Source organism: Lutra lutra, chromosome 8, assembly GCF_902655055.1.
Source record: "Lutra lutra chromosome 8, mLutLut1.2, whole genome shotgun sequence".
Taxonomy (NCBI): Eukaryota; Metazoa; Chordata; class Mammalia; order Carnivora; family Mustelidae; genus Lutra; species Lutra lutra.
In genome coordinates, this window is record NC_062285.1 from 130006123 (window position 1) to 130858757 (window position 852635).

An 852635-nucleotide genomic window follows, 5' to 3' on the forward strand; every position below is an offset into this window, starting at 1 on the left:
CACCTATTTTCTCCCATTCGGTAGGTTTTGTTTTTTTTTTTTTTTTTTAATCCTTTTGACAGGGTCTTTCACAGAGCAAAAGCTTTTAATTTTGAGGAAATCTAATAGATCAGTGTTTTTTTTTTTACGGAGATTAAACTTTGGGCATCAAGTAATAGAACTCCTTGCCTTGCCCTAAATCATGAATATTTCCTCATATTTTTTCCTAGAAATTTTAGTTTTATGTTTTCTACTGAGTCATTTTGCATTCATTTTTGTATGAGGTGTGGGACTTCCATCAAGGTTTTTGATTTTTGTGTGTTTTTGTTGGTTTGCCTATGGATGGTATCTTAGCTTCCCTTGTTGGACAGACTGTCTCTCCTTCACTGAATTACTTTTGCACGTTTGTCAAAAGCGAGTTGGGCATATTCATGTGGGTCTCTTTCTGGGGTCTCCACTCTGCTCTACTGATCTGTGTGTCTGTCCCTCCACCATTAACCATACCATCTTGATTAGTTTTAGCTGTAAAATAAATCTGGAAGTTAGGTAGACTTACTCTTTCCATTTTATTCTTCTTTTTTTTTAAATTTTTTTCTATTCTTCTTTTTAAAAATGATGTTAGCCATGTTCCTTGGCTTTCCATATCAATTTTGGGTTGTTTTTTTTTTTTTTCAATTAAACTCTACCCTCGATGTATGGGTCCAGAATTCACGACCCGAAGATAAAAAGTCACATGTTCTGTTGACTGAGCCAGCCAGGCGCCCCTCCATATAAATTTTAAACTTACTGTATCAAACAACAACCAAATCCTGCGGAAATTTGGATGGGCGTTGCGTTCAACCTCTAGGTCAATGCAGTGAGAATTGACCTCCTTACTATATTAAATCTTTCAGTGTATGAATTGTATTTCTTCATGTACTTAGATTGTCTTTGATTTTTGAGATTTATTTATTTATTTGAGAGAGAGAGAGAGGGAGAGCAGGGAGAGGGGCAGAGGATGAGGCAGAATCCTAAAGCGGACTCCCTGCTGAGCGGGGAACCCAACGCAATGCTCCATCTCATGACCCTGAGACCATGAGCCATGACCTGAGACTTGAGCCGCTGTCAAGAGTCACCACTTAACTGACTGAGCCACCCAGGCGTCCCAATCGCCTTTGATCTCTTTCATCAATACTGTGGGGTTTGCAGCATACAAGTCCTGTTTTGTTAAGATTTATCTAAACGTATTTCTCCCTTTTTTGAGCAATTGTATATATTCTTATTTTTTGTCCATGTGTTCATTGCTAGGACAAAGAAATACAATTGATTTCTCTATGTTTATCTCGTATTCTCCAACCTTGCTGGATTCGTTTATTCTAGGAATTTTTTGTAGATCTACTGGGATTTTCTACTTAGATAATCATGTCATCTGCAAATAAAGATAGTTGTATTTCTTCCTTTTCAATCTGACCCTGAAGATTTCTTTGGGGGAGAGTTTTTTTCAACTATGAATTCAATTTCTTTAATAGCTATACAGCTATTCAGGTGATCTATTTAATATTGGATGCATTGGGGTACTTTTTGGGGAAGGAATTGGTTCATTTCATCTGCGTTGACAGATTTATGTGGGTAGAGTTGTTCGTCGTAATCCCCCTTCTTATCTTCTGATGTCTATAGTCTGTTGTGCTAGCCCTTGTTTCATTCCTGATTTTGTTAATATGTGTTCTTTTTTTTTTCCTTTGACAGTCTTCCTAGAGGTGTGTTTATTTTATTCATCTTTTCAAAGAATTCACTCTGTGTTTCATTATTTTCTCTACTATTTTTCTGTTTTAACCTCCATCGATTGTTGCTCTTACCTTTATTATTTGCTTGCTTTGGGTTTATTTTGCTTTTCTTTTTCCAGGTTCTTGAGTAGGAACTTACTGATTTGAGACTTTTTCTCTTATATATGCATTTTATACCGTATATCCTTCTCCACACTGCTCTGGCTGTGTACCGTAAATTTTGATGTTATTTTCATTTTTTATTCAGTTCAGTGTTATTTTTTATTTCCCCCTGGAACTTCTCTCTCTTTTTTTTTTTTTTTTGACTTATGGATTATTTAGCCATGTGTTGTTTAGTTTCCAAATGTTTGGAGATTTTCTTATTATCTGTTATTGATTTCTAGTTTGACTCCACTGGGGTCAGAGAGTACCTTCTGTATTACTTGATCATTTTAAGTTTTTGAGTTTGGCTTTATGGCCCTACATATGGTCTATCGTGATATCTCCCATGGACACTTGAAAACACTGTTTTCTGCTATGGCCAAGTGGAGTGTTCTATAAGCTTCAGGAAGATTCTGTTGGTTGATGGTGATGTTGAGTCTTCATAGCCTACAGATTCTCTCCCTGTGCTATCAGTTCAGATAGGGGTGTTGAAGTCTCCAACTATAATTGTGGATTTGTCTGTTTCTCCTATCAGTTCTCTCAGAATCACATAGAAGACACATATAAGCTCTATTTTGGGGCGCCTACACATTTAGGACTGCAATATCTTCCTGGTGAATTAACCCTTTTATCATTAAATAATGCTCCTCCCTGCTTCTGTTCATTTTCTTTGCTCTGAAATCCACTTTATCTGATCTTAATATAGCCACTCCTGCTTCTCTTTGATTAGGGTTTACATAAATTTTTTTACCCTCTTACTTTCAACCTGCCTTTTTCATTATATTTAAAGTGATTTCTTCCCCTGGGGCTAATAATACATTATATGTTAATAAAAAACAAAAAATTTTTTAAAAAGTGATTTCTTGTAAACAACATATAGTTGAGCTCTTCATCCATTCTGCCAATCTCTGTCTTTTAATTGGTATATTTAGACCATTTGTATTTTTTGATATTTTAGGGCTTACGTCTGCCATCTTATTTTTTGTTTTCTGTTTGGTTTCTCTGCCTTAGGTTTTCTTTTCCCTGCCTTCCTATGGACTACTTGAACATATTTTTGAATTCCATTTTTATTTGTCTGTAATTTTTTGATAGCTTTTGTATAGTTTCATATCGCTTTTCTAGTGGTTGCTTGCAGTATTCCATTATATATATGTAACAGCACATTCTACTGGTACCATCTTTTTACTAGTTCAAGTGAAATAAAGAACCTTGCCTCCCTTTATGCCCATTTACCCTCCCCAACTTATGACATAATCGTCTTTAAATATTTCCTCTACCTGCATTTAGAGCCACATCAGACAGTGTTACAATTTTTGCATCAACCATCAAATGTAATTAGGAAACTCAAGAGGAGAAGGCCTATTAGCTTACCCATATTCTTGTTTACCATGTTCTTTCTTCCTTCCTGAGGTTCCAAGCTTACTGTTTTATCCCTTCCTTTCAATTTAGGGAAATTTCTTTAGCCATTCTTCTAGGGGAATTCTCCTGGTGACAAATTCTCTAAGTTTTCCTTCATCTGAGAATGTCTGATTTCCCTTTCATTACTAAAAGATACTGTCATGGGTTATTATTTGCTTGATATTTTCCTTTACATCAACTTATCATCTGTTAAATGCATTTAGAAAGGAAATGTTAAAGTACTACCATAAACAGAAAGTCTGCATCACTTGCCGTGAATAGAGGGGACATATCAAAATACACAAGTGACTATTTAAAAGCACTTTATTGTGTGTTCGATTTCATTTTGTACACAATTCCAGTGACAGATGTGGGACTCTGGCTGACCTCAGGGAACTCTGGTGCCCCTCCCAACTCTTTGGTGCCCTTCCCATACCTTTTCCAGGTGTGTTCGAGCAGAGAGAGGCCCATTGCTCACAGGTCAGCCCGTGACCCACATATCCCACAAGGGAGGGCCCGTCTAGGGACAAACCACTGTTGACGATGGACTGAGGCAGAGAACTCACTGCCGTTGTCCCCCTGAAAGTAACAGTATTCCCAGCATCTCCTGATTTTGAGATGTGGCTTTTTTCACCTTTTAGCATTTCACAATTTGAAATGGGTCTTTGAAAATGGATGTGTATATTTAATGCAGTGAGGTCTTTTCTTTTTTTTTTTTTTTTCTCTCTCCCTAAAAGCTGCCATTAATTGTATGACATTTTAGAATCTAGAAAAAGAGAGATTGGTTTGAATTGTAGGAAATTGCTGTTCGTTTGAGGGGTTACAAAAATGGTCAAATCTCGGCACTTTCCTTTGGTTCAGTCTAATGGTACGCTGTGATCTGATCCTTTTTAGTTCTCCTACCAACCTCAGCAAGCAGATATTTTTAATCCACTTTGGAAGAGGATGCCAAGACCCGGAAAAGCTGAGTAACTTTCCTAAGGTCACAGAGCTAGTGAACAAGGAGCCAGAATTGGGACCCAACCCCATCTGGCCCCACTGCCCCATGTTTTTACCACTGTGTAGAACCCCTGCCTAATTCCCCTAAAAAGGCACTTGGGGATCAATCCCAGCATTCCTTTCTGAAGAAAAGAAAATGTTTTGGTGTCTTCTTAGGAGAGAAATGAGGGTCTGAGGAAGAGAGGAAAGATGTCATCCCCAAATTCACAGGTGCCCCTCTAAGGCATTGCCTTCCAACTGTGGCAATAAGAACTTCACTTCACTCCCCTTTCATTCTATGGAGCCATACAGTTCTGAGTCCTCAAGTCCGAAGTTCACACCATGTGCACACCCAGCATTTTCCATGAGAGATCTGAATGGCTGGTACCTAGCAGCATACCAGTAACCACCGCTAACCAGTTTGCCATGTACTCAGTTCAGCCAGACGCCCACCCATCCCCAGCCCACGCCTTCACCTAAAAGTACTTCTCTTAAATGTACAACTCAGAGGAGAGTATAAGTATCTTCCCAGCACACCTACCCCACCTATCCACGCCTCCGTTCTGCTGCCTTCCAGTTGGAGGCCAGAGTTAACCAAACCCAACAGATACCCCAAACTGACCATCTAATCCAGCAGGTCTCTCCCCACTGGATCTATTAACTGATACTAATTACAGCACCCCTTCTTCTCGGAGGAGCCCTCCTGGAGTTGTGATTCATTTGGGTGCTGGGGAACTAGAGGGAATGAGACCAACAACCCCTCTATCTGGAAGAAAGGTACAGGAAAGGGCACAGAGCAGACACCTCAACAAACCCAGAGGAAGTCAAGGATAGAGTGGGGAGTTTTCTCTTGGGGGGGGGGGGCTGGTGTCTGAAAGAGAGGTGGCCTGAAAGCCTTGAGAAAGATAGCATTTTGGGTCCTGACCTTGGGAGCATCACCATCAACCTTCATATGGTGTCCAGGGCTTAGCAGATGCCCAATAAATAGTCGAAGAAAGAATTACCGCGTGAATGGCTACATTGCTTAGCACATGGCATGATGTTCACATTCATGAGAATTTTAAGGGATACGTGACTAAAGCCCAGGGAATGACCAGTGTCCGCTTTGACCCTTGACTCTTCCTCTTTCCCTTTCTCCTGAACTTCTAATACTTTCATCATAATCATCCTGTTTCCTCAGGGGGTAGGGGGATTTTTTTTGGCCAATAATAGACTTCATTTTTTAGAATGGCTTTAGCTTTACAGAAAAATTGAAAAGACAGCACAGGGTTCCCCACACAACCCCTCACCCACATTCCCTTATTATTAACATCTTACAGTGGCGTGGTACATTTGTTTTAATGAATGAGCCAACATTGAGACATTATTCCATACTTTACTCCTATTTCCTTAGTGTTTGTCTAATGTCTTCTCCTGCTCCAGGATCCCATCCAGAGCACCACATTACTTCTCTTGGCCAAGATCACTTCTCAGATTCGTTTTTTGGTGACCTTGACAAATTTTGAGGAGTCCTAATCAAATATACCATAAAGGATGCCCTCTCATGGAAGAGGAGATGTTTTTATTGCTGTTAGACTGGGGTTGTGGGTTTAGAGCAGAGGACTACAGAGGTCAAGTGCCATTCCCACCATATCAAGGGCACACAGTCTCAACCTAAGTGTTCACTGCCAACGTTGACCTGGATCACCTGGCTGAGGTTGGCACCTGTCAAGTTTCTCACCTGCAGACTTGACTCTTTTCCCCTTTTCCCACCCACCTGTTCTCCTTGGAGTGGAGTCCGTGTGTGCAGCCCTCCCGTAGGAGTGGGCACAGATGCTCCTCCCAGGTAACTTGTCCCTATTTGAGGCTTATCCCCTTGGACCAGACATGGCCAGCCCTTCCCTTTACTTTCCTGGATGACACAACACACACTGAAGTTAGACCACCACCACCACCACCAATCAATCAATCAATGAGCCACCAAAGAAGAACACCGGCTGCTCAGGCCTCTGCCACAGGCCACCAAGTCAAGGAAGTACATCTTCCTTCATTCCGTTACCTGAGGTGGTTAGACACTTGCTTGTTTTTCTGTGGTTTCCATGGAAACCAGACACAGTATCTCGCTTCTCTCCCTGCTTAGGGTCTCACGGAGACCTGAAGTCAAGGTGTCCACGGGGCTATGTTCCTTTCCAGAAGCTGCAGGGAAGAATGCACCTGCAAGCTCGTTTAGGTTTGGGTAGAATTGACTTCCTGGTGGTTGTAAGACTAAGGCCCCACTTCCTTGCTGCCTGCCACTGGGGGTCCCATTTCTCTCGCAGAGTTGTTGCCCGCACTCCCCCACTCAAGCTTGCCATGGGGTCCCTTCCATCTGGAAACCAGCGACAGCACATCAAGTCCTTCTCAGGCTTCAAATCCCTTGATTTCCTTTTCTCCCCCATCCCTTCTGAATCCTCTTCTGCCTCTAATTTTAAGGGCTCCTTGTGATTGCAGTGGGCCTGCCCGGATAATCCAGAATAATATACTTACTTTAAGGTCAATTTAAACCTTAGTTAGTAACCTTAATTACCCTCATGGAGCCCCTTTTGCCCTGTAATGGAACATATTTGTAGGCGTGCTATCTCACAGTATTCTCAGTGCCAGGGATTCAGGGACTACAGTCTCCAGGGGGCCATAGTTGTGCCGAGTGCACAGCAGTTCTCAAACCTTAGTGTGCCTGGGAATTATGGGCAGAGCTCGGTATCATGGATCCTGACTCAGTGGGCCTGGGGTGCTCATCTGCCTTTCTGACAGGCTCCCAGGCCTCTTCGCTGCTGGTGGTCTCTGGAACCCATCTCGAGGCACAGGCTTTAGACCAGGGGAAGCAAATGTACAGCTGTAGCTCAGGTCAAACCCAAGAGAGCCCCAGAATCACCAGGACACTTGTTCAAATCAAGATTGCTGGGCCCCGCCCGCAGTGTTTCTCAGTCAGAAGGTCTGGAATGGGACCAGAGAATCTGCATTTCCAACGACTCCAGGTGATGCTGATGCTGCTGGTCCAGGGACCACACTTTGAGAAACACCACAGGAAGCCATGAGACAGGCGATCGCTTTGTGGATGTTGAGAGGAGCGTTTAACACCTTTTGGTCCTAAGACATCATCTTTGAAAGCAGAATTCCTTTGTCTGATATTGATTGCATCCCTGTAGGCACCTGTGTGGATCACGCCCCAGGCATCGTGGTGTCTTTAATCAAACGGTCAATTCTCTTTTCATGTGTCGAGCTGTATCCTTCTGCTTCGGATGAAACAGATTCAAGAATATCTCAAACCACAGACGTCATCAGTTGCCCCAAACCCATCTTTTAAAAAAAAAAAAACAAAAATAATATTTATTGTGCGTGGTCGTAGAAAATGCAGATAAAACTGAAAAGGGAAAACATCGTGAGCCCACCCAAAGGGGGCAACCCTACTCTTCCAGATGTTTTCTGTACCTGTCAATCTGAGTATATATGTATAGAGGGTTTTATTTCCAAAAATACATGGTACACACTGTGTTGTAACCTACTTTCCTTAATATATTGTAAATGCCTTTCTACCTCACTCCCATTTTCATCCCCTGGTTTCAACCCCCTTCACCCAGTAAAAAGCATCAGATGCCATGATTCGTGGCTTCCCTCCCACGCACCTGCAGATGAAGGCAGATTAATGATCAGCAGCGGGGCCCAGTGGAGAGAGGCGAAAACACGAAGGACACGGGGCAATGAGAAACAGGCTCCTTTGTCTCTGGGCGATCAGAGGCAGCTGTCGCTCTGTACCACAGGACTTATTTCCCCCGTTTATTTGGAGCAAGTGATTCAGCTGAGCATTCCTGGATCCGGATATGCCTCAGCACCAAAATCACATTCCTAAGAAAGCTGAATCAGGAGCATTTGTGTCTGGGTATCGGAGAGCAGTCATGGGATCACAAGGGCTTCCTGCTGCTGCTTTCAGGATAATTCGCTGCTTCTAGCATTACGGAGTATTGATCAAGGTGTGTTTGGGGTAAAAACTTATTTTCCACTCTGAGAGCTGTGAAACTTGCTTTCCGATGGGTGGTAACTGACTGGAGCGAGGGAGAAGGATTTAATTACAAATTAAGCTCTTGCCAGTGAACAGACCAGAAACAGACAACAGACCAACACAGCGAGCAAATGCAGGGCCTGCTGGGCACACTGAGTGTGTGAGGCCTGGTGGAGGGGGCAAAGGGGAGGTGGGGGTTCTTGGAACCTGCCAGAAGTTTCGGGCCCCTCTCGCCTGGGAGGCAGGCATTCCTGCTGACAGCTTGGATGAGGCCGTGCAGGGCCCAGCAGCGTGAACTTTTCTTTCTTTTCTGCAGAACGAGGTCATCAGCCAGCAGCTCTGCGTCATCTTCACCCACTGCTACGGGCCCTACCCCATCCCCAAGCTCACGGAGATCAAGCGCAAGCAGACCTCACGCCTGGGTGAGTGGCATTGTGGTTGGAGGCCACAGAGGTAGCCAAGTCCCCTAGAGAATCTTAGGCGGTGCTGGAGGGCACGGAGGACAGATACAGGAGTCAGGCAGGTAGAGATCGTGGTACCAGTGATCACAGGAAAGCGGAGACTGCACCTTGGAAATGTGGACAAGGAGACTGGCCAATACCTCATCCCTCTAACTGAAGGACTTCGTCCCACAGAGACAGACAGACAGACAGACCCAGAGCCCGTGCACTTCCTGCACAGGTGGTTTCCCCATTCTGAAGGAAGGCTGAGCTGTGCGAGCAGCCCTCCCCCTACCCCCGTCCCCACTCTCACCTCTAAGAAGTCCCCATTCCTCCCTGAGGAGGAACAAGCAGGGGACAGTGACAGGCCAGCAGTGTTCCTCTAATGGAGTCCCTCTGCACGGACCGAGGAGGAGAGGAAACAAGTGCTCCCATACACACACACACACACACACACACACACGGAATGTACTCGAGCTGAGGAGACTGATCACTCTGAGATCCCATCCAAGTAGCAGTAATCCCTGTTTGTTCTGCTTGGACATGGCATGGGGCTGGCCCCAGCCTAGCAGTCCCAGCTTCTGGAATTTTCCAGAAGAACCCTTTCATCGGGCACTGATTTCATTCAGAGGATCCTGGGGCTACCATTAGCTGGCTGATCGGTCTGAAATAAAAAAAGCAAAGCAATGCTTGATTGAAGCCTGATACACGAGGCTTCTGCTGCAAGGGCCTTTCTCCTTGCTGCCTGGGAAATGATAAAATATGAAAGATAAAGAATGCCTTTTCCAGTGAAGGTTGGGGACTTTCCTACTTCCTGTGAACTTTTCCTGTAAAGACTGGGAAGCCTTTGAGAGATGGGAGCATCTGAAAATGCGATTCTTCAACAAAACCATTACGTTTGGAACAGGTGTGCTAGTTAAAATTAGTGAAAAGTCCTGAAGAACTTGCTAATGTAAATGATACCACTTTTTTTTTTTTTTAAGATTTTATTTATTTATTTGACAGAGAGATCACAAGCAGGCAGAGAGGCAGGCAGAGAGAGAGGAGGAAGCAGGCTCCCCGATGAGCAGAGAGCCCGATGCGGGGCTCGATCCCAGGACTCCGAGATCATGACCTGAGCCGAAGGCAGAGGCTTAACCCACTGAGCCACCCAGGCGCCCCAATGATACCACTTTTTGCTAAAACAAAAAAGTTAGTAACCAAGTCAGATCTTGTCTGTTTTCCTTTATGCCCATTGGGTACAATGTACCAAAACCACGAATATTTCTACCTTATAGAAAGCACGTGTTAATTAAAATGTTATCAGGGCAACGCATTGCAAAGACCAATCATATTAACAGACTTCAGAGACTGACATTTCGTTATGCTCCCAGGCCGTAGCAATCCTGTCTGACATCTCGGTGCCTTTACAAGATACCCTCGTTAGAGCCAGCATTTGCAAGGGCCGTTCAATGACACAGCATAAAATCTGCTTTCCTGTAGTTATAGGCGAGGAGGGAACAGTTTTTTCCTCCTGAATTTGCTGAGCTTTCCTTTACCCACAATTAAAAGGGCCTCGTTTTCAAGCCAAGCACTAGAATTTCAGGGGTTAGCACTGAGAGAAGACAGGCAGGCCTGAGAGGCTCAAAGCTCACCGTGTAGGAGAAAAAGGGCAGAATAAAATTATGAGTAAGTGCACGATGGAAAATGTAGGGCTTCCATCTTCAGTAGAGCATTTCCAGCTAGGATGACTGAAAGTTGCCAAACAGTGGCCCTTTAGGGACCTGCTTTAAAGGCTAGATAGTTGTGATTCATGACTAGGGTCCCAGACTAGAATTTCTGAAGAGCCAGGAGGCCATATAAGAAATGAAATGGGTTCCCTGTAAGACAGTAGGGAGTGGTGGGGACTGTAGCCCACTGATGCCTGACTTTTCTTTGACTGCGTTGTCCTCTTGCCCTCCCAGTGAATTCTGGGAGAGAATGGTTGAAAGAACCACAGGTAGGAGACATGAGTAATTTGGGAAACAGGAGTGGGGACTGGTTGGAGGTGGGCAGTGGGAGTGAGAGGGGGTGGTTGCTCCGAAGGAGAACGTCACTCCAAACTTTTAGTGTTTAAAGCAAGTGGAGAAGTGAATTTTAGTCAACTCCGAGGACGTCTCTGGTGGCCTCTTTTCTCTTCATCTGGGTTGTTCAGAAGTGTGTGAGTTTTTTCATAAAATACCTAATGATAGTGGGATTATAAGTGATTTTGACTGTTTTATGCTTTTTTGATACGTTCTAAGTTTAAAGTTTTTTTAATGGGAAGAAGTGAGGTAGCTATATGTAGCGACAGAAATATGAATGGAGGGCCACCTTTTGGGGCCACATGGGGGCTGAGGGGCCACCTCACCTTCGAAGGCTGGAAGAGGAGGGTCAGCCAGGAATCCAAATTCTGGATCTAAGTTACAGCAGGGTCTGGGCAAAGTGGGGCCAGGCCAGGGGTCCAAGGTACTACTGTGGGGGGGGGGGGCAATGACTGGCATCATGGCCCCCAGGAATGCAGGGGACTGGTCTAAACCCTCAGCCTAAACCCAGCCAAAGGAAGCAGCAGGAGTTTCATTTCAGGATAGCGCTTTAAGCCCTGGAGAAGAGCCCAGCAACAAATAGGTCCTCCCACTAAGAAGAGGCCTGATGTTCTCCACAGGCTCCCAGAACCAGACTGTGGAACAAGGGTCACGAGTACTGTGTGTCCGCCATGTTGCTATGTACTTTGCAGAAGTTCATGTAATGCTCACAGAAACTCGGATGTAGATGTACAATGGGTATTACCATTCCCATTACACAGAAGGGGAGACAGAGGCTCAGAAAGGTTAAATAACTTGCCCAAGGTCACACAGCTGAGATTTCTGGCTTCAGAACCCACCCCAGGGGGCATACAGGCGCTGTGAGAGCACAGGTGGGGCATGCTTGGTCCATCTGGGGAGGGGGGGGGGGGTCAGGCAAGGCTTACTAATGGAAGGTGTCTGCACTGATGCTTGAAGACCACATGGGGTGAACGGGGTTTGGAAGGGGATGGAAGAGTGTTCTGAGTAGATGGGACAGCAGGGGAAGGGCCAGAGGGGAGAGTGTTTAGCACTAGTGTGACTCAGCACGCATGCTGGTTGACGGGGATGTGACTGGGGAGAGGCCAGAGAAGGCAACAGAAGCCCCATCACCAGGAGCCTCGTTAGGAAGTTGGGACTTTCTCCTGGGAGCTCTGGGGAGCTATGGAAAGGTTTAGAGCAGAGGAGGGGTGTGATCAGATCTGCCTTTATGAAGGATGCCTGTGGTGAGGTAGACCATCGGGTTGAGGGGCCGAGAGCAGAGGCAGGGACCAACAGAGGCTCCCACCAGTCCCCAGACAAGAGACCGTATGGCCCTGGGGGAGCTGCGGCATTGGGGGTGGAGAGAAATAGGGGAATCGAGAAACACTTAGGAGGAAGAGAAGCCAGTGTTTGTGATAGACTCTGTCTGGCTAAGCCCAGGAGAGGAAGGTGTCCTGTTGCCTTCGAATCCCTGGCTTGGGCGGTAGGTAGATGGTGGTGCCGTTCACGGGACCAGAGGCACCGGGCAAGGCACATTTTGCAGAAAGAATCTTCTTCCCATGAGCTGAGAATGCAGCACATCCTCAGACTCAGAACTTGGATGCAGAAACCCCCAGAAAAGTCATCTTCCATTTAGAGTCCTCTAAAGGTCCTCCCTGGGGCAGCGCAGCCCAGGTGGGCTCAGGGTGGGTGACCTAAAAGGAAGCCCCACCAGCGGTTAGACCCACCTTGCCCTTGAACCTGGGTCCAGACTGACTTAGGACCTGAGCAGGCCGCACCCAGTCAGGGTTAGGGGTGTTAGTGGATGTCCCCAAGCAGCAGAAGCCCCGAGGAGAGGACAGACTGGCACCTTCAGGAGCTGTGGGTCTCCGTGGCTCAGATGACAGGCAGATCGGGGCAGAGTGGGGAGGGCGGGAGGAATCCTAGTGCTGAACAAGGCAGGCACTCCAATTTGAATGCCCAAGTTCAAATCCTGGCTCCTCCACCTGTCACTCGCTTGGACGTCTATGTGCCCACTTCCCCAGCTGCACAAGGACAAGGGTCCCTATCTCCCGGGACCGAGTGCATTGGCGCATGTACCTGCCAGCTTGCACAGTGCCTGGCACGTCCTAAGGGCTCAGTAAGCACCGGCTCTACCTTCTTTGTTATTGTGGGAGATGAGAGCCGGGAACTGGTTCACGTGCCTCTGACTCTGGCAGAGAAGGGCTTGGATTTCGAATCACCTGGAAAACCCCTTTTCCATCAGGCAGAGAGGGCGCTGAGCCCTAGAAGGAGGAGCAAAGGTGGGGGGTGGCATTCTTAACAGGCAAGGTGGGCATACTTTTCACATCTGGAAGTCACCTGCATTAGGCTGGGAGTGAGTCTCCTCTGAGGAAATACTACTTTTAATCACAAATCAGCTATGATTTCCTATGCAAGACTGAATTTCAGTAATTTGAGTGTTCCTGTGATTGTTTCTGTCTGTCCCCTTTTGGGTCACTGTCTTGCCAATGAATATCCTATCCCCATGGTTTCCCCGTTAGCTCTTCTTGGCACTTTCCAGAAGAGGAATGCAAATGTCACCCTTCTTTCACTAAAGCTACCCTTTTCCCCCTTCCTGTTCTAGATCCTCATTTTCTGAACAATAAAGAAATGTCCGATGTTACCTTTCTGGTAGAAGGAAGACCATTCTATGCTCATAAAGTGTTGTTATTCACAGCCTCTCCCAGGTACGTACTGTCAGCTTCAAAAGCAGCTGAATTAGGAGTGTGGCCATTAATGTTACCGTTCTCTGAAATTCAGTCTTGGTGGTACTTTCCCTGGATGGGAAGATGATCTTTTCCAAACCAAGAGTTCAAGAGCAGAGGGCACTCGTGCACCCGTGCTCACAGCAACATCCTTCACAGTGGCCAAAGGTAGAAGCCACCCAAATATCCATCAGTAGATGAATGGATACACAAAGTGTGGGATATACGTATTTTATTTAGCCTTAAAAAGGAAGGCAGTTTTGACAAATGCTACAATGTGATGAACTTTGGGGACATTATGCAAAGAAATAAGCCAGAAAAGATGAAATTTCATCATGAAAAGATGAATATTGTAGGATTCCATTTACAGGTAGTACCTAGAGTGGTCCGCTTCACGGGGACCAAAAGTGGGATGCTGGCGGCTGGGGGCTGGGAGCAGGGAAGGGAGGGGGAGTTGTTGTTTAATGGGTACACAGTAGGTTCTGGAGATTGGTTGCACAACAGAGTGAATATACTTAACATTTCTGTATGCTTTAAATGGTTAAGATGGTCATTTTTCTTTTTTTTTTTTTTAGATTTTATTTATTTATTGGATAGACAGAGATCACAAGTAGGCAGAGAGGCAGGCAGAGAGAGAGGAAGGGAAGCAGGCTCCCCGCTGAGCAGAGAGCCTGATTCGGGGCTCGATCCCAGGACCCTGGGATCATGACGTGAGCCAAAGGCAGAGGCTTTAACCCACTGATCTACCCAGGTGCCCTGATGGTCATTTTTCTATTATGTGTTTTTTACCATGATTTTTAAAGTACAGAGCAGGCACTAGCATAAACAGCAGCACCTTTGTGTGACTCAGGCAAGGGCATCTGTTCTTCTGGGCACAGAGCTTTGGAACAGAGTGTGGATTGGATTTTAGCTTCCCCGGCCCAGTGCCCTCACACGGTCCCAGCCTGAAACGTCTCATGCCTGCTCTCCAAATATCCCAGAACTCTGGCATGAGCCACCCGAAATGCATAGGTCTTGAACCGGACTTTTCCCTCTGACTATGGAGCTGACAAAAGCCTGTCCCTCTCCCTGCCAACTTTGCTATGGCCCTTAGTCCTTCCGCTTTGAGTAGAAATGAGTTGACCATTTAGAACCACATTATCCAAAGACCTCAACTGGGATCAGTGAGGGCGCACAGAGGAGAAGGAGATGCCAGATAAGGAGGCCGTCAGGGTGCGCAGAGGGGTGAGGATACTGGGTGCCCACTTCCAGGATGTTTGCTGATGAATGCGTGTGACCAATACTTCCCAGGCTCCCCTGGTCTCCCACTACCTCCCCCCAAGGCTGAAAACAAGCCCCAGATGTCTGCTTTGCCACCATGAGAAAAATGCGGTGTCCCTTACGTGGTTTTTGGTTACGATGCATATAAAAGCAGAAGAGGTGTTGTCCCAGTGTTCATGTCTTGGTTTTGACAGCCATGGATCTGTAGGATGCTAACATCAAGGGAAGCTGGGTGGAGGGCCTGTAGGAGCTCTGTACTGTCTTTATACCTTTTCTGCAAATATACCATTATTTCAAAATTAAAAGTTTAAGAAAAGAGACACAGGGGCACCTGGGTGGCTCAGTCATTGAGCAGCTGCCTTCGGCTCAGGTTATGATCCTGGGGTCCTGGGATCGAGCCCCACATCGGGCTCCCTGCTCAGCGGGAAGCCTGCTTCCCCCTCTCTTGCTCCCCCTGCCTGTGTTCCCTCTCTCGCTGTCTCTCTCTCTCTGTCAAATAAATGAATAAAATCTTTAAAAAAAAAAAAAGAAAGAAAGAAAGAAAGAAAGAAAGAACAGAGACACAGCTTATTCCTTAATGTGTACGAGTATGTTCCATGGCCTGGGTCTGTACCCGCTCGGAGCCTACAGTTCTGTCAATCACAGGGAAGCACATCTAAAACCCTGTAAGAAAGTCATCTGTAGGGAGGTCGTTAGGCCACAGATGATTAATTACCTATGATGGCTCAGATCCAGGCTGGCATGGGCTCTGGGGATGCCACAGGGTCAGGAAGGCAGAGTCCCTGCCCTCCTGGGGCAAAGATGGTGTGGGGGGCAGAGCTCACAGGAGGCAGGGAGCTCCGTGAGCCCCAGAGGGGCATGAAGTCTGCGCTCAGGAGGGACCCCATGAAGGACCCAGCCTTGTGATGGGTCCTGCAGGAGGGACAGGTGGGTTTTCAAATGGTATTCATTCCGTTCCAATCACCTCTATGAGAAATAGCAGTTCAAACCACCTTTTTTTTTTTTAATCTCTCCACCCAGTGTGGGTCTTGAACTCAGCACCCTGAGATCAAGAGTTGCATACTCTTCCAACTGAGCCAGCCGGGTGCCCCTGAAGTTAAAACTTTAAAAAGAGTGGTTTGAGGGCACCTAGCTGGCTTACATCAGAAGAGCATGCAACTCTGGATCTCGGGGTGGTAAGTTTGAGCCCCGCATTGGGCAGGGAGATTACTTAAATAAAAACTTTAAATAGGGGCGCCTGGGTGGCTCAGTCATTAAACGTCTGCCTTCAGCTCAGGTCATCCCAGGGTCCTGGGATCCAGCTCCACATTAGGCTCCCTGCTCTGTGGGAAGCCTTCTTCTCCCTCTCTCCCACACCCTTGCTTGTGTTTCTTCTCTCACTATGTCTCCCTCTGTCAAATAAATAAATAAAATCTTTAAAAAATTTTCTAAAAAATAATTCGAATTGAAGTATGGCATCATACTGGGGTGACGGTCCCTTTAGGGTGTGTGTGGGCCGTGTCGCTGATGTGGTACAAAGTGGGGGAATACAGGGTTTTACGTGTCTCTCTTATCAGAGAGTGGAGTTTCTCACAAACTATGGATGTGTTTGTGGGTCTTTTTATCTCCCTTCTCGTGTCCTTGTTCAGGTTCAAAGCGCTCCTGTCCAGCAAGCCAACAAATGACAGCACCTGCATAGAGATCGGTTACGTGAAGTACCCCATCTTTCAGGTGAGACCCTGCCGTGGCCTGGAACGTCGTGTGGTGGGTGCGGGGCAGAGGGCTTCCCTGCAGGCCTCCCGCTGTGGACTGGCCACTGCAGAGTCATCAGTCCCCTGACTCTGGGTCCCTTCTCACACCCCCTCCAGTTTACCATCATTTTCTCCCTACAGTATTTATTGAGCACCTACTGTATGCCTAGCACTCTGCTAGGACCCGGGGACACAGGAATAAAGGATCTTCCTCCCCTGGGGCCTCACAGTCCGGGGGTGGTAACTCTGAGTAATTAATTTCTTACAGTACAACGTGGGGATGGGCGAGAGAGAGGAAGCAGAGCCAATGTGCTCTGGCAATTCAGACCAGAGAAATCAGGGAAGCCCTCCTGGTGAGGCGTTAGCTGGAATAGTGAGGGCTGAGGAGAATTTGGGGAACCATAGGAAGCCTTGAGGCTCAAAAAAGGGGGTTAGAAGATTCTAGTCAGAGAACAGCAGGGATGAAGTCCCAGACCTGTGGTCAGCCTCGTGCAATGAGAGCCAGCCAACTTTTAAAGACTGCACTCCCTCAGTGCTGTCCCCCCAGCAGCCAGAGTTCTGCGCCGTCCACGTCGGGGGACCTGGGGCCGGAATCTGCAGGACTCAGGGCAGGACCAGGTCTCCTGCAGTTCAGCTCAGGAAGCACAGCCCTGGGAAGAGCACATGGGTGGCTGAGGCTCAGGCAGGTCCGCAGGGGACTGATGGTCCAAGAGGGTTGTTGAGACGGCTCGGAGATGGTGGCAAGTGTGAAGGGCAGGACACGGGGCTGGCCAGGGCCAGGGCGGCGGGGCAAGGCTACCGATCTGGACATGGGAGGAGAGAGCTACAGTCTGGGACTGAAATGCAGCATTTTCCTATTTAAAATCAGTATCTACCACAGGACCTTGGGCATTTCACCAGCCCTTCTGAGGCTCCTTTCCTCGTCTGGTGGAGAGGAGAGAGGGGGTACTGCAGGGGGTGGAACAGCATAAACAAAGGCCCAGTTGTGGGAAGTCATGGGGTGTGTTTGAGAGAAAGTGATTATCAGTCTGTTCAGCTGGGTCCTAGGGTATATTGGAGACTGAAAATACTCCCTGCACCACATAGTATGAGCCAAGTCAGGAGAAGGCAGGCCAGATGGTGGTTCTTCCCTCTACCCTTGACCCTGGTCCCCCAGATCCTGCTGTTCAGAGAGCTGCCAGGAAGCCACCATACCCTCACACTAGCCCCTAAAGCCTGTTGCGGCACCTGCATCTCCACCTTTAGAGATTCATTTCTTTGGTTATGCTGAAACTTGGAAAGAAAGTATCCTTCCCAAGTAACTATGGGTAAGACACTCTTTGAGGCTCATTTCCTCCATTTTTAACAATTTAATCATTATCACCTCTAGGTCATGGGTTCTTGCAGAGATTAGCAAGTAGGATAACACGAGGAAGCATTCGACTTGGCGATATTTAAGTGGGTTGTTGTTTTTCTGAGCTGTAACTCGTAAATCACCTTCCTACTCAGCACAAGACCTGGTAGAATAGGTTACTTGGGACTGAGCGAGGGAGAAAGGGCGAATGAGGTTTCCAAGGATAAGGCTAATCTGGGTGAGCCATTCCACTGGGGTGGGGGGGTTGGAGAGGAGGCTGGAGCCCCAGCGTAGAACTAGGGCACTGGCATGCCCCCACACCCAGCTTCTCACCCCAGTGTCTCACCATACTTCCCGCTGACAGCCAAGTGGCCACAGTCCTTTCTGGAACAGTGGTGGCTATGGAGTTTGAAATTTTCCAGAAGAACTGCTGCTTTGCTTTAGGATTCACGGAGGAAGGACCGTGAAGAAACCTTTGTGGGGCTTCAACTATGAATGAGATACTGACCTCTGCTTGCCCATGGTTATCGGGATTTTTCTTGCCAGTTTTAGAGACGAAGAAACTGAGGCTCAGAAAACTTAAATCCTGTGCCCCAAGTCTTAGTGCTGCTTAGGGACAGAGCCAGGATGGGAGCCCAGTCCATCTGGTGCCAAAGCCTAGGGACTTGGTCCTGGAATCCCCTTTCTAAAGGGTAAGAACAGTCCCCATTTCTTGAATGCTGGCTATGTGTTGGCCTCCAAACTGGTGCTTCTCGGCCTCTGCTGGACATTGGAGTCATGTGAGGAGCTTTAAAAATTGCCCGTGCCCAGGCTGTCCATCGGAACCTGGGCTGGAGCCCAGGCATCATCAGGATGCTGAAGTCAGCCAGCCCTGACGAAAGAATCATAGGCCCGTGTGAGTCTGAGCATGAAGTAAGTGCTGGAAAACGCACACCTCCCACCTCTCCCCAGTGTTCGTGAAGGGGGCACTTATGCCATAAAGCCTGGTACTAATTGGGGAGGTTCCTGTAATAGGAACCGTAGAGAAGGCATCTAGTGCATGTTTGCCGTGCAGACCCATTGAATGAGAGACCTGCGTGGGGAACGCACGCCCCAGAGGACTCTGAGGCCTGTAATTGCTTTTGACTGGGGAAGGTTTCCTGGCCACATTAGCCTCGGGTTACTGTAAGGAGGGGGGACGGGTTAGCGGGCCCCCGGGGAATTCTCTGTGTGCTTGCCCCATCCCCATAAAAGAAAAGCCTCATTTGTGGCTTGAAATAGGCCAAAGAGGGCTGAATCTGACCCAGAAGGAGGCTTCCAGGGGCCTGTTCACTTCCCTTCCACGCTGACAGAAGAATTTTAGCAAATGAAACTGCCTGGAGTTCCGCCCCCCACCCCCCGCCAGATGGTTTAGCATCGCGCACAGGCGAGCGCCGGACGCAGCTGCACCTGCGAGTGGGGGTCTCCAGAGGCCGAGGATGCGATTAACTCCGGGCTTCGGGCTTCGTGCAGGTTTCAGCTGCCAAGAAAAACAACTCCATAAACAGGCCCTTTGGCCTCCTAAGGGTTCGTTTTGCCCCCTTGCGAAAAAGGCCTGTGTTGGCAGAGTCTGAAGGAGGAGAGGGGCGGCCTGATTTAAATCCCATTAGCCCCAGGATCTCCATCTTCTAAAGGGGCGGCATTTTCAGCCCGCAGCCCCACCCGAATAAATGAGATGAAACAATGGAGCAGGGCCTGTGTTCAGGGAAGTTCCTCTCAGGCTCTGGTGGTGGTGGTGGTGGTGGTGGTTATTGGTTTGGCCCTTAGAAAAGAGAGGAGCTAGGGAAATCTGTTACCTGCCTAAGAGCAGGATCCCGCCATCCGCTGATGTGGTATTGTAGATCCCTGGGACCCATCAGCATGGGGGAGCGGAGGGGCCGTGAGGCTATGTGATCCTTTCACCAAGTCTCGGCCACCACCATCAGCACTTTGCCATCTCTGTGACAGGCGGGTAGTGGCAGAAGCCCAAAGTCAGCATGTGGAGACTCAAGCACAAAAGGGAAACAGAGGGCTTGTGTTTCTGTTTCAAGCGCAGGCCCCGTGTTAGGCACGGGAACACAGAAACAGTCCACACCTGGGCCTTCAAGCTCCAGGGAGAAGTCACACTGCATTCGTGGATGAGGTGCTGCCCAGCCTGGGGCCGCAGCTGGGAGATCTGAGAAGGCTTCATTCATGTGACCACTGAGCTAGATCCCAAAAGAGGGGTTCAAGTTCAACAAGTGAAGAAGAAGGGAAGGGCATCCAAGCAGAGAGAGCAGCTTGGGCAAAAGCCTGAGACAAAACGTGGTGATAGGTTCGGTTAAAGGCAAGTGGTTGGGACTGGTCAGAGTATAAGAGGCAGATGTTGTCAAGATGAGGAGGAGAGAGAAGGGCAGAGTGGCAGATGAGATTTGAAAAAGTAAACTAATCCTTAGCAACCGGATTCCTAACAGCGAAAATGTGGGAACAATCCAGATGCCCCTGGGCTAATGAAGGGATACACAAAATGCAGTACATTGTTCAGTCATAAAAAAGAATGAAGGAAAGATCTGTGACAACAAGGGTGAACCTTGAAAATAGGACGTAAAGCAACAGCAGCCAGACCAAAGAGCACGTGTCATAGGATTCCATTCATACGAAATGTCTGGAACGGGCACTTCCCTCGTGGTTGTCAGGACCAGCCCAGGAGGGAGTGGGAATGGTTAGTAATGGGCATAGGGTTTCTCCTGGGGGTGTTGGAAATGTTCTAAAACTAGACAGGGGGGGACAGTCGCACAACATTATGAATCCACTGAAACCATCGACCTGGACACTTTAAACAGAAACAGTTTGCATTATGTGAGATATAGCTCAGTAAATCTATAAACATGTTTTTTGGTTTATTTTTTAAAGATTTTTTTTTTAATTTTTTATTTGACAAGCAGAGATCACAAGTAGGCAGGAAGGCAGGCAGAGAGAGAGAGGAGGAAGCAGGCTCCCTGGTGAGCAGAGAGCCCGATGCTGGGCTCAATCCCAGGACCCTGGGACCATGACCTGAGCCAAAGGCAGAGGCTTTAACCCACTGAGCCACCCAGGCGCCCTGTAAACATGTTTTTTAAGAAAACTATTATTTGTAAACATGCATGCAATAGATGAGATCAGTCACACAGGGCCTCAAAGGCCTGAGTGTAGGTGGTAGAGGTATTACAGGAAGAAGGTGCTTCCACCTCAGGAAATCAAAGAGCTAACATTTACTGAGTGCCAGGTGCCAGGACTTTGCTAGAGCTATTCCCTGTCGTGTAATCCTCATCACATGAGGTAGGTAATGTTAGCCCCACTTTACAGATGATAAAACTGAGGCACAGAGAGGCCTAACCTAATTCAAGTCACCCAGCATTTAAGTGGCAGAGCCTGATCGGAGACTGAGGCAGCCCGAGTGCAGGGTCCTTGCCCTTAACCACTCCCTTATGGTGGCCACAGACCTTTGGAGCCTAAAGGGACCATAGCAGACATCCCGGCCCCAGTGCCTCATTTTACAAGTGCCCAAAGATGGGATGTAGCCAGTCTACAGATGCTTCCAGCACAGCTGCCGTGGGGACAGGCAGGGAGTCCACGTGTCATAAGGCAGGCAGAGGACAATGGTGGAGAAGACCATGCCCACTTGGAAAGCCTATGCACCATCTAAAAAATGAACAGCTTCGTGGGAGGTGGTGATGGCCAGTTCTGCACATCCGGGGGCCTCGTTCTAAAGGGACGCCAGCTGGTAAAGCTCTGGTTGGCACACCATTCAGGCCTCCTGAATCACGTGGACGGTCTGAGCAGCCTGGCTAGGACCATTCACATCAACAAGACAATGAAACCCCCGACCCCTGACGGCTACACCCCACATCTTGTTGAGCTGTAAAAAGGAGCAGGTGGTCCCGTGGTAACCCAGAGTCCCTCTCTGGGACTTAAGGAGAATCTTCCAGTCACAGTGGGCCATGCTCCCAGAGGGGAATGGCCGCTGGTGCAGGCTGTTTAAGCCGAGTGTCTTGGAGGCAGCCAAATGGGGGGGAACGTGGAAGGGGAAAGCTGTGATTGCCGTCTATGATGGAGAGCAGAGCTGGGGTGCGCTTGGAACCCAGCAGAACCACGGGGAGACAAATGGCAGCGGGCGATAAGGAAAACTGTCCAATGAGGAAGAAGTGTCCTAAGGGGAACTTTTCCTACGAGGCAGCGATCCGCCAGGAGCCAATGTTCTAGAGGGACACACAGACTGCCCGGCTGTAAGAGGACTGTGTCTGTGCTGCGCTCGGACTAACGCTTTGCTCTCTGTGTCCTTTCTTCCAGCTGGTCATGCAGTATCTCTACTACGGTGGCCCAGAGTCACTGCTCATTAAAAACAACGAGATAATGGAGGTAAGATAATGGAGGTAATCCCTGTAAACCCAGGTCACTGGCATGTGTTGACAGAGTCTGGGGGCACCTGTGTTGGGTTTTCTCTTGGCTACAGGCTTTGGGGTCCTGCCTGCCTCCTTGGACCTCCCAAGGGCTTCTCGGCAGAGTCCCTTCCTGGAGAGCTGGGGTGCTAGGTAGCAAGTCTACAAAATCCAATTTTAATAGGTTTGGGGGCGGGTAGAGGGGGCTTACTGAGGAGGCTGCGGCTAGCTCTAGGCACAGCGGGGGGCGCAAATATCACCATCAGGAGCTATCCTGGTGACTTCTGTTACCAGGAAACATAAATCACAGTGTGTCCCTTGATGTGGTTGCCAGGAGCCCATTATAAGGGCTCCCGGTGACCGTCCCTCCTTCCCGAGGCTCCTTGGCTCCCCCACCCCATCTGCTGTCTACCTCTCCGTCAAGCCTGTCCTCCCCTTCTGAGTCCAGGGGCCTGTTTCTGCTCCCTTCTCCCCAAGGCCAAGGGACCCTGCTCCTTCCTCAAAGTGGAGCCCTTGTTAGTTTTCCTGCTCAAAGCTGGGAGATTTGAACCGGAAGCCAAAATCACTCCAATAATCCCAAGCAAAGGAACCAGGATCCTTTTCAGGTGACTGAGGTCCTGGCACTGGCCGATTAGAGATGTCAGCACGGTCAGCCCGTCAAAAGATGACCCCACACAGTGGTGGAAAAATTGAGTTTCGATCCAGGCTCTGCTCCTGCAGAGCTGTGTGATCTTGGCCATGACAACCTCGCCAAGCCTCAGTTACCTTACCTGGAAATGGGAATAACAAAATCTACCTTACTCAGTTTTTAAGATTGTGGGATTTTATAATAAGGTGCCTGCAACAGTTCCTGGCACCTGGAGGGCCATAGGCTGGGTATTCACTGTGTGACCCATTTATCCTTCCCTTTGTAACCTCCCCCCAACCCCCACCCCCCACCCCCCGGTTCCTCTCTCGTCTCTCTGAACCTCTGCACTGACACGTCTCCACCTGCAGACCAAGCTACCCTCTGAGGACACAGGCTCTTCTGTCACATTTGTTTTTATTTTAGAATTGAAATAACGAATGCACATATAAATCATATAAATGATGCAGAAGAGCTTGTCACCAAGAAGCAGCTCACCCTGCCGCCCACGCCCGCCCTCATCCTTTCCCCACAGAGCCAGTCCCTTTAAACTCCCAGGGGCCCAGCCACCGCAGTGATGCAAAGGGACAGAGACCCATGCCCGCCCCCCCCGCCCCGCCCCGGGCTCTCTGAGGGCGCCAGGCATGACATCATGTCTGTTGAGAGGAGGGCTCGAAGAAAGACTGAGGCAAGGGAAGGAGGCCAGACAGTGACGGAGGGAGGTGACCCGAGGTAGGGCGGTCCGGGAGGCTTCTCTGAGGTGACATTTGTATAGGACACCTGGGTGAACAGAGGGAGTTCGCAGCATCCATGTCTGTCTTGCTAACTAAGGGCGTTCACCCTTGTTTCTGGACATAGCAATTGCAGGCATTTTTGCTAAAATGCTAAATCTGGTTCCCTTCAGCCTCCTCCCCTCTGCCATATTCACCCGCAGCAGAGTTCTATCCCTGTGCCTTAGTTTCTGGGGTTTCCTTTGTGCTTTAAAGTGACAGACCCACCGCTGTGCCCCCAGCCCTTTTCCTTGGGACATCTCTGTGGAAGATGGAGATTTTCCCCACCACCGTCCTCCCTTTATTTCCACCTCCCAACCTCTAACAGGCTCTTCTTATGATTTTTAGCTTCTGTCTGCCGCTAAATTTTTCCAGCTGGAGGCCTTGCAGCGACACTGTGAGATTATCTGCGCAAAGAGCATTAACACTGACAACTGTGTGGATATTTACAATCACGCCAAGGTAATCAATCCCGCCCAGGCTGCCCAAGCATGCGCGGTGCACGGAAGTGGCTCGGGCTTTTCCTTCGCAGACACGGAGTCTGGCCAGAGAGCAGACGCTGGCCTGCCTGCTCCAGGCTGAGCTGCCCGCATTCCTTCCCCCGCCTCAGCCTCCCTCCCGCTCTAGAAAAAAATGCCTTGCCCTTCATCTCGCCCCTCCCAAATACAATGAAAGCAGGAACTCTTGGAAGTTTCAAAAACAGAGCTGTTTCTCTCGAGCAGTGCTTCCCAAACACGAATCACATTGCAGACCCTGACTCAGCAAGCCCGGTGCGCCCTGGCGTCTGTGTTTCTAACAAGTTCCCAGGTAAAGCTTCTGCTGCTGGTCTTAAGCCACCACACCTTGAGTAGCAAGGAATAGTGGTTCTTCAAGTGTGTCCTCCAATCCAGAAACCATCAACCACTTCAGGGAACTTGTTAGAAATGTATATTCTAGACCCAGACCTATACATTCTAGAAATGTATATTATAGTCCCAGACCTCATGAACCAGAAGCTCTGGAGAGAGGCTCACCATCTGTGGCTTTGCACACCCTCCTGGTAACTCTGGTGCATGCTCAAGGGGGAGCACTGCTGTTCTAGAACTGGCCACACAGGAGAATCACCTGGGCACTCTGTTAAAATCCCTATGCCTGGGGCCTATCAAAGACCAATTAAATCTGCCTCTGGGGGTGGAGCCTGAGAATAGCTATTTTCCAGAGCTTCCTGGGTGATTTCAGATATGGCCAAGATGGAGAACAGCCCTGGTGAACCCCTAAGGGGTCCTCCTGGTCAGATGGACCCAACACCTAATCAGACTCACCTGGGGAGAGTCCTGAATCTTTAGGCCCCCACCCCACAGTGGTCTCTGCAGTAGGGCTCAAGAATTTGTGTATATATATATATTTTTAAGATTTTATTAATTTATTTTAGAGTGAGAAAGCACATGAGTGGGGAGAGGGAGAGAGAATCTGACACAGACTCCAGCCTGCATGGGGAGCTCGATGTGGGGCTCGATCTCACGACCAAGAGATCATGACCTGAGCTGAATTCAAGAGTCGAGTGCTTAACCTACGGAGCCAGCCAGGCGCCCCAGGAATCTGTATTTTTAACAAGATCCTGGGGTCACTGCTGTGGCTTCAGCCCTAAGACCCGTCTTAACTCCAATTTTGAGGGACCACTGTCCTCATCCAGTTCATGTCACTGTGGGGATACTGGGACCAAGAGAATTCAAATACTTGTTCCAGGTGCCATTTCATTTGGTCCCTTGCGCTGAGGACAGGCACGTTAGCATTTGCTAGGAAGAAACAACGAAATGAGTTGAGATCAGGAATTAAAACAAAAAAGCCTCCTTTTGTGTGGCTGGAGCTCAGGACACATCCCCCACATCCACTGTCCAGTGACAACTGACTTGAATTGCACTCTCCCTGCTCATCCTGAAAACTCGGGCTGCCTTTGAGATGTTTTCTGTCTTAACAACGACACTCGACAGACCCTTGTAGCGTGCGGGCCCTGTGCTAAGATCCTTGTCACACCTTCCTTTGTAAACCTCACTGCAGCTCTTTGAGGTAAACGTTATCATTAGTCCCATGTTATAATAAGGGAACTGAAGCACAGAGAGGTGAAGTAACTTGCTTAAGATCACACAGCTGTGGAGATTTTCCTTTTTATCGTGGCAGATGCCATAACGTGAAATTTACCATTTTAACCATTGCTAAGTGTACATTTCAGGGGCTAAGCACATTCACACTGCTGTACAACCATCACCACTATCCATCTCCAGAACTTCTCATCTTTCCAAACTAAAACTCTGTACCTACGGAACATTAACGCCCATTTCCCTCTCCCCTCAGCCCCAGAAACCTAACCTTCTGTCTCTATGAATCTGACTCCTCTAGGGACCTTACATAAGTGGAATCATTGCGTTTTGGCCTGTTGTGACTGGTTTATTTCCATTAACACGGTGCCTTCAAGGTTTGTGCGAGCTATAGCACGTGTCAGAATTTCATTTCTTTTTATTTTTTTAATATTTATTTATTTGACCAGAGACACAGCGAGGGAGGGAACACAAGCAGAGGGAGTGGGAGAGGGAGAAGCAGGCTCCCCACTGAGCAGAGAGCCCGATGTGGGACTCGATTCCAGGACCCTGGGACCATGGCCTGAGCCAAAAGCAGACGCCCAATGACTGAGCAACCCAGACGCCCTATTTCATTTCTTTCTAAAGCTGAATGATGTTTCCTTGTATGGAGAGACCACACTGTGTCTGTCCATTCACCCATCAGTGGACACACAGGTGACTTTCACCCTTTGGCTGCTGTAGATAATGCTGCTCTGCACATGGGCAGGGGACAAATAATCTGTTCAAGTCTCTGCTTTTAGTTCTTTGGGGTATATACCCAGAAGTGTAAATCTAGATGTGTCTTCCTGCAAAGCACAGGTTCCTAACCTTGTGTTTACTGTCTGGCCCAACAAATGTTGGAAATAATGTGCAATAACTGTTGATATACAGAAAAGATCTTTTGATTGGTCATCAGTAAATCGACAACTACAGGCTACTTCCTATACACACACACACACACACACACGTACGTGTGCATGTACATTAGGTATTTTGGTTAAGTGAAGGTTTTACCAAAATCTGGTTTCTCAGGACACAGCACATTTTTTTTAATCTTCAACTAATGACTTCGCAGGAAAGCATCGGAGGCTGCTGTCTCCCCAAGAGAAGAGCCTAATTAGTAATCTTGTGGTCCCTCCCCCTCTCCCTCTTCCTTCTCTGCCTCCCCTGGCCACGGAACCTCCAAGTGCCCTGTGAACCCAGCATCCACAAGTGGCTTTGCCATGGCCTGTCGTCTTGACAGTAATCCATTTTAATCACTCCAGCCACCTTGGCAGGAGGCTCCATAGTTCTTGCCATTAATAATGCAACTGGCTGCGGCGTGAGCCCAGGCCAGGAATCCGTGGGGGCTATAGGCTCTGCACACCTAAGGCAGGGAACTGCCTCTTTTGCGGATGCACTTTGGCAGCCAGAACTTAGCCTTTTACAGACACCAGCCACTGCCATGGCTCCCAGGCCACATCCTGGTGTGTTTCCAATGCAAAAGCTGCCCTTCGTGCTATTTGCATGGAGGACAGGGCAAAGCCAGCCAGCCCCTGCCTTTTCTCTGTGCTGCTTCCCCGTGCTCCAGATACTACAGGTCCACGAGTGATCACATGCCATGTGGCTTCTGTTCCTGGCAGATTGTACCGCAAATTGAGGCTAGTTTAGTAAAAGATGGAAAAGAAAGAAACCAACCCTTGGTTCAGCACCCCAGGAAACACAGGCGTTTACACGCTAATAAAAATGCTGCAAATGTCAACAAGCCCTTGGCAATGTTACCTCTCTGTGACATCTGTTTCAGACAGCTGCAGAATTTATACAGATGAGAAGCCCATCCCATAAATGCATGGCTTGGCCATCTTTTTTCCCCCCTGGCAGAGCTGTTCCAAACTATTCAGTCGTGAAAAAAGGGCCCTCGGGGGCCACCTCGGTGGCTCAGTCGGTTAAGCGTCTTCCTTTGGCTCAGGTCCTGGCATGGAGTCCTGCATGCCTCTCCCTCTGCCTGCTGCTCCCCGTGCTTGTGTGCTCTCTCTCTGACAAATAAATAAAATCTTAAAACAACAAAAACAAAGGGGGCCCCGGAGCTACTGATGGCCCTTCTGGGGTATCTTTCAACCTGGGAAAAAGAATAGGCTAGTTCATCAAATTGATTCTAAGCTAGAGTAGTAAGCTCAGCAGTGCTCTGTGCTAGAAAGAACACAGGTTTGGAAACCAGGGGATTCATTCATTAGTGTTTATTGAGCACCTGCTGTTTACCAGAAACTGTATTCATCAGAATATAATAAGAAATTAGTAAGACATAGTCTCTGCCCTTGAAAAATTATAGTCTAGGAATGGGGCTCAGCAAACTTGTGCTGTAGAGGGCCAGGTAAATATTTTCACATAAGCCACACAGTCGCCTTGTACCTTCTTAACTCTGCTGAATCACACAAAAGCAGCCATAGGCGATATGTAAATGATGGATGTGGTTGTGTTCTAATAAAACTTTATTTACAAAAGCAGGTGGGGGGCCAGATTTTTCCAAAGGGCTGCAGTTTGTCAACCACTGATCTAGGAGATGAGAGTGTCCACCCCAGTTCTGTCAGTAATTAGCTATGTGGAGGTAGTCAGGGTCTGACCTACAGTCACCATTGAGTAAATATCACCAAATGTAAATGTAAGTATTTATTATTCTCCACTTACTGCCCTACAGTGAGGGACATTGATAGACAAAGTGAGTGGCCAGGTGTGGTAAAGAGGGTTGATCTCTGTGTCCGCAGAATCAAAGATAGGCAACGCTGAGCCTCATTTGCCCCACCTGTAGAGTGAAGGCTTATACTCTAGGACTGTAAGAGCACGGTTCATGTTGTAAGAATGAAATCATTCCTAAGGTCTCTCCCAGCCCCCAGGATACTATGTGAACCCTGTTGATAACAAGCCCTCTCACCTGATAAACCTCACCTTGTCCCCTGGGTCTCTCAGAGACCACGAATTACCTGGTGCCTCTGGTTCACGCCTTCCATTTTATAGCTGGGGAAACTGAGGCATAGGAAAGTGATCTGACTTGCTCAAGGTTGCACATGGTTTTTTCCGCATACAGTTGCCGTTGGCTCGGTGAATTAGCACATGGCATCAGGGAGTTCGTGGTTACAGGCTTGGTCCTTGTAAGGGCCAGTTGGCTTGGCTAGGTTTTTTTTTTTTTTTAAAGATTTATTTTTATTTATTTGAGAGATGGGGGAAGGGGCAGAGGGTGGGAATCTTTAAGCAAATTCCCCACTGAGCACGGAGTCTGATGTGGGGCTCAGTCCTGCAGCCCTGAGAGCATGACCTGAGCCAAAACCAAGAGTTGGATGCTCAACCAGCTGAGCCACCCAGGCGCCCCTGGGCTAGGTTCTGTAGGTACAGTCAGTTCCCCTTATCCCAGCTTGGCCACCTACTTTGTCCACGTGGGTCACTGGATACCAGCTGGTGAGAAAGAGAGTGATAATTATAAATAGTTTACATTTACAATGACAGCTAGCATTGAGTGCTGAGTACAACTGACCACTGCTCTGATGCTCCATGCATGATCTCATTTAATCTCAACAACAGACTATTAGGGAGGTATTATCTTCCCCATTTTATGGATAGGAAGTTCGAGGCAAAGAGAGATTATGTACTCGCCCAACAGCTAATGGCTAAAGTCATAAGTCTAAAGAAAAAAAAAAAAGAAGAAGGAAAGAAGGACGGATGGAAGGGAAAAAAAGATCCCAGAAGCCCCCCCTCTTAGCTACATTCCTAACCTGCTTCTCCTAAGTGTGACAAATGACAGAATCATGCCATAAATCATCCCGACAGGTCTGGGATGCAGGTGGCCTCATTCTCATTTTGAAAATGATGAACCCAAGCTTGGAGCAAAGTGACCCAGCCCTGGTCACATCTTCAGGAAAGTAGAGGAGCCCCCACTTGAATCCAAGTGTTCCAGCTCATTCCCCCGGAACCCTGTCGGCACTGCCTCATTATCATTGCACATTCCACATCTACAACTTAAAGTGCATGTTTGGTTTAAAGGACAGGATATCGGGGATTTCAGAAGGATGATTCAGAGTTTAGATGATGTAGATAATTCAGCATCTAAATAGAGCAGCAGGATGTCATCTCCAGGAGCACTTAACTTCTGAGTGCCCAGTTCATTGTGATAGAGAGACTTACAAGCTTTGGGAAGTGTAGAAAAGGTCTGAAGACAGCCAACCCACATAACCACATGTACTTCCATGCCTCAAACACGAGTCCCTCCGCCAGGCACACGCATGAGGCTAAATACCCACCCTCTGAGAAATGGTGCTGGGCTAGAGGCAATGTCTTGGTGGTTAACCACACAGCCTTTAGGACTTGAATTACCAGAGTTCCATGCCCGATTCTGCCCTGGATGCACTGCGTGATTTTGTTGTCAGTTACTGTCTTGTCTGTTTCCTCATCTGTAAATTGGAAGTGGTAATACACCCGCCTCCAGGGCGGTTGGAGATTAAATGAGATGTTGCTGGCGAAGTGCCTGGCAAGGTGTCTGGCACATTGTAAGCTCTCGGTCGATGTTCTCCATGAGTCTGTTACTCGGTTAGTTAACTGTTCGCTCCTACATTCAACAAGTACTAAGTGTCTGCCATCTGCCGAGCTTCGACTTTGCCCCTGATGGAGGTCAACATCATCCCTCCCCCACTGGCTTAGTCTGCAAGGAACCCTGTGTCCAGATCACTCTCTCGGCCTTAGCACCGACTGCTCGAGCTGCAGGATTCTCTGCTGCTGGGGCTCTCCTGCTCATGGTGGCAGCCCCAGCAGCATCTCTGGATTCCACCCGTTAGATCCCAGTGGTACACACGTCACCGCCACCTCCCAGTCGTGACAACCAAACTCCCTCCAGGCTTTTCCAGATGTCCCCTGGATGGCCAAATCAGCCCTGGTAGAGAAACCACTGCCCCAAATCCGGGGCATACGTAGTCCATGCCCACCCGGGACTGCTGTGAGAGTCAAATGAGCCAACACTCCAAGCGCTTAGAGCTGTGTCTGCAGCTCTGTTCATGCGCCAGCTCGCTAGAGTACAACAAAGAAATGCAAAACCCGGAGGTTAAACCAGTAAGCAGGTCTTCAGCACAGGAGTCCACAGGACAGCTGGAAGTTTCTTCTGGTCTCCACCAGCCTTGCTTCTGAAGTCAGCTGGCTGGTCAGCTGCGCTTGGCTTGGGTGACCCTGGCTGGGCTCGGTCACTGTCTTCTCTCAGTTTCCTGGAGCCTCTCACCCTCCCAGCAGGCTCGCCTCTCCTGTTCTGTCTGCAGAGGTGGGGTTCTGAGCAAGAGTGTGAAAGTCCGAACCTGGGTTTTAAAGCTAGCTCGGGCTTGGCAGCTCTCAGGTCTGCCACCTGCTGTTGGCCTGAGGAAGTCACAAGGCCAAGCCCTGGAGAAGTGAACCCCAGTCCCCTAGGGGAATGCAGCAAAGCACAGAGAATCTCAGCCACTGTCATCAATCTACCCTCATGGCTATTAGCCATTATTAGGTACGCAGGTGGTCCAGAAACCTAACCTTCTCCTGCTTCCTGTCTCTCTCCAGTTTCTTGGAGTCACAGAGCTCTCAGCGTACTGTGAAGGCTACTTTCTCAAAAACATGATGGTCCTCATCGAAAATGAAGCCTTCAAGCAGCTCCTCTATGACAAAAATGGCGAAGGGACGGGCCAGGATGTGCTCCAGGACTTACAGAGGACGTTGGCCATCAGGATTCAGTCAATCCACTTGTCCTCTTCCAAAGGTTCTGTCGTATGAAACGTCCAGGGCAGGGAACGGTCCCCGGGGACTTTCCAGACCCTGCTGCTGCACTGGCTTCACACAAACACATACCAAGTTCACCTGGCGTCTGTTTTTGGCTAGGCCAAGGAGCTGTCTCTACTGCCTCAGCTTCTCTCAAATAAGCAATTTCAGCTCCTGTGTGTTCCTGTTGAAAAACAAAGGACATGCCTCTGGTCTGTAGGTCAGATGGCAGCGGGGTCCGGAGCTTGAAGGTCAACATGGGGCAGCCAAGCCAAGCCCATAGGAAAGCACCCCTGGGGCAGTCAAACACCCGGGGCGGGGACCACGGTCCAGTGGATGAATTGAGGACTCAAGGTCGTCTGGGTTACCGGTTGAGAGCTAGAGAACGTGACTGGTCTGACCCTGACGAGAGCGTTGTGTTCCCATGAAGGACCTTCGTCTCTGTGGTTCAGGGAGAGTCAGCATGGTAGCGAATTTGCGATACTGTTACCAATAACGAAGAAATAAATTGGTGAATTTTTAGGGGTGGGCACTTTTTAAAATGTTCATAACAAAACAAAACAAAAAAAACAGGGCAGCATTGTAGTTTAAAATCTATTTCTAAAAGCTTAACAGTTCATTTTCAATTGAATTGTGTTTAGGGATCTGTGTTTTGAGTTTTGTTTTTGTTTTTTTTTAAACAGTAAGTTGCCGGTCTGTACTGTATAAACATATGCATCTGACAAGTTATTACTGATATTCTATACAAGGTAAAATAATAACCTTGCCTTAGTGATCATGGTTATACAAAAGAGGTGCACTGCCAATAATTATCTCTAACTCGATAGTTGAAAACAACGTGCATGCTAATCGTGATTTTGGGGGGAGAATAAAACACCCCCACATAACAAAACATGCATTTGCATGGGCCCGAACCAGTGAAATGTTATGTTTGTGCTTCATTTTTGCCAAGGTAAAAAAAAGTTCCATCACGTCTTGCTAAAAATCCATTTGGTGAAAACTAGAACCTATTCCTTTCCTTTAACAATGATTCTGGGATGCTTTTGCAGAAACATGTTCATAGATGATGCTGATGGGGGGCGGGGAGGGCGCACGCCAGAGGATTTACTATTAATCCCAAAGTTTCCTCTGTATTCTCAGAAGATGTTAATAGTTTGTTACTAGCCAGATATATGACTATGTTAGATTATTTTTAAAGATGAAATGTGTATGATAGGAAGGATTCTTTCTGTATCCCGAGAGTGTACAGTTATAAGGTTATCTATAACGAAAGTTTATATCGACAGGGGTCCGTTTTGCTCTGCCATATATTATAAACAAAAGGGATTGGTGAAGTGCCACGATATTCCAAGTAATTTTTGAGTTGCTGCCTTTTTTCATTTTCTTTCTTGTCCCTTAATTTGGAACCTAGCTAGAAACGAGAATGACTTTTACCCTTTGGGGTTGGCAAAGTCTCGTTGGTAAAAACCTCTTTCCTCGCATGCCTTTGGGAAGTTGTGCACGGACCCTAGACTCCGAGGAGCTGCTGTCACCCATCGAACTTGCTCCCTGAGCCACCGTCCAAGAGGACCAATGCCGAGTTACATGGGTGTGACCCGTGAGCGCCCGGGCCGTGTCTGCCTACTACGCTGGCCCATGAGTGATTTGGATCCACGAGGCCTCTCTCCTACTTGGTCATTTGCAAACCTCCCCAGGCCCTACCATCAAATGAAGGGGGGAGAGACTGCCTGCAGAGGAGGCCACATTCCAGAAGATACACAGCCCATGCGTGAGTCACCGCTGCCTCCTGCCTCCTCCGCATCCTCAGAAATGCTGTGTGATGTTCCCCTCACCACGACTGACTTCCCTGCGAATGTCTTATGCTAGTTTGGGGCCTCTGGCCTCTGATTTGTACAGTGGCGACTCTCGACAGGCTTCTGTTGCAGTTTGGTGTGTGCTTTCTCTGTCATTAAACGATTTTCCCAAGCTGCGCATCGCGTGTGTGTGGTACGAAGGAGCTCTTTCCCCCACCAGGTGGGGCCTGAGAACTTCATTCATTTGAAAGATTGGAAAACGTGGTCCCGCAGAAAAAAGTCAAGGAAAATGAAGATGCCAGGTGAAAGAGAGGGAGGGGCTCGTGTCGTTGGCAGTGGGCTGCCCCCTGTCCGCTCTGTGGAAGAGATGTCAGCCTCACAGGCTCAAGTCCCCTGGGGCCTGCGTACACCTCTGGGTGCCCCCCCATTTGGAGGACTTAAAGGTGAGACCACCTTGGCTACAGGCCTCATGAGGCTAATCGGCCTGCAGAGAGTTTAAGTTCTGGCTGTCTCTTCTGTGCCTTGAGGAAGCTTTGTGGGGGTTGGGGAAATGGAGAAAAAGAAGTCCCCTCCCACATGGTGTGTCCCCTACCAAGGGCCAGCCTGACTTGATGTTTGTGGATGGCGGCAACATTCTGGGGTGGGACAAGCAGCTCTCTTCTCGGGTAGCCTCAACACTGTGGTCAAACCAAGGCCCCACCTGGTCCGCTCTGGCCCAGCCCGGTTCTGGGTGGAGACTGATTCCCCCCACTCCCCCCACCCATCCACAAGGCCTACAGGAAGCAGGGCTAGGAAGCCTGGGCGGGGAGGCCGGGGTAAACAGCTCACCTCACCACCCGGAGGCCCTGCTTAGCAGACAAGCTCTTTCTTTAAGAAGCAACCAAAGTATTTATTTTTATTTATTTATTTATTTATTTGAAAGATTTTATTTAGTTATTTGACAGAGTCACAAGTAGGCAGAGAGGAAGGGAAGCAGGCACCCTGCTGAGCAGAGAGCCCGATGTGGGGCTCGATCCCAGGACCCTGAGACCATGACCTGAGCCGAAGACAGAGGCTTAACCCACTGAGCCACCCAGGCGCCCCAAGGTCGGTTTATTTTTGACTGTGCTTCACCCCCTGCGTGGCCTCTGGGGTGAGTACACCATTTGATTTATTCCTTCCGCAAAGATAAAGCGTACGCTGCGACATTTGCCTTTTACTTCTCTGACAGGAGGCTTTGTCACTCGGTCCTTAGTGAAGCCCAAAGCGTCTGAAGCCCTTAGCGGCTTGCGGGGAGAAGGCTGAGCCCACCTGCCGGCCACAAAGCTCCCTGCACCCCTTCCACTGCTAGGAGGAACGGGAGGAGGGTTTGCGCATGGTCACGCGAATAAACACGACGGCCCCGGCTGGGCTTCTGCGGCCGCCAAGATATTTGCACGTGTGCGATTGACCTTGTATATCCTGTATTTACATGTCATCCGTGCTTCCCAAAAGAAGGAGAATCCCCCCTCCAAAATGGGGATCGAGGTGTGTGAGCTCCCATCAAGGGAGGCAGAAGCTGGAAGACTCCCCGAAGAGGCACCCTTCAGGGTCCAGATGGACGGACGGGCGGGCCTCTCAGATCTCCTCCGCCCGTGAGGTTCTTTAGTTCTGCGATTCTGTCTCCGAGGCTCGCATTGTTTCCCCCGCCCCGGTGAAGCCCCAGGCCGGAAGTGTTAGTCCAGGTGGGCGTGGCTGGAAGCCCCAGGGCGATCGTGTTAGCCCAGGTGGGCGTGGTTTCACCCCCACCCCCCACCTCCGTTATTCCAGGAGCCTAGGGCAGCGCGCTTTGCAGGCGGGGTGGATAAAAGGCCAAGGGTTCCACACAGCCCTCGGAGAAAATCTTTTCTTTCACTAGTCCTGGGTTCCTTGCTTGTTCACATTCCCTGCTCACTCCCTCCGCCCCTCGCTTTGCCGTCGCAAGCTTGAGTCACAGACAAATGGGCGCAGACCCACATCCCCCAACTCGGGTTCCCTCAAGGATGGGCCATACCCGACACCCTGCAAGACAGCTTTCTGGGCTTCTGGGCTTGGGGATTCCGGTCTGGGAGATGCACAGCCATCCACTGCCAGACTTCAGGCTGCAAGCAGGTCTGGAGACTTGCACATCTCCAAACCAACCCAGCCCCTCACTAGCCCTGGAACACTGGACAAGTCACTCACAAAACCTAGTTTTCATTTTTCCATCCTGAAAAATTGGTGTAAATATAACTAGTTACTAGCATCGTTGGGAGGATTAAGCAAGATATTTTGAACAGGTCCTACACAGTTAGCAGCAGGAAAAGGCACTTCCAAACTTGTGAGAGCAGGGGGAAGGAGAACTTGACAGTTCTCACAAGGAAGGGAAGGTTAACAATTCTGCCCTCCATTTTTTTTTTTTTTTTTTTTGTATTATTAGTTTCAGAGGTACGATTTCGTGATTCACCAGTTGCCTATAACACCTGGTGCTCATTACCTCAAGTGCCTTCCTCAATGCCCATCACCTGCCCTTCATTTCTAGACCCTTCTACAACAGCCATGCCCAGGGTGGTTTGTGAGCTCTAGGGTAGCACTCCTTTTTCCAGGGAAGGTGGAGAAATTCCCCAAAAACACCTCCACTGCAGTCATAGTTCCTCGCATGGTGCCTCACGCAAAGTCAGTGATCAAGAAATGTTTAAGTCAACGGAAGCCAAGTTCAACTAGATTTTCCTACATATAAGTACTATAAATATGTCATATAGATACTAAATGTAAGTACTAAAAATACTTTCACACTATTACTATATTTGCTAAATATTAGAGTTGCAGGGATTTGCTCTCCCAAACTCCTCATCTACTCAGGAACGTGAGACTCAATATTTGTGATTCATGACATTGAGCCCAGGGCCCTAGAAGTGACCAAGCAGGGACAGACCCGCCAGGTCGACTCTCAGTCTAGGGCTGGGGACCATGGCTGAAGAGGAGACAGATAGCCACAGATCCCCAGGGGAACCAAACACCAAATGTCAACTCCAGAAAATGCCAGGATTGCTGTCCTCAGCAAAGTGGCAACTAGCCCACGCCCTTTCCTGCCACTTGAGTGTGTGGACACTCATCCCCCGCCCCTCCATGGAGAAATCTCCCTGGTGAAACTTCACATCACCTGTGTCCTTCCCAAGCTGGCCAGTGCCTTGGGTAAAGCAGCATGTACCTTTGGACGGGACCACTGGGAAGCTGGTAGGATGCCTGTTTTTTTGCCCTCCTTAAAAATAACCCAGCAGATTTTAAACTTCCTGCTTGGTAGGAAAAAATAGAACTTGTACTCAGCAATCACGTTGCACATTAGTTCCCATTACTGATGAGGCAGTGGGGTAATGAGTGCCCTATGAAAGGACATGCCTCCAAGTTTAGCTCCGAATATGAAAAGACAATCTGTCGGCGTGAATAGGCAATTAAAAGAGATGCCCTGATGGCATTGATGCGTTCTTTGGATGTTGCTTTCAGAGTTAACCTCGGATGAGTTCTGAATGTTAATGCCACCTTAGAACTCTGGGATGAGATCTGCCAGGAGAGTTGGCGGGTGGTGGAATGGAGGGGTTCTGGGCTGAGTACCAGATCCCGCCTCTGGTCCTGCTGCTGCCATTGGCTATTTGGTGACCTTGGTCAGGCCCCTTCTCCATCCTGGACCTACTCTAAATGAAAACCTTTCTGAGCTGATGTTCTGTGCACCTAGACTGAACACGTCATACTCCTCTTGCTACACTCATGCATCCAGGAGGACTTAGGTAAAGGAGCCTCAGTGCACAATGATGTCTTTGGTAAAAGAGGCAAGAAATCCAGTAAACGCCTTCCAACGAGGCTCCACACATGTTTTATGATGAGGCTGCTTCTCACCAAATCATAGCCTCGCGACCAGCATCTCCTTTTTGTTTTGTTCTTTTCTCTTTTTGCTTTTAAATAATTACAGAGGGGCGCCTGGGTGTCTCAGTGGGTTAAGCCTCTGCCTTCAGCTCAGGTCATGATCTCAGGGTCCTGGGATCGATCCTGCTTCGGGCTCTCTGCTCGGCAGGGAGCCTGCTTCCTCCCCTCTCTCTCTACCTGCCTCTCTGCTTCCTTGTGATCTCTGTGTGTCAAATAAATAAATAAATTCTTTTAAAAAATTAAATAATTACAGATTCATAGGAAGTTGCAAAGACAGTACAGAGAGGTCCTTGTACCCTTCACCCACTTGCCCCCAGCGGTGGCATCTGAAGTGTCTGTAGTATGATATTGAAACCAAGAAATTGACATCAGCACAACGCGTATGTCCAGTTCAATGCCATCTCGTCACCAGTATGGATCCATTTTCCCACCACCCCAATCACTGTCCCACACCACAAAGGTGCCCCTGTGCTCCCCCTTCCTAGTCACTCCCACGCCCTTCCTCTCCTACAATCCCAGCCCTGGCAATCACAGATCTGTGTTCCAGCTCTAAAGGTTTGTCATTTGAGAGTGTTCTATAAATGCAACTGTACAATGAGTGGCTTGCTTCACTCAACACCATGTCCTTGAGAACGGTCCAACAATGTTGCATGTATCAAGAATCCGTTCCTTTTTATTGCCGAGTACCGTTCCCCTGTGTCCCGTCTCCTTTTTTTTTTTCTTTTAAGATTTTATTTATTTATTTGAGAGAGAGCATGAGCGAGGAGAAGGTCAGAGGGAGAAGCAGACTCCCCGTGGAGCTGGGAGCCTGAGGCGGGACTCGATCCCGGGACTCCGGGATCATGACCTGAGCTGAAGGCAGTCCTCCAACCAACTGAGCCACCCAGGCATCCCCTGTCTCCTTTTAACCAAATTCAGGCACATGTCGGGAAGTATGGCAGGAAGACAGCCTGACTCCGACTGCTTGTTCTCTGCTTGTAGCTCCCAAAAAACAGTGATGTCTCTTGAGAACCGGACATGACTTTCTCATCCTGCAGCATCCAGGGGAGACGGTTTTGTGATGTTAGTCCAACACTTTGGTGTCGGTGATCGATCACGGAGGACCACAGCTCTGCCTTGTCCTAAATGGTCTTTTAGCTTCTATCGTGGACTGACTTCTCCAAACATCTCACTGATGGCACAGGGAAGTGCTTTTCAGACTCACTCTGTGTGCACATCATTGGGGATATCGTTGAAATGCAGGTTCTGATTAAGTAAGGCTGGATCAGGCTTGAAATTCAGCATTTCCAATAAGCATCTAGGTGAGCCTCTTGCTGCCGACCTGGGGAGCACCCAGCCAATGTGAAGTATGGCCATCAGAGATTCATCTCCAAAACTTTGTGCTGCCAGACTAACCCGTGGCTTCTGTCCGGTTACCCGCCTCTCTGGAATCTCAACCTTGTGGGTTATTATGAGCCTTTCCTTCTGTCCCAGACCATGAAGACATTTTAGATATACATCTGGGGAAATCATTTGAAGTTAAATTTTCCTAGGTAGAGGCTCCAAAGAGTCTAAATTAAGCCCAACGTATTATTCACCCACAACCTCATTCTACCTCCAGTTTTCATGGTCTGGTTTTTTTGTTTTGTTTTGTTTTTTTGTTTTTTTGTTTTTTTGTTTTTTTTATTTTTTTTTTCATGGTCTGTTTTTAGTCCAAATCAAATGTATTTATACCCCCAGGTGTTTACTGATGCCCCAGCATACATGTGGGACCTCACCTGCCTCTCTGTTCTGACATGAAGTACCCATCCGCACTCACTTTGGTTTTCCATTTTCCTTTGGCATTGGCAGTAGAAGGAGAGAAGAGAACTCTTATTTATTGCAATACTATTTCATGAGACTTCTTTCCGGGCTCACAGACCCATCCTGAGAATGGCAAGGACACCCAGGAGGACCAAGAAGGGAACGATCAAAGACAACTGTCCCTCCCATTTTCACTAAAATTACTTTGATAGTGGGGCAGGATGAGGGAAGCATCTGGTTCCAAATGGCTGCTGGGTGACCTTGAGACTTGTCAGCCGTTTGCTGTGGGGAATGAGTGGGTGGCAAGAAGAAAGAGTGGCAGATTTTATCCATAATTACCCATTACTTTCTTTCCTTGTCAAGCAAATGACTGAATTTTCAGCACTTCAAAGGAATCCCTCTCATACATTAAATATTGTGGTTGGGGGGCTCTCAGAGATTGTTTTCTGTTGAGCCGGTAATAAGAAAGTACATAAAGTCTTTTTTTTTTTTTCTTCTAGAAGTTCCTTAGACCAGGGAATGAATATCTACCCTTGATATATGAGAGTTTCAGCTGACCAGTGAGTTTAAGGAAAATCAGCAATATGGTACGGTTGCTTAGAAGAGCTCGTTTAGCTGTAGGCTGCATTAATAGAAGCATAATCGTTACAATGAGGAGGTGATGATGCTCCTCTCTGCACTGAAGAGATCCCTCCTGGAGACGTGCATTAGGTTCAGGGCCTGCATGAGTCAGGGTTCCTAGCAACAAGCAACTCTGACTAATTTAAGAAGAAAGGGGATTTGCTCAAAGATATTAGATAATTCAGACATTTGTTGATGGACTGGAGAAACCACTTGAAAGGCGGAGCTTTTAGGGATGACTTATAAGCCATGACACAGGAAAGGCCTGTTGAAGTCCTTGTTGCTGCTGCCACCAAACGCTCTGAAGGCCAAAGTCAGTAATGGCAGCTCCATGGTGACAGAGGACCTGATTTCTATGGCCACAAGCACCAGGACCACTCCTCCCACAGGACTTCACCTGCAAACCCAGCAAAAAGCTCAAGGCCTTTGTCTCTGCTTGAACCACAAAACGGAAGCTCCCATTCCCTCATGGTGTCCCCTTCGGAATCAGGCTTTCATTCCAGCACCACATCAGTCACGTGACGCTGCTTAGCTCGGGGGAGGGGCAGCATGGGAGTTTCAGTTCTTACTGCTGCCTTTTGGGGACAGGACGGATCCCAGGGGATTTCTGTGGAGAAACATGATGGGTGGCCATGAACATGACAGATGTCTCCTGTTCTTATTGAAGGTCACAGACTTATCAGAAGAAAGTAACCAGATGGTGAAAGAGCCGCTGAAGGAAGGGGGAAGTTTGGAGCATAGACAGGAAGACTTGGGTATGAATAAGAAATTTTAAAAGTCAGAGCAAAGTCTTCTAAAGATGAAATGAGCTGACATGGGTAGTGAGTTCCCCATCATAGGAAGCATTCAAGAAAATGCTGGTCAACCACTTGATAGAGATACGAACAATAAAGGGGCAGAATTTAAAGGTCCCTTACAACTCAGAGATATTGTTATTATCTGTTCTCTCCTTCTGATATGAATCACCTATTTGGCCTCAGAAAACCAATCCCTCTTGATATATCTTGTGTAGAATTTGTAATGACCTCCCTGCCTTCATTTTTTTGTCAGTGCTGCATTTTATTAAAGCCTGTTTCCCCATTTATCCTCATCATGTTAGTGAGGCAGCAGATCAATTCATTACTCTTACTTATCTAATATAGGAGGAAGAGAAATGGTCTCCGAACCCTCACCAGCTGGAAAGAGAAAAAGTAGCTAGCAGCAATTCCGTTACTGAAAAATGGGACTTCTTTTTATAAAGGGGGAAAAAATGGATTTCAGTAAAGCAATCAAGTTAGGGAAGGGCCATTTCTGAGAGTAGAATGAAATCCATGTCTGGGAAGCTGCACGTGTCAATAGCACATCCGTTGTGCATTTTTAAAACCAGAGTCAACAGAGAAAAACCAGGAGCGTGTGTCAATTTGGCTACGGGGGCAGGCCAGCCTCAGTCTTCCCTCCTCCATAATGGGGATGCCGCTGCACTGACACAGCAGGTGAGGGAGTGATGGCAGGCTTCAATCACTTGTAGGTAGGGCTCTGTCACAACGCGGCACACCTTGTCCACCAAACGGGGGAAGCAGGAGGGGAGCTGGCTGATTGGCTTCCACGACGCTGATTGGCTCAATCGACCACGCCCCCAGCCTCAGGTCCCGGCAGGCCCACAGGGGCTCTCTCAGCATCCTGCCCAGGGCCCCTGCCAGCTGCCCTCCTACCACACTGTTGAGTTCCAGGAGTCACCCATCGGGGTCCAGTTTAATTCATGACACTCCCTTGACAGCCTCACTCCCTGGAGCCCCCAGAGGACACCAGCCTTGTGTTCATCTCCTGTTCAGGGCTCTCAGATATGGAATCTTACTAAGTAACTGTCAGCTGGTTGTCACATTCCGTCCTAGAGGCCACGGAAACAATGTTCAAGGATGGCACCTCTGTGTGCTGCTTCGAAGATGCTTCATGTGGCTGAAATGGCATTTCCAGGGCACTGGAGAGCAGTGCGTTTTTCTCGTCCCTCTATATCTTGTGTCCCTCTTTTACACCTCTGAGTGCAGAAATTGGCCTGGAAAGACGGGGTAGGTTTTAGAGAATGGCCGTCCTGACAGATGAAGGACCGCCACAGCTCAGTCCCGTGCATACTTGCCAGGGAAAGACCTTTGCAATGTGTAGAAATACGAAAACAAGTAAAAATCCAACATGGCTCTGACTCATCACAGTGAGATCTAATGTTTATCAAGTGTTTATCCTGCTGTGGACACTGGACTGAGTGCTTTATGTACATTATCTCCATCCTCACCATGACTCCTACGTGATGGGGATTTGTATTCCCATTTTACAGATAGGGAAACTGAGGTGCAGACAGCAGGGCTAAAAGCGTGTGCAGCGCTGAAATGTAGGTGCAAACTGCGTTGGTCTGACTTCTAAGCAAGCTTTTACCCTTTGCCATGCTCTTTGTTTAATATGCCTCCTTTCAGGCATTCAGCCTCCTGGCAGGCTCAGTCAGCGGAGCATGCAACTCTTGATCTCAGGGTTGTGGGTTCGAGCCCCAAATTGGGTTTTAAAAATCTTAAAAAATATAAAAAATAAATTAAAAATTGGACAACTGGGTGGCTCAGTTGGTTGGGTGGCTGCCTTCAGCTCAGGTCATGATCCTAGAGTACTGGGATCAAGTCCCGCATTGGGTTCCTGGCTCCATGGGGAGTCTGCTTCTCTCTCTGACCTTCTCCCCTCTCATGCGCTCTCTCACCATCTCTCTCTCAAATAAAAAAATAAAATCTTTAAAAAAAAATAAATTAAATAAAATGCCTCCTTTCAATGGAGGTGGGAAAAAGATCCTTCTCTCCTCTATGCTGTTTAAGAAAAAAAAAAAAAGACCATTCGGATAGCTGTTCAGAAGAGGAAGAAAAAACCTTCTGGGGTCAGGCGAAGGTTAAGCATATGTGTCTGTGGCGAGCTGTTGTGCCAAGGTCAACTTCCTCTGGATGCAATTTTCTGTTTGTGAGTTTTGTTTGGGAGAGACAGGAGTGTTGAGTGGTATGAAGGGTCAGTTCATATGGACCAATCCTCAGTGGGTATTGACAGTCACTAGGGACAGAGGCGAGGAAGCTGGGGTCCCTCAAGATGCTTCTTGACACACAGACAGAGCCTGGGGACAGTGCTGCTGCCAGGCCAACTCCTGGTGTGAAGGGACCACCACCCCTATGACCCCCCCACCCCTGCACCTCTTGGGCAGGTGGGCCCAAGGTCACACTGACAGTCAAGGTCATGCTCTGCGAGGCCATGCATCAGACAGGCAGGAGACATGGTTGGCCCATTATGCCTCTGAGCCACACCTTCCCCATCTCAGATTTTTGGTTCTTTTTTTTTTTTTTTTAAGATTTTTATTTATTTGACAGAGATACAGTGAGAGAGGGAATACAGTGAGAGAGAGAAGCAGGCCTCCTGCCAAGCAGGGAACCTGATGTGGAACTCGATCCCAGAACCTTGGGATCATGATCTGAGCTGAAGGTAGCCACTTAATGACTGAGCCACTCAGGCGCCCCAGATTTTTGGCTCTTATTAAGCGGAGGTCCCACCCACCTGGGTCCTCAGCCATGCTCGTAAGTAGAGAAAGCATCTGGAAAAGTTCGCTTAATGGCTGATTTCACCCCCAAACAGTGGCTCGGTGATGGGCATTGCTGACCCAGGAATGCATACCGAAGCGGCCCCTCTTTGCCTGTACGATTTGCCCTCTGCCACTCAGGGAGTGTAGGGGGAGTGGGTGTGGCTTATTTCTCTTTCCAGGCCCAGGGAACCATCTGAGTTTGGGAGGTTTGGGTCTTAGTCCCTTGTTACAGCTGAGAAAGACTTCAACGTCTCAACTGCCTCACAGAGCTTTGGAAGAGAGGGAAGGCCCCCCCTTCCGAGGTGGGAGAGAGTGGACCCCGGGCCCCCGGGCCTGCTGCCTATCCACTGGGCTGCTTCTTTTGGCCTCCACACGGAGGACAAGAGGTTCCTTTGCTTTCTGCTGCCACGGGCACTAGAAAACCAAATTTTGCTTTTAGCAGTAACCTCTCAGAAGCACCAAAAGATAAGCCGCCAGAAACTCCTCCAGCTGACCTGGGCATTCTAGTTTTTTCATGGTTGTTGGGTTTTTTTGTTTTTTTAAGATTGATTGATTGGCTGATTTTAGAGAGTGCGTGGAGGAGATAGAGGGAGAAGGAGAACTCAAGTTGACTCCCAACTGAGCACAGAGCCCCCTGCGGGGCTTGATCTTACCATACTGAGATCATGACCTGAGCCGAAACCAGGAATCAGACGTTCAATCCACTGTGCCACCCATGCGCCCCGGGGTTGGGATTTTTGTTTTGGTTTTGGTTTTTGGTTTTTGTTTTTTTAAAGATTTTATTTATTTATTTGACAGAGATTACAAGTAAGCAGAGAGGCAGGCAGAGAGAGAGAGAGAGAGGAGGAAGCAGACTCCCCGCCGAGCAGAGAGCCCGATGCGGGGCTCGATCCCAGGACCCTGGGATCACGACCCGAGCCGAAGGCAGAGGCTTTAACCCACTGAGCCACCCAGGCGCCCCTTGTTTTTGTTTTTTAATGGGCCAGTTTGACCTGCAACCCAGTTCTGTCTGCTCCCATTTCAGACAATACACACAGCATCTTCACCTTCAAAACATCTGTCCTCAGGGGAACAGAGCCCAGGGGCAGCCTGAGAAAGCCCAGGATGCGCATGGATTTTGTTGTCTTGTTTTGCGTTGGTAAAACCAGGAGACCAGTAACTGGTTGGGGTTGTCAAGGCAGCGGGCAGTCAGGACATTGACCATCGTATGGTGTGGCCATGGGCTCGGGCTGAGCTGGGAGGAGGGGCTTTTAGGAACGCCAGCCTTGAGGCCAGTGGTCTGGCCTCGTTTCGGGTTTGTCGTGTCCATCATCCTGTGCTCTTGTTCAAGCAGAGTGGTAGACAGTAGGTAGGACTGGCTGTGAACTGAGGAGTTTTCTGGTTGGGTAAAGTCCTCTAATTGTCCACTGAGGAGGTTACAGCCCAGCTGCTGCTCCTTCTGGGGCCTCTTCTATTTCGAAGGAGAGAAACAGCACAGCAGAGACTGGAACCCCAGTTCCAGGACCAGCGTGCCAGCCCCACACCTCCTTCAGAAACCCCACTGTTCTTGGCACCTCACGGCAAGTCTGATGCTTCCTCTAATCCCCCACCATTCCTCCACTGCTCGGGGCTGATAGTTTTCCTAAAAGAAGTGCTCTATTTCCTTGCTTCTCAAAGTGGGGTCCACAGATAGTCACACGAGCTCATGGGGAGCCCGTTGGGAACGCCAAATCTAACCCCTTACCCCAGACCCAGTGCCCTGGAATCTGCCTCTTCCCCAGAGACTCAGGCGAATGCTGAGCTCCTGGAGTCTGAGAAGGGCAGGCTGCTGGGAGTGCATCAGGCCCTTCTAAGGACAGAGCACACATGCCTGGAAAGGTGATCTGTATGTGGTCAGGACTTGGGGAGCAGAGTGGGGTGGGGTGCGGGAGAAGATCCTCAGGGTGTTTGATCCATTTGGCTGTAGTGAATCATTTTAAGACTGCTACAGTCTCTCAGAATCCCGGAGAGTCAATTGTGCACCCTTCTTCTGCCAGTAATTTCTCCCCTGCCTAGAGGTGAGAGATGCTTTTCCAGCCTGCTGTGAATGTCTGGTAAATTACCTTACCCACTTCTTTCCTGCCTGTGGCGCACCAGGGGGGACATTGTGTCCAAAGCCTTGGAACACTGTGTACACAATCACCCTTTCCAGCCACCTGTCTCTGCTGACAACTTTAGGAATTAGCTTCTTTATTAAGCATTAGATAAAAATCATCCCACTCTGGGGAAAAATGACGCGGAAAGTTAAGGGCTGTTTATAAAACTACATACACATGCATGAGGTTTGCCAAAAGCTGCTTGTGTCCCAAATGAGGCAGACGGGCCACTATGGGCAGGAATGGAGAAGAGGATTTAAAGAAAGATCGACAAGGCTTGAAAGAGGATGTGTGAGCTCAGGGACCCTGTGGCAGTCAGAAACGGCTTCCTTAGAAATGTCTTTGAGAGCATGAAAGTTACAAGAAACTGTCATTTTTACGGAGAGCCCCTAACTCCTAGGATTCCAGTCCTTCAGGTTATGTCATTATATCCCTACTAAGGAAACACGACTTTTTCATCCCCGGGAGTCCAAGGCTTTGCCTCCAGTGCAGCATGGAGAAGGAGAATGGATCATTTATCTAGATAATTCAAGGGCAACCTCCCACTTCAGCTACCCCTGTGCACAAACCATCATCTGTCCTTCACCAAGAAGCTCTGACCAGGAGCACAAACCCCATGATTGGGACTTGGTTTAGCAAACCACCTGCCTTGTGACACTATGGCACGGGGCGGGGGGTGGAGTGGGGGAAAGATTTTGCCCCCGGGAACATTTGGTGACGCCTGGAGACATTTGTAGTTGTCCCGACTGAGGGAGAGAGATGCTCCTGGCAACCACTGGGCTAACCATCCCACAATGCACAGGGCCCAATGCACAGGGCAGGCCCCACATGGCAGAATTATCTAGCTTCCCATGACAGCAGGGCCGAAGTGGAGAAGCTCTGTTCCCAGGAGATGGGCTTGGGTCTTCACTCACTGCGCAGCATGGTGGTTTGGAAGGAATTTCTTCCCCATAGGTTCCTGAATCACAGGAAAATCAACAGGAACACATCTCTAGCAATGAGCTCAGATTCTCCGGGCCCCGCCCCCTCCACCACCCTGCCCTGCCCCTGGCCAAGGCCAAGGCCAACCAACCACATTCAGCCAGGTCATCATGGGCTTCCTCAGACAGCAGAGCACGCTCATTTATATTCCATCTTCCAGGGCATTTCTGGAAGAAATGTTTCCCAGTCCCACTACTTTGGCGTAGATTGGGGCCTCTGGGAGGCCAAGAGAAACCCAGGTCACATCTGTTTTGGAAGCTCTAGGTATAAAAAAATGAAGAAAGACAAAAATAAGATGATAAAAATTTCAGTGCATTTTAAATATTGTAAATAAGGAATTAATACTGTCCCCAAAGAATGGAATCAATATGCTTGTACCAGTCAGGATATCATTGCATTATCTCTACATTTCATATATTCATTCATTGTGCCCTACAGGTAGGGTCATCCTGTGATGGAATCCAACCCTGAGAGTGCACAGTGAGAGTTTTCCTTTCTTGAGTCCTACGGGTGTGTCTCTGTGACCAGGAATAAGGCTTACTTGGAAAAATATTAAAGATCTAAATGTACAGGGCGCCTGGGTGGCTCAGTGGGTTAAGCCGCTGCCTTCGGCTCAGGTCATGATCTCAGGGTCCTGGGATCGAGGCCCGCATCGGGCTCTCTGCTCAGCAGGGAGCCTGCTTCCCTCTCTCTCCTTCTCTGCCTGCCTCTCCATCTGCTTGTGATCTCTCTCTGTCAAATAAATAAATAAAATCTTAAAAAAAAAAAAAAGATCTAAATGTACAGCTATTGGAGGCTATGTCATAAGGAGCAGCAAAAGTCCAAAGGCAAAAGATAATAGTTTAAACATACAAATACTTATTGGATGTCCTAGGTAGTAATCTGTGTGTGTATGCACATGTGTGTGTTTGTATAAATGTGTGTATATATGTATGTATATATACATATATCCATGTACATATGTACATATAGATATATATACACACTCACACATATAATCTCAACCTTTTGTTGTTATTAATCTCATTTGACAGACAGGAAAACCAAAATAGAAATAAAGTGATGCCCAAGGTCACATACCTTATCAGTGGGTCCGTGAGTAGAATCAGGTATGTAAGTAAAATCGAGAGAGTTTGACTCCAGAGACCACACTTGTGACTCTCTCCATTGACAGCCTCTCAAAAGGAGATAAGAAGTTGTGTAGCACCATAAAAGGGCTTTAGAAAGCATCTCAAGGAGGTATAGGGCAATACCAACAGGACAGGTGTTAGAGTCACACAGATCTGAATTCTAATCCTGGTTCGGACCCTTCTCTGTGAGGTTTTGGGCTCCTTCCATAATCTAAAGCCACTTTCCTCAGCTGTAATTGACCTGGTGGTCCCCAAAAGTCCAGTGAGGCTGTGTTAGGGTCTGAGCATTAGCCCAGAAACATGAGGGGCACACAGCGTTGTGATGATAAAACTGAAGCTCAGAGAGAGCAAGTGTGTTCCCTAAGGCCACACAGCAAAGCACTGACAGGCCTCTGAATATATGGTCCAGTGTTCCTTACACATCAGCTGCTCTAAACCATTTCATCAATCTGGCCCTCTCCGTCCCCTTACTGAATCTTTCTCAAATTGTCCATTTCAGAGCTCCAGATAGGATTCTCTCACCTGCAAGGCTATGTGGCCATACTTGGTGGGCTGTGCCAAACTGGGTGCCATGGGATTAAGCAATCAGAACCTACACAGTCCAAAAAAAAGTGGGGAAAAGCGTTTATATTCCAAGCATGATCCCGGAGTGTCCACTAGGTGGAGCCATGCTTCTGCATTCACGGTCCCAACGTTTTTCTAGATTAGAGCGTGAATTTGGCTCTTAAATGAGGAACTGAAAAGGTTCACTCATTCATTCACTCACTCACTCATTCAATAAATAGTTACTAAGCACCTACTCTATGCATGACACTTGATACAACAGTAAACACTGTAGTTCTTTTATTTATTTATTGTTTTATTTAAATTCAAGTTTGTTAACATAATAGTGTAGGGTTGGTTTCAGGAGAACACTGGTTACGAACACTAATTAGAATCTGACAACTTCTCTGCTTCTGTAATGAACCTCACGGCCAGCAAGAACTTTATCATTCTACTCATTCCATCCTCAGCAGGGGGCCTGATTTCTTCCCAAAACATGTGTTTGGCATGTATTTCCCACCAAGCTCTGGGAACACTAAGAGGGATCAGACAGAGTCTAGTGGTGGAGACACGTTGCCTGCCCTGGGCAGTGACTGCTGTGTGCTACTGGCCAGAGGAATCTAGAACTCCTCTTTAGGATTTTTTTTTTTTTTTAAAGATTTTATTTATTTATTTGACAGAGAGAAATCACAAGTAGGCAGAGAGGCAGGCAGAGAGAGAGGAGGAAGCAGGCTCCCTGCTGAGCAGAAAGCCCGACGTGGGGCTCGAACCCAGGACCTGGGATCATGACCTGAGCCGAAGGCAACGGCTTAACCCACTGAGCCACCCAGGCACCCCAGGATTTTTTTTTTTAAATAAAGCCAAGTCCTTAGTCCTTTGGCATCCTGAAAGGGGAAGTCAAAACCTTTGCCCACCTATACTTTCTCTGCTTTTCGTCAACAGTTGACTCCTATTTGCTGTCCCCCCAGAAATCTCTGTTAGTGCTACCAAGGTGGGGCTTGAAGTGGCAAGAATTAGACTGATTTTTTTAAGATTTATTTACTTATTGGGAAGAGAAAGACAGAGCAGGGGGAGGGCCAGAGGGAAAGTGAAAGAGAGAATCTCAAGCAGACCCTGAACTAAGTGAGGAGCCCAACATGGAGCTCGATACCACAATCCTGAGATCATGACCTGAGCGGAAACCAAGAGTCAAATGCTCAACCGACTGAGCCACCCAGGCACCCTAAGACTGATTTTATTATAGGTGGAGTAGGCGAAAGTGTTCACTCTTCCCTGGGCACACATTTCTGCCTCCCCTTCCAAGAGAGGCTCTTGTAGGTATAGATGGAACCTTGTAGGCTGATGTCGGGAGGCCCGGGCTCTGAGCCTAACATGATGTGTGGTCGTGGATCGTCACATTCTCTTTCAGACCTCAGTCTCCTTATCTGCGGTAGACTCCATATGGCCACAAATTCTTTACAGACCTTCCCAGCAGGAGATGGTGTCTTTCCCCCACTGGATCCCAGAACCAGCCACCCTCCAATCCACATCACATCATCTCCCCTAGATTAGCCATAAGGACCCTGCCAGAGGTTCTCCCACTGTCACTCTGCCCTCAACGTGCATTTCACACAGGACATCAAATGACGTGAGAACAAGTTAGATCACATCACTCATCTGCCGCACCCCCGCTGATCACAGCCGGCCTCCCTTCCATGACCTTCAAGACTGGCTACCATGTGGCTCCCCGCCCCACTTCTCTGCCTATCTCCCCCTTGTTCACACTGTGCCAGGCCCACGTCTGGGACTGTGACCCCAGGACCACACAGCTGGTCCTCTACAGAGAGCTTGAAGCTGAAAAACAAGCAGAACTTGAGCTGGAAAGCATATGGGATTGAAGTTTCACTTTAAGATAAACATTCCTCTATCCAGAAGCTAGGGGAGACCAGAAAACTTCTCCTTGAACCTGGCAGGGGGAGTTTTTCTAAGAGGAGGAGAGGGTGGTGGTATGAACAAGGCTGGGCTTCCAGAAACACGGTTTCTGGTGGACGCTAAGGGGTCAGAAACCTGGGCTGTCATCCTGCGGCTGGCCAGTGAGTAGATGAGTGAGGCCCCAGTTCGGATGCTGTAACTGCATTTGATTAATTTTATTTGGTTTTCCCCTGACTTGTAGCTCTGACTTCCATTAGAGTAGAAGCTCCTGGGACATATTCACCTCCGTAGCAACCTGTCTCCCAAATGGAACTCTGCACAAAGGTGGCAAGGAGGATGTTTGCTAAGTATCGTGAGCAACAGTCCTTTCTCACCAGCCATACCTGATAGCAGCACCCCAGTTTTCTTCTAGGGCACACTCCCTTCCCTGCTCTCACCCATGTGCTCCATGTAAGGGCTCACTCCCTCCCTGGCTCCGAGCTGGACACATGGCCAGGCCCAACCAAGGAAAACATCACTTTCTCCAGAGCACACTTACTGGTTCAGGAATGGGCAAGTGACCATTCCAGGACCGAGGAGGCAAAGGAGACAGAAGCGGGGATAAAAGCAAGTTCTCTTCTGCTCAGGCTGCCAGAAGCAAGGATGCGTCAGGCTTGAAGCTGCTGAAGACCTAGAATTAGCCAAAACAGTCGAAGACGGAGAGGATAGGAGAGGTCAGATCCTGGCGACATGCTTTAAGCCCCTGAAAGCAGCTGAGTCAGAAGCCATTTCTGCCACTGGATTCCTGAATCATCTGAGCAGATAGTTTCCATTTCTTGTCTAAGGCAATTAGAGTGGAGTTACCTGTCACTCACATCCAAGAGTCCTGACAAAAGAATGAATGAATGAATGAATGAATGAACGGACCAGAAAACATTGGCATAGAGGAAAGGATTCTGTGCTAGGAGCCAAGGCAGTGTCTTTCATTAATTCAACATTTATGGCCATTCATCGTGCCAGACACAATGCTAGGTGTTGGCTCTTCTATGGTAACAAACCCTCATGGTTCCTGTTCTCATGGAAATGAACTTCACTAGAAAAACAAAGTAACATTTCTGCATACCTGATTTTGTCACTGGGAAATCTGTTTGTGGTACAAGTCCCCAGCACTTAACTGGTAATGATCTTGTTATTCCTTCCACTCCTCATCAGCTATTATTGGGGTTAGCTGGAGGAGGGGCGGGAAAGAGAGCTTCTTGTGATCAGGGAGGAGGGTACCCAGGCTTCACTTCCTACCAGAGCTCACGACCAATCAGAACTAATGTTTATGAACCTAATTATACACAGCCCTGAGCTAGAGTGTGTAACAAGAGCCTGGCTTGGGCCTGGGTCCTCTCCTTTAGGACCTTTAACTCTAAGAATAACCAACCTGCAACCAATTTTTTGGCCTCTGGCAAAGAGACTTTTCTGACTCAAATACACTCATCAGCGTTCCCAAGATTCAGGCTTAGAAATGGAGCTACTTAAGCTCAATCGTTTTCAATTCTTGTTATAAAGAATAATGCCAACTGCAGCTGGAGTTTCATTTTTTTTTTTTAAGATTTTATTTATTTGACAGAGAGAGATCACAAGCGGGCAGAGAGGCAAACAGAGAGAGAGAGGAAGAAGCAGGCTCCCTGCAGAGGGGAAAGCCCGATGCGGGACTCGATCCCAGGACCCCGAGATCATGACCTGAGCCGAAGGCAGAGGCTTAACCACTGAGCCACCCAGGTGCCCCTGGAGTTTCATTTTTAAAGGAAATTTACAACTTGGGTTGAAGTGGCCAAATGTCCAACATAAATAAGCCCAGCATCCAAATGGAAGCTTGGCAGGCCCCAAATAACCAGAGTTCTATCCCACCTTCTAGGCTTTCATTTACTCATTCACTTAACAAATAGTTATCGGGGCACCTGGGCAGCTCAGCTGGTTAAGTGTTGCCTTCAGCTCAGGTCATGATCCCAGGGTCCTGGGATTGAGCCCTATGTCAGGCTCCCTGCTCAGTGGGAAGTCTGCTTCTCCCTCTCCCTCTGCCCCTCCTCCCGCTTGTGCTCTCTCTCCCTTCCTCTCTGTCAAGTAAATAAATAAAATGTCTTAAAAAATAGTTATCAAGTGTCCACTCTGCACCAGGCACCATGATAAAGCAGCAGCTGGTTCCTAAGAGGGCAGCCCACGGAGGGAAGACATCCAGAGGCAAATACTCAAATAGAAGCCCGTTTCTTGTATTTCCACCCGCACACCTGACTGAGCCCAGCCAAGTGTTATTAAATCAGCCTCTCCTAATATATCATTTCATGTGCCCTACTCTAAATATAGCACAGGTGCTTGCCTGATCCAGTTATCATTGCTGCATTTTGTGAGATTTTTTTTTAAAGATTTACTATTTATTTGACAGATCACAAGTAAGCAGAGAGGCAGGCAGAGAGAGAGGAGGAAGCAGTCTCCCCGCTGAGCAGAGAGCCCGATGCAGGGCTCAATGCAGGGCTCGATCCCAGGACCCTGGGATCAGGACCTGAGCCGAAGGCAGAGGCTGTAACCCACTGAGCCACCCAGGCACCCCTTATTGCTGCATTTTAAAAATGACCCCAAAACTTAGTGGTTTGGTACTTAATGCCACCAAACTGCACGTTGAAAAATGGTTTAGGGGCACCTGGATGGCTCAGTCCATTAACTGCCTTCCGCTCAGGTCATTATCCCAGGGTCCTGGGATCAAGTCCCGAATTGGGCTCCCTGCTAACGGGGGAGCCGGCTTCTCCCATTTGTCTCCGCCCCTCCATTCCTCCTGCTCATGCTCTCTCTCCCTCTCTCAAATAAATGAAAATTTTAAAAAACTAATAACAATGGTTAAAATGGTAAATTTTATATGTATTTTGTCATCTTAAAAATATTATGGGAGAATTCAAAAAAACCCGTAACGGTTTGAAACAACCATTGAACGAAGATCACAGATTCTGGGGGTGAGAATTTGAGGCAGGGCACAGTGGCGACAATTCATTCCTGCTCCATGGTGTCCGGGGCTCAGTCAGAGAGACTCAAAGACGGGGGTGAATTGGTGTCTGGGTGCTGGCATCATCTAGAGCCCTTACATTTACATGCCGGGGCTGACCCAAAAACTTGGGACTGCCTACTGGAGCACCCAAGTGTGGCCTCTTCCTATGTGCCCTTCTCGCAACATAGTGGCCTCGGGGTAGTCAAACTTTCTATTTTCATTTATTTATTTTTTTAAGTGGGCTCCCTGGAGCCCAACACACGCTTGAACTCCCTTGAAATGACAAAGCTATTTTGGAGAAAGCTTTAAAAGAAGAAAACCACAAATCGCTACCATTTGTCAGCGAAGACTATGCAACTGCAGGCAAAATAAAGGTGTCTGACCGGTACAGTTCCAGTTTTATTTATTGCCTCCGTGAAGTCTGCAGAGACTGTCACAGGTTGGGCCGTCTGGAAAAGCCCATTTCACATCAACCCACACAGCGCTTGGATTCCCCGCCCCGCGGTTTCTGCTTCCAACCCTTTTCCCACCCCTTTCCCGTCGCCCTGGAATGACGTCACAAGAAGGCGCGGAGGCTCAGAAATCAGCGCCTGCGCGTGCGCCGTGTGCAGGCAGCAGCCCCAGGCTTGTCACAGAGCCTGGCGACCGCAGGGCGGCGGGGGTCTCAGTGCTGCTGCGGCCGAATCTGTGGCGTGAGGCGTCCTTGAGCTGAGAGGACCATGAACCGCAGTCGGCAGGTGACGTGCGTGGCCTGGGTCCGCTGCGGCGTGGCCAAAGAGACGCCAGACAAGGTAGGCCTGGCCGCTCGGAGGTAGGGGGAGCGGCCTCTTCGCGGCATCCTCGTCCTGGCCCGCCTAGAGAACCTGGACCCGCTCCACGCGGCCTGGGCCTGGCTGGTGTGACTGGCCGGGGTGAGGCAGGCTTTGGCCTGATTGTGGTGAGGGGCCCTCCGGCTCCGAGTCGGGGGCCGCGCCGCCTCGCGGTCTCTTCCCCCGAGTCCAGCCCACCCCCGAATTGGCGAGCACGTGGGCCTGGCGGGCGGGAAGGGGGCGGGGTGCTGCTCTCAGTGGGAAATCTCTCAACTTCTTACTGACAGCAGAGAGGCTTCACGCTCACTCTAGTGCGTGTTCAGGCATAGCGGGAAGAGGGAGCACGGGATAGTGGGAAACCACTTTCTACTCCTGTGCTTGGCATTCTGGGCAGGACGAGAGCTGTGGGGTAGAACAACTGGTATGGAGACTATGACGTCGTGAGGCTGGGCGCTGAATTAGGAATTTCTCGCAGTGATCCAAGTGAGATGTTGTGGCAGTGGGTGATGAGAGGTAAACCTGACACATTAAGAAGGAAAAAACCTGCAGAAGTTCGAGAATGAGTCAGTGGTAGAGGTGAAGATTATTTAAGTTGTTCAGCTGATATTTACTAAGTGCTTTCTGTGGGTTGGGCATTGTTCAGGGTCCAGGGTAGGCAAAAACAAAACAGAAAAATTCCCTGCCTTTATGGAGTTGACATGTGCATATATGTCCGTGGGAGTAAATGCTATGAATGGAAAGGGAGGGGGGACTGAATGTAATTGGGCCAGTGATGACAGAGATGGGAAAAGTGATAGGAATGTAAGTGGCTGGGAGGTGAGGTTAACAGGAATGAGGGCTTGGAAGGTTTAAATTCCACCAGGGGACAGACTGTGCTTGTTTTATTCACCAGTTTCTCCCATGTTTGGCTCCAGTAGGTGCTCATTGCATATATATAGAGAGAGAAAGAATAGGGCCAGGAAATTATCTCAGTAGAAATTATTGAAGGAGGTAATAGTTGTTATTAAAAAGGGACATGTAACCTTTTGAAGACTATATGAGTTCCAGACATATCCACACACTGGAACCACTTGGGGAGCTTCAAAAAGTAGTGATGTCTGGGGCACCTCATGGGCTTCATTGGTGGAGCCTAGACTCTTTTTTTTTTTTTTTAAGATTTTATTTATTTATTTGAGAGAGAGCACATGAGCGAGGAGAAGGTCAGAGAGAGGAGAAGCAGACTCCCTGGCATCGGACTCCAGGATCATGACCTGAGCCGAAGGCAGTTGTCCAACCAACTGAGCCACCCAGGCGTCCCGGTGGAGCCTAGGCTCTTGATCACAGGGTCATGAATTCAAGTGCCACACACCCGCCTGCACCCATTGGGCTTGCAGCTTACTTTAAAAAAAAAAAAAATACGGTGCCTGCGCCCCTCTCCTGCATATTGTGATTTAATTGGTCTGGAGTGTAAGAAGATTCCCTCCCCCCACCACGTGATTTTAATTGCAGACAAGTTTGGTAACCACTGCTTGAAGAGTTTGCGTTTATTCTACAAAATCAAAATAGGAAGAAGAGATTATTCTACAAAATCCCAGAAAAACTGAAATCAGTGAGAGTAATTAGAAAAATAAATATCTTTTTTTTAAAAGATTTTATTTATTTATTTGACAGACAGGCAGGCAGAGAGAGGGGGAAGCAGGCTCCCCGCTGAGCAGAGAGCCCGATGCAGGGCTCGATCCCAGGACCCTGAGATCATGACCTGAGCTGAAGGCAGAGGCTTAACCCACTGAGCCACCCAGGTGCCCCAAAAAATCAGTATCTTTAAAAAAAAAAATCTTTTAATTAATTTTAAAAGCCTTTAATTTCTGGAACAATGAATGTCCTCCCTCAGGAGGATTTCCATATTACTAGAGATGTTTAGTGCAAACTGAGTGATTGACTGAGTCATCATCTATCATCAAGCATCCATCCCTACCAGGGGCTGAGCACTGAGTTATGTGTGTAAACACAGAACAAGAAGTTGATTTCTGTCTTCAGTGAGTTTACAGTTTCGCAATAATGGGATGTTTTAAAAGGTATTAAAGCATTGATTAGATGAAAGAATGCCAGTTTTGAAATAAAGAGAAGATTCCAATGATCCTTTTGAACAGGATTTCCCAAGTGGAGAGTCTTAAAGGCAGCTGGAAAGATGGAAAGGTGGGGGGGTGGCTGGGTGGCTCAGGAGGTTATGCATCTGACTCTTGATTTTGGCTCAGGTCATGATCTCAGGGTCGTGAGATCAAGAGTCCTGCAGGGAGTCTGCAAAAAAAAAAAAAAGGAAAGAAAGAAAGATGCATCTGGAGTCTGGGGGCGCTAGAGAAGGATGAGTTAGGGGTAATCAGTTCCGAGGTGATAGTTTTAGTCTTCAGAATGAATGACCTTTGCAAGGAGGTGACAGCGTGTGACTCATAATGAGTATTTGGCAGTGAGAACCAGGAAAAGAGCAGGCGACCAAGGCAGGGGTAATTTATTTAGGGGAAACGAGGGGGAAATGAGAAGTAGCCAAGAAGAAATCAGAATAGTTGAAAGAAAATGAGATGGACTGTCACAGAAGCCAGTTTATACAAATTAGTCTTTTCTGAAAAGTCTGGGAAGAAGTAGACTGAGCTGTGTTTTTTTGGTTTTTGCTTTTTGTTTTTTAACAGTTTCAGGTGGGAAATGGATTTAATTATAAAGACCTGTGAAAATCCCATTTATGGTAAATTTAGGGAGTCTGGATTGAAGTTTGATTCTTGATATTTTTTGAAGTTATATTTTACATTAATTTGCAGACTTCTTTTTAACTCAGAGATTTATAAAGATTTCCTTAACTGTATGGTAATGAAATGTTTGCTCTCTTATAGGTAGAACTTAGTAAAGAAGAAGTAAAACGTCTCATTGCTGAAGCTAAGGAAAAATTACAGTAAGTTTAGGATTGTTGATGTCTAAAGTCAAGTCCAGATGAAATGTAAATTTCAAACAGTGATGATGAGGTGGTCTTATTGTCAGATGGTACCATTTAGGTGATTTCTCTTTTTTGTTCCTTGGCACAGAGAAGAAGGTGGCAGTGACGAAGAGGAGACAGGCGATCCTTCAGAAGATGGCATGCAGAGTGCACGTACCCAGGCACGACCAAGGGAGCCCCTGGAAGATGGCGACCCAGAGGATGACAGGACGCTGGATGATGATGAGCTGGCTGAGTACGACTTAGATAAATATGATGAGGAAGGTGACCCAGGTTAGAGTTCACTTACTTCTGGTTGTTAATCACAGGCTCAGTGTATTAGATCATGCTTCTGCTGTTTCAGAGCTTTTGTTGTCCTTTATACTGGTCAAATAATCTGGCTCAAGTCCAAGGCAGATAACATGTTTCCTAAACTAGTTGAAGAAATAAGCTAACCTACTAAACTAAGACGTAAAAAAGCATAGTATTGTATATTTTATTGCAAGTGGTGGGTATGATCTGTAATTCAAGTTGGGGGATGGGCAAAGGGGAGTGGGAGATACAGGCTTCCAGTTACAGAATGAGTAAGTCTTGGGGATGAAAGCTACAGTATAGGGAATATAGTCAGAGATGCTGTGATCGCGCTATGTGGTGACGGTTGCTACACCTGTGAGCGTGGCATGATGCATAGGAGATTATCACTGCGTTGTACACTTGAAACTAATACTGTGTTTCAGCTGTACCCAAATGAAAAAAAAAATCTGTAACTTGTGTCTCTTTGCAATAATGAGAGAGGGGTTATTACCCCCATTTTGGAAAAGAAAACTGAGGCTTACAAAGATGAAATGACTTTGCCAGGGCCACAGAGTGGTGGACAGTGGAGCTGAGGGTTGAACATTCTGTTGCTGCAAAGCCTTTACTCTTAGAGTACACTTCATTAGATGCAGAGAATAGTTTTTTCCATTGGACTCTGAGTTGTGCACACCTACACTTGTGACCATCCTGCTAGGACAGATGCCATGGGAATACAGAGAAAGGAAGAGCTAACCCAGCCTGGAGAAATGGCATTCAGAAACGGCTTCTTGGGGCACCTGGGTGGTTCATTCCGTTAAGCATCTGACTTCAGCTCAGGTCATGAGCTCAATGTCCTGGGATCATGCTCTGTGTCAGGCTCCCTGCCCAGCAGGGAATCTGCTTGTCTCTTTCCCTCTGCCTCTACCCCTGCTCATGCTCTCTTTCTCTCTCTCAAATAAATTAAAAAAAAAAAAAAGAAAGAAAAAGAAATCACTTTTTAATAATCTCCACACTGTGTGGATTATTGGCTGTCTTTCTCATCTAGTTGAAATTCCCATCTCTGTTTATTAGATGTTTAAGACAGATTAGGCCTGTCTCCTGAAAGTAGCTTTCCCTAACAATTAGAGTATATTTCTTTCCTGAGTTTTATGTTATTTGGGTTCTACTCTAGGTCACCCTTGCAGATTCGCCATAGGAGAATTCTAATTTGAGATAAGTTTAGTGAGAAAGGCATAATAGCATCTCTTTCAGAGTCCTATAGCAAATTAGCATATAAGCAGTTCTTTTTTTTTTTTTTTTTTAAGGATTTTTATTTTATTTATTTGACAGAGATCACAAGTAGGCAGAGAGGCAGGCAGAGAAAGAGGAAGGGAAGCAGGCTCCCTGCCAAGCAGAGAGCGAAGTGGGGCTCAATCCCAGGACCCTGGGATCATAAACTGAGCCGAAGGCAGAGGCTTTAACCCACTGAGCCACTCAGGCGCCCCACATATAAGCGGTTCTAATCTTGCAATAGAATAACCAATTTAACTTTGTGAAGCCCATCATTTTTTTTTTTAAGATTTTATTTATTTATTCGACAGAGAGATCACAAGTAGGCAGAGCAGCAGGCAGAAAGAGAGGGGGGAAGCAGGCTCCCTGCTGAGCAGAGAGCCTGATGTGGGACTCAATTCCTGGACCCTGAGATCATGACCTAAGCCAAAAGCAGAGGCTTAACCCACTGAGCCACCCAGGTGCCCCGACCCATCATTCTTATTTGATTTGACCAGGCAGCCCTTATTCTGCATCAATTCCAGTGTCGTAGGATAGTTTTCTGTCTTTTTAATAATAAGTACACTTTTTTTGTTTTTTTTTTTTTTTTTTTAAATTTACGAGGAGCAAGGAGGGACAGAGGGAGAGAGAATCTTAAGCAGGCTCCCTGTCCAGCACGGAGCCCGACTCAGGGCTTGATCTCAACCCTGAGATCACAATCTGAGCTGAAATCAAGAGTTAGACATTTAACTGACCAAACCGTCTGGGTGCCCCATAACTATACTTTTAATAATGACTATAAGGAGCCAGTTAGAAAATCTGAGCAAAGTGCTAGTATTTTCTAAGAGAGAGCTTTACAGTTTAATTTTAGTGGAACATTGTGAAGACCAAGACTATCAAGCATGCATTCCAGTATAAATGGTTTTTGTTTTTTTTTTTAAGATTTATTCATTAGAGAGCATATGTGTTGAGGGGAGAGGAAGAGGCTTAAGCAGACTCCCCGCTGAGCACGGAGTCTGATACAGACTGAGACCATGACCTGTGCCGAAACCTAGAGTCAGACACATAACTGACTGTACCCCCCCCCACGTCCCCCTATAAATGGCGTTTAAATTCCTGTTTATTATCCAGTATTTCCTTTCCCACCTGTGGATGATCCAGTTAGTTATGAAACAGATAGTTGGAGCTAAGACGGGATACCTTAGGAAAATGCTTTTGTCGAAATGACTGTTCAATTTATGAATTCTTACAGATACTGAAACTCTCGGTGAATCTCTCTTGGGTCTTACAGTCTATGGAAGTAATGATCAAGATCCTTATGTTACTCTGAAAGATACGGTAAATATTTACGTGGCTTTTCTAATTATGCTTCTTAAGTGTTTGGAAAACCTTACCAAATATCTGCTTCTAGTTAATGACTTATTCTCTCCACTTAGGAGCAATATGAACGTGAAGATTTCTTGATCAAGCCCAGTGACAATCTGATCGTTTGTGGCAGAGCTGAACAAGACCAGTGCAATTTAGAGGTCCACGGTAAGTGGGGGACAGCCCTTGGGGAAAGGTTCTCTAAGATGGAAATAATCACTATAATAGCTACTATTGTGAATTTTCAGGCACAGTTCCTGGTGGATCTTATTTAAGTTACATGGTTAATTATATACAGTCCGTAGATACGCTGGTCGTTGTGCCTGGGCATGTGTGGTCTGGTATGTCGCTCGTACATGACTTATTTATGGAAATAAGTCTCCTGGTGTGTGTGCGCGCGCAGGTTTAGTATTTTTTCGAACATTTTTGCCAGTTTTTCACTCTCCGTCTCTCCGCATTGGAGAAAACTTAGAAGGAAAGCCATATAAAAATACAGGAAACAGTTACAGTCCTGTTACCGCGAGGTAACTTGTTACCCTGACCTTTTACTCCAGTCTCTTTTCTGTGTACTTTTTCTTTACGTGGTGAAGATTATACTCAATAGACAGGTTTTTATTCTGCTTTTTCCCACAGTCCTTTCACATATTTCCCCTGCATTTCTTCACAAAAACTCAATGCAAGGGCTTCCATTCCTCTAGTCTCCTTTGCCAGTTCAAGGAATATTTGCACCACAGCCGGAGGTGAATGCTTTGAATCTGAAGTGGGCACTGATTTGAATTTTTCTTTTTCATTTGGATTTTTAAATCAGATGTATTTAATGTCGATATTTATTATGTCAACAAACATTAATTGAATAACTGTTTTCTAAAAAAATAGACCTTCAAGACATCTACAGTATTCTGCCTCTAGATTTTCCCTTCTGTTTTTCTTGTCCCTTCTCCTGTGCACATCCTCAGACATGTCTGTCCTTACTCAACAATCTTCTAATCATCTGTCTTTAAAATTTGAAGCTTTAAAGATATTAAGCTAAGGCCTTTTGCTATAGAAACACAGTTGCATAGTTTGAAAATTAAAATCTTTATGTTTATTTTTTTTTTTTTTTTTTTTTTTACATCTTCTAGGTTACTTTGTCACTTACTCCATTTCGTAGCTTGGATCTTTGGAAATCCTCACAATCCTTAAGACTGCCTTCAGGAAGTCTGTGGATTAGGCCATTTTGATCCCATGGCCCATTGTGGATCTATTTATAAAATGAAGGCTTTAAATAGCAGAAATGTCAGTGCAAAGTTATTCTTCTAATGATCTTTGAACTTTTTACATATTTCAAATAAAAACCATGCGGCAAAATTTTTAAAAAACCAATTCTAGAGGTACCTGGGTGGCTCAGTGGGTTAGGCCTCTGCCTTCGGCTTGGGTTGTGATCTCGGGGTCCTGGGATGGAGCCCTGCGTTGGGCTCTCTGCTCGGCAGGAAGCCTGCTTCCCCCTCTCTCTGCCTGCCTCTCTGCCTACTTATGATTTCTCTCTTTTGCTCTCTGTCAAATAAATAAATAAAATCTTTACCAAAAAAACCCAAACAAAACAATTCTAGGGATGCCTGGGTGGCTCAGTGAATTAAGCCTCTGCCTTTGGCTCAGGTCATGGTCTCAGAATCCTGGGATCGAGCCCCACATTCAGCTCTCTGCTCAGCAGGGGGCCTGCTTCTCCCCCCCCCCCCCGCCACCTGCCTCTCTACCTATTTATGATCTCTTTCTATCAAATAAATAAATAAATTCTTAAAAAAAAGTTCGAATTTCAAAAATCGAAACTCAGTTTGCCATTGATTTTTGTACATTTTCCTTTGAGAGCTTACTGGAGTCATTCCTTTGTATTTAGTGAGTATTGGAGAGGGGTTAAGAAGTTAAAGCAGTGGTAGTCCTACTTCCTTAGTCTAATCGACATCATTAAAGAGACCCTTGGATCTGATGTGGATCTCCAAATTATTTAGCATATCTCTAGGCAAGAATAAATTCAAAATTGCACTCAAAAGCTGATCTGAATGTTGATTTGACATGGACAAAAGGAGATTATTTTACAGCTTCATCATCATATTTTTTCTTTTAAGATTTAATTTATTTGACAGAGAGAGATCACAAGCAGGCAGAGAGGCAGGCAGAAGAGGGTGGGGGAAGCAGGCTCCCTGCCGAGCAGAGCGCCTGATGTGGGGCTCGATCCCACGACTCTGGGATCATGACCTGAGCCGAAGGCAGAGGCTTAACCCACTGAGCCACCCAGACGCCCCTTCATCATCATATTTATCTAAAATGTTAGCTGAGTACTTTGACCATAGTTGAGGTTCTCGCAGGACCACAGGTTTTCCATTTTAAACATTCGTCATGAAGTGATAGGATAGAATGTGACTTGGAATCTGCTGATCCAGGATCTAACCCAGATGCAGAGGTTTGAGGAATTTTTGAAAAGTTTTTATTTAAATTCCAGCTAGTGAACATACAGTGTAATATTAGTTTCGGGTGTACACTACAGTGATTCAGCACCTCCATGTGTCACCGGGGCTCATCACAGCAAGTGCCCTCCTTCTTCCCCATCACCTGTTGCTCCCAGCACCCACCCACCTCCATTCTGGTGACCATCAGTTCTCCACAGTTAAGAGTCTGTTTCTTGGTTTACAGTCTCTCTCTTTATTCCTATTGCTTGTTTTGTTTCTTAAATTCCACATGTAAGTGAAATCATATGGTATTTGTCTTTCTCTGACTTATTTCATTTAGCGGGATACTCTCTAGCTCTATCCATATCCTCACAAATGGCAAGATATCATTCTTCTTTATGGCTGAGTAATATTCCTGTGTGTGTGTGTGTGTGTGTGTACACACACACACACCACATCTTTACCCATTCATCAGTCAGTGGACATTTGGGCTCTTTCCGTAATTTGATTGTTGTAGATAATGTATAAATATAAACATCGGGGTCCGTGTACTCCTTTATATTAGTACTTTTGTATTCTTTGGGTAAATACCTAGTAGTGTGATTGCTGGATTGTAGGGTAGTTCTGTTTTTAACTCTCTGAGGAACCCCTGTATTGTTTTCTAGACTGGCTACTCTGGTTTACAACTCCACAAGCAGAGTTAGAGGAGGGTTCCCCTTTCTCCACATCCTTGTCAACATCTACTGTTTCTTGTGTTGTTGGTTTTAGACGTTCTGACAGGTGCGACGTGGTCTCTCCTTGTAGTTTTCATTTATATTTCCCTGATCAATGATGTGGAGCATCGTTCCATGTGTCTGTTGGCCATCTGTAGGTCTTCTTTGTAAAAATGTCTGTTTGTGTCTTCTGTCCATTTTTCAATTGCATTATTTGTTTTTTGGTGTTGAGTTTTATAGGTTCTTTATATATTTTGGATACTAACCCTTCATTAGATATGTCATTCGCAAATATCTGCTCCCATTCTGTAGGTTGCCATTTAGTTTTGTTGATTGTTTCGTTCTCTGTGCAGAAGATTCTAATTTGGATGTATCCTCTATATAGTTTATTTTTACTTTTGTTTCCCTTGCCTCAGAAAACATATATAGAAAGTGGTCTGAGGAATTTCTTTAAAAATTCTTAGCCTCTCTTAACTTTGCTTCTTTCTAGTAAAAAGCATATTGGGGGGCAGATTTCTGATTGTTTGGGCTCTGTTTTGTCAGTATTCCATTGCATAATTTTTAAAAACTTCTTAGTCATTGATTTTAACAATATCTTTGCTCCTTAACATTATAACTCTGAATGACAAAGAGCCAGTTGTTTTAGTTGTCATATTCCGAAAGTGTTCTCAAGAGCTTTATTTACATTGTTGATCTTTAAATACTAAAGCAGTAATTCTTGACAAGCATTTAGATTTCTAAATGTGAGTTATTTCTCTCCAGCGCTATTTTTTATTCATTCTTATAGCCAGATAGACCTTTAAAAGATAATAATCAAATGCTTCCTATGGGTCCCTTATGAGCATTTGTTTTCTGTAGTGGGTGGACGGGAGATAGGATTGTTCTAACCAGTGACATGCCGATGGGGGGCGCTCGGGCAAATGTCAGTTCCTTGCCACTGTTCCTGTTCCTTTGGAGCACACCAGGTGATAGGAATATATGAGACCTGCAGAATGTTGCTGAGCAGTAACAACTTGGGAGGCTCCTTTTGATGCCATCAGATGTGTCTCACTTTAAGCACGTGGGCTTCTGTAGGTTTAACAGGGAGAGTGTGTCCTTTTCGGTGGGATGTGATTTCTTACTCTGACGCAATAAAGTCTCGTCCCAATGTTTTATATTTTCAGTTTATAATCAGGAAGAAGATTCCTTTTATGTGCATCATGATATACTGCTGTCTGCATACCCTCTCAGCGTGGAATGGCTGAATTTTGATCCCAGTCCAGATGATTCTACAGGTAATTAGAAAAGCTAAGATGGCTCAGGGGTTCCTAGTCCTGTATGTTATTTCTAGCCACATAAGTTATGTATTCTGTATGAGTGTCTTCAGAATTGTTGATTTTTAAATGAAATTGTTATTTTATGAAGTTACATCGTTAGTTCTTAAAACACAATCATGTAATTGTTTTGAGTCTGTGTGTCTTCAGACGTCAGATAAGGAACTGCTATTGCTATAGGCAGAAGAACAGGCTAACAGCGTTAGGAGCTGCAAAACGGTGTGAGTAAACCCAGTAGAAAGTAGCATGGCCCAAGAGTTTGGTGGCATGGCCCTTCTGAGAAAACTTAAGTAAAACCAAACTGAAGAGAGAAGTCGGTTCTTGTGTTAGTCGCCGTAGCCCCAGCTGCGTGCTGCTACTTGCCCTATCCTGCCTCTTAAGAAAGGTAAAATCTGGTCCTGCTCAGCCTTACGTCTCGTTTGCCAAGCTTATTCACATTCATGGTCTGATTCGGCCCCTGTTTTCACAACACTGGTGAAGGTGGAACATGATTTTTGTTCTTAGAACCTAAGTAGGGACCCTGGGGTCAAAAGGCTGAGCCCTTTTTATTCAAATTATGGTCCAAGCGCCAGCAGCACCGGAGAGGCGTCACCTGGGAGCTGGTCAGAGTGCTTATGTAGGGACGCGCGCCAGCCCTCCTGAAACGGAATATGCGTTTGAACGATATGCAGGTGACGACACATGCATGTGAAAGTTTGAGAGAAAGTGCTCTAAGATATCACTCAACCCATGGTACAGTATTTTTCATTAGAAATGTTTCAAATCCAATACCTCACTTCCTCCTGTAGGAAATTATATTGCTGTGGGAAATATGACCCCCGTTATTGAAGTGTGGGACCTTGACATAGTGGACTCTTTAGAACCGGTCTTCACTCTTGGAAGTAAGCTATCGAAAAAGAAGAAAAAGAAAGGGAAGAAGGTAAACAAGTCAATAATTACTTAAACTCTCATGACAGAGTTTACTGGTGGGGTGGAGGCAGGAGAACAGACAGTCTTTCAGTTAGACGCTTTGGCAGAACAGGACAGATACTGTCCATAGTTGTGGTTTCAAAAGGCCCATCTAGGGAAGCATGGATCTCTGATTGCACAGAACGTCATTGGTATGTTATTCATCCTTCCCCAAAACACTTACTCTCAGGTTATGACCCTATTTGATATAGTAACTGTTCACACTAATATGCTTCTTGGAATTTTTGAAAGAATTCTCTTTAGCCTTTAGTACGTTGAATTCTAAATATCAGTGTATTAATTCCTGCAGCTTCTAAAACTTAACTTTGCGGTGGGGGTGGTTATTTGTAGAACTCTACTACCTAGATTAAGAACTGCTATAGTTTGTCTTCTGTAAGGAGTATTTATCCCAGATCCCTAAAGTAACAGGAAGGCAAGGTGTTTCTCTAGGTCTTCAAGCAAGTTTGCTGAAGATCAAACAGTGATCTTAAGATTTAAAGAATCTTTCAAATTAAGATCAATTACAGGGGTCACTTTAATACAAAAAGTAATGAAACAATTATTACAGAGTTCCTCAGCAGAGGGGCATACCGACGCTGTCCTGGACCTTTCTTGGAATAAGCTGATCAGGTAAAAAAGAAATAACATTTGGAGTATTGTTAGAGACTGTAACCACCGTCATCTTACCTCATGCCTACCCCTGTCTCCACGTCGTGTGTTGGGGTCTCTGTGTCTTCCTTTCCTTTCCTGCAGTGTATGCCACTTGAAGGCAAGGGCTTTGCCGTCTGTGTCCTCGCAGCCCCCACATCACCTGCCAGCTCCAAGGTCTTTAGGGGCTCGGGCTCGTTACAGACTTGGTGACCAAGCGCCCTCCCAGCAGCACTGGGGAAAAAACTGCTTCATTGCCAGTGGTGCCAAATTGTGTTTCTTTTTATGGAAGACATTTCCCTCACTTCGTTTAGTTTGCACAAAATCTCATCCAAATTTTTTTCAATTGATAAAATATATGTAATATTTACCATTTGAACTATTTTTTAAGTGTATAGTTCAGTGGACATTGTTGTGCAGTGTCCAACTCCAGAACTTTTGTCATCTTCCAGAATTGAAAGCATGTATCCATTAAATAATAACTCTCCATTCTTGGTGCCCCCAGGCCCTGGTAACCTTTCTATCTCTGTAAAATCCACTCTTTTTTTTTTCTTTTCTTTTTTTTTTTTTTTTTGTAAAATCCACTCTTGCAGTTACCTCATAAAGGTAGAATTATATAGTATCGGCCCTTTGGTGACTGGCTTATTTCACTTAGCATGAGGTCCTCCGTGTCGTTGCATGTGGCAAGACTGCCTTTCTCAATGTCCGAATGACATTGCATTGTTCGGATCACCCACTTTTTGTTTTTCCATCTGTCGGCGAATGCTTGGGTTGCTCCCACCTCCTGGCCATTGTGAGCAGTGCTGCGGTTATGCACATTGATGTAAATAACGTGGGTGTACAAATATCCCAGCTTTCAGTTCTTTTGAGTGTCTCCCCAGAAGTGAAATTGCTGCTTCGTGTGGCAGTTCTGTGTTCACCATTTTGTGGAGCACTTTTCAGGTGCCTGTTGGCCCATTTGTGTTTATCTTCGGAGAAGTGTCTTTCTAAGTCCTTTGCACATTTTTGAATTGAGGTTTTTGGTTTTTCACTGAGTTGTAGTTCTTTATATAGTCCAGATACAACCTCTCATCAGATACGCAATTTGCAAATATCTCCCCCCATCTGACAGATCACCTTTAACTCTTTTATAGTGCCCTTTGACGCACAGAAGCTCTTAATTTTGATGTAGTCAATTTATTTTTACTTTTGTTGCCTGTGCCTTTAGTGTTCTATCCAACTAATCTTTGCCAGATCCTTGTCATGAGGTTCTTACCTTGCGAGTTTTATAGTCTTAGCTCCTACATTTAGGTGTTTGGATCCATTCTGAGTTAAGTGTTGCGTACAGTAGAAGGTAAGAGTTCCACTTCCTTCTTTTGCATGTGTCGTCTGCATATTCTTTATACTCATCCTTAAACAGCAGTTACCCCAGAAGGCCATTTTCCTAATAGCATGGTTGGTTTGAGGGGCTTCTAAGGCAAGGAAGGTAAGCATCGGGTTGAGCTTACTTGAGGCGTAAGAACAAACTGGGTCACCCAAGGCCCATTTTCTCAACATCTCTGTTACACGGGATACTTTGTAATTGTGAGCCCTGTGAGGAGGGTCCCAGAGTGCTGGCTTACCGAGGGAGATCCTGTCTTCCTGTTTGCGTTCAGACCTCTTCCGAGTTAGAACCATTTGGTGAGGGGCACCTGGCTGGCTCATTCCATAGCGTATGTGACTCTTGATCTCAGGGTTGTTAGTTCAAGCCCCACATTGGGTGTAGAGATTACTTAAAAATAAAATCTTTAAAAAAAATAAGTAAAGGTTAAATTCCTGGCCTCTAATCCCCTTAAGATTGAGTCACATCTGGAGCAAGGGCCCAAGAATCTGTTGTGTTGTTTTGTTTTTTTATGGGGCGCCTGGGTGGCTCAGTGGGTTAAGCCGCTGCCTTCGGCTCAGGTCATGATCTCAGGGTCCTGGGATCGAGCCCCACATCGGGCTCTCTGCTCAGCGGGGAGCCTGCTTCCTCCTCTCTCTCTGCCTGTCTCTCTGCCTGCTTGTGACCTCTCTCTGTCAAATAAATGAATAAAAAATTCTTAAAAAAACAAAACAAACAAAAAAAAACTTCCCCAGGTTTTGGGCGCCTGGGTGGCTCAGTGGGTTAAAGCCTCTGCCTTCGGCTCGGGTCGTGATCTCAGGGTCCTGGGATCGAGGCCTGCATCGGGCTCTCTGCTCAGCAGGGAACCTGCTTTCCTCCTCTCTGCCTACTTGTGATCTCTCTCTCTCTCTGTCTGTCAAATAAAAAAAAAAAAAAAAATCTTAAAAAAAAAAAAAAACTTCCCCAGGTTTTATCTGAATTGGGCCCGTTCTTAACTAATGGGCAGACAATTAAGAGATCGGAATGAGTGTGCCCTGCTTTTAGGAACCCAGTTGTTTATAAATCTGACCTGTCATGGTAATTATGTATACTAAATTCTTACATATAGTAGTTGTTAATTTGAGTAACTGAGTTTGTTCAGGCGGAACAATCCCTCATCACTTCCAGCTGATCCAGCAGTGCCTTTGCCCAGCCACAGCTCCCGAGCTCCGTGTGGACGCTGCCAGCACCAGTGCCCCTGCCGCTTCGTGACTGCAGGGCCACCCGTGTCTTTGCTCCTTAACTCCTCTACTTTCTCCATCTTATTACAGACCTTGGTTCTCCTTTCCCCTTTCTTTACTGAAAAGGTACAGAATGCTTTTAAATACTTGCCATACATGCCCTGGTGCACAGAAAAGTTTGGGATGTCGTGAAGAATAACATGTTGACCTTGTTCCTAGTTGGGGAAGTAAAATGCTCCCAGGACCAACACGCATGTTCTCTGCTCATTCATACTCTTATTCTTGTACTCTTCTTGGGAGTATAGCATTTGGGAGTTTGGGGGGCTGGTAATTTATTTTTAAGCCTGATACACTAAGAATTTTAATATGAAAGGAATCTCAGGTGTTGGGAGAAGGACTAGGATGAAAAATGTACCGTGAAATTTTAACTTTTTGCTGTTGGCAGGCATTGAATGTAAACAAAATATTGGGAATTTAAGTAACATTAAATCTTTGACCTGCCGAGGACTTAAAACATTAATGACTTGTATATGGGACTTAATGGTAGAAATGTGAAATCCATTGATTAGATTAGAATGAAATAATATACATGATCCTCTTAAGAGACCCTGCCTGTGTTACTGAAATGTGAGTTATAAAACAGAAAGCAGTTTGTATAATGGAAGTATTTCTTGAGGAAATAATACTCCAGAAATGGACCCATCAACATTTTATTTTAACAGCATATCGATTTTCTGGACAAATATTATGATCACTAATGACTTAATTCTATGTCAGAGCCATTTCAAATCAGATAGTGAAGAATGAGGTTCCAGGAATATCTATTTTTACAGAGAGGAAAGACGGGCAACTAACATTAATCAGGGACCTCCTGTATTCTGGTCACTCAGCCATGTACTTGAATAGTAACCCTTTGAAGCTGGTTGTAGCATTCTCATCGGCAGGCAAGGAAGTGAGACTGACTTCTAAGACCTATGATTAGTAAATGGCAGCACCAGGAATCCTTTTCAGGTTTTCTGGGCTCTGAGGCCTGTGTTCTCTTGTAGAATGACATTATTAGCACTTGCTCCCTAAGAGGTAGGCAAATTGTTTTTTCTTATTAATAGCATTTAATGCCTTTTTTTTTTTAAGATTTTATTTATTTATTTGTCAGAGAGAGAGAGCAAGCACAGGCAGACAGAGTGGCAGGCAGAGGCAGAGGGAGAAGCAGGCTCCCTGCCTAGCAGGAGCCTGAGGTGGGACTCGATCCCAGGACGCTGGGATCATGACCCGAGCTGAAGGCAGCCACTTAGCCAACTGAGCCACCCAGGTGTCCAATGCCCTTTTTTATTTAAAAAAAAAAAAAAAATCGAGATATAAAATCACATATCATGAAATTCAGTCTTTAACGTGTACAATTCAGCGAGTTGGGGTGTATTCCCAAAATTGTACACCTATCTCCACTGTCTAATTCCATAACATTTTCATCAGGCCAAAAAAAGCAATCTGTATTATAAACGGTCATTCCTCCTCCTCCTGTCCTTCCAGCGCCAGGCAGCCACTAATCTTCTTTCTGTCTCTCTGGATTTGACTGTCTGGACATTCCTTCTTAGAAAAGGAATCATAAAATATGTGGCCTTCTGTGTCCGGATTCTGTCACTTTTGTATAATGTTTTCAAGGTCCATCCTGTTGGAGCATTAATTAGTACATCATTCCTTTTTAATTGCTTGAATGGATATACGACATTTCATGTATCTGTTCACCAGTTAATAGACATTTTGTTTGTGATTGTTTTTTGCCTATTTTGAATAATGCTACTGTAAATATTAGTGGACAGATTTTTGCACAGACCTGTTTTTATTTTCTAGGATCTATACCTAAGGAGTGTAATTTCTAGGCCATATGGTAGTGTCTATACCATTTCCATTCCCACCAGCATGGTAGCTGATTTTTCTGTTTTGCTAGCACTTACTATTTTTTGTCTTTTTCATTGTACCTGTCCTGTGAGTATGTAGTGGTATCCCATGTTTTCATTTTCATTTCCCTAAGGAAGAACTTTTCACATGCTCATTTGCTATTTATAGATCTTCTTTAGAGAAATGTCCATTCATATTCTTTGCCCATCTTCTGATTAGATTATCTTTTTATTATTTGAGAGTTCTTTATATATTCTAGAATCAAGTTCTTTATCAGATATGACTTACAAATAATTTTCTCCCATTCTGTGGTCTTTTCACTTTCTTGATGATCTCATTTACAATACAAAAGGTTTTCATGTTGGTGATGTCCAGTTCATTTATGTCTTTTGTTTCTAAGGCTTTTCATGTCATACCTAAGACATCATTGCCTAACCCAGGGTCACAAAGATTTATACCTGTTTTCTTCTGAGAGTTTCATAGTTTTAGCTCTTACATTAGTAGGTCCATGATCTATTTTGAGGTCGTATGAGATAGAGGTCTAACTTCATTCTTTTACATGAGGATATCCAGTTGTCCCCGAGCCATTTGTTGATAATACTGTACTTTTCCCCATTGAACAGTAAATAATCTTAACATCTTTGTCAGAAACAAATGACCATAAATTTGAGGATTTATTCTTCATTCTATTCTGTTAACTGGTATGTCTGTCCTTAAGCCAGTACGACATTGTTAGGATTATTGTGGCTTTTCAGTCCATTTTGAAAGCCATACTGTGAACTTTTCAGCTTTGCTCTCTTTTCCAAGATTATTTTGGCTGTTCTGAGTCCTTTACATTTCCCTATGAGCTTTTTTTTTTTTTTTTTTTAGATTTTATTTATTTATTTGACAGAGAGAGATCACAAGCAGGCAGAGAGGCAGGCAGAGAGAGAGGAGGAAGCAGGCTCCCTGCTGAGCAGAGAGCCCGATGCGGGGCTCGATCCCAGGACCCTGAGATCATGACCTGAGCCGAAGGCAGCGGCTTAACCCACTGAGCCACCCAGGCTCCCCATCCCTATGAGCTTTTTTTGAAGATTTATTTATTTTAGAGAAAGTACATGCAAGTGGGTGAGACAGAGGGAGGAAAATAAATCCCAAGCAGACTCACACCAAGTGCAGAGTCTGATGAAGGGCTCGATCCCATGACCCATGAGATCACAACCTGAGCTAAAATCATATGTTGGATATGCAACCAGCTGAGCCACCCAGGCACCCCTCCATATGAATTTAAAACCAGCTTGTCCATTCTTTGCCAAAAAAAAAAAAAAGTCTGCAGGGATTTTGAAAGGGATTGGCCGAATCCTTAGATCAGTCTGGAAATAGCAGTATTTCTGTCTTAACAACATTAAATCAGAGTGCCTGGCTGGCTTAGTTGGTGTAGCATGCAACTCTTAATCCTCAGGGTCATGAGTTTGAGCCCCACATTGGGTGTAGAGATTACTTAAATAAGTAGATAAATCTTAAAAAAAAAATAAATAAGTCTTCCAATCCATGAACATGGGATATCTTTCCATTCATTCTGATGCTCTTTCTTCCAACAATCTTTTGTAGCTTTCAATATGTAAACCTTAAATGCTTTTGTTAAATTTATTCTTAAGTATCTTATTCCTTTAGATGTTATTGAAAATGGAATTCTTACATTTAGTGCTCTTGACTTTAAAAACAATTACCTGATTTGTCTCCTCCCTTTCTCAGAAACGTGCTGGCAAGTGCATCAGCTGACAACACCGTAATTCTGTGGGATATGTCCTTAGGGAAACCAGCAGCTAGCCTTGCTGTACACACAGACAAGGTATGGTGATTGAGTGGATAAAAGGGAGTCTAAAAAGTATGGGACAAATGTTGGCTACAATAATCCCAAACATACATGACTTTCTATGAATTATAAAGTGCTTTGACATGCTGTCTTATTGAACCCTCACAGAGCCCAATATGATAGTTAGAATTACTCATCTTAGAGATCCAACTACGGAGACAGATGAAGTGACTGGAAACATTAGTAATTTGTAGCATGTTTACAGAGACCCATAAAGAGACAGGGCTGTCAATCACCAGATGAGGTTAAAGAATTTAACAGATCTGTTGTTGCAGAACTCAGAGGTCAGATGTGTTAGCGTACAGTGGGGGACTTCAGAATATGTCAGAATATGTAGAGTTGCCCAGTTTGACTGCTCGCTCTTTTGTTCTCAGTATATTTAACATTTGAGGGATGTAAGTATTCTGTCAAACACAACTTGAGAAATCCTGCATTGTCTTTAAAGTATCTGTTTTTATTTGAAAATGCTTGTCCTTTTAAGTATGTAGTACATTTGTTTCTCTAAATACTACTAAATTTCAAAGGGAGAAATTTATAGAAACACTGCCAAATTGATTCTCTTGATTTAAGTACTCAGCAGTTTTACCAAAACCAAACAAACATAGATCTGTTTATTTATGTTTTCTCCTATTAGGTCCAGACTCTGCAGTTTCATCCATTTGAAGCACAGACTCTGATTTCTGGATCCTATGATAAGTAAGAAAACACTGCAGGAATTATTGCTGCTGTTTTTAATCTTCTAATTCAGAAAGTATGACTTGATGCTCAGACTACAATACTGAGTGTTTAAACTTGCAGTAATACTCACTTGTCCCTTTCAACTTTGGTCCTTTCAGTCTCTAAGGGAATGTTGTTCTGTTGTAATAATGTAGTTCCTAACTAGCATTTGCTTCGATTTTTAGAGGGCATAGGAGTTAGCCATTGCTACAAAGCAGGCTGTCCAAAATTCAGTGACTTAGAATAGACTTACAATAGACATGTATTTCTTACGCCACTGCAAGATTGAGCTAATCTAGGCTAGGTTCACCTGGTAGATCTTATTTTGGTGGGGCTATGGAGATTGGGCTCTCCTTGTTTCCTGTCCTCAGGGGACCAGTGAGCCAGCCCCCACACGTTCTCATGGTGAGGTCAGATGCTTCAGCAGAGATACCAAACGCCTCTTTAGACCGAGGATCAGAACTAGTATACTTCTGGCTTACTTTCTGGGCGGAAAGAGATAACATGGAATGGGGAACAGAGTGTCTTTATGGAAAAATTCCTATAATCCTGACAGAGTGTGTGGCTGGAGAGGAAGGTGAGGAATTAGACCCACTGCAGTCCCGCACAGGGGTTTCCCAGTCATGCGTGTGCACCCTTTTTTTGCGGATTGGGTCTGAAGGTGGGAGAGAGAGCCAGTAGAAGCAGAAACCAACTTGTAGTCTTTATTTTGATTCCTTACTCTTTTGAAGAGTAATAGTTAATATTTTTTAGTTCGGATTCATTCAGAATTATAAAAGCCTATCTACTGGCTTCCCCAGCACAGTAACCTGCTTATAGAGTAAATGTGGTTAAGACATGAATTATCTGGCTCTGAGCACTGCTGGGAACAGGAAAATTCAAAGTTGTCCTAGTCTTTTGGAAATAGGGAGGATTCATCTTGTGAGTGGATGGCTCAGCCTGGAGACGGTCAAGTCTGCTATCATATCCAGAGCCACCAGTGCCTTCAAGTGACAGAACCAGAGTCTACCAGCTAGTGAAAATCAACTCCTCTTTTCTTCTTTATTTTAGAACCTTAAAACAGGCTTTATATAATTGGATCTTGAGTTCACAGTGTTGTTTTGTTACCATTTCATTATAAGTAAATATAAAACATATAGACGAATTGAACTCTTAAAACCCAACTTTGCCTGTCTGTCCAGGTCAGTGGCTTTGTATGACTGCCGAAGTCCAGATGAAAGCCATCGAATGTGGCGATTCAGCGGGCAGATTGAGAGAGTGACTTGGAATCACTTTTCACCTTGTCATTTTTTGGTAAAACTACATACTGTTTTGCTTATCTAGGTTACTAATGACTTGCTCTAATTCCATTGTAGAGAGAATCTTTCTCTGTTGGAGGTTTGTTTGTTTTTGTGGGGGGAGGGTTGGGGTTTGTTTTTTGGTTTTTTGTTTTTTTTAAGTCTCCATGCCCAGTATGGGCCTTGAACTCCCAACCCTAACATGGAGAGTCACATGCTCTACCAACTGAGCCAGCCAACTGCCTTGCTTTTTCTGTATTAATACTGTGGAATAGTTAGATTTTAGGGTTAAAAAAAACTTAATAATAATGGGGCAGCCACAAATGGTTAACATGTAAATGATTTTGCTAATTTCCAGCCATTTCAAAGTGCCACATTTTAGTTCCTGATTTTGATTGTATTATTAGTGTTTCTTTGAAATATTAAGCATACCTAATCTATATTTTTTAATAGTTAATTTCATCCAAGAAGATGATTTTATTTAAATTAAATGGAGCTTCAGTGATGAGAATGCTAGCCTGTTTAATATAGCAGTCTCCCAGATAGGAAAAAGTATTAAGTTCTTGGTTTAAATATCCTTAATATGTACAGGATAACAGTTTTCTGTGTAGCATCCAAAGATTCTGCAGACCTTTCAATCCATGGAGAAATAAAACCCGAGCTTTCATCCAGAAGATTAAAGAAATTGTGGTACATCCATAAATTTCCTAATTTTCCTAAAGTAAAATGTGTAGTACTTTATGAATGAGAGAAAGAAATGCTTTCTTAAAATCAGTGGATAGTTTTATTAAGGTTCCTGAAACATTGATTCTGAGCACATTTAGTCTCCTCTCTGTACTCAGAGGCGCATTGCTGTTCCCAGCTGTGTCCTGAAGCCACATTCCCTTTTATGGTTATCAGGAGTGAAGTGCCAGTTGTATTTGAATGTTGTGTTGTAATTTGGCTCTCAACACTCAAGCACACATAATTTCTGAGGTTATTTGCTAACAAGTTTTCATTGGTATTAAATCACAGATACTTAGGAAAATGGAAAGTGATTACAATTAAATGGTTTGCCTCCTTCACTCCAGGCTCCCACGATGAGACCTCTGTCCTCTTTTTGTCCTCTTCGCAGCCCAGCCATTAAGACTTATCACTTGTTCCTTTTTCCCCTCCTTGTTTCCTGTCGTGGCTGTTGCCCTCAGCTGGCACACAGGCGCAAGTCTCTCTCCTATCCTTGACTAGGTCTGTCTCTTGGTTGCTTCTTTTCTCCCCTTTCTTGGAAGTGTAACAATCCACCGTAATCTGCCTTCCTTACTGATTAAGCCTTTCTGCCAAATGTTGACATTCATTAATTTCTTCAGAAGCGCTATTTCTTTGCTCCCCTGACCTCCTATATTATACCCTCTCTCTCTGGTTCCCTCTGCCTGTACCGTAAATGCTGTGCTTCCCAGGTCTCTGTTCCCTTGGACCTGACCTCAGCTTGCCCATCTCTCACCCTCGCCCACACCACCACCAGAGCTTCATCCTCCTACCCACTGCACGGTACACGCACCAGCTACATTAGTCCATGCAGGGACAAATCCCGCTTATACCCCAGTAAATTTTTCGTGGGTTTTTTTTTTTAAATAAGCTCCTCGAGTAAATAGCTGGTTTCCACTGTAATTTCCACTGCTTACCCATTGCTAAATTTTCTTGCCATGTAGCATGACCTTGACCGTCTTTTACTCTTTCCAGGCCAGTACAGATGACGGCTTTGTGTATAATTTGGATGCACGTTCAGATAAGCCAATTTTTACACTTAATGCACACAATGATGAAATTTCCGGTGAGCCCAAATAGTGTTTCATTTCTATTAACTTAAGATGAAGTAAATCTACATTTCAGAGTCTGAACTAATCTCTTCCTTTAGGTCTTGATCTAAGTAGTCAGATCAAGGGCTGTCTTGTGACAGCATCAGCAGACAAGTATGTGAAGATCTGGGACATATTAGGAGACAGGCCAAGTCTGGTTCACTCTAGGGACATGAAAATGGTAAGAATTTTTCTGGGCATCTTCCTTTTCTGCTTTTTTGTTTGTTTCTGACCTGTATTGTCGTCTTTCCCTAGGAATCACTGCATTAAAGAATATGGGTTTGCTGGGAGGTTCATTTTGAGCTTAGTCAAATTTGGTGGGAGGTTTGTGAGTCATTGAGTTCCTCTAAAATTATCCTATCTGGTTCCTTTCCTAACAGACACAATGAACAGTTGTTTGGGAAGAAGGATGGAAAGAGATTTTCTAGGACTTAAGTAGAATGGCTGTGGTTTTCTTTTTTTAACTCTGAATTGAGGCCCATCCCAGGAAAGCTTGGACCTTTAGGACACTGTAGCTGTAAAGGCCAGTTTATCTATCACTACATCTTTGCATAACTAGTTTTGACTACACCAAAATAGATTACTATGTAGTAGCAAAAAATTTAGAAATAACCAGAATTCATTTAGCAAATATTTATTGAGCACCTACTATATGTCAGGCACTGAGTTAGTATAATTGTAGATACAGAACACTGCACATCTGTTTGTATAAATATTTGTGGGGAAAGTTAGCTACAAATGCAATTATATAGTACTATCTCCCGCTTATATTTAAATGCTTAATGTTTAAATTTAAAATCTTATCCCAAAACATAAACAGTATTATCTTAGTGATTTTTATACTTTGTGTTTGTTTTCTATAATGCATATGTATTAGTAATAAGCATAAAAAAATTCAGAAGTTAAAAAAATGATTTAATGGTGACCTACAGTAACATCATTGCTTAAAAAGGGAAATAAAAGTTTCTGGGAAAACTGAGATTAGAGACCTAAGTAGTCAGAGTGCATACATGCTCACAGAATGGCCATCGTGCTAAACTTAGGTGGCTTTGTCTTGTAAGACTCTGCAAGAGACTTAAGACATACTGGTGAGCTGGTTCAGATTTATGTAGATAGGAGCAGGGGTTTACATTGGGGCTTTCTGGAAGAACTGACCATCTGTTTTCCTCTTCCTAGGGAGTTCTGTTCTGTTCTTCCTGTTGCCCTGATTTGCCATTTATTTATGCCTTTGGAGGTCAGAAAGAAGGGCTTCGGGTCTGGGATATAAGCACAGTCTCATCAGGTAAGAATTTTAATTCCCTTTTTCTAAACAAGAAAAATATGTGGCTTGAATACATTAAGTAGATCTGATGTTCATCCTGTAATGTAGTGCGCTTGGGGAAATAGACAAGATCATATGTAATTTGGAGATGTTCATGTTCACAAATTTGTCTTCACAATTTTTTTTTTTTTTTTAAGATTTATTTATTTGACAGAGAGAGAGATCACAAGTAGGCAGAGAGGCAGGCAGAGAGGCAGGCAGAGAGAGAGAGGGGGAAGCAGGCTCCCTGCTGAGCAGAAAGCCTGACATGGGGCTCAATCCCAGGACCCTGGGATCATGACCTGAGCCGAAAGCACAGGCTTTAACCCACTGAGCCACCCAGGCGCCCCTGTCTTCACAATTTAAATGTAGATTATTTTTTAAATACTTGACAAAATTTGAATTTATGGGAAAGCTGGAAGGAAATATAACATGGTTTCTAAGAACAGCCCTCCCCTTCCCAGTGTGAATAATCCACCTTTTCTCAACTACTTCCCATAAAATCCAGCTTTCCTTAAGGAACCCCTCCTCTCCGGAGACTTCAGGGGAACCTGGTTGCTTATTTATTACCTTGAGGTTGTCTGGCTTGTCCTATACACACAGAAGATGTAGCTCTACTAATCCCTCAGTCTTCCATGTAGAAAAAAAGCCTTTAAATCCAAAAAAGTTTTCTTCTGGTTAATGAAAGAAAATAGTCACTTTATCAAGGTAGAGTAAAACCAGGACAAGGCAAAAAGAAAGTTAAATAGCAGACCAATTTAAAACACAGTTAACTTCATTCAGAATGTTAATCTGGACTTCTGTGTTGGTTATTTCATTTCCCATTGATAAAGTATTAAATATAGTTTCATAAAATTTCCACACTTGAGCAGAGAACCATCCTTGTTCATTTCTGCATCTCTGTGTTTTATATTATAGGTTCTTAATTTTCTGACCTGGTAACTTCTCAACTGTTTATTTGTGTTTTAGTAAATGAAGCATTTGGAAGACGAGAGAGGCTTGTTCTTGGCCATACGAGAAGTTCATCTATCAGTGGCCCTTTTGGGAGCAGGAGCTCAGACACACCAATGGAGTCTTAATGCGGAGCAGAAAATTTCCTGGTTTTATTACCTTAACTCAGTTTTAAAAACCTGGCTGAGAAATCTCCACGTGTAGCTACAGCCATGTAGTGACTGAAACAAACTTCGTTTCTTGCTGCCAGACATTCCTCTGCGGCTATGGCGGCAGCACAGACAGGGCTGGTCTTTGTGCTTTGCCTTTTCAGTGTGTGGGGTTTAGGGATCCTGCTCATTTCTGGAAGAGAATAATAAAGAGGTTTTTAAAAAATAATTCCTAAAATATGCCATATGTCATAAGTAACCTATAGGTTTGTAAAATAGGTAGTAATTTATGGAGTTTTAGAAGAAAATCCTCTGATTTTAAACAATGGGTAAACCCAGGCCTTGAAAGGTTGTGACTTGGCCAAGATTGCACAGTAGCCATAAACACGGGCAGGTGCCCCAGGAATTGCTCTTTCCTGACTTGACTCTTTTCCAACTAATGTTCATGATTTTAGAAATGTTCTCAGTGCTACTTGTAAAGTTCAGTGACTAAATTAAAGGTGAAATGTCTCTTTTCCCCCAGCATGGTATTCACTGTTATCAAAGAAAAAGAGGTATTACATTATGATAAAGATGTCAGTCCAACAAGAGGATAGAACATTCATAAATATCAGAGGAGCACTTAAACACATAAAGCAAATATTAACAGACATAAAGGGAGAAACAGCAATACAGTAATAGTAGCAGACTTTAATACCCCACTTTCATCAAGAAATAGACCAGACAGAAAATCAATATGGAAACATTGGCCTTACAGACATAAACACAGCATTCCTTCTGAAAGCAACAGAATACACATTTTCTGTAGCACACCTGGAAAATTCTCCAAGATCACATGTACCACCAAAAAAAGTCTTAATTTCAGAAAATTGAAAATTGAAATATCAGGTATCTTTTCTGACCACAATGGTATGAAACTAGAAAATTAGATGAAGCACACTAGAAGATTTGCAAATATATGGAGATTAAATAGCATGCTACTGAACAGCCAATGGGTCAAATAAGAAAGGAGAGAAAAGGCCTTGAGACAAGTGGAAACACAACATACCAAAACTTAAGGGATATACCAAAAGTTCACTGCATTCAGTGCTGGGATCAAGAAACAAGAGCTCTCAACCTAATTTTACACCTCAAGAAACTACAAAAAGGAACAAAGCCCAGAGTTAGTAGAAGGAAGGAAATACAGATCAGAGTGGAATAATAATACATGAAATAGAAACTAAAATGAATCTGAGAGCTTTTTTTTTTTTTTTTTAAAGAAAACTGACAAACCTTTAGCTAGACTGAGGATATAGGATGCAAAATCAAACATGACAAAGAAGTTGTTACAACCGATAGACCACCAAAATACAAAGGATCCTAAGAGACTACTATGAACAGAGTACAACAAATCAGACAACCTAGGGGACATGGAAAATTCCTAAAAATATACTACCTACCAAATCTGAATCATGAAGAAATAGAAAATCTGAAGGGACCAATTACTAGTAAGGAGATTGAATCAGTCATTAAAAACATCCCAACAGGGGCACCTGGGTGGTTCAGTGGGTGACCTGATGGGATGGAATCATGGGATGACCTGAGCCTCTGCCTTCAGCTCAGGTCATGGTCTCAGGGTCCTGGAATTGAGCCCCACATCAGGCTCTCTGCTCAGCAGGGAATCTGCTTCCTCCTCTCTCCCTGCCTGCCTCTCTGACTACTTATAATCTCTATCAAATAAATAAATAAAATCTTTTTTAAAAAATCCCAACAAATAAAAGTTAAGGACCAAACAGCTTCACTGGTGAATTCTACAAAACATTTGAGTAATAACATCTGAATAATACCTAACTAATCCTTCTCAAACTCTTTTTAAAAATTTGAAGAGAAAGGAATACTTCAAACTCATTTCATAAGGCCAGCATTACCCTGGTATTAAACTGGAAAAGGACACCACAAAAGAATTATAGGCCAGAATCCTGATGAACATAACTGCAAAAAGCTCTACCAAATACAAACCAAATTCAACATTAAAAGGATCATTTATCATAATCAAGTGGGATTTATTTCAGGGATGCAAGGATGGCTCAATACCTGGACATCAGTAGTGATGCATCTCAACAGAGGATAAAAATCATAAGGTCACCTTAATATAGATGAAGAAAAAACATCTGACTGAATTGAATATCCATTCTAAAAACAGTGGGTTAGCAGGAATGTACCTCAACATAATAAAGGTCATATACCACAAGTGTACAGCCAATGTAGTGAAAAATTTAAAGCTTTTCCTCCTAAGATCAGAAACAAAACACTCTCCTCACTTTTATGCCGCCTAGTATTGGAAGCCCTAACCAGAGCAATTAGGCTTTGGAAAAGGAAAAGTCATCCAAGTCAGACTCCACCAAAATACTATTAAAAATAATAAAATTCAATAAAGTTCCAGGGTACAAAAATCAATATGCAGAAATCTGTGTATTTCTATACACTAACAATGAACTATCAGAGAAATTTCTTAATCCTATTTATATTTGCATCAAAAAGAACAAAATAGGGGCGCCTGGGTGGCTCAGTGGGTTAAGCCGCTGCCTTCGGCTCAGGTCATGATCTCAGAGTCCTGGGATCAAGCCCCGCATCGGGCTCTCTGCTCATCGGGGAGCCTGCTTCCGCCTCTCTCTCTGCCTGCCTCTCTGCCTGCTTGTGATCTCTCTCTGTCAAATAAATAAATAAAATCTTTAAAAAAAAAAAATAGGAATTTAACCAAAGGGGAAAAACCTGTACACTGAAAACGATAAGACACTGATGAAAGAAATTGAAGACAAATAGGTGAAAAGATATTCCATGCTCTTGGAATGGAAAAATATTGCTAGGATGTCCACACTACTACCCAAAACAATCTACAGATTCAGTATAATCCCTATCTAAATTCCAGTGGCGTTTTTCATAGAAATAACACTAAATTTTATGTTGAACCACCAAAGAACCCCAAATAGCCAAAGCAATCTTTTTTAAGATTTTATTTTCAAGTAATCTCCACACACCACATGGGACTCCAACCCACAATCCAGGGTTTGAGAGTCACATCACCAACTAAGCCAGCAAGTCTCCCCTAGCCAAAGCGGTCTTGAAAAAGAAAAACAAAGATGGAGGCATCATGCTTTTTTATTTCAAGCTATGTTACAAAGCTACAGTAATCAAAATAATCTGGTATTGGCATAAAAACAGACACACAGATCAATAGAACCAAAAAGCCCAGCAATAAACCCTCGCATACATGGTCAACCAACAACAAAGAAACCAAGAATATACAATGGATAAAGGACAGTCTCTCCAATAAATAGTGTTGGTTAAACTGGATGGCTATATGGAAAAGAATGAAACTGGACCACTGTCTCACACCATATGTAGAAACCAACTCAAAATAGATTAAGGCCTGATCATAAGACCTAAAGCCATAAAACTCCTAGAACATCAGTGATAACCTTGACATCAGTCTTGACAATAATTTTCTAGATCTGACAACAAAAGCAAAGGCAATAGCAACAAAAACTAAATGTGATAGCATCAAATTAAGCTGCACAGTGAAGGAAACTGACAAAATGAAAATGCAACTTACAGGGGCTCCTGGGTGGCTCAGTTAAAGTGTCTGCCTTCGGCTCAGGTCATGATCCCAGTGTCCTGGGATCAAGCCCTGAATCAGGTTCCCTGCTCCGCGGGAAGCCTGCCACTCCCACTCCCCCTGGTTGTGTTCCCTCTCTCACTGTCTCTCTGTCAAATAAATAATTAAAATCTTTTTTAAAAAATGCAACTTTAAGGTGAGAGAAAATATTTGCAAATCATTTGCTTTGGGGTTAACACCCAAAATACACAGAGAACTCCTACAACTCAAAAAAAAAAAAGAAAAAGAAAAAAATCTGATTAAAAATGAGCAGAACGCTTATCCAAAAGAAACAAAAACAGTAACTCAAAAAGATAGCTACACTGCCATATTCATTGCAGCTTTATAACAGCCAAGAGAGGGAAACAACCTAAGTGTTCATCAATGGATGGAAAAGAAAGTGTGTGTGTATACATACACATACACATACAATGGAATATTATTCAGCCATAAAAAGGAAGGAAATCTTGCTATATGTAAGAACATGGATGGACTTTGAGGGCATAAATTATGCTAACTGAAGTAAGTCAGACGATACCATATGATCTTGCTTATATGTGTGATTTTTTTCTAAAGATTTTTATTTATTTATTTGACAGATAGACATCACAAGTAGGCAGAGAGGCAGGCAGAGAGGAGGAAGCAGGCTCCCTGCTGAGCAGAGAGCCCGATGCGGGGCTCGATCCCAGGACCCTGGGATCATGACCTGAGCCGAAGGCAGAGGCTTTAACCCACTGAGCCACCCAGGCGCCCCATGTGTAATTTTTTTTTTTTAATCTGAACTCAGAGAACAGATTGGTGAGTGAAATGAGTGAAGGTGATCAAAAGGTACAAACTTCTAGTTATAAGTCATGGGGATGTAATATACAGCGTGGTGACTATAGCTAACAATATTGTATTGTTTATTTGAAAGTTGCTAAGAATAAATTGTAAAAGTTCTCATTACAAGGAAATAATTTGTAAGTGTATGTGGATGGATATTAACTAGAGTTGTTCTGAGCAAAATCTAATCTTAATGTCATATAACTGAAACGAATGTAATGTTATATGTCAATTATATCTCAATTTTTTGAAAAGTGAATGTGAAACTCAAAGTAAAGATTGCACCCTGAGGCAAAAAAACAGTGTATCTTATCTTAATTGCTTCTGTCATGGCCAAAGTATATTACTTCTCCCAAATGTTCTACTTATCCCAACACTAACTTTTCTCCCCCCAAAAGGAGTTAAATATAACGAAAAAGAAATAATAATGATTATATGAAAAGAAATTAGACACATAAAGTTGGCTTACTGGAATTTGTTTACATTGGGAGGTACTCCCAACAAAACCTGTAAGGAAATCAGGGATGCAGAAGCGGGCAGAGGGAAAAGTGGAACCATTATGAAGTTTCGACAGATGTCCCGTTCAGATCTTTAGCTGTCGAGCTGACATGACCCTCCACAAAAGCCTGGAATTAAGTAAGGCACTGTGGTTTGAGACATCCCCCACCTCCGCATTTGGTTCAGACTCTCTGCCAGAAATAAGCAGTCTTGCCGGGCAAGGCAGCTGCCATAAGCTGAGAGCCGTTTCCAGAGAAAACATCTGCTTCCGGGAGAAGTCGGTAGCCAGCACCTCTGGAAAGAGCTGCTTATTCATGGAAGGGATTCCAGGTGGTACATCCCAGCATCCATACAGAGTTCACCACCTAATTCTACAAATGCTGGACTAAGAAATATAGGTCCTAGAAAGCCCAGAAGTCCTGAGGAATTAAATCATGAGGAAATACTGCACCAATAGCCAGGAGAGAACAAACCAGAAAAAAGAGCCTGGCATTTGGGACAATTTGTTCCCTAAGAATGAATATGTGTAGATTCCAGAAAGATGGATAAGGGCCTGAGAAACTGAACATTTGATTTTTTTTTTTTTAAACCATGCAGTGCTAGTGGAAAACAAAACCGGTATCAAGAAGGATCAAGAAGGTGGTGCTTGAATAACTACCCAAGGCTTTGAGTTGGCTTAGAAATAATGACTACCAGAAACTTCCACAGACTGAAGGCCAGTTTTTAAATATCTGAATTATAATTCACTAATGTAATCCAGGGTTGTTGTTACCCTTAGCTGTCTACCAAACACACACATCCTCCTTGGAAGAAGATAACGTCATATTGGGCCTCACATTTTTATTATAATTTTTTAAAACTTTTTAAATTTTAATTATTTACTCATTTGACAGAGCGGGTAGAGAGCATAAGCAGGGGGAATTCAGGCAGGGAGGGAGAAGCAGGCTCCCAGTTGAGCAAGGAGCCCAGAGCGGGGCTCAATCCCAGGACCCTGAGATCACCCAGGCACCCCTTTTATTATAATTTTGACGTGTAAAAATCAGGGCACACAAATAACCAGGTACACAAGGAGACCAAACATAATTAAAAACTGAAAAATACAGACAATGGAAAGGAACATACAAGATCCAAATAAAGGAGCTATCAGATACAGATTTTGTAATAACTTATCTTTAACATGGTCAAGGGAATTTAAAAATTGAGAATCTTGGCCAAAAGTAGAAATTGAATTTAAAATGGAAAAGCTCAGGACACCTGGGTGGCTCAGTCGGTTAATTGCCTGCCTTTGGCTCATCAGGGTCCTTGGATCAAGCCCTTGAATGGGCTCCCTGCAGGGAGCCTGCTTCTCCCTCTCCCTCTCCCGCTCCCCTGTTTGTGCTCTCATTCTCTCTCCCCCTGCCCCCCGACAAATAAAATCTATAAAATGGAAAAGCTGAAACTGAAAGGCATAATAAGAGATAATTACAAACTTGGTAAGTGGCTTTAACAACAGATGAGCTATAACTGAAAAGAAGTACAATGGCATATATAATTCTCTCGAAGGAGAGAAGAAAAAGCCAATTGTATGTGTAAAATTACTGGGTAAAAAGTTTCCAGAACTAATGACATCGAACAACAGATTTGAAAGCACCACTAACCCCATGCAGAATATGCCAGAGAGAACCACATCTAGGCACATTATGGTAAACTGCTGAAAACTAAAGCAAAGGTAAGGCGTAGCCATGGCAAGACAGGGAGGAACATATTATCTTTAAAGGAGCAACTGTTCAACTTCCAGATGACTTAACAAAAATAGTGGAAGCTGGAAGAGAACATGTATATATTCAAAGTAAAAAATAGCCATATTAGAATACTGTACTTAGCAAAAGTATCCTTTAAGGAAAAAAGTGAAAGTTATTTTCAAAGAAACAAAATTAGAGTACTCCCTATCAGGAGAGGCCCATACTAGAGTAAGTGGAACAGGCAAATATTAAAATATATGAAAGAAGAAGAATTCTGTGACAAAGAGAAACCTAACCCAAAGGATGAAAATGCCCAGAAGCATACGTGGCCATGAGGTGTTCCTGATTACTATGACGTAAAACAAGGGATCACAAATTTTCCAAAAAGCAGACATTCCATTTAGTTAGCTAACTGCATCTGTCACAACACTCAACTCTCCTGTGGCACCGAAATAGCCACAGACAATACATAAATGGACACTTGGAGAGAAAGAAGAGGCATACTGTTCGTTCTCAAACACGGAGTGCCTCTCCTGTGCCCCGTGCTATACGGGGCATGGGAGATCCAGTGTGAATAAGGAAAGCCTTTGCTCTCTACCCAGTGGGACAACAATATAATTACAGATTGTGAATTTTAACAAGCAGTAAAAATGACCTTCTGAGATCCATTGTAACTTGGTAGAACAAAAAAGCTATCAGTCCATGAACCATTAATATCTCCCGTGTCAGGGGCACCTGGGTGGCTCAGTGGGTTAAGCCGCTGCCTTCAACTCAGGTCATGATCTCAGAGTCCTGGGATCGAGCCCCACATCGGGCTCTCTGCTCAGAATGGAGCCTGCTTCCTCCTCTCTCTCTGCCTGCTTCTCTGCCTACTTGTGATCTCTGTCAAATAAATAAATAAAAAATCTTAAAAAAAAAAATCTCCCGTGTCAGTCATGAATATGACTTCAAACATTTGAGTGTGAATCCTGTGAAATGTTGTTCCAAGTCAGACACTGGTATAAAGGCACAGTAACTTGGGTTCACCAAAATCTCTTTCTAAAACAGCAGATTAGGGGCACCTGGGTGACTCAGTGGGTTGGGCCTCTGCCTTCAGCTCAGGTCGTGATCTCAGGGTCCTGGGATGGAGCCCCACATTGGGCTCTCTGCTCCGCGGGGAGCCTGCTTCCTCCTCCTCTCTCTCTCTCTGCCTGCCTCTCTGCCTACTTGTGGTCTCTGTCTGTCAAGTAAATAAATAAAATCTTAAAAAAAAATAAAACAGCAGATTGAAGGACAGGGTAACAATTTTGGTTTTTCTTTGTTTTGATCTGGCTTTTAATTAGATATTAAAATAAGCCCCAGACCACTAAAAATCAGTGACAGCTAGAAGGAGACCTCTGGTAGGTTTAAACTCAATGTTAATTTTATCTCAAAATTTGGTGTTTTTGAATACAAAGAACAGGGAAAAAAAAGGCATTTTGGTGGGTGCCTGGCTGGCTCAGTTGATAGAACATGGCAACCCTTGATCTCAGGGTCGTGATTTCAAGCCCCCCTGGCTGTTAGAGCTTACTTACAAAAAAAAAAAAAAAAAAATTCCTAGACTTCAGTTCTCAGGAAAATAGTTATGTATAAAAAATAAAGAATTTTCACTGTTTTATGTTGACATATAGCTCTGCCTAAACATACGTCTAACAATAAGAATGTGTATTTAATACAAAACAGTTTTAAATAGTAAAATAGAGCTGACACTTTTTTTTTAAAAGATTTTATTTATTTATTTGACAGAGAGAGATCACAAGTAGAGAGGCAGGCAGAGAGAGAGAGAGAGAGAAGCAGGCTCCCTGCTGAGCAGAGAGCCCGATGCAGGACTTCATCCCAGGACCCTGAGATCATGACCTGAGCTGAAGGCAGCGGCTTAACCCACTGAGCCACCCAGGCGCCCAGAGCTGACACTTCTATTTCCAACTTGGAAGTACGAGGCGTGATGAATGCCGAGCAGGGCTGTGCTCAGAGCCAAGAGAACGTGCCTGTGGAGCTCCTGGAAGGGGAGATCTGGGCACCTGGGAGCAGAAGAACGCTGGGCCGGGCTTGTAGCCGCTGCTGAAAGCCAGAGCAGGTAGCAGGTGAGACATGTGGGCAAACACGCAAACGCGGGGATTCAAATCCAAATCAGGATAAGAGATTTCAAAGGAAGCTCAACGGTGCCATACAGATGGAGAGAAGGGTCCCCTGTCACTTCCTGCCATAGGGAGGCACCACTCTTCAGTGTGAAGAGATCTGAGCCCAAAGATTTGCAACCCAGAGAGAACGCCTGTCGCGGGGCAAGTGGGAGAACAAGATGCAGCATTATTTCCGACACTGACTGACTGTTGGTGATCAGCGTTCTTAGTAGACAGCATGTGGGGATGCTATGGGGTTGATCATGTCTGTCCAAAGTGAAAAATTAACACTAACTTTTTTTTTAATTGACCTAGAAATAGGTAGGCTCTACATAATGAGATCCTGGAATTCAATTTCATTGAGACCAATTATTACACAGAGTAGAATAGCAACTTATTCTGAGGGCTGGGGAGTAACATTATACACGTGTAACAGTAGGGCCTCAATTGTTTGTGACAACCCCAGCTACACGTTACAAAAATGTTCTCAAGAAAGGTGATTATTCAATATACTACACACTTTTTTCCTGGTCTCAAATAAATTAATAAACAGAAAAAAAAATATCATCAGAGCAAACATCTAGAATTTGGGTTCAAAAATAACTTGTTCTATCCTTCTGTCTCTAGCTCTGCCAGGTGAGCTTGTAACACTCTGCCACTAAAAAGAAGAAAGGCTGAACAAACACAAGCTACATCGATTCGAAGTCACTAGAGAGTTTCTAAGATAACTAACACCCACGGTGCAAAGATTCTGGGAGAAAGGACATGTAGGAAAGTGATCTAAGCTAGCTGTCTTCTCAGGTATTCACGAATTTTCATGTTGGTGAGAAACTAAAGGAAAAATCATGCAGGTGAAGAGTGCAGCAGAGGGGTGCCTAGTGGCTTAGTGGCTTACCTGTCTGCCTTCTGCTTTCCGCCCAGCTGGGAGCCTGCTTCTCCCTCTCCCTCTGCCTGCTGCTCAAGGAAGGAAGGAAGGATGGAAGGTGGGTACAGCGGGGCATTCATTAGACTCACAACACTGGAAAAACAAAACCACCTAAAGACCTCAGGAGGGAGGCCTCTAAAAACTTCAGGCTCTCACTGTGATCCCTAAAAGGCTGCATCTAGAAACTGAGGTGCGCTACAGGCAGTCAACTTTATCACATCTGAAGTCCAGCCAGGAAAAATACCAGTCTTGATTGGACTGAGGTGTCCCTGCTCTAGTTATTTGCCGGAGGATATTGTGAATCCTTTCTGGAAGAAGTAATTTCATCCACAGCTTCTACTGTTTTTCATATACAATCCCCAGTTTCTCATCAGAACTTACCAAACATACCAGGAAATAGAACCATAAGAGAAACAGATCTATGGGTGCTTGGGTTGGTCAGTTGGTTAAGCATCTGACTCTCGATTTTGGCTCAGGTCATGATCTCAGGGTCGTGAGACTGAGTCTTGCATCAGGCTCCACACTCAGCAGAGTCTGTTTATCCCTCTCCCTCTGCTCCTCTTTCTCTCAAATATTTTTTTAAGAAGATCAAATATTACAGAGAAACATACCCACACAGGGAATTCACACAACGGACTGTGATCGGACATGGACTTGGAAATAACCAAGATTGATACATCCAATAAAATATGAACCAACAGTGAGTATTATCACCACAGAACTAGAATCTATAAAAAATCAAGTGGGAATTCTAGAACAGATATATAGAGAACTTTATGTATGGGATAATTACCAACCAGACACAGGTAAAGAAAGATTAGTGAAGGTAGGTCAATAGAAACTATCCAGACTAAAGTATAAAAGAAAGCTATAGGGGGTGCCTGGGTGGCTCAGTCAGTTAAGCCTCTGTCTTCAGCTCAGGTCATGATCCCAGGGTTCTGGTATCGAGCCATGTCGGGGCCCCTGCTCAGCAGGGAGTCTGCTTCTCCCTCTCCCTCTGCCTGCAGCTCCCCCTGCTTGTGCTTTCTGTCAAATAAATAAATAAAATCTTAAGAAAAAAGAAAAGTACCAAAAAACCCAAAAAACACCAACAGACATGGGGCAAAAGTCTACATACACGTAACTGCAATCTGAGAACGGAAGAGAAGGCAGCATTCAAAGAAACTATGGTTAGAATTTTTCCAAAACTGATGAAAGGCACCAATAAAAGAAGCCCTTTGAAGGAAATGCTCAACATCAGGGAAATGCAAATTAAAACCATAATAAGTTATCTCTTCACACCCACTAGAAAAACCATAATAAAAGATGTACAGAAACAAGTGCTGGGGAGGTTGTGCAGATGCTGGAACCCGAACACTAGTGATTCCTTAACCTTAACACTAAGTGATTCCTTACTAGCAGGAATGTGAAGTGATGCGACCACTGTGGAAAATAGGCACTTTTTAAATATTTTATTTATTTGACAGAGACAGACACAGGGAGAGAGGGAACACAAGCAGGGGGAGTGGGAGAGGGAGAAGCAGGCTTCCTGCTGAGCAGGGAGCCCAACGTGGGGCTCAATCCCAGAACCCCAGAATCATGACCTGAGCCAAAGGCAGACACTTAACGACTAAGTCACCCAGGTGCCCCCAAAATAGGCAGTTTCTTAATTTAAAAGATAAATTTACCTTGGGGCACCTGCGTGGCTCAGTGGTTTAAAGCCTCTGCATTCGGCTCAGGTCATGATCCCAGGGTCCTGGGATTGAGCCCTGCATCGGGTTAGTGGGGAGCCTGTTTCTCCCTGCCTCTCTGCCTACTTGTGATCTCTATCTGTCATATAAATAAAATCTTTAAAAATAAAAATAAAAATGAATTTACCTTATGAACCTGCAATTCCACTTGAGTAAATGCATAAGAGAAATGAAAACTTGTCCACACAAAGATGTGTATGCAAGTGCTCAGCAGCATTATTCATAGTAGCCCAAAAGTAGAAACAATCCAAACGTTATCACCTGATAAGTGAGTAGACAAACTGTGGCATATCCACACAACGGAATTCTGTTGTGATAAAGGAGTGAACTGATACACACTGACTGGACCTTTGAAACATGCTAAATGGAAAAAGCCAGACATAAGAGACCACATATTATAGGAGTCCACATCCATTAAATTTTCAGAAAAGGCAAATCTGTAGAGACAGTGGACTACTGATTTCTTGACACTAGCAGTGAGAATGGGAAGTGAGGGCAAAAAGGCACAAGGGATCTTTTTGGGGTGATAGAAATATTTTAAAATAGGATTGTGGTAATGCTTGTACATCTTTGAATATACTAGAAACCACTGAAATGTACAATTTAAATGGGTGAATTTTATGATTAAGTAAACATGCTCAAGAAAGCTGTTTTTTTATTTTTTATTTTTTATTTTTATTTTTATTTTTTTTTAAAGATTTTATTTATTTATTTGACAGACAGAGATCACAGGTAGGCAGAGAGGCAGGCAGAGAGAGGAAGGGAAGCAGACTGCCTGCTGAGCAGAGAGCCCGATGTGGGGTTCGATCCCAGGACCCTGGGATCATGACCCGAGCCGAAGGCAGAGGCTTTAACCCACTGAGCCACCCAGGTGCCCCAAAGCTGTTTTTTTTAAAAGATGAAACAAAGATGTTTTAAGATGCAATTGTCTTAAAACTAAGAAGATTAGTTGTCTTTAAACCTACAGTAAACTTATACAGAATCATAGGGCACCTGGGTGGCTCAGTCAGTCAGTTGAGCATCCAACTCTTGATCTCGGCTCAGGTCTTGATCTCGGGGTTGTGAGATCAAGTCCTATGTTGTGTTCTACTGTGGCTGTGGAACCTATTTTTTAAAAAAAAATTAAATTTAGGCAGAATGAAAATGATCCCAGATGGAAACATGGAAATGAGAAAAGGAATAATGATCAATGTGGGTAAATTTAAGTAAATATTACTATATAAAACAACAACAACAATTTTGCATAGGATTTAAAGTATCTATAAAATTAAAATGCCTGACAGTAATATAAAAGGCTGGAAAGAGACAAAGAGAGTACATTATTCTGTGATACCAATGTTATTTTGGAAGGGATCAAAGCAATGGATATGGGGCATCTGGTGGCTCAGTCAATTCAGCAACCAACTCTTGATCTCAGCCCAGGTCATGATCTCAGGGTCATGAGATCAAGACCTGTGTCGGTCTCCACACTGCGCATGAAGCCTGCTTAGGGTTCTCTCTCTCTTCCTCTGCCCTCGCCTCCTCTCTCTCCCTCTCAAAAAAGAAAAAAAAACAATGAATACTACACTCTAATAAATCAAGGATGCATGTTGTGATTCATAGGCTAACTACTAAAAGAATAGTGAAAAAATCACAACAAGCCAAAAGGGAGGAGTATAGATAATAAATATTTGATTAATCCAAAAGAAGTAAGGAGAGAAAAAGGAATACAGAATGAGCAAAATAAAGATACAACAAGCGGGGCGCCTGGGTGGCTCAGTGGGTTAAAGCCTCTGCCTTCGGCTCAGGTCATGATCTCAAGGGTCCTGGGATCGAGTCCCGCATTGGGCTCTCTGCTCAGCGGGGAGCCTGCTTCCCTCTCTCTCTCTCTGCCTGCCTCTCTGCCTGCTTGTGATCTCTCTCTGTCAAATAAACAAATAAAATCTTTAAAAAAAAAAAAGATACAACAAGCAGTAAGATAGAAGACTTAAACCCAAATATAATCAAAGTATATTATATGTAAATGATCTAAGTAATTAAAAGGCAGTTTATTCAAATCTGTAAAAATCAAATAAAGCAAGTATACGCTGCTTGCAGGAGCCACAATCTATAAGAATACTTAAAGATTGAAAGTAAAAGAGTGGGGGAGGCTGGCAGAGTAGGAGGACCCTAAGATTGCCTCATCTCATGATACAACTAGACAACACTCACATCAGCATAAATAACCCAAAAAACAACCCCAAGACAAGCAGAACAAGCTCCACAACTACAGGCAGAGAAGAGGTCACATTGAAGAAGGTAGGAATGATGAAGATGTAGTTTGGTAACAAAAGGGACCATGGCCATCATCCATGCTGGAGAGGAAGCCGGGGTTGTGGAGAAGGGCAGGAAACTAAGTCTCTCACTGCGAAGCTCACACAGGGAAGACAAATCCCCATAACATTTGGCTCTGAAAGCAACAGCGGCTGAATCCTGTGAGTTCTTACAATCAGTGGGATTTAAAGCTTGAAATTTTTAAATTGGGGGGTTCAGCTTCGAGGATGTTAGGAATCTGAATCCCCACCCTTAAACAACCAGCAGAGAGATACAGTGTAGAAGCAGCAATTTGAAAAATGCCAGGGGCAGATGGGAGAGTTGTTTACTCATCTCAGAGTATATCCTGGAGAGACCAAGTGCAGGAAGGCCCCAACCTCAGGAACAAAGGAGCTGGCATGTACCACTTTCCTCTCCCACCCTCCAGGATAAACATATGGCCACCTGCACGAACCCACTCTGACACTGCCTAACTTGCCTACACCAAGCCCCACCCCCCATTTGCCCCTCCTAGTCATGCTTGCCTCAGTCCCGGTACTGTGGGCCACTTCCCCCAGAACGCAGACACAAACCCCACTAACATCTCATCTCATCTGACCCACACCTTTTGCAGGCCTTGGTTCCAGCAGCAATGGTGGCAGCAGGTCACATTTCGAAAGCAGATCAACATACACGTTGTTAAAACATCATGCCCCAACCATTGAGGGACCAAACACTGCCCACAATAGGCAAAGAAAGCTACTGCAGACAACTGGACTGAAAGAAAAAAAGGCCAGGACTCAACAGCAAGGGACACACAACACACACAGGAGACACTCCATGGAGTGCCAGGCCCTGGGGAACAGAAGACACTGCATGGCAGGGCACTACAGGACCTCTTCATAAGCCTGTTACTTTCAAAAGCAAAAGATGTAGCTAACTTTCCTAACACACAGAAGCAGAGTCAGACAAAATGAGGAGACAAAGGAATATTTCCCAAATGAAAGGACCAAACCACAGCAAGAGACCTAAGCAAAACAGATATAACTAATATGCCTGACAGAGAATTTAAAGTAATGATCCTAAAGATACTCATTGGACTTGAGAAAAGAGGGGAGGACATCAGTGAAACCAACCAGAGATGAAGATAATAAATGAAATTAAAAATACACTTGATGGGGGTGCCTGGGTGACTCAGTCAGTTAAGCGTCTGCCTTTGGTTCAGGTCATGATCCCAAGGTCCTGGGATCAAGCCCCGCATCAGGCTCCCTGCTCACCAGGGAATCTGCTTCTCCCTCTCCTGCTCTCACACTTTCTCTCTCTCTCTCTCTCTCTCTCTCTCAAATAAATAAATAAAATCTTTAAAAATATATACTTGATGGAATAAATAACAGGCTAGAGGAAGCAGAGGAATTAATTAATGACCTGGAAGACAAAGTAATGGAAAGTAACCAAGCTGAGCAAATAAAAGAGAGGAAAAAAATTGTGGAAATTAAGAACAGTTTTAGGGTAATCGGTGACTGCATAAAGTATAATAACCATCACATTATAGGGATCCCAGAAGAAAAAGAGAGAGAAATGGGGACAGAAAATTTATTTGAAGAAATAATAGCTGAAATCTTTCTCATCCTGGGGAAGGAAACAGATATTCAGATCCATGAGGCACAGAGATTACCCCCCAAAAAATCAACCCAAGGAAGTCCATAACGACACAAAATGGCAATAAGCAGTGATAAAGAAAACTTAAAAAAAAAAATTTTTTTTATTTATTTATTTGACAGAGAGACAGTGAGAAGGGAACACAGCAGGGGAAGTGGGAGAGGGAGAAGCAGGTTTCCCACTGAGCAGGGAGCCTGATGTGGGGTTCAATCCCAAGACCCTGAGATCCTGACCTGAGCGAAGGCAGATGCTTAATGACTGAGCCACCCAGGTGCCCTTAAAAAACTTTTTAAAGTCTCAGAAGAGGGGCACTTGGGTGGTTTAGTCGACTAAGTATCTGCTATTGGCTCAGTCAGGTCATGATCTCAGAGTCCTGGGATTGAGCCCCATAGCAGGCTCCTTGCTCAGTAGGGCTCCTGCTTCTCCCTTCCCCTCTGCTTGCTGCTCCCCTGCTTGTGCTTGCTGTCAGATAAATAAATACTTTTTAAAATAATAGTAGGGGCGCCTTGGTGTCTCAGTGGGTTAAAGCCTCTGCCTTTGGCTCAGGTCATGATCCTGGGGTCCTGGGATCAAGCCCTGCATCGGGCTCTCTGCTCAGCGGGGAGCCTGCCTCCTCCTCTCTCTCTCTGCCTGACTCTCTGCCTACTTGTGATCTCTCTGTCAAATAAATAAATAAAACCTTTAAAAAAAGGAAAATACTTCTTAAAAATAATAATAATAATAATAAAGCAGAAGACAGTTACACACAAGGGAAACCGCATAAGGCTGTAAGTGGATTTTTCAACAAAAACTTTACAGGACAGAAGGGAATGGCAGGATATATTCAAAGTGCTGAAAGGGAAAAATCTGCAGCCAAGAATACTCTATCCAGAAAGACAACCATTCAAAAGAGAAGGACAGATAGTCTCTCAAACAAAAACTAGATGAGTTCATGACCACTAAACCAGCCCCATGAGAAATATTAAAGGGGACTGTTTGGAAATGAAAAAAAGAAAAGGCAGTAAAAATAAGTGCTTCTATAAAAATCAGTCAAAAGATTCATAAAATAAAATGATATAAAATATGACACCAACTACCTAAAAAACATGGAAGGTGGGGGAAAAGAATAAAGAACGAGTAAACAGGGGCACCTGGGAGACTCAAGAAGTTAAGCATCCGACTCTTCAGCCCAGGTCTTGATCTCAGGGTTATGAGTTCAAACCTCGTGTTGGGCTCCATATTGGGTGTGGAGCCTACAAAAAGGAAAAAAAAAAAGAAGAAGAATGGGTTCGGGGCACCTGGGTGGCTCAGTGGGTTAAGCCTCTGCCTTCAGCTCAGGTCATGGTCTCAGGGTCCTGGGGTAGAGGCCCGCATCAGGCTCTCTGCTCAGCAGGGAGCCTGCTTCCCCTTCTGTCTCTGCCTGCCTCTCTGCCTACTTGTGATCTCTCTCTCTGTCAAATAAATGAACAAAATCTTAAAAAAAAAAAAAAGAATGGGTTCAAACAACCATCAACTTCATATAGACTACGATCTGCAGAAGATATTATATACAAACCTAACCACAAATCAAAAAGCAGTAATAGATATGCAAAGAATAAAGAGAAAGAAATCCAAATAGATCACTAAAGAAAGCCAACAAACCATGAAAGAGAGCAAGAGAAGGATCAGAAAAAAAAACTACAAAACCACCCAAACAAGTAACAAAATGGCAATAAATACATATCAAAAATTACTTTGAGGGTTCCTGGTGGCTCACTGGGTTAAGCCTCTGCCTTTGGCTCAGGTCATGATCTCAGGGTCCTGGGATCGAGTCCCGCATCAGGCTCTCTGCTTGGCAGGGAGCCTGCTTCCTCCTCTCTCTCTGCCTGCCTCTCTGTCTACTTCTGATCTCTGTCAAATAAATAAGTAAAATCTTAAAAAAAAAATTACTTTGAGGGTCACCCAGTTCGCTAAGTGGGTAGAACATGTGATTCTTAATCTTGGGGTCATGAGTTCATGCCTCATGTTGGGCATAGAGCTTACTTTTAAAAAAATTAAATAGTTAAGAAATAATTACTTTGAATGTATATGTACTAAACACTCCAATAAAAGGACACAGGGTGACATAATGGATAAAAAGACAAGATCCAACCACATGTTGCCTACAAAAGACTCATTTCAGAGCTAAAAACACCTGCAGATTTAAACTGAGGAGATGAAGAAACATTTATCATGCAAATAGATGTCAAAAAAAGCCAGGTTAGCAATACTTATATTAGACAAAATAGACTTTAAGTTCCATTATTTAAGTAGCCAGTCTAAGAAAAAGAAGAGTGATTTAAACCCCAAATATACACAGAACGATTGAAGGTAGAATTTAATGTCATAGGAAACAAACATACAATAGAAAATGATCAAAGCCAAAAAAAAAATTGATTCTTTAGGATGCTAAGAAATTAATAAACCTCTGAGCAATACTAATCATAAAAAACCACACACATTTATCAACACCAGGAACAAAAAAGGGAACACTACAGATGTTATAGACATTGATTAAATACAGAACTTTAAGTGACTAAATTTGAACATGTTTTTTCAAAATGGACAAATTCCTAGAAAAGCACAACTTACCAGAACTGTTACAAGAAAAAAATGGAAAACCTTAATAGTGAGGCACACTTCACATTCCTATCCAACTGCCCAATAGACATATAAGCTAGTTCAGAGAACCAGGGATTATCCATAACTGTTCTGAATAATATCTTCCCTCTTGTAGCTGTTACTGATTTACAACACAGGTTGGATTCACAGTTTCAACAGATTTCTTAAATGAGAATTATTATGGGGATGGTGGTGATGGTGGAGTAAAGACCTGAAAGGTAAAATGGCGATACTTGAGAGGATTCTAGTAACTTCAAGCACCCAAAACCCCAAAGATTTCCCTTGTCAACAGAAGCAGCTCCTCCTCCCCTATCTAATGAGGTTGGTTGACGTTCTTGAATAACTTCTAATGACCACAACAAAATAAAATTCCAGTTCTCATTTACCACTCCTACATCTCTTACTGCCTCTGACCCCTGCCTAAGGCAAACCTTCAAATTCTCTGTAATTCCAAAGTCAAACCCTGGAAAACAAGGCTTACATATTAACAGAGTTACAAGGATTTCGTAACTCTTGAGGAATATATGTCAAAAACAAAAACAAAATCCTCTGAGGATGCTAACCCAAGTGGAGACAAACGTAATTTAGATCAAGCTGAATTTATTGATAAGGGTACATTTCAATGCTATAATCAAAGGTGAAGCTTTAAACCAGGTTCCAGTATAATTCTTTGTCCCATTCTGCCCTGAAACCCAGCCAGATCACATAACTAAACTAAGATCACATTTCCTTGAGGATTTGTTTCCTGCAGTATTTCTGATATCAATTACTTGATCAGCATTTATATTCAGACGACAGAATCTCCTTGCTCTAGTTTAAGCAAAAGGAATTTATTTTTATTTTTTTTTAAATTTTATTTTTTATAAACATATATTTTTATCCCCAGGGGTACAGGTCTGTGAATCGCCAGGTTTACACACTTCACAGCACTCACCATAGCACATACCCTCCCCAATATCCATAACCCCACCCCCCCTCTCCCAACCCCCCTCCCCCCCCTCAACCCTCAGTTTGTTTTGTGAGATTAAGAGTCACTTATGGTTTGTCTCCCTCCCAATCCCATCTTGTTACATTTATTCTTCTCCTACCCCCTTAACCCCCCATGTTGCATCTCCTCTCCCTCATATCAGGGAGATCATATGATAGTTGTCTTTCTCCGATTGACTTATTTCGCTAAGCATGATACCCTCTAGTTCCATCCATGTCGTCGCAAATGGCAAGATTTCATTTCTTTTGATGGCTGCATAGTATTCCATTGTGTATATATACCACATCTTCTTTATCCATTCGTCTGTAGATGGACATCTAGGTTCTTTCCATAGTTTGGCTATTGTAGACATTGCTGCTATAAACATTTGGGTGCACGTGCCCCTTCGGATCACTACGTTTGTATCTTTAGGGTAAATACCCAGCAGTGCAATTGCTGGGTCATAGGGTAGTTCTATTTTCAACATTTTGAGGAACCTCCATGCTGTTTTCCAGAGTGGTTGCACCAGCTTGCATTCCCACCAACAGTGTAGGAGGGTTCCCCTTTCTCCGCATCCTCGCCAGCATCTGTCATTTCCTGACTTGTTAATTTTAGCCATTCTGACTGGTGTGAGGTGATATCTCATGGTGGTTTTGATTTGTATTTTCCTGATGCCGAGTGATATGGAGCACTTTTTCATGTGTCTGTTGGCCATCTGGATGTCTTCTTTGCAGAAATGTCTGTTCATGTCCTCTGCCCATTTCTTGATTGGATTATTTGTTCTTTGGGTGTTGAGTTTGCTAAGTTCTTTATAGATTTTGGACACTAGCCCTTTATCTGATATATCATTTGCAAATATCTTCTCCCATTCTGTCATTTGTCTTTTGGTTTTGTTAACTGTTTCCTTAAGCAAAAGGAATTTATTAAGCAGTATGGTAAACTCATGGTATCATTGAAAAGGCCTGAAATGGATTGTAGGCTGAATTCCAGGAATGACTTCCAAACCCATAATCACAGAAGTGAAATTGCAAGGCACAGCTGCTGTTTTTATAATCGAGAAGTTCCTGCCACATCAGAAAACCTCCATCCATCACAGCCATTAGCTCCAAAATCACCCTTGGTAAGATCCAAGCCTGCATAATAATATAATAGATGCCTTGGGCCTTGCTGTTCCCCCAACATAACTCAGTTCTGCATCAAAATCTCGTATTAAGTGCATCTGATCAGAGAACTTTGGGGTTTTTTTGGAATCTTAGCTCTAAAGGAGTCTGGGAAGCAGGTTTTAGCTTTCCAGACTCTATAGCCCAGGAAAGTATAAAAGGGAATTGATAATCTATGGTATCTTCTTTGTACAATTTGGATTACCGTATTATGTAGATATAGGTAATAGGTCAGACAACATGCTTCTTCACTTCGTATGTTTTGGAGATAATTCCATGTTAACATACGGATTACCTCATCCTGACTGATGACCACATTGTGTTGTTTCTATGGATGTGCCATGATTTACTCAACACTGCCCTTCCGGAGGACACACAGACTTCTTCCATCTACACTGCTAAAAACACCGATATAGTCCTTCGTCCTAACCACATAGCTGTAAGAAAGGACTAGGATGCCGTACATATCTTTTTCATTATACCCTTTTCATTCTTTTTTCCTTTTTAGAAGCTTGAAATTGGATCTTTGGGTCACAAGCCATTGCTTTTCCTTACATGTGCACCTCTCTCCCTACCACCCTTGAAGTCTAACGTGTTCCTTTCCCAAAGAGAGTATATACTGAAACGCTATTTGGGTTTTTGGAATTTCAGATGTAAAATAGCCTGGCTCACATTCGTTTCGCTGAAGCATATCTGGGTCAGGCATCTTGAAAAATTCCGTAATTGAGTATGATGTCATCTCCCACGCTTTTGAATAATTCATCTTTCAAAGCTGAGAGCCAGTTCTCTAAACCAATTAAGCACAATAACCCACAAAGGTGTTCTCTGTTTATAAAAATGCATTTCCCACCCCAGGGCAAACACACAACTACTACAGGTAGCAGTGTGATGCTCCCTGAAATGAGGTGTCACATTGTCAGAGGAACATGAAAGAGAACCCAGTGTGGAGCTTGAACTCACCGCCCTGAGATAATGACCTGTGCTCAGATCAAGAGACGGATGCTGAACTGAGCCACCCAGGCACCCTGAAATACGTACAGTTCAGCAAGTACTACCAGGCAGATCACTGATAGGAAATGTAGAAAATCTTAATTTTCTGAACTTCGTTTTCACCATCTATAAAATGAGATAAAACCTACTTTCATAATGCTCTAGAAGGGCTAAACAGACATTAAACTAAAATATACTATTATTCTAGGATGTATGTGCAAGTAAATGTGTCAAAAATGCGTGAGACCATGTTATCAGCTAAGGGCTGGAAGTGGTCTATTGACCAACTTTCCTATGATCACTACCTTCCTCCTTAAGTGATTTTCTCTTATTGTGGCTCTATTGTGGCTGTAAATGGACCTTGATGTTCATTCCCAAACAAAGCCCCTCTCCAGCCTGGGCCTCAGCAAGTCCGAAGCAGTACAGAAGGGCCGGGGACGTGCTGCCACAGAGCAGAGAACACAAAAACTAGAGCATACTCATCACGAGCTCCCTAATTCATGTCTATAAATAAGCTTTATCCAATGGAATCGCTTAGATTTTGTGATTTCCTTTGAAGATGTGTAATGGATATATGCCATGGTGAGATTCCAAATTTAATTGGGCCACTTGAAGAATCAATAAAGCCTGGCTAGCGAGGCACAGACTGCGCCTCAACTAGTCAGGGAACCGTCTGCCACTTAACTCTCTGCATGTCAGCTTCTTACGATGTCAAGTAGGGATAATCACAGGTCACAGGTCAACTATGCAGCTTAAATGTTATCTATAAAGCATTTAGAAGAACAATGCCTGCCACAAGTAAACAGTATCCCTGTAATTAAAAACAACCCAAAAGCAGCTATTGATTTGGTAAACCAGGTATTCTAAAATTTTTAGTCCTCTCGCTCGAACACATTGCCCCATCTTTGTTACAACTTAGATCCAGGCAGGTCTACCCCACTTTTCTAGTCTTCTTAGGACTTTTCCACTCTTGCTCCTGGATTTTAATAATACTTATACCTGCAACACTCACCACGGTCTGGCTTGCATCAGGGATAGACGTCTGTACCCCTGTCTCCTGAGGCTCCCAACAGAAGGCTCGTGGACGGCTCCAGGATCAGCTGGGCCTAGAGATCCCAGGAGACTTGTCAGTAGGCCTGGGGCCGATGTGGACACCTGACATCTCTTAGCTCCTTAGGTGATCCCGCTACACAATCAGGTCTCTGCAAGACTTTGTTTCCGGAGGGTAGGGTTAGAGTCCCGACCCCTTTTTTCTGTTCACCTATAATGCCTTAAACTGGGCCGGTACTTAAGACTGTTTTTGAGAAGAAAGATTTGTCCTTGTCCAGGACTACATGGGTCTGGAGGCACTTCATGACTCTCAGGTGTGTATACGCAAGAAAAATGAAGGAACAAAAACACTGCTGAGAGGTGATTCTATCCCTTTCAGAAGCACAGGATCTGTGACCGTACATACCACGGTGAACTGCTCCTGCCATTTACGTTGCTCACGGGGATTTGCAAAGCTGAGGTTACAATTATCACCGCGCTTCTGGAAGCTGCTCCTCATTGAGCAATCATCATAAAGATGCCACCTCCAGCTGGCCACTGTTGAGCTTGCCAGGACTGTCCTAACAAAGTACCACAGACTGGCTGACTTAACCAACAGAAATTTGTTTTCTCACAGTTCTGGAGACCAGAGGTTGGAGGTCAAGGTATCAGGAAAGTTGTTTCCTTGGAGGCCTCTTTCCTTGTTTTACAGATGAGTGATCTTCACCTGTGTCACAGTTTCCTTACCAGACCAGTGACACAGATGAAGGAACTCATTTTTAACTCAAGCACTTCTTCGAAGACATCATCTCCAAATATGCTCACACTTCTGAGGTACTAGCGGTCAGAACTTCCATATATGAATCTTGGGGTAACACAATTCAACCCCTAACAGACAGCAGTCACTTGTATACATGCAGATAGGAGATTTTGGAGTGTCTGACCCTACGATGCAGCTTTGGTGATCAGATACTGCAAGTTCACATACCTGATGACAGGCTGAGAGCTTCTGGTATGCTCATGTTCCTCAGGACACAGCTGAAGGGGTTTACCTCCAAGCACGTATACAGGCCAACGTGCTGAGAAGGCTGAAGGAGACTCTTAACTCCTGTCACCTCTTTGCCTTTTGATGTGCTGAGGAACTCAGCTCAGCACACACAAGAGGTTATGAACTCACCTTTTAAGGAAGGAAACACCGAGCCTCATGTACTAAACTACAAGAAAACTGCAAACTAGCTTCTAGGTTTGGCCTTGAAAACTCAAATCATGAGTCTTTTACTTGTATTAGTAAAACCTGGAGCTTCTTGGGTCACCTACAGACTAGAAATCTATGCTGGGCTAATTTTAATTTTTTTAAGACTAGAAATTTATGCTGGGCTAATTTAAAACTGGACGATTAGCTAATACTGTTTACCATATGTGGGGCACTATGGTAGCCCTTTACATGTATTAATATCAAACAGCATTACAAATGGGAACACTTACTATTCTCTTTTACAGTTAACAGAGGAATAAAGAGTTCCCAAAACTTGGCTAAGGATACAAACCATCATGCAGCAAAGCCCAGAGCGCAGACATTCGGCAGGGCTCCGGAGCCCACAACTCCTGTCCTGCCTCTCAGTGTGACCATTACCCAACAACAGACTGACCCCAACAGCAGCAGCAGACAGGCCACCGGCAACAGTAACAGATGGCTGAGTAAACCCTTGGCAAAAGTGCAGTTACCAATTGGTTTATTTCCTGGGAATGACTTAGAATGTGCCATATAAGTCTAAGAGGGAAAACATGGAAAGGATAGTTGTAAATAAGCAACAGCTACATTCTCAAACCACTTCCCAGGCTTCCTGTTTTCCTATCAGGCTAACAATCGTGGACAGCATCTCAACCAGTGCTGGGAAATGAAGGCATTTAACCCGGCATGAGCTAGTGAGATGGATGGAGAGCAGGAGCTGGTAGTTCAGCACCAAGTTTCCCGGAAACAGAGGTGGCCTGCCATCAGGATGCCTTTGGCAAAAGGCTGTCCGGAGCTGCCCCAGTCCCACCAGCACTATCTGACAGAGGCTTCATGACCCAGTATCAGCAGCCAGCTCTAACCACCACCACCTCGCCCAGTTCCTCAACTGTACACCCACCCAAGTTCTCCAAGAAGGCAGTAAAGGCACTCCCTTAGGGAGGACGAAGGCTGGACATGAGAATGGGAAACAGAGAAAGCATAGTTCATTTAGCCACCGTTATGCAGAAATACAATATTATCCCAAAGTTATGCTACTTAGAAAATACTTTCTCCACTTCCAACTGTAGAAAAACCAAGCTATACCGAATTTTTCCCTAAATGACTCATTCTTCTTCTTCCACAAAATGAGATTACCAGAGAAGCCTGTATTTTAAAAAAGGTTTTTATTTTAATCCTTCCTAGAGGAATACAGATTTGAATGAAATACATTCATTCCATAAATACATTAGCAGCAAAACCGTCCCACCAGAGTCCGCTCTACTCCAGCCCAGAGGCTGCCCTTTAGAGCAGAAGCTGTTCCATCCACTGTCATCTCAACGCTGTGTTTGCTTCTTGCTGAAAGCAGGATATATGTGTGAGATCAAGTGAAAGACCAGATGGATGGATTAATTAACTACACTGGGACCCTGAACACACACCCATGTGGTGACCATCGAGCCTTCCATACCTTCGAAATCTGTTAACACCCACCATGCTTAACTGATGAGATCCTTCGCCACAGACAACCGAGGCCTAAACTTGCAAATGCACTGATGTCCGAAATCCTTCGTCATTCCGAGTTGGCAGCATCTTAATGGTGTCTTGTTCTTTCTCGTAGGATAAGCCAGATAAAAAAAATCATTTCCTCCTTCTTTCCACAGTCCGAGGTACCACTTTGCCAGCTGAGTCCACATGTGCTTGTTGTCAGGAGATAATCCAACAGGCATTATTTGACTCACTACACCTCCAGCTCCCCTTTGTCTAGAGGCTAGAAGCTTTACTGGAGAGAGAGAGAGAGAGACATGTCTAAACCTACAAAGATCTCTAAGGAACAATGACAGGTGTCTCAAACTGGCTTCCATCAAAGCTAGTTTTTTTGGACAGTGGCCCAGATGTCTCTCCTTTTCTTTTCTCCACCATTGCCTGTTGCCTGGCTGGTTCTTTTGTATTTGCCCTTGAGGCATCTGCTGAAATTCTGGGAAGACCTACCCTAAACTCCCAAGTAGCCAAGAGAGACTAAGGCAGGTGGTACTTTAAACTTGTCAGCTTAAGTCAAAGCAATAAGCTTACACTGCTGTGTTCCAATTCCTTCCGGGATGACTTAAGTCACGACAGTCTACATAAAACACAACACCAGAACCACAATCAGCAATCAGGATGACAGTGAGGCAGGGACCAAGTTTAGAGTGCTACTACCATCACAGGGCCGGGAAGAAAAAGGAACAACGGGAAGAATTTCAAATAAATTTGATTTGTTTGGGCGGAGGACAGCTTTGACTCAGGTATAAAATGCGTCACCTAGTTTATCATGAAAATAAGGAACGGACTCCAGAAGCTGGCGCTTTCTTCCCCATACATCACTTAAAAATAGTTTACCCTGCTCTCTTTTCCCAATCTGTTCTAAAGTGTTTTCATTAGGATACTCTTCTGTAAGTGCTTTATCCATTCCCAGTCTGCTTTGACTGTTGGCTGGAAGAAAATCAGAAACCATTTTATATAAAAACCACTGTACTGGATAACTGGTTGCATGTTTTTCCCTTTTGCATTTTCCATCCGAAACTGTTGGCTTTTTACTTATGTGCCGAGAGAGAGTCATCTGCTGAATACACGGCACTGTTGATCCGACAGTCTTCTGTCCCCACGGAGTCCGCTAGTTCTTCCTCCTCTGAGTCATCATCTTCCTCCTCTTCTTGTGCTGATGAACTGGAGGTGGGACCTTTGCAGGTTTTCAGGTGGCGGGTGAGATGATATTTGGTAAGATAAGCCTTTGTACATTTTTCACAGACATAATCCCGTTTTCCCTCGTGAGAATTGAGATGTTTCTTCAAGTGATTTGTTCTCAAGAACAGCTTATCACACTTAGGACACTTGATCTGGCGTTCTCTACGAGGAACACGAGAGAAAACATTTGTTTTGGGGTTACAAATGACAAGTAAGGCATACATTTATTCTTCATAACCTCCTCAGGTCTTTGTCAGAAGAGCTCTGCCATTCTAAAATCAGATCATGCCCCTGCTCCCTTTTTTTAAAGTAGGCTCCATGCCCAGCATGGAGCCCAACACCAGAGCTTGAACTCATGACCGTAAGATCAAGACCTGAGTCTAGTATTTGATTTTGCCTGTTTGGGATCACACTGTATATATCTCCTTTGTGTCTGATGTGACGAAATCAATTCAAGTTGCTGCAAGTACCAGCAGTTTGCTCCCTTCCAGTGCTGTGTATATGACTTACAAATACACCACAACTTATCTGTGGTACCGGATTTGTCTTTTGTTTATGGATATTTTGGTGCTTTCCAATTATGTATCATCACAGGAAAGACCACTATGAATATTTCTATAATTTGTACATTGGTCTGCATATGCATAAGTTTCTTTAGGGCACATACTCAGGGACGGTATAATTAGATCAAAAGATATGCACATCTTCAACTTTATTGGATAATATCAAACTGTTTTCCAATATGGCAGTATTTCTCCTTAAGATTTTATTTTGAAGTGGCGCCTGGGTGGCTCAGTGGGTTAAAGCTTCTGCCTTCAGCTCGGGTCATGATCCCAGGGTCCTGGGATTGAGTCCTGCATCGTTTGGGCTCTCTGCTCAGCGGGGAGCCTGCTTCCCCACCCGGCCTCCACCTGCCTCTCTAATTGTGATCTCTGTCAAATAAATAAATAAAATCTAAAAAAAAAAAAAAAAAGATTTTATTTTGAAGTAATCTCTACCCCTAACATGGGGCTTGAACTCACAACCCCAAGATCAAGAGCTGCATGCTCTACCTACTGAACCAGCCAGGTGCCCCTCTAATGAGGCAGTATTAATACATTTATGCCCATCAACAGCCACTTAGGAGTTCCTGCTGCCCCACGTTCTCAACTGGAAGATTCAAATTTGAACATTTTTGACAACTGCCCAATACATAATGGGATCTCACTATGGTGCTAATGGCATCCCATTTAACAAAAAATTACCCAGCTCAAAATGTCAGTTGTGTCAAGGCTGGAGTAACCCTGGCTAAGACATCTTACAGCTGGAAAAAAAAAACCCAAGACATCATGTAGACCAGGAATTCTGTAACTCTTTTTTTGAGCAGCTGAACCCTACATCTTTTTTTTTTTTAATTTTTATTTATTTTTTTTAAAGATTTTTTAAATTTGACAGACAGAGATCACAAGTAGGTAGAGCGGCAGGCAGAGAGAGAGGAAGGGAAGCAGGCTCCCTGCTGAGCAGAGAGCCCAATGCGGGGCTCAATCCCAGGACCCTGGGATCATGACCTAAGCTGAAGGCAGCGGCTTTAACCCACTGAGCCACCCAGGCGCCCCTGAACCCTACATCTTACAGGCTCAATACACAAAACAGACAAAAAGGTCAAAATCCTTGAAGAAGTGGTAGGGCGCAGTGAGAAGTTCTAAGTCTGGCCTCCTTACCATTTCTACCAACTTCTCCCAGCAGGAGAGGGCACTGAGGAATTCTGCAGAGTTGCGGGATGTGGAAAACTAAGCCCCTGCTTTCTCGGACCTTATGTTCTAATGGAGGAGTTACACCATAAACAAAAAATACGTAACATCGTATCAAACAGTAAAAACTACTATGGGGGAATAAAAAAAAACAACAAACCCCAGGTAAGAGTGATGGAGTTCTATTTTAGATAAGATAGTCAAGGAAGAGGGAAGGAAAAAATGAAACAAGATGGGATTGAGAGGGAGACAAACCATAAGAGACTCTTAATTTCACAAAACAAACTGAGGGTTGCTGGGGGGTGAGGAGGTAGGGAGAGGGTAAGTGCTATGGTGAGTGCTATGTAATGTTTTAAGCCTGATGATTCACAGACCTGTACCTCTGGGGCAAATAATACATTATATGTTAATAAAAATAATTAAAAAAAAAAAAAAGATAGTCAAGGAAGGCCATTCTGAGATGACAACATTTTTGAGCAATAACCTGAATGAAGTGGGGTAGGCAGACAAGCTCCGAGCCTGAAGTGTGTTTAGTATGCCAGAGTCTCATCAAGGGTTGGCAGGGGCGGGGGAGCAATGTGACTAAAGCAGAACATGAGTAGAAAAGTAAGTAAAGATGAAGTGGGAGAGGCAGTCTCATACCACTACATCATGAAGGGACTTTCACACTTTCTAACCCAAGTATGATGGGAAGCTGCGGGGGAATTATGAGCAGAGACAACACAGTCTGAGTTATGTTTTAAATGAATCACTCCAGTTATTATGACAGAATACAGCGCCTGTATATGCATGTCTGGGTAGAACAGAAGCAGAAAGACCAGGAGCAGATCGGCCGGCTGGAAAACTACTGAGCTGATCCAAACAAAAGATGCTGGTGGTTTTGACTAGAAAAAGCTGAATGGAGAATGGAAGACTGAGTTAAAGATAGCTCTGAGGTGTTTGGCTTAAGCCACTGGGATGAACGGGGGGCACCATTTCCTGAGCTGATGATCAATGGGGGAAAACCAAGTTTGTGGGGGTAATAATAAGAGCTGAGTTTTGGACATACCAGGTTTGAGTTGCCTTAGTGGACATCCAAAACTGAGAGATGCTGAGTGGATGGTTAGATATATAAGGCTGGGGATATAAATTGTAAAGATGGTATCTAAAAAGCCATGGGACTACAGAGATGACCAGTAGTAAGCATCCCTGCTTGGGCTCTCAAGTTGTTCTTTCTGAGGGAAAGGGCCAAGTCAGTCTCTGCCACATGCTTCGCACTCCCCTCAAACTGTGGGAGAGGAACTCCTCCTGCACTTGCTTTAGGGCTGTAGCTAAGTTTTTTCCTAAGCAGATAAACAAAATGAATTTCAATACTGCTATATCCATTTTGAAATGTCTAAAGGTAAAAAATGCAAACATCTGAAAATTTTACCAGAGATCTCCACAGGAAAATTTATAGTCTCATTCAAAAACATTTTGAGGGGCGCCTGGGTGGCTCAGTGGGTTAAGCCGCTGCCTTCAGCTCAGGTCATGATCTCAGGGTCCTGGGATCGAGTCCCGCGTCGGGCTCTCTGCTCAGCAGGGAGCCTGCTTCCCTCTCTCTTTCTCTCTCTCTGCCTGCCTCTCCATCTACTTGTGATCTCTCTCAGACAAATAAATAAAATCTTTAAAAAAACAAAACAAAAAACATTTTGAGTGGGGGCACCTGGGTGGCTCAGTTGCTTAAGCATCCGACTCTTGATTTTGGCTCAGCTCTCATGGTCATGGGATCAAGCCCTGCATGAGGCTCCACGTTCAGCAGGGAGTCTGCTTGAGATTCTCTCCTCTCTCTCTCTGTCCCTCCCCTATCATGTGCGCACACATGCGCTCTCTCTCTCTCTGCTTTTCTAAAATAAATAAATCTTTAAAAAAATATTTTGAGTAGTGCTTCTTAATTATGAATGACTTACACACTAGGTTAAAGCTCTGATGACCTAAAAATTTTGTATCCCATGGGAGTTTGGCAAAGAGGGTTATTATGTTTTGCCATTGTGACAAAGAGTGCGGATCCACACTTAAAGAAAATTGTTTTCATTGGTAAATACCTGATTAAGCCAATTCTCAAACCCAATGGAGAAACAGTTACACCACTAACCTCAAGATAATTTATATTGCATTATGCTATGAAATGGCTACAGAAAAAGCAAGTGAAAATTTAGGCATCACCTAAAAGAAGAGAAAGTCAAAATCAAGGAAGAAAATAATTCCATTTATTAATAAGCACAGATCATATCCAGGATATTGTCTTTACTTCTGGGTACCAAATCTGAAACCAGGTGATAAGAGGGAAAGCTGCAGAAATTAGGACTTTAAGCCTGATGAAAAGAGGGTTTAAAGGGAACATGACAGCAATCATTAAGTACTAAAGTCTGTGAGTTTAAAGAGATACTAAACCTACATGTATCATTCCAGAGACATGTGTAGAGTAAATGGATAGAGGCTGACATAAGCGGATTCAAAAAACTTTTGCTCAAAACTAAATAAATCAGTTGTGTGGTATTCTAGAAGAAACCACAGTACTACTTGCCAGAGACACTGTGGAAATAAGCCTTTCATCTGGATGAACTCAGTAGCTCTCAACACTGGCTGGACATCAGAGTCGCTTGGAGAGGCTTTAAAAATTACACGGCCAGGGGTCTATCCCTAACCAACTAAATTAGAATCCCTGGAGGCAGGGCCCTGGCACCAAATGTTTTTCACATCTTCCAAGTATTATTATGAGCAGTGCTATGGGCTGAATGCTTGTGTGCCCCATCCCCCAGTAAATTCTTATGCTGCAGACCTAAACCACAATGTTATGGTGTCTGGAGGTGGAAACTATGGGAGGTAATTAGATTTAGATGAGGTCATGAAGACTGGACCCCCCATGTTGGGGTAAGTGTCAGAAGAAAAGGCAGACAGACCAAAGCTCATCTGCTCTCTCCCATGTGGGGACCCAGCAGGAAGATAGCTATCTACAAGCCAGGAAGAAGGCTCTCGTGAGAATCCAACCACACTAGCACCCTGATTTTGGATTTCCAGTCTCCAGAAGGTATTCTGTTGTGGGAGCTCAAGCTGACTAACATAAGCAGCTGGACTAAATGATCCCAGAGATCTCTTTCAGCTCTAATGATGTATAATTCTATACAGTATTTGATAATTCGTGTGTCTAATTTCTAAAATTTCACACTAATAATGGAGCTCCCTCATGAACAGTTTTCAAAAAAGTCATTTTGAGAATTATGAATGTAGATCCAAACTTAATTGATATTTTAGTATCTCAGGTTGCATTTTTTAAAAGATTTATTTATTTGAGAGAAAGAGAGGCGCATATGTGAGCGGGGGAGGGGCAGAGGGAGAGCAAGAAAGAGAGAAGCAGACTCCCCACTGAGTGCAGAGCCCCATGTACGGCTTGATCCCACCATCCATGAGAATATCATCTGAGTCAAAACCAAGAGTCGGATGCCCCCCAGGTTGCATTTGATTAGGAATCAGACAAAAGAGCAAATATGAAAGCAAAGTAGCTAACTAAACCTCAGAAAAAGAATATCAAGTCTTGGGATGCCTGCGTGGCTCAGTCAGTTAAGCATCTTTTGGCTCAAGTCGTGATCTCAGGGTCCTGGGATCAAGCCCCATGTCAGGCTCTCTGCTCAGCAGGGACCCTCTTCTCCCTCTCCCTTTACCGCTCCCCCTGCTTATGTGCTCTCTCTCAAATACATGTTTAAAAATCTTTGGAAAAAAAAAAAAATATATCACGTTTCCATTGAACATGACTTTCTAAACAGTACCTCCATAATACAAACTAATGTCTTCTCCCTCTTCCAACATTTGCTAAAGGCTCAGGGCCACAAAATCTATTCTTTTCTCTTTACCACTACCGTAACTAACACAACCCGACATTTAATTACACTTGGATTCATGCAATGAAGTCTTAATGGGTTGAGCAATATTTGACCTTCTCCTTCAATCATCCTGTCCTATTGCCAGAGTAATCTTTACAAAATGGACATCTCACTATGACATCCTTTTCTTAAAGTCCTTCAACGTTTATACAGGAGTGTGAACACACTTAACATTACTGAACAGTATACTTAAAAATGGTTAAGACGGTGAGGCTCCTGGGTGGCTGTGTCATTTTAAGCATCCGACTCTTGATTTCATCTTAGGTCATGATCCTAGGGTTGTGAGATGGAGTCCTGGGTTGCTCATGGGGCCTGCTTGAGAATCTCTCTTTGCCCCTCCCCCATCTAACCCTCCACCCCTAGCTAAAATAAATAAATAAATAAATAAAATTTTAAAATGGTTAAGATGGTAACTTCTATATTACGTGGTTTTGTTTTGTTTTGTTTTTTTTTACTATAATTAAAACACACACCCAGCACAGTGCCTGCTACATGGGGAGGTAAAACCCTTCAGTGGCTCCCCATTATTTCCAGAAAGAAATTTAATTTTCCTAGTTGGATAAAAGGTTCATAACTTCACTGCTGCTTCTCTATCATTCTCATATGTACAATACGCTCTAACTATAAAGAACTACTTGCGTTCCACAGTCCTTCTTGTATCTGGGTTTCTAAATATGTCTAGATATTCCCACCCTTTTACCCTTCTTTGCCTCTGTGAATAATTTTAACTTATCTTAATACTTAGCTCAGACTACCAGGAAGCTTTTCCAGGACACCCTGGCCGGGTCTGTGACCCTCTTTCACAGCCTCTCGGGATCTGATGCTTACTCTAACTGCAACATGGTATGGTAGTGTTCTACTGTTTTGGCTCTCTTAGTGGACTCTGAGCTCTTTAAAGACAAAGTCTGTGTCTTTCATCTCTGTATTTTCACCACTTGGCATAATGGTGGGCATCGAGGAGGTACTTAAAAAATATTTGTTTAATGAGATTATGTGTTGAAAAAAGTAAATAAATAGAGGAGAAAATAAGAAAAATAAAGCAAACAAGTGAAATCTTCCAGGTTAAACCCAAAAACTTAGATTTCTAACCTTCGTTTGACTATGTGAACACAGGAAGCAGCTACCAAGGTAGGAGACAATGAGTCAGCACTTGCAAGAACTCAAATGCACCACCTAAGGAGCATGTGTGCTGTGGGGTAACTTACTGCGTGTGGATGAGCACATGCTGTTTGAGGTCCTGTCTCCGCATAAACAACTTGTCACAGTAATCACACTTGAGATTCTTCTCACCCGTGTGGATAACCATGTGGGACTCTAGGTGAGCCTTCTGGGTGAAAGACTTGTCACACAAAGTACATCTGTAGTTCTTCTGACCTGCACATTAGCCCAAATTGTCATGCTGTGAATAAAACAATCACTAGCATTCTCCAGACAGACAGACAGACACAAGTATGGGTATGTGGCAGAGGCAGGAATGAAACAGAACTGATAACTGGAACATCACTCTCTAGGGCTATCTACCTAGAACCAGTCAGAGAAAATGAATTTATATTCTGTAACAAAGGCCAGTGAAGCTAATAAATCTGACCTCCTTCTAGGACCACTTACCTGACAATTATACGTATTTTTTTTTTTACTGTTTATAGCTGACACATATGAAATCTGGGAAGAAATTACTTATAATCCTAGCAACCAACCTAACCCAATGATGTTTAAAAAACCTCATGAATTCTAACATCTGTGAATAGACAAACATGCTTTTACAACCTACAGTTTTCTTTATTAAAACATATGACCTTATAAACTAGAGGTGAAATAAAATCCTTCTAAGAATGCAGAATTAAGGGGCGCCTGGGTGGCTCAGTGGGTTAAAGCCTCTGCCTTTGGCTCAGGTCAAGGTCCCGGGGTTCTGGGATCAAGCCCTGCATCGGGCTCTCTGCTCAGCGGGGAGCCTGTTTCCTCCTCCTCCTCTCTCTCTTTGCCTGCCTCTCTACCTATGTGTGATCTCTGTCAAATAAATAAAATCTTACAAAAAAAAAAAAAAAAAAAAAAGGGACGCCTGCATGGCTCAGTTGGTTGGACTGCCTTCGGGTTCAGGTCATGATCCCGGAGTCCCAGGATCAAGTCCCGCATCGGGCTCCCAGCTCCATGGGGAGTCTGCTTCTCCCTCTGACCTTCTCCTTGCTCATGCTCTCTCTCACTGTCTCTCTCTCAAATAAATAAATAAAATCTAAAAAAAAAAAAAAAAAAAGAATGCAGAAATAAGATTACCATAGGTCAGGGATTGGCCAACCTTTTGTAAAGTCTAGTCTGTATCTGAAGCTTTGTGGGTCATATAGTCTCCATCATGACCACACAGTCTCCATCGTGACCACACAGTCTTAAATGCAAAAGGACAAGGCAGAATTTTACTTTCAAAGATTTGGGGAACCAATGACCCAGCCAAGAAAACCAAGATGTCATCGGTTATTTTGTCGCATTTAAAAAATATGTGCTAAAAGAAAGGGGTTGGTTTACATGGAGTTTAGTGAATGGAAACTCAAAATACAAAATTTGGCAGTGTTGACTGGACCATATTCACAGGAAAAAAAACTGGCTCTGGCCACTGACTAGGAATAAGGTCTATGCAAGGCTCAGAGCGTTTCTACAGAATTTCCTTTGCTTTCAGTCCAAACACACGTATCAAATTCCTGATGAAATCCATTTTCCCAGTCACCTTCAAACTATAGTGGGGGCACTTGGAAGGTGAAACATCGTAATAATGCGAGCTAACACTGAGGAAGCACAATTATCCCACCAAGATTTATCACCCAATGAAGTCCTGCTGTCAGCCGCACTCTTACATGTTAACTACACCTACAAGACTAGCTAGCTGCAATTTACTACCCCAATTTCTAATTGTTGCGAAATTCCATTTTGATGGTCTAATATAACTTACCTGTGTGTATCTTGAGGTGAGTCCGCAGGTTGCTGGGATCACTAAAAGCCTTGCTACAGAAATCACACTTGTGGGGCTTCATACCCATGTGACCCATAAAGTGGACATGAAGTTTGGAAGGAGAGATAAAAGCCTGGGGGCACATTGAGCACTTCCACTTCCTTTCTTTGCTGTGGCTTGGCCCATGGCTGCTGCTGTGGCCCTGGCTATGAAGATGGTTATGGATGTGGCTGGTAAGGTGAGCTTTGAACTCTGTATAGGAATTGCACTCCTTGCCACAGTTACAGAGGTGCACATCTGGGTGTTCGGGAACACCTTCAAAAAAAAAAATTACTCAAATGTCTCCTCATACTTAAATTTTAAAACTCGTTCTTGATATTAATAATATTGCTTACAATTCTCCATTCTACCAAAATTTCCATCTTGCCCACTACTTGTAAAACTGGAATGTCTTGTTTAATACTCTATTCCCAGCATCTCATATAGCGTGCTGGGCACAAAGGAAGCACTTGTACATAGCGGATTATAATACATCTTTCCTAGGCAAAAAAACTTTCATTTTTGTAGTATAAACTCTAATAAAACATTGCTTGTCATCATGACACAGTGCAAAGAAAAAGACTATGACGGTTAAATCAGTTAAAGGACCTTCTTTTCCTTACGAACTTAAGTTACAATGGTACTGGCCTCAAAAGAGCAGCCTCAGGAACTTCAAATACCCACATGGAAATCTCAACACAGAAGTTCCTTTCATACAAACACTGCTAGATCGGTAACATTCAGCTTGTGAAGAACCTCACAGATTTTAACACTTCTAACATAGGGGCGATACCCTGCTTTTATTTATACAAACGTACGTGATTTGCTTCAGCTAACATATAAATTATTACCAAAACGACTTCTGGTCCTTGGTGTTTTTACTATGCTAAATTCAGGAGAAACAAGCCTTATAGTAACTTACCCATCTGCTGAGCATAATCCCGGCTATAGTAAAAAAGCAGTTCATTTTCGGGAGGGATATCTTGTGAGGTGCAGAAATAGATTTTTCCATCATGGGGATAAGCCACCAAATTCTGCTCTTCCCGGTTCCTAAGTTATCACATTTAATAAATCAAGCATACTAGTTTTGGAATATATACTAAACATATCATAACCCTAAGCAAAATTCTATATGAATTTGGGTCATTTTTCTAATTCCCTATTCTATCAGGAGGGACACAGAAAACAGAATTCTTACTTCTGTCCATCAACTGATTGTCCTTTATAGTCAGAAACACTACAGTGTTTCTGCAGTAAGAAAATTAAATAAAATTAAGTTTTAAAGGAGCAACAGCACAAAGACACAGAGAGAGCAAGCTGGACGAGAGTTAACTGCAACTACAGCCTGAGGGTTGACTAACGGCAGATATAAAGAGCAGGTACCCACTTGCAAATTCAATGAGGACTGTATTATTCCTTACTGCGTTGGTAGGTTGAATAAACTATTTAATTTAAAAAAAGGATAGCTTCTTCTGTTTGGGTTGATTATATAATCACTATTAGTTAACAACTACTGAAGTGAGGAAGGTAAAAAGCCTTAGTCCTGAACACGTTTAGACATCAGTATAATCTGGAATTTGGGGCTCTTCCCTATTCTATGCAAAGCTTCCCACTGAAAAACACCCAAATCTTCACCATCTCTTCATCCCAGACTACTCTTACCTGGCTTTGCGCACAAACATCATCCAATTACATTCATTTTCGTCAGTTGTAATGATGCAGAATTCTAGGACACCGTTGTGGTATATCTGCCAACAGAAGGCAAACATACATGTCAAAGGAACTGACAAGCAACACAAAGTGCTACTGAATTTCGGCTACAACAATCCCATTTACTCTGCAGTAGGCCTCTGCTCTCCTAGTCAGTGTGGAACTCCACGGCTGCCTTCTGACAAGGCGTTCTCTCTGTCATTTCACCTGGCCCCCATCTCCAGCGAGGTAATGAAGACCACTGGAGACCGATAGTTAGTGCTCAAGGTAGATACAATGACCTTGCTGTTCATTACTCACACTTTGGCTGGACTGGAAAAAACAAACAAAAACAGCCTATTTGGCTTCATCACCTACCGCATGGTGACAAGGAGTGACTAAACAGACCCATCTCTTAAGGTCACAGACCCATCTCTTCTCAGTCTTTTTCCAGTGGACCTAGCGTTCTTCCGTATTCTTTTTCGATACCAAAATTAATGTCCCCAATGCTGGCAGCACCTTACCTTTCCAATGTCCGCAAGACCCACTTTCCTCTCATTTCAGTTTTGCAGGCATCATTCCCAATCTATTGACTACAAGTGAATCTATAAGTATGTTAAAGAAATATCTGTTTACATCAAAACCCTGCATTTCCAGGATTCCCATTAGTAAATGAAAGAAATGATCCGGGGCTCCTGGGTGGCTCAGTCAGTCAAGCATCTGCTTTCAGCTCAGGTCATGATCCCTAACCTGGGATATAGCCCCACATCTGGCTCCCCGCTCAGCAGGGAATCTGGTTCTCCCTCTCCCCGACTGCACTCACTTGCTCTCTCAAAAATAAATGAAATCATTAAAAGAAAAGAAAACTAGAGAAATGCTCTTAGCTTCCAATCCCAGAACTGTTTCCCAAGCTAACTACTTGAGGGATGTTTTAGTTGATTACAAAGACTTTCATCATATAAACAAATTCCATGCCCTCAGCTGCCTCAAGTAATTAAAGTGAAGAATCACTGGATTATCTAACAAAGGGAGGACTATAAACAGTTTATTTTCTAAATTCCATAGCTGGTGTTTTGCTAAACATTGTAATTTGACTACAAAGAACAGAAAGGATGGAACATGAAATAAGTGCCTGACGGGTGAATGGCACCATACAGGTCTTGGCCAATCTTGCTTTTACATCACTTTTAACTACCTCACTATAGTAAAAACATCCAAAAGTCACAGAAAAGCTTCATGAACACTGACCTTCCAGATATGGTTGACCGCCTTGTCTGTCCATTCTGCTACTTCCATGGAGTGGCTCTGTTGGCCAATGAGAGGCCCAAAGCAAGTCCGCACAGGAATGGTTTCTCCAGTCCACACACCTATCAGTGAAAAGATACCAATGGCCCAATCAATGATTTCAGCATCTAACAAGATACCCAAGAGAGAGTGGCTTAGCTCATGTAAAGAATGTTATCTTTAGGGAACAACTCCAGATATTCCAGCACTCCTGTAAGGCAGCTAAGTCTTAAGGGTTCTATCCTATAAATATGGAAAATGTAGTGAGCAGATTAAATGTGGCTCAGAAGAAATATGCAGAGTAAGAAGCAGTATCAGAATTCCCTAAACCCAGTGTTATACACAAGGAACCAAACCAAGTCCCTCCAAGTGTTACTTTGGAATTAATACATAAAAAAAGACTGGAGAACATTACTCAATTATAAAAACATAAAGCAATTACTACAAAATGAATCAAACTTATAAAATGATCTGTGCTTAAAGCACTGCTCGATATTATCTAAGCTGTTTTAACATTTTCAACTGACTCATACCCAAACTACAGCTAAAAAAATAATGAACCTAGCTTAATACTTTCAAAGAAATGGACAGTAATTCAAAAACCATTTTTTAAATTATTCTTTTTAAATTTATTTTTATTTGACAGAGAGAGAGAGAGAGAGAGAGACAGCCAGAGAGATAATACAAGCAGGGGGAATGAGAGAGGGAGAAGCAAGCCTCCTGCTGAGAAGGGAGCCCGATGCGGGGCTCAATCCCAGGACCCAAGGGCCATGACCCGAGTCAAAGGCAGATGCCTAACAACTGAGCCACCCAGGCACCCCTCAAAAACCATTTTAAATTCAAATATGGGTAACCAAACTCTGGCAGTCTGTATTTCTTATTCCTTTTTCCTAAGGAATATTAGACAATTTATGAACATTCAATCTGACAAGAGGTTATCAGTGATGAATTTACCATGTTTTATAAAAGAAACTGAAGTATTAAGGAATGTTTTGTCACAATTGTTAGAATGACAGAGCCAAGAATAAAAGTCTTCAGACTCAGGTCACAATTCTTTCCTGTATTCAACTCTGATTCTAAGAAAGAGGAACTTTCTCAAGAAACTTTCAACTTGATTTACTGCTATCACTGGACAAACATTCCTAGAAAGAAAAATCTTAAGAAGTCAATTAAGTAAACTGACTTCCAAATCAACCAAATAATGACTAAATTATACATATCCACTTTTACAACCCTACCCTACAAAGGAAGAGAACTGACAGGCTTTTACGGTTCCCAGCTTCTTACCAACTTCTGCTCCCACAACTGACTGGCGGAGAACAAGCTGCTTGGGGAGAGAAAGCCTTGCTCTGCTCTCTATTGGAGTGTCAGGAACAAAAGTCACTGGTCCGTGATCGGGACAGTCTGAGGGATAAGCTCGGTCACAGAGCGTGCACCCTATGGATAGGAAATTTGAGAGACAAAAATGGGGTTATTTCAAGCAGCCTGGCACCACCTACTTTCTTATTTAAATGCTAATTACTAAACTATAAGCAGTAAAAAGCAAAGGTCTAGTAAAAATACTCTGATCTGGGGCATCTGGGTAGCTCAGTTGGTTAAGGATCTGCCTTCAGCTCAGGTCATGATCCTGGGGTCCCCACATGAGGCTCCATACTCAGCTGGGAGTCTGCCTCTCCCTCTGCTCCTCCTCCTCCTCATTCTCTCTAATAAATAAATGAAATCTTAAAAAAATACTCTGATCAAACAATCACTTTCTTATACTAAGCTACATATCCCACTCTTACATCTCTCTCCAGTAAGATGATTTTTTTTTTAATCTCATAGGACAATTTTACTATTTAGTCCATAGAGACTGACTAAAAGGAAACACTATATTAATTTAAGAAAAAAGTACATTGTTTCTTACCTAAAGTAGATACATTAGATACATAATACCTTTAGATCTGATATCTAAAGTCCCAAGATTCCAATTCTACCAAACTATGTGAGGAAACTGGAATGGAAATGCCATCATGCAAAGCCACAACAGAGATGATAACATAGATCAACAGAGTCAGAGACACTGTTTGCTTTTGCTTCACTATAAACAAACTGGTCACCCAGGCTTTGATGAGATTCTTAAGACCAAAACAACAACAACAACAACAACAACAACAACAAAAAACAACCAAAAAAATGCTCTTAGGGACAGTAGGTAGAAGCACCTTCTTGCAGACATGTTTGCTTAAATTTCTTAATTTCTTACTGTTTGTATGTTCTTTTTGCACTGTCAGAAAGGGTGCTGCTCTCTACGGTTACTGTAACTTCACTTTTCCAAGCTCATGAGTGTCATTCTCCATAAATCTTGTGCTCTATCACTGATAAGGAACAGTACATGTGACCTGTCAGTCACTGGTTATGTACAAACTTTCCAAATTTGTCCACAAAATAGTTGCGAGTACATCAACCACAGAACCACAGCCATCTAAGTAATTTTTTTCCCCTAAGCAATCATTAAACATTTCTCCTTAAAGGACATAAAATAGTAAGTTTTCATATTTAGGCAAAGCAGAAATAATACCTTACTTCAATTATTACTTGACTAAAAATTCTTTGAAGATCAGATTAGAGATCACCTACACTTGATGAGAGCTGATTCTCCAGTGCTCTTAACAAGAAACCAGGCTAAATCAACAAAGGAGATTCAGGTTTCATAGTGCAAAAAAAAACCTCGGAGGTTTCTCTGAAAATACACAAATGGCCAATGAGAACTTGTAGAGGTCTGACATCATTGTCACTAGGGAAATGCAAATCTAAACCACAATGAGATGCTACTTCCCACCCACTCCCCGGCCAGTAAGACAGCTGTAACAGAAAGTGTTCAGAAGATGTGGAGAAACTGGAAAACACACACACTGATGCTGGGAATTCAAAATGGTGCAACTACTTCAGAAAACAGTCTGGCAGTTCCTCAAAAAGTTAAACACGGAGCAATTCCACTCCTAAATTCCACATCCAAGAGACTTAAAAACATGTTCACACAAACACTTGTAAATGAACGTTCATGGCAGCATTATTCATGATAGCCACCAGGAGAAACAACCAAACGTTCATGAATGAAAGGTGGATAAGGGGCGCCTGGGTGGCTCAGTGGGTTAAGCCGCTGCCTGCGGCTCAGGTCATGATCTCAGGGTTCTGGGATCGAGCCCCGCATCGGGCTCTCTGCTCAGCAGGGAGCCTGCTTCCTCCTCTCTCTCTGCCTGCCTCTCTGCCTGCTTGTGATCTCTCTGTCAAATAAATAAATAAAATCTTAAAAAAAAAAAAAAAAAGGTGGATAAACAAAATGTGGTCCAGTCACATGACAGACTATTATTCAGCCCGAAAGAGGAATGAAGGACTGATACCTGCCATGACGTGAATGAGCCAGGACAACATTATGCTAAGGGAAGGAAGACACACAAAGCCACATGTCATATGCTTCCATTATATGAAGTGTTCAGAATAGGTGAATCTATAAAAAGTCGATTAGTGGTTACCTGAGGATGGTTGTGGGGAGGGAGGGGGTTAGAAGGGTGGGAATGATGAACAGCTCCTAGCGGAGCATATTTACTGGGTGATGAAAACATTTTGGAGTTAGATAGTGGTGCTGCTTGCACAATCTTGTCAATATACTAAAAACCACTAAATTGTATAATTTAAAATGTATATATGAATTATATTTCATTTCTTTGTTTTTAAGATTTACGTATTTGAGAGAGACAGAGAGCGAGCATGAGCAGAGAGAGGGAGAAGCAGACTCCCTACTGAGGAGGAAGCGCAATGCGGGGCTCAATCCCGGGACCCCAAGATCATGACCTGAGCTGAAGGCAGATGCTTAACTGACTGAGCCACCAGGCATACCAGCATAGCTCATTTTTAAAGAAACACACAAAGGAGCAAGAGGTTCCACATGCCCACTTAAAAAAGGATCAATAGACTTATTTAGGACACCCTGTCTGCTAAGTGAAAGAGCCTACATTAATCACATTCCCAAATTAAGATATTTTAAAATTATAATTTCCAGATTTCAAAAGATTAACACAGTTTTCCTCATTGCTTGGCTCCTGAGGCACCAGAAGCTTTGTCCTACTCCTCTGACTCTCCTGTTTAGTCTACTTTGGAAGCTCTTCCTCCACCACTGTCTTGGCATCCCCAGCCTTCCTACATTCCACTCTCGCTAGGAGATAATTCCACCCCACGTCCATGGCTGTAAGTAATGCTTTATTTATTTATTAACATTTTATTTGTTTGAGAGAGAGAGAGTGAGAGAGAGCATGAGAAGGGAGAAGATCAGAGGGAGAAGCAGACTCCCCATGGAGCTGGGAGCCCGATGCGGGACTCGATCTCGGGACTCCAGGATCATGACCTGAGCCAAAGGCAGTTGCTTAACCAACTGAGCCACCCAGGAGCCCATAAGTTAACGTTTTAATACTCAGGACCCCTGAATATTTGCAGACAGATCTCTGTGCTCCATATTAAAATCTCAATAAACATCTCTCCTGGGTATTTTATACACTGAAATCAGTTATGTCGGAAACCAGACTCAACATCACTCCTCAAAAACAAACAAAAAGGCAGTCCTCCTCCACCATTATCCTAAGGAGTGGTACCACTATCCACCTAGTTTCCCATGCCAGAAACCAGGGATATCTCCTTAACCATTCTCTCCCCCCAACTTCAACCCATCAGCAAGCTCTACTAAGTTCTTTGTAAATATTCCCCACTTTCCTCATCATCATTACCTCTACTCTAGGTTAGAAAATCACCTTTCACTGAAATTACGGCATCCTCTTCCTTACCTGTCTACTCACCTCACGCTGCAGAGAGCCCCCATCCCAAACCTCACTCCTTAAGACCCTTGATTGGTCTTAGAAGACCCTTTGTATTCTGGCTCCTACTTCTTTCTCATCACCCCCAAATTATGCTTCAGCAATTCTGAACCACACAAAATTCTTTTAGTTCTAGGCACTTACGGGTTCCAGCTCCTGTCTGGGACACTGTTCTTCCTGATACTCAGCTGCCAACATCTTTCTTGCCCTTCAGGTCTGTGCTAACACATGCACAGCCTCCCCTGGTAAGTCTTCCCTATTCCTTCCATGGCCTGGTAAGATGCCCCCCCCCCCCCCAGGCTCTTTGAGATCCCGCACTTAATCCCATCTTCCCACTTACCATACTATATTGCAATAGCTTGTTTACTAGCCTATGCTTCCCATCAGACTATAATCTCTTTAAAGGCATGTGTTGTCTCTTACAGACTGTTTTCTACCCTGCATCTAGCATAGATGCTGGCATAGAGTAAGCCCTCCACACGGTTCCTGCACGAATGAAGCATGTAGTGACACCAACAAATGAACAGTTTTTATACTGCTTTCTGTTATTGTTGTCCCACGTAGAAGAATTTTTATGTGCCCAACTACAGTAATTTATATGCATTCTGAACAAAAATAAAAATTGCATTTGTATCTTCCTACATTTTTCCACGGGAATAAAAAAAGTACACATGATCTAATAAATTTGTCTTACATTGAAAAAAAAAACACACAGCATGACACATAGATAATATCTCACTGAAGTTTACTTCTATAATAACTAGAGTTATTATATCTACTTCTGAAACCCAGGAAAATATCTTGAATACTATTGGGCTGACCTCATCTGTAAAATACAGAAGGAAACGACTATGGTTTCTTTACTTTAGAATACTGGAAGAACCAACAAAATGCTTATATGTCATTGGCTTATCTGAGGAAAAGGCACAGTAATATAAAGAACAATACACAAAGAAAAATTCCAATATCTAGTCACTTTCTATACTCCCTTAATGTCTGACTTTGTGATTAAATCTGTTAGAGATGTTGGTCCTATCTACCAATATTTCCAAAAGAAAAAGGCTAAATACACTCACAAATTGTAAACAAGGTTGCCATATTTTCCTTGTTTGAATTGGAGTCTTCCATTTGCAGTGAAGATGGTACAAAAGAAAGACTGTCTGAAGATACATCTACATGACCTGTCCCCATAGCAACCTCCTGGGTGATGGAGGAGACAGCCACAGGTTCTAGGCTTAGGCCAACTTCATGAAGGGAAACAGATTCTAGGGAGGCGAGGTTGTGTGAGGTAGAGAGTGCCACGCTTACAGAGTTGGTGCTCATGGCCACGGTGTGAATGGAGTCACTGAGGGCACTGTCAGACATCCCGTTGACCCGACTTGCAATATGGTCTGTCTCCATGACCACAGGGAGCTCTAGGCCATTCCCATGAATGGGTATCACACCACCATGTCCTACAGTGTCTGCTGCAAGGTTGCTGCTCACAGAATCTACAGACAGAGGTTCGTGACTTCTGGAGCCATTTGGGATTTGGGAATGCTCGCCTGCAACACCATCCATTGCAAGTTCTTCTGCCATTCCATCTGTAGAGATTGGGCTGGTAACCCTAGAGACGTTCTCCATAGTGATTGTTGTGTCCAAGGCCACCTCATGGCCATCACTGGGGTGAAGACTTTGGGTACCATGTGTGTTCACAGAGCGAGAGTCTATTGAAACAATCCCTGGTTCTAATCCAACATTTCCATTGGACTGATAGGGATCTAGAGCTGAAGCGTTATTGGCGATAGATAATGCTGTATTACCATCAACATTTATAGAGTTAGGGTGGATATACTGAGGAGGTGGTCTGTCAGCTAAATAAGATAAAATGCCTGAGAAAAGGAAAAGATATCACTTTTTAGTACATCGTTAAATATAAGGAATTCTAAATGCTAGAAACCATATTCCTTACAAATTTAACTAAATCTCTTAACTACTTTGTTGGTTTAACTGATATACTTTATAAAAAGAGCAACATAAGTAGACCATAAAATAATCTTCTAGCTCCTTATTTGGTAAAATTGATATATATATACTTTATAAATAGCAACATACATATATCATAATTCAGTTTTCCCTGTGAAACTGAGAAACTATAAAAGATTAACTATGTTCCTTTGAAGTCACTGGAAATTAGGCATTTAAATGATGCCTTTAAAATATACATAGTTGGAATTCCTGAGACTCAAGGTGCTGAAATTTGTTCTATCAAAGTTAAAAGGTAAAATGACTTAAAAGCAGGTCTTCCACATGAAAAATTTAATTAAGAAAATTTAAATATAACCTAGTTTTAAGTTATTAAACTATCATAGCACATTAGGTTCTATTCAAAACAAAAGGCACAACTAAATCTGCTTTATTAAAACCAAAAGAAATATTTGAACACATGGGCTTATCAGGATGTAGTGAAATGGTACTCGCTGCACTGCCAGTAGGAGTGTAAATTACTAAAACCTCTTTGGAACGTATATGTATAAAGAATTCCAAAAATATTCATATGCTCTTGCACAAGAAATTCCACTTAGGATAATCCTGCCTAAGTGCATTTTATAGATACTATACACAAAGTCATTCCTACAATAGTAACAAGAATCTAGAAAAACCAAAGGGTCCAACAAGAAAGACTGATATATAAATAAACCATGGAATATCCATTCAGTAGACTGTAATGCAGCAGTAAAAAGAGTAATTATGGAAACCATGCAGCAGTTATGGAAAATAACTACATAAAAATACGAAGTGGAGAAAGGTAAAGATATATAATCATATAGGTAGTATAGTCTTAATTATGAAAAATAGTAAAAATTCTATACACCAAGATAAAAGGCAGGAAGGAAGTACACCAAAAAGATGGATGAAGGGACTATGAGTGGTTCTCTATTTGCTAAATTTTGTAAAATAAATATACACTTAGAATAAAAAGTCAGTAAACTTAAAAAAAAAAAACTTTAATTTATAATGAACAATGACACTAGCAGGACATGTGGTTGACAAGAATTACAACTGCAGAATTATAAAAATTGAACCTAGGAAATACTGGAGGAAAAAGGAGAAAAAAAATTTCTTTATGTGCCATTAAGAAATTAAGTCTAGTCAAACTACTATATTAATGATGTGTTATCTGTACATTCTAAGAGGAAAGTTACAAAAATCTATGAATTTTTACCCACCTAGAGATTAATATCCAATACTGACAAACAGAAAAAAGAGTTATTCAAGTCTTCAAGTAGGAAGGTTAAGAGGAGCCTCTATTCTTTCTTCTAATGGCCCAAATAACCATAATACTTACCAGGTAGAATAGTTCTGAAGTAACTGCTCTCCAGGTGGGGGTAAGGTGGTGGAGGTAGGGTGTAGTTTCTTTCAGGCAACCCGCACATCACCCCTCGATCCCCAATACCCATTGGGAGCATCAGAGATAAAGCAGAAGGCAAAGAGCTCAGGGAGGGACCCAGGTTTGGAATTGCCACTGGCAGACCTACAAAATATTTTTTTCTCAATTAAAAGAAGGTAAGTACTTAAAAAATCTCTCTATAATCACTAAACTCTTAGGAAGGTTTCTGGGCGCCTGGGTGGCTCAGTGGGTTAAGCCGCTGCCTTCGGCTCAGGTCATGATCTCAGGGTCCTGGGATCAAGTCCCGCATCGGGCTCTCTGCTCAGCAGGGAGTCTGCTTCCCTTCCCCTCTCTCTGCCTGCCCCTCTGTCTACTTGTGATCTCTCTCTCTGTCAAATAAATAAATAAAATCTTTAAAAAAAAAAAAAATAGGGAGCCTGGGTGGCTCAGTGGGTTAAGCCGCTGCCTTCAGCTCAGGTCATGATCTCAGGGTCCTGGGATCGAGTCCCGCATCGGGCTCTCTGCTCAGCAGGGAGCCTGCTTCCCTCTCTCTCTCTCTCTCTGCCTGCCTCTCTGTCTACTTGTGATCTCTCTCTGTCAAATAAATAAATAAACAAAAATCTTTAAAAAATAAATAAATAAATAAACCCTTTGAAGGTTTCTGCATATGGGGGAAAAAAAAAATCTCACCTAATAGCCCTTTATATCCCCAGACAGTATTATGCAGACATCCACAAATATGTCTTTTTTTTTTTTTTTAAGATTTTATTTATTTATTTGACAGACAGAGATTACAAGTAGGCAGAGAGGCAGGCAGAGAGAGAGAGGGAAGCAGGCTTCCTGCTGAGCAGAGAGCCCAATTCGGGGCTCGATCCCAGGACCCCGGGATCATGACCTGAGCTGAAGGCAGAGGCTTTAACCCACTGAACCACCCAGGTGCCCCCACAAATATGTCTTTTTTTTTTTTTTTTTAAAGATTTTATTTGTTTCTTTGGCAGACAGAGAGCCTGATGCGGGGCTCGATCCCAGGACCCTGAGATCATGACCTGAGCCGAAGGCAGAGGCTTAACCCACTGAGCCACCCAGGTGCCCCCACAAATAAGTCTTAAAGGTAGTTCTCAAGTTAGTTTAAAATTGTCCAGTTGATTGGGAGCACCTGGGTGGCTCAGTGGGTTAAGCCTCTGCCTTAGGCTCGGGTCCTGGTCCCAGGGTCCTGGGATCGAGTCCTGCATCGGGCTCTCTGCTTGGCAGGGAGCCTGCTTCCGCACCCACCCCCACTCTTTCTCTGCCTACTTGTGATCTCTGTCAAATAAATAAATAAAATCTTTAAAAAAAAAAATTGTCCAGTTGATCTTCCAGGTGTATTAACTTTTAAGTATCAAAACATTTCATTACAATTAAAAACCCAGTTTAAATACAATTTAAGAGAACAAATCACAAAGAGATAAAATGGGAAAAATACCAAAGTTCACAGGAGTGGTCTCTGAGTAATGATACTATGAATTTTTTTTTTAAGATTTTATTTATTTATTAGACAGAGATCACAAGTAGGCAGAGAGGCAGGCAGAGAGGGGGAAGCAGGCTCCCCGCTGACCAGAGAGCCTGAAGTGGGGCTTGATCCCAGGACCCTGGGATCATGACCTGACCTGAAGGCAGAGGCCTTAATCCACTGAGCCACCCAGGAGTCCTGATATTATGAATTTTTTTTTTACTTTTTTACATTTACCATTTTATATGGTGAGAATGTTTTACTTTTTAAAAATCCATAGATATGTTTATACTTGGAAGTTAAATCCAAAACTGTATAAATATACTTTCATACAGTCTTTTGTACATGTGCTGTATTTTGTGATTGAAAAAATTTAAACTTTAGATTACATCTACCTTGGATTATACCTGTAAGGTGTAGAAGTGACTCTTACCATGCCTAAGTATAATGATGAATACTCACTAACTTGAGCAGTGTTGATTTGCATTATTTTTGCCTGTGGCACTATTTTTTAATATGCTTTTCCTCCATAATAAGAGTGTTCACTAAAACGAATGCCTAAGATTCCTTTTGATTAATGCCTCATTAATCGAGTAAGTTAAATACTAATAAAATTTTTTTTAATTTCTTTTATGGGCACTAAAAGGAATGTGGAGACCTAGTTTAGATGAATTTATTTAGCGCTGCATTTAGCAATTAAGCAGGTAGTTCCCTACAGAGAACTATTTAAACAACTTAAAGATTTAAAATACACTTAAACATTTTTTTTATTTTATCCTTAAGTAATCTCTACAAACTTACAACTCTGAAATCAAGAGTCACATGTTCCACTGACTGAACCAGCCAGATGTCTGCATTAACTCTAACTTTGATTTTAAAAAGCCCAATACAGGGCCGCCAGAGTGGCTCAGTTGTTAAGCGTCTGCCTTTGGTTCACGTCATGGTCCCAGGGTCCTGGGATCGAGCCCTACTCCTTGCTCAGTGGGAAGCCTGCTTCTCCTTCTCACACACCTCCTGCTTGTGTCTCTCTGTCAAATAAATAAATAAAATCTTCAAAAGAAAAAAAGAAATCCCAATACATTACGACGTCATAGATCATTAAGAATAGCTTTCTTTTCTGTTTCAAAAGAAAAAGAAAATAAACAAATAAAAAGATTTTACAAGTATAGCGATGGGGGAAAATGAGCTTTTTCTATAGTATTCCTCTTGAGAACCGAGGCTCATGGGAGTTACATGTAGGAGCTCCATCTCTGATACCTCCTCTTTGAATTCTAAGCCTGGGGCTTTTGCGGTTGTTGCCAGTATCAGATATAATAAAAATATAAAGCTCAATTTCTCGTAATTTCTGGGAACAGTTAGTAGAGTAACTTTCATTCTCTTCTATTAACCCAGGGACAGAGTACCAAGGGTGTGAACCAGATGAATTGATAAACCTAGATAAAATGTGAAGTCAACTACATCTCTAATAAAGGCCACCAACTCCACAAGAGAACTAATCAGAAAAACTGCTACTCCTATCCACTAGAACTCCAGTAGTCCCCAAAAACATTTCATCCATGATGGTGCCACATGTGGAACTGATGTTCAGACCCACTTGGCTTCTCTTTTACATTCTTAAAGGGGCTCTCTCCCCCTTTAGGATCCACTGAGAACAATTATGCAATTAAGTGTGGAAATTCAGTCCCTCTCCCTTACTGCTCACCTGGAGCAGGGATGGCATTGTGAGTGGGTGAAGCAGCCAACCCTAGATGACTCCCTGAGACGGGCAAGGCATTGCTCACAGAGGATGAAGTCAGCTGCTCCATCCCCACTGGGCTCAGGTTCATTTCATTCATCCTAAGGAAGAGCACACACAACCAGTTAGGCAAAATCTTACCTCAGTGATTCCACTTAAGTTACCGAAGAACCTGAAATGATGGGGGTAAGGAAATGAGAGCTGACCAACTACTACTTCATTTTTATGCTTACAGTTCTCTGAGACGGAGGGTCCTATTCTTTCTACTGATAAGGAAACTTGGATTCAGAGTCATTAACTCAGTCAATGTCACAAAGCAGAAACAGGATTTAACTCAAACCCTATGCACACTGACTGAAGCAGACTCCAATCCTTAGAGCACATGACAATAAGAGTTTGGTTTTTTTTTTCAATCACCAAGTTTTTCCTTCCACAATATTTTCTTCAGATGACCTATTTATTACTTCAAACGAGACTTCTGTAGAGTTTGTTTTAACTCACTCAAAAGATAATTTTTTTTTTACCAAGAGTTACAGTGATACAGAATCTGAATTAGATTATTAAGTGTGTGAAGAAGCACCGTATTTCCACCATGGATTAGATTTTATTAAAATTCCATATAAAAATCTTAATAATATCTGACATACAGCGAGGTTCATTATGTAAGCTTTGCTACGCTACATACTTTATAAAAATTTACTTCATATTCTTTCACCAATTCATCAAAATAAATGAGGAAACCAGTCTCAAAGAGGACATGTCATCTGCACCAAATCCTAGCAATTAAGTAGAAGAGCACAGATGCTGCTGCAGAACACTGCCAAAAATTTTAATATATCAAACCTCTTTTTTTTTTTTCAAATCTACAGACCATTTTTGTCAAGCCAAAAAATCTGAGAATCACCTTTTCTTTGCAACCTATCTTACATTATCTTTAACAGTATTATCAGAATACACTGGTTTGGGCAAGATGCTTGCTATTGGAGGCTATCAAGAACTATTAGTTCCTATGTCAGAATTTAGAGACTGCCATATTATAAATTTCAATAAGCTAGCCAACAGGTTATCCGAAGGTTACTAAAGTCCTCTAATCCCAGACCACCGGGGTGGCTCAGTCGGTTAAGCGTCTGCCTTCGGCTCAGGTAATGATCTCAGGATCCTGGGATAGAGCCCTACTGTGCTGAGTTGGGCTCCCTGCTCAGTGGGGAGTCTGCTTCTCCCTCTACCCTTCCCCCGCTGCTTGTAATCTCTAACTCTCAAATAAAATCTTTACCAAAAAAAAAAAAAAAAAAAAATCTCCAATCTATATTGAGAGTAAGCACAGGGCACAGTAATGCAAGCTCTTCTGTGTCTATCCCATGGGAGGAGTAAAGAAGGAAAGGAGGAATCAAATGGATCTACATATTCCTTAGCAGTGAAAGCAAACCTAAATAGGTTTTAATCTGAAAAATGGGAGTATCAGCTATCAATAAACCTGAAAATAATAATAATAGCTCATACTTACATACATAGGACTCCCTTACTGACCTAAGTGATTTACATGTAATTTACATGTAATTATTTCACCTAATCCTTATAACTGCTGGGAGGTAGGTATTATTCTTGATCCCATTTTAGAGATGAGAAAACAGACTCAGAGAGGCTAAGAAACTTAACCCAAGATTATATAACAAATGACAGTTGGGATTTAAATCCAGGTCTCCCAATTTAAGAAATCTAAGCCGAATCACTATGTTGTGCACTTAAAATCAATATAACATTGTATGTCAACACTTGAAATTAATACAACATTGAATGTCAACTACAATAAAAAAAAATTAAGACTTTATTATTTATTTATTTGAGAGAGTGAGAGAGAGGGGGGACACCGCTCAGAGGGGGAGGGCGAAGCAGGTTCTCAGCTGAGCAGGGAGCCGGATGCAGGGCTGGATCCCAGGACCCTGAGTTTATGACCTAAGCCAAAGCAGATGCTTAACCGACTGAGCCACCCAGGGGCCCCTACAATAAAAAATTTTTTTAAAAAGAAACTCAAGCTGTTAACTACAATTAGACAATTACACTAAAAGAACCATTTGCCTTTTGCACAGTTCCAATAACTAGGATCTGTGTATTTATATTACGGGTTGTGTTTAAAGTTCCATGTAGACCTGTTCCTGCATTATTCTACATCCACAGGCTTTAATCTTACCCTAGGCCAGGTAGCTGATTAAACTAAACTCTCGGACATTAATAAAATGAACAAGGCTCACAGTGGAGAACAAGCACTCTGAAATATTTGATAAGGATGGAGAAATGCATTTTCATGGCCACTAGAAAGGCAACTAGAAGTATATGACAAATGAGGTACACCTTACAAAGGAGAGCACATTAATAAACAGTATTTAATTATGCTATAAAGAGTGCAAAAAAAATCCTTATAGCCTAAAGAAACAATAGCTACCTTTATTTTCCAAGTTTCTAGGCGTGGGCTGGTTTAAAACAGACTTTTCCCGTAACTTTTTATAGCTACAAATATAACTAGAACTCTACAACCACTGGAGCAGGGGGTTACAACAAATGGGTTACAATAAGTTTTTAAAGTACACTTAAAAGTCTATAGCTTCAAATCCCATTCTAAAAATTCCTGAATATTAATCTGTGTACCTAATCTCCAGATAAAAATCAAAATGGTGTTTCTAGGTTGACTCCTAGCCCTTCTCAAACCAGTTCAAACCAGAGTTTAATGTGAGAACCTCAGCAGATTTCTGCTTCGTTGTGAGTCACTAAAACGTGATGACCTCAGCAGCCATAAACCAAAGGTAACTAGTATCTCGAAGAGGGAAAGCAGATGAAGGGAATGTACAATATGATCCTCATAAGACTCTCTCTCTCTGAAGTGCAATTCTATTCCACCTACCTTTCTCACAGGAGTTTCTGGGCAGCAATCTTGGAAGAAGGGCCAAAATCATACCAACCTCTCTCTTCTTCCTACTCACTCCTGTTAAAATCATTTCTTTCACACTTCTACACTTTACGTGTGTTTCTAACTGACCTAGGAATAAATCATTTGCCAGTTGCTAATCTTAGGACTTTTTCTTAGAATCGTATGCCATTTTCTTAGAATGACATGTAAGAAGCTAACTGAGGGGCGCCTGGGTGGCTCAGTTGTTAAGCGTCTGCCTTTGGCTCAGGTCATGATCCGGGGGTCCTGGGATAGAACCCCACCCAACTGGGGCTCCCTCCTGGGCAGGGAGGCTGCTTCTCCCTCTCCCATTCCCACTGCTGTGCTCTCTGTCACTGTGTCTCTCCCTGTTAAATAAATAAAATCTCAAAAAAAAAAAAAATTAGTCATGTTTAAAAAAAAAAAAGCTAACTGAAATGCAGCCACTTTGCAAAATGCAAGGGGCAGTTTCAGCAACTTCAATGAATTTGTTTTATATTCCTCCATCCTAAACATACATCCTATGAAAGGGTCCCAAAAGAACAGCCAAACATAACTATATCTGGCATATTTCTGTACTGACATGGTAGGATTAAGTACTTCAAACATTAGCATGAAATCTGCAAAACTAATCACTTCTACCTGCAAAATTAAGAACTTAATTTCTCCACATTACCGTCCAAGTCAAAGGATAACCAGCAAAATTCAAGGTGAAGCATGGTGAAAAGCTAAAAACACACTCTAGAATTCAAATCAAGATATTAAAAGCTCGGGGCGCCTGGGTGGCTCAGTGGTTAAAGCCTCTGCCTTCCGCTGGGGTCATGATCCCAGGGTCCTGGGATGGAGCCTCACTTCGGGCTCTCTGCTCAGCAGGGAGCCTGCCTCCTCCTCTCTCTGCCTGCCTCTCTGCCTACTTGTGATCTGTCAAATAAATAAAAATCTTTAAAAAAAAAAGATATTAAAAGCTCAAATAACTCAAAGGCATAGGGAAAATGTCAATGAGCCAACAATCCATGTGTGGCTCTCTGGAACTATTCACATTTGGAGTAAATGTGGTTGAATGAGAGTATATTCAACCCAATTCTGGCTTCTGGATTTCTTGATCCTTTTGGGACATATATCCATTTGCAAATCGCACCTGTAACCCTCCCCCATGGCATCGAAAACCAAAGAAAGGCACTCTAAACTCTCCTTTGCCAAATGTTTTCCACAGACGTCACCAGCGCGGAGCCCACCAAGCTACTCACCTGTGATGCATCTGCTTGGGGCCAAGTGTCAGAGAAAAGAACACACGGGTGGCGGGGAACCGGCATCAGGGATTGCGTTCCAGGGTCACGTGCTACTGCATCTTGCTTACAACCGCTGCACAAACGCGGCCACTCGGCCCCGCGGCCGCCCAGGGCCGCCCAACTCCTCCCGAGGGCCAGCGGCCGCGCTCCCCGCCGCGAGATGGGGCATGCCGAGGGACACCCGGGGCTTTTCCTCCAGAAGCTTCGGGAGGGAGGCTGCCCAACCTGAGGAAGGGGAGGACAAGGGCGGTCACCAAAACGGGGGAGGGGGATGCAGGCCCCGTCCCCACGCCACCGGAGAGCCCAGGCGCTGCGGACGCCGCCTCCCAGGGGCGGCCGGCTGACTCGCCCGCTCGCCGGCGTGGGGCCCGCAGGCCCCGCCGCCCTCGCCCCGCCCCGGCCGGGCCCGTGCGCAGCCCACCTGCCGTTCGCGCGGGGGGCGCGCGCGCCTGCCCCACCGCTTTGTTCCTCATCCGGGCAGAGCTCGCCTCGGGCCCTCCCCGCCCGTTCGACCCCCGCGCCCCGGGGGCCGCCGGCCTAACGTTTCCCGCCCGGCCCGGCCCGGCCCGGCCCGGCCCAGCCCAGCCCAGCCCAGCCCGCCGTCTCCTCAGGGCCGCACCCTCCGAAGCGCGTTTCCGGCTCCTCAACCACTCGGGGCGCCTGCCGCTCCGCCCCTCGTGCGTGCGCCCCTCCCCGCCTTGGTCCGCTAGCGGCGCGGGCGTTCAGGCGTCCCTCGCCCAACCGAGCCCTTTCTGCGCGTGCGCACTGCGGGGACCCAGGCCCGAGGGTGCCTGGCTTCGAGAGGCTCCGCCGGGAGCGCCGCGTCTCCGGCTGGCAGGATTGCATCGAGCGCCGAGCTATCGACCCACAATTGCTGGCAACCAGAGCTAATGCGCAAGTAGCAAAGGGGTTCTGAGTCCCCTAAATCCTCAGATTCAAGGTTTCAGTCTTCTTGCCATTCTCCTCCTGGGGAAGCGTGGGTCCACGCAAGCCCCAGAGATTCAAAGTAAGGGACTTAAGCCCAAAGATGTTGGCGCTGTTGCCCAGGAGGAATTGGGAATCCGTCTTGAATAGCTTTCACTTTATGTTACACCTGAAGATGCCCAGTTTCCCTGCTTCAAGTCATAAATGGGGGAGTGGGACTTGTACAGATTTTCTTCCCCTCATCTCTTTGCCCTTCTCTCCTGTACGCCAAGCACCGTGCTAAACTCTAGGAATACTGAGATGGGATCATTTTTCTCTAATATCAAGTTTGTGAGGACTGGACATTAAAACTACAACAAACTCCCTAGTACCTTCCAGATACCAGCAAAACCGCGGAGACCGAGGAATTCCTCCTTTCCTTCACAAATCAATTACTGAATGACATCTCAAACATAGAAATACAAAACAAGATACAGGTCTTGACCTTGAATAGCTTGTTGTCTAGTTAAGACTGGTGAGTTTTGCTAATTCAATCCCAGGTAAAGGGGCAAAGAGGCACGCACAATGTTTTGAATGAGAGGTGAGCGTGGTGTTTCCCTTCCCTTCTCATGAAAAGAAAGCACAGTTCCAGATGAGGGACCTAATCACTGAACTCTGACAGGTCACATTGGTTTGCTCTCTTGTTGACAACAAATAGAAGTCTAAATCAGGAAAGTCATCATCTCACAAGTATTCCTAAATACACAGTATTCCCTAAAATACCAAATTCAAACCTGGGGTCTAGAGAATAATGGTGCGTTTTATAAAAGGCTGAATAATTTTACTCCAGTTTTCCATGCCTATTCTTTTCAAACGCTATTAATTTCAGAGATGTAAAAATCATGTAAAAAATCATGATTATGTAGAATCATGTAAGACCTAAAACTAATAGTTACAGAAGAAAATGGAGGAGAAAATCTTTGTAACTGTAATAGGACATGAAAATCAAGAACCACTAAAAAAATGGAAAATTGAACTTCATCAAAATTAAAACTTTTTTAAAAAGATCTTATTTATTTATTTGACAGAGAGAGAGATCACAAGTAGGCAGAGAGAGAGGGAAGCAGGCTACCTGCCGAGCAGAGAGCCTGATGCGGGGCTCGATCCCAGGACCCAGGGATCATGACCTGAGCTGAAGGCAGAGGCTTAACCCACTGAGCCACCCAGGCGGCCCCCAAATTAATATTTTTTGTCTTGAAAAGACACTGTTGGCAAAATGAAGTCAAGCCAGAAGCGGTTATAAAATATTTGCAAAACCGGGCACCTGGGAGGCTCAGTCTGTTAAGCATCTGCCTTCAACTCAGGTCATGATCCCAGGGTCCTGAGACCCAGTCCAGCATCAGGCTCCCTGCCCAGCAGGAAGTCTGCTCCTCCTTCTCCTTCTCCTTCTTCCTCTGCCCTTGCCCCAGGTTGTGCACTCTCTCTCTCTCAAATAAATAAATAAATAAATAAATAAATAAATAAATAAAATATTTTTTAAAATATTTGCAAAACAAATATCTGACAAAGAACTTTTATCTGGAATATATAAAGAAACCCTTAAATTCAATAATAAGGAGGTAAACAAACCAACTCTTTTTAATGGGCAAAAATATCTGAACAGTCACTTTACCAAAGAAGATATATGGATGGCAATTAAACACACAAAAAGATGAACAACATAAATAGTTATTAGTGAAATGCAAATCAAAACACAATAAGGTAACATTACACACCTACTAGACGGGGCAAAGTTTATTTGTTTTTAAGATTTTATTTACTTATTTGACAGACAGAGATCACAAGTAGGCAGAGAGGCAGGCAGAAAGAAAGAGGGGAAAGCAGTCTCCCCGCCAAGCAAAGAGCCCAATGCAGGGCTCAATCCCAGGACCCCAGGATCATGACCTGAGCCAAAGGCAGAGGCTTAACCCACTGAGCCACCCAAGCAACCCAGGGGCAAAGTTTAAAAGGCTAACTATAACAAGTGTTGGTACAGATACAAAACAACTGGGACCCTCATACTTTGCTGGTGGGAATGAAGAATGTTACAGCCACTTTAGAAAACAAGTTAGTAATTTCTTTTTTTTTTAAAGATATTATTTATTTATTTGATAGAGAGAGAGATCACAAGTAGGCAGAGAAGCAGGCAGAGGGAAGCAGGCTCCCCACTGAGCAGAGAGCCCAATGTGGGGCTCGATCCCAGGACCCTGAGATCATGACCCGAGCCTAAGGCAGTGGCTTAACCCACTGAACCAGCCAGGCACCCCCAACTTAGTAATTTCTTATACCATACAATTCAGTAATTACATTCATAGGTATCTACCCAAGAGAAAATAAAAACACATATACAAAGACTTGTACAAAATGCTCATAGAAACTTTATTTGTAATAGTGCCAAACTATAAACAGCCCAACTGGTGAGTGCATAAGCAAATGGGAGTATATCTACATAGTGGAATACTATTCAGCAACAAAAAGGAGCAAGATATTGATATGTGGATAAAGCACATCTTTCATACACCAAAGACTATACATATTATGTGTACCCGCTTATATAAAATGCTAAAAAGGCAACATTTTAGTCATAGGAAGCAGATAAATGATTGTAAGGAGTTGGGGATGAATGGGAGGGATGAGATTGCCTATAAAGGGGCACGAGGAAGCTTTCAAGGGTGATGAAAATTATCTTGATTGTCGTAGTGGTTACACAACTGTATACATTTGTCAAAATTCATCAGGCAGTACACTGAGATTGGTGAATTTTATTGTATGTAAAAATCATCAGAAAGTCTATTTAGAGTAGGTCACCGTATGCTTTCATCGTTCTTTTTTCTTTTTTTTTTTATTTTAGATTTTATTCATTTATTTGACAGAGAGAGAGAGAGACAGCGAGAGCAGGAACATGGACAGGGGGAGTGAGAGAGGGAAAGCAGGCTTCGCGCCAAGCAGGGAGCCTGATGCAGGGCTCGATCCCAAGACCCCAGGATCATGATCTGAGCTGAAGGCAGACCTTCAATGACTGAGCCACCCAGGCACCCCTCTCTCATCATTCTTAATTTTTATTGTAATTAATTGTTTAATTTTCTGTCTTGCCAAGTAGATTTTAAGTTTTGGGAACCAGATCCATGTCTATCTGATTTAATACGAGACAGCACAATACCTGACCTATACTGGGAGCTCAATAAATATTTGATTAATAAATGAAAATTAGGGGCGCCTGGGTGGCTCAGTCGGTTAAGCGCCAGCCTTCGGCTCAGGTCAAGATCCCAGAGTCCCAGGATCAAGCCCCACATCGGGCTCCCTGCTCAGCAAGGAGTCCACTTCTCCCTTTGACCCTTCCCCATCTCGTGCTCTCTCTCTCTCTCAAATAAATAAATAAATCTTTAAAAATAAATACATACATTAAATTTAAACTGGCATAACTGTAAACTATGCTTATTAACTCACATATCGTTTTACTTGGAGACTTACAGAAAAATGAATGCTTCAAAGGTTTCCTACGGAGCTGATTTAGGATGACTTGCCACTTTAGGGAGACACCAAGGGGCCAGTAAAACAATCAAAATAATGGGAGAACTACTGACCAATCAGACAAATAGAAACAAAGAGTGTAACTGTTCTTTTAGAACCCAAGTATTTAAGCGACTGAAACAGAGATGCTGGTTTGCACTCTTAGAGATACTTAGGTTGAAACTTAGAGATGAACTTAGAGATATACTTAGTGTATATGAGACCAACCAGATCACAACCATTCACATTTTTGCTGGATGGAAAATTATCTTCCAGCATTAAAGACATGGGAAGAATGGGTAAATTGGGGCTTAGTTTGGGCTGCTCAGGATATCCCTTTTTTTTCATTTGACTCTAATTAAGGTATAAAATCCTGCTTTTGGGGACGCCTGGGTGGCTCAGTTGGTTAAGCAGCTGCCTTCAGCTCAGGTCATGATCCCGGTGTCCTGGGATCGAGTCCCACATCAGGCTCCTTGCTCAGCAGGAGCCTGCTTCTCCCTCTGCCTCTGCCTGCCATTCTGTCTGCCTGTGCTCGCTCTCTCTCCCTCTCTCTCTCTGACAAATAAATAAAAAATAAAATCTTTAGAAAAAAAAAAAAAGAAAGAAAATCCTGCTTTTGATCTCTCATGTTAGGAAGAGTCTGAAATAACACTTTTTGCGGATAAACCTGTTCTTCAGCATTCTTGAGATTCTCCCCCTAAGCCTGAAACAATCACAATTTATTGCATCAGATTCTGACACTTTTCTTTATATAATATTTGCAGAAAGGCATGGGAAAGCTAGAATTTATTCAACAAATATTTGTTGAGTAGCTACTGTATGCCAGGCATTGCCCTGGGTACTGGAGATACAGCAGTTAATTAAATGGGCAAAAAAAAAAAAATGCCAGTCCTTATGGAGCTTACATTATAGTGAAGGAATACAGATAATAAACAAGTAACTAATTAAAATATATAACACTCCAGGTGGCAATAAAAACCATGAAAAATTATGGGAGGGAAGAAAATGCTCGGAGATAGGGGCTACAATTTAAAATAGGATAGACAGGGGCGCCTGGGTGGCTCAGTGGGTTAAAGCCTCTGCCTTCAGCTCAGGTCATGATCCCAGGGTTCTGGGATCGAGCCCCACGTCGGGCTCTCTGCTTGGCAGGGAGCCTGCTTCCCTTTCTCTCTCTCTGCCTGCCTCTCTGCCTACTTGTGATCTGTCTGTCAAATAAATAAATAAATAATCATTTAAAAAAAAATAAAATAAAATAAAAATAAAATAGGATAGACAAATCATCACTGAAAGGTGAAATCTGAACCAAAGGAGGTGAGAGAGTGATCCATATGCACATCTGAAGAAGAGAGTTTCGGTCAGAGGTAAGGGAAAGTGCAAAGGCCCTGAGGCAGAAGAACATCTGGCAGGTTTGAAGAATTGCAAGGAGGCCAATGAGAGTAGAATTGTATATTCCAACATGGTGGCCATTAACCACATGTGGTTATTGTGAACCTCTAAAATGTACCTACTTCAAATTGTGACTTTACAGCTCATTCCACTATCACCTAGAGTCCTTTTCTTCTGCCCCCTGATTCTGAGTTGGCCATACTAGACTCCACTAGAACTCAGCCTCAGTCATTGCCCTTCAGGCTCAAGAACTAAATAAATACTTCTTGCCTTAAGTGACTGAGTCTTGGGGTAATGTCCTTGGTGCCCACTCTGAAGGAGGCTGCCTTCATTTTCTTGGATACTACTGATTTTCTGCTCAGAGCTTTGGAAATGTTACATGGGTATGAAAGATCAAGCACTAGTATTTGCAACAGTATTTCTTTAGAGTTAGTGTCCAAGAACAGGCATACCTCGTTTTACCGCACTTTGCTGATATCACATTTTTTACAGATCGAAGGTGTGTGGCAACCGTGTGTCAATCAGTCAGTTGGTGTCATTTTTCCAACAGCATTTGCTCACTTTATGTCTCTGTGTCACATTTTGGCAATGCTCCCAATATTTCAAAAGTTTTCATTATTGGTGCGCCTGGGTGGCTCAGTCAATTGAGCATCTGATTCTTGATTTCCACTTGGGTCATGATCTCAGGGTTGTGAGATGGAGCCCGTGTTACACTCTGTGCTGGGCTTGGAGCCTGCTTAAGATTCTCCCTCTCATTCTGCCCCTCCCCACCCCCTGTGCTCGCTTGCTCTCTCTCTCTCTCTCAAAACAAAAAACCAATAATAATACAAATTTTTAAGTTTTTAGTAGTATTATATTTGTTATAGTGATCTGTGATTTTTTTTTTTTTAAAGTAGGCAACAGGGGCACCTGAGTGGCTCAGTCATTAAGTGTCTGCCTTTGGGGCACCTGGGTGGCTCAGTGGGTTAAAGCCTCTGCCTTCAGCTCGGGTCATGATCCCAGGGTCCTGGGATCGAGCCCCGCATCAGGCTCCTTGCTCAGCAGGGAGCTTTCTTCTCCCACTCCCTCTGCTTGTGTTCCCTCTCTTGCTGTCTCTCTCTCTCTCTCTGCCAAATAAATAAATAAATAAAATCTTTTAAAAATAAATAAATAAAGTAGGCTGTATGCCCAGCGTGGAGCCCAGCATGGGGTCTGAACTCACAACTCTGAGATCAAGACCTGGGCGGAAATCTTAAGAGTCAGACACTTAACTGACTGAGCCACCCACGCGCCCTGATCAGTGATCTTTGATGTTACTATTGTAGGTTTTCTTGGTGCCACAAATCTCACCCATATAACACAGTGAACTTACTCGATAAATGTTGTTATGTGTTCTCACTGCTCTACCAGCTGGCTGTTCCCCCTTCTCTCTCCCTCTCCTTGGGCCTCCTTATTCCCCGAGACACAACAATGTTGAAATTAGGCCAATTAATAACCTGTAAGTGTTCAAGTGAAAGGTTGAGTTGCACGTTCTCTCGCTTTAAATCCAAAGCTAGAAATGACGGAAGCTTAGTGAGGAAGCGTGTCAAAAGCTGGGACAGGCTGAAAGCCAGGCCTCTTGAGCCAAACAGTTAGCGAGGCTGTGAAGGGGGAGGGAAAGTTTTTGAAGGAAAGTGAAAGTGCGACGCCAGTGAACACATGAATGATAAGAAAGTAGAACAGCCTTATTGCTGGTCTGGATTGAAGATCAAACCAGCCACAACGTTCCCTTAAGACAAAGCTGAACCCAGAGCAAGGACCTAACTCTCTTCCATTTTTCGAAGGCTCAGAGAGGGAAGGAAGCTGCAGAAGAAAAGTTTGAGGCTAGAAGGGGTTCATTTATGAAGTTCAAGGAGAGAACCTGTCTCCATAACATACAAGTGCAAGGTGAACCAGCAAGTGCTGATGGAGAAGCTGCAGCGAGTGACCCAGAAGCTCGAGCCGAGATCATTAAGGCGGCTGCACTAAGCAATAGATTTCAGTGTAGACAAAACAGCTTTCTGTGGGAAGAAGATGCCATCTAAGACTTTCAGAGCGGAAGAGGAGTCAGCGCCTGGCCTCAAAGCTTCAAAGGGCACATTGACTCTCTTGCTAGGGGTTAAAGCGGCTGATGACTTTAAGTTGAAGCCAACGCTCATCTGTTATTCCAAAAATCCTCGGGCCCTTAAGAATTATGCTAAATCTGGGCACCTGGGTGACCCAGTGGGTTAAAGCCTCTGCCTTCGGCTCAGGTCATGGTCTCAGGGTCCTGGGATTGAGCCCCGCATCCGGCTCTCTGCTCAGCAGGGAGCCTGCTTCCCCCTCTCTCTCTGCCTGCCTCTCTGACCACATGTAATCTCTGTCTGTCAAATAAATAAATAAAATCTTTTAAAAATATATTTAAAAAAAGAGTTATGCTAAATCCGCTCTGCCTGTGTTCTACCAAGGGAGCAACAAAGCCTAATGACAACACATCTGTTATATCTGTTTATGGAATATATTAAGCCCACTGTTGAGAACTACTGCTCAGGAAAAAAGACTCCTTTCAAAATACTACTTGTTGACAACACACCTGGTCACCCAGGAGCTCCGATGGAGATGGACAACCAGATAATTTGTTTTCGTGCCTGCCAACACAACATCCATTCTGTAGCCAGTGGGTCAGGGAGTAATTTCAATGTTCAAGTCTTACTATTTAAGAAGTACATTTTGGGAATGCCTTGGTGGCTCAGTCGGTTATGCATCTTGGTTCTTTTTTTTTTTTTTTAAGATTTTGTTCATTTATTTGATAGAGAGAGACACAGCGAGAGAGGGAGCACAAATAGAGGGAGAGGGAGAAGCAGGTTTCCCACTGAGCAGAGAGCCCGATGCGGGGCTTGATCCCAGGACCCTGGGATCATGACCTGAGCTGAAAGCAGATGCTTAATGACTGAACCACCCAGGTACCCCAAGCATCTGATTCTTGATCTCACCCCAGGTCTTGATCTCAGGGTCATGAGTTCAAGCCCCTTCCCCTGAGGAGCCTATTAAAAATTTAAAAAAAGAATATATTTCATAAGGCAATAGCTACCATGAACAGTCATTCCTCTGACAGATCTGGAAAAAGTCAGTTGAAACCTTCTGGAAGGGTTCCACCATTCTAGATGCCATTCAGAACATTCATGATTAATTAGGAGACGTCGAAATATCAATATGAACAGGGGTTTGGAAGAAGTTGATTCCAACCCTACAGGTGACTTGGTGAGGTTCAAGACCTAAGAAATTGCCGCAGCCACCCCACCCTTCAGCAATCACTGCCTGATCAGTCAGCAGCCAACAACATGGAGACAAGACGGTCGACCAGCAAAAAGGTGATAACTCGCCGAAAGCTCAGGTGATGGTTAGCATTTTTTAGCAATAACATATTTTTTAAAAGATTTTGTTTATTTTAGAGAGAGAGCACAAGCAGGGGTTGGGGAAGAGGGAGAAGGAGAGAAAAAATCTCAAGCAGGATTCACGCTGAATGTGGAGCCTGACACCGGGCTCGATCTCACGACCCTGAGATCATGACTGGAGCTGAAATCAAGAGTCGGACACTCAGCCAACTGCTGAGTCACCCACTGGCAATAATGTATTTTTAAATTTTTTAAAAAATATTTTATTTATTTATTTGAGAGAGAGAGAGTGAGAACATGAGCTGGGAGAGGGCCAGAGGGACAGAGAGAAGCAGACTCCCCACTGGCCAGACAGCCTGATGTGGGGCTTGATCCCAGGACTCTGGGATCATGACCTGAGTTGAAGGCAGATGCTTAACCGACTGAGCCACCCAAGTGTCCCGATAACGTATGTAGGTTGGTTTTTTTTTTTTTTTTAGACACAATGCTGTTTACTGCACGCATAAGAGACTGTAGTGTAGGATAAATGTAACATTTATGTGCACTGGGAAAAAAAATCATTTGACTCTCTTCATTGTGATGTTTACTTTATTGTGGTGACCTGGAACTCCACCTGCAAAATATCTTAGGGGTGTGCCTGGACTTGGTCCCACTCCTCTAAGCAGTGCAAAAGGGCTTATTTTCTAAATGTTGGGGATACAGGACTGGAACTGACATAATTCTGTGTGTTCTGTTCACTCTTGAACCTCAGAAGCAGAACACATGCATCACTAAATGAGTTCAATCTCTTAGACTTGACAGAGCTATACTAATTTCAGGAGCCCCCAGGCTGTGACTGATGAAGGAATCCTGACTCTGCTCAGGCTTTGGACTAAGAGCCTTCTGGTTCAGCCTGAGTGGAATAAGAAACTGGGAGGAGGGGCACCTGGTCTTCCTTAGAGAAAGGAAAAGAATCAGGCAGGAGTTTTTAACCCTAGCCCACCACGTTCTGGGGTTCATTTAACTAAAGTATTGTTCTGATCCATTTTAGAGATTTTTATGGGGCAAAAAAGAGACTGTGATTCTAGGATGATACACAAAGGAGGAGGAGTTGCCACTGAAGGTGGGTGGAAATGGGGGGAGGGTGTTGGTCAGAACATTATTAATGGTCCCCAAAAATTCCAACAGGAAAGATAAAATAAGTTTTAAAGGTAACTAAAATTTAGGGGCACCTGGGTGGCTCAGTGGGTAAAAGCCTCTGCCTTCGGCTCGGGTCATGATCTCTGTCAAACAAATAAATAAAATCTTTAAAAAAAATAAAGTAACTGAAAATTTAGCTCTAAAGTTCCATGTGGTTTTTGTTTTTTTTTTGTTGTTGTTGTTTTGTTTTATTTGACAGACAGAGATCACAAGTAGGCAGAGAGGCAGGCAGAGAGAGAGGAAGGGAAGCAGGCTTCCCGCTGAGCAGAGAGCCTGATGCGGGGCTCGATCCCAGGACCCTGGGATCATGACCTGAGCTGAAGGCAGAGGCTTTAACCCACTGAGCCACCCAGGTGCCCCCCATGTGGTTTTTAAGATGGGTTTTTACCAAGTCTTCAAGGAATAGGTAATTTCTACCTTCTACAAATGGTTCCAGAGCCTAGAAATAGATGGATAGCTACTGAGCTTATTTTTAAGAGTTTGAAATAATCCTAATACCAGAAAAGAAGAGTACAAGAAAATAAAACTAGGAACCAATACAAATTGGAACTCTAGAAAGAAAATTTCTAAATGAAATGTTAACAAATTGAACCCAGCAGTGTACTAAAAGAAACATGACTCTGTAAGGTTCAATCCCAGGAATGCAGGACAGCTCAATTGTAGGAGATCTATCATCACAATTCACTGCAATGCTAAATTAAAGAAGAAAATATGCATGATTATTTTCATAGATGCATCTGATAAAATTTAATAGCCACTAAATACTAATAATACTCTTAGCAAACTAAGAGTGGAAGAAAATGTCCTTAATTTGATAAAAAAAATATCTCCTACATGGTAGAACATTAGAAATTTCCCCATATAGGGATGCCTGGGTGGCTCAGTTGGCTGAGCCGCTGCTTTCGGCTCAGGTCATGATCCCAGGATCCTGGGATCGAGTCCTGCATCAGGCTCCTTTCTCGGAGGGGAGCCTTCATCTCTCTCCACCTCTGCCTGCCTCTCTGCCTGCTTGTGCACGTACTCTCTCTCTACCTGACAAATAAATAAATAAATAAAATCTTAAAAAAAAAAAAGGGGCGCCTGGGTGGCTCAGTGGGTTAAGCCGCTGCCTTCAGCTCAGGTCATGATCTCAGGGTCCTGGGATCGAGCCCCGCATCGGGCTCTCTGCTCAGCAGGGAGCCTGCTTCCTCCTCTCTCTCTGCCTGCCTCTCTGCCTGCTTGTGATCTCTCTCTGTCAAATAAATAAATAAATAAATAAATAAATAAATAAATAAATAAAAGAAGTTTTCCCATATAAAAATGCGAAGATGCTAGCTAATACTACCACCACAATTAGCACTGGACTGGGTATCTTAGGCAGTGAAATTTAGTAAGAAAAATAAATGAGTTACATTGAAAGGAAGAAACAAAACTATCATTGTTAGTAGACAATATGATTGTAGTTTAAGAAATCCAAGAAAATTGGGGTGTCTTGGTGGCTCAGGCGGTTAAGGATCTGCCTTTGACTTGGGTCATGATCCCAGGGTCCTGGAATCAAGTCCCCATTGGGCTCCTTGCTCAGTGGGGAGTCTGCTTCTCTCTCTCCCTGTCAAATAGATGAATTAAATCTTTAAAAAAAATTCTAGAAAATAATTTTTTAGAAAATAACTATTAGAATTATCTTGAGTGGGGCATTATTTCACAAGTATGCACATTTATCAGCATTCAATGAATTGTATTTTTTTTAAAGATTTTATTTATTTATTTGACAGAAATCAGAAGTAGGCAGAGAGGCAGGCAGAGAGAGAGGAAGGGAAGCAGGCTCCCTGCTGAGCAGAGAGCTTGATGCTGGGTTCAATCCCAGGACCCTGAGATCACGACCTGAGCCGAAGGCAGAGGCTTAACCCACTGAGCCACCCAGGTGCCCCAAATTGTATGTTTAATATATGTACATTTCACTGAATGTGGATTTTCTGTCAGTTAAAAGCTGATAGAACTAGCCAGTGAAATGAGTGGATTAAAGATTAACATGTGCTAAATCATTAGCTTCAAAAACTAGAATAAAATTCTATTCACAATAGCAACCAGACCTATGAGGCATCTTGAGATAAATGTAATAAGAAACACATAAAACTGACACTAAGAAATCTGTGAAACTTCCTTAAAGGGCAAAAAAAGAAGACCTGGATGAATGAATTCTACTGTGTTCGTACAGGAGAGATTCAGTGTTTCAAAAAGTCAACCTCTTTCCAAATCCACCCATATGTTTACATATATTTAACACAATCCCAATCAGAATCCCAAATTTTGTTTGTATCTTTACAGAAATTAAAAGTGCATATTACCTTCTCAGCAGCTCTCCAAATCTAGACGTCCTTGTTCAAGAACTGTACCTCCAAATGGCTTGTGCAGTCAGCCATCCACTCTCCAAGACGTGGGTTGGTTTCTTTCTCTAACTCACACCCAGGTGCCAGACACAGGCTAGGAAACGGCCACGCAAAATTTGTGGCAGGAAAAGACAGCCTTAAAGAAGAAAGAAAAGACAAAAAGCCATAAGGAAAGGATGAATATATTTGACTACAGCAAAATTTTACATTGTTGTATGATAAAAGACTGCAGAGAAAAGCCTAGCATGCAAATACTGTTGGAGAAAGAAAAGTTAGTAATAAATTGTACCTAAATATTTGCAGGTCTTTAAATCTTGCTGTAAATTATCTTTAAAACAGAACAGAATGATGCAGGTGAAGGATTCATGAAGGTTTCACCCTTCTGTGTGACAATCTGACCTTCAGTTAACTTTCTGTTTTCTGGTCCTCTGAAACCTGATAAAGATAGAATGTCAACTATGTCATTAGGCAGCCTTACTTGTATGAAAACAAACTGCAGGTTTTTGAGGGGAGAGGGTGGGAATGGGGGAGCCTGGTGTCGGGTATTAAGGAGAGCACAGATTGCATGGAGCCCTGGGTGTTATACGCAAAAAATGAATCATGGAACACTACGTCAAAAACTAATGATGTCCTGTATGGTGACTAACATAACACAATAAAAATTGAAAAAAAAAAAGGAACATTAGAAAAATCAGTATTCAAAGTTAAAAAAATAAAGCAAGCAATGCTGTCCTGAGGGATCCGAGGGGCATGAAACTAGCTCATGAGGGGAAGGAAACCTCTAAGCCAGGAGAGCTACCACATGGGGCTGATGTGAGTGTTGCTTCTACACACCTGAGCTGTCACTTGGCTACAGGGGACTCGGGAGACGCACCTGTGCAGATTGCCATGCAGTCTTACAAGGACTCCCACGGAGGTCGAATGTCGAGCTCAGCCCTGCTCCACGCATTGTTTTGTTTTGTTTAAGATTTTATTTATTTATTTGACAGACAGAGATCACAAGTAGCAGAGAGGCAGGCAGAGAGAGAGAGGAGGAAGCAGGCTCCCTGCCGAGCAGAGAGCCTGATGTGGGGCTCGATCCCAAGACCCTCTGATCATGACCTGAGCTGAAGGCAGGGGCTTAACCCACTGAGGCACCCAAGCGCCCCACCAAACACATTGTTCTTGATCTATATACTTGCCACTGAATCTGACACCAAATGTGGCCCTGGAGAGTCTTAATGAGTCTCAGTATTTAGTTGTACCCCAAGGACCCCTAGGAGATGTTGCACATGAAAATATAGAGTTTACTCCCGAGCTAGGTAGAAAAGGACTAACTGAATAGAACAGAATCATAGGGGTGCCTGGGTGGCTCAGTGGTTTAAAGCCTCTGCCTTCGGCTCAGGTCATGATCCTGGGGTTCTGGGATCAAACTCCGCATCGGGCTCTCTGCTCCTCGGGGAGACTGCTTCCTCCTCTCTCTGCCTGCCTCTCTGCCTACTTGTGATCCCTGTCTGTCAAATAAATAAAAAAAATCTTAAAAAAAAAAAAAAAACAGAATCGTATGATCTATTCAGCTTGAGATTTAGTTAGCTACACCTGTGAGAAATCTTCTTTCTACCATGAGGTCGTAACATGGGTCTTCCTGTTTCCCCTTGTGGCAGCTGATGCAAACAGCAAGTGTGGGGACAGCCATGTATGTACCCCTCTGTGCCACCAGCCTAGGAAACCAAAATCTACGTGACATCAAACATTCTGGAAGAAGAGCCAATCTAAAGTCTTCAGCTCAGATATTTAAAGCAGCTGACAAGGGACCTGTCTGAGTTTTAGAGATGGAAGTCCACCGTAGCCTTAAAGAGATCTTTGAATCTACTGTGCCCAGTCTTTAGTGAATCCCCATGTCCCCTTTTTACAAGCAGATCCCGAAAAGGACAACCAAACCCAGTCCGAAGCGTTCTTGGAGGTTTAGCCTATTTGTCACATATTCTAGATGTATCTGCAACATATGCAGACCTGATCCAGATGGGAGACACCTTTAAAGTTGGTAGAGAACATCTGTTTGGATCAAAACTGACTGGAGAGATCAGGAGTCAGAACCTCCTCTTTTGATTTTTTATGTGACAATAACACAGCCCCTCCCCACTTCACATTATGTAACAAAACATTGCTTCTCCTACTCAAGAGGCTACTTATTTCTAAAGCCCTTGCACCTTCAGAAAGCATAAGACTAACAACATCCTCTGTGACCATGTAGATATCTCACAACATTACTTGGACCCAATAAAAAGATAACTAGAGAATCAGGATCCAACCATTTCTGATGTGGTTTTAGTAGAAACAAAAGTCTTATAGATATTTATTCCTCAGAGACAGAATTTATAAGGAGCCAGAAAACTTGGCCCAAGATGTTTACATTATAATGATAAATCTGTTGGTTTGGGTCCGATCAGGTTATCATTTGAGTTTTCTGTATATTTTGTCTTATTTATTATAAGACATTTATCTATTTTTACTTTTGTTTATTATAATAATTATAGTAATGCATTATTATAATAAATAATGTCTTAAACATTATTTATCTTATTACTTTAAAAAGTTTTTTTTTTAAGATTTTATTCATTTATTTGATGAACAGAGATCACAAGTAGGCAGAGAGGCAGGCAGAGAGAGAGAGGAGGAAGCAGGCTCCCCGCTGAGCAGAGAACCCGATGCGGGGCTCGATCCCAGAACCCCGGAATTCATGACCTGAGCAGCAGGCAGAGGCTTTAACCCGCTGTGCCACCCAGGTGCCCCTGTCTTATTATTTTAAAAAGTATTTAAACTAGATTAAAAAAATACAAAATTAATACATGCCTTTTGTAACAAATTAAGCAGTAGAGAGATCGATAAAGAAAAGGAACAACACCTCTTCTCCCCAGAGCCACCTTTTTAAGGCAACCAATGACAGAAATTTACTGTGTGTCTTTCTCCTTCCTTCCCTGTGCTCACATTAACACATATAAAGACTTATGATCATGTAGAAGAGTTTGTTTTAAATTCACACTGCAGGGACACCTGGGTGGCTCAGTGGGTTAAAGCCTCTGCCTTTGGCTCAGGTCATGGTCTCAGGGTCCTAGGATTGAGCCCCGCATCGGGCTCTCTGCTCAGCGGGAAGCCTACTTCTCCCTCTCTCTCTGCCTGCCTCTCTGCCTATTTGTGATCTCTCTCTCTGTCAAATAAATAAATAAAATCTTTAAAAATAAATAAATTCAAAAAATAAATAAATAAATAAATTCACACTGCATATATTCCTCGTTAGTTTACTTTTTCTCGCTCACCACATTATGTACAGTTCTGCAAGTTCTTACATATAGCTCTAACTCATTATTTTTAGTAATAATATAATATTCTCAAAGTATTAGCCCTCCCTCTATTGATGGACATTCAGACTGTCCCCTTTTTCTCCTTTTAAAAATCATCATGGGGGTCGGTGCCTGGGTGGCTCAGTGGGTTAAAGCCTCTGCCTTCAGCTCAGGTCATGATCTCAGGGTCCTAGGATCGAGCCCCGCATCCGGCTCTCTGCTTGGCAGGGAGCCTGCTCCCCCCTCTCTCTCTGCCTGCCTCTCTGCCTACTTGTGATCTCTGTCTGTCAAATAAATAAATAAAATTTTAAAAATTTTTGAAAAAAATAAAAATCATTATGGGGCGCCTGGGTGGCTCAGTGGGTTAAGCCTCTGCCTTTGGCTCGGGTCATGATCTCCGGGTCCTGGGATTGAGCCCCACATCGGGCTCTCTGCTCAGTGGGGAGCCTGCTTCCTCCTCTCTCTCTGCCTGCCTCTCTGCCTACTCATGATCTCTCTGACAAATAAATAAATAAAATAAATCTTTAAAAATAATAAAAATCATTACAAACAATGCTGCAGTAGATAACATTGTACATATAAATTTCCGCTGGTGCATTTATCTATGCAGGATCTCTGGGTCAAAGGACATGTAATGTACACTATTAATTTTAAGTCACTTTCCCAAAAGCTTATAGCAATTTATGCTTCTGCCCTTTCTCCAAATTCTTGCCTGCCCTGGGTATTAGCCATTTTTAGATTTTCCAATCTGAGGATGAAATATGGTACTTCTTATCCGTTCTCCCTTTCCTACCTCTCCAGTCTACTCTCCAGTCTGCAGATAGAGTAATGTTCTTGACAAACAAAATCTCACTATGTTACCTTTCTGCTTAAAGCACCTCATTTACTTCCCATCACTCTTAGAACAAAGGCCAAAATCCTTAACACGGCCCAAAGCACCTTGTGGTCCAGTAGTCTTTCTACCTTTCTGGGGGATTTGTCTCCCAACCATAAGAGCTTTCTCTGGATTGTTCTCAACTCTACTGAGAAATCAAGGTGACACATTGGGTTGTTTGCTGGTACATGCCTCATAGGGAGTTTTTAAAATGTGACTAACTTATGCCTAAAAGGAATAATTATTTCTATTTTATTTGCCTTGATGGAGGTGTTTTTCCAGTTGCTTCAGGCAAAAATCATTTAGGATAAACAGGTAAGCATAGCACTTGTCAAAAAAACATGTCAGGGCTACACCCTGGCTCCTGAGGAATAGGCAGAAAGTCTGATCATAAATGTCGGGGGGTTTTGCTTCTCGTTTTTAAGTTGGACTTTTAAAAGTAGAAGCTGCCTTTAATGTGCTGGGTTTGCAGACCAAGAAATCTGATTTTCAGTGTGATAACACACTTTTTGACATTAACCAGCACTGTTGGGTTTTTAATGACACTTTCATCTTCAAAGCCTTTCACCAACATGGATGGATTAATTATTCTTTTTTTTTTTTTTTTTTTTTGGTGGTATGTTAAAAAGACAAGTCTTCAAAGCCATCATCCTTTATCCCTGGAACTGGGGCTCTTCACCTGCCCCCAAGGGAGAAACTAAATTGCATCTTTGTTTTTAAGACAAAAAGAAGAAAACAATAGAAATACACCTTTTGCACTATGGAAAAATGGTCTTATATCCTGGGTGGGATTAGAAGAGGTCAGGAAGCAGGGTTGAACCTGTGTTTACAGTAAGCACCGTGAGAATAACTGACTAAAAGTGTTTGTTACTGTTCAACCTTTTGATGTGCTCTTAAAAAGTAACACACACACGTGGAAAAAAAAAAAAAAGTCCTGCGTTCCACACAAGCAGGAGCGTAATACTCGGACACTTACCTTCTCGCTAAGGTATATTCCTTCCTCCTCTCTTCGATGTCAAACTGGGATTTTTAAAAGATTGGGTTTTGGAGAAGAAACCCTCAAGCATCCCCTGAGGTCCCCCTTTGCTTGACACATCTTTTAACCACAAGGGAGCAGTCTTTCCTTTGATGAGGTCTTCCCTCCACCTCCACAGAAATGGAAGAACAAGGGCAAGTTTGCAAACAGTCTGAAAGCTCTTTCCATTAGCCCTGGACGCCGGAAACCGCAAAGGGCAGTCAAGTTTTGATTTTCAAGGAGAAAGCTTCTGGTAGACTTTCGCCCAGCCGCCGCATCTGTGGGTTCCTGGGAGGGGCTTTTTGAAACCGGGAAGATTCCTACGCTCTTGAAGACCCAGAGCGGGTGGATTACAGTAGTTGAAAAGCTTGGGTGATTTTTGGAAGATTACTCTGTTTGGTCTACGCTCCCATTCCCAGGCTAGGGGACCGAGCAGAAGCATCCCTTTTGTTATCTGTTGAAATAAGAAGATCAGAGGGGAAGACAGGGTTTGAAGTGTGGATTAGGGGGTCCTAAATCTTTGCCTGTCCCCTCCGTCTGGATCTTTATAAATGATCGAGGAGTGCGATGAATTTAGGAAATCATGCAAAGTTTCCTGTCCTGGAACCAGAAACTTCTTTAAAGGCAGATCGGCCGTGCCGGGCTGTCTGAATGGACCAGCATCTTCGCCTCGAAGATTTATTTGAGTCTCAGCTTGTCAGAGATTAGTCCCTCGGGAGATCTGTTGGCTTTTCGGCGAGGGATGGAGAAGCGTAAGCCGGCCGGACTGCCGCCCTTGCCCTACCACCTCGGCACCGTGCCCTTGGACCTGCCGGGGACCCCGCCCCGCCTCCCTCTCAGGGACCCCCCCAGGGTCTCCCGTCCGGACGCCGCGTGCTGCGCGCGGGGGCCCGGGGGCTGCGCCGCGAGGTCGCCCTGCCGGCCGCTGCCGCTGGAGTGCGCCTTCGAGCCCGCCTTCCTCCGGCGGCGCAACGAGCGCGAGCGGCAGCGGGTGCGCTGCGTGAACGAGGGCTACGCGCGCCTGCGAGCCCACCTGCCCGGCGAGTTGGCGGAGCGGCGGCTCAGCAAGGTGGAGACGCTCCGCGCCGCCATCGGCTACATCAGGCACCTCCAGGAGCTGCTGGAGCGCCACGCCCGGGGGCCGGAGGGTCCCGCCGGCGCCCGCACCCCGCGCCCGGCCGAATGCAACAGCGACGGCGAGTCCAAGGCCTCGTCGGCGCCTTCGCCCTGCAGCGAGCCCGAGGAGGCGGGCCGCTAGCGAGCGCCGGGCCCCGGCCCGGTCCCCCCGCGCGCCCCCCGAGGCCCGGGAGTCAGCCGGAAGAGTCTCTCCCGGGGTGGTTTGCATTTCTAATGCGGTTTTTTTTCCTCCACGACTAAATATTAGTAACGAGAAATGCGTGTTTTGCGGAGGAAAGTGTATTTTGACATTCTGGTTGCCCCCCTCCCACCCCCCGCCCTGTACTGGTCATGCGCTTGCAAACTTAAAGGTGCTCATGACGGAAACTCTTCCACGGTACTTCTCAAAGGCACACGGAGCCGGATTCTGAGCACCGGATTCTAAAAACGAGTATTCTAAAAACTCAGAGGACGGCGACAATGGGAAAAGGTTCCCACAGCCCGCGGGGTGGGTACATTAGGTACACGAATATCGAATCAAATTCAACCCAACCAAAGAACTTTCCAAATAAATAAATCACAGCCCTTAGGACAAGAGGAACGTTATCCTGCATGCTTTCCTTTGGGGGTTGTATTTGAAATTTAACTGACACCGTCTGTTTGGGTGAAGGTGACTGTAAGTTGACGCTTTAGCAAACACGCACTTGCGAGGGCTTGTCGCTAGGCCAGCGGCCGCTCTCGGCGGAGTCCGTGCACGGTCGTGCTGGAGAAGACGGGGGCCATCCTTTGATACTACCAGCTTTATCTTATCCAGACGTGGCCATCTGGAAACTTCATAACATTCAGGAAGTAACATGTTACTGTACATGATCTCGTTGAAGGAGAACTCAGATTTGTATGAAAACTTCTCAGTTGTTTCTACCCACTGGTTTTCCTTTTTTCTTTTTCTTTCCATCCCCCTCGGTAGTTCTCGCTTCATCTAACCTTTGGTTAAACTAAAGTGACACCCCTGATTTAAAAAAAAAAAAAAAAAAAAAAAGGAGAAGCGTAGATGGTTGAACCAGGTGGACTGAAATTGGTATGTTCTCAAAATCTCATCACCATGAGGGCCTCTGGGTATATTGAAATTATCTAGTGACTTTGACTTTGTTCCCGGACTTTGAAAAACATTTAATTTGGGTCCATTTTGTCTTAGGGACAATTGTGAAATTCAGTAGATAGGTAAAATGCTTGCTGACCTATGAAGATAAACTTCCTCTCTCTAAAGTTGCTTTCTAGTATCTTGAATTGACCTTTCCACAGAGGCAGGCCTGATATGGGGGTGGGTAGCCAGGCCAGGACATGGGCAAGGAAAGAAAACTATTCCTGGTGAGCCCTTACAGGGCATGGTTTAACTCCACAGGGGCCTCATGAGCTAGGTTTTTTAGTACGTCCTTTTTACAGCTGTGTCAACGGAGGGAAGCCAATATGCAATGAATATCTTTTATGGGCCAGGAATTCTGTCATGTGCTTTTTACATGTTGTCCTAGTTCATTCTCATTCGTCTGCGAGGTGAGTATTACACATACGATGTGGTTAAAAAGTGGGGCCTTGCCCAGGTTTGTGTTGCTATGGTTAGTTGAGCTGAGATTCCATCCAAGTTTGACCCTAAAGCCCAGACTTGCTGGGTCTGGTTCCCTGTCCTCCCTTGCGCCTTTGTTTGCTAGCGGAGTGATACAGCAAACATTTCTTAATCGGGCAGCAACTCAGTTTCCTCATCTGTACTGTTTCACAGGAGAAATGTAGATGAAAGACCATGGTAATCTGCAAGGTACTATCCAAAGGTAAATTAGTCGTGTTATCATCCTTTGGAGAAAATACTCTTACTCGAACTCATACAAAATACTATTACCTATATACTATGGGAAGGAGAGCCTGGTTGAAAATGATCTCTAGGTGGAGTTAGTGTGATTTCTTCAGTGTGTTAGAAGGAAGACGGAGTAACCCCATGGTATTAGGATTTTGCCTTCTATTGTAAATTTCCAGGGGACATGACTTAACCTGTGGAAGCTGCATCCCTGTTAAGACGTATAATTACTAATATTTGTAACAATGAGTTCTAATGGATTCTGTGTTTCTGGCGGCACAGATAAATGCTTTGCAGTGATTCACAACAAATCTTTACATTTTCTTAAGAACGGGGCAGAGATGTTGGGTTTGAAGGAGTAAGATGGAAGCTTGCTCTTGCCCATTCCTTGGTTACAGCCTTACGGACATCTGTCATGAATCCATTTTGGTCTTCAGGCAGGTGGTTATTCCTTGTAGAGGTTTCAGTGAAGCAAGCCTCCCTGAGATGTATTTTTGTTGGGGGTGGCATGGAAAGGAAAACACCCATCTTACCTCCCTGGCTGAGCTGGAGGAGAGGATAATGCACCAAGTTGTTCAGAACCTTGAGAAACTTTTTAAGGGTCTTCTATAAGGGTTAATGACGCTCTCCGTTCCTTCATTCTGCTCCAGCCATGGCTGGTACCTGGATGTTCTCTTTTCTACAGTAGGAATAATAACAATGAAAGAGTATATTTTGTTTATATACTGTGGTTACTTTTAAATACAGGAAAATGAAATAAAGACTTTTTTCTTTATTTACTTCTCTAAAATAAATGCACAAAATGGGTGAATAAATACAATATACCTTGTGGAGATGAGTGGTTTATAAAGAAAAGGACAAAGTCAATTTTAAAAGAGAATTTTATTCCAGGGGCGCCTGGGCAGCTCAGTCGGTTAAGCGTCCGACTCTTGATTTTGGCTCCAGTCATGATCTCAGGGTCATGAGATCGAGGCCAGACTTGGGCTCCATGCTCAACATGGAGTCTGCTTAGGATTCTCTCTCTCCTTCTTCCTCCACCCCTACCCCCCAAAATAAATAAATACAATTTAAAAAAAAAAAGAATTTTACTCTGGGTAAAAATGCCTTGAGAGATTTTTTTTAAAAGATTTTACTTATTGGACAGAGAGAGACACAGCAAGAGAGGGAACACAAGCAGGGCAAGTGGGAGAGGGAGAAGCAGGCTTCCCGCTGAGCAGGGAGCCCCATGTGGGGCTCAATCCCAGGACCCGGGGATCATGACCTGAGCTGAAAGCAGACGCTTAATGCCTGGGCCAGCCAGGCACCCCACCTTGAGAGATTTTTCATGTGGTTTTGTTTGAAGCCCTCCTGAGACTAAGGCAATGATTTTGAGAAGGCTTTTGGAAAAAATCAGGCAGTTTTTCTGGAATCTTCCAGATGGCTTACAGGAGGAGCACTAATTCAGGAATGAGACCTTTTAAAATGTTCAATCTTGGGGCGCCTGGGTGGCTCAGTGGGTTAAGCCACTGCCTTCGGCTCAGGTCATGATCTCAGGGTCCTGGGATCGAGCCCCACATCGGGCTCTCTGCTCAGCAGGGAGCCTGCTTCCTCCTCTCTCTCTACCTGCCTCTCTGCCTGCTTGTGATCTCTCTCTGTCAAATAAATAAATAAAGTCTTTAAAAAAATAAATAAATAAAATAAAATAAAATAAAATGTTCAATCTTCATTTTTTCCTGTGGATGGATGGTATTAATTAACCATTAGACAACTTGACTCTTGGAAAGAACAAAATAAATGACCAAAAGTTATGCAGAAACAATGTGGTGAGCAAAGTTTTATGGAAATGGGGCATTCATGACAGGAGAAACATTTACCTGTCCTTTAAAATCTTCCTTGTGTTTTTTCGTTTGTTTTTGGTTTTGGTTTTGTTTTTGGCCACTCAGCTCAGACAGATCCAATGATTATCATATATATTGCCTTTTGGAATATTTCTTGTGGTTCATAACGGCTGCTCACCCTGTGGTACCCGCACCGCCCACCCCCCCACCCCACCCCGGCGAGGGTGCAAAGGAGGAGGGGCTGTGATGGCGCTTACCCTGGAGAGGGCTTGGTTCAGCACTGCCTTTCACAAGCCTGGTGACCTTGGGTAGGCTCCTGATTTCTGTGGTCTCGGTCCTCTATGGTAGGACACTTCAAGTTTAGATTGCATGATCTTTTAGGCTTTTCCAGCTCTATAAAGCCATTCCCCTAACATGTACCCCATCCTGGACTCGAGGAAACCAGTGTCAACAAGACATGCCTGCTTCCTGCCATGTAGTACAGCAGTTCTGTTTTATCCTCTTTTCCCACCAGAGAGTTCCAACTCCAGGGCAGGAATTACTTTTTTTTTTTTTTTTTTCAAGTCCTAGTTGCTGTTACAGTGTCTCATTAAAAAAAAAAATACAGACAGGGGCGCCTGGGTGAATCAGTCAGTGAAGCATCTGCCTTTGGCTCAGGTCATGATCTTGGGGTTCTGAGGTCGAGCCCTGTATTGGGCTCCCTGCCCAGCGGGGAGTCTGCTTCTCTCTCTCCCTCTGCCACTCCCCCAGCTTGTGCTCTCTCTCTGTCTCTCACTCTGTGTCAAATAAATAGATAAAATCTTTTTAAAAGTAGCTTAAAAAATGCAAGCTACATCATTTTTTTTGTTGAATGGAATTTGAAGAAGCTTCCAGTGTGGAGGGAAAATTAAACTATTTCACCTCTGTATGAGGAAAAAAGGTATACGTGTTGTAACCGATGTCCAAAATGAGAAATGGTATCAGGATACAGAGAAAAGAGGGAGTTATGCCAGCTTTAAGTGGGTAGAAAACTAGGAGGAAAGTCTTTTGGAGGTGCAGCATTTGGAAGGCAAAATGGGATGAGTACAGCCCGCAGAAGATCCAGAGGCGGAGAGCAGGTGCCCAGAAGGCAGGAACTGTGTTTGGAGAATAGAAGCTGAGGAACAGACTAGAAGCTGGCCGAGACGAGATTCTAGAAGGCATTGAAAGCCAGGCTGAAAAACTTGAACTATGGATTTTATTATTATTATTAATTTATTTATTTATTTAATTTTTTTGGTTTAGAGAAAGAGTGAACTGTTCCGTGCTGTGGTTGAGGATCAGTCTGGTGGCAGGAAGCAGCCGACCTACAGGGCATTGCAGCAATGAAGAGAGACGGAGGGAGGGCCTCAGCCAAGGCAGTGGCCTCCTGAAATGGGGAGGAGGGCGGGGCTGGGAGGTGATGTGGGTATGTCACTGATAGGTGTGGCCACTCAGAGCCTGGGGTGGGGGAAGAGGCAGAGGGAGATGTTGAAGACCACTCCAATGAGTTCCCATCAACTGAAACTGGGAACACGGAACGAGGAGCAGATTTCAAAGGTAAAAATCATGTTAGAGATGCTGGATTGCAGATAAGCTACTTCTGTCCACAAGCAGTTGGAAATGCCAATGTTGAGGTGGGGGGTGGGAGAGGGGGGGAAGACAAAGAACTGTAGAGTGGAGAATCATGCACCTTCGGGCGATGATAGGAGTGGCGGAGATCTTCCAGGGAAAATATTGAGAGAACAGGAGAAAGCTGGAGCAGGCCTCAATGAAGGAGTGGCAGGTGAAGAAACGGCTTTGAAGAGGACTAAGAAGGAGGGAGAACAAGCTGGTGTGAGATCATGGCAATGACAGCAGGCATCATTTTATAGGGAGGAGGGAGTGGCTGACAGCATCATATGAATCAGAGTGTCAGGGAGCTTAGGTGAGGGGGGACCCATTGGAGTTGGGCACTGAAAGATCGCTGCAAACCTTTGTAAGGGCATGAAAGGGGTGGGAGGAGAAAGCAGAGGTGAGGTTGAAGCCCGCCTTTTCAAGATACTTCGCAGCCAATGAGCAAGACAGCCGGCAGGGTGCGAAGGAAAACCCAATGGAGGAGAAGATGGCATAGCCAAGGCAGGCCTGAGCCTGAGGTCTTCCAAGTAAGACAGTTCTAGAAGATTCAGAGGCTCACCGTGACAAGACTTCCGGGACTCTGAAGTCAAGTGGAAGGGAGGGTCCTAGGAACTGGGAGATGAAGGAACTGGAAGGGCAGCGGGTTGGAAGGCAACCAGTTGAGACTAAGCGAGGTGTTTACGTCACTGAAGAAGATGGAACAGGTGTAGACAATGGCAATGAACATGAGGAGAGCATTGTATGGGGAATTGTTCCTTAGGTACCGCCCGGCTTCAAAGGCATCGAGTTGAGTGTTTAATGGTCTGGTTAAAAAGTTGCACAAAACCCTCTGTGAGGACACCACACTTCAAATGGTATTTGTAGGGGCGTCTGGGTGGCTCAGTCATTCAGTGTCTGCCTTCAGCTCAGGTCATGGTCCCAGGTTCCTGGGATCGAGCCCCACATCGGGCTCCCTGTTCCACAGGAAGCCTGCTTCTCCCTCTCTCACTCCCCGTTTGTGTTCTCTCTCTCGTTGTCTCTCTCTGTCAAATAAACAAATAAAATCTTTTAAAAAAATAAATATTTGTATTTATTTTTTATTTTATCATTTTGGGACCATATGTAACTCTGGAAAGTTCATCAGCATTTAGTATATGAAATAATGCTAATATATACAACATATATTACCTAAGAGTCTGGCAGTGAAGAATGGATGCTCAATTAACTTATTAATTTCCTTTTATTTGTGACTTCTTGAGTATAAAAAAAGATACCATTCTTACGTAGAAAAACTTCAGCAGAGGAACCACTGCAGAGGAAATGCAGTGGATCAAGGGCTGGAGAGAAAGAGGAAATAGTACCTTATTTCCTTCCCTTTGTGGAATTTCTGGGGGCAGGGAAAGGAGAATAAAGTAGCACAGGGAAAAGGAACAGGGCTTGGAGAGTAGAAATGGTATGCCCTTCAGCCATCCAGATGTGGACAAATGGCAACTGCTCCTTTGTCAATAGTTTGTGATCTGCGGGCAACATCACATCAACCCTGGACTCCTGAACTTAACTGTCATCCTCTCGACTCCAGGGGTTATAATTCTCAGTTGAATTTGAGAGCGAAGTCCATGAGGCCAAGGAAAGCATTTCCCAGGATGAGTCAGCATTACCCAGCTGTAACCAAGCCAACCAAGGTTCCAGATGGTGCCCTTCCAAAAACTTTTGAGCCGTTTCTGTCTAAACACAGGTGTTCTCCAAGTCCCCAAAGTTATCATCATCATCTCCAAAAATGGGTAGCAATCTATTTAGCAATCCAAGCAAAGTTGTTTCCCTGAGATCCAGACTTTTGATGGAAGTGTGGACTGGTGGGATCCTTCTCTGCAGAATGATCACTAAAAAGGCAAACTCTTCTCTCTGGGAGAGCTTCTCTGGACCCTTCTCTGTCAATACCACCAACCCTGTCATCTCCTTGTCAGGCGGATAGGCTCCTGGGGGAGAGCAGATGGCCTAGAAGGACTTGGTCTCATCCTTATTGGCCCATGAAACCAGAGAACCCTTTCCAGCTCTTTGATTCTTATCATCATATGTGTGCGTGTGCTACTCGAAGGCTCCCTGGGTGGTGAGATGGGTTTTTAATCCTTCCGTGGTTACTAAGCTGCGTCCTTTGGTGCAAACCTGTCAGCAGCCTTTTCCTGTTGGGTTACTCACTGCCATTAACCCTGGCCAAAAAGAAACCACAGATGCTGCAGAAGGAAGTGTGTCCAGACGATGAAACTCTCTGAACTGGTTTTTGCCTACAGAGCAAGCCTTGCGGTGGCCACTCCTGAGGACGTTTCTCCTTTCCCTGACAGTGGGGGAGAAACCATCTCTGAAGGAGGCATCCTATCTCATAGTCATGGGACTAGAAAGAGCCTTGAAAATTGACCTGATGCAGCACTGGGGGTTTTAGCGAAGGTGAAGGATTAAATTGTGCTGTGTAGGAGAGTTTCATAGAAGCGTATCTCGTCTCTCCAGAAAGCCGTCTAATGACAGAAACTCGCCAACAGCTTACACTTCCCGAGAGCCTATGGGTTGGCAGGCTAGCCCTTCGTGGGCAGTATCCTCATCCGATCACAGCGATCCCGCGGAGTATGTATTACACGTCACTTCCATTTTAAAGATGAACGGAGGCTCAGAGAGCCTAAGCGACGTACACAGGTCAGTGGGAGCAAACCCTGTCTGGTTGGTCTTCATCCGACCATTCATCGATCAGCAACTATTGCTTGCCTGCCTGGAGCTGAAGTGTAGGAAGAGGAAGAGAGTCAGCAAACAAGCATGCATTCATGTTTTGGCTGGTGATGACGGCTAAGGAGAAAAATAAAGCAGAGATTTTTGTAATTCAACCTTAGGGGCCATGGACATCTCTTCTCATGTGGTTCAGAAGCCGCGCTGAGCAGATTCGAATGACTGGATGGCTTTGAATCACAGCCGCGCACTCGAAGATGGACGTTCAGTAAGTCTCCTTGTTCTAGACCCACCGTTACCACACGGTTGAATATCCATGTTAAAACAATAAGGGACGAGTAGAATAAAGTGCATGTGGGGTCCTGGTCCATCAGGGGAGTGCAGTCAACCCCCGTTCACATTCACAGCAAACCAAGCCTGATGCAGGACTTCAGAACACTTCCTGGCATCTTCCTGGAGATCAGGAGGGAGAGCGAAGTCTTCTCTGCGGAAGCCGCTGGAGCTCAGCTGCACCTTGATGAAGTAGGAAGAACGTGGATTCCAGTCCTAACTTCGGGGCCCATTGGCTGTATTTCCTTGGCCAAGAGATATTACCTTTCTGAACCTATTTTCCTCATCTGTAAAACTAAGGGCAGTAACACCTGTTCCTTCTCCCAGGGTTGTGATAAAGGGGAAACGCGGCTACCTAAGTCAAAGACTCCTGTACACTAGAAAGTGCTGTCATGGCTACCGATCTGCACATCAGTTCCCTGGAAGACAGGGATCCTTTTGCAGAGAAGCGCGACTACTCTATCCAATATGAGGGAAGTTCTATTCAACATAAATTCAGTTGATTAAATTCTTTTTTTTTTTAAAGATTTTATTTGTTTGACAGAGAGAGATCACAAGTAGACAGAGAGGCAGGCAGAGAGAGAGAGAGAGGGAAGCAGGCTCCCTGCTGAGCAGAGAGCCCGATGCGGGACTCGATCCCAGGACCCTGAGATCATGACCTGAGCTGAAGGCAGCGGCTTAACCCACTGAGCCACCCAGGCACCCAGTTGATTAAATTCTTAAGTAGCATGATGGAAATAGTACCATGCTAGATTTTCTCATATTGTCTAAGGAGAGATTCCAAAATGCAACACCCCCAGCAGATTGGCTGGGACGTTCATCTGCTGCTCTCCCGGAGGCTCGCAGCTGCTGTGAGAATGCAGCTAGAATTGCTGGATGGCCCAGCGAGCCCTCTCTCCGCAGGGTCCTTCATCCTCCCGGCGGTCTGGGCTTCTTTCTATGATCATTTCAGAGCAGCCAGAGGACAAGAATGGAGTTTGCCAGCCTGTGGAGGCCAGGGCTCAGGAGTCACACAATGCCTGCTTTCTTTGGGCCAAAGCAGGTCACCAAGCCACTGCAGATTCTCAGAAGGAACACATAGACTCCACCTCTTGCTGGGAGAGACTGCAGAGTGGTGTCTAGGACCGGAGAAATGTCTGTGGCCGTGTTGGTAATTGACCTACGGCAAGTACTTTTATATGTCATTCTTTGTTTTGAAACAACCTTGTAACTAATTAATTAGTTAATTAATTATCTTTAGAGAGGGATGGGGGAGGAGCAGAGGGAGGCAGAGAGAGAGAATCTTTTTTTTTTTAAGAGTTTTATTTATTTATTCGACAGAGACAGAGAGATCGCAAGTAGACAGAGAGGGAAGGGAAGCAGGCTCCCAGCCAAGCCGAGCTGAGAGCCCAATGTGGGACTTGATCCCAGGACGCTGAGATCATGACCTGAGCCGAAGGCAGAGGCTTAACCCACTGAGCCACCCAGGCGCCCCGAGAGAGAGAACCTTAAGCATAGACCCCGTGCCCAGCATGGAGCCTGATTCGGGGCTTGATCATGACCCTGAGATCATGACCTGCTCAGAAATCAGGAGTCAACCGCCTAACCGACTGAGCCACACAGGCGCCCCTGAAACAAACTATTTTTAAATGATTTCAAACTTACGTTAACATTGCCCAAACAGTACAGAGAACTCCCACAGCCTCTGAACTCCCCATATTCCCCCCACATATTCTACCGCATGTGTTCCTTTGCTTGCTCTAATTAAGTACTATTAATCATTTGTCATTTTTGGAATCTTCAAACATGATGTCCCATTCCCCTTCAGCACTCCAGTGTGTATTTTTCCCAAACTAGATCTGATGTGTATTTTATCACCACCACCAAGCAATTCTCCAGGTCTCCAACGGACACTAACGGGTATCCTATTATCTAACTCAATTCTTTTTTTTTTTTTTTAAAGATTTTATTTATTTATTTGACAGAGAGATCACGAGCAGGCAGAGAGGCAGGCAGAGAGAGAGGGGGAAGAGAGGGGGAAGCAGGCTCCCCGCTGAGCAGAGAGCCTGACGCGGGGCTCAATGCAGGGCTTGATCCCAGGACCCTGAGATCATGATCTGAGGCGACGGCAGAGGCTTAACCCACTGAACCACCCAGGCGCCCCCGATCTAACTCAATTCTAACATGATGTACCGAGGTGGCCTCAGTCCCACAAGACTGCCCCCAATGCCAATGTCAACTGCAAACCCCGATTATTACCTGTGATTGTTGATGTAGTTTTTTTGGGAATGTTGGTGACGTTGGTGGGGTCCGGAGCCGACGACCACGAGGGAATTCTTGAGACATCTTTGACGCAAAAAGGTAGTTTTATTAGAACACGGGGACGAGACCGGTGGGCAGAAAGAACCGTGGTGTCACTGCCACCTGCTGCCATGGCTTTGTAAGGAGCAAGTGATTATACGCCTTGGGGGGTGGGGGGAGGGGAACTAAAAATAAGGAAAGTTCCAAGAGGACTTTCATATGCTAAAGGAGACTGGGGATCCTGGAGGAGTGTTAAGATCTGCCCATCTCAAGTATTTGTCAATGGGCTGCAGGTTATAAGGACATTTAATTTTATCTACATTTTCTTCTACCTTTGTTTCCCGCAGCAGTTCTGGCTTCCTGGCGGTAAATCACAAGTTCCTAGGACTCCGCCCCCTTCGGAGGAGGAACCCCCTCCTCGGTTCAATCAGTTTGCTAGAGTGGCTCACAGCACTCAGGAAGCTAGTTTACTGATTAGATTGCCATTTTATTACAAAAGATGTTAAAGGATACAAACGAAGAGCCAGATGAAAAAATTCAGAGGTCTGGAAGGGTCCTGAACACAGAAGTGCCCGTAGGTGTTTGGGGTACACCCGCCTCCTGGCCCGTGGTTGCAAACTGGTTCACCAGCCTGGAAGCTCTCTGAACCCTGTCCTTTTGAGCTTTTATGGAGGCTTCATAACACAGACATGGTTGATTACATCATCCGTCAGTGGTGATTGAAGTCCATCTCCAGCTGTTCTCCCCTCCTTGAGATCACAGGTGGGGCTGAAAGTTACAACCCTCTCATCACTGGGTTGGTTTCCCTGGCAACCAGCCCCCATCTTTAGGGGTTTTCCAAAATTCCCTCCTTAACAGACACTCAGGTGTGGTTGAAAGGGGCTTGTTATGGATAGCAGACACCTTTATCATTCTTATCTTAGGAAATTCCAAAGGTTTTACGAGCTTTGTGCCAGAAACCAGGATGGAGACCAAATATATATTTCTTATTGTAAATCACCATACCACACAAGGATACTAACATGCACAAACACCAGATCAAGAAATCAACATTTAGGGGCGCCTGGGTGGCCCAGTGGGTTAAAGCCTCTGTCTTCAGCTCAGGTCATGGTCCCAGATTCCTGGGATCAAGCTCTGCATCAGCAGGGAGCCTGCTTCCCCCTCTCTCTGCCTGCCTCTCTGCCTACCTGTGATCTCTGTCTGTCAAATAAATAAATAAATCTTAAAAAAAAAAAGAAATCAACATTTATACATCACTGCTGACCAACTTATAGATTTTCTGCACAAATTTCATGACTGTCTCGATGATGTCAGTTTTTCCTTCTTTGGTCCAGGATCCTATCCAGGAATATACACACATTGCCTTTAGTTGTCATGTTATTCAGACTTCTTCAGTCTGGACCAGTTTGTCAGCCTTCCCCTGACTTTCATTCCCTTGACAGTTTTGACAGTATTTGCTGAAAGCTTCCTGTGGGCAAGACTAGGAATGTTGTTAGTTTTTTTTAATGGCAAGACAGTGTGAGATGTGGGAAAAACCCTCAAGCAAAAGTAAGAGCCCTTCCCTCTGGCCACCAGCAACTTGCTGGATGAGTCTTGGACAAGTTACTTGAGGTTTCTGGGCTGCATGGTGGGCTGTCCCAGTCAGTCAGTATTGTGTAACTCCATTTTATGGAGTTCCCGTAATTTTTGACTTCTCACTTGTTTTTCTTGTTTCCACATGAAGAGCACCATTTTAACCTGTTTCCTCTTTGGGAGAAGGGACCTTGTCTCCCTTTGTTCTCCCAGGACCGGAAGAGTATTCCAATAGTGCATGTAAGGGCCTATTTAGCTAGAGCGATTCCATCTTGGATGGAACAGTCGTTTTGTTTATGCAGTAAAACTTAAACTGTCCCTGCACCCCTTACCCCCAGGGGACTTATTTAAAAACAAGTCCCGGAAACCAGTCCCAGGTAACAAAGCCCACAGACATCCAATCAGTGGGGGCGCATACTGTCTCCTAGCTACCAAGGAGTATGGGCCCCATCCTTTGGGCGCCTTTTGGGCGCCAATTCTGACCAAGGTGATAGGCTAGTTCAAATGTCTACTATAGGATAAATTGTAATTCAATTGGTCACTTATGTGTGACCTAGCATGACTGTGCAGCTTTCTCTCTGTGTTATAATCTCATTGGCCACCTGTGCGTGGCCAGGCCCAACCACATGGCCTTTGCCCTTAAAGCTAGTCTGTAAGGCAGAGAGAGGTCACCCTCTCTGTAAGAGGCACGGCCCCGGCTGGTCGGTTTGATTCTTGATGCTTGGTGCAGAATAAAGCTTTGCTTGACCTTCTCTTTGTATCAGTCTTGCTCCTTTAATCACGGACCCATTAGTGGGGGACCTTTCAGTGCAGACATGATGAAGCAGGCAGGCACCGTCCTGCTCTCATGGTGCCCACGTTCTTCTGGGGAAGACAAAACAAAGAGAAGCACAAACTTCCAGGCAAAAATAAGTAAGTCACAGGGAGAAGTAGGCAGAGGAAATGTAGGCAGTGATACTGTAATAACTTTGTACGGTGACAGATGGCAGATCCTTTGAAGGCGGTGTGCACAGCGTAATGTCTAAATGTGTATGATTGTCGAACCAACCACTATGTTGAACAGGTGAAACTAATAATACTGTATGTCAACTACACTGCAATTAAAAATACCTTGTAATAGCTTTGTAAGGTGACGGAGGGTAACTAGACTTACTGGGGTCATTTCGTTAGGTCTAAAAATATTGCATCACTGATGGACACCTGACATTAATAGGATTTGTATGTCAATTATACTCTAATTTAAAAAAAAAGAAATAGAGGAGTACCAATATTCAAAGAGCATTCTTTAGTTGAAACTGCATTTAGCAAGGTAAGCTTCCTGGGACTTTTTCAGTGGGTTTGTACTGACATGACATCTGTTAGGGGCATAAATCATTTGAGAATCACATAAGTGTTACTTTGAGGACCTTTATGAGACAAGCTCTTGGAAAAGTTTGGTAGAATATTTACTCTCCTGGGCCAAATGAGTAATAGAATGAGAAGAGTGTGAAAAATGGGAATAATAGTATCAAATTCAGAGAACTGTTCTGAGGTTAAAGTGAGTCAGGATGGGTGAAAGGCTGAGGCCAGTGCTGGGTACACAGTAAATGTTATGTAATTGTAGCTGTTGTTTTGGTATTCAAATAGCCATTTGCCCAAATATCCTATTGGTTATTGCCCTAGTGGTCTGCTGGTCACTAAGTCCCATGGATCTTTCTCAGAGCTCCTTTTCTCTGCAGTTCTGAATGAGGGTCAAGGAGAAACTTGCTCCTGTTTCTGCACCCACGTTGGTTGATACTAGCCTATCCGTCTGTTCCCGCTTGGTTCCAGCAGACCGAGAGCCTTGAGGGCAGGGACTGGGTCATCAGCCCCCGCATTCAGGACAAAGCCTGGCTCTTTGTGGCTCTCGGGGAGTGCTAAAGGGCTGGGAGTGTGCCACCTAGACCGAGATGGTTCTGCTCACTCTGCGTCCAGGACTTGGCTTCTCTCTCCCCTCTCATCAATAATTGGAGCTGCACCCTCAGCCCTCGCCTCTCCTCTAACCTGGTTCTCTTGCAAATCTCTTTTTCTCTGAAATCTAATCATCTGTTTAGTCTCTACTCTGAGCTCCTGTAATACAACTGCCACCTTGTTGTCCTGTAGCCCCTTCAGTTCAGTGGGACTGACTCCTCACAGCCTTCCGAAGCCTTAGTTTTCCCCAGCACTTCCTGGTTTCTGAGAGGGGAACCACCTGTGGTTAGTACCCCCAGGCACGGAGTCCTGGATTCACTAACTCCTCTTTTTAGACTTCCATTATCTTACTGCTATACAAGCTAAGAATCAACTCAAATTGACTTAGGTGTAAATAAAAAATTTCCTTACATAACTGGGAAATCCAAGGATATCCTGCTTCCACACGCAGATGAGTCCAGGAGTTCAAATCTGAGATCACTGGGAGTCTCCTGCTTTCCTCTCCCTTAGCTCTGCTTTCCTTTATGTGGGCTCCATTCTCAGGCAAGTTTGCTCATGTGGCAAGATGGCAGCGCACAAGCCCAGGCTTACGTTGTATCCTTAGCAACACCAGGGGCAAGAGAGCACCCTGTATCAGGTAATACAGAAAAACTCCCCAGATTAGCTTTTATTCTAACTGGACCAGGTGCCAATTCCTCAAGCAGTTTCTGGAGCTGGAGGTTTGAGGTGGAGGAAGTGATGCAGGGTACCCAGGTCTGGGTCTAGGGGTGGAGTCGATTCACTCCAACCATGTGAACAGAGAATGGGGTTGGAATGGTTGTCTAAGGAACTGTGGGTTCCATCACCAGGAAGACAGAGGACTTGCGAAGGGCAGGATATCAGCTAAGGAGATACCTTAGCTTAGACACAGTCTGAGAGATGGCAGATAAGGATCTGAACAGGTAAGCGATGCAGGCACAGAGAACCAAGAGAAGCATCTTCGAGGTACCCAGGAGTCAGAACTGACAAGACTCATATGAGGGTGAGAGAGAGGCAGGAATCCAAGATGACATGAATTTCTGGCTTAGATGGTCGGTGGGTGGCAGTGTCTTTCCTGAGACCGAGAAGACATTTTAGTATATGTGCTACCGAAGCGAGCACCAGAGAAGAGATTTTAGAAGAGGAAAGGTGATGACTGAGTTTGCGTGCTGAGTCTGACGTGTTTATGGATCCTTAGGTAGAGACGTCCAGGGGATGTGACCTGGAGATGAATGTGGGGTCACCAGCCATAGGTGATGGTTGGAGTCATGGAAATGGGTGGAAATGAGCAGTGATGAATGTACATAGTGAGAAGAGGGCCAAGATCTGGCAGTGAAAGTGTTCCACGGAGTGTGCCAGGAGTGGCTAATAGCCTCAGCTACTGCAGCAGGTAAATAAAAGCTAAATTGGTCCATCTAATTAGCAACTACAAAGGAACAGGTGACTTTGGTGAGTAGTTTCATTGGAATGGTTAATGGCACAAGCCAGGATTAAGGAGAATCAAGGGCAGGACGGGAGCTGAGGAAGCAGAGGCTTAGGGCGAAGGCATCCATCCCTCTGAAGAAGCTTGGCTGCGGTGGAAGATAGGCCGAGACAGTGTCTTTTCCTGAAAGCACGTATTCTTTATGCGTATCAGTCAACACCTCAGTTGTCTTCAGCAGCTTTCGTATTAAACGTGTACACGTCTGTTCCACATCCTCAGCTAGACTCTAGTTCTCGAAGGCAGCCAATAACTTTATCTGTGTGAACTTCATTAAGACCGAACACAGTAAAATTAAAATACTCGATCGATGAAACACGGATTTGGAGCCTGAGTAAAGGGTGTTCTTACCTCAGGGACCCGGCCAAGAGTCTTGGCTCCTGACTCTCCAGTTTTGGTCCCACTCTGGGAGGGAAACGTGTAGCAATGGAGCTGAGGCAAAGTCCAAAACAGTTTCTTAGGCTAACACGCTACAAGTGGGCAAACGGTTCCAGGGCGCTGAGTCCCCGGAGGTCCTTGGTGTTTTGAGGGCTACCTGTAATTTACTGATTTGTGGGTGATAAAAAAAGGCAAAAAGAGAGACCTGGTTTACACACATTCATCAAGCAGAATAAAACCTTTACAGTTCCTCACAGAATCCTTAATGGTGGTCTGAATCTGGCCTGCCCCGGGAAGGCCAAGCAATCCCATTTAAAAGAAATTTTGGTGAGTGCTCTGAGCATCGAAAGTTCCAGAGCGGGCTTGGCTGCTTCTTGTACTGAAGAGGAAAAGCAGCATAAAATGGTTATAGGAGGCAGTGTGACATCAGGAAAACAGCATTAAACTTGATAGCCAAAAGACCTAGTTCTCTGTGCCTGTGTCCTTAGTTGGGGGCCCTTGGGCTACCTGCTGGATCTCTCTGAGGCTGTATTCTGATTTGTTATGCGGGGATAATACCTACTTTGCCAATTCATTAAACTCCAGTGACTGGCTCACATCATCCTCCTTCCCTCAGCATTCAGTAAGAACTCAAACTCGATATAAAAACACTGGGTAAGCTACAGAGCAGGAACGGCGATTTTAATGTGTTAAGCTCCAACTACATGCCTGGCAGTTTATTCACTACCTGTTCACAAGCTACAACTTAAATCACCACTCACTTCTCTGTGAATGCCCCTCCCCCCATCATTGTCCTCTCCTTGCCTCACTGGCATATGGGACATCAGATACGAGTTCTAGGGCAAGAGCTTCTACAGATCCGGATCTATTCAAACAACTTGGCATACTCCAACGTGCCTGATTGATAATTAATAGATAGCATCGTCATCATCAGCAAATCCAGATGACCACAAATCATGGTCTCTGGATATAAAGATCCCAGAGTCAAGCACTAGAGCTCATGCAAACACCATGATGTAAGAATTAAGTATAGGACGAGCTGGTGTTGTGTGTTGGAATTCCAAGCACAAGGAATGGTACACTTCTCAGCAACACCGGTGAAGCCTGCAGGGAATTTTCAGAAATGGGAGACAGAAAAACTTTATAATGAACGCGAGGAAACTGGCAGTCTCAAGCAGACAGGAAAAAAAAAAAAAAGTTTTCTGTGCTTGTTTTTTGAAGGTTAAATGAAGAATGAAGTAGAATTTGGAGATCACAATGGGAATTTGTGAGATTTAATTCAGCATTTAAATCGTCCTCTCCTTGCGGCTCCAGGAAAGTTATCAAATTAGAAAATGAGTGATTCTTCCTATTTTGCTTATGTCTCATCAACTGGTTTTTTCCATCCCTCTGCTGCTGACAGTGCTGATACAGCCCACCGTCAGTGTGAGGTTTTGAGATTACTTATAAATGCACTGACTTTAGGGGCGCCTGGGTGGCTCAGTGGGCTGAGCTTCTGCCTTTGGCTTAGGTTGTGGGCTCAGGGTTCTGGGATCGAGGCCCGCTTCGGGCTCCTTGCTCAGCAGGGAGCCTGCTTCTCCCTCTCCCTCCGTACCCTCCGTATGCTTACAAGTCTGCTTACTTGTAATCTCTGTCAAATAAATAAATAAAATCTTAAAAAAAAAAAAAAAGGACTGACTTTAGAGGGCCTTAAAATGGACCAAGAGGTGCAGTGTTAAGGACTCCTCAGGCCTGAAGGAGCCAGATAGGGCCTTATGGAAGGGTGTTCTAGCTGTGCGCGTGTGCGTGGGCCTAGGGCACTGTTCCTCGGGGGAAAAAGCGGGTGATGTCTGCTTCTTATGAGCATTTATTGAGTACTGTTAAGTATTGTTAATATTGTTAAGTATTGTTGAGTGTCTCAAGTGGGAAAATAACATCTCCAGAAAAAGGAAAACAATGTTTGTACCTTTCTTTTTGAACTCAAAATGTTAACTATTACTTCCTATGGTCATTCAAAGGGCCGAGCTCACTGCAAATGCCACATTCAAGACAAGTTCATAGAGCAGAAACGCCCCCACATGAACCATTCTCTGTATCCCCTGCACCTCCTCATGCCTCCCCGGGGTAACTTTCAAAGCTTCTAATAAAACTCAACATCTGTATTTAAGATGACGCACAGCATTTCTTGCACTGACATCAGTGAGTTTTGGGAGGGGACCTTGCTCTGAATTAGTTTCAAATGACACGTCATTAAGCAAGCCCGGTCAGCGGGAGTCTACGCTCCACTGCTCAGCCCTAGAGAACGCAGCGGCCGCGGGAAGCCTGCTCCTCACCTTGAGGTGCCCTCGAGCGTTCGCTGGGAACGTGCATCCTTGAGTCATGACTGCACAACAGCGGCTGGCCCAGTCTGAAGGCACAGAGAGTCTATAATTATTACATTAAGAATCCTAACTGGTTTGCTGGGTATGTTCAAACTCTACCATCAACATATTTAGGTGAAGGGGAGCTCAGAGTGAAGACATGCTAGGCTAATTCCTATCAGATCTTTTTCAGAGGAAGCCGGTCTTCTACAGCCTTCCAAACGGCAGCATCTAGAAGATACTCCAAGGAGAGTTTTTACTGTAAGCTGAAGGGTAAGTTTTAGGAAAGAATATTTTAGAGTGAGTCACTGAAAGCAACCTGGGAGAAAATCAGGCAACAGCACTTAGCAAAGTGAATCAAGCACAAATACTAACTGTCCCAAGAAATAAACGATGAAGAACAAGATAAAACAACATATTGCAACTTTATTAGATTTTTCTATTTTACTGGCTGTTTGGACTCAACAAAGGCCTTAGTAACCTGTCCCTTCCACATCTTCAGATGTCACAGTACAGAACACAAAATCTGATTAGACGGCACCAGTCAACCTGTCCAACAGAACCACCACTAACACCTCAGTCACGTAAGGCTTTTATAATAATTCAACCACAAATATAAAGATACTCAGCATTCTGTGCAGGTTTGCCGCCGCTGCTATGCAAGACCTCACCCCGGAACAGTTTACCAGACCAGGCCTACTTAATGACAGCTCCCCACAGGCGACTTGTGCAGGTACGGCAGGACTCTGCCTCATATCCAGGATGAGCAAAGAAGTCAGTCTATGGAAAATTAATCTGAGCCCCTATTCCTACACCTCCGTACATGTTCCCTCCTCAACGTGTCCCACTATCCATTCATCTCCCATCTGGAAAGGACGCCGTGGGTGTTTTCCAAGTGAGAGTGGTGGTCGGGGTTTTGCTGGGTTCAGGGGAAGGGGATGGATGGGTGGGTGAATGAACAAACTGACAAAAGGAGGAGGGAAAGGAAACATTTGAAAACCTTATTTACTAGAACGCTCTCCATGACTCAGAATATAAACAGGGCTTGCTGTCACGAACTTCGTTCTGCTGGCTACACACTTCTATGACTGAGTGAGGCAGCATCTTGATCTATACCCACCCCCAACACGAAAACCTGGGGGACAATCAGGGAGGACAGTGGGACTCCTCCCGGAAGGTAATGTTACAGGCCTGGCTCCCGAGAGCAGCAGCCGCCTGCCAATGCCTTGGGAACGGGCGGTTGTAGATGTGCACTTGGGAGCCTGCGGGTCTGGAGTCTGATGTCTGAGGAGCGTTTCCGTCCACCTCCATCCCATGAGGGGCAGTGGCGCTGGCGGCTGCGGTCAGCATTCTATCCTTTGATGACGGCAATAGGTCTCAGCTTAATGGCCTTCTTGCTGATTCCAGCATCGTGGCAGGTGTTCACCACGTCTGTCACGTTCTTATACGACTCGGGGGCCTGAAGGGGAGGAGTTAAACAGTGTAAAAATCTACTTAAAGTGTAATTCTTGAAACCATTAAACTTCACGTGGGATTAAAGAAATGCACATTAAAATAATACTGAGTTTTCTTTTTGGTGTGTGTATGGAGTGTGTGTCATACAAAGACGATGACTGAACTCGATGTTGGTAAGAGAATAATAACAAACACTTTTACCTGGTTTTATATTTTTTCTGTATGTCTCATAGTTTCCCATTGCATATATATTACCTGTATAACTAGCAAAAACAGTTAATGTAATTGAATAAAACACACACAACACTAATACCCAACAGAAAGGAAATGCATCAAACCATTATCTTTGGTTGGTAGTTATTGGCCACTCTGATTTTCTTTATTTCTACAGTTGTCAAAATTTCTGGAATGAACAGCTATTACAATAAGGGAAAGTTATTCAATGCATCTGTATTACCAACATCGTCTGTATGTTTGTTTGTCTATATACGGACACGCACACTCTTCTGAGTTTCCAGCAAGACCTCCCCCCTCCGTTCCCAGCCAGTCAGAACTAGTCTCATCACACATCTTCTCTCCCTATTCCCCGCACCACAGCAGCTCCTCTCAGCGAATTTCCATAGGGCTCCGTGCACACCCTTTGCTAGCTCATCTCCCATTCCCTTCCAATTTCTAATTTTCACACCGCAGCCTCTGGACTCCTTCCAGTGAGTCATGTGCAGAATCCTCTCCCTGCTGTCCTCTGCTCGGAACATTCCCTTCACGCTTTTGTTCTTGCGGAAACAGAGATCTCTTCTAGGGATGTTACTTCCACTTCTAACTTGAAGTAGCAGCGATCTTCCCTCCTAAATGGGGTCCTGTCATTAGGCCCAAGAGTGTGCCAGGTGTCCGTGCTCATCTTGGTACTTTCTAGACCATTCCCACTCCCTTCCCCCTAAGGCCTCGCCGGTCATCGTGTCTCACTCCCTCTTCTTGCTGCAGTTAACCTGCTAGACTTGGAAGCACTCACTAGCGTTACTGCAAGACTTCTCGCTCCTGGCTCACTGCCACTCTATCCTGCTAGAATTTCAAATGGTTTCAATATTTAGCAAGAGGTCCCTCTCAGTATCTTGGCTTCTAGCCCCTTGACTGTCAATCATTCCCTCCCAGCCAGGGCCATAACCTGGAACCTGTCATTACCAGTGATTACAACTCCTCCACAATCCCTGTCTCAAGCACGCCGGGTTGGTGACCACAGCTAGGTTTCCAGCTCACTCCCTCCTGTGCGCCGTCTCCATCAATCCGTTAGCCCTGTGGGACGTTTAATCTCCCTGCAAGCCCTCAACAGCCTTGCTTTTCTTCCACTGCACTATACTTGCAAACCTAGTCAAAGTTAACTCAACATCTATTTCAAGCCTGCACCTGTACAGCTGATAGAGTTGAAAAACACCCAATCACTGAATTGAGCACAAGGAGGCCCCGGCTGCTATGCGGGCACCCACCCAGAATCTCGCCAGGCTGATTACTCGTTCTCATACATGGTTATCTCCTACCTTCCCCTGCATTCTCACTCTTAGTTGCTGATACTACTTTCTATTACACTAAAAAAAAGAGAAACCATCAGAACAGAATCTCCATATAATCTCACCACCAATTCCCTGACTACCTGCATCCTACCTTCTCTTTTATTAAGGATTCATTTTCTGAGCTCCTAGCAAGGACCAACCCCATCCACTTGGGACACTCGATCCCATCTCCTCTCACCTATCCAAGGACACTGCTCCAGTGACCCCCCCCCCCTTTTCTGCATCATTAATTTCTCTTCCAGATTCTTCTCATCAGCATGCCAGATCATGTTACTCTTCTGCTCAAAATTCTCCAATGTCTTCCCATCACCTCACTCAGAGTAGGAAGAGCAAAAGTCCTTCTGTAAAGGAAAGGCAAGGACTCACACAATCTGGTGCTCCTAACCTCTGACCTCAGCTCCCCCATGCCTGCTCTTATCAGGGGCCTCCCTGTTATTTCTCCAACGTCTAAGCATAATCTCACCTTAGGATTTCTGCACGTGGCTGTTCTCTCTGCCTGGAAGGCTTGCCCACTCCCTCATTCCCTTTAGGTCTTCAAGTGTCACCCCACTACACCCTATTTAAAACTGCACCCACTTCCTATCTTTCCCTATCCCTGTCCCATTCGTACTTTATAGCACTTCCTGTCATCTAACATACTACATTTTTTATTATGTGCTAAGTTTCACAAGAAAGGGATTTGTTGGTTTTGTTCTCTGCAGTACCCCTAATACCTAGAATAGCACCTGACTATAGATGCATAGCATTTCCTGAGCGAATGAACAAATCATATGCAAAACACGCACAAAAGGAAAATTCCAAACGTCAATAGAAGTGATCTCTGGTTGGTGGAATTTTGGATGTTTTGTTTTCTTCTTTGCATTTTCCAAAATCTCTTAACGAAACAGGTGTTATTCTTTTTTTTTTTTTTTTTAGGGAGGGAAGAGGGGGGCAGAGGGAGAGGGAGAAAGAAAGACAGACTCTTAAGCAGGCTCCATGCCTAGCAGGGAACCCAGCTCGATCCCACAACCCTGAGAGCATGACCTGAGCTGAAACGAACAGTTGGATGCTTAACCAGCTAAGCCACCCAGGCGCCCCATAAATAGGTGTTATTCTTTTTTTGCGGCGGGGGGGGGGGGGAGATTTTATTTATTTATGAGAGAGAAAAAGGGAGAGAGAGAGAGAGCGCACGCACGCACAAACATGGGGAGCAGCAGGCAGAGGCAGAGGGAGAAGCAGGCTCCTCTCTGAGCAGGGAGCCCAACATGGAACTTGACCCCAGGACCCTGGGATCATGACCTGAGCCAAAGGCAGATGCTTAACCGACTGAGCCATTCAGGTGCCCCTTACTCTTAAAATCAGAGAAAAAAATTACTTGTTATTAAGAAATAAGGCTTTGTCATACTCTGTGACTCAGTAAGTCTACTCTCGGGATTTCACTCTCGTTATTAAAAATAGCTGCCTGGGCCCCTGGGTGGGCCAGTTGTTTAAGTGTCTGCCTTCAGCTCATGATTGCAGGGTCTTGGGATTGAGAACCATATCAGGCTCCAGCCCTGCATCAGGTTCCCTGATCAGCAGGGAGACTGCTTCTCCCTCTCCCTTTCCCTCCGCCAGCTGCCCAACCTGCTTGTGCTTCCCTCTCTCTGTCAAATAAATAAAATCTTAAAAACAAAAACCCAAAACCAAACCAAACCAAAAACAGCTGGAAAAAAGCTTCACGCATTACAACTTAATTTATAGTAGCAAAAATTTGGAAGCCACTTAAATGTCGAACATGGGCAGAAACTTATGGTCCTTAGCTGGTAGAATATTTGACAATCATTAAAAAGTGATGCTTACAAACAGTATAACAGTAACATGCTAAATTAAAAAAATAGCAAAAAAAGGGGAGAAAAAGAAATTAGAAAAAGGACCACAAAATGTAAACTATGATTATAACTAGTTTAAAAAAAAAAAAAGCATTCAGGGGAAAAAAAGGAAAAGACAGTAAGTGTCCTAAAAAGGGAAGTTAACAGTTGTGTTAGCATACTGAGTTTCTACATGACTTTTTCTTTATTCTTAAACTTTTTAAAAAAGTTATGCTGCTTCTAAAATTGAACATGTACATACATATAATTTAAACAAAATCTTGGCTCCCTTGTGAATCAAATAAAACCGTTGTCTTTTAAAATCTGCTTTCAAATTCTAATACATAATAGCTGTGCAAAAGAAAGGTTAAAATGAATCGGCTCAAACAATTTTAAAGTTTAATACATAGAAAGGTTAAGAATCAGGGTGCCTGGGTTGCTCAGTTGGTTAAGCATCTGCTTCGGCTCAGGTCATGATCCTAGCAGGTTCCAGGGTCCTGGGATCCGGTCTGGCTTCAGACTCCCTGCTCAGCGGGAAGCCTGCTTCTCCCTGTCCTCCCTGCTCACTACCTGTCTCTCTCCCTCTCAAATAAATAAAATCTTAAAAAAAAAAAAAAAAAAAAGTTAAGAATCATTCTTGTGACTTGCCTTGTAATTAATCTCCAAACAAAAGACAACGATAAACTAAAATTGAGGTTATTTAAAAACAAACATAGTATCTGGTAAGTAATACCAAAAATTATGCTGTGTAGTAGCATAAATCACGGACAGTTTTATGCTGAATATTTATCAAAATTTCACTCACCTCTTCCATAACCAGTTTGGGTGATGCAACACGGATTGCGATTCCCATATCTGCCAGTTTGTCCAAGACATCCTGGAAATCTAAATTACGACGAGACTTTGCCCGGGACAATGCCCGGCCCTAGATTAGAAAAGAAATGAACTTTACTTTATAAATTCTGAGCTACAATTTATTTTCAACTCCAGTATTTATTTAATCCTTTGGAATTATATGCCTTTTCCTTGACTTCTTTTAGAGTTAGAAAATAATCTTTTTTCTTTTTAATCAACCTTAGTTTTTTCGTTACAAATCTCATATCCTTCTAGAAAACAACTTTCCATCTATACAAAACATTCAGTATTGAAAAATTTAGTTGTGTATTTCTAATTACAATTATCAATTCAATATAAATAAATTGATTTTAATTATAAACAGTAGGTCTGTCATCATAAAAACTTTGTGCCTTGTGATTTGAAATAGTTTGTCAACTTTGGCACTACTGACATTTTGGGCCAGATAATTCTATGTCACGCAGATTGTTCAGCAGCATCCCTAGCCTCTGCTAGATGCTGGTACCAAAACTCCCTACCCTAACTGTGACATTTAAAAAAAAAAAAAAGCTTCCAGGTGTTGCTGATGAGATGTGCTGGTTTTGATCACTGGGCTACAATGAGGAGTTTGGAGGCAGCTGGAAATGAGAAGGGATCAGAGAAAAAGGGAGGCTCAGATATGTTTGTTAGGGTCTGTCTTATGAGAAGGTACTCTTGAGTTTCAATCTGCCACTCCATCACTAGCTAAGCACTCTCATGGCTCAGAACAGGGATGGGCAAACTGGTTTGTGGTCCAAATCTGGCCCACCACCTGTTTTCTGCAAAAGAGTTTTATTGGAACACAGTAATTCCCATTGGTTTATGTATTGTCTATGGCTGCTTTTTCACTTCAGTGGCACAATGGAACAGCTCCTATAGAGACCATATGGACCCCAAATATCTACTGTTTGGTGCTTTACAAAGTTTGCCAACCCCCGGCTTAGAAGAGGCAATATGGTGAGATAGGTGTGCATCTATGCATGGGCTCTGATGTGCGAATCCCCCAAATCCTGAGTGGACCTACCTAGAAAGGGACAAATTATGCAAATGACTAGGTCCAGTGAATTACTGACATAAGCTGTGATGTGACCGTGCATCAGTCACAGTTGTATTGGTGGGGCCAGTGTGGCAATTTCCCAGTCTGGATTTTGTGGGCTTGCAGAGATGGGCAACAGTCCCTCGCCCTACAATGACCACTGAGGTAGAGATACTAGGTGACCTTAGTTGGTTCACTAGACAGTATATATCATGAGAATAAATTCAGGTAGAAGACAAGACAGATCCAAACTTCAATTCTGTTAATGCCCAATGTCGAAATGTAAAATGACGATTAAACTGAAGAGAGCATTTCTAAGTCAGTTTCTGTTTTCCTTACCGCTCCATGACAAGTTGTTCCAAAGGTCTCAGTCATGCCCTGTTCAGTGCCGGTAAGAACGTAACTACAGGTGCCCATGGTGCCGCCAATGAGCACTGGTTGTCCAGTGAGCTGAGGAAGCACACACAAATCAAACATACCACCATTTAGAAAAACTTTAGATGAGCTTTTTATGCCCGAGATTTACACTTCCTCTTGCACTGCAGGACTGTGGGAGGAACCTGGGCCTCTAAATACATTGCTTTCCCAACTGTTACTATAACATTACTTTAATTCTTGGATAATTGAGAGGGAAGTGGAAAGGAATGAAAAACGTGAGGACCTGAAAAGCAGCAGAGACAGACAACACAAGAGCAAAGCCAAATTCAAATGTTTAGGGAAACGTCATTAGGAAGAACATTCCAGGACAAGGTGCCTGACCTCTCCAGGTTCCGGTTTCCTTATTGCAGGGAAATGGGAGCAGGCTAAGGGCCCTTCTACCTCTACCACAGCCAGACAGCAAGAGAGGAGGAGAGAGGAACAGACTGAGTTTAATCTTAATCTTGCCTTCCAATCATTCAGAGGCCTTGAAAAGATCACCTTTACGGAGTAAAAGATGCCCCACTGAGGATGTTTTAGACCTCCCAAGGCAGGCAAAGATGAGGTGGGAGTCACTGCTTCACAAAAGACCGGAAATCACCGTTCCCAGGAAGGACAGACCTTTCCCAACGGCTGCCTTTCTGTTTAAACTCGCTTATGTTCAGAACGACCTAAATCACGCCCCCACGGCTTAACACTGCAAATGGCTTAGTACATACTTGGTAGTCGACAGCGATGAGGGGATGGTGAGGAGGGAAAGCTCGGGTGGATCCCTTCCTGTGAACCAACAGCGTCCGTTCCTTTCCGTCCACCACGTGCTGCTCTACTTTGGCAATGTTGTGGGAAACGTCATAGATCACATGCAGGTCCAAGTCGTCAGGGGTTGTGTTGAAGACCTTGGCAAAAGCCTAAAAGGACAAGCCTATGTTAAAAGCAGCCAGAACCAGCTCTTCCGAACTCCTCTGATGGACTTCAGCTGGTCTGTTCCTAGAGGGAGTGAGGAATTTACGAGCTCAAGCACAGCAGTATTATTCATCTTCACATAAAATACAAAAACCATCTTTTACATGACATTGCAAATGCCACTCCGGAAATGCCAACTCTGACTGGAAAGCTGCTGGGCTACTCTTCATCCCACCCTTCAGAACAGCTTCTTCCTCAGCAGTCTCATCTCCGTGAACGCACGTCCATCCTATCTGATGCTCAAGGCAAATTCTAAAAACAATTTTGGCTTCTCTTCTTCTCCCATTCCCCACACCTGATACTCTGCTAATTTGGTTTAAGGAGACTTCAAAAGCCTAGAGAGTTTGCCAATATTTATCACGTAGATTTTGAAAACTGGTTTCTGTGGGCTCTGTTTTAAACCTCATCACGAGTAACCAAAGAGCAACTTCAACCGTACCTGACGGGTTAGGAACGTCATGGAGGAGCGGTTGACCCAGGCGTAGTTCCCAGCAGCTGCCATGCCCTTCAGGTAGTCCTGACCCTCTGGGGAAGCAATCCGAGCACAAGCCAACTGCCGGTCGTTGACTATAATCTTGTCTCTCTTCATGGCTTTTTCCATAGCTACCAGTGCATCTGGACGAGACAGAAGCAAGTCTAAAGAGGCTGCTTTTCCCTTTATAATTGAGATTTACTGCAGAAAATTAGGCTACATTCAAACCCATTTTTTAAAAAGCAAATAAAATACAACTTTTCCTTGAAGTGTTTCTAGATTCCTCTACTTGCTTGGTCAAGACATAGTTACTGAGAATCTTCTGTCCATGCTATGTGACACAAAGAATGTGGGCTACAAAGCTAACACCTTCCCTGAAGGAACCTGGAAAGGGAACGAGAGGTGTACACACACAGCAACAACATGGTCTTAGTTTCTCCTTTCCTGGCATGAGAATGAATGAACACAAGTAGTAAAATATATTTTATTACTGTCGTGGTTTTAAAAAAATAATATTTTAGTGATTTAACAGAAAAGAATTGGAGACAAGTTGCTAGAAGAGCAGGAAAATCAAATCCGTGGCCAAATGTAGAGAAGTACACAGCAGAGAATTCGGAATTACTAGTCAGTGCTCCATACATCTGCTAGATTAAATATTCTAATGGGTCACACTGGCCCAAATTATTAAATTCCCATAGGATGAAATGCATACACAAGGATGAACCATATAATACACAATTTAAGGTTTATAGTAATTTCCACGTGTATATATACCTTCTCATAAATGCATAAATGCTTCCATACGTCCTATCAGTCATCCAAAGTGACCCTGCTGCTATTCGCCTGCCTTCTACTTTTGTCCATGCTGTCTTTTGGTCATGAATGTCCTTTGTGCATGACTGTCCAAACTGCAAACAGTATGTGTTCAACATGCCACTTCCAATGTATTTTTTCTAAATGCTTTATATAGACTGTCTTATAATATTTTATCAGGTATTACCTTTTCATTTTAATTAATGTGATTATCTCTTTTTTGAGACACCGTGAGGGCAGTTCCTTGCCAATTTCATCACTGAATCCACCACAACACTTAATCTTGCGGTGCAGGTATGTGAGACACACTTGCATAGATCGTATGTGAAGTATTTAATCTCCTATGACAACACCAGTGAAGTAGTAAAAACCTACGCAGTATATAGTTCTAGAGCTTCCTCTCTAAAATCTCTATTTGGTTCCCCACAAATGCGTGTTTGAGCACTGAGTCAAAAATGAGCTTGAGAATATACCTGTGGCTACTTGGTGGCCCAAGCCTCTGCTTCCACTGTGGATCATCACACACACCTGTCCCTTATGGTCGATGCCCATTTTCTTAGCTGCGTACTCATTGAAAATCTCATCCACAACCTGGATTTCTGCATAGTGGTTGCCTGCTCCCAGGGTCCCCAACTGCAAAAGAAAGAATGTCTGATAAAATGACTTCTATTCCACTTTTAAACATTTATTTATTGATTTTAGAGAGACAGAGAGAGAGAGCCAATGTGCCTGCACAAATTGGGTGGGGAGGGGCAGAGAAAGAGAGTCTACGAGTAGACTCCTCACTGAGTGGGGAGCCTGACACGGGGCTAGATCTCACAACCCATGAGATCATGACCTGAGCGGAAACCAAGAGTAGGGACACTCAATGGACTGAGGTGCCAGATTACTATTCTGCTTTTTAAAAATCCATTTAAAAAGCAAATTGATAAAATCAACTGATAACAAAAAATAATCAGTTTTATACAATAAAGAAATTTCTGAGCCTCAGAAATGCTTCATGCATTTAAAGCAATACACAATAAAAAATATGGTAGAGTAGCTCCTGAAACTCATTGTATCATTACCTGCTTGAGTTATACACAAATATGTATTGAAAGCTTCATAAACCCAAATTCAGACCATTAAATGGCTCAGAGGACACTTTAAAGGTGTGAACACAAGGGTCAAATTTTGGGATAAACTCCTGAGTGTGAATTTTTAAACAAGGTCCAAGTTCAAATGAGTTTTGAAACATCTATGAGTTTGCTGACACCTACCATTATCCACCACTGAAAGTACATCCTGTAACTGGAGTTGATAGAGGATTCAAGGACTGCAGCACAGAGTGCTGGAAGAATCTTTAGAGGCCGCCTAGTTTTAACTACTGTGATTTTCAGATAAGAAAACCAGACTCGGAGGGACACCTGGGTGGCTCAGTCAGTTAAGTGTCTGCCTTTGGCTCAGATCGTGATCCCAGGGTCCTGGGATTGAGCCCTACATAGGGCTTCCTCCTCAGCGGGGAGCCTGCCTCTCCCTCTGCTTCTCCCCTGCTTGTATTCTCACTCTTTGACACAATCTTAAAAAAGAAAAGAAAACAAAACAAAACCAGACTCAGGCAAAAGAGACTTGCCCATAGTCACAGTGAATTAATGGCAATGCCATCGCCACTAGCTATAGATTTCAAACATGTGATATATTCTTATCTCATGGATAAGGTATGTCTTCTCATCTTAGACTCCAGAAAATAGCTACATCTGTGAACTGTCCAAATATGTACATATGTAATTTGGGCATACTTTTTTTTTTTTTTTAAAGATTTATTTATTTGACAGAGAGAGAGATCACAAGTAGGCAGAGAGGCAGGCAGAGAGAAAGGGGGAAGCAGGCTCCCTACTGAGCAGACAGCCTGATGCAGCGCTTGATCCCAGGACGCTGGGGTCATGACCTGAGCTGGAGGCAGAGGCTTTAACCCACTGAGCCACCCAGGCGCCCCTGGGCATACATTTTTAAGCCTTACACTGATAGCCTATTTTTCTCCCGTCTATTTCTTTCTTTTTTTTTTTTTTAAAGATTTTTATTTATTTATTTATTTGACAGAGAGAGATCACAAGTAGACAGAGAGGCAGGCAGAGAGAGAGAGAGTGAGAGAGGGAAGCAGGCTCCCTGCTGAGCAGAGAGCCCGATGCGGGACTCGATCCCAGGACCCTGAGATCATGACCTGAGCTGAAGGCAGCGGCTTAACCCACTGAGCCACCCAGGCTCCCTCTCCCGTCTATTTCTAATTCAGCACATCTTGTTTTATGAACACCTGCAAGTTCCTAACACTTTTTCAAAAGAGTAAGAATGTGGTATAAATAAATTTGTGTTCTTTTTGATATACTGTGAAAAACCTGGGGATATATTTACTACACAGAAGACAACATTTTTGCCTCAACAGAAGCGTAGGAAACCCCTCCCCCACTTAGCGCACTGCCCCTCCCACGTGTTACCTGAGGGAGGCCTCTCTTCTTAGCCCTTGCGGAGACCTTGTTGGGGTCGGCCTGCAACATCCTTCCATACTCCTCACAGTGCTCCTTGTCCTCAGCCCAGGCATAGCCTTCCCTCAGGGACCAGTCCACTCCCATCTCCAAGGCCTCCTCCAAGTCTCTGAGGGAGTAATAAGGTCTGGTCATTTCACGGCCAAGACAGAACAAAAGCGGAGATGACCACATCTCTTTTGAGGAAACAGTCCATCTGCTCTCGCCTATATACCGGGCACTATGCTAGATGCCATGTTTATGCTCTCAGCAACTCCAGTTTTTTTGGAGGAAAACAGCTACGTAAATAATTGTGATATAAAATAGTAGGTTCGTATTAGAAACGATTATCGTTCTTTAGACATTCATTCAGTTCCTTCTCCTCTTTAAATCTTTTTTACATCAGATTTGCCTCTCTGAAAAGCAAAGATAATTTCTGTCATCATATAACGGTCATCTCACATACCACCAACTACCACTAACTTTGCCACAGCTACCCCTTCATTAATAATTTATGAAAAATTACAGCCAAATGAGAAACCTATGTACATGCCTTCAGCTGGCACCGGAAGAACTTGGCGGGGCCTCTGCAGAAATACTACATGGCTTCAGCGCACATGCCTTCTGAAGGGGCACATACATTACATCCCTAGACGAAGCAGCCTTGATCTTCATCTAAGGTCCAGGCCTCCCAACACACTACCTGGAAGGTTAAATGGTCAATGTCATCTCCCTACTATAGCCCGTTTCAAATATTATTTATGATACAGGACAAAAATTCCTATCTAAAATATTTACGAAGATCTTAGAATTTATACGTGCTAGGTACGCTTTTCAAACCAGGGCTGCATGTCAGGGACCACATGAAATCACAGATCTTCCAAATGTATGTTTACTCCAAATTTTTTTTTTTTTTTTTTACTGGAGAGGAGATGCAGAATTGGTAATAGTTAGAAACATAATGGTATGAACGTATGTAGACATATATAATTAGGATGCAAAAGTCACAAGAATTTTAAAGATAAAACAGAAGATGCGAAAGAAACATTCTTGTTAAGCACATGTTCTGCAGAGTTTAAGACGCGCAGCTTTGCATGAGCCATGGTGGTACCGTCAATGGCCATCGAAAAGGCAGTTATGCTGTGGCCTTCACTTTCATTCTCTACCACTGAAATATTTAACATCCTGGCTAATATACAACATTCAGTGCCATCATTCAAAAAGGAAGGTCGTGGCTAACTACAGGCTCACTGACAAAAGGCCGTTCAGAACACAGCCTCTGAAGCCAAAGGATCTTTGGTTTGAACCCTGACTTTACTTACTAGCTTACTACTACCTCTTTAAACCTCACTTTCCTTTCTTGTCAGTTGGGAATAACATCAGGGTTATTATCGAGATGACATGACATGACAGACGTATACGATAGCACAGGGCATTCCATGTAGGAGTGCTCAATAACTGTTACTGGGCCTTTTTCCATTATAAACTCGGATGTGTGTCAAAGCTGTTCTAATGAACATCACGTGATCAATCTCTCTACTCAATGGGGGGGGCAGACCTCACGTGTAAAAGAACAATCCATTACCACTTCCTGAAAGGTGACCAAACAATCCCCATTCCCTAAGCATCCTGCACTGGTTATGAATACGAGGGTCACGTGGCTATTTTCCTTCCCAATCCGTTTACTGGAATCTTGTCCTCTTACTTGGCACTCATGGGGATCACCCCTTTTGATCCTACGCCGACAGGAATGTGGTCGAACATAGCCTGGGCGAGCTGCTCCTTCACAGGCTGGACATCGCTTTCGTCTAAATTGGTTCTTAGCAAGCGCACACCACAGTTGATGTCAAAGCCGACGCCACCTGCGAAATAGAGTAGTCACAGACCAGCAACACCCGGCAGCTGGGCAAGGTTACCTGTGGTTTCTCACCATTAACATGGGTTTGAAAGACAGCTCTTCTTTTGAAGATCATTTTTTAAAAGCAGCCCACAAAGTAGGTAAAGTCTGATGACATCAAAACATTTAAAGTAATGTCCATACTATGGGTACTTTGTAGGCCAGGAAGGTGGTAATGAACAATAAGTATCATCTAGACAAGGTTAAAAAAGACGTATAAAACTAGATGTTAAACGTAACGATGATAATGAGAGTAATCACTTACCCAGTATTTCCTAAGGGCCTTGTATTGTGCTAAGTACTTTTCACAGCTGAGGTCATTTACTCCTCACAGTAATGCCACATGGAATTAACATTACTAACATAACATTTGCCGGAGAATTAACTGGGACACAAAGAAGACATATAATTTGCTGGCAAAGCGTTGTTTGCTTTGTAGCCAATGTCTAAAAAGTGCCTGGCATATAGTAGAAGCCCAAATAATTTTCCATAAATGTATGCTTTAATTGATATTTTAATAGCCTCTGAGTGTCCACAATTCATCCTCTCAGTAAATGAGGGGACGAGAAAGGACAGAACATGAGACTGAGAGACGTCCACACTCTATTTCAGAAGGACAATGCTTCACCCCTGACGGCAGATGTGCACAGTGACCTTACCTGGGGACACCACCGCTTCAGGGTCATTCATATCAAAGGCTGCCATATTCCCAATAGCAAACCCATAACCTGAATGGACATCGGGAAGTCCAATAGATCGCTGAAAGAAAATCAGAAAATGAGATTCAGCTTTCTCCACCAGACAAGACTGTATTAATTCTCACGTGGGCTCTGGGCCGAAGCCTTCCCCAAATCAAGATTCTGTTTTTGTGAAACCTTCTCTATTGGTGGAAATTAAGTGTAAAAACTTCTATTCATAAAGCTAAAAATAGTGGGAAAAAAACTTTTTTTTTAAAGTTTTTTTAAATTTAATTTTTCTTATTTATTTGACAGAGATCGCAAGTAGGCAGAGAAGCAGGCAGAGGGGGAGGGAGAAGCAGGCTACCAACCGAGCAGGGAGCCCAGTGTGGGGCTCGATCCCAGTACCCTGGGATCATTACCTGAGCTGAAGGCAGAGGCTTTAACCCACTGAGCCACCCAGGCGCCCCCAAAAACCTTTTTAATAAAGTCTGACCATTAACTAAGGAAACTGGAACAGAAAAGCCTCAGTATGAGGCTCAGTATGACACGCTGTAGGAGGGCCACATACTAACTTCAATGTAGTATTACATTACAAATATTTATTGTTATTAAAAAAAAAAAGATTTATTTATTTCAGAGAGGGTGAGTGAGAGCAGGGTGAGGGGGTAAGGGAGAGAATCTTAAGAAGACTCCCCGCTGAGTGTGGAGCCCAAAGCAGGGCTCGATCCCATGACCCTGAAATCGTGACCTGAGCCGAAATCAAGAGTGGAAACTCAACTTTAACTGAGCCACCCAGACACCCGAAGTAGAATTATATTTTATCTTTTATTATTTTTTAAGATTTTATTTATTTGACAGACAGAGACCACAAGTAGGCAGAGAGGCAGGAAGAGAGAGAGAAGGAAACAGGATCCCCGCTGAGCAGAGAGCCCGATGTGGGGATTGATCCCAGGAGCCCGGGATCATGACCTGAGCCAAAGGCAGAGGCCTTAACCCACTGAGCCACCCAGGTGCCCCTAGAATTACATTTTAAAGATAATCTGTAGACATGGATAAATTGTGGTCACATCAGGCGAAGTGAAGGGAAATATCTGATTTTACAGGCCCTTAGTGTTGAAGCAATCATTGGCAAATGTAATCCTTTTGCCGGCATGAATACTGTACACTTGCTACATCTGACGCCTAGGAAAGGGCCCTGACCCAGGAAGAATGCAAGTCAATGCAGACACCTAGACACCTAAGAGTTCCTTACAAGCAAAAGCCCTTTCTTTTCATTTTCCTTCCAGGTGCCAGCACAATAAATGGTATAAAGGGCTCAAAAAAATGTCTGTTGTACGGATTTCACACCTTCCTGTGATGGTGGAACCCGAACGCAAGACCGTGGAGGGCTCCCCCTTGCACCTTGCCTCACCCAGGCCTACCTGTTCCCACCACCACCCTCCTTTCCCAATCATGCCTACCACACCTGTCCTGTCCTTTCTTCCTCCCCACAGGTCTAACCCTTACACTTTTGTCTATTCTTTCTCCAACCATCCTCTTGAATGGGGCCAGAGTGAAACTTTGAATGGTGGTACCCTGGTCCAGTAATAACGCTGTACTGTGATGAAGAAACAGGAAAACAAAACTACTTCAAAGATTTTTCAAATGCTTACAGGTTCTAGCAAAAAGCAACCAGAAACTGAGCTGTTATCCAGACTCAATTACAGCTTTAAACTCCATGGTTATTTCTGGAAGCTTGAAGGTCACTGTCTAAGTGACACCACTATTGGTTAGGCCTGGCCATTCATCCACTCAGAGAACTCTGAGTCTAAGAGAAAATATAAGTAATTCAAACTCTGAACGCGGACTCACATGAACAATCCCAGGCAGGGCTGCCACATTGCCAATTTGCTTCATGGCTGGCAGGAAGCCACCGACACCTGAAGACAAAAATTCAGTGTTAGGAAAGGGGACGCAGTTGATTTTTAACATTACATATATTCATATGTTTCTACCTTGCATGAAACGAAGGGGTAGTGGCCTGGACTACCAGAACAACAAAGCAGGAGAGGACGTTTGGGCTGAAGTGGGAAGGGTGCCTCATCGAGAAGGGAGTGCACGTACAGGAAGGTAGTGAGGCAACCGGAGTAATCACAGACGTCCTGTCCGCATCTGTGCATACCATGAAAAGGTTCCTTGCACACACGGTACTGAGAAATGTGAAACAACTAATAAACGTTTTATTGCCGACGCAAAAAACCCCGAATTCTTTCAATAGTATTATTTACCCAAAGAAAAAAAAATCAACACTGGTTTTACTCTAAGTGACAAAGGCAGCAATGCAGAAGAGCTGGGACAACACTGGACTGAGAGGCAGGGGATACGGGGCTCTAGTTCTGGTGTCACTTGGTTGCGGTGTCTATTTGAGGCAAGTCAGGACGTCCTGGTGGGGCGAGGGGTAGGATTTACATTGCTGAGCCAAAAATAAAAGGGTTAAATCCAGGTTCCACTGTAATACCATCATGACCATTAGAGCATTACATTAGAGCTTTATACACTTATCCCTAAACGTTGCTGCTGTTCGGCAAGATAAGTGTAATCAACTCCCCTTTACGATGAGATTAGCTGAAGTTCAGTGAGGCTAATCAAGGTACTGGTTAAAAATGCAGACTTTGGAATCAGACACTCGAATAAGAGATCCACCTCTGTCACCGAGAAGCTATGCAACTGGACTAAATAAAAACCCCTTAATATCACTGAGTTTTGCCTTATACATTTGTAAAACAGAGATAACATTTTCCTCTTAAAATTCAGAACTACATGAGGTAATCTACATAAAGCGCCTTGCAAAGTGCCTGGCACATAGTAAGTGCACAATAAATAGTAGCTCGTTATAACTGTCCAAGGTGAGCTGTGACACCAATCAGGTCCACCCAGTTCCATACAGTTTCTACAGAGCTAGGTGGCTAACAGTGTGATCACACAGGTTTTTGGTCTCATTTAAAAGTTTTGATTATTACCTGACATTACTTCTGTATTTTTAAATTATAACTGAGTCACCACTGTCATGCCACAGGGAAAATGTTGTTTATACGGCCACATGTAGAACTCTGAAGTACTTACCACCACCCCGACAGGCATTCCTTAATTCCTCAAACATTAATTTTTCCAGAGCATCATTCACGTAGAAAACTCCTTCAACCTGGTAAGAATGAAAAGGAAAAACTCTGAGCACATGTCCATGACATATAGGCAGGCACTGGTTAGAATACAAATACCATACGGAACATTTATTTTACTTTACCCTTTATAGAACACTTTCTCATTACCATAAGCAAGCAGAAAACTTCCTAACAAGATGAGATGTTCATATCTTTAAGTAGATCTTAAAAATGTGTTCTGCAATGTTCACAAACAGTTTATTCCCCTATTCTTAAAGCCACACTTAAGAATTCAACAAGAATTTTTTGCATGTGTAATAAAGAAGTCTTGGAGCAGCTGTGGGGCTCAGTTGGCTGGGCATCTGCCTTTAGCTCAGGTCATGATCCTGGAGTCCCAGGGATCGAGCCCCTCACCCCACTCGTGCTCTCTATCTCTCTCAAATAAAACCTCTAGGAAAAAAAAAGTCTTCTAACTATGCTCTCACCAAGGCCAAAAGTCCTACTACTCTTGTGCTTCTAAAAATCAGTGGTCTTGATAAACAGATGAATCAAAAGAGTAAGATTCTAAACATAAAAATGCAGTCATCTGACCTTAGTGTATTTTTTTCTGTGCCTGAAGACATCACGTTACACTTTATTTTGTCCTATGCTCATTTATAAATCAATACTTAGGTAAAGAGTAAAAAAAATTTAACATGTAGATACACAGCTGTGTGCTTAGTTCTAGAATCTACACAATTTTTTTTTTTTTTTAGAATCTACACAATTTTAAGAGGCTAAAGGAGCTTGACAAAAAATACAAATGGCAAGGAAGAACATAATTATGTAATACCTAAGGCCAGAACATTTTTATGAGATCAGACTATGAAGGAGCTGCCCACCTAAGGAGGGCATTCACCTGGACAAATTTCTTTCTTTTATAAGAAAGAGGACCTCTGCTTGAATACCACCACCAGTGTAAGCAAAATGTCTCCAGTATTATTCTCTACGGAGCACATTTTATTAATTCACCAAAGATTTACTGAGGATTTACTATGTTTTAGGCACTGTACTGGGCACTAGGGGAGATATGAAGAATATATAAGATTTTTTTTTTTTTTTTAAGATTTCACCCATCTGTTGGGGCAGGGGCAGGCAGAGAGAGAAGGAGGCTCCCCATGGAGCAAGGAGCCCGATGCGGGACTTGATCCCAGGATCCTGCAATCATGACCTGAGCCAAAGGCAGACGCTTAACTGACCGAGCCACCCAGGTGTCCCTAAGATGCTGTTTTCGAGGAATTTCCAGCCCAGGATGCAGCCCAGACTAGAAAATCAAGGGTGCAATGAGACGAGCACTATGATAGGAAAGTGCTATAGAAAAAACGGAGGAAGCAGCTCAAGCAGCTTAGGGAGCTGGGGGAGGCTTGACAGGTGCTCACTGTTTGAACCAGCTCTTCAAAGACAAGAGACATCACTGGAGCTGCAAGACATTCAGGAGATATAAAGGAGACATAAAGTGGGAGGGGGGTGTTTTGGGGGAGAGGAATTTTTAGTGCAGCATGTGGGTCTTACTGGAGATTAAGTAGGATAGATATGGTAATTATTGTGAAGTTCACTCATCTCTCAAGTACGGGAATAGAATTCAACCTTAGTACAAAGGTCAGTAACTTTAAGAGTAGTACACTGAGATTTCAACTCTCCGCTCTTAGGGGAGAAGTGGTAGTCAAGTGTACAAACAGTGAAACCGTAACTGCCAATGGCAAGATGAGACTGGCTCTTGGGCAGAATCAGCAGCAAGTGTATGTATCAAAAGTGAAGCCAGAATCACTACCAGACACTGACCGTGTGTTATCATGACCATCATGTCATGGTTATTTCCTATTCCTTCATTCAGGCAACCAGATTCCTTAGACAGAAACTGGTTAAACAGAAAACAGCAAAAAGGAAATCTTATGACCATGGCCTTTTTCTCCTCTCAGAGTCCCGCTTTGCTCATGGGGGACACTCAGTAAGTTCTGATATTGAGGAAAAGAGTGCAGTGGCTATCAGGAACTCTTACGAAAACACAGACTCACAAACCTTTCAATACACTTACAAGGCACCTTAAAAGACTTCAAAAGCTATTTAACAACATATGCCCCCGAACCTAGCAAACGACTGTTTCTTCCCTTTAATGGAAAATAATAGACACAAATGGCAACGAAGCCTGCGAGAGAGAGTGAACCCAGGCTTCCACGCTCTGTGGTGTTGGCTTCCAAGTCTCCAACGGGAATACATCATTTCGTCGGAGAAAAGAAGTAAAAGAGGCATCAAAGTCCTGGCCGAGCTTACGAGGTGGCTAGAGGAAGCTGTAGCTTCCTTAGCGAAGGGAGTATTCAAAACAAGCCACCCTGCCCTGGGAATCTTCTCGACCGCTGCGAGAGGCAAAGACGCTTTATTGAACGGTGAATGCTAATAACTTGCTTCAGCAAACAAAGGTCTTGTAAACGTCACCCAGATGGCCAGCATGACTCAGGAACAGAGTCCCATCCCAGCGACTCCACCCGGGACTGGCTGGGCCACCGTGTACAACTACCCGTTAACGTCTCCAAAGCTCGAGAATGTAACATCTTGCGGTGCGTTTCGGAGACTTCGACGCGAAAGCGTTTTGCCAAGCGCGAATTTCGCGTTCACTTGGGATTCTCCCGGAACGTTCCGCTTTGGGGACCTTTCCCGCCGGGAGGGGGGGCCGGCCGGAGGTTGGGGACGGGGACGGTCCCCGCGCTAAGCCAGGAGTCGGGAGGACGAGGGGGGAAGGCCGGGCCGGTTGGGCAGGGAGGCGCCGCGGGCCCCCGGAAAGGCCCCGTCACGGGTTCCCTGCTTCCCCGCCTCACCTGCATGTTAGGCACGAAGCCCTTCTTGATTCTCCAGCAGTTTTTATTGATCTTTTCCAAGAACTGCAGCTCATCATTATAGCTGCGACTCATGGCGGCGACAACGGTGGCGAAAACTCCCGGCTCCCCTTCGAAGAGACGCTGCCGCGCTGTCCCGCGGCCTGAAGCACCACCTTCCGGAATCCAACGCGCAGGCGCAGTAGGCTCCGCCGCAGGATGGACGACGGCAAGCGTCGAGGCTCGAAACTCATGCCCCCCCCCCCCCCCCCACAAATCGCTTTCCTCTCGTTAAGTTAGACTGCCCTCTAGTGTTTATCTTTTTTGGATATTTACGAGCCCTCTTCAGACTCAAAGAGGAGCTAAATGCAGTCGTTTTTAGCGAGTTTGTAGTCACACTTTGTTTTGGAAGTGCTTTTCAGCACTTGAAGAACGCACTGAATCTGGATCAGGTCCAACTGCTGTAATGAAAATCTGCGTGGAGTTTACGTTCCCAGCAGGGAGGGAAAAAAGATGCGTGTAGCCGCGAAACCTGTTTAAATAAAATGACTGGACACGTGTAATGTTTCAGGACGCATTTGTGGATGCACATTAAATCACTTTTCTGTCAGAAAAGAACGTTCCAAAGAATGAAGGTGACAGTTTACCCGTTACTCCAGCGAACACCGATGGGCTGGTTATTATGGCCAGAGGCGCACCCTGAAGATGAGCAGATGGCAGTCCAGGCGGACAGCCGGCTGCCCGGGCTTCCCTTCTTGGGAACCCTTGTTCGTGCTCTTTTACACGCCTCTCTTGCTCCCAGAGTAAGCGGTTTTCACGCATTTCCGCTTCTAGGCCTACCGCATGTAAATAGCAGTGACTTTGGGATCGGGAAGACTTGGACTCCATTTCTCCCTCTGCCCTGTAGCACAGGCTGCTTTACCAGCCTTGTGGGATTCATCTCTCTCCTCCTTCGTTTTCTCATCTGTAAAATGGGACCACAGTTCTTCTGAGCGTGTGAGCATTAGGTGAGTGACCGTCCTGGAGTAACCAGTACCAGGCTTGGCATCCACTCTCCCAGGAGACTGTGAGAGCCACAAAGGCAAAGTCGCTGGTTTCTAGTCCTTCTTGCATTATCCATATGGGCTCCCCTTTCCTCCTCTTCTGCCCCAGTGTCACCCCAATAATTAGATGCTCTAACAACTTCAGATCCCCAGCGACGAATTATCTAGGCTAAGAACTTGACACTACCATTTCATCTGGGAGGGAAAACCCTAAAACTTAAAGAAGTCAGGGCGCCTGGGTGGCTCAGTGGGTTAAGCCGCTGCCTTCGGCTCAGGTCATGATCTCGGGGTCCTGGGATCGAGTCCCGCGTCGGGCTCTCTGCTCAGCAGGGAGCCTGCTTCCCTTCCTCTCTCTCTCTCTCTGCCTGCCTCTCTGCCTGCTTGTGATCTCTCTCTGTCAAATTAAAAAAAAAAAAAATCTTTAAGAAGTGATATAACTTCTCGAGTTTGCTGTGACCACTGTTTCTCACCAGAAACATTTAGGAGCCAAGCTGCCCACCCCCTTTAAAAGATTTTATTTATTTATTTGCTAGAGAGAGAAAGGGAGCACAAGCAGGGGGAGTGGCAGGCAGAGGCAGAGGGAGAAGCAGGCTCCCTGCTGAGCAAGGAGGTCTATGGAGGATTCCATCCTAGGATCCCTAGGATCCTGGGATCATAACCTAAGCTGACCGCAGCCGCTTAACGAACTGAGCCACCCAGGCATCCCAAGCTGGTCCCTTTTTAGATCAAGCCTTGAAGTCTGCATTCCCTTACTTTTTGTCAAAGATGTTAACGATGTTAATGATGTTAAATTAAAGATGTTAGTTAAAGATGTTAAATTCTCTCATCTTTGTCTTATTTTATTTAAAAAAAAATCCAGAGCAGAAGCAGAGATTTTCTCAAATAAAAAGACAAGTTCACATTAATAGAAAACGAGTTTAATTAAATACAAGGGAAAGTAGCAGTAATATAAAACATACAATCCAATATGCAGGGAAGTGGGGGAAACCCTGGGTTGCTGAGAGAGCTAAAGGGAACTCCTCCAGGAAGAACTCGGACAAATCTGTCCTTTGGGCTTTCTCATGCGCCTCCTCCAGGGCACATGGCTAGCTCCAGGCCCCAGCATTTTATAAACACAGAAACACACAATGTGCATTCGAACATGAAACACTGAAATGCCTACCCCTACACACACACACACACACACACACACACACACACCCCGATTTGGCTCTTTAACTCAGTTTGCCTCCCTCTGTCCCTGAGGGCTCAAGAAGGAAAACTGCCAGCCTAAGCACTTCGCAGGGCTTTACAATCCAGCATGCACTGTCCTCCCCTTCTGGGTTTACAGTAGCTGTGGATTAAGGGCCACTGGCCGCCTGGGGTGGGCTCCAAACAGGCAATCAAGCGGCGGGCTTCCCCCTCCACTGTCCACTTATGAGGTTCAGACCTTCCCAACCATGGAAACTTGGCTGCTGCTTTAAGGACGTTTCATACTTGAGGTCGGTGGAGATCAAAAGGAATCCCTGAAAAGGAGGCAAGAATGAAGACAATGTCACACCCTGGACACCGGCAGCCACAGACCTCTGGGGTTTGCTAAGGGGTGAGGGAGAGATGGTTTCTTTCCCAGGTCCTCCTGTGTCACACCCTCCCTGCCGCTGTCCCCTTGTGAGTGCCTCGGACAGCACAACAGGACACTTGGGGTTATTGTCTCCCTATGTAACTTGAGCAGCTACAAAAGCAGCGGAGGTGGGGAGGGAAGGAGGAGAGCAGGATGTGCATGGGATTGGAGAATTCCTTCAGAATCTTATTTCCCCCACGCCCCCAAAAGGTGCCAAAATGGAAGAAAGAAAGTGTCCTGAAGTTTGTTGATAATGATTAATGAGGAAACAGCTCACAGCAGATCCCTGAACCTCGCGGAGGGTCTTTGGTTCAGGCAAAAGTTCACCGAGACAATCAGAGGAACCAGTCAGGTCTCAGCCAGGCCCTGCTCTCCTTATTTTAAAAGGGGCCGTTATAAAGAAGATATGGTCCATATATATAATGGAGTATTATGCCTCCATCAGAAAGGATGATTACCCAACTTTTGTATCAACATGGACAGGACTGGAGGAGATTATGCTGAGTGAAATAAGTCAAGCAGAGAGAGTCAATTATCATAGGATTTCGCTTACTTGTGGAGCACAAGTAATAACATGGAGGACATGGGGAGTTGGAAAGGAGAAGTGAGTTGGGGGAAATCAGAGAGGGAGATGAACCATAAGAGACTGTGGACTCTGAGAAACAAACTGAGGGTTTTGGAGGGGAGGGGGATGGGTGGTGGGTGAACCTGGTGTTGGGTACTAAGGAGGGCACATATTGCATGGAGCACTGGGTGTGGTCCATAAACAATGCATCTTAGAACACTGAAAAAAGAAAATAAAATGTTTTTTTTTAAAAGGCGGCCATTAATCCCAACCTCGCAGGTTGTTTTGCGGAAGGAATGAGGCAGAGCACGCCACACCACCACAGTGCGCCTTCTCTTACTAAAGTGTGAGTCTGGCTGCCAAGCGAAATCAGCCTCGGTCTGATTTTTAAACTCAAGTTTAAATGCTTTTCATTGTTGACTGCAAGCTTTAAGAGCTAAAACTTTTGTCTATAAAATTCCTTGGGCTGGAAAAACGCAAAGCAAATTAGCATAAAACAGAATAAGCAAACTCGGAAGAGGCTTCTACTGTGAAAAGAAATGGGGGCAGTGAAGAAAATATTCACATTCTTACCGCAAAAACTTCAATATCGGAGTTGACAAGTGAGATTTTGTGTGGGTTGGGCAGGGGAATTCCTTGCTGCAATTTTGCTGAAAAACAGAGCAAGGGGTAAGATAGCTGGCAAACTTTTTGGTAAAAGACGAATAAGCAGTTTTTAAATCTATCTTTTTCTTCTGTATTTTCATTTTATGTTCCTTGCATTTTCCTCGATGAATACTTAATTAGTTACTGAAGTACTTAGTAAAAATGCACAAGCAGCTATGTACACTTGGATGGCAGAAAAATGCTGGCAACTTGTCCAGTTTATATTTCGAAATACCTTAATTAGTGTCTGAGAACATTCTGGTCTCTGATACAAAATATATTTTAACCAAGCCAAAGTCAAGATGCTGCAGTTTATGAACGACTGCGTACAGGGAGAGGGCCTAGAATTGTCCTTCATCCAAACTGTCTATCCAGGGACACTGGGGTGGCTCAGTGGGTTAAGCCTCTGCCTTCGGCTCAGGTCATGATCCCAGGGTCCTGGGATCGAGCCCCGCATCAGGCTCTCTGCCTACTTGTGACCTCTGTCTGTCAAATAAACAAATAAAATCTTTAAAAAAAACAACAACTGTCTATCCAGATGGTGGTCTGTGCATAAGAACCACAGAGATGCCCTCTAGGGAGTTGAATTTCATTTCTGGCGGACCTGAAGGAGGGTTCTTACTGCCTACGGAGTGTGGATTCAATCTCTTCAACTCAACCAGAGTTTAGCTGTTCTCGCTGAGTCTACAGGTAGTGTGGCTAACAAGGCTTGGACCTGGAATAACCAACTTTGCAACCACACTCTGTAAGTTCCGGGATGGCCCTGGATTCACACAGTCATGTGCTAGAAGTACAGCCTTTGGGGTGGAAAGTCCCAAACAATCCCCAGTGTTTAGCTAATGTCAGAGTCACATGTTTCCCCAGAACCCCTTACCATTGGCCAGTGGGAGGATTCCAAAGTGGAGAATAGAGGACAGAATGTTCTCAAACCTCAAGACCTAAAATGAAAGGGGATACTAATCAGTTGCAAAATCAGGGCATTTTGAAGGTACCATGCCGGGTCTGAACGTGCACTTTCCCAGACCTTATCATGACAGAGGGCGGTAATTAGAATCTCCCCATGGAGATAACCTAGCTTTCCAGACACTGAAAGCTACTAGGCGGGAAACCGTATTACAGTTTCCCAATCTTTTTTCCTACTTGAGGTTGGACATTTCTGCTCCGTGTAGGCTGGGTCATGGTGACAACAAATGTAGAGGGACCACATGGTGGCAGCAAACACGGCAGCTTAGGTATCTATCAAGTAAGACGATCTAAAAAATTACTAAGTATCCCAGTTAGTTGTCTTTCCTTAATGGAGGTCCTTTGCATTACCTTATGCTCTATAGTTAACACTATCACTAGAACATCCAATTTACCCAGAATAAATCACAGTAGTTGTTAAATCTTAGAAAAGTGTTAGTTCCTGGGAAGATTCAGGTATTAAAAACAAATGGACGATGGGGTGCCTTGGTGGCTCAGTCAGTTGAGCCTCCGACTCTTGGTTCTGGCTTGGTCATGATCTTGGGGTCGTGATCTCAGGGTCAGGCTCTGGGCTCAGTGCAGAGTCTGCTGGAGATTCTCTCCCCCTCTTCCCCCCTTCTCCTCCCCACTATAATGCGCACACACACACACACACACACACACACTCTCTCTCTCTCTCTCTCACGTAAATATTTTAAAAAATAAATGGACTGTGATGAACATCAGTTCACTCAATGAATATATTTTGAATATCCTATACGCTCAGCAAGCCTTGCAGCTTAGCAAGCAGGGCTCTGAAGCTGACTTCCTAGGTTTAGTTCTTGTTTTTACCACTTCTGTGAAGTTGGAAAAGCTCTCTAATCTCTGTGTGCCTCAGTTTCCTCTACTGTGAACTGAAGATAACAGCACTAATGTCTCAGTTGGTCTCAGGATTAAACAAGTGAATATTATGTAAGATGCCCAGTATATATCACTGTCATATTTTCCACCCAGAAATGTCATTATTAGCACACTCTGTTGTGGATACTAAGCAGTTTCTGTGGGTCTTCCTGGAAGACTTGGACTCCTTCTGCCTCCTCTAGGCTCAGGAAATGTTATTTATGAGAAAGTCAGCTGTGCATTCTCATTGATTGTGGTCTGTCATCTACCAAAGAGCTATGCCATGGAGGTGCTGACCCACAGTGCGTGAGACACTACGGGTATTTCATGTTTCAATATCTGGCATGAAAATATAACTTATTTTCCAGCTCGCTGGCACTCATGTCACTGGCTTCTAATCTTCCCAACCTGAAAATCAGGATGTTCCTAAAAATTGAACAAACAAACGTCTTGTCTGGCCACCTGCATAAATTCCTGGGCTTCTTTGCTATTTTCCTCACATCTATTCCTCTCTTAATAGCTGCTTCTGTCGAACATGGTCATCAGTTCAGGACCATGTCCAGGACTGCTCTGGGAGAGGTCAAGTGCCCTGACTGAGGTCACACAGCCCATAAGTGGGAGTTGACTCCTGCGCGTTGGCCCGAGTTTGTGGATGTGACCATTGTGCTATGCTGCCCCTTGACAGAGAGGTGGCAATAACTGAAATTAATTTTCATGAGAACAATGGGGATCATTTATTTAACACCTGCCATATATTCAATGTGCTAAATGAAGCTCATATATAATCCCAGCAAATCGTCCCAACAACCTGAAGACTGGAACGGCCAGCTCTGTCCCCACCTGCACTGCCCATGCACTTGCTCTGATTTACTTTTCTCTACAATATTTTTCAGCAGACAAAATATATTTGCTTGTTGTCTGACCCCCCCCACACACTAGGAGTGGCCAACAGTGGCATTATTGACATTTTGGGATGGATCCTTCTTTGCCGTAGGGGTTGTCTTATGCACTGTGGGATGGTAAGCGGCATCCTTGGTCTCTACCCCCTAAGTGCCTAAAGCATCCCCCGGACTGTGACCACCAAAAATGTCTTCAGACATTGCCAAATGTCCCTGGGGGGCAAAACTGGCCCGACGTGAAAACTGCTGCTCTGCGATGTAAGTGCCACAAGGGCAGGGACACCAAGTAGTGATTTGGCTGAACTTCCTGCAGCTTGGGGGGTGGGGTTCAATTCCAAGTCTATCCAAGTTGGGATATACTCTTCCCATCAGGAGGTCACCAGGCTGGCCTCCCCTCATCCCAAAGTACCTGCACAGCCAGCCTCGCAATGGTTTTCGGAGATGGCTAGAAAGGCTTCCAAGAGCAACTCAGTCATGGCCTCACAATTTGCAGATGGCCTCATCCTTTGGGAGTCTGGATCTTATATTTAATTATCAAAGATTATTTTATCCAAAGAATGAAATTGCCCTGAAAATCTCCCTGAAAATGCCAATATTACATAGGTCTTAGTTTTTTAGAAAATTCTTTTAAAAGTCTTTCTGAATAGAAAAAGTTGGAGAGTTCCTGTCCTGTTTAAAAGTTATGGGGTTGGGTTCCATTGTGTAATGGTTAGCACTCAGGACTCTGAAAAGTGATGGGGTTGGTGGACAAGAAGCTACACAAGGAATTTTAAAGTTAAAACCTACCCTCGTGGGGAAATCAAGTATTTCGAGGCTCAGAAAACATTAATTCAGCTACTATATAGGGAAACTATCATTTTTCCCTTGACAGGAACTCTGAGAGCTCGGATTCCTACCTCAATATTGCTGCGATTGGACTCTGGCAAAGAGAGCCGGAATCTGAAACAAAACAAAACAACGGATGTCAACAGGAAAAGTTTAAAGGATGGAAGATTTAAAAACAACTCTTTCAGGCGCCTGGGTGGCTCAGTGGATTGAGCCTCTGCCTTTGGCTCAGGTCGTGATCCCAGGGTCCTGGGATCCAGCCCCGCATTGCATCGCATCGGGCTCTCTGCTCAGCGGGGAACCTGCTTCCCACCCCCTCTCTCTGCCTGCCTCTCTGTCTACTTGTGCTCTCTGTCTGTCAAATAAATAAATAAAATCTTTAAAAAAAAAAAAACCCTTTCAATAGAAAGGAACAAAAAGGAAAGGGTATTTATTTTTTTAAAGATCCATAAGCCACTATTTTATTTATTTTTTGTTTTTTTTTTTAAAGATTTTATTCATTTATTTGACAGAGAGAGAGAGAGATCACAAATAGGCAGAGCAGCAGGCAAAGAGAGAGGGGGGAAGCAGGCTCCCCACTGAGCAGGGAGCCCAATATAGGGCTCGATCCCAGGACCCCGGGATCACGACCTGAGCTGAAGGCAGCTGCTCAACCAACTGAGCCACCCAGGTGCCCCATAAGTCACTATTTTAAAAAACCGCACAGACTGGTGAGGATATAATGTTCTAGTACATCTTTACCTGATGATATTTGCTGCTTAAGAAGCAGAGCTTTCTAGCAGAAGGCTTGGATTTGTAACCAGGATGGGTCCCCATATGCATTTGCTATATAGGACTTACTGTTGGCAACTTGAAGGCGGAAGAATTTTTTTCCTTTTTTTCTTCTTTTTAAAAAAATTTAATTTTTTTTCAGTGTTCCAAGATTCATTGTTTATGCACCAAGAAGAAACTTTTTTTTTAAAAGATTTTATTTACTTATTTGACAGACAGATCACAAGTAGGTAGAGAGGCAGGCAGATAGAGAGGAAGGGAAGCAGGCTCCCTGCTGAGCAGAGAGCCCGATGTGGGGCTCGATCCCAGGACCCTGAGATCATGACCTGAGCCGAAGGCAGCGGCTTAACCCACTGAGCCACCCAGGCGCCCCTGCACCAAGAAGAAACTTAAGAAATAATTTTTGGTCTCCAGCCGTACCACCCCGAATGTGCCTCGTCTCATCTGATCTCTGGAGCTAAGTAGGGTGGGGCTTGCTTAGTACTTGGGTGGGAGGAATTGTCTTCGGGTCTTCTTGGTCTGAACTCCCAGAACACACACTTGATTTGTCAGACATAGTAAGATGAAGCAGTGGTAATCAACAGGGAGGATCCTTTCATTTCACAGGTGGGGAAACTGAGGTCCAATTAATGGCAGATTTAGGACCAAAAACTCAGATCTCTTGATGCCCAACCCAAACCTCCCTTCCACTGTAGGATCTTTCCTCACTTTGCTTTCCCTCCTGTCCTTCCATGGCTCACTTTTGCCCAGGTGTAGAGCCTTACTTCTGCATCAGCCTTCTTCTTTTCTTCTTCTTTTCTTCTTTTTTAGAAACTTAAAAAAATATTTTATTTATTTATTTGAGAGAGAGAGAAAGAGAATTCGCGTAAGTGGGGTGAAGGGCAGAGGGAGACAGACTCTCCACTGATCCCAGGACTCTGGGATTCTGGGATCATGACCTGAGCCGAAGGCAGACACTTAAATGACTGAGCCACCCAGACGCCCCCTGCATCAGCCTTCAAATGGCTCCCCCAGTCTCCAGTCTTGGTCTTCTCCAATCTGTCCTCCACACCATTCCCAGAGTGAGCTATATGGCAAGCATGTCTGAAGAGGACACGCTCCCATTCAGAATTCTTTAATGGCCTGAGTCCAAGTCATTTAGGTGGTACTCAAGCCTTTCTGTATTTTGGTGTCTGGTTACCTGTTTACTCTCACTTCTTTTCATTCTCTACCCTGAATATTATACTCAAGAACCCTGAACTGGTTAGTGCTATGCTGGTTTATTTATTTTTTATTTTATTTTCTTAAGTAGGCTCCACATTCAGCCCGGAGCCCAATGCTGGGCTTGAACTCATGACCCTGAGATTGGGACTTGAGCTGAGATCAAGAGTAGGACACTGAAGTGACTAAGCCACCTGGGCACCGCTGTGCTATTTTATTAACGAGGCACTATATATCTGAGGTTAAAAATGTATTGGCTTCAAAACACATAACAAAAATATCCTGAAAAATGAAAATTAATACATGCCCATAACAAGTTAACATTATGGTGACTAGTCACTTTAACTCAACTCCACTCATGGTTAAGTTTAAATTATATTTCATGTGGAATGCATGTGTGCAATATATTTGGGGCTGGATTATTCAAAATTAGAGTAGATAAGGTCATAATGATCTTAAACAACTGCAAAGAATTTCTTTGTATATTCCATGATAACTCTGGTCTCCATGCTTTTTGCTCCTGCTGTTCCCTCTTTCTGAAATTGCCCCTCTCCTATCTTGTTGACTGGTTAACTTCTTTTCATTGTTTAAGATTTAACTCAGGTGTTACCTCTTCCAGGCACCTTTCTGTTATTACATTTAAGGAGCAGATAGATATCAGTGGAAGAGGTGAGTTTGCTTATTATCAGCCAATATCATGTGAATATGAATTAAGTCTCAAAACTTAAGTTTCAAAACTTAATTCATATTCACATGATATTGGCCGATAATCAGGAAACAGAAGCGTGAGAACCAGAGACAGTTAAATCTGACAAGGATCAGAGATGGCATGGGTGGTGCGGCGGTTCAAACCGAGCTCAGTGGAAAGTGAGGACCAGAATCCTTAGGGTATCTTTAAAAAAAGGAAGCTGAGCAGTGGAACAACACTTTGAAGGTACTGCTGGAGAAATGTGAGGGGCCGCTTCCCCTTGGCCACACATCTTTTTCTGATGAGGCCAGTTCAGAAATACAGGTGGAGAAAAGGGCAAGACCTAGGCTTCTGGTTCTGAAAAACACGCAAGCGCAACTGTGACCACTAGGTGGCGACCGAGTTCAGTCTGTTGACATTTCATCCTCACACAGAGCCCCTATTTTTTTTTTTTCTAACCTGTTTTTTAAAGCACAACTACTAGAAACTAATTTTATTACAGAACCACAGAGTTCGTGGGGAGAAAGGGAGCTCAAGTAGCCCTACCTTGCAGACATATAGAGAGCACAGCTTATTCACAAAGTTTTGGAGAAGGTTCACCGTCCTGACTGAAAACCAGAACAAAAGTACAAGCACTTGGGACGCCTGGGGGCTCAGTTGGTTGGACGGCTGCCTTCGGCTCAGGTCATGATCCCAGCGTTCTGGGATCGAGTCCCACATCGGGCTCCTTGCTCAGCGGGGAGCCTGCTTCTCCCTCTGCCTCTGCCTACCACTCTGTCTGTGCTCATGCTCTCTAACAAATAAATAAAATCTAAAAAAAAAAAAAGAAACTTGGAGCTTCATTTAAAAAAAAAAAGTACAAGCACTTAAGCCTGTCAGATGGTGGTGGGGTCAAGATCTGGGTCAATAGCAAATACAGCATAATGGAGTTCAAGTAGATCAAGGCACAGGCACTCACAATGCCGCTTCTCCAACCCTGTGGCCACGGCAGACGTTGAAAATCACACCTTACACTCAATACTGCACAGTAATTGTTTATCTCACAGTCCTCTGACTGTGAACCTGACTGAGTCCAGAGCATGGCACATTAAGGCACTTAGTGTTCATCCAGGCATCTGTCCAGCAGATACTTACTGAACACCTAATACACGTCAGCCGTGCAGCAGGTGCTGGAGATCACGACTGTGAGTTAAACCAAACACAGCCACTGCTCGCTCGGAGCTTAAAGCCTCGTGGGGAGGCACACAGTAATCAAATAAGCCCACTGGTGATGGTTTAATGGCAGATTGAGATAAATGCTCTGAAGGAAAGAAAAAGTTCACTGAGGCCAATAAGAGAGGAACACTATCTAAACTGGCAGGTGCAGGAAAGTTTCTGAGAAAGGAAATACGTCCTTGAGAGCTGACATATGAAGGGTAAGCTGAGATTAAAAATGCAAATTGAGGAAGGAAGAGGGAAGGGTCTGGCGGAGGTTGCGAGGGCCCTGTGGAGGGAACAGAGGCTAGGAAGAGAGTGCTCGAGAGGCAGACAATGGTGGTAAAATTTTGATATTTATCTTAAGATATCAGAGGCTATGCTAAAAGTTTGATATTTATCTTAAGGGTAAGGAATCTATGGAAGGTTTTTTTTTTTTTTTTTAAGATTTTATTTATTTATTTGACAGAGAGGGAGAGATCACAAGTAGGCAGAGAGGCAGGCAGAGAGAGAGGAGGAAGCAGGTTCCCTGTTGAGCAGAGAGCCCAATGCAGGGCTTGATCCCAGGACTCCAAGATCATGACCTGAGCCAAAGGCAGAGGCTTAACCCACTGAGCCACCCAGGCACCCCTATGGAAGGTTTCTAAAAAGGGAGATGATGTCTGCGTTTTGGAAGGATCACTCTGGCTGCAGTACGAAGAAAAGATGGGCAGCCTAAGAGGTTTCCTAAGAGCTCCTTCTGTGCTCAGTAATGCTCTAGGCAATGGGAAGAACGTTAATTATATTTATGATGGACAGACAGAGCTGCATGTAGAGGAAGGATTTGCAGAATAATACAAAACAGCTTGTCCTAAGTGCTCTTTTGTGGGTTTACACTGACTTGCTGCAGGAATTCTAAGAATGTATGAAATGGTGAATAAACCAGCATGGGTTGGAGGTAGGTGTGTGTGTGTGTGTGTGTGTTTAAGATACGGGGGTGGGAATAAAACTGCCCTTTGAGGGATGCCTGGGTGGCTTGGTCTGTTAAGCTGCTGCGTTCAGCCCAGGTCATGATCCCAGGGTTCTAGGACTGAGTCCCTCATCGGGCTCCTTGCTTGGCAGGGAGCCTGCTTCTCTCTCTCTGCTTCTGCCTGCTTGTGTGATTTCTCTCTCTCTGACAAATAAATAAATAATCTTAAAACAAAAAAACCCTGCCCTTTGAGAGAAGCACGCCACCATTTTCCTTAGCACCCAGCCTCTTAATCTGAGTGTTTTTCCTGCAGGCTCTAGATTTGGGAGGTAGAAACATTTGCCTTTCTCTATTTTCTGTATCAAGAACACTGTAGAGCACATAATCGGTGCTCAAGAAATTCTCATGGAATGGATTATGGATAAATGAGTAAAGGGTAAGTGGGGAAGTGTTTATTGGAATTGGGGTGGCTTTGAAGGGGGGCAGTCTACAGCAAAATGTTCATTTTAGGGAGTTATGAGAGGGAAGATTGGCTTTCTTGGAAGGTAGTCAAAGTGCTTGACAACCCCAGGCTGTGGATTTAATCCATGATGAAAGACCTTTTTTCCCCCCCCCCAAGATTTATTTTAGAGAGAGGATGAGCGGGAGGGGCAGAGGGAGAGAAAATCCCAAGCAGATACCTCTCTGAGTGTGGAGCCTGATAATGAGGCTCGATCTCACAAGCATGACGTTGCGACCAGAGCTGAAACCAAGACGCCTAATTGACTGTGCCACCCCGATGCCCCCAAAGATGAAAGGTTTTCATGTGAGGAATGTGTTGAGCTCATTCCAGTATTAAAGGACCCTCTTGATGAGGAAGAGTTCCCCAGTGTTTTATCTTCACTGCCTTCTGCAGCCTGGAAATTCCCCCAACAAGTCTGGGAGAAGTGGAAGTCATTTGTTTTTCCTCCTCTGACAGGGGCCTCGCACTGTGGCATTCCTGTGCGCCGGCCTCCACGGGAGCTCAGAGGGAGGGTGGAGATGGCGGTCAGCCCGGGGGCAAAGCCCGAGCTCTGATGACCTGTCTAAAGCACCGTTCTGACAGAAACTGAAGCCGTTCTTCCCAGACCTGTTTTCCTTTCTGGGTTTCTTTCCAGAGGGCTCACATTGGGAAATGCTTATCGCCCAAGCTGTGAGGAGTAGGGCTGGGTGGGGTTTGTATGTGCTTGTAGTCAGCTTTCTTTGCATTCTCTGAGGGTGTTGCCTGGGAGGGGTTGTAGTGTGTGTGTGTGTGTGTGTGTGTGTGCAAGTGCACGCGTGCTGATGTCACTGGTGTGGGGCGCAGTTTGGGAGTGTCCGATGCCTCACTTGTGGCAATGTCAAAATTGTTCCAGAGTTCTAAATGGTCCAACGATACTGTATATTGGATTGCCTTGAGCTTTGTAAGCTTAAAGGGGCGTCTGGGTGGCTCAGTCAGTTAAGTGTCTGCCTTCAGCTCAGGTCGTGATCCCAGGGTCCTGAGATTTGAACCCCACATCTGGCTCTCTGCTCAGCCAGGAGTCTGCTTCTCCCTCTCCCTCTGTTCCTCCTCTCTGCTCATGCTCTCTCTCTCAAATAAATAAAATCTTTAAAAAATAAAAAAAAAGGGGGGGTTAAAATTCAGTCATCTGTATGGCGACGAAAAAGGGAAAGTGTTACTTAATTTGGTCTCAGAAACGTCTAGTATATGGATCAGCCTGCACTGGGGTTACCTCCTGACGGAGCTGTGTTTGGAACAAAAGTCTCCATTGTGGATAGACCAGTACGAATCTGGTTTAGGACTCTGAGGGCCAACTCTAAGGCTTTTAAGGCCATCCTGACCTGTCATGTCTCTTGGGATCAATTTCTCCCTCTTATTTGGTTAAAGTTTGATCCCAAAAAGGGGAAAGAAAATAAAACTCTACTGCTGGTGGTAACTAATATTTCTTGAGCACTGATTACGTGCAGAACATCGTGCTTTTCAGACATTACCTCGTCTCCCCATAAAACAGCTCTGTGAATAGGTGCCCTGTTTTGCTGATGAGGAAACTGGTATTTAAAGAGGTTGACTGACTTGCCCAGGGTCACACAGCTACCAAGCAACAGAGGTGGAATTCAAAATCAGAAACGCCTGACTACAGGGCTGTGCTCATAATGAGACGTCCCCACCGAGGTCACGTTGATTACTTGTACTCCCTGCTTTTGCTTTTATTTTTTCCTTCCCTTCATTTCTCAAGGCGGCTGTGTGCAAAGGGCGGTGTGCTTTTTCTATCGCAGATCACCTTCTGCCTGTGGTTTCTCTTCCTCTATCAAGTCTTCACACTGAGAAAGGACATGCTGCCTGCTTCAGTTCCGTGTGACTCCGCGTTCATGGGTTTCCTCTTCTGGGCAAGGGTGTTCACCGTCTCAGTCTTCTAAGTCTTGGCCATGTTCCCCATCAAAGGCAGTATAATGTCGTAAGTGAACACCCAAGGCTGTGAAAACCACTCACCCAGGTTCAAGTTCTGGGTCTGTCATTCAATAGCTCTGTGATGTGAGCAAGTTAGTCGACCTCTATAAATGTAAAACCGGGATAATGAGCGACCTCCAGGTCTGTTCACTGAAGCTACAGACGTTGATTGAAGACTGTGCCAGGTCCTGGAGATCCAGGGTTGTGCGGTTTAAATGAAATGATATGTGTGAAGTTCTTGGCACGGGACCAGAAGACAGCAAAGACTCAATAATAAAGTAGTCATAAATACTAGGACAAAAGGCACTTTCTCTAATAACCATCACTGGGTAGGAGACACGGGAATGAGGTGTTTCCTGAACAGGGTTTTTCTGACGAGGGGAACTCTTGTGAGGATCTTGTATAATGGAGCACCTTCTTCCCTGGGATGAGGCCAGCCCCAAATTTTAAGTAATAGCCATAGTCAACCTTCCTGAACACTTAACACGCACTTTACATGTATTAACTCATGTATTCCTTACAGTAACCCCCTGAAGTGGGTTGTATTATAGCCTCATTTTATAGAGAAGGAAATGGAGGCCCAGAGAGGTTAAGTAACTTGCCTGAGGCCCCACAGCTAATGAATGGCAGGGCGGGGATCTGAACCAGCTAGTCTTGACTCTAAAGCCTGTGAGCTCATGGCGTCTTTAAACTCACCACACCAAATTTGCCTTGATTTCTCTATCTCCTGTCTCTGTAGCCAGCCGTGAGCAGCTCCAGAAAGAGACACATTCAGGCAGGGGATGTTTAGAAAAGTGTTTCGGGGGTTAGTATTTTGGGAGCCTAATTTGGAGACCCCCTTTCCCAGGGTTTTCTCGGGGATGCTTCACTGATCCCCACCCCCCTTTACGCCTCTCTGCACTGTGCCTCTCTGACCTCACCCAAGCCCACAGCACGCCATAGGTCTGGAAGAGCAGCGCTTGTGGAACCGGGAATGGCGGTTGCTGGCTGGGGCAGTCGTGAGGGAGGTGGGGTAGCCATTCCTGCGGCCACGGGGAAGGCACCCCTTCAGCACAGCCTCTGCTTCTCCGCGGTCTTGCACGGGCTGCCTTGGGACTGAGTGATGCCTGGCCTATCCACCTTACCCTTCATCCTCCTGCTGCCCGAGATCCGCCATAGCAACCCCAGCAGGAGCCAGCCCAGCGACATTTGCAGCATGACATGGCCTTGCTCAGAGGGGCCCCATGCTTGGTTCAAGGCCCTGCTGTCCCCATCTTTAAATTCTTCATAAGATTCTGAACCAGGGGCTCCCCATTCTGATTTTGCAATGGGCCTTGCGAGTTGGATAGCTGGTCCTACTCAGACCCCACTGAGGCCCCAGGAAACCTCCCCAGCATGAGAATCTGAAGGAGACCACAGGGGAACGCGGAGGAGACCCCAGGAAGGCAGGAGTCTTCATCTCAGCTTGTGTTCACTGGGTCAAAGCACGCTTGTGGGCTGTAGGAAGCCAAAGAATGGATCCACGCGTTTCTTTGGGTGATGTGAACCGAGCGGGTTGCAATCAGTTTTGCAGTTACTCTCGAACATAAACCTAACACCTTCTGAACGTGCCATTTCTTACTGGGAGGACCGCTGGAGAGGAGAGTCCGCCCAGTGGAAGCTCATAAGGGGACCTAGTCTCTCTGCTCCTTAAGGTCTCTCCCACTGGCCTGCAAGCCTGAAGCCCCACCCGCACTAAGTCCTTCCTTCCATCCTGCCCATGAACCAGGGCCCTGCTCAAGGGTGCACGTGGTTTCTCCCTTCTCAAGAGCTTGTAGCCTCAGTCAGAGGCCCTGCCTCCCTTCTCCCACCTCCCTCCAGATTTCCAGCCCCCCTTTCCTATCAGCGCTGTCCTCAGGCTGCAGATGGGGGGTGCTTGTGGTGCGGCTGCTCCGGCAAACTGCATTGCAAATTCTCTCCTTTCCCGTTTGGCCTTGCTCTGATGCTGCCTATCTCTCACCGGCCTCCCTTTTCCTCCTCTTCTCCTGCTCTCTGGCTTCCATCCTCTCAACTGTTAAAACTGTCATTTCCAAGATGACCCATCAAGGTTTAGAGTTTCATCGGCCTTGACCTTGTGCAGGGTGGGCCACAGTATGATTTCGGGGGCCCTGAGGCAACTGTTGCCTCAGGAGCCCTCCCTCCATAAAGAAATACTAAAAATTGTATTTTAAGACTATGTTGTTATAAAGATAAGTATAATCCAGCCTGGATTGTATTCATTTTTTAATTATTTCAAAAATACACTAAAACGTTTTCATGGGTCCCTAAAGTATTCATGGGCTCTAGGTTCTGTGCCTGCTGAGACTAATGTGGAAATCAGTCCCGTGTTGTAGAGCTGGGTAGAGAGTAATGAAGCCTTCTTGAAACCTTTTTTTTTTTCTGGGAAACCATATTACCTTTCTTTTTTTTTTCTTTTTTTTGGGTCATTGTTCCTTTATTGGGTAAACAATATAGTTACAAAGATAATTTTAAGGAGGAAAATCTCACTCAATCCCGTATCCTAATGGCACTCTTTGTGATTCACTTCCTTGTCCAGATGGAAAGCTATTTTACACAGCTGACTGCTGCGTTTGTGCAGTTTTCCTTTCTGTTTGTCCCATTTAATATTTCTTTGTTGAGGGCACCTTCTGTGTGTCTGCAGTAGTCTTCACAACCATCCGCTGACTTATGGTGATTGACTTACTTTTCCCCTCTGTTGGTTTCCTGTTCTTTCTTGACTCTGCTTTCTCTGGCCTTTTTTAGCATTTCTTCCCCCTTCTGTGGGTTTCATCTGAGCCATCTGGTCATTCGGAATAGCATTTCCCTCCCCCCAGGTAGTCTCATTCATGGCTTCGACTACAGCCTCACAGGGCCCAGGAAAACGGGCTTTGCGGACGGTTCTTCTCAATGGCAATCACTGTCCACAGTCTACCCACGTGACCCGCCCGACCCCTTCCACAGTGTGCAGCGTTCTCTGGAGAACCAGCTAGGCCATGGGGCGTGGTTTTGTTAAACTCTATGGTCTAGTAAGGGGTCAGGGTGTCAGAGCCTGCAGCTACCTCAGAGAGGACCCAGCCCAACTTCACTATTTTACAGACAAGGAGACCGAGGCACAAAGAGATTCCTAGACTTGCTCCTGGTTAAGCAACTAGTGACCAGGGATTTGACACTTTGTTCCTCGACTTCCTTCCTCAAAAGCACGCTTCCTGGAATTGTTGAGGAGGGTCTTTAATTTATATCATGGTACCATTAGAAAGTGAATTTATATGATGGAATTATATTTACACTTCGGCTGCCCATTTTATCGGAACAGTATCTAATGGGAGGAGAAAGAAAGGCTCCACAACAAAGTTTTAGTGAAGCCCATAGTCTGACGTCATCGAGATCATGCCAAGAGGAGTACCTAAGTGATTCATGTTCTATCCGGTGGTAACTTCCCCTGTTCTGTTAAAGTTCGCTTTGTTTCTATGGTCTGCTGAATCACTTACTGCTAAGGCTGTCAACAGTCAAATCAATTAAACTTACCTGTTCAGAGATAATGAGCAGACCAGTCTTTGTCCCAAAATAACCAGGCCAACACTGGTGCTAGCAACCTGCAGACAACAAAAGCGTTTGTTACTAAGGGGAATGAGTCTGTCTATTTTGGCCGCAAATACAATTTCTTATACTGGAAATACCAGAAGCTCCACTTTCCCTCTTATTGCTAGAGATACTGGGAAGAAGCAGATCTGAAAATGCTCTCTTGTGGGCAGGGAAACTAACTATAAAGACTTTTTAAGAATCTCCCTTAAATTACTCTATTTTTTCCTCTTGTCTCTTCTCCATGTACTGCGTGTGCGTGTATGTGTACGTGTATGTGTGTGTGTGTGACATTTCGTGTAGAATCACTGTATTTGTCCCTTTCCACTGGGTTGCATTTGGCCTCCATCCGCTCAAATAAACTTGAATTCCACTGACTTATTTTGGGGAAAAACAAAAGAAAGTCAGCGATCAATGTAACTGTAGCTGAGGGAAGGGCACATAGGGAGTGGGGGAGGGGGAAAGCTGTTTTACCATGAGGGGGTATGAGCACCAGCCCCCCCACCGCCCCCACCCTGTCCCACCCCTGTCCTCACCAACTGACGAATCAGACCTCACACCCCCAGACACCGAGCAGAGCACTGCTGGTCAGTGGCCCACTGTGGGAATGGAACGGGTCTCCCCAGGCCGCCCTCCTGCCCCCATAGGCCTTACAAAATCCATGGACACGATGGTTTCCGCGGTTGAGTTCTCAGTCTGGGCGAGGAGCACAATGGAGGCAGGGATGTCCAGGGTGAAGTTGCCCGGCTGCAGACTGACTGCAGGAGGCTCCGTTGCCATGACCCGTACCATGAAGGGCTGGGACAGGATGTAGATCTCTGCGATCTGCAAAGTTCAAGGAAAGAAGTGGAGACCGGGGAGCTGAGGTGATGGGAAATCACACGTTTGGGATGGCCTGGGTGATTAAACTTTATGTCATGCAGTCAGAATAGAAACAAAGCTCTTCGGCAATTATACCACCACTGTACACAAGACAAATAATAACAACGGTTGACATTCACTGAGCTTATCTGAATTGTCTGGTTTAATCTTCACAAAATCCCTGTGGGCAGGTTCTATCAGAATCCCCATTTCACAGCTAAAGACAGCGAGCCTCTGGTTAAATAATTTCCTTCACTTCCAGATGGATACATTAAAGAACAGGGATTCAAATCTAAGTGTGTCTCCAGGTCCTTGCTCTAGAATCAGGAAGCTCGGTGAGTATCTCTCTGTCCTCAAGAGCAAACCTGAGCCTTTCAGGACACTGTGTCCAATATTCAGGGGCCGAGAAGGCATGACATTAAGAGTTGCTTCACTAAAGGCACAGACATGGGCACGATTCCCCCATTTCCCACCGAAGCTTATTAATTCAAATGTGTGGTGGAAACTTAGGGGAGGGACCGTTGATTTGTTTTGTAACTTATGATGCCTTTAACAGCAACTTGTTTAGTAAATATCTGTGGCTATTTTATTAAAAGAAAAAAAAAATCTGAGGGCCCCCAGGTGCAGAGCTAGTCAGACATCTGACTCTTGGTTTTGGCTCAGGTTGAGATCTCAGGGTGGTGAGGTCAAGCCCTGCATCGGGCTGGCTCTCATCGCCAAGTCTGCTTAAGACTCTCCCTCTGCCCTTCCCCTGCCGCTTATGCTCACTCTCTCTAAAATAAATAAATCTTACCAAAAAAGGAAAAAAAAAAATCTCTTCAGAATGGAAAGATGGACTCAGGTTTGGACCGAAAAGGAATAGAGAGAACCCACAAATCTTCCACAAGTAACTGCCGTGAATCCAGATACACTACCAAGGAGTCAGACCCTCAGTACTCACCCGGGAGAGCACATTGCCAAGGCCTTGAGAGTTTTGAACCAAATGGCTGGAAATCTGGAAAATCAAGATCATCATGTTATTGTAAGATTTTTACCTGGGTTCTCTTTTCAGGGGAAAACCTAGCTTTCCTTATATTTTTATGAATCATGAAGTTGTTACATCAACAAACAATTAGTGTTTAATAGTGGCCTATCATTTAATAGCCCAACCATAGGAAGTCTGAGGCTCAAAGAAGTGAAGTCACTTGCCCAAGGTCACACAGGAAGTACCTTCCTTTTCAGTAAGTGCCTTTTAACCTTGGCTACACTGTGTAGGGCACACACGTACGATCCATGCATAACCATCCTACAGTGGTTAACAAGAACCTTTGGATATATTGCCCACCTCTTCAGAGGTTGCTGAGACAAAGGATACTTAAGTCATTTATCTTCACAAATGAATGTTTTCCAAGTCTGAAGCTAGGTTTCTCTAATTCTCAGCAGTCTGTGATCACTGGTGCTGCCATACCTGGTATTTTGAACCCAAGTTTTAGAACCACTTGTATAATTAAGACCCATGGAATGAAAAGATTAATAGGGGATGCTTAATAAAAGTTGTTGGTTGGCTGAAGAGAATGTTCTCATCATGAAAGGGAGGAGCATGGCAAAGAGAATCCACGAGTATGTGTCCTCTTAGTGGTCATTGTAGATAACTCAGTTGCAATTACCAACAGGAAAAATATTGGTGCTGGCATTAAACCAGGCATGGTGATGATGATGATGGTAAGCAACACATTATGAACACTTCCTCTGTGCTAGGCATGAATGCTTTCCGTATATTTAAACCTCTCTAATGTCCATATCGACCTTATGAGTATGGAATTATTATTCCCATTTTCTAAATGATGACACTCTGGCACAGAGAAGTTAAATACATTGGAGATGCCCAAATTTACAGGTCATAAGTGGTGGAGGGGAGTCCTGGCATTATTTAAGATTAATCTAGAACAGTGGCCTGGTATCCTACACAACTGAAATTAGCAGACTTAGAAACCCAACAATTCCCAAGATACTAAAAGCTTTCAGTTCACAATCCCTTTATTCATGACCTGCTAGGGTTGATAGTCTAAGAGGGCCCAGGAGATAGACACCGTGACATAAAATTCCCATAATGGGCTACTTACAATAAGACGAAACGCTGGTGCTGATTGTTCTATCCATGAACTCTCCTTACCTCTTTCATGGAGAGAGTGACATTGAAGGCCCCAGCTGTAAAGTAGGCAAAGGATGCAGATTTGAAGAAAAACTCGGAGATTCCAATATAGAGCATAGAGTCATGGCGTTCTGGCAGCGCAAAAGGAACTGGCGAGAAGGGGGGGTCGCTGAGGTTGTCCAGGGGGTAGAATACGCCCTGTGGGAAAACAGAGAGAAAGATCAGGGTATCAGGTCAAGACTCGGGTGTACAGCACTGAGAAGGTGGATCTGTTCATTCAGAATCAGAAAAATACCAGAAACTCAGTAGGGGTTAAAACACAACAGGGCCTTCTGACTCCTTGACCAGTGACGATGGTCTGGCAGCTCTGATGAGTTCTTGAGCGTATGCGGACGTGTCTGTCCACTCTGGGGTGTAACCTTCTCTCAGAAGGCAGGTGTATTTTACCTGGACACACAGCTCTGCATAGTTCCTGAGGGGCATGTAGAAATGCCAAACCCTTGACCTTTGAACTCTGTGGCTGCTGAGCCTCTGGGGTGGCACAGAAAGCCTCAGAAGGACCCGGGACTCTCAGTGGGTTAAAGCATTTCCCACGCATTCCTGATGCTGCCCTCAGTGGCTATAGGATGTTATTACAAGATGTCTTGAGTAACATTTAACTGATTTGAAAGACTCTAGTGATTGAAACATAAGTCAGGGACGCCTGGGTGGCTCAGCCGGTTAAGTGTCTGCCTTTGGCTCAGGTCATGATCCCAGAGTCCTGGGATTGAGCCCCGCATCCATCTGGGCTCCCTGCTCAGCAGAGAGTCTGCTTCTCCATCTCCACACCCCTTCCCCCAGCTCATGCTCGCTGTCTTTCTCTAATAAATAAATAAATAAAATCTTTTTTAAAAAAAGATTTGACAGAGAGAGCACAGCAGGGGGAGCAGCAGGCAGAGGGGGAGGGAGAAGGAGGCTTCCCACTGAGCAGGGAACCTGATGTGGGGCTGGATCCCAGGACCCTAGGATCATGACCTGGGCCAAAAGCAAATGCCTAATAACTGAGCTACCCAGGAGCCCCTAAATAAATAAAATCTTAAAAAAAAAAAAAAGAAATATAAGTCAATACACACTTCAAAACAAAACAAAACAAAACAAAAAAACCATGGTTACTAACCACGGGGCAAAACTAAACGTAAAGACAATCTCTTTTCCAGAATCAGCAAATACCATTTTCATGTGCAAACGGCCCTGACCAAGGTCAAGAGGTCGATAGCCCTCAGTTAAACTGGCTGACCAGACAGGAACAGGAGTGTCCGTATGAACAATCTGCTGATGGGTTGAGTTCTAATACATGTAGAGCCCCTCTTCCTGCTGCCTCTTAGCCTCAGACCTGACCCCACAGACATAGTCATCATGATACTTTCCTTGAGGCAGTCGTACGTTGGGCAAATCCAAACCATTATTTACCAATCAAGAAACTGCTGAAGGGTCTTTCGAAAGAACACAAGCATGAGGGAATTGCTTGAAAGGACATTGAATTATTTAAAGGGTATTTAGTGATATTGCCTTCTGCATAGAATATTTGCTCTTCGAATACTGGCTGTTGATAGCCAGGATGAGAATTTGGTGACGATAAAGTTACCTTCAAATTCAGCTCCATGTAATTCTCAGTTATCTCTGGAGAATGGATTAGGGAGTAGTCCAGGAGAGTATAGTTGTCAATCTTGGTTAAAACTAAATAACAAATAAAAATGAAAATTCATATTTATTAAAGGTATAGTATAGCATCTGACTATTATCTATGCAGAGCAATATAATTTTAATTCTCTGTTATTTAAAATAATAATTATTCTTATTTCGTAAGTAATACATGCTCACTTTTCAAAACCTGGGATAAGTAGGTAAGTCAAAAGAAGAAAGTAAACCCCCCCTTTTTTTTTTTAAGATTTTATTTATTTATTTGACAGAGAGAGATCACAAGTAGGCAGAGAGGCGGAATCATGACCCAAGCTGAAGGCAGAGGCTTAACCCACTGAGCCACCCAGGCGCCCCAATTCATTCTTTGTATCACCATTTTCAGAGCACAGCAGGAGGCTAGGGGCCACAGGAGGCATGATTTCAGAGTCTGAGGCAGGTTGTATGCTCAGGAGTGCAGTGCTTGGGAGTCTGACCCTGCCTGGGAGAGCAGCTTTCCTGGCCAGCACCACGTGCTCTGTGATATGAAGACCTCCCCCTGATCTAGAGCAAAACATCTGAGTAGCACACCTTCTCCTCTTGCACACCAGGCTGCTTTATTCCACAGAGGGTGGTAAGTAACAAGAAGAGACAAAGGGACTTGCCAAGGTGAGGGAACAGTACTGCCCCATGTCACTATCATTTTTTTTTTAAAGATTTTCTTATTTATTCATTTGACAGAGAGAGAGAGAGAGATCACAAGTAGGCAGAGAGGCAGGCAGAGAGAGGAGGAAGCAGGCTCCCCGCTGAGCAGAGAGCCCGATGTGGGGCTCGATCCCAGGACCCTGAGATCATGACCTGAGCTGAAGGCAGAGGCTTAACCCACTGAGCCACCCAGGCGCCCCGTCACTATCATTTTTAAAATGCTTTCAAATTCAGTCTGAACAATCCCATCACATGCTGTGAGGGGAGCAGGACCTGCCCATTTTAAATGATAATGAGGAGTGGACAGGACAAGGGATGGTGCAGGGGTAGGAAGCAGAAGGGCCTGGACCCCTAGGGTTTAACGCAGTGCTAGTAAAGAAAGAGGAATTCAATATACATCTATTTGAATAAATGTGGGGGGAGGGAAGCTCTGCCAGGCAGGGAGGGCAGCATGAGCCCAGCAAGGGGCGTGAGGACAGTAGAAGCAGTTCATGGCTGGAGCAGAGAAAGGGACAAGATGAGGCTGAGAGGGGTGGGCTGAGCCCGAGCATGCGGGGCAGGTCTTGTAGTCCATGTGAAAGCATTTGGACTTGATCCTGAGGCAGCAAGCAGCCACCGAAGGGGCTAGAACAGGGGGAGGAAGGGGCTAACTTGGTTGAGATTAGCACGAATCATCCTGAAGAGGATGGATTTCGTGTGAGAGCGGGCGTTTCCCGTGGCTCTAGTTTGCAGGGTAAAGCAGGTAGGAGAGCGGCCTATCTTACGTTGAAAAGCCAGCCGGCAGAGCACCAGAGTCTGAAGGCGGGAAGAGGGCTGTCCCGAAGAGGCAGCCCGAGGACTCACCCTCCAGCATGCTGAGGTTGGCGTTCAGGGCTCCCACCTCACTCATGATAATGGGACAGAGCTGGCCATAAAAGGAATAAAAAAATTGCAGGTTACCACATTGCACTATTTAGGGGTCTGGACTCTGCCACCCAAGTCCTTCTGGTTAGGAGCCATTCTCCCTTTGGCCACCAGGACCTTCCCTCAAATTCATTGATGCCTGTGGACCCCACACTTGTGTGTATGTGTGGCACGTCATGGAATGGGAGCTAAACTTGGGAGCAACCGGGACCACACCCAGTTAGCCCCGTGAAAGAATGAGCCCCTGGATTCTCTTTCTCGTGCGGTCACCCCTGAGGACCTGCTAGTGGGACTTTCCCGGCTGTGGGGACGCCACTGCCTCTGGGTGCAAGCTGGGGCCCTCACTGTCCCACTCGGCTGGCTTGAGAGCCCAGTTGTGAGACATCTGTTAGATCAGAACCCCTTTTGGAGTTAGAAAAGCGATCTTGACTTGGACTCGAGCTTGTCTCTAGGAAGGAGGAAGAGTGCCAACATGGGTGGGCCACCGTGTGCCAGGCGTGTGCTAAGCACTCAGTGTGGTGGTTACTAGCAGAGGCTTGGGAGCCTGGGCGCCTCAGGTTGACTCCCTTGGCACGCAATTTGTAGTCTGTTTTTAGTTTCCTCACTTGCAACACGGGGACGATAATTGTACCTACCTCATCATGAGTTGTGAGCAGAAACAGAAGGAATTCATGTACGGCCGCCCGGCACACAGCAAGCACTCAGTAAATGTCAGCTGTGCTGCTTGAACCCCATTTTGGCCTCATGGCAGTGCTGAGAGGTGGGCACCACGGTCCGCCCTTCACAGATGGGAACAACGATGTCTGGAGAGCTTTAGTGGGTTGCCAGGGGTTACATAACTGGGACTTGGAATCCAGCTAGCTGTGGTCTGAGCGCTCTTCTCTGTTTGCCGGTGGCACAGAGGGACTACCGGAAGCAAAGCACCCATGGCTCTAAGGCCTGCACACACTCCAGGCAAACTTAGCTAGTGGCTTCCTGTCTGAGGCCAGAGAACCACGCCTGGTTTCCAGCAGAGGAGCGATGGCAAGTGTGGGGTCCCCAAGCCGACAGGGCTTTCCCTGTTACTCTCTGGCACGCCTGTGCGCTCGCGCTCAGCACCTGCCAGGTGAGCCTGGAGAAAGCCCGGGCAACTTCAGAGTGCCCCGACCAGCTGGGCAAGCTCCTCGAACTAAGCTGCGGAATGCATTTGCACGTTGATTTCCTCACTGACATTCATCGAGCACCTACTGCCTGCCAGGGAGGAGGGGATGGAGGCTTCCATCCTTTCATTTCCATCCTCTCATTTCCCATCCTCCTCATCCTTCTCCTCGTCTGCCCCCAGATATGGGTAAAGCGTCCAGAAATGGTCTGGCCTGGACTGGAAAGAGGGCACACAGCCAATTCCGTCTCTCGCCTTCCTCAAACAGCACGTTCGGGAATCGAGACACTTGTCACTTTGGAAGTTATCTTAACTGATACGGTTTCTTGGAAAATCCTTTCTTCTCTCCCATTCCTTACCTGTCAAAATTGTACTTATTCTTCAAGGCCCAGTTCAAGTCCTGCGTCCTCTAAAAACTATCCCCTAGGAGACTTTCAGGCCCTTTTGATTGAATCTTTCCACTTCCCTGAACACCTCTGGTTCAGTCTAATGATCATGTAATTACGTATTAAATTCAAATACTCATTTAGTCATTGTTCCACAAGCCTGAGTTGGGTTTACCTAAAAACATAATAAATTTATTCCTATTTGATATCCCCAACAGCCTGTAGCCTCGTGCTGGGCACACAGTTGGTGCGCAATAAATAAACGCCTGTGGGTTGTTTGCCCATCCTGTGCTGAGCACTCAAGGGAGGGAATACTGTTTCATTCATCCCTGCGTCGCCAGCACCTACCACACTGGCCCATGGTGGGCACTGGCGAAACATAGTAAGGTGCAAGGGATTAATGTGTCAGAAAATGCCTTGGATGATGCCTGGCATACAACAGGTGCTCAATAAAGGTTTATTCACTAAGAATTAGGTAAAACATGGCAGAACTGCTGAGCATTTTACTGTGGTAGCATCACCTCTAAAGACTTACCATTTCATTTAAGTTCTTTAAAATGGGTTTCTCCATGGGTTCAGCAAAGGAGTTGTACAGGACACTGGGGAGAAAAGAGAAAAAAACGGGCTTATTCAGGAACCAAATCTGCCAGTGGTGAACCTCCTCAGGCCCCGCCGGGTAATCTGGTTCCAGACCAGCAACTGCCCAGCATGATGCTATCGCTCACCTGAGTTCTCCGGAAAATGACACATGGGCGTGGCTCACTTGGGCGTAACAGTCTTGGAGCTTCATGATTGGGTGACCAAAGTCGTTGCGGGCCAGGACAATGATACCGGTGAAGAAGATGCCAGAGAGAAAAAGATCAGCTCCTCCTGTGTCTTGGCTGTTGAGAGAAAGTGCAAGGTTACCTAGGGCTGGGCAGGGGTGAGATGGGTCATTTCTCTGACTCCCCGCAGCCTCTAAGCTCCTGGAGGGAAGGACCTCTGTCACCAAGAACAGGTAGGAGCAGAGTAGGAGCTGAGCATTTACCAAAGGAAGTAATGAATATGGGTATGGGGACAGCTTTAGCTTAGCATTTTTATCCTGGGTGCTCTGGCCCCCACAGTAGCCCAGCACGTATTAAGCACCATTCATGTACAATGCTTGTGTGGACAGAGAACATGGGGTAGGCTTATTTAGGATGAGCACAGATGGGGACGGGACACTAGATGCAGTCTGTGAACTCTTTGAGGGACTGGAGTGTGTGCTATTCATGTCCACACCCCCAGGAGGAGCACAGAGCATAAGCGCTTTAATATGTGGCTGATGAGTCAGCAAAGAAATGAATGAATCCCTGAATCTATGTTACTTATGGGAGAATAAATATACCATTTCTTTACAGTGTACAAGTGTAGAGTTCTTGAGATGGGAATAAATGGTCCCTGGTTGGCACTCGATAAATGGTTGTCGAATGACCAAGTGGATGAGTAGATGCGCTTTCTGGGGAACTAACCGGGGTAGACCTAAACATTACCCCATGACCGTGACTTCCACGCAGTAATTGGTCTTTGAGTATGACTTGAATTTGATCCCTCCTTTCTCTGAGAGTGCGCAAAGGCCTTTTGGTGGGGAGAGAATTGGGCTCCCGATGACTATTATCCTCTAATCTCCTTGTGAGGTAGGAAGGCCCATTTCCCATCAGTTGCCCCGAGGATGGGGAAGTGTGTGGAATGGCCCAAGAACACACAGTGACTCACTGAAGGTCTAAAATGTTGAGTGCATGTCCGTTGCTCCAACGGTCAGGGACTCCCAGCTCTTAGGAAGTCTTAAATGACACTTTGGTCTGCCTTTAAGAGAAGGATGCTTCTCAGCCTCCCACTCTCCCCTGCCCAGCCCCCAGCAGAGATATCCTGATTTAAATCTCTCCTGGAAAATGGTGCTCTTGAGAAAGACTATTAGTGGCAGAGGGAAAGAAGCCCAATGTCAAAAACACCAGCTAAATTATGTACTTTCAATTTCGTTCCATTTCTCCCTAGAACAGCCACAGCAGCTTTGAGAGGAATACTTACAAGAGCGGAGACTTGACTTCCCAGTCGGTGCTGATGTTGGCGGTACCGTGGTTGGTCAGGGCCTTGATTCCCACCCCAGGCACAAAGGCTAATGAAGTATTTGGAAATGAGAAGGCATGGATTTTTATGCTGTAAAACAAAAACAGAGAGGTTAGCCCATGTCTTCTAGTGCATCTCTAAGTAAGGCAAAATCATAGAGGAGGTTTGTGGAACTCCCAAAAGCAATCATGAATTCCTATGGAGGAAGGAACTTCAGGTCGGAGGAGCTGTCTCTGGGCACTGCCTTCTTCTTCTTCTTCTTTTATTTATTTATTTTTAAAGATTTTTATTTATTTATTTGACAGAGAGAGATCACAAGCAGGCAGAGAGGCAGGCAGAGAGAGAGGAAAGGAAGCAGGCTCCTTGCTGAGCAAGGAGCCTGATGTGGGACTCAATCCCAGGACCCCGGGATCACGACCTGAGCCGAAGGCAGAGGCTTAACCCACTGAGCCACCCCGGCGCCCCTTCTTCTTTTTTTCTGAACTCATAACCCTAAGATCAAGAGTCAGATGCTTAACTGACTGAGCCCCCCGGGCACCTCTGGGCACTGCCTTCTAATTCCCCTTTAACACTTGCCAAGAAGCCCCTGGTGTCTAATTGAGGGGAAAATGAGCAAGTATAGAAACAAATTTGAAAATAATCAATTTTTTTAGCTTCATTAAAGACAGTATGAGGTACAACATTGCCATCATGGTTTTTCCCTTCAGCTGCTCCAGTGTTTCTCGGTGAGGGCGGATATTATTTTGGATGGGACAACTATTTGGTATAGAGGACTGTTATACACATCTCAGGGTACCGGGCTTATTTGCCAACTAAATGCCACCAGAGCCCCTCCCCCCCATCATGGGACAATCACAAGGGCGCTTTCCCTATTCCCAGATGTCCTCTATGTGGACAGTATCTTCCCTGGTTTAGAAACTTAGAGTTTTACTTCCCCTAGAACTGTCTGAGCTGTCAACGGTAGGCAGGAGGCAATGGGCTGCATGGAATCTGTATAGGTAGGCAGCTCATGTGCTAAGTGATTGCTCCCTGCCAGGCACTGTGGTAAGCACTTTACATGCATTAGCTCATTTTAATCCCCACGATAATCCCATGAGGTTGTTGCTGGTTTTGCAATCTGCAATCCAGAGATGAGAAGATAAGGATCGTGACTGAAGTCCTATATAAGTGGTAGAACCAGACCTGGAGCCCTCCTCCATCTGTCTCAGATGGTTCCTAGCCAGTAGGCTATGCCACTTCACGTATTATGCAAGGGGCCCTTGACTTGGAGCTGAGTTTTGTGCTAGCCGTGCAACCCTGGGTAAGACACTAATCTCTTTCAGTTAGTCACCCAGAGGAAGGGTTACTCATGGGTACATCGAGAAGACAAAATGAGATCATCTGCTTATAACTGTGGTATGGGAGGAAGGCATCCTTATGAACTAAGATTAAGAAAAACGTAAAACATAAATGGGATAGCTGATAACAAATGCTTATTTACTATTTCTTCTACTTTGCATCCTTTCCCACATGTCTTTGTCATACACTCTGAGTCCACTATGGGGAGAAGATGGTAGACGTTCATTTAACAGATCTTGGAAATATTTTCAGTTTGATATGTATAGGTCTAATGCATTCTTTGTAGTCAAGCTATGGATATATCATTAAAGAAAATAATTTATTTTTGCTGGACATCTAGGTCATTTCCAGCTATTTCTGTGTTATAAACAATGCCATACTGAACATCCTCAAACATGCTGTTCATGTGTGTGTCTTTCTAGTAAGGATGCTGAGAAGTGGGATTGGTAGGTTGAAGGGCATGCATTAAAAAAAAAGTCCTTGTAAATAGCTCTAATAGAAATGGTATATGAGCCACATATATAATTAAAAATCTAGTAACCACATTTAAAAAAGGGAAAAAAACAGGTGAGAGAAAATCACTCTCAAAAATCAATTAATATTTTTTACTTAACCCAATATATCTAAAATAGTATCATTTCAACACATAATCAATATAAAAATTATTGATGGGATATTTTGTTTTCTCTTTTTCAAAATAAGACTTCAACATATGGTCTTTTTTTTTTTTTTTTACATTCATAATATGACTCAGTCTGGACATTGATTCATCAGAAATCCTTGCCCTATATTTGGATTGGATAAAATTGTCAACCGAAGAAGTGCATTTCTATACTCAAATTGTTCCATGCATACCTAAAAGTTTTTCAATAATTGACTTGAGTACCATTTTTTATTTTTAAATTAATTAAAATTAAATAAGTAAAGCTTCACTGCCTCAGTTGCACTACTCCCATTTCCAGTGCCCAGTAGTCACATGCCCAGTGGCTCCTGTGTGGGCGGCACAGGTCAAAGAGTATTGTACCAGTTTCTCTACTCTCATTAGCAATCTTCACCTACACATCATAATACATGTTTAACTCTGGATTTTTCTGCTGGGGCATTATCGTCACTGTAACTAAATAATTCATTTTGTAAACATATTATGTCCATCTCTCTTATTGGACATTAAGGGCAGGGGATATCTGTGTTCCTCACTACAATATCCCCTATGCTTAAAACAAAGCCTTGGTACCTAGTAGGTACTCAATAAATACTTGTTGAATGGCCGCCTCTATTAGCAACTAGAGCATTTGCTAGGAGCTTTTCCTAGATCACATTCTTCTCCCCATCCCCCCAACCCTTCCAAAAAACTCATGGTTTTATAGAATGTTACCCTTGATAACAGGGAAAGTATTACTCCAAAGGGTTAGAGCAGCAGGGAATTATCACTGGATTGATAAAGCCTTGGGGGCAAATTATGAATCACAGACAATTCCTTATAAAACCCTGACTCTGCTTTACCTTCAATATTGAGCTGAAACTGACAATGATGTTCTCTCCCTGAATCGTGCTTTGGGGCTTTTGTTGGCAACTACGACTGCCAACTGCTATCTGAACATCCATTCCTCCTTCTTCTGAATCCCTGAATTTGTTCAGGATGACAAAGATATCTGCTTGGAAAATGAATTTTTCCAGTCTCTCTGGCTAATACTAATAAGTATGGTCATAAGACTAAGTAAAATCCGTCCATTATTGAGTCCTCTTATTTCTTCTTGGGACTGGAATATGGGTTTGATGGCTGAGCTGCAGTGGCCATACTGAGCCATGAGACAAACGTGAGGACAGAAGCCAGAACTGAGGGTGGTGGGGCAGAGAAATACAAAAAGGCTGGGTTCAGATAAAATTGTGGGGCTTCCATAGGATCCCTCTATCCTTTCTTTTCTTTTCTTTCTTTTTTTTTTTTTAATGTAGGGCTGAGATCAAGACCTGAGTGGAGATCAAGAGTCAGACACTTAACCGAATGAACCACACTCTACTCTTTCTTTCGACCTCCTTATTTGTGGCCCATTTCTATAACCTCTGATATCTCAACTACGCATCGCTAAAGTAAGGGAAGCCTTGCTGAGGATAGATTTGGTTTTGAGACTGTGACTGAATCCTGTATCTAGGTTTAAGGGGTGGAGGCAGCAACGGGATGGGTAGAAATTTCTCTTCTTATTCAAGGGGCAAGGAGTTCTCCTTTTAGGAAAGAGGCAAGGAAATCGAGACTCTGAGCAGATTCACCAGGTGCCACAACTAGTGTGCAGTAGGGGTAGGACTTGGACCCAGGTGTTCTGACCCCAATCCTCCACTCTTTGTCAGTTTTGTGACCCCTCTTTCTTAATGTCACTCACCTGATAAGCCCCTTACCAAAGATGGGTTAAATTCTACACTGCACGTCCCTGGTGTTACACCAGAACACCAAGTGGGCATAGCCACAACCTGAAGGTTTTAAAGAATAATTTCACTTGCTAAAAATACTCTTCTACTTACTTTGAAAAATTGTAGTTCACATAATCAACCTTCAGAAATTCCAGAGATTCAGAACCTTCTAGGTCTGGGATATTTTTTTCCTTAACCATTTGCTCAATCATCTCCATCCCAGCTAGAACGCCTATGAAGGAAAGAGAGCATTTACTGATAATGATGAAGATGACAGTGGCTTACTACCGTAAACATACATGTGTGGTTTACCGAGTAAGGCCCGCTCTTAGAAACTTAGAAAGCAGCAACCCTAAGAGTGGGTGCTACTGTCCCAGTTTCACAGATGAAAGCACTGATCCTCAGAGAGGCTAATGAAGACCCCAGGACCCCAGACCTAACAGCATGAGAGATTCTCATTATGGGGCCAAAGCTAAAGGGTACTACCGCAGGGCGCTGTGATAGGAGAAGCACAAAATATTACCATTATCCACATTTTATGTATGAACAGACTGAACCCCAAAGAGATGAATTCTCACCTAAGTCACACAGCAAAAAACTGGGGTCCCATAGTCAAATCTGGGTGATTTGGCTCCAGAATTCTTGCCTTATTAGAAAGTTACTCCACATTCTCTCCTTTTCCCTAGATTCTTTATTTTTTATTTTTATTTTATTTTTTTAAAAAGATTTTATTTATTTATTTGACAGAGATCACAAGTAGGCAGAGAGAGGAAGGAAGCAGGCTCCCCGCTGAGCAGAGAGCCCGACGCGGGGCTCGATCCCAGGACCTTGGGATCATGACCTGAGCTGAAAGCAGAGGCTTTAACCCACTGAGCCACCCAGGCGCCCCAGATTCTTTATTTTTAAAAAAGATTTTATCTATTTATTAGAAAGAGAGAGAAAGGGAGCATGAGTGGGGGGAGGGGCAGAGGGAGAAGAAGACTCCCCACTGGACAGGGAGCCTGAAGCAGGGCTTGATCCCAGGACCCTGAAATCACAACCTGAGCTGAAGGCAGCCCAACTGACTGAGCCACCCAGGCGCCCCTCCTCTAGATTCTTTCGGCTTAGCTATTTTTGGCCTGAGGTACGTGGACTGTTGGGCACTCTTAACCCTCCTGAAATCCTAGTAAAAGGCTGTGAGTAGGATATGTATGTGCATGTCATCTGTGTCTCATTTTTCAGTGGAGAAGGTCCACGTTCGCATCAGATTCTCAAAGGATCCCAGGACTCCAAAAACATTATTAAGCCCTGCTTTTGTGCAATTCAGGAACAAATCTGTCTTTACATGGTACCACCACAGGACACATTTTTCTGAGTTCATGGAGAAAAGGAGCCCCCTTTCACATAAAGAGCTTGAGAAAAGTAACTGACACAGTAATGAAGAACGATCTTTTCATTTCAGCCTTTTAAGGAGGAAGCTTTGCCTTTACCCCTCATTTTGTGGCTTAGGCTCATTTCCACTTAGGCTGTCCCTGTGGAGATTCAGAGCAGATCTTATCCTCCAGAATACCATGAATAATACTATAATACAGGGATGCAGGGACAGGATATAAAGGATATAAAGATGGAAGCAAAGGCACTAGCAGACAGCTTAGTTTCGAATCCCAACACTGTCGTGAGATCACAATAATCGTGTGCCTGTGCGTACGAAGCCTGTCTACGCACTACACATATTCTGTCCCTTGATCCTCAGAGCACCCCAGTGACAGAGGCATTATTATTCCTATTTCACAAAGGATGCAGCTGAGGGTGAGAGAGATTCATAGGCTTGTCCCAGAGCTCACAGCTACCGCGTGTCATCAGCGAGGCTCTGGAGGAACGTGGAGCAGAGAACAGAACATGGGTTTTGACATCAGGCAGAGCGGACCTGAGCTCCGATCCTGCCTTGCCTCCTTCCTGGTATGTGATGTGGCAGATTCGGTCCAGCTCCTCTGAGCCTCAGATCCCTCCCCCATAAAATGACTATCTCTTCTTGTAGAGTTGTTGTGGGAATTAAATCAAACCAGAGCCCATGAGGCTCGGCCATGATAGATATTCGACCAGGACATGGTTCTGACTTTACAGCCTGTCCTTTCCTGGGCGCCTGGATGGCTCAGTAGGTTAGGTGTCGGCCTTCAGCTCAGGTCATGATTCCAGAGTCCTGGGATTGAGCCCCGCATCAGGCTCCTTGCTCAGCGGGGAGCCTGCTTCTCCCTCTGATTGCTGCTCCCCTTACCTGTGCTCTCTCCCTCTCTGTCAGATGAATAAATAAAATCTCAAGAAAAAAATAAAGCCTGTCCTTCTCCACCACCCCACGCCGTATCTCTACAGATGATCCCATCTGGTCCTCACATCATGACAGGGGGGCACCATTATTGTCATTCTCCCTGTTTTCCAGATGAGAAACCCACTGGGCCAACCCTGCAAGGGGCAGAATTGAGACCCATCCCGTGGGAACTGATTAGATCTGTTCTTTTAATTGCTCTGATCTTGAGAGTGGAATAAACTCTTCTCACAACTTCAATAACGTTGCAAGATTTCTATTTCTGATCCGTATTTCTGCGTACATGAATATATCAGTACAGTAACAAGATACACACACACACGCATATAGACATGTGGATACTGACATACATTCCTGGCATGTATTTCTCAGTATATAGCCAGCTCATATGGCAATTGTGCAACATGGATTAACCTTAGATTCGTTGTTCCAGATGAAGTACTGGGGGAAGGACAAGGAGTTGCCCAAAACTCAATCTTTTCTTCTTCCTCCCCTCCCTTCCTTCCCTCTATCCTTCCTGTGTTTCTTTTTTGGTACAGCAGGTGAGGTGTTTCCTGGTCACACTTAGGAGTTTCTGAGTTAGACTAGCAGTACTTGGGCTGACTGCTTTAGTTAAGAAGGGATCGGAGTGAATCTATCTGCCTGTACTCAGCTAATCTTGGGCCAAGATTTATAGGATAGAATTAGGCTCACACACTTTGATTTTGCAGTTCCTTTCCCATACACAATCTGCCCTCACCCCAGCTCTGCTGAACATTTTTCTCTCCCCATGTTTATAAACACCTCTAAAGGAGTTTTACTTAATCTTTCAGTGTCCTGGGCTCCTTTTTGCATGTAATGAAAATATGGAGCCTCTCTCAAGAAAAATCCCCAATCATCATCTATATTAAACTTGGCGCACAATTTTAGGGGATTTTTAGTTCCTTTTGGAATTAAGCCCTTTCTGAAGTTCTAAGGTGTTACTTTCACTCTCCCATCTCCTCCCCTCTAGACTATGATGTATCCTTCTTTACAGCAGAGATGTTCGTTGTATGTGCATGAGGGGGTACAGGGGGTAGGGGGCAGGGAGAGAATGAGTATCTGCAGTCAAGTTTGGACAGACCTACCATCAAGGTGATTGTTTTTTGGACAACACTTCCTTCCCAGCTATCTTAGCAGTCTCCACATCATTCTACAGGAGAGCTTGCCTCAGTCATGAGACAGTCCAATATGAGCTTGGAACTCATATAAACTCCACCTGGGGGGCTGTAGCCTGGCTTCTGGAAGCCCTTGACTTACCATAGTCCAGAGCCTGCTGAGTAACCCTGGCCTTGATTCCAGGGTAAACGGTCTGGGCGGATGAGATGTAGAGATTCCACAGGAAGAAACATCCCCAGAGGAGTTGGACTGCCTTTGTATGCATCTGCAATTAACCAACATTTATGGTTCCTTTACTATTTTTGACTTTTCATTGGTCAATTCCATACAGTTTTCTATGATTTCTTATTCATTGCTCACTGCCAGAACTTACTCTATCCACCCATCAGTCCATATATCCATCCATCCATCCAACCATCCATCCATCCAACCATCAATCCATCCATCCACCTATCCAGTAATCATTTATTGAACACACCAGAACATGTGCTAGGTGCTGAGGATGCAGAGATGACCTCTGTGTGTCCTTGGCTTCTGTTTCTCACAGATTAGTGGGTGAGTCAGACAAACACACAGATGATTATGACTCAGGATAATACAATACAATGCAATGCAACACAAGAGACTTACTGTAGATGTAACACTGGTGATATGTCTTGGGAAGGATAAGGGATGGGGATGTGGGATTTTAGACCATTTCAGAACACGAGTCAGTAGTTTAGAAGTGGCTTTAGGGAATGTGAAACAATCAGTCATCTGCTTAGAGACCCTTAATGACTCCCCTTTGCCCACAGGACAGGGTTTAAGCTCGCAGCCCAGTGGCAAGGCCTTGCCCTGCTCTACACTTATACCTCCTCAAAGACTTCCTTCTTTAACACACATGCCAGGCTCACCCCAGAATCTAGTACAATGCCTGGCATGCGTAGATACACATATACAAAATCTTAAATAAACATCTCCAAGGAGAGGGACCACATCTTTTTTATTTTTGCTGTTATATTGCTGGTGCTTGGCATATGTTAAATATTCAGTGTATACTTGTTAAATGAATGGACTCAATGAATTAATGGCAGTCTATTTTCTTTCCCTTTCTTCCTTCCTTCTTTCCTTCCTTCCTTTCTTTCAAGTAGGCTCCACACCCAGCATGGAGGCCAATATGGGGCTTGAACTTATGACCCTCAGGTTGAGACCTGAGCCGAGATCAAGAGTTGGATACTCTTGGTTGGATACACCCCCGTGCCCCTCAGCCCATTTTCTTGATGAATGAAGCACAGGTTACCAATAGCAAAGGTGACACGGGTTTCTTTTAATGACAGGCAAGTGAGTAATATGTTCACAGGCCTTATTTCTAGTTCTGGCAGTTTACAATCTGGGTGAGCTACCATTGCTGCGTTCATACGTGTCAAAGACCCACAGGTGACAGATTCCCACTGAGTTAACATACAAACATGAAACAAATCAGGGAACTATTTGTGGGAGTGATGAAGGAAGAGGAAGTTGTGGGAGCCGTGCAAAGGGAGGGGTCAGGCCAGGTGGGCAGGGAAGGATTCAAAGAAGGGCTGGGACTCAGGAGCAGTCTGGATGAAGGAAACAATCATTTCAAGAGGTGTGTATGGAGTGCTTGGCCAAAAAAAGAAAGAGGTTTGAAAAAGGGGGTTGTGTGGGCTTTATGGATAAGGCTGTAGAGATAGGAATGGAATGTGTAGACAAAGGGCTGTTCCAGAGAATTTACTTGAGAGGAACAGAACAGTCTGACCAGGGAGAGGAGTATCCGTGCAGGGCTGTTGCTAGCCTATCTTGGCCTTCTGTATGGAACGGGAAAAAGTTCCCTTTGGAGATATACCAGCCTTCTGGCACAAAGTGGGGCAAGCAGAAAATGTTTTTTTAAAAATCCCATACCATGTGCCCGGCTAGATCAGTTGGTAGAGCACGAGACTCTTAAAAATCCTATACCAGTGTGCCCAGCTTGGTAGGGAAAGCAAGGGCTGCCCTATTCACCCATCGGGCTAGCATTTTAAAAAAATATTTAGATTTCATTTATTTATTTATTTTTGAGAGAGAGGGAGGGAGAAAGAAAAAGTGTGGAGCTTGACACAGGATTCGATCCTATAACCCTGAGATCATGGCCTGAGCCAAAACCAAGAGTAGGACACTTAACCCACTGAGCCACCCAGGCACCCCATGGGCTGTTTTGCATTTTGTCTAGTATACACATTGCCCAATTTATACAGGGGACTTATGTACAGATTAGTGAATGCTCATGTGGGTATTTTGCTGGAGGGCCATGAGGCTGAGACTTGGGGTCTTGACTTGTCTGTTTGGTGGTGTATCCGTCCACCTTCAGGTGTGAGGAGTGGCTGGGTCAGTCAACTTGCTTACATTTCTCGTCTGATCTCCCAGGAGCCCTCTGTCCAGACCAACTGGACTCCTGGTCCCTAAACACTCACCACGCTTCCTGCCTAAAGCCTGTGCTTATGCTGTTCATCTTCACCTGGGCCTACAGAAACCCTGCACCTCCTTAAGGTTCATTTTAAATACAGCCTTCCCTAAGTTAATCATATTTCCTTCTGAATCCTTGGTCAAAACAGATACTTATTCATGTGTTTATATTTATTTTCTCACGTGCTGTCTGTCTCCTCTGTGAGAATGTAAGTGCCATGACAGCAGAGACCTCATTTGGTTTGGAGGCCCTAGAGCCTGGCTTAGTGTCTCAAACATAGAGTGACTGATAATTTTTGGTAGAATGACTCAATAAATCATAAATTAAGGAAGAACCCTTACCTCGCTCTGCATTATTATTATTTTTAAAAAGATTTTATTATTTATTTGGCAGAGAGAGAGATCACAAGTAGGCAGAGAGGTAGACGGGGTGGGGGGAGGAAAGTGGGCTCCCCACCGAGCAGAGAGCCCGATGCAGGGCTCGATCCCAGGACCCTGGGATCATGACCTGAGCCGAAAACAGAGGCTAACCCACTGAGCCACCCAGGCGCCCCTCCCTCTGCATTATATTACAGTTCTTTGCAGAGGTGATTCACAAAGCTTTTGTACATTTAGTGGAGTGCATGCGCCCATTAGAACAGATGTGGGCCACAGTCCAGGAGCAGCATTGGGGAGGTTAGGTACTGGATCATGGGGACAGGAGAAGTCTTGGGAGGACTGGCCAGTGTGGCTGGGGTACTGGGGATGGGGTGGGAGACTCAGAGTATTGACTACTTACTATTAGAAATGGGGGCATTTTGGGGCGCCTGGGTGGCTCAGTGGGTTAAAGCCTCTATTTTCGGCTCAGGTCATGATCCCAGGGTCCTGGGATCGAGCCCCACATCGGGCTCTCTGCTCAGCAGGGAGCCTGCTTCTTCCTCTCTCTCTCTGCCTGCTTCTCTGCCTACTTGTGATCTCTGTCTGTCAAATAAATAAATCTTAAAAAAAAAAAGAAATGGGGGCATTTTAATATCTTAACACTGCTGTGGTCTTAGCATTCAGTATGCTGTTTCAGCCCTACAGAGTTGGTCTGGGTTATACTGGACAATGTGCAGAAAGAACCTGGGCAGTGCTGGGGGCAGGGCTATGGAGTGGTGGCTTGGGGATGGTCGGGTGCAGAGAACATCAAGGGAAGCATGGAGCAATGACATTAAGAGCCAAGGGGGCGGGGCTTGAGTAGGAGACCTGTCTCTGGTAGGGCAGCAGGTGATCGGAGCCAGGAAACGCGAGGAGTGGGACAAGCAAGCAAGGGGCAGGGTGATACTAACATTTTACACTCAGAATGGATGTAGAAGCTAGGGCCAGTTGCCATCTGTGCTAGGCCCTCCTTGGTCCTTGTTATTCTGGGTTTGGGGGGTGGGTGGTCAAGGGGTCCTGGAGAAGGGGATAGGCAGAGATGGATGAGACTATGGGAGTCAGGGAAACACTCCTGGGGCTGAGATTAGTGGCTATTCACAGCTGATATAAAAGTATGTCCACATTTTAATAAATGGTGAAGCCATACGGATGTGCATTCACACTGCCATTGCTGTGGGCAAAGAATTGTAAATGATGTGTCAGGCCAAGGCAGGCATGAGAGAGATTTTCTTTTTTTTTTTTTTATATTTTATTTATTTATATGACAGATAGAGATCACAAGTAGGCAGAGAGGCAGGCAGAGAGAGAGGAGGAAGCAGGCTCCCTGCCGAGCAAAGAGCCTGATGTGGGGCTCGATCCCAGAACCCTGAGATCATGACCTGAGCCGAAGGCAGAGGCTCAACCCACTGAGCCACCCAGATGCCCCGAGATTTTCTTTTTTTTAAAGAGGAAAATATTTTCATAGCAATGCAATGTGGTGGGAAAAAATTAGACCAGAAAGTTTGTACACATTAGACTGTATATTGCAATTAAGGTTGACGTGATCTCTCTGCCGGCATGTAACTAGGATCTCAGTAAGTATTTGCTAACTGACCAACTGACTGGGTTACAAGATTCTGGTTAACTAAGAAAGGTTCTAGAAGAGTGTGAAAATAGGGGAGAAAACCAGACCATCATAAAAATAACTCTCCATTTCTACAGTGAAAAAGCATAAAAACCAGAGCAGAGCTATTTCCTGTTAATGGAGTAACAAGTAAAATAATGAATTTATACACACACACACACACACACACACACACACTCTTACCATTTACACAACTCACAATCCTCCTTGGAGGCAGATGTTACTATAATCCTGCCTCCCTCTCAGGCATGTGAACACAGAGACTTGGAGAGTCTGAATGACCTGTCCGAGACCACACGGTAAGTCAGGAACCTGGGAACCATACCTTGCTCTTCTGGTTCCCAATTCTAGTGTTTATGAATTTAATTGCTTGATAAGTGCTAGATTTTTCATTTTCTTCTGGGAACATTAGGAGATGCTTGATGCCATCTTCTATGTGGAAAAAAAAAATCAGGAAGCATCTGGAGATTTTCAAGTGTCAAAGTGCAAATCCTTTTGTATTTTCTTGGGCACAAATGGAATTTTAATGTCCTTCCAGCAGCAAAAATCTATTTTCCCTTCTTCAGTAAAGGGAGTATCTGAAATGGTCTACACTGATGGAGATCCAGGAACTCAAAATTGCACATAGAAAAACACATTTTTCCTCTAGAAATTTTATGAGTGAATGAAATTACAGGGCTATAAGAGGATTGCATGTAACTTTCGGCTGAATTGTTTGTTCGGATGATAATTTATAGGCAGAGGAGGGAACTAACCTTGTCAAGCAAGGAGGTGAGTCCTAAAAGGTTAAGTAATTTGGCTGACAAGTAAGGGCAGGATGAGTTGCCTATGAAAAGGAGGGATCCAAGATGACTTAAAAACCCTGCCCACAAGTTACCTATTTTGTTGTGTCTAAGGAATTGTTTCTTCCACGATTCAAAGCCTCAGAAGTCATTACATTTCCATACCAATAAATGGACAGAATAACCCTTCTAAATTAGATGGCTCTGCATAACAACAATTTTTTCTAGTTATGTCTCTTGAGGCAAGGGCAACAAAAGCAAAAATAAATTATTGGGACTTCATCAAAATAAAAATCTTCTGCACCATGAAGGGAACAATCAACAAAACTAAAAGGCAGCCTATGGAATGGCAGAAGATACTTGCCAATGACATATGCAGTAAAGGGTTAGTATCCTAAATATGGAAAGACCTTATACAACTCAACACCCCAAAACCTTACAATAATCCAATTTAAAAATAGGCAGGAGACATGAACAGACATTTCTCCCAAGGAGACATCCAGACACCCCACAAAACACATGAAAAGATGTTCAACATAACTTATCATCAGGGAAATGCAAATCAAAATTACAGTGAGATATTACCTCACACCTGTCATAATGGCTAAAATCAATGATACAAGAAACAATAAGTATTGGCAAGGGATGTGGAGGCAAAGGAATCTTTATGCACTTTTGGGAATGCAAACCGGTGCAGTCACTGTGGGAAACGGTATGGAGGTTCCTCAAATAGTTTAAAATAGAATTACCATATGATTCAGTAATTGCACTACTGGGCGTTTAGCCCCAAAATACAAGAACACTAATTCGAAGAGAAACATGCACCCCTATGTTTATAGCAGCATTGTTTACAATAGCCAAACTATAGAAACAGACGAGTATCCATTGACAGATGAATGGATGAGGAAAGTGTGATACAAACACATACACACACACACAATGGAATTTCATTCAGCCACAAAAAAGAATGAAATCTTGCTGTTTGTAACAAGATGGATGGAGCTGGATAGTATTATGCTAAGTGAAATAAATCAGTCAGAGAAAGACAAATACCATATGATTTCACTCATATGTGGAATTTAAGAAACAAAACAACTGAGCAAGGGAAAAAGAGAGAGAGGTAAACCAAGAAACAGACTCTTAACCATGGAGAACAAACTGATGGTCACCAGAGGAGGTCGGGGGGAGGGTACATGAAACAGGTGATGGGGAGTAAGGAAGGCACTTGTCCTGAGGAGCACTGGGTGTTAGAGGAAAGTGCTGAATCACTATTTTGTACACCGGAAACTAATATTACACTGAGGTTAACTAGCTAGAATTAAAATAAAAACTTAATATATAAAAAAATAAATGTGTCAGGTGGCCCTTGCCTGAACCATTCTGATGACCAGAAATAAGAACACTCTAGTATAACTTGGGAAATTCCTGAGACAGTCGACGTGCCATTGGTATTTGCAATGGTGAACACCAGACAGACCTTGAGAAGATCAGTTAACGCAGGTGATAAATGAATGAAATGCAGCCTTTAAGACAGGGGCAAAGGTTGAAAAATTAAGTCCAGTTGGTTTAAAGACGCCGGGACTGCCAGACTATTCAAACCTAATTGTTAAGACAAAATGTGTAGAAGGAGTCTAAATCAACAGGTATAGAATATGGGTAGAACTGGGGCTGTTTCAAGGGATTCAGCTCACACATCTGATTTTTACCAAGATCTCAAATGACAAGGTCATTAAAAATTTACACCGAGTCTTCCCCAAACTCCATACTTAACACAAACAGGTTAAACAATTCCTGCGAGTGGGAGGGCCCTTTGCTCTGGCAGTATGTAGGTCACTTGATGTGGTTTAAGACCTGGCCCCAAACACAGAGTTCAGAGCAGCCCCTTCTTCCTAGATCCACACTGGTTCGACTTAGAGACAAGTTAGAATTTTCTGCCACTGAGCTGGGTTCCCCCTTGAAATGAAGGTAAACATAAGTCCAGAAGATTGAGGGACCGTCTTAACGTTGCTGAACGAAGCAAATGTCAATCATGCGGATTGAGGGACTGTCTTAACGTTGCTGAACGAAGCAAATGTCAATCACACATCCATACCAACTCTCTATTCTTTCTCAGACCTTCTCAGAACCTTCTGTGTAGGCATGAGTGACACAAAAGACAAAAACAAAACAGAAAACCCTAGGCAGACAGCAAAGACGCAGGCTACATGACAGCTCACTGAGCCGGGGCGTCACCAGCGGAAGGGTAATCCCTAACCGGGAGATTTTGCACTGGCAGAGACCAAAAGTTTGTTCATGATTCTTACCTCAAGTAGGGGAAGTGTTCAAAGCTGGAGAGCACCTTCGACTCCTTCTGCCTCTGAAGCTATGTGTTCTCCACTTGAGCCTTGAACTCAGCTGCTGAAAAGACAAGATAATTAAGTGTGAATCATCTAGTGGTGGATTTTTTTAAATGCCTCTTTCAAAATGTGATACATGATTGCTACACTTCAGTTGCACAATAGCATGAATGAACACTACAGCTTCTACCGAGATGAGCAGACAGTGCCACCCATGCAGTGATTACTCCCTGTAACACACACACACACACACACACACACACACACACAATTATGACGACGTTACCAGAATGATTAACTCAAGATATCCAATGTACTTAAAATGGTGTCAAGTTGGACTGAGTTGGAAGATGAAGAATTTTCCTTTCTGGGATAATAGGCCAGTTTCTCCTGGTCAGGGTGCCTGCAGTAAATGGCCCCACCACTGCCCAGAATACCTTTTGGGACTTTTGGTGGATCAGATTCAGTCTGAAAGCATGAGGCTTGATAACTGGGCTGACCTAGTTACTACCTTTATCTTTCAGGGTAGGAGCAGCGCGCAGATGGTATCTCTAAGTGCCTGTTCCTTTACAGGCTGTTAGTGCCTTCCGCTGTCAGCATTTCTTTGAGGTTCGGTTGGGTGGGCGCCTCAGCTCTGACATGACTTCACACTGGTAGGTTCTAAACCCTGTCTGCCCTCCCATCCCCCCACGCTTTAGTCTTCACATTTTACATGGCCAGGGATCTGATGGCATGAAGTATCTAAGGTCTGATTTACAGTTTTCTGGGTAAGATAGGGTGATCCACTGTCTTGATTTTCTCAGGAAGCAGGATTTCCAGTACTTAAACCAGAACACTCCTGGGAACAGGAGACTGGTAACACTAAGAACAGCAGGCACGCTCATTCGGCATTGTCCGCACTCCTGAGAGCTCTTTGGGTCTCTGACCCCAGGCGCCTCCCGTTATATTTACCTATTTAACTTGTGCTTCCTTACGGGCAAAATGGGGATAAAAAATAGTATCTACCTTGGGACGCCTGGGTGGCTCAGTCAGTTAATCCACTGCCTTGGGCTCAGGTCACGATCCTGGGGTCCTGGGATCGGGTCCTGCATTGGGTTCCTTGCTCAGTGGGGAGCCTGCTTCTCTCTCTGCCTCTGCCTGCCACTTTGCCTGCTTGTGCTCTTTCTCTCTCTGACAAATAAATAAATAAAATCTTTTAAAAAAATAGTATCTACCTTGATAGGATCTGGTGGAAAAAAAGAAGTTGAACATCAGCAGGTTGGGGGCTGCTATCGTGTACAAACAACAGACACCCGTTCTGGAGGCTGGAAGTCCAAGATTAAGGAGCCTGCATGATCACATCTTCCTGGTTCACAGCCAGCGCCTTCTGGCTGTGTCCTCACACAGTGGCAGGAGCCAGGGATCTCTCTGGAGCCTCTTTTACACGGCATCTGTCCCATTCATGAGGATTCCACCTTCGTGACTTGAGCACCTCGTAAAGGCCCCGCCCGCAGATACCATCACCTTTGGGATTAGGATTTCAACATGTGAATTTTGGAGGGATGCAAACATTCAGACCATAGCCATAACCTGGAAGAATTTGCTCTTCAAACTGAAAAATGCTGTAACATTTTATTCATTGGTATGTGGCCTTACCAATGGTGACACAAGCCTGAAGACACTTTCTTCATTGAATCATTTATTGTCAGTCATTACAGATTCCCCTCATTCAGTCCACAAATATTGGGCAAGGACCTCTTCAGTAAAAAAGACAGATTCCCTGTCCACATGGAGTTGATTAGATGAGGCTATAAAACAAACAAGCAAACAGCAAAATGAATAAAAAGGTAGAGATTGCGTCATATGCTATGAAGGAAACAAGGGACCGTGTTGGTGTGTGGTCTTGTAATGGACAGGGTGCTGTCACTGGAGGAGGCCATGCTCCCTTGGGGAATGGCCCAGAAAGGCTTCTCTGAGGCGGTATACTGGAGCTGAGATCCGAGCTCTGAAGGGAATACAGGTACAGACCCCTGTACTGTATGAAGGAGAGACATACAGGCATTAGGCATCTGAACAGCAGGGTCTGGTGGGGATCTGGAGTTCTGGGGAAACCTTGGCTGGAAATGTGAATTTCTAAATCATCATGTGGTCCAAAAATGCAACAGAATATTACTCAGCTGTCAGAAAGGATGAATACCCAACTTTTGTATCAACATGGACAGGGACTGGAGGAGATTATGCTGAGGGAAATAAGTCCAGCAGAGAAAGTATATTATCATATGGTTTCACTTACTTGTGGAGCATAAGGAATAACATGGAGGACATTAGGAGAAGGAAAGGAAAAGTGAAGGGAATGGAATCAGAGTGGGAGATGAACCATGAGAGACTGTGGATTTTGGGAAACAAACTGAGGGATTTGGAGGGGAGGAGGGTGAGGGGGGTGGGTTAGCCTGGTGGTGGGTATTAAGGAGGGTACATATTGCATGGAGCACTGGGTATGGTGCATAAACAATGAATCTTGGAACACTGCATCAAAAATTAATGATGTACTGTATGGTGACTAATATAACACAATAAAAAGATTCTATTAAAAAGAAAAATAAATAAATCACCATGCTTGCGGTAAAATGAAAGCCCAGAAGTTGGCAGGTGCACATGGAGCAGTTTCTCATGGTGTAAGGGCTACTGAGGGTTGTGGGATGATTTTAGGTGCTTGACGGAGAAACACTTGATTGTCATTGTTTTAGTGTTTTTAGTGTACGAGGGAAAAGAATACACGACTAGACATGGAAGCAGAGGAATGACATCACAGATCACGTGGACAAAATTCACAAAGTACCCCAAATATTTCTGTCCTTTCCTCAGAATCTTCCCTGGGTGGCAGTACCAGTTTCGCACCCTGCCCCCCATCTCTCCTGCCCAGAGCAGCGGCTTGGCCCTAACTTCCTCCCCTGCTCACCTACTCTCCCCTACTGCCCCATACCTTTTCTCCATCAGTAAGATCCCCATCCTCTCAGCCCCCATTTGCCTCTCCCATCCATTAACCAGATGCATAGGATCTGCTAGACTTACAGAGAAGCTGATCGTTAAAACAGCAGTATTTTTCCTGAAGCAGATATTAATTTTTCCTTTTGTACTGGAAAACCTGAAAGTCTTGGTGGAAACCTGAATCACTGTTGTCTATCCTGGGGCATCTGGCATGGGATTTGAGGGGAGTTCTCAGGAAAGGTGGCCTGGAGAAAGTGAACTCCGTCCTGCAGTGCTGGACCTGTCCTGCCCTCCCCTCCCCACCTGGGACCCTGGGCAATTTGCTCCATTTGTGGGTCTCTGCCATCTAGAGTCACTGAGAGAATGAAGCTGAATGAGCTAACACATAGTTTTTCATACAGTATTAATAAGATGCATCATTATGTTTCTCTATTTTTATCTTAAACATTCAGAGTTTAGTTTCCATGGTATTTTTTACATTTACCCTCTATTTGGAAATTAATAAGTTTTCTCTTAACATAGCTTCCCCCTTTAGACAAATGTACATACAGCTTTTAAAAAATTATAATTTTTTTAGAGAGGGAGAGAGAGAAGTGAGAGAGAGGGGCAGAGGGAGAGGGGGAGAGAGAATCTTAAGCTGCCTCTGTGCTGAGCGTGGAACCTGACGCAGGGCTCAATCTCATGACCCTGAGATCATGACCTGAGCCAAAATCAAGAGTCAGACACAACCAACTGAGCCACCCAGGCGCCCCTAAAGCAATGTACATACAATTTAAGAAGTGGACTGATTTATGGGGAAAAGTAAATAATGGTACAGCTCTGGTGGAACATGGAATAATTGTAGAAAAAAAAAGGCCCAAATAGTTTGAGTTTAGGAAACGAAGGTGGAAGAAGAGAGGGCAGATAGTCTGTTTTTATTTCATTTAGAAAGGGCCTGAGATTTCAGCTCCTTAGCGTCCTTTCTGCTCAACAAGTGGCTTTAAGACAAATTTGCTGAATCCCTCATCACATCACAAGCCAGCAGCACTATGTCCAGGGTCACTATTTATTTTAGTTTTTCAGATTTAACTGAGAAAATGTGCTGGGAATTCCTGCTTATCCAGCCTACCCACAGTGGCAATTTAGAAGGCAAGATTAATTATTTTACTTACTAATGGCTGACAGCATGTTAGTCTCTACAGATCAAGGGACACCTTTAATTAAAACTCCAAAGAAACATCATAATTAACTAGGTAGAATAATTGTTCACTAAAGAAAAATTTCAAGATCCAGTGTTAAGGAACTGAGCACCCTACTTCTTGGTTTCTAGAATGTCTGGGCTCTTCCCATATAGAGCAAAAGCTATCTGAATACCAGAGTTTTTTGCGCTTGGAAGACAAATTATATTATTCTTTGCAGGAGAATAAGAGGAGACAGGGATCATCTATACATTGGTGTGTGGGGGGGAGAACCAATATTTTGTGTTGGTGAAATCTGGTTAAAAGGACACCCCAAAGAGGGAATAAGAGGTAGGGAAAAAGAAGAGCTAACATTTTTGTTATATTCTGGGCACCAGCCATATATTATCTTATTAATTCCCCACCAAGACGGTATGAGGTACTAATATTATCTCAATTTTATAGGTAAGAAAACGAAGGGGGTTCGGTATATGCCAAAGCTTAGGTGTCACAGCTAAAGTTGTAGAGCCAGGACTCAGGACCCAGATGTCCTGGTTCCCAGAGTCTGTGCTCTTAACCACTATGCCATCCTGCCTCTTCAGGAAGGTTGCTAACGGGCAACGCACAGCCCACAGGGGATGTGGAAGGTGAGGAGAGAGAAGGATGCTATTGATAGGCAACACATCTGGTTTTCCAAGCCGCTAACTGGATCTGTAAGAGTGACACAGATAGATGTGTTTGTTTGAAGCTGCAAGCTTATTCCACCAGAGGAAGCTGTCTGGAATTGGTGTGGCTCTCAAGAGAGATCGGCGGTTCACTCTGGACGGGCTGAGGAGACATCTGGCAGAACTGCCCCGTCCCCTGGCAGCATCTCCTCGTCTCTTCCCAGCTCTGTCCCAGGCCACCCTCTCCTGATGCCTGTGACGACTGACCCAGACCTTGGCTCTCCCGCTAGTCACTCTCTGCAACGGTTTACAGCATGGATTCCCTCCTGGTTTTGAAAAATAAACAAACCCACTTATTTACCTCACTTATTATCAGTTGTCTAAAAGGGAGTTACATTTTATTATTTGCAGTTCAAACTGAATTTAAATTCATGTTAAATCTGAAATGAACATACATATGTCTTTTATAAGACATGAGAGAGGGGCGCCTGGGTGGCTCAGCGGGTTGAGCCGCTGCCTTCGGCTCAGGTCATGATCTCAGGGTCCTGGGATCGAGCCCCGCATCGGGCTCTCTGCACAGCAGGGAGTCTGCTTCTCCCTCTCTCTCTGCCTGCTTCTCTGCCTGCTTGTGATCTCTCTCTGTCAAATAAATGAATAAAATCTTAAAAAAAAAAAGACATGAGAGATAATGTGGAACCAAGCAAGCAAGATACTGTGATACAATTCTGAAATGTCTGAGAACCACCAGAGTGAGCCCAGTTCAGACAAGAATTTCTCTACCTCGACGCTTTGACGCCTTGGGCAGCGTAATTCTTTGATGTGGGGGCTGTCCTATGCCTTGTAGGACACTTTGCAGCATCTCTTGCCTCTACTGTGATGTTAGCAGCACCACTTTCTCCTACCCTCGTTGTGACAAAAATGTCTCTAGACTATGACTAATGTCCTTGGACAGGCCTTGGTTGAGAAGCAAGAAAATAAAATATATTCAAGTATTCTCTCTACCTCGCTGTAGAAGCTGGCACACCTCTGGAGGGTCAGATTCTACTATTCCTAATATTTTTCTCACTTACTCAATACATATTTGAATACACTCTCTTGGTGACAGATTCAAACAACACTGAAGTTTACATATTGAGCCGTGAAAATCCCTGATACTCCTTCCACCCCTTATCCCTGTCTTCTGTATGCCTGCTTCTAGTTTGCTTTCCAAGAATATTTTTCTTTCTTTCAATAGATTTCAGACATCTTCATTTGGACCCTGGATAGGGTTTTAATCATTTCAACAACTTCTGAAGATTCTTTTCCTAATTTGCACGGCTTGCATTTCCTTTCACAACACTTTTTTAAGGTCCATTTCCATTTCTTACCAATCATAGCAGATACCTCAAAGTCCTTTATAAGTGTTAAGAAAACCAAAACAACCACAGCAAGACCACATGGTATAGACCAGTGGTTCCCAAAGTGTGGTTTCATAGTGGCATTACCTGGAAATCATTAGAAATGCAAATTCTCAAGCCCTTCTCAAGACCTGCTAAATTAGAAAACTGTATAAATTAGGGACGCCTGGGTGGCTCAGTTGGTTAAGCGGCTGCCTTCGGCTCAGGTCATGATCCCAGCGTCCTGGGATAGAGTCCCACATCGGGCTCCTTGCTGGGCAGGGAACCTGCTTCTCCCTCTGCCTCTGCCTGCCTCTCTGTCTGTCTGTGCTCACTCGCTCTCTCTCCCTCTGTCCCTGACAAATAAATAAATAAAATCTTTAAAAAAAAAAAAAAGAAAACTGTATAAATTAAAGCTCAAGATTCAGGAAAATGGATTGGATTTAAGTAAACACTCAAACGAAGGCCAACCTGGCTTTCTTTGGTAGAGACAGAATGAAAATCTTAATTCCAAACAGATACATCAAAAACTTAGAGATAACAATGGATATCTTTATACCACTTTAAATTTTGCTTAATTAGTCCTAACAAGGAGGTGGGGACTGAATGTTGTGAAGATGGATTAAGACCTGTCTTTTCCCCTTGAAAAACTCATAACCTAAGACTGGAGAAAGCCTGATGTGCAAATAATTGTACTATGATATGATGGATAACATTGAAAAGCATGTTCCAAGTGCTCTTGGAACAAAAGGAAGGAGCAACATGCTTTCCTTGAAAGAAGGAAAAGGAAAGTATTCCAGGCAGAAGGATCAGCAGGTGCAAAAGCACAAGAGCACACAAACTTACTTGGTGGGAGAGGATGTAAAGTAGGGGGAGAGGCATTCTGGAGGAGGGGCAGTGTGAGTAGTCTACAGGGGTCATTGGGAAAATTGAAGAAAGTGATTTCCAGCTGGACTAGTAAGGGTTTTTATCATGCACAGAAATCTGATTTATATTCAGAAAACTATAGCAAACTCAACAATAAGGAAAAAAAGAATTAAAAAGCGGGCAAGAGATTTGAAGACACCTCACGGAAGAAGATCTATAGATGGCAAATAAACATACATAAAGATGCTCAACATTGTTATTAAGAATTGCAAATTAGGGGCACCTGGGTGGCTCAGTGGGTTAAACCTCTGCCTTCAGCTCAAGTCATGATCTCACGGTCATGGGATCGAGCCCCACATCGGGCTCTTTGCTCGGCAGGGAGCATGCTTCCCTCTCTCTCTCTGCCTGTCTCTTTGCCTACTTGTGATTTCTGTCTGTCAAATAAATAAATAAAAAATTAAAAAAAAAGAATTGCAAATTAAAGCAATGAGATACATCTATTAGAAGGACTAGAATCAAAAACAACCTGATATATATATCAGTGGTGAGGATGTAGAGAAACAGAAACTCTCGTTCATTGCTAAAGAGAACGCAAAACGGTACAGCCATATTGGAAAACAGTTTGGCAGATTCCTACAAAATTAATCCTAGTCTTGCCATACAATCCAGCAATGGTGTTTCTGGGTACTTATCCAATTGATTTGAAAACTTAGGTCCATGTAAAAACCTGCTCCAACTCAAATGTTTATAGCAGTTCTATTCATAATTGCCCCCAAATGGAAGCATCCAAGATGTCCTTCAATAGGTAAATGGATAAACTGTAGTACATCCATACAATGGGATGTTACTCAGCATTACAAAGAAATGAGCCAGGAGCCGCAAGAAGGCATGGATTAATCTCAACTGCATATTGCTAAGAAGTTAGTCACGAAGCCAGAAAATGTTACACAATAATTCCAGTCATATGACATTCTGGAAAAGTCAAAACTAAAGAGATGGTAAAGAGATTGGTAATTGGTAATTGGTAATTGGTAAAGAGAAGGTTGAAGGGCAGGGGACTTTTAAGGTAGTGAAATAAGACATTATGCATTTGTCAAAACTGATAGAACTTTACAGGTGAGAATAAATCTTAATGTACGTAGTTTTAAAAAAATCACACAGGAGGGATGCCTGGGTGGCTCAGTTGGTTAAGCCGCTACCTTTGGCTCAGGTCATGATCCCAGAGTCCTGGGTTCGAGTCCCACATCGGGCTCCTCGCTCAGCGGGAGCCTGCTTCTCCATCTGCCTCTGCCCGCCACTCTGTCTGCCTGTGCTCACTCTGACAAATAAATAAATAAAATCTTTAAAAAAAAAAATCACACAGGAGATTGAGGGGGTCCAAGACAGAATGCAGAATGTGAGAAAAGAATCTAAATGCATTACAAGTGTATGAAACAACCTTGGTGAAGGGGATTGGAGAACAAGGTGCTGACCGGTGTCGCTCTGGGAGCAAATGGAAGCTGTACGATGGAGGCCAGCAGGATCTATTGTTGAAGCACCGTACTCCAGCTGACAATGTTGTTTTTGACAAGGGTATGGGTTAAGAATCCTGAAACCACGACACATAGCTGCTGGAAATGAATGACTAAGTAAATGGATGGTGGATGGGGGGAGCTAGATTTGTCACATTTGGATTAGGAAGTTACAGATAAGCAAGCGAGGAGAACAGAATGATGATGTGGTAATGGATTAGAGCTGGAAACATCAGAATGAACTCATGCTCAGTTTAATATAGAAATAGATGGTTATGTATGGAAATAGTGTGTACATACATGTATCTCCCTGCTCTGTCAGCTGAGAAGGCTTAGAATCAATAACATCTCAATAGCAATGAGCACCGCTAGCACCCAGATCATGGTTTCTAATACCACTCTCCTGTAAAAAGCACTAGGGTACCTAGGAAAAATGGTTGATTCTAGGGTTGGGGCAGGATATATACAAAATGATCCTAGAGCATCTTACAGTGCCAGAAAATAAGAAAGTGCTAAAGAATAGAACAAATGAACAAAAATCCACAATAATGTAAAATGGATACAGTAGCCAATGGAAAGATTTCCCAGTGGTCAAAGCTGGAACAATGTGAGCAACAAAATAAATGAAGCAGTATTGGATTATAAGCAGAAGTAAAAAATAAATATAAGTCCACGCTGATGTAAGGGATTGAATAGACAAATCTCCTGTACAGAAGAAATGCAAATAATTTATATAGCTACTCCACCCCTAAAATCTAAAACTCTAAGTGTGGGCTGCACATAGTGACTTTCTTCCAAAGGCTACGGTATGAAAAGGAGAAATAAGGAGTGCTCTTACTGTGGAGAAACCAAGTGATTAGGATTAACAACAGCAGCGAGAAGTCATACTGACAGTTTACACTGTTGATGTGCTGAGCATGGTACCTTGACTTCAGTGGTCTTCTTCCCAGGAGCGTGTTACCTCGGTCTAATCATGAGAAAGCATCAGATAAATCCCAATTGAGGGATGTTCTACAAAATCCTTGACCAGTAATCATTAAAACTGTCAAGGTCATTAAAAAAAAGGAAAGTCTAAGAAACTGTCGTAGCCCAGAAGAGCCTAGGGAGACATGATGACTAAATGTAATGTGATGTCCTGGATGGGATCTCGGAACAGAAAAAGGACATAAAGAAAAAAACTGAGGGAATCTGAATAAAGTATGGACTTAGGTTAATACAAATATGTCAACATTAATTCATTCATTCTGATAGATGTTCTACACTCATCTAAGATGTTACTTGTTAGGGTTACTTGGGTGTGTGGTATATTCTTTAAATTGTTCCATAAATCTAAAACCATTTTAAAATAAAATGTTCAAAAAAAAAAAAGTCTACAGGGAGGGTATGTATTCCCATAGAAGAGTGATATTGTCCCTTTTCATATTCTATGAAATGGTCCATTAAAAAAATAAATTTAACTTTCGGAACTCTTTGAGAGTTGCAGTTACTGTTGCTTGCAGACATTAAAGTGACATCCTTCAAGAAATTTTTAAAAAATTTTTCAAGGAAAGAAATACTTGAGAGAAGAAGTATATAACGTTTTCATGGATCTTTGAAGTTTAGGAGGATTAACCTCCAGAGTACCTTAAACCTTGGTGGTGCCTTGTGGTGGTTCTCTTCCAGGACCCTTCTAAACCCCTGTGTTTGGATGACTTCTTCCATGCCGATGGTTATACCTAATGGGCAAAGGATTGAGACAAGGATCCCGGTTAGATCAGTTTTCTAATCTATTAGAAATCTATTGCTTTAACAAATTATCACAAATTTAGTGGTTTAGCATGAGAGACTATGGACTCTGAAAAACAATCTGAGGGTTTTGAAGGGGCGGGGGGTGGGAGGTTGGGGGAACCAGGTGGTGGGTATTAGAGAGGACACGGATTGCATGGAGCACTGGGTGTGGTACAAAAACAATGAATACTGTTACGCTGAAAAAAAAAATTTAGTGGTTTAGAACAAAAAACCAAGAAAGGTATTATCTCACTTAATCTTTACAACACAGCTGTCTGATACATTGTTACTCTTTCCATTTTTTTAAAAAGTATTTTTTTAAAAGATTTTATTCATTTCTTAGACAGATATCACAAGTAGGCAGAGAGGCAGGCAGGGGGGTGGGGGGTGGGAAGCAGACTCCCCGCTGAGCAGAGAGCCCAATGTGGGGCTTGATCCCAGGACCCTGGAATCATGACCCAAGCTGAAGGCAGAGGCTTTAACCCACTGAGCCACCAGGCGCCCCACTCTTTTCATTTTTATAGATAGTCACTTATCCAGGTTTACATCGTACAGAGAGGTAGACTGTGGTAGGTGGTCTCCAAAGATGGCCATCGTTATTAGCCTTGCACTGCTTTCTCCAAGAGTGGTATCTCAGAGAGAAATAAATGCATCTTGTCTAGGTCACTATTTTTTTTTAAAGATTTTTATTTATTTATTTGACAGACAGAGATCACAAGTAGGCAGAGAGGCAGGCAGAGAGAGAGGAAGGAAAGCAGGCTCCCCACTGAGCAGAGAGCCCGATGTGGGACTTGATCCCAGGATGCTGAGATCATGACCTGAGCCGAAGTCAGAGGCTTTAACCCACTGAGCCACCCAGGCGCCCCTCTAGGTCACTATTATTTCATATTTCTTAAGGCAGCTGAAGCTACATTCTAACTAATAAGACCTCCAAATATAGCCATTTTCCAATTTCTGTTATTTCTACTTCTGTAACATCATCTCTGCCCACCCATCATCTCCATTCTTACCGTCATTCCACTAATTCCTTTCTTCTCTCAGTTACCAAAAGAGCCTCCAAACTAAGCTGGTTCCTAATCCAGCGCTTTTCAAGGCAATTTCACCCTCTAGGGAGTATGTGGCCAAGTTTGAGGACATTCTTGCTTTTTACAACTGCAGGGGAGAGGTTTCTAGTAGCATTTGGTAGATTTAGATGCTGCTAAATATCCTGCAAGGCCTAGGATAGTCCCCCACAACCAACACTCATGAAGCCCCACCTGTCATCAGTGCCAAGGCTGAGGAACCCTGACCTAATATATCTGCTACACTCAACAGGTGATAGATTCAAAGTTCAGATCTGACCTATGTCCCTTGTGGTGTATACCTGTCGGACTCATGGCTTCCTACCGTCTTTTGAATGACCTTTCTACATCCGGGGACATTTGCCTTCCCAAGGAAGGAGTTCAGACCTCACAGTCTCAGTCTCCTTTGCTGCCAGGACTCAGGCAACTCCCGTCTCCCTCGGTCAGATGCCTTCCTACGAGCCTTTGATTTAGAAGTGAGCAAGGTGAGGACACAGGCTCTTTCGGAAGCTTTTTGGAAGCATTTTGTTGGTGCGGGAGGCTGCAAAACCGTGTGGCATTTGAAGGTGGTAGCCTGTCAGGGTGACAGCAGTTTCCTCCAGGGCGGGGTGGGGCGGCAGCGGCAATCCCTGTCAGTCCGAATAGTGTCCTCATCAGGCCAGTTCTTCAGCGTGGTTCTGAGTCTCATTCCTTGAATTAGCCTGGAACCACTTCTTTAGTCCTTCCCAGAATTCCCAGTATCCTTTTTAACATGTTCCAATTCTTCTTAGTCAGCCAGAGTTAGTCTCTATGGCTCAGCAGTAAGAAACCTGATAAAGAATTCCCTGCTTGGGGCGCCTGGGTGGCTCAGTGGGTTAAGCCTCTGCCTTCGGCTCAGGTCATGATCTCAGGGTCCTGGGATCAAGGCCCGCATCGGGTTCTCTGCTCAGCAGGGAGCCTGCTCCCCCACCCCCAGCCTGCCTCTCTGCCTACTTGTGATCACTGTCTGTCAAATAAATAAATAATTAAAAAAAAATTCCCTGCTTAAAACTCTCCCTTGTCTTCCCATGCATTCTAGAATATTGTCTCGAATCCTTTGCCCAGCTCAAGACTCTTCTTTATCTCAGATGTACCCACTCTGCCCTTCCCTCTGGCCACACTGAGCCACTCTGGTCCTGCCACCCTTCCTCAATCCCAGATTGCTTGCCACTAAAGGATCCAACTGGCACAACCACCCTTCTCTGTGTACACCAGTCCCCAGGATTGCTCTCACCTCTGTCATAAACAAAAAAAAATTCACTATGCTCTACTACAAGAGTTGATTCACCCAACTGTGAATTCACTCATTCTTTGCGTCGCCAGCACCTGGAATAATATCTAGCACAAAGCAGGTGTTTAATTCATGTTTATTTACCCAAGGAAGATCAGGAAGTGGACCAGAACTGCCACCTACTGGTAGGAAACTCCATTGGACTCCTTCATAATGATTTGGACAGTGGCTCTCGGACAAGGATGAAATTTGACGATTCCCTCTCTCTCATCTAAGTTATAATCATTATCATCATTGTCAGACTCTCCATGGTAGTCGGCCTCCCGGGTGGCTCCCAGCGCTCCCTGTCTATTGGTATTCATACGTTTGGGTTGATCCTCCCACACTGAAGGGTTGTCTGGAATGACAGTAGTGATGGTATGTGACTTCTGAGGCTTGATCACAAAAGACACGGTGGCTTCTGCTTTGCTCTCTTGGGGACCACGTGTTGTGAGAGAAGCCAAATGCCAAGTCATGGGGACACTCAATTCACCCTGTAGGGAGGTCCACGCTGTGAGAAACAGGCCTCCCGCCGACACTCAGGTGAGTGAGCTATCCAGCAAGCAGGCTGTCCGGCCTGCTGCAGCCTTGGCCTACATCTTGCCTGGAATCTTAGGAGAGACCAAGACAGAACCACCCAGCAACGCCATGCCCAAATCCCTGACGCCCGGAACCTGAGGGACACTTCGCCTTTGTTGTTTCAAGCTGCTAAACTTTGGGGTGATTGCTATGTAACAGGTTACTACTATACTCTGCGACATAGATCAGGGACTACAAGCTGTTTCATACTTTGCTGTAACAAGAGGAAACTAGGGGAGCCTGGGTTCAACTAAGGCTTCCAGAGCACATGCCTGCGGCTGGAGCTGAGCGCCGCGGAGGAAATGAGTAAAGAACCAGGCACTGGGGCTTGCGGAGCGGCGAGTCCCGTATTCTGCAGCCTCTCTCTCGGCGTTAACTTTCTCCGAGCACGCCTGGAAGGACTCGGCAGCCGCCGCAGAAGAACCCCCATGGCCGCCAGAGTCGCGACACCCGCAACCCGCAGCAGTCTCGGCACCTGCGCACTGTGCGCCTCTTACTCCCAGGCGGAGCCGTTGCGCGCCGAGTCATCGATCACAAGACGCCAAGCGGCCAGGCTGGGCAGCTGCCCGCCCGAGGGGTGGGCTCTAGGGGGCGCCCTCAAGAGAGGGGCGGGGCGCTCATGTTACAGAGACCGTCCGGCAGGGGCCGTGGTAGGTCCTTGTCGCCGCTCGGTAGTCCTCAATAACCCCCGCGGCTCCCGTAGTCGCCGCTCGGGGCCCGTCGCCGCGCGGTCATCACCGTCGCCGCCTCCGGGTCCGGGCCCCCAGGCCCTCCCGCTGCCACCATGAAGCTGCGGGTGCGGCTACAGAAGCGGACCTGGCCGCTCGAGATGCCAGACGCGGAGCCGACGCTGGGCCAGCTGCGCGCGCACCTGAGCCAGGCCCTGCTCCCCACTTGGGGCTTCAGGTAGGAGGCCGCGGCGGCCGCGCGCCGCGGGCCCGGGAGCAGTGCGCGGGAGCGCGCGCCCGCCGGGGGCGGTCACGTGAGGTCGGGCCCCCGCGGGGCGTAGCGGGTCGGGCGTGCCGGGGAGTGCGACGCGCGCAGGCGCTGGGGCTGCAGGTCGCGGGCTCCCGGGTCGCGGAGGACATGGCCCGGCGTCCGGGGGACCCCCTTCTCTTGCAGGGTGAGCCATCGCTTCCGTTTCCGCCTCGGAGGAACCCGGGGACGGGGCGGGGCGCAGGGGTTAGGCTGGGGGCCGACCTTTCCAGGCTCTGTGGGATTCAGGTTTACCGTCACCAGCCATCGCAGTGTCCCAGGGAAAAAGTCAGGAAAGTTCTAGATGTTAGAAACCGGCCCTCCATCCGAGGCCACCTGTGAGCGGGGCCGCTGCTGGGGCCGCCGTAATGTTGAGGCTGCGCTGAGTGTGCGGGGTCCCGGCCCGCGGGGAGCACTTTGACTTCCCCGCCGCAGAGTTTTACACAGTACGGGATGTCGGCGTGCGTCAGATCCTTTTATTTTCCTGGCGAGCTGTTGCTTTTTTGCTAAAACTAAGATAAACGTTGGCTACGGGATGACCCTGGAGGGCTTACAGTTTGGGGGCAGTGAGGTTGACAAACGACGGACCAGATTCCGCTATTAATTTATGGACTGCAAATGAGACTGCTTTGTTTCCACAGAGAGTATTTTCTGGGGACAGTAATCTGGGGGTAGAGGGACAGACATAGGGCGGACCTCTTCACATACTGAGGTAGCGAATTTGGAATTTGAGGGTACTAAGAGAGCAGAAAAAGGCGGTCTCTGGGGCTTTTTGGGTGAATTCGTCAAAAGAAAATCTTTCTGTTAATTAAGTGGATCGTTTTTTATGAGACTTTTATATACTTTGACTTTATTCTTAGGGAATAGAGTAAAATGAGGTCATATTATGAACTTCTCACCTTTCATTTTTCAGGTAAAGGCACAATATTAAAAGTAAATTTGTCTCCAAATTAAAAATGAGATATTGACATCACTGTTAAGCGCTGTATTAAGTGACATGCCTCTTGTTATTTTTGATGTTAAACCTAAGCGTTTTGTATGCTGATGCCATTACCCCACCATAAATCTTCAAAAGTAACTTTTTAAAAAAGATTTTTTCGTATATCTGTATATATATTTTATTGATATTATTTTTTAAATTAGGGGCAGTCTTGAAAGGACTTTACAAGAGCCCAGGTTAGTTTCTTTGAGTTTTTTTTTTTTTTAAGATTTTATTTATTTATTTGACAGACAGAGATCACAAGTAGGCAGAGAGACAGGGGTAGGGGGAAGCAGACTCCCCACTGAGCAGAGAGCCTGGGCTTGATCCCAAGACCCTGAGATCATGACCTGAGCTGAAGGCAGAGGCTTAACCCACTGAGCCACCCAGGTGCCCCTAAAATGGCATTTTCTGATGAATTAAAATTTTTTTTTTAGTTTCAGAAAACCAGTTTTAATGCCTCCGCGGAAAAGCTGTATGTTACTTTATTTTTAAAATTTTATTTATTTACTTAAAGATTGTATTTATTTATTTGACAGAGAGAGACAGCAAGAGAGGGAATACAAGCAGGGGGAGTGTGAGTGGGGGAAGCAGGCTTCCCACCAAGCAGGGAGCCCAATGCTGGACTCCATCCTAGGACCCTGGGGTCATGAGCTGAGCTGAAGGCAGACGCCTAATGACTGAGCCCCCCAGGCGACCTTGTATGTTACTTTAGAAGTAGTTCTTCTGTTTTTCTAAATGGGGACAGTAGGCCAGCACTTTTATTCATCATATAATCCTTTAGCTTTTCTACAGATAGATGTTTGAATGAATATTTTGTTAGGTACTGTTAAAAAAACAAACCTTTTGCTATGACAGATGATCCATAAACACATAGTACATTTGAGGCATTTTTCTCTTTATCTGTTGGGATGGTGTTTTTTGGGGCATCTGGCAGATTTTCAACATTTTTCAAAGGGTTTGAAAACCCTTGATAACAGAAGCATAGCAACTTATTTCCTAATAAGCAAAACTTTGGCAGTTTCTCCAACAAAGACACCGTAATTGGTAAGAAAAAATGTCTTAACATGTGAAAGAAAACAAATGAATTACTTTGAGCATTTTCGAAAATGCAGCATTGCAAGAATCCTGTTTATTCATGATTTTCAGTAGACTTCATCCTTGGTTGACCTCTCAAAAAGTTAATGTTAAGTCAGCATTGTTGAGTGCAAACGCCTTATAAAATGTGCACTGGTTTGTTAGTTACTCTTCACCACTATGTGATGAAATGATGGTTATTCTCTCAGATCAGAGGAGCTATGATATGGAAGGGAGAGTTCGTTGCTTCGGGCTGATTTGAGCTCTTGTTTAGCTGTGGGTTTTTGGATTTGTGCTATTTTCATTATAAAAGGCATTATACATGGGGCTCCTGGGTGGCTCAGTGGGTTAAGCCTCTGCCTTCAGCTCAGGTCATGATCTCAGGCCCCCCCCCCCCCCCCCCCCCCCCCCCCCCCCCCCCCCCGCATCGCATCGGGCTCTTTGCTCAGTGGGGAGCCTGCTTCCTCCTCTCTGTCTGCCTGCCTCTCTGCCTACTTGTGATCTCTGTCTGTCAAATAAATAAATAAAATCTTAAAAAAAAAAGACCTCATACGTAACTGGTCATCAGTAAGAAAAGTGACCATGTATTTAACAGTGGGAGGGGAGAATTCATACTCGGTCCTCTACATACTCATCTTCTTGTGATTGTGAATATTCATCTAGGACACGAGTCTAGTATTTTGGAACAGACGTAAGCTGACTGTTCTGTTGAGACAATGACTAGGGAGCCCTGATTACACTTTCATCACCTTCCCAACTAATGTTTGTTGGTTGCATTTATTCCACAAATACTTTTGTTTGCCAAGTGCTGGAGAGGAATAGTTTTGAAATAGACAAGATGACTGACCTTATGAAACTTAAATTGTAGTGGGGGTGGAGAAGAGATGATAAATCCGGAATCTTCAAATAGTGATGTAGTAATAAAAATAAAACATGACAGTGGAATAGAGTGACGGAGGCTAGGCAGAAGGCATCTCGGAAGAGGTGGCACGTGAATTGAGAGCCAGATGATGAGAGTCCATCCTCGGACGATCTGGAAGAGCAAATGCAGAGGCCCAGAGGCTGCAGTGAGGTTGATCTGTCACGTGAATTGAGAGCCAGATGATGAGAGTCCATCCTCGGACGATCTGGAAGAGCAAATGCAGAGGCCCAGAGGCTGCAGTGAGGTTGATCTGTCACATGAATTGAGAGCCAGATGATGAGAGTCCATCCTCGGACGATCTGGAAGAGCAAATGCAGAGGCCCAGAGGCTGCAGTGAGGTTGATCTGTTTTGAGGAAGGGATAGAAAGCTTGCATTGATGGAGAACAGCGATTGAGGGGATGAGGTAGATGAGGTAGGAGAAGTGGGTAGGGTTCAAATGGTGGGCGTCGGAGGCCATGTTAGAGATTCTGTTCCAAGTTCAGTAGAAGCCATTGGAGGATTTGCAGCAGAGCAATGATGTCACGTAGTTTGTATTTTAAAAAGACTATATTTCATTGGCTGAATCTTAAGTTAAGATCTTATCAATCTTAAGGTGCATACTGTTTTATGTAACACTAGAGGAAAAGTTGCCAGCAATTACCCTTTGATGTGTCATCAGTTTTAAGAAGCACCCCCGTTTCAGAGATACCAGAATTACAAAAGATGTGAAGTGTGTACCTTAGAATTGGTGGGAACATGGGTTAATGATAGAGAATTACTATATCCTGCTCCCTGGGCTGGAATTGTAGCCATTAGAAATCTGTAACTTAGGCATTTGGTGATAAGAACAAGTAATTCGGATAGTTTTTACAAAACTTTGGCTTCCTTTTTATTTTTGTTTTGATTTCATTACTTCATTCTTCCAAGATCATACCGTGTACCTTATATATGTTCTAAGTGTATTAAGTGAGGGTAATGGTAGCAGGTCATGGTAGGTAGCTCTTACAATCCTTATCCATCTTTCTTGGCAGTTCCGATACCCGGTTTGCAATCACATTGAACAACAAGGATGCCCTCACTGGAGATGAAGAGACCTTGGCTTCATATGGGATTGTTTCTGGGGACTTGATATGTTTGATTCTTGAAGATGCCATTCCAGCACCTAACTTACCTTCATCCACAGATTCAGAGCATTCCTCACTGCAGCATAATGACCAACCCTCTTTGGCCGCCAGCTCCAATCAGTCCAGCGCACAGGATGAACAGCCCAGTGCTTCAGTCCAAGGACAGGCAGCCCAGACTGGCGTCTGGAGTGATGACAGTACGGTAGGTATTAATACCAAGATGAGAAATGGGGTAGTTGAGAAAGCACACTGAACACCTCAGTTGAATTCTGTGTCCGTCAGGATGATTATGATTGGTAGACTGCAGATTATATTCTTGTAGAAAATCTTAAACTGCTGAATGCCTGGACCAGTACTTGACTGGGATTCTGAAGAACCCAGATTTTACGTATTTGTTTTGTTCAGACATTTACTCCTCCAGCCAAATTGTCCCTTGGCTCCTGTTGTTGCCCCCAGGCTTGTGGTTCTGAGCGGACCTTCTCTAGTCTGCTCCACTCACTAAGGCTGTACAGAGTCCACTTACTTCCAGAGTACTTGCAGGACGCTTACACCTGGATTCCGAGTGTTACGGTCTCACACTCTGTGCTGACATGAATTTGCAAATAGGAATGTTTTCTTCTTCCCAAACCAGCTGCCCTTTCTGTTGGTGGCATCGCTGTTTTTCTGAGCTTGAAACCCTGCAATGATCTTTTGACTCCTTTGACAAGCCCTGTCCGTTCTTCTTTCCATTCCAGGCTTCCAGTGTCTGTCCTGCAGTCTACCTTCTGGGTTCATCTTTTTCCTGCACATTTTTGATTATGTCGTTCCCTTGCTCTCTAGTAACTCTGTGTCATTAATACACCTGTGCTTATAATTTTTGAGCTGAAAAAGACTCAACTATCTCTAGTTTAACTCTTGTCATATTACAGAGAGGGAAAATTTTGTCTCTCTTCCTATACCTAGGTTTTTTTTTTTTTTTAAGATTTTATTTATTTGTCAGAGAGAGGGAGAGAGAGCGAGCACAGGCAGACAGAATGGCAGGCAGAGGCAGAGGGAGAAGCAGGCTCTCTGCTGAGCAAGGAGCCCGATGTGGGACTCGATCCCAGGACGCTGGGATCACGACCTGAGCTGAAGGCAGCTGCTCAACCAACTGAGCCACCGAGGTGTCCCCTATACCTAGTTTTTAAGGCTTTTCAGGGCTGCTTTCTGTTCTTCCCGCCAATAAGCTATCATCTCCAGTCAGACCAGACTCCTTATCATGTCTCCTGTACCAGCTGGCACATTCACACGTTCCCGTGTGCGCGCACACACACCCTACCTGCTGCTTCATGCCTTTGCTCTTGCTGTTTCCCGAGCCTGGAATGCACCACCTTCCCTCCCTCTCCTGTCTGTACCTGTCTTCCAAGGCCCCGCCAGCCACAGTCCAATGATCGTCTTTAATTTCTTAGTATTGATCATCTTTACTGCCTTGTAAACACCTCATTATTTATTATCCTGTCTTTTGATTTCTTGTATGGCACAAATGATCACATATATCACTTAATTTTTTAATGCTACGTATCTGCCGTCATGTTCAGTTTTTTGTGTGTATATATGTTACTTCAGCTTAGTTCCCCCCCCACCCAGGCCTTAAACATTTGTGAGTGTTAAGTATGCATTGTGCCTGTCATGTATAGACAGGTATTAAGAAATGCTTTTTAAAAGATCGGTAAAGTACGAAAATCATCTATGTCGAGTTTTTTTTGTTTGTTTTTGAGAGAGTGCACTTGAGCAGAGGGATGGGGGGAATGGCAGAGGGAGAGAGAATCTTGAGCGGGCGCCACACCTAGTGAGGAGGTTGACTCGGGGCTCGATCTCACGACCCTGAGATCATGGCCTGAGCCGAGATCAAGAGTCGGATGCTTACCAGACTCAGGCGCCCCAGAGATTTTTTAATAATAGTATTGAAAGAGATTAAGCAGTTTAAAAAAGGCTTTGTAAAGCTCAAAGTATTTTTATGATTTTTTAGAAATTATTATCTCTCTGTTTATGTTTCATGGAGGTTATCTAGGGAGTAATTAATAGACTATTTAACCACATATTTAAATTATGTTTCTGAATCTTCTTTGTTGATAAACTCAGAGATTCTGGTAGAAGGGTCCATTCCTTGTACTTGTTACTTGTAAAATGCCCAGCAAGAATGTTTCATAGCGTATATGACACTTACTTTACTAGTTTCCTTTTGGAAAATTTTGACAAATTAATATTGCTTCAGGTTAGTCATTTCAGTTCTAAAAGCATGTTGTTTCGTATTCTAAGACTTGTACAGGGTGACTATAGAGTCTTAGGTGGAAGGGGAGTTTGAAATCTCCTGTACGTGTGCTGTAAGTGCTTGCAGCAGCAGGTGATCTAACTCACTGTAGAAGTCTTAGTAAGGGAAACAGCTGGGTACAACAGGAAGCAATGGGAAGATTTTACTCTTGTAATTAAGAATGAATTAATTTTCTTATTTCATATATTTGGGAATTCTAGTACCTGTTGAATCTTTGATGGAAAATGGGGATAACCTGGTATCAGACCCTAATGTTAGCCCTAAACTGAATTCTAATTACTTGTTCCTATCATTTCTAAATGACATGACAAATGATCTGTCTAGAGAGGTGATGCTGAACATTTTTTCCCATTTCTGCAATGCATGAAGAATATGATAAGTATTCACAGTCGTATCAGAATGACGCAGAAGGTCAGTGGTTCTCATGGAGTGGGAGGAAGGTTACAGAAGCTCACCGGGGATTCTGATATCTTCCTCCATGGCGTTATCAGTTTAGGGTAACTTTTAATATTTTTTTCACGTGTATTGTCTTACTTGCTGTTAGTAAGTAGTAAATAGCTAAAAGTTGGGTAGATGAGTAAGAAGTGAAGAGCTTACTTCATACTTTAGGTGTTAAATGGTTTTAATAAGTATTTCTATTCAGAAATGTGATGGCGCCTCCTTTTTAGGTAGTGCAAATTGTCATTGGCCTCTAGGTTTTAACAAATTAACAAATGAATTTAGATCTTTCCCAGAAGTTAGTAAGGGCTAGGTCCTCAGGGATTTTGGAAGATTTTGGAAGAACAGCCTCTTGCTCCCCTATATAGTTCTACCCTTTCATCCGTCCTACATAATTTTTAATTTCCTCTGTCCCTTCTTTCATGGAAATATGAACTGAAAGAGAAGAACCATGTGTTTTGCATCAAGAGTTGAGCACATGCGTAGGAAACAAACCTGATCAAAATTAGTATAGGTCACATAGTCTTCCCGGAGCAGCCTATTGTGTCTGGAAGCCTGAACTGCGAGTCTGGAGATTTTGGTTCAGTTCAGGTTTTTATTAGCTGGTAACCTTGATTATGTTATTTGATCTGAATCACAATTAAAACATGTATAAAAGGGCAACATCATCTGACTTGCCTGTTTTATAGAATTTTTTGTATGGTGCGAATGAGAAGACCCTGAGAGCAAAGCAATCATTAGGAGATTGTAAGATACTGTCCTTAACACTGGCTCAGCAAGCGTTTGTCGAGCACCGACTAAGTGCCAGGTATGGTGCTGGGGTTACAAAAGTAGCTGACGGGGAGTCAGCTCTAAGCTTGCAGTCCCGGTGGGATGTCGATGTGTAATCAGGAAAGTGCAGTGCAGTGCCATTGGGTCCAGTAGTCCAGGCCTTTGCCGGGCAGGGTGGTAGTCGCTGCTGCCTGTTTGGCACCGGTGGAGAGTGCTGGTGTGGGGGGGAAGGGCCTGGCAGGAAGTGTGCTCCACAGAGTCCGGGACCAGAGTCCGGGACCCGATGAAGTGATGAAGGGCCTTGTATGCTAAGGAGGCTTAGCAGTTTGGATTTCATTTTCTCGGCCTGTTTCTCAGCGTGTTGTCTACGAAACACGTCTTTCCTGCGATTGCGATTAGGTGTTACGGAGCATTGGGGAAGAAGGGTGGTGTTTCTTGGCTAAGTGCTGTGCACGTTATTACTGGAATTGTCAGCGCTCTGTAATGCTGTGTGTGCGAAATGTAATGCTGATTGTGTGAATGCGGAGGGTGAGCGTCGGTGGCTGTAGCTTCCAGTAGCATTTTCCAAACTTCATTGATCGTGGAACTCCTACTTCCTGTGGACGTCTAGGGTTACGTTCCAAGGCACAATTAAGGGAAATGCTGCTGTCTGCATTGGGAGAGCGCTGGGAAGTTTTAAGTTGGACATGGGACACAGTTGGATTGTTAATCATCAAAAACTCTGGCAGCAGTGGGTGAAATGTCTTAGTAGAGAGTGGAGTCACGGATACTTGGGGCGGCCGTTGTCGAGGAGCCAGGGGGTAAATGGGTCTGAAGTAGCATTGGGGAGCGGTAGGGGCAGAGTTCGGGGTTAGGCAGGAGGTAGATTCAGTGGAACTTGGAAGACCGAGCACATGGAGTTGAGGACAGTGGAGTGAGAAGGCTGGGTTGGTGTCCAGGTTTTGGGCATACTGACCAGAACTCGCGGTGGTGAGCGGTTCAGGCTGGGGGAGTAGATGGCCGCTTGTTTATTTAGGAGAGCTCGCTTAAGATGTGTCCCGTTTCTGAAACGAAAAGTGCTGTGGCTTTGAGCACAAATCTCAGTTCACTTTAGGGTACAAAGTAAACTGTAGAAATAAAAGCCTGCTTAATGAATTCATGCTTTTTGTTTTCTTTTTCAGTCGGGGCCTAGTCAGACTTTCGAAGCTGGGTCAGTTCAAGATGTTGTGGATATGGAAGAGGGCACAGGTGTCTTTCCCTCAGAACCCATGCTCTGCAGCGAGTCGGTGGAAGGGCAGGTGCCACATTCGTTAGAGATCCTGCATCAGTCAGCGGGCTGTTCTAATGCCAACGATGCCTTGATAGTATCGGTGCATCTGCTCATGTTGGAGTCCGGTTACATACCTCAGGTAAGACGACAGGCAGAAATCAAACCTGTTAGGGCTTCAGTTTCCCATTGGGAGTGGGGTGTATTGATAAACATCACTAGGGTATTGTGGTTTTCTAGATTTCTGTATTAAAGACAGAAGATTACGTCTGGTGATATGTAATAAACTATGGTCAAGAATGTGGGATGGGTATGTCTAGATGGTTGACTCACTGGGTTTTTATGTTAATGGGTCTGAATTGCCAGTAATCTAGTAAGATTCAGTTAGGAAGAGGGACATTGCTTCCTTCCTTCCTTCCTTCCTTCATTCTCCGTTTGGTAAGTACGTGCCCGTGACAGGTGCAGTGCTTTGTCCCCACTGTCAGGTTGCTCCCAGTCCAGGGGTGGGGGAGAGAGACAGTTTATAGTCTATCATACTGCACAGGTGACATCCTAGGAGAGATGTCTGAGTATGTGGGATGCCAGAGAGTCACAGAGGAGAACAGTTAGAGCTTCTCCAGCGTTGGTGTGCCTAAGAATACTTGGGGATCTTACTAATGCAGATTTTGATTTATTTACTTTGTTTTTAAATTTTATTTATTTGAGAGAGATAGAGAGCATGAGCAGAGAGAGGGAGAAGCAGGCTCTCCACTGAGCCAGGAGCCCGATGTGATGCTCGATCCCAGGACCCAGGGATCATGACCTAAGCTGAAGGTAGACGCTTAACCGACTGAGCCCCCCAAGCGCCCTTGCAGATTTGGAGTTAATAAGTCTAGGGTGAAGCCTGAGACCCTGCATCCATGTTATGAGTGACAGAGATGTAGAGCAGTTCAGTGACTGTTGTGTCCCCGCAGCATGCCGTGCCTGGGGCCAGGAGTTAGGATGTAAAGATCCTGGGATAAGTGCTTGTCTGCAAGGAGTCTGTAACTTGGGGAGAGAAACAAAAAGAAAATTATGATGTTTTATGATAGAAGCGTGTAACGATAGAAATATGAACAGAATGTTGGGATAAAAGAGAACGACATGATTTTTTTTTTTTAAATAAAAGGCCTCACAAACAAAATGGTAATTGAGCTATGGGTCTTGGATGATATGGCTTTGCTGGGCAAAAAAGTGAGTCTTTGACGAGAGAAATCAATCCCTGTCTCTGATGTTATTATATCTACTTGAACAAACGTTTTGATGGAGGATAATATATTGTAACATTTTCTGTCAAAATTTTATTAATGACGGTAGTCATGATTTGGCAAATTTGCTTAAGGGGTCTGTATGGAGTGTGTATTTCCAAACAAGTTAGGGGCCTCTTGGATTTTTAGTCTTTTGAGAGGAACACTTTTCTTCCTTACTTGTTTTTCTTTGCTTTCACTCCCCAGGGGACCGAGGCTAAAGCCCTGGCCATGCCGGAGCAGTGGAAGTCGGGCGGCGTATATAAGCTGCGGTACACGCATCCTCTGTGCGAGGGCGGCTCCGCTGCTCTCACCGGTGTGCCTCTGGGAGCCCTGCTTGTCATAAACGGTAACTGGCTGGCCCGCTCACCGCTGTCACTTTACCAGAGCTGACCTGTTCTTCTCCAGATGTCTAGCCGCGTCGGTGATGGGCGCTCACGGTCTAGTCGAGGCTTTCCCAGCTCCGCTTAGTCTCTAGGCCGCTGATCACACGAGTCGGCAAGGTGCTAGACGACGTGGGTCGCCGTTGCGGCGGCAGGCTTCCAGGCCAGGGCAGCCGTGCCCGTCGGCTGTCTTCATCTCGTGGTGTTCTTGGTCCGGGGGTGTTGCGATCATCGGAATGAGAGGATCTCTTACGTATGAGCTCTTTGTGCTGCGGGGGACTTTTTTATGTTTGTTTTTTTGACCAAGGTCAGGAAGTGAGTGATGGGAAGAGGTGAGATTGAGTGGGGGTCGCTTTTTATCCCGTTTGGTGTCTCTGAATAGTAATGCGTAGACATGTGGCTGAGCACTGCGTGTGTGTGTGTGTGTGTGTGTGTGTGTGTGTGTGTGTGTGTGTGTTTGCTTGCTCCCTGACCTGAGCTGCAGGAAAGTCACTGAGTAGTTGCTTTTTCTGCTTCTCTTTCCTGTTGGCAGTTTCCCAAGGATGGCAGTCCGTTCCATTTTTGTATTTCATTTGAACTCAAATGCCACCCACAAGTCCATACGTCTACAGTGGTCTGTGGAATCATCCCATAGTCACATGTTCCGGAGAGCCAGTGGAGTGACTAGAATCTTTCTTTTCTGCTCTCTTGATTGTTGAGATTTATCCCTTTAGCTAGAAAAGATAGTATGATGAGATTGGGATGACTACATTTTTGATTCTTCAGGACAGCCTGCCTTTTGTGTAGCAGAGATAGTTGCCTTGATGTGCCTTCACCCCGAAGTCTCAGCAGCTGCTGGTTCCGCTGAGGCTGGGAGGAGGCCTAGTGGGGCCCGAGTGAGCACTCAGACCTCAAGCCGCACCACGTTCGCCTGTTGCGTTTATCGAGGTCCCTTGTAGGACTTTGTTTGCAAAATGTTTGTTTCGCAAAAATTTATTTTGAAAACCACCGTCCTACCCTGTCTTGATTTTGGAAATGAAAGATCGTTCTTGGTCCCCTGTGATGTGATTTCTGCTACTTCCCTTTAATCACTAGATTCTTTGAAATGCTCCTTTCAAGTCTCAGCTTTGGTGGCATTCCCCGTTTGTCAGCATGTGGCTGTCTGATGCAGGACTAGCCGTGTCTCCTCGGCGTTCCTCCCAGTGAGCCCGAGAGACGTCCCGCTGAGCGCTCTTGCACACGCAGGGGCGACCCTCTCTGCCTCTCCCAGTGGCTCTGCTCCATCACGTCGTAATTTACAAGGCTGAAGCTACCCGGTCGGGACTGCGAGGTGGTTTCTTACAAAAGCACTTTAACAACATGTATGATGGCTTCTGTTCCTGGTTTCGGGCTACGTAGCATACAGAGAATGGCTGCTAGGTCTCGCGATGGTTTCTTAGTTTGTGTTACCTTGTTCTTTTACTGTTCTCGGCACATCGGCTGCTCGCAGACTTGGCGTGGCAACTGGCCATTCCAGGCTTCATTCTCTGAAAAGGAGCAGTGTGTCCTTAAGTCTTTGCTTCACCCAGGACCTCCTGCTCAGTGCACATGTGCATAAGCACAGCCCGGGCTCTTTCATGGAATGAGATAAAGTGCGCCTTTGTATACACGGTTAAAACTGAACCCTCTGGTGATACCAAGAATAGTGGTTCTTTGCGTCTAGAAAGAGATGTTGTGAAAACTAATGCGGGGTCCGATCTCAGGGCCCCGGGACCACGACCCGAGCCGAAGGCAGTCACTTAACCAACCGAGTCACACAGGCGCCCCTACCTAGTGGATTTTATATAAAGGGTGCATACTTCAGTTTTTAAGGGTGTTGTAGAATAATGAATTTGGTGTGGTGGCAGGTTTACACTTTGCTGTGAGGGAAGGAAATAAACGTAGAGCAGTTTGTTTTCTGTACGTGTCCTTCGTATGCCGGGGCAGGGAAGTGCAAGCCCGTGCTAAGACGTGAAGGCCATTGGTGAACTGACGAGTTCTTTGTCTCTGTTGCCTATTTACAGCCTCACTAAAGATCGGCGGTGAGCTCAGAAGTGTGAAAAGGTTGCAGCTGCTGCCGGAATCATTTATTCGCGAAGCTGAACCAGGTAGGAAAAGCATGATCGAACTTCGGGGGTGAAGCTTTGAGAGGTTCACTTTAGAAAAACTGAAAGGTAATGTCTGAGAGACTGAAAATTCTGGAATGAGATTAAAGCAGATTTAAGACCTGTTGCAGAGTATCTGTTTCTTTCCTGCTTTTCTTAGGGTCTTGGCGTGCTGGGTTTTACGTGTGCCGCCATTACGGAATGACCCTAGTATGTAATTCATCCCTCGCTATACCGGTGCGTCCTAATTTCTGAACTAATCTTCGGATTTTTCGAGCATCGTCTTTAACCGGTATGGAGAGGATCTGTGTTTTGTGGAAACCATACAGGGCACCTTCCTTGTTGAAGATTGCTGGAGGAAGAACTATTCAGAATCGTTAGCTTCAGCCAGCCTAGATGGGGTGGCTGTTGGATCAGATTGGAGATTCCCCAGACGTTTACATTCTAGGCATGGTTTTGCTTGTATTCTGTAAGATTATAAGTAGATGCAGAGACAAATTTTCCCTTTAATTTTTTCAATTAAATCCGAAGTATGAGAAGCAGGAGGCAGTTGAAGGAGAGGAGATGGATGGAGAAGGGAGCTCACATCTCTAAGTGCTGGTTTTGTGCTGAATGGGCGCCTTGACAGACATCATTCCGTTTCTTCCTTGTAGGAAACTCGGCAGGGTTTTACAGTCCTCCTGTGGCTTGGAGTGGTGCCGTGGGGTGGTGGCACTGACAGCAGGGTCTTTGAGGGAAGGCTCCCTAGATCAAGGTCTTTGCTTGAAGGCCTAGATACTTACTCTTGTTAGTTCCCTGGAGACTGTACCCCTGAGGTCCATGAACTTCCACAGACCAAAACTGATGAGAAAAGGGGACGTCAGGAAGCTTATTTATAATGGTCTCTGAACACTTATCGTCACGCCAGACCAGTGTTGTTACTGCTTTTTTTCTCACATCTTAATTTTATTTTATTTTTTTCAGTGTTCAAAGATTCATTGTTTATGCACCACACCCAGTGCTCCGTGCAATATGTGACCTCTTTAGTACCCACCACCAGACTCACCCATCCCTCCACCCCCTTCCCCTCCAAAAACCTCATTTTGTTTCTCAGAGTTCACAGTCTCTCATGGTTCATCTCCGCCTCTGATTTCCCCAATTCACTTTTCCTTTCCTTTTCCTAATGTCTTCCATGTTATTCCTTATGCTCCACAAATAAGTGAAACCATATGCTAATTGACTGTCTTTGCTTGACTTATTTCACTCAGCATAATCTCTTCCAGTCCCGTCCATGTTGCTACAAAAGTTGGGTATTCATCCTTTCTGATGGAGGCACAATACTCCATAGTGTATATGGACCACATCTTCCTTATCCATTCGTCCGTTGAAGGGCATCTCGGTTCTTCCCACAGTTTGGCAACCGTGGCCATTGCTGCTATAAACATTGGGGTACAGATGGCCCTTCTTTTCACTACATCTGTATCTTTGGGGTAAATACCCAGTAGTGCAATTGCAGGGTCATAGGGAAGCTCTATTTTTAATTTCTTGAGGAACCTCCACACTGTTCTCCATAGTGGCTGCACCAACTTGCATTCCCACCAACAGTGTAAGAGGGTTCCCCTTTCTCCACATCCTCTCCAACACTTGTCGTTTACTGTCTTGTTAATTTTGGCCATTCTGACTGGTGTAAGGTGGTATCTCAATGTGGTTTTGATTTGAATTTCCCTGACGACTAACGATGATGGACATTTTTTCATGTTTTCTTAGTCCTCTTTGCATTATCAGTCCCCTGAGGAGCCTTTGTACAAAATTCACCCCCCTCCCATTCTCTTCCCATGGAATTTTAATACCATAGATACAAGTATTTTCATTTGTGTACTGTGACTCTTTGGACAGTCACAAAGCAATGGTTTTGGTCCCGTTGTGGACGACACTGCCCCTGATATGGGTAGATGAACTAGACTGATAAATCTGTAAAGACAGTCTTACCACTGGGACCAGAAAAACTTGAAATTCCTTGGCCACAACACTTTAGTCCTCTTGACATTAGGGAGGACCTGCTATGGGGAGCAGAAATACTCTCTACTCCACAGTAGTAGAGGTACCATTTTACAGATTAGGAGATAGGTCTAGAGAAGGTTAAATTACTTTAAGATCACAGAGCTAATAAATGGTGGAATTTAGGATTGGAATAGATTTGACTCATGAGCCTATTTGTTTTTTTTTTTAAAGATTTTGTTTATTTATTTGACAGAGAGAGATCACAAGTAGACAGAGAGGCGGGCAGAGAGAGAGAGGGAAGCAGGCTCCCTGCTGAGCAGAGTACCTGATGCGGGACTCGATCCCAGGACCCTGAGATCATGACCTGAGCTGAAGGCAGCGGCTTAGCCCACTGAGCCACCCAGGCACCCCTGAGCCTATTTGTTTTTGAGAGATTTTACTTATTTGAGAGAAAGAGAAAGAGAGAGAGCACAAGAGGGGACAGTCAGAAGGAGAAGCAGACTTGCTGCTGAGCAGGGAGCCCAACATGGGACTTGATCCCAGGACCCTGGGATCATGACCTGAGCTGAAGGCAGACGTTTAACCGACTGAGCTACACAGGTGCCCTTCCTAAGCCTATTTTTAAAAGACAACTTCTATAGAAATATAGCTCAGATTCATATTCCTCATCTGGTTTCTGTTAAAGAGGAATAGGGGCGCTTGGATGGCTCAGTTGTTAGGGGTCTGCCTTTGGCTCAGGCCACGATCGCACGGTCCTGGGATGGAGGCCCACATAGGGCTGCCTGCTCCACCCTAAGCCTGCTTCTCCCTCTCTCACTTCCCCTAGTTGTGTTCCCACTCTAGCTGTCTCTCTTTGCCAAATAAATAAATAAAATCTTTATTAAAAAAAAGAGGAAGTAAAAGGGGAGGAAGAAAATTAATACTGTTCTATTACAGTAAGTTTATGGACTATATTAACTAAATATTTTTAATATAGTACTTTTATGTTGGGTAGGGGTATATAACACTGCCCATCTGACAAGTCATTTTGATTACTTTTTACTGTGACTTATAGTACAGTACCTAATATATACTTATGAATAAGTTCCTGGTTACTTTTATAATAGATAACTGAAGGAAAAAGCTTGTTTAAAAAAGTCAGTTTTCACACTTCAAAAAAGGCCGTGAACCAAACTGATTTTTTAAATATCTTGACATTTGAGTTCAGGTTCATGGTAGTTCATGCAACGAAGATACCAAACAAATTACCAAGAGTGTTCTATTTCTTATAGATAGCGAAGTGTGCCTAGTTCCATGATGGGGGGAGCACATGTGTACTGATGATCTGTAATGTTCCTGTCCCCGTGCACGGATCTTTACATTTTAACCACTCTTAGGTGCACCGGTGGTGTCGCCTTTAAGTAGGTGAGCAAACAGGTGTGGATCATGGGGGTCAGAGCCTGGTAGAGCTACACCAGAACTGCAGTGGGAACGTGGGTGGCATTCGGCCGGGCTTCCCATGCTGCAGGGTATGTACAGGTGAGTCATCCGGGGATCTTAGGAAAATGCAGGTTCCAGTGTGAAAATGTGGGTCTGTGGTAGGGCCCGAGATTCAGTTGTGCTCCTGAACAGTTTCCAGGTGATGGCCATCCTGATGGTCTGGACCCACACTGCGGAGTGGCAGGGGAGTGACCTAAATGTATTGGAGCCAGACTTAGGTGTGGCTAAGACTTACGGTGAGGCCTTGGGTGTCTTTCAGTATCTGTCCTGTTTTAAAAATGGGGGGTCAGGGTATTTGTCTCCTACTTCGGGGGAACTACTGATGTGAAAGAGCTTGAAGAATGCTTGACACAGTTCCCGACACCTGGTCCTCACGAGACGGGGACAGTTCTCCTTCTGCTGGGACCTGAGGACCGGTCCTCCGCTGGACTCTCCCAGTGCCTGGGCAGTGGGACAGGTGCTCAGGAAATCATGTTGGGTCTACAATTCTCATCCCACAGTTTGTCCTACTATAATTGTAGCCTGTGAGCTTGTACGTTGCCTGTAGCTCTGTTCGAAATGGTGAGATTTCTAGCTTTACATCTAAGAGTTTCCAGAGTGCCAAATGATATATTTCTTCATCTGCTAGAGACTGTGGTTCATGTCTCTCCAGGCAGGAATCACTCGTGAAAATATACCACTTTGATTTGGCAGAAGTCGAGGATACCATTTCAGGTTTTGCCATTTCAGGTTATGCCACTTGATTTTGTGTTTTGATTTTTCATTAAAAAATATATTTTAGGGGCAAGTGTAGCCAAGATATACAAAGATCTTCAGAAGCTCTCTCGTCTCTTCAAAGACCAGCTGGTGTATCCTCTTCTGGCTTTTACCCGACAAGGTGAGAGACGATAAATGATCCCAGGTCAGACGGCTAGAAAGAGCAGTAGTTCACATGCTAAGCTTGTGACTCTGATATAAGACTTTGCCTCTTTTCTCCTCTTAGTGAAGTTCTGATCTTCTGCAACTAAGCATTAATGTCAATTCCTTAAAATTGTAGACTTCCTTTTTGTATCTCCTCAGCGTTTTGTGCATCTCTGTTGTAGCCTGTCTTCCCTTGTATCATAATTGTTGACCTGAGTTCTTTCCGCCTGAGGTTTTAAATATTTTGAAAGTAGGGAACAGGCCCGGTCCACTTTTGGTTCTCATGGCCTAACACAGGGTCTAGTCCATAATAGGTGCTCAATAAATAATAATGGAGAGTCTGTACATTGGTTCTTAAGTTTTTTTAAACCTGATTTATTGGGGTTCTATGCTAGGTACTGTGGATATTTCACATGCATTCTTTTTTTTTTTTTTTTCAAGATTTTATTTACTTATTTGACAGAAAGAGAGAGATCACAAGTAGGCAGAGAGACAGGCAGAGAGAGGGGGAAGCAGGCTCCCCGCTGAGCAGAGAGCTGGGCTCCATCCCAGGACCCTGAGATCATGACCTGAGCCGAAGGCAGCGGCTTACCCCACTGAGCCACCCAGGGACCCCCACATGCGTTCTTTTTTAATGCTAACAAGTTTGAAGGAGATTTTAATCTCATTGTATAGGTGATGAGACGATTTTCGTGAGGTTTTGTAATTCATTCAGAGTTCTCATATTAGCGAGCTCTTATTTATGTTGTAGTAAAAAAACACTTTAAAATCTCAGTGACGTAAAGCAAACAATGTACTCTTCTCACTCACGTATGTGTTGTGTAGGGGTTAGCTATGGCTGAAGGAATAGTCCTTCTCCAGGACGTGCTCTTGTAGCAGAGGGAAAAGAAGGCCGGTGGCCCAGCTGCATGTTGGTTCTTTAAGCTTTTGCTTGGAGGTGATGTTCCACTTCCACTCATATTTCACTGCACAAAACCAATCAAAATGGCCAAGCCTGATGGCAGTGCAGTGGGGAGGTGTAATTAGAGGCTAGAAAATGAGAATCCCAATCTACTACAATCCTTTAGCTGGAAAATAACTTCAGATTTATACAAATAAATATGTGGCTTTCATTAACTCCCTGTATATTGAGATATTTTAGGTCTCCAGTTGCGTGGGCCCAGGCGGCTGTTACCATAGTTTTCTTCTTTAGGTGGTGGTAATAGAAGAGAAAAATGGGAATTTTAAAACCCTTTATTGGATTTCGATTATCTTTGCTAGTGGAGAACAATATCACATCTATTTCAGGGTGCTAATACTAAACCATTTTTGTTTGACTTTGGAAGATGATGTTATTTTCCTTTCTTGACTTGCCTCTGAAATTGATCTACTTCCTTTTTTGCCTAGCCTGCTAGACTGCAGATAATATTGCTGCCTAACACTTGAGTGTTTGTTCTGACCACTCTGTGTGTATCCAGACATTGAATTCTCCTCAGGGAGGTAGGCAGTACTAGTCCCCCATCTTACAGATTAGGAAGTTGAATTACAGTTGAAGTATCTTGTCCCAAGGCACATAGCTAATAAGTGGCAGCATTAGGAACCAGTTACAAAAGCCATCATCCGTCTTTCGTAGTTGAGTAGAGAAGTTTTTGTTGCATTGACTATTGCTCAGAACAAGGGAGGCCATTGGCTAACATTTAGAAATTGTCAAAGTTACTCATTTGGTCTATATTAAAAAGTATTCATCTTTTCAGTAAAACGTTGAGGGAATAAGGGACTTAGTAGTAGCCATCTGGTTGACCTGGGGTTAAAAGTTTGTTGTAGGTGTCATATGCTTGGGTTGTGGAGACAACCCTCTAATTTGTCACTTAGGTATAAGTTGGTAGCTATTAAATACGTGGGAAAGCTCGATGTTCTTTACTTAGTGATACCTCTTCTTTTTTCTTTGTAGCGCTGAACCTACCGGACGTGTTTGGGTTGGTAGTCCTTCCTTTGGAGCTGAAGCTGCGGATCTTCCGACTTCTAGATGTTCGTTCTGTTCTTTCTTTGTCTGCAGTTTGTCGTGACCTCCTTATTGCTTCAAATGACCAGCTGCTGTGGAGATGTTTGTATCTGCGGGATTTTAGAGGTGATTGTTACGATGACATTTTAATCTCTTTCTTACTAAGGTCTTAATTATTTAGCTCACCAAGTTTTTAGTTGTAGCCTCTTTTTTTTTTTTGAGCATTGCAAATAATCATAACCTATAACCTTATTGGAAGGAGATTCTAAACCTCATATACTTTTGCCTATATTCTGAAAACTCTTCCTAGTCTTATTTGTGTTCTCCATAACACAAGTAGACTAGTAGACGAAGTAGAATATTTCAAGAATTTCGAAAATTCTGGAAATTAGAAAAATTACAAGTTTATTCTTTCTTTTTAGACCATCCTCCATTTGTGACTTAGTCTGGTGCATTTCTAAGCTCCCATGGTTGTGACCATGTGCACAAGTTAAGAGAGCCCTGCTTACTTCCGTGTGGCTTTATTTCCATATAGTCTCATTTATGGTGACCTGGTGATCAGTGTAGCAGTGATGATAGTGGAACTCGAGGGTGGGGAGAAGTTACCCCAAATGTAAAAGCCCTTTGCCTGGTGTATCAAGATTTCCAGATACTAGCCTGGAATCCTGATAATGGAATTTCTTTTCTGTGTGTCAGTGTTTTGTTTTGTTTTGTTTTGTTTTAAACTGATGTGACCCTGAGGTGGGTCATGAAATCAATGCAATAAAAAAAAACCCAAAAAACCATATGCATTTTATAAAGTAGTTGTAAACTTCTATTTCAGTATATGTATATATAGGTATATACTGCATTGTGATGTAAAAAATATTTGTGGTTCCCATCAAGAGAGTGTGAATGATGGTGCTATGTATAACATACCCTCTTGGCAACTGTAAAAATCTAGTGGGTAGACCCCCTTCCTTCTTTTTCGTACTGAGAATATTATATAGACTCATTTGGATTGATAAAAAACTTTTTCTTTAAAACCTCAAAATATAAGAAGTGAATGAGCTGGTTTTTCTTTGTCCTCCTCCTTGATTCCTAAGGCCCTACATTATTCATGCCTCTGAATCTAGAGTTCAAAGTATCATTTTGTGCCAGGAGAGAGCAAGTATCATCTCAAATTAAAAAAAAAAATTAATTACAGTAAAAAAGATAAAATGACCAAAATATATAGAAGAAGCAGCTGAAAAACAGGCTGTGATAAAAAGGGGCAAAAAGCCCTTTTACATACATTCTCAAATTCAGATATAAAATACAGTCAGTCTCTATCTCATTTCCAGATTGTGGTCCATAAGCTGAGGGTTCAGATTTCATAATAAATTTCTCTGTGGGCATAATATTAGTTGTCCTGGTCATACTAGTACGAGTTGGGAGAAGAAAACCCAGATATGGAAGAAAACTTTAAGTCCGCTTTCCCTATGGATGATGGGCTGCGATGCACACCCGGAGATTGTCACCCAGACAGTGTCCCAGAGACTCGGGTTAGATGAAGCGGCCACACCCAGATGAGGCGCGGGGCGGGGTGGGGGGTGGCACAGCGAGGGACAGCGCGGGCAGGGAGAGCGGTCCGCGGGCCTCCGTACTCCTCAGGACGTCCATGCACGGACTTCCCATGAGCAGCGACGGTTGCCTTCAGCCAGCGAGAGTGGTTTGAGTCCGGTGCAAGGACAGGCCCTACGGTGTGTGGGAAACAAATGAGTTGTGTTCCTTTTTGTGCTTCGTGTGTAAGCTTCAGTTTCCTTAGGACAAAAGCAGAAGTGCTGTTTAATGCTGGATGCATGAAGCATTTTACGTCCTTATTTCTATTTTATTTTTTTTCGTAGATGGGACTGTTAGAGCTCGAGACACAGATTGGAAAGAAGTAGGTATTACTATCGAGGCTAATGTTAATATAAGCACAGAAATAACTAGTGAGTTAATACATTAAAGGCATGTTATCACTTTTGTTGTGTGATGAAATCTGTTTTCATTACGTTTGTTGCTAATTTTCAGTAATTGAAAGCGTTCTTTAACTTTTACCTTAGACTCAGTCCTTTTCTTAATTACATAGGAAAAGAAACATTACCTCAATGATTGTTTTTCACCTTTACTTAATATAAAACATTCTCTTTTCCTCTGTTGCAAAAAATGTTGAGTTTCTGTGCTGGAGTGGTCCAGCTGTTCAGCTCATTAGACGTGTGTGCTGGGACAAGAGTAAGTGTTGTTTGACATGCAGACACCTACTGTACAAGAGGGGGGCAGGGCTCCCGAGAAATGGGGGGGGGGCGACTAGAGAGGGGTTCTCAGCTGTGTCCGCTCACAGCCCCGCCTCTGAAGCTGGCGTCCCTTTTGTTGCAGTTTAAGTTGGCGCTCCATTAGCAGCGTGGTTTAGGCGAAAAAATGTATTTAAATGCTGTCCTCCCGCCCCCCAGGACCTTAACTTTGTATTTGGGGGTATGATATTCTCAACGGATATTTAAATTTTCCACTTTCAAGAAAACCTGACCTAAAATTATATATGAGTCCGAGTGCTCTACACTGCAGTCTGGAAGTACGTGTCCCTCAGTGATCCTGCCTTGGGATTGAGTGTTTCTCTAGGGCGACACAGTTGCTCAGTTGCGGTGCGGTTAGAGGACACTTTGTTCGGCCTTGTCTTCACAGCTACTGCCTTATTCGTGCAGATGGAAACTGGTAAAAGTTCTCTGTGTGCGCCGGTTCCTTTGTCTGCTCCAGAGTGTGGGCAAAGAAAAGTGTAGAGAGAGCAGTGGGAGCAAATTGGGACTTTGGAGAAGCCTCCAGATCACTTACCGCATCTCGTTCTTGTGTTTCTGCAGCTCTACAGGAAGAGGTACAGACAAAGAAGAGAAGCTCAGAGAGGACGCCATGTGTTGTTCCCACCATCGTCACCCCACCCCATGCCGCTCGGCCCCAGCCCCTGGCACCCCAGGCCTTTTCCTCCCAGCTCTCTCCTTCCTCCAGGAATTATTGGTGGAGAATATGATGAGAGATTAACACTTCCCTTTGTTGGGGACCCCATCAGTTCACTCATCCCGGGGCCGGGGCAGACACCAGGCCAGTTCCCTCCACTCAGACCACGTTTTGATCCCATTGGCCCGCTTCCAAGACCTAGCCCCACCTTGCCAGGGCAAGGTGGCCCGAGTGACAGATTTCCCCTAAGGCCCAGCAGGGGTTGGCCACCCGACAGCCGGCTACCATTCATGTGATTGATTTGTAATCTTACTTCTGGAGCTTGTTTGGTTTTTCGTTTTTAAAACCGCAGATGTCATCTTGTCAGGGTGCTGATCTCTAGTGTTTACTGATTGTGATGCTGAGGAATGCACTCCCCGTGGCCTTTCGGTAGATACTTAAAGCTCCAGGGGTGGTGGGGCCCACAGGGTCCTGTAGGACCGGGTTGGCCTTGGAAATAATTGGCTCCTGACCTCCCCGCTCTGAGTTCTCCTCTTGAGTGAAGGTTGTTCACTGATAAATGTTCTGCACCAGATTAAAAAAAAAATTATAAATCACATGGCAGTCTGAATTTTTATTACAGAGAGAGCATAAGTACTCAGAACAGCTTCACAACATTACTTGGAGGTTTCAGAGTGATCAGAGAACCCATTCAGTGCCATCAGATTGTGGCGGGCGATTTTGTAAAAATTGTTTTTCAGGGGCACCTTCTCTTCAAACAAAATCATTCGCAGAAGCCTGATTTATAAAATGAATAAAAGCCAAGCTAGCTCGGTTGAACTGGACTTGGGGTGGGTGCTTTGGACACCCACCTGCTCCGTCCACCTCCTCTCTCTGCAGCGCTTTCTCAGCTTCTCTGGTGGGACTTCTGGGCTCTGCAGGAGCATTGCTTGACAACTGTTGGGTTATAGGGACTCTGTTTCTGGCTGCTGAAGTGGAGTTACGATTTTTTTTCCTTGTGTTTGGAACACTTGGTGCCTAATTTGTAATCTGAACAGGTGACAGCTTTTAACATCCGTTTCACTGCTTTGAGTGCTGGTCAAATACTTGTTTTCAAAGACAGCGTCTTATTCTTGGAAGAACATTTTGCTTTTAAGATTTAAAATGCACAAAATTCAGGATTTATTCATCTTACAAGAAAAAGGCCAAACACACGTCTTATCGTACAACTATACAAACATGCTATAGTGACAAATGAAAATCTGAATCACAACACAGAAATAAAACCCTATTAGTATTTGCGGACAATATTTAGGAATATTGTCAATGTCTTCCTGCTTTTTAAAAAATCTGTTTTGCATATAAGGAAATGGCTTGGAATGTTCTATGCCGCAAGAATATTTTGAGTCCTACATACATGTGAAAATATTTTTTTTTGCTACACATATAGTCTTTATTCCCATCACAGTGAAGAAAATTCAGTCAATAGGATTTTCTGGAGGCCACGCCGCCTATAGCAGCTTAATGTACATAGGCAAAGGATTGGGGCTTTGACATGTCTTTCTGTGGTATTTTGTGATAGCTGAGCTATAGGACAGCTTTTCAAAAAAAACAAGTGTCCACTAGATGCAGTGTGGCTCTAATTGGGCCTGGGCTGAAGAATTGCCTGAAGCTTTGGTGGGTCCAAGTACACCCTCCTCTATCTCTACACTTCTCCGTGGGCGTCTGTGGTGTTAGGCTGCAGTGTGTGTGTGTGTGTGTGTGTGTGTGTGTGCACACGTGCATGCGTAGCGGGAGAACATAGTGATGACCAGAAGCACCAAATACTATAAAACAATGAGTTTGCAAAATGCAGTCGTTTTTGAAGGGCCCTCGAGAGGTCCACGAATGGTGCTGGTGTCCCGTGGCTGCAGGGGCTCCTCCCTCCGACACACCTCCGGCTTCCGGGCCAGCGTGACACATGTCTTAGGGGAGCATGTTGGCGGTGTGCCCTATGCCTGGATTTGCAGTCCTCGAACGGCAGTTTGTTCTAAATCCTTAAACCAGCCTCAAAGCTTTTCCTCTTGAAGAGCTAAATTTATAGTTGAGAAGCTCGTAAACTACTTTCTTTTCATTCGGCCGAAACTGTGGAGCCCTGTGTATTGCTGGTGGGTCATGAGGGTGAGATCACGGTTTGGCAGCGGCATGTGCCCTGTGTGACCTTCTGACATCACTTCAATCCTACTGGGCCGGAGGCGGGATAGCGTCTAGCGCCACTGGAAGCGTTGCGGTAAGATGGTTCTTCGGTGGCTTGGAGCCTTAACGACTTTCTGTGGCACCGTATTTTCCTCCTACTGTTAATTTTACTAACAGGAGCTCACTCTCTCCCCCTTCTCTCTCTCTCTCCTCTTTTAAACTTAGTTTTATTGTTTTTTAAGTATTTATCAATTTGAGAGAGAGAGCACCGGCAGGTGGAGGGACAGAGGGGGAGGGAGAAGCAGGCTGAGCAGGGAGCCCAACATGGGACTCTATCCCAGGACTCCAGGATCATGACCTGAGCCGAAGGCAGACACTTAACTGACTGAGCCACCAGGAGCGCCCCCTCCCCTTCTCTTTATAAATGGAAGATATGGTTTGGCATGGCTGGACAGCAAATCATGGGAGGTATCCTTTCCCTCTGATGGAAGGTTTTGTGGTTCCCTCCGTAAAAATGGTTAATTTTGTCCTCTCACTCTTGGCGCTCCAGGTTCTGAGATCACTGCTTAGCTTCAGATCTCCGTAATTCTTATTTTGACGGAGCCCGACTCTCCGCCCTTTGCTCCCTGGGCTCGGGACGGGCGCCAGGACTTTACTTTCTCCTTCTCTGGGCGGTGGCTGCCAAGTGCTAACTTGCTTCTGCCCGAGACTCAGCGGAAGACTGCAGGTAGCAGATGCTGACACTGTGAGAGTTTGGAAATGGGAACCACAAGTGGGAAGACCGAGTCATCGGAACACAAACCATGGAAGGCAAGGGGGAATTTAAAGGATTCACACATGTGCATTGTAGAAGGAACATTTCCTTTTTGACTGGTTTTCCCTTAAAGGAATGCTGCCCTGATTTCAGAAATCACGTCCTGGCCATTCTCCTCTTCCTCTCAGCTGGCCGGTCGAGAGAGCTCTCAGCCCAGCATCTAAGAGTCCTGATCTCATCCATTTTGTCTATTTTGTCATCTATTTTGTGCGGACACACAGGGGAGCCTCTGCGCCCTTTCTGCATTCTGTTTGGTTAACGGACCGATCTGACTTGCTTGTGCCCAAACTTCCAATTCCTCTCCAACCCAACCCCAAATGCTTTCTCTTAGAGTCCAAATATTAGACTGAACCTCGGAATTTTATCACTGACTGCTTGGGAGTCGGGGACAGTTTCTGACCCTTGTCAGTAGGGTTAGTAACCAGCCGGTGTGCTCTCCAGGATGAAGAAAGCGCGTGATACAAGGAAAGTGCTCTTAGGCTCTGAGCTAGTCCTCCAGCTGATTCCGTGACTGTTGCCTCCGCCTGCCTGACTTAACCGGCTTCAGCTCTGACTCTGACCCGTGTCCTCTCACCTGTGCTAAACACGTAAAGCAGAATGAGCCCCCGACCTGTCCCATGACGCCGAGTGAAGCACGAGCTGTCTGCTCCCTGCTGCTGGGAGAGGCGGGCTCCAAAGGGACCCAGTGTGCCTGGGAGAGGCCTGGAGCTTCGGGGGCCCGGCTGTCTGCGAGGCTTTGCTGGGCTCTGATGTGCATGGTCTGCAGGGGGCCTCTCAGTCTTGGTCTCTGCTGTACGAGCCATCGTATTGTCCCGGTCCACTCGCCACGGCCTCTTCTGACTGTGCCGATGCACAGTCGGCTGTCCCGCCACCTCCTGGCCCCGGTACCCCTGTGGCCACCCCTGCCCCCCTGGCCACGTGCCCCATGGGGGAGGCCTCTTGGCCCCCTGATTCTGCTCCCATTCCTTTTCAGACTCTGATTCTTTTCCTGGGCAAGTGACTTCCTCGCACGGAGGCTCTTCTGAAGACAGCCTTTTTCTCCAATCTTCACACTTTGTGTATGTTTTACTAGTACCTAAAACATGTCCTGGATACCTGTGTGCCAAGCAGTGTGCCCCGTGCTTGACTCACGTAGCTGCTCCTCAAGCTGCCTTCGCCAGCTTGATTTCCCCAGGGCTCCTTCCACCGCAGACTCCAAGGGAATGTCAGGAGGCGGCCCCCTGGGCTTTGCTACGGTGTTTGTGACCGTGTGAGTGAGGGCCCGTCCTCCCTGCCTCCTCCGCAGGCATGATCGTTTGGAGGGAGTGCAGTGATGGTGAGGAGAACCCCGGGAGGTAATGGAAGAGAGAGGGTGTGTATATTCAGTGTCCCTGGAAAGCCGACTTTACACCTAAGCCACAGAACCATCTCACCATGGCCACAGGAGGAAGACCATGGTATATTCTCGTGCTGGTGACAGTGTCCCCTGAGGCTACCTCCTTCAAACCCCATTGTGCGTCACTTTAGCACAAACCAAAGTCCTCAAGTTTCAGCCTCATTAAGTCAGCCTGGAGGGACAATGCTAGGCCTCCCTTGGGTCAAAAGCAAACCAACATACAAACTTTCAGAACCTCCACAGAGTGACTCCCTTCCTCACTTCCTTTTGTCCTTTCCCATTCCAAAATGTCACAGCTATGAAAGGTGAAGAGTTTGGAAGGGACACGTGCTAGCCCATGTGAGCAAACAGCCCGTTTTGGGGCTCTGTGCTCTTGCCAAGACCACTCTTGGTCTCAGTGCTCAAATTTTCCAGTGGAAAATTGCTTCCGATGTGCTGGCTACCACAGACTGTTATTGTCACGGATCACGTGTGCACGGTTCTAGAAATCGGGATGCCTGGCCGGATGAGAAAAGTGTGTGGTACTGTGGCTGGAGTATCTGGGAGCTCGAGCTTGAAAGTTGAGATGTCTTTAGGGAAGGGACAGATTATAGGGAAGTGGGAACATTTCAGCCAGGCAGTCCTGTTCATGGAACCACGGGTTCAGCTCACCAGAGGACCGGGTCCCTGGGTGTACGGCATCCCTACCAGTGCTGCTCTCGCCGCGTGGCCTTCCTACGCCGCTCAGCAGGGGCTGCTGGGCTGACTTCAGTATGCACTTCAGTATGCGCGCAACTATGCAGGGAGACTGACCAACATACGGGTCTGGGCCTTATGACCAGAAATCCTGACTCCTTTGGTCTGAAATGAAGCTAGCTGCGCCCACACTTCAAGAAACTTTGTCGGGCCTATGACCCCTCTGTTGTGTGTTTTGGATTGCATTTGATTAATTACTAAGTGAGAATCAAGTGAGGTTGACTTTTTCAGATCTGAATCTCCCATGCATGTGAGTGATGATTGCCTCGGGTGGTTTCTGTGTTCCTGATCTTCCAATCATGTGGGCTTGGTGGCGGTGGTACACCCTGTCCTACAAGCTTCCTCTCCTCTAGAATGTAGCTCCAGGCCAAGGACAAGTTCAGTGTCACCTCCCTCTCTCTTTCTCTGTCAACAGGGAGGGGAAGACATGTCTCAAGTCGAGCAAAGTAGGCTGTAAGGGGAGAGCGCGGTGGCTATGTTCTAACGTCCTGGGCTCTTTTCAAGCCCAGGAGGCTGGTTCTGGCACCTGCAATGTTTATAGCACCGGGTGCGTGGTAACGGGGGGCAGCCCTGCACCCCGTCTGATTACGGGAGGCAGTCTGATGTAGGGAAAGAACTTTAGGAAAGGAGTCGGGACCTTTGCCAGCTCCGCAGGGGACTGGTATTGTCAGATAAGTTTGGGTTAAGCAAGGTGAAAGCTCATTTCTTTACTGCAGGAGGCCGGAGGGCCTTTGACATGTAATGTGTACTACCAACCTCAAAACAAGAAATAGAAACAGTGTTTCCTAAACATATTTGACCATGGGACCCTTTTATAACTGAGTAACCTACCGGGCCTTGCTGGCAACAGTCCCTGACATGCCAGCCTCGAAGTTGCTGTTACAGCCCTTTCTCAGCCTGAGCCATTGATCCGCGGACTCTCTCTGGCTCGTCCTCTATCTTGGAGGAGGGGACAGCGTTCCTGGCGGGCATTCAGAGTTACTCGTGGTGTAACACAGAATGGCTGGGAGGAACCCTAAGCTGACTCCCACCTTGGGAAGTTGAAGGCATTTTCCTCCTCTTGGAACTAGAGATGATTCATCAAAGAACCTGTGGTCTGCTCTTGGCTGTCCAATCTGGGCGTGAGCAGCTCTTCAAGACTTCCCCTCCATTTCTGTTGTGTTCTGGAAGGCCCCACTTATCACACAGGCTCTGATTTCTTTCCACGGTTCTCTAGATCCCACCGGTGGCCACGTGGGATGGGGGGTTCAGCCTGGCTGGTCTGAGGGGTGATCTCGAGCCTGGATGGAGTTAGCATGGGTAGGTAGTAGGTGCCCCTGGCTGGGCTTTTCTCCTTCTGTTTGCAAAACACTGTCAGAGGATTATTGCCTCCAATGTCACTGAGGTCCCAGTGCCTGCACCTGATGGAAGGCAGGCCAGGCCTAGAGGGGTCCTTTGCCTGAAGGCAAGCAAAATACTAACAAGAAATGTGAAAACTAGCCACACACAGACATTTCACTTGGTTATCTGAGGCAGGGGAGCAAGCATGTGGGTGGGCAGGGTGATGTGATGCCTTTAGGGCCTGATCTGAGGAACCTGGAGGCTCTCAAAGGCCCACCACTGAGTTGGCTGATGCTGGAATGTCATGGTAAAGGGAGGGGGAACACGTGTACATACTCAGTTCCTGGGTCAAAGGCATTTAGAGAGTATATTCTCAGTCCCTCCATTCTGTTCCCATCGGGAACCAAGGCTGAGAAGGAAGGTGAGACAGGAGAAGGGCGAGTGGAACGGAGTGCTCCCCTGTCCCGCCCCAGCGGGTTAGTCAGAGAACAGGCCGGCAAAGGACTTCCTCAGGTTGCGGATGGTTTCAGCCTTGGCCTCGTCTTCACTTGGGGTCCCGCGCTGGGAAGCATCAGATGTGCTGAGGCTGTTAGTCAGGGACTGGGATTTGCTGAAACAGAAAGGTGAGGGGGGTTGGGGGCGACCGGGCCTGGGACACCAGTCGCTGCGGCTTGCCTGGAAGCCGGCTGGGTGAACCCAGTCATCACGAGGATGTGATGACCGGAAACCAGGCATCCCAACGCTTACGTGATGCTAAATGCACGACACATGGCCTTTCACCTGTACAGTGGTGATTGGTGCAGAAATCGGGGCTCACACCAGGTAAATGGGGAGCACCCAAGGCTGACATTCTGCCCACTAAGCCAGGCTGCTCAGAGGGCAGGCGTTCCCAGCCGGCTCCTCCGTGCACAGACCTGTGTGGCCAACTGTGAATTTTCTGGATCAGCATCAGGCTGTGGTGGCTCCTCCTGCCCTTCCTCGCACTAGTTTGGGAATCGGGAGGCCCGTGTCCTGGACCCCGCTCTGCCATCTGCCCCCTCGGCCTTGCCAAGTGACCTGCAGCTCAGGACCTCCTTCGATGAAAAGGACATCGATGAAAAGCAGGGCCAGTGGAGCTCACCCCTGGGCCTCATCTCTTCCACTCGGGGCTTCAGTTCCCACCCTTTCCCTGAAGCCTTTACTACTGATTTTGGCCCTCCTCGGGATTCTCAGGGTGCCCACTGTTTGAGCCTTGGTGCCAGCCTAAGTCTTGGTGACGGGGCCGTGGAGATGGATGTAACTGGGGCCTTGCTCTCAGGAGGCCACCCTCTGGTGGGGGTCACACACACAAGAGCTGCTGTAAAAAGGCCAAAGTGTGAGAAAGTTCCGCACAGTCTTGTCATCACCATAAAACCCCAATCCTCTCCTAAATGGGGACCATCTTGTACCCCTTGCTTATCCTGCAAGGGCCTCGTCCAGAACTAGGTACAGACTGGGGAGCTGGCAAATACTTGCCAACTTGAACGGAAACAAATAAGCAGTAAATCAGGAGTTTCAGTGTTTTTAGCTGGATTGCTATAGGGTAGGTACTTACTATCCCCAATTCCAAAGCCCCCGCCTGTCCTGGGATGGGCTGAGTGGAGAAAGGCTGTCTTAGATACATCTATAAATTGCCAGACGCATTCTAAGCACTAACTGTGTATAAGCTCATTTTAATCTTTGTAATAACCCTGTGGGGTAAGTACTGTTGTCCCCATCGTGCGTGTGAGGAAGTAGAGAGGTTGAGCCATGTTTCCGAGGTCACACAGCTTTCGCGGTGGGAGAGCTGGCATTCGAAACCAGGTGGTCTGACTCTGGAGTCGGAGCTTTCAACCACGGGCCATAATTCCTAGGGGACCTCTTGCTAATACCCATCAAATTCAGAATGCCTTTCTCCTTGGATCCAGCAACAGCCTTGCTGGCATCTTCTCTACGGCTGATCCTGCATATGTGAGAAGCAGTGCGTGTGCAAGGTTATTCCCTGTAGCCTTCTCCGCAAGAGCAAACCAAATTTCTGTTTGCGGTGGAAGGGTTAGACTGTAATTCAGCTCTACAGAGGAATACGTATGACAGCTGTGAAAAGGAAGCATTTTCAGTGAACTGATGGATGAACTTTAGGGTTTATTGTTAAACGTGAAAAGCAAGGAGGCTGGGGTGGATAGGAAGCACTACCATTTGGAAAAAGCAGAGCTGGGAACCAACATGTATTTTTGTCTTTGTGCGAGGAAACATGGGAGGGGCGCACAGGGAGCTAACAACAGCGGTCACCTCTGGGGAGCAGGCGGCAGAAAGTTCTGGATGGAAATGAGGTGGGAGGAAGGTGTTTCATTGTGTACCTTTGTTATTGTTGATATCTTTTAGATCTCTGAGCCACGAGAATGGATGACCCATTCAAACACATTATGGTTAGCCCAATCCGCGGACTGGCCCTGTGCTCAATCCTGGCTCTTCCACTCTTCAACAGTGGGAACTCTGGCAAGTTATTCATCTCCTCCTCATTAGTAAAATGTGGATAATAACAGTTACTAACTAGTAAGCTGTGAGAATTGACGAAAAACCTCAGTTAGGTGAAGTACTTGGCATGTGGTAAGTGGGCAAGGGCTGCTGGGAGTGAGGCTATGCTTATCGACATCAGTGCTTGGTGCTGAAGGAAGGGAGGGGCTTTCCCAAGAAAAACACATCTGGGACCTCTCTGACCTCAAACCGAGGGAGAGGCTTGAGAGGAAAGGGGACACGTATGTGTGTCATGATGAGTTGTTTACAAACATGGCATGACAGCCACAGTTCCCCCCATGCCTGGGGTCTAGCCTTTCCCAGTGTGGTTTTGCAGGCCCTCCTACCAAGGGTCTCTTTGGCCATGTGAGTTGCTTTGACCAAAAGCATGTAGTGGGATGGAATGACTTTGTGTGCCTTCAAAGCTGGGCCTCAAGAAGCCTTGAAGCTTCTACTTGTGCTCTGTGGGGATGAAATTCTACCATGTGAGGAGGTGGGGCCCAGCCTTCTGGAGGTTGTGGCCCATGAAAGAGAGAGAGAGAGGACCAGCTGACAGCAGATGTGTGTGTAAGGCCCTCTTGGACCATCCAGCCCCAGTGAAGATGCCAGATGACCGCAGCCATATCAATGATCCCAGGAGAGTAGGGTTGCCAGATTTAGTAAACAAAAACACAGGATACCCAGTTAAATCTGAATTTCAGATGAAGAACATACTTTTTTAGTATAAGTATAGCCCATGCAATTTTGAGGATATACTTATACTCAAAATTATTCATCACTTGTCTGAAATGCAACTCTAACTGGGCATCCTGTATTTTATCTGGCAACTCTGTAGGAGAGACGAGGAGAAGAACCTCCCAGTTGAGTCAAACTCAGCATAAACTGCTGAACCAAAAAATTACGAATACAGAAAATGGCTGTTTTCTTAAGCTACTCTTTCAGGGAGGTTTGTTATGCAGCAAGAGATAACTGGGGTGTGTGTGTGTGTGTGTGTGTGTGTGTGTGTGTATCTGGAGGACCGTGGTGGGAACTATGCTGTACTCTGACCTCCTGAGCCCTGCCGGCCATCCAAGTTCCATCCTCTAGGCTTTGGACCATTTAAAATCTGGGTGAGGCCCTCTGTCTTCGAGTCCCAGTCCTGAGTCAGCCCAGCTCTGCCCCCAGCCCAGCTCCACCCTTGACCCTACCCAATCCCAGAGCACTTACTTGAGATGAGGATGAGGTGGTGCTGGCTTCTTGGACTCTTCGCCCTGTTGGGAGACGCTTCGGCCTTGAACGGGGGGCCGGGGCTGGGAGGCGAGGGGGGCGCCTGGCTTGGAGGCCTGGTTTGGAGACGTGCCACTGGATGCCCGGGACAGCTGCGGAGAGCCTGGTGATCTCTGCTGCTGCGGAGATCCGGATGGGGGGCTCAGGGGCTGCTGGCCTTGCGGGGAGAGCCGCTGCTGGGACGGGCTTCCGGATCGCACGGGCTGCTGGGTCGGGGTTTGGCGAGGGCCCCCTACAGGGGGAAAGATGATGATGGTCAAGTTTTTAAGATAAACCTGGTTGCTTCAAGGATGTCCATTACAGTTTTTTATAACAGTGAAAAGCTGAAAACAATATAAATGCCCAATTGCGCAACTGATCGACATTAAGATACATCTATATAATGAAATATGCTGTGGCCATTATATATTGTGGCAGAATCATAGTAAATGACAGAACATTGTTGATAATATGTGCTGAATATATACCACGGAACGACAAGGCAGCTTACAAAATAGCATGTACAGGCTTATTCCATTTTAGCACACATGTATGGATGTAGCTCCATAAAACATGAAGACTGGAAAGTTGTCCCCTCGAACCAGCGTGTCTCTCTAATTTTAATGTGCACACGAATCACTGGGGGATCTTGTCAAAATGAAGATTCTGATATAGTATGTATGGGAGGGAGAGTGTTGTGGACTGAACTGTGCCCCACCCCCCCATTCATACTTTGAAGTCCTCCCCCTCAAGGTGAGTGTATTTGGAGATAGGGCTTTAAAGGAACAAATTATTGTTAAATGATGTCATAAGGGTGGGGCCCTAACCCAATAGGACTGGCGTCCTTAGAAGAGAGAGAGACACACACACACAGGCCGAGGGCCACACGTGGAAAGGCCATGTGAAGACACAGTAAGGAGGTGCTGTGCATAAGCCATGGAGAGAACTTTCAGTCCTGTTGGCACCTTGACTTTGGACTTCAGCCTCCAGAACGGAGAGAGGATATATGTCTTTTGTTGAAGCCACTCCGTCTATGGCATTTTTATGGCTATGGCTACCGGCGGGCTCTGGGGTTCTGCGTCTCTGACAAGCTCCCAGGTGATCCTTCTGCTCTCCACGCTTTGAGTAAGAGGCATGGCTCAATGATTATGAAAGTGGTGGGGTTAATTCTCTTCCTATTGCTCACTGATGTTTTCCACACTGAAGATGTATTGTTTTTGAGACAATGGATTATCCCTTACTTTCCAATAGCTCTTTAAGCTTTTCTAAGAACTTTCAAAGACAGGGACGCCTGGGTGGCTCAGTTGGTTAAGCAGCTGCCTTGGGCTCAGGTCATGATCCCGGCGTCCTGGGATCGAGTCCCGCATCGGGCTCCTTGCTCAGCAGGGAGCCTGCTTCTCCCTCTGCCTCTGCCTGCCATTCTGTCTGTCTGTGCTCGCTCTCTCTCCCTCTCTCTCTGACAAATAAATAAAATCTTTAAAAAAAAAAAAAAAAGAACCTGAAGGAAGACTGACGCTAAGCTGTGGCCCCAAATGTCACAGGATTCCTCGACTTCCCCTGTCCTCCCAAGAAGTTAAAGTAAACAAAAGCAATGAACATATGACCATTAAAAAAAAAGAACTTTCAAAGACATATATATCATTTGATCTAGGGAGGGGCTGGTAGGGAAGATGCCATTCTTCTATGCACACTGAGCATCCCCAAGGTCTCCTAGCTAGTAGGGGTAGCCGCAGGAAGCTCATGGGGTCTTGGCTTCTCCCTCTCGCTGCACAGAGCCTTCACGGACAAGCAAAGGGGTATCATAAGCTTGGGGACATTTTAGCTACCCAGAAATGACTTCAAGTGGAACTCCAAGGCCCCAGGCACGCAAGGTGCTCTCTCCTCACTCTGGAAGCCTGAGAATATCGGGGATCTTGACTGTGAGTTGCATCTTGCCCAAGCAGACGGTGCCCTGCTCCTGGGAGAGTGGGCAGCACCATGGTTGTCCTCGTCTGGCTTTGTTGAGATAACTTCAGACAGGTGAGGAGACTGGAGTTCAAAGGGACTGGGGCCCGTCTCTGGGGCCCTTTCATAATACGACTTCTGCTCATCTGCCCTCCCCGGGTCTTACTGAACACACTATACCCTGAACCTAGGGCTGGGCAGCCAGGCAGCAGGCATGATCCCCACAAATGTGTCCCCATTTTTCAAAGAGGCTGAGCCCCAGATATACTGTGACTTGCTCAAGCTGTCACTTCTAATCAGAGAGCCAAGATTCAAGCTTAGCTCTCTTTGACCCAAAAGCTCTGTTTCCTTTTCTTTTTTTCCTTAAAAACAACAACAACAACAAAAACCCCCAAACCCCACAAACTATGCCATGCAGGGCTGCCCTCAGTCCTCACATCTTTGTGCAAAAGAAGAAAAGGTGCTATCCTCCAGGGGTGGCCCCTCTGAGCCAGGTGCAGGAGGAGCTGCCCCCTCCCCCATGTCATCCCAGCCGGCACCTTTGCAGAGGGCACGCCCTGCATGTCTGGTGGCTGGTGCACCACACTGGTGGCACCAGGAGCCTGGGGTCTTAACTCCATTGTGGCTTTAACTTGCTATGGGGCCATGAGTAAGTCCCTTTTCTCTGGATTTCTGGGTTCTCTGGGTTTCTGGGCCCTCGTCTGTAAAATGAGGCCCTCAGAGCAGCCACTCCACAGCCCCACCCCCCGCCCCACCCCCGCCCACGAACGTTCTTGGGAGCCCGGGCAGCACCTCGGACACTGGACTGAACGGCAGCAAAGAGGAAGCAACTGGCCGCACATGGCCTTGATTTGCTGTGCACCTGCCTTTGTCACCATCTGTCCCAGGGGCTTGGAGGGCCCAGAAATCTCAAACCCAAACAGCTCAATAAATGAAGCAGGCAAATATCCAAAAACCTCATGGCAGCCCGAGCAGATTGCTACTTTAAATTTTTAAAAACATTTTCCCCTTGAGATACAAACATAGGTCGGAAGATGCAAGCTAAAGGAGATAAGGATTGACACTACAGACATGGCTGTGAAGGTGACAATAGGGAGGAACGGGGCTTGAGGCAAACGGCGGAGTCCTGCTGTCCCAGGGAGCCCGTGGGATGCACTGTGGGGACACTGGCTGAGGAGGAACCCAGGCCCCTGGCTTCCAGAGCTTCTGCTCTATCCAGAGAACCTGAAATCCAGAGATTTGTGCCAAAGTTCCTGATTTCTAAATGCTGGCTTACTCTCGTGTGTTTTAAACCCACTTCCGGTCAAAGGAAACCTCTGTTTTCTACTTTTATCTCAAGTCGTCCCATCCTCACCCCTATCCCAGGGCCAATAATATCTTGGAGAAACCTGAATCCTCATTCATTCGTTTATTTATTAACTATTTGTCGAATCCCACTTAGATACCTGGGCCTCCTCAAGAGACACTCATTTCTTTCAGCATCTTGGCAAAGCAAACAATTTAGTATTTTTAATTTCAGCACATACAAAAACCCATTAACTTATATATAGAAAGTATTTGCCCAAGCACAGGATTGGTGCTAAAAAATTATGAGGTTCTCTAAAAGAAAACTTCACTTTTTACCATGAGTTCAAACAAACAAGTTAATAATGTGATCCTGTTATTTTGGGAACTCAGTGAAAGCATTGTTTTTTAATTAGCCTTGTTATTTTTAATCTGAATGTTAATTCAATGAGCATTTGCTTTAATTATCTTAATTGGTTTTCAATTGATTGTTTTTCAACTCACTAAAAGTGTGTTTAGCCCCATGTCCCTTAAAATAATATCTCTTTATCAAGCATGTCTGTACTCTGGGCGGGAGAGGAAACCAGAATACAGTAGCCCTCTGTTTTAAAAGTGCTCTGTTCAAATGTGTTTTAAAAAGTAAGTCCTGGGGCAGAGCGGGGAAGAAGAGGGCAGGACGGAGGCACAGCCAGGAGCCTGGCAGGGGGATGAATAAATTATTTTTGAACATTTATAATGATGGAATTACCGCTAGGCAGGAGGGGAGTGGGGCTGCTTTCCTTCTAAGGGTGGTTAGCGGTAGTGATCATTAAGAACAACACGGATAGTTTAACTGTTAATAAGACCCACATTGTTGATTGTAAGTGTTACACGGTGAGAGTTATATAGCTAGTTATTCCTAGTAAACTAACCTAACACCTGCTGGGCCTTACCCCCGCCCTGGGCACCTCGCTAGCCGCTTCGGCTGCACTGCCTGTGGACAGCTCCCCATAACCCCCCAGGGCAGCGGTTATACCGCTGGGGAGACCAAGGCTCAGAGAAACGACGTGACTTTCCTAAGGCTTAAGGGTACTGAGATGCGGAGGAGGATTCAAAACCACATCTATCTGCCTCAAGAAGAATCCTGACGTCCAAGTGCATGGTGATAGAAGTTATGCAATTTCCCTTTTCTTAATTACTTTCTGCTTTTCTGAGAAGAGACACAGACACAGGAAACATGGACGGGGCACTTTATCTATTTAATGTCTATGTCTATAAAGCTATTTAATGTCCAAGGCTGATTTTTTCCAAGAAACAATGAGTATGTTACTTTAATCAAAGTGACTGGAAAGGCCACAACGTGAGAGTAAGGCTTTTCCTTTCTGATGGGTTCTAAGCTGGCCCTGGAGCAATGAGTGCGCCTGGAAGGTTCTGGCTGTGAGGGAGGCGGCGGGGCATGTGTGTCCCCCCAGGCCTGTGCAGGAGAACACCCAGGCGGTGACATTCCGTGAGAAAGTTATTTATTGCCTCGGCTACATCCTGTCATCACTAGCAGATCGTTCTCTACTAAGTGGTGGCATTTACACAGTAATGCTGGCATAGTTTTTGAGGGAGAATTTCCATCAACAAAGTCATATATAATGTTCCGTGTTTCTTTCTCTCCCACTCTGGCTGCTTGGCTCATAAATCTACAATCAGGCACCACCAGTGGGTAAGGAACAGACACTTCCTCAAAGATCTGAAAAGCCAGACGTATAAAGTGCATTTTTTCACTGTGCTCCTTTGGGCAGAGCCTCCACGTCCACCTCTGGAATGAAGAGGATACTGATGTTTTCACTGGGGAGTGCTTGGGAGACAAAGGAGAAAAAAAAAAGGTGGCGGGGATAGATGAGAAAGTCCCTCACTGGGGGCCTAGCACAGCTGAGGTACTCAGCAAATTCCCCTGTCTCCCTGTCCTTCCTGTCTGAGTTGAAGGGGGTGACAGACATCACAGGCTTGTTCGTCCCGCACACAGAGGGAGTGCCCATATTCTGTGGACACAGTATTAAGATGGATTTTTCCAGAGTGCCTTCTGGAGACCATACATGGACCCCTCAGGGCGTTTCAACATCCCTGTATAATCTCCCTTGGTGAGGCTTGTTGTGGCTCCCTTGTGGCTCTTACCTTGTGTAGGCGGCCGTGGCTGAGGCTGTCCAAGCAGAGGTCCCATGTGGGCCGGCCCGGGGGATTTGCTGGTTTGGACTGTGGAGCCTAGAGCAGGAGAAGAAAGAAGCCTGCTGCGATTGCCACAGACCTCTGCTTCCAGGGTGGGAGGGCAGGACTTACAAAGATCTTGTTATCCCTGAGGTAAAACTTCCGTCAGGCGCACGATTCTTAAGAGTGCACCATCATGACTTTTTACGTATGCATACATCTGTGTGGCCACCACCGGGATCCGGACAGAACATTCCAGTGGAGAAGGCTGCCCCACACACCTTCCCAGCCACCAACCCCCTCAGGTATAACCACCATTCCGACAGCTATCATCATAGATCTGTTTTGGGGGGGCAGGGGGGAGCAGGTTTTGAGACTTGCTTTCCCAGAAAGCTGAGAGCTAGCAGATTCTTTGGAGAACGATCTGGTAATCTGCGGTGAGGACCGTGGAAGGGAGCTGTGTGGGAGCTTGTTGAGGTTGGGGGATGGAGAGACAGAAGACACAGTAATCTCTATTGACTGTTGTCCTGGGAACACACAAAGGGCATGTGTGTACACAGGCCCACGCGTGCATGCACACAACAACACACACGCCCACACACACCCGCCGCTCCCTGCTCAGGCCCCGGATGGAGGGCACAGAAGGACAACCGACTTCTTACATTAATAATCTCTGCCTGCAGGTGCAGTCAAGGCAACGTTTCTCTACCTGTGACGGTGGAAGGAGGAAGGTCTCAGAGCCTCCGAAACTCCCCTGCGGGTGCTGGGGTGGGAACTCAAATGCCCAGCCTCCATCTACACCCCACTCCTTTCTCCCCAGGCTGGTTCCATTCTAGAACTATCTCCTTTGGATCCAGGGACTCCCCAGTCCCAGAGAGCCCAGCATTTCTCACAGGTACAAAGTCTCCTGTGCTCCTGAGAACCTTACCCAAGGCCTCAGGGGCGAGGGCACTGTGCCACCCGGTATCAGGAGTTGGCTCATTTTGGAGATAACGAGGTCAGCCATCAGCTGTCTGTCCTCTTCCACGTGCTCTCCAATCAAGGGCATTGAGCTGTCCATCACCTGTGGGAGAGAAAGGAGGCCTGAGGGAACCCCATGCCAGGGTAGCAGGGCAGCCCGGAGGGCAGTGCGTGTCCCTGGAGGGCTGGCTCAGGGCTCGGGACAGAAGCGACCACTAGATGGTGATGTTCTCCCGGCAAAACACCTCGCCCCGCGCCTCCAGCTGGGACTGGTTCCCACAGAGACACCCAGATCCCTGCAGTTCCGTGGAATCAGCTCTCAGGATTCGGTTCGATTCAGCCTACATTTGTTGGGCTACAGAAATGTGACCAAGGGTCAGGAAGCCTTTGCTGACCTTTTCTGCTCTTTTCTTTGGGGAGCCAGTCTCTGCCCCCTCCTTTCCCACCTTGGCTCCTACCCAGGCTGGGGGCTCACCTCCTAAACTTTGGCCCAAGGTCAAGGCTTTCCACAAAGCCGGAAGCAGTGAAGGTGGGGGCTCACTTATGACCAAAAAATGACCTGGGCCAGAGCTGACCCTGTGTTCGGAGAGAAGAGGGATGAGGAAAGGCCTATTCTCAGGGGCTCTGGCAGACCATGCGCCTGGAGAGAAACACATTCCACAGGGAATGTGAGAAGGAGACAAAGTGCTTATGTTGGAAGGGGTCCTGACATATTACATTTGCGCATCCCGCTCTTTTTGCAGATGGGGAAACTGAGGCCTAGGGATGGGAAGGGACTTGGCCAAAGTCACACAAGGCCAACCATGGGTGATCTTCCTAGGCATGAGCATCTGTGGAAGGTCTGGAAGGGCAGTGAGGCCTAGGCAGGCATTCTCTTCCCTCCTCCACTGTGGGAATCCGGGCCTGTTCATCCACCCCACGGCCATCAAATGCATAGCCTTGTTTCCCCTTTTCCCAAGCTCTGGACTCACCAGGTTCTCTCTTCCCACCAGGTCCTTATCTATGCCCATTCTCTCTGCTCACTCTTCACTGAATTCCTTTTCATCCTTCCCGGAACAGGCAGCTAAGCCCTTCTTCTCTATCTGGGCGACTTCTTTTTTTTTTTTTTTTAAGATTTTTTATTTATTTGACAGAGAGAGAGAGATCACAAGTAAGCAGAGAGGCAGGCAGAGAGAGAGAGAGAGGAGGGAGGAAGCAGGCTCCCTGCAGAGCAGAGAGCCCAACGCGGGGCTCGATCCCAGGACCCTGGGATCATGACCTGAGCCGAAGGCAGAGGCTTTAACCCACTGAGCCACCCAGGCGCCCCATATCTGGGCGACTTCTAACCAGGGACTCACCCATACTCCTCGGAGAGCTAACCCACCGTGCTGACATCTCCTGTTTACCTGTGTCTCTCCAACTGGACTGTGAGTCCCTGAGGGCAGGGATGGGCCCTGGGTCAGGACCAACAGACAGGTCCTCAATAGTTCCTACGATGGAGAGTTGGAAGGTCCCTGCACTAAGTCCTGCACATAGTGATCAGGATACCAGTGCATGCTGTGTTTAATTGAGCACTCGTTACGTGCCAGGCACTGTTCCAAGACTGAGTGTGCATGATCTTGGACCAATCTCAGAATAGCTCTTGGAGGCAGGTACTGTTACCATCTTCATCATCATGATGAGGAAACTGAGTGTCAAACAAGTAGTAAGTTCCAGGACACGTTATTAGCAAGCCACGGTCCTTCTGTTTCTCCCTGAGCACTGAAACAGCCCTCTGTGGTGAAAACCAGGAACGGGAACCTGGAATCCAAGCCTGTGTTCTGCTCCAGACTTGCTGTGTGATCTTGGGCAGGTCATTTCCCCTGGGGGCCCATGTCTTCCTCAAGTAAACTGGGGGGTTTGGGGGCATTTAGGGGCGTGTGCGTCTAAAGCAGCCATGTGGTCGGGAGGCTGAGAAGCCAGTTCAAGGATATGAATGTGGATTCTAGCATGGTCCTAAGAACTGTCCTCAGTTGAGCTCCTTGGGGGTTGGGCCTGAGTCCTGAGTCCTCTCAGTGCCCAGCACACGGAGAGCCTTTTGGTCTATGTGGGCTGAACTGAGTTATAACTGTGGAATCTGTCTGGATGGACACAGGCCTGTCCTCCTTCCTCCCCCTGACCCTACCCATCTTTTTCTGTTCTGGTTTCTGTTTCCTACACTCCCTGCAGTAGAAAACAGCCACCACAACAAACCTGAGGTCAGAGCATTTTGGAATCCCCAGGGTGGATAAAGCCAAAGGAAGTGGATACTCTGGTCTCCCCAAGGAAACATTTTTCCAGTGAGCAACATCGTTCCCTGGACAGGCCATGGAGGACAAGGTCAAGGGTCTTTCCCCTGAGAATTCTACTGTGAGGATTTTCACAAAACATGTCATACAATTTTTATGTTCTCACCACAGAGGTGGCTGAAGAAAACAGTATTTTTGGATCTCTTCTGTCTTTTTTACCTGACTGGGAAAAAATACCTTTTATCTTCCTGGTAGCAAGCTCCCCATCTCCCTTAACCTCACTGTAAACCCAAAAGCAAGGGGAACAACTCTGCAATGTTTCTGAGAGAAAAAACAATTTGAAAAGTCATCTTTTTTCCCCCCCTGGAACATTTTGAGAAGTTGTTTACTTGTTTTTTAAAGTCCAAACCCACTAATTTTGCTTTAAAAAAAAAATGTAAGAGGTCTTTCATCCCTGACCCTCTGAATGTCTGGAGGCAGGGCGTCTGGGCCCACGAGTACAGTCTTTTGTTTCCTCAGAACAAATGTTGAGAAAACTCAAATAGGCAGGAGCTCTCAGGGCAGAGAATGCTAAACTCATGGGAGGGAGGGGAAGGGGAGTCAAGGAGCCCTTCCTCCATGATTGTTGTCCCCTCTCTGGATGGAAGCTCTAGATGGAAGGGTCCCTGCCGCCATGGCCGCTGCTGGATCCCCACCACCCGGCTTGGAGCCTGGCGCCCCGTGCAGGGGCTCATTAGTGAAGGACGGATAACTCCGTGTGTGCCACAGCTGAGCTCATGTCTGCTGGTCCCTGTGAGGAGATGCCGACGCAGGAGGGCCACGAGGGGTCTCAGGAGATGCAACGCCTCAGGCAGAGGGCCCTTGGTCCAACCCGGTCCAAAACCCCCAGGGCTTGCTCAGGAGGGCGGGAACTTGTGCTTCCAGGAGGCAGCCTGGCTTTGGCTCAGAAGCAAGCATGCGTGCCAGTAGTGCTCCTGGCCCCTCCGATGCCACCTCCGAGAAGGGGTTCCTGAGAGGGGTGGTGGTTTCAGCTATGGTGGCTGCCAGAGGCAAAGTGGTTCCCAGACTTGAGAGGAGAGCTGTTTTCCAGAGCAGGACAGAACCTGCAAATACAGGACAGCTCATCCTGGGAGTTTTCTGGCCTCTCTGGGGAGGGTAGAGGGACCGTGTCCACCCAAGGGTGGCCCTTGCCCGGGGAGGGTGCCGATCCCTTCCTGGTGTAGCTGGCAGAAAGCAGGGCTCCTGCCCATGGAATCACCTGACTCTGCCGTGCTCTGGGTCCCAGGGAGCGGTGCAGGCATGCGGGCCTGCAGGACGGGCTGGCTCCTGTGGTCGCCCAGCCATGTGCTTGCCATTAGCGGCCCACAAGCGGGGCGGGGCCGGGGGGAGGCCGCAGGGCTCTCCCTCACATGTCCTGGCCTTGTGTCAGCACCACCCATCCCCTGCGGTTTGAGAAGGCCATGGAAGGGGACCCCTGCAAGGGGTCATGGGGGTGTGGCCTCGGAGATGTGCAGCTGGGGAGAGAAGGGAGAGCTCTGAGGCCAGAGGGGCATTTTCAGGGAAAAGCAGTGAAGAGCCAGAGCTGTGTGTGTGTGTGTGTGCTGGGGGGGGTGGGTGGGCAGAGCAGGGGAGAGAGGTTGGGGTGCAGAAGAGGACGGTGGGACCAGGAAGGATGGTGGGGGGGCAGTCCTGGAGGAGAGAGGGGGATGGTGGGATTAGGAAAAGCACAGAGGGGAGCTATGGGGGGAGGGGAGACTGTAGGACCAGGAAAGGACAGGGGGAGTCCTAGAGGAGACAGGGGGACTGTGGGATGGTCTGGGGGAAGCACAGACAGGAAGTCAGCGGGGGAAGGAGAGTGTGGGATTAGAGGTATATGGGTAGGTGACCCTCCTGGAGGACGGCAGGCGGCTGTGGGCCTGGGTGTGGCATGGGCTGCAGGAGGGGTGTGAAGAGATTCTCTCTTACAATTCTATTTCTCTTCATCATTCCTTCCATTCACACCCCAGCAGTGCTCTGTCCCCCGTGTTCGGTGCCCTCCATGACTTGTTCGTCATCCTCCTTCCTCACCAGCCTGCACATCCCATGCCTGTCTGGGTCACAGCTCTGTCCCCAGAGCCACACCCATGCCTAGCCCTGGGGAGCCCCTAAGCACAAGTGTGCTGAAGGGACAGAGGATGGAATTTCTGCGTGGGTAGGGAAACGTGCCCTGTTTACACACTTGGACGCAGGAAATTTCAGAGGCCCAAAGGCCCACAGTCTTGCTGCCTCGTGGCCTGCTGCGCTCCCCCCCCCCTTAGGCCCAGGGGTCATCAAACTTCATGTCTAGAGCTCAGAGGCTTGAGATGCGGCCGAGAGTGGGGATGGGGAGATGCGTGAGGCTGGTGGGTGAGAAGCCGCTGCGAGTCAGCCACATGTGTCCAGACCCCCAGGGCTAAGGACAGAGCAGACCACGCTGGAGACCGCACGTGGATGGTGTCCCTCTGGCATGCCTGCCCTCACCTCAATGATGTAATCTCTGCCGTCCTTGCTGTGGACGGCCTTGACGGCGCAGATGTCCAGGCCGCCAAACATTTCTGAGCAGCTGTCCACCCACAGCCTGTACCTGCAGGATGGATAGACAGACAGTGAACATCGGGGGAGGGAGCAGGAAGCGGGAGCAGAGGGAGAGAGACAGGTAGAGACAGACAGAGAGACACAGACGCATGGACAAACAGGCTGCAGGACAGAGTGACGTGCGCATGCGTTGAGACGGACAGGTGAAATAATAAGAGACCGAGACGCAGAAGACAGACAGAAGGGAGACGGAGACGCAGCGGGAGGGACAGAAGGGCGTACAAACAAAGCAGAGACACAGATGGACAGAGAGAGAGACAGAGAAAGGAGAGGGACTAGAAAGGGAGCCAGGAAGCGAGAGAGAAAGAGGAAGGATGAGGGGGAGAAGGAATGAGAGGTGGGAGAGGTCTCAAGACCCAGCCCCTGTCCCCTGTGGACCCTGCTGGCTCGGTAGCAGTGGGGAGCTTGTCCCCACCCAGAGACATCCTGGACACTTGGCCACTCCCCAGATCTTTTTCCCTTGGGAAAGCTGCTTGAAGGGCTCCGAAATCCCTCCCAGGCCGCCCTCCGAGCCCCAGAGACCATGCTCCATGAGAGCCGGCAGGGGACAAAGGGTGCATTCTGCCCTGAGCCTGGGGCGGGCAGGCAGGGGAGCCTGGCAGGCTGCTCTCCCGGCCGGGGCCTGGCCCTCTGGACCCAGTGCTTTTGTTCCCTTTCCAGCCACTCGAGGGCTGCAAGGTCAGTTTGTTTTGCAGGGAAAGATCTCAATGCTGGACTCTGACCCTGCAACAAGGGGATGGTTGTATCTGGAGAAGTCTTCCCGGGCCTACTCTTGGCTTCCCTTGTGGTGGCTGGATTTGGAAGTCACAGGGGACTTTGTGTCAATATTCTTGCTTCTCTCCTCACTCTCCAGGGTCACATGGGGCATGCCTGCTCTGAGATCTATTTGTGTCTCTGAGCCATAAAGCCTGGAATGAGGAGAGATCATGGCCGGAGGGTTCTTAGAACCAACTCTCTCATCCTCATGGCCAAGTCCGATTGAGGGCCAGAGAGGCAGAGAGGCAGAGCGGCTTGGCCAGGTCACACAGCAGGATGGTCATAGAGCCAGGATTACACAGATCTCCGGGCTCTTTGCTCAGTACTTTCATTCAGCTGTAGCAAGGAGCATGTCAGATTACAGAAGGAAAAGGATGAAAACTCATACCTTTTCACCTCCTGATAGGTACCAGGCTGTCTGTGCGGGCTGACCATTCTCTAACCCCCACCACAACTCTGTCAGGAAGTTGGAACCCATCTTTCCGAGGGGACACTGAGGCTCAGAGAGCTTAGCCAGCCACGTGCTGGCTTCCAAACTTAGATTGTGTCTGATTCCACAATCCAAACAAGCCACCCTTCCTCCCAGTCGGGACACAATGCAGCCTATTCTCTCTCAGCAGGGCAGACCAGTGACCTGGAGGCTTGCTAGTCATTTCCTCAATAATTTTGGGTAAGCGTCTTCTTCTTGAAGCCTCAGTTTCCTTATCTGAAAAATGGGAAGGCCTAGGTATGATTCTCATTGTGCATCAGCATCATCAGGAGAGTTGAGCAAACACACACAGAATAAACATTCAGCTCTGGGGGCCCTGCCCTATGTTAGAACACTCTCTCCATGCTTTTAAAGCTTCTCATTGGATTCTTACGGCAGCCACAGTTGAGGATGACCTTTGGTCCTCATAGCTCTAATAGCCCCCCGGGCTCTCTGACCAGGGTCCCCCGTATTTGGCTGTAGTGGCTGACAGGTGAGGCACCTTCAGTTTAAGGAGACCTGTGCCCTGAGACACCTTCCTAAATCAGGTTTCTTCTCCATGGAAGATGGACGTCTGGACCAAGACCCAGAGAAAACTGGTTTCTAAGAGGCTGTTTTCCAACAATGAATTTCCAGAATACCTACCAGTTGCACCCTATGGGACACAGACCCCCGATTCCCTGGGCCAGGGAAAGGGATTTATGGGTGGGGCAGTGTGGGAGAGACTGGAGACCATGGGTCCACGCTCCCCTCCAGCTGGGTGGGACGAGCACCAACCAAGCCACATTGCTGGTTTTGCCAAGGAGTCAGGCTACTCGGCAAACAGGCCAGGTGGAGAGAGGAGCCAGGGCCTGTTGATGGGCCCCCAGAGATTTCCCCCATGGAGGTGGGATTGGGGAGCTCCGACCCAGCCTTTGGGAGTTCTGCCCATGATCTACAGAAGGGAAACTGAGTCCTAGGCCCAAGTGGACCCAGGCTTGAGGTAGTCTCTTGCAGGCCCACATGGCCAGGAACTGGGCAGAGCTGGGGATATGGTGGTCTGTTGGGGCCATTTGTGAGCATCTCATCAGGCATCTCAGAAGGCTGGGCTCACATTCTGGAAAGGCCATGGGGAAAAGGACCATGATGTCCTGTGGATGCTCAGTGGGGGAAGGAAATGACTGCCTCCAACCAGGTGATTCGGGTCATGAGCACACCCCTCCCTGAGACCAGAGGGCATAAGTGGACCCCCAGAGTGAGGGCCTCAGCTGCCCCCGGGGGCTGACGGGAAGGAAAGGCAGCCCCTCCCTGCGATGACTGCTACTGGGTGAGCTCCTGAACCTTCCTTTCCCGATCAGGCACTCTGGCTGATCACCTCCAATTAACGGCTGCAGCAGTTCACAGAGGTTAGTTAACTTGCCCCAGGTAACCCGGCCTGGAAGGGACAGGACCACTCACTTTCACTTGCCTTCAGCTTCTTTGAGCCCCTGAGCCATCAGTTCCAGGAATGGAGACAACATGTCTGTCTTGTTTGCCACCGTTTCCCTAGTGCTTCCCTCAACATCTGGCTCCCAGCTCATGCTCAACAAATGACGGACAAGGAAATGAAGGAAAGCCTCCCAACTCCTACTCATTCTTTACAAGGGGACTGTGGCACTGCCTCCTTCAGGAAGACTTCCCTGACCTCACCCCTCCCTAGTCTGCGTTGGGTACCCCTTTCCTGCGTGCCCTCTGCAAGCACCCACAGCCCACTGCCACCCCCACATACCACACTCCATCTGCTTCGTTGGCCAAGGAGCCCGGAGTGGACCTCTGTAATTTTAGTCTGTACAACATTGATGTCGCGTGGCGTCATAGCCCTCCCCGTCTCCCTTGGTCATGGCCACCACAGTGACTGGTCCCACAGCAGTCTCCAGGGGTGGAAACATGATGTGGGATTGGGCAGTCGCACAGGTGCCACTTCTGGGCCATAGTGATTGGCTCAGGGATGGTCATGCGACCCAGGGCAGGCCAATCCATAAAGAAGGCTCACTTCCAGGCTTTGGTTGAGATGGCTGGGAAAGAGTTTTGTCCTGCCGGGCTTGACAGTGTCAGGATGGAAACCTGAGCCACTGTGAGCTACCAGATGAACACAGTGGCGGGAATGACGCAGACGCAGAAGAAAGCTGAACTCAGGAGTGTGTGGATGAGCCCTAAGCTCTTACCTAGAGCTGTACCTCTGGCATTTTCATTGCTACAAGCCAACCACCCCCCCCTCTTGTCTCTGACCAATGAGATTTGTGTTCTGACCCCTGCAGTGGACATAGAATCTCTGAAGGGAAGGGCTGGATCTTTTCATCTTGACCCCTTTGGTACATGGCACAACACAGCATGCAGTAGGCACTCAACGAATGTTCACTCAACAGATCTTTCTGACCCCAAAGCCCCCACTCTATCCATTCTCATTGCATGCCTGCACGCAGAGGTCATGGGGCCTGCAGGAAAGAACGTGTGTGAGCTGCTGGCCCCGGAAGCAGGTGACTGGCCCTCCTTCAAGTGAAGAGAGTTCCCAGCAGCGCTTAAAGACAGAAAGACCTAAGGAACCTTCAGACAAAGTGCACATACTACATTCATGATTCAGTGGAAATAACCTCTTCCTCCTGACACTGAGCTGAAAAAAGAAATCTGAGAGAGGAATGAACATTCCAGGGCCCTGGTGCCCTAATAAGGATGGTTTTCGTGTACCTATCAGAGCACAAAGGGGACTGGGGTGAACTTCCTGCTCTCTCTGCAGTAGCTGTGCAGGGGTGGAAAGATCCCTGGACCTGGAGTTAAGACATCAGGGATCTACTCTCAGCTCTGTCATTGTTCAGCTCTGTGACCCTGGACAAGTCACTTTCCCTCTCTGAACTTGCCTCTGCCACCTGTAAGGTGGGATTATAATACCATCTACACTGTAGGGGGTAATGCAATAAATGGTTGCTGTGTCTAGGAAAGTGCTCAGTGGGTAGTGAGGCCCTGGCCAAAGAGTGAGGTGGCATTCCTTATGGGTCTCTTGTATCCCTCCCCCACCTCCTGCTGGGGCTGCTATTACACCTCCTCTGTCTCTTACCTCTCTGTCATGGCCACCTGCTCCAGCATGGCAGAGCCTGTGTTGGCCTTCCAGTTTCCAGAGATGGAGGTTCTCCTGTATCAGAAAAATTAACACCAAGGGCATTAGGACCTCTGTCACTGCTCTGCTTTTCTTCTTTGCTTTGGCTGTTAGGAGGCTCCAATTCAAATATCTGGCTCACATTCTGGCATGTATTGGTAGAAACACATCTTGCCCCCAGCTTTATTTGCCTGTTTTTATTTTCCTTTAGGCTGATTGTCGTATTGACTTGTTGGATCTTGTGTATCTTTTTCTAGGCCACCTTTGAAGTCCAAAGATGATTATTTTTTCATTTAAATTCAATTAGCCAACATATAGTACCTCATTAGTTTCAGATGTAGAATTCAATGATTCATCAGTTGCATATAATACCCAGTTCTCATCACATCATGTGCCCTCCTTAATGCTTGTCAAGAAGTTACCCATCCCCCCACCCACCTCCCTTCCAGCAGCCCTCAGTTTGTTTCCTAGAGTTAGGAGTCTCTCATAGTTTGTTTCCCCTCTCTGATTTCTTTCCATTCTGTTTTCCCTCTCTTTCCCTGTGGTCCTCTGTGCTGTTTCTTACATTCCACATATGAGTGAAACCATATGATAATTGTCTTTCTCTGATTGACTTATTTTGCTCAGCATAATACCCTCCAGTCCCATCCATGTCGATGTAAATGGTAGGTATTCATCCTTTCTGATGGCTGAGTAGTATTCCATTGTGTACATATACCACATCTTCCTTATGCATTCATCTGTTAATGGACATCTCAGCTCCTTCCACAATTTGGCTATTGTGGACATCGCTGCTATAAACATTCAGGTGCAGGTGCTTCTAAAGATTAAATTTTAAAAATGTCTATGCCATCAGATGAAATCCTCCAAACCTTGGCCTCTTGTTTTTGAAAAGGAGACCTAGGGTAGTAGAGCCATTAGTGATTCTGGAATTTCTTGAGGACTCCAAAATGTAGGAAAAATGATCCATGGAGAGAAGAGATCACTTTTTCATGGTGAAAGGCAGGAAGGCCTTCTGGCTTCAACACCCCCTCTGTTCCTATGTCTTTTCTGCTCCAGCAACACCAACCTCCTTTGTGGTGCTCCAATGCCAGGGCTTTTTCCTAGGTCAAGACTTCCCTTTGCCCCATCGAGTCTTTGTCTCCATCTTTGCCTACCCACCCTTCGCATTTCATATGAGATGTGACTTCTCAACAGCCCATTCCCCCAACAAGAGTAGATGCCCCTAAACCAATGTTTAGTCTTGCTAATCTCACTTGGAATGACTGCTTTAGTGTCCAGTCTTCTCCAAGGGCAGGCAACATGTCTGACTCATTCCTTGTCCCTGCAGTGTCCAGAGGGACCTGGTATGTAGAAGGTACCCAGTAAATAACTCCTGGGTAAGGGACTGTGTATACTGGGGAAAATCAAGACAAATGATCTCCAGTGGTATATTTGGACTCAGCAAAGACTGAATGAGTGTAAGCAGAGTGGAGCAGGTAAAGCTTTTTGTTTCATGGCCAAGGGAAGGCATGTGCTTGAGATTAAAGGGTAAAGTGGGAGGAGGAATTTTCACACAAATATATCCTTGTAAAACAGAAAAGAAGGTATATCTGAAGACAAAAGGTGCTGAGAATTGCTGATGGCGAACAGGGGCTAGAATTGTCAAGGGGTGCAGTGATAATGATAAGCGCTATGTCCTTTCAGTTCAGCCCAACTCAACTCAATTCAATTCAGCAAACACTCACTGGGCCACTCTGTGTCCTGGGTACTAGGTTTGTCTTTTTTTCTTTTTTTTTAAAGATTTTATTTATTTATTCGACAGAGAGAGATCACAAGCAGATGGAGAGGCAGGCAGAGAGAGAGAGAGAGAGAGAGAGAAGCAGGCTCCCTGCTGAGCAGAGAGCCCGATGTGGGCCTCGATCCCAGGACCCTGAGATCATGACCTGAGCCGAAGGCAGCGGCTTAACCCACTGAGCCACCCAGGCGCCCTAGGTTTGTCTTGGTAACCCATCCTAAGGCTGCTCACTACCTGGAATTGTGGACTGGAGTAGAGGCACAGTAAGGTTAGCAGCATACCCGAGTAGTGAAGAGCTGGGGGAAAGCAAAGGAGAAACCAGAGTCAATCAACATGACCCGCAGAAAGTAACCACTGAATGTGTCTGGAAGGGTGGTAATGTTGATATAGTGGGATCTGCATGTCGGCAAGAGAAGGGAAGAACTGACTTGAGTCAGACAGATGCAAGGTTGAATCTTGGTTCCAGCATTTTCTGGCTGTATAACTATGGACACCATCTCTGAGTCCTTATTTTTTCCATTGGTAAAATGGGAATGATCTCCATCCTTATATATTACGTGGACTAAAAGAAATAGTCCTACAAAAGTCTTAGTCCAATTATTTATCAGTCAGTGGAGACAAGAAAAGAAGGCATCGCAATGCCAGAAGCAGCAGAAACACAAGCCAGATTGCTCTCCTGCCAAGAAAACAGTAATAGCGAGAGTTGCTATTCGATGGGCACGTTCTCTCTCTGAGACATGGGTCTAAGGGCTCCATGAACACTGGCACGTTCAGGCTCATAGAACCTAATGAGACAGATATTACCATTATTACCATTTCTACTGAGTGGCAGAAACCACCAATCTGTATCTGAGAAACTCCATGCTCTTAACCATGACACTTTACGGCAGAGCCCATCACAGCTGGGGGAAAAGACTCACTTGGCTGAAATGTGATGTAGCTGCTAGAATGTAGGACAGTATGTAGACTGTGCCAGAAGAGTTGACCTATATTGCAAATGCATGATGTCGACCTCCTTGCTGAAGAGGGTGGGGGTGGGTGGTAAGGTGTGGACCCAAATAATCTTGGATGAGAGTGGAGGGGAGCTGTACCTGAGCACCACCCTGAAGTGGGTAAAGCTCTTTCCCATGGGGCTCCACATTCATGGTTCTGCACTTGGACTGGGACTGAACTGAAGTAAATGGATGGCGGCTGGTGGGAACCAGGATTTTCCCTGTTAGAGTGGGAAGTTATAGATAAGCAATCTGGGAAGGCCGAAATGAATCATGTGGTACTAGAGGAAAGTCAGAGACAACAATATGAACCCTCTTTAGTTCTAGATAGAGCTGGAAATATATAGAAATAATTACAGATATGTGTGCACGCATGGGTTAAGGTACATCCATGAATTTCTGAGCTCCATCTGCTGAGGCCCGAGTCACAATGACCTCCCAGTAGCAACAGCACAGAGGCCTGAGTGCAGGGCAGGAAGTGGGCCAGAAAGGAATTTGAATGGGCAGAGAGGATGCTCTACACTGAGGTCTGACATGAACCCCCCTCCCTCGGACAGGGGCCAACCCAGGGTCCAGGAAAAGCCATAACTAATGACAAGCTGGAGCTGCCAGGGCACAAAGGCTCAGTATAAAGAATGCAACAATGAGCTAATCTTCAAGAAGAGAAACTGGGACAAGGTGTCGTCAATGTCAAGTGGAAACGTGAACAATGAGGAGAGGAGGGAAATGATATCATGACGGATGGTGGAGATCTCAGGAATGCACTGGATGCTGCACGGGAATGTTCCCCAACCCAGAGGGGGCAGGGAAGAGCCGACCTTATCACCCCGAGGGCATCTGAGAGCAGTGACAGGTCTGGCCTGGTTCATGGGTGCCAGTGAGTAATTGGCAATTTAGGGCAGAAGTCTTCCTTGAGAACTGGCTCTGTCCCTTTCCTGGGAATCTTTCCTTAGAGTAAGGCTAAAGAAAGTCTGCCTTTCAGCTTCAAGGAAAGGGTCTGCTTCTTCTCTGGCTCCCCAGGCAATGGCAGAGTGGAGTAGCTGCAGTGAAGACTGTGGGACCCACTAAGCCTAAAAGGGCCATCTGGCCCTTTATGGAAAAACTCTGCTGAGGCCCAGTCTAGGCAATCCAGGTAGTGCAGAAGCAACCTGAGATAATGCGCGAATAGATGTGTCTGGCTGTGGTCAATACAACTTTATTTACAGAAACAGGTGGGAGCTGGATTTTAGCTGGTGGGTAGTGGTTTGCTGACCCTGACCGAGAGCGAAAGCTCCAGAGTGCAAAAGCCTGCAGAGAGATTTCCAAAGGTCCCCAGCCTGCCCTGGCAGACCTCGGATGGGGAGCTGTGCACACGGCCAGGGCTCCAGGAACACTTGGCAACTGGGCTCTGATTAGCTCTCTGAGGTCTTGTCATTTCAAGGAGAACCAACAATAACATTCCAAAATGAGACACAGAGAGGCCTTGGAGCAGATAAGACCTCCCACCTTTTCAAGAAGTCTCATTCTCATGACCGCAGCAGCTTGAGCATGAGTCATCCTCTGCCAGAACCACCTCTGGGCTGAATGTGTGTTGGCTTTTCTGGCATTCATTCCCCTTCCCTTTGTCACAGCACCTCTACTCCCACTGGGGACTGACCCCGCCCAGATTGTGTATCATCTTGGTGGGACTCTCCATACTGGTCTTCTGCCCCTCTCTAACCGGTAAGCCTGTGATCCAAGTTGGATTAATCAGCACTGTTTCCACGGAATCACAACCTTGAGTGAAGCACTGAAAATGACTCAGGCAGATTCACTTTCCAATGGGGGTGCCATGAAAATTGTCTGTTGCTCAGGCCACGCAGATTCCTGCAGCTGCCTTGGATCGTAATACTTCTGAAATTGACAGTTGAGTGGTTTGTTTTGTTTTTAGGGTTTCTGATCATTCATGGCTTTCTAATAAATTCCCTTTCCAAACTCCATCAAAGTAGTCAGGTGTGGTTTCTGTTGCTTGCAGCTGGAGAAATCTGATGTCATCTCCTGATTGGTCTTACTAGTTCCAGGGAAACCCCTCTGCAGCCCATGGTCTCAGAGCCAGCTTTTTATAAATGCAGGTCAGATGATACCACTTCTCTGCTCAGAAAAAAATGGAATAGAACCCAAAGCCCTCAGCAAGGCATTCAAGGCCCTCCTTGACTTGTCCCCAAGTTTCTCTTTCAGTCTGGTCTCTTATGATATACATCTCATAGATACTTGAAGTCCCCCTCAAACATGCCAAGTAGCTTTCTTCTTCTGGGAGAAGCAGATCTCTTTGTGTAGACAGATTTCTACCCCATGATAAGGTTGAGAAAGCGTCAGGACTTAGCCATACTGACCAGAAAAGGGCAGTGAGTGGACATAAAGGGAGAATAATGAGGTGCTGAAGAGTCTCTATCCTGCGGTGGAGGAGACAGGGCTGGACCAGCATCTGTAATCTCTGTTCCTCCTATGTCCTCCTCCCTCCCTCCCAGCAACCCAGCCCCTGCCCAAAGACTCACATGTAAGCTTTGTAGTTGGATCCGATTTTCTGGATGCGGATGTCATACTTGGAGTCAATGAAGGCCTCAGTGGTGGCATAGGTTTTGGCCATAGCCACCATGCTGGTGATGTCCTGGTAGTCATGCTGGTTTTCTACTTTGATCTGTTTGGAAAGATCAGGGGGTGAGTGCCAGCCTGCCAGCATTCATGGAGCACCTACCCAATGCCAGGACCCAGTGTTTTGTGTATTTAGTGACTTTGAGAAAGTCACCTGCCTAGCAGGAGAGACAGACATAAGAAACAAGTTATTCCACTACATACCAGTAGATGAGGAAGGGAACATTCCATTGGAGTTGTCAAGAGAATCTTTACAGAACAGGTGAGCTCTGAACTGGGGTTGGAAGAATAAGTATAATTTTCAGCCAGGGCGTTTCTATGGAAGGTAGAGGGGACCGGCAAAGCAGAGGGCAGAGGAACCACACAGGGATGGGGAATATACAAGTGGTTCAGACTGGCTGATGGGGCTGGAGGATGATGGATGGCTGAGGTGGGTTGTCAGGGAACAGACCTTGGGGGACTTCAATTGCTTTAGTAAGGGACTAGAATTTTAGCCTGCGGGCTCTGGAAAACCACTGGAGGAAGTGGAGGAGTTTAAACAAGAAAGTAGCCTAATTTGTGTTTTAGAAAAATCCCTCGTGCACTGGGGATTATACGCAACTAATGAATCATTGAACACTACATCAAAAACTAATGATGTACTATATGTTGGCTAGCTGAATTAAAAAAAAATCCTACAAATATTTGCATGGTGGGTTGTAAGGTAGGTTGATGTGACACGGGGCTGGGGACAGTTGGAAAAAAAGGAGTATATATAAATGTGTGTGTGGTGTGTACGTGTTGGGTATGTGGATGTAGGTTATATGTATGTGCAGTTTGTGGGGGGACATGTGTGTGATGGGGAGTCCATGTGTGTGGCATAGGTGTGTTATATGTTATATATGTGGTGTGTTGTATGTGGTGCTTGTGTGTACAAGCAGTGCGTGTGTGCATGTGCACCTATGCATATGCAATGGGCAAGCCTGGTTGTGTTCAACCCAAGGCCTGGGAGAGAAACACACTGTTTACCAGGCTGAGGCCAAGAACATGAAGTGGTGCTTTGGGGTCAAGGAGAGGTCCCAGGAGAAGTTCCAAGGCCAAATGCAGGGGATGAGGCCAAAGTTCTGTGACCGTGACCTCAAGATAGAAAAGTTGACTGCCAGCTGCTGTGGCCCACTGGGAGTGCTGCCCCCTCCCCTTTACCCTCACCTGGATAGCAGAGGAGTCTGATGCTGGACCAGAGGTGGGCAGAGCCCAGATCCCCTGGAGCGGGGGGGGGGGGGGGGGGGGTTGTCCAGTGCCGAGGAGCTTGTTTGGGAGGCTGTATGGTCCTTACAGTCCCTCCTCGCCCTCTCCTGTCTCTCTCGGAGCCTCACCAGTGCCCTGACCACTCCATTCCTGCAGCAAGTTGTGTACGCCCAACCTCACAACTTCCAAAGAAGCTTCACATTTCTCTCATGGGACACAAAACAGGATTGTGAGGTGGGCAGTGTGGGCATTATTATGGTCATTTAACTGATGCAGAAACATATTTCTTGCCTTGTCCAAGGCCATAGGGCAGCTAAGCACAGAGCTGGGAAGGAAGCTCAGGACTCCAAGAGCACAGCTGTTCTCCAAACCATCTTCAGGGTATCTTACAAGTGCACACCTGCTGTTCCACCCTAACACATGGGAAACAATGATGGGGAGTGAGGCTTAGCACACCTTATCTCTTCTTGGCTCTCTCAGAGTTCCAGCCTCTCAGCGATGATGCTGAGTCCTACTTTGTGGAGCAAATAAAAGCGACCAAGCAAGAGTTCCCTATTTGCCATCCCTTTCCAAGCTCACCAGCTTTCCCGCTCCTTCTTCTAGATGGCGGTGTGCCTCCTCCCACTCATGGCTGAACTGCCCTTTGTTCTAGGTCTTCTAAAACTGACTGCTCACTGCCCCCTCCTCCTTCAGGAATAGGACCCTTAAGTTTTATCTGGGCATCTAGTCTCTCAGCTAAAGATGGCTTTTTCCAGTCTCCCTCCTAGATAGATGCAGCCAAGTCTCGGAATCTGGTCAGTGAACACAGGAGTGGATGCGCTATGAGCAACCTCAGGGTGGTGCCTTTACCGCAAAGGGAATCTTCCCAGTCAGTCTCTTTTCCCTCTTCCTTGGCTGGGATCTCAGACCACAGGATGGAAGCCACATGCTGAGGACAGCTGAGTAATAAGGTCAATGGAACCTGGATTCCTAACACCATGGAGTCCCAAATCTACCCTTGACTGTGCATGTCCAGACCCTTACATGAGAAAGAAATGGACTTTAATCTTAAGTCACTGTTATTTGGTTCTCATTAAACCATTCAAACTATATTTCAGCCTTGTATTTTTTGTCTTTTGCTCTCTGTTGATTCTTTATCTTTTGGGTCAACATGATCATGGGTCCTCCATTCTCCTCAAATTGTTCCTGCTTTTCAGTACCCCAGGTATTCCCTGCTCTCTCTCTATCTCCTCACTTTCCACTCATCCCCAAACCCACCATCTTTGGATGTCGCTCCCCACTACTCCACTGAAACTGATTTGGCAAAGGTCATCTGTCACCTCCTCACTGGCAAATCTGATAGTGTTCTTTTGCTCGGCATCCTGTTTGGCATTCCGTGACATCTGAAATTGCTGAGCTTTTTTGAAACTCGGTTTCTACACCACCGCTTTCTTCTGGTTCTCTTTTTTCCTGCCAACTTCTTCACTTTATCGCCTCCCCTTCCTCCAACTTCCCCTCTAATGATCAGAGCGTTTCATCTTCAGCCAACATTTAGGGTCTTGTGGAGAGAGTCACCACAATGAAAGAATGGGTGGTGGTGTGGGGGAAGCTTGCAAGGACAGCTTGTCTAATTCAGTTTTGTTCCTGGGTGGCTCAGAACTTCTTCCTAGACAGCATGGCATACATAGCCAGATGTCTTGGACACTTTGAGCTGCCCACAATGTCCATTCTCTTCTATGGTCATGAAGCACCCTGATCTGGGGGCACACGACCTCCCACAGAGTAAATATCACACTTCCCTATCTCCCGGGCCCTTGTGTGTGACCATGTGACCATGTTTTCGTCTTCTGCAAGCAGAAACGGAGTCCTAATTTCCAGGCTTACTATTAAAGGGAAGGGGGGGGAGGTTTGCTCTTCCTGCTAGTTGGAGTGTGGACCATCTTTGACATTGTGGCTGAGGAGCAACACCCCAGGTATGCATGATCAACAAGATGGAAGGAGCCTGGGCCCTTAAAACCAAGGAAGTTCCATGCGAGCCCTGGGCTGCTTTCACCCAGACCATTGTGTGTGAGAGAAAGTTCTGGCTTATTTAAGCCATCTTAGGTCTTTTGTTACACAGCTGAACTTTGTCCCAGTTATTACAGGAGCCCTAAGTAAATATTTGTTGAATGCATCACACATGCATTCGTCTCTTCACAGGAAAGACAAAAGAGAGCAAAGAGAGACAGTGTAAACATAGGGGTTTAATGAATTAATTAGTTAACTAATTAGTGGTCAGCCCAACATCTCCTTGTACACCTTTTCTGGGTGGTTTGGGGTTGCGGTGCTCACCCTACCCTCTCCTCGAGTGAGGATATAATCCTGGTTTCTTGTATACAGACTCTTCTGAAACCCCAGGACAAGCCCTGGCTTACGTCCCTGGCAATTTTAAGTTCTTTTCCTTACAGAGGGCTTTCAAACTGTGCATCTCTGGGCCCCGTAAAGCGTAGCTCCACTGATGTCTTCCTCCCATTAGATGGTCAGCTTCTCAAGGATAGACAATGAGTCTCCCCCACAAGTCATAACACAGGTGTCTGGCACAGATGCATCCAATGTGTTTGCTGGATTGAATTTAAGAAGACTGGATAAAGATCCACTCATAACATGGGAAGGGGCAGGGAAATGGGAGGAAGAATATGGGAGTTTGGGAAAAGGCAAAGAAAATACGTGTCCCCAAAACTGGTCTTTTCACAAGGTGAATTTTTCTGTAACTGCTTGGACTGGATTCTACCTTCTTGGAGGTTTCTTTCCATTGTGAGAACACGATCAAATAAGAAACTGTGGGGAAGTGGGCAGGGGGCCTGGGGCCAGGTGTGGTGGGTCCTGGAGGGGACTCTGGCATGGTCCTCAGGCAAAAGGATAGGCCGGGGTCAGGGGGCACTGAGGCCGGGCAGCCGCAGGGATGAAGTGGCTGCTGGCCTGGAGAGGGAGTCTTGGCACTCTGCTTTATTTACTAGCTGGAAAACCCTCCAAATGTTCACAGAGACAAGCTAAAAACAGGAAGCCCTAAATGAACTGTGATTTAAGATTACCCATTTGCTGCTCTGGGGACCTGCAGCCTGCAGTGGGGTCACCACAGACTCCCTGACTCTGAATTCTCCCTCCCGTGTCTCTGCCTCCCTCTCCCCTCCTCTCCCTTACCTGTCTCTTCTTTCCCTCTTTCTCTGCCATGCTTGTCTTCTCTCCCTGTACCCTACACTGTTCTACCTGCTCTTGTGTGTTTGCGTGCATGGGTATGGTTCGTCCTGAGGGGGAGCCTGGTGGGGGACATGGAGACGGAGAGGGCAGAAAGGGAGAGAAGCAGGAGAGAGGGGTCAGGGTACAGTTCTGAATCTCCTTAATGGGAGTCACCTCAGAGGTCTCCTATTCCAGCCTGAGATGGGGGAGTCCTCTTCTTCTTCGGTAGATTGTCTGCATTTGCTTAAACACCTCTGAGAACAGGGGGCTCACTACTGGGCAAGGAAGTTAATTTCCCCTTGGGGAGCTTCTGTCGTACATTATGCCCAGAATGAATGAATGGTCCCAGTTATTGATCACGAAAGGGAATTCTCAGCCCTCAGCCTTGTGTCTACTCTTCACATCCTTGAGGAGAGTCAGCCAGGTATGCCTAAGTCATTCTCTTCTTTAACCCACTCTAACACGAGCAGGTTCCAGACCCTCTACTACCTTGAAATGCTCTCATTTGACAATCTCCTAAACTATGTGGTGTCCGGAATCATACCCAACTCCAGATGTGGTTTCACCAGCTGAGACTGGAGAAAACTGTCACCTCCCTCTACATGTAATACATCTGGCAGATGTACATCAGTCAGACTCCTGCCCCAGAGCCTTTGCACTTGCCATTCGTTGCCTGCATGGCCTGCTCCCTCACTTCATTCAGGTCTCTGCTCAGAGCAGTCTTCCCTGACCCGTAGCTGTGCCACAACTCCTCCCACCCAGCACTCCTTATCCACTGTACCCCGCTTAATTTTTTCTCCATGGCACTCCCCCCATCCCACTTCACACCATTATCTATTTATTTGTTTGTCATCTCTCTTCCTTACCATTTCTATTAGAATGGAGGCTCTGCAAGACCGCTGTGGGATTTCAAGCACTGAAAACAGCATTCAAGGAGCAACGAGCAACCGACAGATTTGGTTAATGATTGAATAAATATAGCTAAGTGTTGCCAGGTATGTACTGAGTGCCCATTATATTCAGGTAATTACTGACAGTTTTTCCAGATACTATGCTGGAGCCTGGGGATGCAATAGGGAAAAAGAGATTTATGATTTTAATCCAAATGGAGCTTTGGGCCTATTCATTACTTGCTCCTATTAACTCGGCTTAATACAATGGTAGTTTTCTAAGATCCATATAGAGCTCGCTTGAAGCTAATATTTTCAGGTCATTTGGAAACACAAGATCCTGATAATTCACATCTCTCCGTGCGTGGACCTGAATTGCGTCCCCCCCCCCCCAGTCCCAGAGCAGGACTTTACATTTCCCCCTGTAAATTTAAAACTCTCATGTTTCATCTGTCCCTTCACCTTTCAATATTGACTCTGTCATCTAACTTGTTAACTACCCCTCTCAGCTCTATGTCAATCATGATATTGGTGCCCCCCGTGCTATACCTAATTCCAGCTGTTTGACCTGATTTAAGTCACTTCTCTTAGGTTTTCTTATCTGTTACATGAGATAACAACTGCCTTGTAGGATTATTATGATCTTAAAGAAGATTTATGTATTTATGTATTATGTATGTATGTATTTTAGAGGGAGAGAGAGCATGTGCACAAGTGAGTGGTGGGGAGGGTAGAGGGGGACGAAGAGAGAGAATCTCAATCAGACTGTCTGCTGAGCATGGAGCCCGACCGTGGGGCTCAGTCTCACCACCCCGGATATCATGACCTGAACCAAAATCAAGAGTTGGATGCTTAACTGACTGAGCACACCAGGCACCCCAGGTTACTATGATTTTTAAATGAAATTATAATGAATGTCAAAGTATCTACTTAGCGTGGTGTCTGGCACCCAGTAAGTACTCAGTAAAAGCTGGTTCTCTTTAATTAAATAATCGTTGTGATTCTTTGTTGACACTGAACCACCAATAAACACTTTTTATACAGTTATTACATAATTGTTTATCCTGTAGCTACAATATCTACCTCCTGTATAATCACCCAAATTGATGAAGAGTTCTTTTTAGATCAATTGCAGCTCATTAATGCAGAAGGAGTAAGATAACGAGGACATCATCCTTCTTGCAACTACCTCCTTCATCATAATGGGTCTAGGCAACAGTGATCAATGCAAGACCTCTGGAAAGGCTGATGAGAACTTCCAAATGTGCGGACCAGGCAGACAGGACCTGAATTCACAGGTCGTCTTTTTATTTTTAAAGATTGTTATTATTTGAGAGAGAGAATGAGAGAGAGCATGAGAGAAGAGAAGGTCAGGGGGAGAAGCAGACTTCCCATGGAGCTGGGAACCTGATGCGGGACTCGATCCTGGGACTCTGGGATCATGACCTGAGCTGAAGGCAGTCGCTTAACCAAAATGAGCCACCCAGGCACCCATCACAGGTCAGTCTTAAATCCCAAAAGACAGGCAGACATGACTATGTCTACAGATGTGCAAGGAAAACATCCACTACCAACTGGAAAGTATTGCCAAAACCCAGAACCTGAGTCACAGCAAGTCTCTATATTCAACCACCAGTTTATACGATGTACAGGCAGTAAGAGAACACATTCATCTGTAATCAGCTATATTCAGACTGTAGAAAATTCTACAGGGAAATGACCTTTTCCCCCTTCTAACAAATAAGTGACCACACCAACCATGCCCAGCCAAACCTCAGGAAAAGGAACTCTTGTAGATCAAAAGAGACTCACATTATACCAACCATGTCCGGGTGTGAAGGGCCTTGTTTGGATACAATGAGAATGAACCAATTAACAGGAGACTATGGAACACTGAATAGGTATTAGATGATATTAAAGACTTACTATTAATTTTTTTGTATCCTACTGGTATTTGTCTGTGTTAAAGGAAAGAAAAGGAGACCTTATGTATTTCAAATACATACTGAAATATTTATAGGTGAAATTATGTGATATCTGAGATTGATTTAAAATAATCTGGTGATCCATAGAGACAGAAAGGAGATGAGGGGTTGCCAGGAGCTGAGGTGAACGGAGAATGGGGGATGACTTCTGCTGGGTGTGGGATGATAAACATATCTTGGAATTATGTAATGGTGCTGGCTTCACCTTGCGAATATGCTTCAAAGTTACTGAACTGTACACTTTAGAAGGATGAATTTCATAAAATGAGAATAATATTTTAACTTAAAAAAATGAAAAAGTATCCAACGGCTTTTGAGAGGAAGTATGGAGGAGTATGTAGAACAAAACTGACCATCAGTGAATAATAGTTGAAGTTGGGTGATTGGTAGTTGGGGATACACCTTACTGTTCTTTTCTTCTTTTGTGTATATTTGAAAATTTCCATAATAAAGTGTTAAAAAAAAAAGCAGGGCTAAAAGAGAAAGACAAATAAGAGTGAGAATGTAAAACTGTTCTTCAAATGAGGTTAAAAGCCCATTTGGTAATATCTGATTAGGGGTGTGACCCCATTTGGTTGTGTTCATTGCAGGAACCTTTGGTTAGTAACATAATTCAGTCTCCCTAAGAGGAAATGCAACCAGGTGCCTAAGAGAATTACAATCATTCATCCTCTTTTTTTTTTTTAAGAGAGAGAGAGAGAGAAAGACAGAGAGAGAGAGTACACGGGCATGATGAAGAAGAGGGGCAGAGGGATGGGAAGAGAGAGAGAATCTTGAGTAAACTCCCTGATGAGCATGGAGCCTGATGCAGGGCTCAATCTCACAACACTGAGATCACGACTAGAGCTAAAATCAAGAGTCAGACACTTAACCAACTGAGACACTCAGGTGCCCCACAACCATTCTTGGAATTAAAATCCATGTGACATCTCCTGGGCTCCTCTTATAGAGGACACTGATGTGTAACAAATGCCAACAATGCTTTCTGATGTTTGATGTTACTTATAATACCACTTAGTGTGAGCTCATGTGCTTGTGTTATCTCTTTTTTTCTTTTTAAGATTTTATTTATTCATTTGACAGACAGAGAGAGAGCACAAGCAGGAGGAGCAGCAGGCAGAGGGAGAGGGAGAAGCAGACTCCCCACTGAGCAGGGAGCCCGACAGGGGACTTGATCCCAGGACCCTGGCATCACGACCTGAATCAAAGGCAGATGCTTAACTGACTGAGCTACCTAGGCTCCCCTCGTGTCATCTCATTAAGATTAAGCAGGTGATTTTGCAGATGACCAATAAATGCAATCCAGTGATCACTTTGATCTATTTGTTATAGTTTACTTTTTATTTGAGCAATGAATATATACACACAGAGCAAAAAAAGGTCAAAAATATAAAAAATAAATCTGGAAAAAATAAGTATTTTTTACTTTAAACCCCAAGCCCCCTGGTGAAAAGATTTCTTTGTACTCTCTGGAAATAGTCTATGACTATATTGTAAGAAGATATAAATGAGTCTCTTCTTGTCTGTGATGGTTTAATTTTATGTGTCAAATTGGCTGGACCATGGTGCTCAGGTGTTTGGTTAAGTAGTGTTCTGGATGTTTCTGTGAGGGGTTTTGGTTGAGATTTACATTGAAATCACTGGACTTTTCAGTTAAGCAGATTGCCCTCCATAATCTGAGTGGGCCTCATCGAATCAGTGCAAGGCCTGAATAGACCAAAATTCAGTGTCTTCAGCCTACCAGCCTACTCTGCAGATTTTGGACTTGCCTGACCCCCAATAATCCTGTGAACCAAGTCCTTAAAATAAATCTCTTTATCTCACTCTATTCACTTCCTATCACTTCTGTTTCTTTGGACAACTGTGACAAGTGCACAGTTTTGGTGACAGTTGATGCAAGAAGACAAAGGTATCACCTTCCAAAGTAAGTTGTGACAGAGACCACTGTGGCCAAGAACAGATACACCCACACTGATATAAATAACAAGGTTGGCAGGCTGGAGATTCAAGATTCTGAGTTGATGATTTCTTTGGAAAAAGCTGTGCCAGCCACTAGTCCTCTTGCTACATCTGGTAAGAGCATCAGTGGGACAAGACTGATGGGTGTTTGAGCAGCAAGGGAGGGCTGGTGTGCTGGGGCTGATGCGTTCCTAGGATACTACAGCTCAGCACACCAGATTTTGGTCTCTCCAGGCTAAGAATGTGAGTGCTTCCTGTAAACTGCAGTGGTCTATGTGGGAGAGACACCAGCCTTGAGCCATTTAAAATCCCGGACAGAGGGAGCCATGGCTGAAGGGCTACCCACCTGGTCCAAGCCACCATCATACCTCTTTGGACCACTGCAACCATCTTCTTTTAAAATTTCTCATGCCTGGGGCGCCTGGGTGGCTCAGTGGGTTAAGCCTCTGCCTTCGGCTCAGGTCATGATCTCAGGGTCCTGGGATCAAGCCCTGCATCGGGCTTTCTGCTCAGCAGGGAGCCTGCTTCCTCTGCCTGCCTCTCTGCCTACTTGTGATCTTTGTCTGTCAAATAAATAAATAAAATCTTAAAAAAAATTTCTCATGCCCAAGCCAAACCTCAGACTGATTTCCTTAGCATCTCTGGGGGTGTGGGCCAAGGCATCAGTATCTTTAGAAGCTCCCCCAGGCAGCTGTGTACAACCTAGGTCACAAAGCATGACCTTGTGTGATCTGGGTCCTTCTTACCTCTCTTTCACACTAAGCCAAATGTGTCTCTGCCTCACTGCTTCTAGAGTTCTTATTCCCTCTGCTTGGAACAGTTTTGCCGAATGCCTTCCCATGGCCCACTTCTTCAAGTCTCAGCCCAGATGACCCCTTAGTGGAGGCTTTTCCAACTACCTGATATAAAGTAGCTAACTTCCTTGACTACTCTGGGAAGTCTCTACTGAATTGCCCTAGTTTATTATTATTACTTCTTTTCCCACCATCTTTGACCATCTGAAATTACTTACTGGCTAATGTACTTACTGTCTCTCTCCTCCACAAAAATGTAAGCCATCAAGACTGGGGGCCTTCTGCATCTTGCTGGAGAGACAACATAATAGTGTTATAGAATGTAAGCTCAAATCCCAGCTCTGTCACCTATGGGCTGTGTGACCTTGGGGGGAAGTTACTGTGTCTCACTTTCCCTAACAAAAAAATGTTGGGTTCTTGGTAATGTAAAGTAGCCACTCCACATCAAATGTGGATAACTTGCTGGATTACTATTGCACATCACTAGATTGTTGTCGAGCATTAAATAAGATAATACGTGTAAAGAGTCTGGAAGGAGGCTTGGCTCATCACAAGCACTCGGTAAATGTTAACTGTTATGATTATTGTTATCATAACAATAATAGATCCTGAACACCCTGAATTGTGCTTTGCACACAGCAGGGACTCAATAAATATTCGCTGAAAGAGTGAACAAAGGACCCAGTTGTGGTAACAGCTGAGTGCAGAGAGTCTAGGCAGGAGGGAAAAAGCAGGTGCAATGGCCCTGAGGCTCAAGGTACCTACAGAAAAGAGACTCACGAAAACAGATAATTGAGCTTAACACCTTTTCATGGAAGCTGAGGGCGAGTACGTTTTCATGCTTGAACAAGGGCAACCCGATCTCCTTATACAAATGAACACAGAGAATGGGGCCAAGATCCTTCCCAGAAAATGGCCTGGAACCCACCCGATACAGAGATCCATGAGTGATGGAAGTCCACTGCTGTATTTCAATAGTCTAGGAAACATTTCAGGCAAGTGTGACCAGCGGCTCACCCCGGCCGCATCTATCTCCGTCAAGTTCCCACAGAAAGCCCAGTGTGGAGCACACTCCCTCCTGGCGCGATGGCCCAGACAAAATTGTTTTTTCCAAACAAAGATAACGAATTGCATGAGGCAATTTACCGAACCAGGTTATTTACGAATAAGCTAAAAACTGGGAGGACAGCTACCAACAATAATAACTGTAGCTTCAGAGCACTTGCTCTGTGGTCTTTCTGGCAGGGATCAGCTTGCCGGGCCAGCTGGAGGGTCAGGCCACTCCTCGCCTGAGACATTAAACCATTCCCCCAGCCCACAAATGGAGACTTGTTTCTCTGTTTTTATAACAGGAAGGCACGTATCCAGCTCATTCCAGAGTCGTATTCGCTCATTAAGAAACTAGTTAGATGGGGTGAAGAGCGATGGGCTACATCTCTATTTTCCCTCCCAATAATTTTTTTACCAGTCTTTCAGCTCCAAGCCTCTCAAGGCAGGACTAAGTCTAGGTTCTATGGGAATGTCGTTAATGTCAAGCCGTGCTTACAGCGTAGCTTGGAATTCACTCCGGAGGTCGGTATCGAAATTCTGTAAGAGGTAAGTGGGAGTTGCTCTAACTGAGTGGAGAAGTTCCCAGACTTTCTTGGGTTCATGGCTTCCATCTTAGGAATTATTTCACAGCATTTCTAGGCCAAAAGAAATATCGAGCAGTTTCATCTACAGAGCACTTAGACCGAAACAGCTTACCAAGTACTTATGTCCTAACAACTTGGTAACTGGAAAAAAAATACGCATCATGTTTTTATTTCCTTTCAAATAAATACAATTACTTACTAATGTGATATTTGTGCAGAATCAGATTGGACACCATCACCCTCATTTCCTGTTCCACACTGATTTTCATGGGGTACTTGCTTAATTTTTAGCTCACCAGCACCAAAACCACAGCTTTGCAAAGATGTGACATCATTGAACGGAACATGTCGTAATGTGATGTTGAAACTGTGAACTACCTCGTTTAACCATTTGCATGGTGTCTGACAGAAGCCTAGAATTGCCATTCCCTTGAAAATTCAGAATATACCATGCCGCTCCCAGGGCAGCCCGACGCAGGGGTTGGGAACCAAGGGCCTAATGTTACTTCTGGCATTCTCCCCGGCAGAAAAGAACACACGTCCCTCGTGCAATCACCCTGGCATAAAGCCTGCCTGCTTCTCATGGAAACCGAGGTCTGAGAAAGCCACAGGAGCGGAGATCTCCAATGAACCAATCTACACTTCAAACCAGGCCACGCTTTAGGAAAATTAAAAGGATATTACACTTTTTTTTTTTTAAAGGTTTTACTTACTTGACAGAGATCACAAGTAGGCAGAGAGGCAGAGGGGGAATCAGGCTCCCTGCTGAGCAGAGAGCCCAATGCGGGGCTTGATCCCAGGACGCTGGGATCATGACCTGAGCCAAATGCAGAGCCTTAACCCACTGAGCCACCCAGGCGCCCTGGATATTACACTTTTTAAGATAGGGTAGTGGTTCGAAAGGACCATGTGATTAGTGCAAAGGTGGTTTAGAGTTAGCTCAGTATTTCAGACTCCTTAGGGGCACGTGGGTGGCTCAGTCGGTTAAGTGTCTGCCTTCAGCTCGGGTCATGATCCCAGAGTCCTGGGATCAAGTTCCACATCAGGCTCCTTGTTCAGGAGGGAGTCTGCTTCTCCCTCTCCTTCTGCCTGCTGCTCCTGCCTCTTGTACTCTTTCTTTGACAAATATATATATATATATATATATATATATATATATATATATACTTAAAGGAGAATCCTTAAACATACCTGAAATAAAATAAAATATCATCCACGGGCTGCATGAAACAGATGGTTAAGGCCCAGTTGCCATCACGGAGGAGCTCACAGCCCATGGAATAGACAGATTTGGGGATAGACTGTTCAAGAGGGGCTGCCCTCTGCAGGCAGCAGAGGGACCCTGAGGCCTGCAGGGTGAGTGGGGCAGAGAAGGGTTCCCAGATAAGGGGATGGTGTCCACCCAACTCCCACTGTAATGATCTTGGGGGGAAAGGATGAGTTTAAAAATTCAAAGTTCTGCCTTCTTTGGGAAATGGCGCAATCACAATTCACAGATTGTTACTGACCCTCACTGATCTCAATATTTTCACACATTTTTTTCAAGAGTTCTGATCTGTTTTTTTAAGGAGCACAAACTCTGCCAGGAACGGTACTACATAGGTTACGTGTAGTATCTCATTTAAGCAGGAAAAACAGCCTTACGGGCTTCTGGCCATGGCGTAGCCTCATTGGCCCTGTCTCTGTAAACCACTAGAAGACCAGAAAGGCTTTACAAGGCAAGTGTCTGAGGCAGTGGGAGCAGGCCCTGCAGGGCCGCGAGCTGTCAGGGAAGGGAAATTCAGAAGGTGTGCCCCGTGTTCACCTGGACCCTTTCCGGGCCACTTCTGTCACTCTGTGCTGGCCTGTGACCTCCGACAGGGTCTCCTGCACTTTCTAAACGTTTCCTGCCTTGGGGCTTTTGCATAAGCTCTTCTCTCTCCCCGGAAGGTTCTTCCCTCCTATGGCTCACACGGCTGGCTCACTGCCATTCTTCTCGTGCTTGTCTTAACGGCACTGCCTCGAGTTTCTCTGATAGTTCCACCATGTGGTTTTCTTTCTTTCCTTTTTATAATTGGGTATTATCTGCTCATTTATATACTTTCTGCCTCTCCTATTAGCTCGTGACTTCTATACTGAGTGCCTAACACAGCTCCTGGCAGGCAGTAGGTGCTCAATAAGGAGCTCTTGAATGAAAGAAGGAAGGGGATGCCTTCCCCTGGTGGCTCAGTCAGCTAAGCAATTAAGCAGTTAAGAGTCTGACTCTTCATTTTGGCTCAGGTCATGATGTCAGGGTCCTGGGATCAAGCTTTGCATGGGGCTCCACACTCAGTCCAGAGTTTGCTTGTCCCTCTCCTCCCCAACCCGCCCATGAGTACCCTCTCTTTTTCTCTCTCTCAAATAAATAAATAAAAATAAAATCTTAAAAAAAAAGAAGGAAGAAAGGACACATCGGATTGTCCCCTCCCCTTCCTGGGGGGCAGTGGGGGAATGGGGAGTTAAGAGGAAAATGGAGAGATAGAGGAGTCCCCCTCTTCTTTTACAAAAGTTACTGAAACATGTTTCTGAAGAATTTGGGTCTTGAAGACAACACATGTCCACTGTGTATCTTCCCAGTAACCTTGAGAGGGAGATGCTGTCCTCCTCTTTTCACAGATGAAGTTCAGAGAAGTGAACAATTTGTCCAAGATCCCCCAGCCAGTCAGGGGAGGGATGGAGATTCGCATCCAGGCCTGGTGAGTTCAGAGCCCTGTGATCTGTTCATGACACTGCCCTGCCCTGTTTGATGGCAAAGGATCCAAGTGACTTTTCTCTTTTCCTACATTTTCCTTTCCCTCCTTATCCTCAACTGGCTCTTTTTCAAGCTCTACTGACAGATGCACTTGGGCTGGCCAAGTGCAATTGCTGAGAGCACAATGGGGCAGGTGCCCAGGCTCTTCCTGGAAGGATCGAGGGAGGCAAGCTCTACCAGCCAAACTCCACAGCCAAGGTATCCCCCAGCTGGAGTCACGGTCCTGATGAGTCAACCTAAAGGCCCCTTGGCCAAGGCAGCCCATGCCAGGGGACCCCCATGTGGCTGAGGCTCAGGACTGAGTCACAGGGCAGGCTGCCAGCACCTGAATCACCCACTCCACCTTTGGCTGGAAAGAAGCGGCTGGGGGGCTGGGGTGGGGCACTGGGCTGGGACCGTGTGTCTCACGCTGTGAATACATAATAATGATGATTGTAGTAACAATGATGGGCAATGACAGCTCCCTTTAATGAGCGCTTTTTATGTGCCAGGTGCTATTCTAACAACCATAGATTAATTCACTTAGTCTTCATGACAATCCTATGCAGTAAGTACAGTTGTTTTCCCATTTCACACATGATAAAACTGTAGCCCAGCAAAGCTGTGTAATTGGCTGCAGGGCCCAGGGCTGGCACGTGCAATAGCCGAGATCTACCCAAGGTCTGTCTGGTTCCAAAGTCCAGCCATTCATTTGACAAGTGTTTATGGAGCCCTTACCATAAGCCAGGCGCTGTTGCAGGCACCAGGGATACAATGGTGGAGTTGGGTGAGAAATTAATAGACAAATCCGTGACGTCTTAGGTGGAGACAAGTGTTACGGGGAAAATAAACTAAGCTAAGGTGGGTAGGGCTTACGGGAGGTTAGGGTGGGGATGTTATTTCATACACAGCCTTTTTGAGTCCTCCCTAATAAGGTGGCATTGAGCAGAGACCTGAAAGAGGTGAAGGAACGAGTCCCAGGCTTCCCCTAGATGCAGAAGAGCAAACACCGAGACTGCGTACTTGATGAGTCCCAGGGAAGCAGGTGTGCTTGTGGCCAAGTGAGCTGAGGCCAGAGTTGGGGGTGGAGGTCAGGGCGGTGGGGGAGGGACGCAAGTCACACAGGGTGTCAAAGCCAACAGGAAGACTTCTGTTTTCACACTGAATGACATGGGGAGCCAGGGAGGTTTCTGGGGTAGGGAAATGACATGATGGGACTTATGGTTTAAAAGGATCACTTTGCTATGAGAAAACCAAAGCAAGGGCTAAAAAGGCAAGAGACCTGTTGAAAAGCTGGTTTAATAATATAGGTGAGTGATGACAGTGGCTTGAACCAGGATGGTAGATTCTAGAATGGGTTTGAAGGCAGAGTGGAAAGGATTTGCTGATGGGTAGGATGCCAGAAAAATGCAGGACTGAAGAATGGCTTCAAGGGTTTTGGTTGGAGCAGTTGGAAACATGTATCCTCCCTCTCTCCCTTTGCTCCCTTCCCAAATGGGAAAGGCTGTGGAAAACCCAAGTGCCCAGTTGTGTCCACTGTCAGACGTCCTGGGGGCCGTTTCTACAAACAAGTCTGGAATTCAGAAGGGAAGACCTGCCTGGGGATTTAATTTCAGGGGTCACAGATGTGCACACGGTATGGGAAGCCATGGAACGGAGTGAAACAGCCTATGGAGGGGAACCCAGAGGTTAGAGGTCAGGGACATCAGAGGGAACTGGCAGAGGGGACTGAGGAGGCATGGCCAGGGGGTAGGAGGAGAACCAGAGGAGCCTGAGTGTTTTCTGCAACGCCATCCTGTTTGGAAAGCCAAACAGAACTCGTAACTCCTCTCCAGAAGGATGCATCTGGGTTGTCACCGAGGGGCCACCTGATAGCTTATCAGCTCTGTCCTTATCCTTAAGGTGACTCTGGGCCTTTCTTTCCCTTCCATTCTCTCCCCCTCCCTCCTCCCTACCTTGCTTCTCACCTGACTTCACCAAACACAGACTTATACCTTCTCTTTTGCCCGCCTGTGCCTCCTCCATGCCAGGTGCCATGTTTGGCACAGGCATGAACCTAGCCGAGGAAAGGGACAGACCAAAACAACAAACTGAAATCAAATAGGATAAGAATAATAAGAAAGCATTCTGGAAGCTCAGAATTTCTTGTGCTTCTGTGGTTTACAAAACACATTCATGTTCAATTCTCTCCTGTGGCTCCTGAGGGGAAGGAAGCCCAGGGTGTTCAGGGCAGGGTATCAGGGAGGGTCTGCCATGACAACCCGGGACTCCATCTTGGGTTCCCAGGAGGGATAGAAGCGAGGTCAAGACCGGTGCTCCCAAGATGGTTGCTGCCTTCTACAGTGGAGGCTGTGCTGTGCCACCTGGACCCCCCTCGCCCCCAGCAGGACAGAAATACTCATTCCCTCAGCTGTCTGGTATGGCGGCAGCTGATGACTCAACCATGAGAGTGGCTTTCCAGGAACTGCCCTCAGCTAAGGGGGCAAGGCCTTGCCCCAGTTTATATCACATTCTTAGGGCAGTCCACGTGCAATGACCAATTAGTGAAGGAGTTCAAAAGGCCCAGCTTTCTTGCCATGATGTAGGACCATTCGGAAGGGCCTTCTCAGCTCTAGGGTTCCCTGTGGTATCAACTGAGGTCCCTCTTGTAACCACCTTGTAGTTCACCCTCCCCCCCATCCTCCTTCCCTAACCTCTCAAGTGGGTGTTCCCAGGTGGAGAACGTTCCCAGAGCAGACCCCCAAAACATGCTGAATCAAATCCCCACCTCAGATTTTACCCACCATCCATTTCCCTATTTCCTGCATCCTGATAGAACTCTAATTTTCGTTAGGTTTCTCCCCCGCTCCACCCAGCCACGGGCTTCAGGGAACTGACCCAACTCCCAACACAAAATGTAGCTACTGATTACCTTGAGTCATTCAGAACACAGCACTCCTCTGTCTGGGGCCCCGGGGATGGACGTGGGAGTAAATGCTCCCAATCAGATGCCAGAGAACATCTTACTCCACGATGGATGTGAGCAGGGAAGCATGAAACATGTAACCCAGAACGCCATAGGCAGCCTGCCCAGCACAGGGGGAATGACTTGGAATGAAGCTGAGCCTGAGGCTGGGCTCAGAAGGGCTCAGAAACAGAAGGAGCCTAGGACCTTGAGGACTTTGCCGAGATGCTAATCCCCAGGTCTTAGGAGTGTTTCAGCCAGATCGAGGTGGAATTTTCTGTTACTCACAGCCAAAATGATCCTGATACAGGGTGGCTGGCTACAGGCCCCCCAGACCTGTTTTTCTGGCCCGTGGGTGTGTCGGCCGGAAGGTATTCTTCCCGAGGCTCTAGTCTGAGGCAGAAGTTTTTACTCTGAAGCGTGCTGGGGCCCCCTGAGTCTTTTTCTTCAGAGCAGAACAACTTTAGGGTGGGGGAAAGCTATTGGGGGGAAACTCTTATTTCCAAACTCCTGCAGTTTCCTTCCATGTGGGGGAGAGCGACACCTCTGGCCTGTCTGCCCCTCAGAGGGAGTGACATACTCAGTCAGCGGGTTTGGAGAAGAAATGGGCAAACGTACTAAGTAGCCCAGCCCATTCTCCTTTCCTTTCTCTTTGAGAGCTGTCTTTCCTACAAATCGCATGTGATCTGCACTGCTTCCCAGAGTATGTGTTTTTCGGGTCAGGCCCCAATGTGGGGAAGCCTGAGGCAGCCCCACACTGTCTGTATTTCATGGGTAAGTCTCATTCTGGAGTTCAGTAATGAGAAACCCATTTGCCTGCACACCTAAGCCACATTCTTTGATATCTTTATTTGTACTAAGCTGTTATATTTTATTTTTCCAGTTTCCTACTGTACGCCAACAACTCACAGAGAGCCTGCAACATGGCTGACTGGTTTTAGGAGCAAATGAAGCATGAGTTGGGTCAATGACCTTTAAGGCTTCATCCGGTCTGAGACCCGAAGATTCTATTACCCGACAAAGGGAAGTGTGCCAGTTCTGCCAAAGAGATGACTTTTTTTTTTTTTTTTTTTTGGTTCCCTAACACTTAGTTCTGAAAGGCATTTATTCAATAGTTTCTCATAAGAGAACTTGTGCAATGAATAACCAATAGCACCATTACCAATGGTTTTATAAAAGTTGCTGGAACCTCCCCTGGCCTGACTGGAACCTGCTGCCCTTTCCCACTTTCCTTGCTGGCCTGGCTTTGTGGGCGGAAGAGAGGTGAGCAGGGCCCTCTCTCTCACAGAGCTCTTCAAGGTCTGACTTTTTTTTCTTGCCCAACGTGATCCTTAGTAAATCTTCCTTTTGGGGCCAAGGACTTGACGTTCAGGCAAGGCCCCATCTCAGCTGGCTTGGAGGGGCAGTACTCACCGTGAAATGATCGCCCCTCTGAGTGACAGGCTCTGACAGAGAGCCCATCCCCCCCCCCCCCCCCCCCCAGTGTCTCCAGCCAGCACCCTCTCTGTCTGGGCTTCCACAGGGAGTGCCCCAACCCTGGCCTTGACCGGTTCTGCCTCCCTGTCAGCACTTCTCAGCTAAGCCGTTCCACCCTACTCTCTGTTCTGCCCTACAGGAGAAGAGAGGAAGCCTCCGTGCCTCCAAGGCAGGATCAGATTCCAGATTGTTTGTAATGAAAACACACCAAGCCAAGCAAACAAAGCAGTTGCTCCCTTGGCTGTGCTTATTCTCCGGTCTCACTGTGGACATTTCATTGCTTCTGGCCACGTCTGCAGGCGAGTGCCCAGTGACCTTCCTGCCTGTTGTTGGGGTGCATCAGCCTGGGCTTTCGTGGCAAGGACACAGGACCAAAGAAAAAACGAGAAAAAGAACACTGAGCGCCACAAGGCTCAGACTCCACTTCTGGATGGGAAGAGAACTCCCGGGTGACCTCGGGCAAGTAACTTTCCTTTTCTGAACTCCTGGCTTCAAAAATTAACCATGCTAGCTTAGGTTATAAAAGCAAATCATCCTGGCCACCACCACTATATCTTATGAAAGAAAATAAAAGCAAATCGAGGGCAGCATTATTCACCATCACCAAGATACAGAAGCAACCTAAGTGTCGGTCCTTGGATGAATGGATAGGGATGTTTTATGCGTGTGTGCACACACACACAGCTCGGAGAAGAAGGACATCCTGCCCTTTGTGACAACATGGATGGACCTTGAGGGCATTACGCTAAGTGAGATAAGTCAGAGAAAGACAAATACAAGATGATCTCACTTATACATATGATCTTAAAAAGCTGAACTCAAATGAGGAAATAGAGTGTACAATGGTGATTACCAGGGCCTGGGGATGGTGTGGGGAACTGGAGAGATGTTGCTCAAAGATGTACATATGCAACTAGAAGATGAATAATTTCTGGAGATTTAATGCGGGGCAGAGTGATTATAATCAACAATACTATATTAGGTACTTCAAAGTTGGGAAGAGTAGGTCTTAAATGTTCTCACCACAAAAGAGAAATGATAATTATGTGATGTGCTGGAGGTTTTAGCTATCCTGTGATGGCAATTACGTTGCAATACATAAATGTATCAAATCAACACGTTATATGCTTTAAACTTACACAATGTTATATATCAGTTATATCTCAAAAAAAATACACTGAGGTGAAGAGTGTGGTCTCTGAAGCCAGATCACCTGGCCTTGAACTCTGGCTCCCCAGATACTTGGGCAGGTTATTCCATGTCTTTGGCTTCTAGTTCCCTGAACTATAAGATGATCATTAATGCCCAACTCAGAGGTGCTCTAGGTAAGAGGAGTAAGTTAGCTGTGTTTAGTCCTCAGGCAGGGCTGGCACAGAGCATGCGTTCAAGAAATTCATGATTATCACCATTATTCCCAAGACTCTCACGGTCTAAAAAGGAAGTCAGGCATACCACTAAAAGTACATTAGTGGGTTGTAAATGAGGCAACAGAATTTTTTTTTAAGATTTATTTCAGAGAGAGAGAGAGAGAGTGCTTGGGAGTGTGAGCGGGCATTGCGTGGGTGGGTCGGGGAGGGGCAGAGAGAGAATGAGAGAGAATCTTAAACAGACTGCATGCTGAGCTCGGTGCCAGATGCAGGGCTGGAAGTCCCGAATCTAAAATCACGACCTAAGCCGACACCAAGAGTCAGATGCTTAAACAACTGTGCCACCCAGGTGCCTCATGGGACAGCAGAATTCTGTATGAGCCCAGCATGGGCACAAAGTCTGAGGGGGATGTCACATTCACTGAGGGGTTGGGGAGAAGTTCAGGAAACTCTTGAACTTGAGCTGGGTGTGGTGTTGGGTCTGACACAGGTGTGGGGCACTCATGGATGATAAAAGAAGGAGGGAAAGGCAGAGAGGCCTGGAACAGCCTGGAATGTTTGGGATTTGGAGAGGGGCTGGTTGGGGCCAGACCCCTGGGTGTGTGGGGGTGCAGTCTGTGCTGAGAGAGGACCTAGAGGATCTAGTAGACCCTGGTGGATCTTGCAGGCTTTACCTGGGGACAACATGGAGCCACAGTTGGGTTTCAAGCAAGGAGTGATGTGGCCAGTTCTAGGATTTAGGACAGGCTCTTTGCCAGCCGTGGTGGAAAATGGATGGGAGGGACCAGCCAGGAGGCTGGAGATGCTTAGACAGTGACTGCTGCAGATGAAACCAGGAGAGAGGCAGCAGGAAGAGAGAGGAGGGGGAGAAGTAGGAGATGCATGTGGCAGAAGTGAGGGGCTATGAGGATGCTGAACCACAGAACTGACTGCTGAATGCTGACCACCCAACAGCCAAGGCTGGGCATCCTTCACATTGGGATTCCTGCCATGATGCAGATGGGGAACCTGAGGCCCAGGGAGGGTTGAGTCATTGCAAGCCTACATGGCTAGTGAGCAAAAGAGGACACGAGTCCAGCATTCAGGTATTAGAGCTCTCAGCTATAAATACTGCACAGGCCTGCCTCTCTGTGAGAAGAAATAACTTCTATCAAGTGCCTTCCATATGTGGGCATTGTTCTAAGGAACTCGGCCAAGGGGATTTAACTAGTAAGTGGCAGAATGATTCAAACTCAGTTGTGGAGCTCTTGGACTCCTTACCACTATGCTGAATGGCTCCTGGTGGCCCTGTGACACAGGTGGGACAATGGGAGTGGATGTGACTGTCTAAGGCATCGTTGTCCCCAGAACCACATGAGTAATTCTAGATTTTTCTAGTAGTCCCATTAAAAGGGGGGAAAAATCCGATGAAATTAATTATAAGAAAATATTTTATTTAACATAATGTATAAATTTTTAAAAATAATTTCCATGTGTCATTTTCATAAAAAATTAGGAATGAGATATATTGTGCTCTCATTTTCTGTAACTAAGTCTTTGGACTTACCTAAGTCTTAGTTGGTTCTTAACACAGAAGAGAAAGAGAAAGTGTTACAGGTTATGACTCAGTGTGATTGACATCAAATTGGGATGTACTGAAGTTGAACATTTCACATGTGGCGTTGACGTGGCCCACTATGTGATCAGGGGAGCAGGTGGCTGCTCTGGATAGTGGATACTGATCCTAAAGTCATGGAGACAGGGGATTACCATCTCCAGATCCCCAGATGGGACTGAAGAGCTACAGAGAGGGCAGGTGAGCAGACTGAGGTCACACAGCCAACAAGTGAGAAGACTGTCTGGGCCCAGAGCCTGCTGCTTTGACTTCTCCATGTTTCCAAATTGATGAAGCCCCAGGAAGAACAAGTTTGTTGATCCCCTTGCTGACATGGGTTCCCTGTTCCCTCCTTCCTCCTTTGCCAACCCTGGTCTGGGCCAGAGCCATGACCATCTAATACACAGATGGAGCTGGAAGGGGGAAGCTCATGAATGAGGCTGATCCCCAGTTGCAGAGGGTAAATGAAGTCCTCTGCATGATCCATGCTCCTCACTGAGGGCAAAGCTGTGAGGGTCTTTCTGGGGCTCCCAGGGCAGAAGTGTTATCAGACTTTGCTTCTAGCTGCTCTGAGGCACTTCTATCACAGGGTCCTAGATGATGCCAAGCTGCTCTCTCTGAGCTTCTGCTCTGGTTTCTTCCCTTCCTGGAATGGTCTCCTTGCTCCTCTACCTGATACCTACTCACCCATTAAAGCCCTAAAATCCACCACCTCCTCCAGGAAGCCTTTCTGGTCCACTCCAACTCACAGGAGTTTCTCCTTCCTCCTCTGAACTCCCACAGGGCTCTATGCCACTTGGGGTGTTTAATAGCCATTTAATTCTGAGCATGTGCTCATTCACTTAGTCCACAAATACTTACTGAGGGCACTGTGCTAGGTACTGAAATACAGTCATAAATAAGACAGATGTGAGGGACTATTTTAGTTGGGGAGGTAAAGAATAAGTAAGTGGATAGATAAAGAGATGGTTTGATAGATTGATAGAGAGGGAATAAACAGAAAGGAAGCAGCTAGTATGCAAGTGCTTTGAAAGACACAAGCCAGAAAGTGATAGAAGTTGTACATATGACTGTGCATTAGGCTGAATATTTAGTGACCTCCTAAAGGTGATCAGTCAGGCCAGGTTTGCAGAAATTCATTTAATAGGATCTAGGCTCTACTACGCCACACTTTTTCCCTTTTCTTACAGAAGTCACAACATCATTAGAAAAATCAGATGAAATTCTGCAGGCAGCATTGGGAAAGCCCAAACTATGGGGTCAGGCTGATCTAGGTTCAAATCCTGGCTTAAGCACTTATAAATGCCATAACCTGGAACGAGTTCTTAAATCTTTCTGGGGCTCAATTTCCTCATATGTAAATGGAGGTGATAATATCTATACCTACCCTCACAAGATTGGGAGGATTAGAAATTATATTGCTATGTTTGTCTATTCTATTAACCTATAATCTATCCATTTCTCTAATGGTTATTATGACATGCATAGAGTACTAAAAAAATGCAAAACGACCCACACATGGAAGGTATTGCTTCAAGCCTGGGTCTGGGTATCAGGCTTTACCATGTACTAGCTGTGTGACCTTGGGCAATTTCTTATATTCCCTAAACTCTCATTTGCTCGTCTGTGAAATGGAGTTTATAATAATACACGCCTCTCAGAGTTACTACAAACATTTTGTGAAATCAGCAATGTACACAATTTCAGCAGTGCCTGGCACAAAGCAATGGGCATAGGCTGTCTGGCATTAACTCTAAGTGCTTTTCTGGGTAATAATGTATCTGGAAATTTCATAAAATCTGAGATACACAAATAGAATTCAAGCTATTTCCTTTACTTTTCTGGACCTGGTGGCTCCTGTTTTCTGGGTGTAGAGGTCTCTCTGACAAACTTCTAGAAAGAGGCTTTACCAGGGGCTGTGCCAAAGGCCTGTTAGGTATAGTGATGCCATAGGCAATCTTGATCACATGCAGATTCTGCATTCAACTGCCCACAGTTTTTAACTCTCCCCCTCCACATATTGCCCTTTGAGGGAGGGTTTGAAACCTGCTGACTGGCCTGAAGGGCTTGGGTGTGTCTCTCTACAACCAGACAGTGGAGGAGGATGCTGAGTGGGGGAGTCTGCCTGGGAACGGTTAGACTCCTTGTCTGTCTGGGTCCCTTGTGAAAGATTGAGATATGAAAGGTCATAGTAAACATTTTTAAAAAACAAGAAAGAGATTTCGTTTGTGTGGGTTGGGATGTGCCTCCCTGGCAAAGGATATCACTCAATTCACCAAATTTAAAGGGTATCAGAGGACTGTGCTGAGGTTTGGCAAAACTTGAGTGTTTTTCTTCTAATTTAACAACTTTATTTAATTTGGGGGTTGGATCTGTGCAGGCCTGTCTCCCATGCAGATGGGCCTTGCATTGGGAAAAGGGGGTGTAACAGGGTGATGGGGAGAATCTTCAGAAGGTGGGAAGGGGGGCAGGGTGCTGAGAACTCCATCCTGGGTGTGCCACCTTCAGTGACTCTACCGTTCGAACGAACAACACAGAGCATCAGAGGAGGGAGGGATTGGAGGAGGCATCTGGTCAACTCTTTATTTTTTTAAGTCTTAAATTTTTTTTAAGGATTGTATTTATTATATTAGAGAGAGAGAGAGAAAGAGAGCACATGAGCAGCAAGAGGGGCAGAGGTAGAGGTGCCTGGGTGGCACAGTGATTAAAGCCTCTGCCTTCAGCTCAGGTCATGACCCCAGGGTCCTGGGATTGAGCCCCCGCATCGGGCTCTTTGCTCAGCAGGGAACCTGCTTCCTTCTCTCTGCCTGCCTCTCTGCCTACTTGTGATCTCTGTCTGTCAGAAAAAAAAAAAAAAAAAGAAAAAAGAGGGGCAGAGGGAAAAGATGGAGCAGACTCTCCACTGAGCAGGTAGCCTGATGGCAGGATTCGATCCCAGGACTTTGAGATCCGACCTGAGCTGAAGGCAGACACTTAACTGACTGAACCACCCAGGTGCTCCCGGTCAACTCTTTGATTTTACAGATGAATAGTGGGCACCTAGAGAGGAACATGTGACTTGCCCGTAAATTGCTCATAAATCAAAGACCAAGACTGGCTCCAAGTCTGTTCAGGGCCAGGAGTGCTGACTTCTCTCTACTAGTCATGTGACAGGCCTGTGTGCATGATGCTGGTGGTCCTCAGGATGACTTAGAGGGTACACAGATGAACACTGAGTTATAACAGCTATTTATTTCAATGTGTATTAGGAAAAATGATCTGGCCCATAAAACTCAAAACTGTGATAGTCAAATAAAATGTTATTTTAAAATACATTTATTTGAGTAAAGAGAGAGAGAGAGTATGTATATGGAGGGATTGTTTTTAAAATGTTGGATAAAGAACAGAGCTGGTTACCTGTAGGTTTGTTATAAATCATGATCACAGTCCCCTATCTTTAGGGCTTGGTGCTGCAGGGAGAAGACTGGGAGGTTCTTTTAGATCTCCTAGAATTTGTTATTCGTAGTCTGTGCAGGAGCAAATCTCTGCTCCCGTCCCTACCTCTATATTACCTTCTCCACCACCTCATCCTACTATTATATTTTCCTCTCTCTTAACCTTTGTCTTCTTTCTTTTGAAACCCAGAAGAACCAGTGAGCAGTGAGAATGGCCAGTCCTAGGCTACTCAGTGAGCTTTCCCCATCCCAGGAGCTAGGATTCCTACAAGGCCCTGGAGGCTGGGGGACAGAGCCTTGGGCCTTTTTCTCATCCTGTCTCCAGGAATTTCAAGTTCACCCCACCTATTCATTTTTTTTTTTTCCAGAGCTGCCTAACCTGTGAAACAACTCAGCCTAAAATATTATGAGGTTCCAGTAGATAAATATGGAACCAGCATATGTAATGTACCACGACAATGGTACATTAATAGGCTTTCAGATATCCCAAAGTCATCATAAAAAATAAAATCAAAAGACTGTAAAGCCACAATGACATATCATTACCACCCAGAATCCACAGTTTATATTAGAGCTCACTAATTGGTTGGTTCACACTATGGGTTTTGACAAACAAATCATCATATGTATCCATCATTATAGAATCATACAGAAAACTTCACTACCTTAAAAATGTTCTGTGCTCTGCCTATTCCTCCCTTCCTCACCCTAGTCCCTGATGCCACAATCTTTTTACTGTCTCTGTAGTTCTGCCTTTTACAGAATGTCAGCTAGTTGGAATCATATAATATGTAGTCTTACCAGACTGGCTTCTTTCACTTAGTAATATGCATTGATGCTTCTTCCATGTCTTTTCATGGCTTGATAGCTCATTTCTTTTTAGCACTGAATAAAATTCACCAATTGTAACGAATGTACCACTCTGGTGGGGGACGTTGATAGTGGGGGAAACTATGCATGTGTGGGGGAAGAAGGTATATAGGAAATCTGTAACTTCTGCTCTTTTTTGCTGTGAATTTAAAACTGTTCTAAAAAATAAAGTCTATTAAAAAAAAAGACTATGAAGGGTGACCCTATTTATATACCAGTTCTGTGCTGGGGTTGGAAGAAAATAAACGAAATCCCTCCTCTCCTAGTGTTGCTAAGAGCAGTGATCATAGGGGACTACGAGACAATAACTCAGGATATATTGAGTGTTCCCACACATTTGATTTTTCTCTACTGAGAGAACACTGAAATTGGCCAGAACACTGCTTGGCACATGGAAGGGGCTCAATTAATATTTACTGAATCAATTAATGAAAAGAACAGGCCCCGTGATTGGGGCTCCAATCATGGTTTCTGCCGTCAAGGTCTAGCTTAGAACACTGACAAGGTCTAACCTAGAACATGGACTGTAAGAGAGCAAGATGGCTTAATGAGAGAGAGCTGTGTCAGGTTCAGAGCTGGCTCAAAGGAGGGCAGAAGGACAGAAGTCATCATGCTTGAGTAAGACAGAGAATGCTTCAAAGAGAAGTTGCTTTAGCCACGTATAGAGGGCTGAGTCCCAAGGGGGCGATATCTCAATGTATGATTTCAAATGTACTAGGTGCAGGTGAGTTTGGGAGGACTTGACTTAAGGAGGTGTCACCCTACCTCTTCCTGGGAACACACTTGGATCATTTCTGACAATAAACTAGGACTTAAGTACTCTAGCTCCCTTTGCTCTCTACCCTACTCTAGCTGCCCTTCCCTGGCTCCAGCCCAAGGCCTCAGGGTCTTGTGTGTCACTGTAGGTGTCTACTTTGGTGTCTATTTTGGGGTGATGGCATTCAAGGAGGCTCTACCTGGAAACCCCAACTATGTGTGAGCGTTGGGAGCAGTGGTGTCCTGGAGCTGACTCATACTGGCTATTTTCTAATGTCCATGGGAGGATCTGGAGTGTTGCAATAAACGTTGGATTACTGTTTTGTTAAAATAAAATGTTTAAAAGCTTGGTTTTAAAGCAAACAAAAAGCACATTCGAATGTTTAATATGCATTTACTTGGGCTGCCTGGGCAAGTGTGTTTTGTGAAGCCCTCCGAGTAAGACTTCTTCCGTGTCTTGGCTTATTTGGAAAGTCACTTGAGATTGCAGAGCCAGCTGGTAAAATGCTGGTGATTTTTTCAAAACCGTGCTCTGCAAGGACACAAAACATAGAGGTAATTTGCGCACCGAGACTGATACAGACCAAGTTCATTGGAAGACCTTCAGTGTTTTCCTGATAGATGTGGTGATAAATGTTTTAAATTAAAAGTTACAGAATAAAATTATAGCTAATGCAATGCTACTCTTGTGTCTGTCATAATTTCAAGCTCCATGTAGGATTTCACTGGAAGAGGAGGGTTCTGATGTCTCCCAGTCAACTCATGTTACGGAAGAGAAAATTGAAGGCCCCTAGAGGGACGAGGTTGGTTCGAGTGGTGTAGCTTCTGGAAAGGAAAAAGAAGAGAGGAAAGCCTGGAAGGGAGGAAAGGGATTTTCCAAGTAAGGACTCTTGGGCCTCCATCCAGCATCTGTGCAGTAGGACAAAGGAATGTGTCCAAATCTCATTATTTCAGTGGGAAACCACATCACCATCATGGTGGGTGCCAGAAACAGTTGAAGTAAACCCAGGCCTGCGCCTACAAGAGCCAACATGCCTTGGCCCTGCTGACCCCTCTGACCTCACCTCCTGTCACCCGACTCCTGACTCAGTTCCTAGAACTCGCAGAACACAGGGCTGCCTCGGGGTCTTTGTACTTGTTATTCCCTCTGTCAGCAAAGCCCTTTCTGCAGACCGTCACATAGCTGGCTCCTTCTCATCTTGTCTGTTCTGTTGTCACCTCCTCATAGAGGCCTCTTTTGCTCATCTGATCTAAAACAGCTCTTCCACTCCCCGGTCATACTCAATGACATCTTCCTGGCTTGTTTCATGCATTTATCATGGTCTCAAATGGTCTTGTATTTGCCTATGCCCCCTACAAAATTATAAAGCTCTGAAAGAGTTGGTGCTTGTCTCTTAGATTCACCGCCATATCCTTGTGTCCTTGCACATAGTAGGTATTTGGAAGCTATTTTCTGAATGGATAAATGAACGAATGGATGGTCACTGGGGACTCTTTTGACCTAAGGGAGTGGTTTTCAAATTGGACACCATGGAGAAGCTTTGACAGGCCCATTTTTGGGAGATGGGCCCATGCAAGGAGACCAGTTGGGTGGGACTCTAGATCACTGGCTGCAGGGATATGATTTATATATTGAGTGTTTTCATCATCCATTGGAAAGAAGGCTCGGGGACCAAAGAACAAGGACAAGTCACTAGGGAGGAAGCCCTGGATGGAAGTTTGGGCTCTAGGCCTTCAACCTGATACTGGGGGGGTTGTGAATGAGACACGGGGACGATATGGAGGGGTGATAGCTGGAAGAGCAGGGCATGGCGGACATATCATCTGGGGGTCCCAGGCGTGAGGATAGGGTCTGGGGGAGAGGGGTGACCTGATTCTAAGTTATCCTTCCAGCTGTCTCAGATCTTTGCCCCTGAGTCACAAACTAGTGATAGGCTTTTTGCTGAGGCCACAGCATTTTCCAGCCACAACTTTAAACATAATGTTTGCCCTTGCCCTTACCAAGAAAGCAACAGCCTTGCTCTCCGTGGCCTCATTAAACGGGATTCTATTTTCAAAGCACATTTTGAGAACATTCTTATTTGCTGTTCCAGGTTCTCAGAGAGACGGCCCAAGAGACTCCGCTGATAAAATGACTCTGGGCACGACAGAGATGGGGAGATGCTGAAATGAATAGCAGCTTTGTTTATTTGGCATTGGAACAGGCGAGAGGAGCTATATTAAAAAAGTAAATAAAGTTCCCCTTCTCTCCACAGAGAAAAACCCTTCTCTGGCCGCCCGGCCAGCCACACGATTTTCCTCGCAGAGCAGAACAAATGTGAGTAGATGGAATTTAACTTCGGGAGAAGAAATGTAAAAAATAAAATAATTATGGGGTGGGCGTGGGATACAGCTTGAGAATGAGTAAGATTAAGAAGCAACTCAGATGCCTAATTAAAGAGCCAAAAATAAAAAGCAGCAACAGACTGGGTATGGGTCTGGCGATATATATACACATCTATATATACACAGGGCTCCGAAATACTACTGGCTTCCCTTCTCAGCAGACTTGACCTGCATTTTCTTCCCGTGTTGGAAAGAAGATAATAAGGGCTGGCTAGAGTGACATTTTCCAAGCATGCCCCATGCGCCCAGCTCAGTGCAAAGTGGCATGTGCCCACAAGCACAGATAGCATCCTTTTCCCACTGGCCTAGCTTCTCCGAGCTTCAGTGTTCCCTCCTGAGAAATGAAGATCATCGCACTGCCCGCCTCCCAGTGCTTTTGTGACAATTGCGCAGGACGCGCACAAAACCAGGGCCTGGCACCTTGCGAGGCCTGGGTGAATGGGTCGTGATTATTCTTTTTTTTTTTTTTTAAAGATTTTATTTATTTATTTGTCATAGAGAGAGAAGCGAGAGTGAGCACAGGCAGACAGAGTGGCAGGCAGAGGCAGAGGGAGAAGCAGGCTCCCTGCCAAGCAAGGAGCCCGATGTGGGACTCGATCCCAGGACGCTGGGATCATGACCTGAGCTGCTTAAGCAGCTGCTTAACCAACTGAGCCACCCAGGCGTCCCGGTCGTGATTATTCTTACGGTTGTTTGTTTCCATGGGTAACTCACACTCAAAATGTTGAAAACTGAGCTTATTATCTTCCCCATTAGGCCTGTCCTTGCTGATTTCACAAGGAATCATCGTGTTCTCAATTTTCTTCTGCCCCAGCACCCAGTTGCTCACTGAGTTCTTCTAATTCTGCTTTTCCCATATCCCTTGATGATGTCCTTATCTCATTGCTCACTGCCTTGGTTCCACCTGGTTCAAACCTTAATTTCTTCTCTACACTGCTACGGTTTCTTCCTAACGGGTTCCGGGGGGTGCTAATTTCCCCCTCTTGGCCCCCGACTCCTCTCCGTTCTCACACTACTGCCTTACGAATCCTGCCTTACGAACGTGCCCATTCTTTGCTTCCAGGCCACCAGTGGCTCTCTCTCTCTCTTAGCTAGAAGATTAAGAGCAAATTGTAGAGTGCAACGTAAAGTTGGCCCTGTCCCCTCCCCAGCCTCACCTACCCTTCCAGGGCTCACTCTGGCCCAGAGCTCTGGGATACTTGCTTTGCATTAACATCACCTGGGACCAAACGATGCCAGTGCCTGGGCCCTCTGACAGCCAATCACAACAGAGTCTCTGGGGGTGGGTCCCAGGCAGGGGTATAATTTCAGAGCTTTCTGGGTGATTCTAAGGTGCTGCTAAGCCTGACAACCACTGTTCCCATCACACCCAACATCTTGTGATACTCTCTCTTGGGCCTTTACATCGTGTGTGTGTGTGTGTGTGTGTGTGTGTGTGTGTCTCCTGATGCCTGGAAAGCTTTTCTCAGCCGTATCCACCTGCAGTATGTGTCCCTATTGTTCCCTATTGTTTGAGATGTAGCTAAAGCTCCTACTTCCAGGAAGTCTCCCTGGTTTCCCATGAAGATGCTCCCACTCCCCCTGACATTTCCCTCTATCATGACTTAATTAATTTCCCCCTCTGCCTTCATTCAGTTTTATCTGGATTCCCTTCTTAGTACTTGGCTGGTATTTCTGCTGTAAGGTTTGCTTCATTTGGCTTGGATTGCTGTCAGCTGTCTACATGATCTTCTATCACCTCTCTCCAGCATTCTGGCCTTATTTCCTGCCACTTGTCACCTCAAGCACTCACTGTAGCCCGGCAGGCCCTCTGCCCATTCCTGGACCACAAAGAGGCCCTGCCTCAGGGCCTTAGTATATGCTCTTTCCTCACAGTCATGTTTTTCCTCCATATGTACATAAGCTCATTCATTCCTTCCTCCACATGTCGACTCACAGAAAGCCTTCCTTACTCATATTCCCACCATGCTGTGTCTCTCATCCTGTTTCTTTTGTCCTCAGAGTCCTTCTCATCACTGACATATCACAGTTGTTTTTTGTTTATTCTTTCTTCGTCTACCTCCCACCATTGGATGTAAGCTCCATGAGGACAGGGACTCTGTGGTGTTCATTATTGTATCTCCAGTGTCCAGAACAGTCCTTGGCATGTAGAAAGCACTCCATAAATATTTCTCAAATAAATGAATGAGAAAACATGCTGTGCTTTCCAGTGGACCAGGACTTTTTTTAAACCATGGGTTTGAAATGGTCATGAAATAAATTTAATTGGTCACAACCAATATTTTATAAATGCCAGACTGGAACAATACATATCAGAATGACTTGCACATAGAAAAGGCAAGTTTTATTCTTTGAAACTTATAACAATATATAATTATATGGGAATCAGCTGGCAAGACAAAAATCTAGTACTTACAGTGGTTTACTATGCGAATTTTTGGAAAAGTTTTGTACTAGACCAGGAGTCGGCAAACATTTTCTGTGAAAAGTACAATGATAAATATTTTAAGCTTTGCAGACCATAAAAACTATTCAACTCTGATGTTGTTTTGTGAAAGCAGCCAGAGACAGTAACACACAAAAATGGACAGGGCTATGTTACAATAAAACTTTATTAACAAGACCAGGTCAGGGGTTGGATTTGGCTTGTGGGTGGTAGTTTGCTAAGCCCTGCTGTGGACTGTAGTCTAGTGTGAGCCCATGTGTTTTGTGTATAAATTCCCTGCATTCAGAAACCATGTCCTTTTCCACCTCGGGATCTTTTTAAAAATTTATTTATTTATTTTTAAAATTTTATTTACTTTATTTTTTTTAAATAAAATTTTAATTCCGGTGTAATTAACATACAGGGTTATTTTAATTTCACCTCTGGATCTTAACCAAGAGTCCTCTATTCCAGAGTCTAGCCCACTCTTTGCACATAACAAATGTTCATAAATATTTGCCAAAATATTCAATAAACATTTACTGAGTCACCAACTCGGAACAGCTGGGATCCAAATCTACTAGCATTTGTTGAATGACTACAAGAGCCCTTGGCCTTAAATTTTCAAAAGCCTCTGCCCCTCCTCCAATCTTTCCAAAGGCTGAGACCCAGAGCCCAAAGGGTGTCTTCTCCCCAGCTGGCTTGGGTCATGTGTTGCCAGGGGTCAGAAGGAGTGATGGGAAGTGATGGAAACGGGGAGTCTTTGATGGACTGCTGAGGGAACTGCCCAATTATCCTGCTTATCAGTTCACTGGTTCCTTTCCTTTGCTCTTCCCCATAATAAATCAAAGCTCCTTCTGTTGTTCTTGAGTTCCCAGGTCACTGATTCTTTTGCCTGCATGTTTATAGAGTTACAGTGTGACCATGAGATTGAATGGAAGGGAAGGGAGGACCCTGACAAATGTCAGCTCTGCAAGGCAACACCTCAGCTCCCCAGGCCCTCATGCATTGTGTAAGGTGAAGGAAGGGGCTTGCCAGGGCCTGGCATGCTGTCCAGGGCCTGGCCTCAACCAGGAAGAGAGGTGGAGTCGGTGGGTCCAGCTCCCACACCCAGCGAGTTTATAACCCAGCAGAGGAGGCTGATTTGGTTCAGATTTGAAGATGCCCCAGAGCAGGGGTCTGCAAATTACAGCCTGAGGGCTATTGCCAGTTTTTGTGTAGCCCATGAGTTAAGAATAGTTTTTAAATGATTGGGAGAAAAAAAAAATCAAACGATGAGTGATATTCCGTGAAAATGATATGAAATTGAAATTTCAGTGTCCATAAATTAAGTTGTATTGAAACAGGGCCATACTCATTCATGTTCGTATTGTCTAGGGCTGCTTTCATCCTACAAAGCAGAATGGAGTAGATACCATAGACCATATGGCCTGAAAGCCTAAAATATTTACCATCTGGCTCTGTATGGAAAAAGTTTGCAGAGCTCTGACTAGCATGACTAGTTGACATGGACTAGCAGCACGGATATCACCTGGGAGTTTGTTAGCCTCGCAGGTGGGCCCTCCCCCGACCGGCCAAGGCCTAGTGAATCAGAATCTTCATTTTAGTAACGTCTGCAAGTGATCTGTAAACAGCTGAAAATGTAGGAGGCACTTAGGTTCTAGAGGGAGTGAACCAATATCTCTTACGTATCTACAAATTTTTACAAGTGCTTTATCTCAATCAGTCAGGATGAAAACCTCACACTCACTAGGGAGATCTACTGGGGCCATTGGACAGATAAGAAAACAAAGACTTCGCGAGTTAAGCGTTCGACCAAAGTACCATATATAAGTGGCTGAACTGGGATTTGAACTTCTGGGTCTATTGCATACCCCATGGCCTTAACCATGAAACTTCATAGCCCTCCTGAAAGAGAGGGCACGCCCACACTCATGGTCTGAAGTTGGAGGCCCCCAACTGGTGTCCCAAGGGTGTTCAGTGGCCAACATACGTTTTATTTGGCCTCCATGGTGTTTTAAATATTTAAAAATTAGTTGCCAATATTTTAAAAATCAGGGGAGTTCATAAGAGACCCAGAGAATTGGCTTCATATGAAAGAATCAGATCATCAGGCTGTGTGGTGTCTCGGGGCTTTGTCCCGTCGGGGCTGAGTTGCAGTTGCCCGTGCAGGCTGGCCTGGCCTCTCTGGTCCCTACAGTCTCCACCTGGCTTCCAACATGTTCTGGAGACTGCCCGGATGCAGTGGGCATCTGAGTTGGCACCCTCTGGCTGTGCAGAGCTGCTGGGGCTCACTGAGCATCTTCTTACAACGCTGAACCTGACACAGCAGGTCTGGGGACAGGCCCAAGGGCCGCTGAGGCTGCCAGTCCTTCCGCAGAGCCTGCTTTGAGAAGCTTTGAGAGGCTGTCAAGGAGCTCAGGCCTGTGTGATTTCCGGGCTACACACACTTGGTTCATCACCTAGAGCAACTCAATAGGTGCTCTTGCTTTTCTGTTCCTCTAACCCTCAGGGTGGCTGGGGGCCCTTTTCAGTAGCTTCCAGCAGCCTCCTCCATCGACCCTGCTGAATCCTCTAAATACAGCCATTTTCTACGAGTGTCATGACATGAGAAGGACTGAACAGCACTCACTGCCCCACCACACAGCCTCCTCAGCACCTTCTGGCCTCGTTCCTGGAGGATGGGGCATTGGTGTGGAGGTTTCTGGGAACCAGAGGCCAGGAGTGGAGGCAAGAGAATGAGGTCTGCCAATAGCGTCTCATTTGTCCGGAGGCTTAGTAGAGACTGCTGAGAACCATGTTTAAGACATCCACTCACCCTGCCCCAAACATGCACACACACACAAGAGCAACATGCACACACGTGTGCACACATTTGTGCATACACACATGCACACGCTCCAAAACGTAGCAAGCTCCCTGCTTACCTCCTTCCCTGGCTTTCCCTCACAAACAACCCTGCTGCTGCCCCCCATAAGCAGTGGAGCCCACTGACCCTAAATGGACTGATTTCCAAGAAGGCAGAGATGTGGCTCGTTTCCCTTCCAGGAAGATTGGAGGGAGGCTGCCCGGGGCCGGAGCCTCAGTGAGCCTCAGTGAGGCAGGCAGCCTCTGCTTGCTTCCAGACATTTCTTCTTTTGCCTGCCAACAGTAAGAAGGGGCTGCACCTGCACATTTTGGCTGAGGATGGCCTCCATGGACATGCAGGCTGTGCTCCCCATGGACCAGTCTGGAGGCGGCCCTCCCCTTGGCACGGGTGCCAGCACCGGTGGAAAGAGCATGCAGCCTTCCTGGCATGCTGTGTGCAACCTTGGGCAAATCATTGTGCCTCCTTGATCTCTGCTTGCCTCATCTGAGAAATGGACACCATGGTAGCACTATCCACCTTAAAGGACGGCCAGAGCTTGACTAGGCCTCTGTTGTAGATGTGACTGTCTAAGGCTGGGAGAAAAGCAAGGAGCCAGTAATCAGATTGTGGTAAACTACATGTAGCGTTTCCCACCTCAACAGGCAACACGTGCACCTTCCTCTTTTTGAGGGACTTCTAAGGGGATGATGGCCCAGGCCTTTGTTATATACAATACCAAGATGGGCCAATAGACATCACCAGGGAAACAGAGAAGAGAGAGAGAACAAAGGAAATCTTACTGTTTTTCAATGTCTGTCCGTTCAAAAATATTCTGCTTTTCATGGAAGAATTGTGTGGTGAGTGCACAAAAGCAGGTAATTGATTCTTTCCCGATCAGTCTGTTCCTGGGCTTCTGTTCCTCTTGACAAAATGGGTGTTGGGGGGTGCGGGGGTGCACACGGTCCATGAAACCCTGTGCCAGGAGGAAGAGTTTTCTTTTTCTCCTTCTCATTGTCTTGCATCAGTGTCCTCGGTCTTGGCTTCGGGCCCAGGGTGAGATTAGTCCACCAGCCAAGAGCAGTTCAGATGAAAAGGTCAGTGCTGGTCTCCAAGGTACTGACATGTTTTTTGGGTGGGCCCTGTGAAATTCTTTACAAATCAACTCTCCAATGAAGTTGGCGGGTCGCCTTATCAAGGAAAGAGATGATTCCACCAGCGCGTTCGCGTTCCCAAGTGTCCCACACAGCCTGAAGCAAAGGGCGGAAGGACCTGCTGACCTTGATTCAAATCCTGCTTCCAGCACTTACCCGTGACCTTGGGCAAAACAACTCTTGGAACCTCTGCAAAGCTGGGATCGGAGATGTTGAAGGCATGTGTATCCTGGCTCAGGTGCTCAGAATTGCTAATACCCTCTCTCTCTTCCTTATTCATCCTCCTGTCTCCTCTGCTTTGAGTGACCCCAGAGAAGTCGAGTAATTTGCTCAAGCTTATAACGCTGGCAAACGGCAGAGTCAAGATGAGAACGCAAGGAGGTCTAAGTTCAAAGCCCATATTCTCCCTCATTTACCTCCCCATCTCACATTTACTTTTAATACTTTTACTCACTATTCTTCTGAGCGATCAGGTGAGGAAAATCATGACACCAGCACTTATGTGTTTAAATGATTTCCTGGGTGGATATTGCTGGCTTCTGAGGTGCGGGGCTGACAAGGAGAATCCAGGTCTCCCGAACCCAGGCCAACCAAGAGCAATGCACGGATGTGGGAATTGGCAGAGGAGTGCCGCCATTAGAGATCTAAGCCTGAAGCCGTCCTAAGAAAAATGAGTGGATGGTCCAGTGACTTTACCTTAAATATGACAAACATCAGGGTAGATAGAATCATAAAATGACTGTTTTAGTTTGCTTCTGTTTATGCTTAGAATTTTGGCATTTTGGCATCCAAAGGAAGAAAGAGACCTTTAGGACTCTACAGAACATGTAGTGTGTGTGTCTGCATGTGTGTTTGATGTACACACATATGTACAAATACCACACACACACACACACACACACACACACACATACACACGGGTGCACAGAGTTGAACCTTGTTATCTGCGGTAGTTATGTTCTATAACATTGCAGCCAATACCGATTTTGTGAATACCGAACTATTGTTCCTAAGGGAAATACAGGGTTTCTGGAAACCTCTGGTCACAGACATTTCCATCAACTGAGCAATACATAACCTTGTTCTATGTGTGATTCCGTTTCAAGCCATCTTATTGAATATATATTGTTCATTGATTAACATTGAACTAGTAGCCAACAGCACTGTAACTCATGCCTGAACAAAGCTTATCTAACACTTTTTTTTTTCCCTGTAAGAAACATCACAGCCTTCTTGCACTTAGGATTTCTTGCACTAACAGCACTTCAGCTTCACACTTGTATGTGGGGCGGCATTTTAAACAATAAAATCACCACGAGAAAGTGCAAGAATGTGTAGTGTGGCTCTACATAGAAGCCACACGGGAGAAAAGGACACTTGTTTATAGTATGAGAGCTGAAACAAGGCGGATCGCTGCCTTGCTGGACCTCAGCCGGGAACGTGCCCATTATTGGCTGCTCTGCGTATGTCTCTGAATGAGTGCGAAAGTGCTGTGAGTTAATTTGGGGATTACAAATAACAAATAAATTTTAGTGAATAGTTGAATTTGTATGGAATCCAGGAATAATGAGAATGGGTGGTTTATATTGTGCTTGTAGAAAGGACAACCTCAGGCCAGAGTCTCTGAAAAGGAGAGCACAGTGCTCAAAATTTTCACCAACATGTAAAGGACTGATAGATCCTCCACTAAGGGTCCTTTTTGCTCAAGAGAAGCAGAGTATACGTGAGGCCGGTGGTCATCTCAAGGGAGTGGTGGGGTAGGTGAGAGAGGACGTGGGAGGAGGGAGGAGTTAAGAGGGAGGGTGGTGGGGTGGGTGAGGGTCCCTCCCTGTCCTACTTCATGGTCTGGCAGGGACCTTGAAAGCTGCTTCCCTGGGACACCTTGCTGACTCGCTTCCCTCCCCTGCTCTCACCCAACTTGGCTTCTGCTGAACTCTCTGGCGGTCTCCTAGGTGCTGGGGAACCTTCTGGTTTCTTCATGGCTCCCCTGGGTTCCATTTGTCCATTTGCTCATTCCTCGTCCTCCCTCCTCCACTACTGTGTTCTTGGGCCATGACTCCTACTTAAAGAGTGGATGATGCTGGGAAAGCTTGCTGAATGAGTCAGTCCAAGAGATGATACCTGAGTCCAGGTTGCTCACAGCTGATGACAGAAGCAGCCCTGACCCAGTGGGGTGTGCAAGATGCCTGGGCTACTGGAAACATGGAGTTGAGGAGCATGACACCTTGATGCTCCAGAGCAGATGCAGGGGCACCTGAACCCTGTCACTCACTACTCCAGGCTTAGAAGGACAGCAACCCCTGTGCATGCAGGGGAAAAGTTAGGATTTCCAGGTCTGGGCTTATCAGCCTGTGACCACATCAGTGTCCTTCACCTCTGTGAGCTCAGGCACTGGAACTAGACTCTCTGGGGTCAGACACCAACTCCACCACCTACTCCCTCTGCCTCAGTTTCCTCATCCGTAAAGGGGGGGGGTTACCAACTCTACCTACCTCATAGGGTAGTTATAAAGATTGCACTCAATGAGTGAATATATTTCAAGCACTTAGAATAGTGCCTGCACAGAGTAAACTCTATTTTAAAAAAATATTTTATTATTATTTTGTTAAAATATTTATTTATTTATTTACAGAGACAGAGAGAGAGAGAGAGAGAGAGACAGCGAGAGAGGGAACACAGCAGGGGGAGTGGGAGAGGGAGAAGCAGGCTTCGTGCTGTGCAGGGAGCCTCATACGGGGTTCGATCCCAGGACCCTGAGATCATGACCTAACTGAAGCAGGCGCTCAACTGGCTGAGCCATCAGGCACCCCCAGAGTAAACTCTATTAAGCATTAGATTTTATTATTATTGTGGTTATTATGTTTTGTTATTATTACTGCTCTTATCTCAAAAGTATGGGTTGGAGTCAGATAATCTCAAAGGTCTTTTCTTTCCCTTTCTGCTCTGTTATTGGGGATGCTCTCTCGATGTGTGGCCTCGGGCAAAACCTTCCCCTCTCTGGGGCCTCACGTTCTTATCTTCTAGATGAGGTGCCAGGACTCAAGCCCTGAGAGTCTGTGAATCTATGAAATAAGGATAAGGCACCTCCCAGGGTGGAGTTAACTTGTGATTTTGGCCTCTCCTGGGGATGTTGCCCAGACAAGCAGTTAAGTAATCAGAATAACAGTTTATACTTGTAGTGGATTTTTAAAGTTCCCATTCACTGAATGTTTACCAGGCACTCTCCCAAGGCTCGAGTGATTTATTCTATCTTCATTACAACCCCAGGAGGGCGATATTGTCCCCATTTGGAGATGAGGAAATTGAGGCACAGAGATATTAAATAACATTCCCAAGGACACATAGCCAGGAAATGGTCAACCTAGACCCCAACCCCAAAACCTTAATTCCAGATACCATAAACGTTAACAACCCCCGACCCCAACTGGCAACTGGCCTTGAACTTGACTTCTAATCCCCTGATAGTAACATGATATTGTGCCATTCCTTTTAATGGACTGCTCGTACTATTGAAAATAACCACAGATTCTCATCATTGAAAGATACATAGAAGTGTCTCCAGGGTTTCTTAACCTTTGGAAGGGTTACAGACCCCTGTGAGAAGCTGAAAGAAGCTATGGGCCCTTTCCCACCCAGAAAGTTTGTATCATACCTGCACATAAACACACACACACACCCCTCCCAAAAACATATACAGAGATTTGTCCAATTTCAGGGGTTTCAAACATCTCAGGCTAAGAGCTCATGCAATGCTTAAATGGTCCTGAAACTTTCCAGTAAGTATGCATCTTTGCTCCAAATCTGCATTGATGAGAACTTCTTCCCTAAATGACCATCTATTCCATTAATGTTCCCCTCCAACTGTTAGAAATTTGCTCCATTGACATATTGACATTTGTTCATTTCCTCCTAACTTTGGTCCCAGCTCTGCCTGCTAGATATTATTTCAAGTCCTACCACATCTGCCCATGACAATTCTCTACGTTTCTGCAGAGGCTGCCGACACTATCCCTAGCAGATGCCTCTTTCCTTCGTTGCTCAGTTAACCTTCCCTGGGACACACTGATTTGTCAATGGTGGCCTCAAACACCCAGAATGGATGTAGAGCCCAGAACCCAAAACAATCTCCTGGCCACAGACTGACCAGGGCAGCGCAGGAGTCTCACTGTATTCTGGACATCAGATCTCCATGAATATATCCTAAGAGCGGATTCCACTTTTTAAACCTTATTTTACTTTGAACTATAACACATATAGAGAGGATTGCATAGCCCAAAAAGAACAGTCCAACGAGATATCTATCACAAAGCAAACATCCACATCCAGAACTAGAACTGCTCACTCCTGCTTCCTCCCCACGATCACTCCTTCGTCCTCTACAAAGGCAACTTCTACTCTTTTTGGTAATAATGTTCTTGTTTTCCTTAAACATTGTATCATCTAAATGCGTATCCCATTTCAAGCTGTGGTTTTATTTCCCTGGTTTTTGAGTTTTATATAAATGGAATCATTAAAATAGGGATTCTTTTGTATGTGACTTATTTCACTCAATGAAATATGGGTATGAAAGGCGTGCACGTTGTTACTTATAACTGTAGTTCGTTCATTCTCATTGCTGGAAGTTTCCCACTTGTCTGAATATACTGTACTTTATTTATCTAATCTATTATTAATGGATACGTGGGCGGTGCCTGGGTTCTGGCAATTATGAATGAGCTACTATAAAAACACTGGTGAGCACACACATGCATTTAGGCTAGCTAGCCCTAACAGAACTTTTGTGCAACCTTTCAGCGGATAATATCAACCCGTCTTCCAAAGCAGTTTTATCGATTCACACTTTTAGTAGTTGTGTGTGTGAGTTCTAATTCTTCCATGTCCTTGCCAATGCTTAGCATTATTCATCTTTTTAATTTTAGCTCTTTTGGTGGTTACAGAGTGGCATCTTGTTGTGGTTTTAATTTGCATTTCCCTAATGACTAATGTGGGTGAGCCCATTTTCATCTATTTATTGCGTATTTATGGATGAGAGGTTTTGGCAACTCCTTACTCATCTGACTCATCCTGAAGTTACAGCCAAATGGGATATAGTCTTTGACAGATGATGCTGTTTAGTCATATCTCCTTTATTGACTTCAAGTTTGGATTTTAGGTCCCCAGAGCATGTCTGAGCATTCTTCAAGTAATCTCTACACGCGTTGTGGAGCTCAAACTCATGACCCCGAGATCAAGAGTTGTGTGCTCCATCATCTGAGCCAGCCGAGTGCCCCTGAACATTCTTAATACTCATGGCAGCTAGTATTTATTGAGAGCCCACCATGTTGCAGGCACTGGATGCTTGACATGCATCATGTCTCCTAATCCTCACAACCAGCTTATGAGGTTGCTACTGTGATTATCTGCTTGTACATATGAAGAAACCGAAGGTGGGGGAGGCTACATAACTTACTTGCTAGATTCAAATCAACACCCTGAGCCACTATAACACACTGGCTCTCAAAGATGGAAACATTTGACCACGTTAAAAAAAAAAAAAACCTTTAAAAATGCTTAAAAACTAAATAATAAAATGGACATGTAACTGTCAAATGAGAAAAAGAGTTGCAAAGTAAGACAAGTGCTTAATATGGAAAGAGTTATTACAAACTAATAAGAGGACACAATAAAAAAATGGACAAAGGTTTCTGTGGTCAGCTAAGTCTGGGGAATTCAGCACATCTTTCATGTTCTTTCCCCCCAACAGTGTATCTAAGCAAATTCATGACTCTTAAGTGCCACACTAAAAACTTACTTTAGAAAGGGGAATCCTCTTACACTGTTGGTGGGAATGCAAGCTGGTATAGCTACTCTGGAAAACAGTACAGAGGTTCCTAAAAAGTTGAAAATAGAGCTATCCTGTGACCCAGGAACTGCACTACAAGGTATTTACCCCAAAGATAAAAATGTAATGATTTGAAGGGGCACTTGTCTCCTAATGTTTGTAGCAGCAATGTCCACAATAGCCAAACTATGGAAAGAGCCCAAATGTCCATTGACAGATGAATGGATAAAGGAGATGTGGTATATATATATATATATACAATGGAATAACAGAAAAAAAATGAAATCTTGCCATTTCAAAGACATGGATGGAACTAGAGGGTATTATGCTAAGTGAAATAAGTCAATCAGAGAAAGACAGTTATCATATGATCTTATTCCTTTGTGGAATTTAAAAAACAAAACAGAAGATCATAGGAGAAAGGAGGGAAAAATAAAACAAGGTGAAATCAGAGAGGGAGACAAACCATAGGAGACTCTTAATCATAGGAAACAAACTGAGGGTTGCTGTGTGTGGGGATGGGATAAGAGGGGGATGGGGATTAAGGAGGGCATGTGATGTAATGAGCACTTGATGTTATATAAGACCGATGAATCACTGAGCTCTACCTCTGAAACTAATAATACCCTATATATTAATTAATTGAATGTAAATAAAAAATAAAAAAGATATTAGAAAGAATAAAATAAAAACTTACACAGCGTTTTCCAAACCTATTTGAACAACATAGGCTTTAGCATCTGAATAATTACAATGCTTTGAACAGACTTTGAAGCCTGTTGAACTCTACAATAACCACTGCTTCCTCTGGTTTCTGGACTGGTAAGAGTTTCAACAAAGGAAATGAAATTAGTTTTGTCCCTGGTTTCTCAACCTAGACACTATTGACATTTTGGGCTGTGTAATTCTTTGTTGTGGGATTGGCTCAGGCACTGTGGGCCGTTCCCAGCAGCATCCCTGGTCTCCACTCAGTAGATGCCAGATGCCAGTAGGACCAACCCCACCCCCAGTTGTGATAACCAAAATTGCCCCGTGGAGGCAGAATTCTCCTCCCGCCATGAGAACCATTGGTCTAGCCTGACTGATTTCTAAACAACACATGATCCTCCACATGATAACCTCCTACCTAAGTGCCCCCAAACTGCATAGCGTCTCACTATATTTTAATTTCTGTGTCTTGTGATAGCCTCTATTCTTTGTTCAGAGAGTATCAGCCCATCTCTTTGGCGCTTTGGATCTTCCTTGTTTGCTAGAACTCCTTCTACCTCAAGGCATAGCAAACCATGCGCAGTTCCCCAGACATAGAACTTCTTTCCACTCTCCTATCCTCTAGGTGGAATTAAGCTCTTTTCTTCAATCCCCATACTCACTGCACACCCTCCTATTAGACCCGTGACACACATTATACCTATTTACGTGCCTGTCTCTTCAATTCCTGACAGCAGAAACTGGGTCCTATTTATCTTCTGGTTCTCGGCACCACGTAGGTACTAATCAATACATACAAACAAAGGAGCAAAATATAATTGATGATGGCAGTGGGGACCTAGGTAGATTTCCACCAACACTGAGTCTATTGGCAACCTCTTCACCAGTTTCCTCCTAGGAATGTTCTCTTTGCTGGTCTCCAGGAAGACCATCTTCCCTCTTGAGAGAAGTAGAAGTACCATGGAAGGTACCAGTTTTGTTTTTCTCCCTCTCAGACATGAATATGACATCATCTGCTCAGTTGGCATGCCCAGGCCATTCTTGATAGTTTTCTCATTGCATACTGAAGGAGAAGAGCCCTTTTCCCTTGATGTCAGCATTTCTGCAAACTCCAGTTTATTCTAGCCAGTGACACTTTTTATCCTTGGATATGTGTCCTCCTTTCCATGGAGGAGACCCTGTTGGGCCTGAGTTTCTCAGAGCACCCCCTCCTCTGAGCATTGCTTCAGTCTCTCTAAGTATCTCCTGTCTGGGATCATTTGAAGCTTGAAATACAGAATTTAATTCTTGGGAACATTTTACCAGAGTTGTCCAAGATGGTGGCAGTGGGCAGAAAGAAAAGGATGGGTTTTGAGCAACGTTAACAAAGGCAAGTGAAAAGACCTGACAACCTATTAGACATAGAGTGGGGAACCGAATCCCAGATTTTTGCTTTGAGACAATGGAGGGACTGGAGGTTCCTGCTGCAGAGACAGCCACAGGAGGAGGCGGAGGAGGAGGAAGGCGAGGAGGGGGAGCAGGCTATCTGGGACTGTTAGAGTCTGAGGTTTCCATGGGAGACCAGGGGGACATGTAGAGGAGGGAACTGGATATAAGAGCTGAGGCTCTGGATGAGAAATCCAACCCGGGGACTATTAGCGCGCAGGTGACCTTAGGAGCTGAGAGCGCAAATAGGTGCATGTTAAAGATGGTGCAGCAAGAAAACAACATGAAGGAGACGGTGAAGGACTGGTGGAGACAGGAGAGCCAGGAGAGGAGCATGAGTTAAAGGCCACTGGAGAAGGAGTTTTGGGCAGAAGGGAAGACCAGCAGCTTTAAGAGATACAGGAAAGTCAGCTCCCATGAGGACAGTAAAGTGCCTGTTGATTCAGCAGCAGAGGGTCACTGAGGACTAAGGCAAGGGCAGTGCCAGAGCCTGGGGGCAGAGGTCAGGAGGGCTTGCGGGGAGGGGCCAAAGGGGCACAGACACAGCAACATGTCTAAAGAGGGAGTCGCTCATCCATCCGCTCACCCAACAAGCCGAGGGGCTACTGGCCCGGGATATGGCAGTGGGCAAATAGGCAAGACCCCTGCCCTCATGGTATGCCCTTTCAGGAAGACGAAGTATTTTAGAGGGAGGATTTCTTTTAAAGACGGTTGTTAGAATCACCACCCTTTGACAGAGAAGGCCAAGAGAGGTCAGATGGCAACTTGTTCAAGTTCACATGAATGTCAGAGCTGTGGGTCATGCCCTGACCCATCTGGCCCTTTGCTGCCTGAAGGGGATGAAGTTTGGGTGGGAACAGATGACACAGAAGGTATAAGAGGGTGGAGAAGAATAAAGGTGCCAGGTGTAGGCTTATTTATGAGGGGGCTGGGCCTACTCAGATCAAGGTTTCTATTTATTCGAGCCAGAGGTTTGAGAGGAGGCCTGTGGTGGCCCCCACGTTTCCCCACAATCCCACCCCTCTTATTTAGGAGTAAATCTCCCTTTCCTGTGGACATCCTGGTCTACAAGGTTCGACTGGGGCTGTACTCATCTTCACATGCACTGGTTAGGGGATGGACACAGGAACCCGAGCAAGGCTGACCAGCCTTCCACTGTGGGGTTAATATAGAGATGCTGGAAAGAGCCACGGTCTTTCTTCCTCTGTGACAGTGAGCTTGGGGACCAGGGTAGGTCCCCAAGCCTTCTTGACTATCTGAAGAAAACACCAGGCAAAGATAAACAAGGTCAAGAAATACAGGAGACCGAGCTCTGATAGCATTGCTTGGCATCCTGGAGCCAGCTCTGTGCAGACCTATAGAGAACTCTCCCAGACTTCCCGGTGGCTTGAACCAATGGATTCTCTTTCGCTTCCTGATTTGAGTTGTGTTTCCACACTTGCAGCTGAAAGGACCTGACCAATTATGACAAATATGTCAGCTGTGACTGTGTAACATATATGATTTACTCTTGCAGAAGCTAACTGACTCCAGGGCCTTCCTCCACAGAGCCTTATGTGTTCACCTCCTTCTAGGTCCTGGCCCCGCACGTGTGGCGGGGAGGTGAGTAAGACTGGAATTTAGAGAGCCACCGTGGAAATGAGGATGGGAACAAAAGAATCAGCGTCTAGAAAATGATTTACATTCGTTGCTCTGAATCCACAATCATAGGAAACAATTAGCTAGCAACTCCAGGCAGGATTCAGTGGGTACAGACTGAACTGGAGAGACGCTCATGGTACAGGAGCTTGGGGGGTTGGCAAGGGGTGGGGAGGACAGGATGCATCCTGCATCCTGGGCTTCTCCAACACTGTTCTGGGCCGTGGAGCCAAGGTGGGGCTGGCAGGGGACAGAAGGAGAGGGGAACAAGCAGTCTGGGGAGGCTGCATGGGTATGAATGTGAGTCTAAAAGCTGCTTCTCATACCTTTCCCATTCCGGCGTGGGCGTGTCCCAGCTTGACCACCACAGGGAAGTGGGGCGCTGTGAGCTGTAAGAGACAAGAGGAAATCACTCATTAGCATCCCAGAGTATTGCCACGGAGAGACACTGGGCGCCGCCTGTTTTGTAGAAAGATTCAGTCATCTTCTATTACCCGGAATCCCCACAAGAACGCTTTGACAGATGGTCATCCTGCTGCAGCTCCAACGCGCGAAATGCCAGCGATCTGGGCTTCCAAAAGAAGCCCTGAGCACTTAAAAGCAGCCTGCCTGGGGCACCCACCAAGAGACGGCAGGGAGGAACAAAGCGACTGGTTTTGGATCCTGGCTTCACCACTTGTGCAACCTCAGGCGAGTTTTACATGATCTGTGGTTCAGTTTGCTCACCTGTAACATGGGGACGATGAGTGTCCATCCCACAGGGTTGCCGCGAGGATCAAACAAATTATTACATGTGAAGCCTTTACATTGTACGTACCCAATGAACCACAGCTTCGTGACTCCCACCATGGTTCTGCCTTACGTTATCCCTCAAAAAACCTTCACGTATCTTGAAACACACTCTTCCCCCAAGCCCTCACCAGGCCAGCCTATGAGGTTTCTTAATAGTGGTCATGCTACCACGGGCACAGACATGTATTGGCTGTACCCTATTGGGCACTGTTCTGGGCGATCACGATGTATCATCTCCCTTCGAGAGCCATGCTACTTGTCTCACTGTTCCCTGTAGTGTCCTTAGCTCCAGGAACATCACCTGACCCAGAGAAGGTGCTTGGTAATGAAGTCTGTGCTTCATTCAACCAGTCCTCTCAGCAAGACTTAGGAGGCATGCATGCTTCTCTTTAGAGGAGGAGAGGGGCTCAAAAGATTAGGTGCGTACTCAGGACCATGGTCACTCAGCTGGGAAGTGAGGGCACCAGGTTCAAACCTAGGCTATGCATTTCTTCCCTTATTCTGTTCGTATATTGTTTGAGATGAGTTTGCTTGGTGTCTACAAGTCTACTTGGAGGTGCTTGAGGGTAAAGGTTTTCCCTTCTAATTATTTAGTAGTAACTTCAGTCCCCCTGCTTGGATCTACCTGGTCAGGGGTAATCATGTCCTACTCTCTGTGCCATCTGTCCTTGGTCCTGGGTTGTCCCTGACAGTGCTGTCTGTACTGACCCTCTGGCTGCCTTGAGAGGAAAGGAAGAAACTGGCCCTTCTCTCTTGTGCCCAGAGTCTAGTCTGACATGGAGGTGCTTTGAAGGGTCTGCTGTGGGTCACGGAGTCATTCGATGGGCCTCATCTCATTGTACCCATGCAATGGCTCCATGAGGCAAGCAGGGAAGGTTTTTAATGACCATTTCACAAATAGGAACTCTGAGACTCAAGGTAGGTGCTGGGAAGGGGTGGAATTGGGGCTTAAAGGTAGGCCTGTCAGACTCTAAGCCTGATGTGAAAGGTTTTCACTAAGATCTAGCTCAGGGCTTCCTGTAGTAGATGCTGAATAAAAAAATTTCCCCCTTTTTGATGCTGATTTTTTTTTAAAGATTTATTTATCTAAGAGAAACAGAGAGAGAGAGAGAGAGAGAGAGAGCATGAGCACACAAGTGGGGAGAGGAACAGAGGGAGAGACTTTTCAAACAGAGGCTCAGCTGAGTGCAGAGACTGACATGGGGCTCGATCCCATGACCCATGAGCTCATGACTGGAGCCGAAACCCAGAGTCAGATGCTCAAATGACTGAGTCATCCAGGCACCTCCAGGCTATGATTTATCATGTCTTGGTGCTTAGAGAGAACAAATGCATCTTTTAAAAAAGGCCAATGTTTGATTTTGATTTCAAAAGCAGTATGTACTCACTATATAAAAAGTTTGGAAAATGTAATAAAGTGTTATGTTGTTATTATACAGAAGACAATAAAGATCACCCTCAGGGGCGCCTGGGTGGCTTAGTGGGTTAAGCCGCTGCCTTCGGCTCAGGTCATGATCTCGGAGTCCTGGGATCGAGCCCCACATCGGGCTTTCTGCTCAGCAGGGAGCCTGTTTCCTCCTCTCTCTCTGCCTGCCTCTCTGCTTACTTGTGATTTCTCTCTGTCAAATAAATAAATAAAATCTTTAAAAAAAAAAAAAAGATCACCCTCAGACTTTCAACATCTGTTGGGGTTTGGTTTTTTTTTTGACATTTTATTTAACTTTTTTGGTAAATTTTATTTTTTCAGTGTTCTAAGATTCATTGTTTATGCAACGCACCCAGTGCTCCACACAATATGTGCCCTCCTTAATACCCACCACCAGGCTTACCTATTCCCCCTAATCCCCTCCCTTTGAAAATGGTCTTCTTTTTTTTAAATCCATATTTTTTTTCTCTTCTCATTTGTTCTACCTTGGGAGTATACTGAATATCCACTTCTGCTTCCTGCTCTTTCCACTTACTGCTCTGTGCTAAGCATATTCCTGGTAGTGATTACTTGTCCATTTAATAGTTATTACAAAATATTTCACATATGAAAAAGACTTAAAGAGCATTATCATGGCCATCACCCCACTTAAGAAATAAACCACTGCCCACATAGATGAGGCCCCTGATAGACTTTCTTACTGTACTCCCTTCTCTCCCAGCCAGAGGTAATCATCATGATATGATTTTATTTATGATATGTTTATTGTTGCCTCACATTTATTCATATTTTAAGTATTATTAATACATTTTAATATATGATTCTCAAACAATATACAGTACACATGTTTAAACTTTATGTAGTGGTATCAAAACAAACTATTTTTGATGATCTTTTTAACCACATTATGTTTGTGAGATTCATGCATGCTCCTCTATACGGCTCCTCTATGTGGATTAGATTTTTACAGCTACATAGTATTTTAGTATATGAACACATTACCATTTGTCTACTTCCTGCTGATACACATTTAGGTGATTTCTATTTTTCCAATAAGTGATACTAGTGCATTCCCCCTGCATGTGCAGGGGAGTTTCTCCAGGGCACATGCACAGGAGCAGAATTGCTGGGGCTGGGCAACGGTCTTCTCAGTTTTGCCAGGTATTGCCAAATTTGCTCTCCAAAGTAGTTATATCGACTTACGCTCTCACAGGCAGGGAAAGAGCCCCCAACACCTGAGGTTGAAAGAATTAAATTTTACCAACCCAAGGGATATGAAATGGAATGAATGGGTGCACTTTCACCAAGTGGCTTTCGTTCCCCAGAAGAGTTGTCATACCCAGCCATCCACTCACAGTCTTCGGACACCTCCAGCAGTCCAAGAACTGCCCAGGTCACTTCTGGGGCTTTATCTCTATCTCATTTCAAGCTGGAGCATGAGGGATGGGGGAACAGGTGTGCTCTGACTTCCCCTCCACTTCTTTTGGCCTCATTATCTTCCTACATGCTGATGGGTACTGGAAAGAATGTGGGTGTTGGAGTTAAACTTACTCTCTAATCTGGGGCTAGATATCTAACCTTTTTAAAACTTAGTTCTTGGGGGGCACCTGGGTGGCTCAGTGGGTTAAAGCCTCTGCCTTCAGCTCAGGTCATGATCCCAGGGTCCTGGGATCAAGCCCCACGTTGGGCTCTCTGCTCCGCAGGGAGCCTGCTTCCTCCTCTCTCTCTCTCTCTGCCTGCCTCTCTGCCTACTTGTGATCTCTGTCTGTCAAATAAATAAATAAAATCTTTAAAGTTAAAAATAAAATAAAATAAAACTTAGTTCTTGGATCTGCAAAATGGGAATGATATTGCCTAGCTTACTTGATGGTTGTGGGAAGAAGAAATGAAATAAGGAATGTCATACTGCTTAGCACCCAGGGGAGGTTCAAACTCAAAGTGTAAAGTAGGACTGAGGGGAGGAAGGAGCTGACACTAGTTCATGGTAGTAAGGACAGAGGTGAAGAAAGGCTGGATGAAGGAGGAAGGAGAGCAGAGGTTGCTGCTTGGCAGTATGTGATAGTATGGCAGGAGGTGAAATGAAGTCCAACAAGGGAAATCTAAAGGAACTTAGCAATCATCTTGCCTAGCCCCCATGTTTCCATGTGGTGGGAAGTAGAATTTCTAGGAATGCTCCCCAAGGTGTCCCACTCTAATCTCTGGAGGCCGCAAATGTGATGAGATTGTTATACAAAGCCATATAAGGATTGTTTTATGTTATATGGCCCATGTGACCCTAAAATATGGAGATATATCTGGGAGGATCTAATCAAATCACATGAGATCCTAAGAGCGGAGTACCATCTCAGGCTGGTGGCAGAAGGGGGAAGCAGAGAGTCAAAGCAGGAGAGGGATTCAGCACATTATTCCTGCTTTGAGATGGGGGTACTTGAGAAGGAATGGGGGTAGCCTCCCGGAACCAAAGGTGGACCCTGTCTGATAGCCAACAAGGAAATGGGGGCCCTAGGTGTACCTCATTGTAAAGAACTGAATTCTGTCCTGACAGGAATGAGCTTGGAAGGGGATCTTGAGCTCCTGAGGAAAACGCAATGTGCTGGCACTGTGATTTCAGCTTTATGACACCCTAAGCAGAGCACCTTGACATGCCAGCCTGGACTTCTAATCTACAGATTTGTGGGATAATAAAGAGGTGTTCTTTTTGACAGCTTAGTTTGTTAGAGCAGCAATAGGAAACTAATACATGTGTGTGTCCTCCTAGAAACTGAAGCCCAAAGAGTAAAAATGATTGTTTTCATGCCCCACAATAGCAGAACGAGAAGTCAAGCCCATAAGTTTTAGGACACCTGGTTGACTCAGTCAGTTAAGTGTCTGACTCTTGATTTCAGTCCAGGTCATGATCTCAGGGTTATGAGATTGGACCCTGCATTGGGTTCTGTACTTGGTGGGTTTTCTGCTTGAGATTCTCTCTTCCTTTCCCTCAGCCCCTACCCCATCTCTAAAATGAATAAATAAAGAAATAAAATCTTAAAATAAAAAAGAAGTCAAGGCCAGGAGTTTTGACTCTCAATCAAGCACTCTGTCTACCAAGGCACACTTCCCTGGGGACCACATGTGTATCTAGGGTACAATAAATTCTTTTTTCTAATTATAATGATCCATACAATAATATTGGATCAAATGAATTCACTGACTGGAGTGAGAAGTACGTGGCTGACACTGTGTTTTTTGCTATGCAGGACACAGGAGATGGAGCCAAAATTTCTTGTTTTAGAGAGGTAGACTTCATGCCCAGTGTGGTCTAGTGTAGGGCAACTCACAATCCTAAGATCAAGACTTGAGCTGATAGCAAAAGTTGGACACAGCACCAACTGAGACACACAGGCACCCTGGGAATAGTATTCTTTTTAGAACTGGATGGGAAGGCTCTAGGCTGGTGTTGGAGAGAAGAAAGAGGCAATTTGGGGCCAGGTTGCTGGGGGCTTTCAAAGCTGAAGGCAAGAGTCTAGATCTCTTGGATGGGCAGTGAGGAAATAGTTCAGATCTGGAAAAGGAGAGTGACCTGCTTGCTGTAGGAGAGATAGATTGTATTTGCAGACGCTGACAAGTCATAGACCAATCTGGAATCGATTACAACTAAACCTAGTACCACTGGTTGGGCCGGGGCTGGGCCGGGGCTGGCCCGGGGATGGTGGAGAAAGTGGAGACACTCCTGAGTTTTTCTTTTCTCTCTTTTTTTAAAGTGATGCTTTAAAAAATTGAAATAATAGTGTTCAAATGACCATAGAAATCCAAGATGAGGAATCTCCACAACCTCATCATCTAATCAAATCAGTGTTTGTATTGGTCCATATTACTTTATAATCCCCATTTATATATCCAGTTAAAAAATGGAATGTTCTGCAATAATCTTAGAGGTAGAATTTGACATCTATCTTCTCATTTAACATTATACCCTAAGTTTTTCCCTGCTATTTTGCCATGGTCTTTTTAATTTTTCTTAGATTCCCTCTCCCACTCCACTGGGCTGGGGATCTCACCTGCCTGGTGTGTCTAGTGCATACTCCTGCCCATTGCTTTTTATCCTTAATCTTTGCAAATATATATATGGTTGAGGTTGCTCTTTGTTTTTTCTAAAATGGCTCTTCTCACTGAATATCATGCCATGTACACTTCTTCTCCCACCTCAGTAGGTATACCCCTAACCCAATAGTTTTAAAGTTTCACAATATTCCACAGGACACGGGTGCTATAATTCTTTGGCCATTTCCCTATTAATAGACATTTGTGTAACATTCTGTCTCTCTCTCTCTCTGTCTCTCTGCTACTACAAACAAGACTACCAAATATCTTTGTACAGGTATCCTTACAAAGAAGTGTCCTAATTGTAAGGACCTATTTAGCCAGAGGCTTCCATCAAGGTTAAAACAATAACGTTGTTTAACCCTTAAACTCTCCCTGCTCCCCTTCCCCCAGGGGACTTACTTAAAAACAAGTCCAGGTAACAAAGCTCAAATACAAGGGTGGGTCAGGCCAGGTGGAGACATCCGATCAGTGGGGGGATGCATACTGCCTCCCTAATCACCAAGGAGTATGGGCCCCACCCTTTGGGCACCTTTTGGGCGCCAATCCTAACCAAGGTGTGATAGGCTAGTTCAAATGTCTACTAGGGTAAATTGTAATTCAATTGGTCACCTAGCATCACCGTGGAGTTTCCTCTGTGTGTTAGTTTCATTGGCCACCTGTGCGTGGCCAGGCCCAACGGCATGGCCTTTGCCCTTAAAAGCTAGTCTGTGAAACAGAGAAGGGTCGCCCTCTCTTTAAGAGGCGCGGCCATGGCCAGTCAGTTTGATTCTTGATGCTTGGCACGAAATAAAGCTTTGCTTGACCTTCGCTTTATATCAGCCTTGCTCCTTTAATCATGGACCCATTTTCGGGGGGCGTAACACTAATTCCTAGGCAGGCCAAGAACTTTTCAAGGGGAAAATTGCCAGAATTTGAAGACATTCTGGTAGGTTTCTCAAGTGGTTTCTAAGGGCTCAGGAAGTGAAAGTGGGTGCAGCCCACCATACAATCTCCCAGGCTAATGACAACTGCATTTCTGGAGTGTCTTGTAATAGCCAGGAATGGTACTGGGCACTCTACATATGATAGCACCTTCCTTTCCCCATGAGACAGGTAAGAGATCAGAGGCAAGCCATTTGCCCAAGGTCAGGAGGTGAGGAATGGTGGAGCTTCTCTCCCCTTTCAAGCTCTTTCCCTTCCTTAGCTGTTCAACTGTGTTGCAAGGGCCAGTCCCATTTCCACTCATTTGCAACAGGCCAGCCCCTCCCCTAACACAGGTCACGGAGGACAAAAAACATCTTGTCGGCTATTTTCTCTCTTCTCTTCCCAACAATAGCTTTATTTAGTCCCCTTGGGGATGGGAGGCCGCACCAGCCTCTGGCAGGCTCCTTGTCCCTGCTCACATGCCCCGGGGGCCCCAGAGTTCAGCACTGCCCAATGGCGTGAGAGGCCTGACATCCTGTTAGAAGAGGCAGATCAATTTTTGAAACCAGAGATCCCCACCCTGATAAGGGCTCTATTCAGCAGTCTCCCAAGAAGCCAAAATAAGTAGGGGTGGCCCAGCCATCAAGCTGGCTGTTCTCTTGGTGTGGGGGGAGGTGGAGTCAGAGCAGCGGGAGCCCAGATTAGTACTGTAGCACTCTCTTCAAGTCATGGAATTGGAGAGCTGGGCTCTAAGGGGCCTGCTGCAGCTTCCCCAAGAAGGAGGCAATTCTCTCTGCATTCATGAGTCTCTGGAGATTTAAACACTTTCAGTGTCCAGTCCTGGCTAAGTATGGAGAAAACAAGGCCAGAAAGAGTCTGGAGGAGGAAAAAAGTCAAGGACTAAAGAAGCTTGGGAAGATTTCAGTGAGGAGCTAGGTGTCCATTTCATGCCTATGAGCCTCCACCTGATCTAGTTCTTGCTTCTTCTGTTTTGTCTTCTGTGTTTCCCTCCTACCCATCCCAACCTCTGCCTACCAGTTATGTATTAACCCACAGGACTTTCAGTTCTTTACTCAATGGGCCACACTCCCTCTAGCCACAGGGCCTTTGCACATGTTGATCTCTTTCTCTGAAATACCCTGACTAATGATCAATAATATAATATTAATTCAAATCAATTCAGTGGACACTAGTTGAGTGAGAACCATGTGGCTGGCAAGTACTGTGCAGGGCACGTATTAAGATTGAGACAAGGCCAATCCCTTCTCATATTTGGCGTCTCAGTTGAAATGCTCTGTCTCCAGAGAGTTTTCCCTGGCCACTGGTCTAAAGTGGGTGTTTCTTATTGTCTTCTCTATCACACTCTGAACTTGCCCTCCATAGTGCTAGGTACCAAGTGCAATTATATGTTCATTTCCTTTGTGTCCATCTCTCCACTCCCCTATAGGAGCTCGCACAAAAGAAGGGGCTTAGTTTGCTTGTTCATTTAATATTAGTTTCAGAGGTAGAATTTTATGACTCATCAATTACATATAACATATAACACTCTGTGCTCAACACAAAACATGCCCCATCCCCCACTCACCTCCCCTCCAACAACTCTCAGTTTGTTTCCTAGAGTTAAGAGTCTCTTTTGGTTTATTTGCCACTGTATCTCCAGGCTCCACACGAGGACTGGATATAGTAGACGCTGTGCATAGGTAGTATATTGTTGGATGGGTGTTGGAGAAAGCCTCCCCTGGCAGGAGAGGTATCATGTGCTAACAAGCAGAATCAGAAAGGATTTGGGGACAAGCTGTTGATAAAGCTGGTTTGAGCAGATGCTTGTTGGGGAAGCAGTGTGAACTAGGGTTGGTCTGGACTATGGGGAGTGGCAAACTTGGGGGATGCTTGCATCAGAGGTAGGAGTTCGGGATGCACTCTGTGGGCACTGAGCAGCCATTGAGGGTTTGTGTGCACAGGGTAGACATATACAAACCAGGTTTAGGAAGACCCTTCCAAAGGCTGCAGTAACAGCAGCTCCCATTTCTGGAATGCTTACAGTGTAGCTGGCATGGTGCTAAGCCCTTTAAATATATCACCTCACCTAAATCTCTTGATACTTCTATGAGATAGCTCCTATTTTTACCCGTGTTTTACAAACAAGGAAATGAAGGCCAACAGAAGTGAAGTTTCTTGCCTAAGATCACTCAGTAAGAAAGTGGGGGAGCTAGGATTTGGCCAGAGCTCAGTGCCCTGCTTCCCACATGGTACTACTTCTAGATAATCATTCATTGAACCATCAGGTGCTTCCCCTGTGCCCAGAAACAGGGTCCACTCATTTGATTTGCTTGGGCAGGTGGGTGGAGGCCAGCAGACTCATTAGGACAAGGCCAGCTACTCTAATAATCATGCAGTTCAGGGAATGGAAGGAGTAGCACGACCTTTGGAGCCCGAGGGACCTCCAGAGTTCACATCTAGTTCCAATACCTATGGTTATGAACCCTTGGGCAAATCATTGACTGCTCTGTGACTCAGTTTCCTCATCTGCCAAACAGGAAGATCCTTGAAGAATCAATATTATAACAGATGTGAGTCACTAAATTCTCACTGCCAGTGAAGAGGCTAACACTGAGGTAGAAGATGTATAAACCGGCACGTAGTAGGGCAGCAATCCACACTAGTTCCCATTCTATTCCCTTCACAGCTGGGATCCTGGGGACTTGGGTAGGGGGAATGTTAAATGCTGATAGACAGGACTCATTCAGTTCTCAGATATAGGAAGGGGAGAAGAGAGGAGAAGGAAGCCTGATGCCCATGTTGTGAGCAGGAAACATGATGAAGTCTTTGACAGAAATGGGGCAGCCCAGAAGCAGGGTTTGTTTTGGGCATTTAAAAAAGACTCATTCAGAAGAGAGAACAGAAATATCCTGGCAGCTGCTTGATAAACCTTAGCCTCGTTATGCAGTATCTGACAGAATCTCCTTGGAACGCAAGCTGCACACAAAGACACTCCTGTCTGGAGGGAGGAGAATGGATACAATGACCTTTGACAGCCCTTTCCAATTCTATACTGCTGTGACAAATCCATAAATTCCTACCTAGATGACTGAAACAAGTTGAGACAACAGCTTATAGGGCTCTGTGTGACCTGCTCCCTGCCTTCTTTCCTACCCCCATCTCACCCATGTTCCCCCAATAGCCTCTCTGTCCCAGACTCACTGGATTTCTTTCTGGCCCTGATACTCGCTTTGGTCCCTCCAGCCGCAGGGCCTTTGCACATGCTGTTCTCATTGCCTGGAACACTGTCCCAGCTCCTCCCAGCCATGCTTCCGATCTCAGCTCTAAGGTTGCTTCTTCAAAAAGCTGGCTCTCAGCTCCCTGCTTAGGTCATGGCCTGCTCACCTCTGTCTCCCTCCTAGCACTTCTGCCATTTTTAATTTGTCTGTGTGATTGCTGGATAAATGTCTCACTCCCTCACTGGACTGTAAGCCTATAAAGAGCTGTGGATCTGTGTCTGTTGTTGCTTATCATTGAACCCTTGGGGCCTCTCCTGAATTATAAACCTGTCTCCTACACCCAGCCCTGAGGTAGTCTCACAGGCACCTCCAATTCAACATTTCCAAGAAACCTTATGAACCCCTCCAAAATGCTCTCTCTTCCTCCAATATCCTAACCTCAGTCACCGGGCCCTCCACCCACCCAGGTGCCCAAGATAGAGACCCTTCCTGCCTTCTTCATTCTCAAAACTGCCCTAGACCCAGGGAGGGGCCCAGGAAATGTTTGCTGAGTGAGTTCCGTGGTTTCACCCCCGCCAGCTTAACGCTCTCTGCCCTTGGAATCCCACCTCTGAACCCTCTGCATCGCCTCCTCCTACGTTTAGTGTGTCTTGGAAAAATACTGGTGGCATATTTAGAAAAAATTAAACTAAACCTGCCCTACCAAAATACAAACATTCCTTTCTCTTACATTTCCTGTTTCCCTGAGAAACGGAATAGTCAAAAATAAACAAAGCGATAGGATGGCAATATTTGTCCGCAGATATGCTTTGCTTGTTCTCACTGTGAGGTTTATGGCACAGAACAGGCTCGGGCCACCAGCCTGTCTCCCATGAGGATTCTCCTGGGTGCTGCTCACGGTTCAGACAACATCTCCCGTGAAACTGTGGATCTGGGACCATCTGAATTGACTCGAAGCATCTAAGACTACTCTGAATCCCATGGAGACACTCCTCCATGGCATTTCCAACTGCCTGGGGTTTCCATGTCACTTTCTTCTGCTCACAGGCTGCTCAGTTCCATTTCCCGGTGGGGAAAACCCCTGTGACAAGTCCAATGAGCCCTGACATCGTTCCTCTTCTTAGCGACTTCAGAAGATAGTTCCAGAATAATCACACCACAGGAGTGTCTGCATTTCTTTGTTTCAGTTTATATCCACACTGTGATGTCTTAAGGTTAAAGATACATCCAAAGCTTTGCTTAAAGATACACCTGTTGGTGTTGTATGGAATGAGCACTGCTTACTTGGGGCTAGGAGCGAAGGGAGATACCATTTTCTCTGGGTTGGGGAAGCTGATTCGTGGAACACCACAGCATGAGGAAGAAGAGGAATGCAGGCTTTGAAGCCTGTTGGTGTCCCTTCCTACAGGTGCACCCCAGGAACAAGTCTCCTAGCCTCTCAAGTCTTGGTTGCTTTTTCTGTAAATGGGCAGAGGCACACCAGCAATTCAAGGGATTGTGAAGATTTGCGTTTGTATGTCAAATACATGCTCCTGAGAGCTGGATCACAAGCTGAAATTCTTCGGGGATAATTTGAACCAGCGGATTCACTTCCTAGAGCAAAACCCCCTGATTACCGCCTGATGCAGTTACGAACATTTCTTTCAAAGTTTTCATCTCTGTACTATTTAATGTAAAAATTGCTTTGAAATGACCTAAAAATTATCATTAAGTTGATTAATGGATTGATCTGATATTCCTTACATAAAAAATGACTCTATGCATTATTTTCTAGTACAGAAATATACTTAGCCTCTGATGATGGCATACTGTCTGGTTTTTATCCTGTAAATCTTGCATAGCCTTTCATTTAATACAGAGAGCTCTGACCCATCACAGCTGCAATGATAGTACCAGACTTTTAAAAATATTTTATTTATTTATTTCGGAAAGGGAGAGAGCTCAAGTGCACAAGTTGGTGGCAGTGAGGGGTGGGGGCGGTGGGAGAGGGAGAAGCAGACCCCCTGCTGAGCAGGAAGCCCACCATGGGGCTCAATCCCAGGAAGCTGAGATCATGACCTGAGCCGAAGTCAGATGTTTAGCCCATTGAACCACTCAGGCTTCCTGACTTTTTTTTAAAATACAGCTTTATTGAGGTATAATTTCTATACCATAAAATTCACCTTTTTATAGTAGAAATTCAGTGTAGGATAGTCACGGAGCTGTGCAAATATTATCACTATCATCTGATTCCAGAACATTCTCATCACTCAGGATGAAATCCCATGCCCATTAGCAGTCACTCCCCAGTCACCCCTCCCTCTAGCCCCTGGCAGCCAATGCTCTACTTTCTGTCTCTATGAATTTGCATATCCTGGAAATGTCATATAAATGGAATCATTCAGCCCATGACCTTTTGCAATTGACTTCTTTCACTGAGCATCATGTTTTCCAGGTTCATGCATGCTGTAGCAGGTGTCCGGACTTCATTCCTTTTTATTGCCAAATAATATTCCATTGTGTGGATGGTGCCTGATTTTTAAATACACCTTGGAATGGTCTGGTTGTGTATTTCCAGTGACTGCAAACCATGAAGGCAAATGAATGTCTTAGCAAGTTTCAATGAACAAGGATAATACTTTGGATCAGAAAGAATTATATTAGCCAGTTGGGCATCTCACGAATGTATACTATTTGGGAGGGACGCGGATTTTTTACTGGTAAACCAACACTGGCTGGCAGGTATCTGCATCCTGCCTTGTCTGCTCTACTCCCCATTGTTTCTTCAGCCCTTGCAAACAGAGAGCCTGAGCCAGATCACTGGGCCAATTACTGAAGCAAGCAAGACCTCAGCTTCTAGCACATTCTTACTGACTTTGTCATCCCATAAACAAGCTGATAAAGGGAAGGGCTAAGAAAGATGTTTAGGAGCCAAAGAAGGAAGTTTCAAGAAATGTTGGTATGGGGTATCCATGAGTAGAATAAGAGAGAGAAAATTATCCCTGGTTCTCCCTTTCCCTTAAAAAACCATTATCCCTTCCCTTCTGAAAATGACCTAAGTTATCCAAACACTTATGGGTACCTTTGAAACCATTCAGACAGGAAGCTTTGAGGGGTGGATTTTATAATCCTACCACCAAAGCTAAAATTGTGATTGGCCTTATGTGTTTATTTTCATGTTTATTGTTGAGCTCCATGAGGGCAAGGCCAGTATTCATTTTGTTCATTGTTTGCCCAACACACAGCAGGTGTCCAGTATATGTTGATAGAACTCAGCAAATGAATGTAGAACAGAGTGCTGAGAGCTGTATAAATATAAATATTCTCATTATTGCCACCACCATCATCATCAGTACTGACCGACTGCGCTACTTTTAGAGATGCTCTCTCCCTGGCATCGAACTTCCCGTTGTTCCAGGAGCTCAGTACACTTTTGGTATCTCTATCCTTATTTGGGTCCCACCAAGGCACCCCCCTTCCTTTAGCCTCTCCTTCCATCTATGGAGGAGACTGCAAAGCATAGTGAGCACTTGGGTGCAGCTGCCTGGGCTGAGCACAGGGCTCTACCACTGCTGAGCTGTGTGTCCTTGGGCAAGTTATTTCACTTTTCTGTGCAAAGCACTTAGCTGTGCATGTGGGGGAGGGCTGGAACCATGCTAGCTGTCGGTATTATTGTCAACCTCCTGCTGTTCTCCAACTGCTTCTGTGTTTCCCCATCTCACCGCTCCAGGCTTTCCAAGGTGACACCTGCCAAGAGCAACCTGGTCTTCCAAGTTAAAGGCTGGCAAGGGTTTAAGGGGTCACCCGTGTGGCCAAAGGTCTGCAGTCAATGGATGTGTGTTGGCAATGGGGAAGGCTGTCCTGAGGTGATGAATCTGAGCCTGAAGACAGAGATGGACGAGGGTCTTTCTGGCTCTTTCTTGGCCTAGAATCAGGAGCTCTGTTTGGACACCGTGGAGGGATCTGATAGCCCTCGAAGGTCACCCCAGTCTACTCTTCCTCATGGCGCTATACACTGGTGTCTCCTGCCTGATCTGACAGTAAGATAAGCATTGTTCTACCTGAGAGGGTCAGACGTGGGTTTGGACCAATCAGCACAACAGAACTCCTTCCCTATATGAGGATATAGGTCAGAGAGACAGAGATCCTGCGCAGGGTCATGTCTCTAACTAGCACCCTCCAGCCCCCGCTTTGCTCTGCCTCCGTGGTTATTTATTTCTTTTAAAGATTGTATTTATTTATTTATTCATTTATTTATTCATTCATTCATTCATTCATCCATCCATTCATTTACTTATTTAAGAGAGCATAAGCAGGGGGAGCAGCAGGCAGGGGGAGAGGGAGAAGCAGGCTCTCTGCCGGGCAGGAGCCCGTTATGGGGCTCTATCCCAGGACCCCGGGATCATGACCTGAGCTGAAGGCAGACACTTAACTGACTGAGCCACAGGCACCCTGCCTCTGTGGTTATGCATAAGATGTAAGAGAGGGAAAGCATTGCCTTTGCTTCATCAATAAGGAAACTGAGATGCAGGGAGAAGGTACTTGCCCAATGCTACAGAATGAAGCTGCAAAACCAAGCCTTAAACTCTGGGGTGAGGCCCTCTTGCCAATTCAGAAGTATTTCTGCCCCAACCCCTGCCTTCTCCACTTTAAAAAAAAAAAAAAATGTTTTCTATGGAACACATGCTGTGCCTGTCCCATGGGAGCAGCCCCTTGCCTCCAAGGAGGCTTTTATTCTGCAAGTTTCAGACAAACGTTGAAAAAAAAAAATACTGTTCCCTGAGGAAGAATGGTGGGAAGCTTTAAAACTGTGCCCGCTTTTTCTTGGGGCTTGCCTGAGACAGACGCTCTGCTCAGTGCTCTTGCGCATTTTCCGCTGGAGCCAAACAAAAACCCTGGACACGTGCAAATGGACAGGGAAGAGTGAGAGGGGGGAGATGGCAGACAACAGTCACAGCCACAGTGGTCAAGGCCACGGTTCCATCCCAGTTCTGCCTGTTCTAGAGGAAGTGAGAACAGCCACCAGGTGGAAACGCTGCTCTCAGTTTGGGAGTGTGCTGTAGGGGAATGCTCACTTGGATAAAGGAAGGAACTTGGTCTCAAAAGCTTGCTGTGAGGCCGTTTAAAAGCCAGATAATGTCACCCCAGCGTTCAGAGAAGATAGCAGGCAGACTCCTCACCTCCAGTTGCCTGCAGGAGCAGAGATATGGGGAGAGGAGGGTTGGTTTGAGGATTGTTCTCACCCTCCCTTCCACGCCTCTGCAGCGGATCAGAGGAGGTGCCCTGGGGAGAAGGGTGGGTGCCCAAGCAGGATGGGGACAGCATCTCCACAACAGTCGGGGGAGGGCAATGGGGCAGAGTTTCCATAAGTTCTCCACTGAAGGTGTCCAAGTGGATGCAGCCAAAGGAAAAGCCGTGAGACCAACCCAGGGTCACGACTGGCCTGGAAGATGGCAATTCCCAGTTCCTGAAGCTTCTAGGGAATGCTGGATGACTCGGGTTCTGGGCAAGTGGGAGAAGAAGGGAGCACTCCTTTGTACCCAGCTGGGAGGTGGAGGGAGAACAACACTGTCCAGGTCTATGGAGGGGACCCTGAGGGAAAGGGGCATGGTTCCCAGGACTGGCTCTCCTGCACGGAGAGAGAGAAAGTGAGGGCCGAGCAGGAGCCCAGGGCAGTGTTGCAGAGAGGTACTATGAAGCCCTTCACCGCAGGGTCTGCAGCTCAGAATGAGCAGGGAAATTTCTACCATCTCTCCCGGAGGGTAAAACTATCAGGACCCGAGCAGACACTGGGACCTTGTGCCAAAGGCCAAGACACGTCTCTGGATGTAGGACTTCCTTCCTTTAAGGAAGGAGTCATGCTGGCCACCGATGATAGAGGCCAAAAATTATTCAGTGTCTACATGAGGCAGGCTCCGCAGCAGCTGAATGGGCCCCTCTTACTTCGTCCTCCTGAGCATCCCGTCCTAACTCTGCTGTTATCATCCTTAATTCGCAAGTGAAAAATTGAAGACTGAATTAAACATCTTGCCCACGTTGGCGGAGGCCAGAGTCCATGATTTGGGAACACTGCCTCTCATAGAGAGGACCCTACCCTTAGGGGCTCACAGGTTATTATAAGATCTATAAATGAATGATTTCAACTCAATAATGTAAGCATTCAAGAAAACTATGAAGAAAATGCTATTGAAGCAAAGAAGAGTGAGTATCATCTGTGAGGGAGAGGGATTGCTGGAAGAAGTCTCATGGACAAGGAGACATTTGCACCGGGCTTTGCTGGTTAAATAAGAGTTTGCCAAGTGGAGAAAAAGGCTCTTCAGGCAGGAGTGTCCCCAAAGAAAAAGCATAAGGGTGTGAAAATTCTTGGAGGATTTAGAAAACATCAGGGCAACTGCAGGAGTAGAAGGTCAGTAGAGGGTGATCCTGGGACAGCAGGGCTGGCCAGGGTTTCACATTTAAGAAGACCTCAAATTTGGGCTGGGCTCATTAATGTTTTTTCCAAATGAGGATATACACACAGTCGTGGTGTGTGTGTGTGCGTGTGTGTGTGTGTTAACAACAATGGTTTGTTAGATGTACAAATTAAAACTGTACCGCAACCGTGGTTATCCTGTGCTGGAATTTCAAAAAAATAAACCTGGTGTCTCAAAAACTGAAGGACTGTCTTTGTCTTTCAGAAACACCCCCTGAAGTATATTCAGATAAAAGGATTGGGTTTGCTTTAAAATAATCCAGTGTGGGCTGGGAGTGTAGAAGTGACAAGATTGGGCATGCGCTGCAGTGATGGCGACATGGTCATCATCTTTCTCTACTTTCTTTGAAAATTTCCATAATAAAACAACATGTTTTAGAGAGGCCTCCCTTACTCCGAGTGGCTTTGAGGGGCCCTAGGATGTCCCTCATTGTGAGAGAGGATGAATGAAGAGGAAGGGGAATCATGGGCTGAAAAGTAGATTGGAGCCAAATTGTGAAAAGCCATGTACACTATTCTGAGAGGTTTGGACCGAATCCCACAAATGACAGGGAGTCCAGGGAGAAATCTGTAGCAGGAGACTGACACCGTTAGATTCACATTTGGGAAAGCTCGCATCTGGAAGATGGAAGGGGTGGGTGTGTTTGGGGAAAAGGGATGGGGGCAGGTGGAGGACCCAAGCTAAGTCAGTGGCCACGGGACAGAAAGGAGGGATGGATGTGAACAAGATCTCCTTCATCTTTGTTTTCCCAGCATCAGGCTCAATTACAGCTCCTTGTCACAACAAGTAATTCCTTATTGTGATAGGTCAATAAGAATTACTTACTGCCTCTCTGGCTAGACGAGGTGTGGCCAGACCATGCCCATCTTCCTCCCTCCCTATCCCTGGAGCCGGCCCAATGCCTGGTAATAGCTGATGGTTGAGTAAATGGGTGCATGTACAGCACAGGGCCGTCTCTGATCATGAAATCTTTGAGGAAGGAATGATTCAGTCCCGCACAGCACCTGATCCATCACGTAGCCCTTTCATCAATGTCTGTGGGTTGGTCTAAACTGATGTGAAATTGTAGGACACCAGTGCCGGAGGTGGGTGGGGGGGGGTGGTTCTCCCCTTTGGAAAAAGCAATTTCCTCTTAGCACAAGAGCTTCCAAAAAGGCAGTGGTTTCTGAGCTGAAAGGGGATGGGAAAAAACAGGCCAGGCACAGGGTTTGTCCATTAATATGCCAGCCCTTGAAACTTAGGTCTCCATCTCTCTCTTGGTTCCTTGATGAGATGCTTCCTCCATTTCAGATGGATGGTGTTTTTCCCCCTTCTAAAAAAAGCTTCTTGATGCTTTTAGATTAGGCAAATGAGCAAGGGCTATGTTCATTTTTTCCTCCTTTCATTTTGAAAATGCGTGGCGTGCCAACAGGCCGTTGGACGGAATGTTCAGAGGCCACATAATAGAACAACAGAGGCTTCCAAGCTCCTAAATCACTAACCAGACAGGACAATCCCAGCTCTTGGGACTTCGAGACCCCTGGGCCAGCACTATGAGTCCCCAACAAGTGAAAAGATGGCCCACGGCCCGAGGTCGCAGCCGGGAAGAACACTCCTATGTCGAGGAACCGGAAATTCAAAGTGGTCCACGGCTCCTTGAGTTCCCCTCTCTGACAGCTGCTTACTGATGGAGGAAAGCGTGTCCTTGTCTGCAAAATTTAAGGGAGTTGGTCCAATGCCAATACTTCCTTTCTGAACTGTAGTTTGCTCATTGGTAAAATGGGTCAAAGTGAAGGTATGCAAAAGAATAAAGAGGATCTCAACGCATCTCCTCTCTCCGGGATCTGTGATGTGTTGAGCTCTGATACCCAAAATGGGGTTCTTGGACCAGCGGTATCAGGGCTCTTGTCAGAAATGCAAAACCCCAGCCCAACCCCAGACCTACTGCTCAGATGCTGCCTTTGGCAAGATGCTCAGGGGATTTGTGTACATGTTAAGTTTTGAGAAACATTGGTTTCTCTGACCATGTGATCTTGGCTAAGTTACCTTACTTCTTAAATTTATTCATTTATAAAATAAAAGATATTACTTTAAATGGCTTCTAGATCTGAAGTCCTATAAGGTTCAGGGACTGCTAATGAACACCAGCCTTTGATCCCAAAATGTACACAGGATTTTCATCCTTGTTTAAAATGTCGGGTTTTGAGACGCCTGGGTGGCTCAGTTGGTTGGACGACTGCCTTCGGCTCAGGTCATGATCCTGGAATCCCGGGATCGAGTCCCACATCAGGCTCCCAGCTCCATGGGGAGTCTGCTTCTCCCTCTGACCTTCTCCTAGCTCATGCTCTCTCTCACTGTCTCTCTCTCAAATAAATAAATAAAATCTTTAAAAAATAAAATAAAATAAAATAAAATGTCGGGTTTTAAAGTGGCCAGATCATCAGCGAACATGTATTGAGGAGAGGCTGCTGGGCTGGGCTGTGTTAGGGTGGTGTGGAGCTGCAAGTATGACTGTGTCTCCTAGACAGCCCCATTTGAAAATATTGTGTCACATGATTGGCTCTTAAATCCCAAATTTTGGTTCCAAAAACACAGGCTCCAGTAGCATTAGACACAGTCCCAACTCATGGTAGATTGCTTGCACCGATGTTCCCAATTATTGGCTTCCCTATATCCACGTCCTTTGCAATGTGACTTTATAGGTCCTTCCAACAAAAGATGGAGTCTATGTCCCCCCACCCCTTGAATGTGGGATGGCCTTGTGACTTTCTTTGGCCAAGACAGTGCAACAAAAGTGATGGTGGAAGTGCCTGGGTGGCTTAGTCGGTTAAGCGTCTCTCTTCAGCTCAGGTCAAGATCCTGGAGTCCCAGGATCAGTCCCGCATCAGTCTCCCTTCTCGGTAGGGAGTCTGCTTCTCCCTCTAAACCTTCCCTTTCTCTTGCTTCTTCTCTCTCAAATAAATAAAAAAATCTTAAAAAAAAAAAAAAAACATGATGCTGGGTTCTGAGCCTAGTGTGCTCGGGGCTAGCATGAGAGCAGCAGGAGAGTTCCTGAGAGTTAAAGGGGAGGGGCTGTCCCTTTAGAACAGTGAGGCAGGACAGCACTGTCTTGAGGACCAGGTAAGCCTGGGTCCTGGCTACCTTTGTCTTCTTCTGCCTCCTTCTTAGGGCAGGAATGAACCAGGAATCCAGGTGAAAACGCCTTTCTCCAATTTTAACACTTGCTAGGCATTTTAAAAGGGGATCAATGACGTTGCTAAAAGACTAGAGCTCTATCAGAAAAAAATCTCAGCCCAAGAGCTAGCAGGGCAGCTGGGTTTCGCCATTGCTGTTTGCTCACAGCTGTGTGGGTGGTGGTCTGCACCAGGGTGCCTGGCTGGTGAGGGGAGGCAGAATGGGCACTCATTTACAGAGCCGCGTGTGCGTCTGGCACTGGAGACTGCTTTTTCAGCTTGAAGGAAAGCAGCCTTTTCCAAGTCACCCCCCTCAGAGGGGGTGTCTCTTTCCTAATTCACTCAAGGTCTCCACATATGTTAGTCTCTCCTCCAGAGAGAAGGATAAAAGAGCCATGGGTGTAGCCAAGAGAGGCCAGTTCTGGGTTGAACACTGCCTGCAGGACTTTCACTTTTATTTCTCATTTATACTGCCCTGTAACTCTACCAGGTATGAATTACTGTGGCCATTTTGCAGATGGGAACACTGAGGCTCAGAAAGATGAAGAAGCACACCTAAGTTTACCCAGCTAACAGAAAGGGGGGCAGGCATCTTTGCTCAGATCTGTGTGAGCATCCTGATGCCCAGGTGACACCAGCCAGGTTTGAAAGTGGTGACAGGTAGGGCTGCACCCGAACTCAGATTCAACTTTACCTGCCTAACCTTGACACCTCATTGCCTTCCCTGCAGAAAGGATGGAGTGAGCTCTGGAAGTACGAGCTAAGAAGGGGTGTTCTGAATCTCCACAAAAGGCCCTGTTTACTTATCATCTCACAGCTGGGCTGGATTAGTCCAGCTTCGGAAACAGCTTTCAAAAATCAGCGGGCTGGAAAAGTCCAATTTGTCCTGGAGAATGCACTGAGGCCCCACCCATGCTCGTCAGTGTCCCCTGCCCTGTGTCCCCATGCCTGACCTCTTTATTTTTGTGGTACCTTTCCACCTCTTTCTCTGGACCTTGATCAAAAAAAGTCTCAGCACCTTTTTTCCCTCCTCTGTTTCCACCTTTGTCAAAATCTTGAAAGACCAAATTGGAAGGAGAAGCAGAGGAGAGGAAATTCCTTTTAGGGCTGAGCTGCCTGGAGTTCCTTTCAGTTCCTGCCTCATTTCTGTGAGGCCTACCTTTATTGAGTTGAGGTGTGGGTCTTGAGAAGCTGGGGGCTGTGTTTGGGGCCATTAGTGAAGCCCAAGTTCCTTCACCCATTAGGGGCAGCTCAGAGGGGGGCTTGAGGTGACCTGGGAGAAGGGCAGCTGGAATGTATTTTCTCACAGCCACACTTGGGTTAACATTCCAGAAAGTCAGGGCCAGGAAGGACTTACAGCTCAGCAAGTCCAAAAGGCTCTGACCCTGGGCTCCTTCACCAGCTGCAAGGGGCTGTGGACTTCCGGAAACTAGGTGCAAAAATGTTCCTCTCTATGTTTAAGGAATTGTATTTCTCAAGGAGAGGCTCAGTGGGCTTCTTGTGATTCTAAAAGGGGGTGGTGACACTGCCCTCTAAAAGTTAAGTACACAGAACACTTCTACTTTATATGTATTTTTTGTAGAAGGGGAAACTGAGGCCCAGAAAGGTGAAGTGTCATGCTCAAGGTCTTTGAAGTGACTGAGCTCAGATTACAGCCCAGCAGAAGTATGATTTGGAATGGGTGGTGGGGGAGACTTGTTCTTCTCAAACATATTTGCCCGAAGTGGAGCTTTATCAATGGTGTTTAAACTTCAAAAGGTTGACCAGATAGCTCTAAGGGTAAGCATAAAAACTTTAGCAGAAGTGCAAAGACAAGATCTACGATCCACGGGAAGAAAGGAGTCAAAGGTTGTCAAAGGATAGATCCTTGAAGAGATATAACACACACTTGTACCAATCAATGGCAACACCTCTCCTCCCCCCACCTGCCTGCCCAAGCCCAGGTGGTGAACCTGGATAAACTTCCCCACCCCAACCCCGAAGCCTAGAATCCAGGAACACTTTTCCCAATCCACTGATCTTTCCTTCTTGCCATTCATTCAGCCAATACTGATTGGGTTCTCAACTCCATACAAAATGCCAGGATACAGTAGTGAACAAGGTCTCTGGCCTTCATGGAACTTGTTCAAATTGAGAAAACTGGTGACATCTTTATAATAATAAGAGGGTACTCCGGCCCAGGGTGGGGTGGCACAATTCTGTCATGCCAAGAGGCTCCTCCTTGAGCTTTGAGGTGCCCCCTCCTTCCCTAAGAGAGGGTTCTGACGGGAAGAGATGACACTAATGGTCATTTGTTTAAGATTCGACATCCTCCGTCTCAAAAGGGTCCCCAAGGTTTTCCTGACTCCAAGGACACTGCGGATTCCCAGCTCATAATAAATGATGTTCATGTGCATGCCAACCCTTTCTTTCTATGAGGCAATCCTTGGAGGCCTTTGCCAAGATAAACTGTTTGGCCTTCTGCCTTGAAAGCTGATCCTCTTCTGAGTCTGATTATTGCTTTTCTGAAACACAGGGACAATGACATCATTGCTCCCTCCCTGGCTTGGGGATTTGATGGTCAGCATGAAGTCAGGGTTTGGAATGGTGCCTGCTCTTTGCCAATGCCCAGGGAGGCCTGGGGTGGGGGCCCTGGAGTGAAGCAAGCTTGTGAGGGAGGAGTGGGCTCCGTGAGGTCCACAGAGGCTGGGAGGAGGGCTCACTTTCCAATCTGTTGCTGGCATCTGGGTCGGCCTTGCTGTACACAGGAAGGGCAGCATTGTGACAAGGGCTGAGTACCTATCAGTGCATATGCACCTGCCTGGCTTTACCAGTTGTTAAAATATTGGAATACTTTCATTTCCATTGGAAATCATTTGCTGGGATGCCATCCTGCCATTCTAGCTGCCTTGGCTTCTCCCCCTGGGCCAACTCCTCACAATTCCTCCCAACAAGCCCCTCCAGGCCCTGTCCAGCAGCCTTCTGATGGTTGATGCCTACTCCATACTTCTGATGAAGTGTGGCTACTATTCTTTGCAAAGGGATGTAAGGACTATGGCTGGCCCGTTGGTGGCCAGATGCCTGCAGGAAGCCTTGACAGTGTGAGGTTGGGGCAAGGCCTGGGCACTGCTGACAGGAATTCCCTCTTGCCACAGCCTGGGGTCCAGTCCTCATGTAATCAAGGGTTAACACTTCCTTGGCCAGGGGCCGGAAGGCACCTCAAAGGTGCTCTAGTCTAGTCTACTCAATGTGCAGAGGAGAACATGCAGCTCAGAAAGGGGAAGTCATTTGTTCAAGTCATAGCAAGGTGGTGACTGATCCACGCCTTCTGTCTGTCCTTTCAGTTATGATACCCAAGGTAACATCTCCTGTACCCAAAAGGGCCTGAACTTGGGAAGAAAGATCACAGGTACTAAGATGGTCTATATATTCCCTTTAGAGCACAACTTTCCCCCAAACAGAAAGAAAGGTGGCACCATGTAATGAGAAAACTTGGGGCCAGAGGAGAGCAAACCTGTATGCTCCAAGGAGCTGGTCAGTGACTGATCCCCTGGGAGGGGGTAGCATCATCATGGCACCCAAGGGAAGCAAAGATCTTGGCTTCAAGGAGCATGAAGACATTCCAGACATTCTTCTACACCTCATCAGCTCCCTTTCTGCACCCATGATTGGTTTAGCAGAACAGGAGACATTTTCTCTAGTTTGAGTGGGTGTTAGACTGCCTCAGCAGGGAGTCAGTCACAATCACATTACTCAGTAAACTTGGCACGGACCTTAGCAGTGGTCTTGATTTGGCAGTACATGGGCTGAATGTGGCCTGCAGATCTCTTTCTTTGGGCCTACCCAGTGTTATTGATTTTTTTTAATTAAATAAGTTACCAACACTTATAAAGTGGATTTTACATGAAAACTTGGATATAAGGCTTTTCTTAAATAATCGTTGGGGATCTGGCCACTGACGTGCCCATGTTTCTGGAGGCATGGCCAGCTCCTTTTGGTTGGGACATGTAATTCTATTTGCCACCACCCACTCCCATCTCTCCAGCTGGCTCCAGGCAATTGCTGGCCCAGAGGTGCTCAAGGTTGCCACCCTTGGCCCACCACTACTGGCCCACAGTCTTCCTGACACATGACACTCCCTTGCTTTTTGTTTTGAGAAAAGTTGTGATCTGGATGGAATACATAGGCCACTTCAGCATTCATTAACTTTCTCCCTAGTTTCAGGCCCTTTTGGGTATGGGAGGTGTTGAAGGTCTCAGTCCCATCACAGGGACAGTAATGAGTCAAATGCTGGGCTGTGATTTCTGAGGTCCCTCTTTCCTCTTTGCCCACTTCCTTCCCAAGCAATGCGATTCTTCCCACCCGGGATACCCAGATCTTGACATTCCGTGGCGAGTGTAGCACCTAGACCACTGGACTGTGCAGACACTTGCAGGACACCTGCGATAGGCCCTGCATGGGGATTTAAGCGCAAGAAAGACACATTTCCTGACCATCAGTTTCAAGGATCTCAGTCATGTTTAGGGTAATAGACAAAGATACAGATGACCAAAGGAAAGGCCAAATATGCTGCATCATAGGAAAGGTCTCAAAAAGGACAATTCCCATCTCCCGGGGAAGGGACAGGAGGGATCAAGAAAGGCCTGATGAAAGACAAGGTGTTTGAGATGGGCCTTGAAGTTTGACTAGGATCTCAAAAGATAGGAATTGGTTGGCGTGGGGAGGAAAGAGTGTTCCAGGCAGTTAGAGGGAATGGTTTGTGAAGAAGCTGGGGCAGGGAGGAGGGCGTGCATGTAGTAGAGTGTGGTGGGGCACAGGGGCAGGTGGGAGATGATGTGGGGCCCAAGATGGGAAAGTTGGGTGGAGCCAGGCCTGGGAGGGCTTTGAATGCCCTGGCAGGAGATGGGATGAGATGAAGCCTGGGAATCCCATGAAAGTGTAGACAAGGGAGAGGAGAGATTTATACTTCCGAGTGAAGGACTGACAGCTTGTTTTTCAGAGGGAAGGTAGGGAGGGAGGAATGTCGATGAACATCTGCAGAGGTGGGAGGGAAGGGGACACTTGACCTGCTCTGATCAGGGAACAGTGAAGGGAGAAGCAGGACGGGAGCATAGAGTCACCAAGCTGCCATTCTAAGAATCACGGACTTTCCCATCTGGAAGAGGCTTTGGAGGAGTCCAGCTCAACATCCTCATGTTACATTGGAGGACACCGAGGGGCCCCTGGGGAAGGGGCAGCGGGGGAAATAAATCCTGGGAGGGCAAAGCTGAGTAGTCTTACTTTCACAGTGCCTGACACATAGTAGGTGTTTAGTAAATGTGTGTTCCAACGACTAAAACGTTGATTTCTGCATGGAACTGACATGGCAAAGCTGGAAATTCAGTTCCCTGGATACCTGGTTAGTAATAATTTCCATGTGTGTCCCCTGCTACCACTCCCAGGGAGCCCTCCTCTTTGGAGGAAGACCCCAGGGATACCTGCACTCTGTGTGGGCTGTCAGGTCTCTGGTGGGACCCAGTACTGGCTCAGGAGCTGGGGTGCTGTGAGCAATGGGCCCCTCCCTCTTGCCCACGCTCCTCCCAAGAGGCTTATGTAAGTGGGTGGTGGTGGCCCAGCAGGCTGGTGGCTTCCTGTGGCAGTGGCAGGGCTGGGCATCCGAGCTGGCACCGCGCGAGCTCACCGCAGCATTCTGAACATTTGGGAACACAGGAAGGGCTGCGCTTTTTAAGCTCCCTTTGTTTTCAAGTGGGGTCTGGAGCCCACGGGGAGGAGAAAAACAAAACCAGGAAAACAGATGGCTTGCTCTGCGGAGACAGCATGTGTACTCGCTGTGGCTTCTGTAAGTACTCATGCACCCTTGGCCCTGTATACACACGTGCATCTGCACATCCACACACTCACACACACACATCTGTCAGGAACACAGAGACACAGACATCCCAGAAGCCGAGACTTCTATATGTGGAGACACCACCCAAACCTCACAACAGAGGGACAGTCCCACATGCAGATGGCAGACGAAAACATACACTCATCTATCTAGAAACGTAGAGGTCCCCATGCCCCGAGACACACACCAGATACACATCATCACACCAAAACATCCGGACACATGGACACACAGAGACAGCCTTCGAAACTCCGCGATAGCCGTTCTCACAGAAAGATTCACATACTGAACACACACACGTACTCATCTCTTCTTACCACAGGGTCCCCCTGTACAAACACAGAGGGGTATTTTCCTAAAAGGCCAGGAAGCCCACTGGTCCCTTGGGAACCTCTGTATCTTTTTTTTTTTTTTTTAAATATTTTATTTATTTATTTGACAGACAGAGATCACAAGTAGGCAGAGAGGCAGGCAGAGAGAGAGAGGAGGAAGCAGGCTCCCTGCCGAGCAGAGAGCCCGAAGCGGGGCTCGATCCCAGGACCCTGGGATCATGACCTGAGCCGAAGGCAGAGGCTTTAACCCACTGAGCCACCCAGGCGCCCCAGAACCTCTGTATCTTTAAAGAAGACCCACAGCTCCTGCCTCAGCACACTTGTTGCCCCCTCAGCCTTGGGCCTTGGCCCTCTGGAGAGAGTGGACAGGCAAGATCAAGTTTTAAAAGGCTCCATGATTCAGGGAGCAAGTCCTTTTGCCTTTCCCCCTTTCCCTGCGGTGTTTGTGTTTCTAGAATGTTCCACGTAGTGTCCTCATATAATTTACAAGTTTAAATTCTTCTTTCACAAAGTAAATTCTTTATGAATATGGAGAAGTGAGGGGAGCTGGGCTGGGAGAGAGGTCTCATGAGGAGGCATCTGGGGTTGCTTGGAGCAGCAGGGTCACCTGGCCTGCCCTGGGGGACTTAGGCACTTTTCTCATTGTGCTGATCAAGTGTAGCCCAAAAGGGGCTGGAGAAAAAAAGGTTGAAGAGAAGGCCTAGGGGGTGGGTTCCACAATTCCTCCGATAACAAAATGAGAGAAGAAAATGAAAAGTCACTGGAATTTCTATCTACCACTGGGAAGACACCTAATTCTCCCTTCTACAACCTGTGTTGTCCCTGGAATGTTTGCTTTGGCACACGTTGAGTTTCCCTATTGAAATGGAAAAGTGAGGGCCTTTCTCTGGAGGCAGAGTCTCCTCTCTCCCTGAGAAGAGGCCCAGGGGAACAGTGGGGCCCTCTGGAGGGAATGGGACAGCAGATGGCTCCCCCCACTTGGGGACTCTGGCATCACTGCCCGTTAGAAAGGGAATCTGGAGCTTGCCAGGAAATTGGAGGGAAAAGGGGTTTGGAGCCTGAGAGATGGAAGCTGAAGTTCCCAGGTGCGAGCCTTTCCATTTTGCCCCCCAAATTGGTGAAATTCAGTATCCTCAGAAATTGCTCCAGGTTCCAGTGAGAGCCCGGGCTCAGTGACAGCAGAATGGTACCCCTGGTCTTCCAGGAATTGGTGTAAATCTCCCAGGATGAAGGTTCAAGAAAATGAGATCGAGAGCTCAGAAAGGGAAGGAGAGAGGCCCCGCTGACCTCTGGGCGGCAGGTATAGAAGCATCTTCAAACCCTAAAGCCGGGCAATGCATTAACTTAGACAAGAACTATCCTTGAAAGGTTTGGGTTGAGTGGGTGATGATTACAAACATAACTAGGAAAGAGGCTGAAAAGGCAGACTCCCTGGGTTGGATCCTGGGGACAGCAGCTCCAGCTTTCTTGAGCAAGCAGTATGGAGTGAGTCAGTGGGGGGATACTGGCCAGTGGGAGTTCGCTTCTTCCCTGAGCAGCTAACCATCCCCCTCCAGCCTGGCCCCAAACAGCACCCCCTTCTCTCACTATCTTTTCTATCATCCATAGATTTATTTTAACAGTTTCTAAATGTTTCTCAGTCTATTTCGCCAGAGTCACTCCCTGGGAATCTCTGTTGCATTCTTCCTTTTTGACCAGCTCCTCAGTCTAAGTATCTCTTGGCAGTTTCTTCTTCAAAGCTCCTCAAACCTCCGCGAAGGGGAGGCTGGCTGGTCCAGGGGACCATAAGGGGATGTCCTCAACTCAGGAATCAAAATGAGTATGTAGTGTAATTGTTTTTAAAAATAAAATTCAGGGGGCGCCTGGGTGGCTCAGTGGGTTAGCCTCTGCCTTCGGCTCAGGTCATGATCTCAGGGTCCTGGGATCGAGGCCCGCATCAGGCTCTCTGCTCAGCAGGGAGCCTGCTTTCTCCTCTCTCTCTATGCCTGCCTCTCTGCATACTTGTGATCTCTCTCTCTCTGTTTCAAATAAATAAATAAAATCTTAAAAAAAATAAAAAATAAAAAAATAAAATTCAGTACAAGCCAATGTCTGATGAACAAAATACTGATAATTTAAATAAAGGCAGAATCTGGGCCTGTATTTGTGTACTCCTCCCTCACTCGCCTCCCCCTAATGCCGGCCCTTTGTGGATTTGAGTCTTGACTTTGCCTCTTACTAGCTGAGCATACTTTTTTTTTTTTTTTCCTTTCAAAGTTGATGACAAACCATGAGAGACTTTTAACTCTAGGAAACAAACGAGGGTTACTAGAGGGGAGGCGGGAGGGGGGGAAGGGGTAGCTGGGTGACGGACATTAAAGAGGGCACATGATGGAATGAGCACTGGGTGTTATATGCAACTGATGAATCACTAAATTCTACCTCTGAAACTAATAATTCTCTATGTTAATTAATTGAATTAAATTAAAATAAAATTTAAAGTTACTGTATAGTTTACATATAGTAAAATGAATATATCTAAAGAGTACAGCTCCGTAAATATTTACATATGTGCACAGCTCTGTGACCACCACTTGATCACGATATAGGGGCATTCCCATCACTCCAGAAAGCTCCCTCTTAGAACAAACACCCCTTCTTGCTTCAAACCCTTCAAAAGTTTTTTACTGCTGCCGGGTAAAGATCAGATCCCTCAGTACTGGCTCCTTCCTGGGCTGCAGGTGTGTCCCCTCCCTTTCCGTCTGAATCCAGATACAGGTGTGTTTCACCTAAACACTCCAGTCTGTCTAGCATACCACACTGCTGAGACTCTCAAGGCCAAACCTGACTCTGAATTCACTGATCCTAACCCTAACTCTAACCCTAGCTGGAGAGGCATTTTAAGATGCCTTCAAAGGCCAGATGGTGTCTGAAGTGTCATTGTGGCCACCTGTTTTGAAATCCTCAGCTTTCTGGGCCCTGAAGTCACCTGAGCACATCTCTTGCACAGCTCTGTCTGCTTCAGGCTTAAGATGGCGGGATGCCCCTTAAGATTCCCCAGGGTAAGGAGAATTAAAATCTACCCGGAGTCAAATAAGTCACAGATTCTTAGAGCAGAGAGGACCGTTGGGATCCACCTGACACAACTCCAGGCTTTCAGAGATGGGCAATCTTAGAGGTGCTGTGTCTTTCTTAAGGTTTAGGAGTAATTACACTTTTTACTGAACAGCTACTATGTGCCGGGCATCAAAGTGCTTTATATTCATTATCTCATTTGATCTTCCCACCACCCTATGAGGTGGGCACTGTTAAGATTTTTGTTTTATGGATGAAGATGCTGAGGCCCAGAAAGGGTAAGTGACTTGCCTAAGGTCACACAGCAACAAAAGATGATGTAATATTTGAACCCAGAGCAATCAGACTCCCAGCACCTCCACTCTAAAGTCTGCTTTGCCCAAGCCAGAGACCTTTTTGTGACACCAAAGGCAGGGAATGAATAGTCCAAGAAATGAGGAATTTGTTTTTGGCTTTTATTTTTACTTCTTACAAAAATAAGTCAGATAGCAAAGGCCCAGGATCATATCTCCCTTTCTGCTGGTTCACCAGGTACCAGAGAGATGTTACAGATTGGCAGATGGGGGCTGCCCTGGGCAGATAAGGGTATTATAGCATCACTGGATGGGGGGGTGTGGGTTCATTGCACAATGCAGGAGCATTGGGGTATGGGAGTAGAAGTGCTCCCACATCGTGAGGCACATCGTGGAGCCTGGGTATTCCAGCACTGGCTTCTAGGACGTGGTAGGAGTAAGGAGTGGTGATCTCTTAGGACACTGGAGGCAGCAGATTGGTGTTAAGAGGAGACTGGAAATCACAACTTGGACATGGGGTTCTACCCCTCCTCCCCCCAGCCCTGAGTAGTGTGTGCCAGGATGCCTGGGGATCTGGAATGTCTGCTGACATTTTGCAGCCATGTGACTTTAGGCAAATGACTTCCTCTTTCAGTCTTAGGGTCTCATCCATAAATGTGACTGTATTTGTGAGCGTGCAGTATTTGATAAATCCTAAACTAGTAGGAAATAAACACTGTGACCTTGGGCAAGACACCTTCCCTTCGAGGCCTTAGCTTTTTTATCTGAGATCAGGGAAGGGTCACATGATCTCCAAAGTTCCTTCCTGCCCTAGGATTTTATGACTGTGAACGTGTAGTCCTCTGCTCAGGGGCTTGGGGGCAGGAAGCTTAGTGCTGGGGCAGAAGCCTTCTCAAGCCCTTCCCCTTCAACAGCTGTCTGGCAAAACCTCTCCTTAGCCTTCTTCCTATTTATTTCTGAGTTTGGCTCAAGGGTTGATTATATTACTGATAGAGAAATAAATGGAAAGGCCAAGGCAATCACTGCTTCACTGTGTTTCCTTTATCTCATTTTCTATTTATGGAATGCAGAAGAATAAGGGACTGCCGTGGATGTCTTTGGCACTGGCTTCCATTAGTTCATGGGGTTGTTATGGATAATAATATTCAGCCCGTCACCTGGCCTGCACTTGACAGTTTATACAGTGGTCAAGAGTGTTGGCTGTGAAGCTACAACCCTCTGGTTCTATTCCAGCTCCTTCACGTACAAGTGTATGACTTCAGGCAAATTATATCCTTCCGCTCCATACCTCTGTTGCTTTGTCTGTGAAATGGAGCAAAAACAGTACATAGGCCTGCTGAGGCTTAAGGGATGTGATGTCGTGAAGCATTTAGCATCAGGCCGATGGTAATCTCTATCGTATTGTCTATTATTTGTACAAAGCCCTTCATATTCATTTTCTCTCTTTAAAAAAAAAAAAAAAAGATTTTATTTTTAAGTAATCTCTACAACCAATGTGGGGCCTGAACTTACGACCCTGAGATCAAGAGTCACACAGTCTACCGACTGAGCCTTCCAGGCACCCCTTCATATTCGTTTTCTGATTTGACACACCTATTGGCTCCATCAAGCTGGTATGATTTAATTACCCTTGTTTCTGGCTTAGACAGTTAGTAAGTGGCAAGAGCCTGTCCTTTCTATCCCAAAGTTTCTGAAACCAAGGCCAGGCCATTTTCACTGTCACCCAAGGCCCTGACCTCTCTGCGGAAAAATAAGGCAATACTAAAGGAAGTGTCCCTCAAAGCAAGTTTGGTCCCAAGTGCTTAGGCACTAAGAAAAGAGGAGGGATCCTGGTGGCTGGGTAAGGCCTTTGGTGTGATCCTGAGGACAGCAGGTTTGGAGACCTGTGGCGGAAGGAGAGGAAAATAGAGCGTAGGAGGGAACTGACATTGGTGAATGACTGACTGAGCCTATTTAGAGGACAGTCGAGGCGCTGCCCCCTGGGGCAGAGCATTCTGGGAGGAGAGTTGTAGGAGATAAAAATGGAAGTAATACTTGCTAATTTACTGAATGCTTATAATGCGCTGTTCCTGAGCACTCCATAGGTAATTACTTACAAAATTCTCACAATCACCATATCAAGTAGGGACCAACATTATCCCTGTCTCACAGATAAGGGAATCAAGGCACAAAACTGATAAATGGCAGAGCCCGGATTCAAATCTGGGTGGGCAGGCTAGCAGGAGAACCTATGTTCTTAATCGCTATGCTACACAGCTGAACTCAACAGGAGCGTGGTTAACCAAATAAATTCACGATTCTCAGCATTTCCTGCTACACAATATGGAACTGAGTAAAAATACTGGCTCCTTTGTTCACAGAGGAGATGCAGATAGTCATCATGGACCACGGTGTAGAGGCTTCCCTGACAAGGAATTTTAGCTAGGCTCTGGAATACAGATCTGACCACTCACTCCCTTGTTAAATTCACTTCACTTCCTTGTTAAATTCAGGCAGCCTCCAACAATTCAAGTGCTGGTGATTTCTTTACCTCAAAGGCTTTCATGGCTGTTCCTGTTGTTGGTCGCCTGTTCTCCTTTTACCCTTTTCCTCACTGAACTTCTATGCATCATTCAGGACTGCCCCCAGGCATTGCCTCCTCCCTAGAAAGCCCTTTGTGATTTCCCCTTGTTGGGTTTCATGGCTCCTCTGGGTTGCCCTTGAACCCTCTTCCCATTTTTACTCTCCATATTGGACAGAAATGATGTTGAGGGGGAGTATTCAAATGTTCTCAACTCTGTACTCCTTATATATCATCCATCCATCCATCCATCCATCACCCGTCCACCTATCTATTTTCTATCTTCCATCTTCTTTATTTTTATCCTCAGAATCTTGTACTGTATTTGGCACATGTTTGGGGGCTCCATAGATGTTGGCTGAATCAAATGGATCAGAATTCCCAGTGACTCTGATAAGAGGGAGATATTTATTCATAACTGATACTGCATTGCCCCACTGGCCTCATTTTCTCAACTCAAATCAGAACATATCTGTAGAGAGTGAGACCAAATATTTGAAATAAGGACATCCGGGAAATTGGAGCACTCTTCTGCATGGTGAAGGAGCCTTCAAGTTTCAGTTCAGGTGTCACCTCTTCTAGGAAGCCTTCCTTCTTATCCCCAGGCCAACATTAGCTGCCTCCTCTGCCCATACTCCCAGGTATGAACTACTGATATCACAAGTTTATCACTTACATTGTTTCTTGGCCCCCTGCTAGACTATAAGCCCTTTGGAAACATTTTTTTTGGGGGGGGGGAATGTGCCCAGAATCTACTATAGACCCTGGCATAAGACAGCTGTTTAGAAATGCTTGGTGAATTAATGAAATGGAATTAATGAAATGGTAATCAAGGAGATTAAAACCTCCTTGAAGGATGGCTTAGAATTCCTAGACCAGTGGTTTTCAAACTATGTTCCTCAGAGCACTAGGGGTTCTATCAAGGGACTGTGGGGGGCCTCTGTTGGTATAGGGAAGGGGTTAAGCAGGTAGGACTCCAGATCCTAGCTACTCAGTGTCCATAAATATACTCAATACTTGCCTGACCACATGGGTCCACCCTTGATTGAGAAAATAGAGTCAGAAGAGGTATTATGAATAAGCACAGGGTTTCCAGTCTGGAACCCCTGGTTTGCCCTGTAGCTTACAGCTGGGTGCGCCTGGGCGTCGGCTCCTCTCTCTCTTTACAGCAATATGGGGGCAATGATACCAGTCTCTCAGACCGGCTGTGAGGATTCAATGTGGTTTCATGGCATCATCACATAAGAGAAAAGCGGAAATAAATCATGCACAAATGTCAGTGAGCGGTGGTTAAAATATGGGCCATCAGGTGGGGCGAGCGTCTTTCTGCCTTGGGATCTGAGTGGTGGGGCTCATGTGTTTACTGATTCTGAAGCTCTAGGGCCCTTTGAGATTCCTGGGGAACATGTGAAACTATGCACTCCGGGCCTCTTCCCAGGGTCTGATACACAGGTTCTGGAGGCCCAGGAATGTGCATTTTAAACAAGCGTGCTTAACCCAATAATTCCCCTCCCAGGTATCTGAAGAAAGAAGAATAAGTAAGAAATAAGAAATAAAAATATATGTCCATACAAAAAACCATATTAACTGTTTGTAGCTCCATTATTCATATTAGCCCAAAGATGGACAGGGCCTAAATGTCCATTAATTGACTAATGGACAAACAAAATGTTGTATATCCACACAATATTAATTTCACCCTGAAAAGGAATGACATTCTGACACCTGCTACAACACGGGATGAACCTTGAGAAGATTTTAAGTGGAAAAAAAGAAAAAAGGCCAAACATACAGAAAAGGAATTGTCCAGAATTGGCAAATCTAGGAGACAGCAGACTAGCAGTTGCTTAGGGCTGGGTGGTAGGGGAGAGGAGGGAGTCTGCAGTGACCCTTTCATGGCTACGAGGTCTCTTTTCAGGGGGAGGAAGCCTTTCTAAGGTGAAGGTGGTGATGGTTGCACAGATCTGTGAATATCCTAAAAACTACTGACTTGCACACTTTAAACAGGTGAAGTGTATGACATGCAGATGATATCTCAGTAATTTTAGAAGAGCCAAACAAATGGCCTCTGAGGGAGGTGAGGGGTACCCCACTGTTTGAGAAACCCTTTTCTGATTTCTCAAATTAAGCACTGCTGGATTCACAGGGGTGCAGACTGATCCTCCTTGGCCCCCAAAGGTGGGAGCCCCCACTTCCAGTGCATTTCCTCTGGAAAACATCTCACTGTGTTTCTAGTTAAGCATGCCCTCCCTCTTCCAGAAGGGGGCTGTGAGGCACCTGGAACATGGTCAGTGTCCCATCCTGAGCTTTTATGATCAATGCCCAATGAAAACAATTTGCAGATGCATCTCAATGTATGACGTTATTTGTGCTTAACCATTTAAAAATTATACTTGTATTACTATGCAGATCCATTATGGGCATAATCAAATATGCATGCAATTTGCATTTTATAAGATGAGCTGAAAAAGAAGAAACAGGGAAATCTTCTTTGAGGGGTGATATTTGGGTAGAAATCTGCATGAAACTTATGCTCACACTTTCTTTGTGGCACCTAATCTCGCCCCAGAAATCAGAAGCCCAGTGTGTCTTTGAAATCAACAGTCAAGGTATGTAAGAATATTTAGGAGGGGAATCAGAGATGTGTGGAGGCAGAGCAGGCTCGTAAAGGGAGGACAACTGGAGAAGAGAGGAGGGACTGAGGGGGAAAGCTCTAGATGAAGAAATCAGAAGGACCCATGTTCAAATCCCAGTGTTTTAAAGCTACAATAGTTTTCAACTGGGTGCAGTTGACCTTGAGTTTAGTCTTCTCATTTGTAAAATGGGGATAATAGTACTGACCTTATAGGATTGTTCAGAGCATTAACTGAGAGAATGTGATTAAGGAAAGAAGTAAGACAGATGGTGGAAGGAAAGAAAAGGAGGGAGGTGGGAGGAAGAGTTCAGTTCCACAAACATTTACTGAGCACCTACTGTATGCAAGAACCTACTCTCTGCCCAAACTGGATATGGAAGGGAACTTGACTGAATTACTACCCTTCAGGGAGCCCACAGTTTATTGGGGAGACAAGAGGCATAAAGAGAGTCATGTGAGGCCATACATACAGGGTCCGATGCTGACAGAGGAGGGAGAAGGAGGGGAGAGAGAGGCACCTTCTCCACTCCCAGAAGCTATAACTAAGAAAAAGATCCTCCTTCTGGGTGCCAGGTGGCAGCTGTCCTGCCAGGTGAGTGTCAGGTGCCCTGGGGGTGCATCTGCAGCAGGCCCTGGCTCCGTTTAACGCTCCCAAATGAATCCTTTCCAGCCCAAACAAGCAGAGAGCTGGCTAGGCCTGCAAACAGACACACACAGACACATGCACAGGAAGCAGAGTGAACTGCTGGGCAGATTATTTTTGTTTTCCCCTTACCACCACCACGGAGCAATCAATGACATTCCTTTCTCGCCTAAACAAACACGTTTGTGTCCTGGAGCCTGCTAGGAAGTGAAGAAATCCCCTTAGTAGTAGCCTCTTTCCACCTCTGGCCTCCTCCCTCCTTCCATTCTTGGGGAGGCTGTGTGGGGGCTTGAAGCCTTGAGGACTTCTCCTCTTTCTTGCTGTTCTCCAACAGCTGAGGCAGTAGGGGAGAACCTGGTTCAAGTCTCTGGAATCATGGAGCCTCTACTAGAACTCAGACTCTGGCTTAATTCTTCTTTTTTTCTTTAAGATTTTTATTTATTTATTTGAGAAAGAGAGAGCATGAGTGGGGGAAGGGGTAGAGGGAGAAGCAGCCTCCCCACTGAACTTGCAGGGTTGATCCCAGGACCCTGAGATAATGACCTGAGCTGAAGGCAGATCCTTAATTCACTGAGCCACCCAGGTGTCTCCCCAGCTTGATTCTTGAGAATGATTTCCAATGTCAGGGTGTGAAACCATTAAGGGGTAGGAGGATGGCAAGGTAGGGTGGGGAAGAAGAGGTCTTCAGTTCTAAGAAAATACAGATGGAGCAGAACTGGGAGAGGCCTTAGAGGTAAAAAGGGGTGTTTTAACAGACTTTCCTTCCTCTGCAACATTTTTCTTAGAAATTAAAAAGTCATGTACAAGGGACTCAATATCCTTCCTTAAGCCGAAGAATAGTTAGAAGAGAGAAAAGAAGGGTGCCTGGGTGGCTCAGTCAATTCAGTGTCTGACTTCAACTCAGGTCATGATCTCAGGGTCCTGGGAGGAAGCCTGGGTTTGGGCTTCCTGCTCAGCAGAGGGTCTACTTCTCCCTCTGCCCCTCCCCGACTCATGCGCTCGCTTATGGGCGCACGCGCACGCTCTCTCTTCCCCCCTCTCTCTCTAATAAATAAATAAAGTCTTTTTAAAAAGAAAGAGCAAAGGATGTAGGAACAGCAGAAAAATACCTCCTTGTATCTTAAACTTGGCTGCTCTATTTGTTCTAAAAGTGGCATGTGCTTTCATGTTTGTTTAATGTTTGTGAGGCTGGATAATGTTTCTGAAAAATTAACTGGTGATTTTTTTTTTTTTTTTTTTTTTTTTTTTTTTTTGCTCTGGTTTTGTCTTTTGCCCTTGAAATCCTTTCTGATTTGAGACATTTGGCTGTTCTGTGGTCACTGCCTCAGGAAAGGGATGTGACAGTAAAAAACCAAGAAAAAAGGAAATACCTCCCAGCTTTTGAGTTTCAAAGCCTAAGTCCTTAGGAAAACCCAACCCTTCATGGCATAGCAGGCTATAGATTTGGGAGAGCAAAGTCTCTCACCTCTAAGAGGAGAAAAAGAATTCCCCTGTCTGGGAGAAAGGGGAGATGAGGAGGTAAAACCATAAACGTGGATACTTTTGTGGGGAGGGAATAGGGAGCTCTACCCTCCTTCTACAACGTGGGTAATGGGGGGCAGGTGGCAAATCCCAATGAGGTTTCATAGGATTCAGGTGCAGAGGGGACTTATACACTCTTTTCTGGGAGAACTACATCACTGGGGAGGCAGCAAGTCTCTAGAGAAAAAATGGTAGGTGGATGGAGCCTCCAGCAGAACTTCCTGTGCCTAATGAGAGGTCTAAGAAGAGCAGAAAAATTCCTGTGCATACCAGAGGGACAAAGAAGCAGCAGAGGGACCAGAAAGTAACCAAAGGAATGGAACTGATTGGATTCAACCTGGGCGGACCATCCACTCAGGACCATAGGTGACAGGACTGACATTGACTGTTCCCTCCCAATACCTTGGAACTAAATGAAGCTCCCAAACTTGGGCACAACTCTAGGAGAAAGGGAGGGAACCCCAAATTGACTGGGTGTTGTCCATGTCAGTGCTTGAAATAGAAAATCTGTTGAACCATAGAAAAATCCAGTTCCATTTCTTACATCTGACTCATTTGGGATGGTGGTGGGCTGAGATTCCTACTCACATGCTTACTTGATGTTGGCAGTTGTCATAAAGGTTTATGTCTGACTGTTAAACATTTCTTGAGTACTTCTCTGCACTAGATGTTTTTGATAGATGATAGATGAATAAAGACAGAGCAGAATGTATTATAAGAGGTGCTCCAAGAGGATATCAAGGCAGTGTTACAGATGCAGGGATACCCTCTCAAGGTGTCCCCAGGCTCTGCAAGCTCTGGGTGAGGTTTTCCCAGGTTGGAGTGAGGGGTGGAGGCACTTGATGGGGCTGCCTTTGTGGGCAGTCTGAGAAACACAGATATGGTGGGAAGGACAGAGGTGGATGTTGCAGGAATATAAGGACAGCATGTATGTGTCCCTTTCCTTTGTGGTTCGATTTCAGAGGAGACAGGCTAATGGTGGGTATTTCAGGTGGAGCAGGTGGTGTGAGTAGAGACATGCTGGGCTTCTGGTGGGGGGAGTTTTGGTGAGCAGCTCTGAACAGATAGTAAGAAGCCATCAGGGTAAAAGACAAGGTAAATTCCCCAGAAGCCCCTGCCCGGTGTGGCTAGGCAATCAAGTGGACCTCCCCGGGACTTGAATCAGCTCGGGTGTGTATATCCCTGGGACTGCCACAGGCTCGTAGCTGGTCTGATCACTTGTTTTACCTGTCTGGATTTTCTTTCTTCTCCTTATTCTCTATGTCATGAGGAAACCGGCCTTTGCCTGTGGAAGACACCATCAAGAATGTCCCTTCTCAGAGACTATGGACTCTGAAAAACGATCTGAGAATTTTGAAGGGGTGGGGGGTGGGAGGTTGGGGGCACCAGGTGGTGAGTATTGTAGAGGGCACGGATTGCATGGAGCACTGGGTGTGGTGCAAAAATAATGAATACTGTTATGCTGAAAAAATAAAAAATTAAAAAAAAAAAAAAAAAAAAAAGAATGTCCCTTCTCCAGGTCTATGGAGACCAAACCCAAGGTGAGCGGGAGAGGGATCAAAGGATCTCTAAGAAGTCTCTTGGTGGTCTTATTCTGAACCTGCTGAGGGCTCTTCCTCTAAGGTGGTAGGCATAGGAGGCTGGGCTGGAGTTCCTGGTGGTTCCTGCAAGGATATTGGTGATGCTTAGATGTAGTGCCTAATAGACTGGAGTACATCATGAGACAGTTACTCTCTTTCAAAGTGACTGTTCAGCCTTTGGATTCCATCAAGGAGAGTCTCAGCTTGGTGTTCTTTATCCCCACACCTGCCAACTTTCAACTTGCTCTTGGAGGTCACAGAAGACAAGGGTCTCTAGCATGAATTTCATAATGTTTCTTCGTTTTTGTAAAACTTTTTGTGGTTCCCTTCTTTTGTTTATGGAAGGAGACATTGGTTTTCCATTTATGGGCATCATAGAGTTCCTTTTAAAATATGTTTAAGGAATGCCTGGGTGGCTCAGTGGGTTAAGCCTCTGCCTTTGGCTCAGGTCGTGATCTCAGGGTCCTGGGATTGAGTCCCTCATCGGGGGGGGTCTCTGCTCAGCGGGGAGCCTGCTTCCCCTCTCTCTCTGCCTGCTTGTGATGGATCTCTCTCTCTCTCGCTGTCAAATAAATAAAATCTTAAAAAAATACATTTAAGTTAAAATGGATCAAATTTAAAGAATAATTAATAATTCTATGAATTACAATTATGGATATTTCATGAATATGGTAAAAATTGTATAGTTTGTGACTGATGATTGAAGTCTGGGGACACCCAATTTTGTCCCCAGTTAGAACTCTGCCCTCAAGGGTATAATGGGAAACACACAGCATTGGTGCAATACATATGCACTTGAGACTTGATTTTGGGGGTATGACCTTCGGAAGGTCGACTAACTTCTCAAAGCTTTGGTTTCTTTAGCTATAAAATGAGAATGGGGCAACTGGGTGATGGGCACTAAGGAGCACACTTGATGGAATGAACACTGGGTGTTAAATGCAACTGATGAATCACTGAGGTCTACCTCTGAAACTAGTAATACACTATGTGTTAATTAATTGATTTTAAACAAATAAAGAAAAAGAACAAAAGATGAGAAGGTACTACTTCATGGGGTTGCTGTAAGGATTAAATGACATAAGGCACATAGAGTAGAAACTGAATACAGAGCTTGCTGCACAGTAAATACTAAGGTGAACAATTACAGTTGTTGTTGTTAGAAAAGTACCCTTGGAATACTGAGGTATTACTGGTTGCTTATTTGATGAGCTTGTGAATTTACATTCTTTCCTCACAGTACATGTTTTTTTTTAATCTTTTTTTTTTTTTAACTGAAGTGTAGTTGACATACAATGTTATATTAGTTTCGGGTGTGCAACCAGATGATTCAACAATTCTGTATGTTACACAAGAGCTACCACAATAAGTATACTCACCACATAGCATTACTACAGTCTTATTGACTGTCTTGCCCATGCTGCACTTTTCAGCTCCATGGCTTATTTACTTTATAACTACATGTCTGTACCACTTAATCCCCTTCACCTATTTCACATTCTCACAGTGAGTTTGGATGAAGATTGAAGTGAAATCAAGAGACCTTGGGTGTGGGTGAAGAGTTGGAAGTAAGGAAACAAGTATGTCCTGACCATATACTGTCAGTGAGTGCCTCATTGTTACTAATTCTTCCCCCTCTCTGTATCCCACTTCTTGCCAAGTGTCTTGGAGTTTCCTCCAAGGAGGAATATACATCCCTGCTCTTAATTTCGGATATGGCCACGTGACTTGCTTTGGCCAACAGAATACTAGCAGGCAGGAAGCAAACGGTGGGGTAGCATGTGCTTGGGCAAGGCCCTCCTGTCCCTCTGCACTTGCCCTGCTGAGGATTGCCTGGCCAGGTCACTAGTCCATGCAGAGCCAAGCCCTGCAAGGCCTAGTCTGCATCAGCTAATTCCCTCACAATGGCTGTTTTTTCCAGCCACTGAGCTTTCAGGTGTCCTTTAATGCAGGATAATTGTGTTGATAGTTGTCGATGATGCCTACTATGCACCTGCTCAGGCGCTTTTACTTAGTTGTTGAATTTGGTTCTCAAACATCCCTGTTTGCTAAGACTTGGAGAAACCCAAGGAAATGGACTTGGAGAAAGCTCTCCCAGTCCATGGTCATGCAGGGGAAAGAACAGAGCTTGGAGGTGACCAAGAGTCCCAGAACATGATCTTTCCACTACATCATGGAAGAATGGGGTGGTGGGAGACAGAACACCATGGGACTGGTTTCACAGCTGGGCCTAAGGCTGGTCCTGTCTATAGTCATCCCTGAGACCACATTGGCCAACATCATAAATCTAGGACTATGACATCACAGGATGACTCAGACAGGAGGGGGCAGGACAGGGAAGCCCTGGCAAAGGGATGGGTGGTTATAAAACCTCAGTCTAAATAGGGACAGGGTGGTAACATTAGTAGACAGGGCTGGGTCACAGAATCGGGTGGTTTGGGTCAAATGATGACTGAAATTTATTTTGGAAAATATTTTCCCAAGTGTCTCACTGAGCCTTGTGGGAATGAGAAATTGATGGGGAAAGCCAAGAGGGAAAGCTGACAAGAAAGCATGACCAACAGGGGTTCATTTCATAAAATTCAGGGCATCAGATGTTCTTGGGGGTAAACTCTTGCTCATCCTTTAGAACACTTCCTCCATCCCCCTGCCATGAGATCTGTCCCTGTCATAAGCAGACTCAATCCCAAATACCTTTGTTAATCCTTCAGTGATTAAGTAACACTTAATCATTTACTGAGTGAGTACTAAGTGCCAGACACTGTTCTTAGCACTTTACACATTTGTTTACCCTCCCAATCTCTGCCACAACCCTAATAGGGATAGGAGATATTCCTATTAACCCATTTTACAAATTTTAACGGAAAAAAAAAAGGAATAGGCACAAGGCAGTGAAGTGAAAAACCCAAGCTCATACAGCTATTAAGAGATTGAGATTTGAACGCTAGAGAGTATAGTCTGAATTACTCTACTGGTGTTTACTGCACAGTGTTGTAATGATCCCTTTCTATTATTAAATGAAATAATGCACATTAGGCACTTAGCTTATTGTCTAACATTAGGTAGAGTGCCCCAAATATTATTATTAATACCAAGTACTACTATATTGGTATGAATTTATTAACTTCTAACAGCTGCTTCCACAATTATCTTGAGGGAGGGAAGATTTTGTGGGGAAAATAGTTTGGTGAGTGGTTGGGATGGAAGGTGAACTTCCCTAAGGGCCTGGCATAAGCTAGAGCCAAGGCCTCATGGGTGTCAGGGAATGCCCTGCACAGGAAAATGAGATTTTGGAGGTTTGGTGAACTGGGAGGGTGTTGAGGATGAAAATGAGAGGGCAAGGAAGACTCTGTGTCATGAGATGAGACCCCTTCCTTGTACCCGATTATGGTCACCAGTGCACTTACTAAATACACCAGTCCTAGTGGGAGAGATTGTTGTTTGTGGTGGGAATGGGAGAAGCAGCTGTACTTGATGTTATGGTTGATATGCTGTGGGATGATGGCTTGGGGGATACCAGTGCCCCAAAGACTGTGTGTACTGGAGAGAATGAGCCCACCAGGGATAAGCAAAAATCTAAGGGAGGCCAAGGAATTTCCCTTAGATCCTAAAGGATCAGGAGATCTCCATCTGACATCTGGGTAAGGTTGTTATTACCAATGCCATTATTAACATTCCTTTCTCTACAGAATGCATGCTTCTGGAAGGCACTGCTCATTCATCTTGGCTTCCCAGGGCCAGCTCAGTGTTTGGAACTGAGCAGGCCTTTGACACATGGTTCTTGAGTGAATGAATGAAAATACTTTGAACTAAGGTCAACAATGCCTGCTCAGATGTATGCCAACTCAGCCATTCTGTGTGTGTGTGTGTGTGTGTGTGTGTGTGTGTGTGTGTGTGTGTGTTTAAGTAGGATCTATGCCTAATGTAGGGCTTGAACTCAGGACCCCAAGATCAAGAGCCACATACTCAACTTGCTGGCTCAGCCATGTGCCCCATCAACTCAGCCATGTTAAGATTCTTAACATCTCTTCACAAAGAGGTGCTCTGAATATCATAGTTTGTTCATATCTGAAATCATGGACCTGCTTGCCATGTATCTGATCTGCTCCATGCTTTCCTAGTTGCTACTGATGCCACACCCAACTGTATCTCTGGATTCATTCCTTGGACTTGAATTTGAGTATGGTATTTTATAGGCCTTGTGGCTGCCATTTCCTCCTCCTACCGTGGGTTGACATTAGAATAGTGGCTCTCACCTAGAGCCAATTTTCCCCTTCAGCAGACATTTAGTAATATCCAGATATATTTTTAGTGGTCACAACTAGAGAGACTGATATTGGCATTTAATGGGTAGAGGCCAAGGATGTTTCTAAACATTCTACAATGTCCCCTGTCTTGGTCAGCTGGAGCTGCTATAACAAAATAACATAGACTGGGTGGTTTAAGTGACAGACAATTATTTCTCACAGTTATGCAGTCTGGAAGTCCAAGATCAAGGTGTTGGCAGATTCAGTTCCTGGTGAGAGCCTTCTTCCCTAGTTTGTAGAAAGATACCTTCTTTCTGTGTACTCATGTGGTCTTTTCCAGGTGTGTGAATGTGAACAGAAAGAGAAATCTCTCTTTTCCTCCTCTTATAAAGGGCACTAATCCCATCTCAAAGGTCCTAGCCTCCTTACCTAACTAAACCTAGTTATCTCATAAAGCCCAAATGCCATGTCCAAATACCATCACATTGGAGGTTAGGGTTTCAACATAAAAATTTTGCGGAGACACAAATGTTGAGTCCATAACACGCCCACAACCAGGAGTTACTTAGTCTATAATATTAATGGTGCTGAGGTTGAGAGACCCTGCATTAGAGTGTTACGGTTAAGAGTCTACATCTATTGGAATGTAGAAGAACTGGTTTGGGTCCAACCTCTGCCAGTTACTTGAAGACAGAGATGAAAATGGTATCTAACTTGAGGGTCAAGAGGATCAAATTGGGTCTGACCAAGAGCTAGCTCCTGCTCTCTTCTTCCTGAAGTTCCCACCCTAACACACACATTTAAAGTAGCAACGACAGCCAGATTTCTCCATGGCCCAGGGACAGACCTCAAGTGGGTTGAGGTGGGTTCAGATGCCTCCAAGTCCATGTGTTACTAATTCAGAGGCCAAGCCTGGAGAAGCTAGTTCTTTGTCCCAGAAACCATGATGTGCTTCTGTCCTTCTGTGCATCCAGGTCTGGGGAGTGAGCACCTTTGCTGGAAGTAAATAATTGTTTATCTTTCATTGTCTTATATCCTAGGGAGTTAGTTTTGGGGCATAACGTAATTGTGAATGTAAACAGATACATGCAACTAGGCAAATGAGATTTATATAAAATCTGGTTTTACTAAAGGAAACCCTTTTCTGGGTGGGGGTGGGGGGACAGACAGCTCTTTCTAAGAGCAGTAGCTCAGTCTCAGAATTTATGCTATAAGGATGTACTGCACACTGACAGACTGTCAGAGCAGGAAGTGATGTCAGAGACCATCTCGTCAAACTCCCTCACTTTATATTTGAGGAACTGAGACCCAAAAGAGGACAGAAATTTCCTCAGGATCACATTCTAGTTAGTGACAAAGAAGTCACAACAGAGGGCTCCTCACACCCTGTCCAGGCAGATGCTACCCCACCATGCCACCTCTTGCTAAAGGGAGCCCATCTTCAATTAGATGTCAAGGAAGAAATGATTTCCTCTCACATTTGAAGATCAAGCTTCAGGTTAAACAACAATTTGATTTTCAGAATCATCTCCTGCAATGGGGCTTTATTTGAATTTCTCTTTTCTTCTCTTGGCCTGGAGGCAGCATTGAGGCAATTCCCTCTGTGGGTGCCTCGCTCCATACGTAAACACATGTCTACCATATATACACAGGCACACACATTTGTCATTCCTTCCCAGAATGACTTAATGATTTCCATGTAACCAATATGTTGCAGCTGTTGGCTTCCTTCAGGCTGAAGTACTCAGAAAATCATCAGTTATCAAGTTGCCTTCCCGCCACTGCTTTTTCCCAGTCCCGTACATTTTCTCCCTCTTTCCTTTAAAAAACAAGGTAAGAAAAAAAAAAAAAGAAGAAGACAAAGAAGGTAAGAAAATAAGTTGAGACAAAAATACTGGGACCCTACTTCGAACCAAATCCTGGCCCGGGGTCTGCAGGTACTAGGCTGACACTATGTTTTAGTGGGAGGTCTCCCAGTAGGAGACAATTTTAGTTCGCTCCTCCATGGCAGACAACATCCAATCAGGAGATGAAGTGGGGAAAGGCTGGGGGTCAGGAGGCAGGAAGTGTGTTTTGGAGAAGACAGTGTACCTTAGTGGATGTGGTCAGGAAGCCTAGGGTGCATATTCTTACTCTGCCATTTGCCAGCTTTGTGACCTTGAGAAAATTGCTCAACGTCCCTGAGGCTCAATTTCTTTAATCTGCAAATACCACCTGAAGGTTAGAGTGAGTGTCCAGGAAATGCATCTGTCTCCACCTGTCACCTTCTTTTCCCAACCTTGCTCTCTGGCCCATGGAATGTAAGAGAGAGGTATTTTCTGTGAACAAGTAACACTGACCTTTATTACCTGCCTGGCTTCACCCATGACTTCTTCCAGAAACTGTTTACCTGGACCGAGGCAGCTCCTGGGACCCATGTGTGGGACTACAGTGCCCAGATGTCTCCTGTTGGCCCCATGCCTTAAAGAAGAGACTGGTCACAGCCAATAGGTAAGTCCCTTAGGAGCAGTCTGGACAGGCCAGATTGCTTAAAGCTTATTGTCTGTTTCCTATCCTTCACGTACCTTACCATTCTACTCCTCTTCATCCTGACTTTTTTTTGTCTGAACTCTACTCCCAGCCTCAACTCCATCCTGCTCATTCTGCTACCTTTTCACCTTCTCGAAGCCTGGTTCCAGTCTTACCTGATTTTAAAAATGAATCTGTCCGTGGTGACCTCCTCAAGCGACCCCCGATCAAGTTCCTTGACTCCATATTCAATGCCTCCTGTGGTCTGGCCCCAGCCTTATCTTCCCCTGGTCCCCTTCATGTTCCCCCTTCATATGCCATCCAAACAGGACAACTTGCCTCATGACTTCCTGTCTTTGAGCCTTTGCCCTGCCGTGTCATTCTTGGAATGGCCTCTCTCTCTCTCCCGGTTGAAGGTCAATATCCAGCTTAAAGCCTGCACTCCCAAGATGCCAGGCCTGGCCCTCTCCCACCTGTTCAGCTTTTTGCTTCTCTGTGCTGGGATGGGGTCCATGCCTTGGAATGTCTCAGTGCCCATCCCTTATCTCTTGGCATTTACCACTTTCTACTTCATATTGTAGTTAGTTGTACATAAGTTGTTCTTTAGGCAGAACCATAAGGGCAAATGCCCATGGGAGGAAGACACGATATAGGGAGGTCCAGAGAGGAGGGAAAATAAAGTCGGCCTTCTCCACCTCAAGGGTCTATGGGAGGAGGACAGGGAGAGAGAGAAAAGCAGAGGGAGGGGCTGGTGAGAAGCTGGGTGCCTGCATCTCCTGAGTTAAAGTGCCATTTCTGAGGACCTCTCTGGGTTGAGGAGAAAGCTGATGAGGAAGGTGAGGGGGAGAGGGGACTTCTGCCTGATGGACTTCTGGGAAGAGACCTCCTCACAGGCATCGAATCCTCCCTGCCCCCGCCTCCCTGTGCTCTATCAGCTTCAGCCCAAGAGAGCCTGATTCTGCACTCTGGAGATGCCTTCTGTTCTCCTGTGACATGGAAAGGAAGCAGAGGCCTCCATAAGTGCCTGAGGGGGAGTCGGAAGTTAGTGGAGAGGTGGCTGGGGCTCTCGTTAAGGAAGGTTGTTGCTGCCAGGCCCAAGTGACCCTTCTGCCAGGGGCCACTCACATTCAGTTACAGACTGGTCTGACCCGGGCAGACCTCAGTGAGGCTGGCAGTGCCAGTGAGAGAGGCAAGCATGAATACATGACAATGTAGGATGGGTTATAAGACTGTTTCTCAGTTCCTGCTAGATACCTGTTTTAATTCTTTCTTTAGGGTCTCAGGAACAAACAAACAAAATCCACCCAACCAGAACACAAATGATTTTGTATTAGAAATCCACGTGCTCTACAGCACCAGCCAATAAATAACATCACTCAATAGACTAATAGTAATATTAAATATAGAGTAAACTGCATATTCAATAATAGATAGGCCCTATATTTGGGGAGAGTTTCTAACAATTCTCTCATAGGACATCTCATTTTTAAGTTCATTACTAAATTTTAGAATCCACTAACAGTCATCTCTGATCCCAGGCAACATGATTCAATGTGGAATTAGGAAGGAAGTGTCCTTCAGAGTCCTCAGCATTTAGCCCCATGTCTGCCGAGCACGAGGGGGGGTGGGGGAATGAAGGACATGTGCAAAGGTGAGATAATTAACTTCCCCAGCAGGGGCTATGAGAGGCAGCAGAAGGGGGCATTGAGCTGGACCTTGAAGAATGAGCTGTTGTCTATCTGAGAGAGAAGGTAGGGATGGGCATCCCAGGTATAGGGAACAGCATGTGCAAAGAGATGAAAGCATCAGGAAGCATAATGGATTTAGTGGTAACACTTGGTGATATCTAGGAGACAGATTCAACTGTTAATGACAGTTATTTTATAACGAGCGCTCATAGATTATATGTTTTACATTAACCCATTCTATTCTGATGATGACCCTATGAGGTAGATACTATCATTCCCACTCAATAGATGAGGAAGCTGGGGCACAGAGGGGTAATAACACTCAAGGTCATGTAGCTAGGAAGTGACTGAATCAGGAATCAAAGCTAAGTAGCATGTCGCACTAGGTTAACCATCTCTCCATATTATCTCATTTAATCCTTCCCAGAGTGATGCCCTGAGGTGTAGATACTGACAGTATAGAGGCACAGAAATGTTTGCTAACATACCCAAGACCACACCCCCGGGAAGTGGAGGAAAAGAGATTCCAACTCAGGCAGAATCTGGAGCCCACTCATAACCTTGCACCTGTTGACCTCCAGGCCACTGACCGAACTACTGAAATTGCCAGCTTATAGCTAGCTGATTCCCCCTTGAGAGGTTGGGCTACATGAGGGCAGGGACCATGCATAATTCTTGCCATTGTATCCCTAGCATCTGGCATGCTGTCCAGCACACGAGTGCCCCATCTGTAGAGTATTTGTATTTTAAACCATTAAGAAGCAGCACAGTGACTCCTTAGAACCCAAACTCCAAAGCCAGCCTCTCTGGGCTCACATCCCAGCTCAGCCACTTCTAGCGGTGTAATCTTAGGCCAGTTTCTTCACTCTCTGTACCTGTGTCTTTATTACGAAAATGATGATAATAATAGCACTAACTTTATCAGGTTGTTGTACTGAGTCAGCACACAGAAAGCATCTAGGTGAAATTCTCATGTGTAATGCATTCTTCGTAAGTTTTTGCTAGCATTCTGGGTGTCACCCAGTTGCCCAGTGTCTGTTTTAGGGGACAGGGAGACATCGTCATATAAATAAAATGATAGACAGATCTGTAGTTCTCTCCAGCAAATTTGGAGCTAAAGTTGGGGCTAAAGAAAATGGAAGAAATACAGCGGTCTTGGGTGTTTGTGATGACAGTTGACAAAGATGATATCTGACCCAACACTGCCTTCAGAATGCTTATGCCTGGGCTCTGGACGCCCCTTTGCCGTATATTGCATGCATCTCTCTTACTGTGCCATGTGCTATAGGAAGGCATGGTTTAGGGAAATGATGCAGGTTTTAAATTTTATCTCTGCCAGTGAGTAGTGGTGTCACTTCAGGTAAATTCCCTAATTTCAGCTGTGTCTGCAATGAAGTGGGGATTATGTAACAAAACCTACCCCAAGGGGTGCAAATTCAGGGGAGTGACCTAAGTATCTGACATGGTACTGGCATCGAGCAGACCCTCAACACACATTTGCCACCCCTTCCTTCCTTCCAACCCATTGTTTGCCTCTTCTTCGTTGCTGAAATCTCCCACAATGCCTTGCAGAGAGTAAGTGCTTCACACAATTCTTGATGACTGCATGAAGGAAGGGTTGTTAAAGGCCCTGCGATGGCTTTGAGGACATTAAAACAAGCTGTGGGGGAGGAGGGAGGAACAGGGGAGAATGAGTGGGGGGCCAGGAGGGGACCTTTCCGTTTTATGGTAAACACAGTAAAATTTACTTTTAAAAGTTAAGGCAGAGCCTTACTGGGGAGATGAGGGCAGCCAAGGTGGCTCCCAGAGTCTGGGTGTGTGTGTGGGGGGGGGGACTGGAAGAAGGAGGTGGATGAGAAGCTGTCTTCCTGTGCTAACAGCCAGTCCCAGCCTTCCCTGGATGGGTGGGCCAGGAGCTGCCAGTGCTTGGGAAGCAAGCGTGGGTGACCTGGGCTGCAGACGGAGCTAGTGTGTATGAGAGGGAGAGGACACTGCTGAAGGCTAGGTCTTGGGTCACTATAGCAAGGGACAGGCTGATCCAGCCCTGGCAGGTCAGAAGCAGGGCAGCTGACATTCCTTCTCAAATTACAAAAATACAAATCTCTCATGCTTGTCAAGGGCTTTGTAATTTGCACAGTCTGTAGGATGACAATGGAGTTACCCATCTGATCCATGAGGCATCATGATCCATAGATGCCATTACCCCATGTGACTGATGGGGAGTTTCAGGGTGTCAATGGGATTTTTGATGAACCTGCAATAGGTTGTATACAAAGATGAGGGTGTAATTAATTTCCTCTGTGGTTAAAAAGGGCACATTGAGCTGGTTCTTGAAGGATGAGCTGTTGTCCGTCTGAAGGAGAAGGCAGGGAAGGACTTTTCAGGCATAGGGAATAGAATTTGCAAAGGGATGGGAGCATGAGGAAGCATGGTGGACTTAGTGATAGTAATAGTAACTATCCCTAACATATTTTGACAACATACACGTGCTAGGCACTGTTTAGAAGCTTCACATTTGGTTCAATCAATTCTCACAATGGCGCAGTTTGGTAGATGCACTTGGATCTCCATTTTACTGATGAGGAAATGGAGGCATGGAGAGGTAAGTGATTTCCTTAAGGTCCCAGTGGTAACAAGTGGTGAGTCTAGGCCTGGAACCTACTCAAGACAGGCAAGCAGGGTGATCAAGGTATGAAGGGATAGGTGATAAGGGATGAAACATATGGTTAAAGAGGTGTAGTGGGCCAGATGAAAAAGGAAGCCAAAGGTATTTGGATTCTATCCTGTTGGCAATGGGGGGCCATGGATAGTCTGAGCAGGCAATTGTTAGAAAAATCAGTGTGGCACAGGGCAGAGGGTGAACTGGAGAGAATGAGGTCATTATGGACGTACTGGGGAGATAGCCAGACCCTTTGTTCTTACATGTGGGCCAGGCTGCTCCTTCATCTGGATATCCAATGCCCACTCTGAAGCTCAAGTCCATACACCATCAAGACATGGGTTATTTCATGAGCTCTCCTGGGAGACAAGGGTCCCATGTGGACCCTATGATATAGCTGTGGCACTTTCTGCATCACATTCTCTGTGTCCAGTGACTGCATTTCAGCTATTTCTATATTCCTTGGATTGCCAGACATCCTTTACCTCTATATTCAGCACACTAGCTAGATTCCTTATTTCCCCAGGAGTACAGGCCAGTATTAGAGTCCTTATGAAGATACTTCAGAAATTCTCACTGGAAAGCTCTTCCAGCAAGTATAACTATAGACAAGTGTCTGCTCTAGACAGATATGCTGCTTTGCTTTGTTCTTCACATAAGCGTGGGCTGACCTGGCTATGCAACCATAGTGGCAAGTCAGGTAACAAGTGATACCCACTAGTCCCAGCTCTGCAACTAGATGTGTGACCTTGGGCAAATCACTGTACCTTTCTGTGCTGTACCCAAGAAAGAGGAGGTTCTACTAGACAATATAGACAATGTCTCTATTCTCCTCCAGCAAACAACATTTGTTGTTTCTAGAACTTTACTTTCAAGTGTCTGATTTCACTGGTTCGTGTAACATGTTTTTGTAACTACAGGCACTGTGCTAGGTGCTAGGAACACAGTGGTACAAGGTAGAGAGAGCCCTTGCTATCATTCTGGCTGATTGTTTACAGTGACTGATTCCATCTAACATCCATGAGCTGAGCACTTATTACTTTCCCGATCTTTTGGTAGAAGTTGTGGCAGACACAGAGAAGATGAAGACATGGTGTGTGCTCTAAAGAAGCTTTTTGTCCAAAGCTACCTCTGTAAGGGGAGACCAGTCAGCTACATGTGGACACAGCTGACTTCTTAAAAGGTATTGTTTTTACCCTTCACCTGTAAGTACAATCAGATAAGTAGCCATGCCAGACCCTGTTTCTTTTGGGCATTCCTTCCAGGTCAACCCATCTCTGATAAGGGCCCCAGGAGCATAGAGTTGTAAAATGAACATGGCTCAGCGTGCCCACAAGATGGCGGCATTCTAGTATTTTCCCAAACAGCCAAGGTCATTGGGAAACCATGCCCTCTGTTGGTGTGGAGGAGAGAGACCCCTTCATCTCCTACAAGGGCTGAGAAGAAGAGATCTCATCACCAGTGTTCAGTGAACATACTGATCTTCTGGAAAAACCTGGGGGAATGGGGAGCAATGGTGGCTGGACAAAGGAAAAGGGTACTAAATGTCACCTTATTCAATCCAACAAATCTTTCTGGATGCCTTCCCTGAGCTTCCCCATCCCCAAGTTTGTGTTTGATGATCTCCTCTGTGCTCCTCCACCAGAGCACCTACCATATTGAATTTCCATTGTTGATTTATTAGTCTTTCTCTTTGATCCAGCTAGGATCATTTCCTCTCAGAACCCCTGATGCCTATGCAAAATCTAGCTCAAAATAAGCACAAAGCTCTTTGTTGAATGAATGAAGTTTATCCTAAGAAAGAACTTAAAATAGACTCTCACTTGAATACCATCACCCAGGTGAGGCCATTAATATCCTTGTCCTCAAAAATGGAAGTTGGAAAGATGGGAGATCAAGAGATGCACTCCAAAACACACTAATGTGAGTTGTTGGAGGAATGGCCAGGAGGATCACCTTTACATCTACCTCTCCTCAAAAGAGATCAGGTTGTCCACCTAGCCAGAGAATAAAGGTCAAGGAGATGGAAAACTTGGTGAGTCTGGTACCCGTTGGAGAAAACTGCGGCCTTTAATCTGGATTTTTACTTCACTTCCATCTCTAACCAGGGAGGGAGGCATGAGTTTCAGGGTCCTGAAATAGGGTCCATTAGCTGGAACAAGCGAGTTCAACCTGCTCCTTTGCCACCTTCCATTGAGGCCCCCTGTCCTGGCGTCTGGCACCTCCACCTCTGCTGCTGGAGCTCCAGTAAAGAGGAAAGCAGTCAGAAGCACTCTGAAGGGCCCAACCTCCTTGCATTCCAGCCCAGGCCAAAGCCAGACCCGGGAACAAGTGGAGAGCCCCTCTTGGAGGAAGTGATTCAGAAACCGCGATGGCCTGGCGGCCCGCCGTGACTCACAGCACATCAATGGGGGAATTGTCTGTGGAGGCTGAGAATACCAAAGCTCTTTTCTTTCCTTCCTTTCTCTTTTTTTTCCTTTTCTTTTTTGCCCTCCCTTGGCGGCACTGCGGAACACCAGGGCTGCCCAGAAACATGTGTTTCTCATCATTGGCTCCAACAGCCGCCTTGGAGGACCGGGGAGCAAACAAGACCGAGAGGGAACAAGCCCCATGGGGCAGCTGTAGCAGTTAAAGAGGGCCCTTCTCTTTCCCTGCGCCCGAGTGCTATTTTACCTTCCTCATCAACACTGACATCCCCAAAGAGCATCTGGAATGGAGGAGAACAGAATTTTGGATCCAGGAGAAAACTTAGGTACTCTTCCAATACCTTTGTCTACAGATGAGGAAGCTGATGCCCCAAGAAGGGAAGTAAGTGGCTTGCCAAATACCCCATAGCCAAGTTACAGCTGACGTCTTGACGCAGTGACTGCATTTTCCTGTACCCCAAATCAGGAAATGTGGTTGACAAAGGATGAATTTTTTTTTTCATGAATAGCAAAAACTGAGAAGTTGCACTAAGTCTCATTATAAATCTATCAATTGTCCTTTTCCCCTTATCTACCAGTCTCAGGAAACTGGTCTGCACAAGGTCACTTGTGAGGTCATTTGCAAAACCTACAGGCCGTTTTGCAGTCTTCGTCTGACTGGCTGTCTCTGTAGCATGTGGGTTTTCATGCTCACTTTTGCCTCCCTACCTCTCTAGTTTCTCCTTGTTGGCATCCTTTGCTCCTCATCTGGCTCGCAAATGTCCAAGCTGCAGAGAGTTCTGTCCTAAGCCCACATCCATGTTCATGGTTTCAATGCCTAAAAATTAGCTGATGACTCCCAGATCTTCACTACAGTTGTTCATCTTTTCTGGGCTACAAACATGTATGTATAGCTGCCTTCTCAGCATCTTCTCTGGATGCCCCAAACTGAACTCACCCTTTTCCTCCAAAGCTCTCTGACTGCTTTGACTCGATTGCCAAACAATGATGGGAAGAGGATGGCTAATATTTCAAAGCATGTGCTTTGGAATCTCATAGACCTGGGCTCGACTCCCAGATATGCCACTTAACTAGCTATGGGGCCTTGACCAAGTTACTTAACCTTCCAATTTCCCCATCTGTAAAATGGGGATAATAGAAATACCTCCTTCATAAGACTGTCGTTAAGAGGAAATGGGCTGGGGCGCCTGGGTGGCTCAGTGGATTAAGCCTCTGCCTTCGGCTCAGGTCATGATCTCAGGGTCCTGGGATCAAGCCCCACATCAGGCTCTCTGCTCAGCAGGGAGCCTGCTTCCCCCTCTCTCTCTCTGCTTGCCTCTCTGCCTACTTATGATCTCTCTCTCTCTCTCTCTGTGTCAAATAAATAAATAAAATCTTTAAAAAAAAGGAGGAAATGGGTTAATTCAATAACAACAGCACAATACCTGGCGCATAGTAAATGCTCAATACATGTGAGCTATTATTTTTATTATGCATCTCAGCACCCTCCCCATTTGAGCCACACTGAATTCTCACTGTTACTTAAAGACAAAAGGCTCTTTTATTACTTCAGGCCATTCTCCTCCTTTAGGATGCTATTCATAATTTTCTCTGAGGTAAACTCCTACTCACCCATCAGACTGAGTCCAACTGTCATTGCCCTTATAAGAAACGAGCAGCTCATTCTTTTGTTCTTATAGAGCACTTTGTTCCACTGCCATAGCATTTATTTTACAGAGTTCTAAGTCCTAAGAAAGCTCACTCTCCAGTCTCATCTCGCACTGCCTCTTCCATCCCACTCAGCTCAACAGTATATAAGTGCCCAAGAGAGCCACACTGTTGCATATCTTGGGGCCCTCCCATCGGCTGCTTGCTCTGCTTGGAAAGCCCTTCCTTTCAGGGGACATTCTCCTCTAGAAGATACCTCTTCTGAGCAACTGTCCTGGAAGCCTGAGGCTGGGTTAGCTGTCCTTTCTTTGTGTCTCCACAGGGCCTTCGATGAGTTTCTGTAACACAACTCACTGGATTCCATTTTCAGTGCTGAATTATTTGCCTTCTCCATTTGACTTTACTGTGTCTTCCTCATGACAAATACTCATTGAACGTGTGATATGTCCCAGGAGCCGTGCTTGCTCCCATACGGCATGAATGGATGAATGAATTTTCTATTTCAATGTCTATTCTCCCTTCAGACTGTGAGCTTCTGAAGATGGTGAATGGACAAAATGAGAGGAGATGGGAACTGTCAAGAAAAAAACCCACTCATGGCCATGGGCTAGATATTAGAGAATGACTTATTCTTACAGTAATACTCATCCCACAAACATTTGATACATACCTAGTATGGATCATGCCCTGTACTAGAACTGAGCCAAATGCCTTGTAGTCTGAAGGCGGAAGACAGCCAAGGCAATGCAAGCTTTATGGGCGGTGTGATCTGTGCCATAATGGTGTTTGCAGAGGGAGACTTACAGTAGGGTGGGCTTCCTGGATGTGTGTCCTGGGCAGGTGCACAGAGCCCCATGCTCAGAAGGGCTCCATGCTTGGTTTAAGTCTCTACTGTGTCCACTCTGAAGTTCTTGATAATCTCACCTTTGAGTTTATGTAGAGTAGGTGGTGACCATGGAGCACATACACGAGCAAAAGGGCCTATGTGCATGCACATGTCCACTGCTGTTCCTTGCCATCTGCTTCACAGACAGCCTCCTTGATGCCACATGAGAACATAATCCCAGTGGACCTGTGATGCATGGGAGTTCAGTGAGACTCAAAGTGAGTGCAAGCTATGTGTGTGACATCTACAGCTGAATAAGTAGGGAGTGCTGACAGAGCCCTGAGAGGCCATGCTTGCTGTGTGAACTGGCACTTGCTTCCAATGCAGAAAAAAGACAACTGGTGTTCTAAGAAAAACAACCAAGAAATCCTCCCATAGTCTTTCCTACTGGCCCGCAACTTCTGCTGAAAATGATAACACAGAAGGAAAGGAAAAGATAAGGAAACCCAGAGTTCATTTTTCTAGTCCTTCCTTACTCATCAGTCAGCCAAAAGTAGAGACTGTTCGTAGAATGCATGCATATTGAGAAGTGGAATAAAACAGTGGAGTTTTTTGTTGCATTTCCACTATTCATCCATATATATACATATGTGTATGTAAGCTATGAAATATGAATTGTGTCATTTCATTGATTCTACATATGAGCTAAATGCTCTTGTATTTACATATAAAGTTGGCATTGCACAATCTAAAAGCAAGTGGTTAATATTTATGTTAATAATTAAAAAATTAACATCTGTAGTTAGAATGATACTGAATAGCAGATTTTAAAAAAACCCATGACAAGTTAGAGAGACCATGGAAGAAAGGAAAAGTTTTATGTTTTAGTACCTTCAATGGTATAGTTTTCCTGCATTTTGAACAAGTGATCCTGCAAATTATGTGGCCAGCCTGGACTGAGAGAGAGGAAAGTGTCTTTGAATTACAGCTTTGAGTAGCGCATATGAAGAGCACCTCAGTGGTCCCCTGATCAGGCCTCCTCTGCTCATCACCTGCCATATTGCATTTGAAGAAGCTGAGAGCTAGAGGTGGTCTCAAGGTCACCCAAGTCACAAATGGTAAGCCAGGGCTAGAACTCAGGTCACTTGACCCCATTCTTAAGTCTGGTGTCCTGCCCATGATATGTGCTTTTCCTTCTGTCAGGAATCCTACCTTAGGGCTTGGAAATAAGATATTCCTATGGAAGTGAAACCATCTACTCAGTACATGGGGGCTGATATGCAAAGTACTATGGTTTCTATCCATGGCCAGGAAGGCTTGACCAACACTTGGTTAAAAGTAATACATTGTGTTCCAGGGAAAAGCAAATGGACAGTGTTTTTGTCCTCATCTTTCTTGACTTAGCAGCAATAGTCAATCCAACACTTGATTTACTTGGCCTTTCACATTCCACCTCCCTTAGTCTCTACCTTCCTGACTTTGTAACATTAAAGTGTCTCAGGGTCAGTTCTCTGACCTCTTCCTTTTTTCTGTCCATGCTCATTCCTTGAGTGATCTCATCTAGTCTAATGGGTCTTAAAACAATCTACATGCTAATGACTCATCTATTTATATTTCTAGCCCTGACCTCTCCCTGAATTCCTTCTAACATATCTGATGGCCTACTGGACATCTCTACTTCAGTGTTTAATAGGAATCACACATTTGAGATCCAAAATTCTGCCCTGAAAGTGCTCCCCACCTCAGTTAATGGCAGCTTAATCACACTAGTTGCTCAGGTCCAAACCTTGCAGTTGTCCTGACTCCTTATCTTTCACATTTCATGTCTAACCTAAAAGGTCTCCCTTCAAAATATACCCAGAATCTGACCATTTTCTACTACCCCACTGCCTTGCTTTGGTCCAAGCCACCATCATCACTCACCTGGATTATTCCCACAACTTCTGGACTGGTCTCCCCATTTTTGGCCCTCATCTCTCTTTTAGCTGGAATGATCTCTGTTTAAACCATATGTCAGACCATGTCACCCCTCTGCTCAAAGCCTCCCAATCATTTCTCAGTTAACTCTGAAAAGTAGCCCAACCCTTATAATGGCTGCAGAGCCTGCCAGCATCCAGTCCTGAGGCCTCTAAGACCTTAGCCCTCACTTGCCCCCCTCATTTGCTGGCTCTGTTCCAGTCATGTGACCTCCTTGCTCTTTACCAGCATCTCTCCCACCTTTGGGCCCTTCTCCTTCTGTTCCCTCTGTGGAATGCTCCTTCCCCAGAAATCTGCAAAGTTCACTCCCTCACCCCCTACAGGTCATTATTAAATGTCACCTTCTCGTGAGGGCTTTCCTGATCACCTATGGAAGACTGTAACCTGCTCCTTCCCCCGCACATTATCTGTTCCTTTTCTCTGATCTTAATTTCCTATCTCACTTATCACCATTTATTATGTCATGTAGCTGGCTTTGTGTTCTGTTGATTGTCTGTTTTCTCCCATTAGAATGTAACTGCTTGGGTGCCTGGGTGGCTCAGTTGGTTAAGGGTCTGCCTTTAGCTCACGTTATGATCCCTGCATTGGGCTCCCTGCTCAGTGGGGTGTCTGCTTGTCCCTCTCCTTCTGCTCTCCCCCACATTGTGCTCTCTCTTAAAAAAAAAAAAAAGAATGTAACTGCTTATCTGTATATTTTTGTGCATTTTACTCAAGTGTCTGAGCCTGCCATGAGAGCTAAGGTATAGACCACCTATGGCCAATGATTTGCCCAGATATAATGGACTGCTCAGCCATGTTCCATGAGCCTCTTTGACTTCATATTCCAGCTTCTGCCTGAAATGTGCTTTGCCATGGGTTGAAAAGTCAGGCCATCTTTCAAGGCTTGGTTTAACAGTCATATCCTCTTAGAAGCTTCCTGTGACTTTCACCTTCCTTCACCTTGATTGACCTACTCTCTTCCAGAAAACTAAATAAAATAAAATAAAATAAAATAAAATAAAATAAAATAAAATAAAAACAAGTTAGAGTCTTTATATGACTGCTCATGGGGAAGAAAGTGAATACACACTGGAATACAAATATATATATATATATATATATATATATATATATATATATATATGGAAGGCAACTGTTCATTTAGCAAATTAAAATGTGCACACACTTTGACCCAACAATGAACTTCAAGGAACTTACCCTACAAAAATCCTGAGTAAGTATACAAAGATATGTGTGCCAAGACTTTGTCCACTTTGTAGCACTGTCAGCAGGGGCTGGTTTAATAAACTTTAGTTCTATAGAATACTCCATGCTGATGGAAAATATGTCAAGATACTTGTTAGGTGAAAACTGCCAAATAGTATGCAAGATGTTATCTCATTTATATTAAAGAAAGAATGATGGAAGAAAGAAGAGAAGGGAGGGTGAATGATGGAAGAAAGGAAAGAAGGGAGGGCATAAGGAGGGAAGGAGGGAAGGAAGGAAGGAAGGAAGGAAGGAAGGAAGGAATAAGGGAAGGAAGGAAGGGAAGGCAAAATGAAGAGATGAATTGGTTGTATATTGTATGAATTTGTTTCTAAAGTATGAGAATAAGACCAAGATGATGCATGTGGTAAAAATTATTCTGAAAAATCCTAATATAACCTATAAGAGGCAATATATCACAGACCTGTATCCTTGGGGCTAATAATACATTATATGTTAATAAAAAAAGAGACAATATAAAATTCCATCACCTCTCAATGTTTTCCTCCAACATTGGAACAGATTTTTTTTTTGTCTTTCCATTGACCACCAGATAAAATAATTATTAGACTGTATTTAGGGCCTATGCTGTGTGAGAACTACCCACTTCGTTGTAAAATGCTAAATGTCCCTTAATTGTTATCAGTTCCTGTGGGAGCAGAAGGGGATGCATCTCCTTCTTGAGCCTCCTCTCAAGTGTTTGTTCTTTGAGGAGAAAGTAGGAACTTCCTGCACTATTTAAATTGCTATCTGTCTCTATTCATTTTTCTTTCCTCTGAGCATATTTAATATGTTTGGTGTGACTCTACTATATGTATGTGCCATTTACTTTTTACTTTTATTCTTTTTTAGTGTTTGAATTCTATATGAGCACATATTATTTTTATAATGAGTAATGAGATAAAAGTTTGAAAATCACCTCAAAGATGCAGAAAATAAAGTATATGTCAAGAAATTAGCTTTTTAAAAAAGTAATCAGTTGTGTACTGTGGGGAAAAAAGGGACACTGTGGAAGTGGAACTGTTAATTGTTATTGTCTTTTCAATGAAAATGACAATTGGTTTTGTCTCTTCTCCCTCCCTCCTTCCTTCTTTCCTTTCTGTGGCTTTTGGTGTTGCTGGAAGCTGCTGGTATTTCAAGAGGCAGCAAGACCCTTGCAGAACTGATAAAAAGGGACTCCCTGGGCATGGAATTAAGAGCATCCCAACACAATGCACGGTTCACAAAAACGCTCTAGGTGACCTATTTAGGAGGAGGGCAAGGAAGAGGAAAAGATAGTAGGGTGTTTTGTTTCCCATGACCCCTCTGTCTTCCAGGATCTTGCTTTCTGCTCCATAAAAGGCCTCAGTGCTCAGATGCTGCTGCCAATTGCCCCCACTGAATCCAGAGTGGGTCCAAGCTTGTGGTGCCTATGTCTCTAGGAGCCACATAACTGCAAGGACTCACTCTTGTGTTTCCCACACTCTTAGCACAGTCCTGACATCTAGGAGGCACTTGATGAAATAGCTGGCACTTTTTTTTTTTTTAAAGATTTTATTTACTTATTTGACAGAGAGAGAATGAGGGTGCACGAGCAGGGGGAGTGGCCAGCAAAGGGAGAGGGAGAAGCAGGCTCCCTGCTGAGTAGGGAGCCTGATATGGGGCTCCATTCCAGGACTGTGGGATCCTGGAATGTGGGATCATGACTTGAGCCAAGGGCAGACGCTTAACTGACTGAGCCACCCAGGTGCCCCTAGCTGATATTTACTGAGCTCTTACTATTATATGCCTGACCTAGGTTAATGGTTATAATTTCTCAAAAGTCCTATGAGGCAGGTACAGAAATCTCTCTTTTTCAGATAAGGATACCAAGTCATTGAAAGGTTAAATAATTTCCCCAGGCTTGTAGATCTGGGATTTGAAACCAAGCTGTTAGACTCTAGGGCTAGTCCTTTTAACTACCATCCTACCTCCAAAAACTATGTGTTGAATAAATAAACATGATGAGTGGATCAGATCTTCCCTTATGAAGGTCCTGTCAGAAGATATTTCTCTAATAAAATGGGGGGTTGGAGTAGCATGCGTAGGAACTGAGTAATTCACACTTTCTAGCTTGTCATCTCTTGTGAGCCAGCAGGCTGGCTAGGGTTAGGGCCAAAATTCTTTGGGAAAGAGACAAAGTGAACCATAGGTTCTGTTCCAGAATTCTCTAACAGACCCATTTAGCCCCAACCTCCAAATAAGGTTCATTCACTCCAAACCACTAGTTTGGAGTCATAAACATTAAATGCAAAGAAGACAGTGGGGAAAGGAGAACAGGTTCTGAGAAAACCACCCTTTCCACTTGCAACAGTTGGAGTAACCAACTAGAAAAATGGCAGAACTATTAAAAGTAAAAATGATAACAATAATGGTGGGTACATTGTTTTCTAATATCCAGTCTCCTCTTCTTCCATTGTTAAATAACTATTAATTTATAGCTATATATATTGCTTTCCAGACTCAGTGATGTATTTCCCAGGCTCCTTTCAAATTAGATGTGGTCAGATGACTATATTCTGGCAAGTGAGATTTAAGTGGAAGTGTCATATGACAGCCTCTGAGAAACTTCCTTAAGGGGCAGATGACACAAATATTTTTTCCCTCTTCAGCTTTTTCTCCTTCCTGCTGGCTGAAATGCAGATGTGATGGCAGTGACAGAAGCAGCCCTCTTGGGCCATAATACATCAATATCAACAATTCGCAGATAAAGAAACTAAGAAGGGAGTGAAGGCAATAAGTCAGAAGGAAATGAGTCTTCAGGTTTTCATGGAGCAAAGCCATCAAGATGTGGATTACCTACTTTTGGACTTGAATGCACAAGAAAATTAAGCCTTCATCATATTTTAAGGCATAATGTTTTGGCTCTCTGTTACTCATACCAATTAATAGACATCATCATGATTTCTTTGAAAAAGTCTAAATTGGTAGTCAGAAGACTTGTTTTATTTCTACTTTTGCCTCTATTTTATTATGTGATTCTAAGTTATCCTGTTCCTAACCTAGAAGTTAGAACTAAATACAGCTCTTCTACATGTGTTGTCTGTTTTTATAGTAAAATACATTTAATTAAAAGGAGAACAGAGATTTGTGAAGTGAATGCCAAAAAGGTTGAAGGGATATGGTTACACTGTTGTCTTTGGCTTTGGGTTACCAGGGGGAGGAGACCTCACCTTAATCAATTAATTTAAGTGCAAAGGAGAGTGTTCTGGTTCACAAAATCTAAGGGAAGTTAAAACACTCAAGTTACAGAATGCCCAGAGATGAAACTGGGCCTACGAAAAGCTGGAAACAGAGTTTCTCCATGTCTCTTAACCCTACTTCTCTGTATTTCAGATTCCTTTTTTCTTTTTTTTTAAGAGTTTATTTATTCATTTGACAGAAAGAAGGCGGGCACAAGCAGGGGAAGCAGCATGTAGAGAGAAAAGGAGAAGTAGGCTCCCCGCTGAGCAGGAAGCCCAACACGGGGCTTGATCCTAGGACTCTGGGATCATGACCTAAGCCAAAGGCAGATGACCAACCATCTGAGCCACCCAGGAGCCTTTGTATTTCATATTAAATCTGTTGCTGTAGACTGACACTTAACACAAGTTTCACAGCATAGAGCAGAAAGGGATGACTCTCTTTTTCTATTCTGTTGTCAGCACTCTCAGGAAAGAACCCTGACTGGCCCATCTTGGTTCAGCTGCTTTCCCTGGAGACCAATCAGTCTTGCCAGAAAGCATGCTGTGCAAGAGAACTGCTCCTGCAGAATGTGTGTGTGTGTGTTTGTGTGTGTGTGTTTGTGTGTACTTCATACAATGTGGAGATTGAATTTTATACAACTGAATATGTGTTAATTCTATAATGAATAATGAGCTAAATATTTGGAGCAATGAGATAAGTGTAGGGAGTGGGGAGTAGGAGGGCATAAGTGAGTGGGCACACTTTCTAAAAGATGAACCTGGAAAGCATACCCCTTATATGAACACTATAGATGTTCAAGAATAATGGAGTAATTCTGGTGGTAATGGAGCAAAGCCTGGCGGACCAGGTGGAAGCCAGGAGACCTGGTTTCTGGCCTTGAAAACTTAAAACTATTTAGTACATCCCTTTCTTCAGCAGGTCACAGTTTCCACATTTGCAGAGTGATGAGGTTAAATTAGCCTGAATTTGCTCCATTGTTTTTGAAAGTTTTTTTTTTTTTTTTTTTTTTTTTAATTTACAGAGGTTCTTGGGGGTGTTGGTTATGATGTTGGAGATCCTCACTAGGTCTTCTTTCCATTCCCTACAAAAACAAACATCTTCTTACCCATACACACATTGACACATTCACTCACACATACTTACTCTCACACACCTAGCACCCCCACTCCCACACATACATTCAAACACATATGGTGGACCATGAATCATCAGTTTGCTGGACTGGATGATCTTGTGTGTTCCTTACAAGTTCTAAATGTCCATGAGTCTTTAAAAATTGGGAACTGTCTGAGGCTTTGAGCCTAGAATTCTAGAGAGCAGCAGTTTATACAGAGAAAAGTAATGATGATAAAGGTCCAAACAAATGTCTAGGATTTTCTACTCTCCTTTGCCTTTATTCTCCCATTTGCCATAGCCTATGTCTTCTAGTGGCTGAAGGCAAAGTGCAATCTGTAGACTCTTGAGGAGCTGCACTTATGAAAAAAGGTCTTCATAAACCCTATTATACACAGTATCTTGCCCATCTATGAGGATCTCTACCTCTATTTTTAAATATATGTAGATTAGGGATAAAATTAAGATGTATGGTATTTTTTAGTTTGAGGCTATTTTCTGAATGAACAGTTACCAAAGTAGAGAAACTCTGGTGTGTGGGGTTTGAGAGAAATTTTGGTTGTCTTGGAGAAGGCTGGGAAGAGCCTTTCTCAGAGTTATGTTTTGGGTCAGGAGTCTTCTCCCTTTAAAAGCAGGTACGTTTCCAGTTTGTTGCTTAGGGCAGGGATGGTCCTGTCATCTTCACAGGGCCTTCTGATGCCTTCACAGGACATGATTTCCCTCTGCCTGGTAAGAAGACAGATTCTGGCAAGCACAAAGCCATGCTGTCTTGAGCTGGCACCTTCCTGCGTGGGAACTCAAAGCCACTTTCAAGAGCCCTTTTCTTTCTGCAGCTTGTGAGCCAGGGAGGCGGCCAGCTGGGTGGTTCCCACATTGAGAAACTGGGTGGGGTCTGGAGAACCCTTTGGCCTTGGTTGAAGAGCCAGACCAAGGCCCCTCCCTGGGAATTCTATATAACGCAGAAATGGCCAGAGAAAGAGAGCTTTGTGGAGAGGGTCCCCTCCCATCAGGTCAAGACTGGTTGGCCCCTGATACTACTGTGAGCATCGAAAAGTGGCTGGCTGTTTTATCACTCGGCTAGGCTGGGTCTCAGCCCCTTTTGTGGGCCTGGATGGTGTGTAAGTAGGATGTGGAAAATGGACCTCCGTGGAGAGTCTGATGTGGATCTCCTGTTGGGTGACATAAAAAAACCAAAACAAAAACACTCCTTTTTCCTCCAGGGAAGTAGAGGAGGTTTAGCAAAACAAACAAAATCTCTTGAGATTGAGGGTAGGTGGGATGTTCTTTGGCAAAGTGGGAGTCATGTTTCTGAAAGGGGGTGCTCTATGGAGTGCTGAGTGCTGGTAAAGGAGAGAGAAGAGAGGAGAGATCTCTATACATAGGACACTGTGTTAGAAAAGGAGAGGGATGAGCCAGGTGGTTTTTCCTTCATCATTGTCCTCTCCTCCTGAAAGGGACCCAGTAGCATGAGTCAAGGATTGCTCACCCAATATGGCCAAACAGGACCCTCACCACCATGGGTTTTGATGCAAAGCACTGGGTGATTTGCCACTGCACATGGATGAAATGACTGAATCTGAATGCCACTTTCCAGACACAATGTAGGAAAGAAAGATTTCCCCTGAATTAAGGAGTTCCCCATCTAGTAGGGAAAGAAGATGAGGCAACAGGCAAATATGATATAGCACCATGATAGAGGGGCACAAGGTGCTGTGCAGATCCTGGCAGGCGAACCTCTTCAGGATTTGGGGAGCCAGGGAAGCTTTCTGGAGGAAGCAATGTTTAAGCTGAGAGTTCAAGGATGAGGTGGGATTAGTCAAATGAACAAGGGGTGAGGGTGTTCTAGAAAGAAGGAATTGCACATGCAAAAGCTTGGTGGTGAGAGAAAGAAGTTGAGCTCCAGGAGTTCAATGTGATTGAAGATTTTACTCTGAGTAAGTCGAGGAGAGATGATATGATGCTAGAGAAATGAGCTTCGGCCTAATCAGACAGGATGGTGCCAAGGAGTTTGGATAGCATTCTGAGGCATGGAGGAGTACTGATGAGTACTGAGCCAAGGTGGCATGATCAAAGGTGAGCTTTGGAAGGAAGTACCTATGGACATTGGGTTTGAAGAGGATAAGACCAAAGGCTGGAAGGTTATCGCTGAAACCCAAGGAAGGGATGGTGAGGACATGTGGCCAATCTCAGTCTGGCTCTGGTCATGATCATTTTATCACTGCCCTCTCTCTTGGTTGATGCTGGGTAATGTGACAGCTCCATCAGAACTTACAGAAGCTGTCAGGAACCATATCATCACATCCTTGCCATCTCTTTTCTGGGTTTCAGCAATGGCCTTTAGTCTTATCCCTTTTGAATGCAATGTCCATAGGCAGCCACAGCAAGCCTGCCACAGCTCATGTCTGACCATGCCACTTGAGCTCAGGACACATTCCGGGGTTAAATAAACTGTCAGTGGCAGTGGGATTTGGATGCTGGGCAAGGGGAGAGGCTGGCTCCAGGGATGATGGGGAGAGAGAAAGGGGAGGCAAAAAGGATACCAGCTTTCTGGTTCAGTAGTGATTGAGCTCTCCAAGCTGTGAAATGTATCCTAGAGCTCCGATGAAGTCAGCTCTGCAGCCCATCTGTCCCTGAGGAATGGCTCTGCAGCTGGGTTTGGGGTGGGGGGGGCTGGTGAAGGGATGTTCCCGTAAAGAGAGTGGTCCTAAGAGAAAGACTAGACTATGGTTTGCATATTTATCAACTGTCTTCCCCACCAGAATGTTCTCACTATGACTGCAGACTTTGTTTGTATTGTTCTCCGTCATATTCCAGTTGATAGAATAATGCCTGGCACACAGGAGACTCACAGAAAATATTTGTTCAATGGAAAAATGATGGAGACTACAGATACAGGGTCAGGGACTTTGCCATTCCAATGAGTGGAATGAAATTACTGGACCCCTTTGAGATGTCACAGCAATGTCATAAAATGATTCTGGTTTTATCATTCTCTTTTATCCAAGGGTGGCTAGGATGGTGGAAATTAGCTGCATGAAGAGAAGGATGGTGGCATTTGTATGCATATATGAGTATATGCAGTATGTAACCTAGGTAATCAATAAGTAAATACACAAACAGTGATAGCTGAGTAAGAGTTTCACTCTCATCATCAGCAGCAACACCATCCCCAGCTTGGACAGAGACCTCCCTGGGTGCCAGGAACCCAACTCATAGGTGCTTCATATATATTATCTCAACTGTCACAAAAGTTTAGGGAGTAGATCCTACTATGAACACAGATCTCTCTGACTCCTAAGGCTACCTTTCCTCTATTCTGACCTCCCATCTCAGGTAAGAAATTTTAAAAATATGGTTGCACCAATGACTGTGGGCAAAGGAAAACAAACAAACAAGCAAACAAAACCCTGCAATGTCCCAAGAGAACTCCAGGTTTGCTGGAGTCCAAACGGGCTGGAGATATCTGCTTAGGGTCTGGCCCAGCTGGGTACTTAGTGGAAAAGAGTATCTTGCTGGTTGGTTTCTTTATCAAGAAATTATATGCAGGCCTTGTCATAGAGTTTCCAGACCTGACAAAACACCAAGAAACCTTCACCTAGCACAACATTCAGTTTTTCTCTGAAAGCACCCTTTCACTGAGTGCCCCACTGGGAAGAGCCGGGAACAGGTGCCTACGATGTTCTCTGCAGGGATCACAGGGTGGCCACTTGGAATTGTCCAGCAGCTGAGGCTGGGGTGATTCTGGGGCCAGATGATGGCTGGTGTCTGGTATGCTGGGTAGACACTGGATATGTTATAAACATTGTGCTTCATGCAATTCTGCACCGTCACCCTGGCTCCAGAACATCAAATTTCTTCTCTTGCACCCAAGGACACCCTCTGCAGAGATGAGTCACAGCTTTGAGGGAAGGAGGTTGCTATGGAATCCAAGATCAAAGTGCCATATTTATGAGTATTAAGCTAAAAGATGGCTAAGTTAAGTGAAGTCTGACATATTCACTTGCCTGCTTGTATTCTTTTTATTCTTACTGCAGATTTGATGAAAACCTCTCTGTGATGGGGTTTTCATCAAGTGATGAGGGCAGAAGCAAGACCACAGACAAGGATCAAGTGAGGGGGGCAGAAATTCCCTCTGCCCTAGAAGTCCCACGAAGGACCAGAAACTGAATCAGTGTCCAGGTAACCTGATCTTGCTATACCATGAGGACCCAGGTGGATTGTCCAGCAGAAGGAAATATTTGTCCCCAAGCTGTTCTTCAGCTCTAATCCAAAGTGCCATTATGTGATCAATCCTTATTAGTGATCCAGGACATTCTTACGCCCCCAGACTAGACTCTGAGGAAAATATGGAATGAAACAGGGAAAGAAAAAGGTAAAGAGCCTCACCTGGATCGATACCTGCAGGTGTCTTAGATGACACCAGAAAAATTTACACTCCCTCCCCAGCTCTTGCCCCAGTTGCATCTTGATAGTATCAAAAGCAATATTGATTGCCTCTCATCAAGGCTTCCACCTTCATAGCACAGTGTGTTGGCTTAGAGAGAAGTTTTGGAGAATGTCCACAATGCTTGTCGATCAAGGTGTGTAACGGGGATTGGAAACCAGTCATCTCCACCTAGAGATTTAGTGATTTGGTACTTAGAGAATGGGTAGAGGCAACAGGTCCCAGACAGCTTGGCACCTGGCAAGATTTATCTGAGCATTTGTCTGGGAAATGTCAGCTTGTTTTAGGGAGGTTCCCTACCTGCAAAGCCTGAAGGTGTGTGGAAAGAGCCCAGTGCCAACTCAGTCTCAATCTGTCCTTCTTCAAGGACAATCATAGCATCCATTTTTTGACACCACCCATATGCCAGGCTGAGTGTTACATGATCTCATTTTATTCTTCCATCAACTATACACAGTAAAGGATTATTTTTCCCCTTTATACAGATGAGAAAACAAGCTCAGAGGCTAAGTGACACAGTTAGTAAATGATAGAACCATGGTGATTCAAACTCCAGCCAGTCTGATTTCAAAAGCCCAAATTCCTTGCAATTTAATTCAATAAGATATTTATCAGATACATATCTTGTAGTAGGCATTGTACTAGTCTCAGGGGATTCAGAGATAAATAGCACTGTCCCAGTGCTCAAGTAGCTTCCTGTCTAATACACTTACTAGAAATTTCAACACACTCCTGAAAATGCTATGGCAGAGTTGTAAGCATACAGGACTAGAGGATACAGGAGCAGGGGTTCACTCTTTCTGGGTCATCAATGATGCTCTTTTCAGAGGCAGAGATCTTTGAAGTGACTTTTGAACAATGAGTAGAAGTGTGCCAGGAGAATAAGAAACTTCCAAATGTACTGGTATGTAAGATATACATTCTAGGATGTACCCTTGTTCACAGAAGATTTGGGAGGCTTCTTGGTAGCAGAATGGTTGAATAAACCGTGGTCCAAACACACCAAAGAATATTTTGAAACCATTAGAAGGAGGGGTTCACAGTTGTATAAAAATGACATAAGATCCTGGTAGGTATTGAGGAGGGCACGTATTGCATGGAGCACTGAGGATGGTACATAAACTATGAATCTTAGAACACTGAAAAAATAAAATAAAATTTTAAAAAATGACATAAAATCTGTTGAGTGAAGAGAAAGTTGCAGAAGTGTTTTGCATGTGTGTGCATCTATGGACACGCACATATCCATACACATAACTGGCAGAAGACACAGTATGGTCAAGGTCAAGGAGATGTAAACCATGGTTAGGGGAATGACTAAGAGCTCAATTCTTCTCTAGTGTCATAAAGAAGGCGAGTCCTCAGAGGAAAGCAGGAGGTTCCCAGGAGTTGAAAAGCAGGTGTGGTTGGAGTGAGGGTTTACTTTGGCAATTGGACAGGCATCTTCGGACATCAGCCTGAGCTGAGGAGACTCAAGGCTGTTTTCCAACAGGAATTTGCACCTAGAATGGAAGGTAGTGTAGTGATGAAGTAGGGGAAATGTCTGGGGTGTCCAGGCCTTTGTGGCTCATCCAGTCTAGCACAGACTCACTGGGGACATCCAGAGTCCCTTCCCCTATCTAGACATTTCCTGTCTATTCCAAAATCTCTCAAAGTATGGGGTGTCAGGTCCCATATGATACCCATGCCATGCCCAGAAGAGATCCTTTAACAATTAGCCCAGGCAAGACAGTGAGCTCTAAGACATCTCTGTCCCTACTGCTTCACTGAAAGAGCTATTCTAAGATCATCAATGTCTCCCAAATACCTTCTCTTTCTTCTTCCTTCTTCCCTCTAAAACATTTTTGACTCAGGGGCCATGTCCTCCTCCAAGAAAATGCTTTGAACTCTTAACTTGCATGATAGGATACTCTCCTGGATTTTTTTCTCCCACACTGGCCTTGATCTTTGCTGGTTTGTCTTTCTTTATCTGGAATCTTAATGCTGGCAGCTTTAGATGTGATCATGAGTCCTCTACACTCTCCCCAGGCAATCCTATCTTCCTACCTAGTCTTTTGTGAGATAGGCCAAAGAATGTTTTCTTTTTATTTGTGTCTCCAGGAGGAGGAAAATTTTTGGAATATTCAGAGCTTCTTGCCTCACTCCTACCAAAATTCTACTTGGAGAGCTTGGGAGAAAAATTAAGCCTCCACAGTAGTCTTCTTGAAGCTTATTCTCTCTGAAATTATCTTGTTCATTTGTCCACATGTTTCTTTTCTGTCTCCTCTGTTAGAATATAAGCTCCATGAGGGCACGGCCCTAGTCTGTTTCATTCACCACCATATCCTTAGCACCTCAATGCTTACACATAAGAGAGGTTCAGTAAATATTCTGTAGTTGAATGAATTAAAACATGACCCTTGAGCTCTATATTTGAAGGGAAGTGTTACGATAACTTACTTCTAAACCACAGCTTCCTGTGATTCCTTGGACAAATCTCTCATCCTAGTCAAGTCCTCAGATATTTCTCTTGCTTTTATGTGGCTCCAACTCAAATGCAACCTTGTCCATGCAGTCTTCTTTAATACTTCACAGCAGAATTGTTCACTCCCTCCCCATGTTCCTGTAGCAATTTGCCTCTGCTGGAATTCTTGCACCTCTTTTTAATTCTATGTGATAGTAGAATGTGTTGTTTTCTTATTTGTCTTCCCCACCAGATTGTAAACTTCATGAGGACAGAGGACATGTTTTACTTTTTTCTTTTTCCTCCCAGCACCCAGCTCATTGTGTGTTTCAATTCAATACATCTTGTTGAATGGGATGGAATCTGGCTGATGGCACTCTTATAGCAATGCTTGGATCGACTGGTCAATTCGTTTACCTGTTTTGCCCAATAAAGCCTCTTTAGGTCATGGTTGGCTCCTCTGTTTCAGTAGGCTGTCCTTTCTACTCAACTTGCTAGATGGCTTTCACCCTTTTGGATTCAGATTTCCCTATTTATTCAGATTTATGCATTTCAATGTCCAAACTACAAATCCAACTCCATTCATTGCTCTCTTTTGGCTCATGGTATGGTTCAAAACCAACTGAAGAATTGAAGGGTTTCCAAACTTAATTTTCCTCTCTTCAGATTCCTTCCATATATCCATGCTATCACTAACATGCATAATGAACACTAGGTGTTATATGCAACTGATGAATTATTGAAGTCTACATCTGAAACTTATGTATGCTATATTTTAACTAATTGCGTTTAAATAAAATAAGTGAAAAAAAAGTCCCAGTTCCAGACATGTAAGCTGTGCAAAATAACTCCTTCCATTTCTAGAAGAAAGTTGTGAACCTCAGCAAATATGGTTCCACCCCTTCTCCACACATCTTCACTCACTAAATTCTACTCACCCTGTAGGGCTCAGCACAATGCAGTCTTTTCCATCTTTCACTTACATTTTTGTCATAATAATTTTAACAGTAATTGAGCATTGACTATGTGCCTGGCCTTGTCCTAAAGGCTTTCAACTGTACAATCTCTGATCTTCCCAGTTGCCATGGGATTTAAATATCATCCCATTTTTTGTATGAGAAAACCAAGACACAGAAGCTAAGGTGCTTGACCGTGGTTACCCAACTAGTAGGTGGCCAGGGCAAGACTGCAGTTCATCTCTGCCTGACTGAGTAGACTACCCTTTTCCTACCACAGCTGCTGACTCAGTTCACCTTTCTCAGTGGCCCATCGCTTTATTCAACAAATATTTATTGAACACCTCCTATGTGCCAGGAACTGTTCTAAGGGGTCAAGACAAGTGAATGTAGCAAAAGCCCCTACCTTCATGGAAGTTATATTCTACTGGAGGGAGTTACACAAAAATGATAAACAGAATAAAAAAATATGAAGTACTAGAAAGTGGTAAGTAGTATGGAAAAAACAGCAGGGTGAGGGGGATAGAGAGTCCTGAGATCATGTGGTAGTAAATACAACATAGTTGTTGAGAAGTCACATTGAGAGAGTGATGTTTAAGCAAATATTTGAAAGAGATAAGAGAATTAGTCATGTGAAATTGGGGAAAGAATCTGGGGAAATCAGTCTGGGGTAAGAGCATCCCATAGACAGCTGATACGAAGGTTCTGGAGTGGGAGCCTGTCAGATGGTTCAAGGAATAGCAAGAAGGCCAATGTAGCTTGGTGGAGTAGGAAGGAAAAGGTGTAAGAGACAAGGTCAGAGGGGTTACAGATGTGTGGAATGGTGGTTCTCAATCAGTGATGATACTGAGCCCTGGGGGGTCTGTGGCAATGTCTGGAAACATTTTTGATTGTCACAACTTTGGAGGGATAGAGCTACTGGCATCTAGTGAATAAAGGCCAACATACTGCTAAATACCCTAAAATGCATGAGAAAGCTCCCCTCTCCCCTAAAAAAAGAATTATCCTGCCCCAAATACCAATAGTGTTGAGACTGAGAAACTCTGGTGTAGAGACTTATAGGACTTCCAGGGTTTTGCTGTGAGTCAGATGAGGCATCTTTTGAGGAACTCAAGCAGAGGAGTGACATCTGCTTCATACTTTGAAAGGAGGTGCTGTATTGAGAATAAATAGACTGTGGGGAAGAGACAAGGGGAGAAGCAGGGAGATCAACCTGGAGGTGACCACCATACCCCAGGCATGAGATATGGGATGACTCATCCCCCTCTAGGGTGGCAGGTCTTGGAAGCCAGGTAAGAAGGGAAGTAACATTACTGAGCACCTAGAGGGTGCCAGGCTTTCATGTTTATTATCTCTTTAGACTGTGTCTGATCTTTATTAACCCCAACACTTAGACTGGAGTTAAATAGCTTGACATCCCTGAAAACAAACAAGGGTTTCAGTAGAAAAGAAAAGAATGTTTTTATTTTACATTTGCTGACCATTCAGAAGACATATTCTGGATGATGCTATTTCTCTATCAATAGAGTAGAAGCCTGGCTGCAGGTCAGGCATGTGCCCTTCCAGAGGCACAGGAGGAAACCTGTTGGAGACGGTCAGGTAGAACTCTCCTGTAGTCCTCTTATGTTATCATTCAGCAAACATGCCCTTGGGAGGTGTCTTGATGAGGCTATTACACATTCTGCTAAGAATAGACACTTGCACCAGGGACCTAAAGGAGTTGATGCCATTTTTCCTAGCAGAGCCAAGCTCTTAAAAAATGTCTATATTAGGGTCTTTCCTCCAAATACTGGAAGGTCATCCATACAAGACCAGACAAGCAGATATAAGGGGGGCAGGCTATTACAGGAGAGCAAGAAGCTGAGTCAATAAAATTCCAGAATGGTGACTCATACTAAGTGGTGATGAAAAGTGAACTTGTATCAATCATGCCAGTGGAATAATTCATGGTCACACCAATAATACTATGGTCCTGCTCTGCCTCTATCGGAGAGAGAACTAGTGCAGTGGGTGTTGCTGATTCACCTTTTCTCCATCTTTATCACCTTCCACATCCTAGGGTAGGTGATCACGCTGACCAAGCCCCTACTTCTTGGAATGTTCTCCTTTCAAGGCTTCTATGGCCATACTTTTTTCCCTTCAGCCATTACTGAAGTCATTTCTTCTGCTTAGAATTACTATATTAGGTTCCTAGCGCTGCTATAATAGATTGGGTGGCTTAAAAGATAAAAAACTTATGGTCTCATAGTTCTGGAGGCTAGAATTCTGAAATCAAGTTATTGTCAGGGTCATGTTCCCTCTGAAAGCTGTAGAGGAATCCTTTCTTCCTCCTCCTAGCTTCTGGTGGCTTGTCAGCAATCTTGGGTGTTCTTAGATTGCAGCTACATCACTCCAAGCTCTTTGTCTTTGTCACCAGATGGTGACATTTCTCTGCGTTCACATGGGCATCTTATAATAACACCAGTCATATTGGATTAGGGGCCCACCGTACTCCAGTATGACCTCATCTTAATTAATTACATCTGCAATGACCCTATTTCTAAATAAAGTCACATTCTCAGGTACTGGGGGTTAGAACTTCAACATATCTTTTTGGGAGGACACAATTCAGTTCATAACAATGTCCTTCTCCATAGTGGCTTTTGGGTAGCTATTATTCATTTTTAAGGAGAACAACCCCTTTCCCACCCCATATGATCCTAATGGAGCATCAAGCATGAAGGTAGATTTCCTGACAACAGTGGGTTAATTAGAATGTTGCATGTACCTGTGCATAATAATTGATCCAGTGGTGGACACATGACTTAAGAAAAGACCATCAGAGCCCTTCTATGAAGTTTTGAAATATGGTGTCAAAATGGTATCTCCTCCACCACCACCCCCCTTTTTTTTTGGAACACATTTAGGCTTGGCAGAGGACTCCTTGCTTTCCCTGATGCAGGGATAAGTAGAGCAGAGAGAAGAGAAAGTGACAGGATCCTTGTGACATAATTTCTAGCCCTGGATCCAGCTGTACCTGAAGCAATTACTCCTGGGCCTCTGAGATACAAGGACCAATGAATTTCCTTTTTCTCTTAACTACTTGGAGGTGAATATTCTGTTAGTTTCTATTGAAAGAGTTTATTGGGCACCAGGTGGCTCGGTTGGTTAAGCATCTGCTGGCTCAGGTCATGATTTCAGGGTCCTGGGATCGAGCCCTGCATCAGGCTCCCTGCCCAGTAGGGAGTCTGCTTCTCCCCCTCTTGGCTCATGCTCTTTCTCCCTCTCTGCTCATGCTCTTTCTCCCTATCTTTCTTAAATAAATAAATAGATAGATAAATAAACTCTTAAAAAAGAGTTTATTAATGTTGCTGCCTTCCATCATCATCAAGCATTTTTCAAAAAGAAGCACATCATCTTTAAATATAGCCATTAAGACTCACTCTTCATAGCATATGGCACTTTACAAACAACTTTCCTACACTTTGATTCACTGAATTATGATCCCTGCACTCTGAGTCCTCAAGCAGACTATGCATTTGAGTGAGTGCGATGGGACTTTTGGGCACTGGATGAGAGGCAGAGCCCAGTCTCTCCGAAGTGGTAACTACCAGTCAACTCTGGCTCACTGTCACCACATGGGGATCTGATTCAAACCTAGTGTTGTGGATCTTTATCTTACTTTTTTTTTCTTTTCAAGAAAAGCCAGAAATCTGGATTGTGGTGGGTGTTTACCCATGATTAAACTCTTTGTGGGCACCCCCAAAAACACTCCTGTGACCTGAATCTACCCTAAGCTACCCATTTGAAACGCCTGCTGTAAAACCACGAAATGTTAGCGCTGGAAAAGACAGTTGCAGGTAATCTAGTCCAATTGCTACATATGACTTTGATATTGTGAAGTGACTTACTCAGGATCATGTAAGTAAATACCGGCAGAGCCAGAACTAGAGCAAAGGGATTCTGATTCTCAGCCACGCTGTTACCAAACTGGGATTTTCCCCCATCATCCCTGGCCTCCTCCAGCTTTCCCCAACTCAGGAACTGGTGCTAGTATCCCATCAGGTACCCAGGCCAGAAGGCTGGGTGTTATCCTTGGCACAGGTCAAGCATGAAGACCTATTAAGTCTACCTTAGGAATATATCTTATATCCATCCTATTTCTCTTCCTTTCTGTTGCTACCACCAGTCCCAGTCCCCTTTGTCTCTTGACTGGCCCACTGTAATAGCTTCCTAACTACTCTCTAATCTCATCGCTCCCCTGCCTTCTAGGTTTTATAAGACCTTGCAAGGTCCCTCCTCTCTGATCTCATCCTGTATATCTCTTCTCCAGCCCTTCAGCCCTCTAACCCACCATTTTCCTCTTCTCTGAGACCTTCTGCCCATGCCATTCCACACACCTGGAATTATCTCTCCAGGTTAGTTGATGTTAATCCTAACTAACCTTCTAGGTCTCTGAACGCCAGCCCATCTTAAGTAATATATAAGTAACAGCTATTGTGATTTTCATTATTATCATCTCAGGAAAATGGCATCTTTTCAAGGATTCCTTGAATCAGTCAGTCCATCCTGTGATTCACCTTCACAGCACTCAGAACAATCATAGTCCCATAACAAACTGCTTTTGCTCCTTTCTTATGTACCCGCTCCATGAGGCTTTAGGGCACCCCCAGGATAAAAATAATGTGTCTCGTTCACCTCTTTATATCCCAGTGACTGTCAGAGGGCATGATACAGCACTCAATAAATATTTACTCACTGAAACTGAGTAAAATACTTGCATATATTTGTACACCTCTAGCCATCAGAACATCTGGTGGAGACTTCAATAGCACTTCCATGTTGGCCATTTTACAGATGAAGAAACTGAGGATCAGTGGAGCCAGTAAGTAACTCCGTGAGCTGTGGCACATGTGAACATAAAACCCCTGTCCCTAACTTCTCAGCCTAGTGTCTTGTCCTTGTCCTATGCCTCAGGGTCTGATGTGTCTGATGGCTAGATGGATATTTGACTTCAGCTGTGTCCTGATTCAGAATTGGTTTACATATATATATATATGTATATATATATATATATATATATATATATATATAATTTTTTTTTTTTTTCAGTGGCAGGAAGTCTTGTCCTGGGGAAATGTTACTTGGTTAGCATTTGGGGAAAGAGAAATATTTTTCTCTTTGTTAGCTAGCTCTGGGCAGCCTAAAAACTCTTGATCCCCACTGTCTGCTGCTTTGAGTGTAATGACCTGCTTTCAATCCTGTTTAATTATGGGATTTCTGATAGGAATTTGGAAAACAACTTCTAAATCCTGAGGCTTGGATGGTAGCCCATGTTTTATCTCTAAGTCTCTGTACCCAGTTTTTCAGAGAATTTTTATACCCGGCCCTCAGGCAGAGGCCTATCCCTCATTGCCCCCATTCCTCCCCAGCTCACCACTGGGGGACTGTATAACCATGCTTGCTTCCCAATTTACTCACTGGATGGAAACCTCCCTTTGCTTCCATGCTGGGCTTTGCCTCTATATTTTCAGTCCTGTATGTATCCTGAGGCAGTCCTCAGCAGACAAAGCACCTGGGCTCATGTCCCATTAGAGGCAGCCTCAGATAATGGTCTGGGACTGAGCAAAGCCAGCTTCCAGTCTTTGTTTTTCCTTGTGTTAGAGCTGGGACCTTGGGCAAGCTTCAATTCCCTTAACTGTAAAGTGAGAATAATAATATCTCATTTAGGGTTAGTGGTAGAAAAACCTAGCAAATAATAGGCACTAAAAAATGGTTTTCTTTCCTTCTCTAGCTTTTGGTAGGGCTGGGGTTGGTGGGGCTGGAGACAGAAGATCAGAGACATGGGTTAGGGAAGGGAGGGTCTCTGCTAAGATTGGGCAGCTGAAAGGTCTAGTCTGGGGAAGTGACAAAGGCACCCTTGTTGGGTGTTAGGATGAGGGACAGCAAGGGATAGAAAGTGAATGACCTCTGGGTCACCTGGTTCAAATCCCCGTTCTGCCACCTAATAGCTGGGTGACGGGGTGACAGCTGGTCTGAGTCTCAGTTGATGCATCTGTAAAATAGGAACAATGATTTCCATGTCAAGGGGCATCATGAGGACTGGAGCAAATTTACAGCTAATATACAGGAAGCCATTCACCCTGCCCAGTGACTCTTGCTCTGGTGTATTCTCCCACCTAAAGGCCTGGGGGCCACCTGGTTCTGAGCTCGTTTCAGGGTATCTCCCTGGCAAGGCACAAATAGGAATTGGGATCCATACCTGCATTCTCTGTTTCCTAAATAACAAACATTATAGCAGCTACCTTTTATTGAGTTCCAACTGTTCTTAGCTCTTTTTCTGTAGTGGAGAAAACTTGAACTTGGAGGCCGTCACTTGCCCAAGGTCACTGAGCAGGTTGATGAGGGAGCTGACTGTCTGGCTTTCCCCCATACCAACCTCCTGTCTGACCCCCTTCTCACTGCTCTGGGCTTCCTGGATTCCTGGGGCTCAGATGGGTTCAGGCCAGCTGTTATGCCCTTATTTGGATTCCAGCCACTCACAAAGGGAGCAGCAGTTTCACCATGCTCCTGCACTAGCAAGCCCCTTCCTGTTCCCAGTGTCCTAGATTCACTCTCTGCACTGTCCCCAGCATGTCAAGCAGGAATTTGGAGGGGAGGATCTGCTACCTGTCCCACATCCCTTCATCAGGTGGGAGCTTTGGCAAGCAGAAGAGGGTCAGGTGCTCTCAGGAAGGCAGGGAGTGAAAAGTTACAGATTATTAGGGAAGGGTAACAAGGAAGGTTCTAACTTTAAGACAGAGGCCACTTGACCTTCATTTCAAGGACTACCTTTTCCTGGTAGTCCAGTAGGCTGGACTACCAGGAAAGGGGAGGTGGCAGAATGGGGAAGATATGTGCTCAGATTGCAGGGAAGGGCAAAATGGTGATGGAGTGCGAGCTTGGGGTTGACGCACTAGTGGGATAAGCCCCTCCTTAATATTTGGACATGGACATGGCTGTGTCCTTTTCTGTCTCCTCCAGAACTTCCCCTCTTCTTCCTGAAGTCTCACTGAGTCTGACCTGGGGTTGGGGGGTGGTCCTTGCTGGGGGCTTCAGTCCCCAAGTCCATATTCTGAACTCTGTGGAGCATGCACGTGGCTTGATTTGAAATCAGGAAAAAAAATACATAAGCTCTTCTTGCCTTCCCTTCAGAAACTGCTGTGTCCCCCTCTGTGCTCCTGGGGTGGCAGGGTGGTACAGCCAGGGGTGCAGGGAAGCCTTGGGAACCCACCTCTGCATGCTGGCCCTCCTGCCAGAGCTCAGTGGATGGCCAGCCTCCACCTCTCCACGGAAGTGGCCTCTTCTTTCTAAGGCTTTCTTTCGAGACCTTTCAGGGCTTGTTAATTAGCATGCATTCAGGCCCAGGAAGAAGCAGACCCCAGCTCTGACCCACATGTGCTATGCTCCCACCACCCCAGGAAAATTCCTCATTTGTGAAAAATATCCGTATTTTTCTGTCTCTGCAGCCTCTGCCTTGTCTGCTTGATCTGTACTCAAAAAATGGTGGTCATTCTTTAAGGCTCAGCTCACAGGTCCTCTATTTTCTGAAGCCTTTTCCAGCACCCCAGGAGCCTTTCCCAGCACCTCCAGGCATAATTAGTTCCTCCTCCTGTCACCTCTCAAAGCCCTTTGTACCTTCTGCCATGATGACATTTCTCATACTGGATTGTATTTACTTGATTTTAAGTTACATTTTAAAACACAGACCTAACACATGTTTTCTGTATAAAGACAAGAATAAAATCCTCCCCTACTCCTACCACCCATCCTTCAAGCACAGTACCCCAAAGCTAATCCCTAAACCTCTTTGGAGGGTTTCCAGAAATTTCTATTAAGGAAGCATATATGTGTGGATGTGGTTATAGTATAGTCAGTTATTTGATCCAAAATGGGTCATATAAAGTTATTGCTCTGCAACTTGCACTTTTCCCTTATTGGACATCTTCATTTTTGCAGAAAAACAGTTTACATTAATGCTCTATTGGATATATTCGACCTAAAATCCATCATCTTATTTTTTAAAATAAAATGTTTATTTTGTTTTCTATTGTTTTGCTATGTAATCTCCTCCTTTTTCTTCTTCCCTCCCTTCTTTGTTCTTCTACCTCTTCTCTTCCTTCTGACCCTCTCTCTTTTATTTGTGAGGTTTCTTTTTTTTGCCCCTTCCTTTCTTCTAATGGCTTGGAAGGTTTATAGTCTGTTTTTAATCCTTGAAGTTATCACCCTTATAACTTTAAACAGTATCCATAAACATCTGGGTTTATTAATTTTATTCTATATTCAATCCACAGACCCTCCACAACCAAAGACACACAAATTGGGGCATGTATACATTCCCACATCCTTCCTCTGCTGTTGCTGTTGGTTAAGCCTTTGTATACTGCTGTGATTGGAACACTTACATTGTGTATTGCGACCATAATCTCCACAGCTGTTCAGCCTTCATTCTATATTTAAATGAGTATAATGTTCACCACCAATTAATGCATTTCATTGCCTCTCCATTCTTAAGCTGGTAATTTTGATATATTGGGGGGGCTAGGTTTTATTATCAAGTCCCCCATTGCCTTGAACTTGAGTGCTATGTGCCATTTTCTGAGTCTGCTGGTGAATGTCCTTTAGCTACTTTTTTTCCTTTTTAAAAATTTAAATTCAGGGGCGCCTGGGTGGCTCAGTGGGTTAAGCCGCTGCCTTCGGCTCAGGTCATGATCCCAGGTCCTGGGTTCGAGCCCCACGTCGGGCTTTCTGCTCAGCAGGGAGCCTGCTTCCTCCTCTCTCTCTGCCTGCCTCTCTGCCTACTTGTGATTTCTCTCTGTCAAATAAATAAATAAAATCTTTAAAAAAAAATTTAAATTCAGTTTAATTAACATATAGTGTACTATTAGTTTCAGAGGTAGAGTTCAGTGATTCATCAGTTGCATAAAACACATATTCATTCACCCATGCTCATTACATCACATGCCCTCCTTAATGCCAGTCACCAATTACCCAATCCCTCTACCCTCCACCCCTCCAGTAACCCTCAGTTTGTTCCCTATATTTAAGAGTCTCTTATGGTTTGCTTCCCTTTCTGTTTTTGTCTTATTTTTCTTTCCCTTCTCCTGTGTTCATCTGTTTTGTTTCTTAAATTCCACATATGAATGAAATCATATATTTGTTTTTCTCTGATTGACTTATTTTGCTTAGCATAATATATCCTCTCGTTCCATCCATATATTGGTGCAAATGGCAAGATTCCATTCTCTTTGCTGGCTGAGTAATATTCCAAGGTATGACTATATGCCACATCTTCTTTATTCATTCAGCTACTTTTATACATGAAAGACAACTGACTGGCTACTAAATTTGAGAACATATTCATTACCTTCAGAATTTTGTGCCCATTGCTACCATGTCTTTTGGCACTAAAGGGTAAAGTCACAGGCCAGCCTGACTTTTCCTTTAGAATATTTCCTAATTTCACTACCTGAATATTCTCCACCAAAATTCCATTACCTTAGTATTAAGGCTGTTTTTGTTTATTGTTCTATAGATTAAGGCATTTCTTTAGTTCAGAAGTTTTCTTCTACAATATCTTTGAATATGTTTGTGGCCCATTGTTCTGTTCTTTTCTTCAGAAATACCCAGTATGCATGTTTGAATATCTATTGTATTTCATAAGTATTGCTTTCTATTTTATTTCATTGTCTTCATTATTTTCCCATTTCTTCCATTTTTAATCCTTATTTATATTATTGGCTCTTTTCTCAACTAAATGAATTCCACATCTTATTGATGCTATTTTTTTTCCCTCCATAGAGTTTTTTTTATTTAAATTTTTTTCATATTAGATCCTGTCTGCTTATTTGTAGTTTTACTTTGGAAATGTTTTACTCTGGTCTGTTATTTTCTTAGGGATATAATGTGGTGGAATAAGGGGATGAGCTGGGGTTGATAGCAGATTACCTTTGAGATTCTTGTCTCAGACTCTGTTACCAAGTATGTTCTGCCCTGGGAGTGCATCTATCCAGGTCTTCAAGCATCCTTCCATGGATGAGGTCAGTATGGATCACAAGGAAGATGCAAAGCTGATGGGTCCTCTGGTCATTTAATGTTTATATATCTCTTCTGGTGATTAGCTGCAAGTCTGTTGTTTCCCTCTCTCTTTCTTCTACTTCATCCCTAAGATATTTAAGAAATGGGAATCAGGGATGAAGGAATAATAGTAGCTACCTACATAGTGCCTCCTGTGGCTGTCTTCCTTGACAACCAACCTCACTCTTCCATGGCCCACCCACACCTCTGCTCCTTTGTTCTCCAGCAAATGATCATTTATTTGGCTTTTAGGGATCCTCTTTCTTACTTTCAGGGAAATCTGGCTACATATGTGACTCCTTTCATTGTCTTCCTTTGATGAAGTCCACGCTTTGCTGAATGTGGCAGATATCGGTTTTAGCCTGTTTTATTTAGAATAATATTAGCTTCCCTAGCAACAATTTTACCACCAATTTTTAATGATTAAGCATGATATAAGTTCACTTCTCATTTACATAAGAGTCTGATGCAGATGTTTCTGGTCAATGGGCAGCCTGCCACATGGTGATTCAGGGGTCTGCATTTCTATTTTGTGGGGTCTTAGAGGCCCCTCTATCCAGCAAGTGGAAGGGGAGAGAGAGGGAGGTGGAAAGAGAGATTGAGGGAGAAGAGAAGGAATATTAACCATCCCTTATCCCCCCTGGCCCAGAAGTGACATAGATCACTTTTATTCACACTCCAACTATGAGAACTAGTCACATGGCTCAATGAAACACAATGGAAAGCCTGGGAAATGTGGTCCTGCTTGGGTGGCTGTTCCCTACCCACTCCTCTCTATTATGGAAAGACAAGAATGAACTCTGGCAAGCAGTTAACCATCTCAGCCCCATAGTGATTTCCTAATTGAAGATGGAATTTTCTTTACTACTTTAATTCTTCATTCTTTGTGTTTCAGAAAAGGGAGTACAGTAAACATCTCATAACCTGTTTACACATCTGTCTCTCCTATACTAATCTGTGGTCTCCTCTAAATTAGGGCCATGACCTAACGTTTTGATATTTTCCAGCTCCCAGCATGATGGCTGACATGGAATAGATGCTCAATAAATTCTTCCTGGAAGAAAGAATGAATTCCTGTCTGGGTGAAAAATGCTTCTCCCACCTTCCTCATTCTCAACTTAATCTTCAATCCCCTCTTTGTTTTCAGGGCTGCTCCATTTTCTCTTCTTCACTTTCTCTTCCCTACATGGTTTGGCTCACGGCTTGTCTCTTCTGTCTCCTTGCACTGATTCAACCCTCCCCTGGGTGAGGTCTGGTTAGAGCTTGGTCTGTGGCTCAGCAGGCTTCTTGCTGCCAAGGCAGCATTTACCAATGTGTCTCCTTGCAGCTTGGCTGTAAGATTTGACACTGGAGAAAGAAAATCTCTCTATCTGGGGAAACAGAACTCACTGGAGAGGATGCCAGGTGTGCTACCACTCCAGCTGGTGCTAAAAGTCACGGACATTAAGTGGGACTAGGGTTTGGATCAAGCACATGTGAGGGAGGAAAAGACTGATGAAGGAAATGACTCTTCCCTGCTTGAAATGCCTTGACCAGGCACTATATTCAAATCTACTTCTTATAGCTGGTTCCTTTTTCAAAGTGGATAGTTCCCAGAAAGGGGCATCAATAGAAAAATAGTAGACTAGACATCTAAGAGCTTGTCCTTAGAATCCAATACACCTATGTTTAAGTCCTGCCCTGCCATTTACTGACTGTATGAACTTGGACAAATTATTTAAGCAATTTGAGATTCAGTTTCTTCATCAATAATGTTGATAAAATAATATCTATCTTGCTGGGTTGTTATGAAGATGAATTAAGTTTAATCTTAGACATGAAAGAGATATTCAATATGTATTGAATAAATAAATACCAAATATACATAAAATTCTTAACATAGTACCTGGCACATTATAAACAATGATAGGCTAGGTTTGCTTGGTTTACTGCAATAACAAAACCCTTAACACCTCATATCTTAAAAAAACCCTCAAGACTTATTTCTTGCTTATGCTACATGTCCACAGAGGGTCAGGTGGAGATTCTGCCCCAAGTAATCCTCAGTGGAACAGCCACCATGTGAAATTTTTGTCACTCACTATTCATTAACAGGCAAAGAATATTTCTCATTCCTTTATTCTGAGTTTGGTCATCTAACTTACTCTAGCCAATGGGATGTTAAGGACCTCAAAGGAAGTAGCAACTTGAACAAGCACTTGTATATTTCTGCTTGAGCTCTTATAACTGCAATCAACACGAGAACGTTCCTGAATTAGCTGCCGAAGCAAGAGAGATATGTGTAGTGGAGCCAAGATATCTCAGTTACTCAGTCAAGGCTACCTTAAATCAGCCCACACCTAGCTGACCCCAGACATCTGAGCAAGACCAGACAAGATCAAAAGGGCCTTTTAGCCAACCCCATCTGATGCCAGATTGATAAGCAATAACCAATTGCTCATGTATACTGAGGTTTAGGCCTTTTTTTTTTTTTTTTTTTTTTTACACACCATTATTGTACTAATGAATAACTGTTACACCCTGTCTTGGACTCAAGCTCTCCAGTACATAGGGCATTCCTCAGGAAAAAAAAATAATATGGTAGATTTTATTGAGGACTTCAAGGGAAATTCTAAAGGGAGTTTGACATCACGCAACATGATGAGTTTCTACTTAATATGGCTTTTCTCTTGTTTCTTTGGCTGGAATGCTAACCAAAGTTTCTCCTTTACTCTAAATTCACACAGGACACTATTCAGCCAGCTTATATCTATTCTTTTCCCCATCTGATCATCCCCTCTGTAAAATCTCATTCTTTCTTCCATAGAACAATTAGGACTTGTTCCAGATATTCAAGACCCAAGTACTTGGCAAGATACTATTTGTGGGAACTACCCTCCTTAGAAGCCAGTGGTTTATAAATGATAATATCTCTGTTTTTCTTCATGACTCAAGGGAAGCCCTTTGAGGACAGTGATGGTGCATTATTAGTTCTGTTATCCTTAGTAAAGTTAAGGTAAGCTTAGTAAAGTTTAACAAAGTTCCTGGATCATTTTAGGCAGTTAGTAAATGGGTATGGAAATATTCAATGTTATTTGAGTAATTTTAGAGCATCCATACCCTCAGTACTTCTCTTTAATGGTAACTGAGAGCTAACTATTAAGAGTAAGCATTATTTATCCTCAGTGTACATGAGAAAGATATGAGACATTAAACTTATGTAAATACTCAGTGACATGAGATGGGAGAATGTGGATAATATGCTCCAAGATGGCAAGGTGACATTGTATCCATTTTATCCGTACATGGTCATGAGGCCCCTACAGGTCATTAAAGGTCCAAGGTCAGAAAGCCAAGAAGAGGTCAACTGGAGAAAAGCATCCGGACCTCTTACTTTCTCCACTGAACCAGACATTGAGCCTTGGCACTGGACACTCTGAAACTTGGCCTGCCTTCACACAAAGCTTGGCCCAGGGTCTCCAATGGCTCCACTGAGCTTGGCGGGGCACACTGACAGAGTTGGCTCAGAAAGGCTCCAGCACAACACCCAAACTCAGCAGTGGCCCCACCACAGAACACTTGTTTTGGAGGCTTTACCTGAAAGAGAGCAGTGCATGGACAACCCCCAGCATGTGCACCGAAGTTGGTTCTGACAACCCAGGGCTGCACGTGGGCTGGTGGCTTCCCCTGAGCTAAGGCCCACTGGGCTCAGTTCAGGAGAGAAGCTACTGCCAATGGGCAGGGAGATTTAGCATTCCACCCCTGTTCTTTTAATCCCCTATGTGCAGGAATGTTCCACTGCAGAGACAGCAGAACTTGCAGAGACAGGAGGTGGTGCCAAAAGGGAGGGAGTGATGGAGAAACAGCTTTGTGGGGTTTAGGGGAGGGGAAGGGTAGTGGGTTAGGTTCTATCATGGACTGACTGTGTGACCTTGGACAGACAAGTCACATCCCCTCTTGGGACCCCATTTCTTCATTTTCAAAAGATGAGTATAGACATATATTCATATACATATATATATGCATATATATATGTATATGAATGATTCATCTCAAGATCAAGTTCTAAAATTCTTTTTTTTTTTTTTAAGATTTTATTTATTTATTTGACAGAGAGAGATCACAAGTAGATGGAGAGGAAGGCAGAGAGAGAGAGAGAGGGAAGCAGGCTTCTCGCTGAGCAGAGAGCCCGATGCGGGACTCGATCCCAGGACCCTGAGATCATGACCTGAGCCGAAGGCAGCGGCTTAACCCACTGAGCCACCCAGGCGCCCCTCAAGTTCTAAAATTCTAAGAGCTGTTTTGGTTGCGTAGTCTCAGGTGAAATTTTTGTTTTTAACATACAAGACCTCTCCAGATTTTTATATATGCACATTTGCAGGAAATAGGATATCTCATTCAGATATCAGAGGGAGAGTCCACCCCTCAATTCAATTTTAGAATTTTAAGCACCTTGAAGCAAGGCCTATGACTCACACTGCCAAGCACACAGAATTCTTCTAATGTCAGAAATTGAGGGGCACTTAGAGGTCATCCAGTCCAATCTTCCCAGTTTTAGATGAGGACACTGACCAGAGATAGGAAGTTATTTTCTCAACGTCATACATCAAGTCTCAGACCCACAATTCAGACTCTATCATTCCCAAATAAAACTGTTTTTAATATTTAAAATTTTCTGCAATTCCAAGGCTAAAATCCAAGGCTTTCAGATCTTTTAAAACAGGTTTGCTCTTTCCTCCTTTGAACAATTTTCAGGGTTAACTCAGATTGACCAATAAGACTCTGAGAGTCTTAGGCTTATGTGAAATCTGTGTAATCCAAAGGCATAAGTGTCCCTTGGGGCTTCTGAAGATTTCCCCCAAGCAGCCCAAGTCTTGGACAGCAGCCACCCTGGAAGGAATGTTGCCTCCTGCATAGTTGGTCCCAACTCCAGCTCCAGGATAGGACATAAGACCCAAGTTGACATGACACAAGCCCTATTATGAACAAGAGGGTCACGACCCTCTCCTGATGACTAACATGCTAATTTGAAAAGTCTGCCTGCAACTAGAAAAACAAACAAGAACAATGAAGCTTAAGGCAACCTTTTAGACAACCAGGAGGCAATGCAAAGCTCAAAGCATGAAAGGAGTCCCTGACCATCATTGTCCCTTTCACAAACACCAACTAAGGCCTGCTATGTGCAGCAAATGTGCCAGGTACTTTGGGGGGATACAAAAGAGAAAACAAACCAAGCCTGAGCCCCAAAACCTCAGAACTTGAGGGGATTAGACAAACACTTATACGGCTAATGCTTCCAGGCACTAAGTGAAAAACATCTCATCCATCCTCTGTAGCTTTAAATACTATAGAATTATTAAGCAACTCCAGCTTAGATCCTTCTTTCGAGTTCCAGACCAGAATCCTACACAGCATCACTGCTTGAATGTCTCACACACAACATAACTTTTTCAAACAGAACTCATGGTCTTTCACCTCAAATTTTCATTGTTCTATCTGATACATAACACTATAACTTACTCAGTTGCTTATTCCAGAAATGAGAGTCATCCTTGATAATTACTTCTCCCTCATCAACCCCTCACATTTAATCAATCACAGAGTCCTATATATTCAAAACATTTTAAATATGACTCTACTTATCCCATCTTAACTGCTGCTTCTCTGAATGTTAGTTAACAGAATCTCTTGTCTCAACAGACTCAGAATTGGCCATCTGCAACCCACTATCACTTCCATTCTCCACAGAGCAGTGAGACTTATTTTTTTCAAATATAAATTTGATTTGGCCACACCTGCTTAAAAAGTCTCAATGGAGACTTGTGATTCCACCTATGAAAGGTTTAACTGTTATAGAAATTGCCTTAGCACCATAAACAAATAGAAAACTGGACAAAACATATAAAACAATGGTTTTCAGACATTGGACAATAGGCAGGATTGTGATAGGTAGGTAGTGACAATAGGTAGGACTGTGATCCCTGAGAAAAAAAAAGCAAATAGGATGAGCCCTATGATTGTCCGAGTTTTTTGGAGCCAGTTCCCAAGCTGCAGCACAGGGAGGGGAACTGAAACAGAACCTGACTGAGTTAAGGAGACAGAGACTGAAGTTAGAGGATGCTGAGGCTAGAACTTATGGGCAGGACACTTGAAGAAGAGGGCACTGTACACACACACACACACACACACACACACACACACACACAGAAAGAGAGAGAATCCCCAGATCTTCAAAGGAATTCCTTGAGTCTTTGATTGAATACTGACCTGAGCACGCATGAAAGGAAGCTACCAGATACTGGGGGGAAAAACACTGGAGAGCAGCAGGCCAAACAATTCCTAGAGCTCACAAAAGTATGGGAATAATTTATGTTCTGAACAGCCCAAAGCAGAGAAAACTTGTAATTCTGAGGCAATGAATAAAGTCCTTAAAAGTATAATACCTTAATAATGGAGACTAAATTAGTCCCAAAATAAATGCTGATATGTCATAAGAAACTCCCTGAAAGATAAAACTGATTTTAAGTTATTTAATTGCTCACTAGCACAAAATCCAATGCTCTTGAAATATGTACAACAAAATTCAGCACCCAATAACAAAAAAAAAAAATCAAAAAATCTGTTATCCAATAAAAAATGATCAGTTAACCAAAGAAGCAGGAAAATATAAGTGGTACCCAGGAGAAAAACCAATCAATACTATCAGATCTAGAAATGATAGAGATGTTTGAATTAGTAGACAAGGAATGCTAAAAAGCTATTATAAGTCATATATATATGTAGATATATATATAAAATAAGTCATATATATATGTCATATATCATATATCTCCAAAGATACGAAGAAAAACATGAATGTGATGAAGAAATAGATGGACTATGTAAATAGGATGTACTTGGAACTTACAGGGTGAAAAACACAGTATCTTAAATGAAAAAATACATTAAATAGGATTAAGAGCAGATTATAATTGCAGAAGAAAAGATTGGTGAACTTAAAGATGTAGCAACAGAATCTATCTAGTTTAAAGCACAGAAAGAAAAGAAGACAGCAGTGCCCCAGTAAGCCATGAGATAGTATCATGCAGTCCAATATATGTGTAACTGGAATCCCTGAAGAGATGAGTACAAGAAAAATTTTAAAAATTAGTAGTGAGGGAAATTGGAAGGGGAGGTGAACCATGAGAGACTATGGACTCTGAAAAATAATCTGAAGGTTTTGAAGGGTCCGGGGGGTGGGAGGTTGGGGGAACCAGGTGGTGGGTATTAGGGAGGGCACAGATTGCATGGAGCACTGGGTGTGGTGCAAAAACAATGAATACTGTTACGCTGAAAAGAAATAAAAAATTAAAAAAAAATTAGTAGACAAACTTCCCAAATTTGATGGAAATTTTAAGCACAAGAAGCTCAATGAACTTCAAATAGAAAAAAAAAAAAAAAAACCATAAAGACAACCTTACCGAGGAACTTAAAATTAAATTGCAGAAAACCAGTGAAAAAGAGGAAATTTAAGAAGCAAGAAGAAAACCAATGATGTACTATACCTTGGCTAATGGGATTTAAAATTAAAAAAAAAAAAAAAAAAGAGAGCGAGAGAAGCAGAGAAGAAAGACACCTTCAGTACAGAGGGACAAAAAAGCAGAATGCCCCGCAGGCTGGAATTAGTGTGGGACAATGTCCTTAAAGTGCTGAAAAAGAAAATGGTCAAACTGGGTTTCAGTACACAACAAAAATATCTTTGAAAAATTAAGGCAAAATGGTCCACACATCAACCAAAGCTGAGATAATTCATTGCCAGCAGACCTGTGTGAGAAGAAATGGTAAAAGAAATTCTTCTGGCAGAAGTGGGAATCTAAGAAGAGACTGAAGGGAAAAGACAGGGCTTTGGGATTGGGGGTGGGGAGGTATAGGATCTGAGGAGGGAGATTGAGAAGCAGTTAATTTGCAGCAAATTGACATTCATTTTTTTCCCTGACTAAGAGCCCTTTGGCTTCTGATCAGTCATTCTTTTTTTTAAATTTATTTATTATTTTATTTTATTATTATTATTTTTAATCATTTTTAAAAAATTTATTTTCAGCATAACAGTATTCATTGTTTTTGTACCACACCCAGTGCTCCAAGCAATCCGTGCCCTCTCTAATACCCACCACCTGGTTCCCCCAACCCCCCCCCCCCCCCCCCCCACCTCTTCAAACCCTTCAGATTGTTTTTCAGAGTCCATAGTCTCTCATGGTTCATCTCCCCTTCCAATTTCCCCCAACTGCCTTCTCCTAACTCCCCATGTCCTCCATGCTATTTGTTATGCTCCACAAATAAGTGAAACCATATGATAATTGACTCTCTCTGCTTGACTTATTTCACTCAGCATAATCTCTTCCAGTCCCGTCCATGTTGCTACAAAAGTTGGGTATTCATCCTTTCTGATGGAGGCATAATACTCCATAGTGTATATGGACCACATCTTCCTTATCCATTCGTCTGTTGAAGGGCATCTTGGTTCTTTCCACAGTTTGGCAACCATGGCCATTGCTGCTATAAACACTGGGGTACAGATGACCCTTCTTTTCACTACATCTGTATCTTTGGGGTAAATACCCAGTAGTGCAATTGCAGGGTCATAGGGAAGTTCTATTTTTAATTTCTTGAGGAATCTCCACACTGTTCTCCAAAGAGGCTGCACCAACTTGCATTCCCACCAACAGTGTAAGAGGGTTCCCCTTTCTCCACATCCCCTCCAACACATATTGTTTCCTGTCTTGCTAATAAAATTATGAATGAAAAGGGAGAGATCACAACTAACACCAAGGAAGTAGAAACAATCATCAGAAGTTATTATCGACAGTTATATTCCAATAAGCTAAGCAACCTAGATGAAATGGATGCATTCCTGGAAAACTGTAAACTCCCAAAATTGAACCAGGAAGAAATCGACAACCTAAATAGACCGATATCTAGTAACGAGATTGAAGCAATGATCAAAAACCTCCCAAAAAACAAGAGCCCAGGACCTGACGGATTCCCTGGGGAATTCTACCAAACTTTCAAAGAAGAAATAACACCTATTTTCCTGAAGCCGTTTCAAAAAACTGATCAGTCATTCTTATCACTCCCCCACTGTTTGCTTTTGCCCTTTCTCCAGGAGAGTCCTGCGTCTTGTCCTGGTCCTTCTTCTCTCCCCTCCAAAATAACTCACTTCATATTGGCCTTTGACCTTTGTCTCCTGGCCCCTGTCACACTTCTCCTGGCTTCCCTGCCTCTCTTCTCCAACAGACCATCTTCCTCCTGCTGCTTCCTATGTCATGCACACATATTGGGATGCTTCCTCTCCCTTTAAGACGATATCCTTCTGTGACTTGCTTTTTGCTGTCCTCCCTTCAGTATCTTTTGAGTGTCTAACATGAGCATACATTACAATAATAATAACAACAATAATAACAATAACAATAATAATACTAACCCATGATGGGTAATGAACTCATGGGACAATGAATGAGGATTCTCAGTTCCTCAAATGATGCAAGTTCAGGATCCGTGAGCAGATGCACACATGTCTTTCCACCTCCTCAGGAACTGTGGGCACTTGCCACACAACTGGTCAGGGACTTGTGGTAGTGTAAATCAGGAAAAACCCAGGACATATGAAGAAAACCTGAGTCATCGCTTTTGCCCTTAGACCTCAACTCAGAACCACTGTGATTCCGAGAAGCATGGGACTCTACATTCCTTTTTCCAAATACTTCTTGCTTAGACACTCAGAATCTTCTCTCTTCCTAGTCAACCATGCTGTGAGGTGTTCCCTTTGCTCAAGGCCACCGGGATCAAAAGGAGATGTAGGGTGTTAGTCTCACACTGACCAGGGTTCACTTTTGGGCTTTCTTATTTGTCCGTTTGCCTCCAGGTAAGTAAACCTTATCTTCCAGAAACTTGGTATAATTTCCTGTGAACTGGGGAGAACAGACCTGCCTCGGAGGCTTCTGTGATGCCCAAACGAGATAAGTGGGAGGGCCCCATAGGAAATAGGAGCATTTTCCCTTTCTCTTCTCTTTACCAAGTAGCTCCAAGTGCTATTGTTGTGTTGCTCTCTCCCTACTGATAATCTTGGGGGACAGTGCTTTAAGTCCTGGGCTCCACATTGGGCTGGTGGGGAAGGGGCTTGGAGGCACTGTGTCTAATTTTCATAAATGTCCCTGGGCCAGTCTCATTATCTATAAAATGGGCACAACTGCACCTACCTCAAAGGGCCATGTGAGCTTTAGGAGGGGTTATGCCTGTGAAAACACTGTACATTGACAGTGCTCTGCAACACAGGTGAGAAACTAACATTTAGAACCATTAAATGATCTTTTCAGGATCTCCCCATCTGTTGTATGATACCCTATGACTCACATCTGAAAAAAAGGATTGTTATTATATATGAATGAGAGCCAATTACATATAGTTGCTGCTAATGTCTCATAATACAAGAGAAGTACCTGCCATTCATGGAGCATGTCATCTGTGGCAGGCTGTGGTGTGCCCAGCTCTGAAGTGACTGAAGCCATCAACAGATGCAGAGTATTTATCATTGACATTGTTGAGAAATGTTGATGGGTGGGGATCATAAGAAGCAGACCCAGATTTTAGCCGGCTTTATAACGGCTTGTAAGTTATCTAGAGGCAGTTCGGCCCATTTTAGCCTGCACTCCAGGTGGACCATTCCCACTGTTCTTAGAGCTCTACTGGTAGTAGGCTGTGTGGCAGTGATGCCAGAAAGATGATTTCATTTAATATTCATGCCAACCCTGGGAGAGAGGTATGCTTCTCCTTTGCTTATGTACAACTATGAAAACTGAGGTGCAGCTAAAGACCCTTTCCCAAGGTCACCCACTTACTGATTCCAGGCAACAGAACTTTAAAACTATCCCAGCTGAGGCTTTGATGGTCTCAAGGAAAGCACAAAGGAGTGGTGTCCTACCAAGGCTCTTTGCAGACCTTGTCCAGAGGCTGGGTGAGTGTGCTGCTGAGCCTATCTCATAAAAGCAGCTTGTCTGAGGCAGGAATTGACCTTCGCCATGCTTGTCTCCCTCTGCTTCTAAGAGTCCTCCACAGAGCCAGGGTGCCCACATTTTAAAAAGCATTAAAAAGGAGCTGGGTGCAGGTTTTGTTGTGAGGAGCTCTGGTCAACACTTGTGCCCTCCTCAAGGAAGCCATGCCCTTGCGTGAACAGCTCTGGCTAAAGGGTGACCTCATGCTGCAGGAATTTCACCGCGGGTTGTATAGCCCAGATGGAGCTGCTTTGGGTGACCATGCGTGGGTCCGTCCTGGAAGAGGGAAGCCCCCAGGGCCAGCTCCTGCCTTGTGGGAGCAAGCAGAGGGTAAGAGATGTGGTGACGCCAAGGTCGGGGGGCAGCATGGCTCTGGTCACACTGTGGTCAGGGCAAACAGGCCTCCTGGAAATGTCCCAGCTGTGGCTTTGTTCTGTGCCCTTGGGAAATGGCTGCTTGCAGGCCCTTCCAGACCAAGAGACACGGCAATTTTCTAGATAATTCAGGCTTCCAAACCTCTCTCTCTCTGCCTTCATTCCAATTATTCAGGGTTCTTATGGGAATTCTGAGGAACGACTTGCACTGCATAAACTGTAAACCAAGGATAGGAACCAACCACTTGACTGGTTGAATCCTTAACCAAACCCCAATATTAATTTTCTATAAACGCAATTCAGATGGAATCAACTTTGTTTTTGTTTTTAGACAAAACCAAACCCAACTGGATCAGTTGGAACCTGAATCAACCCACTATGTGTTCTAAAATTAATGGACCAGAACAAAATTGGAAAATGAAAACATCTTTGAGTGAAAACACCATTTCATCAGCTTTGTTGGACTAGGATATTTTATGTTTTTAAAAAATGGGAAAAAATCCAAATATAGAAATAATAATTATGCATCGAAAAACATTCAGAAAAAGTGAAACAGTATAAAGATGAGTATCATCTGCAATCTCACCACTGGGAATATTTCCATAACTTTTTTCAATGTGCTTTTCCCCCTTTTTTACATAAATGTGATTATTTATGGAATAATAAGTATTTGATCATCTCCTTTTTGTTAAGAATATCTCATAGAAAAATTCCACATCAACATTTAGAAAGCCACATCATTATTTTTAATGGTAGCAAAGTATTCATTAGATATATCCTGGTTTATTTCCTTGATTCTCTCTTGGTAGTTAACTTAGGTTACTTCCATTATTTTACTTTCACAAATAATGATTCGATGAACGGCTTTGCTCATAAATCTTTGCATTCTGGGCTGAGAAATCACTGAAGGGTTTCTAAGTCAAAGAATATACATATTTTTTACTTTTCACATATATCCAGATTTTCCCCCAGGAAGGTCATAACAATTTTCACTCCCACCATCAGTGGGTAAAAAATGCTGGTTTCCTCATATCCTGCCTACCACTGACATGCTGAAGATGTCTGTTACTCTATCTGTCCTTCCAGGACTCCAGAGGGAACTGTTTCACCCACACCATAGGGTGACTAACTGTCCTAGTTTGTTCAGAATTGAGGAGGGTCTTGAGACATAATTCAGTTTTAAAACCTGGAAAGTCCCAAGCAAACTGAGATGAGTAGGTCACTGTACCCTGGCCAGCTGTGTAGCCAGGACTTTTACGAGAGCCTGAAATGCTCCAGTGCTGAGTTTAGCTATAGGTGATTGGACCAGGAATGGATACCTGGGCCCAGGGTGTCTAATCACACTGCATGAAGGAATCATCTGAAGTCAATCAGACTTCTTTTGGGAATTTGCTTTGGGAACAGGGAAGGAATGTATCAATGAGCAGTGGGAAATAGGTCTGAAAGTTCATTAACGAAAGAGTGGACAACAGGGATCAGTTAGTGAAGTATTGGCTGAAGTAACAAGGGAGGGAAAATTAGGAATAAGGAACTGGTCATAAGAAGCAGAGAGAGGAGCAGAGAAACAAGATTCTTCAATGTTCTTGCACTTCCCAAGGACTTTCTTGTTCGTTCATCTCTAGATTCCTGTGCAAGTATCCTCAAAAATAATAGCTTATTCCCTCTTAGAAACTCCCCTGAAGGAATATCAGTTCTTTGCAAATGAAGAGACTTGTTCAATACTCCTGGTTTTTACCCATCATTTTCATCTTCAATCAACCTGATTGGCCAAAGTGGACTTCTCATTTAATCTCATTAAAAGTTGCATATCTTGCATAAGACCAAGTTTAAACATCTTCTTGGAAATTCATGCTTCCAGGATTTAGTCTGTGGACCAGGTGCAAGTGAAGAATAAGGTACAGGGCAAGAATTGCTGGATCTTCTGATGGGGTACCCCATGTCAGCTCTTCATTTTCGCAAACTGCCTCGCCTTTCCAGCATAGAATCTGGCCTGGTAACTTGCCTGTGGTCATGTATACTCCCACCCTACCTCCTGGTCCTTCTGGCTTTTTTTTTTTTTTTTTTTAAATTTTCAGCATAACAGTATTCATTGTTTTTGCACCACACCCAGTGCTCCAAGCAATCCGTGCCCTCTCCAATACCCACCACCTGGTTCCTCTAACCTCCCAACCTCCCGCCCCTTCAAACCCCTCAGATTGTTTTTCAGAGTGCATAGTCTCTCATGGTTCACCTCCCCTTCCAATTTCCCCCAACTCCCTTCTTCTCTCTAACTCCCCTTGTCCTCCATGCTATTTGTTATGCTCCACAAATAAGTGAAACCATATGATAATTGACTCTCTCTGCTTGACTTATTTCACTCAGCATAATCTCTTCCAGTCCCGTCCATGTTGCTACAGAAGTTGGGTATTCATCCTTTCTGATGGAGGCATAATACTCCATAGTGTATATGGACCACATCTTACTTATCCATTCGTCTGTTGAAGGGCATCTTGGTTCTTTCCACAGTTTGGCGACCGTGGCCATCCTTCTGGCTTTTTAACCCCAGTCAGATAATCTCACCCAGTGTAGCCCTTGCTTTTCTCTCTGCCCTGACTGGCTCACTTGATGTGACTTTGTCCGCCCCGTACACTCTTCATAGAACTACTATTTTATTTTCCACATAGAACATACCACAATTTCATATGACATGATTGATTTTTATTGTTTTTCTCCCCAACAAGACGTAAGCTCCTTGGAACTTGTCTACTAAGTTTTGCTCACTGTAGTCTCACTGTCAAGGACAATGCCTTCCATGTGAGCAGGTACTGAGTGACTGAGTTAATTCATGATGGGAAGAAAAGTCACTGCTGCAAAGGTGGGTTGGTCTTATCAGGGTCAGCCTGAAGGGGGCAGGTGTGAGCTCCTTAGCTAATAAGACTGATTTGAGGTTCTGATGTATTTCCTAGGACATCTGGTGTGGTTTGTCAGTTCAAAACCCTTCAGGGTCTTCCCACTGCACTTGGAATACCCTTAGCTAATAAAATTAGCTCTTCCTTGGTAGAAAAGTAATCAGCCCTCAGTTATCCAAAATAAGTTTGGGTTTTGGTTCAAAGGCAGTGAGTTGTGAAGACCCTTTATGCTAAGGGAAGGGAATCACCTAGGGACCAAGCAGCTCAGGCACTGGTCTAACATTCTGCAACTGACTGCTGTGTGACTCTGGACAGGCCACTTTCCCTTTGTAGGCCTCAGTTTCCTCATCCTTAAAGTGAAAGTGGGCCTCAGTCTCTTCATCCTTAAAGTAAATCTGGCTAGTCTGACTGGAACAGGGGTTTGGAGAGGATCAGGGAGATAGGCTACTCCAAGCAGGGCCTTTCCGTATCATTTTCAGTGGTTTTCAATCCTAGCTTCAGGTTAGAATTGCCCCAGGGAGAGGATTGAGCTCAGGTACCAGCATTTTTTCTTAAGTACCCTGGACATTCTGAAATCTATGATTTTCTGCAGTGTCAACCCATGGCAGATGACAAGTAGGAAGAAGACAAGATGTGGGCCAGCTGAGATTTTCTAACTTTTCTATTATTTTCTAGAAGTAACTTTTCTATTATTTTCTAGAAGTGTTGTTGGCAATTCTGGATGACTAGAGTCTAAGTATAAAGCTCATGACCTGTCTACTAGTCATTTAACAAACCTTTCTACAATTAAATCTTATTGCAAATATTCCCCCATGAGACATTGTAATCCCTGATTGAGATGGGCTTTGTGCTGCCACTTCCTGGCCATGTGAAGTTGGGAAAATTCTTTGATCTTTGGTTTCCTCATTTGCAAAATGTGGGCAGTATTTATAGCTTTTCCAGTGTTGTTGTAAGAATTAAATGAAATAATGTACACGAAGCACCAACATCTTGCTGAGCACACAGCAGAGGCTCAATTAATATAAGTTCCTCTGAATCATGTCCCTTGGCATTAGGGTTAAGTATCTTTGCACAGGACAACTTACCCCATAAAATGTTCTGTGGAACACTGCTTCCCCATGATACTTCCCACCAGAGGACAAAGGAATGCTATGTTCAATTACATTAGGAAAACCTGTATGCCATACTCTCTTCGAAGTGGTATTTAGTAATGTGCTAGTAAACCAGGTTTCTGAAAGAAAAACAAAACCCCAGATTTGTAATGTTTGCTGATTTCTGTGGTGTAAATACTCCCACCATGGCCAATTTAAGTTGTCAATGTTGCATCATTAAATTTATTGAGACGAGATGTGCAGAATTGGCTTCCTTGAGCTGGAAGGTATTGGCCCCAATACACTACTAAAATAATTGTTAGCATGTTATAGTCTCTGATATGTCCTATAATAAATAAGCCTGTTTAACCTTACTTAGCTCAGCATTTTCCAAATATATTAGACTATGGAACCCTCTTCTCTCATAATACCTCTTGATATCCCATGGAACCGGTGCTACTGGGAACACACTTTGGGAACTACTGGTGTGTGTATGTTCAAAAAATTCATCAATATGCCATCATTTAAAAAAGTATAAGTGAGGTCTACTTAATTAGGGGTAGTGTGCAAGGAGAGGAGTGCAGAGAAGAAAAGCCACAGCTCCCATCTTTAGAGAGGAGACATACATAAAGTAATTAGTGAACAACAGCTGAGCCAGAGCTGAGGAATACATTGACGCTTTGATGCTCAGTGTAAAGAATGGGCCCTCGGAAAGGTGGAGAATAGGGAGGGCCCTCTGCTGGAGGTAGCCTTCAGCTGAGGCTGACTGCAAGGGAGGGCTTGCGGCAGGGAGGGAACAGGGGTTTGGAGAAGATCAGGGAGAGAGGCTACTCCAAGCAGGCAGAGCCTGAACGGAGGCCTGGACAATGTAACGAGCATGTGGTTGGTCACCCTGCCCCCATCTCATCTAATTTCCTTCAGGGTCTTACCTGGAGCACCCATGGTCTAAGAAAGAACTTTGGTTTTTCTTAGATGATCTCAACCCTTTGCAGCCCTTCCTTACCTGCCTCCTTGGGCATGTTTCTATGTGTCTATCTCTTTGATATGTCTGTGTGTATGTGTGTCTAAATGTCTGCAATTCAGAGGGCTCCCTAGGTAACAAGTTTCTCGGTGGAACCCCTAGAGGTCTTGAGAGTTTAGTTCTCTTTGGTGTGAGAATGTGTTGAAGCCCAACCAGGAACCAAACTCCACACTGAAGGAGAAGGCTATTCCTCCTTCCCAGGGGCAAAGATACTATGTTTACCTTGGAGTACCATGTGGAGCTGAAGTTAGTCCCATCAAGTAATAATAACAGTTGTTACTTTATTTTAAAAAATGTGGTAACATATACATATATAAAATTTACCATTTTACCCATTTTTAAGTGTACAGTTCAGTGGCCTTAAGTTCATTCACCTTGTTGACCATCACCATTGTCCAACTTTGGGGCTTTTTCATTTCCCCAAGCTGAAACTCTGTCCCTATTAACTACTTGCTCTCCCTTTGCCTCTCCTGATATTACTTATTGACAACTCCTTAGCGCCTACGTACTAAGAAGTTTACATAAATCAATTCATTTAATCCTAATATAATCTTACCAAGTAACCATCTTCACTTTAAATAATGAATGAAAAGATGAAGAAATGGTTTAGCAAATTTGCCCCAAGGTCATAGCGCTAGGAACAGCAAAGCCAGTATGTTAAGTCAGCAAGATCCACCCCTGAGCCCATGATGTGATACCTCCTATTTATCTCAGGCCTAAGGCTGCACTCATCCCAGACTAATTAAGAAAAAAGACCCCTGTAAGGGTCCTTCAGTCTTCTGAGTGCATGAGGGCTAGAACCCTTCAGCCTTTAGGGACCAGCACTTGACACCATCCCTCCCTCCCATATCAGATGATCAAGCCCCCAGCAGAGTGGATCTGGGCTATTCAGACCACCCTAAGAAGTGAGGGCTGTGCATACAGCTGGGAAGGATTCTGCCTCTGTGAGAATTGTCAGCTAGAAATGTCTGGGACAGAGTGGGACTAGGTCTGGCAGTCACAGCCTCTGAGGTGGCTCTTTATTCTGGGGGTGGTGGTGGGTTAAGGGTGATGTCAGACTTGGAAGAGCTGAGGGCCAGGGCCAAGGAAGTGATTGGCAAGACAAGCTCTTGGCAGAGATGGCTCACTCTGCTCTTGAAAACAGCCACCTCTGAGCCGCCTGCAATGTACAAGAATAGTCAAAATGGAGAGTGCGGACAGAGATGAAGGATTCTTGGCTGTGGAGACAGATTTTTGGAATCTGAGTGACAAGGCCTGTCAAACACCTTCCACTGGGGATCTGACTTGAAATTGAAGCCTTGGTGTCAGTTCCTGTGTGGAGGCCTGTATGGCTTTACCCCTTTGGTGGCCTCATTTTAAACCTTCCTGTTCGTGCATGCAAACGTGTGTGTATATCATTGTGGGTTCAAAATGTCTAATAATGAGGCTCTCTGTAGCTATTTCAGACCCAATCACGTCAAGCCCAGACAGAGATCTAAGACGACTAGCTTGTGTTGTTTCCTGTCAAATTCCTTGGCCTTCTTGGAAATCGACTCATAAGGTTAGTTTACACAGCCAGGATGTCTTTCCCAGCTGGAGCAGGGTGGAGGAGAAAGTGACTGATGCTGTACTACTCCCAGTCTGGCTGGTAGGCAGTGACTGTGGAGGGGTCTTGAGCTGGAGAGTCCACACCCCTGTCACCCACATTCTTCCGCATCCCCTTCTGAAAGCCTCCTTGCTGTCCTACTCTCTCCATCAGAATCTCCCCAGATTCTGCCCCACCAAACACATCAATCATGTCCACCATGACCTTTGGAGGAACACTGCTCTGGCCTCAAAGTTCTGCCAAGGAAAAGACTCTAGGATGTTTCTTTGAGCAAGAGGTGATCACTGACAGACACGTGACCCAAAGGCAGCCAAACATTCTAGGAGACAAGACCAAAAGATTGAAAAAACAAAAGGGAGGCAATATAAGCAGAGCCATAGGAAATCCACATATTGGTGTTATAGCCACAGACTGGGAAATAACTGAGTCATACATTAAGAAAATAGAGGAAAAGGGGGCGCCTGGATGGGTCAGTCCGTTAAATGTCTGACTCTTGATCTCAGCTCAGGTCTTGATCTCAGGGTCATGACTTCAAGCCCTGTGTTGGGCTCCATGCAGGTTGTGGAGACTACTTAAAAAACAAAAAAAGAAAGAAAACAGAAGAAAAGGTGAAAAATTTTTTACTGAGAAATAAAATTGACAAAAAACCATCTGGAAATTCTAGAACTGAAAGACGAAATAACACATTTTAAGAACTCAAAAGATAGGTTTAGCATCAGTTTAGACACAGCTGAAGAAAAGATTAGTGATGATGAAGACAGGTAACTAAAATAAATGTGTTACTGGGTCCCACACTCTTACTTAGAGAATCTCCTATAGTTCTTCACTAGGTACCTGCTGGCCCCCAGAGTTCCTTTAATTGACTCTAGTCTCATTTCTCCCCTGTGTTCATTCTGTTCTTCACCTACATAGGAATGTATACTCTGTGTTCCCAAACATGCTGTGTATATTTTTGCTATTTCTCCTTCTCCTTCTTCTTCTTCTGGCATATTTATGCTTCTATTACTATTCTTACTCCAGGAAGTAACTCCCTACATTTCTGTCTGGTGAATTCATACTTATTTTTCAAGGATGAGCTCAGGTGTTATCTTCTCTGTGAAACCTTCCTCAGGCTTCTCCTGGTTCTTCCCTCATCCCTTCTTTGAGATACGGGGGACATTCCTCCAAAATAGTTCTTAGTACCATGTGTTACAATTATTTAATATTTCTATTTCTCCCTCTAGCATAGAATTCCACCAAAGGCAAGGCACATGTGTTATTCATCTTTTAAAAAATATATTTTATTTATTTATTTGAGAGAGAGAGAGAACGAGAGAGAGCGCACGAGAGGGGAGAGCTCAGAGGGAGAAGCAGACTCCCCACCAAGCAGGCAGTCTGATGTGGGGCTTGAATCTGGGACTCCAGGATCAACACCTGAGCTGAAGGCAGTTACTTAACCAACTGAGCCATCTAGGTGTCCTGTGTTATTCAGCTTTTTGATCTTAGTTCCTAGCATAATGCCTGGTATATAGTTTGTGTTAAATATTATAATGGATAATACAAAAACAAAATTATTTCAGGACACAAATAAGTATCTTACTAATTTTTAATAAACTAATAAACTAATGCCAGCAAAACTGTGACTTAATGTTTAATACTTTTATTTGTCCATTTGTTCATTTTATCTACCCCCCCCCCCTTACAGAATATAACCTCCATGAGGACAGAGATTTTTCTTTTTTTTCCATTCACTGTGTGTCTCAAATGCCCAGCATAAAGTATTCAGGAAACATTTGTTGAATGAGTGAAATACTCTTTCTAATACCCTGAAAATTAAGGCAGGCACAAGGGATGAGCTAGCAGTCTGGACTAGGGACTTTGTGCCCACTGAACACTGGACACAGGGTGGGCTCCCAGAGGCAGGCAGTCACCTAGAAGCGAGGGAAGAAGCTTTGAAGAAGAGGCGAGTGAATTAGCATATATTTTGGGGTCCAACCTTCTCTCTTTAAGTCCTGGTTTTAGCTATTTGGGGAAAACAGTAGTATCTGCCTCAATGTTGTTTTGGAAAGACTATGATTCTGAGCATACCGCATGGGATACTGCACTCTACTATTGTTAGTTTTATTGTATTGTTTGGCCATGTGTCCAGCCTGGATTTGTCTTCTGATCTGAGCACACAGATTTCCCAGTTCCTTCTAAGGTCTTTGAGCAAACAAGTTTCCATCCTTGTCCTTAAGCACCTACTTAGTATAGTAGCTTATGTGTCTCTTTTCCTTTAATCCTCACCCCACGCCCATGAAGTTGATATTATTGGTGTTAGTTACAGATAAGAAGACAGGTTCAGAGATGCCAAGTGACTTGTCCTAACACTGCCAGCAAAACAAGAGAAAGAACTAGAATTTGAGAGTAGCCCCCCCCCCTTTTTAATCATCCAAGACTTACTGTCCCATCCTGCATTGCCCAAAGTCATACACCGAACAGAACCAAGGCTAGAACCCAGGTCTCTGGCCCTCAAACTGTTATTTTCACTGCATGATGGATAACAATTTTGGGATTCTCAGTGATCACCACCAATGTGGTCACTGGACAGCTGAGAAGACAGAGTCTATTAATCAGGTCTTGTGGCCTTGAAACTGCAAGTGGCCTTCCCACTGGGGTACCCTGTAGCTGGCACCTTGGCAGCCCCCAAAACAAGGAAGATACTGTTTTTGTTAGGTGTTGCCCAACTTGGCTTCCAGACCAAAATAACTGAATGAATGAATGAATGAATGACCAAAAAAACCTCAGAATTGTTGGAAGGCCCACAGTTCAGAAGCCCTCCTCCTGAAGGTCCCTCTTAACCATCTATATGTGGACTCTGCTCTTGCACCAATCCCCATCTCTCAACAACCTATTTCCTCTGTTGCTGAGACAGTTGGATGTCCCTAGGGAGAGTGAGAGCAAAAGGCCTTATGGTGCAAACGTTCAAATCCAGATTCTTGGGGGCTTTCCTTTGCCTCCTGGTTTCTCAGGGCTGTGGCCGGAGCCAGAAAATCTGGTTCTCATTAGCTGTACTTTTGCTGTGAAATGAAGTGCTCTTTGAACCTGTGGGAGCAGGAAAGCCATTTACACCCCTGAGAGGACAGGGATGCCCGCTTTGCCAGCACATTCCTTTGGTTCTTTTTATCTCCTGGGTGGAGCTCTGGGCAGGCAGCTGCTGTTGCTGCCATCTTCCCAGTGCAGCCATGAGGAAAGGTGGTCTGCAGGTTGAGTAAGAAAGAATGGAGGGGATCATACCCCTCTCTCAAATGGCATAGGAGAAACAAACTCCCAATGGAGTTACCTGCCCTCTTTCTCTGTCCCCGTTCTCTTCCTGATACTTCCTTTGTTCTGGGTGGCTTCAATAAAACCCCAGAAATCATTCACCTGTCCATCCACCCAATCATCCATCCGTCCATCCATCCATCAATCCATCCATCCACCTACCACCCACCATCCATGCATCCCAGTGGGAATTTGAGAGTCCAGAACTGGAACCAAGAGAGTCCTTTCAAAAGACCTGTCTCCTTCTCCTTCATTTTACTGATGGAGAGACTGAAACCGAGAGAGTTAACTTGTTCCAGGTCACATGGCAAGTTCTTGGATTCATTCAACAAATATTTATTGGTCTTTTTCATGTGCCAGATCCCCACTCCCACTCCCACTCCCACTGGAGATACACTGTGGATACAACTGCAAAAAAAAATGCACATGTCTTAGCCTTCTTGATTATTCTAGCAATGGGGGCAGATGGTAAATGATAGAACAAACAAATAAACACAATAATGTCAGATGATGGTAAATGCTCTAACAAAATCAACAGAGGTATCTTTTTGAAAGGAATGGTTGGGGAGTAGGAAATACATTTAAACAAGGTAGTCGGGGAAGTCTCTCTGAGAAGGTAGAATTGGAATTGAAATCTAGTGATAGCAAAGGGCTAGCCATAGAAATATGTGAGGGCACAGCATTAAAGGCAGAGGAATTGCTGATGCAAATGTCCTGAGGTGGGAATAAGTTTGGCTTATTTGAGAAACAGAAAGAAGGACAGTGTAGCAGGAGCAAATGAACAAGAAGAGGAAGAGTGGTATAAGATGAAGCCAGACAGTTAAGTACTTCCCAAAGGGCCTAGAAATCATGTAAGAAGTTTAATTTTTAGCTATGTAAGCCATGGGGGAGTTCTAAACATAGGGCTGACAGGAAGTGTGTCGTGTTTTCAGAAAGAGTCCTCTCTGGCCGTGTCAAGAAAGAGACAGGGGGCAAGGTGCACATGGGGAGGCTTGTTGGAGGCTACTGGAGTAGACCAAGTACAAGATGGAGAGAGACCACCATCTCTCCTCTGGCTCATGGTGATGGCAGCATGATGGACGGGAGAGGACAGGGTCAGGAAATATTGGGGAAGAGAGTTGAAGAGTCAACATAAGTTGCTGATGGACTGGATATGGGCTATAAAAGAGGAAGAAGGCTGGAAGGTGTTAGTCTGAGCAGTCTGTGTAGATGGTTGTAGCACTTATCGAGATGGAGATCAGGAAGAGCAAGTTTCAAGAAGGAAATCAAGAGTTCTATTTGGGTAGATTAAATTGGAGATGCCTCTTAGACAAAAGGCAGATGGGTAGACGTCTGGAGTCAGTGGCCAAAGCTGGTCATTCATACAGACACCCACACACAGATGCCTGCACGGGTGGGGGGAGATGCTTGGCCCTCAAAGGGCTGTAGACTCTGACTCAGGGCTGCTAAGAAGGCACTGCCCCCCTCCCACATCCAGGCCACGGAGGGGCTTTGGAACTGCCAGGAAGTCAAATGGGCCTTCCTCCTGGAATCCCTCCCAAGTGAAAGCATCCCTACATGAGGGCGGGGGTGGAGGGAGGGGTTGGTAGAAACTTCTTTGGGAATAATAACAATAGTAAAAGTCTCTGATGGGAGACTGCTTATCTTGTTCTTGACCTTTTTTTTTTTTTTAAAGATTTTATTTATTTGACAGAGAGATCACAAGTAGGCAGAGCAGCAGGCAGAGAGAGAGGGGGAAGCAGATTCCCTGCTGAACAGAGAGCCCGATGCGGGGCTCCATCCCATGACCCTGATATCATGACCTGAGCCGAAGGCAGAGGCTTAACCCACTGAGCCACCGAGGTGCCCCTGTTTTTGAGCTTCTTGATGAATAAACATCACTTCAAATTCCTCACAGACTTGGGAGATTAGCCTGGGGCTAATGTCCCCATTTTATTGATGAGGAAATTGAAGCTCCAAAGAATGCAGTGACACCTCCAAGGACACCTAGATTTGAGTCCTAGGTCCAGGGCTTGAACTTCAGCCCTCTGAGACTGATGTGACTGGATTCTTCCCTGCTGTCTACTTCCAGAAAGGTCTTATTTTGAGAGAGCTAGCAGGGTGGACTTTGGGCTAAACTGCCAGGGTTCAAATCCTGACTTGTTAACCCTTCTTCTGTTTCCCATATGTAAAATGAGGACAGTAAGAGTGCCAGCTTAGGAGGGTTATTATGAGTGTGAAGAGAAATTGTATTTATAAAGTGCTTAGAACAACACAGAAAATTCTATAGAAGTGTTGGCTACTACTGTTAAAATTACCTTAATCTATACTAAACAGTCTCATTGATATACCTGGGAGTGCCTAGAACCTAGAGGGAGGACCCAAGCCCCTCATGTACCAGATAGGGGAACTGAGGACAAGAGAAGGGAAGAGAGCAGCCACCTAAGCAAATTGGGCCCATGAGCCTGGCTAGTGGAAAAACTCTTTTCTCTCTGAAAGTCACCACCCACCAGGTTCTTTTCTTTTTCTCCAGGAGACAGACTTCCAAGCTTTCTATACCCTTAATTCATGTGGAATTTCTGCTCTGGGCTTGGATCCCAGGAGGAGCCCCTCCGCCCCTTTATGAAAATAGAGTAGAGTCATTCGGCAAAACCTCAGCCTAATGCTTTTAAGGAACTGGCAGGTTGAAGTAGGAAACTGTTCTAAGTAGAAACCACAGAAACAGCACATGCTTGTGGCTGCCGGCTGTTGCCTGCATCCTTGCCCAAGGCCCAGGGGATGGGGGAGCTATTGGCTACACCACGTGAAGGGGCCTCAGGAGTCTAGCCCTGGTGCTGCTGACAATATGTGGCCATGTGACAGCAAATGCCACGTCTTGTGGGCATGATATTTTCAGGTCAAATCAAGGTGAGGTGGTCAGATAGTCTACCAATGTTAGAAACATGGAAGGCTAGTGTTAGAGCAAACTCTTTTCTGTGTAAGCACCTCATGTTGTATCTATTGAAACAGAGGCCCAGAGAGGGGCAGCAACTTTCCTAAGTCACCCAGCAAGGCATGGTGAAGCAGGAAAAGAGCCTATATCTTCTAGTACCTAATTCACTGTTCTTGAGCAATATTCATTCACATCTTCTGAGAAGAGTGAATGGGCCAACATTTGCCAAACACCCATTATGTGTATAGATCAGAACCCAGGTCCAGGGGCTTCTTTCCACTGCAACAATTTTCTTTTTGTTGCTTTTGAGTATGATGCCAGTAGAAAAATGCCTTGGGTTCCCAGGAGTGGGGACACATTGCACAAACCTGTCCCTATTCTTTTGCCTGCCACTTTGACTGTCTGGCTTGTGCTGGGATGTCAACTGAGGACAAAAACAGAATCTATTTCTTATGAAACTCAGCATAAAATTTAGGTTCCAATTCTACATCTAAAATCATGCTTACTTAGTGTGGTAGACAGAACAATGACCCCCACCTCCCCTCCAAGATGTCCACATACGAATCCCTAGAACCTGTGAATACATTCTTATGTTCCCAAATGGACTTTGCGGGTTGACCAAGTTTAAAGATTTTGAGATGGAGGGATAACTATGGATTACGGGCCCAATGCAATAATGATCCTCATAAGAGGGAGCAGGGGTATCAGAGTCAGAAGCAGAGACAGAAAGATGACAGAAGCAGAGAGGTTGGAGTAATGTGATGAAGGGGTGATAAGCCAAGGAATCCAGGCAGCCTCCAGTAGCTGGAAAAGATAAGGAAAGGGATTTTCCCTTAAAGCCTTCAGGGAGAAACCAGCCCTACAGACTTATTTTAGAATTCTGGCTTCCCAAACTGCAGGACAATAAACTTTGTTGGCATGAGCCACTAAATTGATGATAATTTGTTACAGCAGCCACAAGGAACTCATACGCATAGTCAACATTTGCCCTGACTCTGCTTTAATCTGACCTTGGCCATCTTAGCTCTGTGCTTTGTTATGTGTGGTTTGGGTCTAATTTTAGAATAACCTCCCCCAAACAAGTGCTCCTGAGCATGACATAAAAGGCACTGCTTGAATTACAATTCAAAACCACAAAGAGTTACCATCACAAACTAGTCAGAATGGCTAAAATCAACAAGTCAGGAAATAACAAATGGTGAGGATGTGGAGAAAGGGGAACCCTCTTACACTACTGGTGGGAATACAAGCTGGTTCAGCCACTCTGGAAAGCAGAATGGAGATTCCTCAAGAAGTTAAAAATGGAGCTACCCTATGACCCACTAGGGGCACGATTAGTTATTTACCCCAAAGATACAAATGTACTGATCTAAAGGGGCACCTGCACCCCAATGTTTATAGCAGCAATGCCCAAAACAGCCAAACTATGGGAAGAGCCCAGATGTCCATCAAAAGATGAATGGATAAAAAAAGATGTGGTATATACACCTAGTAGAACATTACTTAGCCACCAAAAAGGATGAAACCTTACCATTTACATCAATGTGGATGGAACTGAAGGGTATTATGCTAAGTGAAATAAGTCAATCAGAGAAAGACAATTATCATATGGTTTCACTCATATGTGAAATATAAGAAATAGCACAAGAAGATCATAGGGGAAGGGAGGGAACACTGAATGGGAAGATGTCAGAGAGAGAGACAAACTATGAGAGAATCTTAACTTTAGGAAACAAACTGAGGGTTGCTGGAGGGGAGGTTGGTGGGGGGATGTGGTAACTGAGTGACACGTATTAAGGAGGGCATATGATGTGATGAACACTGGGTGTTATATGCAACTGATGAATTGCTGAACTATACATCTGAAACTACTGATGTGCTATATGTTGGCTAATTGAATTTAAATAAAAAGGAAGAAGAAAAAAGGACCAGCTTGGCTGGCTCCTCCCTGACACTCACCTCCTTTTCACCTCTCTCTTATCCCAGGAGATGATCTTGGGGATAACAGGAATACATAGGGATGCAATGTGAGCTTTCTTCTCCACCTTTCCTATGAAATACTCAATAAACTCTGGATTTCTCACTAACAACCCCATGATTCTTTGGGGATATTCAGAGAGGGTCTGAATTCTGTATCCATGTTGACCTTAGTGTCATGTGGCATTTGCTGTCATGTGGCCATTTATGGCAGCCATGATAGCAGAATGTGTGACACAGGACTTGGAGGAAAGGTAGGCAACAACTGGGTTAGCAATACACAAGGCATTGCGGTTTGACTATTATTAAAACAGCTCATGTTTCCCTCCCCCACCTTATATGACTCTGTCAGTCTGTGTTTTCATATATGGGAGCTTATGTTTTGCAAGTTGGAGGGTGCTGGGAAGATGCCTTGCTTAGGAAAACAGAAGATCAAAAGGCATCTTGTCTTGTCTGGTCTCTGTCTTGCAGCCTTAAAGGAGAAGGGCCTTAGAGGCAAAATCCAATGGAACCATTCAAGGGCAATTCTGTGACTCTGGTCACTGCAGAACTAGCCTCTAAAGTAGCTATGGCTTCCATTCATACCATCTCACAATCTCTTCTTAATAAAGCACCAAGAAGACGCTTCTAAAAATGCAAATCAGGTGGGGTTCCTTCCCTGCTTACTATCTTCCATGCTTCCATTAAACTTGGAAAGCAATCCAAGGTCCCTGTCATGGCATGTCCTTGCCTACCTCTCCAACTTCATTTCCTACCAGCTCTTATCTGACTCTGTGCTCAGGCCACACAAGTCCTCTCTGTAACCTGAGTGCACCAGCTCCTTCATACCTTAGGGCTTTGGCTCCTGCTCCTCCCCTTCCCTAGAAAATTCTCTCCTCCAGATCTTGACATCTTGAGTACTTCACATAGTTTGGGTCTCAGCTCAAACATCACTTTCTCAGTGACATCGTTCTTGAATTATAGCTCAGTCTGGGTTCTCTACAACCAGACACTAAAAGAGACTTGGTATAGGTGGCTTATTTGTGAAGTGATCTCAGAAAGCACAAGTGAGGGTGTTGGGACAGTGTAATAGAGATGGGTGTGTTAGGATGTGTTACTCAGTTGGTTACATCTGCAGGAAACCTAGAATCAGTCCCACTGGGGACCTCCAAGATATCATACAGAACATGTCTCAGAATTGCCCCGCCAAGAGATGGAGAAGTTGGAGTATTCATCCACTGGCTATTGCCCTCCTTGGTTAAAGGTTGGCCTGGGGGGTAGTCAATCTCTGTGTTTGGCTGGAACACAATCCTGTGGCACCAGAAAATGCTGTCAGAAGGAGAGATGGAGAGAGGCAAGTAGGAATGTCTGTGCGCCTGGGAACTGACCACTGCAGTTGCCAGTGAAGTCAAAGGTGGGCCAAAGAGATGTGGGGTGGGGCTTCAACGGTGTCTTCTATACCATCCTATCTAGTGCTTCCCCACCCTGGCAATCTTATTCTCATTATATTTTTATATCCATCTAAAATTTCTTATTTATTAAGCTACCCATTTTTTTTAAAGATTTTTTTTTTATTTATTTGAGAGAGAGACAGTGAGAGAGAGCATGAGCGAGGAGAAGGTCAGAGGGAGAAGCAGACTCCCCATGGAGCTGGGAGCCCGATGTGGGACTCGATCCCAGGACTCCAGGATCATGACCTGAGCCGAAGGCAGTCGTCCAACCAACTGAGCCACCCAGGCGTCCCAGCTACCCATTTCTTAATTGTTTATTCTTCACACCCCCCAACTAGAATATCAGCTACACAAGAGCAGGGACATATCAGTCTTATTCACTATTCTCTCTCCGGGCTTGAGAACAGTGCCTGGCACAAAATAGGCCATCAATAAATATTAGCTGAATAATGAATGAATGAATGAATGAATGAACGAACAAATGAGTAAATGAATGTGCTGCTTCCTGACCTGGGTACAAAAACATGGCCCCTGTTTAGTTGGAAGCTGGTTCTAGGCGACCATGTGGATGATGGACATAAACAAGTGGAAGGCAGGGATAGTGAGAGAGAAAAAGTGACTAATACCTTTGGCTATTTTATGGGTAGCTGTGAGGCATCTTTGGGGGACCATCTTTGGGGGACCTTCTAGAATAATTGGGGACTACGCTGATGGGAACTTCCAGGTGTTTGTGAACTTCCAAGCCAGCAGTCATCATACTAATAACATTACCAAAGTTTGTATAAACACTTCCTCTTTCAATAAATTAAAGTAGGTTCAAGGTTACCCCTATAATGACATCATTCTCACTGACTTGCAATCCAATTTACTTTCTTGAGTGGGAGAGAAGAGACTGAATTTACAGTATGCACTTGTTCACCAGGCATGCAAAGCATGATCCATTTTATTTGTGTGACAGAGTGGCAGTGTGCTGAATGCAATTGGAATTCCTTCCCTTCCATTCGCTTGGTGGCCTTGGCAAACTACACCACTTACCTGAGCCTCAGTTTCTTCCTTCTTCATCTGCTTGTGGAGAGTGAGAACAACTACCCAGTAAGGCTGTTGTGAAGATTTAATCAGTAGTGCTTAACAGCATATCCTAAACGTAGGCAGCAGTCCCTATATAATGATGCTTTCCAAACTACTACTAAAGATGATGATGTTGATGGTGATGGCAAAGGCTTCTATTGCTCAGGAGGGCAATGTGCTCAGGATCTCTACTATACCCTGTGCTTTTGGAACCACAACACATCAGCACTGTAAGAGAACTCGGATGTTACTTAGTTTAATGTCCTTAGACAGTGACATTTAGACAAAGAATAGTCATTGTCATAGTGGCTGACATTTGCTGAGGGTGTATACCTCAAAAATGTTCCATCCCATTGGCCCAACTGAACCTACTATAAAGTGGCTGGAACAGGTTGTCTTAGTCTGGTTCTGTTGAATTAATTCCCATTACTCCGATGCTTCTAAGACACTCACTAAACAGCCACCTGAAAATGCTGTGGCTTTCCACGTGTTTTGGCTCTCAGAAATGGCCTAGATATGAAGATTCTAGGATTTGCTTATTTCAGCAGACTTTGTCATTATGAATTAATAGGTTGGCATTCTGATTGCAGTTAGATTTTCTACATATCTTAGTGGAAGACGAACTGATTATGTACTCAAGGGTATTCTGATCTACGTGTTAACTATATGGTTCTCATTTCACTATTATACAATAATGTTGTGAGTTCAATTAACATACATCCCCCCCACCCCGAATAGTGTTTTTGCTCAGGATTTGCTGATAAATTTAGGTTCTGGTGCCTCCTAACCCACAGAAACTGATGTTATGAATGGGTGTCATCTTAAACTGATAAATGAGTGGTAATTTGTTATTCAGTATAGAAGACTAATATAGACCTCAAAGGCCTTCTCATCTTGCCTGTACCTACCCACTAGTCACATCTCTTGCCATGGACCCTTTTACCATATTTCAGTTTCTTCAATGAACTTATCTCTGGTTGTACATGCAGTGTCTCTGACTAGAGTACCTCTCTCTCCTCTTCACCTGAAACAATCTCCCTCATCCTCTTTGTCACCATAAACATCACTTTCGATGATGGTCTCTTCTGATCCCTGTACAAGGTATGTCACCTGATGTGTGGTCCCTGAACCGTCTGCTATTCTCTTCATAGCATTCATCACAGTTATAATTACTTGTAAACCAGGTCTCTTCCTTGTTCGCCTTTGAGCTCTTTAATGGCAGGAATTGCATGTGCTTTATCCACCTTGCGATCCTGAGTGCCTGCTGAGGCATACAGTAGGTGATCAATAAATATCTCTTCAGTAAAAGAATGAATGAAGCTCCATGAAGGGAAAGGGTCTTGGATTAAGTCAGGAACACAGACTTCCTGTCTGAACTCTGCTGCCCCTAGTGGTGCAATTTGAGGTCTCTGGCCATTAAATGCTACAGATGCCATTTTGGGGTTGGGATTCACATCTCTGTACCCACCTGTATTGGGACATCTTGAAAAAGTCATTTTTTCTTTCTGGAGGCTTCAGCTCCACAATCTATAAATCTAGGATTAAGCTGCCAGCCAGTTTCGAGGGAAGTTGATAGAGGACAAGTGAGGTAATGCCCAGGAAGTTCTCAGCAAGATACAGCTTCATAAAAGCCTAGGGTGAGCTTTTAGATTCAGGACACAACCCAGGCTCTTGGCTTGGCCAGCAATGATGTAAAGACCAGTGGTGAGGTAACTGCCAAGGCTGGGAGGCGTCACCAGTGAATGCCATTGCACTCTGCTCCCTAGCCCTTCAGCTGAGCATCTGTCTTTATGTCTAAAGTAGGTACAAGATCAAGGCCAGGCTTGACTAGACGATGGAGGCTTGTGAGCTAAATTCCCCACACTTAATGATAAAACTCTTTACAAGACTTCCAGATGTTTCTAAATATATTCCTGAGATACAAGTAACCAGAAGCAGCAGTAAGATGAAGAAGCCATATGGTGTGATACTTAGGACTGGAGGCTCTGAAGGCAGACCACCTATGTTTGAAAACCAGCTCCACCATTCAACTGGTTAATTAACAAACGTTCTGGGGCGCCTGGATGGTTCTGTGGGTTAACCCTCTGCCTTAGGCTCAGGTCATGATCTCAGGGTCCTGGGATCAAGGCCCGCATCGGGCTCTCTGCTCAGTGGGGAGCCTGCTTCCCCCCCTCCCCACCCTCTGCCTGCTTGTGACCTACTTGTGACCACTCTCTCTCTCTCTGTAAAATAAATAAATGAAATCTTAAAAAAAAATTAACAAACTTTCTGGGCCTCAGTTTTTCCTGTGTAAAATGGGAACCAATTATGATGCCCTTATGCAATGTTCTGAGGATACTGCTGTAAAAAATCCACATGAAGAGCTTACCACAATGCTGGCACAGAGAAAATGCTTAATACATGGTACCTACTATTATTATTACTGTTGTTTTGCTTTAATCAAATCCCTGTAGAGCTGCAAGTCCTTTCACTTGCTTAATACCAATGACAAGCTTCTGTTCGGGAAGTACTTCTAAGCACAAATCTTATTCTCTCATTAGACAATAGGGCAGGGACCCAATCCAAGACCAGCTTATGTCTCTTGTTCAGAGCTTCATCCCCAGCACCTACGACAGTGCCTGGCACACTACAGGCTTCCAACAACCACTTTTTGAACCAATGCGTCTAGTGAGATCTATATAGGAACTCTCAGGCAGAGGTTGTTACTGGTACCACTTTGCCAATAAGGAAACAGAGTGATCTGTACCCAACCACCAACATTGTGAAGTCAAATTCCAACCTTCCTGACTCCAACTTTGACCCTCTTTCCACTACCTTCTACTTCCTAGTGACTCCTCACATTCACTTAGCTCAGCACGATGATACAGGTAGCTGAGTAGAGTGACAAGAACATGGGCTCTGGGGCCATAGGCTGGTTTGAATCCCAGCTCTACTTCCCAGTTCTGTGACCACAGATGAGTTACTCAATCTCTCTGTACCTCATCATCTTTTTTTTTTTTTTGTACCTCATCATCTTATCAGTAAAGTGGGGGTTAATAGTGCCTACATATCCTGTGGGGGTAGATCTCATTGCCCAATTTACAGATTACAATTACACAGGTAGGCTTACTCACCCATATTTATGATAAAGCACCACCTATCATGATAAAGATCCTAGGTTTCTTGAAGGTGGGGACCATGTGCATTTATCTCACCAAACCCTGCCTAGAGCCTATAAATGGGAACTATATTTATTGAGCACCTGCTAGGTGTCAGGTAAAGCTCTAGGGACTTTACATATGCTGTTTCATTGAATCTGGACATCACCTCTATGAAGCCATTCCATAGGTCTTAGGTTACACATTGACAAAACCAAAACAAAATGTAACAAAATCCTGACGTTCGGAGGTTAAGAAAATTGTCCAAGTCTTCATGGCTGGTAAGTGATTCAAACTCAGGGCAGTTAAACTTCAGAGGCTATACCTTCTTCTTACATCACAATGCTTTTAAATGGAATCAATCCCTTTACGTGGTGACAGAAAGTAGGGGGTGAGATCGATGGAAGGAAGTGGCTCCCAGATTTCCAGCTCTTTGGAAGGCCAAATCAAAGGCCACTGAAGGAAGCTTGATTGATGGTGGCCACAGCAGCCAGCGCATCAAGAGAACTTTATCTTGCCTGACCAGGATATGTCAAGGGGTGGGGCGGAAAGAGGGCAGCCATATTACACAATTATGATGACGCACAGACCTTTCTTGGGCCTAAAAGACTTCCCAAGTCCCGAGGGGAATAGCATGAATACCTCATTGTACCCATGGAGGAGGAACTAACAAAGACTTCTTATCTTCCAGCTTTTTATGCCAGGATCAGAATTATCTCTGACATTCTGGGCTGTCGTGAGTTCTCCTTTGGCTGTCTGGGTCTAGGAGAGCTGTTCCTTGTAGATGGCTCTTGGTTGCTATCCAATGTTTAACATGGCCAGTGCCTACTGGAGCTCCAACTTTGCCATATCTGTGGTCTGCTTGAAGGCAACCAGCTTTATATTCTTCATCTCTGTGTCCCGTTGTCTGGCACAAGGTTTGGTGTAGATTTCAAACTCACAGATTGTTGGACCAAAGCCCAAGAATTTGGCCAAATACAAAGGCACAAAGCCCATGGCATGTTTTTGAAGTCTTCAACCTGGGGACCTCATATTGGCACAGCCAGGTTGCTGGACAACAAGAGCTGCAGGTTAGTTTTAAGATAGTGGGCTAATGGCTTTCCTGAGGATACTTTGGACATGGAGGAACACTATAGGATCACAAGGCCAACCCTAGTCAAAACCTGGTTGAGAGAATAGAGATATACAGTGTGAAACCCAAGAACTGACAATTAGTCTAAAGGGCCAGAAGCCAGGATTGAGCTAAGTAGAGCCAACACTCTAGAGGAGCTATCATTCTGAGTGAGAAAAGGTCCAGAAATAAATGTAAATTGTCTAGGGCTATTGCTGCCATGGTCTGTGGGTGTATATAGAGTAGATGAATCTAATGCCTTAAAGGGCCTGAGCCAGGTGAACAGATGTAATCACTTGTCTCATGTCTGAATGTCAACAGCTTGGAGGCATCTTTTCACATAGGAGCAATCTGAAAAATCCCTGAGCCTTGATTAGGCCAGTGAATGGTATATAGTGGATATATGTATATAAGATATATTTTGGGGAGTGTTCCTAGTCTATGGATCAACAACTCTCCCCTCCCACCATCTTAACTGCACACTTTTATCTCCAGTGGCAGGGGATAGGTGGGGAGAGAAGATGGATACCTGTTGCTTTGTATAATATATTCCCAGCTATCCCAGCCTTCATATATATGACCAGGGGCAGGCACTGACCCAAGCCCAACAAAATCAAAACCTAAGGCTCTTGGAATTGGTGGAAAGAGATAGAAGGAGATTGCCAGGCAATTATTCTGTGAGGCTGGCCTTGCAAGGGCAGCCATTCTTCATGGATCTGAAAAGTGGATGAATCCTATCTTCAATGTAGAAAAAGGATAAGGCAGATGCACAGAGCAGGGCTGAAACTAGAGGTGATAGTGTTTTCTGGTTCCAGACCATTTCTGGACTTGTTGCCTTTGGGTGCCATGAGATATTCCCTATAGGTCTCAGGTTAAATCTCTGTTTGAACATGCTTCCTAACATTGGTTTCTGCTATTTCTTATCCAAGGGTCCCACCTAATACTCCATGCAACCTCTCCATGGCCTTAACTCTCAAAGTTGACTCTCAGGGTAAATATGGTCTTTAGTATCCATCCCACTTTCTAATGTGTCTGCCTGTTATGAAAGAATCAGGAAAAGCTAAAACTACATCCCTAGATCTTTTTAGAGCTAGGGCTTAAATGTGGTTTGGGTCTTCCTGATTACATGCACCTGTACAAGATTTGGGAGGCAGAAGAGGGGAAAGGCCACATTCCTGCGGTCTTTGCTCTGCCACTAGTTTCTTCTGTGGAAGTGTACACAGAGAACTCTGATTCTGGTAATTCATTTTATGTATGTTGAGGGGCAGGACACCAAGGCATCTGCTTTCTGCAGGCTTTGCTATCAGATGAACTGGGTTCAAATCCCAAATCTGCCTCTTATAGCTGTGAGACCTTGAGCAAGTTACTTAACTTCTCTGTGCCTTGACCCAAAACCCAACCCAATTTCCTAATCAGCAAAATGAGGATAATGATTGTATCTACATCACATAACTGTTATATAAGTTAGGTGAGATGATGAACAAAAAGTCCTTTAGGAAATGCCTGGCACATAGTAAATCCTCAATTAATGCTAGCTGTTATTACTATTATTACAATTAGCAGTTCAAACCCATAATGTCACAGTGGGAAGGAAAAGAATTTGTGTAGTACAGACTCAAACATTCCTATCCCCTTTCCAGCTTCCCTCTATATCTAGCCCTGGAATTGGTGGCTCTGGGAGTTCTGATTAGCTAAAGGGATCTCTGTCTTATTCTTGACAGTTGCTAATGATCAGAAAAAGAAGGTCAGACCCTGAAGTGTCACCATCAGCTGACTCCCTTGCCGCCTCCCACACTGGCTCATGAATCATAGTCAGTAGACCATAGCAGCTAGAAGGGTCACTGGGTCCCCCAGCCCAGTGGTGAGTTGGGCACTGCCAACATTTTCATCCCCATTATGAGCTAATAACTGGGGCTCCCACTCAAGTCTAGGGCCTTACACCCCTCCAGCCTACATCCTTATCATGGTTTGCTGAAATAGCAGAGTTGCATCTGGCTGGCTTGAGGGCAAAAAATAGGACTAGAATGTGCAGAGAGGGGGCAGATGCCTAGATGAAGGCAAGACAGAAAAAGGGCTCCCGGTCTGCAAATCCTATTTGGTAGGTGGAGCAGGGACCATACCTGTCAGGCTCTCTTAGAAGTGGACTTAGAACTCATCTAGGCCAACACTGTCATTTTTTTGTTATTTTAGTTTTTAAATCTACTTTGCCAAAGTGTAATTTGCATGCAATAAAAGCATTGGTTTTAAGTATTCAGGTCCCCGAGTGTTGACACATGGATACCCCCATGTAAGTATTCTCACAGTCAAGATATAGAACATTTCCATTACTCTTGGGGCACCTGGGTAGCTCAGTTGGTTGTGCATCTAACTTGATTTAGGCTCAGGTCATGATCTCAGGGTTGTGAGATTAAGCCACAAGTCAGGCTCCATGCTGGAGCCTGCTTAAGTTCCTCTCTCTGCCCCTCCCTCCCTCTCTCTAATAAAATAAATAAATAAATAAAATAGAACATTTCCATTACCCTCAAATTCCATTGTGCCCCTTTTACAATGCAGCCCCCTATTAGTCAGGGTTCTCCAGAGAAACAGAACCAACAGGATATATACAGATAGACATAAGAAGAGGTTCATTGTAGGAACTGGATCATGCATTATGGAGGCAAGAACTCTCATAAACTTCTATCTGCAAGCTGGACACGTAGGACAGTCAGTGGTGTTATTTACCCCAAGTCCAAAGGCCTGAGAGCATGGGGAGCTGATGGTGTGTGAGTCTCAATCTGAGTCTGGAAGTCCCAGAACCAAGAGTGGCAAAGAAGGAGGGCAGGAGAAGATGGATGTCCCAGCTCAAGAAAGAGAACAAATTCATCCTTTCTCTGTCTTTTTGTGCTATCTTCTCTACTCAGTCTACTGATTCAAATATTAATCTCTTCCTAGAAAGATCCTCACAGACACACACCCAGAAAGAGTGTTTAACCAGCTATCTGGGCATCTCTTGGCCCATCTGAATTGACATGTAACATCAGACACAGACCCCATACTCCAGGCCTTAAGCACTTAGCTGGTTTCTCTGCCACTATGGATTAGTTTTGTCTTTTCTAGAGTTTATAAAAATAGAATTAGTTTGTACTTTTGCATCTTCTTTTGCTCAGCATAGCTTTTGAAACTCATTTATACTGTTGCTTCCTATCTAGTTCACTCTCTTTTGTTACTGAGTAGTATTCTGTAGTATAGAATACCTACTCCTTCATTTTAATAATATTTCTCAACATTATTGGACATATGTGAAACATAGTCCTAATGATTTGTACAAATTTCCTCCCCAAGTCGCCACAACAATCTTATAAGGTAAGTACTTGTAGTATGTTCTTTTCATGGGCAGGAAATCTGATGCTCAAGAGAGATAATGTAATTGTCCCCAAATACACGGTGTCTACAAGTTAGAACAAATATTTGAACAAGGGCAGTCTGATTCTAGAATCTGTGTCCTTAGAATCATGCTCTACTCCCATTTTACAGATGGAGAAACAGAGGCAGGATGGAAGCAGTTTGATTAGCATAACACTGCAAGTCAGAAGCAGAATATTTAATATTTGAGGAATCCAAGGACCTAGATTTCTAGCATATCATGTAGCCTTCTTTGAAGGAGGCTCAAAAACCCAGCTGGCCCCTTTCTTACTGGCTTGAAACCTGTGCATTCTTCAGTGCCAAACTCAAACATGTAGGGATTACCAGATGAGGACCAGGCAACATGCTTGGCCCTGGTCACACCATTAAGCAAGCAGGAACATATCTCTGAAAATAAGTCAATGGATCCAAAAAAACAGCTATAGAAGCATAGAAAGAGAATTGCAAACAGTGAGGGGCTTTTGTGTACACTAAATTTGATAGGTGAGGGGGATTCAATGATGTCATAGAACCAAAAGCCAGAGTTCCAGACCCAACTAATATGTTTATAGAACAGTCATAATAGGTCAGCCTATACAGTATATAGGTCCTATATACTGTCCTATTCATCATCCAAAACAACCTCATGAATTAGATACTCTTAGTATTTTCCATTTTGCTAAAGAGGAAACTAAGGATTAGTGGGTCTAAGTAATATGAATGAGAAAAGTCCTTTGAATTTTTGCTATGGATGGCCTCATTGTTCCCAAATTCTTTTTGAAATGGGGTGAGAAAGCAGACCTATTCCCACCCACCTAAATAATAGGGCAGAGATGGTATTAATTATCAAATTATCAAATATCCCATCCTTCCCTGAAATCAGGCTTAGGTGTTTTGACCAGTTCTGGCCAATGGACTATGCACAAAGGGATTAGGGTATCACTTCCCGGTGGAGGCAGTTAAGAGCTGATGTACCTCTTCCATCTTACCCTTCTTTCCTGTTGTGGTGACTGTGGAGGCCACTTGTTCCAGATGGTGTAGCTACCAGATGGGGTGAACTGCTTGACCCACATCAGATATCACACGAGTAAGAAATTAGTCTTTATTGTGGTAAGCCACTGAGATGTCAAGTGTTTGCCTGTTGTAGCATTTGAACATTAATTATCCTGACTAATACAGTAATGATAACCACAACTACTGACATTTATTTAATGTTTACTCTGTTCTAGGCACTGTGCACTAAGCACTCTACATCTGACAATTCCTTAAATTTCTTACCTTTCTAGCTTACCTACAGACGTAAGAGATATGCGGGCTACAGTGAGCTCTGGATTTGTTAAGGACATATAAGAAATAAGACTTTCCCTTGGAGGCAGAATTCTCAGGCCTAAGCTAAATTCCTTTACCAGAGATAATACAAACATTTGAAAGAGCCTGGAAAAAAATGCCTGCTCTCATGAGTGTGGACACTATGTCACTAAGAAGAATCCACACTTCCTTCATCCAGGAGCAAGAAACACAGGGCTCAAATGGGAAACAGAAATTGAAAGGTCTTTAAATGTACTGGATGGGGAAGAAAAGCGCCCCATAGGAGACTTCCTCTCCCCTCCCCATTGGTAAATTCAGTGTGTCAAGATGAAGTGCTTGCTGCATGATGATGAATACGATGAAAGTTCTTTCTGAAATCTGATTCCCTATAAAAATGAATCCCATTAGGTTATTCTGAATAGCTTGCTCTCAATTGCCCTCAGGATTAATCATGACATCCAGAACCCCCAATTTAAGATTATAGGTAGGGTTAGGCTTTGGAAGAGGAGACATGTAAGCTAGTATTATTAGTAAATGAATAAGAGTTTGTCAGCCAGCAAAGCAAAGACAGAGCATTCCATGAAGAAGAGCAGGCAAAGCATGGGGTTATGGGAGGGCTTGGCATATTTAGAGACTGTCGGAGAGCTCAGTGTGGCTGGAACATGAGGTACGACAGAGTAAGGATGGAGTCTTGGGGGGCAACTGCACTGTGGGGGAGGCTGAACCTGGGCCATTGTAGCCTGTAACCTTGAAGGTGAGTGGGTCTAATTCTGGGGTCAGTGAGGAGCCTGGTCACTTGTAGATAGAAGCCCAACCTTCCAAACTTTCTCAGGTAGTAATGGTGATAGTTTCATTCCCATCTGCTCATTCTTTTTCCTTATTCCTTCATTACTTCTGAATTTTGTCAGGAAAGAAGTGTGTTACTTTTTGTATCCCTTCAGAGACCCCAACAATAGGTACTACTTCCAACTCTCTATCACAGATGAAGAAACCAAGGCTCAGCGCATTGAAGTCCCTTGAATCTGGTTATAGCCAGGACTCCTAGGCACCTGGTACACACAAGTATGGCTGAACTGGCTGTTAAATTATTCAGATGTTTCTGTAGTGGTTGTTAGTTAGCTAGTTAGCTACCACTCTGACCACCTCCTCTCCACTCCCATCTCATGGTCCAAACACTAAAGGGAAACACCAGGCACAGTAGAGCTTACTGACTTTTCTATAAAGCTATAGTTGACTAGTCAATTCCTGGGCCATGGCAGTTGTTAAATATTTTGAGCCTCACCCCTGGTTACATGGCTGGTGGATGTCAAAGATAGAGATTGGACCCATGTCCAGTTGGTTCTAATGCCTGCATGTTTTCACACTATGAGCCACTTCATACACAGAGCATGTGGGGACAATCTTATGCCCTGCTGCACATGCCAGGCCACCATAGGGCCTAGGGTTCAGCTCTGGAAGACATACTTTGGGAGAGAAATGAAAGACCTGGAATTTGTCCAGGAGAGAGTGAGAGGGCTGAAGTGGGAAATGAAACCACACCATATAAAGAAAGGCTGGCAGAACTGGGGAGATCAGCTGAGAGAAGAGAAAATTTCCAAGGACCTGGAGGACTGTCTTCATATATTTGAAGGGCAGCTGTTTCAAAGAAGGATGGAATTTGCACCAATGGCTGGAATTACCAGCCGATCCAGTCCTTATGTGTTCACTGGGTAAACAGTTTCCAGGTACCTCTTCTTTGCTGGTGTTAAATTAGGTTGGAGGGAAGGTACAATGTGGAAAATAATTAAGAGGTTGCAACTAGTGGGGGAGTCAGATATGTAAACAGAGGTGGTGGAGAAGTTCGGAGAATGGAGTCCTGAAACCCTGACACCCTTTGTGGAACTGGCAAGGGTCTTGGAGGAGATGGGTTTTGATCAGAGTCAGAGAGTGTATAGGAAGCGGTCAGTCAGAGGGAATAGCACACGCAGAGTAATGGGACTGGAAAACAGTGCAACATTTACAAATGATACCTGGATTTTGACTGCAATCTAAGGCTTGTGGGAGAGGGGTGCAACTGGAGAAAATGTGAAGGGGTCTTAGGAATTTGGACACAGTCGCAAGGGCAACGAGGGAAAAGCAGGATGTGACAAATTCTTGTCATTGAAAGCACTCGAGAACTGATGGTTGGGGGGCTTTGAAGGGAGGTTAGCAAACAGAACCCAGTAACCAAAGTGGTCAGATGAGATGACCTTGATAATCCACAGCAACCTTGGGCTTTTCTGAGAAGATAACAGTCCTGTGGAGAGGCAGCAAAGGATGGAAGGAGAAGGTTTGGGACCCACTCGGGTGGGTGCTGTAAATAAAGGTTCCCATTTAGGCTTCAGCTAATTTATTTCCAGGTGGTTAAGAACAAAGGAGATTCTGGCTCTTTATTCTGGGCATCAAGAATAGGTTCCAAATATCTTTCACCAAAACACTGGGGAGGAGGGGTGTGGAGAAGAGATGACAATGATGGGCTGGAACACACATGAGAACATTTCTTAGCATCTTATATTGGTCAACTCATTCAGCCTCCACACTGAAATTGTACCTACTTTACACATGAGGAAACTGAGGCAGGGGGAGGTTATGCAACTTGTAGAAAGTATCAGAGCTTGGATTCAAACCCAAGGACTCTAGAGCTCAGTTCTTAACCATCATACCAGTAGAGCTGTGACCTTCCCTTGTGGGACAGACTTCTATTTTTTATTATTAAAGAGAATTCTCAGCATTAGTACAGACCTTTATTTGCCAACAGATAAATTAGGAGGAGACATTATTCACTTTATGGGTGGATTTCTCCCAGGATCCCTTTATGGAACATCTTCCCCAAGGTCTGCTATTGACCAGATTAGAGCAGTGTCCCTATCCAAAGGGCTCCAGACTCTTACTTGATAAATAAGATAAAGCAAATATGAAGTTAGTTTTTTAACCTATATAATTATCTTGCTAGTTTAAAACTTCCCATCTTACCAGACAGAAATTAAAGCTCCAGGCGATTGGCCATACATCCCACAATGGTTCCCAGGCCTCTGCTTGGACTCTCATCGGGTCTTAAAGAAGCTTCCAGAAAAGCCATGCACAGAAGGGCAGAAGACCTGACTCAAGTCAAACTGCCTGGCTAGCTCAGCAGTGAAGGCAAAGGAAGGTCAGGAGGACTGAGAAGGGATATGATAATCGTCACCATGGAAGCTGTTGTTTGAATGCTACTCCTGAGCCAGGCAGAGATGTGTTCTATGAGGGTACAGAGACTCAGAGAAGAAAGGAAAGCCACCCACGGTCGCCCAGTAAAGAAGCAGGTGAGCTGCGACTGGAATATAACTCTATCTGAGTCCAAAGGCCATTGCACCTCCTTGGGCTGATTTTCTCATCTGCAAAATGAGAAGTCTACATTATTGACAACTCTCCTGGAATACACGGTGTTCTTAAAGATATCCCACCTACTCATGACATTAATTGGAACACGAATCACAAAGACAGCTAACAGTGAAAAGTTACAAGGTCCCTGGAAGTGCATTTAATCCTCACAAGGACCCTGTGAAGTATGATAACTTCCATTTATAGAAAAGGAATCAGAGACATTAAATAACTTAACCCAAAGTAACATAGCTATTTGCCTATTAAATAATAATGAATAACTGCAAGTCAATAAAATGCTCTAGATTAATCAAAGACCTCTATAATTATCCATCAGTGGATCAATATGAGATAATCAGTATTTTTAATGCTAGCTATTTCCATAACCCCCTGCATGAGTATAATGGAATGACTCCCATGTGGCTTTGGGAAACAGGAAATTACTGATGGATTCCTATGGTACCGGTCGAGAGTGTGGTGAGGCTGGGGCCCATGCTGGAAGTCACAGTGGTCTAATGCTTAATACTCCAGCTATGATTCTGAATAATCTCATCAGCAGGACAGGACTTAATGAATAAATCTTTTGCTGGCCTCTGTGGATAATCCCGAGCTATCCTGGTGCCCCAAGTCAGGCAGTAATCTGGATTCCCTTCTAACCTGGAGCAGTGTACACAGGGAAGAAAGGTTGAAGGCAGAAGAGAGGAAGGGAGAATTAGGGGAAGAAAAGGACATAGGAGAGAGGCTGATGGCTGAGTCAGCTATTGATGCTGGCTGAGCCAACGTGTTTGGGAAGATGTAAATCTCATGGGTTCCATGAATTTTGCCAAAGTGCTTATATGTTTTAAAATGGGAACTGCAGAGATAAACCACTTTCTCACCTCAGGCAAAGAGAGGACTGTCAGCATCTCTGGGTCTCAGGTGACAAGAGTCTTCAGCTACCCCTCATCATGGCTTCCAAGGAGCACAGGGGAACTTGAAGGCTCACCTGGGCTGTCAACATTTTCCACCCCTGCCCTGTTCCTTCCCTCTTGGAGACTGAGCAACCTGATGCACCCTGGGTTGGGGGGACAGTGAGTTGGTCTTCCGGGGGTCCAAACCTCCCTTTTGGGGCCTTTTCTCCTGGGTGGCATCCAGAGGCAGCAGGTATCATGAAAAACCCAGCTCTGAGGTCAGACATACCCAGTCTGGAGTCCTTACTCACTAACTGGGACCTTGAATTGTGTGATCTTGAGCACCACCATTTGTGTGATCTTGCGCACCACCATTTGTGTGATCTTGAGCAAGTGAACTTCTCAGAGAGAATAGGATATACTTTGCCAGTTTGGTAAAGGGGATTATTAATGAGGTCACCCATTTGTGTCCTCCCAGGCCACTCCTTGCACTCACTCTCTCACCTCTGTGCAAAGCTGCTGTCAGAGAGTGGCCTGTACATTACCTATCTTCAGACGTTAGGGGACAACAGAGCCCAGATACTACCTCCTCTCATTTTAATAGGGAACAAGCAACTCTATGAAAAGTTAGAGAGAGCTACGTTATGACCCAGCAATTGCACTACTGAGTATTTACCCCAAAGATACAGATGTAATGAAAAGAAGGGGCACATGCATCCCAGTGTTCATAGCAGCAATAAACAGCAATAAATAGCCAAACTGTGAAAGTAACAGAGATGTCCTTTAACAGATGAATGGATAAAGAATACATGGTTCATATATACAGTGGAATATTACTCAGCCACCAGAAAGGATGAACACCTACTATTTGCATTGATGAAACTGGAGGGGATTATGCTAAGTGAAATAAGTCAGACAGAGAAAGATAATTATCATATGGTTTCACTCATATGTGGAACATAAGGAATAACATGGAGGACCACAGGGGAAGGGAGGGAAAACTGAATGGGAAGAAATCAGAGAGGGAGACAAACCATGACTGACTCTGGACTCTGGGAAACAATCTGAGGGTTTCAGAGGGGAGGGAGTTCGGTGGATGGGTTAGCCTGGTGATGGGTATTAAGGAGGGCACGTGTTGTAATGAGCAATGGGTGTTATACGCAAATAAAGAATCATGGAACACTGCATCAAAAATCAATGAGGTACTGCACGGTGACAAACATAACATGATTAAAAAAAAAAAGAAGAAGTTTAAGTATATCTCCTTCCCTCTTCAGGATCTCATCATTCCCTTCTAAATGTGGAAATGGGTACCAGACCTAGCTGCCTCCTGAAATTGTTCTGAGTTTGAGAGTATAAGCACTCCCAGCAGCCCCCAACCAGGCTAAACAGAAATCGAAAAGCCACCATGGGAAACCATTGACCTATGACATCTGCCCCATTCTCTCCACCTCTATTTACTGAATGCCTAGCACTTGATACACAGGACTGTGCTAGGTGCTGGGAGAGCTAAAATGCCATTCAGTAACAGCTACAGGTCAGATCCCTGATTCATGGAGGGTTTGCTGTGTGCCCAGTGTGATAAGCTCTTCATCTATTCACTCTTCAGAAGCCAATCCAGCTGTCATGATGCCTGTTTTGTAGGTTATATCATTGCCCAGGCACATGTCTAGTCAGTAGAGAAGGTCTGATCTGAAAGTCTATGCTTTCCCCCACTGGTCTGTGGGGTGTCACTCCCTGTCAGTGCTGTCAACAAGAAGTGACAGCTCCCTGTGTTGGGAGGACACAGTCTGAGGATGAACAACAACAATGGGAATAGCAGGAATGATGGTGATGGGCTGGCTACTGCCTGGGCAGCAGTGAGGAGGTCTGGGGGAGGACTAATGGTCATATAGGTCAATAGAGAGCTGGAGAGAGCAGAGAGCGGGAGTGCAGTGAGACTTGGGCTTGTCCAGGAAAACTTCCTGGAAGGTGGAGGAAGGGACCAGTGTGCACCAAGTACCCAGCACCTGCTACACTCTGCACTAGCTATTTTATTTTATTTTTTAAAAGATTTTATTTATTTATTTGAGAGAGAGAAACAGAGAAAGATTGAGAGAACGAGTGGGAAGAGAAGCAGAGGGAGAAGCAGACACCATGTGGAGCAGGGAGCCTGACATGGGACTGGATCCCAGGACCCTGGGATCATGACCTGAGATGAAGGCAGATGCTTAACTGACTGAGTCACCCAGGTGCCCTGCACTAGGTATTTTAGAGAAGTGACTGCTATAGTCACTCTAGGAGGGAAGAGGGACAAGGGAGGATCCAGGATTGGAACCAGCTGGCAGGGATGAGAGGCACCTTGTATTCTACTCTTCTTCCTCTAAACTCTGAGCTCCCAGTGGCCGGATAGACTGAAGGGACTTTGCTTTTTACTAATATTGACTTCCATTCCCCTTGCTTAGGCCGGCTGTGAAGACGCTGCCTTTTCCTACAAAACGCTGCACATTTGTAGAGATGGACTCCACCCTTCCTCAAACCAGAAGTTGGGGGAGGGGACTGGAAGGGGGACTGTTGAGGACTGATGCCTCCTGTTTGTCTCTTCTCTGGAGCTCTTCTTTCCTTTCTTGCCAAGAGAATGTGCAGCTTTGGGCAGGGGCTTTGTCAGATTTTTTGGCAGCTTCCCCTCCCACTGGCCCAGGAACTGGAGGCTGAGAACCCAGAGAGGTCTGCAAAAGGCAGCCACTTTGCAGCCCTGGGCTAGTCAGAATAAAGCTATGTGGTGTGTCCAAGTACCTGCATAGCCTTCCTGTGGAGGGGAAGGTACAGGGAGGAAAGAAAAGAGAGACAGAGAGAGAGAGACAGACATACACACATACATCAGAGAAGGAGAGACAGAGATAGAGCAGAGAGAGATGGGAAAAAAAAAAGAAACAGAGACACACAGAAAGAAAAGAGATAGAGAAGGGATGGATAGAGGAAAAGAAAGAGTAGAGGATAGAGACAGAGAGGGATAGAGACAAGTCAGAGAGATGGAAAAAGACACAGAAGGGAAGGAGGAGAGAATAGGAGAAAAAGGAGAGAGAGAGAGAGAAGTATTAGAAAGAGAGAGAGACTGAGAGAAGTATTAGACAGAGAGAGAGAGGGACAGTGAGCTATGGAGAAGGGGACAAGAACAACAGGCAGGACCAAAAGGCAGAAAGAACAGAACTCGTCCAGAGACCACAGTCAGCCACATGCCAACCAGTGATTTCTGCCTCCTAGAAGGTAATGATATAAAAGAATAAGAAAGGAGAAAAGAGGAGAGTGCAAGGAAATAGTTACAAACTTCTTAGTAATAAAATAGATCTAGCAGTTTGAAGTCAAATCATGTGATTGACTAAGGGTTCCCTAACTCTCAAGTCAATTTCCCAGTTCCACAATCACATCTTAGGGATTTTTGTCCAGCCTCATTTTCCTTATCTGTAAAAAATTCAACGATAGTGGCTACAGCTGGAGGAATCAGAGGCATATGATAGGCTATATAAGCTATAAAGTGCTGAGCAAGGATAATGGGCAGAAGAAAAAAGAGCTCTAAGAATCCCCCTTTGGATTTATTTTCAAGACCAGTTAGTATCCTTTTCCAGGGAGTTGGTCTGATTGTAAATGGATGCTCAAGAAGAGATACTGATGGTCACATAAAAGCTGCCCAATGTGTCCACAAAGCTGAGAAAGCTGGGTGGGTGACCTGAGAAAGCCACATCAGCTCTCTGCACCTCTTTATAATGACAGCTGAACGAAATATTTAAAGCCTCCTCTAGCGTACAGTGTTGACGAATCTGTGACCACCAAAGTGAGGAGGTGCTAGAGTGGTGAAGGTTTCACTCATTACTGGGTGGGGGTCTGGCTCCTATCACATGCCTCCCTCCTCTGGTTTTCCCATATCATGTACAGTGCCTGCCTCTGGGCTCCTGGTCACAGAGTTACCCTATTCTATTGTCTTAGTCTGTGGTGTGACTATTTCCCCACTAGACTATGAGCTTCTAAAGGCACAGGCCATCCTGCTCAGTCCCTGGATTCTCAGTGCCCAGGGCCTGGCACAGAGCAGACACTCAATGGATGTTTGTGGATATGAATGAGACTCAAATGCCAGCCCACATTCCTTCCCATTAGGCCAGACATTTTCAAGGAGGAAGAGCTGGGGCCAGGCCTAGCTGCCGGAGGCTTTGGAAGCAACCTTTGGACAATTTGTGCTGTGCTATGAATCCTTTCTGGGAGCCAACTGAAATTCCAGGGCAGCTGAGAGCCAAAAAGGCTGGGAGGTAGACTTGCTGGCTGGGGAAAGCCTGGGTGGGGTGGGGGACAATGAAGAAAAACCATCTTAACACAATAACTAACATTTCTCCAGCATTTTACACTTTACATAATATTTCCACATCCACTATTTTGTTTAAACCTCATGGGAATCCTATGGCTAAGTAGTGCAGGTTCTAATATCACCAATTCTCTTTTCCAGTTGAGTAGAAAAGGCTGAGACGTGAGGTGGCCACACAGCCAGATCTAAAGTTGGATCTTTGGACTCTGGGTCCAGTGTAAGATCAACATAAAGGTGGGAGATGATATCTGAGAGAGCCCTAGATTATTTTCCTGTTCACTTGGCTTAATGAATTGTTCAGTTTTTCTTAACTCCTGTGTACTAAGAAGTGCTTGTAAGTGGAACTATTACTGATTAAACATTGCTAAAGTGCTTTGTTGGAAGCATGTTATCAACATTATCTCATTTAATCTGATCTGTAACCCTATGAGATAGGTTCTACTATTAACCTCATTCTACAGATGAGGAAAGTGTTGCTAAGAAGGAATGAGGAAACAAATGAAGATCATACAGCCAGTGAGTAGCCTAAATTTGAACCCAAGAACTCAGATTCTAGAGCTTGAGCTCTTAATCACCTACTATACTGCTAAGATTTAATCCTTAGCACCTAAGCAGGAATCATACAGTAAGTAGCCCCAAGGGCCCGGGAGCCACTGTTAGAGGAGAGGCATGTTGCTGGCTCTGTTTCCCCAGACATGGAGATTGACCTGTTCTGGACTTGCCCTGGTTATTGATTCCTGTGACTCCTCCTGGGGCCCTGGGAAGGGTAAGGGGTACAGTGACATCAGTTTGCAAAACTGGAACAGCACAAAGATAACAGGTGCAAGGAAGAAGCAACAGCCTGTGCCATCACCAGGAGTCAACTAGCCTGGCCACTGCCTTGCATCATGGGCATTGTGGTGCAGTGGAAAGAGCTTAATGCTGGAGTCAAAGCCAGGTTCCAATCCAGCTCTTAAACTCAGCAGCTGGATGAACTTGGGCAAAGTGGGTAAACTTACTGACCTCTAGATTCCCATTTGTAAAAAGGGATAATATGGGTCTCATAATACAGAGATTAAATAGATCAAACCTTACTTGACAAATAAGGTGACAAAGGAGAAAGAACATGGGGCTTGGAGTTAGACAGCTCTGATTTCAAACGCTGGTTCTGCCAGTGATAAGATGTGTAATGTTGGGCAGATGACATCATCTCTGAGCTTCAGTCTTCTCATTGAAAAAACGAGGCTGACAGTAACTACCTTCAGAAGGTCTGTTGTGAAAAGAGGAACTAATGGGTTCCTCTTTTGGAGTGAATGAATGTTCATTCACTCATTGATTCATACATTCAACATTTAGGAATGCTGTCTATCCTATAGCCCCTGGGCTTATTCCTGGGGACACCAAAACGAGTCCCGGGGCTCACTAACTTTCTGGGGGAGACCGACTGCCATCTAGATATGATCATGATACTACCTGGAAGGTGTTTAGACTGTCTAAAGGTATTTAGACTGTTTGAAATGTGTGCAAAGTACTGTTTACAGGTGAGGAACAGAACAGCTGTGGGCAAGAGGACCCATGCTGTATCCTCCACCAGCACAGAGGTGGCCCCTAGATGGCATGGGGCCACCTCAGATGGAACATTAGCAGCCTCTGCTCTTTGGCTCTGATGCTCCCCAGAAACATTTCTAGCCCCTGTCTCCCTTGGCCTTCCTGAGCCACCCCATGGCATTGTTCTGGCTTAGAGGATGATCAGAATTCTATTATGGTGACACTCTTGGGTTCCCTTTCCTGGACTTCCTTGCACTGTGATTTATTGAAACTTCTGAGAAATTTTGCCCTCTTCCTCTAATTCCATCTCCAAAAAGCTGTTCCTGTTTATCTCTCTTGGATTATGTCACTTTAGCTCTATCTAAAGATCCCTGCTTTGCAATATTAGGCCTAACCCCCAAATTAGCCTCTCTGGCAAGCTTTTTTTTTTTTTTTTTTAAAGATTTTATTTATTTATTTGTCAGAGAGAGAGAGAGAGAGAGCAAGAGTGAGCACAGGCAGGTAGAGTGGCAGGCAGAGGCAGAGGGAGAAGCAGGCTCCCTGCTGAGCAAGGAGCCCGATGTGGGACTCCATCCCAGGACTCTGGGATCATGACCTGAGCCGAAAGCAGCCGCTTAACCAACTGAGCACCCAGGCGTCCCTCTGGCAAGCTTTAATTTGGTAGGGTTTGAAACTTGTTTGGAGACAGGAGCAAAGTGACTGGTCCCAGGTCAAACTTGGGATGTCAAGCTTTTCTGGAGAGCAACTAGTCAGGGCCAAATAAGCATCTGTTTGAATGAGAGTCTGAGGACTTCACTAAGCGCAGTGAAAATCAGTACACACAAGTGAGTTCAAGGCAATGAATCAGGACCAGAGGAGCTGGGAATAGAGTCAGTAGGCTGAATGGTATTTTTCACAAACTCATTCTTTAAACACCTACTATGTGCTGGCTTTATTCTAGGTGCTGGGGATACAGTGATGAAGAAGGTAGATGAGGTAGGAGAGAACAATAAACATAAATATGTCATTATATAGTGTATCAGTGAGGATAAAAACTACAGAGAAAACTAAAGCAGAGAAAGGTGATAGAAAATGCCATGAGTTGGGGCGCTTGGGTGGCTCAGTGGGTTAGGCCGCTGCCTTCAGCTCAGGTCATGATCTTGGAGTCCTGGGATCGAGCCCCGCATCGGGCTCTCTGCTCAGCAGGGAGCCTGCTTCCTCCTCTCTCTCTGCCTGCCTCTCTGCCTGCTTGTGATCTCTCTGTCAAATAAATAAATAAAAAATCTTTAAAAAAAAAAAAAAAAAAAGAAAATGCCATGAGTTGGGATGATAGCAAGTTAAAATAGTGTGGCCAGGGAAGGTCTTGAGAAAGTGACATTTGAATCAAAATCTGAACTAGGTGAGGGACAGAGACACATGCATATCTGGGAGAAGATCATTCCAGGTAGGGGAGAACAGGGCCATGGCCCTGAAATTAGCACATTTCTTGTGTTCAAACTAGAGCTGGTGTTTGGACTCCTATGGCTCTAAAACCTTTTCACATAGTGGGGATGAGGTCAGAGAAATAACAAGAGTGATGCAGAAATAACAGGAGGTATAGGTGGTAGAGCCTGGCTCTATGTGAGATGGGAGCCTCTGGAGGTTTGGAGCAGTGTATGGGTGAACCCACGTTTGTCAGGGCCATTTAGCTCTGCTGAGAATATACTAAAAGTCAGCAAGGGCAGAAGCAGAAAAACCCATTAGAAGGGGACCACAATAGCCAGGTGAGAGATGGTAGGATTCTGGATTCTGGATAGATTTTGACAGGAAGAATTACAGATTTTCTGATGGATTCTGTTATGAGGGAGAAGGGGTAGTGAAAGAAGGAGCACTCGAAGACTCCAAGGTTTCAGGTCAAAGACAGAGTTGCCTAAGTTAAGTGGGGGAATGCTGAGGGGGAGCAGATTTGGGGAAGAAGATCAGGAGTTCAGTTTTGGTCATGTGAACTTGAACACCTTGTAGATGTCCTGAGGAGACATCGAATGCATAGCAGTGTTGGATACATGAGTTTGGAGTTCCAGGTTTTAGAACCATTATACTAGGTGAGGTTGACAAAGGAGTAAATGTGTGGGTACAGGTAGAGAAGAAAGGAGGATGAGCCCTGACCCCAGACCCCAAATAGTGTGAAGGAATGAGTAGAGGAGACCATGAAGGAAGAGCCAGGGAGGCAAGGGGTAAACATGATGAGTGTCCAAAAAACACAGCTGATGAAGAACTGTTATCGTGAACATGAAGAACTCTGAAAACTCAACACTTAGCGTACAAACAACCTAATCAAAAAATGGACCAAGACCTTAACAGACACTTTACGAAAAAAGATAGGCAGCAAATAAACATATGGAAAGATGTTCCACATTATATGTCATCAAGGAAATGCACTTAGAACAACAATGAAATACAACTACAAACTTATTAGAATGGTGGAAATCTGAACACTGACACCGCCAAATTCTGACAAGGATGTGGAGCAACAGGAACACTCATTCATGGCTGGTGGGAATGCAGAAAGGTATGGCCACTTTGGAAGACAGTTTGGTGGTTTCTTACAAAAGTTAACATAGTCTCACCATGTGATCCAGTATTCATGTTCCATGGTATTTACCCAAAGGAGTTGAAAACTTAGGCCTACCCCCAAACCTGCACAGATAGCAGCTTTATTTATACTGGCTGTATACTAAGTGCTAGGCCTGACCCTCAGCCACCCTGAGGCTGCTGTGTCTAAGTCACTGACTCAGTTTAGAACATTCCTTCCCCTTTCCTCACCAAGAAGTGGTCCTCTTCACTTCCAGAATGTTGCTCATTTATGAGCCCTCCTCCATGGTGCCACTTCTGATTGGTCTCCTGTATCTTTAGATCCAGCCTCCCCCTAGTTTCCTCAAGACAAGGGTGTAGGCCTGAACTTCCTAAGCACAGTTCCTTAGGATTCTTTGTGTGGCTACCTTTTTCTTTCTTTACTGCCTTTAACTCTACCTCAGAAAATTATAATAACCACTACTAATGCTGCTGTTGCTACTACCATTACTACTACTATGACTGCTACCACCACTACTGCTGAGCTACTATCACCACCACCATCACTACTACTATTACTTCTACTACCACCACCATCACTGCTACTACTATTACTACTAACATTACTGCTGCTGTTACTAATATTTCTACTATTACTACTACTGCTATTATTACTACCTGTCTTTTGGCTGAGTGCTTGCCATATGCCCCTCTGCTATCCCTTTCCAGGCCTCCTTTCTTTTTTTTTTTTTTTTTTTTTAATTTTTTTTATTTTTTTCAGCATAACAGTATTCATTATTTTTGCACCACACCCAGTGCTCCATGCAATCTGTGCCCTCTACAATACCCACCACCTGGTGCCCCCAACCTCCCACCCCCCACCCCTTCAGAATTCTCAGATCGTTTTTCAGAGTCTCCAGGCCTCCTTTCAATCCTCACAGCAACCTTCAGAAGGGCCCTATTATTCCTTTTTTTTTTTTTTTAAGATTTTATTTATTTTTTTGACAGAGACACAGCAAGAGAGGGAACACAAGCAGGGGAAGTGGAAGAGAGAGAGCAGGCTTCCCGTGGAGTAGGGAGTCCATTGTGGGGCTTGATCCCAGGACTCTGCAATCATGACCTGAGCCAAAGGCAGATGTTTAACAACTGAGCCACCCAGGTGCCCCCAAAGGGCCCTGTTATTCCTATCTTACTGACAACCAAGCAATCTGTACCTTTGCCCAATAAATTATATTCCTTCTCGAGTCCTGCTTCCTTTGTCAGTCTCTTCTGCATCCAGGACAGTCTCTGAGACAGAGATGACATGGGCATGGCTGAAATGCCAGGGGTAGTGGAGGCCATGTTTTGCCGTAGGGAGTGCATTATCTGGCTTTCTTGACAAAAGAGTAGAGGGGGGAGCAGACAAATGAAGGGAGGTGAGTCAAAGGCCCAGGAGTCATCAAAGGAGAAGGTGAGGACTCTGGGGAAAGTCATGGCCTCCCCTAAAACCAGGGCCATTTAAGCCATGAGAAGGGTCAGGTGTTGGATTGAACAACATGGATTTCCTTATGGTGTTGAGCCTAGTCCCAGAACCTCCAGCTGAGGCCAAAAGGAGCCTCTGGGACCCTGAATAAGACATGCTACAGAGGGCAGCACTGAGCCCTCGCCTCTCCACAGCAAACCAAACATTAGAGCCCTGCAGGGTCGGTAGATCAGAGTGCACAGAAAGGTTAAAGATAATGGGTCCTGTGGGTCTGTGACATTCAAGTCAGGCAGGCACGTGCTTCTTCTGAGTCCCGGGAACAACCCCAGGGGTCCGTATTTGATCACATCCAGAAATTCCCAATTCCTGACTCAGACTGTCTCTAGAGGAGTGTCCGGAAGACCCTGATGCCCTGTGATAGTGACTCATGGAAAGCTTCCTGGGGGAAGGGTCGTGGAGAGAATTGGCTCCACCTCCGGAAGGGCCTTAAGCACAGTCAGACTCCCCAGCCCAGGCTTATACCTGGTGACCTTGGGGCCACCAAACACTTCATTGCCCCTACTGCTTACTGAAAAAGTCTGAATCATTGGCATCCAAGGTCCTCACCACCTTACCATTTTCACCTATAACCTTATGCTCTGTGATCCCAACTTCAAGGACATGTGTATTCTTGAGTATCTACTTTTTGCTGAACACTTCATAGGTGTTGTGTTCTTTATCCATTCAGCAAACACAGACCGAGGGATCACCTGGGCCAGGCATTGATCTAGGTCTTGGGCAAACGCGAGAGACAGGGCATCTGTCCTCATAGAGCTTTACACTCTGATGAGGGAACATCCCCATTTTACAGATGAGAAACTGAGACTCAGAGAGAGGATGGGCTTCAGAGTAGTGACTTGAACACAGATACGTCTAGCTCCAACACAGTTCTTTCCATCCATATACTTCCTGCAATCACTTGAAGCCCCCAGACTGTGGTGGTTGGCCATGCCTCCAGGCCTTTTCAGGATCTGCTCCCTCTGCTTGGAATGGCCTCCTCACTTCTTCTCCAACCAGCTGATCCCCTATTATTCCCCTAGGATCTTCTCAGCCTCACCTCCTCTAGGAAGCCTTTTCCATCCTCATGCCCTTCTTTTACTGTTGGTCTCCACTGGAAGGTGGGTTCCCGTGCTCACTTCGGCAGCACATATACTAAAATTGGAAGGTGGGTTCCTGTGGGCAGCAGTGTATCCTCTCAGCTCTGAGTCTCTAATGTCCAATGTGATATAGGGTCAGAGGCCCAGAACCTCTTGGTTCAACCTTCTCTTTCTCCTAAGATGCTTCCCCAGGGCATGGCATATTTGGCATACCACTCCCCTGAAAGAAAGTACTGATCCCTGTTGAGATAAAGTGGCTTCTGGAAGAGCTGGCTTGAATCATTTATACTTCCATGGGAAAAAGTCTTCCAGAGCTGACTTGGGAAAGGAGGAGCTCCCATCTGAAGGTCTTGCTGCCAAGGATGCCCTAAGGGGAGCACTGTGGGAAAGGGGCTCTTCATGGCAGGTGCCTATATTTCCTCCCACTTTCCTACACCTTAGTTGTCCTCCCAGTCCTGGACTAGTGAACACTCCCAAAGCCATTGGGCCATCCTCTGCTGCCACAGACCTCCTGCCATGTGAAGACTCTAGCCCTCTCTTAGTGCCTCCACATGGATCCCACTTCCCTTACTTGAATCTACATTATGAATTCCAGCAAGTTCTCAAAGATTCTCTGATCATACCACAGTTTTATACTTTGATGCCTTTGCACCCTGAGCACTGGCTGAAAAGGAGGTGAGAATCTCCATTTCCCATCAGTCAAGACTTTGTCCAGAATCTTCAGGCTGAGAAATTACTTTCCTCTGCTTTTCCCAGTGGGTGGGGTCTTGGGCCAAGGCCAGAGGAACTCTAGAAATTCTCCCTCTCTTAGTCATTTTTCTCCCCACTGACCCCTACAGCTGGACAGAGAGGGAAGTGGAAACTCCCTAGTGTGGGGGGACTTCTAACCTTTGCTTCCCATGAGAGGACAAGGTGGAGACTTAGTACAACTCCACTTCCTTCCTTCCCCAGCCCTGTCCTGGGACAGAAGAGACAGGAGAGCAGGGCAGGGGGCAGAGGTTGGGAAGTGATCTGGGAGTTTGAGGAAGGTATGGAGGTTGGAGGTAGGGAACTGACATGTCACATTTACAGAGAACTACTGAGCTCCAACACCCTTTGCATACTTTATTTGTTACACCCCAAAATGCCATCACAACCCCCAAAAGTTAAGACCATTCTTTCTACTTTATTTTTTTAAAAGATTTTATTTCTTTATTTGACAGAGAGAGACACAGAGAGAGAGGGAACACAAGCAGGAGGAGTGGGAGAGGGAGAAGCAGGCTACCCACTAAGCAGGGAGCCCAATTCAGGGCTCGATGCAGGGCTCAATCCCAGGACCTTAGGATCATGTCCTGAGCTGAAGGCAGATGCTTAACGACTAAGCCATCCAGGTGCCCCAGGTAAGGCCATTCTAATTCCCATTTTACTGAGGCTAAAACTAAAAGTAAGAGAAATAAAATGCCATATGTCATTTCAGCATTTCCCAAAGGTGGCATATCCAGGTTAAACCAGAAGGATGCTCTTATCACTTTCCCATCACCCTGTCTCCAGACCCACTGCACTGACCTACTGTTCCAGAAGCATAAAGAATCTTGAGAGCCCTCAACGACTGATCCTGGAGCCATGGAATATTACACCACAGGGATCACCTCATTCTGGTTCAAGATGCTCCCTCTATCATGTAGGAACAAAGGGAGGTTTTGCCAGGTTTCAGGAACTAGTAGAACCAAGATTCAAATACATGTCTTTTGACACCGATTTCTGCCGTTTCCATTCAGTTATTTAATTTAATGACAAACAGCTTTTGTGGCCAAGTAATCATGCCCAAATCTACTCCCAGTCCTGGAAGCACAGCTTCCACTGTCTTCAGTGGAGTGATGGAGGAGTGAGGAAGAGCTCATCGCCCCATGTGATCCTTCTTTTACTACAGTGCCCCACCCCCACCTTCTTACACCCATGCTCCTTTCTTTCACAAATTTTGTGTGATGCCCTTAAACTATGTTGAAATGAAATTCCTGGTTAACCTATAAGCGCAATTTAAAAAAATTAATAGGGTGCTCTAAATGTAGTAAAAAGAGAGATCAAATAGAAATAGTTTCTAATAAAAACTAGATAAAAATAATTTGTAATAAAATAGCATGTTTCCACTTATAAGCACATGCCCGTGATTACTGTAGAAGACATAATGAAACAGTCCAATGTCTGCATTTATGCATAAAACAGTCATGAACTTAACATCTACAAATGTGGACTGATTTGGATTTTTTATTAGCAACTCAAAGGCCTGGAGTAGGGCTGGCACTGGTGATAAGATTTGTTGAAACAACTCTTGTTAAGATTCCAAAAACACAAAGGGGAACCTGCCCTGAATTTACATGGTGGTTGCATTTGGTGGGGAGTGGATATATATTAAAACTGGTCCCTGCTCAAATGCTCTGTGTGCAAAATAATGTGGAGTTAGGTCCTAGGATATTATAAATGGGTTTTTATCTGTGTGGTGTCTGGTGGGATGGTCAACCGCCCTGTGGGCAGTAGGATTGTCCCATGCACATCCCTGCCCCTTCCACTAAGTGCCCATTGCTTGTGACAACAACCAAAAGTCTTTCCACCAGTTTCCAAACTGTACCCTGAGGGACAGTACTGCCCCCATAGAGAACTACTGATCACATTTTAAAGTTTTGCTCAAAGATTATATCCCAACCTCTTAATATCTTTCTAAGTTATTCAAGCCCTGGATTTAGTGGCATCTGGATGGAAAAGGCAACAAGCAAGATAAGGTGGAAAGATCCAGAATCTAGAAAGATCCAGGTTACACTGCTTTCTGCTGTATTTCCAGGTCTACCTGGCACATACTAGGTGCTTAACAAATATCTGTGCAACGAAATTATCAGCTGTGTGGCTTTGAGAAAATTACTTAACTTTCTGGTGCCTCAATTCCCTCACAGTGAAATGATGGTCATACTACAGGGCTTTGATTAGAGATGATTAAGTGACCAGATACGGGAAAACCTGGATATGTGTAGAATGAGCTCAACAACAATGAGTTGACAATGAAAATCAAGATCCTGCTATGATCTAGCTGGGATGAAATTCTGGATCATGGAAAAGCTAACAGAAGTGTGTTTTCAAAACAGCCTCTGACTAGACTACTTGACCTTTCAGGAAGGTGGTTCCTTTCAACCTTGAGACTCAGCAATTCTGAGGCCCTTGTCTAGACAGAGGTGGAGATGAGGAGCCACATTCCCACCCATGCATGCCCACCATGGGCCAGTGCCTTGCACATCCCTGAGCCCTCCAAACATTCCAGGAAAGTGAACTCCCTCCATGCCACTCCTCCACCCTGTCATTCAGGTGAAGGACAGAAGCAAACATTGATTGAGCACATCCTACATACCAGAAGCTTTATTTTTCCCTAATTCAAGCTGTTAAATCTCCTCAAGTTGGGAGGAGGTGGGAAGCAATATCCCATACATGAGGGAACAGGACTCAGAGACCGCCAGTGATTTGCTTCAGGTCTCAGAGTGAGCATGAGGCAGTGTCTCCTAGGGCTGGTCTTCCTTCTCTCACAATGGGGCAGCTTGTCAGAGTCACCTGCAGAGCACCACAGCCCACGCCCCACTACCCAGCTCCTAGGATTCACCGAACACAGACGGAGTGGGGTTCCTTTGCTCCCACCACTGGTTCAGAAAAGCAGGGTTAAGTGTATACAGACTGGGAGAGAAGATGGAGAACAGGTTGGAAGGCCTTGAACACCAGTAATACTGGGGATGGACTGGGACTGAGGCAATGGAAGGATTTCAAGCAGGACAAGAGATGCTCAGTAAGGTGCTTTAAGAAGATTCTACCCATAGTGGACTAGAAGACTTCAAAACTCTTCAGGCGGCTGCAGGGGTTCTTCTTGAAAGTTTCCCTCAATCTCTCATTTCCCTGCCCCTTCTTTCTAGCAGGGGAGCTCCCAGAGCACAGGGAGGCCCAGGCAGCTCTCGCATCCAGAGTACGGTGGTTCTGGCAACTTCTGGTGGTGGGGTCCACTGACTCTCTGTCTTCTATTTTCTTCTTCTATTTTGCACAAAGGTGCTATGGGCCCGAGGGTTAGCTGCTGCTGCTTTTCTGGCCCCAGTCTCCAAGTCAGCAAGATGATAGGGTTGGACTAAGAGCTCTCCTTTTATCTTTATGGGAGTGGGAGGAGCCTAGAAAAGTAATAGGACATGAACGAGAGATAAGGGGTGGACGGTGGAAGCCGTGTGCACAAGTCACCAGAAGAGGTGGTGACCCCCAAAGGAAGAATAGCACATTCACAGGTTATCAGGTCCCAGAGGCAGGTCACTCCTGGTTCTTCTCCTACATTGTTGGGGAGGAGGGACATCAGCAAGGTCGGGTCACCCAGAGGCCCTGGGACATAGCCAGCTTGCCCTTGACGGTTGGCATCCCAGTTTTGAACAGGCTGAGAGGGGCTGGGCAAGATCTTCTCTGGTGGGGATGCCCCTGAATCCCTAGGATGAAGTATAGTCCCAGAGAGGCCAGGTCCTGTAGGATTCCAAAGGAATACAGATTCCTTTGATGATGACAGATGCTTTGGGTTTTTTGTTTTGTTTTGTTTTGTTTTTTTTGAGAAGCAACAGAATTTCTTTTGAGCAAGATTTCCTTCCTTCATTTATTTATTTACTTTTTGTCCAGTGATTCAGCAAAACAACCTCAAAACCAATCTCCAACGGGAGGCAGGAAGAACCAAACCCTCAAACATCAGTGATCCTGTGAGGTTTTTGCCTTGTGGAACTTTCCTTAAAATAACTGCATCAGGAGATTGTCCAGTTGGGGGCGGAGGAAGAGGAAGACCTGAAAGCAGAGTCTTGGGGCTCCTCAAGGATTCGGGTAACTGGAGGGAGGACTCTGCACAGTGAGGACTTGGATGGGAGTCTTAGCATTTGTTCCCCACACCTCGCAGATTCCAGAGGGTGCCATCTTCCTGAAGAAGGCACGGGTCGGGGTCTGAACTCTACTGCGCAAGACAAATGACTTGCATGACAGGTACTATGGTTATAGCAGTGGAATATGAATTGGAAACTTCTTGCCGCATGTCCATATGTTCTTCACCCATGCTATAATATATCCCAATTTGATGCAATGCTTTGGTTCCTTTAATTCAGTGGGAAAAACAAAAAAAGTCTTTAATGCATCTAAATTGGAATCAGGCCAACAAGATAAAAGGTTGTGGCGGAAATAGTGCCAGACTGGAAATTCAGGAGACGTGGGTCCTATTTCAGCTTTGGTTTATTAAGCCATGGGACCTTGCGTAGGTTGCTTCCCGAAGGACACAGAGATGTCCAGGGTCAGAGGAACCTGGTATTTGTAAGCAGGAAGTCAGGACAGATCTGAGAATAGAGCTGCTGATGGGCAGAGCGAGGTGGGGTGGAAGTCCTTGCCCAAGAGTCACGTGGACTTGGGGGTACATCCTAGTTTTCCACTATGGGCTGCATGATCTAGAGCAAGTGTCTGTGTCTCTGAGCCTCAGCTTTCCTATCTTTAAAATGGGAAAAAATAGTAAGCCATCTCGAAGGGCTGTTGTGATAAACGAAAGTGAGAGGATGCATGAGGAAGTGCTTAGTAAATGTGAAAGCATGGCACAAATAAGAGATGTCATTATTCTAAATATTAGAGGAATGAATATTAGTCCTCAGAGGGCCTGAGGTTAAATAATAGCAGCTACTTTAACAACTATCATTATTGAGTGTTTACTATTTGTCACACTGAGTAAAATGTATAAACTAAGTGTATAAACTCATTTAATCTTTTTTAAAGTATAACATATATATAGGAAGTTAACAGAGAGCTCTAATCTTAAGAGTACTGCTTGATGAATCTTTACATTTGAATATACCACAGAACTCACTGAATCTTCATCAAGAGCCCTACACTGCTTATTCCCCTTTTACAGATGTGGAAACCGAGGCATGGCTGGGTTGCAAACCCAGTCTGTCTGCATACTGTTAGTCATGTGCTATTGCCTCAGGGATCCAGTTCCTCAAGAGGATCGCTGGAGTCACCAGTGGCTGGGAGACTGAGAGGTCCCCAAGAGGCTACTGGAAGATTCTGTCCCAGGTGGAACCTGTTACTTGCCCAGGTGAGGAAAACCCAGGGTCTGAAACAGAGGGGAAGGAAGCAAATGCACCTGAAAGTGGGAGAAGGAACAAGGCATAGAAAAGCAGGTTCAAGCAGTAGGAGCAGAATCTGAAGGAAGAAGACAGTCACTGCTGAGGGTCTGATTATTGATGCCTCTAAAATTTGGTGTATAAGATCCGGTTCTTGATCAGCTTTCCTGGGGCATTGGCGAGACAAAGATCAAGTTCGGAAATGGAATCTGTCCTTAAGCACTCACAGCTCCCCAGGTGGGACCCACAGCAGATGATGCTCTTTTCCCAGGGGTTAGCACTACCTCCCAGAGCTACCATTAAACCCTCAGTTAAGAGCCAGACCAAGGCAGTGCTGAGAAAGCAAGACTGGGAGAGAGGTACCTCACTGCCCCACCATTGGTGGAGACAGAGGAATGGGAAACCTGCTCTCAAATGATAGGAAATGAACAGAACCACAGCTGAAGGCAGCTTGGTGCCTGAAAGAACTTTGAGTTGGAGTGCAGGAGGACCTGGTCCCAGTTCTGGCTTCACATGACCTTGTACTCACTCCCGACCTTGAGGAAGTCTTGTCTTATCTCTGGGCCCTGGTTTACCCCACTGTGGAATTAGAGGCATGACGAAGGTGACAACTGTTTCTTTCACTTAAAAACTCAATGAAATGTTTACGTCACGATTGGAGAATCCAGTGAGACTGAAGGTGGCCACCCCGGAAGGCCCAGGTTCACCTGTTGCGCAAACACTGAATGGAGATGGGTCGTGGTGGAGCAATGGCAGGCGTCCATCTGTCTGTCCTAGTCTGTGTTCCTGCTCCATGGTCCTCTCTCTTAAAGGCTTTACGAAGGTCCTGTGCTCAGGACCAGGGCGATAAACATCATCTCCTTATTTGGGAGGCAAGAAGTTGCTCCCCACCCCCACCCTCTTTTGTTCTTCCAGGACTCCCACTCCACGCCCCCTCTCTTCAGTTTCCTGCTTCCTGAGGGTCTTCGAGCTGGTGGGGGACCTGGATTACAATTGCTACTCACTGATTTGAGATCCAGCAAGAGAGTGCGGCTTGTGTGAGCCAGCGGGCGGGAATGAATATGCCGGGTAAAGGGGAAAGGCGGGGGCCAGGGTCACGTAGAACAAGCCAGTCCCAAGAACCTAAAATTAGCTCTGAGAACTGGAATGTTAGGGCTCCAGGGAACCACAGCTGTGAAAAGAAAGCACGAGACAAGGAAGGAAAATGCACCCCGCCCACACCCACCACAAATGACTTGCTCACTCTCTCTGCCCCGGGGTCTCCACAGCTTTTAACCCACCCCCATAATATCTCTGGCTGAGCTCACCAGGCTGGTCAGTGGGAATCCCCGCTCTATGAGCAGGCTCTCATTCTCTCTGGAGACTGCGGGACAGTGTGGTCTAGGATTCCTGATAGGACAAGGTTTAATTGGAAACAGGAAAGAGGGAGACAAGTTCGGGTCTGGGGTAGTGACCACAATGAGAAAATGACAGGCCCACTAAAGTGAGAGGGTGACAGTGCAAAAGGGACATAAGGCAAGGGGGGCATGTCACACACTGGAAGGCCCCCTGGGAGAGCTGGGCACATGGGAGACAGACAGCAGGCATGCTGACCAGGGGAAGCAGTGTGGAAAAGGGCTTGAGGAAGGGGAGCTGGGGGGAAGCTGGGGGCTGTGCACCCCTTTGCACACATACAAAGATTTGCTGTTTTTTTTAAAAAAAAGACCACACATTACTAAGTGTGTGAGAGTGTGTTTTCAAGTGACTAGAGCTCATGCATCAAACACAGACCATGGAGAAGAATGTCAGGGAGAGGCAAGAAGCCAAACCTGAGATGGAACCTGTAGAGAGCCATCCTTTACAAGCTGGGCTTGAAATTCAGGTCCTGGAAACCGATGGAGGGGAAGTGGCGGGGGGGGGGGGGTTGGTATGGGGGTGGATTGCAAGCACTAGGTTTCTTCCTCCAGCTCCTTGTCTGAATGGGAGAGCTTGGTATTCAAGGATTTTTGCTAAATATCAGCTAAGGTTTCATCTTTGTGGAATAGCAATTGGGTATCTAGAGCCATACAGTTCTGCCCACCATGGGGAGATGGGCTAGGGCTGTGGGTGGGAGATGGAACCTCTGTGAAAACCACTTGGGGAAGGGATAGGATGGAAGTGATATCTTTTGAGCACCTTTTGCTCTTTTCATACCAAAGGCTCTATGACTGCTCTCCTTCTCACAGTCACCTAGAATGGAAACTCCAGGAAGGAGAAATATGGACTTTTTTTTCTTTTTCTTTTTACCAAGGAATCCCAGTGGCACATAGTGGACCCTCTGTAACAACCTGCTGGGTGGATGTGACATTCCAAAAACTCTGCGAAGTCCTTATTATCCTCTTCTTTTATGGATAAGGAAGCTGATGCTCCAAGAAGTGGAATCACTCTCAAGCTCCCAGAGTGAATGAGAGCCAGGATTTTAATCTTTGCTGCTCATAAGGCCATGCAGAGTATGTCATATAGCCAGCCTCATCCTTATGCAATGCTGTTTTATAAAGTCACCTGGTTTTGTCCTGGGTTCCCATCTCAGCCTCCCTGGGGCTCTCCACACTTTGGTCCTGCCACTGAGAACCAAATGTCTTGATGTTTTTCCCCAAGTGCCCAGTCCATGACTTTCAGATATGCTTTAATTAATCCTTCCTCAAACAATGATCAGTCCTTTGTACCCTTCATTCAGAGATCACTCTAGCTATGTGCCTGTGAGTAATAATAGATACCAGTTGAATGATGCATCAACTGGGTTAAGCTCCTGGATTACAGAATTAAATACACTTATACTAAGATATACGCTTTATGAATGCAATTCTTTTTAAAGATTTTTCATTTTTAAGTAACCTCTGCACCGAACATGGGGCTTGAACTCACAACCTCAAGATCAAGAGTTGCATGCTTTTCTGACTGAGCCATCCAGGTTCCCCTAGCATGTAATTCTGAGAGATCTTTGGGTATCTGTAGAAAATGGTTTCCTGAACCTCTCTCCCCTCCCCCACCCCTTCTTCCTTCTCTCCTTCTTCTGACCATTCCAGTATTTCTCCCTCCTTCCTAAAGCCAAGCTACTGAAAGGCATGTGCCTTCCATAATATGAATGGATCCTATTCTCAAATTATCAGCAATGACTTAGTCCCTTCCATGTCTCAGGACTCATGTGTTTGTACACCTTCTCCCTCTACCTGCTTAAACTCCTTTTCCTCTACCTACAAACATGCCTGAGCTTTGCTTTCATAAATAAAGTCAAGTACTCTTTTGATCCCTTAAGTAATCTTCTCTTATCATTTTATCTCCACACTTCTTCAACAAGTATTCTCCCTATTGCTTTTACAATGCCATGCAACCCAGTTTCTGCTCCCACTACTTTCCAAGGATCATTCCCTTGAATTGCTGGTGACTTTTAAAACACACACACACACACACACACACATGTTATGTTTTGTCTTCCCTCATTTTGAGATCTTTGTTCTGATTGAATTTTTTCATTTCACTGGAGTACATCCCTAAGTCATTCCCTCTGAAAGAGTATGTGGATGGTATACTTTGAGTGTACCATAATTTGCATATTAAAGCCCCTCTAAGACGAATGACATTGTGGCTGGGTAAGGGAATCCTATATAATATACATTTCTCTCAGTCTGAGAAAATTGTTCTACTGTCCCTTGAGATTCCAGTTTTGCAGATAAATGTTGCCAGTCTCCTTTTTCTTTTGTAAGTAGCTTTCTCTGAAACTTTTCAGGTTTTTCTTTTTACTCTGGAGCTCAGAATTATCATCCGATTTTATCTTCGTATTTATTTTATCGTTAATATTTCTAGGACTCAGAGAACCCCTTTGATCAGATGACTCAGGTCTTTCTTTAGTTTAGGAACATTTTCTTCTATTTTATCTTTAAAGTATCTCTTCTCTTCCAGTAACTCCTTTTGCTCTTCCCCAAACTCCTATTATTTGTACATAGCTCTCTTGGGTCTTTTCTTTCAATCCCCTTATATTTTGCTCATGAGTTCCTTTTCTTTGCATTTCTACTAAGTGCTCTGGTATAGTCTACTACCAGCTTTCTTCTGAGCGAACCTGGGAGCCTTTCTCCTCCCCCCACATCCCCCTGCCACCCCAGCCTCTCTGAATGATTTTCCCTCCTTTTCATTGAACCGTCTCATTTCTAGGCTTCAGGAAAAAATGCTTCATTTAATTTTTAAGTTCCTTTCTCTGTCTTTTTTTGATGGATCCTTTCTTCTTTCCATCCTCTAAAATGGAAGTGTTTCCCAAGTTTATGCTCTTCTCTTTATACTTCCTTTTTTTGGACATCACACTTACTTTCTCTGTTGCAATGACTCCCTCTTTTCTGATGACTCTGCCTTTATTCCAGACCTCCTGAGTTCCAGATCATACATATAATCTACTGCCTCCTGGCCATCCAATCCAAAGGCGCTCAACCATGTGTTCAAAACTGATCTTTCCTTCCTACTACACATGTCATTCTGTTTCATCTTATTTTGCCCTCAGCTGCAAAGGTAATCAAAATATACCACATCTGAATATGTCTAGAAAGGGACATTACCATTAGCTTGAGGACTCAGGACTGCTCTATCATCCTAGTATACTCCCCAGCACACTCACTCTCCCGTTCTGTTAGGCAACTATTTAACATTATATCCTTTCTTCTCACATTTTCAGTATACCCTCCCCCTCTAGATTCTCAGTGATGAAGACCTTGCTTCACTTGAGAAGCAACAAGAAGAAAGCTGCCAAAGCTCTCGCTACATCTACTCTTCCATCATCTGTCACGATACACTGTGTCTTCCCTCATGTTCCTCTGGATGAATTCTGCTCCTACCCATGGGGACCCTTCACTTGTGCTCCAGATGTCACTCTTTTAATAATTTTAGGACATTGCTCTACAAGTTTCTCCTCTCTCTCCCATATCAACTTTACTTTTATGGTTGGAATATTCCCATTGTCATTCAAACATGCTATTGTAATATCTCCCTAAAAGTAAAGCTCTTTTCTTGACCCTATATTCTCCTCCAATTACCACGCAATTTTTCTATTTACCCTCACAGCAAAAAGTCTATACTTCTGCTTCCTCTTTTCCTGAACTCACTCCCATCCCTCCACAGGTCAAGGTCTTCAGTGATCTCCACAATGCTGAATATAATGACCAAATTTCAATTCTCATTTTACTTTACCAAGCAGTTGAATTTGACATAGCTGATCACTCCACGTCTCTGAAACACTTTCCTCACTAGGCTTCTGAGACCCTGCCTTGATTCTTACCCAGTGCTTGATCTCAGTCATCTTTGCTGATTCCTTCTCATTTTCTTAACCTCTAACTTTTTAAAAAGATTTAATTTATTTTTTTTAAATTTTTATTTATTTTGAGAGAGAGAGCAAGAGAGAAAGAGCACAAGTGGAGGGGTGGGGGCAGAGGAGAAGTGGACTCCCCACTGGGCAGGGAGCCCAATGCAGAGCTCCATCCCAGGACTCTGGAATCATGACCTGAGCCAAAGGCAGATGTTTAACTGAGTCATACAGGTGTACCTTAATTTATTTGAGTGTGTGTGTGTGTGTGTGTGTGTGTGTGTGTGTGCATGCACTTGTGTGCATGTATTGGAGGAGGGGCAGAAAGAGAGTATCTTTAAGCAGACTCCCCACTGAGAGGAGTCTGATGTGAGGCTAGATCTCATGACCCATGAGATCATAACCTGAGCTGAAACCGAGACAACATTCAACCAATTGAGCCCCCAGGAGCCCCCTGACCTCTAAATTTTGAAGCACTGTTGTCTATACTTTTTTCTATTGACACTGTCTCCCACAGTGATCTCAGTCAGTCTTATGACTTCAAATATCATCTACATACTGATGATTCCCAAATTTATATCCCCAGATAATCCTCTTTCTCTACTCTAGATTCAGTTTCTCCTTTAACATCTCCACTTGATGCCTAATAGGCACTGCTAGTGAAATATGTCAGCAGCCAGCCCCTCTGCCCGTGCCATGCAGACTTCCTCATCTCAGTGAATGGCAACTTCTTTTATTCTATCAGCCCCAAAGCCTTGGTGTCACCTTTAGCTTTTATTTTTCTCTTATATCCCACATCTAACCCATATGCAAATTCTGTAAGCCACATGTTTAAAATAAAATCAGAATTGACTACATTCTACCATGTCTGTTACAACCCCGCTGGACCAAGTGTCACTACCATTTTTCTCCTGCATTTTTGCAATCATCTCTATCTTCTCTCTCTGTTTCTGCCCTTGCCCCCACCATTTTTCTCATCGCAAGCAGTGATGCTTCCTTCCTTCTTCCCTCACCCCGCCTTTCTCCCTTCCCTTTCCCAGAGGTTAAATACACATTTATAGGGCTGAATACCAATTAGATACTGGAATTGGATGGAATTGGAAAGAATATCAATTGGACTCTCTCTACATTTTTTTGCTCAATTCCTGTACAAATACATAGCATTCAAATAAATATTTACAAATAAGCTTGAAAGAATGAAAATCTGTATTTCATAGTCTTTTCAGAGGATTCTCATTTCTGGCTTCCAACTTCCCCCTCAAACTGGCATTCTCCAACAAAAGGGATTTGGACTATGTCCTTTTCATCCAGTTAGGGAAAATGGAAAGGGAAAACATAAACCTAGCTCACCTCACATAAAAAAGCAAGGCCAAACCAACCCACTCCTGCCCTATCATCCTGTGCCACCAGGTGGAGAAGGTCGATGTTCTTAAGCGATGACAGCCTTGTCCAGGGATTGACGTTCAGGAGTGCCCTAAAATATAAAGATGCCCTTCTACCTAAGACTCACATCCAGAGCTAGCCTCCAACCCTCTAACACTTGTGAACACCAGATGCTCCAGGCCTGCCTTCTGAGGTTGGGCCTGCCATGACTGACTCATACTCTATTTGGACCCATCCTTACAGTATCAGAAAAGACCCACACTGGTGAGAAACAACCCCAGATGCCCTCACAGTAATGTGGCCCTCCATCTTTCCCAATAGGTTACTTGCTAGCATTCCTATTCAATAAGCTGGCATTTGCTTACAAGAGATGAACACCATGACCAATCTTGTTTGTTTGGCAAGAGGGAGTGTGGGGGAAGGGATGGGGGCCTAGGGCCCAGCACCTGGCCATGGAGTCAGACAGGCCAGAAGAAGAGAACTATAGGAAAACACACCTGCTCAACAAGGAGAAGGCTGCCTTGTGACCATCAAAGTTGTGAACTAAGGCAATTGAAAGAAAAATATTTTGTTTGTAGGCTATTTATTTTAAAGTAATTTAGAAGCACCCTGGAGCTTTCAAATGTTAACGTGAATGCCATTCTTCTGTTTAAAGCCCTGCAATGACTTCCCATCTCACTCTGATCAAAAGAGAAATTCTTAAGGATGAGCTATAAGGTCCTACACCATCTGCCCCTCCCCACCCCTATCCTATCTCTGATCCTACCTCCTGCCCCTCCCTCTTACTCCCTCTGCTCACTTGTTGCTACTTGAACACACCAAGGACATCTCCATCTCAGGGCCTTTCCACCCGATATTCCCCTAGTCTAAAAACTCTTCTAGATACTCACATGGCTCTCTCTTTCTGCCTTTATTCATGTGTCAGCCTCATCAGAGAGACCTTCCCTCACCCAGTTAACACTCCATATTCCCCAATTAATATGTGTATGGCCCAAATCAAGGTTCTTAAGTGTTCTGTATCTCTGTTTTCTCCTCTACAAGGTGGCTATAAGAAGTGCACCCATAAGAATGCAGTGAGGATTAAATGAGTTAATCCATGTAAGGTATATAGAATAGTGCCTGGCACATAGTGAGTGCTCAATTAAATGATGGCTATTATTATTATTAATGTTATTGTTATTTTGTGCAACTAGTTCTGGCCTCCTGAGGTTGTTCCCCACATAGATGTTAAAATTCTGAAAACTGAGTATCAGGAAGAAAAAGTTCACCCACACAAAGATGGAGAAGACACTAGAAGCGGCCTTTTAACTCCCGAGTCAGGCAAACCCCTGGGACATCCTTCATAATTCCTGTTATACAGTGGACTCTTCCTTGGACAGCAGAAACAACAATACTAAGTGTGAAATGGTCTCCAGAACCAAGTCTGCCAGCCACAGATATTACACTAGTTACCTGACCTTTCTGAACTTCAGTTTCCCTTCTGTGAACTGAAGATAACATCTGTCTAACCCTCCTCACAGGGGAGGGTCACATGTCATACTGATCCTCAGAACTCTGATGCCCCTACTTGGTGTACCTGATTAGCCATTTCAAATATTCCACGAAAAGATGAACAATATCCTTTGTTCATTTTCAAGCCTATGGAGTGTGCAAAAGGATGCAGAGTCCACATGGAGCGGAACCCATGGGCTTGTATGGGGTTTATTCATTTCCCAGGGCAGATAGTCATTGATCACTATGTTTGTGCTTGTCTTACCAACCAAGGAGGACACCTGGAAATGAACATATCTCTGTTTCCACGATCAGACTTTGAAAGGGGAGACAGAGTACAATTCTTAGCAAGCTGCTGCTTGGGGCAGTTTGTCTTGGGAAGAGTGGCTGTTTGCTAGGAAGGATGGAATAGGATGCCTGGACAGCAGTTTCATCCCAGAGAGGATGGGGCAAATTCTCCTGGGGCATCTGGAAAGGCCATTGAGCCTGCAAAATAAGGTAAAGAAAGGGTCCTACACTAAAAAACAGAATTTGTCCACTGAGAACCTCTTTCATTCTTTCTGTCCCTGAAGACAATGCAGGGCATAAAAGTAGGATCAGAGGGTCAAAAAATGTTGCAGATGTTGGTGTTGTTTTATTATTATTTTTTTGCAAGGGGCAGGGGGAGGGGTGAAGAAGACATAGGCTGTCCTAGGAAGTATATAACAAAATGGAGAACCCTGGAGTGGGCCAGATGCAGATGAAGAATGAGACACGGGGCCTCCAAAAGGCACATCAGAGGGTGGGAGCTAACCAGTCTGGGAGTGGCTTCCCTATCCTTCTAGAACAGGGTCAGCCTACTTTGTAAAGGGCCATGTGATAGGCTGAAAAATGGTCTTCTAAAGATACCTACTTCCTAATCCCTGAAATTTGTGTTTTCTTATTGGGAAAAAGGGTTTTTGTAGATGTGATTAAGTTAAGGATCCCAAGACAGAGAGATTATCCTAGATTATCTGGGTGGGCCCTAAATGCCATTACACATATCTTTATTAGAGGAAGGCAGAGGGAGAATTAACACTCACATGCAAGAATGTGTGTGTACGGTTGCTCCCCGCCACCACCCCGAAGGCCATATGAAGATGGAAACAGGTTGGGGAGACGCAGCCCCAAGCCAAGAAATGCTGGCAACAACCAAGAACTGGAAGAGACAAAAAAGGAATTCTCCCCTAGAGTCTCCAGAGGGGGCTCAGCCTTGCAGACACCTTGGTTCCAGCCCACTGATACTGATTTTGGACTTCTGGCTCTTGGAAATGTGAGAAGACTAATTTCTGTGAGAGGACTAACTTCTGTGTTTAAAGACACCAGTCTGTGGTATTTTGTTATGGCAGCTCTAGGAAATGAACATACTCATTACCTTAATAAATCCTCAAAGTAACCATGGGGTAATGAAATCTGATCATTTACTATGTGCCGGATGGTTTTCATTCATATTTACAACAGCTCAAGGAGGCAGATATTGTTACATTTCCATTTTACAGATGAGAAAACTGCAGCCCAGAGAAGACATCTAACTCTCCTAAGGTAACACAGCTTCGCCTGGTTGAGCTGGCCTTTGAACACAGGGGTCCGGTTCCAAGTTCCATGTCCTGGCCACTTTGTGGTGAGCTCCGTGCCCACACTGGTGCTCCTTCTACTGAGCCACATGGCCATGAGTCTTTGGTTCCCACCTTTCCTCTGTATTACCCTAAGTGGCCTCCTCTGGGATCCTGTGAGGATCAGATGGGACAGAGGACATGGAAAGTGTTTGGCTGTAAAGGGCAGTCCAGATGGAGGCATAAGAACTCAAAGGGGAGCCCTGGCAGTAGAAGTCATCCCATGACCCACCAGCACATCCACAGGGGTTTCTAGACCCAGAAATGGCCATGGGTGACCTCACAGATGTCACCACCCAGAGCCACTCAAGATGCCGACCACGCAGGTGATCACTGGACGTCAGGATATCAGCTCTTCAAGCCTGAGTCTGGCCTTGCCCCGGCTCATCAGCACCTCCTCCCACCTGCCTTCTCTGTACTTTTCAAATTCAGACCAAACCTTCCCAGAATCATAGAGTTTCTTTTGCTGTAACAACTCCTTTAGTCCACAGAGAAGTAGATATGAAGTGATGGACCTGAGGCCACACAGCTAGTATGTTCTATCCAAAGTGCCTGTGGATTTCGGTATTCTAGCTCCTCCTTCATTCCAGGCAGCTGGGAATCCCAGAGGAAAAAGCAGGCATTGGGGCACATTAGCTTTCGTTTCATGGCCTGGAGTCAGCCCAACCCTCCTTTTACTGATTATCATTACACAGAAATACTGTTGCTCCCAACGCTCTGGGAAGACCCCAACCTCCATGAATTTGTTGGTGCCCAAGATGCCCACCATTCAGTCACCCAGGCATCCAACATCCACTAGATTTGTTGAGTTCCTTTGTGCCAGGGACTGTGCTAATGCTTGAGATAAAAAGAATAAAAGAGTCTCTCTCCCAAAGAAACTCACAAATTAATGGGAAAAGAGACAAGAAAATAAATAATTGCAGCATTCTGAAACTCATGCACTAGCAATTCACATTCATTTCTGCCATTTTCTTGTAACAGTTTACTATTAATATTTATTTAGTATTTTCTTTGCATTGACTTTTTTTTCCTTGTAAGTGCCAGCTTTGGGTTTATCTCAGCAATAATATCCATGAATTTGTGGATTTAATTTGCTAGTTAAATTTTTTTTTATAAAGATTTTATTTATTTATTTGACAGACAGATCACAAGTAGGCAGAGAGGCATGCAGAGAGAAAGGAAGGGAAGCAGGCTCCCCGCTGAGCAGAGAGCCCGATGTGGGGCTCGATCCCAGGACCCTGGGATCATGACCTGAGCCGAAGGCAGCGGCTTTAACCCACTGAGCCACCCAGGCGCCCCTGCTAGTTAAATTTTTTATACTACATAATGTACTGAAAAATTAATGTAGATAAAAAAGTTCATGGGGACACTGCCTGAAACCTGTGGGAACTACTAAATTACTGCAAAGGGTGATATCTGCTCCAGTACAGCACATATCTAGTCTGCAGGCTGCCAGATCAAGAGGAAAATGCTTTTCTCCTATCAAGTTCTGGCTGGTCAAGACACATTAGGGTTAATGGTTTGATAAACAGCATCTCAAGGCAGGAAGTTTTATGGCAGGAAGCAGATAATTCTTTGCTTTCAGCCTAGGATCTTAGAAGCATTAACTTCTCAATGTTCATGCCATCTGAGGGAAAGACAGGCCATTCTTGTCTCCAAGTTTCTAGAGACTAAAGGCAAAGGGGATCTGTGATGTAAGACCACATATTTCAAACTTCTGCTTCCAACAGACCCAATGACAAATGACATTCCTGCAGGAGACATTCTCATGGGTTTACACTGGGTGGAATGTAATCCCCAGGGCTTCCATTTAACTGTAGCCCCACCCAAGAAAGCACGTCAAAAAAATGTAAGAGGATGACACCACTATAAAGATAATCTTGAGCACGCATGTATCTTAAAAAGGAAGTAAAAAACAAAGTCTAGGACTGCAACCATGAATAACAAAATTTTACTTGTAACACTCCCTTGCAGACAAATGGAATATACTAGTGTATTGGGGTGCTAATTTCCTTCATTAATTTACTCCACAAATGTTTGCTGTGCCAAGCCTGTGTTAAACAGTGGGGTTACAGTGATGGCCCAAGATAGACATCTCTATCTCCATGTGGTTAGTGAAGGAAATTGATGTTAATCAAATAATCAACCAGATAAATGGACAATGTGATGTGTACTACACAAAGAACTGCTATACAGTGCTGTCTTGTAACCGTGGATTCTGATCTGGTCCTGGAGGTCCCAGGAGGGAGGCTGCCCTAAGAGAATGACAATGGCAGAGAACTAAGGATGTGAGGCAAGGAATCACTAGTTACTCCTCATTAAGTTTCTTCCACGAGCTGGATGCTGCCCTAGTTAATCTTCGCATTGACTCTCCAAAGTGGGCATTATTATTCCCACTTAGCAAGAGAGGGAACCTGGACACAGAGAAGGGCAATGACTTACCCAAGGACACACAGATGGGGGTGGCAGAGCTGGGAATCAAACCGAGGTCTGTGAGACACTCACACTATGCTTCCCTCCCACCCCCATCCCAGGCCCCTAAGACATACTGCCTCTCCAGGAAATATATTAAATAGGAAAAACTGTACCAGCTGTATTGCCAGTGATAATTTTGCAGATTACAGCTGTGATGTCATCTATATCAACCCCTTCAATCCTCAGTCCCGGCCATGATACAAGTTGGCAGGTAGTGGTAGCTCCATTTTGCAAGCAGAGTACCAGGGCAGAGGAGGGAAGCAAGGCAGAGGAAGCCGGAACCAAGAGCTCCCTCTTAAGGTTAAGGCTGTGCAAACCTCTGCCTTCTGTTGGCAGCTTGGTCGAGTCCAACCCCAGAGTGGGGTGCCCTGACCAAACTCCTGAAGCCTTCTGCCTTGAATTCTGTTTTCCTTTGCCTACCTGCCTGGGTTCAGATTAAGCAGCTGCCAGCTCACTGGTGTGGGACACTGCAATTGGTTTGTGCTTTGCTGAGCTGGGCTGAAATTGCATGGGCTGCAGCTGGCCCCAGGGGGGATGAGGAAGCAAGAGAGCTGGGAGTGTCCGGAGTGTGTCCTGGGGAGTAAAATCCACAGATGACCAGGCTATGGCTGTACAAAGGGATCCGTGCCTGACAAGGCCACTAAAAGGCCTCCGAGCAGTGCACCACCAGCCGCTCTGGTTTCTGTTTCCCATCTCTGCACGCCTTGCATTTTGCACCTAAATGTTAGGTAAGAATCACTGGCCAAGTCTCATCAGAAATCACCGGAAATTTCTGTCCCCATCTCCACCCTTGGAAACCTCACCACAAAGAGTTTTGTAATCCACCAAATACCCTGCAAATGGGAGGAATTACAACTTGACCTCAAATATTTACTGTTTTCATTACTGCCTAAGAGGCTGGGCACTACAATTACACTTCCTGTTCAGAATCCTGGATCTCCAATTTACCAGCATCATGACCTTGGACAAGCTATTGAACTTCCCGTGCCTCAGTTTCTTCATCCTTCAAATGGAAGTAATAATATTAACCACACCATAGGGGCGTTATTATGAGGATTAAATGCTATAATGTGTGTTAAGCACTTTATAGTATCTGGTCTAATAAACACTTGATGAGAACTAGCTGCTATTCTAATTATTAGTTATTGCTTCTATTTCTTTTCTCCCCCCCTCCCTACCTCCTTTCATAAACTGTCTTTTAATTGTATAAGGCGCTGGAACTACCAAGACATGTAAGACCCAGTTGCTCACAGTCTTGCCTGTGGTCCCATAGCCAGAAAGTGGACTAGTTTGGAAGACAAAGCTAGGGTCTTGTTCTTTCCTCAAGCCTCTCTCCTCCTCCCTCTCACTCTTCTGGTACCTAGCATGATGCCTTTCCCATGCACCTGCTCAGTCAATCCTTGAGGGTCCAACCAGGTCATGGTTCAGAGCACAAGTCTTACAGTAAGACTACAAGTGTTGGCATCCTGGCTCTGCCACTGATGGGTTGTGTGGCTTTGGGCAAGTTACCCTACCTCTCTGGGTTTCAGTATCCCTACTTATCAGGGAGATTATGATACTGTGTTTGCCCCACATGGCTGGTGATGGGTTGATGTGGGGCTAAGGCACAACTGTTATTTGAAGGTTTCCTGGGTCTTTTTCTGATGCATTTTCCTTTCTCCAGGGGGCTGTCTTGGGATTCTTAGGCAGAGATTTAAAGTTCCTAAAAGATCTGCAGCAGAATACATTTCCCTCCCTCCTTTTCCTTTTCATTCTCTCTCTTTTTTTCCCTTTTTTTTCCTTTTCATTCTCTTGAAGAATAGCTTTCTTTTTTTAAACAGAACAAAAAAGCATCAGTGAAAAACTCTACTTCACAGCAAAGCTTTTCCCATCATGAGTTCTCCCCTTCCTATTTTCACAAAGGTTGGGCTTTTTCCCCCCCTTTAAAACTATTTCTGAAGGCAAATTCCCTGATAAGAAAGAAAACAAATGGATTTTCAGGTCTTGTAGTTCCAACACAAAAAATCTGGCTTCGTTTAGTCTATGGATCTGGGCTCCAAAAGATGTTTAGGAGTTAGTTGTTCCTATTCTCCAGGATCTCCCTAGATCCTCCAAAAGGACCAGTGGGACCAGAATTGGTCTTTTCCAGTAAGGTGAGGAGTTTCGTGTAAGTTCACAGCAGAGGCTGAGCCCCTGATACTTTTGTCCTCTGCTCCCTTCCTACGCTGGCTGAACTCACATCGGCCCTAAGACCTAATTCCTCTTTTACTTCCTCCTGTGAGCATGGTCTATATAACCTGAATGCTTGGTCTAGGAGTTTATGGCGGGGTCTGGGGCCTTGAAACAGGCCAGTATGGGAAATAACAGACCTATAGCCTCTGTTGAAGGGACAACAGGGAGTGCTGGGGATTGTGGTGTGCAGAAGCACATTTGCCCAGCAGAAGTGCTCCTCAGCACCTGTTTAGTATGCCCTGGCAAAGTGGACTCAGAGCTTCTGGTTTTTCAGGAGAAGTTGGAAATCTGAATTTTTCTGAAAATTTGCCAATTACATAAAAAAAAGAAAAGAAAAGAAAAGTGAGCATAAACCAAAGAAAATCCATTGGTGGACCAAATCTGGCCTTCAAGTTGCAGTTTAAAAATCTTCTTTAATCCTCTTCTTTAAAGACAGTTTAAAGGATATCTTGCCCAGCATTCTTTACTATTCAGGAATCCCCTCCACACTATCTTTGAGATATGGTTGGGCAGCCTTCAGTTGAAACACCTCTCACTCCCCCATGACTTGGAGATCAAACTTCATCAGAATCCACAGCTTTACTTGCTTTTTATCATCATAAGCTCCAAATCTACCACTTAATAACTTCTAACCTTTGGTGCTGAAGTCTTTTAGGTAGAACTCAACCTCATCTTCCAATGACTGACTGTTCTTCCTAGGCATGAACCGTGGAAGCAGATTGCTTTGGTTCAATTCTCAGCAATACTATTTAATAGCTGTGTCACCTTGGCATGTTGCTTGAACTATCAGTGCCTCAGTTTTCTTACCTGTAAAATAAGGATAACAGTATCTACCTTATAGAGTCATATGAAGGTTAAGTGAACTGATCTACACAAAGTCTTCAGTGTTTGTCAATATTATTTTCTTCTTCCCCAGGTTAAACATTTCAAGTGCTTTCAACTGTTCCCTGTACCCAGGTTTCCCAGGGCTTCCAACACTCTGTCTGATCACTCTGTTTGGAGGGTGAACCAGTGTGGCTCCCATGATCCCCTCCTCCTGGTTTTCCCATTCTTACATAACCCCTCCCCACCCTTGAGTATGGGCAGGGTCTGTGAAAAGCTTCCCACCAATGGAATATGGCAAAGGAGAAAGGATGTATGTGATTATGTCTGCATGACCACAGTGTATAAGATAGCAATGCCTGTCTTAGGAGGAGATGCATTCCTGTTGACTTTGAAGAATCAAGTTGCCATATAATAAGCTGCCTATAGGGTCACATGGCAAGGACCCAAGGGTGAATGCCAGCCCATAGCCAGAGAGAAACTGGGAACTGAATGTTGCCAATAATCGTGTGAGCAAAGGAGTACATTCTACCTCCCTGGGCTAACATCTTGACTATGGCCTTGCAGAGGACCCAGCAAAACAAGGCCTGGACTCCTGACTTGCAGAATCCATGAGATAACAAATGTGTGTTGTTTGACGCAAGCCACTAAAGGTGGGATAATATCATTGTGCAGCAAAAGGTAACTAAAACAGTCAACCATAGTAACTTTTCCACATTCACCCTACTTTGGAAATTCAAATATGTCAGTGGCCTACTGGAAACAGGAGTTCCTGAAATTGAACAGCAGATCACAGAAGGCATTATTTGCATGCTGTATGAGTGTGGCTGTGAAATAATGTCAGATCTCTTCCAATTGGTGTTAGAGAACAAAGGCACCTGTTCCTATGAGAGCAAGGTGGGAGCCCCTACTGCTGCGCACAAAGTACCGGGCTGGATGTCGGGAGGCAGAGGACTCATGTCCCCCTTCTGTGCTGCCTCTGAACCAGACCTGCTCTTCAGCTCCAGGAATGATTACTTGGGGTGGGTGATACCTGCAGCTCATCTCTTTTCCTCCTAATTCTCTTTTCTTCTTGTGCTAATTTTCTCCATGAAAAGGGAGTCAGAGGAAGAAAAAAAAAAAAAAACCAACAGGTGACCTCACCTGTTAAAACTGGAGGGGATGCGAGGGAGCAGCCAGTACCACTCCATGTAATGGATGGTTCTACCAGACCCCACGGCTCATACGTGGCAGAGCCAGGGCTGGAACCATGCCTTCGAACACCAGCTCTCTTCTGTCAAATTAAAACCTGTCATCTTCATAATTGGGAGTAGTAAGAGGTTGCCATTGTGGAGTTTTGGAGACATGTGCTGTCAGAGGGTTCTCTCCTTATGTTCTCTTTGCTTTTGGGAAAATGAACTTGCTTCTCTGAACCTCAGTCTCTTCATTTATTAAATAAGGCCAATGACACCTGCTTCACAAGTTCAGGAAGGCTGATGGGATAACATATGGAAAATGCATGGCTCCAAACACATGGCAGAGAAGGGCATGCTCCCATCACTGTGTTCTTATGGGAGGATTTAAAACTCTCACACATCCTAGCTTGCAGTCACTCATAAGGAGAACATCTACTGAGCAGTGAAATTGTGTCTGATATTTTCCCAGAAGGCATTTTCTTAGATTAAAAGTATCTAGTCGAAGTTTTTTTTTTTTAACTCATCCGAGAAGTCTTCTCTTGTTACCCCGACTAAAGGAGTTCCCTGCATGCTCCCTAGCTCCCAGTCACTCGTCTTTACCTTCTTCATGGCACTTACAACTGAAATGTTTCATCTGTTTGTTCCCATGTCCAGTGTCGGTCTCCATCATGCAAATATGGGCTCGAAGGCCAGGGACTGCACCTGTCTTGCCTGCTGCTGTATCTCAGTACCCAGAGCATGGTCAGACCCAGCATAGGTGCTCAGTAAATAAGGGCTGAATCAATGACAGCACCTGTCTTGTTATTTTTATGAGAATTGGCCTGAAAGGGGAGGAGAAATCCAAGGAATCCAAACAACTTCAAAGAAGAAAAGAACCAAAGCATTCTAGCAAAACAATGTCCCATTTACATACTCTGCACTTTTACTTTCCATGTTCTGAGCACAGTGCTGAGCCGTCAAATGGGGTGTCTCATGAATTCTCCCATTGGTCTTATGAGTTAGGTGCTCTTAGTGTCCTGCATTTATAGATCAGAAAGCTGAAGTGCTGAGAAGTGAAATCTTCTGCATAAATGCATACAGTTAGTGACAGGTAGAGTTGAGGTTTGGAATGCAAGCCCCAGGGGCTGATTTCCAGAGGCTGACTTTCTCTGGACTTCAAAGCTGATAGCACCCTTGCATTTAGAGAATGAACACTGAAATATTTAGAGGTAAAGAGGCATCATCTCCACAGCTTACTCTTGAATTGTATATGGGTGTGTGTGTGTGTGTGTGTGTGTGTGTGTGTGTATCCAAGCGTGTGTGAGAGAGAGGGGAGGAAGAAGTGAAGGAGGGAAAGAGGAAATGCAGTATATGTTAACACTTGGGGAATCTGGGTGAAAGGTCTCCGGCAATCCTTTGAACTAAACTTGCAACCTTTCTGTGAGTTGGAATTATATCAAAATAGAACACCTCTGAAAGAGCCAATGGTGGGAAGAAGATACAACTTGTGTCACGATAAGGAAGGTGCAGATCCTGTTTAGTGAGAATGAAGTCGAGTGGGAGGAAGACTGGAGCAGACCCCGAGGCTTAAAAGGCCCGGCTGGGTGGTCAGGCTTTCTCAGGGACCTTGAGGTCCCTGAGATGACCCTCAGGGACGCAATGTTGAAACAGTGATAGGAGCAGTGGTGACATTCTCAGTTAGCCATGTTTTGCCCATCCTCCAATACCCCTGAAGTCTTTAAAAGTCAGTTTCTTAATCCAGCTGCTTATTCCTGAAGTTACCCCCAGGCAGGCACAGGCCCATGGTCAGGGACAGCGAGCATCCTTCCCCCAAGGTATGACTTCCACTCCAGTGATCCATGGGGACAACAGCCTTGCCATCCCAGGGTGTGAAAAAGATGCTGAAGTGTTGGGCTTTCACACAGTCATGTAATTGTCCCCCGAGGAAGCAAAAGCAGAAACTCTCTGCATATTCCAGATAGTACCCAGAGAGGATAATGAATGCATCCAAAGTCACACAGGTCGCAAGACTTAGATTAGAACACCAGTATCATGGGTCCCCTTCAAGAACTTACATTCTTATTTCTTGGTGCCACCATCATTATACGACTAAAGGGCTAATAGTTAGCCTTGAGTCCTGGTTCCTTCTCTTGAAATATAGACACTATCTTTCCACTATTTTCTAAAGTAGATGTCCATGGGGGAAGATTGTGCATACTTATCCCAAAACAAGGATTCTGCCATTAGGCAGAACTTGGTGACATCAGTTCCTAGGGGATGACCTTGGACAAATGACTTAATCTCCTTGAGCTTGAGTTTTTGCATCTGGAAGATGGGGACAATGACATCTATCTTACTGAGTTGTTGCAAAGATCCATTATCCTAATAGATATTGACGAAACACTGATCTAGGTGTTACAGATATATCAGTGGACAAGACTGATGAGGGCCCCACCCTCAAGTAACTTCCATTCTAGTTGGAAAAGACAATGGATAAACATATAAACAAATAAGGTTTTTCCAGATAATGATAAATACTGAAAAAAAAATCTGAAAAATGGGACGATGGGAGCCATGAGTGACTGGGGATGGTTGTGCTACTTCAGCCATGGCAGATATCTCCAAGAAGGTGACAAACGTCTGAGCTGGAAGCTGAATAAGAAAGAGCTGATGTTGGCAAGACATGGGGAAGGCCTAGGGAGGAGGCAGGAGAGCCCTGGAGCAAGGACGATGCTCAGCTTGGTGAAAGGATGCTCCCAGCAAGGCAGGAACACTGTAAACTTGTGAGAGGGTGGGGGACATAAGGGCAATGAGAGCAGGGACTACAGCACACTGGGTTTGAAAGGGTGAAGCATTTGGAATTCATCTTAAATGCACTAGGATCTATAAAGAGTTTTAAGCAGAAGAATGACATCTGATTTTTCATGTGTATGAAGGCAGATAATATATGCGATGTTATGAGTCTGGAACCTGGCACAGTGTAGATATTTAATAAAGTATCATTGTTTATCATTCCTAGGCAGCACCACTAATCATTATAGACTTCTAGAAGGTGGGTGGTCTGTGCATATCTTCATTTAAGGTGGTGCATCTGGATGCACCTGCCCAGAGGAGGGGGAGAGTAGCAGGAGCTACTCCTAGCTGCACTGACTTCCTCCCTCCCCCCTGCCACACTCTCCACCCCAAGGCAGATGTCAGCCAGGCCAAGGGGCAGCCAGGGTAGGATCACTGGGCTCCCCTCCATCTGGCTCTAGCTCCAGGCCTCCAAGCCGCCTTCACGTTGCTGTAAAAATGCAAAGCATTTCAGCCATTTTAATTACTGGGCGTTGCATAAGCCAGCAACCAGTTCATACAAAGGAACAACAGACAAAAAAATGACTTTTCAACATGCCTTCAGCCTCTCCCATCGTCTCCCCCTGAAATTGCCTCCAATCACTGGCTCCCAGGCCTTGAAAAGCACTCCAGGTATGTGCAATCTCTTTCAGAGTTTGTTGATGTGACATCAAGATCTTTTTTTCTCTAAATACTTGAGGAAGAGGCAGTTCCAGCTACCTTCAAGCAGTTTGGAAAGTTACTGGTCATATCCCTACTTGACATGTTAAGACTATTATAGGGGAACCATATCATATACACTGAGAGCTTCGTTATAAAGCAAAGTTCAGCATGTGGTGGGTCTGTCTAGGGACCAATCAGGGGGCTTTTAGTTTTTAAAATTCCAAAATGACCTCATTATAAGGTACTCCCAACACATGAACCCTAAACAGAATATTCCGGTAATGCTAGGATGTGAAGAATTTCTTAAAAATTTGTAATATGATTAGAGAAGTTTCCAAGTTTCCTAATTCTGACTTTCAGTGATTTTCTCAGTACTTCTAAAACTCTTCCTTCACTAATAATTTAATCTACCAGTTTTATGGAGGACCTACTGAGTGTCAGGCTTTGGGCTAAGTGCTCAGAAGAGAAAACTCAATTCACCTCTGTCATTAGCTCACTTTCTAAGAGGGAAAATGCCACCGAAACGAACAGTCCTGAAGTACTGTAGTGAATATCAAGTCAGAGTTCATCCTGTATGGGTGGCACCGAGCTTGGGTGGAAGGAAAGGCCACTTGTAAGAGATGATGCCTAATAATAAAATTGTCTTAATATTAATACTGACAGTGGTCATTCATTGATGGCTGACACTGTGTCAGGCATTCTGCTAAAGCCTTTCCACGTATCATCTTGATTATTCCTCACAATTCTGTGAGATAGACACTTAATGCTGTCCTTACTTTATTAGTTGGGAAAATTGAGGCACAAGAAGATTACTTGTCCAAGAATGTACAGCTAAGAAATGACAGTGGTGTACAGGTGAATATTTACCAACCAGCTCTCCAGGACAATAAGCCTGACTTGTGGCATCTGCCGATTGCTGTGGCATAAATGTTCCCATCATGGCCAATTTTAAGTCACCAGTGGATGTCACTGGTAGCAGCTCACCATGATACAATAGTTCCACTGCAGACACAGTAGGTGGACATAGCCTCAAGACCATAGATTAGAGTATAAAATGAAATAATTAGGAAGTGATGACTTTTAAGTATTCATTACCACATTTCTAATATAACTTGTTTGATTATAAGTCGATATAATTAAATTTTTAATAATGGCTGTGTTTAACGACTGACTTGAAAAATTCCAGAAAATCTAACAACTGGGCTCTCAGGAGCCAGGGTGAGCTGGTTTCATCATGCCTTTCGGTGTTTCAAAGCCCACTCTTCAGCCCTGGACAAGTAAGAGATAGCCAGGGGAGAGGAAGAAAGGCACTCCATGGCAAGGGAACAGCAGAACAAAGACCTAAGACATGGATATGAGAACAGAGCAACAATACCATTTAGTGTTTATAAAATGTTTTCGACTGTCCATCAGAGTACAGAGAGGTGATGAGATGTTCAGCATTGGACTCTGAACTTCAAATTCTGGTTCCACCACTTATTAATTGTGTGGTCTTGGCTAAGTTGCTGAACCTCTCTGTGCCTCAGCTTTCCTTTTTGTAAAATGGGCATGATAACAGCCCCTACCTCATAGAGTTGTGGAAGTTAAGTAGATTTGTATCTATCAAGTACATAGAACAGGGCCTGCAAATAGGAAGTGCTCAGGTTTTAATTACTTAGTCCTTGAAAAATACCTCTGTGAATTAGATGTTTGTCTTCCCATTATAGAGTATAAATATAAGCTAGAGAGAAACTTGGTAGATGGACAAGATGGGACTTGAACAAGTGTTCTGATCCACCAGCTTCAGTGCTCATCCTAAGGGCTGGAAATCACACTGAACCCACTGAATATTATTCTCCAGGAGGGTCTACAGAGGTGCTCCCCTGTCCTACTACGTGTCTCTTCCAATAGAGGCTACATCTGATTCATGTTCTCACACCCTTTGATCTTGGGTACAAGGTGTTCTGGGAAAGAAGACACAATGGCGACAGGCACTAGGTGTCTGCCATTTGGTATACTTGTTACTTTCTGCATGCTCACCTTCCCTGGGAAAAAGGAAGCTAGTGGGGTGGTTAAGAGCATAAGCTCTTGAGCCAGGCTGCTCTGGCTACGAATCCCAGCACTGCAGCGTCCTGACCATGTCACGTTGAGCAAGTTACATAAGCTCTCCGTACCTTTGTTTCCATATCTGAAAACAGGGAGGGTGAGGATAATTCCATCTACCTCACAGTTTTTGCTATGAATTAATATATGCAAACTGCTTAGAAGAACTTGTTGCACCCAGTAGGTACTCTGTAAGAACTCACCATTATTACCATTTTTTTGTTATTGTTGTTGTTTTCTTTTCCTCTTCCTTTTACCTCATCCCTTCTTTGGGTATTACTTACATGGTCAAAGGGGATATGGGAACATGCTCAACCTTAATCAATCCAGATCATTAGACAGCAGGTTGCTTGAAGGCAGAGGCCTCATTCACCCCTACACCTATAGGGTCACACTCTGGCGCATATAGGTTCTCAGGGAAAATTTATCATGTGCCAGATACTGTGCCAAGTGCCTTACTCACCACACCTCCTTGATATTCATGAAAATCCTAGGAGGTATGAATCTCCCTTCCATTTTACCACTAGACATGTGAGGCTCCAAGAGGTTAAGGAACTTGTTCAAGGTCACGGTGAAAAAGTGAAGGATGAAAACCCAGTTTTACTGATGTCACAGGCCTTGGTCCTTGACCCCTTTGTCAGTCTCCTCCCAAAGTATTTCCCTGAGAAGTTTCAAGAGATCATAAAGTCTAACCTCCTTGGTTTTACTTTTGAAGAAAGGGGGTTCATGGATTTACTTATAGTCACCCAGATATGGTATGTTGCAGAACTGGAAGAAAAACCTGGCACAATGCCTCAATCTAGTGCTTGAAATTTCAAGAGGATATGAAGCCATAGGCAATGGCTGTTAAAAACGTACCGAGCAATATTCTATCAGCTTGCTTCTAGATTCAGGGCCCTTTCTTTGTAATACAAATGTAATGTTCCTATGGAATCCATCCAAATTCTGAGTAAGAAAGGGCACACCTACACCCGCAGAAATTGCCTGCTCTGTGATTGCTCCTGCCTTCTCTCCACTGCTAACCAGGCAAAACAAAAGAAGCATCTCACATGCCAGGTGATAAAAGTCCCTCTCCAGCCCTCAGTAGGAGGTACTGTGACTCCTTCTGCTTGGTTCTAACAATGATCATGAGCTCTGAGCCCTCAGAGAGAACCCAGAAGACAAAGAGGAAATTATTAGCACTTCCAAAGTCCTGATGACCCTGAGGGTATAGCGATTTTCAGGCTCCAGAAATAGCATTGGTTTGGAAAGAGACCCCTGGGTCTGAATCACAGCTTTGCCTCTATCATGCTTGTAAGAAACTGAACATGCACTTAACTTCTTTGGGCCTCAGTTTTCTGTTTTTTCTTTTACCTTTTGACCCTCTCCCCTATTTCTTCCTACCCCAATATGTGTCCCATTCCCTCTATCAATTAGTTGATTTTTTGTTTTGTTTGCTTTTAAATTTCACTGATAAGAGAGATCATATGGTATGTGACTTTCTCTGACTTGTTTCACTCAGCACAATACCCTTGGGATCCATCCATGTTATTGCGTATGGGAAGATTTCTTTCTTTTTTATGGCTGAATAATATTCCAGTGTGTGTGGTAGGGGGGTGTGTATGCTACAATTAATTTATCCATTCATCCATCAGTGGACACTTAGGTTGTTTCCATGTCTTAGCTGTTGTAAAAATGCGGCAGTGAACACAGGAGTGCATATATTTTTTTGAGTTATTGTTTTTGCCTCAGTTTCCATAACCATAAAACAGACATAAAATAATACCTATTATCAAGGGTTGTGAGGATTGAAGAAAATACTGTATTGGAAATGACTCATTCATAGTTGGTACTCAACTAATGTGAGTCCCCTTCCCTTTTTCTTATCTTAGAAATCTTTTTCAGCTTACCATATTACAGATGAATTACATAGTTCAGCTTACCATATTACATATTACAGGGCAGGGAAATAATTATTTATACTCAATTAGAGAAGACTGGATGATGGGAAGATGATGAAGTACTAAAGGGTCTGATTTCTTGTCTTGCCTTTGTCAATAATCCAGTGTGACTATATAAATGCCCAGCTCTCTGGGCCTTTTTCCATATCTGAAAATGAGAGGGTTGGATTTGATGACCTACAGTTCTCCTAGCTCTTACCATAATATGGGTTCCCAAGCATATTCCCACTCCCTTGTTGGGTGATCCAGTGCTGTGATTTCACAGCACACTTGATCCTCCTGTTGTAGTCTGTACGACCCACTCTTGTTTTCATGTCTTTCTCTCCCATGAGACTGGGAACTCCTTGAGGGCAGGACTGTGCCTTGTTCACTGTTAGATCTCCAGCACCTAGTGTGGAGCAGTGGACACTTAATTAGCATCTGGGGGAATATCTGTAGGAAGCAAGGATGAAAGGAGAGAATCCTGTTCCTTTCCTCCAAAGACCTGATAATCACACCACGACAAACAAGTTGTGAGGCAAATAAAGATTGTCGGTGGAGCAATGTTAATGAAGAGTCCACCCACAACTTGGAAAGAAGGCTATTTATCTTCTGAGCTCTGAAGTCATAAATTCACACACCACACATGTGCTTGGCCATCTGTAGTAGCAGACTGAGACACAGTAAGGGGAACATTCAAAATCTAGAACCCGAACTAGTTGGCTGGAAAGAATCATTGAATGGTGACTATAATCTAAAACACAGAAATCAAATGGATTGTAAGATCCCCAGAGCAGAAAAAGTCTGGGTGGAAGAAGGGAAGAGTGGCAAGTTTGGAGAAGAGAAATGGGAAGACCAAAGATTCCAAAGTTGGCAATGTGTGTCTGGCATTGTTAACTTCTAGCAAGAGGGGCTCTTGCCAGTGGGTGTGAACATTATCACTCCCATGGCAAAGCCTTCACCTCAATTCAGTGAGGAGAATTCTATAGTATCTCAGCTGAAAAGCCCTCCTTACAATGACCTCATTTCCTTTGTTCTGACTCCATACACAACAAAGAAACCTTCTGATGAGAAACTAGCCTCACACAAAGTCCTCTGATTCTAAGGAAGAAAATATGGGGGTCACATATGAGTGTCCTAACCTATGTGACAATTAAATACTTCATTAGAAGCAAAGACAATGGAATTGTGGTTGGCTTGCTGGTCTCTTATGAATCATAGTATCCCTGGGACTGATCAAGTCCGGGAACTGAACCCAGAGGAGTTTCTTGACTTAAAAAGCTAGATTCTAGAACCTCTGTAATGGTGAATTTGTGAAGGTAATGGATCACCTCCCTCTTTATTTTCCCTGCTATTTATTGGTTAATTTATTCTTTCAATATTTGGCAAGTGCCTACGATACGCAGATTCTGTGTTAGGCTCCCCAGATGCTGTCTAGAGGAGAGAAAGACCTATCAACCACTGGTGGCAACAGAGTGTGAGAAGCACTGGGTGGAAATCTGGACTGTATGGTGTGTGTGGGAAAGGAATGAGGGATGAGAAGCCAAGGAGTGGAGGTCAATTCTATTGAGGAAGATAGAGGCTCAGAAAAACATCCATGAGGTGGTAACTCTAGCTGAATCCTAAAAGATAAGAATCCTTACAGATGAGATGGAGGAGGGTGGAGGGTGGCTTCCAGGCAAAGAGCATAGTGTGAATAAGCCCTAGAGACAGGAAACTGACAGCTAGAACTTCAGGTTGGGTTAGGAGGAGGGAATGAGGGCATAGGTATGAAGAGATAAGCTAGCACACGGCCTTCTGCTGCGTAACTACAGGGGTAGCGATCACATTGGATTCTACACCAATGGCCTCTCACAGTGGGACCCTGGGAAGAGCCAGATCACAGCACAGGGCCTCATATGGCTTTCTTTGGAGTTTAAGACTCCGTTCAGAAAGCCATGGAGGACAAATGAATCATTTTAAGCAAAGGACAGCATGACTTCACATTTATATTTGAAAAACTTCACATGAACAACAGGGCAAAAGTTGCATTTGACAGAGAAAGACTCTGGACAGCGTGACGAATTATTTGACTATTGAAACTGTCAACAAAGAATCTACATGGGCCTGATCCAAGGCAGAAATGGTGAGAATGGGGAGAAAGGGAGGGTAAGAAGAGATGTGTGGAGTGAGAATCTGTAGGACTTGGTGAAAGGTGGTGTCCTTGATGGGTAACATCATATCAGGGGAAAGACAGTGGAATCTGAAGAGGTGATAAAGGATCTCCAGGTGGAATTACCCAAGGGGAAGCTGGCTATAGACTGTAGCTCAGAGGAGACTGCTGCTTGCAGTGCCCATTCCTGTGCACACAGCAGAGCAGTAGCTAGAACCAGGGCAGAGAATTAGCCAGGGAGAGTGTGGAGGCTAAAAGGGAAGGGAAGGCAGCCAGGGACAGAAAATTGGGAAACACCTACATCTCAGTGACAAGAGGAGTCCAAAGAGTCTGCCAAGAAGACTGAGAAGATACAGTTGGAGAGGTGGAAATTGAAAACCCAGAGAGACTAGAGTCTCAGCAGCCAAGTTCAAAGAAGGATGTGGTCAAAAGTGTCAAATGCTCTTTGGAACATCCCCATCACACAGGACAGGTCAGCTTCAGTTTCAGCAGGTTCTGTTGAAGAGAGTTCAAGTGCCTTGCCAGAAACAGAATCTCCAGCCCCATCGGACAGGAGACTGGCCATACTGTCCATCCCATTCCCTCCCAAGCCAGGAGAGCACCCAGCAGAGACACTCACATGCACCTTTTCTGTAAAGCTGCATGTGCAATCTTCAAAGAAACCACAAGGCAGCTACTCAATTTTAAAGGAAAAACATGTGAACTCCACCAGCATAAGGAAGACATTAAGACAAGGTCGAGGAAGAGAAGGTCTCCCTCCACTTATATCACCATTCACAGAAATAATTGACTGAGCACATAGTCAAAAATAAATAAATAATTTAAAAAATTTTTAAAAGCAAGAGCTGAATGAAATATTAACTCTGTTTCCCATCTCTCACCACCAGAAAACATGGGGTACAACATGTCTCTACAGCACACATGTGTTTTCTGGCTTAAGAATCCCTGGGAGTAGATGGGGTTGGAAGGAAATATGAAAAGCCCAGGTTTCAGGTAAATGCATCCAGAGACTCTTACTGAAGGGTCTTCACTCCATGGCAGGACTAGTGGGGAGCTAGGGCAAGAGACGTTTTGTAATTTTACTGCCATGAAATTGGCTCCAGATGGAAATGAGAAAAGGTGTTTACTCCCGGCTGGTGCCAGACACAAGAGAACCAGAAGTGCTTACCATCTCAGGTTCATAATTCCCAGGGCTGGGCAGCAGCCCCACTGAGGGTCTGGCCAGGGCTCATGGTGAAGGGTGGACCAGGGCTGACTGCTGCTTGGAAAAGGCTATTTTGAATGTAATGACTTTCAGATGAGGACTGTGGGTTTGGGGGAAGGCATCGTGACTAGGGTCTAGAGGGGAAAAGGAAGGGAAGAAAAGAGGTGTTTCCCGATGAGGCAACAGAACTGACAAATGTCTTGTCAGCACCTTCTTCTCATTTAATTTCCAGAGGCCAGCTCTGCCCCGAAAGAGTGGGATCGCAGCATTGTCTGCTGTGTTCCCAGATTTCCCAGTTCCCCCCAAACCCATGATTCACGAGTATGTAGGTTCCTGAGAGCATGTCTCCCCTTGGGTTGACATGGGGCCAGCTTGGGGGTGGAGGAGCTGGGCAGCTGCAGACCCAGACGGGATACTGCCTGACAGCTTTGTGGCCATTGTAGACGGGAGGGGTTAGTTTCACCCACTCAAAGTGGGTGACTAGTGTGGAATTACCTCTCCCTTCCTCTCCGTGAGACTGGCAGAGACTACAGGCTGAGGGAATGGGTGTTCTCTGGCTTATAGCGCCCCCTAGCACTGGTCAGAGGGATAGGGCTCTGCGAGCTCTCCAAGGCCTATCTGAATAGTGGGAAGGGGTTGGTTGGACCAATTAATTCGACTCTTTGAACCAATACTTGCGGACTTCTTTGTTACCAACACTGTCTTCAAGGGATGTCCTCTATCTAGGAAGGGAAACCGATGGATAAACAATCACATTCTTGTCAGCTAAGTAGTATGAAAGAAAGGAGCACAGGGTGCTGTGGGAATACACTGCAGGTGATTGATGAAGACTGGGGAGGGGAATTAGAGAAGGCTTTCTGGGGGAGGCGATATTTAAATTGCAACAGTAGTTCAATGCATTTTAAAAATAAGATATAGAGACAATCAAAGACATATTTCCTGACCTTTTAGTGCTTATGACCCAAGAAGTAAACAGACAGATAAACAAGTAATTAAAACAGGGCTCTCTCAGAAACAAGAGCTTCAGTCTCTCCTAACACTTCACCAGCACTGTCTTTGTTTTCAAGGAGGGAACAGAGAGAACCGAATAGGAACTCACTAAGTGTTGATTGAGAGACTGATGGATGTGCTTCGGTTTTGGACACATTTGATTTGTCTCAAACCTGTTTAAATGGCAAGATCTATCTTCCCTTCCTTGTCCTTGAGAGTTTCCCATGGAACCCTAAGACTTTTTGAGCTGAGGGGAATCTTGGAGACCATTACATTATAGCTTTCATCCAATAAACACAAATTGAAGTCTGGACAGATGAGGTGACTAGTCCACACACACAATTGTTCTTCTGCAACATTTGGAACCAATCTCAGTTCTTTTGCTTCCCCCCACCCCACCACAGCCTCTCTTTGTCCCCCAGAAATAAAGTTTCATGGATTTCTTTGCAGTAATGTGTTTGGAATGTTTTCAAAGTATTAAGTAATAATTTAGAAAGGGAAACAATAAATACACAGGAGATACACCTCTGAGGGGAACAGAGTTGGTATTTGTCCTGATTGGCTCAGAGGTGGTTATTGTCATGACAGAGAATCTTTTAGTGAGGGGCAGGGGGCATGCAGGACTGTCCATGTGTTACACACTGAACAAAGAGACTCTGAAACAAACTCATCTGCAGATCTGTCATGCAAATTCCAGAGTATGAGTGGCTGGAGTTTCCACAACTAGGGTGCAAACATTGGGTCATGCACTGTGGCTGGGGAAACTGAGGTCCACAAGTGCATGGGAGAGAGCCAGCTAAGGAATCATGCAGCTGCAAAGCACTCCTGGCTTAGCCACGAGCTGACCGTGAGAGGCAATTTTCTCACCTGTCTGAACCTTTTCTTTCCCACCTATAAAATGAGGATGGGTAGTCTCTGAGGTCCTTTTAAAGGACGTCTAAATGTCTATGAGAGACTTCTCAAAGATTCCAGCGTCCTGTAACTTGATATGAAGGAGGTGGACATGAACTCACCTACCCTAGAAAAGTTCCAGGAAAGGGGAAATGTGGGCAGCCTGGTAGGTTGAGGATAACCCAGAGAGATTTGGAACTTCAGTTCTTCTGAGGTTTACAAATCTATCCTTGTTCTTAGCTGTCAAGAGAAGGTGGGAGAGCCGGTACCGTCATTCTTAACATTAGCCGCAGGTCTACTCCATCAGCTTATAAAATAGTCTTGAAAAAGTTATTCTTGGGGTGCCTGGGTGGCTCAGTGGGTTAAACCTCTGCCTTCGGCTCAGGTCATGATCTCAAGGTCCTGGGATGGAGCCCCGCATCGAGCTCTCTGCTCAGCAGGGAGCCTACTTCCCCATCTCTCTCTGCCTACCTATTTGTGATCTCTCTCTCTCTCTCTCTGTCAAATAAAATCTTAAAAAAAAAAAAGAAAAAGTAATTCTTATATATTATTGAGTCTAAGGACACCATATGGCATCCAGACTGACACCTTTGAGGTCTGCTTGCTGCACGGGCTGACCCTGGCGGTCAGGCTCTTCTTCACAAGGATTCATGGAGCTTGTTCTTTCTCTTCCTCAGGGTGAGGACTGAACTGAATTCTCATGGGTGGGAAGAGAGGAGTTTCTTGAGTTAGATATTAGGAAGAACTTCCTAACTGAAAAGAAAGCTAAACTCCAAAGACGCTGCATGGATCAGCTTTGGATGGGGAGCAAGAAGAAATAAACCCAAAGGCAATTTCATTACCTTTCAGCTGGAAAAACAATCAGATTACTCTTGGTGCTTACATAATTAAGTAGTTGCCATAATCAAATGCTTCAGATGTTTTCTATAAGGAACGTGCTGCTTGAAGTTCAGCAAAGTTACCTACCTAGAACTCATGTTCTAGGCAGACTTCCCTTGGAGAAAATATTGGCATTTTGGACAAAACTGTAAAGTGAAAAGAAAAAAAGAGAAGAGAGGGCCTTTATCACGTAAGATGCTTATCCCAAGTGGACTTGGTCTGGAAAGGCTTATAAAACCTTCCACATGACTGGCACCATGCAAGGATAAGCAAAACTCTCAAATCCCACCAAGTATGCCCTCATTCAACCCAGATCCTTGGAGTGGCCTTTGGAGTGTCCATTGTTCCAGACTCTATGGGCTCCTGGCCATACCCACACCCAAGTCTCCTGGGACCCGATTTTGTATTCAGAAGTCTAAAAAAGGAGGGTGGCCACGTATCTCAGGTCTCAAAGTATTTCTAATGTGATTGGGGAAATGATACAATTATACTCTACGAAATAGTGAGCTAAGTGCTGAAGTAAACATTTAAAAAGGGAAAGATCTATCTGGGGCAGGCTACAGTTAGAGTTAAGGTGGAAAGGGGCTTAAAAGTTGGGAAGGGGATAGGGCAGAAAAATGTGGAAACGATTCCTTCCTTATAGCTACAATTATTAAGGGGGGCGTGGTGGCAAAGGAATTTAACAAATGTTTTTGGAAATACCATTTTCAATCAATTTTTCTGCTTCTGCCATCCCACTGTCACTTCTTGGAGGTGTAAATAGAGTTTCTGAGAAAGAAGTTGAACTTGCATTTCTGAGGATTATTTTGTTCCAAACTTTCTGCACATCTATAGCGAAAACATTCAAGTCTCTTTCTAAACAGAATGAGTTAGGAGAGAAAGAGAGAGAGACACACAAAGATAGAAAGACAGAAGACTCCAGCTGCAAAAGGGCATCTGCCCCATGACAGCTAATTACTGCTGAAGTCCAGGGAAATAAAGTCTCTCTTCCGGTGCAAATGAGTGAATGTAGTTCCTGGCTGTTTGTCAAGCCATGTCACCTTTCTGTGCCAGTTTCCTCATCTGGAAAGTGTGAATAGTATTTTGTGTTTTTCCTATTGAAAAAAATTTTTGTGAGATATAATGAGGTGTGGCATGGAAACTATAAGGTAGAATCAAGATATTACTTAATAATAAGGAGAGCCATAGTATTAGTTATTAGCAATTATCCATTATAGCTAGTAGTCTAAGATCCTGGATAGTTCTCTAGAATCTGGTGTAAGTTACCCCAGTTTTGGATCAGTTCAACCCCAAATTCTTTGCTGAAGAATGGAGACTTGTCTGGCCTTGGTGGGATTATCATTTCCTCCTGCCCTTTCTACTCACTGTTTTTCGAATAAGCTCAGGGTCTTTACACTTGCTGTTCTCCCTGACTGGTGTTCTCTCTTCCCAGATTTCCTCCTGCTCCTTCTACTTGCTCAACTTTCAGGTAGAATGTCACCTCCTTAGAGAGACCTTCTCTCACTACCCCATAGAAAACAGTGATCGCTCCCTTCCCTCAGTGATTTCTAAACCATTCTCTATGTTTTTCGTCTTCATGATACCATCACCGCAGGAAATTACTCGGTGTACTGGTGAATTCACTGATGCACTGCCTGAAACTTCCATGGAAGCAAGGATTTTGTTTTGCTCATCCAACATCCAGAACAGCGTTTGTTCAATGACTTCACAATTTACTCTGGGTGAGCCCCCGGGGAACAGCAGTCCGTTGTAGCCAGCTCCAAAGGGCATATTGCGCCCTCACCTCCAGGAAGGTCGGGGGTGTGTGTGTAGGTTGTCAGTTGATCCCTTCCCCTCTGAGCCTGCTCTTTCCAGAGAAGGTGGAGAGTTAGCCTTTTTCCCTAGCCTTTCCACTAGGCGCAGGCAGGGTCTCCAGGACCAAGGCCGCCTGTGACCCGAGGACGGCCTGGTGCTGTGGTGGGTGGCAGTTGATTTGGTTTGGGTCAGAAGTACTCAGAAGGGTGGATGTGTGGTCAGGGTACTGGCGAGGTGGGGCACGGGAGCGCCGCTCCGGGGGTCACTCGGCAAGCGTAGGATCAAGACACGTTCCGTTTCACCCACTCGGGTGCCCACAGCCGCATTATTCCCTATAAGGATCTGAACGGTCCGGCCTGGCCCCGCCCCGTCGGCCCGCGCCCCCGGCCCCGCCTCTTTCGGAGGGCCGATGAGGTAATGCGGCTCTGCCATTGGTCGCAGGGGGCGGACGCCGAGTGCCCGAGAGGGGGTGCCCGGGGGACCCGCACTATATCACTCAGCCGCCCGGCAGCGGCGCAGAGCCGGCAGCGGGTGGGCGCTCAGACGGCTTCTCCTCCTTCTGCTCCTCCTGCTCCGCCCCAGCCCTCGCTCCTTCGCCCAGAGAGACCTCCGGCCCGCAGAGTCGTGCGCCAGGCTGAGCCAGCCTTGCCTTGCCCCATCCCGTCCGGCTGGGCACCCCCGGGGCAGCGCGCCCGAGGCCAAAGTTGCCCCGCACGGCGGAGCAGGAGAGCTCGGGCTGCAGCGGCCCCTCCAGCGGCGCGCACAACTTTGGAGAGGCGAGCAGCAGCCTCAGCAGCGGCAGCGGCAATGACTCCCTGGCTCGGGCTAGTCGTGCTCCTGGGCAGCTGGAGCCTGGGGGACTGGGGCGCCGAGGCGTGCACATGCTCGCCCAGCCACCCCCAGGACGCCTTCTGCAACTCTGACATCGGTAAGCACTCGGGTGTCCCCTCCAGAGCCCCCGCGGTGCCCGCTCCTGCGCTGCGCCGGGAATGGGGCGCAGCTCCGGGTGGCATGGCAAGCCCCGCTCCTTTTCTCTGCCTGAGCTTGGGGTGGGGTGGCGAAACTCAGTTTCTTCGGTCGGAGGATATGGCATAGCTGAAGGGGCAGATGCCCTGCAGAGAAAACCTGCAGTGGCTGAGTGAACCCCTTGCAGCCTTTGCTCTCCTTTTAGGGCGTGAGGTCCCTCTTGGTCCTTTTGACATCTGGGAAATTTCCCTTTTTCACTATCACGAGAGGAAGGGCTGAGGGAGAAGGGTGGAAGAGGATTCCTAAAATTTGGAATGCCAACTAACTAAAATACTGGATGTTCAGAAGTTTTTAAAAAGTTGCCAGCCATGTGCACAAAGTTGCAGGGGAATCTTGAAGTTTTCTGAGTTTGCATTTTCTCCTGCACCCATGAAGTTCATTCTTTTCACTGAGACCCAACCAGCCTCCCACTTCCCAAGCAAGGGCTAAGGGAGCTTCTTGGACTGCCAAGTTTGAGTGGATTTAAGGGGGGAAATGAGAAGAAAGCTGTGGGGTTGACCCTTTCCCGGAGGAACCGTATTTGAGAGTGTTGATAGCAAGCAGGAGGTGGCGTGTGTGAGGGATCACTTATCACATAGCTGTGAGAATTCACAGGAAGGCTATTTTTTTTCCCCTTGGATGTGTGTGGGGAGGGGGAGAATGAGCAGTGGAAAACAGATTTGTCACCAAAAGAACAAAAATGCCAAGGATCACATCATGGTGACAATTCCAAACTGGACTTGGTGTCTTGATTAGAGACTCAGCAAGAGGTAGAACCAGTTTTTCTCCAGGGCCTTGCAAGTGTCCTGGGAGAACTTGTTTGGGAGTGTTCGGGACACTTGTGTTTGGATGGCCAGAGGTGGAGTAGCAGCTGGAAAACATCTCTCCTCTCCTTTCCAGCTCATAAAGCATGCAAGTCCAGTGGCCCCTGTTGTGTGTGTGTGTGTGTGTGTGTGTGTGTGTGTGTACTCGGGTTGGGGTGGGGTGGGGCACAGTCTAGCTGCCCTCTGCCTGTGTCGATTCAGAGGTGAAGAATGGAGCGTGTGTGTTTTAAGTCATAAAGAAGAAGGAAAATTTTCCACTGGGTCCTGGGTGAGGGCCTCCACAAGTGTGCAGCGGGAGAGGAGGGGGAGGAGACAGGAGCCTGGCAGAGGAGGCAGCCGAAGTTGGGAGGGGCACTGCTGGGGGGCCGTGCTGAGCCTAGGAGAAGTCAGGGAGGTTGGTGACCAGAAGGTCAGCCCAGTTGGCAGGAGTGGGTGTTTATGTGACCTGGGGTCACCCTTGTTAGAGGCTTCCTGGGGCCCGTGCTGTGCACCCTTCCCTTTCCCCGGGGGAATCCGGCCGTCCCCTCCGTTTGTGGATTGCCTGAAGGATTCTTTTGGGCTGCCTGACCTGGAAGGTTTTCTTCCTTCTCCTCTGACTGCTCCCACCCCAATTCCACTTGGCCTGCCCTCCTCCCCCCACTGGTAACATTCCCACCTGAGTAGTGCTGGGAGCTGCTGCTGCTGCAGGTGAGCTCTGGTTTTGCTCCGTGAGGAGGCCAGGAGGCTGACAGGTGGAGTCAGGGCACCCTGTTCTGCTGGGCAATGGCTTGGGTGTGTTCGCTTGGATTTTTTGGTGTGTGGGGAGAGGGAGACCTCATGACTCCCCCTTGCCCTTGGCTTTTGGGTTTTCACCTTGGAAGTTCACCAGAGAGCAGTGGAAACAGCAACAAGGAGACCCGGCTTTTAATGGTTGCTCTGACTGACTCTTAGGTTTCCTGCTGTGGGTCTGAGCTGATGCAGAAAGTTTCTTGTAATTTCTCTGGACTGATTTAACAAATCCCCACCCTCGATAAACTGCCCAGAGAAAAGCTAAGTTACTAGAAAGTACCCGAAGACCAGAACATTGTGGCAGTGAAAATAAAAAGGAAACAAAAAAATTTTTCGATATGCTGGCACCAATCCAAAACTGTTCTGCCTGGGTTTGGTGCACTGCACTAGTGGTAGGGATGAGATAATGCTTTTCAAAATGGGAGGTGTGGATGTGGACTGCTTACTTGTTGACCTCCGCTGCCTTACAGTACCCTGCTGGTGTCCAGTAGGTGGCTCCCAGTTTTCCTTGCTGAAGAGCCTTTCTGTTTCCAGTCTGGCTTGAAGCTCTGCCTGTCCTCTCCCTGAAGGAAATGTATAGGAGCTTCCCATTCTCCTTGGCCCTTAAGACCCCACCAATCAACGCTGTAGCCCATTAAAGATGCTCATGCCAGACCACCAGCTTCTTCTTCCAGAACCTTCCTGGCTGTTTTCTCTTTGTGTCTGAGTGCCATGTTCCTGGGTAAAGGGAACCGTATGCCTGACTTGGCCCTGTCTAACGAACCCCCATGGTCTTCCCTCTCCTTTCTCCTCATCCACAGGTGTCTCTTTCTGCCTTTCTCCCCTCAGACTCTGGGGATTGGCACTGCTTTCTGGATGGGGAGGAGTTAAAAGGTGTTTCTATGGCAACTCCAGGCCCTGCACCCTAGTGAAGTGTTTAGGAGAAGAATAAACTACATGCCGGCTTATAAAACATACTGTAGGGGAAAGAAAAGGAGTTGGCAGCAGCCAGGATGTCTGTGGCCCCCTCCCCACCAGTCAGTGCCCCTGAAACTCCTGACAAAACCTTGACTCTGGAGGAGGGAAGGGAGGGGGCTGGGAATGAAGGATGTAGCCTTGACTGGGTAGATCCTGCTCCAGCAGCTCTGTCCAGCTCAGGAAGGGGTAGGCAGTGCCAAGAGCCTTCTGAAAATTGGGGTGTGTGTGTGTGTGTGTGGTTTCTGCTGGAGGCAGGCAGCAGAGAGAGAGAGAATTTTGCTTCAGAATGCCAAGCCCTTCTCTCCAGCCTCCTTTGCATAGAGGAATGGGGCTGTGCCATGGAGTGTTGGGGGCCTGCCTCCTGAGCCTGTTGGGAATTCAAGAGTGAGGCTGAGCTTGGGGGCCCGCTGCCAGCCCTGGAGGACAGTCTCTGGATATCTCTGAATTGTTTTGACAGGGACCAGTGCCAGCAGATTCTTTTGGTATCAGATCTGAGGTTGTGGTTTTAGCAAAGAAGCCATTTTCAAAGAAGCCAGACCCATTCCCTCTCTCTCTCTCTCTCACACTCTCTCTCTCTCTCACACGCACGCGCTCGTGCACGGACACACACACACACACACACACACACACACACACACTTACACTCCACACTAGGCTTTGTGACCAAAGGAAGATAAAAAGGATCAGACTTCAGAGAGGAGCCAGCCACTTGGGGAGGGGACCTAGGCTGCCCAAATCTTGGGAACCCTGGAAAAGAGGAGAGCTGCTCTATGTAGGAGGGAAGGGACATCTCTCAGACTCCTACTGAGTACAAGCATTTCATAGATCCCGCGTCCTTCATCCACCCAGCAACCTTAAGAGTAGGTATCAAATCCATTTTTCAGGTGGAAAACATCAGGTCTAGGAAAGGTTGTGCTTTCCCAAGGTCACCCAGCTACTAAATGGTAAAATGAATTCATTCTTAGTTATGCCATTCTTCAAAACCTTTTCAACTTTCATTTACCCTTGATATTCTAAGGCAAACAACCCTTCCTCTGACTGAAGGGGAATGGAAGATTAACTTTTGAAGGATGCTTTACTTATTGATTTGGGAAGTTTTCATTAACAGTATGAAGAGAGCCAAAATGACCTGAGGTTTTAAGTAAATATCATCTTATGAGAAGGAGAAATAATAATAATAATAATCACTATTATTATTATTAGTTTAGGGTATAAAGGGAGGAAAATAGAGGAAAATTTCTAAAGTTTTTTGGCTGTTAGAACTGAAAGAGACCCTCAACACCACCAAGTCACAGTAAAATAATGACTCAGTTTATCACACTGAGACCCAGGGAGAAGTAAAGCTAATGGAGACAAAACACCTTGGGTTTCAAGACTCTTCCCCTTCTAGATGGGGATGAGTTGGGGCTGCCCAGGGTAAGATGCCCAGTCTATGTAGATGTCTAGTGTGGTGGCAGGAAGACCAGAGACTGGGTCCCTGCTGGCGGGAGAAGGTCCCTCTGCCAACAGTTCTGTGTCCCTTTCACAGTCCCTGGATAGATAAGGCTAGAAAAGTGGCCACAGAAGTGGCTTGGGTGGAGGGACTTTTGTTTGTTTTGCAGGAACAGCAGGAACCATTCAGCTCCACTGCTGAATGGCACATTCCAACAGGTTCATTAATTAAAAACAAAAACAACAACACAATTCTCCACTGCATTTGACTTTTACCATTCCAGCTGGTGTGGACAAGGAGGTCCCTTCTTCTAGCTTTTGTCATCATCAACTCCTGGGTGGCCTTGAGAGGCAGCGTGGGGTGGTGGCAAGGCTGTGGGGCAGGCAGAGCTGGGCTTAAATCCTTCCTCTGGGGCCTGTTGGTGGTGTGCTCTTAGGCACATTACTGGATATCTTTAAGCTTTGGTTTCCTCATTTATAAAAGAGGAATAATAATTTGCAACACCTTGGCCCTTTACGTTTTCTCCACATTTTAAAAGCCACAAGTGTTCTATGAATACATTCTATGCCCATGTATGTAACTGTGTATATGCACATGTGTATCTATTTATCTATCATCTATCTAAAATTAGATAGAGCTGATGTCCTTTTGGACCACTTCCTCTAATTCTAGCTTCTTCTCCAGGTCCTTTCTTCTCTATTCATTTACATACATAGGTACCCAAGGGAAATTTATAGTAGTTTTTCTCTTAGACACATGAATGATAGAATACAATAAATAATGGAATACCACATATAGCATTTGCTTTTTGTAACTGAACAATGTATATTAGGGATTATTCTCAGTTAGTACACATACATATCCACATCATTCTATATATAGTATTCCATGGGATTATAATTGTAAAGAGCTAACAGGTATAGAGTGGTTATTAAGTGCCAGGCACCATTCTAAATAGTTAACATGCATTAACTCATTTAATTCTTTCAATAGTCCTATGAGGCAAGCATGCTACTGTCATTCCCATTTTACAGATGAGGAAACTGAGGCTTAGAAAAATTAAATAACTTGTTCGAGATTATAGCAGAGACTGTTTAAAACCCAGCAGGCTGGTTCTAAAATATAATCAACTTCTATACTAGATGTTAATTGCCTTATATTATATAATATTCTATATTACTCTATGCTGTTTTATTATAATATGTATCCCTGTAAGTACAGAATGTATTTATTTAGCCATTTCTCTATTTATAGGTGTATAGGTTTTAATAGCTTTTCCTGTTTGCAAAGAGCACTGCAATAAAGAGTTGTCTAATCCTCTTGTTCACATGTGCAAATATTTCTTCACAGCAAATATATAACTTGAATTACTGGACATAAGTAACTATATTTTATATTTTAACAGCACCTGCCAGTTTTCTCTCCAGAGTGGCTCTGTTCACATGGCTCTTTTCGGATGTGCAACATGAAAGAGTGGAGGGACTATGACAGCCCTGTGCTGGAGGGACTTCCATGCCTCTCTCAAATGGGAGAACAGTTTATAATTTTTATTTATTTTCTGAGGTTTTTTTTTTCTTATTGCTTGTACTTTTGTCCCTCTGAAAGGGAGCAAAATTAGGGCCACTTAGATTAAGTTGATGGGAGTATTTTTATAATACTTAAGTGCTCGGAAAGCCATGTCTTTTGACATGATGCAGTTTGGGAGTCATGCAGTTGAAGATGGTTTCATTTTTTGCTTTCATAGTAAGCAAGGGGCTTTCATTACCTTAAGTTGTTGACTTTGGGGTTTGCTATGAGCTCAGTTTTAGGCACATGTGGCTGTACGTTGAAGACGTGTGTACGGTTTTATTTGCCGACTCAAAGATATCCCCTTGTTGACTGCCCTTACCCAGACTTATGGTGACAGTGAGGGGACTCATTCCTTTGTTTCCCTACTGCCCTTGCTATTGTATTTGGATGGTGCTTGGATGGGAATGGTGGGAGGCCATGGGGAATGGAGATGGACTGAAGAGAGGAAAGCATGGTGGGTTCTAGCCAAGAAAGATGCTGGGGTCATTATGGGAGCTAGAAGGACTGGTTTAAGAGAGAATTTCATTTTTTAAAAATAAATAAATAAATAAATAAATAAACACATAATGAAATGGAAAAAAAAAACCAAAACACCACACTGCTTTAAAATGAAAAGTACAGTGATTATCTCCAAGATCTTAAAAGAGGTGGGAATAAAAGCAATATACTGTTGAGTTATTTAGTATCAGAAATCACAAACAAAAGCAGGTGGACTATGGAGGAAAGTAAAAAAAAAAAAAAAATATATATATATATATATATTTTTTTTTTTTTTTCTTTTTCTTAAGGTCATGCATGTTCCTTAAGTAGATACCAGTCAGAAAGCCACACCCTGCCAGAGGTAAAATACTGACGGAAATCACGTCATCCTTTGAGCAAAAGAAACCAGGAAAGGGAACCCCTGTAAGCTGGACAATGAGGAGAGTACATAGAAGGAGAGAACCAAAGAAGGAGACCCCTTAATTTTGTGTATGAACCCTGACAAAGTTCTAGAGTAACCTCTGGTCTACACATGCATGGGTCAGACTCAAACCAATGTAGCAAAGGCTTGGAGAATGGCACTGAGATTACAACCAACTCACACAGAAAGTAGAGTGTAAGACTAGCAGGTTGAATGACTCCTGAAACAAAAACTGTAGTATTTTGCAGTGATTTTGCAACATAACCCAGAGTATATGTAATATTATATTTATACAAAATGAAAATAAAAATTATTCAACATCAAAAAAAAAAAAAGAGAGAGAGAGAATTTCACTGTCCTGATTAAAACCCTTCATTGAACTCTTGGGACGAAGTGTCATAAAATGACTCTAATGAGGACCAGTTTGACCCCTGCCACCTTCTTCATCATTCTTTCATCACTGGCCTTTCCAGCTCCTGCTGTTCAGCTTCTCTGTCTGGGTCTTGGCCCATGCTATCCTCTAGTTTTTGAACACCCTCATCAACTTCCCATTCTTCAGGTTTCACTTCCCTTCCCACCTCCCTGCATTAGTGTAGAAGAATAGTCACACCTTGCCCAAATTTTGAGCATGTTGAAAAACACTATGTTTAATAAAAACCAAATTCTCCAAAGCTGCATGGGAAATTCCCAGAGTGGGTCATTTTTGGGCTGAAGAGAGACCTAAGGGCTGTATTCCACCCAGAGGGATGCATCTAGCCCCTCTGAGAGGGGAAGCATCTGCTCTGCTGTCCGTATTACTTGATCAGTCCAGTCCCATCTTTGGGTCATAATACTCCATTCATACTCCCAGAGAAAAAAGCTTGGAGATTTCTAAATGCCATTACATCAGGGGTCACCAAAAATGCCTCAGGTGTATTTACTGTGTTCCAGGCACTGTACCAAAATCCTTGCTTGCTTATCTGTCATGCTGTGAGGTAGACATGACCCATCCCAGCTGCCTGGTGAGTGACCTGAGGTGAAAGGGTAAAACTGCTTGTCCAAGACCACACCTCTAAGAAGTAGAATCTACACTTGCTTGGTCTATCCAAAAGTTATATTTCAAATAAGGATAGACCAAGGGCTAGGACTCTCTAGTTCTCAAATGTGCTACCCCTTAGCAACTTCCTCCATATTGGATTTTTTTACTCCCTACTGCCAGGGTGCCCCCTTAGTATGCTTCTCTTTGATTTTCTTCATAGCCAGCCTCTCCAGCTCTGGTCTCCCCTGCTGGCCCCAATTTTATTGCTGTGTAGTTCTAAGGAAACCAAGCCTTGAACCTTATTTCAAATCCCTGTTGTGGTGCTCCTTCCACTGAACCAGCCTTTTCAATGCTGAGGACTGTTTTTTATTAATTTTCTTTCTATTCTGGGAAAAACCACCCACCACATTTCATGTGTCAATGATTTTTCCATGAAAACCAGTTAAACTATACTTATAGTGGCTGGTAATAGCCATTTTTTCCTGACATAATCAGCTAATACACAAACTATTTGCAGCAGGAAGCAATGGCACTTGGTGTCTTCTTAAGCCTGAGAAGATTTCTCATGGGTTATTGGATGGTTTATTATATGATTTGAGTTGGCTTACTGAAGTGCTAAAGATAGCTCATGGACCCTTGGTAGACCACTGTTCTTCACTCTGAACAACTCTGAGAGTCGTTCTTTAGTTTTACAGAGATTTACCATCCCTCCTCCATGTGCGCAGGCCCGCACACTTATGACTCTTGTCATCCTTCTGTTTAGCCACAGTGCTAAGAATGGGCTGGTAGAGCTAGCAGGTTACCAACATGTCCTGCATAATCTTCCAGAGGAGGTGACATGGGTTTGGGTGTTTGTTTCCCGTGTTAATCTCTGATGGGCTGAAGTAAACAAGTACACATTGATTCTAGCTAAAGGAACTCACTAAATAGCATTTGACAGGAGGTCACAAGGTGTCCATCCCAGCCATAGTGGAACTAAGCGAAGTTTTTGCTTGGTTGCTTAAAAAATTAGTGTCTAGAGAAGGGAAGGGGACCTAGAGAAAATGTCCTGATTCATTTGTAGGCATCTGTGAGCCTGGGATGGTTTGGCTGCCACAAAAGGAATGATCCATGCTGCCCAACACCCAGTTCTGATTTATGTTCATGTAAACTGTATCATCTAACAGTGGCATTCATGGCACAGAGAGGAGAGAAGCTAAGTATCCCCAGACCTATGGCCACCTGGCTTGTTTGTGGGAGTGGGGAAGAGGAGAGCTGTGAGATTTGGCCTCAGAGAGCCCAAGGTAAAGTTCAGCCAGTGTCAGGGGGGTGGAATGCAAGGCAGGGATTGGGGAGTCTTGTGCAGATCAGAGAGATCAGAGCCAGTCTAGAACTAGAGACCTTAAATATCGCATGGCAATTATCCCCTCATCTCCTCTCATCTTTCATCCTTCTCAGAATGAGGGCACCGGGCATCTGAGAGCTCAGTAGCCGGTAGAGTAGGGCTGTTTCATTCAGAAATTCAGGGCTCCTGCAATCCCCTAGATCTATGCATGGGAAGGCCAACCTTGTTGCAACCTGGGTCAGAGCTCATAAGGACATTGTTTCAACACTTAAAGGATCACCAGTGTTTGGCTGAAGTGCTTGTGGTTTATGTGTTAGGAGGGATTTCTTTTTGACCTGGACTTGATCATCATGAATAGGCTCATAGCCTTTGAGATTTGGAAACACAGTAGCTCTTATGAGCTCTGCTGTTCATGAGCTTGGGTAAGTTCTCTGGCCTCAATTTGCTCATCTGCAAAAGAAGGGGGAATGATAGTGCCACACTGAGTTGGTGAGTAAGTGAAATAACTCAAGAAAAATGTTTAGCATAGAGTATACCACATACTAAAAGCTCAAGCAACAGTAGCTCTTAGTTGTGGTATTGCTGTGTTATAAGGCAGAATGCATATTCTCACTTATTTTTGATAAGGAAAATGGGGATCTGCGAGATGTGATATCTTCCAGGGCCACACACAGAAGCTGAGTTTCAAAATCATGGTTGTTTGACCCCTATCCCTCAGTCTAATGTTTTCCCACTTAACCACACTGCCTCCCACAAAACAGTGAAACCAATAACCAAGTTCCCTACTTGAGAGTCTTAAGTCCACTAGATCTTATTTGATGATCACAACATTCCACCAAGGAAAACAGGATGGGGAGGGTCACTGTTCCCATTACACAGATATGGATAGTGAGAACTAGTATGATTCCAGAGCTTGGTCACACAGCCCTCATGTGAAATCGGGAGGCCAAATCCCATATTCCTAGACTCTGACAGGCACAGGTAGAAGATGCTGGGGTAGCCAATGGGAGGGCCTGGGAAATGGATCAGTGACACTGAACTTGGATGTTGAGTTCATATTCCCATCTACCCCCATCTATCCTGGGGTTAGGAGAGGTGTAATGTCTAGGATTGAGCACCAGCCTGGAGTCAGGACACTTGAGTTCTAGATCTGAGTCACCACATGATTTGGGAAATACCTTGGTGATATCAACTTCTCTGGGTTTCAAGCTTTTATCTATAAAATAGCAGGATTGGCTCTATGTGCTATGTATGTACCTTTTTCACATATACTTCGGGTAATAGTATTTTCCTGAACACTTACTATGTGTCAAGTTCTCTTCAAAGGGGCTCTCTAGTCTAGCTGAATAACTGAGCACCTACATCTATAAACAACACCTTTTAGGAGGTAATTTCTTTAGAAATATGGTCTATTAAGAAAAGAGCTAGGATTGTGGTTGTAAAGCAGATGAGGGCTTCAACTGAACAAAACCGCTAATGAGCTGACATACTTTATCGGATGACATATTTGACCACCAAACTTCCTGCTGGAGAAGAGCTGATTTGCCAAACAGATAGCAACCCTGCTGACCTAGTTGATGGCTAGAATTTAAAATCAGGATCACTTTGGTGTCTGTCGTTGATGACTGGAGAGGTTGGTAAAAATTCTTCTGATCCCCATTAACACCATCACTGAAGCTGATGGATAAGAGGTGGGATTTAGACTCCTTATTCATCAAAACAAGGTCTTCCTGATCCAATCTATCTGAGGAGTCCCTTATTCCAGAAAATGTGGCTAATGGCTTGGCTGAAACCTCTGTAGCTGAGAAGACCTTTCTTGTGTAAGGCAGGCTCAGATGAAGGCCTGTGATTAAAATGTATGTGATCTGACGGAACCTGGTTCACATGAATGAGGACAGAGTTTAGAAGACAAAGAGCAAACCTGTGCCCTATTGGGCAATCACAATCCACTCCTCTCCCCAATAGTAGGACAGAAACCCCCCAGTTCCCTTGACTGTAGTGTCTTGGTAAAAATGTTTACCAGAAGGACAGCCAGATGCAAGAGAATCCCAACATCCATACTGTTCTCAGGGTACATTTCTGAGCAAATGAGTACAATGCAAAGAAGTTGCACCTGAACCAGGCAAGTGTAGGTGTGAGTACGTTTGTTCTTGGATTGATTCTCTCTTGGCCTGGGTTTTCTTACCTCTTACCTAGGTCAGATCACAAACCCTAATGCCTAAAGAGGCCAGTCACAGAAGCCAGATGCTTGCCTATGAAATAAATGGAAACATTACTCATTTCTACCAAGAAAATATGTATGTGGTTACCTAGTCTCTTGTTTTCCCACTGTGGAAGGGATAAATGGGTACTAAAGATATTTCTTTATTCTAAGGTGAACAATAAAACAATGGGCAGGTGTGATGTTACGTAGCAGCTCATATTTGGTCTTGGAGTGGGGGAGGCAACAGAGCAGAACAGCAGCCATGTGATCTGAAGCACCCCTGTGCCTTCTCCAGCGATCAGGAGGAATGAGCTCTGGCCTCTCAGAAGGGGAGCCCGGGAGGATTACCAGATTTCCAGTCTCTTAGTAGAAGCTTGATATCCAAAATTTTACGTGAAATCTTCTAATTTTTAAATGTTGTCACAATTAAAGAGAAACACACACATGTGTTTGGGGGCCAAACAAAACATGTCCTTGGGCCAGATTCAGCCTTTGGACTTACCAGTTTTGTGACTCTGAGTCTAGATGGTCTGAATCTCTTCAAGCTGTAGGATTTCTAGGTGAGTAAGATCAACTGTATTTTCAGGCAAAATTATGTACCTTGTTCTCTGTTTTACCAGAGAATACTGCTTATATGTTTGTTATCACACTTTTCCACAGTTCCTGAGGCGGGTCAGAGCACAGGTTCTTGAGTTAGACTGCCTCTTGCCTGGTTCAAACCTTGGCTCCACCAACAGCTAGCTATATATCCCAGGCAAGTCAATCTTTCTCAGCCTCATTTTTCTTATCTCTAAAATGGACTACACCAGAACAGTCCTCTTAATCTCATAGGGTTGTGGGAGAATTCATTGAGATAATGGAAGTTGCAGGCTTGGCCCACTGCCTGCATGTAGTGAGGGTTTGATTAATGTCAGCCATCATATTTTTACTACTCAGTGCCTCCCCGTAGATGGTGAGCCATATGGAGAATGGAGTCACACCTGACCAGCTCACTGCCTGATGCATAGTAGGCATGAGATAAAAGTATCTTGAATGAAGGAGGACCTCTGAGAAAGATATTTTTCCAGCCTTCCCAGGCAATAGTGCACTAGCTCTGTGTGTGTATCAGAGAGAGAGAGAGAGAGAGAGAGAGAGAGAGAGATGGAGAGAGAGACATGAGAAATCAGTTTTCACATGTTAAGCTCCACAAGAAAAAGCTGTCCTAATCTGCTAGGATAGCATGCTACACGGTGGCAGCTGTGTTGGAAAATGAGACCAAAGCCCTTGGCCATCCTTTTCTGGCAGAGAAGACAAGAGCTGGCTGGGGCAAGCAGAGTGCAGATGTCAAAGCTCAGGTGCTCACAAGTGTGCTAACATCATGGGATGCTTCAGCAGCCTGACAGATTTTTATTTACTCAGGGTCCCTTTAAGCCAGAGTGTATTCCTGGAGGCTCTTAAAATTTAATGCCCCACCTGGATAGTCAACATCTGTGTTTTATTTTGTTTAAAAAAGTTAACCCCAAATAGTTCAAATTCCTTCTCTATTCCTTGGAGAGGAGTTTCTTATCGGGAGACTCATAAGCAGGGAGACAAAAAGGCCAAGGGTAGACCAGCATGGACCAGGAGAAATAATATGGAGAGCCACAAATACAGGCCAAGTATGTAATTTTAAATTTGCTCACAGCGGCCTTAAAGAAACCAACAAAAAATAGGTGAAATGAATTTTGATACTATCTTAACCCAAGATTATCCAAAATATCATTTCAACATGTAGTCAATTCTAAAATTATTAGTAAGGTTTTAAAATCTTTAAGTTTTTGAAATTCAGTATGTTTTTTACACTCATAGCATATCTAAGTTTGGACTAGTTACATTTCAAATGCTTAACAGACACCACGGTTAATGGCCACCACATGAATAGGACAATGTGGGTCAAGAGAATGTGTGCAAATACAAGGCATCTTTTTTTCTCCTTTCAGTTGTTTAATGAGCTGTGCAGAGAAATGTGGGGGAAATGGAGGTGCACTGGGCCAATCAAGGCTCTGAGCCTCCTGACTCAGCTTTGTGGCAAATGACTTTTATGCCATGTGGGTCCCAGTGCAGGGAGCCCCTTTGCTCTGATACTGTAGGAGCCATGTGACCTAGTGCTCTCACTTGACAGATGGGGAAACTGAGATCCAGAGAGTTGGAGTAGCTTGGCCTAAGAGACAGAGATGGAAAGAGAATAAAAATAATATTTGGTAACATCTAACATTTATGGAGTCGTTTTCATGTTACGTGAACTTTCCATGCATTATCTCCTTAAACGCTCATAATCACCCGATGAGAAAGCACTCTGATTTCTATTTTGCTGATGAAGAAACCTAGCTTCAGAGGAATGAAACATTAAGGCAGCTAATATTTATTGACAGTGACTCTAAGAACTTCATATGCATATATATCAACTCTATGATTTTCTAGAAGCCTACACATTAGGAATTATTACCATTGTTGTCACCATCATTCCACTTTACAGATGGAATAAAGGCTAAGAGAGGCTACGTCACTTGCCTAAAATGCAGGTAGTACGTGATGGAGCCAGGCTTTGAGCCCAGGCTGCTAGACTTGAGTCCAAGCTCTTCATTACAAATTATGCCCAAAGTCAGCCAGCCGTGCAATGGCAAAGCTGGTGTTAATGCTGGTACATCTGTTCCGTGGCCCAGGGTCTTCCTTCACTGTCCCACTTTGCTGCCTGTATCATACTCCTCCTGACTTCCTAGCACTTTCTGCCCCACCCTGCTGCCAGTAAGAACCAGACCAGGGAGGCTCTGGACTCCAGCACTGATGGAAGGTCCAGGCAAGCAGGCACATCTCCTCTGGCTTGGCTGGTTCCCAGGCTGCTCCAGCCCCTGAAGGCCAAATTCCTGGCCCAGTGCAAGAGGGTGGGAAGAACACTTGTCCAATTCTGCCTTCCCAGTTGGGCGAGGTCAGTGTACCAGGTTGGAAAATGGTATGAGTCTAATTGCAGGGGGGAGAGGCTGAGAGGATTAGCACTCTTTAAATAGAGACCAGAAAACTAAGAATAGCCTTGCTGCCTGGAAATTGATGGGTATTCCTGACCACAGGCCATCCCACTTAGTAGGTGCTCAATAAATGAGGGTACACTACAGGAATAAACAAATACTGAAAATGGGTCATTAGGGGGCCCTCAGCCAGTGAGACTGTGCTCTTTATAAAAAGAACTTCAGACTTAGGTTATTTGGGTCTCCCTGCAGGCTGGAGACCTGTGTTACTTTTATTTGTCTACTTTTTCTGTGTTGAGGCCAATGACTTTTATTTTGGGGCCAGCTGAACAACAGGCAATTAGAATGTCAGAGAAAGACAAATTGTGTTTGCCTGCTATTCCACCTGGCTAGAAAGATGGGAATTACTTCCTTTTGTTCTATTATCCTGACATTGGTGTTCTCTACAACACTTTGCAGATTCTAGTTCCTTGGAGCCTTAAGATAGGAACCTCCAAATCTGTCTTGAGACTTTTATCCATTCTCCAATACCAAGTTCCTGGGTCCTTCCTGAAGGCTACCTCTTGGAAGAATCGAGGTTGCCTTCCCGGCAGAAATTTTAGCACGGCCACCTCTTATAATTTATCAGGTGAGTTGTGAGGATAGGGGCAAGGAAGATTTCCAGGTACTGTGGGAAAGCCTAGAGCAATGTTTCCCAGAGTGTGATCTTCCAAACAGAAATGTTCCTTCAGCCAACATGTTTAGGAAAGCTGTTTATTGTAGTTCCCTCTTGGAGATGCACAATGACCATTAGCATAGTAAAAGCTCTGAGAAGTCCTGCTGTGTGGTAACCTGTTCATTTCTGTTTATTCTAGTGTTTCCCTGTTCAAGGAACCAGTTTTTAAGTGGTAAGACTGCCCACCTGAGGATTCTGAAAACTACTTTTGCCTTCTTGCAGAAGTGTGTTTGTTGAAGAGGGAAGGAAAAAATAAGAGATACTATCTGCGTTGCATAGGAAAGTCGCTCATCTGGGGCTGCCAAAGAGAATGGCTGCATCAGTGAAGGGGCAATTTATGGGGCTGGAACAAAAAGGAGGAAGGAAAGAGTGACCTTCAAGGCCAAACACTGGCCAGATTTAACGATCCAGCCTTTGTCCATGACTTGTGTTACAATCTTACTTGGTCCGTTCTGGGCACACATCAGATTTTTAAAATCCTGCTATCCTTTGATACTATTAGAGACCCGATGGAAGGGAACTGTGGCTGGCATGACTGGGACATATTTAAGACTTGAAAGACCAGAGGTAAGTATTGTGGAGAAGGTAGCAAAGGGGATATACTTACCTCTGGTCCCCCACTGGTCTTAGCTTGAGCTCTCAGTCTATGCTTCCTTTAGATGAGCATCCTAATCAGTTCATAAATGGGAGTGTCTCTGAGAATCTGACTAGAGCTATACATACAAACTTCTAGAATTTCTGACATCTTCCTGAAGGCCATCTGTAATCATCCCATCCACCCAATTCAGAACAGTTGTTTTAGAGAATCACTGAGTTGATAATGTGTCAAAACAAAGCAAGAAACAAAGGAGACAAAACAAAACAAAACAAGAATAACCTAACTTAATTCAAAACTGTCTGAAAGTTAGTGGCACTGCAGATTCGGCAGTTGCTTGGAATGTTTTGGTGCATGAACTCATTGCTGAATATTTTGCCTCAGTTTATATAGAATCTGCCCAACTGGGATGCCATCTCCTAGTTCATGGCTCTGGGCTAAGCAAGTATGGACACTCCTACCCTCTACAGAGTATCAGCTATGTTCACCTTTTACCAGAAGTCTTGGCTAGCTGGGATCCCAGGGAGGACAGCATGGGGCTATAGAATAGGGGTTGATGCCCCCAAGAGATAGAACCCCAGGCCTAGCTCTGCTCCTTCTGGCTGTGTGATTCTGGGGGAGTCTCCTCCATTTCGAGGCTCCTTGATGCAGTTAATGAGAAGTCTTGGGTCTGAAGCCTTGACTAATCAGATTCCAGCTTCCAAGGTCTTTAAACAAGAGGGGGAAGAAAAGAGAGAAGGGTGTTATTTGGGCTGCTGGTGGTGAAAGGCTGGGTGGTGGTCACTTGGGTGGCTTAGCCCTTTAGCCTCTGCCTTCAGCTTAGGTCATGGTCCCACGGTCCTGGGATTGAGCCCCTCATTGGGCTCCTTGCTCAGCTGGAAGTCTGCTTCTCCTTCTTTCTGCCTGCCACTCCCTCCGCTTGTGCTCTCTCCCTCTTTCTCTCTCTCTCTGTCAAATAAATAAATATAATCTTAAAAAAAAAAAAAAAACTAAAAAGAAAGAAGAAAGGCTGGGTGTTTGCCTACCCCACTCCCAGGGCTGAACCTCCTGCCCGAACCCCAGCTTCTGTACCCTTAACTCCAGGTGGAAAAGCCCATATAGCCAGATTGAGGAGAAGCCTCTGCATGAAACTGCTCCCCCCTGGGCCTGGGGAAGGGGAAGTGGTTGGCCTGAGAGAAGCAGGTAGAGCTCTGGGGCCAGGAGGAGTGTGGGCTGGGGAAGAATCCCTGTCATGGGGCTCTGACGCCACAGGCCAGGCAGGCGGAGGATCCAAGCCAGCGGGGGTCACTTGGCCCTGCTACTCCTCCTCGCCCCCTCCTTCATAATTTCCTATTTCCTGCCTCCTTCTCCTCTGACACAGTTATAAATAACCTCCAAGGCTGGCCTCTGGGCTCAAGCATAGGTGAGCCAGAGCAAAGTGGAGGGGACTAAGGTGGAGCTGGGTCTGCCACTTAACTAGAGGCAGAAGGTTTCAGGTTGCTCAGGGGAATTTTTTTTCTTGTTGTTTCCACTAGGGAATGAGGTAGTGAAAGAGGAAATAATCTGTGTTGGCTTGAAGAGGCTTGACCTCTCCCTTGGGCAGGTGCTGGGTTACGCCTGCAAGGAGCTGCCTCTCTGCTGGCTGGAGATCCTGGGGCCACAGGGCAAGCAAGGGCTTAAAGAGAAGGCATCTCAGGATACTCAGAGGGCTGGGTGCCATGTTGGCAGGACCTGTGGCCTCCTTCCCAAGCCCGGCCAGGCCCCATGTGAGGGGCCAAACACGCAGAAATCTGTGGCCCAATTTCTATCTTCTTCCTCAGCTACCAGCCATGCGTTCATTGAGACCACCAAGCACAGGCCTTGATCACCATCATTTCCCAATCTGGCTGCCTCCTGCCCAGCTGGGCACATGGCTTCCCTCCCTCTGTAAGGGTCCCATGAGTACATTTGCTCTGGGTCCATCCATTCCTTGAACAAAGATTTATTGAACATGTTATGTTCTGCTATGTTCCAGGCACTGGGAGAGGTGCTGGGGTCACAAAGGTGAATAGGCCATGGCCCCCACTCTTGAAGCTGTTGCTCAGCCTGTCCCCTCTTTGCTATGGCTCTGCCCTCTCTTCTCTATAGTTCCAGCTTGGACAATTGAGGATACGCAGGAAGCACGCTAAAGGGCCCCCATTTTCCACCACATCTTTGGTTTTCAAAGATTCAGAAAACAAAAAAGGGATTCTGCAGAAGCCAATGTACTAACTATCTTGTAGCCCACTCATTGCCCGCTTCCTCTTCTGCCCAGGGGCCCATTGGAAATTTTCTCTGGTGCCCATCCTACCTCATGGCTTCCTTGGAAACCCATTAACTTGTTTTTTTCCTGGAGCCCAAGAGCACTGGAACTTAGAGGTATTTTTCGGTGCAGTGGGTGATGCAGGCTGCTAACACCTAGCAGAGGTTGCCTTTTTCTGATTCACATGAGGTGCCGGATAGGTGTTGCTCCTGGCTTAGCAAGGGCAGTGAATCAGACCTCTCTCCTGGGCCAGCCCTCTGTGAGACTCTAGGCTCAAGGCCATTTTCATTCCTGAGCATGACCACAAGTCATTCCCTAGTCTTCCCTTCTTTCACCAGTGGGGTATGTGTGTGTGTGTGTGTGTGTGTGTGTGTGTGTGTGTGTGTACGTGTATGTACGTGTGCGTGCATGTGCACGCGCATGCACTCTGCCTGTCAACCTGTTCTACGGCAGCCCCTGGTACTACCTGGGGACCTGAAAAAGCTGAGCCTGGGGACAAGGCCTGGCATCAGGAACCAATGGGCATCCCGCTCATTGGCTTTTTGTTTTAATCCCACTTACTTTGAGGATGAGAGATAGTCTTCAGAGTCAGTCAGAGATTTTTCCTGACTCATATTTCATTGGAACATCTTGAGTCTGCAACATGCTTATTTAGGGATGGGCACAGGCCTCAGAGAATTCAAGTCCTGGGGTCACCAGGACCTGGCTACCACTAGGTGCCAGGAAACACCTGGGACCAGGGTACGAGTGGATTTGGGGGTTTGTGTTATATTCCAGGGGCAGAAATCACAGAAGCTTGCTCATACCTATTTGTAATCTAGGGCTGCTGATGCTGGTTCTTTCTTAGAAGGAGGAAAGGACACTTATTGCTTACCTACTGGATGGGAAGTACTGTATGAATGTTTAAGAGGCTGAGCAGGTTTTGCCAGATACTGCTAATTAATTCTCTCCCTGCTCATTTTATAGATGATAAAAGTTAGGCAGAGAGACATGTTAATTGGCTTCAAGGTCCTGAGCCAAGCATGACCAATCTGAGAAATTCAGGTGACTTCATGCTTTTCCAACTCTCAGCCCTGGACGACAGTATTTCATGTTTCTGAGCATGAAGAATGCTTCCATTGGGCTGGTTAGACAGACAGTGGAAGGCTTAGAAAGAGATGGAGCTTGATGTCAAATAGACTTGAGATTGAATCTCAACTCTGCCTTTTACTCATGGGATAAGTTTGACTAAAATGTAAATTCTGAGTCTTGGTTTTCCCAACTGCAAATGGGAAGAGACCCAGTGATAATGTAGGGCTGATGGGAAGGTGGGTGAGCCCTATCAGCAGGGCTGGGCTCTTGCAAAAGCTGAGCTAAAGCTGAATTTGAAAAATATATTATTTACTTTCCAGTGAAGAGCTGCTCTCTCTCTCTTGCAAACCACTAAGGTATCATTAGTGCCATGCTAATAAAAACAGAAGCCAAAAAATGTTGGTGTGGTTTTTCATGGAGGTAGTTTATATAAATGAATATGATGGAGAGATCAAAGGCAAATGACTCAGTGAATGGAGAGAAGATGGGGTGGAGACCTCCACTCTAGTCTTAAAGCTGATTCTGAGATCAAAGAATTATGAATGTCTGACAGATCAGATGGAGAAACAGAGGCCCAGAGAGGTGAGGCCCTTCCCCAGGGTCACACAGCTGGTTGGTATAGGCAGCTTCCAGTGACCCTATTTCTGGGCTGGGTATCAGCACTGCCCCATGGAGACCCTCTTGTCGTCCTATGCCTCACTCAGTGGAGGGACAATTTGGGGAGACAAAGGGAACCTCACATGGGCCCTCCAGAACTTATTGGAGCCCCTCTCACCTGACCTTTCTGTAACTGCCAGCATCTAGTTTGTTTCCCATGCTAATGCTTTTGGGGATTTCCAGATAGTGTCCTTGGACTGGGTGGAGTGGTACAGGGAAGGCAGACACCTGCATTTTCCATCCTCACAGAGTTTGGTCTCTTGCCTACACAGATGACTGAGGGGAAAAACAATTGGTATAGCCTTTCTGGTGGACAGTGTGGCCCTGAGAATCAAGAGTCCCAAAGTTGTGCATACCGTTTAGATTGTAATCTCATTTCTAGAGATTTAGTCCAAAGGAATAATAAAGCAATGGGATCCATGGCTGCATTGTTCATAATTACACACACACAGAGGATTAACCTCAATGTCTGTCACAAATCGATTACTTAAATTATGGTGCATTCATGCAGTGGACAACTGGGAAGCCATAAAGTAGCTTGAATAGTCTCTAAATATTGATGTGGGAATATTCTCACGTTGCACTTTTGGGTAACCAAAGATAGTTTGTTTTAAAAAAAAGTATGAATATGTATATAGATGCTTAAAGGAAAATCTGAAAGTCTCAATACCAAATATTATACTAGTTACCTCTGGGTTGTAGAATTTGGGGTGATTTTAATTTTGACTAATTTTTTCAGGAAAATGAAATTTCACAATCGTGACACATTATTTTTAGAATCGGATAAAAGAACAATGGTGGGAAAGTAAGGACCCAGCCGATCCCCTCGATTGAGTCTAGAGTACTACTGTGGAAAGCAAATAGCAGCCTGGCCCTTTCCTGGGTGCTCACCTTTGGCACTTGAGGATGAGGGGTTACTGCATCCTCTGGGGGGTTCTCTGGGAACCCCTACTGCCCATCTGTCCTGCTCTCGAGGACCTGTGCAGATTTCCCCTCATCTCTGGGGGACCTTCAGTGTGTGTGTGGGAGCTGCTGGCACTTGCCATAGGGGATGCAGGAAGGGGGTGTTCCCATTGTGGGCTGTGGGCGGGGTGGGTTTCCTTTGCTTCTCTTCTAAATAGATGAACCAGATTTGCACCTGGGGGTTTGCCAGAGAGTTAACATCTGAGAAACCAGGATGCAGATGGCTCTCCCTGTCCCAGACTAGAAATAGCCAGGGTGCCAAGGATGGCCAGGGGTGGAGGGGTGTGGTCTGGACTGGCTGAGTGACCACAAGCAGAAAGAATAGTTGGAGGGAAGGAGAAGAGAAGCATCACCAAGAGGAACTTGGACCATGAGGAGTAGGCTCTGGACATGCAGCCTGGTGACCAGCTGAGGCCAGAAGAGACTTCACAGGCTTTCAGGAGCAGGGAGGGAATGGTGTGCTCAGTGTGAAAAGACCTAGGTTGCAGTTATCATGAAACCTCCCACCATCCATGAGATCTTAGGCAAGTCACTCTACTTCAGAGCCCCCATCTCTATACCCAGAAAATTGGTGTTCCTACATCCTGTGAGCAAGGTGATTGTAGGGGAAGGTTTTTTGGCACCTATGGATGTAAAGGCAATGGAGGGACACCTTAGAAAGTCGCCACATAGAAAGGTGAAAAGCCACATTTAGCCACATTTCAGAGTTCTGAAATCCCTCTAAAACAGTGCCATCTCTCATAATTCTATCTGAGTCTTCCTTGGGCATTGGCACAAATCACTCTTCAGCCTCGGAGGAACTGGGTTGTTTCTGAGGGGATGGGAAGGAAGAGCACAATGTAAGACAATCACATGTTGTATCTTTGAACCCTTTAGCCATACAGGGACTGACGCCACTGAGACTGCAGAACCCTGGCCAAGCTCACTCAGAAGTCAGGGGTGGGAGGAACTGGAATTTTCAAAATTGAGAAAAAAATATATATATAGGGACGCCTGGGTGGCTCAGTGGGTTAAGCCTCTGCCTTCAGCTCAGGTCGTGGTCTCAAGGTCCTGGGATTGAGCGCAGCATCAGGCTCTCTGCTCAGCAGGGAGCCTGCTTCTCTCTCTCTGCTTGCCTCTTTGCTTACTTGGGATCTCTCTGTCAAATAAACAAATAAAATCTTTAAAAAAATACACACACACACATATACACACATGCATATATGTACACACATGTGTATATAAATAATGGATATGGGTATATATACAATTTTATTATATATTTAAATGTATTTTGCATATATGTTTTATTTTATATGTGCATATATGTGTGTGTATATATATATATATATATATATTTTTTTTTTTTACAATAAGATATATTTAAGTTATACCTAACAGAATCATTGAGTTCAGATTGGTTAGAGTTGTACACGTATGGTATAAATTCCCTGTACACATTTAGAAGGAAGTTACTTTTGTTAATTGAATGTGTTATTTTTATAGTTCTTTTCATGAAAAACATTCTGATCTGTTTTCTCTCCTTTCAATGTCATTCTTTTGCTTCAGGACCTGTATTGGAGGCAAATGCCTTTGATACTAAGCAAAGAGAGGGGAAGGCAGTTTGCATTCACTCTTTGATGCAAAGGGATGCTCCCTACCCGTGCAGCATACTAAAACTGCCCATTACAAATGAGAGCTTTTATAAGTAGAAAGGGGCACACAGAGGCAGGAAGAGACCTTGTTTGGGGAGGTGGCTTTGACTAGTGACTTTATGACATAAAAGATTGGGCTCCTCTGGACCCTGCCTGTCCTGGGATGTTTACTCCGACCCTGTAAAAAATTTGAAATAGCAGCCTGGGTCCAACGAGGCAGAAAAGGGATGGAACTCAGGCAGAATTTCTTTCAGCCCTGATCACCAGCTGGCCATGGTAGGGTAGGGACAGGAGCTGGGAGTGGGAGGATGAGGGGGGAGTAGGTTGTAGTGAATTGTAGGAAACTGTGCCCAGTGCTTCTTTAGTTACGTTCAGTGCAAAACTAAGGTGTTTGCAGAGTAGCTGCCTCATAAATGGGAAAGGTCTGCTGACTTGGATTCCATTAATATGAAAATGATAGGTTTAAAAAGTATTGATAATTCTAGACCCATAGGAAATTATCAGGTAAGTATGCTAAGATGTATGTGTGGATATATATACATGTTTTGGTATATGTATGTCCATGAACATTTGTATACGTGTACATATACATAAACAGACACACAAGGATGTTTATCATGGAGTTGTTTATAAAAATGCCTAATAAACTGTTGCGTGATATGCAATTAAAAACAACACAGCTATTTCAAAGGAATGAAGCAGAACTATATGGACTGATATATCAGGATTGAAAAGACCCAGGATCACCAACAAGTATGTTCTATATGATCCTGTTATAGATTATGGAGAGAAGCATAACAGGGTTTATAATGAGCATAGGAAAAGGTCATGTGGTGTGATAAGCACTGGGTGTTGTACGCAACTGATAAATTATTGAACACTACATTTGAAACTAATGATGTATTATAAGTTGGCTAATTGAATTTAGATAAAGAAGAAAGAAAGGAAAAGTTCTTGAAGGTAACAAATGAGTTTGAAGCATAGTTATAACTGGATAGTGGGAATATAGGTAATTTAAACAATTTTTTAAAATATAGTTTTCTTTTTCTGTACCACTTTTTTTTTCTCCCAACTTTCAAGTTGTATTACTTGTGTAAAAAAGAAGTAACACAAGAAAATAAAAAGCATACCGAAAGTCCCAGAAAACAAACAGGTAGAGTGTGGACCAGAAATTGCAGTAAAAAAAGACATTTTGATCTCATTTTGTCAAGTTCCAGCTGTGAGACCTTAGGAGATTTCAGTGTCCCTGCTGTTGAGGTGACAGGGGATTGAGGTTCTGAGAAGTTAATTTTATTTTTAAACATGATACTCAGTGCATGTTAATTATTCTCTTCTGCAAACTTCCTGGCATTTTAGATAGTATTCCATTTTAGATGAAATACAATTTACTGTGCATCTTCAGATTCCCTAAACCCTGCCTAAGCACCAGGCTGTCCACTCTTCAGCCCAAAGCCTGTCACCTGGAGGAAGTCCGTGAGTGAGTGAATGGTGAGTGAATGAAGCCAGGCACCCAGCCAGGTGTTTTCACATTTGCTTTCCCACCGGATCCCCGCAACAGCTTTGAGAGGTTGCTGCTGTTGTCCATCTCTTAACTACAGTTGAGGAAACCTAGAGGCAGAGATGGGATTTGAACCCACAGTTCTGGCTTCCCAGATGGTGCCCCTAACCCCAGCAGAAGGAAGAGGGCTGGAACCCTTGATGCTTTCCGGCCCTGAGGCTCTGAGCACTGGGACGCGTTCTCTTGGGGGCTTGGCTGATCATGATCCTTGTAAGGGACGACTCTGAAATGAAAAATGCCTAGGTGAACAAATCTCCATTTCTTTTGCTCTTTCCCTCCCAGCCTTGAAAAGTGAGGACAGGAGAGATGAGCTTTTGCCAGGAATTCAGCAAGTGAGTTTGTGTGGAGTGTCAGCTTCTCCACATTGCTGGGTATTAGCTTACTGCTGTCCGGCACCAGCCCCAAGAGCAGAGCCAGGCGTGGCTCCTGGTTTAAATATGTGAATTCATCTGGGCCTGGACAGCTGCATAGCTCAGGCAGGGCAGAATCTGCCACCCTACCCTGTTTCCTTGAAATCCATACAGGAACACAGTTTCAAATAGCTGGTGCCAGGCCCTGCAAGCTCCTACTTGTAGAAATGGATTTAAAAACATGTGAGAATACATACCACTGCCTGTGTCTCTACACTTTTCTAGGCGTCAGCATGAATCTCATGGGAACCTTATAGTAACCCTGGGTGGTGGGCAGGAAAGGGGTGGTTATGACTATTATGAATTCCCTTGCTTTCACTCCAGTCCCCCCTCTTCAATCCAGTCCCCCAAATGTAGCCAGAATGTAGCCATTTAAATATGTCATTCAGATCTCAACCATGCCCTTCTCAAAGGCTTCCAGTGTCGTTCCAACTCTTTAAACAAGATCTAGAAGGCTCTAGGGGATCTGGCTTCTGTCTCCCCTTGTCCTCCTGTGGCCACACTGGCCTTCTAGCTGTTCCTCGAATGCTCTAGGCTCCAAATTTGTCCCCATCTCACAGCCTTTGAACCTGCTGCCCCCTCTCCCTGGAACACATTGTCTCCAGATTTTCATTGGCTGGCTCCTTGTCATCATGAAGGTGTCAACTTGACTGTCACCTTCCCACAGGGGCTCTCCCTGGCTACCCTATCTTACTATCACTGCCCACCACCACCATTCTTTATCTTCTTTTTTCCCTAGCCCCAGATGTCAGATTGTTTTCTCTGTTTTCTACATCATTATTTAAGCACTCAAGAGAGTAGAGACCTCATTTGCTCATTCACTGCTTAGAACATATTGAAACATATTAATTTGTTTAAATACGTGAACAAATGCCCGTTGACAAAGAAATTGAGGCTTAGACCACTTAAGTGTCTTATCACAGTTTACCCAGCTAGTGACTAGCAATACTGGACTCCAACTTAGCTCCAATACTCCAGCCTAGAATGGGTGAAACACAAGAAGGAACGTTCTTACAGGGCCACTTAGGAGCAGACAGATTCTCAGGGCAACATTCTTTTATGTTGATGGAAGCAGCAAATCTTTCAGGGATACAAGCCTCTGGGAGATTCTGCCATCTGTCGCTGATGTGTTAGAGAAGCCTCAAAAGGTCAGCAATCTAGACTCTTGCCAAATGGTGCCCACCCAGGAAGGAAGGACCAGAATTTAAAGAAGCTTTTTCTGCCCATCTAGATGAGCTTTCTTGACCAGAGGCAGGGCCGTATGGACTCATAGACTTTTAAGGACTTTTATTCAAGCTCTTTGCTTCCCAGTGATTGGGAAGTAACTTGCTCCCAAGGCTACCTCATGACTTAGTGGTCATGGTTCCCAACTCAGCCAGAGTTCTTATCTACCCACTGTAGATTTGCTGGGCCTGGCTCTGGGAGAAGGTACATCACCTTCCATACATATTGCCTCCATGTGTTTGGCTCGTCAGCACACTGGTTTGAGCCTTCTCAGATTCAGCACTGGGGCCAGCAGAGGGGAGTGGTGTTGGGGTGAGACAGTCCAGGGGCCAAGCTGGGGGGGAGAGAGTCACATAAGGAAATTCACACTCTTTCTATTTTATTTGGGGGTCCCCATGATGGGGAAGCAGAGGAAAACAAAACAAGGATCTCTGAGGCTTCTTACCTGCTCACTGCCCCAGATGTAGCCTTGAGGGTGAGAGGAGACCACAAGCTTGCTCCCTATAGTGGACCTGAACTTGGCACAGTGACTAGCTGAAACTGGCACTGTTTCTACCTGCCAGAGTATACTGCTGAAGAAGAGGGGGCAGGGATAAAAAAAGGAACTGCTAAATTCAGCTCAGCACTTCTTAGCAGCCCCCACCACCAATGCTGACCCTAATCCCAAGCCAGAGAGGCATGAGTTGTGTTGAACATACAAACCAGTACCCTCTTTGATCTGAACCTTCCTTTCTTGATCACCCCTGGAGGTTCAAAGAATGCCCCCAGCTTACTGTTCCTGGTGGTGCTCAAAGGATACCCATAATTGTTACTAAACAGCGGACAGAGCAAGGAAACATGCCCTCTTTGCCCTGCTGGCTCCCAATTGGCACTTCATTACAGCAGAGATGGAGGGGCAGGCGGGTGACCTTGGCACTTCATTTGTACCCACATGGAGGTTTGCTGCTTGACCTGGGGATTGATGGGTGCTAGATGTTCCATCTAGCCAGCATGTCTACCACTGCAGGGCTGCCCACCTCCTGTTTTGTGAAAATCAGCCCTGGTTTCCATCAAATCCTAATTGCTCTGCAGCTGGCCTTCACTCTACCATGGCCTCCCACAGAATGCTGGCTTCTGGCTGTTCCCTCCTCCGGCCAGAACAATGCTGGGCTCTGGCCGCTGACCCGGGCCCGAGCAGGCCTGCCAACTCCATGGCTCTCAGTCCTCACTTTGCACATCAGGGCTGGCTTCCCGTACCCATGGCTTCTCTGCAAGGAAGGTTAGGGAGGGTTACCCACACACTCTGACAGACCACTTTGGGCCTAACTGGCCTTGTTCTTGGGTAGAAAGAGGACCAAGATGTAACTCTGAAAAGCTTAATTATTCATAAACATTTCTAGCAATGCCTCCTCTCCCTGTCTCTTGCACTGCTCTGGGGTGTTCATTCGACTTGGACTGATGCCAGTTAATGTCCTTCCCTTCAACCTGACCTGAAAATGCAATGTCCTGAACAAGAGTAAGTGGGGCAGCCGACATTTCACGAGGGGAAGGTTGGCAGCCAGGCTGTGAGCTTACAATGTCCCATATGGGTCCCAGCTAATACTTCCCACTTTCTTTTCTCTCTTTTTGGAACTGCTTCATTCTTTCTCCTACTGCCCTCTAGCCCCTTCACTGCCTTGGGAAAGGGGAGCTATCGTGAAATCCTCATCATCTCCACTGTTTATTGAGAGGTTACTGTGTGCCCGGTACTGGGCTAAATTCCATAGACTGGGTGTCTCATTTCAACCTCACAACCTTCTGAGGCAGGCTTGATGGCATCTCCACTCTCAAGCCTAAGAGCGGTTAAATGATTTGCCCAAGCGTCCACAGCTTATAATAGTTGGAGCTGGGATTCAACTCCAGCTTCTTTGGTGCCCAAATCCTCATGCTTGTGACCCCTGCATTGCACATCCCTCTTTCAAGAAAACATAGCTTGGTTGTACCCTGGAACAGAAGACCCTTGGTAAGCTGCCTTTGACCCTTATTGGGTCCCCTCAGCACAGATCATGCACATGCAGATGGGAACAGATATGCAAGTCGAAGTAATTCCCAATGGAAAACACCAGAAGGATCTGCAAGGCCCCCCACCGCTGTGTGTTTGCCCTCCCAAGGCCTGGAATCCCACAGCCATTTCCTGTACCCCGGCCTGGAAAGCCAGTTACACAGACCAAGAGTGTATCTGCCCTGCACTTCTTGGTGGCCTCTGCTTCTCCCAATGGATTCTGCAAGGTGTTTCCTGTAGATCTTGCTGACAGTCTTTGCTGGCACGTAGCAAAATCCGTCCAGAACATCATGATGTGCTGGCCTCAGCCTGGGCTGAGTTTTGTTTTTGTTTGGCCTTTAAAAAAAATCCTTTTTTTTCCCCAACCAGGGGCATGGGGACAGGATGGAGGAGGAGGGAGATGAAGGTAAAAAATATTGACAGAGTGAAAAATATTGAATATTACTTCTGTTTCAAAGATAGAAATGTCTGGGGGTGGGATGCAGCTTGGTGAGTTCAGGTTGGACTGCGGTTGAAGTCTGGGATCAAGGTGGCAGCTTGGTCTTTATAAAGTCTCAAAGTACACCCTTCATGGGGCCATGGGGGCTGAGCCTGGGTATAAGAGAGCTCCCTCCTGTTTTAAAGACAGCTTTTTCTGAGGAGTTCAAGGAGCATTTAAAATAAGCCATCCAGGGATGATGGGAACAGACGGTGTCCTGTCCCACTCTACAGGAAACTGGAGGGGAATTATTCCAAGTTACTCAGAGCACTGGATGGGCTAGAGAATCAACGGATCTTTTCCAACACTGTCTTAGCTCCTGTCAAACTAAATCATCAGGGCAAGTGTGGGAGTATTTTATCTTCAAGCATATAGCCTATCCCCTCTCGGTATGAGTGAGGCTATTAGAGCATAGTCCCCATAGAGATGTCATCCTGGAAGCATCTTTATTACCGCAGATTAATATACAGTTGCGGGGATTAAAGACAGAAGTCCTCTCCTCAGCAGTCTTTAGAATCTTTCTGTCAGTAGATATGGGGACATTCAGAACAAGAGACCCTACCTGGCATTAATGTTTAATGCTCCCCTAATATACTTTAACCACTGAGACCATCCCAGGTTTGTTTAAATTTGGGGAAATAAACTCTGCTGTACCGTCAGCCTAGATAATAGGATGACTGCTGCAGAAACCACAGCAACAAGAGCAGACAGTGGTATAAAGAGAACAGGTTGGTGAGGGCCACTCAAACCGTGGAGTTGATGGACTAGGTGGGGTGACTTAGGGGCCAGTTTTGTACTTGGCTGCTGTTGCCAGTTTTGGCCACAGCAAATTGTCCAGACAGATATCAGGTGAAGGAAGACCTTGAGACAAGGCCAGAAAAGGTGCCAAAAGTATCTTAATTACTTATTTAGGTTTGATTAACTTTTCAGTGATGTGATTCTAGACCCAGAACACAGGGAGGACACAGCATCCAGGATCATTACTAATGAAGAGAAAGTAGAACTCGGAGGATATGTATATGCACATTAGAAGGGGATGGTAAAATAACCTGAGACCACTAGGTTGTAAGGAACCCTAGACTACATCCATTCCAACTTCTCTCTCTTCTGTAGAATAGAGAACTAGGGCTCTAAGAGGGAAGGGATTTGTCAGACGCATAGCAAATGGATAGAACCAGAAAGACAACCCAGCTCCCAACTCCTGGCCCAGAATTCTTCCTACTACTCAATACTTTCTATATAATAAGACCCTTTTTCCAAAACAAACAAACAAAACAAAACAAAACAAAACAATCATTTTATTCCAAACCCAAATAAATACAGTTATTTAGTGGAGTAGGTGATTTATTAAATCATGTCAAAATTGGGAGGTAGAATCTGTTTTGAAAATAGGAGTTTTTCATGGATAGTGGTGGAGTCTTAACCTGCATTGCCAGCAGTGGAAGTATCCAGATTGAGGAAGGTGAATCTCTCAACTTTGTACACTGGGCAGCAACTCCTAGGAAATTTGCATTTACCCTCTACCAACAGATTAGAGAGGTAAAGGCCCCAAGTGAGACAGAGATGGAAGGAGACTTGGAACCACATCACAGGTGGGGAAGAGCCATCAAAACTTATGAAAATATTTATTCTGGAGATGGTTTAGGGAATATGACCATGCTGTTCAAATATCTTCTTTTGTGTAAGCTTAAGATGTCAACCAGTTGGGAGAAGGCCACAGAGAGGCGGTAGAAAGAATTTTGGTACAGTCAAAATATGGCTGTTTAACATGGAACAAGCTGACCTAGCTCAGAGATATTTGCATAGTTGCCAGATTAATCCTGGGATGAGACTGAAGAGAAATTCAGAGGAGGTTACACTGAGTGGTTTTGGAGGTTCCACTCAACCTCGAGTCTCAGGCCTGTGAAATGTTTTTGAGATTATCTATGCTCCTAACACTCAGTGGCCCCACTGGGCTCATGGGAAACTCTGTTAGGAGGGAATGAGCCTGCACATTGGGGAGTAACTGGGGGGAAAGGGGGAAGAGGGAGTTTGGGTTTATTTTGGAAAACTTGTGCCAGCTGATTTCCATCTTCATTATTTTTCATCCTCATAAATATAACAGTCACCTTTCTTCAGACCAAGGAAAATGAGGCCTGAGGAGTTTATGTATCCTGCCCAGCTGGAATGAGTCAGTGGGCTGGGTTCAAAAGTCCGTTCTCCAAGACATTCATAAGCCTGAGCATGGCCAGTGAAATGTTATCAGAACAGCATCAGGCAGAGTCTTGGGGGGCTGATGATCCCAGGAACAGAGAAGTAGTAGCATCATTGTCTACAGACCCAGATTGTGGGACAGTCCTGAAAAGTCCCCCATTCAAGCTTCTATCACCCAGGGAACTTGGCATTTACTTAGGGTCTTCCCATTGTCTAGAATATCCTCCTTCTTTTCTTTCCGTGTTCAAAACTCAACACATTTTTTCTGGGCCAGCTCATGGTAGTGGAACTGGCCATGGCCAGTTACAGCCAGATACAGTGAGTAAAGCAGCTGTATAATAGAGGAAGATGGAGTGGGAGGTTTTCAGGAAGTCATCAATATTTGCCAGGATGGAAAATGTATCTTCCTTTACCCAGTACCTATTTACTGAGCACCTACTATGTCCTAGACACCGTGTGAGATATGGGGGATATAATGATAAGCAAAACAAGTCATGATCTCAATTTAGTGTGTAATGCTAGGAAATGAGACATTATTCAAGTGAATTCCCAAACAAACTTACAAACTGAGCAATATGAGAATACTATCAAGAGTACTATTTTAATCTGGTGTTGAGGGAGGGATCAGGGAAATCTTCCACTGAGGAAGTATCTCTGAGTTGAACTGTGAAGGATGAATAGGAGTTGCTAGATAAAAAGGTCTTATGCAGAGGGAATGACATGTACAAAGGCCCTGAGGCCCTTGCACCTGAGCAGAGTTAGACCAGTGTTGACAATCAGGTGTCCAGTAAAGTTCACTCGTCTCCTCCCTTGCCACCCTTCTTGGTCCTAAGCACTGTGCTCCCCTCCCCAAACCATGAGGCTTTAGGCTGGACTTCTCTGTTTTAGAGAGTTAACCCCACCTCAAGGTTCTCACCATCTATGGCTTATGTGAATTCTCTGATAATTAAGCCTTAAGAATTTTCCTTTACTCTGCCTGTCTGATGCATCTGACTTGGCTGATTGTTTCAGATTTGTGAAATGTCAAGCAGATAAGATAAGCTTTGTTAGCAGACATATGTGGATTTAATTTCTGGCTGTGTGACCTCTGATATGTTTCTTATCTATTCTGAGTCTTGTATTCTTGATCTACCCAATGGAAATAATGCTCTTGCAAGTTAGTTTTAAGGATTAGCTGTAACACTGCTAAGGTGTGTCTGTTTCGTTCACTGTGTATTTCCACCACCTGACACAATGCCTGGCACATAGTAGCCACTCAGGAAATTTTTACTGAATGCACAAGAGGCTCAGGCACTATGGACTGCATTCAGGTTTGACGGGTGAGTAGTTCGTTCGTTTTCTTTCTTTCTTTCTTTCTTTCTTTCTTTCTTTCTTTCTTTCTTTCTTTCTTTCTTTCTCTCTTTCTCTCTTTCTCTCTTTCTCTCTTTCTTTCTTCTTTCACCATTGTCATAATTTCCTATCACAGTGCAAGGGCAGGTTGTGTGCAAAGATGCCAAGGACAGGTTTATCATTCTGCTGTTACCCACTTTGACCAAAGAGGGCAGCCTTAAGCATTCTTTACTTCTGTATTTTCTTTAAAACAAGGCTGGCTTCCTTAAAAGGCTCTTGTATCTAATATCCAGCCATTCTTCCACACTCTCAACGTTAGCTACCTTTAATAACTGTCTTGGGGATTGAAGATCTATAGTCTGGCCTTCTTTTTCTTCATACCTGTTTCTGCCTGAGTGCCTACTACCTGGGTCCTGAGCCGGTGGGAATGTTCTGAGTAAGCCAGGCAGGGGAGCACCTGCTTTAAATGGGAACCCCTGTGCTGGGTCCACCTGGTGTCCACAGTCTTCCTGGCTGAAGTTAGGGAAGTTAAAGAGAGAAAGAGGAAGCCTGGACTGTTTTAAAAGCTACCCAAAGGGTTATTATAAATGTACCACATTCTTTTTGGCATCTGTGCTACATAATCCCCCGAGACAGAGAGGGGAGCAGACGTTGCTTCTTACTGAAACCACAACAAAGTCTCTTATCCATCCTCACTGCATTTTGGGAACAGATTCACTGCCTGTCTGCAAAGACACATCTGCAGGTCTGCTGTACAAACGAGGGAGGTCCCTTTGCTTCACAGTTCCTTGGCTTTCCTACTCCTGGACCTCTCCTGGAGTCTCTCTGCTCTCCTAGCAAACAAAATCCCAATTAGCAGAAAAATAAAATACTATAGACACCTCTTGAGATGTTGCCAACCATTCTGGTCTCACAGAAATGACCTGACCTGAAAGCTCTAAGTTCCGAGAACCATTCTTCGGCACGGTATTTTTCTGGGCACTGCTTCAAAGAGGCCATGGTTGAAGACCAGGCTGCTATTCTGGTGGCCTCTTGTTTGGGATAAAGTTTCCCATGGGCCCCTGGGGAGGGCTGGAGCACTCAGCAGGGGGGTATTCTGGGCACCCCTGACCTGTGTGCCTGCACAACAGTGAGCAGGTCAGTGACTCTGAACCAAGTAGGGTAGAGCTTTCTAGAGATCAGCAGGCTTCCTAGGCTCTGGCACATACTGAACTGAGCCAGCCAAAGCACCCGAGGTAAGACCACTGGGAGAAAATGAAGGGACTTGGAGGAAGGTGTTGGGGGAGACATGGATTCCTTAAATCTTAACTTTGGAGATCAGAAACAGGATGTGAACTGGAATGGGACCATTAATGGGTCTAATGTAAATTCCTGAAACATGTTTCTAGGGGTTTCTTGAGGCTTTGGGGCCCTCCTATCAGCTGACCATTCAGGCACACATTGGGCACATATTAACATAAGGGTCGTTGGCCAGGTTGAAGTGATTTCTCTATCACTGCCCACCTGAGAAATGACATGTGTTGGAGCAAGACCCAGCCTATACAAAGTTGGGCATTCCTGCCTACCTCTTGGCTTCCACCATCCCCTTGTCACACACATTGCTTTCTATTATTCTGATAGGCTAGGCTCTCTAGCCTCTCGGCCTTCACCTCTGCTCCCTCCTCCACCTGAAGGCCTTTTAATCCTCTTCACTTGAGCTGACCCCTGCTGATTTCTCAGATCTCAGCAAGGCAGAATGTCTCCCACCTACATGCATCCATAGCACCACCAGGTCTTACCTAGGGAATAAGGACCATCTTAGAAGGGAGATGGTGTTACTGTGCTCTAGGTTTCTAAACGGCTAATAAGGCAACTACCCCAAAGTGTTCACCAAGTATGGTCAGAATGGCTGAGACTTTTGCTCTGCAGAGGGTGACCAGGAGGAGAATGCCAATACCCCAAAGTACAGAAATTGCCTAGCTTGGCTAAGTGTGTCTGATACATGCTCCTGTGGCTTTTATCTTTTTGTCTCAGGATATAAATAACCTTCGTGAAGGTAGGACCTTGTTTACCTGCTGACTGCTGCATCCCCAAGGCATAGCAGAAGATCCAAAGCATGTAGTCGAACACTTCTGAAGTAATAGTGAATAAGTGATTTAATTCCAACTCATGTTAGAAGGAGAAGGATGAGGAGGAGAAGGGAAGGGAGGAGGAAGGAAGAGAAGGAGGAGGAGGAAAGTGGGGAGGGAGGAGGAGAAAGGAGGCATGGGAGGGAGGAGGAGAAAGGAGACATAGGAGGGAGGGGGAGGGAAGAGGAGGAGGAGGGAGAAGGAGGAGGAAAAAAGAGGAGGAGAAGGAGAGGTAGGAAGGAGGAAGAGGGAGGAGGAGGAGGAGAGAAGGGAGGAGGAGAAAAGAGGAGGAGGGAGGGGAGAGGACTAAGGTGGAGGAGGGGGGAGGAGAACAGAGAAGGATGAGGAGGAGGAGAGGAGGAGGGAGGAGAATAAGGAGGTGGCACCACTGACCTTTCTGATGCTAAACCTTGGGTTTCTCATCTGAAGTTTGGTTGCTGTCCCCGCACAGGCATTTGTTAACTGAGGCCTCTTGTAATTGGACCCCGTGACTCCCCTCTTTTTAGATATGAATCTTCAGCATTTGGATATTAGGGTCCCATTCTAGCTTCTCAGGTCACACTTATACCTGCCTCCCTCTCTTCTTTTCTGGGTGACGTTTAGGAGCTCAGACTCCTGACCCGCACTCCAATAGCTTGAACCCAAATCCATCTCTGTCTCCTTTTATTGTATTACCTTTCATTCCCTCCTGTAGCCTCATTCTTCATTCAACAAACACTTGGGGAAGCCTTGCCATATTCTAGGCGCCTTGTCAGGTGCTAGAATCAGATGCAGGCCTATTATCTAACAATTCAGGCTAATGAGTGCCAAGCAACTGACCATTAAGGTAGAATATCTTTGGGAAAAAAGGAAGCCAAGCAGACTGGAGGGATTTAGTGTGGTCTAAGGTGGGCAGAAGTCTTACTGGAGGAGGTGGCATTTCAGGTAGGTAGGTCTTGTAGGGAAACAGACGTGTAGGCAGATGACTGGGGAGAAAGTCATTCTCACTGAGACAATGGGCATCACAGGGCAGGTCAGTGTAGTGGGGCAGGGAGCAGGGAAGCTATAAGGGGTGCTGGAGGCTTTGCAGTGGCAGGACTTTTGCGATGAGGTTCAAACCCCAGAGACCCCTTTATACACCACTGTGCTATTCAAAATAATCCTGTTATGTTGCAAAACCAAGGGAGGCTTGGGGGTCTGTGGGTAGGGTTGTCGCTCCCATATGTTACTGAGAGAATGGGGGGGGGTTTCTGGGGAAGGATCTCCCTTCCCACTTTCTGTACTTTGGGGTACTGACATCCCCCTCTGGCCACCCTTTGCAGGACAAAACCTTCAGCAATTCTAAGGCTTTGGTAAACCCTTTGGGGGCAGTCACCTTACTAGCCTTTTAGAAACCCAGATCATAGGAACAGTACCTCCCTTCTCAGATGGTCCTCACCACCCCCAAGTAAGTCAGCCCTGAATCCTAGGACTTTAACCCTGTTCTGGGTCAAATGATCTGTACCTTTCTCCCAAACTGGCCGTGGCTACAGGAAGAAATTGAGGGTGGCTGACTTTGAAAGAGGTTACACTGCAAATGAAATGTATTAATGCCAAGTCGAGACATATACCTAGGTGGTGACTCTTAAATTTTGTCTTTTAATAGTTTAAAATCGAGATTGCCACTTAAAACATGAAAGCTGGAGTAAGACACAGATTTTGCTTGTGTTCCTTTTGGATAATCTCAAAGTACCAGGCAACTTGACCTTTCTGGACCTGTGTTCCCTTTGCTTGCCTCTCTGGGCCCCTTCATTTGATATACATACAACTGACATCAGCTGAGGCCCCAACATGTTTCCCGGACTGCTCAGGCAGAAACCCACACTGCTTCCAAGGTGAGGAGAGCTAGGAGCCCACACTTGCCCCCTCCCCCCGCAGACCCCTGTTTGCCAGGAGGCCCTCCCAGGACAGCCTTGCTTCGAGGACCCTAGAACACAAGGCAGGCACTGAGAAAAGAGGCTCTGTGCAGAGAGGTTTTAATATCCTCCTGCTTTTAATAGCTTTCCCTGAGATGGAAACTTGGGTTGAAATGATTTGCAGCTCTCCAGATTTTTCTGAGAGTGTGTGTGTATTTGGGTTTATTTTTAGCCACAGGGGTTCATTCCGTGCCAAAAAAACCTGCTTAAATAAAACCAAGATTAATATTTTTACTTAACGGAAAGAGTTAGTCAGGACAGGCTTTGAACTAGAGACTCCCTATCTTGATTTGGGAGTGCATCTTAACTGTCTGGTCCTGGCTTTGACACCAACAAGCAAAGGCCTTTGAAACTGACAGAGAGAAGTGCCCTCAGGGGACCAGGGTAGGATGCCAGAAGAGCCTATTGTGAGACTTCTCCAAGGGGCACTCTTCCTCACAGGGGCTGCCCCTCCCTGCTCCCCTCCTGTTCTTCAGGGCCATCTTCCTGGAAAGGTGGGTGAGTCGGTCCTGGCTCTGCTCAGAGCCTGGCTGGGATTCTGCCTCACTCCCAACTCCTTCCTTAGACCCTCCCCATCAGATCTGGTCCAGGCTTCTGCTTCCTCTGGATTCAGATAAAGCAAACGGAGTCTTTGCTTGGGGATGGGCTAAGGCCTAGATCCGCTGTCTAGGAGCTCCAGCTGCCCCTCCCCTTGAACAGACCTCACCCCTCTTTGTGCGATGCCAGCTCTTTGCTCTTGCTCATACTGCTGTGTTTGCTCTGCTTGAATACCATTTACCTGCTTCCTTGCCTCTGAATTCCCCAGGGCCTCATTTATCTCCTTGTCCCTGTGAGCCTAGCACAGTACTCCATAAATGATTGTTGAACAGATGTTTATCTGGCCCTATAACCTGAGAACTGTTATTAACCCCTTCTGATGGAATAAGGTTCAGAAAGACTTGGTCATAGGCCAAAGCTTACCCAAAGGAGTCATTTATCTTTTTTTTTTTTAAATCACCCTTCATGTATGTGGCCCTTTAGCTTCATACATTCAGCAGATATATAGTAGGGACTTGTTATATGCCGGGCTCTCCCTGGTTGCTCAGGCTATAGTAGTTAGTAAAGCAAAGAACCCTCCCTCTCATGAGGCTTGCATTCTAGTGAACAGCACATGGATACGGACTATGTCAGCTGGTGGCCAGTGCTATGGAGCACAGAGACGCTGGCCAAGGGTGACAGGGAATGCATGAGGAAAGATTATGGGGGATCATGGAGGCCCCCTGACCAGGTGACAATTGAAGTAGGTGAAGGAGTGAGCCATGTGGCTTTGGAAGGAAGAGTGTTCCAGCAGGGGGAACTGCAAGGGCAGAGGCCCTGAGGTGGTGTTTGGGGAGGTGCACAAGGAGTAGGGGGCTGGGGCCAGAGTGGAGCAGGTTGCCATTTCCAAAGATAAGAAAGGTAACGGGACCACAGGTGAGTGAGGGGCATTTTCAGGAGCTCAGTTTTGGATGGATTGAGTTGGAAATGTCCTATTAGACCTCCACGTATAAGGGGATACTAAATGTAGACTTATGTTGTGGGGGCTCTGGGTTGGATGATGCATAAATGGGAGCTGCTAGTGGTACAGAGGTACAAAGCCATGAGCTGGGTGGAAGTGAGAGGAGGATGAGGAACCCACAACTGCCCAGACTGAACACGTGGAGGTCACCAGTGACCTCGACGAGAGCTGCTTTGGTGAAGAGAAAGAGGGAGCTTAGGTGATGGCAAGAACCCTTCCAGGTTGGTAATCATCACCCTGACCTAGAAGCCAGGATGGGAAGTGACTTGCCCAGTGTTACACAGTGACAGAGCCCTGACTGTATCCAGGTCCACATGTTCCAGGCCTGCTCATTCCAGGTTTTGTTGATCTGAACTTTCAGCCTCCAAGTCTTTAGAGAGAGGCTTTTGGGGTTTGGGTGTGGTGACACAGGGGCTGGAAACCAGAAGGATCTGAGTAGGGTAGGCCTTCAGGTTCTGCCCTCCACCCTTCATTCCGTAGGCCCTTTCCTCAAACCTGGACATCAACGAAGTATCCCCAAAGAGGCAGCAGATAATTGTGAAGAACTCTGGCAAGGGTCATTGGAGGTAGATACCAAAGATTGTCAGGGGGATGAGGAAACGCTGGATCAGGTCTCTTGCTGTCTTCCTCTGATTAGTACATTTCAGAACCTTCAAGTAATCACCATCAGCAACATAACAGTATATCATCTGTTTAGCTTCAGGGTTACAAAGTGCCTTTTTACATATACATTGTCTCATCTAATTAATCAGTCTAATTAACCTCAGACCCATAGTGTTGTGAGAAACCTCAGGGATCATCAGGATTTGTGGTTTCTAAGTTATTTTATTTTCTTCTTTAAAAGCCTTGCTGGAAAGCACATGATGATATTCTGTTCTACTACTGATGGTGATTACTTGTAGATTCTTATTACCAATCTGAGGGCACATGTGTGAGTGATTGGGAGAGAGTGGTGGGGTGATCAAAGGGATGGGGGTCACTGGGGGCTTATCAGGGGTCCTTCCTCCTAGGGACAAATCCACCTCTCTGATCCTTACCAGAGCAGACAGTTGGGGGTGGGGAGGTGCAGAAAATTATGAAATGTTTTGCAATCAGTACAAATCCCATGAAAAGGCTTTAGGCAGTCCACTTTCTTGGGGGACCCACCAATTTTTGTTCTGCTGGGATGCAAAACCACCCTCAGGGTACCTGATCTTATTCTTCATAGTTGGAAAACAGGACAACAATAGCCATCTTATAGAGTTATCTTAAGAATAGAGCAAGATAGCATGCATGGGGGTGCCTGGGTGGCTCAGTGGTTAAAGCCTCTGCCTTCGGCTCAGGTCATGATCTCAGGGTCCTGGGATCAAGTCCTGCATCAGGCTCTCTGCTCAGCAGGGAGCCTGCCTCCTCCTCCTGTCTCTCTCTGCCTGCCTCTCTGTCTACTTGTGATCTGTCTGTCAAAAAAAAAAAAAAAAAAAAAGATAGCATGCATGCATGCTTGGCACATGGGAGGGGCTTAATGAATAGTAGTTATTGTTATGAGTGTGTTCTAGTCCCTCCCTCTCCCCTAGACTTAGAGACATGATGTAATGAAATGCAGAGAGCTGATGGTTAATGAATGGCTGGGCAGCTGCTGGTGCAAGGAAGGCTGGCTCTGCCTTCTTTGGATAGGCTAAAATTCAGGATCTCCATGGGGCACAAGACCAGAGAATTGCCTAATGGGCTGAGCCAGATGGGCTGTGGGCCTGCCTTGCTGTGGGTTTCTTGCTTATTGTCTTTGTCATGAGCTCTTGGCCTCAGAAAGGCCCGTGTGGATGGCAACCAGGAAATGAACATCAAGTGACTATCAGACACTTCCAGACCCCTCTTTTCTTCTAAGTCCAAGTCGAAAGACTGGTAAGCCCATAGTCTAGGCCTTTATGCTTACCTAGATCCTGCCTGGTAGGGTCCTATCAGAAGAACATTCCCCTTCCTAGGGTTAACTCTAACAGTGACTTCTGCTTTTGGAGAAATTCATCCTACCTGCTGGTCAGGTGTGCCTTACCTACCCTCGCTGTCCTCCTAAAAACCATACCTCAAGTCAGCAAAGTCATTCTATAGGGCCTTCAGAGAGACAGGAATGGGAGCAGAGTGTGTGTGTGTGTGTGTGGGTGAGGGGCACTTGTGTGTGTGTGTGTGTGTGTGTGTGTGTGTGTGTGTGGTAGTGAAAGTATCTCACTTATTTGATGGCTAAATCAACTCCTTTACCATGGGGAGGATCTATAGTGCTGTCAACAGGATCCCAAGATCTAAGATGGGCAGAATCCATGGTCTTAAGTTGGTATACATTAATTCATTTAAGGGATCCTTGATCTAAAATCCAGCCAAACTTTGCCTTCCAACCTGCTAGCAGAAAAGTCCAACCATCAGATCAGGGTAAAAAGGTCTGGACGTGATTGAAGGTAGTTGTATGGGAGGTGGAAGGAGAGGGTAAGAGGCAGGGGCTTTCTCGTGGGCATCTTGTCCCCCTCTGAATATGCTGACAAAGAGCAGATGTACAACTTCTGGACACAGCAGTAAGCTGCACTGGAAGCTGAATCTTGTTTGCCGCTGGAATTGTTTTTTGTTCAAAAGTTGTGCTGCTTGTGGTCTACATTACTATGGATGGAGGTGGGGGCAGGCAGCACACAATTATATTTCTGGAAGGGATGTGCCTTGCTTCTCTTGTTTTTGTAAGCTCTTTCTAGCCCTCCTCACAAAAATTATTTAAAGAAAGAGAATTATATAGAAATATACCTTTACATCTGGATCCTCAGGTGTATGATATATTTAAGAGGGCCCTACATTTATATTTACAGGTCTATGTGCCAATTATATAAGCACACATAGCCTGGTCAGTTTCTTCTTACAGACTTTTAAGTTAAAATACTGTTTATTCTGTTTTCCTTTGACCTCCATATCCCTGGAAGCGCAGCTTCCTTTCCCGGGGCATAAGAGGCTCCAAAACTGAGATTCAGGCTGTTCGTCATTGCCCCTTTCTCCGACTGGTGCTTTCAGACACCTTGGAGGTTAGCCCTCTAGCCATGAACTTTTAAACTTTGTCTTCCCACTAGACTGTCTCTGTGGAGGTAGGAAATGGGACTTCTATTTCTCATCATCACGCCCACCAGCACACCAACCCAGCTCACTCCTATGTTGGCTTAGCTGCCGGGGGACACTGGGAAGACAGTGTGGGGCCACATTCCAGCAGGAAGGAAAATAAAGAAAACCTTTGTCTAGCCCAGCTCATCTGTAAAGCTGGCTTCTAGCCACTACACCAAGGTGGCGGGAACAGCCCCCAAGCTGCCAGCTCTAAGTTTGGAAAGTGTCTTCTGTTGTTGTTGGAGAACCATGACCTTCCATACCTCCGCTGTCTACTGTGGCCCCGAGGCCAGAGAATGCTCAGGAGCACCCTTAGTGCCAAACAAGAAAGTACAAAATAGCACACATTTGCATTGCAGAGGAGAAACCGAAGCAAATAAAGACATATTAATTCAGACCTAATGGGCAGATTTGAGGTTGGCTGGTGTTTTTACTTTGGAAGAACTTTGTGAATCTCTTTGGGAGAGGAGAATATTACTTAATTTTAGTTCAGTGTAGTGCAGTTTTGTTTTTATAAAAAAAACAAAAAACAAAAAACTGGTGTGGCCTCCATGCTGGGCCTTCCCTGCCAGCTTTTCTGGACCATAACCGTGTGATCGAGTTTGGTTCTGGTAGGCTGCTCTTGGATTACATGTGGGTGATGAGATAGGGCAGGTCCCTGTGATGAGGTGGGTGCTCCAGACTTAAAAACACCTTGTATGTTTGTTTTGACCAGTTTATGTGTGTTCCCTTACCTCTTCCTGAAATTCTGCATGGCCAGATATTTTGAGGACTTTGCCTTTCTTCCCATCCCAGAGAGAACCCCCAGGCCTTAGTTTATGGTATATGTTAGAAGATAATGATACTCAGGCAAGTAACAATAGAGGTCACTGGTAGGGGTGTTATTCTAACAGCAGTGACAGCAAATGCACCATTGTCAGTGTCTACATGTAACCCTCACAGCATGAGGTTTATGAGAAACTGCTGTAGATTAGGAAATGAAGACAAGAAGGGCTTAATGACCTCCCTAAGGTCATGCGGCACCACTGCTGGGATTGAACCCAGGCGTCAGGCTCCAGAGCCCTGGCTCTTCCATGCTCTGCCATGTTGCTGCTCCACTAGAATTAGGACATCGCTTGTAAGCCACGTGATGGGCATTGGGCCAAGACAATCAGAAAGATTTAGGAGAAAGGAGGTCGGGGCCACAGGGGTTTGCTGAGGCCGCATGGTAGTGGTGGAACGAAACACAAATGTGGCTTCCTGACTACAGAAACTGACTCCCTTTTCACCGAACAATTCTCAGATGAAAAGGTTCCAAGCTCAGGCCATTTCAGGGTAAGGAAGGAATTGGCTAGCTGTGTGTGCAGAAGCTTCCAGAAGTACCTAGCTTTATGGGAGAGGTCTGCTTATGACATGTTATGTCTAAATGAAGTCAAGCCATTTTTGAGCCAGGGAAGGATAGAAGTTGCTATTTAAAGAAATCCCGTTTGCAATTTCTTCCCTCCTAAGGCAAAGACTCACTTGCTAGTTTACCTTCTGTGTTAATGAAGCGGCAGAGGATGGAGCCAAATCAGTTCAGGAAGAATCAATAGTAAAGTCCTGGCAGATATGCTCTCGGCCCAACAGTTAAGCTGTTACAACCTGACTGTGGGAGTTGCTGTAGAGGAAATAGTCCCTAGGCCTCTGGGAGGCTGGCTCCCTGCCAAGGATGCTGCTACAAAGTTAGACAAAGAGGTGGAGGCAGAATCTTGAGGGAGCTTTGCCTGGAATCTTGCCAAACTCTCGTTTTTGTAGCGGACTTGGAAACAGCCACTTGCCTCCTCCCGATCTGAGCTGTGACTGCTAAATTGCTAACTTCGCCAATGGGCTCTGTGTTTTACCCTCCCTGGCAAGAAGTTCTGGAGGGGCTGTTGGTTCATCTGGGTCTTGACTTCATGTCTGATAGGAAGAGTAGGGTCCCAACTTGTTTGGAGAGGAACAGGACAGAATCCAGCTGGGATGGCGGAGATTGTGTCCTAATAAAGGTTGTTTTGTTTTGTTTTTAGAGATTAGAGTCAATGAATTGGGAAATGTGGTGGGACATCCAAAATGGGGAAGGATAACAGGGATAACAGAGCCACCAGAATGGGCAGGGGTGTGTGTGTGTGTGTGTGTGTGTGTGTGTGTGTGTGTGTGTGTGTGTGTAGGGTATTCTGTTCAACAGGCATTTATTCAGGACCTACTCTTTAGGAGCTAAGTATAACTGGAGGTAAAAAAAAAAAAAAAAGAGTGACAGGATCTTAGAACTGGAAGAGTTCAATGTGTGACTCAAAGCATGGCTGCTATACTTGCAAAATCCATTCCATTTTGGGGAAGGTCCTAGCCTGAGAGCTTCCAGAACCCCTTGATGGAGACTCTCTCTATCCCTATGGCAGCCCCTCCCCGTTTCTTGCCAGTTTTTGTTATTAGATGCCTTTTTTGGGGGGGGGGGGTTGAGCCAATGAACACAAGTTATCTGCAGTTTCTGAATCGTCTTTAAGATCTGTCCATTACTCTTCCATGTGCGAGCTCTATAAATATCTGAAGACAGTTACTGGGTGCTTCCTTTTCACGTAAAATACAAAAAGAATGCACAGCCTCTTATAATCTCTAAGTAAATCCCTCCCTTCTCTGTGTTTTTACTGCAGGTAGTAAATGCCTATCTTCCAGCCTTCCTCAAGTTGGGTCTGTCTAATACTTTTCCTGTTCATAGTCCATTGGTATTTACTGAGCAACTCCTTTCTGCCAAACGTTGTACTAAGAAATTTCAGAAGATCTTTTCTTTAATCTTCATTCCAATTCTTTGATATAGGTAGTTATACCCTCTTTACAGAGGAGAAAATTGAGGTTCAGAAGAGCAAGTGGCTTCACTTCTCTGTCAGTTTCCTTGTCTGTATTATGTGGATGGTGATACTGCCCATGTAAGCTGTCTTGAGGAGTAAATACATGAGATGTACTACTGCACAGAGTTGGCATGTGACAGATGGGAGCGAATTTTAATGGCAGCAATCCTTCTATCGTCAGCGCATGCAATTTTTGGTGATGATGATGATGATGATATGATGATATCAATAATGTTTATGTAACATATACCGTGTGGGAGATACGGTGCTGAATTTCACATGCGTTATCTTACCTAATCCTTTCAGTTCAGGAGATTGGTACCATTATTATCCTGGCTTTACACAGGAGAAAATGGGAGGCCAGAAGCAAAATTCCTTGCCCACAGTCATAATAGCTATACAGAGTAGAGCTCTGTTGATTCCTGAGCTCCTACTTCCAACTGCTCCCTCCTCCACTACATCCTAATTGAGCTATGCTTTACTGCATACTTTGCCATCTAAGTGCTGGGAACCAAGGGCCCCATCAGAATGCAGACCAGCTATGGAGAGGCGCTGGGATGCTTTGCAATCCTGCAGGCCCATCAGGACTCAGTGAATGTATGCATGCAAAGGAGAGCCCCACATGAGGTAGCATTCAGGAAGAGGTCCTGGTGGAAAGACAATAGTTCTGGGAGACCAGGCAATTGCCAGATGGACAATGGAGGATGGCAATAGGCTCTAACAAAAGCAGTAGATTTGGGATTATGGTAAACCCACAGAGTCAAGAAACTCCTCCAGGGGTGAATGCAGCCTAGGAATTTCCAGGGTTGGCAACTGTGAACATTTGGGATAATTAAGTTGAATGATGACTGCCTTCATTCCTCCATTCCTCTCCCCACCCCCGCCCCCAACCACTGTCTCTCATCTGAATTCTTACTTTTATAAACACAATCATCTATTCAAGTTGGCCCAGAGATAAGAAGGCAATTCCAGGTACTCAACCTGAGATGTGATCCCTGATGTGGTTCAAGTCTTCCTAACCTCTTTCCTGTCTGTATCTTGCCTTTTTCTGCAGTGATCCGGGCCAAGGTGGTAGGGAAGAAGCTGGTGAAGGAGGGGCCTTTTGGCACGCTGGTCTACACCATCAAGCAGATGAAGGTGAGTGACAGAATCCAGCTCCAGGAGAGCTCTTGGGTTTTTGGCAGCAGAGTCCTAGCTAGGGGAGGCTAGGTGGGTGTGCATAACCCTCCCCACTGCGGGAGAGGGCATTGCTGAGGCAGAAGAAATGATGGCAGGAAGTTGGGGGGGGAAGGTGGCTGCTTCACCCTAGAGCCAGTGCAAGTGGAGTCCCTCAAAACCATTGTTAAGAGGCTCAATTCTGGAACCAGATGGCAGACAGCCTTGTTCCCTGGCAACTGCGAGACCCTGGCCAAGTCACTGTCCCTCTCTGGGTGTCAGTCTTCCCATCTGTAAAATGAGGGGATGTAGGACTAGTTTGTCTTACAGGCTCTTCTTCTGAGCTCTCAGTTTTGAGTTTCAAGAGTGCCTACTGGTCTCATGCAGTTGCCGAGGTTACCATTTACATTTAACTCTCGATCTCTACACTGAACTTTGGCCGATCACAGGAAGCGTATCCTGGAGTAGGAACTGCATCCTCTTTCCCTGTTTTCCCAGAGCTTGCCTCCCAGCTGCTTAGCGCCGTTTACTAACATATTCATATTACTGAACTTATTCCTGAGCCTATTAACATTATGAAGCACACTAAGGAAGTCCACCTTACCAAAAAGAACATCAGATTTGAAACCTGCAGAACCTGCTTCCTTATCTCAGCTCAATTCCCAGTTGAGCCTGCTTACCCTGGAATCCCCCCTTTCCTGGACCTCCGTTTTGCCACCTGTTAACAGTGCAGGGTTGGGCGTAGTGCCCCTAAGAGCCCTTCCAGCTCAGGCATTTCAGGATTCTAAGTGCCCTGGGACATGAGTGGTGTTACTTCTAAGCAAAGCTGCTCTGGGTGCTTGAAAGAGGTACTTGTCTTAGCACAGAGGACTCACTCTGGTACTCACTCACCCTGAATGGCTCAGCAGCTGCTCCATCACCCCACATTTGTAAGCACCCCCCCTATGTTTAGTACCCTGTGCCAGGAGCATGGAGGCCACGAGGAAGATGGGGTTCCTGTGTTAAGGAAGTATAGTCAGGTCAGGAGAGAAGACCCAAGACACATGTGCATGACTACTCAGAAGTTCAATATGGGGTATGCTCAGGTCCAAGTGGACTGCAAGTCCTTTTACTCACTGCCCATATTTGCATCCCCAGAAACTAGAGCAGGACTTGGCTCACTACTAGGACTTGGTGGATGTTTATCCATCTAATGGAGAAATGATGTTGAGACCCTACTGGCCTGAAAACTCCCCAGAGGAGACAAGGCTTGACACCCAGGTACCACCCACAGCCCATGGGTGGTACCCAACCATCCTGGAGGCAGACTTCCAGGCCTCATTATTCCTGCATCCTGAGGCCTCAGGTTTGATGTACTACATTTGTGGAACCTGTTGCTTTGGATTCAACTTTGGAAACTCCCACAGCCTTCTGGTTATGTAATGTCCAGAGTCAGCCCTGGCTAGGCGCCCTTGGCTGCCAGCCTGGTCATGGGACCAGCTTATGTCTTCAGACAGCCATGGGGAGAGAAGAGTGTGGAGGGGAGAACCAAGAAGATCAACAACAACCAAAGAAACCCCCACTGTATGCGCCCCCCCTCGCAGCCAGCAAGGAAAAATGCCGAAGCATGTTAGACAAAGCAGGGGTTCAGGCAACACTCCCTTCCCACTCTGGGACAACTCATCACATTATGGACACTCTGGCCAGCAGATCTGAGGAAACAGCTGGGAGACAGTGGTTCCTAAGCTTGCCTAGCTTCCCTCTTCCTTCCGGGCCTGGAGACCAGGGTGATCAGAATGTCCCATTCCCCCCTCACTGGTGTCAGGCCAGCCTCTGGTAGGGAGCTGTTTGGAGGCCAAATTACATTTGTTCACCCCTCAGCTTCAGAGCACACACACACACACACTCCCAGGCTGGTGGCATCACACTATCCATTCACTGTCCTTTACCCGGACTCATGCAACCAGGGTGCTGGGCACTGGGAAGTAAAATTCCTTGTTTTACTTCTGACACAGGTTCAAAGGGGAAATGACTTGCCCAGTCATGCATTTAATTAAAGACAGATCTCATTCCCAAGCTAAGGTGCTGGGATTCCTTCCCAATCCTGTGTGTTCTTTACATGGCTCCCAAATTTCCCCACCATCTCGCTTTGATCATCAAACACTATGTAATGCCATTTATTAACTCTGCCCCTCCTACCAGCCCAATATTAGATAATTCATAGAAGGGTCATTGCCCTTCTGTTCTGAAAGGCTACTGAATTCTGCTGTTCTCAGGGAGCAGTTTGCTAATCAGGTATGGGGTATAAGGATTGGAGTAGTTTGTCTAACAATTCCCCTCCCTTCCTTCTCTCTCTCTATGCTGTGAGAGAGCTCTCTTCTCTCACAGAAGCACTCTTCTCGCTCAGCACTGTGCTTCAGGCTACCAGGATAAAATTTCAGGATTGCAGGTTAATATTTGTTATATTTGTTATAATGAATATAAGACTCTATTCAAGTGACATGTACTGAGCATTTACTGTGTATCAGGCATTCTGCTAACCCTTTGCATGGAACAGTCCTCATAACAACCCTATGAAGTAGATATACATTATCCTCTATTTTACAGGTGAAGCAGCCCCAGACTTGGAAAGGTCATGTAACAGTCAAGTTCATAGGACTAGAAAGTGGCAGACGCCAGGGAAGCTATAGAGCCTTTGCCAACAGGGAGATTACAGAGCAGTGGAGCTGCAGGCTGATTCACCATTCCTGCCCCCTTGGGGGCCCACCCCACCCCATCTGTATGTAGTTTCCCCAGGGAACAAAAAGAGGTTAGTTTGCATTTGTCCATTTGACATCCAGCAGTGTAGCTCTTGACTTGCAACATCCTGCAAAGGGTGCATTGAAAACTCTTTGTAGGAGGGAAGGAGGAGAGGCCAGAGAGGGGAGCCTGCCTGAGTTTTGGCACTGGTCCCTGGGTGGCTTTGTTCTGGTGGATTAGAGAGTCTACCCCAGAGAGTCAGACGGGTGAGCAAGGGCTCCCTTAGAGCAGAACTAAAGGAGCTTGGAGAACGTGAGGATTTGAGCCACCCTGTCTCACCTCTCTCTTCTGTCTCAGAGTTCCCACCTCCTCCCCTCGAACTTCTCACCCAGATGAAAGGCGGGCAGACCCTCTCCCATATGCTAATTCCAGAACGTCTGGTACACATTACAGGCCTAACTTGAGTGTGCAGAGACCCACAGGTGTGTGTGGGGGTATACAAATGTTAAGGGAGCTTATTGCAAAATCAAACTTGGAGATAGCTGGAGCGGTTGCCAAAATTGGTCACTCTAATCTATTGGGACCTTATCTCCGGTCAGTACCATGAGAAAGCCATGGGCTCTGCCAGGAGCTGCATTTTATGCTGTGGAGACAGGCTCCCAGGCTAACGTGGCAGGGGACAACACGTGGGGAACATTATGTCCCAGCTGGCCCTGGGCTGGGTGGAGCAGGGGTGGGGGGAGATCCATGGGAAGGCCCACTGGTCATGTGCTTTGCATGTCCTGACTCTGGGCAGGACAGATTTGCTGGGCAATTGGAATGCTTGGCCCCTGGGGACTTCCTTCCTTCAGTGGTTTGTCTAATCAAATGAGCACTATTGCAAGGTCTCGCCTTTGAAGCTCCAGCTGGAAGCCTCCCTGCCCTCCAGCTTACAGGGAGCCATTCTCCTCCTTCTCAATGCCTGTAACTCTTTCTGGTCTGGGTATCTCAGCTAGCCCTCAACAGAGATGGCCTGCATTCTCACATGCACTGCTTCCCCTGCTAGACAGCCCATTCTATAAGAGAGAGACTTCTCTTTCATAGAGAAAGAAAGACTTTGGTTGCCCTTGGTATTTCAGTCAAGTATCTAATGTCTCTGAAACTCAGTTGCTCGGTCTGTAAATGAGAATAAAGTTGAGGGTTTAAAGGAGTTCATGGTGTAAAGCAGCATCTAGCACAGTGTTCATCTCCAGGCATGCCAGACATATTTGCTATGACGGTGACATTTCCTGCTGTCAATGCCGAGTGAAACCCAGGCACTCCACAAGAAATATTCAAAACCCCCAGATTCAGAAATTTCTTTCTTACATTATTTGGTTCTTCACCCCAGGGAAACTAACTTCTTCGAACTTTTGTGTGCATACTACCAAGATGGGATGTCCAGAGGCTTATAGAGTCCAATGTGCTGTGTGTCTACACACGACAGAACTTTATTCAGCCTTAAAAAAGAAGGACATCCTGTCATTTGTGACAACATGGATGAACCTGAAGGATATTATGCTAAGTGAAATAAGCCAGACACAAAAAGACAAATACAGCATAAGCTCACTTTTATGTGGAATCTTAAAAAAAGTTGAACTTCTCACAGAAGCAGAGTAGAATGATGGTCACTAGAGGCTGGGAGGTGGTGGAAATGGGGAGATGTTGGTCAGAGGGTAAAAATTCTCAGTTCTCCAGAACTAGAATGAGTAAAGTCTGGAGATTTAATGCATGGCACAGTGACTATAATTAATAATACCAGACTGAAGACAAGAAAGTTGCTAAGGAGAATCACACACACACAAGGTAACTCTGGGAGGGACGGTTGTGTGAATTCTCTTGATTGTGGTGACCATTTCACAATGTATACAGATATCAAAACATCATGTTGTTACACTCTAAACATACGCATTTTTATTTGTCAATCTCACTTCAATAAGCTGGAGAGAGAGAGAGAGAGAACACAACCCGCTTAGTCTGAAGTTCAAACCCAGCTTTAAATCCCTGCATTAAGAGATAAGGTTGGGCAAAGAGATGGAGAAAGAAGAGGACTAAACCTTTCCCTCTGCTGATATGAATTCCAGTAGAACTAGTTTTAAGATAACTTTTACTGAATGTTGCACACCATGTACTACTCTAAGTCACTTAATTCTCAAAAACACCTTATGAAGTAAACACTTGCCCCATTTTATGGATGAAGAAACTGAGACCCAAGGAGCTTAAGTGGCTGATAAGTAGCAAAGACAAGGTTCAGACTGGCTGGTTGTTTCCAGAACCTGAGCTGACCATTAATCCTCCAATGCTTTGACGGGATTAGGTCACCTTTAATGTCTTTTCCAATTCTGAGAGTCTATGATTCTCTGATATCGGGGCATTACAAACCTATCACGACCCTCCTAAATTTGTCAAACCAATTCTCAGTCTCTATGAATATAGACCTAATGATACTTATAGGGTCGATATTTAGGTCAAGATGGGATTATTATAAAGAAAAGATAACAAAATGAGTACAATCTGCCTTTACCATATGGTTAAATTCAGAAGTGACCCTAAAAAAAGGCAGCACTGTACTTGTCAGACCTTATCGTTCACAATGCACAAACGTTTTGATTCTGCATGCAAGTGCTACAAGCCATGCTGAAATCAAGATGCCTTCAAATTCAAAAGGAATGAGAACTCAACTGGGCAGCTTAAGTCACTGGACCCTAGACAGGGCCTTGATCCTCACTCATGAAGCAGAGAGGACATGAAAGGGAAAGACTGACAAGGTTGTACTGAGGCTCTAATGGTCTGGGTCTGAAAGACCTCGAGTGAGGATCAAGTTGAAACATTTGCCAGGAACTCAAGGAACAGCCTCGCAGAGGAGAAGCTGCTGGCACAGGAGGGAGTGTGGAGAATGTTTTTTGAAGGCCACACTTGATGGCACACACAGAGCAGTGCTCTTAAGCATGGTTCCTGTTAAAGCCAGAGACGCACCATCCATCACTGAGGAAGTGGGGGGTACGATGTGATCCACCCTTGCTCCCCCACGGCATAATTGAAAACCGAGTGTGGACAGCAATTCTCACAGCGCTTGGCTGCGTTTCCTCATTCAGCTGTTGAGCCTCTCGGGAGAAAAGGGTTAAAAGAGAGGCCAGGTAAATTAAAACCATCTGCACTGATGGTTGCACACAATTAGAACAGCATTCCCCTGAAAAAGACAGAGGCTCCCGAACTCTGTGGGTCCAAAAGACCCTTTATAATGGTGGAGGTCCTTGTGGACTATCTACCCCCACCAGCCAGTGCCCACTTAAAACAAAATAAGGAGAAAACCCAGATCTTAGTGCAAATGGGAGGCACTTAGATGGGATACCAATGAGGTGATGTCTGGCTTTTTATTAATTACTATAAGTAAATTAATAACACATGCCAGGAACTAAGGGAGAGACATTGTCCTGTTGTAAACCCTTGGAGACCACCAGCCATCCTGGGCCCATGTGCTCTGAGAACCAGGGGGATAATGGGATTGGGCCACAACTTGAAGCCCCCTCCTACCCTCATCAGCTCACACAGTTAACAGAGTTCTCTCAACAGATCTGAACCCATGTGAGACTCGTGGTTTTCACCTGGAATCACCCAGTGGGGTCAGCCTCGTTATGGTCACACCAGTGGTTCTGACGACATGCAGATAAAGGAGGCACAACAGCCATAAATAGCATTTGGCTGTATCAGAGGTCCTTGGGCATGAACTTGTGAAGCCACAGTGAGAGACAGCACAGGTTGGACTCTGGAGAAGATTCTCCTGCCTGGAATCTTAGCTCTGCCATTTGCCAACCATATGGCCTTAGCTAAGCCACTTTACCTGTCTGGGGCTCAGGCTCCTCATCTATTAAATGGACATAAATAGTTCCTGTCTCACGGGGCTATCATGGGAATGAGGTGGGTGACTATTAGAAGAGGATTTCTCAACTTTGGTACTGCTGATATTTTATGGCCGAATGTCTCCGGGGGTGGGGGTAAAACTGCCTCCAGTCGAGAACTACTACGTTAGATTATGTTATAGATAAAAATGGCCAAGTATCAGCATTTTCATACAGTGCAACTTAGTAATTATAAAGTGTTTAGTTAAAAATCTAGAATTTTTGTGTATGTGGTTATATGCCTTATCTGGGGTAAAGGAAGCCAGTGCTTTCAACAGATGCTCAGAAAAATAAAAGCATGGAGAATCCTGGCCTGCGTTCTAACTTCCACCAACCAAACAGAATTTATGAGTCTTGTCTGTAAGATGGGTGCAATAATGCCTACTTCCTTGGTTCTTGGGAGGATACAGTGAGGGGAATGTAAGTGGAATGCTTTTACATACTGAGAAATGTCCCAGAGATGTCATTAGAATGCTGGCCAGCTGCCTCCTTGGAATGTGGGGGCTGAGGTTGGTGAGGGAGGCAGGACCCCTTTCACAACCAATTCTTTGGATTTCTGAAAAGGTGTTGGGATATGACAGGAGTATATATCTGGTGCAGTGTTGTGGAGATGTTGGAATGAGCGATGTGACTGGCTGGATGGAAGGTTTTTCTGTAAAGGCACGAACGGTGGCTCAGACAAAAGATGAATAGGTGGCTTTACCTGGAGTGAAGGCCCTGGGGTGGGTAGGTCAGTGACTGTGACTGGATCAGATCCCCACAGAACAAATACCAGCAAGCTTTTGGAGCCCTGGTCCTCTCTCATGACATTCCTTCTCCCACAGATGTACCGAGGCTTCACCAAGATGCCCCACGTGCAGTATATCCACACAGAAGCTTCGGAAAGTCTCTGTGGCTTGAAGCTAGAAGTCAACAAGTACCAGTACCTGCTGACAGGTAATGGCCAACTCTAGCATCTAGGCCAGGGTTTGGCCAAGGCCTACCAGTCCTTTGCTTCAGAAAGATAGAGAAGTAGCAGTTGATGCAGACGTGTCCTTAGGACCTTGGCCACCCACCCAGTGAATTGTAAGGAGTATCGTGTAGAGTGCATCTCGCTTGGCTTGTGGTGGGAACTCGAGGTTCTGCACGGAGACTGGGTTTTAGTCTTAGCTCCACCACTGGCCCCGCTGAGGAAATATAATTTTGCGTAATTTTGTAGTTTCTCAGCTTTACTATATTATATAAATAAAAAAGGATTGCTAGTACCCATTCCTCTATACCTCACAATCAATCTATTTATTGGGTCTATCTTTGAAAGTTGCCCACCTTTAAGCAGTCAATGTGGTAAAGGAAAGAAAAGGTCAAAACCAAGCAACCACTGATGAGGGAAGGGGCAAGTTGACCTTAGTCTTAGCTCCAGCACTTCACGGGTTTAAGACCTTTTGCACATCTCTTAACCTCTCTGAGCTTTGTTTTCGCCACCTCGAAAATGGGGACACAGTTTGGTGTTGGGCAGGGTGAAACAAAATCATAGGATTAGAAAGTACTTAGCATAGTACCTGGTCTAAGGTGGGTACTCAGGGGGTGAGGACTCTTTCGTGGCTGGGCTCTGGACAAAACAACTCTCCTTTTGTCCTCTTTCCTCCTCTAGGCCGTGTCTATGATGGTAAGATGTACACAGGACTGTGCAACTTTGTGGAGAGGTGGGACCAGCTCACCCTTTCCCAGCGCAAGGGGCTCAACTACCGGTATCACCTGGGCTGTAACTGCAAGGTAAGCCCTCGAGAGGGCAGGCAGGGGCAGTGCTGGCTCACAGCCCCAGAAACATCAGTTCCTGCGGTACTGGGCACTGGGCCCTTATGCTGAGAAGGGCATGAATGTTGGGCCAGGGCAGAAGGGCAAGTCTGAACAGGGGTGGTGAGGAATGTTGCCCCCAGGCTGAGCAATGAAGAAAGCGGGGGGGGGGGGGGGAGAGGGGGGAGAATGCCTTTTTGCTGTCATCTGCTGCCATCATGCAGCCCACTTGGCAGCTGCAGGGTCACAAGGACTCTTCAGCATCCCTGGCCCCTCCTGTGGTTCAAGGTTGTGGCAGGTGCAAGACCCTTACGCTGACAGGTCCTGTTGAGCAGTCTCAAGTGGACTCACCAGGGAAGTTGCCTCACTGGTGGCCCCTGCCACAGGTGGGCGAGCTGGCACAGGACTGCTGATACCAAATACCGCAGGACATCACTCTTCAATCAGGCCTAATTCCTTGACTCAAGCACAAGGCCATGGCACACAGCCTTCCTGCTGTGGGAGGGAGCTGCCCTGTTCTCTCACTAATTTTCACAACTCTGTGTGGTTTTAATTACTACTATGCTCATTTTGCAGATGAGAAAATAGAGGCTCAGAGAGCTCAAGTAACTAGCCCCAGGTCACACAGCTCACTGAGTCTGGTTTCTCTCCCAGGGCAGCTGGATGCCCAAAGTTTTAATCTTTTTAATTCCTCAATTCCCACAACAGCTGAGATCGTTCATCCTTGCCTATTGCCATTGAGGAAGCTCTCTCAAATGTCTAATTCCACCACTTTTGGGCTCTGTAACCTGGAGCAAGTTACTTAGCCTCTCTGAGCCTCTATTTTCTTATCTGTCAAGGGAACTCAATCTGTGTTAAGAACTAAAGAGAATAACATAGAGGCACTGAGCAGAATATCTGGTACACAGTGGTACTTAGAAAGTGTTAGTGAGTGTTACTTCTGTTATTTTCACTAAGGGACTGATGTGGCTGGGCTCCACCTACAGTGGTATGCACCTAGACTTGAGGAAGCATCAGGACTGGGTCCCCCATGACAGAGCCCACCAACCTTTGGATATTCTCTAATTGCAGATCAAATCCTGCTACTACCTGCCTTGCTTTGTGACCTCCAAGAATGAGTGCCTCTGGACCGACATGCTCTCCAATTTCGGCTACCCTGGCTACCAGTCCAAACACTATGCCTGCATCCGGCAGAAGGGTGGCTACTGCAGCTGGTACAGAGGATGGGCGCCCCCGGACAAAAGCATCATCAATGCCACAGACCCCTGAGCACCAGACCCTGCCCCACCTCACCTCCCTCCCTTCCCGCTGAGCTTCCCTCGGACACTAACTCTTCCCAGATGATGACAATGACATTAGTGCCTGTTTTCTTGCAAATTTAGCACTTCGAACACTTAAGGAAAAGTCTATGCTGTCATATGGAGTTTATTTGGAACCATCCTCCTGGCCCCACACTACCCCTTCTTTTTGGCCTTGACATCACCCATTTCCACGTGGGAACTTTTGGTGCCATGCCAGAAAGAATGAGGAATGTACACTCCTCTTCTTCGTGATAATATAATCTATTTTTTTAGGAAAACAAAAATCGAAAAACTACCCCATTTGGGCATTGTAACACCTACCCGTCTCTCTTCTTCCCCACCTCACCAACTCCCAGACCCTTCTCCCTTGGACCTTCTCCTCCACCCCAGTACATAAAAGACACAGACAAGGAAGTTGCTGAGAGGTCAACCGTTTCAGGATCAGTCCAGGGCAGCAAGCAGATAGACTCAAGTTACGCAGAAGATCTTATACACCAAGGAGATGCTACTGCATGTCCCAATCAGACTGTGTCTGTCTGTGTCTGCACATAAGAGTGAGGGAGGGAAGGCAGAGACGGCAGGAGAGGGTCTGAGAGGATGCAGCACACACAGTTCCCCCAGGCCAGTGCTGCTGGGGTTGACCAGATGTTTCTGAGTCTGGAGCAAGCAGCCAGGCCAGAATAACAGAACTTTCTTAGTTGTTGAAGACTTAAACATCTGCCTGAGGTCAGGAGGCAATTTGCCTGCCTTGTACAAAAGCTCAGGTGAAAGACTGAGATGAATGTCTTTCCTCTCTCTATCTCCCACAAGACTTCCTCCTGGAAAACTCTTTGGTAGATTTGGCCAGGAGCTTGCCTTTATGTAAATTGGAGGAATACACACACCGTACACTATCCACAGATATAGCCAAGTAGATTTGGGTAGAGAATACTATTTCCAAAGTAGGGTTTAGATCACCTAGGGGGATGTGTTTGTATACACATTTGCATATACCCACACGGGGACATAAGCTAATTTTTTACAGGACACAGAATTCTGTTCAATGCTGTTAAATATGCCAGTAGTATAATCTCTTCTATTTTGTTGTCGTTGCTTGTTTGAAGAAAATCATGACATTCCAAGTTGACTTTTTTTTTTCATTTTAATTAAAATTTGAAATTCTGAACACCCTTGACATCCCTCTAACTGGGGTCAGCTGACCTCTGTCCCTCTCCTTTTCTCCTGCTTCATGTTTGGGGCCTTCATTGAACTGCCTTACTGGCTTGGCTCAGGTGGGAGATGAGAGTTAGTGTGGGTCAGGGGCCCCAGGCACAAGAGGGAAAGCTGCGAAGTGTCCTGCCTCAACTAGATGGCCACTTTCCTGGGTTACGAGACAGCCTGTTCTTCTTCCCACAGCTCACTGGTGGGCAAACACCATCTCCTGAGGTCCTTACCTCATGGGATTAAAATCAGTGGTCACTGGGGAAGCCTGACTCTGCAGTCAGCTGTAGGGATTTTGTTGTGTTGTTGTTGTTTTTTTTTTTTTTAAATAAAACTATAATATAAGTTCTCTGATTAAATAAAATTATTTTAAGTATTGAAAGTGAGATGCCAAGTGTAGGTGATAATGTATACTTTACAGAGTTGGGGGTGGTAGGTTGGTAACATTTAACATGATTGCTCTGTCTCTTTTTTCAGATTATGGGTATTTATCCTCCTAGTATTTGTATCTTCAGTTCATTCCACTTTAGGAAACAGAGCTGCCAATTGAAACAGGAGAAGAAAAAAAAAAAAGAAGCAGACAACACAGTGTAATGTCTTGCGTGCACAAACACACACACACACACTTGCACAAATGCCCAGGCAAGGTGTTTGGCAGAACCCCTCAGTGGGAAGGCAGTACAGGCATCTGGCTTCTGTAGGATCCATTTTATTATCTTGTATCTTTCACCTATGGTCGTGCCATCTGGCAGGTGGAAAATGGGAGGTTTTGCCTTCTCAATGCAGCAGTATAAGCAAAAGGAGCTGAGGTCAGCAGGCCAGAGGTTCTTAAGAAGTAAGCCCCAGCCTTGGTGTTCTGAGAATTTCTTGATTTCAACTTCAAAGTTTTCTAAGGTGGAACCCCTGGTCCAACTCACACAAGCCCTCCCACAAATGGACAACAGCATCCCCTCTATGAAGCATCGGTGATTCTTGGTCCCTGGTGGGGCCACCTCCACTCACACAAGGCGGGACCTGGGGTGAGGCTTGAGCATGAGTCATCTGAAGTTTCCCTGCAGAAATGTTGTGGAACCACAGTTCCATCTGTCAGGCCCTGGCAAAGAGACAGCAGGTTCTGGGCAAAGAAAGGTCCTTTGCAAAGCGATGTTGGCAGAGGGCGGTTTTTGAGCTTTCTATAAGCTATAGCTTTGTTTATTTCACCTGTTCACTTACTGTATAATTTAAAGTCATTTATGTAGTTGAGACACTTCCGTATTTCAATCATATCGTGAACGTTTTATTTTGCTAAATCTTGTGTCATGTGTAGGCTTTAATATGTGTACATTGTGTTTAAGAGAAAAAAAATGGAACCCACATGCCGCCATTTTCCTGAATCAAATTCTACAGTGGAAATGAGGGTAAAATACTTCTACTGTGCAGGCAGCTCGACTGGCGAACTGGAGAAATGAGAAGGAACTAGCACTTGAGATTCATCTGTCCCCCTCCCTTTATTGGCATCCTAGTGCTTTCTGGAGTAGCAAGAAGTACTTGCTATTTTCTTCTGAAAATAGCAAGTAATTCATGTCCTTGCTCTGTATCAACTGGCACTGTGCAGTCTGCTGGTCAGTCCCATTCTTCTTCCCCTTGATCTTTGACCACCCAATTGGGAAGCCATGATTTCTCCTAAAAATCCAGAGCTATGGGAGCTGTGATTCCAAGACCTCTTGGCCTCATCTGGCCATCTCTTCTGCCTCCCTATCCACCTATCTAGAAAGCACTACACCCAGCCTCTCTCCTCTCAGACCTGTGTTCCATGTGGCTGGGTAGATAATACTGGAGACTTGTCCTTTACTGTCACTCAGCTCCAGACCTACATCGTGGCAGTTTAGGTATAGCCCATGAGCACCAATTTTCATATGATGGTTCTTGAACAATTTAAGAAACAATTGGAATAACTCTGTCTCAGAGACACTGTGGCCCCCTGGGAGACAGTACCCTCCCCTGCCCTGGCCTTTCATCTTGTGTTTGATGGTCGCCAACATGGATTACCCCAAGATGGCACCTGAGTGTTTGGCACCTGGCTACTGAAAGTAAAACTATCACTACAAAAGTTTCACACAAGGAAAACACTTTAAAAATCTGATGACAGATGCAAAACAAAATGTGGGAGTGTAGGGGAGATGGATATCAACAGCCTCCGAATTGGCTCTTGGGAGGTGTGAGGAGAGGAAGAACTTAAAGACCAGTTCCTGCTTTGAGGGGAGGGCTTCATAGATTCTCCCAGGCCCACACCTTTCCCTTTAGCCAGTCTGCTGTCCTGAGACCCAGAAGTGATGGAGAGAAACCAACCAGAGAAAACCCTGTCTGGAAGGAATGTATTTGTTGCTAAATTTTGTAGCACTGTTTACAGTTTTCCTCCATGTTATTTATGAATTTTATATTCCGTGAATGTATATTGTCTGTAATGTTGCATAATGTTCACTTTTTATAGTGTGTCCTTTATTCTAAACAGTAAAATGGTTTTATTTCTATCACACACCTGCAGTCTCTTGCCTCCTTATATCCTGACCACCACTGGGAGTAATATAGACAGTAGAGGGCCTTGGAAGCTGGTCCTGCCTGTCCTGACTTGTTCCCCTCCATTCATTCACTTCAACAGCCTGGGCCCACCATGCTCTTGTCCTTTCCCAAGGCTGGAACAATTTCAAGAGTGGCATTGTAGATTTCCCTCTGACTGCTAATCCTGGCCTGAGCTTGCTCCCTGATTCCACAGTCAAGGTTCTCCATAGCTCTACAGAATCTGGATCTCTATCTAATTAACTATTAGTAATGTGTACAGGTATTCCCAGACCAGACATGGCTTTCCCCATTTTCTTCCTAAGAATCTCACACCATGGAAGTGAGAGGGGACGGCTGAAAACATCAGTGTCCAATGCCAAATGCCTGCCTGAAATTCCAAGTGTGGCTCAGCCTAGTGGGGAATGCCAGGAAATCAAGAGGTCCCACTAACTGGTGAGCTCCTCCCAGAGCTTACATCTGGATCTATTATCCTCAATGGGCTGGGTTGGCTCCAGACCCCTCACCCAACTTTCATTCCATTGTTGACAATGTTCCAGGGTATAATGCCCCTATTTTAAACTACTCAACTTATATCACCTATCATATGTCAGGCATAGCACTCTCTACACATGAATACATTAAACTTCAAAAACCCAATGAGGTTGCCCCACTGTCCTCCATAGTTTCCAGCTAAGGAACCCAAGTCTTGAGTTAATTCATTGCTCAAGGCTTAGTACACTGGCAGTCTAGGATTCAAACTCATTCTGGCTTGATGATAAACCTTGACTTTTCTCTACTGTGTTCATGCTTTGTTGGAATATGCCAGATTCCACAAATCTTCATATTCTAAGCAGCACATCCTGGATTCTAAGACTCTTACCAGATCAGATATAAGGGAAAGATAATCAATGGAAACCTCTTCACTTGTTTTGACTGCTCTTCCTTGGAGCTTGCATTCCTACCCATCGGTGCCTCCAAACGGAATCGTCCAGGTCAGCAGCCTGAGCTTGGATCCTACATCCAGGCCGCAGTCCCCATCTAGGACATTTGGATACTGTGTTAACTACCCTGTTCCCCAAGGTTCACATTACTCACGAGGCAAGCATGGGTCCATGGCCCAGCATTCCTTTGACCAATTTAAGAAGACACCAACCACACAAGCACACACATCACAGGCTATCTCCAGCTGCACAAAACTCTTCTGCCCAACTTCTTCTGGCTGTGGAATGGAGAACTCTCCACCCTATCCAGAAAGATGTTAGCCTCCCCACCCAGCTGTCCTCCAAATGAGAGGCTCTACCATGTGCTCCAAGCTAAGCTTCAACCATTTCCCAGAGACAACCTCAGGTACATCCAAAAGTCAAAATGCAAAGAGAACATACAAAGAAACTGCCCTTTGGTGATCAACACCAATAAAATACTACTGTTTTTTCAAAATGCAAAGAGAACGTACAAAGAAACTGCCCTTCAATGATCAACACCGATAAAATATTACTGTTTTTATTGAGATGAGAGTTGAAACCAGGTTCTGCCCAGGGCTCAAGGGAAACAACTTCCAACTTTTGAAACATCTTTTATCTTTATTATCAAACTTTGTCTCCAAAATGCCAGCTCAAGTTGTCCCCAGATTTGCTGAAAATTCCCAATATCCCAAGGAATGCCATCTACCTTTGTCATTTACCCTGCTACCTGAAACTTCACCTAAAGTGTTGATTCTTTCCCTAGGAAAGCCAGGCATTCCCACAGGACACCACAACTCCTCCTTAGAGCCCAGGTAGTCAGGGAGTGACCCCTTAGCTCACTCTTCCATCCAAAGGGATGGAAAACATGGACATCTGTGTTCATTCCGTATCAAGAAGTTAATCAGAGTAAAAAAGGGCACTCACCATTGGCTTATGGTTGGGAAAGAATGTTTGTTCCACAAGTGGGAACTTCTCAGGACCCAAGGAATGGAAGATCTTAATGAGTTGAGAGAACTAGGAGGGAAGAAAAAAGAGCATTGGTCAATCATTGTTATCCAGTGTGGTGGAACCTCCCACTTGATCCCAGGCCTCAAGTAACTGACTGTTCTGAGCTGAGCTGCAGTAGCTAGTCCCTGTTTACAGGATAAAAACCAGATTCTTTGGCCAGAAGTTCATCCTCTCAATCATCTGGCTGCATCAACCCTTCATTTCTTCCAGGCCACTGAGTTTAGCTCAATTACATTTAGTGAGCATTTACTACACACTCAACATTTCACACAAGCACAACCCGCTGACATTCATGTCACAATCCCAGCCTGCAAAGCCTTTTTTTCTAGAGAGGTAGGACTATGTAACAGTTTATGGTGTAGACTATGGATTCAAATTCTCCACCACTTACTAAATGTGTAGCCTAGAAAGCAAATCCATTCGTAAATGGAAAAAATAGGAGATCCAGTAATACACAATGTATGAAAAGCTGCCCTTGGTCCCTAGGAGCACTCAAATGTTAGATCCCAGCTAACATGTTGAACAACATGGATTTGAACTACACAGGAACACTTACATGCGGATTCTTTTCAGTAAGTATAGTTCAGTGCTATAAATGTATTTTCTTTTCCTTATGATTTTCTTAACAACATTGTCCCCTAGATTACTTTACTGTAAGAAAACAACATATAATACATATAGTATATGAAATTGTGTTAATTATTTATGTTGTTAGTAGAGCTTTCAGTCAACAATAGGCTATCAGTAGTTAGGTCCTGGGGGAGTCAATTGTTATACACAGATTTTCAACCGCACAGGGTGTTGGCACCCCAACTCATGCACTATTCAAGGGTCAACTCTATTTTTTCTGCTTTTACAACCACACTCATTTCCAACTGCTTGAGCAGCATCCCTTCCACACCTGGCTCCTCTTGCTTCAGCACAGCCTCGTTTTGCCATAGAGGTAGCTACCATCTCTAGAGCTGGAGGGTAAGCTCCTGGAAGGCAGGTCTTGGACTTACATTTTCCTCAATTATGCCACACCACTCAGCACCCTTGGGAGCTCACTTTGTGCTCAGTTCTGTGCTTTAATATTTGCATAAGAAGATTAGCATAGGAGACCAGGCCTTGAGGGAAGACTGTGGGCAGGTGGCTGAGATAATAATGTCTTGCTGGAAGAAAGCAAGAGGATTGAGAGGCCTGGAAGAGGGACAGAATAGGGGTCAGGATGATTCCCTGGAGCCGATGACACAAGAGAAGATGGAAGGGGACTCTAGGTGTGCAGTGAGAGTAGTGCCCTGGAGACACTCTGTGGCTGTCATAGCTTTGATCTTGGGTATAGGGGACAGTGAGAGAGGATGACAGAGGGTGATCCATGACAGACCATTGGGAGCTTTAAAGGCTGGAACAAGGAGCTTGGAATTTACCCAGAAAGCAAAAGGGAAATCCTAGTGGTCATAAGTGGAAAGGGCGTGGTAAATTCTGATCAGGAAGAAGGAGTAAGCTACAATTTGTGGTCCAATGGCTAGAAGGGGCGCTAAGTCTTACACCAGACTGACTTGGAGTAACTCAACACTAATGGCTCAGACAGAGAGAATGCGTAACTTAAGAACTTCTTGCATCACACCAGAACTGGCCTGCAAACTCTTGGAGTACAGTCTGCAGGTATGATGCTACATTGAGTCCACCTAGAGGGTTTGAGGGAACTCAGAAATATGGGAAATGATGGGGGATCCCTCAGTTTAGAGAGAAAGATACTGAAGTCCAGAGAGAGAGGAAGTCTATGATCAAGCACATGAGTTTTGGAGATGCCCACCTCCAGTTTCCTCATCTGTACAATGGAGATATTAGAAATACGTACTTATCAGGGTGTCTCTGAAAATCAAATACAGTATGTACATTAAGGGCTCAGCACAGGACACAGGGCTGATGAATGGTAGCTGCTGCCATCACGATATCCATGTGGAAAAACAAGGGGGTGTGGGCTAATACTATCTAAGACCCTTCCAGACAGTGGCATCAAATCTGGGATGCTACAAGCCAAAAATCTCAGGGTAGAATGAGAAGGAGACCAGAACCATGAAAATAGTGGTTAAAAATTCTCCACATCTACTAAATTAATCTATATATTCATTCAATAAATACTGAGTGCCAACTCTGCAGAGACCTTGATGGCACCCAATATTTATTGAATGAATATAATAACTGTCCCCATGTATTGAGTGTATGCTTTGTGTCAGCCAAATGCATTCACTCATAACCCTACCAGAATGACCTTATTATTATCATCATTTACAAATATGGAAAATAATCTCAGAAGGGTTAAGCAAAATTGCTCAAGATGACACAGCTCATAAACTGAGGCTCCTGGAACTAGCCAGTCTGGCTCCATAACCCATGTTCTCAACCACTGTCCTACCACCAAGAGATCAAGCAGAGGGAAACAAGAGACAAGATGGCTAGAGCTCCACAGAGCACATTGTACATATCCCCAGCCTCCACCTTCCCTATCTCCCTTCCCTGCTTTATTTTCTCTCTTGGCACTTATATGACATATTACATATTTGGCAATTTATTAATATACTTACTGTATGTGCCTCTGATCACTAGAATATAAGATGCATGGGTCAGGGACTTTGGTCTGATCTACTCACTGCCATGTTCCTAGGACTAAGAACAGTGCCTGGAACATAGCAGATGCTGAATAAATATTTGTTGAATGAATGAATTACTTCTAGTAGGGAAGACAGACAATACACAAAAGAATGGATAAATATATCCTTCTAGATGGAGATAAGTACTGGGGGGAAAATTAAGCAGGGTAAGGGAATTGAGAGTATTGGGGGGAATAGAGGGGTGGTATCCTAGGAAAAGCCTCTCTTACATGTAACATTTGAATGGAGACTCAAATAAATAAAAGGATGAATGAAATTTATGAATACAAAGGAGAGAAAATTAAGTCTTGGGGTTTGGGGAGATATGGCTTCAGGTTCTGGTTTCATCCCTCATAGTTTACATGATCCTGGGTGAGTTCCTTAGCTGCTCTGAAGCTGAGCTTTTTTTCTGTCAAATGGAGTAATGATGTCCACTTCACATGATAGCAATAGTCCGAGTACCAGGCAGCACGATTTTCTGGTACATAGTAAGTGCTCAATAGTGCTCAGTGTTAACAAAAATGATATGATTTAGTATTAGTAAGAATAATATCCCTCTTACCACTAATGTTATTATAATATAACACTATATCATACTATGTTCATACTATGTTGTTATATGATACTTGTTAGGCAATAATTACCAGAAGGGGCCTGGGGTCCAATCTGCTTATTCAGTTGCTTAAAAAAGACCCACTGTTGAGGCCTCCATGCTGGAGCATGGGCCTATTTCAGGGCTGGGAGACCACCCACTGCCAACCCCCTACCCCACTCTAGGTCAGCCTGGACCATCACCTACCACCCAGGGCTTGCTGCAGAAGTTGTAGACGGAGTAGAGAGAGTTGACAGCAGGCAACCCTCCATACTGGAGGCCAATGACCAGACTTCGGTAGTCTTCACCCAGGGCCATGCTGTAGGCATGCTGACGGACCAGGATGAAGTCTGGCTTGAAGGATCTGCAAAGAGAAGGGCCCGCAGCAGTGTTACTACATGAGGCATTGCTGAAACACCAGGGCATCGGATCACAGCCTACAGGGGATAGCAATGACCTGGCATGGGTGCTGCCAGCCCAGGAACCTCAGTTCAGAATAGGGATGGGGTGGGGGAGTGTGGATGGGGACAGTTGGATGCAAACACACAGCAGCAACAAAATGAAAGGGCTGAAAAGAACTGATATTTTATTCATTTTCTTTTTTAGGTGGTTTTTTAGATTTTCTATATTGAACAAATATTCATTTATTATCAGAGGAAAATGTGAATGCACCTCCATTTTATAAGGCAGCACCTAGTACCTTACTGAACTCTCATAACTGCCCAAGAACGTGGGCAGTGCTGCCAGAAACTCCATTTTACAGAGGAGCACTGATAAAGGAAATTTTCAACTTTCAACGTTTGTGGGCCCTGCTCCTCAGCTCCCAGGGAAGCTATACTCTAACATTTACCAAGGTCAAAATGACTCGGCGAAACCTCAAAGCACAGGCTCTATGTCTGCCCCAAGCGCGCATGGTGTATATCTGCTTTGTTAAAGAAAATAACCAAAAAGGAACATTCTGAACACAAAGATAAGAAAAAGTAAGAAACTTCCCTGGTTCCAGTAAGACTCAAGTCCCACAGCCTTGCAAATATTAGAAACTTAAGATAAGGCCTGCAACTTTCTGAAATGTTCTTTGTCTAATAATTTGCAACTTTTTATGCAAAATATATATAAACCTACATCAAATGTTCCCTTACCAGAACACTCTCTTCTTTGTGAAGATTGTGTATACTCTTGGGCTTGAATAACTCTTTTTTTATTCCAAAATTTGTTCATTTTGTGTCAACAGCACCCAGAGGCTCACAAAGATTAAGTCACTTGCTCAAAAAGACATGCTGCAGGTACATGGCAGATTCAGATACGTGTAGCCTCATGGTCCTAATTCTCAACTACCATGCATCATGGTATGTATATATACATATACACATACACATACACACACACACATAGTATGTGTACATTCATACATAATCTGTATATTTCAAACATGTCTTGTCTCTTTAAAGTAGCAGCCTCTGGAAAGCAGCAAGAATATTAATGTGATGGCCAAGAACATGGCAGTCTCTTTGCTGGGCCCCTTTGGAGACGTGATACTGATTAGTATTCACGAGCAGACATGGGTAAGGTTGGGACTATGTCCCCACTTTGTAGATGGGAACACACAGCCCAGAGAAGTTACAAACTTCCCCAAGTCACAAAGCTGGGAAGCAGGAGAGCCATGTGTGAACTCGGGTGATCACTCCAAGTCCACATTCCCTCCATCACATGGCTCCAGGTGAATGAATTCATACACTCTTTTACTTGCACTGCCAAGGATCCATCTTTTTCTAGATCCCTCACTTCTAGGTCACACAAGAAAATCAGCTTCACAGTGCATAGGTGGTTTACCCTTAAAATGGTATAATATGCTCAACCTCAGTTAGACACTTAGCTTCAAATAAACTATTTTTCTTTAAATAATTCAAATTCAAGTTAAAATAACTGTCAAATGGAAAGGACTTGCCCCATTGGAGACAGAAGGAAAGAATGAGCTGCAGGTGCAGATACTTCTCAAATTGGTATGAGCTTGGGTCTCCTTGTACACCTCAGGGTCTGGTGCCAGGGGAGCAGTGGTGAAATAAGTACATGTTGAAGGAATGAATAATGTACATGAACATCATCCTCTTGTCCCTAAAGGAAATGGTAAAGTTCTCCCCCATGGAGCTGTAACTCATTCCAGGGAACCAGGTGGATGGTAACATGTTGGGTATGGCTGACATTGTGGTCATGGAGATGGTCAATCATGTCACTCTGTAGTTAGGGTCAGAGTTGGGTTAGAAGCTTGTAATTATTAGGTCTATATCGTTATTTCATTCTTAGAGCTGAACCAGTCCAACTAATGTATTTTACAGACAGGGAAACTGAAGCCCATAGCAAGGCAGTGATGTGTCCCAGGCAAAACCATGCCAGAGCACGTCACACCCAGGTCTCTCCTCTGGCTTTCCTGCTCTTTGTGTTCCAATTTGCTGGCTCTTACAGCAATAGAGAAAGAAGGGAGGAAGAGGCAAGTGGTGTGTTTCTAATAGGGAACTGATGATGACTGCACTCACAAAATATAACTATTTTCTGCTATTACCTGATTTTAAAAGCAATATATGTTTGCCGTGTAAAAGGAAAAAACACTTTGAAAACACAAAAAAGTAAACAAAATTACCTGTAATTCTCAGTGGGAGAAAATCCCTAATAACCTTTTATATGTCTCCTTATATGTACACTACAATCCGATGATCTATTTTTAATGTATATAATGTACATTCATACTCATAATTGATTTCATGCTTTCTATTTTCCAAATAATATTTTAGTGTGAGCATTTGTCTGCAAAATATCTTCAAATCTTCAAAATATCTTCAAAAATATTGTTTCTTACAGCCACCCAACAGTCTACTGAATGGATATACCATAATGAAGTCAACTTGTCATCCACTATTATCAAGTAGGCTGTTTCCAACACTTCATACATGTACATGTTTGCACACAAATCAATGAATTCCTTTTTAACTATTTCCTTAAGATAGATTTTTAAGAAGTGAGATTACTGGCTTAAGGGGTATGAATTTTTTTTTTTTTAATACCCAAACATGTCCCCCTTTCTAAAGACCTAAGCCGCCGGTTGCACATGACAGTGTCCACATCACTATGGCTTCCCCAGCACAGCAGACACTTTTTTAATTTGATAAGTAACTTCCCCCAAGATACCCTATATCCCCACTGCTATTTTAGTTTGCATTTCTGTGACTTTAGTGAGCTTGAGTACTTTCATTAACGATGTGCATTTTCTTTTCTGTAAAAGTCTGCTCACAGAGTTCTGTGTATAGGGTGCTGTCCTTTATCACACTGTCCTGTGTGGCAATATTTTTACTAGTTGTTTGTTTGTTTCCCTTTTTTTTTATGGCTATGCATCTTCAAAAAACCATATAAACACATTTTTCATTCCCTCCTAGTCAAATCTATCAGTCTTTCCCTTTTGATTTCTCTCTCTGCTTTGATGATCAGAGGGTCCTCCAGGCCCCTGGTTCTCACAAGGAGACACTCCTTACTCCCAGCAGTGTGGTTTCCCCCACAGATAACAGCGGTGGCAAACCTGGTGTCTCATTGGGGGTAACTCCATTCTGCCCCAGGAGGAAATAATTAAAGTTTTCATGCTGGCTAGCCTGCCAGGTTTTCAGTGTTTGTGGAGAAGTCATAAGAAAGACACAGCCTGGGGGGAAAATCTGGCTATCTAGAAAAAGAGGGAGCCCTTCCAAGATATCGTCCAAGAGAAGTATCTGAGGGCCTGTGCTGGGATGGCCCCATTCCAGTCCCAGATATTATGATGTGCTTTCTCTCCAGGACTTCAAGAACTCACCTCTAAATTGGAATCTTTCTAATTCTTTGAAATAAAAGTAGTAGTCACCCCCTCTTTGTCTTTAAGGATTTGGAAATCTACCTCAAGATGCTATGTTCAAAGTGCTCTTTCAAAATTCTACAGCCCTTCCCTGCTTAAAACCCCTTCTAGGCTTCCTCTTTCTGACAGCATATCCTAGGCTCCTTACCATGGCAACAAGACCCCTACCCACCTCTCTATCCTCACTTTTTTTTTTAATTTTTTTATTTTTTCAGCATAACAGTATTCATTATTTTTGCACCACACCCAGTGCTCCATGCAATCCGTGCCCTCTACAATACCCACCACCTGGTGCCCCCAACCTCCCACCCCCCACCCCTTCAAAATTCTCAGATCGTTTTTCAGAGTCCATAGTCTCTCATGGTTCACCTCCCCTTCCAATTTCCCTCAACTCCCTTCTCCTCTCCATCTCCCCTTGTCCTCCATGCTATTTGTTATGCTCCACAAATAAGTGAAACCATATGATAATTGACTCTTTCTGCTTGACTTATTTCACTCAGCATAATCTCTTCCAGTCCCGTCCATGTTGCTACAAAACTTGGGTATTCATCCTTTCTTTTTTTTTTTTTTTTTTTTTTTTTTACAGCTTTATAAACATATATTTTTATCCCCAGGGGTACAGGTCTGCGAATCGCCAGGTTTACACACTTCACAGCACTCACCATAGCACATACCCTCCCCAATATCCATAACCCCACCCCCTTCTCCCAACCCCCTCCCCCCATCAACCCTCAGTTTGTTTTGTGAGATTAAGAGTCACTTATGGTTTGTCTCCCTCCCAATCCCATCTTGTTTCATTTACTCTTCTCCTACCCCCTCGACCCCCCATGTTGCATCTCCTCTCCCTCATATCAGGGAGATCATATGATAGTTGTCTTTCTCCGATTGACTTATTTCGCTAAGCATGATACCCTCTAGTTCCATCCACGTCGTCGCAAATGGCAAGATTTCATTTCTTTTGATGGCTGCATAGTATTCCATTGTGTATATATACCACATCTTCTTTATCCATTTGTCTGTAGATGGACATCTAGGTTCTTTCCATAGTTTGGCTATTGTAGACATTGCTGCTATAAACATTCGGGTGCACGTGCCCCTTCGGATCACTACGTTTGTATCTTTAGGATAAATACCCAGCAGTGCAATTGCTGGGTCATAGGGTAGTTCTATTTTCAACATTTTGAGGAACCTCCATGCTGTTTTCCAGAGTGGTTGCACCAGCTTGCATTCCCACCAACAGTGTAGGAGGGTTCCCCTTTCTCCGCATCCTCGCCAGCATCTGTCATTTCCTGACTTGTTAATTTTAGCCATTCTGACTGGTGTGAGGTGATATCTCATGGTGGTTTTGATTTGTATTTCCCTGATGGCGAGTGATATGGAGCACTTTTTCATGTGTCTGTTGGCCATCTGGATGTCTTCTTTGCAGAAATGTCTGTTCATGTCCTCTGTCCATTTCTTGATTGGATTATTTGTTCTATCCTCACTTTTTACCTTTCTCCCTCCCTCACCTCCACTGAGCCACACTGACACCTTCTCTTCCTCTAACTCTCTCCTGACGCTCTTCCCCAAATGGTGCCCAGGGGGCCTCATCCTTATCACTTACTCATTAGCTAGGGTTCATTTCCACAAAGATACTGATCTTGGTCTCTCTATTGAAATTTGCGTCAAACCCCATATTGTCCTACTTTCCTTTCTTCACAGCACTTGTGGCAATTTTATTTCTCCAGTTTATCTACTTAGTTTTTTTATTATCTGTCTCTTCCCCGCTAAAGATGACAGCCAAATGAGAACAGAAGATCTGCCTGTCTTGAACAAAATAGAGCATACCAATGTTGTTAAATGGATGACCAAGTTAATGAATGCATGTGTAAATGAGGAAATAAATGAATGGGCAAGAAGTGAAATGACCACTGGAAAAATGAAGGACCTCTTTACCTGTACTCCTAGAGAAGAGAACTGGTGCTGATAGAGTTGCCAGGATGTATCATGTGGCCCCTAACAGCTAGGGGCTACCTTACAAGGGAAGATGCTCTGTATTCCTAGAGATATATTAACATTATCAAGAAAGTTTTAACCCTAGGGAATTCAGGATGGACCCCATGACCTCTTCAGATTCTCAAGTATAATATGTGAAAAATAAACACTTCCTATGAGTGATAAACCTGGGCAAACCAGGCACATATTACTTCAAATGCTGCTACTCACTGCTGCATAGAATGCACAGGTCCTTCCTGACAGTCTGTGATAGGAGGGATTTGCAAGGAATGCAGAAAAATTAGTAACTTGAACCAGGCGACCTGTGGCATGAAGTCCCTCCCTCCATACCCAGCACCTCAGCTTCTCTATTCAGTTGGGGAATGGCCAAGTCCTAATATTATCCCAAAATCCAAGGATGTGGCCACCAGCAATTCTTAGGCCCTGGCAGTGGTCCAAGCACCCTGGTAGAGGCCGGAGACTCTGAGATAGATGACAGGGACATGATCCCTGTTTTTAGGATACTCACAATCCAAGAGGAGTTGGGTGCAGTTCCAAAGGACTAGGACTTACAAAGTGCCGCAGTAAGTAAGTGAAATAATAGAAGCATGTAGAAGATTCGAAGATTTGGTGGACCAAAGAGGTATTCATCTCTGTCTGGGGGTGAGTGTGAGGTCAGCGTATGCTGGAAGGCTTGGGTCTTGAAGAAAGAGTTGGGGTTTGTCCTTTGGGCAAGGTTTTGGAGGTGTTCCAGGTAGAGGGAATGGCCCCTGTCTCCATCTTTTTCTTCTGAGTTATATGACCTATTAAGTTCCCTTTGTTGTCTTCACTGGTGAATTGGGTCAGTTGCTTGCCATTACTTTTGCTCTGACTGATAATGGGAAGAAGTGGCAAAGTTTGCAATTGGTTACAGGAGTATAAGGATACTGAGTATAAGGTCTGAAGTGGTGGCAAGAGATGAGGCTGGGTAAGAAATCTCAACAGCTCTCATGAGCCTCTTACTGCGTCCTTGTCTCCAAAGTCCCACTGGGTCCAAGCCCTGTGTCTTTCATGCCTGGGCAAGAAGGTTGCCTTCAATATCACACATCCTGGCTGGAGCCTATACCTGGGTTTTATTGTACTTTTGGCTTTAAATATGAGCTATGTTATTTGCTTTCCTGATTCCAGATCTGAGTGGCTGTCAGCATTGAAGAGGAAATCAAGGACAACATATAATTAAATGGTAGAGATGGGATAGGTGATGCAGTGCCGGAGATTACGGGGTGCATCAGGGAGTGTCAAGAGACAGGCAGCCAAGGGCTGAGTGACTTTTAACTATCAGAGAAGTGTAATGACTCCCTCAAATATGCAGAAGCCTATGGTAGCAAGAACAGATCTTGGCTGGGCTTTGCCTGGGACATAAGTTAATAAGCAGAAGCCTCATTATTCTCAGCCACTTGACTGCAATTTTGTAATGGTCCCTTGTTCCCCAAGAGTCAGAATGACAACGGGTGGGGATGCTGCTGTTTTGGATCACATGACCCATCACACCAGATCTGACCCCAGCTGTGTCTGGGAAGGCTCCAGGCTTTCTGACATTGGTGTCTACCAGCAGAGTGGCTTCTGGTTTCTTCTGAAGCATCTCCACACTTCTTGATCCTTCTCCATCCCCCTCCATGTCTGAAAATTCAACCCTGGGTACAGAATCCAGAGAAAGGAGACCTAGAGAAATGAGCACGGATGTCCTGAGAAGAAGGGAGGAGATCAAAACACTGCAATGGTCTCCATGCTCCTGAAGGCTTATGGATGACTGTCCTGCGACAAGGATAAAACAGAGGAGATTGTGTACACTTTGCAGATGGAGGGCCATATGGAAGGGCTTTGGGAATTAGGGATGCCTCCCGCCAGCCTGAGGACTGCAAGAAATTAGTCCAGGCTGAAAAGAAATTAGGTGGCAGCCAACCAAGAGTCTGGCAAGGAGCGGACAACAGGATGCTGCAGTGAGGCCTGTGGGGCCTGCACAGCGGCTGCCAGCTGCACGGCATGATGACGGTGGGGAAGGGGGCCCATGGGGTGTATGGATGGCTGGGCTCTCTGAAGAATCCCGGGGCCCCCTTTGTGAACCATCAGGAGGTTAATAAAACACAGACATGACTTGCTGGAGGAAGGAGGCTTCCTCATCTCCCTTCTCAAGTCTCAAGAATCTTCCATCTCTCTGTCCTGGTCTCCTCCTTCCCTTTCATTTCAGAGAAGGAGTCCTCACTGCTCTATCCTTGCTCTATCCTCTTCTTCCATCACTCTGGAGATCCCACATGTTATGAATTACACTGTGTCCCCCAAAAAGATACACCAAAGTCTTACTCCCTGCTACGGGTGAAAGTGACTTTATTTGGGAATAGGTCTTTGCAGATTTAATCAAGTCAAGGTGAGGTCATACTGGAGTAGACTGAGTCCTCATCCCATGACTGGTATCTTTAGAAGAAAAGGGAAATTTGGATACTGACACACAGGAAAAGTAGAATGCCATGTGACAAAGGAACCAAAGATTGGAGTGATATGTCTCCACTCCAAGGAATGCCAAGAACTGCTGGCAACATGAGAACCTGGCAAGAGGCAAGGAAGGACTGTCACCTGCATCACTGAGAAGGGGGTGTGGCCCTGACCACACCTTGACCACAGACTCACAGCCTCCAGAACTGTGCAACACTACATTTCTCTTGCTTGTCACCCAGCCTGTGGTGCTCGGCCACAGCAGCCTGTGGTCACGAGTACACTGCACACCTAGGCAGCATATCCTAGCCACCTTCAGAGCTTCCTGGATTTCTTTGCTCTTGTATGTGGCTCCCCACAGCTGCCTCCCCACTTCCCAAGACACAACCCCAACCCCAACAATAAAGAAACCTCTGCTTTAAGGCTGAGAATGAATTGCTGGTTAAGGAATGTTCGTATGTACATGGAAGAATTAACAAATCAACACATTGATAAATGCAAGGAGATGTATTTGGAAGGATGTTTACCAAAATGCTAACCTGGTTATTTCTGAAGGGTGGGATGGAAAACGGGGGTTATTAAATTCTTCTTCAGACTTTTTGGTACTATCTGCATTAAAAAAAAAAAGGAGGGGGGAGCACAGAGCATTTTTATAACCAGGAAAAAACAATGAGGTTATCTTCATTTTGGAAAAAAATGACACATATAACAATGATGTAATATCATGGAAAATGCTTATGGGACAATTTCATGTGACATAAAACAATGGAAAAGGGAACACAGTAAAAATGATGGTCCTGGAAGAAGAGATGGAAAATTCCTATTTTGTGAAGGTGGTGAGACTTCCGGTGATTTCTTTTGTTTTGAAAATTTCCAATGACCAAGTTGACCCTTGAACAGCATGGGTTTGAACTGCTTAGGCCCACTTATACTCAGATTTTTTTTTTATAAACATAGTACAATAATATAAATGTATTTTCTCTTCCTTAGGATTTCTTTAATAATATTTTCTCTAACTTACTTTACTGTGAGAATATAGATAAACATAGTACACAAGGTAGGTGTTAACTGACTGTTTATATTATTGATAAGGCTTCTCATCAACTGGAGGGTATTAGTATTTAAGTTCTGGGGGAGTTGGAGGTTATATATACAAATTTTTGGCTGTGCAGGGGATCAGCGCCCCTAATACCTTCTATGTTCAAGGGTCAACTATAATACAGTTCGGGCATTAACCAAAACTTTAGGTTGGCATTGATAAATGAATGTGAGGCAAGCTCTTCTACTTGGCCTGGTGGCCATATGCTTAGCCTCTTCTTTCTTCCATTGCTACAACTGTTGGACAGGGCAGTCTATGCCTGCTGTCCCAATTCCTATGTACTTATCTCTACAACCCTCTGCATCTGGCTCAGCCTCCTCTCCACCTCTCTGAAATCACATTGAGGTCACTCCAAAATGCCAAACTGAGATGCAATGACCTCTGCTATGTCCTCATTTTCCCTGATTTCTAATAATAGCTAACATACCAAGAGCCTCTATTCCAAGCCCTCTATATATCGTCATTGATTTAAGTCTGACAGCAGGTGTTATCATCTCCATTTTCCAAAGAAGGAAACTTGAGGCACAGAGTGGTTGAGAAACTTGCCCAAGTCACACATCTGTTTGTGGTGTAACCATGAGTCAAATCTGATAGCTTCCTGGCTCTAGAGAAGGGTTTCCCAATCTCTGCATTATTGATATCTAGAGCTGGATAATTCTTTGTTGGGGGGGGCGCGTCCTGTGCATTGCACAGTGTCAGGAACATCCCTGGCTGCTACCCACTAAATACAATAGCACCCCCATGTCCTATTGTGAGAACCTGAAATGTCTGGAAACATTGTCAAGAGTCCTCTGGGCAGCAAATTTCTCCCAGTGGTGAACCCCTGCTGTAAAGCTCCTCTGTGGCCTCTGCAGCATGATCTTTGTCTTCCCCTCCCAAACACTTCCTCTCTGCCTCAAAGACACCCTCTCCGCTTGTTTTCCAGATACTTCTTCCTGGCTCTTCACTTCACCATTTTCTCCCTTCCTGCGGCTTTTCTGCAAGCCTCCATGTTGGTTCTTTGCCTATGGAATCATCTCTGTTCAGGAGGTTTGCCACCTTGTCCTCAAAGGCAATAGTGAAAATGACTCAGGTTTCGAGAGCACTCTCTCTGTGCCAGGAGTCATTTTTAAGCTTTAATTAAGCTATCTTTAATCCCCACTATGATCCTGCATGGAAAGGAGTATTTTTAAGGAACTAAGGCATGGAGAGATTAAGCAAAGCAAGAACAAGGTCCACATGAGACTTGAGTGATTCAAAGCCAATGTGCATAACCATGATGCAACCAGCACTGTCCACCTACCTGAAAACTCAGCACTTAACAATCCCTGTGCTGGGGCCCAAGTTATCAGCCTCCCTCAAAGTGGATCGCTTGACTTCTCTTACCCACCATGCTCCAAGGATCTCAGGATCTATCACCCTGAAGCCATCTGCAATTCTTCTCTCTGACACCAACTGTTTAAGGAGCCACCAATGTTGCTGATTCTCCCCTCCAGAAGTGTCCTCCTCTTGCTCTCATTTCCCTCCCATTGCCTCATTTCCAGGACACCTCAATAGACCCTCAGCTCCTAGTCCCTGGGGTCATAGTCTCTTACCTTATTCCTCTCTGTAGCACAGGGCCTGGCTCAGAATCCAGACTGTTGAGTGTTATTTAATTTCCCCGCCTCTACACCAGGGATTCCAAAGCTAAATGCCACAGGACCCAAGCAGGTGACCTCAGGGCTGGATGAAGTGGGTTAGCCTTGTCCAGTAGCTTGTCCAGTAGTAACACACACTCTGTTTCCATAGTAAACACATAGAACTATTCTTAATTTCCACAATGTACTCTCTGGCCTTTCTGGCACACACCTTGTACCACCTTTCATTTTCCCACTTTTGGTAATGACTCGAGTACAAGAAACATTTCATACTTTATAGGCAAGCATAATCTCTTTGAGGAATGGCAGCTAACAGGCCTCTACAGAGAGCAAGGCAGGGTAGAGGGGGCTGGTGAATGAGAGAACAGCCTGAACTCCAGCCATTATGGCCACGTTGGAATGAGGTCCCAGGTGGCCCTAATGACTTTTTGTTGAAGCCCAAATCTGGATATTTATATGAAATCCTCAAAAACTTAAATGTTGATGACTCATTCAAAAGAAGTTTTAAAAATCACCATGCAGACTGGCACCAAAAATAAATAAAGCAGGATTTCTATGGGGGAAAATCTCATGAAACTCAAGGCTGCACCTAAAGAAGACCATGGAGACCCAACTCCAGCAGCGGACGTGGAACCAACTCCACAGTCCACGTGGAAATACTTGGGTCTGGTTTTACCAAATCCTCTGTTTTTAAAATGAAGCCAGAGGGGCGCCTGGGTGGCTCAGTGGGTTAAGCCGCTGCCTTCGGCTCGGGTCATGATCTCAGAGTTCTGGGACCGAGCCCCGCATCGGGCTCTCTGCTCAGCAGGGAGCCTGCTTCCTCCTCTCTCTCTGCCTGCCTCTCTGCCTGCTTGTGATCTCTCTGTCAAGTAAATAAATAAAATCTTTAAAAAAAATAAATAAATAAAATGAAGCCAGAAACCTGCCTTTTAGGAGATCTTTTGCATGAAATCTGCCTTTTGTAAAAGTGCTGGACCACACTGGGTGGACAAATCCAACTTTCCTGGACAGGTCATGTGGCCTGGAAGTGGTCAGTGCATGATCTGCAACTTGGGGAGGTAACACTCCCACTGCCAACCACTTCTGCATTCCACTCTTGGACTGATCTTCAAATCGTGCTTTCTTCATGCTACTTGGCTGCTGCTCAAAGCCCTCCAGGAGCCTTTCCTGCCAACAGATGGGAGTTCCTACTTCTTTACCTGGTACTCAGTGCTCCTCAGAAAGTGGTCTGGTTCTCCTCTTAGCTGCATCTCCTCTGCCTGGCCCCTGGCTCTGCTGCCCTTCACATTCATCTTCTATTTGCTCACAAATGCACTCTGTCCTTGCCACTCCCCATGCTTAGGAATCTGCCTCTCGAAAACTTGCTCAACTCAAACCCCACTTCCTCAGTGAATTCTCCTTATCTTCCATTCCTGTCACCCTCAGTTGTGTCTTAGTCACGTGGAAATTATCCATATGATGTCTTCTGACAGCTCACAAGTTGTGGCCATCTACTTAACTCTTCACCTGTTCAAGGGTATCTCCTGGGGACAGAGGTCTTGCCTTGCCCCTCAAGTCTCTTCTTCACAGTGCCCAGAGAGATCTTTGTAGGACCCACATCTGACCATGTCAGCATCCTGGACAGAGGGCTCTGAATGCTGCCCACTGTTTGTAGATCAAAGCCCAAACACTTTTGAATGATACACAATGTCTTACATTCAGTATGGTTTTGGTCTACTTCTCGAGTTCCACTGAGGCCATTCCCTGGAATATGCAGTATACTCTAACCACATGGGATCACAGCTATCCCCCAGAAGACTTGATTTGTCTTGTGTTTGAAACTCTGTACACCCTTGGGGAAAATGAAAGGGATATCAAAGGGATACCATTCAGACAGAGCACTGTGGAAATTAAGAATATTTCTTAGTGTTTAATATGGAAACACAGTGAGTCCAGAAATACCCTTGCCCACCTGCCTGATTTAAAGATCTTTAAAAGATTGCTTTTAATAATACCTCTCCTGTAGAATGAGCTGGATTATTCACTTCTCGGGAAAACTAGTGTTAACTAACCAACACCCACAGACACCCACACACACACTATAAAAATGGTGAAGCTCTCTGTAACAACCAGGGGTTGGTATTTATGTTTGTGGATCCTTCCCTGAGTGCCTAGCAGGTGTCCCAAACGCAGTAGGTGCTCTAGGGATCCACATGGGAAAGGAGTGCTCTCTGGCTTTACTTCTCAGGGTCTCAGACCATTTAAAGTCAACAACACTTCAACAACTCCCAGGAAAAAAGAGGATCCGAAGATGCCAAAATGGCAGGCAGAGTGAGGGGAAAAGAGCAAGACATGAGCTAGTCCAGCTCTGTCCCTGACTTGTCATGGGTCTCTGAGACTGCTGCTTCTCTCTGGGTCCCGTTTCCTTACTGGGACAAAGAAAGTGGGCTAAGTGACCTCCAGGGGCCTTTCCTGGGATGACTGCCCTCCAATCCAGACTCAGAACCAAGGCTTTCAACACCCACCTCTCTGTTGTGTCTGTCCAAGTTCCCTTGTGACATTCTGTCACATAGCAGTAGTTCATAAGAATCAAGATTACCAGCTACTGAGTACTTGCCGAGTCCCAGGCACCAAGGGGCTTTTCAAACCTTATCTCTTCAAATCCTCACATAAAGCCCCTGTGAAGTAGGTGCTTATCTAGGGCTGGGTCTCCTAGAAGTCAAGCCCCAAACAAGCTTCCAAAAAGCTGTGATTCGGGACGCCTGGGTGGCTCAGTTGGTTAAGCAGCTGCCTTCGGCTCAGGTCATGATCCCAGCGTCCTGGGATCGAGTCCCACATCGGGCTCCTTGTTTGGCGGGGAGCCTGCTTCTCCCTCTGCCTGCCATTCTGTCTGCCTGTGCTCGCTTGCTCTCCTCTCTCTCTGACAAATAAATAAAATCTTTAAAAAAAAAAAAAAAAACAACAAAAAGCTGTGATTCCTGGAGGGAGGGTGTGCTCTTGAAGCAAAGCGGGAAGTGGGTGAAGGAAGCACGACAGGAAGGGGTGTAGTTGTGAGTAAAGCCCAGTTTTAGTCTGATCTACAGGGCTGGCTCTGAAGCTCTCACCCTGAGGAAAGAGGCCTCAGTTTTTACATCCCCAGGATCATTCAGTTACCAACTCCCCTGACCAAAAGGGGATGGATGACAGAGGGAGGTTAGCCTTTGGATTATGTCAGGGATGCAGTGGCCATCAGCCCATCAGCCAAAGGCTCTTTAGAAGCTAGAGGTACAACTGTCTCTGGGGCACTCACAGTGCTGGAGGATGGGTGTGCTGGCTGGCAAAGGGGATAAGAAGAGCAGAGAACCACAGCCATCTCAACACCACAATTAGCCCATTCTACAGATGTGGAAAACCGAGACCTGGAGTGATTCAACTTGCAGTATGGAGGTTTGTACTAGTAGGTAAAGACCAAATCTCCCACAACAGACCCCATCCCTGAAGGTCCCATGTGCCTGTGTTTCCCCCAGCACCCAGCATGGTGAATGGGGACTGAGATGTGCTTGGAATGGCTGAGTCTGTGAGCTGCTGCTTGCGAGGGCTGGCGGGCTCGGGGCCTCGGGGTGGCATGTCTCTGTGAGGCAGGGGTGTCAGTCCTCACTCCATGTGGGGGCTGGGGGACTGCCCCACTCTCCAACAGCTGCCTGGGCTCCAAGGGCTGTCAGCGGCCTGCTCCATGCCTGCTCCACTTGGGGCAGGCCTCCTGCCAGGCTGCTGCTCAGGAAAGGGGAACATTATTCATCAGGGAGATAAGGCAGCTGATGAGAGACGGACCTCAGAGCAGCTGTTCCTCAGCAGCGGCTGGAACGGATGCTGGAGAAGTGGAGGGGAGGGAAGGATGGGGAACAGCCCATTTTGAGATAAAAGATGATGGTCCTGCTGGGAAGTGACGGGAGAACACATTTCCAACGCAGACTGGGCGGTAGTGTATACTTGCACCCAAGGCTTCCCCACAAATATCCATGCCTGACAAGCCACATATGTACTTCTATCAGGTTAACTATCGAACAAGTCAGGGGGCCTTCTTATCAGCTCACTCGGCATGAATATCCACCTGGTGGGGTACACAGTTCCCAGGAAGACTCCTTCCTCAAGCTAATTGCTCAGTGCAAGCGTCTTGGGGCCCAGGGGAGCTAAATGGTCCTGGCTGGGCTATAGCCTTAAATCACCCATTTCCTGCTTCTGGGGCAATCAGGTGGCAGTGACTTCAGGGAGGCTAAGCCCCCTTCCTGCTGCCCCTGTGGGTCTCCCCTCTTTTCTCAATGCTGGCCCATACATGGTGGAATCTTCCAGATTGGGGAGCAAGTGTGGGAGAGGTTTCTTTATTTTTGGGTTTTTTTCGTTATTGTTAATGTTTTGAAGGGAGCCATTAAAAGAGACTCTGAGGATTTCCTGGCAGGGTAGAGTTGGATGTGAGGTCTGTGAAGGGAAATGGGCTCCCAGGTAGGATTCATGGACAGTGTATGAGCTCTTGGTGGTCTTCCCTGATGTGCCCCGGCCATCTCTCCAGTCTCCTCCCTTGCCCATAGGTCACCTTCCTTTCTGACCATATTGAAGGGTTTCCTCAGAAGCCTGGGGGCTCCCCTGCTCTGTGCTCTGCAGTGGACTTTTCCATGTTGACCTCTGGCTAACTTTATTCTATCTTAGCAGTCAGAAGGGGGTGGGGGGGGCTGTACGGAGGGTTCTTAAAAAGTTTGTGTCATCGGATACTCTTTATTAGAAAATATCTAAAACAAATGCAGCAGAATGTTAAGATTCAACAAGCAGGGTCATGAATGTACAGGTAACATCGTTTATGAAGCATGGAGTGTGTATGAGGACATTTTTCTTTTTAAAAGATTTACCTTAATTAATTCTGACAATTACCTATTTGAGGTAGGTGCTTGGTTTAAAAAAATAAGACAGAGGCACAGAGAGGTTAAGTAACTTCTCTAATGTCACACTGCAGAGGCAGGTAGTCTGGTTCCTGAATGGCAGCTCAACCACCTCAGTATATGGGTGTTTGTTATAGTATTCTCTGTACTTTTTCTATGCATGAAATAGTTTAGAATTGTTTTTTTTTTAAGTCTCTGAAGTATATTACACAGCCATCAAAAACCATGAAATCTTGCCATTTGCAACCACATGGATGGAACTAGAAGGTACTATGCTAAGCGAAATAAGTCAAAGAAAGACAATTATCATCTCACTGACATCTGGAATTTAAGAAACAAGGTAGAGGATCATAGGGGAAGAGAGGAAAAAATGAAACAAGACGAAACCAGAGAGGGAGACAAACCATAAAAGACTCTTAATCTTAGGAAACAAACAGGATTGCTGGAGGGTAGGGAGGTAGGGGATGGGGTGGCTGGGTGATGGACATTGGGGAGGGTATGTGTTGTAATGAGCAATGGGTGTTATATAAGACTGATGAGTCACAGAACCATACCCCTGAAACAAATAATACATTATATGTTAATTTAAAAAAAATAAAGCACAGCAAAATGTGAATATTCGATAAATTGATGTGTTCAACTATACCTGTTTAAAATTACTCCAAACTTTAAAAAAGGTGTATGAGTATCTCAAAAGAAAAAAAAAATCATCAGTGTTGTTGCCACTTCTTCTCAGAAGCCTTCTGGAACCTCCTCAAGCCCCCTCTTCACCCGCCTCCTCTAAGATCTCTCTCCTCTGTAGTATTCTCGTGGCCCTTATCATACCACGTCCTAGCTATAGATTTATTTCCTGTTTCTCTCTCAGGGCTGTGAATTCCACCAGGGAAGGGGTGATGTTGGATTTATATCTGTATTTCTAGGGCCTGGCCTATTGCAAGAAATCTAGATGCTCCATAAAATTCTTAAACTAAATGGAGCCACTCCAGGGGCCCCCATAGGTGAAGACTGAGCAGTGGATGGAGGCAAGGCTGTGGAGGATGGAGGGAACAAATGTGGGCCCTGCCCTCCCTGCTGGAGACATATGGCAATAATTTTTAGGACTATCACCCAGTCAGGGTTTCCAGCATAAATGCTTCCAGCTGCACCTTTCACTGTGCTCAGGAACTTCTTAAGACAGGATCTTGGCTGCTCCCAGCTCCACTCATATACCCATCAAAGATGTAGAGGGTAGAAGCAGCTTTCGAGGAAGCCATCTGTGCTTTACCCATTGCATCTCAAACTGTGACTCTGCTGGCTTGGCAGTTCCAAGTCAACCCTCTGCAATTTGGCTTCTTCTAGCGTAGGGCCCTCCATCTTGGCAGCACACTGGAATCACCTGGGGAGCTCTCAGAACTATTCACACCTTGTCCTTCCCTCTCCTCCCCCGCCTTCAGATATTCTGATGTGACTGGCTTGAGGCTGGGGATTTTTAGAAGCTCTCCAGATGATTATAATGGACAGCCAATGTTGAGAGCTTCTGTTAGGTGTTCTCTGCGTAAAAGACAGCTACCACCAGGTGAACTGTGATGACATCCTCATTCAATGCACTGTTATTAACCATCTATTATATGACAGGCCCTGGGAAAGGAAGGAGTTTGAGATCTCTGTCCCATGGAGCACCTAAATTGAGCAGAATTATTCAGCTGGTTTTGATGTGCATAGATTACATAGTCAGACTGGGAATGGTTGGGTCTCAGTACCTCCTAAGACCGTATCAAATACCTCTGATTGGCCTAGTGCAGTGATTGTCAATGAATAGCTATGGAACAAGAAAGCAAGGTATGTTTCCCCAAGGCTCAGCCAGGGTATGGGTTTATTCTCTCCTCTGCTGGGTGGGACTCCATATACTCAATGCTATCTAAGAGACATGTCAGCGTGCAGTGATCACATAAAGCCAAGTATGGCTGAACCTGGGCAATGTATCTAAGGATTTTAATAGACTTCTAACAAAATTTTAACACTGCTGGTGCACAGACTCCTCTTTGAGCATGACTGGCTAAGGCAAGCACTGACTAAGCACACATGAGTTCATTTTATCTTTCCAATAACCCTAGAGGTTGATTAGTGGAGTGTTCTGGGCATGGACTTTGGGCTCAATTCCTGTTTCTATACCACTTACCCAACTATGTGATCCTGAAACATTAGTTAACATGTTGATGCCTCAGTTTACCCAGCTGTAAAAATTAGGATGGTAACAATAAAATGAAGTTCATAGTGTGGCTACAGGGATCAAATGAGCCAATCCTGATAGAGTTGAGGCTGGCATCTGGCACATAAAGAGCCCTTGATTAATGTTATGTTAGCTCAATATTGATGCTGACAGGTAAGCAGCATTCATTGGTGACACCAGAGTTTCTATAAATATGATTTTTTAAAATGTCTTTATAGCTTAAAAATAGGGAATTCATGTACATGAGAGCACATACAGCAGCCCTGCTATATTACCACCTGATCCCTGCTGCTTCCCCTCAAGAAGCAGATCTTGCCAGATGTTTCCATGTTGTAGCTCCACCAGTGGGTCCCATAGATTTCCTGCCATTGATAGCAACAAGCTTCTCACAGTGCTATTATCACTTTATGTCCTCAGTGGTCCCATCCCTGGTGAAAATTCTGTTTAGGGTCTTGTGTCCACCTTCCCAGTTCCTTGCCTGTACCACTACAGTCCTGGCAAGGAACTTCAGATGCTTTTCCATGACCATGAATTTCAAAGTCTTCCATATAGTATTCTGACTTTTATTTTTCTATATAGCAGCATATCTAGGAAATCTTTTCATATCAGTACAAATGCAGATACTTTTTTTTTTTTTTTTTTTTAGAAGGCAGAGAGGCAGACAGAGAGAGAGAGAGAGGAAACAGGCTCCCCACTGAGCAGAGAGCCCGATGCGGGGCTCGATCCCAGGACCCTGGGATCACGACCCGAGACGAGGGCAGAGGCTTTAACCCACTGAGCCACCCAGGTGCCCCAATACTTCTTTATTTTTAATTGTGTCTCATTATATGGATTTTTGCTAATTTACTTACCCAATATCAGATGGACAATTGAGGTTGTTTCTAATCGGTAGCTATCAATAAACAATGAGAATGAAACTAATCTTGGCGCATATAACATCAATTGCCTGCCATACAGCTTTGAATGTAATATAGTGCCAATAAGTATTTATAAGAATGTTATGTGCCATGGAGTTGGGTGCAAAAAAAGATGTTTGACAGTATCGGCTTTTATCTTCTGTATGCAAAATGATTTGAGCTACAAATAACAGTGATGATTAAGTCAATAAAGAAAGTGTATTACTTCTATCACTGAGATGGGGGAGTCACAGGGGTGAGTACATTGGGGGCTCAACCTCATCCTCAAGGACCTAAGTGCTTTGTATCCTTCTAACTCTTATTCTCAGAGATAGGTTTTTGTCCTCATATTGTCCCTTTGTGTCATCAGTGAGCCCCCAAGCTCCCTGGGTCATACTCTCATGCCTGCCAGAAAGGACCCCCTTCTTGTATTACTTTAAAGAAGCTTGGTAGACTTCCCAGAATCCCCCCAGCAGATGCCTCTCAGACCTCACTGGTCAGAACTACATCTCTCAGTGGGAAAAGAAAGACTAAAACTAGCTGAAAGGAACCAAGATTCATCCCCTGGCACCAGAGAAGGACCTGTGTTTCCCTGAAGCATATGGCCACCAAACATCTGAATAGACTCAGGATTTGGTAGGGAAGAAAGAAGGTAAGCAACCAACAGCATACAGCATACCTTCTGAAACCCTTATTTTCATGGACGGCCATATGAGAACTGGCTCATAGGATTGATTATGTGTTTTAAGAGAACAATACTGTTAAGTGTATTTATAATGAGACATATGGATAAATTTAAAAATGCATTTATAACTCTTAAAATCTGCTGCAAGTCTTTAATGGAGTCTGGCAGACCTAGCAGTACAAAGAACTCTTGACTCGGAATCAGAAAACACAAGCTTGAGACTCTCTGCCACTCTAAGCAGGGCCTAGGGGATCTTTCTTTATCCTTCCAGGCCTCTGCAGCTTGCAAGAAAATAAGAAGTTATGGATAGAGGAAAAGGGAATTGATTTTGCAGTTAGACCTGCCTTAGAATTCTAGTTCCACCAGCTGTGTGACTATGCAAAAGTTTTGGACCTCAGTTTCTTCATAGGCAAATGGTGATAAAAATATGACATTCATAAAGCCATTAAAAATAATACTTGACAGAGGTAAAATGTGCATAAAATAAAATGTATCAATTTAAAATGCATAGTCTGATGAGCTTTGACAAACGCATATGCCCAACTAATTATCACACGAGTCAAGAGAAGTACTTTTTATCACCTGAAAACTTACCTTGTGCCCTCTGTAGCCAACCCCCTCAGTTCCCTTGTTCCCTAGGCAAACATTGATCCCTGAATGACCAGGGATCTGGTCCTGTGGCTTTTTCTAGAATGTCATACAAATGGAATTATAAATTATGTACACTTTTTTGTTTAGCTTCCTTTGCTCAACATAGTATTTTTGAGACTCTGTGTTGTATGTTATGGAGGATGGATTGAAAGGTAGCCCAACATGACTCCTGTTTTCCATGTTCGTGCACTTATATGAGCCCCTCCTCTAAATATGCGCAGGATCTGTGACTTGTTCCTAGAATACTCAAAGGTAATGGGCTATCACTCTCCTGATCACATTACTTTATATAAGTCTCTGTCTTGCCAGCAGACTTGTTCTCTTTTTCCCTTGCTTTGAAGAAGTGAGCTGGATGTCGTGCAAGGGCTTATGCAAAGGGCCATGTGACAAGAAACAGTAGGAAGCCACCAGGATATGAGGGTGGCCTCAGTTGATGACCAGTGAAAAGCCTTGGTTTTAAAGCCATGAGGGAAAGAATTCTGCTAAAAACCTGCATGAACTTAGAAGTGGTTCCACTGCCAGTCAAGCCTCCAGATAAGAACCAAGGCCTGGATGACATCTTGACTGCAGTCTTAGAGAAGAGGGATTTGTTACTCAGCATAGAAAAGTAATATATATCTCCCAATGGTTTGTTCCTTTTTGTCACTGAGAAGCATTCCATTATGTGGATGTATCATATTTTGTTTCTCTATCTACCAGCTGATGGACATTGGGTTGTTTCCAGTTTGGGGTTACTATGAATTCAGTTGCTACGAAAATTCTTGTGTGAGTCACTTAGTAGACTTGTTTCATTTCTCTCTGGGGAAAAATATACTAGGAGAATGGATGGATTATAATGAAACATATAGTTAGTTAACTTTGTAAGAAACTGCTAAACTGTTTTTGCAACAAGGCAGTACCATTTCACACTCCTACTAGCTGTGTATAAGAGTTCCAGTTGCTCCACATCCTTGCCATCAGTTTGCATGGTCAGTCTTTATGATTCGATATCTCATTATGATTTTTTATCTGCATTTTCCTGGTAGTTAATGAAGTTTGGAGACATTGAACGGGCTTATTGGCATTTTTTATATATCTTCTTTTGCCAAATACTTAATTAAATCTCAAGGTGTTGTCATCCCAATATCTTATTTTAAGAAAGCACTACATATATAATGTGATTGGCTTCTAAGAGACGCCAAATAAAATAAAGCCATTATGCCTTATACTATTTTTTAGGTCCCTTAAGAGATAAAGTTCTATGATTCTATAAAGGGCCCACAAAGTATGCTTTTTATGCTAGGCTTGAACTCACAACTCTGAGATCAAGACCTGAGCTGAAATCAAGTCAGACATTTAACTGACTGAGCCACCCAGGTGCCCCCACAATGTACACTTTTAATAATATGTTCTAAATCCTTGTCTTGAGGAAGGGGAAGAGGAGAAAAAGTGAGAGAAGTTAAGTAACAGTGGGGGTGGAGCAGGAATGCCAGAGTCCCCAGGATTTGAGCTGGATGACTTCATGGGCAGACGGTACTACCCAGTGTACAGATAATGGGGAGTTTTTTCTTAGAGATGTTGGAGATGAAGGGAAAGCTGAAATCCCACAGATTTCATTGCAGGGCCTCAAACTAGGGTGAGTGCTGAGAACCCCAGCTCGCCAGACCTGCCATCCAAAGGGTGCCAAACACCTCTATTTAAAGCATCAGAGATTTTGATCATTTTGTTACAATCTAAAGTCTATTACTGCCTGGGTTAGTCCTGCAGTCACTGGGGAGGGAGGCTGGAGGACAGAGCTAAGCATGTATAAGGGGACATTACAGGAATCCTGGAACAACTTTCTAGCTGAGATTCTAAAATTAGCACATCTCCCTCCTCACCACTCCTCCTGCCCCAACTCTAATTACTCCCATTGGCCCCAAGCTCCACGTCTCAGATCTAAACACCCTTACTTCAAGGTGTCTGAGAAGGTTGGTTTTCTAAAGCATCTGGAGAAGGATAAAGGCAGTCACTGTGACTAATAAGCTTCTCAAGGCCCAAATTTTCTCTCAAAGGGGGAAAAGAAGTTTTGTAGGGATTTTTCTATTAATAAATGTGACATATGCTTAAACAACAACAATAAAAAAAAAAACAGCACAGCAACATATAAGGAAGAGAGTAAAAGTAGTCCCAAGATTCAGAGGCAATGTTGACATTCCAAAGTATTTCCCCCCATATTTTCAATATGTAAACATACATAAAAATGCACACATTTCTAGATAAGATGGAATGATACAAACATGCCATCTCCTAGTCTTTTTTTGCACTTATTATTTCACAGAGATCTTTGCATGTCAAAATGTAAACATCTAAACCTTTTTGTTGGCTACATAGTATACTTGGTGTCCATTTAGATTTTTTTAAAAAACTATTACAACAAAAGTTCTGGGAAGAATGCCTCTACTAATCTGGACTTTTCTAACTTTCCCCTTACCAAAGATCTTTAGTAGGGAACTTACAGGGTCAAAGAACACTTAAATTTATACTGCCCTCCGGAAAACTTCATTTATATAAATAGTTACTTGGAAGGTCAGTTTCCTCTACTCTCAGCAACATGAAATCAATCTTTTTAATCTTTCTGAATCTAAAAGAATGTCTTCTGGTTACTTTCATGTTTTGTTTGATAATTACGGAGATTTAGCATTTTTAGCATTATTTATTTATTTAGCATGATTTTAGCATTATTTGTTCACAGGCTATTCTTTTTTTTTTAATCATTTATTTATTTATTTTCAGCGTAACAGTATTCATTGTTTTTGTACCACACCCAGTGCTCCATGCAATCCGTGCCCTCTCTAATACCCACCACCTGGTTCCCCCAACCTCCCACCCCCCCACCTCTTCAAACCCTTCAGATTGTTTTTCAGAGTCCATAGTCTCTCATTGTTCACCTCCCCTTCCAATTTCCCCCAACTCCCTTCTCCTAACTCCCCATGTCCTCCATGCTATTTGTTATGCTCCACAAATAAGTGAAACCATATGATACTTGACTCTCTCTGCTTGACTTATTTCACTCAGCATAATCTCCTCCAGTCCCGTCCATGTTGCTACAAAAGTTGGGTATTCATCCTTTCTGATGGAGGCATAATACTCCATAGTGTATATGGACCACATCTTCCTTATCCATTCGTCCGTTGAAGGGCATCTTGGTTCTTTCCACAGTTTGGCAACCGTGGCCATTGCTGCTATAAACATTGGGGTACAGATGGCCCTTCTTTTCACTACATCTGTATCTTTGGGGTAAATACCCAATAGTGCAATGGCAGGGTCACAGGGAAGTTCTATTTTTAATTTCTTGAGGAATCTCCACACTGTTCTCCAAAGAGGCTGCACCAACTTGCATTCCCACCAACAGTGTAAGAGGGTTCCCCTTTCTCCACATCCCCTCCAACACATGTTTCCTGTCTTACTAATTTTGGCTATTCTAACTGGTGTAAGGTGATATCTCAATGTGGTTTTAATTTGAATCTCCCTGATGGCTAGTGATGATGAACATTTTTTCATGTGTCTGATAGCCATTTGTATGTCTTCATTGGAGAAGTGTCTGTTCATATCTTCTTTTTAATGAATTAGGTTTATACCTGCTTTTTATATTTATGCTGTGATATTCATCTTTATTAAGTTATAAGGACTATTTAAATATGGGGGTAGTGATCCTTTGTTGCCATTTGCAGTATTTTCTCTGAATCTATCATTTCTCTGAATAGGCTTTTTGCTCCCGAGAGAACTATGGGGATGAGTTACAGAGAGGTCCATGGTAGCAAGCCAGGAGGCATTCTAACTTTCCTTGCTCTTACTATCCCACTGGTGTGAGATGTATCAAAGCTTCTCTGTGCCTCATGGAGTGGATGCTCACACAACTTGAAATCCACCCTCCTGCTAGTGTATCTTCTTGTTCTGCACAGGATGAAATTTTGGGAATTTCCTTCCCAGACTCTCTTGTGGCTAAGATTCTGAATTTGGCTGACTGGAAGCATTTGCTGAACTTCACAGAGCAGAAGTGAAGTGGCGATCATCTCTCTGCCACCTCTGTTTGTTCCCAGGGCAGCCAAGTTTCTGAAGGCATTAGAATGGTTTCTCCGGAGCCCTGCTCCAGCTTCTTGGGTGCTGAGAGGCCATTGAGATGGTGGAAGCTTCCAGATTCTAGCTTTCTGAATCCCAGTGATGTCAGAATGCTCTTGAACTGAAACATGTGGTGGGTCACTTCTGTGGTACTCCAGAAGCTTCCTGGAAGCCTAGCCTGGAGCCTACTTCTCCAGTTCTTTCCATGGCAGTCTAGATACCTAAATCCATATAGTACGTTCCTATCTGCTTAAAAATTCCTACAATATATTCTGTTGCCAGCACTGAATTCCAATGGATTTTTCTAGTATCTCCCATGACTTCTAAATCCTGCCACTTCTTTGTACTTGCTCAGATTTTTTCTCACCCCTCCTCTCTGCAGGTGTTCACTGCAATGTCTTTAGCATCCTCTAGGTCTTGATGTCATTCTTTATATGCAGATTTCCTTGCAAATGATATAATAGAAATGGATGAGTTTGCTATCCTGCTTGGGTTCGTATCCTGGCTTAGTCATACCTGCTTGAGCAAGTTGTCTAGATTCTCTGTGCCTCAGGTGGCTTATCTCTAAAAATCATACCACTGAGAAGACAATGCCTGATACAGGGGACTGTTCTCAGAGACATGCAGGCTCAGACAAGCAGCAGATGCTCAATATTTACCTCCATATAATGCACTGAGCTGCCTTTCCTTGTATTAGCACAATTCTGGGCAGTTTACTAAGCTCTGTGAGACTTACTTTTCTTCCATGCAAACTAGGCACCCTAACTACCAGCTCACAGAATTACTGTAAAGATCAGAGGAGGTGGTAAAATTGGAAGTAAATTCTAGGTCTACCTAAAAAGTATTACATGAAAACCAGGCATTGCTTGAGGACTACTTTTTAGCTAAGAACAAAAGCTATTATATATATATATATATATATATATATATATATATATATAGTATTCAACAAAGATTTGCTGTGTGCTGGGAGCTGAGGATATGGAAGTGAACAGGATAAATGTAGTTCCTGCTTTTTTTTTTTTTTTTTAAATTTGACAGACAGAGATCACAAGCAGGCAGAGAGAGAGGGAAGCAGACTCCCTGCTGAGCAGAGACCCCCCCCGCAATGCGGGGCTCGATCCCAGGACCCTGAGATTATGACCTGAGCCGAAGGCAGAGGCTTTAACCCACTGAGCCACCCAGGCTCCCCGTGGTTCCTGCTTTTATGCACTAGTGCATGGACAGACGAAACTCAGGGAAACACACAGTTATAAATTGTGCTGAGTGCTATGAAGGAAACAGTCGGGGGTCTATAAGAAGTAAAAACCAGATACTCACACAGGGGTCTGGGAACTTTCAGTTATAAGACAATTAAGTTCTGGAGATGTCATGGACAGGATGGCGACTAGTTAACAATATTGTACTGTATACTTGAAAGTTGCTATGAGAGTAGATCTTTAGTGTTCTCACCACACACACACACAAAAAAAATAGTAACTATGTAAGGTAATGGAGATGTAATTGACCTTACGGTGGTGATCACTTTACAATATACATGGATATCAAATAATCACACTGTATACCTTAAACTTGCAAGATACTGTCAATTTTATCTCAATAAATCTGGAAGGAATGAAAAAAGAAAGTGGTCTAGGAATTCATTTCTGAGAACTGGACATTTAGACTCATTTGTCACAGCCACCCTAAGACCTCAGAATCATCTCCTGCCCCATCTCCCATATCCATCCATCCTTCTGATTAGAGTTTCAGAAAGCAGAAATGCAGGTCTTGGCCAGGAAGATGATGGAGTTCTTTACCCTTGAGTTATCCATATGCTTCGGGAATGCCAGCTTGTTACACACTGGAGAATATCTGGGAAGAGCTGCCCACTTGTGAGGTGGAGTTGGGGGTAAAGAGGATGGCTGAGTAGCCAGAATTCAGAGAGGTGCATTTCAGGAAAAAGGAGAGAAGGTTGGTGTATAGGAGAAATGGGAACTTAGAAGTGTTGGAGAAGGTGCAGCTGCTTGGGATACTGTGAAATGGCCAGGAATTCTGATAATCTGGAATCTATTCCTGGTCTTTCCAAAATGAAAAATGGGCCCCACTTCCTTCTGGAGGCACCATGGTGAAATAGAATAAAACTGGATGAGCTGACCTAGGTTCTAGATCCACTGGGTCACTTACTGTCTGTGAGATCATGGGCCTAAAGCTCTAAACCTCAGCTCCTTCTTCTGTATGTGGGAATAAAGACATCTGCTATGCCCACCTCCAGGGCTTGCCCATTCTCCTCATTCCTCAGCTACTTACTGGCTCATGACTGGTATCAGGCAAAGCCCTCGGCACTGGGCTATAGAGATGAACAAGGCAGTCTTTGCTCTTGGGGCACATGGAACACTGGAAGAGACTCACATACACACAGATACTGCTAAAATGATAAAGAAATGGCAGAGATAACACAGGAGTACAGAGAAGGGAAGCCTACATCAGCCAGGAACAGTTTCCTGGAGGAACTGATCTCTGAGTAAGTAGAGTCTTAAAAACTGGATGAATTGGGTCTCAAGTGCCAGAGACTGGAAATTAAGGCACTGAAGGGAGAGAATGCTTGTGTAAGCACTCTGTAGCTTCACAATTATACATATGTGTGCAGGGAAGGAGCGTTTTTACTCCATAGTCAGGAAAACCTAAGAGGTTCATACCACACTGCATATGCTTCTCCGTTGGCCTGGGATGGCCTTCTCTACCTTGTGTGCTTGACAAATACCTACTCATCCTTTCAGACTTGGCTCAAATATTACCTTCTAGGTAATGAAAGCCTTTCCTGAGCCCCACAGGGGAGCTGGCCTCTCTCTGCTGTGCATCACTGTACCTTATACATTTCTTTCTCATGGCCCTCAGCTCCCCAGTGGTGCACATTTGTTTTGCAACTTGGTTTTCCGCCAGTTTGGGAACACATCCAGAGCACAGACAGTGCTTTCTCTTTTGCAACATTATCACAGCCTATCACTAGGACAGTCAGATAGTAGGTGCTCAGTAAGTGTTTGTTCAACTGGACAGTTTTGTTCTAGAGAGGGGTTAGATCCTGGGCCCCTGTCACTGGCCTGCTTGTGTGTATTTTATTTTCTGACTGTTCCATCTTATAATGAACACTTACAGGCTGGGAGCTAGAGGCTGATGAATCACTGATGAGAAACCAAAATTGAAAGATTTGTGGAGTGAAGGCTTCAGATACAAATTGTAGTCTAGAGAATAAAATGCTATTCTCCTTTAGATATTATAGAAAGGAGAAAATGGTCCAGAATCCTACTTCAAATTTTCTATTATTGATCCTATGCCCTAATTCAGGTTGCCATGATACATGCTAGTGGATGGCTAACCCAGCAACTCCTTCTCTTTTGGCCTTCTATTGTTGAGGTTGAAAAGTCAGATACTCAATTTTTCCAACCTCCCTTATATCTAGTTCTAGCCATGTGACCCAGTTCTAGGCAATGAGGTAAAAGTGGAAATCTAGGAAGGACTTCTGGGGATGTTTCTACTTTCCTTAAATAGAAGTGACATAAGAGGAGAAGAGCCACCTTGGACCTCTTCTTCCAGACCCAAACATTGACACAATGCCTTTAACTATGGCAGCCACGTTGGGACAAGTTGTGACGATTACTTTTATGTGTCAATTTGACTGGGCAATGGGGTGCCCAGATATCTGGTTAAACAGGATTTGGGGTGTGTCTGTGAAGGTGTTTCTGGATGAGATTAACTTTTCAATCCATAAACTAAGTAAAGTAGATTGTCTTCCTCAGTGTGGGTGGGCTTCATCCAATCAGTTGAAGGCCTGAACAGAAGAAAAGGCTGAGTAAGAAACAATGCTTTCTCTCTGCCTGACCTTGAGCTGGGACACCAATCTCCTTTTGCCTTTGGACTTGAACTTGGAACTGGAATTTTTACCATCAGCTCCTGTTACTCAAGCTTCTGGACACGGATTGGAACTACATCATCAGGTCTCCTTGGTCTCTAGCTTGATGACCACAGATCTTAGACTTCTTGGACTCTATAATCATGTGAATTAATTCCTTGTAATCTATACATATAAATACATAATATATAACATATACAACATATATTATACATATTTATATATTGCTCCTGTTGGTTCTGTTTCTCTGGAGAACCTAGACTAACATTGACATTGAGGTGTTCAGCATGTTAATAAAATGCCAACATGCTAAAGATGGCAGGGTAGAAAGACAAGAAACATCTGGATCCTTGACAGCAAATTCTCATTGCACCCAATCTGGAAACACCTCCATCTAGAGTCTTACTATGTGAGAAAAAGCAATGTCTTCATTGCCTGCATTGCTACACATCAGGTCTTCTCTTACATGCGGTGAAAGCATTCCTGACCCACCCAATCATCTCACATCTATGAACCTCATTTCCTCAGCTACACACTCAGAGTAAGACAGGTGAAGGGAATGGCCTTAAATGAAACCCATGGCATTTTTCAGTGCCTTCCAGCACGGGATTCCAAGTAAGGGGTTTCAAGGAGGTGGTGGAATTGATGTCAGAGTGGGGATTTTAGGGCCAGATCTCCTGGCTCCTGGCTTGGAAGCCTAGCTCCACTGTCCACTTACACACATTACTTAGTCTCTATGTGTACCAGTTTCCTTGCTAGTAGAGTAGGGATCATAACAGAATTGTTCAATGGGGCTGGTGGGAGGATTCAATGAATTCATGGAAGGCACCCAGAATAGTGCCTGGCACATAGAAGAAGGCTCAATAAAAGCTAATTGTACGGGCCTAGGTGGCTCAGTGGGTTAAAGCCTCTGCCTTCGGCTCAGGTCATAATCTCAGGGTCTTGGGATCGAGTGTGGCATCAGGCTCTCTGCTCAGTGGGGAGCCTGCTTCCCTCTCTCTCTCTCTGCCTGCCTCTCTGCCTTCTTGTGATCTCTGTCAAATAAATAAATAAAATCTTAAAAAAAAAAAGAAGCTAATTGTAGCTAAGAATTAAATATGGGTCAGACCTGTGGGGGTTTAGAGTCTAGCTGGGAAGTCAAAAAACACTTGCACATACAAACACGGCCCTGAAACTTTAAAGATGAATAACCACAATTGAAAAAAAGGAGAATCCCTTTACTTTTTCCATTCTAAAGTAAACCTAGCAGTTCATTATTCTGAGAGAGACAAGGCTAAAAACTTAACTCAGCCTTTAAGGAATATTCTGATAAACTGGTGGATGACAGAACCATTATTATGTGTTAACAAAAGAAGCAAGGCATTTGGGGATAACCTCAGGATTTGATATAAATTGTGATAATGCAAAATAGCAAAAGATACTTATGGCATCTTTTTTCTTTACAGTTTTTAAAGCACTGCCATGAATTTGAATTGTATGAGGAAAAGGCAGATATTATGTGCAATTCTTTCCAAACCTGGTCTCATTTTGGTCTTCACTGCATTATATAATAAACATAATTCTCATTTCACAGATGAGAGACCATGGACGTATCATGAGGCTCACATGGGATGTGGCAAGAGTAAATGTACTCTCTAACTTTTCTAAAACAGTTTTCAAAAAATGTGTGAGGTTACATTTTGTGGTGGGTCAGAAATCATGTATTCTCTGGTGACGTTTGGCAGCCTGTACTCCCACCCCCAGTGCAATCCCCTGGAAGGGGTCCATACCTCCCCTGAGAGCCCTGTTTCACACACTTCTCTCTCAGAGAACTCTCTCTGGCTCTCTTTGGATCTTCAAACTCTCTGTCCTTGGGGCCAGGCAGGCTGTGAAGGAGCTGCCCTGACCACCCCCTCAGACGAACTGCCTGCCAAACGCTGAGCACCTGTGCACCTCAGGAATGTGAGTGCCCGGGCCTGGCGCCTGCCAGTGTGAGGGAAAGGTGCACTGGTGGCAGGAACGTTGCTTTCCTTTCAGCTGAGGTCTCAGATTCCTAAAGCATGAATCGTCCTCTAATTGCCTGAGATCTGAGGCTCACTCTTGTTCAAGGAGGTGCTTCACGGACCAAGCTGAGCTGCAGGATGCTGTTTTTGGAGCCATCTCTGCCTGGCAAGGGCATCTTTGCTTTCCAGGAGCAGAGCTCTCAGTCATGACAATGACACGGTGACACTCAGAAGGGTCCCAGGATGCCCAGAAGGGCAGGGACTCCGAACCTGCTTCTAGCTCTCTCCCTCTGCAGAAATAGCAACAGTGAAGTCCATCACATCTGGATTTAAAGGGTTGAGAATGTAGGCTCTGGAACCAGACTGCCTGGGTTCAAATCCCCACTCAGCGACTTCTGAGCCCTGCAATCTTAGGCAAGTTACTTTCATGCTCTGTAACTTGGGTCCCTTTAGAAAATAAAGCAAAGAACAGTACTTCATAGAGTTGTAAAGAGGATTTACGTGAGTTCATGGAAAATGCCTGGCATGCGCAGGTCTTTAACTGGCCTCAGTTGCCTCATCTATATAATGGGGAATGATAACACGGGCTGAAATCATTCTCTTTTCTCCCTTTGGTAATACTCATCACACTTGTTACTCATGTGCTGCCTGTCCCCATCTCTGCTGCCTATGCCTGCAGCAGGCTTACTAGATGCCCAGCACATAGTAGGTGCTCAATATTCATTCAGTGGAGGAATGGTTCCGTTGTCAGGACTGAATGAAACAATGAAAGGCAGTTTGCTCTGACAAAGAATGCTGAATTATCACTCTGTGTGTGTGTGTGTGTGTGTATGTGTGTGTATGTGTGTGTATGTGTCTTGAAGTGGGATTTGGGCTGTCAAGAAACTTGGACTGGTGTCCTAGGCTAGTCCTTTCTGCCTGTGTGACCACAGGCAAGTAGCTGACCTGTCCAAATTTCAGTGTCCTCCACTGTAAGACAGTGATACAGATCAACTAAGATAAGAAGATCAACTAAGATAGATGTGGTAAATATCTAGTCCTGTACCCCCTTCATAGCTGGTGGCCCATAAGCAGCAGGTCCTGTCTCCACTCTTCTCATTTGTATGGACTGAGCCAAATCTGCAATAAAAATTGTAACAATGAACATGTATTGAGCACTGACTCTGTGCCAGGTGTTATGTTAAGAGCTTTACTTGTACTACTTACAGTGCACTGGTTTTAAAGTGAGATTTAGGAGAAGAAATCTTTGTGTAAGCAGGAACAGGCTTAGGGCATTGAGGCAGCATTCACATGCACTCTCAGAAGATAGAGAAAATGTTAGCTGTCTCTATCAAAGAAGGAGTGTGCAGGTAGGGAGGGGAAAGCCAGTCTGTGGTAGAGATTATGAGGATACCACTGGCCCTCCATGTGGCTTTGTCCAGGGCAGCTCTGCATTTATCCACATAAACTTCTACTTAGGGAAAAAAAAAAAAAAGTTCTGTTGCTTAAAATAAAAATAAATAAATAAATTTAAAAGGCTTGGAAACCCCTCACAGAATGGAAAGAACATAGGCCTGGAGTTAAAAACCCGCTTCCTGTCCTGGCCTGTCACTAACCAGCCAAGACTTTGAACAAGGCAGTTCCCCTCTTGAGCCTCAGCCCCTTTATGAGTAAAATGAGGAAGTTAGATAGAAGAACTTCCGTGGCCCTTTCCAGCTCAAACAGACTGAGAGAGTGTAACCTTCTGGCTCTGTCTCTGATGGAACTTTCCAATTGAAACTGAGACCAATGCATAAAGATGGACTTGAGTCAAGAGAGTGTTGAAATACAATAGATCTTAAGATGCCACTCACCCTGGGACCATCTTCTGTATCCTTGTTCATAGATCCTTCCATCCTTTAGCCTTGATGGAATCCCTTATATCTTGGTCATTGCCAAGTTCCAGGCAAATTTCCTGACAAATTTCTATTTATCCTTCAAAATCCAGTGTTGATATCATGATCATTTATACATTCATCGATTATTTATTGAACATCTACTATGTACCAGGCACTCTTCTAAAGGATACACAGTGAACAAAATAAAATATATGCGCTATTATTTTAATGAGGAAAGTATTTTCTATCCAGCCCTTCACACAGACTTCTGTAATTGTATTAATAGGCTTTAAATTATATGTCAGCCTTCCTATTAGACTGTACACACTCTGTCAGGACAACTTTTTTTCTCATCCCTAATTCTCCACTGGAATGCCTGGCAGATAGTATATATTCAATACATTTTTAAAAAAGATTTTATTTATTTTAGAGAGAGAGAGATTGGGAGGTCTGGGGGAGGGGCAGAAGGCAAGGGAGAGAGAGAAATTCCATGTAGACTCCAAGCTGAGCACAGAGCCTGACGTGCGCTAAGTGTGGAGCCTGACATAGGGCTCAATCCCAAGACCCTGAGATCATGACCTAAGCTGAAATCAAGAGTCAGATGCTTAACTGATTGAGACACTCAAGTGTCCGCAATACATTTTTTTTCCTGATACAAAGACCCATTATTATTACCCCATCCCAAACAATGAGCTGACATTTATTAAGTATTGAGAATCTTTTCTGGACAAGACTCAGTGCCCAATACTTTCCTACTTAGATTCTAAGATGGCACATTTGATTATCTGATTAATATCTTTCCCTTGCCCATCACACTCTAAGCTTCCTGAGGGCAAGAAATATGTCTGTCTAGTTTGCTGATGTAGCAATGGCATCTGATATGCATTTAGCACACAGCACTCAAAAATGTTGAATGAATGAGTACTAGAGAATGGAGAGGCAATTGCAAGAGGTACAAAATGATGCAAGCTGCAGTGTGCAGTGCTAACCAGCCTAGGCGGGTGGAGGCACAGCAGATGCCAGGTGCTTAGTAGAAGGCACTTAGGAATGGGAGTTGGGCGTCTAGCACAGTAACAAGTACCTTGACAGTCAACTAAAACAGCGCTGTGAATGACAAAGGGCTGTATTCCTGCTATAGGTTAGGTGTTAGAAAATGGGCTTCGAAGCCCCAATAAGATCTGGGTTCAAGTCCCAGTTGTGTGATTTACTAGCTGAGTCTTTGGGTGATACTTAACCCACCTGCACACTTTTTTCCTCACTGGGAATATGAACCCTGAATGAGCAAATGCACGGTAAGCACGGAGTCCAGTATCTGGCTTTGAGTTGAGCTGTACAAGTGTTAGCTTTTACTGTTTCCTGCCATGAAAGCAGACTCTCTCCATCCTCCAGCCTTGAGTCAGGTCCCTTAGTCTCCACGAACACCCCCTCCCTTTTTTTTTCTTTTTATCATCACATGGCTCCATGCATCTGTCCCTACCTTTTGCTTCTCTCACAGGGACTGATCATGTACCCTACTTTTCCTGCTTAGACTTGTATTTAACAAGTAAATATTTTTATTATACTCATTATGTACCATATCCTATTACAAATGCTTGAGAGATTTTTTTCCAGTTTTATTTGAGATAGAGCTGATGTCTAGCACTGTGTAAGTTTAAGATGTACAGCCTAATGCCTTGACTTACATATATCATGAAATGATAACTTTAATAAGTTTAGTTAACATCCATCATCTCATAGAAATACAAAAATTTTTTTTCCCTTGTGATGAGAATTCTTAGGATCTACTCTCTTAACTTGCATACACAGGACATACCAGTGGTAACCATAGTCCTCAGTCTGTACATTACATCCTTAGTCCTTATTTATCTTATCACTGGAAGTTCACATATTTTAATTCCTTAGTCCTCAGGACAACCCTCTGAACTCAGTTACCATTTTTCAGATGAGAAAATTGAGGCCAGGAGATTTCAGTAACTTGCTGAGGGCCCTCAGCTGGGAAGGGGCCCTGCTAGGATTCAAACCCAGGCATGTCTGTTTCTGAATGCTATGTCTGGAGCCCAAGGACCACACTGACTTTCTGCCTCACAAGGTCCACCAATCATTCTCTGAGCCAGGCACAGCCTTGCCAGCTAGAGCTGATATTGCTTGAGGGAGGAACAACCAGGCTCCTGCCTCCCAACGTCTTTGTTTTTCTGAAGAGAGCAGCACCATGTTTAATAGTGCAGCCTGCCTCTTAGGAGAGGCCCAGAGATCCCTGTAAGAACTGAGAGGTTGCACAGCTTAGGCAGGGAGGATATTCCAACTCTGCTCCAAATTCCCCACCAGTGGGAAGGGAATGGAGGCACATCCCATGCCACCGCCTGGGTTGTCGCTGTTCACAGCACACATTTCTTTTGCATGAACATAGGGCATGGTGCTAGACATAAATTCTTGAGCAAGACATCTGTAGCCCTTGAGTCTGGGATGGTAGTGGGAGACAAGCAAGGACAGAGGCCATTTTAAAACAATGTTGTGAGAGTAGCCCATGCAGCCCCAAATCCCAGGTTGGGTTGAAGGACAACCTAGCTAGTGAAGACTTCTAAATGCAAGTAAGTATTAAAAAGGAATGAGTAAGATGGGTGGACGTTGGCCATGTCAAGGATATTCTCTGAAGGTAAGATGGCAAAACAGGTTTTTCAGGCAAGATGGGCCAACACTTCCAGACCACAGACTTATGGAAAATAGTTTTTATTAGCCCATTGTTTAGATGAGAAAATGAAGACTCAGGAAGTACCTTGCTTAAAGTCACCCTGCAAGTAAGTGGTTGTTCCAACACATCCACCCCAGGTTCTGGGAAGAGGCTTTTATAAAACATGCACATCAAAGAATGATGCAGCTGGTGGGCAGATTTATAGACTCAAATTCTCACGGATGGTCTGGTACTGTCTCTGACCATGGGAAATGTTACTTGAACTTTCTGAGCTCCAATTTCCACATCTGTTTTCATCTGCCAGAGGGTCATTTTCACTCCTACTGGCAAATGGAGCAGATCTGAATATGCCTCAAGTTAGAAACTGCACATCAGTAGCCTGGATTAAATACAGCCCATGGAGGGCACAGACAGCCAGTGATTTTAGACAGACTTTACAGATGAAGTTTGGGGCAGTTTATTACTTGCCCAAGTTTGCATAGCTGAAATGTGGCAGAGCCAGGATTTAAACTATGATGGTCTGGACTCAGCATCCATGATCTTAAAGAGCACACTCTCGACTACTTTTTTTGTACAGAGAAACGGCAACAGGCACTCTGCCTTTGTTTGGAAGACATTAGGGAGTAGTGGGGACTACGGTGAACTACAGAGTCCATGCCCTGACTAAAGGAATGCTTCTGTGATTGATCTTGGGTAAGGCCAGTGAATGTTTTATACCTCAGTTTTCTTTTCTGTAAAATTGGCATAATAATTATGCCTATTTCATAGGGTTATCTTGGAGACTAAGTTAACATGCCCAGCACCCAGTAAACATTACATAAGTATAAGATTTTACTATTGTTGCTATTTGAGAGGTGACTTTTGTCTTAAACATTCATAAGGTCCACTTAAATATGGTATGGTGAGCTAGGTACACCCTGATGATCAAGTTCTGAAAGCATCTCTGGGGCCTTTTCCTCCTCCTTCTGAGCAACGGTGGAGTTCATGGAGGGATCAGGGAAAAGAACCAAGGTCTCCAGGCCACAAGCCATGAGCTCCATGCTTCAGCAGCTGCCTTCATAGCTCACTGCGGAAGCCCCTCAGTGAGCTCATGGTTACCATCGGCCTCTAGGCTGAAAAGAATGTGAGGTGCCACGGGCAGCCTTCCAGGGACCCAAGAAGGGAGGCCTAATCCTTTCAGGATGTCTCAGGCTTCAGATAAAACCCTTCCTGTGTTCCAGCTCATAGCTGGCAGGAGCAATCGGCAATGACTGATTGCAATGGGTAAGTTGTCGAAAAGATGTGTGTGTGAATCAGATGCCAGCTAGCGGAGGCAAAGCATGCATTTAGGAGGCTGGTGGGAAGACCACCAAGTGCACAATGGTTTGTTTTGCACCTACTGTATACTTGGCTCTGGGCCAGGCATTCAGGAGGTAATGAAGTTCACCTATATGCACTGCTTCTGAGCACTCGGACAGTCATTATCTCTCTTGATCCTTGGCACAATCCTATATTGCAAGCATGTCTTATCTCCTGGGTTTAAAGATGGGTAATAGCAGAAAGTTTGTTTGAAATTACAAAGCGTAGCAGGAACTAGATACCTGTTGGCTAAATTCATTTCCTTTTTCACCTGGGTACCCACCTGGACCACATTTTGCAGCAGCCCTTGTGGCTGGGGGCAGCCAGGGGACTGAATTCTGATCACTGAAAGGAATGAAATGCTGGTGAGAATGATGAATGGGCCTGGCCCATAACAATCTTTCCACATAGCCCTCTTTCCTCTTTCTCATCAGCTAGCAGATGCAGACAGCCTGCGGAGGATTCTGAGGACCTAGGGATGATGGAGCCACAAGATGCAAGGGGTCCACCTGGGCACCTGAGTAACTGATGACGTTCTGCCATATTAAACTCTTGAGAAGTGGACTTCTTTTGCAGTAGGACACCTAGTTTGTTTTCCCCCAACAACTGGCCTACCCTAATATATACAGTAAGACCAGAACATGGGTTTTAGAGGCATTTTTCTACCCTTTTCCGAACAGACAGACAAATCCCTTTATGGTTGTGGGGACTTTGGATTTTACAAAGCATTTGAAAAAGCAATGGGACAGTCTCTTCCTTCTATACCACTAACCACTGGGCTGTGACTCTCATCCACTGTGGGAAGCTCTCAGATAGGGTAAGGTGTCTAGGCTAGCCATAGTTCTGGTACCTATTACACACATAGCAGGTACCCTTCTCAACCAGTTCTGTGAGAAAATTAAGCGCCCAATCCAAAGGTATCCCTTGCACACGATAAAAAGAAACTTCTCTCCTGTCCATCTGTAATGGCATGAGTTATGTACCATGCCTGGGAGAACTGTGAAAATAGACACTCACGTAGTTTTCTATGTTCTGTGGTTCACAGGAGCATCTCCCAACTGCAAGCCACTTCCCTTCTCTGAGTTTTGGTTTTCTCATCTGTAACCCCACAGAGTGGAACGAGATGAACTTGAGAGTTTCTTGCCAGTTATAATCTCATTCAAGAAAGAAATATTTTGATTCCAGGATGGGTCAGACATTCTTCCACATTATTTCATTTAGTCACAAAATGAAGAGGAATAAGATTTTTGGGGGGAGAAATAAAAGAGCAGTTTGTTGCTTTTCACAAAGAGTTGCTATTCAGTATACTTAAGGTGGGTGGCAAACTGATGTAAAATACTGTGTTCGCTTGTGCCTTTGCTGGGCCTACAACCTAGCTGGGAAGACAAGAAGCACACATACAAAATCAAGAAACATCCTAGAGAATGGGGCACGGAGTCTAGATGGTCAGTTAGCAGAATGAAAAGCTCTACCTTAATTCCCCCCACCCACCTCCAATTACTGCTTCTCTGCAGACACAATTACACTCTGAGCATTTGCTGCACGCCAGACCTAAGTGGGTGGTTTGCCTTCATATTTCATGCTCACAGGAGCTCTTCCAGGAGGGCATGAATGTCCTTCTTCAAAGAAGAGGGATACAAGAGGCACATAGATATTAAGTTACTGATCAAAGCCCCCACACAGGTCACCTGAATCAGGTCTGTGTGGTTGCAGAGCCTGCATCCCTTCCTTTGCCTCTGCTCTACTCTAGGCACAGCTCTGTCCCAACCTTCTAGTTGTTCCCACTTCCCCAGCTCTTGAAGAAGAGATTGTGGCATCCTGCCCTTTGACAATCTGTCAAAGAGATTCTGTCATTCTTGAATGACAGAATCAGATCGCTGGGGACACCTCAGCTTGCAGGTCCCCCTGGCAGAGAGGTTGAGTTGGGGGGTGCAGCATGGTAGGTATCATCAGCAGAGCCTCCCACACACTAGCTGACAAGTCCCCAAGACAAGACAGCTAGAGGTTTGCACAGCTGGAGGCCTTGGGGAAAAGCCTGGAAGCAGCTGAAATGAACTGACCCCATCTGGAAGCAGAGCCCCCTCCAGGGACAAGGAGGGAGGAAAGGAGACAGGAAGTGGCTGATCTGCCAGTTCTCAGGAAGCCGCAAGGCCTGAGAGAAGCCATTCCCTGGAAACCGAAGATCTGGCGTTTCTCAACGTGTGCTCCTGGGACCCCCTGCATCACACGCACCTGGCATATTAGAAAAGGGGATTCTCAGGCCACAAACATAATGAATCCAAATCCTCAGGAGGGGAGAACAGAAATCTGCATGTTAGAAGAGTTCATTAGACATTTCTGATGCTCACCAAGTTTTAACAATAGAAAACCCCACTTCTCTGAAATAATTATACCAAGTTCTTCCTTAGATGTACCATTCATGTCTGCCATTTTGCCCATCAGTGATCCTTAACCTCAGGAGAAAAATAATAAAAAGATTACTATCTCTCTGTCTTTTTTTTTTATATTTTGTTTTTCACATACACATTTTATTTATTGCTAGCCCATGTTTTTCCAAAAATATTTAAGTTATCCTACAAGTAGTTATTAGGTTACTATAAAATTTAGCCTAATAAAATATAAAATAGATATGTTAGAAAGAAAAAAGAAAAGTATAAAATAGACTGACAATTTATCATAGCATACAGTACTAAGAAAAAATTGAAGGTATAAACAGATACGTGGATCAGCCTGGGGGTAGATTTGTGTGTCATCCTTGCGCAGGGGCCATGCTAATCTTCTCTGTATCGTTCCAATTTTAGTATATATGCTGCCGAAGCGAGCACAAAGGTTACTATCTCTTGAGTATTCACCATCTGTCCCATAATCTAAGCACTAGATGGATCAACTCATTTAAAATCCTCACAGCATCCTTATAAGATAGGTACTACCACTAGCTTCGTAGTATATGTAAAGAAACTGAGGCATAGAGAGGCTAGGAAACTTTAAAAAGTCACACAGTAAGTGGCTCATCCACATACGGACCCAGGCCATCTGACTCCCAAACTCAAGCTCTTATTCCCTATGATACACAGACACTGTTGGAGGTTCCATTTCTGGAAGACCCACTGACTGCCAGACCCCCTGCCCAGGCACTTCAGGCGTCAAGCAGACGTTAACTGAATGTCTTCTATGTGCCAGGAACTGCTCTAAGTAAGCTCCAGCCAGGCCAGAACTATGATGAGATAAGTAAAGCATTCAACTGGGGCACAAATTTTGAGGGAGAGGTACTCCTCTCCCTCTTTAAATAATATTTAAAGAAACCAAATTGTCAAGCTATGGTCTATGGGCTGGGCACCGTTTCTGTAAAAATTTTATTAGTGGACAATAATATAAGAACAAAACACTCAAAAACGCATGCTCTAATGGAGCTCAGAATAACATCTAATCCTTAGCACAATGACCCCAAGGGTAGGTATTAATACCTTTACTGTTTCATATACACTAATCTCCCAATGGATAGCTAATGATTATGAAGGCTGACACATGCCAGGTGCTGTTTTATACATACCTTACAAATATTATTTTATTTTTCACAACCTCCTTATAAGGAAAGGATCGTCGTCATCCCCATTTTACATATGATAAAACTAAAGCACAAATTAGTTTTACAATTTGTCCAAGGTCAACACAACCTGTAAAAGGCAGAGCTAAAATCTGAACCCAGGCAACCATACTCCAAAGGCCATACACTTATAATCAGAAGAGTACACATGTATGTAAACTATATCCCATATGTCAAATCTGGTCACATCCAGACCACCACCTGTTTTTGTAAATAAAATCTAACTGGCACACAGCTATACTCTTCCACTTATGTATTATGTAGGTCTACTTTCACACCACAATGACAAAGTGGAGCGGTGGTGACAGAGACCATATGGGCTGCAAAGCTGAAAATATTTGCTATCTGGCCCTTAACAAAGTTTGATAACCCCAGCCCTTAACCACTATGGAATACCCTGTGATCCACACAGAAGCTCACACTCAGAAGGGAACAGAGATGGGATAGGAACCCAGGTATGTCTCTGAAGATGATTACTTTTCAGCTCTACCTGGCTATGGACTCCCTGATGAATGCCAATGCCTCCTTGTTTCCCAGAGTTTAGCACAATGCTTGGCCCAGGGAAGGTGTTCCATAAATGTTCTTTGAATAAATGAATGGTCAAGCCTTAGCATATCATATTGTGATCAAGCCTAGAGGAACAATTACCTGGGAATGTCCAGACTTTCTGTTATATCCGTTACAAGCCAAGACTCACGGCGTCTTGTTGCTAAGGTAACCTAGCCCAGTAGCCTAAATTGACTGATAGACTTAAAATGTTCTGAGGATGTCTTAATTATCCATACCTAGTATGCTGCCCATCTCAGATTAGAGAATCTCAGTGATCTCCATCTAAATCCAATGATTAGTCTAAACACTCAACCTAATTTGCCTTGCCCTTGACACTAGACGTCAGGGTCCTAGTCTTAGGCCCTAGTCTCAATCAAGAATGGGGATTTGTGAGTTGGAGAAACCTGCTTAAATCCTGGCTCCTTTGCACCCACAAGCTGTGTGACCTTGAATGAGTTCCTTCACCTCTCTGAATCTCAACCTCCTAACCTGTGCCATACAATCTACTGCAGGGAGAGGATCTATGCATAGCCAGCAGCACAGGCCACTAAGCAGGCCTCAAGGGATGGCTGCAATTCTTTGTTATGATGGAGACAGTTTAGGAGAGCTGTCTGGTGAAAGACCCCAAATCCATTATGCATGTTTTATCTTTGTGCTCCCAGGGTCTTGAATAAACAATGTCTTCATCCAGTTTTTTAAAAGACACTAATTCCGCCTCAGAATAACCACCCCTCCCACCCCAGCTGAAATTTGGCCGGCTCTGTGCCTGGCTGCTGGCCTGAATTTCCAAACACTGTTGGTTTAGCATTTCTCAAATGTATCCTATTAACACTATGAACCTGTCAGCCCTCCCTTCTCTCTGAGCTCAGGTCTGACCTGCACAGCGAGAGATGGAGCCAGCAGCGTAAAGTCAACCTCCTGGACTTTCCTTTGAGAAGCAGGGTGGTGCCAGGGTCAGTCTGCCTGGGATTGGGGGCACCTGTCACCATTTGCAAGGGGGGGGGGTGCACCCAGGTCAGATGCAGACATAGGCAGTGTGCTCGGAGACTGGGAGGAAGCCTGTTGGAATGAGGGGCTCTGGGAAATGTGAGCAAAATACATTCTCCAGGTTGCCACTTGAGGGTAAAAAACAAGACCCTGAAAGGAGCTTAGCAAAAAACAAGACCCTGAAAGAGGTTTAGCAAAAAGCCACTGCTCTGGGAATCAAGAAACAGCCCTGCTCTGGCATGGTCTTCAACTCACTCACTGTGCAACTTTGAGCAAGGTACTTGCCCTCTCTATCGCACATTTACTTAAAAATGAATGGGTTAAGGTGGGCCAAGTGTTTTTAAACTTTTGCTTGGCAGCAGAGCTCTTTCTCAAACAAATTTTTCCTTGAAATTTTAATATATAAATAGATGAAAGTAGAACAGATTGTCTGGGTGAAATTGGGGTAAGAAGGGGAAAGAAGGAATCCTGCCCACTCAGCCCCCAGACCCAACAATCTGAAAGAAACCAGGAGGTACCTCTGTGGAATGGGGCTCAAGAACCACATGACATGATAGCCAATCTATAGACTCTGGTGCCCTAGCAGCCTCAGATACTGGCATCTGTAGCTGCCGTTGCTGATAAAAGTAATGGCTTTTATTTATTGAGAACTTTCTTTGTGCCAGAGGCTGGAATTTGCTTCTATGTACTTTACTTTGAGAATCAGTAGAGTCCCATGATTTAAATCCCAGCTTCACCAGTTTAGCAGCTGTGTGACCCTGGGCAAGTTAATTAATCTCTATGCCGCAGATTCTTCATCTGGAAAATAAGTTGTTCAGGGGATTAAAGAAATTAATCTCTATAAAAGTGCCTATAACAGCGGCAGGCACGTGGTAGGCAATTTGGTGTCAGTCATTTTTGTCATGGCTGCATAAATTAGATATCTAATATGTATAAGCACAACTCTGCTTCACAGGTGAAGGAACTGAGGCGTGGAGAAGTGAAGTGCGTACCCCGATGTCACACAAGTTGATGATGGAAAGAGGACCTGAATCCAAGTCTGCTCAACTACACAGACTGTGGTCTTAACATGGCCGGAACTGCTTTGCTGTTGACCCTAAAGGTCAGGGTCTTGGTCATAGTAATTACTTAAGGGGTTCCAAGCCTAGGTGGAGGGGAAGTTAATGATGACTACAGTAATTTATGCCTACATGAATTTTGGTATTACAGGCTCCAGAGTTTGGGCATCTTAGTGAATGTAGGTCCCAAGCAGAGACTGGGAGATGTGTGGTTGCCAAGCCCAAGTCTATCTGAATTTTTTTTTCTACAAGCCAATTCTCCAGTCTTTCCTACTGACCCATAAGACATCTTTGTGTAAATGAGAAAAAGGGCAGAGGCACAGGTGAACAAAGAATGGACAGATTCTCAGCTCCCACTTGGAGGGTAACATTATGCTTTTGAGCAGTGCACAAGTTGCACAGCCTTACACAACAACCCTTACTTTCTCCTGCCTTAGTGTTCGGTAGAGAGAAGCACAAAAAGAGCATAAATTTGGCTGGATGAGAGACAAAGAATGGACTCAGCCTTGACCTGATGTATGTGTTAGCCGTGGATAAGAGGAGGAAGCATGGACGCTGTGCAGTCAGGAAGCTCTGCATGATCCCCATCGCCCAAAGCAAAGGCAAGCCACACAGTTACTTTATCTCTTTATGTTTCTTTCTCTCAGCACTGAGGGTGGTAATAAAAGATGGCTGTATGGCTCTCTCTGGGGAGCTGAATGGGAGCCAAACAGTCATATGGTGAACAAATGCTCCAATTGCCCAACTGCAGAGCTGCTATTGCATGTTATTAAAATGGCAACAACCTCTCTCCTGACCCCTGACCTATGGAAATGGGTAGTCACCAGCCCACCCACCCAGAAAGTCCCTGTGCCCTGCCACCAACAGAGGTCCAAACACTGGCTCTAACATTTAGAAAAAGCAGGGGGCGTGGTTTATAGTTGTGAGAACGTAGTTTTTACATTCAGCCAGAGCTGAATTCAAACACCAACTCCACCCCTTGTGATTTGCTAGACACTGGGTAAGATACCGAACCTTTCTGAGCCTCAATTTCCCAAGTACAAAATACAACTTATCATACTGGCTATGCAGGGAGGATGTAAGAATTACAAATAACAAATGTAAAGTGCCCAGCAAAGTGCCCGAGACATAGTAAGTGCTTCAAATAGCCCCACAGATAGGTCCTGTCACACCATCAGTGAAGACTGACTGCAAGCCGATTGAAGAACAGGTGCAGTGAGTATCATATGGTTTAAGTGGTTTCTCTAGGGGAGTGACACTTGAGCAGAGATCTGAAAGATGAGCAGGAATTTTCTAGGTAAAATAGGGAGGAAATAACTTTCCAGCAGAGGCAACAGAACATGTGGAGAGAATGGATCGAAGACCTGAGTAAAAGCCGATGTGGCGGATAGAGAGACCACAAGGAGGCGGCCAGGGAGGTGGGCAGGGACTAGAAAACGCAAGTGCTCATGAAAGGGTTTTAACTGATGGCATGACATGATCAAATCAGAGTATTCAAAAGCTCATTCTAAAAAGGATACACATTGCATGATTCTAACTATACAGTATTCTGCAAAAGGCAAAACTATAGAGACAGTAAAAAGATCAGTGGCTGGTAGGGTATGGGCGGGGGTGGGGGGAGAAATGAAAAGGTAGAGTACATGGAATTTTTAGGGCAGTGAAACTGTTCTGAATGATACATGGTAGATACACGCCGTGATACATTTGTCAAAACCCATCCAATATGCAACATGGAGAGTAAACTCTAATGTAAACTATGGACTTTGGATGATTATGATGTGTAAATGTAGGGTCATGGATTGTAACAAATGTACTACTCTGGTGGGGGATGCTGATAGTGGCAGAGGCTGTGCACATGTGGGTATTTGGGAAATCTCTGTACCTTTTGCTCAATTCTCCTGTGAGCCTAAAACCTCTCTAAAAAAGTAAAGTCTATTAGTAAGAAAGGAAGGAATGAAGGAAGAAAAGAAGGGGGGAGGGAGGGAGAAAGGAAAGAAGGGGAGGGAAAAACCCTGGCCACTGTGTAGAGAATAGATTGGAGGTGGGCTGGGGGATTGGGGAGGGCCAGTTAGGTTCTGAGCTCCTTGGGGCAAGTTACCTAAGCTCTGAGAGCTTCAATTTCTTCATCTGTGATATGGGGACAAACATATAAAGTGACACAGTGCATAGGAAATGCCTCGCAGAAAGCCTGGCACCAGACAGGCATTCAGTTCACACCGGCTGAATGTGAAAGAATGAGTATGACAATGTGAAGAATGGCAAAGCGCCTCAGGATACAAAAGCTCTTTGTGTGGTGACAGTGGACATCCTGTGATGGTAGAACACAGGTAGCTTCATAGCAGGTAAAAAATCTCACTGTTTACTAAGAGAGGCAAAAATATTTATCAGAATAAGTGCCCCAGGGCTAAAGCTGTGTTTCCTGCTTTGGGGGAAATTAGTAGCAAGCATTGCTAAGATTTTATTGAGTGCTAACTATGTGGCACGTACTGTTGTAAGTGCTTTATGTGAAAAAACCCATTTCATTTCCTCAACCAGTCCTTCCACTGAGTACCGTAATTACCTCTGTTTTGTATCTGGGGAAACCAAGGCACAAAAAAAAATTCATCAGCCTGCCCAGCATAAGTGGCAGAACTGGCTTAAAAGAGGATGGACAGATACAAACCTGAGTTAACTGGGGAAACCGGCTTTGCCGGCAAAGAACAGTTACAAGATCGCACAACGCAGACCAGCCATGATCAATGATTATATCACTCGGGAAACAGTATGGTATAGCTGTTAAGATCAGGCATTAGTATTAGCCTGCCTAGGTTTAAATCCTGCCTCTTCAACTTTCTATGTTACCTCAGGCAAGCTATATAGTTACCCTTGGACTCAGTTTTCCCATCTGTAATAGGGGGATCATAACAGGCCATATCTTATGGAGTTGTATTGAGGATTAAATGGTAAGATGCTTGTAATTCACTAGCTTATCACATTATATGGAAGATAGTAAGAGCTCAATGTATGTTTCAGAACCAAGGAGGACAACAGGAATTTCTGGAAACGTAAGCCTGTGGCTTCAAGCAAAGGTTGGGGCTCAAACTCAACGAACACCCAGCTAATGGTTATCAAGTATGATGCTAGGGGCCTGCTGGTTGCAGTGATGAATGCAACATGTTGTCTGCCCTCGAGGACCTCTCAGCCTGGTGGCAGGGAGGCAGGCTCAAATACAGAAAATAAAACAAGAGGCAGGATATAAAAATCAGTCACTCATGCAACCAAAATAGTGCCAGCCACCATTCTAAGCACTAGGGACATAGTGAATTGCAAAACAGATGAGATCCCTGGACTCAAAGAGTTTATATTTTCATGATGGAGACAGGCAAAGGAACACTTTGTATATGGGCCTTGCAGACCATGGTTAGGACTGTGAATTTCACTCTAAGAGGGTGGAAGGTCCTTGCCAGATTTTAAACATGAGCTTGGTATCTGGTTAAATTTTAGAAGAATCACTCTGGTTGCTGTTTAGAGAATGGACTGAAGGGGGATTAACATGTCCTCAAATTCTCTGCTGCTCCTTTCAAGAGGTGGGGTCTCCTTAAATCTAGTTTTCCTCTGTGCCCATCTCCAGCCACTATAACATGCCAGAAGTCATGCTATGTACCTTCTAACTCTGGCCTTTAAGACACAGACACCTTCCACCCCTCTTGTAATCTGTCCTGTTATAAACCAGCTGCTATATGAGAAGTCCGGCTCCCCTGAGACTGCACTGCTCTAAAGAAGTGTAATAGTCACATGAAGAAGGGATCATGTGGAGGGACACTGAGACACCAGGCATGAGCGTGAAGCCCACTTGGGCCTTCCAGTCCAGCCAAGCCAAAAGCTGCATGTTAGCTTAGCCAACACCAAATGAAGTTGAAGTACTGCATAACCAAGTTCTGCCCAGATTCTTGACCCACAGATTGAAAGCAAATAAAACCGTTGTGGTTTTAAGCCACTATGTTTTAGGGAAGTTTGTTACATAGCAATTGAGATGTGGGTGATGTCAAGAAGACCATTGAGGAGGGTACTACAAAAATCCAGGAGAGAGAGAAAGGTGACTTGGCTTATGGTAGGAATGGCGGTGGAGAATCATAAGATGCTAACAAGAGAAAGTTACACACACACCACCATCATCATCAGTGGGAGAAACTCAGGGGTCTGGAGACCATACACACCCCATAATGTTGGCACTGGTTCCCTCTCTGAAGCTATCTCTTTCAATGAAGGACTGGCTGTCCAAGGGTTGACTTTGCTATTAGACACTTCACTGCCATCAGGATAAACCTTATAGAAGACACATTCCAGACTGCCAGGAAATAGGTTTAAGGCACATAAATATTACTTATTAGCAAAATGAAAAAATGTCCCAGAAAAAACCTGTTCATCTTGATATAACATCGAATGTGTATGCAACTTCACAGTTTATCAACTATGCTCAGACATAAGACCTCCTCTGATTCTACCAATTGTCCATCCTCATTTACAAATGAGGAAGCAAGCTCAGAGAGGAAATGTTTACTATTCTAAAGTCCCACAGGCATTACGTGCTAGAGCTAGACTTGAACCTATAACTTCTCTCAGTAAGTACAAATTTTTTTTTTAGTATATGTCACTAAAATTTCCACATTTGTTTTAAAACTACATAAAACAATGTAGTTAAACAAATTTCCACATTTGTTTAAAACTACAAAGAATAAAATCATGTAGCATCCTGTGTTATAGTTGTCTGCCTCCTGCTCCTTTCCATAAGCTAGTTGTGCAATGGTTTCTAAAGTGGGGGATCCAAGGAATTGGCATTGAAATTTTGTGGAAAGTGCTTGGCCCCCAGCCAGGAATTGGGCTTTCTGGTTTGGGGCCTAACCATCTGCATTTTAGTAAGCAGGGCAGGAGGTTCCTAAATTCTTCACCTTCATGGGAAATTCTGAAAGTCACTGAATTGGTGGATCCACATGCCCTCAGGAAGCAGATGGATTTACTTAAATGAAGAGAGTCAGAAAACAGTTTAGCGAAGTAAATGGATCACTGCATCCCTGTTCTGGAGCTCTTCTCACTCTACAGTGTTGCCTTGGGTGGGAAAGGGGTCTAGGTAGTCTCCCCCTCTCCCTCCCACCAGGTAGGGAAGAGTGTGCAAAACAAATGTTGAAGAAGGGGCAGAAGGCACATTTGAAGTGAAGACACTATTTCAGGCACTGGCAGACTTTCCCTGTTTTAGTCCTCTAAGGAGGCATTATTTCCATTTTCCAATGGAGAAACCTGGGAATCAGGAGGTTGGGTTACCCAGGCCATTGCACAAACAGTAAGTGGGGAGTCAAGATTGGAACCCAGGACTGCCTGACTCCAATTCTAGTGTTTTTCCCAGTATCAAGATGGGAATCAGGTGGCAATTAGGTGGAAGGATAGTGTGATATAAAATCACAGTAGTTTGAATCCTACTCCTCTACTCATTAGCTGCATGGCCTCAGACTAGGTATTACCTTTCTTGGGAAGTGTCTATTTCTTTCAAAAGGGCATGAAATTACTTGTCACTGAGAAGTACTGAGTACCCCATAGCTTTTTAGTAAAAAGTAATTGCTTAGGAATAAGAAAAGGCCAGAACGTCAAAGTCAAAAAGTCGAAGTGACCATAATAGCAATTTCTCCCTCCCCTTCCCTTTCTTTCTCTTTCCTTCTAAGAGAAAGAAAGAGAGTGAATGAGAGCTAGTATGGGCAAGGGGCAGAGGGAGAGAGAGAATCCCAAGCAGGCTCTGCCCCAGCACGGAGCCCGATGTGTAGCTCAATCTCATGACCTTGAGATCATGACCTGCGCCAAAATCAAGAGTTGGACACTTAACAGACTGAACCACTCAAGTGTCCATGGGCAATTTCTTCCACATTGGACTGCGTTAGGTTGGGAGCAGGTCCCCCAAGGGAACATGAAATGGGACCCAGCATCCGAGCCATTCCCAGGAGCGGTGACAGCATGTGGGAAGAAGGTGCAGAAGGCTGCAGGGGCTGGCTGGTGGTCTTGCAGGTCTCTCCCAGCCCCAATTTCTATGATTCTGGGCATCAGGACCCACACTGTTTTTCTCTGTCAGAGTGCTGCTCCTTCTCCTGGGGGAGTTGGCAGATCCGCTGCTGGCCCGTTGGCTGGAGATGCATGGGCAGCAGAGCCTGGCATTTCTTTACAGACTCTCACTGTCTCTTTCTTGTGCAGCTTTCTTCCCGTTCCCACGCCCCACCTCTGCGAGTCCCCAGGGATCCTGCTTTCTCCTGCAGTTGTGAGGGCAAAGGCCCTGGGCGAAGAGATAGATTGGGGCCTTCCCCCTCCAAGGCTGCTCTGCTGAGACCCTCAATGATTCATTGTCCCTGGCCTCCCAGACCCCGTCCCCTCCCTGGGAGAGGAGGTGGTGTGCCGGTCAGCAAGTCCGTGCCTGGTGCAAGCTAAGGCTTTACTTTGCAAAGTTGTGAGATTCTTATTCATTCGAAGAGTCGGCCGGTCCTGAATGCTTTCAGCAAAGATTTAGGCACTGTGCCAGGTACTGGGGGTACAATTCAGAAAAAAAGTCCTTAACCTGATCCTCAAGGAAGGTCCAGTCCGGTGGGAGGCATGAGAAGTAACAATAATGATCAGTTGAAAGCTGGTTCACTCCTTCACTCACTGAACAAATAGTTATTGAGAACTTCATATGTGACAGGCTCTGTTCTAGGGCCTGAGAATATGGTGGTAACAAAACAAAGACCCTGCTTACACAGTCTTCTGTTCTAGAAAATAGTACAATAAAACCAATTACATCTTTATATACATTACATTAGTGATCTATTAGCTAGCTAGCTTGTTATCCACCTGCCAAGCATCTATAATTTCAAAGAGTGCTAAATGCTTAAAGAAAAAAGTGCTAGGTTGGGCCTTGAGAGCAGAGATCGTATGTTCTGGCAAGTGTCTCTGAGGAGGCAGGATTTGATCAGAAATTTGAAAGGAAGTGAGAGGGTGAGGCATGGTGTTTTAGGATGAAGGAAGCGATTGCAAAGATTATGCACTGGGACACCGCTTTACCTACTTTATATAAATCACTCTAGAAGTAAGGACCACTTCTTCCCTTTTTACAGATGGGGAAACCAAGAGCTAGAGCAAGGTGGAGAGACTTATCCAGGACCTTGTGGCTTGTGGAATGTGGGGTTTGGACCCACCCCAGGCAGCTGTCCCTCACCTGTGTGCATGTGTGCCACCAAGAGAAAGAGAGGAAAGCTTCTCCCCCAAACCTATAGGGCTCACTCTGCTCACTTTATTTAGATTTCTTAAGTCACCTCCCCTGCTCATACTTCCTCAAAAACCAATCCCTATGTCTTCTTTTGGTTCAACCATTTCTTATGATCTGCCATCAGAATGCTTATTTATTTGTTTTCTACTTTCTGTAATTTAGATAGATCTCAGCTCCACAAGTGCTATTGTCTGTTTTGTTCACTGCTGTTATCCTGTGTTCCTGGCACATATTTAATGAGTAAATGAAAAGAAAGCAGGCAAAGCTCAGTAGGTATGTAACGATTTAGGAGAGTTAAAGGGAGCACTTTTCCAAATAGACACAGGCACTGAGAGCAGAAACTGCACTCCATGTAATACTTGCTGGAGTGTGCCTGGCACTCTGAATTTGCTCAATAAATATGTGTTGAATGAATATCTGGAATTTTATTTTATTTAATTTTTTAATTTTTTCAGTGTTCCAAGATTGTTTGTACACCACACCCAGTGCTCCATGTAATACGTGCCCTCCTTAATACTTACCATCACGCGCACCCATCCCTCTACCCCCACTCCCTTCTAAAACCCTCAGTTTGTTTCTCAGAGTCCACAGTCTCTCATGGTTTGTCTCCCCCTCCAATTTCTCCCAATTCACTTTTCCTTTCCTTTTCCTAATGTCCTCCATGTTATTCCTTATGCTCCACAAATAAGTGAAACCAAATAATTGACTTTCTCTGTTTGACTTATTTCACTCAGCATATTCTCCTCCAGTCTGGTCCATGTTGATACAAAAGTTGGGTATTCATCCTTTCTGATGGAGGCATAATACCCCATTGTATATATGGACCGTATCTTCTTTATCCATTCCTCTGTTGAAGGGCATCCTGGCTCTTTTCACAGTTTGGTGATTGTGGCCATTGTTGCTATGAACATTGGGGTGACCCTTGTTCATATGGCCCTTCTTTTCACTACATCTGTATCTTTGGGGTAAATACCCAGTAGTGCAATTGCAGGGCCATAGGGTAGCTCTATTTTTAATTTCTTGAGGAATCTCCACACTGTTTCCCAAAGTGGCTGCACCAACTTGCATTCACACCAACAGTATAAAAGGGTTCCCCTTTCTCCACATTCTCTCCAACACTTGTTTCTTGTCTTGTTAATTTTGGCCATTCTAAATGGTATAAGGTGGTATCTCAATGTGGTTTTGAATTCTAGGTTCTTGAAGCTCACAAGACTTGAGGTAATTTTGTGTGAAATAAAGAGTCAAGGAACATTATTTTATAAAGTGCTCTGATGGGATGTTTGAGAATTCCTAGGAGAGACAGGGAAGTTGAGAGCTGATCGTAGCTCAGGAGCTAATGTGTGAGGAGGTTTGAACAAATCACCCTCTTCCCTCCCTCCCTCGCTACTGATAGCCCATCTGTAAAATGGGGACACACAGAAAAGGGAAGAGAGATTCTTCTAACTCTGGACGTCTAAGATTTTATAAAAAACCTTTTTATAAAAAAATCTTTATAAAATCCTCTTCTCTGGGACAGGTCCACACATCTGTCTTTTCCCAAACATCCCAAACACCTGGAAACAGTACGACTGGGGTGGGTACCAGGAGGAATATCTGAGTCTTTGATCCCTTTCCTCAAGGTCTTGTGTTACTTAGGATTCTGGCTCCCTCTCTTCAACTCTCTCTGAGGTCTGACCTTCTAATGAGCGGATGCACATTATCAGCCACTGTGGTTTGAACGGGTGCCTGTAATTTAGTGTTGCCTAATGCTGGAAACTGAGAGCAGGGCTTGTGTAATTAGCCTGGGGCCTCATTAACATCTGCCTCCTTGGGTATTTTTCATTCCTGATTTCTCCTGTCCTGTATTTTGAATCCCATCTGTCTGTATAGGCATGGCTGCCCTTTTTTTTTTTTTTTTTTTTTTTATCACTCCATTGTGGAGCTAGTCTTGAATTTGGGCCCAGAACGGCCACGGCCATCACAAAGCATGAATCTTAGTATGCCCTGGGATGGCCCCTGCTCCGCTTTCCAAATAGAATTTTGCAACTCTACTGAGAACCTGGATGTCTGGGTTGCTCTTAAGCACCTCAGGCTGCCTGGCAGCATACCCTTAGTTTGGGAATTTGACAGAAACCAGAGTAAGGGACTCTATCATTTTAATTGCTATAATTACTGATGATTTAACCAACTTGTGTGCAATACTCTGCTATTTATAAAACACTACAAAAATTGACCTTGAACAGAGACTTGCTCTGATTTGTTCACTGGTGATTTCCTAAGAGAGTTATTCTCTTTTTGTGCCTCCTGCCCCCATTCTATGGGGTCTTTGTGGAAGGCATCAACCCGGCTCTCTTACTCATCGGCCTCTGCTTAGCTCTGGAGCCCAGAGGGCAAGGGAGGGAAGGAGGGTAGTGCGTCTTTCTCAAGCCCACCGTGCTTCAGTCCCATGACTCTGGAGGTAGCTGAGTTCCTCCGCCACTGCTGGTTCAAGTGGGGGACTCTCCCATTCAAGTCTAGGTGAAACCTACTAGATTAAAACTACTAATTCTATTTCCTCTCCTGCCCCTTTGTCCCTGGGGATGATAATTGCTTCCTGCTATTGTTAGATTCTGGATGCATCATGTTTCCTTAGCCTAACACACTCCGCTGTAAGTGGTTCCTTCATTATAATCTTTATATAACCCATTTGGGGGTGAATTCTGCTTTCTGCCTAGTTCCTGTCTGATACAATGACCAATATTGTGGTCAATATTGGATTGACCTGGAATATTGGATTGGACTGATACTGATTGATATTGATACTATCAATATTGGATTGATACTGGAACACAGCCTAGCAGGTCCTTAATAAATATTTATGGAACAAATGAGCAAACTTTTCACCAAGCTATGTAAAATAATATGATTACCTTTTACAGATAAAGAAATGAAGGCTCAGAGAGGTAGCTCCTCAGATCTGAGCAACACATTTCTTTTTTAAAATTAATTTTTTTATTGTGTTGTTGTTAGTCACCATACAGTAGTACATCATTAATTTCTGATGTAGTGTTCTGTGATTCATTGCTTGTGTAAAACACCCAATGTGTGACACACACTTCCTATACCCTGGATGAGCTTTGCACCACACTCAACGTCCTGGAGAAATCTCTGAGTCCTGCTGCTTTCTGTATAGGGACAGAGTTCACAGATGCCAGCCTGGAGTGGGCTCAACAGGGCCAGATGCCATGGAGTGGACAGGGGTAAAGTGAGGAAGAGAATAACAAAATCCCGGATTTTAAGGACACTTGGAAATCCACTTGGCACAGAACCAAAAACCAGGGTTCAAATCCAAGTGCTGCCAGTTGCTTCCCCCGCAGCCATCCTGGGGTGACTGACCAAGAAAAACTGCATATATTTAAGGTATACAACATGTTTTGATATATGCATATGTTATGAAATGATTACAACAGCCAAGTTAATCAACATATCCACCACCAAACCAGTTAACCATTTTCCTTCCTGCTAAGAGCACTTGAAATCTCTCCCAGCAAATTTCAAGTATATAATACATTATTGTCAACTACAGTCACTATACTGTACATTCCCCAGAATTTACTCATCTTATAAGTGTGTACCCTCTGACTAATGTCTTCCCATTCCCCCAAATCTGCCAGCCCCTAATAATTACCATTCTATTCTTTGTTGCTATGAGTTCAGCTTTTTCAGATTCAGATATGTATTTCAGATATGTATTTTGCCTTGTGTGTCTGGCTTAATTCACTTAGCATAATGTCTTCCAATTTTATCCATGATGTTGCTAATGGCAGGTTTCTTGCTTTTTATAAGGCTGAATAATATTCCATTATATATATATATATATATATATATACACACACATCCCATTCTCCCACTGACAAATAAGCAGGTGTTTCCACATATTGGCAATTGTGAATAATGCTGCAATATGGGAGTATAGATATCTCTTCAAAATAGAGATTTTATTTTCTTTGGAGATATACCCAGAAGTGGGATTACTGAATCATATGATAGCTCTATTTTTAACTTTTTTATTAAAAAATTTAACCTTCATACTGTTTTCCACAGTGCTTGCACCAATTTGCATTCCCTTGTTCCCACATCCTCACCAACACTTGCTATCTTTTGCCTTTTTGTTAATAGCCATCCTAACAGGTGAACAGGATATCTCACCGTAGTTTTGATTTTTTTATTAAGTTTAATTAGCCAACATATTAGCTTTTGATGTAGTGCTCAATGATTTATTAGTTGCATAGTAGTTGCACTGTAGTCTTGATTTGCATTTCCCTGATTAGTGATGTTGAGCATCTTTTCATGTGCTGGTTGACTATTTGTATGTTTTCTTCGGAAAAATGTCTACTCAGGTCCTTTGCCCATTAAAAAATTCTGATACTTGGTCTTTTGCTCTTGAGTTATAGGGATTCCTTATATATTTGGATATTAATCCCTTATCAGATAGGTGGTTCGCAAATATTTCCCCCATTCTCAACACTGTATTTTCATTTTGTTGACTGTTTCCTTTGCTGTGCAGAAGTTTTTTAGTTTTACTCCTGTTAATTTTTTTCTAGTTTCAGACAATTGTGGTCCAAAAAGATACTTGTTATTATTTCAATCTTCTTAAAATTGCTAAAATTGCTAAAATTTATAACTTATCATATAATCTATCCCGGAGAATGTTCCTTGTGCACTTGTATTTTGTTGCAGTTGGATGCGGTGTTCTGTGTATGTGTGTCTCTGTTAGGTCCATCTGACCTAAAGTGCATCTGAAGTCCAATGTTAGTTTACTGATTTTCTGTCTCAATGATGTAACCATTGTTAAAAGTGGATACTCAAGTTCTCTACTATTAATCTATTGCTGTTTATTTCTTCCTTCAGACTTGTGAATACTTACTTTATATATTTAGGTGCTCTGATGTTGGGTGCGTACATATAATTACAATCGCCATATCCTCTTGACGAACTGACCCCTTTATCATTATACAATGCCCTTTGTTGTTTCTTGTTACAGTTTTTGGCTTAAAGTCTATTTTGATATAAGTATAGTGACCTTGCTCTCTGTCGGTTTCCATTAGCATGGAATAGCCTTTTCCATTCCTTCACTTTTAGCCTATGTGCATCTTTAAAATAACTGTTTATTTAAAGTCTCCTGCAGGCGGCATATTGCTGTATCCTGGTTTTTTTTGTTTGTGTGTTTGCTTTTTGTTTTTTGTTTTTTTAAATCAGTCAGCCACTCTGTGTCTTTTGATTGGGGAATTTAATCCATTTATTTTATTTCTTATTTTTTAAAGATTTTATTTATTTATTTGACAGAGAGATAGCAAGAGAGAAAGCACAGGTAGGGACACAAGTACAGGGAGAGGGAGAAGCAGGCTCCCTGCTGAGCAGGGAGCCCAATGTAGGGCTTGATCCCAGGACCCCAGTCACTTAACCAACTGAGCCACGGAGGCGCCACCCCATTTACTTTTAAAGTAGTGATCAATAGGTAAGGATTTACTATTGCTATTTTGTTAGCTGTTTTCTGGCTGGTTTGTAGTTCTTTTTTCCTCTTGCTGTGTCCTTTTGTGATCTGATAATATTCTGTAGTGGTATGCTTTGAATCCTTTCTTTTTCTGTTTTGTGTATCTACTATAGGTTTTTACTTTATGATTACCTTGAGGCTTATATAAAACATCTTATAGTAATAACAGTCTATTTTAAGCCGATAACTACTTAACTTCGATCACATACAGATTCTCTTTTACTTCCCCCTTCCTACATTTTCTGTTTTTGATGTCGCAATTCACATCTTTTTATATTATGTATTCATTAACAAATGATTATAGCTATAGTTACTTTATAGTTCTATAGCTATTTAAAAGACATAATACTTTTGTTAAAAAAGATACTTTTGTCTTTTAACCTTTTACTAGAGTTAAAAATGATTTACACCTAGGTGGTGGGTATTAGAAAGGGCACAGATTGCATGGAGCACTGGGTGTGATGCAAAAATAATGAATACTGTTACACTGAAAAGAAATAAAAAAATAATAATAAATTTTAAAAAATGATTTACACACCACCATTACATTATTAGACTATTCTGCATCTGAACAAATACTTAAACTTTATTGATGAACTTTATATTTTCATATGTTTTCATGTTACCAATTCATGTCCTTTCATTTTAGTAAATTCCCATTGCCTGAAAGTCAGGTGCTAGGATCCCCACAATATTTTCCTACCAAATGGCTGTGGTACTTTAGCATATTGCTCACAAGGAGAAACTTTCCACTTCTTTAAGCAGCTCTGTGAAACAGTCTCCCCCCTTTTAAACAGGTGGTCCAGGGCAGTGGTGCCCCACACAAGCTCTGACATCAGAATGCTTAGGTTTAAACACTAGATTTGCCACTTAGCAGCTGGAGGCCTTGATTCCACTACTCAACTCATTGGTGCTTCAGCCTTCTTATCTAGAAAATGTGGATTATAATAGTACATACCTTATAGAGTTGCTGAAAGGATGAAATGAGTCAATACATGCTAAACGCCTGGAATAGTGCCTAGCACGTAGGAAGTGCTATAAAGTGTTTGCTAAATAAATAAAAATTCATGAATTTTGTATGTGTAATTCAAGCTGGCTTAATAAAAAAGGGATATTTTTTTTTTTTTTGGCTAAGGTTTGGAAATGAATCTGGGTCCAGGGCCTTGAATAACATCATTGGGTCATTCACTCTCTGTCTCTCCCTTGGTTGTATTTTCCTTTGCTTTGGCTTCAACCTCAGCAAAGCCTTCCCTCAAGGGAAAAAAAGAGATGGCCACCAGCAGCTCCACATATCCATCCCAGCAGCTCAGCAGCCCCAGCAAAATGCACACGTGTCTCCCACCCAAGGGTTCCAGTAAAAGTGTCACAATGGTTTCCTCACTGGCTTGGCTTGGATCCCACTGCAATATTCTGATTGAGTCTGACACCAGCTGACATCAGCTCTAGACACCACACAGACTGTAAGTTGGGGAGGGGTCACCCAGATGGAAAATCTAAGTGCTGTTCCCCAAAGAAGAAAGAATGGATGCTGGAGAAAACCAGCTGTGGTCTGCTCTACCACCCATCCTGGCCAACTTTTCTGAAGGTACTTCCTATGAACATTACTTCAGAAGATGTAGGCCTTGCCTTGCTCATACTGCACACTTGGAAGTGATTAAAGGCATTTTCAATGCAACACCTAATTCTCATTGAAGGCATATGCTGCAGGGCAAGGGCACTGTTCAACATTCTACTTTGGGAGACCACAGTTAGGGCTTGAAACTACATGGCCGAGGAAGATTTTTACTGACTCCCTAACTGCAGGACACACCATGAGTTGGGCTGGGGCTACCTGGTTTGTGTGCACATTCTCCCAGGTCTCTAATTGTGGTTGCCAAAGCAAGCTATCTAGCTGAGACAGTAAGCACCATCCTAGGCATGGACAGAATAAACCTCAACAGCTCCATGGACCCCTGAGCCCAGGGCTTTGGCCATATTGGCAACTACCCTCATAGCTCTGGCTACTCAAGGTATGGTCTTCTACCAGCAGCAGCAGCATCTGGAAACTAGTCCAAACCCATGCTGCTCAAACTGAGGCTACAGGTCTGACAGTATTGGCTTCATCTGGGAGACTGCAGGTAATTTAGAATCTGAGATCCTACCTAAAGACCTAATGAATGAGAATCAGCATTTTATCAAGATCTTTAGAGGGTGGATATGCATTTAAAATTTGAAAAGCACTACCAAATTAGTTTTCTAGAGCTGCCTAAAGAGAGTACCACAAACTGGATGGCTTAAAACGACAGAGAAGTATTCTTTCACAGTTCTGGAGGCTAAAAATCTGAAATCAAAGCATCGGCAGGATTGGTTTCTTCTGAGGGCTGAGAGAGAATCTGTTACATTTTGCTCCATGTCTCTCTCCTCACTTAGGGTGATTGACAGCAATCACTGGCATTCCTTGGCTTATAGACACATCGCTTTAATCTGCTTTCATCATCACATGGCATTTTTCCCTGTGTCTCTGTGTCAGGAAACACACCCGGCCCCAGCTGACTCAGCCAGGGTGCAGGGCCAATGTGAGAGCTGTTTGGGGAGGTTCTCCATCAGGCTGCCCATTGGAATTACCTAGGGAGCATTAAAACTACAGAGGTCCAAATCCTACCTTCAGAGATTCTAGTGAAGTTGGTCCGGCATATTCCTGGGCCATCAGGATTTTAAAACATTTCCCAGGTGATTCTAATCTATAGCCAAATTTGAAAACTAATAGGATGCATGTTCTCGTTTCTATGTATTACAAAATAAGACAATTCAGTTCCTTTTCCAGATAAGGAAGCACGGTATAAATAAGCACAAATAAATCTGATAGTTTCTTTCTTTTTTTTTTTTTTTAAAGATTTTATTTATTTATTTGACAGAGAGAGATCACAAGCAGGCAGAGAGGCAGGTAGAGAGAGAGGAGGAAGCAGGCTCCCTGCTGAGCAGAGAGCCCGATGCGGGGCTCGATCCCAGGACCCTGAGATCATGACCTGAGCCGAAGGCAGTGGCTTAACCCACTGAGCCACCCAGGCACCCCTGATAGTTTCTGAAGTATAGTTTGAGGCATTTTTGTTTGATGCTCATAAATTTAAAATTACTATCTCTTTCTTATCTTAATGATAATAAATTACTTCCTTTGCCCTAGTAACACTTTTCACCTGGAGTCTATTTTTCCCCCTGATATTAGTACAGCTACATCAGCTAGCTTTCTTTTGACCAGTTAAATGTGTATATTTGTGTGTGTGTATGTATGTATGTATGTGTGTGTGTGTATGTGTAAGTGTATATATATATATATATTTCCATCCTTTAACTTCCAAACTTCCTATATTCTTATGTTTTAGATGAGTATTGTGAATGGAATATAGCTGGGTTTTAAAAAATCTACTTTAAAAATTTTTAATGGAGATGCTCTATAAACTAGAGCACTCAGTCCTTTTACATTTAATGCAATTAATGATATATATTGGTGATAATATTTAACAACTCAGAGGGTACTTTGTGGAGGTTGTAGTTCTCACAAGTGACCATGAGAGGGCGACTCCAGTGGACTCACAGGCATTTACAGCCTTGAAGAGACAGAGGAAATCAGGAATTTTCTCTCTGGGGTTCCACACTGCTTCCAAGGGTGTGCCTTCCCTATAATGTTTGGGCATCCTCTGACCATGGGAAGAACAAGGATATGAGCTGGGGGACAGCAATGTGGTGAACTGGGGGACAAAAGAGCAGTCCAATTGTCTGCCCATCCATGAGGTAAGTGTAGCTGAAGATATTCATTGGGTTGAGGGCAGAAGCTATTTACCGACTTGTATAGCAAATTTTAAATACTTTAATAACCAGCACTGCTATACAGGCCATTTAGAATAATAATCAGTCTGCTTATATATATTTTGATTTAAATCCACCATCTTATTTTAGTTGTAATACACATTCCATGTTGGTTTTTCTCTTTCATGTCCTCTTTTACTATTTCTTCTATTCCCTCTCTTGTAGCTTTAAAATATATATATATATATTTTATTTGTTAGTTTGAGAGAGAGCAGGGGGTGGGGTGAGAGAGGAATAGAGGGAGAGGGACAATCTGACTCCATGCTGAGCCAGAGCCCAGTGCAGGGCCCAATCCCACCACCCTGAGATCATGACCTGAGCTGAAATCAAGAGTCAGACACTTAACTGACTGAGCCACCCAGGTGCTCCTCCCTCTCTTATAGCTTTTAAGTTTTACTACATTCTTTTCTTTTCTTTTTTTTAAGTAATCACTTAAATTACTGGCAATTACATCTTGCATCTATGACTTTTTTTTTTAAGATTTTATTTATTTATTTGACAGAGAGAGACACACAGAGAGAGAGGGAATACAAGCAGGGGGAGTGGGAGAGGGAGAAGCAAGCTTCCTGCTGAGCAGAGAACCCATTGCAGGGCTCGATCCCAGGACCCTGACATCCTGACCTGAGCCAAAGGCAGACGCTTAACGACCAGTAAGCCACCCAGGTGCCCTCATCTATGACTTTTCACAGCCTGTTGTTAATTGATACATTTACTTACTTCCCTAACAATACAAGGGCCTCAAAACACCTTAATTCCATTTCCTCCCAGCCCATATTATCTTCCTGTCATGTATTTTAATTCTTTGTGTATTTTTTTAAATCTGTAAGACATTATTATTATTATTTATAGACAATATTCATGTACATTTACTACCTTCTTTGTTGTACACATCTTCTTGTAGCTCTGTTATTCTGGGATCATTTTCTTTTTGCTGAAAGCAGGTTCTTTACAATCTTCCTTAGTGAGAGTATTCTCTTTGTAAATGTTTTTATTTTGCCTTTATTCATAAAAAATGTTTCTCTGAAGATGGAAGAGCTTGGCAATTATTTTCTTTTGGCCACCTGAAGATGTTCTACTGGTGCTGCCTGGGAGCTGTCAGTTACTCTAATAAAGTAATCTGCCTTTTCCTCTCTGGCTGTTTTTAAGATGCTTTTCTTCATCCTTCTGCACTTACAGTATTGTGTGTCAGTATATATTTCTTTTTATTGATCCCTGAAATGTAGTAAGCTTCTGGTTTTGGTGGTTTGGTATCCCTCTGAAAGGTTTTCAACCATCATTTCTTAAAAGACTGCCTCTGCTCCATTCTTTTTTTTGGATTTTGTTTGTTTATTTATTTATTTATTTATTTATTTTATTAAAGATTTTTATTTATTTATTTGACAGATCAAAGTAGGCAGAGAGAGAGAGAGAGAGAGGAGGAAGCAGGCTCCCAGCTGAGCAGAGAGCCTGACATGACCAGGACCCTGAGATCATTCCAGGACCCTGAGATCATGACTTGAGCCGAAGGCAGAGGATTTAACCCACTGAGCCACCCACGCGCCCCTGGGATTCTGTTTAAATGAGAGACTTTCTCACAAGATCTAATCAACTCTTTTGCATTTCTTCTTTTCCTCTCTGTGCTTCATTAGGATAATTTCTTCAGCTCTACTTTTTACTTATTAGTGCCTTTTCAATGGTGTGTCATATATTGCTAAACACAACACATCCAATAATTAGTGATTGATTAGTGTAGTTTTCATTTCTAGTTGTATTTGATTTTTTTTTTTTTTTAATTGGCTGTGTCGGGTGCCTGGGTGGCTCAGTTGGTTGGACGACTGCCTCCGGCTGAGCTCATGATTCTGGAGTCCCGGAATTGAGTCCCATATCGGGCTCCCTGCTCGGTGGGGAGCCTGCTTCTCCCTCTGACCTCTCCCCTCTCATGCTCTCTCTCTCTCAAATAAATAAATAAAATCTTAAAAAAATTGGCTGTGTCACTTTTTATTGTTATTGTTTTCTATTTCTGGAAGGTATCTTCAAACCTGATTTTTTTCAACTTAATAACTTTTTTTTTTTTTTAAGAATTGCTGTTTGATGGGGAGAGTATGTGTTATGGTGAGTGCTGTGAATTGTATAAGACTGATGAACCACAAACCTGTACCCCAGAAATAAATAATACATTATGTGTTAATTTAAAAATTTTTTTTAATAAAGAAAATACCAACTCCCCCCGCCCCCCCCCAACAATGATATCTGGGGAAAAAAAAAAAAAAAGAATTGCTGTTTGATTAGTCCAGTATCTGATGTCCTTCAGGTCTCTTTCTGTCGTCTATTGTTTCTGTTTCTTCTCATTCATGGTGTCTATGCCTGGTTATCTTGGACTCTGTGCTAGCTATTGTACAAAAAATTATTTGAAGCTTAGGATGAAAGTGCCTTCCTCTACATATGATTTGTTTTTTACTTCTGGCATGTTTGGGATCACCATAAACCAAGCTTAAGTTTCCCTGGAAGACAAATCAAACTGCAGTTTAAGCTGCAATTACTTATAAGGGCTCATGTACTTATAATTCACATTTACCTTGAAGATGTGGTTCTTCTGGGTCTCAGCTTATTGTGAGGAGGGCCTATCATTATACTCTCCACCTTGAGTGGACATTGATTTCTACCTCCCTTGTTCCTGCTAAGCTATCAAAACCAGTTTTCAAATTTGCCAGGCTTAGCAAATTTCATAGAAAAATATAACTTTTGTACACATTCATCTCTCTGAGTTTCCTTTTCCCCATCATTCTCTTCTTGGTAATTCCTTAATGTCTTGCTAATTCTTTGAAGGCTTTAGAGATGATATTATTTAAAACCAGATTTTTAAATTGTTTTCCATGGAAAAGTTGGTCCAAATAATCTAGCCCAACATTATTAAAAATGGAAAGCCACATAATGTCTTTCTTGGCACATGGTAGGCTCTCAGTGAATGATGACTGAATTAGTTGAATTATCATAAATACCCAAGCACGGTCTCTTTTTTTGCCTGTCTGCATTTACAAAGACTGCTTCCTCCCCTTACGATGCGTAGAATGCCCATATTTCACCACTGATAAGGGTTAGAACCAGTGCCACCTCTTCCTCAAAGTTCTTCCTGTTTTACTTCCCCAAATCTGAATCCTATTTCTTCCCCAGCTAAACCCTCATGAGACCTGGTCTGTATTATTCTGGTTGCTTAATATATTAATATTAGAAATACAGGTAGAAATATATTAATATAACTCTTTATCTCTTCTGTGGATTTGTGCTTTCTTGACTTTTCTGGGCTTCTGAAGAATTTTCTCACTCCACCTCAAGCTCAGCATACATTATAAACTGATTCTCTGGAAAATGGTATATCCAGTACTTTAAGGTTTGATGTCCTGGGAGGGGATTCTTTGAACATTTAGTCTGCCATATGCTGGAAACAGGCCATAGCTCATTCTAATAAACCCTTACATTTGTACAGCTCTTTAGAATGAACAGGGCGATCTCACATCCATGTCTGTTACTTGTGTGCTGCAATCATGCTGCAGATGGGAATCAGAGGGTAAAAGAGACCAAATAATACACCTGAGTAGAGTCACAAAGCCAGAAATGGAATCCAGTCTCTTCTCTGCAAGCCCGGGGCTCATTCCAGCCCACCACCACTGCTTCCCTCAATTATTTGTGTTGCTAGTCATTCCTATAGCAATAGCACCTAGAACTCTTTGGAAGTAATACTCGGCACATGAGGGTACATGTAGTGCAGAAGTCAGGTCAGAGGCAGCCGACAGAGGGGTTAGCTCTGTGAGGTATCCCACACGTGCCTCTTGAATGAAGGCTTTCTGATTCTCAGTCCTCCTTACCTCACAACCTTGGTCCCATTTCTCATGACTTGCATGTCCACCATACAGCCCCCAGTAACATAGGCAGCTAGGTTCAACTCTGAGAATTCAGCCTGAAGGAGAAAGCAAAACACAAAAGGATTCATCAAAAACTAACGACGCTAAAAACTACTAACATTTATTGGGTACTTTATGTGCCAAGTACACATTTATGCCTCTCCTGAAACTTAGGAAGTTGGTAATATTATTTACTTTCCTTTCTGAAACCTGAGGAATCTGAGGTGCAGAGGCATGGTGTCATGTCCAAGGCCACATAATTAATAAAAGGCAAAGTTAGATCGAAACCCACCTGTCTCTGATTCAAGGACCTATGCTTTTAACCACTACTAATTTCTACTTCCTTGAAAGCAGAAGAAGCCACTCCAGCTTCAGGACTACACGAGGTCAAAGGCTGTTCAATATAACATTTTCCCTAGATTTCTTCAGCTTCAGGTTATGCAGTGGTAAAAGATCACAGCTAGTAATCGTGTATCCCAATTAATGGAGTCCTCTTCATCATCTGCCCATTGCTTCCTCTTTTGGTCATGGCCCCTCCCCTTTATCCACCTACATGGTTACAGTATAGGCAGCATGTCTATGCACTGAAATACTGCTCTCACCGTCACAGCTAATGGGGTTGGCACCTGACCCAGGGTATAGGAATAAGGTGCCCTTGTATTAGAATTTGAAACTACTGAGTGATTCATGCAATTTCTTTCTGGGGCTGTATTTAATACATAAAACCTAAGTATAATTAAAGACCATGTTTCCTGCCATCTGGATTGGGAAAGTACAGAAAATAAGGGGGTGGAGGGAGAAATATCACAGTCACTAAGAGAGGAGGGGTAGAGGCAAGAGATGAGAGTACTCTTGATGTTTATGTGCCAGCTACAATCCTACCCTTGGGTTTTAGGCAATACCTCTGTATCTTTGTAATTTCATCTTTTTGCCTTTTTTCTTGTTTAAGCAAGATCTGCTGAATTTCTGTTGCTTTTGACCAAAGCCCTATGGAATACATCCCTCCTACCAGATTATACACTCCCTGGGGACAGTGATTCCATGTTATTATAACCATCTAAGTTTCCTAAGGTAACAAATACACCACTAGGTGGCTTAAACAGCAAAAATTTCTTTTCCCATAGTTCTGGAGGTTAGAAGTCCAAAAATAAGGTGTTGGTAGGGTTGGTTCCTTTTGAGGGCCGTGAGGAAAATATCTGTTTCAGGTTTCTCCCCTTGACTTGTAGATGGCCACCTTCTCCCTTCTCATCACACCATCTTCCTTCTGTACATGTCTCTGTATCCAAAGACACCCTTTTTATAAGGACACCACTCACACTGCATTAGGGTCCACCCTAATGACCTCACTTTAACTCTAGAAAGATCCTATCTCCAAATAAGATCACACTGAGGTACTGGGCTTAGGACTTCAACATGTGAATTTTGTGAGACAGTTGAACCTGTAACCCTAGAAAATGCATAGTACCAAACTGTGCCTTACACACAGAAGATGCCAAAAGCTATTTCTCAAGATTAAATGAATAAAAATAGCTTCTCATACATATGAAAAACTCACTATGTGCCAGATACTGTCCTAAGCATTTTACATGTACGAATTAATTTAATCCTCACACTTATCCAGATGAAAAAACCAAGGCAAAGAAAGATTAAATAACTTGCAAAATGTACACAGTAAGTAGCAGAGCCAGAATTTAAACCCAGGCAGTCTGACTCCAGCCTATGCTTTTAACTGGTATAGCCCCCTACTCCCACTGCTTAGCTGAATCAGGCACTGGGTGGATTACAACTGGGAATTTTGGGGACCTAAAAATAACCCAGTTGAAGAGAAAACCAAGTTCATGTTGAAAGGAAATATCATTTCACAGTGATTTAAATGTATCCCCTTGGAAACATTTAACAGAATTATGACCAAAGACCTAGTCATCTCCCCAGATGACATTAAAGGAAACCCAGAGCACTTATGTCTCTTGCTTTAATTAATAGCCTCATTATGTTGTGGCAAGGTGAAAAGCAAAGAGCTCCGTTAATGAGTTCAGGTTAGTAAATAGTGGTAATGACCTGTTTATTACGTCTAATGCCCTAAAAATTCAGTCCCATCATGTTTAAGATACTTCATTGGCGAGATTACAAAGAAGAACTGGCAATAAAAGTTGTTGCATGAGTGTGCAGAGAAAAAGAAGTCAAAAGAAAGTTGCAACACAGAACATTTGGTTACCAAAAAATGTGAAGAAAGGGAGTAAATCAGTGTTTTGAATGATAGAATCTCCAACTCCAAGGTGGCAAAACCCCAGAGGCTTTCTTGCTGCCCAAATGGAAAGAGATATCTATATAAAAGACACACTCAGGCTTGAATATACAAGTTAGAAGTTCATCGTGTTCAGCTCAAGGTTTCTAGAATTCTCTCCCAGTTATGGTTTATGAATGATTATAGGAGGTAAATGCTTGGGTTCATAGTGTAGCAAGTCTCTGTTGGATCAAGCATAGAGAGTTGGGGTAGCAAAGAGAGGGCACTCTTCTGTATTTTACTTTTTAAAAACTTCAACAAACAAAACTTGGAAATGAACACAGAAGTATCCAAGCACTTTTCCTTCAAGATAGTATGATGGCCCTCTTGGTAGAATCTCAAAGAGCACCTATTTTTGAAGAGCCTCAGAGTTCACATAGAAACTGTAGTGGGGGGGCGCCTGGGTGGCTCAGTGGGTTAAAGCCTCTGCCTTCGGCTCAGGTCATGATCCCAGGGTCCTGGGATCGAGCCCCGCATCAGGCTCTCTGCTCCGTGGAGAGCCTGCTTCCTCCTCTCTCTCTCTGCCTGCCTCTCTGCCTACTTGTGATCTTTCTCTGTCAAATAAATAAATAAAATGTTAAAAAAAAAAAAAAAGAAACTGTAGTGGGGAGGAGAGTGGGGGAACGGGTAAACCTGGTGGTGGGTATCAAGGAGGGCATGTATTGCATGGAGATCTGGGTGTTACGTGTAAACAATGAATCTTGGAACACTACATCAAAAACTAATGATGTATTGTATGGTGGCTAACATAACACAATAAAAAAATTGTAAAAAATAAATGAATAACCATTTAAGCAAAAAAAGAAAGAAAGAAAAAGAAACTGTAGTGGGTTGAACTGTCTCCCCCAAAAGATATCAAAAGATATCACCACACCCTAACCCCTGATACATAGAAACGTGACCTTTTTTAGAAACAAGGTCTTTGCACATTTACATCTGTAGTCCACCTAGAATTAATGTTTTATATAAGATCTGACCTAAGACTCAAGGTTCAATTTTTCCATATGGTTTTTCAAATACTTTACATTGTTTATTAAATATGCTTTCACCGAATTGCATCAGTGCCTTTGTCAAACCTCAAGTCACTTCATATGTGACCTGTTTGTCTATCCTGGAGTCTAGTCCAAGTTGTCTCAATTACTGCAGCTTTACAGTAAGTCTTGATATCAAGTAGTACAATATTCCAAAAGGGAAGTAGCCCAAAGAGGACACCCGTGATAACAGGTCCAAAGACAAAGTAGGATGACCACCCCTCTGTTCAGATAAAGTCGTCTTCCTCAACCACTCCAAAATACGGTCACTGGGCAACCAGATGACCTCAAAGGCTCTATCCTGAATAAACTAGTTGAATGTTTCCCCAGTGATATGATTGGCTGAAGGGAATGTGTTCTATTCTGATTCACACTGCAACCCACCATTGTGGCCTGACCTCTCAAAGAGCTCCTCAGGGGATCCCTACCTCACTAAAGGTTAAAAGGAAAAAAAAAAAATCAAGAGCTCAGCCCCTTCCGTTTTGTTAAGGGTGGTAGGCCGGCTGAGAGGTTAATGAAGTGAAGCACCACCATGACTTTGAGTCTTGCCTGTACTAAGCAATGGTGCCTATGGCACTCCACTGCTGTCATGCTCATCTGCACCTACAAATTTCTCTTTGCTTTATAAAGGAACTTTTGGGTTTCAGCACTGGTCTAAACATCCTCTATTATTTGCGCTTCTTTACACCTTACTGAAAGCTTGAGCCCACTGCCTTGACTGCATTACATTTTCCCCTATCTGCTATGAGGAGCATTTTAAAGAATTTATTTCCCTTATATTTAACAGAAAAAAATAACACCATAATGTATGGCTTTGGAAGATGAAGGAGGCTGTGTATAATTTTGATTGTCAAGATTTTGTTTTGAAAGGGAAAATAATTATGTTATACATTTGTGGGAGATTATCTCTAGACATCATTAAAGACAGGCAGATTTTTGCAATATTAGGCATATACGGGGATTTTGTATTTTGTTACTCTTGTTAAAACCTGGTAGCTTCGCACAGTGGCAGTATCATAGCCAATGAGATTTATCCAAGGTGCAATTATTGCTAATTGAAAACTGGTGTGGGAGTTTTTCAACACTGATCTCAATTATACCTGAAAGTTCTGGATTATCTGAGTTTTCCTGTTTGTGACTTTTAAAAACATGTACATGGAAGAATCAAAGAATAGTGGGAAAGGAATTGGACTTGAAGTCTGAAGACCAGGGATCTAAATGTTGGACCTGACAATGACCCAATGACCATGACCACAGGCAAATCCCTTATCCTCCACTGTAATTCTTTTCATTTTTTAAATAAAAGAGTTATAATCAACTGAGTCAATTATATCTATAATGCTTTTCATTTTTATAGCTCTTTCTTTCTCAACCAGTGTTCCCCCAATTATCACTGAAGGAAAAATTATCACATCTTATGAAAATGGAATGCCAAGCAATAATATTTTTAGAAGAAAGCTGTTCACTGCCTTATACTCAGCTTCAGGCACACAGTAGGTATCCAAAAGTGCTTGTTGAATAAAGTGTTATTTTTATTTGTGATGACCAGATACGTATGCATGCTATGTAGCTTGCCTTGTGAAACTCTGTCCATTGCCAGATCCATTAGACACCATAACACTGTGGAAAGTGTTTCTAAGCAGAAAGGAGGGGAAAGGCCCAATCTAAACTTCTAGTAACAGAAGCACAGGAGTACTGGGTGTTATACGTAAACAATGAATCTTGGAACACTACATCAAAAACTAACGATGCATTGTATGGTGACTAACATAACACAATAATAAAAAAAAAAAAGCACAGGTAAGAACATAGGGCCATCAGGTCAATGGAATGGTGAGATGTCTTTTGTAGCTGGGGCATGGAGTTTATGCAAGAACATAATAGGAAACAGAACTAGAAAGGTGGGTCAGAGACCAGTCCCGAAGGATCTTGAACTCCTTGTGAGGGAACACAAATATCATTACATAGTGCATTCATCTTCCCTTACTAGTATTTCTGTTACTTCATAACAAATTACCACAAAGTAAACAACTTCAAACAACACAAGTTTATTATCTCACTGCTCTGTAGGTCAGAAGCCTATATTAGTTTGGCTGGTTTCTCTGTTCTGGGCTTCACAAGGCCCAAATCAAGGTGCCAATCATCTGGGCTTTTTTTTATTGGAAGACTCTGGGAAGAAAGTGCTTCCAAGCTCCTTCAGGTAGTTGGCAGAATTCAGCTCTTTGTGGTTGGAGGACTGAGGTCCACTTCCTTGCTGGTGTCAGCTGGGAGACTCCCCCAGCCAGTTAAGGCCATCTGCACTGTGTACCTCATAGCACTCTCCGTCCTCAAACTAGTAATGGCACATCAAGTCCTTCTTATCCTTAGACATTTAACTTCCACCTCTACCACATTTCTGTCCCCAGCCAGAGGTAATTCTGTTTTTTTTTTTTTTTAAGATTTTATTTATTTATTTGACAGAGCGAGATCACAAGTAGGCAGAGAGGCAGGTAGAGAGAGAGGAGGAGGCAGGCTCCCTGCCAAGCAGAGCCTGATGCGGGACTCGATCCCAGGACCCTGAGATCATGACCTGAGCTGAAGGCAGAGGCTTAACCCACTGAGCCACCCAGGCGCCCCGGTAATTCTGTTTTTAAAGACTTGTGTGTGCTCACCCAGATAATCAGAGTCACTTTCTCTATCTGAAGGTCCATAATACAATTACATCTGCAAAGTCCCTTTTGAATATCATTTTCACTGGTCCAGCAGTAGGGCATTAACATTTGGGGGGGGGCACTGGGAAACATGGGAGGCTGCCGAGGAGGGGAGTGGTTACATATATACATACACACATACAGACATAACATACATACATACATAACAAATATGGGCAAAGAATTTTCTAGTCTCCAAGCTCTGTTACAGGTACTAGATATGGTTGGAAACCTATCCACCAACAAAATCTTTTCTACAGCTCCTTAGATCAGAAGGCAATATAGGCACCTCTTTACAACTGAACTCACGTTCAGTTCCGAAACACACATGCACGTGGGTGCATGCACACACACACACAAGCACACATACACACGTGCTCCTCCCACCCCAGACAGGGGAATAATATGGAATGCATTCAGTTTCCTATAGGGTCTTTGGCTGCATTCTCACTGGAACTGGCACCTGACAAGCATGTGAAGCCAAGTAGATAATATTTCTGAAAGCATGGGGGTATTCAAGGCTGGTTACTAATAATTGCATTTGTGATGATAATGATGTTGATGACAGAATGGAAGTGGTGATTACAATCATTATGGTAAGCTAAAGGATGCAATTAGGCCAACAGATCAATGGGACAGAAACTGAAAGTGGGACTTGGAAATGGATGACTGATGGGAATGTGCACAAGAAACCAAGAATGTGTGGGAATGTGAAGGTGGCAGCTATCGGCCTTGACCACAAAGCCTGACTGAAGGAGGATTTTGACACAAAAAGATGTTGTCCAGAGATCCCAAGGGCAAGAAACTGGCAGACTGACTCTTCTGGAATCCAGGGGTGGCTGATAAGATACTAGAAATTCCTGTCAGTTAGCGAAGACCTATCTGGTCCAAACTGTACCCTTAAACCCTTAGAGTGTGCTCCTTTTCACAGCCTTAGGCATTCCATAGATTTTTCAGAAGGAGAGAGAAGGAGATAGACAAACAGACACAGAGTTGATAGGAAAAGGTGGGCAGCCTCCAGTACCTTTCCTAATGTGAGGTGGTCAACCTCTGACCCTGGGCCCTATTCTCCAACCTTTCCCATTACACCCCATGCAGAGGAACTATTAGTCTGTGGGTCAGGACATCATCGTGCTATAGCTGATAGCAGGCAAGGTCATTGCTAGGTTGAAAAGTCAGGCAACCACGTGTGATTCTGGCTTTTCTGCAGTTGAGTGCCTGTTGATCTGGGTGGTCATCGTGTTGATTCCTCCCTCCTCCCTGTAGCTCCTCAAACGTGCTCACCTCACCTCAGTATCCATCTTTCCCTCTGCTGCTCTCCTTTCCATGAGTTGATGGATTCCCAGAAGTCTCAGAGGTCCTGCTCTCTCTTTTCATAATTGTGTTTGTTGTACCTTGGGCATATTTAGTAATAACAGCCACATGCTTGATAAGTAACATCCGCAAATGATCTGGAGCCTAACTTCAGGATTCACGCCAGCTTTGGCAGAGACCCCTGCACTGGGGTTGGGGGGGGTCTCGGCCGGCTAACACTTAGAGGTATTTCAACTCTTTCTTGCTATTCCTCCCTGTGTATTTGGCTATCTTAGGAGCCTAGAACAGGGTGGTGGTGGTGATTTTCAAGGTAGGATTAGGGCATTCCTACATCCTCTAGCAAGTTATCATCAAAATTCCACTGTAATCCCTAATAGATTGTTATGTTTACTCTTGGGAACAAAACTGTGTCATTAACAAATTCCTTTAGAAAAAATCAGCATTCTGTGTGTACTGTGATCTTCAGGTCTTAAGTTCTTTCACAGAATCTCACGAGGTCTAAGAGACTCATTAGAAGGACACACAACAATAATAAAGTAGCACTAAATACAGAATGCCCAAGCCCTACCTGGTCTCTAATGTCCCACATAATTTAGACACTAACAACTGATGACCTCCTTGACATTGCCTCCCATCATTCCCTGTTCCCCACTTCCAGCTCACTCTGCCTTTGCCACACTGGTCCCTTCTCCATTGCCAAGCCTGCTGAGCAAGTCCCAGGCTCCAGCCCTCCAATACTTAGAGCTTCCTGGAGATGGCAGCCAAGGCCCCCTTCCTCACTCCACTCTTACCTCTGCTCAGTGGTGACCCCCCCACCCCCAGGTAACCCCCTGCAAAGCACCTGCTGTACGCCATGCCCCCTTTCCTCGCTAGAACTCACCCTATTACACTCATCCCCTGCGGACATAACTGTACACTTATCCCCATTTGACATGATCTACATCCATCCCTATTTAATATTCAATTGTCCATCTCTCTCAACCAGAGAAGTTCCAGGGGGCAGTGAGGTCTGTTTCATTCATGGCTCTATCCCAGTCCCCAAACCAGTAACTGGCATACATCACAATGCTCCAATAATCATCACTGAACAAATGAATGTCTATTTTGTAGATGTCAAAGGTGAGGCCCAGGGAGGCAAAGTGACTTTTCCCAAAGTTACAATCTGATAGTCGCGTCAGCTGGGACCCAAACCCAAGCCAACACCCTTCACACTGCACCAAGTGGTTTAGTGGAGTGTTGTACTGCAGAGCTGGGTCAACTAAAGGGCTGCTTGGCCGTTTTGGGCTTTGCTTATGCATGTGGCCGCCTTCATTTTCATACCTTCCCATGTCAGCAAAAGCCACGGGCCCCTGTGCCTTCTTCATCACTCTGCCTCTTCGAACCGCCCCGGCCCAGCAGACGCTTGGCAGGCGGCCGGCCTGCGGCTCGCTGTTGGCAAGAACTGCTTCCTGTAGGTTCCCCGGCTCAGGCTGCGCGTTTAGTTCTGAGGGCCCAGTGAGTTCAGTGACTTTCTGGACTGGTATCTGAAGTCTTTTCCACCATTTCAGATTCATCTTGCAGACAAAAGAGGCTTTGAGAGTCTGCAGCCTCTCTCAGTGGCCCATTCCAGTTGAGGAAGTTGCACTCAGGAGCAGCACCTGGCATCTCAGTGAAGGGCCTGGGCCACGGGTCGGTGTGCTGATGGTGGGGAGATGCAAAGGCACCTTCTGCTCATCAAAACATCATAATGCTCCTGCGTGTGTGTGTGTTTGTGTAGAAGGCAGGGCGGGGAGCAAAAAATACTAAAAACATGTCCAAATAAGTATAAAAATACAGAAAAAATAAAAATGATAAAACCTACATTCTTAAATGTTTAAGTAATGGAAAATCTAAAATTAGGCGGGATTGGCCACATTTTAGAAACAGAACAAAAAAATCAACAACAGTGATTTGCAGTTTACAAAGTGTTTGGTATAGAGTGGTTTTCAGACTCAGACCACGAGTCTGAGTGTGAGCTCTATGCCTTAACTTGCTGTACAACTAGAAGCACGCTAGTCTTTCTCTGCCTTGGTCCCTCATCTGTTGTAAAATGAGTCTTCCTATGGTGGTTGTGAGCATTAAATGAATTGATAAAAGCCCTTACTTAGCAAGGTGCGTAAGTGAAAATAAGTGCATAATGAATGTGAGCTATCACAGTTATCTTATTTGATTGGATCATTACAACAACCTCTTGATATGAGGGTAGATATTAGCATTTCCACTAAAACCAGAGAAAACTGAAGAGCAGAGAGAACAAATGACTTCAGCCAAGATCACAAGGTTATGGAGTAAGAGAGCGACAACTTTGACTCCATTCATCCATTCATTCGGGCACTTAACAGCTACTATGCCAAGGATAGGGTCTGATGACGTAGAAGTAAAAGGAACAACATTCCCTATTCTTATGGAATTTGTATTTAGTGGGGGAGATAGGCCATTAACAATAAACTATATGTCAGGGAAGATTCGGGTAAGAGGACAAAGCACTGGGAGGTGAGTGTTATGTCAAATAAGGGGGGACAGGGGAAGGTGGCACTTGATCAGTGAGACAAGCAAGATGAGGGAGTTTTGCTAAACATACAGTAAGAGGGGGAAGGGCTTTGTAGGCAGAGAGAACAGCAAGGAGGAAGGCCCCGAGGCTAGAGCATATGTGCAGGGCTCAAGGAACAGCAAGGAAGGCAGTGTGGCTGGAATGGAGCTAGTGAGGGAATGAGTGGAAGGAGAAGAGATCGGAGGGGCCAGTGGATTGATCCCGTCAGGATTTTATTCTGGATGACAGGGTTAAGGTGTTAGCACCATCACTATCCTCATGAGCAACATCATCACCTTCACATAGTCAATGAAGAAAACGATGAAAATTCAACATCACCGTCACCACCACATTTGGCAATGCAAGAACCCCAGAGGTCCAGTTTGAAAAAAAATTACTGATAAATGTGGTACCACTCTGGTTTTTAGGGATTTTTTAGAATGGCCCAGTTTTGTTCTCCAGACCTTAGACATACGTTTAGTAAAGATTAAGTTGGGGTTCTGGTGGATGGCACCCAGGGCACCTGGGAATGCTCGAGTTCTGCTCTGCCATTCACCCCTTCCTGCTTCCTTCACCAAGAAAGCTGTACCCACAAGAAACAGCAGCAACTGAGAATCAAAGAAAAATACCCATTATACACATCATCCTTTGCCTTTGCCAGGTCAGCTTCAAGGATGAAGAGAGCTTTTGATAATGTCTTCAGGGAAGGAAGGAAGGAAGGAAGGAAGGAAGGAAGGAAAGGAGGAGGAATGAGAGAAAGGAGGGGAAGGGGGATGGGAGAGGGGTAAGAGGAAGGAAGGGGAGGGGAAGTCTGTAGGGGGACAGAATGGTGGGACCACCTCAGCCTCCTAAGCTCTTAAGGTTGAGAGACCTAGAAAAGAGCATTGCCACCTACCACAGACTTTTGTTACCTACAACAGGTAAGGCAAATGTTCAGAAATGATAAGGCCACAGCTTAAGTACACCGAGAAAATGATGGTTAATGTCGCCTCGACATCTACTTTTCCTCGTTGCCGAGCTGGCTCCACATGTTCAAACACTACTCTGCTGAATGTTCAGGAAAGTGTATTTACAGGATTAAGCAAACCAGGTGTGAAAGTTTCCCCACATTTCCCCAGAGGGACAATGGAAGATTTGGGGGCTTGGAGACTGGGATTTGGAAGTAAAGGCCACTGCTGGACAGCTGCATGCAGTCATTTCATAGATGTGTGCGAAACTGGGAGGCTGGAGCTCTGGGAGGAACTGTCTGGGGTGAGAAGAGCTAAGATGTAGTTGTGCACATGACCCTGCCATGTATGCTAAGGGGAGACACTGAGGGAACTTGAACAGGCTAATGACATTTAATTTTTGCAGAGTTTCTTTCTCCCAACTGAAACTTGTAATGTGATGGTAGGAGTATCTTCTCTGTCAAAGCTCTGAGAAACTCAAATGCTCTATCCTACCTTAACATACTTTTTTATTTTTTCATTTTTGACGGTCCAAACCCCTTTTCAGGGTTGTAGAAATGAAAAGACCTTTCTTTCAACCCTTCTTTCCTACCGGCTGCGACCCATAGCATGGACTTCATCTTCTCTTCCCAGAGCTGCCTCCCAGCCGTCTCTTTGTGTCTCACCTACTCTCTGTTTAATCCCATCTGCACCCTGAGATGAGGACCTGCCACCTCCTCCCACTGGGGCTTCTGGAAACATGGTGAGATTGAACCCCAGGCACTGAGGCCCTGCTGTTCTATAGCAGCTCCAGCTTGGCACCAGATACTTTGGAAAGACTAGCATTTTAGGACTCAGGGCACTAAATCCTGTGAAGGAAAATGAAGCAGGTGAAATGATACAGAGTGACTGAGAAATGTGCGTGGGAGAAGTGTCATTTCAGAGAGAATGGCCAAGCATCTCTGAGGAGGGGATACTGGTACAAAGAACCTCAGTGAGGATACCCTGGGGAAGAGGGTTCTAGGCGAAAACAACAGCAAGAGCAAAGGCCCTGAGGCACAGTGTGCTCACTTGTTCTTCAAAGTTTTTTCATTGTGGTAAAATACACTCAACATAAAATTCACCATTTTAACTGTTTTTTAAGTATATAATTCAGTGGCATTAAGTATATTCACATTGTCATGCGACAGTCACCACCATCCATCCCCAGAACTTTTTCATCATTCCCAACAAAAACTGTGTACCCATGAAACCCTAACTCCCCATTCCCCCCAGGTCACAGTAACTACTATTCTACTTTCTGTCTCTATGAATCTGAATCCTCTAGGGACCTCACATAAGTGGGATCATACAGCAGTTGTCCTTTTATGTCTGGCTTATTTCACTTAGCATGTTTTTAAGGTTTGCCCATGTTGTAGCATTTGTCAGAATTTCCTTTCTTTTTAAGGTTGAATAATATCCCATTGTAAGGATAGACCCCATTTTGTTTACACATTCATCTGTCAGTGAACACTTAGGGTACTTCTACTTGTTGGCTATTGTGAATAATGCTGCTATGACCATGGAGTTAAAAACACCTGGTTGAATCCCTGCTTATAGTTCTTTGGGGTCTATACCCAGAAATGAAATTGCTCAGTCATTTGGTAACTCTATGTTTAACCTTTTGAGGAATAGCCATACTATTCTCCACGGTAGCTGTGCCATTTGACATTCCTTCCAGCAATGCACAAGGGTTCTGATTTTTCCACATCCTCACCAACTCTTGTTTTCTGTCACTTGATTTTTAAAGAAAAGTGAGAAGCCCACCATGCCTGGATCAGAGTAAGCAAGAAAGACAAGGCAGGAAAGGGCAGGAAGAATGCCAGGGAACTCTAGCCCTGAAGGGCTTATAGCTGTGGGAAGGACTCTGGCTAATACTTGGAGTGAGACTGGGAGCCTCTGGAGAGATGTGAACCATGAAGGATCATAATCCCATTGATAATAAGGAAGGTAAACCTAATGCTCCCAGCTCCAGAAGCCTGGGGCCTCCAAGGACAGCACAATCCTCTTTTCTTCCAAGCTGCCAAAGGGTTAAGTAAATGCAAACAAGGATAAAGGCAGTGAAAGGAGATACTTCCTTCCCCTGGCTGACACACCTGATGCAGGAAGCAGACTCCTGCTCCCTGGGAATGAGAGGCCTGGCAGACTGGTGCTTCAAGGAGAAAATGAACTTCGCCTGGACACAAGATGGCTTAGCACTTCCCATGTTCATTTCTGAGAGCTACTGAACAGCCTGAGGCCCCATCTGTTTTCAATCTTCTTAAAAGGGCCTCGTGTACTGGCGCCTATTTAAAATAATGCACACATGGAGTTTCTAAAATGAAGAAGAAAAAGGGCCCATGCTTTCCCGGCCGGCATGGCTTATGTGTTTATTTTGGAGCAGGTTTTGGGAGTTCTGAGACAAGACATAGCTAATTTCTCTTCCCGAGGTTGATTTGCAAGTCCCCATAGGCTTCTGCTTCAAGTATTTAAGGCAGCTTGGTATGAACCAGTCACCCTTCAAAAGCCCACTGTGAAATATCTCCAAATTAAGGCTGGGCTCAGGAAAGGGGGAGACCAAGGACCACTTTCTTCCTTGCAAAGGAGCTGTTCCTCGATTCCTTTTCCTCAATAGGGATTCTTGTTTCTAAAAAGCCACATTCTTCTTCTCAGATGCTCATTTTCTTCCCACGGGGCCAGAGTAGTTCCAAGATCGCATGATCCAGGTAGGGCTCAGAGCCAACCTGAACCGAATCCCCACATGGGGACTGCAAGGGGCGGGGACAGGGAAAAAGAACCACTTGTGGTCAGTGCACTCCCATGTCAAGAAGCCAAGGCAAGGTTGTGGGGGGGGGGTCTCTGTCCACTTCCGGGGAGCAGGGTGATCCTCTGTGCTGCTGATCACAATGGCACTTGCACATCCAGTGCCACAAGAGTTGAAATGGGTCCTTCCTGACCTTGCAGGCTCAGGGAAAACACCTCATCAGTTTAGATTACATACACAGCCTCATCAATGATGGCCCCACGTGTTTGGGGACTTCATAAATAACTCCCCCACCCAAAGAAAGGGGGATGCAAAGAGAGTATAAGAGAGGTAGGATGAGTATGTCAGTGTGGCTTGGCAGTGATGGCTCATGTCTTCTGCACCTTCACATCTGCTTTCACTCTAAGGACCTGGCTGATATTATTTTCACTTGGTGGTAGTGATGTCCAGTGGCAATGGTGGTAGTGATGATCCCAGTAGGAACAATAGTAAGAGAAGCAGCAGCAACGGAGGCATAAGTAGGAGAAGTGGTGGTTGTAGTCTTTGGAGAAGCAGAATCAAAACATAGGGATACTACTGACTAGCTGTAATAATAGGACGAGATGAGGTAGCTATAGGGATACCATGGTATTTCCAGTGGCAATGTATTTATAATTTCATAACATACATGATATTTATATTAGGATTAAAATGTATAGTAGTTTTTAAGCACTTACTATGTGCCAGGCACTGTTCTAAGGACAGTAACCACCTGAGGTAGGTCCTCTTATTACTATTTCCACTTTATAGCTGGGAGCACTATGGTATAATGAGATTACATTTATTTCTCAAGGGAAGTTACAGACCAAGTGAACACAAGCAGTCTGGCTCCAGGGTCTCTGCTCTTAGCTACTCTACCAGGCTTCTGGCAACCCATGGCAAGGGGAGCAGCAGGCCTAGAGGTGGTGGTAGGATTGCAGTGGAGAATTACCTCTGAAGAGGCCTTAGTCAATTTCTGGAGGATCAAAGGATTCGGGGTTTTCCAATATGAATCAAACAGAGCAGTAATTTTTATTTTCTAATTTATTTAAATGTGGGGTTTTTATATAAGATTTATTTTTTTTAATTTTTTTTTAAAGATTTTATTTATTTATTTGACAGAGAGAGATCACAAGTAGGCAGAGAGGCAGGCAGAGAGAGAGAGGGAAGCAGACTCCCTGCTGAGCAGAGAGCCCGATGCAGGGCTCGATCCCAGGACCCTGAGATCATGACCTGAGCCGAAGGCAGCGGCTTAACCCACTGAGCCACCCAGGCGCCCCTTTATATAAGATTTAAATGGAAATAAAAGAGTTCTGTTTTAAAAGACTTAAAAAGCTGTAGTGTGGTGAGTGAGGCTTTGGATTTTAGACAGGTGTATTAACCAAGTCTTATTTTCTGTATTCTGATGTTTTGACATCCTGAGGCCTTGCTGACCCTGGAAAGACTGCCTCTCACAGAGTTTTAGCGAATTCCTAGAGATGGTAAATAACTCATCATAGAGAGTGCCTTTCAAATGCCAGAACCAATCCAGAGCCCATGTGCCAACCACCTTCTCTGTGGGGCTCTCACACTCCAGGCCACCATCCCCCTGCTCTAAGACTCCAGGGCCAGGTACCAGACAACCAGAGACAGCCCCCTACACCCCAGAGCCTGCTGAAATTATTCCAGCTAGCCAGTCCTAAGGCTGCTTACACTGCTTGCCTTTTCCTTCCTGCAAAGCCATAATAAAGGCTCCGCCCACATTTTCCCCTAGCACCTTCTGCCTCCTAATGGGCCATGGTATTCATGTGGTCCCCCAATGTGGGGGACCTACTTTTAGGGGGCTATGAATACAATGAACTTATCTTTCATGTCAGTCACTTCCATGCACCTCACCATACTTAACTAAAACAAATCCTGGGTACTTTTTTTTTTTAATTTTTTATTAACATATAAAGTATAATTAGCCCCAGGGGTACAGGTCTGTGTATTGCCAGGTATACACACTTCGCACTCAGCACAGCACAAATCTTCCCTAACGTCCATAACCCAACCACCGTCTCCCTAAAATCCTGGGTACTTTTACAACAGGTCTGATCCAGCCTGCAGGATTTCAACAGACTCTAGGCCTCTGCTGAGCTACTGGGTACAAGCCAGGGGACACATTTCTTAATGTGGAATTGCATTGCAAAATCACCCAGCATGGGCTAAGACAGATCCAGGTTTCAATTCCATTCTTGGAACTTCCTAGCTGTGTGCTCTAGGGGAAACATGGGAATTTCTGCCTCACTCTCTTTGTCAGGTAAGAATGGGGGAGAAGGTCCCTGTCCTGTCCTTGTCCCTGAAGTTTCTTTGGAGAGGTCTGATCTGGGAAGCCCTCACCACCATAAACTATACTACTATCACCTATCTTTATGGAACTACAGGACTACTGGCACAAAAGGTGTCATCTTTGAGTTTTTCTGTCTAGAACAGGGTTTCTCAACCTTGGCACATTGACATTTCAAGCTAGATAATTCTTTGCTGTGGGAGGCTAGCTTGTGTATTTTAAGATGCTTAGCAGCATCTCTGGCCTTTACCCATAGATGTCAGTAGCATTTCCCTTTTGTGACAACCAAAACTGTTTCCAGCCATTGCTAAATGTCCCCTAGAGAACAAAATCTCCCCTGGTTGTGAATTATTGATATAGAAGTAGGAATGAGTTAAGTTCTCTCCCTTTTCCCTCCCTCCCTCCCTCCCCGTTCCTTCCTTCTTTCTTTCCTTCCTCTCTCCCTCTCCCTTATCTCCCTCCCCTAAAGCCTTTCCAAAGACTCTCAGTAGTCTGCAACCCCAGGTACCCCTGTGGAATACCATGGCTCTAAGAGGTACAACTGGAAAACAGTTGCTCTAGCAGACAACTCCAAGTTACAGATCGCCAGAACAGAATCAGAGGTCTGCTGTTCAGAGCTCTTGGTTTCATTTCCTTCATATATTTAATAACTGAGCTCATCTTTCAGGATCCAACCACCTTATCCATAATTTGTCATCCTTTTTAAGCAGGCTTGGATTAAACCCACAGAATGTGAGAACTGAAAGTTCCTTTGGGGTCATCCTATGGGTTTCATTTTGCTGCCAGCTCTGGCTGCTGTATACAGAATAATGAGGCTGCCTGCCCTAAGCTCAGCTGGGAAGCGTGCCTTCATTGAGCAGTGGTATCTGTTGTGGCTAGGGGAGGGCTGGCAGGTAGAAAATGCTCCATGCACTTGACAGTTTCTTCTTTTACAAAATGATGAACCTGGATCAAGGATCCCCTCTGATTTAATGAAAATGGGCCAAATTCTTACAACGTGTTGAACACAGTAGTATTGCTCTTACCCTCTCCATTTTATGGATAAAGAAACTGAAGTTTAGACTATAGAGTCACATGCCCAAAATCCCACAGGTAGTAAGAGGCAGGACCAGGATTCTATCCCTTGCTCTTCTGATCCAGGCATAGCTTCATCCATCATGCCAAACTATCTCAAAATATCTCTTCTTTCTTCTGAGGCAACAAATAATTTTCCTCCACACAAGTAAAATATAGAGTAGTAATAAGAATTAGTAACAATTAGCCTGTTTATTTTGAGAATCTTAATGTCATTTCCCAATAAATATATGCAAAGTGCACTGAAGACAAGGGTTAGAAGAAACCAGAACAGCCAGTAGATGCATATCCCCAGGAATGAAGGGGGAGTTAGCAGTGGGAGTTAGGAGAATACAGTGCTTTATAGAATATGGGCTGCTGGGGAGCCAGGGGTTCAAATCACGACTCTGCCAACTGAAAACTGCTTTCCTGGGCCTGTGATAGAATACGAAACTTCCATGGCCACTGTGAGGATACAGTAAGGGTATGTATAGTAAATTTTTAGCAGAGTATCAGGTATCTGTGTGTGTGTGTAAAGCAAGTACTTAACATATGGGAGTCCTTATATTATCACTGTTACTGGTACTATGAAATACTAAATTTCATGATGGTGTTTAGAGGAAAGAAGTCTGGTTCTAAACTGCTTAGAGACTACAAAAAAGAAGTGGGGAAAGACCTAGGTTTTAGAGAGAAGGTGAACACATAAACAAATAGGTATACGGATGGAAGAAAAGGCAGATAGAGATATATATATTTGGAAACCGAGATGCAGAACCTAAGGGAAAGCTGCTATAAACAAGAGACCATATAAATTAGATACTGGCTCCTCCAAAGACTCTCAGGGGCACCACAGGGCAGAAAGAGTTAAAGAGAGGTGGTGAGAAAGGCATGCTGGTGCCTGGTTGGGAAGCGCATTGGTGCTGCTTAAGGACTTTGGCCTTCATCCCACAGACATGGAGGAGCCTGGACCACGGAGAGCAAAGGGAGCCAGAGAAAGACCAAAGCGGCTATACAAGAATAAGCAAATGAAGACAAATGATCAAAACCTGGTTCTGTCTAATGAATATAAAGTTGGGGGTCCTTGGTATATGGCTGGCCCAGCCAGGGGAGGTTCACCCCTTTGTTTTCCTTGCTTTCCTGGAAGCCAGAGAGGTGGGCTGCCAGTCTCCTCCCTGTCTGGACAGAATGGAGGCCCTGAGGTGGGGTGGGTGGGAAGTCATCTGGTTCAATTCCATCTTAAACAGGCTGAGAACCCACCCATAATCTTATGAAGGGAACTTCAGGGTTGTTGCTCAGGGAGCAGAGAAAGGTTCCAGCAACAGAGAGGGAGGTCAGAAAACCAGAGGGACTGTCTGTGGTCTCTGAGAAAATCAATCTGAGAAACTGTGTCAGGCCATACAACGCAAGCCTTTTTTCCAGGTCTGGATGGGCAACAGATGAGTTAAGGGGAAAATCATGGGCTTTCAGAGCAGGCAGATATAGGTTCCAGCCACAATTCTGCCACTAACTCCACAAACACCCACTTTGCCTCTCCTGGCCTGTTTCCTCATCTCGACAATCACGAGACTCCTGTTCCTGGCATTGCTGAAGGACTGAGCACAGCAACATGAGAGAATTAGTAGGGTGATGAGGAGCACACAGCTGACCTGCAGTAGCTAATCTTCCTTCTCTCCTTCAATACACTCTCAGAACCCCCAAAGCATAACCCCAGATGCCCCAAGATGAGGCTCCATTCTGCTTATCTGGTGCTACCTTCTTATCACTGCCAAGGTCATCCCCTGGGAACTCCAACGCCAGACTTGGCCAAGAGGAGACAGGAGACGGGAATCCAGCACCATGACCTTGGGTGGGGAAGTACACCGTGATGAACCCCAGTTCTACAGAGGGGGCGACACAGTAAGATGGAGGGTCGGCAGTGTGGGCTCCCAGGCATCTTTGGAGCCTCCACATCTCCACTCTCCCACCTACCAGCTGGGGGCTGACGGCAGGACACTTACCCTGTCAAGACTTACTTCCAACTGTATTTCTTTGCTGGGGTTGTGGTGAGAGTAAATGAATTTATAGAGATAACATCTTAATGGCTGGCTTGTTGTGCTCATGTAATGTCAATCACTGCCTTCCCTGTATGTATCATTGCTTTACCTGTATCGCTGGTGTCAGACTAGTGCTTAACCTATGTCATTTACTGGACAAAAGGATATTTGGGTGAGTCTATCTCCTAGGAAGTTCTTATGGTGGATCCAATATTTTCTCTGTTGCTTTTTCATTTTTCCCTACCCCAGATAAGTTAGAGCAATACTAAGTGAGCACAGATTATGTATCTGGGTACTCGGAGCACCTGCTAAATATGTGAATAAGTGCTCAATGGTAGCCTACCCACCACAGGCTACTATAACGCTGTGTATCTTTCTTTCACAGCTCTTAATCAGCTTGTAATTATGGGGTGTGTGTGTGTGTGTGTGTGTGTGTGTGTGTGTGAAAGAGAGAGAGAGAGACTGATTATGCAATTAATATCTGTCTCCTCCATTAGATTTTAAGCTCCATCCAGTAGAGACAATATCCGTTTTTAATCATCACTGTAGCCCTAGCACATAGTAGGCACTCAGTAAATATTCATAGAATGAATAAAGATATCATCAAAGTTCTCTATAAGCCCAGAGTCTAAAGGGAGTGATAGGTAGATGGACCAGTCATTTCAAAGCCATCTGCTAAGTGTAATGGCAGAAATATGCATGAGGTGTGTAAGAGCATGGATCAGGCGGAACTGGCCCTGGCTCCCCTGGGTGGTCAGGGGAAGCAGAATAAAAATAATGCCAGGGCTAAATCTTGAAGATATGGCAAAACTTGGGAAAGGATGTCCCAGGAGAAGAGATTTCCGTGAGCACAGGCATAGGTGGGTATGCAAACACAAGATGGGATTAGGACAGGAGAGGAGCCACAAGGTGTTTGTGAGGACTGCAACCTAAACTAGATAATGGAGGGGATAGGGAAGGAAAGCCAGGCAGGGGGTAGGTCACAGAAGACTTTGGAGGCCAAGTTTGCATCCCGTGGAAGAAGCTTCATGCACAAGCCAGCATTTACACATGAGAAGAAATTCACCAAGTTGTGCCTAGATTTTACTTCCCTGTATTATACCTTGGCCCCTCAAATAGCATCTGGAGTTAGACTGTAAATTCCGGCTCTGCCGCCTGTAAGCTGTGCAGCCTTATAGCCTCTCTCAGCCTTCATTTCCTCATCTGGAGAATGGGGAACCACAGACTACCTGCTCTTCACAGGATCAAGAGGAGGATGAAACGAACTAATCCACATGAAGTACTCAGTGGGTGCACAGCACGAAACCATGTGATTAGAAGTGACTATTATCATCAGTCCCTTCCAAGCCCAGGACAACACCATCCATGGATGTGGATGTCACTCATGTCACTCTCTAAACTTCCCTAGACAAGTGGTCCCAGCCAGGTTCAGCCGAGGCTGAATTCTAAAGTAAGTGGTGCCTTAGAAAAGATCTCATGTGAGGGGCACCTGGGTGGCTCAGTGGGTTAAGCCGCTGCCTTCGGCTCAGGTCATGATCTCGGGGTCCTGGGATCGAGTCCCGCATCGGGTTCTCTGCTCAGCAGGGAGCCTGCTTCCCTTTCTCTCTCTCTGCCTGCCTCTCTGCCTACTTGTGATCTCTACCTCTCAAATAAATAAGTAAAATCTTAAAAAAAAAAAAAAAAAGAAAAGATCTCATGTGATCTTAAAGGTAGACACTGTAAGACATACAAACTTATTCTCAGATACCAGCTTCTCCTCTCTTTCCCAGGAACTGGAAAATGCAGAAGCCAATCTGGGTAGAATCCAAAAGAATCCATTTCAAAGCATAAGCCCTATTTATGTGCAGGCCTGACTCCCCTCCTCAGGAGATTCTGGTCAGGGTGGGCTGGGAGATTCCTTAGACAATCTAATAGATTAGTTTCCAGTTTAGCATAACAGCTAGACAGATTTTTGTGGTGAAGTCATCCTAGTCAATTAAAAGGCATTTTTCCCTGCTGTGAGTTCAGAAGTCCCTTTGGTTTGTTCCAGCTTTCTGGGATGTTTCATAATAGGCTCCACCCTGGGTTAATTAATAACCCTTGATTCCTACTGAAATGCAAAGGCTGAAATCCCGTGTGTAAGCACATCCGGGCAGGGGCTGTTGGCAGAGTGGGGTGAAGCCAGTGGGAGCTCCTCTCATCAGGGAGTGAGCCAGACCCCAAATGGTAGAGATGACAGTAGAGTTGGCAGTAAATGCAAAGTGTGGCCAAGCAAAAGCTGAAAAGGTCAAAGCTGGAGAGGCTGTAAGAAGGGGGAGAAGTGGGGAGGAGTGGGCAGAGGAGGGATATAATAAGCAATGGAAGGCAACCACAAGGCCAGAGATTAGGTAGGTTGGGAGTAAACTGGAATGTGGAGGGAGAAATGGGTGAGGGCAAGTGGCCGGGACAAAGGTGGTGAACAAGAGGCAGTTGACAGCACCTGCTTTATGGGATGCCAGCTCAAAAACATGTGGCTCTGGTTCCATCCTATCTGCTTTTAAGAAAAAATAGGTCATCTCTTTCCTTTTCAAATGCAAGTTGCAGGTACAGAATGAACCTAAAGACGACGTGGCAGGGATTTACATACATTCGCTGGAGAGTGACCAAGCCCTTTCTCCGAACCCACCAAACCCAGCCCCAAGCACAGTACTCAAGGGTAAGATGCATTTTTCACCCAATTCAGGATGGAGTTCCTCTGCTTCAAGTCTCCTGCCACTACTCCCACCCAGCCAGACTTCTAAAGCACTATTAGCATGTGCAACCTAAAATGAAAACTAAAATGAAAATGATCATATCATTCCACAGCTTAAAAATCTAGCAGGTATGTCCCCACGGCCTCTTTGACATGATTTCCAGCTGCCTGCCTTGCCACACAAAGCCCATTCAAAGAGACTATTCTCTGCCTTCTTTTCCAGCTTTATCTCCCACCCTCCCCCCTTCTCATGCACCCTATACTCTGGTCATTTTCCCCATATGTGACAAGCTGAGATTAAATTATGCTCTTTGAGTCAATTATCATATGGTTTCACTTATTTGTGGAGCATAAGAAATAGCATGGAGGACAAGGGGAGATGGAGAGGAGAAGGGAGTTGAGGGAAATTGGAAGGGGAGATGAACCATGAGAGACTATGGACTCTGAAAAACGATCTGAGAATTTTGAAGGGGTGGGGGGTGGGAGGTTGGGGGCACCAGGTGGTGGGTATTGTAGAGGGCACGGATTGCATGGAGCACTGGGTGTGGTGCAAAAATAATGAATACTGTTATGCTGAAAAAATAAAAAAATTAAAAATAAATTATGCTCTTTAGCTGGGAGGCCTGATATGCATATCTGCCTGCCTCATAGCCTGATGCAAAGCTAATTCTTTTCCCCAAATCCCCACCAGCATTAACCTCTCTGTGAAACCTTTTCTAAGAATGTCCCAAGTCAAGGGTGGCGATCTCTCTTCTGTACTCACTAGGGTTTGCACAGGTCCCTAATGCATTATAGTCACTGTCCCCAAATGTCTACCTTCCAGAAGGAGGAGAACACTGTGAGAGCGGAAGGTTCTGTCATGAAGGCCAAGTACAGAGCAGGTGCTCAGTAAGCATTTCTTGAAATAAGGAGTGGGTTGAGATAAGTCAAGTTCTGTTTATTTTTTTAGTACACATCCTTCAAGAAGTTAAAGAGCTTATTAAGTTCTCCTTTAGAACTGCTGCTTAATTTCCAGTGGAGTCTCATTTAGCTCTGATACTATCAGGGCGCAGAGCAGATATTGATGGAGGGAGACGGCAGTGAGGATGGGAAAATTACCAAACATAGTAGGTAGAGGCAAAGGCACTATGAGCTGAATTTCTCAGTACAAGAAGATGGACTTGCTCTCATTCTTATGGTTCCTTTCCTCTTGTCTTTGATTAAGGGGCTAATGTAGTACAGCCAAACCAGGGAGGTAGGTCATGAAGAAATGTCCATCTGACAAAGCAGTCCCTGTCACATTTAGAATCAGCAGGGTTCATCCAACCACGGTCTCAATAGTCCCCCAGTCTTCAATATGTGGAGCTTGCCTCTGGCCATCAGCTGTGGCTCAGAATCCATCCTAGACACCCTCCAACCCCCACAAGAAGGCCTCTTGCAGGTAAATGTGAAAAACATGGACTTCCTGACTGTAGAACTAGATTAACTTGTTTGCTACCAAAGCCATCAGAAGGGACTAATGGCTTCTTCTTCTTTTTTTTTAAGATTTTATTTATTTATTTGACAGACAGAGATTACAAGTAGGTGGAGAGGTAAGCAGAGAAGGGAGGAAGCAGGCTCCCTGCTGAGCAGAGAGCCCAATGCAGGGCTCGATCCCAGGACCCTGGGATCATGACCTGAGCTGAAGGCAGAGGCTTTAACCCACTGAGCCACCCAGGTCCCCAACTAATGGCTTCTTAAATAGGGAAGATAAAAGATAACATTGGCAGGTGGAGAGATGTAGTAGGAAAATTGGTGACACAGGAGATGGGAGTCTGGAGTCTCTACATTGGTGTGTTAGGTGCTCTGAACCTCAGCAGTTAAACAAGCAGATTGGATTAGATGATCTCTAAGTTCCCTTTCTAGCCCCACCCTGCTATGACTATACCAAACATTCACTCAACAGACATTTATTGAACACCTTGACCAGGACCTGTGCTATCAGCTCTCAAGGAAGAAGTTTGCACAAGATGCCAGCTGAATGCCGTATGTATGGGGAGATATGACTGGATATATATGTAAATGATAAAAACACACACATAAGCAGGAATGTTTTATATTTCTTATCCTCCCCCCAACTATAATACAGAATAAGTGTGGATTATATCCTTTTCATTTCTGAATAATCCCTGAGACTGATACCTAGAAATTATTCACGTGACATGTGTTTAGCAACGTAAAGGGGACTGTAAAACTAGTTAGTAACACTTAGTGAGTGCTTTCTATATGCCAGGCTCTGCTTTGAGTACCTCATATGCAGTGATTTATGTCATTTGTGCAACTCTGTAGGTACATCTTGTGATTACTATTATCACTATTATTAATTTCATCTTACATTTGAGGACACTGAAGCACAGAGAAGTCGAGTTACTCGCTCAAGGTCACTTAGGGAGTGGCAGAGCTGGGATTCAGACACAGGTAGTCTGGCCCCAGAGTTAGAGCTCTTATAGTCTTCACGTCATCTGAAGTGTACAACTACACTTAGAAACAAATAGTAAACATTTACTCTTGGAGGAAAACAAAGAACAAACAGAATAATTAATAGAAGGACTATCTAGCAATAAGCCAGAAACATCAAATGATGAGTAAGAGCCACCAGGATTAGTAAATAAAGGAGTCTTTTGCTAGAAGGACATCTCATAAAAATTTATAATTTATCCAGTAGATCAAAAGAGTAAGGTGAATAGGAAGGGACGGTGGCATTATGTGCTTGAGGAACTTAAGCCAAGAAGGGAAATGCAAAAAAGCCTGATGAAGACAAATTCGAGACCCAACATATACTCTGAGAGATCTACTTTGGTTAAGCAGGCCCCTGGCATCGGCTGGACCTAGGTTCAGATCCCAGTGGCATCACATTCTTACCAGCTGTGTGACCCTGGCTGGGCAATTTATTTAAGATCTCTGAGCCTCGGCTTCCTCAGCAAGAGGCACATTTTCTGGCATGAGTCAAGGCACAGGAAGCACTTAACATGGCACCCAGCATACAGAAAATGTTCAAAGTTAATCACCATCACCATTACTATTGTTTCTCTATTTCTCTCTTGTCTTAAATTGGTGAGCCTAAAGACGGAGCCAGGATGGTGCTAAACTCACTCACATTAAAAACGCCACGGGTGGGGGCGCCTGGGTGGCTCAGTGGGTTAAGCCGCTGCCTTCGGCTCAGGTCATGATCTCAGAGTCCTGGGATCGAGCCCCGCATTGGGCTCTCTGCTCGGCGGGGAGCCTGCTTCCCTTCCTCTCTCTCTCTCTGCCTGCCTCTCTGCCTGCTTGTGATCTCTCTGTCAAATAAATAAATAAAATCTTTAAAAAAAAAAAAAAAAAACGCCACGGGTGGGGCACCTGGGTGGCTCAGTGGGTTAAAGCCTCTGCCTTCGGCTCAGGTCATGATTCCAGGGTCCTAGGATCGAGCCCCACATCTGGCTCTCTGCTCAGCGGGGAGCCTGCTTCTCCCTCCTCTCTCTGCCTGCCTCTCTGCCTACGTGTGATCGCTGTCTGTCAAGTAAATAAAAATAAAAAAAATTAAAAAAAAAAACAAAAAAAACGCCACGGGTAAGAGGAGACACACCTGCTCCTCTGATGGGCTGCGTCGCAGTTAATACGCCCTGGTGTCCCACCTACTTTTTTCATTCCCCCAGCTGGTTCTTAGCTTTGAAAAGAAAAAGGCCTCCCTGGAGACCTGCACGCTTTTAAAAATAATACAAAACAGAACGTCCGAGGTCAGGGTAAGCCAAGCCAAACAAATAAATCTTGCAGGATTTTGTTAACAAAACAAGGCTTAGTGGATCAGAGCGGGTAGAGTTCTGCCGGACTCAGCCCTGCAGAGAAACGCCAAGCTCTGGTGAATTTCAAACACAAGGAGGTCAAATAGGAAGAGCAAATTATGGAGCACTTCAGAGTTCAGAATCAACGCTTGCGCCGAAATCAGGAGAACATTATGTGCACGATAGATACCAGAATCCATGGGTCAATTACAGCCCTAGAAATCCACACCAGAAGAGTCTTATAGATCATCTATACAACCTCTATGGAGGGCGACCTGGCAATATCTATCAGAATTATAAGTGTATACTTATAATGGGAGGTGTACTCTGAGACAGACATCCGTCTGTGGGAGGTTCATCAAGGAGCAGTCCGGGAATCACCACTGCCGGATATGAAGAAAAAGGAAGGATGCAGCATTGGGTGGAAGGAGAAGTTGGGCTGCACTGCCATCTCAGCAAAGGCCTCTGTCAACTCCACAAAGAGCTCTGGATCTGGGATGGCCCTTCAGAGATGTCCCAAATTAAGGTAAATGGGCAAGGTCTTTGTACCATCAGTCACTGAATGTAGCTGCCGCCAGGTAACTCAGATGCTAGTTCATGCAAGGCAGCCATCCTCACCAGAGGCACTTTCAGAAGAGGGCTGACAGCTGAGGGCTGGCTTCTTGTAGCAATGCCAGCAGCTAGGGGAAGTCCTTTATTCCTCCAGGTGCATTGTAATACTCAAGGCGTGTGATGCTCTTGGAACCAGTGGTTCTTTTTCTAGGAAGGAATCCTATGGATATGCTAACAAACATTTGCAATGACATAGGTTTGGCATTATTTGTAATAATAAAATTATGGAATATGACAGCACTCCAAGCAACCATTAACAAGAATGAGGCAGCTCTGCAGGTACTCTCATGGAATAAACAACCAGTACATTAAGTGAGAAGTCAGGGTGCAGAACAGTACAGATAAGTAGAAGGGTATGAAGCTAAAGGGTCGGACTTTGCTACACAATGTCTATGGCCCCTCAGACCCACACCCATTCTTCTCTCCTGTACTATGGGGGCTGAAAGCCTAAATCTAATGCTTCCCAGATTCTTTTGCCACATGCATACCCACTTAATTTCTACCAATGGGAGCCACTTATGCAAGAGCTGAAGTCAGGAAGGAGGTAGCAATTGTTCTGCTTCCGGTGGCAGCCACAGAAGCTCACTGACAGCCTCAGCGGCTACAGTGAGTTGGTGGCAATTCCCACAGATCAGTGGGAGTGCAGACTTGTGGTTCTCCGCTGGCCACGGTAGTAGTGACAACAGCAGCAGGGAACATAGGGCTGCTGTGGCTCTGGGTAGTAGCATTTTCCCTTTTGAACCATTGTAATCAATCCTCCCATTAAATCTTCTGTAATACCTACTGGTTTGTTTTTTGAACCAACTACCATTTATGAAAAACAAAGGAAAACATACACACATGTATATTTGATCACTGCATTTAAAATCTCTCTGTAAAGTTGCCCAAGGAATTAGTGATAATTGTTAAATGAACTGGCTAATGGATGGCTAAAGAAAATAGATAAGTTGGGGCAAGGTTGGAGGTAGACTTTCATCAGATATCATTTTTTACCTTTTCAATTTTTGGCTATTTGTATATATTACCTTTACCCCAAAAATGCATAAAAGAGAAAAATAATAAAGGTTATCTCTGATAAGGTACCTAAATTTTCTGTGAAATATTCGCCACATTCACCACCCATTTTGTGCTAGAACTCCCCATCTACCTAAGGGGCATGGGCCATTCATCATTACTCAGTACTGCTTCACAGTATGTTCATACCAAGTTGAAATCCATGTTCTTACAGGATAGTACTATTAGCCTGAACTGAACTCAAACTCCAGTGAGGCAGTCTGGGGTGGTTTTTCAGCACACCTGCACATGAAACCTTTACCACTCATTTCAGAGAAGGTAAGGAACCTTTCTGAGCCTCATTTTCTTTTCCTGCCAAATGGCGAGCATCGTAATGTCCATCTCAAAGGTTGTGGGGAGGCTGAAATAAGATTATGCACATGAAGTGACTTAACCAACACATCTGGTTACCGCTCTTGATATCTGCACCACTGCAAGAAAAATGCACTAGATATAATAGGAGGGACCTGAAATCAGATTGCCCGCGTTCAAAGACGAGTTCCTGCCAATTATAAGTTGGGCAACCTCGGGAAAGCCACTTACTCCCCTTGAGTCTCAGATTCTATAAAATGGAGGCAATGCTGGTGCTCATCCCAACAATGAAAAATAGTCAGCCTGAACTTGTAAGTACTCAACACATGGTAACTGTTACCACTTTCACCTAAGCATTCAGGTGGTAGACACTCTGCAGCGAGTAGATGTGATCTTAGGAAAGACCTCTGTCCCTGGACTAAATATCTCTATTTCCTTATAGTGATCCCCTTGGCTCACAGATGTCAGATTCCACTGACTCCTATCACTCTCCTCACAAAGCATTTCAGGAATACCTCTTGTGGTGTGACACCAAAACTGGATCTGTCATTAGAGTCTGACCAGCATAGTACATGTGTGTGTGTAAGATATGTGTGTGCATGCATGTGTATGTGACACAGACAGTGCGTGCATGTGCATGTGTGTGTGTACACATGTGTTTATGTAGCATCACCTTCTTGGATTCTAAATGCTATTCTTTAATAATGTAGCCTGAAGGGGCATCAGGTTTTGGGGGAGTAGCAACCATAACTATAGTTTATTGAGCACCTAATATATGTGCCAGAAACCATGGCAAGCATATAATTACACTGACTCATATAATTCATACAATAACTCTAGGAGGTAGAAATTATTATCCTAATTTTTCATGAGGAAACATGCATAGAGATGTTATAAGTAGAAGGTTAAGACAAAAAAACGTAGTAGAGCTGAGATCCATCTCCAGTTCCTCCTACTCTGAAGCTACAATCTTTTTTTTTTTTTAAGATTTTATTTATTTATTTGACAGAGAGAGATCACAAGTAGACAGAGAGGCAGGCAGAGAGAGAGAGAGAGGGAAGCAGGCTTCCTGCTGAGCAGAGAGCCCGATGTGGGACTCGATCCCAGGACCCTGAGATCATGACCTGAGCCGAAGGCAGCGGCTTAACCCACTGAGCCACCCAGGCGCCCTGAAGCTACAATCTTAATCTCCAAACTAGACTTCCTCCACAAATATTAAGAATTTGTTCAAATCTTAGATCTTTTCTTTCCCCATGTGATTTTGATTAGCTAAAGCTCCCTAATCTTGCTGCTCTTCAGCTCAGTTTTTCCATAGGGCCTTATATTATATTCCCCTTCCATTTGATTGTTTCAGATTTAATGTAGCATATTCTGTCTCTCATTCAGCTTCAAGTCATCACCAAACATAATTTGACAAGTCTCTATTAAGGAAAAGAATATAGTCAAGGGCTCTGCCATTACATGTATTTCTCTTAAGGTATATTTCTATCAAATAATCATTTCCTAGGGGGTAATGTTCAACCTGTTACCGATCTATTGATCTGAATTAACATCCAACTTCCATTTCTCTATCTTCTTAGCAACTATTACTTGAAATATCACATGGTCTTTATGGTCAATAGAATATCTACAGCAAAGATCCATTCTAAGAAATGCTGACATATAAAGAACTGTGAATGGAAGGCTGAAGTGGGTATGTAAAATGTAAACATCATGGTCTTGAGTGTTTAAACTATTTTTTATTTAAATTGAATTAGTGAACATATATGACATCATTGGTTTCAGATGTAGAGTTCAGTAATTCATCAGTTCATCAGTTACACCTAACACCCAGTGCTTATCACATAATGTTCCCTCCTTAATGTTTGTCACCCAGTTACTCCACCCTCCCCAACTCCCTTCCAGCAACCCTCAGTTTGTTTCCTACGGTGAAGAGTCTCTCATGGTTTGTCTCCCTCTCTGATTTCTTCCCATTCAATTGTACTATTAGGTATTTACCCCGATGTACCCTGATGTTTATAGCAGTGGTGTCCATAACAGCCAAACCATGGAAAGAGTGTTTAAACTATTATAAGAGAAAAATCCCACCTTTGCTTCCCTAAAACATGTGAGTTGAAGAAACATATAAAGAGCAGAAGATGAATAGCATTTGAATCACGAGAGCCTTTCCTGGGATCCACATATCTACCTAACCCCATCCCAATTCCAGTGTCACAAGAGGGCAGGACTCAAAGGGAGCCACTGGCATTCATATGTGAACCTGTGGTTTGTCCAGCTTCCTTCATTGGCGTCAAGAGCAGATTCTTTTTTTTTTTAAAGATTTTATTTATTTATTTGTCATAGAGAGAGAAGTGAGAGTGAGCACAGGCAGACAGAGTGGCAGGCAGAGGCAGAGGGAGAAGCAGGCTCGCCGCCAAGCAAGGAGCCCGATGTGGGACTCGATCCCAGGACGCCGGGATCATGACCTGAGCCGAAGGCAGCTGCTTAACCAACTGAGCCACCCAGGCGTCCCAAGAGCAGATTCTTTACCTTCTCTTGTCTTTCTCTCCATCTGTTAGAGCAAGACACTGTCATTGCTTATGCCTTGGTACCTCTATTATCTCTGAGGAAAGATTGACCATTGTAATTGCAGCCTTTTTTATGAGAGAGGAAAGAAGCCCAAGGCTCTGTCCCACCAAGTCCTAGTCTGTTCGTCTTTCAGAACTGAGTCTATTTGAGATTAATCCATTCATCAAACTCATTGCTTAGTCCCACAGAGGGGTGACTTGTACCTGTGGAGAAAAAGAACTTTTGCCCTAAATATAAATAGAGGAGAGCTTGTCACGCCAACCACCCTGGCCAGAACGTCTCAGACCCTTCAAGGACACTGCTGTGCAGCCCCACAGAGCCAACAGGGCATTCTGGGTAATGGAATGCAACATGATGCAGTCCCTACCCCCCTCACCTCCCCAGTCTCCCCCCAGGGTTTCTGGATTCCTGGCTCTGCAACAGCTGAGGCAAGCAGTTTTTGAACTTGGGGGGAAGAGGGTGGAGAGAAGGGCGAGGCTTCCTCTAGGCCAACCACAACTAATTCATTTGCTCTGTCCAGCAAAACCCAGACAGTGCAATTATCTGGTTAATTTGGCCCTTAGTTGGGAGACAAACTTCCAAAATGTGAGACCAGCTCAGACTAAACAGTGGCTTCCATCCTAAGACTTTTCCTAAGTGTGAGAGAATACATATGAGATTCCTGGGGGGCTGCTTATGTGACCTGCCCATTCATCCAGATGGGAAAAGGCAAACAATTCAGGCTCTAAGATAGGTTTAGGAAGGCAAGTCTTTCAGGGAAAAATGCCCAAATAACCTGCTATTTGGTCTCCTGGCTAATTTGCCTTCTGGATTCTATGGAGGGGGATGGCTGGAAATCAGGATGACTCTAAATTAGCCAATGTTTTCCAGCATGATTGCAGGCTTCATAGATTGGCTGAGTGTCCCCAGAGCCTCTGCATGAGTTACTCATAGGGCAATTACCAATGATGCTCCTACTCATGGATTTTATACCCATAAGTTGGGCCAGGGGCATCACTGAGATAAACGGGTAAAATTAAAACATGGCTCTGGAGTTTCCACAAATGGGATGAGATAGGGCTAGCTAAATTGGCAACTGAGCATTTACCAGATGGCTTATGGAAAAACCAGATTTTTGAGGGGGATTAAGAAGCAGTGATTTATCTCCCTTGGAAACTGACAAGCAGTCTGGAATCTGTGGAAACTATCAGTTATTCATTCTGCAAGTATTTCTTTAGTTCTAGTATGTGCCAGGCCCTGCACTACTTAACAAAGTGAGATCCAAATAGCCATGGCCCCTATGCTCATGCAAATAATCCCACACCTATATATATGGGTGAGGGCTAGGAAGGAAAAGTTCAGTGTTATGATAGGGAACAACCAGGTTAGCTGATTTAGATCAAGGTGTGAGAGGAGGAGTCTTTGAGGAAGGGATTTAAAAGCTAACACTTTGGGACATTTGGGGGACTCAGTCAGTTAAGCATCTGACTATAGCTCAGGTCATGATTCCAGGTTCCTGGGATCAAGTCCCACATGGGGCCCCTTGCTCAGCAGGGAGCCTGCTTCTCTCCCTGCTTGTGTGGCTCTCTCTCTTCTTACAAAAAAATAAATGAAATCATAAATAAATAAATAAATAAATAAAAGCTAACACTTTAGGGCACCTGGGTGGCTCAGTTGGTTGTCTGCATTTGGTTGGGGTCATGATCTCAGGGTCCTGGGTCAGCATCAAACCCCCAGGTCAGCAAGGAATCTGCTTCTTCCCTCTCCCTCTGCCCCTCTCCCTGCTCATGCTCTTTCTCTCTGAAATAAATAAAATCTTTAAAAAAAAAAAAAAGCTAACATTTTCAAGAACCTATATGCTTTTTTAGACAGATTGTTCCAGGGGCGCCTGGGTGGCTCAGTGGGTTAAGCCTCTGCCTTCGGCTCAGGTCATGATCCCAGAGTCCTGGGATAGAGCCCCGCCCGCATCAGGCTCTCTGCTCCGCAGGGAGCCTGCTTTCTCCCACTCCCTCTCTGCCTATTTGTGATCTCTGTCTGTCAAATAAACAAATAAAATCTTTACCAAAAAAAAAAAAAAAAAAGAAAGATCATTCCAGCTCTAGTAGTAAAAATAAATTGGAAGTGGGTAAAAAGGATAGAGTTAGAGGGCTATTGATAAGGAAGACTGGGTGAGAGCTAATGCTGGTTCAGCCAAGGATCTAGGCAATAAGGATGGAGAAGTGGATGGACTGGAGACATGGGATGTGGAGTCAACAGGTTCTGGTAGTTGAATGGGTATAGAGGTGGAGGGAGGAGAGTCATCGGGGAGCCTGTGCAGGTTTCTAGCTAACATGGAAGATTAAGGGGGTGGTACTCTTTATTGAGAGAGAAAACTCTTTATTGAGAGAGAGAACAAAGCAGATTGGGGCTAGGGGAAGATGATGTGTCCTATTTTGGACTCAACCAAATTGGATTCCCACCATTCCATACCCTATACTTCCAGCCCCCTTAACTTTGCTTACAATGCTTCCATCTCATTACTCTTCACGTTGCCACATTCACTTGTTGAAATCCTATCCATCTGTCAAGATGCCCTTCAAATACTACCCCCTCCTTGGAGCCATTCTCACTCTCTCAATTAGTGGTGGCCTCTGCTGCCCTTAGCACTAAGTCTAGAGCTCTCTTTCCTGGACTCCACCTGACTGAGGTTCTATGAAGACTTATCTTGCCTCCCTTCCTAGACCACAAACTTTTTGGGACAGAGCCTCTACTTCTATATCCTCCTTCCCCACATGTTAGTGAACTAGCATAGTAGACATTTGACAAATATTTGTTAAGTGAACAAAAATAACCTACTCTTGCCATGGAAGGAAAACCAGTAGACATTGGACTGACTTGAAAGCCACAGAATCAAATTGAAATTCAAGCTTAAGGTGTTTTAATACTAAGCCAACTCAAATTGGATGCTCAGAAAGGCTTTCTGTTCCTCCAACACACTAATTCAAAGAATGTTGAGAAAGTCACACCCTCTATTTTCTTACTGCACTCCTTTGAGTTCATCTTATAGTAGGGACCTCGTCTATCTTATTAACTCTTTGTCTTTGATGATGATGATGATGATAAATGAGTAACATTTCCTAAGTGCCTGGTATGTACCAGGTGCTGTTTCAAATACTTGGAGACTAACTCATTTGATCCTTATAGTCACCCCATGAAATTGATGCTATTAATACCCAATTGTACAGATGAAGAAACCGAGCTGCAAAGGGCTTAGTACTGCTCAAAGTCACACAGTTAGTAAGGAGTGGCACTGGGATTCCAACCTAAAGTCTGGCTCCAGAGCCCAAGATTTGATGTGCTCTCCTAAGGCTGAGCACCATGCTTGGCATTTAGTAGGCCCCAACAAGTATTCACTGAATGAATGGGAGGAGCCTTAGATCTGGAGATCACAAGTTCTAGTCCTCATTCTGCCACTGACTTCCTATGTAGCATTGAGCAAGTTCATGTTTCTTTCCCCATAAATTGAGGTGCCTAGCTGTTGATATTAGCAGTAACAAGAGCCAGTATTTGTAATTCTAGTCTCATTTGGTGTTTTAAATAATTTAATCCCAACAACGATACACAGAAATTGAAGCATAGAGTAATTGACTCACCTGCCCCATACCTATTAAATGAGAGAGCCAGGATTCAAACCCACTGTGGTGCCTAGCCCAAGCAGTTCCAAGGAGATGCCTTGGGGGCATAAGGGGAATGGGGAAAAGGTAGAACAGGATGGAACAGACAGATTTTTGGGCTCCCCATGCCCATTTCATCAGTTCTCTTTTCTCTACTTGTCTCTTTTTTGTAAAATGGGTTCCTACTTGAGATTTCCTTTGAAGAAAGGTTCTGCTGCTAAAACAAAAACATTATGCTAAATAATTCTGGAATTTAGTAAAACTCCCAGGCATAAGCCAGGATTTTCTGGTAATCTCGGTTCATAGTAGCCACATAAGATGAGGACCAAGGTTGCTCCAGCTGTGGAAAATATCAGGGTGATAGCATGAAAGACCCAGCTCCAACCTACCTGCTCTACTCGGATCTCAATCTCTCCATTCACCTTCTTTCCATGAAAATACTTGGTCCTGTGAAAGAAAGGAAGAGAGCTACTGAGTAAGGGTGTAGACTGCTTTATTGTTTTCTTTCTTCTCCCAAAGATCTTACCCCCAGAGGTGCATGTCAGACACATTTGTAACTTCATGCTCTCTCCTCCCACCTGGACTTCTGATTCTCTCATTATTTTATGCATTGTGGGCAAGAAGTGAAAGAATACTGGATGGGAAGATTGGAGACTCAGGTTCTGGTTCTGCCAAGCGGCTCGACCTCCCTATGTCTCAATTTTATAATCTTTAAGGAAGATATTAATACCTCATGACATATTTCTAAGGGTTATTTTAAGGACCAAATGAGATAAAGAATCTTATGTATATAACTAATGCAGAATTGCTTATTTTTAGTATAGTTACACTCTATATATTCAATAAATTATCTATCCATCCACTCATTCCTCCATTTGTCCATCTGTCCAAGGAAGCAGCCCTCATCTATCTCTTTATCCATCCATCCATCCTTCCATCATCTTTCCTCTATACCCTTATTTCTGTCTTCTCAGTAATGGCATCTCATCTACCCATTGCTCAAGGCAGAAACATAGACATCATTCTTGTCATCTCTTTCTCTCTTCCTATCCCCACTGATTCTACATTCTTTTTTTTTTTAAAGATTTTATTTATTTATTTGTCAGAGACAGAGGGAAAGAAAGCGAGCGAGCACAGGCAGACAGAGAGGCAGGCAGAGGCAGAGGGAGAAGCAGGCTCCCTGCCGAGCAAGGAGCCCGATGTGGGACTCGATCCCAGGATTCTGGGATCATGACCTGAGCCGAAGGCAGCTGCTTAACCAACTGAGCCACCCAGGCGTCCCTGATTCTACATTCTAATTATTTCCCAAATCCATCCACTTGCCAGTTCTTCTGTATAAGCACTCTAATCTTGACCCCCTCATCTCTCTTCACATATTCTTTTTTTACTCTTCTTCCATAGTATTTATTACATATAATTAGTTATAATCAGTAACTGCGTTTAATGCCTGTGTCTCACTAAACTATAACACGGCTCCTTGATGTAAGGAACAAATACTCCTAACACCTACCAGAGTGCTTAACACACAGTAGGAGCTCAATTAATATTTGTTGAATGAATACATGAGTGAAGATATAGATGGGAAAAAACCCACTTGTTGAGTATTTACTCTGTGACAGAAACTGTGCTGTAGGCTTTAACCCATACAGCCTTTCTCATTTAATGCTTCCAACCACCACCATGAAGAAGGCATTATTATTTCCATCCTATAAAAAAAAAAAAAAAAAAGACAAAACTGAAACCCAGAGAGATGAAATATTTTGCCTAAGGGACTTAAATCCTGGTCTTCTAATTCCACTTCTATGTTTTTGCTCAACCCTGAAAAATAGCAGCAAATGTTGGGATACTCTAGGTTTAGATGTCCTCCCACACACAAGGCAAAAGTAACAAAAGTTTTCATTTGTCCTTTTGGATTTGGGTATGAAGAAATAGTTCTCAGTCACTTGCTATAAGCTGAGCACTGTTAAGCATTTACATAAACCTTTCTGGGGTAGAGACGGCTCTTTGTTCCAATACCCATTCTCCTCTTTGCCACAGTTAAGAGAGCTTGCAGACTGGTGCGCACACACACACACACACACACACGCACACACACACAAATACACACACACACGCACACACAAAGGAAGATCCCAACTCTCCATTCAGTTAGGTGTGGCTACTTGATTGAGTTCTAATAAATAATTTGTAAGTAGTACATCCAAGAATACTCTTAGTTTCTTCTTCCATTCTTCTTCCTGGAATATCCATGCTGTTACCTGTTTTTTCAACCTGCTATTTATGAAAGAAGGAATATTTTCTACAAATTCTCTGACCAAGCTTCAGTCTGTCTGCTTCCAAAGAGTCTCTATGTACACTTCTCTGATGCCAGTGGAGTTCTTCTCTTTCCAAGACGGTCCAAATCACTGACTGGTAGCTCTAACATTAACACTACCTTTTCTTACAATGTCGACAGGCTTAGCTGTCAACTGAACAAAACTTTAGTGGGATAGGAGCTGTTATTGTGACTTGAAAGTTCTGCTTTTTCTTCCAGGCACGGTGTTTGACAAAATGTGTGTGCAGTGAGGCTCATGCAAAGGGGGCCTTCCCACAGTGTGAATTTTACCACAAACCTTTAAATGTAGTGTCAGCAAACTACAGATACTGGGGTAAGTCCACTTCTAATATTTGTGGGGCCTGGGGAAAAAGAGCAAATGGAGGCCTATTTACATATCTAATATTTATAATATTTATATCACATATCTAATATTTATAATTGATAAATAAATCCAGCAAACATTAAAATAAAACATGTTTGTCTTCCTTCCTCAACAAGTACAACTTCATAATGGCCTAGAAGGATCAGAATTTAGACTTCTTGGAATTTTTAGAGTTCTACCCAGAATAAGGCAACATGGGGATTGCCATGTCTTGGTCCCTACCGTCTTCCCTAATTCTTCCCTAATTCTCCTTCTACCCTTCTCTCTGTCCTGCACTACCCAGGATTCTTGTGCAGGCTCATGGATTGCCTAGCCCATGTGCCATGCTTCATTTCTTCACTCATGCCCCCACCAATAGTTCTCCCTTGGCAATGACTTGGGAGGATGGACGGGGAACTGGCATACACAGGGCATGAGTTGGGTCAGGGTCCCTTTGGGCAGGGAATTCTAGGGTTCTGTGTATCCAGTGCACGGTCTAAGGGTACAGTTTGCAAGGTCGTGGTGTAGGGCCCTCCTTTGCTATCAGAAGGGGTACAGCTATTAAGGACTGGAGTCAGATTTAGGGCAAGGTTCCCTCTAGTTTAGGTTTAAAAGAAGTACTAGATGGGCCTGGGACTTCAGAAGGGTAACTAATGAGAACAATCACTGGCACACTGGAAAAAGTGTGGCTTGGGCAAAATTGGAGCTTTACAACTCACTCACCGCATGTTCTAAGCCAAGATACTTAACCCTTCTAGGTCATGGTTCTCTCATTTGTCAAGGGTGATAACATCTACAGCCAAGGCTGTAGGGATAAATTCACCTGATCCTCTATGCAACAAGACAGCAGAGTGTAGTAGACTCAGGGCAACCACAGAGATGCAATCCCAGTGCTACCACTTACTGTGTAACCTTGGGTAACTTACTCAACCTCCATGTGTTTCAGTTTCCATATCTGGGAAGTTGGTTTGATACTAGTAACTAACTCACAGGTTGTTGTAAAGATTAACCAAGAGAAGATGTATAAAGTATTCAGAAAAGTTCCTGCACATAGTCAGCTCCAAAGTACATAACCCAGGGCCTAAAACAGAATCAACAACAAAGAACTACTGACTGTTTTCTCTGTGCCTGTGGGTATCATGTGGTTGGGATCCACAAATAAAACATAATCTTGCCCTCATGGAGGTTACAAAACAGAAATGTGATTTACTTCACTTTGATCTGTTCCACCAGTGCCATGAGAGATGGGTGTTGATAATAATAATAAACAGACACCGTCCGTATATAAGGCCTGCATTTACCTTCACATCCCTCCTCCTATTTGACCCTAATGTCAACCCTGAGAGTAGGTAGGGTGGGGATCAGTCCCTACATATTCCAGATGGAGAGGTCCTTGTTCAAAGACACATTAAATCTCTAAGGGGCACCGGTGACTTAGATCTTGAACTTAAAGATTCTGGGGATTCAGTTCAGACCCTCCTTGTCCTTCATGATTTGGATCCAGCTAACCTTGACCCATTTCTCCTCTGGTTTTCTGCCCACGTCACAGAAACAGGCAACTTCCTGGGATTCTCTAGCCTCGTCCTACACTTCACGCCTCTGAGCCTTTGCACAGGCTGTTCTCTCTGCTTAGGATGGCTTCTTGCTCTTCCCTGCCTGGCTGGCACCTCCAAGATCTTCATTCACGTTCTCTATCGAGTTTTCCTTGAAAGTGCTCCCGTCCTCCCCTCCCCCCCCACCCCGTGCCAGTGAGGCCAGGTTAGGTGTTCCTCCTTGGGGTTCTCATAGCATCCTATACTAACAACTATTAAAATACCTATCACTCCCTGTTGTAACCACACGGTATTTGTCTCTACCTTGCCCCCACACACCTAGTCTGAGAGCTCCTGGAAACCTGAAACCGTGTCTCAGTGCTCACTGAATCCAGTATCTGGCACCAAGTGCCAGGGCACAAGGCACGTTTAACAAGTGTTTGGTCACTGGATAAATGAGTAACTTCTTCTAGGGATAAGCCCTGCATATCCTGTCCTCAAGACACTTTACTGTCATCTACTGGTACACCGTTGTAGTACATTTACAAATCTCCACTGATTACAATGTGGGGTCCTTGTACAGTGTCCAACCTGAATGACGGGTAGCCCTCAACTCGATTCTAACCAGAACGCAGAACACTTTATACTACACCGATACCACCCAAGCAGCTCTGGCCTTCACAAGGCCTCACCTTCCCAGGAGAAACACTTGTTTTGCCCATCTCTGGAATGTTTACTGCAAAGCCTGGCAGACGGACTCCGGCTGAAGCTGAGGGTCAGGCAGTCCATCCCCCTGCCTGGCTGGGAGTCAGAAGTCTGTCTCCTGACAGGCCACACAGACTGCTGCCTCCTTGCCGGGGGCTCATTCAGGCTTGAGCGGCCTCTGAACAGTCCTGTCTGGCAGAGGGAAGGGTAGGGATGGTCTGGAATTTTAGATGCCTTGGGGGCTGGGGTTGCCGCCTTTGTAATTGCCTGGCTGTTTGACCTCAGGCAAAATGGAGGGCCTCACTGTGCCTGAAGGCGGTCTCCCTAATGCAGACCTCTTCCCAATGCCCTAATATGTTTATTCCTATAATGAGCTCCCTGAATATCCCAGCCAATCACTCAAGGCCTTGGCCTTGGGAAGGGGGTGGGGGAAACTCTTGATTCCAGGAAGCTTCCTTCTCTGTGGGTGGTCTCATATTTTACTGCCACATCAGAGGCACCAGGAAGGAGAATATTATAAAACCAGCGCTGCCTGGGGTGGGAAATCCCAAGTTTGGGGAGGCGGGATGTGGTGTGTGAGAGAGATTTATGAGGAGCGGGTACTGAGTTCTTTCACGGCGACAGCAGGGGCAGAAGGAAGAGGAGAATTAGCGCAAACAGGATCCACCTGTGTCCAAGCGGCACCCTCCTAATAAATGTGTCTGGGATGTAGAGTCAATGTGGCCGGGCTTTGGCTATGCCTTTCCCAGGCAGGAGGGGTCAGAAAGGTTCTGTCTCAGGCATAGCCCTCTTCCCATAGGTGGCCCCTGTAAGGGGAAGGAGGGCAGGGATGCAGGAATCTGGCCCGAGGAAGGGAGTCTCGTGTTTCTGATGCAGTGTATCCATTGCTTATTTGTGGCCTGGACTTAAGCAGGGTGAGATGGAGCATGGACCATGCAGGAAACCACTGAAGGTAGACATGCTCAAGGCTTCCCCAGTCAGTAAGATGAGGAGAGTCAAATGGCACCTTGGCTAGAGGGAGGTGTGACAAAAGCAGGACCTTTGAACACAGAGGTCCAATTCGGAGATCCGTTCTAGCTCCTTGATTTACTCAAAAATACAGCTAACCTGCCTGGCCCCTTCCCACTGCCAGAGGGGATCCTCCAAGGAAGGTCCAGCGTCTCCATCCCACCTTGCAATTCGGGAACTCCAGTGAGTCAGGCAGGGGAGGGACCCTTTGAGGGTGGCCAGGCCCCTTGCACCCATATGGGGATCTGTGGAGGTAAGGAACTAGAGCCCCAAGCCACAGGATGTGACAAATGTCCCTTCCTTGGCTTCTGATGGCAACAGGAAAGGAGATTTTCATGGGTAGGTCTGGTCACCATTCACAACTATCTACTGAGCCTCCCAGGGACCAGGGACCCTACCAGACGTAAGGGGAAAAGGCTGACATGCTGCCTGTTCTTGGGAGGCTCATGCTCCCAGAAAAGTCAGAAAACCAACCAGGTGAAAAAGAACTGGTGAGTACTGAGAATAAAATGCACAAAAGGATAGGGGACAAGATGTGAGGAGCAGGGGAGATCTCACTCAGGTTGTAACGGAAGGCTTCTTCAGAAGAAGCCGAATACATATTTATTGATCATCCACTGTGTGCCAGGGCCTGTAGCCTCTAAGTAGTTCTTGGCTTCTGGGGGGCTTACCACCTAACAGGAAGGAGAGACTCATAAATAGACCATGACCACACAGGGCATTAGCCCAAAGATCCAGCTCAGCCCATCTCTGGGGCAGGGGTCACTCCCTGGGGAGTGGTCCAGTTCATCCATCCATGTATCCAATATCTGGGGCCTCTTCTTTGCCAGGGCCTAGGGCTACCAAGATGGATGTGAGAGGGTCTGGATGTGTATGTGTGAAAGGCACAGACAAGGGCAAATGAGTTGGGCAGGTGCTGGGGGTGCTCAGGGAGGTGATGAATTCTCCTGGGGCATATTCTAATTGTGTGGGAAAAATGAGCAACAGGCATAGAGCAGAAGACCCAGATTTGAGCTGGCAGCTGGGGCACCTGCTACATGATTCTGGACAAACCCTTGCCTCATCATCTGTAGAACAGGGACAGGAAGACTACCCACAGGGTTAGTATGAGGCTTAAGTGAGGATGCAGATTTGGAGGACTCTGGGAACCTGCCCAAAAATGTGCTAGTAAGTGTGCTGCTCACTGGTGGGCTGCAAAGGTGGAACTTCTCCTCTCCAGGTAAAGAGGTCGATGGGCATTGCCAGCATCAGAGACAGACTCGGGTCCTGTCCAGCTCTGCTATTTATTTCCTAGTGCTGCTTCAGACAGACATCAACCTTCCCAAGCCCATTTCATTTGTAAGTGCCCAGGAATGCTATCTCTGACACATTCTGACATATGGCAGGTGTTTAACGCTCATCTCTTTCCCTCCTGACCTTCACCAGGATGGGGAGAGGGCTGAGGTCTGTTGGGTGTGTCCCTGGGGAAGTGACCTGTCATTTCCACTCTCCAAGAGGAGGAAGGGGCAACATCTTCCTTGCTCTAAATGGAACTCCTGCTTCATGAAGTCTAGCATAATGGAAACCTGCCTGGACAACTCTCTGGGATCTCCTCTTCCTCCCCAGTACAGGCCTTTAGGGCAAACAAAGTCATCAGCCACCCACTCACCATTAACAGTAGAAATCAGGTTAGAATGTCATCTCAGTCCTTATCCCTTTCATTGCCAAAGACACTATACTGTGTCACCCTCATTCTTCAGGATATCTGAAAGTCCACAATCTTTATTACACAAAGAGAGTTTGTTAACATTTAGAAGGCTAAGCCATCCCCTCACCAAACATACATTTACTGAGCATCCTCTAAGAGCCCATCTGGGGAAATGCCCATGGGAAAGGTAATACACTGAAAAGGTAATTCATACCAAGGTGCAAATGACTAATATCTGGTCATTCCAGAAAAGGGATTTAAATGGTATAAGGAGGATGAGAAGGGCACATGAGAATATTAAGTGTTTGATTTAGAAAGGGGGTGTGGGGCCTCTCAAGGTATAAAGAACAGGGCACAGAAGGAAAAGGCTGAGAAAAGTTATTTTCTATCCATCCTTCCCTCCTTCTCTTCCTCCCTTCATCCATCCACCCATCCACCCATTTACCCCCCCATCCACCAATCCATCCACCCACCTATCCAAGGTTCACTATGTGCCCAGGACTGTGCTAGACCCTAGCTATTGCACTAACCAAAACAACCCTCCTGCCATCATCCTGCATACAATCTAGCTGGAAGACATACCCAGAAGAAGAGATAGACTGCATATTTATCTTGACTCATGTCCTCTTTAAATCAGAAGTTACTGACTGGTAAACTTCATGAAGTCCACAGTCTTATTTTGGACTTAAATTGTATGCTTACAATTTTAAAATAGAAAATTCATATAAAAATTCAGATTTCTGACTGCCCTTGAAAAATCAATGACTTGGCAACACCAGCCCCTTATTCTTGCATGGTAACAAATGCGTGAGTGAACAGCAGCAGCTGTCTTCGGAAGGGATGCCAGTTCTCATGCCCAACACAGTCCCCAATTTTCTGTCGTCTTGCTGAAGCTGAAACCAAGTGGCAGATAACCATTTGCCATAAAGCATGTGTTGTTGTTTTCCTTGCAGCAGGGAAATATTTCTCTATGGTTGTACCTTTTCCTACCACCTGCCCCTTCACTCACCGACCATCTTGTCTCCTATAAGCAGCTGCACATGCAACCCCTAATTTAACTAAGTCCATTCTGAAGATGGCAATTAGCTCAATGCAAATCTTCAGGATACCTGCACTCTTACCCTTCCTGCAGATCAAGGGTGGGAGGCCAGGAAAATGGACACAAAGCACTATCCTCTCTCTTGCCATCACAGACAGCTTCCCTCTTGCCAAGGGAACACATCCTAGGCAGGCTTCCACAGGCCCCAGGAGAGGAGACGTTCTGTAATGAGGCTGGCATCTGCCCAGTGACCTGCCTCCCCCAGGGCAAGGCTGTAACCAGGCTGGATGAAGTCTGTAGACTCCAGTACTGAAACAGCTATTGCTAAGAAAGCCATGGCATCTGAGGGACTCCACTGAAAAGGTCATTCAGAGGACCAGGGCAAGAAAACCATGCTTTGGAGGAAGAAGGGAGACTCACAAGGTGAACAGTTGAGATCTTTGGAGAAAAGCAAGACAAGGTCAGAGAAGTGACTGAGACATAAAGTCACAGAGGAAAGAACACAAAGCTTTAGGCTCAAGACTCCTATAAGGGCTTATAGGCCAACCCCTTTATAGTCAGGCCTCTTCTGTAACATTCTTCCCAAATGGCCAGCCCAGTTATGCCTGAACGCCTGCAAATGATGAGGAGCTCACTCTGTCACTAAGCAGCCCACCTGATCTCTGGTGATCTTCGCCATTCCATATATTGAGCTGAAATAGATCTCTAGTGTAGGTGGCCCTACTGTTCCCAGCTCTACCAGTTGGAAGCCACATGAAAGAAGTCCTCTAACTCAATGGTCTCTAAACTTGGCTCATCATCATTTTTAAAAAAATACAGTTTCCCAGCTCCATTGATTTAGTAGTTCTAAGGGCACATTGCACTGTGGCCTGTCTTGCACCCATCTGAACATCCAGCAACAGCACCTCCATCTGCATTTGTACTGAAGGAATCAAGCAGCTCTGTGGTACACAGTCTTCGTGGGAATGTCCCAGAACACACTGTGGAACCAGCCAGGTTTGTTCTTCCTCAGTAATTTGATTAGAGAGCGGAGAGGCACATGGCTGGGGGAAACAGGAGCTGACTTCTCTAGAGAAGGCTGACCGCAAGTCCCAGCCTCCTAGAGCCCAGAAGAGCCCTGGGTCTTGGTCTTTCTAAGACTTGGGTTTTCATATCTCCTTTTGATTCTGTGAGCCTCCCACATTCAATACACCCCCATTTTGACTAAGTCAGCCAAAGTCTATTTCTTTTTCTTTCAAAACAAAGAATTCTAACTATTACAGAAGGTGTAGAGTGGTGCCTGGGAATCTGAATGTCATTCTGATAGAAACCGTATTTTGGGGAATGTGATCTTAGTCCATCATCATTTGACTTAAGAGGAAACTGAGGCCCAGAGAGAACAGTGGCTCCACTATGATCGCATAGCATCAATAGAGAAGGGAGTAATCTGGAAGAAACAGCATCTATCAGATTTCTCCCCACATTCCCTTCTGCTCAAAGACATTTCCCCCAGATATTCTAGCCAGTTTCAGAGGGTGAAGACTCTACCAGGCAAGAGACAGCTCTTCACTGTTTTCCCCCTCCCTCTCTCTCTCCCTGAAAGAGCTGGGTAGGAAACAGCAGGAGCACCAGGCCTCAGGATTGGACAGCAGGAAGACCTCACGGAGAGAGGTCAGCACTTGAAAAATTCCTCAAGTCAAAGGGCTTGGGGCTTGGGTGCCACACAAGGCCCTCACTGTGTGCGCACATTGTCTCCCTGATAAAAGGGGCCGGGCCTGGGAAAACGGAGCCTGTCTCCAGGCGACTAGGCAGGCTGCTGGGGAATGCCCAAGGCCCTTCCCCCTCCCCCAGGGCCAGGGCCAGGGCAGCAAGGGGGAGGGGCAGGATTGCAGGGCAGGTGCCCAGAGTGGGAGGGATGAGTCCAGAAGTCCAGAGCCACTCTAGGTGGTGCTGGATGGCCTGTGTGAATAAAGTGAGGAGGAAGGTGACATTAGGCCTTTCCTTTCTCCCTTTCCCTTCCATCCCTGCATGTCCTCACTAGCAATAGCCAAGGCCTGCCTTGTTCAAGGAGAGGTTTAGTGATAGAGGAAGTGGTGGGGGAGATTCTGTTTCCCAGAACCACCTGTCTTCAACAGAGAGGTACGTATCTCTGCTGTGAGCCCCACAAGCAAGTCTAGGAGGAGGGGACCAACCCAGGCCTCCATCTTCTCATCCTCACAGTAGAGTGCCTGCCAGCTTACCAGCATCCAGACACCCCTCCTCCAGGGCTCCTGGAAGACAGCCCTTGAGCCTATCCAGCTGAACTGAGAAGTATGCCAAGTGGCTTCCTTCCCCCTGGCTTCCAGCACCATTATATTCATCAGCAATTAGTAATTGCAATTAATTGTTAATACAGTTACCATTTCAGTGCCTGTTATGACAAGCTAAGCCCTGTATCAGCCCCACCTGTGCCATCATCTCTAATCTTTTCAATGACCTTTCACAAAAGATATATTATGGCCCTGCCTCATAGCTGAAGAATGTGAAGTTCGGAGGTTAGACTTCCCAAGGTCATGTAAGTGAGAGGGAGAAGAGATCCAGGCAGTCTGCCTTGGGACTGTCTACTAGTTTTGCTCCCTCCCTGCTGGTGACTGACAATCCTCAGTCATTGTTACAGGTGGGGAAAACTGCTCTCTGAGAATGGGGTTAGTTCTCTGGTTCTCCAACCAGAACTCTCTGGTTCTTTCTGGTTCTCCAACCAGAAAGCAAGGAAGTGCAAAGGGTAGCCTCTCACTGGGCCCATGTTAGCAGGACTGAGATGGTGGCTACTGTTTCTCATTGTCATCCCCCATAAGCAGGTTATCTAGATAAAATACAGGTTATCCACTTAAATCTGAATTTTGGGTAAATAACCAACAATTCTATACGTATAAGTGTCTATTTATGGTATAAGTCTACACCAAATATTGCAGGAGATAAACAGATTCACTATTTATCTAAGTATTAACTGAGGGTCTTGTATTTTTATTTGATGAATATAGCAACCCTACCCCAAAGCCACTGCTGGTGATGCCAGCTCTGAGTTCAAATACCCCCCCGTAGGTGGCACAGCGGGAAGCAGAATGTCCTGGTCCCCATGGGGCCAATTAGGCCCACTGCAAGGCTTGAAGGAGGCTGCCAAGATGCCCTGTAGTTCTCATGTCTTCAGTCAAAGCAGCCTGAAGCAGTTCAGCCCAAGTGGAGTCTGGAGTCTTTGAGCTACCAGCTGAACAACAAGGGGGAGCCTTGGGCAAAGCCTGGACATCAGGTACTCTTGAATTCCAGGGCAGCTGAGTGTTTTCTGAGAAAGACTCTCCCTAGGGCGTCCTTGACCCTGAACTCTCCCATAACAGTAGTGTCAGCCTCTGGCAAGAGCATCTATTTGTTTGTTGATTAAAGCATCTGTGTAGCCTATTCTACCTTGTGCCAGGTACTGTGCTAGCCTCAGACAATATAGTGTTCAAACAAGGGAGGCTTGTTTAAGCCTTACCCTCCTGGAGCTTGTGCTCTGGCATAGGACCATATAGCACAGGCAAACAAACTGGACACACAGGACAACAGTTGGAAGGGGAGAGGAACAACGGGCTTTTAACTGGAGCCTTTAACATTCCTGCGAGCTCAGTGGTATGGTGACAGTGGTGGCATTATGGTCCCCACTTTACAGATAAGGAAACTGAGGCTCAGAAATGTAAAGCGGCTTGGCCAAGACCACAGAGCTGGTGACTGGCAGAGTTGGGACTTCAGTTCTGACCTGCCACCTGCCAGCCCCGAGTTCTCTGCATTTTATCTCCCTTCCCATTTTAACACTCTTGGGAAACATGTCTGACATGTGTTAGGAAATCACATATTTAATATCAAAACACCAGGAGAAAGAGCAGAAAAGATCCTGCTAGGGCCTTAAAAAGAGGAAAATAGCCCAAAGGCAATTTCTACAAAGGATCCAATTCCCAAACCTGAGATCACAAGTGTCTGGATGGCTACAGGAACCTCTTTTCCTCCTGGCACCTTATCGTTCCAGCTGCCCACAGGACTCCAGCAGGGTGGAGCTGCCTGGCTTGAGGTGGGGCACTTTCCTCCGAGGGTGAGGTCACCGGGATCCTGTGCTTGGCTGCAGTGCTGTTACATGGAGTCCTGCCACTCTGTCTCCTCCCACTGCTCTCAGACACTGGGCGTGTGTGGGTGTGTGTACATGTGTGAGCCTCCCAAGCAGGCTCTGCAGGCCAGTGCCCTCACACACAGCACAGGAGGGCTTGTGCTCTGGTAGGAGTAGGAAAAAAAACAAGGAACAGGGGTGTCCAGAATGGTCCGAGATGAATCCCAGATGCCACTGACATCCATTTTGATTTTGGGCTCAGAGCCTCAGTTTTCCTTATTTATAAAATGAGAATAGTAAAAGTATTCCATAGAGTTGTTGGGAGGATAGAATTAGAAAACTATGAAAACTATTTAGCACAATGTCTGGAGGTGGAAAGTACACAAATGTTTGCCACATGACAATGATGAAGACATGACCCCATCCCCAAAGAGCTCATAGTTTGTTCATCTGTGCATTTGTTCATTTTTTGACCAAGAATCTTCAGCATCTACCTCGTGCCAAACACTAAAGTCCTGTGCAGGGGTCAGCAGGAACTGTGGTGCCATTAGAAATGCCTTTTAAGGGGACGCCTGGGTGGCTCAGTTGGTTGGATGACTGCCTTCGGCTCAGGTCATGATCCCGGAGTCCCGGGATTGAGTCCCACATCGGGCTCCCAGCTCCATGGGGATTCTGCTTCTCCCTCTGACCTTCTCCTAGCTCATGCTCTCTCTCACCGTCTCTCTCTCAAATAAATAAATAAAATCTTTAAAAAAAAAATGCCTTTTAAGAAGTTAGACCTGTTCAAGTCCCACCCTAGCCACCCCCACCTGTTCTTTCTTGAGCAGGTGCATGGTCTCTGTGTTCTGCTTCCTCACCTGTATAATACCCCCTAGGCAACTCAGGAAGTGACTATGACAAGAGCTCTCTTGGCAAATGATTAATAACCAGCTCTGTGAAGACAACTGAAAGCCCTGTTTTGTAGCATTTGCCAGTTTCTGGGGTGTAAATGCTCTCATGTGACTACTGTGACTTTCTGTTGGATTGAGTATGAGATGAGAGGGGAAAAAGGAGATTTCAGAATGTCACCAAAGTCACTCTTTAGTTTCACTGTCACCATCTCCACCTGTCATTATCAAATAACTTATCACCTCCAAAGTCACTCATTCAGTCTTCAGACATTTCCTAATTAACTGCCTGCCCTGTTGTAGGCACTGAGATGCAAATATACCATCTGGGAGTGGGTGGGGTAGGGTGGTGGTGGGGACACAAATTATCATACAGCATCTCTGGGTGAATCTAAAAAGGCACAAGGTACCTTAGTGGGTATCACCGATCATTATTTAGGAGGACAGTGTAGCCTGATACACTCTAGGCTGGAAGGACAGTAGCAGAGGGGTGTTTCAAACCAAGAATACTTTCTTCATTTTCTCCCCAACAAATAAAAGAAAAAAGAGACATAGGGAAGGGTGGAGAATTGAAGGGAAGGTAACAATAGATCATTGTTGAAATGGAATAGCAGACATTCTGGGAACAAGGCCATGGGTGAGGTAAGAGGAGAAGAGAGCCAGAGTTCCACAAGCTACTGGAGGGAGGGGTTGGGGGCAAAGGCTTAGCTGCTTCTATCCCCTCACCTCAACACCCTGTTACTCAACTTCCTCCAGGCTCTGGAGAGCTTATAGGCAAAACCATGAGCAGGGAGGTACACCCAACCCAAGCCTGAATATGAGCAATCTTTTTTTTTGTCGCGTTCAATGTTTTGATTTCAAAATCAAACCTGGGGTTCTGGTATATTCAGTGGGCAATAAAAAAGCTTTGTGCCAACTTTCTTTTAACAATCTCAAATAGCAGTCTTACAGTTACTCCCACACTGGAAAATAAAGAGCCAAGATTTTATACATAGGTGAGTAAAAACTGAAACCCCTCGACTCTATGTATTATATTGCTGACTTTCAAGGTAAGGTGAGTTTCAGGCCTCATTATGCCCATTAAAAGTTACCCTCATTGGGCGCCTGGGTGGCTCAGTGGGTTAAGCCTCTGCCTTTGGCTCAGGTCATGATCCCGGGGTCCTGGGATCGAGCCCCACATCGGGCTCTCTGCTCAGCAGGGAGCCTGCTTCCCTTCCTCTCTCTCTGCCTGCCTAGCTGCCTACTTGTGATATCTCTCTGTCAAATAAATAAATAAAAATCTTAAAAAAAAAAAAGTTACCCTCATTGGACTGGAGTGGGGCAATGACAATGCTAATTGAACACCAACTGTGTGTTGAGCACCAGGAATATAAGGAAGAACAAGACACAGGCCTTGTTTTGGCAGAAAAGACAGCCACCTAACAGCCAATGATAACACAGTGTGAAATTACTGTAGCACAATGCAAAATGCTCTAAGTTAAATAAAGGAGGTGACTGTCAGCACTGTTGGCAGGATGCAGTGTGTCAGGGAAGACTTCACAAAAGAGGTGACACCTGAGCAGGCTTTTAAGGATGAATGGAAATTGGACAAGTGAACAAGATAGGGAAGGGTATTCCAGGTAGCAGGGAACAGAAGGTGCTAAAGCAAATGTGTTTGAGAACTACAGGCTGTTTGTTATTTCTGTAGAATAAAAAGTACAGCAGGAAGTGGAGCTAGAGACAGAATTAGAGGGAGGCAAGCAAGCTGATGACTTGATTTAAATTTGAGGGCAATGATGCAGCAACACAGGATTATAATAGGGGATGCATGGTGGGAGCAATCTGATCAAGTCTGTGTTTCAAAAAAAATTATCCTTTGGTTACCACCAAAGGTAACATGGAAGTTAAGCAGGAAGTCAAGACTGGAGGCCTGGGACCACTGAGGCTGCTGAAAATTCTAGGCAAGAGAATGAGTGGACAGGCAGTAGGGCTGAAGAATACTGAGTTTAACATCCATTTATTTTATTTCTCCTTTCCCTTGTGGTTCTCAAGATTGACTGATCTCCCCTCATCCCAAAGGACAGCACCAACTTGAGTTCAGACCTACTACTGAGCTGGCCCAAAGTTCCCCAAACACCACTGTCCTAGCTGGGCTCTTCCAGGTCCAACTCCAAAAGGTGGTGGGATCTTAAAAAGCTCTGCCATGAGTTGTGTTTCTCAGCAAAGTATCCCTCTGTTTCTCCTCCAAGGATGAAAGGTCCTTCCCCCCAGGTCACTGGGCAGGTATCAGATAGTCCTTGGGGGGCCCAGGCTGGTCCAGAGTATCAAACTGGCCTCTACTAGGAGGGGGAGAGAGGGAGTTTCTTGCAAATTCTCTAGCTACAAGGAAACCTGATTCTGCAGGAAAGCCCAGGACCCAGAATGGGAAGACAGAGGATCTGGGGCTGAGAAGGGAGAAAAGGGAGCAGCATTGTTCCTGGAAGGTTCACTCTCAGTCTAGACAGCGGCTATCTCCCCCTTCATTATCATCTCAAAGGGGGAGGGGAAAGGGGCCTGTGAACTGGCTTCTCCCCTTTAACAACTTCTTCCTCTCAGGAGACAGTTTGCACAATGGAGGAGGGGTTGGGCGGGGGCTGACTCAGGCAGCCCAGGCTCTGCCAAAGCCACCCCAGGACAGTGGGGCTGGCTCGCCACCTGCTGGCCACTCCTGGTGGCCGGGGACAGGCAATCCTCTGCAGAAGAGGACTGGGATTCCTAGGCAGCCTGCATGGATCTGGAGGAAGCTGGAAATGTATTAAGATTCAGAGACGACAGGAAGTTGGAGAAGAATCTAAGGTGTAGTTCTGCAGGAAAAGCTGGTATGTCTGCAGGCAGGAAGTCTCTATCACAAATGTCCAATGGATGCAGAACCAGGTTCCAGGTAAGTTAATGAGTGTCAGTTTCCCCCTTCTCCCCTTTATTACCTACTGAGGGGCAAGAAGAGGATTGTTGCTTTTGAGGCCTAATTAAAGTGTGAGTATAACAGGCGTGATTGAAAGAGACTGGGAAACATTCCTCGAAGCCAAAATTGTGTCCCCCCTCAGTATGCACAGTTTAAAATTCACCCATTAGTCATACCTGTGGATTAGAGAGAAGACTAAAGTAAAATGTAAATGTTACTTGGATAGGAGAAATAGGTGATGGGGATTAAGGAGTGTACTTGTCATGATGAGCACAGAATGATGTATGGAAGTGTTGAATCACTATATTGTACACCTGAAACTAATATAACACTGTATGTTAACTAACTGGAATTTAAATAAAAACTCCAAATAATAGTAAATAAATGTTACTTGGGTGAGGCCATTCATTGCATTTCAACCTCATTCACTGTGCCCCTACACTATACTACTTACCCCATGGATACCAGGAGGACAGAGATTCGTAAGACGCAACTTTATCATTCAGGAGCTAATAGGCATGAGTGATTAATAGAAAACTCTGCACACTGAGATCAATCCTAATCCACTCTGCCCATTATTGGGGATGAAGAGATTAAATAAAGATGCCTATAAGGGGCTGCCATCAGGATGACTAATGTTGCATAGAAGGTCACAAATAGTCTCCAACAGTGACATACACCTAAGTAGCAACTACTGTCTATAAGTCACATCCTAAGCACGTTACAGTAACTCAGATTTTAACCCAATTACATACATTAACTCTACAAGGTAGATACTATCTTATTGACATTTAGGTGCAGTAACTTGCAAAGGTCCTTCAGCTACTATGGGGTAGAGATGGGATCTGAATCCAGACGGCTTAACTCTGAAGTCTGTGTTCCTCACCATTGTACTGTGCTGTCATTTATCAGCTCAACCTCCATACAGAGAGTAAGTTCCCTGACAAACAGGTTTTTAAAATAACCCCTGCCCACTGCCATATTGTGGCAAACCCTGACTGAGCTAGAGATAACATGGCGGAGAATGCTCCAAATCAAGGTCAAGCACTGGGTTGAAAAGAAACAAGAAGACTGCAAAGGCCGTGCAGGCATTTTGATTACTGGGTGGACAGGCAGCAGAATTGTACAGGCAAGAGTGCCTGGAAGCAATATCTCTGCAGAAATCAACCGCTACGCTCAGGACATAAAGATGGTGCTTTTTTTTTACATAAGCGCACAAACAGATAAGCAAGGCTTCATGATGACAAGCTTCAAGCAAGCAGCAACACCGAAGATAATGCACACTGGATCAGAACAAAGGCCGTGCACATAACCATCTTGCTTAAGATGAACTGATTTCTTAGCAAGAAAGTAAAGACTGCTATCTACACCTGCTGAACATGCTCCCATATTGACTGTACTGAATATGTATTACACGCTATAAATATCCCACTCCAAAGCACAGGCTCAATCGTTCCCAGCCTGAGTTAACTTCTGAAAGAATGAATGTGAGTACACACATGCATGTGAGAACAGCAGAGCTTCCAGCATGCTCAGTGAACAGGATGCATTAATTTATTCACCTAAGACGTATTTCCTGAGAGCCTACGATGTGGCGGCCTTTGGAGACACATGCATGCAACCTTGCCCTCCAGCCCCATGACCTTGTATGGGTCTGTCAGAAATGCCCTGGATGGAGTGCCTCCATGTCTCCACATTTGGACTTATTTCCTGGACGGCAAATTCTATGCCTCAAATTAGGACTGATAGTTTTTATCACTCCCCTCTACCAAAAATTTGGTATAGAGCCCTATTCTCCAACTGTCCAGATCCATGTGAACAGGGTCTGTTCACCACTCACTTGAGCACCTAAGACTGTGACTTACACTTGACTGGTACTAGTAACTGCTTGTGGTACAACTGCTGCAATGACCTTGACACATGTGCCTAGTCTCTGCCTCTGGAGAGCTTACCATCTGTTGGCATTTCCAACATCGTCTCTGCGCATGCTTGGTGTTAAGAGGTTCTGGAGCCAGACTGCCAGTACATGGAAGACCTGGGATACAAACCCAGGGACTCTGGTCCCAAGGGTGTTAGATATGGACCATGGGCCTTGTGTTCGTTTCTTTTACCCTCATAGCAACCTAACTGAATGGACAAAGGATGGCTGAGGCTGAAAGATAGTAAGCAACTTGCCAGAGTTATTCTAGATTTTTAAAGTTTTCCATTTTTAGGAAGGTAATATGGCACACATACCATGTATTATGTAATACTCCCGATGAGCTCTAGACAGCACCCCCACAGCAAATGTATTAAGATGTAAACAAAGCTTGCAGTAGATCATATGGTCAAGCCCAGTGAGTAGTATAATGAAGACTATTATAATCTCACTTTCCCTCAGACCAGGCTTTGTTGCCAAATGGATTATAAAATATTTTTCAGTTTTCAGAGCTTTTTGGTTTTAGATTTACAGGTAAGGGATTGGGATCTATAAATGTAAAGCAAAAAGCAGATGCCATGGTGCCTGGCATGGAACGACCACATGATAAACATAGTTTTTTTCCCTCAGGCTAGTCTCTGATACCACAAAGCCTCTCAGCTCCCCCCACCCCCGCCCCGCCACGCTGCCCCAGGACTGAGAGAAGCCCCATTTCCTCTCTTGCCCATAGGTGGAAGCACCTACAGATTCTGGCTTACCAATCTGTGTGGGCATCATCGATCACCAATAGGATCCTGGGCCTTTGAACAATGGGAGCAGAGGGACCTGGAGGCTCCATCAGCCCTGAGGGGGCTTGTGAGGTCTGCTTCATGGCACTGGAGAAGGAACTAAAGAGGCTGGATCCTGGAGAGGAGAAGGAGGCTGCCAGGGGCTGCGGGTGCCTCCTCTCCATGGCTGGGGAAGCAGGGGAGCTGGTGGAGCTGTCTGGGCGCTGCAGATCTGTCATGTAGCCATTGGGCAGGTTGGCCACAAAACTGCTGTCGGAGAGGCGCCGCCGGAGGAAATTCATGGCTATGGATGGAAGAGATGGCTTGTTCCTACTCAGACTTGTTTAGGTGAGGCCCAGGACACAGGCTACCAGGGAGAGGAGGTCACAGAAGAGCCAGGGGAATCCTGCACAAGTCGGCTTCAGCTGTCTTTGCTAACCTGTGGAAACAAGCCAACACACACATTAGTGGAAATGACCTCCACCCCTTAAGAGCAAATAGATATGGCACCTTCCTGCCCCACTGTTGGGGGCAATATAAAGTGGGACATCCTTTTGGAAAGGACTTTGGCAACATGTAATTAGAGCATAACCTTTTAACTTATAATTTCAATTTTCTGGAATTCTATCCCAAGAAATGAATCTCAGTTACTGGAAAAGCCTCCTGCACAGATATATTTTCCATGGCATTATTTACACTAGCAAGATACTGGAAAGAATTCCAACCTTCAGTCACAAAATAATGAATAAATAAAGTACAGCACAGTCACTCAGTTGAAAACCTTTGTGGCTATTAAAAGAGGGTACATATAAAGAGATTTTAGTACCATAGAAAATAATTCATTTGTAATTAAGAAGGTCATGCTACAAGTTTATTGGGACAGAATGACTACAACCACATAAAGGACGAGATAATATAACTTTGGAAAGCAAATACACTGGAATGTTAACCATAATTATATTGGGGTAATGCAATTATGTGGTTTCTTTTTCTTTTTCTTTCCACCTACCTATATTTTCCAGATTTTCTAGAATATATATTGCTGCGGACTGAACTGTGTCCCCCAAATCCATGTGTTTAAGACCTAACCCCTAATGCGTTGGTAACTGGAGATGGTGCCTTCGGGAGATAATGGAAGTTACATGAGGTCATGAGGGTAAGGCCCTCAGGATGGGATTCACGGCTTTATAAAATGAGACACTAGCTTGCTTTCCCTCCACCCAGTGAGGACACAGGGAGAAGGAAGCTGTCTGCAGGCAAGGAAGAGGCCCTCACCAGAAACCAATCACAGTGGCACCCTGATCTCAGACATCCAGCCTCCAGAACTGTGAGAAAATAAATTTCTGTTCTTTAAGCCACACAGTCTGTGGTATTTTGTGATGGCAACCCAGACTGACTAATAAACATATGTATTGCTTTTCTGAACAGAAGAAAAAAAGTTAATAAAAAAAAAATCAGATTATTCACTTGAGATCTAGATATACCATTGAGAAAAATGATTATTTAAATGATATGATGATCTAATTATGCAATTATTTAAATGATGCAAAAAACTCATAGTTTTTGTGATTATTTTATATTTTTATTGAAGTAAAATTTACTTCCACTGAGGTGCACAGTTCTCAAGTGTACACTTCTTTGAGTTTTGATATATGAATACACTGATGAAAGATTTATTATATTTATGCCGCCTCAGGAAGTTCTCTTGTGCCCCTTTCTGGTCAGCCTACACATCCTCATAGACAAAACTCTTCTGATGTCTGTCCCTGTATGTTAATTTTACCTCTTCTTAAACTTCATATAAATGTAATCGTATGTATTAATCTTTTTGAAGGGCTTCCTGCCCTCAACAGAGTGGTTTTGAGACTGATCTAGGCTACATGTATCGGTAGTCATTCTGTTCTTCAGTCTCTGAGTAGCACTCTACCAGAAGATTCAAACCACAAATTTTTATGTCCTCTCCTGTTGATGGGCATTTGAAATGCTTACAGTTGGAGGGTATTATGACTAGGATTGCTATAAGGATCTTTTATTTAAGCATTTTTGTGGAAAAAGAAAGAGTGGGGGAAAAAGAGAGTGAAGGGGAGACTTTTCTTCAGGAAAATATCTAGAAGAAAATTTATTGGATCATAGGGTAAAAGTATGTTTACCTTTATAAGAAACCATCAGAAAGTTTCCCATAGTTGTTGTGCTAGTTTGCACATTTCTCCTAAGGGTTCCAGTTGCTTTACATCCTTCACAACATTTGGTTGTTGTCAGTCTTTAATCTTAGCTATTCCAGTGGGTGTAAAATAGTGTCTAATTGTATTTTTAATGAATTTTCTCTGATATTTAAGGAGGTTGAGCAATTTTCATGGGTTTACTGGCCATTAATATATCTCCTTTGGTGAAGTATCTGTTCAAGACTTTGGCCCATTTTTAAAATGTGGGTTGTTAATATTTTTATTATTGATTTGTATTATTTGACTAGGAGTTCTTTATATGTTCTGGATATAAGTCCTTTATCAGATATGCATATTGTGAACATTTTCTCTGTCTTTGGTTTGCCATTTCATGTCCTTCGTGAACAGAAGTTTGATAGAATAAAATAACTCTTACAAAAAGTTGTTTCCTTGAAATAAAAACATTCCAACAAGAAAAATATTTATATTATCAGACTACATTTCTGTATTTTGGCTATTAGGAATATTTTATATGCACATACAAAATGTATATATACATAAGTATACATATTTATATGTACATATATGAAATCTGTTACATAAATCTGTAGATGTTTTGATAAACAAAAGTTTAAAATTTTATGAAGTTCAAGTTACCAGATTCTTCTTATTAGATCTTTCTGTATCCACTTTTAAAAACCTTTGCCAACTCCAAGATCATGATGATATTGTCTTCTAAACTCTTACAGAAACTGAATAGTTTTAGCTTTTCTGTTTAGGTCTATAATCCATCCAAACTTGATTTTTTGAGTGGTGTGAGGTGGGGTTCATTTACCTAGTTTTCCAGCATCATTTATGAAAATATTTTTTCTCAATGAATTGCTTTGTTTTTTAAATTATTTATTTTTTAATTGTTTTTCAGTTCCAGAATTCATTGTTTATGCACCACGCCCAGTGCTCCATGCAATATGTGCCCTCCACAATACCCACCACCAGGCTCACCCAACCTCCCACTACCCCCCTCCAAAACCCTCAGTTAATTCCTCAGAGTCCACAGTCTCTCATGGCTCGTCTCCCCCTCCAATTTACCCCAACCCATTTCTCCTCTCCATCTCCGTATGTCCTCTGTGTTATTCCTTATGCTCCACAAGTAAGCGAAACCATATGATAATTGACTCTCTCTATTTCACTCAGCATAATCTCTTCCAGTCCCGTCCATGTTGATACAAAAGTTGGGTATTCATCCTTTCTGATGGAAGCATAATACTCCATAGTATATATAGACCACATCTTCTTTATCCATTCGTCCACTGAAGGGCATCTTGGTTCTTTCCACAGTTTGGTGATGTGGCCATTGCTGCTATGAACATTGGGGTACAGATGGCCCTTCTTTTCACTACATCTGTATCTTTGGGGGTAAATACCCAGTAGTGCAATTGCAGGGTCATAGGGAAGCTCTATTTTTAATTTCTTAAGGAATCTCCACACTGTTTTCCAAAGTGGCTGCACCAACTTGCATTTCCACCAACAGTGTAAGAGGGTTCCCCTTTCTCCATATCCTCTCCAGCACATGTTGTTTACTGTCTCGTTAATTTTGGCCATTCTAAATGGTGTAAGGTGGTATCTCAATGTGGTTTTGATTTGAATCTCCCTGATGGCTAGTGATGATGAACATTTTTTCATGAGTCTGTTAGCCATTTGTATGTCTTCATTGGAGAAGTGTCTGTTCATGTCTTCTGCCCATTTTTTGACATGATTATCTGTTTTGTGTGTGTTGAGTTTGAGGAGTTCTTTGTAGATCTTGGATATCAGTCCTTTGCACAGTCATTTGGGAATATCTTCTCCCATTCCGTGGGTTGCCTCTTTGTTTTGTTACCTGTTTCTTTTATTGTGCAGAAGCTTTTGATCTTGATGAAGTCCCAAAAGTTCATTTTTGCTTTTGTTTCCTTTGCCTTTGGAGACATGTCTTGAAAGAAGTTGCTCTGGCCGATGTTAAAGAGGTAGCTGCCTATGTTCTCCTCTAGGATTCTGATGGATTTCTGCCTCACATTGAGGTCTTTTATCCATCTCCAGTTTATCTTTGTGTATGGTGTAAGAGAATGGTCAATGAATTGCTTTGGTGGCTTTCTTGTTGCCAATGAATTGTATATGTATGAGTCTATCTCTGGACTCACTATTATGCTCCATTGATCTGTTTGTCCTTAAACAGTCTTAATTACTGTGGGTTTACAGAAAGGCCTAAAATCAGACAAAATGAGTCCTCCAACTTAGATTTTGATTCTCAATATTGTTTGGCATATTCTAGGTCCTGTTTTCATATACATTTTAAAATCAACTTGTATGAAAGAGTCTGTTGGTTTAGGATTATATGGTTTAGGATGATATGGTTTAGGATTATATAGAATCCACAGCTCAATTTGGGTAGAAATAACATCTCAACACTACTGAATGCTTTGTTTTATGAACATGGTAGAGCACTCTACTTACTAAATATTCTTTAGTTTCTCTCAGAAATGTTTTGTGTTTTTCAATATAGAAGTGTTGCACATATTTTGTTAAACTGATTCCAAATTATTTCTTCTGTGTTTTTTTGGGGGGGAAAGGGTGGTATTTTAAAAGACTCTGTTCTCTAAGTTTCGTTTTCCATTTGTTTGCTGCTAGTATCACATATTTGCCAATTATTGTCAGTATGTTGATGTGATAAATTCAATTGTTTCTAGTGGTTGTTTATAGAGTTCCTAAGATTTTCTATTTAAGCAATCATGTTATCTACAAATAGAGACATCTTTATTTCTCCTTTTCCAAACTTAATGACTTTCCTTTTTTTACCTCTTTTATTACAGTGACTAGGCCCTCCACCACTGAACAGAAATGATGAAAGTGGACACCTACCTTTTCCCAACCTTAGGAGGAAAATGTTCACAATCTCATCTTACTAAGATGTTGTAGGTTTTTGTACATGCACTTTATCAGACTGAGATAGTCCCCTAGTAGCCTTAGTTGCCTGAGATTTTTATCGTGAATGGATGTTGAATTTGCCAAGTGATTTTCAGTTGAGAAGAACTATAGTTTTAAATTCACTTATTTGTTTAATGTGGTAAATTGACTGATTGATTTTCCAAGGTTAAACCAAACCCATATTCCTGAGATAAATCCCACTTAGTTATAGTAAATTGCCAGTTTTACATATTTACATATTCAATCTGATAATATTTTGTGGAAGATATTTACATCCATGTTGATGAAAAATATTGGTCTATAATTATCTTTTCTGATAATTTCTTTACTAGATTTTGGTACCAGGGTAATGTTGAGCTCACAAAATATGCTGGGAAATGTTCCTGCTCTTTCTTTTTTCTGAAAGATTTTATGTAATATTGGTATTATTTTTTTCTTAAATTATTGGAAGAATTCAATAGTGAGGCCATCTGGGGCTGACGTTTTCTTCATGGAAGTTTTTAATAATGAACTCAATCTGTTTTATAAATCTATTCATATTCTCTGTTTCTTATTTCAGTATTGGCAATATGTGATTTCAAGCAATTTTGTCCATTCTTGGTTGTGAAATCTACTGGCATAAAGTTATTATATTTTTTTTAAATTATCCTTTTACTTTATGTAGGCTTGTGAGTGATTTTCCCTGATATTCTTGACAATGGTGATTTTCTGTCTCTTGCTTTTGGATTAATCTGCGTTTCTAGAAATTTACAAAATTTATTAATCTTTTAAAGAACCAATTTGCAGCTTTTCCAATACTCTCCATTGTTTGTTTTCTATTTCACTTGTATCTGCTCTTTATTCTCTTTATACTTCCTCTCTTCTCCTTACTTTGGGTTTAAGCGTTCGATTTTTTTTCCTAGATTCTTAAAATGGAAATGTAAATCATTAATTTTAAACCTTTCATCTCTTCTAATATAAGCATTTTTTTAAGTTTTTATTTATTTGACAGAGCACAAGTAGGCAGAGCGGTAGGCAGAGGAAGAGGGAGAAGCAGGCTCTCTGCTGAGCAGGGAGCCCTACCTGGGGCTTGATCCCAGGACCCTGGGATCATGACCGGAGCCAAAGGCAGCTGGTTAACTGAATGAGCCACCCAGGTGTCCCTAATATAAGCATTTAAAGTAATGTATTTCCCTCTACACACTGCTTTAGCTACATCTCAGAAACTAGGCATTTCATTATTTCATTATTGTTTAATTCAAATTATTCTTAATTTATTATTCTTTTTTGACTCGTGTATTATATAAACGTCTTTAATTTTCAAATTCCACTATTCTTTCAGACAATTTATTATTGTTGCTTTTAATATTCATTTGTGAGCAATGAAAATAGTCTTTAAGGCTTTAATCCTTTGAAATCTCTGACATTAACTGAAATTAATGTTATGGCTCAATAGTCTCTATCTTGATGAATGTCCCATTTACACTTGAAAAGAATGGGTATTCTGCAGTTGTTTAGGGTAATTTTATAAATATCAATTAGATGGTTGCTGGTCAGTTTCCTCAGCCAGTAAGATGACTCTGCTATGGTGATTTGTAAGCAGGAAGTTTATAGGAGAGAACTCCCACAATTAACAGCTGCAGGCAAGTATGAAAAGCAGAAATGAATTGACTTGCAATGCAGTTTTAACAGAGGCATCAGTCAATCTTCTTGAGGATGGAGCCGGGCATCTCTTTAGCTTTCCTCATTTTCCAGCCACTCTCTTTTTTTTTTTTTTTTTTCAAAGTTTTTTTTTTTTTTTTTAAGATTTTATTTATTTGTCAGAGAGAGAGAGGAGAGCGAGCGAGCACAGGCAGACAGAATGGCAGGCAGAGGCAGAGGGAGAAGCAGGCTCCCCGCCAAGCAAGGAGCCCGATGTGGGACTCGATCCCAGGACGCTGGGATCATGACCCGAGCCGAAGGCAGCTGCCTAACCAACTGAGCCACCCAGGCGTCCCTCCAGCCACTCTCTTAACCTATACTCTGGCTGCTGACTTGTCAAACCAATATAACTGCCACTTCCTGCTTTGGTTTAGCTGTTCCATGCCATGTGGACTGGGGGAATGCTTTCAGGGCAAGAGTCACATAAATGTAGATCTCACTAGTGGGTGTGATTCTTTTCTTTCAAGGGTAAAATCCCCTCCAGATTCTACCTACTTTTTTGTTTCTCTCCAGGAACCTCAAATAGTTTCTTTTAAATATTTTACCCAAAGTTTATAATTATCATCTATGAGAGGATTAGTCCAACATGAGCTACTGTGTTACTAATCAGGCTGAACCTTTTCCATTTTTAAACTACTGGATAGAAGTTAATAAAATACTAGAGTTGATGGGACTTCAAAGATTATTTAACAACCCCTTTGTTAGGAACTCTGGTCAATCTTACACAGGTGGGAATTCCACACCTGGAAGACAAATCACCTCATTATCCTTTGACCAACTCCAATGTTAGTCAAAGGCTCATCCTGTAACTTCTCCCTACTGCAGGTCCCAGTGGAGCTTACAGTGATAGAGGAAAGCAGATAATAAACAAGTAAACAAATATCCATGGATCAGGGCAAGTGCTAGTGAGGATTAGAGTGATTTTATAAAGATTAACATGTGGGTGGGCCAGAGGAGGCCTCTCTGAGGTGAACTTTAAGCTGAGACATGGAAGACGAGGGGAAAGAGAAGTATACTTCTCTTGCAAAGGCCTTAAAGAAGGAAAGAGCTAGATACATTTGAAGAATAGAAGGAAGGCCAGCCCAACCAGAAAAAAGATGGAAATTTTTATAAGAAAATGTTTAGAGAAACAGAGAGACAAGATCATGAAGGACCATACTGATGATTATTTTGATTTTAATTCAAGTGTGAAAGTAAGAAAGAGAGAGACATAATCTAGTCTGCCTGGCCACTGAGTAGAAAACAGACTGTAGAGGATATGGATAGAAGCAGCCAGACCAGTTAGGAGGCTGTTGCAGGCATTTGGATCCTTAGGTGTGAAAGACAAAAGTTGGATGATGTGATTTGCAAGGTATTTTCCTGTTCTGTGGGTGACTCACTTCTTGGGCCATTGGACACTGGATATCTCTTCTGTGCTAAATGTAATCTGATAGTGAAACAAAGTGAGGATGAGAGGGATTCTGGGAGGGAAAAAGGGCAGGAATTCTCTCTGGGACAGAATGGAGGAGGCCAGGGTAGTACTCAGCCCTATGCTGCCTCACAAATGGCCACCAGAGGGCAGGAGTGGCCACACCAGAAAGGAAACATAAAATAAAATAAAACAAAATAAAATAAAACTTTGCAAGCTTACTTCTTGGAGGCTGTGTCAGGAATGAAGACTTTACTGGGAAAGGTAAAAAAAAGGCTGAAGACTTCTCAGAGTTGTTGGTTAAGCCACAAGACAGAAATAGGTGTAAATCAAAGAGGCACAAATTTTTCATAAAAGTGGGAAAGACGGAGCATGTGGGTGGCTAAGGGGAGCCAGGGTGGCTCAGTCAGCATCCAACTCTTGATCCAACTCAGTCATGAGACTGAGCCCTGTGTTGAGCTCCCCACTCAAAAGGTAGTCTGCTTGAGATTCTCTCTCTCCACCTCCCTTTGACCCTGACCTCCTAGAACTCTCTAAATAAATAAATAAATAAATAAATAAATAAATAAAATCTTAAAAAAAAAAAAGTGGGAGAGACTCCATAAGAGTGAGAGCTGCCCCATAATAATAACACTGGCTTCTTTGGAAAAAGATAAGCAACTGATCAGCCTAGACAGGAGAGTGAACATCTCTGCTCAGATGTCTCACAGATTCACTTCCAAATCCACTTCCAGATTCACTTACTTGCTCATTCTCAAATGACTTTATGCACTTGGGCCCCCCACTTCCTGCCAGAAGTACCACTACCTGTCCATTCACTCAGACCAGAAACTGGACTCATACTTCACTTCTTCTTGAACTTCACCATTTCAGCCACTTAATCACCGGGCCATCAGTGCTGTCTCTCCCAACATCTTCAATATCATCCACTCTTCTCCATCATTCCTACCATATACTTGGTTCACATGCTGATAAATTTAAAAATGAGACAGAGACCTTAACAGACATCTCACCAAGAAAGATAAGACAGATGGCAAATAAATATATGAAAAGATGTTCCACACTGAATGTCATCAGGAAAATGCAAATTAAAACAACAAAATACTACTACAAACCTATTAGAATGGAACACTGACAATACCAAATGTGGGCAAGGATATGGAGCAACAGATGGCTGATGGGAATACAAAATGATAAAGCCACTTTGGAGGACAATATGGTGGTTTCTTGTAAAACTAAACATGCCCTTACCATACTATTCAGCAATCACGTTCTTTGGTATTTACCCAATGGAGCTGAAAACTTATGACCATGCAAATACCTGCCAATCTTGTTTACATTAGCATGTTTACTCATATTTGCCAAAAATTAGAAGCAACCAAGATGTCCTTGAATAAATAAACTGTGGTAATCCAGACAATGGAGTATTACTCAGTAGAAAAAAAGAAATGAGCTATCAAGCCATGCAAAGACATGGAAAACCTTACATGTACATTACTAAGTGAAAGAAGCACATCTAAAATGCTACATACAGTATAATTATAATTCCAACTATATCACATTCCAGAAAAGGCGAAATTATGAAGACAGTAAAATGAAATCAGTAGTTGCCAGGAGCTGCTGGGACTAAGAGGTGGGTACTGAATAGGCAGAGCACAGAGAATTTTTGAACAGTGTAAATATTCTGTATGATACTATACTAATGAATATATGTTAGTATACATTTGTCCAAACCCACAGAAAATACAACACCAAGAGTGAACCATAAAGTAAACTACAGAATTTGAATGATTATGATGTGTCAATTTAGATTCATCAATTGTAACAAACATATATACCACTCTGGTGGGGAAGTTGATAGTGGGCAGGTTATATGTGTATGCAAGTAGGGGATATATGGGAAATCTCTGTACCTTTCCCTTAATTTGTTGTGAACCTTAAACTAAAACAAAACAAAACAAAACAAAACAAAAATGCCCTTCTGGGAAAAAAAAACAAACAAACAGGACTTTCTAAGTGCAAAGCCTCTACCAAACCCAGCGAAAGACTCTTATGGTCTCAGCATTCTGGTGCTGGACACAGCAAGACAGAGGGAGTAAGCCTGAAGGTTAAGCTCACAGACCCTGGAGCCAGATGGCCTGTGTTCTAATCACAGCTCTGCTACTTAATAACTACATGGCCTCAGGTAAATTTCTTGACCTCTGTGTGCATCAAGTCTTCTCACCTGTAAGGTGGGGATAGTCTAATAGTACCTAGAATATATCTAGAATATATCTAGAATAGTGCCAGCATATGAAGAGCAATCTGTTTTAGCTGCTATTATTATCCTGTTTTTTAGACAGTGTGCATGTCCCGTGCCTGAAGGTCTAAACAGTGTGGTCAGCGTTAGTTTGGGAGACAATGTGGCAGGGACTGCAGTATTTACATGAGAACTGGCTTTAGAAAGGATCTGCCTTTGAGACCCAGCTCTGCCCCTAGCAGCTGAGTAACCTCTGCCCTGCAGTTTCTTGATTTGCAAAGCAGGATGCTAATCCCTGCCCTTCCTACTTCACAAGTCCTGGAGCAGACCAAAAGAAAATGCATTAAGTTGCTTTTCAAAATATTTACTTTTTAAGTTAACATAAAGTAAAACAGACTTTTTGGTGTAGAATTCTATGAATTTTAATGCATTTAGGTAACCACCGCCACAACCAGGGTGTGCGGAACAGTTCCATCACCCCACATGGAATTACTTTTTAATCTTTCAAGTGCTTCGCAAATGTCAATGGCATAATGTTTCACAGGCTATTACCTGGATCTCCTACAATGGGACATTAGCTAAGGAACATTGGAGGCCCCGCATATATCTTAGAAAATAAAGGAAGATGAATTCCAACCACTGAACTTCCTGCTCACCAGCTGCCTTTGCCCTGGCTGTTCCTCCACCTGGAACACTCTTTCTATGGAAACCCGCATGGCTCACCCTCTCATGTCATTCAGATCTTTGCTCAAAGGTCAGCTCCTCAGAGGGCCTCCTCCTAGGCACCCAATGTTAATCCGTCAGGTACTTTGGGTCTCTCCTTCCCCACTCCACTTGTTTTTTCCACAGCATGCACTGCCTTCCATAAAACTATATACTTATTGGGGCACGTGGGTGGCTTAGCCAGTTAAGCACCCCACTCTTGATTTCAGCTCAGGTCATGATCTCATGGTTGTGAGATCTAGCCTGTGTCAGGATCCTCACTTGGCGGGGGGTCTGCTTGAGATTCTCTCCCTCTGCCCTCCCCACCCTCCACAGGCACTTATTCTCAAATAAATCATAAAAACAAAAAAAAACAAACGAAAAACCTATATACTTATTTATTTTGCTTATTGCTGATTCTCTGCTCCATCTGATAGGAAGTCCCCCAAGAACAGAGATTATTCTCTGATTGGTTCACTGCTGTATCCCAAGCACTTAGAAAAGTACCTAGCATGTAGTAGAGGGTCGATAAATATTTGCTGAGTGAATATGTTTAAAATAACATGAATGAAATTAAACCACACTCACCTTTTGCTTGTGAAAACTAAGAGTGTGATTATATACAAGAAAAGCAGCTATGTGACACACAACCCTAAGCTAAACCACAACTGCAATAATGCAAAGGAATATCTGATCTAATTTTTAGTGAGCTCCTCCCTCATGTAAATACAGCAAGTCTCATAAATTCTCTCTCCATCTTCTGTTCAGCGAATGCTGACAGATTTTCTTCTTCCTTCCCCATTAGGAACCAGCATTTGAGTAATTAACAGCTGCTAAAATCTTCTCTGCATGAGCAGAAAGTTTAAAAATTCATGGAGACAACATGGGCTTGGCTTCATCAATATACTGATGAGCAAAGGTGGTGTGGGAGCTAGGGTGAGCCTGAGAATCCAGAGGCTGTGCCACTCAAGTTGCAAAGCTAAGAGATACTTAATTTCCTAAAGAAAGGTCAAACCTGCATCTGCCAAGGGAGCAGCTCCATTTCCACATACAGACGGACCCGCGGAGTCTTTCATCTGCAGAGCTCTGTTTCAGCCACATCAACATGAAAGTGTGTGCCATCTTTGATGAGTTCCAATCCACTCACACAGGCCTTGATCTCCTGTGAGTGGCAACACTCTTGTTCCCACAGATGGGACACCGCAGGTCCCCAGCCAAGTAGGACTCAGGTTTTAGAGCTAGGATTTATGGGTGAGAGAGGCTTCTGCATCAGTAACTCCCTCCCCTTGTTGGAGAGCACCCTGGAGTATCAGAAAATGTTATGCGAGAGAGTGTCCCGGAGTTCAAGAGAAGTGAAAGTCTTCCATTTATTTGAGACCACCCATACTAATCCAAAATATATTCCAATAGAGAAATGCCAAAACAGGGTCACAAAAAAATATGCATGTACATGAGCATTTATATAAAACAAGTTCAAGTTTTTAACCTAAAATTATAAAGCAAGTATAACTGTTATCTACAAAATAACCACAGGATTTATTTACAGACAGAATTTATAAAGCTTTTCAGGCAGCATCAGGTAGGATTGGGACATGAGCTTAGTGTTACCTGACAATCACACTGGCTTGTCTCTGATTGCCAGACCTTCATCTGAAAGTCATGTCAAAAATCCAAAAAGAGGGTCTTGATCACCTGAGGTCTAGAGCTAAATGGCCATTTTGGGCCCCCTCTGTGATTGCTGCCCATAATGGGCCCTTAAAATAAATAAAGGTGACTTTTAGCAATGTTACCTTAATATAAAATAAACTATATGCAATTTTGGGGGTATGTTTATATTTCTTCCAGGGATTTTCCTTCTAAACTGGGGCCAGAGAGCTACACACTTTGGTGATCTTAGAATGCAGACCCCTCTGGGCAAGCTAAGCCCCACTCCCAAGGGTTCTGCTTCTGTCATGGCTTCATATTCACACCACCTAGGCTAAACGCCCAAAGATAGCTCCGTAGTTCTCCATCTGCTGCTTCTTCATTGCTCCATGGATTATGGCATCCAATCTCATCTCCTCCCTGCAGTGCCAGGCCATCCTCACCTCTCTCGGGTGCAAGAGTGACAGCCTGCACCCCTTCTTCTACTTCCAGTCCCTTGCCTACATGGAGGCCAGCTGACCTCTTGGGCACTTAGACTAGATGTGATCATGTCACTTTCTGCAGAAAATTTTTCTGTGGTTACAACAGCTTCCAAGATAAGGTCATTTACATTCATGCTGCAAACTACAACCCTCTCACCTCCAGCTTGGATCAGATCACTCCTGCCCCCACTCCACCCTCCTTTCATTTATCTTGCTCGGTCTTATCTGCTAACTAACTCTTCAAGGTTGCATTCCTGATCCCCTGTTCCACATGTGCTAACCACAGGGCTCCCTAAACATGGCAGGTCCATTCTCAAGGACAGCTCTTCCACACGCAATGACCTCTTGGTACAGCCTTCTCCACATGTTATGGTTAAGTGTCCCCTTCCTTCAGCACTCACCTCCTGCACCATTCATTTGGGATGGCCTTCCAGACCACACCTAGCGCACTCCAGGCCGGGTAAAGGGGGTATCCCGATGTTCTTGGAAACCACTCTTCCCATTAGAGGCTGATTGCTCTTGGTTTACAAGTTTCAAACTCCATTTTGCACCCATAATACCTGGGACTCCCAACAATACAAATTCCCAGGCTTCACCCTCAGAAGCTTTTATTTTGTAGGCTAGGAAAGTAGCCCAGTCCTGAAAAAATTCTAATCAATATTCTCTGCGGCCCTGTTTGAAAGCATTTAGGATAAACTCACTTTTCCAAAACTAACTATGGAGGCTGGGGTTTCTCAGGTCCCCAGATGATCTTTTCTGCCGTCACATGCAGAGCTTGTCCAAGGGTACCCCAGGCTCCTGTATAATCCTGAGGTCAACATACCACTGCCTATTACCTCCAACATTAAATCTCTAAGTGGCCCAAGGGCTGACCTTGCTAAGTTGTTTTCTTTTCTGTGGTCAGTTGGGCTCTCCAGTTTACCAGCCACCAGTAATCCAATAAGACCACAGTATCCACTCTCTGCGTTGACTCCATGACTGGGGTCCTAGAGCCCTTCTTCAGGGATTGGCCCGCTGGAGTGGTGTTCCCCCAAGGGAATCCACTTCCCAACTCTCAGGAGAGCATCTGCATCTCCTAGAGCTATGGCTGCCATACCCATCTTCCTGGCTGGAAACCCAAGTGCTGGCCACTTCCAGGCTCAGAGCTGTGAATGCTCTGCTTCCTCAATCCCTGCCAATGAAAACCCAGAAAGCCCCATGTCCTGATTTTGTTGAGAAAACCTTGCTATTGTATATAATGGGAAAGCTTAGTATCCAAGGGAACATCCAGGTCTCTGGACACATCACTATGGGTCTGTGTTCCCCAATGCCCTTGCCCTTGGAGTGGCACCTACATGAAGGTTCTCTTGCCAACAGTTTGCTCTGCAGCAACAGGCCAGGAAACAGAATATTTGGGTTATTTCTATATGAAGTCAGGAAGTTTTGAGGTTTGGGTATGCCATTGAGGTGCAGAGTATGGCCGGGAGCAGGGGAATGCAGTGGGGGACCCTTGATGATTCCCTCAGCAGAGCTCCTGGTGCCTAATCTTGCATGTGGGCCTGCTCAGAAAATGCAAGTTAGGCAGCATCAGCTCCATCTTTTTTGTCTTCGTTCTCTTTACGAAGAGCATTTCCAAAGAGGCTACTTCTTAGAAACTGGGCTTTCTTTCATCTTTCCTCTATCTCTTCTTCCTTCCTTCCTTCTTTTCTTCCTTCCTAATTCTTTACCTTCCATTTCTCCATTAAATCAGAGCTGCTTTTTCAGGAACTAATTTTGAATTTAAAAGGCACTTGGAAGTTGATACTATTTCTTAGTCCATACAGAACTCCCTTCTATAGAATTTGCAATGTAAAACTAACTGCTATCATTTATGAAGCATCTATGAAATCCCAAACACTGTGCTATCATGAGCAGGATACACACACATGTGTATGCATGCACATACACACACACACACACACACACACACACACACACACACACATTTTATATGTTTATCTCCCATCCTGCTCAGGAAGAGCCATCACTGCCACTTACACAGGAAGAAACTGAGGACCAGAGACAATAAGTAATATACATGGTCAACTTGTAAATCATCATTACAGTTCTGTCAGGCATTGTTCTAAGCACCAGATACAAATGAACTCACGCCATCCTTCCTCCAGTCTTATGAGGCAGATGCGCTATTATCACCTGCATGTTATAGTTGTGGACACTGAGGCCCAAAGTTACCCTGCTAAGTGGCAGAGCTTCAGTTCAAACCCAGGTAACCTGGCTCCAGTGGGCATGATCCTAATCACTACTCAGCACTGCCCCTCCATGGTATTTGGGTTCAAACCCAGGGCTTTCTGGGTCTAGGGCCTAATGATTTTCTCTTACATCATGGCACCCTGGGCCTCTGGGAGCCCTGAATCTGGCTTGTTGGGTGCCATAAACATGGCTGAGCTCTACAGAGCTGCTCAGAGTTCCTAGTCATCTACACCCTGGCCCCCACACAGTGTTTTCACATCTCTGTTCCCTCTGCCTGGCATGACCTTCCCTTTGCTCTCCTATGTTCCTTAGCTGGTTACTTCTGACATAGCTCAGTCCCCTCTCTCTTAGGGAGGCTTCCCTGACTACTCTCACTAACCAACTGAGATTAACAGAGCTGCTCTGTGTCCCTGCAAAGCCCTGTGCTCACTTGTCTCTGTGGTTTTGGGGGAGAGACCATGAGTGGCTGTGGACTCACTGAGTTAGAGACAGTAGCAGGCACAGCTGGGAAGCCAGAGTCAAGGAGAGATGCAAGCATTTCCTAGGTCCAGGAACCAGACATGGTGTTTCCTTCTCTAAGATCAGAAAACACAAAGAGCCAAGTAAGTAACCTTCTTCCTAGAGACACAGGAGACCTTTGAGAGGCTCACTTTGGCAAAGGACGAGGACTTAAATGAAAGAAAACACCAGGTTTACCTGGAACATCTGAATGATGTTATTGACAGGTGAGAGAGAAAGAGACAGAGAGAGACACAGAGAAACACAAACACACACAGACACATACAGAGACAGGGAGAGATACAGAGACACACATACAGGGAAACAGAGACACAAAGTGAGACAGGGAGAGATAGAGAGACAAAGAAGCACACAGGGAGAGAAAGGGGGACAGAGAAAGACATAGAAAGAGACATATAGAGGGAGAAATAGGGAGACCCAGAGACAGGGAGAGATGGAAAGAGACAGAGAAAGAGAGGCAGGGAAACACTGAGACAGAGGAGGACATAGAGAGGGGCAGAGAGAGTGAGAGAAAGACAGAAGCAGAGAAAGAGAGAGAGAGAGATGGGGAGAGAACACACTCCTGCAGAGACCAGGCTGAGTACTGCACATCCAATCCTATCACCTTCAGGTGTCCGCAGCCTCCTGCCCAAGCTTGGGAGGGCAGATGGCCAGCCTGGCGGTGCTTCTGGCAGGCAGGTGCTGCCCTAATGAGTAATTTAGCAAGTTTACTCTGGAGAGCAGCAAAAGCACACTAATAGGCATCTTAAATTTATCATGTCCCAAACAGAACTCCGTTTCCTGCCATCTCCCCCACCCCAAACTGTACTCTTTTCATCTTCCCATCTCAGTAAATACTACACTTGGTTGTTTAAGATAGAAATGTGGGAGATCCCATGATTCTTCCCTCTCCAGCTGTCCCACACACACCATAATCAACCTTCCTCCCTAACACAGCCTCTGAGTGCATCTACTTTGTCCAACTCCACAGCCACCACCAGGGTCCAAGCCACTGTCATCTTCATCTGGACCAGCGAGGAAGCTCCCATCTGCCGTCCCTGTTCCCTGCACCTGCTCCCCTGCCATGATTCCCACTCTCCAGAGGATGGCACTCAAGCTTCTTTCACAGCCTGCAGGGCAGGGTGGGGAGGGACACATATATCATCTGGATTCCCTTCCCTTCATTCATTTTCTACATCCAAACTAAACTAGCCCTTCTATTTCTCAAACAAGCTGACCTCACTCTCCAACATCCCTGCCCCATTGCCTTCAGGCCTCAGCACTTGCTCTTCCCTCTGCCCAGAATGTTCTTTCCTCTGTCTTCCTCTTGCTCCTCCTTGTCATTCAGGTCCCACCTCCAATGTCATTCCTCAGCATCCGTTCCTGACCACTCCATTTAAATGTTGACCCTAGTGTACTTCACCAACTACAGTAGGCTCCCCTTATACATGGTTGGGGGGGTATGTTCCCAGATGCCCCACAGGTGCCTGAAACTGTGGATGGTACCGAACCCTCTCTAGGCTGTTGTCTTCCTATGAGAAAGCTTAATTTCTATTTTAGGCACTATAAGAGATTAGCAACAATAGCTCATAATAAAATAGAACAATTTATTACCATATACTGTAATAACAGTTAAATTAATGTGGTCTCTCCCTCAGAATATCTCGTTGTGCTGTACTCACCCTTCTTGTAATGATGTGAGATAGTAAAATGCCTACATGATGACATAAAGTGAGGTGGATGACATGGGGTTGGGGATGCAGTGTATAGGCTGCTATGACCTTCTGACGCTACCTCAGGAGACCATCGCTTCAAGATGGAGGTGGACCTACAAGAAGTGAAACCATGGATAAGGGAGCCCACTGTGCATCTTCTTCTACTATCCTGCAGCATTTTCCTTATATTAAGAATGGGTTCACTTCCTGCCAGATTCCCCCATGACCCTGCCTTCTCCATCCTCATCCAGGCACCAAGCACAGCACTTGGACATGGGACTGGCACACTGGGCACTTGGGAAGCATCTGGTGAAGAACTCTGGGATTCTGGGGGTGGGGGGGCACAGGCTGAGCCCTGACAGCAACAGTTAGTTACCTGGTGGGGGTAGACTGGGAGGGGGGCCCTGTGGAACACACAGAACTGCAGGGTGACAGTCCTGCTCCCACGACTTTGTTGCCTGATAGAGAGACAATGCACACAAGGAAGTACCTTGGCCAGGGTCACTCAGTGAAATAGAGGCCAGGCCAGGCCCAGAACAGAACCAGAACTAGCTGAGTTTTCAACTAGTGTTTTTTTCTGACTACAAAATTACCACAATTAAAATATAAGATTCTCTGGATGTCAGTGCACAGTTGCTAGTCATTTGCTTCACTCTCCCCAGACAGGGAGCACTTTTCTCTTCAAGAGCAAAAAGTAATAGCCACCATGTGGCCCACTGCCTACTAGCACTGAGCTCATGACAAGTGTCATCTCATTAATCCTCACAGAACCCTGTGAAGCAAATACTACCATTAACTCTACTTCACAGGTGAGAAACTGAGGCTGAAGAGGGTAAAGTGACCTGCAGAGCATCATGTACCAGGTATGAGGCAAGATTCAATCTTGCCTCTAGATCAGTCTAGTCCATCTCCAGATGCAGACCTTCAACCACTGTGCCACCCTGGCTTGCTGGCCCACCCTCCCCTCAACTCTCCTGGTGCTAAGCATCAGCAGGGTACTCCCTGTAACCTGACACCTATTGGGCAGCCTGTGACAGACTGCAGTGCCCTTCACCTCAGAGCGCCTGAATCCAGGCACTGGTTCAGAAGGTTCTGGGAACAGCTTAAATAGGCAGGCTCTGCTGCAATTATGGGACACAGCTCCCTCTTGTAGGCTAGGAAAGCTGGCAGCCTCACTGCTTGTGCAAAGGGGCAGGTGTGGGCAAGGCTAGCATACATATTTCCACTGAAGGAAGGGGGTGGCAACCACCACCGCTGTCCCACTGTGTGGCCCTAACAATAGTGATGATGATGATGACAGTAATGCTAATATCAGTAATAATAGCACCTGATATTTATACACTGTTTTCTATGTGCTAGGTAATGTTTTAAGCCCTGTTCCTATATTAAACTGATTAGTCCCAACAGTAATCCCTTGTTATTATCCACTTACATACAGAGGAAACTAAGGCCCAGAAAGCTAGAGTAACTTGCACAGTTGTCACCACAATTCTATGTGGGATAAGGATTCAACTCAGATGGTTTGGACTCCATTCTATCCCTAGGCGTCCCCAAGGCAAGTCACCCCTCTACCCATGGGCTTCTTTGCTTATCTATAAAATGAGGGGTTCAGCCCTGAGGAACTCGGTGGCATATCTTTGATTCTTACTTTCAGGGGCAAGAACCAGACATAGAAAAGTGGTTTTTTTCTCTCTCTCGCTTTCTTTATCCTGATACCTAATAATATCTGTCAGACTATATTAATAATAACATCGCCTGCATTCTTGCTATATGCCAGGCACTCCGTTAAGCATGTTACCTGCACTCCCTCCTGTACTCCTAGCAATCCTAGGAAGAAGGTTCTAGTACTCTGAGAGCTGAAGGTTCAGTAACTTGCCCAAGGTAACACATGGAGGAAGTGGCTGACTCTAACCAGTTTTGTCTGACTGGAGTCTGGGCCACTGACTATAGGCTTTGCCTATTTATTTCCACTCCTCCCTCTTCCTGCAGCAGCTGAGCTCCTGAGTGTATACAGGGAAGGTGTTAGCAGTGCCCTGGGCTAGCACTGCACAGAAAACAGGCTTGATGGATTGATAATGGATTAACAGAGTGAGTAGATGAAAAGAAGGAAAGAAAGGGGAAGAAAAAGAATGATCTAAGAAGAAAATGAGAATGGAAGGAAGAAGAAGAAAAAGAATGGGGGGGGGTGCTGAATGAATAAAATAATAATAATAGAATAAAGAAAAAAAATGTAAGAAAACAGAAGACTCAGACAATGAAAAAAGGAAAAAGGAAAAGAGTAGAGGAATCCCAACCAATGCTGTGCCCTCGCTCACTCCCCTGCTCAGCAGTGGCTTGCTGTCCCCCAAAAGCAGCCTTGGGAAGTGGCTAGCCTTAGCCAAGCGGCAGTAATGCCCCCTCAGGCAGGCACCATGATACCAATGGTTGATGACATGAGAGAGGCAGAAGGAAGCGCCCACGGGAAGCAGAGCTTTCATATCCTAGATCCCCAGCAGCTGCCGCTGACTCCTTCCGGAGAGCAGCCCTCTCCTCTGTCACTCGCAGGCAAGGAAGGGCTTTTTCACAGCCGGATGGGAATGGCGGCTTTGGCAGCTGCCTCCTCTAGCCCACGCAGAAAACATCCATTTCTGTTGTACTCACCGGTAAAACTGCTCAAGAAAAGCCAGACTTGCCTTCACACCCACCAATTTTCACCTCCATTATTTCTTTAAAGCACAAAAAGCTTCTCTCACATCCTTTCCCAGGGGGCTGGGACTTGCCTAGGGACAGAATCCTCCCCAAGATGCAGAACATGGCATGACACTGGGTCTCATGGCTCTCCTGTCTTTTCTACTGAAGAAGCTGTTCGGAGACTTTTGCCTCTCTGCCCCCAAGGGCCCATGACTCAGTTCTGCAGAGCCTGCAGCAGCAGAGCAGAGAGCCCTAGTCAGGAAATCCTGTTTCAAAACCCCCTGGTGCTCCTCCTAGGGCCCTTTTCCTCGGGGATGCCCCACCAGAATCACCCCCAACATTACGAATATGTACCATATGATGAGCATTTTCAATATGCCAGGCTCAGCATCAAGCAAGAAGTATCACTTTCCATCTTCACAGCCCTCCTGGGAGATGAATGTCACCAATTCCATTCTAGGGTTAAGGAAATCCATGTTCAAGGAGGTGAAATAATATGTCTGAGGTCACCCAGCCAGTATAGCATGGAGTCAGGATTCAAATTTGTCTGTCTTTCCTCAAAGGTCGTGTTCAAAGTTGCTATACCATGATGTCTCCAGATAGGTATTTTAGTTTCTATATTTATGGATATTATTCCCTTTCCCCCTTTAGATCTTTATTCAAATGTTACCTTTTAAAAAATTGTAGCCCCTCCTCTAACACCCACTCCCCCTTCTTTTTTCTGTAATATCCGCTACCATGTAACATATTATATATCTTAACCTTTGTAGTGTCTGCTTTCTGTGCTCTCTCCAACTTGAACGTGACCCCCATGAGGACAGGAATTTTGTTGGTTTTTTTTTCACTGTCATATCATAACCCCCAGAAAGGGTTGGCACATAGGAAGCATTCAAAAGATATTTGTGAATCGAAGAAACTTGGTAAATCCATCTCTTGCATTGCCAATGGTTTCTTAGATATCTCTATATTATAAACTTTTTGAGAACAGGGATCATATCAAATTCACCTTCAGACAGCCCCATAACAGAGAAAAGGGGGTTATTTTGGGTATGGGGCTCAATAAAGGGGAAGCTTTGATACTGTCTTTATCTCTCAACTTCTAGCTCAGACATATTGCATAATCTCTTGTGTGGACCACTGCAGAATCTTCCTTCCTGGTCTCCCTGCGTAGAATTAGGTCTCTTTCAAATGCATTTCCATAGCACAAACTTCGGAGACATTTTTTAAAAATAAAAATCTGACCACATGACTTAAATATGGCAGCTGCTCCTTGATGTCAGTCCAAGCCCTTCCATGCAGCACTGAGACCCTTTCTAATCTATGCCAGTTTTGTTTCCAGCTTCATCTGGCAACATTACATTCATTAACACTTACCTGCTTACCTGCCATGTGGTCTTGTGCCTTTGCAAATGCTGTTCCTGCCTCTTGGAATGGCATCCGATTTTACTCTTCTTTAAGCTCCTCCCCACCCCCAACGGATTAGTGAACTCCACTCATCTTTCAAAACTCAGCTCTAGGCTCAGGAAGCCTCCCTAAAACTCCTGCTCTCTCTGTGGCAAGGAAACTTCAAAATTCTCTCAGATCACACTGTACTCCTTCTGCTCTGTCTGGACATCTCTTGCATAGCAAATTCAACCACCCAACTGCTATGGACTGTTTGTGTCACCCGCAAATTCCTATGTTAAACCCCTAATCCTCAGCATGATGGTGTTTGGAGATGAGGCTTTTGGGAGATAATCAGGTCATGAAGAGACAGACACACAGAGAGCTTATGTCTTCTTTCCCTGCTCTCCACGATGTTAATAAAAAGATGGCCATCTGTGAACCAGGAAGAAGGCCCTCACCAGAACCCCTGATTATGGACTTTGCAGCCTCTGGAACATGAGAAATAAATGTCTATTGTTTAACCACCCAGTCTACAGAAATTTGTTACAGCAGCACAGTTGAGAACCTTAAATAAGGCAGGAAAGGCCTCCAGATCCATGAGTCTACAACACCTCTCTCCGAACGTAACAAAAGAAGGAGAAAATCCCGTTAGTCAGAGCCTATTGATTCTTCCTTAGAAAACAATGCACGTATATTTGGTAATTTGCCTTCCCTGACCAGCTAAACAGACGTGGTAAATTAGAAAGAATTCTACTGGAGGAAAATATACCAGCCACTTGAAAACAGTTTTAGAAGAACTCTAAAACATAATAACCTAGGGCCATTTAGTATACAGGCAAACAGTTCCACATATAACAACAACTTTTAGGAGCGTCATGATACTACAACACCTTATGTTGCTATTTTGAACCTCACAATTGATTTAGCATATTGTTACTAACTAGACAAAAAAAAAGAATAAAAACAGTAATGTTTAACCCAAAAGCTAAAATCAAAAAAGAAAAATCTTTTAACATTAAAGTGTATGACTGAGATAGGCCCCACAGGGAATAATAACCCTTCGAATGCCGCACAACAGGGCCTGGGCTGCAGTAACTACGGTGCCTGCGTTACTGCAGCCGCTCTGGCTTCTCAATCCGTCTCATCCTCTACAGGTGCCCCTAGAGGGCATACGTGCCATAACAGCTAAAAGCATGGGCTCAGAAGTCAAAATTCCCTGGCTTAACATGCCAGCTCTTCTACCTTGTAGCACTGTGCCCTTGAGCCAGTCATTCATCTTTCAGTGCCTCGGCTGCTCATCAAAAAACAGAAATAACTGTTCCATCTCATCCATAGGCTTGTTGGGAGAATTTGATGGTTTAATCCATATAAAGTGCTTTGAACTATGCTTGGCACATAGTGATTAGTAGTTGTGCCACAGGAAGATATGGCTCAGCGTCCTTGGGAAGTAGGCAAGTTCATGTGTGAAAAGGAGATGCAGAGTCTGTAAGCTTCAAGAAAGGCCCAAAGTGGTCCTGGGGACAGGGCATCCTTCTGCAAACCCCCTGCCGGCTCATTCTCTCCTCAAAGATACTTGGTCACATGAGACTTTGAAAGCACAACAGCCACTCTGCACAACTAGCATCGGACTGCCTGGTACATTTCACCACGTGGGCTCCTTGTTAGTACCTGGGGAGCTGCTGGGTGGTGGTAACCACTTTAGACTCATTGAGCACAGTGATGACCCATCACTAACTCCCAGACAGGTGCTCTCTGGTCGACAGTCATCATCATCACCCCACATACACTACTCTAGGATCCAGCCAGTCTCTATAGTTTTTCCAAGTTTTCCTTTTGCTCTTCCCTCACAAAAGCTATGCCATGCCTGGCTGCCCTTTCCACAGGTTTTTTTCAAGTCACAATTTCCACCAAACACTCAAAGTTGACCTCAGACATCACCTCTTCTCTGAAGTGCCCATAGTTCTCCCAAGGGTTTCTCATAACAGTCAGTCAATCACCTACACAGAATGATTTGTGGAGTTGATAACCATAGGTCTTTTACTTTTGGGGCAGGAGACTAGCCAGCTGCATTTTTAATAACCTTCTCCCCTGATTCTTAGAGACATTGAAGTTTGAGAGTGGCGGTCCAGAAAGCTGGCCTCACAGATCTTACACTTAGTAAATTTTCCATCACCTGTGCTCCCCCAGTTCATTCCACATGACCTCTGTGAGCAAAGAGGTTGTATTCCAGGTGAACTGTTTATAGTACGTACCTGAATTATATTTAAATTCTCAGTCCCTCCAGCACTATAGTCATCCTTGATGTCTCTTTTCCCTCACATTCCACATTCTACCCACCGTCAAGTTCAGATGGCTCTGCTTTCAAAAGATTCCTTGATTTTGACCTCTTTTCACCTCTTCCACCCAAATGACTTTAGTGCAAACTGCCATCATCTCTCACCATGAATGACTGCAATGGTCTTCTGCTGATTCTTCTGCTTCCACCCCTCCCCCACTACAGCTTTCCTCCCGTACAGAATTCAGAATGATTTCTTAAAAACAAGTTAAGTATTTATAGATCACATATTTAAGAAAACACTGATATCTAGAAGATATAAAGAATGCTCAAAACTTAGCAGTAAGAGACACAAAAGCAATTTAAAAAGTAGGGAACAGATGTGAACAGACACCTCACTAAAGAGAATATAAGGATGGCAAATAAGCAGGTGAAACGATATTCAATCATCGGCTGCTAGGTAAATGTAAATTAAAACCATGGAAAGATACAATTAAACTATTAGAATGGCTAAAATAAGGGTTGCCTGGGTGGCTCAGTGGGTTGAGCCGCTGCCTTCGGCTCGGGTCATGATCTCAGGGTCCTGGGATCGAGTCCCGCATCGGACTCTCTGCTCGGCGGGGAGCCTGCTTCCCCCTCTCTCTCTCTCTCTCTGCCTGCCTCTCTGCCTACTTGTGATCTCTGTCTGTCAAGTAAATAAATAAAATCTTAAAAAAAAAAAAGAATGGCTAAAATAAAAAAATGCTGACAATGACAAGTACTGGCAAGAATGCATGGTAAGTAGAATTTTCACATATTGGTGATAGGAATGCAAAATGGTAAAGCCAGGCTGGAAATTGTTTGGCAGTTTCTTATAAAGTTAAGTGTAAATTTATTGTTATGTCCCAGTAATCCAACAGTAGGGTATTTACCCTAAAGACCCAAAATGTGTGTTCATAAAATAATCTGAGCACAAATGTTTATAGCAGCTCTATATGTAACTGCCAAAACCTAGAAACGACCCAATTGTCCTTCAAGGGTAAATGAATGGACAAACTGTGGTACATCCACACAATGGAATTCTAGCCAGCAATAAAAATGAACAAGCTATTGACATCTGCAATAACACGGATGAATCTCAAAGGCATTGTGTTCAGGGAAAGAAGCCAGCCTCAGAAGGTTACATACTGTATGATTCCACTGATGTCACCTCAGAAAGACAAAAGGGCCGTGATGGAAAGTAGCGTTCTTGTGCCAAATGTTAGAGATGAGGAGTTTGTGACTACAAAGGGACATTAGGAGGAAGGTTTCTGGGTGATGAAACTGTCCTTATTGTGATGTTGGTACTTCCATGAATCCTCACATGTGGCTACACATGTGGTAAAAGTCATAGAACTAAACACCAAAACAATATCAAATTTACCATACGGCAATTTAAAAAACAAAACCAATTAAAAGAATAAGTCAAGCCATGTAACATTCTTACTTGAAACCACTAACTAAGAATAGAGTCCAAACCTCTCTCTATAGCCCATGAGTCCCCACCAGACCTGGTTCTGGGTACCCCTCTAGTTATACCTTCTCAAACTCTCCCCCTGCTGAAATAGCAACTCCTCAAAGACCTTTAATGGACTTTTCTATAAGGGCCTCTTCCTATGCCCTTACACTGTTTTATTTTTTCCTCAAGGCCCTTGTCACTGACTGACATACCATAATGTAACTATTTTGTGGTTATTTTCCATTCCTCATCAGAATATAAGATCTACAAAGGTAGCGATCTTATCTGCATTATTCATTGATCTATTCCCAGCACCTAGGATGCTGCCTATCACAATATAAAAACTCCATAAATATTTGTTAAACGGATGAATACATAAGCCCAAGGAATGAAAATTCAGTGAAGAAACCCACAATGCTTTGAATCTGGAGCCATACTTTGGCTTCTGTAGCACCCCTCAAATTACATGCCCACTTGGCCCCTGAGTAAGTATCCTAGCCCAGAATATTTCAATCAGCCCCTGGGGTTTTAAAAATGTAGGGGCATCTGGGTGGCTCAGTGGGTTAAAGCCTCTGCCTTTGGCTCAGGTCATGATCCCAGGGTCCTGGGATCTAGCCCCGCATCGGGCTCTCTGCTCAGCAGGGAGCCTGCTTCTTCCTCTCTCTGCCTGCTTCTCTGCCTGCTTGTGATCTCCGTCTGTCGAATAAATAAATAAAATCTTTAATAAAATAAAATAAAAATGTATTAGGCACAACATATCCCTTCTGAGTGCAGCTTTCTGATGCTTGGTTAGGTGACTGCCATGAAGATGAGCTAGGAGGGGACAAGGCTGCAAGCAAATGCATTCTTAGAATAATGTCACATAAGGTTTCCTGAAAGTTTGTACAAAGCTATATAGAAATGCTACTAATGTGGGCAAAGAAGTTTGAGGTGAGAGTGAAGGGGGAAAAAAAACCCAACACCTCTCTGTAACATCTTTGGTGGAGAATAAATAAAGTAGCCATTTATAGAACATCTACTCTATATATGTTCAGACACTCTCTAAAGGTTCTCATTTAAGCCCCCATCCACTCTTCAAGGTGGGGTTGACTGATCACATTTTCACAAGTGAAAAAACAAACATGGATTGGTTAAGTAACATGGGCAATGACACATAATGATAGGTAATGGCTAGTGTTTTGAATTTAGGTCTGTGAAGCTTCCAACCTCATTCTTTTTCCACTTTGGATTTTAGAAACAGTATTCCGAGGCAAGAGGGTGAACACTGTGGGGAGAAGCCAAACAAGACTGTCTTCAGATAGGAAATGGCAGCCTGGACACAGGTGGCCAGGTTCTTCTCTAAAACTTTTGAAAGACCTGCATAGACAAGTATGCTAAAGCAAGATGCTTATTTCCCTTCAGTAAAATTATACTGAGCATCTATTCTGTAACAGTTCCCGGGTTCAAGGTTTCCACTACATTATCTCATTTAATTTTCACTATCATTAAAAACAAACTGTTAAACACATTTAATGGTATTAGAGACTGGTTATCCAAAGAGAACAGCATTATACTTATAAGCAAGCAGGACACTTGAGAATTCTCCATCCCCTACCCCATGGAGGTGAGAAATTTAGAGCTACCTTAAACACAGAACAGTAGGAAGACCCAAACAACTACAGATAGGCTTTATGTTGCTACGTCTCTTAGTCTAAATCAGTGTTTTACACACTAGTTAGCATATGAATTACCATTTAGGGTTGTATATATAAAACCACATTAATGCAATTTTTTGGCAATTAAAATACTGTCAACAGTTATTTTGGCTATGAATGACTTCCACCCCATACTATGGCTTTGGACCCTAAAGACTAAGGTACAGCTCTGTTCTAGTCCAGGCCTCTTTTCATTTACTCCTGCTTACAAATAATCAAGAAATCTTAAGTCTACAAGGGGCATTAAAAACTACCAAGTGCTACTCCTAGCTGGGGGCAGTAATCCCTGAGGGTTACCACCCTCTTCTGATGACAAGGGCGTGGAAGGTAGGATGGACCCATTGAACAGCTCCTACCATCAGTACACTTTTCTTCTATTTAACTGCTATCTACTCCCCTTCGACTTTCACCCATTGCTGCTAGTTTTGCTCTTCAGGCCAGCAGAATAATTATAAGCCCTCTTTCCGATGATAATCATTAGGATGTTTGAAGCCTGGTGTTAAGAGGATTCTTTCTTAACGTTACAGTGATCAAGGAAGGAGTCAAGTATCTGCATATACTGTAATAACAATAATAATAATAACTGTAATAATTACAGTTTTTAATAAAAACTGGAGGATTTTTATTTCTGGGTGTACATCTCAGCAGTCCAAGATACTGACACCTACCTCTCCATTAGGCAGCTCCATTGATTAATTAAGTTCCACATTTTGGGAAACATGCGGCTTAGTTGGAAAGACAAAGAACAGAGACCACATATCATACAGCAAGTATTCTTACAATGGTGTGAATTAGGTGCCAGCCACACACACAGCAGTAGGGGCAGGGTCCCACCCAGCTCATCCTGCAAGAGAGGTCACTGACCTGTGAGTTAGACTCTCATGAAATACAGCTTGCATCATGAGGCTCCTGAAAGAAACTGACCAGGTCTCATACTTAGCTTGTTTACCACCCTCCTTTCGTGGTTCAGACGCCAGCCACAACGGCAAGTGCGGGTTAAGTGTCAGTGATTCTTACTTCAACCCACTGGCACTTCAGAGAGCACTGGCAAGAAGAGACAAAGGTAAGAATAGCTAAATTCAAATGATCCCAAATTTCTCAGATGAAGGTATTTTTTTTAAACTTATTAATAACAATATACCTTCAAACACCTAAGTCAAGGAGTCTTGGTCTCCATCCCGGCTATCTACCAACTCACTGGGTAACAGGGAACAAGTCACCTAATTTCTCTGGACCTCCGTTTTCTCAGCTATAAATTGAGGGACCTGGTCCAAAAGATTGTAAGGTCCTTTTCAGACCCAGGGTCCCCTGATTCTCTGCTGTCCCAGATATTAAGTTGGATAGTCCACATTAATCTGGCTGAAATAGTCAATCTTAAAGTCAGTTCTTGATCTGAAGTAGAAAGAAAAACATGCATGGAAGCAAAGGAGGGTAAGGATTCCAGCTCCAGCCCTTCCATTATCCTGACATGCACCACCATCCCAGTACGGTCACAGGCACAAATACCAGTCTCAGCATTTACTGTATGATGATCTTGGGTAATTTCTTATCTGTAGAGTGGGGTTAATTCCATGTACTCTAGGGCTACTGAGGGAGTGAAATGAGTTAAAACATATATACAGCCCCACACTTAGAGGACTCATGCTGCATATTCCTTTATTCAAAGATTCTTTACCTATCCAACCCATTCAATCAATAGCCTCAGATTACAAAGGCTTTTTGCAATCCAAAGCACAAACAGCCAGAGCTATGAGGGCTCTAAAAGTCAGCTAGTTCAACTCTCTCCCGCCCCTGTGATTGACAAATGCAGAAAACAAGGCTCAGAGGGACACAGTGACTTGTCCAAGGGCTCATATATTCCTCAGCAGCAAAGTCTGACCCAGAACACAGGGCAGCAGAGGCCAACGGTCATATAAGACACAGAGAGAACCCTCTGCAGGCTCTACTCTCCCTAAAGAAATTGGAAACTCCACACACATAACTAAATTCTGAAAAATAAAAATAACAGAACTTTTTATTTATGTATTTTTTGGAGAGGAAGTGAACAGAGAAGTAGCATCATAGCTTGTCTGTAAAATGCAGACTTTGTTGAATTACCTATGAAATGGAAGGCCAGAGTTTATCATCAGCCTTTTCCAGTTACTCTGCTCCCCTCTCCCCACCCCACCCTATTTCTACTTTTTTCAATTTATAGTGTGAGGCTGCGTGCTTACATTAAGACCTCTTTGGGCAAGGTGAGAAGTTTCAGGCTGGGGCAATAATGCGTGGCCCACTAAAAACACACAAAAAAACTATCACAGCTAAGCTATCCAATAATGCGAAAATAGTTTTTCTCCAACCTTAGGAGCTCCAGCATGGGACAACTAGGAAAGCCAAATTCATTAAGGCACACTGATAACTCAAGGGTCAGGACCCAAAGGTCCCCTCAAAGGACATGATTAAACCCTGAGACCATTCAGGTCTTTCTGGAGAAACCTCAGCCTAGAGTCTACCAAGGGCTACTCAGCCAAGTGGGAGCACTGAAGAAAGAGTACAGACAATATGAGGAAGAGCCTGGATTTTAGCTGGCTCCTAGGAGACAGCCCTCGCCTGAAACTCCCCTGCTGCCCAAGATTTCCAGAGCAAAGCATTTATCTGCAGAGATCATTTGACAGAGGCTATACCAAGAGTATGCTTGTTTATCGCTCTGGTCAGCACACTCCCTGGCGGGTGTCTCCCAGAATTCAGAGGGCGCTAATCCAAGCCACACACTGTGAACTTGAGCATACAGACCCAAAGCGGGAAACCATCCTGCCCAAGCTTACACCACATGCCAGGGCTATGGGATGGACCTATGCTTGACCTTCAGTCTAGAGCTGTTCCCTTTCTCTAGACCTCCAGTCTAGAGCTCCTCTCTGCTAGGCCCACTCCCTCTTCCAAAACCCTGGGCTCACCTCCCGGTTCTGAGGATCCCGCCAGGTTGAACAATGCTCAGAAGCAGGTGACAGTTTAGCAATTCATCCAGTGGGACATTTGTAGGCCAGAGCAGCAGGGGCTGTGCCTGTCCCCAGTGGCAAGGAGAGACTGCCGCGTGGAACTTTGAAAGGGTTCTCTCTTCCCTAAAGGATCCTGATCCTCCTCCTCCTCCTCCTCCCCTTCTCCCTCCTCCTCTTCCTCCTCTGTAGTACTACGGAGACATGTGCTCTGCTTGGGAAGAGGTAAGGAGGAAGATGCAGCTGTTTATTGGAAGGAGAAGGGCAACAATCTGCTGAGCTGGGCTTTATACTCACACCTAACAGAAGAGGAATGGGAAAAAAATAGCTCTATCTGCTGCCACAGAATTATTAACCCTTGGGCTCCAGCTTAGCTCCTCACACAGCTGAAGCAGCGAGAGAAACAATACACTTAACCAATGGAGTGCCAGCCAAAGACATTACATCATCGGTCAGCACTGTCATTGGCTAATAATTCCTAGAAGGCAAAATTCTGCTTTTAGGTGCTTAACCCTTTCATGTTCATCATAGCAATGACTCAAGTATTTGGTCAAGCCAATGGTTCCTGGACTTGCTTTTACCAGGATCATGTGGGCGGCTTTCTAAACATACAGAACGCTGTGCTCCATCCTGAACCATCAGAGCCTTCAGAGGAAAGATGGATATCTGTATTTCAAATAGTGCAGAGTGCGAGGACTTAGTCTTTTCAGAAACTCTTCCTCTCCAAAAGATAAAAAAGATATTGTTTTTATGAGCATTTATTATGTACTTAATGCTTTACAGTGTCATTTCATTTATTTCCTACATTAAGCAATGCACATTATTGGCTCCATTTCATAGATATAAAAAGTAAGGTTCAGAAAGAATAAGTCACTTGCTCAAGAGATGAAGCCTGGCTTTGAAAACCAGGCTGTTTGCACTCTACCTGGCTACCCCTCTGAAGCTTGAAATCAAACTAGGCCAGTTGTCTGCTTACTACTTCCAGAGTTATAGAAAATATAGGAAACCCTCTCAATAAGTTGGAAAATGCCAGTAACCTATGAGGAACTGGGGAATGAAGAGAATGGTGAATTCCCATAGCAGGTGTTCAGGTATCATGAACCCTCCAGAGAATCATCTCTTTCTCAGGCTCCATCTTTCTGCTTCTGCTGCAAATATTAGCTTGCGGTCATTTTCTCTAGGAAGCTTCCTGCTACTCCCAAAACTGGGGCGAATGCTCCTGCTCCAGGTTCCTAAGGTGCCCTGTATTAGTGGACTGCAGTTGCTTGTTTACTGGGTAAACTCCACAAAATTAGAGCCATTTCTACTTTCTCCACCAACATATGCCCAGCACAGTGCCTGCCACATGTGAGTATTCAGTCAGAGTGGAGAGAGGAGGAGGGGAGGGAAGGCCCTTGCTAAAGTTCTAAATGGCATCATGCTGAGATGGGAATGGCAAAGCACTGGAAGCCAGAAGATGCTCAAGAACAAAGTGTCTGACCTCCGGCAAGTTCATGTGGGGGACAGGGAGGGGGGTTAGTTTCCTCATCTGAAAATGAAGACAACAGCACCTCCTTCATTGGTAGGTATGAAGATCAAATTAAAGAATGATCCAGGCTGTGATGTGCTCCTTTACACTGTCTCTCCCTAGATCTCATCCATTTTTGTTGGCTGACATCTAAGTGCTGACAACTCCCATATTTATATCTCCAGCCCAGACCTCCCCATAGGCTCCATGTGGATGTCTCACGGGTATCTCTAAGACAGCACGTGAATTCTACAACCTGCTCCCCTCCCAGTCTCCTCCACTCTGTTATTGGTTCTCCCATCCACCCAATTTTTCCTTTTTTCTTTTTTTTGGGGGGAAATTGAGATGAAATTCACATAACACAAAATTAACCATCTTAAAGTGTACAATTCAGTGACATTTAGTACATTCATAATGTTGTGCAACCACCATCTCTTTCTAGTTCCAAAACATTTTCATCAACCCAAAAGGAAACTGTTTACCCTTTAAGCAATTATGCCTCATTTACCCTTTTCCCCCAAGTCTCCGACAAACAGCAATCTGCTTTCTGTCTCTACGGATTTGTCTACTCTAGACATTTTATATAAATGAAATCATACAACACGTGACCTTTTTTGTCTTTCTTTCACTTAGCATCTTTTTTGAGGTTCATTCACATTATAGCATATAGGAGCACTTCATTCCTTTTTATGGCTGAGTAATATTCTACTGTCAGTATATACTACATTTTATTTATCCATTCACCTGTTGATGGGCATTTGGCATCTACCCAATCTTAAACTGTTAAACCCACATGTCACCCTTGATTCTTCCTTTTCCTCTATTCCCAACATCTAATGTGTCAACAAGTCCTTGTCCACTTTACAACCAAATATAACTCTATTCTTTCTACTTTTCTCCAATACCACTGCTGTTCTGTACCTAAGACACTAACATCTCTCTCACCTAACTCTGAGTTTGTGACAAAATCCTATTGCTCTCCCTCCTCCATTTTTCACTTGGTAGCTACATAAACCAGATCATCCATTAACTCTAGCAATATTTACTGAACACTTTTCTTCATGGGGCTTGCCTCCTAGAGGCATGACAGGCAACAAACCAATATATGTTACAACCTTAAGTCATCATCAGGCTTAAAATCCCTCAGTGACCTCTACTGCATTTTGAATAAAATCCAAGCTCAGCATGGCTTTCCAAGGATGCATCTACTTCTCCAAATTCATCTCAGGCTGTTCCCCAGTCACACTGGGCTCCATTCCTCCACCTCATGATCCTTGAACAAGCTGCTCTCTCTGACTCTTGATCTTGGCATTGCTTGGTATTGCTGGGTCCTTCTCATCCCTCAGATCTCAATAGAAATATCACTCCTCAATATGACCTTCCCTAACCATCCTGTTAAGCAAATCTACACCTTACTCATTTCACTCATTCAAGAAATCTGTATTAATCACTGTGCTGGGATCTTGGGATAAAGCAATATGTGACCTCCTGAAGCTTCATTCTAATGAGGAGGACCACCAACAAGGAAATTAATAGAATGAATGATCAAGTTCTATGACAGGAGAGTAAAAGGGAGGAGACCTGCCTTACACAGAAGGGTCCAGAAACCTTTCCAAGGAGGTTATACTAAAACTGAAGAATGAGGAAGTAAATTGGGAAAAGGGACTATTTTTTATGCAACAGGATGTTCTATCCTTCAATGTTTGCTCCTGAACAATCAAAGCATTTAATGTCTGTCTCTCCCCTGATAGACTCCACTGCATTCCCAGCACCTAGGACAGCACCCTGCCATTTAGGAAGCACTCACTGCACATTGTTGGAATTAATAATTGATAAATAAATTAATTAATTAACCATCAGTGAAATCACTTCATGGCGTGTAACAAATCACACTGTTTTGATTTCTGCTGTTGTTATTGCTATTATTTTATGGCAAAGGATGCATACTCTGTTGTGTTTTGGAAAAGACCAGGTTGACTATAAAACAAAAGTTACCCGACTCCGAATATTACTAGACAACTAGGAGAGAACGCATATAGATAATAGGCACTCAGTAATGGGAAGTGGTAGTCATTGTGGCTATTATAATTAAATTCCTTTCTTCTAAAAATCCTATTTACCCAACTCTAACTTCCCAATTCACTTTCAGACACAGTCAAGAAGTTTAAAGGCAAGAGAAATGAACTCTTTTTAAATGCCTGTTCTGCATTGGATGCAGTGCCAACCAGTTTCTCTCAAGTTACTACATTTACTTCCCAAGGCCATCCTGCAGAGGTGGCTGCTGTGGCACAGCTCTCAATCCCCCCAATTCCCCAGCCTCAGTTGACCCCTGAAGTATGAGGTCCAAGCCTTTGAAGCCCCATGTTGACCATAACCAAAGTTATGACCCCCCTGCATCTAATGGCTGGTCAACATGGGGCTTCAAAGGCTTGGCCCCCGTACTTCAGGGGATCAACTGAGGCTTCTTTTGCACTGCATCACAGGTCCACTTCTCCCTCTGCCCAATCTTGTTTTCCTTACCCCTCACCCCCTTGGACAGTGAGACCACTCCCCCAAAGTCCCACAAACCTCTGAATCTCTGAGTCTTTCTCCAGGGAACCTGACCTAATAAAGGTAGTTATGATATTTCCTTTTGAGTCACAAAACTGAAACTCAGAAAGGTTGATTACACCCTCCAGGCACATAGCTAAATGACCTTCTGATCTGACTCCCCAGTGACACCTTGCTTTTAACTACAGCCTCTACTAGCTGAGACACTGTCTCTGTAAGACAGAAAAGAGAAGGGGAGAGGTACCCTTCCATTCTCCAGAGTCCAACCCTGATGACAAGGTTCAAAGCCTCCAGAAACAATATAAAAATGGCCCGCAAGTTGCAGAATCAAGTGTAACGTGAGCTACATCTCCTACATGCCTGGTGGCCAGGGAGCAAGGCTCCTGGGTAGCTAGGGCTGCCTTCTGGAACCAGAGTATTCACAGCCAAGTCCGTACAGCAACTACAACTTAAGCAGCTCTCTCTGCTGCTCTGGTCTCCATCCATTTTCCACAGAGCTGCCAGAGTGACCTGGTCACTGGTCAGAATTCCTCCACTGCACTCCATCCCAGGACAAAATTCAGATAGTCTAAGGCTGCATTTTTAAGGCCGGAGCGTGTTTTAGCCTCCTGCCATGCCCACAGCTCTTTTCCTACCCACAGTAAGCCTTAGTCCGATGGAACACTGGACTTTCAGCTTCCTTAGCCTCGCACAAGAAAATCTATCTGGAATTCCCGCTGTCCCACCAGCCCTCCCCCTGGACCCCCTCCCCGCAGCTCTCAGCGGGGCTAACCCTCCAGTCCTCACTCAGTGGTCACCTCCACCCTGAAGCCCTCCAGGCTCCTCACTCCTGCTCTCCACCTCAAGTCCCCCGTACTGCAGTGTTCGGTAACTGTTCCTCCTACTGTCCTTCTTGGCCCCAGAGGCCCTCCAAAGCCCGTCTTCGTACACCAAGGCTCACTACAGTGCCTGGCACACAGCAGGGAGAGCCGGGTAAAGGCTGAATAAATATACGGGGCGCGGCAACCAGGGCCAGTCTTCGCTCCGAGCTCGGCCGTGGAGCCGATCGGAGATCTCCTCCTGCGCCTCAGGACGGGTGGAAATAGGAAATGCGGTGATAAATCTGACCCCAGCCCCAGGCCAACAGGTCCTGAGGGGTCTGAAGACCTGGGCCGAGCGGAGGTCCGGCCGGGAGCCACCGTCCCGCGCCCCGGGCATTTCCCGCGCGCCGACCCGTCCGTCGCAGGGTCGGGCCCCGGCCGGGCTGCGGCAGCCTGTGGAGGCAGCGTGCCGCGGCGGCTCGTCGCCTCCCTCCCGGGCCCTCCGCGCGCCCGCATCCCGCGGGCACAGGGCCGGCGCGCCGGGGACGCGGCCGGGCGCGAGGACGCCACCGGCAGCCCCTTTCTGAGGGACCGAGGGCGGGAGGGTTAGCTCTCAGTTTCCGAAAACCCCACAAAGTCTACTTCGCGGCGGCGCTCCGCTTACCGTGCGAGCTGCCAGGAAACCGGAGCCCGGGGCGTAGCGGGGCGGTTGCCTCCAACGCGCCGCCCGCCTGAGGAAGCGCTCAGGGTCCGCGAGCTCAGCCTCCGCACCGACCGCGCTGGAGCGTCTCTCCTCGGCTGCCTGGCCTCCCCGCCGCGCCGAGACGCCCCATTGGCTGGGGCAGAGAGGCCCCGCCCCCGGAGACTCCGCCCCCTCCGTCTCTCCCCTCCCCTCCCCCCAGCTCCCGCTTCACCTCTCTACGCGGGAAAGTTGCTCCCAGACTCTGATCCCTCCCTGGGCTCAGGCAGCCGAGTGCGGTGATTAAGCTCGATCCCAGGAGCGTCTCGACGCCCCTTGGGGAGTGCGAAGAGTGCAGCGTCCTTGGAAGCCAGCTTTGAAAAGGGCACCTGACTTCTCAGGACCTCAGGAGGCGCCTCAGAGAAACCCCACCGCACGGTCCGCGCGTGTCTCAGGTAGTGTGATGGGCACTCAGGGCCGGGGTGCTCCAGGAACAAGACCAAGTCTGTCGCCCTCTTGTAGTTTGCATGGGGCCGGGGGGGTGGGGGACAGGTTAAGTGCAGAGAAACAGACAAAGAAGATAATGTCCGATTGTTATGAAAGGGAAAGGTGATTTTAAATAAGGAAGGGGGTCAGGGACGCTCAGAATCGGTTTCCTGTGACCACTTGAGGAGGTGATAATTGATGTGAGAGTTGAAAGAGAAAAGGGATTCCAAGGCTGGAGGAAGAGCGTGGCCGGCAGGGGGCATCAGATGCACCTTGGTTCTGAGGACAGAACCGGAGACTAGGCTGGCCCAGAGCGCTGAGCAAGGACGGGGGGCGCTAGGTTGGAAAGGTAGCGGGGGCCGATTTCCCCAGAACCCAGTGGGCCACCCTGAAGGGCTTCGTTTAATTGTAAGGACAAAAATAAGCCACTGAAGAATTGGGGGGAGGGGGTGCCTACGACGTGTTTAAAACAGCTTGCTGTTGTGTGGGGAACACATTTTGGAAGAGAAAGAATGACAAATCAGGGAGACCATTTAGGAGGTGTCTTAGTCTGCTCACGCTATCATAACAAAATACCATAGACTGGTTGGCTTAAACAACAGAAATTTATTTCCTCATAGTTGTAGAGGTAAAGATCAAGGTGCCGTTGGGGTCTGTTTCTAATGAGAGCTCTCTTCCTGGTTTGTGAATGGCTGCCTTTATCCTGTATCCTTGCATGGCAGGGAGAAAGAAAGAGAGCGAGTTCTCTCATGTCTCTTATAAGGACACTAACCCTGTGATGAGCTCCCACCCTCATGAGGTCATCCAAATCTAGTTACCCTCCAAAGGCCCCATTTCCAAATACCTTCCCATTGTGAATTAGAGCTTCAACATATGATTGGGGGGGGGGGGGAATCATAGTTCAGTGTATAACAGGAGGATACTGCAGAAGCCCAGGCAAGAGATGATGGTGACTTAGACCAAGGTGGTGACAGCAGAGATGGGGAGGGTAGACCAATTGAAATACATTTATAGAGTATTATGGAAAGGCTTGATGATGAATTGGATTTAAGGAATGAGGAAAACATATGAACAAACAATGACTCTCAGGTGTTCAGCTCTAGCCATCCATGGGATAATGGTGCCATTACCAACATGAGGAAGCCTAGGAAGGAGCAGGTTGGAGGCAGAAGGAAATAAAAGCTCCATCATGAACATTCTAGAGACCCATAAGGCAACTTACAACAACAGTAGTGCCAGATTCTCTTCAAATTGTTTTGCATATATTAACCAATTGTATATATAATTCTCATAATAACTGTATGGTGGAAAAGCACTCTCATTGTCACCATATCACAGCTGAGAAAATGAAGGCACCAAAAGGTTTAATCAACTTGTCCAAAGAGAGGGCTGGATACCCAAGTGTAGAGCACAGATATGAGTCTGGGGCTAGAGATGTACCTGGGGGAGTCTTCTGACCTGGAGCAGTATGAGACCACCTAGTGTGGGACCAGAGGAGAGCCAAGGATTGAGCCCTTGGAAGTTTGTCTTCCAACATCTGTGCTTACTGTATGACCCTTAGTAAGTGACCTCAATCAATAGGAGGGAGTGACCCAACTTCAGTGCCTAAGGGAGTAAGACTAGCTTAGGAATCACAAATTTTGGGGACAGGCAGTAATGTAGCAAGTGAAGTTGGCAGGATGTGATAGAACAGGGAGGGGTGGAGACTGTGGCATATTGGGGTGTGCACAGCTGCCTAAGGGGGGCAGCTTGTTACTCGGCAACAACTCATTTTTGCCATGCGGCAGTAGGGACCTTGAGTTGCCTGATGATCTGATTTTTACTAAAGAGTCAGAAATTCAGATTATGTTAAATCTCCAGGTTTTTACATGTTGGCAATTAATTTAAAACAATTTTAAAGAACTGTGTGAACCAAGAATGTTGAGCAAAATCAAACCCGTGTACAGGCAGGATTTGCCCCTTTGACTACTACTTTCTACCTCTGGATTAGGCAATACCTCAGATCCTTCCTGAGTTTCTGTTCAGAAGCAAATAATGGCAGTAGTGGACATAAGAGGATCAAGGAAATCTCAACTCAGAAACCCAGCATAGTCTTTGATGGCATTTGGCCCGTCTCTGCCTCTACCTACCAGGCATATCCTTTCTAAGCTTCCGTTTCCCTACCTGTGAAATGAGGTCAGAGCAGAGCTCCCCTAAGATGCCTCCCAACTCTAAGATTTGGACTTCTTTGTAGTTTAAAAAAAAAAAAAAAACTATTGGCTTTCAAATATACACAGGAGAGTTGCTTGGAGAAAAATGGAAAGGATGTTCTTGTTTGGGTTAATAAATTCAAAAAGCTTCACTAGTATTAGTTTTGTTTTGTTTGTTTGTTTGTTTGTTTGTTTTTAAGAGGAAATGGAGTGGGATAGAAGTGTAGATGAAAAACCAGGCAAATTATGGCATGGAAAATTATTTTTTTATTGCACCATGAATAAGAAAAGAAAAGGCGGTTAGATGCAGAAGTGCTTAATGGTTACAACTGAAAATTCAATGTATCATAGCCAGTTCTCTATATTTATCACCAAGGATTTTGCAGTAATGAGATTCTCCCACCATGTATTAGAGGTCAGCTGCAGTCCAGCATTATTTATTCTTATGTGCTGAGCTTATGTAATAAAAAGGGTCTGAAAACAGATAATGACTCTCCATAGTAAGTCCCTTTGTCCCCACCTGAGATATTGTTTAAAGCTGGAGAAACAACTTATAACTTTATAAATTGCTAGGTTTTGTGTAAGAGAGTGAATATGGGGTTGGAAAACAGAAGACTTGACACACAGTCATTGAACAACCTCTTTGAACCTTCTTCATCAATGAAATGAGAGCTGGACCAAAGGTGGCTGCCTGGAAGATACTGGGGGAGTTTCATTGTGTGGGGATCTGGCAATTCCCAGGGCCAGACCCTTCCACAATTTGCTTTCTCCTGGTCCCCAAAAATATTTGAGGTAGAGGTGTCACCTAAGTTGGGCCAAGTTGCTCACTCTTGGGACTTTGTCTTTCTAGAATGTGACAGCTATGGAAAGAGATTGGCCGTGAGATTAATCAGACTGATGATGGCAGCAGCATCTGCATCCTAAAAAGGCTGGACCATTGGTTGCTGCTTGGTCATGAATCTTGTTGGCCAACCTCCAGATTCCTTTAATTTCTGCCTGTTTCCCAAGCTTGATCCTTCATGCCATCCTGTCCCCCATCCAACTTTATTTTATGAATGTTCCATCTCTGCTAAATCCCCCCCTTGTGTTAACAGCCTACATTATTTTTCTCACTTTTAACCAAGAATCCTGATGGGTCCAGGAAGGAGAGAGACATAATGCATCATAGGATCCTTTCTCTGGGGAACAATTCAGCTCAGGAATTTGCATACATATGGATGCACCCACAGTGACAGGTGTACACATTGTCTCACCCCTCAGTAAGAAATCCAACCCTACAGGATGGTGGTGGTGGCGGTTTAAAAAGATATTTATAGGGGCGCCTGGGTGGCTCAGTGGGTTAAGCCACTGCCTTTGGCTCAGGTCATGATCTCAGGGTCCTGGGATCGAGTCCCACATCGGACTCTCTGCTCAGCAGGGAGCCTGCTTCCCTCTCTCTCTCTCTCTCTGCCTGCCTCTCTGTCTACTTGTGATCTCTGTCAAATAAATGAATAAAATCTTTAAAAAAAAAAAAGATATTTATATTTGATAAGAACCCAGATCTGCTATTCTTATCTGATCTAAAAAAAGCAAGCAAGCCCTTATAATAACAAATGAACTGTAGAAGTAAGCCCCCTTATATGTAAATTTTCTAGCTTGTTAAGTCCCTCATTTCATATGCCCTCCTGTGAGGTAGGCAGATTAGATAGTATTCATTAGAGTAATAATACTTTCATTTATTGAGCACAGTTTTAAGTTATCAGACACTGTGCTAAGTGCTTTATATATCCATGGGCCAACAACCTTCTTAAGGAGATATTATCTCCATTTCATAGGGGAAGAAACAGACTTGCACAAAGTCACTTAGCACATAGTTGAGGTGAGAACTCAAAATGCTGTCTTAACAATGAAGGCCGTTGTGTGTGTGTGCCTTAACACACACAGCTTGGTATGATGTAACACAGCTAGTGAGTGACAGAGCTGCAGCTGGAACCCAGGTCCCAAGCAAGGAAAATTTTTCTCTATTCAGCTATGGCTTGTTCATACTTGCCAACAAGGGCAGAGTTAATTTTGTTATCTATCCATGGAAAGATTTTTTTTTTAAAGATTTTATTTATTTATTTGACAGACAGAGATCACAAGTAGGCAGAGAGGCAGGCAGAGAGAGAGAGAGAGAGAGAGAGAAGGAAACAGGCGCCCTGCTGAGCAGAGAGCCCAATGCGGGACTGGATCCCAGGACCCTGAGATCATGACCTGAGCCGAAGGCAGGGGCTCTAACCCACTGAGCCACCCGGTGCCCCCATGGAAAGATTTTTTTATTTAAGATTTTATTTATTTATGATAGAGAACGTGTACCCAATGCACATGTACACGCCCGAGCAGGGGCAGGGGCAGAGGAGAGGCAGAGAGAGAATTCCAAGCAGACTCCAGCACTGAGTGGGAGCCCAAGGCAGGGCTGGATCTCATGACCTTGAGATCATGACCTGAACCAAAACCAAGAACTGGACACTTAACCAACTGTGCCACCCAGGCACCCCATGGAGAGATTTTTAAGATGACAACAATGATCTTTCAGTATTTCCTCCTCACTACCTATCATGGTGCCTAAAATCTGCAGAAAGATGAATTGCTATAATTAAAGATTGATAGGGGGTACAAAACACAAATAAGTCTGTGAGAGTTAAAACACATGCAGTAGTAAGAGGGCTCTGGAGTCTATCCAAAGAGGGTTGAGGTAGTAATCATTCCCCTATATATATGCAAATAATCATGTTGTATGCCCTAAATAGGTACAATTTTTATTTTAAAATGAATTAATTAAAAAGCATAAAAATACATTTGACTTATAAAAAATAAGAACGGTAAAAATGAGAGAACTTTTCAATTTCAGCTATTTTCTCTTTGGATTAAAAAATGTCTTAGGAAGATGGGGAGGTGAGGTATAGAATAAAAGAAAATCTGAAAATATTAATTTACTCCCTGACATGAGGCAATTCATCTTATCTCTGAGCCCTAGTAAAATGAGGGGAATGTTTAGAGGGTCCTGACATCTATAGTTCTTTTCTAGAATCCCTAGGTAATGTCTCAGAGGGGGCATGGCATGGTCTGGAGCTGAGATGAATTCTGAGCTAAAGATTTTGAGTGGTTTTATGGTTGCTTGTTTGTAACACAGAGCATTTTTGCTGACGTTGCAAAAGATTGTCATGGCAACCAGAAAAATAAGTTTCCATATCCTTGGAGTCACCCTTAAGGGGAGGCAGATGTCAGTGGGTGTTCCTTTGTAATTAAGGGTGCTTAAAGGTTTCATTCACTTTCAAAGGTAATGTTCTAATACATCTGCCTTCACAACTCACTGGCAAGCAGCTGTATTGAGGCAGAAAGAAGACCAGCTCCAGTGGGATGGGCCATGAAAACACCTAGGCAGCAGTCCATACCACTGGTGTATATTTTCTCACCAGTAGGTATGTATTTTGTCAGCATCCCAGGTGACATCATTGTATAGTCAAGGTTGAGCACGGCTGAGCTGATTTTGAGTACCTGGCCCATAGCTTCTTGTCTGGCTGTGAAGTCCTGGACTGGCCTCTACACTTCTTCAAGCTTTGGGTGCTTCCACTGTAGAATAAGGTAATATAACTAGCTTTGCAGGACTGTTGTGAAGTTTAACCATGAAAGCGCCTGGCTATTACCATAACATCAATAGTAGTTGCATGTGACTTACTACCAGCATGGGGTTAGGAAACCCACTTCTCAGGGAGCATTAAAATCTCCTTGCTCTCCATTTCCACCACTTCGAGTGTCTGGAGTCTGTCCACACAGGCACACAACAAAGAAGCTACCCCTTCCGTGTAATTTTCCTTCCTTCCTAAACCCCACGTAATAATGACTCTGCATAGGTTGGCCTCTATAAAGACCCCCATCATTTCAGCCAAGTTCAATGGCCAGAGGAATAGCCAGGCAAGACGGAGAATGGATTTTTTTTCCCTCAACAACATGGAGAAGCAATAACTATATGTGTTGAGAACATGAAGGTTGGAACTAGGCTGTGTTTGAATCTTTGCTCTGCTACTTCTTAGATTTTGACTCTGGGCAAGCTGTTTGCCTAGACTCCTTATCTACATAAAGAGGGAGATAAATTTACCTTCAGGAGTTGCCCGAGGGTAAAATCTATTAAAACATATAAACTTAGGGGAGTACCTGGTACATAATAAGTGTTCTTCAAGTGTTCCCCATTTTATTTGCATTGAAATGATCAAATCCAAGATTTCCCCAGAAAGAACCACATAAATCTCATCATTTAGAGCTCAGGCAATGAGCAGACCCCTTGACCCCTGGGTTATGAGGGAGTATGACCCAGAGGTGTGGAGCCTAACATTATACACCACTAGCTTCTATCTTATTTGTCCCAAACTTCAAGTATTTTATTGGACCATGGGTTTTACAACAGCATCAGCCAAGTCTGGCATCCAGCTGTCCTTACCCTCTTGGGGCCAGCTACAAAGACAATAAAGTGTGTCCCTTTTGCCCTTCCTCTTTCACTTTCTTCTCTTTCCTCTGACCCCTAGAGATCATGGGCTGACTGTGGCATTTCACCTAGGCCCACCTTCCCTGGAAGGTACCCATACTGCAGGCAGGCCTCTAGAAGAATAATAAGGATCATGGTGATTGTCACAATCATTGTGGCAGCTGCCAAGGAGGCACTGTGCTAAGCATTCTGCAGTCATATGCTTATTGAATTATCCCAACAACTCTCAGAGATAAGCATATACATGATTCCCATTTTACAGATTATGAAAACAGGCCTACAGTGGTAAATGAACTTGCTGAGATCACATATCTCATACATAAGGGGTCAGGGACATAAGCACATAATTCAGTGCCCTTTGCTAGCATGCCCTTTGGGTGGCTCCCCTGCACTGGGGGATGGGGCTCCTTCTCCTGACTTTCAAGCTCCTGGGAGAAGAGTGGAGTTTAATTTCCAGAGGCAGACAATTGCTTTCTTCCGAAGGATCTCTATCCAGACGTCAGAGAAGTGACCATCATATTAAGTGAGAGGATGCATCCAAAAGCACTGCTTGGTCTCAAAACTGCTGTGTAAGAGTTAGTATCATTTTCAACACCATCATGTAGTGTCTCCTAAGTCTTTGTTGAAAGAACGCATGCTTATGGCTTTTCCTTTCCAAGAAGGAATGAAATGATGACAAAAGTTGGCTTTGGGATTACTAGAGACCCATATTCAAATCCCAGTTTTATCATTTAAATGGCGTAGGACCCTAAACAATAACAATAATAATGATAAAAGTTGTTCACATGTGCACCAGCATCTGAGTTAGTGCTTCAGCTTCTATTATCTTACTTAGTTCTTTTCAGTGATACTGTGAGATAGATGTTAATATCTCCAATTTACAGATGGAGAGACTAAGGCTCTAAAGTCAAGAAACTAAGCCAAAGTTGCAAAGGTAGGAATTGAACCTAGGTCTACATTCTTTCAAAAACATTGCTCTTAGCTGTTTTAAAGGTTTTCCTCTCTGTTGAACTTCAGTTCTGCCTGCTTTTCAGAGTGATCACAGGGATCAGTTCCAATTTATATGACCCGACCAGTAATTCAGAACCTGGATTTAAAGGCAGGATAGAACACAGGAACAGTAGTCTTTTACATGGAAGAGAACAGCAGGGGAACTTTTATTATCAATACTAAAACACACTACTGTGCTTGTGATTTTTGTGATAGAGTCACCTCCTTATGGGCAGATAGGATTGTACAGAAGGATTTCTGCCACCTCCAGACTCCCCATTAGGCTGCTGTATCAACATTAGATGAAAAGCACATTTCAGACAGGTGGAGTTAATGAAATCTGCAATGTGCTGCTCTGGCTGTGGCCACGGCTCCTACTGTGAATATCTCTGCTCATTCATTCATTTCTCCTCTGGGAGCTGGCAGTCTCCATCACTGTGTTACCAGGCAACCAAAACAGCACCTGCATCAGGAGGTGAGCAAACCAATCAGGACAGTTGGGAGAGGAGCTTTACCTGGTTGGCCTCGGTGATGGAAAGAGCGCTCTCTGGGTTCACTCGGGACTGGCTGCTAGAATCAGCATCAGAGCTGAAGGGAACTCGGGAAATTGGAAAACTCCCGTTTTAGAGAGCTAGATGGGGACCTGGTTGTGTGGGAGTGAAGTCTTCAAGGTCACACAGCAACTCAAAGGCAAAATCAGGAGGAGAAGTCAAACCTGACCCCTAACTGAGCATCCCATTCCTTGTACTTGACTGCCATCATTTTAAAAAATCATGTGTGGGGCACCATCTATGTATTAGGCACTGTGCTTGGTGATGGGGGGGGGGGTTCAGAAAGTATGTAGACCATTCCTCCAATCATCTAGGGGTTATTTATTATGCTTCCATATCTGGGGCAGTATAACATGGTGGTTAACAGCACAGGTCCCCACAGTCAGACGGGGCATAGAAGTCAGCTCAGGCAATTACCACTTATGGGAGAATTCAGGTTACTTAACCGTCCTTTGCTTTAAGTTTCCTCAAATAAAATGGTGCTAAGGACAAGGTAAAAGAAATCACTTACTGTGTTGTTATGCCACTGGTGGAAAGTTCCACCAGTGTTGGCCATCCTTGGTAACAACATGTGAGTCACTTGAGCTTGGACTCTGGAACCAGGCTGCCTGAGTTTAAGTCTTGACTCTGCCTTGCACTCATTACATGATCATTGCCAGGTTACTTAAAATTTCTATGCTTTAGTTTGCGTATCTGTAGATGTATAATAATAGAACCTCATAAGTTCTTTATGGAGCTCAATTATTTCAATATACATAAAGTATTTAGAAGAGTTTCTGGCACATTAGAAGTGCTCTGTAAATTTTAGTTGGTATGATTCCTCAACATATATTTATTGAGCTTTTAGGATGTCCCAGATACAGTCTTACTTGCTGGGAGATACAGAAATGAACCAAATACCACAAGTCTCTCTCAGCCTTCATAGAACTATGATTATTATTACATTCATAATCATGTCTTTTCTTCTTGATTTCTGCTGCTTAAAGGCAGGGGCAAGTGTTTTGTCCACAGTTGTATTCCCTTTGCATGGCGCAGGGCCTGAAAAGTAGTACATGTTCAATAAGTACTTGTTTAATGAATACCAGGCACTGATATAGGATGGTGGTTCTCAGCTAGGGATGGTTTTGTTCCCCCAGGAAATATCAGACAATGTCTGGAGACATCTTTGGTTCCTGCGTCTTGGGGGAGGCTGGTGGGTAAGATGATGGTAGCATTACTGGCACCCAGTGGTGCACAGGACAGCCTTTCACGGCAAAGATTTTTCCAGCCCCAGTGCCAACTGTGCCAAGAGAACTCTGGTGTAGCAGAGCAGAGATAAAACCTCACAAAGACTCCTTCCTTCCAAAAGCTTATGGTCTAGCGAGACCACGATAATATGGCACAGTGAGTGCTGTGTGGCAATGGTGAGAGCACTTTGAACCCACACAGAAGAAGCACCTGAACAGCAGAAGCTTCTGCTGGAGTTGATGTCTGAGCTGACTCTACAAGGACATGATCATCTTCAGGAGAATTCTGTGTATGTTGGAGGATGTTCCAGGGCTTGAAGAATGTGTGTGTGTGTTGGGGGACAGGCAGCGTGAGTCAAGGCTTGGAAGTAAGAACAAGTTTGGTTTTGTTAAAGTGCAAGAACCAGAGTGGGAAGCAGAGCTTTGGCAGGAGATCATGAGGGATGTGTATATGAACATTGCGCCCGTTGTGGTCAGACAGAATTTTCCAAAGTCTGTTTTCTAAGCAGTAGTTATTTAAGATGTGCCCCCAAAGTGCCACAGTCACATAAAAATGAAAAGGCACTGAATACTACTCCTTCCCCTCCCTTTTTTTTTACTTACCTCCCCCTACCCATCGTTTGGAGATTTACAAGGCTTGTTGGTATGATATAGTTTCTGACAAATCCTGCATCAGAGAAACCTGATTCATTTCATTTAATTTATCCCAGAGTCTTCCACAGTTACTTGACCATGGAAGCTTCTTTTCTAGATACCTATCTACATGGAGGCTATAGACCCTCTTCGGGAAGAGGAGTCATAGGGGAACTATTGACTGTCTTTAAGCAATATCATGGCTGGATTTGTGTTTTAGGATAATCTCCCTGGGTCCTGTGTGGGGTGGATTCAGAAGGTAAGAAATGTCTATGTATATTGTTTGAATACTTGTCATGTTGATGTGACTTATTGAACTAAACCCTGGGACTGAGCAAGTCAGATGCCGTTCCTATTCTCACTCAGTTAGCAGACTAGTGAGCGTGAATGAGAGCCATAAATAAGACGGAGAGCGGCAGGGATCACAAATGTGGTGGGGCCTGGGAGTCTGTGTTTCAAACTAGTTCCTTGGCTACTTCTGATGTCCAGGGTCTGGTATTTGGGAAGTACTGCGCTGTCAATCATAGATGATGTGTCTCTGATCTGCCAACTGACATCAAGGCCCCAACCTTCATACCTTGGCTGTTCCTGACTCTTGCCACCTGGGGCCTTGAAGTCCCTGGTCTCACTGTGCCTGAGCCATCACCTGACCTTTCTTAATCCTGCTAGAGTCCTGAGTTGAGTTTGGAGTACTATGGATCCTTTATCCACAAATCCTAATGGGAACCTTTCTGCTTCATGCTGAGTGAGATATTTGCTTCTTGTTCCCACCTCTTAGCACTCCTTCCCAAAATCTCATGATTCCCTCATGCATTCCTGGGTCTACAGGATTGTCTCACAAGAGCTGGTGAAGACAACTATGTTTCAAAGCCCATTTATGTTTTGACGTGGGTTGTGTATACATTAAAGCTATTTTGTGTTCGGTGTAAAATTAAAAAGAAGGAGGAGGATGAGGGTAGGAGGGGAAGAAGGAGGAAGAAGAGGATGGGGGAGAAAGGGAAGGAGGAGGAGTAGAAGATTGCATGGTCATTTAAAAGAGGCTATGAGACTTTTCTTCATTTTGTCATGAAGAGAGTTTACTGTGGAAATGGAAAAAAAAAAAGGAACTCCCTAATTGATAGTTTTGTGACAAGTGGAATCATTGTCTTAATGGTCTGGTTAGAGAGGGAATAGTTGTGATTGCCTCAACTGGCAGTTCTGAAATTCTGGCTTGCGAATACGTTTCACGAGAGTTAAGCAAGAAACTTATGAAAGAGTCATGCCCAGGCTTCATCTGAAATCTGAATCAGGGTCTCCACAGGTAAGGTGCAGGAATGTATATTTCTAAAGATAGTCCCTGGAGATTCTGATATGTAGACCAACTGGCAAGTTCTGGGCTAACATTTAGTGGGTGATGGACCAATTCCCAGCCTGGCATAGTCTCATCCTCTCAGTAAGCCAGCTCTGACTCTCTCTGTCCCAGCTCTAAGTCCCAGCCCAGTGCCACCTGCCCCAGACCACAGTTCAGAGCCCCAGATCCTTTTTCATCAATTCTTGGGCCCTGCTCATATTAGTGAAGGCTGTTTATAGTCCTGGCTGTCAAACACTGGTCTAGGAAACCCCAGGGCTCATTCCCGTTCCAGCTGCACTCCCTGTGAGTCCCCAGCACAGACATTTCTGAGCAATTTTTCCTTGCAGCTGTCTCAAGGGATAAGTGTTTCCTATTCTTGGAGTTGCTAATTTCCCTGATGATGTGAGCATTATGTCAGCTCCCATCCAATTTAAACAGGTCATCTATTGACTGGCTTTTCTTCTCCAGAGAGGTTAGAGGTGGTAGTGAAATGCCTTCTACTTCAGCTCAAGAAAAGACTGAGGATTTTGTTTTATTCCCTTTAAACTTTATTCCTAAAGTTTAAATAAAATTTGTTGATATTTTCTCATTTTCCTTCTCCAACAATTCTTCAGAAGAGCAAAGTTGTTTTCCTTGGATAGAATAAAGGGGCTTGCATGTCCCAATCCCTGTCTTTAGTGAATGGGAGTGAATTTCTAGACATCAGTATGCACATGCATAACCCTGATTACTGGAGACCCTGGGCCAGTCTCTAAAATCCTATCTGTAAAAGTCGAATCTAGCAGTCAAACGGAATTTTAAAGGAATTTTAACCTATACTTGGCCCTCTTGAAGACCAATAAAAGGAGTCTATTTTACAACCTAGAACAACTCTCTAATGTCTCATTTAATCTTTTCTGTTCTGCCCCACCCCCATGGGTCCTCCAGAACCCATCCTCATGAAATCCCTCAGACTCTAACACCCCAACCCTGCAACTTTTATTGTTTTGTTTTCTCTTCTCCTTTCTTTTGAATCTCCAGACCTGTCTCTTCATTCATGTTCTTCCTGTTCTTCTCAACTTGCGTCATAAAACTCTAATAACTGAAATAGGCCAGAACTCTACCAATTGCTGAATAAATAAGAAAAATTGCCTTAATGGGGGTGACATAGAGGATATGGAGGCTGGGAATATAGATACACTAATAAATCTTGTGTCCTTCATCTGTAGATAACAGTCCTGTAGACAGCCACTGTAATAATATTCATCTGATATTCCTATAATCCTCCCATAGTAGGATGGAGGCATTCAGACCTCCTGTCTCTCCTAACTAGAGGTTTCCTTCATGAATCTCTCTTCTCTTCTCATCTTAAGTGCCTCCAGGTCCATTATCTGTTCATTCTAGTGATTTCTCTTATGTTTCTATGCTCTGGACTCAACGTCAACAGGGAGGCATGACAATCTGGCTGAATCAACAGATGTCTAGATTAGCATTTGTAAATATTAGGACAAGAGCACAAAGCTTTGTTTCAAGCCTTATTCACTTTTCTTTATAGCCTAGGTCTCCTGCTCCTTCACTCAGACCCCTCTCCACTTCTCCTTTGGTTCCATAGAATGAACTCCATACATCGTGATGTAGAGTAAAATAACACCCCCCCATAATCATGATCACAATTATCATCAGCCAAGCAAAGAATGGCCTTAAGAAAAATAAATAAGTGAAAAATAAGATATGGTTTCATAATAAACAGATCTACAGAGGAAGAAAGATCCTTTCTCTGTCTTTAGTCTTCTGTCTGGGAAGTAAATAAAGGGGGTACCCACCAAAGCACCTGGACTACTTTATGTCTGGTTGGTATGTTCTCTATATTGTGACATTTGTTGAGTCCTTCTTATGTGTCAGATACTGTCCTAAGTGCTTTATACCTATTAGCAATTTTATCCTCATAACATCCTCATGAGATGGTTGTTGATATTATCCCCATTTTACAGATAAGTAAATTCATGCCAGACAGATTAAGAAACTTGCACTAAGTCACTCAGTTTATGAATGGTAGAATCAGAATTTAGGCCAAATCACTTCTAGAGCCTGCACTATTATCTAACTTTTAATCCAAGCAACTAGCTGGATTCTTTTTTTTTTTAATTATTATTATTTAAAGATTTTATCTTTAAGTAATCTCTGTACCCAATGTGGGACTCAAACTCATAACCCTGAGATCAAGAATTGTATGCTTTACTGCCTGAGCCAGCCAGGTGCCCCCTAGCTGGATCTTTTACCAATATATAAGGATAACTATATTTCAGTGAAATAATTATATTTTTTGTAGCCTACAGAAGTAAAAGTTGGCGAAGAAGGAAGGTATAGTATCTATTCTATGCTAGAGATGAGGTTTGAGGCCAGTTCTCACTTCAAATCACATGGCTTTTTTTTTTTTAAGATTTTATTTAATTATTTGACAGACAGAGATCACAAGTAGGCAGAGCAGCAGGCAGAGAGAGAGGGGGAAGCAGGCTCCCTGCTGAGCAGAGAGCCCAATGTGGGACTCGATCCCAGGACCCTGAGATCGTGACCTGAGCTGAAGGCAGAGGCTTAACCCACTGAGTCACCCAGGCGCCCAAATCATATGGCTTTTTAACATTTGGTTAGTTGAAGAAATTTATTGATAGTAACAATGAAAGTCCTTAAGCCAGTCCTTAGGGGGATTTCCTTCATTTTTAAAAAACTGTATGTCAGCCCCCTTAGGTGAGTCGGTCACCTGTGCCCTATTTGCTCTGGTTCTGCTTGCCACTGTTTTATACCATGCGGTAGCAAATTATCTCATTATTCCTCACAGGGCCCCAGTGAGGAATCACAAGTCAGAGAGTCCTCATTATACAGGAGAGGTGACCGAGACTCAGAGGACTTCAGTAACTTTCCATGATTACATGCTAGTACTTGATTAATTGTTGAAAGGAGCTCAGAGAAGAAAGATTTAGGGTGATCCTTATTTATATCAATAGAGACTCCTTGAAGAGCTTTGCACTATTATAATAAATGTAGTCTTGAGTGATTAAATCTATAATTTTATATTCCTTCACAGAATCACATTCTTTTCCCTTTCAGCCTCTCATAGCCACTTTAATGGAATGGGATTAGTGAAGCACAGCAAATGGAAAGTTTTTCTTTCATGAGCTCTGGGAACTATCTGCCTAAAATGTATCTTCCAGACAAGATGATGTCATCCAGATTAGACATGTCCTTAGAAACTGATAACACACTTACTTGGAGTGAGTCACCTTCCTTTGGGACATCAGAATTAGGCAACATCAAATCTAATAAACATTGATAGGCCGGAAAGAATTCTAATGTACTCAGTGATGTCAAAGAAATGCAGTGTCTGAGGCAGGGTCAGTAAGTAGTAACTTGGATCTGTTTCTCCTCTAATGAACCTTGAAACTTCTATTCACCCATGCTTTCAAATATATTAGGAAGTATACAGGGAAAAGGAAATAATAGATAATAATATTAGGAAATGAATCTTCCTAACTGACTGAATAATGTTTCCTCTGGAGCTTAAGCCAGAGTACTTGACTTCTTCCTCAATTCCTATTTAAGGATTTGTCATCGTATGGGACATCCATGTCACTGAATATATACACAGTTCTGCTTGGTGATGACAGCACATTTGAGATTAATTGTAACTAGACTAGTTCTAAGAACTTAGTTCTTGGCTTCCCATGTATGGCCTTGTGGAGGCACATTTCCCTTTCTGTTCCAGGGATGTGCTTGGTGAATCTAGGATTCTTGTTCAGATCTCTCTGTCTCTCTGTCTCTGTCTCTGTCTCTGTCTCTCTGTGTGTGTGTGTGTGTGTGTGTGTGTGTGTGTGTGTGTGTGTGTGTGCGAAGATATCAAATCTTAATGAAGCCTGAGAGAAAACTTCATATATCTTCCTAATGCTTATTGTCGTTTTTTGTCTACTGTCCCTGGTGCTGAATTATACAAGACATTAGACTTCCAAAGGTGGATCTTTCCAGCTAGTAGGGGAAAGGTAAAAGAAACAAAACCAAATGTTTAGGCTTCATAAAGAGCTATAGACCTGGAAAATAATATTTATCCCTATGAACAAAATGAACATGGACAAGCTTAAAAGAATCTATATCTATAGAAATATGTATTAAATATATTAAATATTAATGAGGGAAAGATCCTGTGTTTCTCATTGTTTAGTAATGTATCCCAAAGTGGGTTGGTACTTAGCCCAGAGCAGATTCTCAGTGAATATTTTTTGAGTGAATGGTGAATACATTCAGGCTAGTGCTCAAAAGAAGTGGCTATAGAGTTAATGCTCAGAAGTGAGAGCTCTAAAATCAGTCTGTCAGGGTTCACAGCCTGGTGTACTACTTACCAGCTTTATGACCCTGGACAAGTCACTTCACCTCCATCTGATAAGACTATCTCAAATGGGGATGCCTGGGTGGCTCAGTCAGTTAAGTGTCTGCCTTCGGCTCAGGTCATGATCCCAGGGTCCTGGGATCAAGTCCTGCATCAGGCTCCTTGCTCAGTGTGGAGTCTGCTTCTCCCTCTACCTGCTCTGCCTGCTCTGCCTGCTGCTCCCCCTGCTTGTGCTCTCTCTCTGACAAATAAATAAATAAAATCTTAGGAAAAAAAAGACTACCTCAAAGGGTTTTTATGAGGATCAAAAGGGTTAACATAAAAAACTGCTGAAAACTTAACCTGCAATATTAAAATCCTATCCATTATTGTTATTATACTTTTTCTTTCCATGCCTTTTTTAAGGATATTTATGAATAATAAATTGAAGATGCATAATAATGATTAAAATTTATTGGGAGATAATTATGTAAGAGACATTAATTTACTAATTCCTTGCAACAGTATCACAATCTAGGTGTACTATTATCTCCATTATAAAGGGAGGAAACTCATAGACAGAGAGCCTAGGTAACTTCTCAGGGCCACATAGCAGTTTTAAAACTAAGATTTGGAGGTGCCTGTGTGGCTCAGTCAGTTAAGCATCTGACTTTTGGTATTGGCTCTGATTATGGTCTCAGGGTCCTGAGATTGAGCCCCTCGTTAGGCTCCAGGCTCAACACGAGTCTGCTTGAGTTTTTCTCCCTTTGCCCCCCACCACTGCCTACTCTCTTTCTCTAAAATAAATAAATAAATCTTTAAGAAAAAAAAAAACGAAACTAAGATTTGAACCTAGGCTATCTAGATCCAAAATCTGGACCCTTAAACACAACACTTTACCACTCCTAAATATTTTTGATTTCCCAAGTTGATGATAAGGAGATCAGTCTGGTTCTGGAAGCATCATTTTTTGTAGAAGAGAAGGTGGTGGCTCAAAGAGACTTTGCAGGCTCAAAGGGGACTTTGACATTGAACGTCTTCCTTCAGTATTGAGCCATAATAACTGCACAGAAAACATGATGAATTTCCAATATTTCTGTCTTTTTTCTTTGAGGGGATTAGAAGGGGTACATTTTCCATTCCTTTTCCAGTTAAGCACAATTAGTGTGTAGATCCTAAAGACATGCTGTGTATATTTTATCTGTGAATATTGATACAGAGATTAGGACACGTTATGCTTTTAAGTTTACTGTCCTCACGTCTAATCCTGTTATTAAAATAATTTTGATGAGTTTTGAGTTTTGAGTTTTTTGTTTTGAGTTTTGAACTGTTTTGAGTTTTTTGGGTTAATAGTCTAAACTAGAATTCTGAACATTCTTCACCTGAAATTCCACATGCATAGTGAATATAATAAATTGTTGTTCATGTCCAGTCAGGATGGATATGCTTATACACCATTGTTTTGTTTCCATTTCTTTTCAAAACCAGGCTTCTTTTCAGAGATATCTGAATTGCATGTACTATTTTCAATTTGCAGTAAGAGACTGGCATATAAAAGAAATAATGAAAGCTACATTATTATGGTCCCAGAAGATAACTGGTAATGGTATAATCAATTTTCTCAGGGTTATTTCTTTTTTCCCCATTTTTGACTGCTCAACCTCTATCCATCTGAATGGAAAAATGTTAAGCATGTGCTGATTGCTGTTGGGCATGAATTAAATTACTAGAGTACAGCAGCTTTACTGATAGATTAGCTTACACCTCTCAGTCTGCCAAGTTGTCATCATTTAGCCTTATTCGTCTGAGGTATTTTCTCATTAGTCCGTGATAGGCATATCTATAATGCACCTTCAGTGTGAAATGTACCAGGATGCTCAAGCAGAAGGAACTAACATTTATTGAACATACATTCATTAACTTAATATGTTCCAGGACCCAGCTTAAGTTCTTTACTACATCATTTCGTTTAATCCATGCAGTGACCCATGGTGGTTTGTACTATTATTCTCCCCATTGTATAGATGCACAAACTGAGGCACAAAAAAATAAAAATTCCCTTGTTCATACCTGTGAGTTATGAAAATTAATGTTTGGTATTTGAAGCTAAGCAATCTGACTCCAGAGGTTATACTTGGTGTTGGTATGTCTACTGTCTTTTATGGACTCATATCTTTGAACATCAATTCAGTAACAATAAATTAACCTTTATTTTGTGCCAGGCATTGTGTCAGATGTAGTCTCTGCCCCTAAGGCACTCATGGCTTAATGTGAAATTTGTTTGTTTGGTTTTTTAAGTTTTTATGTACGTATGTATGTATGTATGTATGTATTTAAGATTTTATTTATTTATTTAAGATTTTATTTATTTTATTTATTTATTTGACAGAGAGCGAGAAAGGGAACACAAGCAGGGGGAGCAGGAGTGGAAGAAGCAGACTTCCCACTGAGCAGGGGCCAGATATGGTGCTTGACCCCAGGACCCTGGGATCATGACCTGAGCCAAAGGCAGATGCTTAACCAACAGAGCCACCCAGGCGCCCCTGAAATTCTTTGTAATAAAGGCAGAGAGGGTCACAGAAGAGCAAGTGACAGCCTTAAAGGGGAGGATTTGAGAAGTCAGGGCAAGCTCTGGATATAAGTTTCAAAAATTCAGAAGAAACAGCGCAGGCAAAGGCAGGGAAGTGTGAGACAGATGAGAGTACCCCATGGTGACTAGAAGCAGAGATCCTGGAGCCTGACTGCCTGGATTTGAATCCTGGCTCTACTTCGTGACATGGGGCAAGCTCCTTAGCTTCTTTGTGCCTCAGTTTCTCATTCATACCATGAGGGAGGTAAAAGTAATAACTTCCTGGTAGTGCAGTGAAGATTAAATGGGTTAAGGTCCATGAATCATTTGGAGCAGGCCTGGCATATTTACTAAAAGCACACCACAGTGGCTAGTTATCACACTTATTACCTACAACCTTTATTACATATATTAATATATGTAATAAATCCTATATTATTATATTTTGATGCCTATTAATTCCTCATTGTTGTATTAGAGATCATACAGAAGACTGGATGACACACTATCATTTTCTTTCGAGCGTGTCCCAGCTTTCCATAAGCACCAACAGAGTTACCAAACACAGTTGCCTCACAAAACAGATGCCCTTATCCCTTTTTCAAACCTTGAACTGTCTCTTCTGCTGAGAATATCCCAGCCAACTAGTCCTGCCCGGAAATTTTCCCTCAAGGCACAATTTCACTCTGGGCCCTGAGAAAAGAAGGAAGGGAAATGATAGGAAGGATGTTCTGCTGAGGGAGAAACCCATGACAATAGGTCACTGCCCTTCTCCCCAAACTGAAATCATTGGTCAGGGTGACCCTGTTCTTGCATGTGCTCAGGAACTTGTCTTCAGGAATAGTCATCCTCCCAGTGTTGGATTTCTTAGAACCAGAGGCATGTGGCATGTGTGGGCAAGACTTCTGCTTATCCTTTTCCTCTCCCTCTCTACTGTTCTTTTGTAGATTGTGGAATAACATGTGGTGGAAACCACATCATAATCCTAGTCAGAAAACCGGAATTCCAGTCCTAGGTTCAACCTTAACTGAGTAATCATAATAATAAGCACTTATGTAATACTTACCATGTGCCAAACACTGTTTTACACATGATACTTTCATCAACTCATCTAATCCTCACAAGAGCTCAGTGATTTGGTATATATATTAGCCAGACTAAGCTAGGTTACGCAGTGATAACAAAAAAATCTCAGTGGTTTGTTTCTAATGCACACCATATTTTCATTGTATGTCCATGCGAATTCTGTTCCACACTGTATTTACCCCAGGATCAGGGCTAATAAAGAAATCTCCATCTGGAACATTTCACATTTCATATCAGGGAAAACAAAAGGATGGATCACACATTGGCTCTTAAAAACTTCCATGTAGGGTGCCTGGGTGGCTCAGTGGGTTAAGCCGCTGCCTTCGGCTCAGGTCATGGTCTCAGGGTCCTGGGATCGAGTCCCGCATCGGGCTCTCTGCTCAGCAGGGAGCCTGCTTCCCTCTCTCTCTCTCTGCCTGCCTCTCTGTCTACTTGTGATCTCTCTCTGTCAAATAAATAAATAAAATCTTTAAAAAAAAAAAAACTTCCATGTAGAAATGATACAGTTACTCTAATCACAATTCTTGGCCATACCTAACTTCAAGTGGGCCTGAAAGAAGAGAACCAGAATGTTAATGAACAGCTCTAAGGCTACCATAATATATTATTATTATCAGCATTTTACAGATGAGAAAACTGAAGAACAGAGAGGTTAAGTGCGTTGCTCAAAATTACCTAGTTTTTAAGTGGCAGAGCTGGGATTTCAACTCTACTGGTCAGGTCCAAAGATTGCTCTTATTAACTGTGTACAGACCTTTTCCAAGACACTGAATCTGTCTAAATTTGTTTCTTCATCTGTAAAAGGGGGAGGGGGGCATTTCTTCCATATCTCGGAAAGATACACTCAGAAGTCATCCATCCTTCCATCCATCCATCCTGACATCCATCCATCCCGACATCCGTTCTTACAGTAATTGGCATGCCCACTATGTGACAATTATTGTTCTAATTGCTGTGAATCCATGGTGAATAAGACTAATTTCCTGTGTTTATGGAGGGTACATTTCTCTACACCCTATGAAGCATTGGGTAAGGAATAAAATAAATAAGGGAATGAACAAGGTAAGGATAAAGACTCTGAAGCCATTTAAATGTAATGATATTGATATGGTCTGGATTGTGTCCCCCTAAAATTCATATAGTGAAGCCCTAACACACAATGTGATAGTATTTCGTGATGGAGCCTTTGGAAAATAATTAGGTTTACATGAGGTCATGAGGGTGGGTCCTTCATGATGGGATAGTGGCTTATAAGAAGAGGAAAAGAGAGATTACTCTTTCTTCACCATGTAAAGACATAGTGAGAAGGCAGCCATCAGCAAACCATGGGTTCTTTCCAGAAACTGAATCAGGCAGCACCTTGATCTTGGACTTCCCAACCTCCAGAACTGTGAGAAATAAATGTCCGTTGTTTAAGCCTGCCAGTCTATGCAGCAGTCTATATCCTTCCTGAATTAGTATAATCCACTAATTATACATGTGATAGGAAGGGACAGGGTGAGGGTCTTTTTAGATTGGGAAATCAGGGAAGGACCATCTCAATAAGTAATATTTGAGCTGAGTTTATTATGTGAACATCTAGGGAGCAGAGGGAATTAAAAGCAAAAGGTTCTGAGGTCACAATGAGCATGGCATGTTTGAAGAACAGAGAGAGGGTTAGAATAGCTTGAGTATAATGAATGGGAAGGAAAATGGTAGGTAATGAAGGTGCAGAGGGAGGCAGGAACCAGACCATAAAAGAAAGATATGGACTACTGATGTTTATTTTATTTTTTTTTTTAAGATTTTATTCATTTGTTAGAGAGAGAGAACACACAAGCAGGGGGAGAAGCGGGCAGAGGAAGAGGAAGAAGCAGACTCCCCACTGAGCCAGGAGCCGCATTTGGGGCTTGATCCCAGGACTCTGGGATCATGACCTGAGCTGAAGGCAGATGCCTAACTGACTGAGCTACCAGATGCCCCAGGCCAGTGATTTTTAAACCTTGTTTTTGGGTTAAAACCCCCCTTGGGAATCTGTTAAAAACCGTAGACATGGGGGCACCTGGGTTCAGGTTATGGTCTCAGGGTCCTGGGATCGAACCCTGCATCCGGCTCCCTGCACAGCAGGGAGCCTGCTTCCCCCACCCCCCATGCCTGCCTCTCTGCCTACTTGTGATCTCTGTCTGTCAGATAAATAAATAAAAGTCTTTAAAAAAAAAAAAAAACCATAGACATGCTCACCAGAAAAGATAACACTCATAGAACATTTTACCTGTACTATAGGAGCTTCACAGCTCCCAACTGTCATGTCCATCCAGGCCACAAGTTGGGAACTTGTGGAAAATATAAAGACGTTTGAACAATACATAGGGAAAGAGAAGGGAGAAAGCTTTCTCTGTGCCAGAAACTTTGCCAGTTGTGGTAACTTATTTAACATATTTCTCAAAGTCTTATTTGGTAAATGATGAAACCAAGTATCAGGGAGGCTAAGCAACCTGTTGTAGGCTAAACAGGTAGTAAAGGACAAAGAATTTGAATCAAGGTTGGCTTCACTACGGAGGTATTACTATTATTAGATGGAGGGTCCTGTTTCATTCTGCCATAGGTATTTTTACTACTAGGTGAAGGGTCTATATTTTCAACCAACTGAGGCAGTATCCATTTCCTTTTCAACTGGCTCTAGTTGAATAACAGAGCAGCTCAGATTCTGTTTCCATTTCTTTACTGCCACACTGATTATAACGTCAGTCTTTATTACTCCCAGCAGAGCAGTGAAATGTAAACCCTACACCACTACCAATTAAGGCAGCACCAAGTCTATCTGCATATGCTGTCTCTGTGTGGATGCCAGAAGACCTGCTCCAAGACTTTTCCAGTGGTTTAGTATTCTGCTCAAAAAAGTCATTTGCTGAGCATCATCTTTCTTAATTAGGAACCTAATGTATTACAGCCAATCCTTTGAACAAGAGTAGGATGGTGACCTAAAAAGGAGGCATGACCATTCATTTCAAGATAATCAGCTTTGAAGCTGCTTGACAATAGATATTGATTTCTAGTGCCTGAAAAACCTCCTGAGAGATGCTTCTGGTCTCAGCAGCCTGAGCAATCTTTGCATCTCCTTATTCACTCACCATCGTACAGGGCCAGGAAATGGCCTATAATGCAATGAGCAAAGAAACTACCTTCTCTGAAAACCAAGTGCATGAGAATGATTGGAAGGATCCTTCTAGACCAAAATGAAGACGGAAGAGTTGGAAACAGACAAGCAGACCATTCACTCCATTTTCTTCCCTCTCTCATCTTCTATTGAAGCTAATACTAGCTATCCTTTATAGAACACACTCGAAATATGTTATTTCCAATGTCAAACACCATTGGTTTTATTGCCCATTTTTCAGGATGAAGAAATGAGCTCAGCGGTGTGAGATTTTTTGCACAGTGTCACACAGTGTCACATAGCAAGTAAAAAAGCCTGAGCTAAAGTTGAAACCTGTGTCAGTCTAAAGTCTTTTTTCTTCCACTACACTAGGCTGCCTCATTTTTCTAGATATACATTTTCCTCCCTTAACTTTCCACTTCCTGTAGTTAAGTTTTTGAGCCAGTTAAGTCAGCATCATTCAGAAATAATGACACCCTGTTGGTGGAATTGGGCTTCTTTAGTGTCTTATACAAGAATCTACAGATGGGGCCGTCTGGGCGGCTCAGTGGGTTAAGCCTCTGCCTTTGGCTCAGGTCATAATCTCAGAGTTCCTGGGATCAGGCCCCGCATCAGGCCCTTTGCTCATCAGGGAGCCTGCTTCCCTTCTCTCTCTCTGCCTGCTTCTCTGCCTACTTGTGATCTCAGTCTGTCAAATAAATAAAATAAAATCTTAAAAAAAAAAAAAAAAAGAATCTACAGAGGGCAATTGAGCTGGGTTGCAATGCTACATGTTACCAGTAGGTGCCACTATCTCATCTATATATTCAAACCTGTTTCCTGAATACCAACTGTATGAAAGACTGTCTTATAGGTGCTAGGTGTACAGTCATGAACAAGACAGTCTCTGTCTCATGAAACTTACATTCCAGTGGGGAAATCTGAAACACAAATATATAACATTATATCAAAAAATTATCAGTGGAATAAGTAAATGCTGAAATGTAAGGCTTCAGGCCCAGAAATACATCAGCTGTGCAGTTTAGAAATATGTTATATGAGGAAAGCCTGAATCTAATGACATGAAACCAGCTGCCCTATAATATAAGTGTTCATCTCTTGGGCAAGATCCCTGCAGCTGACATTGTTCAACCAACCAGTGAAAATGAGCAGTGTGCTCACTCCTCCTCTGCGAAACAGATTAGAAAAGAAAAACCTAGAACTAGAGTTTACAGAATTTACTAGGTGTACCTTCACCTGCAAAATAAGCCCCAACCCAAGCCTGCTCTACTACACCCATGATGATCCAACTGACCTCTCTAGCCTGATCTCTGGCCATACCCTTCTCACATTTTATACCCTCAGAAACCATCTTGCTTTTCATTCGCCACATGAGTATACTATTTTACCCCTTCAGGCCTTTGCCAATAATAACTACCCCAATGGAAATCCATTTTTATTTTTTATTTTTATTTATTTATTTTTAAGATTTTATTTATTTATTTGACAGAGAGAGAGATCACAAATAAGCAGAGAAGCAGGCGGGGGGGGGGGGGGGAGAAGCAGGCTCCCTGCTGAGCAGAGAGCCTTATATGGAACTGGATCCCAGGACCCTGAGATCATGACCTGAGCCGAAGGCAGAGGCTTTAACCCTCTGAGCCATCCAGGCACCCTTTTTATTTTTATTTTGTTATTATATAATCCTTAGTCCTCTTTTAAAGGTCATATCTCGTTATCACCTTGTTTTCCTCAAGAAGTCTTCCTTGTTTTCTTCAATCTAAGTTAGGTGCTCTCCCTGTTACTTCTTCCACATCTTTTGGATGATATCCCTTGATAGCATCTACTATCTACTGTCTATACTACTGCTTGATAGCATCACTGTTTCACCATGAGATGTCTCTGTGCTTCCTTTTCTTTTTGAGGGAAGGAGCTAGGTCTTAGTCACCTCTGTCACCTCTTTGACTAACTCAGAACTGTCCAATCAAAATATAATGCAAGCCACATATGTAATTTAAAATTTACAAGTAGCCACATTAAAAAGTAGAAAGAAACAGATGAAATTCATTTTCATAATGTGTTTTACTTTACCAATATATTCAAAACATTACCATCTCAACACATAATTGGTGTAGAAAATAATCATCGAGCTATTTCACATTCTGTTTATCACATTAAGTCTTCAAAATCTGGTGAGTATTTTGTGCTTACAGCCATGTCAACGCAGAAACTAAATTTTCATCAGAATTACTCGATCTATGTTTAGATTTTACAAAATTTATTCTCAGAAAAGTAAAACCACATGCTCAAACTGTTCTAAACATACTTTAAAAGTTTTCTAAAAACTGAAATAAATACAAAAATATCACTTTTCAGTGGTTAAGGGTCTGGCTCTTGATTTCAGCTCAGGTCATGATCTCAGAGTCCTGGGATCAAGCCCCACATAGAGCTCCGTGCTCAGTGGGGAGCTGCTGGAGAATTGTCTCTCCCTTTCCCTCTGCCCTTGATTGCTCGCATTCTCTCTCTCTCTCAAATAAATAAATAAATCTTTTTAAAAAATATATCATTTTCCTTTAATATTCAAATCCACATTGACAAAAGTGCTCATCATTTTTAGAGCAATTAATTTGACTTTCAAGCTAAAACATGTCCATTTCAAAACTATATCCACAATACATCCACCAACTCTTAGCATTGGGTTCAAAAGATACTGTGTAAGTTGAAAAGGAGTTCTAAATTTACCAGCAACAACAACAACCAAAAAAACCTTCAAATTTCTCTTGTCATTTTTGCAGCCAAAGTACATGATTTTGTTAATTACACTGATAATTTTCTGGGTATTGGTTCTCATTAGAAAAAGGCATAAAATTATTATTATTGTTCTGTGTAATGGAATTTTTAATTTCAGCAAATTCTCACACTGGTTTTGCTGAGTCACAAATGAGCTTTTCTTTTCCACAATACTTCAAATTTAGCCTGTTCTTTTGTAGTGTGATGTATCACACTAACTTTTTTTTTGTCTTTGATTTACTCAGTTTTGTTTCAAGAAAATCTTGAATTAGAGTTAATAATACAGGGACACCTGGGTGGCTCAGTCAGTTGAGCATCTTCCTTTGGTTCAAGTCATGATCCAGCCAGGGTCCTGGGACCAGGGTCCTGGGATTGAGTCCCACATTGGGCTCCCTGCTGAGTGGGGAGCCTGCTTTTCCCTCTGCCTGTCACTCCCCCTGCTTGTGTGCTCTTTCTTACTCTCTCTGACAAATAAAAAAATAAGATCTCTCTCTCTGAGAAATTAAAAAAAAATACGATTTTTTTTTTAAATGAAGTTGACAATACAGTGAATTTTCACAAAACAACTCAACTGATAAGTACTGGCAAAAAATCCCAGCAGATCATTGACTTCATTGCTCTTCTGTTTTGGTCAACAGATCTGTAAACTGGCAATGATTCACAACATTTACATATATATACTAAAGAATTTTAACAACTGCAAAATGACAGTTTTCACAGAGTATGCTTCAAAAGCTTAGTCCAGATATTTTCAATAGATATCATAGACTGAAAAAAAGTCTCAGTTTGTTGTTCAAAATTCCAAAAAATCAAAATTATTTTTTAAATCTAACTTAGAGCATCATCCATCATGATAGGAACTTTCTTTTTACATCTAAGTAAAATTCTTCTTTGACAGATACAATGATTTAAAATTACCTATGCCACAAGTTCCATATTTTAAGTTATGTAGTGACAACATTTATTGTAAATGTTTATTTACATTTATTGTAAATTTGAGACAATATGTACCCAAAGTATTTATTAGGCAGTACCTCTTATATTTACCAACTCATTGAAGGCTGAAAAAATACTTGAAAATGGGGCGCCTGGGTGGCTCAGTGGGTTAAGCCGCTGCCTTCGGCTCAGGTCATGATCCCAGGTCCTGGGTTCAAGCCCCACATCGGGCTTTCTGCTCAGCAGGGAGCCTGCTTCCTCCTCTCTCTCTGCTTGCCTCTCTGCCTACTTGTGATTTCTCTCTGTCAAATAAATAAATAAAATCTTTAAAAAAAAATATTTGAAAATTTTCAAATTTAGATTAATGTTGATCTTTGATATTGTTAGAGAGGTCTTACAGTCTGTGGGCAATTGTTTGATGTGTTAACTGAAGATCTTCCACTTTTGTGAAGTCTCATTTTTAGTATTTTCCTAATTTTCTAAAAATTTTTTATTTATTAGGTGCAATAATAATTCATTTTACTATCTATCAAAAAATGATTCTGTGTATGTATGTGTAAGAATTTGTCTTGTATATGAGGTACCTGGGTGGCTCGGTTAAGTGTCCAACTCTTGGTTTCAGCCTGGGTCATGATCTCAGGGTCTTGGGATTGAGCCCTGTGCTCAGTGAGAGTCTGCTTGAGATCATCTTCCTCTCCCTCTGCCCCTACACCCCCACTCACTTTCTTTTTCTCTCAAATAAATAAATAAATCTTAAAAAAAAAAAAAAAAAGAATTTGTCAGGTATACCTGGCCAGAATTACAAGTTCAGATTCTGTCAAAAATCTTTAAAATTTTTTGATTAATGCTGATTCTGATATTAGGTGACTAATTTAGTCAATTATATTTTGACTATTGAGAAAAAACATTTTATTAAATTAACCATATTGCTGTAAATGTTCCTAATACTGTCTACTATTTTTTTATTGACAAAACAGAGCTTTTTCGTTTTATTCTGCTAAATATACAATTACCATTCATTGTAAAATTTTCTTCCAATCTCTTATTTTCTTTTCTATTCTGATCATAGTATTAGCTTCTGCATTTCCACTTAATTCTGTATCAGTGGTCTGTTTTTGTTTTGAAAACTTAAAATTTATTCATACTTATTCTGTATATTTTTAAAAATCTAATGGTATTATAATTAAAATAGTAGCAAGTATTTCAATTTAATTAGCAATTAAAATTCACATAGTTATCACAGTAGTTGTAGCTGTCAGCATAAAATATTCTAAGAGACACATTATAATATTACATGTATAGAAAAAAAAACTTTTTTTTTCCTGGAAACATCAACTTTAAGTTGATCAGCAATGTGTTTATCTGTATTGGTGGAAACAATCCATGTACCCGATGAATACATTACTATACAACAGAATTGTCTTTTGCAGTGCAAAAGCTAAAGTGAAGTATTCTTTTACTGAAACAAAGCCGTGTTTAATGGAAAGTATTTTATGTTGTTTCCATTTTAGAATTAAAATTTAAAGTAATACAAATTAAATAATATTAAAAATTTAGTTCATCAGTGACATTAGCCTATTAGTATCAACTGTTCAAAAATCACATGTGGCCAGGGCTACTGCACTGGACAGCACAGACCTAACAGACTGTATGCAATCAACAACCCTCTTTAGGATCAGCTAACTCAGGTATACCTCTTTCCCCAATTTTACATTTGAACCCTGGAAATTAAGACCTAAACATAGTGGCATCATTCTCAACTTCTCTCTAATCTAAGATCAGTGGTACAGAGACAATGTCCAAGTTTTAATAGACTGCTGGGGATTCTAGAAGTTGGAGTGGTATAGAGACCTGTATAGTTGAAGGCAGCATGGTGTGATGGAGAAAATCGTAAGACCTTAGGCCATATGACCAGGGTTGTAGTCTTTACTCTGTAGGTCCTTAGCTGGATGTATTAGATTTCTCCTCATTAAAAAAGACTGTTTATTGGGACACCTGGGTGGCGCAGTCATTTAAGTATCTGGCTCTTGATCTCAGGGTCATGAGTTCAAGCCCCATGCTGGGCTCCATGCTGGGCATGAAACCTACTTAAAAAAAAAAAATAGACTGCTTCCAATACTTCACATATTTGCTGTGAGGATCAAATAAAAATATTTCTATTTATAAGTTTTAAAACACTCTCCAAATGTTAGTGTTTTTGTCTTGTCAATGCCAGTGGAAATCTGTCTCAGGCTGAATGCCACACCAATCAGAAAGTATCCGTGTCATATGTAGAAAGCAGGACAGCTTTGTTAAGCAGCTAGGGAAACCCATATTGCTGACAGAATATGTATAGGCATAGTTGATATGTCTTACAATTAACTAAATCACAGTGACACATAAAATTCAGAGACTAGTACTTAAATTGTTTATTTTATTTTTTCAAGCTGTGAAAAATAGTTGAGTCCAGGCTCCTGAACCAGAGTATCCTGCTGTTAGGGGATTTAAGATTTAAGATTTAGGATTTAGTAGCTATATGACTTTGGGACATTAATTAACTTGCTATGCCTCATTTTTGTCATCTACAAAATGGGGATGATGTATAATAGGGCCTATCTCCTAGGGTTGATTAAAGAGTGAGATAACCCTTGTGTATTGTTTTAAAGACTGCCTGGCACATATTAAGTTCTCAGTAAATGGTTAATGATGGTTATCATCCATGCTGAGTGTACCATGGATGAACATCTAGGAATTTCCTTCTTTTTTTTTTTAAGATTTTATTTATGTATTTATTTATTTATTTAGAGTGCAAGAGGGGAGAGGGGTAGAGGGAAAGGGAAAGAGGAGACTCCACACTGAATGTGGAGCCTGATGTGAGGCTCGATCTCATGACCCTGAGATCATGACCTGAGCAGAACTCAAGAGTTGGATGCTTAATCAACTGAGCCATCCAGGCACCCCCTTTTTCTTTTTTATTGAAGTATAATAAACATACAATGTTATATTCCTTTCAGACGTACAACATATTGGTTCAGCAATTCCATACATTACTCATTGCTCACCACGTTAAGTGTAATTACCATCTGTCTCCATACAATATTATTACAGTATTAATGACTATATACCCTGTGCTGTACTCTTCACATCCATGACTTATTTATTTTATAACTGGAAGTTTGTACCTTTTAATCCCCTTTATCTGTTCCACCCATCCCCCTGCTTACCTTCCTCCTGGCAACCACCAATTTTTCTCTGTGTTTGAGTGTCCATTTTTTGGGTGGTTTGTTTATTCATTTGTTTTGTTTTTTAGGTTCCACATATAAGTTAAATCATTTAGGTATTTGTCTTTCTCTGATTGACTTATTTCACTTAGCATTATTACCCACTAGGCCCATCCTTGTTGTTGCAAATGGCAATATCTCGTTCTTTTTTATGGTTGAGTAATATTCCAGTGTGTGTATCATATATATATGTGTGTGTGTGTGTATATATATATATATATATATATATATATATATATATTCAGTTATTTATATATGATAACCAGATTTTTATCTACTTGTCTATTGATGGACACTTGGGCTTCTCCCATAACTTGCCTATTATAAATAATGCTGCAATAAACATAAGGGTTCATATATCTTTTCAAATTAGTATTTTTTGTTTGCTTTGTATAAATATCCAGTAGTGGGATTACGGGAACATAGGTTATTTCTATTTTTAATTTTATGAGGAAACTCCATCCTGTTTTCCACAGTGGTTTCAAATGTACATTCCCAGCAACAGTGCACAAGGGTTCCTTTTTCTCTACATCCTCACCAACACTTGATATTTCTTGTCCTTTTGATTTGAGTCATTTTGACAGGTGGGAGATGATGTCTCATTGTGATTTTGATTTGCATTTCCCTGATGAGTAGTGATGTCAGGCACCTTTTTGTGTTTCTGTTGGGCACCTGAGTATCTGCTTTAGAGAAATGTCTATTCATGTTCCCTGCCCGTTTTAATCAGATTATCTGTTTTTTGGCTGTTGAGTTATATAAGTTCTTTATATATATTGGATATTAACACCTTATTGGATATGTATTTGCAAATATCTTCTTCCCTTTAGAAGGTTATGTTTTTGTTTTGTTGATGGTTTCATTTGCTGTGCAAAAGCTTTTTATTTTGATGTAGTCCCAATAGTTTAATTTTGCTTTTATTTCCTTTGCCTGAGGAGACATATCTTGAAAAATGTTCCTAAGGCTGATGTCAAAGAGATTACTCCCTATGTTTTCTCTTAGAAGTTTCATGGTTTTTGGTCTCACATTTAGATATTTAATCCATTTTGAGTTTATTTATTTATTTTTTATTTTTTTATTTTTCAGCGTAACAGTATTCATTATTTTTTTTTAAAGATTTTATTTATTTATTTGACAGAGAGAGATCACAAGCAGGCAGAGAGGCAGGCAGAGAGAGAGGAGGAAGCAGGCTCCCTGCCGAGCAGAGAGCCCGACGCGGGGCTCGATCCCAGGACCCTGAGATCATGACCCGAGCTGAAGGCAGCGGCTCAACCCACTGAGCCACTCAGGTGCCCCAGTATTCATTATTTTTGCACCACACCCAGTGCTCCATGCAATCCGTGCCCTCTCCAATACCCACCACCTGGATTTTGTATATAGTGTAAGAAAATGATCCAGTTTCATTCTTTGGAAGGTAGTTGTCCAGTTTTCCCAACACCATTTATTGAAGAGACTGTCTTTTCCAGGAATTTCCTTTTTGTGATTTCTCTCCATCTACCTCCTCCCTGATATCTCTGTCCTCCACACAGCGTACTCATTCTAACTTAAGAAATCACAAGACTTGGGGCACCTAGGTGGCTCAGTTGTTTGGGTGACTGCCTTTGGCTTGGGTCATGATCCTGGAGTCTTGAGACCAATCCCACATTGGGCTTCAAGCTCAGTGGGGAGTCTGTTTCTCCATCTGACCCTCTCCCCTCTCGTGCTCTCTCTGTCTCTCTATCTCTCAAATAAATAAATAAGAAATCACAAGTCTTTAAGATCCAGCTTATCACCAGGAGACAATAAGTCTTTCATTTTTCTGCAGGATAGAATATCTGTTAAATCTTCCTGCTGACTTTGACCATATTTCATAGCTGAATTTAGCTGTGTTATCTCATTAAGCAATTTCTGCCTCTTCACTTAGGCTTACCAACAAGTGTCCTCCCAACAATGAAAAATGAGAATGGAAGGAAAATCTCATTCGTTCATTCGTTCATTCATTCTAAAAGCATTTATTAAGTACTTTGTATCAGACACTGTTTATATGCTTGGGGTTCCACTGTAAACAAAATGGTAAAAACCAAAACAACAACAACAAACAAACAAACTTCCTGCCTCCCTGGAGCTTGCATCCTAGTGGTGAAGGGAGATCAGTAATAAATAAGCAAAATATTCAGTATGTTAGAAAATTATGGACACTATGAAAAAATAGAACAGACTAGGGGAAATTGGAACTGTAAGATGTAGAAATGGGAAATAATTTTAAACAAAATTTTTAGATTGGGTCTCATTGAGAATCAGGGTTATGGGGCAAATAACTTGAAGGAAGCCAGGGAAATAAGCACAGAGTTCATTGAGAAAAGGCTATGCCAGGAAATGGAACAGCCACTGGAAAGGTCCTGAGGTGGGTGTCCACTTGATATATTCAGAGCACAGTAAAGAGACCAGTGTGTCTGGAGTGGAGTGACAGAGGTGGGGCCATAGCATGTAGGGCCTTGTAGGACACTGTGAAGACTGTGGCCGGGTATTACTAATTGCGTAGTGATTTCAAGTCAGTTTGGGTGCTGAGAGTATAAGTAGACTACAAAATCAGATTCTCTGAGCTATTAGAGACACTGAAGGGAACTGAGTTTTCTTGTTTGTCAGTCTGTGAATTCCTTCCACAACATTGCCACCATAGAGTTATCTTGCCTTTTCTTGGACACCCTAGTGACAGAGTGCTCTCATCTTCCCAAGGTAAACCATCTTTCTAGTTTTTCCAGTGTAAGAGTCTCTCTTTCACCGAGCTGACATCTAATTGCCTGTCACTGCCATCCATCACCTTTATTTCTACCCCCTGAAGGCCTTTCAGATTATAAGTCTCATTTTTCTTCCTCATGACAGCCCTTCAAATACTTGAAGACAGCTGCCACATCCCAAGAGTTTTCTCTTCCCCAAGCCAATACCTAGTTCCTGATGTCATTTCTCATATGACAAATACATGTGATTTATGCTCTTTGTCCTCAGACTCTGCTCCAGCTCTGTTTACTTTATGGCCAGAAGGGAGCCCAGATGTGCCTGGTTGGAGAGGCACAGGCCAGGCTCTGGCCAGGCCAGAACCATCCTATCCTTGGCTTGGGCCTTGGCCTACATCCTGGTGGTCGTGTAGTGAAGGAGAAGAAGGACTTTGAAATCGATAGGCATGAGTTCAGATCCTGGCACTGCCCCTTTATTGTTGTGAGGTTCTGGGGAGTGGTTCGGTCTCTCTAAACCTTTGTTTCTCCATCTGTGAAGTGAAGATGGTAATTCCAACCTTGGAAATGTATTGCAAGAATTTAGTGGTTTGATGAGTTTATAGTTGTCTGGAACCTTGTGAGGGTTTGAAGTTGGTTTTTGAAAATTTTTTCTGTACCTTTGACAAAATTTTCCTCCCCACATCCTCTGTAGCATTTTATTCGCAGAGCCAGATCTCACAAAATACAGCCTCCTAAGTCCCTAGCTAAAATACTAGAGAGTATTTTTCAAAAATACTCTTTTTTAAAAAAAGTTCTTTTATTTATTTTAGAGATTTTATTTATTTGAGAGAAAGAGTGAGCAAGAGAGAGAGCACAAGTAGGGGGAGAGAGAGAGAGGGAGAAGCAGGCTCCCTACTGAGTGGGGAGCCTGATGCAGAACTCGATCTCAAGAACTTGACCTGATCTCAGGATCATGACCTGAGCTGAAGGCAGACGCTTAACCAACTGAGCCACCCAGGCACCCCTAGAAACACATTCATGCTTTTCTTTTAATTCCTTAAGAGGAGATATGTAGACTCTGTAGGATTTTTTTCCTTCCTTATTTCCTTTGACAAATTAATAAATACAGTGAAGTAGTTTCATTGTTCCATGTCCAGCTCCTCAGAGGCTGTAGAGGTGATTTGGGGAGTCATTCTAGTGGGTCCCAGGCAAGTATTATGGGTAGGTGGAGTGATCCACCTACATTCTGGCTGCCTAACCTTGTAACAAATGTGCTTTTATTCTAAATCCAGGAAAGTGGGTTCTTTCCTTATAATATGGTATAATGAATATAATTAGAACTCTCTTTCTCATCATGGACACAGCTCTGCAATGAGTCCACTGTGCATCTGAGGCCAAGGGATAAGGGCAGACACTGTCTCTGAAGGGTTGTAGCCATTCTGGTGTGGGAGATGGGAAGTTGGGGAAAAGGCTGCAGTGTATCTGGATCAATATAAGGACTGGTTATTTAGCCAAATTGAGCCTTTCTTTCTGCCGTCCTGGTTGAGAAGCTCCTCGTCTCTTGCTTGGACTGTTGTACTTAACAATCTCCTGACCAGGGCCCTGCCTCCAGTCTCAACTCCAGTTCTCCCTGTGATCTGATTATACATCACTTTCGAAGGCTTTCCTGGCAATCAGAAGGCTCCTGTATACTTCACTCTCTTGTATCAGTGGAATTTCCCAACCTCACATCCAGCTCACTCTTAGCTATGGTCTTTTTTTTTCTTCCTTCCGTCCTTCCTTCTTTTTTTTTTTTTTTTTTTTTTTTAATTTTTTTTTATTTTTTTTATTTTTTTCAGCATAACAGTATTCATTATTTTTGCACCACACCCAGTGCTCCATGCAATCCGTGCCCTCTACAATACCCACCACCTGGTGCCCCCAACCTCCCACCCCCCACCCCTTCAAAATTCTCAGATCGTTTTTCAGAGTCCATAGTCTCTCATGGTTCACCTCCCCTTCCAATTTCCCTCAACTCCCTTCTCCTCTCCATCTCCCCTTGTCCTCCATGCTATTTGTTATGCTCCACAAATAAGTGAAACCATATGATAATTGACTCTCTCTGCTTGATATTTTCACTCAGCATAATCTCTTCCAGTCCCGTCCATGTTGCTACAAAACTTGGGGATTCATCCTTTCTTTCTTTTTTTTTTTTTTTTTTACAGCTTTATAAACATATATTTTTATCCCCAGGGGTACAGGTCTGCGAATCGCCAGGTTTACACACTTCACAACACTCACCATAGCACATACCCTCCCCGATATCCATAACCCCACCCCCTCTCCCAACCCCCTCCCCCCATCAACCCTCAGTTTGTTTTGTGAGATTAAGAGTCACTTATGGTTTGTCTCCCTCCCAATCCCATCTTGTTTCATTTACTCTTCTCCTACCCCCTCGACCCCCCATGTTGCATCTCCTCTCCCTCATATCAGGGAGATCATATGATAGTTGTCTTTCTCCGATTGACTTATTTCGCTAAGCATGATACCCTCTAGTTCCATCCACGTCGTCGCAAATGGCAAGATTTCATTTCTTTTGATGGCTGCATAGTATTCCATTGTGTATATATACCACATCTTCTTTATCCATTCGTCTGTAGATGGACATCTAGGTACTTTCCATAGTTTGGCTATTGTAGACATTGCTGCTATAAACATTCGGGTGCATGTGCCCCTTCGGATCACTATGTTTGTATCTTTAGGGTAAATACCCAGCAGTGCAATTGCAGGGTCATAGGGTAGTTCTATTTTCAACATTTTGAGGAACCTCCATGCTGTTTTCCAGAGTGGTTGCACCAGCTTGCATTCCCACCAACAGTGTAGGAGGGTTCCCCTTTCTCCGCATCCTCGCCAGCATCTGTCATTCCCTGACTTGTTAATTTTAGCCATTCTGACTGGTGTGAGGTGATATCTCATGGTGGTTTTGATTTGTATTTCCCTGATGCCGAGTGATATGGAGCACTTTTTCATGTGTCTGTTGGCCATCTGGATGTCTTCTTTGCAGAAATGTCTGTTCATGTCCTCTGCCCATTTCTTGATTGGATTATTTGTTCTTTGGGTGTTGAGTTTGCTAAGTTCTTTATAGATTTTGGACACTAGCCCTTTATCTGATATGTCATTTGCAAATATCTTCTCCCATTCTGTCAGTTGTCTTTTGGTTTTGTTCACTGTTTCCTTTGCTGTGCAAAAGCTTTTGATCTTGATAAAATCCCAAAAGTTCATTTTTGCCCTTGCTTCCCTTGCCTTTGGTGATGTTCCTAGGAAGATGTTGCTGCGGCTGACGTCGAAGAGGTTGCTGCCTGTGTTCTCCTCGAGGATTTTGATGGATTCCTTTCTCACATTGAGATCCTTCATCCATTTTGAGTCTATTTTCGTGTGTGGTGTAAGGAAATGATCCAACTTCATTTTTCTGCATGTGGCTGTCCAATTTTCCCAACACCATTTATTGAAGAGGCTGTCTTTGTTCCATTGGACATTCTTTCCTGCTTTGTCGAAGATGAGTTGACCATAGAGTTGAGGGTCCATTTCTGGGCTCTCTATTCTGTTCCATTGATCTATGTGTCTGTTTTTGTGCCAGTACCATGCTGTCTTGATGATGACAGCTTTGTAATAGAGCTTGAAGTCCGGAATTGTGATGCCACCAACTTTGGCTTTCTTTTTCAATATTCCTTTGGCTATTCGAGGTCTTTTCTGGTTCCATATAAATTTTAGGATTATTTGTTCCATTTCTTTGAAAAAAATGGATGTTACTTTGATAGGAATTGCATTAAATGTGTAGATTGCTTTAGGTAGCATAGACATTTTCACAATATTTATTCTTCCAATCCAGGAGCATGGAACATTTTTCCATTTCTTTGTGTCTTCCTCAATTTCTTTCATGAGTACTTTATAGTTTTCTGAGTATAGATTCTTAGTCTCTTTGGTTAGGTTTATTCCTAGGTATCTTATAGTTTTGGGTGCAATTGTAAATGGGATGGACTCCTTAATTTCTCTTTCTTCTGTCTTGTTGGTGTAGAGAAATGCAACTGATTTCTGTGCATTGATTTTATATCCTGACACTTTACTGAATTCCTGTACAAGTTCTAGCAGTTTTGGAGTGGAGTCTTTTGGGTTTTCCACATAGAGTATCATATCATCTGCGAAGAGTGATAGTTTGACTTCTTCTTTGCCGATTTGGATGCCTTTAATTTCCTTTTGTTGTCTGATAGCTGAGGCTAGGACTTCTAGTACTATGTTGAATAGCAGTGGTGATAACGGACATCCCTGCCGTGTTCCTGACCTTAGCGGAAAAGCTTTCAGTTTTTCTCCATTGAGAATGATATTTGCGGTGGGTTTGTCATAGATGGCTTTGATAATATTGAGGTATGTGCCGTCTATCCCTACACTTTGAAGAGTTTTGATCAGGAAGGGATGCTGTACTTTGTCAAATGCTTTTTCAGCATCTATGGAGAGTATCATATGGTTCTTGTTCTTTCTTTTATTAATGTGTTGTATCACATTGATTGATTTGCGGATGTTGAACCAGCCTTGCAGCCCTGGAATAAATCCCACTTGGTCGTGGTGAATAATCCTTTTAACGTACTATTGAATCCTATTGGCTAGTATTTTGGCGAGAATTTTTGCATCTGTGTTCATCAAGGATATTGGTCTGTAGTTCTCTTTTTTGTTGGGATCCTTGTCTGGTTTTGGGATCAAGGTGATGCTGGCCTCATAAAATGAGTTTGGAAGTTTTCCTTCTATTTCTATTTTTTGGAACAGTTTCAGGAGAATAGGAATTAGTTCTTCTTTAAATGTTTGGTAGAATTCCCCCGGGAAGCCGTCTGGCCCTGGGCTTTTGTTTGTTTGGAGATTTTTGATGACTGTTTCAATCTCCTTACTGGTTATGGGTCTGTTGAGGCTTTCTATTTCTTCCTGGTTCAGTTGTGGTAGTTTATATGTCTCTAGGAATGCATCCATTTCTTCCAGATTGTCAAATTTGTTGGCGTAGAGTTGCTCATAGTATGTTCTTATCATTGTCTGTATTTCTTTGGTGTTCGTTGTGATCTCTCCTCTTTCATTCATGATTTTATTTATTTGGGTCCTCTCTCTTTTCTTTTTCATAAGTCTGGCCAGGGGTTTATCAATCTTATTAATTCTTTCAAAGAACCAGCTCCTAGTTTCGTTGATTTGTTCTATTGTTTTTTTGGTTTCTATTTCATTGATTTCTGCTCTGATCTTTATGATTTCTCTTCTCCTGCTGGGTTTAGGGTTTCTTTCTTGTTCTTTCTCCAGCTCCTTTAGGTGTAGGGTTAGGTTGTGTACCTGAGACCTTTCTTGTTTCTTGAGAAAGGCTTGTACCGCTATATATTTTCCTCTCAGGACTGCCTTTGTTGTGTCCCACAGATTCTGAACTGTTGTGTTTTCATTATCATTTGTTTCCATAAATTTTTTCAATTCTTCTTTGATTTCCTGGTTGACCCATTCATTCTTTAGAAGGATGCTGTTTAGTCTCCATGTATTTGGGTTCTTTCCAAATCTCCTCTTGTTATTGAGTTCTAGCTTTAGAGCATTGTGGTCTGAAAATATGCAGGGAATGATCCCAATCTTTTGATACCGGTTGAGACTTGATTTAGGACCAAGAATGTGATCTATTCTGGAGAATGTTCCATGTGCACTAGAGAAGAATGTGTATTCTGTTGCTTTGGGATGAAATGTTCTGAATATATCTGTGATGTCCATCTGGTCCAGTGTGTCATTTAAGGCCTTGATTTCCTTGTTGATCTTTTGCTTGGATGATCTGTCCATTTCAGTGAGGGGAGTGTTAAAATCCCCTACTATTATTGTATTCTTGTCGATGTGTTTCTTTGATTTTGTTATTAATTGGTTTATATAGTTGGCTGCTCCCACGTTAGGGGCATAGATATTTAAAATTGTTAGATCTTCTTGTTGGACAGTTCCTTTGAGTATGATATAGTGTCCCTCCTCATCTCTTATTATAATCTTTGGCTTAAAATCTAATTGATCTGATATAAGGATTGCCACTCCTGCTTTCTTCTGATGTCCATTAGCATGGTAAATTCTTTTCCACCCCCTCACTTTAAACCTGGAGGTGTCTTCGGGTGTAAGATGAGTTTCTTGTAGGCAACATATAGATGGTTTTTGTTTTTTTATCCATTCTGATACCCTGTGTCTTTTGATTGGGGCATTTAGCCCATTAACATTCAGGGTAAGTATTGAGAGATATGAATTTAGTGCCATTGTATTGCCTGTAAGGTGACTGTTATTGTATATTGTCTCTGTTTCTTTCTGATCTACTACTTTGAGGGTCTCTCTTTGCTTAGAGGACCCCTTTCAATATTTCCTGTAGAGCTGGTTTGGTATTTGCAAATTCTTTCAGTTTTTGTTTGTCCTGGAAGCTTTTAATCTCTCCGTCTATTTTCAATGATAGCCTAGCTGGATATAGTATTCTTGGCTGCATGTTTTTCTCACTTAGTACTCTGAATATATCATGCCAGCTCTTTCTGGCCTGCCAGGTCTCTGTGGATAAGTCTGCTGCCAATCTAATATTTTTACCATTGTACGTTACAGACTTCTTTTCCCGGGCTGCTTTCAGGATCTTTTCTTTGTCACTAAGACTTGTCAATTTTACTATTAGGTGACGGGGTGTAGACCTATTCTTATTGATTTTGAGGGGGGTTCTCTGAACCTCCTGGATTTTGATGCTTGTTCCCTTTGCCATATTGGGGAAATTCTCTCCAATAATTCTCTCCAATATACCTTCTGCTCCCCTCTCTGTTTCCTCTTCTTCTGGAATCCCAATTATTCTAATGTTGTTTCGTCTAATGGTGTCATTTATCTCTCGAATTCTCCCCTCGTGGTCCAGTAGCTGTTTGTCCCTCTTTTGCTCAGCTTCTTTATTCTCTGTCATTTGGTCTTCTATATCGCTAATTCTTTCTTCTGCCTCATTTATCCTAGCAGTAAGAGCCTCCATTTTTGATTGCACCTCATTAATAGCTTTTTTGATTTCAAGTTGGTTAGATTTTAGTTCTTTTATTTCTCCAGAAAGGGCTTTTATATCTCCCGAGAGGGTTGCTTTAATATCTTCCATGCCTTTTTCAAGCCCGGCTAGAACCTTGAGAATCATCATTCTGAACTCTATATCTGACATATTACCAATGTCTGTATTGATTAGGTCCCTAGCCTTTGGTATTGCCTCTTGTTCTTTTTTTTGTTGTGAATTTTTCCGCCTTGTCATTTTGTCCAGATAAGAGTTTATGAAGGAGCAAGTAAAATACTAAAAGGGTGGCAACAACCCCAGGAAAATATGCTTTAGCCAAATCAGAAGAGATCCTGAATTGTGAGGGGGGAGAAAGGGGATAAAAAGGGGTTCAGAAAGAAAGAAAAAAAAAACTATTAAAAAAAAGAAAGCCGATAAAGAAAAAATATAAAAAGAGGAAAAAAAATATATATATATTAGATAAACTATTTAAAAAACGTTAAAAAAAGAAAACGGTAAAAGTTAAAAAAAATTTAGCAGAAGAAGAGAAAAAGAAAAAAAAATTGAAAAAGAAAAAAAATTAAATTAACTGCAAGGCTAAAAAATCATGGGGAGAAAGCCATGAGTTCCGTGCCTTGCTTTCTTCTCCTCTGGAATTCCGCCGCTCTCCTCGGTAGGTGAACTTGGTCCTGGCTGGGTTTCCCGTAGATCTTCTGGGGGAGGGGCCCGTTGTAGTGATTCTCAAGCGTCTTTGCCCCAGGCGGAGTTGCACCGCCCTTACCCGGGGCCGCGCTGAGTCATCCGCTCGGGTTCGCTTTCGGGAGCTTTTGTTCCCTGAGCGCTTTCCGTAGAGTCCGGAGGACGGGAATAAAGATGGCGGCCTCCCGGTCTCCGGCCCGGAGGAGCCGAGAGCCCGGGGCCCCACTCCTCAGTGTGCCCTCAGAGAACAGCGCCCAATGACTCCCGCCACCCTGGCCTCCGGCCGCGCTCCGAGCTGACCGAGCCTGCGACCGGTTCAAGGCAACCCTGAGCTGAGAGTCACTCCTCGGCTCTGTCTCTGCAGCCGGCTTCCCCGTTCTAATACCGGTAAGCTCTGCGACACTCAGACACCCCCGATCCTTCTGCGACCCTGCGGGAGCTGAGGCCGCGCTGACCCCGCCTGGGCTTCCAGTTAAGCCTCTGGTGCGATGTCCCTCAGCGGAACAGACTTTTAAAAGTCCTGATTTTGCTCCGTTGCTCCGCCGGGAGCCGGGAGCCGGCCCCTCCCCCCGCGGTCGATCTTCCCGTCGCTTTGGATTCACTTCTCCGCCAGTCCTACCTTGCAGAAAGTGGTTGATTTTCTGTTTCTGGAATTGCTGTTCTTCTTCTCTTCAATCTCCCGTTGGATTTGTAGGTGTTTGCAATCTTTAGATAAGCTATTTAGCTGATCTCCCGCTACCCGAAGTAGTCTCAGCCTGCTACTTCTCTGCCATCTTCTATTTTTTCCCTTCTTTTTTTTTTTTAGAGAGAGAGAGCATGCACATATGCCCATGAAGAGGGGGAAGAGATAGAGGAAGAGAAGAGAGAAGGAATCCTAAGCAGACTCCATGCTCAGCTTGGAACCCAAAGCAGGGCTCAATCTCATGACCCTGAGATCATGACCTGAACCAAAACCAAGAGTTTGACACTTAACCGATTGAGCCACCTGGGCGCCCTATTAGCTGTGGTCTTTCAAAATTATTTGCCATCCCTTAAAATTACCATTCAAATCCAGCCTCCAATATCCTCTGTGTGTGCTGTCTACTTTGCCTGAAATAGCGTTCTCCAGTTTTTTTTTCTTAATGAATTCTCATCCATTTTTCAAGATCCTATTCAAATATCACTTTATTTATGAGGACTTCCTGGGTCCTTTAGGAAGAGTTTATTACTCCCTCCCACATGCTCTTAAAACACTTTGCACATAGCTCCATTACATTATAATTGGTGTATTGTATTACAATGATCTCTTCATGCCTCCTCCACTAGAATATGAATGGACTCAGTGTATTATTTTCCTAAGAGCTACCATAACAAAGTAGCACATACAGGTTTAAAACAACAGAAATGTGTTCTGCCACAGTTCTGGAGGCTCGAAGTCTGAAATCAAGGAGTCTGTAGAGCCATGCTCCCTCTGAAGGTTCTAGAGAAGGACCCTTCCTTGACTGTTCTTAGCTCCCAATGATTGCAGGTGATCTTTGGCATTCTTTGGTTTGCATGAACATCCCTCTTGTCACATCCCCTTCTTCCGTGTGACTCTGTCGAAGTCTCCCTCTCTTTCTCTTATAAAGATAGTAGTCACGGGATTAGGGTCCACCCTATGCAATATGGCCTCATTTTAACTTCATTACATCTGCAAAGACCCTGTTTTCAAATAAGGTCACATTTGCACATTGGGGAGGGTTAGGACTTAAAAATATCTTATTTCAGGGACACAACTCAACCTACAACACTACTTTTTTATATATTTGTGTATTGACATTGCCTGGTATATAAGATGTACAAAAAAATGCTCATTAAATGGTGAGGGCATAAATGACGAGTGAAAGGAAAAATATGTTATCTCAGTACACACTTATTCACTGTGCCTTCATCTATACTAGTCCTATACTAGGTACTGAGGTTACAGAGGAGAATAAGATGAGGCTTCAGCTCTCATTTCCTCCCTATGAAGTGCCTGGGCTTCCCAGCCCTGTGTTTTTTACAATCCTGAGCTCACCCCGAGTAATAGCTTTAAATAGACCTATTGATGCTTCTGATGCCAGAGTGCTCATGACTAATTCAGGACCTCCCTGTCAGTAAGTTCACGGGCGTGGGCATCCAGCTGGGATCCCCATTACCCAAGGATCGCTGGGTCCTGCTCCCATTCAGCAGTGGTGAGGGTTTTACCCTCTGCATCTACATGGAGAATAGACCTGTAGGATCTTTTGAAGCAAGTCCCCATTTCCCACCCCTATTCTGCTCTGAGTTTTATTTTTTCACTTGTGAAATGGGGATAATACCTAGTGTTGAGGTTGCTGAGCGAGGGGATGCAGAAGTAATTTATTAGTTATTTAGTATTTAGTTATTTAGTATTAGTATTTAGAATGTATTTTGACACACATTCTTCTTATCCCAGTTTTCTCACTCCTTTGCAAGAAGACCTTTCAGTTCCTCCCATCGAAAAGATAGAGACCATTTGTCCTTGAACATAGCCTTGACCCTGTGATTCACATTGACTGAGACAGTAGCAAGTAGGATGCAAGCACTGTGTTGAAAAACATTTGAATATTGGTACTTGTTCTTGGGGCTCTTGATGGTCTTTAAAATATTTCCTTGGGACTCTGAAAGATGGCACCGCTTTCCTTCTGGACAGTTCCCAGGGTTCAAACATCCCTTGGAGTCCAGTAAATTCAGATATCCTGAATCTCATCATTAGTGCCGTACTCACTTATTAATGAGTCTCTTTTTGCATACTATGTACACTACTGAGCAAATAAAAAACTGGCCTTGGCTTCTGGGAACACTTGCTCTAAGACCAGGTACACTTTGCATAGTCTGTAAAGAGAGATTGAAGCAGTGCCAAATATGTAGATTAATTAAATATCTCAAAATAAGTGCCATACTTATAAATTGATCCTCACTTAGAAAGGGATTTTACAGTCATTTCAGCTGACCTTTATAACAGTCCTGTGAGCCAGGATGGTGATGCTATCCCCTTTTAATTATAAAGAATCTCAGGCTTAGGGGCTCCTGGGTGGCTCAGTGGGTTAAAGCCTCTGCCTTCGGCTCAGGTCATGATCCCAGGGTTCTGGGATCGAGCCTCGCATCAGGCTCTCTGCTCGGCAGGGAGCCTGCTTCCTCCTCTCTCTCTCTCTGCCTGCCTCTCTGCCTACTTGCAATCTCTGTCTGTCAAATAAATAAAATCTTAATTAAAAAAAAAAGAATCTCAGGCTTAGAGAGTACATGTCTTCCTCAAGTCACATAGCTAGTGTATCAGCTAGTGTTTGCTGCATAACAGCCATTGCAATAATTAGTGGTTTAAGCTATTACTTATTTATTAGCTGATGTTCCTGTAGGTTGGCAATCTAACTTGAGATCCCTTGGGCAGTTCTTCTGCTGGTCAGGCTTGGTCTCATTTTCTACAGCTGAGAACTGGTTGTTTTAGGATAGTCTTATTCAGGTGCTGGACAGTTGGTGCTGGTTGTCAGCTGGGGTGATGGAGATGATTGGGTCATGTCTCTAGTAGACTATCCCGGGCTTATTCATATAGCAGCTATCACAGAATTTCCAAGAACAACAAGGGAAGAACTAATGTTCACGTGTTTTACAATCTATTCTTGTATCATATTGTTCAATGCAAACCATACAGTCAAAGTTACATTCAAGGAATCAGGAAATAGCATCCACCTTTTTGGGGGGAGGAGCTTCAAGGTCACTTTACAAAGGGGCAAGAATATAGTGATAGGAAGATTCATGTTTATCTTTACAATTTACTACAGCTAGTAAGTTGTAGATATAGAATAGGAACTAAATATTACTCAGTATTCCTCCTGTTCTGGCAGGGACCAAAGAATATGACCAAATAATGTTCATCTGATCAATGTCCTTTTTTGTTTGTTTTGCGTAGTAAGTTAAAATTATGTTTCTGTCCTATATGTATAACATATATGTATAACATTATAATTTATAACATTATAATTTTTAGAATAGGTGTATATCCTAATACAAAGACCAGCAAATAAATGTGGGCTGGGAACATGAGAAATGCAAGCTGAGAGAAGGGTCACTCACATTTTTAATTTCAACTTAAATCAGTATTTTTTATTCAGCATCTATTATGTCTGACACTTCATTAAGTTCATGAATATAAAAGTAGCTAAGTCCTGGTCCAATTGCTCAAGGAACTCTCAGAAGTCTAGTGAAAGAGATAAACATAGGACAGAAATTAATTATAATGCAGTTCCATTAAAGAAGTTTTATATATAGTGCTTTGGGGAGCACACAAGGAACAATTAATTCTGTCTTAGAGATTCTGAGATGTGGTCAGAGGCAGCTGCACAGAGAAGGGTAATGGTGACAGGTGCAGTTTTACCAATGTAAAGGCACAGAGGTGTCAGCTTGTAAGGAATAATCTGGAAACAGCAAAACCACAAGACCACATGGGGGGTGGGGTGAGCTCAGTGGCCAGAGATGGAGACTGGGAAGGTTATAAGTGACTTTGAATGCCATGTTATAGGATTTGAAATTCATCCTGGGAGTTACAGGGTGACACGGAAGACTTTTAAAGTGGTAGGGTGAGGGCATAGTGATAGTTTTATATCTGTAGAGTAGGATGATTGTAAGCTACACTTAGAAAAGAAAAACAAACCAGGGACGCCTGGGTGGCTCAGTCAGTTAAAAATCCAACTCTTGATTTCAGCTCAGGTCATGAACTCAGTTGTGAGATTAATCCCTATATTGAGCTCTACATTGAGCGTGGAGCCTGCTTAAGACCCTCTCTCTCCTTCTCCCTCTGCCCCTCCCCCCTGCTTATATACACGCTCTCTCTCTCTCAAGAAAGAAAGAAAGAAAGAAAAAAGAAAGAAAAAACCAGAGAGTGGAGACCAACTCAGAAGTTTTGCCAATTAAGAGGTGGTAATAGACTGACTCAAGGAACTACAAGTAGGATTGAAGAGGAGAAGATGAGCTCTAAAAACTATTTTGGAGGACAGCTAAATGAATTCTTTTGTGGGGGAGATGGAAAGGAGCAACCAGGTGAGTAGGAGCTGGGACAGAGGAGGTCATGAAGACTGAGGGACAGAATGGCAAAAGGGCAGAGGAGAAGGGATGGCAGGTTCAGATGGTGCCATGTTTAGCTGAGGGACCTGTAAGGATCTCTAGAGAAGTATCCAGATAAGTTGGTCACTGAATACCCAGGTCTGAAACTCCAGAAAGAGACATAGGTAGATGTCCAGTTGGAGGTCATCTCCATATGGATGGAAAATTTTTGTTAGAATTCGTTTGATGGTAATGGATAGAAAGTTCAATTCAAGCCACCTTAAAACAAAAGAGTAAAAATGATGGAGGTTTGAATTCTGTTAAGAATATCAAGGATAGTCCTAGGATAGTCTTGCTTCAAGCATGGCTGGATCAAGGATCCCAGTGACACTATATTATCTCGCCTCTTCTTTTTGCTCTGCTTTCTTCTGTATGTTGGCCTTATTCCAGGCTTTATTCCATGTTGTTGTTTTTTTTCCTAGATGGTAGCAGCATGCTGTCAATCAGTCATTTATTTGTGATATTTTATCAGTCCATCCAGACTGAGAGGACACAGTTTTAGAACCTGTGTTGGGCAAGGCCAGGGCATCCCCAAAGAACTATCCAGAGGCTTTTGGACTCATTTGGTTTGCAACCTTCTGAAAGTTCTGCAGGATTTTGAAATTATCTGAGTCCATTCAGTGGAGTGACTGGTCATATTCACACCATAGTGTGATGTGGTGTGAATATCTGGATACTTATTTTTCTGGAGCCAACTGATTCTAGTTCTGTTCTGGGCAAGGCTGGGGCACCTCAGGAACATCCACATTTAAGGGGTCAGCAAGGAGGAGACCATGAAAAAGATGCTTCATTTATCCTCCTTCCAGAGGAACACCAGAATTATCAGACATCCTGTCTGTCTCTTGCTCTTCTGTCTCTGGAGTCCTCTTCACCAGACAGCTAATTTCCTTAAAATGTTAAGCACTTCACCAGTTGCTATTAACAGCCCCACAGTACACATCCAACACTTATCAGGAAGATTAAACTATTAATATGGAGGAAGGGGACAGCAAAAGAGATAATCAAATTAAATCGATTTTTTTTCCCCCCAAGAAAAGCGTAAGTCAGGACAGAGTACTGTATCTTTTTTTTTTTTAATTTCTTTTCAGCATAACAGTATTCATTGCTTTTGCACCGCACCCAGTGCTCCATACAATACGTGCCCTCTCCAATACCCACCACCTGGTTCCCCCAACCTCCCACCCCCCCTTCAAAACCCTCAGATTGTTTTTCAGAGTCCATAGTCTCTCATGGTTCACCTCCCCTTCCAATTTCCCTCAACTCCCTTCTCTCCATCTCCCCTTGTCCTCCATGCTATTTGTTATGCTCCACAAATAAGTGAAACCATATGATAATTGACTCTCTCTGCTTGACTTATTTCACTCAGCATAATCTCTTCCAGTCCCGTCCATGTTGCTACAAAAGTTGGGTATTCATCCTTTCTGATGGAGGCATAATACTCCGTACTGTATCTTAATAGCCTCTAAAGACACCTCTATCCAAGAGAATTAGCTCATTTTCTTTGAATCTTAGCATTAGAAGCTCCAGTACCCCTACAAGAAGATCTTTTGGTGTCTTTTGAATGGCTAATTCAAACATTAAGAGTTTAGGTCAAGTGAGAGGAAGGTGGGTACACTTACTCTATCAATCTCATCATCTGAGATAATATCACTGCTCTGTTAGAGTTACTGTAAAAATTACATGACATAATGTTTGTTAAGTGCTTCAAATGATCATGGCGTATAGTGGCAAACTTAATCATATGATATCTATTAATAAATAACTAGTTACCTGAAACCCTTCAAAAATACTTTTTTGTTTTGCTATCCTAACTAGTGTTAGGGAACACTAGTATTTGCCTTCATAAAGCTTTTGTTGAACTGAGACCATACACAAATAAGCAATTAAAATACAAAGCGTGTGTAGGGGATCAACATAGGCCACTTTCACATAAGGATTATTTTGAAAGAGGCCAATGAGAACCAACAGACTCAGAAAGATGCCTTCCAGGAGCTTCCCTTATCAGACCAAAGCAAAACTATTGAGAAGTGAGGGCTACCGTAAATCCTCCCTCCCAAGGAAGTTTCATGGTCATGAGAAAGACAGAAGTTCAGCAATGAGATGGATGTGGAAAAACCATTCTCCATTAGTTTCCACACATATTTACTTTCCCTAACTTGCCACCCTTGGAAATCTAAAGCCTTCTTTGTCTTATCACTTCTGCACACTTATTGTTCTTTGTTAAGATGCACTATAAGCCCAAGTTCTAATCCCCCCTTTGAGTTACTCAACACAGGTTTTCTCCTATGTGTATGCATGCTGCATATGTGAATAAAATCTGTTTTACTCTTGCCAGTCTGTTGTTTGTCAGCTTAATATGCAAGCCTTCAGCAGGGCCTCCTAGAAAACATAGAGAGTAGAGGAGAAAGGTTTTCTTCTCCCTCCCCCCGACATGTGTCAAATGGGAATAAATGGTACAGAGAAAAATAAAGCATGAAAGTTGACAGGAGTGTGAAGGAGGAGCGTGGTGATTTAAAATTGGAAGGTATGCAAGGGGTGTTTCTGAGAACATTTTTTTTCCTGTCACTTATAGCTGAGGGCATCCTGAGGGCTATAGCAATTTCCTAATAAATCTTGGCTCTTGTCTTTGGAGATCTTGTGTTTGGTAGCTAATTCAGGTGAGTAACCAGAAGATGACACTACGTATGTGACCATAGAATGCACAGACAGCTAAAGAAACACATAGGGGTGTCGGGCAGACAGCAAGGTTAGTCAGCTCATGGAATGCCTTCTGTGCTATGATTCCTGGTCTCCTTGAATGCTCTGACCCAAGCCAGGTGGAGACACAAAGTGCTCCACCTTAGTCCCTAACATGGCTATTTCAAGATAAGGCTCTTTTAATGAGACTTCACAAAAGGTTATCGGATCATAGGGAGATAGACCTAGGGGAACAGTAAGCCTAGAATCTGTGCTGCGCAGTAAGATAGTCACTAGCCATGTGTGGCTTTTTATAGCTAAGTTTATCAGAATTACATAAAATGAAAAAATCACCTGTTTAGTCATCCTAGCCACATGCAGCCATAGTACTATAGGGCTTATAGTACTGGCCAGTGCAGATCTAGGGCTTTCCCATCACTGCACGAAGTTTCATCTGCTGCACTGGCCTAGGTAATATGGCTCGAGCCATATGCTGCTCAGACTTGTATGTGCATAGAGATCACCTAGGGATCTTTTTAAAACGCAGATTTTGATTCATTAGGTCTGGAGGTGGCACCTAAGAATATGCATTTCTGCTAAGCTCCCTGGTGATGCGGATGCTGATGGTTCATCAGCCACACTTTAGTAGCAGGGACTTAGAAGCCGCAGCGTGCTCCCCAGTACTCATAGGAAAGAGATGGTGCCCAGGGGGCTTCTGCATTAACTCCTCCTACACATACCTTGGGTTTTATTTCTCCCTTCAAGGTAAAAAAAAACATAGAGTATATTAGTCCCACTGTCCTTTACTAGAAGCTCATGGCTTATGGACAAGTGCATGGATTAAAGAATCAAAATGTCTGTGTTAAATTCTTGGCTTTAGAAATCTACTCGCTGTGTGAACTTGAGCAAGTTACTTAACCTCTCTGTGCCTCACTTTCTATCATCAAAATAGAACAATATCTTCTAATGTCTGAAACTTTGGAAGTGTCTTATAGATGCTAGCAATTTTATTTATTAATCAAATAGGTTTTGTTGCAAGGCATATTTTTTCATATATCTACTCTGTGCTAGGAACTAAGAAACACAGTGATGATCCTTACCTAGAAAGGTTCCCAGGTAGAACTGCAGATGTCTGGCATCAGTATAGGTCTTTGGGAATGAAATATCATGTACTTTGTGGAATAAGAAAAAGATGTCTCATCATGGCACATTTCTACAAAAATCTATGCTTTTATTCTGCTGCTCAGTATTTTTGTTGACATTATAGGGCAGCCATGCTTGCAGCTTGATCAGTAAGTTAAGGTTCCTACATGTGCAATTGGAAGATATGTCATCAGGCCCAGTCTTTGCACAGAGTCCTATTTAAGGAAAGGCAATCCAATACGAACATTATTAAGAGCAAATTTATGTTTTCCTGGCTTCTCTAAAAAAAAAAAAAAAAAAAGACTTTATTTGAGAGACAGAGAGAACATAAGTGGGAAGAGGGGGTAGAGGGAGAGAGAGCAGGCGGCCCAGCAAAGGCTCGATCCCAGGTCCCTGGGACAATGACCCAAGCCAAAGGCAGATGCTTAACCAACTGAGCCACCCAGGCGTCCCTTTACTGGATTCTTTAAAGAGTGTCTCAGAAGATACAATTTAAAACTGAGAGCAATGTTTAAGATCTTTTTTTCTGTTCCTCCCAATTCCCTTTCTCATTCTCACCTTCTCACCAAATCTTTACCTGGAACCAAGCCCATGATTCTTTCCTGCCTCTTTCTTCCTGTTTCCCACTCATGTAGTGGGCCCAGACATTGCCTCTCCCACCTGCCCATCCCTCACTCATCAGCTGTTTCCTATGACATCCTCCTTGTCCAGTCTTGAAGTTCACTGGCCCACTTCCTTCCTTTTCAGAAAGCCTATGCTCCTGGCCTTCTCTACATCTTGCCACCTGCTGAGAGAGGAAGTGTAGCTGTAGCTCTTACTGCTTCTGGGTGGAAATCTGCCCAGTTCTCCATTTCCAGGGGAGAGCAGAAACTGACCCTGAAAGCAAAATTCCTTCCTCTGTAGAAAAGAGTGTGGAGAGTACGGTGGACAGAATTCTAAGATGTCCCTAAGAACCCTGTCCAGGACTATGAACATGCTAGATTTTCCTGTAGTTAGGTTGTGCTATGGACTTTTTAAGAAAAGGGGATCACTCAGGGGGAGCTTGAACTAAGCTCCCCCTGAGCACTTTAAAAGCAGAGGGTTTTCACAGATAGGACATTGACATAGCTATGGACTAACTCATCAGTTGGTGGAACAGAATGTAGAATCCTAAAGTAGGTCCTAACATATATGATAATTTAATATTTGACTGAAGTTGTGGGTAATTTAATACATGGTGCTGACAACTAGCTATCTAAACGGAAGATAATAAAATTGGATCCTTCCCTCAAACCATTAAAAGGAACCTCTTAGATAAATTATACACATAAGTATAGTAATAATAAAATTGTTTTACTGTATAATTTAAGAGATTATGTGTATAATCTCAAGCAGGGGAGATCTTAACCAAGATCGGAAACCCAGAAGTTATTAACAACATGTAGATATATTTGATGTCAATAAAACCGAAGATAAGTTAAAAAAAAATGGTCATGTAATGATCCTTTGGTGATTAATATCTACAGTATAAAAAAAAAATGAGCTCTTATAAGTAGACAAGAAAAGATTACCTAAAAGAAAAATTAGTAAAAAAGATGAACAGGCCATTTAAATAAGTGCAAATAACCATGTGAAAATGATAAATTTCACAATAAAATGAAAATGCATATTTAAATAATAAGACAGTCACCTTTCTCCACACAAAACATTTAAAATCTTTATCTTCAGTTGTTAGTATGGATGTCAAGAGTTGCATATACTCTTAAACATTGCTAATGGCAATAGGAATTGTTATAACCTGTTTAGAAACAAATCACTGAATAACTGTAATAATTAGTATATATATATATAATTTGTAATTTTCAAATTATAATCTATATAAATGTGTAATGTGTATTTGTTTATAATTATAATGTGCATTACTAAAAAAAAAATAAACTGCATGGCAAAGCAAACAAAACGAACAGACAATAGCAGAGATTTTTCTCCACTTGGTCACTAAGGAGTCTGCTCCAGACTCTGCCTACCCAGATCCCCTTCCTGCACAGGTCATGTAGTTTCACAACCCCAAGAATTTGCGTGTGCTCATCCCCTGGCCCTAACCCCCTCTCCTCTTCCCTACTTGTCTTTCATGATCCAACCCAGGACTCCTCCCCTGCACACCTCCAACTTGCCCGTCTCAGAAAAGCTAATCCCAAGCTCATAGCTCATTAATGGAAACAGGGCCTCCCAACAGCCTTGCTCATTCTACTGCTCCATATTCAGGGAAGAAGGGAAAGAAACTCTTTGCTAGGTCAATAATCAACCTCAAATTTGTCCTTTTTGCCTAATTCTCATTTCCAGATGGCAGGTTTTCCTAAAGCAGGCACACTGAAACCTGGCCAGGCTGGCAGCCCTAATTCTATAGGAGCCTCTGGCTATGGATTTCTAACAAAGCTGGAGCTGCGAGGTGCTGCCGGAGGCCCCCAGTGAGAACTGGAGGGCCCTGGGCTCTTCCCACGGGATCCTTGATCGTGTTCTCATTTCCTCCTCCAGAAAGTGGGGCTAAAATAAGCCCAGGGGCTGAGGAAGGGGTGAGTCAGAGCTCTCAGAGTGAACAATCACTGCATTGCAGCTCCTTGTAAGAAACATCTCCCGTGGGCCTGGGTTGTTTATGCCAAGACCTGATAAGTCTGAAAAATGAGCTCTCCAAAGACAGGGTGGCAGCAAGCTCCCCTTCTTGGAGATGGCAGGGTACTTCACAGCATGGAAACTTCCTGTACTTCGGATAAAGCAAGGGCACACATCCCTCTGAGCTGAGGAAGCTGGTGACGGGGAGGAGGAGCCTGGGCTGGAAACCAGGTGATATGAGGTTTAGTCCCAGCTATTGACAATACCCAGGTGACATGAGGTTTAGTCCCAGCTAAGGCAAAACCCTTTACCTCTCTGGGTCCCCTTTTGCTCAGTTGCAAGATAAAAACTTAAGTCCGGATGATTTTCAAGTTTCCCTTTGGCTCTTTCAGTTTATCTGAGCAGCTTCCCAAGTGCCAAGTCTCCTGGTTCACTATCAGGACCTAGACTGGCATGGGATGTTAACTGCAGAGAAAGGAATGCCGACATGACCCATGGCACACTCCCATGAACCAGGCTCAATCAGCCCCCACTGATTGGGTGCCTCTCCTGTGCCAGGCATCTGGAAGACAGCTGGGGATGAGAGGGGAAAGATAGAGGGTCCCTCTCTAGCTTCCTGTCCAGCAGACAAGAGTGTGCACAGAGATATGGACAATAAGATATGGACAACAAGTAGCACCAATGGCTTCACTAAGCCCTGATGAAGATACACACAAGGAACTCAAACTGAAGAACAGTCCACAGGAGTCCAAGTGACAGAGGGCTTCAGTCAGTTAGTAGATTTTCCCCACCTCAACCAAAAGTTGTGATGAGAAAGAGGTCAGTATGGAACGACCAGAGAGGTCAAAAGTCGTTTTCCTCAGACGATCCAGCATTTTAATATCCATATAGTTTTCTCCAGACAGCAAAAGTAGTTCAAGATGGTTTCATCCCTGAGTATCACTATAATTGAGAGAAAAATTGTTCTCATGCTGTGATAGGGGCTACTCAATTGAGAATGGTTTTTGTTTGTTGTTTTAGAGAGAGAGAGGAAGAGAATGCGCACGTGCGCGCGCACACACACACACACACACACACGCACACTTGTGGGTGGGAGATGGGGAGGGAGAGAGAAAATCCCAAGTAGGCTTCCATGCCCAGCACAGGTAGCCAGACACAGAACTGGATTTCATGATCCTGAGATCACGACCTGAGCTGATATCAAGAGTCTGATGCTCAATTGATTGAGCCACTCAGGCGCCCCTCAACTAAGAAAACTTTTAATCCCAAGAGTTAAGAGATTGAATAATGCTTACTGAAGATTCTAGTGAAGATTCTAGCCCTATTATGCTCATCATCCAATATATTTACCACAGCTAGCACTTCCAATATGCCTTCAGTCATTTTAAAACATTTATTTAGGACATTGCATCTTAAACCAAATTAAAAACAAATATTAAAAATTAATTACAGATTTTAATATTCCAAATACCATGAGGCTTCATTTAATTTTGTGATTTTCTTACTAATGAGGTTTTTTTTTGCCTTCAAGTTTTTGTTTTGATGCTTTAAAAATTAAGTAAGTAAAATTTGAGATACACACATGGAAAATGAATAAAATATACATACAGAAGATGAATAAAACATGTATGCATACATATATATTAAATAAATAAATAAATAAATAAATTACCACCAGATTTTATCATCTTATAGATTTCCCTCCTTTTCCTGAGCTTATCTAAATCATGTGTTTCTCATTTGTAACCACAGCTGTAATGCAGCATGGGAAGCACGCTGGGTGCTACCTCATAAACAGTCAGTGTTCATTGGTGTTCATCCTAATTGTGATTTAGGGATTTATTCCACAAATATCCATGAGTCTATACATGTTCCAGCTCCGTATCAAGCAAGGAAAAAAGGTGGCTGGCATGTGGTGTCCCATCCCAGGACCAAGAGGGAGACAGACATGTAAACAGATGAAACAGATCAATTATATCCTCTGCTAATGGACAGCTCTGCCCACTGGTTCCAGGACACAGAGGAAGGAGGGATTCATCTGAAGAAGAAGGAGTCTGTCAGTCAGCGTGGTGGGAGAGGAGGTGACTCTTCTACCACAGGAAACAACGTGAGTAGAGCATGCAGGCTCTGGTAGAACATCCTTTTGCTGTGCTCTCTGGCGAGGGCAGAATCCAGGAAACAACTGGACTTTTTCCTTGGGTGACAGGAGAACCATCAGAGTCCTATAAGCTCAACAAATGTAGGGAGACAGTTGACTGAACCATCAATAAATATTTTCTAAAGTAATGAATCAAAAAAATTTAGAGGGATTATTGTTACAGTGGAGTACAAGTCTTGGGTTTACATAGAAATATTTCATAACCACATGTGACAAATAATAATAATAATTCATAATATTTATAGCCTTCTGAGCACTGTACATTCATTTATCATTTATCACCACAAAAATCCCCTGATAGATACTATGACTACTGAGAGGGAGTAGAATTTAATTACGATGAAGCCATGCTTTGAAGCTAAACTGTTTGTGTTAAAATCCTGACTCCACACTTATTAAATATGTCCTTTTAGGCAAGTAACTTTCTATACCTCAGTTTTCTTCCTTTTATAATGGGTTTATAAAAGTGCCATGGGGTTGTGATTAAATGAGATTCTACCTGTACTTGGTTGGAACAATGCCTGTCCAAAGCATGATGTTTAATGGGTATTGAACTATTGACCCATTTCACCTAGGAGGAAACTGAGGTTTGGGGATAGAGACTCATGTTTCCAAGTAACATGGTCAAGAAGTTGCAGATCTTGGGCTCAATTGGGAATGTTAATCTACTTGGTCATTATTACCTTTAAAACTCTGATTAATTAATTAATGGAGTCATCAAACACTTATTCACTTATTAAGCCTCTACTAAGGGTCAAGCATGGTATTTTGTCATTTCACGTGAACTATCTCAGGTGCTGTCCACCACACAATGTATCACTAGTCCAGGTTTTTAAGTGAGAGTGTCCATGCTCAGGGGAGTTGAATCTCTTGTCCAAGACCATAGCGTTGCTGTTGACTTCCCAACGTCCAGTACACACCATCTGCAGGGGCAGGACTTGATTAGTCTCAGCTAATCATGGAAATCATATCCCAGTCTCCAGCAGAAGAACCCAGGCCTAAGCCAATTAGTGCAATGGAAAATTTTCTACAGCTTCTGCAAATATTGTCCAGTCTTTAGAGAAATCCTTAGTGGGAGACTGTCATGTCCTCTGATGTCGTGTGTGGGTCTGAGGTGCTGTAGACTTCTTGCTATCATCCTGAGGAGTCCACAGAGCAGGGCATGGGCATGGCCAGGAGAATCACAGAGACCACTGGATGAAGCTAACCCTGAAGCTTCCATCCGTGTGGGCCAATAGATGTACTTATTCCAAATACATGAAAGATTTCTGCACAGCCAGCAAAACAGAGAGGTGGGGTCCAAGCCCAAGTCTGAACCAGGGCGACTCCCCCGATCCATGCCTTCCTACAGTGCTTGGCTGTAGACGTGGCTCTTCTACCCAAGTTGTTTACCATCTGGCAGAAGGCTTTTGGCATTCTGCTACAGTGGCAGATTTGATCATCAGTCACAATGCCAAAGTAATGTGGTTTGAGTCATTGTTTATCTGTTGGTCTAATTCTTCCATAATAAATATGCATTGCTTAGATAATAAAAACAACAAAGGGGAAAATTCCATGTGAGGCAGAGATAAAAAAGCTCTGCTAAAAAAGAAGGCTTATATAAAGATAAAGCTGTATGATGTGCGTCTGGCATGTTTTAAAAAATGCTAAACTGAGTTGGGCCAAAGACAGAGCAAGGCGCTGAGCCTTTTATCACACACTAGGCACCAGTTCCCTTGGAGACCTGATTATTAATTAGGAGGAGCTGGTGGTAGCTATTATCAAACTTCCCTGATTTCCCCCTATCAATAGAGGAGCTTACAGAGAAATGCCCTAATCAAGACAGCTTCTGAAGACAATGGGTCCAGCCAAGAGAGATTTTAGTACTTTAGAGAGGTCCTACAAGTTCAAGTAATTCTTAGAGAAAGCCAAAGAGGATATCTGCCATCCATTAGAAGTTCGGTTTAATGCTGTGTTTTTGTGTAGATTTGTCTACTTGAGGAAGGAAGTCCCTCACACCATGGGTAGGCTCGTGTTCGTGAGGTTGTGCTGTATTAACAGACAGTAATAGGGGATTTTGAAGCCAAGAGAGGACAGCCTTCTGAGGAGGTAGAGGGCCCTGCCCAGTGCCAATCAGCACTAGCTGCAAAGTGGGGAGGAGTCATTTCTGCAAAGAAAAATCGAACAAATGAAGGTTTATTGGGAAGCAGATGGAGTCTGTCCATTGTAGGGTCCTGGTACAGTTCTAAGGCCTTCTTTAACTTTAGGTCTTCTGACTTTGGTTCCTCACCTCAAACATACTAAATTGCCCCTGCATCCCACATTAAATGGAATTTATATATGATAAATTATAAAATTACATTATAAAAGTTTAAAAATTATAAAAATTGATGTGATGCATTTTGTAGACACACTAACCACAACATTTATTAATTTAAATTCTACCACTTTCATATTTCAGAGCCAATAATTGTGTATTTGAGATCTCAAGGATTTCCCTAGGCCCTTGGAAAGATTGTAGGCCCCAGCTCCTGTTACCATGGAACAGGATGATAACAGATGAAACAGCCCTAGTGGATGACAAGGACAGTTGTCCGTCTAGTGGGCCAGTAGGCAATGAGTGGTAACATGCCTCTCTGTTTTCCTTAGTCCATGGCAAATAGAGCGCACTCAGTGGTTGCGAGCAGATTGATGATGAGATAGGAGAGGAAGGGACTCAGATCAAGGTTGTTCAGGCAAGTTAGGTGCAGGTGTAGAAGTTCTGGGCATTCCATCCCACATAGGAATCTCATGCATTTTCTCAATCCCATTTCTGCAGGTGTAGGAGAGTGGCAGCATACAGATAAGCTAAAGAAAAACCAAAAACCTGTCTCTGTGCCAGGCACTGTGCTAGTCTCTCTTATATACAGTGATTTCAAGGAAATCACAACAACCCTGTGCAGTAGTAGCACTGCTATTATATTTTACAAAGAAGAAACTGAAGCTGGATGGGACATGAAGAAGTCCCACAGCAGAGCAAGAACGCAAAGTTGTGAGACACTCAGGGCCCACCCTTCCCTGGAGAGTTTTCAAAAGAGCAAATGAGTGCAGTGTCGGGGGATGGGGAGGGAGAGGTGGCCAGAACCCTCTGGAGCAAATTTCTAGAACATTGGGTTTCTCAGGATCCCTGCCTCTCTGGCAAATTTCCTTTCTGCTGTCCTCTGAGTGCCCTGTTGAGTCTGTGGCTCCCTAGAATTGACCTCATGTACCCCTTCATCACTAAGGACAGATCATCTTGCTGGGCTTTGCCAAGGGCATTAATAAAATAGCTCCTGTAATTGTAGCCACACAAAGGTAGACAAGGAAATTACTCTCAGTCAAAAAGCAGAAACCCACTGTCCAGCTGGAGCTCAATTCCCAACCCTCCCATCCCCAGGGGCATAGGTTAAGATGCCTTTTCTCTCCTTTTATTAGATTAGTTTCAGCCTCAAAGACAATCCCTCCTTTGAGCCATACCCATGTTTACCTGCTATTGTTTCTAACCTCGGACAAATGACAAAACGTCATGGCAACAAAGCTCAGAGGAAAGATCAGTGTCCGGAGGCAGACAGGCATGAGCAGGCACCCCTACCCTGCTGCTTGCTTGCTAGAACTCTGATTTTGAGCAGGTTGCTTGAGGTCAGCTTCCTCATCTGTAGAGGATTGAGGATGAATCAAATGATGCAGTAAAAATCTGGCAAATGCATTAAATTACCTGGGAATTCTGTGGTTTTAGAGGAAATATAAAACAGAGAAGCAAGAGAGATGCCTTTATTTTCTCCCAGGGATGGGGGTGGAAGGCAAGAGACAGACACTTTGAACTGAGAGCACAGACCGTGCAAAGCCTAGGGACAAATGAAGTCTAATAGAGCTGGGTCATAGACTATGGGCAAGGGACGAGGGGAAGTAAATCAAGACTCGAGAGCTCAAGCTAATCCAGATAGTTCAAAGACATACAAGGACTTAGCATATTATCATAAGAAAAATGAGGAGTCACTGAAGGGATTTAAACAAGGGAGCAAAAGGGTTCATTTATGTTTTTATAACTTCACCTTGCTGGAGAAGAAAATAGATTGCAGAAGGTCAAGGCTGTAGATAGGCAACGCTGTTAGGAGGCTGACCGACCAGTCAGGTGATGGAGTGGCAGGTTTGACCTGGGAGGTGGAGGCGGGTATAGAGGAAAGTGTCCCATTGTCTGTCACTTGCTCGTTCTTATGTTTTCAACCATTTATGGAGGGTAGTAATGGTACCCTCATCCCAGAGCTGTTAGGGGATTCAGTGAGATCGTGCGCGCAGAGTACATAGCACAGTGTCTGCCACATAGTGAGTGGAAGCAGTTGTCATCATCGGTGGTAGCAGCCGTGGTCACAGGATGCACTCAGAAAATGTAACACATGCAACCAATGAATAAGTACAAGGAAAAGCCCTTTGGAAAATGAAATCCTGGTTAATAGGTACAAATGGTCTGATGAGAAGGAAATGGAGAGGTGGGGAGAGCTGTTGTCTAAGGAAGTCGATGGGCCTGCACGGTGAGCTCTCCTGGTAAGTAGGACATGGAGAGGAGGTGTCCAAAATGTGGAAGGTGGGCTGGGCAGGCTGGAGCCCCTTTGAAGAGGGTCTGGAAACAGAAACAGCCAGGTTGGTAGGAAGGCTATTTTTAGTTTGGTAAAAGAAATCTACAGAAGAAGTATAACCTGTGACCAGAGCCGTCTTTGCCTCTGTCCTCCCCGCCGGGAGAATTAATCACTGGGTCAGGAGAGTGGGAGCTAACACTGGTTGAAGGAAATGAAAACTATTGAGAGTGTCTTGTTCTGTTTAAGTGCATTCAAATCTTATTGTTTAGACATTCATTTTAAACTGGGAATGTCTTTATTGTTTTTGCTGATTTCGAAGGAATGTATGTTCTTTGTAAAACTCTCAAGCTATCAATAGGAACTATTTCGAGCACTAACTTTGTGGCGGGAAGTTGGCATAGAGCCTTATTCATATTTATGTCATTTAATTATCACCGCAGGGGCACCTGGGTGGCTTGGTTGGTCGGTTGAGCCTCTGACTCTTGATTTCCGCTCAGGCCTTGATGTTGGAATCATTAGATCAAGCCCCCATAAGCCGTCTGCTTAGGATTTCCTCTCTCCCTCCCCAACCTCATGAGTGTGCACTCACACACACTCTCTTAAAAAAAAAATACAAATACATAAACAAACAAACAAACAAAATGATCTCCCCAGACTTATTGTGCAGGTAGTGTTTACGCATTTTACAGCTAATGAAGCTGAGGCCACGAGAAGATAAGCAACTTATGCACAGTTACCTAACTATGTTCATGACTTGCTAGTTTAGGAAGGTTACTTAACCTCTTCCCTGAGCCTTGGTTGTTTTCACTCGTTTAGGGAAGATGATAACCAGACCGTGGACTCAATCACTGGAGCCATGCTCTGGTTTGAAACCTGATTCTCCCACTTAATAACTTCATGTCTTGGGGACAGTCACATAACCCTGTGCCTCAGTGCCTCCTCTGTAAAATGGGGATATGAATAATACCCCCGGTTGTTGTGAGGTTCCAATTAGCTAATACATGTTAAAGGCATAGAACAGTATCCAGTATGTGGTGACTGTTAACTGATAGTAGCATTATTGGTCGTCGTCACGTTCTTATGCTCTTTTGCTAAAAGAATGTCAGTTATCCGGGCAAGGTTCACTAGAGGGAAAAGAACGGGATTTTAAGGGCAGGCAGATCTAGTTTGAAGAATAAAGGAGCTAACAACTGTGAAACACTCAGCACAGTGTGTGGAAAAGAGTAAATGCAGATGTCCATTATTTATTATCTATGATTTCCAGAACATGTGCCCTTAACTGCTATTTGCAGCTTCTTCACCCTGCATTATGGCGGCTAACATCTTATTATCCAGGGGCGGACACTGTTAATAGCATCTCTCCCATCCTTTCAGACTTTTGAAACAACCACATAAACTTGTTTCCATGTGATTTTTCATTTTTAACTATGGGTTAAATGTAGTGGATGTGAATTCTGGCTTTGGTCCGTAGTACTGCACGACCTTAGGGAGGCTACTTGCCTCAGTTTCTTCATCTACAAAACGGGGATAACAACATCCATCCCTTGAGTGGTAGTAAGGACAAATTCAGTAATTCAAGACACTTACAACTGAACCTGGTCACGTGGGTTTAAAAAAGACTTAAAACAGATATCCCACAGAATAGCGAGATTAATCCTCATAAATCGGATTGTGTTGTTTTCCTGCTTAAACTCTGAAATGTTCCCATGCATGAAATGTTCCCATTCTTATGCCCTACCTTGGTCTATGTGAAAGTTTTAGGTGGCCTGGAAAATATTATTTTCATTCTTCACCTGAGTTCCAAACTGAGGAAGCCATAGATGAATATTTTTCACACCTTTGTTTGGAGTATATGGCATAAGCCTGTGGAGAAATAGGTTGAAAAGGGCACCTGGCTATCTCAGTCTATTAAGTGTCTGCCTTTGGCTCAGGTCCAGGGGTCCTGGGTTGGAGGCTCCTGTAGACTCCCTGCTCATTGAGAAACCTGCTTCTCCCTCCTGACAGCTTATGCTCTCTCTCTCACTATTTCTTTCTCTCTCAGATAAATAAATAAAACCTTAAAAAAATAGAAATAGGTTGACATCTGAAGGAATTACAGACTGCATTGTGTTCCTCCAAATTCATATGTTGAAGCCCTGACTTTCAATGTGGCTGTATTTGGAGATAGTGTTGTTAAAAGATAAATAAGGTTAAATGTGTTCAAAAGGATGGGGTCCTAATACGATAGGACTAATGTCCTTATAAAGAAGAAGAAGGAGGGGGTGCGCCTGGGTAGCTCAGTTGGTTAAGCCACTGCCTTGGGCTCAGGTCATGATCCCAGAGTCCTGAGATGGAGTCCCGTATCAGGCTTCCCCTCCTCTGCAGGGAGCCTGCTTCTCCCTCTCCCTCTGCGTCTTCCCCTGCTTGTGCTCTCTCTCTGTCAAATAAATAAAATTCTTAAAATAAATAAATAAATTTTTAAAAAGGGAGAGAAGGGGACATGAACATGCACAGAGGAAAGACTGTGTAAAGACACTCAAACAGCTTGACTTCTGGCTATCTGCAAACCAAGCATTCACTAGAACCCCACCATACTGATCTGGAATTTCCAGCTTCCAGAACTATGAGAAAATAAACTTCTGTCGTTTATCTGGCATCCAGTCTGTGATACTATTATGGTGGTCCTAGCACACTAATACAGGAGGCTTGCTAAGACAGCACCAAAGAAATTATCTGATTACAGGTTCATAGGCAGATGTGGACAACCTCAGGCTTCCTCCTGTAGGGCTTGACCATGTGAAATTTATGGCAAGGAGGGACAGAGAATATCTGCCTCCTTTAGGTACTTTGGATGCTAAATAAGACAGAGGATAGGCAAGGGTTCATTTTCTAAAAGTCACACATTGGATAAATCGTTCCTTCTTCTAAGGAAGAGTGGGTGAAGGATGAGGACTCCAGAACTACTACTTCAGTTGCATCCTTTGGAGACATGAGGAATGGAGGATTGAATATCCCTATGAAGAACTTACAAGACCTGGCATGATTGGCTTCTTGAGTCTTTCTCTTATTTGGTCTTAACCTTCTTCTTGCTGGCCATATTCCAGGCACATGATCTCCTTTCCATTTCTGAGTTCCCTCAAGCCCTTTGCCCATTCCGGGGTTCTTTGCACTTGCTGTTTCCTCTGCCTAAAACATCTCCCTCATTCTCATGCTTCATGCCTCTTCCGTATGTCCCTAACCACCTTACTGAAAGTGTCCACTGGAAGTTACTTGCTCATTGAAGATCATGCCATTTATTTCCTTCCTGTATAGAACCTAACCAAATCTGTAATTACCTATTACATTTTATTTGTGTACATTATATGTCTCTCTCAAGAATGTCAGTATCCCAGAGTTCCTAGAACATCGCTGGTGTTTAATAAACATTAGTTGAGTGCATGTTAAGAAAAAGAAAAGCAATTCCTGATATCGAGGGGTTGGCCTGGTGCTGGTAGAGAGGTCCTGGTGTTCTAGGAGCCAGCTTGGAACTCACAGTTAGATCTGTTGAACTCAGACAATATCATGGAAATGCCAATAGTAGGTGAAGTCACTCTATCACAGAACAATTAAATGCATGACCACAAAAATAAGCAAATATCCTGAGTCATATGAGTGACTTCTGCTTCTTTTCCAATTACTCTTTCAGCCTTGCTCCTGTCTTCCCTCCCTATAGATAAGATTTATTAAAATATCCAAGGAGAAAATACCCCCCCCCCCCCGCTTCTTGACAATCTCTAATCCAGAGCAAAGTTCACTTCCTTTTATCCTTCCCCAAATTACAATACTAAAGCCAAATTCTTAAACCTTTCTAAAACCCTTTTACTGAAATGGTCCACTGTTCCCCTGACACTCCTTTCCCACTGCAGTAATCAGTAACCCCAACTTGTTCAACTACAGATGTGTCACTGGGGATCTTTGGCCAGAGGGCATCGACAATATAAACTAGAAGTCCCAGGACACATCTGGCTTCAGAATCTTCTGTATTTAGGGGCTTCCACAAAGTCAGGACACTTTTTCCCATGTTTTATACCCACCTTCCTCTTGTGTTGGCTTCATCTTCTGGTAAGATCTTTCTGTGAGGCAGGTCAGATAGCCACTGGTACTCCCAACCCTACATCCTTACCATCCATTATGTAGAGGAGGGGAAATCTGTTGTCCAGTGATCTAACAGCAAAACTTAAAATACTCTTGATTTTCTCTGCTTGGTTTAGATACTTAACCCTGCCTGGATCAATCACTGTACTAGAGGATGGGGTACATTGGCCAGTCTGAGGCACATACTGTAAGGGCCTATTCAGCCAGAGCGGCCCCACCCCGGTTGAACTGCCATTTTGTTGTAAAACTTAAATTGACTCTTGCCCCCGCCAGGGGAACTTACTTAAAAACAAGTCCCAGAAACTAGTCCCAGGTAACAAAGCCCAAATACAAGGGTGGGTCAGGCCAGGTGGAGACATCCAATGGGGGGGGCATAGTGTCTCCCTAGTTACCAAGGAGTATGGGCCCCGCCCTTTGGGTACCTTTTGGGCACCAATTCTGACCAAGGTGCTAGGCTAATTCAAATATCTACTAGGGTAAATTGTAATTCAATTGGTCACCTAGCATGACTGTGCAGCTCTCTCTGTGTGTTACAATTTCATTGGCCACCTGTGCATGGCCAGGCCCAACCACATGGCCTTTGCTCTATAAAAGTTAGTCTGTGAGGGAGAGAGAGGTCGCCCTCTCTGTAAGGGGCGACCCCGACCAGTCTGTTTGACGGTCGGTTTGATTCTCGATGCTTGGCGCAAAATAAAGCTTTGCTTGACCTTCGCTTTGTATCAGTCTCACTCCTTTAATCACAAACCCATTATTGGGGGACCCAACATTGGGGACCCAACAATACCTGTTCTTGGGGTTCAAAACAAAACAAAAAAAGATAACCTTGATTGTCAGTCCCATAAGGTTCACATAGAGTAGAGGTGGACTGCTTTTCTTATCGGCATTTGGTTAGAACAGAAAACACTCCCTATTTTGTTAGCAGTAAGAGATTCTATATAGAAAATTAGATACTTATAAAACTACAGTAAGAGCCAAAGGGGAAAAAAGCCAAGGAAAGTGGCAGCTAGTTTTCAGTTATGCTGCTAGTTTTCAAGCAATCAGGAAGGCAAAGGACCAGTAACTACAAACATCTTCAGTGCTGAGGTGGGTGAGTTGCAAGAAAATGCCTGGAGGCTACTCAGAATCTCACATCTGCTGCAGCCCACAGATCTTCTATTTCCAAAGAAGGGGTGACTATGATCCATCCATCCATGCATCCATCCATCCATCCATCCATCCTGGTCTTCCAAAATTTGTGAAAATTCTTCACATTGGCAAACTAGTTGTCAGGAACTCTGGGATACGTGGTCAGCCTTCACAGTTTTCTGGCTCCTGTGACACAGAGATGAGCACAGAGGGGACATGGCGGGGAATGGCATTGAGTTGTCAGCAGAAGAGTCCAGGGTAGATTCTTGGAGAAGAGGATGTCAGACAAATGACACAAACAGTGCCCTTGGTCATAGTATTGTAAACACTTTCCTCAGATTATACGCCTGCCCTTTTTAAAATTAATATGTAAGTGTTCAAAAGAAGCTTAACTTGTTTGGACAGCTTTAGGGGTCCTAGAAGTATTGGGACTGATTTCCCGAAGATATAAGAAAATGTGTCCGTTTTCAAATATAGGAGGAAAATGGAAGCCATGAACTATAGTTTGTGAGCTTGATGGAAAATTCTAGGAGAGTTTCTAGCTAAGAATACCAAGAAGATTGTACATGAAGGCACAGAAAAGTAAAGTGATTACAAAGAAACATCAGAGGTTTACTAAGAACAAATCATACCAAACTAGCCTTGTTTGTTGTTTGTTTGCTCATAAATGAATTACTGAGGGGATTCCTAGGGTCACAGGGCATGTGGGTTTTAGTGTGTCATTTACTGAAATCTCATTATGCCTCTGTGAACAAATGATAAAATGTTGATGGCATTAGCACTGAGTGGAATGATAGCTGAATGGCCGTGCCCTGGGAATGCTCACTAATGGATCAATGTCAGCCTAGGAAAACGGTCTCCGTGAAGGAGCTCCAGGTTTGTTTGGGCTTGTCCAGTTCAACATTTTTATCAATGTTTCATATGACAGAATTGATGGCCCTCTAATCAAATCTCAGGATGCTCTGAGGCTGAGGGGAAGAACAAATGGATTGTGTAATAGAATCGGGATTCACAAAACTATCAGGAGCCTGGCATGAAGGAAAGAAAAGAGCAAATTGAACTGCACTGGAAATAAATCTACAACATTGCCTCTAGACCTCCAAACACTGTTGTGAGAGTAAGTGAGAGGGATGGCTTCATCAAGGACTCTTGGAAAAAAAGACTCACGTCTTGTCTTTACTGGAAACAACCTAGAGTGCTAGATCATATTAAACAGTCAAAATAATGAAGTGACATGTTGGGTTGCATTTATAGACTTATTTTGAGTTGAATAATGCCCCACACATAGTATAAGCTTGGCAGATTACCATTTAAAATAATTCATGATTTAATGTTGTTTTTTTTTTCCCCTGAAACACTATGTTGAGTTATTCATGCATTCATTCAGCAGATATTTCTTGAGAACTAGAGTCAGGCTCTGGGTGGGTGCTGAGAACACATCAGTGAACAAAATAGACAAAATCTCTGCCATGAGAGAACTGAAACATTTATTGAGCATCCAGTATGTTCCAGATACTGTGTGAAGGCCATCAAGATGAATATAGCTCCTGCCTTCAAATTCTTGTTCAAGAAACAGATGTGGAGCTAGAATTACAACCCAGAAATGCTATGTGCAGGTCTAGCTCTACAAAGAGGAGTGGTTCTGAGAAGGAAAACAGTCTAGGAAATAGTTGCAGTGGATGGGACAGAGGTGAGTTAGTTCACATGTATGTAATGATTAGATATTTGCTCGTTCTTGGTACCACATTTATGAATGTGTCTGAATAAGGCGACAAGAATAGTGGGTAAACCTGAAACCCGTACCATATAGGGCAATAGAGATGGAACTTGGATTTTGTTTATTAACCTGGAGATGAGAGATCCTAGGGGTAGGGCCAGTTCATGGGCATGCAACGTGTGAAATGTTGCTGTTTAAAATGAAGAATGGTCTTGTACTGTGTGGCTGAAAAGGACGGCTTTAGGAGCTGGCTGGATGTTTCAGAGCAGCAGAGCTGGGGTGACACGAGGAAAATTTTTCTTTTCTTTCTTTTTAAAGATTTTATTCATTCATTCATTTATTTATTTATTTTTAATTTCTTTTCAGCGTAACAGTATTCATTGTTTTTGCACTACACCCAGTGCTCCATGCAATACGTGCCCTCCCTAATACCCACCACCTTGTTCCCCCAACCTCCCGCCCCCCACCCCTTCAAGACCCTCAGGTTGTTTTTCAGAGTCCATAGCAATGGCCGCGATCGCCAAACTGTGGAAAGAACCAAGACGCCCTTCAACAGATGAATGGATAAGGAAGATGTGGTCCGTATACACTATGGAGTATTATGCCTCCATCAGAAAGTCTGAATACCCAGCTTTTGTAGCAACATGGACAGGACTGGAAGAGATTATGCTGAGTGAAATAGGTCAAGCAGAGAGAGTCAATTATCATATAGTTTCACTTATTTGTGGAGCATAACAAATAGCATGGAGGACATGGGGAGATGGAGAGGAGAAGGGAGTTGAGGGAAATTGGAAGGGGAGGTGAACCATGAGAAGAAAATTTTTCTGACAGAGTAGTTTATCAGTGGAAGGATATATCTGTGAAGTAGCAGATTCCTTTTCATTAGAGCCCTTAAAGCAGAAGCTGGGGAGCCCTCCTTTCAATACATGATGAAGACTGACTCACTGATTTGTGTTTTGAACTGAATGGCCTCTGAGGTCAGGTAGCCCCGAGATTCTCCTGCTCTTAGATCTTTAGTAAGCTGCATTTAAAATTTTGCATCATGCAATGCTAATTTGTACTGTGTGTGTAAATCATTGCTTACTTAACTCCATTATGGACTTCTTGAGATCTTGAGGAAAGGGCTGGATGGTGTATTGGAGAAGTTGTAGATTTGAAATTTGTTCCATTACAAAAAGAGTAGTGTTCCTTTTGGGCAGGCTATTCACCTTGTCTGCAACTGAATTTCCACCTTTATAAAGTGAATGTAATAAAACTCATCCTGTCCTGTTGCTGTGAGGACAAGATATAGTGTGTGGGTAAAGCATCTTGAACAGAGTAACACACAAAATGGATGTACATCTAATGATAGTTACATTTATTCCATTCTTACATACTGCTATCCCTCTGGCGTCTGGCACTGAAGAACGTACAGATCAGTTCCGTCTCCAAAGATACTTGTTGGGTGAAGGCCAAGTGCTCATTGAAATGCTATGGACCAACAAACCAGAGAACCAATGGCCACTGATTCTTTCCCCAAAGGGAGGAGGATTTTGCTCTATTTTCTTTCTTTTCCTTTTCTTTTTTTTTTTAAAGCTCTCTCCACTGCTGCTTTGTGTTATTCCTGCTTTGGCTCTTCAGTTGCTCTTGTTTCGGAAGCTGCTGGTGTCCAGATCTGTGGATTCTCAGCACCCTCTAGAGACAGAAGAGGGATTTGTCTCACTTGAGAGAAGATAGATTTTCCTTCTAATGCAGCTGCTGGAGCAAATGAATGTGCCAAAAGGGAGATCTGGGAGAGGGAACAAGCAAGGGAAGATCCAGTTTTTCTTAACCCTCCCATCCCTATCAATGCACTTTTCTGATTACTTTCTCTTAGATGACCAATCCCCAGGTGGATCTGAAGACAGGGAGCCACATGGGATGCAGAAAAGTTTCCCTTCTATTTTTGAGCACAGGTTGAGAGTGTTCCATTGGGGCCATAACGGAATCTCTAGTGAATTCCGAACAGACCAGTGACTCAGATCTAGGGTTAAATATGTGCCTGAGTGACCTCCTCTGGCTGCTCCAGCAACATGTCCTGCTCAGTCTCCAGAAGAAGGGCAGGAAGAACTCATTCAAACACAATGAACCACAGAAAGCAATTTTAATTATAAAATGTATCTCCGAGTATTTAATCTACAGTTCTTTTTCATACCCAACTCTTAAAATTTCCACATCACTCCTATCCCTCAATAAACTTAAAGAATAACAACTTTCGGGTCATGAATATAGAGGGGCAGAGAGGTGAGGGGAGAGAGGGGACTGGGGTGGTCATAACATGATAAGACCCACTTCAGGATTGTTATGCCTTGGATAATGAGGGAAAGTTCTTGACAGATTAACTAAAAAATCAGAACATTTAAACAGGCATACCTCAGAGATATTGCAGGTTCAGCTCCAGACAACCACAATAAAGCAAATACTGTAATAAAGCGAATGTTGCAATAAGGCAAGTTGATGAGTTTTATGTTTTCCCAGTATATATAAAAGTTGTCTACCCTATACAGTAGTCTTATAAGTGTACAATAGCATTACTTTAAAAATACAATATACATACCTTAATTGAAACATGCTTTATTGCTTAAAAAAAAAAAAAAAGCTAACCATCATTTGAGTTTTCAGGAGTTGTAATCTTTTTGCTGGTGGGAGATTTTGCCTTGAAGTTGATGGCTGCTGACCAATCAGGAGGGTGGTTGTTAAAGGCTGAGGTGGTTGTGACAATTTCTTAAAGTAAGACAACAATGAAGTTTCCTGCATCGGTTGACTCTTCCTTTCATGAATGATTTCTCTGTAGTATGCGATGCTATTTGATAGAATTCTAGAACTTTTCAAAATTGGAGTCAATTTTCTCAAACCCTGCTGCTGTTTTATCAACTCAGTTTGTGTAATACTTTAAATTCTTTGTTGTCATTTCAACAATATTCACAAAATCTTCGCCAGGAATAGATTCCATCTCAAGAAACCACTTTCTTTGCTCATCCTTAAGAAGCAACTCCCCATCCGTTCAAGTTTTATTATGAGATTGCAGCAATGCCATCCACCTTCAGGCTCCACTTCTAATTCTAGATCTCTAGCTTTACCACCACATCTCCAGATACTTCTTCCACTCAAGTCTTGAACCCCCCCCCCCCAAGGTCATCCATGAGGGTTGGAATCAGCTTCTTCCAAACTCCTGTTTACGTTGATAATTTTGACCTCTTCCCATGTATCACCAGTGTTCTTAATGACATCAAGACTGGTGAAATCTTTCCGGAAGGTTCTCAGTTTACTTTGCTTAGATTCATCAAAAGAATCACTATGTATGGCAGCTATAGCCTTACAAAATGTATTTCTTGAATAATAAGACTTGAAAGTCAAAATTTCTCCTTGAACCATGAGTTGCAGAAAGGATGTTGTGTTGGCAGGCACCAAAACAACATTAATCTCATCGTGTATCTCCATTAGGGCTCTTGAGTGATGAGGTCCAGTGTCAACAAATGCTAATAATTTGAAAGGAATCTTTTTTTTTCGGAGCAGTGTCAACAGTGGGCTTTAAAATAGTCAATAAACCATGTTGTAAACCTACGTGCTGTCATCTAGACTATGTTGTTCCCTTTGTAGAGCACAGGCAGAGCAGATTTAGCATAATCCTGAAGGCTCTAGGGTTTTCAGAATGATCGATGAGCATTGGTTTCAACTTAAAGTCATCAGCTGCTTTGCCCCTAACAAGAGAGTCACATGTGCCCTTTGAAGCTTTGAGGCCAAGCACTGACTCCTCTCCAGCTATGAAAGTCTTAGATAGCATCTTCTTCCCACAGAAAGCTATTTTGTCTACACTGATATCTGTTGCTTAGTGCAGCTGCCTTAATGATCTCGGCTCGAGCTTCTGGGTCACTCGCTGCAGCTTCTCCATCTTGTATGCTTGTATGCTATGGAGACAGCTTCTCTCCTTGAACTTCATAAATGAACCCCTTCTAGCCTCAAACTTTCCTTCTGCCCCTTCCTTCCCTCTCTTAGCCTTTGCAGAATTGAAGAGACTTAAGGCCTTGCTCTGGGTTTGGCTTTGCCTTAAGGGAACGTTGTGGCTGGTTTGATCTTCAATCCAGACCACTCAAACGTTCTCCAGATCAGCAATAAGGCTGTTCCACTTTCTTATCATTCGTGCGTTCACTAGCGTCGCACTTTCACTTTCCTTCAAAAACTTTCCCTTCCCCTTCACAGCCTGGCTAACTCTTGGCTCAAGAGGCCTGGCTTTCAGCCTGTCTCAGCTTTTGACATGCTTCCTCACTAAGCTTTGTCATTTCTAGCTTTGGATTTAAAGTGAGAGAACGTGCAACTCAACCTTTCACTTGAACGCTTAGAGGTTATTAATTGGCCTAATTTCAACATTGTTGTGTCTCGGGGAATAAGGAGGCCCAAGGAAAGGGAGAGAGAAGGGGAAACAGCCAGCTGGTAGAGCAGTGAGAACACACACAACATTTATCAATTAAGTTCACTGTTGTATATGGGCATAGTTCATGGCCCCCTTAAACAATTACAATAGTAACATCAAAGATTGTTGACCACAGATCACCATAACAAATAAGAAGAAGAAGAAGGAGAAGAAGAAGAAGACGACAACGACGAAGAAGAAGTTTGAAATACTGTGAGAATTACCAAAATGTGACACAGACACAAAGGGAGCAAATGCTGTTGGAAAAATGGTGCTGATAGACCTGCTTGATGTAGGGTTGTTACAGATCTTCAATAAGTATCTGCAAAGCACAATAAAATGAGATATGCTTGTACTTGGTGGGTTACAAGGGAAAACTACCTTTTTGCCCTTCAGTTTTCAAACAAGTGCTGTTGGCTCTTCCTTTCCTGCTCCTTTGTGTCATATTGGGCAGATCTCAGATTTCCAGACACTTGCTGATGTTAAAATGTTCAGCCCCGTTAGCACAGTTTAAAATCTTATTCTTTTTTTTTTTTAAAGATTTTTTATTTATTTATTTGACAGAGAGATCACAAGCAGGCAGAGAGGCAGGCAGAGAGAGAGGAGGAAGCAGGCTCCCTGCTGAGCAGAGAGCCCGATGTGGGGCTCGATCCCAGGACTCTGAGATCATGACCTGAGCCGAAGGCAGCGGCTTAACCCACTGAGCCACCCAGGCGCCCCTAAAATCTTATTCTTATATCCAATTCAAAGCATCTCCCATTCCCACCAGCCCAGACCTGCCTTGCACACTAGGGACTGGACCGTTTGCTTTTGCTTCTCCTTCATACATCTTCCCACTTTATTCTGATGCTTTGGACCTCTCCAAGATCGGGATCTGAAAGGAGGAATTAGAGGCAAGTGGTGAAATCATTTTTTTTTTGGGTATAGTTGATGGTTCTTCCCTGGCTGTGGTGGATTTCCACTGAGTTGCATATTTCAGAGGTTCTACAAGAACCTAGGGCTCCCCATCGCATGATTCCTGGATGGAGGAGAACCTTTTGACTTGACCTCCTCCGAACAGCCACCTCCCTCCTGCCCCAGGGGATACACTCCAGAGTACCTTATTTCTACGGTCGCCTCACCTGTAGGCTAGGATCCGTGCAGGTGGGAAGGAGGGGTTGTTGGGAGGATAAGCTCAGCTCTGACCAACTCTTAATTTCCAGGTGACCCACACCAGGAAGTGAGGATAAAGCTGCTCCGCTACCAGCTCCTCTCTTTGCCCTGCCACTGGTAGATTTCTTTCTATTCCCCTTACTCAAATATACACAGAAGAGGGAAACAGGGAGATGCTGGTCAAGGGTACAAAGTTTCATTTCTGCAGAATGAATAACTTCTGGAGATCTAATGTACAGCATGGTGATGAGAGTTAATACTGTATTATACACTTGAAATTTGCTGAGAGGGTAGATCTTAAGGGGTCTCACTACACAGGCAACACATAAATGGAAGGAAGGAAAGAAGGAGGGAGAGAGGGAGGGAAGAAAATGGTGACCACGTACAGTGATGGATGTGCTAATTAGCTTGATTGTAAGCACCATTTCACAATGTACACATACATCGAAATATCAAGTTATGTACAATTTCTGTTTGTCAATTATACTTCAGTAAAGCTGGGGGGAAAATAGACATGGAGGGAAGATGAGAAAGCCACTCCTCCAGCAGATGTCCACAGGGCAAGGGGATGCTGGGCTTCCACGTTGCAGGCATACACAGGATCTATAAGTGGTCCTTTCGGAGCACCCCCCAGTTTGACTTGGGTGGAGAAAGAACACCATAAAGGGGAGAGGGAAAAAAATACAGTTTTTCTCCCCTAAAAGCAATGGCTCCATATTCTAACAAATTTCAATTAATTGAGGCACTCATTGTCAAATTTTAGTCTTTTCTTTCTGTAAACGGGAGGGGGCATGGGTGAGTGTTGGTCATCATCCTGGAGGGGCCTTGCATGATAAGCATGGAAAGGAGCCCCATGCTCACAATGCAGGTTGCTCAGTGCTCATTGCATTCAGATTTAGGACATTAGCTTGTAGTTTCTGTTATACCTGTTTAGATGCAGATGATCTAGAAAAAAAGAAATTAAGGGTGAGGATCTTAGAAGGCCAAGAAAATAAGATCCAAGGAAATAGGGCAAAGCATGTAGAACGGGCTGGAAGATCTCCCTTGGTGTGTCACTCTAGGAAGATAAGGATATGTCTGTTCCTTCCCCCTACATGGATATTTTAGGTTTCAAGCAATCCAGCACTTTGAAGCTGTGTGGGCTCCTTAGTTAGCAGGTAACATGGTGACCACACCATCAGTATTCTTCCTACATATTCTCTGTAGTAGTTCTTTGTAGTGTCAGAAACATCGTTACTCTTTGTGCTGCATTCCCAGCTTTCCCAGTGTGCGGCCGTTGGAAGTCTATGAGCATCCTTCTGGAAACCTAATGGCAAGAGAACATATGCCCAAAAGACCACTGTGTACCTAGTCACCTCTTTTTCTTTACAGTTTCCATTTTGTAACTGCCTTTCTAGGATTCTTTTCACAACCCCAGCTTTCCAGAGCTGACACTTACATAGGTAGCAGATGGAATCTATAGTAATTTGCCTCCCTCACTGGCATTCTTCAGAGCCTTAGAGTGTTATGTAACCCATACAGGATGTGACAGAAAATGAGTGCTTAAGGGGCGCCTGGATGGCTCAGTGGGTTAAAGCCTCTGCCTTCGGCTCAGGTCATGATCCCAGGGTCCTGGGATCGAGCCCTGCATTGGGCTGTCTGCTCAGCAGGGAGCGTGTTTCCTCCTCTCTCTCTCTCTCTCTCTGCCTGCCTCTCTGCCTACTTGTGATCTCTGTCTGTCAAATAAATAAATCAATCTTTAAAAAAAAAATGAGTGCTTAATAGGTGTCTTTCAAATTGAATTCAAACATAGGAAAATTTGATGGTGTGGGGGGTCAGTTCCACTGATTTTCCTCTATTCTCTTTTGCTCATGAAAGCAAGTTCCCACAGTACATTTCACTAATGATTCAATTGATGAATATTTGAATATTTGCTTTATATGCAATATTGGGATTCACAATAAAGCCTGCAACAGTAGTTCTCAATCTTAACCTCGGCTCTACATTAAAAATACCTAGGGCTTTCACACCCAACCTATTTACACAGATGACCTTGAGAGTAAGACCCAGACTTCAGTTTTTTGGTTTTTTGTGGAGTTTTTTTGGGGGGTTGGGGAGGGGGGTTGTTTCGTTTTTCTTTTAAGGTTTTTCAGAAGTTTCTGGTATGCAGCCAAAGTTGAGAAACAGTATTGTAAGTACTACAGAACTGTGCGCTCCAAATTCAGAAGTCTGTCAGTTTCCCTTTCCCATTAACTCTTTCTCATCCTTGGTCCTTGACCCCCACCTCAAACCTCCATAGGCCTCCACAGGACCAACAGCAGTGCCCTGATCCTCTTTTTTTTCCTCTCTGCATAACACAAGGGTGACATCTAGTGGTGAAAATAAATCTGTCAATTATCCCATTTCCCAGAAAATTACAAGAGAAAGTCACCAATGGAACTGGGTCTGTGTACATCCTTGCACTGGCTACATGGTGGTTTTCTGTCCCGTGGAATTAATGACGTTCCGGGAAGATTGCCAGGCTGAACTCCTTTTTTGGAAACCACAGAGGGGAGGTTTTGGTCTTTGATGACCTCAGCCTTCACCACCTTCATGGTGCTTTGCCTGCCCTGACAGACCCACTGTTCCCAGCCCTTAGATCACTCACAGGCATAGCCTGATCACCCCTTGCCTCAAGCCTGGTGCACACACCACACATGCTTTCCCTGTTTCACCCTCGTTCCCACTGAGCAACTCCAAGTGCTTTGTGTGAAAGTGGGCTCACCTGACTAGGCCCCTCAAGTGGCCAGCAGATGGGAGGCGTGTTCTCTGCTTTTCAGACACTCACAGGCCCTCCCCATGCTCTGTACCTCCTTCCACTGATACCTCTGCTGCCTTCCCAAAGGTAAGGAAGGTGATGCCCATGGGCATTATATTGGGTTGCTAGGGCTGCCGTAACAAGGGACCACAGATGGGGTGGTTTAAGCAACATAAATTTATTTTCTCACACTTTTGGAGGCTGGAAGTCTTGATCAAGTTGTTGCGTGGCTGCTTCTTCTGAGTCTTCTCTCCTTGCCTTGTAGATGACTGACTTCTTCCTGTGTCTTTATATGGTCTTTGCTCTGGGTGTGTCTGTGTCCTAATCTCTTAAAAGGATACCAGGGATACTAGATTAGGGCCCACCCTAATGACCTCATTTTAACACAATCACCTTTTAAAGGCCTTATTTCCAAATACAGTCATTTTGAGGTACTTGGGGTTAGGGCTACAACAGATGAATTCAAGGTGGGGGAACACAATTCAGCCAATAATGGGCATATTTGGCTAATATGCAAGATGGAATCCAGTAGACAAATTCTCCTTCCTTTTCCCCTTTTTTAGGAAGCCTCTCAGCATGACTTTGGAGACCAAGTAATCTCTTGGTCTCCTAAAAAGCTGTAGCCATCTCTGTTCTCCTTCCTTGCCACACAACCCCATTTCCCTCACTCCCTTGAGATAGAGCTCCCTAGTGAAGTGTTTGCATGTAAGATTTTTCTTCAGGGTTTATATTCTAGTGGTCCCCATCTTTCATATGAATTTCTCTGGGGTCACCAAGCTTAGGCACAATAAGAAGTTTCTGAGCATTGATGCTGTGATTTTCTTCTGTTGCATAAGAATAATTCCGTGCAGCCAACCTTAAGTACCTAGTCTGCACAAGATAATATAGAGATATAAGAACAAATGAGACATGGTACTTGTGATAGATAATACAGGGGTTTTAGAAGAGGCATAGGTAAAAACAATTTTAACACGATGGGAAATTATTTTTAAATTCTTAAAGATAGATTCTTAAAAACTCAAAATCACGAGAGTCCTGAAAGGGGTAAATTCCAAGGTGTCTGAAACAGATGTAAGCTTAGGACCTCACTCAAATCTTTCTGAATTAAAATCTCTGGTATTTGTGACAAGAAATCTGCATCATTAACTATTTCCCCAGGAGAATTTCATGGGTGGTAAGCTATGCTGTCCATCCAGTTTGCATAGTGCTTTGCACAGAGTAGGGATCCAAAAGCATTGCTAAGGCAGTGAACAAAAGTATGAGCCGATAGGGCATTGATTGGCAAAGGGACCCCACACCTTCCGTAGTCTTCTGGATTCCAAATCCAGTGCTGTTTCCCTAAACCCCACTGCACAGCACCATTTAGGATTCCTTAAGTTAGGGAGGCATTAAGCCATTGTCAGAAACGGCCCTCTGCTGTTCTTGATTCTGGAGTCTTTTTCTTAAAGCTGCCAGAACTCAGACCCCGTGCCTGCAGATCTTACAGCTCAGCCTGTCCACAGAGCAGGTAGCTGGCCTGAAGCTTCGTGAGGTAGTTAAGATAAAACTCCCCAGTGTCACCAGGGATGGTGGTTCCCAATAACATCTTTCATAAAAGATCTTAAATCCTCCCACTCAAATAGCCTTTGTCCGGAGAAGAGGGGGAAAAAAAAAAGAACTTTATGATTACTTCCTAAGAAAAGTCTGCAGTAAGTTTGGTTTCTGCAGAGCATCCTATGATGGCTGATAACCTCTTGGATCATCCAGCTGATCGTGGCTTTGATTCAACCCTGAATTCCACTACTATTGGCTCTGGGAGAACTGCTAACTTCTCTTAATGGAAAGGGACAAGAAAGGCCGTTTTTGGATTTGTGAGGTCACGTACAGCTCGGGCACCATGGAATTTATTGAGTTTGCTGCCAGCTCAAGCTGTTTTCTCAAAATGACTGTCTCTCTAGGGAAAGATATTATGCTAATATTGTTAGAGGCTCCGAGGTCAGGCTATAAAACAATATTTATCTGCTCTTTGGTTGGCTTTATTTTTTGTTTTGTTTTCATGGTTGTTTAAAATGTGGAAAGATCAAGAGAGAAGAAAAATTACACCAAATAAAAAGACTAAAGAAAGAGAGGGAGGGGAGTGGAGAGTTAGCAAAGAGAAGGTGAGCAGAGTAGATCGGCGGGTGAAAAACGTGGTCCAGTGAGAGAGGAAGAACATTTAGGTCCTGACTCCCAACTTTTTCATTTGAAGAGAACATGGGCATAAGCTTCTCACTGTCCTGACGCCCCCCACAATTGTTAGTGACCCTGTTTCTTCTTTCCTAGAGGCCTGAAACAGATATTGAGGGATAATCTTAGAGAATTTTAAATGGCCCAAGCACAGCACTGAGGCTGTCCAGAGACCACTGGAAGTATAATGCTGTTTAACAGAGGGTGCAGCCCCAGAAAAAGAATGAATCTCTGGATTGGCACCTTTTCCAGGCCCATACTGGCTGCCCTCCTCTGTGTCTTCCCATCTCCCAGAAAAGCTTTCAGCTGAATCCTTCATGCTTCTCTTTTTGAAACACAGCTGCATGTAATCCCTTGCTTTTTAGGGGCCAGAGCTTCCCGGCCTTGCATGGGGACATGAGCAAGGATTCTGGACTCTGATCAGCCCCATTCTCCTCTCTCCCACTCCCAAATGAGGGAGACACTGAAAACCTGGAAGGTCAGGCAGGACCTCCCATGGGGCTCTAGGTTTCTTCTCCCCACTGCACACCCCTAGAAGTAGAAGAATGGGACATCCTCCCCCAATGGGAAATGTATTACAAGTGTAAGAGGCACCTATCTCTCTTCTGCTCAGTACTTTGCCTTTGATAAAAAAGGAGAGGAAAAAGCAAAAAGGAATTAATTGAAAAGGTTATTTTGACATACAATTCTGGTTACACATATTATGTTGTTCACACGGCTAGGAGGGTCAATTGTAAACACCCAGGGGAGGAGGCTGTGTCTTTTCTTCTCTTATATTCTCACTCTCTTTCCCCTGCCAGTCTTGATACTCTCCTGTGAGGGGCTACCTGCCAAATGAAGGTCAAGACATAATTTTGAAGTAAAAATTTTGCTTCTTGGGGCTGCCTGGGTGGCTCAGTGGGTTAAGCCTCTGCCTTCAGCTCGGGTCATGATCTCAGGGTCCTGGGATCAAGTCCTGCATCGGGCTCTCTGCTAGGCAGGGAGCCTGCTTCCTCCTCTCTCTCTCTCTCTCTCTCTCCCTCTCCGCCTACCTGTGATCTCTCTCTGTCAAATAAATAAAATCTTTAAAAAAAAATTTTTGCTTCTTCTTTGTATTAAAAAATGAAAAAAAAAAGTTAGTTATAAAAGATAGTTCAATATAGTCCTGCTTAGTTCTTTTTGCTTTTGTTGCCCTTTCTTTTGGTGTCAAGTTCAAAAAATTATATTGCCAAGACCAACGTCAAGGAGCTGACCCCTTACGTTTCTTCTAGGAGTTTTATGGTTTTGGGTCTTACATTCAAGACTTAAATCCATTTGAAGCGATCTTTGCGTATGGCATAATATAAGGATCCTGTTTCATTCTCTTGCATGTGGACATCCAGTTTCCCCAACACCATTTAGTGATAAGACTGTCCTTTCCCCATTGTGCATTCTTGGTGCCTTTATCATAAATTAATTCACCATATGTGTATGCATGGGCTTATTTCTGGGCTCTCAATCCTCTTCCATTGGTCGATGTGTCTGTTTTTATCCCAACGTTATACTCTTGATTACTATGGCTTTGTAATATAGTTTGAAATCAGGAAGTGTGAGGACTCCACTTTGCTCTTCTTTCTCAAGATGCTTTGGGTATTCAGGGCCTTTGGGGACTGTCTTTTCTATTTCTATGAAAAATGTAATTGGAATCTTGGCATGGATTGCATGAAATTTGCACATCACTCTGTATGGGGACCTTTGAGTACCATTCCTGGCCTTTTTCCCCACAGAAGGCAAAATGACTTATTAGGGAGTTTTCAGCTCTGCTCTTTGGGATCTGCCCATGCCCATATTTTCATCTGCTCTCTGCTGCCCCTCTCCAGGGAGTCATGTGAGTGTGAAGAATCTGTGCCAGTGTCAGGATGAATAAGCATGTCTTACTCAGGGTTAATTAACAAGACCACTTTGCATAAGGCCTGGCCCATATAGCTTCATCTGTAATAAGGGTGATATTTTTATCTCTATCTACCAGACATTTTTGCCCATCTCTCAGGTGGAGAAAGTAGACTGTCACTTAATCCCTTCCTAAGACCTTAAAGTAATCAATGCAAAAAGGGCAAGACAGAGCCATGAGCAGAAAATGGACCCAGAATATTGATAGCAGACAAAATCCAGATCAAAAGGAACCAGATGCCAAGTGTGGGACTGCTCAGGCATTTGCCAGAGGCACTCTTCCTTAAGACACTTTACTTCCATCTACTGGAAAATGGTCATGATGTGCTGATTTGCATAGAATGAGACAGTTTACTATCATCTTCCAGAAATTGTCACCATCTGGGTACAAATGGACAATGTCTAAGAAGAGATTGGTGCCCTCCAGAGTTGTACAATCTGTCCTGCAGGCAGAGACAGTAAGCACACCATGTTAAGGGGAAGGGGGACACCCATACACCAAGTTCCCTCTTCCCTCGTGTAAATCGGTCCAGTCCTTCAAAGGCTGCTTACTGGATTGGCTTGCCCTGTCTGTGACTCAGTTTGGGCTCCAGGAACCATCCTCGTGATATCTATCTGAAGATGTCCAAGTTCTGCACAGATCAGCCTCTAACATTATCTTATTTTAGGTCTCAGACACCAGATCTTTCTCAGAACTACCAAGCACCTGACCCTACAGCTTGTTATCATAAATACCAGTCACCCAATCCCCAAACAGTTTACTTGTGCTTACACAGCCCAGCTATGAGTCAGGATCCATGCATAACCTCCATTCAATTTTCCCCATCTCTGCAATAGCCTAGCATAGCAGGTACTCAAAAAGCTGGTGAATTAATGGATAAATAGATAAATTCCCCCACATGTGTACATAGTGCAGCGTCCTCCATGAGTCACATTTGTCCAAAATTTATTCATTCATATATCACCTTTGTGCCTTTTCCCACACCCATATTGTTCCAGAACTATTATATTGTTAATATCATTTAAATTGACTCACGTTTTTCCCTTAAACGTTTTGAGTAAAAATCCTAACTGAATGAAAAACTGTATCTTGATATCTTTGTATTATAGTAAAATGTTCGAATCTCACACCCCAGAATACCATGTCATGTATTAACTATTGTGCAAATATCACACTTCAGGAAGCATGGCCCTAGGTCCTGGGGGCCATCATGAGCTGAATCAAGATCCCACAAACCCCCTGGTGCCAGTGAATCAGGCTACCCCCAGGCCTTGTCAAAGGCAGAACAGATTGTGACACGTGTTAGCAATAGGACAGGGAGAGCTGGTGTCTGGAATGACTAGCAGAGGTAGGCCACAGGCTCATAGGCCCACAAGCTCACAAGCTGTCAACCCATCAAAAGAAGACAGAGCCATGCCTGCCAGCCAGAGGAAATGAATCAGAACAATTATTCAGTCATTTGCCTGGAAGGGGGAGGAGACTTTTTTCTTCTTTTGCAGGAAATGCTTAGGGAAGCATGACCCTCACTGGGTGGGCTAGCACCTGCCAAGACATTGTCAGGAAACCCGGACAATTCCACGCTCTGCACTTCCTGATGAAGTCCCCTTGGCATTGGTGTCAGGCCCGTCCAAGGCTCAGTGAGAAAGCTTCTGCTCAGCATCCGGACAGAAGACACTGCTTTCCGACATCTGCTGCGTTGTCAGGGAACAGGTGTCCCTGGGTGGTAGAGCCCTGGGTGTGAGAAAGACTAGCCAGGAGAGGCAGCTGAGACTGACTTGCTTAGCAAAGCTGTGGAGGCCACTCTGGGGTTGGGAGGAGGGCGAGAGGTACTGCCACCCTCCTGGTTCTCATTGTGGGGTGCCTGGGGCTTACCTTAGTCCACAAAAAAATTTTAAAAAGGAGGGGGGAGAAGATGTGTGAGGCACTGCTGGCTGCTTTAGGAATAGATATTGGATATCCATCTTTTACAAAATTTCAGAGTAAGCCTTGATTGGTAAAGAAACAAATAATAAAAGCATCCGAGTTTACTGGGAGGCCAAGGCATTTTCCAGGTATTTCTGAGACTTCCCAAAGACTGCTTTATGTTCCAAAACCTGATTTGCCTTCTCCCTGGGCTTCTTTCTGAACTCGAGTTCCTTCATGTTGGCAGCCTCAAATTCACGTCTCCATGGTCCAGCCTCTCAACCACTTTGCACGTTGCCACACACACCTCACCCCCAGAGTAGACACAGGATCCTCCATGAAGCCCCAAAACACAGCGGACACAAGATTGCTGTGTCAACTGTGTTTGACCGAAGTGTAAGAGTAACATGAGGACACTACTCCGTAACTGGACATCTGTTGTCACTGCTTCTAGGACACATCAGCCCTGCCCCTTCGCAGGTGCCAGTTCCTGTCACTGTGGCCCCTCGCTGCTGACCTCAGGCCATGACATGGGGGCTCATTTATCTAGTCAGACAAAAATCCCCTTTTAAAAGTCCTGTATTTGCAATTCCAGGCCCCTTCTCTTTTTCCTCATCCTCGGGGCCTCACAAGAAGAAGCAGAAAATCTTTTTAAAATGTAAAAGCAACTCACTGGAGATGCATCACCCACGATGAAGATAGCCTTGTGGTTACTGAACAGAAAGTTTGACCATCCTGTCTAAAGTGTATGCCTTTGAAACTTGTCATTTGCTTTTACCTCTGAATGAGTAAATTATGTGTGTACTTATGTATTTAGCAGACCTGCATAACACTTACTGAGTCCCAGGCACCGTGCTGTGCAAATATTATCTCGTTTAATATTTGTAACAACCATAAGAGGTAGCATCTACTTTTACTCCCATTTGATAGATGAGACACAGAGAGACTGGTTGACTTGTCTGATGTCACACAGCCAGCAAGTAACAGAGCAGGATTTAGCCCAGGTCAGTTGGCTCTGTAGTCAGTGCTCTTCACTACCCACCACACTTCGCTTCAGTGGTCCCCGTCCACACAGAGGGTGACCTACTCCCAAAGACAAGCCCAAGCTTACGCAATGGGGTTTAAGAGAAGAAATGCTGTCCAGTGTGTCCCCTTTTCCCATCATCAAGGGTTCAGAAATACTGTTTTAAAGCTCCTCCACCAGTTACATTATCCAAATGGGTCTTTTTAACAACCCTGATGGTTGTATGTTCTCTCAATTTTACAACTGGGATAACTGAGGCACAGTAAGCAGTGGAGCTTGGATTTGACCCCCTACCTGTTTGACTCTTTAAAAATATGTCCTCTCTACTATACAGAGCACTGTGACTATGTGGTGTTACCAAAGATAGTTGTTTTTTTTTTTAATTTGCTTCATTTTAAACCTTTTATCTGCAATACTAAGTAAGGTTTGAACAGTTCAGAAGGAGAAAAACTGGATTTCAAAGAAAAGCTTATGCAATGATCAATTGCATAAGTAGTGTGTTTGAGCCATACGTGAAGGGGAAAAGCAACTTGCCACAGTTAGAATGTAAGTCATTGGGCCAGGCTCATTGCTACACAGCTTCCTTATGCTTTTGCCTCCGTGTTCTCTTGCCCACTGATCTTCCATTCACCCACAGTCAGTGAGGATCTCTCTCAAATGCATTCATCTTCTTCAAATATGGTGATGACAATAGTAAAAACAATGCCTTCAACATAGTCCTATTCATCCAATGGATGTTTATTTAGGTGTTCACTCGAGGTGCTCATCTATTAGGATGTCTGAATTTGAATTGGGGGCCCACCACTTACTAGTTATGTGACCTCAGCAAGTTATTTAACCTCTTTGTGCCTCAGTTCTTTGTTGTAAAGATAAAATGGAATATGAACTGTTAATATCAGTACCTGACATGTAGGTCAGAGCTCAATAAATGTTAGTGGTTGTTATTATCATTTGCCAACCATAACAGTAGGTCCTGGTGATACAGATAAAAGATACATGTAGTGTGGCTGCAACTCAAATTAAATCATTATAACTGAGATGGAGTACATCTTTATCAAGACTGTACTTGGTTAAGCAAATATCATGTGGGAGTAAAAAATTACCCAACACAGTTGTTCTGTTTCTTGACCAGTGCCTCAAAATCACAGGGATGCTATGGAAGCAATTCTGAAGTTATCCACATATTTTTTCAATCTTGGCTCTATGTGAAAATTAAGAATCCATGATGTGGGGAGAGGGCAACTTCTGACAGTATGTCAGACTGAGCTCATGTTGCAGGACTTTCTTAGGGCCACAAATACTAACTAAACTAAAACTGGAAAGAAATGAATACATAGTCTTTTTTTTTAAAGATTTTATTTATTTATTTGACAGAGATCACAAGTAGGCAGAGAGGCAGACAGAGGGAGAGGAAGCAGGCTCCCCACTGAGCAGAGAGCCCGACGCAGGGCTCAATCCCAAGACCCTGGGACCATGACCTGAGCTGAAGGCAGAGGCTTTAACCCACTGAGCCACCCAGGTGCCCCAATACATAGTCTTTTAAGTACATATAGTTTCTCTCTCATACCAGCCATATTCTTGGCCATATGTTGCAGTCTAAAGGAATCAAAGGCAATACCTGGGTGCTAGAAACAAAACAAGAACTTGAAGCAGAAGTGTTAAGTAAGGGATAATGCTGTACTGGTCCAAAGGATAACTGGTCTTATATATAGGTAATATGAACTAGTGTCTGAGATTTTTACAACCACACAAGGGCAAGATACTTGACTTTGGGGAGAGAGAAAGAGAGAGATTGATTGAGCTGTAACAACCACATGCATAAGGCTGCAAGCTTTGAATACTATTCTATAAAAAGAAATATAAAACAACATGAAAAAAAGATAAAACTTCAGTCTCCAGCTCACAGAAGTTTCTGTATAGCTCTGGGTGAGAAAACAAAGTCACCATAAGAAATATAAATGTTGAACCTGAGGGCACCTGGGCGGCTCAGTTGGTTATGTGTCCAACTCTTGGTTTTGGCTGAAGTCATGATCTCAGGTTTGTGGAATCGAGCCCATGGAGGCTCCATGTTCAGTGGGAAGTCTACTTGAGATTCTCTCCTTCTGCCCCTCTCCCTGGTTGCACACACTTTGTTTCTAAAATAAATAAATAAATAGTTTAAAAAAAGAAAAGAATTGTTGATCCTGAAGCATACATACTAATTGATCTGAATTCACATTATTATCAAAATTCAGAAAACCACCAAATAGGAAATAGAGGCAAAGTTTGTTTTGGAATTAATGTGACCACAAGGATCTTAGCAGCTAAAAATTCAAAACCACTCAGCAAGAATACTTCCAGGACACATGGACCTACCACAGGGGGGAGAAAATTTCTGAACATGAGTTCTCAATAAATTATAAATTAAAAATCAAAGTTATCATAGGGAAATTCAGCAGGAAATAAAAAGAAAAATTAACATGGAGAAAAGAAAACAAGCTGACAGAAAATAAAAGATAATATATAAAATAGAGACTAAAATGATAAAACAAAAATCATATTAAAAATAGGAAGAATGGGAATGCCTGTGTGGCTCAGTCTGTGAAGCATCTGCCTTTGCTCAGGTCATGAGCAAGGGACTCATGGGATTGAGTCCCACATCAGTCTCCTTGCTCAGCAGGGAGCCTGCTTCACCCTCTGCTTGCTGTTCCTCCTGCTTGTGTGCATGCTCTCTCTCTCTGACAGATGAATAGAATCTTTAAAAAAAATAAGGGGTATGAACAAAATAATATGCATATTTGAAAAATAAGCAAATAAAAGTTTGAAGAATAAAAAGTATAGTCATTAAAATTGAAAATAGCATGCTGGATCTAAATAGAAGATTAGATACAGCTGCAAAGAGAATTAATAAACTGGAAGATAAACCTCAGGAAATAAAGTAGATTATGTCACAGAGAAATAAAATTATGAGTCATTTTTAGAGGATGCGGAGAAAGGGGAACCCTCCTACACTGTTGGTGGGAATGCAAGCTGGTGCAACCACTCTGGAAAACAGCATGGAGGTTCCTCAAAATGTTGAAAATAGAACTACCCTATGACCCAGCAATTGCACTGCTGGGTATTTACCCTAAAGATACAAACGTAGTGATCCGAAGGGGCACGTGCACCCGAATGTTTATAGCAGCAATGTCTACAATAGCCAAACTATGGAAAGAACCTAGATGTCCATCAACAGACGAATGGATAAAGAAGATGTGGTATATATACACAATGGAATACTATGCAGCCATCAAAAGAAATGAAATCTTGCCATTTGCGACGACGTGGATGGAACTAGAGGGTATCATGCTTAGCGAAATAAGTCAATCGGAGAAAGACAACTATCATATGATCTCCCTGATATGAGGGAGAGGAGATGCAACATGGGGGGTCGAGGGGGTAGGAGAAGAGTAAATGAAACAAGATGGGATTGGGAGGGAGACAAACCATAAGTGAATCTTAATCTCACAAAACAAACTGAGGGTTGATGGGGGGAGGGGGGTTGGGAGACGGGGGGTGGGGTTATGGATATTGGGGAGGGTATGTGCTATGGTGAATGCTGTGAAGTGTGTAAACCTGGCGATTCGCAGACCTGTACACCTGGGGATAAAAATATATGTTTATAAAAAACAAAATTAAAAAAAAATCTTTAAAAAAATTATGAGCCATTTTTAAACAAGGACATAAGAAGAATGTTTAAGTGTTCATGTACTAGACATTTCAGAAAGAGTAAATATAAAGATTTCAGAAGGAAAGAATAAAAAGATGAGAGAGAAGTAATATATGAGGAGATAATCGTTAAGAATTTTCCTAACGTAAACATAGATAATTTGAAACACACACTGAGTCTTGAGAAGAGAAAATAAAAACCATCCCATACCTTGACACATGACAGTAAAACTTTTGAATCTTAAAAGCAATGAGAGAGAAAAAACATTACCCTACAAAAGAATTACAGTTAGATTGACTGCAGAGTTCCTATAAACAACAATAGAGACCAAAGATAGTAAAATGGTATTCTCAAAGTTCTTACTAAAATAACTGCCATCCTGGAATTCAGTGCCAGCTCTCATATTCAAGAGCAGTGATGAAATACTACATTGATGAGCATGCTAGAGCAATTAGGTCTAACCATTGTCTACATAGAGCAACAAATTAAAAGGACTCTGGAAATCACTGTATACCAGTATTTATGGAGTTAGAATTTCCCCAAAGAAAACAAAACTGTCTTTTTCTTTCTAGAGAAAGGAGGGAAACTCATGGCAGATATGTCAGGACTAATTTTAGGTTCTTAACCTACTCCAACCTCTCAGAGCAAATCTCTTCTCAGAGACAGGCTGGGTTTATATTATAGGCAGGTGATTGAACTGGCCTGAGACTCTCTGATGGAAGACACACGTAATTGTCTGGATTGGTCAGAAAAACTGCAATTATCATAGTCTCAAAGAGCTTATGAGATACTGAATGAAACAGGTAAGTTTATAATCACTATAAAGAGAGGGCATGCTCTGTAAAGGAGAGAAGTGGTGTCCCATGGCCACTCAGAGAGGAGATGTCTAAATCCTCATTGTCTATAAGTTCAGACTTAGCTTGGCATTCTGTCTTTCAGCATCCTGTCCCATCATAACTTCTCCAAGATAATCTTTCACTACTCCCTAAACTAACACTCTCCTCCAAAAGGTTGGACCATTCTCTAACCCTTGAAAACAAGTCCCATTTTAAAAAATACATATTAAGTAAATATAGGTTGTTTGGTGGTTGATTAGTTGACTGAATAAACAAAAGCAATTCATATCTCCTTATGTCTTAGCATCTTAGTTGTGCTAAATTGCCATAGATAGGTTATAAACCAGGTTGTAAAGAAAGAGAAATCTCTATTATACAAGCCATGTGACATAACATCCAGGTTGTGACAACTTTCATTAAAGCATATATGGTACACTACAGAAGTTCAGATGCAAGCTTTGGAGGCAGGTTTCCTGGGATCTAATTCTAATTCTACTGTTAGCTCTGTGACCTTAGGTAAGATATTTAATTTCTTTGTGTCTCAGTACCAAATCATAGGAATAAAATTAAGGCCTTACTCATATAATACTTGCAATAATTTAATGAAGTAATATATGTAATATTAAAATGTGCCTGATACATGGCACATACTCAATATAAATTAACATGCATTGCTATTATTTTTTATTAACACTTAAACAACATAGAACTTGGAAGAAATATCTGCTATTCCATTTACATATTATTGGAGGTAAGAGAAAGGGCATCTAAATGAAGATTTGGAGAGGACCATACAATCTCCCAATTTTCTATAATTCTACACCAACTCACAAAATATAGAGAAACTGCCAAGACTAGATACCAGGTTTCTTGATTCTCAATCTCCCATTCATTCTGTCGGCTCTATCACTGGTATAATCCAAGTCTCCTGGCTCATAACCAAACCAACATTTTCACACTTTATTATTATTATTACAAGAGCCACTAGTAGTACTTACCTGACAACCACTGCTATTACTGCCTCTATTACCACAACCGTAACTAAATCCACTGTTGTTAACCTCACTACCTCCCCACTAGAACGATCTATGATGTACCAGCCTTGTGCCAGACACTTTAAAAAAAAAGTATTTTCTTTAAAAAAAAAAAAGTGGGGCGGCTGGGTGGCTCAGTGGGTTAAGCCGCTGCCTTCGGCTCAGGTCATGATCCCAGGTCCTGGGTTCGAGTCCCACATCGGGCTTTCTGCTCAGCAGGGAGCCTGCTTCCTCCTCTCTCTCTGCCTGCCTCTCTGCTTACTTGTGATTTCTCTCTGTCAAATAAATAAATAAAATCTTTTTAAAAAAAAAAGTATTATCTCTAATCATTACAACAACTCTGCAAGAAATGTACTTATCTCCCCATTTTGCAGATGAGAAAATTGTTAAGTAGTTTGCTCACCACTCACAGCCAGTGGGCAGAAGGGTCAGGATTCATACCTAGATACTGCTAGCTCTCAAGACCATACCTTTTCTATTTCACCAATCGGCCTCTCTACCTAAGATGTATTTGAGTACAATAGAACAGATTTTTACCAGAATTTTACAGCTGTTTCTCTCAGCCAGCCAAACAGATTGCTCCCAGTTGCTGAGCCTGATGATCGGTGCCAATTTGTCAAACTGCCAGTGGCGTTTTAATGATTTAAGAAAAAGCACAGGCTGATAGCTTTTTCTACACCCAGCAGATGCTTCTGTTCCAAGAACTGTAACAGCATCAAAGTAGAGCGTTCCCACTGACTTGCAATGTTTCCTGCAAATGACAAGTCTATGGACGTCATTTGGGGGCTAAGGGCAAGGATGAGCTCTGTCATTCTCATCTGCCGGGAAAAGGGGAACAAAAAAACCAACCAAGATAAAACCACCAAGGGCCTGGGAATCTGGCGGAAGATGGCCTGAAGATCGGTTTGAGATAAGTCCTGTCTTCCTCCTGGTATTTGGAAAGCCTTGAAACTTCAGCTTTCTCACTTTGGCTCCTCTGTTCCAACTCTTGGCATAATTACTTGATGAAGTGCATCCGGAGATGATGGCCTCACTGAAGTCTATTTTACAAGACACAAAGCAGTAATGGGGAGGAGAAAGCTGTGCAGCAAGGAAGCTACAGATAAATGGGGCCTTTCCTCAAGGCAGTGTGAAAAATGGGAGAGTGATGGTAGCCATTTTGCAAGGTATGGGACTTATGGACTCATATGTCTTTTAGAACTTGGTGATTGTGCTTCAAAATGATAGAGAAAAATGAGCAAGTGACTGCATGCCAAATATAACCCACCTTTCTGAGAACAGGAAGCAGGACCCATGCTCATGCCTCATGTGGCATTTCTGTGCACCATTTGTCATCTGGGCTGGGGAATTCACGTGTCTTGGAAACCTCTGCAGAGTTTCAAAGGATGTTCTTTGAATTCTGAGTTATTTACAACTCATTCAAACTCTCATTTTCCAAAGGGTTGCTAAATCTTATCAGGAGCTGATTTTCTTTCTTTCTTTCTTTTTTTTTAAAGATTTTATTTATTTATTTGATAGAGCAAGATCACAAGTAGGCAAAGAGGCAGGCAGAGAGAGAAAGGAGGAAGCAGGCTCCCTGCCAAGCAGAGAGCCCGATGCGGGACTCAATCCCAGGACCCTGAGATCATGACCTGAGCCAAAGGCAGAGGCTTAACCCACTGAGCCACCCAGGCGCCCAGGAGCTGATTTTCTAAGGCAGGTCTAGCATCTGAGCATCCAAGGGAACATGGAGGAATTCTGAGAGGCTCTAGGAAAAGAGAGCACAATGAAGGTGTAGGAGTGGTAAACTTCCAGGTAGAGGGAGTTACCTATATCAGATTGTTAGCAGCCTACGTGGTGATGGGTGCTACTGCAGTTGCTGCTGACAACAATGATATCATAGCAGCCCTTCCTGCTTGCAAAGCATTTAGTCTAGGTCAGATCTATGCTTAGAATTTCCATGTACAACAGGTGTCATATGTCTACAGAGGTCATAAGTTTTCTCCTCCCTCTGGCATCCCACATACTTTGCTTTTAGTTCCCTACCTTTCTTTTCTTTTCTTTTCTTTTTTTTTTTGCAGATGAGAAAAGAGTTCCCAGACTAGGGTGAAAAGAGAGTATCAGAGGGGACACAAAGCTCTGGTATTAAAGAGGGTCTCTTAAGAAAAGAGTCTCCTAGCTGGGCACCCTGAGACCTGGCTCTATTCATTTTTTTGACTAAGGTTTTTGACTGTCATAACAAAATACCATGGGGGTGCTTAAACAATAGAAATTTATCTTCTCATGACTCTAGAGTCTAGAAGTCCAAGATCAAAGTGTCTGTAGGGTTGGTTTCTTCTGAGGTCTCTCTTCTTGGTTTGCAGATAGCTCTCTTCTCCCTCGGTGTATCTGTTGTCCTAATTTCCTCTTCTAATAAGGAGACCAGTCATTCTGGATTAGCTTCTACCCTAAGACCTCACTTGAACTTAAGTATCTCTTTCAAAACTCTATCTCCAAATACAGTCACCTTCTAATGTACTAGGGGTTAGTGCTTTTACATATAAACTTTGGTGGGCACATTTTTAGCCCATAACAATGGCCTAAGGGACAAGGAGCACAATAAAACCATAGGTAGTTTAAGGAAAGAGGGGAAAGTACAGAGGATTTTCTGGATCCTCTTTCCCAAATAGTATAGGAAAGCAATAAGACCCCAATGGCTATGTGTTGTATCTATGCAGGAAAGCATGAGTTCACCTCACAAAATTTGTCAAATTAAGAGTGGCCAAGCCCTTTGTACCTAAGAACAGGTCAGACATAGCACAGATAGGTGGAGGCTCTAAAAAACTGTGTCATCAGGAAAAAGAATGAAACAATGGCATTCCACCTAAGATATGAACAAGGACATCTCAGAGAATGTTGACATGTATAGATACTGATAACCAATCTTTCCATTTATGTAACACTTACTATATGCCAGGAGCTATTATAGATTATAGCTTCATTTGATCAGATCATTTAATTCTATCATCAGCCCTACAAAATAGCTATTATTATTATCCCCATTTCACAGATAAGAAAACTGAGTCATAGAGAGAACTTGCCCTAGGTTACAGGCAAGGAAGTGGCAGAACCAGATTTCAAGGCATAGGCCAAGCTCTTAACCGGAGCTAACATTAATCACTACCCAACAACATGTCCACACGGGTGATAAAAATGTCAAATGCTTCTATATCTGTTGGCATAAAACTGGTAGTCTTGGACTTAATATCCTCTTGGTGCACTGTCCCCAAAGCTCCACCCCTAGGAGCCCCAGCTCAAAATCCACACAGTAAGAGTTAGTTCCAAGGTCTTCCAGGCTCCTATTCCAGCTCTGCAGGTCCCACTATTCAGACTGGTGAGAGCCTGTACCATAGTGGTAGTTAAATATCTTGGACATTATTCCTACCTTGTACTCCTGTATCATGTTGCCTCTCATGGGCCAGAATGTCCCCACCATGCCTTGGTGCTAGGAAACATATTACATTTTTCAGGATCAGCTGTAGCTACAGCCCCCATAGACAGTGTGTTCATCTAAAAAGTCCTGCTCATGCTACATGTCCAACATGTGTCAGCAAAAAGTCTCTGATCATCATAGTCACTCAGGGGCCCAGCTGATGAAGCCTCCATCCTAAAGTGTGTATACACAACTACCAAGGGAGAATAAGGCTGTGGCATATCAAATGCTGACTCTTAATTCCCCTACCGGAAGTGACATATGCCATGTCCACATACATTTTATTGGACAATGTGATTCACAGGACCATGGCTATTTTTAAAAGGGCTAATCCTACCATGTGTCTAAGAGACAGAAAGTAGAAATATTTGGCAAGGAGCACTGGAGAACTTCTCACAGCACGATGCCAAGGTTCCAATAGGGGATGTCTAAGACCAAACATTCCAAGAGACAGAAAACAAAAACCAGCTTAAAGTTAGCACAGAATCACATCCACAATAAACTAATAGTTGAAGCAATGACAAGGCCTGGCCAGACACAAGAGGGTTGAACTGGGTTCAATAGTGTTCCCTTAAATTCATGTCCATACAGAATATCAGGAATGTAACCTTAACTTGTAGGGTCCTTGCTGATGTACTAAGTAAAAATGAGGTCATAATGGATTGAGGTGGGCTCTAACTCCAATGACTGGCATCCCGGTATAAAAGGGGAGACATGGAGACAGCAATGCAGAGGAAAAACCCATGTGGTAACAGAGGCAGAGATGGGAGTGATGTACTGGCAAGCCAAGGAACACCAAGGATTACCAGCAACCACCAGAAGCTGTGAGAGGCAGGGAATCTCCTCCTTGAGTCCCCAGAAGGAACTGACTCTGCAGAATTAGGACTTCTGGCCTCTAGAATTATGAGAAAATAAATTTCTATTGTTTTAAGCCTTTCATTTTATGGTAATTTGTTACAGCAGCTTAGAAGACTAATAAACATGTGGAGAAATAAACTCCACCTCTTGATGAGTGTGAAGGTCACATTGCCTAAGAGAAAAACAATGATGACAGATATTGTCAGGGCCTTGTTTGGAAAAACAGAACTTGCTACTAGTGTTCATATCCCACACAGTAATAGGCTCAGGAGCTACCATCTGGTTTCCTCTTACTTTAATAATCCATATGTTCTATTTTTTTATATGTTCTATTTTTATATATGTGCATGTGAGTGTGTGTGTGTGTTTGTGTGTGTGTGTTCCTTGCTATCAAGCTCTCAGTATCTTCTTTGGAAAGTGTTGGGGTGTGAACAAACCATCAATATTTTTTTCTCTGGGTTAGGGCTACAGCTTACACCTCAACCAGCAAGTTTCACTGTCCTTTCTACCAGACAGAATTCCAAACTTTTTCTCAGTATGTTGTAAAGATTGAGCAACAGTTTTAACAATTTCTGAGCTCCTACTGTGGCTGAGATGAAGGAACCATAATTTATCACCAAGAGGTTGGTGGATGCTGTTACCACTTCTCTGCACAAAGCACCAGGGCCAATCCAGCCCAAAGCTAGAAGACCACAGGAAATGTGCATATGCAACAGCTACTCAATGGGTCTGAAAAGATGGAGCGTGTTCCAAGCACTGAAGAGGCTTCTCTAAGTCTCCTGTGCCTTCTGAGTATGCCTCAGTATGTTCTCCACATGTTCTCCACTGTTTACCAGGAATCTGAGATTTAAGGCTTGAAGCTTAAAGACCATGGAATTACTGGCATCTCATCAACTGAGCCAGTGGATATGGATAAGCTTTGAAAGATGTAACAAGTAAAAGCAGAGATTATCATGGATGCTTAGTGTTGGACCATGATGGACTTCAGCTCCTAACAAATCTTTGCACCATAACCCTCCACTAATAGGGAAGCCTCTACCATATAAATGTGTTAGAGACCCAGCTGTCAGCGGTGAGGAAGTTTGCTGTCTGTCCAGGTAATTTAGTGGCAGGCAGAGGAAGTAGAGAGAAAGTCACCCATGAGATGACAAAAGTCCATGTCTTTGCTGTGCATGGATGTAAGCATTAAACCTGCCTGATGAGAAGTCCTTTGTTGAAAATCCAAAAACAAAATTAGCCCAAGATGCTTGAACCACAGGACAGGTTTCAAACAGGATTAAATGTAAAACTATCCTGAGGGAACATCTTCACAATCAAGTGGTCATGGCTCCCTCTTCCTATTTCCAAACAGAAAGGAAATATGAAAAATTTCTGCCAATGTTGAGTTTACTAGGGAAAAAAATTACAAAATACATGAGCAAATGAACCTTCATGAGAACATGTGATGATAGGAAAATTATCTGCCCCTTCCTGTTAAACTGGAACTAATATAATAAATCTAAGAGCTGTAAGTATATTTAAAATGAACAAAGTAATATGAAATAAAAATACTGATAGATGGAAGACTGTGGGGGGAAAGCTATTTAGAATTTTTGAAAATAGCAACAAATAGAATTTCAAGAAGTAAAAATAGAACCATTGAAATGAAAAACCCAGTGGTTACATTAAAATTAAATTAGATACAACTAAAGAGAGAACAAGTAGACTGGGAAGATTACCCAGAATGCAACAAAGGGATATGGAGAAAAATATGTGAAATAGAAGTTAGATATTGAGGGTAGAATAAGGGCCCAAAATAGATCTTCAAGCTGTTAGTGGATAAACCAAAGAACTTCAAAATATGTTAAGCAAAACTGACATAATTACAAAGAACAAGTGACAAATCTACAATCACAAAAAGATATTCCAAGATATCTCTCTTAGAAACTGATAGATTGTGACCAAATATTAGTAGTATTAAGAACACTTAAAAAATCTAATAAGCAAACTTGAACTAATGGACAAATAGAGAGATTTACTACCACAGAGAATACATTTGTTTTCTGGCTCATGGGAAACCAGTGCAAAAACTGACCAAATAGCCCTTAAGTAAGATCTTGGCAGATACCAAAGAGTAAATATTTTGCAGTGCCATAAAATTAGAAATCAGTAACAAAAATACTATCTGCTAAAGCCACACTTGGTAACTGAAGATATATACCTTAATAACTAATGGTTTGAAGAAGAAATTACAATGGGAATTAGAAAATATTTAGAATATTTTTTATCACTCAAAAACATTACTTTTCATTGTTTAGCAATGAAACCAGTAAATACAGAAGACTTTATGACATTGCTAATACAGTACTTTGTGGGAAATTTATAATTTTAAATATATATATTGAAAAACAAGGAATTTTGAAAATAATTTAGGAAGCTGTTATAATAAAGAAGAGAAACAACAGAATAATCCCAAAAGAAAATAGAATGGAAGAAATACTAAGAGGAAGAGTCAAAATTAATGAAGTGGAAAATGAGGAAACAATAAGACCAACTGAACCAAAGTTATCTTCAAAAGACTAAAAAATTAAACAAAAAATCAATTTTTAAAAAGAGAACAGAAAAATTAACCTGATTAGGAATGGAAAAAGAGGGGCAATGGACAGACTGCAGATTTTTTATACACTTTTTTTTAAAGATTTTATTTATTTATTTGACAGAGAGAAATCACAAGTAAGCAGAGAGGCAGGCAGAGAGAGAGGAGGAAGCAGGCTCCCTGCTGAGCAGAAAGCCCGATGCGGGGCTCGAACCCAGGACCTGGGATCATGACCTGAGCCGAAGGCAGCGGCTTAACCCACTGAGCCACCCAGGTGCCCCCAGACTGCAGATTTTTTAAACCGTAAAATACCAACTAATGAATCATTGAACACTACATCAAAAACTAATGATATACTATTCGTTGGCTAATTGAACATAATAAAAAATAAAGAGAAAAAAGAAGAAAAAAGAAAAAAAAACAGAAAACACCATGCTGTACTGAACATTGTTGGTAGTTTATTCATGCCAGAACTTGGGGGAAAAGGTATATACCTGGTAAAATTGCTGGGTTGAAGAGTACCTTCTACTTAAATACATATTGCCAGCCAGCTTTGAAAAAAGAGTAATTTACACTCCCACCAGCAGTGATTTATAGCACTCACTTATCTATAGGCTTGCCAACATTTAGTATCAACAGGTTGTTATTTATTATTTTTGTTTTGTTTGCAGCTGGATAAGCATGAAGTGGTATATTATAGTGGTTTCAATTTGAATTTTCCTGGTTATAAGTATGTTGACAATATTTCCATATATTCTCTGCTGTGAGTTGCTCTCTCATATTTTTTGCATATTTTATTATTATATTGTTTACATTTTTCTTTTAGATTTGTAGAAGATCATTATAAACTCTAGACACTAATCTTATGGCAGTTAAATGCATAACAAGTTTTTCCTGATACAGAAGAAAACATATTTGCAAGCCATGTGAATGGCTTTGTGCAGGTATGTTTTCATTTCTAGGAAATAGATGCCTGGGAGCGGAAAGGCTGGATCATAATGTAGAAAGTCATTGCCAAACCATTTTCCAAAATGGTAGTATCATTTTACACTCCCATCAGCAGTGTTTGAGAGTTCCTGTTGCTCTACATCCTCATCATCATTTGATTTTGTCTGTCCTTTTTACTTTAGTCTTTACAGAGGGTATGAAATATCTCACGTGGTTTTAGTTTAAAATTTCCTGAAGAGGGGCGCCTGGGTGGCTCAGTGGATTAAAGCCTCTGCCTTCGGCTCGGGTCATGATCCCAAGGTCCTGGAATCGAGTCCTGCGTCGGGCTCTCTGCTCGGCGGGGAGCCTGCTTCCTCCTCTCTCTGTCTCTGCCTGCCTCTCTGCTTACTTGTCTGTCAAATAAGTAAATAAAATCTTTTAAAAAAATTAAAAAATAAAATTAAATTTCCTGAAGATTAATATTTATATACTGCCATTTATAAATCATATTTTAAGTGTCACTTCAAGTCTTTGCCCATTTTTATTGGGTGTTTGCTTTTTTATCATTGACTTGAAGGATTTTATATTCTTATATTTTGGGTATGAATCCTGTGCCATTTTTTTCCAAAATAATATTCAGTTGTTCTTAAACCATTTGTTAAAAAGATCTCACATCCTTTTTTGGTTGACTTTGTGCCTTGGCCAAAAGTCAGTTGACCTTATATAAGTGGGTATATCTCTGGACCGTTTCCTTCTATTGATCTGTTTGTCTCTCCTCATTTCAGTAATATTCTGTCTTGATCTTGTAAGTCTCGAAATCAGGTTGTATAAGTCCCCTAACTTTTTCCTTAGTTTTCAATATTGCTTTGGCTCTTCAAAATTCCTTGTATTTCCATAGAAATTTTACAAGACCAGTGCTCTAACTCCATAGAAATTTTAGAATAAGCTTGTCAGTGGGTTTTGGGTTGGTATTGCATTGAACTTATGGATCAATTTGGGGAGAACAGGTGTTCTTATATATTGATCATAAAGCCATTGACTTTGATGAACTCTTTCTTGTCCATTGCTAACTCTAGGTCTAGGCACTACTTATTTTCTTCTTCTGAGTTCCCTATACTCTTCACTTTGCCATCCAGTTAAACTCAGTTTGTACCAGTACTGTCTCTTCCTTTGATGCCTCTATTCTCCTCTAATTACCAATCCATAACTTACCCAAGTTCATAGCTTGTCTCCTTCCTGGGTGAGTCCTGCTCAGGTTATGTCTCAGTATTATGAACTCTGTGTCTTGGCAACAAGGCACTCTCATTTCCAGCTTCCATAGGATGCGTTGTATCCTTGGGAGTTCAGCTTAATGTGGCCCTCACATGGCCAAGCTCCTTCATACCTCTCTAGCCTCATCACTTAAATTCACTATCTTGTGCTCTTCCTTCAGCCATAATAAGCCACTAGTTGTTCCTCAAACACACAAGCTCTCTCACATCTGGAATTTGCATATCCTATACCTATCTCCTGAAACAATTTTTTCCCCTCCCCACACGTACCCACTCCCATCCCATTAGCTTAGAAACCTTTCCTGCTTCTTCGAAGCAGGTTTAGATGCCCTTCTCTGAGCTCTCATAAGGACAGTGGGCAATTCCTCATTGCAGCCCTATTATTACACGGTGCCCCTTGAAGGCAGGAACTGGGTCTTTCTCACTATTGAATTTCCAACATTTCACACATTGCCTGGCACACACAAAGCTCTCCATCAATATTTGTTAAATGTATGGATAAATTAAATAATTAATAAGCAGACACTGTCAGTATGTCACTATATTATATACTCCTAGGGGATGGGAACCCTGACTCACTAAAGACATCATGGAAGTTATGTACCTGTGGTAGAGAAAGATGACTCATTCTGCTCCCAGCACTTGTTAAAAATATCCCTTATCCATATTCAATTTATATGCACCAATCAGTCTTCTAATCTTAATGCACTTCCCAAGTAGATTTCGTAAACTGGGACAGAAATAGGTTGGCTAGTGAATACATTCTTAGTCTATTGGCAGATAGATTACACACTGTAAATTAGTATTTTGGCTCTCTGTTTTTTAAAGCAATCGTATTATTTTGGTTGACATGGATATAATCTTAGAACTCCTGCTGGAAACCGAAAGAACTGTTTCTCTTTCCCTTTTTTTTTCATATATACGTTCCCCAAAGAGGGCAGTTCTTATTTTCTGTGTTTTCCCACAGGGCCTAAGATAGTGTAGAATACCTTGATGTCATTCCATAAACAAAAGCTGATTTTAACAATTAGCAAGGCTGAATACTAAACTCTAGGGACCTGTATTAGTTTCCTAGGGCTTTCATAACAAAGTACCAGAAACTGGGCGGCATATCAACAAAAATATATTGTTTCACGTTTCTGGAAGCTAGAAGTCTGAGACATTGGCGGAATTGGTTTGTTCTGAGGGCTGTGAGGAAGAATCTGCTCCATGACTTTCATTTCACCTATGGTGGTTTGCTGGTATTCTAGGAATCTTTGTCATTCCTTGGTTTATACAAGCATCATGCTGATTTCTGTGCTTTCATCTTCACCTGGTGTTCTCTCTGTGTGTTCAAATTACCCTCCCCCTTTTGTTTATTTATTTGAGAGAATGCACATGAGCAGGGGGAGGGGTAGTGGAAGAGGGGGAAGTAGACTCCCTACCCACACAGGGGCTCAATCCCAGGACTCTGAGATCATGACCTGAGCTGAAGGCAGACGCTTCACCGACTGAGCCACCCAGGTGCCCCAACACATCACATTCTCAAGCCCATGTCTTCAGATAAGTCTCTAGGAGCAGGAAAGGCAAGTGGATCCCACATTCCAAGGATAGGGGAAGGGGTGAAAAGCCTACAAATGCCAGGGTCCACTGGTCACAGGTCAGCTGCTGGCGACATCTTTTCAGTGACCTTCCCCAACAGTTCTGAGTAGTATCTAATTCTGTAAACATACCAGAACTTCTTTATCCACTCATTCCTTAATGGACAATTGGGTTGTGTCCAGTTTTAGGCTTTCCTGAATAAAACTGCTATGAGCATTCATACACTAGTCTTTTTTGTAGACACATGTTTTCATTTCTCTTAGGTGAATACTTTAGAATGGAAGTGTTGGGTCATTCAAAGTGAAGAAATGAATGAATGAATAAGTGAAAACTCCCTTTTCTTGACCGTGACTTACAAATTCAACTCTCACTTCCTATTATATTGATGCACTGGAACTTCAATTAGAAAAAGCTTGAGGAGCCCTGACATAACACATGGCCATCAAAGAATCCACTGTCATATACTCAGAATTGGGAAGGACAATGAAAGTAACTGGATCCCCTCTCAACCTCAGTAATCATTAAGGAAATGCAAATCAAACTATGGTGAAATATCACCCTATATGCATAACAATGACTATTATCAAAGAAACAGAAAATAAAGTGTTGATGTGGTTGTGGAAAAATTGGAACTCTTGTGCACTGTTGGTGGAAAGGCAAATGGTAAAGCTGCATGGAAAAAAATTAAAAATAGAATTATCATATTATCTAGCAATTCTACTTCTGGGTATATACCCAAAAGATTGGAAAGCAAGGCCTCAAAGTATATATCTTATATATGATATATATAAAAGATTTTATTTATTTACTTTAGAGGGAGAAAGCTCGAGTAGGGGGAGGAGCAAAAGGAGAGAATCTCAAGCAGACAACATGCTGGGCACGGAGGCCAATGCGGGGCTTGATCTCATAACCCTGAGATCACAACCTGAACCAAAGTCAAGAGCCAGATGCTCAACTGACTGAGCCACCCAGGCACCCCTATCTACCCATGTTCAGAGCAACATTCTTCACAAAATGTAGGAATAACCCAAATATCCATTGATGGATGAGTGATGTACAGAATGTGGTATATACATACAATGGAATATCATTCAGTCTTAAAAAGGAAGGGAATGCAGACACAATCTACAACATGGATGAACATTGAGGACAATATGCTATATGAAATAAACCAGTCACAAAAAGACAAGTACTATGTGATTCCACTTATATGAGATACCTAGAGTAGTCAAACTCATAAAAACAAGAAATGGAATGGTGGTTGCCAGGGGCTGGGTGGGGGGGACTGGTAAGTTCTTGTTTAATGAATATAGAGTTTCATTTCTGCAAGATGACAAAGTTCTGGAGATCTGTTTCACAGCATTGTGAATGTACCTAACAGTACTGAATTATACACTTAAAATGGTTAAGATGGTAAATTTTATGTTATATGTATTTTACCACAACTAAAAATTTTTAAAGTGATTGGATTCCTACTCCCACAAACTTCAGGAATTCTTTTCCAGCATCTCTAATAGGTGATTATTCTATTTTGCTCTAAAATATCCAGGGACAAGAAACCCCAGAGGTACTAAATGCCATGATGGGGCAGTTCTACTTGATTTTTAAAAAGTTTTCCCGTTTGGGGCACCTGGGTGGCTCAGTGGGTTAAAGCCTCTACCTTCGGCTCAGGTCATGATCCCAGGGTCCTGGGATCAAGCCCCACATCGGGCTCTCTGCTCAGCAGGAAGCCTGCTTCCCTTCCTCTCTCTCTGCCTGCCTCTCTGCCTGCTTGTGATCTCTCTGTCACACAAATAAATAAAATCTTTAAAAAAAAAAAAAGTTTTCCCGTTTGGAGCTGAAATGACATGTGCTGTATAGGTTATTGGATACAGATTAGTTCACTGAAGTAACAGAGAAAGTTGATTCCTTGTATATGACACACTTTTAAGGATTTGAAGAAATTTAGATCATTCCTTAAGTAAGTATGCAGGACATAGTTTCCAAACCCTTTGGAGGAAGATAATTTGGGTATAGATACAGGAATTTACTGCTTGTAAACTATAAGATTTTTAGCATCTGTAACACTCTGAACTTCAATTTTATTCATTCATTCATTCATTCATTTAACCAATCTTATTAAGCTCTATTTTTTTTAAAGAATTTATTTATTTATTTGACAGAGAGATCACAAGTAGTCAGAGAGGCAGGCAGAGAGAGAGAGGAGGAAGCAGGCTCTCCGCAGAGCAGAGCCCGATGTGGGACTCGATCCCAGGACTCTGAGATCATGCCCTGAGTCAAAGGCAGAGGCTTAATCCACTGAGCCACCCAGGCGCCCCAAGCTCTATTTTTTTAACCACACACTGTCCAAGGTACTAGGAATATAACATTGAACAAAGCAGACATAGTCACTACCTTCATCAAGCAGGTAATCAGTGAGGAGGAAAGATCATTAAGAAGTGTTAACAAGAAATTGAGACAAGCACCAGGAGATGGAAATTACAGGATTAAATGGGAGCATGAAACAGAATTATCGAACCCTGTTTCAGGACTAGGGTAGACTTCCCCTGAGAAGTAACACTTAATGTAAGCCCTTAAGAATATACAGCAGTTTGCCTGGTGAGGAGCATCTAAAACCAAGCTTATGTGGTTATCACGAAGATTAAACTGGGTAAAATAATTTAGAAAAATGTTATCCTCGTGCTCTTGCATACCTTTATGGATTCAACTCTTTCAGACTCTACTATCATTTACGGAGTTGCTGTGTGCTTTATGCTGGCTTCCCATATCTTATCTAATTTATTTATGACAACCTCATGAAGATGACTCAAAGTGCTGTCATCTTTTAAATAAAGTGACAAGAACTATCTCATTTTGGACAAAATTATGCAGAGTGCAATGGAAAAACACAAAGAGAATGAAATACTTTTGCTAATAGTATATTATGAAATGATAAGCCATTATGATTACCCTTACTATTGTACATATTTGTGTCTGGACACAATGATTAATGTAGCTTGCAGTTTCATTAATATTCTAGGTGCTGCACTGGTGCTCTTGAATTTGTGATCCTACAAATATCTTCTTTTGTTCTTACAAGAATTCTGTCCATTTAGGTCTCCTTCCCATCTGCACTTATGCAACTGACTTTTGGAGATTAAATGGACACATTTCATGTTACACTACAAATTTCTACTTAGTTGAATTGGACACTTCATTCTAGTCTGTCAGGATAATCTTCAGTTCCACTTTTGTCATTCACGTTAGCTCTTTTTCATTAGATTTGATTTCTTTCTGAGTTGTGAGATCCAGCAACAAAAGTAATAGCCCTACTTTATTTCCCTTGCTTCTGCTGACTCTAGGTTGAGCGAACAGGAGCCACTGCTAGCTCTCCCCTGTCTCAAGCTCCTACGAAGATGTAGGCTGAAGCAAGATCCAGTAAGCTTCTCCCATCCCTTCTCACTGGTGGGGTTGATTATCAGATCTTACTCTCACACTCTGGGATTTGATGACCCAGTCATGCCTTTTGGGTACTTCCTTCTGCTCCTAATTATATGGGCATCCTTAAGATGACAAGCAGACATGCCCCTTTCATAGCACATCACATTCCATATCCTGACTTTCCTATTCCGCTCACCCTATCACTTCCTTATCTTTATGCTAAGAGTATACCCCCCACCCCAAATAGTTAATGCTTTGCAAGTGGTTTGACAAAGGGGGACATAAAAGCTAGGAAATAATTTTGTTCACATATTTGACATGAATTATAATTACTTATGCTTTTTATAGAAATCTCATTGTTTCTTAAAATCATTGCATTCATTAAAAATTTTATGCATGCCACACATGGCCATGGTATAATACTTTACATCATTTACATAATCAGTGTGCTTGTTTTCATTTATTAAAACTTTATTTTTCAGTATTATTCTACGTTACCTTATGTTTCAAACTGTTCTTTAAAAAGTGTATCATTGCCTCCAAGTAGTTCTTCGAAACACAAAAATCATGAAAAACACAAAAATCATAAAAATGTAAACTGTGGAAAGATCTCCATACAAGGCAGAGTGAAGAGAAATTTAAAATAATATTACAAATTATGGGAAGGTCTTCATATAACCTAGAGTTCTGAGAAAATACCCAGCCAAAAAAAAGTAAACATAAAATGTAATAATACCTATCTGAAAATGTATTTTATTGGGCTTGCAATTCATTTGCTTCTGCTGCCCCAGGAACTGTCAGTTTTAAGTCCTTGCAAATACTGACAGATAGCCAAAGAAATGTACCATTTTCAAGTAAAATAGGAAACTCTTTGGTAATCCAGTCACCTTTCCCCTCCTCGTCCTCGCACCAAATAGCATTTGCTAGTATGATTTAAGTGAATTGTATATCCAAATGTAGAAGAGACCCCAAAACTCTAGAGGCATTCTTCAAAATATGTATGGAGCACACCATTGCTGAAAACACTGTTAAACTAGTCAAAAAGGTAATGAAAACTGCAAAATTCCTTAATCCAATAACATTTTTGGATACTGCTTACTATCAATGGTAAAAAAAAAAAAAAATGTGAAGAGAAAGTACCAAGGTGAAATTCTAGCACATAGTTTACTTTACATGTAGAACAAACCACTGGTTTGCAGAGTATAAATCAACTCCTTGGATACGTGCAGTGCATATATGACAGAGTTGTGTTCAGCAGCTCATTATCCCTGAAAGCCCGTGCCATAAGCAGACTTTTTTCATTTAAGAGAAAATGATTTTGCGAGCCAAGAAGAGGGCAGTACAAATACACTGGGACCCATACCAACAGTGCACACATATTTCCTTGAATATTTTATTCACAGAGGCTAATCAGTAGCCAACAATATGCCTCTCAATTTTGATCCAAGGTTGAAAATACTGGGGCAATTTTTACTATGACTGAATCATAGCCAGGATATGTACATCTTTTCACTGCAACATGTTGAGAAATGGTTGGTGAATACAAAACTCTGTTTTTTTTTTCCTTTTCACACTGACACATAGTGGTTGATAAAAAACAAAAATGGATTTTTTTCATTATTAAGTATGTGTTTTTTTAATTTTATTTTTTCAGTGTTCCGTGATTCGTTGTTTATGCACCACACCCAGTCCTCTAAAGTTAGGAATAAAAAAAATTTCTTTGTGACTTGATCATTTCAATTACTTTGAATGAACTAATATATTTCAAAACTGGAGTATCTGAATAAAGTGAATCTATCATTTCAAAGCTAAAGGATTATAATTTCAAATGTTAGGATACAGTATTAGAATTTCTTAAGAAGAACAAACTGTGAAGAAATCCTTCAGTCATTATGGATAATAACTTTCTTCTACTGTCAGAGAAAGAAACTGATGATATATTATTGATAGTGTTTGAAAAATCACATCCCAATGCTGCCACAAACCATTTAGAAATATATTCCAGAGACACATTCAACCAAAGAATGAATTGGTATTCATCTTTCAAGTTGAAAGTTAAAACTTTGTTTATGATGTATTTATGTCTAATGGAACATGAAAAGCAATCTTCAGTGATAAATCTATCCTTTCTGAGTCAATGTTTTATCTGAATATCCAGAATTATCTAAATATCCTTATAATCATGAATTGGAATCTTCCAATTTAGAAGGAATAAAGAATAGGAAATATGGTTGTGGGACCTGGGATGCATCTCAGGCTACTCATTATCAAGCTGGATATAAGATTAAACATTGGTGTTCTGCTTGCAACAAATGAAGTGCTCTGCAAATGCTGAGAAATTGAGGCTCGTGCTAGCAATTCTGACCAGGTTCAGAAAGCCTCCCGCTGGGAATTACTCTGAATCACAGACTGTTGACTGAACATCAGTCCTCAGTTTTGCCATTTTTTTTCCCCAAGATTGGAACCTCATCATTGATTTTTGACCCATGACTCAATCTGACTCCTTACTGTTGCTCACTACCTGGACCCTTGAAAACCCTCCTTCCCTTACCATGTTGAATATCCTGGAGCCAACTGCTTGAATTTTGGGAGTAAGATGGACTACTGTGTTCCTTTGAATATGAATCACTTGTGTGTTCCTTCTGGAGCTCATTAAAAAAGACACTCTTCTTTTCTCTTTCACTGCTGATGGTCCTTCCATGCAGGGGTAGCTCAGCTGGTAAACCACACCTGGCCTTAACTAGCCTACTTAGCAGATTTGTAAGTTTTGAAGGAGAAAGTGGGCATGGGTAACCTAGTGCCTTCTTCCTGTTTCCCCTTGGGATCATGCCAAACATGGAACAGGGGCTACTGTCACTTGGCAACCTGGCCACCTGTTGACAGGGTGGGTGGACCTGTCTATCCTAGGTTTTAGTATCAGGGATCAGCTGGCCTGCAGATATATCATAGATACGAGCATCAACTTTTCTTGGTAGGAAAAGTGGCACTTTGGGTCTCTTTGCCTTTATTTTCACAACTCTCACCCAACTCAAAGGGTTTGGAAAGGAGGTGCCATTATTTAGCTTTGTTCAAATTCTAATACCAGCCCCTATTACAGGATCAGTTTCCCCACTGTTGTCCCACCTTGGGAAGAGAAGGAACCTGCACACTCTTTCACCTTACTTCTCCCCACTTGCTGGGAAACAGAATGCCTGGGTCTCAGAGAAGCTCCAACTATGGTAAGAATGACAGGTAGTCAAGAGCCTTTGCTTATGGTGACTTAGCCAGTTATGGAAATATTCAGCCAGTACCAATGAGTCCAAATATCCCATCTCATCTGTAAGCTACTGGAGTCCATTTCAGAGGGCTTGCTGAAATCTGAGTGCATCCCTGTGTTCCACCAGACTGGTAGGTAAAGTATCAAGAAAGAAATGAAGCTAGTTTGTTCTGAATTTTTGTTAGTAAATGCTACTAACTTGGTGGTAAAGCTTGATCTTCTGTATTTTTATGACCTCTGTGTCTGGCATGTCTTGCATACTCAGCAAATGTTTTGACAAATGAGTAAATTAATCAATCATATAAACCATTGCTAATGCCTAATAACTATCTTTTTAAGTTATAAGTGTTCACAAACCATCTTTTTAATGATAATTCTTAGTTTTTTCTTGTTCTAATTTCAAACTCCAATTATAAAAGGAGGGATCTTCTTTTTACCTTGTTGGTAGAACAGAACAATGTTTACCTTTTCCCAGCCTTCCAGTCTAGCTGAATTTCCCATTTTTTAGCAGAAATGTCAATCCATCAACATAGACACAACTTATTTATATATCTTGAGATAGAAGTATTCTGGTCATGAGAATTTGAATTCATTTAAAGCACATTAAATGCTCTCTGATTATCATCTTTTACCTTCTGGGAATTATCTGATTAATGATTGCTTTTCTACCATTTATTGTTAGAATTATTCCCATTGGCAGTGAGGGCAAGTAGGAACTGAGTCATTTGCTTTTCTCTTTCATGTGTTAACATTTTAATATCTGCCCTAAGAACTGAGTCTCTACCTTTGTCTCCTCTGTGGCATTATTTACAACTTTGCCAGCCTCTGCTGTTCCTAGCAATATCCTTTCAGGTCTCATAATTTGTTGTTGTTCAGCTAAGATTTCCTTCTTCTATATTTTGTACATATGCTTCTATACTAGGGGACACTCGTTGAGGTCACCTTCTTTCTCTGAGAGTCCCTTGCCAGATTCAAGGTTCCTGCAAGGCCATCATCTTCCTTGACCAAAGTTGATTGGACAAAGAGTGGACACTTGGGAAACCAGACTCTCTCTCCCAAGAATTCAGAGCTGAGATGGGATTGCTATTTGAATCTAGGTTGGCCACTTGAGTGGAGAGATTAGGACCTCAGAAGTTATGAAATGGAGCCTTGTTGGATGGTACACCATCAATTAGTGAGAGAAGAATGGACAGACGTATAGAATGAAGCGGAGATAGTGTGCCAAGGAGATGAGCTCCTGATGGCTTTCCAGGTCCTAGCAAAGCATGTCAGGATAATTTCTGGAAATTTCTATGTGTATTCTTCCTCCTCCCTGCTCCCATTATGAGGCAGGGGCTAGACTCTTGCTACTCCTTTGACTGTTCATGTGAGAGGGCAGAAAGCAAACACAGCTTGATGGCAACACAGAGAAGCAGTGTAGGGCTACAGGTAAGAGCAGGGGTCTCGAGCCAGGCCATCTGGTTTAGAAGAATCTGTGTCACTTCCTGGCTGTGAGAACCTAGGCAAGTGATTTAATCACCCTCCTGTCCCATCTGGAAAATAAGGATAATGTTCCTACCTTGTAGGATTATCATGACAATTAACTAAAAATGTAACAACCCTAGAACAATTACCATCACGTCACAAAAGAACTAATATGTGCAAGGGTTTTTTTTTTTTTTTTTTTTTTTAATGATCTTAGTTGTTTTTTTCCCCCGAAGCCTGAAACTAGTTCAAGGGCAGTGATAAGTGTCCTGGTGGGTGAAACCGAGCAAGGAGCATCTCTGAGGACCTGGGGTGTGTTGGGAGGAAGCTGCCCAGGTAGAGTGGAGATTAGAATGGCCTGGAAGAGCAGTGGTTCCTGCAACACGCTGACACAGTGTCTGATGATGGGTCTGGACCTCAGACAGGAGGGCTGCCTTGTGAGTCTGAGAAAGCAGGACCCCGCTTCCAGGTCTCACCAGATGTCCCCACGTCCAGAGGCTGGCATGGGGACAGACTGCTAGCTGATTCCCAATTTCTATTCTCTCCTTCTTCCTGCTAAATTTTAGCTAGCCACCCATGTCAAAGTGCCTGAATCATGTTTGTACAAGAGGGAAAGAGACTTCTATCTTAATCAACTCTTTGCTATTTTATTTTTAATTTTTGTATGCAGCCAGATCAAATCCTGATTCAGCATGAAAGTGACAGATACTTCTGGACATGAACTACCGATTAAGACAATGGGAAATATGGAACAATGGCTGGAAACTTATGACTGCTGACCAAAAACTGGAGAGGATTCTTCTGTTTCTTGGTGCCCCCTCAGGCAAAGGCAAACAAGAATGTCCCCCAGATAACCAAGATTTTTTTATCTCTCCAACCTAGCAAGATGGGAGAAGCAAAACCAGATGTAAGTTGATGTAATATTTGTTATCTGAGTTTATTGTTTGAGATTAAAGAGGCTTAGCTGCCCTTGGATTTTGTGATTTATCTTAGAACCCTTTAAATAGATTCCTCTTTATTTGATTTTTTAAACTTAATTCCAAGGGATTTTTTTATTCGCATTCAAAAGGACCCTATTTAAGACACAGACCTTACCTGTACAAACACATTAATTTCTCAAGGTGTCTCTTCCATCTCTGGCTAGAAATACTTTAAATTATATTGTCAGATTTCATTTTTAGGCTTCTTCTAAAGTGTTTTGCTTTTGTGAAGAGTCAGTTCCTGGGATCATGTTCATTTTTTTTTTTGCCTCACATTTGACATCTGCATTATCAAAGTTCTGGGCCTGGAGAGGGGTGGGGGCCTCCCTCCCTTCACCCCATGCTGAACTGTTTCTCTTACTTCATTGTCATTTCCAGATAAGCAGTCAGTTGTTCCTTATGGATCTAAAACAAGTCCAGAATGGCAGTTCCTCACGCTTCCTCCCCGACCTGGGCAGGGAACTGTCAGCAAGGCAAGCCAAGAATTTATCATCAGTAATTCCCAGCTGAATTAATCTACCTAAAGACAAGCCACAGCTCTTTGAATCTTCCCAATGTGGTTTTTACACATGTGGAGGAGTACAGAAGAGATTCCTAGCCGTAGTGTGGACAACACCTATGGGGAAATGCCTTTGTTGTTTAAACCATCCACAGGTGCCCCACGTTCTTTGAAATTGGTTGACCTTGGAAACACACTGAAGCCAAACACTGGGGAGAAGTAGCTGAAAAGAACATGGAAACAAAAGCAAAACTCCTGGGTGAAAGGAAAATCCCCTGCTTTGCCACTGATTTACTCTGTGATCCTATTCAAGCCACTCGAACTTATGAACTCTTTTCATCTATAAAATGGGAATAATAATCTCTCTTCTGGAGAGCTCACAAAATTGTCCAGTACAGTGTTTAGAAACATAATTAAGTGCTGGTTAAATATATATACTATTGTGGGGGCACCTGGGTAGCATAGTCGGTTGAGCACCTGGCTCTTGTTTTTGGCTCAGGTTGTGATCTCAGGGTCATGGGATTGATCCCTGAATTGGCTCTGTGCTCAGCGGGGAATCTGCTTAAAGATGATCTCTCCCTCTGCCCTTTCCTCACTTGCCCCACCTCCTCACTCTTGAGCACGAGTGCTCTCTCTCTCTCTCAAATAAATAAATCTTTAAAAAAATGAAAAACAAGTATTGTTATTATCTTAATGTGCCTCAAATGCCAGCCCCCCATCCCCAGATTAATTACTGTCCAACCAGGCAAAAGGAAAGAGAGGAAAGGAGACCAGCATGCGCTGGGCACCAAGAAAACACTGAATGCCTCAAAGCATATTACAGGTGTGTTTTCTTTTAACCTTTGTGCCAGCCCATTGTGGTGCGTATTAACACATACTTCTGTGTTCACTTGGCAGATAAGGTTCTGGGGATTGAAGTGATTACTTGCTCAGAGTCTCAGAGTGATAATTTTTAGAGACAAAATTCAAATTTTGGGTTTTCTCTGAAGCTGGTGTATGTTTGTGTATACTGTTCACATGGAGGCCACTGGAAAGGCAGTAGGGAAGGAGAGGCTGGAATTCCAAAGCTGTCTTTTTCTAAGGTACGTTTTGTGTTTGTTTTCTTCAGTAAAGACAGTACCTTTATGGAATGACATGGATTTATGGAAATGGAACTCCAGGGAATTCGCACCTATAGGGAAGATAAGCTCCATTTACAATAGCTGATCTGTTCACTGTCATCCAGAAACCCAGTTAGGTCCTAAATTCACGTCTGCTCAAAGCCCTCCAGTGGTTTGTCATCTCATTCCAAGTAAAAGTCAGAGACTTACAATGGCCTACCAGACCCTGTGTGTTGTGTCTCCCCCTGCCCTGAATTCTGGGTCCTCATTGCTTCTCATTCTTCCCCAGCTCACGCTGCTCCAGCCATCCTTGCATTCTTGCTAATCATCTATCCCACCAGAGATTCTCCTGCCTCAGGGCCTTTGCATCAGCTGTTTTGTTCTACCTGCCTACTCTTTCCCAGATACCCACCTGTCTCACTCTTACTGCCTTTAAGTATCTGATCTTACCGGTGAGGTTTTCTCTGGCCACCCATTAACATTGCAAGTCCCCCCTTCCTGCATCTTAAAGAAGTTTTTTTTTTTCCTCCTTGCCATGAGGGGAAAACAGACCTTGCTAGGAAATAACACATTTCCCCATAGGACCTAGAAAATCTTTGAACAGCCCTTAACAGCATAGAAACAGGAGAGTCTTTAGAAATACTTGTAATCAGTTCCTCCATTTAACAGATGAAGAAAGGAAGGCTCAGAGAGGGAAAGTGACTTGCTCCAGAATGCGAAGCTGTGTAGAGATGGGTCTGGGAAGAGAATCCAAGTTCACTTACTTATTCATTCATTTAGCAAACATCTATTTAGGACGCAGTACATGTTAGGGTCTCGAGCTCCCCCCGTGAATAAAACCAGTTTCAGTTCTTCCTACCTCTAACGCCTCCAGCCTTGTCAGAGAGGGCGTCGCTGAACCAATCACTATATAAAGAACAGTGAGATTCAGCGGCAGCAGGTGTTATGAGGAAAAGCCTGGTGCTATGACAGCATAGTTTGAGGTGTTGACTTGGATGGAGAGATCAGCACACGCTCCTCAGCTAGAGCTAACGAAGGGAGAATGACGGACAGCCGCTGGATGAGGGAGCAAAGGGCATTTCAGGTAGCAAGGTAGAACGGGTATGAATGGGTTAGCAATGGAGGTAGAGGTTAGAGTCTGTGGCTCCCTCTAAGCCATGATAAGAAATTTTATCCTCCTCCTAAGAAATGTTGAAAGGTTTATCTGATTCCTATTTCCATTCCTTACCTTTAAGCACACTGACAAATAATGTTAAGGAGAAGTAAGAGGAGGCAAAGTCGATTTCTATTTATATCCATGAACCATCCAAAGGGTGAAAAAAATAACTTGGAAAAACATTCCTTCAGGCCCTTGTCACATCACACTTTGTTAGCCACCTGGGCAGTCAAAGGCTTTCTGTTTCTCTGCAAGCCTGATTTGTGCGCACACACACACACACACACACACACACACACTTCACATGGACTTCTTCATTTTAACAATGTTCTTGACATTTCTGATACAAGAATAACAGAGCTTATTCTGATTAATCTCATTTAATTCTAATTAGTTTATCTACTTGGGTCATTTGGTCTGTGATTACTTGCTGTCAGGGTGCTGAAAATATTGCCCATCCTGATTTCTCCAAATGGTGGTAATTCAAGGGAGAGGTCTCTCCTAGTGTTATAGAGTTCCACTCTCTGGTTCAAGAACATAGAGAAGACCCCGGAGCACCATTATTAGCCACCAAGGAAGGTTTGTGATAGCTGTTTGCCTGGTTGAATGCTGCTTTTCTGCAAGCACCGTGTGTTTCTGACATCTGGGGCCTTGCCAACCGCTGAGGGACTGCCCCTCCCATGGCTGGCCTTCCACCTGCAAATCAACCAACACCCCTACTACCTCCCTCATCTGGCTCTTACACTTTGGGCCACTCCCCTGCTGTAGTCCCCAGAGGGCTGGGTACCAGACAACTCCAGACAGCCCTAACCCCAGAGCCTGCTGAAGTTATTCAAACTAGCCAATCCTAAGCCCGCTTCCTCTGCCTCACCGGTTCCCTCCCTGGAAACCACAATCAGGGCTCTTACCAACGTTTGTCTCCACCACCTCTGCCTCTGACTGATCCCAGTGTCTCCCCATGAGGCCCTGCACGATGTGGCACACCGCCTCCTCCTGGGAACTGTGAGTAACCAACTGCCTCGTCCGTAAAAGTCATCTCCTGATCTGTTGGCTTTGTCATATCTAATAAAAATAAAGCCTGCCTTTTCAGACTTCTTTGTCAGAGCCTCTTTCATTCCCTTGGGAGGAGGCCCATGTGAAACCCCTCTGCCCCACCCCTCCCCCGCCCTATGTGCTAGGGGGAAAGGCATGGATTTCAGAGCCTGGCAGATCTGAGGCCCTAGGCCTGCTGACCCAGGTGCCAGCTGCAAGGCTGTGGTCCTTTTGCTTCACCTCCTGGACCCTCACTCCCCCGCGCACAGAACTGAGGACCACAGCAGCCATCCCAAAGGACTGCCCCAGGCCTAGATGAGAACGTGCAGGCCGGGCATCTAGCCCCTAGGACGCAGGGGCTGCTGAACGCATGCTGGCTCCCCCCCTCCCTCCAGTGATCTGGGAGCCTCCTTCGCTGTTTCCTGCCTGCCAGTTTTACTGTTCAGTCAACCGAGAATCTTGAAGAAAATCCACGGATGATTTATTGTAAGCTTTTCAACCTTTGCTTCCTTTATCCGTTAACCTCCAGCCAACCGGAGCCTTTTATTTTCCCCTCCGTGAGCCCCCGGCAGACTCTGACAGGTTCTGAGAGCGGGTTTTGGATGAGCTCTGCGTGGACCCCTCGCTGTCTCCCGCTGCTCTCTGGCCGAGCCTGTCAGCAGGGGGCTCCCGCGAGCACAGAACTGGGAGTGCGGCCTGAGCTCTGGCCCTGATGTTGCTTTTCCTGCATGCCTAGCAGCACATGGGTTAACCGCTCCAAGTTTTCACATTCTCATTTGTGAAATAAGAATAAAAATGTGCATGTTGCCTCTATCCTTAGGACTGTTTTGTGAAGCAGACGGAACACCTTGGATGAGGAGGGTAACATGAGAAGTGGTCTGATGCTAGCGAGAACTATCATGAAAAACATGAGAGGCAGTCAGGGTAGACTCTCTGTTTTTCCTCTTCTGTGTGCCTTGACCTCTCCTCTCTCCTTCCTGGTATAGGAGGTATATCCTGCCCACCCCCCACCATCCAGGCCTCCCAAAGACCAATGCCAGCCCCTGTGGGCTGGGAGTCCAGCCTGAAAGACCTTCCTTTCTCTCTTATCTCAAGGATTCTAGAGGGAACGTCTGCGAAGGGGGCAGAGAAAACCACAGGGAAGATAAAGGATGTGTGTGTGTACTTGTGTGTGTGAATGTGTGCACACAGACTTACTTTGTCCCAGGTGCTGTCCCATGTAAACCTCTTGGCCCTGGAAAGAGGGGATCCTCGGTGTCATCACTGAGGGATGAGGAACTGGAGACACAGAAATGTGCAATGACTAGCTGGAAAGTGGCCCTTCTTGATTTTAAAATGAGGATTTTTTGAGTCTGAGCTCTTGACTACTAGGATATCTTGCTCCCCAGGCACAACAGCAGGTGCCTGGGACATCATTTCTTTCTAAAGGACCACCTTGAGGTCACATAAAAAATGATCCCACCTAGCCAAACGCAGGAAGGAAACACCTCCCTTGGAGTCATGGCTGTTCTTCGTGTTCACTTCTGTTCCCCTACCTGACTCTGGTGGTTTCTGTGTGTTCACCTCCTGCACTAAACAGTGAGTCTCTTCTCTGAGTCCTTTCAGTGCCCACGGGGATAAAGCCAGCATACACAAAAGTTCTCACTGAATGTTTGCTGCGTTTACTTAAAGAAAAAGGAACATTCCCATCCCACCCTAGGAAAAGAATGAACGCAAGAAAATGAGAGAAAAATGATAACGAAGGAGTCACTGGGGAATAGAGCTATCTGTCACAGAATGGAGGGATTTCTCCTGGAAGTCAGTGTTTTCAAAATAAAATGTGAGTAGCCCATGCGTGGTGGTGCCACACCTGGCATCGCCAAGAGTAAGAGGGGTAGTTTCTGTGGCATCTGGCAATTCACACTGAGCAAGGACCCAGCACCCCTTGAAGGACAAAGTCCCAGTCACCAGACATAGCGGGACACACTTTCTCTCAAGGAGGGCACAGTCTGACCCGGACAGAGGACAGTGATGCGATTGTTGGGTTGTGCCAACTAGAGGTTTCTCCACATGATGCTATAATTGGTGCTCAGAGTTTTTCTTTGGATTTATCTTCTCTCACAGGTTTTGCAATGTTTAAACATCCAGAGAAAATGGCAAGTGGGATTTTAGGGGTTCTGTCTCAGGCTCTCAGCTCTTCTAACTGTGCTCGCTCCTGAGAGGACCTGAGATGCAACCATTGCCTGAAGGCATTGGGACCATTTTCCTGAGTCCCAAAATCAAACTGTGATTCAAAAGTGGCTCTCTGAAGGAGAATGTGTGAAAAGGTGGTTTCTTTTACAAAAAGCACAAAAAAGAAAAAACTGAACCAAGGCCAAGATGTAATACAAAGCAAAACAAAAGAAGAAAAGCCCCAACAAACCCAGAGCCAGAGGCAGGCCCAGACAAACACTCAAACCTGTCGTGGATTCTAGAACTCCAGTAAGGTGCTTCTACCTCCAAGGTCCTGTCAGTGTGTTGAAGAGGGAAAGAAATGACTCTGAAATCAGAAGACTGCGTTTGTCCTACCATGAGTTTGGGAATCAGTTTGTTCTGTTTTAGCCTCAAGTTCCTCAACCCTAAAATGATTTATTCCCTCACTAGAGTAAAGAATCAAACTGGGTGACACCCAGAGGCCAAAATGGTTGGGACCTTTCCTTCCAGCTCTTCAGACAAATGCCCCCAAAGAATCTCTGTTTCAGGGATGTTCATGATAACGCCCCTCTTAGTTCTCTTCCCCCCTCCAAAGAAGCAAAGAAATGCTGAACAAGAAATGCAGGAAGAGTTTTTGAGCAAACAGTACTTTATATGGATGGGGTGCTTTAAGTGTAAAACATATCCACTCACGTTAACACCTTCAATCTTCTCAAAATCTTAAGAGACAGACAGGATTTTTCACAGTTTTCTCTTCACAGGTTTAAGTGAACCTGGGGCAGAGATGCTAGCTGGTTTCACCATCGCCTCACTGTTAAGTGGTCTGGGAGAGACAGGAGCTCCTGTGGGTCTGACCTCAAGTACAGAGCTCCTATGACCAGGCCATTCTAAAAACTGGAAATTCTCCCTCCTCCTTTGCTTTTGGTCAAACCCTTTCTGGGACACAGGGCAATGGCCAGGAGAGTCACACTGTTTTCTGCTTAAGGCCTATAGTCCCTCATTGCTGGTGTCACCTCTGGTTCTTCTGCAATGAGGAAACACATGCCATCCCGCCTCCCCACAGCTCGCTTCCTCTGCAGGAAGGCCTTTGGTCTTACCTGCCTCTCAAGGTTAAGCTCAGGTGAAACCTCTTTAGGAAGTCTGAACTGATGCCCAGCCTGGAGTGGGTGCCCCTTCATGCTCCCACAGAACTCTGTGCCTTTCAGTTAGGATGATAACCGATGGTTTCCTTTTCCCTCAAGGGCAATGGGCTCACTCTGCAGAAATCCTTTTGGCCAAAATTCATATCAGAATCCACTCCCCACCCCGACCGTGGCAGGCGGAATTCTAAGGAGGTCCTGATGGTTTTCATCTCCTGGTGTGCAAGTCCTATAGAATTCTACCCTTCCCCAAGTGCGGGCAAGACCTGGGGATGTGATGGCATATCAATCCCATGATTCCATTACCTTATAATAGACTCTGTCTTAGCAGGCTCGAGGGAGAGCTTCTCCTGCTGGCTCTGAAGAAGGAAACTGGCAAGTCATGAAGAGGACCACTTGGCAGGGAATGATGGGTGTCCTCTAACCGCTGAGAGTGGTCATGGCCAATAGTCAGCAAGATAGTCAAGATACAGAAGCAGACCAAGTGTCCATCAATGGATGAATAAAGAAGATGTGGTATATAGACACGATGGAATATTACACAGCCTTAAGAAAGAACGAGATCTTGCCATTTGCAACAACATGACCTAGAAGGTATTATGCTAAGTGAAATCCATCAGAGAAAGACAAACACCATATGATTTCACTTATATGTAAAACTTAAAAAACAAAACAAACAACCCAAAAAACAGACTCTTAAATACAGAGAACAAACTGGTGGTTGCCAGAGGGCAGGTGGGTGGGGGGATGGGTGAAATAGACACAGGGGATTAAGAGCACAGTTAGTGCACAGTGCCCTGGGTAATATACAGAAATGTTGAATCATTATTGTATACCTGAAACTAATATAACACTGTATGTTAGTTATACTTTGATAAAAAAAATAAAAAAATAATAAAAAAAGAAAGTGGGGATCTCAGTCTTACAACCACAAGAAACTGAATTCTTCCAACAAACAGGGAACTTAGAGGAGGACCCTTCTAACAAACAGTGAACTTGGAAGAGGACCCTGAACTCCACATGAGAACCATACCATGGCTGACATCTCTGTCACAGCCTGGTGAGACACTGATCAGAGGACCCAGTCATCCCATGTCTGGACTCCTGAACCTCAGGAACAATGAAATAATAAAGGTGTGTTGTTTTACGTCAGCTAGCCTGTGGCGCTTTTTTACACAGCAATAGAAAAATGATACACTCTGCAAAGATACAAAGAGCACAGTGAAGGATATCAGTTATAATTGCGTGCTATTTCTTCCCCCATCAGGGAGGCGGTAGAACATAGTGTTTAGGAATGTCAACTCTGCGGCCAGCCTGCCTTGGTTTGAATCCCGGCTCCACTACTTACTGTGTGACTTTGGGCAAAATACTTACCATCTTTGTGCCTCGATTTGTCCCTTTGTAAGATAGGTCTAGTAATAGTACCTACCTGAGGTTACTACTTAAACTAATTTCCTACTGAATTTTCTAAAGGTAAGATGATTAGAACTGGGCCTGATACACAAGTACTACCCAAGAGTTTCCTAAAATCATGAGCAAATAAAAACCAAAACAGAGAACACAATTTGTGTTCAAAAACACACACACCCAATGGCCTCATCTCATAGACATAGAAACTAAGCTCCAGAGATGTCTTGTGCAAGGTCAGAGGGATGGTTTGAAATTCACAAACTGTATATTTAATCCTAAAGGTAAGGCTCTTGGATTCCAGATGATAACATCATATTGTAATTCATTCAAGGGGAAATCAGTCTCTCCCTGCTGGGTCAGCCACTTTAATGAGATTTGCCTCCTTGTTCTTCAGGCCCATGACTGTCCTCTGTCAGGTGTGACAAAGACTGTCTCCTTAGCCAAACTCTGTATAGGTTCCTCTGAGCCCTCTTTGGGACCCTTCCTGTTGTTTGGCGAGCCCAGCCCACTGTAGTAAAGAATCCTGCTAAGTCAGTTTAGTAAGAATCCCCTACCTTTGATAGCTGATCACCCTTGACATCTGAGCAAGTTCTTCACTCCCACCTTTTTTTTTTTTTAAGATTTTATTTATTTGACAGAGAGAGAGAGATCACAAGTAGGCAGAGAGGCAGGCAGAGAGAGGGGGGAAGCAGGCTCCCTGCTGAGCAGAGAGCCCGATGTGGGGCTCGATCCCAAGACCCTGAGATCATGACCTGAGCCGAAGGCAGAAGCTTAACTCACTGAGCCACCCAGGCGCCGCACTCCCACCTTTGACACATAAGTCCTTGACCTGCCTTCAGCAAGAATCCTGTTAACTCCGTTTAGCAAGAATCCCACTATCTTTGAGGTCTTCTCTTTGTAATTGTGCATCCACCAATCCCCCCCAGTTGGCTTGTTGTCTATAAATCTCCCCTTTCTTCAGAGCCAAGTCCAATTTCTCTCTCCTACTGCAATAGTTTTGACACGTGAATAAAGCCATCCGTACCATTTTAACGAGTGTCAATCAGTAATTTTTCTTTAATAGGCATCATCTGTCTTGAGAGTCTTCCAGGAGCCCAGCCTGGAGTGAGCCCCATTCTGCCAAGCTCCCACAGCACCCTTGGCCCCTCTCCTGCTACTTCCCCATATGTCACTCTTCATACACCTGTCTTCTTACAGGGTTGAGGGAGGCGGATTCTATGAGCTCCAGGACTGTGTCTAATTCATCTTTGAATTATCACCACCTGGCACCATTGGTAAACCCTAGTAACTGTTTTTTAAAAATGAACCAATCAATCTCTTGAATAACGATTTTCCAAGGTGTCTAGTGATGCCTGCTAAGCTGTCAGAGCTCCACAAAGATTTGGAAAGAAGATGAGAGTCTTAAGGGTATGAAGAGACCATCTTACTTGTGTGGACTAGCAGCCTCAGCACCACATGGGAGTTTGTTAGAAATGCAGAATTTCAGGCCATGAGTACTCAATCAGCTTTTAATGGGATCCTCACAAAGGATTCCCAAGCACATTATAGTTGGAGAAGCACTAGTTGTAGGCCAAAGAAGAGATATACCCCACTTTTGACTAGGCTTATTCTCACTACTAAGGTCCTTTGAATAACAAAGGACGTATAATGTGTTGGCTGAATCCCTGGGAAACAGTGCAGACATTTGGAAACATCATGAGCTTTGGAGCATATAGATCTAGGTTTGATTGTCATGGCTCTTATTTAACCTCTCTGAGCTTCTGTTTCCTTACCTTTAAAATAGAGATAGTACTGCATTATACCTTCTGTTGCTGAATAAATAATTCAAATTGTGTATTAATCAGCAAATGTCTGTTCCATTCCCCTCCTTCCCAGCTCCGACTAATTCTTGCTTGTATCATTCAGAATGGTTCGTGACACCCGAGCAGCAGTATAAGAGGACCTAGACTCTTAGGGAGGGAGACCATGAGGTCTAGATTTTCTGCAGTGGGTTTGGGAATGCTGCAGGAGACCAGCAGACAGACTTCTGTCCGCTGATTTGCCCCATGCTCCTTGTCCCCGTACTCCATATTCATTTCACCTCCATATACAAAAACTGTGTGGAGTCAGAAAAATAGTGTTTGGTTGGTGGCCCCATCAAAGATTTCATCCCACTGAGCTTCAGTTTCCCTATCTATGAAAATAATAACCCCCCCCCTCCCGTGGGATTCCTGTAGACAACAGGAGCAAGGAATTAGCACGCCAGCACTTAGGTGCTGCATAAAGGTAGCTCTGAGCAATAGTAGAATGTTCAAATTGGACCCATTGGAAGTCATGATTAACTAGGGGATCTTCCATCAGTCTTTTCTGCTGGATGAGACATAGATTTTTATATTCCAATAACTCGGAGTCGATGAAAAGCCCAAGCTCATAGTTGCCATTGTTGAGGCACATATACTAGGCATGCTGGATGGTAGGGTGCGTCACTCACGGAGATGAGTGGGACTTGGGAATCAGAGTGTGACTAGCTTGCTGTGATATGGTAACCATGGACCAGCAGGAAAACAGGCATTTCTGAGTGGGGTTTTTTGTTTTGAGGCCAGATTACCAAGCCAGTGTACACAAAGAAGGCTCATTGTCTTTCCACATCATTTCCACTGTTGCTATCAGCGGGTAAGACCGTTTTTCTCTCACTTAGAAGGCATTTCTGATCTTCTAAAGGTGGGAATATTAGATGCTGATTTTAATATTCATGGGGAAGAAAACCAAGTTGCTCAGTTCTACCTAAGTATTAAATAATCTTTGGGGAGGTTGGAAATATTAATGAGCTGGTTAATGTGGGTCCATGCATAATGAAGGTTAGAATTCCTGCATTGTTGTTTTATCTTTTTCCCTTTTAGCTCTGAGAAACTGAACTAAAAAAGTCCATGTTTATATCCACACATCATACACATTCATCCTAACACAAAGCAGCTCAGCTAATGCATGTATCTTAAAAGTTGCTACTAGAGGGACGCCTGGGTGGCTCGGTGGGTTAAAGCCTCTGCCTTCAGCTCAGGTCATGATCCCAGGGTCCTGGGATGAAGCCCCGCATCGGGCTCTCTGCTCAGTGGGGAGCCTGCCTCCCCCTCTCTCTGTGCCTGCCTCTCTGCCTACTTGTGATTTCTGTCTGTCAAATAAGTAAATAAAGTCTTTAAAAAAAAAGTTGCTACTAGACTTTCAAGTAAGTAGAAAATCATCACTTTCATTGTCTGGTGTTAAGACAACTAAGTGGGGTTAGCGCTGTGTCCCCATGGTAGTAGGTGCTGCCTGCTGTAGGGTCCCACCTGTTGGATCATCCCACCAATGCACGTGCATCCACACTGATGGTGATCCTTCCGAGGACTGGTTTCTTGAACTCTGTCCTAGGATTTTATGTTATGTGATATGCTCTATAATAATGAATTTAGAAAGTCACAATACATACGTGCTTATTTTATGAATTGCCTCATGTGCGTATACCTATTTCTCACTCAAAGCAACAAACTAGCAACATGACTATCACTGCTTTTCAAAAATGTCATTGTCATAAAGTGTAAAGGACCGAGGCAGTGTTCCTCATTAGAGACTGTAGGCAACTCTGCAATGTGTCTCAGACTGGACTGGACCCTGGCATCAGGGGTGGGATGGCCCAACCGGGGGTGGTTCCTGTTATTTAGAAATTAGTAGTTGGCAAACTTTGAAGGTAGGCTGTGTATTAGATGATCGTATTGTAGCAAAAATTTCTTGAATTTTTACCACTGCATCGTGGTTATGCGAGAATGTTCTTTTGAAACAAAAAATACATGCTTTTGTATTCAGACTTAAAGGGACATGGTATCTACAATCCACTCTTAAAGGTTCCAGGAAAAATATTATAGACCGAGAGATACAAAGCATAGATGGCCGAGTGTTAACTATCAGTAAATCTAAATGGAGAGTGTATAGAACTTCATTGTTTAAAAATAAAAATAAACCAGGGGTGCCTGGGTGGTGCAGTTGGTTGAGCGTCCAATGGTTTTAGCTCAGGTTGTGATCTCAGGGTCGTGAGATCAAGCTCTGCGTCAGGATCCCCACTCAGCGTGGTTCCCTCTGCCCCTTCCCACTCATGCTCTCTGTCTCTCAAATAAAAAAATCTTAAAAAAAAAAAAAAAACCCTGAAAGTGTCTACATGAATGTAATAAAATGAAACCTCTCATAGCATTATGTGTACTTCTCAGCCCTCCGGGGAACTGGACATGAAAGCCGTCTGTGCCTGGTTCACTGCTGTTTGCACAGTGCTCATCACAGAGCAGATGCTCAATATGTGCTAGTGGAACGCAGAAAGAAATAACAGGGAGTACGATGACATTATTCTGCCCCCACTGCAAGCCTTTCTTTCTTCCTTTAGAATCTCAGCAGCATGACCTACCCAGGAATCTGCTGAAGAGTTTTGCTCTGGGCAAGCCCTGTCAATCATTCCTTGACATCGTCCCAGCCTCATTGGTTTCAAATCTTGGAAACACTTTCCCCAAACTGACCCCCCTTCTTTCATTCCAGAAAGTACTGTCTCTGAAGATGATCTGAAGGTGTTGGAACAAACCGAGGACCAACTCTGTCAAATAGTCACGTTTGTGATGCCCCCATTATCTTTCGGGTATCATCAATCATTCCTTGACTTCGGCTAAGAACATTTTTGTTAAATAAATGAAGACAGAAACCATGGTATCTCTGATGTTAGATTCTATGGGTCTGAAATTTCTTAGAATACATGTAGCAGATAACTCACGTTTCATTATGTTTAGTGGCATTAAAATGGAAAATAAACAGGATTTAAAAAGCAAGGGGAAAAAAATAAGTGTATTCCCACGAACTACATGACCATGTGGCCACATAAGCCTGCAGCCAAGCTGACTTCAGTGTCGTATGGGGAGACACCAGCACAGAGTGGAAAGACATGGGTTTTTGAAGTGAGCCAGATTTTGGCTTAAATTTCAGCACCTCCATGAACAACCTGTGTGATTTGGCAACTCATATAATTTCTCTGTGTGCCGGTTCCATTAGCAAAAGAACAGGGATAGTAACACCTTCCTTATATTATTATGCTCTGGTGAAGGCTCATCATTGCCAACTACCATAGACGTCTTGGTTCAGTGAATGGGTAGCTCTTATTGTCTTCCCTAAGAGCGTGCAGGAGCGGTGTCTGAGGGGATTTTGATCACGTTTCTTCCACTAAATACAGAGCTCCCTAAAGGCCTGGTGACCACAAATGAAGCCTTAACTCAAAGACAGTAGAGTCTTTGAAAGGGACAGAATTAAAGTAGGATCTGTCCTTTCATGATGGGGTACAAAGAAGCTATTCGTCAACTCAGCAAATTTGTGCTCTGTAAATCAGCTCGACACGTTCAGAGAGACCACTCCGAAGCAGCAAGCAGCTGAGTCCAGGTCCGAGGGGGAGCTTATAACATAGTGTTCTCTACCTGTGCCATGTAGGCCGGGAGAAGCCTTCAGGGAGTCGATGACTGCTCCCTAGAGTTGATCTCAGCCATCCAAGTAGGGTTATCGACTGCCAGGTCTATTTCAAATTTTCAAAAAGTCATGGGCGTAGCAAGATTTGGAGCATCTAGGAGAAGTTGCTGTCTGGGCTGTGTTATTACTGGATGAATGTGGAAGGAGGAAGACTAGAAATCTAATACTCTTCCTATATAGGTTCAAATCCTCTCCTCTGCCAGTATTTTGTACGTTTCTTTCTTATCAGGGGAGGGAGCAGCATTGCAGGCTACGTGGTTTGGCATCCATCCAAGTAGGCATGGGTTTGAATTCCGGGTTTGCCATATAGTGATGATGTGAATTTCAGGGAGTTAATTTCTCAGAGCTCCCTGGGTTTCCTCATATATAAGCAGTATAGCAAAAAAAAAAAAAAAAAAGAAAGAAAAAAAAAGAAAAAACTTTGCAGTTTTGCTGCAAGGATTCAATGAGCTAATGCATGCCACAGGCCCTTTTACATAGGGGTTACTCAGTGAATCTTCGCTCTCCCAGATACTGAGTATTATGGGGGCTACATGAGAGAAAGCTTTCTGTCCTTCCAGCTGAAAGCCAAGATCGTATTGGCTTATGGAAGCATGAAAACACCAGCATGATCCATTTATAAGCTTGGTTTGTCCTGAGACTGAGACTAAGGAATCACCAGGCATAGTAACCACCTCTGCCCAGAAGGCTGCAGCAGCCCAGTGTAAGTTCTAGGAACTCCTTCCGTGGGCTGTGCAGACCTCAGCCGCCACTGGGTTGGCAGCCTCTATGCTGAACTCGGGCATTAGCCAGCATCTGAGCTCTAGCCTTCAGTGACACCGGCTTCATTATCAGGCACCTGTCTTTGGGGAAACAGGACTTTCTCCTATTGGTGTGGAGAGTCAGCTTCTGGCTTTAATCAATTCAGGGTAGGGATGCTTGGGTGGCTCAGTCAGTTAAGCATCTGCCTTAGGCTCAGGTCATGGTCCCAGGGTCCTGGGATTGAGTCCCACATCGGGCTCCTTGCTCAGCAGGGAGCCTGCTTCTCCCACTGCTGCCACTCCCCCTGCTTGTACTTTCACGCACACGCTCTCGCTCTCTCTAGAAAATAAATAACACAATGTAAAAAAGTAAAAATAATTAAAAAATAAATTCAGGGTACATGAAGCTACATCGTCCTCCAATGTATACCTGTTGTCTCAAAGCACTTGGTGCCTGCTCATATTCTCAGAGGAGACCCAATCTGTATGGTAAGTTATATGGTCACAACTCTACAAATAGGCAACTGAAAGCAAGGTGGCTGGGCGGGATTCAGGGGCTGTAAAACATGTGAAAAATAAAAGGCTTTAGGGAATTAAAAACTGATTTTTAAACATCAAGGAACCAATACTTCTAGTACATTTCCACTAGGCTCAAGCAGCTGGTAGGGACTCATTACAAGTTACATCTAACAATGGTTTTCTCTGGAAAAGATGATTTTGGAGTGAGTGAGAGTGTGTGTGTCTGTGTGTGTGTACATAGGGAAGAGAAAAAGGCATTGGTGTAATGGGAAATGTTTAACAACCAGCTCTTGGGGTGGTGAGGGTGCCCTGATTTGTGGTTTTCTGATGGCCATGGCATAAATACTACCATCATGGCCAATTTCAACATACAATGTGAGGCACAGAACACAACAGTAGGAAGGAGATGCACATGGTACGTTCCTGCGAGCTGGCGGGAGCAGGCTCTCACACACCCATGGAGAAAGGGGACTTTAACACATATTGTGAATACTTCTTGATGTTTTACTTTATACAGTATTTGTGTATTAATTTTGTGATGTACATGCCACATATATGCTATATATATAAATGTAATATATGTAGAACATGTATATATGCATACATGCATACATATATACACACACACAGAAACTTATCCGCATCTGTGTGAAGATCAGTCCAAGTGATTGTCTTCCTAAGTTGTTTTTTTTTTTTTAAATAAATCTAAGTGAATTCTCCACTTGAGCATGTAACACATGGGAGGGTCTCGGAAGTCAAGGCACTGTGGGGTGTCACGTGACCACCAGGACAACGGGTTGGGCGCTC

General features: G+C 44.3%; 9 protein-coding genes, 1 long non-coding RNA gene, 1 other non-coding gene and 1 pseudogene across 23 annotated transcripts in view; 7 read left to right on the plus strand and 5 right to left on the minus strand.

The window, feature by feature from the left end:
• Positions 1–33387, plus strand: part of ABTB3 (ankyrin repeat and BTB domain containing 3) — a 295530-nt gene extending 262143 nt beyond the window's left edge. For all 3 annotated transcript variants that reach the window (XM_047742569.1, XM_047742571.1, XM_047742570.1), the window contains 6 exons: positions 8591–8696; positions 13362–13464; positions 16371–16452; positions 22111–22179; positions 23943–24056; positions 31232–33387. In XM_047742569.1, coding sequence (XP_047598525.1) covers positions 8591–8696; positions 13362–13464; positions 16371–16452; positions 22111–22179; positions 23943–24056; positions 31232–31441 — 684 coding nt within the window. In that variant the 3' untranslated portion in view covers positions 31442–33387. The remainder of the gene's footprint in view (positions 1–8590; positions 8697–13361; positions 13465–16370; positions 16453–22110; positions 22180–23942; positions 24057–31231) is intronic.
• A 19977-nt stretch (positions 33388–53364) lies between these two features.
• On the plus strand, positions 53365–79031 carry PWP1 (PWP1 homolog, endonuclein). The gene is made up of 15 exons (XM_047741842.1): positions 53365–53567; positions 56447–56505; positions 56636–56820; positions 59321–59406; positions 59505–59601; positions 63733–63843; positions 64671–64801; positions 65399–65460; positions 71668–71764; positions 72423–72484; positions 73687–73798; positions 75499–75589; positions 75674–75795; positions 76791–76896; positions 77884–79031. Exons 1-15 carry the CDS (start codon positions 53496–53498, stop codon positions 77991–77993), a joined length of 1503 nt encoding a protein of 500 aa, XP_047597798.1. The 5' UTR covers positions 53365–53495; the 3' UTR covers positions 77994–79031.
• A 23524-nt stretch (positions 79032–102555) lies between these two features.
• On the minus strand, positions 102556–132093 carry PRDM4 (PR/SET domain 4). Of its 3 annotated transcripts, XM_047741651.1 has the most exons (12): positions 131960–132093; positions 131299–131565; positions 127099–127232; positions 123866–124051; positions 121614–122408; positions 116978–117127; positions 115655–115773; positions 114380–114465; positions 113640–113767; positions 112679–112993; positions 110946–111114; positions 102556–104273 (listed from the first exon to the last, which is right to left on the minus strand). In XM_047741651.1, exons 2-12 carry the CDS (start codon positions 131307–131309, stop codon positions 103961–103963), a joined length of 2406 nt encoding a protein of 801 aa, XP_047597607.1. In that variant the 5' UTR covers positions 131310–131565; positions 131960–132093; the 3' UTR covers positions 102556–103960. The 3 variants fall into 3 exon arrangements, with proteins under 3 accessions (XP_047597607.1, XP_047597610.1, XP_047597609.1); XM_047741654.1 differs by lacking the exons at positions 121614–122408; positions 131960–132093 and having other exon boundaries at positions 131299–131433; XM_047741653.1 differs by lacking the exons at positions 112679–112993; positions 131960–132093 and having other exon boundaries at positions 131299–131433.
• A 17216-nt stretch (positions 132094–149309) lies between these two features.
• Positions 149310–150875, plus strand: ASCL4 (achaete-scute family bHLH transcription factor 4). The gene has a single exon (XM_047743517.1). It carries the CDS (start codon positions 150046–150048, stop codon positions 150559–150561), a length of 516 nt encoding a protein of 171 aa, XP_047599473.1. The 5' UTR covers positions 149310–150045; the 3' UTR covers positions 150562–150875.
• An 18244-nt stretch (positions 150876–169119) lies between these two features.
• RTCB (RNA 2',3'-cyclic phosphate and 5'-OH ligase) lies at positions 169120–189397 on the minus strand. The gene is made up of 12 exons (XM_047742026.1): positions 189201–189397; positions 186311–186389; positions 185060–185127; positions 183188–183287; positions 182337–182493; positions 180605–180761; positions 178607–178766; positions 177288–177463; positions 176605–176793; positions 175808–175918; positions 174365–174484; positions 169120–170172 (listed from the first exon to the last, which is right to left on the minus strand). Exons 1-12 carry the CDS (start codon positions 189291–189293, stop codon positions 170065–170067), a joined length of 1518 nt encoding a protein of 505 aa, XP_047597982.1. The 5' UTR covers positions 189294–189397; the 3' UTR covers positions 169120–170064.
• Positions 189398–191123: 1726 nt separating this feature from the next.
• BPIFC (BPI fold containing family C) lies at positions 191124–245713 on the minus strand. 7 transcript variants are annotated; one of them, XM_047742758.1, is made up of 20 exons: positions 244827–245713; positions 242229–242320; positions 233698–233849; positions 233277–233565; positions 232030–232123; positions 224627–224750; positions 221158–221278; positions 217267–217395; positions 215946–216101; positions 215756–215819; positions 213637–213697; positions 212057–212148; positions 210454–210630; positions 209242–209295; positions 208095–208265; positions 207387–207454; positions 196688–196730; positions 193925–193988; positions 192979–193055; positions 191124–191745 (listed from the first exon to the last, which is right to left on the minus strand). In XM_047742758.1, exons 6-20 carry the CDS (start codon positions 224748–224750, stop codon positions 191623–191625), a joined length of 1524 nt encoding a protein of 507 aa, XP_047598714.1. In that variant the 5' UTR covers positions 232030–232123; positions 233277–233565; positions 233698–233849; positions 242229–242320; positions 244827–245713; the 3' UTR covers positions 191124–191622. The 7 variants fall into 7 exon arrangements, with proteins under 7 accessions (XP_047598714.1, XP_047598715.1, XP_047598716.1 ...); XM_047742759.1 differs by adding an exon at positions 237213–237291 and having other exon boundaries at positions 233277–233849; XM_047742760.1 differs by lacking the exon at positions 233277–233565.
• A 360-nt stretch (positions 245714–246073) lies between these two features.
• FBXO7 (F-box protein 7) lies at positions 246074–268737 on the plus strand. Of its 2 annotated transcripts, none has more exons than XM_047742755.1 (9): positions 246074–246206; positions 250265–250559; positions 255017–255244; positions 256575–256716; positions 258772–258855; positions 263093–263188; positions 265142–265318; positions 267058–267095; positions 268048–268737. In XM_047742755.1, the coding sequence occupies exons 1-9, from the start codon at positions 246085–246087 to the stop codon at positions 268435–268437; spliced, it is 1572 nt and encodes a 523-aa protein (XP_047598711.1). In that variant the 5' UTR covers positions 246074–246084; the 3' UTR covers positions 268438–268737. The 2 variants fall into 2 exon arrangements, with proteins under 2 accessions (XP_047598711.1, XP_047598712.1); XM_047742756.1 differs by lacking the exon at positions 246074–246206 and adding an exon at positions 246219–246423 and having other exon boundaries at positions 250417–250559.
• A 1869-nt stretch (positions 268738–270606) lies between these two features.
• Positions 270607–730326, minus strand: SYN3 (synapsin III). Its single transcript, XM_047742754.1, is given in 15 exon segments — positions 270607–275149; positions 278257–278548; positions 283666–283734; positions 283737–283752; positions 284624–284758; positions 289401–289503; positions 293810–293884; positions 299131–299273; positions 344829–344891; positions 575417–575506; positions 578933–579089; positions 641569–641660; positions 675647–675704; positions 694480–694927; positions 730201–730326. Coding segments are annotated over 14 exon segments (1737 nt in total). The 5' UTR covers positions 694791–694927; positions 730201–730326; the 3' UTR covers positions 270607–275016.
• TIMP3 (TIMP metallopeptidase inhibitor 3) lies at positions 515811–573507 on the plus strand. The gene is made up of 5 exons (XM_047742765.1): positions 515811–516246; positions 559983–560065; positions 567543–567654; positions 568349–568470; positions 569563–573507. Exons 1-5 carry the CDS (start codon positions 516126–516128, stop codon positions 569758–569760), a joined length of 636 nt encoding a protein of 211 aa, XP_047598721.1. The 5' UTR covers positions 515811–516125; the 3' UTR covers positions 569761–573507.
• Positions 617630–617740, minus strand: LOC125108072 (U6 spliceosomal RNA). The gene has a single exon (XR_007129761.1). It is a non-coding gene; the product is annotated as a U6 spliceosomal RNA (small nuclear RNA).
• On the plus strand, positions 645914–646077 carry LOC125108049 (uncharacterized; annotated as a pseudogene).
• Positions 730327–730480: 154 nt separating the features above from the next.
• On the plus strand, positions 730481–828078 carry LOC125107064 (uncharacterized). 2 transcript variants are annotated; one of them, XR_007129459.1, is made up of 4 exons: positions 730481–730670; positions 736347–736493; positions 784149–784264; positions 827700–828078. It is a non-coding gene; the product is annotated as an uncharacterized LOC125107064 (long non-coding RNA). The 2 variants fall into 2 exon arrangements; XR_007129458.1 differs by lacking the exon at positions 827700–828078 and having other exon boundaries at positions 784149–784356.
• The last annotated feature ends 24557 nt before the right edge of the window (positions 828079–852635 follow it).

What these genes read in the sequence shown, in the direction of transcription:
- PRDM4 (XM_047741651.1), bottom strand. An exon ending in AGTTGTGGGAGCAGAAGTTG is followed by an intron (nt 115,774 to 116,977) that starts GTAAGAAGCTGG and finishes TTTCACTGATAG; the next exon opens with GTGTGTGGACTGGAGAAACC. An exon ending in GGATTATGCTCAGCAGATGG is followed by an intron (nt 112,994 to 113,639) that starts GTAAGTTACTAT and finishes TTTTTTTTGAAG; the next exon opens with GTGTTCCCGAACACCCAGAT.
- FBXO7 (XM_047742755.1), top strand. Translation starts at nt 246,085, where the DNA reads ATGAAGCTGCGGGTGCGGCTACAGAAGCGGACCTGGCCGCTCGAGATG. An exon ending in CTCCCCACTTGGGGCTTCAG is followed by an intron (nt 246,207 to 250,264) that starts GTAGGAGGCCGC and finishes CTTTCTTGGCAG; the next exon opens with TTCCGATACCCGGTTTGCAA. An exon ending in TCTGGCTTTTACCCGACAAG is followed by an intron (nt 263,189 to 265,141) that starts GTGAGAGACGAT and finishes TTTTCTTTGTAG; the next exon opens with CGCTGAACCTACCGGACGTG.
- PWP1 (XM_047741842.1), top strand. Translation starts at nt 53,496, where the DNA reads ATGAACCGCAGTCGGCAGGTGACGTGCGTGGCCTGGGTCCGCTGCGGC. An exon ending in ACTCTAGGGACATGAAAATG is followed by an intron (nt 75,796 to 76,790) that starts GTAAGAATTTTT and finishes TCCTCTTCCTAG; the next exon opens with GGAGTTCTGTTCTGTTCTTC. An exon ending in TATAAGCACAGTCTCATCAG is followed by an intron (nt 76,897 to 77,883) that starts GTAAGAATTTTA and finishes TTTGTGTTTTAG; the next exon opens with TAAATGAAGCATTTGGAAGA.
- TIMP3 (XM_047742765.1), top strand. Translation starts at nt 516,126, where the DNA reads ATGACTCCCTGGCTCGGGCTAGTCGTGCTCCTGGGCAGCTGGAGCCTG. An exon ending in ACACCATCAAGCAGATGAAG is followed by an intron (nt 560,066 to 567,542) that starts GTGAGTGACAGA and finishes CTTCTCCCACAG; the next exon opens with ATGTACCGAGGCTTCACCAA. An exon ending in GTACCAGTACCTGCTGACAG is followed by an intron (nt 567,655 to 568,348) that starts GTAATGGCCAAC and finishes TTCCTCCTCTAG; the next exon opens with GCCGTGTCTATGATGGTAAG.
- ASCL4 (XM_047743517.1), top strand. Translation starts at nt 150,046, where the DNA reads ATGGAGAAGCGTAAGCCGGCCGGACTGCCGCCCTTGCCCTACCACCTC.
- RTCB (XM_047742026.1), bottom strand. Translation starts at nt 189,293, where the DNA reads ATGAGTCGCAGCTATAATGATGAGCTGCAGTTCTTGGAAAAGATCAAT. An exon ending in TGAAGCGGTGGTGTCCCCAG is followed by an intron (nt 182,494 to 183,187) that starts GTAAGGTCACTG and finishes TCTATTTCGCAG; the next exon opens with GTGGCGTCGGCTTTGACATC. An exon ending in TCATCGCTGTCGACTACCAA is followed by an intron (nt 175,919 to 176,604) that starts GTATGTACTAAG and finishes GTGCTTCCTCAG; the next exon opens with CTCACTGGACAACCAGTGCT.
- BPIFC (XM_047742762.1), bottom strand. Translation starts at nt 224,750, where the DNA reads ATGCATACAAAGGCAGTCCAACTCCTCTGGGGATGTTTCTTCCTGTGG. An exon ending in CAACCTCAGCATGCTGGAGG is followed by an intron (nt 212,149 to 213,636) that starts GTGAGTCCTCGG and finishes TTTGTTATTTAG; the next exon opens with TTTTAACCAAGATTGACAAC. An exon ending in TTGGCAATGTGCTCTCCCGG is followed by an intron (nt 208,266 to 209,241) that starts GTGAGTACTGAG and finishes TGAACTTTGCAG; the next exon opens with ATCGCAGAGATCTACATCCT.